Genomic DNA, 809,838 nt, shown 5'->3' with positions numbered 1-809,838 from the left:
TGGGTGGTTTTGAACTGCTGACATTTTGGCTAGGAGTTGAGCACTTACCTGTTTGCACCACCCAGGAACTCCCCTTAAAATAAACCTATGGGATCATAGGGAGCCCTAGTGGTGCAGTGGTTAAGAGGTCAGCTGCTAAACAAAACAGCAGCAGCTCAGATCCACTAGCCACTCCTTGGGAGCCCTATGGGGCAGTTGTACTCTATCCTATAGGGTCACTATAAGTCAGAATCGACTCAACAGCAACAGGTTATAAGGGACCATTGTACTCCCTGTTTTGCACGGGTACACGCAGCATGAAAACAGCGGAGCAGAATTCCACCTCAGGCCTGTCAAACAGCCCTGTCTATGTTCTAGTGATATAGGCAGCAGCTCAGTAACTACTACTAGGGGGCTTATAAACCAGGAAGCCGTATTTCTGTAACACAGTGTTGTTACGTGTTGTCTAATTGGTTCTGATTCATAGCAACCTTATGTACAACAGAAGGAAGCACTGCTCAGTCCTGCGTTATCCTCACAATTGTTTCTATGTTTGAGCACACTAAGGAGGTAGACACTGTGTCAGTCCATCTCGTTGAGGGTCTTCCTCTTTTTTGCTGACCCTCTGCTTTACCAAACATGATGTTCTTTTTAAGGGACTGGTCCCTCCTGATAACGTGTCCAATAGTACCATCCTTGCTTCTAAGGACCATTCTAGCTATACTTCTTCCACGATAGATTTGTTCATTCCTCTAGTAGTCCTTGGTATATTCAATATTTTTTGCCAACACTATAAAATGCATCCATTCTTTTTCCGTCTTCCTTATTCATTGTCCGGCTTTCACATGCATATGAGGCAATTAAAAATACCATGGTTTGGGTCAGGTGCACCTTAGTCCTCAAGGTGATATCTTTGCTTTTTAACATTTTAAAGAAGCCTTTTGTAGCATATTCGCCCAATGCAACATGTCATTAGATTTCTTGACTGCTGCTTCCATGGGTGTTGATTGTGGATCCAAGTAAAATGAAATCTTTGACAATGTCAGTATTTTCTCCATTTATCATGATGTTTCTTATTGGTCTAGTTTGAGGATTTTTTTTTTTCTTTATGTTGAGGTGTAATGCATACTGAAGTAGGTAGTCTTTGATCTTCCTCAGTAAGTGTTTCAAGTCCTCTTCACTTTCAGCAAACAAGGTTGTGTCATCTGCATAACAGGTTGTTAATGAGTCTTCCTCCAAACCTGATGTTGTGTTTTTCTTCATATGGTCCAGTTTCTTGGACTTTTTGCTCAGCATACAGATTGAATAAGCATGGTGAAATGATACAACCCTGACGCACACCTTTCCTGAGTTTACAGCACACAATATCCCCTTGTTCTGTTCGAACAACTGCCCCTTGGGCCTGTGTACAGGTTCCTCATGAGCACAATTAAGTGTTCTGTAATTCACATTTTTTGCAATGTTATCCAGACTTTGTTATAATCCACACAGTTGAATAACACAGTGATCCTTCTGTATTAATAATATCACTAGAAATAGACATCATGATTCGTAAAGTAGAGGGTCAGGAAAACTCTCAATAAGACGAATTGACATAATAGCTGCAACAGTGGACTCAAACATACCAATGATTATGATGATGGTGCAGGACTGGACAATATATAAATCAAACTCAACTCCATGGTGCATTAATTATTAGCATTAATTATTTACACCTAATTAATTTTTAATCTAGATTACGGGAGTCCCTCAGTGGCGCAGATGGTTGAGCCATCTTGTACTAACAGGAATTTTGATAGTTTGAATCCACCTAGAGGTGCCCTGGCCTAGGAATCTACTTCTGAAAGATGACAGCCATTGAAAACCCTAGGGAGTGCTGCTTTACTCTGAAACACGTGGGGTTGCCATGAGTGAGAATCGACTCCACAGCAGCTGAGTTTAATCTAGATTACTGATGTTTGTGTTTAAGAGGAAAAAAAAAGAGTGAAATCTTGATAGCTTCCACACTCTTTCACCTTCCTGTTTATAAAATTATGTTTGCTTACATTTGGGCTGGGTTAGCGTGTTTCATATGGGATTCTTTGCCTTGAATAGGACTGCCTTTTGCACAAGAGCTCTTCTTTGAGAAAATCCCATAGCCATATAGTTAGTAGCAAATGAGACAAATTAATGGGTAATTATGTTATAAAAGGCTCCTTACCTATAAGGCCATGTGATTCCTTTAAGTAGGAAACTAATTCCCCTAAGGCATTGCTAACAGGATTTTTTTATATATGTAAAAAAATTTTTTTTCACATTTCAGAGTAATGTACAGTTGTAATTAAAAAAAAAATGTGGTTAAACATCCCTAATATATTTAAGTTCTCACAGTGGGGCAGCACCATCAGGAAATGCCATAGGGCTTCGATATTAGTTCAATTTAAGATGTGTTCATGGAACAATAAGCATCTCAGTTCTTTATTTTTTAACCACAGATTCTCTGAAATTATTTCTAAGCAATAAGAGATGAACCCTTGTTTTAGAATTGATCTGAGCAATTCCTTTATTGGATGATTTGCTCTGTCAGCAGCAATTCTTTCGGGAGAAATGAGTGATAGAATGTTGAAATTGATTCCAGACTGAAAGATCATAAGCTTTATGGTGTCATCTGCCTCATGTAGTGCCCATTATTTAAAGAGTAATGTTTGTAGAAGTAAACTGTATAAAGTATATGAAGCTTTATATAAAGCTTTATGTAAAGTACATAAAACTATATAAAGGTTATAAGCGATTTTCATTCTTGAGCCTCTCTGCACATTCAAAAGCCATTTAACAAAATTTTATTTCCTATCCCTGATTATGTGCAAGGAACTGTGCTAAACTTTTGATACATAGTTTCAGATAAAACAGACATGTTGTCTTGTTATTAGGTGCCATCAAGTGGTTCCAACTCATAGACAGATCACATCTCTGTCAGTTTGTCGTGTTGTGGTGGCTTAGATGTTGCTCTGATACTGGAAGCTTTGCCACTGGTATTTCAAATACTAGCAGGGTCACCCTTGGTGGACAGGTTTAAACACAGACATAGCTTTTGCTTTTGTAGAGCTTATACTCTATGCAGATGGTTGATGGGGGTAGACGTTGGTAATACTTACACAAATTATCAAACTAGTATTCATTTTCAGACTATGATAAATTTCCTGAAAAGAATCATGAGATAATAGAAAAAAGTACAAATGTGTAGAGGGTCAGAGAAAAAGAAGACCCTCAATGAGATGGATTGACACAGTAGCTATAGCAGTGAGCTCAAGCATAACAATGATTGTGAAGATGGCACGGGATCAGTGTTCCTTTTTGTTGTACGTTGTGTCACTATGAGTTGGAACCAACTCGACTGCACCTAACAACAACCACAACAGGAGAAAAAAGTATAGCTGAGAGATGGAATCAAATACAGGTTGAGGGGTTAGGGAATGTGTCGGTGAGGAAGTGACATCGAACCAAGTCATGAATGAGAAAGGATTGAGGGAGAGAGAGGTCTGTGTTTGGGGTGGGATAGGGGTGAGGGTTCATGCTGAGAAAGCAGCCTGTGTGTAGGCATTGAGGAGGGAAAGAGCTCTATGTGTTCAAGGAACTGAAAGAAGTTCATGTAACCAGAGTGAGGCCTGCTTATTTTACGTGTGTTATATACCCATGGCCATTTTCTGGCCTTCTTAATTCACTTCATACCGTCCTTATCTTTATTTTGAGTGTCTGTTTGCATTGAGCTTTCAAAATGTCAACCAAAAATATTCCCATTATGGCCCCTGGTTAGCTTTGCCTAATGCAGCCTCTCTCAAAGTCCAAATCTTTGAAGATATAAAAAAATATGAATACTCGCAATAGCACCCAAAGTTAAGAACAATATTGCCAGCATCTCAGAGGAATTTTCATGAACTGAAAGGAATAACTGCTGGCCAACCCATGCCTTGAAACTCATGTGCCTTCCATCCTCTCTCTTTGTAAGAAGACCAGAGACTCAGGAACTGAGTCAACATGAAAACTTGCAAAACAGCCTGGGCTTTAAGGGTGCTACTTTGTGAAGTTGTCAGAGGGCCGTTCTCCCCAACTGAATCTTTCTTCTTCTGTAACTATGCTTCAACTCTCAGAAAAGAAACCAAAACAGCACAGAAAATACATGGGAAAACTAGTGTCACATTAAATCTTGAGTGGTGGTGGTGGGGTTAGCTGCCAATAAGTTGGCCCCTGGCTCGTACAAAACAGGATTAGATCTTTGTGAGCCATAAGGTTTTCATTCACTGATTTTTTTCAGAAGTAGATCCTAGGCTTTTCTTCATAGTCTGTCTTAGTCTGGAAGCTCCGCCGAAACCTGTTCAGCATCATTGAAACATGCGAGCTCACACTGACAGATGAGTGTAGTTAAAGTGCATTGGCCCCCAATCAAACCTGGATTTCTGCAGGGAAAGTGAGAATTTTACCACTGAACAACCACTTTAGAGAGGTATAATCTTTATAATGCGAGCCTGGGTAGGGCAAATGGTTACGTGCTTGACTGTTAACTGAAAGGTTTCGGTTCAAGTCCACCCAGAGGCTCCTTAGAAGGAAAGCCTAGTGATCTACTTCTGAAAAATCGGCCCCAGAAAATCTTATGAAGCACAGTTCTACCCTGACACACGTGGGGGCACCACGAGTAGGAACGGACTCTACGGCAACTGGCAGCCCTCTAAAGACACCAGTGTAGACGGGGATTGATCCTGGAGAAGGTGCTGTTGCAATGCATGCTGGGAGTGATGGGGGTATATTTTATCTTTTCAAAATGGCAGAAACCAATTGCATTATATTGACTCTATTAAGCTGTGAAAATTTTTTGAGCAAAACGTGATGGTGGAAATACACATGGCATATTTGGGGCCAAGGGCTAAGAAGTTCAGAATTCTCTGGTAGGCAGTAGAAGTCTGGTTTGATCAGACCTGTGCCATAAGGATTTTAGATGACAGGAGGATATAAAACTAATTGTTCAGGTGGCTGTTTCCCAAGTCTAGAAAAGAGACAAGGGCCAGAAATTAAAAAAAAAAAAAATTAAATAAAATAAGTAGCAAACAAGTTACAAGAGACTGTACAACTTCAGTAGAGGTTCCAATGGAACAATTGACAAACCACGATGACACCCTGGGCGGGTGGGGCAGGGAAGAGGAGGGAATCACTTACAACCCTTTGTTTTGGTCTTGTCTGTCTGTTTCTGCTATTTCTAAAGCACAAGAATTAAAATCTTGATTTTAGTTGCAGCACGATGACTGCATAGGGCCGGAAACACCTTCAGTGATCATAGTTGAGGATCATGGTTGTTGACCTGGAAAGCCCCTGCATCCCACCCTCCACTCTGTTGAGTTGAAAACAATCCATTCTTCTAGATCCGGTCACTGTCCTGCACAGACACACTCAATCAACTCCTGCTCTAGGATAAAATCCAAACTCTTCAGTATGGCATTCCTGATTCTTCACAAGGTAGCCTTCCCAAATCAGCCTTCAACATGTACTCTTAAATGGGCAAATTCTACAAAAAGATATTTTAAAACAAATAGTGGGCTAGGGTGTTTAAAAATGTAGATATAAGATTCATTTACAAAGAGGTGCTAGTTGAAGCCAAGAAAGTGTGATAATTTGTAAAGAGTAGAATGAACTGGACAAGAAGACTAAGACCCAATTTTTGAAAAGTCTCACATTTCCAGAATGGAGTGGCCTTACCATGTTGTTGTTCTTGTTAGCTGCCCTTGAGTTGGCCCCCAAATCATGGCAACCCCATGCACAACAGAATGAAACACTGTCCGGTCCTGCATCGTCCCCATGATCAGTTACGGTTTGGACCAGGGTGATCCGTAGGGTTTTCATTGACTGATTTTTGGAAATAAGCAGCCAGGCCATTTTTCCTAGCCTATCTTAGTCTGGAAAATTCCTGTAACCTGTTCAGCATCATCTCAACATGCAAGCCTCCACTGGCAGACAGGAGGTGGATGTACATGAGGTTAATTGGCCAAGAATTTTACCGAGTTCTCCCAAATGGAAGGCATGCAAATTCTACCACTGAACCACCATTACCACAGAGGGGAAGAAAGAATAGTTTTAGTAGAGTGATGAAGTAATATCTGGATAGCAGTGGGTTAATGTGAGTAATGAAAAGTAAGTAATAGACTCACTTCCCAGTAAATCTGATAGCATGAGAAGTCAGAATCAACTCGACGGCACTGTGTTTGTTTTGGTTTTGGTTTAAGAGGAGAGTCAGGATGGCAAGCGGAAGAGTGGTGAGCTCACAGTATTGTCATTCAATGAGTGAATAAGTCTTGATTTATGAGTCACGAAACTCATGAAGGTGTGGGGCAAACACTTGAGGTAATATATCCTGCATGTGTAACCGGACTGTTCCAGGTCTGCTTGGTGAGGCCACAGAGACATGAAAGGGGTGAAAGTGAAAGAAGCAGCTTTATTTGGTTGGCCAAGCAAAGGAGCACACCGGGACTTGCGTCATTAATGTGGCTCCCTAAACAATGGTCGAAACAGTATTTATTAGGGGAAGGATCCTGGGGAAGGGAACAAGGTTATTGATTGATCTGGTCCAAAAAAGATGTTCCTGGGGCAGTTCCATTGTCTGCGCTTACTCAGTCCAAAAGGGGTGGGGGTCTCTCAAACCGGCTCTTAGGCTTGGACCCCTCACTTTTGAAAGTCTTTCCCCAATCTTGAGCCACTAAAGTTTTGTTTCATCCAGCAGGATAAAATTTCTGGGTTCACCCAGAGGATGGGGTTGATGGTTCTGTGCATGTAGGTGGGCCAGATTTGGTCTTAACTGGTTCTGTGGTCTGCAGACCCCAGCCTCTTGTTTTTCTTATCTTGGGCAGGAAGTTGGCTGATTGCCTAAAAAGCATCTGGAGAAACCAGCTAGAAGGGGAGGTGGCTTATGCTACTCTACTTAAAAGTTGGGGATTGGTAATGGTGCCAGAGGCTGGGGTCTCACATGAAATACTGAGGTCCAAGCTGGAAAAGCAAGACCAACCTGACTCGCCAATCAAGTCGTCTAGTTGAAGAACACCAAACCAAAACCTGTTGTGGGGTTGATTCTGACTCATAGCGACCCAATAGGAAGTAAAAATGGAGTCCAAAAAGAGTGGAGTTGAGGAAACAGGATACCTGAAAGCAAGATGCCACAAGGTCATCCAGAGGGAAAAGAGTTATATACATGCAAGAATTCTGTCCCAAGTAGGCTTCTCTGTTGCCTTCTTTTCTTCCCACAAAGGGAAATAGAGGACACTTATAAGTGCCAGCTGCGTCCAGAGACATAAAATTCGGTCAAGTGAAGGCATTGCCACCCTGTATTTGGAATTAGCTTTGTCTTTTTGTCAATATGTGGGTGGCTGAATTTGGAGTCTTAGGAAAATTAAATATTAAAAAAGCACAGCCACAAATCCAGGGAGTGGGAGGAACAGCGGCAGGGAGGATTGTCTTGAAAACCTGCTATCATTAATCTTACTCTCCGCTCTTGAAGTGGCTAGAATTATTCTTTTTTTTTTTTTTTCACATTGAAAGGTTGTGGCAAAGAGATTAAGTGACTTGCCCAAGGTCGTACCATCCAGCTCTCCTGACTCCAGCTGTAATGCAATATTGATTTCACTGGAATTGATAGGCAGAGGGGATGAACAGCACTATGAGCTAATGCTCAAGAGGAGTTGCTTTGATTTAAAAAAAAAAAAAAGTGCCCATAAATTGTGCTCACTTTCCCAATGAAAATCTTCTTCCAAATACCTCTTATTTGGTAAAGTAATATGAATAATACTTTTAACTGGATTTTTCTTTTAGTAACTGAGACCGGTGAGATGGAATGAGTTTTACATTGGTTGCTTCCGTATTTCTGGTCATGGTTGTGATCAGGTGTGCCTTGATTGAGTGGGCCGAGCAGGGAGCGATTGAATTCTGTTGCTAAGATAGTCACAAGGACACATGCCCTAGTCCAGTTTTATCAGTTGCAAAGTCACAGCCTTGGACTCATTCCCAAATCACAAGGCCTTCTTTGTAAGAAAAAAAAAAAAACCCAAGGGAAAAACTAGAGAGGAGCTACTCTTTCAACAAGGATGTCTGATAACATCTCTTACCTACAATCTCAGAGGCTGGAGTTATCCTCAGAAAAGAAGGAAGATACATCTCGGTGAATTGCCTGATCTTGCAATTGCTTGATCTCTGCTCCCAATATTACCATTCAATTATCTCAACCACCAGTTCTTACTTTCAATTACATCTCCACATTGATTTTTTTTTCTTCCCATTATTCTCGCGTTAGCTACAATTCTTCTCTTCTGATGCTTGTCAACTCCTTTTTGCTCCTTTTGGAGCTGTGAAATGAGCAGGCACACCTTTCTGAATGGCACACACGATATCCTGTTTGATTGGGAAATAACATCTCTAATCATTGGGCAAAACAAACCAACTAACCATGGTAGCCTCCAAGCTCAGAAAATGAAGTGGAAATCCTTACTTCCCTGTCTCCTCATTTAACCTTGTTTTCTTCTTCTTCCCCTTTCTTATAAATGCTTCTGTGTTTTAGAACACTGAGGCATGAATGTAGCAAAAGAAAAGATGGACTGAAAATTAAGAGTTGGAGTGTAGCAATTGATATCACTGCAGCAAAGCCCCCAGCCCCTCCTACCACCCTGGGATGCCCAGAGGCCAAGCGTTGCCAAGAGGCTATAAGCCCAGTCAGTTCAGCTGGGTCAGATCAATAGCCACTCTGCTGGGCCCGAATGCATACACATTCAAGCACATACACTCGCAAATCCTGTAGTTTACTAGAATACAATTTCATGTTTAAGATCACCAATTCCAAAGTCAGAATAAGTTAAGGCAAACCCCGTGACTTTTTGCCACCTGAGCTCTTGGCCTCAGCTTAAGGAGCCAATTCGAGGGCACCTGACAACAACAAAGGAATTCCAGAAATTCAACCTTCCCCCATGTAAAAATAAAGATAATAAGGAAAGTTAACTAAATAATTGTCTGAGATCCAGATTTAAAGGGATAAAAGTTGTTGTTTTGTGTGCTCAAATGTTCTTTCCTAAAGCAGGTTGAATCCCATTCCTTTTAAAAGCAGAAGCTCAGTATGTAGAAAGTAATTTCAGTTACAACTACAGCCCAATGTAACCTAGTGGCCCGATGTGGAACCCAGACCAGCGGGTCCATGATGGGGGAAATGCTGTTATAAAATGACATTCTTGGTGTCAGAACATCAGGGGATTACTTTTCCAGGTTTCTTTTCCTCTCTCAGCTTGGATCTTGCTTCTTTCACATTATAATATAATGGGAGTGCATATCCAACCCCTATTCTCAGGATCTACTAATGTGCTCAAATGATCTCCAGAGTATAGGGCCTCAGCCCCTTGTAACGGACACTGTGGAGTCCCTGGATTGTGTAAATGGTTAAGGTCCTTGCCTGCTAATGAAAAGTTTGGTGACTTGAGTCCACTCAGAGGAAGTTCAAAAGACAGACCTGGCAACCCACTTCCAAAAAATCAGCCCCTGAGCAAAGGTTTATTAACAGAATTAACACATAATGTTTATCAATAAATTATTAATATTATTGGATGTTAGTACATTACTATTAATAAATAAATTTATTAATAAGTTATTGATATTATTAATAGAAACTGAGCAAAGTTCTGTTCTGACACCCACGGTTCACCATGAGTTGGTGTTGACTCAACAGCACCTGGTGGTTTATGACTCATCTGCCAGAACCACTGTAGGACTGAAGGTCTTATTCCTCCAGCTGCTGGAACCTCAGCCCAAAGACAGCCCTCAGCTGTCACCCTCTTCGGAATTGCCAGGCTGAAGAGAAACCTCTTGCCCAAGATCACGTGCCCTTCTCATGGAAGTTTACATGCAATGACTGGATGGTGCAAGGCTATAAATACCTGACCCTCCCTTGCCCAAATCTGGTGCATTTATGAAGGACCATCCCAGCTTCAGAGCTAGCTCCCCATGAAGTCTTCTTTAATATTGCCTCACAGTCAACTTCTCTCTCTGCCCAATCCTGCTTGCTTCCCATCCCTTTCTGTCCACAGGTGGTAATGCCAAGTCCACTCCCTCATAAAACTAGGGATGCTGCAGCATAAGATTCCTGGAGAACACAACCTGGAATATTCCTATCTTCAAGTCACTTTGTGAATAGGAGGCTGGAGTGCAGCTATGAGGTATAGAAAGTGACAGACATCCAACTCCCAGAGGAATCAGGGAGGTAGTGAGTGGCATTTCTAAAATGAGATGTGAATGGCAGAATGGCAGCCTGCGTGGATGAGCAAGTCATTGCTGCCTGAGTACCCTTGTCTCTTGGAAGACACTCCTGGAACTGGCAGAAAGTTCCTTCACAGCTGTTCTTTACCTTGATGGCAGGTGTCACACTTATTCCTCAACAAGGGATCCAGGCTGCTGCCTTACAAATGCAGAATCCCAATACTTTCTTTTTCATGGTATTCCTTAAGGAATCTCTTTCAGCTTAATTCAGCCTCTCAAACATGAAAAGAGATTATTACCACCTCCTCACTAGAGATTGGACCTTAGCAACAAAAGGCCTCCTGTCCCTCATAGGGTTTCATTCTTCCAAGGACAAAAAAGGCAATTATCTGGTGTCTCCCATCAAGACAGAAACAGAAATTAAGTTTACTCTCTGGCATGGTTCACCTTTCAGTAGTTTGTGTTGGCCACAGAGTAGAGCAGGAAGTGAGGAAGAATAGGACCGAAGATGTGTGCTGATTGCTCTGGCCATCCATGAAGGACTGGTGTTTTAATTAGCGATTGTTGTATAACAAATCACTTCAAAACTTAGTAGCTTAAGATAACAGTAATCATTTTTGTCTCTCACGGTTTCTCTTTGTCCAGATTTTGTGAAGGCCTATACTGTGAGTTCTCATAGATTGAGGCTGCCATCATAGGAAGGCTTGATGGGGGCTGGCTAAGGGCCGGGGGCCTCAATTCTCCATATGAGATGCTTGAATGTCCTCATTGCACAGTGGCTGGCCTCACTCTGAGTAAGCAATCCAAGACACCTGACTGGAAACTGCCTTTTATGACCTAGCCTTGAAAGTCACACACCATCACTCCTGCCATATTCTACTGGCTGCAGGGTACATACAGCCTTGACTCAGTGTAGAAGCAGACTACACACAGGCATGAATACTAGAGTAAGGATCACTAGGGCCATCTTAGCTTGACTCTCATAAGCAGTATATAAGACAAGAGGTAGCCACTTGTATGGAAAATGCCCAAGGAAGCACTGGCCAGGGACTAACAGTGGGCCCAGCTCTAAAGTATTCCAATAAAACTTTATTTTTGGACACAGAAATTCGTATTTCATATTATTTTCAAGTGTCATAAAACACTATTTTATTTTGATTTTTTTGTAACCATTTAAAAATGTAACAACCCCTCTTATCTCCTAGGCTGCACAAAAACAGGCAGAGAGCCAAATTTAGCCCATAGGCCATAGGTTGCCTACTCCAATGCCAGATAATTGGAATATAAAATTAAAAAGTTTCTGTCCCTGTCCTGAAAGAACTAACAGTCACATTGACACATGGATCAAGTGATTACCCCATATAAAGTAGTAAGGACAATAATCACAACGTGGACCAAGAGCTGTGGAAGATGAATGAAAGGAATCTCTTCAATTCAATGGAAACTTCCTGCCACTGGGTTTTCTCCCCTGCTTGCCCTGGGATAGCATGCTGTCTGATACAGGGCTGGCGCTCAATAAACATTAATTAAATAAATAGATAATTAATGGATACATTATAGCCAGATCCCTGCGGATTAAGAAAACAGAAATGAATAAATTGGGACACGAGTCATCAAGTAATTTTTAGATTTGGTGAGTACAATATCATTTTCTTAAAATGCTGACTTGACACCTTTTTAAGGCCCTGTCTGGAGGCCAGTCCCCTCCCCTTCTTAAGCCGTTAATTAAACCCACTATCTAACCATACCCCTTTTCAGGTTCTCACACTTCTGGGCCATGATGCGCCTATTCTAATCACCCTGAGGCCAGTTACCCAACAACTAGAGCAGCCTCTATGCCCCCTGAGCCTGCAGAGTTATTCAAAATGCCCAGTGCCCAGGAAGCCCAAGAAACCTAGTTAACCCCACCCCTGCTTGCCACACATAAGCCCTCTCCTACAATTCCAGCTTGTTGTTAGCTTGTACCTCAAGTAACCTCTTTTGTGGCCCTGCAGCATGGTGTTCCGTACCTTCCTGTGTCTGGAAATTGTAAGTATAATAAACCTCTTACTTTTCATAACATCCCTGACTCCTCTTTTCCACATCACACCTGACTGAGCCCCAAAATTTTGTTAGGAGGAAAAGTATTAAGGAAATACCAGCACAGTGTGATAAGTATAAGTAAAATAATTAACAGTAACAGAGAGGAGAAAGTAATTAAACAAAGGGTGTTGAGAGAGTCTTTCTGGACAAGGTAAACACTAAGACCAAACCCGTTGCCACTGAGTCAATTATGACTCATAGCAACCCTATTAGGACAGAGTAGAACTGCCCCATAGGGTTTCCAAGGAGCAACTGGTGGATTCAAACTGCCAACCTTTTGGTTAGCAGCTGAGCTCTTAGCCACTGCACCACCAGGGCTCCAGGTGGCATTTAGTCTGCAAGAAATGATGGGGAAATGATGGGGAAGTCATTATTCCATTCCAGCACTGAGAGAAGAGAAGGATGTAGGCAGCAGGGCTTGGTGTTTCCAACTTAGAGAAAACCCACTATGGGCCTGCGATAATGGCTGTCCATCTGGGGGTACCAAACCCAAAACAGATGGGGCCACCCCAGGCTGTGCTTCTAGGACTCCTTGGTGACTGTCACCACACCATTATCAACTCATTGCACAGAATGCTCACATTCCAAGCAACCCATGAATCCTTCTTTTCCCTGTCCTTATGTATCTATGGAAACCATAGTGGCTAAGTGCTATGGCTGCTAACCAAAGGGCTGGCTATTCAAATCAACCAAGTTCTCCTTGGAAACTCTATAGGGCAGTTCTACTTCATCCTATAGGGTCACTATGAGTCAGAATCGACTTGAAGGCAATGGGTTATGTATCTGTAGGAGCCCTGGTGGTGTAGTGGTTAAGAGCTCAGGCTGCTAACAAAAGAAGGTCAGCAGTGTAAATCCACTAGCTGCTCTTTGGAAACCCTATGGGGCAGTTCTACTCTGTCCTACAGGTTTACTATGAGTTGGAATCAACGGCAACGGGTTTTTGGTTTTTATTTATCTATAGGGTCACTAGGAATTGGAATCTACTCAACAGCAATGTGTTTGGTTTTGATTTGGATGTATCAGGGGCTGTGGTTAAGTGCTTGCCTGCTAACTGAAAGGTTGGCAGTTTGAACCCACCCAGTGGCTCTGCAGGAGAAAGACCTGGTGATCTGTTCTTGTAAAGATTACAGCCTTATACAGCAGCTCTACTCGTCACATGGGGTTGCTATTAGTTGAAATTGACTCGATAGCACCAAACAACAACATGTATCAGGCATTGTACCAGCTATTGGTAGATAACACAAGTAAAACACAGATCTTACTCTTAGAGCTTGAGGAAAGCATTGCCAAGTGGTGAAGAGGTCAGGCTCTGGACACAGCCAGCCAGGTTTACACCCCAGTTTCCCCATTCCCCATGTGACTGTTTTAGTTTCAGTGTCCAAACACAGAGCCTAACTGGGATCCAGGTGCAAGTATTTTATTTAGGAAGTGATCCCATGAAGCATGTGAGGGAATGGGAAAGTGAAACAGACAATGAAGAGATGTGTTAATGAGAAGGTCATCTCTGTGGGCAAATGGGACACAGCCTCACTGGGATCCTTCTGAGAGACTTTGTGGAGTAAGAAACTGTGGAGTAAGGGGCAAAGAATATGGGTGATTCATCCATCAACTCCTGCCCCTCATTGGTGGAGGCTTGCTCTGGAGCCACTAACTTAGTGAGCTGGCCAAGCCTGCTCTCATAGCGAGAGATCTCAGGCAAAGACTTCAGGGACATGGTATACACAGGAACTCTCTGGTAGGGCTACGTGGTTTCGATGGAATAATGTTGGCATCCCCTACAGTGATCTTAGGCAATTTATTTAATATCTCTAAGTCTGTTTCTTTACTCTATAAATAGGGGGAATAATATTTGCCTGTATTACTTACCCATATTTCCTGTATTAACTGTAACTCCAAGCACCTATTGAAATCTATTTTCTGCTGCATTCAGAGAAGAGACTTGTGCCCAGTTAGACTACATTTCTCAGCCTCCCTTAATATTGGGTGTGTCCAGATGACTAAATCCTGATCAATGGTTTGTGGTGGCATTAATGTGGAATCAGTCCTAGGAATTATGATATCGGAGAGAAAGGGAGAGAAGAAAAGCGTGAGAAATCATTGCCACTGCCTCCATCAGCACCAGCCCCACTGGACCTCAGAGAATATCATGGATCCCACCACCCAGCCTCTCCTCCTCCCTACTGCAGGCTACCAACCTCCTTGGGACTTTCTCCAACCATCTGTTAAAATGTGGTATATTACTATGACATTTTAGGTGTGCAGAGACATGCCTTACACAAGGATATTAAAAGGACATATTGTAAATTGGCACTGACTGAAGTGATATCCTAATAAAAATCCTGAGAATGAGGAAGAAGCAGACAGAAAATTCAAACAAGTAGCTGAGGCATATGAGGTGTTATCAGATGCTAAAAAACAGGACATCTATGACAAACATGGTAAAGAAGGGTTAAATGGTAGAGGCGGAGGTGGATGTCATTTTGATAGTCTGTTCAAGTTTGGCTTCACATTCTGTAACCCAGGTGATGTCTTCAGGGAATTTTTTGGTTGAAGGGACTCATTTCCATTAACTTCTTCAAAGACCCATTTGAGGACTTTTTGGAAATCACAGAAGCCCTCGTGGGAGCCAAAGCTGATGAGCAGGATCCTTTTTCTCTGCCTTCAGTGGGTTTCTATCTTTGGATGGATTTTTTTTTTTTTTTCTTTCCTTTAATACAGGATTTACTTCATTTGGATCCCTGAATCAAGGGGCCTTACTTCATGCTTTTCCATGTCATTTGGTGGTAGTGGTAATGAGCAACTTCAAATCTATATCAACTTCTACTTAAATAGTTCATGGCAGAAAAATCACTACGAAGAGAATTATTATAAATGTATGTGTCTTAGTCATCTAGTGCTGCTGTAACAGAAATACCACAAGCGGATGGCTTTAACAAAGAGAAATTTATTTTCTCACAGTCTTTTTTTTTTAGTAGGCTAGAAGTTCAAATTCAGAGAGTCAGCTCCAGGGTAACTTTCTCTGTCGGTTCTGGAGGAAGGCCCTTCTTGTCATTCTTCCCCTGGACTAGGAGCTTCTCTGCACAGGGACCCCAGGTCCAAAGAATGCATTGTGCTCCCAGTGCTTCTTTCTTGGTGGTATGAGGAACCCCTTCACCTCCCTCCCCCCACCCCCAGCCCTTGCTTCCCTTTCCTTTTATCTCTTGTAAGATAAAAGGTGGTTCAGGCCCCACCCCAGGAAAACTCCCTTTACATTGGATCAGGGATGTGACCTTAGTAAGGGTGTTACAATCCCACCCTAATGCCCTTTAACATAAAATTACAATCACAAAATGGAGGACAATGACATTAATACTGGGAATCATGGCCCAGCCAAATTGATACACACATTTTTGGGGGGACATAATTCAATCCATGACAGTATGAATGTACTTTGTTTTTATTAAACTTAATCCAAGGTGAACCATGATTCTTTAGCAGAGCTAGGAGAAAATTGTATAATAACTCATGGATCTTGCTTTGTTCATTTTGTTTGAAATGTGAGCCAAGTGGTTTCATTCTGCTGTGATGTTAACCTTGCCAGGATGAATCGTCTACAAAATATTTTCCCCCCAATATTGAGTAGTGAAAAATATTAATACATTAATGGTAATAAATTTCAGTTTAATATAAGTTAAGGATGTTTTCTAGTTGTGAATAAATGCTGCCAACTTAGCAAGTTTTGAAAATTGTTTAAATATGTAACATTAAACTTAGGTTTAAAAGTAAAGCTGGTAACTGGGTCTTTGTCATTTGCTTTAAAAAAAGAAAATAAATGTTAACATATTTGGTGCATTAAATATATATATATATATATATATATATATATATATATATAGTATATGTTCTTCATGCTCTTTGTCCGTATCTAGAAGGCTGAAACACAAACATGGCAGCAACCCAGCTTCAACCAGTCAGATGAGAAGAATCCCCAGGGTATGACTAAGAAACCCAGATGGAAGTAATTGGGTTTCTGAGTGGCCACAACACTGAGCAGAGCTGACCTGGCCAGGATGGACTGTTACAGAAGAGAGAAATAGGCTTCTTGTTCTTTAAGCTGCTATGTTTTGGGGTCCTTTGAAATAACTTGACTTATCCTCACCAGCTCACTCCCTCATGGGGCTTTTGTGGTCCTACTGTGTAAAGTGCTTAGAACAACACTGTCTTAGTTTCTTAGTGCTACTGTAACAGAAATACCACAAGTGGGTGGCTTTAAGGAACAGAAACTTATTTTCTCACAGTTTAAGAGGCTAGAAGTCCGAATTCAGAGCCCAATTCTAGGGGTGAAGCCTTTCTTTCTCTGTCAGCTCTGGGGAAAGGTCCTTGTCACTTCACAGTGTCTATTCCTTGCTTCTTGGTTATCTTCATGTGGCCTGGCATCTAACTTTCCTCATCTGTGCTTCCTTTCTTCTGTGCCTGATCTATGAGTACGAATTGTCTGGATAGCAAAGGGTTTCGTTTTGGTTTTGATCTGCTCTAACTCAAAACTGGCTAGCTGAAGACACACTCTACACTGACATGGCCTCATTAACATAACAAAGAAAGTCCTATTCCCAAATGGGGTTGCATCGACAAGTGTAAGGGTGAGGATTTCCAACACACAGTTTTTAAAGGACTCAGTTCAATCCATAACAAATTTCTAGCACCTGGCAAAGTGCTAATAAATAACTAGCTATTATTATTGCTGTTTGCTAAAGTATGATCTTCTCAGTATGATTTGAACCATCTAAACTTCAAATGAGGAAGTATCTCAAAGAAAATTAGAGGTGGTATAAGAATTATGGGAACTGGAATCTGGATAGAGCAAAACATGACATGTCCATCACATGTAATGATAATAATGCCTACCTTTACTGAGGGCCTACTATGTGCTAGGACCTGCACTAGGTTCACTTATATTGTTACGTTAATTCTTATGGCGTTCTTATGCCATAAGTATTAGTATTCATATGTTGCTGTAAAGGAACAGACCCGTGGAAGTAACGGAGCGTTAATCTTAAAGGTAATAGTCATTTGGAAAAAAGAAAGAAAAGAAATTCCACCTCAATCTAGATTCTCACTAAACTTTCAGCTATTTGGAAATGTAACTGAGTTTTAAGAGGTTACAATGAACGACAAATGTGCAGGGAGTTTCTGAGTCATCTGAGGAAGCCTTAGGTAACATGTGACGTTTTAATTCCATCTTGTCTGACTCTTCCATCGTTCACTCTTAAGGGATTCTAATCATAAATCATCAGAAGACTTTGTGTCTACGTTCAGGCTGCCCTTTCTAGGAAAGCGAGAGGTCCTAAATTTTAAAGTCATAGTAATGGTTCTCAAACGAGGCCGGGGCACCGATTTTTGCCATTACCCATACAATTAACCTTTCTAGACCCACAGAGCAGCAGCAGTTTTTTGTTTTTTTTTTTTTTTTCCGTCCTGGGTGATGACTTTAATATAAAAATGCCTGCAGCTATAATGGGACTTTGTACAAGAAAGCTTTTTGCAGGACCACTTCACAGACTCTGTATTTTCATTAAGGAAATACCCCAAGGACATGAAGTCAGCTCTCAACTTTTTGGAACAAATACTCTGATGGCCAGAAATAAGGATGCATTTTTCCCAGGGGGGGGAAATTATACCATACAGGTAAGTTGCCGGCTAATCCTCCCCCTTCCCCCACTACCACCAACCATCCCCATCCCACTCTCCTCCCTCTACAGACCCTCCTCTCTCTGTGCTTGGACCAGCTCTGGGACAAATGGAACACTTGCTCACAAAAGTCATCATTCCAGGCTGTAGACTTCTCAGCTTCCAGAAGAAAGGATGTGAAATAGGATAAAAGTTAGCATCTCAGTTGGAGAGAGTTCCAGGGACCACAGTAGGACCTATCATGACTGACTTTACCACAGTGACCATGGCAAACAGGCTGGAAATACCTGTGTGTGTTGTGCAACTCTAGTGTGTTGGTGGTTTAATGGTAGAGCTCTCACCTTCCATGCAGCAGACCCAGGTTCGATTCCCAGCCAATGTACCTCATGAGCAGCCATCACCCATCTGTCAGTGGAGGCTTGCGTGTTGCTAGGATGCTGAACATGCTTCAGTGCAGTTTTCAGGCAAGACAGACTAGGAAGAAAGGCCTGGTATTCTGCTTCTGAAAATCAGCCAAAGAAAACCCTATGGATTACAAAGGTCTGATTCACAACCAATCATGGGGATGGCACACGACTGAGCAGCATTTGTTCAGTTGTGCATGGGGGCCGACTGGATGGCAGCTAATGACAACATCGAGATGTGTATTCCTAGACGGACACTTTAGTAGCCAAGTTTTCAAAACAACTTGAAGTGATAACCTGAGCTTTCCTAATCTCTCTGTTGACCTTCTATTGCCCTTAGGCTGGTAATTTAACCTGAATAGGCCTAATGTTCCTCATTCCTTTGACTGGGTAAGAATAGCTGCCCCTCCCAACTCTAAGAGGTTGTGGTGAAACTCAGTGAGAAAACAAAGCGAAAATGCTTTTGGAAAAAGCCAAAGTAGACAAAGGGAAACCATGGTTTTTGGTTTTTACTGTGGAAGGAAACAAATTACAAATACTGGCAGTCCCTTGGTTACAAACATTCAACTTACAGACAGCTCATATCTTCGAATGGACTGCCATAAAAACCAAAATCAAACCTGTTGCCGTACAGTTGATTCTGACTCCTATAGACCCTATAGGACAGAGTAAAACTGCCCCATAGAGTTTCCAAGGAGCACCTGGTAGACTCGAACTGCTGACCTTTTGGTTAGCACCTGTATCACTCAACTACTATGCCACCAGGATTTCCAATAAAGCCAATTATATTAAAAATTTGAGTTAAATACAATGTTTCATAATGAACACACAGACTACCTTTGTGATACTTATGAAAATATTGCAGGGTTTGGAAGTGTTTATTAAATGTTTTATATGCATAGAAAAGTAAAATATATACTATATACTGTGCTAGCCAACATCTAAATAAACAGCATAATAAAATGGCTGACACAAGGTCAGAATCAAAACTCCATTTTGTTACACGCTCCTATTTCTGCATTCCTGAGAACCTAACCTTGACTTCTTCCCATTCATATGCATATAGCCTTGGGCCACTGGCTAATTGGGACCAGAAGACCCTGGCTCCCTTTCAATCATCTTGTTTAATCAGCCTGGCTCTTTCCCCAAGCTGCTCTTGGTAAATAACTGTGAGGGTCAGGAATGCAGCAGCTCTTAGAAAATAAGAGTGGGTATCAGGAATGTCATTTTAAGAGAACAATTTTACTCAAGATTTTCTGGGAAGAAGGTAGTTGAAAGTAGCATTGCTGATGACTTACCCACCTTGTGACCATGTGACCATCACGCACTCCCCTTCCCCATCTTTACTATAAAAGGACACTTCCCCCTCCCTGCTTTGGAACAGGTTGTACATTCATTTGTGCCCTATTTCCAAGTTTTGTGTATCTGTCATCCTCAATAAAACTGTTTTTACTTTTACAGAGAAGCCTGTTTTACTCTTTTTGACAATACTAAGACAAACATTTGACTATCCAACACTAAATAAGAACTGTATATACCTGTTCCGACTCAATTACAAATTTGATTTAAAGACAGCAACAAATCTTGTTCATAACCTGGGGACTGCCTGTATTTAGATGTTAATGAGATACTTGGGGAAATAATCACAACGTACATTATTAAGTGTAAAAAACAGGCAACAGAATAGTATAAGCATTATCTTCTTAATTTTGAACTACAACATGCAGAGATAAAAGATAGGAAGGAAAACCACAACAACGTAAAGAGTGGTTTCTTGGCTCTTGGGAGTATTATATACCTGTATACATTTTCCAAATTTTATTAACTTTTTATTACGTATGTATACTTTTATCATAAAAAATAAGAATTAGTCCCTAGGTGACTCAAACAGTTAATGTGCATGCCCTCTAACGGAACAGTTGGAGGTATGAGTTCATCCAGAGGCGCCTCAGAAGAAAGGCATGGCGACTTACTTCTGAAAGCTCAGCCACTGAAAACCCTATGGAGCACAGTTCTGCTGAGACTCATGGGATCACCGTAAGTTTGAATCAACTCCATGGCAATTGGTTAACATGTAAACTGGAGGATATAGCTGGAATACTTGTTTGAGAGTTACCTTGCTAAAGGTACCAAGGCTTAAGGGAGAAGGTTACATTACGGAACTGGCCCTCAGTTACCTCTCCACCTTTCCCAGCATTTACTACCCTTCCCTCTCCCTCTTCCCTACCTCCCTCCCTTCTTTACCCCCTTCCCAGACAGTGTGCCTTTGTTGTTGTTGTTGTTGCTAGATGCTGTCCAGTTAGTTCCAACTCATGGTGACCCTGTGCACAACAGAACGAAACACTGCCCGGTCCTGCTCCATCCTCACAATCGTTCTTATGCTTGAGCCTATTGTTGCAGCCACTGTGGCAATCCACCTCATTGAGGATTTTCCTCTTTTCCACTGACCCTGTACTTTGCCAAGCATGGTGTACTTCTCCAGAGACTGATCCCTCCTGACAACATGCCCAAAGTATGTAATACGCAGTCTCGCCATCCTCGCTTCGAAGGAGCATTCTAGCTGTACTTCTTCCAAGACAGATTTATTCGTTCTTTGGGCAGTCCATGGTATATTCAATATTCTTCCCTAACACCACAATTCAAAGGCATCAATTCTTCTTTGGTCTTCCTTATTTGTTGTCCAGCTTTCCCATGCATATGATGGGATTGAAAATACCATGGCTTGGGTCAGGTGCGCCTTAGTCTTCAGGGCGACATCTTTGGTCTTCAATACTTTAAAGAGGTCCTTCGTAGCAGATTTACCCAATGCAATGCGTCTTTTGATTGCTTGACTGCTACTTCCATGGCTGTTGATTGTGGATCCAAGTAAAATGAAATTCTTAACAACTTCAGTCTTTTCTCCATTTATCATGATGTTGCTCATTGGTCCAGTTGTGAGGATTTTTGTTTTCTTTATGTTGAGGTGTAATCCATACTGAAGGCTGTGGTCTTTGATCTTCATCAGTGAGTGCTTCAAGTCCTCTTCACTTTCAGCAAGCAAGGTTGTGTCATCTGCATGACGCAGGTTGTTAATGAGTCTTCCTCTAATCCTGATGCCCCGTTCTTTTTCATATAGTACAGCTTATTGGATTATTTGCTTAGCATACAGATTCAATAGGTATGGTGAAAGAATACAACCCTGGTGCACACCTTTCCTGACTTTAAACCAATCAGTATCCCCTTGTTCTGTCCAAACAACTGCCTCTTGATCTATGTAGAGGTTTCTCATGAGCACAATGAAGTGTTCTGGAATTCCCATTCTTCGCAACGTTATCCATAATTTGTTATGATCCACACAGTCGAATGCCTTTGCTTAGCCAATAAAATACAGGTAAACATCCTTCTGGTATCCTCTGCTTTCAGCCAGGATCCATCTGACATCAGCAATGATATCCCTGGTTCCTTGTCTTCTTCTGAAACCAGCCTCAATTTTTATACTGCTGCAGCCATTTTCTAATGCTCTTCAGCAAAATTTTGCTTGCATGCGATATTAATGATATTGTTCTATAATTTCCACATTCAGTTGGATCACCTTTCTTGGGAATAGGCATAAATGTGGATCTCTTCCAGTCAGTTGGCCAGGAAGCTGTCTTCCATTTTCTTGGCATAGACGAGTGAGCACCTCCAGCGCTGCATCCATTTGTTGAAACATCTCAATTGATATTCCATCAATTCCCGGAGCCTTGTTTTTTGCCAATGTCTTCAGAGCAGCTTGGACTTCTTCCTTCAGTACCATCGGTTCCTGATCATATGCCACCTCTTGAAATGGTTGAATATCGACTAATTCTTTTTGGTATAATGACTCTGTGCATTCCTTCCATCTTCTTTTGATGCTTCTTGCGTCATTCAATATTTTCCCCATAGAATCCTTCACTATTGCAACTCGAGGCTTGAATTGTTTCTTCAGTTCTTTCAGCTTGAGAAACACCAAGCGTGTACTTCCCTTTTGGTTTTCCATTTCCAGCTCTTTGCACATGTCATTATAATACTTTACTTTGTCTTCTCGAGCCGCCCTTTGAAATCTTCTGTTCACTTCTTTTACTTCATCAATTCTTCCTTTTGCTTTAGCTGCTCGATGTTCAAGAGCAAGTTTCAGAGTCTCCTCTGACATCCATCTTGGTCTTTTCTTTCTTTCCTGCCTTTTCATTGACCTCTTGCTTTCTTCATGTATGATGTCCTTGATGTCATTCCACAACTCGTCCAGTCTTTAGTCACCAGTGTTCAATGTGTCAAATCTATTCTTCAGATGGTCTCTAAATTCAGGTGGGTTATACTCAAGGTCATATTTTGGCTCTCATGGACTTGCTCTGCTTTTCTTCAGGTTCAGCTTGAACTTCCATATGAGCAATTGATGGTCTGTTCCACAGTCAGCCCCTGGCCTTGTTCTGACTGATGATATTCAGGTTTTCCATCGTTTCTTTCCACAGATATAGTCAATGTGTCTTTATCTGCAGCAAAATTGGTTCTCTCACATTCAGACCCCTTCTCTGGGTCATCTTCTAATCCAGTCTCTTTCCTTTCCAATATACAATGTCCTCCAGAAAATGGATTCAGTTGAATACATTCATCTTCATCTCATTATACAGGGATATTAATACATGTCCTCTCTAATCTCATTGGTATTTTTTGTGTGAATATTAAATGCGATATTGCATGTGAAACTACTTTGTGAACTGCAAATCACTGTGGAAATAAAAATTACACAATTTTCATAATTCAAAATTACTCTTATCATAGTTCTTGCCATAGTGTATTAATTGAATTAGACTTGAAAGTTTTCATGTCTTTCTTTCATTCTGGACCACAAGATCTCTGAGGACCAAGACAGTCTGTTCTCAGTAATATATGCTCTACATCTGTCATGGAGTTGGGGTTCAGTATATTTGTTGGAGGAAAAAAAAAGGAAAATTTAATCAGAGAATATTATGGAGTGGGTAAAACCCTGGATTCTGAAGTTATACAGCCAGGGTTCAAATCCTATCCCTGCCTAGGCCTAACTTGTGACCTTGGGCATGTAACTAAATCTCCCTTTGCTTCAGTTTTCTCATTTGTTAAATGAAGATAAAGATATCAATTTCTTTATAGGTTATTGTGAGATCATTGATTAAAACACCTGAAGTGCTCATAATGGCACTTGGCATCCAGTAAGTCTTCATTAAGTGGTGGCTATTATTATGTTACAGGAGCCCTGGTGGTGCGGTGGTTAAGTGATATGGCTGCTAACCAAAAGACTGGCAGTTCAAATCTACCAGCTGCTCCTTGGAAACTTTACAGAGCAGTTCTATGTGTCCTTTAGGGTTGCTATGGGTCGGAATTGACTCGATGACGATGGATTTTTTTTTTTAATGTTATAATTACAGTTAAGATTTTAGTATAGCCCCAGATAAAGACTCTGAGGCCTAAAGACATACTCAGACATACCCTCATCATCCCCCTTCGATTCTTAGTCTAGAAAGTTTTCTCAGAATCCAATAACACTACAGGGGAAATACAAGAATGATCAGTAGCTCCCCAGTAGCTTCTACCACTTTCTACCATGGGTATTACTAAGAGAGTAAATGTACTAAAGGCAGGTCTTATATCTGATGTACCTTTAAATTACTAAAAATCATCTCAGTGCTTCATATATTGTAGATTTTCAACTGTGTGATAAATAAGGAAGAGATGGAAATAATGGGGTTGATTCGAAAACTCAAGAAAGGGTAGAATTTTTCTGGAATCTGGCTACAAAATACTGAGCGGACACTCACAGGTTGATACCAAAAGCAAAAACCAAGCAGTTGCCATCAAGTCGATTCCGACTCATGGCGAGCCCATGTGTGTCAGAGTAGAACTGTAATCCATAGGGTTTTCAGTGGCTGATTTTTTAGAAGTCGGTCACCAGACCTTTCTTCTGCAGTGCTTCTGAGTAGACTCAAGCCACCAACCTTTGAGTTAGCAACCAAATGTGTTAACATTTTGCACCACCTAGGGTCTCCATAGGTTGATTTAGGTCAGTAATTTTCAAACCATGGCCATGGAGGTTGTCAAGAGTATGAGGCTGGAGAGAGGGAGAGGCTGCAAAATCAAGCCTGCAGCAAATTGCACCTCCTTCCTCAGTCTGGCGAGACCAGCCCGGCTTTTATCTTCTATTTCCCTTTATACAGGCTTCATAGGAGTATAGAATTCTTCTGCTTTACAAAATGGAAACATAAGAATGAAATGAAAATTCATGCCTATTTAAGAGCTGACTCCATTAGATAATAGAATACTTGTGATTTATCTCAAGTCGCCAGCGCTAACTGTGTGGACGTAGAAATGTTGTAAGCATTGGTTATAACGTCCAGATTTAAGGGTGACTTGAAACCCTGGTGGTGTAGTGGTTAAGAGCTCGGCTGCTGACAAAAAGGTCAACATTCTGAATCTACCAGCGGCTCTTTGGAAACCCTATGGAGCAGTTCTACTCTGTCCTATAGGGTCGCCATGAGTCGGAATCGGCTCAACAACAATGGGTTTGATTTTTTTATGTGTGTTTGCAAGGAGGAACACACCTGCTGAGTTCAGATGACATATTTTCGAGTCCACTCCACCCATGTTAACAGCATTTCAATCCCCTGCAAGCCTCCTCTCCATTTTTTTTTTTTATGAAGATGCACAGTCCTCTTGGCGTCCACCAAGAAGCCTCTTTCAATGTGACACAAACATCTTCCCATCTTTGCCTCTAATATCAGCCAATAGTAGCCAAAGATGAATGGATTGTTGGCTGGTCAACTTTGCTGCTTCAACCCTCTGTGCCTCAGTGTACCCAGTGGACTAATGGGTGAGTCCATTCTGTGCTTCAGAGGGCTCCAACAGCAACCCACAGAAGAAAAGAGCTCTTTAAGGTCTACCTCCACCATTCCTTCTCTCACTCACTCATTCATTTATTCATATTTGCTATAATTCTACCGTGCAAATATGTGTGCCAGGCTGCTACAAAGGCTACAATTCAGTGCTGACTTATACTGTATCTTAGAGAAGTTTTATAAAATATTTATTTGCTCAACATTGTAGACCCCTCATTACTGTTACAGTACAATATAATTTAAATAGGGTAAATTCAAGTTTCTCATATAAATATAAAATGAACATACGCCAAAGATTTTATTTAATATGTTAAGTTCTCAGTAGGCACATGTGGCTTGTGACTAACATATTTTTGTTGTTGTTAGGTGTAGTCCGGTGGGTTCTGACTCACAATGTCCCTATGTGCAACAGAAGGAAACACTACTCGGTCCTGCGCCATCCTCCTAATCGTTGCTATGTTTGAGCCCATTGTTGCAGCCATGGTGTTAATCCATCTCAGTGAGGGTCTTCCTCTTTTTCACTGACCATCTACCTTACCAAGCATGATGTCCTTCTCTAGGGACCACTCCTTCCTGATAACATGTCTAAAGTATGTAAGACGAATTCTTGCCTTCCTTCTAAGCAGCATTCTAGCTATACTTCTTTCAGGACAGAGTTGTTCGTTCTTCTGACAGTCTATGGTATATTCAACATTCTTTGTCAAAACTATAATTCAAAGGCATCGATTCTTCTTCAGGCTTCCTTATTCATTGTCCAGCTTTCCCATGCATATGAGGCGATTGAAATTATTATGGTTTAGGTCAGGCACACCTTAGTCCCCAAAGTGACATCTTTGCTTTTCAACACTTTAAAGAGGTCTTTTGCAGCAGATTTGCCCAAATGCAATATGTCATTTGATTTCTTGACTGCTGGGTATTGACTGTGGATTCAAGTAAAATGAAATCATTGGCAACTTCAGTCTTTTCTCCATTTATCATAATGTTGCTTATTGGTCCAGATGTGAGAATTTTTGTTTTCTTTATGTTGAGGTGTAATCCATACTCAAGTCTGTAGTTTTTGATCTTCATCGGTAAGTGCTTCACGTCCTCTTTGCTTTCAGCAAGCAAGATTAGTTGTGTCATCTGCATAACACAGGTTGTTAATGAGACTTCCACCAATCGTGGCATAAATACATGAGTGTAAATACAGCTCTCTTCCAGTCATTGGTGAGGTAGCTGTCTTCCAGGTTTCATGTCATAGACGAGTGAGCACTTCCAGTGCTGCATCCATTTGAACATCTCAGTTGGAATTCGTCAATTCCTGGAGCCTTGTTTTTTGCTAGTGCCTTCAGTGCAACTTGGACTTCTTCCTTCAGTGCCATTGGTTCCTGATCATATGCTACCTCCTGAAATGGCTGAACATCGATTATTTTTGGTATAGTTACTCTGTGTATTCCTTCCATCTTCTTTTATGCTTCCTGTGTTGTTTAATATTTTCCTAGTAGAATCCTTCATTATTGCAACTCTGGGTGTGAAATTTTTCTTCAGTTATTTCAGCTTGAGAAATGCGAAGCGTGTTCTTCCCTCTTGGTTTTCAATCTCCAGGTCTTTGAACATGTCATTATAATACTTTACTTTGTCTTCATGAGTTGTCCTTTGAAATCTTCTTCTTTTACTTCATCATTTCTTCCTTTCACTTTTGCTACTCTATGTGCAAGAGCAAGTTTCAGAGTCTCTTCTGACATCCATCTTATCTTTTCTTTCTTTCCTGTCTTTTTAACAACATCTTGCTTTCCTCATGTACGATGTCCTTGATGTCATATGCATATGAAAGCTAGATGATGAGTAAGGAAGACCGAAGAAGAATTGATGCCTTTGAATTACAGTGTTGGTGAAGAATATTGAATATACCATGGACTGCCAAAAGAATGAATAAATCTGTCTTGGAAGAAGTACAACCAGCATGCTCCTTAGAAGCAAGGATGACAAGACTATGTCTCACATACTTTGGACATGCTATCAGGAGAGATCAGTCCCTGGAGAAGGACATCATGCTTGGTAAAGCAGAGCACCAGCAAAAAAGAGGAAGACCCTCAAGGAAATGGATTGACACAGTGGCTGCAACAATAGACTCAAGCATAAAAATGATTGTGAGGATGGCACAGGACTGAGCAGTGTTTCATTCTGTTGTACATAGTGTCGCTGTGAGCCGGAGCCAACTCAAGGGCACCTAACAACAACAATTACAATATGATAACTGATGGGCGATAGGCTACCAAATTAGTACAGATTAAAAATATTTCCATCATCACAGAAATTCTATTAGATAGTGCTTAGATAATGGTAAGTACCAGTACCAGTTGCCATCAAATTGATGCCATCTCATGGTAACCCCATGTCTGTCAGAGTAGAACTGTGCTCCATAATGTTTTCAATGGCTAGCTTTTTGGAAGTACATCTTCAGTCCTTTCTTACAAGCTGCCTGTGGGTACTCCAACCTCCAACCTTTTGTTTAGTAGCGTAGCATAGTAACTGTTTTTACCACCCAGGGACTAATGGTAATTACTATGAAGAAAAGCAAGCACTGTTGAAGTATAGAGGGTGCCTGGAGCCCAGGAAGGTTGAGGTAGTCACGTGCTAATTTAGCAAGATTGGTTTTGACATAGTTTCTTTGAGTAGGTACATTTGGGCTGAATGATGAAGAACTCTCTTAAAATCTGAGGAAGGACTTTTTGGGCAGATAGCTTGTGCCAAACCTGAGTCAAGGTGAGCAGGAAAGTTGGAGGAATAGAATGAAAGCTGGAAGCAGGGACAAAATGAAGATTCTAGAACATAGAATTTGCTTGTGACTCGTAGAAACCATGTTTATCTCTCATTTTTTATAGAAGGAATTACTTTGGCAAATCCTCTTGTCACTCATATGTAAATTATGGGTCTACTCTTTGACCTCTTTTGCTATCTTTCACCCTTTACTTTGATGATGAAACCTTAATACAAATACTGAAAGCTAGACTATTAATTATTTAATCATGTGAAAGTCTGGCAGGGCAGACAAGGGCAGTGGTGGTTCTGGTTAGGGTGGATCTTTCTATTCTGAGATCAGAATAATAATTTGGGATTATTACTAAGACATTTCTATTTCTATAATTGTCTCTGGACATATATGATGGAGTAATGATTTGAGTGCCCTGCTACTGGGAAGAATAGAGAAAGAGAGGATTCTAATATGAGTGCAGCCTGGGTTGTAGCAACAGAGATGGCACACATGTGCTTTTCTTGATAAATACCCCTAGAGACATACAAGAATATTGGGAAGAGATTAGAATTCTTGAATTTTGGAGGGCTACTTGGAAGGCTATAAAACTTAAGAACATTTAAGTTACATAATGGTCATCCTAACAATTACAATAACTAATGGAACACTATGGAGCCCTGGTGGTGCAACAGTTAAGCACTCGGCTGCTAACTGAAACGTTGGTGGTCTGAACCCAGCCAGAAGCTCCACGGGAGAAGGACCTGGCAATCTACTCCTGTAAGGTTTACAGCCTAGAAAACACAACGGGGCAGTTCCACTCTGTCACATGGGGTTGCTAAGAGTTAAAATTGGCTTGACAGCACCTAACAACAACAACAAGAGAACACTTACTACTATTTCCCAGGTACAATATTTACATGCAATATCTCATTTAGTCTTCACAATAACCAAGTGGAATAAATATTATCAATTCCCCAATTTATAAAAAGGGAAATTAGTTACTATAAGAATAACCCTAAATCTTGGAGGCTGATAAAATGCAAGTTAATCTCCCACTCAAGTAAAACAAAAGAGGAGTATTCCTGATCAGCAAGGGGTTCCCCTCCACATGGACATTCGAGCACCCCAGCTCCTTCCTCTTTGGGGCTCCATTGTTCTCAATAAGACTCTGGTGATAATCTGCATCCGGCTGAAGCAAGGAGAGAGTGCATGGGGCATTGTCCAGGCTGGGTGTGATTTATGCTTCTAATATAACCCAAACCAAACCTGTTGTCGTCGACTCGATTCTGACTCATAGCAACCCTACAGGACAGAGTAGAACTGCCCCACAGAGTTTCCAAGGAGTGCCTGGTGGATTCGAACTGCCGACATTTTTGGTTAGCAGCCATAGCACTTAACTACTATGCCACCACTGTTTCCATGCTTATATGTTGTTGTCGTTATTAGGTGCCGTCGAGTCAGTTCCGACTCATAGCAATCTTATGCACAACAGAACAAAACACTGCCGGGTCCTGAGCCATGCTTACAATCCTTGTTATGCTTGAACTCACTGTTGAAAACACTGTGTCAATCCACCTCGTTGAGGGTCTTCCTCTTTTCCGCTGACGCTGTACTCTGCCAAGCATGATGTCCTTCTCCAGGGACTGACCCCTCCTGACAACATGTCCAAAGTATGTAAGATGCAGTCTCGCCATCCTTGCTTCTAAGGAGCATTCTGGCTGTACTTCTTCTAAGACAGGTTTGTTCATTCTTTTGGCAGTCCACGGTATATTCAATATTCTTCACCAACACCACAATTCAAAGGCGTCAATTCTTCTTCGGTCTCCCTTATTCATTGTTCAGCTTTCACATGCATATGATTCGATTGAAAATACCATGGCTTGAGTCAGGTGCGCCTTAGTCTTCAAGGTGACATCTTTGCTCTTCAACACTTTAAAGAGGTCCTTTGCAGCAGATTTACCCAATGCAAAGCATCTTTTGATTTCTTGACTGCTGCTTCCATGGCTGTTGATTGTAGATCCAAGTAAAATGAAATCCTTGACAACTTCAATCTTTTCTCTGTTTATCATGATGTTGCTCACTGGTCCAGTTGTGAGGATTTTTGTTTTCTTTGTGTTGAGGTGCATGCCATACTGAAGTCTGTGGCCTTTGATCTTCATTAGTGAGTGCTTCAAGCCCTCTTCACTTTCAGCAAGCAAGGTTGTGTCATCTGCATAACGCAGGTTGTTAATGAGTCTTCCTCCAATCCTGATGCCCCATTCTTCTTCATAGTCCAGCTTCTCGGATTACTTGCTCAGCATACAGATTCAATAGGTATGGTGAAAGAATACAACCCTGACAAACACGCCTTTCCTGACTTTAAACCAATCAGTATCCCCTTGTTCTGTCTGAACAACTGCCTCTTGATCTATGTAAAGGTTCCTCATGAGCACAATTAAGTGTTCTGGAATTCCCATTCTTCACAACATTATCCATAATTTGTTGTGATCCCCACAGTCGAATGCCTTTGCATAGTCAATAAAACACATGTAAACATCCTTCTGGCATTCTCTGCTTTCAGCCAGGATCCATCTGACATCAGCGGTGATATCCCTAGTTCCATGTCCTCTTCTGAAAGGGGCCTGAATTTCTGGCAGTTCCCTGTCAATATACTGCTGCAGCCCTTTTGGAATGATCCTCAGCAAAGTTTTGCTTGAGTGTGATATTAATGAAATTGTCCTATAATTTCCACATTCGGTTGGATCACCTTTCTTGTGAATAGGCATAAATATGGATCTCTTCCAGTCAGTTGGCCAGGAAGCTGTCTTCCATATTTCTTGGCATACAGGAGTGAGCACCTCCAGCGCTGCATCTGTTTGTTGAAACATCTCAATTGATATTCTATCAATTCCTGAAGCCTTGTTTTTTGCCAATGCCTTCAGAGCAGCTTGGACTTCTTCCTTCAGTACCATCGGTTCCTGATCATATGCCACCTCTTGAAATGGTTGAATATCGACTAATTCTTTTTGGTATAATGACTCTGTGCATTCCTTCCATCTTCTTTTGATGCTTCTTGTGTCATTTAATATTTTCCCCATAGAATCCTGCACTATTGCAACTCGAGGCTTGAATTTTTTCTTCAGTTCTTTCAGCTTGAAAAACACCAAGCGTGTACTTCCCTTTTGGTTTTCCATCTCCAGCTCTTTGCACATGTCATTATAATACTTTATTTTGTCTTCTCGAGAACTACCTGGGTATAAACAACTGCTTTACTGTGACATAGCCCTTTGTTTGTCTATGTTAGACACCCGCGTTTGCACCTCTGATTCTGAAGCTATGACATACATTACCCTGATGTAATGTGAATGGAACACTCCCCCCCACGCCCCGCCCCATAAATCCTTATTGTGCAAGACCAGTGGGACTAAACCACATAAACCCCCCAGGCATTTGCTCTTCCAATGAGCACAAGGTAGAGGCAGGGCACTCTTTTGTCAATCAAGTTTCTGGACTTCTCCTAAGACTAAGAATTTGCTGGAGGCTCTGCTGAAGATTCTAACCATCACTGCTGACCTTGGCTCCCAGCTACAAGGACCTCTGCCAAGGATGAGCTGTTGGTCAAGCCCTCCTCCTGAGACCACTTGTTAAAAGTATGCCTGAAGGTTGAAGATTTGAACATTAATTATGGAATTAACTTTACCCTACCCTGCTTCTCCAGGTCTAAATGAATGTCTTGAAGTCTTATCTTGGTCCCATGCCATGGCTACTTTAGAATAAACTAAATGAACCTATGTATGACAAATCTGAGCATTTCTCTACTTATTTTAAAATAAAATTCCAACAAGACAGAGGGCCTTATGGACCAGGCGTGTCAGTGTTGCCCATCATTTCTGATCACACGTGATTGGCTTGAATCCAGTCATATGGCCACATCTAACTTCAGTGGAGCCTGAGAAAAGAAGGCTAGCTGTTTCCTGGGAAGAAGAGAAAATGAGTTTGGCAAACAGGTGGCTTCTCTTTTTGTGTGCCTTCAAGCTGATTCCAAGTCATAGCAACTCTATAGGACAAAGTAGAACTGCTCTATAAGGTTTTCTAGGCTGTAATCTTTACAGAGGGAGCCCTGGTGGTGCAGTGGTTAAGCACTCTGCTGTTAACCAAAAGTTCGGTGGTTCAAATCCACCAGTTGCTCTATGGGAGAAAGATGAGGCAGTCAGCTTCCATAAAGATTGCGGCCTTGGAAACCTTGTGAGGCGGTTCTACTTTGTCCTGTAGAGTCGATGTGACTCAGAATTGATCTGACAGAAATGGGTTTGATTTTTGGAAGCAGATCACCAAGTCTTTTGTCCCGTGGAGCTGTTGGTGGCTTCCAACCACCCATCTCTCGGTTAGTAGCGGAGCGCCTAACTGTTATGCCACTAGGGCTCCTGAACAGGTAGCTAGTCTCTGCCATATCAGGCAATTGTCCCAGCTGCTGATCTAGGACTATCAGAGGTGGGATTTGAAAAGAGATTTTTTTTTTTTTAAATTTCTGGGGTCCACATGACACTTCTTATACACAGAGTTTAGAATTTAGAAGATGTTGGATTTATCCTCACTGATTTGTTTATTTATACTTCTCAGTTTCTAAAATGGATTCGAGGTAGTTTACAAAATTACATGCACCACAGCAAGTGGAAAGAGAGCACTAACTTTGCCATCAAACAAACCATCATTGGTAAAACATGGAGAACAGTATTTGCTTTACCATGTAATCGTTAGAAACAAATACTGCATGTAAAACCAAAAAAAAAAAAAAATACTCCTCGCCCACACAGTGCAAGTTCAATACATAGTAGCTCTTTTTGATGTGATTTTCCTAATAAGATAAATAAAATAGGGGAAGGTGAAATGAGGTCTGACTAATAAAAGAGTTGAAGCATTTAATGAGCCAGTGTCCTAAGGTCTTGGAAGAGGGTAAGGAAGTTGAAGCTTTAAATTCTGAGCAACCCAGTGGCCAATACACTGGGAAACATGATCATAGCCCATGCTCAGACAATGAAAATGTATCAGTCGCCCAGAGAAACCCAGTATTTCCTGACACTAAAGCTTGAGTGAGATTTTCGGAAGGGGACAATGATTTGGAAAATGAGCCGCATTCTCAACCGAAACCCTCAAATGAGTAACAAATTTGCTAGGGCTGTCCCTTGTTATTGTAATTTCCCTCAAGGACATATTACCAAAACCAAATGTTAAAAACACAAAAACAAAACAAAAATTCTATAATGGCTTAACAAATGAAGTCCAAGTAAGCAGCTCTCTAATTATGTAACTTTACCCAGGCTAACATTTCAAAGGTCTCTAAAATGCGTAGACTCTTCCTTCATACCTGTGTTCCCCAGAAAGGATATAAACACCCCAGGATGTGTGTAAAACAATCAAAGAAGCAAGGAAAAGCTGTGCTAGAACTTTCAGTTATTTTTATCCCAACTTTTGCGTTTCTATTTGTTTCATAATATATCTCTTTTCCTAGTATTACATGCATATATAATCTATTAACAAATGAATACACTTATATTTGAAAAATTTGCTAAATCGTATGTATATATATTTTTTACTTATATGATCAAAAAACTGTGGAGACCTCTGCTTGAGTTAACTGTCCATGAGTACTGAATTTATTTTTTGGTCACAGTTGAACTTTCAATAAGAGTTGCAAAGCAGGCTTCTGAGGTTATGTACTCCACCCAAAGTCTGCAGGATTTTTATTTTTCAATAGTCCTCTAGGGCTATTCACTTTCTAGGGCTGCCATAGAAAATTACCACAAATTGGGTAGCTTAAAAGAACTGAAATTTATTCTCTCACAGTTCGGGAAGCTAGAAGTCCGAAATCAGGGTGTTGGCAGTGTTGATAGCTTCTGAAGCCTCTAAGGAAGAAACTGTTCCTTGCCTCTCTCCTAGCTTCTGGTGACAGTGGCAATCCTTGGCGTTCCTTTACTGGTAGACTCATTAGTCTATGCCTCTGTCTTCACATGGCTGTCTTCCCTCTGTGTCTGCGTGTCTGCGTTTCTTCTCCTCGTCTTATAAGGTATCAGTCATATCGAATTAAGGCCCACTCTACTCCAGTATGACTTCATGTTGACTAATTACATAAATAAGTATGCTATTTACAAAGTAGGTTACATTCACAGGTACTGGGGTGTGATGGTTAAGATCGTGTGTCAACTTGGCTGGGCCATGATTCTCAGTGTTTTAGCAGTTGTGTGATGTTGTGGTCACTTCCCTGTTGAGATTTGATATGTGATCACCTCCACGATGGGATCTGCTGTGAGTAGCCAGTCGGTTGAAGGTGAGTTTCCTTGGGGGTGTGCTCTGTATCAAGGGTGGGTGGACATTCTGGCAGGACTCAGGGGCTTTTGCTCATTCTGGATCCTGCAGCTGACTCTGTTCATCTGAACTCCAGTTCTTGGGACTAGAGCTATCAGCTTACCTGCAGTCTTGTCTGCCTATCTTGGGATTCGCAGATCTTCACAGCCCGCGAGCAAGAGCCCTGCTCCCTCACCTGTCAATCTTGGGTTCGCTAAGCCCAGCAGCTACATGAATCAGGAGAAGCCTCTATACTGACCCACAGACTTGGGATGTTACAACCTATACAGCCATGTGAGCCATTTCCTTGATATAAATTTCTCTGTCTTTATGTATTTATATGCTTTACTGGTTTTGCTTCTTTAGAGAACCCATCCTAAGACATGGAGGTGGGAACTTAAACATACATTTTGGGGGAACAGAAATCAACCCATTACACCTGCCTAAGCAAAAAAGCACCAACATTTGAGTAAAACTGACCTGAGACTAAATACGACCAAGGTTGAATACAGCAGAGATTGCTGCTCTATAGAATGTCGATGGCATCCCAGTTCTGTTTACCTTAGAGAGCTGTATATCATTTATATTAATGTAGGTAATCCTCTACCCTGGGTGCTTGACACATAGTAGGGCTAAGGGTAGGTTACTTCACTCACCATGAGTGCTCAGCTCTTTGTCCCAGCGACCAGTCTTCCAGTTTAATCATCTGTGAGGCAGCTCTTCCCAAGAGAGATCTAATGTTTTGTTAAACCTTGGTCAACATGATTCCCTTAAGGCAACCACATAGTCATTATCTTAGTTATCTAGTCCTACTATAACAGAAATACCACAAATGGAGGCTTCAACAAAGAGAAATTTATTTCCTCACAGTAAAGTAAGCTAAAAGTCCAAATTCAGGGCGTCATTTCCAGGGGAAGGCGTTCTCTCTCTGTTGGCCTTCTCAACAATGTCCCCTGGACTGGAGGCTTCTCTGTACAGGGACCCTGGGTCCAAAGGTTGTGCTTTTCTCCCGGTACTGCTTCTTTCTTGGTGGTGTGAGGTCCATCTGTCTCTCTGCTTGCTTCTCTCTTTCATATCTCAAGAGATTGCCTCAAGACACAATCCAATCTTGTAGATTGAGTCCTGCCTCACTAACACAACTGCAGCCCATCTTCCCTCATTAACATCATAGAGGCAGGATTTACAGCATACAGGAAAATCATACAATACCAGGAATCACGGCCCAGCCAAATTGATACACACATTTTGGGGGTACATATTTCAATCCATGACAGTCATCATATTGGGCCTATGCTCCCATCACTTAAGTCTACATTTTAGAACAGAGTCTACCCCAGGTAAAAATTAAACGCTATGATAGGGGAATATTCAATTCCCTTCCTAGTCCTGGGGTGAAATTTTCTAACCTATTGAAAGGAATGTTGATTGAATAGAAACTGTCTGAATGCTCAACTACTCTAATATGCAGTGGGAGCCATTGTAATATGGTGGCTTAGCATATGGCCTCTGATACCAGTGCTAAATTTTCAAACTCTAGCTCCACCATAAGTCAACTTTGGCAAGTGCCTCAGTTTCCTCTCTGTGAAAAGCATCTACCTCATAGGGCTGTTATGAGGGTAAGTGGCTTCTACTTTATCAAGTGTTTAAGACTAAACACTTATTAAACATTCCATAGAGTCCCTGGGTGGTGCAAATGCTTAACACACTTGGCTGCTAACTGAAAGGTTGGTGGTTCAAGTCTGCCCAGAGGTACTTTGGAAGAAAGTCCTGGAAACCTACTTAAAAAAAAAATCAGTCATTGAAAACCCTATAGAGCACAGTTCTATTCTGACATACATGGGGTCACCATGAATCAGAGTCAGCTCAATGGCAACTGGTCCAACTGGTTAAACATTCAGTAAACATTAGCTATTGTCATTGGTAATTCTGTCCCATTTCCTGCTTGGAGTGTTTTGTGCTGAAAATAGATTTTTTTTTTTTTTTTTTTTTTTTTAATAGCTGCTGTCTCCTTGCAATGGAGATTTCCAAACCCGATGTGGACTTCTGAGAGCATCCTCATCCAGTGCTGGTTTCCTCCTGCATCATAAACCTAAACAACCCTCTTATTTTTTCAGAATTCCTGGCCAATTAAGTTCTCCCACTGACCACACAGACATCTGCTTCTTCTAGATCACTCAGTGCTTCTAATCCTGTTCCCTGCCACATATGTTGTGTAGGTCGACAGGATGCAGGGGGCTCCTTCTCTGGACCACAAGCCCCAAGCCACAGAGTCATGCTCCTTTTACCACAATTTTTGTGCTTCACTTCGTGTGATGACTGTGGCTCAGCTCTGCTCATGTGGACTCTGGATATATCTTCAGCTTCTTGACTCTTCTTGGAATTGGATTGAAAGGCTATTTTGCTTTGATATTTTGGAATTTTCTTTTGTTTAGGTTGAAAATACATAGAGTCGGTTATTGTAAAAATCTTCTAAATGACTCTTAGTCTTTTTCTGTTGAGACAAACATTAGGAAATATTTTCAATAAGAAATAAGAATTAAACTTAATGGTCCATTAAGGTGGTACAGGCCACACCCCAGGGGAACTCCGTTTACCTTGGATCAGGGAGGTGACCTGAGTAAGGGTGGTGTTACAATCCCACCCTAATCCTCTCAATATAAAATTACAATCACAAAATAGAAGACAACCACACAATACTGGGAATCATGGCCTAACCAAGTTGATACACATATTTGGGGGGGGGACATAATTCAATCCATGACACCTGCTAACAGAAAAATTGGAGGTTTGAGTTCACCCAGAGACTCCTTGGAAGAAAGACCTGGTGATACACTTCTGAAAAATGAGCCATTGAAAATTTGATGGTGCACAAATCTACTCGGACACACATGGGATCGCCATGAGTCTGAATCAACTTGATGGCAACTGGTAAATACCAAACCAAACCAAACAAAACAAAAAACCCAAACCCATTGCCGTTGAGTCGATTCCGACTCACAGCAACCCTATAAGACAGAGTAGAAATGCCCCATAGAGTTTCCAAGGAGCACCTGGCAGATTCGAACTGCCGGCCTCTTGGTTAGCAGCTGTAGCACTTAACCACTATGCCACCAGGGTTTCCAAAGGTCCTATATCAAAACCTTCCCAGTCTGGACTCTCAAATCCTAGTATTGTAACAATATAATTAGTGAAGATCTAGAAGCTGTGTGAAAAGGACTTGAGAATCAAATCTCAGTTACTAGCTGAGAAATATTGAGCAAGTTTCTAAAACCATTTTGAGCCTCAGCATCCTCATCTGTAAAATAGGGACAGAAATGCCTATCTCAAAGGATTAATGATAATATGAGCATGATACCTAAAGCCATGACTGGTGTATAAAACGTGCCTAATAAAGGGGATAGTGCAGGACTTGGCACTGTTTCACTCTGTTGTACGTAGGGTCACTATGAGTTGGAACCAACTCGACCGCTCCTAACAACAACAATAAAGAGTTAGGATTATTGTCAACCTTTCAGGAATACATTGTTCATTTTCCAATACTGAGGCTGCACTTTCTTTCCTTTTGGCTGAGAATTTATGAGCTCAGTGTCCTGACACTGGTTAGCTCATGCTAACCAAAAGCTACGATCAGCAGTTACAGATGTCTGTACTTGAAATAGAGAAAATAAATTACTTCACTGTGTATGGTGGCCCAAATTTTTCACAAGATGAAGCCCAATGAGTGAAAAATTACACCAGTCAGTGATGACATGTGGGTGTTATTAAAGAGCTAGGGTTTTGGAGTCATTGACCACGAGCAGTTAAGTTTTTGAAATGCTCTGAGATTTGGTTCCATCCTCATCTGCACAAGGGATAAATACATTGCGCCCTTCCTGGGGTTACTGTGATGACGAATACTGATATACCATGTAAAGTTCCTGTCATCGGCCCAAGACACAGCAACCACCAGTTGCCATCGAGTTCACTCAGACTCATGGTGACCCCGTTTCCCTCAGAGTAGAACCTTGCTCCATAGGGTTTTCAATGCCTGTGATTTTTCAGAAGTAGATTGGCAAGTTCTTTTTTCTGAAGTGCCTCTGGGTGGACTTGAACTGCCAACCTTTCAGTTAGCAGTCAAGCAAGGTAACCATTTACACTGGAACATGTAGGCTCCCAACAAATGATCGTTCTCAACTCTCCCTTGTGGCAAAAGGATAGGAACCACCATTCTACCCCACACTCCACTCACTAATGCATATATATATATATATATACACACACACACATATGTATACAGGAAGGGGGTTTTATTCTTAAGAATGATAGCACCTTGTATCATAATAGGAAGCAATTTGGTTAGGCTGTTATCCTGTTCCCAGGAAATTCAATGCCTGCTCCTATATATCTAATTAATCTCATAAGTATGTCCTGGTTTCCTAAATAGTGGCCTTGGTGGCACAGTGGTTAAGAGCTATAGCAGCTAACCAAAATGTCGACAGTTCGAATCTACCGGCCGCTTCTTGGAAACCCTGTGAAGCAATTTTTACTTTGTCCTATAGGGTCGCTATGAGTCGGAACCGACTCGACAGCAGTGGTTTTTTTTTTTTTTAATGGGTTTCCTAAACACAAGGCCACTTTTTAAATTCCTTCAGAAGACATATTTCATTCTCTTCTTCCAAGTACGTTATTAACTTTTAAGATGGACTTTGTTTAGCTGAGTTTGTTTCAGTCTCCTCAGCCAGCCACCACCCTGCCTTTTGTGCTGATGGGTTCCTTAAATCTTCATGAGGCTTTTTGTGCCCATCAGCATCCGAACTCTCCCCCTTTCTGTCCTTGGGAGAAAAGAGCTTCTAAGGGCTGGGGGAGGAGTGTGCCGGGGAAAAGCTTCAAAATTATCCTAGCTGAATTTGGCATTTGCTTCCATCTTTGATCTCAGATGCAGTAACTCGTCAGCCAGACCAGTCATTTTATATATAGGTCTGCATAAATGAAGTGGAAGGACTTCATGGTTAATTGATTAAAACGTTCTGAAGAAGGTGCGAGATCAAAGGACCACTTGCAGGTTTTATATTTCCCTGGGGCCATGTGGGTGATGCATATGACCTTGGGCGTGAGAGTATTCAAAGGCTGGTGTTTGTTTGTTTTGTTCCACAACACAATTTGTGTTTCCCAGGGCTTCCTGGTGACAGGTTGCATTGTGGGCTCCCGACAGCCATAGCCTGTGTTTAGGGGGGGCCTCGGTTAGAACAGCAACTGTGAGCAGGAGGGCATGACCCTGTCACGCTGCCATCACCGCCTCTTTCTGCCAAACCCCAAGCAAAGAGACTCCATTATGTTACTGGAAGGCAAAGACCACAACTTTCTCTCTCTTTTTTTTTCTTCTTATTTCCAGTAAGAAGTCAAGAAGAGATTTTTAAAGTGCAGGGTCAGTCGTTGGAGCTAAGACAACAGGGAGGCTAGAAAATATATTGTCCCAAACTGTTCTGAAAAGAGGGACAGGAACCTGATGGGCAAACATGTTTATAAAGATCCCCAGTTACTGACAACCTAGCAGAGAAGGAAGAAGCTGCAGTCCAGAGAAGCATCATAAACCATCTTTGGTGACACTGAGCATTAGCAATGAAATAAAAGCTACCATTTATCAAGAAGGTGCTGCTTGCCACGCACTAGCTCTAAGTGCTTGTGGCGACCCACGTATGCAGAGTAGAACTGTTCCATAGGGTTTTCAAGGCCGGGATCTTTTTTTTAAGGCTGTGACCAGGCCCGTCTTCCAAGGACTTTTGGGTGGGTTCAAATAACCAGGGCTTCAGCTAGTATTTGAGTGTTTAACTCACCCAGGGCATGAGTCGGAATGGACTCAACAGCAACTAACAATAGCTCTTAGTGACAGCACATCCCCTGCAAAGACTCCGTCGTCCTGTCTCACTTCACAGTGGACTCCACTGACACCTAAGAGAGGGCCAGTGTCTTCCTTCAGACCACACAGCTTGAGCTGGGATTTGAACCAGTGTAGGTCTGGCTCTGGAAGAGATCCATATATGTGCCAAAGAAAGGCAATCCAACGGAATGCAGAAATTATTGAACAACATCATTAATATCACATGTAAGTAAAATTTTGCTGAAGATAATTCAAAAATGGTTGCAGCGGTACATCGACAGTGAACTGCTAGAAATTCAAGCTTCAGAAGACATGCAACCAGAGATACCATTGCTGATGTCAGATGGATCTTGACTGAAGCAGAGAATACCAGAAAGATGTTTACCTGCGTTTTATTGACTATGAAAAGGCTGTGTGGATCATAACAAATTATTGATACCATTGTGAAGAATGGGGATTCCAGAACACTTAATTGTGCTCATGAGGAAACTATACATAGACCAAGAGGTAATTATTCAAACTGAACAAGGGAATATTGCACGGTTTAAAATCAGGAAAACTGTGTCAGAGTTGTATCCTTTCACCATATTTATTCAATTCACACGCTGAACAAATAATCTGCAAAGCTGGATTATATGAAGAAGAATGTGCCACCAGAATTGGAGAAAGACATATTAACAACCTGCGATGAGAAGATGACCCAAACTTCCTTGCTAAAAGTAAGAGGACTTGAAGCACTTCCTGACGAAGATCAAAGACTACAGCCTTCAGGATGGATTACACCTCAGACTGGACCAATAAGCAACATCATGATAAACGGAGAAAAGATTGAAGTTGTCATGGATATCATTTTACTTGGATGCACAATCAACACCCATGGAAGCAGCAGTTAAGAAATCAAATGACGCATTGGACAAATCTGCTGTAGAAGGCCTCTTTAAAGCGTTAAAAAGCAACGATGTCACTTTGAGGACTAAGGTGTAACTAACGCAGGCTGTGGCATTTTCAATCACCTTATATGCATGTGAAAGCTGGATAATGACTAAGGAAGACCCAAGAAGAATTAATGCCATTGAATCATAGCACTGGCAAAGAATATTGAGTATACCATGGACTGCCAGAAGAATGAACAAACCTGTCTTGGAAGAAATATACCCAGAATGCTCCTTAGAAGCAAGGATGGTGAGACTTTCTTACATACTTTGGACATGTTATCAGGAGGCATCAATCCCAGGAGAAGGACATCACGCTTGGTAGACTAGAGAGTCAGCGAATAACAGGAAGACCCTCAAGAGATGGACTGACACAGTGGCTGCAACAATTGGCTCAAGCATAACAATGATCATGAGGCTGGTGCAGGACAGGGCAGTGTTTTGTTCTATTGTACATACACATAGCATTGCTATGAGTTGGAACCAACTCATAGTGTCGCTATGAGTTAGAACCTACTTGACAGTACCCAACAACAACAACAACCTGCTGGGAGTGAGACACACACAATGCAGTTATCGGGGAGTTTTTATTTTTAAAGGTACTTGAGTATATTTCCTGCTGAAAGAACATTTAGTTCTTATTTGGGGAAATTTTGATTATAAAGTGGATTATAATGGGGATGGAGGATTTTACATTCTCTGAGAAATGTTCTGTATCCCCATCTCTCCAGAATAATTTAGATGAACCTCTTTTTTGCTGCCTGGGACCTGGTGCATGCCTCCTTCTTAACACTTAGCATCCTGCTCAGTAATTACTAATTACCTCTATGGATCCTATAATGTAACCACAAGTTGTAATTTTGTCTTATTTAACTTTGTGTTCCCAGGGTAGTTGAACGAATCAATGACGACAGACAGACCTGAATAAGGCCAGCCTTCACCATGACTATCATGTCAGGTACTAATGTCCTGTCAGATAGCTACAGGTGAGCTTCCTGGAATTAGGAACAGAAATAACAAGGGCAGCCCAAGGTCTAAAACAAACAACAACAACAACAAAAAAATGTGGCTTTTTGAGCTTGTCAGAAGAAAGGAGAATCTAGATACTTACTCCTAGAAAGAAGCAGGAAGAGAGCACCCTCAGGGTACAGAGGAAAAGGGAGCTGGGAGGGAGAAAGCCAAGCAAGGTGGCTGCAAAGGGCCCCAGTCCAAAGTGGTGGAAACGGGTAGCTGAAAAACTCAAAACAAAACCCGTTTCTATCAAGTCAATTTCAACTCATAAGTGACTCCATAGAACAGAGTAGAATTGCCCCGCAGGGTTTCCAGGGCTGCAGTCTTTGCAGAAGCAGATTGCCACATCTTTCTCCTAGAACAGCTAGTGCGTTTGAACCATAGGCATGTGCTTAACCACTCAGCCAGCAAAACTCCTTTCAAGGTAGCTGAACAAAGACGGGTATCTTAGCAAGCTATTTTGTTACCAGACATTCGAAAGCCTTCACATTGCAAGCTTGATTTTTCTTTTATTGTTGCTATGCCTTTTGCTATTATTACTGCTTTTATAGGAGGCAGAATAACATGGACAAAGTTTACAGAATCCCAGCTCTACCATGCATTAACTGTGTGACCTTGGGCAATTAACTGAAATTCTGAGTTTCAGACTCCTCTAAATTAGGTATAATACCAAGCTAAGAGGGTTGCTACGGTGATTAGGGGAGACCATATGTACAAGGACTTATTACTGCTCCAGGGATATAAAAAAACACTCAAAAGCGTTAGCTATTATCAATACTGATGAGTAGTTACATTGTTAATATTATCTCTATTAATAATAGCCATTTTTTGAGCGCTAAACATGGGCCAGGGACACTGGTGATTCAGTGGTGGTAGAATTCTTGCCTTCCACTCGGGAGACCCAAGTTCAATTCCCCCCGTGTACCTCACGTCCAGCCACTACCCATCTGTCAACGGAGGCTTACGCGTTGCTCTCAGGCTTCAGAGGGGCTTCCAGGCTAAGACAGACTAGGAAAAAAGGCCTCTCGATCTCCTTCCAAAAAGCAGACAATGAAAACTGTATGGATCATAACTGCCGATCGGCAACCGATCATAGGGATGGCTCAGAACCAGTCAGCATTTCATTCCATTGCGCATGAGGTCACCACGAGTCAGGGCCAACTCACCAGCAGCTAACAACAACTATGTACCAAAGACTTTGCATGTATGACATCTCTTCTTCCTCAAGGCAGGTCGGCCCCTCCTCCTTTCCCCTGTCCTGCTCCTGCTGGCTGGGATACAGACACTACGAAGAGTCACCCTTTGGAAATCATGGGAACTAGACAACAATTCAGGTATAGAGGAGCAACAAGGCCAGAGGTCCTGGGTCCTTCAACCATAGAGCCCCCATTTGAGCCCTGAACGGCTTCTGCCTCCCAGGATGTTACAGAAACAAGAGCAAATGTAGATCTTGTTTAAGCCACTGTTACTCTGAACCTGTACCCTGTACCCAAACTGACTGACACACTTGTAGCAAAAATTCTCCACGGCCTGCCTTATGATTTCAGTACTCTCCTAGCTGCCATCCACTGCCAGCTTCTCTGCATCTCACTGCAGGGCACTCTTCAGAGCCCACACCAGTGTCCAGTGCATAGCCGGCAGGAAATGCCAGGCAAGGAGCACCTCCTGGGAGCTGAGCTCAACCAACAACAGACAGGGTTAGGTGTATAAATTCCCAGCTCCCTCACCCTCAGAGAGGAGGGCAGGGGCAGCATATGCTCTATTGGCTGCCAGAGCTCCCAGCCTCCCAGCTTTCTGAGGCTTCAGTTGCCCAGGGGTGAGGGGTACAACTTGCTGGATTACATACCTTTTCTTGCCTGAATTTCCTTCCTAGTCTCTCTTCTCCACTCCCATGCCAATGTGTCCAGGGACCACTCTCCAAATAAACCACTTGTAGACCCATTTGTTAAAGTGGTTAAGAGCTCGGCTGCTAATCAAAAGGTCAGCAGTTCAAATCCACCAGCTGCTCCTTGAAAACCCTATGGGACAGTTCTACTCTGTCCTGTAGGGTTGCTGAGTCGGAATCCACTTGACAGCAATGAGTTTTGATTTTTTTTTTCTGGGGGTGCAGAGGGGGCTTAAACCCATTTTAAAATGGAAAAACCAAGGCTTACAGTGGTTAAGTAAACACCGAAGTTAGTACAGCAGATAGTGGCAGGTAAGGCCAGGATTCTGCCTAAATCAGTGTTATCTGACTCCAGAGTCTGTTTTAACAGTCACCACACTGTCGCACCTCCAGTGCACCACACTTTTTGAGAATTTTAAGCAGCTCATCTCTTCCATTCTCTTCCCTTCCCTTTCCTTTCCCCTTTCTTCTTTCTTCCTCCCCCTGCCTTCTCTTAATTATTTGTCTTCCTTATATACCCTAGAATTTATCCACAAGCCATCCTACTTCACTTGTGCTAAGATGTACCATGGACCTGAGCTGGGAGGATATCAAGTCCAAAATTTTATACAAGAAGCAACGTTCTCCTTAAGGAAGGGTAGCCACGAAGGGATCCCCAAGAAGCATAACACAGAGGTTGCTTTTCTAGTAGCCGTAACTCATCTTGTTCCACACCCAAGGAGTAAAGCACAACAGATCTGAATCCCAATTAGCAAACAATCCAAAGGTGGTGACTTAAAATGCTGAGGAGCAATACAAGGGTTCAACAGTAACAGACTGTCAGAAACATAAATCCCAGAAGCAACTTGTGAATCAGTGCAATGTAAGTGACACAGACAAGACTGGAAATAAACATCTTGTGATAGAATTAGGATTGGAGCTAAAGATTTAAAGTCTGTCTTTGTGGCTAAGCCAAAAACAAACAAACAAACCCGTTGCCATTGAGCTGATTCCGTCTCATAGCAACCCTAAAGGACAGAGTAGAACTGCCCCACAAGGTTTTCAAGGAGCACCTGGTGGATTTGAACTCCCAGCCTTTTGTTTAGCAGCCATAGCTCTTAATCACTACATCACCAGGGTTTCCTTGTGGGTAAGCAAGCAGAGGGACATTTTTTAATAGGGGCAATATTGCAAAATACTGGGTAAATCTGCTGCAAAAGACCTCTTTAAACTTTTAAAAAGCAAATATGTCACTTTAATGACTAAGGTGCATCTGACTCAAGCTGTGATCTTTTCAATCGCCTCATATGCATGTGAAAGTTGGATACTGAAAAAGAAAGACAAAAGAATAGTTGATGTGTTCAAAGTGTGGTGTTGGCCAGGAATATTGAATATACCTTGAATATACTGTGGACTGCCAAAAGAATGAACAAATCAGTTTTAGGAAGAAATGCAACCGGAATGATCCTTAGAAGCGAGGATGGCAAGATTTTGACTTGCTTACTTTGGACACATCATCAGGAAAGACCAATCATTAGAAAAAGACATCATGTTTGGTACAGGGTCTGTGAAAATAAGGGAAACCCTTGAGGTTGACGGATGCTATAACCATAACAATGGACTCTAACACAACAATCATAGAGGTGGCACAAGACTGGGTAACATTCTGTTCTGTTATACTTAAGAATGCCTTGAGTTGGAGCCTACTGGACAGCAATCAACAACAACAATGCTGCGAATAAGGTGTAGAGGGAGAAACTTGCATAGTTAGTGAGGAGGACTAGCTATAGAGAAGTCTGGCAAGAAGGGGGTGTTCAGAGTAGAGGAAGAGGATGTGACAAGGTAGGTTAGCACTGATTAAGATTCTGACTCTGGATGACTTTGACCAGGTCAACTTACCTCTCCAACTTTAGCTTCCTTCTCTATAATGTGGTGATAATAATACCACATAGGGCTTCTGTGAGAATTAAAGGAGACAAAGTACGGAATGAGTTTAGCACAGCTCCTGACACAAAGTAAATACTCAGCCTATGTTGATTATAATCACCATTGTCATCCATGATTCTTAATAATAACGTAGTCACTGAGTGCTCTCAATACTCAGAGCAATATGTAGTAAGATACTTTTTATATTTAAATTGCTAACACTTAAAATAATTATCCGTACCTACACAGAGTATAAACTATCCCTAAAAACTACGTGGTACAAATAGTTTGCACTCAACTACTAGCTAAAGTTTGATTGTTCCAACCCTCACAGCAGCACCACCGAAGAAAGGCCTGGAGATCTGCTACTGTAAAGATTACAGCCAAGGAAGCCCTATGGAACAGTATTACCCTGTAACACATGGGGTAGCCAGGAATTGGAATTGACTTGAAAGCAATGGATTTGGTTTGATTTTACACAGAGTATTACAGTGAAAATTTTAATAGGCTGTTATTCGTTGATCTTTTACTATAACTGTTAGATATTCTAACAAACAAACACCCATAAAATGAACTCCACTTTTTCCAAAATTTCCATTTCTACTTTACAAGGGTGGCAGCAAGCATTGGTAGATACTTCACAGACCTTTTGTCTTGGAAATGTAGAGTTGTTTGCATCTAAATCAGTTGCCATGGAGTTGATTCCCATTCATAGTGACCCCAAGTATGTCAGAGTAGAACAGAGCTCTGTAGGGTTTTCAATGTTGATCTTTCAGAAGTATATTGCCAGGCCTTTCTTCTGACGTACCTCTGGGTAGACTTGAGGCATCATTCTTTTGGTTAGCAGCCAAGTGTGTTAACCATTTGCACCAGCCAGAGACTCCTGTTTTCATCTAAGACCAGATGAGAGCAACTAGAGAAAGCAAGTTGAGACACAGCAGAATATATCAAGTGAAAATAATAGCAATAATAATAAGGCTCAGTAAGCCAGAGCTCCCAGTCCTGTTGCCATCGAGTTGATTCTGACTCATAGTGACCCCACAGGACAGAATAGAGCTGTCAAGGAGCGTCTGGTGGAGTCAAACTACTTACCTTTTGGTTAGCAGCTGAGCTCTTAACCACTGTGCCACCAGGGCCCCAGAGCTCCCATACCAGCCTCTATACTGATCAGATTCCTAGGGTAATTTGCTCAACTCTTGCCTGACTGAGCCTTTGTGGGGAAAGTCTTAAACTGAACTTTTTAACAAGTTCTTTTAAAAAACTTGGATTTTTAAATCTGTTAAGTCATTGCTTCTTCCCACCTGGGAGAGACTGGGAGGCAGCGCTCCTGTCAATGGCTGGCTGGTGAATTCCTCGGGGTTACTCTTGCAGCTCACGGAGCTATTCATCATTTTCGCCAGCATCCTCGGAGGGGGCCCCCGGTGATTTACATGCTCCAGATAAAATATGATGCCTCTCATGATGTGATCATCATTTCGGCTCACGGGTTTGAACACTTTCTAGGAGATGACTTTTTTCACCCTTTCTTAAATGATGAACAACTCCCAGACAGATTATATTGTAGTTGTCAAGTAAAAAGATATAGGTCTGTTTTCTTAAAGATAAACAACTCAGCCACCACGGCTAGTCAGCCTAGCAACAGGAAAATATGGTCCACTGAGAGTTAACTGTTTACCCACCTGGAAATGATCATCAAACTGGCTTGGTCTTTTATTCTGCGTCTATTTAATGATGAATTCTTTCCTATAGTTTTGCTAGGATGCTCATTCTCTAAAGGAGGAAACAAAAGTAAAGCAAAGAGTCTGCTGCATTTCTCTAGTCCAATGAAATTGCAAGGTAGCAATGCTCATATTTAATCTCATTTTACCTTGAGAGGAGATGGAGTCCCTGGGTAGTGCAAACAGTTAACGCTTTGGCTGCTAACTGAAAAGCGGGAGATTCAAGTCCATCCAGAAGCACCTCAGAAGAAAGGTCTGACTATTTCTGAAAAATCAGCCACTGAAATCCTATAGACCTCGATTGTACTCCGACATACATGGGCTCCCCATGGGTTGGAATCAACTCTACAGCAACTGGTTTACCTTGAATGGTTTGGGCTGTGCCTTCTGTCCCGTCTACAGACCATTTAGTAGAACAGGTGGTTTCCTCTTCTCAAGTCTCTCTGGTCAAAGTCACGTGGTTCCTGTGAGTGGGGCATCCTCTCAAGTTTTTGGGCACTAGAACATAAACTTCTAAAAGGAGACTGGTTGGCAGAATAATGGCTTTCCAAAGATGTACAGATCCTAATCCCCAGTACTTATGAACGTGTTCTGTTACATGACAAGAGGGACCTAAGGTTACAGATGGAATTAGGGGTAATAGCTAGGTGACTTTGAGATGGACAGATGATCCTGGATTATTCAGGTGAGTCCAATGTAATCACAAGGGTCCTTAAAAGAGGAAGAGGAAGGCAGGAGTGTCTGTTTAGAGTGATTCCATGTGAGAAATAGTAGACCAGCCATTGCTGGCTTTGAACATGGAAGGTGCCATGAGCCAAAGTAAGCAGGCAGCCTCTAGACGATAGAAAAGGTAAGAACGGATTTTTCCCCTAGAGCCTCCAGAAAGGAATGCAGCTCTGCTGACACCTTGATTTTAGCCCAGTGACCAGTTGTGGACTTCTGACGTCCAGAACTGGAAGATAATAAAGTTGTGTTGTTTGACACCACTAAGTTTGTGGTGATTTTTAGCAGCAGTAACAGGAAACTAAAACACAAAGGCCCTATAGTTTGTCTTCCACTTTGAACACCCAGCCCTTTGCTAGCAAACATGTTGCTGTCGAGTAGATTCTGATTGATAGCAATGCTGAGTTTCCCCATAGGATGTCCAAAGGTGTAATCTTTATGGAGAAGCCCTGGTGGTGCAGTGGTTAAGCACTTGGCAGTTAACCAAAACTTCAGTTGTTTGAACCCGCCAGTTGCTCCAGGAGAGAAAGATGTGACAGTCTCCTTCCGTAAAGATTTATCTCCTTGAGAACCCTATGCGGCAGTCCTACTCTGTCTCATAGAGTCACTATGAGTCGGAATTAACTCCATGGCAATGGGTGATGGGTTAATTTTTAAGGACGCAGATTGCCACATCTTTCCCTCAAGGAGCAGCTGGTGGGTTCAAACCACTGACCTTTAGGTTAGCTTCACCACTGTGCTACCAGGGCTCCTCCCTTTCCTAGTTCATACCGAAAAACCAGGTGCTCTAGAGTCAAACCCAACTCGTGGTGACCCAATGTGTGTCAGAGTGATACTGTACTCCCGTGGGTTTTCTGTGGCTGATTTTTCAGAACTAGATAGCCAGACTTTTCTTTCCTGATGCCTCTGGGCAGACTCAATCTGCCAACCTTAGCAGCAGAGTGCTTTAATCATTTGCAACACCCAGGGATTCCATAGCAGCCACTTAAAAAATGTTCGGTGAATGAAAGAATTGTGTCCACATGTCCAGATGCAAACTTCCCACCTCCTCTTCAAGGTTGCTGATCCCTCTGACATGTCCTGGGTTCCTGGTTCCTCTCTGTAAACGCTTCCAGTTCTCCTGTCATTTGCACGATAGTTGATTATCGTTCCTTGAGCTGCAGTGATGCCACCTGCTCACCTTGACATTTCAACCACCATCCCCAGATTCTTAAATGACTCGCCATTACTTCAAAGGGAAGTGTTACGGATTGAATTGCGTTTACTTTTTAAATATTTTAAGTTGTGAAGTGAGGGCTGAATTATTTAATGCATGGTATTTAGTTGCGGTTAGTTGCCTCTTTGTCAGTTCCAAAACACTGCCTGCTCCTACGCCATCTTCACAGTGGTTGGTAAGCTCAAGTCCATTGTTGTGGCCACTGTGTATTTTAAGTGCCTTCCAACCTAGGGGGTTCATCTGCCAGCACTTTATCAGCCAATATTCTGTTGTGCTCCATATGGTTTACATTGGCTAATTTTCAGAAGCAAATCTCCAGGCCTTTCTTCTTAGTCTGTCAACTCTGCTGAAACCTGTCTACCATGAGTGATCCTGCTAGTGTTTAAAATACTAGTAACACAGCTTACCTACTGTCTTGCCTGCCGATCTTGGGATTCGTTGGTCTTCACAGCTTATGAACAAGAGCCCTGCTGTCTGACCTGCCATTCTTGGGTTCAGGGCCAGTGTCTTCGGCTATGTGAATCAGGAGAAGCCTCCAGCCTGATCTATGGGTTTGGGATGTTCCAGCCTCTAAAACCGGAAGTGGAGTGAGTCAGTGCTCAGAACCAGTTTCCAAGACCTGGTCCTGGAGCAACCACGGACTGTGAAAAGGGCAAGCAGAAGGGTGTGGGCAGGCAGGTTTCCAGAGCAAGGAGGCACATGGAGCAGAGTCTATCTGCTTCTATCTGGCACCTTCCCTTAAGCTGGGGAAGAAGGAAGTAGCTGTGGGGAAACAGGCTCACATTGAATTATCTGCTCATCATCAAAATAAAATAAAATACTGGTGACAAGGCATCCAGCATCATAGCAACACATAAGCTACCACATTATGACAAACTGACAGAAGAGTGGTGGGTTATTTAGTTAGAAGTAGACATTTTATGTGATTAAAATTTTATAGGTGTGTTCTCCTTCAATATAAAGGAAAGTAAGAAAGAAAGAGAAAGAGGATTGCTAAAGCCAGGAAATGGTGTTTAATAGAATCAGTTAAAATTACTGGCTTGTAAGACAGTGGATTCTGAGAAAAACATTACCTTCATAACTTTTATTTTTTTCTCATATCTGTTGAAACTTCTTCGAAATGCACACAGGTTGAGAGGAGGAGGTTAAGGTCAAGTTTATATAACTGAATCAACTGACTTGATGATTATTCTGGCTGTCCTCATGATAGATTTGTCTGTGTCATTTGAAATTAATCAGGAGGAAGCTCAGGTAACCAGATCCACAGAGCTGGAGTCTGGTTGGTCGACCATGTGACATGGGTAAGGGGCTATTTTCTTCACATGCTGCATCTGCTGATCATCCACCAAAACGGAAAATCATTGGGTTTGCTCCATGGGCCTGTGATTAAAGCGGGGAGGTGAGTTTTAGTTGCCATTAGACTCATAAAGGAACAGGAACGATGCACCTTGCAAATGATCAATATCATGCAGCCTGGTTTCAGGATATTATGAGTCCATAACTTTAACCGGAGTTCTTAACTGCGTTGTTTTCAGTGGTATGAACATCAATGTAGGTTTTAATTCTTTTATTAGTAGCTCTTCTTTAAAGGGAAACCTTGGTGGCATAGTAGTTAAGAGCTATAGCTGCTAACCAAAAGGTTGGCAGTTCGAATCCATCAGATGCTCCCTGGGAACCCTGTCCTATATGTGGCTGTGAGACAGAATTGGCTTGATGGCAATGGGCTTGTTTTGGTTTGGTCCTTGGAAGGCAGGCCTGGAAATCTGCTTCTGGAAGGTCACAGCCTTGAAAACCTTACGGAGCAGTTCTACTCTGCACACATGGGGTCACCACGAGTTGGAATAGACTCAACTCAATGGCAACTAACAACAATAAAAATAACAAAAATATAGGATGTCCAGTTAAACTCGAATCTCAAACAAACAGAATTTTCTTTTAATGTAAGTATGCATAAGGAAGATGGAAGAAAAATTGATGCCTTTGAATAATAGTGTTGGCAAAGAATATTGAATATGCCATGGACTGCCAGAAGAAGGAACAAATCTGTCTTGGAAGAAGTACAGTCAGAATGCCCCTTAGAAGCTAGAATTGCAAGACTTTATCTCACTTACTTTGGAGATGTTATCAGGAGGGGCCAGTCCCCGGAGAAGGACATCATGCTTGGTAAAGTAGAGGGTCAGTGAAAAAGAGGAAGATTCTCAATGAGATAGATTGACACAGTGGCTGCAACAATGGGCTCAAACATAATAACAACTGTGAGGATGGCGCAGGACCGGGCAGTGTTTCGTTCTATTGTACATAGCATCATTATGAATCGGAGCTGACAAGACGGCACCCAACAACAATAACAAACAACATGTCCCACATATTGCATGGACCATGCTTATGCTGGAAAAAAAATTGCTTTTTTTTTTAACTCGACATCTATATTTTATCTGACCACCCTTACTGGTACCCTCTGGAGACATGCTATTTTCAGTGCCTTTGAACAACTGCATTTTTAGCAGCAAGTGTATGGACCCAACTAAATGTTCTTTTAATGGCCATCTTTAATTATTTGATTAGTGGAGGTATAAATCAAAGAATGATGAATAAGGCTGAAGGCCCAAATGTGTTTACTAAAAAGTTAGTAAGGACAGCTTGGAAAGAGGATGACACTAAGTAATGACTCTGGGAATTGTGCAGGGAAAACTGACAACAGTCGCGTAGCACTTTTTATTCCGTTTGATCCATTAGATGGGATTACGGCCATACCCTGAGGAGAAAAAGATGGGATTACTGCCATATCCTGAGAAGAAAAACGTACCTTTTGGATATTTTGGTGGTTTTAGCAGTGATAAAGTGAACTTGTTCAAGGAAATGTGGGAGTGGGGGAGGAAGTGCAGGGTGGCGGTTCATCAGAATAACAATTACCCAAGGGGGGCAATTTTTTCTTTTTTGGGGGGAAAATAGATTCTGTTAATTGAAATCCAGGAGGAAACCACCTGGTTCATTCAAAATGACCTTTAAAATGCAAATACCCAAGTGATTTATCTCAGTTTTATACTCTGTATTTCGAGTTAATGGCCATCCTCTAGATTATTTTGGGAAAAACAGCTGGCTTATATAATTATTATTATGGGATTTGGAGCGATAAAAAAGACACACTGTTCTTTTAAAGATTTCTTGTGTGCCTTCATATACAGCCTTCTGCCACCACCTACTTTTAATCATAGGCTCTGTCGATGTAACTCTAAAATCACCCAGCCAAGAAGCCAAATATTCAGCCAGTCATCCTGATATCCTGTCTAAAGGATTCCAAGTATCTTTTTTTTTTTTTTTAAATCTGGATCTTTGGCCATGATTAAGTGAGTTGTATCTTTTTTCATCCAGCATACTTGGCCTGCTGTAGACAGAGAAATAAATTCTCAGGACCAAACCCCCTCCCTAAAAAACCTGTTGCCATCAAGTCGATCCCAGCTCATAGTGACTGTATAGGACAGAGTAGAACTGCCCCATAGAGTTTCCAAGGAGCTCCCGGTGGACTCGAGCTGTCAACCTTTTGGTTAGCAGCTATACCACTTAACCACTACGCCACCAGAGTTTCCAAATATCACCTGAGGAACTCTCTGCTTCTAAGCAGGTAAACACCTAAATCAGGGGTTCTCGATAGCAGCATAGTAATATTTCGAACCAGATAATTGTTTGGAGGAGGGAGGAAATGTCTTGTGCATTGTAGGATGCTTAGGCGCACCCCTGGCATCTACCAAAGAGATGCCAAAAGTACCCTCATCCCCCAGTCATGACAGCCGAAAATGTCTCCAGACGTTGTCAAAACTTTCTCCAGACGTTGGGGGAGTGTAGAAAAAAATCACCCTCAGTTGAGGTCCACTGACCTGAGCTATCAAATAACTATACTTTTACCCCTGTCCCAATTAGTATGACAGAGAGCAGTCAAAACTGACTTTAGTTCAGGCAGGGTCACAGAGTGACAGGGATGGGAGTGGGATGGGGTAGTGGAAAGTAAAAGGGTTAGGAGGGAAGCTCCGGCTATTTCTGTACATTCACGTATGCATTTGTTCATCAACTAATATGCATTAAAGGCATACTAAGTAGAAGGCACTGTTCTGAGAGCTGGGGGATTTAGTAGGGAAACAAACACAAATCCTCTGCTCTCATGGAGCTTTTATTTTAATGGAGTGGGAAGGGGGCAATAATTAAGAAGATGTCTGATGCATCTGGTGTTGAAAAATGCTGTGATAAGAAGTAAAGCAGAGAAAGGGAACAGTGTGATGGAGGAGGGTATTAGTCAAGGTTTGACTGATAATAAATAAATAAATGAACAGAACCTCATCAGGGACTACGTCATCTAGGGAATAGGTTAACAAGGTACTGGAGGACTACAGAGGCTACACAGGTGAAAGAGAACACGGAGCTAGCACAGAGATACTAACTTCAAGAAGCATCTGTCACACCCTCCCTAGGGTTGGGGAACAATGGCAACAGCCTAGAGCTGTGTGAACCTAGATAGATGGATAGATAGATAGGAAGGCAGATAGGTAAGTAGGTAGGTAGGTAGGAAGGTAGATAGGTAGACAGAGAGACAGACAGACAGATAGACAAATAGATAGCTACTGTTGACCAGACTGCAACTCATGACAACCTTATGTACATCAGAATAAAACTTTTCACGGTCCTGTATCATCCTCATGATCACTGGCATGTTTAAGCCCATCCTTGTAGCTACCGTATCAGTCCACCTCACTTAGGGTCTCCCTTGCCCTCACTGGCCCTCTCCTTCACCCAAGATGATGCCCTCCTCTGGTGATTGTTACCTCCCAATGACATGTCCAAAGCAAGCAAGTTGAACAATGTTCTGTTATGATCCACAGGGTTTTCACTGACTAATTTTTGAAGGTAAAATGCCAGGCCTTTCTTCCTAGTCTGTCTTAGTTGGAAACTCCACCAAAACCTATCCACCATTGGTTACCCTGCTCGTATTTGAAATACTGGTGGCATAGCTTCCAGCATCACAGCAATATGCGAGCCACCACAGTACCGTGAACTGGCAGGTGAGTGGTGGCATCAGAAGCTAGAAGCTTAGAAAAGATGCCTGAGGAGCTGGGACCAAGATAATGGAGGAGGTGGCTCTTTTGGCTGCCTTTGGTGCCTATGGGACTAGGATTAAGTCCTCTGGAGAGGGGGCCCTGGCCGACTGGGCTAGTGTCCCTGGGGACATGTTAAGGCTGCTTCTGAAAACATGGAACAAATCTGTTCACTGTAACCAGCTGTTGAACTGGCCTGACACTGACAGGACGGCGAGCCTACAAAAAGGAGCAAGAGCCCCTCCACCACCGCCCTGCTTTCTGGTCTCCCTCTAGTGCCCTCCACTGGCGGAATTTACCAGGGTGCCTGCTGACATAGGGGGGATGTGGTCTGCAGAGAACCAGGGCAGAGTACGTGTAGAAGCGGGGGTTGGAGCTTTGAGACAGAGCCTCATAAACAACAGCACAGGAAGGCTGCTCTTTTACGTAGGAGAGCCTTTGGAAGCTACCCCTACCCCACTTCAGAGGTTGCCCTGGTCGTTTTGCTCTGTGCCTGGATGTGCTTCAGAAGAATCATCCACCATACTGTAAACTCCTTCATGGCAGAGGCAGCCTTTACTTTTCTCATTTAATCACATAATGTTTACTGAACAAATGAAGGAATCAAAGGATACTTCTAATATAATTCTATTGGCTGTTTTCTGATTTGCTCTATTTGATCTCAAACTCAAATTTTAAATTGTAGAGTTTAAACTTGAATACAAATATCCCATGTTAAGCAACTGTAGCTAAAATACCACTTACCTACAAGCTTCTGTTCTACTGACTACCAACCAGCCCTTTGTGCACGCATAAGCATGCATACACATGTGTTGGTGTGCTTGTGCCCAGTTCAATCCAATGCAATAAATATTAATTGGGTGCCCACTAAGTGCAAATCTCTGTCAGATGCTACATAGGACACAAAAGAATTAAGCCTGTCCCTAAAGGCCTCAGAATATTGATTCTTATGTGTACCATCTGGCACATACCATTACCTATTTTTAAAAGACTTGTTACTTGATTTGTTGAGGTCTGGTGAATCCTATTCTCTGTTTTTAAAGATATTAACAATGCATATCTACCCTGCTTGGTTTCCTTGATGAACAGAATACAACAGATTTTCTCCCAGAAGTAACCCTTTAGTTGTAACTGTCTAAAGAGAGAAATGAACTCTTTCAGGCTCCCAGGATACCATTGCTAAATATTCTGTAACACTTCTTCCTAATTACTACCTGGACAGAGACTTGGCATCCGGGAAAATAGCAGCCAATATGTATACATTTATTTCCTTCATTGTTATCCCAAAGGACAACACAAGTCCCTCACTCCAAAGAGAAAAAAGGCTCAGAGATGCTTATTCATAAATACGAACTGGATGGGGATATGGGCAGGGAGACTATAGTCTTCCCAATATACTTTGAAAGATTGACTCCTTGTAGAGCTAGAGGGTTGCCTCCTCCATTGAAAAAGTGCAGGGAGAAGGCAGAGGGGACTGGAGGCTGCCATGACTAGGGCTATCACGCAAACTTTTGTTGTTAAAGGTGACCTTCCTTAGCTCTTCTCCAAACACCTTGATAAAAACCAAATGTAAGATGCTATTAAATTTAACCACGCATCTTGCCTCTCTGTCTTTGGTGAAGCACTTTATTAAACATTAATACTTTCTTGCCCTGGTGCTTAAGCATGTTGGTCACATCAACGTTTGGTCAACATTTGTGGTTTTTAATATTTCCTAGTCTAGGCTTTCAGGGAAGACAGCCTGCAATATTCTCTGGATTACTTTATTATTAATATTTCAAGATCTCCATTTATTTTATCAAAAATCCTGATGCGGTTTAAGTTCAGAATTTTACCTCTGCAAAGGTTAAAAAATAGTAGCACGATATTATCCGTGACTCACATGATTCCTAACCATGGCTTTCCCTTGAATTGGGCCATCACTGATAGACCATTTTACCAATCTAAAAACCAAACCCACACCATCGAGTTGATTCTGACTCATAGCAACCCTGGGGGACAGTGTAGAACTGCCCCATAGAGCTTCCAAGGAGTGGCTGGTGGATTCGAACTGCTGACCTTTTGGTTGGCAGCTGTAGCACTTAACCACTATGTCACCAGGGTTTCTGATAGGCCATTTTAGACCAAACTAAATGTTCTATATAAGTAAGAAAACTGTAGTATTAAATATAATGTCAAGGGACAAGCAGTGATGAAATTTAAATCCTGGGCCCCCAAGCAAATTTTTTCAAAGGGACCTCTTTTTCTTACTTCGCAGTAAAAGTCTCCAGCAGAAAGGATCCTTCTTGGTATTCACAAACCCCAGTAGTGTTCAATTCAGTTATCATGAAAATGCAAATGGTCTATTGTACGTGGGCAAAACAATTTTTCAAAGCAGTTCAGCAAATATGTTATAGTCATCCCTCTCCACTTGTTATTTAGCCAAGATAAAAACATCCGCAGTTAATATCAATTGCATTTAGCCTGACCGTATTTTCTTATGTTTCAATGCTGATCCTATTTCTTGCTTTTAACTGTACAAATATATGACAATAAAGAAAATAATTTTGCTAGCACTTGAATTACAAAGTGTGTTCAGTTCTCCATTAATAAAACCTTTATCTTGTTCAACATCACGAGTAAATAGCCTTAATATTCCTCTCTTCAATTTGCCAGCTAACAATAGAAAACATTAACTGGGCTTGAATGGTGCAAGGAAAATAAAAAGATAGTTTCTCAGCGCCATCAAGTGGCTAAAACTTAAAATTTGACTAAAGATTTTGGATCTTTTTCCCCAGCATACTAGAGAAATAAATGCTAGTGTGTTTTTTTATCTACCCAGTGCCAGCTTTTTTATCTACCTACTTTAAACTTTTTGATTCTTTTAAAAAATTTGAATAAAAATTCTAATAGCTAATGAATACATTGCACTTAAGTTTATTGTAACTCCATTCATTTTATCTCGAAAATAGTAAATCAGGTAAGATTATCCTGTGGAGCAAAAAGTGAAAGCAAGAATTGGAAATTATTTGGTAATCTCAGTGAAGAAAGTAAATCAGGAAAATTTAATCCTAATATTATTTGACCTTAATTCAACAATGCATAGACATCATTGACGAAGCTAAGGTGATCATTTCCTTTCACTCTGCTCTTTGTACCTACCCAGCCTATTCCCAGAACGAATCTCATTATGTAAACTGTTGTAGGAGCTAAAGTCCAAACTCAGTCAACAGCTCTCAACAGGGAACAAGTATTTTGGAGACCGTAGATTTGAGAGTTTGAGGTTGGCATCAATGATTTCCCTTTATAGAGAGCTTTGATACTCTTTGCAAGGCTGCCCTTTTGAACAATTGGAATTTATTCTAGAGCACAGAGAAATCAGATGAAGTATTGAAGAAGGAACAATATTTTTTCAAGCCCAGTCTATAGAAACACTGCAAAGAAGTTGGGGAATGTATATTTATTTTTATATAAAATTATTAAATGTACAAGACATAACCTTACTCCAGTTGGCTGTTCATTACTTGGCTAATTTGAGTTCTAAGAAAAGGAATGTGGAAAACAATTAGCTTGCTTGTCATAAATAATATGAAGGATGTGGGAGAATCTGGGAAAAAGTTCAAAACCTGCTTATCATCCACCTACATAAAATAAGAGCTTCTAAACCTGAGTTGTATAGTCCCTCTGTGAAAATGGATTGGTAAATAATAGAGAGTCTGCAAAATAAATATCCTTTAAAGATTCAAAAAAGCTTGAAAATTAGAAAAAATCGATTCCTTAGAATAACAATCATTAAAATTTGGATTACACATTCTAGCAGTTAAAAAAAAACTAAGCACACAACATATGTATATTTATATACTTATAAATTATTTATAAATGATCTATATATATTATATATTACAAAAATGCAAAACAGGAATTGTAAAAGTTTGCGCTAAAAAAAAAAGAAAACCTTTAATATTTACTTCCTGACCCAATTGGCTGTTCATGTCCAATTTTGGAGACCAGTATTCTGAAAGACCATGCATGGCTGGGTTACAGAGGGTCTGTGAGTCTTCTGAAATTATATATAAGTTTGGGATAGATAAGTATGTAAATGATTTTTTTCAGGAAGGGGTTTATTCTTTTCCTACAATTCTCAAAGGAGTACAGGATACCCAAACTTTTGAGGGGAAAAAGGAAAGAAAAGAGGAAAGGAGTGAGTGAGAAAAAGGATATGAACAACAGTAAGAGGACGCAGAGTAAATGTCAAACAAGGCTTTTTCCAGAAATAAATGTTAAATAAGTTCAGAGGAGAGAGTGACCATTATAGGCTGAGAGGTCAGGAAAAGCTTCAGTGAAAAGGGAGATGCTGGCTAGATTTTTAAGGAAGGGTAGAGATGAGATCAATGTAGCCATCTAGGAAAGGTGTTCTAGACGTCTACTTTCCACCTTCTGCTTTAGTTCTCACCTTCTTCACTCTTTGCTTGGGTCCCTTCAATGACCATCTAACTGACCTTGCTTCTAGCCTGTCCCCTCCCAATCAGTCCACCATCCCCATAGTAGCCAAACTAAACTTTCTGGACATGCCATGGCTTAGCTAATATCCTTCAATGACTCTCCATAATGTTCAGGATATAATTCAAGCTTTTTTTTTATCTTCAAGGAATGACACAGGGATTGCAATTCATAGTGACTGTTTGCATTCCTGCAGGGAGCATGTAGAGAATGTGTCATGGTAGAAGGAGGAAGACGTCGGTGACTGATTTACTCTGTTTTTCATGGAGTTAACAAAGTCATGCCAGAGTAGGATGGGTCTTAATCGTAATCCTAAAATAAGGACAGGCACAGAAATAGAATCACACAAAGGAAACCAAGAAAGGAACATATGTAGGTAATGTAAAATATTTTTCTCATTCTAAAAAATATCATTAAGAGATAATTTATAGTTTATGGCAAAAATAATAGCTATTCATTGTGGGGTTTATAATATATATATAGACATCAAACATATGAAAACAAAACCACAAAGGCTGGGAGAGGAGAAATAGGTTTCTAACCAAAAGGTAGGCAGTTTGAATCTACCAGGTGCTCCTTGGAAACCCTATGGGGCGGTTCTACTGTTTCCAATAGGGTTGCTATGAGTCAGAATTGACTTGATGGTCAATGGGTTTGGCTTTGGTTTATAGTAAGATAGTATATATGAAATAATATTACTTGAAGGTAGATTGTGATAAGTTAAAATATGTACTGTAGACAACTACTAAAAACCAGGAATTTTTTATAGGTCCATTCACCTATATGCTGTCTACAAAACCAAATTTAAATATATAGACATAGATTAAAAGTAAAAGAGTAGAAAAAGATGTATTATGCTGATCAAAAGAAAGCTGGAGTGACTTTATAAATATGAGACAAAGCATATTTCAGAGAAAGAATAGTACCAGAGATAAAGAGGAATATTTCATAATGATGTAGGGAGCAAGTCAAGAGGACATAACATTCCTAAATGTTTATGTTTATGCATCTTTACAATACATGAAACAAAAACAGAGCTGCAAAGAAAAATATACAAATTCATAATTATCATTGTATGTCCCAATGCCTCTTTCAAATAATTGATAAAGCAAATAGATAGTTGGTAAGGTTATAGAAAACTTGGACACAAGCAACCAATTTGACCTGATTTATAGACCACTCCACCCAGCAACAGTAGAATACACCTTCATTTCAAGTGCACATGGAACATTTACCAAAATAGTTCACATCTCAGGCAATAACAGAAATTTCAGTAGAGGTAAAACCTCTTAATTGATTCTTGCCCTTTTAGTCTCCAGGACGGTTCAGAGGTGGTTCATATCTCTTTGACAATACTGCACTGCTCTCCAAGGTTCTGGTTGATTTTTATGTCCAACAAAACTTACCACAAACCTTGGTAGACTTATAAGAGACTTTGCCCCATTTTAACTATGGTTCTCTGGAGATTAGAATATTTCATAATTTCATTGATTTATTTTAATGAATGATAAAAAATCTGATGAGAACGAGCCTTAAAGGGGAGGACTGTATAGATCATACAGAGCATGCCGAACCTCTTTCATCACACAAATATAAAGCCAAACTATTTCTCCCACAAGTGTGAAAACATTGATGCAATTCCTATTATTTGCCTCTTTGATTTAGGGAACTAAAGACCACCACAAGCTAGTTACAAAAACACAGTAGGTTATTTAAAAAAAAAAAAAAAAAAAAAAGCATTGCCGTTAAGTCCACTGCGATTCACAGCGACCCTATAGAACAGAGTAGAACTGCTCCATAGGGTTTTCAAGGAGCAGCTGGTGGATTTGAACTGCCAACTTCTTGGTTAGCAGCCGAGATCTTAACCTCTGTGCTATCAGGGCTCCAGGTAATGCATAGGAAATCATTATTTCAGATTTATAACATACACAAAAACCAAAAAAAATAGTTCATTCAAATTAGCAGTCCAATAATCCAGCAATATCCCTAGCAGCATGAAATGAAAGGAATATGATGAATAGGAGAAACCTGGAAATTATGGAATGGTGTGTTATTCAAAACATGTGGAATGGAGTGTTATTTAAAATGAGATACCAACCACAGATTGGGCAAGTTTGCAGAAGGAGTGGGGAGGGGGATCTGCCAAGAAGGAAGAAAACACTCAGGGTCTAGCAATTTCCCTGATGGAGGCTTTGTTTAAAGCTATGTTTTGCTGGCATGGTTTATTGCTGCTGTTAGCCATACCCCTTGATTGTGCTTCCCTTATTACCATTATACTTGGGACACTTTGAATAGTCTGATTTTAAGAAGAAACAGCAAAGATCACTACGTGCCTTCTGTGTGATTTGCCTTTATAAGATGTTGCTATCACATACTACTCTCACTAAAGAGCCTGTTAGCTTTTGTGCCTTTTTTTAATGCTCTTAAGTCTATTTTAACAAAAGCCCACATTTAGAAAGGCTAAGAGTCTTAATAATTGTTGGTATTGTTGCTACGCTAATTTTAAATATTATCACTCAAAACCAAGGCTGCACTCATTTCTTATATTTATTTTCCTATAAATTTTGCCCACATCTTGCCTCTTTTGACAATCCTTGTAATACTTTCTTTGCCAAATTCAGATCACAGATTCAGAACAATAAAACTCATAGTATGTCTTTTACACCTGTCTTAGCCTGGATTCTCTAGAGAAACAAAACCAGTAAAGTATATAAATATATATAATGAGAGATTTATATTTAGGAAATGGCTCACATGATCGTAGAGGCTGGAATGTGGGGGCTGGAGGCTTCTCCTGATTCACTTAGCTGCAGGGACTGGCAAATCCAAGATTGGCAGGTCACACAGCAGGACTCTTGCTCATGGGCTGCGAGGACTGACAAATCCCAAGACTGGCAGGCAAGACTGCAGGTAAGTTGCTAGCTCAAGTCCCAAGAGCTGGAGGGGAGACAAACAGGAGCCAGTTGCAGGATCCAGAGTGAGCAAAAACCCACGAGCCTTGCCAGAAAGTCCATTTATATTCAATCCAGGCCACACCCCCAAGGAACCTCCCTTTCAACTGACTGGCTACTCACAGCAGATCCCTTCATGGAGATGATCCCACTATATCAGATCTCATATTGAAAGCGATCACATCCTCACACGGCTGCCAAAAATACATCATAACTGCCAAGCCACTGAGAACCATTGCCCAACCACGTTGGCACACAACCTTAAAGATCACATTCAGGGACTTGGAAGGAACATGATTTGGAAAATTTGTGAAAAGGAGGTATGGGGAAGAGGTATGTGGATAGACTTCTCTGAATGGGCCAAAGAAATGAAGATATTTGTTCTCATGCAAATGCTCAGCAAAAGATGACCTTGGCAGAGGAGAATTTTAACAGTCAAGTGGATAGGAAGACACATTCTGCTCTTGCCCTAGTCACTCCTGTTATTGCCCAATGGGCCCATGAACAAAGTGGGCATGGTGGCAGGGATGGATGTCATGCATGGGCTCAGCAACATGGACTTCTACTCACCAAGGCTGACTTGGCTACAGCTACTGCTGAGCACCCAATCTGCCAATAACAGAGACCAACCTGAGTCCCTGATATGGCACTGTTCCTCGGAGTAATCAGTCAACAACTGGTGGCAGGTTGATTACATTGCTTCCATCATGGAAAGGGGAGTGTTTTATTCTTACTGGGATAGACACTTACTTTGGATACAGATTTGCCTTCCCTGCACGTGATGCTTCTGCCAAAACTATCATCCATGGACTTACAGAATGCCTTATCCACCATCAATGTATCTCACACAGCACTGCCTCAGTATCAAAGGACTCACTTCACAGCAAATGAAGTATGGCAATGGGCCCAGGCTCAGGGAATTCACTGGTCTTACCATGTTCCCCATCATCCTGAAACATGAAACAGCTGCTTCATAGAATGATGGAATGGCCTTCTAAAGACACAATTCTGGTGCCATTTTGGTGGCAACACTTGGCAGGGTTGAGGCAATGGCCTCCAGGAGACTGCATATTTTCTAAACCAGTGTCCAATATATGGTGCTGTTTCTCACAAGTCCAAGAATCAAGTGGTGGAAATGAGAGTGTCACCACTCACTATTACTCCTAGTGAACCACTCAGGAAATTTTTGCTTCCTATCCTCATAGCCCTATCCTCTGCATGTCTAGAGGTTGAATTTCCAAAAGGAGGAATACTTTCATCTGGAGACAAAGCACTGATTCCATTGAACTGGAAGTTAAGAATGCTACCCAGCCACTTTGAGTTCCTCATGCATCTGAATCAACAAGCAAAGAAAGGAGTTACCTATTGGCTGGTGTGACTGATCTTGATTACTAAGAGGAAATCAGATTGATATCACATAATGGAGGTAAAGAAGAGTATGTCTGGAATACATGAGATCCCTTAGGGCGTCTCTTTTTACTATCATGCCCTGTGATTAAAGTCAATGGAAAATTACAGGAACTCAATTCTGACATGACTACTAATGGCCCAGACCCTTTGGGAATGAGAGTTTAAGTCACCTCACCAGGCAAAGAACCACAACCACATGAGGTGCTTGTGGAGGACAAAGGGAATACTGAATGGATGTTGGAAGAAGATTGTTCTAAATACTAGCTACAGCCACATGACTAGTTGCAGAAATGAGGACTGTAATAGTTTTCAGTATTTCTTCCTTGTTTTGTTATACATGCATGTGTCCATAAAAATACATATAAAAAATAAATTTTTTTATATATATGTATATATAATTGTCATGGATTGAATTATGCCCCCTCAAAAATGTGTGTGTCAACTTGGTTAGGCCATGATTACCAGTATCCTGTGGTTGTCCTCCATTTTGTGATTGTAATTTTATGTTGAGAGGATTAGGGTGGGGTTGTAACACCACCCTTACTCAGGTCACCTCCCTGATCTAAGGTAAAGAGAGTTTCCCTGGGGTGTGGCCTGCACCACCTTTTATCTCTCAAGAGATAAAAGGAAAGGGAAGCAAGCAGAGAGTTGGGGACCTCATATCACCAAAGAAGCCACACCAGGAGCAGAGCAAGTCCTTTGGACCTAGGGTCCCTGCACCTGAGAAGCTTCTCGACTGTGGGAAGATTGAGGACAAGTACCTTCCTCCAGAGCTGACAGAGAGAGAAAGCCTTCCCCTGGACCTGACACCCTGAAATTGGACTTTTAGCCTACTATACTGTGAAAAAATAAACTTTCTTTGTTAAAGCCATCCACTTGTGGTATTTCTGTCATGGCAGCACTAGGTAACTAAGACAATTATAAAAAAAAACATATATATATATATATATATAGTCTTAGTGTGAGACTTCTTTTGAGGTAAAATCTCTCTATATATATTTATAAATGAATAAAGGAGACCAAAGAAGAATTGATGCATTCGAATTATGGTCTTGGCTAAGAATATTGAGTATACAATGGACTGGCAGAAAAACGAACAAATCTGTCTCGAAAGAAGTACAGCCAGAATGCTCATTAGAAGCAAGGATGGTAAGACTTTGTCTCACAAAGTTTGTACGTGTTATCAGAAGGGACCAGTCCCTGGAGAAGGGCATCATGCTTGGGAAAGTGAGGGTCAGTGAAAAAGAGGAACACCCTCAACAGGATGGGTTGTCACAGTGGCTAAAACAATGGGCTTAAGCATAACAACTATTGTGAGGAACACACAGGACTGGGCAGTGTTTCCTTCTGTTGTGCATGTGGTCGCTATGAGTCAGAACCAACTTAATGGTACCTAACAACAACAACTATATGTGTATATATATATATATATATACACACACACATACTTCACTGGTTTTGCTCCTCTAGGGAACCCAATCTAAGACTCCAAGCTTGATGTACTTCTCCAGGGTCTGGTCCCTCCTGATAACATGTCCAAAGTATGTAGGATAAAATCTCACCATCCTTGCTTCTACGGAGCACACCTTCAATTCTAGTGCCGTATTCTTCTTCATATAGTCTAGCTTCTCGGGTTATTTGGTCAGCATACAGATTGAATAAGTATGGTGAAATGTTACTATCCTGATGCACACCTTTTGTGATCTTAAACTACATGGTATTCTCTTATTTTGTTCAAATGATTGACTCTTGGTCTGTGTACTGGTTCCAAATTAGCACAATTAATTTTTCTGGAATTCCCATCTACAAACTACAGATCATAAATAAATATTCATGAAAAAGAACTTCAAAAACAAGCAAGCAAGCAAAGAAACAAACAAGATGACTCTCTTAACAAATGTCTATGCCAAAGAAAAAAACCAAACCAAACCCAGTGCCATCAAGTAGATTCCGACCCATACCAGGTACTCTTAACTATTGATGTTAGAGATAAGAAATCGTGTCAACAGATTTTCCATTATAACCTGCCATCATCCCCAGAGATACCTGTCAGACTGTACAAGGAGACTAACTCAAGGCCTTCCATCTCTTCTAGTACCGTTGGAAATGACTTCATCAAAGATGACTAATCTAAGATTAGTAGAAGAAGAATTAATTACCTAAGGCTTAAAGAACAGATTCAAATATGGTTAATGTTTTACATTCTAAGAGATTTATGAGAAACTTCTTTTTTTCCTTCTTATGTATCTCTAAAACTCAACATATCAGAGTACCCTTGAGCTAACTCAAATGAAGCACTCTTTAAATGCTACCTTATTTCAACTGACTTCAGAACAACAAAAAAGAGACATTTAAAAAATCTTAAAATAGGTTCTAAATTAATATCTTTAAAATGCCTGTATATAAATAATATTTCCTGCTATTACATGACACTTCCACTTCATCCAGACCATGCTGAACACTTATAGCCCCAGAGAAGGGGATATCCTTATAAAAGTTATAATAAAGTTATAACAAGTTATTGACAACAAGGGTCACATTCCAGCCATTGTTTGGAAGAGATGGAAGTCAAGGTCCAGATCTGACAGCAATGAGAATTTGTGCCCTGCTGTCTCCGCCCTCTACTCTACACCAGGACAATGCCAGACAGCTGTTGTTGTTAGGTGATGCTGAGGCAGTTCCAACTCACAGCAACTCTATCGACAACAGAACAAAACACTGCCTAGTCCTGCACCATCGGGCACAATCATTGTTAGGCTTGAGCCCATTGTTGCAGCCACTGTGTCAATCTATCTTGAGGATCTTCCTCTTTTTCGCTAACCCTCTATTTTACCAAGCATGATGTCCTCCTCCAGGGGCTGGTCCCTCCTGATAACACGTCCAAAGTACTTGAGAGAAAGTCATTCTATCTTTGCTTCTAAGAAGCATTCTGTCTACAATTCTTCCGAGACAGGTTTGTTCATTCTTTTGGCAGTTTATGCTATATTCATTATTCTTTGCCAACACTATAATTCGAAGGCATCAATTCTTCTTCCTTACTCATTGTCCAACTTTCATATACCTATGAGGCAGTCAAAAATACTTCGGCTTGGGTCAGGCATACCTTAGTCCTCAAAGTAACATTTTTTTTTTTTTTTAAACACTTTGAAGAGGTCTTTTTCGGCAGATTTGCCCAATGCAAATTTGATTTGATTTCTTGACTGCTGCTTCCAAGGGCATTGATTGTGGATCCAAGTAAAATGATACCCTTGACAACTTTGATCTTTTCTCTGCTTATAATGGCATCGCTTTTTGGTCCAGTTGTGAGGATTTTTGTTTTATGTTGAGGTGTAATTCATATCGAAGGCTGTAATCTTTGATCTTTATCAGTAAGTATTGCAAATCCTCTTCCCTTCCAGTAAGCAAGGTTGTGCCATTTGCATACTACAGTTGGTTAATGAGTCTTCCTCCAAACCTGATGCTGAGTTCTTCTTCATATAGTTCAGCATCTAGGATTATTTGCTCAGCACACAGATTGCATAAGTATGATGAAAGGATGCAACCATGACACAACCTTTCCTGATTTTAAACCAGGCCGTATCCACTTTTTCTGTTGGAATGACTGCCTCTTGGTCTATGTACATGTTCCTCATGAGCACATTTAAGTGTTCAGGAATTCCCATTCTTCACAATGTTATCCATAACTTGTTCTGATCCACACAGTAAAATGCCTTGGCATAGTTAATAAAACACAGGTAAACATCTTTCTGGCATCCTTTGCTTTCAGCCAAGATCCATCTGACATCAGCAATGATATCCCTAGTTCCATGTCCTCTGGCAGTTTCCCGTCAATGTACTGCTGCAACCGATTTTGAATTATCTTCAGTAAAATTTTACTTGAGTTTGATATTAATGATATTGTTCAACATTTTCTGCATTGTCAGATCACCTTTCTTTGGAATGGGCATAAATACGGATCTCTTCCAGTCAGTTGGCCAGGTAGCTATCTTAGAAATTTCTTGACACAGAAGACTGAGTGCTTCCAGTGTTGCATCCATTTGTTGAAACATCTCAAATTGGTATTCCGACAATTCCTAGAGCCTTGCTTTTCACCAATGCCTTCACTGCAGCTTGGACTTCTTTCAATTACCATCAGTTCTTGATCATATGTCACTTCCCAAAATGCCTGAATGTTGACCCATTATTTTTGATGCAGTGACTCTCTGTAATCCTTCCATCTTATTTTGATGCTTCCTGTTCCACTCAATATTTTGCCCATAGAATCCTTCAATATTGCAACTTGAGGTTTGAATTTTTTCTACAGTTCTTTCAATTTGAGAAATGCCAAGTATGTTCTTACTTTTCGGCTTTCTTACAACGGGGCTTTGCGCATTTCATTATAATACTTTACTTTGTTTTTTTAAGTTGCCCTTTGATATCTTCTGTTTAGCTCTTTTATTTCACTATTTCTTCCATTCACTTTAACTACTCTATGTTCAAATGCAAGTTTCAGGTATCTTCTGACATCCTTTTTTTTTTTCTTTCATTTCTTTCCCATATTTTTAATGACCTTTTGCTTTCTTCATTTATGATGTCCTTGATGTCATCCCAAAATTCATGTGGTCTTTGGTCATTAGTGTTCGATGTATCAAATCTATTCTTGAGATAGTCTCTAAATTCAGGTGGGATATACTCAAGATCATACTTTGGCTCTTGTTCACTTTTTAAAATTTTCTTCAGCTTCAATTCGAACTTTCATATTAGCAACTGAAGGTCTGTTCCACAGTCAGCTCCCTGGCCCTGTTCTGACAGATGATTTGAGCTTCTCCATTGTCACTTTCCACAGATGTTGTTGGTTTTATTCCTGTGTATTCTATCCGGTCTATGGCTGCTAACCAAAGGGTCAGCAGTTCGAATCTGCCAGGTGCTCCTTGGAAACTCTATGGGGCAGTTCTACTCTGTCCTATAGGGTCGCTATGAGTCAGAATCGACTCGACAGCACTGGGTTTGGTTTTTTGGTGTTGGTTACTCTATCTGGTGAGGTCCAGGTATATAGTTGTAGTTTATGTTATTGAGAAAAGGTATTTGCAATGAATAAGTCATTGGTCTTGCAAAGTTTTATCATATGATCTCTGGCATTGTTTCTATTACCAAGACCATGTTTTTCAACTACTAACCCTTTTTCTTTGTTTCCATTCCAATCACCAGTAATTATCAATGCATCTTGATTGCACATTTGATCAATTTCAGACTGCAGAAGTTAGTGAAAACCTTCAATTTCTTCATATTTCACTTTAGTGGTTGGTGAGTAAATTTGAATAATAGTCGTATTCACTGGTCTTCCTTGCAGTTGTATGCCTGTTATCCTATCACTGATGGTGCTGCACTTCAAGATAGGTCCTGAACTGTTCTTTTTGACAAGCAATGCAACGTTATTTCTCTTCAATTTGTCATTCCCCTCATAGTAGACCACATGATTATCCAATTAAAAAAGGCCAACACCAGTCCATTTCAGCTCAGTAATGCCTGGAGTATCGATTTGTTCACTGTCTTCTCTTGGAACCCAATGGTGAGTTTCTTTCTTTCCAAGTTGGCAGTATAAAATAGTATTTATTTATTTATTTATTTTTTAAGAGTAGAACAGAATTATCTTTCACTGAGAACCTAGAATAAAAGACAAGCTTGAGCAATCTGCATGGACAGAGGACAGTTGACTGAGGAACAGAAAGGTCAAAGTACAGCTCAACAGATGTCAGCACAAGCAGTTGACAACAGAGGACCAGATGTTTCACCCTTCAAACCACTGACACAATTCCGAGAGAGGGCAATTAAGTTTCTTCTGCTGATAGAACAAGAATTTGAAAAAGAAATTAAATTCGATAATGAATCATAAAGGAAGTTTTAATCTCCACTGATTGTACAGTCTGAGCTTTATACCCAATCCATTAGTTTTTCCTTGAAATTTTGGATTGCTATTCCAACACCTAATAGTGTGTTCTATCTACTGTCTAATTACTGTTGTTAAGTCGATTCCAACTCATAGTGACCCCGTAGGACAGAGGAGAACCGCCCAATAGGGTTTCCTAGGCTATAAATCATTATGGAAGCAGACTGCCACATCTTTCTCCCGCACAGAAGCTGGTGAGTTCAAACCGCTGGACTTTCTGTTAGCAGGCAAGCTCTTAACTACTGTCCCACCACAATCAGCTCCCTGTCCCTGGAGGATGACATCTATTCCCATGGCCTTGGTTATCATCTACATGCTGATGACTTTAAAAGCCACAATGCTAGACTAGACCTCTGTCCTCACCTCTAGAAGGGCTTATCCAATTGTGAGCTGGTCAGCTCCATTAGGTTGTTTCCCAGGCTTCTCAAACTGGTAGGTCCAAGGAAGCATACATCACTTATTGCATGATATCCTGACCCGGTCTCAGTACCAATGAGCCTGTTTCTCCATTTCTTAAAATAAAGAAACTTTAGGAGAGGCTGATTTAGTTAGGGTTAGGAGAGGTTCACATAGGTAATTTTAGTTATTAAAAGGATCTGGACAATCCATGCCATTATCCACAGTTCCACAATAATACCAAGATATCTTGAGTCTTTTGCCACTGATAGTGTCTTCCATGTTAACTTTAACTTGTTTGATGGTGCGGTAGTTAAGAGCTTGGCTGCTAACCAAAAAGTTGGTAGTTCAAATCTACCAGCTGCTCGATGATAACCCTATGGGGCAGTTCTACTCTGTCTTATAATGTTGTTACCAGTTGGAATTGACTTGACAGCAACAGGTTTGGTTCCCACATGTCAGGCACTTGTGCTTTCATTTATTCTGTCCCACAAGAACCCTATGTTGAAGTGGAAATTGAAACTTTGAGAGGTTAAGTGGCTTGTGCCAAGCCTCTACCTGTCAAATGATGGAGCTGGGTTTTCAACACAGAAGTCTAACTCCAGAGCAAATGGACTTCACCTCTCCACACTACTGAATAAAATCCTTCTTACTGTCCTGGGGCAGAGGGACTAAAAGGCCATGAACTAGACGTTGCACATGGAGTCTGTGTCAGCCTTGTGGAGTCTGACATTGAAGATGCCAAGCATAGGGAAGAGGTCAAGGAGATGCAAGCCCTAAGAAAGCTGGAGAAGAGAGACTGCAAGGCAAGAGCACTTGATTATATTTTTACAGGTTGACTTATGTCCCCCCAAAATATGTTTTGTATATCCTAAACTCTATGCTTGTGTTTATAATCCCATTTGGGAATGGGTCCTCTTTGATATGTTAATGAGACAGAATTAGTGTAGGGGGTATCTTGAGTCAATCTCTTTTGACATCTGAAAGAGATGAAACAAGCGAGCAGAGCAGAGATGGGGTAAGACAGATGCCAAGACACATGGAGATTTTCAGGGAACCAGGAAGCAGAAGCTGAAGAGGCAAGGACCATCCTCCAGAGCCGATAAAGAGAGAAAGACTTTCCCTAGAGCTGGCACTCTGAATTCAAACTTCTAGCCTCCTAAATTGTGAGAAAATAAGTTTCTGTTTGTTAAAGGCACCCACGTGTGGTATTTTTGTTATAGCAGCACTAGATAACTAAGACAGATGTAGGATACTTTCTTCTTCTTTTCTAAAACATTAGTTATGCATGCATTATACTAGGTACTGGGGATAGAAGCAAGACTAAGACAATTTAGGTCTAGTGGAGAAGATAGGTAAATACATTATAAAAATTTTAAAAGTCAAGATACAGTTTTATGCAAGGTTCACAGAGCATTATAGAAATTAGATATTGATAAAATTCATTTACTCATTTAATTCATCCTAACAGAATTTCCTGAGTACCCACTACCATGTGCTAGGAGCTGGAGAAACAAAAAAGAAAAATATCCAGTAATTATCCTGAAGAAGCTAACAGTCAAGTGGAGATGTTTCTGGGGCAAGGGTCAGTGAATGTGTGTTGTTGCTGTCGGTGTGTGCTGTTGAGTCCATTCCAACTCATCGCAACCCTACAGGGCAGAGCAGAACTGCCGCATAGGGTTTCTAAGGAGCGGCTGGTGGATTCAAACTGCTGACCTTTTGGTTAGCAGCCTGAGCTCTTAACCACTGCGCTACCAGGGCTCCAGTGAAAGTGTTATTAACTGGATTTTGAGGGTTAGCAGAATTTGTCAAGGTACCAAGAATGGAACTACAAGGAGATGAAGAAATTAAACAGCCTGGAGTGTTCAGAAAATGCCAACTGTATACCGACTTAAGCAAAAAGTTAAGACTATGGGTTGGCAACATGAAATGACGCTAGATAGGAAGGCAATGCACAGGCCTTGGGCTTGGGCTTTTTACCATGACAACTCAAGATTGTTATTTCTGGCGAGATTCAAGCAGGCACACGTTTTCCTGCAGCATCAGTTTTATTAAAATAATCTGGGGGAAAAAGTACATGCTTTTACTATTAAAATATGGGTGTACTATGGAGTTGGATGCAATGGCATATGAATTAGTAACATACAGCAAGAAATACAACACAATTCTACAGCTTTGCTGGCAAATGACTTTGGCTGTCACCCCTGAAGACCTTGGGGGCGGGAGTTTACGGTCCTCAGCTCTCAGAGGGTCTAGGCAGGATGGTTGGAGAACACTGACTTACATTATGTGTGCGAGAAACTTGGAAAAGTTAAGCACACAGAACTGGGGTGAGGATGTGGCTCAGAGGACCAGACGCTGTCCTCACCTTTCCCCCTGCATCTCTCATTTCGAAAGGATTCTTCACCGAGTATCCTTTTGTAAATGCCTCTCGCTTCAGGTCTGCCCTCGCGACGCCCGGAGCCTCGTTGCCCGGGCAACCCTCTTTCATGCAGCGCCTCTGCAGCCTCCCTGCTATTGGCTAAGATGACGCAGCGCGCCTCTGACGTCACTGCGCGGCGCCTGCGGATCCGTGGGTTCTCTCCGCGCGAAGGCGCATTTCCCCGAGTCCGGGCAGCTGGTGTCCGAACGGCAGCTGTTGGCCGAGCCAGTGCTGGGCAGAGGGCCCCGCCTGGGGCAGAGGCTTGTTTGCGGATCGCGGCGGGAAAGAGGAGCGGTAGGAATGGTTCCCAGGAGCAACGGGCTGCGGGTGCGAGGACCCCGTGGCGCGGTCCTGCGTTTTGGAGGTGTAGCTGGCCTCAACTCTGGCTGGTTGCTAGGGCCGCTGGACTCCGTTGCGAAAGACCCTACAGATCCTGATCTCCTAGAGCGCGTCTTTTATTTCCTGGGGTCCGGCTTCGGCCAAGAGCAGCTTTCTTTGGCCTTACTTTACCGGCATCATTATTCCCTTCCCCTTGTATTTTAAATGAACACTTTGCTCCTTCCTCCCTCCGTCCACTATTTAAACATGTGCACCAGTGGCTTTGAGGATAAAAACCTGCAACCAGACCCGTTACTGTCGAGTGGATTCCGACTCAGCGATCCTGTAAGGTAGTGCAAGGGGCACCTGGTGGCTTCGAACTGCGGACCTTTTGGTTAGCAGCTGTAGCTCTTAACTACGCCACCAGGGTTTCCGAGTGTAAGATTAGTTAAGCATTTTTCTTTTGCAAACAACTCATGTTCCAGGTTTGTTGTCGCGAGTAAACTCCAGGTGGATATTATTTTAAAAAATTAAGCAAATTTTAACTTGTCCTTAAGTTAGAGGGTAATATCTTAACAGTAGGTGAAAACGTAATTGTTTTGGAAGGAGACACTCATATAGAGTGCTTTGAAAGTAGATGTAGAAATGTTTGTATCGTGTGTGTTTTGTTGTTGTTCCTGAACATTATGTAAGCATATTACGCATAGTTGTCCTGTATACTTAAGAAATTCGGAAGCTCAGTTTTTTAGCACTTAAAAGTCTTCAAATGAAGTTTCAGTGGCTTTTTGAACTCATTCACGATATAAAAATGCAACACCTCGGTGTGTTACAGGAACGTTTTGACAAAAAGGAAGATAGAAATTTAGCCGTAGAATTCCAGCAAACACTTTTCTGTAATTGGTAGTTAGCATTTGTCTTAATTTCCTAGTGCTGAAGTAACAGGAGTACCACAAGTAGGTGGCTTTAAAGAATAAATTATTTTGTCACAGTTCTGGAGGCTAAAAGTCCCAATCAGAGTCTCCATCCTGTCAATTCCTTCCTTGTTGGTAGCCCCAGGATTTCCTTGGTTCCTTGGCAGTCCTCACATGGCATCTCTCTTCCCCCATGCACCTGAGTGTCTGTGTCTAAACTGCTTTTATAGCTCAGAAGTGATTAAGTTTAGGACACACTCTACGCTGGTATGGTCTCAGTAGCATAACAAAGAAAACCATCTTTCCAAACAGGATCATGCCCACAGGTACAGGGGTGAGGGTTCCAACACATTTTTGTGGGGGATGCGATTCAATCCATAACAGTTGTGTGATATTGGGAAGTAAGTCATGGCAGTGGAATGAGAAAATGAGGTCATTTTATTAAATTGAAATTATTCTGTGCAGAAATAACCTTATTTTTACATGGTAGTTTGGTCACATGTTTAAATTATTGTGCTAAATTTATTAAGTGGGGCTTTTTTTTTTTTTTGCCCTCCTTTTGAAGATTTCTAATTCATCAAGTAGATTAAAATAATCTCATACAAGGACTTGTTTAAGAAATTTCCAGTGTTCATCCTGAAGAAAGAAAACTAAGGATTGGAGAGTGAATGTCCTTAAATATTTGAAAAGCTGTCATTTGAAAGTGGAAGACTTTACTTGTGTTACTTTTAGGAGAAGCCTCACATCCTAAATGAGGGGGAGTCATATACAGGATGACCAAATTAAAGACAGAAAGTGAGAAGTGCTGTAAAGGAAGAATAACTAGAGTATTGTCATGGATTTTATTGTGTCCCCCCAAAATATGTGTCAACTTGGTTAGACCATGATTCCCAGTATTCTGTGGTTGTCCTCCATTTTGCGATTGTAATTTTATGTTAAAGAAGATTAGGGTGGGATTGTAACACTCTTAAACCGGGTCACATTCCTGATCCTATCTAAAAGGGATTTTCCTTGGGGTGTGGCCTGTACCACCTTTTATCTCTCAAGGGATATAAAGGAAAGGGAAGGGAGCAGAGAGGGGGCACCAAGAAAGCAGTGCTGGGAGCAGAGGGTGTTCTTTGGACCTGAGGTTCCTGTGCTGAAGTGCTCCCAAACCCAGGGAATACTGATGACGAGGACCTTCCTGCAGAGCCGACAGAGAGTAAAAGCCTTCCCCTGGAGCCGGCACCCTGAATTTGGACATCTAGCCTACTGGACTGTGAGAGAATAAACTTCTCTTTGTTAAAGCCATCCACTTATGGTATTTCTGTCATAGCAGCACTGGATGACCAACACAAGTTTCATGAAAGGAGGGGAATAAGTAATCAAGTAGGACTAAGAACGAGGAAGCAGTACAGAGGGCAGAGTCCCATGGATGCGTACAGCTGAGAAAGAAGATCAGAAAAGGCTCCATGAAATTTAGGTTTAGAAGCCTAGAAACATCAGCAGGGAATTGGTTATATGAGTCTGAAGGTGGTGGTGGAGGATTCCTGGATTGTCGTTAGGTGCTGTCCAGTCAGTTTTGATTCTTAACGACTCTACGTACAACAGCAAAAAACGTTGCTGCTATGCTTGAGCCCATCATTGCAGCTATTGTGTCAGTCCATCTCGTTGACGGTCTTCCTCTTTTTCTGTGGCCCTGTACCTTACGAATCATGATGTCCCTATGCAGAGACTGGTCCTTCTTGATAACATGTCCAAAGTACACCTTCCATTCTCGCTTCCAGGGAGCACTCTGGCTATACTTCTTCCAAACCCACTGCCATCAAGTTGATTCTGACTCATAACAACCCTGTAGGACAGAATAGAATTGCCCAATAGAGTTTCCAAGGAGCATCTGGCGGATTTGAATTGCCGACCTCTTGGTTAGCAGCTGTAGCAGGTCACCACTACACCACCAGTGTTTATACTTCTTCCAAGATAGACTTATTTGTTTTTCTGGCAATCTGTGGTATATTCGGTATTCTTCGCCAGCACTGTAATTCAAAGGCATCAATTCTTCCTCAGTATTCCTTATTCATTGTCCAGCTTTCACATGCATATGAGGTGATTGAAAATATCATGGCTTGGGTCAGGCGCATCTTAGTCCTCAAAGTGACATCATTGCTTTTTAACACTTTATAGAGGTCTTTGCAGCAGGTTTGCCCGTTTCCCGGATTAGAGATACAAATTTAGAGATAATTGGGTGGAGTAGGCAGGATTCATGGGGCATGAGCTAGAACCTTACAATTAGTCAATAGCAGAAAAGAGGAAATTGTGAAAAAGGAGGAAGTGCACCACCGTTAACTGCTTAGCACATGCCAAATGCTACATGGTTGCATTGATATGTTACCTCACTTACCCCTCAGTAACAGAACTGGTAAGCTTGTATTGTTGGTTGCTGTTGCCTTGATTCCAACTTATGCTGACCCCATGTCTAGAACTGCTCCATAGAGTTTTCTTGCCTGTAATCTTTACAGAAGCAGATCATTGGGTCTTTGTTCTGCTGTAACTCTAAAAAACCAAAACCAAACCTGCTGCCATCCAGTGGATTCTAATTTATGGTGACCCTGTGTTACAGAGTGGAACTGCCCCATAGAATTCCCAAGGAGTGCATGGTGGATTCAAACTGCTGACCTTTTGGTTAGCAGCCATAGCTCTTAACCACCATCCCACCAGGGTTTCTGCTTAACTCTGGGTGGGTTCACATCAGGGCTTTGAACCAGTTCCTTCTGGTTTGAACCCCTACTGAGAATTTACATTTCTAACAAGTTCTCAGGTGATCCTAAGATGCTAATGATGCTGGTTAGGGACCCATTCTGAGAACCGCTAGTAAAGCAGTGGTTCTCAAAATTTGTTATATGTAAGAGTTACCCAGATTATGTAGAATCTTATGTAGACTCTGATTCAGTATATCTAGAATGGAAATGTGTATTCTCAGTGGGAGTTCGAATGAGACGAACTCTTTCTAAGCCCTGGTTCAAACCCCAGTCTTTGGGTTAGCAGTCCAGTGGAAGCCATTTGCACTACCTAGGGATGTAAGCTTGTATTACTATCCCCTTAAAAAAAAAAAAAAATTTTTTTTTTTTTTTTTTCCGAGATGCAGACCCAGATCTGATCCCAAAGCTCCTTCTGCCACATCACACCATGTTTATCACATCTGTACAGATGTGCAGGAAAAAGAAACAGATTATCCTGAGATTTTCATCCTGGAGGACTGAAAAACTGAGGGTACTTTAATAAACAAGGGATTCTTAACTGCAGTGTGATAACCTCAGGTTTGGTTATGTTTAGTTTAAGGAACTTATTGTACACGAGGTAGGAGAGCCTATTATGTCACTGGAAAAGTAAGACACAATTTGCAGACGTTACCATTTTGAGCTTTGGAAGTATAGAGACCAGAGATGGTGGAGAATATGAGAATGTGCCAGTCACCCCTTCCAACATCTAGACTATTTTCTGAATATGGCCAGAAGATTCCAATAGAATTTCTAATAGTATATATTTGGCAATTTGGGGGAGGATAAGTTTATTTTTATGCATCTTATTTTTTTGCAGATGATTTTTAATTTGCTGTTATTGATATTATTGGAGGTGATATAATTTCATATTATCTCATCAGTCTCCACATATTTTGCCCCATCCCTTTTCGTGTGTCCTTTACTGTATTCTACTCTGTTCTGTTGTGATCTATATAGTGATAATGAACCCCTCTCCAAGATTTTTTTTTTTTTTTTAATTAAGTGTTTTTTAACTTCAGGCATCAGAAAGAAGCAATGCAGAAATCAGAGTGTCCTGGAGGCGTGCAGTTGCGAAACAGAGTAACAGGTATAGAATTTTGCTTTTAGAATGAAGAGGTGAATTTTGTAAATGACATTCTGTTATACAGATGGATGGGGGGTGAGCTTTATGCTTTTATCATTTTGTTCTGTTTTTCCTAGGTAACTATGATCAAAGGATGTCGTCAAGTGTACAGATAAAACACAGAACGACAGTTCAGCAAAGCAAATCCTCACCGTCAACCAGTTCTCCAGAGTCTCTAAGAAAACTTCATCCTCGACCAAGTGATAAACTTAACCCTAAAACCATTAACCCGGTAAGGTACAGAAAAAGATTCTTAAGTCAGTAGATTTTCTGAAAGCAGTAGACATTTAGCACCCTGTTGAATATTCTGAAGGCTGCCAGTGATGACCGGAAGGCTCATGTTGTAATTGTGCAGATAGAGGTGACCAGTGTGTGCGTGGGAGTGGGTGTGGAAGTGAGACCGTGGAAGGTAAAAATCATCCTTGGTGTAGCCTGTCACATTCATGCATGAGCATTGTAGAGCATAAGACAAATCCTTTGCCAGCTTTCTTTATTTACGATTATTATTATACTTCTTAATATCGATGAATGAACTTGTATTCAGTTGCTGTGGGACTGATTACACGCTCCCAAAGTTGAATGCTGTGAGGGTCTCTGACCATCCCTCTAAATTAGCTCCACCAAAAGTTGTAACTGTAGTGCTAGCAGCCTCTTTGTCCTCTCACAGTAATGTAATCAGATTTAGCAAACATGAGATTTACGCATACACCAAAAAAACCAAACCCGTTGCTGTTGAGGTGATTCTGACAAAGAACTACTTGAGAGCAGGAGATTGTCTGACTTTATAAAAGAAAAATGAAAAATAGTTTGATTTTTCCTTTTCTACAGTCGTCTACCCGGTGTCATGGAAATTGAATACCTAAAAAATGCTCCAAAGTCTTGCTGTTGCTTGCTTTTTCCGTGTGTATTTGAAGGGTCTGTGATGACCCTCACAGTTTCTTCTTTAAAGAAAAAGTCAACAACATTTAGTTGCCCTAGCCTTAAATTTTATTAAAATTTAAGGAAAGCCTGGGGAGAAAATTTAATGATTTTGCTTGAGAATAGAGAGTATAGAAAAGAGCACTTCTAAGATATGAAAAGGTTACCAATCTAAAAAGCGTAGGTGGTGGTGGAAGTCATGACAGTGGTTACCTTTGGTGGAAAAGTTGGTAGGGTCAGACAGAGGCATTGGGGAGACTTCCGGTGGTGCAGTGGTTAAGTGCTCGGCTGCTTACTGAAATATTGGCAGTTCGAACCCCCTAGCTGCTCCATGGGAGAAAGATGTGACAGTCTACTTCTGTAAAGATTACAACCTTGGAAACCCTATAGGGCAACTCTCCTTTTTCCTATAAGGCTACTGTGAGTTGGAATCGACTGGACGGCACACAGCAGCAACAGTTGGTGCACGGATAACATTCATCCTCTCCACCTGTACTTTAATGTACATAAATTTCAGATGTTTCGCTTGAATCATAAAGATTTTGTTTTTAAGCTGCAAATTCAGTATAGTAGTGCATACTTAATAACATTGTTTCAGAATTGAAATATGGTCTGTGATATGGTTAAACATTAAATGGGAGCACGCATGTTTTCATAGTAATGGAATTTTGATAAAAGTAATGCATTGATTAAAAAAATTCTAAATCTGTGAGATATGGAAGACAAAACTATGATTGACTCTATAGCAAATTAGAAAGGAAAGGAATTGCTTAGAATTTCATTCAGAAATTTCGTTTTGGGGGGTGTTTGGAAATTTACGGATTATTAAATGGTCTCTCGGGTCAAAGAATACTGTCATTTGCTAGTGGATGGTGGAAATAAAAAAGTGTTCATGGTGTAGCACTAATTTATCTTACTTTTGTCTCAGTACAAACTATATTTTTTCAAGTCATTTCCGTGTCTGGTATGATTATTACATGAAAACAGTTTTAAAAACTTAGGTTTCTTTGTAGCAGGAATCACAATTAGATAAACAAAACATTACTATTGTGGTGAATTGTTACACAGAACATGGATTGAATCTTGTAAATTGGTCTGTTAATGATAATAATTTTGTTTTAATGAGATTTGACCTATGTGTTTGAGTCGCAGAGGAAAAGAGCAAATTCTACATTTATATTCTTAAGTAAACAGCTAAACACTTGATTTAAAAAAAAAAAAAATTTAGCTAGTTTTACCTTTAAAATAGGCTAGTAAATTTATATTTGAAGTTTAGATAATTGTGCTTCATTCGATTATGTTCAAAATACTATGTAGTAACATATTACATTTGTGCCCAAATCTTTAAGATAATATATCCCAAAAGAAAGGTTGTGAAGTTACACAATCTAATCAGACACAAGCAGGCATGTTTGCAAGAGCCTTGCTTCATCTTCAGTTTTACTGCCCCTGCCCACCTGATCCTTTTTGGAGAAATTATAGATTCCCTGACCATCCAGACCATCCATATTTGGCTGGAGGACAAGGAAAATAGAAATGTGTTGTGGATAACTGAAAACAAACACGCTTTCCTTGCACTTAACATTTAAGCGACAACTGAAAGGCCACAGCAGGGAGGAGGTGGAAAGATAGATGAATTCAGCTGTGGTTTCAGCCACCTCCCATCCCGTCTGTAACAAGTTAAGGGTGAAAAGTAAGTACACAGAGTGTGGTTGTGGAGCTGACAATGCTGGGAGGATTGACACCCTTTCTCAGTCCCTTTGCCAAGTAGGAGCCACGGACTTAATACCAGCATCATGACTTGGAAGTCGGGGGGGCTGTTTGCCTCTGACCTGAGCAGGAATAAAACTGATTATAGATATCAGGAAGTGGGGGTAATGGTAATATTTAATGTATTTTTGTCATTTTTAATTTCAGTTTGGGGAACAGCCACGAGCCCCATCTGCTTTTGCAGCTATTTACTCTAAAGGAGGTATTCCTTGCAGGTAAAATCAATATAAGTTATAACTGGCCATGTTATTCAGAATAATTGAGTAAAATCAATACATTATTCATTTTAAATATGTTGAGGTTTTGTTTATGAGTGAGGTTAAAATAAAGGTGACTTACTCACACTTGGATTGGAATAGATCTCTGGACATTGTTAAAGACAGTGTTTTTAATTCAAAAATATAATTACCTATAGATCTATACTAAACCACCAAATAATTTAAGAAATTGAACTAACCGTTTGCTAAAATAACCAATTTTAGCAAATTCAGGCTTACTGAATTTGCAAATACATAATGCTGTTCCGTTTGTAAAATCAAAAGCTGGCAATGTAGTGGAATTGTTTATTTCTCTTGGCTCTTTTTGCTTCCTTTTGGCTATAATTCTTACCACCTTTGTGGACAGAAATCAAATATTTTAAAGAAAACACCATAGATTACTACTAGTAGTGTGACATCAGTAAGATATTACTACTCAGAAGCGTTAAAATGCATTCAGTTTTTGCCTGTTCTAGATGATAGAAATCTTCATTTTCATTGTGGAAAAAATTACAACATTCTTTTTTTTTTTTGGTTCCAAAATTGAGTAAATGTAGCTTTCAATGGTATTTTCAGATTTAGAGGACCGACAAAAAAAACAGTTTTAGAAGCTTTCTTCTTCAGTTTATCGTATAATTGTCATATTTAGATTACTAATAGAAGCCTATCTTAAGGTTCACCAATTTATTTTTTGCTAAAAAAGCAAGAAAAATGTTACTGAGGCCTCTTGCTATTATGAAAACAATATTAAAGAAAGAGCCAATAAGACCATTACAAAAAAGCACAAAAAAAAAAGTTTAGGGATGATGGCTCGGTCACTGTCATGATTGTAGTGATGGTTCTACGGGTGTGTTCACCTGGATATCAGAACTCATCAGATCTACGCTGTAGATACACGCAGTTTATTGTATGTCATTTGCACCTCAATAAAGGCTGTTAAGAAAAAGCAGAAGCATCGGAGACCCTAATTCAAATACAGGGTTTATGACTTTATTAACCTGGGCAGGTCATTTCACCTTCCTGGTGTCATTTCTTTTCTCATTAACGAGGATACAACCTACCCAGCCTTCAGATCCTTAGTGTCAGGGTTAAATGATATAAATCTGGAAAACAATAGTCCTTTATTAAAAAAAAAAAAAAATTACTGTTAGGAATTGCTACATTTTACTTGTTCTTATTTTCCCTAGGTTACCTATTTTGGTGTAATTATATTTTTTTATAACTGAAAAGTTTCAACTGTAACATTAGTACTCAAAAAAAGAAAAAAAAAAAAATACGCTTGAGCACCAAATCCGTAGGCTTAACAAATGAGGGGTTGTTTGGTTTTGCCACCAGACAGTATTGCTGAAAGTGTAGGATTTTATAGGATTATAAATGTTGTTTTTAAAGATGTCCTTTACTATCTTTATAAAGTTGTGGTATTCTCACATGTTATAAAATAATTCTAATATGGTTCTGTTCTATAAAGTATGTGTATGTTGGATAATCAGTGTTTAATGTATGATTATATTCTCCTTGGTATATTCAGTGCCTTTTATGTTTTAGATTGATGCATGGTTCGGTGAAACACAGATTACAGTGGGAATGTCCTCCAGAAAATCTGCCATTCGATCCTCTTCTTATTACTTTAGCTGAGGTAAATGTTCCATTTCTCCTCATTGTTTGTGAAAAAAACTTCTTAAAATTGTACTAAACGTTAGTTCAACTCTTTAGTAGATCGCTCCGCAGCGTTGAAAATAGGAACCAAATAATAGGCATTAGAACATTACACCCCCCTTTCATCCACCCTACAAATTAAATATGATTTTTTTTTTTTAATTTGAAGCTCAACAATCAGCTTTATAAACATGAAATTAGTCTACACAGGAATTTGTAGATAAGTGGGTGAAATATCTATATGCAGTTCAAAAAATAAAAACAACGGAAATGAAGACGTTTATTTAAAGTAGTCGTATTAGGAGAACATCAGTGGTTATAACTTAAGTCATGTCAGGTAAAGATGAGTGGCTGGTCTGTTTATATGTAATCAGCCTTGTTTAACATGCTGTGTTTCTTTGAGAACTGGCATTACTACATACAGCTTCTTTTGGAGACTTCTCTGACACTTTGCTCTACTTGTCCAATTTAAATAGAATATCATGGAGGTTGTTTTTATAGAGAATTAAAAAAAAAGTTCTGCTAGGGTCCTTTATATAACTTAACATTTGTATCAGGAAAAAAAAAAGGAGCTTTGACGCAGTGGTTAAAGTGATTGACTGCTAACCAAAATGTCTGCCGTTCAAAACATAAGCGGCTCCATCGGCGAAACGTGGCAGTTTGCTTCCATAAAGATTAACGGCCTTGGAAACCCTATGGGGTTGCTGTGAATCGGAATCAACATGACAGCAGTGGGTTTGGTTTTGTTGTTTTACCAGAAAAAAAGTTGGAGGCATGTCAGCCTCAAGTGAATCAGTGATATCCTCTGTTAATTTTATTCCTAGAGTTAGAATCAGAAGTTGAGAAATGAATTAAGTAGGTTAAGCAGTTAGTCACTTGCCTATTTCAGGAGTTGAGAATGGTGCTTTATGTTGTCATTGTTAAGAAAACGAAAAACCCCAACCTGTCGTGGTTGAGTTGTTTCTAACTCATAGTGGCCCTATAGGACAGAGTAGAACTACCTCGTAGGGTTTCCAGGACTAATCTTTATGGAAGTCAACTGCCTCATCTTTCCCCTGTAGAGCAGCTGGTGGTTCTGAACCTCCACACTTTTGGCTGACAGCCAAGGCTTTAACCACTGTGCCTCGAGGGGTCCCATTGTTAAGAAACAAGTCATTAAATTATGAATTGAAGATACTAATGTAAATAGGTAATGCGATATTCACAGATAAGTCATATAGTAGTAAGTGATCTGAATAAAAACATAAATTGAAAACTAAATGACTTGGGTATTTTTCGTTTATTTAAAAAACATTAGCCCCTCCTATAAATCCAGTAGGGGTAGGGCTTGGACAGAGCAGGAAAAACTGTGTAAGTAATTTTACCAGCTATAAATACAAAACAGTGAGATACTCTTAATTGTAATGAAGCATCACATTCTTTTGTTCCTCTTTAGTTTTCCAAATGCTTTTAATCTCTCAAGTGAGCGTATCAGTCACTACCAAGACTCCAGTATTGTTCTGAGTCTTTGCTTTTCTTAATTTATAGCTCAGCTTGGAGAATTAATTTGGTATTACAAACAGTGTATTTGTGGATAACCTATTTTGAAATTTAATTCTGATCAAAACCTTTTAAACTTTTTGTTAAAGAATCGAGTGATATTTCATTGGTTCTTTTTTTAAACTGTAAACCTTTTATGTATGGTAGCAAACCATGTTTTAGTCTAATAAAAACTGTAGTGGTGCCTTTGAAAACACACTCCAGCTAATGATGGGGTAGGGGCAAGGCTTTAATTTTTGGAGTCTTTAAAGTTTTGACCATGTAAAAGTCAGTTGCTTATATACCTTTTGTCCAAACACTAACGGTTTTATTTTTGTTTTGGCCACACTTGTAGCCTTCCCCTCTACTTGTGTAGTAATGGGGACATAGTGGCAGAAGAATCTCTTATCGAATCCACTTTGCCTCTCTACCTGAGCGTCCCAATCTGCAGTGAAGGGGTTAGAGATACTCCTGAGACATTAGGGCCTGCACTCCAGAGTGGTGCCAGTGTGCCTATAAGTGTAGTTTTCAGCTTGCCAGCATCAAGGAAAAGAAGTGTGTGATCACTGCTTGGAAGCAGAAAGTTTGATTAAAAGGACAAACTGGTTGACTATTAGTATTTCTTGGCACGAGTTTACAGCCACTGATGCCATTTTCACTTCATAAATAACCATTAAACTGAGAGAATATTGCTTTTGGCTTTCTTAAATCTTTTCTAAAAAGGTCATATATCCTTTCTCTCTTCACTCACAGTGATTAGTTAAATCAGGAAAGAGCACTATCTAATTGTTGCTAATGCATTTAGAGTGAAAGACATAATGAAAAATGATTTAAACAAGTTTTCGTTTCAAATTCCAGTATTAAAAGTGACAGTTGAAATCTCAAGATGCTTTGGCACATAGTAAAATCTTTGCTTTCTTCAACCTTAATATAAAATATTTAAATATAAAAAAAATCGGAAATGGTAAGAATATGACTAAATAAGTAGGCATAGTGATTAAAGATTTTAAATAGAGGTGTACAAAATATTTTAGAAACTTATTAAACAAGTTATAAACTGAATGTAAAGGTAGAGGATCCAACAATTATACGGTCATAAAGTAGTGGTTATAAACATGTGTTTTAGATTAATTTGCTGTACTTTCAGACAGTGTTTGGGATGTATGAAAATTTTTTTTAGTATCCCAATGTGTTTTTTCTGTTCCTCTTTCCTCTTTTATTTCTTTCCATTTACCTGTCTTTTTGCCTCTGCTGTGTTCTTGCTCTTTTCTCCATCCCTTCCTTTTTTTCTTCCTTTCCTTCCTTATTTTTTTATTTTGTTTTCCTTTTCTTTTTCCTCCTCTTCGTGTTCTTTTCCCTCCTTCCCTCCTGTCAAAAGTGATCCTTCCTGTCTCATGTATGTCCTTTGTTCCACCATTTCTCTGTGTAATTGAAATTGTAATTCATGAAGTTATGTCATGCTTAGGAAAACATAATAATATAATACTTTTGATTTTCACTTAGGCTACTAAGGATTCACTTTTCTGTTTGTTCTTAGTGGGTAGTAAATTACGTTTGTTGTCTTTGGCAGGGCCTGAGAGAGACTAAGCATCCATACACCTTCGTGTCAAAGGAGGGTTTTCGAGAGTTACTTTTGGTCAAAGGTGCTCCTGAAAAAGCTGTGCCTTTGCTCCCTAGGCTGATTCCTGTGCTAAAGGCAGCTCTGGTATGTCCTTTATCCCTTTGTACTGTCTATTTCAAAAGGGCACCCTAGAAGGGAAAGAAAAAGAAAGTACACTTAGAATATTTATGTTCTTTATTTTTCTCCCGTAAATTAGTCCTTTAGCTGTGATTTTCCTGCGTGCAGTGCTTGCAGAATTAGGCCACTGTTACTCAGGGCCAGGTGATCATGTACTTGAAGACACCTTTAGAGGATGCATTAAAGATAAAAGGGGGCATTTTGAATAATTAGAGAAAGTAATGAGCCTCAAATCACTCTGTCTGTATGCTGTGATGTATCTCAGTTAATGCTTCCGTTAGGGTGAAAATTTGTTTCTTGTTTCCTTGTTTTTCGTCTTCTATTAAGAATTATTTTCTTAAATTCTAAGTTTGATTGATCATCCTCTCATTTTAAATGTTCCATCTAATTTTGTCTCCACTTGTTACTCTTCCTCCTAACCCTTCTGTCCTTTTCTCCTTCCATTCCGTCCCGTACCCCTACCCTCCCAACCCACTAACCTCGCAGGTCCATTCGGATGATGACGTGTTTGAAAGAGGACTGAATGCTTTGGTGCAGTTGAGTGTTGTTGTTGGCCCTTCTCTAAATGACCATATGAAACATCTGCTTACGAGTGTAAGTACTGAGAAGATGAGGGAGTGGCTTCAAATTAATCATTAAAATAATTAAAAACCTTAAAAAATGTCATTATCCTAACCAGAAAATATGAGACCAGACCTAGTAGTTTAGAAAACGTTTTATTAATGGACAGTGTTCTCTAGGTTTTTGTTGTTGTTCACGAGCAGAGTTCAGAGGTATCCAAAAGTAAAGTCGAGTGGGCAAAAATTAATGAGTGTCATGGTTTTATGTCCATGTTGATTAACTATGGATTATAAGCAGTGCTTATATACCCTCTTGTGTAACTGTATACTCCCAAAGGCATGTTTTCATCTTTTTTCTTGGTGTGATGTTTAGCGAGTCTGCAAATGGCATTCAAATGAGAGCTTTTCCTGTTATGTGTCGTTTAATCCTTGTCACAAGTGTATTACATGGGGACACTGTGTAGTTCAGAGGCCACTAAGGCCACTTTCAGGTTTAATGATTTGCTAGAAGGGCTTGGGGAACTCAGAAAAGCTGTTATAGCCACAGTTGTGGCTTATTATAGTGAAGGGATACAGATCAAATCAGCAGAGGGGAGAGGAACATAGGGCCAGCACCAGGGGACACCAAGCACAGAGCCTCTGGTTGTCCTCTCCCAGTTGAGTCATGGAGACATTGTTTACTCCTTCCAGCAACGATGCTTGGCAACATGTGTGGAGTATTGCCAACCAAGGAAGCTCACTTGAGCATTGGTGTCCAGGAATTTTATTAGGATTCAGTCATATAGACATGGCTGTGACCACCTGCGTGGCTGACTAGTGTCCAGCCCCTTTGGAAGTCAAACTGATAGGTCATAACCCAAGGCCCCCACAATAAATCACATTATTAGTATAGACTATAGACTGTTTAAGGAGCCTTGGTGGCAAAATGGTTGAAGCTAACCGGACAGTCTGAGGTTTGAAAACTCCGCAGGAGAAAGATGTGGCAGTCAGTTTCTGTAAAGATTTACAGCCTTGGAAACCTGGTAGACCAGTTCTACTCTGTCCTGTAGGGTCACTATGAATCGGAATCAACTCAACGGCTATGAGTTTTTTAAGTAGCAGGGACAACTGCTAAGACGATTGGGACGGGAACGTAAAGGGGAAGTAATATGTGGAGAAAAGAAATCATACTGGATTCTTCCCCAGACTCAAGTCCAGCAAGGACCTTTGCTTCCTAAACAGCCTCCTACCCCTCCTGTCCATCTCAGCAGTGAACAAAGGATAGATTAAGTACTGAACTACATAGACTTGTTTTGTTTTTAACCTTTATGGATCAATGACATTAACCTGAGATCCTTCACACTCCTCCCCAGGGCTCTGCTTTTCCTAAGACAAGGGCTAACTGAAAGGGCCTCTAGCCTTCCTGGGGTGTTCACACTCTGGGAAGAAGACCTGGACCTAGACACCACAGAGGAGAGAGCACTGAAAATAGGTGGTGCTGGGGGTCAGCTCCTCACTGAGACTCCAGTGAGGTACTCTTGTGCTCCCTCCTTACCTGCCTTATCCTCACGTTCCGCTTCAGCCAGAAAGCCTTTCTTTTCACCTGTTTTAACAGCTCCAGTATTATGTTTACTTGAAGAAAGGATGTCTCTTCTAGAAAAAGAATTTCAAAACCAATTACTGAGCCTGTATACAGTCCCTTTTCTTTATATACAAAACAAGTCATGTCCTTTTTAAACTTCAAAAATAAAGGACTGTCCACTGACCCTAGGGCAGTGATCCTCAAACTTCAGGGAATGAATCACCTGGGGATTTTGCTTAGAAATGCAGAGTCTGGGTCTCCGCTCTGAGATTCTCCTTAAGTAAGCATAGGGTGAGGCCCAAGAACCTGCATTTTTTTTTTTAACAAATAGATGATTCTGAAGCTGCTGGTTTATGGATCTCTCTGTAAACCCCTGATGTCAGAAAACCCTCTCTGAAGAAAGCAGACCTAAGGACTGTGAGAGACATGGTTTCTTGTCCTTCCCTCGGACATTGGTGGGCCTTGCCTGTCGTCTCAGAACTGCTTTCCTCACATTTTTCATCTTTCTGGGAGTCTCTTCTAACCTTCCCTGATATACAGTGACCTGACTGAGGGGACTTGCTAGTCAGTGCTCAATGGTGTGAAGTGCTTCTGCTGGTTTACTTTCATACCCAGGAAGAGGTATAGTAGACCAGAAAATAACTTGCTAAGACAGAAGTCTATGAAAAGTGTGACAAATGACTCATTCTCACCTGCGCTTCAGCTGTGTCTTCATCTCCTAGGGCCACCATGACAAACTACCACAAAGTGGGTGGGTGGCTTTAAAGAACAGAAGGTTGTCTCACAGTTCTGGAGACTTTCCATCCAAATTCAGGGTATCAGCAGGGTTATGTTCTTTGTCTCCGAAGGCTCTAAGGGAATATCCTTCCTTGTCTCTTTCAGCTTCTGTAGCCCAGTTGTTTGTTGTCATTCCTTGCTTGTAGCTAAATCCTCACATGCTGTCTTTCCCCTGGGTAGTACTTTCTTTCCATGTCTGTCCTCTTTGATAAGAGGCCTCTCAGTGGGGGATTAGGATTAGGACCCACCTTACTCTGGTAATACTTCATAAACTGGTAGCAACTGTGAAGAAAAACCCTGTTTCTCCAAACAAGGCTATGTTCACCAGTGTAGAGTTAAGGCTTCTGCTTATCTTTTTGAGGGACACAGTTCATTCCATAACAAATTATATTCCCAGAAAGTGGAGCCAAGAGCAGGTAGTGCTGTAGGCTGAGATATTTACATTGTTGGGTGCAATAATGCAGGCATTTGGTGGGAATGCTGTTACAACATGTGCCTGATTCTGCGAATCCTATTATTTTCGTCTTCGCTCCTGTGATTCAGTCCTCACCCATCTTTTGCTTCCTCCCTTTTTAAATCAAGTTTCCCCCTTTCTAGCTGAGACCCATGCAGGACCTACCTTGGGATAGGTAGTCTGTGAATTCTAATCCCATCTTTCTGTCACTGTTATTGAATTATTCATTTAAATGTTCTAGTCATTGTCTTCCTTTTTTATTATAGGAAACCATGTGTTTTATAGGCTTAGTTTTCCAGTAGAATACTCCAGTGTTATTGCAAATCACAAAATGGAAATGTATGTAATTTCACAGAAAATTTACTCTAGATAATGTACTGTAGCAGATTTTATAGCACTGATATTTAAAATAATGTAAATTCATTATTTTAAAATACATTCATGTCTATTACATGTCAAATTTCAATTACATGTTTCCTAAAAGAAACCTTGGTATCTGATACAAATTAACCAGTGTTCACGTACTTATTATAGAGTGAAAAACTCAATATTGGCATTATTTCTAGCTAGCCTATTTGTTAGTAAAGTTTGACTTATGTTTATGGTGAATAATGGTACTTTTTCAAATAATTTTTTTTTTTTTCCCTCCAATCTTATTTTTTAAAAGCTTTCCAAGAGACTAATGGACAAGAAGTTCAAAGAGCCGATCACCAGTGCGTTGCAAAAGCTAGAGCAGCACGGAGGCAGTGTAAGTAGCACGCTATCCCTGGAGGTATTACATTTTTTAACGTTTTCAGTCATATTACAAAACACTATTTCTTTTTGTTGTGCTTTAGATGAAAAAAAAAAATTTTTTTTTTTTTTTTTTAGATGAAGGTTTGCAGAGCAAGTTGTTTTCTCATTAAACAACGCAGATATTGTTTTGTGACATTGGTCGCCAAATCCAGGATATGTCAATACTCTCCTCTTCTCCACACTGGGATTCTCATTTTAAGCTTTCCTGTTCCCTCCTGCCTTCTCGTCATTGCCCCCTGAGATTGGTGTGCCCATTTCGTCTCATTTTGTTTTATGGGCCTGTCTAAGCTTTGGCTGAAGAGTGAGCCTCAGGGATGACTTCAGTACTGAGTTACAAGGGTGTCTGGGGGCCATGCTCTCGGGGTTTTTCCAGTCTCTGTCAGACTAGTAAGTCTGGTCTGGTCTTTTTTGATGAGTTAGAATTTTGTTCTACATTTTTTCTCCAGCTCTGCCCAGGACACACTATTGTGATCCCTATCAGAGCAGTTGGTGGTAGTAGCCGGGCACCATCGAGTTGTGCTGGACTCAGTTTGGTGGAGGCTGTGGTCCATTAGTCCTTTGGACTAATCTTTCCTGTGTGTCTTTGGTTTCTTTATTCTCCCTCGCTCCAGAAGAGGTGGCACCAGTGAATATCTTAGAAGGCCGCTCACAAGCTTTTAAGGCCCCAGATGCTACTCAGCAAAGGAGGATGTAGAAAATTTTCTTTGTAAATTATGCTAATTCAGCTAGATGTCCCATTCAGCTAGATGTCCCCAGAGACCATGGTCCCCAGCCCTCAGTCCAGTAATTCGATCACTCAGGGAGTTTGGATGTGTCTGTGGAGCTTCTGTGACCTTGCCTTGGTCAAGTTGTGCTGACTTCCCCAGTACTGTGTACTGTCTTACCCGTCAGCAAAGTTACTACTTATCTATTGTCTTTTTAGTACAAAACACTGTATTTAACATGTATTATCTCATTTCCCCTACAAGTAACCATGTAAAGTTGATAGTCTTATTTCCGTTTTGAAGCTCTCTGTCTTGCCTAGGCTGCACAGTGTTTAAGCTCTGGGTTTCAGCCCCAGGTTGTGTGAATACAGGACTTTGCTTTCCCTTCTGCTTACTTGCTGTGTGGCACGCCACATGGTGCTGCTTTACATTTTTCCCTTTCAAGAATTTTGACACTTTTTGTATGGACCATTGCAAAATTCAGAAAACAAAAGGATTAGTTTAGAGAGTTCATTGAAGGAAGTGTATCTTTTATTTTTTTCTTTAGCCATCCTTCTGTCTAAAAAAATGGAGAATCTGCCATAAACAGAGATTGAAATAACATTTCCAGATGGCTGTACTGCTACGTTTGTAAACACAGACACAAGAATAGTCCAATGGATTATTCTAACTTTTCAAGACGGGAGGATGTGGGGGATTTCATTACTGTCTCAGTACTGTCAGATAACTAGGCTAATTGAGTTTTCACCTTATGAAAGTGGTGTTCAAATCTTTGAGACTTTTAGTACTGTTTTCATAAAGAAACGATTCCTTCTTGTTTTGGGAGATTCTATTTAATCAGATCTTATGTGGTGGAATGATGCACGCAAGTGTCTTAACACTGCCAAATTTAGTTGTAGTCTGTGTGCTTTCTAACAGGATTGATTATAATAAAGTTTGTGGGCTTAACTTCAATTACTTTATTTGACCCATTTCAGTGACTTTTAAATTGATTATATTCTTAGGATGAACTCCTAGATGAAAGTTTATGGAGAGGAATTAAATTCCTAAGTTAACGAGATAATACATTTCTTTGTTGTGTGTTAGCCCCTAGGCAGGGGGTTAGCATTCAGACACCTGGTTGATGAGGCATGCAAACCATTTCCTGGCCAGTCCACAGTGTCCTGTCTCAGCAGAAAGGAAGTTCTTCTTGCTTGCAAAAGCTTACAGTTCTGGGAATTTGAATGCAAAGCGAATTTGCCCTTTCCTGTCCTGTGAAATTTAAGAAAATATGTTCAATAATGATGGCGCAGCTTTTTGGTCTGAAACACACCCTAGGTTGTTTTCACAGGACCTGTGGACTGGTATTGGGGAAGGGCAAGTAGGCAGGGAGCAGGCCCAATGTGTTAGATTTCTTGGCAGTGGGGGTAGTTTACTTCTAACTGAACTTCAGAAAGAGCAAATTAAGATTTGGAGGGGGAATGTAGATGGTTAGTTGAGTATTCGAGGTCCCTGGAGTAGCAAGAGGCTCCTCTTTTAATGCCACTCAGTCTTAATAGTTTCGAATCTTGTTCATACAGAATAAAGCCACCAAAACCAAACCCATTGCCATCGAGTCGATTCCGACTCACAGTGACCCTATAGGACAGAGTAGAACTGCCCCATAGAGTTTCCAAGGAGTGCCTGGTGGATTCGAACTGCTGACCTTTTGGGTAGCATATGTAGCTCTTAACCACTGTGCCACCAGGGTTTCCTCATACAGACTAGGAACATGAGGAACATGTATCTTGTAGTTGGAAGGACTATCGAGTGCTGTTTATTTTCTTTGGACTTTTTCTCTTTTTTTTTTTTTTCGCCTTCTTATGCTCAACATAATATTTTAGCAATTAAATAATAGATATAATTGCAAGAGAAAATTGAAATTACAAGTCAGGCTTTCCCTTGACTTAATTATTATTATGCTTGATTTGGTACTTTGTAATCTGTCATGAAATTAATGAATGCTCTTCTAAGAACTTAAAAAGTTTATATGTTTTTCTTTCTTTGAATGTTAAGAAAGGAGTCTTTAAAAGGATTCTTTTCAATATTACAGTTCCCCATTTTTCAAGCATATTGCAGTAATGGAAATATTCCACTTCTGGGAAAACAAAAATATCAGTTACAGATACACTAATCATTTTACCACCTGCCTGCTTTTGTTTATTGCCATTCTTATCCTGGTTTAGTTTTCTTTCTAAGTGGCGAGCACATATGTCTTGGTATAGAAACCCACCCACTGCCGTCTAGTTGATTCCTACTCCTAGCAACCCTATAGGACAGAGTAGAACTGCCCTGTAGAGTTTCCAAGGAGTGCCTGGCGGATTCGAACTGCTGACCTTTTGGTTAGCAGCTGTAGCGCTTAACCACTACGCCACCAGGGTTTCCTGTCTTGGTATAGACACACACACATTTATATACACCCCAGTCTTTATGGAGTATTCGAGAGCTTTACTATGTGCTACTACTCTACTGAGTACTTTATAGATATTAAATTTATTTGTTCTTCACTAGAACTCTCCAAGGTATGTTTTGTTGTTATCCCCCTTTAAAGATCAAGAAAGAGGTGCGTAGACAGAATTAGCTCCCCACTTGACAGTCCACTGAGGGATAGAAGCTGGATTCAAATCCTCGGAGTTTTGACATGTAACTACTTCTCTAGTTAGATACTTTAGAAAACAGTAACAACCTACATTATTTAACTCTGAAAAAAGTTCTCCTTCTCTTTCCATTGTTCTGCTCTTGTTTTGTTTTTTTTAGGGTTGAGCATGTGTTAGGTATGTTCCCGCAAATAGAATACCTATTAGGGGAATGCTCCGGGGTACTAATGATGCTAACTAAATGTTTTTCTGTCCGCAGGGAAGCCTCCTCGTCATCAAAGCTAAAATCCCAACGTACTGCTCTATCTGCTGTTGAGTAAGGGAGCCAGCAAAAAGCATCTTACTATGTGGTGATGGATATTAAAGACTGACTGTGGGTGCCTGTGGCTACTGTCAGATTCATTTCAGTTTATTTCTTTGTAAATCACAGCCCCAGTTCATCATTTACTAGATTAAAATGAGTATACACAGCCCCACTGAATCATAATAAAAGTTATTCATCATTAAGAAAGAACGGTTAATGCTGGAAAGCTATTAAAAGAAGTTCTATAATAGTACAGTTTTGTGGGCTTAGTTTTCGTATTTTTATGTTTGTGTGAAGAACCATTATGGGTTTACAAGATCAAGTACATTTGTATTTCCTACTGCCTTTTATTTATAGCATCCCTTTGCAATAAATTTTTTACTATACTTACTTTTATAAATATTTTGCCATTATTTGTCAGTTTGGTATTTATCAAGGCTATAAAAATTTAAAGTATTGTACAAACATTTGTGAATTCACTGTCATTCTTTATAAATATCTATTTTATAATGTAGAATGCATGGAAAAATTTTATTCCATAGTATTATAGTTTAAGAAGTCTTTCTAAGTATATAAATTCTCTTATGAATATGTTGTTTATTACAACTCATTAAAACTACCTAAACTTTAGGTATTAATTGTATTTAAATAAATGTTATTTTTGTATTTCATAGCCTGAAGAATACTGATGTATATATGAAGTTATTCAGAAATTAAAATCTTAAAACTTTAATATGTGTTCAGTGATTTTGTTAGGTTTGCTGTGTTTGACAAATTTTTTTTGAAACTTCTAACAGTTTACAGGTATAGTTTTCAGAGTTTTGATGTTGTAGGAGTTGATTTTTGGTTCACTCTTCAAGAGAGGAGTAGAGGGAGAGAAATAATAAACAGGAATAAGACCTTGAATCTTCTGGGCAATGACAGAGGCCACCAGGATTTGGGTGGCCATACCAAATGCAAAGTGGAATATTTTTGAAGGGATGGAAATGAGGGAATCACTCATATATAGGAGCAGCAGTATTATATCCAAGAAGTGTCCCCCAAAATACCTTCAGTGACCTCTTTGCAATTCTCGTATCAGATGCAACCTCACAACTGTAATTTGGAAGAATACAAGTCATTTCCAAAGAGTCGTGATGGCAGAAATGCCCCTTCACCCTCTGAGCTTTTGCCCTGCCTGGTCTGTCTGTCTGGAGCACTCTGTCCTCGGGTCTCTATTCACTTGTCACCTCCTCAGTCACATTAGCTAAAAGAGCTTTCTGTCCACTGCCCTGGCTTTTACTCTTCTTCCTCGCACTTAGCTGCATCCGAAGACAAAGATACCTAAGGTCTGGAAAATGCCCTAGGAAAAGAAAATAGTAGTTTCAATCTCATAGTTACAAAATTTGTTAGAATAAAGACCTATAACACAGACAGTAGAGTTATAAACATTTTACTTGCTTTTATTTTTCTTTTATGAAATACAAAATGTGCACATTGAGTTTACACAAATAACGCGATGGCAAATTTCAGTGTACATGTATTGTACTACTCTTTATTCCTACACTGGTGATAGCAGGGCAGCGTTCAACATCCTATCTCTACACCAGAATAGATACCTGATTTAGTGTGGCAAATTCACTCCTACCGTAGCCTCTTGGTCTTTGTGATATTTCCGCAAAACAGGGAAGATCATGTGTTTCTTCAGTATTGTATGGCAGCTTTACGGTATTGGCTTAAGATCATTAGGAAGGATCTGAATTGTGGGAGGTTTATGATGAGCTAAATTATACTACGATCCAGACGAGCTGTTGAGCAGTTGTACTAATTTTCTATGAACCTTGGTATTGTAGTTCTTAGTATAATGGAATTACCGGTGCTTTTGATGTGAATTCTGCCTGCCGTTTGTTTGTAGTAGGCATTGGGGTAGTCAAGGTTTCTTTGTCTCAATGGCTTGTAGTATAAGCATGCTGTGAGGAAGTAGGGGAAAGAGGGTGGAAAAGGCCTTTATGCTGTTAAGGATTACTTCTTAGTAGTAAGCATTAAGATGTACTGGAGGGCTACCATCTTGCTTGACCTTTTGCATATGCTTGTAAACACCCTTGCTTTACTTTCACACCTTGGACTTCTGCTTAATGATACAATATAAAATAGTCAATTCTGGGGGCACAGTGATTAAAGCCCTAGGCTGCCAACCAAAAGGTAGGCAATTCGAACCCACCAGCCACTCTGTGGGAGAAAGATGTGGCGGTCTGCTTCCATAAAGATTTACAGCCTTGGAAACTCTGGGGGCAGTTCTATTCTTCGTTATAGGGTTGCTATGAGTTGGAATTGACTCGAGAGCAGTGAGGTTTTACTTTAGCTGAACAAGTCCAAAATTATATAGATTACATAGGCCTTGGCTGTAATATGTATTATGAAAAACTAAGAAATGCTTATTCAGTAGGCTTTATTAGACATAAGCTGACATCTAGTGATAAGCTGTTTAATGCTATAAAAGATGCCAGATAAATTAAAGTCTTTAAGATAAGGCAACAAAGCCATAGAAACTGGGACTATGTGTTTGTTATTTCAACTGTAGTCATCTTTTTTTCATCGTTGTTCCCTTAAAGTACATAAATGGGATTACAGCATACAAACAGTAAATTAATTTCCGGAAATTAAATGCAGAAGCCAGCATATTAGAAAACCATTTAAAATCCTGGGGCTGAGTGCATACAAATGGGTAGCAAAAAACACTCCTATTTTAAAATCACTTTGGTAAGTGAAAGCCTCAATAATCCCATGGCTAAAGAATGAAAAAAACCAATATGCCAGGTTCTCTTACTTTTGAATAGCCTCAGGGTATGAAATGACTTTTAAAACATCCCATGAACTCAGTGGCATTATGAAAAGGATGCAAATTTATAACTGGAAAACAAATCTTTTGGGGATTGCTTTATGTTAAAACAAAGCTTGTTTGCATAATATGCCTCAGTGTAAAGCTGAGCAATCTATGCTAAAATGATAGCTCTGACTTGAAGGGTGGTAGAATAGTTCACATTTGTCTGTTGGATTGAGGATCTATTTGACAAGTTAAATCACATTTTCAAAGAGCTGCATGGAGCGCATTATGTTTTCATCCTGTAAGGGAAAAACAGACATTAACTTTAGCATATTTGCAACAAAAAGTGCACTATTGCCCCCAAGTACAGCCTCCCCCGCCAATCATCTATGCCAGAAGCTCAAATACTGTTTGCAAATGTAAATACCGTCCTATCTTTTTCCACATAGAAAACTAGAGAGAGCCCATTTTATGTTTTGTTGGGTTGACCAGGCTTTATATATTTATTTAAATGTGGCTTGGTGATAATAGAGAATATTTCTCAAATCATAATGCCAGAATGGAGACTACGGGGACGCAGGTAGATCAAAGAGCAACTAACAAACAGAGACTTTTATAAATGTAGAAGGCAACAGAGGGTCTGGATGCGAGCTTCGAGCTTCGGACTAATTCATGAGAACTGGAGGTTGGGGCGTAGGAGGAAAGGTGGTAGTATTGAGAGGGAACATATTTGCTGTAATCACACCTTGCTTTGTGTGTCTTAGTTACAGCTAAATTTGCAGAGCCTTTGTTGTTTTTTTTTTTTTTTTTTTTGTTATGTGTGAGGCCTTTAAAAATGAATGGTTTCTCCATGCCAGAGAAAGAATTTGTTGGGAGCAGTGAATAAATGGCCCAGGGGCCATTCAGTTTGGCATATTCCTTAGAAAAGATGTAAGGGGACAGAGTTTAGACATCATAGGGGCACTTGGCGGTTGCATGTGAATGAATGGCACCTAGCGAGTTGACTATAGTAGTGGTAAATGGTGGCAAATAATAATGGCTTCCACTGCCAGAAACCAAAACACATTGCCATTAAGCAGGTTCAAGTTAGTTTTTCAGAGACCACCACACTGAAATACTGAATTTAGAAACTGAAGCAGGCATCGGGAAGGCCGAAGCACCAAGAAACTTCTCTGTTCCATGATTACTTTAAAAACGATTTATTTGTGATTCTACCCACATACCAAGGCAAATGATTCTCGGTAAGCTAATACTGGTCTCCCATCAGATGACAGGCAAACCTCCTGTATTTCTCCTCTAAGAGAATTTTCTGCTCTTCATTCTTTGCTACTGAAGACCCACTATTGGGTTCAGCCAAACAGCCATTTCTTGTCCACATACACTAAGGAAATACGATATTCCTCTTAGAAATCAGATACAATACTGGAATTCTAATTCTATGGGGATATAGATAATACACATGTCATATGCTAAATCTGGGAAAAGAACAATTCAAATAGCACACATATATTTTATCGGCAATGATGAATACTGTCGAAAGGATGTGGAGAAGAAAACAGAACATGTGTAACTTTTTTATATCTCCAGAGCTTCGTGCATTGACACTCAGTAAATGTTGCTTGATTCAAGTCCATGAAATAGTGCTTATTTTCAGAGTGGTAGGCTTATCTCAGCTGTGCACAAATGGTAGGTTGGGCACGTGACCTTCGTATTTTGCTAGACCGCTGAGCACTGATGTGGCTAGCTGGCAAAGCACCACCCATGTGTCAGTTTGTTGTACTCTGGTGGCTTGCGTGTTGCTATGCTCTTGGAAGCTGTGCCACCGGAATTTCAAATAGCGGCGGGGTCATCCATGGTGGACAGGTTTTAACAGGGCTTCCAGACTAAGATCAGAAAGAAAAACCTGGTGATTTACGTCTGAAAATTAGCCAGTGAAAACTGTATGCCTCATAACAGAATATTGTCTGACACGGTGCTGGAAGATGAGCCTCCTGGGCTGGAAGGCACTTCAGATGCACAGTGACCAACTGGACTCCAGCACACAGGCAATCATGAAGATGGCTCAGGACTGGGCAGCGTGTCGTTCTGTTGTACGTAGAGTCAGAGCTGACTAAGAACAACAGCTGACAATACTCGGGATAGCTGTTACGAAAGCAAAAAAGGATAGTTGCTTTACTTTCATTACTTACTTTTTGGCAGCTTTCGATGAACTCGTCTATGGTAACCACTCCATCTTTATTTTTGTCCATTTTCTGTCCAGGAAGGAAAAAAAAAATTATTCAGACTTATATTTGAATATGCTCACTCCCGAAACGAATGAGCAGAAGCTGATGAAAAGAAAGCCTGACTGCTGCTTTTGTTTTGGGGAGAGGAATTGCTCCATAGTACAAACTAGCCATATCTTGGAAAGAATGCTAAGGCCTACTCCTTTTAGGCTGTTCTCTTGTGCCCTAGGTACAGTCCTGGCTTCTAGTTATGAAAGCTCAGGCAATTCACAGGAAGTCCAAGTATGGTTTATCCTCATCTGCAGAATGGGACTAACGGAAATTTGTAACTTCATCGGATTCTGGTGAGAATTAAATGAAAAAAAAAAAAAACATGAAACGTAATGTGTATCTCACTAGATTGTGGTCTCTCTAGGCTATAGTGAATGCTCAATGTCTATCTATGATTATCAGTCTTATAATAAATTTAAAACCATAATTATTAAATTAGTAGAATGATAAGTATTTTATTTTTTGACCCTTGTAATACGTTATTTTCTTTGTATTCTTCTGGATAATCATTATGTTTTACAAATATAAGGAAAGTTTGCTCCTGATTTCACTTCCTGATTTCTGTTTTCATTCTTACCTGGAAAAATGTTTCCACATGTTGTCTGGGAGCATCTTCTTTGAGGACAGGGTAAGTGCATTTACCCATCATGTCATATATTGCTTTCATGATATCAAGCATTTCCTGAAAAGTACAAAACACTTGCATGAGGCTTCATGAAATGTACTGAGAAGCACTGACAGAATTTTCCCAGTTGGTTTCAAATTTTTTATTTTTCTTTGATTCTTCATCAGGTGCCTTTTGGTTGTGCCAGAGGATAAACCTACAGCTTTATTAATTAAAAGCAGCAGAATCAGAATGTAAGAATCAACTCTAATCTTGGATTCAGAACGAAGCAAATTCCCATTATGTAGCATAATCAGGAAAGGAATACACTGGTTAAATATTTGGATTTCCATAGACTACCATGAGTCCTCTGCCCAAGAAACGCAGTAACACCCATGGCTATTTTTCAGGCTAACTGACAAGCTATAGCTGTGGCCAGGCACACTAGTTCTGTGTCTTTCCCATAGAGCAAGTCCATGTCGTTGGCCCAGGGTATCTTTTATCTTTTAAGCATTTTGCTTAAAACTCAACTCCTAGGAAGGCTGATGAGGCAGAGGGAGACCTGACATGTGAACATGGAGCACTCTCAGGATTCATGTCCTGTGGTTCTCCAACCCCGTTTGCACTGTATCCTGTGTGTTCACTTACCCTGTCTCTTTCCCTTTGCTTCTCACTCTGTGTCTTAAATTGATTTAATAAACCTTGTGATTTGAGTATCTTAATTTGGTTTGTGAGCCTTTCTGTTCTGGGTCCTCTTGGATAGCCTGCCTAGAAGTGTATTTGTAGGCTCCACCATTGCAACAAGGTGAATTCCAGAACAATGCCAGGTCATTATGTCATCCATATGATTTGTAATATTGTGTCTGTTTCCATATGGACCATATTATATGGGGAAAAATGGTTTCAGGCCAAATGGTATGATACATTTTCTTTCCATGTGATTCCAATCACAGTCTATATTCACGGTATTAAGTGCCATTAGGAAACAAGGGTGTAATCTTACGTAGTACATATTTATTTTGGAGATTCACAAAAAATTGTTGCTATAAATGGGTTTTTTTTCTGGGATTCATTCCAGATTTTTTAAAGAATACTTCTTCGCTTACCACCACATAAAATATTTTCGATTTTCTGAAAAAATTTCAAATGAATAATAGCAATTGTTTAATATTTTGGAAGTAAAAAAATAAAAATAGCCCAAGGGAGAGTAAGGTACGTCTTACTTCTTTAGTGATGTAGCCATCTTTATTTATGTCATATAAATTAAATGCCCAGTTGAGTTTTTCTTGGACTGTTCCTCGGAGCAGAATGGAAAGACCTTTGATGAAATCCTAAAAAGAAAGAAAAATATAATTTGATATGATATTTCTAAAAAAGTAAAACATGAGTTCTGATTAAACAACCTCTCAAATGATGGAAGCAAGGGTTATAACCCTCTGGATTTTAAACCATTCTTAGGTTATGAAAGGATTCCCCCATGATTTTTCTAGTACTTTTAAAGCTTATTTTTTACATTTAAACCTTGCTTCCATGTGGAATTTAACCAGCATTTTTAAATAGTTACCTGGTTTTCTCGGCATTACTTATTAAATACCTCCATATTTTTACCTACTGATTTCAGATTCTACTTTTATCATGTCCTTAATTCTTTCAAGTGTTTGCTTATATTTCTGGATTTTCTGTTTGGTTTTATTAGTGTATCTGTTCAGCTGTGTACTTTACCACATTGTTTTAATATTTTATAATAAGTGTTAGGGCCATTTCCCCCTCATTGTTCTTATCTTTCAGCTATTTTTCTATTTTAATTTTCTACTTCACCTTTTGAATCTTCTTGTCTAAAGTAATAGTTAAAAAAAATGTATCTCGTTTGGGTATTTTTATCGTTGAAGGTAAATGTGCAGGTTCACCTCAGCAGAACTGACAACTGTGTGACCACAGATCTTCATAGTCAAAACTATAAGATGTCTTTCCCTTGTACAAGTCATTTTTTGCTACTTTGTGAAGTAGTTTCCTGTTGCTACTGTAACTAATTCCCACAAATTTGATGGCTTAAAACAACACAGATTTATTATCTTACATCTGCAGAGGTCAGAAGTCTGAAATGAGTTTCACTGGGTTTTTTTTTTGGGGGGAGGGGGGAGGTAAAAGCAAGGTATCAGCAGGGCTGAGCTTCCTCCAGGAGCATTAGGGGGCAGTCTGTTTCCTTGCCTTTTCCAGCTTCTAGAGATTACCTGCATTCCTTGGCTCATGGCCCCATCATCTATCTTCAAAGTACATGACTCCAATTTCTGCTACGGTCATATGTCTTCGCTCTCACCCCAGTCCTCCTCCCTTCCTCTTATAAGGACTGTTGTGATCACACTGGGCTCAACCAAATACTCGAGGATAATCTCATCTCAAAATCCTTAATGCAACCGTATATTCAAAACCCCCTTTTATCATGTCAAGTGACATATTCACAGGTTCCAATGAATAGAATGCAGAAATCTTTGTCGGGAAAGTATTCAGCTATCACATTCAGGTATGTTTGAGTTTTTTTTTTTTTTTTTTACAAATTGTTCTTTCACATTTCTGAACACATTTATTTCCAGGTATTTTAATCTTTTCTTCCTATTGCAAATGAGGTCTTCTATTATACTATATAAACTAGTTTTGTTTGTATATATGAAAGCTATTTATTTCTGTATAATGGCTATACTCTGCCTCTTACCCAGTGTTGCTATGTGTAAGATAGTTTTTCAGTTGATTCCACTGGATTTTTCAGGTATGAAATTATATCAGTTGCAAATGGAATTTATTTTACTTTCTAATTTTTATTTTTTTATTTCTTTGTATTTTCTAAGTGTGTTTACTAATACATCCAGAATAATGCTGTTAAATAACAATGATAATAGATACTCTTATTTTGTTCCTGAATCTAATGAGCATATTGCTAATATTTCTCCTTTAAGCCTGATGCCACCATTCATCATGTTAAAGTGATTTTATCAAAATGGCGATTGAATTTTGCCCAATGTCTTTTTGGAATTTGTGGGGATGTTAATGTGATTTTTCCCCTTAGACTTAGTAGTATAAAGAATTATATTATTGAATTATTAGATATCCTAATATTGAACCATCCCATTTGATGCATGTATATGTATGTTCACATATTTTTTTTTTCCCTTTCTTTTAGTGGATTATATTTTTTAGTAATTATTGAAGAGTCTTGCATTAATTTCGTAAGCAAAATTGAGCTCTATTTGCCTTCTTTTGTAAAATTATTTTTAACTTTTGATTATTTTCTTTTTGGAAATTTCCAGAATATGTATTTTTATATTCTGGAACAGTTTAATAACATGGAAAGTATTGTTTCATTAAAGGTTTTGTGAAATTCGTTTGTGCAGTTGTGACCTTTAGGTAGTGGATGGGGCAAGAGACAAAAACTTTTTGACAACATTTTCAATTTCTTCCAGATGAATGGGTCTGTATAAAATTACAAACATTCTTCCATATCACTGAAAATACATTGTGACATCATTTAAGTGACTACATATTTAGGTGGAACCATATAAAATTGCTGATATTTGACAATATTTGCCAAAATTAGTAATTTCATATGGCTCAATCTAATAATACCATCAGAACGGCTTTCAAACATTTTGAACCACAAACCACAATAAGAATTTCGTTTTAGACTGCAATTCAGTACACATATGAGTGTGTTACGTGTGTGTGTGTGCATGACACAACACTTAAAGACCAGAAGCTAAAGGTAATATTCTGCTATTTCCTTTCTGTTTCGCTTCCATTTAATTTTTAAATGTGGGCCTCTAACTTCTACATTAATTTCACTACCCTCTAATGGTTGCAGTTGGAAGTTCAAAAGATTAATTTATCATATGAATATATCATGATTTTCTATTTCCCTATTGTTGGATATATAAATTAATGTAAATATATAAATGTGGTGAACATTTCTTTATAACTATGTTCCATCATTTTGGTTTACTTCTTTAGGATAAGAAGGGTTATTACTGGGCAAAAGAGCCTGAGCACACTTAAATTTAATTACTCATAATGATTAAGTTTGTTGACATGTGTGCCCAGCCTGTCTTAGACACTTTGCAGGCCTTATTTCATTTATTTCATTCTCACGCACCGTAGGGAATAGGTATTGTTGTCTTTTTATTGCAGACTGAGGTTTTTTTAGATTAGATGAGATTTCTAGAATGTCCATAGAGATCTTTCATAGCATTCCTGTCAGAGTAGTCATGTAGCTTTTGCTTGAGTACTTTCAGTGATAGAGAGCTAACTATGTAATGAGATGACCAGTGCCGTTATTAATTGGTTTTGTTAGAAAAATCTCCCAACTCATAACTGCAATGGTTAGCGGTTATACTGAGCGTGCATTTGGTGCCAGGCACTGAAGCAAGCCCTTTACTGACATTATTACTTCCCCAAGAGGGGACTGTCTTATCCTAGGACTGGGGCAGAAAAGATTACAGTGAACCTGAACTATCTTCTTGTGCCAGAAAATAAGGAAGTGCTCAAAAACAAATGAAAAAGCCAAAATGATGGGCATATGTCAGAGAGACATAGGAACCAACTGAAAGAGCTCCCATTGGGCAAAGTTGGAACAATCTGAGCAATAAAATAAAAAAGTAGTATTGGGTTATGAACCAAAGCATGCAACAAATATCCATGAGTCCATACTGATATAAGTAAATGATTGCATAAAATAATAAGTGGAGAGGAAGAAAGAAATCTCTTGTGCAGAAGAATCTCAAATAAGTTATGTAGATACTTCACACTCAAGGAACTGGAGCGTAATGCCCAACTCCTTAAGTGTGGCCTGCGCATAGTGACCTCTTTCTGCATTAGATAATATAGGGTGTGTGCACAGCCTTACCTTTGTAAAATGTGCAGGACTCTGAATTTGAGTCTACCCAGAGGTGCTTTGGAAGAAAGACCTGGTGAGCTACTTCTGAAAAATGAGCTATTGAAACCCTATGGTGCACAGCTCTACTCTGACACATGGGGTCATCATGAGTTGGGACTGACTGGATGGCAACTGGTTATGAGTATTAAATGTTACACCATATGTAATTCACTCAGCACAATGTCTGGCTCACAATGAGTACTAAATAGGTGTCAGTGTTACTGTTTTGTAGCTATTATTGTTGTTAATATAAATTTGAAGTATTTAGTACAATGATTGACACAGTACGTACTTGTTATAATTAGATGAAGAATTACCTTTCATAGCATCCCGGATAGAGTAGTCGTCTAGCCTTTGCTTGAATACTTTCAGTGATAGGAATGAGATGACCAGAGTCATTATTTGCTAGAAAAATCTCCCAAGTTATATCTGCAATGGTTAACATCTAATAAATACTGAGCAAGGATTTGGTGCCAGGCACTGAAGCAAACCCTTTAGTGACATAATTACTTTTTCATGCTTGCATTATCCTACAAGTAGCTTTGCTCTGCTTGCTGATATTTTGCAGACACGAAGACTACTTTGCAGTGGGTTTAAATACCCTGCCCAAGGTCTCACAGCCACTGGTGGCAGGGTGGAAATTAAATCCAGTCATTTATGCGTTCAGTGCCCATCCTGCCTTACCCATTCTGAAAACTTAGTGGAAAATTTCCGTTTCTCTTTATCGTAGAATCAGGATGTACTACTGTACATGTCCTACTGTGTTTATATTTATATTTGCATTTGCTGTATTGTATTTGTCCATGAACACATTTGCTACTCAAAATGTGTTCATCGCCTAATCATTTCTTTTTTTTTGAGAGACAGTCTAGGTAGTTAATCAATTCAGAGAAATAACTGCATAGCCAAGTTTTAAATTTGATTTTGATGTAATATTTATTAATATAGCCATTAGTTTGTCTTTGAAGGAGAAGACATTTTACCAACATGCTTATCACATATAACCATTACAACTAATTTTCCAAATTATAATCAACGTTCTTCACAATTAGTGGTATTTTACATAAATACTATAATAGCCATGTTAAGCATGGTCCCATATAATTAACACCAGATGTAACGTACATGTAAAATTGGGTACGATGTGCTATAGGAAATTGATGGTACGTTTGATATATAATTTCAAGTAATTAAATCACTAATAGCTTTTGCCTTACTCGTTCTCTGCAAACTAGCTATAAATGTTACTATTAAATAATCTGGAAACTTTGGCTTCTATGTTATAGCTAAATTAGGGCTGTGCTGGAATTGCTCTTGTTGGTAAAGCACAGCAAACACTAATATGATTGTTACAATGGGGTGATCATAACATGCCATCAGTGAAGAAGAGTTACAGGAGACTGGGACCCATGACATTGTCACACCACACCTCAACCCCCTTAATTGCTCCACATCCCAATAAACCCGTGGGCCCTTGCCTTGACCACTGCAAACTTCTCAGTATGCACCTTCTTCTCAGTCACTGCCAGCTTCTACTCTTCTCAGTGAGCTTTCTTGGTTCAGCAATGGGAGAAGACATTTTGAAGTTCCTGGCTCAGAATCTGCATGTTGCTGGTGCTCTGTCTGTCTGTGGTACCTCTGTCCTTGGGAGTAACGACTAACACACTTCAGAAGGCCACACCTTGTTTTTTCATCCTGACTCTACTCTAAAAGCTCTCGTACCCAGAGAGTTGATGACGCAGAGATTAATTTTTTCTTTCCTTTTTGTTGAAATGTCATTGTGTCAATTTAATTGTAATATCTTTTGAATTCGTCTCTGTCATTTTTATCTCCAAAGCCTTTACCACACTTCAGGCTTTCATTGGCTCCTTTCTGGGCTCTCAGAATAAATAGCTCCTACTGCACTCCATTGCAGTTCCTGGGTGGTGCAAATGGTTAACATACTTGGCTGCTAACCATAATGTTGGAAGCTCGAGTCCACCCAGAGACACCTTGGAAGAAATGCCTAGAGATCTACTTCCGAAAAATCAACCGTTGAAAACCCTATTAAGCTGTACTACTCTGACACACATGGGGTCGCCATGAGTCAGAATTGAATTGAGGGCAACAGGTTTTTATTGCATTCCTTACTTTCAGGAACATAGATCTAATATATTAATTTCCCTGCTTAAAGTTCCTCAATGACTCTGCCTTAGTTACCTACTGCTGCCATAACAGAAATTCTATAAGTGGGTGGCTTTAACAAATGGAGAGGTATTTTCTCACAATTCTAAAGGCTAAAAGTCTCAGGTATGCTGATTCCTTCTGTGAGCCTCTTTCCTAGTTTCCAGTGTCTGCTGGCAATCCTTGGCGTTCCTTTACTTGTAAGCAATCATCACATAGCGTCTTTCTTCCACCTGTGGGTCTCTTTTTGTTCATTCTGCTGTATTCATAACTCAGAAGTGATTAGGATTAGGACCACCCTACACTGGTATAACCTTGCTAACATAAAAGAAAAACCCCACTCCCAAACAGGATCGTATCATCGGGTACAGGGGCCAGAGCTTAAAAATGTTTTTCTAGGGGACACGATTTAATCCATAACAGGCTTCTCATCCTATCTTCTACAAGACAGTCCAACCTCCTTAGCAACCTGCATAAGACTTGTAAAGATCTGACTTCCGCCTACTTACCCAGACTTACCTGCTGGGTCTCCCATTTTGTGTTCTATTTTCTAGATGATTTACAAACACGTCCTTCAGTTCCAGGCCTGATACATTCTGTTCTGCCTCTGCCTCAGTCCCCACTCCTTCCCATCCCTGAGCCCTTATTATCTTGACCAACTTTTGCTTGTCCTTCCAACTTAGCTCATCAGTTCCATTGGGCAGGCTTCCCTGATACAGCTTCTTCTGCTGTTCCAGGCACCTGTCCTTGCTGATCCTATTCCAGGCACCTGTCCTTGCTGATCCTATTCCATCATCTGCTTTCCTTTATCATGACAATCCCAGAAATTTCTGCTTATGTGTAGGATACACATTCCCAACTCCCAATAGTGTATCCCCCACGTTACCTCGCTTCCATTATACACATCTTAAAGATAGAAACTGAAATCATAAAGTAAAATAAGGAGTAATTTTATTCATCTGAGAATGGCCAAGCACAGCTATTCAGAATATAATAAGCAAGTAGACGAGTTATACCTTATATCCACAGTTTTCCAAACAAAAATAAAAGGTGACAGTCTTCACGTTTCATGAGAGTCAGTGTTGGCTTATTCTTCCAACATTTAGATTTAAAGGTATTATTATCTCTGACCCACTTTGTATCATATGAATGACATCACTGTATTTCTTTTTAACTATGTGAATATCCAGGGAATGTCTGTACTAGATGTGTATATACACAATTTCATGAACAATCTAGTATATTTTCTGCTACAGACCACTTAAAATTCTTAAAGAAATATTTCCTTTATTATAAAATTGTTAGGCAGATGAATATAGCATTTTTATATATGCAATTTCTTGCCTGTCTCCCCCATTGCTGGGCCCTTTGAGGGCAGGTTCTTCAACTTGCTCATCTTTGTTTCTAAAGTCTACCGCGATGACTGGCATGTTGTAAATATCAGCTAATGTGGCCAGTCTGCCTTCTGGGATTGCTGGCTACATGGACCTTCTTCCTACAAATAGATGTAAAGTACTATACTAGAAAGCAAACTTGTAATTCTTTTGAAAGATAAAGGCAGCTCCTTGAAATTCAGTGAGAAAAAAGAAATGTCTTTGGCTGTTTTTCCCCCTTCTGCTCAAAAATGATCAAACCACTAAATTTTCCCATTAAAAAGACTAAGTACTTTTAAACATGTTTTTTTTTTTTAAGATCAAGTTAAAGAGTAATAGCCTAGAGCTTACCTCAAAACTCACAGCTCCATTGTGGTCCGTATCAAAGGCATTGAACAGAAAATGTGCGTATGTTGTAGAGTCTGAAACGGCATAAAGGGGATATCATTAAGTCAATTGGTCAATATCCTACCTAAGTGTTGTTGTCAGATAAATGAGCCAATGGTGGCCTCTGTCTATTGGTCCCAGGTTGTTCATTTCTTCAGAACAGGCTTAGGCCTCTTAGCCCAAAAGGCCACCAGTGCCAAACTCAAAATTTTACACATCTAATAACTTTTAAAATAACTCAAAGGAGAAGATGTTTAGCTATTTGGAATTTGTCTGCTTTTAATCCCTTGTGAAAATGCACCCAATATCTGCTAGCCATAGATAAGATAAGCCCTGTAGTTATAAAGACCTCAAGCTGCTGCTGCCCTTCAGAGCTCTTTGGCCCAGAGGTTCCCCATCTTACTGCTGAGGGACATCTGCTAAACTTGTAAGCAACCCCTCCATGTCCTCCCTATCTCCTAGGAGTTTCCTTGTCTTCTTTGCCTTCTGGTGGTTTCCTGAGCCACTTGCCTATGAAAGGCCTCTAGCTGTGAGAGACTGCCCCCTGCAAGCAAACTGTCAATAAATAGCTTGATGGACCCAATAAATATCTTGATGTGCAACACTGCTGTCTTGTAGCCATATTTTTTCCATCATCAGCGTGAATTTCCTTGAACTCACTACACTTGTATAACATATCCAATCCTTTTATTCAGGAAAATTAAACCCACCTCCTTTAGTTTATGCTTTCTTGCAGGCTGACAACTAGCATTTGAGATTCATAGGAATGATCTATCTGCACAGGGGCAGGTGGAGACAGAGATTGTCCCTTTCTGACTGGAAATGCTTTGCACACGTGGGAGTCTTGAGTGATGCTGCCAACACTGGAATAAGTAATAGGACCATAGGTGCATGTGAGGTTAAATGAACTGTGTCTGGAGGAGCCCTAGTGGCACAGTGGTTTAAGTGCTTAGCTGCTAACCGAAATCAGGTGGTTCAAACTCACTAGCTGCTCTGTGGGAGAAAGAAGAAGCAGTCTGCTTCTGTAAAGGTTTACAGCCTTGGAAACCCTATGGGGCAATTCTACTCTGTCTTGTAGGGTCTCTATGAGTCAGAATTAACTCTACGGCAGCAGATCTGGAGATTGCTCAGTGCTTATCAGGGACTATCTCTAGAAGTAAAATAATAAACCAACACTAATAATGAGACACTAATGAGTTGCTGTTGTTAGTGTTTTTGTTATGATTAGGACTTTCACAGGTTTTACAACTCAAATGAGGACGCTGGGACTCAGAGAGGTTGAAGGAGTTGGCTAAGGTCGCATAGTCAATAATGAGTAGAACTGGAACGTGAACTCATGTCCCTTTGACTCTGAAGACCAGGCCAGTCCACAGCCATTAAATGTGCCTGATGGAGTGGGATGGTAGTGATGTAGTGAGTTTCTGTAGCTATTTTCACAGTGGATTTGTATGCAGTAAGGAAACACTGTCTGAACTTGCGTGGGATTTGAGGCTCTGAGTACTGGTGGACAGGCTTGGATGGCTCTCTGTGCTGACGCCTAATGACACTGCAAACCTCTGAAATCTAACACTTTTGCTTAGGCGGCTTCCAGCAGGGTTTTTGCTCTTATTTTTCTTTCCTTCCTGTTCTCCTGTCTCTCCTTTGCATCTCTAATCTCTGAGCTTTCTACCTTTTAATTTTAAAAGTACATACATTTTTTCTTATTGTTTTATTTTCTTAATGCACGGCTTTCATTTTTAAGTGCTTCTGTCCTTGACCCTTGATCAGATTTACAGGATTATTTTAAATGTTTTATCTCATGGGTTTTAGCCTTCTATTTTAACCTTTTTTATCTTAAAAAAAAAAATTATAACCTTTCAGCTTATTGGCTCTAGCCTATTACCGTCTGTCTAAAATTTCATCTACTTCTATCTTATAATGTTTAACCTTTATTTTTATTGGGATTCAACAAAACTTCTATTATCTTTTGACTTTATGAATTGCTTTTACAAAGGCTGCGAAGAAACTAAGTCATGGTAGCAGGAGTACAGAATTGCCTTCCCTAAATAAGGAAGGCCAGAGATCATCCAAACTTCTCTTCCAGCCCTTGTACCCATGGCCTTCTTAGGAATGGTTTTTCCTGAACTCTTTATCCCATTGGTTAATACATTCCAAGGGGTAGATTGTACACTTGGCTCCCCAAAATCATGGTGGTATTTTCTTTCACCTCTTGCCTCAGAATATTATATGAGGATCCATCTATTTTAAGCATATGAATTATTATAACTTTAGACCACAAATTGGGTCTAAAAAATATGTGAAATAGTTATATCTATAATGGATGTCCACCTAGAATTAATGGAGTTGGAGGAAGAAATCCTTTTGGAGACGAACCAGCAGTTTAACTATAGTCCCCTTAGTGTAATGGTTGGGGAGTTCCAGTATAGAGTTATTACGAATTGGCAGACTATTCTTATTTGGAAAGTTGTTTTGCTCTCAACAGTACTTTTCCTAGACTTCTTGAAGTACTTAGTGCCCCCTGGAGATTTGAGTTGATAGGTAGTATGTGAAGCTTATTTTAGGGGGAGGAAAGAAAGAGGAAGTTTTGCTTATCTTGTAATGAGCTTCATTAAGCAAGTCTCTTGTTACTGTTTATATAATCAGGGTAAATGCCTTTACCTTAGCAAGCAGTACTCCCCGTGAATAATGGCTCAGAACAAATGATATTTGCAAGCTTTTAAAATTTATAAACAAGGTATCACAGGCATATGATAATAACTTCTTCTCAAATGGGGTTGTTCCAACTTTAAAGCTTCACACATGGGAAACAAGTGCTCAAGGTTCGTGCTAATGTGATATGAAGGACTTCTTGTTCTTCTAAATGTATTTGGCAATTTTCCTGAAAGTTAAGCCAGTTTTTCAGCCTAGATATACCATGCAGACAGCTGTCATTCATAATATTGGGTCTGGAGCCAGACTGCCTTAATTAAATTGAATCTCAGCTATTACCAGAAACTACCTGTGTGATCTTGCTCTCAGTGACTCAGTTTTCTTACGTACCAAATGAGAACAATACCAGTATGTTCTTCATAGAGTCGTCATGAACATTCAGTGAGAAACTGTATGCAAAGTGTTGAGAACAGTCCTAGTCTCGGGCAGTGTTCAATATATATTGGCTATTTTATTATTCTTTCATAGATAATTCACCCTTGGCCCTACTACCATGAGGAAATGTAGTACACACGTAATATATCTTCACCTAAAAAAGTTCCTGTGTTTGTGAAATCACTATTTTGTGTTTAAGTGGAATTGTTGCAACTTCACACTCAGTAAAGGCCAGTAGAATTAGGTCATGAAAGGCACTGGAACTTCTAATGGAGCTGGGATTTCTATGGCAGGCACTTGGAGATACTGAAAACCTTTAAAGAAGGGGAGTGTTGCTACTAGCTTTGACTAGGCAAGAGGCAGGAGTGAAGGCACTGGGAGCATTTGGCTTGAGCCACATGTGGACGTAACGAAGAAAACAAAAATTGTCACAAAAGCTTCTATGGTTTGGTTTCACCGGGCTGTCATCCAAAAAAACTAAAAAAACCAAACTCATTGTCCTCAAGTTGATTCTGACTCATAAAGGACAGAGTAGAACTGCCCTGCAGAGTTTCCAGGGAGCAGCTGGTAGATTCAAACTCCCGACCTTTTGGTTAGCAGCAGGTCTCTTAACCACCATGCCACCAGTCATCTTAGGTACTCAGTAAATATTTGTTGATAGGATGAATACCCGGTATCCTGGATTCTCGATTTCAGTACAGTTCATGTCTCAAATGATTTAACAATGATCTCTCTTCCCCCTATACTACCTGATAGTATTCTTGGTCACATTTTCTTAACCAAAAAAAAAACTGCAAACCTGTTGCCATTGAGTCTATTCTAACTCATGGCTACTGCATGTGTTTCAGAGTAGAATTGCACTCCACAAGGTTTTCAATTGCTGTGATCTTTTGGAAGTAGATTCCAGGCCTCTTCCAAGGTAAGTTTGGGTGGATTTGAACCATCAACTTTTTGGTTACTAGTCAAGCACTTTACTGTTTGTACCACTTACCAAACCCATTGCCTTAGGCACTCACATTTCTTTATACATAACAAAAGTAAATGCTGATTTTGATAAACTGAGATTGCCTCCAAACAAACAAACTTAATGCAGTTCAGTTGGTTCCAACTTACAGCAGCCCTAAGGACAGAGTAGAACTGCCCCATAGGATTTCCAAGGAGTGGCTGGTGGATTTGGACTGCCGATATTTTGGTTAGCAGCTATAGCTCCTAGCCGCTGTGCCCTCAGTTTCTTATAATTTTAATTGTGAAATTAATAAATGTTAAAATTTTATATAGGAACAAAATTTATGGATTCTTGCAATAGGATGAGATATTAGACATCACTTGGCTATTTGTATTTTTACAGAGGTGCAGGCAATTTAAGAGGCTTAGCTAAGGTAACCTAGTTAGTTAATAATAGAGTTGATAATGAAATCAAGACATTCCAACTTCAACTCTTAGAATTAAAGGATGTTAGAGTAAAAAGGGAAGTGATGATTCATCTGGCCTGACTCCCATGTATTACAGAGAAGCATCCTGAGGCCCAAAGAAAAAACACTTTAGGTCACACATCTTAGCGATATCAGAGTTTGACCTTAAACTTAGTCCAGTATTCTTAATCCACCTATTTCCTGACCACAGTGATGAAACCAACTAACCTCTTGATTGAAAAAGCCATTGATACACATACATTTCAGAATATTTGAACAAATACACTTGATTATCATGTCCCAGACTGAAATAAATTCATTCAAAGTCCTCCTTCCCATTACAACCTCTTACCTGAAGAAGCACCCTGGTAGTGCAAAGGTTAAGCACTTGGCTGCTAACTGAAAGCTTGGTGGATCCAACTCACCCCATTTCTCTGCAGGAGAAAGACTTGGAGATCTGCTTACATAAAGATTACAGCCTAGGAAACTGTATGGGGCAGTTCTACTCTGTCATGTGGGGTTGCTAAAGGTTGGAATCAACTTGACAGCACCTAACATGAAAAACAATAACAACTCCTACTTGAATTTGAGCACAAAGTACAGAAGAAAGTTAATGACTAAGAAGGTTAATTCATGGCATTGTTACTATCGTGAGGCAGGTTTATACTGATGAATAGTAATTTCTGTTCAATAAGTCCTCTAAAAATCACTCTGCAAATGAATTAAAAACACTGTCCTCTTGGTAAGGGTATGAAGGATACCCATTGGGAATTTTTTTTTTTAATCTTTACGTCTGGCACACAGTGGCTGTTCAATAAATGTTTTTTGACTTTGATTCTTCTGATTTAAGCTCATTAACTCATTCCTTTCACAGCTGTTAACTGGGTGACTAGTTGGAATCGACTTGATGGCAACTGATTTTAGTATATTCAAAGTTCAAAATTCCTACAACACAAGGAGGGGTAGCCCAGGAAGCTTCCATTTTCATGGGCTATTAAAATGTTTAGTAGGCTAAGAGTTTACACACTAACACTTTCACTGTATGTAGAGTTGAAAAAGTAAAGCTGTTGCTATACAGATGACAGCATTGTCTTAGTCATCTAGTGCTGGTATAACAAAAATACCATAAATGGATGGTTTTAACAAAGAGAAGTTTATTCCCTCACAGTAAAGTAGGCCTAAAGTCCAAATTCAAGGTGTCAGCTCTAGGGGAAGGCATCCTGTCTCTTTGGGCCTTCTCATCAATGTTCCCCCAGACTAGGAGCTTCTCTGCATAGGGACCACGGGTCCAAAGGGTGTGCTTTGCTCCTGGGACTGCTTCTCTGTGCAGGAACCCTGGGTCCAAAGGATGAGCTCTGCTCCCAACACTGCTTTCTTGGTCCCCTTGTCTCTCTGGTCTCTTCTCTCTTTTATATCTCAAGAGATTGCCTGAAGACACAATTCAATCTTGTAGATTGAGTACCTGCCTCACTAACACAACTGCCACTTATCCTCCCTCATTAACATCATGGAGGCAGGATTTACAATATTTAGGAAAATCACACAATACTGGGAATCATGGCCCAACCAAATTGATAGACACATTTTTGGGGGGACACAATTCAACCCATGGCAAGCATCAACAAACCATTTCCTCTGTTCTTGTTCTATAGTCATTCCCTACAAGCAAGATGCCTCTGTTCAAACCAGATGTGCTGACATCCAGAACACCAAAGCAAGCTGTGCTTGGGAAACTGTCTGGCTAAGCAGTAGAGGAACCCAAGAGCCTGACACAATATAAATTGCAGAGGGTTTTGTAGATAAAGCAAAAATATTTTCCTGGAGGAAGTGGTGAGGCATTGTGATTTAGGGACCCATCATTTTTACTGCTCATAATGAGAGAAACGTGTTGCCTTCAGTCCACCAGCCTAAATAAATGATGACTCTCTGGAAGAGTGAGGAAGGACTTTAACATGAATTTGTCTGCCATCCAGGAGTACATTCTTTCTTAGGACATTTATTCCTTTTCTATCATCACTGCAAGATACAATTTGCATGCATGGTATTAATTTTTAAAATTACAAGCCATCATTCTTTAGAATGTTTCATTTCCATCAGTAATGCCTGGTACTTTTATATTTATGCATTCAATTAGCATGTATAATCAAAGAATTTTTAAGAGTGCAAAGGTGATTTTTCCTCTAATCTCTTTGGATTTTGTAATAGGAATTCTTAGCAAAGGATTGTGCTTAAGCAGATGTTCTCTAATATGGAAATGTTAAAATTCAAATAAAGATAAAATTTTAATGTGGAGCTGTATCTAATTTGTAGCATGTAATAACTTTGATTTGAGATAAATATTCCAAAAATAACAAAGATTTCCATCTGTGCTAGATGCTTTGAAATTTATGCCTTTATGTTGGTAATAAACATGATCTTTCTTCAATAATTCCACCAGTTTTAAGCAGTTTAGAAATATATAACGTAATTAAAGGATATTCCAAATTTGTTCTTCATTAATGCAGACAATGGGCACATCATTACAATTCCATGGGCTGTTAAAGCAGATTTTCCCCTTCCCTGTGCACTGTAGTAATGAGATTGAGTGAGTGTGGTCATTGTCAACCATGTTGTTGTTGTTATTGTACGCTGTCGAGTCAATTCCAACTCACAGACACCCTACAGGACAGGGTAGAACTACCCTATATGGTTTCCTAGCCTGTAATCTTTATGGAAGCAGATTGCCACATCTTTCTCCCACAGAGTGGTTGGTGAGTTCAAACCACTGAAATTTTGGTTAGCAGCCAAGCATTTAACCACTGCTCCAAAAAAATAAAAAAAACACCAAGGCTCCTTGTTGTCAACCATGTTATATCCAAATCCATGTAATAATTTGTCACCTGGTGCCCAGGACAGAATCCTGGAAATTACCACACATCCCTCTCTCCATCTCATTCTTCCATAAAAAGTCTATCAGCCACTAAACTCCGCCATTCTCATCAAAAAAATGTGTGTAATCTCTTCCCATTCCTACTATGAGTGGCCTTGTTAAAGACATCATTACTTTGCCTCCTGTAATAACCTTCTAGTTAATCTTCCTGCCTGCAATATTGCCTCCCTCAGATTACCTTCCACAGAGCTATCAGAAGAATGTATCTACAAGACAAGTCTGACTGTGGAATCTCCACTTAAACCCGTCAGTGGCTTTGCATTGCCTCAAGAATAAAGTCTTTGTTTCTTTCTTTCTTTTTTTTTTTTTTTATTGTGCCTTAAGTGAAAGGAAACCCTGGTGGCGTAGTGGTTTAGTGCTACAGCTGCTAACCAAGAGGTCGGCAGTTCAAATCCGCCAGGAGCTCCTTGGAAACTCTATGGGGCAGTTCTACTCTGTCATAAGGGTTGCTATGAGTCAGAATCGACTCGACGGCAGTGGGTGGTAAGTGAAAGTTTACAGTTCAAGTTAGTTTCTCATACAAAAACTTATACACACATTGTTACGTGACCCTAGTTGCTCTCCCTATAATGTGACAGCACATTCTCCCTTTCCACCCTGTATTTCCTGTGTCCATTCATCCAGCTTCTGTCCTTTTCTGTCTTCTCATCTCACCTCTGGACAGGAGGTGCCCATTTAGTCTCGTGTATTTACTTGAGCTAAGAAGCACACTCTTCACAAGTATCATTTTATGTCTTACAGTCCAGTCTAAACTTTGTCTGAAGAATTGGCTTCAGGAATGGTTTTAGTTTTGGGGTAATAGAGAGTCTGGGGGCCATGTCTTCTGGGGTCCCTCCAGTCTCAGTCAGACCATAAAGTCTGGTCTTTATACTAGAATTTGAGCTCTGCACCCCACTTTTCTCCTGCTCTGTCAGGGACTCTCTGTTGTGTTCCCTGTCAGGGCAATCATTGGTGGTATCTGGGCACCATCTAGTTCTTTTGGTCTCAGGCTGATGGAGTCTCTGGTTTATGTGGCCCCTTCAAGTTATTGTTTCTTAACACAGCATATGTAACCCTCTAGGACTGTTCACGCTCTATCTCACACACCCTGTTCCAGCCGCAGCAAAATTCCAGCAGTTTTCTGTACATGCCCACCATAAGTCTTATGCTCTGAGCCTTTGCTTACATTCCCTTTGACTGCAATGGTCATCTCTTTTAAAAGTGGAAGGCATTGTGATTATCAATGAGAACTCTTCTGATGAGGTAGCGGAGAGAATATAGCCTCTGGAAATGGACAAACATCTCTGTGCTTTAGTTACCACATTTATAAAAAAGGGGAGGGCCCTAGACAGGGTTGTTATATGCTGAGAAAAAACACATGCCACGGCCAGGCCCCTGTTAGACACCCCATGAATGGCAGCTACTTCAGCTCAGAGTCAACTTATTTACTCCCTGCCCTTCAGCTGGTCTGTTTGTTTCTACACTATGCTCTCATCACACTATTTTTTAAACCCTTATTTTCACACTTAATGTTTATGTTATCAACTTATGTTTATGATATCAATGATGTTAACAAGGATGCTTATGTTACCAACTTTATGTTGATATAACTGGACAATACATTCATTTGGACAGGGACCACATCTATGTTCTTTAAATCACCTCACATGATCAGCACCTAACACATAGTTATCTGTGTGATGAATCTGAGTGGGCATCCTGCTGGGTGACTGAAGGAGAATCTATAAAGTCCAGCTGCAAAGACATCTCTTCACATGTCTCTAACATGTGAATATGTATAGTCGTTATGATCTTCTTGTGTTTTCCTTCCAAATAAAATAACCTCTAGAGTGGACTCAATTTTTTTTTTTTTTCTCCCAGACCAGGAGGCACATAATAAAGAGTTAATGAAAGGCAGAAGAACAGCAAAAAGTGCACTGGGTGAAGCTACAGAAAAAAAAACCTGGGTTATAACCCAGATTTGCCACTGGGTAGATGTATGGCCCTGGGCAAGCCATTTAACTTCTCTAAGCCCCAGATTTCACATCTGTAAAATGAGGGTAATTATATATGCTCTGCTTATGGGTCGGGTGAATAGAAAGAGACCTATGATGCTTATGAAAGAGCTTTGTGACTCATTGAGCACCAAGCAAGCCATCATAGTCAGGAGGTGTTGAGTATTTAATAGCTGTAGTACTGGGCACACATTAAATACTGGTGTTTGTATTAAGTTGAAGAATGAACTCTTTGGGTATGTGACAATTTATAAGTAGCTCACTTTTAGGATACATTGAAAATCATATACATTTGCATGCTATGCATCAATTCTTTTACATAAAGATTAAAAATGTAGTCAAGCCATGAAAAATTAAACCAAACTCAAGATTGCAAGCATAATTATGACTCGGAGAGTATGTTAACAAGTCCACATTTGTACTTACCTCCCTGTGGAAAGAACTGAGAGTAAATCTCTTTGAAGGTTTCTTCATTAACGACACCACTGGGGCATTCCTAGAGGAAGTAGCAGAGAAGCAAAGTGAGCAAACTGTTCATAAAACTGATTTTCTGCACATTTTGAAGCAGAGCTGTCTACTGTGCAAAACTGCACCAAGAAAGTTAACCATTCATCCATTATTACAAAGAGAAAGAAAGCACACTATAAACTTCTTTGTTCCAGTTCTCACAGATTAAAAAAAAAAAAAGCAGATGTAAAAATTTTTGCGTAAGATGAGTACAAAGCTATTCTGAAATATTCAAGAACACACTGCTGATTTTAAGAAATCGTGTGTTTATTGTCTGTGAGGTAAGAAGAAATTATGTTGTTTTTATGCAGCAAGAATATTACAAGGTGCTTATAATATGGTCTCTGCTAAATCTTGGTCCTGGGTCCTCTGGAGATTTGCTGCATTCACACAGTCTTAAGGTCACTGAGAGAATGGTGTGCTGTGTTAGAGTCTAAGGTGGCCCAAGAAGCTACAAACAAGAATAGATACTAATTCCCATTAATAGGAATAGTTACTAAATCCCATTCCATGTTCATGAGTACACAATGACATGGCATTGTAACAAGTAATCTTGGGTTAGAGAGAGCCCCAAGATTTTTTAAACTTCTGGAGAGGAAAGTCTGAAAGAAACAGGCCTGAGCTTAATTCATTCCCATCAGTGTCCCACAGGTGGAGTTATCTGAGATTGACTGACCTTGGACTATTCATCTGGTGGGGCCATAGGGCAAAGCCACACTTGCGAGAGTGGATCTGGCAATTTCTCTAAAAGGAACTGCAATTCAAAATGTCAGAAGAGACCTGCTTGGTGCAGAAAATGAGGACTAGGCAAATGGGTTTATACTGAGATGGGGGAAAACCTTCCTCCATTCTTTGGGATGATTAGGACAGTCTGGTCAAGAATCTGAGGGGTAGAGACTTCAGAGTGGTGTCGACTGACAGTCATACAACAGTCAAACATCAAGGCACATGGGGGACACTAACTGTACATTGTAGGCGGAGAAGTGCCAAGTTCTGTACAGTTCCTTTTAGCAACTTCTCATGAACAGCCCTTTCTAACCTCAACTCCCTGTGCTTTAATTGTTATAGCTGAACTGTGACACTATGGAATTCTCCCAGGACTAAATTCATTGGGTGAGTTAGGAATGTGCTAATTTCTCAAGAGGCCTGACATTAGACATGAATATTCTGTTCACTTTATATTTGGCACTGTCCCTGGGATCTTCACTGATCGTCTGTTGAAATCTTTAAAGCTTCTCTTAACCTTTAAAGTTATTGAGCCACCACTAATAAACTTAATTGCAGTGTGATGGATCACTTTAATGTGGCCTTTCTCCCCATGGTCTTGCAACTCCCACCCAAGTGACTGGGTGAGACTGTGCAAATAGGGTAATTGTGGACCACCAAGGGGATTGGTCAGTTTTGTTATCCCACTGGGCTTGAAATCAGCCATCACAGAGGTGGGAAGGAGAGAATCCTACCACCACAAAGGAAGCAGAGCAACAGAAGCAGTGGTAGAGAAATGGCAACAGGAGAGACTGACAGGAGAAAGTGTAGTGAGCTTTCAGGCCCACGGAGCAAAAAAGTTGAATGCCAGAGAGAGGCATGTCTGTGAGTATGGCTGGGAAGAAAGAGGCTGTCTTGCTGGAAGAACTGTATCCTAAGTGTTCCTGAGCCTGAGTTATAACATGTTACTTACCTAATAAGCCCCATAATCGTGAATTTTGTCTGTGAGTTCTGTGCGGCCATTGCAATGAATTGTCAAACCCAGCGCAGAAGTAGAGAGTGTGGTGGGAGGGACGGTTGGTGTCAGAATTGGTAAATATGGTGGAGGAAGAAGGCATGTCTGACCGCCACCTCATGGGAGTCGTCAGCCTTGGGCTTTTGATCTTGATTCTCCTTCCCCCTTGTGAAGTTAGAGGAGGTCAGATGCTGTCCCCATGCCATTTTTACATTAATTTTTTTAATTTGATCTTTATTTATACCTATCAGTCAACTATAATGTGCTTCTATTTTCTCATTTGTTGGTCTGACAGGGAGGACCTCTGATATATCAACTCCATTTTGAATTATAGCCTCAATGTGAGTTTCCATTTACAGAGCTTGCCTACGATTTTTTTTTTTCCTCTCTCGTTTGAACATTCAAATGAGTCTATGACTTAGCTAGCCAACACATTTCCTTTCACAGAAGCAGAACTGGAGATTCCTAGTGGTAAAGAACCCTGTTACTTATCTAGCCAATAACAGAGCTGGGATGTAGACTTGGGCCTTTCCAAGACACCTCAAAGTTTCAGGTTAGATGAGCCTTTTTGGAACAATGATGACCTCAAAGACCTAAGGAGATTGGTAAACAAAAACACTCAAAAAAGCAAAGAAATGAGTAAACAATCAATCCTTAAAGCCCCCGAAAAAGAAAGAAGATGGCACATATACAGATTATCATCCCCAAAGTTTTGGCTAAATGACCATTTAGACTCTGCTTAGTTAGCAGCAACAGAAGCAACTTTAAGAGCAAATAAACACTTTGCAGTTGGACCCTCTCTCACAAGGAAGTTGTGATTTACTGGCTATTTACCTCTGAAACATCTGCTTGTAGTAAGAAGAGAGCAAATAGACGACTCCACCATCAGGTGGCACATTTGGGCAAGGTCAGAGATGGAAACGTGCCTTGGAGTCAAAGTGATGCTGGCAAGGGATGGAGATGGAAAGTGGAGCAATATCCGCGCTCTGCACACTCGTCAGCTGCCTTTGGGCTCTAGATGTATTTGGTATATCTTGTAATGTGAAAGGACATTTAGAAGCTGTAATGCCTCACATGTGTTCATTTTATGTTTAATCACATGTCTTTGTGAGGTAAAATCCTTTATTTGCCAAATGAAAGCACCTGGTCAAGTTTCAGAGTAGTAAGTCTCGCCGGGAGAATTTTTGTCTTTACTCCTCTCTCATCCATTACATTAAACTTACACCTTCAACAAATATGTATTAACCCAAAAAATATATATAAATATGTATATAAATATGTATTACATGCCTGTTATTCTAGAACTCCTAGAAACTGGGGATACAGGAATAAATAAGTCAAAGATCTTGCCCTCACAAAACCTATATCTAAATAGAAGAAGACAGAAAACAAGATAAAACATAAAAATAGCAATTCATAGAGTGATAATCTTTTATTAAGTCTGAAAAGTTCTTATATGAAGCCCATGTATTTTACTTAGTTCAGGAGAGAAAAATTAAACATGTTCTATAGGACTTTAGTGAATTAGAAAGTGGTGCAAACGATTTATTTTCTAACTCTTTCTTCAATTCTTTTGTAGCGTGACTACCTCTCCATTAACAATGAATTAGACCTGTACCCATAAACAATGTGGCTGCATTGGTTGGGTTAACTCTTGCTGCTGTAACAAATAGGCCCCCAAATATACAACAAATCAAACAGAAGTAAGTATATTTCTTGCTCATGTGACAGCCATGAATGGATAAACATGTTAGTTGATGGTTCTCCTTGGAGTTATTAAAACGCTGTGGCTCATGGTGGCTCTAGCAACTTCATCATGTGGCTTCTAACGTCTCTGTGCTTGTCTCATTTAGAAGCAGAAAAATAGCAAAGAGGAATATGCATGGGAGTTTTTATGAGCCAGGTCTGGAAGTGGTACACATCATTTCTACTCTCATTTGGTTAGCTAAAAACCACTTAGCATGACCATCCCAAAACATAAGACAGACTGCTATTCATAAGGTTTTCACTGGCTAATTCTTTTCAGAAGTAGACTGCCAGGTCCTTCTTCCTAGTTTTTCTTAGTCTGGAAACTCAGCTGAAACCTGTTCTCCATGGGTGACCCTGCTGGTATCTGAATACCGGTAGCATAGCTTCCAGCATCACAGCAACACACAAGCCCCCACAATATGACAAACTGACAGATATGTGGGGGTAAAAGAGATTATGGACTTAAAATAGCACAGAATATGCAATTGGTTGTTTTTATAGCAATGTGGTATAGCTGATTGCCATCAAATCATCCTTGCTTGAATAAAAACAGGCAAATCTTTTTACCCTTTGAAGAGATCTGTACACAAGCCTTGACATAGTCTGGTAACTTTCAAAACAACCATTAGATTCATGAGGCAACTAAATTACTGCACTGTCAGTTCACAAGATTACACAGATGTCAAATCCCCATGTGGGTGTGAGACTTTCTCACAAACTTAGTGGAAGCATAAAGAGCCTTAAAGTGGGTTTAAACCATTTGGTCCTGTGATTCCCCTTCTGGGATTAGTTGTAAAGAAAAAACAGAAGTGGAGTCACAGATATATGCACTAGAATGTTAATTATATTGTTATTTACATGGAATCCTAAAATACTGAAATTACTTCCATGTCTAACAATAGAGTAAGTTCAAATAACGCCTTATTATGCAGCCATTAAAAATTATGACATGGGAAAATCTTCAGGATTTGTAAAGTTGAAAATGTAATATGATCCAATGCTATATTTCTGTAGTATCTCAATTTTATTTGCATGGTATATTAATATATTCTTAGGTAAAATGCCAAAAGTCTGTCTATTAACAATGATTATCTTTGAGTAGTAGGATTATGGGTGATTTTTATTTACTCTAATTTTTTCCATAGGCTGTAGGTTTTCATAAAATAATCATTTTTTAATAATCAGACAAAAATGTCATTAGAAAATAGAAATCATAAGTGTTTATAAAAGGCTGTAGTAAGTTTTCAAGGGACAGATGAGTGGGGCTTCCCTCACCTTCCCTAAGCCTGGAAACTCAGCTGCTTCTTGGGTCCTTCCTCTTCAAGTGAGGAAAGCCAAATGGACAAATTCATACTCAGACTGCATGGTTTAAAGCCAGAAAAAGTGTACATCAGGATTGTATCCTTTCACCATACCTCTTCCGTCTATGGAAACTTGGTGGCATAGCAGTTAAGTGCTATGACTGCTAACCAAAATGTCGGCAGTTCAAATCCACCAGGCACTCCTTGGAAACCCTTTGGGGCAGTTCTACTCTGTCCTATAGGGTCGCCATGAGTCAGAATCGACTCAACGACAATGGAGTTTTTAACGGGTTTATTCAATCTATATGCGAAGCAAATAATCTGAGAAACTGGACTACATGAAGAACAATGGTGCATCAGGATTAGAGGAAAACTCATTAACAACCTGCATTATGCAGATGACACAAACTTGCTTGCTGAAAGTGAAAAGGACTTGAAGCACTTACTGATGAAGATCAAGACCACAGCCTTCACTATGGATTACACCTCAACATAAAGAAAACAGAAATCCTCACAACTGGATCAGTAAGCAACATCATGATAAATGGAGAAAAGACTGAAGTTGTCAAGGATTTCATTTTACTTGGATCCACAATGAACACCCATGGAAGTAGCAGTCAAGAAATCAAAAGATGCATCGCATTGGGTAAATCTGCCACAAAAGACCTCTTTAAAGTGTTGAAAAGCAAAGATGTCACTTTGAGGACTAAGGAGCACCTGACCCAAGCCATGGTGTTTTCAATTGCCTCATATGCACGTGAAAGCTGCACAATGAATAAGGAAGACCAAAGAAGAATTGATGCCTTTGAATTGTGGTGTTGGTGAAGAATATTGAAAATACCATGGGCTGCCAAAAGAATGAACAAATCTGTCTTGAAAGAAGTATAACCAGCCTGTTCCTTAGAAACAAGGATGACGAGACTATGTCTCATACTTTGGACTTGTGAGGAGGGATCAGTCTTGGAGAAGGACATCATGGTGGTAAGGTAGAGGGTCAGCGAAAAAGAAGAAGGCCTTCAATGAGATGGATTGACACAGTACCTGCAACAATGGACTCAAGCATAGCAACAATTGTGAGGATGGCACGATACTGGGCAGTGTTTTGTTCTGTTGTGCTAGGGTCACTATGAATCGGAACTGACTTGATAACACCTAAAAACAACCTAAGAACAACATCAATCTCTTTTAACCCTTCCAACAACTTTGAAAGGTAGGATTATTTAGGGATGAGGAAAATGAGTCTTAGAAAGATTAAGTAATTTATTTGAGTTCCACAGTTTTTGACAGTCATCCATTTGTTCATTCTTTGAACAAATAGTTATTTAGTAGACTCTTTTATAGGGTCACTATGAGTCGGAATCGACTGAATGACAACGGGTTTTTTATGTGGTAAGATGGAGCTCCAGTGGCACAGTGGTTAAGCATTCAGCTTCTAACCAGAGAGTTCGAAGTTTGAATCCACCAGCTGTCCCTTGGATACCCTACAGGGCGGTTCTACTCTGTCCCATAGACTTGCTATGAGTCAAAATCAACTTAAGGGCACTAGGTTTGGTTTTTGTTTTTTATGTGCCAAGATGGAGTCATGGTAGCAATGGTTAAGAGCTATGGCTGCTAACCAAAAGGTCAGCAGTTTGAATCTACCAGCTGCTCATTGGAAACTCTATGAGGCAGTTCTACTCTGTCCTATAGAGTTGCTAGGAGTCAGAATTGACTAGACGGCAATGGGTTTTTTTGATTGTGTATCAAGAGGAGTTCCTGGGTGGTGCAAACAGTTAACGTGCTAGGCTACTAACCAAATGGTTGGAGGTTGGAGTCCACCCAGAGATGCCTGGGAAGAAAGGCCTAGAGATCTACTTCTGAAAAATCAGCCACTGTAAACCCTATGGAGCATAGTTCTACTTTGACACACATGAGGTCTCCACGGCTTGATGTTAATTGGTTATATGTCAAGCACTGTCGTAGACACTGAGAATAGAGGAGTGAGTTAAGAAAAGATACTAATCTTGCACTTATGGAACTTTCTTCTCAGTGGAATCAAACTCACACCTCCTTGGTTCCAATGACCACAATTTTGTCCTGTCTTCAGGGTTATCATCTTTTTTCCACTAGAATTGAAAAGGTGGCCTCTAGGTGAACCATCTGTGGAAATACTTCCTTTGGGAAGATATACAAGGTTTGTTTGCACCCAGAGCCATCCATCTGGGCCTTGTTGGAGAGGGCCACATGCCAAAGGAAGCTATTTCAATAAAAAACGGAAACATTGATTAAAAAAATATTTTTATTATGAAGTATAGTTTAAGGTACTTGGTGAAATAATTTTAAATTTAGAAACCATTCCCTTTATCTAGTCCATCAAGGACCTCTCTACTTCCCTCCTTACCATACTCCTTACTTGTATTATGAATGGCTAGACAGTAATGTGCTCTCAAAAAGGTTCTGGTTTTTAGAACAGGTTAAAAGAACTACTGCATCAAATACTAAAGAGCTGAAAGTTCTCGACACTCTCCTGGATGGCACATTAATTTCTTATGACCAGTGATTTTCCTTTATTGCTTCTTAAACCCTTTACCATGATACTATCAGAAAGGAATATATGTGGAGTCAGATTTTCTTAGCACATAAATTTAGATTTAGATTTAGAGAAACTTGCCTATTTGGGCCTTATAGATATGCAACCTGATGGTCCTTTTCATACCCCTGAGGGCTTTGTGTGACAGACACAATTTATGCTTGACTACTAACCTAAAGGTTGGCGGTTCAAGCCCACTCAGAGGCTCTGTGGAAGAAAGGCCTGGCAATCTGCTTCCATAAAGATTACAGCCAGGAAAATCTTATGGAGTATTTCTCCTCCATAATACACTAGGCTACCATGAGTTGGAATTGACTCATTGACAATGGGATTGGCTTTAGATATTGTTATGATAAACATGTCAATATCCATTGTACATGTGCAATGCATATTTTGATACTCTTAATAAAGTATTGCTATTTTATGATAAAAAGAATTATTATGATGATGATAAGCTAAGACCTATGAGTCCTTTCTATATTTTCAGGCATCTTGTCAAATGCTTTACATGAATTATCACATGTGAGTGAATAGATACTAGTTTACTTCCATTTTACAAATGAGTAAACTGCTTTGGAGGGAAACAGCTCAAGTTCGTGTAATTAGAAAACGACAGAGCAAGAATTGTAACTCATGTAGACCATGCTGTAAACTGATATCTTATATTGCCTCATAAACAATTTTAAACATTTGAGTGGATTCAGGGTTGCTGGTAATATTGTACTTATTCACATTCTTATATGCTCCTAGGTGGCTGCAAAAGGTTAATACACTCAGCTCCTACCAGAAAATTTGGAAGTTCAAGTTCAACCAGAGGTGCCTCGAAAAAAAGTCCTGGTGATCTACTTCTGAAAAATCAGCCACTGAAAACCCTGTAGAGCAGAGTTCTCCTCTGAATACACATGGGGTCACCATAAGTCAGAATCAATTCGATGGCAACTTTTTTTTTTAAACTGCCTTGACCGACCTCAGAGGGCTATTATGAAAATTAATAAGACAATGTATGTAAAGCTCTTAGTGCTCTGCCTTGAACATCATAATTGTTCATTAAATATTGCTGTGTTGTTGAGTGTCAGCTAGTCAATTCCAACTCATAGTGACCGCAAGTGACAGAGTAGAACTGCCGTGTAGGATTTTCTTGCCTGTAATCTTTACAGAAGCTGGTCACCAGGTCTTTCTCCTGCAGAGCCACTGGGTGGGTTGGAACCACCAACCTTTCAGTTAGCAGCCCAGTGCTTAGCTATTAGTATAACAGGAATAACCTAGATAATAATAATCTGGCAAGCAGAATATCTTCACACAAAGGGTCTCTGTTATATCAGTGTGGCTATAACAGGGTTAAATTGTGTTCATCAAAGTGGTTGCACCAAGAATGGTGGAGGTCCAATACAATCCAATGAGCTTATAAAGCAAATATGAGTGATGATTTCTACCTAGCATTATAAATTGAATCCACTCTATCTCATGTCATCAGGGTTCACTCTCAAAGGCAAAGGAATTACTGCAGTTGTAAATGCCATCAAAGAAGAATAAAGGCCACCATACTGGAAATAAATGTCAGAAGAAACCCAGGAGCCTTTGATTCATTAATGTAAATGAATCTTTACTCCAGCACTGCTTGGGTGACTACATTAGAAATACAGTAGGCTGTGGAAGTACAGTATTGGGAAGGGTACTTTGAAGTGCAACCAATGTTTGCATAAGAAAATGCTAAAGAAATTATTTTTTGAGGTACATCATGGGTCCTTATTCTTCTACCTCATAAAAAAGACTTTCAGCATTTCCTCAAAAGTTGTCAGAGATCTGCTAAAATGTTCTAGAAATGGATGCAGTGATACCAAATCAGACATATTTTCTCAATAACATGTGTTCACTACACTTGCTGACCCCCACGCATCTGTCAGTTTGTCATATAGTGGGGGCTTGCATGTTGCTATGATTCTAGAAGAAGCTACGCTACTGATATTCAAATACCAGCAGGGTCACCCATGGTGTACAGGTTTCAGCTGAGCTTCCAGACTAACATAGACTAGAAAGAAGGACCTGGTGGTCTACTTCTGAGAAAAGTGAGCCAGTAGAAACCTTACGAATAGCAATGGAACATCATCTGATATTGTGCTGGAATATAAGCTCCTCAGGTTGGAAGATGCTCAAAAGATGACTAGAGAAGAGCTACCTCCTCAGTAGAGTAGACCTTAATGAAGTGGATGGAGTCAAGCTTTCGGGACCTTCATTTGCTGATGTGGCGTGACTCAAAATGAGAAGAAACAGCCGCAAACATCCATTAACAATCAGGAAGTGGAATGCATGAGGTATGAATCTAGGAAAATTGGAAATCGCCAAAAATGAAATGGAATGCATAAACATCAATATCCTAGGTATTAGTGAGCTGACATGGAATGACATTGGCCATTTTGAATCAGACAATCACATGGTTTACTATGCCGGGAATGACAAATTGAAGAGGAGTGGCATTGCATTCATCGTCAACAAGAACGTTTCAAGATCTATCCTGAAGTACAGCTCCATCATTGATAGGATAATATCCACAAAGGTGACCAGTTAATATGATTATTATTCATATTTATGCACCAACCACTAAGGCCAAAGATGAAAATTTTTACCAGCTTCTTTGCAAAAAATGCAAAGATTTTTTACCAACTTCTGCAGTCAGAAATTGATGGAACATGCAATTAGAATGTATTGTTAATTACTGATGATTGGAATGAGAAAGTTGTAAAGAAAGAAGAAGGATCAGTAGTTGGAAAATATGGCCTTGGTGATAGAAATGATGCCAGAGATGGCATGACTGAATTTTGCAAGACTAACAACTTCTTCATTGAAAATACGTTTTTTCACCAACGTAAAATGCGACTGTACACATGTACTGCACCAGATGGAATACACAGGAATCAAATCGACTACATCTGTGGAAAGAGATGATGGAGAAGCTCAATAATATCAGTCAGAACAGAACAAGGCCAGGGCCAACTGTGGATCAGATCATCAATTACTCATATGCAAGTTCAAGACGAAGTTGAAGAAAATTAGAACAAGTCCACGACAGCCAAAGTACAACCTTGAGTATATACCACCTGAATTTAGAGGCCATCTCACAAATAGATTTGACACATCGAACACTAATGACCAAAGACCAGACAAGTTATGGAATGACATAAAGGATATCATACATGAAGAAAGCAAGAGGCCATTAAAAAGACGGGAAAGATAGGAAAGATCAAAATGGATGTCAGAAGAGACTCTGAAACTTGCTCTTGAACGTTGAGTAGCTAAAGCAAACAGAAATGATGAAGTAAAAGAACTGAACAGAAGATTCAAAAGGCAGCTTGAGAAGACAAAGTAAGAAATTATAATGACATGTGCAAAGACCTGGAGTTAATAAACCAAAAGGGAAGAACACACTTGGCATTTCTCAAACTGAAAGAACTGAAGAAAAAATTGAAGCCTGGAGATGCAATAGTGAAGGATTCTACAGGCAAAATACTGAATGATGCAAGAAGCATCAAAAGAAGATGGAAGGAATACACAGAGTCACTATACCAAAAAAAATTGGTCGATGTTCAAACATTTCAGGAGGTAGCATATGATCAGGAACCCATTGTACTGAAGGAAGAAGTCCAAGCTGCACTGAAGACATGGGCAAAAAACAAGTCTAGGAATTGACGGAATACCAATTGAGATGTTTCAACAAACAGATGCAGCACTGGAAGTGCTCATGCATCTATACCAAGAAATTTGGAAGACAGCTACCTGGCCAATCAACTGGAATGGGTCCATATTTACGACATTCCAAAGAAAGGTGATCCAACCATATGCAGAAATTACTAAACAATGTCATTAATATCACACAAAAGTAAAAATTTCTGAAGATCATTCAAAAGTGGTTGCAGCAGAACATCGACAGGGAACCGCCAGAAATTCAAGCCAGATTCAGAAAAGAATGTAGAATCAGGCATATCATTGCTGATGTCAGATGGATGCTGGCTGAAAGCAGAGAATACCAGAACACGGTTTGTTGTTGTTTGTTGTTAGGTGAAGTTGTGTTGGTTCCAACTCAGAGTGACCCTATGTACCACAGAATGAAACACTGCCTGGTCCTGTGCCATTCCCACAATCATCGTTATGTGTGAGCCATTGTTGGAGCCACTGTGTCAATCCACCTCGTTGAGGGTCTTACTCTTTTCCTTTGACCCTGTAGTTTACCAAGCATGATATCCTTCTCCAGGAACTGATCCTCCTGGCGACATGTTCAAAGGATGTTAGATGCAGTCTCGCCATCCTTACTTCTGAGAAGCATTCTGGTTGTACTTCTTCTAAGACAGATTTGTTTGTCCTTTTGGCAGTCCATGGCATATTCAATATTTTTTACCATCACCACAATTCAAAGGCGTCAGCTCTTCTTCTCTCTTCCTTATTCATTGTGCAGCTTTCACATGAATGTGATGTGACTGAAAATACCACGGCTTGGGTCAGGTGCACCTTAGTCTTCAAGGTGACATCTTTGCTTTTCAACACTTTAAAGAGGTACTATGCAGCAGATTTGCCAATGCAATGTGTCTTTTGATTTCTTAAGTGCTGCTTCCATGACTGTTGCTTGTGGATCCAAGTAAAATGAAATTCTTGATAACTTCAATCTTTTCCCTGTTCATCATGATGTTGCTTATTGGTCCAGTTGTGAGGATTTTTTTTTTTTTTTTTATGTTGAGGTAATCCATAGTGAAGGCTGTGGTCTTAATCTTTATCAGTAAGTGCTTCAAGTCCTTTTCACTTTCAGCAAGCAAGGTTGTGTCATCTGCATAACACAGGTTGTTAATGAGTCTTCCTCCAATCTTCATGCCTTATTCCTCTTCATATAGTCCAGCTTCTTGGATTATTTGCTCAGCATACAGATTGAATAGGTATGGTGAAATGATACAACCCTGACACACACCGTTCCTGACTTTAAACCACGCAGTACCCCCTTGTTCTTTATCTGAAACAACTGCTTCTTGATCTATGTACAGGTTCCTCATGAGCATAATGAAGTGTTCTGGAAAGAGGTTTACCTGTGCTTTATTGACTATGCAAAGGCATTAAACTGTGTGGATCAGAATAAAATATACATAACATTTCAAAGAATGAGAATTCCAGAATACTTAATTGTGCTCACGAGGACCCTGTACATTGGCCAAGAGGCATTCGTTCAAACCGAACAAGGTGATACTCCATGGTTTAAAGTCAGGAAAAGTGTGCATCAGGATTGAATCTTTCACCATATTTATTCAATGTGTATGCTGAGCAAATAATTCAAGAGGGTGGAGTATATGAAGAAGAACACAGCATCAGGATTGGAGGAAGACTCATTAACAACCTGCAATATGCAAATGATACTACCTCGCTCATTGAAAGTGAAGGGGACTTGAAGCACTTACTGGTGAAGACCAAAGACCACAGCCTTCAGTACGGATTATACCTTAGCATAAAGAAAACAAATATCTTCACGACTAGACCAATCAGTAACATCATGATATATGGAGAAAAGACTGAAGTTGTCAAGGACTTCATTTTACTTAGATCCATAATCAACCCTCATGGAAGCAGCAGTCAAGAAATCAAAGGACACATTGCATTGGGTAAATCTGCTGCAAGAGAACTCTTTAAGTGTTAAAAAGCAAAGATGTCACCTTGAAGACTAAGGTGCACCTGACCCAAGTCATGGTGTTTTCAATTGCCTCATATGCATGCAAAAGCTGGGCAATGAATACAGAAAACTGAAGAAGAATCATTGCCTTCGAAATATGGTGTTGGTGAAGAATACTTGAGTATAACATAAGCTGCACAAAGAACCAACAAACCTTTCTCGGAAGAAGTACAGTCAGGATGGTTCTTAGAAGCAAGAATGGCAACACAGTCTCACATACTTTGGACATGTTATCTGGAGGACTCAATCCCTGGAGAAGGACATCAAGCTTGGTAAAGTAGAGGGTCAGCGAATGAGGAAACCCTCAACAAGATGAATTGACATGATGACTGCAACAATGGGCTCAGTCATTACAACGATTGTGAGGATGGTGAAGTACCACGCAGTGTTTCGTTCTGTTATGCATAGGGTCGCAATGAGTGGAACTGACTGGATGGCACCCAACAACAACAACAACACTTGCTTAAATTTCCTCTTTTCCTAAATCACCCTGTTTTGGTATATCTTCGTTATAGGTTAATTTGTGTTCCCCAAAATATGTGTTGGAATTCTAACCCTTATATCCATGAATGGAATCTTGTTGTGTTAATTAGGTCATTCCTGAGTAGGGTGGGTTATAATATAATTACTCCTGAGTTATAAAGAGACCAGAAGAGATACAGAGACACACATGGGGGAAGACAGATGTCATGTGAGTGTCGTCTACAAGCCAAGGAACCAATGAACGCCGGAGACTATTGGCGAGGAAGGAAACAACATGGTGAGACCCTGATTTGTACTTTTAGTCTCTAGAACTGTGATAAAATAAATTTCAGTTCTTTAAAACCACCCACTTGTGGTATCTGTGTTACAGTAGCAATAGGACACTAACACAATCTCCACTTTTCAGTTTCAGAAATATTATTAAACATTTATAGATTCTTTTTCATGAATCAAATGAGAAATTTATGGCACAAAAATATCACAGAAAAAAACAAAAACCAAAAGTACCGGTGAAATAAATAGCTGTTCGGGGACTCTTTAAGGATATAAAAAAAAGTCACATCTTCAAAGCACCTATGCACTACCTCAACCCTCACACCCATCTCTGGTACCAAAGAGGACATCATGGCATTGGTTTTGAGGAATTTAAACTGGAAACCTTTGGTTTCTACCATGAGAAATGTCATGGAATCCCATGTTGTCCGCTGCTTTTATTTTAGCTCTTCTTCCTGAAAAAGGATGTTGACTGAGGCCTCTTCAGTAGTAGCAAAGGCAGACTATGGGCAGAAATACCAAAACAATACAAAAGCAGAGAAAGAAGGAAAACTGCTCACCACCCAAATAAGAGACAAGAACCATCCCCCTGGCAACTTTGTGAAAGAAGTTACTGTCTTTTTAAGAAAATAGTTATTGTACTTTAGATGAAAGTTTACAGAGCAAAATAGTTTCTCATTATACAGTTAATACCCATATTGTTTTGTGACATTGATTGCTGCCCCCAAGACATGTAAACACTCTCCCCTTCTCAACTTTGGATTCCCCATTACCAGCTTTCCTGTCCCCTCTTGCATTCTCATCTTTGCTCCTGAGCTGGTGTGCCCATTTAGTCTTGTTTTGTTTTATGGGCCTGTGTAATTTTTGGCTGAAGGGTGAATCTCAGGAGTGATGTCAGTATTGAGTTACAAAGGTGTCCAGGGACCATACTCTCTGAGTTTCTCCAGTCTCTGTCAGACCAGTAAGTGTAGTCTTTTTTTATGAGTTACAATCTTGGTCAACACTTTTCTCCAGCTCTGTCCCAGACCCTCTATTGTGATCCCTGTCAGAGCAGTTGTTGGTGGTAGCTGGGCACCATGTATATGTGCTGGACTCAGTCTGGTGGAGGCTGTGCTAGTTGTGGCCCATTAGTCCTTTGTATTAATCTTTCCCTTGTGTCCTTGGTTTTCTTCATTGTCCCTTGCTCCAGACAGGGTGGGACCAGTGAAGTATCTTAGATGGCCCCTCACAAGCTTTTAAGACCCCAGATGCTACTCACCAAAGTAGAATGTGGAACATATTCTTTATAAACTATGTTATGACAATTGATCTAGATGACCCCTGAGACCATGGTCCCCAGCCCTCAGCCCTGTAACTGGTCTCTCGGGGAGTTTAGATATGTCTATGAGGCTTCCATGACCTTACCTTGGTCAAGTTGTGCTGACTTTCCCAGTATTGTGTACTGTCTTACCCTTCATCAAAGTTACCACTTACGTTTTGTCTAGTGTTTTTCCCTTCCCTCCACTCCTCTTCCTAGTAACCATTGAAGATTGTTTCTTTCTGTGTGTAAACTTTTTCATTAGTTTTTATAATAGTGGTCTCATACAGTATTTGTCCTTTTGTGATTGAACTATTTCACTCAGCATAATGCGCACCAGATTCATCCACGTTGTGAGATGTTTGGCGAATTGATCTTTTTTTATTGTTGTGTAGTATTTCATTTTGTGCATGTACCATAGCTTGTTTATCCATTCACCTGTTGATGGGCACTTAGGCTGTCTCCTTCTTTTTGCTATTGTGAATAATGCTGCAATGAACATGGGTATGCATATGTCTATTTGTGAGACAGGTCTTATTTCTCTAGGATATATTCCTAAGAGTGGGTTGCTAGATCAAATGGTATTTCTATTTCTAGCTTTTTAAGGAAGCTCCATATCGTTTTCCTAAGTGGTTGTACCATTTTGTATTCCCACCAGCAGTGCGTAAGAGTTGCATTCTCTCTGCAGCCTCTCCAACATTTGTTATTTTCTACTTTTTTTGATTCATGCCAGTAGTGTTGGGTATGATGATATCACATTGTAGTTTTGATTTGGATTTCTCTGCTAGCTAGTGATTGCGAGCATTTCCTCATGAGTCTGTTAGCCGCCTGAAGGTGTTCTTTGGTGAAGTATCTATTCACATACTTTGCCCATTTTTTAATTGGATTATTTGTCTTTTTGTTGTAGAGGTGATGGATTTTCCTATAGATTTTAGACATTAGACCTTTGTCAAATTTGCCATAGCCAAAAACGTTTTCCTAGTCTTTACATTCTCTTTTTACTTTTTTGGAGAAGTGTTTTGATGAGCGTAAGTGTTTAATTTTTAGAAGATCCCACTTATCTAGCATATCTTCTGGTGTTTGTGTACTGTTACCTGTGGTTTGTGTCCTATATATGCTGTGTATTAGGGCCTCTTGTTTTCACCCTATTTTTTTCTATGATTTTTATAGTTTTTGGTGTTATATTTAGGTCTTTGATCCATATTGAATTAGTTTTTGTGTATGGTCTGAGATATGGGTCCTGTTTCACTTTTTTACTGATGGACATTCAGTTTTGCCAGTAGCACTTATTAAAAAGACTGTCTTTTCCCCATTTAATAAACTTTGAGCCTTTGTTGAAGTAGCATTTAGTAGTTTTCTTTGTGGGCCTTTTACATCCTTGGTTAGATTTATTCCTAAGTATTTTATTTTTTTAGGAACTATTATAAATGGTATTGCTTTCCTGATTTCCTTCTCATAGTTCACTTTATTGATGTATAGGAATCCAACTGATTTTTGTATGTTTATTTTGTATCCTGCTGCTCTGCTGAATCTTTCTAATATTTTCAGTAGTTTTCTTGTGGAGTCCTTTGGGTGCTCTATGTATAGTATCATACCATCATCAGTGGGGATAGTTTTATGTATTCCTTAACAATTTGGGTGCCCCTTATTTCTTTTTCTTGCCTTATTGCTCTAGCTAGCACTTCCAGCACAGTTTTAAATAGGGGTGGTGATAAAGGGCATCCTTTTCTTGTTCCTGTTCTGAGGAGGAAAGTTCTGAGCCTGTCTCCCTTAAGAATGATGTTGGCTGTTGGTTTTGTATAGATGTCCTTTATTATGTTGAAGAATTTCCCTTCTGTGCCTATTTTATTGAGAGCGTTTATCAGGAATGTGTGTTGGATTTTATCTAATGCCTTTTCTGTGTCGACTGAGATGATCATATGATTCTTTTGTTTTATTTTTGTGATGAATTATGTTGTTCGATTTTCTAATGTTGAACCATCCTTGCATAATTGGGATGAATCCCACTTGGTCAAAGTGTATTTTTTTTGATATGATGCTGAATTCTATTAGCTAGAATTTTGTTGAGAATTTTTGCATCTGTGTTCATGAAAGATATTTGTCTGTAATTCTCTTTTTTTTTTGTGATGTCTTTGCCTGGTTTTGGTATCAGGGTTATGCTGGCTTTATAGAATGAATTTGGAAGTATCCCTTTCTTTTCTATGTTTTGAATTAGTTTGTCCAGTACTGGTGCAAGCTGTTCTCTGAATGTTTGGTAGAATTCTCCAGAGAAGCCACTTGGGCCAAGGCTTTATTTTGTTGGGAGCTTTTTTTTTTTTTAAAAAATTTCCTTTTCAATCTCTTCTCTTGTTATGGACCTATTCAGATTTTCGACCTCAGTTTGTGTTCGTTTAGGTAGGTAGTGTGTTTCTAGAAATTTGTTCCATTTCCTCTGGGTTTTCAAATTTATCAGAGTGTAGTTTTTCATAGTACTCTGTTATGATTCTTTTTACTTCAGTTGGGTCTGTTGTAACGTCCCCCATTTCATTTCTTATTTCAGTTATTTGTATCCTCTACTGTTTTTCTTTTGTCAATTTGGCCAATGATTTTTGGATTTTTTGATCCTTTCAAAGAACCAATTTTTGATTTTGTTTATTCTTTCTATTGTTTTTGTATTCTCTATTTCATTTATTCCTTCTCTGATTTTATTATTTCCTTTCTTCTGTGGGCTCTGGGGCTTCTTTTGCTGTTCTCTTTATATTAGTTGAAGTTGTATAACTAATGTTTTGTTTTGTCCCTTCCTTCTTTTTTTTGATATGCACATCTATTACTATAAATTGACCTCTGAGCACTGTATTTGCTGTGTCCCAAAAGTTTTGGTATGATGTATGCTCATTCTCGTTTGATTATAGACATTTTTTTTTATTCCATCTTTGATTTCTTCTATTAGCCAGTGGTTTTCAAGCAAGATTTTGTTCAATTTCCGTGTTTTTTTTTTTCTTGCTCATCCTGTAATTAATTTCTACTTTTATGGCATTGTGATCAAAGAAGATACTTTCTAATATCTCAATGTTTTGGATTTTGTTAAGGGTTGTGTTGTGGCCTAAGATGTGGTCTAGTCTCTAGAATGTTCCATATGTGTAGGAAAAGAATGTATACTTTGCTTCTGTTGGGTGGAGTGCTCTGTATATGCCTATGAGGTCAGGATGGTTGATTGTGGTGTTTAGATCTTCTGCATCTTTGTTGAGTTTCTTTCTAGATGTTCTGTCCTTTAGCAAGAGTGGTGTGTTGAAGTCTTCTATTATTATTGAGGAATTGTCAGTTTCTCTTTTCAGTGCTGCCAGAGTTTGTTTTACATAATTTAGAGCCCTGCCACTAGATGCATAGATATTTATTATGCTTATGTTCTCATTTCTCATGTTGGATTGTCCTTTATTTATTATATAACATCCTTCCTTGTCCTTCATGTTGGACTTTGTTTTAAACTCTATTTTATCTGAGATTAGTATTGCCACTTCTGCTCTTTTTTGGTTGCTGTTTGTTTGATATATTTTGTCCATCTTTTGATTTTTAGTATATTTATGTCTAAGGTGTGTCTCTTGTAGACAGCATATTGATGGGTCCTTTTTTTTTTTTTTAATTCATTCTGTCACTCTCATCTCTTTATGGGTGCATTTAAGCTTTTTATATTCAGTGTGATTATTGATAGGTGTGAGTTTATTGCTGTCATTTTGTAGTGCTTTTTGTGTGTGTGTGTTGATGTTTTCTTTGTTCCTCTTACTTTCCTGTGCTGAATTCCTTTGGTTGTGGATTTTTTTTTTTTGTTTGTTTGTTTCCTTTTTGTAGATTTTTGTGTTTACTGAGGCTTTATGGTTTTCTTCATTTTGATGAGTTTTTTTTTTTTTTTAACTTTCTTTGTGGTTGCCTTGAAATTTACGCCATCTTCCTAAGTTTAAACCAGTCTTTTATTACTTGATATCGCCTTGACTTCCTCTCCATTTGAAAATTCCATACCTGTTTATTCTCTCTTTTATTGTTCTGATGTTGTTGTCTTAACAGATTGGCCTCTCTGGTTCCCTGTTGTAAATCTTTTAGTTTTGTTTTATCCTTGAGAATTAATTACCTAGGTTAGTATCTGGGTGATTCTGTCCTGTGTCCTAGATTCAGGATGTTGTCTGATGTTGTCAGTTCTCTAACTGAAGGATTTCCTTTAATAATTCTTATAAGTTTGTTTGGTTTTTACACATTCTTTTAATTTCTGTTTATCTGCAAATGTCCTAATTTTGCCATCCTATTTGAGTGAGAGTTTTGCAGGGTATATTATTCATGGCTGGCAACTTTTTTTCTTTCAAGATTTTATATATGTCATTCCATTGCTTTCTTGCCTGCATGGTTTTTGCCAAGTAATCAGGGTTTAGTCTTATTGTTTCCTCTTTTTATGTGACTTTTCATCTAGCAGAGGGGATGGTGAGGATGAGTTGTTTGTGGCACCTATTGGGGCTGGTAGGGTGGGGCTTGGGGGCAGTGTAGGGTGAAATTCAGTGTCTGTGCCAATGCAGCTCAGGGGTCAGTGCTCAGTGCACAGTGCATAAAGGCAGGAGGGAAGAGAAAGGGATGTGTGGAGCTAAGTGGGTGAGGGAAAAAAGCAAAAAAAATGAAGGAAATAAGAAAAAAATAAATAAAATAGGATTTGGCAGGTAGGGGCAGGGCAGATGTGGCAAGGCTGTGTGCCTGTGGATCTTTAGGTGAGTTGTGTGGCTTGGCCAGTTGAGGAAGGGCATGAGCTGCATGCAGGGCTAGTTGGGAAGGAGAAAGAAAAGCAAAGAAGGGAAAGAAAGAGAAGAAATAACAACAATGACAAAAACAGAGCAACAACAACATGTTGCTGGGGGAGTGAGCTGTTGGGGGTTGGGCAGAATTGGGGTGGGGGCAAGCTAATGTCTCTCAACATGTGGCACTGCATGGTCCATCAGGAAGGAGTAGAGGCAGCTTAGGACCTAGATGGGAGGGAGATGGAAAAGGGAGATGGAGAAAGATAAAGAAAAATAAAAAATGTGGTGCTGAGGGAGCTGGCCTGTAGGGGTGGCCAGGCCCAGGGGGGCTGCATGCCAGAGGCTCTCAAGCCAAGAGGTACAGCACAGCCCATTGTGGGGGGGGGCAGCTCACAGGGCTAGGTGGGTGGGAGAAAGGAAAGGAGAGAGAGAGAAGAAACAAAAACAACAACAACAAAGGAAAAAACAAACAAAATACAACAACAAGAACAACAAAATGCCACTGACAGAACCTGCCATTGGAGGTGGTAGGGATCTAAGGAGGCCGTGTGCTGGCAGTCAAGAAGGGCAGGGATGGCACATGGGGCTAGCTGGGTGGGAGAAAAAGGAAGGAAGGGAGAGAGAGAGAAACAACAACAAGAAAAATGGTACTGAGGCAGCCTACTGCTGGTGCAGCATGGGGGACTCACACTTCGGGTGAGTGGCTCAATACGGCCCATCAAGAAGGGGTGGGAGTGGCACATGGGGCTAGGTGGGAGGGATAAAGTAAAGAAGGGAGAGACAAGAAACTGAAAAATAAAAATGGTGCTGGGGGAGCCTACCAGTGGGGTGGCTTGGCACCAACGAGGCCATGCTCCAGAGGCTCCACAGCTGAGCAGTGTAGCAAAGCCTGTCAAGAAGGGGCAAAGATGGCACACAAGGCTAGGTTGGTGGGAGAAAGAAAAAGAAGGAAGGGAGAGAGAGAGAAGAAACTGAAAAGAAAAAAAAAAATGACATCGAGGGAGTCTGCCAATGGGGTGGCATGGACCTGGAGTAGCCATGTGCTGGTGGCTCTCCAGCCAAGTGGTGTGGCACAGCCTGTCAAGAAGGGTTGGGGATGGTACATGCGGCTAGCTGGACAAGAGAAAGGGAAAGAAGTGAGAGAGAGATAAGAAGCCTAAAAGAAAAAAAAAAAAGGAGCTGAGGGAGCCTACTTGTGGGGTGGCATGGCCCTGGGGAGGCCATGTGCCAGTGGTTCTCTAGCTGAGCAGTTTGGCACAGCCCTTGAAGAATGGATGTGGATGGCACACGGAGCTAGCTGGGTCGGAGAAAGGAAAGGAAGGAAGAGAGAGAGACAAGAAAAAAACAACAAAAAGCCAAACGAATAAACAAAAAATGGTGCTGAAGGAGCCTGCTAGCAGGGGTAGAGAGGACCCAGGCAGCAGCTAGCTGGTGTCTCTTCAGTCAAGCAACTGTACCCCTTTGGAAAGTGGCAGAGGCTGCATAGAGGGAAGAAGTGTGAGGGGTGGGAAAGTGTGTATTCTTGGTTACCGAGTGCTCTCTCTCCTGTTAGGAGCTCCATGAAGTTGCCTTCCAGTACTCCCTGTCAGCTTTTCTTGTGACTGAGTTCCAAGATGGTGACTCTATATGGAGTTACCCAGTAGGGGACCTCCACTCCATAGCTCTCCTTTGTTCTCTAGTCTCTGTCAGTTTCTTATTTCATTTGGAGCTTGATCAAGTTCTTTATCCCTTTATTTGATCCTTAGTGTTCCAGGATCGTTATTTGTATCTGTTTTACTTAGCTTTTTGGGTCTTTGCTGTAGAGGGAGGGCATGGTGTTTCTGTCTACTGCACCAGGTACTCATTACACATCTATTAACTCACCTTCCTTACAATTTTGTGACAAGAATACTTTGTCTCCCTCTCCACATATTTCCCCCTAGCAAGCTGCAATTTCCAGGAGTGGCCCTGAGTCCCTGAACCTTTGCTAAAAGTTGAAGGAATGTTTATTCTGCTTAATTACATTCTGCTTGTTGCAAATACTTGAGATTTTTCTGCTTTTCTTTGTCTTTTCCTTGTGGTCCTGCAGAGGTTCTTCCTTGAAAGGGACAATTAGTAATGGTTCCAAAGGTTGTTAGGAGGAAAGTTGTGCCAGAAACTTGAAGCTTCCAAGTTCATTGCAGGTGAGGTAGTAACGATACCCCACTGTGGGTGGGCTGGGTGGCCTGGAGCCCAAAGTCCTGGTCCTGGTTACTCTCATCCAAAACCCATTACTCTCATACAACTGCAGAATAACACTTCAAAGTGTTCTCTGGAACTCTAACCATGCAACAGCTGAACAGGCATCAGTCTCAGTGTTTTATTAAATATTAAGGCACAAGGGGGCAGCAGTGTCCTCCGTGACAGCCGGAAACTAAATTTCCAGTTCACATTCTTCAGGAGTTGTTCTTTCCCTAAATTTGGTGCAAGTCTGGGTAAATTTCTTTCAGTAAAGCTATTTTCTTTTTATGAAAGGTGACAGTGAGCCCCCATCCACATTATATATAGACTCTGGTGGTCCAGTAGTTACAGAGCTCAGCTGCTAACTGCAAGGTAGGTGGTTCCAACCCATCAGCCATTCGGTGGGAGAAGAATGTGGCAGTCTGTTTCTGTAAAGGTTTACAGCCTTGAAAACCCTATGGAGCAGTTCTACTCTATTCTATAGGGTTGCTATTAGTAGGAGTATATACATAATATATGAAAATAAATATATCATAGATATATAAATGAATAAATAAATATATATATATAGATAGATAGCCTTGGTGGTGCAGTGGTTAAGAGCTCAGCTCCTAACCAAAAGGGCAGCAGCTCAAATCCACCAGCTGCTCTTTGGAAACCCTATGGGGCAGTTCTACTCTGTCCAATAGGGTCACTATGAGCCAGAATCGACTCAACTGCAAGGACAACAGGTTTCTGGTTTTATATATATACGTATTACTTCCTCCACTCTGGGTACTAAAGCTGGAGTAAGTCAGAGTACAATTTCACAGTATCCTTTTTGGCAGTTGGATCACCTTTAAATTTAGTCTTCCAAAATTTGTTGATCTAAGGAAACAAGTAAACAAGCAAGAAAAGAACAAAAATTTTAAAGTTCTACCCCGAGAACTTTATAAAATTGTTGTTATGTATGTGTGGGCTCTGGCTGGAGTTAGACCACTTGAGTCTGCTTGGTTCTTTTGATGGGGAAATATTTTAAATCTTTGAAATACAAATTATGATATTGCCTGTCTTGGTGCTATTATGAGACATAAATAATCATAACCCATGAACGATGTTTAGCACGGTGCCTGGGATGTGTAAACACTGACTACATATTTACCATGAAGAGGATTGTTTCTATGATGGTGGTGATCATTAGGAAACTGTTTAGTTTTTGTTGTTTTTTTCCCATTTCATGAAGAACATTATATTTATCCCTACTCAATATCATCTGCTTATTTAATCTCAGAGGTTTGTTTGTTTGTTTGTTTTAACAACCCAAAAACCAATCTTTCGATTTCTTAGTTACTGCTGTAAGATGTAGTTTTTGGATTCAACAACCCCTGACTTAAAAACCACTCATATTATTTACTATCTATGGAACTCTGAATGCATTAATTAACTTTGGAGAGACTGGTTTTCCCATCATTCATTTACTCAATGAATATTTTTGAAAACCTATTATATGTCAGAGAGAGTAACAAGTGTTATGGAGAACATAATTATCAAGACAGATGAGGGCCCTTCATGTGGAGTATGGACTATCAGAGGGCTACACTGACTGTCTTTTAGTTGGAGCAGTGTCAAGTGCTAGAAAGGAAAAAGGGACATGTAATGAGAGGGGGGCACTAATCTAATCTAGTCATGGAAATGTTATACGAAAGTCTTCCCTGAGGAAGTGACGTTTAAGCAGAGACCTAAGTATGAGGAGAAGTAAGAATGAGATAGAATTAGGGGAAAAGGCCAAGGGAAAAGCCTGTGCGTTGAAATGGGAAGGACAGAGATATGTTAGAGAATAGCGAGATTGCAATTGTGCCCCTAATGTAGTGGCCTAAGTTAAGGTTAGTTCATTCAAGGCTTGCTAGCTATGCTAAGGATCAGGGTCTTCACATGCTTCACGTGCTCTGGAGAGACTTCAGTTATACTTTAAAGTGCCAAGCAAATTCCCTAATCACATTCTAGATAATGAATATCCCTCTCTTCCTTTTTGTCCTTCCACAGCTGAATTTCTAACTCTGGTGTATATTTATTTAGCATCTACTCTGTACCAAGCCCTCTGATATGTGCTGAAAAAACAGAAAAGGCAAAACAGACCTGGTCTTAGCCTCATGGAGTCTTTCCATTAATCAGCTTTCATGTTCTTTGTGTGTGTGAATTTAATTCAGCCGAATGAGAGTTTAAACACATTTCCTTAATCCTATCTTTAGTAAATGATGTGTTGGGTGGTTTCATAAATAGCTTTGATTTTTGCTTTTTTTTTTTTTTTTTCCATTTTATGGCACAGTGTTAGGCATGTGAGTGAACAAATCCAGATCATTGGTGCAGAATTCATAATGAGCCAAATATTGTTGCAAAATATAAGTAAATAAATAGGAACACAGTTATTGCATGCATTGATTATTTCTCCATTTTCTGACCATTGTAGGGTGATTATGAATGAATGGGCATCATTAACTAAGATCAGAATACAGGCAATGAGCAGTACTTCTTTGGAGGGAGGATGTGTGTTGTGGGCATAGGGGTAGAAATGGATTAGTGGAGTTTTTGAACCATTGATGTTTGAAGTGCCCGAAGAACATTCATGTGAAAATGGAGAGCTGACAATCAGGACTATGAGTCTGGACCTCAGGTGAGTGGTCTAAGCTTATAGCTATAAGTATGTGTTTCTTTGTCACTCAGGCACAGAAATCTCCCAAAGAAAATGTAGACCAAAAAAAGAAGCTAAAGACATGGCATGGGGAATAGCCACATTTAAAGGATGGAACTAGAATAAGTGGTTCATGAAGAAGACCAAGAAGGAGTAGTCAGAGAAATACAAGTAGCAGATAGTGGTATCAAGGGAATCAAGGAAAAAGAGACATTTACATTCAAAGAGCTAATGGCCTCTATTCCAAAATTCCGCAGAGTTCAATTAGGTCCAGAGAGGTCAGGAGGAGGAACAGTTTTAAGCAAGAGCTCTAGAACCAGACTACATGGTTTTGAATCCAAGCTCTACCACTCACACTAGCTGTGTGACCATGGGCAAATTTCTTAATCCTTCTGTGCCTCAGTTTTCTCTTCTGTAAAATGGAGCTAATAATAATATACTTTTTACCCTATAGGGTTCCTATGAAGGTAACCTGGGCCAGGAATCCCTGGGTTGTGCAAACAGTTAATGCACTTGGCTGTTAAGAGAAAGCTTGAAGGTTTGCACTTACCCTGCGGTGACTTAGGAGAAAAATCATCCACTGAAAATCCTAAGGAGCACAGTCCTACTCTGACACACATGGGTAACCATGAGTCAGAATCAACTTGATGACAACTGGTTTACATGGACCAATATTTGCAAAGCCTTAGACTAGTCCCTGGCTCCTAGTAAATACTTAATCCAAACTAAACACAAACCCATTAGCATCGAGTTGATTCCGACTCATAATGACCCTATAGACACAGTAAAACTTCCCAGTAGGGTTTCCAGGGAGCCGCTGGTGGATTTTAACTACTGACCCTTTGGTTGGCCACCAAGCTCTTAACCACTGCACCACAAGGGCTCCAGTAAATACATAATAGATTTACTTAATTTAAATCAAGCAATTAATAAATGACAAGATTGGAAAGTACTCAGTAGATTTGCAAAGAAAAGGTAGCATTGACACAAACACACACAAATGAGTACAAGAACAACTGGAGAAATTTGAAGATCAGTAGATTGCATCAGTGCTAACGTTCTGGTTATGATATTGTATTATAGCTTTGGGGGATGTTACTATTGGGGGAGCTGGGAAAAGTGTGCAGGAGGACCTCTCTACTATTTGTTACGACTATATGAGAATCTACAATTATGTCAAGAGAAAAGTTTAATAAAATACTAGGTCCCTAAGGTGGTGGAAATTGTTTGCTGGTAACCAAGGGGGAAGAAAAGGTCATTTTGATCTTAGCAGGAACATTGAAATGGCAGGTTAGGGACAGAAGCTGGGAGTTGAATAGTGAGTTGAAATTGGGGTGTTATCAACTGAACTTAGGCTGGTCTTTTAGAAATTTTATAAGGAGAGTATAAGGTTGAGATTTCTAGCAGTAAGAAAGGCGCGTGAGTGCCTGTAAAGGTTGGTGGTGGTGGCGATTGGGGTGAGTGTGTTTTTTTATGCATTTTTTAAAAGGTAAAAGAGATTTGAGTACATTTACAGCATATAATATTTGCTCAGCACAGAGATTGGATAGGTATGGTGAAAGAATACAACCCTGACGCACACCTTTCCTGACTTTAAACCAATCAGTGTCTCCTTGTTCTTTCGAACAACTGCCTCTTGATCTATGTAAAGGTTCCTCATGAGTATAATTAAGTGTTCTGGAATTTCCATTCTTCACGATGTTATCCATAATTTGTTATGATCCGCACAGTCGAATGCCTTTGGATAGTCAATAAAACACAGGTAAGCATCCTTCTTGTATTCTCAGCTTTCAGCCAGTATCCATCAGACATCAGCAATGATATCCCTGGTTCCACATCCTCTTCTGAAACTGGCCTGAATTTCTGGCAGTTCCCTGTTGATATACTGCTGCAACCGTTCTTGAAGGATATTCAGCAAAATTTTGCTTGCGTGTGATATTAATGATATTGTTCTACAATTTCCACATTTGGTTGGATCACCTTTCTTGGGAATAATGGGGGATCAGGACTGGAGGAAGACTCATTAACAACCTGCATTATGCAGATGACACAACCTTGCTTGCTGAAAGTGAAGAGGACTTGAAGCACTTACTAATGAAATTCAAAGACCCCAGCCTTCAGTATGGATTGCACCTCAACATAAAGAAAATAAAAATCCTCACAACTGGGCTAATGAGCAATATCATGATAAATGGAGAAAAGATTGAAGTTGTAAAGGATTTCATTTTACTTGGATCCACAATCAACAGCCATGGAAGCAGCAGTCGAGAAATCAAAAGACACATTGCATTGGGTAAATCTGCTTCAAAGGACCTCTTTAAAGTATTGAAGGTGGCCATGAGTTGGAGCTGACTCAATGGCAACAACAAGAATGCCCTGCAAAGCTCTCCTGATTCCATCAGTAAACGTATGTACAGAAGCATCTGTTCTTTGTCTTGTTCGTTCACCACTGCATCCTCAACTCCTAGAACATAGTCTTGCATGTAGCTGGCACTCAGTGAATACTTGTTTACTGATTTATTTTTTCCAGTATAAAAGAAAAAGATGTTCCACTTTACCTATGTTCTTAACCCCAGCCTTTCTGATACCTTATTCCTCTTTTCCCTGTATCATTAATCACTCTCTGCCTACTGGTTGCTTTCTTATATGTTATCATTGTTGTTAGGTGCCATGGAGTCAGTTCTGACTCATAGCGACCCTACGCACAACAGAACGAAACACTGCCCGGTCCTGCGCCATCCTTACAATCGTTGTTATGCTGGAGCTCATTGTTGCAGCCACTATGTCAACCCACCTTGTTGAGGGTCTGCCTCTTTTCCGCTGACCCTGTACTCTGTCAAGCATGATGTCCTTCTCCAGGGATTGACCCCTCCTGACAACATGTCCAAAGTATGTAAGACGCAGTCTCGCCATTCTTGCTTCTAAGGAGCATTCTGGTGGTACTTCTTCCAAGACAGATTTGTTCATTCTTTTGGCAGTCCATGGTATATTCGATATTCTTCACCAACACCACAATTCAAAGGCATCAATTCTTCTTCAGCATTCGTTATTCATTGTCCAGCTTTCACATGCATATGATGTGACTGAAAATACCATGGCTTGGGTCAGGCTCACCTTAGTCTTCAAGGTGACATGTAGCTTAGGGTAGGCAAAGAGGCACTTGATCTTAGAAAAGTAATAGGGCTGTTAAATTGAGAAAAAAAGTTGTGAATGAGTAGTGCCTCTCACTTATCTGGTTTTCTCACTTCAGCAACTAGTAGAGGAAAGAAGAGAGAAGATTATTGGCTGGCCTGTGAGGCTTTTTTTTTTTTTTTTCCAGATAGGTATTTTGGTAGGCTAAAAAATACTCCCATCCCTTAAAAAAAATTTCACATTCCTAATCCTTGGAACCTAGGATGTTATCTAATGTGACCATAAATAAATAAATAAATAAAACTTTGCAGATATGATTTGGTTAAGAGAGAGAGAGCTTATTCTGGTTTTCTGGGTGGGCCCTAAATGCCATCACAAACGTATTGATGAGAGAGAGGCAGAGGGTTATTTGATACACACACAGAACCCAGAAAACCAAACCCATTGCTATTGATTCCGACTCAGAGTGACCTGTTAGGACAGAGCAGAAATGCCCCATAGGGTTTCCAAGGCTGTAATCTTTACATAAGCAGAATACCACATCTTTTTCCCTTGGAATGGCTGGTGGGCTTAAACCACTGAGCTATTAATTAGCAGCCAAGCATTTAACCACCGTGCCACCAGGGCTCCTCCACATACATAGAGGAAGAGGCAAAATGTGAAGACAGCAGACAAAAATTTGATCATACTTGACTCAAAGGTTGTAGTAATGTAGCCACAAGCCGAGGAATGCTGGCAGCCATCAGAAGCTGGAAGAGGCAAGGAATGAATTCTGCTCTACACTTTCAGAGGGAGCATGGCACTGCCAATACCTTGATTTTGACCCAGTCATACTGATTTTAGATATTTGGCTTCCGGAACTTTGAGAGAATAAATTTCTGTGTTTTAAACCACTGAAATTTGTGGTAACATGTTACACAGCATTAGGGAACTAGTACTGGTATAATCATAACACAAGGGTAAGAAAGTAGAATGTGCTCAAGAGGCGTTTCAGGTGATCATTCACACATCCGTGATTAGAAGGAAATTGGTGAGACTAAGAAAGAGCTGGTGATAACAGTGCCCTGGTTTGTAGAGTCAATGAGCAAGATGTTGTGGGATTTAGGCCAAGACACATGGAAGGATTGAACGTTGTGGTCAAAAGTGTCATACTGTAATTTATGATTTCAGGAGGTGAGCTGTCTTAGGTAATGATGGGTCCAAGTTACTCCCATTAGAGTGGAAAGCTGAAGTGGAGTGGAAATAAAAGAAGATGGCATTTAAAAAGTCAAGAAACTCAGAAGTGCAGATGAGTGGCTCCTAAGTCAGTTTCATGAAAGTTGTTGTAAGTCCAGGAAACAATGACGATGTTAAGTCAGGGATTGAAGAAGCCTTCAGTGAGCACAAGAAAGTGGTGGCTCTGGAGGTGACAACATGTGATAACCTGATTCTGGCCCTCTGTGGCTCTGCTCTGCCAGGCTCTCTACTTTAGGAAGTGCCAATCCCCCATTCCATGAGGTACTACTAGTGGGGCTGTCAATGTCAACACCAGTATCCACTATTCCCTCTGGTCATAGGGCTAGGTTAACGAGGCAAGGTTGGCCACAAACAACTCTCCCTTGACTGGGATGTGCTGTGTGATGAAAGTCAGATCCTCTTTTGCTGGGGCTATCAGGGTTGAAAGAGGGAGAGAAAGCATCCTGAGAGTATTATTGGAATGTGATGTAACCGCCCCCGGTGCTCTAAGTATTCCTATCTCCTCCAGTTACGTGTACCAATTAACCTTTTTTTTTTTTTTTAATTTAAGATAATTTGAACTGGGTTTTGGACTCCAAAATGTCCTAATTTATACAAGTATGGTATTTTTTCACCCCTGCTTTTTGTTCTTTACAAGATAGTTATAAAGAAATCAATGTGGTGCCCTGTTTCTTGTTGTTAGTATGCTTTGGTGTTTCAGGAGATACAACCAGAGGACTAAGGAGGAGTTCATATTTTTCTTAGTTTCTGTTTCAATTTCTGACCCTAGGCACAAGAAGTGATATATTAGTTTATCATATAAACTTTAGCTTCATAATCAGAAGGGTCTGAGCTTTAGAGCATTATTTCAAAGGCCAGCAAGAAGCAGAAATTGCACAAAATATCCACAAAATACAAGTTAATCTGAAAGAACATTTTGAAATTTCAAGAAATTTTAATTTCACAGATTTTCTTACTCATTCAAATCAAATCTATTCGACAAATCTCTATTGAACCCCCACTGCCAGCCAGGCATAAAGAAATGATTAAGATGGAAAATTTGAATTGACTTCCAGATGCAATTCCAATAATTACATTACATGATGAACTTCCTTGAGAAGCAAAAGGTGATATAATACTGAACTAGGGGCCCCGACCGCTACCACTACCCAGGCGTATGGAAGCATAGTATGTCAATATAAATTAGCATACAGGATTATATAAAGTAAGGTTCTGTATAATTAAAATTTGAATTTACTTTCTTACATTATCTACTAAGAGTGTGAGTACTGTTATTTAGAAACCAAAAGAAATCTATTTCATCAACTTTCCTTTTTTTTTGAGCATTTAACCATATAGTCAGGAGTCACTGAGTGGTATGAATTGTTAACACACTCAGCTGCTAACCAAAAAGTTGGATGTCAGAATGCACCCAGAGATGCCTTGGAGGAAAGGTCTAGTGATCTACTTCTGAAAAAGATCAGCCATTGAAAACTCTATGTTGTACAATTCTACTGTGAGACATGTGGGGTGTCCATGAGTCAGAGTCGAATTCAGGGCAACTAGTAACCATAAGGTCAGAACTGAGCCAGGTACTGAGAATACAGTGGTCAACAAGGCAAACCTTACTCCTGCCCCTTTATCCCTTGGTGCCAATGGGGGGAACCTTGGATGCATGATAGAGATTAATCTCCTTACTACCTTATTTTAGTACGTGATGAAATTCACATTCAAATCCTGGTGTTCTATAACAACAGTACACGGTTGTCTCTCCTAAGTGGTCTCGTTTTTATGTTCATCACCACTGAACTGAATTCCTAATTTCTATCCCATTTGAGGTTCAAATAATTGATAATCCAATCATTAGTTTGTTTGAATTGGAAAAGCCCATCTCATTCAATTACCTCATTTTCATATGGGGAAACTGAGACCAGTGATGTTTCATAATCTGCTTAAAGAAATATCTTGACAGAGCAAGATTAAAACCCACTTTGAACTCTCAATAGGGGGGTTTGTTTCATTATACCAATCCTGCTGTGCAAGACAGAAATCAGTGAGGAAATATGAGGTTATCAGGTTTAAAATTCTCTCCCTTCCTCATCAGACAACGTTGTCAAGATGGGAAATAACACTCTTTGTGTTTGTGGTTATTAGACTACTTGAATAGCCAAATTTAGGATGAGTCATTTTGTAAGATTGGGACTCTCACGCTCCAAGCACTTTGAACTATTAAAGAATTTCCTTGTCTTTCTTCCTTCTTTCCATTTTTCCTACTTTCTTGGCTTCTTTCATCCCACAAATAATTGTTTATTCCACACAGATTTGTTGAATTTGTAGGGCATTTGTGCCAAACACAAGGGTTATAAAAATGAGTGAGACACACTCCCGGTTCTTAATGCCCTCACAAGCCAGTGGAGAGGAGCAATGCATACACAAAATGTAAAACCATGTCATATATGTGGTTATGGTTGCCACATGGAAGGGTTGTTCACTCCTTACTGGGGAGGGGAGGCTTCAAAGCCTGAAGATTTGTTAGTAACTTACCAGATTGTGAAATAAGGGAAGAGTATTCTAGGATAAGAAACTTTTTTCTTTCCAGTTGCCATTGAGTTGATTTGGATTCGTGACAACCCCATGTGTATCAAAGTAGAATTGCGCTCTACAAGGTTTTTAGTAGCTGATTTTTCAGAAGTAGATCATCTGAGCCTCTGGGTACACTCGAACTGCCAGCCTTTTGGTTAGCAGTTGAGTGCTCAACCATTTGCACCACCCAGGGACTCCAGATGAGGAATTAACATCTGCAAAGGTAAACAGGTTTTCCTGCAAATCTATTTTTCCCCTTACCATTTGAGAATATTTACATTAGAAAATGATAGCTTGGCAGAGTGGAAACGCTACTGGACTACTCTCTTATCATCTGTTTTTCAATTATGAGGATGGGCTAATAAACATCTTACATCTACAGAAAATTAGGATGACGGAGGATGGCAATAAAGCAGGGAGAAAGGGTGAGGAAGTATCAGCCAATAAGGATGGACAGAATATCAACCAATGAGGACAGAGAGGTAGGTAGGCTAACACCTGGCTGTGAAAATGCACACAGCATCTTAACAGATTACCAACTATCACTTATTTGCATTTTTGTTACTGCATGCTTCTCTGACCACTGCTGCCAATATTGGGAATGGATTTAAGATCCATTCACTTCTCAGGCAGATAAGCAGAAACCACTCTGTTGTTGTTGACACGTGCTGTGGAGTCGGTTCAAACCCATAGCAACCCTGTGTACAACAAAGCAAAACACTGCCCAGTCCTGTGTCGTCATCACAGTAGTTTCTATGTTTGAGCCCACTGTTGCAGCCACAAGGTCAATCTATCTTATCCAGGGTCTTCCTCTTTTTTGCTGATCCTCTACTTTATCAACCATGATGTCCTTCTTTAGGAACTAGTCCTCTTGATAACGTGTGAAAGTACATAAGACAAAGTGTCAACATTCTCACTTTTAAAGAACATGCTGGCTGTACTTTTCCAAGATAATTTTTTTTTTCATTCTTCTGGCAGTCCATGACATATTCAATATTCTTTACCAACACCGTAATTCAAATGCATCAGATCTTCTTAAGTCTTCCTTATTCATTGTTCAGCTTTTGCATGCATATAAGGTGATTGCAAATACCATGGTTTAGGTCAGGCACACCTTAGTCCTCAAGATGACATTTTGCTTTTGAACACTTTGAAGTGGTCTTTTCCAGCAGATTTTCCCAATGCAATACATCGTTTGATTTCTTGACTACTGCTTCCATGGGTGTTGATTGTGGATCCAAGTAAAATGAAATTGACAACTTCTATCTTTTCTCCCTTTATCAAGATGTTACTCATTGGTCTAGTTGTGAGGATTTTTGTTTTTTCTTTATGTTAAGGTGTAATCCATACTGAAGACTGTAGTCTTTGATCTTCATCAGTAAGTACGTCAAGTCCTCTTCACTTTTGGCAGGGAAGGCTGTGTTGTATGCATATTGCATGTTGGTAATCAGTCTCCAATCCTGATGCTGTGTTCTTCTTCATATAGTCTAGCTTCTTGGATTATTTGCTTAGCATACAGATAGAGTAAGTATGGTGAAAGGATACAGCCCTGATGCACACCTTTCCTAATTTTAAACCCCACAGTATTCCCTTGTTCTGTTGGAACAACTGTTTCTTGGCCTATGTACAAGGCCTTATGAACACAAGTATGTGTTCTGGAGTTCCCCTTCTTCGCAATGTTATCCACGATTTGTTACGACCCACACAGTCAAACATCTTTGCATAGTCAATAAAACACAGGTGAACATCTTTCTGGTACTCTCTGCTTTTAGCCAAGATCCACCTGACATCAGCAAGGATATCCCTCATTCTACGTTCTCCTCTGAACCCGACTTGAATTTCTGGGAGTGTTCTGTTGCTGTATTGCTGCAGCCTTTTTTGAATTCTATGATCAAATTATTGAAAGACACAGGAAGCATCAAAGGAGATGAATGGAATACACAGAATCTCTGTACCAAGAAGAATTGGTCAACATTCCTCCATTTCAGGAGATAGCATGTGATCAAGAACTGATGGTACTGAAGAAGTCCAAGCTGCACTAAAAGCGTTGGCAAAAAACAAAGCTTGAGGAATTAGTGGAATACCAATTCTGATGTTTCAATAAAGGGATGGAATGCTGGAAGCATTCACTTGTCTATGCCAAGAAATTTGGAAGACAGCTACCTGGCTAACCGACTGGAAAAGGCCCATATTTATGCCCATTTCAAAGAAAGATAATCCAACAGAATGCAGCAATTATTGAACATTATCATTAATATTACACGCACGTAAAATTTTGCTGAAAAAACCTACCTAGGAAGCTGATATTAATGTCCCCAGACAGAGCAGCAATCCTTTCCAAAAACAATTATCTAGAATGATCGGTCTGATATAGCTGGGAATTAATTCAGACAATTGGAAGTTAATTTGATAACACATACAATTTTCAAGATACCCTAGTTCTAAGTAGAGAGAGACAATTTCAGAGCACATTGGGGGTAATATATTTTAAATTTACTTAATCGGACTTTTGGATGAGTTTGGTTAAAAAAATGCTAAGACATCGGCTGGTCTTTCAGAAGAAAACACAATAAAAGTTAGGGATTTTATTATGTGGCTTTGAAAAAAAGTAATTATCAATTTTTCATTTTCTTCATTATACTCTCCTATATTTTCCCATCTTTCATCAATGCATCATGAGTCATGGCTTAGTTTTATAATTAGTAAGTTATGAAAACCTTACCATAAAAAGAATAAAATCATCACTACCATCAACAAACTTACTGAGAGTCCATACTGTCCCTTTATGAAAATTGAAAACAAAAGATCATTTCTTGCTCATCTAGAATTTACACTGTGGGGATCTAGTATTTATGGTAGATGACAATTTTTTGCAAGTGTTTTTATCTTTTAGACTTTGGGGATATAATGAGTGGTACCCTTTGGTGGAAACATTATTGGTTTGGGAGTCAGGGAGCCTGGATTATAGTCATTTATCTTTCTCTGAGAGTTCCTGGGTGGTGCAAATGGTTAATGCTCTCACTGCTAACAAAAAGGTTGGTGGTTTGAGTCCACCCAGAGGTGCCCTGGAAGAAAGGCCTGGCAATCTACTTCCAGAAATCTGCCATTGAAAACCCTGCGGAACACAGTTCTGCTCTGATCCGTATGGGATAGTCATGAGTTGGAATTAACTCAAACGGGTGTGATTGAGATATATACATATACATATGTTTATATATATATGTATATCTTTCTGTTTTCTGCTATATGACCTCGGACAATGCCCCTACTATTTTAACATCTGCTTTCTCAATGTAAAGTGAGGCTATAAAACATTCTCCATCTATCAGACAGGATGACTGAAAAAAATACAAAAATTTTATAACCTGTAGGATGCTATTCATAAGGTTATCACTGGCTAACGCTTTTCAGAAGTAGACTGCTGGGTCTTTCTTCCTAGTCTGTCTTCGTCTGGAAGCTCAGCTGAAGCCTGTCTTCCACAGGTGACACTGCTGGTACCTGAATACCAGTGGCATAGCTCCAGCATCACAGCAACACACAAGCCCCCACAGTAAGACAAACTGACAGACACATGGCGGAAAGAGCAAAGATGTCACCCTGAAGACTAAGGTGCGCCTGACCCAAGCCATGGTATTTTCAATCACATCATATGCATGCGAAAGCTGGACAATGAATAAGGAAGACTGAAGAAGAGTTGATGCCTTTGAATTGTGGTGTTGGTGAAGAATATTGAATATACCATGGACTGCCAAAAGAAGGAACAAATCTGTCTTGGAGGAAGTGCTGCCAGAATGCTCCTTAGAGGCAAGGATGGCAAGACTGTGTCTTACATACTTTGGACATGTAGTCAGGAGGGATCAGTCCCTGGAAAAGGACATCATGCTTGGCAGAGTACGGGGTCAGCGGAAAAGAGGAAGACCCTCAGCGAGGTGGATTGACACAGTGGCTGTAACCATGAGCTCAAGCGTAACAACGATTGTAAGGATTGCGCGGGACCGGGCAATGTTTCATTCTGTCGTGCATAGGGTCGCTATGAGTCGGAACCAACTTGATGGCACCTAACAGCAAGATGCTATATCCATGTATGTTGTTTCTTAAGGATAATTTTTCATAGTCATAAATGCTGCTTAGAGACTTAACATGGCAGGTCTGTTCTAGAGAACTACTTATGGTGCAATTGGCACGGGACTCCTTTCAAAATGTTTACATACAGGTGTGCAGTTTAAATACATGGAACTGGGAAAGGTCACACTGTAGTACCTCTTCCTCACATTTTATATCTGGAAGGGCAGTTTTCATTTTTCATAACAATAATGGCATTTACATTTATAACGTCTCTTTCAGATGCCTATATCTCCCAAAAGATTTGCTACCAGCAATTTATCTTTTAGAAAGATTTATTCAGATGGAAATTGTTTATTTGAGCCCTTCGGAATTGCTGTCTGAGAGCACTATACAAGAGTATTAAATGCTTTATTATATTTCTGATGCTTCGTAAAGATTTTCTTTTCTGCTTGCAATTTAATTTTCTTTTCATAATTCTTCTCCTGCTCTTCTCATATTGACTTTATGTTGTTGCACCATTAAAGAAGTGATCAATGAAGACCCTTTCGGAATGAGGCTAGGTAAGTATATATCTATGTGAGCAGGCATTTTTTTTCAGTGCAATAACTTTTAGTCTAAGACTTTTATGCAATGTTTAATTTGCTACCCAAACTCTAATTGTCATTGCATCAATAATACTTGTTTACAATTTTAAAAACATTTGACTGATTTTTAAGCATTTAAGTCATTAGCAGTTTGATGGATATTGGTCATAATTCACCTTTAAGATTACCATGTTAAAACTGTTTTTATGCATTGAATTGTGTCCCGCCAAAACATGTGTCAACTTTGCTAGGCCATGATTCCCAGTATTGTGTGGTTGTCCACCATTCTGTGATTTGATATGATTACCCTATGTGTTGTAAATCCTAACCTCTATGATGCCAATGAGGCAGGATTAGGGGCAGTTATGTTAATGAGGCAGGACTCAATCTACAAGATTGGGTTCTGTTTAAATCAATCTCCAAAAGAGAGAAGTGAGCAGAGAGACGGGGGACCTCATACCTCCAAGAAAGTAGTGCCAGAAGCAGAGCACATCCTTTGGATCCAGGGTCCCTGTGCTAAGGAGTTCCTAGATCAGGGGAAGATTGATGACAAGGGCCTTCCCCAAGAGCCAAGAGAGAGAGAAAGCCTTACCTTGGAGCTGGTGCCCTGAGACTTCTAGCCTCGTAAACTGTGAGAGACTAAATTTGTTAAAGCTATCAACTTGTGGTATTTCTGCTATAGCACCACTAGATAACTAAGACAATGGCTTAAGGATCTGTTAGTTTGTTATCAGAATAATTTGCTTTTAATGAAAACTCTCACTTATAACTTTTCTTTTTTCTTTCTTTTAAAGGCATTTAGGTCTTCTTTGTGAGATAACTGAGTGTCTGATTACATTTTCAAATGGAAGAAGCTTTACTACTTGGATATATCTTAAGGTGAGCTATTCTGCAAAATGATAATTCTTTTTTTTCCTCTTATTTATAGGAATTTTCTATATATTTTCTTCTGCAGTATTTTCTTCTTCCCGTTAACACTTTTACTTGATATTGTGATAGCTCAATTTGCTGGTGTATATATAGTTCACTAGATTGTAAGCTCTGTTGGGGAAGGGGCTTTTTGCATATTGTGTTCACTTCTATATTCATGCATTTAGCATATTGTCTAAAAAAATAACAGAAGGATAGTAAGTATGTGCAGATTGAATTCATGAATAAACTATAAGCTACAAGAGACTAGAGAACAGATGTGCATATAAATACATGAAAATGTAATTATGTGACAGTGGAAAAATTATGTTAAAAGCAAAACACTGAAGTACATCAGACAGAATATTTAAAAATGCATCTGGGATATACAGCAATTGCCGTATTTCTACAGAATGGGGAAGACTTTGAAACCCAATCAGCAAACTACACATTCACCAAGAGAAGCAGAATTTAGTCTACCTACAATTATAGTACACTACTCATTTGTCAGTTTATCAAATTTGGTGGCTTGTCTGTCACTATAATGCTGGAAGCTATGCTACTGGTATTTCAGATACCATCAGGGTCATTTACGGTGGACATGTTTCAGCAAAGCTTTCAGGCTAAGACAGACTAGGAAGAAAAGCCTAGTGATCTACTTCCAAAAATTAGCCGATATAAACATTATAGATAACAACAGAATATTGTTTGATATAGTGCTGGAAGATGAGCCCCTCAAATTAGAAATCACCTAGAATATGAGCTGCCTACTCAAAGTAGGGTTGACCTTAATGAAGCCAATGAAGTAAAGCCTTTGGAACCTTGATTTGGTGATATAGCAAGACTCAAAATTGGAAGTAACAGCTTCTAACATCCATTATCAATCAAAATGTAGAATGTACAAAGTATGAATCAAGGAAAATTGGAAGTTGTCAAAAATGAAATGGATCACTTGAAGACTGAAATCCTAGGTGTTACTGAGTTGAAATGGACTGGTATTGGCCATTTTTTAATCTGACGATGATATGGTCTACTACACTGGGAACAAGAAATTGAAGAGGAACATGGTTGCATTCATTGCTAAAAAGAACATTTTGAGATTTATCCTGAAGTACCAAGTGGTCTGTGATAGGTTAAAAAGGAAGATCAGTTAACACACTGTTATTCAAATTTATGTACCAACCAGGAACACCAAAGATGAAGAAATTTAAGATTTTATGAATACTTATAGTCTGATATTGATCCAACATGCAATCGAGATGCACTAATAATTACTGGTTATTGGAATGTGAAAGTTGGAAACAAAGAAGAATCAGTAGTTGGAAAATACAGCTTTGGTGATAGAAATGATGCTGGAGATCACGTGACAGAATTCTGCAAGACCAATGACTTAGTTATCAGAAATACTTTTTTAAAACAACACAATAAATGACTACACATATGGATCTCACCAGACAGACTGCACAGAAATAAAATCAACTACAACTGTGGAAAAATCAGTGGGAAGCTTAGTAACATCACTCAAGACAAATCCAGGGGCTGACTGTAGAACCAACCATGAAATGCTTGCATGCAAGTTCAAGTTGATGCAGAAGAAAATCAAGCAAGCCCATGAGAGCCAAAGTACAATCTTAAAAAATACATCCCAGCTGAATTTAGAGACCACCTCAAGAATAGATTTCACACACCGAACACTAATGACTGAGGATCAGAAGAGTTGTGGGATGACAACAAGGACATCATACATGAAGAAAGTAAACATCATTAAAAAGAGAGGAAAGAAGGAAAAGACCAAAATGGATGTCAGAAAAACTTGTTCTTAAGTACAGAGCAGCAAAAGAGAAGAATTTTGAAATCTTCCATGATATGTTACAATAGATGCAACAGTGGACTCAAACATACCAATGGTTGTGAGGATGGCACAGGGCTGAGCAATATTTTTTTTCTGTTGAATATAATGTTGCCATGAGTCAGAGTCAACCCAATGGCAAAAACATTGGGCTGCCTTCTCTTTCTGCTCTTGGGCCTCTACCATGACAGTTATAGGGAGAAGGCTGGGATATCCTGCTAGGTCATGTGGCTTGGTTGCCCTTATTATCCCATCTACTAATTACCAGGCATGTAAGTGAGATTATCTCAGATCACTCAGCTGCCAGCTGACTGTTAGATACATAAGTAAGTCCAGCAATAACTAACCAACAGAGAAAATCAGAGAGCTCATGGATATGTTTAAAACAGCCAAATAAATACACAATTCAAGTCCCTAGGAGAGGCAGATGGGTGGCAGAAAAATATTTGAAGAAATAATGGCTGAAAATTTTCCAAACTTCAGTTCCAAGAAGCCAATGAACCGAAGCACAAGAAATTTGAAGAAAACTTCCCCAAGATATATCATAATAAAATTGCTCATTGTCAGTGATAAATAGAAAACCATAAAAGCAGCCAGAGCAAAAAAGACCCTTTATGTACAAAGGAACAACAACAGGAAAACAACAAGTTTCTCATAATAAACAATGCAAGATAGAAAAAAAAAAAGGAGCAAAATCATTAAAATACTGGAAGGAAAAAAAAAAGTCAACTTAGAAGTCTGTGCCCTGTGGAAGAAAAAGAAAAATTTCTTTAAAGATATTTTTAGGCATCAAAAGCTGAACATTATCAGAAATAGACCTGTATTACAAAAAATGTTAAATTAAGTCATTCAAGATGAAGGAAAATAGTAACCAATAGAAACCCGATTCTACACAAAGATAGAGAACAATGGAAGTGGCGACTACATGAATAAATATAAAGATTTTTCACTATTTAAATCTCTTTAAAAGATAATCATTTAAAGCAATAATAGTAACTATATATTTTGGAGTTTATACCATATGTAGAAATAAAATGTATGAAAATAGCACAGGGGTCAGTACAGAAGAAAAGGAAGTATACTGTGGTAAGATTTTTTACTATATGTTAAGAAGTATGAAATCACTTGATACTAATTGTGAAACTTAAAAATGTATGCTACAAATCCTAAAGCAGCCACTAAAAAAAAAAAAAAAAAAAAAGCAGCCACTAGTATAACACAATAAAACCTTATAAAAATAATCCAATACCAAAAACCCAAACCCATTGCTGTCAAGTCAATTCTGACTCATAATAATCTGACAGGGGAGATAAAATGAAATAGTAAAAATTGTTAAACTAATACAAAAAGAACAGAGGGGGGAAAAAAAAGAACGAGAAGGAAGAACAGATTGAGCAAAGAAAAAACAAATGACAAGTTGGTAGATTTAAACCCAACCATGTTAATGATTATACCATATGTAATTGGTGTAAACACCACAAATAAAAATCAGTGGTTGTCAGATTCATAAAAAAGGAAGACCCAAGTATATGCAGCCATCCAATTTTAAATATAAACACACAAATAGATTAACAGTAATGGCATAGAAAAATTCTACCACGCTAGCACTAGTTATAGAAAGTTGAAGTGGCTAATACCAAAGTAGATTTTAGAGCAAAGCACATTGCCAGAATAAAGAGTCATTTTATAATGACAAGGGGGCGAACTCGTCAATAGGGCATAGCAATTCTAAACATTATATACCTAATAACAGCTTCAAAATATATAAAGCAAAATCTGATAGGAAACAAAGCAGAATTCAGTAAGGATATAGAAGACTTGAAAAACAGTATCAACCAACTTGGTCTAACTGACATTTATAGAACATTTTGCCCAACAAAATAGAATGTACATTCTTTTTAAATGCATATGTAACATTTACAAAGATAGATTACATTCAGAGCCATAAAACAAGTCTCAATAACTTTAAAAGGAATCAAGCCATACAAAAGCTATTGTGAGGCTACAGTGTAAATCAACCAGAAATTAATAATCAAAAGCTATGTGGAAAATCAGTAAATATTTAGAAACTAAGTAATATGTTATTAAATATTTCGTGGGTCTGAAAAGCATTTTGAACTGAATGGGAGAATAAAGACAACATATCATAATCTGTGGAATAGAGTTAAGCAGTTCTTTGAGGAAAATTTGTAGCATTAAACATGTACATAAAAAAACAAATAAATGTATCAAACCAATGACCACAGTTTCCACCTAATAAAATAGAAAAATAATTGTGTATTAATCTTACTTTTAAGTAGAAGAAAAGAAATAATAAAGATCAGAGAGGAGAGCAATAATAACGGGAAAAAGGAAAGCGAGACAAATATTAATAGCAAGAACAGGCAAGTTTCCTGTACAGAATTCCAATTAATTTATGTATATAATCCCCCCTCAAGGAGGCAGAATATAACTCCTCACCCCATAAATGTGGGATACACTAAGTAACTTTCTTTCAAAAATATACTATGGAAAATCATGAAAAAAGTAATTTTATAGTTATTGGCTGTAAAGAAGCTTGGCAAATACTTCTTTAGCCAGGTTATCAAGGCTAATATCAACAGCGATAAGTAAATTTGATAGCACGTACCCTTTATATGTTGTGCTAAGAATGGCACTTTACCTCTGGGGTCTTTTTCCCAACAAAAACCCATAACCCCAGTCTAATCATAAGAAAACCAGCCAAACTCCAATTGAGGAATGTCTGACCAGTACTCCTCAAAAGTGCCAAGGTTATCAAAAACAAGCAAAGTCTGAGGAGATGTCATAGCTAATAGAATCCTAAGGTGACATGACAATTATTGTTCTAGGTGTGATCCTGGAACAAAAAAGAATATTAGGAGAAAACTAGCACAGTCCTAATAAAGTACGGAGTTAAGAATAATTTATTAATAGAGGTTCATTAGGTGTGACAAATGTACCATAGTAAAGTAAAATGCTAACATAGTGGAAACTGGGTGTAGGATATATGGAAACTCTCTGTACTATTTTTACAACTTTTAAAATATTATAAAACTAAATGTATTTTTAAAAAATCAACTGAACAAGACTTCTGGAAAGATGGCAGCATGAACAGGTCTAAGATCTTAACTCTTCCCAAACGAACACAAATAAAAATAAAAGCAACTAGAAATATGCACTCAACCTAAGAACTCTGAAGAAGCATGCAAAGGGTGGCAGCAGAGAGCCACAAACTGAAATAAGGTAGGATGAGCCTTTAATGGTGGAAAAATCTCTTTTTTCCATCCCTCTCTCTCCCAGTACAGCAATTAAATGGCTACAGAGGAGCCCCAGTCAACCCACAGTTCTCTGCACTAAGAATGGCCCCAAACTCTAGTTTCAAAGTAAATAGGACAGATCCTACTAGCAGATTGTTCAGGGTGCATGTTCAGACCCATCTAGGAGTGGCTTTGAAGGACTGAAACCTCAGTCTAGCATGAACTGGAGGTCTCACAGAATGAGGATGTAGTGGTGAACAAAGGTTGAAAGCTATACCAGCCTAAGGGCAGACTGTTCAGTATAATTTTCTATTTAGTCTGGGAACTGCCAGAAGGATTAAAACTTTGGTATGGACTAAATTGGAGCTCTGGCAAGTTGAAGGAGGGAGTGGTGAACAAGACTGAGGTCTATGCCATTCTGAGGGTAGATTGATCAGTATGCCTTTTCTGATCAATCTGGATGCTTCCTAAAGGACTGAAATCTGAACTGAAGCTCTCACAGAGCACGGAAAGGAGCAATAAGAAAAGACTAAAGGCTACACTTGTCTAAGAGGTTTTTTTTTTTTTTAATTATTTTTGCAGAAATTAGCACTTTTTAAAGGACCATGTATGTGAGAGAATGGAGAAAGCTAACACTTTGTAATATTCTAATGTCCCAGTTTCAATAAAAATCACAAGACAAAAACAAACAAACTAGTAAATGATGACCCATTCAAAAGAACAAGATGAAGAGAGAGAAATTCTTTATGGAAGCCCAGATAATGAACATATTGGAAGAATATAGTACAATAATACTAAACTTGCTGAATGAACTAAAGCAAAACATGGAAAAAGAACTAAAGGAAATCAGAAAAATGATGTATGAACAAAAGAAGAATATAAATAAAGTGCTAAAAAAGGAAAAAAACCCATTGCTGTCAAGTCAATTCTGACTCATAGCGACCCTATAGGACAGAGTAGAACTGCCTCATGGAGTTTCTAAGGATTGCCTGGTGGATTTTAACTGCCAACTTTTTGGTTAGTGGCCAAGCTCTTAACCACTGCACCACCAGGGTTCCAAAATAAGCTGATACACAGTATAAAAGAAACTGAACAGAAATACTGGAAGAAAAGATACACACTGGAAATGAAAAAAGATTTGGGCTGACAGAAGAAAGACAGTAAACTAGATAATGTAATTAAAATTACAGAGTCTGAAAAACACAACAAAGATGGATAAAGAGGGCTGAGCTTAGCATAACGGAAAGATAGATCATCAAGAAAACTAACATACACATGATGGGGATCCCAGAAGGAGAAGAGAAAGATAAAGGGACAGAAAGAATATTTGAAGAAATAATAATAGTTGAAAACTTCCCAAATTTGACTAAACATGTGGATCTATAAATCCAATAATCTCAATAAAATTCAAATCAGCTAAACTCAAAGTGACCACACTGAGATTCATTATAATCAAACTCTCAAACATAAGACAAAGAGAATCCTGAAAGCAGAAAGGGAAAGCACATTGTCATGTAAAAAAGATCCCCAATAAGATTAAGTGCTTATTTTTTCTCAGAAAATTTGGAGGCTAAAAGGCTGTGGAATGATGTATTTAAAGTGGTGGGAGTGGGGGGGAGGGGAAGAGCTGTCAACCAAGAATGCTATATTGATGAAACTATCTTCAAGAAAGAGGATGAAATTAAGATGTTCCCAGATAAACAAAAGCCGAAGGAGTTCATAATTACGCTGGACCCGTCTGACAATAAATGCTAAGGGCAGTCCTTCATATGGCAAAGAAAGGATAATAGACAGCACCTTGAAGCTGACAGAGAAAAATAAGTCTCCAGTAAAGGTAATTTCATGGGCAAGTATAAGAGCTAGTTTTAAGACATATTTGGTTGATAATTCTAGTTGTTATGCCCTTTATGCTTTATAATGACAAATGTATTAAAAAATTATAAATATATCTTACTGGTCACACGATGTATAACGATGTAATAGGTAATAACAACAATTTAACCAAGGCTGGGGTGGGGGAGAGATGGTGGTGGTGTTGGAATAGAGTTTTGGTATGTTACCGGAGTTAAACCAAAAAAAAAAAAAAACTCATTACCATCCAGTCGATTCCAACTCGTAGCAACCCTCTAGGACAGAGTAGAACTGCCCCACAGGGTTTCCGAGGAGTGCCTGGTGGATTCAAACTGCTGACCTTTTGGTTATCAGCCATGGTACTTAACCACTACGCCACCAGGGTTTCCTACTGAAGTTAAGGTGGTATCAATTTCATCACGGTTGTTATAAAAGCAATATGTTAAATATAATCTCCATGGTAACCACAAAGAAAATACCTAAAAAATATACACAAAAGAAAGGAGAAGGGAATCGAAACAGTTCACTACAAAAAAAAAAAAAAAAAAATCAACAAAACACAAATTTTGGCAATATGGAGAAAGTGAAGGAGAAAGAAGGTATAAGACACACACCAAAAAAAAAAAAAAAAAAAATGTCAGAGTGAAGTTCTTTGTTATTGGTCATCACCATGATGTAAATAAATTAACTGCTCCAATCAAGGGCAGAGGGTGGCAGAATGGATAAAAAATCATGATCCAACTATACATCATCTGAAAGAGACAAATCTTAGGCCCAAAGACACAAACAGATTGAAAATGAAAGGATGGAAAATAGTATTCCATGCAAATATTAACCAAATGAGAGCTGAGATGGTGATTTTAACATTTAATTAAAACAATAAATAAATAACACCCATCACCATCAGTCGATTCCAACTCATAGTGACCTTATAAGATGGGGTAGAACTGCCCCATACAGTTTCCAAGGAGTGCCTGGTGGATTCGAACTGCCAACCTTTAACATTTGATTAGGGAAATATAAATTAAAACCACAATGATGCATCACTATACGCTGCTTAGAAATTACAATGACTGGCCATACTAAGTGCTGGTGAGGATGTGGAGCAACTAAACTCTCATATACTCCTGATGGGAATGCAAAATAGTAAAACCACTTTGTAAAATAGTTTGACAATATCTTAAAAAGGTAAGTATCCTATGATCCAGCCATTGCATTTGTATACATTTGCCCAAGGTAAAAGAAAGCTTATGCCCATACAAATCTCTGGACATGAATGTTCATATCAGTGTCATTTTAATCACCACAATGGCCATCAGCAGGTGAATGTATAAACAAATTGTGGGTATAACTCTATAATGGAATAGTATTTAGTAATGCAAAGAAATGCACTATTGGGAAACGCAACAACATAAATGAATTTCAAAAATGTATAAATCTCATAAATTAATCTCAAAATGCAAACTAGCATGTAGTGAGGATGCAAAACAGTATTTGCCTGGGAATATGATACACTGGGAGGGTCACTAGGAAATACTAAAACATGCATGAGTAAATTTTTGAGAGTGATAGATTTGTTCATTATCTTGATTATGGCGATGACCTCATGAATGGAGGTATACATATGTCAAAATTTATCAGATTGTACACTTCAAAGGTGTGTGGTTTATTATAAGTCAATTATGTACTTTGGACATGTTATCAGGAGGAACCAGTGTCTGGAGAAGGACATCAGGCTTGGTAAAGTAGAAAAAAGCCCAAACTCATTGCCGTAGAGTCAATTCTGACTCATAGCGACCCTATAGGACGTAGTAGAACTACCCCATACAGTTTTCAAGGAGTGCCTGGTGGGTTTGAACTGCTGAACTTTTAGTTAGCAGCCGTAGCTCTCAACTACTACACCACCAGGGTTTCCCGGTAAAGTAGAGGAGGGTCAGTGAAAAAGAAGACCCTCAATGAGATGTATTGACGCAGCGGCTTTAACAATAGGCAATAGCAATAGTTGTGAGGATGGCACAGGACTGGGAAGTGTTTTGTTCTGTTGTACATAGTGTCACTATGACTCTGAACCAGCTCGATGGCACCGAACAAGACCTCAACAAACTGATAAAGTTACAGACTGTATGATTCCATTTATTTAAAAACAAAACAAACAAATAAAAAAAAAAAAAAAAAACAGGTGATAGGAAAACTATATTGTTTGGAGATCATACTTTGAGTGTTGAACAGCAAATCAAAGCAAGGAAGTGATCATGAAAGTTAGGACAGTGAATACCTCTCAGATGGATGAAATGTATGATGACCGAGACAGGTTTCTGGATTCTGGTAGAGTTGTATTTCTTGATTTTTGTATGTGTTATATGTATTTGCCCACCAAAACCTGTTTAAGCTGCACCTTTTTGCATGTCACACTGGAATATAAATGGGGAAGATGTGGCTTAGGTCACTCAGAGCAACACTCTGAATATTTTACACTAGTCTTTACAGTATCTAACAACATGCAATGCTGATCTGCATATTTTCTCCAGGGGGACATACGATTTTCATTTTGTCAAAATCTTCTCAGGAATACTTGAGAGAGAGGTTTTAGCAATTCAGTCACAGGAGGTTACGACTGGTTTTGTTTAATGTGGATGCTTAGGAAAGTAGGGTCATGATTGTAATGACTCGAAAATTCCCTTCTCATATTCGAACCTTGGGGAAAGTGCTTGGGCAACAATGAAAAATAAACCGGTTACCATGGAGTTGACTCTGAGTCATGGTGACCTCATGAGTATCAGAGTAGAACTACGCTCCATAGAATTTTCGAGGGCTGATTTTCAAAAGTACATTACCAGGCCTTTCTTCCGAGGCACGTCTGGGCTCTCAAAACCTTTTGATTAGCAGCCGAGCTCATTAACCATTTGCATTACCAGGCTCCAAGCAACCAGGCTGAGCTTTAAGTTAAACCAGATGATTGTGATGAGTTGTGGCAAAGACCATGAAGAAAGAAGAAACATTTCCCTATAACTTACAATACGCATATGCTGAGTAAAGAGTGAGACTATCTGAATTATTTTGGTGATCACCTATTGAACCACCAAGACATGAAACAGCTTGTTTATGGGTAGGTGGACTAGAAAAAGGAAAATCTTATCAGCTGTGGGATTTTGGCTGGATGCCTCCTTGTATTATCTGGGAAATGGGACATCAATAACTACTCATAGTATAGTTATGAAAATCAAGTGTGCACAGATGTGTTAAAATACATCGAAAGCACCTAACACTAAATGATATAAGAATTCATATGAAGATTTTTCTCATTACCATTATTTTTCTTTGCTCATTTCGTATTATGGAAATGTAAACTTCCTCTGAGTCAGTTTTAGTATTCTTGACCCAGTGACTCAAGCTAGCATGTTAAATTTTTCAAATTTGAAGTTCTGTAAAATTTCATCCCAATTCTATCTTTTGGGTTATTCTTAACCCAGCATGCCAGATTCACAGTTTCTGCCAATTAAATGTTCCAGAGTTCTCTACCATTGCTAAAATGACATGGACTGTAAATCCGAAGTGCTACTTACTGTGAGATCAAACAACACTGTCATTACGAAAATTAAACTAGATAAAAAAAAAAAAATGCTTGGTAGACTGCTTGCCAATTGCAAGTACCCACTAAATGTTAGCTGTTTGTTTTGATACTACTCCCACTACTGAAAACTTTATTTTTCACAAGATGATTTACAAATGGATACAGGTCCCATCATTGTAGAAGAAAAATTACATCAGCCTTTCAATGAAAGTTCTATAAATGAATAACGGATTGTAAATATATATAAATATAGAAGAATTGATTCTTTGAATTACTCTCATATGCGAGCCTCACCAAAATCTACAAAATGGTATAATGATAGTACATACATCACTAAGGTGTGATGAGGATTAAATGACTAAATACACGTAAAGTGCTTAGAACAAAGCCAGGGAATATATGTTAAGTATTTCTCCCCTTTAGTCTTAAGGAGTACTTTTCTAGAGATTAAATTTACCAACTTGCTACCACAAGTTTATTTTCTCATATAAATCAAATCTCATATGGATATATATTTATTAATTCAATATTCACTCTCACTTTTGAATATTCTGCATCTTGGAGGGGTGCAATCATTTGATATTATCCAGCTGGAAGGAGAAATTGGGCTCTTAACCAAGTCTTTTGCACACTGATGGTTCATAGGGATGCTGGATGATTAAAGGAGATAGTGATGCAAGTGGTTTGCAATTCTCCGCTAACTGAAATGTTAGTAGTTTGAATCTACCAAGTGACTCCAAGGAAGAAAGAACTGGCACTTTGCTTCTGTAAACATTACAACCAAGAAAAGCCTATGGAGCCCAGATTTACTCTGTAACACATGGGGCCACCGTGAGTCAGGGGCTGACTACATGGCGGCTCACAACAACAATATGCAATGTGCTGGCCGTTGGGCTGAACACTGGGTTTTAGGAGAACATATGGAAGGCTGATCTAGCCTAGCTCAGCATCTTACATGATAACACCTCATAAAGTTTTATATATATATATAACCCATTAAAACAATGTTTTTTTTTTTATATATATATATAACAAAAAACCAAACCCGTTGCCATCTAGTCGATTCTGACTCATAGTGATCTTACAGAACAGAGTAAAACTGCTCCATAGGGTTTCCAAGGAGTAGCTGGTGGATTTGAACTGCTGACCTTTTGGTTAGCAGCCTAATGCTTAACCACTGTGCCACCAGGGCTCTCTCTCTCTCTCTATTTATGTTGTTCTTACCCTCAAATTGGTTCTGGCTTATAGCAACTCTATGTAAAAAAGAACAAAACAGTGTGAGTCCTGCACCATCCTCTCAGTCGCTGCTATGTTTGAGTCCATTGTTGCAGCCAGTGTGTCAATCCATCTCATTGGGGGTCTTCCTCATTTTTGCTGACCTTCTACTTTACCAAGCATGATGTTCTTCTCCACAGAACCAGTCCCTCCTGATAACATGTCCAAAGCACGTAAGATGAAGTCTCACCATCCTCACACCTAAGGAACGCTATGGCTGTACTTCTTCCAAGAAAAACTTGTTTGTTCTGGGAGTTCATGGTATATTCAATATTCTTCACCAAAGCCATAATTCAAAGACATCAATTCTTCTTCAGTCTTCCTTATTCATTGTCCAGCTTTCACATGCGTATGAGGTAATTGAAAATACCATGGCTTGGGTAAGTAGCACATTAGTTCTCAAGGTGACATCTTTACTTTTTAACACTTTAAAGAGGTCTTTTGCAGCAGATTTTCCCAATGAAATATGTTGCTTGATTTCTCGACTGCTGCTTCCATGGGTGTTGATTGTGGATCCAAGTAAAATGATATCCTTGAAGTTGTTGACAAGTTCAATCTTTTCTTCACTTATCGTGATGTTGCTTATTGGTCCAACTGTGAAGATTTTTTTTTTTTTTTATGTTGAGGTGTAATCCATACCGAAGGCTGTGGTCTTTGGCATTCATCAGTAAGTGCTTCAAGTCCTTTTCACTCTCAGCAAGCAAGGCTGTGTCATCTGCATAACACCGGTTGTTGATGAGTCTTCTTCTAATCCTGATGCCCCATTCTTTTTCATATAGTCCAGCTTCTTGGATTATTTGCTCAGTGTACAGATTGAATAAGAATGGTGAAAGGAAAAAACCCTCATGCACACCTTTCCTGACTTTAAATCAGGCAGTATCCCCTTGTTCTATTTGAAAAAACTACCTCTTGGCCTATGTACAAATTCCTCACGAGCACAATTAAGTGTTCTGGAACGCCCATTATAACTTTATTAGACGAAGCACTTCCAATGCATTCTTTTCACTGCCATGTAATAAAATAATCACTTTGTGTGCTAAAAATTTTAAGTTGCAGGGTAAACAAGAAACTGGAAATCATTAAGAAAAAAAATCCCAAAAGTATAAGGCCCCAAATAAACTCAGTTAAAAGAAAATATAAAATGCATAAAACAGATATAGCATGTACTAATAGGTGGCAATATTCTATAGTCAATCATGACTTGGTTTCCTGAAAACTAAACTTTGCTAACAAATGAGTTATAATAACACCTGTGCTGTCTTATTTTATTTATCTAGTGCTGCTATAACAGAAATATCACATGTGGGTGGCTTTAACAGAAAGTTATTTTCTAACAGTTTAGTAATCTAGAAGTTCACATTTACGGTGTCAGCTCTGGGGGAAGGCTTTCTGTCTTTGTCAGCTCTGGACGAAGGTCCTTATCATCAATCTTCCCCTCAACTAGGAGCTTCTCTGAGCAGGAACCCTGTATCCAAAGTATGAGCTCTGCTCTCGGTACTTACTCCTTGGTGGTATGAGGTCCCCCTGTCTCTCTGCTCACTTCTCTCTTTTATATCTCAAAAGAGATTGGTTTAAGACACAATCTAATCTTGCAGATCTCATCCATCTCATTAGCATCCTAGTGATAGGATTTACAACACATAGGAAAATCACATCAGGTGACAAAATGGTAGACAATCACACAATACTGGGAATTGTGGCCCAGCCAAATTGATACACATATTTCTGGGGGACACATTCAATCCATGACATTTGCTCAAAGAACTTAGAGCTTTGTGCAAATGTAAAATTTTGAATTCAGCAACAGTTTTATATTTTTCGTTTCTCTTGTGTAAGTCACGAGATGACCTCTATTCCTCTGATGCAGAAGACATGAGGGCACACACTCCGCTCCTAACTGGCTCTGTGTTGTGTAACAATGTTTTGCTTTGCCAACACTTAAAATGAATATAAAAATTCAATTTTGTGCTAGAAGTTAGTAAGGGCTCAAGTCACACCTGATTTTTCAAAGATGATATTTTCTGTATGTGTCTACATTTGTATTGCACTCATTTAATGGAGGGAGATAATAGAATTTTTCTACCTGCTATTGAAGCTATTTCAGAACAACACAGCTGGAAGGTCAGAAAATATATTAAAAAAAAAGGGAAAACAAAATCAAATATTAGTTTTGAACCCTGGGGCTGTACTACGTAATAATCAAGCAGCCCTAGGAACATTGAATTGTGATTTCAGAGAGGGAAATACAATGGTGAACCCTGGAGTCCACTGCTGAAGTGTTTTCTATAGTGGCCTAGGCAGAATTTTAGGATGGTCATTGTATTAGTTACATTATACTGTCAAAACAGAGATACCACAAGTGGGTGGCTTTAACTAGAAAATAATTTTCTCACAGATCTAGAAGTTAAAAGTCCAAGTCAGGGTCTTGGCTGTGTTGATCCCTTCTGTGAGCCTTGATCTTAGTTTCTGGTATCTGCTGGTAATCCTTGGTGTTCTTTGCTTATAGATGGGTCCTTGCATGTCATCTGACTTCCACCTGTTTATGTGTCTCTGTGTCTGTTCTGGTCTTTTTATAAGTCAGAAGTGGTCAGGTTTAGGTTTCGCCTTATACTGTTATGATCTCTTTAACAAAACAAAAGAAAAAGCCCATTTCCGAGTAGGATTCCATCTACTGGTACAAGGCCAGGCATTTAGCACATATTTTGGGGGAGACAAAATCATGTTCAAAATAGCCTCTAAGATTTCCCAACCCCTGGCATACGTGCCCTATATAACCTTAGGAAATGTGAATTTGATGGATTTTACTCCCATGGTTAGGATAATGTATGGCACAATTGATCTTAAAATAGAGAGATATCTGTGTAAGCCTTATCTCATCACATGATCCCTTTAAAGAAGAAAGTTTTCTCTGAATAATTACAAAAGAGGAAGTCAGAGATGAGAAGAATTTGAATCACCATTTCTCGCTTAAAGGCAATGGAATGGCTACATGGCAAGGAATATGGGCAGACTCTAGGGGCTGAGAGCAGCCCCTGGTTGTCAGTAAGCAAGGAAATAGAAAACATAGTCATTTAAACACAAGGAACTGGAATCTGTCAACACTGAGAATGAACTGAGCAGTGGAATATTCCCTAGAGCCTCCAGAAAAGAACACAGCCTGGCTGATACCATTATTTTGACATTGTGATAACTTAGCAGAGAACTCAGCCATGTTGTGCTTATCTTTTGACCTACAGAGCTGTCGGCTAATAACTGAGTATTGTTTCAAGCCCCTAAAGTTGTGATAATTTGTTTCCCAACAATAAAAAACTAATACACATGGTTTGGATTCCATCCAAAGAGTTTTTGGTATTATTTAATATTCCTAAATTCACTTGTTCAATTATTCATTCATTTCTTAATGCATTCATCAATGCCTACTATATTCCAGGCTCTAAGCTTTATCACAGGTTTTTAACTTCCGAGACAATTTTATGACCCAAATCCTGAAGACTATGTTAATAGGATACTGAAATGTAATGGCATCCACTTACTCCAAACATTATCAAATACACATAATGGAGATACTCTACAAGTTTGGAAACCTTAAAAAAATTCAATAGGTGGTTTTGCAATTCATTTAGAAAGCTTGGATAGATCTTATGAAAAGCTGTAGGTGTTGCCCAAATCTAAAAGATGAAGGTAGAAGATGACAGCGTTTCAGTCTAATTATTGAGATTTCCCCGTAGTTTCCAAGATAACCAATGGCTATCATACCTGAGAGTTCCAAATCCAGTGTCCCAGGCCAATTAACTATTTTTATTAATTTTTTTTACACAGTTGGGGAATAAAACAAGAGCCTGTCCAAGGTTTGCTGCCAGGTAAATCTCTTCAGCTGGGCCGATGCGTACTCTGTCAGTTATGCAGAGCGTATTCCTTAGGGGAAATGAAATCCCTGGCCTACTCTGGGTTTTTCTTATTAGACCAGCAGAGAACAAATTAACACACCTCAGGTCAACATGAAGCTTCAATCTTGAGCAAAGGAAAAGCTGAAGTGGCCCAAGGCCAGATGTTTCATGGCCTCTGCAGATAGTTGAAGAGACAGGGTACAAATTGATTCCTACACAAATATATGTATCACTAAGATTTATGGTCACACAGTGTTTTCCCTGGCATGCAAACACTTGATATTTCAGGCATAGAGAACAGAAATTCAACATTGAGGTTGTTAGACTCATGAGAAAAAGGAGAGCTTCTATCATCATTCAGAATTGGGCTCTGATATTGACTCTGCCACAGACTGCCAGACTCTGTCTTGGAAGAAGTACGCCAGAATAATCCTTAGAAGACAGGATGGTAAGAGTTAGTCTTGCTTACTTTGGATATGTGATTAGGAGGGACAAGTCACCGGAGAGGGGCATCGCGCTTGGTAAAGTAGAGCGTGAATGAAAAAGAGGAAGTCCCTCAATGAGAAGGATTGATACAGTAGCTGCAACAATGGGCTCAATGATACCTACTAATGCAGGGATGTCACAGGACCAGGCAACATTTCCTTCAGTTATATATTAGCTTGCTATGAGTCAGAGCCTACCTAACAACAGCAATTGGCTCTGCCAATTTTTAGCTGTGTCACCCTGAGGAAATTACTTATCCTTTCTGAATTTTATCTGCAAACTAGGAGTAGTGATTATTTAATTCCCAGGATTGCTGTGAGGATCAAATGAAATAAGATGAGTAAAGCACCTCGTAACAGTGATGAGACAGGATAGAAACCCCAGATTAACAGTGATAGTAATCATATTGTTGTTAGGTGCCATCAAGTTTATTTTTCACTCATAGTGGTCGCATTTGACAGAGTAAAACTGCTCTATAAGGTTTTCTAGGCTGTAAACTTTAAGGAAGGAGCCTTGGTGGCTCAGTGGTTAAGCGCTCTTGCTTGCTGCTAATGAAAAGTTCAGCTGCTCAAACTCACTAGCTGCTCCATGGGAGAAAAATATGGCAGTATCCTCCTGTAAAGATTACAGCCTGGGAAACTCTATGGTGCAGTTCTACTCTGTCCTCTAAAGTAGCTATGAGTCAGAATTCATTCAACGGCAACAGGTCTTAATCTTTATAGGAGCAGATCGCCATGTCTTTTTCCTGTGGAACTGTTGGGTGGGTTTGAACTGCCAAACTCTGATTAGCAGCTGAGAGCTTAACCATTGTGCCACCAGGGCTTCTTATAGTAATTTATAGCTAATATTATTGAGCAATCACTATGTTCTAGGTTCTGAGCAAATTATTTTACATGCTTTATCTCTTATTGATAAGAATTTGAAGATTTTAACCAACTTCTGCAGTCTGAAATTGATCAAATGTGCCATCAAGATGCATTGATAATTACTGGTGATTGGAATGAGAAAGTTGGAAATAAGAAGGATTGGTAGTTGGAAAATATGGCCTTGGTGCTGGAGATCACATGATAGAGTTCTATAAGACTAACCACTACCTCACTGCAAATAAATTTTTTCAAAAATAGAAATAGGGACTGTACATGTGGCCACCATGCTTGTGTTAGTTTGTTGTACTGCAGTGGCTTGTGTATTGCTGTGATGCTGGAAACTTTGCCACCAAAACAAACAAACACAAATAAACAAATGAAACCAAATCCGTTGCTGTGGAATCAATTCCGACACAAAGAGACACTATAGGGCAGGATAGGACTGCCCCATAGGGTTTCCAAGGAACAGTGGTAGATTCCAACTGCCCAACTTTTGGTTAGCAGCCCGAACTCTTAACCACTGTGCCACAAAAGTATTTAAATACCAGCAGAGTCACCCTGGGCTGACAGGTTTCAGCAGAGCTTCCAGACTAAGACAGACTTGGAAGAAAGACCTGGCAGTCTATTTCTGAAAAAAAAAAAAAAAGGCCAGTGAAAACGTTATGAATAGCAATGGAACATTGTCTGGTATAGTGCCAGAAGATGGGCCAATCAGGTTGGAAGGCAGTCAAAGTACGACTTAATGACGTGGATGGAGTCAAATTTTTGGGACCTTTATTTGCTGAGGAAACCCTGGTGGCATAGTGGGTAACTGTTATGGCTGCTAACCAAAAGGTCATCACTTCAAATCCACCAGAAGCTCCTTGGAAACACTATAGGGAAGTTCTACTCTGCCCTATAGGGTTGCTATGAGTCAGAATTGACTCGAAGGCAATGGGTTCATTCGTTTGTTCAGGTCATTTGCTGAAGTGACACAGATTAAAATGAGAAGAAACAGCTGCAAACATCCATTAATAATTAGAACATATAATGTACAACTGGCAAAGAATATTGATTATACCATGGACTGCCAGAAGAATGAACAAGTATGTCTTAGAAGAAATATAGCAAGGAATGCTCCTTGGAAGTAAGGATGGTGAGACTTTGTCTCACTTACTTTGGACATGTTATCAGGAGGGATCAGTCCCTGGTGAAGGACATCATGCTTGGTAAAATAGAGGGTCAGGGAAAAAGAGAATGACCCTCAATGAAATGGATTGACACAGTGGCTGCAACAATGGGCTCAAATGGAATAACAATTGTGACAATGGTGTAGGGCAGGGAAGTGTTTCCTTCTGCTGTACATAGGGTCACTTCAAGTGGGAACTGACTTGATGGCATCTAACAACAATAACATACACGTGGACTTTGCCAAAAGGAGTACACGGAAATCAAATCAACAACATCTGTGAGAAGAGATGATGAAAATGCTCAATATTACACCAGTCAGAACAAGGCTGGGGCCTACTGTGGAACAGATCATTAATTGCTCATATGCAAGTTCAAGCTGAATTTGAAGAAAATTGGAACAAGTCCACAAGATCCAAAGTATGACCTTGAGTATATTCTACCTGAATTTAGAGATCATCTCAAGAATAGATTTGAAACATTAAATACAAGTGAACAAAGACCAGATAAGTTGTGGAGTGACATTAAGGGCATCATACGTGAAGAAAGCAAGAGGTCATTAAAAAAGACAGGAAAGAAAGAATAGACCAAAATGGATGCCAGAATCTTGCTCTTGAACATCAAGTAGCTAAAGAGAAAGGAAGAAATGATGAAGTAAAGGCTTGATCAGATTTCAAAGGACAGCTTGAGAAGACAAAGTAAAGTATTATAATGACATGTTCAAAGACCTAGAGTTAGAAAACCAAAAGAGAAGAACACATTTGGCATTTCTCAAGCTGAAAAAACTAAAATAAAAATTCAAGCCTCGAGCTGCAATATTAGAGGATTCTACAAGGAAAAAGAATTAGTAGATGTTCAACCGTTTCAGGATCCAATGGTAATGAAGGAAAAAGTACAAGTTGCACTGAAGGCATTGGCAAAAAAAAAAAAAAAAAAGGCTCCAGGAATTGATGGAATTTCAACTGAGGTGTTTCAACAAATGGATTCAGCACTAGAAGTGCTCAGTCATCTATTCCAAGAAATCTGGAAGACAACTACCTGGCCAACCAACTGGAAGAGGTCCATATTTATGCCTATTCCCAAGAAAGGTGATCCAACCAAATGCAGAAATTATTGAACAATATCATTAATATCACACGGAAGAAAAAATTTGCTGAAGATCATTCAAAAGCAGCTGCAGCAGTATATCAACAGGGAACTGCCAGAAATTCAAGCCAGATTCAGAAGAGGGCCTGGAACCAGAAATATTATCGCTGATGCCAGATTGAGTCCGGCTGAAAGCAGAGAGTACCAGGAAGATATTTACCTGTGTTTTATTGACTGTGCAAAGGCATTGGACTGTGTGGATCATAACAAATTATGGATAATGCTGCAAAGAATTCCAGAACACTTAATTGTGGTCATTGAGGAACCTGTACATAGATCCAGAGGCAGTTGTTTGAACAGGACAAGGGGATACTGCGTGATTTAAAGTCAGGAAAGATGTGTGACAGGGTTGTATCCTTTCACCATATCTATTCTACCTGTATGCTGAGCAAATAATCCAAGAAGCTGGATTATATGAAGAAGAACAGGGCATCAGAATTGCAGGAAGACTCATTAACAACTTGCGTTATGCAGATAACACAACCTTGCTTGCTGAAAGTGAAGAGAACTTGAAGCACTTACTAACGAAGATCAAAGACTACAGCCTTCTGTATGGATTACACCTCAACGTAAAGAAAACTGAAATCCTCACAACTGGATCAATAAGCAACATCATGATACATGGAGAAAAGACTGAAGTTGTCAAGGATTTCGTTTTACTTGGATCAACAATCAACACCCATGGGAGCAGTAGTCAAGAAATCAAAAGACACATTTCATTAGGCAAATCTGCTGCAAAAGACCTCTTGAAAGTGTTACAAAGCAAAGATGCCACCTTGAAGACTAAGGTTGGTCTTACCCAAGCCATGGTGTTTTCAATCACCTTACATGCATGTGAAAGCTGGGCGATAAATAAGGAAGATCAAAGATGAATTGATTCCTTTGAATTGTGGTGACGGAGAAGAACATTGAATAGATCATGAATAACTAAAGAACGAACAAATCTGTCTTAGAAGAAGTACAACCAGGATGCTCCTTGGAATCAAGAATGGTGAGACTATGTCTCACATACTTTGGACATATTATTGGGAGGAACCAGTCTCTGGAGAAGGACATCATGCTTGGCAAAGCAGAGGGTCACCAAAAGAGGAAGACCCGTGATGAGATGGATTGACACAGTGGCTGCAATAATAGGCTCAATAGTATACCAAGGATTGTCAGAACGGTACAGGACCAGGCAGTGTTTTGTTCTGTTGTATATAGGGTCCCTGAGAGAACATATTCAAAGGCAACTAACAACAACAGCAACAATATCTCTTATTGAGCCCTGGAGATGCAGTGGTTAAGAGCTTGGCTGCTAACTAAAGATGGGCAGTTCAAACCCATCAGCCACTCCTCGGGAGAAAGATGTGGCAGTCTGCTCCTGTAGAGATTACACCCTTGGAAACCCTATGAGGCAGTTCTACTTTGTCCTTTAAGATCGCTATGAGTCAGAATCGACTTGACAGCAATGGCTTTGAGTTCTTACCTCTTATTACTCAGAGAAATTCCATGACATACATACAATTATTATACTCATTTTACAGATGAAGAATTTGTGTTAGAGAGTAATTCAGTAATTTACCTAAGATCATGTGAGCAAGAAATGACAAATTAAACCCAAGTTCTCTTTTTTTTTCTTATTCATAGCACTTTCCTCCCTTTATGACTGCACTCTTCTTTCTAGCCATTTATGAAAAGAAATAAACCACTCTTGTTTATATTTTATCACACTGCCCCTTAGTTAGTCCCCAACTTATGATGCAGTTCTGTTCCCATGACTGTCATAACTTGGTTCCAAAGTAAGTCAAATACCTCATTTTAAACATTTTTCATTATTGCCTTTTATGATCAGTATCTTTATAAATTCTATCTTTATTTATCTTTGGGGGTTGGCGTGAGAATGGTAACATCAGCAAATTACATGCTGCAACACAATATGTAGTACATATTATTAACCAAAAGATGTAAAAAGAAAAACAAAAATGGATAATTTTAAGTGTGGTGTGTCGGAGCTCAAATACATCGTAAATTGGGGACTACCTGTAATACAGATTGTGAACATTTTAAATGGTCAGAGGCTGTATTTCCTGCACAGGACAGAGAGCAGTAGTTTCTCTGCAGACCTATTAAATTAAAACGTGGCTCAGTGAAGCAAACTCCTAAAACTGCAAAATTTGACACTAGTAGAAAAAACTATGTATAATGCTCTCTTTTTTTTCTAAAAGAAACCCATATAACCAATGTCCTTGGGGCACAATCGAAACCGTGGTGGTGCGGTGGTTAAGAGCTATGGCTGCAAACCAAAAGTTTGGCAGTTTGAATCTACCAGGAGATTCTTGGAAACCGTATGGGGCAGTTCTCCTCTGTCCTATAGGGCTGCTATGAGTCAGAACTGACTCGATGGCAATGGGTTTGGTTTGGGGCAAAATTACCTAAAATATTTGCAGCTTCACTTATTTCCTTTTCTCAAAAACTTTCTCTACTGGCTCTTTTCTCACTGTCAAATGTTTCTTGACCTTAGTATCCCCTCTTGTTATCATCTTTTTCCTCTTGTTTGACTGGTTCTATTAATCAGGACCTACTGGGTTGCAAGTGTTAGACAGTTACCTCAAAAGTGGCTTAATGAAAGAGAATTTATTGGTTCATGGAATAAAGAGACAAAGAAGGGTAGGTTTATAGTTGGGTATTAGTAACAATTGGATCAAAGGACATAAAAATCATCTGGGTTATGGTTCTTATCTTTGCCTTTCAATTTTTTTTTTTTTTATTGTGCTTTAGTTAAAAATTTACAGAGCAAATTAGTTTCTCATTAAACACTAGTATGCAAATTGTTTTTGTGACAGTTGTCAACCCCTTAATGTGTCAACACTTTCCCCTTCTTGACCTCAGTTTCCCCATTTCCATTTGTCCAGCTTTCCTGCCCCATCTTGCCTTCTTGTCTTTGCTTTTGGGCTGGTGTGCCCATTTAGTCTCATATACATGGTTGCACTACGTGTGTTATCGTTTGTTGTATAGACCTGTCTAATCTTTGGCTAAAGGGTGAACTTCAGGAGTGACTTCAGTACTGAGTTAAAAGGGTGTCTGGGGCCATTCTCTTGGAGTTTCTATGTTAGACCAATAAGTCTGGAATTTTTTTTCGGTAAGTTACAATTTTTTTTCTACATTTTCCTCCAGTTCTGTCCAGGACCCTCTATTGCGATCCCTGGCAGAGCAGTTGGTGGTAGTAGCCAGGCACCATCTTGTTGTTCTGGACTCAGCATGGTGGAGACTGTGGTGGTTGTGATCAATTAGTCTTTTGGACTAGTCTTTACTTGTGTCTTTGGTTTTCTTTGTTCTCCTTTGCTCCAGAAAGGGTGTGACCAGTAGGTTTATCTTAGATGGCTGCTCACAGCTTTTAAGAGCCCAGAGGCTACTCACCAAAGTATGATGTGGAACATTTTCTTTACAAACTATGTTATGCCAGTTCTGCTAGATGTGTCCCCCAAGACCATGGTCTTCAGCCCTCAGCCTGATAACTCGGTCCCTCAGGGAGTTTGGTTGTGTCTATGAAGGTATAGCAGGTTTTGAGGTCAGGTAGTGCGAGACCTCCTACTTTGTTTTTCAATAATGCTTCACTTACCCGGGGCCTCTTTCCTTTCCATATAAAGTTAATGTTTAGTTTTTTCATCTCATTAAAGAATGCTGTTGGTATTGGGATCAGTATTGCACTGTTATTTGTAGATTGCTCTGGGTAGAGTTGACATTTTCACAATGTTGAGTCTACCTATCCATGAGCATGGTATGTTTTTCCATTTATGTAGGTCTCTTTTGGTTTCTTGCAGTAGTGTTTTGTAGTTTTCTTTGTATAGGTTTTTTACATCCCTGGTTAGATTTATCCCTATTTTATTTTTTTAGGGGCTAGTATTGCTTTCCTGATTTACTTTTTGTAATTCTCTTTATTGGTGTATAGGAATTCAACTGATTTCTGTGTTTATCTTGTATTCTGCTACTTTACTGAATCTCTCTATTAGTTCCAGTAGTTTTCTTGTGGAGTCTTTAGGGTTCTCTATGTATAGTTTCATATCATCCATGAATAGGGATAGTTTTACTTCTTTCTTAACAATTTGCATGCCCTTTATTTCTTTTTCTTGCCTATTGCTCTAGCTAGGACCTCCAGCACAATGTTAAATAGAAGTGGTGTCTTGTTTCTATTCTCAGGTGCAGTGTTTTCAGCCTATCTGTTGAGAATGATGTTGACTGTTGGTTTTGTATAGATGCCTTTTGTTATGTTGAGGAACTTCCCTCCATTCCTATTTTATTGAAAATTTTTATCAGGAATGGGTGTTGGACTTTAATTCCTTTTCTGCATCAATCGAGATGATCATGTCATTCTTTTATTTTACTTATGTGGTGGATTATGTTGATTGATTTTCTAATGTTGAACCATACTTGCAAACCTGATATGAATTCCACTTGGTCATGGTGTATCTTTTTTTTTAATACAGTGCTGAATTCTATTGGCTAGAATTCTGTTGAGATTTTTTGCATCTATATTTATGAGAGACACCTACCTGTAATTTTCTTTTGTGATATCTTTGCCTGGTTTTGGTATCAGGATTATGCTGACTTCCTAGAATGAATTCAGAAGTATCCCTTCCTTTTCTATGTTCTGAAATAATTTGAGTAGTACTAGTGTGAGCTCTTCTCTGAATGTTTGGTAGAATTCTTCAGTGACACCATCTGGACTAAGGCTTTTTTTTTGGTTGGGAGTTTTTTTTTTTTTTTTTAATTACCTTTTCATTTTCTTGTTATGGGTCTGTTCAGATTTTCAACCTCAGTTTTTGTTAGTTTAGGTAGGTAGTGTGTTTCTAGAAATTTATGCATTTCCTCTAGTTTTTCAAATTTGTGGAAGTGTAGTTTTACATAGGTTATGATCCTTTTTATTTCCGTTGGGTCTGTTGTAATGTCCCCATTTCATTTCTTATTTGGGCTATTTTCTTCCTGTCCTGTTTTTATTTTGCCAATTTGGCCAATAGTTTGTCTATTTTATTGATCCTTTCAAAAAACGAACCTTTGGTTTTGCTGAATCTTTCTATTATTTTTCTATTCTCTAATTTATTTCTGTTCTGATCGCCATTACTTTCTTCTGGTGGCTTCAGGCTTCTTCCAATTTATTTGCTTTGTAAAGCTAAAGTTTTGATTTTGTCCCTTTTTTTTCTTCTTTGACGTGTGCATCTGCTGCTATAAATTGACCTCTGAGCACTGCCTTTGTTGCGTTCCAAAGGTTTTAGTATGATGTGTTTCCATTCTCATTTGACTCTAGGAGTTATTTAATTCTTTGATTTCTTCTCTTACCCAGTGGTTTTTAAGCAAGATAGTATTCAGTTGCCATGTTTTTAATTTTTTTCCATGCTTTTTCTGTTATTAATTTTTACTTTTATCACATTGTGATCAGAGAAGTTATTTTGTATTATCTCAATGTTTTGAATTTTGTTGAGGGTTGCTTTGTGGCCTAAGATGTGGTCTATTCTGGAGAACATTCCAGGTGCATAGAAAAAGAATGTATACTTTGCTGCTGTTGAGTGGAGTGTTCTATGTATGTCTATTAGATCAAGATGGTTGATTATGGCCTTTAGATCTGCTGTATCTTTGTTAAGTTTCTTTCTGGATGTTGTCTCCTTTACCCAAGTGTGGTATGTTGAAACTTCCTACTATTACTGTGAAACCGTCAGTTTCTTTTTTCAGTGTCGTTAGAGTTTGTTTTATGTATTTTGGATTCCTGTCACTGGGTACATAGATATTTATTATGGTTATGTTCTCATGGTGGATTGTCTCTTTAATCATTATATAATGTCCTTCCTTGTTCTTTGTGGTGGATTTTGCTTTAAAGTCTATTTTATCTGAGTTTAGTATTGCCACTCCTGCTCTCTTTTTGGTTGCTGTTTGCTTGATACTTTTTTCCATCCTTTGATTTTTAATATATTCATGTCTTTGTTTCTAAGGTGTGTCTCTTGTAGACAGCATATTGGTAGGTCAAATGTTTTTATTTTTACTCATTCTGTCACTTTCTGTCTCTTTGCAGGTGCATTTAAGCCATTTATGTTCAGTGTGATTATCAATAGGTGTGAGCTTATTGCTGTCATTTTGTAGTTTTTTTTTCTCTTGATGCTAACATTTTCTTTATTTTTCTTACTCTCCTGTGCTGAATTACTTTTGTTTGTGGAACTTTTTTTTCATTTCTTTTGTTTTTGTAGATTTCGTTTAATGAGAGGCTATGTTTTTCTTCTTTTTTTGATGAGTAGGTTTGATAAATTTCTTTGTGGTTACCTTGAAATTTACCCCTATTTTTCTAAGTTTGAACCAATGTTTTGTTACTTGGTATCTCCTTCACTTCCTCTCTGTTTGAAAGTTCTATACCAACATCATTTATTCCCTTTCATTTTTCTGACATTGTTGTTGTTTACAGATTGACATCTCTGGTTGCCTGTTGTAAATCTTTTAGTTTTGTTTTATCCTTGGGCATTCATTACCTAGGATGGTATCTGGGTGATGTTGTCTTGAGTCCTAGCTTCAGGTTGTTGTCTGATGTTTTTGATTCTCTAACTGAAGTACTCCCTTTAATAATTCTTGTAAGTTTGGTTTGGTTTTTACATATTCTCTTAGTTTCTGTTTATCTGAAAATGTCCTAATTTCGTGATCATATTTGAGTGAGAGTTTTGCAGGATATATTATTCTTGGTTGGCAGTTTTTTTCTTTCAAGGTTATGTATATGTTATACCATTGCCTTCTTGCCTTCATGGCTTCTGTTGAGTAATCAGAACCTAGTCTTATTGTTTCCACTTTGTATGTGACTTTTTGTTTTTCAGGAGCTGCTCTCAGGATTCTTTCTTTGTTTTTGGTTTTGGCTAGTGTCACTATGATATGTCTTGGTGACTTTCTTTTGGGGTCTATCTTATATAGAATTCATTGAGCTTCTTGGTTAGTCAGCTTTACATCTTTCATGATATTAGAGAAGTTTTCTAGCAGCAAATCTTCAATGATCCTCTCTGTGTTTCCATGTTCTCCCCCTGTTCTGGAACTCCAATCACTCATAAATTTTTTGCTCTTGTTTGTACCCCATGTAGTTCTTAGGTTTTCTTCATTCTTTTTTCTGATTTTTCCTCAAGGTGTTATCCATGGATTTGTATTCAATTTCACCGATCCTGTCTTCCATTGTTTCAAATTTGCTCCTAAACCTTCTATTGTACTATTTCTGAAATTTTGTTATTTATCTTTTGCATATCTCTAATTGCTGCTTTTGCATGATTTTTACTTGTTATTTATTTTGACATTTTGTTCTTGTATTATTTTCCTGAATTCTTCCATTGCTTTGTCAGTATTTTCCTTGGAGTCTTTCCTAATCTCTTGGGGAACCCTGAATATTAGACTTTTGAATTCTCTATCAGGTAGCTCCACTGCCTTTTCTTCTACTAGAAGATCATCTGGTGTTTTCTTTTGGTAACTTACTGGATCCACCCTGTCCTTTTTAAAATATGTTTTGATATTGTCTGAAAACCCTGGTAGCATAGTGGTTAAGAGCTATGTCTGCTAACCAAAAGGTTGGCAGTTCAAATCCACCAGGCGCTCCTTGGCAACTCTATGGGGCAGTTCTATTCTGTCCTACAGGGTCACTATGAGTCCGAATGGGCTCGATGGCAATGGGTTTTTTTTTTTTTTTTTGGTTTTGATATTGTCTGCTGTGTCTGAGATATTCAGGAATTGTTCTCTTTGATGATTGTAGGTTTGTTTGTTATATCTGGCTTTTTTGTTTTATTTGGTTTCTTCCTCATTTTTAGGAGGTATATATTCTGAATATTTGTTCTTTACAATTGTTATTGTCTTTAGGTGCCATCGAGTCAGTTTCGACTCAAAGCAACCCTATCCGCAATAGAACAAAACACCGCCCGGTCCTGCACCATCCTTACAATCATTATGCTCGAGCTCATTGTTGCAGCTACTGTATCAATCCACCTCACTGAGGGTCTTCCTCTTTTCTGCTGACCCTGTACTCCAAGCATGATGTCCTTCTCCAGGAACTGATCCCTCCTGACAACATGTCCAAAGTATGTAAGACTGTCTCACCATCCTTGCCTCTAAGGAGCATTCTGGCTGCACTTCTTCTAAGACAGATTTGTTTGTCCTTTTGGCAGTCCATGGTACATTCAATATCCTTAGCCAACACCACAATTCAAAGGCATCAATTCTTCTTCAGTCTTCTTTATTCATTGTCCAGCTTTCACATGCATATGATGTGACTGAAAATACCATAGCTTGGGTCAGGCACACCTTAGTCTTCAAGGTGACATCTTTGCTCTTCAACACTTTAAAGAGGTCCTTTGCAGCAGATTTACCCAATGCAATGTGTCTTTTGATTTCTTGACTGCTGCTTCCACGGCTGTTGATTGTTGATTGTGGATCCAAGTAAAATGAATCCTTGACAACGTCAATCTTTTCTCTGTTTATCATGATGTTGCTCATTGGTCCAGTTGTGAGGATTTTTGTTTTCTTTATGTTGAGGTGCAATCCATATATATATATGCAGTAAATATTTTCCTTAGTCTATGGCATACTTTTAAGAAATTAACATTTTATGAGGACAGATTTATCAATATTTGTGAAATTATATATACATTTATACATTGTTTAGCAAGGAATAACCCACCTACCAGGCAATAAACATATTCTTCATTTTTATTTTTTGTATGTTTATCAATTCATTACAACAGGAGTTTTACCATTTCAATTGTGAGATTACCGTCTAATTTAACTAGTTTTCAATTAAAGACCCAATATTCTCAGCATCACTTATATAATATTCCATCCTTCCTTCACTGGTTTGATAAGCTACGTTATTAAATGTTTTTCTTCATAAAGACTTAGTCCTGTTTCTAGATTTTCTATTGATCTGATTCTCTATTCCTGAATTAATTCCTCATTGTTTATATTGCTCTGGTGTTATAATTTGTCTTGAAATCTACTGGGCCTTAGATTTATTAACTATTTCTATAAATTCTTTAATTTTATCATAGGTTTTATTCCAATTATTCTTTCCCCAAAAATTATTTGCTGATTTTGCTCAATTTCTTCTTCATGTGAGTTTTAGAGTCAGCTTATTCCTTAAGAAATCTTAAAATATTATTTATATTTGTAAAAGTTTCAAAGATTTAAATTTCCATCTTTTAGGGGAAAAGTCAAGTCATTAATGGTATGGGTGTAAAATAGGATTATTTAGCCATTTAATTGGTTGTTTACATTGCAAAGAATATTTCTACATGGGAAATGCTAATGAGATAATATTAAATAAAGTGAAATCAAAAATAAAAATTGTGAAATTATGAAGAATTGACATTTTCGTTTTCATGCCTTTCTGTGTTTTCTAAAATTTATACAAGGGGCTTAATTTTGTAGTTTTCTAATTATAGTAATTATAAATGACAATTGAATTATGGCAATTAAAAATGTTAACAGTTAAAAATGTATCCATGTAGGATAAAATCCTCAATTTGACTACATGAAAATTAAAACTTTGCTAGGTTTAATGTAATTGTGGTCAAAATTTCAAGATATTAATGAAAAATTTTCCTTAAGTAGCAAGTTATTCTTGATGTCTGATGATGGTATCACTCAAGCACTTAAGCTAATTTCCCTTTGACTCAGTGTTTCCCTTTGAAAATTATTTATATGAGCTCTGCTGCACTTTATTAAATAATTAGCTAATTGATTTTCACAGACATATCAGATTCTGCATCTCCCTATTTTAAGCAAAAAAAAAAAAAAAAAGGAAGTTGATATACTTTTTTGAGTATAGATTTAAAGAATTGTTAAAAGTATTTTATTAAAAAATATCTCCATTAGTGTAACCTTTGGTTTCATTCTGAGCCTTCATTTTTCTATTTTTTGCATTCTCCCTCTCATTCAGTCATCAAATAGTATAATTTATCCTTAAAATTTATTATTTTTCTAGACATCTCTTCTTACCTAAAAACACAATGATCTGCCTTCACGTTAATCCCAGCTTCGTACTTCATAGTCATGGCATAATCAACAGTTTCCAAAGGAAAATCATTACCTTGTCTTTGGCAAATCTTCTCCTCCTACATTCCCTATCTTAGTGACTGCATATTAAAGAGTCAAAACCTGGGACTCAGCCCTGAATCTTTCTTCTCTGTCGATGCCCTCTTTGTCACAAAAACCTACTTTATTTTTATTTTTTGTCATCTTTGCTTCCATTGCTCCAACCCAAAGTTTCTTAAAATGTGGTCCCTGGATCAGCAGCAGCAGCATCACCCAGAACTTGTTAGAAATGCAAGTTACCAGGCCTCACCTTCAATCTTTTGAATCAGAAACTCTAGAGATGCAGGTCTGATTTGTGTGTGGCCTCATCATATCTCTCAGACCCTGCAACAACCTCTAAGTTGATCACTTAGTCTTGAAAATTTACTTTCTTCATTACAAAATGACATTTCCAAAAGAAATTTCCAATTATATCGTTCTGATGCTTGAAAAATATATATTGGCTCTCCAACAACTTCTTGATAAAATAAAAATATCTAGGCATGGCTTCAAAAACTACCAGGGATTTGACTTTTCCTTCCTTCTCTAGATTTATCTTATCTCTCCCCTTAGAAGACAAGCTCACCCTGCACTCTGGCAGGAAGAAAAGACAGGTGTTTCCCAAATGGCCATGCTCTCTTGCATCTCTTGGGGCCTTTCATAAAACATTTATTTCTCCTTCCTCTTTCATAGCCACCCACATCTGCTATGGGTTTCTTCTTTGTGTGCCATACCAATAATTTCTGCATTTTTTAAATAGCTCACTTGGTACTTCGAAAGATATAAAATACTTTTGAAATGCAAAATGTTAACATTTTTTGCAAATAGAGCATAATTTTAGACTTTCTGAAAGAAAACATTCATAGTGATTTCTTTTGGAGACAGAGATCAGGAAGTGTGTTCAGTGCAGGATAGAGATTTACCACCTATACTCTGAATTTTTTTTTCCATGAATGTAATTTATTATGACTGCTTAAAAATTGCTTAAAAATTAAAACACACTTGTCACAGTGTGTGTGTATGTGTGTGTGTGTACTGGGGAGAGGCAGGGTGTTAGAGGAAAAGAACTTGAGCAAAAAAAACTAAAACAAGACTTGGAAATAAATTTGAACCAAGGAATGCAGATAAAATACTTATCCTAGTAGCTATTCATGTTTTTCTCAAACTTGAGAAATGTATGGAAGCCTTTTGAAAGTCCAATTTTTTCATGATTGCCTTCCTCATGTTTTCAAATGATTTTTATTATTTCTTCCTTAAATGTATATAAAAAAACAAGGTATATGTGTATAAACAGAACAAGATAGTATATGCTGTTCTAAAAACTTTGAATGCTATTATTAGTTAAGCCTTAAGTAACTTGGAGCCCTGGTGGCAAAGTGCTTAAGTGTTTGGCTGCTAACCAAAAGGTCAGTAGTTCGAATCCACTAGGCATGCGTTCTAAACCCTGTGGGGCAGTTCTACTCTATAAGTTAGAATCAACTTGATTGCAGTGGGTTTGATTTTTTTTTTTTTAAAGTAACTTACATACGGTTACCTGGCTAGTAAGAAACAGAACTGGGTTTTGAACTCAGGAACTCTATTGTGGAATCTTCAGTGTTTTAACCAGCTATCAGACAAAATGGAACAACAACTTAAACATGAACAAAATTACAGTGACAATTGATTTCAAACTAATGTTCATTTAATATGATAAATGCTGCTGTTTTGCTGAAAATAAATTGCCCCTTATGATGTGAAAATGGAACTGATTTCATGGGCCCACGATCTTTTGAGTTAGCATATTTCTTCTACATCATCCAGTGATTTTATAGCAGAGGTGGGAAAACTATGACCCATGGGCTAAATCTGATCTACCTCTGTTTTTGTAAGACTGTTGTCTTAGTTATCTAGTGTTGCTGTAACAGAAATACCACAAAATGAGTGGCTTTAAAGAACAGAAATTTATTTTCTCACAGCTCAGGAAGCTGAAAGTTTTAATTCAGCTGAATCCAAAGTGTGGCTCTATAGAGAGGTCCTTCTTTGTCAGTAGCCCCAGGAATTCATAGGAGTTGCTTGGCATTCCTTGGTGTTCTTTGGTGTCTGTCTTCTCCCTATGTATGTCTCTGTCTCTGTTCTGTTCTTTTTATAACTCAGAAGTGATTAGGTTTAAGACCCACCCTGCTCTAGCATGACTTATTTTACATAACAAAAAACCTATTTTCAAACAGGTCATATTTGTAAGTATAAAACCCACTCCTGTTGAGTCGATTCTGGCTCATAGCAACCTCATAGGGTTTCCAAAGCTGTAAATCTCTATGCAAGCGGTCTGCCACATCTTTCTCCTGTGGAGTCACTGGCAGTTTTGAACCACCAACCTTCCCGTTAGCAGTGGATCGCTTTAACCACTGTGTTACCAGTGCTCATATTTATCAGTATAGGAGCTAAGATTTCAACACATTTTTTTGAGGACACGATTCAATTCATAACAACCCATGAATTCAGGATTTTTTATTTATTATTATTATTTTTTTTTTACATTTTAAATGGTTGAAAAATCATCAAAAGAAGAAGGATATGTGACAGAGATGTATGTGGTCTATAAGGTCTAAGCTATGTACTGTCTGACCTTTTTGCAGGAAAAGGACTGTATACTTCCATCCTAGACTATCCTTATATCATTTTTTTTTTTTTTGAGATTGTCAAGAAATGAAAATATAAAATAGAAAACATCTTTTGGGAAGCTTCAAGACACTTGTGGATCCATTTCAGAAACCAGGGATGAAAAAACATTTCTATCTGCTGGAAAATATGGTCAGTTACTCATTGTTCAGTATTTGTGAGATAAAAGCCCAAATAGACAATTTGCACAGGAGAAGCTCAGCCATTCTTGGTACAGATGGAAATTGCTCCCAGCATTGTTATAAACAGAACACTATTAAATGTAATGAGGTCCTCAGTGGTGAGCTTACAATAGATGAAACAGCAAGTTTCACAGGCCCATTTTTATAAAACCATATTCGATATAACCTCGTGACACCATACCAAAATGCAATTCAGTAAAGGCAATTCTCAAAGGACCTTAGTATGGGCCAGGTATTTGGCTCTTTACTGATATGTCTCGATACAAGTCTAGACTGTAGACTTGGGAAATATAGAGAAGCTGGATGCCCAAAAGGCAAATCTTCCTTGATATTGTTTCTCTTGGGGAAGCTGCAGAACACACGACTAAACTCACTGCCACATGATTGAAGGTCGGTTTTTCTATGCTGTCAGCTGAATTTGAACCCATTTTAAGTTATCACTGTAGAACATGGCGTATAACTGTGAACATGGTAATGTAAGCTTCTGGAGGTAAAATAAAACTTATTGATGATAAATATAAATGCCTGATGATGTCACGGTGGCAACTGATCTGTTATTTGAGTCATCTCCTCTGTTATCCATAGCACAGAAACTACAGAGAACACAGTGAGCAATGACATTCATACCCATAGATGCTGACACAAAATCTGTGACTTGATTTAGCTGAAGAAATAATATAATTTCTCTTTCAAGACACTGGTCCTTAGGTTCATTAGTTCCTGTGTTTTAGAGGAACATAAAAATGCATATTTATTTATTTAAATTAGTTTTGTTAAATATTAAATAAAAATTAATGGCTGTCTGTGCTGGGTGAAAAATGTTTCTGAGAACAATAAATTAAAATGGTCAGTTGTGCCAGGTACAAACCTTGATAGAGCAATAGGGAGTTTTCAAAGTGTTTTAACTGTAGGAAGCTGCCCAGAAAAGCAACTTGACATTAAATGATGTTTCTGACTCACTATACCAGACTCTATCAATTCCTAATAGAAAAGTATACTTATAAAACCAATGAAAACAAGACTCCCACTGTGTAAGACCATCTCTTCAATTAGAGATATACCTACAATCCAATCATTGTAACTACCCTACTGGAAATCTCCCAGCTGCCTTTAAAAACTCTTGTCCATTAGACACTTAAAAGAGCCCCTTGCCATTTTCAGCTTGGAGGCTTTTTCTGTTCTTAAACAACTTATTACTCAATAAACTCTGTGAACTATAATTGACTGTGTGGATCATAACAAATTATGGATAACACTGCAAAGAATGGAAATTCCAGAACACTTAATTGTGCTCATGAGGAAACTGTACATAGACCAAGACTCAGTCGTTCAAAAAAAAAAAAATCAAGGGGATATTGCTTGGTTTAAAATCAGGAAAGTTGTGCGTTCTCTCACCATACTTATTCAGTCTGTATGCTGAGCAAGTAATCTGAGAAGCTGGACTATATGAAGAAGGAAGGAGCATCAAGATTGGAGGAAGACTCATTAACAGCCTGCAATATGCAGATGACACAACCTTGCTAGCTGAAAGTGAAGAGGACTTGAAGCACTTACTGATGAAGATCAAAGACGGCAGTCTTCAGTATGGATTGCACTTCACCATAAAGAAAACTAAAATCCTCACAACTGAACCAATAAGCAACATCATGATAAACAGAAAAGATTGAATTTGTCAAGGATTTCACTTTACTTGAATCCACAGTCAATGCCCATGGAAGCAACAGTCAAGAAATCAAATATATTGCACTGGGCAAACCTGCTGCAAAAGACCTCTTTAAAGTGTTAAAAAGCAAAGATGTCACTTTGAGGACTAAGGCGCACCTGATCCAGGCTGTGGTATTTTCAATTGACTCATGCATGCGAAAGCTGGACAATGAATAAGGAAGACTGAAGAACTGAGGCCTTTGAATTATGGCTTTGGCTAAGAATATTGAATATATCATGGATTGCCAGAAGAATGAACCAATCTGTCTTGGAAGAAGTACAGCCAGAAATACTCCTTAGGAGCAAGGATGGCAAGACTATGTCTCACATAATTAGGACATGTTATCAGGAGAAATCAGTCCCTGGAGAGGGACGTCATGCTGGGTAAAGTAGAAGGCCAGCAAAAAATAGGAAGACACTCGATGAGATGGATTAACACAGTGCCTGCCACAATGGGCTCAAGCATGGCAATGATTGTGAGGATGGTGCAGGACTGGGCAGTGTTTTATTCCATTGTACATGGGGTCAGTACAAGTCAGGACCAACTGGACTACACCTAACAACAACAATAAAAACTATAATTAACTTATTAATCAAACTTTTGTTTTCAACAATTGTCAATGGTTTCCTAGCTTGTTACAATTTATGCTATTTTAGCTAAAAGATAAAACAGGAATGTTAACAACTCCAGCACAACTGTTGCGGTGTCCTGAAAAAATCAAACCTGCCAATTTTTAAAGAAGTAGCAGTTGTATATTCTGGATAGATTGACCATTTTTCCAATATATATTAAAAGCCAACTATACCCTGGGTTCTACCAGACAGGTCCACATCCAAAGTTAATAAAGTAAACTAGGTAAGAGAGGATTTGAGATCACCATTTGAAGCAACTCCTCCTCACTGCCACTTCTGCAGGCAAAATCTTTATTCTGAAAGCTTTTTTGAGCCTAGATTTTAAAAACAGCTGTTAATAATTTGTCTACCATAATTTTTTTTTATTGCTTTGTCCTCTGCTACCCTTGCCTATGTTGATGAACTCTTCAGGATCAAAGGCTGTTGTTCTTTGTATTCCTAGCACCTAGTCCAGTTCTTGATTGAAGGTGCATCCGGTATACCCTCCTTACTCAATACACCTTAGGCTAAGGGAACTTCTGTCTCTAGTACATCTATCAGCATCTTTCAGAGGTTCAAAATTGTGGTTGTTGTTCTTAGGTGCCATTGAATTAGTTCTGACTCATAGCAACCCTATCTATGTACAACAGCACGAAACACTGCCTGGTCCTGGTCAGTGTTTCATCCTGTTATGTTTGAGCCCATTGTTGCAGCCACTGTGTCAATCCATCTCCTTGAGGGTCTTCCTCTTTCACTGACCCTCTACTTTACCCAGCATGATGTCCTTCTCCAGGGACTGATACCTCCTGATAACATGTCCAGTGTATGGGAGATGTAGTCTCGCCATCCTTGCTTCTAAGGAGCATTCTGACTGTACTCCTTCCAATACAGATTTTTTTTTTTTTTTTTGACAGTTCATGGTATATGGGAAATTACCATGTGGAAATTATTGAACAATATCATTAATATCACATGCAAGTAAAATTTCTCTCAAGATCATTCAAAAGCGGCTGCAGCAGTGTATCAACAGGGAACTGCCAGAAATTCAAGCCAGATTCAGAAGAGGACTTGGAACCAGGGATATCAATGCTGATGTCTGATGGATCCTGGCTTAAAGCAGAGAATACCAGAAAGATGATTACCTGGGCTTTATTAATTATGCTAAGGCATTCAACTGTGTGGATCGTAACAAATTATGGGTAACATCGTGAAGAATGGGAATTCCAGAACACTTAATCCCGCTCATGCAGAACCTGTACATAGATCAGGAGGCAGTTGTCTGGACACAACAAGGAGATACCGCGTGGTTTAAAGTCAGGAAAGGTGTGCATTAGGGTTGTATCCTTTCACTATACCTATTCAATCTGTATGCTGAGCAAATAATCCGAGAAGCTGGACTATATGAAGAAGAATGGGGCATCAGGATTGGGGGAAGACTCATTAACAACCTGCATTATGCAAATGACACAACCTTGCTTGCTGAAAGTGAAGAGGATTTGAAGTACTTACTGATGAAGATCAAAGACCACAGCCTTCAGTATGGACTACGCATCAACGTAAAGAAAACAAAAATCCTCACAAATGGACGAATAAGAAGCATCTTGATAAATGAAGAAAAGACTGAAGTTGTCAAGGACTTCATTTTTACCTGGATCCACAATCAATAGCCATGGAAGCAGCAGTCAAGAAATCAAAAGATTCATTGCATTGGGCAAATCTGCTGGAAAAGACCTCTTTAGTGTTGAAGAGCAAAGATGTCACCTTGAAGACTAAGGTGTGCTTGACCTAAGCCATGGTGCTTTCAATTGTCTTCTATGCCTGTGAAAGTTGGATGATGAAAAAGGAAGACTAAAGAAGAATCGACACCTCTAAATTGTGGTGTTGGAGAAGAATATTGAATATACCATGGACTGCCAAAAGAATGAATAAGTCTGTCTTGGAAGAAGTACAACCAGGCTGCTCCTTAGAAGCAAGGATGATGAGACTACGTCTCACATACTTTGGTCATGTTGTCAGGAGGGATAAGTCCATAGAGAAGGACATCATGCTCGGTAAAGTAGAGGGTCAGCAAAAAAGTGAAAAGCCCTAAAGGAAATGGACTGACACAGTGGCTGCAACAATGGACTCAAGCATAACAACGATTGTGAGAACGGGACAGGGCCTGGCAGTGTTTCATTCTGTTGTACATAGGGTAGCTATGAGTCCGAACTGACTGGATGGCACCTAACAACAACAACATGGTGTATTCAATGTTGTATATGAACACCATAATTCAAAGGTGCAAATTCTTCTTCAGTCTTCTTTATTCATCATCCAGCTTTCTCCTGTATATGAGTCAGTTGAAAACACCATGGCTTGGGTCTGGCGAACCCTTAGCCTTCAAAGTGACATCTTTGCTTTTCAACGCTTTAGAGAGGCGTTCTCCAGCAGATTTGCCCTACACAGCAGCAATCACTTACTCAGTTGGTTACCATCTCTGGTGCAGTAATATCCTGATAGACTTTTGGCAGGGGATTTTGTTAAGGAAAAGAAATCAAGAACTGGAAAATATATATGTGGTCTTGTTCCATTCACTGGGTGAACTGAATTGTGGGGTTAGAAGGAGTTAGGGTTGGGTTAGGGAAATATATGAGTTTTTGCAGAATTTTCATTTTTTTTTTTTAATCTACTTAAAGTTCCTTCACACCCTGAGAGGCCATGATTTCAATTTGGGGAGCGTAAGAATAAGCTTGCAGTCATGAACTTCTCTGCCTAACTGTGGACTTCAGGCTGCTGCTCTCTCTTTTTGTCCCTGAAGTTAATTCATAAGTTCTCAATGACCTGTATGTTAAGGACTGAACTGTGCCCTGTCCCTCCCTCACCCCCCAATATGTGTTGGAATCCTAACCACTATACCTTTGGGTGTAATCCTCTTTGGGAATAGTGTTTGCTTTGTTATGTTAATGAGGTTATATCAGTGTAGGGTGCGTCCTAAACTTAATAACTTTTGAGTTATAAAAAAAGCAGATTAGATACAGAAGTGGGCGCATACTGGGGAAGACAGATGCCATATAAGCATTAGCAAGAACCAAGGAAGGCCAGGGCTGCTGACAAGAAAGGAATCAACACGGCCGAGATCCTGATTTGGACTTTTAGCCTCCAGAATTGTAATAACAAATTTCTGTTCTTTAAAGTCACCCATTTGTGATATTTGTTTTACAGCAGTACTAGGAAGCTAACTGTAATGGATTGAATTGTGTCAACTTGGTTAGGCCCTGTGTGGTTATCCTACATTTTGTAATTTTCCTATGTGTTATAAATTATAATCTCTGCCTATGGTTAAAGAGGATTAGGGTGAGATGGAACACCCTTGCTCAAGCAGCATCCCTGATCCAATGTAAAGGGAGTTTCCCTGGGGTGTGGCTAGTACCACCTTTTATATTACAAGAGATAAAAGAAAGTGAAGCAAGCAGAGAGTTGGGGGCTTCATACCACCAAGGAAGAAGCACTGGGAGCAGAGCATGTCCATTGGATCTGAGGTTCCTGCGTGGAGAAGCTTCTAGTCCAGGTGAAGGTTGATGAGAAGGACCTTCCTCCAGAGCCGTCAGAGAGACAAAGCCTTCTCCTGGAGGTGATGCTCTGAATTTGGACTTCTAGCCTACTAGACTGTGAGAAAATAAATTTCTCTTTGTTAAAGCCATGCATTTGTGGTATTTCTGCTATGGCAGCACTAGAAGACTAAGACTCTAGCGTACCAGCATATACATTTCTTTACTTTTCCCTGCCATCGATTGGATTATTAGGGTGGATGTGAATCACTTTTTTTCTGGAAGTCATGTTGTTGTTGCTGTTAGGTGCCGTCGAGTCGGTTCTGACTCACAGCGACCGTATGCACAACAGAACGAAACACTGCCCAGTCCTAAGCCATTCTTTCAATCATTGTTATGCTTGAGCTTATTGCTGCAGCCACTGTGTCAATCCACCTTGTCGAGGGTCTTCCTCTTTCACTGACCCTCTACTTTACGAAACATGATGTCCTTCTTCAGGGACTGATCCCTCCTGACAACATGTCCAAAGTATGTAAGACGCAGTCTCGCCATCCTTGCCTCTAAGGAGCATTCTGGTTGTACTTCTTCCAAGACCGATTTGTTCATTCTTTTGGCAGTCCATGGTATATTCAATATTCTTCACCAACACCACAATTCAAAGGCATCAATTCTTCTTCGGTCTTCCTTATTTGCTGTCCAGCTTTCACATGCATATGACACAATTGAAAATACCATGGCTTGGGTCAGGCACACCTTAGTCTTCAAGGTGACATCCTTGCTCTTCAACACTTCGAAGAGATCCTTTGCAGCAGATTTACCCAATGCAATGCATCTTTTGATTTCTCGACTGCTGCTTCCATGGCTGTTGATTGTGGATCCAAGTAAAATGAAATCCTTGACAACGTCAATCTTTTCTCCATTTATCATGATGTTGCTCTTTGGTCCAGTTGTGAGGATTTTTGTTTTCTTTATATTGAGGTGCAACCCATACTGAAGACTGTGGCCTTTGATCTTCATTAGTAAGTGCTTCAAGTCCTCTTCACTTTCAGCAAGCAAAGTTGTGTCATCTGCATATTGCAGGCTGTTAATGAGTCATCCTCCAATCCTGATGGACTGTTCTTCTTCATATAGTCCAGCTTCTCAGATTATTTGCTCAGCATACAGATTAAATAGGTATGGTGAAAGAATACAACCGTGACACACACCTTTCCTGATTTTAAACCAATCAATATCCCCTTGCTCTGTCTGAACAACTGCCTCTTGATCTATGTAAAGGTTCCTCATGAGCACAATTAGGTGTTCTGGAATTCCCATTCTTTGCAATGTTATCCATAATTTGTTATGACCCACACAGTCGAATGCCTTTGCATAGTCAATAAAACACAGGTAAACATCCTTCGGGTATTCTCTGATTTCAGCCAGGATCCATCTGACATCTGCATTGATATTGCTGGTTCCACATCCTCTTCTGAATCTGGCTTGAATTTCTGGCAGTTCCCTGTTGATATACTGCTGCAGCCGTTTTTGAATGACCTTCAGCAAAATTTTGTTTGTGTGTGATATTAATGATATTGTTCTATAATTTCCGCATTTGGCTGTATCACCTTTCTTGGGAATAGGCTTAAATACGGATGTCTTCCAGTCTGTTGGCCAGGAAGCTGTCTTCCATATTTCTTGGCATAGATGAGTGAGCACCTCCAGTGCTGCATCTATTTGTTGAAACATCTCAATTGATATTCCATCAATTCCTGGAGCCTTGTTTTTGCCAATGTCTTCAGAGCAGCTTGGACTTCTTCCTTCAGTACCATCGGTTCCTGATCATATGCCACCTCTTGAATAGTTGAACACAGACTAATTCTTTTTGGTATAATGACTCTGTGTATTCCTTCCATCTTCTTTTGATGCTTCCTGCATCATTTAATATTTTCTCCATAGAATCCTGCACTATTGCAACTCGAGGCTTGAATTTTCTTTTCAGTTCTTTCAGCTTGAGAAACGCTGAACGTGTTCTTCCTTTTTGGTTTTCCATCTCCAGCTCTTTGCACATATCATTATAATACTTTGTCTTCTCGAGACGCCCTTTGAAATCTTCTGTTCAGTTCTTTTACTTCATCAATTCTTCCTTTTGCTTTAGCTGCTCGATGTTCAAGAGCAAGTTTCAGAGTCTCCTCTGACATCTGTCTTGGTCTTTTCTTTCTTTCCTGTCTTTTCAATGACCTCTTGTTTTCTTCATGTATGATGTCCTTGATGTCATTCCACAACTTGTCTGGTCTTTGGTCACTAGTGCTCAATGTGTCAAATCTATTCGTCAGATGGTCTCTAAATTCAGGTGGGATGTACTCAAGGTCATATTTGGCTCTCGTGGACTTGCTCAGTTTCAGCTTGAACTTGCATATGAGCAATTGATGGTCTGTTCCACAGTTGGCCCCTGGCCTTGTTCTGACTGATGATATTGAGCTCTTCCAGCATCTTTTTCCACAGATGTAGTCGATTTGACCTCTGTGTGTTTCATCTGGTGAGGTCTCCACGTGTCTGTCAGTTTGTTGTACTGTGGTTGCTTGCATGTTGCTGTGATGCTGGAAGCTGTGTGACCGGTATTCAGATACCAGCAGGGTCACCCATGGAGGACAGGTTTCAGCTGAGCTTCCAGACTAAGACAGACTAGGAAGAAGGACCCAGCAGTCTACTTCTGAAAAGGATTAGCCAGTGAAAACCTTATGAATAGCAGTGGAACATTGTCTGATATAGTGCTGAAAGATGAACCCCCCAGGTTGGAAGGCACTCAAAAGATGACTGGGGAAGAGTTGGATGCAGTAAAGCTTTTGGGACCTTCATCTGCTGATGTGGCATGACTCAAAATGAGAAGAAACAGCTGCAAACATCCATTAATAATTGGAACCTGGAATGTATGAAGTATGAATCTAGGAAAATTGGAAATCGTCAAAAATGAAATGGAGCACATAAACATCGATATCCCAGGCATTAGTGAGCTGAAATGGACTGGTATTGGCCATTTTGAATCAGACAATCATATAGTCTACTATGCCAGGAATGACAACTTGAAGAGGAATGGTGTTTCATTCGTAGTCAAAAAGAACATTTCAAAATCTATCCTGAAGTACAACGCTGTCAGTGATAGGATAATATCCATGTGCCTACAAGGAAGACCAGTTAATATGACTATTATTCAAATTTATGCACCAGGCACTAGGGCCATAGATGAAGAAATAGAAGATTTTTATCAGCTGCTGCAGTCTGAAATTGATAGAACATGCAATCAAGATGCATTGATAATTACTGGCGATTGGTATGCAAAAGTTGGAAACAAAGGAGAAGGATCAGTAGTTGGAAAATATGGCCTTGGTGATAGAAACAATGCCGGAGATTGAATGATAGAATTTTGCAAGACCAACGACTTCTTCATTGCAAATACCTTCTTTCACCAACAAAAACGGTGACTATACACATGGACCTTGCCAGATGGAACACTGGAAGTCATAGAATACAGTATCCTGCTTTCTTTTTATCTAGAATATTTGGGAAATTAACTTGCTCTTGCAAATTCTTATGAAATGTTCTCTCAATAGACAGGAGCCCTGGTGGCCCAGTGGCTCAGAACCTTACACATTCTGGGTTTTTCCATGGAGGTGGTATGTGGCTGCTGCTCATCTCAGGAGCCTGTCTATGTACAAAGGTTTGTTCTTAGCCTCCTACTCTGCAACAGGTTGAAACTCACTCACTACTCCTAAATGAGGTACCCAGAGTCTATTGCCTGCCAGAATCTGAAAAGCTGCTGTTTAGGCCATGGACTCAGAAGCACAGTCAGAGAACCTCAAATTCTTCAGGAGATTTCCTCTGGGCATGAGCCTGCGTAAATTCAGCATGACTCACCCAGGACAAAGTGAACACACTGAGTCTGTGACCATCTGTAGCACTCACGAACATTCCTCCCTGTTGGGCAACTGTGGCCAATCTGAGGCTTTCTAGCTCCTGGTATAGACAATTCATTGCTTAAAACAATTTACCTCATTGCTGTTGTCACTGGAGAACAAAGACTGCAAAAGCAAATCATTGTTCAAACTGAAAGTCATTTTGTGGAGAAAATGAGATGCTTGGATTAGTCTCTTCGTCCTTCATTTTATCATCCCCTCTGGCATCCGTTTATGAATCTGATTTGATTTCTATTTTCATTTTGCTTCTTTTTTTCTGTGACCCCAGGTCAGAGACAATATCAAAAGCAATGTGTTTTGGTGAGTTTATTTGTCTGAGTCAATGGAAGAAGAGAAAAGGCAGGAGGGTGGGAGAGGAGAGAGAGAGAAAAAAAAATGAAAGAGAGGGAGAGAATGACTGAGACTAAAGCTAGGTCTGCACAAAAAGGAAAAATAACTATGGTTGGATTCTGGAATTCTGATCATCTTCCCAATTGACCCTGACAACATTTACAATGCAACAATTAGCTTCAGTCAACAAGGCTATACATGCTGTGTCACAATTCAGCAACGTTTTATCCCATAAACATGTTCACCAAGGTGAATGGAAAGGGTTAGAGCTGGGAGGGGAGGACAATGAGAAAACCAGCAATCAGAATAAACAAGGTAGATTGCCATTGAAATGGCTATAGTAAGCATTCTAGTTGATAATCATTTTTTAGAAAGCTTCTGGTTTTGCCTTTTGTAAAATTTCATAAAACTTCGAAATAAAATTTCGGCTGAAAACTTGGCGTGTTTTCATTAAATGCAGCTGTTTGCCTGTTAAAGTCTAAAAGCATTTGGTGTGTCCAAGAATATAGGAAGTCAGTGTGTTGGAACTGGGACACTGGTAGAGATAGGTGATGCATATGAAGTGTGTACTAGCTTCTTAGAGTTTCTGTAACAATGTACCACAAACTGGGTGGCTTGCAAGAACAGAAATTTATTGCCTCACAGTTCAGTAGGCTAGGAGTCCAAAATAAGGGTGTTGGCAGGGCCATGCTCTTTTTGAAGACTCTAGGGGATGATTCTTTCTTGTTTCTCCAACTTCTGGTCCAAAAATCCAAGTTCATTGCCTTCGAGCTGGTTCCCACTCATAGCAACCTTACAGGACAGAACTGCCCCATAGGGTTTCCGAGGATTGGCTGGTGTATTTAAACTGCTGACATTTTGGTTAGCAGACAAACTCTTAACCACTGAGCCAACTTCTAATAGCTCCAGCTATTTCTTGGTTTGTGGCTGCAGCATCACATGGCCTTCTTCCCTCTGTGTGTCTCTTTGTCTTTTCTCCTCTTTTATAACGGTACCACTCATATTGGATTAGGGCCCATTCTACTCCAATATGGAGCCCTAGTGGCACAGTGGTTAAGAGTTTGGCTGCTGACCAAAAGGTTGGCAGCTCAAATTCCAACAGCCACTCCTTGGAAACCCTATGGGACCGTTCTGCTTTGTCCTATAGGGCCGCTTTGAGTCGGAATTGACTCGACGGCAACTGGTTTGTTTTTTTTGTTTTTCTACTTCAATATGACCTCAAGTTAACTGATAATATCTTCAAAGATCCTGTTTACATATCAGATCACGTTCACAGGTATCTGAGGTTAAGACTTCAACACATATTTTTGATAGACACAATTCAATCCATAAAAAAGTGGCTGAAGAAAATAAATGCAACACATTTGGGGAATACACCAAGATGTCCATCTGTGGCCAGTGTTACCACTGATGCCACCTAGGCAACTATGGAGGATGAACTCTTCATTTAGAGAAGAAAAGTAGAACACAGACCAGAACTTCTTCCCGAGAACTACTATTTAAACTCTATCACTTCCGAAAAACCGATATGGGAAAGCAAATAATTTAGTACACTTTGTTCAGAGGTAGTCAAAGTAAATCAGGCAGGGGAGTTAGGTTGTTAATAGGAAAACTTTTTTTTTTTTTTTTAAGTAAAGCTGCCTGGCCTTCAGATATTTGGCCTAATAGCCAATCCTTCCTTAGAGACTTCCTTGTCCTTTCCCCACAGAGAAAAAAACAAAACAAAACAAACAAAAAAACACACATACACACACAATTATTAAATGGATTTAATAAGTGCTTAGCAAGTGAAAAAGTGATGGTATTCATACTTACTTGAGTCAATTTTTCCTTATTACGTACGATATAAGGCTCGGGCTTCAAACTTCAGTGTGCATTTAGAATTGCCTGGTAAACGTGTTAAAAATGTACATACCAAACTGAGGTCAATCCTAATGATTCTGATTAAGTTGCTCTTGAGCGTGGGCCAAAAGTGCCTTGGTGGAACAGTGGTTAAGTGCTCCGCTGCTAACCAAAAGGTCAGCAGTTCAAATCCACCAGCTGATCCATGGGAGAAAGATGTGGCAGTCTGCTTCTGTAAAGATTATAGCCTAGGAAATCCTATAAGGCAGTTCTACTCTGTCCTATAGGGTCGCTATGAGTAGGAATTGAGTCAATAGTAGTGGGTTTTGGTTGATTTTGAGAGTGGGCCAGGAATTTCATTTTTAAAAAATGACCCAGATGATTCTGATGTAGATGGTACATGAGAACAGTGTCTTATGATGTGTGTTTGTTGAGTGCGTGTTATCTGGGAGGGGTGTATGTGTGTGTGTGTGTAGAGGAGAGATATACTGGAAGGACATCAAGTTGGAAAATTAGTTTGGATAGTTTGGTGAAGGAACTTGAATGGCACGGTAAGGAGTTTGCATTTTTTTAAAGTACTTGTATTTTTAAATAAAGAACTAGTGTGACCAAATTTCTAATTTGTAGAAGTATAACTCTGGTAACGGTGGTTTGCAGAGGGGGGAGAAAGGAGTCAAGCAGACTATTTATGAGATTTTGCAACAGATGAGGGGTCGAGTTATTAAAAAAAAATTTTTTAAGCACTACATATTGTGCAGTAATAATGATGAGTAAGATGTGATCCCTTTCTTCAAGTTGCATACAGTCTACTGAAAAAGATCCAATAAATGAGAGAAAGATGGAGAAGTTAGAGAACTAGCTGGGGTGGACAGGCTGTGGCTGGGAGATACAGAATTTTGTAGAGTTATAGAGACCAAGGGAAGAACAAGTTCCCAGAAGAGTATGGACCCTGAGAGAAAGACCATTACATTGGATAGGAGTTTGGTGGCGCTGCTTTCTTTTCACTGGTAGATGCAGAAGCCAGACTCTATGGAATTGTAATGAGTGAGTGATGAAACGATGAAAGCACAGAGCATTGCTTTCTTTCTTGGAGATGTTCATGAAAAGAGAGCATCTTGAAGGTATTACAGGGTTAAGAAAAGGCTAATTTTTGTTTTGTTTTGCTTTTTTTTTTTAGTTAATTTTTTTTTTATAGGGGTGACTGGAATATATTTGGAGGGATGGGGAAAAGAAAAAGTGAAAGTTGGAGAAACAATAATTGATGGGACAAAGAAAAAGGAAATAGGACCAAGAGGGATGGAGAGATGGAGAATCTGGCCATGGAAAAGAGGAATCCAGAAAGCTGGTGAAGATGGATGATGCCACATAGCAATCATGAGGCAGAGAGGAAGGAGTAGCAGTGGGAGGAGGATGCAATGATGAAGTGAAATGAGTTAGACACTGTAGTTTGCATATCCAGTAGTCATATTATACCCTCTCCCATAGTTTTTAGAAGTCAAATTTGTAAACTTTATTCATGTGGTGATGTGCTTAGGGAAAATGAGTTGCTCCCTGAGCCCCAGAGGATGAACCATGATTGACCCAAACTCAGAATGGCAATCCTATTCTCCTCTGCTAGTCATGGGCTTAGGGGATAGTGAGTGACCAAGCTTTGGCCAAATATACATTAAAGATATATTTTCTGTGGATCCTTGTGGGAATTATTTTGCTCTATATAAATAAGTTTTCTCTTTTGAACTTGGGGGTCATCCTGTCAGCATGAGGTGGAAGCCTAAGGACCAAAATTTAAATGCTAAGGGTGGAAGAGTAGAAGTCTGAGTCTAAGGACAACACTGGGCCAGTGCATTATCTCCGGAACTGCTTACCTCTGATTTCTTGTTTGGAGAGATATTTACATGCTTCAGTGTTCAAACAACAATCATTTGCATTTTCTGATATTTTCAGTTAAAACATACTTAACTGACCAAGAAAAATTTGTCTCCATCTTTTTATTAAAGTAAAAGAGGAAGCCAGCCAGCTACTGAGAGGAATGGAGACACATCTAGGATTTGGGGGTTTGGAAGATGTGGGAAATATCTGGATCTACCATTGAAGATACTGGAGATAGTGAGGGTGCAAGTCCTGTTTATCATTCCTGTTGCTGTGAAGTAGATTACAACTCATAGCGACCCTATAGGACAGAGCAGAAGTTGCCTACAGTGTTTCCAAGGCTGTAAATGTTTATTGAGCTGGACTGCCACATTGTTCTCCTCTGGTGTGGCTGGTGGGTTTGAACCACTGACGTTTCAGTTAGGAGCTGAGTGCTTAACCATGGCACCACTAGAGATCCTCTATTAATCGTTATTACCTGCAGACTGTGTGGTGCATACTTTTAGCCGAAGCCCTCATCTGTTGTCAAAACTCTGAAACTCCTCTCTCCATTTTCTGTAAATTAAAAAAAATTAATGAAATGGACCAATGGGAGGTAGTAAAAGAGCATGCGACTTTTTCAACCTCACTAAAAAGGTACAAAAGAGGTGAAAGTGGGTGCTGAAGATGAGCTGAAGCTGTGGGTACTGGAAAGTAATATCAACAAAAAGGGACAAGAGTGGCAATGGGGGGAGCAAGAGCAGGGCTGTAATGTTTGATGGAGTCAAATCAGTATTATACAGAGCTTGGTCATTGCAAACAAGCTTATGTGGACTCAGTTTCATCACTGATAAAAGGGGAGGAAAAATAACACCTCGCTCTTAGGTTTTGGTGAAGACAAAATGAGATAAAATGAGTCCTAGCATATTTTAACGACAACAAAAAGTTGTCACTGAGTCTTCGCTGACTCCTGACAGCCCCATGTGTGTCTGAGTAGAACTGTGGTCCACAGGGTTTTGAATGGGTGATTTTTCAGAAGTGGATCACCAGACTTCCTTCTAAGGCGCCCCTGGCTAGACTTGAACGACCAATCTTTTGCTTACCAGCTGAGCATGTTTACCATTTGCACCAAACAAGGACAACATATTTTAAGTGCCCAATAGCTGTTGAGGTGGTAATTAGGCCTTGAGCTCATGCCAAAGCCAGTAAGAGGAGCATTAAAGAAACTTATACACATATGCACTCCAGAAATAATATCAAATGATGACTTCTGAGTGTGTTATATATACATATTTTTAATCAGCAAAATGAATGGAAAAGTCCACTCATATTGGATACTAGTCAGTTTCTCAAAAGTTAGATTAAAGAAGAAGGAAAAAAATTCTGGCACAGAACAGCCCGTGTATTTTAACAAGACAAATTCCAAATAAATTGGCTGCAGGTAGCACCCACTGATTATTCAACAATTTTTTCACCGGCACATGCTTTTTACTTAGCTGGGCCAGCAAGCTACTGGAGTTGTAGTTACTCATCTTGTCATGGGGACTGGGTAGAAAGGCAAACAGAGGCAGGAGCCTACCAAGTAACCAGCTCCCTGAGCAGCTGTGGGTTAGGTTCAGGAAACTGTGAGATCCTTTGCTGCTTCAATTTCTCCAGTTCTTTTCTTTAAAGCATTGCCCTACAAAGTGTAGCTCTGAGACAAAACCATTGGCATGGGCATTATCTATGAGTTTGTTAAAAATGCAAACTCTCAGGCTCTACCCCAGAAGTATTGAAATAGAATCTGCATTTTTAAAAAGATCCTCAGGTGATTTGAGTGCCCAGTAATGATCTAAAGGACTGGCCTGGAGCTCCCTCACATGATAGACAAGATTTTGCTGTGTCCTTCAAAGGTCCTCTCATGTCCTTGCTGTCTTTTTGTGGTGCTGGATTTGGGTTCTCAGATAAAGCCCAGCTTCACAGAGTCCCTCACTGCTGTGACCTACTAGGCCAGCCCTCAGTCACCGGGGGAGCGCTGGTTTAGACCGCTTTGACTGGAGAGCAACAAAGGGCAAGGAAATAGTATGAACTTGGCTACCAGACAGTCTTGGGTTTATCCCAGACTCCACCTCTTTGATGGTTAATGTTATGTGTCAACTTGGCTAGGTGATGATTCTCAGTTTTGCAGTCACTAAGTAATCATCTTTCATTTTGGGATTGAATGTGAGCAGCCAATCAGTTGGAAGAGGAGTTTCTTTGAGGGTAGGGGCCTGCCTCTGGTATACAAATGGATGTTTTAGCAAAGCTCACTCTCTCTTGATCCTGCATGCTTGTTGCCTGTCCTCCGGTTCTTGGAATGTAGATTAGCAAAAGCCTTTAGCCTGCCACCTAATCTGCATACTTTGGGTTTATCAGCCCTGCAATGACATGAGCCAGCAGAATCCTTCAGCCTGCCACCTGATCCATTGATTTGGGACATGCTAGCCCCTACAGTTGTAGGAGCTATTTCTTGAGGTAAATCTCTCTCTATGTATTTATATATGATTCACTGGTTTTGCTCCTCTAGAGAACCACACTAAGACAACCTCCTATTAGGTAATCAACCTGGGGCAAATTAACATTGTGATTGGTCCCCCCTTTCCCCCCAATTCACAATCAAGAACCCCTGCAGCACTGTTTGTAACTACTGACCTTTTCTTGATCTCCATCACCTAATGGACCACGGGAGGATGCCTAAAACAAGATTATCCAATTAGCTTTGCTAACTGAGATATCTTGATTTGCAAATCAGAGGCACTAGTCATCTCTCTCAGTGTTTGAAGAAAGAGGAGTTGTAGGACCAACTGGGATATTTATTTCTCACTCATGAGCTCAGAGAAACAGACAAAGCAAGAAGAATATGGCTCCAGAAATAGGAATCTCCATCTCTGACAATTTTCCAAAATTTGGGGTCTTGATTCCTCCTGAAGTTCAGTTGTACTGTCTGCTTTTGAATTTCAAGAAATACCCCTTATCCATCCAATCATTTTTTTCTTAAACTAGGTTAAATTCCTTGAATCCACATAGTCCTGACCAAACAAAAAGTTTTAAATGGATTATAGTTAACATTATTATTATCATCATTATTGAAATGTCTCCTATACAAGCCTGTCTTTGCATTCAAATTTATTTAGTAGCAGATAACTAATCCTCAAAATTGTAAGAACATCAATCATCTGAGTCATGAAGAAAAATAGGGAAATGCCATCTTGATATTTGTTTATATATTCACTGATAGATTGATGTTCAAAGAATTAGCTGAAAAATGAATGATGCCAGCCATTACTAAGCATGATGGCAGCTGCCATTTCCAGAGCACATTCGACATAGCAACCACTGTGCGTGGGAGGGAAGGAATTGTCTCAGCTTTTAGGCTTGTAAAACAAAAACCAAACCAAATCTACTGCCATCAAGTCGATTCTGACTCATAATGGCCCTATAGGACAGAATAGAACTGCCCCATAGGGTTTCCAAGGCTGTAAATCTTTAGGGAAGCAGATGGCCACATCTTTCTCCCACCGTGAGTTTGAACCACTGACCTTTTGGTTAGCAGGCAAGAGCTTTACCGAGTATGCCACAAGGGCTCCTTCAGGCTTGTAAAGTGGTGTATTATTACTCAGATTTTGCAGTTGGGGTCACTGATGTCAGAAAGATAAACTCTGTGACCTAGGTAATAAAACTAGTAAGTTATAAAATAATGTTCACAATCCAAGTTTTCTACTTGCTGCCATGTTATTCATAGATTATACCCTAGCTCCAGAATGCTTGCTAGAAGTCAGGATGGTGAGACTTTGTCTTGCTTACTTTAAACATATCATCAGGAAAGATCGATCATAGAAAAGGACATCCTGTTTGGTAAAGTAGGGGATCAGTGAAAACTAGAGAAACCGTCTATGAGATGGATTGACACAAAGGCTGCGACAATGGGCTCAAACATACCAAAAATTGTGAGGATGGTGCAGGACCTGGCCATGCTTTGTTTTATTATACGTAAGGTTGCCACAACAACAACAACAAACTCCAACCCACAGAGCCTTATCTCAGCTGGCAGTCAACCCTGGAACCCCCTCTGTTAAAGTAATCCCATCTGTGAAAGGAATTGACCTACTGACTTCCTGAAAAACCTCAGAGTTTCCATCAAAGCCTTGACTATCTAACTTATGAGATGTTTGTCATCATTCAGTGACAGCCATTTATTTATTTTGATCAAATATTAATGATAAAAATAATAACCAATGATCACATGGCAGCCTCTTTAAAAATACAACAGTATTGTGAATTAGGCATCATTTCAACATTTTAGTATTGAGATGTGTAAAAATTTGAGAGGTGAAATAACTTTCCTGAAGTTTCTAGCTTGCCCTTCTTAAATCGCTCTTCGGCTAATAAGAATAGTTCTGCTCCAGAAACTGTCTTAGAAATGCTCTTAGAAATCTTTGAGTAGAAGGCAGAGCCTTTTCTCAAGGTGCTGTACAATTGAATATTCATATGTTCCTTTCCAGAAGCTGGGGAGGATGTTTGATGGAGAAACTGCCTCCTCTGTAGAGCTTGGTTGGCAAAGAAGCCAAGGCCACTGGGGATACCTCCCAGCAAAGCAAACTCTGTAAGAAACAGGGCCAGGGCAAGTCAGAAGCCCTCTTCAGTTGCCATGGAATATTGCATAAAATCTCTTCATCCTTGGCAGGTGTCTGGTTGCCAAAGAATAACACTGTATTATGATTTTCTAGAGTACTGAATTGGGAAAATATTTCCAAAGGAGACTGACTAGAACTCAAATGAAGAATTGAAAACCCTGTAGCAGTTCTCTTATCTCGAGGACTTAGTAACTCAGTAGTTTTGCACCCAAGAAGGGCAGATTTTGCCTTTTGAAAATAACTGGAGTTTTTCTCTACTTGAAAGTTTGAAATAAAACTGAAAGGGCTGTGGAGACTGTACAAACCATTTGGATATTTTAGAGGTTGGCATATAACTAATAATTGGGACTCTGGAATGAATTTCTTCTATTTCTTATGAAATGGTTGGCTCTGGGGCTCAGTCAGCCATTCTTTGTTTCTCTTGGAAGCTGAATTTGTGTTGGCCTGGGGGGCTGTGATATCAGATTGTCCAAATATTTCTCTGCAGCAACAAAAATTCATGTTTGATGGTCAGGTCAAATTTGTAGACAGTAGCCATTTAGAGAAATTCAAAGAGATTTTAATGAAGAAGAAAACAAGTCAACATTTCACTCATGCCAAACAAGAACAGACACTATTACTTAAGGAAATCTTTCTGCTGAGAAAATAATGCCACTAAGGCTCAATCAATGGCTAGAAGAGGTAGAGGGATTCATAAAAGACTACACAGTTTTATATTCTTGGCTGGAATTTTCATGTTAGTAACCCCGAGGATAAAAATTTACATAAACATGTAAATAAGATAATGCAATTACTGTCGATTTTCAAATAAAAGACCACATTATTGAATTTGCTATAAAATCAGACATTTTCTTTGAAGAGTTTTTCTTTCTTGATCCAAAAACCTCTTTGTTAGGGCTAGTACAGGGGCAACGGGAAGATAACTAAAGGAACAGCTGTTAAGGCTGAGTTCCCCCAAATAGTAGAAAACCAATGATCTAAAACTTTGAGAAAAATAAGAAATTGTTCTTTAAATTCACTCTCAGGTATTTATAATGAGTTGGTGTTCGTGGAATTAACTGAAAAATAAATGATGTCTACCATTATTGAGCACCATGGATTGATGCCTACCATTTGTCCCACCCAAGTTATGTGGCTTTCGCTGTACAAGATTCTTTATGATTTGTAATGATCGAAATGATTCATGTGAGATCTTATTCACCTAATTTTAGAGATTGGAAATCTGAGGTTCAGAGGCATTAAAATGACATGTCAAATAGCTAAGTAAATGTTTTAACTAAAAGGGAAATCCTCAAAGAAGACATCCTATTGATATCAATGCTAGAATGCTGGGAGTTGGCATCAATTCCAGTGTTTTTAACCTAAAATGACAGTCTACCAACAAGCACCAAATATTCTAATAAACAAATATGATTAAACTCCTACCACAAATTATGAGAAGAAAAAAAACAACCCTCTTTAGGAGCAGCTGATTCTAGGCTCTAGACTCTAGTTCTTGGTGTGGCTTTTCAGTGGATTGGCTTAGCGATCATGACTGTGCCAGCCCTCTGGGGATTTGTTGGGGGCTGAAATCATTCTGACATAAGTGGCTGTCTAATGAGAGCATGGCTTCTCTAAGTGCTTAGGTCTGTTTTCAAGGCTGACCCAAAGTGGGAGAGGGGAAGCTCAGGGGAAGTTAGAGGAACAGCTATCATGCAGTAATAAGGGAACTGGTTGCTGTTCCCACCTGGAAGGACTCGACTAGTCTTCTCCTTTAAATTTTAACATTAATCCCATAGACTTGAGTTCATCTGCTGGGGAATTCAATTCCAAGTACAATAGATACAAAGCGGGATTGTTTCCCCTATTCAAATTAAGATTCAGAATTAAAGGATATGATGAATGTTACTTTCATGAATACTATCATGTTAAATGTTCCAGAATAATAAGAAGACAAATTAACACTTTTGGGTATTTATCATGTGCTAATTATTTTATAAGGAGCCCTAGCAGCACAGTGGTTTAGTCCTGGGCTGTTAACCCAGAAGGTTGGTGGTTTGAACCCACCGCTTGCTCTTGGGAGAAAGATGTGGCAGTCTGCTTCCATAAAGATTTACAGCCTTGGAAACCCTATGGGGTGGTTTTACTCTGTCCTGTGGGGTTGCTACGAGTTGGAATCAACTTGATGGCAATGATTTTGTCTTTTAAAGATTATTTTATATGAGTCCCCGGGTTGTGGAAAAGGTTAACACACTCAGTTGCTAACTGAAAAGTTGGAAGTTTGAGTTCACTCAGAGATGCCTCAAAAGAAAGGCCTATCTACTTCTAAAAAATCAGCCATTAAAAACTCAGTGGAGCACTGTTCTACTCCGATACACATGGGGCCACCATGAGTTGGTAATGACTCAATGGGGCCAGCAGCACAAATTCCAAGAGAAAAAGTAGTCTCTGCCTTCTGTACTGCAAACCTAAGATATTGGATCCTGGCCTTGGTAACAGTTGTGCTATATTTTTATTTTAACTGGGATTATATCCTTAGGTGCAATTCATTTTTTCTTATTACTATGGTTACTGCTGTGGTATAAAATCCTTGATAGTCCCAAATGTGAACTATTGTAGCAGGTTTCAAGCTGGTCTATCAGCATCTGCTCTCACTACTTAAATCTATTTTTTATGCTCTGTCAGAGTGGTATTTGAAACATAAATCTAATATAACATAAATCTAGCTATATCTGTGCCTGTTCCCTTGGTGATCTCATCTAGTCTCATGGTGATAAATACAATTTAGATATTGATGTCACCAATATTTATTTCCCAGTCTGATACTCTTCCCTGAACTCTAGACAAACATATGCTAACACATACTCCCTAACTCTCCTTAGCTGTCTAAAACCTCAAATAAAATGGATCTCTTGATGGTCCTCCTTCAGTCTTTTCCATCCCAGTTAATGTCAATCCGTTCTTCTTATTCCTTGGACCAAAAAGTTCAGGGTCATTTTTGAATAAGGAACTGAGAAAGAGAGAGGCTAAATAATGTCCCCAAGTTCATGAGTAAGAAGTAACAGCACCAGGATTTGAACCCAGGAAGCCTAACCCCAGAAACTCTGCTCTATGTTAGGCTGCTACCCTATCTTATAAACTCCTTCAGATGTAATTCGGCACTTCATATGGCACTTGCATAATAAATGTCAATGCCAATATGCACATCTAGTTGTCATATGGAAAGAACTAAAAATTTTTGTTGGGGATTGAATTGTGTCCCCAAAATTATGTGTCAACTTGGCTAGGCCATGATTCCCAGTATTGTGTGATTGTCCACCACTCTGTCATCTGATGTAATTTTCCTATGTGTTGTAAATCCTATCTCTATGATGGTAATGAGGCAGGAATACAGGCAGTAATGTTAGTGAGGCAGGACTTAATTGCTACAAGATTAGGTTGTATTTTGAGTCAACCTCTTTTGAGATATAAAAGAAGTGAGCAGCGAGACAGGGGGACCTTATGCCACCAAGAATGAAGAACTAGGAAGGGAATGCATCCTTTGGACCTGGGGTCCCTGTGCTTAGAAGCTCCTAAACCAGGGTAAGATTTATGACAAGGACCTTCCCCCCGAGCCAACAGAGAGAGAAAGTCTTCTCCTGGAGCTGGTACCCTGACTTTGGACTTCTAACCTCCTATACTGTTAAAGAATAGATTTCTCCTTGTTAAAGTCATCTGCTTGTGGTATTTCTGTTATAGCAGCACTAGATAACTAAGACAAAGGTTAAGTTTTTTTTTTTTTTTAAATTAATTTTTGAATGTCTCTCTCTTTTAAGACAGTCTGCTTGTTCTTACTGGGATAGTAGAATGGGATTTTGAAATGGAAACTTGTATGTGTCTGCTATAATGCTGTCTCAGCTACTACTAGCTACATAATTTTGGAAAAGTTTCTAAACCTTTTGATAGTTAGGATTACTTTGTCAAAAAATGTCCTGCACGCAATAGATTGCTTGGGCTGTACAGCAATGGATGAAATACAGAAAATAGATAAATGAAGTTACAATGTCCCTTTACTTCTTAAGGATAAGAATAACATCTGTTTGCTTAATATCCATCTCAGAAGGTCAGATGGCAAGACTTCCACACACTGGCTTTGGGTATGTCATCAGGAAAGACCAAACTCTAGAAAAGGACATCATCTTTGATAAAGTCAGTAAAAACAGGGAAGCCCTCAATGAGATGGATTGACCAAGTAGCCACAACAATGGACTTAAACATACCAATGATTATGAAGAGGGCACAGGACTGGACAACGTTCCATTCTGTTATATCTAAGGTTGCCATGAGTTGGGGCCAACTCAGTGGCAACTAACAAGAACAACAACAATAAAATGTTTATTACAATTACACATCCTGCAGAAACTCAATAAATATGTGTGATTCGTTGGTTGAAGATTTCATGATTTGGTATATGGTACAAAAAAAAAAAAGTTTTTTTTTTTTATGGGCAAGATGCCTCAGAATTCTGGAGGCAGCCTAGTGTAGTAGAAAGAATTCTGAATTGAGAGGCAGAAGACAAAGCCTAAAGGCAAAGTAGACAGAGACTTACATTTGACTGTAGGACAAGTAAACAACACGTAAGTCGGGACTTCAGTATTTGCCTCTTATAAAATATGGAGGGGATGGGATTAGTTGATCTCAAAAGAGTCTTAAAAGAGATCTAACTGTATAGTTTACCTTCACCACAAAACACAAAACATGTAAACAGGGGATATTTTTGTTTGTGTTGGACCTATTCCATAGAGAGGCTCAGGAATTCAGCATCCGTATCTACCACATATAAACACCTTCAGTTATACGTTATTTCTTTTACACTCCTTTCCAATACTGTGAGTTGGATAACATTACCCCACTTAAAATAAGGAAGCTGAGGTCCAGGGAGATTACCCAGGGTAACATGACTAGGATTAAATGGCTGTTAAGTCTCCACCCTTTGCAGTGGCCCACACACCCTTCCTCCATCTCCAGGGTACTAGTGATGCCCAACAGAAGGCAGTACGTGGGAAGTTGCGCACTGCAGGAAATGGCCTCACTTGAACATGAAGTTCATCCAGCTCCTGCAGAGCACAATGATCAGCTGATGATTATTCTAGTCACATAAAACACTAATTAATTAGAGAAACCTGGTAATTAACTAACTGCAGGCTCTCATTCTGTTTTCAATCAATGTAATCTATCCCAATAAATCAGTAGTGCTTACTAATGATAATATAAAGTGTGTTCAGTAATAGGCTTGCCTTCCATTAGGGAACTAATATGGGGTTTTACGTGGAGTTCCAGAAGAAACCAAGTAGGCATCATTAGCATTCCCTTCACTGCACAGATGACATGGTGCCTTGATTCTGTTGCTGACAAGCAGTCAATTGCTCAGTTTGTACAATGTACTAAAATGTGTTTAATCCACTGTTAGTTCCATGAAGAACATTATTGGCTACTCCCATCCCCCCACCCCTAGCCCCTGTAGATGACATATGGGGACGAAGACATCTAAAATAATTACAGATCATAACCTGTAACACTAAACTACAAAGGAACTAATCATATTCTTTCTTGAAATGTGCTTATTTCAAATAATATTTATATATATGTATATATTCATGAAGAATTATGCACTGGACCACATTTGTGGTAAGAAGATTCAACTCGGATTTTAGCTGCAAACTTACACTATTTGCTTTCTTGGTGATAAGGTATTAAGCTACTGCTTATATCAATTTTCGTTCTTTTTTTCCTGAGATATTTGGACAAAATGCATATATTTTTTATGATCTGCTTATGAGACAAGAATAGGGATGATTTAGAAAGGTAGAAAGACTGAGTAACTAGTTAACAGCTGAAAGTTGATATGATACAACCAGAAGCTATACTTGGAGGATCTAAAAGAATAAAAAATAAGAGAAAGTGACATTGGCCCATTTGTGCAAAGTCAGTACAAAAAGAGCTGAATATTTGGCTTCTGGAAGTTAAGAACAAAATGTGATGCCAAATAGCAGTAACTCTCACTGCTTATGTTTTTTATTTAGCCTCTTCTTTTAAATGCTGTGTAATTATAATGTATATTTTGTTGGTCATAGTATGCCTGTGTCTTTTACAAGTTTCCTTTGAAACTATTTGAGGTTAGATAGTTAATGTATCAAAAATAGGAGAAATTATCAGATAGTATATTGGCCTAACTACAGTGGTTTAAAAGTCACATTGGAAAAAAATTTTTTTTTTCTTTTTTAAATTTTCTTACTGACCTATTTGAATGCTTAAAAAAATCCTTTAGCTTGAAGGATTTGATAGGTGATATTTTAGCTCACTCTAAACTTTCCTCTTTGTTAACCAAAACTTAGGAATCGCAACAGGACATTGTCTGATTTGATTGCTTTGGCCATGTGATCAGTAGGGATCAGCCTCTAAAGTAGGACAACATGTTTGGTGAAGTAGAGCACCAAGAAGGATGAGGGAGACTCAGTCAGATGGACTGGCACAGTGGCTGCAACAATGGACTCGAACATGTCAGTGATCATCAGGATGACTCAGGACTGGAAAACGTGTTCTGTTGTACGTACGGTTGCCATGAGGTGGAGTTGTCTTGATGACACCTGTCTAGCTAAGATATTTCTATCCATTTTGCTAGCTTGCTATTTGGACAACGTGAATTGATCATTTATTAAAAATAACTTACATGGTGATTACTTGGACAGATTGACTCAAATATTAACTCTTTTCTTGAAGTCAATAGCCTCTTATCCCATTCACTTACAATGAGGCTATTATGCTCACAAATGATGCTTCTAAAGTATTTCTTAGGGCTCTTAAGATATATTTATAAACTCTATGCTCATTTTTACTTCAGTGATTCAACAGTAGTGTTTTATAATTAACTAGCTTGGAAAGCGCTTGAAGGCAGAGGCATTGTTTCTTTCATCTTTGTAACTCTTTGTTCCAAACTTTCCCCCAGACAAGTAGGGTCAGGCAATCCCACCTAAAATGAGTGTATGGGAAGGGTTGACCTGCATCGGCCTGCAGGTCTTAGAATTCAAGAATACCATGCAGACAGCTCATGGGGGGATCTACACTCTAGACCTGCACAAATAATTTGCCTGAAAAGGTGGAACATAAGGCAGAATGAAGAAATAAGATGGAGAAAAAAGATACAAGAGCAGATCAACCAGGTACTTAGGTCAGAGCTGGGGTGGGAGAGATTCCTTGAGGCTGGATGTAATCACAGGAGCCCTTCACAGAAAGCCCTAGGCCCTGGTCATGCTTATGGACAGAGCCGTCCGAGGGATCTTGAACATATTTACTTATTCGAGCAACAAGTATCTATGTGTCAGAAAATATTAGATACTGGGTATATGCGAACAAGTCAAACATCCATGGTCCTGCCTGTTAATTTCCCATTTGATGGGAAGTCAGATTGAAAACAAAGTAATGAACAAATAAATGTATTATTAGAAATGGTGATAAATTCCAGGGAAGAAACAGGCTGGGTGCAGTGATAGAGTGTATTCAAGAGTAGGGGTTTGGCCTACTTGATCATGTGATCTGGGAAGGCAATATTAAGATGAGACTGGAAACATGAGAAGGAACTAGCCATACTGAAGAGCAGGGAGAATGTGCCCCAGAAAAATAACATCTGCAAAGGCCCTAAGGTGAGGAAGATCCAGAGCTCTTCTCCAAAGTAATTCTTTTCTCAATAATGTTAAAAAATGAAACAAAAAAATTGTAGACATGGCTGTTGTTTAGACCATGCCACAAAGAAAAGGTATTAGAGGAAGTACAAGGAAAGTACAGTAATTGGATTAAAAAAAACAAGAAGAAGGTAGTTCAAGGGAAGGCTGTGTTGTACGTTTCTGACTCTCTTCCACAGCCGAAGGCATGGACCCTGCTTGCAGATTTCCTCCTGAATGTGTCAGAATTTATTTATTTCTCTGTAAAGAGCTTGTGGGCCAGAAATTGAAAGGAGTCCAGCTTGGTTACAGCATAGAAGATGAGAAGTGTCTGACCCAAGATGAAGTTGGTATCCAATTAACATGGTGCCTCTCACCACTGGTTTACTCCTAAACAGATAACTTGCAGCCTCCAAAGCGTTTCTCTCTTGCAAGGGCTTTTGCTCATGTTTTCATTCAATTCTTTGAGCTGTCATATATCCTTCCAGGGACTTTTTTTTCCTCCGTTAACCTGGCTGGGTTTCTGCTGTTTACCATCAGAGATCCCAAACTGATATAAATACTTCTCTATCTTTATTTTGCATGTCTGCTTAAAAAAAATCCAAAACCCAGTGCCGTCGCTTAGCAGCATTTAACACGTTTCCTACTTCTTGAAGGACTGTTCTAGGTTTATGTTAAACCATATTCTCCTGGTTTCCTGCCCATCTCTCTCACTGCTTTGTTTCAGCATCTTTGTTGTCTCCTCCTCCTTTAGTGATCCTCTAAATGTCAGGATTCCCTACATCTCAAGCCTGTATCCTTCTCTCTTCTCTCTTAATCAATCTCAGTGATTAAGATCATGGAATCTGGAGTCAGAATACCTTAGTTCAAATCAGAGACTTGTTACTTCTTAGGTATATGAGGGTTACTTAACCATTCTGTGGCTCAATTTCTTTAAAAAAAAAAACTTATTTCATAGGACTGCTAAGAGAATTAAGAGGGTTAATTGTACCTAAAGTGCTTAAAACAGAGCTTGGATCATTACACATACTCAATACATGTTATTTTTATTATACTTGTTAGTAATCATCCATTCTCATGGCCTGATATATCACCTATATGCTGATGACTCTTAAATTTATATCTTCAGCCCTGAACACACATTTTTTTTAGCTCAGAAATCATACTTCCAACCTCTGGAATTTATCAAACTTTAAATACCTAAATCCAAATTTTTTATCCCTAATTCCTAGCACCCTCACCTACAGTAAACTTCCCTCTTCCAGTTTTCTGCATATTAACAATTGACACCAATATCTGCCTGTTTGCTTACTTAAGTGAGAAACCTTGGAATAATCTGTATTGTCTTACTCTTCTTCACTACCACATTGAGTACATCTAAAAATTCTGTCATTTTTATTTTCAAAATACAGGCCTAATTGTATCATTATTTTACATCTCAACTATGACATTTTTTTAGTCCATCATATCGACAGAATACCAGTTGAGATATTTCAACAAATGGATACAGCATTGGAAGTTCTCACTCATCTATACCAAGAAATTTGGAAGACAACTACCTGGCCAACCAACTGGAAGAGATCCATATTTGTACCCATTCCAGAAAGAGATGATCCAAAAGAATGTGAAAATTATCAAAAATATCATTAATATCACACACAAGTAAAAATTTGCTGAAGATCATCCAAAAGTGGCTGCAACAGTACATCAACAGAGAACTGCCAGAAACTCAAGCTGAATTCAGAAGAGGACATGGAATGAGGGATATCATTACTTATGTCAGATGGATCATGGCTGAAACCAGAGAATACCAGAAAGATGTTTACCTGTGTTTTATTGACTGTGCAAAGGCATTCAACTGTGTGGATCATAACAAATTTTAGATAACTTGCAAAAAATGGGATTTCCAGAACACTTAATTGTGCTCATGAGGAACCTGTATTTAGATCAAGAGGCAGCTGTTTGAATAGAACAAGGGGATACTGCATGGTTTAAAGTCAGGGAAGGCGTGCATCAGGGTTGAATCTTTTCACCATACTTGTTTAACCTGTATGTTGAGCAAATAATTCAAGAAGATGGACTATAAGAAGAAGAATGTGGCATCAGGATTGGAGGAAGACTCATTAACAACCTGTGTTATGCAGATGACACAACCTTGCTTGCTGAAAGTGAAGAGGACTTGAAGCACTTATTGATGAAGATCAAAGACTACAGCCTTCAGTATTGATTACACCTTAACATAAAGAAAACAAAAATCCTCACAACTGGACAAATATTGACATCACAATGAATGGAGAAAATATTGAAGTTGTCCAGGTTTTCATTTTACTTGGGTACACAATTAACACTCATGGAAGCAGCAGTCAAGAAATCAAATGATGCATTGCATTGGGCAAATCTGCTGCAAAAGATCTCTTTAAAGCGTTAAAAAGCAAAGATGGCACTTTAAGGACTAAGGTATGCCTGACCCAAGCCGTTGTGTTTTCAACTGCCTCATATGTATGTGAAAGCTGGACAATGAATAAGGAAGATCGAAGAAGAATCGATGCCTTTCAATTATGGTGTTGGCAAAGAATTTTGAATATATCAGGGACTGCCGGAAGAACAAATAAATCTGTCTTGGGAGAAGTATAGTCAGAATGCTCATTAGAAGCGAGGATGGCAAGTCATTATTTCATATACTTTGGAAGTGTTATCAGGTGGGACCAGTCCCTGGAGAAGGACATCATGCTTGGTAGAGTAGAGGGCCGGTGAGAGAGGAAGACTGTCAATGAGATGGATTGACAGAGTGGCTGCAACAATTGGGCTCAAGCATAGCCATGATTGTGAGAATGACACAGGACCAGGCAGTGTTTCATTCTGTTGTACATGGCATCACTATGAGTTGGAACCAACTCAATAGCACCTAATAACATCATCATATCTTGGCTGTTGTTGTTGTTAGCTGAACAGAAGAGATCTTGGCTAGACTACTGCAATATCATCCTTAATGGTCTCCCTTTCTTTATTCTTCCTCCTTGATCAAATCTGTTCCCCAACACAGAGTTTCTTTAAAGGCATAGATCATGTCATTCCCCTACTTAAATGCCTTCAATGGTTTCCCACTACACTTGGAATCACATCCAGCCTACATGGTTCAACTCGACCTGTTCCATGCCCACTTGGCTTGTCTTATCTTATATCAGTGTCTCCTTCAACCACAATTTTTCAGTTACACAAGCTTCCAACTGTTCCCTTAATATAATAAACTCTTTCTTGTCTTGGAGTTTTTGTATTTACTGTGTCTTCAACTGGGAATTCCTACCCTTGCTCTTTTCGTGGCTAGCTCTCTTTTTGTCGTTGTTAAGTGCCGTCAAGTTGGTTCCAACTCACAGAGACCCTATGTACAACAGAACCAAACACTTCCTGGTCCTGTGCCATCCTCACAATTGTTGTTGTGTTCAAGCCCATTGTTGCAGCCACTATGCCAATCCATTTTGTTGACAGTCTTCCTCTTTTTTGCTGACCTTTACTTTACCAGGCATGATGTCCCTCTCCAGGGACTGGTCCTTCCTGATAATATGTCCAAAGTATTTGAGACAAAGTCTCACCATCCTCAATTCTAATGATCATTCTGGCTATACTTCTTCCAAGACAGACCCGTTGATTCTTCTGGAAATCCATGGAATATTCAATATTCTTTGCCAACACAGTGAATCAAATGCATCAATTCTTCTTCAGTCTTACTTATTCATTGTAGAGCTTTCACATGCATACGAGACTATTGAAAATACCAAGGCTTGGGTCAGGCACAACTTAGTCCTCAGTGTTGTATCTTCACCTTTTAATACTTTAAAGAGATCTTTTGCAGCAAATTTGTCCAATGCGATGCATCGTTTGATTTCTTCACTGCTGCTTCCATCAGCATTGATTGTGGATTCAAATAAAATGAAAACCTGGATGACTTCAATATTTTCTCCATTCATCCTGATGTCAATATTTGTCCAGTTGTGAGGATTTTTGTTTTCTTTATGTTGAGGTGTTATCCATACTCAAGACTGTAGTCTTTGATCTTCATCAATAAATGCTTCAAGTTCTCTTTGTTTTCAGCAAGCAAGGTTGTGTCATCTTGTCATCTGCACATCACAAGTTGTTAATGAGTCTTCCTCTAATTCCGATGCCATGTTCCTCGTCATATAGTCCCGATTCTCAGGTTATTTGCCCAGCATACAGATTGAATAGGTATCATGAAAGAATACAATCGTGATGTATACCTTTCCTGATTTTAAGCCGCACAATATCCCCAAGTTTTGTTGAAATAACTGCCTTTTTATCTAAGTACGGATTCCTCATGAGCATAGTTAAGTATTCTGGAATTCCCATTCTTTGCAATGTTATTCATAATTTGTTATAATCCACACAGTGGAATACCTTTGCATAATCAATAAAACACAGGTAAATATCTTTCTGGTATTCTCTTCTTTTAGCCATGATTCCTCTGACATCAACAATGATATCCCTCATTCCACATCCTCTTCTGAATTCAGCTTGAAATCTGGCAGTTTCCTGTCAATATACTGCTTTTACTTTAAAGTTCTCTGTTTAGGTCTGGCTTAAAAGACTTTGACTTCAAAAAGGTCTTCCTGAGCTCCCTTTTCCCTAGTCAGTCTCTCTAACAGAGTCCTTCCTCTTTGACTGTGCCACAATTCACACTTATTTCTTTGTTTACTTGCTAACTGTCCACTTCTTCCACTAAACTTAATTCTCTGGGAATTGAGGACAATTCTCTTTTATCCATTAACATATCTCTAACACTAACAAGGTCCTGGGCATATAGTAGGTATTCAACAAACCATTGATGCTCAGTGTGTATTTGAGAAATAGATTAACAACCTGGGAAAGCTTGGGAAAAGTTATGACTCAAACTTCTAAAATTCTATGGGAGTTGGAATTACAAGCATTAAGCATAATTCATTAGAATTTTTATAGATCTGGAAATGACTGATTATATCTCATTTTCTTTTGACATATTTCACCTGTATTTCCTTCAAGTTAAATTAATCAACACAGATTTAAAAGGATTTATAGTCTAATACACTGAACTCAAACATAGCATTGAAAAGACTCCCAAAGTTTGGGCAACTTATTTTATTTTAATGAAGATTTGAACACCTGCCAGGATCACTGGAATAATTGCCAGCTTGACTTATATTTATGAATACATTTAAGTGGGATTAGTAATATGCCAAAAATGATTAGATTTTATGAGATAGTTTCACTACCAAAAACTCACAGTGATGAATTGTGCCCCAGATTTGTTTTTAGTTTTAGCCACAAGCCCTCAAAAGTTACACAGCAGGTTCTTTAAGGAACATGCACTAACTTTGAAAAATTTTTTATTGGGCTCCCAGTAATATATTTTTTGTGAACCAAATGAGTTTCACCAAAATTAATGAGAAGGACTAATGAGGTTAAACGTGATCTGCACAGCAGTCTCCCTGCCACCCAGGGCTTGGGTTCTGTGCTGGAAAGGCTAAGTTCCATGTAAGAAATTGTGTTAATGAGACTCCTTGGATGACGCTGGGAGTACCTGGCTGGTGCAAATGGTTAACGCTCTTGGCTGCCAAGTGAAATGTTTGAGGTTCGAGTCCACCTGGAGGTGGCTTGGAAGGAAGGCCTGGTGATCTATTTCTGAAAATCAGACATTTAAAACTCTATGGAGCACAGTTCTACTCTGAAACACATGAGGTCACTATGAGATGGAATCGACTCACTCAATAGCAACTGGTTTTGAATGAAGTTGCTTTTGAACTTGTTTTGTATTTGATGTCAAGGTACAGTGCTAAAAGAGGTAGGAAATCTTAAAGCATTCAAATGACAGAGACTTAATTAAAAAAAAAAAAAAGATGATCCTTAAATGACATTTGAGTTTGAAGTATCAGTTGACACATTGCTTTCAAAACAAAAAGTTTTCTTAGATAAACCTTAGGAAATCTTTAGGGCTATTCACTAGAAAAATTCAGTAGAAGGAGGATTTATTGACTGTAAAACAGAGGTAGTTTTTTTTCCAAATCCAGTTTCTCCTTCTACACATATACACTGTTGTCCAGCTAGAGATTACATTTCCTAGCTTCCTCGGAGTTGAATAATTCACATGACTATGTTTGAACTAATGGAATGTGTTTGAAAGTTATGTATATACTTTTGGATAATCTTTCACTTAAGGCAAGTCACTTGCCCCTGGTATGTGGCCCTTTCACCTTATCTCAAGATGTGAACATGATAGTGACCCGATTTATACAATGCATTTGGGGATGGCATTCTAGTCAAAGAATAGGAGGGCAAGGTGTTAGAAAGAATCTGGGACCTTGAAGGTCCTGATGGAGCAGAACAATCTATGACTATTAAGAGAAATATAGCTTCTCTTACTCGCAGGATGGTTCTGGATAAATAATCTTAAAATCTTTAGAAAGTCTTCTAGTAAATTTTTGTTTGTATGAGGGCTGCTTTTGATGCTATGAATCTTTTAGATTAATGGTTTGAAAATATTACCTACATCTCTATGACACACTTCATGTTCAAAGTGTCACAATTTGTTATCTCTTTTGAATTTTGCAAAATTCCAACGAAGGAGTCTTTACTAGAAAGGCTATATCAGTTTTTCCAGGAATTCAAATGATAGAATAAAATCAAACTGAAAGAAAGTGCACACTTTAGGCAAATCAGAATAGAGCTAAGAATTCATCTGTGTTTTATACATTTTTCCAGGTGGGGGGTTGTGTTATATAAAAAGTGAATCAATGTTTTGTAGTGGGGCAATGACATTTAAAAAAAAACAGCTTCTAGGCAGTAGCACAATTCAGAATAGTAGCATAATAACAATGGTGCTAATGATGGTAATGATAAAAATAACATTAATAATAACTACATTTTATTGAGCATTATCAATAAAATAAAGTCCTGTGCTTTACATTTGTTACCTTTACAAACCATCTTTGAGATGTTATTACTTTAATTTTTGCAAATGAGAAAAATAAGGCCCCGGAAGGTAAAATATCTTTCCCAAGGGCAGTCAGAAAAATAATCACATTATCATTTCTACTTTAAAATATGTTCACCTTTGTGCAGAAAAGAGCTAACATAGCTGGCCTGAGACTGTAGTGCTTGGAAACACCTGCTTGTTCCCACTAGGATGGCTAAGATTAAAAAAAAAAAAAACAGAAAATAACAAATGCTGGCGAGGATGTGGGGAAATTGGAACTTTTATCTGTTGCTGGTGGGAATGCAAAATGGTACCGTCCTTGTGGAAAACAGTGTGATGGCTTCTCAAAAAATGAAGAATAGAACTAGCACATAGCCAGCAATTCCAGTTTTAGGTAAATAACCAGAAAACTTGAAAGCAGACACTCAAACACAGACTTGTACACCAATGTTCATTGCAACAGCATTCACAATAGCCAAAAGGTAGAAACAATCTAAATGCTCACCAACAGATGAATGGATAAACAAAATGTGGTACATACATCAATCATCAATGGAATACCACTCAGAGAACAAAAGAAAGGAGGAAGTCTTGATACATGCTACAATATGGATGGAACTTGAAAACATTATGTTGAGTGAAATAAGTCAATTACAAAAGGACAAATATTATATGACTTTGCTTACATATAAAAAGACAAGAAAAGGCAAATGTATAGAGACCAAAGTTTATTAGAGGTTACCAGGGCTAGGAGGGTGGAGGAGAAAAGGCGGGTTAACAGTGATGGAAAAATCCCATTGACTAAGGGTAGGGCTGCACAGCCAATTACTGTAATTGATATAAACACGTTTACACCCGTAAAAAGTTGAATTGGCAACGTCATGTGATAGATATATTTACAACAATGCCAAAAAAAAAAAAAAAAGAATAGCTGCTAAGATTGCTCATGTACAACCAAAAACCTATGGGATGTGGTTCCTTGGTTTGGAGGTTTAAGTACATGGTTTCATTGGAAATTTTAGTTAATTGGCCTAATAACAGTGTTTAGTGCTTCTGTTCTACTTCCTAGCTCATTGTGTAGTGCCTAGGGTCTTCAAAGCTTGCCAGTAGCCATCCAAGGCGTGACAATTGGTCTCTATTTGCCTGGAGCAACAGAGGAAGAAGGAGAGTCAGGAATAGGAGGAGGATATGGAATGTGTGGCTAATTGCCTCCATGAACAACTGCTGCCTTTGCCATGAGACAAGAAGAACTGGATGGTGCCCGACTACCATTACTGAACACTTTGATCAAAGATTCTATGGAAGAATTTTGATCAAAAGGGGAGAAAGGCAGAACAGAATTTCAAATTCTCATGGTCTGTAAACTTTCTGGAGCCATTGGGTTTGGATGAACCCCTGAAACTATTGCCCTGAGATAATCTTTAAAAATTAAGCCAAGAAAATCCCCTGAAGTCTTCTTAAAACCAAACAATATCTTAACTGAACTATTAAAAAATATCTGCCTTGAGTATTATGCTCTTTTCAGAACTAACTATATGGGATCAAAGTGACAACAGCATCTCAAAAGATCAGATAGGAACCTTAGGGGGCAGAGAGCTTATATTAATGGAGGCAGAACAACTCAGAAAAGGAAGGTGAGAATGATTGCATAACTCGAAGAATGTACAGGTAATCCCTGAATTATGATGGGGCTCTGTTCCACCAACCCCATCATAAGTCAGTTTATGTATTTTCTTTTCCTTTTTTCTCATTGCTGCTGATTTTGCATTTGTTGAGTCTTTATGTTTTTCTTGTTTTTTATTTCAATGTGTAGGATTGTTAGTTTTCTTTGTGGTTACCTTAATATTTACTTCTATTTTTCTAAGTTTAAACCAATCTTTTATTTCTTTATATTGCCTTGACTTTCTCTCCATATGAAAGACCTATGACTACATTATTTTTTAGTCCCTCTTTTTTTATTTAATATTGTCATATTTTACATAATGATGTTTCTATTTCCCTGTTTTGAATGTTTAACTTTGATTTATTTTTGTGATTTCCCTATCTGGGTTGATATCTTGTTGTTCTGTCCTGTGTTCTAGTCTTGGGTTGTTATCTGATGTTATTGAGTTTCTAACTGGAGGACTCCCTTTAGTATTTCTCGTAATTTTTGTTTGGTTTTTGCAAATTCCTTAAGCTTCTGTTTATCTGGAAATACCCTAATTTTGCCATCATATTTGAGAGACAGTTTTGCTGGATATATAATTGTTGGCTGGCAATTTTTTTTCCTTTAAAGCTTTGCATAGGTCACCCTATTGGCTTCTTCTCATAGCGACGACAGTGGGTTTGGCTTTTTGGTTTTATTGTCTTCTTACGGGCATAGTTTCTACTGAGTAGTCCAAGTTTAGTCTTATTGACTCTCCTTTGTAGGTGACTTTTCATTTATTCCTAGCCACTCTTAAAATTCTCTCTTTACCTTTGGTTTTGGCAAGTTTGATTATAATATGTCTCCTTTTGGGATCTACCTTGTGTGGGGTTCAATGAGCATCTTGGGTAGATATCTTCTCATCTTTCACAGTATCAGGGAAGTTTTTTGCCTACAAATGTTCAACAATTCTCTCTGTATTTTCTGTTATCCCTCCCCCTCTGGTATTCCAATCACTTGTAGGTTATTCCTCTTGATAGAGTCCCACATAATTCTTAGGGTTTCTTCATTCTTTAAAGTTCTTTTATCTGATTTTTCCTCAAATATGTTGGTGTCAAATACTTTATCTTCAATCTCACAAATTCTGAATTCCATTGCCTCAATTCTGCTCCTATGACTTTCTATTGAGTTGTCTAATTCTGAAATTTTATAGTTAATCTTCTGGATTTGTGTTTGTTGTCTCTCTACGGATTTTTGCGGCCTATTAAATTTGTCATTATGCTCTTGTCTAACCTGCTTAAGTTCCTCTGTTGCTTTATCTGTGAGCTCCTTGGCTTGTTCTACGTTTTGCCTGATCTCCTTCCTGATCTCTTGAAGAGTTCTGTATGTTAATCTTTTGTATTCTACCTCTAGTGCTTCTAGGAAGTTCTTTTCACCCAGAAGATTTCTTGATTCTTTGTTTTCAGAGCTTGCTGAAGCCATCATGGTCTGCCTCTTTATGTGATCTGATATTGACTGGTATCTCCAAACCAGCAATGAATTATTGTATTTATTTTATGGCTGCATACTGTGTCCTAGCTTCTTGTTTTGTTTTGATATGCCCAAATAGGTTGCTCGAGTAAGCTCGTTTGATTATTGGTGACTTTGAAGCTCTAACATCCTGTCACCTATTACTAGGTATGTGAGCCCAAGAGTCTGTTTATTTCCTTGAGTGGATTCAGCTCAGCTGTCCAGTTGGTAACCAAGTGTGTGGTGCAGACCCTCACCGACAGTCCTCGCTGAGCAGGGGTGATTGGTGTAGGCACAGGTATCTGCCTGCGGTAGAGGATCATGCACTGAACAAGGCAGGGGGCTGACAACCACCCCTGAGTGTCTGTGAAGAAAGCATGTCCCTGTTCCCTAGAGCACATAGGTGGGTGAGTTTTGCAGATGGATTATGGGCACCCAATGCTGTTGGCTGTAAGGAATGGGAGGCACCACTTATTTTCGGAGCCCTGTCAAGGGTGGGTAGGCGGCGTGGGTGGAGCCACCAGTCCTCAGGCCCCTAATGTGGGTAGGTGAGGACACTGCTTAATACACAGAGCGGTGTCAAATGTCAGAAACCTGCCTCTCCATCATATAGCTGAAACAGTTGAAGTTAGACTTCAGGTATATACTGTATTGTACTGTGCTAATGAGGACCTACGTTGTTGAAATGGGCCCACACAGGTCTATGCAGGGGTGAAAGGCATTCAAAGTCTGTGGACCTCTTATGCCTATACCTAGGCAAAAGAGCTATTTCTGCCCTGAGTTCCTGGCTTAGGGGGACCAGCAGATTATTTTTTCCCCGTTTGTTAATTTGTTCCCTCTCCAAGCCAGGAGAATGGCTCAGGGCGCATGATTAGTCCTTCTTCCAGCCCAGGGTACACAGCAATCTCTGAAGCATGCTTGGACCCAGTGCTGAGCAGTGAAGGGGCAAGTAAGTGGGAGAGAAGTTTTTCCCAAAGGGGTGTTTTTTGGTCCACACAATAGGTTAGACACATGTACTTACCTTGTGCCGATTGAGCGCTGCTTTTTGCTGATTCTGGAGGCATAAGTAGACTCTAAGCCGTTTGGTCTCTCCCAACATGGAAAATGTGTCCTAAGTGCCATTGCTTGCCTCACCGCTGGTGCCAGCTAATCCCGGCCTGCAGGGTGCTGGTTTGCATTGGGTCATGTCTGGCAACTCTTCACTGCTTCTGAACCATCTCTCCCTCCCTGTGATGCTCAGTCTGATTCCTCAACTTTGCCTTTGATATTCAGTGTTCCTAGATTGTCATGTATCATCGAGTCACTTGTTTTTTCAGGTCTTTGTTGTAAGAGGGACCATAGAAAGCCTCTGACTACTCTACCATCTTGGCTCTGCCCCCTCCATAAGTCAGTTCTGACGTAGTTGAATACCTCACTTTTCTTTTTTTTAGTTTTCATTATTATTGCCTTTTATTTTCAGTATCTTTATAAATCTGGGAGAGTTTTGAACAGTAAATCATAAAATCGAACATCTGCAAGTGAACATCGGAGAATAACATCAACAAATTACACACCGCAACATATTATTGATAATAAGATGTACAAAAAAAAAAAAACCCTGATGGTTATTAAGTGTGGTTCGTCATAACTTGAACACATCATGAATCAGGGGCTATCTGAAATCAATGTCACCAGATTGTACATGCAGAAAATGTTTAATTGGTGTATGTTCTGCTGTATACATTCGCGATAATAACAAGAACAAAATAAATAATAAAAAAAAGACTTGTTGCAAGGTTGACTCTTGCCTGGTGTCTGGGAATTTGGGAGATTTTCCACTATTCCCTGATAAGAATAGCTCACTGTACTTAAATCATTTGTGTAACTAAATTCAGTCAATGCTGAATACCTGTTTTCCTTCCGGGAGTCTGGAAGTGTGGTGCACTGCTAGGCAGACGGTGTTTATGTGACCAGCCTCAGTAAAAACCGTGGGCACCAAGTCTCTGGTCAGCTCCCAGGTAGAAAATATTTCACATGTGTCACAACTTGTTGCTGAGGAATTATGCGTCTCCTTTGTGACTCCACTGAAAGAGGACTCTTCTTGGAAGCTTATGCCTGGTTCACCCCATGTGCTTGTTTTTGCTGATTTTGCTTTTTGTGTATTAAATCATAGGCATAATAACTATGGCTATTGGCTGAATTCTGCAAATCCTAGTACCAAATCATTGAATCTGCAGGTGACCTTGGATATCCTGACACAACTTTCCTCTATGCCATTCTCTCATCTGGAGGAAAGTAAATTTTATTTCTTCCTGAGCATAAAGAAAGACTATATTTCTCACCCTCTGTTGAATTTAAGTGTGACCACATAACTCAGTTCTGACCAGCAGATCATGAGCAGAAGGGACATCAGCCACTCTAGGCCAGGCCCATCCATTATCCCATACAATCTTCTTTGCTCTTTCTTCTTTCAACCATGGACGAGATGCAGATGATCCAGTGGAGGATGTTGGGGCCCTGGCCAATAGTGGAATCACCACATGGGAGGAGTGTCCTGAGTGAATGAGCCACAGAGATTCCACTACCCATTTGATGGGTGTCTTAGTTTGCTAGTGCTACTCTAACAGAAGGAATACCCTGAATAGTTGACTTTAAAGAACAGAAGTTTGTTTTCTCATAGTTCGGGAAGTTAGAAGTGAAAATTCAGCGTGTGGCTCTAGGCAAAGGTCCTTCCTTGTCTATATCAGTTTCTAATAGCTGGCAATCCTTGAAATTTCTGGGTTTGTAGGTTCATCTCTTCCACTATCATCAGATAGAGTCTGTCTTCCCGCATATGTGCTTGCTTATCTATGCATCTGTACTGCTATTTGTGTCACTTAGAAGTGATCAGGTCACACCCTACACTGATACAGCCTCATTAATATAACAAAAAAATTCTATTCCCAAACAGGATTACCTCTGCAGGTATAGGGCTGTGATGGTTGATTGTGTGTCAACTTGGCTGGTTCATGATTCTTAGTGTGTTGGCAGTTATATAATGTTGTGATCATGTCCCTGTTGAAATTTGGTATGTGATCACCCCCATGATGAAATCTGCTGGATGGTACCAGTGGGGGCAGGGCCTGTGGTGGCTCACCACTCCCCTCAGCCTTCATTTCTCCATCCTTCCCACCTACTTCCTTCCTGCTCCTCTTGCCAAGGGTTTTTGGCTTGTTCTGGATCCTGCAGCTGCCTCTCGTTTGTCTGACCTCTGGTTCTTGGGACTTGAGCTAGCAGCTTACCTGTCGACCTTGGCAGGGTCACCCACAGTGAATAGCTTTCAGTGGTTTTTTCAGACTAAAGGCTAGGAAAATAGCCTGGTGATCTACTTCCAAAAATTAGCCCATGAAATTCTTATGGATTACAACAGAATATTGTCTGATATATTGCTGGAAGATGAGCCCCCTACGTTGGAAGGTACTCGAAATACACAGTGGCTATGACAATGAACTTAAGAGTACCAACAATTGTGAAGATGGTGCTGGACCAAGCAACGTTTATTTCTATTGTATACGGGGTCACCATGGGTTGGTGCTGGCTTGATGGCAACTAACAACAACAATTTAATGTTCAGAGAAGCTAAGCCACCTGCCCAAAGTAGGAAATGACAATTGAAAGTTTTAAACCCAGGAAAGCATTTGCCCCACACCAATCCTGATAAATCAGAAGGGCAGCCATGTTTATCTGCTTAGACCTGTAGACAACCTTCTCCTCAGAAGACCTTGTTGCTTGGAAGTCTGACAGAAAACGCTGCTAGAGCAGAGGAAATAACATTTCCACTCTGTTCTTATACCTTGATTTTAAAGTACTTGACTAATACTTTGCACTTAAGGAAGATCTTTCATCTGAGTCTTTCAAGCGCTGAACAAAACCCATTATTACCCTCCCCCCCAACCCCTTTATGACTGGAAGGGAAGATCTTAATCCCTAATTTGCTGACAGCGAGGCAGAAGCTGCCAAGGATGAAGTGACTTACTGAAGGTCACACAATCAGTCTGAGAAAGCCTCAAGAATAGCTCTGAGGGCTCGTGACAAAAAAAGCATTTGCTTTACACATTTAGTAGCCTATTTCTCTATCCTACCCACCATATCCCACTCTTTCCCATGGGGGTGCTAAACTCCCCCTCTTTTCCTCCCCACCATAAGATGGGACTCAGAGCTTTATATGTAAATGTACTTTGTCAAATATGTAAAGACCTGTAATTTTGTACTCAGTTCCCTTCACCTGTATTTTAAAGGTCTTAGTGCAGAAGTTCTCGTGCGCTTTGAGTGGAGTAGAAAGCCCCATCAAAGAACTCTCATTTCCTGCTGGTTGCTTTGGCCATGCTGTCATGATTCCTACATAAATCAATGAGAAGTCTGGTGTTGCTTTTGGGAAAATCCCCAAGGAAATGTCTAGACTTCAGGCAGATTGCCAGTAGGATTAATGATGTCTGTCTTTGGGAGTCAAATTCAGTTGCTTTTTTTCTACAGGGGCTGCTCCCTCCTCACTAACACCACTGTGATGGCCACATGCTAAGGTGACCCCCAACAAGTCACACCTTTTCAAATCTCTTCCCCTTGAGTGCTGGGGAACTGTCACTTTCTTCTTATTGATAGAGTATGAGAAGGGTTGCATGATAGCACTCCTTAGCTTAGGTTATGTCCTATGGCAAAAAAAAGGAATGTCACATCCAGGCTTCTGTTACATTTTTATGACTCTGTTTTAGAAGGCTAGAGCAAGAGGCTCTATCTTGCTCGCTTTGAAGAAGTGAGCTGCCATGTCGTGAGAGGACCCGTTAGAGGGCCACGTGGCAGGGAACTGTAGGTGGCATCCAGAACTGAGTGCCTCCCAGCTGACAGCCAGCAAGAAACAAGGATATTAGTCATATAGCCACAAGGAAATGAATTTTGTTGAGAACCCTGTGAGCTTGAAAGGGGGCCCCTGTGATGGTTAATTTTATGTGTAAATTTGGCTAGGCTATGATTCTCAGTGGTTTGCACTGTTTGCTGTTACTTAATGCAATGTATGTAATGTAATGTAATGTAATGCAATGTAATGTAATGTAATGTAATGTAATGTAATGAAGTAATGCAATGTAATGTAATGCAATGTAATGCAATGCAATGCAATGTAATGTAATGTAATGCAACGCCCCTCTGAGATGTGATCTGAGGTGATCAACCAATCAATTGAAAGGAGATTTTCTTTGGGGGTGTGGTCTCCCTCCAGAATATAAATGGATGCTCTGCCAGGGTTCATGCTGACTTTTGACCCTGCACTCTTCTCGTTGTCTTACTTAAGATCTTGGAATATAAGCCTGAGAAGTCTCTGGACTGTCATGTGACCTATGGATTTTGTCCTTGCCAGCCCCACAATTGCCTAAGCCATACCCTTGAAGTGAATCTCTCTCTATATATATGAATACATGTGTATCTCACAGGATTTGCTCCTCTAGAAAACTCAGACTAAGACAACCCTAGATGCAGAAAGGAATGTAGCCTGGTTGACATCTTGATTGTTGTCTTGTGGAGCCCTGAGCAGAGGACCCAGCTAATCCATGCATGGATTCTTAACTCCTAGGAACTATGTGATAATGAATGTACGCTGTTTTAAGTCAATAAGCATGTGGTAATTTATTACAAAGCAATAGAAAATTAATACAAACATTTCTAACACTTGGCATTTTTAATTTCTCTATTTAATGCTTAGTATTAAAGCGATACCTTAAAGACATATTATAATGTAAAGAATACATTGATCTATTATAATTCAAAGCACTGAAAGAGAAGGAATCCTGGAAAAAATACTGAAGAGGGAGAAGCCAGGTGTCCAAAGCATATGGACTTAATTACTCCCAACTATCTCTCATCATCTAGTGCTTTAAAAATGAGAAATAAATGTTGTAAAGTATTAATGAGAGAAATGACAAAGAAGCATCACCATATTAAAACCTTAATGCCTCAGAAAACATTCATGACCAGCTAAAATTTAACTGAAATTGCACTTAGTTTTTAAAGAGAGCAGCTATGCAAGATTATGAAATATGTATATAGATTCTTTTATGACCTTCTAAGTCAGTGGCTTATGACTGTAGATTTCTATTAGCTGTCTATATAGTGTGAAATCTAAAAATAAAATAAATAAAAAAACAAAAGAAGTTTAAAAGAAAGATTACTGAGCATCTTCCCCAGGCTTAACTGAATCAGAATCTTCAAAGGTAAGACCTATTACTCCTTCTTCCTCCGACACTCTGCCCATCCCCACCTATGAGGTTCTAATGTAGCCAGTCTAATCATTGGTTTTAGGAACTCGAGGGCTCATCCCAATTAGTCCAATTCTTTTGGTGATAAGAAGGACCTTATAACTAGGATATTACACATCTAGTTCAATGGTTCTCAGTCTTGGCTGCACATTATAATCACCTAGAGAGCTTTATTAATCCTAATGCTCAAACTGATCTTAGAGCAATTGCATCAAAATCCCTGAGCCTGGCACCCAACCAGATACCAATGCTCAGTCATGTGGAATCACTTTCATAAAAGTGACTAAGATGCCAACGAATGGCTTCTCCTTTTAATCAAAAGTAAATTTTAAAGGTCCTTAGGTAATTCCACTAGCACCAATACCTTAGTTTGTTATACTCTAGTGGCTTATGTGTTGTTGTGATGCTGGAAATTATGCCACTGGTATTTCAAATACCAGCAAGGGCCACCCATGATGTATGGATTTCCAGACTAATACAGACTAGAAAAAAAGGCCTGGTGATATACTGCTGAAAATTAGCCAATGAAAACCTTACTAATAGCAACAGAACATGTCCAGTACAATGCTGGAACATGAGCCCTTCAGGTCAGAAGGCACAGAAAATAAAACTAGGGAAGAATGACTCCTCAAAGAAGAGTCAGTCTTAATAATGTGGGTATAGTTAAGTCTTCAAAGTCTTCATTTGTTGGTGTGGCAAGACAAAATAAAAAGTAAACATCATGGTTGGTAAAGTGGAGGGTCAGTGAAAACAAGGAAAAGCCTCAATGAATAGATTGACATATAGCCAAAACAATGGACTCAGACATAGCAGTGATCATGAAGATGGTTCAGAACTGGGTGACATTTCATTCAGTTATCCATAAGATCATTATAAGATGGAACTGACCCAACGGCATGTAACAATGACAACAGGTGATTCCAATGGCAGTCACATTTGATACTGCTGATCTCTAGGTAATACGTAGTATCTTTCTATATTCTTTCTGATACTGAATTATCTCAGCCAATCTCCAAAACACTGCCCGGGAGGTGTGTAGGCCAACCATATCTGCACCACTTTGCTGAGACACAAAACTGAGGTTGACTATTGGGGGTCGAACTGTGGTAACACTTTTTTTTGTTGAAATTCATGTTTATTATCTTTACTTCCCAAAATAACCATGAAATGTGGTTGACTCAGGCTACCTGAGTCAGCAGGAGTTGCCTAAACAAGGAAAGAATGAACCCTAGTCTGAATGACACAAAGCTGATGACCTCTGCACTAGACCAAAGTGTGGTCACCAGACCAGGAGCATCAGCAGCACCTGAGAACTTGTAAGAAATGAGAATTCTCTGCCTCAGTCATAGACCTACTAAGTCATAAACTTGAGGTTGAAGCCTAGCAATCTGGGTTGCAACAAGCCCTTCATGTATGAATCTGATTCCTGCTAAGAAAGAGTTGAGAAACACTGTGCTATTCTCTTCTCCATCTCTGTCACCTGTCTACTTGTAGAGACTCAGTTTAGCATGTGGCAAGGGAGATAAAGATGTATGGATGACTTAGTGAGGTAAGATAGGCTGAAGGGCTGAGAAGTGTTTTCCCTTTCTCTCATCCCACATTTGTTTTAACACTCTTTGTTGAAAATTAGGGAAAATGCTATCAGGAATATAACATTGAAAAAAAATTAGGGATCCTCAGAATCTTTACTTGCAGAGGTTCCTGGTCATATTGAGTCACTTTTGTACAAGCGTGTCTAATTTAAAATGTTGCTGGTCTCTCCTTTTAATCAAAATATGGAGTGTTTTAAAAGTTTTCATTAAAAATGAATATCTCAACTGTTTCTAGGGAAATTATTTTTTGATCTTAAGGGCTTTGAGGTAATTAATGTTCAGGAAATCAAGACTAGTTGGTTTGCTAAGCTGGTTCAGATTGCTGTTATCTGTTAAGTCAGGGGTGCTGCTGACCTACTTTGATCTCTCCCTTGCTATTTATTAGACTATTTATTTATTAACCCAACTGGTTCAGATTGCTGTTATCCATTAAGTCAGGGGTGCTGCTGACCTACTTTGATCTCTCCCTTGCTATTTATTAGACTATTTATTTATTAACCCAACCCATATTAGGACATATTTATTAGAGTTGTACATTTGACTAGAGGAAAACAAAATTAAAAAGCTACTCTTGTTTCATTTATCAGAGATATCGATTGCAATTTTCTGAACAAATTTTAAAGTCAGAAGTATATAAAAATGCTTTGGGCACATTCGGAGCTGATAGAAATTTATCCAATGGGGGAAAGAAAGAGAGAGGAAGCAATAAAGAGAGAAAAGGGAAAAATAGGGAAAGACAGAAAGGGGAGAAGCTGAAAGAGAGAAAACAAGAATTGATGGGAGGAAGAGACAAAGAAGGTAAAACAAGGGAGAGAAGAAATAGAGAAAGTATCAGAAGGATAGGAAGTGAAGGGAAATAGGCCAGAAAAGAGCGAAAGGGAGAAAAAGAAAGAAGAAGAGAGAACCAGTAGGCAAAGAAAAAAGAAAGCAATGCGTGCTGACTTCAGAGCCTGGCCAATTTACTGTGAAGTGCCACTTGTACAAGACATGCAGAGTTGCTGGCTCCAAAGGTTAACGATGGCAGTGATCATAATTCCAATTTGCAACAAATGGGATGAAAGCCAGTCAGACCTCAAACAGAGAAGCCCTATAGACAGGACAGTGGAATATTAACAGAGCAGCCATTGAAAACACAGGGATGCTGGGAGGTTGGAATAAGTTCTCCTTTATTTGAGAACCATTTTGTGATGCACAAATCAAAGATAAAAAGAAAAAAAAATGCTTGCTTATAATAAGATCGATGTTCAAATGAACACATTATAGTTTTGTTCATGATTAGCTTTCTCTTAGTACTAATTTTTGGCTAAAACTTGTTCTTTTATCAAACCCAAACCAAACCCATTGCCGTCAAGTCAATTCCGATTCATAGCAACCCTAACAGGACAGATTAGAACTACCCTGAGGGTTTCCAAGGAGTGGCTGGTGGATTCAAACTGCCGACCTTTTGGTTAGCAGCCAATCTCTTAATGCACCTCCTCTTTTTCCCCATCTTTGCTGCTCAGTGGTTCTTTACTGCCAGTGGTCAGTAGAGCTGTGTCAGTTTGAAAAACAGTTGCCGTTGAGTCAAGTTCCAACCTCTGGTGACCCACGTGTGTCAGAGCAGAACCATACTCCATAGAATGTTTAATGGTTGCTTTTTTGGAAGTAGATTGTCAGGCCTTTCTTCCTAGGTGACTTTGGGTGGACTCGAACCTCCAATCTTACTGTTAGAGGAGCTGAGCATATTAACTGTTCGCAGCACCCAGGGACTCTGTGTTAGTTTAAGTGATTGTTTTCTCTGAAGCCAGCAGACACTTTGTAGAATGGACATAAGTGATAATGTCCTAACCTAATTTTCACCAAAGCCCTAGTTTTCAAATATTCTTTATGCATATTTACTTATAAGTACAATCTTGTTAGGTTACACATCAATATTCCTTTCAATGAGAGTCCTGTGTGTGGGAAACTCTATTTACATCTTCGTTTGTATCTTCCTCCTACCCCACCAAGGCCTGAGTATTAGCAGATGACCAAGTGTCTGAGGAGGAAGGAAGCTGCTCCATTGAATGGGGGGAGAGAAATTGAGAAAGTACAGGACAAGAAGAAGGGTGAAGAACAGAAACAAGATACGGAGAGACTCCGTGGAGTCACAGAGTTGGTGCAAGAGTTTGTGCTAAAGATATGATAATAAAACCAAACCCATTGCTGGCGAGTCGATTCCCACTCTTGACAGAACCCTATAAAAATATTCTGAAAAGTCAACTAGAGTTACAAATTGAGCAAATTTTTGTTGTGGAAACCAATGAAGAGGCTGAGTTTCCTGTCTGGTCTGCATGAGGTTGGATGGAGTCATCATTTGAGGTAGTCAGCTTTGAAGAGGCTGGAATTAGCAGAAATTTTTAAACAGTATAGGTTTCTGTGTGGTGCAGTGGCTAAGAACTTGGCTGCTAACCAAAAGGCCAGGAGTTCAAATCTACCAGCTGGCTACTGGAAACCCTATGGGGCAGTTCTACTCTGTCCTATAGGGTTGCTATGAGTTGGAATCAACTCCACGGCAACAGGTACAGAATAGATTTCTGAAGGTCAGGGAATTGGGGCTCTTAAATTAGGGTGGGCTTAAGGAGGGGTCAAACAATTTCAAGTAGATCTCAAGAGGCACCTATAGCCACTATGGTTTACATCTGTGTGCTTAAGAACTTAATAACTGTGGGGGCATGTTTGTCAATTGATGCCATTTTATACTGAGATAATGATACATTTTTATGTATTATTAGTTGCTTTTCTCTAGTAGTAATAATGAATTGTTTTCAGATAGATTCATGACAGCCAGTCTTCCTTCCCCATTCAGACTGTAAGCTCCTTGAGGGCAGAAAGCTTATCACCTCAGACTTCTGAGTGCTGAACAAATTTGAATGAGTAATGAGGAACCCTGGTGGCACAATGGTAATAGCTTGACTGTTAACCAAAAGGTTGGCAGTTTGAATCTACCATCGGCTCCTTGGAAACCATATGGGGCAGTTCTATTCTGTCCTGTAGGATTGCTATGAGTTGGAATTGACTCAGTGGCAACAAGTTTGGTTTTTTATAATGAGGATATCATCTCAGGTTTTTGAATAACTCTCCGCATCTAGCTCAATACAGAGCACATACTATATATTCAGGAAGAGTGTGTCCCTGATACATTACTCTGGATTCACTCACCGTCTCTCCCCTCTCCACCCTTTGTTAGGCATGGGCTATGATCCCTTTTGAAGATGCCTAACTCAGGAGACTACCGTTTGTCTGTCAGTTTGTTGTACTGTGGAGGCGTGCATGTTGCTATGATGCTAGAAGCTACACCATTGATATTCTAAATACTATCGGGCTCACCCATGGTGGACAAGTTTCAGCAGGCCATTCAGACTAAGGAAAACTCAGAAGAAAGGCTTGGTGATTGCCTTCTGAAAATTAGCCGATGAAAACGCTATGGATCACAACATAATATTGTTCAATATAGTGCTGGAAGATGAGCTGCTTATGTTGGAAAGCACTCAAAATACACAGGGGCTGCAACAATGGACTTGAGCATACTAACAATCATGCAGATGGCACAGGACTGGGCAACATTTCATTTTATTGCATATGAGGCTGCCATGAGTCAGAGCCAACTCACTGGCAACTAACAGCAACAACTCTCGGTAGAGAAGATGATATGTGCACATGGATTGTAGAGAACCATGTACAGAGACTGCCTACAGACTCCTGTGGTTTAGACTCATTAGCAACCTGGTTTTCTAGAGACTATGGGTTTTTTATAATGCCTATAGTGACTTTTCTCCAAGGCCAAGAATAGAGTTCCTTTATGAGCCCTAATCCATATGCAAGGAATTTGCCCACAAACACCAGATTACAGTTCAGAAATGAAGAGAAAAGTGTAACTGATTGAAATATATCATTACAACTGAAAAGGAAAAAAAAAAAAATCCCAATAAGTAAGTGCTGAATTGAGTAACATTTTTGAGTACTTGTCCTTATTAGGAGCCCTGGTGGTACAGTGGTTAAGAGCTCAGCTGCTATCCAAAAGGTCAGCAGTTTGAATCCACCAGCTGCTCCTTGGAAACTCTATGGGTCAGCTCTACTCTGTCCTACAGGGTCACTAAGAGTTTGGTTTGTTCTTGTTTAATATGCAACTACAGTGTACCAGCACTGGTGTGTCAAAGTGTATCACAGCCCAAATGCATATTAACTATATTCACATCCAGGAAAGATTGGTGGGTGCACATATCATGGGTACCTCACAGACAGTATGTTTCTTCTCTTTACCTCCCACTTCTCAAAGCTTTTCTAAGGACCACGTGCAGGTAAAATCAAAAAGAAAGTTCTTACATTCTTAAATCCTCTGTAAAGAATCTGGAGCTCCTTCTTGGTAAATTTGCTCTGGGCTTCCAGAAGCTCAAGAGCCTCAGGCCGATGTCTGACGGTGGCCATTTCGAGTTCATCTTCCACGCTGTCTGTGGAGGAAAACCAAAACACATCATAAGAATAGGTGCTGCTTGCCTATGCTTATACACACAGCACAGGCAAAGAGAATGAAGTGTTAACAAGACCACTGTGATATTTCCACAGGGGGAGAATTCTCACATTGGTAATTATGGTCTTTAAATTTCTCAGATATTATAGTCTTAAGCCAAGACAACTGTACATAAAATTTTCCTTGCACATTCTAGTTATTTCTGTAGACATTACAATTCTAACACACTCACAAACGTAGTTTGAAAAGTGCTAACAATCACCAACAAACTTAGAGCCTGGCATTTGTGTGATGAACCAAGCACTGGTTAAGAAATGGAATTGTGATTTAATAATGAGCACAACCTTATGTATTATGCAGCTACGAGATAAGACCCTGGTAATGCTCCTGAAGGATTCAGCTAAAAACAGGTATTCTGCCTGGAGTCACACACAAGAGTAGTCAGGTCAGGTACTGACAGGGGTCAAGTAACCAGTCTCCATGGGTGCACACTGGATGGACTGGGACCCTGGAAAACTTCTGGTAGGCTCTGCTTTGCACCTAGGGAGTCTATAGCTATAGACAAGTAGTAAAATATTATACTCTGTGAATTATATTTACAGTGAAATTTCACAAAGATACTCTAGGCGAAAAGAATTTTGTGTCCATATATGTTTCAGAAATGTTGTCAACTACAGCTTGGAGCAAAATAATTGACATATAAAGGTTTTGAGAGGTTCCACAGCAGACTCATGTGTGTTTCACCCAACAGATAGCACACGTGTTTGTCCATAGAATCCCCCTTCTTCCCAAAGTAACATCAGTTAACAACTGCACATTTGACCTAGAATCAGGCACAACACAATTTGGCAGGATTTGGGAATATATTAGGATCTGGGCTCCCAGCTTCTCTGCAGTGGAGCAACATGGAGGCCTCAGAAAATTTTCCCTGCCATAGTCCAGCCCACACCTCAGCTGAGGAACTCAGCAGTAATAAAAGCAACCAGGCCCAGTACTACAGCCACAGCCTTACTCCAATAGTATCTCTTTCCTGTTGGCTACAATTTCTGACTCAGGGTGAGACTAAAGAAGAACAGCTACTTCTTAACTTCTTTGGTCATAGGGCCACTAGGACCCTTAATCTCATGTCCCACAGGTCAGTTGGAAATGTAGTCATTTTTGCAAAACATCCCACCACTTCTGACAGTGATAATGCTGCCTCCTGGTAACATCTGCACATGCTTACTGCTCTGCCTCACCGGGGGCATTGAGGGGACAGAACACTCACTTATCAGGGAAAAGAAGGTAAGTGGAACTCTAACCTTGGCCTGTCCTAATCACTGCCCTCAAATAGTTTACAAAGGTCAGTAATGGTTATGAAACAAATACTTGGAATGGTGTATTTTGTCAAAATGAGTAACAAGAGATAAAGGTACACATTCATATTTTTCATATTGTAATAATTTTCTTGGGAGAAGTGATATGGAAAAGTTGCAGGATGACAATAGATGGATAAAAATAATAGAAAAGGATGTGAAAAGATGTGAAATCTGAACCCACAAAGATAAAATTGATGAGAAAGAAAGTGAGGTGTGTACTTAAAGGATGTGGGAAGGGATAAAAGTAAATGGGAATAGGCAGCTATGAATTAACAAGTTGACCTCAAGCTGGGCTTTATGGGGAAAATAAAAAAAAAGGCTGAAATGGGTCTCTTAAGTTTTGTCCTTAGTTTTTTCTAAATGAGTGGGTTTAATTCTACTCAATGGGTCCTAAGTTAGACAGGATAAAAGATGATGTTCAATAAGATTTCTTTGGACCCAATGAATTGAACTATGTTGTAGTTATTGCAGTTGCCAGTGTAGAAATAAATACCACACATGGCTTTACTGGAGAATTCTACCAAATGTTCAGAGAAGAGCTTACACCAGCATTACCTGAACTATTTTACAACATAGAAAAAGAAGCGGTTCTTCTGAATTCATTTTATGAAGCCAGTATAACCCTGATACCAAAACCAGGCAAAGACAGCACAAAAGAAGAAAATTACAGACCAATATCTATCATGAATATAGATGCAAAAATTCTCAACAAAATTCTAGCCAACAGAATTCAGCATCATATCAAAAAAATAACAAACCACGACCAAGTAGGATTCATACCAGGTATGCAAGGATGGTTCATCATTAGCAAATCAATCAATGTAATTACCACATAAATAAAAGCAAAGCAAAGATTCACATGATCATCACAATTGACTCAGAAAAGGCATTCTACAAAGTCCAACACCTGTTCCTGATAAAAACTCTCAACAAAATAGGTATAGCAGGAAAATTTCTCAACATAATAAAAAGCATATATGCAAAACCAATGGCCAACATCATTCTTAATGGAGATAGGCTGAAAACATTCCCCTTGATAACAGGAACAAGGCAAGGATGCCCTTTATCACCACTCCTATTTAACATTGTGTTGGAAGTCCTAGCTAGAGCAATAAGGCAAGAAACAGAAATAAATGGCATCCAAACTGGTAATGAAGAAGTTAAACTCTCACTATTTGTGGATGATATGACACTATACATAGAAAACCCAAAAGACTCCAAGAGAAAACTACTGGACCTAATAGAAAGATTCAGCAGTGTAGCAGCATACAAGATAAACATACAAAAATCAGCTGGATTCCTATATATCAATAAAGAGATGAAAAGAAAATCAGGAAAACAATACCATTTATAATAGCCCCTAAAAAAAATTAAAATACTTGGGAATAAATCTAACCAGGCATGTAAAAGATCTTTACAAAGAAAACTATGAGACACTACTGCAGGAAACCAAAAGAGATCTACATAAATGGAAAAACATACCATGCTCATGGATAAGGAGGCTCAACATTGTGAAAATGACAATTCTACCTAAAGTAATTTACAAATACCATGCAATACCGATCCAAATACCAACAACAGTCTTTAAAGAGTTGGAAAAAACTTATCATTGACTTTATATGGAAAGGGAAGAAGCCCTGGATAAGTAAAGCACTACTGAAGAAGAAGAATAAAGTAGGAGGACTTGCACTACCTGACCTCAGAACCTACTATACAGCTACGGTAGTCAAAACAGCCTGGTACTGGTACAATGACAGATACATTGACCAGTGGAATAAAATTGAGAGCCCAGAGGTAGATCCATCCACCTATGGTCACCTGATGTTCGCCAACAGCCCAAAGTCCATCAAATGGTGAAAAGACAGTCTTTTTAACAAATGGTTCTGGCAAAACTGGATGTCCATCTGCAAAAAAATGAAACAGGGTCCGTACCTCACACCATATACAAAAGCTAACTCAAAATGGATCAAAGACCTAAATATAAAGCCAAAACCCATGAAGCTCATAGAAGAAAAAATAAGATCAATGCTACAGGCCTCAATACACAGCATTAACAGGATACAAACCACAACCAACAACAAATAAGCTCTAGAGGATAAGCCAGCTAACTGGAATCTTCTAAAAATTAAACACTTATGCTCATCAAAAGGTTTCACCAAAAGCCTAAAAAGATAAGCTACAGGCTGGGAAAAAAAAATTTGGCTGTTACAAATCAGACAAAGGTCTAATCTATATAATCTACAAGAAAATCCAACACCTCTGTAACAAAAAGACAAATAATCCAATTAAAAACTGGGCAAAGGAAATGAAGAGACACTTCACCAAAGAAGACAGTCAAGCGTCCAACAGACACTTGAGGAAATGCTCACAAACTCTAGCCATTAGAGAAATGGAAATCAAAACCACGATGAGATACCATATCACCCTGGCATTCCTGGCACGAATCAGTAAAACAGGAAATAACAAATGTTGGAGAGGCTGTGGGGAGATCAGAACTCTTATGCACAGCTGGTAGGAATGCAAAATGATACAACCATTTTGGAAAATGACATGGTTCTTCCTTAAAAAGCTAGAAATAGAAATTCCATATGATCCAGCAATCCCACTCCTAGGAATATATCATAGAGAAATAAGTCATCACACGAATAGACATATGCACACCCATGTTCATTGCAGCATTGTTCACAATAGCAAAAAGATGGAAACAACCTAGATACCCATCAGCAGATGAATGGATAAACAAACTGTGTTCACACACACAATGGAGTATCATGCAACAACAAAGAACAACGATGAATCTGTGAAGCATCTCATAACATGGATGAATCTGGAGGGCATTATGCTGAGTGAAATAAGTCAATCACAAAAGGACAAATATTTGTATGAGACCACTACTGTAAAAACTCATGAAAAGGTTTACTTACAAAAAGAAACAGTCTTTGATGGTTAGGAGGAAGGGGAGGGGTGGGGATGGAAAAATACTCAATAGACAATAGATTAGTGGAGAATTTGGTGAAGGGTAAGACAGTACACAGTACTGGGGAAGCCAGCACAACCTGTACAAGGCCAGGTCATGGTAACTCCACAGACACATCCAAGCTTCCCGAAGGACGGAATTGCTGGGCTGAGGGCTGTGGAGACCATGGTCTAGGGGAACATCTAGCTCAATTGGCATAACATAATTTATAAAGAATATGTTCTACATTCTACTTTGGTGAGTAGCATCTGGGTTCTTAAAAGCCTGTGAGAGGCCATCTAGGATACCCAACTGGTCTCACCCCTTTGGGAGCAACTAAAAATGAAGAAAACTAAAGATACAAGAGAAAGATTAGTTCAAAGGACTAATAGACTACACCTACCATGGCCTTCATTAGACTGAGTCAGGTAAAACTAGATGGTGCCCAGGTACCACCACTGATTGCTCTGACAGGGATCATAATAGAGGGTCCCGGACAGAGCTGGAGAAAAATGTGGAACACGATTCTAACTCAAAAAGAAAGACCAAACTTGCTATCCTGACAGAGGCTGGAGAAATCCTGAAAGTATGGCCCTCAGATACCCTTTCAGCTCAGTAATGAGGTCACTCCTGAGGTTCACCTTTCAGCTCAGTAATGAGGTCACTCCTGAGGTTCACCCTTCAACCAAAGATTGTACAGGCCCATGGAAAAAAACAAGACTAAAGGGGCGCACCAGCCTTGGGGCAGGGACTGGAAGGCAGGAGAGGAACAGGAAAGCTGGTAATAGGGAACCCAGGGTTGAGAAGGGAGAAAGAGTATTGACATGTCATGGGGTTGTTAACCAATGTCACAGAACAACGTGCGTACTAACTGTCTGATGAGAAACTAGTTTGTTCTGTAGAAATCGTCATCTAAAGTACAATAAAAAAAAAGTAATAAATGCCACAAAACGGATGCAAGGTAAGACCCAAAGTAGTAACAAATAGAAAGCCCCTGCTAAAAAGCTCTGATGCAAACTTCTTTTGAATCATTTAGAGTACAATTCCTTTGGCCTGAAATGTCCCTCTTCCCCTTTTCTACCTGTTGACAATGTACGTATCTTTAATGATTCAATTCAAATATTATCATCTCCTTTCTGAAGACTTTCTGGATTACCCAATTATGCCGAACCAATGGTTTTCTGTGAGCGTTCTTGCAGCCTGCCTCTAAGATAGCATGTATTACATGGTATCATGATCTGTCCATGTTTGCCATTTGCATTGTGATAAGAATAACACCTTATAATCTGTTGTCATGGGTTGAATTGTGTGCCCCCAAAATATCTGTAAACTTGGCTAGATCAGGATTACCAGTACTGTATGATTGTCTACCATTTTATCATCTGATGTGATTTCCCTATGTGTTGTAAATCCTAGCACTATAATGTAATAAGATGGATTAGTGCAGTTATATTGATGAGGTCTACAAGATTAGATAGTGTCTTAAGCCAGTCTCTTCGGAGGTATAAAAGAGAAGTGAGCAGAGAGACACGGGGACCTCTTACCACCAAGAAAGCAGCACTGGGAGTAGAGCATGTCCTTTAGACCTGAGATTCCTGAACTGAGATGCTCCCAGACCAAGGGAAGACTGATGACAAGGACCTTTCTCCAGAGCTGATAAAGAGAAAGCCTTCCCCTGGAGCTGATGCCCTGAATTTGGACTTGCAGCCTACTAGACAGTGAGAGAATACCTTACTCTTTGTTAAAGCCATCCACTTATGGTATTTCTGTTACAGCAGCACTAGATGACTAAGACAACCATATATCCCCTGGATTAAATACAGAGTCTTATAACCCAGTCAATCAAGAATTATTTAATGAAGGAATGAATGAATAAATAAACAAACCAATGTTGCTGCTACTTCTGGAAGACTACCTACTAAAGATTCCATTCCTCTGAAGCTCCTTGAACGTTATCTGCTACCTAGGGTAAACTTATTAGAGAATTTTTACCCTTGGTGGACCTTAAATGTTTTCTTTAGAATCATTATGTTCTCACTGCATTGTTCTGAGAAACACAGCTTAAGCAAAAGTGGAGGAAATTGTAGACAGATTTTCTGAGCACTCTTTCAATCACAGCATAACTGCTTCTAGACCTAATGACCCTTACCCTGGAGGAAAACAAAGCAGCACATTAACTTCTTGACCGTTGCACCAGACAGCAGTCTGAACCACACTACCAACAGTTTCTTCCTCCAGATGTAACAGCCTTTCAGATGCCCAGTCTGAGACAAAAGACCCCAGTGCTCGAGGGTCAGTATAACTGAATTAAGTGTGCTCGATAGGATGTTCTTCACATGCAATATTCAAAGACAACCACACGTGAAGTGTCTATGGGCAAGCTTCTTTTCCCAGCTGACTGGTGCCTTACTTCCTAATGATTCCTACCTGCCAAAAGGCTATTTCTATTTCCAGGAGGATAACAGGCTCTAAAAACATACCTGAATTCATCAGCAATCACCAGCATATGAAAAGTTAAGAAAGAAACACCATTGAACCCAATCAAGATTGATTCCTGAAGGCTATCTCCATGGGGGAAACCCTGGTGGCGTAGTGGTTAAGTGGTACGGCTGCTAACCAAAAGGTCAGCAGTTCGAATATGCCAGGCACTTCTTGGAAACTCTATGGGGCAGTTATACTCTGCCCTATAGTGTCGCTATGAGTCAGAATTGACTTGACCGAAGCAGGCTTTGGTATCTCTATGGGGACCTCAGCATGAAACCATACGAGGCTGCAAAATTCATGTCATGACTCAACCACAGGTTAAGAGCATGAATTTTGGGGGTTTTAACATAGTGCCTCACATTTATTGGGCTCCTGGTATATACAAGGAGATAGATGCTTTTTAGACATACTTCTAACATTAACCCCATGAAGTGATACAATTATCCATTTTGGATATATGTGGACTCTGAATCTCACACCCTGTTGCCAATGAGTTGATTTCGACTCATAGTGACCCTATAGGACAGAGTATATTGCCCCACAGGGTTTCCAAAGTGCAGCTGGTGGATTCGAACTGCCAACCTTTTGGTTAGCAAATACCTATCCACTGTGCCACCAGAGATCCCTGAATCTCACAGAGGTGAAGAAATGTATGGCTAGATGTTACAGAGGATAAACGATAGGGACCACATTCATATCCAAGCCTTTGATGTCAAAGCTTGTGTTTTTTTTCTACTTTGCCATGCCCTCGCCCAATAATAATAGAAATACCAATGATAAAGACTGAAACATTCTCTCTCCTCTCCTGCACTCTCAAACATCTCAGAAGAGTTGATTATATCCACTGGGACCCTTCCCTACCTTCTGGTTTCCCCTTAATTTACCTAATTTGTCTTCTGGCCCCATCACAAAACATTGCTACTAAGGTCACCAATGATCTTCATGCTATAATCCAATGGTATTTTTCAGTTATCTCCTTATTTTACTCCTCAGAATATGCCAACACCATTAACCACTCATACCTTAAACACTTGCTTTCTTTGACTGGCTCCTGTGCGGTAACACTCACAGTTTTCTTCCTTCTGGCCATATGTCCATATTGCTTTTAAGTATTGGATTTCCTTAAGACTCATCCTTACCCTTGGCCCATTACCACTCTGTGTCCTACCCCTAGGTGATTCATTCCCATCTACTAACTCAGTGCTCAGTAAACTCCACCTACAGTCAAACAATTGGCAACAATAATAAAAGCAGATACTGTTATTCATGCAGCTTGCCCAATGACTGTTGAGATGTTTGCTAGACAATTAAATCCTTTAAACCCTGCTGGCATAGTGGTTAAGTGCTACAGCTGCTAACCAAGAGGTCAGCAGTTCAAATCCACCAGGTGCTCCTTGGAAACTCTATGGGGCAGTTCTACTCCATCCTATAGGGTCACTATGAGTCGAAATTGACTCGATGGCACTGGGTTTTCTGGGTTTAATCTTCACAACATCCTTCAAGTGAGGAATTATAGATGAGAACATCGAGGTTTGGAGAATCTAAATAACTTGCCTAAGATCAAATGGCTAGTTAGGAATGAATCAGGCAGGTGTCTTTAGTACCCTAAACTCCAGGTTTATAAGCATGATGCAGAGATTGTTAATAAAAATCACCACCAGCTTTTGCTCTAAGCCTGGCTGTATATTATCCCACTTTAATACTGACAATCCTGTGAGTTACCTATTACTGCCCTTGTTTTCTGAAGAATAAACTGAGACTTACAGAGTTTAAATAACTTACGCAAGGTCACAAAGCTAGCAAGTGGCAGAGATGGGATTTGATCCTTTCGGCACCAAATATCACAAGCTTAATCAATGTGCTATTTTAAGAGCTGGAAACAATTATATTTTTTGGCCCAAAATGCCAGGGGATAAAAAAAAAGTTTAAACCACAAGGAAGCCAGCCGCTGGATCCCCAATGGCTCAGTTTTGCCAGAGGAAATGTGCCTGGGTGCCTTGAGGAGATCGAAATGGCAGACGCTGCTGAGCTGATTAGAAACTGGTGGTATAATTAGATGGACACTCTGCGCGGAGGGAAATGCCAAAGTTCATTTGTTTTTCTGCATCTCATCACTGAGAAATTTCTGTTCAGGGAGGCCGAGTCATTTTTCTAGGCTTAAAACCAAAACCAGGTGGGATTCTGCCTCCTAAATCCCTCTCCAGATCTCAGCCATCATGTAACCACACAGGCGTCTTGTTGAGGAGCTAACTGAAATAGTGTGTTTGCATTCTGAGACAAGCCGAATACAGTGTTTTAACTCATGTATCTTCTGACAGGTTTTGTTTTAATCAGGCAACCAGATAACAAATTCCCAAACCCAGACACCCTTGCGTTTCCCTGCTTTCTCTCTTTTTGTTCTTTTTTTCCGTAGATGTAAGGCTGTCTGGGGTTGAGGTTGTCCTATGTAGAGTCAACAGTCCCCTCAGGCCATGACACAGTTGGGCTAGAAATTGGAATTTAAATCACCTGGGAACAAGAGAACGAGTTTTAAAAATAGGCATCTTTCTCACAACGTCTCTTAAAATAGTGTAGACACTTATTACAGCACAACTCATAATTATTCAAATTTGACTAATCGAGGTCAAGCTACACCCACCAGAACATAACTAGAGAACACCCTGCTTTACAAACAAGTACGACTGAGTCCTGCCTTCCTCAGACGTGTGTTTGAAAACAAGCCTTCTAATGCTGAAATAAAACTATATGAGGAAGAATAATGTTACTCTTTAAGCAAATGGCTTCAGAACACAGCCAGTGCACACAGCAGTGAGTCCTTGCTCTGTGATAGCACAAAATAGCTTGATACCACTGTCTCGTTCTTGACTTGTTAGCTGACTTGGAACAAAGTCATCATGATCCGTAAGGTATTCACCGGTTGAGTTTTGGTAGCAGATCACCAGGTCTTTCTTGCTAATTTCTCTTAGTCTGGAAGCTCAGCTGAGATCTATTCAGCATCATAGCAACACACCAGCCTCCAAGGACAGACTGGTGGTGGTTGCTTATGAGGTGCATTGGCCGGGAATCAAATCTCGGTCTCCCACACAGAAGGGGAGAATTCTACCACTGGACAACCAATGCCTTGCTCTTTACTGAGATCCTCCAGGTTCGTAGCTAAACTAGTCCAGCAGTACCTAGCTTGGCACACTACAAGTGCTCAGTAAAAAAATATGAAATAAATAATTGTTTGAAGCAGCCAAAGGACACTGGGTATAACTATAGGAAGTCAATTTTTCAATACAGCTATAAAAAAAAAAAAAACTATACCCACCTTTTAAAAGTGTTATCTTTTTTACTATTATACAGAGATCATTAATACAGTTACTTAAGATTTCAGTCTGAGCTGAAATTGATTTGTGTAGCCAAGGAACTCAGCCTGTTTGACTTACATTGCCTTAGCTCACTCAAAAAAATACCCTGAGTCTTTGCTCCCAATGTTCACCCTCGCTGATAAAATAGGGACTTGATTGGTACAGCAATAAGATCATAATGAGAAAGATGACCTTAATGATATGTTACATATTAATAAATGTTTAGAAGCTTGTTCTAGTGGGCAGTATTAGAGAGGATTTGACTAAGCTTGCTCTAAGTTTTAGCTTTTCTTTAAATAATGCTGGATAATTCTTGACCACAGCATCGGAAACCACCACTGAGAACTTCTGTATAAGAAGGAGATGCTATTGTTTGTGTAATGTTCAAATCAGACCCATCAGGACAAAGTTAAAGCTGCTTGGAGGAAGATTTCCAAAGCTAGTTTCCATGGCACTGATATAATTTCTTCTCCCCCTTTCTTTCTTCTTAAAAAAAAATTGCACGGGTATGGATAAGATGCCCAGGTACTCAGAGCATTCCATTTTTTATTTCTACCCTTTGTAATGTCCACAGAGGCTGGCGTTATAATCAACTGAAGAAACTGAGGCTCAGGGGTTAAGGCGTTTGCTCAGTCCACACGGCTCAGCCAGGATGTGACATAAGCCTGTCTTTCTTCTTCCCGTGGTATCAGCTGATTCTCTGGATGGAGAATTCATACCTGGGCCAGGCCCTGTACGCAGCTCTTTGAACTTTGCCAACTTTAAATAAATGCTTTATCTCAAGAACATGAAGTCCTGGAAGCCCTATTCACTCTTTCTGTCTTCACAACTATTCACTCGTCCACCCACTGGGAGTTATTTTTAGGTGCACACAGAGCGTATATGAGCAATTAATCCCAAACTGATCATGCACGGCCCACGAGAAGATAGAAATCAATCCATCTGAAACACTGTGGAAGTCCTAGTGCTTCTCAGCCCACCCAGAGCAATTGGAACCCCAGAACTTTTGTTAGTCTGATACACGTTTCTTCAACTCTGGCCCTGACAGTATGTTCGGAACCCCCCCTCAAAAAAAAACCCTTTATAATTAGTACTTTATACATATATCATAGTTAATATTCATATGTCACATTCAAAATGAAAAGTACTTTGAGTGTGGCCCATGAGTTTGAGGCTGTTCTGTTAGAGGTGAGTGTTGGTACCGATACTGCAATTTCCACTCCAGGAGGACTCGAAGTGCTTTGAATTTCAGGATTGAATTTATTACTTCTAAAATTCAACTCCTTGCAAGAGAATTGCTCACAGCACTTAGAAATGAATTGTCTCTGCCCCCCGTTTTTTTAATAAACATTAACTCTTCATACTAGCTTAGATTTTAAAATATAATCACCTAATTGGAATGCTTATTATCGGCATTCATTACATTATTTCTACAGCAAGTCATAAATGGCCTAACACAATAGGAACTATTATTTCATAGGTACCCACAAAAAAGCAAAAGGTAGTAGGGTCTTAATTGGAGCCCTGGTGGCGTAGCAGTTAAGAGTTCATATGCTAACCAAAAGGTCAGCAGTTCAAATCCACCAGCCGCTCCTTGGAAAACCTGTGGGGGCAGTTCTACTCTGCCCACTAGGGTAGCTACGAGTCAGAATCGACTTGATGGCAACAGGCTTTTTGTTAGGCTTTAGGTCCTTAGTTAACTTTTGGTAAACAAGAGACATAAATAAGGTGTTGTCAATTGCTACACAGGGAGAATAAATCCCTAATGCAAATGCTGTGGATGAGGGGAAGGGCAGGAATGTGATGGAATTTATACCTAAAGACTGACATAATTTATATTCTAGGCAGTAAAGGCAAAAGCTTGAAAGGGATTCTGATCAAAGGGGAAAAAGGGTCATGAAACATGGAGAGAAATGAGGAAAGATAGCCAGGATTAGTTCACTAAATTACAAATGCCCACAGGGGTCTCCCTTGAATTTGGATAGACTTTCTCCTTTTGTCCTGAAGCTACAACAGTAATAAGAAACTACTTTTTATAGCATTTGCTATGGTCCAGCACCCCTGTAAGTACTTTATATATATTAACTCATGAAATCCCCATAAGCATACAACAAGTGCTACATTCCTTTTTAATAGATGAGACCACTGGCACAGAGAGCTTAAGCAACTGCCTATAGTCACACAGCAGCAGAGCCAGGGTATGAACTCTGGGAAACCCGGCTCCAAGGTCCATGCAATCAACTACTCTGCTGTTCTGCATCCTAGACAAATGGAGGTAAGATAATGCCACCCTTATCTAGAAATCAGATGCCCGACCAAGAATCAGAAAATGAGTAAGTAGCAAAAGGAGTCTAAGCAGAAAATAGAATTATTATGTTAGAATTGAAAGTGGCCTTGAATCCAGCCCCTTAATTTTGCACACGTATACTCCATTTCTGAGTGTCAGCTTTACTGATTGTAAATTAAAGGCCGTAGGGCAGAATAGTGGCAGAACTGACCTAGACCCGTGTCTCTTTGACTACTAGTGCAGTGGTTTGCCAAATGCCTGTCACAATGTCCTTTATTGATAGGAGTGCCCCCATCCTTACTGTATCCACAATTTTAACTCATTTCTGGCTCCAAATCCGAAGCAGGTGGGGATGGAGGTGAAAAGGTAATAACTAAAAAGAGCCCATGAGCCACAGTAAAAATAATGAAATTTCCAGCTAGCTCTTCATAGGGAACATTTTTTTTTCACTCCAATTATTACATCCGGGCATCACAATCACTTTGTGCACAGATGTTGTCACTCTGCTTTCCTAGACGAGGCAATTAGCATCAGAACGAATGATATAATTTAAGAAGGACGTAGAAGGGGGAAGCTATGAAGTCACGTCTTAAATGTAAATTAAAAAAAAAAAAGCTGAACCAGTTCCCGCTGAGTTGATTCTGACTCATGGTGATTCAGCGTGTATCAGAGTAGAACTATGCTCCATAGGGTTTTTAATGGCTTTGACCTTTTCGGAAGTAGATCGACAGACCTTTCTACCAAGACAACTCTGGATGGATTCGTACCGCAAGCCTTTCAGTTAATAGCTGTTCTCTTAATCGTTTTGCCACTCAAGGACTACAAACACAAGTTATTGACCCAAAAATCTAGAATTTACAGCTGATTGAGAACATTAAGATGAAAAAAAGGCATAAGCATGTTATAAAACCCAGTACCCAGTGCGTCGCAAATAATAATAACAATGAAGGGCCAGTGACCAAATCTTGATCCTGAATCATTAGAAAAAGCCTATATTCCATGTGCTTAATTTCAGAAGCTAACATGCACATGACACATTTTAAAAAGATAGTTGATTAAAGATTTTGCCTTAAAAACCATTATAAAGAGGTAAACATATGGAACATCCATTTTTGCAAAAATACGATGCCACGTTCGTAAGATGTTATTGTGCTGCTTTAGGGAAGTAGGCAGTAAACAGAATCTACCACCAAGAAAGTTCAAAAGAACATTGGATAAGTTTAGTGAAAATTAACTCTTGGTGGTATACTGAGGCACTAATATAATTGACGGCAGTAATATTATACAACAAAACATTTATTTGTGGTTCTGTCTTAAACAGAATATTGGGAAAACTGACTAGCGATCTTGGGTTTGTTAGGTGCATTCTAGGGTCAAGCTAGTTTCTGAGTATCAGACAGTTTGTGACTATGAGAAGTTAGGAGAACTCTCTGTGACTTAGTTCCCACATATGATTAATGGGCATAAAAATTGGCATAAAATAGTATCCACTGTTATAGTATAAGATGCCTATGAGCATTAAATGAGATGATACATGTGTCTGGCACACCGTAAGCGCTCAATGTTAGTGTTGTTATTGTTACTTGTAGTAGTATTAGTATCATTAACAGTAACATTCTGTGTCACCATTAATGGGATAATCAGAAGAGAGCCCTGGAGCGCTCATTCTAGGAAATCATTCAGTTGTCTCAAATTTCTATTTTTTTCCTGGTTCTGTTCCCAACTGTGACCCTGGGCCATGTGCTTAACCTCTCCAAGACTCAGTTTCATCATCTATAAACTGGTTACGGTATTTGTATCAATTTCATAGAGTTGTACTGAGAGGTTGTTTTATTTATTGACATACAGTAAACCAAAACCCATTGTCATTGAGTTGATTCCGACTTATAGCAACCCTATAGGACAGAGTAGAACTGTCCCATAGTGTTCCAAGGGGTGCCTGTTGGATTAGAAATGCCAGCTTTCTGGTTAGCAGCTGAACTCTTAACCACTATACTACCAGGGTTTCTGACATACAGTAAGTGACCAATAAAATATAGCAATTGTAATTTTTAATCATTATTGCACTGTTACTACTGAGGCATTATTCTAGAATCTTCAGAAGTGAAGTCTTCTGGAACTATAGTTTGTAAAGCTGAATCCCTTTTCTGACCTTTGCTAGTTGTGTGACCTTGGGCAAGGTACTTAGTCTCTCTGTGCCTCAGTTTCCTCATCAGTAAAAGTGGGATAATAATAGGACCTATTGTCGGAAGGTTGAAATGAAATAATATACATAAAACAATGAAGAGAGTGTGTGGCATGTAATGTGTAAATTATTAATATTGTAGTCTCAGTTATTAAAAAGCTTTTTTAGGTGTTATTTCCCCTATTCTAGATGGATCAGTTGAGGTGTTGAGAGGTTGAATAACTTTCCCAAGGACACACAGCAAGCGTAATCCCGTCTGCTGCCAAACCCTTTGCCATAAAAATTGCACCAAGCTACTTCCTTTTGCAAAGACTTCACTGACAAGTTACTGACATACGGTCACTATCGATGGGATAGCGCTGGAATCCATTGCTCCCTTTGGGGCCTTTTAAACTCTCCCAGTTTGGTATTGACAAGAGAAAAAGGGCCATCAATTCACATGGAATTTGAGGCAATCACCTAGCTTTATAGCCTATCGTTTCCTCCCACACACTTTATGATCTAATATCCTGGATGATTTGGTCTAATATCCTGGACAATATCTGAACAAAGCATCATCAACCTTCACGCCTTTCTTATACTCTCCCTTCTACCTCAATTTGCCTTTCCTCCTCCTTAGCCTTCTCTGTCACTGCCCCCTCTAAGGCCCTTCTCAAATGGGGGTGGGCCTTCCCACAGGGGAGGTCTCCTTAGTCTTGCAAGCGTGCGGTGTGTGTACTCGTCTGCTGTGAGCTCAGAATGCTTCGTCGATCTGTTTCAGTATCTCTTACTCCCTTCATGATGTGAACACCCGGAGGCTAGAGATCTTGCTTGTCTTGTTATCACTAATACCTAACATGGTTTTGGGCATTTCAGACAGTTCATTCATTTGTTTATTCACTACATATTTATTGGGAGCTGTGGTGGTTCAGTGGCAGAGTCCTCGCTTCCCACTCAGAGACCTGGGTTTGATTCCCAGCCAACACGGCTCATGCGCAGACACCACACAACTGTCAGTGGAGACTTGCATGTTGTATGATGTTGAACAGGCTTCATCGGAGCTTCCAAACTAAGATGAACTAGGAAGAAAGGCCTGGCAATCTACTTCTGAAAAGTCAGCCATCAAAAACCCAGTGGATCGCAACTGTCCAATCCACAACCAATCATGGAGTTGGCGCAGGACTGGGTGGTGTTTCACTCTGCAGTGCCACAAGTTATCTGTCAGGCACTGTTCAAGACATTGTAGGCACTGGAATGAACAAAACAGATAAAATCCTTGTTCACATGGACTTTAAATTCTAGTGGAAAAAGTTATTAATAGGGCTTCTGAGTGCTGATGTCAAGTAGGCAGGTGTATGTATGGGTCTGGAGTTGAGCACAGTTGGGGTTGTTACAAATTGAATTTCATCCCCCCAAAATATGTATTGTAAATCCTTACCTCTATGCCTGTGGTTATATTCCCATTTAGGAATAAGTTGCCTGTTATTTTAATGAGAGAGGATAAGCGTAGGGTGTGCCTTGAGTCAACCTCTTTTGAGATATAAAAACCACGGCCATGGAGTCGATTCTGACTCATAGCGACCCTATAGGGCAGAGTAGAACTGCCCCATATGGAGTTTCCAATGAGCACTTGGTGGATTTGAACTGCCAACCTCTTGGTTAGCAGCCATAGCACTTAACCACTACTCCACCAGGGTTTCTCTTCTGAGATATAAAAGACAGTAAACAAGCAAGTAAGGAAGCAGAGATGGGGGAAGAGAAATGCCACACCATTTGTAGATCACCAAGGATCCAAGGAATAAGGATCTTCCCCCAGAGCTGTCAGAGACAGAAAACCTTCCCCTAGAGCTGGAGTCCTGCATTTGGACTTCTAGCCTCCTCACCTGTGAGAAAGTAAATTTCTGAAGATTACAACTATCCACTTGTGGTATTTCTGTTACAACAGCACTAGATAACTAAGACTGGGTGAAAATGTCCTTATCAGAGTCATCACCATCCAGACTGCATTTAAGACCATGGCAGTGAGATTACTAAACGGGGAAATGTTGATAGAAAAGAATAATTTTTTCTCTTATAGAACGAAGGCATAACTAAAGGATTTGGGTCAAGGAATGACAGAGACACCAGACCAAAACCAAACCAAACCCGTTGCCGTTGAGTCAATTCCGACTCATAGCAACCCTATAGGACAGAGTAGAACTGCCCCATAGAGTTTCCAAAGAGCACCTGGTAGTTTTGAACAGCCAACCTTTTGGTAACAGCCACAGCTCTTAACAACTACACCACCAGGGTTCTGACAGAGACACCAGAGGAGGCAAATTTAACCAAGGTCGGCCTGGAAATTACCCAGTGTATAAAAAAAATTGCATTCATGGTGGACATGAACTCTTGGTGTGCCTCAGAACTTCTTGATCATGGTGTTCATTAAGAATAAAAACAAACTGAGCTGCATGGTTACATTTAACATTAATTGAACACAGACATAATTTCCTCAAAGGTCTCCTGCACTAGATGATATGCTGTAGGTGATCCGGGTCCCCTCCGTCTTGCTCGTGGTGGCATCATCTGCGTCTAGAATAGTATCTGCCATGTAGCAGATGTTCATAAAGATTGGTCAAATGACTAAATGACCTAGGCTTGAGTTCCAGCTCTGCCACTTAGCGAATGTATGATTTGAGACAAGTCACTTAAATTGCCTTGTCTATAAAATGGTGTGGAAACCTTGGTGGTGTAGTGGTTAAGTGCTACGGCTGCTAACCAAAGGGTCAGCAGTTCGAATCTACCAGGCACTCCTTGGAAACTCTATGGGGCAGTTCTCCTCTGCCATATAGGGTTGCTATGAGTTGGACTCGACAGCAACGGGTTTGGTTTATAAGATGGCGACAATAGCACTAGGCTCTCCTTCTGAAGATTAAATGCATAAAGTACATAAAGACTTAGCACTGTGTATAGCACATCATGAAAATCCACAGACATGTTTGTTATTACTATGATTTTACCACTGACGTTCCTATCATCTGTTCACCAGAAGCATTGATTGGTTTTGCACTGTGACTGAGATATAATAAATGTGATTTTTATTACTTTCACGAACACCAGCTAGAGAATATTCTAACTCCAAACAGATTGAGAGAACACTCGGTTGTACTCTGGAATTGTTTCTCTACTCTAAGTCTCAAATGAGAATGTTCTGCTGAAAGGTGAATAAAGTTTTCTCTGTCAGTTCATCTCTAGAACTTGTGCTTTTTGTTATTATTCTCTTTTTTCTTTTTCTATCGGCTTGCAAGCAAAGATGGGCCAATGTGTCTATAGAGAACTCCTACCCATCACACTTGCTCTTCTATAACCCCCAGAAAGAAGAATTTGAAAGTAAGAAGACTAAACTTTAACCCTGAAATCTAAGCAGATAACACAGTAATGTTCTGCATTTTATAGACCTGGTGGAGTGGAAAATTGAATCTGCCTGAAGCGTTAGACTCCTGTTTCAGTGCCTAAAGGAAACTAGCAGAAACTGGCACTGACTGAGCTCGAGTTCAGCACAAATATTAGGTCAAGGTAAATGGAATATAGGTTTTTATAATGCCTATTATAAACTATGAGTCAGGATTGACTCAATGGCAATGGATTTTTTTTTTTTATTATAAACTATATAAGTGAGCAATCATGAAAGTATTAATAAAAGGAAAAAAAAAGGAAGACTTTCGTTTCTCTAAACTATGATACAGCTTTTTGTAAGTAATCATTGCTCCACCTCTTCTTCCCCAAATGAACAGTAAGGGAAACAGGAAAATTCAAACGAAAAGCAAAAGATTTCATCGTATAGGTAACCCAAGGGCGGGGTGGGGCTGGGGGGATAAAAGAGACTCTAAACAACAATAAAGCTTTTTGCAAGAATGACTTATGTTCTTCAGGCGCTTTAAGCCAACATGTCTAAAATAAAGTTATTATCGTTTCTTAACTCATTCCCAACGCCTCCTCTGCTCTTTGTCTTGATTAATGTTGCCATTATCCTTTACGTGGAATTGCTTTGTCACTTTCTTATCAGTCCCTTGATGTCATCAATTGTTTCCCAATTTTTTGAATTATATCTTCATTGTGTCTTTCAAATCTATCCTCTTGCTCCCGCCACCACTGCCTTACATTAAAGCATTTGTCATCTCCTGTGGAGTCCCTGGGTAGTGCAAATGGTTAACACAGTCGGCTGTTAACCAAGTTTGGCAGTTCACGTCCACCCAGAGGCACCTCAGAAGAAAGGCCTGGTGATTTGCTTCCAAAAATCAGCCTTTGGAAACCCTATGGAGACCAGTTCTACCTTGTCTTAGTTATCTAGCCCTGCTATAAAGAAATACAGGTGGATGACTTTAACAAGCAGAAATTTATTCTCTCACGGTTTAGGAGTCTAGAAGCCCGAATTCAGGGTGCCAGCTCTAGGGGGAGGTTTTCTGTCTCTGTTGGCTCTGGGCGAAGGTCATTGTCATCAATATTCCCCCGGTTTAGGAGCTTCTCAGTACAGGGACCCTCGGTCTTCTTGCTTGGTAGTAATGAGGTCTCTCTCCTCTCTGCTAGATTCTCTCATTTATATTTCAAAAGAGATTGTCTCAAAACACAGCCTAATCCTGTAGATTGAGTCCTTCCTCATTAATATAACTGCCTCTATTCCTACCTCATTAACATCATAGAGGTTAGGATTTACAATACATAGGATAATCACATCAGATCACAAAATGGTGGACAACCACACAATACTGGAAATCATGGCCTAGCAAAGTTGATACACATATTTTGGTAACACAATTCAATCCATAACATACCCTGAGATACACATGGGGTCACCATAAATTGGAATCTACTCCTTGGCACTGGTGGTGCATGGTGTCATCTGTTGTAGACGGGGCAGCGTAGTGGTGAAGACCCCAAGCTGTAGCATTATTCTGCTTCAGGTCAAGTTTCTGCTTTGACAGTAATTGTGAGATTTGGGTTAGTGACTTAACCTTTGTTTAGTTTTGTCCTGCAAGTGAGGATTATACTTAAACTTTTCTTATAGGTTTGCTGTAAATATTAACTTTTTTTTAAGGTTTAGAATTATTCTGTGGTCAATAAAAGTTAGTTGCTGCTATTGTCTCTTGCACAGACTTTTTAAACAGTTTTCCAACTGGTTTTCCTGTCTTCTTTCTTCTTCTCCTTCAACATTGTACCTGCCTTCTGCCTTATTTTTGTGTCAGATTCTCTCTCTAATTTTTGGTTTGTTCCAGTAGCCCACTATATTTTGCTCATACTTTTGACATCCTGTCTGTGCCTGTGCCTTGTCTTCAAATGTTGCTCTTGACCCTTTGTTGGTCTCTTCTCCAACTTCAGGTTCACTAACAACCCTTTTAAAGTTAGGTTTTGTGTTCCAGCCCCCTCTATCATTGGCTGGACCCAGCCATTTTAAAACCTCTACCAAGACAAATAATTATTCCCCAGTTTGAAAGACTGAGATGACCCCTCCCACCATTGTTCCCTGAAGAGTAAAGTCCAGCCTTGTGCTGGCTGCAAGGTTCTTCAAATTCTTATCCCAGTTCACCTTTCTGGCTGATTTTCCTCCTTAATTCTCACCCCTCCTGGCCATTTTAAGCTTCATCTTTTCCATTACCTAGACTGCTCCTCCTGTCTTATCTTTTCTTGAAGAAATGATGAGTCTCCTCCAAAGGGCTCTGCTAAAATATTACCTCTTTGTGAGAAGCACCTAGGAGAAATTTAATCTCATCTCTATACTTGTTGTGACCTTCTTAGTAGAAGTAAAACAATAGCAACACCAGGCAACATTTATGGACCACTTACTAGTCTGTCACTGTTCTAAATGTTTACATGCTCTTTTAATCCATGAGAGAACATACAGAATAATTTCTATTATTATTTCTACCTTACAGACGAGGAAATTGAAACTCTTAAGGGTTAGCAACTTGCCTAACGTTTCTATAGCTAGTTAGAAATAGAACCAGATTTTGAACAAAATAGGCTAGTCCCAAATTTATCACTCTTAACTCTTCCATTTTTATACTTCTTTAGTGTTGCCTCTGACAGCATTTTACTAGTATTTGCTCTGTCCGAATGATGTATATATGTGGGTTTCCTTCACTACCAGGTAAGCCTTGTAGTGATCTATGTGTTCCCCTGTGCCTGGTACTATTACTTTCCAAATCCTTAGTGTTCCATTAATGCCTGCTGGGTTGAAGTGCTCTGTCCTATAGGGTCGCTATGAGTCGGAATCGACTCAATGGCAGTGGGTTTTTTGATGGGTGGGGGTTGAAGTGAAACTTGTCAACAGGAAACAGCTGTCCTGGGACTCCAGCCTCTGACCTCTGGTGCCAAGACTCATTCATGTTTTAATGCAGATTGCTGGTAGATACACAGAGTAGCAGAAATATTAACCAGGAAAAATAACATCTTACCATCTTGTCACTATATAGCTACGTGAGTGTGGCCCAGTCACTTAATCTTCATTTGGAAAATGGAGACTACAACCCTAGTGATGGGTCATTCTCACAGGAGTCTTATGAGGATGAAATGCAATAACAAGGAGAAAGAATTTTAAAACTTGGAAAAGGCCAGAGAGAAAAAAAAAATTTTTTTTTTTTTTTTTAGAGAAGGAGGGCACAAATATTTCTGACTAAGTAAATGATAGCGCCAGTTGGTATTAAAAAAAATAAAACAAGACCTGTTGTCATTGAGTTGATCCTGACTTGCGGAGACCCCATGTGTTTAAAAGTAGAACTGCTGGATGGGGTTTTCTTGGTCATAATCTTTACAGAAGCAGATTGCCAGGCCTTTCTTCTATGGTACTGCTGGGTAATTTTGAACCGCCAACTGTTAGGTTAGTAGTCAAGAAAAAACCATTTACGCCAGCTGAGGACCTTGCCAATTGGTATTAGGTCTATTTTAAATGGTGTGTCTAAATTTCCCCACTTTCACGGGTAGAAGAATACCAGGAAAAGAGGCAATGGTGTGTTAGCTTTGAAACATCCGTAATATATTATTGCCAGAAATCAGCAATGTGATACCATAGGCTCCTACAACACTAGCTCCAGAAGGGGACTTGAGGCACTGTTTATGCTTTGCAACTTGAGATGTGGAGACTGGAGCTCAGAGAGGGGAAACTACTCAGTCAAGAGGCCACCAAAATCTTTTTGGACAATATGGGCTGCACGAGCGTGTCCCATGTTTTGCAGGTAGGTGGAAAAATGTTGTAAAAATGACCAAAACATTGAATATAACTAGACCGCTAGTAAATACGCAGACTCTAGAGCTCAACTGCTAGGTTCCACCATCTCCCTGCCCCCACACCTCTTACTGGTGGTGTGATTCAAACATCTTTAGTTAGACTTTCATGCCTCAGTTTCCTATTCTGTACAGTGGTATTCATCAAGAGCGCCCATCTCATAGGCTTATTACTAGGATATACTGAGTTAAACTGTGCAAAGCACTTAGAACTGTGCTTGGCAGATAGCGTGTGCTAGATGTTAGTTAAATAAATAAAAAATAATGTCTGAGAGTTTGAACATGACATTCTTAGAGTTGATATGTATGATAAGGTTGAGGGACCCTCGTTTTCTCCTGAGAAACAATTGAAAAGTAAGTTTACATGTCTTCCGGGGTCATGCCTCTGTGCCTCCAGAGACTTTCCTGACTTCCTGCCTAGGTCAGTGCCTTTAGTTAAACTCCCCTAGTATTAGCATGAGATTAAGTAATTGTCAGAAGGTTAAAAGTTTTTTTCTAATATCCTGGAGGTTATTGTTGTATTTTTAATTGGCAACCTGGTGGCACTTCAAGTCATCTTTTTGAAAACAAATCCTCCAACAGTCAAGTGCTGATAGTTTCTCTGCCAAGAAAGACATCTAAAACTTTCCATGCTCAGTATGTTTCCAGAAAAACAAAACGCGTTGAAACGTCACACTAACTTCGACACCAAAAATCTGGAGTACACTGAGAAATTATGTTTTGCAATTATACAAGTCAATGTGCTGATGGTGGCTTATCGGTCATGAGTAAACAAGTCTCACAATAACCTTGTCACATTTGTTCTCCTGTGTCTGCTCAAATCAACAACAGAAGCCCCTAGAATGAGGCTCTAATTTAGTGAATCAATTATTTTGATTTGAATGAGGAGGGTGCTGAGATATTACTCGGTAGATGTTATCATTGGGCAAATTTTTAAAAAATGTATGCTTACCTATAAACTCATATATCATCAAGTTTGTAATATTTTATCTTTTGCATTAGCTCCTGTGTATGATCCAGTAAATAGCCTTTTTTGTCCCCATAATGTCCTTTGAATGAATAGGGAAAATAATTACTTTATTACTTTAGAAAAAAACAACTGGAACATAGAGAGATACAGTGAATTACTCAGTTTCCTGGTAAAGAGATGTAGCCACAGACTTGGCAGGATTTGTTCTTTAAAGAAAATAAAGAACACAAAGAAAAAGTCATTGTGTTCACATGTAGTAGAGTAGCTAGGGATTTCTTGATACTAAGCCTTCTATGAAGTAGCTAGTTATTTTCTTTAATTCAATCATAATGTACTTAACATCAACATATATCTACAAAAAGGTTGGCAGTCTCTAAGATGTCATGTAATTGGATTGGGAACAAACATTACAAGAAGAGAAGCCCTGACTGAGAATTGCCATTGAGCCTGTAGATCCTAGCTCCTGGCCTCCAAGATGTATGGGATCTGGGCAACATAATCTTCCTTTGGTCTCCTGAACCATCCTCCACCCTTTTCCAGGCTGTGCTGGGACCCAGGAATCTGGCCTCTATGAACAATACCTTCTAGACCCCTCGCCTTCTGGCTTCCTGTTGACCAAACACAACAGGGGATCAAAGAGGAGAAGAGAGAGGTTGTGACCTTTTTCTTTGGGCTCCCTCTACACTGGGTTGAAAGTAGCTGCATTTCTCTTCCAAGGGCCAGAGGTCCTGTCTAGAAGCTACAGCTATGGCTCTCTCCACCTTCTGGTCACCAGCAGTCTGGAAATGATAACACTTCACTCTTGCTAGCACTGATGTCTTCATCACCCTTGTTGGCTTTAGAGCCCTGCCCATATCTTTGAAAATTATCCCTTCATTAAATTTTCCTCCATTGCTACATTTAAGTGTGCCACGTGTTTCCAGCCTGATCTCTGACTGATGCAGAATTGTAAAATTTCAGTATTGGAGAGTATTGAATTGGAGTCAACTTTCTCATTCTGGATTTTAATTTGAAAGTTCTATGATTTTGAGCAAATCATTGTTGTATGAACATGGATTAAAAAAAATGATACTACTAGTTATTTGTACTTACTTTAAGGTAAATAGAAGTACTGATGAGTTGTGGTATGGTACATGTGTGATATACTTTATCTTTTATTTTTTGGTACGTTCTAAATGTACTACAGTGAAGTCGAGCAACTTTTATAGACATGATAAAATAAACCAGTTACCCTCGCAACTCAGGAGAAGGAATTGGAAGAAAAGTAGGGGGAGGAGGAAGAGAAGGAAGAGGAAGGCTATCCTGGGGAAGAAGGAACGTACTCACTGCACATCACTCTCAAGGGTGGGAATAGGGGCAATATGGTTGGACGTTAAAAGGAAGGCTGATTACTGCTCATTGTGATGAAGAATGTTCATTAAAGCTGGAGTCTTAGTTCTCTGGTGCTGCTATAACAGAAATATCACAAGTGGATGGCTTTAACAAACAGAAATGTAATCTCTCACAGTTCAGGAGGCCAGCAGTCCAAATTCAGGGCACCAGCACTAGGGGAAGGCTTTCTTTCTCTGTCAATTCTAGGGGAAGGTCCTTGTTTTAAATCTCCTCCTGGGGACTCTGGGTCTAAAGGACACACTCCACTCCTGGCTCTTGTTTGGTGGTATGAGGTCCCTCTCCTCTCTGCTTGATTCTCTCTTTTATGTCTCAAAAGAGATTGACTCAAGATGCAAACTAATCCGGTAGATTGAGTCCTGCCTCATTTACATAACCACTTCTAATCCTCCCTCATTAACATCACAGAGGTTAGGATTTCCAACACATAGGATAATCACATCAGATCACAAATTGTGAACAACCGCACAATACTGGGAATCAGGGCCTAGCCAAGTAGATCACATGTTTTTGAGGGACACATTTCAGTCCATTACAGCTGGCAAAAACCAAATGGGTGGCTTCCTGGTGAACCAGTGCTGTTCCCTGGTGATGAGGAAAAGACTCTGAAACGGATACGAGCTGGGGCTAGATGTCTTCTTACTCTGCCTTTCAACTCTAAGATTCTCTGTTTCTGGGAATCTTAGCATCCCACATTTCAGCCAGAGTTTGGGTTTTTCTGCAGGAAACATTTTTCTTGTTTCTTATTTGCATAATACCGATAAATCTCACATTTCTTCCAGGAAGAATGAGGAGATCTTTCTTAATTGCCTTTTTTTTTTAAAAAAAAAAAAAGAGAATATAGCCATTTATTCAATTAACTTTCAGGCCCCTAGCTTTGGGGATTTCTGGTCCGGGAAATTCTCTTAGCCACTGTGCAACTCCTCTGATCTAGAAGCATCCCAGTCAAGGCTAGCCTCACCCACACTGATCTATGGACCAGCATGCAGACATTGGTGCCCAGGTTTTCCTGCTGGTGGCCTGGATCCTCTGGCATTCTGGTACCTGGCTCTAACCATGCACCTCTTGCCTCATATTCTCATCCCAACTTTTCAGGCCTGTGAATGATTACATAGGGTCCAAAACCCAGAGCATGAGTAGAGAGCAATTAAAAGTCTTGCTAATGTAGTGGGAGAATTAATGTGTCTTCCTTTCCAAGTCATCCGCTTCTCCATGCTGGGGTTTTCCTGGGATGCGTGCCTAATGGGAAAAGTAGCGGGTAGTGAGGGAGAGATTTCTCTGTCTTCAGGCCTCCTGTGGTCCCTAAATAATAGGCCAAGTCTAGGGTGAGTACTAATGATATCAGTCAGGTTTTTAATCCCAGGTAAAAAAAAAAAAAAAAAAAGCAATTTAGATCATTCTTTTTTTTTTTTTTTTGCATCTTCTATTATTTTTATTTTCTTTCAAGAAGCATCCTGACTTTTTCCTCATAATTGGCTGAAAATTGCATTTTATATTCCATGAGCAAATATATGGGATAGGGCCTTGCCAGATATTGAGACAGGAAGAATGCAAACAGAATCTGACAATTTTGCTCTTCCCTAAGTGAATATAGAGATCCATTTGAAAGTTACATTCCACCTCTCTACTGTGTACAAATGCCTGTGTTTTCAGTAAATATTTGATAAATTGGCAATTTTGATTCTAGCTTGAAAGGAGAAAAGCAATGGTTCTAATGACCAGCATTCACTGACAAATAGCAGCAATAAAATGTCGGCAGCTTCGATATCATGCAGGACTAGGGCTTTGACATTAGTCCAGATTATGGCCATCTAGGTTGCTGAGGACGTGTAACAGTTTGTTTGTGAGATGGCATGTGAGTGGGTACCACCAAAGAAAATTTTGAAAAAAGCAAAGCATCTCAACCATAATTTTTTTTTCTACATGTGATTATTACTAATAAAAGTCATTTTGCCCTGTCCTTTCTTCCCACAGAGTGAAGCTCTAGTTAGGCTAGAGCTTTAAAAAAAATGTTTTATTTACTATCATATCCCCTAGTACAAAGAACAGGAACTGATATATAATAAATATTTGTTGAATGAATAAAAGAATGAATTAAAACTAAATCTTATTATGATATTACCTTTGGTCAGTGTCATTGCAACAAATTATGATTCTATTCTGGGACTTTTCACTGGGCGTATTGGATTGTGTGAGGTTCTTCCATATTTCTCCCATTTGTGTTGTGGAGATGGGTGCAATGTTAGGGCATTCACATTTTCAAATCATTAATTGAGTCCACTGGCTCCTACGAAATGGCATGGCACAAATAAAGCATAGTAGTTGAAGATATAGGCTATAGGAACTTACCCAGGACAATTCACTTGGCTTCCTAATAGATTTTCTTTCCTTACTGGCAAAGACCACCTTCTCAATCTGATCCTAAGAGGTATTTAATACTTAAAAAAAAAATTGTATATGAAAGAGTGCCTACAAACTTAGAATGTGATATAAAAAGTACATTATATTATATAGTCTTGTTGCCATAGAGATGATTTTGACTCATGGCGGCCCCATTTGTGCAGAGTAGAACTGCTCCACAGGGTTTTCAAGATCATGGCCTTTCAGAAGCAGATTACCAGGCCTTTCTTGCGTGAAGCCACTGGGTGGGTTTGAACCACCAGTCTTTCAGTTAGTAGTCATGTGTTTACCCATTTGTGCTACCCAGGGACTCCTGTAAGTTATATACACTGTTGTTAGTTGCCCTCAAGTCAATTTCAAGTCATGACAACCCCAAGGGTGTAGATTAGAACTGCTCCATACAGTTTTCAAGGCTGTGCTCTTTCAGAAACAGGTAACCCAGCCTTAATTCCGAAATGTTTGTAGGTGGGTTTGAACTGCCAACCCTTCTGTTTAGCAGTTTAGTGCCTAACCATTTGTGCCACCCAGTGACTCCCTAAGTTACACATAATACCTTTAAAAAATAAGTTGAGTGTTTCCTCTCAGATAGCTTTTATTTTCTACTCCTACATATGTCACACCACCACCATCTGTCAGTTTGTCATACTATGCTGGTTTGCATGTTGCTATGATGCTGGAAGTTATGCCACTGCTATTTCAAGTACCAGCAGGGTCACCCATGGTGGACAGGTTTCAGGGAAGCTTTGAGACTAAGTCAGATAAGGAAGAAGGACCCAGTGATCTACTTCTAAAAAACTGGCCAGTGAAAGCCTTATGTATATCAGCCAGAATGCTCCTTAGAAGCTAAGATGGTGAGACTTCGTCTCACATACTTTGGACCTGCTATCATGAGGGACCAGTTCCTGGAGAAGGACATCATGCTTGGTAAAGTAGAGGGTCAGCAAAAAAGAGGAAGACCCTGTACAAGATGGAGTGATGCACTGGCTGCAACAATGGGATCAAACATAGCAACAATTGTAAAGATTGAAAGGATAGTGCAGGTGTTTTGTTCTGTTGTACCTAGGGTCACTGTAAGTCAGAACCGACTTGACAGTACCTAAGAACAACAACAAATTATGTCACAAACTTGGAGGGAAAGAGAAGACAGGGGAGAGAAAGAGCAAAACAGAAAACACTTTAAAAATGTTTCCATTTTGTAGCAGCTTTTCTAATCTAGTGGTATTTCTGATGTTAGACAGTGTCTAAATTATACGCCAAGGACATGTGAGTCAAGAAATGTACAGGGTTTTAAGTTTGTAGCAAAGAGCCTTGGTGGTGCAACAGTTAATTAAGCACTTGGCTGCTAACCAAACAGCTCTGCAGGAGAAAGACCTGGAGATCTGCTCCTGTAAAGATTACAGCAGAGAAAAACCCTATGAGGAAGTTCTACTCTGTCACATGGACTTGCCATCAGTCGAAAACTGACTCGACGGCACCGAACAGTAACAATAACAAGGGTCTAGATTCTCCGCTAACAAGTTAGGCAACAAGAATCCCAAGAATTATTTGAGATTAGCCTTATGCTGCCTCTCCAACTCTCGGATCAAACAAAAAATTTCCAAACTCCTGAAAGCCCAGGCCGAAGCCCTGTCACTAACATCATGCTGTCAGTCTGCTCAAAAGCAGAACACATCATAACTGCACCAAAGTTCTTCTGGGTATTTAGGCAAACACCAGCCCATCAATAGAGCTGGTTTTTTGGAATATAAAATATTGATTCTTTTCAGAAGCCGAGACCTGCAATGCATGCAGACCTAAACAAAACAAAACAGAGTGTGGGGAAAAGAAACAAGCGAACTTGCTTTGAACAGCAGGAGATGACGTTTTGGCAGCTGAGCAGGGTAAGAGCTTCATGAGCCGCTCTTTAATGCTGCGCTTGGTGCTGCTCTGAGTGTAGAGGAAACCTAGAAGATACAGGACCACTTGTGTTAACGCTGTCTGCCAGGAGAAACTCGGTTGGGCATGCCGCGGGGGTTATCAGAGGCAGCGAGCGGGCAGGCAGGAGAGAGGATGCAGCCATCCGCTCAGGCAATCACAGGCAATGGGTTGGAACCCCAAAGGGAAAGACAATCCTTTCCCACCCCCTTCCATTCCCAGGTATACTGTATTAAAAAGAATGAGTAGCAAAGTAGAAACAGAAGCATGCAAGTAAATTTGTTGAAAATTAAATTTAGTGGGTGTCAGTTTTTTTTTTTTTTTTTGCCTGAGATCAGGAATAAAACATGAAAAGGCTTAGCTGAATTGAAATTTCAATATTCAAACCAGTCTGAAGGGCCCACATGTCAATTTTCTGTTCCCATTAAGGCTCATGTCTGATTACAGAAGAGATAGATGCTCTGCATGAATCATTCACATTGCAATTACCTGTTAGTACCTTTGCCTTCCCTGAAAGTGAGAAAGTAGATGTCCTTGATACACAGCTTCATTAGCATATAGCGACATGCCCTGAGATGTGACAATCCTTTGTATTTTTCACCTGTGGACGTTAATGAATGGGGCTTATTCAAACGGAGTAATACCAAAAGAAGCCAGGTGTATTTGCAAATTGCTAACCCGGAAAAGACAGCATTATCTGTGACTTCAGATAGTTGCAGGAGGGGGAACTTAAGGAAAAGGAATACTGGCTGGGTAGGCAAGCTAGAAAAAGAGCCCTGATGGCGCAGTGGTTAAGTGCTTGGCTGCTAACTGAAAGATCTGAGGTTCAAACCGACCAGCTGCTCTGTGAGAGAAAGATGTAGCAGACTGCTCATGTAAAGATTACAGGCTTAGAAACCCTGTGGGGCAGTTCTACTCTGTCCCATAGGGTTGCTATGAGCAGGAATCGACTTGTCGGCAATGGGATTTTTGATAGCTAGCACGCAACTGAAACTACTGCTGGTGTCAGCGGCCACACCTGTCCAACTTACTCACTCTGAGCACCCAGAAAGCCTGAAATTGCGTGTTGACGTACATATATTGCTTCCCCCAAATCAGTTTGGAAGGTGTTGAATATACAGCAAAGGCAAAAGATGTGGTGAAACCCAGGTGAAATTGTGCATTCCAGATGAGTAAATAAATAAAATTAAGCTCATGCATACCTTGCTTACTGTAAACTGATGCATACTGTGTTTACTGGTCAATCTGCCCTTGACTGTCATGATCCATAAGGTTTTAGTTGGCTGAATTTCAGAAGTAGATCTCCAGGCCTTTCTTCCTAGTCTGTCTTAGCCTGGAAGTTCCACTAAAATCTGTTTAGCACCACAGTAACACCCAAGCTTCCACTGACAGACGGATGATGTCTGTGCACAAGGTGCGTTGGCCAGGAATCAAACCTAGGTCTCCCACATGGAAGGTGAGAATTCTACCACTAAACCACCACCATCCACAAATCAACGTTAGACTGTCTTTACAATAGGCCTCTGGCAAATGTAGCACTTGCTCCGTTTCTAATTCTGCTGGAATTATAAAATATCCTGACCAAAGGCTACTGGTTGATTTCCCTTTGGGGCTGTTCGACACAGTGTATGCTGACTAAAAAACTGATAGATTTCTCTTGCGCGGTGACAGAGTGAGCTAGTAAATGTGTAAATCAAATCAGATCATTTCCTTGCTTAATGTCTTCCAAAAGTTTCATGTATCCTTGGAAAAAACCCACCCTTCCTGCTGTAAATTCCAAGCCCCTGCAGGATCTGGCTCTGCCTTGCCTTCCCACAGAATTTCTGACTGCTCTCCCTGTGGCTGTCCCTTGGATGACACTACCCTCACTCGGCCTTTGCTGGAACTCAAAAAGTGGGCCTCTCTTCCAACTTGGGCACTTACGAAGCGTGGCATGCTGTCTAGAGCCTCACTTGATGGCTTGCTTATCATTCTGGTCCCTTCCTCCCAGAGTCCTTTCCTGCTCTATCCTTCCTGAAAGCAGCAACCCCACCCCCTGCCCCTTTGTGCAGCTCTCTATACCCTTACCCTGTTTTGCCTTATTCCTGGCATTGTTTGCTGTGCAAAATTATTTTATTTACTCTTTTATTTGTCCATGATCCAATTTCCCAACTGTAATATAAGATTAATGAGGACATTGTTTATTCACTTGATACCCCAAGTGCTAGCTGAGGGTCTAGCACATAAAAGGAGATCAATAAATGTCTGAAAATTAGTGAATAAATTCACTTTGAATACATAAAGAAAGGAGATCTGATTTCACTTCCTATGTTAATATCTAAGGGCTGCTATTAGCTGCCCTTGAGTCAGCCCCCAACTCATGGTGACGTCATGCATAACTGAATGACAAGCTGTTGACTCCTGCTCCATCCCCACTATTGGCTGTAGGTCAGACCACTGAGGTTCATAGGATTTCCAGAAAGAGATCGCCAGGCCTTTCTTCCTGGTCTGTCTTAGTCTGGAAACAAACAAACAAAAAAACCCAAACCCATTGCTGTCGAGTCAGTTCCAACTCATAAAGATCCTATAGGACAGAGTAGAACTGTCCCATACGGTTTCCAAGGAGCATCCGGTGGATTCGAACTGCTGACCTCTTTGTTAGCAGCCATAGCTCTTAACCACTAAGCTACCAGGGTTTCCACCGTAGTCTGGAAGCTCTGCTGAAACCTGTTTAGCATCGCAGCAACACCCAAGCTTCAAATGACAGATGGGTGGTGGCTGCACATGAAGTGCGTTGACCAGGGATTGAACCCAGGTCTCCTGCATGGAAGGCAAGAATCCTACTACAGGACCACCAGTGACCTTATAACATCCAAGGCAGTTTTTAAAATTCCGGGCTTATATACATATGGTTTGCATAAAACAGGCCCTTTAGTTTGCTTGCCCGTCTACATTTTTAGAGGTGCCCGTATATTTCTGTACCGAGTCCTTGTAAACTTCTCAGGGACATTAGGATTTTGCCTTAGCTCCCCGAGCAGGACATCCTGCTCCTTCAATTCCTGTCATTTCAGGCCACGCAATGTGCATATGCTACTCAGTCTGGAGGGTCCTTCTTCATTGATGAAAGCCAACACCCCCACCCAGTCTTCAAGACTCAGGTCATACATAATTTCCTGTGGTAAGCTATTTCTGTTGTCTCTTCAGCTTGCCTGAGGAAAGAGAGGATGGCTTCCTTTTCTGCTCTGTCTTCTCTCTTATTCCAGGTATTGCACTCCATTGTTCTGAGTATCATACACTCTGGTAACTTGAGACCTTATTCTGACAGAGAATTAGAAAGAGAAAGATTCTACCAACCACCTGCAGAAGAAGAGAGACTTTAGTTCTATCCCTTATCCAGCTCCTTTTATTTCAGATTTGATTTCTCCATGGCTCTCCATACTCTAAGATCATCCCTGAGACTGGCACACGGCAGACACTAGAGAAATATTTGCCAGTTGTTTAATTTTCTCCCTTTCCTTTAAATTCCGCTTCTCTGCCAAGGCTGCCTTCTTTATGACAGCTTCTGGGACCCTCTGGCCCGAGTTGTAGAGAGAACACCCTGCTTCCCCGGTACTCATTAAGTTTTAAAGTTAGCCCCACTTCCCTCCAATCTGGTAGCTAATCATGCTGTATCCCAGAGGTTGCCCTTCCTAATCAGGAGTTAGAAGTCTGAGATTTTAGTCCCTGTTTATTATTTCAAGCTGAACTACTTTGTACAGCTTGCTGAACTTTTTTGGGTCTCTGTCGTTCCTTTACAAAACAAAGGGATTTATACTAAAGGATCTGGGATGCCAAAATGTAGTTTAAAGGTCCCTTTTAGATGTATATTTAAAGATTGAACATGGCTGCTACCTTGCTTCTTTGGTCTTTCCTCCTCAATGAGATCATAAGCTTCTGGAAGGCAAGATGAGGACATCATAGATTTTTGTGTGTACCCTACTCTCCCTGTCTCTCTACTCTCAGAAGATTCTACTCTTCACCTGTAGCAGTTGAAAGTTCAAACGATGAAGGTGAAACACTTAGATTCAAACCCAGCACCATGTGACCTTGGGTAGAGTTACTTAGTCTCTGTGAATCTCAGTTTTCTCTTCAGGAAAATGGATTAGTACAGCATCAACTTCATGAAGTTGTTCAGATCAAATGAGAAAATATACAAATCATTTAGCACAATGGCTGTCACACAGTAGACTCTCAGTAAATGTTAAATCTTCTTTTTTTCTTTCAGTTCTTTGAGTATAGCATATTCCTTCCTACCTCAGGACCTTTGCACATGCTATTTTTGCCATCTGGAACATTTGTTTTACCTTTTCTTTGCCTAGTTAATTCTCACTCATCATTAAGATTTTAGTTCAATAATCACTTCCTTAGGGAAACCTTATGTGACTCACCAAAGTAGATTATATCCATCTGTCATATGCTCCCACACCTTCCTATATGTCTTCTTAATAGCACTTATCACAAATATAACCAAAACAATTAGTAATACAATTGTTGTTGTTGTTGTTAGGTGCCATTGAGTTGGTTCCGACTTATAATGACTACATGCACAACAGAACAAAACATTGCTTAGTCCTACGCCACCATCTTCACAATTGTTGCTATGTTTTAGCCAATTAGTTGTCTGATATATGTCTTTCCTACTATAATATAAGATAGAGGCAGTTCTACTTTAAATTTTTATTAATTGTTATTGGACTTGCCATCCCACTGGAAATAATCATATAACCAGAAACATACATGAGGTAATTTTTTTTAAAGCATTGAACAATATGCAGCATAGAACTGTGATCTTTAAGAGATGAGACACACAAGAAGTGAGCCCCACAATTTTCTTGGCTCTCTATTCTTTCCCTGGTTAAGGGAGGCCAACGCTCAGTGAGCTAAGGTGATTGGCATTCTTTAAGGCTCCTAAGTGGCTGGGATTTGCAGGGTATGGCACTATAGAAGAGAAAACTGGTGGTGATGGTATCTGTGTGAGAATTAATTGTGGGTTATTTTCCAAGGTCTGGGCCATGTATATTCAGGGTCAGGCTCTATAATACCGAGCAGACATAAACTTCTATATGGCTAAGAACTGAATGAAGATATCAGAAGTCTAGCTATTCTGGAAGATGTTAGAGTTATGGCCCATGGCAGGGGAAAGGAGAGATAAAAATGAAACGAAACAAAACTGCACTGAGTAACCTTGAAGTTTCTCAGAAAGGCATTTCTGAGAAGTAAGAACCATGTCCTAGAGCAAGACAAAACCATGTGATTAAGTATAAAACCAAAATGAACCTCTTTTAACAAAGAATAAAAACAAAGCTGGCAGGACCAAAAGGAACTGCTAATAACTCTATAATGCCTAATAACATTATTCAACGCACTTTAAAGGAAGTCAACATAATACAAAACTCTACAGTGTATCCCAGAATGTCCAACATACTATCAAAAATTACCAGACAGGTAGAAAAAACATGACCTGTTATCAAGGAAAAAAAAAAAAAAAAACAGTCAATGGCATCAGACCCTAAGATGACACTGTTGTTGAAATTATCAGAAAATGACTTTAAAGAAACAGGTGGCCATAATAAGTAAACAGGTGGAGAATTTCAAAAGAGTTTAAAACAACAAAAAGGAAACCAGTGACAAATGTAGAAACAAAGAGCAAAATTTCTACATCAGGTGAGATTAACAGCAGACTGGGAACTACTGAAGAAAGTGTCATTAGCTTGAAAAGAAATTTAAAAAGTTAATCATCCAATTTGAATAACAAAGAGAAAAAGGGATCAAAACAAAAACAAACAAACAAGCCAACAAACAAACCCAGAGACTTAGTTACCTATGAGACAATAGAAAGCAGGTTAACATAAGTATAATTGGATAAGAGGAGAAAAATTTAAAGAAATAATGAAAAAATTTTACTAAAATTTGTGAAAAACATCAGTTTGTATGTGCAAAAACTTATTGAAACCCAAGCAAGATAAATACAAAAACAATCTCAAATAAGGAAATCATAGTCAAGCTGCTGAATACCAAAAATAAAGAGAAAAATCTTTTAAAAAATAATCAGAAAAAAAAACTCTTCTCATACATACAAGAACGATTTGTCTTTAGAAATAACAGAAGACAGAAAACAGTGGAATAACATCTTTAAAATTCTGGAGGGAGGTGAGAATAAAGATTATCAACCCATAATTCTTTACTCACTGAAAATAGCTTTTTAAGAATGATATGTTTAAAAGAAAGATATGTTCAGATAAACTAAAGCTGATAGAATTAATGGTTAATAGATCAAAATTACAAGAAATGCTAAAGGAATTTGTTACCACCAGATGTAAACTTGGACCTGTAAGTATGAATAAAGAACAATGGCATTGAAAATATGTGAATAAATATAAAAGATTAACTTGTTTTGCTCTCTTAATTTCTTTGTTTAAAGCAAAAACATATATTGTAGAGTTTATTATATTTCTCGATTTAAAATTTCTGATAACAATAACATAAAAGTTGGGGGAAGGGAAAAGGGATTTTACTGCTGTAAGTATATGACATTTTATGCAAAGTAGTACAATACTAACTCTTAGTTGCCTATTGTAAACGAAGGATATATACTGTAATCTCTAGATGCTAGGAAACAATTAAAAACAATAAAAAGAGATGTAGTCAAAAAGCCAAGAGAGGAAGCAGTTGTTCCTGGAGGCAATCAGACACACATTCCATTTCTTCTCCTATTCCTGACTCTGAAGTAGCCCTGGCAGCATGGCGACAAAGCGTTCAGCTGCTAACTGGAGGTTGGGTGGTTCAAATCCACCAGCAGCTCCATGGGAGAAAGATGTGGAAGTTTGCTTCTGTAGAAATTACAGTCTCGGAAACCCTATGGGGCAGTTCTGCTCTGCTCTGTGGGGTCACTCTGAGTGGGAATTGACTCGACGGGACAAAACAACAGCAACGTTCCTTACTCTCCTTCTTCCTCTGCTACTCCAGGCAAACAGAGACCAATCGTTATATCTTGGATGGCTGCTCACAAACTTTTAAGATCCCAGGCACTATGCAGTGAACTAGGAGATAGAACAGAAGCACTAAACATGATACAGTGCCAGACCAATTAACTGGGATGTTCCGTGAAAGCATGACACTAAGCCTCAAACCAAGAAATCAAATATCATGAGGTGTTGTACATAAGCAGTCTCAGCAGCTGATCTTTTTGTTGTTGTAAATATATCTATCACACAACTTTTGCCAATTTATTTTTTTACAGTTGTATAAACCTATTGACAGCAATTATATTAATTGGCTGGGCAACCCTACCCTTAATGCAATTTTTCTGTCGCCATAAACTGAACTTCAGTGCTCTGTAAGAAACAATCTCCCCTTCCTCCCTTCCTCCCACCCCTGGTAACCATTAATAAACTTTGGTCTATATACATTTGCTTGTTCTTGTCTTTTTATATAAGTGAGGTCATCCAATATTTGTCCTTTTATGATTGATTTATTCACGCAGCATAGTGTCTTCAAGCTCCATCCATGTTGTAGCATGTATCAATATTTCGTTTCTCTTTCTGGTTGAGTAGTATTCCATATATGCACGTACCCCATTTTGTTTATTCATTAATCTGTTGGTGGGCATTTAGGTTGTTTCCTCCTTTGACTAATGTGAAAAATGCTTCAAGGAACACTGGTGTACATATGTCTGTTCGTGTTGCTATTTTCAAATCCCTTGGGTATATTCCTATCAGTGGGCCACCAGCCTGAATTGGATGGTACCTGGCTACTATTACTGAACATTTTGATCCAAGAGTCTATAGAAAAATCCTGATCAAAAGGGAGAAAATGTAGAACAGAATTTCAAATTCTTATGGAATATAGACCTTCTGGATCCATGGAGGTTGGATAAAGCCCCCAAAATTATTGTCCTAAGAGAATCTTTAAACATTAAACCAAAAAAAACCCCTGAAGTCTTCTTAAAACCAAACGGTAGCTTAGCTTAACTAGTAAGAATATCTGCCTTGAATGTTGTATTGTTTTAAGAATTATCTGTATAAGGGATCAAGTTGATAACGGCACCTGGAAAGATTAAATAGGACATTTAGTTTATGTTAATAAAAAAAAATAGGGAAGAATAATTCAGAAAAAGGGGCTGAGAATGGTTGCACAACTTGAAGAACGTAATCAATGTGAAAATTGTTGAATTGGTGTATGTTCTGCTGTGTGTATTCTCAACAACAAAAAATAAAATATTAATGCCAATAGAATAACTAAAATGGAATATCAAAAATCTTTAATTATCCCAAAAGTAGGCAAGAACAGAGGAATAGAGGAACAAAAAAATAAATGGGGCAACTAGAAAATAAATAATGAGATGGTAAACTTACAACCAACCATATCATGAAATCAGAAACCGTATCTTCCTTGTTCACTACTGTCTACCCAGCATCTCGCACAGTGCCTGATACAAAAACCTTTTTAATTAGTATCTACTGAAAGCATGAAATCAGACTAGATATCTTTTATGAAGGTCTCATAATGTGCAGATATGCTGAATGTCTATAACTGGCAGATGTATTTAGAATGTGCATGGTATGCTTCCTCAAAGTGTGTGAAGTACTCCCGTCCCTGCACCTTAAATGGATAGCTGTCTGTGAAGGCGCTCTGCTAAGGGTGATACTGTCAGAATTAGGGGGAACACTAAAAGAAAACTGGAGGTGAAGTTGGGCCAACCAGCAAAGTGCCTGAGACTGAGGACATTTTACCCCCCGAGAGACTAAGCAGATACTCCTTGGAAGATTCATTCCCTTACACCACATAAATATGTATTTATTTCCTTATTCAACAAGCATTTATTAAATAATATTTGTTGCAGAACTGTGGGTTCACAGTGGACACATAAGAAAAAAATCCCTGCTCTCAAGACAGTAACCATCTACATCTATTGCAGACCTATTCCATTGCATAATGGCGGATTCATTAGTTCCCTCACTAAACTGAATTCCTTGAGGGAAAAATTCTGTTCATTCAGTCATTCAACAAAAAAATGTTTTGAGTGCCAATTATGTGCTAGGCCCAGGAATAATGAACTGAATAAAACAGAGAGCAATTCTTACTTTCATGGACCTTGCTCTGTAGTGGGGAAAGGTCCAACAATAAAAATAGCAAAATATAAATTATGTCAGATGACATTGAATGCTATGGGGAAAATAAAGCAGGGATGGGGACTAGTGACTTCTGGTGGTAAACAGGGATAGGGGACACAGCAGGGAGGGATGGGCTTGTAATTCTTAATATGGTGGCCAGTGAAGGCCTCATTAAGGTTTTATTAGAGCAAAAATACTAAAAGGAGATGAGAAAGAGTATTATCCTATTTTGATCATTAGCACCTAGCACAATGTATTGCATGTATTACGTACTCAATATGTATTTATTGAGTGATTAATCCCACTCATTTCTTAATTCGTTAATTCATATTTGTTGGCACCTTCAATGGACAATTAACAAATTAATTGGCTATCTAAGTCTGTGAGTTCTATTATCTACTCACAAACCTATTGACTAAGAAATCAAGACCAAGTCAACTCCCACAGCCCTGTATCTAGAAGTTGACACAAACTACGAGTATGCTAGTACTTTAAAAATCATGAAACAAATACTAAAAGGGTAGGCCAATTTAATGTGATAAAACTGGATGAAAATGCATTCATTTTTTTTATCAAAGCAAAGGGTTTCATCTTACAAAGTCTGACATTACTGAAAACAAATCGCCCCATCATGGTGACTCCATTTTTCTGACCCTCCAGATCTCAAAAGTCGTATATATCAGTGGTCATTTTTCACTGTCTGTTACACAAGAAATGCCATTACATATAAATGTCAAGTTTCAGTGGTGAGTGATGGGTCATGAATTATAAATGCAACAAGTACTGATGATAGTAATAGAATTACTAATTTCCAACCGTAATGAGGATTATGCCTATCTTTATCTCTCTCTCTCTCTTTTTTTACCCCCTGTGTAGCTGACAGCAAAAACTAATCTTTCTGGTGTCTTTGCTTGGGAATAAAAGCTCCTACTCCATAATTCATGGCCCTGTTCACTTCCATCTTGTGCTTTTGAATTATGGAGAATGTTTTTCTTCTTAGATCCTAAGCATGCGGATGGATGACTGGTGGAGGAAAGTGGCGAAGAATGTTTTCACAGATATGGTGTCTTCCTGTGGATCAGTAACTATGACAAAAATCACCAGGAGGTTCAGAGTCATTGTGATCCCATCTGTGTTCCCCTTTGAATCAGTGATAAGTTCATCCATCAGAAATGACTTGGATGCTGGAGCTAGCAAATACATTTTTCTCTAGTTGAAAATCTGCCAGTATGTCTATTTTTTAAATAGGTTTAAAGTTCCTACCTACCACCCATCTATTTGCTATTCTGTGATAGGTTAGATATTGCTATGATGCTGGAAGCAGTCACTGATGTTTCAAATATCAATGGGTTCATCCATGGTGGACAGGGCGTAGCAGGGCTTACAGACCAACACAGACTAGAAAGAAAAGTTCTGGTGATCTATGAGCATAGGCGTACCTAAAATGTATGCCAGTTAATGTACAGAAGGGTGGGGTTGCAGAAAGATTGATTATATAATAAAGAAATACCATTTGACCAAAAATATGAAATTTATCATCCCAAATTTTATTAAAATTCAATTCATAAATACTATTCTTTTTCTCTTGTCATCAGAAAAAAATCAACCTCGCTTAATCGTATTTAGCTTTCTGATTTTAACTACCCAAAAAACCAAACCCAGTGCCGTTGAGTCGATTCTGACTCATAGCAACCCTATAGGACAGAGTAGAACTGCCCCATAGAGTTTCCAAGGAGCGCCTGGCAGATTTGAATTGCAGACCCCTTGGTTAGCAGCCATAGCACTTAATCAGTACACCACCAGGGTTTCCATTTTAAATACATCATTGATTTATCTGAAAGGAAAATTTTAACTTAAAAGATTTGATTATTAGAAATACTTAAAATAATGTATATTTTACATATATAAAAATGGGATATTTGTGTCAGTTTGAGGAAAATAAATATTATAGTAGGATGTAGGTTTAACTGATATTTATGATAAAATTATTACTAAAGAGGCAACACTTAAGAAAGTAATTTTTGTGGGGGGATGGTTTATTACTGCTATATCAGAAAGGTACTGCTATTATTTTTTGAAATATTCTTTTTTGCTTTGGGTGCTGACCCTTAAACCTGTTTCTCCCAGCATCCACTGGGAAGTGGGAGAAAACATCATCTAGTGTCTTTAATAAGCCAGAAGCTGTGTGTATGATATTTCATTTGAACCTTTTAACACCCCCTTGAGACACTGAAACCTGGCCTTATTATTGATCCTGTGATTCAGATGAGAATAGGCTGGCTAAGTCAGTTTAAATTACTTTGCCAAGATCACACAACCAAGCATAGCAGAACTTAGATTCAAGACAGTTCTTTGTGATTTCAAAGTTCCAAGTCATTTCATTACAAATGTTGGCTTTAATACACTCCCATTCAATCTATGCCCATGGAAACAGCAGTCAAAAAATCAAACAATGCATTGTATTGGGCAAATCTGCTGCAAAAGACCTTTGTAAAGTGTTTAAAAAAAGATTTCACTTTGATGATTAAGGTAAACCTGACCCAAGCCATGGTGTTTTCAATTGCCTCAAAAGCACGTGAAAGCTGGACCAAAGAAGAATTGAGCCTTTAAATTATGGTGTTGATGAAGAATATTGAATAAACCATAGAGTGCCAGAAGAACAAACAAACCTGTCTTGGAAGAATGCTCCTTTGAAGTGAGGATGGTGAGACTTCGTGTCAAGTACTGTGGAAATGCTATCAAGAGGGACCAGTCCCTAGAGATGGACATCAAACTTGGCAAAGTAAAAAGTGATAAAAAAAAAAACATAGGAAGAACTTCAACGAGATGAATTGACACAGTGGCTGCACCAATGGACTCAAGCATAGCAATGATTGTGATGGTGGCACAGGAACAGGCAGTGTTTAGTTCTGTCGTACATAGGGTCGCTATGAGTCAAAACTGAATTGACAGCACCTAACAACAAAGAATTATACTTTAGTTACCCATTTCATCTTTTTTACTGACTATAGCTAATTTTTAAGATACAGATTTTAAATGAATTTTACAATTTACAATTGTTTACAGTGTAATGAAGTGGCCATTTAGTCAACGACTACACATTAGTCTGTAGAACTTTTCAGACAAAAAAAAACCTGTTCTGTTAATTTTATTCAGCTTCCTTTAGCATAATGTCTCATATAAGTGTCAGGCATTTATTATTTGATGTTGAGCATGTTTTTCCTTGTGCTGTGTGGTGGTATATGTCCACAAAATAAAATAATTCCTTGGCACTCCTTTCATAAGGTGGAACCTAATTCCTACCCTCTTTTACTTTGATTTGTATGTAGTTACTCATTTGTGACAAAGAGAGTAAACCCAATAAGATTAAGAGGAAACCCAAAAGGGCTTTAAGAGAGTTATATTAGAAGAAACATTAACAATTTAGACTTAAAGTGACAGAAGACAAAATAAAAAGAGGACTTTGGACTCCCAAACTCCAACAAACAGGAAGCCAAATGACAAAACTACTCATCATCTACATGTTAACCTTCATAAAAAAGACAAGGTGACTCAGAGGATAGAAACAAGAGTCTAGAGGGCAAAGCCAAGAGCCATGGAGGACTTCCCCACTGGATTTCAGAATTGCTGTGGAGCAGGACAGGTACTTATAAGTTACACCCAAGGTGGTGGCACAGTTGTTAAGCAGCCAGCTGCCAACCAAAAGATTGGTGGTTTAAACCCACCAATGCTCTGTGAGAGAAAGATGTGGCCATCTGCTTCTGTAAAGATTACAGCCTTGGAAACCCTATAGGGTTGCTATGAGTTGAAATCAACTGGGTGGCAATGGTTTGGTGGATGAGTAACTACTGTGTGCCTCCTCTTTTTTCTCTTTTTGAACAGGAATGTTTATTGAAGTTATCCTTTGCTCATCACTCTATGTTGGGTGAATGTTGGGGGGCATATACCTTGTCTCCTTACTTTCACATGTTGACATATTGAGAGGAAAATGTTCAAAGTGAGGTACTTATGAACTACACCCAAGGAATCCCATTCTCATCTGGACCTGATTTAGATGATAATATTCTCGACTTTGAGCTGTTGCTATAATAGAATGAGACTTTGGGGAGCTCTGGGAAGAGAAGACTGAATTTCATAAGCGGGAAATATAAATAATTAGTAGCTATAAAAAAAAAATTTTTTTTTTTATAGGGCGAAATGCTGCATGATGTATAAAAACTAACCCTCCCTCCCAATATACCCCAACACAAAGCCAATGCCTTTAGACTTGCAAGATGAAAGGCTCTCTAGAAAGCCTTTGTTCCCTGACTCCCAATCTGAATGAGACCATCCAGCCTCTCAAAACATGCTGGGAGAACCCTCGTTATGGACTATGGTTATATGTTAACATCTCTGGATCTTCCTCTAAACTCTGAGCCATGAAAGCTGGTAGATTCTTCATCTCGATTCCTCTTAAGCTCAGCATAGTACCTGGCATATAGCATTTTTTGAGTAAATACAAATACATATATAATCTTATCTTAATATTAATTAAGCAATCCACTCATTCATATTAATACATATAATTAATTCATTTAGTACACATTTATTGAGCACCCACTAGACTCTGGCCCTTTTTAGGCATTTTGAATACACGAGTGAACAAAACAGACAAAATTCTTACCTTTGTAAAGACTACCTTCTGGCAGGGAGGACACAATAAATAATAAAAAGTAAATTATGTAATATATTAGAAGGTGATAAGTGCTATAGAAACAAATAGCATAGGGAAAGGAGGATGGGGGGTAGCAGAGACTGGGTTGCCATTTTAAGTAGGTTGCGTTATGGATTGAAAAAGGCCCTTGGGTGGCACAAATGGTCTATACCTGATGACTAACAGAAAGGTTGGTGGTTCAAATCTACCCAGAAGTGCTGTGAAAGTAAGACCTGGTGATCTCTATGAGAGTATAGCCGAGAAAATCCAATGGAGCAGTTCTACTCTATAACACATGAGGTTGCCCTGAGTCTGAATAGACTCAATGGCAACAATTTTTTGTTTTGTTTTTTGTTGTGGATTGAATTGTGTCCCCCAATTCCTCTGTACCTGTAAATGTGACCCTGTTTGGAAATAAAGTTTTTCTTTTGTTTGTTAATGAGGTCATACCAGAGCAGGGTGGGTCTAATTCTAATCCCTTTTGAGTAACCAAAAATCAAAAACCAAACCCAGTGCCATCGAGTCGATTCCAACTCATAGCGACCCTATAGGACAGAGTAGAACTGCCCCATAGAGTTTCCAAGGAGCACCTGGCGGATTCAAACTGCCGACCCTTTGGTTAGCAGCCGTAGCACTTAACCACTACGCCACCAGGGTTTCAGTGTCTTATAAAAAGGTAGATCAAACGCAGAGAGACACACACACAGGATGATGATGGAGGCACACAGGGGCAGGTTAACCGTAAACAAGGTATGCACAGGTTTATTTGTTTTTATCTACTAATCTGTAGTGAATGATTTCACATGGGTTTCGCCATGTCTTTGACGTGGTGAAAAACAGGTGAGATTCTTCACTACAGATTAGTAAATGTGTACAAGTAAACCCATGTGTGCCTTGCTTATTGGTAATCTGGCCCTGGAGGCATATTAATCCATAGGTAGCAAGGAATGCCAGTGATTGTCAGCAGCCACTAAAAGCTAGGAGAGAGGCATTGGACACTTCCTCTCTCAAAGCCCTGAGAAGGAATTGACGTAAGTGAGACCCTGACTTAGACTTCTAGTCTCCAAAACTGGGAGACAATAAATGCCTATTCTTTAAAGTCACCCACTTTGTGGTATTGTCATGGCCGTTTTAGGAGACTAACGCAGGGTGATGTCAGAGTAGACCTCAAAGTGATTCTGAATAAAGTCACAAAAATGGTGAGAAGGTGATCTATGTGGGTATCTGGAAAAATAGCCAGTGCGAAGGCACAAAGTTGGTACTATATCTGGCTTGTTCATGGAAAAGTTAAGAATGCCAGGATGCCTGGAGTAAAATCTGCAAGGGAGAGGGAAGTGATGAGACAGCAGAGGTAAGGGTATTATGTGGGAAAAAATCCTATAGGGTTTCATATTCTATTACAATACCTTTGGATTTTGCTTAGAGTGAAATAGGGAGAAAATGGAGGATTTTGAGCACAAATATGATGCAATCTACTTATGTTTTATTCAACCAGTATTTAGTAGACACTCACAAAGCACTGTAGAAAAACATAGTTCCTTCTATCATGAAACTAACGATCTAATGAGGATGATATATAAAAAAAGAATTAAGCAATGGAACAGGAAAATCCTCTAAGTTTTACCTTAAACATGATCTTGTTCTAAGGAAAGATGCAGATAAATAATGCTTAAAATACAGCACTCTACAACAACCAGGACAGGAGAACTTTCCACGTGCCAAGTGTCTTACAAGCATTATGTCATTTAACCTTCACAAGCATGCTGTGTGGCAGGTAATGTTATGATAACCAAATTAGAGTTAAGGAAATTAAGAATCAGAGGGATGTATGCTTGTAAGTGGCAGTACCAGGACGTGAACACACACGTCCATCTGCTAACTCCTAGGTCTAACAGTCTGACTTCTACATATGGCGCCATAAAATAACTAGACAATGTCAGTTATTAAAAAAAAAAAAAAATGTCTAATTGTGTAGCCTTTAGCTATAGTTTTATTTAGTGGGTTGGTTTTTATTTTTATCCTTGCCCCCTCAGTTGTGCTTCTTAACTCATCCTATCTTGACTATAGTTCTTGGCTAGTAATGTTGCCTCTAATTCCATTTTCTGCAGGACATCCATCAAATTCCTGTTGGTATTAAAAAATAATAATGCAGCTGAAGAGAAAGCTGCACTAGGAGATCCAATTTCTTCATCTGAAAAATAGGGGTAATAATACCTGACACTTACTAATCTCTGGGAAGTTAGGAGATGAATGAAGTAATTGTTTCTGCAAAATCCTTCAAATACCAGAAGAAATAACATATAATCCATTATAACTTCCAGTGAGAAACACTAGTTCCTTATTTCCAGTTCTTTCTGGTCACTGTGTTCAGTCTTCCTCTTTTTCAGTCCATTTATTCTATAAAATCAATTGTTCATTAATTTAACAAATAAATATCTACTGAGATTATTCTAAAACAGATACTGGGCTTAATACTGCAGTTGAAAATTGAATCAGATAGTCAACGAAACTCAAGTGTTGATAATCTTGTGAATATCAATTACTTGGGTCTGGTTGATTATTAGAATCACATGGGTGGCTTAAAAAAAAATTACTGGCAACTGATCATATGGGCCCAACTGAACCAGATGATTAAAATTCGAAGCCAAACTTAAGATCCACAATTTTGTTCTGAGCCAATGTGATGCCAGATAGGTCTTCAGAAGTACTGTAGTTATGATACAACGGATTGACATCTCATGAGATACACTTTGGTGTTTTTAGATCACACAGATGATTTTGAATACCTACATGGCAACAATTAGATGGATTTGAGGTGGAACATGCACTTAACAACCTTTGTTGTACAGATGATACAACCTTGCTTGCTGAAAGTGAAGAGGACTTGAAGCACTTACTGATGAAGATCAAAGACTACCACCTTCAGTATGGATTACACCTCAACAAAAAGAAAACCAAAATCCTCACAACTGGACCAATAAGCCGCATCGTGATAAATGGAGAAAAGATTGAGGTTGTCAAGGATTTCATTTTACTCAGATCCCAAATCAACACCCATTGAAACATCAGTCAAGAAATCAAAAGATGCATTGCATTGGGTAAATCTGCTGCAAAGGATCTCTTTAAAGTGTTGAAAAGCAAAAATGTCACCTTGAGGACTAAGGTGTGCTTGACACAAGCCATGGTGTTTTCAATTACCTCATACGCATGTGAAAGCTGGACAACGAATATGGAAGACCAAAGAAGCATTGACGCCTTTGAATTGTGGTGTTGGCGAAGAATATTGAATATATCATGGACTGCCAAAAAAAATGAACAAATCTGTCTTGAAGAAGTACAACCCAAAGGCTCCTTAGAAGCAAAGATAGAGAGACTACATCTCACATACTTTGGGTATGTTATAAGGAGGGATCAGTCCCTGGAGAAGGATATCGTGCTTGGTAAAATAGAGGGTCAGTGAAAAAGAGGAAGACTCTCAACAAGATGGACTGACACAATGGTTGCAACAATAGGCTCAGGCATAACAATGACTGTGAGAAAGGCACAGGACTGGGCAGTGTTTCGTTCTGTTGTACATAGGGTTGCTATGAGTTGCAACTGACTCGAAGGCACCTAACAACAACAACAATGCAATTTTTAGTTTGCCAGCCTCCTCTATTTCCTATTACCCACCTCCCTCTTCCAAATCTAAGACAGCATGCCAGTTGCTATTTAATTTGGCCCACTTCACTCATTTAAGTTACCTGTCTGACCTCACTAGGTATTTAAGTTTTTGACTCTCCTCTAGATTCTACATGGATATTGTACTGGATTGAATAATATTCCCCCCAAATTCACATTCATTCAGAATCTGAGAGTATGAGCTTATTTGGAACTAGTGTCTTTGTAGATGTAACTAAGTCAAGGTCATTTTGGATTAGGGTGGGCCCTAAATCCAATGATGTGTGTCCTTATAAGAGGACAGAAACACACACACACACACACACACACACACACACACACGAAGACAGAGGCAGAGATTGAGGTGACACATCTAAAAACCAACGAACACCACAGATTTCTGGCAACCACCAGAAGCTAGGAGAAAGCATGGAACAGATCCTTTCCCAGAGACTAGAAAAAACCAACCCAACTGACACCTTTATTTTAGACTTCTGGCCTTCTTAAATGTGAGAGAATATATTAATGCTGTATTAAGCCACCAAGTTTGTGGTAATTTGTTATAGCAGCCCTAGGAAACTAATACTGATATCAATTAGTAGATTTTCAAAAACACCAGAAAAAATCAAATTAAACCAGGGCCACAGGCCACATATATTTATTCATCCCCTACTGAATATACGATGGTGGCTTCATACCTGCAGCCACCCCAAATCTAAGACTCGTTGTTGTACTTATGAGGCCTTCCTAATAGTACTGGTAGTTTTTACAAATTGTTACCGAGCATTTTAATCCCAGGTAAATTAACACACTACACACTACAACTGAGTGTGGAATTGGGATAGTCTAGATCCTGCACTCTTGTTGTTGTCGTTAGTTGCCTTTGAGTCGGCTCTGATTTACGGTGACCCCATGTATAACAGAACGAAGTTTTGCCCAACCCTGTGCCATCATCATGTTTGAGTCCATTTTTGTCATTATTGTGTCAATCCATCTCACTGAGGGTTTCCCTTGTTTTTATTGGTCCTTTACTTTCCAGAAGAGATGACATGTCCAAAGTAAGCGCTGTTAGAGTTTGGTCAATCAGTCTGTTGAGGATGAGCGTTCACAAAGAGGTATATTAGGGGTAGAGTCTTCTTGTCTTTGTTTAAAATTAATTAATTCATCAGACATGTATTAAATATCAGATAACTTTCCGTAACACTCCCATTAACATCCAAGTTCTTTACAGTGCCCTACAAGGTGTGCACAATCCCCCCCAACCCACCTCGCCTGTCTCTGAACTCAGCTCCTACTCTACCCTCCTTATTCTGCTCTTGTTACTTGCTGCTCCCTTTGCATGGAATGCTCTTATTTCGATATCTTCAAGGTCAAGTCCCCACCTCCTTCAGGTCTTTATTTCTATGTTACCATCTCAGCAAGGCCTTCCCTGACCATCCTATTTAAAACTGTACCCTCACATGACCACACTATTTCTCTTTCCTACCTTCACTTTACTCCATAGCTTGGGTAACCATATAATATGCTGTCCAAACTGGAATATCATCCAGAATAAATGACAATAATAATGACACCAGGACAATTAGCATAAACTGTGGCTTTCTAGGCAAAGAGGACTTCTGTTCCCCTACCCATAGTACCTGTCACTATTAACATACAATGTACTTTGCTCAGTTATATATTTATTGCCAGATTGTCCCCACCAGATACTAAATTCTTTGAGGGCAGGGATTTATACATTTTTACTGTATTTGCTTCAGACCTAAGTGCCTGGAACATAATAGATAGATAACTATAGATGTGAGTCCAGATAGACTTATGGCAACCTTATGTACAGCAGAAATAAATATTGCCCAGTCCTGCATCATTCTCACAATCACTGGCGTATTAGAGCCCATTGTTGCAGCTATTATGCCAGTCTATCTCACTAAGGGTCTCCCTCACCCTTTCTGGCCTTCTCTTTCACAAAAATTATGTCCTCCTCCAGTGACTGATCCCTTTTGATGACATATCCAAAGCAAGTGAGTTGGACAATGTTTCATTTTGATCCAGAAGGTTTTCATTGGCTCATTTTCAGACACAGATCACCAGGCCTTTCTTCCTAGTCTGTCTTAGTCTTGAAACTCCTCTAAAACCTGTCCACCATGGGCTACTCTTTTGGTATTTGAAATACCAGTGGCACAGCTTCCAGCATCACAGCAACATGCAAGCCACAACACAACCGTTGGACACATGGTAGTGGCTTATATTAGGTACTCGATAAAAATATGTTGAATAAATAAATGTAACCCATGGAGATGCAGTTGATGTTCACCAATCTTGATATAAAAAGGCAGTTATTAGAATATGACTATCAATTGTTTTGCACTGGCAGAGTTCTGGGCATTTACATACATTATCACCAATTCTTACAACAACCTCGCAAGCTGCAACACTATTTTATATTGTTGTTATCGGGTGCCCATGAGTGGATTTTGACTCATTCCAAGGCCATATGACAAAGTAGAATTGCCCCATAGTGTTTTCCTGGTTGTAATCTTAAGGAAGCAGATTGCCAGGTCTTTTATTCCACAGAACCACTGGATGGGTTCAAACTACCAACCTTTCAGTCAGCAGCTAAGCACTCGACTGTTTTACACCAAGGTGCCTATTTTTATACTGAAGCAACCTAAGTACCTCGGAAGTTTCGGTAACTTGTCCCAAGCCCCTTAGCAAGCAGTTAAGAATTTAAACTCAGGTCTGCATCACTTAAGGCAAAAAAAATTGCACAGTCTCCGTATTTAAAAATTAACATAGGTGTAGGTTTCCAACTCATCAAACCCATTGAAATGATCAATATTCATTAGTTATAATGTCATCAATTTCTACATGTTGGAGTACAAACAATACCTACGACTATATTAATCTGGGCTCAAAATTAGTTATATTTAAGGTATAAACAATATCTACAATTATACCAATCTGGGGTCAGCATAAGTTATATTTAATTAAACAAGATGGGTGGAAAAAGTTCCTCAACCTAAATTCTCTGTGAGCGCTATAGAAAAATCAGGGACAGTGTATCGATGTCCTCAAGATAGATTTGCATAGCTCTTGCTGCTGCTAATTTGATTTTTAGTATGCTTTAGGCTGACACAAAATGTAAAACACTGTCCTTGAAAACAGGCAACTTTATCTGTCGTTCATCATTTTTATTTATTGAAAACTGAGCCAGAAAAGTCCAATGTTAAAATTTATCACATCAGCTGAGGGGTTATGTTCTGAAGAAGAAAAAAAAGAAAATCATGACAAGTTAATAGATGTTGTCTGATTCCTTCTTATAAGTAACTATCGTGGCCACATCAAAGTGTTGCCTAAGAGAACTCTTTGAGTCACAGAAAATGAAACCACACTTAGTACGCAAATTTGATACGTTGTTGTTGTTAGGTGCTGTTGAGTCGGTTCTGACTCCTAGCTACCCTAGGCACAACAGAATGAAACACTGCCCAGTCCTACACCATCATCACAATTGTTGTTATGCTTGAGCCCATTGTTGCAGCCAATGTGTCAATCCATTATGTTGAAGATTTTCCTCTTTTTGGCTGACCCTCTACTTTACCAAGCATGATGTCCTTCAGGGACTGCCAGAAGAACAAACAAATTTGATATAGCACCATATAAATAATAAAGTCTTACTTTATGTGTAAATTTGAAAACAATTTTTTTTTAAAAATTTGTCGATAATCTCACGATTTCAAAGCTGATAGACTGAATGAAGGGTGAGCTCTTTAGAATATGTGGCAATGCCCCCTAGAGCTTGTGAACTGAAACTTGGGTCATCCTTGTTAGCCTTATGAAAAAATTCAATTTAGACCTTAAATTACTTGAGCTCTTTAAGAACATGTTTTTCAAATAAAACACAACCCTGGTATAATTCACACTTTATCCTAAACATCTTGTTGTTGTTGTTAGGCACTGTCAAGTCAATTCCAACTCATAGCGACCCTATAGGAGAGAGTAGAACTACCCCATAGGGTTTCCAAGGAGCAGCTGGTGGATTTGAAATGCCAATCTTTTGGTTAGCAGCCGAGCTGTCAACCACTATGCTACCAGGGCTTCATCCTAAATTTAAACCCAAAAACCAAACCCAGTGCTGTTAAGTCGATACTGACTCATAGCGACTCTACTAGGCACTCCTTGGAAATCCTGTAGGGCAGCTCTACTCTGTTCTAGAGGGTCACTGTCAGTCGGGATCAACTAGATGGCAGCAGCTTTGGTTTGGTCTTTGTGCCTCTGGTCCATCGTACCTGATGCTGTTGCCTCTTTCGGTCCTCCCTCCTCCTAAACATAGTGAAACTAAATTTTTAATCCTGAAAATCTTAGCAACACTTAATTCAATTCTAAAAATGCACACTGATGTCTAAGACACACTAAATGTGTATTGAGTCCCACCCCTCACACCCCCCCAGGTGTCTTAGTGTCTTATTAGGAGAGAAAGTGAATGTTCGAGAGACAAAAGTAAAATAATTTAGATAAAGAATCACTTCCCTCTGGAGATTTCTCCTGCAACTAGCTCTATTATTCAGAAACTGTTACATTGTATAAGAAAGATCAGATTCCCTGGCTCTCAGATCTCCATGAAACTGAAAGCAGGGCTACTTAGGAAGCAAAAACTCACCGTATCTTAGCCACCTATTGCAACTAAACACTGTAAAAAAGCACATTACGAACACTGTCTCTGATAAATCTCAAAAATTCTATAATGTAAGAATTAGTATTCCTTATTTACCAAGGGGAGCTGAGCCCAAGAATACTTTAACTTGTCCAGAATCAGAAGGCTTGAAAGTAATGGAGTGTATATGGTCTGTCTGAAGACTAAAGCCATCCCCCACACTGTTTATGCTTCACCTCTGTCATCCCAGCATCTTGCACAAAGCTTAGCACTGGCAGTTCAATACATATTTGCTAAGTGAATGAATCGATGTTGGTTGGATTTCAAAGGAGAAAGAGAGGCTCTTCTTTATGAATAAACCATGAGTCTTTTTTTAAGGTTTCCAAAAACAGTTGGCATTCCATTGGGACAATCTGAAATGCCAGGTCCTGGCAAACCTATCTTACTTGGAGACAGGGGTGTTCAGAAAGCCGGACCTTGCAAATTTGCAGAGCCAAATCGTACTTCTTATGTTTGGCTGCTGGCAAATGGGAGTGAGGTGGGTTGGGGGTGTGTTGAGGGAAGAACCCTGGAATTACCAAGAGACTTTAGTAGTCTGAGAAAACAGTGCTGTTAAAACTCTCAGATCACAAAAAGGTAAAGACTGGTGTTACAAAATTGTAATAAGATGTCCTTATAAAGAGAAAGTAATATTGTGCTCTTGGGGTAAAATTTCATAAAAAGCTTATGAAAATGGCTTCCTGGGTAAGGAAAATCATGGATCCTGTCTTATGCTCCAGGTGAGTGAACCCATTGAATCCAATATGATCTCAGGATTACCCATGCACACGACAGAGCAGGACCATTTACTTGATACACGTTTTTATAATCGAGATAGATCTGAGGTCGGTACACGCTTCAAGTTTTGAACTGAAGGAGTTTGAATTTCATGTTAATGATAGTGGCAAATGTCATTTTTTGAGTACTTTTTAATGCACTATCTAATTTGACCCTTAAAACAGTCCCATGAGATAAGCATGTTTGGTATTATAGTCCATGTTTTACAAGTAAGATAATGTTGTTATTAGTTGTTGTTCAGACTAGTCCGACTCATGGTGACTCCATATGTACAGAGGAGAACTGCACTCCAAAAGGTTTTCAAGACTGACTGTTTGGAAGCAGATAGCCAGGCCTTCTTTCGAGGTGCCTCTGGGTGGGTTTGGACTGCTAATATTAATGACACCTATACCGAAAGCTTAACAGTTCAAACCCACACAGTTGCTTCATGGGAGAAAGATGTAGCAGTCTGCTTTCATAAAGATTAACCAAAAAAAAAAGAAAAAACAAAACACCCAAACCAGTTGCTGTCATGTCGCTTCTGACTCATAGCGACCCTATAGGACAGAGTAGAACTGTCTCCCAGGGTTTCCAAGGAGCGCCTGGTAGTTTCAAACTGTCGACTTTTTGGTTAGTAGCCGTAGCTCTTAACTGCTACACTACTCCACCAGGGTTTCCAATTTAAAATTAGATATCATAAAACGGTAGGGTAAACATGTATAAGACTAAGCAGTACGTTATTCCTAGAGGCAGAATCATTATTCTTTATAAAAAGAGCTAGCAAATTTTTTAAAGGACAGGTTGAGAGTAAGGACCTGGAAGCAGTGCAAACTGTCAAAGGCATATGATGAACTTAACAATATAAAAATTATTTAGTGCAGTATCTTAGTCTTTTCTCTTGTTCTTCCTACCAAACAGCAATCCTTTATGTTTCTGTAGATCCTCACTTTGCACCATTATTTTATCTGACACTTCTAACTCTCCAGGGATTGTTACAGGGTAGGCATCAGCAGCCAATGAGTGCAGGGGTAGGGACTGAAAGCTGGTCTTCCTCCTCAGCAAGAGTCACTCATTGCAGTACAGCTCAGAAGTGGCATCACTAGGGTTGGTGTCACCCAGTGCAGTAACTCACAGTGTCACCTCTCCCTCCATGGACCTCCTCCTGTACCAGACCATACAGAATCCTTAGTAATTTTTTTTTTTTACTACTGTTACTCGTAAATTTTAACTCCTGTATGTCACTCCTTCTTTTCCTTTAATTACTACTTAATTGTCAAAAGTTACTGATATAGATTCACAAATACTAATTACCACAACATTTTAGCTAAAACACCAGAAAATTTGACAAAATCAGCAACTACAAAGACACTAGCTGCAACAAAAACAACAGGGGGTACTTGCAGCTCTTGCAGATAAAACCACTTTATCTGAAGCGTCATTGTAATTGGATAATAATGACAGCTCTCACGGGAGTGCATTACAAAACAAAAACAAACAAAAAAATCAAACCCACTGCGGACAAGTTGATGCTGACTTCTGGTTGATTCCGACTCTATAGGACTGAGTAGAACTGCCCCATAAGGTTTCTAAGAAGTGGTGGCTGGTGTATTCGAACAGCTGACCTTTTGGTTAGCAGCTGAGCAGTTAAAGCTTAACCATTGTGCCACTAGGGCTCCTGGAGTGCATTAGAAGGCTCAGGAAGTAAATTAGCATAGAGTTTTAACCTTGGAGATATGTTGATACATGTAAGCTATGCTTAAGAAAAATGTTTTTGTTGTTGTAACTATCTAGAGGGATATTTTTATAGACAGTCATTTTGGTGACATCCCCTCTGACAGTGTCACCCAGCGTGGTCCGCACTCTCTGCATCCTCCCCGCCAAGTGACACCACTGCAGCTCAGTGTCTTCTTCTTATTATAGGGTCACATGCTTTAATTAGCTAAAGGAAAAGGAAGCAAACTTTATTCCTCATCATGGAATTTAAACATTTAAATAAAAAATGGTAAATCTCAGACTTTTTCCATGTCCGCAAAGATAAAATTCCAATTTCAAGTTATTAGTTGTCATCAACTCGGCTCTGACTCATAGTGACCTCACATGTAACGTAAAGAAACATTGCCCGGACCTGTACCATCTCCATGAACTTTGATATATTTGAGCCCGTTGTTGAGGCTACTGTGTTATTCCATGTCATTGAGGGTCTTCCTCATTTTTATTGGCCCTCTGCTTTACCAAACATGATGTTCTTTTCTAGTAATTGGTCTTTTCTGATGATGTGCCCAAAGTAAGTGAGCCCAAGTCTTACCATCCTTGCTTCTAAGGAACACTCTGGTTGTATTTCTTCTAAGACTGATTTGTTTTTTCTTTTGGCAGCCTATAGTATATTCAGTACTCTTCAGCCCCATGTGTGTGTGTCAGCCCTACAGTTTGAACTCATCAGTTCTTACTCTCTCTCCATTTTCAAATGGAGAATAGTTATTTCCTTGAAAAAAATGAAGTAAAATCAAACCTTTAAATATTTCTATGTATTTTTAAAGAGCTGAGGGTTATCTTCAAATTATTATAGTTGGCTAATTTTTTTTCATGTATATGCTCTTTCACTCTCTGGTACTTACTTAGCTTATGTTTTATTTTGGTCTATTTCTTTTGTTTCTCATCACTTTGGAATGTTATTTCATTCTATTTTTTAAAGCTTTGCTGCCTTCTTTTATTCCTCTTTAATTTTCTATAGCTTACATATCGTCAACATTTATTTTCTGTCTTCTATTTACTCTTTTTGTCAACCCTGGGTTTTTACTTTCAAATTTTAGCTGCTTAAATTGCTGTCATTTAGATTTAATTCTTGCTTCTCCCTGGTTTTGACTCAATTTTTATCATCTTTTTAAAAATTTTAAGCTAATTTGTATCTGTATTGTTGACAGTGTTTTGTTTACTTAAAACTCTTAATGTATACTGGTAGGCAGAAAGAGTGATCATGAAAGTGGCAACTAGGAGTAGAATCTATGATCTATAGAAAGAAGATCAAAATGGGCAAAACCTCCTGTCCTTACTTTTGTTTGTCTGTTTCTCTCCAGAATACAAGCTCTGTGAGAGCAGTACCATGCATGTTTTGCTCTCAGTGTATCTCCATTGTCTGGTGCCTGAAGTGCAATACAATTCCTGAGGCACTCATGAGTCCATTAACAGCAACAATGACAACCATTTATTAGCACTGTGTGCCAATCATTCTCCTGAGAACTTCCCATGTATTAACTCATTTAATCTCCATAATAACCCTATGAGGAAGGCACTATCAATACCAAGAACACTGGTGAAGATACAAGAGCACTGAGACCCAGAGAGATATTAAATGGCCAGACTAGGTCACTCGGTTAGAAAGTGGTAGAGCTAAAACTTGAATCCTTGTAATCCGGCACACAGACTGGAGTCTTAGCAATTACGTGCCTAGTATGTGGTACATCACGTACTAATGGGTCCATAAAAAGGCAGTTACTGTGGGGAAGTGATATCTTAAAGTAGAACCTTTATGCAATCACTACCTAAAATACAAGTACCTGGATGGCACAAACAGTTTGCTGTTGGGTACTAACCTAAAGGTTGGCAGTTTGAACCCATCCAGTGGTGTCATGGAAGAAAAACTTGGCAATCTTCTTCTGTAAAAACTACAGCCAAGAAAACCTGATGGAGCAATTCTAGTCTGAAACACATGGGGTCACCACAAGTTGGAATCGACTAGTCTACAACAGGTTTATTTTTGGCTTACAAAAGATACACAAAGAGAAAGGGACTCTCGTAAATTCGCATTGGTTAGCTAATAAAGAGAGAAAAGCCTGGAACATATCTGGGTAATTAATGATAAACTGTCAATACTTTTAATTGCCTGAGCCAATTACTTCAAGCAGGCTGTCATCAACCCCTCCCTTGCAATCCTACTCTATTAGATTATCAATTTTAAATTACCTGCTGCAGGTGGTGCCTGGCTCTACTTGACAGGCTTCTCTAAATTTGCCAAAGATTCATGGAAGCAGTATTTTCAAGAATCACATTTACCCACTGAGCTAATTTTCTTCTCAGTTAGAATTCCATCCATTCCTTAGTCTGAAGAGCAATATGTGAATGGAGAACTGAATCAACCAAATATAGAACTTCCCATTTTTCGTTATATGACTACTTACCCTTCTCTAGTAGAGATAATCCTCTGCTCTCATGGCGAGCTGCTGTCACCCAGAGTTGAGGTTCAAGAATCCAAAGAAATTTTTCATATGTGACTGATTTCATGGGGCATTATTGCTTTGGTAACATGATTTAAAACCATGCACTTATCAAAACCTCTATATATGTGAAAAGCCCTGTATATGTAAAAGGCTTTATTTTGGAACCAGATGTCACTTAAGCAACGATGATTCAGAAGCCTTCTAGAATTTTCTGAACACAAATAGTTAAACAGTACCATAATTTCCATATTCTCTTTCCCCCTTTCTCGTTTTAGGGATGGAGCTTAAATATAGCAGAGAACAGCTTTATTATAGGTTTTTAAAATTAATATATAAAAAGTACGTAGCTAATACACAGCATTTAAACAACTTGTCTATTTCTATAGCACCCTTGTTTGGAGGGTCCTCAACAAAAAGCTGATTTAAATAAGCCTTAATTATTTTTTTTCTACTTCATGATTAGAAAATTGTCAACTAGTAATATAATTCCTAAATATCTCTAATATGTTAAATTTTATGAAATTCATGCAAGAGGTATTTGGCTTAGAATTTAATTTCCTTTCTCTGTCTGAATATGTCTATGAGGTTTTAACGCTACACATGTTTATACATAGTCATCGGAGGATTTAGCAGTTTAGAGACAGGAGTCAGAATGTGTTTTTGTTTTTAAGGTAAGAAAGGCATTTTTTTTTTCACCCTAACTCTGGGACATGAGGTGATGTTATCAGGACTTAAAAATGAAAAAGTTCTCCTGGCCTAATGGAGCATCCAAGTACTCTACATGTAGGAGGCTTTCAATCAAATTTGCTGATTGCTCGTGGGGGCAAATGACTATCAACTGGAATGCGAAAGTGATTGTGGAGGTTGCTGTTAGCATTATCAACCATAGTGGCGGCAAGCACACTGTGTTAATGTTCTGGTTATATGATTTCTCACTATTCAGGCCCTTACTCCCTATTGACTGGATTAGTATAATAATCTCATAACTGGTAACCCAGACTCATCTATGTCTCACACTTCCACCAGATTTATCTTTCTAAAGGATAGTTCTGACATAACAAGTCCACAACCATTCATTAATTCCAGCAACACATTCTTCTGAGGGTCTACCATGCCAGGAACTTCACTAGACACTGGAGATACAAGAGAGAGAACAATGAAGGTGAAATTCCTTACAATGCCATTCAAGGCCATCCAGTATTCAGGCCTTAGCCACTTTTCAGTCCCCTCACACTCCTGAATGTCATTATTATTGTAATCACATGAGGTTATTTTTTATCTCCTAAATATATTTTGTACTTTACCATCAATACACCTGCTGTTCTCCCTATCTTTCCATCTACTCCCTCACCAGTGGAAAACCTACATATTCTTCAATTCCAACTTTAGATTCTTGCACTTGTATACTGCAATGAGACTTGATAGATCTATGGGATGAAGGAGGAGGAGTCCAGGATAATTTAAAAGCTTTACAGATTGGGTGTCTGGGTGAATTAATGGGGGGAACCATTCAATAGAGGCAGAGAAAGTAGAAGGAGAAACAGGACTTGTGAGGTTGGGGGGCATTGAGCTTAGTTTTGGAAGACACATGGAAGCGGAATGCTCAATGTTGTTTAGTGCTGAATCTCCAGTACATAGGGCAGTTTTCAGCACACAGTAGGTCCTCAGGATATATTTTGTCTGATGGATATATGTTTGTAATCTTTGGTAAGCAAGGACATGATGCACCTCCAAAGCCATGAAAATCCAGCAAGGACCCATTGGTTTCAAAGGGTACTTAAATGCCTTTTGCACCTTCCGTACCACAGAAGAAATGACATGACCCTTGAGGTCAATTATAAAGGAAGTTGCCCTATAAATGTTAACCCAAGTTAGCACTGAGGTGGTTTACTATGCCATTATGGAAACCAAAGAATCCTTACCATGATTTTCTTGGGCCAACTAACATAATAGTCCAAGAATTTTTACCAAAAAAGTAAGAAGCCCTACATTTAACTCTGTTGATTTCCGTGTTTGAAATTTTTGGTAAGTCATGGAGTGGTATCTTTAAATCTCTATAAAATGTAGATTGATAAACTACTAACTCATGGGATTATTATGAAAAATCTAATGAAATAACAAATGTAGAAACACATTAAAAACCAAAAACATCAATGTGATGTTAGATATAATCATGATGACAATGGTAACGTGTAGTTTCGTTGAGTAAACTCTTATTAACAGATTCAGGTAAGGAATATGGAATTTCTTTAAAAGCAAGTTCATTGGGGATTTAAAAAGATTGATAGTTTGGATAAATTAAGACTATGGTTTTTTACTTTGGGTTTTGTTGGTGTGTGTGTGTGTGTGCTGTTGGAGTTTGAGGGAAAAAAAAAATCACATTTCCTTGGACAAATGAACTGATATCAACCATCAACTTTTTAAAGTCAATTCTTCATGGTTTTCTCGTAAAAACCTGTTCTGTAAAAAGTTTCCTGCTCCAGAATGCTGTGTGTTTTTGCAATGTTCCTGAACACCTAACGCAGAGTATTCATCCAACTAACCAAATCAGTACCAGATGTAATGCTCCCTTGTCTCAACTATGGGTCCTTTTGTCATGCTGTATGAAAGTCAAGTTGCTTGAATGCTGACTATTGTCATTACACTTCTCTTAGCCTATTACCTGTGCTGAGAATTGAGTTAGGTCTGTTTCCTTGCATGGCTAGGAGCTGCCCTCTAATATTCCCTTGTTGTAAAGCTGGTGAGAATTCCACCACTGGATGGATTAAGGTTCATATTGAGCCAACTATAATCTGGCATTTTCAACAGAGAACATGTCAGGGGAAATTTTGCAATTGGGACCAAGTTCCAATGACATTCCCATAGTGAAGTTTTCATAATCCTGTTCTCCTGTGCAGAATTTATCATACTTATAAACACTTTTTTTTTTTTTTTAATAAAACACTGCCATTTGTAGATCTCTTAACACAGCCATTTGTAGATCTCTTAACATTGCGTAGTGGTTAAGAGCTATGGCTGCTAACCAAAAGGCTGGCAGTTCAAATCCACCAGGTGCTCCTTGGAAACCCTATGGGACAGTTCTACCCTGTACTATAGGGTCGCTGTGAGTCGGAATCAACTGGACAGCAATAGGTTTAGTTCTTTGGCTTTAACACGTACCAGGCGTACATAGCTCTGTGGCTTAGATATGTTACTTAACCTGCTAAGCCTCAGCTTCCTTATGGTTAAGGGGAGGATTATAATAGTACTGACCTCATTTAGTTCTTTGATAGCTTAAATGATATAATTAAAGTGCTTAATATAGTGTCTATCACTTGGTAAAAGCTCTTTATTATTAGGTATTGCTATTACTAGGCATAACCACTTTGTCCTTAGCAATTTGTGATAATTGACAAGTAAGAACAACCTTATATTCCTCGATCAGGAATTAGGTGAATTAATTATGGTAACTCCAGATGATAAAATGATAAGCAGCCATTAAATATTCTGTTATGTAAGAACATATATTGACATGGAAAATGTCCTACAGCTATGGCTAAGTGAAAAATTAGGCTACAAATAGTTTTCTCACAAAGTAGGCTGGAAAAACATGCACAAAAATGTCACTAGTGGTTACTTTTGGACTGTGGGAATCCTTATTTTTTTGTTTTATTTTACTTCTGTGTTTTCTTCTTTTTCATCATGTGTTATTTACATTAAGAAAAACTATTTACAGGGTTGCTATGAGTCAGAATCAACTCGATGGAAATGGATTTGGATTTTTTAAATTTTTTCCAAGAAATGTATGATCCTTGTCACTCAGTGCATAATAAAACCAAAAAAAAAAAAAAAAAAAACCCAAACCCTCTGTGGTTGAGTCTATTCCAACTCACAGCGACCCTATTGTTAACCATCCACATACTGATGAAATTGGCAATGCATATCACACTTGGCTTACTACCCCAGCAACTTGAGATTTTATAATGTACACAGTTTTCACTAAGCTGATTATATATATTCCCAAAGAACAGAAAATATCATCCCCTTTAAGCAGTCCAATGGGGATTCCCATCATGGAGCCAGGAGCCCATGAATCCCAGAAACAGATATCCTCTTGTGTTCCCTTCAGTCATTCTGTCATTTGGAAAACTTTGGTTTGGCCATCTCAAAACCTATTCCAACCTTCTTCTCCCATGCCTATTTGCTCTATAAAAATGAAAAATCTGGTACTCATGTCCCTCACTGGGACAACGACAAGTTAACTGGTATCTGTTTTATTTCTTTCAGGGGGTGGAGAGATTTGTGTCTTCATGATAAAAATGACAGTCATGACTAGCACATCTCTTACTTCCTTCCACTTGCCTAGAGAGTAGATGCAGCTGAGAACTCTAGTTATCGCATCACCATGAGGGCAAGATGAAAAGATTCCCACAGGTGCCACCCCTGACATCATTAAGCCACTGAATCAACGTCAACAAAATCTTTCTACTTTCAATCTGCTCATGAAATGAGGAAAATAAACTCCTATTTTCAGTTTTCTCATGAAATGAGGAAAATAAACTCCTGTAGGATTAAGCAACCATTAGGCAGTTTTTCAGTTATTGTAACTGTAATGGATTGAATTGTGTCCCCCATAAATATGTGTCAGCTTGGTTAGGCCATGTGTAGTTATCCTCCATTTTGTAATTTTCCTATGTGTTATAAATCATAAACTCTGCTGGTGGTTCAAAGGATTACTCAGGTCACCTCCCTGATCCAAAAGGGAGTTTCCCTGGGGTGTGGCCTGCGCCACCTTTTATTGCTCAAGAGATAAAAGGAAAGGGAAGCAAGCAGAGAGTTGGGGACCTTATGACACCAAGAAAGCAGCACCAGGAGCAGAGCACATCGTTTGGACACGGGGTCCCTGTGGTTCCTCCTCAACCAGGGGAGATTGAAGACAAGGACCTTCCTCCAGAGGTGACAGAGAGAAAGCCTTCCCCTGGAGCCGATGCCCTGAATTTGGACTTGTAACCAACTAGATTGTGAGAAAATAAATTTCTCCTTGTTAAAGCCATCCACTTGTGGTATTTCTGTTGTGGCAGCACTAGACGACTAAGACAGTACCCTCCAGCTATTCCTAATCTATACGTGATTCTAATCCCATTGGGATCCAGATTCTGTTGTTTTACTTTCTCATATTTTCTTACTTTTGAATTGACTTTGGGACTTTTCCCCACTGGCTCACTTCACTTGGGAGTAGTACACTTGGCCCCAAAAGGCTCATTTCCCATCCAAAGAAGACGGAATGTATTGGTGTGAGGACTGGTGTGCGTGTGAGCATGCATGTGCATGCTTGTGAGTGTATGTGTTGTATGTTAAGCAAAAGAGGCTATTGGTCATTATGCACACATCTTGTCAACAGCACATGACCAAGCAAAACTTAACTCCTTTTCAAGTGTCATCGCTCTTCAGATTCACGTCACTGCCTGGTTCACTTCTTCCTTTGACTTCTGCTTAGCTTCCTTCAACACTACCCCAGATTTAGAAATTTAAGACACGACAAGATACATGACCATCTAGGTCTCAAAGGAGCAAAGACACAGAGTCAGCCTAAAGAAAATTTCAGGAGAAAGTTTTTCACTTCTTCCCTTCCTCTCTCATCTTGTAAAATCTTCCTGGCTTTTCCTCCAGGAGTTCAGTGAAGGCTGCAGTATCATACCAACGGAACCCATATCCAGGTATCAGTCTGTGTTCCAATATTATCGTCTCTTCAGACCCCACTTCTCCAATAACACTCCTCTCTTCCTACTGTTTGGAAAGCAATCTGATTACACTGTACCAAGCATACAGTTGTTTTTATCTTTGGCCTCTTACCCAGCTCAGATTTATCTGAGCATGACGTAGTTCTTACAGGCGATTTTAGACCTTGTTCCTGAAGGAAACTTTACCTCCTACTTTTGCCTGAGAACCAATTATTGTTATTTTTTCTTGGAGAATTGAATAAAAGGTGTATACAGCCATTATGTTCTGGAAACCTCACAATGAGATGCCCTTTTACCCAAAAAGAGAAAAATGAGCTATAGTTGAAAGCATGTTTCTAATTTAAGAGAAAGCCATAACAGTCATGTTAGGAGAAAGAGCAAAACAAAGAAATCCGGATTTGTTTTAGCATTTCTCACAGGGCTACCCTTTCACCTTATTATATGAAGAAATGGCTTTTCGCCTCTGAAAATTACAAATTATTCTTATTTATGGAAATGACTTCATTGTATCACAGATATTACAATGTAGCACAAGGATCAATATGGATACTATTAAATAAGTGCCCATTTAACCATGGTATGTTTTGTTAGATTATAGAAAAAAACAAATAAATGAAAAAACTTTTTGCTCATGCTACTTATTTTCTATGGTTCACAACTTTTCATAGAATGGAAGGAACACTAAGGAAGCATGAGTAGTATCATGGATTGAATTATATTCCCCCAAATATGTATATATCAATTTGGCTGGGCCAGGATTTCAAGTATTGTGTGATTTTCCTACATGTTGTAAATCCTGCCTCTTTGATGTTAATGAGGGGGGATGGGCAGCAGTTGTGTTAGTAAGACAGAACTCAAATCTACAAGGCTGGATTGTGTCTTCAAGCAATCTCTTTTGAGATATAAAAGACAGAATAGGGCTGAGCGATAAGGGGACCTTAAACCACCAAGAAAGCAGTGCCAGGAGCAGAGGGCATCCATTGGATTTGAGGTTCCTACGCAGAGAAGCTCCTAGTCCTGGGGAAGACTGATGAGAAGGCTTACAGAGAGAGAAAGCCTTCCCATGAAGCTGACACCCTGAATTTGGACTTTCAGCCCACTTTACTGTGAGGAAATAAACTTTGCTAAAGCCATCTACTTGTGGAATTTCTGTTATAGCAGCTCTAGATGACTAAGACAAGTAGAAATAAGATTGATTTTATTTGTTTTGCTGTGTGCAGTCTTTTTTTTTTTTTTTTTTTTTTTTTTTTTTTTTTTATAATAACTTTTATTAAGCTTCAAGTGAACGTTTACAAATCCAATCAGTCTGTCACATATAAGTTTACATACATCTCACTCCCTACTCCCACTTACTCTCCCCGTCTTGAGTCAGCCCTTTCAGTCTCTCCTTTCTTGACAATTTTGCCGGCTTCCCTCTCTCTCTATCCTCCCATCCCCCCTCCAGGCAAGAGTTGCCAACACAATCTCAAGTGTCCACCTGATATAATTAGCTCACTCTTCATCAGCATCTCTCTCCCACCCGCTGACCAGTCCCTTTCATTTCTGAAGAGTTGTCTTCGGGGATGGTTCCTGTCCTGTGTCAGCTGAAGGTCTGGGGAGCATGGCCGCCGGGATTCCTCCAGTCTCAGTCAGACCATTAAGTTTGGTCTTGTTATGAGAATTTGGGGTCTGCATCCCACTGATCTCCTGCTCCCTCAGGGGTCCTCTGCTGAGCTCCCTGTCAGGGCAGTCATCGATTGTGGCTGGGCACCAACTAGTTCTTCTGGTCTCAGGATGATGTAGGTCTCTGGTTCATGTGGCCCTTTCTGTCTCTTGGGCTCTTAGTTGTCATGTGGGCTTGGTGTTCTTCATTTTCCTTTGCTCCAGGTGGGTTGAGACCAATTGCTGCATCTTAGATGGCTGCTTGTTAGCATTTAAGACCCCAGACGCCACATTTCGAAGTGGGATGCAGAATGATTTCATAATAGAATTATTTTGCCAATTGACTTAGAAGTCCCCGCAAACCATGTTCCCCAGACCCCCGCGCTTGCTCCGCTGACCTTTGAAGCATTCATTTTATCCCGGAAACTTCTTTGCTTTTGGTCCAGTCCAATTGAGCTGACCTTCCATGTATTGAGTGTTGTCTTTCCCTTCACCTAAAGCAGTTCTTATCTACTGATTAATCAATAAAAAACCCTCTCCCACCCTCCCTCCCTCCCCCCCTCGTAACCACAAAAGTATGTGTTCTTCTCAGGTTTACTATTTCTCAAGATCTTATAATAGTGGTCTTATACAATATTTGTCCTTTTGCCTCTGACTAATTTCGCTCAGCATAATGCCTTCCAGGTTCCTCCATGTTATGAAATGTTTCAGAGATTCGTCACTGTTCTTTATCGATGCGTAGTATTCCATTGTGTGAATATACCACAATTTATTTACCCATTCATCCGTTGATGGACACCTTGGTTGCTTCCAACTTTTTGCTATTGTAAACAGAGCTGCAATAAACATGGGTGTGCATATATCTGTTTGTATGAAGGCTCTTTTATCTCTAGGGTATATTCCTAGGAGTGGGATTTCTGGGTTGTATGGTAGTTCTATTTCTAACTGTTTAAGATAACGCCAGATAGATTTCCAAAGTGGTTGTACCATTTTACATTCCCACCAGCAGTGTATGAGAGTTCCAATCTCTCCGCAGCCTCTCCAACATTTATTATTTTGTGTTTTTTGGATTAATGCCAGCCTTGCTGGTGTGAGATGGAATCTCATCGTAGTTTTAATTTGCATTTCTCTAATGGCTAATGATCGAGAGCATTTTCTCATGTATCTGTTGGCTGCCTGAATATCTTCTTTAGTGAAATGTGTGTTCATATCCTTTGCCCACTTCTTGATTGGGTTGTTTGTCTTTTTGTGGTTGAGTTTTGACAGAATGATGTAGATTTTAGAGATCAGGCGCTGGTCGGAGATGTCATAGCTGAAAATTCTTTCCCAATCTGTAGGTGGTCTTTTTACTCTTTTGGTGAAGTCTTTAGATGAGCATAGGTGTTTGATTTTTAGGAGCTCCCAGTTATCGGGTTTCTCTTCATCATTTTTGGTAATGTTTTGTATTCTGTTTATACCTTGTATTAGGGCTCCTAGGGTTGTCCCAATTTTTTCTTCCATGATCTTTATCGTTTTAGTCTTTATGTTTAGGTCTTTGATCCACTTGGAGTTAGTTTTTGTGCATGGTGTGAGGTATGGGTCCTGTTTCATTTTTTTGCAAATGGATATCCAGTTATGCCAGCACCATTTGTTAAAAAGGCTATCTTTTCCCCAGTTAATTGACACTGGTCCTTTGTCAAATATCAGCTGCTCATACGTGGATGGATCTATGTCTGGGTTCTCAATTCTGTTCCATTGGTCTATGTGTCTGTTGTTGTACCAATACCAGGCTGTTTTGACTACTGTGGCTGTATAATAGTTTCTGAAGTCAGGTAAGGTGAGGCCTCCCACTTTCTTCTTCTTTTTCAGTAGTGCTTTGCTTATCCGGGGCTTCTTTCCGTTCCATATGAAATTGGTGATTTGTTTCTCTATCCCCTTAAAATATGACATTGGAATTTGGATCGGAAGTGCGTTAAATGTATAGATGGCTTTTGGTAGAATAGACATTTTTACTATGTTAAGTCTTCCTATCCATGAGCAAGGTATGTTTTTCCACTTAAGTATGTCCTTTTGAATTTCTTGTAGTAGAGCTTTGTAGTTTTCTTTGTATAGGTCTTTTACATCCTTGGTAAGATTTATTCCTAAGTATCTTATCTTCTTGGGGGCTATTGTGAATGGTATTGATTTGGTTATTTCCTCTTCGGTGTTCTTTTTGTTGATGTAGAGGAATCCAAGTGATTTTTGTATGTTTATTTTATAACCTGAGACTCTGCCAAACTCTTCTATTAGTTTCAGTAGTTTTCTGGAGGATTCCTTAGGGTTTTCTGTGTATATAATCATGTCATCTGCAAATAGTGATAACTTTACTTCTTCCTTGCCAATCCGGATACCTTTTATTTCTTTGTCTAGCCTGATTGCCCTGGCTAAGACTTCCAACACGATGTTGAATAAGAGCGGTGATAAAGGGCATCCTTGTCTGGTTCCCGTTCTCAAGGGAAATGCTTTCAGGTTCTCTCCATTTAGAGTGACATTGGCTGTTGGCTTTGCATAGATGCCCTTTATTATGTTGAGGAATTTTCCTTCAATTCCTATTTTGGTAAGAGTTTTTATCATGAATGGGTGTTGGACTTTGTCAAATGCCTTTTCTGCATCAATTGATAAGATCATGTGGTTTTTGTCTTTTGTTTTATTTATGTGATGGATTACATTAATGGTTTTTCTGATATTAAACCAGCCTTGCATACCTGGTATAAATCCCACTTGATCAGGGTGAATTATTTTTTTGATGTGTTGTTGGATTCTATTGGCTAGAATTTTGTTGAGGATTTTTGCATCAATGTTCATGAGGGATATAGGTCTATAATTTTCTTTTTTTGTAATGTCTTTACCTGGTTTTGGTATCAGGGAGATGGTGGCTTCATAGAATGAGTTGGGTAGTATTCCGTCATTTTCTATGCTTTGGAATACCTTTAGTAGTAGTGGTGTTAACTCTTCTCTGAAAATTTGGTAGAACTCTGCAGTGAAGCCGTCCGGGCCGGGACTTTTTTTTGTTGGGAGTTTTTTGATTACCGTTTCAATCTCTTTTTTTGTTATGGGTCTATTTAGTTGTTCTACTTCTGAATGTGTTAGTTTAGGTAGGTAGTGTTTTTCCAGGAATTCATCCATTTCTTCTAGGTTTTCACATTTGTTAGAGTACAATTTTTCATAATAATCTGAAATGATTCTTTTAATTTCATTTGGTTCTGTTGTGATGTGGTCCTTCTCATTTCTTATTCGGGTTATTTGTTTCCTTTCCTGTATTTCTTTAGTCAGTCTAGCCAATGGTTTATCAATTTTGTTAATTTTTTCAAAGAACCAGCTTTTGGCTTTGTTAATTCTTTCAATTGTTTTTCTGTTCTCTAATTCATTTAGTTCAGCTCTAATTTTTATTATTTGTTTTCTTCTGGTGCCTGATGGATTCTTTTGTTGCTCACTTTCTATTTGTTCAAGTTGTAGGGACAGTTCTCTGATTTTGGCTCTTTCTTCTTTTTGTATGTGTGCATTTATTGATATAAATTGGCCTCTGAGCACTGCTTTTGCTGTGTCCCAGAGGTTTTGATAGGAAGTATTTTCATTCTCGTTGCTTTCTATGAATTTCCTTATTCCCTCCTTGATGTCTTCTATAACCCAGTCTTTTTTCAGGAGGGTATTGTTCATTTTCCAAGTATTTGATTTCTTTTCCCTCGTTTTTCTGTTATTGATCTCTAGTTTTATTGCCTTGTGATCTGAGAAGATGCTTTGTAATATTTCGATGTTTTGGACTCTGCAAAGGTTTGTTTTATGACCTAATATGTGGTCTATTCTAGAGAATGTTCCATGTGCGCTGGAAAAAAAAGTATATTTTGCAGCAGTTGGGTGGAGAGTTCTGTATAAGTCAATGAGGTCAAGTTGGTTGATTGTTGTAATTAGATCTTCCGTGTCTCTGTTGAGCTTCTTGCTGGATGTCCTGTCCTTCTCCGAAAGTGGTGTGTTGAAGTCTCCTACTATAATTGTGGAGGTATCTATCTCGCTTTTCAGTTCTGTTAAAATTTGATTTATGTATCTTGCAGCCCTGTCATTGGGTGCGTAAATATTTAATATGGTTATGTCTTCCTGATCAATTGTCCCTTTTATCATTATATAGTGTCCTTCTTTATCCTTTGTGGTGGATTTAAGTCTAAAGTCTATTTTGTCAGAAATTAATATTGCTACTCCTCTTCTTTTTTGCTTATTGTTTGCTTGATATACTTTTTTCCATCCTTTGAGTTTTAGTTTATTTGAGTCTCTAAGTCTAAGGTGTGTCTCTTGTAGGCAGCATATAGATGGATCGTGTTTCTTTATCCAGTCTGTGACTCTCTGTCTCTTTATTGGTGCATTTAGTCCATTTACATTCAGGGTAATTATAGATAAGTAAGTTTTTAGTGCTGTCATTTTGATGCCTTTTTATGTGTGTTGTTGACAATTTCATTTTTCCACATACTTTTTTGTGCTGAGGCGTTTTTCTTAGTAAATTGTGAGATCCTCATTTTCATAGTGTTTGACTTTATGTTAGTTGAGTCGTTACGTTTTTCTTGGTTTTTGTCTTGAGTTATAGAGTTGTTATACCTTTTTGTGGTTACCTCATTATATACCCCTATTTTTCTAAGTAAAAACCTAACTTGTATTGTTCTATATCGCCTTGTATCACTCTCCATATGGCAGTTCAATGCCTCCTGTATTTAGTCCCTCTTTTTGATTATTGTGATCTTTTACCTATTGACTTCCATGATTCCCTGTTATGTGTATTTTTTTTTTTTAATTAATCTTAATTTGTTTGTTTTTGTGATTTCCCTATTTGAGTTGATATCAGGACGTTCTGTTTTGTGACCTTGTGTTGTGCTGATATCTGATATTATTGGTTCTCTGACCAAACAATATCCTTTAGTATTTCTTGTAGCTTTGGTTTGGTTTTTGCAAATTCTCTAAACTTGTGTTTGTCTGTAAATATCTTAATTTCGCCTTCATATTTCAGAGAGAGTTTTGCTGGATATATGATCCTTGGCTGGCAGTTTTTCTCCTTCAGTGTTCTGTATATGTCGTCCCATTCCCTTCTTGCCTGCATGGTTTCTGCTGAGTAGTCAGAACATATTCTTATTGATTCTCCCTTGAAGGAAACCTTTCTTTTCTCCCTGGCTGCTTTTAAAATTTTCTGTTTATCTTTGGTTTTGGTGAGTTTGATGATAATATGTCTTGGTGTTTTTCTTTTTGGATCAATCTTAAATGGGGTTCGATGAGCATCTTGGATAGATATCCTTTCGTCTTTCATGATGTCAGGGAAGTTTTCTGTCAGAAGTTCTTCAACTATTTTCTCTGTGTTTTCTGTCCCTCCTCCCTGTTCTGGGACTCCAATCACCCGCAGGTTATCCTTCTTGATAGAGTCCCACATAATTCTTAGGGTTTCTTCATTTTTTTTAATTCTTTTATCTGATTTTTTTTCAGCTATGTTGGTGTTAATTCCCTGGTCCTCCAGATGTCCCAGTCTGCATTCTAATTGCTCGAGTCTGCTCCTCTGACTTCCTATTACGTTGTCTAATTCTGTTATTTTATTGTTAATCTTTTGGATTTCTACATGTTGTCTCTCTATGGATTCTTGCAACTTATTAATTTTTCCAGTATGTTCTTGAATAATCTTTTTGAGTTCTTCAACAGTTTTATCAGTGTGTTCCTTGGCTTTTTCTGCAGATATCCTAATTTCATTTGTGATATCATTAAGCATTCTGTAAATTAGTTTTTTATATTCTGTATCTGATAATTCCAAAATTGTATCTTCATTTGGGAAAGATTTTGATTCTTTTGTTTGGGGGGTTGGAGAAGCTGTTCCGGTCTGCTTCTTTAAGTGGTTTGATATGGATTGTTGTCTCCGAGCCATCACTGGGAAACTAGTTTTTCCAGAAAATCCGCTAAAAAAAAAACTGCAGTCAGATCCCTATCAGAGTTCTCCCTTTGGCTCAGGCTATTCAGATGTTAATGAAGCCGCCTGGGAAGGGTGGGGGAGGGAACAGAGAGATAGGAGAGTAGCACCTCAGAATATAGCCAGAGTTGCTTGTCTTGCTTGGAATGACTGTTATATCTGAGATTCTCGCGGGCGCGTCGCCTATGTGTGCTGGCTGTGTGGAGATTGCCCCCGGGGGGTCTGGCCCGCTGGAGTCACGGTCAGATCCTCCGCTTCCAGCCCCACGCCCAGCGTCAAGGCTCCCCTACTGGGACGGTGCACTCTCAACTCCAAAATCAGTCGCTGCCTCCCGGGGACTTCTCGTCTCTCCAGCCGCGTGGCCGTGCCGCCCCCGTGAACTAGGTGGGCCCCCTCCCGGGGTTAGTTCAGATGGGTGGAGTAGCTCCCTGTGCTTGTGCCGCGACCGAGTGTCCCGGCTGGAACGCTGTTCTCCCCACTCCAATACCCGTCGCTGCCTCCCGGGGACTTCTCCTACCGGCTGCGTCCCACGCCGCCCGCGCGACCCGGCTGGTCCCCTTCCCGGGGTTAGTTCAGGGGGTGGAGCAACTCTCCGTGTTTATGGCGTACCTGCGTGCAGTCCTAATCCCTGCGGGACGGTTCCCCGGCTCGGATGCTGCTCTTTCTGCTCCAAGATCAGTCACTGCCTCCCGGGGACTTCTCCTACCGGCTGCGTCCCACGCCGCCCGTGGAACCAGCTGGTCCCCCTCCCGGGGTTAGTTCAGGGGGGTGGAGCAGGTCTCTGTGCTTGTGCCGTACCTGACTGGTACGCTGGCTCCAGGCTCTGGAAACAATCGCTACTTCCCCGTATTAGTTCGTTCTCCGTCTCTAAATCTGTGTTTGTTGTTCAGGGTTCGTAGATTGTTATGTATGTGATCGATTCACTTGTTTTTCCGTGTCTTTGTTGTAAGAGGGATCCGAGGTAGCGTCTGCCTAGTCCGCCATCTTGGCTCCGCCCACGCTGTGTGCAGTCTTGAGGTGGGTTAAATTAGCTTTAAAATATTATGTAAAAGAGGAGTGTTGGTAAATGTTTGGTAATAATAATTCACAATTGCGGTGTTTCCTGGTTGCACAACTCATTTTCAAAGATGAGTGGAGTGAAGCTGTATTGTACCTTCTCCTCACATCTTGATGACCCAGGCTGGTTGTGATTAACTGAGGCTTTAGGCTCCAGACTTCTCCTTTTCTATATTAAAAATAAGTCAATGTAGAAATGGCCTTTCCCCAGTGGATTCACACTCTGCTTTGACTTCCAAAATAACTTCTAACATTTTTCCCTCTAAGTGCGTTTATAGGAGCCCTGGTCGTGCAGCACTTAAGCGCTTGGCTGCTAGCTGAAAGGTCTGTGGATGAAAGATCTGGCAGTCTGTTTCTCAAAGATTCACAGCTTTGGAAACCCTGTGGGGGCAGTTCTATTCTATGCTACAGGATCACTAGGAGTCGGAGCCAACTGCATGGCAAAGGGTTTTGTTTGAGGTTTAAGTGAGTTTAGGCAACAGATTTGTGAATTACTCTATCATCCACCCAATTGTAGAAGTCAGAAAAGTTGTAACCAGTTTAGAGGATTTTCTACCTTCAATTAATTTTCCATGTTGACACTAGATTGAATTTTCTGATCACATCCTAATCCATCTCTCAATGTGTCAGTGCCACTCCAATAACCCTCAGCTTGGCAAATGAGGTCCTCCCTAACTTTTCTTCTTGCTTACCTAATTTTTGCTTTACCACACACTTCCTTATAGAAGTGCCTTTATAACCCTGTATTTCTCTGGTTTCTAAAAGGTAGACTATTTTATCTCTCTAGGCATCTAAATAGAATGCTTCCTCTATCTTATCCATGAGGTCAAGTCTCACATGTTTCAAATCTCAGCTTAATCCAGATTATAAAGGAAGAAGTGAAACTATCACTATTTGCAGATGACGTGATCTTTGTACACTTACTCCTCACTTATCGGCTATCTCATTATCCAACACTTCACATTTACAATAGTAAAAACTCTATCCAAATTTTTGCATATTAATGACATACATCTGGTAGTAATGAACAACAAGGTGCAACGGAAGACTAATGCTGGCTATGATAGTTAAGGTTGTGTGTCACCTTGACTGGGCCACGATTCTCAATGGTTTGGCAGTTATGTAAGGAAGGGTTTTTTTTTTTTTTTTGGTAAGGATGTAATTTGGCAGTTATGCAATGATGTAGTCATCCTCCATTTTATGATCAGATGTGATCATCTTCCATTTTTTAATAATGCCTGTTTTTGCATAACAATCTGGTCTTTGGGACCTAACCGTATCAATAAGTCAGGAGTGGCTCCATAAAAATCCTAAGGAATAAAAAAGTAAAAAACCTATTTGGACTAATAATCCAGATAAGCAAGATTAGCAACATTACATATATAAGAATAATATAAAAAATTAATTGTATTTCTATGCACTAGCTTCCAAAATTAAATTTAAAAAATTCAACTTAAAATAACATCAAAAGGAATAAAATACTTAGGAATAAATTTAATAAAAGAAGGGCAAAACTTATATTCCGAGAAGTACAAAACATTTCCAAAAAAATTTGGGGTGGCTGAAAGAAATGGAAAGAGATCTCTGTTAATGGATTAGAAAACTTAATATTGTTCATATGACAATCTCCCAAAACTGATTTGCAGATTCAATGCAATTCCCATCATAATTTCAGCTGTCTTCTTTGCAGAAATTGACTTTATCCTGAAAGTCATATGAAAATGCAAGGAACTCATAATAGCAAAAAGAATTTTGAAAAATAAGAGCAAAGTCAGAGGACTCGCACTTGAAAATTAAAATCTTACTTAAAAGCTACAGCAATCAGGGCACTGTGATACTGGCATGAAAATAGAAAAATAAGTCAATAGAATAGACTTGAGAGCTCATAATTAACCCATACATTTATAGTCAACTTAATTTCAATAAAAATGCCTAGACAATTCAATGGGAAGTGAACAATCTTTTCAACAAGTGATGCTGGAAAAAAATGAATATACACTTGCCAAAGAATAAATCTGGACCCCTACCTTATACCTTATAGAAATTTTAACTCAAAATAGACCAAAGATCTGAATGTAAGAGCTTCAACTATAAAACTCTTAGAAGAAAACACAGATGTAAATCTTTGTTATACAGGATTAGACAATGGTTTCTTAGATATGACGCCAAAAGCATAAAAACAACAACAAAATAGGTAAGCTGAATATCAACAAAATTAAAAATACTTGTTCTTCAAAGGACACCATGAAGAAAGTGAAATGACAACCCATGGAATTGGAGAAAATTCCTGCAAATATTATATCTGGTTGGAGACTTGCATCTAGAATACATGAAGGACAATTACAACTCAATAATAAACAAATTGCCCGATTAAAAATGGGCAAAGTTTCTGAATAGACAAGTATCCAAAGATACACAAATGCCCCATAAACACATTAAAAGAAGCTCAACATTGGGGAATGCAACTCAAAACCACGATGAGATTTTACTTCCTATCTCAAGGACGGTTATAACAAAAAAGATAGACAATAGCAAGCACTGGTAAGAATATAGAGAAATTGGAACTCTCATACACTGCTCATGGGAATGTAAAATGGTGCAGTGGCTTTGACAGTTTGGGAGTTCCTCGAGTGGTTAAACATAGAGTTATCATATGATCCATCAACTCCACTCCTCGGTACGTACTGAAGAAAATTGGAAATACATGTTCACATAAAACCTTCTAAACTAATATTGATAGCAACATTATTCAAAAGAGTCAAAACATGGAAATGTCCATCAACTAATGAACAGATAAATAAAACATAGTATATTGGGTAAATCTGCTGCAAAGGACCTCTTTAAAGTGTTGAAGAGCAAAGATGTCACCTTGAAGACTAAGGTGTGCCTGACCCAAGCCGTGGCATTTTCAATCGCATCATATGCATGCGAAAGCTGGACAATGAATAAGGAAGACAGAAGAAGAATTGATGCCTTTGAACTGTGATGTTGGCGAAGAAAATTGAATGTACCATGGACTGCCAGAAGAATGAATAAATCTGTCTCGGAAGAAGTACAACAAGAGTGCTCCTCTAGAAGCAAGGATGGTGAGACTGCATCATATATACTTTGGACATGTTGTCAGTCTCTGGAGAAGGACATCATGCTTGGCAAAGTACACGGTCAGTGGAAAAGAGGGAGACCCTCAATGAGGTGGATTGACACAGTGGCTGCAACAATGGGCTCAAGCATAACAACGATTGTAAGGATGGCACAGGACCAGGCAGTGTTTCCTTCTGTTGTGCATAGGGTCGCTATGAGACGGAACCAACTCGACGGCACCTAACAGCAACAAAAACACATCCATACAATGGATTATTATTTGCCAATAAAATAAATGAAGTACTAATACATGCTACAACATGGATGAAATTTGAAAACGTTATGCTGAGTCAAAGAATCCAGTTACAAAGGATCACATATTACTTGATTCCATATATATGAAATGTCTAAAATAGGCATTCCTTCAATACAGAAAGTAAATTGGTGGTTACCCAGGGCTGGGGGTATTGCAGGTAAATTGGGAGTGATCGCAAATGGGCTCGAGGTTTCTCTTTGGGATTATGAAAATGTTTAAGATTGACTGTGGCGGTGGTTGCACAACCATTTAAGTATACCAAAAACTACAGAATTATACACTTAAAATTTTACGGTATGTGAATTATATCTCTAACAAAACAGAACAGAAAACCAAACCAAAACAATAGCCTAAATACTACTTCCTCCATGGAAATCTTCCTAACTTGTAAGACCACCCTCAGCACTTTCTCACCAATGAAACCACTGCAGTTTGTAATATTCTGAAATGACAGGCTATTTAGTGCAGTGGTTAAGCAGATGAGCTACAGAGACAGAATGCCTTATTCCAATTCTTTTATATCTGTATGATAATGAGCAATTCAGTTAATCTCACTGTGCCTCAATTTTCTCATCTGTAAAATGGTAACAATAATATGCCAAGCTCATACGGTTGTTCTGAGGGTTACCTGAATTAATAATATAAGTCACTCAAAATAGTATCAAGCATACAATAGGCGCTTAACAAATTTACTATTATTATTAAAGCAGTAGTTATTATCATATTTGTTATTATTACTCCTAAGTCTTTTTAGCACTGTGCCCTCCTTTCTATAGCTATAGGTATTTAGATATGTGCTGTTTCTGAATGACTGTCCCAGGGTCTAACTGGAGGCACTGCTTCTTCAGGGTCAACGGCTCCAATGAAGCCTAATAATATCTCTAGCCAAATAATATAGAAATGGTCAAGGCGGTGGGTTCTAAATATTGGTTGAAGCCTAGTTGCATTGGACAACATATCAAACATGTTGTAATCAGCTTATTCTAGAAAAAGCACTTATTTAAATAATCACAGAAGGAAAGAAATCTGCTCTAAGGGATAATGGTACCCTGAGAAGTCTGGACCTTTTGGACGCTTGAAGGACTACTTGTACCTCCTTGCAATGTGATAGTCTAGGAAGAAAAAGAGTCCTATAGTAGCCTGTGTTCTCTATCATGTAGCTTTTTTTCCCTTCTATAGTGCTATTTTACTCATCAGTGTATAATCTTACAGCACGACATATACTTCTTGAAAGTAACAATAAATACTGTTTAGTCTCTAGATGAATACTTCTCTTGTATATACCCCAAGAAAGAAAATATTATACTCAAATGAGTTCAGTTTCTTCTGCACACACCAACTCTTGCAACTGAGCTGTAAGCAGCACTTTTTGAAGTTCATCGTCAGATCTACTCAGTAGGAGAGCAAAGCCAGATGAGATACTTGGCTCATTATTCATTTTAGAAGGAAGATAACTTCCAGAAAGAAAATTAAAACCACGAACATACTTGCCTTGAGGTATATATTTTCATACTGGGCTAAAAGAGCTAAAAGATAATTATTTCTTGTGTGTATGAGCTTTCCAGGAAGCATATTTACAATATATCAATTAATGAAATATATTAATTTTCTTTCTCCAACATGAAGAAAATACCTGTGTAGAGAGTAGGTTTTTCTAAAATGGTATTCTACTAAAATTAGCTTCAAGCCAGTCTGGGAAATAACGCATTTTCTTTTTTGTTCAATAAAGGATTTGACATTCTCTAATACAGGGTCGCTATGAGTCAGAATCAACTTGACAGCAAAGGGTTTAATATAGAACAAAGAACAAACTTTATATATACATACACACACACAACACACATAATAATACATATATATGCATATACATATGTGTGTGTATATATATATACGTACATGTATGTATATGTAATGGATTTGAAACACAGAATTGTATTTGATCTACTAGCCAGGGCAGCAGTATTTTGTGATTTCAGATGCAATATTTAGCACAGACCAGCCATTGACAAATGTCAGCCCAATCTTGTCAGAATAAAGGGGTTTTCCCTCAGTTCAACAGTGTAAAGGATAACTGAACTCGAGTCTTTCCTTCATACCAGCCAAAAGTATATTCTCTGGATACATTAGAGTCAAAAGCTCTTTCAAAACTGAATTCTCCCATTTTGGATTATTTTCTTATATGGAGAAACTATTTTTATGGCCCACAACTGTATATTTTCTTGTTTATTCTTGAGGGAGACAGTTTAGAGAAAATGATGAATGAGTTCGCTCTTCAGTGTTCCCCAGTCTCACAGCCCATTCAGGGTATTCCCTGGGCATGTCACAATCAGTCCTGTCTACCACTACAAAGGATAACATCTTATAAAATGTCCTCCTCACTCCCCGTTACGGATTGGATTGTGTCCTCCCAAACTACATGTTGGAATCCTGAGCCTTATACCTGAGGAAAGGAGTCCTGCTGGCGCAATGGTTAAGCAATTGACTGCTAACCAAAAGGTCTGCTAAACAGCAGCTTTGCTGCAGGAAAGTGCTGGTAATCTGCTCCTGCAAAGACTGTTGTTGTTGTTAGGTGTTGTGGAGTCCGTTCCAATTCACAGCGACCCTACGCACAACAGAGTGAAACACTGCCCTTTCCTGCGCCATCCTTACAATCGTTGATATGCTTGAGCTCATTGTTGCAGCCACTGTGTCAATCCACCTCATTGAGGGTCTTTCTCTTTTCCCCTGACCCTGTACTTTTCCAAGCGTGATGTCCTTCTCCAGGGATTGATCCCTCCTGGCAATATGTCCAAAGTATATAAGACGCAGTCTCGCCATCCTTGCTTCTAGAAGCATTCTGGAGGTACTTCTTCCGAGACTGATTTGTTTGTCCTTTTGGCAGTCCATGGTGTATCCAATATTCTTCGCCAACACCACAATTCATAGACGTCAGTTCTTCCTCGGTCTTCTTTCCTTATTCATTGTCCAGCTTTCACATGCATATGATGTGATTGAAAATACCATGGCTTGGGTAAGGCACACCTTAGTCTTCAGGGTGACATCTTTGCTCTTCAACACTTTAAAGAGGTCCTTGACAGCAGATTTACCCAATGAAACGCGTCTTGATTTCTCGACTGCTGCTTCCGTGGCTGTTGATTATGGATCCAAGTAAAATGAAATCCTTGACAATTTTAATCTTTTCTCTGTTTATCATGATGTTGCTCATTGGTCCAGTTCTGAGGATTTTTGTTTTCTTTATGTTGAGGTGCAATCCATACTGAAGGCTGTGGTCTTTGATCTTCATTAGTAAGTGCTTCAAGTCCTTTTCACTTTCAGCAAGCAAGGTTGTGTCATTTGCAAAACGCGAGTTGTTAATGAGTCTTATTCCAACCCTAATGCCCCGTTCCTCTTCATATAGTCCAGCTTCTTGTATTATTTGCTCAGCATACAGATTGAGTAGGTATGGTGAAAGAATACAACCCTGATGCACAACTTTCCTGACTTTAAATCAATCAGTATCCCCTTGTTCTGTCTGAACAACTGCCTCTTCATCTATGTAAAGGTTGCTCATGAGCACAATTAAGTGTTCTGGAATTCCCATTCTTTGCAATGTTATCCATAATTTGTTATGATACACACAGTCGAATGCCTTTGCATAGTCAATACAACACAGGTAAACATTCTTCTGGTATTCTCTGCTTTCAGCCAGGATCCATCTGACATCAGCAATGATATCCCTGGTTCCACGTCCTCTTCTGAAACCAGCCTGAATTTCTGGCAGTTCCCTGTCGATATACTGCCGCAGCCGTTTTGGAATGATCTTCAGCAAAGTTTTGCTTCACGTGATGTTAATGATGTTGTTCTAAAATTTCCACATTTGGTTGGCTCATCTTTCTTGGGAATAGGCATAAATATGGATCTTTTCCAGTCAGTTGGCCAGGAAGCTGTCTTCCATATTTCTTGGCATAGATGACTGAGCACCTCCAGGGCTGCATCTGTTTGTTGAAACATCTCAATTGATATTCCATCAATTCCTGGAGCCTTGTTTTTCACCAATGCCTTCAGAGCAGCTTGGACTTCTTCCTTCAGTACCGTCGGTTCCTGATCATATGCTACCTCTTGAAATGGTTGAATATCGACTAATTCTTTTTGGTGTAATGATTCTGTGTATTCCTTCCATCTTCTTTTGATGCTTCCTGCGTTATTTAATATTTTCTCTATAGAATCCTTCACTATTGCAACTTGAGGCTTGAAGTTTTTCTTCAGTTGTTTTAGCTTGAGAAACGCTGAATGTGTTCTTCCCTTTTGTTTTTCAATCTTTAGCTCTTTTTTATCAGCTGCTGCAATCTGAAATTGATTGAACATGCTATCAAGATGCATTGATAATTACTGGTGATTGGAATGCAAAAGGTGGAAACAAAGAAGAGGGATCAGTAGTTGTAAAATATGGCCTTGGTGATAGAAACAATGTCAGAGATCGAATGATAGAATTTTGCAAGACCAACAACTTCTTCATTGCAAATACCTTCTTTCATCAACATAAACAGCAACTATACACATGGACCTCACCAGAGAGAACACACAGAAATCAAACTGAGTACATCTGTGGAAAGAGACGATGGAAAAGCTCAATATCACCAGTCAGAACAAGGCCAGGGGCTGACTGTGGAACAGACCATCAATTGCTCATATGCAGGTTCAAACTGAAACTGTAGAAAATCAGATCAAGTCCACGAGAGCCAAAGTATGACCTTGAGTATATCCCACCTGAATTTAGAGACCATCTGAAGAATAGATTTGACGCATTGAACACTAGTGACCAAAGACCAGACGAGTTGTGGAATGACATCAAGGATACCATACATGAAGAAAGCAAGAGGTCATTGAAAAGACAGGAAAGAAAGAAAAGACCAAGATGGATGTCAGAGGAGACTCTGAAAGTTGCTTTTGAACATCGAACAGCTAAAGCAAAAGCAAGAATTGATGAAGTAAAAGAACCAAACAGAAGATTTCAAAGGGTGGCTTGAGAAGACAAAGTATTGTAATGACATGTGCAAAGAGGTGCAACGATTACAGCCTAGGAAATCCTATGTGACAGTTGTACTCTGTCATATAGAGTCACTATGAGTTGGAATCGACTTGAGGGCACACAACAACACACCTGAGGTTGTAATCTATTTGGAAACAGAGTTTTCTTTTATGTTAATAATGCCAAATCAGTGTAAGGTGTAGCCTAAGCCTAATTACTTCTGAGGTGCAAAAAGACGAGATTAGACACAGGAAAAAAACACAAAAGCTGCAAGGTAGATGCCACATGAATATCTCTAAGGAACCAAGGAACACCCAGGGCTACAGAAGCTGAAAGAGACAAGGATCTTCACCCGGCACCAACAGAGAGAGAATCTTGCCGTGGATTTGGACTTTTAGCCTTTTGAGCTGTGAGAAAAAAATCCTGTTCTTTAAAGCTACCCATTTGTGATATTTGTGTTATAGCAGCATTGGATTACTAAGACACTCCTTGAAGCTTTCTTGATTATTCCTGCTTAAAAGAATTCTCCTCTGTGACCTCCACTAGCATTGGCTTATACTGTAAAATAGACCTGATTTTGCCTGTTTCTCTCATGAGATTTTCAGTAGATATGCCCACTGATAGAAAAAAAAAATATATATGAGGTTTCTGTGTGCAAGCCAGGGGGGAAAAGATAGCACCATTATAAAATAGAAAAGAGAAAGAGTAGGGAAGAGAAAAATGAATTTTCCATGAACAAATGAGTTCAAGAGATTTTAGAAGTTCATTTTAATTGGTAGCCCTTAGCATCCACTCAAAAAATCAAAAGTAATATTCCTTATAATCACAGCATGTTCTGAGTGCAGTTTATGTTAGCTAAATAGAAATACAGCTTAAAATTGCAAAAATCTCTTTTTGCCCTCTGGGCAAAGTTCTTTCCCAGAAAACATGGCTGTTCAGCTATCAGGGTCATTTGTTTTGAGTCTTAAGTGTCCTACAGCAACAACTAAGCCCAAGCCCCTAATGGACTTACCTTTTTTAATAATCTCTGATGTGATTAGCTTCTACAATGTCCTAAACGAAACTTGTCTTGCTTAATCCCGGTCAATTTCATTGTGGTTGTATTTATTTCTTTACTTTCTCTTCTCTTTTGTTTTTTCTCTTCTCTCTCTTTGTTTTTGGTCCTTCTGCCTTTGACCATGAAGCCTTGGTGGTGCAGTGATTAAGAGCTCGGCTGCTAACCAAAAGGTTGGCAGTTGGAATTCACCAACGGCTCCTTGAAGACCCTGAGGGCAGTTCTATTCTGTCCTACAGGGTTGCTATGAGTCGGAATCGACTCAGCGACAATGGGTTTTTACCATTGACCGTCTCATGTTTATCACGTATATTTGTGAAGGATGGCTCTTGTTTCAACTCTTTTCTCTAGAGGAAGAGTGTGTATAGCTCTTTAAATTTCACCCCATTATTTTAAAAATGTCCACCATGAACCTACTGTGCCAAAGGCTATGGTTGTCCCTGGAACACATGGTGAGCAAAGCTGGACCTGCTTATGGATCAGTAGGAGTGGGTAATTGATCCCATTTCACATTAATGTTTGTGTAACCACAAACAAGAAAATTTCCTGAAAGAAAGGAAACAGAACTCCTGACCAGGAATAAGAGTAAAACGAATCAGGGCTAGGATGTTCGGAAAAAGAATTGACAATCTATGTCACATTTGAGGGCTGAGTAGGTTATTTTTGAAACATAAACCTCATTAAGCCCCACCTCTATCTCAAATTCAACCTAAAACCTTCCCAGGGGCACTCCACTGTTCTTAGGACAATAATCACAACCCCTGCTTCTTGTTAAAGTCTTCTTGCACCAATCTCTCCTTCTCCTTTTACAAACCGGTCTCTTTAGCCCTCATTCAAGTTACTGGAATGATCTGTCCACTCTCCTGACACAGGGAATTTCACCTGCTCTTCTTTCTCTCTGGAATGATCAGTTTTCAGATTGTCAAGTGACTGGTTCCTTCTTTTCATTCAAGTTTCCTGCGTTAGACATACTTTTAGAGTTACGCTGCCCCCGCCACTCCTGGCTTAGTCATTTAGTGCTGCTATAACAGAAATACCACAAGTGGATGGGTTTAACAAACAGAAGTGTGCGCTTTCACAGCCTAGTAGGCTAGAAGTCCAATTTGAGGGTGCCAGCTCCAGGGGAAGGCTTTCTCTGTCAGTTCTGGAGAAAGGTCCTTGTTATCAATCTTCTCTGGTCTAGGAGCCTCTCCATGCAGGAACCCTGACACTGCTTTCTTGGCGGTATAAAGTCCCCATGTTTCTCTGCTTGCTTCTTTCTTTTATATCTCAAGAGAGATTGGCTCAAGACACAATCCAACCTTGTAGATGGAGTCCTGCCCCATTAACATAACTGCTGCTAATTCCATCTCATCAAGATCATAGAGATAGGACTTATGACACAGGAAAATCACATCAGATGGCAAAATGTTGGACAATCACACAATACTGGGAATCACGGCCTAGCCAAATTGACACACATATTTTTGGGGGACACAATTCAATCCATGACAAACCCTTCCAATCATTCTTTATTACACTGTCCTGCCTTGTTTTTTTCACAGCACTTATTTCTATCAAAATTGCACTTTCTTTCATTCACTTGTTTGTTTTTGACTCTGTCATCTATTGCAATATAAAAGGTCCTAGAGAGGGAACTTGATCAGTCTCACTCATCACTCAACTTTAATACCTGGACCAATGTCTGCAGTAAATTAATGAATTTTAAAAAGACCTATCTTTCCAATCACACAGATATTTAAATGGCAACATTTTCATTGGTGTTGTTATAAAATATTACATTATTTGGAAATACAAGTATTTGAATTAATAGTCTTTCATTGAGTACCCATTACGTGTTGGATACTATGTCAAGCCCTGGAAAGAAAATCTGGCAGGAAGGTCTCACAATTTGATGGGAAAGACAATTTCACAAATACTTTCAGCTTTTTTAATAGAATAAATACAAGTCTTAACCAATCACATGAGGCTGAAGTTCTTTCTCTGGTATAATCGGCCATATGATCTTAAGCGAGGAGAGTAATCACAGACAGAACATTCCCTCTCTGTGCGTCATTTGATTCACGTCTAAAGAGTGGGTAAAATTATACGTTCAAATCACATTACAAGATTCAATTTCAGGTAACATAATGTAATAAGAAAACTTCTGAAAAATGAAAAGCTCTATTCCTGTGTAAGGAATTTGCATAGAAAGTATGACACAAAAGTGATGGGGGATGATCGTGGAAAAGTACTTTGGGGCCCAGTTGTGAAAGCCTTTATTTGCTGTCGTGGTTTCCTTGGTCCACCAGAAAATATCACAAACTAGGGGGCCTATAGAACAATATTTACTGTGCCACAGTTCTAGAGACTAGTTGTTTGAATTCAGGGGGTTGATGGTGCTATGTTCTCTCTAAAGTTTCTAGAAGAAGATCTGTTGTTGTCTCTCCCAACTTATGGTAGACCCAGGGGTTCCTTGGTTTGCAGCTGTGTTTCCCTGTATTTCTTCTCTTTTAAAAGCACAACGCTGTAAATTTATTAGGATCCACCCTATTCCTGGAAACTCTGGTGGCATAGTGGTTAAGTGCTATGGCTGCTAACCAAAAGGTCAGCAGTTCAAATCCACCAGGTGCTCCTTGGAAATTCTGTGGGGTACTTCTACCCTGTCCTATAGGGTCACTGTGAGTCAAAATCCACTCCATGGTAATGAGTTTTGCTTTTTTTTTGGACCCTACTCCAGTAAGACCTCATGTTAACTGATAACATCTTCAAAGACTCTATTTCCAAACAAGGTAATGTTTCTGGGTACCAGAGCTTAGAACTTCAGTACACCTTTTTAGCAGGCCCAATTATATCCATAACATTTGCCATGCCTGTAATTTGGCCTTCAGATGCTAGCCTTGAGGAACACTGGAAGGTTTTAAAGAGAGCTAAGCTGTGATAGACTTGTAGTGTAGAATGCTCACTCCAAGATAGATGGGATAGAGGAAGAACTATCAGTTGCTAGGCTTCTATCAGAGACCACACATGAGAGTTGATGAGGGTCTACTGGCTCAAAAAAGAAATACAGACAGAAACAGGCCTGCAAGAGACTTGCTGATTCTGAAAAGGCAGCAGGGACCAGTGGAGAGATCAAAAATTTCAAAATCAGGTAAATTGGAACTTGAACCCTGACTCTGACCTTTTGGAGATACATAACTTTAGATATAATATCTAATCTGAGTCTCTGTTTGTTCAGCTGGAAGCCCACCTTGCAGGCTTCTGACAATCTGAGATAGCATTTGGAAAATACCTAGCTTAATGCTTGGCACAATATGTGCTAAAAAATTGTTGCTGTTGTAGATGATGGTTGTGGCAGTAGCATTAGTTTTGTTGCTATTATTTGAAAGTTATTAGGAGGTACTGGAAAGTCTAGAGATATTAAGCCAACATTGGATGCCAATTCTTCAACCTTTTGAGTGATGAAATAGCATTCCTTGTTGGGAAGTTTGTTAGCATGGGAGAACCCTGGTGTTTATATGAAATCACTGATGAGACTTCATAATATTATTTTTAAATGTAAATTGCTCTTCTTACAATCATTGAGAGTAAGGACAGACCCAAAGCCATTCTCTTCGATGAACCGAACAATATGTGATTTCTCTCAGAATGCCCTGACGTTTGGTTATTTGACTATCTCCTTTCAAGACTAGTTGCTCCTGGAGGGCAGAAACCATATTTTGGCCTATTTTCTCCTCTAGAATCTAGTACATGTAGTAGTAAGATTTCAGAAATATTTTATAGCTGTATAAAGGATGACTTAACATAGAACTCTGTCTGTTTTCTATTAGGCAAAAGAAAATACAAGATGTCCATCAAAGGAATTTGGCAGTGATCTGCCCAACAGAACACTTCCCTGAAATAAATAACATATGAACTAGGAACATTGTCTTTTAAGTAAACAGAGATGAAGTGTGATCCTACTGTTAAAATCTGAGTAAAACCTAATAAATGATAGGTGTATGAAACAGACTACCATGTTGGAGCCCCTTTGCCCTAATGTGGCCAACTTGGCCTTCCCTTAGAATTGGGGCTAACTGGCACATGACATATCTCTAGATTTCTGCAGGTAAGACTTTTTAGTTTTCCTTCCTTCCAAGAAAGGTCTGAAGTACCATTATGAAAGTCAAATGTATTGAAAAACTTCTGGTGGAATTTTTCTTCCTTCTGAACTACTTACGTTGGGGTAGATTGCTCAAAATCAGTAAGTCACAGACTTGAAAGGGATGTTAAACAAGCTCATCTCTGCAGCTACTTCCAGACAGGGCTACTCTGGGAAATCGTCAAACAGATGGGGAGCTAATCTGACAGAAACTTCACAGGGCTTCACAGTCCTCTCCACCGGGAAGTGAGTCAAAATCTTTCTTCTCTTTTGCACTCTAAGTCCAGGTTCTTTTTCTTTTCTTTCTTTTTAAAGTACAGATGAAGAACCCTTCACATATTGGATAAAAATTGGTTTTTCTGATATTAAAAGAAATCATAGGCGCTAGATATTGTAATAGGTCAAGCTTGAAGGTAGGGTGGATTGATGTTGAACCAAGTATATTCTTTTTCTTTTTTTTCAATATTTTTGGAGGATTTTTGTTTTATTTCCTCTAAAAAGATGAAAAGCACACTGTAATACCAAATCCTCCATGCTTCTCCTTGTTCTGCCTCAGTCCCTCAATACGTATTTATTGAATGGTTATTAGTTTCAGATGCTGTGTGACACTATAGGACAGAGTAGAAGTGCCCCATAGGATTTCCAAGGAGTGCCTGGTGGATTCGAACTGCTGACTTTTTGGTGCCACCAGAGCTCCGATGCCGTGCTAGGTACTGGGAATTCATCAGTGAATTAGACCGCCATGTTCTCTATCCTCCTGGAGCTTATAGTCAAGCCAGAGGAGTTTCACCTTGACTCCTTCTCTTTCTCCTCTTCTCCTTTCCATTCATTTGACTCTTCTTCTTTAAGGATGTCATGGGTTTGGAATTGGAGGAGGTAGTCTTTCCCCAAGAACACACTTTACATCAAATTCAGGGAACTCTATAACTAAGTCCAGACTCAATCCAAAAGTCCAGAAGGGGATTCTGAATAGTTGGGAAAACTCAGTATGTGAGCAAAAAGGTCAATGACAAATAGACCAAGTATAAATAAGATATGATTGGGAGCACAGGCATTGAAGCCTGATGTTCTCTTCTGTTCAGGTGCTAACATACAAAGGGACTTCCAATAAGGCAGCTGGTTGGTTGCAGAAAGTGGTATTATTAATAGAAAATATTTATAGATAGCTGGCTACTTTCCAACTACTTTTTTTTTCTTTATTATTCAAAAGGATTAAGAAAGTTTGGGTGATCAGAATTAATAGTAGAGTAGATGCAAGGGAAAAAAGATCACAATGGCAACAATAATAACAATAACAAATACATCAAATTTTAAAACTGGACATGCTGTATTCACTGTGTTGTGATAGAAAGGAGCCAGGCAGACCTGAGTTTCAACTCAACAGACCTTTACCTCTTAGAGAGGAGCAAGGTCCCTGGTGTACTCATTGTTTGCATTCACTTAACACTGAACCCGGAGCATATTAGGCATTCAGTGGATGGTTATGAAGAACGCTTTTTGCTGGATTAGGATAGGATAACCTTGGAAGAGTCTCTATACTTTTCTCACTTTCATTCTTTCCACATGGAAAAATAAAGGTGGGGGGTATATGCATGTGTTAGTATTATTTTGAAGGTCAAATCAAAAAGCAGCTAGCCCCTGGGTGGAACAAACAATTAACATGCTTGGCTGTTAACAGAAAGGTTGAATGTTGGAGTCCACCCAGAGGCACTTTGGAAGAAAGGTCCGGGGAGCTACTTTCAAAATATCAGCCACTGAAAACCCGTTGGAGCACAGTTATACTCTGACACACATGTGGTTGCCATGAGTGGAGTCAACTTAACAGCAACTAGTCTGGTACATACAAGGTCTTCAATTGATATGTTTTATAAACCATGATCAGTGTCTCTGACCCCTTTCCTCTACCACAAAAGTTCAGTAGAACTGACCACAGAAAACAATTTGGGGTTTGAACATAGCTCTATATGTGTAGTTGAGGATCCTCATTGCTTTCTAAGGCCTTGTTTGACGTGTCAAGAGGAACTTGTCTCTATGTGTTTCTTTCACAGAATGTTTATTAGAGGGACATTATGCCATTTGGAATAAAGGAATTATAGTACTGTTATACCATTCTTAACTAAATCAAATTATTTCAGAATGTAATTTTCATGTGCTAAAATTTATAATAGCAAATGATATGCAATTATATGCAATTTCCAAGAGATATGAGGAAGAAACCTATTTAAATTTTCTATTTCACCAAAGTTATTCAGCTTAAAACCACTCATTTGGTAAGATTCTTTAATTCCAGTATGCTAAGTAACATACCAGACATTTCTTGGACATTTCTTATAGAAATTTTTAGAAAAACAAATCATTATTGTATGTCTGGGCTAAGTTTTTGAAATGATTAAGATATAGGTAATAGCATTAATAATAATTTTATAGTGCAGTACTTCTCACAACCCGAAATGCTTTCATTTTTTTTCTTTAATCTTGTCGTTTCAAGAACATTCTACATAGAGGGATATTCTACAGGCTTAAAAACCTGAAAACAAGTATGTATGGAACAGTATGAAGTTTGGGGTGTCTGGGGCAAAGGATACACATGGGGAGAGGCAAGAGAAGAGCCCGGAACTAGGTATGGTTTGATTTTGAAGGGGCACATATGGAACTTTGAGGAGCTAGGACTTGATCCCTTTGGACAATGGAGAGATACTGAGGCTGACAATGAAAACCCTTGTAGCGGGATAGAGAATGAATGTGAATAAGAGAGAATAGGGGAGGAGAAGTAATCAGATGAGGAGTTGTTTCTATAGTCCAGTAAAGAGTTGATGAAGAGCAGAAAAAAGGTATTGCCAACAGGGAAACAGGAGTCCTGGTGGCGCAGTGGTTAAAAGCTAAGCTGCTAATGAAAAGGTCACTGGTTCAAATCCACCAGCCACTCCTTGGAAACCCTATGGGGCAGTTCTACACGGTCCTGTAGAGTGGCTATGAGTTGGAATCAACTTGATGGCAATGAGTTGGTTTTTGGTTTGGTCCTGAGACAAAATTGACAAGACTGGAGAGAAAGAATTCTAAACCAAGGTTTAAAAGCTTGACAGACAGGGTTTACAAGGATACAACAAGAGTGTAGAAAGTGATGTCTATATAGAAGGTTGTTTTGGCTGCCACTGGCAATTTTTGAGCCAAAAAGCAGACATCATGGATTCATGATAAAATCTGCTTTACTATCTAAACATCTGTAGTGCCTTAAGTTGATCACGGTACTTTCAAATATATTTCTTATTATAACATTTTCTTATTATTCTTTTAAACATATTTTCAATAACTCTGTAAAATAGATGGGTATGTATAGAAGGAAACAGACTCTGAGAAGTTACTTCAGTCGAGTAAGGTCATACAACATCAAGTGACAGACATATTTGTTTACTATGTCATTTTATTTTTTATTAAACACATCCAGTAAATACAGCAAGTGATATTTAGAAATGAAGCTTTTCAGAACCCTAACATTTATGAACTTTTTGTTGTGGATGCTTAATATACTCTAATTTTAAAAAGTAGAACTGTAGAATTTAAATTATTAGAGTTGCCTGTGATTACAAATAAATTAAATTGCCAACTGCACAGTATTTTTTTTTGGTGGTTCTACATAGAACATTTTGTAATTTGTGAATAAATTCTATTGAATTGGTAGAAACGAGTGTTAATAAGTCTGTGTGATTGATGCTAACAAGCTGAATATTAATGAATAGCTATCTCTACCATATTTGGTCATGGGATATTTGATACCTCTTTGGTCCAAAATTCTGGTGTCGATAAATGGGTACCCAGAGTAAATTACTGTTATCATCAGCAAATAGTTCTGCTAAAAAGTATATCTAACCTTTGACATATTTATGTACAACCTAGTCGACAAGGATCCAGTAAAAGGGGAAATACTGAAAAATACATGTTATTTTGCTTCCTTAATGAATAGCCATTAGGTAAACAGTCTAATCTTCTAATTGTTAAACATGCTTAAAATCCCTGGTGAAACCCAAGATTGAAGTTTTGGTCAGAATGTAGTTTCTTTGACTAAAACCTTGTTTTGGTGCATAAATGATTTGTTGAAATTTTAAGGAGTGCATCTGGATGATATTCACATTTTCCCCAAAATTACTCTTTTGAGGTTCTAATGATAGTATCTGAAATGTGTAGCTTTTCATTAGAATACTTTCTAGAATACAAGAGTGCAGTGGTCAGGCAAGCACTTTAGTGAGTAAAATTGAAAAGAATATTACCAGGCAATCCATTGGAATTCTTAGTAATCCAGGCTAATTGTCTATATTATGGATAATCTGCAAATAATCTGCCTTTTCAATATTTTTACCCAAGTAATTAGCTGTTATGCATCCATGAGATATCTTGATTCCATGTGGGCATACTAGGAAGTACACAGGTAGCCGTGAGTCTGTGGAGGAGTCAGTGCAAACATTCCTTTTGGAGACACATGACAAATACAGATCATTGCCCTCTGTGTTTTGTCTCTGTGTTTTGTCTCTTCCACAACTGTGTTTTCTTGGAGAGGCAATCTGCTTTCAGCACCACATTTAGGAGAATCTTTTGCTGCATCATCGACCAATAATTTTGATTCTTTTTCATCAAGAGAAGAATGAGAGTTTCTCCTTTTTTATAGACACACCCTGCTAGAAATATACTAGGGAAATGGGCAACTACCCCCCTTTTTTTTTTTTTTTTCTAGGGAAATGGGCAACTACCCCTTAGGTCTTCTCAAATGGTTTAGTCTGTGTAGGACCTAGGCCACAGGTAGGAGGGCACTTCAGTTGGGGTAGAGTAGACAGCCTTTGGAAATGAAGTATTAGCACTTGGTTACAGTTTTTTTTTTTTTCTTTCTGTTCACAGGCACAATCTGGAATAAATAAGGTGTAGACAATCATTTTATGTTGTGTTCTGTCTTACAGGCTTTCATGCTGTATTGTTTTGCAAAGCAAAGTGATAGGCACAAATACATTCTAGAAGGTATAGATAGTTTTCAAAGAGTCAACTTCCAGATTTTTCTTGCATACCATCACTGTCATAAACCATTTTCCCATTAAAAAAAAAAAAAGCATACTTCTTGCCCATTCCAGAAAATGATCATGGTGCTTGACTCTGGAGTGTAAAATCCACCAGAGTGCCAAACACAGGAACACCACCAAATACTCTTCTGGAGTTGAAAGTTAATACCTGGGGTGACAAATATTTTTAAAAGTCAATGTCTAATTCTTCTCTTTCAGCAATATTGATGGAGGAAATGTAGTTGTCAGATGATAGAGCATCAAAATGATATTTATGATAAATCCCATTGTGATTTTTGGGAAATACATTGAAAGGGCTTCAAGGGATTAAGTGACATGACTTCAACAAAACTCCTTCCTATTCAGTCTACTCACTGCAGCTTAGAGGGTCCAGAAAGCCAGACTCTCCAGTTGAACCCACACTAGGCTGCTTACTTATCTTTGTGACCATGGGCAATTAATCAGCTTCCTGTATCTAAGTTTTCTCACTTTAAAATAATAATAGGCAGCACAATAACTAAGTACTTTAGATACTCAGACTCATTTAGTCCTCACAACAACTTTGTGGGGTATGTCATGGTATGATCCCGTTTTACAGATAAAGAAATTGAAGCTGAGGGAGTTAAAGATGGTCAAAGGTAAATGTCAAATGCTAATATTTAAAAAATTGAAAAATGTAAAATTATACCAAGTAATGAAAAAATATACTTGCCTCATAAGACTACAAGGAGGATTAACTGAATTAAATGAAATAAAAATCATTTGGGCTCATGCCTAGCATCCAGTGAGCAGTACCTGAGTTTAGCTCTCATTACCGTTTATGTGAACCAAATTTCTCAAAAAAAAAAAAATTTTTTTTTTTTTTTTTAATATCCATAGGAATGGGAAGTAGGACTATAATTGGTGTTGAACTCTTTCTCATTCTGGCAGTTAATAAAAGTCTTCCACAGAAATGTGACTCAAGAGATAACATCCCAAATAAGTTATCCTGTTTGTTTATTTTCTTTTAAAATTCGAAATAAATTATTATTTAGGTCAATTGTACATCATTAATAACTGTTTCACAACTGAAAGTTTAAAAAATATTGGGATGTCTATAGTCACAGAAAATTTCGTAATAATTAAATCACGAATAATATACATGCCTTTGTTGAAGAGAAATATGATAGTGTGATGAGTAAAAAACTTCAACTCTAAAAAATATATTATTTTAGATAAATTTTCTGGAGGAATTGGAGAAAAAGATGAACATTTTCACCTCTCCAAGAAAAGCGCATTCAATGTATTTTTATAGCAGGTGATGATGCGTATTAATTTGATTCAATTATGTACACTTAAAAGACGGGATAAATAAGTTTATTAAACAATATCTCTATTTGCAGTATGCTGGAAATTATAATGTTCAGCATTACAATAATTAAACTTATGATGAAACATTTTCTGTCTAAATTAAAAATGTACAAGGACGTACATAGTTGCTGAAAATTATTTTAGAAGTTGCAGAAAAAAAAAGCATTGGTGAAAGGATGGCAAATTTGGATGCAAGAGACCCGTGTTCCACACTGGGTCTCATGACTAATATTACTTTTAGGACCTTGGTAAATTCACTTAACGTCTTTGAGCTTCATGGTCTTTATCTGTAAAACGAGGTCAACTATGAAAATTAAAATATATAAGAAAGTTCTTAAAAAAAAACTATAAATTACCCTAAAATATAAAATATAGAAGCGCCAAATATAAAAACATCCTGGAGACATTTCTTTAAGAGTCTTACAACCCAGGAAATGCAGTTCTTTAGAGGTATGAAATACTTTTTCAAAAATATTATTTATAGAATTTATTTTATGAGTTTTGATCTTCTGGTATACAAAATATTCCCTAAAGTATTTCTAAAAAAAAAACTATCTTTTTTTATCATTCATTGTTCAACTTGTGAGGAGACTTTTTTTTAAAAGTGCGACTAAGAAGGAAGGAGATAGCTTTTCTTCCTTGGATTTTAAACCGGCTCTGCAGACAATTTTGAAGGGGTAATTTATCAGAAGATTCTGTCAGTGTGTCACCAAAAATTAGAGAACAGTTCTTCAAGGTCGCCTCATTAAAGGCTAAGAATCATTTGCATGTAGAAATCTTGATGTGTTTGCTAAAATTTGGTCTGTACAGTCACAAGTTTTCTTTTTCTCATTTAGTTTCAAGAGAAAACATCTCAACTCATCCATGACACTGTGCCAGCTACGTGGTGATATTTGAAACGCATTTGAAATTCATTCAAGGAACACAACGATTGTGCTAACTTGTGAATTTTCACATCATTCCTACCATTTCTTATCATTTTTTCTTGTTTTGGAAATGGAATTTCTGTGGTGGATATTGAATCATCGGTATCTTTTTCATGGCGTGTTATCTAGATGCTTCATTGCACACAGGGGTATAAAACCATCACAAAAACACCCACAGACATCCAGCTCAGAATTTGCACGAGTGAATTTAAGATGTTTTGACTCATGGGGGGAAAAATCTCAGAACGGTAATTTGAATAAAGCAAAGGATTGTGTGCAAGGATTTTGAGTTAGGGTTGGTTTCAAGCTTCATGTAGACTACAGTGACTTAACAAAACAAGAGTTTATTTCTACAAAACAAAAAAAGTTCAGAAATAGGCAGTCTAATTTAAGCGTTCTTCAGATTTTTGTTGCCATTTTGGTGTTGTGTGCCTTGAATCTATACCGATTTATAGCGACCCTACATGACAGATTAGAACTGCACCGTAGGGTTTCCTAAGCTATAATCTTTATGAAGCAGACTGCTAGATCTTTCTCCCCTGGGGCAGCTGGTGGGTTTGAACCACTGATCTTTCTGTTAGCAGCCAAGCGCTTAACCACTGCACCACCAGAGCTCCTTGTTTGGCATCTTAATCTGCAGCTTTCTCTCTCATGCTCAAAGAGGGCTACTCTACCTGCAGGTTAAAAAAAAAAAAAAATCCTTTGCTATTGAGTTGATTTCAATTCATAGTGACCCGATAAGACCGAGTAGAACTGCCCCATAGGGTGTCCAAGGAGCAGCTGGTGGATTCACATTGCCAACCTTTTGGTTAGCAACCTGAGCTCTTAACCATTATACCACCTGGGCTCCAGGTGTCACCAATAAATTGCAGCCAGAAAGAAGAGGAAGGTTGAAGGGCAAAAGGCAAAGGCCAGTTGAGTCTGTCGCTCCTCCTTCTTTTTATTTTTCTTCTGGAAATTCCATAAAGACTCCTCCTTGTAGCTCATTTCTCATAATTGTGTCCTGAGGCCACCTCTAATGGCCTGGATGATGGAGTATTTTCTCTAGGCACATTGCTGCCTGATTAAAATCAGTGTTCTGTTACTGAGGGAAAAAACTAACAACAAAAAAACGAATGGATAATATCAGTGTCTAGCAGTGGCTGACATTAACACCGCATTTAAAAAAAATTGCTTTCAAAGTTCAATGTACTCCAATATACTCGATATAGTTGTGCTTCTGTGGAGTCTCTCCGTGCCCTCAGTTGGATGCTCCTCAAGATCAAAGATTATATCTTATCCTTTGTTGTCTAGTTCCTAGCACATGGTTTACAACTTACTCATTGTAGGTTTCATGGTATCGTCCTGGCCCTGGCATATATTAAAATGACTCATACATTCTTAATAAATTTTGAGTATATATGGTTTTATTTTTGAGGTATTCAGTGCTAATCACCAGAAAAACAGTTTTGAAGTTTTTGTATTTGAGGCCTAACGACTTTGATTTGTTACATTCTAATACTTCTGCTAGTCCATTGCTTCAGTGGGAACAACCTGCATACGATTTCCACTTCCAGAAGCACCTCAAATTGGCAAGGTCAAGAGTAAAAGTCCTCTAATGGTTGTCCCAAGGGTCTGAATACAGACTTTGAGTCAGACAAACTTTATGACAAACTACGATTTCTTCCAGCCATTAGCTGTATGTTTACATAGTCAGAGGATCCTCCAGTTGCACAGTTGCTTTATACGTTGTCTTCTTTTAGTGTTTATTTCACTATATTGTAATTATACAATGGTTTTTCTCTCTTTGCCTTTTATTTATTTATTTTTACCCTATATCTGATGTCCTAGTGCAACCACAGCATATAGTGGGTCAAGAAAAATGTTAAATTAATGAATGGCCTTGGTCTCTCCATACTAAAGCTCCCTCATTAACCCCCCCAGCAAAACAAAACAAAAAACAAACTCACTACCTTCGAGTCAATTCCAATTCATAACGACCCTATAGTACAGAGGAGAACTGCCCCATAGAGTTTCTAAGGAGAGGCTGGTGGATTCAAACTGTTGACTTTTTGGTTAGCAGGCAAGCACTTCACCACTGCGCCACTGGGGCTCCTAGTTCCCTCATTAGTTAACCTGAATATACATAAAAATGATAAGCAGTTGGGAGCAGGAAAACATTGGCTTTTGGAGTCAGAAAGTCATGGGTTTGAGCCTCTGCTACGAAACTGTAAAACAGCAGTTTAATTCATATATGTGCTCTTCAAGAATATTTACTGAGTGCCTACTACATAGCAGGTACTACTCTAAACATTAGAACTACATGAGTAGAAAAAAAAAATGTTTTCTAGTAGCTCACAAGCAAGAGAGAAATACAGCCAATGGTGTATGATACGTGTTTTTAGCCCTTTCCTTTACCTTTTAACCAAAACACTAAACCTGTTGCTGTTGAGTCGATTCCGACTCTGTAAAATGTAGAGGTGTGTTAATAAAATTTTTTTCTTTTTTTTCTCCCAGCATCACTATGTGGACTGTTGCGCAGGTTCAGTCTGTAGACAGCCATGCTTGAAATGCTTTAAAATGTTTTCCATTCATGGCCTAGAACTGCATCTGCCAGGAACAGACACTTAGCACCTCTTTTATGTTTCTTGTCATTTTTTTTTTAAAGAGCAAAGCTGTGAATCTGCTTAAATTTTACTTATAAGAAAGATCTTGGTAGTGGTGGTTTGGGGATAGAATTCTCACTTTTCTTGCAGGATACCCGGTTCAATTCCCAGCCACTGTACCCTACAGCCACCACCAGTCTGTCAGTGGAGGCTTGAGTGTTGCTATGATGCTGAACAGGTTTCAGTAGAGCTTCCAGATAAGATGGACTAAAAAGAAAGGCCTGACAATCAACTTCTGAAAATCAGCCAATGAAAACCCTATGTATCATAATGGTCCCATCTGAAACCCATCATGGGGATGGCACAGGACAGGGCAGTGTTTAGTTCAGTTGTGTATGGGGCCACCATGATTAAGGACCGACTCCACAACAGCTAACAATAATGACAACAGTGACAATTTGGTGATCTGAAGCACTCCGAGCCTTTCTCTGCTGGAGAATTTTGTTGGAACCACAGATACAGAAAATTATTCAAGTGGCTACTTTCTCAGTTCTCCCAAAGACACAAGAGAGCTAGTACCATGCTAGATACATAGGAGAAAGATCAGCTCATTACTCATTACATACAATACATGGGTGTGTTGGGGGGCGGGGGGTGTCCCAAAAACCGTTCCTGGGCTTAGTAATCCATTAGGTGGACTCACAGGACTCCCCATATAGTCACACTCATGGCTATGATTTATTAGAGCCAAAGGATACAAAACAAAATCAGCGAAGGGAAAAGATGCATAGGACAAAGTTCAGAGGAAATTAGGTGCAAGGGTCCAAGAGTCCTCCCCGAGTGGAGGAGTGCAGGACGTGATTAATGCCTCCAGCGATGAGTTGAGAAAACACACGTAAATGAGGTGTACTCGGGAAGCTCATTAGAGACTCAGTGCCCAAGTTTTCATTGGAGGTTGATCACATAAGCACCCTTTCCCTAACATGTACTAAGATTCCAGACTCCCAGAAGGAAAAGCTGGAGTTCAGCATAAACCATATGGTTTACCCAGAGTTTAGGCACAGCAAACTATTCTTATCAATTATGGAGTGATGGGAACCCTCCTGAAATCCAAGTTCTCAAGTGCCAGCCGCGGGTCAATCTTACAAGCAGGCCTTTCTGCTATGTTAACTCTTTTCTGCACAGTGCCAGGTCATTTGGTTCAAAAAGATGTCTGGTCTTTTGAGGTCTTTGCAATGCTTTACTAAAAGGTACTGGAGAGGTTATGGGTGCAGCGATCAAGGCAGAAATCAGTGAGGCTCGTTTTCCCCTCCTCTCCTCTGGGCAGAAGGAGGTGAAAACTTTGGCGATGTATGGATTCATTATATCAACTGCTTGTCTTCTGTTTTGATTTCACTGTTCATCACGGCATCTATTACAGAGTGACCACCTGTCGCCGTATTCCTGAAAAGCGCCACTTACGTTGTGTTCTTGGGTTTTACATGTATTGGAGGTTGCTATTCAAAGTCAACCTCTGCAAGAGCCTTTGGCAAAGTGAGAAATCCTTTAACAAAGTTCACTTCTTATGTCATTTCTCTTCTAAGTTCAGAGTTTACCTTTTTGAGATTTTGTAAAATAAGGCACACTTGCCGGGCACATGAACTTTTTTCAAAGCTAAGGTCTACGTGAATCACTCCAACATTCTAAACTGCCTGGACGTGATGGAGTTCAGAAAAGCTTCTCCTGGCTTTCTTGTTATCATCGGATACTTAAGCTTTCAAAGTAGTTTCTCCTGCTCAAATACTGTAGCTTTAGGCCACTGGGTATAATTGCACAGCCAAAAATAAATCCTGATACCTCTCTAAACAAAACAAGGGATTATAAAATCAACAATTAGCATCAAAATAAAACCTTTTTGTATTTTTTCCAAGACATTCTTGCTGGTTTTATTTTGGGACTGTGGCTAAATGGCCTTTATCCAAGAAAGTGAGTGATTATTTTAGTGAGCAGACAAGGGAAAAGGAGAAGTGTGTGGGAACAAAATATTATAAATTGCTGTTTTCTTTGCAGCTGTGATAGGGCATGTAACTGGTAAGGCTAAAATATTTAGAATTTAAGAATACTTATCTCTCGTCTAAAAAATGTTGAGGACCCTGTTTTTATTTGAAGTCCTTTGAAATATGATAACAGTTGATTAAAAGTAAAAAGACTTCTTCTTGATCTAACATTAATCCCTTCAAGGAGAATCATTACCAAAATAAAATAAATAAAATGAAGGCAAGAATATTTCTTTTTCGTTAGCATTTTAACTTCTGGAGGAGGATTTGAGACTGAATTCTAGCTGTTTGTTTGCAGTATTTATTACAGTTTCAATTAAAATGTGTGGGATTTAGTCACAATGTCCTCAGACCACTGCAGTTGTATACAACTCAACAGTTTCACTGCCATAGAAAGTACCAGGTTTATCTATATTTTAAAAGGGTATTTTTAAAACCAGAAAACAATGCGACAGCATATATTTTTAAACTATTATTTCTCTAAGCAGTGTTATATCAAAATGCCTATTGTTTCCAGGGCTTGTTAATCATTGAAGACGTGATTTATTTCCAGGGGACTAACTTATCCAGTTGTAAGGAGAGCAATAGCAAAACGTATTAGGATAAAATCAAAGGCCTTTATGTATGCGTTTTGCATGTGTATAATTGGATGCACAGAAGAACAAAGGTGGAAAGTATACATAAGAGATACAGAAAATATGCAAAGAAATGCATTTTTGTTTTCAGCATCAGCCTTAATATGGCATTTGGGTATCACTTATCAAACTATGTATCAGCTAAGCAATACATTATCTGAAAATTGGGAACTTCATTGATTCTATGAATACAACTGCCAGATTTTCTAAGTTAGTTTCAATCTTGTTGCATTTTATTAGTTTTATTAAGGTTGATTATAAAAATATGCTTAAGTAGAGATTTAATTTTCATCTCTGTAATATTTTCATCTAAATAAATTTTTAAAATTTCAATATGGCATACAATAATATAAATAAATTAGAAAATAATTTTGCCAGGCCACTAAATATTTCATTAATATGATAAAGTATAAGCTCTGCTTTTAAAAATCATGTATCTGCATCATTGCAATTGATAGAAGTCCTCTTAGCTTAAGTATTCCTCGCTACCTTTGGAGCTATTGTTTTTAAAATTCAGAGTACAAGCAGAACAGTAGCCATTAAGTCTATTCTGATTCATGGCAACCCCGTGTGTGTCAGGATTGATCTGTGCTCCACAGGGTTTTGAATGGTTGATTTTTTGGAACTAGGTTGCGAGGACTATCTTCTGAGGAGCCTCTGGGTGTATACGAACCGTCAACCCTTCCATTAGCAGCTAAGCGCATTAACTGTATCTAATTCTACCAGTATTTAATAAATGCCTAGTAAACACAGAGCACAGTTTTATCTTCAGAACTCATGTTCTAGGGGGGACACATACAAGCAAGGAGATATTTATAGTACAACCTGATAAGTACCATGTCCTGAGTTAATGGGAATATTATGTAATAGGAAGGGCACCTAGCTCTGCCAATAGAAGAAGGAGCTGAATTTATGGAATTTATGAATTTATGGAAACCCTGGTGATGTAGTGGTTAAGTGCTACAGCTACTAACCAAAGAGTGGGCAGTTCGAATCTGCCAGGCGCTCCTTGGAAACTCTGCCCTACAGAGTCGCTATGAGTCGGAATCGACTTGATGGCACTGGGTTTGGTTTTTGGTTTGGTTTTTCCAAAGGGGTGATAGAGAAGTTGGATTGTTGTTACATAGATTCAAGTATATCACAGTTTAACTCATGATTTTCTACAATTCGTTTTATTTTAATAACAATTTCAAGGTAAAATCCTGCAGACTCAACATAGCTTCATTTAAAAAATGTTCAAAATGTTAAACCAAGAAACTGTTGCTTTAGGCTAGAACTACATTGATTTGGACTCTTCGATTTCTCCTTCCCTCATAATTTTAGATACCAAGTTTAGCTTAAAAAAAAAAAAAAAAGACAGAAAAACAGAAATAAATTTAGCTAACCCTGAATTGTAATTAATTTTCAATGTCGTGGTCCTGGCTTGTCCAGAGACTCCTGGGATTTTAGCACTCAAAAGTCCTGTGTCCCAGGAAACCTCTTGGTGTCCAGCAAACCATGATGGTTGTTCACTTTATCCAGGAGTTCTTTCCCATCATTGTGATACAGTTCTACCTCTTTGTTTACATATATTCATTGAAGCAGAAAAAGTTTTAGTAAAGTTGAACATCATCTAAGGGATCAGAAAGAAGCACTTGTTTGAAATGAGTATGGAAAACTTGCATAAAAATGCATTTCATATAAAAATGCTGAAAATTACGGAAGGCAAATCCAAGGATTTTTAGTATAGTATAGCAGAAATTTAAAGTGAAAGTAAAGCACATAAGGTAGTCTGCTTGGTTTTCTCTACCTCCAATTTCTCCCTGTCCATTAATTCCTGTCCCCATATACACCAACACACACATATTTAGGCCCTCTTGTATTTCAGTAAAACAAGGTATTTTTCTCATCCTGCTGCCATCTTGAATGCTGGCTACCACACCTCTGAAATTCTCTCTCCTGAACTTCACCAAGACTTTCCATATCTATTCTCAAGCTACTAGACCACTCCACATCATATGGGTCTCTCTTTAGCCCATACTTGTATAGACTTTGTAGATACAACCATGCTTTAAGAAATAAATGAAAATCTCTACCATCATGGAGCTTATATTCTAGTGGAGAGAAATGGATAATAAGCAAATAAGAAATATAAATAGTTCATCAGTTGACCCTAAATGTGATAGAGAAAATAAAACTAGGAAGGAGGCTAAAAAAATGCCTTTTGCAGTTGTTGATGGGGAGAATGAGGAAGTCAGTGAAACATGTCTATCTAAACATAGGCATCTCAAAAGCAACACGTCCAAAACAGAAGTCATCGTAATTGTCTCTTAAACCCAGTATCTTAAATGCAAGCACGGGCTAGTCCCCTGTTCCTCAGCTAGAAACCTGGGAATTCTCTAGACTCTTTGCTCCCATATGCATACTTTCATGTTCTAACAAATTCTAAATCCTTTCAATCCTATGTCCTAGAAATACACCAAGATATCTCCACACACAGTGCATTTATTTAGGCTGTTGCCCTTTGAGCCCAGGTTCTCTACTTCCACACTCCATGGAGCCTTGAGGGAGTTTCTAGCAAGAACAACCTTATTGTCTCACTCCTTTGCATAACATCTGTCAACAGCTCTCCAATGTTTGAGATCAACTAGGGTCTTGCCTACAGGCACATAGAAATTTCCACACGATTTTTTCTTGGCAGGTGCTCCTACAGGTGTGCTCATGACTCAAAATTATTTTCCATAGCTTATAAACATCTTTTTCTTTTTTATCCTGTACCAATCAATGTTACCAGTTCCTCTCCTACCACATCTAGCCAAATATTCTATAACCCAGCCATATTCAACTATCACTATTTGCTAGTCAGCTGGAATTACCGCCATGGTCACTTTCACCCTTAACGAGCACCAACAATGTATCTGATAGTATTTAGGCACTTTACATGTATAATTTTTAAATCATACAACAACCTTAAAAAGGTCGATGTGATGATTTTTGTATTATGACTGGGAAAACTGAGATGTAAGAGCTTAAGTTTGTTGCCTCCGTGACCCTTGATGATCATATACAAGATGTAGTGTTCTTACCTACAAACTGAGGTTAATAATACCTGTTTCATAAAACTGTCATCTAAAGGCTAACTTGGTTACAAGGATATTTAGTACAGACAAAGGCACATAGAAGGCCTCCAGGCAACAACAATAATGATGACAAGGATCACTGCACCTTACAATCTGATAGAAGAGAAAGTGATGCTGAAGGAAAAGGTGCTGCCACAAAAAAAGTCAGTCCTAAATCTGGAACAGCTTTGAAGAGCTGCTCTTTCCATCCAACCCGAGTGCCACCCTGGACTCAAGTGGGATTACCTAACACAACCTCAGTATAGGAATTGATAGAGAGTAGATTGTTCCAACCACTCATTCATTTAACAAACATTCTTCTGAGATCTTTTATTTGCCAGACACTGAGTTTACAAAGGTTTATGGAAAAAAAAAAAAAAAGTCCTGTCCTAAAGATTTCCTCACTCATAAACACATACTGATAAGTAAATATATCAGTATGCCTACATATATGAATCATCATTTTCATGTCTTCTATAAGCATGTATCTACAAATATTTACTGAGCACTTACACTCTGTGACAGGAAATGTGCCTGTGATCTAATAAAAAAATTATTATTATTTTTAGATATGAAAAAAAAAAAAAAGAATCCCAAAGTTCCAGTCTGTAAGGTAGAGGTTTACAATGTGCATGCTTGAATTATATACAATACTGCCCATACCCCATTCATATTATCCCATAGTATTTTATTCCCCCATATTATTTGCAGTTGTCTCTATCCCTAACTAGCAATTGAAGGGAAGTGTGTGTCTCTTATTTGTTTTTAACTTGCTTACCACTTTCCACCCAGTGCTAAGTAAAATAGTTAAAATAAAATTTAGCCCAGGGCAGGTATCTGAAAAATGACTAGTAATAAAATCACAGTTATTAAAGATGGAGTACAGATCACAAACATGAATCATAGTTCTTCCTGGAAGTCTTCCCTGTGGCAACTCCTGAACCTCAGAGTTGTCAAGGACATGATCTCAGGCAGGAATATTAGTGGACTGACTTCTTGGCTGGTAGGAAAAGACATCACTGTCTTGGTGCTTCCTCCACTCTCCTGTACAGCTTTGACATCATGCAAGAAAAAATGAGGAGAAAGCTGGCTTCATGCTGAATCACCTTCTAGAGTGTGTGGCCATTTTTATGATTTGCAGGGAAGTTCTTTGCTGGGTCATCCTATAAGCACATGCTTAAAGCACTAGGAAAAGGTGGCCTCAAAGACCTTTTTGGAGGAGAGAATTTGACATTTGAAATTGGAAAAAAAAAAAAAAAGTATTGATAAACTGATCATAGGAAAATCAGAATGTCATTGAACTTTCTTGCCTTTATTTTATAGTTTAACATTGACTTTCATTACATAAGGAAGAAGTACCAGAGTTTTTAAGATTTTGCAAAGTTTTCACACAGCTGGACTTTAACGTAATAAAAATTAGGACCTATCTTGGAGTCCCGGTGATGCAGTGTTTAAGCATTTGGTTGCTAAACAAAAAGGTCAGCAGTTCGAATCCACCAGCTGCTCCCTGGAAACACTATGGGGCAGTTCCACTTTGTCCTATAGGGTTGCTACTAGTTGGAATAGCCTGGACAGCAACTTTTTTTTTTTTTTATTTTTAATCTTGGATTGGGAGTCTTTGGGTGGTGAAAATGGTTAACATTCAACTGCTACCCAAAAGCTTAGAGGTTCATGTCCTCTCAGAGGCACTTCTGAAGAAATGCCTGGCAATCTACTTCTAAAAAATCAGCCATTGAAAACTCTATGGAACACAGTCCTACTCTGACACACATGGGGTTGCCACGAGTTGAAACTGACCCAATGGAAAGCAATTGGATGGAGTTATGTGCCAACTCAAACAGTGCAACTCTTCTCTGTTTACAACCTAGCCTAAAGTCTGTCAAGGGTATTTCATAGATAGGTAACTAGGCCACAATTATGTATGCAGATTAATAAAGCCCAGTCATAGATTCGATCTTTCTTTCCTCAATTCACGTTCTTAACCATAAAGCCTTTTTTTTTTTTTTTAAGATAAACAATTCTATTATTATTATTTCCTCAAAAGTATTATGGTACATGAAGATTTTTTAAAACCCAGGACAGGTAATTGGATCCTGTTTAGTGGCTTTTAATTTTAAATCACAACAAAGGAAACAGCCAACCAGGCATGAATAAGTTTTCTCAAAAATACACTTCTCTAAGTTCTGAAGACGGAGCTCATACAAATGTCCCCTTGAATGTTACACAAAGTTTTTTGATGTGCTTACATGGAATCTTCCTTAAATTTTCCTCAGACAAAGATTTTACAGTGTACATTTACTGGTGCATTAAAAGGTGATTCATAATTAGCAGAAAGCAAGACAAAGACGAGGCAATGAAATCCTGTCGGTTTACCTTTGGTTGGCTCAGATGAGTGACATTCTATGACGCTAACGTCAGACCGACCAGTGTTCCCACCACTATTTTGTCACCATCCAATAATCAGACTGATTTTATTAGTCTTTGTGACTCCTGCCTAGACTTATGGCCTCACAGCCTCACCAATTCCGTCAAAATGCCACCCCAACAAACCCCTTCCATTGAGATTTCTTGGATCCACGTTTCATCATAGAACAAAACAAATAAAAGCAACAAATAATTTATTGTACAATTTTGACTACTTTCCTTCCATTGCTTGTTGTTATAGATTGAGTTGTGTCCTCCCAAAATATGTGTTGCCTAACCCCTATACCTGTGGATGTAATCCTGTTTGGAAACAGGGTTTTATTTTTTATGTAAATTAGATCATATCCAAGTAGGGTGGGTATAAAAAACATCAAATTGGACACAGAGGCATGCTTGCATGCACACGTGGGTACACACACACACACACACACACACACACACACACGCAAATGGGGATTGACAGACGCCATGTGAGAATCGTCAAGGAACCAAGGACTACCAGCAAGGAAGGAATCAATACGGCTGAGATCTGGATTTGGACTTTTAGCTTCCGGAACTGTGAGGAAATAAATTTTCGTCCTTTAAAGCCTCCCACAGGTGGTATTTCTGTTATAGCAGCTGTAGGAAACTAAGACACATGTCTTAACTGACATGTGGCATGGTCCAGGCCAACCCAGACAGAAGACACACATGGTTCTGATAACCCCTGACTGAAAAGCTCACTTCACTCTCCTTCTAATCAGAAATTTTTAAAATATTATTTTATGCTTTTTTCTCCAATTTCTTATTTCCCATTCACTACTCAAGAAACTAGAAATGATTTCACCCTTATCATTCTAGAAAAATATTTTTTAGATACACTCATCTATCAATGATCCCCTAATTCTCAAATTCAATGAATAATTTTCAAATCTTTTCCTATGAACTCATCTGATGCATTTGATGCTGTGGACATTGAGAATTTCTAAGCTTTCCTAATATCTCACTCTAAATTTTTCATAATCCCTTCTTAAACCAAACCCGTTGCTGTCATGTCAGTTCCCATTCATGACAACCCTATGTGTGCAGAACAGAACTGCTCCATAGGGTTTTCAAGGCTGTGACCTTTCAGAAGAAGATCGTCAGGCTTTCTTCCAAGATGCCTCTGGGTAGGTTGGAACCGACAAACTTTCAGTTATTAGTCCAGTGCTTAACTATTTGTGCCACCCAGGGACTAGTCATACCTTCTTTCTCTTCCACAAATGTCACTTTAATGCACTGTGTCATCCTTGGCCTCCCTCTACACAACTCCTGGAGTGATCATTTCCCCCTCTGTGTCCTCCTTTGCTATCTACGTGTTAAAGACTTGTTCATCTAACAGACTGCTAGGCATATTCTCCTAGATTTACCAGAGTCCCTACAAATAAAAGATGTTAAAAACTGGACCCACAATTCTCTCCACTAAAAAGCACGCATATCTTTTCTTTTATACGAATTGGATGTATCACCATCCCATCCAGTCACCATACTGCATGCAAATCTCTGGACCTCACCTTTAAGGAACCACCAAATGTTGTCAGTTTGAACTTTGAAGTGTTTATGAAATCTGTTGCTTACTCTCTCCATTTGCTCTTTACGTCCCATGGAATGAACACTGCTTAGGTCCAGGCTTTTATCAATGTCTGAACTCCCACTATAGGCCCTAACTTTCTCCTGACCTTAAAAGTGCACACCAAAGAAATCCTTTATGAAGATACAAATAAGATTATAACATTTTTGAGCCCTGGTGGCACAATGGTTAAATGTTCACCTGCTAACCACAAGATTGGTGGTTCAAACCCACCTATCAGCTCCACAGGACAAAGACCTGGCAATCTGTTCTGGTGACAATTACAGCCTAGAAAACCCTATGGAGCAGCTTTAGCCTGCTAAGGTGACATGGGACCACTATGAGTCAAAAATCAACTCGATGGCACCTAACAACAACTACATGCACCAAGCTGTTTTACAATATTATGTCTCCGGTTTCACAGTGGTCATCTTCACCTGAAATGCCCTTCTATTCCTACGTTCAATCAGCTGTTCATTGTTTGTCCATCAAAACAAGCTCAGTTATCACCACCTGCAGGAACCCTCCCTGATCTTCCCAGGCTGAATTACATACCATTTTTTTTTTCTCAGTAGTCCTGTAATGACCCATTGTTATCACTGTCACCGCACTTGCTGAACTATTTTTTATTTATCTGTTCTTATTTCTGTCTCTACCAACACTCTATGAGTATTTTGATGACAATGAACCTACCTCATTTATCTAGGTGCTCCCACCATCTTACAAGGAGATGGGCACAAATGAAACATTAATATATATATATGCAATTCAGGAAATTATTCACTTAATTTTTCTATTGCCCAAGAGAAACAGAAACAGATTATGGTCTTCACATTCAGAGATTAATGAAATTAATGAGGTAAATACTTCTTCGCATCTTTTTTTGAAAACATCCAGGATATGAAACTTAAGAAATTTATCCTGTGGTCATTTTTTATAAAGGATATTCATACTGCTGCTCATCTCTCATGAAAATAAAATTTTCTTAGAAAATAACCTCTTCAGATTATCACCTAATTGAGACTTTGTTTGAACCAAGAATTTTATTCAGTTCCCATCTGTTCTTTCGGAGGATTATTCTTATCATTATGTCTCTTTTCTTTCTTTGATCTACACTTGACCATGCAGTTCCTTTTCAGCCAAAGGCTAAGCTTTGGAGGAGAAGATGGTCATCGATTGGATTGCTGTTGTAGGAAGGTAGGGCAATAATGTAGAGAGAACATGGGTTTAGAAACACACAGTGGATTACAAAACCATTGAATGACTGTGTGATATTGAGCAAGTACATCATTCAACCACTCTGAGTCTCACTTTTTCTTGTTTGTAGAACGGTGTTAACAGTACTACTCTATAGGATTATTGTGAGAATTAGGTGAGTTAATGCCTTTAAAATACCTGGCATAATAATTGATTTTCCCTTTTCCTGTTAAGAGTTGGTATACAAGGAATAGAGCCCTGGTGGCCCAGTGGTTAAGAGCTCGGCTGCTAACTAAAAGAATGGCAGTTTGAATCCACCAGCTGCCCCTTAGAAACTGTATGGGCAGTTCTACTCTGTCCTATAGAATCACTATGAGTTGGAATTGACTCCACGGTAACAGATTTTAGATTTTTTTGGATATAAAGAATAGATGAGAACCTAAAATAAATAAATAGTTGACTATTTTAATTGTTTGGGTTAACCCTAGTTCATATTAACATTTATAATGAAAAGATGGTTTCTCAGGGGTAAGATTCTCAGTAAAATAAAATATACAATAGTATGATATGAAATTTTTTTTCTTTCTTTTTTCGTAATGAACTTATTATATTTCTGCTTTACTTGACTGGTCGCCAGAGATTTTTCCTCTACTATTTGCAAGTAGAAATAGGATGAGCTTTTCTTAATTGGCAAAAAAAGCACCTCAAAGCAAAAGTTACCGAAGAGGTATATTCTACCTCTTAGTAGAAAGGCTAGAAAAGTTGCAAATGGAAAAATTTGGTGCCGGGGGAATGGAGAAAGGACAAAAGGAGAGGAACTTTTAAAGACAGAAATTCTCATTATGAAGATTGATTGTTTAAGCAAGGTTAGTTTTCCAAGGCTTATGGACCCGTTCAGTTTAAGATGGCAAACAACAAAATGTTACCGCTAATTAGACACACAATGAAATGTCACAGCAGAAGGCTAACTATTTTAAAGAATGTTACGTATTCTTGTACATACTTAAAATGTCATTGTTATTAGTTTCAAAATAGAGTTCATTGACAGAACAGGAACTGATTCATGGTCTAGAGAGGGATATAGAAATATTTTATTTTTCCAGTACATTAAAAGATTCAAAAAATATTATAGCGAACTGTTATTTGGAAAACACTTGTATTTAACCATTTTTATAATGGCTAAATGGCACTAGCCCTGGTGGCACAGTGGTTAAGAGTTATACCTGTTAATCAAAAGGTTGACAGTTTGAATCTACCAGTCGCTCCTTGGAAAGCCTATGGGGCAGTTCTACTCTGTCCTATAGGGTTGCTATGAGTTGGAATCAACTTGATGGCGACTGAACATTGGCTTAGGCTTAGAGTTAGCTTGACGAAATTTTAAAACAACAACAATATATATATATATTCAGGACCTGCTATGTGCCAAGCACTACTCTAGATGTTGAGGAAAGATATTAAATAAAACAGGTAAGGTTCCCTTGCCCCATGGTGATTGCCTTCTAGTTGGGGAGATTTATAATGTTGTTGTTGGTGTTAGGTGCCATCTTCAAGTCGGTTCCGACTTATAGCAACCCTACAGGATAGAGTAGAACCACTCCATAGGGTTTCCAAGGAGTGGCTGGTGGATTTGAACTGCCAAGCTTTTGGTTAGCAGCTGAGCTCTTAACCACTATGCCACTATGGACATCATAATATACTGTCATGTCCAGGAGTGACAAGTGCTAAGAAGAAAGAAAGCAGGGTTTGGAGATCACTATTTCTGTGACCCCTGCCACACATCTTTTCTGATTTTAAACCACTCAACAACCCCATGTTTGGTTCACATGAGTGCCCATGGCAGCTGCTGTTGTTTGGTGACACCCAGTCAGTTCCAACTCATACCAACCCTCCTTACAACAGAACAAAACACTGCCCAGCCCTGCACAATCCTCACAATCCTTGCTATATTTGAAACCATTGTTGTAGCCTCTGTGTCCATCCTTCTCATTTAGGGTACCAAGCATGATGTCCTTCTCCAGGGACTGGTTCTGCCTGATAACATGTCCAAAGTATGTGAGATATTTTGCTTCTAAGGAGCATTCTGCCTGTACTTCTTCCAAGACAGATTTGTTCATTCTTCTGGCAGTCCATGGTATATTCAATATTCTCTGCCAACATCATAATTCAAAGGCATCAATCTTCTTCAGTCTTCCATACTCATTGTCCAGCTCTCACATGCATATGAGGTGGTTGAAAACACCATAGCTTGTGTCAGGCACATCTTAGTCCTCAGATTGATATTTTTACTTTTGAACACTTTAAAGAGGTTTTTTTGCAGCAGATTTGCCCAATGCAATATGTTATTTGATTTCTTGACTGCTGCTTCCATGGAAATTGATTGTGGATCCAAGTAAAATGAAATCCCTGACAACTTCAATTTTTCTCCATTTATCATGATGTTGCTTATTGGTCCAGTTGCGAGGATTTTTGTTTTCCTTATGTTGAGGTATAATCCATATTGAAGGCTGTAGTCTTAGATCTTCAACAATAAATGCTTCAAGCACCCTTTGCTTTCAGCAAGCAAGGCTGGGTCATCTGCATACAAAGATTGTTAACGAGTCTTCTTCCAATCTTGATGCTGTGTTCTTCTTCATACAGTCTAGCTTCTCGGTTTATTTGCCCAGCATATAGATTGAATAAGTAGGGTGAAAGAATACAACCCTGACACACATCTTTCCTGACTTTAAATCATGCCATGCAGTATCTCCTTGTTCTGTTCAAACGATTGCCTCTTGGTCTATGTACAGGTTCCCCATGAGCACAAGTGTCCTGGAACTCTCATTCTTCAAATGTTATTCATAATTTGTTATGATCCACACAGTTGAATGACTTCACATAGTCAATAAAGCACAGGTAAGCATCTTTCTGGTATTCTCTGCTTTCACCTGACATCAGCAATGATGTCTCTCCTTCCGTGTTCTCTTCTGAATCCAGTGCGAATTTCTGGAGTTGCCCTGTCCATGTACTGCTGAAATCACTTTTGAATGATCTTCAGCAAAATTTTACTTGCATATGATATTGATACTGTTTGATAATTTCCACATTCTGTTGGATCACCTTTCTTTGGAACGAGCACACACAGATATGAATCTCTTCCAGTCAACTAGACCGGTAGCTGTTTTTCAAATGTCTTGGTATAGACAAGTGAGCACCTCCTGTGCTGCAACCGTTTGTTGAATTATCTCAATTGGTATTCTGTCAATTCCTGGAGACTTATTTTTGCCAACACTTTCAATGCAGTTTGGATTTCTTCTTTCGGTACCATCAGTTCTTGATCATATGCTGCCTCCTGAAATGATTGAACATTGAACAATTCTTTTTGGTACAGTGACTCAATATATTCCTTCCACTTTCTTTAGATGCTTCCTGCGTTGTTCAACATTTTGCCCAAAGAATCCTTCAATATTGCAAATCGAGGCTTGAATATTTTCTTCAGTTCTTTCAGCTTGAGAAGTGCCAATCGTATTCTTCTCTTTTGTTTTCATGACTCCAGGTCTTTACATATGTCATTATAATACTTTGCCTTCTCAAGCTGCCCTTTGAGATCCTCTGTTCAGCCCTTTTACTTTATCAGTTCTTCCTATCACTTTAGCTACTCTACACTCAAAAGCAAATTTCAGAATCTCTTCTGACATCTATTTTGGTCTTTTATTTCTTTCTTGTCTTTTGAATGACATTTTGCCTTCTTCGTGTATGATGTCTTTGATGTCATCTCACAACTTGTCTGGTCTTCGGTCATTAGTGTTCAATGCGTCAAATCTATTCTTGAGATGGTCTCTTAATTCAGGTAGGATATACTCAAGGCTGTACTTTGACTGTCATAGACATGCTCTAATTTTCTTCAGCTTCAACTTGAACTTGCATATGAATAATTGATGATCTGTTCTGCAGTCAGCCCCTAGCCTTTTTCCGACTGATATTGCGCATTTCCATTATCTCTTTCCATACATGTAAACGATTTGATTCCTTTGAATTCCACCTGATGAGGTCCACGTGTACAGTCATCATTTACATTGTTGAAAAAAAAGTATTTACAATGAAGAAGTCGTCAGTCTTGCAAAATTCTATCATGAGCAGCTCTCTGGCTTTGTTTCTACCACCAAAGTCGTATTTTCCAAGCTCTGATCCTTCTTTCTGTTTCCAACTTTCACATTCTAATCACTAGTAAATATCAATGTATCCTGACTGCACGTATGATCAATTTTCAGACTGCAGATATTTGTAAAATCTTCAATTTTTTTTTTTTCAATCTTTGGCTTTAGTGTTTGGTGGGTAAATATGAGTAAGTCTTATTAACTGGTCTTCCTTATAGGCGTATGGATATTATCCTATCACTGACAATGTTGTACTTCAGGATAGACCTCGAAATGTTCTTTTTGATGATGAATGCAACACCATTTGTCTTTAGTTTTTCATTCCTGGGATAGTAGACCATGTCTTTTTCTGATTCAAAATGGTCAATGCCAATCCGTTTCAGCTTGCTAATGTCTAGGATATTGATCTTTGTTAGCTTCATTTCATTTTTGATGACTTTCATTTTTCTGACATTTATACTTTGTACATTCTAAGTTCTGATTATTAATGGACGTTTATAGCTGTTTCTTCTTGTTTTGAGTTGTGCCACATCAGCATGCTGTCCATGCAAGCAGCAGTCAAGAAATCAAAAGATGTATTGCACTGGGAAAATCCACTGCAGAAGTCCTCTCTAAAGTGTTTACAACGCAAAGATGTCACTTTGATAACTAAGGTGCACCTGACACAAGCCATGGTATTTTCATTCGCCTCGTATACATGTGAAAACTGGATAATGAAAAGGGAAGATTGAAAGTGTACTGATGCATTTGAATTGTGATTTTGGCAAAGAATATTGAATATACCATGGGCTGACAGAAGATCGAACAAATCCAATTTGGAGAAAGTAAGGCCAGAATCCTCCTTAGAAGTGAGAATTGTGAGACTTCATCTTGCTTACTTTGAATATGACATCAGTGAAGACTAATCACTAGAAAAGGACATCACATTTGGTAGAGACTCAATAGAAATGAGGGAAACCTTCCATAAGATGGATAGACAGAGTGGTTGCAACAATGAACTCAAACATACCAAAGATTGTGAGGATGCCAAAGGACTGGGTAACGTTTCATTTTGTTATACGTAAGGTTGCTCTGATTTGGAGCCAACTAGAGGACAGCAACAACACTTTCCCCAAACACCCACTAGAGTAGTAATGGGTGATCAGAAAAAATTTTTTTGAAGAGGTGATACTTAAGAAGAAACTTCACTGAAGAGAGTGAGAAACCACCTCATGGATACTGTGAGGAAGAGTAAGGAGGCAGAGGTGAGAATATTTGTGGTTGGCTCCCTGTCTAGCATCTCTTTGCTGTAATCCCTGGCTACTGCTTCAGTAGGTGAATGAGTTGGGGGGATAATAACAATTATGTGCTGGGGTTTGGGAAAGCCACATTACAGCTGCCATCTCATTTCCCCATCGTAAGCAACCTGTAAGGCAGACTGAACTACCTCCAACCCCTAGACAAAGCAATTGCAACTCAGGAAACTTAAAGCACTCATCTAGGCTCTCTCAGCTAGTAAGCTTTTAATATTCTGGTCTCTCTGATCCAAAGTCTGTGCACTCTTTATTGCAGCCTTGAGCACTCCTACAGGCCAAGGCTGTAGCATTTGTCGTCATTGTCGTTAGCCGCCTTTGAGTTGGCCCCTGACTCAAGGTGACCCTCTGCACAACTAAAGAAAATGCTGCCTGGTCCTGTGCTATTCCCCATGATTGGTTGCAAATTGGACCATTGTGATCCATAGGGTTTTTACTGGCTGGTTTTCAGAAGTAGATCACCAGACTTTTATTCCTAGTCATTCTTAGTCTTGATGCTCCTCGGAAACCTATTCAGCATCATAGCAACAGACAAGGTTCAACTGACAGATGGTGGCTGTGAAGGCGGTGCATTGGCTGGGAATTGAACCAGGTCTCCCACATAGAAGGCGAATTCTACCACTGAATCCCCACTGCCCCCTTATGCAGCAACAGAAGGAACTGTAATGCTTATCATTTATTAAGAGCCCACGAAGGGCCATGCGCTTTTGTGTGTTATTTCATTAAGTCGCCCCTCCACCAACAATGCTGTGAGGTAGGGCCTTTATTATCCTCAGTGCTCAGGTAAGGAAACAGAGGCCCATGGGGGTTAAATAACTTGTTTGAGATGATGACTCATACATAATCCCTCCTTTTTCATTCCCTCTAAGGAGTTTACGTATTTTTCCCTGCAGTTAAATTCAACCATGAATCAGGATCATAGTTTTTGATGAAGAAATGCATTTATCCAAAATAATAAAATCCCAAAGCACAGATATAGATTGTTGTCTTAGTTACCTTGTGCTGTCATTACAGAAATAACACTAGTCAAAGGCTTTAAAGGACAGAACTTTATTTTCTCACAGTTCAGGAGGCTAGATGTCCAAATTCAGAGTGTGGCTCTATGGGGAGGTCCTTCCTTGTATGTTTCATCTTCCAGTTGCTGCCAGCAATTCTTGGCGTTCTAGGGTTTATAGATGCATTTGCCTCCATGTTCTGTCTCTCCCCATCTGCCATGCACATCTGAGTGTCTACTCTGATCTTTTTATAACTTGGAAGTGATTACATTCAGGACTCACCCTATTCCAGTAAAACCTCATTAACATGATAAAAGAAAACCCCTAAACCCCTATTTCCCTACAGTATTACAGCTATAGGAATGTGGTTAGGCTTTCAGCACATGTCATGGCGGGCGGGCGGGGAGAGAGAACATAATCTAATTCATAACAAACGTATAAATGTAGTCATTGTGGGTTTTTTTTAATACAAATATTTTTTTTCAACAATTTAATGCTGGCATTTATTATTACATTTCATTTGAAATATAACCACAAGAACATAACTGGTTGAGAAGTTCAGTGATGTGATACTGGCCTCTCTTCTTCAGAAGACAAGAGGCTCCAAGATATTGGTTTGTAGAGTCTCGGCTACAAATGCTCTTAGAAAGCAGCAGCGTGCATTCCAGCCAGTCAATGCCAATGCGTATTCTCTAATGTCATAGTCTCTTCTCATAAATGGTGAGGATCTATTAATAACTGAAGCTACCATTTGCAGCAGAGGCAATGTTTTAGTGATTAAATGCCAGGGTTCAAATCCCTGCTCTGCAATTTAGTATTAACTTATTTGCCACTTACTGCTGCTTTTTTCATAAATGCTTATTATGGGCCAGGGATTCTTCTATGCCTTTTCCATTTAATCTTCTTATTTTCCCTCTGTGAGCTCAGTTTCCTCCTCCAAAAAGATTATTAAACCCATTTTTTGGAGGAGGAAACTGAGCTTACAGAGGGAAAATAAGTTGTTAATGGCCATGCAATTCATCATATAGGGTCACTTTGAGTCAGAATCGACTCGATGGCACTGGGTTTGGTTTTTTTTTGTTGGCCATGCAATTAATAAACTGCAAAGCTGGCATTTGAACCCCAGGTGTCTCTGATTTTAACAGCATATGTTTCCACTACTACATGACACTGCAGAATTTTAGAGGCGCCATGATACGACCAGAGTAGGTACAGAAGTAGCGTTGTAATAAGAGCTTCATACAGAGATCTTGTACATGCTCAACAAGACACGATTTCCTTGTCAGCATTGTTGTTAGCTGCCCTTGAGTTGGAACAAAATGCTGCCTGGTCTGTTGTGATCCAGAGGGTTTTCATTGGCTGGGCTTCTCAGATTCTAACATGTGCCTATGGATCTCAGGAGATCTTGATCTATCTAAAGTCCATCTAGCTCTATTGTCCCCCTCTTCAGAGCCTCATCCATGAACTAGCAGCTTAGGCATCACTTGGGAGCCGTTAGTAATTGTTAGAAATGCAGGCTGTCAGGCAAGCTCTCTAGGTGATCCCTGGGCTCATTAAGGTTTGCGAAGTGCTGCCTTGGAGATCATTCAACCTCTCATTTCCTGGGGTAGGGTAGGGAGTACCGAGCCTTAACCAAGTTGCCAGAATGTCTCACAGCAAAATTAAGTTTAAATTCCTGGACTTGAATTCAGCTGCATAACCTATTTTGAAATCCTCTGGGTCTTTGTCTCTATGTCAGTAAAATGGGACTAACACTACCATCTGTCAGTTTGTCCTGCTGTGCTGGCTTGCATGTTGCTACTATGCTAGATGCTGTATAAAAACCAAACCAAACCCACTGCCGTTGCGTCAATTCCGACTCATAGTGACCCTATAGGACAGGGAAGAATTGCCGCATAGAGTTTCCAAGGAGCGCTTGGTGGTTTCGAACTGCTGACCTTTTGGTTAGCAGCCATAGCACTTAACCACTATGCCACCAAGGTTTCTGGATGCTGTATAGCCACTGGTATTTCAAATACCAGCAGGGTTTTCCAAGGTGGACAGGTTTCAACAGAGCCCCAGACTAAAACTAGGAAGAAAGGCCTGACAATCTACTTTTGAAAATTAACCAGTGAAAACTCTATTGTTCCCAACAGAATATTATCTGACATAGTGGGGAAGATGAGTTTCCTAGGTTGGAAGGCACTCAAAACACACAGTGGCTGCAACGATGGACTCAAACATGCCAGTGATCACCAGGATGGAGTGAGACCAGGCAGTGCGTGCTCTGTTGTGCATAGAGTTGCCATGGGTCAGAGCTAATTAGAGGGCAGCTAACAATGACAAGATTATAGTACATGCATCTGCCTTGCCTTCTTCATGATATAAAATGTGATAATATTTGTGAAATCGCTTTATCCATTTTAAATAATTATGCAAATGTCTATGCTATAATGTAAAACCAAATAAACTTGATCTTAACAGATGTGTGTGTGTGTGTGTGTGTGTGTGTGTATGTGTATAGTCATTCACGCTTGTGCTTGGGTGCATGAATTCTAGGTACAGAACTGGGCCATATATGACAAATTTTGCCCTACTTTATTTAGAATGCAACCTAATTCTCAGACTAGTTGCCAAAAAAAGAATCCTGTCTCTAAATCTCAGAAGGGCTCTTAAAATGGATGGGGCCCAGGGACTCCCTCACATGTTTTGCTGCTACGGAGTACAGGTAGCCTGAGATCACTGGGTTTTATTTCAGATGGTGTTAGATTCGGGGACATGAACACAGGTGGGTAGACTCCAGGGTAGAGGTGGGCAACCTTTTTTTTTAATCCCTAGGAGCCACTCAACTATGACCTGGAGAGAAAAAAGAACAAGATGGGAAAATAAAAGGATTGGGAGAAAAAGAAGGGGAAAAAATTGGTGAAGAGGTCCTGTGGATACTATCCATCTATTCATTAAACAAGTATTCATTGAACAATTTCTGTAAGGCAGACATTGTTCTAGGTAATTCGGACATAGCCAGCAAGGATCCTGTCCTTAGATACCTTACCTTCTAGTGGTAGTTGGGGGCTAAGGAGAAAAAGTTCAAAAGCAAACAATGACCAGGACAACCTGGGGTCATAGAAAGTGCTATGAGGAACATAGTGACTGAGGATTATGCTTATGATAAGACAGTCAGTGTGACCCCTCCAAGAAGAAATAGGACAAGAAGTTGCCAGCCATGTGCAGGCAAGGGGAAAGAGCTTCCTAGGAAGGGCAAAAGCTCCAAGGTGAAAATAAGTGTGGAAGTTTCAAGGAACAGAGAGAAGGCCAGCACAGCTGGAGGATAGGAAGACAAGAAGCCAGGAGATGAGGAAGGAGAGGCTGACTGGAATCAGATCATGTAATACCTAAATGTCATAGTTAAAAACCAGCGGCCATCAAGCTGACTCACTCTGACTCATGGTGACCCCATGTGTGTCAGAGTAAAACGGTGCTCCATAGGGTTTTCAGTAGCTAATTTCTCAGACTCGACGGCAGTGGTTTAGTTGTTTAATTTCTCAGAAACAGATCACCAGGGGTTTCTTCCAAGGATCTTCTGGGTGGACTGGAATGTCTAACTTTTTAGTTAGCAGCTGACAGTATTAACCATTTGTATCAGCCATGGGTCATAGTGAAAACCCAAAAGAATCTTCATTCAGTCAATTCTGACTCATGGTGACCCTTTATGTTACAGAGTAGATCTGCTTTGGAGAAGCAGATCACCAGGGTTTTCTTCTGTGGCATTGCTGGGTAGGTTTGAACCACCAACCTTTAGGTTAGTAGCTGGGTACAAACAAACAAACCATTTGCGCCAGCTGGGGACCTTTGGGTCATGGTTAGAAGTGTGGATTTCAGTCTAAGTGCAGCAGGATATCACCGGCTATGACCTAGGTAGGGGTAGAAATTAGAATCTCAGAGTCTCAGCATACCATAGGTTAATGGACTTAAAGGTGGGAAATAACAAGGTCTTTCCTTACTCTTCTTTCTACCTTTCATCCCTTCCTTCCTTCGGAGGTACTTATTATACAAGAGGCACTGTGTCTCAGTACACATGTACCATATATATCCCTCATCAAAAGCAGTCAATGGTCTCCCACTGCCAACAGCTGTGTTTCTCAAATGTTGATTTGCTATCTGTGGGACTTGCTCAATATTAAAATAGTAGGATTCCACCCAGATGTACTGAATGAGAATCTTTGCTGGTATGTTTACCTATGTGTATTTTCAACACACTCCATGGGTGATTCTGAGAACCATGCACAACCTCTTCTCTGAGATGCTCCATGGATACCTGCTATCTCTTCTCTGCCTCCCTGAGCCATCCTCAGCCCTTAGAGCTCAGTTAAAAGTCCATCTCCTCTGATAAATATTCCATGAACATCTTGCAACCATACTCACTTAGCACGAACTCATGCTACCCTGAGTGCTGCTCCTGGATATTAAGGCCTCACTCCTCCCAATGTAGAGGACCAGAATTATTTCTTAATCATTTTGTCCCCTTGATACCTACCTGCTGCTCTATACAAATAGAAACTTGAGAAATGGTTATTGCCGATCATCAAAAGAACCTCAGCACAGAGAAGCCTCTTAACCATTATACTACCAGGGTTTCTCTAAAGGCAAGGATGTCCCTTATCTTTCTTCTGCTCACCTCTGGGATGAGGGAAGAAATAACCACCACAACAATAAATCAACCAATGACACTGAAAATGGTTAACATGTAAACCAAAAAGCCTCTTGCTGTCAAGTTGTTTCTGACTTATGGTGAGCTTATAGCACAGAGTAGAACTACCCCATAGAGTTGCCAATGAGCGGCTGGTGGATTTGAACTCCTGACCTTTTAGTTAGCAGCTGAGCTCTTAACAACTGCACCACCAGGGCTCCAGTGAATGTGTACCGAACATTTATTATATGCACAGGTACTGGGCTAACTGCGTGCAACATCTCATAATCTAATTTTTTCCTCATCGAATCCCTACCTGCAGGCCCCTGGATTTTATCCTAGTGGGATAAGATTTTCTAGCCTAGTGGCAAATGCTCTCAATAAATTCAGATCCCAGTTCTAATTCAAGCATTGATTAATAGATGCCCTTTTTAATCTCTCTGAGCCACAGTTTACACATTTGGAAAAATGGGATAACAAATCCTCGGCCAATCTCTTTTCCAGGGTTGTTATGAGAATCAAATGAAGTAAAATAGCAAGTGCTAGGTAAATACTTGTTAAAGGAGAAGAGTCATAGAAATGAAGGAGAAGAAAAACCACTGCTGTTGCTAGTCCAGCACCAGCACTCTAAAAGCAACAGTCCACTTTCCTGCTCCAGAACTGGCCCTTATTTATTTAACCAGCCGTGTTACTGGTTAAATCTGAACTAATCTAAGAAACAGGTCAAGAAGAAGTCAAGGCTATATAAAGAAATAAAAGTTTGGTTTAAACTTAGAAGAATAGGGGTAAATGTTAAGGTAACCACAAAGGGAACTAAAAATCCTATACATCGAAATAAAAAACAAGAAAAACATAAAGACTCAGCAAATACAAAAGCAACAACAATGAAAAAGAGGAAAAGACAATATATTAAGAAAAACTACTCAGCACAGAAAATTAAATGGAAAAAAGAAACTGTCAGTAACACATAAAAAAGAGATCAAAATAATAGCACTAAACTCATACTTATCAATAATTATGTTGAATGTAAATGGACTAAATGCACCAATAAACAGACAGAGAGTGGCAGAATGGATAAAAAAACCACAATCTGTCTATATGCTGCCTACAAGAGACACATCTTAGACTTAAAGACACAAACAAACTAAAGCTCAAAGGATGGAAAAAAAAATATATCAAGCAAACAACAATCAAAAAAGAGCAGAAGTGGCAATATTAATTTCTGACAAAATAGACTTTAAAGTAAAATCTACCACAATGGATAAGGAAGGACACAACATAACGATTAAAGGGTCAATACACAAGGAGGATATAGCCATAATAAATATTTACTCACCCAACAACAGGGCTCCAAAATATGTAAAACAAACTCTAACAGCATTGAAAAGAGAGACAGACAGCTCCACAATAATAGTAGAGGTTGTAGAGATACTGGAACACTTATACTATGCTGGTGGGAGTGTAAAACTGTACAACCACTTTGAAAATCAAATTAGCCCTTCCTTAAAAAGTTAGAAATAGAACTACCATACAATCCAGCAATCCTACTCCTAGAGAAATAAGAGCCTCACATGAATAGATACATGCACGCCCATGTTCACTGCAGCATTGTTTACAGTAGCAAAAAGATGGAAACAACCTAGGTGCCCATCAATGGATGAATGGATAAACAAATTATGGCATATTCACACAATGGAATAATATGCAATGATAAAGAACAAAGAAGAATCCATGAAACATAACATGGAGGAATCTGGAAGGCATTATGCTGAGTAAAATTAGTCAATCGTGAAAGGACAAATATTGGATGAGACCACACTATTATAAGAACTTAAGAAAAGGTTTAAGCACATAAGAAAACATTTTTTTGATGGTTATGAGGGTGGGGAGGGCAGGAGGGAGATGGGTATTCACTAATTAGATAGTAGACAAGAATTATTTTAGGTGACGGGAAAGACAACACACAATACAAAGGAAGTCAGCACAACTGGACTAAACCAAAAGCTAAGAAGTTTCCTGAATACAACCAAATACTTCTAGGGACAGAGTTGCAGGGGCGGGTGTCTGGTGACCATGGTTTCAGGGGGATATCAAGGTCAATTGGTATGACAAAGTGCATTAAGAAAACATTCTGCATCCCACTTCGGTGAGCGGTGCCTGGGGTCTTAAAATCTACCAAGCGGCCATCTAAGATGCATCAATTGGTCTCAACCCACCTGGAGCAAAGGAGAATAAGAACACCAAAGACACAAAATGAAAATATGAGCCCAAGAGGCAGAAAGGGCCACATAAATCATAGACTCCATCAACCTGAGACCGGAAGAACTAGATGGTGCCTGGCTACCACCAATAATGGCCCAGACAGGGAATACAACAGAATCTCTGATGGAGCAGGAGAAAAGTGGAATGCAGACCTCAAGTTCTACTAAAAAGACCAGTCTTAATGGCCTGGCTGAGACTGGAGGGACTTCAGAGGTTATGGCCCCCAAACTCTCTGTTAGCCCAAAACTAAAACCATTCTCAAAGCCAACTCTTCAGACAAAGATTAGCCTGGACTATAAGACATAAAATGATACTGGTGAGGAGTGTGCTTCTTAGCCAAGTAGACACATGAGACTATGTGGGAAGCTCCTGTATGGAGGTGAGATAAGAAGGCAGCGGGGGTGGGGGGCAGGAGTGGGTTGAATGGACACGGGAAATACGGGGTGGAGAGGAGTGTGCTGTCCCATTTTAGGGAGAGCAACTAGAGTCATATACCAATGTATGTATAAGTTTTTGTATGAGAAACTGACTTGAATTGTAGACTTTTACTTAAAGCACAGCAAAAAAAGAAAAAAAACAAGAAAGAAACAGGTCATAAGTGAATGATGGTTTGATTCAATGTAATATTGGAAGGCTGAAAAGCTCAGGAAAGCAAAATCCAATAAGTATTGACCAAGGCCTTCATTTCTAGTTTGCTTTCACAATAGCCTTTATTTTTCAATTAATTAAGCCAGCTCTATCCCAAGTCAAATAACAGGCTAGACTTGGCAGGGTCCAGTGCACAACAAGCTCCTCAGCTCCTGTTCCCCAAGCCAGTTCCAAGTGGGCAGTTCGGTCCTGGAGAGGAGAGCTGCAACCTGCCCCACCTGGCTGGAGGGAGAATCTCAGTTATGTGCCTGCAGCATGGTGACTGCCAGCGCACTCTGTGGGAAACAGCCTTCCTGCCTGCTGCAGCTCTGTATAAGCACATAGCTCAGGATGTGGTTCTTTGACAGACAAATCTGGGAGTCCTCCAAAGATGTATGAGCCCTGGTGGCACAATGGTTAACCGCTTGGTTGAACTCACCAGTGGCTGTGCATGAGTAAGATGTGGTGGTCTGCTCCTATAAAGATTCCAGCCTTGGAAACCATATGAGCAGTTCATTTCTGTCCTATAGGCTCAGTATGAGTCTTAATCAACTTGAAGGCAAACAACAACTCCGAGGATGAGCGGGTGCCTATTATTTGAACGGAATCAGGAACACTCATTTGATTCTTTCTCTGATATCAGGATCACTTTTTTTTTTTTTTTTTTTTTTTTTTATAATAACTTTTATTAAGCTTCAAGTGAACGTTTACAAATCCAATCAGTCTGTCACATATAAGTTTACATACATCTCACTCCCTACTCCCACTTACTCTCCCCGTCTTGAGTCAGCCCTTTCAGTCTCTCCTTTCTTGACAATTTTGCCAGCTTCCCTCTCTCTCTATCCTCCCATCCCCCCTCCAGACAAGAGTTGCCAACACAATCTCAAGTGTCCACCTGATATAATTAGCTCACTCTTCATCAGCGTCTCTCTCCCACCCGCTGACCAGTCCCTTTCATGTCTGATGAGTTGTCTTCAGGGATGGTTCCTGTCCTGTGTCAACAGAAGGTCTGGAGAGCATGACCGCCGGGATTCCTCCAGTCTCAGTCAGACCATTAAGTTTGGTCTTCTTATGAGAATTTGGGGTCTGCATCCCACTGCTCTCCTGCTCCCTCAGGGGTTCTCTGCTGAGCTCCCTGTCAGGGCAGTCATCGATTGTGGCCGGGCACCAACTAGTTCTTCTGGTCTCAGGATGATGTAGGTCTCTGGTTCATGTGGCCCTTTCTGTCTCTTGGGCTCTTAGTTGTCATGTGGGCTTGGTGTTCTTCATTTTCCTTCGCTCCAGGTGGGTTGAGACCAATTGCTGCATTTTAGATGGCTGCTTGTTAGCATTTAAGACCCCAGACGCCACATTTCAAAGTGGGATGCAGAATGATTTCATAATAGAATTATTTTGCCAATTGACTTAGAAGTCCCCGCAAACCATGTTCCCCAGACCCCCGCGCCTGCTCCGCTGAGCTTTGAAGCATTCATTTTATCCCGGAAACTTCTTTGCTTTTGGTCCAGTCCAATTGAGCTGACCTTCCATGTATTGAGTGTTGTCTTTCCCTTCACCTAAAGCAGTTCTTATCTACTGATTAATCAATAAAAAAACCCTCTCCCACCCTCCCTCCCTCCCCCCCTCGTAACCACAAAAGTATGTGTTCTTCTCAGGTTTACTATTTCTCAAGATCTTATAATAGTGGTCTTATACAGAATTTGTCCTTTTGCCTCTGACTCATTTCGCTCAGCATAATGCCTTCCAGGTTCCTCCATGTTATGAAATGTTTCAGAGATTCGTCACTGTTCTTTATCGATGCGTAGTATTCCATTGTGTGAATATACCACAATTTATTTACCCATTCATCCGTTGATGGACACCTTGGTTGCTTCCAACTTTTTGCTATTGTAAACAGAGCTGCAATAAACATGGGTGTGCATATATCTGTTTGTATGAAGGCTCTTGTATCTCTAGGGTATATTCCGAGGAGTGGGATTTCTGGGTTGTATGGTAGTTCTATTTCTAACTGTTTAAGATAACGCCAGATAGATTTCCAAAGTGGTTGTACCATTTTACATTCCCACCAGCAGTGTATGAGAGTTCCAATCTCTCCGCAGCCTCTCCAACATTTATTATTTTGTGTTTTTTGGATTAATGCCAGCCTTGCTGGTGTGAGATGGAATCTCATCGTAGTTTTAATTTGCATTTCTCTAATGGCTAATGATCGAGAGCATTTTCTCATGTATCTGTTGGCTGCCTGAATATCTTCTTTAGAGAAATGTGTGTTCATATCCTTTGCCCACTTCTTGATTGGGTTGTTTGTCTTTTTGTGGTTGAGTTTTGACAGAATCATGTAGATTTTAGACATCAGGCGCTGGTCGGAGATGTCATAGCTGAAAATTCTTTCCCAATCTGTAGGTGGTCTTTTTACTCTTTTGGTGAAGTCTTTAGATGAGCATAGGTGTTTGATTTTTAGGAGCTCCCAGTTATCGGGTTTCTCTTCATCATTTTTGGTAATGTTTTGTATTCTGTTTATACCTTGTATTAGGGCTCCTAGGGTTGTCCCAATTTTTTCTTCCATGATCTTTATCGTTTTAGTCTTTATGTTTAGGTCTTTGATCCACTTGGAGTTAGTTTTTGTGCATGGTGTGAGGTATGGGTCCTGTTTCATTTTTTTGCAAATGGATATCCAGTTATGCCAGCACCATTTGTTAAAAAGGCTGTCTTTTCCCCAGTTAATTGACACTGGTCCTTTGTCAAATATCAGCTGCTCATACGTGGATGGATCTATGTCTGGGTTCTCAATTCTGTTCCATTGGTCTATGTGTCTGTTGTTGTACCAATACCAGGCTGTTTTGACTACTGTGGCTGTATAATAGGTTCTGAAGTCAGGTAAGGTGAGGCCTCCCACTTTCTTCTTCTTTTTCAGTAGTGCTTTGCTTATCCGGGGCTTTTTTCCCTTCCATATGAAATTGGTGATTTGTTTCTCTATCCCCTTAAAATATGACATTGGAATTTGGATCGGAAGTGCGTTAAATGTATAGATGGCTTTTGGTAGAATAGACATTTTTACTATGTTAAGTCTTCCTATCCATGAGCAAGGTATGTTTTTCCACTTAAGTATGTCCTTTTGAATTTCTTGTAGTAGAGCTTTGTAGTTTTCTTTGTATAGGTCTTTTACATCCTTGGTAAGATTTATTCCTAAGTATCTTATCTTCTTGGGGGCTACTGTGAATGGTATTGATTTGGTTATTTCCTCTTCAGTGTTCTTTTTGTTGATGTAGAGGAATCCAAGTGATTTTTGTATGTTTATCTTATAACCTGAGACTCTGCCAAACTCTTCTATTAGTTTCAGTATTTTTCTGGAGGATTCCTTAGGGTTTTCTGTGTATATAATCATGTCATCTGCAAATAGTGATAACTTTACTTCTTCCTTGCCAATCCGGATACCTTTTATTTCTTTGTCTAGCCTGATTGCCCTGGCTAAGACTTCCAACACGATGTTGAATAAGAGCGGTGATAAAGGGCATCCTTGTCTGGTTCCCGTTCTCAAGGGAAATGCTTTCAGGTTCTCTCCATTTAGAGTGATATTGGCTGTTGGCTTTGCATAGATGCCCTTTATTATGTTGAGGAATTTTCCTTCAATTCCTATTTTGGTAAGAGTTTTTATCATAAATGGGTGTTGGACTTTGTCAAATGCCTTTTCTGCATCAATTGATAAGATCATGTGGTTTTTGTCTTTTGTTTTATTTATGTGATGGATTACATTAATGGTTTTTCTGATATTAAACCAGCCTTGCATACCTGGTATAAATCCCACTTGATCAGGGTGAATTATTTTTTTGATGTGTTGTTGGATTCTATTGGCTAGAATTTTGTTGAGGATTTTTGCATCTATGTTCATGAGGGATATAGGTCTATAATTTTCTTTTTTTGTAATGTCTTTACCTGGTTTTGGTATCAGGGAGATGGTGGCTTCATAGAATGAGTTGGGTAGTATTCCGTCATTTTCTATGCTTTGGAATACCTTTAGTAGTAGTGGTGTTAACTCTTCTCTGAAAATTTGGTAGAACTCTGCAGTGAAGCCGTCCGGGCCAGGACTTTTTTTTGTTGGGAGTTTTTTGATTACCGTTTCAATCTCTTTTTTTGTTATGGGTCTATTTAGTTGTTCTGCTTCTGAATGTGTTAGTTTAGGTAGGTAGTGTTTTTCAAGGAATTCATCCATTTCTTCTAGGTTTTCAAATTTGTTAGAGTACAATTTTTCATAATAATCTGAAATGATTCTTTTAATTTCATTTGGTTCTGTTGTGATGTGGTCCTTCTCATTTCTTATTCGGGTTATTTGTTTCCTTTCCTGTATTTCTTTAGTCAGTCTAGCCAATGGTTTATCAATTTTGTTAATTTTTTCAAAGAACCAGCTTTTGGCTTTGTTAATTCTTTCAATTGTTTTTCTGTTCTCTAATTCATTTAGTTCAGCTCTAATTTTTATTATTTGTTTTCTTCTGGTGCCTGATGGATTCTTTTGTTGCTCACTTTCTATTTGTTCAAGTTGTAGGGACAGTTCTCTGATTTTGGCTCTTTCTTCTTTTTGTATGTGTGCATTTATTGATATAAATTGACCTCTGAGCACTGCTTTTGCTGTGTCCCAGAGGTTTTGATAGGAAGTATTTTCATTCTCGTTGCTGTCTATGAATTTCCTTATTCCCTCCTTGATGTCTTCTATAACCCAGTCTTTTTTCAGGAGGGTATTGTTCAGTTTCCAAGTATTTGATTTCTTTTCCCTCGTTCTTCTGTTATTGATCTCTAGTTTTATTGCCTTGTGGTCTGAGAAGATGCTTTGTAATATTTCGATGTTTTGGACTCTGCAAAGGTTTGTTTTATGACCTAATATGTGGTCTATTCTAGAGAATGTTCCATGTGCGCTAGAAAAAAAAAGTATATTTTGCAGCAGTTGGGTGGAGAGTTCTGTATAAGTCAATGAGGTCAAGTTGGTTGATTGTTGTAATTAGATCTTCCGTGTCTCTGTTGAGCTTCTTACTGGATGTCCTGTCCTTCTCCGAAAGGGGTGTGTTGAAGTCTCCTACTATAATTGTGGAGGTATCTATCTCGCTTTTCAGTTCTGTTAAAATTTGATTTATATATCTTGCAGCCCTGTCATTGGGTGCGTAAATATTTAATATGGTTATGTCTTCCTGATCAATTGTCCCTTTTATCATTATATAGTGTCCTTCTTTATCCTTTGTGGTGGATTTAAGTCTAAAGTCTATTTTGTCAGAAATTAATATTGCTACTCCTCTTCTTTTTTGCTTATTGTTTGCTTGATATACTTTTTTCCATCCTTTGAGTTTTAGTTTGTTTGTGTCTCTAAGTCTAAGGTGTGTCTCTTGTAGGCAGCATATAGATGGATCGTGTTTCTTTATCCAGTCTGTGACTCTCTGTCTCTTTATTGGTGCATTTAGTCCATTTACATTCAGGGTAATTATAGATAAATAAGTTTTTAGTGCTGTCATTTTGATGCCTTTTTATGTGTGTTGTTGACAATTTCATTTTTCCACATACTTTTTTGTGCTGAGGCGTTTTTCTTAGTAAATTGTGAGAACCTCACTTTCATAGTGTTTGACTTTATGTTAGTTGAGTCGTTACGTTTTTCTTGGTTTTTGTCTTGAGTTATAGAGTTGTTATACCTTTTTGTGGTTACCTCATTATATACCCCTATTTTTCTAAGTAAAAACCTAACTTGTATTGTTCTATATCGCCTTGTATCACTCTCCATATGGCAGTTCAATGCCTCCTGTATTTAGTCCCTCTTTTTGATTATTGTGATCTTTTACCTATTGACTTCCATGATTCCCTGTTATGTGTATTTTTTTTTTAATTAATCTTAATTTGTTTGTTTTTGTGATTTCCCTATTTGAGTTGATATCAGGACGTTCTGTTTTGTGACCTTGTGTTGTGCTGATATCTGATATTATTGGTTCTCTGACCAAACAATATCCTTTAGTATTTCTTGTAGCTTTGGTTTGGTTTTTGCAAATTCTCTAAACTTGTGTTTGTCTGTAAATATCTTAATTTCGCCTTCATATTTCAGAGAGAGTTTTGCTGGATATATGATCCTTGGTTGGCAGTTCTTCTCCTTCAGTGTTCTGTATATGTCGTCCCATTCCCTTCTTGCCTGCATGGTTTCTGCTGAGTAGTCAGAACATATTCTTATTGATTCTCCCTTGAAGGAAACCTTTCTTTTCTCCCTGGCTGCTTTTAAAATTTTCTGTTTATCTTTGGTTTTTGTGAGTTTGATGATAATATGTCTTGGTGTTTTTCTTTTTGGATCAATCTTAAATGGGGTTCGATGAGCATCTTGGATAGATATCCTTTCGTTTTTCATGATGTCAGGGAAGTTTTCTGTCAGAAGTTCTTCAACTATTTTCTCTGTGTTTTCTGTCCCCCCTCCCTGTTCTGGGACTCCAATCACCCGCAGGTTATCCTTCTTGATAGAGTCCCACATAATTCTTAGGGTTTCTTCATTTTTTTTAATTCTTTTATCTGATTTTTTTTCAGCTATGTTGGTGTTGATTCCCTGGTCCTCCAGATGTCCCAGTCTGCATTCTAATTGCTCGAGTCTGCTCCTCTGACTTCCTAGTGTGTTGTCTAATTCTGTTATTTTATTGTTAATCTTTTGGATTTCTACATGTTGTCTCTCTATGGATTCTTGCAACTTATTAATTTTTCCAGTATGTTCTTGAATAATCTTTTTGAGTTCTTCAACAGTTTTATCAGTGTGTTCCTTGGCTTTTTCTGCAGATATCCTAATTTCATTTGTGATATCATTAAGCATTCTGTAAATTAGTTTTTTATATTCTGTATCTGATAATTCCAAAATTGTATCTTCATTTGGGAAAGATTTTGATTCTTTTGTTTGGGGAGTTGGAGAAGCTGTCACGGTCTGCTTCTTTAAGTGGTTTGATATGGATTGTTGTCTCCGAGCCATCACTGGGAAACTAGTTTTTCCAGAAAATCCGCTAAAAAAAAACTGCAGTCAGATCCCTATCAGAGTTCTCCCTCTGGCTCAGGCTATTCAGATGTTAATGAAGCCGCCTGGGGAGGGTGGGGGAGGGAACAGAGAGATAGGAGAGTAGCACCTCAGAATATAGCCAGAGTTGCTTGTCTTGCTTGGAAAGACTATTATATCTGAGATTCCCGCGGGCGCGTCGCCTATGTGTGCTGTCTGTGTGGAGATTGCCCCCGGGGGGTCTGGCCCGCTGGAGTCACGGTCAGATCCTCCGCTTCCAGCCCCACGCCCAGCGTCAAGGCTCCCCTACTGGGACGGTGCACTCTCGACTCCAAAATCAGTCGCTGCCTCCCGGGGACTTCTCGTCCCTCCAGCCGCGTGGCCGTGCCGCCCCCGTGAACCAGGTGGGCCCCCTCCCGGGGTTAGTTCAGATGGGTGGAGTAGCTCCCCGTGCTTGTGCCGCGACCGAGTGTCCCGGCTGGAACGCTGTTCTCCCCGCTCCAATACCAGTCGCTGCCTCCCGGGGACTTCTCCTACCGGCTGCGTCCCACGCCGCCCGCGCGACCCGGATGGTCACCTTCCCGGGGTTAGTTCAGGGGGTGGAGCAACTCTCCGTGTTTATGGCGTACCTGCGTGCAGTCCAAATCCCTGTGGGACGGTTCCCCGGCTCGGGTGCTGCTCTTTCTGCTCCAAGATCAGTCACTGCCTCCCGGGGACTTCTCCTAACGGCTGCGTCCCACGCCGCCCGTGGAACCGGCTAGTCCCCCTCCCGGGGTTAGTTCAGGGGGGTGGAGCAGGTCTCTGTGCTTGTGCCGTACCTGACTGGTATGCTGGCTCCAGGCTCTGGAAACAATCGCTGCTTCCCCGTATTAGTTCGTTCTCCGTCTCTAAATCTGTGTTTGTTGTTCAGGGTTCGTAGATTGTTATGTATGTGATCGATTCACTTGTTTTTCCGTGTCTTTGTTGTAAGAGGGATCCGAGGTAGCGTCTGCCTAGTCCGCCATCTTGGCTCCGCCCCTTCCTCCTAAAGCAGGATCACTTTTTCAATTACTGGAGATTACTTCCTTTGTTTGCTCCTGAGTTTTTTTTTTTTTTTTAAGTAATGAGGATATCCATAAGTTATGGTAATATATAGAGTTATTAATACCCTTGTGGCAGTTTGCCAGTTGGGTCCCTTTTCTGACAAGAAGAAAGTCATGGGCTTTTATATTCCAGAGAGCGTATAAAGCCCTTTAGCTGCATCTTCTCATTGAAGCGTCACAAACCCTCCTAGTCTTCAGAATTGAAAGCTAGAGAGGGAAGTAACTCCTACCGGGGCACAGAGTTGATGAGCGGCAGTGATGTTCTGAGCACATGTTCAGATAAATGTGGTCTTTTTCCTATCATTATTCACAGATCTCCCAGTAAAGGAAACACGGGCATACTATTGGAAGAGAGGGAAAGGCTGGGATTTAGATCTCTTTGGGGAAAAAAAAAAAAAAATCCTTCATACATGCTGAAGCTACCAGCCCCAACTTTTTTTTTGTAGCACCTTGAAAGTCCTGAATGGAAAATATTATCTTTGTACTGGTGTAAACTATATTTCCAATATCCCTATGTGCCACTCTAACCGACTCCTTGTGGCAGAGTTGCCTCTGGAGTTATACCTTTGGATTTTCCTCCCCCTTTGTTTACTCATTGGACCAGGCAAAGAGTCTATCTGCCATCAATGACAACATTGATTCTCTCTATAGGAAAGAGATCTCCAGGTGAGAGTGCTCCTTATTTGATAGATCTACAGCCAGGTGAGCTAGTGTACCTCCGTATTATCTTCGTTGCCTTGGTCTTCCCTCCTTTTGCCTTTTCCCTTGACTTTGAATCATGACATTGAGTAGAAAGGGATAAACTCGACAAGAGGTTCATTTGATTCCTTCCCTGCGATATTTCGCGCTGTCCGTATTTTCTGACCGGAATGAATAAGCCCAAATTCCTTTTAATCCTCATTGCTGTCCTTTGATATTGGAAAACATTCCACTCACAGCCATTGTGCAATCAAAATCCCCAGGCCACTGAAGAGAGATCTAACTAGATTTTTGGTAGCAATTTAACTCCAAGTTGATGCAATCAATACTCTGTACAGGCGAGTATGATGCCATTAGAGGCTTTTCCCCCTTTGTAGGTTCACACAGACTTAGGTTTCTAAGCAGTGGAGAGGCATGTGACGTTGGAGCCAATGAGATTATAGCCTCTGAATTAAATTCTGCCATTATTAATGCAATCACAGCCTTTCGCTCTAGGACTCTTACAAAACCAACTTGACTTCTCCAAAACAATTTGACGCTGGAATGTTCAAGGGAAAAACTCACATAAAATGGTGGTGCATGTTTTTTTCAGGGTGCAGGTTGTATCCTTCTATTGTTTTTGCTTAACTTTCGTTCCTCTATTTCAAAATATGTTCTTTCATGGAATATAATTCTTCAGTGATATGGGTATGCTTTAATCTTGGAAATTCTAGTATTTGAAGCAATTTCGTAGGTATGTTAAATTAACTATTCCAAAATCTTTGCGATTGTGATTAGAATTAATACTAAGGAGATAACATTTGATCATCTAGAAATGATTAAAAAAAGATTGCTTCTTTTAAAAGATTACTTCTTTTAAGTCTCAAATGAGAACGAGCAGCTTTTGGTCTTACAATTTCTTTTCTAGTAGAAGACTTTACACTACAACTCCCACTACCCCCCCCATCTTTTTTGAATAGGCATCATCTACTTCTGCTTAGGAACCCCTGAATGGCACAAAGAGTAGAGCACTCAACTACTAGCCAAAAGGTTGGCAGTTCAAACCCACCCAGAAGCACCTCAGAAGAAAGACCTGACAGTCTGCTTTGACGAGTTACACCAGAAATTCAAACCCATTGCCATAGAGTTGATTTTGACTCACAGCGGCCATATAGGACAGAGTAGGACTCCCCCATAGGGTTTCCATGGCTGTAAATCCTTACAGGAGCAGACTGCCACATCTGTCTCTTGCCGAGCACCACCCTCTGTGGTTAGCAGCCGAGATAAGTTGGAATCGACTCTAAGGGAACTGGTTGAAGGGTCACAGTCTTGAAAACCCTATGGAGCAGTTCTACCCTGCACGCACGGGGCTGTCAAGAGTCCGAACCCACTCCATGGCAGCTAACAGCACTTCTGCTTAAATGGAGTAAGGTGTCGACGTCATCGAGGCCAGGCTAACAGCATATTCTATTCATTCGTGTGTTGGGCCTGCACTACTGTGTTTTCCTGAATTAATGAATGTACTCTCCTGACGGAAGTGAGGCAGAATCTGGTGGGAGAAAAATCTGGGTTTCCTTAAGTCACTGAAGACAGTGAAATGGATTTGGAAACTGATCAGTGAGTTTGTTCTGAGGAATCTACTTTGAAGGACCCAAGTCTGTTTATTACTTCCTTTCTTTCCTTCTTTTTACAGATGTAAAGTAAATTTATTAAAAAAGCAAACAAACTTGGACTTTCAACAACCACGATAAACATACGCTTTGCTTCCTTTTATACCCGCTGTAGCTAACGTTGCTCTTGGCACAGAGTGGTCATTCAATACCTATCCATGTACAAACGAGTAATTATCAGTGAAAAATCTGGCTGTCCTACTAACACATTTCTTAATAAGTAAAAGGAGAGATGTAACTTCTGCCTTTATGATTTATCTATGATAAACTTCAGAGTAGAACAGATTGAGGTTAAAGTGTTAAATATCTCAGTCAAAATCTATTTCAAGGTTTTTTTTTTTAATGACAGTGATACACACACACGCAGACTCACACACCACATACACTCACACACACACATTCACACAAATATGTACACCAAAAATGAGTAGAAATTACAGCTAGGTAGTCTCATGGATTCAAATAGTCAAAGAATAAAGAGCACTTAATGTTATTATTCAGATTTATGATTATATTCTCATTAGCATCTTAAAACTCTTTTATATGTCAGTGATGCTGTTACTTAAGAAGTCAACGATCACAATATAAAGCACTAAAGTTATTGTTAAGTTTATTCTTCCCTGGCCACCACCCTCAGGAATTTACTATCTAGTAATAGAAGGCTTGATAAGAAGTAATTCTCACTGGACCAAAAACTACATATTGAAGAGCTATATGAAACCTTGTGTCAGAAATATTAAGAGATTGCTCTCCTATTTAAAAATGATTTGTAATAGGACACATAATTTTTTCCTCACCTGAATTCGTACAACTTTTGAATTCCTAGTGTAGTCATAATAATTTTATACCACATCAACATCCATATATAGATTTAATACTATAACAGTCCTTGGGGATAAGGACTCTGAAATTGTGTAAGTTGCCCAAGGTTACACAAATGTTAAATGGTGGAAACTGGATTTGAATCTTTTTCTTTTTGACTCAACAGTCTTTCATTTCGGCTAATGCAGCTTGAGTTACCTTTTTTCCCCCGTCTTGAACCCTAAGGGCTTCTGTGCCTCTCCTTAGGGAGCCTTATAATGGTTTGCACATAGTTCATTCATTGCACTTCAGCCTTCTTATAGCATCTGTCTGTTTCCCCCGATGACCATAAGGAACTTGAGATTTTCATATCACCAAGAACTAGCACAGTGCATAAATACACTGTAACTTACTAAATGAACGCATGACATTACTGAGGCCCATCTCTGTATTCCATAGCCACACATACTCCTTCTAACCTTACCAATTGTTATGGATTAACTTGTGTTTCCCCAAAATATGTGTGGAAACCCTAACTAACCCCTGTGCCTGTTATGTTAATGAGGTCATACTAGTATAGGGTGGATCCTAAACCTAATCACTTCTGAGTTCTAAAAAGAGCAGATAGAAACAGAGACACACACAGGAAGAAGAGGAAGACAGATGATGGAGACAGATTCATCTACAAGCTCAGGGGCACCAAGGGTGCTGAAAGCTACTAGAAGCTGAAATAAACAAGGAAGAACCTTCCCCTAGAGCTATGCCCTGAATTCCCACTTCTGTCTCCTGAACCGTGAGAAAATAAATTTCTGCTCTTTAAAGCCCCACGCCTGTGGTATTTCTTTACAGCAGTGCTAAGGAACTAAGAAACCAGTGCTTCCTCCAATTCAGTCTTCTCCAGAAGAAGTTACCAAAGGAGAGTCGTTTACTATTAATCTCCAAAATGGGTCAACCCAGATCTTCTTCTTCTCCTAGAAATATGGTGCCAAGTCTTTCCCCTACTCAGAGTGGGCCACGCACATTAGCTAGTACATGGAATACAGCTCTCTCTCTCTTCCCCTCCCCTCCCCTGCAACCACCCCATGAAATGGGAAGCCTTTCTGTTCAGGACCTAAGGAAAACATTGTGCAGAAATCATAGGTCAAGGTCCCCATTTCAAAGCTGTAAGTGCATGCATTCTAAGTGATGTGTCTCTACATGCCGTCAGTGTGCAGACTTGTGTCTTTTGTCTCTCTCAGAGCCAAGGCTTCCACAAGAGCACGTCTCAGCTTGCATGAACAGGGCATTTTTGAGTCTCAGGTTCCTCATCTGTATGACAGGGATGACAAGAACACGAAAACTAGATGGGCTCAAAATGATAAAGTGAGCCCATGGTCCGTAAACAAGCATGACTTCCCTCTGCATTACTCTCAATCAGCTCCTTAGGATTCTGTAAACATGGACAAAATGAGTTCATTTTATAAAGGAGTTTCCTTAAAAACTTGAGTCTTACTAAGTCTGTGACCATGATGTAGAACGTTGTTTTGTCAAGGTGAACACCAAATTAATGTTTGTGGATGAAATGAATGAGATCCTAGAATCAAATCAATAGATACTCATTTAAAGTATATGAAGCATTAGGTACTGTGTAGAGATGATTAAATTTTCAAGATATTTATAGTTTGCTTTAGTCAGCAAGGCATGATAATACAAAGAAGTTAATCAAGATATAATTAAACAACCACAACACCACCACCAGCAACGAGAGAGCCATTAGGCATTATAGAGAGATCTGCCAACCAAGCTGGTCAGACAGCAGCTGACTTAGGGATATATGTGACACTGATACAGTTCTGATTGTTCCGTGCCCACACTTCTGGCAGACATCACTAATCAGTCACAGGGCTTTATGCTGCAGGGTCCAGATGCATCCTCAAAACCTTTCTCATCTCCATGCTCCTGGCAACCATTACCAATTAACTACAGCTGCCTGGTGGGATGACGTCTATTTGTCATCCATGTCTTACGTGACTCCTCACACGATATGGTCGGGGGACTCTATAATCCTGTTATCTACCATCCATTCTCTTGGATTTCTGGCAGATGGTCTGGATTGTCTCACTCAACATCCATTTTAACCTCCTTCTAGAGTGCCAGCTTTTATTATAGAGACTGGAAAATTAAACACCACCTTATCCTGACTCCCTTGCAGCTAGCGTTCTGGGTTTAAGTTCAACTTGAATGTGGAATGGGGAGGCAGGGCTGGGGGAAAGGCAGCATGGTTATATGATCACAGCTCCATGATATGGTGGGTGTCCTGCTACGGTGGCCAGGTTTCTGATCCTGGCAGGGCTGGGGTGAGTCTGGCAGCTGGGAATTGTCCCTTGAAGCCCCACTGAGAGTCTGTTCCTCCAGCCCTTCCAATTAGTTTGTAAACTGCACTAATACCTGGTAATAAACAACCTTTGCTTCAACCTGCTGGAATGCTTCTGTTGTCTGTAACTGAGGCCTAATCCATACAGCCTTTCTATCTCAAACAGAAGTATCCAAAACCAACCATTAATATGAAGTCTTCCCAGGACAGAGTAGAAAAGATTTCTACCTCCTCCTCATCTAGAAACCAGATTTCTATGAACGGACTCTGAATTGATACATGTTAAGTACTGATGTTTTCAGCCAGTATCTCTGCAACTTGGAATTTTACTTTTCATAATTCCTTTAATCCTTCTGAGCCTCAAATTCCTCACCTGTAAAATGAAGGGATTGTTCTGGATTATCACTGGGAATTCTTCCATTTCTAGCATGTTTTACACTTGATAAAATGATTTTCCAACATGTTCCTTTAGGCTTGTTCCTCTAGGAAGCAAAAGATCCTGGACTATTGCTTAGATTTTCTTCCGCCAAATGCCATGTTCTATACCATGGTGACCATCGTGAAGTGTTCTAGTTTGGACCTTGCCATTTATGATACTAATAATATAGTTCACTGAATAATTACTATTAAGGTATTATAGTGTCAGGCACACTGTAGTCATTGTCTCTGGTATTAACAGCTCCATTATGTATTAATTCCATTTTATAGACAAATAAACTGAGGTTCAGAGAGGTTAAACGAAAGGTTCAAAATGCACAGCTTGCAAGTTATTGATCAGGAATTTAAACCCAAGTTTTCATACCTAGTATATGATGGGAGGGAGAGAGAAAGAAAGAAAGGGATTATTTGATTCTATGTTTGCCTGACTTCAAAGCCGATGTGCTTCTTGTTGTGCCAGCCAGCTTTCTCACTAACCAAGCACCTGACCTGGGGCAGGTTCTTTATATTCTTGCACTTCAATGTCCATGACTTTCAGATATGGGATTATATTCATGCCCTTTCTGCCATAAGGGAGATGATCAAATAAGGAGATGCATGTGAAAGCTTTCTGGGGTACTGTTATGCTATAACTATGCTAGTTACACTGTATATTAACAACATTAATAATTATAATTTAACCATTACCAAACTGAGAAAATACAGAATTATCTAAAAATAATGGCTTAATTTACAGATGTTATAGGGGCATTGCTCCTCTCGATTCTTCATTCTCAAAGTATTCTCTGATTCCTGGACTCAGGTGCCTTAAGAGGTCCTGCCTGCATGGGGTAAAAGAAGGAGGAGTGTGACCAGTGACCCTCTTAATACTTCCAAAACGTGACTTGGCTCCATCTGCTGAGAAAATGAAGAGCCGAATCCTTGATCCAGGCAATGATTACATTTGTACATTTTGTTAACCTGAGTGCAAATTGCTATTACCTGGGCCTCCAATGTCCTTAGTAACCTTTCTCAGTAATCATTTATGGGAAAATATCCTAATGGAAGTGTTCGAGCCAGGACCCATGTAAAAATCACCAGACTGAAGAGATTCATTTTTATGGCCTAAGAGATGCAGTAGGTGGGGTTTGTAATGGCCAGTGAACTTCCTCCTCAGGGGTACACAAATTCAGTGTGACATCTACAAATTCCAACACTATACTTATTTCTTCAACTGGAAAATAGGGTGCTTCATGGAAAAATGCGTGGAAAAGGAAGATTTCTACCAAAGTCAAAGTTCAATAGAAATCCAGCATTCTTTCTAACAACTTCACATTACTGAGCAAGCCAGGAAAGTTATAGATTCATCTAGGGTCAAGAATAAGTACAGATTTTTTTCCTTTTACTGTATAATGAAAGCTGATGAAGTGGAATAAATGGAGAGGGTCTTTTGGACCAATCACTTTCCTAAATGCTATTTATTTTGGGGAGGTGAGCAAACGATCTATCTTAGACATTCATTATAGGACCACTTCCATAGAGCTCAACTAGCCAGGAGGCATTCACATCTGCAAAGTAATCAGAGCTAATCAGCAAATGTCAGTAGCTGACAAGAAGCATCAGAATACCCAATCCTGCACTGTGTCTTTAACCTCCAACAGTACCTGGAAGAGGTGTGTTGATTTTTACCAGTGTGAACATAGGCAGTCACAGACAGTGTCTTACTAGGGGAGTTAACTGACGTTGCTGGGTGCAGTGCTGGGGATTAACCTTCTCAGCTGGGGGATGTCAACCAAAATTGAAATCCAACCATCATGGAACATGTTGAAATCAGTAGGTGTATATGAATCTTTAAATGATTACTTTGGACAGATGGAAAGACTTTAATTTACCGCCAGCTGCAGAGAGGATAGAATAGCTGGTAATGCTGAAGAGAGAAGGGATTTTTTTTTTCTTTTGGTTTTCTTTTTTATTTTACTTTAGATGAAATTTTACAGATCAAACTAGCTTCTCATTAAACAGTTAGTACACATATTGTTTTGTGCCAACTCCACGACAAGTCAACACTGTCCCTTTCTTGACCTTGTATTCCCCATTACCAGACTTCCTGTTCCCTCCTGCCTTCTCATCCTTGCCCCTGGGCTGGTGTGCCCATTAGTCTCTTTTTGTTTATATGCCTGTCTAATCTTTGGCTGAAGGGTGAACCTCAGGACTGGCTTCATTACAGAGCTATAAGAGTGTCAGGGGGCCATATACTCACGGGGTTTCTCCAGTCTCTGTCAGACCAGTCTGCTTTGTTTTGGTTTTTTTTTTGTGTGAGTTAGTATTTTGTTCTACGTTTTTCCCTAGTTCTGTCCGAGACCTTCTATTGTAATCCCTGTCACAGCAGTTGGTGGTGGTATCTGGGCACCATCTAGTTTTGCTGGACTCAGATTGGTGAAGGCTGTGGTAGTTGTGGTCCATTTTGGACTAATCTGTCCCTTCTGTCTTTGGTTTTCTTCATTCTCCCTTGCTCTAGACAGGGTGGAAATCAGTGGAGTATATTAGATGGCCACTCACAAGCTTTTAAGACCCCAGACGCTACTCAGATGCTACTCAACCAAAATTTTCTTTATAAACTATGTTATGCCAATTGAGCTAGATGTTCAGAAGGGAGGTTTTAAATAAGGCATTTTCCACAGGCAACAGGACAATTGCCCAAGAGAAGCAGAAGGCTATAATGGATGACAGGGCCCACCTCCAGGCCACTGGCAGCAGGTGGCTACCTTTGAAAATAATAATCTTTATCATTATGTTTTCACTGTCTTTTATTATTATTATGGCTCTCCTATGCACTTAAAATGTGTTTAATTTGTTATGAATTCAGACAGTAACCTATAAGGATATTTACAAATAATCATAGGATAAGGTTTGGTTGTAAAATTCTCAAATTGTATCTGCAAGAAAGAATTTGGATGGAAATTATTGAAAAGTAGTATAAGCATATGATAAAGGAGAATAATATTAACATCCTTCATCTATCCTCAGTTTTTGTTTCCTTTTTCTATCTGAAAAAACTCTGAATCATCCCTCAAAACCCACTATGCTATTTCTCTTTGAGGCTTTCCTTAGCTCTAATAAATAGAATTAATTGTCTTGCTGTCTGTTTTTTCACTGCACTTTCATGTCATTTTATGGTATTTCTGTTATGTATCTCTCTTTTGACCTTGAACCCTTTAGGACAGAAACCATATCATTAATGGACTTGGTATATGGTTATTAGAAGATGGACCCTGCAACCAGACTGCCTAGGCCAAAACCCTGGTCCCACAATGTACCAGTTCTGGAACCTTGGATATGATGTTTAATTTCATCTGTCAAGTGAGGAAAATGGGAATGTCCACTTCACTGAGTTATTTTATTTTTTATTGTGCTTTAGGTGAAGGTTTACAGAGTAAATTAGTTTCCCATTCAGTAGTTTATACACAAATTGTTCCATGACGCTGGTTGCAATCCCCCCAATGTGTCAGCTCTCTCCCCATTACCACCCTGAGCTCCCTGTTTCCATTCATCTGGTTCTCCTGCCCCTTGCTGCCTTCTCATCTTTGCTTTTGGGCATATGTTGTTTCATTGAGTTATGGTAGAGATTAAATGAGAAATAACATACAAAGAACTTTGAATAGCACCAGGCTCAGATAAGCACCAAAATTTCTTTTTATAAAATATCACTGCTGTGTTGTTTAGTGTCAAGCACAGAGTAGATGTGCCATGATTGTGAATAAAAAAGAATAAGAAATTTCACAATAAGTATACAGGTCTTGTCTTAGTTATCCAGTGCTGCTATAACAGATTTACCACAGGTGGGTGGCTTTACTGGACAGTTGAAAAAACTCTCTGCCGTCAAGTTGATTCTGACTCATAGCAACCCTATACGACAGAGTAGAACTGCCCCATGGAGTTCCCGAGGAGCACCTGGTAGATTCAAACTGCTGACTTTTTGGGTAGCAGCCTTAGCTCTTAACCACTATGCCACCAGGGTTTCTATTTTAATTTAGGAGGCTAGAAGTCTGAATTCAGGGCACCTGCTCTAGGGGAGGGTTCTCTCTCTCTCTCTGCTCTGGGGGAAGGTCCTTGTCTCTTTTCGGTGTCTTTTCCTAGGTTATTTAGCGATCATGTGGCATATATTTACCTACTCATTTGTGCTTGCCTGTTTGCTTGCTTAATCTGCTCTTTTATATCTCAAAAAAAGATTGACTTTTTCATCGAAAACACAGTATAAAATATTTTACTTATTAAAAAAAAGAGATTAATTTAACACACACTGTACACTAATACTGCCACATTAACATAATGAAGAAAACCCAATCCCAAATGGGATTATAACCACAGGCATAGGGGCTAGGGTTTACAATACATATTGCTGGGGGACAATCCATAATACTTCCGAAGTTTTCATTTTTTGCTATGTGGTTCTTTGCCAGTTCTTTAGATAGGATGAAACGATGAGCGCAAAAGTATGTGTTCAGGGGCTAAGTTTAAATGCCCCCTAATGCAAGCCCCCCAAATTTTTTTTTCTCCAATAAGCCTCTTCTTGTTATTTTCCCAAAACATTGTAAAGGAATCAGGAGTGTTTGTACCCTACCAAGACCTAAAACAGAATCCAGGCAAGGAGGAGTGGGTATGGATGGCCAGGTTTCCATTAAATGACATTCTTCAGAAACACTTTGACAAAAATTACACACAGCCTGGAAAGTAAAAAAAAAACTTGCTCTTTTTCATTTGTTGAAATTCCGGTTGCAGACACTTGGTACCGATTCCTGCACTTTCTCCTGTGTGCACCCAGTCTGGCAGCGAGTGCCCCGGAAAAGATTTCACCGGACGCACAGGAAGTGGGGATATGCGAGTCAGTTCTGTCATCCTGAGGACTCCACCTAGCAGGGCCTACATCCCACAGACTCTCTGACCAAAATTCATTCGTTCATTCAACGAATACTGAACACCTACAAAGTGCTAGTGCTATTTTATTATCTGAGGGGCTGGAAATCCAGCGGAGAATTGCCCAGAAGCAAAAACAATAACTAAACACACCTTAATAAAATAAAGCATATTAGAAGACAATGGTGTGTATTGCAGACAAATAAAACAGGAAGTGGTGGGGGAGGGCAGAGGATTTTGGGAGAAAAGGCTGGAGCTGTGTAGCTTTCAGTGGGAGTATCAGGGAAGGCCTCGCTGAGGAGAAGACATCTGAATATGTGTACTTACATTGAAGGGTTTCTGTATTTTTTAAAATGAAACCTGCTTTCTGACGTAACTAATTATATGGAAAAGGAACTTCCCTAAACTTTTGCCTGTTTAATAAATGTTTGAATATTGAGGTATATTTTCCATTGCTTTCCCACTCTGTATAATTAGATATGAATTCCTCAGACCCAAGAGAGCCTGAGAGAAAATAAAATAGAACTTAAAAATTCAGCAAAAACGAAGTTGGTATTTATTAGCTTATCCATGGTAATGTTCAAAACACATCACAAAATGTGAATGCAACTGATTATTTTTATGTTTAGGACTATTTACTGAACTGAAATGCTATTCAACTCCATCAAGCCACCTCCCTAACATTCTACCACAGATCATAAAAAAAAAAAAAAAAACTATTTTGTGCAGAAAGGCCCAATTCCTGAGAGTTTGAAAGAAGCTTATGGTTTTGAGAAATGAACACGCTGATCTTCAGTAAAAAATGAAAGTCTCCAAAACTGAGCAGAAGTAACGTTAAAAATGCCACAGGAAATAAACAAGCAGGGTTTTAAATAAGTGGGAAGTGATGTAAGTATGTCAGGTTTCTATTTGTGTCTCATATGCCTAAATTACTTTGCAATCACCTGGGTGTGCTGTTAAGAATGCAAAATGCTGGGTCTAGTTCCAAGACGAGAGTACAAGCGTCTCTATATGAGAACCAAGTACCCTGGGGATTCTAGTCCCATCGGTTCTCAGATAGAAAACAGTGCCCCTTGAAACGCACTGAAAACAAACAAAAACAGACAAATGCAAAATCCACTTTTATGCAGGGAAATATGAATGAACTATACATGCAACCATGAATATTGCTACCCATTTTGATTAGAAGTGATTTTATAATTAACAATCCAAGTGTGCATTAAGACTAAAACTTCTTATTTGGTGATAGATAAATAAGTGAGTAGATAGATAAATAAATAAATAATTTTTTCCTCTTTAAAATGTTGTTCAACTCATCTTTTATCCATTGGTTTGGATTTATTATTAAGTATTAACATTTTTTTAAAAAAACTTAGTTAAAATATTCAAACATTGGAAAAATCACTTAATTTCTCTAACTTCAGTTCATTAATCTATAAAAAGGGGATAAAAATTTCTCTCTCTTCCCTTAAAGTTGTTGCAAAGATGAAAAGGCAATATATAGTTGAGTGATTTGTAAATAATAAAAAAAACATACCAATATGTTATTATTCCAATTTTGAATTATTATTCATATTTTCAGGAATTTGATTTTTCTGCTTAGGGGACTCTACGACTTTGCTGTGCACATCTCTTCAGTTCAGACAAAGGAGACATTGATCAAATCCTGTATGCTCTATGAAAGGTGCTATATGTTCTATGAATAAAAAAAAAAAAATAGAGCGTTCTTTCTGTGCTCAAGAAGCTTGTGCTGTATAAGTGGCACTTCAACAAACATATTGGAAACACAGTAAAAAGAAAATAAAAGAGTGGATATCGTGCCAGATAGATCACAAGAAAAGAGGAAGTCAAAGAAATAAAGGTTTGAATTTAAAGATAGCCTAAGCTCAGATGGATGGAGGAGAACAGACAGGTAATTTCTGGGCAGGTTGAGGCATGGTGTCTGCTCTGGGGGGGAATGGAAGCTGATTACCTGCCCTCGGTAAATAGCTCACGAGCATGGTTGTTCTGTTTCTTTAACATGGGCAAAGTTGTGTGCCAACTTCCCAGTTATGCTCTTTGGTAAAAAGGTGGAGATAATATGGTTTTGAACGTGTATATACATATATATATATAAAACCCAGTGTACAAACCCTGGTGCTGTAGTTGTTAAGAGCTAAGGCTGCTAACCAAAAGGTCCGCAGTTTGAATTCACCAGGCGCTCCTTGGAAACTCTATGGTACGCTTCTACTCTGTCCTATAGGGTTGCTATGAGTTGGAATTGACTTGATGGCAATGGGGTTTTATACATACGTATATATAAAAGAAAACTCTACGGATTGTGTTTAACCAATATTTCCTACCTCTTAGCACAAAAGTAGCTAAATGTGTATTATTATATACTACTAAAAATTGCAGTTTATTAAGCATTATTTATTTTCTAGGGTTTATAAATATTTTGCATGCTTATATATGGGGACCCTGGTGGTATAGTTAAGAGCTCAGTTGCTAAACAAAAGGTCAGCAGTTCAAATCCACCAGCCGCCCCTTGGAAACCTACAGGGCAGCTCTACCCTGTCCTACAAGGTCACTGGCAGTGAGAATTGACTCGACTGCAAAGGGTTTTGGGGCTTATGTTTGTAATGTCCTCAGCCCCTAGTCCTTACAGCAACCCAGTGAAGGAGGTTTGTTGCTATTTGACAAAACAGAAGCTTGAGCTTTAAAGGAATGAAATAATTTGCCCAAGATCACCCATCTTGTAAATAATTGAACAAGAATTCAAACCCCTGCTTGACTTAGTACACCACCCATTTATGGGAGTGAAAATTAGATATGAATTTAAAGCATGAAGGTAAAAGCATACCCCAGCCATGGTTAAAATACACATATCAGATGGTTTATTACTCTGATGTTATCAACCTATATGGTCATAATCTGCATAATCATTAGAGGAAAAAAAAAAGAAAAAAAATTGCTCTGGCAGCGTTCAAAGAAAGTATGGCTGAAATTCAGCAAAATCGATTAAAAAAAATAATTAATTAATTTATTGCTCTGGCCCATATCCACTTCTCTGATTATTTCTGCCAGCTACTTGGGGTTAAGTTTCTGTCACAAAAGTTATGCTGAGCCATTTGTTAAGACTGTTTGTTGCTGACTATGTTTATTTTTCTTAGGCAGCTGTGTTTTTAATATTGACTGTACTTAAAGTGCTTAGTTGCTACCATGAAAATAAAAATCTTTGCCTAGTTCAAGATATCCGATTTCCTAAGGGTTTGAAGGAAAAACAGAATTAATATGGAATAATTGGTAATGGAGTTAGGTCATGGCCAAGCACAATTTCACGGATCCTAATTCTGACCTATAGAGTAAGGTTTATTTATCATAACATTAGAAAACATTTTGAAAATATTATTCTAATTGGGAGGCAAATTTAATAAACATTTTCTGGTAGAAAATGGATTCAGGAGGAGTGGGGAATCTCTCATTTGTTTACTTTCTTTCAAGACAAACTTTACATAATCCTGTTCAACCAAAGAAAAGATGGAGAGAAGGGAGCAAAGATGTAACTAAGTTTAGCTTTTAAACCTCTAGTTGAAACGTGCCTCTACTCTTTCTCAATATAGTTAAGTGTGAAGATAGTCACCCTTCAATCATATTCGGTATTTGAGAGACACAAGAAGAAGAGAAGCATGGAAGGATAGCCAGGGTTAGTCAATTCTGATTCTATATCCCCACCTGTATCTGAGACTGATCTTTGATCAGTACTCTCAGCATCTCAGAATTCCTAACGTGCTTGATATATAAGCAGTCTTTCTGTGAGCTTTCTGTGACTTCGAATGTAATATATAAGCCACATCCAAGAGTAAATAACATGGCATCACAAGGAAATCCCACCACTGACACCATTTATAATAAAATGAGTGAGTTCTTGAAGGGCTCCATGACAGCACTGTCATGGCACAAGTTCTCAGCTCACTCCTATCACCTTGAAAATTCTCTCCCCCACCCCCTGCCCTTCTAAGCCTAGCTAAGATTTCTTTAAAGGAGCTGGCAGACTTTCCCTAATTATTCAACAGACAGGAGTTAATTTGATCCCTAAAGGACAGACGTATTTAGGTGCCTCTGGAGTGTAGTGGGAAGGGGAGATTTGTCTTCATTAAAAAAAAATTCTCCACTTGCTGGATAGCCATTGGTAAAAATACTTCCTGTTGTTGTAAAATATGTGTATTTGAAATATGTTAGCTAGGCAGGTCAACTCTGAGCTTTATGAACATCTCGCAACGACAGAATTTCTTTGCTGATGTTGCGTTTTCCTTGAATACACCTATAAAACACTAAGCTATATGTTAGTTTTATTGTTGATGCATCAGAAAAGGGATATAAAACAATACTGAGGCCAGCTTACTATTTTGAGCATTACACTTCTTGCCTGAAATCTTGTTAAGGACTTAGAGCTCTCATGCACAGTTTTAGTGAGGTACATTTCAAAGAGAGCTTTGAATTTTAACTATACAACCTCTATTGTCATGAAGCTATGCATGTGGCTAATTCCCTCTGTGTCTCCTTAAACATTTACAATACCATGAAGGAGTTAATTCTGACTTTTCACTTAAGCAATGCTTTGGAGGCTCTGATAACTTCAACTTCAATGCGCCACTGATATTTAGGAACTGCTGAACACAGTGAAGACAGATGTGAGATTTCGGTGTCTGTTCAGGTGTCTCAGTTTTCTAATTATTTTTATCATTACCAATTTCCCCCTGTAACGTGTTTAAATTTGGAATTGCATCACCAATTTACCTCACTGCTGCCAGGTCTTCAATCTTCTTCTGTTTACTCATTAGAGAGCTTCTGTGACTAATTCATTAATAACTATACATTTACTCCCATGTGAAACAATTCATGTTCCTAATTTCATTCTAATGATTGTCTGCAAAAGTACTTGACCCTAAATATATTATCCAGATTTTACTGATCTAGAGACCAAGTATTTTTCCATCCATCACAGAGACTGAGAAAACAACAATTACAAGGAAGGTTAGAACGGAAAGAATATGAGCTCTAAATTCTGAACACTGTTCGGTTTCAATTCTACTGTTTAGCAGCTCATAAACTAGACAAGTTACTTAGCCTCTTTGAGAAAATTTACTCATCTGTAAAAGGGAAATAAAAAATACCTACCGGACATGTGGCAGAACTGAGTTTAGTACAGTTGCAATGCAAAATAGTCAGCATCAGCATAAAGGAAATTATGTTTTTGGCAGCTCTGTTCATAACGTTTTGGGTTAATCCTACCAGTCATTACTGGGAAGACTGAAGTAATCATTAGGGAATCATCTAATGAACGTGTATCAGAGGCGCCTCCAAAGACAGGCATGGAGATTTGCTTCAAAAGGTCACAGTTGGAATTGCATCATGGAGCAGTTCTACTCTGCACACATGGCGTCACCATGAGTCAGAATCCACTCGATGGCAATTAACAACAACCATATGTACCAGGTGCGTGTCTTGCTTGAAAATCATCCTATGAAGTTGACATTGTGATGATTTCCATTTTATGGGAAAGGAAACTAAGGTTCAGAGAGGTTTGGTGATTTGCAAAGATCCACAACTAGTAGGTTTCAGGGCCAGAATCTGACCTAAATCTAACTTCAAAGCTCAGTGCCTCCTAACCTCTGTGCTTTTCTGCCTCTACAACCAAGTTATATAATTAATTCACAAAGGGACTCTGGGTAGCTCATCAATTTACCATGACCTATAAGGAAATTTGGTTGGATGGGTTTCCATATCTTCCTACTCAAAATATCTATGATTCTTGGTTCCAGACTTTGTAACATGACTGAGATGTCCCCACACTTCTACTTGAGATGAACATGTACATACAGGTAAGAAGAGACATTACTCTCCCTCCTTGCTGCTTAAATGCATCTAAGTAAAACACAACTAATAGGAAGGCAAAGGAAATATTCATTCAAATGTGTATATTAGCAATTTTCAGCATTTCAGTTTTCTTACTAAAGCCATACAGACCTAGAAATTACTTCATCTAGTGAAAAACTGTGTCATTGTTTTCTTTCAATAAATAATTTGATGGTTGAGATGGGTGTGATGATTGATAGACGGTTGAGCCTTCTTCAAAAAAGGAACCCATCCTCCCTGGCAAGAAAGAAGAACTAGGAAGAACATCTTCAAGGAGCATATCTGCACAAAATTAAAATTCCTAAGGTTGGTTTAAAAGGCATTAGAAGTTCAGTCCCTTAACATGGTTTTTTAAAGTCACCAACACCCATTAACATTGAGCTTGCCAACTTAGTCTTTAGGGCTCATCTTGAAATGCCCTGGATCAGCAATATATAGTAGGAGTGTAGTGAGCACAAATCCCTGGGCACTCCCCACGTTACAATGGATCGGTAATTTGCTCAACCCCTTTGGAAAGCAACTTAAACTCATTGCCATCGAGTCAATGCTGACTCATAGTGACCTCACGGGGCAGAGTAGAATTGCCTCATAGGGTTTCCAAGGCTGTAATCTTTATGGAAGCTGACTACCACATCTTTCTCCTGCAAAGCAACTGGTGGGATCAAACAGCCGACCTTTCTGTTAGCAGTGGAGCACTTAACCACTGCACTACCAGGGCTCCTTGAAAGCAATTTGATCTTATGTGTATATCAAGAGATTTGAAACTGTTTAATTTCTTGTCCCATTAATTCTTCTTCCAATACTCTGTTCTAAGGATATAATTCTAAATACACAAATAACTTCATACACAAAGATTTCATTACAGGATTTTTTGAAATACTGAAAAAAAGCTGGAATTAACTTCCAAACCTGTTGTTGGGTCAATTTTGACACAAAGTAACCCCATAGGAAGGGTAGAACTGCCAAGTAGTTTCCTAGGCTAAAATCTTTGCAGGAGATGACTGCCAGGTCTTTTCTTCCATGGCACCACTGGTGAGTTTGAAACATCAAACTTTTTGTTGGCAGCCGAGTATTTAATCATTGTACCACCAGAGCTCCTTATGTTAATTATAGCACCAATATTTATAGAATATAATGTAGGCATTAAACCATTTATGAAAGATCTGTAATCTAATTAAAAATACTTAGGCTCTAATGTTGAATTCCAAGCTATATAAAATTTCATAATATACATACAGTATTATGTGCATTTAAAAAGGCAATATCTACATATATACATATAGAGAAAACAAAGTAAATAAATAAAAATGTTAGCAGTGCTATTCTTCAAATGATAGGACTATGGGTATTTTCTTCATATTTCTTTTTTTTATATATCTATAAACTTTTTATATAAAAAAAATTTTTTTTTTATAAACTTTTTAAGGACTGTTTATTACTTTTGCAATAGAGAAATATTCTCCTTCCCAACAGTCAATGGTACTTGCTTTCTAACACTATAATGTCCTCAAACTAAAATTCAGTCTTCTGATTTTGAATATGTATAAAAAGCCTACAAATTGCATTTGATAATACCTTAAACCAGTGATTCTCAATCCAGAGGTAATTTTGCTTCCACCTTTCCCAAGGGGACATATGGTCATATTGGGAGACATTTTTGGTAGTCACAACTGGGGGAAAGTGCTACTGGCATTTAGTGGGTAGAAGCCAGGGATGCTGCCAAACATCCTACAATCTAAAGTGCAATCCCTCACACCAAGGAATTATCCAGATGAAACATTAATAGTGCTAAGATTGAGAAACCCTGCAGAAGACAAAATACTTACAAATTATATTAATTCAAGACTGCCATGGAAAAGTTTATTGCCAGAGCCTCTAAATAAGCTTGCTTATCCATTATCGGGAGACCTGGTGGCCCAGTGGGTAAGAGCTCAGCTGCTAACTGAAAGGTCAGCAGTTTGAATTCACCAGCCGCTCCCTGGAAACTGTATGGGTTAGTTCTACTCGGTCCTATAGGGGTCGCTATGAGTTGGAATCGACTCAACGGCAATGGGTTTGGTTTTTGGTTTATGCATTTTCTATGGAGCTCTGGTGGCACAGTGATTTAGCACTCGACTGCTAACTGAAAGGTCTGCAATTTGAACCCACCAGCAGCTCTGTGGGAGAAAGATGTGATAATTTGCTTCAGTAAAGATTATAACCTTGGAAACTATGGGGCAGTTCTACTCTGTCCTATAGGATCACTATGAGTTGAAATCGACTTGAAGGCAACAGGATATCCACTATATACCCATTCATCCAACCACCCATTCTCACAAGGCACCAGGAATATAGAGATAAATGCTCGATCTATGTGGTGCTTGACATTCAAAGAAAGAGAAAGACAGAAATCCAGCATTTAACGTACTATGAAGTGCTATGAGAGAGTGCTTTCGGATAACAGAAATGGGCACTTACTCCCATGTGGTTGTTCAAAGGAGGCTTCCTGGAACATATTGCTAGCAAAGGAGTTGAGCTTAAAGGATGAGAAAGAGTTAATGATTGAAGAATAATAGGGACTGTATTCTGGATCAAGGGGCATTTGTGCAGAGCACTAGCAAAGACAAGAAACCTAAGAAAGCAGGGAATGCTTGGGAAACAACAAGTAGCTTGATAACAATGGGGTATAAAATGGGCCAAGGTGAAGGTGGGGAAGAGGCTGAGGGAGCAGGGCCAGAACACCTTTGTCTGCTGAGGAAGATAAGAAATGCATCTCAGAAGAGAAAGAATACGAACTGAGAGTTGAGAGCCCAGCGATCTGTGTTCTATAAATTATCTGGGTGGTTCTAATGCATGCTAATGTTTGAAGACCACTGGTGTAACTCAGAGAATTTGTACATGGGATGTGTTATCCTATCCAAACATAATTACAAGAAATGAACTGATTGAGTTCTTATTTTGTGTCAGGCACAGAGCTAGATATTTCACTTATATTTTTCATTCTCTTCAATTTAGAAAGTTTGAGGTTATTAACTGCATTTTGCAAATGAGGAAAGGGAGGATCAGAAGGTTAAGTAATTACTCCAAGGTTACTGAATTAGGATTTAAACCCAGACCTCTCTGCTATACCACCTGTACTCAGTCCTCCTCCTCATACTCCGCCCTCTCCTTTATTGTGTGTGAGAAAGAGAAAAGCAGCAACTGGGAGCTGATCTGGTACTATCAGCTAGGCCTTGGTGTTCTCTTGCTCAAGATAAATAATTTCACAGAACATCAATATCAGACAGGACCACTCTGTGCCGTTACTGATCAAGATAAAAACAAGACCACAAAAACACAAAACAGGAAATTTGTCTAAACCAAGTGGCCAAACATCTCCCTAAAATGGCTAATGTGAATAACTCATGCTTCTTTACCAATGACAACTTTAGCCTTTGTCTAATCTTCATTCTTTCTAGATAAGATGTATTAAGATACCCAGTCTTAAAATTATACCTTCTTTCTGATAACATCCAATCCAGGCAAAGCCCTGCTTCCTTAAACTTTTTTCACAATCACTGCTATGGATTGAATCGTGTACCCCAAAAATGTGTGTTGACTTGGCTAGGCCATGATTCCCAGTATTGTGTGATTGTCCACTATTTTGTCATCTGATGTGATTTTCCTATGCGTTGTAAATCTACCTTTATGATGTTAGTGAGGCAGGATTAGAGGCAGTTATGTTAATGAGGCAGGACTCAATCTACAAGATTAGATTGTACTTTGAGTCAATCTCCTTTGAGATAAGAATGAAGAACAAGGAGTTCCTCCTTTAGACCCAGGGTCCCTGTGCTGAGAAGCTCCTTGAGCAGGGTAACATTGATGACAAGGGCCTTGCCCCAGAGCTGACAGGAAGAGAAAGCCTTCCCCTGGAGCTGGCTCTCTGAATTTGAACTTCTAGCCTCCTAGACTGTGAGAGAATAAACTTATCTTTGTTAAAGCCATCCACTTGTGGTATTCTGTTGTAGCAGTACTAGATAACTAAGACAATCACCTAACCCAAGTTCAAATTCAATGATAAGGATTTGCTGGCACCATCTTCATACATTCCTACATTTCACATTCTGATTATTAATGGATGTTTGCAGTTCTTCTCATTTTGAGTTGTGCCACATCACAAATGAAGGACCCAATGTGTTCATTGTCAAAAAGGACATATGAAGAATTATCCTGAAATACTGTGCATTAGTGATAGGATAATATCCATATGCCTATAAAGACCAGTTAGTATGACTATTATGCAAATTTACATACCAACCACTAATGACAAAGGTGAGGAAACTGAAGATTTTTACTAACTTCTGCAGTCTGAAATTGATCAAACATGCAATCAAGATGCATTGATAATTAGTGGTGATTGGAATGCAAAAGATGGAGACAAAGAAGAAGGATCAGTAATTGGAAAATAAGGCCTTGGTGATAGAAATGATGTCAGAGATAGCAGGATAGAATTTTCACGACCAACAACCTATACATTGGAAATACCTTTTTTAACAACATAAATGACAACTACACATGTGAACTATGCTGGATGGAATACACAGGAATCAAATCAACTACATCCATGGAAAGAGATGATGGAGAAGCACTATATCATCAGTCAAAATAATGCCAGGGGCCAGCTGTGGAACTGCCCATCAATTGCTCATATGCAAGTTCAAGTTGAAACTGAAGAAAATTAGAACAAGTCCACAAGAGCCAAAGTACACCCTTGAGTATATCCCCCCTCAATTTAGACAATTTGAAGAACAAATTTGATGCATGGAGCACTAATGAGCAAAGACCAGACAAGTTGTGGGATGATATCAAGGACTTCCTATATGAACAAAGCAAAAGACCACTAAAAAGAAAGAAAGAAAGAAAAAAAAGACTTTTGATCTCTCAACTCTTAATCTTGCAAATTCCACAGTCTTCATGCAGCCTTCCCTGAAGGAAATCTTCCAGCTGGATGTAATGGCTTTGCTCTTTGAATTTTCTAAAGGCCTTGGTTCCAGTCACCAGACATCTTTTAATCTTGGATTGGTCATTCATGAGCTGCTTCGCCTCAACCCAGTTTGCAAACTTTTTAAGGACAGCAAAATGTCCACTGTCCTCTACAAACCCCTTCATACAGTAGGTGCTTGTCTTAGTCATCTAGTGCTGCTATAACAGGAATACCACAAGTGGATGGCTTTAACAAAGAGAAGTTTATTCTCTCACAGTCCAGTAGGCTAGAAGTCCAAATTCAGGGTGCCAGATCCAGGAAAAGGCTTTCTCTCTCTGTTGGCTCAGGAGGAAGGTCCTTGTGGTGCATGAGTCTTTCCTTGGTATAGGAGCATCTCAGAGCAGGAACCTCAGGTCCAAAGGACACACTCTGCTCCCAGTGCTGCTTTCTTGGTGGTATGAGGTCCCCGTGTCTCTCTGCTTGCTTCTCTCTTTTCTATCTCAAGAGAGATTGGCTTAAGACACTATCTAATATTAGATCTCATCAATATAACAGCCACTAATCCATCTCGAGGTCCCCATGTCTCTCTGCTTGCTTCTCTCTTTTCTATCTCAAGAGAGATTGGCTTAAGACACTATCTAATATTAGATCTCATCAATATAACAGCCACTAATCCATCTCATTACATCATAGTGATAGGATTTACAACACATAGGGAAATCACATCAGGTGACAAAATGGTAGACAATCACACAATACTGGGAATCATGACCTAGCCAAGTTGACAGATATTTTGGGAGGACACAGTTCAATCTGTGACAGTACTTCATAAGTATTTGTTAAATTTCACTCATAAATTTAAGTTTTTGTTTGTTTGCTTTGTTTTCAGTTATGGAATTGAAAAAGCTGCATCCCAGCTTAGATGGGCCTTGGTTTGGCTGGGATGCAGCACTTTCAATTCCATAACTGAAAACAAAGCAAGCAAACAAAAACTGGATGTCTCTACTGACTTAACTTCTCAGGGCCTAATGGGTCTAATGCACACCAGCCCCATATACGTTTGCTGTAAGGATATCTCCACTTTGTGGGGGGATTTTGTTATGAAATCTCACAGTGAAAATTAAAAAAAAAAAAAAGAATGTTAATCAACTAATAAACCATTTTCAGGCTATCATGGTAACTTGGAAGTGGCACTGGAGGCCCTCAGTTATGTGATAAATGGACAGACACTATTACTGCATGAGAGTACATGGCATTTACATCATAATTTTTTTAGCATCTTCATATAGCAAGCACTGTGCTGGACAGTAAGGATAATTACAAAATCAAGGAGAAAGAATTCTATTGTGACGTATTTTGTTTGTTGTCCCAGGAATTTCACATCGTGTACCACTGCCTACGTTTGCACATGCTGGTACCTCACCCAGTACCTTGCATGTAGCATTGCCTAAACACCTTCCACAGATATTGATAAACTTCTCTTCAACCATAAAAACTCAGCCTAAAGATCACCTTCTCCAAGTAGTTGTCTCTGATTGCTTCCGTGTTCTTCTCTTGGGCTTAATTACTTACCACCTTCTATGCATTGGATTTGCTTGTATTGATCTATATACCAATTCCATTTTTATTTAATTTGTATTTCCCTTCTCCTTATACAACTGTGAGTTTTTTGAGGGCAGGGATCATGCTTAATTTATCTTTGCATCTGTGGGGCCTATAACAGTCCCTGACACATGGTAAAAAATTAAGAAGTATTTATTAAAAAAGTAAGCCATTGCTGGGATACAACTGACAAGTACTGGTACCATTGATGCTAATGTTGGGCACATGAGAGTTCACTGCTATACTGTTCTGTGCTGTTGTTGTTATTAGGTGCCTTTGAGTCAGTTCTGAATCATAGTGACCCCATGTACAACAGAACAAAACACTGCCCAGTCCTCACAATTTTTGCTGTGTTACAGCCATTGTGTCAATACATCTCATTGAGGGTCTTCCTCTTTTTTTTGCTCAGCCTCTACTTTACCAAGCATGAAGTCCTACTCCAGGGACTGGTCCCTCCTGACAACGTGTTTAAAGTACATAAGATGAAGTCTCATCATCCTCGCTTATAAGGAGCATTCTGGCTGTACTTCCAAGACAGGCTTGTTCTTTCTTTTGGCAGTCCATGGTATATTAAATATTCTTCACCAACACTATAATTCAAAGACATTAACTCTTCTTTAGTCTTCCTTATTTATTGTCCAGCTTTCACATGCTTATAAGGGTATTGAAAATATCATGGCTTGGGTCAGGTGAACCTTAGCCTCAAGGTGACATCTGTACTTTTTAACCCTTTAAAAAGGTCTTTTGCAGCAGATTTGCCCATTCGCTTGATTTCTTGACTGCTGCTTCCATGGGCGTTGATTGTGGATCCAAGTAAAATGAAATTCTTGACAATTTCAATCTTTTCTCTGTTTATCATGATGTTGCTTATCGGTCCAGTTGTGAGAATTTTTGTTTTCTTTACATAGAGGTGTAATCCACACTGAAGGCTGTGGTCTTTAATCTTCATCAGTACATGCTTCAAGTCCTCTTCATTTTCAGCGAGCATGGCGGTGTCATCCACATATTGCAGGTTGTCAATGAGTCTTCCTCCAATTCTGATATGGTGTTCTTCTTTATATGGTCCAGCTTCTTAGATTATTTGCTCAGCATACAGACTGAATAAGTATGGTTAAATGTTACAACCTTGATGCACACCTTTCTTGATTTTAAACAGGCAGTGTCCCCTTGTTCTGTTAGAATGACTGCCTCTTGGTCTATGTACAGGTTCCGCATGAGCATATTTAAGTGTTCTGGGATTTCCATTCTTCACAATATTATGTATTATTCTATATATTATACAATAATACTATTCTATATACTTAGTTTCATGGGTAAAACTTTCCTAGATGCAACTTAAAAATAATTGAAGATCTTCCCAAGATGTCAGATACATCTCTCAGCATTTTTAAGTTCACGGCATGAATGGAGTTATCATAACTAGGTATACAACCTCAGTGTGCTCCATGTTTTCCTCTTGTCTCATAAGAAAAATATTCAAATCCAAACAATGTTGCCCTGAAGTAAAACACAATGATGCTGCTTCAGAACATGGGCTGGCCAAATATATTAAAAAAAAAATTCCAGAAAAGCTGGAAATTGGTAGCTCACCCAAAATACTTTATTGAAAAGTGGGCTCTATGGATATTTGCCCTTAGTTCTTTGCACCTGAATTGCTGCAGAAGCATACCTGGTGTCTCTGCTTCCACTCTCTTACCTCTGAACTTACCTTCACCTACTGCCATGGTGAACCATCTAAAACATGGGTCCATCACATTGCTCATTTTTTTCCCCCAAATTGAAGACTTTGAGTTAATGTCTCTTCAGCATTTAGGGAACAAAGATGCACTCCCAGCATCAAACGCCAAGTGACTTTGCCATGTACATGTTCCTTTTCATCTTACTGAGGTCCATGGGTTCCAGCTACACCTGTTTCACTGCCGTTATCCACATAAGCCACCACTGTCAGAGCTTAGCTCTTTTCGTAGACTGGAATGCTTATTCCCCATTCACAAATCTGGGAAATCCTTCTCATACTTCAAGTGTCTTTGATGGTCAATTTTATTTGTCAACTTGCCTAGGCTGTGGTGCCCAGCTGTTTTTCAAACACTAGTACAGATAATTCTAAGAATGTATTTACATGTAATTAACATTTAAATCAGTTGACTTAAGTAAAGCAGATTGTCTTCCATAATGGGAGTCAGCCTCATCTAATCAGTTGAAGGCCTTTGCTCTTGCAAAATCTGAAGTTTCTCAAGGGGGAAGGATTCTGCCTTAAGTGTAACATGTACATCCTGCTGGAATTTCTAGCCCATTGCCTGGCCTGCTGATTTCAGACACGAGACTTTGGACTTGCCAACCCCTACAATCATGTGAGCCAATTCCTTAAAATAAATCTCTATATCTATACCTAGAGTAGGCAAAGGTGTAAGATTAGAACTTAATAGTGGTTACCAGGGTGGGAGGAACAGGGAAGGGGAGGATTGTTGTTTAAGTAGCATACAGTCTATGTTTATGGGGATGGAAAATTTGGCAATGCACATGATTTTATTGAATTGTACATGTTAAAAGTGATGAATTGGTAAATGTGCTCTTTATATTTTTACAACAATAAATAAAACTTTCTATCTATCTATCATCTATCTGTGTATCTATCTGTCTATCTATTGACGGATCTATCTTTTGTTGGCACTTCTCTGGAGAACTCTGAATAATATAGCCCTGTACAAGTGTTCTTTCTTCATAAAGGCTTCCATTGAGCCCTTTTCAGAACACACCATTTCATTCCTAATTCTATAGGTCATGTCTTAGGCACATGTCCAGCACTTATTTCCCCTGAATGTTTGATAACTCATCTCTCTTACTGGAATATAAGCTATCTCAGGGTACGTTCTTTTTAATACTCATCTTGTACCTTTCCAACACCTCAGTCTAAGCCCAACAGAGTTTCCTGCACACACTTAAAATTCAATAAGACTTACAAAATGTGCCAAATTATGAAACGATGAGATTAATCTTATGAGTATTCTTCCTTGTTTCCCTTATTAGTGAGTGGAGTTGTGCAAATCCTCAAATAATTATATTAAAATTCCATTAGTCATTTTAATTCTCTTTATAAATTGCTTTTGCCTTCTAAACCTTGGATTTCAACTGAAAGAGAATTATTATTTTTAATAGGATTTTATCAAAATCCAAATCTAATTTAAATAGGAGCAGAAATGATTCTTTTAACCCTTTTCTATCCATGGCTAATTCTCACCAGCCAACAGAGACTAAAATTCTAAAGCAATACTGCTTTATCCCAAAATTAATGTAGACTGTCTCATTTGAATAGACTCAGAAATTGCTTCTAAAGCCATCAATATACAAAGTCACACTGGAGGAAGTACTGTACGGTGGTATCATTGAAGTACCGTTGTCTGCTGAGAACAGCTTATAAGTTCAATGCTGTCTAAAAGAAGATCAAGTTTATGCTCTGGGGCTCATCATCCACTCCTCTACCAACCGAAGTGCTAACTCCACGATCATACTCTGGGCCACATTTTCAAAATGGTGAAGTCTCAGTGAATAGGTTAGCAGTCTCCACTGGGGTAACCTTCCCCTGCTTCAGCCTTTTTATCACCTGCAGCTAGAAACAACAAAAAACAAACAACCAAATCCATTACCACTGAGTCAATTCCAACTCATAGCAACCCTATAGGGCAGAGTAGAATGACTCCGTAGGGTTTCCAAGGAGCAGCTGGTGGATTTGAACTAACAGCCTTTTGATTAGCAGCTGAGCTATTAACCACTGTGCCACCAGGGCTGCAGAAAGAACAAAGGCTCTGATAATCAAATATTTTTGTTGCTTGCACTTTATCAGCCTTTTTTGTTGCCCCTTCACTTGGCTGGTGATCAGAAAGCCTAGGTTCTGTTTCTGCTTAGACACTACCACAGTCTGGGAAGACACAGGCAAAAGGCCCAGGTCAGAATTCTCATGCTGTTGTTGGGTCTCCATGATGGGCTTTACTTGGTCTGGCCATTTACTGTCATTGAATACTCATTGAGTACATTGAGTTATAGGTGACCGAAGACTAAAATTAAATAAAAAATTAACAAAAATTATTGTATCATTTTATTTCCCTCAGGTATCTCACAGGGTGTTAATGGCCAGTTCAGGACAAGAGCTAAGAATTCAGGAAAGCCCTTATATACATTTTCATACATTCCCTTTCCCAATATTAGGGAAGAAGAATAAAAGAATAGTCTGTTGTGGCAGAGAAACCACTCTGGTTCTTGTTTTGGTCCTGTCTTTGCTCCCAGTTAGTTTTCCCTTCTGATAAATCAGTTAACCTCTCTGGTCTCAGCTGTCTCCTATGTAAAATGAGAGAGTTGGACTAGATCAGCATTTCCTAAGATGTGTTGAAGAACAAAAGAGGACATAGGGGTTACATCTCATATACTGTAAGCTCCGCCCTTGCATTTTAGCACGATGAAGTCTTCTACATTCAGTCCAAAGTTTGCCAAGCTTACTGGACATTGCGCTTAATATCTATAAATACGTATGTACATCTATATGCATATATGCACTGTCTAGAAATACAGATGAAGATATGGCTATGAATACGGAAGAACCTTTGAAATCGCTTAAAATTCTGTGATTTTAGTTGGGGAGAGTAAAGTTTACAATTCTACTCTTTATATTTCTGGAAACTCAAATTTGAAGTTTTCTATCTGACCCTTTCAACTTTGAGCGACATAAAACAGAGGTTACACAATAAAAGTAAGGTCACTGGCAAGGGTCTTGAATTTGGGACTTTGGACCTGAAATTTCTACATTATCAACATTGGCAATAAAAGAGCTACATGCTATTTCACAGCACCATGAAAGGTGACTTCCTCAAATACCCCCATGGGAGTTCTCCTTTGGAGATTGCTTCACCTATTTGTGAAACCAAGCCACCTTGAATATTGCATGCTGAATGGGGGGCAATGGCTTGACTAAGGCCAGAGAACAAAAATAATACAGTGACAAAATGAAATGGAAGCATATCTATTTCTATCACATAAATTGTTTGCTTTTTATTAAGACAAGGCATTGAAGCAGAAATCTCAAAAAAAAAATATTACATTGTTGAGTGACAATCGAAGATGTTTGCTTATACATTGTTTTCCTTTCAGGGGTTAAATCAAATTACTGTGTAATATGAGAAAAGAAAGAAACTGATTTCTGAGGTTTTATTTAGTCCTGTTACATTATTCTCATGTGTGCCTAAGCAGAACTTGTCACAGATTGAACGTGAGGTGAAGAAGATATGAGAATTTGGTAAGAATTTAATTTATGTCCTTATACTGGTCTACATAGTTAGAACGTAATAAACTTACTTTGTAGGAAAAAGGCCTATCTAAAGATACACTGGCTATTATTAACAGGAACAACCTGAATACCGGATGTACTTGGGATGATGTCATATTAGCTACCAGGTCTTAGCTCTTGTAGTTACAAAGATTACAAAAGCAGAGGCAGGTTTCAATATTGCTATCTCTCCACATCATATACAATGCAAGAAGTGGATATTCATAACTTTGCATTAAACAATCATATTACTATCCAGAAGGAATATTAGCAAATGTTTCAGGAACTCCATTCTTGGGAAGAAAGGAAATCTTGGATACAGAATTGACATCAAATGATTAAGGCTTAAAACACATTATTTAAGTTTTAAAGTATGTTATTTCAGTAGGAGCCTCATTCCATGAAATAACTGTTCGAGCAAAGTTAATCAACTTTTTTACTCTTCAATCTTTGACTATTAAAATTGATTTTGGGTAGCAAAAGTAAAATTTATACTAGGAGGGTCAAATATTTATTGATAGCAACAGGGCTATCCTGCGAATATGGGTGGGTTCCACTCAGAAGACACATGAGCAAAGTGGCTCACTGGAGAATGCAAACGAAACACTTCTGCAAATTAAGTGTTCAAAACACATTTTCGCTAAGTACTCATTAACTCAATTTTAAACCAAAAGCTTACCCATTTTATATCATAATCAACAACCCAGATCCACCCCCACACCTCCTAACTCCTGAGGCACACATAGCTGTTTTCCTCACAAATCAGGATACTCCTCTCAGGACTGAATGACTAATGACGTTAAAGCTTGATAGCCAACGCGAACTTGACAACCAAAACACAACCTGTATTATCATCCCATAGTAGAGTCCTAACTGGAAATATATCTAACCCACAGAATCACTGTGAACTCAGACTGCGTTCAAACAGAAAGCTGATGGTACAACACCCCTTCCCTCCACATGTCAAATATCTGAGAAAACAGAAAGAATTGTCCAGTCGCTAGGCTGCTCTGTGTCAAGCATGCATATCTTAAAACTTTGATTTGGGGTATTAAGCCTCCTCAACTCCTACAGCGTCTGTATTCAGTACTGAACCAGCCCTGAACAACGGCACAGACTGGGAGCGACCACTTTACCTTCTGAAAAATCAATCAGTCCCAGCAAATGAAGCAGCTTCAGAGATGCACATATAATCACAACAATACCCACTGTTTGCAGTCCTTCCGACTCCCACTCGAGAGTCAACATCCTCCCAGGCGCCAGAGCATCCCAGCCTCCGGACCCCTTTGGAGCGGAGGGAGTTAATGAAAGAATCCAACGCGAGCAACGTCTGGCTTGGAACAAAGACTTGCAAGGGGGCAAAGTGAGCAGCTCCTAGCAGGCGCAGAGTGCAAAGCAGGCGGGCCCCCGGGGTGAGGACGGACCTCGGCTCAAGTCCAGCCTCTCATACTGGTCCTGGCATTTGCCTGGTGAGGCGCCCCCGCCCCCTAACCACAGCCCACCAGCTTCTGGACTCCGCGCTGCAGCCGACGAGCGCTTGGACTTCACAGCTGCGAGGGAAACATCTGCTGGAGAAGTGGAGACTTTGCTGTGCCGGTGGGAAGAGGGGACACTCCCAGGAAACTTGCCCTGGAGAGCAGGCAGCGCTCCGCGCGCTGAGGCTGAGGCTAGGCAGGGCTGTCTGCTCTCTAGGTTGCTGTGCCTGGGAAGCCTGCGAATGTCCCCTTTTTGCCGGGTAGCAGCTGCTCTCCCCTCACAGAGCTGACTCCGGGCGACAGCTCAGCTCCATCTCTGGACGCTAGGAAATATTAGTTCCTGTGGCTGGTGTCTACAGACAGTCCCCGTGGAAGTTCACGGGCAGATTTATTAAGGGGAGAACCAAAGGAGCAAAGGATGCATGATTCGGTGGCTTTGTCAGCCTTTAGCATCCAAGCCTCCCCTGCTGCCACTCGGCTTTATTGGGGAGCTTTATGAGGGAGATTTAGTCCTTACGTTTTCAAACATGAGCGGAGGGTGAAGCCATGAAAGAGCCCTGATGTTCAGTAACTGCCTCCTAGAGCGTGGAAACCACGCTCATCCTTTAAGGTCTGGGCTTCAGACACTCAAAGTTCCACAAACTTCCCTGATGATAAAAACACCCGGGCTGCTTGTAATAAACTCTCTCTTGTGGAGAGTCTGATTCAGAGGATTCAGGAGTTGGTGTTGTTAAACAAGAAGCCCAGGGGAGTCTTGTCATCAGGGAGGCTTGGGAAGTGCTGGCCCAGAGATCCCACCAGGTGTTCCCTTTTCCCAACCAGGCAGGGGAGCCAAAGCTAGCCAAGACTGCACTGGCTAACTCACTCTGCCAGGTAGCTCCACCCCACTGAAGCCCACCCCAACAACAGTGCTGAAGACAGCCAACTGGGACCCTGTATGGGAGAGAGTTTATAACACTTGAAATTTGCTATGAAACATAAGGGGTCTTGAAAAATATCTCAGCCCCTTGTGAGCATATCCAGGCTCTGCTACTTCCTTGCTGTGTGATCTTCTGCAAGGCACTTAATCTCTCTGAAAACAGTTCCTATTCTGTGAAAAAAGGTATGATAATATTTCATTTAAAGCCCTTCATTTGAAGTGCTGTTGCAGGAATTAAGTGTGATAATAGCTAACATTTACTGAGCATTTACTATGTGCTAGCCAATATTACAGTGATTTATTGACAGTTAACTCACCCCATAGGTTTCTGTGCTAGTGTTATGATAATACTCATTTTGTAGGCGAGGGGATGGTAGCATAAAGAGGCTAACTCACTTGTCAAAGTTGTAGGCACAGTGCCTGGTAGGCAATAAGCATTCATTCGTTCATTCTCATTAACATTTCTTACGATGCTACTAGGAGTATTGAATGATCCATGAACAATAAAATGGCAAAAACGCCGAGCTCTACCCTTCAGGGGTTTAACGGTTTAATAAAAGAAGGAGGCATGGAATTGAACGAGACCAGTAAAATGCACCAGCCCTTCAATGGCTGTGCCTACAGGGCACAGTGGGAAGACAAAGGAGGAAAGTGTCAATTCCATCTGGGGAAGGGTTGGTGGTGGTGACAGTTGGGAAACTTTATAGAGGAGGTAACCATCAATAATGGTAGCTTTTGTCATTATTCAAAGTAGTATGTCACACGTAAGCTTTGGGGTAGATTTAAAAAAAAAAATGAATTGTTGTTCAGTTGATTTCCATTCATGGTGACCCCATGTGTGTCAAAGTGGAACTGTGCTCCATAGGGTTTTCAAAGGCTGATTTTTTAGAAGTAGGTCACCAGGTCTTTCTTCCAAGTCACCTCTGGGTGGACTCGAATCAACAATCTTTCAGTTAGCAGCCGAGTGCTGAACTGTTTGCACCACCCAGGGGTAGATAAATCCAGGTTAAATCCTGGTTCACTTACTGGCTGTGTGACCATGGTGAAACCACTCCATCTCTGAGTCTTATTTTTCTGCACTTCAAATGGGAGTATGACTGCCTCCTTCTCATGGCTGGTGTGAGAATTAATAGACTGTGGAGAGCTGAGTCCTGTTCCTGGTGTCCCCTGCTCAGCACATGGTAGCTGTTGATTATGATGGAAGTGCTAACTCTTTAAAGGCTCCACTGGGCCTCTGGGGATGAAGTAACTTTGCTGTTCCCTGGATCTGCCACTTCTCCTCTGTGCTCAGGGTTAGTACCAGTACTATCCTCTTTCCTGGGATGACTTCTGTGATCACCTCAGTACACACAGGGATATTTTTCTCCTCTGGGCACCTGGAATATACTCAGGCCACTAAGTTGGCCCATAAATGAAGTGCCTGTCATTTTAGATAATCTATTTTTGTGACATATTTTTCTGTCTCTCTGCCCAACCATCCAGCCTTCCAAAAATCTTACCTCCAGTTATATCAACAAGCCAGCAGAAGGGAAGCAGGTCTCAGTTGTTAATAGAAAAAGAAAAGGTTTAAGAAGTGATTTGCTGAAATTTCTGCCAAAGTATAGTTATAGGAAGTCAAAAGTAAAAATAAAAATTTACGTAAATTAATTAGGTTAGGTCAAATGTAAATGTCTCTTTTAATCCTCCATAATCCTGTCGAGTTGAAAAACTTGACACAGAATTCAAAGGCTGCTTTATTTGGCTCCCAAATTCATGCTTTTCCCTTTCTATCACTCAACAGGTTTCGGCCAATACTTTTCAATGGCTCTCTCAATTTATGTTGTTTTTGTGCGCCCTCGAGTCAATTCGGACTCATAGTGACCCTATAGGACAGAGAAGAAGTGCCCCATAGGGTTTCCTAGGCTGTAATCTTTATGGGAGCAGAGCCACTAGTAGGTTTAAACCACCAAACTTTTGGTTTGCAGCTAAGCGCATAACCATTGGGCAACCAGGACTCTTCTTTTGATTTATAGGGTTAGTCAAAGTATTTTAAAATTTGCTACATCTCTTTTTTCAAAAAGAAATGTTCACCATTATTGAAATCCAGGTAAAGACTTAAGGATGTAATTTTTGGTGATTCCAGGCAGGATTTCCCTGCAGGACAATGACATTCCCAGACCATCTGAGAGACTGGCCTTCTCCATGTTGGCTTGGAGGTCTGGCTTTTCCTTGTCTACATCAGTCACCTTTGCTGCCTTAGTTTTCTGAGCCCCTTCTGTTAGCTCTGGCTACAGGACCTTCTGTTTCTCATGAATGCGAGGGGCCCTTTCACATGTCTCTCTACAGCAGAATTTTGTAAGGTAACATGCCGACCCTTCAGTTAGCAGCCATAGCACTTAACCACTACGCCACCAGGGTTTCCCTTTTTTTGGTTTTTATAACATCGTCCATAAAAGAGTTTCATGTACAGTGTTGTTGTTGTTAGGTGCTGTCGAGTCAGTTCTGACTTATAGTGACCCTATAGGACAGAGTGAACTATCCCATAGGGTTTCCAAGGAACAGCTGGTGGATTTGAACTTGCCGACCTTTTGGTTAGCAGCTGAGCTCTTAACCACTGCATCAGCAGGGCTCCATGTACAGCAGTTCCCCCTTATCCAAGGGGGATACATTCCAAGACTTCCCATGGATGCCTGAAACTGTGGATAGTGCTGTTCCCTATATATACTATGATTTGTCATATACATACATACATACCTATGACAAAGTTTAATTTATGAATTAGACACAATTAAGAGATTGACAATAATAATAGAATACAACTATTATAACACTATACTGTAATAAAAGTTAAGTGAATGATGGAGCAGGGTGGCATGAGGTTTCATCATGCTATGTACACATTTAACATTTTCAAACCATGGTTGAACATGGGTAACTGAAACCATGAAAAGCAAAACCTCCGATAAGGGAGGTGGGTGCAACTGTCTGTACCAAGCTTTGTCTGAGAGGTCCAGGGAAACAGGGGACACACGATGGAGGGCTTTTTTCTAGGGCCACCTGAGAAAGACTACTTGGCTGCATACTATTAAAAAAAGAAAAAGGAAAGAAAAAAAAAAAACTTCAGATGATGGGATGATGGCTTAATCATTTATTTACAGTAACTAACCCAGCTCATAATATTCAAATACACCCTGGTTTTCTCTCCGCATGCTCACCACTTTCTTGACATTATAATGGGTGTCCAGCAAAGGTCTATATTTCATATCAAAGTCAAGGAATACCAAAGGGATACACTAACATTTCCTGTCACCACCCAGTGCTTTCAGGTTAATTCTGACTCACAGTGACCCCATAGGGTTTCCAAGGCTGTAAATATCTACAGAAGCAGACTGCCATATTGTTCTTCTGTGGAGCGATTGGTGGTTTTGAACTGCCAACCTTTCAATCAGCAGTTGATCACTTTAACCATTGTGACACATGAAGGGCTCCTTCATTCCCTGTCCACTTACTCTAAACCAGGCACCATACTGCGTACTTGACATATGTAAACTCATTTACTGTCACCCAAAACCAATGACCTAGGTGCTAAAAAGGGTTTTAAAGAAGAATGAAAACCAAGAACCACTGAGATAAATTATTTTCACAAAGTCACACTCAATAAGTGGCAGTACCAGGATTGGTATTTTTTGCTCCACAAAGGATAGGCACTAATACTTATGGAAAACAGCCCCGCATCAGGCACTATTCTACAATCTTTATGCAAACTGATTAACTTAATCCTTTCAGGTTGTTGTTGGTGTTATTGAGTACCACTGAGTCAATTCCAGCTTCACAGCGATCCCACGTGAGAGAGTAGAACTGTTCCAAAGGGTTTTCTTGGCTGTAATCTTGTGGAAGCAGATTGATAGGTCTGTCTCCCTCAGAGCCACTGGGTAGATCTGTACCGCCAACCTTTCAGTTGGCAGCAGAGGCTGAACCATTTCTCCACCAGGGCTCATAATCCTTTCATAGTTCTCAGATCTATATCACTGCTCTTGTTTCCAGGAGAAAACTGAGGTTTAGAAGGCTGAACAATTGAGGTCTTGTAGATGATACTTAGACAAGTCAAGATTTGAACGTGGCAGTCTGGCACCAGATCTTATACACATCACCATTCCCTACTTGGCTCTTGGACCTCTTGGTTAGATATTGAGAGATTCTTTAACTGGGGCTCTGCTAAGGGTCTATGAGGAAAATATATTGACAGAAACTCAGGAAAAGAAAAACTCCCTCTGAAGAGTCATGCCCAGATCAATTGCGCAGTCTGTGAATGGACTTTCAAATTTTTTGCAAAGGCACATTGTGATTCTTTAAAAAATCTCAAATGGGATTATTTGCCTGGAATCTGAAATAGATCATCTTCCTCTCTTTGTTGTATCTTATTTTTGCAATTTTACTGGGTGATATTTTCTGGCTAAGAAATATTCCTTCTATTATTGACATAATGGAAGCACAACAATAAAAGTAGCAAGGTTGAGAAAAATGTAAAGTTAGATGTATTTACCTGCCTACTTACTGTCTCTCCAATAATATAGTTTGAATTGCAAGGTATATAAGAACTAATTAAGTCAAATTTAAGATCGTTAATCTATATTTGTATAAACCATTAGAGATCATTAAGAATTCAGATAGCCCAATCTTTTTATTTGCCAGTGTTTCAAAATAGAGGTACAGAGAGTGAAATTGGTTTGTTCAAGGTCATAGAACTTGGGAAGCGGACAAAGTTGGCTTTGAGTCCCCTAAATCTTCACTATCCCTAGTTCATTTAGTACTGGGGAAATCAGGATGGTACATTTAGAAGAGGGAAATTAAAATTTCTACTCTAAGTCAATAGGAGCTAAGAGAAGCCAGCCAACTGGAAGTTCCCACTGGAGAGAGAAGCCTAGTCTGTTGTGTGCTGTGGAGTTGATATTGACACATAGTAACACATGACAGAGTAGAACCGCCCCATAGGGTTTCCTAGGCTGTAATCTAAGTACAGGAGCAGACCGCCAGATCTTTTCTCCCAGGGACATTGGTGGTTTGAACCACCGACCTTCCGGTTAGCAGTTGAGCAGTTAATCATTTTGCCACCAGGGCTGAAGCCTAGTCTAGGTTTTTAAAAGAAGTCAGGAGAGGAGGAGAGACTTTCCCAGGAAGAGAAATGGTCGCACACAAGGTCAGCACCTACAGTGGTGGTAAATCTTGATTTAGGTCTCCCAGAGCCCTGGTGGGTCGATTCAGTGGCAATGGGTTTGGTTTTGGTTTAGAGCTCTGGAGGATCCCTGATGGAGCTTGGCTGCTAAGAAAAAGGTCGGCAGTTGGAATCCACCAGTTGCTCCTTGGAAACCCTACGGGGAAGTTCTACCCTGTCCTATAGGGTCAACTTGATGGCAATGGATTTTGGTTTGCTGGCACACTGGTTAAAGTACTCAGCTGCTAACTGAAACATCTGCTGTTCAAACCCATCAGCTGCACCAAGGGAGGAATATGTGGCAGTCTGCTTCGGTAAAGATTTCAGCCTTGGAAACCCTATGGGGCAGTTCTACTCTGTCCTATAGAGTCACTATGAGTTGGAATCAACTTGACGGCGGTGGGTTTGGTTTGGGTTTGTAGGCAGTAGAGAAAAATGAGATTGCACAGTTGTTGCAAGAAGTTTCCTGAAGTAGGAACTGGGTAGAAGGATTAGCAAGAACTAAGTCTCTTCTAGTTGTAAGATTTTCTCACCAAAATGATGAAAGCTATTCACTCTCAGGAATCCTCTATTCTACCTCCACCCTCACCCCAAGGTACATCACATCCCTCCATCTTGGACTTTATTTCTTTGACAAGATCTGTAAAAGTTCTCCAGGCCAGCTTTCTGTTCAAACATGATGAGACACAAGCGACTTCACTTAGCTGCAGGGCTCATTCTGAAAGGTTAGTAAATGCATCTGGAATGGATTTCTTTAAAATATGTATATTGATGTCCATTAAAGAATTAAGCGTCACGGCCTTCTGGTTTGAGTGCCCTTTTGAATCCATAGACTGATTAGATTTTCAAATAGGGAATGGGGGCAGAGGGGTTCTACCATTAAGAAGCTTCCAGCAATATTGCACTAAAGTATCTATGCCCAAAGTATGTACAGCGTGTAATCGTCATATAAACAAATAAAGTAGACTATTTGGAGATTCAGCTAGAAATTGTTCATAAGAATATAAACTTTCCCTATAATTATGGCCTTTTTGTTCTCTTTAATTTCCTTTTTATGGACTTTCTGGCTTAAACCAAGTGTTGCTGGGTTCATGAATTTAATCTAGCATACAACATCTGACTTTCACGTACATCTTTTTTATGTGGTATCCCTACAAAAAGTATCTGTCATGTATCAGCACACGGGGTTAGCTTTAGGATAGTGGTCTGCATTGATAACGATAATGATGATCCTATTCCTTATTATGTTGTAATTAAAAACAAACAAAAAAATAACCCATTGCCTGGGAGTTGATTCTGACTCGTAGCAACCCTATACGACAGAGTAGAACTGCTGCATGGGGTTTTAAGGAGGAGCTGGTGGATTCAAACTGCTGACCTTTTGGTCAGCAACCTGAGCTCTTAACCACTGTGCCACCAGGACTCCATGTTATAATTACTGTTACAATAATATTGACATATGGTGGGCTCTGTGCATTACATAGACTATCTCATTAAATGCTCACAACATCCTGATAGGATAGGTGATATCATTAATCCCATTTAACAGATGTGGAAGTTGAGATGCAAGCTTAAGTAACTTGCTCAAGATTACATGTTAGATGTCAAGGACCTGGGACTTGGACTCAGGCATCCCACTCAAATACCAGTGTTCTTGCATTGCTGGGGAGGTATGTATCAAGATCATCAGCTTTATGTTTTGTTTTCATTATGGTGTCATTACACAAAGAGAAACAAGATTTAAAATACAAATAACTTCCAGAAAGGTAGCTTGTGGCTGTGACCTCATAAACCAAACCTGTTGCCGTCGAGTTGATTACCAAATGTAAACGTTTAGTATTGGTTTCTTTCCTGAGAACCAGCCAAAGACAGCAATGAAAACAGAGATAAGAAAAAGGAAAGGGCTGGAAAGAGGGGAGAAGAAAGAGAAAAGATGAAGGGAGGAGAGAAGAGAAAAAGAAAAGAGGGAGGGAGAAACTGGAGAAAGAAGAGGAGGGTGAGACTGCCAGTCACTGTGAAAGAGTCAAGAATACAAAGACTCTTGGGCCTTTGAGAATCTCACAGACCACCACAGAAATGGGTCTAAAACAGGTAAAAAGGGCCAGAGGAAAGGTGATGAAGAGGTTGTTATTTCCCCCTGAATTAATTCCACCGCCCTGGCCCACCACTCCCTAGGGGCCTGAGTAACTAGACTTGCAAAGAATCTCTTCAGCTCCCTTCTCAGCTACAGTTTCAAATGGCCTTGGAAACACAGCAGTTGTCCCTGTGAATGTTGCATTTGCATTAGCCTTGGCCAGGCCTTGGGCCGTCTGTCCCAGGTTGTTTTCTAGGCCCTGTGACTCCTCTCTGCTCTCTTGAGCCAGGGTTCTACCTCCATGGATTTATCACTTAGCTTGATCCTCTCAGCTCCTACACAGAAAATTCCAAGATGGGTACATTTATTCCCAGAGCTCCATTAGCCCATCCCACCCACGCCATCAGTGCTTCAGGAAACAGAATCCAACAGGTTTAGACTTAAGTGCGTTTCAATCTCCAGAGATACTAAACCATCAACTTGCTCATGCTTCATTTTGTAGAGTTGTAGACACTATACAGAAAGAATGTTTCATGGTTTTCAAGATTCTTCTCCCAAAACACTTTCAAATCTCCATGCCCCTCATTCATTCTCATTCTCTCTCTCTCCGTCTCTCACTCACTCATACACACACACACACACACACGATCAGACAAGATTATCACAGAGATCATTTCCCTGATCTGAAAGATTAGAGTCAGTGAGGCACCCATGAATAGAGAAGCCCCCTTTGCACCAAGCTTAGTGTTGTGCGCATTCCTGATCATTGTTGAAAGAAGCACAGAGTACAGGTTTATTGAATGCCTACTGGAGCACGGAGTTGCTGGGTGATACAAACAGTAAACACACTTGGCTGTTAACCAAGATGTTGGAGGTTCGAGTCTACCCAGAGTGCTTCAAAAGAAAGGCCTAGTGATGTACTTCCGACAAATCAGCCATTGGAAACCCTGTGGAGCATATTTCTTTTCTGACACACGTGGGATCCCATGAGTTGGCGTTGATTCCATGGTAACTGACACAAGAGCACAGACATTTTTTCTCTAAAGGTAGTTCTCTTAGGTGACTCCTCCAGGCTAGTCAGGATTCGTAGCCAGGTCTTTGGCCCCTTAGACCAGTGCTCTTTCTACTATACCAGGGAAAAGTTAAGATGTCTACAAAATGGCTAAGAAACAAGCAAGAAAAGATGCACCATAGGAGAGAGAGATTTGTTCTAATGAGAAGACAAGAAAAATCCTCAAAGAAGAGATGACATTTGAATTGGCTGTGAAGACCAGGGCTAGTATTACACGTGTCCGGGTACTGTTTATGGATACTGTTTCTAAAAGCCCCAAAATTCAGATACAATTATGAATAGCTTTCTAGGACCACTACAAGCTAGCAGCCTGTGAAACTGGTGGCTACATCTTAATGAATCTCTTTGACAAAAGGAACTCAGCCTAATTTGAAAAAAGAAAGAGGCAGAGGAAAATCTTTCTCCCTATAAAAAATAGAACTCTGCAATAACAGTTCCTCTTCTGGGAATTACATATTTTCACAGAGCTCACAGACAATCAAGGACTTATCTCTTCCAGAGACTGCCTTGTTTTCTATCATCACATCCATATTACTGTAATGCTGAAAGCAGTTTGTATTTGTTTTGTATTGCTGCTGTAACAAATTTGCACAAATTTGGTGGCTTAAAACAACTCAAGTGTACTGTCTTAGAGTTGTGTAGTTTAGATGTCTGAAATGGGTTTCGCTGTAGCTTAGATTTCAGATGCCCTAGCTCAGTAATTTCTTCTTCATCTGAGAGCTAAAATTAAGGTGTTGGCAAGGTTGCATCCCTTCTAGAAGGTCTCAGGGGAAACTGTTTTCTTGCCTTTTCTAGCTTCTAAAGGTCTCCCACATTCCATGCCTCATGGTACCATTACATCTTTAGAGGCAGCAATGACCAGGTGAGTCTTCTTCAGGTAGCATTATTCTGAAACTGACTATTCTGTCTCCCTCTTTCACTTATAAGGATCCTTGTGGTTACATCGGGCCCACTCAAAAATTCAGGATAATTCCCACATCTGAGGGTTAGCTAATTAGCAACCTTAATTTCTTCTGCAACCTTGATTCCCCTTTGTCACATAACCTAACGTATTCCTAGGTTCTGGCAATTAAGATGTAGACATCTCTGGCAGAGATTCTGCCAACCACATAGTTGTAATACATATGTAAATTACTTTTCATGGGAAACATTCCCTCAAATGAGAAAAGAAACCATAACCCTGAACCCAAAACCCACAGAGATATATCCTGTTTCGGTAGGAGCAAGCCACTTGAAGGGTGTGTGTGTGTGTGTGTGTGTGTGTGTGTGTGTGCGCACGTATTTAACGTACAGAAAAAGAACTTTGTTGCCAAGAAGGAAAAGGTGGCTTTAATTAGCATTCCTATCTCTGAACTTCACATTTTCACAGAGAAAACACTCTGAAGAAAGTACATCTCAAAATATTAAACAGTCATTACCAACAATTTAGAAGATAGAAGCTAATAATCAGATTGAGGGACACCTACTTTCATTTTAGTGGCTAGAAATAATTAGATACAGAGCAGGTGTTTCCTACAAGGCCAGGTCTGAGTTAGGAGTCACAGGGGACTGAAATCTAGAGTAGGCAGAATGGGGATAATGTTCGTCTGTCAAGAGTTGCCTGGAGGATCACAAAAGATAACGGAGAAGACCCTTCTCGGGCAATGAAAGGGTACTCAGATGGAACACTCTAATTAACTGTCCTTGACATCCTGGCATGGATAAGATGGGAGATGAACCCAGCTCTTCAGCTCCCAAGGTGTTCATTTTCACTTAAAATGTACAATCCTCTGAACATTATAAAGTCACAGCCCCTGACTTTCAGCAAGACTGTGGTAACAAAAATATGGTAAATGAGGGCCTTTATTCTTTGAAGAGAACGTTGTCTGCTATAGCCCTGGAAGATGAAAATATACCAATGATCATGAAGATGGCACAGGGCCAGGCAACATTTCATTCTGTTAGACATAAGGTTGCCATGAGTCGGAGTCAACTTGACAGCAACCCACAGCAACAATTCTTTCAAGATACACGACACTTTCTCCTAAGAAGAGTGTGCTTAAATGTGCTGATATCCTACGACTTTAAGACAAAAATCAACTCTCACCTTTCCAAAACAGCTACATTTATGCAGCATATTTTTGTTGTTTCATATTTATTTGTATTTTCACAAACTGTTTCACTAACTTTTTATGTGAGCCCTGAGAAGTATGTGGTGGTACTGTTCCTGTTTGAAAAAACAAAAAACCGAGAAACTGAGGCTATGAGAGTTTGTCTTATCTGACTTCAAACAGCAAAAGCAAAACTGTGTCTTATAACTAGGTGCTCCTCTGGCTCCAGATCCAGTGTTTTTTTTTTTTTTTGTCTTTTTCCTTCCCTAGCATTTAGAGAGATTTTTCTGTGTTGGGAACAGTGGTATGTGTTTTATACCCACCATCTATAAATGGGGAAAATAAAAGTGCCTTCCACATAGTATTGTTAAGACCTCATTGCAAGTGAGTCAATTATGACTCACAGCAACCCTACAGGGCAGAGTAGAACTGCCCCATAGGGGTTTCCAAGGAGCAGATGGTGGATTCGAACTGTTGAACTTTTGGTTAATGGCCATAGCATTTAACCACTGTGCCACAATAAACGGGTTAGTAGAGTTAAAAATCACTGTCAGTCCGTCGTACTGTGGGGGCTTGGGCATTGCTATGATGCTGGAAGCAATGCCACTGGCATTTCAAATGCTAGCAGTGTCACCAATCATGGAAAGATTTCAGTGGAGCTTCCAGACTAAGACAGAGTAGAAAGAAAGGCCTGGTGATCTACTTCTGAAAATTAGCCAATAACCTATGGATTGCAATGGAGTATTGTCCAATATAGACTTGCCATCAAGAAAGACCAATTGCAAGAAAAGGACATCATGTCTGGTAAAGTAGCAGACCAAAGAAAAGGAGGAAAACCCTGAGTGAGGTGGATTGATACAATAACTGTGACAATGGACTCAAACATAGCAATAATCACGAAGATGGTGCAGGACTGGGCAAGGTTTTGTTCTGTTATACACAAAGTCACCGTGAGTTGGAGCTGGCTAGATAGCAACTAACATACACACATATGCACACACGGCTAAAGCACACAGCAGATGCTCTATAAGAATGATAATTGCTTTTCCTTCAAAGCTATGCCTGAGGTATCTGCTATTGTCGTTCCCATTTGAATGGTTACAACACTTGTTTCAAAGCTGGTAAGTGACAAAGCAAACCTAGAGCCCAGGTCTGCCATGAGAATCTGTCCCTTAAGAATGAGTGGCCTCGTATTGTCTCTTAGGGCCTGGTTCTTTGGAACAGAGCCATTCTCAGTCATTCGGTTCATCCTGGGCTTCCAAGCAAGGTAGAACCTAAACTAATAGAGCGGCACAATTTGGAAAGAGCCTCAGATTTCAGATGCTCTAGCTCAGTAACCACTTCTTTGTCTGAGGACTTTGACCTTGGTGTAATTTCTATCTCATTCCTTTCATGCATTTATTCATTCACTCCTCAAAGAGTTGACACTGATTATGTGCCATGCAATATGCAAGAGACTGTGAGGAATAAACACCATGAAGAAGCTTGCAATCTACAAGGAGAGGTAAGAAATGCACAATCAAACACACATTATTAAATCCAAAGAAAAATATTAGTTGCAATGAGAAAGTGTGGCAGTAGTTAAGACGAGGGAGAGGAGCAGGAATGTAGAAAACTTGAGATAGATCGCAGAACCTGAGTTTGGTTATGAATGGTGATTCAATCATTCCTTCAATCAGTAACTCAGAAATGTTTATTGGTGATTACTATGCGCTATGGTTAAGAGGGAAACCCTGGTGGCGTAGTGGTTAAATGCTACAGCTACTAACCTAAAGGTCAGCGGTTCAAATCTACCAGGCGCTCCTTGGAAACTCTATGGGGCAGTTCTACTCTGGCCTATAGGGCCACTATGAGTCGGAATTGACTTGACAGCAACGTGTTTATGGTTAAAAGCTCAACTGCTAACCAAAAAGTCTGCAGTTTGAATACACCAGCCACTCCTTGGAAATCCTATGTGGCAGTTCTACTCCATCCTATAAGGCTGCTATGAGTTGGAATTGACTCAATGGCAATGGGTTTGATTTTTTTTGGTTGACTATGTGCTAGAATATGCAAGACCTCCAAAGCCAACCAAATCAGCAAATCCTGCTGGCTCCAGCTCCAAAACATAATCTGTTTCTGTCCAATTCTCACCAATTCTGCTAATATAACCCTAGGCCCAAGCCACCATGTGCCAAACTCCCAACTGATTTCCTGCTTCTACTGTCACACCTTCCTAGTGTATTTTTATGCAGCAGTCAGTTTAAAGAGTAGGTTTTTTATGTAACTTCCTTTCCTTATACCCTCCAATAGCATGGTACAATTCAAACTTTTACCATGTTCGGTTCCTCATTGATCTCAACTCAGACCATTTTCATCCTCACCACTAATCGTAATGCTCTTGTCACGTATTTTTTCCATCTTTAAACACACTAAGGTTATTCCTGCTTATGACTTTTGTGCTTCTTGTTCCCTCTGCTTGAACTGCTTGTTCCTCTAACACTTTCTTCTTTTCCTTTCTTGTTCCTTCTCATCATTCAGTTCTAGGCTCAAATGCTGTCTTTGAGAGGCTTTTCCTGACCATTCTATTAGAAATATTCTGCTCAGTCAACTCTCTTATTAAATTTCTATCAAATCAGAAAAAAAAAAATCAAATCAGAGGTGGGGCCAAAATGGCGGAATAGACAGACACTTCTGGCGAGCCCTCTTACAACAAAAACCGGAAAAAACAAGTGAAATGAGTATATTTATGGAAAGCCAGGAGCTCTGAACATCAAAAGGCAAGGTTAGAAAATGAACTGAAGGTCAGGGTAAGGAAGAGATGGTTCAGAAGTGGAGAGGAGTTACCAGACCTGAATCACTGGGAGCCCTCAGGCATCATCTCCAGGAATGGCTGTGGCAGGCTGGTACTAGCATTTGGCCTCAGTTTCCTCAGGGAGAAGTAGCCAGCCACATGGAGGAGCTCAGGACAGAAGCGGCTCCTGTCCAGGCATAAACCGTCATGGACTTTGAGTACCATTCCCCTCTGCATGGACCTGCGTGGGCCTGTTTCAGAAGAATAGGGCCTTGTTGGCAGACAACAACTGTTTCAGCTGTGCGGTAGAGAGGTGGGTGTTTGATGTTTGGCACTGCTTTGCCTATTAAACAGGGTCCTTACCTACCCACATCAGGGGCCTAAGGATTGGAGGCTCCACTCAGGTCACCCAGCCACCCGTGACAGGGGTCCAAGGATAACCGGTACCTCCCAGTCCTTACAACCAAAAATATTGTGTGCCCATGGTCTGTGGGCAGAACCCACCCACCTGTACACTCAAGGGAACAGGGACATGCTTTTCTCAGAGACACTTGGGGGATGATTCTCAGCCCTCTGCCTTGTTTAGAGCATTACCCTCTGCTGCAACCAGATACTGGTACCTACACCAATCACCCCACCCCTCTAAGACTGTAGGACAGAGCCTGTACCACACACTTGATGATCAGCTACCTGGACACCTGAACTGAATTCATACAAGAAAAGTGAACGGACTCCTAGGCTGATATACCTGATAACAGCTCTAGCCAGCTGAGGACAGGAAGTCAGAGCTCCAAAGGTGAAAATAATCAAGCTAGCTCACTCAAGCCACCCATTTGGGCATATCAAAACAAAACAAAGCAAGAAGCTACAATACAGTAAGCAAACATAAAATAAAATATAACACAATAAGTTATAGATGGCTCGGAGACAATAGTCAATATCAAGTCACACAAAGTAACAGACCATGATCGCCTCCAAAAGCTCTCAAAACAAAGAATCAAGGGATCTTCTAGATGAAAGTGTCTTCTTGGAATTACCAGAGGCAGAACACAAAAGATTAATATACAGAACCCTTGAAGACATCAGGAAGGAAATGAAGCAATATGCAGAACAAGCCAAGCAACACACAGATAAAGCAGTTGAAGAAATTAAAGAGGTTATTCAGGAACATAATGAAAAATTTAATAAGCTGGAAAAAGCCATAGACAGACAGCAATCAGAAATCCAGAAGATTAACAATAAAATTACAGAATTAGACAACTCAGTAGAAAGTCAGAGGAGCAGAACTGAGCGAGTGGAAGGCAGAATTTGTGAACTTGAAGATAAAGCACTTGGCACCAATATATTTGAAGAAAAATCAGATAAAAGAGTTAAATTTCTATCAAATCACCATGTTTTGTTTTTTCCATAGCACTAACCACTCCCCCTGAACTTGACTTATTAGCATGCTTGTTAGCACATTCATTTATTTCCTCCCATTTATATAGACACTTCCAGTAATGGGCTCTACCAACTTTGCTCATCACACTGTATCCAGCACCTAGAAGAGTGCTTATGTTATAAGTATTTGTTGATGAATGAATGCATGGTATAAGACAAGGGTCTTCTTTCAGGGAGGGCAAAGTGTGATAATCTCTATGATATGATTTTGACAGGAAATATTGCCAAGGGTGGCAAGCATTTGAAACCATGTTGTGGGTCACAGTAGGCAAAGATTAGCAAGTAACTTCATTTATGGTACAGCGAGTTCAAGAAAGAATTCATCAGACTGGAAAGGTAAGGGAGGCCAGACTAGGAAGAGTCACAAGTGCCTGTAAGAGAGCTGAATGATGAAGACCATTGATTGTAATGAACATTTCTGGGTAGTGGAGTGGAATGATCATAGCAGTGCCCTATTTGCTTCACTGGGTAACAATAAAAACAAAAGGAACCAAAAAAAGTAATAGGAGAAGGAAAAAGAAACTAGAGACAGGAAGACAAATGAGTAGGCTGTTGCAATGGTCTAAATCAGAGGGTAGATCAGCAGATGGGGCACAGACATGAGCAAAGGTGCAGAGATTAACCTGGCAGAACTTGGCAGCAGCTGAAGCAGAGGCCAAGGACAGGATGCACCAGAGGTGATGTAAATTGATTGTGAAACATGGGAGATGTATTTGTCAAGGTTTATTTGGTTGCAAGCATCCTACACTGGCTCTAACTAGTGAAAGAATAAGAAAGGTCATAGAAATGTATTGAAAGGATGCTGGTAGAACTCACAAACATGAAGAACATCCTGAACAAGAAAGAGTTAGTGAGTGATATAAAGAGGGAGCTCTGGGTTGCCCGTGGCAGGAGTTTGTAGACCTCTACTTGAGAAGACTGTTCTTAAGATGCTTCATCTCCAGGCACCCTTGATCATGACATCTATTCATCTCCAACATTTCAACTTCAAGAAGAGAGATTTTTCTTGACCCAGTTATAAGCAGGGGAACAAATCACCTAGTGCAGACAGAGTACTAGGGAACCACTCCAATAATGTGGGGTTCATTTTAGGAGAAAGGAAACCCTTGAGAAGCCAGACAGCCACTCCAAGTTATCCTTGTGTAAAATCAGAAACAGAAACATGTGCAGAGGTAAAGAGGATTGAGATTTTGATAAAATTGTGTTTAAGAAACCAGCAGGGAATTCAGATAGAGACGCTGAGCTGATAACTTAAAATATGGAGCTACACCTTGGGAGAGAAGCCAGAGCTAGAGATAAACATCTGAGATTCGTTCATATAAAGGCAATAGTTGAAGTGATGAGAGTGAATGAGTTCTTCCAGGAAGAGAGATATGCAGAGACAGACAAGAGCAAAGCATTAAAACTTCAGGGGACAAGAGGAGCAAAGTGTGCCAGGTCTACAGAGACCTTAGAAAATAATACTTTAATGGAATTAAGAGAGAAGAAAGTTTCAAGGAAAGGATGGGTCACAGTGTTAAATGTAGAAACCCTATCATTCTCTAAGTTATAGTGTGGTCCTAGCTTTGGGCTGACTGAAGGGCAAATGTGTGTGTGTATGTGGGGAGAGTGTTTATAGCTGTGTGTACATGTGCTATGTGAATAAGTGCAGAGGACTGGAGTGCAAGGGTGGAATGACTAATGGAATTTTCTACTATGATATATAATTTACAGTAAAGGCCTATGGCATTGGCAAAGAATACTGAATATACCATGAGTTGCCTGAAGAACGAGCATATTTGTCTTCAAAGAAGTACAGACAGAGTGTCCTTTAGAAGTGAAGACGGTGAGACTTCATCTTGTTTACTTTGGACATGTCATCAGGAGGGAGCAATCCCTGGAGAAGGACATCATGCTTCGTAAAGTAGAGGGTCAGTGAAAAAGAGGAAGACCCTCAACAAGATGGACTGACACAGTGGCTACAACAATGGGCTCAAACACACCTACTATTGTGAGGATGGCACAGGCTGAGCAATGTTTTGTTCTGTTGTACATAGGGTTGCTACGAATTTCAACTGCCCCTACAGCACCTAAAACCTAACAACAACAAAGGCTGTAGCTACACTATTGATTACTTATCAGGAAAATGCTACCATAAGATAGCTAGACTTTGCTTTTACATCATTTTGAAGTGGTTAAATGGATAAGAGAAAATTAATCTTAGGTCCTTTCATCTACAGAGGAAGTCTTCAAGTCTGAGATAGCAGAGGTCTGCAATTTTAATACACATCTCTTATTTATTTTAATGTTATGCTTGGGAAATGAGGGAAACCCCATCTGTTCATCAGCAACAGGGAATGAGGGTGGAGGAATGCATCTGAATAAGCCTAATGGCTCTTTACAAAGAAGTATCTGAAATGTTGTTGTTAGGTGCCTAACATGACTCATAGTGACTCCATGTAGAACAGAACAAAACAGTGCCCCATCCTGCACCATTCTCACAATGGTTGCTATGTGTGAGCCCATTGTTGCAGCCACTGTGTCAATCCATCTCTTTGAGGGTATTCCTCTTTTTTGCTGACCCTCTACTTTACCAAGCACAATGCCCTTCTCCAGGGACTGATCCCTCCTAATAACATGTCTAAAGAATGTGAGATGAAGTCTCACCATCTTTGCTTCTAAGGAGCATTCTGGCTGTACTTCTTCAAAGACAGATTTGTTTGTTCTCCTGGTAGTCCATGGTATATTCAATATTCTTCTCCAGCACCATGATTCAAAGGCATCAATTCTTTTTCAGTCTTCCTTATTCATTGTCCAGCTTTTGAATGCATATGAGGCAATTGAAAACAACATGGTTTGGGTCAGGCACACCTTGGTCTTCAAGGTGACATCTTTGCTTTTTAACACTCAATTTTATGGCACCAGTGTGCTTTTTCCTGAAGAAATTATACAGTCGGTGTACATATTAGTTTCCCATTGCTCCTATAGCAAATTACCCCAATGTGGTGGCTTAAAACAACACAAACCTGATAGTTCTGGAGGTTACAAGTCCAAAATGAGCTTCACCGAGCTAAAATCAAGGTGTCAACAGGGCTGCCTTCCATCTGGAGGCTCTAAAGGAATCTGTTTTCTTGCCTTTTCCAAAAGCTTCTAGAAGCCACCTGTATCCCTTGGCTTGTGGCCTCCAGGCAGCAATCACATCATCCCAGTTTCTATGTCCATCATCACAACTCCTCTCTGACTCTCCTGCTTCCCTCTTCCTGGTGGCTGTTGTGATTACATTGGGCCCACTTGGGTAATTCAGAATAACCTCCTCATGTTGGTATTTTTAACTTAATCACATCATCAAAGTACTTTTTACTGTGTAAGGCAAAATATTCCCAGGTTTAGGGGTTTAGGACATGGACATCTTTGAAGAATCGTCACTATGCCTACCACAGGACATAATCATAAAGTTTTAACTTGTTTTTCCTTTCCATCCAAGAAAACAAAGAAGTATTACTGAGCATTCAGTATGTGCCAGACATTGACCTGGGCACTGGGGATACAGTATGGGCTAGTGAGCCTGTAGGGTTATCTTGGAGACTACAGTCTTCCCAGGAGACCTACTGGGCAGTTCTACTTTGTCCTCTAGAGCCAGGACGAGTGGGAATTGACTCCAAGACACAAAACAACTCTGATCAAGGTAAACTAGCAGAGTCTTTGCACACATTAGTCTGTTTAGCTGTCACAAGGACTCTGTGAGAAAGACTTTATCTGCATTTAGCAGGTAAGGAACTGAGAGAGGTTTAAAGTGCTTGTGTCTGGTGGCACAGGGATGAAGCCTCATCTGACTGCGACAATACCTCTTGCTCCAGGAAATACTGCTTGTTTGTCCTTTGAGCCACTCTTTCCTTCACCCTACAAAGTAGAAGGCATTTTTCCTTATAAATAATTTTACAAATGGCAATCTCATTTCCAGGTAAGTTCATTAGAACCCTTTGTAATGCATAATATAGCTGAAATAGCAGGATTGTTTTTATGGAAATAGGAGCTGGGAGTGCTAAACTGCCTATTTAACAAATGAACTTTGGGGATATAATCCTTTGGCCTCTTCTCAGAGGCGATAAATAGGTGGCACTGTTCAATTCTTCAAGCTCATTCCATGTTTCATCTTCCCAGAGAGCAACTAGTTGTGTTGTATTTTCTCCCACTACTGAAGTTCAAAAGCAGCATGGTTTTCTACTGCACAGAAGTAAATGATGAGTCCCAGAGGCTATTTCTCCTCTGAGACACAGCACATTTCAACGTGCATTTTGCAAGCTCCAAGTATGAAGGTAAACACGTCAGCCAAAGCAAACAGTCATTTTATAAAATACGTCTGGAGCGCATGTTTTTCAACCCCTCTTGTTTAAGAGTGTAGTGGGAAAAGGCAGGAACAAGAAATGAGCTCGTGCTCCATTCACTGCTGTATCCCATACAAAACCCGGTAGGGGAGTAATCAAGACACATGGCTTCATCTTTCTCTCTTTGTCACTTCCTGAGAGGGAAATGTTAAAGAGCTGAAAACTCTTCATGGCCAATTCAGACCAAAGCTGCCTATAGGAAAGCTACTCAAAGTGCAATGTCAGTACGGGTGATACCTAGGAGCTTGTTAAAAATGCAAATTGTGGGTCAGGTCCTCACTCTAGACCTACTGAATCAGGATCTCTGGGGTGGGCACAGCAAGCTGTGTTTTACAAGCTCTCCAGGTGATTGCAATGCAAGCTAAGGTTTGAGAAGCTTAAACTAAAGGGAAGGAATGAAACTCTGAACGAAAAGAATGGGATTCAAGTGGCTGTAGCCTCACTTGATAGAGAATGATTTGGGGATGCATCTTTCATCCTCTCTAACTTTCCTTCCCCTTATCTGAACTAACATCCCTGAATTGCATCTTAATCTAACATCAAAGTACCTTGTGGTTACCTGATGCTGGTATAAATTGCCCCGTATACTATGAAAGATTCAGCTATCATTACTGGTCTTCTCTCTTTAGCTAGTGTAATAATTAATATTAATATTAATACTTGGGTACTTCCTGTGTGCCACACATTTTATTGGGAGTTCGATGTATATTGCACCTGTTAATGTCCCCCTGGTGGTGCAGTGGTTAAGAGCTTGGCTGCTAATCAAGTGGTTGGCAGTTTGAATCCACCAGCCACTCCTTGGAAACCCTATGGGGCAGTTCTACTCTGTCTGGTATAGTCGCTATGAGTCAGAATCGACTCAAAGGCAACGAGTTTGGTTTTGGGCTAGTAGGAACTACTGCCACCCATCTGTCTGTCGGCTTGTCATACTGTGGTGGCCTGTATGTTGCTCTGATACTGGAAGCTAAGCCACTGGTCTTTCAAATACTATCAGGGTCACCTATAGTAGACAGGTTTCAGCAGAGCTTCTAGACTAAAATAGACTAGGAGGAAAGGCCTGGGGATCTACTTCTGAAAATGAGCCAGTGAAAACCCTATGGATCAGAAGAGAATATTGTCTGATACAGAGCCGGATGATGAGCCTCCTAGGTTGGAAGGCACTACATCGTACCCTCAGCAATAGATTCAAACAAACCATGGATCATGAAGATGGTGCAGAACCAGGCAATGTTTCTTTCTTATACATAAGGTCACCATGAGTCGGAGCCAACTCAATAGCAGCTAAAAACAAGTAGGAATTATCTCCATTTTATTACTTAGAAAACCAGCTGTAGAGAGGTTATGTGACATTCCCAAGGTCAGAAAGAAAGGAAATGACTTCACCAGGATTTGATTCTACGTCTGACTTCAAAATCTATGCTCCTTCCCCTCTGCCAAGTTCTGTCTTCCCAGAACTAGTGGCTTTCATCAATAAAGGAAGCACACATGCTCACACACACACAACAGTCCACAAGGGGGGGGCGGGGTTAGGCAGGCCTCGTTTTTGTGGGCAGTTTGTGTCCTTTAAGTATATAAAACAATTACTTTGAATACACTTAACACATGCATTGATTTCGTATAAAAGCCACTTTACTTAAAAGTAATCAATAAACAACAAGGTTTGCAGTTGTACTAATCTGCTGATTTATTGACAACTCTGGGAGTCTTGTCCATAGTGAAAAGACACAGAAAATGGAAGCTAGGGAGCTTTGGAAAGCTACTAGCCTAAAGAGATCATTATAGGCCAAAGGAAATTTAGAAGCAGAGAAGTCAAGTGACTTGTCCAAGGTCATACAGCTGGTCAGTGGCAGGAATGTAACTAGACTGGACCTTACCAGCCAACAGTAGTTCTATTATTGGCAGCTATTTTATTAAGTCAATCTGGATATTCTTTTTTTTTTTTTTTTAAGAACAACTACATATTCATACATCCAACTTCAAAAGAGGCGTATGAGGAAAGCATGGTGCTTTAAATGACAAGCAAGCGTTACTCAAGCTAAGAAAGACAGGGCTATAATTCTGAGCAGAAGCAACAGTTCAAGCAAAGACGGGGGTTCCAGAACCAAATGATGTGTTTAGAGAACTGTTGGAAGCTCCATAACACTGAACATTAACAAGTGCAATTCCAAATTGCACTTGGAAATGAAGCTGAAGACATATGGAGCAGCCAGATCATGGAGAGATGAAAATGTCATTCAAAGGTGTTTAGAATTTATCAGGAGCTACTAAAGAATTTTATTCTTACTAAAGAATTTTATGCAGGAGGATGTCATGGTGAGATTTGTATCTTAGCTCCTTGTGGCTACGAAGAGGACTGTGGAGCATGGATTTCAGGAGTGAGGAAAGGTGGGCGGTACAGCATCCAAGACTAAAGATAATGAGACCAGTTAGCTTTTATATCCCAGGTGAAAGAAGGTAAAGTTTGTGCACAGGCAACTCTACTAGCAATGAAAAACACTTTTTTTGAGAGGTAAAATGACCAGGACACATTGATTTTGAGTAAATGAGAATGGAGAGGTATGAAAAGATAACTCCCAGATTTCTAGCTTGGGTAACTAGATGAGTGGTGATGGTGGTGCCATACCGGGATAGGGAGAACAAGGAGGAATAAATTGGCCATGTGGCAATAGTAAACCTACCATTGAGCTTACTGTCTTTCTGGATCATCACCGTAGTGTCATCCTAGAGAGAGAGTCAACAGAGGCTGTGGTCACACCATTATAATGTATCAGACTTCCCAAGCAAGCATGTTACATGGTCAAGGACGGAGCCCTGGGAAACATTGAGGAAGAAGAACTTCCAACAAGTGCTAGGGAGAGACAAAAGATAACTTGGAAGGACATAAAGAAAGGCTTGTGTCATAAAGGAAAAATGTATTTTTTGAAAGATTCTTTTTCATATTTATTTCACATGTCTATGAAATTGAAGATTGAAGGCAGTCTATCAAATTTGTGACACGAGTGTCAATGTTCCAGAAAAGCTGTGAGAATGGAAACTCAGCTGCATGGGGGTGTTGAAGGTAGAATCAAGACAGGCTTATTTGTGTTTTCAGGGAAGAGGATGTAGGAATGGAGTGATTTAGAGCATAACACATAAAGAGAATGAAGACCCAGCGGAGGGGAAGAAGTTAAAGCAGAGGAAAACAGGGCAACTAATGAAGGAAGGACCCTCATTTCTGAAAGTGGGGGCATCAACAGGTGTTAATTGGCTCTCGTTGCAGGAATGTTATATTAACTCATGTGAAAAACGAAAGCATAGACATTTTCATACAAAATATGTTACTTTTACAGGAGTCAACACTGTACTACAACTGGGAACTCCTTGTAAGCCACACAGGTTCCCAGAATATAATGTTCACTGTAGCTCTCAGGTGTCTGGAAGGCTTAATGAATTCCCCCGACACCTATCTGGCCACATTCAGAGGCTCCCATACAGAGGCAAAGCTAGCCACATGCTTCCTCTGATCTGGCAGACAAGGCTAATAACACCTCTCTAATAATCCGGAAAACATACCCTTTGGCATTGCAGGTGTGATAGAGAAGAAATTAACGAGGGATCGTTGGGCCCTTCCTGGTTTTACTCAGTTATTGCAGTGTTTTCTGAATAAATACCAAAAAGCCTAATTGTATTTGTTTTAGTCATTTCAACTCTAATCAATCTATAAAAATAGGTAGGAAAAATGATTTATATTTAATATTTATTTATTCACTCCTTTAAACATGGCATGCATATATTATGTTAATACATATATGTATGTATTTTATATATAATTTTATATATGTAATTTCCCCACCCCCAGATATATAACTCACCTGAGAGCTCTGACCAAATGGGCTCCCAAATTATGCCAAGCAGTAGGACAAGTTTGATGAATTTCACTGTGAGTAGTATTTGACACAACTTTATTTAAAAATGGAGTGATCAAATTTGGGTGAGCTGGCATCCAGCTTTCCTGCATGGTTTGAATACAGAGTGACTCTGGTCACAGAGAAGGAGAACAAGAAAACAGGTCCTCGGCCGTGTGCTTCAGATGCCTCATCCTATTTAATCACAACGACATGACTGTCACAGAGGTAGTATCCAACTGTTGTGATACTGAAACATGCTATTTTCCCTGACATTTTTATTTTTCTGAAATTTACATGCAACTTTTGTTTCCTCTGCTCATTCTATAGATATTCAAAAAAATAAAAATCCAAATCCCTTGCCATTGAGTCAGTTTTGACTCATAGCAACCCTATAGGACAGAGTGAACTGCCCCATAGGGTTTCCAAGGAACACCTGGTGGATTCGAACTGCTGACCTTTTGGTTAGCAGTGGTAGCACTTAACCACTATGCCACCAGGGTTTCCTGTATATATATATAGTATTTAAAATTATCCCTTAAGAGTAGTTCTATCAACAGGATATTAATAAAGAGCCTTAGAACGGAAGAGAGGGAGATATAAAGAGGTTATGTATCTTGTTCAGGGACACAAAGTAGAATTAGTAGAGCATTTAAACCCAGATCTGTCTGATTCAGTGGTAGAATTCTCTCCTTCCATGCGGGAGACCTGGGTTCGATTCCGGGAAAATGCACTTCACGTGCAGCTACTACCTGTTTGTCGGTGGTAGTTTGGGTGTTCCTATGATGCTGAACAGAGCCCTGGTACAAAGTGGTTAAGGACTCGGTGGTTAACCAAAAAGTTGGCAGTTCAAATCCACCAGCTGCTCCTTGAAAATTCTGTGGGGTAGTTCTACTCTGTCCTATAGGTTCACAATGAATCTGAATCGACTCAAAGGCAACAGGTTACGATGTTGCATAGGTTTCTGCGAAGCTTCCAGACCAAGACAAATAAGAGAGAAAGGCCTGGTGATCTACTTCTGAAAATCAGCCGATGAAAACCCTATTGATCATAGCAGTAAGATCTGCAACTGATCATGGAGACGGTGCAGTACCAAGCCGCATTTCATTCCGTTGTGCATGGGGTTGCCTTGAGTCGGGACCCCATCAATGGCAACTAACAACAACAACATAACTGTTGGATTTGAAAGTTGATCAAAAACAAATCTTTATTCATCATCTACTATGTTGATGCAGGCACAATTCTAGGCCTGCTAGGCTGTATAGCAGTTGGTAAGTCAGAGAAGGCATCTGCCCTCAAAAATGTGCATTCCAGTGGAGGGAGGTGGGTACTAAATAAGTAAAGAAATAAATAAGATAATTTTAGGTATTCCATAAATGCCTCAAAGACAATACAATAGAGTAAGGTAACAGAGACAGATTGGGAAGTTGCTTCTTGCAAGCATCTTCCAGAAGGTAACATTTGAGAACACCAAGTAAAGAGGGAGCAGCTGCAAAGGCCCTGAGATAAGAATTTTATTGTTGACCAACTTTCAGACACTGCTCCTCCTCAGGAGGAACCCCAAGTGTCTCCCTTCCACGATTCATCATCTAATGGGGAAAACAGGTATGTCAAGCCAATAGTGGCATTGCATATCAAGATTTATGACAGTGATGTGTTCAAGACTCTATGGGAACATGCAACAGTGGAAGTTTGAATGGGCTGAATGAGTGGGTCAGTGAAGGAGGTGAGAGTTGAGCTGGTCTTGAAGGAAAAGGAAGATTTTTTCCTGGGACACAGAGCTGGGAGTGGGGGGGTAGGTGCTGTGTCTGCCTGTGGGAGAAGAACAGCCCAGGAAGTGACATGGAGCTATAAAGCACTGTGGCATGTTCACATATATTGTCATTGCTGAGTAACTTAGAATTCATAATGGGAAGTGATAAGGGATGTTCTCAATAAATGTAGAAGCTGGAAAGTATTTAGCTTGGCAAGGCCTCACGACAAATTCTTCTCCGTTTTTAAGGACAACGTCACTGAAAATCCTCCAAGTGAATTTCCTGGCAGGGCCTGTCAGGCTTTCCAAGTTCTCTTGATGAATGAGGTGGATGGTACACCTCAGTCCTGGCTGCCCGTTAGAATCACTAGGGGAATTTATAATCAATAAGATGTCTCAGCCAGCCCTGAACAATTAAAATTGGTATCTGGGAGTGGGGTTTGGACAGTGGTGGTTTGCAAAGCTCTCCCAGTGAATCTAGTGGACAGCCAGTGTTGAAGCCCTGACTTAACTACCTAGCACTGATGACACAGTGGTGAAGAGCTCAGGCTGCTAACAAAAAGGTCGGCAGTTCAAATCCACTAGTCACTCCTTGGAAACCCTATGGGGCTGTTCTGCTCTGTACTATAGGGTCGCTATGAGTCAGAATCAATTCAACAGCAACAAGTTTTTACCATGGGGTCTCTACTGTGTCTATTCCTTCTGTGGACCTCTTTCCTGGTTTCTGATGTCTGCTAGCAATTCGTGGTGTTCCTTTACTTGTAGATAGTCCTCACAGTGTATCTTTCTTCCTCCCTGTGTATTTGTTTGTGTCTACTCTTTTTTATAAGACACTACTTGGAGGTGATTAGGTTTGGAACCCACCCTAATGTTAATGGCATGGCCTCATTAACATAACAAAAGAAAACTCCTGTTTCCAAACAGGGTCCTATTCAGAGGAACAGGGGTTAGGACTTCACTGCGTATTTTGAGGGGACCCAATTCAATCCATAACAAGCATTGAGAAATCGTATGGCTCAGCAAGGAACTGAGTTCTCCTGAACACCTGTGGTGCTTCATATATGGCATAACCTATATAGGGGAACATGTCGCCCACAAGAAGAGAAGGAACTGGCAAGGACCGGTCCTAGGATTGACAGCTGTCCATGTACACTGAAGCTCATAGAAAAGGATATTTCCATTATCTCCCCCAGAACCAGGGTTTAGAAAGCCATGTTAAAAGGAAAGAAATGTAATCATTATGCAACCAGTCTCTGAAGTCTAATGGAGAGATGTGAACTTAATGGTGCCCCGAACACTCCTTAGTAATTATCTCAGAATGAAAACAATGGTGCCACAGGGAGGCCCTGATTTTGAACAGTCTCAAAGGACAGAAAATGAGAAGTAATCGGGCTGAGAAGCCAATTGTGAGTCATGCCTTGACTTGCTTTTCCATAATGATACCTGAAGCTCTCTTGTTTCTTCTGTAAACCTTAGTTAAACAAAACTACCCTCCCAGACACTGGGGATTTGCCAGAGAACGGCTGGTTTAATTGGCGCTCATCTGTTTTTATTCCTAATGAGTCTCCCATTTCAGAGCCTGCTCCTAGTTTGAAATAAAATGTCCCGCCTGTCTGAGATGATTAAAAACCTATTTAAGCATACAATATACAGGAGCTGCCAAAATGTCTCCACCAAGCAATACCACTCAGAATTCAGGCCTGTAGGCAGAAGAGGAATAGAGAAAAAATGTTGATTGTTCTATCTGAAAAAAAAAAAATCACCCCCAATGATCTGAGCTCTATTATATTAAGGAAAAAAAAAAAAAGGTTTTTTGTTTTTTTTTTTCTCAATTGCATTTACTTCTCAAAGTTTGCTACCAAACTTTCCTGCCACTCCTGCCCCACCTTCTGGCACTCCCCCTTTTGGTTTCTAGTCAATGTTTCATGTGCTGAGTGTGATAAGTAATTTTGGGGATCAATACCATGAAGGAGGAACCCTGGTAGCAAAATGGTTAAAGCGCTTAGCTGCTAACCAAAAAGTCAGCTGTTCAAACCCACCAGCCACTCAGCAGAAGAAAGAGGTGGCAGTCTGCTCTCCTAAGTATTTACAGCCTTGGGAGCCCTATGGGGCAGCTCTATTCTGCCCTGTAGGGTCATTATGAGTCAGGATTGACTTGAAGGGAGTGGGTTTGGTTTTGGTTTTTGGGATACCATGAAGTATTACCAGTGTTTTTGGATGTAATTAGGATCTATCCTGTTTGCCAAAGAATTGCTCTAGAATATAAAATGTCTTTGAGAAAAATAAACCTCTTATTTACAAACTTAGCAGTAATTATGGGTCAGAATATATGTAATTTCATCTTGCAGTTATGGGCATTTTTCCCTTAGGAAGCTAAAAGGTGCTAATAACTGGGTGTTTCAATAGGGAAACACAAACAATTTAATTCTCCAAGCACCTTTGCTCTCAGACATCTCTAACCCTTCCACCCTCACCCAAAGACTGGGATCTCAGGATCTCCGCTCTCTGGTTGTACGTATTGTAAACTCTCTAACGAGCACACTAGAAAGAATGTTCACAAATAACAAAGGAGCATGTTTTCTGAATATTAGTGATGTAATGTTGTTTTTAGTTGCCTTTGAGATGATTTTGACTCAGGGTGACCCCATATACTACAGAGTAGAACTGCTTCATAGCATTTCTTAGCTGCAATCTTAATGAAAGCAGATTGTCAGGACTTTTCTTCCATGGCACTGCTGGCTGGGTTCGAACCATAAACCTTTAGGTTAGCAGTTGAACTCAAACAATTTGTGCCACCTAATGGCTAAATATAGCAAGCTAATTTGCTCATTGAGATGTCGATCTTAACCATTTGGAAATATGATTAAAGTTGTGGATTTTCTTAACCAGATGCCATGAGTTAATTCCAATTCATGGTGACCCCATCTGTGTCAGAGTAGAACTGTGCTCCATAGGGTTTTCAATGGCTGATTTTTTGGAAATAGACACCAGGTCTTTCTTCCGGGGCATCTCTGGGTGGACTCAAATATCCAAACTTTTGGTTAGCAGCACAGTGTGCTAACTATTTGCACCCCCAGGGACTCCTTAGGCCTTAATAGAAAAGGCAAATGCTCGCTATTACACCATCATAAATATAAGCAGTGGGTCCATCATATACATCCACGACAGTTGGCTCAGAGAATGGCACATGGTTGACACTCTGTAAATATTTCTTCAATGAATGAATGAATAAATGAACAAATGAAATTTCAGAATGGATCCAAATGGCCTCGAAGGCTAGTTTCAATAAACTGTAGGTTTACAGCCTCATCCATGCAAGAAAATCATTCTGGAACAAAACTCTTCTTATTTCTTCAGGGTTTCTTTCCTTTACTATGTTAATGGCTTAAATCTAGACCGGGCGAACACATTTGATTAGGTCTCCATGTAGAGAATATAATCACATTTCAGTCTCTCTCATAAAGGTTTGTCCAGAATCCCTTGAAGGTTCAGTGGTAGAATTCTGGACTTCATGCCGGAGACCCAAGTTTGATTCCCAGCCAAGGCACCTCACGCAAAACCACCACCCGTCTGTCATTAGAAGCTTGAGTGTTGCTATGATGCTGGACAGGTTTCAGTGGCGCTTCCAGACGAAAATGAGCAAAGAAGAAAGTGCTGGAGGTCTCCTTCCTAAATCAGCCAATGAAAACCCTGTGGATCACAGCAATCCGATCTGCACTGGTCATGGGAATGGCACAGGACGGGGCAGTGTTTCATTCTGTTGTGTGCAGGGTCCCCACGAGTCAGGGGCCGAATCCTCAGGAGCCAACGACAACAGCACCGACATCCTCTATAATGCGTTTAATTACTGTATCTTGGTTTTCTGCCATGTATCTACTGCAGTGCTTTTTATTTTAGTTTCATTTTCAGAGGCCATGACTTTTCTCCTATGTTCACGTTTCTAGGGGACCTTAGTCCATGCCCTGCCAAAGGCAGCCGGAGAATATTGGCTCAGTGTCCTCTGTGCTGCTGGGGTGTGCTTTCTCCTCTGAGCTTCTTCTTCACACAGGGCCTACTTGCAGGAGAAAATTCTGCCCACCCTCCCTTTCCGCTTAGCTCAACTGTCCTGACTGTGTCTATGTAATTTGAAAAGATTTTGCTGGCCTGCTGACTGGGGAGAGGAACAGTGTTGTAAAGAAGGAGACAGAAAATCTATTGAGACCTACTGTGCACCAGGTACATTTCATGGGCAGCCTTTCTTAAATCCTAAAAACAATACGGAGTAACCATGTAGTCTCCCATTTTAGAAATGAGAACTCTGAGGTTCAGAGAGGTTTAAGTGTCTTGGTCATGCAGTGCTGCTATAACAGAAATACCACAAGTGGATGGCTTTAACAAAGAGAAGTTTATTCTCTCACAGTCCAGTAGGCTAGAAGTCCCAATTCAAGGGGCCGGCTCTAGGGGAAGGCTTTCTCTCCCTGTCAGCTCTGAAGGAGGGTCCTCGTGTTGCATCAGTCTTCCCTTGGTCTGGGAGCATCTCAGCGCAGGAACCTCAGGTCCAAAGGACGTGCTTTGCTCCTGGCACTGCTTTCTTGGTGGTATGAGGTCCTCCTGTCTTTCTGCTCGCTTCTCTCTTTTATATCTTGAGGAGATTGGCTTAAGACACTATCTAACCTTGTATTTCACATCAATATAATGGCCACTAATCCATCTCATTTCATTATAGCGATAGGATTTACAACACATAGGGAAATCACGTAAAATGGTGGACAATCACACAGTACTGGAACTCATGGCCCAGGTAAGTTGACAGATATTTTTGGGGGACACAATTCAATCCATGACATTAAGTAACTTGTGTAGGGTCACAAAGCTAACAAATGGTAACACCGGGACCAAAATTGAGGTCTCTATGACACCCAGGCTATTTTCACCACCCTTGTCGCGGTCACAAACATTGGCCTGAGGACTGACTGCGTTGTTAGCTGCTGTTGAACCGGCCACCCACTCATGGTGACCCCATGCACAATGGACTGAAAAGCTGCCTGGTCCTACACCATTCCTGTGATTGATTGCAGATTGGACTACTGTCATCCATAGGGTTTCCATTGGCTGATTTTTGAAGTAGATTGCCAGACCTTTCTTACTAGTCCATCTTAGTTTGGAAGCTCCCCTGAAATCTGTTCAGCTTCAAAGCAACACACAAACCTCCACTACCAGACAGTGGTGGCTGCGCATGAGGTGCACGGGCCAGGAATCAAATCCAGGTCTTCTACAAGGAAGGTGAGAGTTCTACCACTGAATCAGCACTGCTCCCATAGTCTCACTAATAATGTTATTGTGTGTTGTCGAATTCATTCTGACTCACAGTGACCCTATAGGACAGAGTAGAGCTGCCTCATAGAGTTTTCTAGGCTGAAATCTTTATGGGAGCAGATCCCCAGTTCCTTTCTTCCACAGAATCACTGGTGGGTTTGAACCTCTGACCTTTGGGTTGGCAGCAGAGTGCTAAGGACTTTAAAATAACACTGAATTCTAGCTCCCACTCTCAATTATAAAGATACAGAAAGAGAGGGGATAGAGCCATCTCTCTATATTTATAAAAATTCCTCCCCTGGTTCTTCTGATTCCTGGTCTTTTCTGGAACCCCTGCATGTCACTGCACTGCCTCCCCAAAAAAGTTCAATCCTGAGGTTGCTTTTCAAGGGCGACCATGACCTTTGATGTCCTAAGACAGAGGCAATTTCAGGGCTCATCCCTGACTCCCTGGGAGGTGACAAACACGTATCACCTGCAGACTTAGTTTGAAAGTGGTAACTAGAGTCACATATCCACTGTTTCTCAGACATGTCTCTGTCCTTATGAAGCATGGAGGGTCTTGAAGACATTAGAAGCCACAGGCAGCACAGACATCACCACCACCAACAGCATGAAAAAGCACCAGGCATTTTCTTTGTTTTTACAGGAATATGCCAGCCTTGGTTGTTTTCTTCATTCCCCCATTCGCTGAACGACTACAAGATGTGACTATTAAGCAATATGTATGATTTTTTTTAAAAAAAATCAGAATCTATACATCTAAATGCAATACGGTGCCTTCCAGACTAGGCCCGTGGGGAGCCATACACTTAGTCTCATGATGCCGCTGAGCAGAGAATGCCTGTCCGAATTCCCCACGGGAAGTGGCTGCTGAGCTGGTGGCATGCTCTTTTGAACGTCTGCTGCACAAGAAAATCCCTGACCTTTAGACACTGGATTTGATTTTTGGAATGAGCAAAATTGTATTTGGAGGCAACTTTTGCAATCCGGTTAGATGATCCCACCAGGGAACTCTGTTTTGGGATTAAAATGAGAAAGAGCATAGACTAATAAGAACACTTTCACCACTGGGCTTATGAAACTTGTTTCAAGCCAATTACGATGCTGACGATTTCAAACTGAGTTTTAGCGATAACAGCGGATTACAGCAGGTGTGTAGATCAAGGTGAAAACATTTGGACAAGATACCTTTCAGGATTTAACGTCTGATTTTTTTTTTTTAGTTTTATTTTTTCAAGGTTTTCTTTGTACACTTCGATTTTTATTTACAAATAAGATGAATTTCAGGCTGGTATTAGGTAATTTTATGGTAATAGTTCAAGTGTTGATGAAACCAAACAGTTTCAAAAGTAACTTTGGTTTGGATCATTCCGCCACAAAGCCTATCTCTTAGGAAATGTACCCAGCGGATAAAACCAAAACCAGTTGCCATGGAGTTGATTCCGATTCATGACAACCCTATGTGTGTAAGAGTAAAACGTGCTCTTCAGGTCTTTTTTTAAAAAATTATTTTGTTATTGTTGAGAATATATACAGCAAAACATATACCAATTCAATGATTTCTACTGGTACAATTCAGGGACATTGCTTACATTCTTTGAGTTGTGCAGCCATTCTCACATTCTTTTTCTGAGCTGTTTCTTCTCCATTAACATAAACTCAAGGCCCCCTAAGGTTCCTATCTAATCTTTTGAGTTGCTGTTGTCACTTTGATCCCATAGAGATAGTTTTTAAAAGAGCATAATGCTTGAAGCAGACACTTTTACTAGTTAAGCTAAACTAATGTTTGGTTTTAGGAAGACTTCAGGGGATATTTTTGGTTTAAGGTTTAAAGATTATCTCAGGGCAATAGTTTCAGGGGTTTATCGAGCCCTCATGGCTCCAGAAAGTCTGGAGTCCATGAGAATTTGAAATTCTATTCGCCTTTTTCCCCTTTTGATCAGGATTCTTCTAAAGAATCTTTAATCAAAATGTTCAGTAATAGTAGCTGGGCACCATCTAGTTCTTCTGGTTTCATTGCAAAGGAGTCAGTTGTTCACGAAAGCAATTACCCTCACATTCTGTATCCTCCTACTCCTGGCTCTCCTTCTTCCTCTGTTGGCGAATACAGACCCATTGATTGATTTTTCGGAAGTAGATCACCAGACCTTTGTTTAGCGGCACCTCTAACCCATTGCCATCATTTTGATTCTGACTCATAGCAACCCTATAGGGTAGAGTAGAATTGCCCCATAGCATTTTCTAAGGAATGGCTGGTGGATTCGAACTGCTGACATTTTGGTTAGCAGCCAAGCTCTTAACACTGGATCACCAGGAGGCACCTCTAGGTGGACTCAAACCTCCAACTTTTCAGTTAGCAGCTGAGCATGTTAACCCTTTGTAATACTCAGGGACTAATCTGAACATATGCCTCATTTATTCTACTGTCTCAAGATGAAGTCAGTAGCAATGATACATGCAAGTTGATGTTGTTGTTTCTAGGTGCCATCAAGTAGATTTTCTACTCATAGCAGCCCCATATAACAGTAGAACAGCCCCAAAGGGTTTTCTTGGATGTAATATTTACAGGAACAGGTAGCCAGGTGTTTCTCCCAGGGAGCCACTGGGTGGGTTAGAACCACCAACTTTCGGTCAGCAGCTGAAGTGCTTAACCATTGTGTCACCAGGGCTCCTGATATATGCATAGTAAGGAAATAATTGGGCAAGAGATGAATAACAACTTCATATTGTGAGGCAGCCAGAGGTAGAGGTAAACTGTAGTCACTTAAAAAAAAAAAAAAAACAACTGTACAACTAATAAACATCTTTGCTTTCATGTGCAATGCACACTAACCCAGCATCATGATTTTTCCTCATTAGCTTTAGAAGTACTGCTTCTACTATATTCACATGTTGGCTAAGTAGCAAATCTGTTTGCACTCTGGGTGACTGACTCAACATCCCATACAATTCTTGTTTCTGAAATGTCTTCTGATCACTGAGTCACAAGCATCCCCATTCTCAAGTTGCCATTGTTCCAAGCATCTTTCAAGGGTCTAGAATACTTGCACAATGCTATTGTTCCCCTCGGTACTTTTCCATCTTTTTGTCTGTGGTATTATTTCTAGTCAACTTTAGAAAAATAACAGCTATCATTGCAGTAGTTCTGCACACTTACATGGTACCTGCTTCTGCACTGTAAGGGATATTTATAATTCAGATTTACAGAAAATATACATAGGAACCAGATCACTGGGCATATATGTGTCTACTGAATGCTTCTGTTTCTTGGTTTCTCCATAGAAAAACACATTTTTAAATGGAGCACGTTCTTTCTTGTGTCTAAGTCCACAAAAATTAAGCCTGTTATTGGCCAGATAGAACAACTCCCCCATCTTTGGCCTTACAGATAAATAACCAGGCCCATTAAAATCCTATTTCCAGAGCGCCTCTGAGAAAGTCCTTTATTTTCACAGCATCCCCAGATTCAACAGATGCCTTTTTTGATGTGCTTAACACTTCTGTTTATTCTTTTCAGAATCTAATTTTGTCACTTAGCTTTTCCGGCATAATCGAGACAAGCTGGGTAAATTATCTCCTAAAGAGTTCATCACGAAAGAAGCTCAAACTGGTCTCAGGATAGTTTTGATGTTTGGAGTCTTTCAGAATGAAAGAGGGAGAAAGATAACCAAACAGAATCGTTGATAGGCATGCGTGAGGCTTGTTTGTAAGGGAAGCAACTGTTGCACAACTGAATGAGGGTGTTCAACCATATTGTCCTATCCAGGACCCTTCCACTCCAGCTGACAGGAGCTTCTAGAGGGCAGGGTCAAGTTTTGTGGCTCATGGTGTGCCCAGCACCAGCACTGTGCTTGGCAGATAGCAGGTGCACAATAAAATTGGTCGAATATAATTTAGTCCTGGCTCTTTCAGGGAGATAAACTGATTACAGAAAGCAAGATTTGAAATTTTAGGTAATGAATCAAACCACTAAAGCAAACAAACAAACAAACAAACAAAAAACCCAAACCTGTTGCTATCAAGTCAATTCCAAATCATAGTGACTGCATAAGACAGAATAGAACTGCCCCAAAGAGTTTCCAAGGAGTAGCTGGTGGATTCGAACTGCTGACCTTTTGGTAAGCAGCCGTGGGTCTTAACAGCTATTCCACCAGGGTTTCTTAGTGATGCTATAGGACTCCCCAAATACAGATAGAATTTAAAGCACTCTATAACATAAAAAAAAAAATGTTCAACTTGAGCCTAGAGAACCAGATTACGGTTATTAAGTAGAGATTTGCGTACCACATATAATAGGACTAAATTATGTCTAAGCAACTTTCCAAATAGAAAATGCAACAGTCTTTGAAAACACATCTGTCCTGTATCCCTCCAGGGTCTTATTAGTGACTGGATAATTACCATTTTGATATATGCCGTGGTGTTGGTGGGCAATGACAACTTCATGTGGCAGCTCTCCTAGGTAAAATGTTTACTTTGGAACAGAATGCCTTAATTCCAGGGTGTGACTCACTCTAATGCTGGGAATTACAGTGACTTGGGGCAGCATATCACGGTCCAGAGCAATGAGCACAGAGGGAATTGCGTTACTGGGGAGCTGGGAATGAACTGAGATGGATAAGATTTGGACCGTTGCAGTCTTGTAGTGAATTCTAGGTGGAGGTGAACTCTGGCTAATTGTGGGCTAGGGCTAGCATGCAAGGGGTCTAAATGGAGGAGGTAGCACAGACACAGGAATGGAATCCTGGTATGTCATCATATTTCAGCATCAGGAGAACTACAAAGAGATCAATCTGAAATGTTGTGAAAGACATTGGCATTAAGATCCAGTCCTAGGAAAAATAAGTTTGTAGGAGTTAGGGGAGGAGGTCAGGACATTCAGAGAAGGAGTAGAAACCAGAGGCCAGAGAGAGGACCATCAAATTTTGGTGGTAGACTTTTTCACAAGAGGTATATTGCACACTTATATGAGATAAAATTATATGATAAAGTTGAAAAGGGAACATAAAGAAATTTAGGAAGTCAGATTGTGTAGCTTCATGATTATGATATGAAAACTCTTTTATTGTAAGACTGGTGTATTTATTTACTTTGGCATATTTATTTATGCACTTTTGACATGTCATCAGGAAAGATGAATTGCTAGAAAAATACACGTTTGGTAAAACAGAGGATCAGTAAAAACAATGGATACACACAATGAGATGATTGACCCAATGGCCACAGATATGGACTCAAATATCCAATGATAATGAAGATGGCCCAGGATCAAGCAATGTTTCACTCTGTTGCCATGAGTTGGAGAGGAATTAATGGGAACCAACAACAGCAGCAACAGCCTTGCTTGTGGAAAGCTAAGAGAACTCGAAGTTCTTGCTGATGAAGATCAAAGACTACCGCCTTCAGTATGGATTACATCTCAACATAAAAAATTCTTCCAACTGGACCAATAAGCAACATTGTGATAAATGGAGAAAAGATTCACGCTGTCAAGGATTTCATTTTGCTTGGACCCACAATCAACACCCACGGAAAAAGAGTAAGGACTTGAACGGGATGTGTTGACACAGTGGTTACAACAATGGGCTCAAACACAGCTATAATTGTGAGGATGGTGCAGGACCAGGTGATGTTTTATTCCGTTGTCCATAGGGTAGCTATGAGTTGGAACCAACTCCATGGAACCTAACAACAATAACAGCAACATGTCAGAGTTCAGAAATTCATAACTAAAAGGCCTGCAGATGTGTGTTGTTTTTCTTAGAAAATTTTAAAAATCAGACTAGAAATGGCTTTAAATAGAGCATGCCTCTGCAGTTTTCCACAGGTCCTCTCATGGGCACCCAGCGCTACGTTGCATCATACATGAATAGCACGTATTTCGTCCCGAAAGTCTTTTGAGTTTTCAAAATTTGAGGTTCAGACCACAGGCTTGAATGTGCTACTTTTACTTCTTTGCCACTCTCAGAAGGACACATTTTCTATCACATTCTCTAATTTAACTGTGGGAGACACAGTGTCTCTGGATTTGTCCTCCAGGAATGCTCACGTGCATTCAATATCCATTAGTTCCTCATATTATTTAAGGCTGCTTCTCACGCCATCAATAAACATTAATTGAAAAAGTGTAACAAATTGAGTAATGTGACTAGCATTTTAATCAACATAAACATTAGATTTAAACACAGATTATTGGGGATGATACTCCCTCTTCTATCTGTAGGATTGTAAGCACCATCTATACCCTAGATATGCCAAACTGTTCATGATCACCCCACTCAAAAAGGACCTGAGCGCATAGTTTCTTCTCTAGATGCTTTATAGTGTTGCCATTCGATCATCCTTCAGATAAGGGGGCTCGCTTTTTAAAAAAGAAATTTATACTTTGGCAATCTGGTATCTGAGAAAACAAAGCACTTTCAAACATTGATTGCATTACTCTCCATTGCTATGATTAGAAGATAGAGGAAAACTACTGTCACGACTGACCCCTCTAGACAGTTATGAGAAGGTTGTGATCTCAATAAAAGATAAATACAGTCGATGAAAAAAATGAATGGCACGACTTGTTAAAACCTAGCAGCAAAGCCAGAGAGGAGCTGAGAGGAAGAGTTCTCAACTTGTCTTCCCAGTGCTTAAATTATTTGAGTCTGAGAAAAAGAACAGGGAATAATTACAGAAAAGACCTGTTAAGCCTTTTAAATACATTTAAGCTGCTTAAAATAACTTTAACTGGTGTTGCCATTTTCACAGTCACCCCACACTTCCTTATGACACCTCTGCTGGTTGCCGGAAAGCCTCGTACCTGGTAGGATCACATCAGATGCCAGTTCAGCCAGTGAACAGTCATCCTGTGCAGGCCTCTCAAAGATAATCAAACCAAACCTATTTTCATCACTACATAAAAGAAACGAGGTTTATAGAAATAAAGGAAATCATGATGGCAGTGTCTCATCAAATAAAGAATATCAATACATTCCAACAATATTCTTTAATGAGACAGAAAAACAAATCGCCAACTTTATATGGAAAGGGCAGAGGTCTCAGATAAGTAGAGCATTACCGAAGAAGAACAAAGTGGAAGGCCTCACACCACCCGACTTTAGAGTCTGTTATACAGCCATAGCAGTCAAAACAGCCTGGTACATAGACCAGACACATAGACCAATGGAACAGAATTGAGACCCAGATGTATATCCATTCATCTATGAGCAGTTGCTATTTGACAGAGGACCAAAGCCCACTGAATAGGGAAAAGGCAGTCACTTAAACAAATGGTGCTGTTATAACTGGATGTCCATCTGTAAAAAAAATTAAACGAGATCTATACCTCACACCATACACAAAAACTAACTCAAAATGAATCAAAGACCTAAACAAAATCTAAAATGATAAAGGTTATAGAAGAAAAAATAGGGACAATGCTAGAGGCCCTAACACATGGCATAAATAATATACAAACCATAACTAACAATGCACAAACACCAGAGGAGAAACTAGGTGACTGGGAGCTCCTAAGAAACAAACACTTATGCTCATCAGAAGGCTTCACTAAAAGATTAAAAAAAAAGGAAAAAAAAATTTGGCTACAACATATCGGATAAGGGTCTAATCTCTAAAATCTACAAATTACTTCAACATCTCAATAACAAAAGGACAAAGAACCCAATTTAAAAAATGGGCAAAGGATTATGAATAGGCACTTCACCAAAGACGAAATTCAGGCAGCCAACAGACACATGAGGAAATGCTCGTGATCATTAGCCATTACAGAAATGCAAACCAAAATTATATTGAGATACCATCTCACCCCGACAATACTGGCATTAAACCAAAAAAACACAAAATAACAAATATTGGAGAGGTTGTGGGGAGATTGGAACTCTTACGCACTGCTGGTGGGAATGTAAAATGGTACAACCACTTTGGAAAATGGTATGGTGCCTCCTCAAAAAGTTAGAAATAGAAATATCATATGATCCACCAATTCCACTCGTAGGAATATGCTATAAATAACAGCTGTCACACAAATAGAAATATGCACACCCATGATCATTGCAGCACTGTTCACAATAGCCAAAAGATGGAAACAACCAAAACACTCATCAACAGATGAATGGATAAACAAATTATGGTACCTATACACAACACAATGGTATACTACACAACAATAAAGAACAATGATGAATTAGTGAGACATCTCACAACATGGATGAATCTGGAGTGCATTATGCTGAGTGAAATAAGACAGTCACAAAAGGATAAATATTGTATGAGACCACTATTATAAGAACTCAAGAAAATGTTTACGCACAGAAAAAAAATCCTTTGATGGTTATGAAGGTGGGGAGGGAAAAGAAGGGGAAATCACTAACTAGATAGCAGACAAGGGTCAACTTTGGTGAAGGGAAAGACAACACACAATATAGGGGAAGTCAGCACGACTTGACCAAAGCAAAGACATAGAAGTTTCCTAGACACATCCAAACACCTTGAGGGACCAAATTGCTAGGCCTGGGCCTAGGGACCACAGTCTTGGGGAACATCTAGGTCAGTTGGCATAACATAGTTCATAAAGAAAATGTTCTGCATTCCACTTTGGTGAGTACCATCTGGGTTCTTAAAAGCTTTTAATAGGCCATCTACAGTACATCTATTGATCCCATCCTGGCCAGAGAAAAGGAGAATGAATAAAACCAAGACACAAGGAAAATACCAGCCCAAAGGACTAAAGGACCACATGAACCAGAGCTTACACCAGCCTGAAACCAGAAGAACTAGATGGTGCTGGGCTACCACCACTGACAGCTCTGGCAGGGATCACAATAGACAGTCCTGGACAGAACGGGAGAAAGATGTAGAACATAATTCGAATTCACAGAGCAAGACCAGACTTGCTGGTCTGACAGAGACAGAAGGAACCTCTGAGGCTATGGTGCCTGGACATTCTGCTAACTCAGAATGAAAACCACTTCCGAAGCCCACTTTTCAGACAAAGTTTAGACAGGCCTATAAAAGAAATAATAACACAGGTGAGGAATGTGTTTCTTTTTATTGAATGTGTTCAATAAAATATAGGAGAGCAAATGGGCAACTCCTGACCAAAAACAAGACCAGAAGGCAGGAAGGGACAGGAACTGGACAAATGGACACAGGGAACCCAGGGTAGAAAGGGGGAGCATGCTGTCATATTGTGGGGATTACAACCAACAACACGAAACAACGTGTAAAAATTTTTGAATGAGAAATTAACTTGAGTTGTAAACTTTCACTGAAAGCCTAGTAAAGAAAAATTGAAATTCTGGAGATAAGTATAATAAACTAAAGAAATATTAACTAGTAGAAAGTGAAAAGACAACCTATAGAATGGGAGAAAATTTTTGTAAATCATACATATGATAAGGGGCTTATATAGCATATATAAAGAAACCCTACAGCTCAATAATAAAAAGATAAATACCCAATTTAAAATGGGCAAAGGATCTGAATAGACACTTCTTCAAATAAGATACACAAATGTCCAGTAAGCACATGGAAACATGCTCAACATCTTTAGCCATGAGGGAAATGCCAATCGAAATCAGAAGGTATCACTTTACATCCAGTAGAGTGGGTACAATGGAATACACAGAGAATAACAAATATCGGGGAGAACATGGAGAAGTTATAACGCTCATACATCGCGGGTGGGAATCAGGATCGGATTATCCAGGAGGCAAGGTAAGCACCACGGGCTTACTTGTGCTTATCTACTAATCCGTAGTGAACAATTTCACATGGATTTCACGTCCCATGTGAAATTGTTCACTACAGGTTAGTAAATAAGCGCAAGTAATCTGCCCCTGTCAAGGACTGTAAATTTGACAAGAGGCTTTGATTCTGTAGGAAGGTTCAGTGGGGTTGGGAGAGAGACAGGTGCCAGCCATACCTAGAAGCAGAATCTCTGATGTGAAAAAATGTGAAGGTGTTCACTACAGATGACATGGTAAGCAAAGTAAGAACCTTTGCCTATTGTTTAATTCACTACTCCTGGGAAGGTAAAATGGTGTAGCCACTTTAGAAAACAATCTGGCAGCTCATCAAACCGTTAAACATAGCCTTACATATGACCTAGCAATTCCAGTCTTAGGTACGTACCCTGGAGAAATGAAAACCTATGTCCACACAAAAACTTGAACATGGATTTCATAAGAGCATTATTCATAATAGCTCAGAGGTGGAAACAACCCACATGTCCACCGACTGATAAATGGAATGAAATGTGGTAGCTACATATAATGGAATTTTATTCATCCATAAAAGGGATGAACTACTAACACGTGGTACAAGCAAGGACAAATCTGGAAAGTATTATGCTAAGTAAAAGAAGCCAGTCACAAAGGACACGAAAATATTCTAAAATTGATTGTGAGGATGGTTGCACAGCTATGAATATCCTAAAAGCCACTGATTTGTACCATTCAAATGGATGCATTATATATTATTTAAGTTATATTTCAATAAAGTTATTTTTAAAAAAATGACAACTAAATAAAAATGTTGGTGTGCCAGAAATATTAATATATGTATATAACAAGAGTTTTAAACATGCCAAGATCTGGTAATTTGTATTTCAGTTTTAGCAAACAAACTGACTTCAACCCAGGTAACCATAAAAAAAAAAATTTTAACCATAAGGAAGAGAAAAGGCAGAATGTTTTGTTTTATACAAGCATAGGCTCCAGGTGGTTCGGTGTGCTTTCGTGTTATGGTTTGTGATAGATCCTTTCAATTAATTTATTTTACTGATAAAATTAAATTCATGTATTTTCTAGTAAAATTATACCTGCCATATGTATTTTTTAATTGAAAGTGGTTTGAAATCAAGTAAATGAATATTTCTTCTCCCGGCAGCATCATTAACCAGAGCAATGAGTCTTTAAATATAAACTGGTGTTAGCCATTTATCAACCATTAAATGGCTACTCTGATTCAAGATGATTAATTTTATTGAGACGGACATGGGAGCCAGACATGATTCTGTGGTGCCTTCCAAACCGTCAGTGAGACACTAAATTATATTTGATACCACCATGTTTCGTCAAGTCATTTTATTATGACCTCACTTGGAAATTTGGCAAACCTTGAGTAGTATTTATAGCCATTCTCTGAGAACTAAAATATCTGATGAAGCATGCCAGATAGCAGGGTCTGCAGTAAAGTTTTTGAGGCTTACATTTCCCTTTGCATGTATTTCCAAAGAAATTCCTATGTGTTAATACATTTTCTAACATTTTTATTAAACATCCAGCGATAAGTCTGTTATTATCTTGACTAACTAGGTATACTTAGGCTGAATTTTCTTTAATGGATTCTTCAAAATCTGAGCCATGCCTGCTGGCATTTAGTGAATATCAAGATACCTGATACAGAACTGTACTTTCTGGTTTGTGCACTAAGATTCTATTGTTATTGACTTTGCCATGATAAAAAAAAAAAAAAAACCTAACTTCAATCTTAGGAAATAAATCTTTGAATCAAGTAAATATGCTAAAGTGCCTAATGCCTCATAAAACTTATTTTATTTTTCACAAATTTGAACAGAAGAAAAAAGATTTTTATTAAAAAATTTTTTTCTCACAAAAAACTTTTTTCAATGAGAAAAATTTATTTTTTAAATATTCCAAGCTGATTGAACTACCCTAAAATAGAAAAGAGGATGTAAGACTAGATCAAGTAGAACCTGAGAGGAAGTCAACTTAAGAGCCCCAAAGAGATTTTTCTTTGAGCAAAAAGATGAGAAATTTCCTAAGGAAAGAAAACTCTGTACATTTGGCATGTTAAAGTCTTATGGCATTGTTGTTAGCTGCCCTTAAGTCACCCCTGATTCATGGTGACCCCATATGCAATAGGATTGGACCTTTGTGATCCATTGGGTTTTCACTGGCTGAATTTTGGACTTAAATCACCAGGCCTTTCTTCCTGGTCCATCTTAGTCTAGAAGCTTCACTGAAACCTGTTCAGCATCATAGAACAGGCAAGTCTCCACTGACAAAGGGGCAGAGGCTGCCACTGAGGTACATTGAGCTAGAATCAAACTTGAGTCTCCTGCATGAAAGGTGAGGATTCTATCACTGACCTACCAGTGCTGTCAGAGTCATGTAGTCATCTTCATTATTCATTTTCTTTTAAACTGCTACCAATTTTCACAATTTGGCATTTGGCATATGGGACGTTATCTGACCTCCATCCAGGTGAGGTAGAAGAGGGAGAATAGAGGAGACAGGTCCATTTCTAGTGCCTACTTAGGTGGTCACATCTTAGGGAAGAACTAAAACTGAGTAAGGTGGAGGAATAAGAAAAGCTTGCCCTAGGATGGGCCAATTGTCTAAAATAGTCAGAGCCAAACTCTATTCTTATATCCACGTGTCTAGCAAGGGACTTGGTAATAAGGTCAGAGACAAAACTACCACCAGAAGCTAGTGGACACCAGCATGGTTTAGGGAGTGGGCATAACTGAGGATCGAGTAAAAGGAAAAAAAGTTCATTCTTTCATTTTTTTTTCCTTCAATGATTTAATTGAGTTACTTCAATGTGCCAAACACTGGATTTAGAGATACTCTTGTAAGCAAAATAGGCACATTCTTTTATATTGTGCAGCACAGATTCTAAGAGGAAGAGAGAACTTTTTTTTTCATTTTCTTTTTTTTAAAATTGTGCTTTAAGTGAAGGTTTACAGAGCAAATTAGTTTCTCATTCAACAATTAATACACATACTGTTTTGTGACATTGGTTGTCAACCCCTTGAGGTGTCAACACCCTCTCATTGTAGACTTTGGTTTCCCCATTTCCATTCCTCCAGCTTTCCTGTCCCCTCCTGCCCTGTTGTTCCTACCCCTGGGCTGGTGTGCTCATTTTGTATCATATAAACGGTAGACCTACATGTATTGTTGTTGTTTTATGGGGCTGTTTAATCTTTGGCTAAAGGGTGAACCTCAGAAGTGACGTCAGTACTGAGTTAAAAGGGTGTCTGGGGGGCATACACTCACGGTTTCTCCAGTCTCTGTCAGACCAGTAAGTCTGGTCCTTTTTGTGAGTTTGAATTGTGTTCTACATTTTTCTCCAGCTCTGTCTGGTACCCTCTATTATGACCCCTGTCAGAGCAATCAGTGGCAATATCCAGGTACCATTCAGCTGTTCTGGAGTCAGTCTGGTAGAGGCTGGGATAGTTGTGGTCCATGAGTCCTTTGGGCCCCCCAGGCATCTGTCAATTTGTTGTTCTGTGGGGGCTTGTGTGTTGCTGTGATGCTGGAAGCTCTGTCAGCAGTATTCAAATACCAGCAGGGTCGCCTATGGTGGACAGGTTTCAGCTGCGCTTCCAGACTAAGAAAGGCTAGGAAGAAGGACCTGGCAGCCTACTTCCAAAAAGAATTAGCCAGTAAAAACCTAATGAACAGCAGTAGAACATTGTCTTATATAGTGCCAGAAGATGAGCCCCTCAGGATGGAAGACACTCAAAAGATAACCGGGGAAGAGCTGCCTCCTCAAAGTAGAGTAGACCTTAATGACGAGAAAGGAGTCAAGATTTTGGGACTTTCATTTGCTGATGTGGTATGACTCACAATGAGAAGAAACAGCTGCAAGCATCCATTAATAATCAGAACGTGAAATGTAGGAACTATGAATCCAGAAACACTGAAAATTGTCAAAAATGAAATGGAATGCATAAACATTGATATCCTAGGCATTAGTAACCTGAAATGGATAGTATTGGCCATTTTGAATTGGAGAATCATATGGTTTACTATTCCGGGAATGACAACTTGAAGAAGGATGGCATTGCATTCATCCTCAAAACGAACATTTCAAGATCTATCCTGAAGTACAACACTATAAGTGATAGGATAATATCCATATGCTCACAAGGAAAATCAGTTAATATGGTTTTATTCAAATTTACAAACCAACCACTAAGGCCAAAGATGAAGAAATTGAGAATTTTTACCAACTTCTGCAGTCTGAATTGACGGAACATTCAATCAGGATGCACTGATAGTTACTGGTGATTGGAATGCAAAAGTTGGAAACAAAGAAGGACTGATAGTTGGAAAACATGGCCTTGGTGATAGAAACCATGCCAGAGATCCCATGATAGAATTTTGCAAGACCAAAGACTTCTTCATTGCAAACACCTTTTTTTAACAACACAAATGGTGGATATACCCGTAGATCTCCCAAGATGCAATACATAGGAATCATATCGACTACATCTGTGGAGATCATGGAAAAGCTCAATATCATCAGTTAGGACAAGGCCAGGGGCCGACTGTGGAACAGATCATCAATTTCTCATATGCAAGTTCAAGTTGAAGCTGAAGAAAATTAGAACAAGTCCATGACAGCCAAAGTATGACCTTGAGTACATCCTATCTGAAATTAGAGACCGGCTCAAGAATAGATTTGATGGTTCAAACACTAACGACTGAAGACCAGACAAGTTATAGAAGGACATTAAGGACATCATACATGAAGAAAACAAGAGGTCATTAAAATGACAGCAAAGAAAGAAAAGACCAAAATGGATGTCAGAAGAGACTCTGAAACTTGCTCTTGAATGTTGAGGAGCTAAAGCGAAGGGAAGAAATGATGATGTAAAAGAGCTGAAGAAAGGATTTCAAAGGGCAGCTCGAGAAGACAAAATAAAGTATTATAATGACATGTACAAAAACCTGGAGATAGAAAACCAAAAGGGAAGAACATATTCAGCATTTCTCAAGCAGAAAGGACTGAAGAAAATTTCAAGCCTCAAGTTGCAATATTGAAGGATTCTACAGGGAAAATACTAAATGAGGCAGGAAGCATCAAAAGAAGGTGGAAGAAATATACGGAGGCACTATACCAAAAAGAAGTGGTTGAAGGTCAAGCATTTCAGGAGTTAGCATATGATCAGGAAACAATGGTACTGAAGGAAGAGGTCCAAGCTACCTTGAAGGCATTGGTGAAAAAAACAAGGCCCCAGGAATTGATGGAATACCAATCGAGATATTTCAACAAATGGAAACAGCACTGGAGGTACTCCCTTTTACAGGCCAAGAAATTTGGTAGACAGCTACCTGGCCAACCAACTGGAAGAGACCTATGTTTATGCCTATTCCAAAGAAAGGAGATACAATGGATTTCAGAAATTATTGAACACTCTCATTAATATCACACAGCAGTCAAATTTTGCTGAAGATCATTCAAAAACAGTTGTAGCAGTACATTCACAGGGAACTGCCAGAAATTCAAGCCGGATTCAGAAGAGGACCTGGAATGAGAAGTATCAATGCTGATGTCAGATGGATCCTGGCTGAAAGCAGAGAATACTAGAAAGATGTTTACCTGTATATTATTGACTATGTAAAGGAATTTGACTGTGTGGATCATAACAAATTATGGATAATATTGCAAAGAATGGGAATTAAGGAACACTTAATTGTGCTCATGAGGAACCTGTACATAGATCAAGAGGCAATTCTTTGAACAGAACAAGGGGATACTGTGTGGTTTAAAGTCAGGAAAGGGGTGTGTCAGGGTTGTAACTTTCACCACACTTATTCCATTTGTATGAGGAAATAATCCTACAAGCTGGACTATATGAAGAAGAACATGGCATTAGAATCAGAGGAAGACTCATTAACCTACGTTATGCAGATGACACAACCTTGCTTGCTGAAAGTGAAGAGGACTGGAAGTACTTATTGATGAAGATCAAAGACTACAGCCTTCAGTATGGGTTACACCTCAAAATAAAGAAAAAAAAATCCTCACAACTGGACCAATAAGGAATATTATGATAAACGGAGAAAAGATTGAAGTTGTTGATTTCATTTTACTTGGACCCACAGTCAACACCCATGGAAACAGCAGTCAAGAAATCAAAGGACTCATTGCGTTAGGCAAATCTGCTGCAAAAGACCTCTTCACAGTGTTAAAAAGCGAAGATTTCACCTTGAAGACTAAGATGCATCTGACCAAAGCCATGGTGTTTTCCTTCACCTCATGTGCATGCCAAAGCTGTACAACGAATAAGGAAGACCGAAGAAGAACTGTCATCTTTGAATTATGATGCTGGTGGAGAGTATTGAATATATCATGGACTGCCGAAAAAAAAAAGAACAAAGAAATCTGTCTTGGAGGAAGTACAGCCAGAGTGCTCCTTGGAAGCAAGGATGGTGATAGTACGTCTCATATAGTTTGGACATCTTATTAAGAGAGATCAGTCCCTGGAGGATATCATGCTTGGTTAAGTAGAGGGTCATTGAAAAAGAGGAGGATCTTCAAGTAGAAGGATTGACACAGTGCGTGCAACAGTGGGCTGAAGTATAACAACAATCGTGAGGACGGTGCAGGACCGAGCAGTGTTTTGTTATGTTGTACATAGGGTTGCTATGAGTCAGGACTGAATAGATGGCACCTAACAACAACAACAGCAGCCCTTTGGGCTAATCTTTCCCTTGTGTCTTTTGTTTCTTTCATCCTGCCCTGCTCCAGATTGGGTGAGACCAGTGGAGTATCTTAGATGGCTGCTCACAAGCTTTTAAGACCCCAGATGCTACTCACCAAATTAGAATGTAGAACATTTTCTTTATAAGCTATGTTATAACAATTGAGCTAGATGTCCCCTGAGACCATGGTTCCTAGCCCTCAGCCCAGTATTTTGGTCCCTCAGGGAGTTTGAATGTGTCTATGAAGTTTCTTTGACTTTGCCTTGGTCAAGTTGTGCAGACTTCCCCAGTATCACGTACTGTCTTTTCTTTCATCAGAGTTACCACTTATCTCTTGTCTAGTTAGTGCTTTTCCATCTCCACCTCTCCCCTCCCTCGTAACCATCAAAGATTGTTTCTTTCTGTGAGTAATAATTTTGATGAGTTTTTATAATGGTGTAATAGTCCTAAAGATAAAAACACATTACAACCATGAAGAGTGTTATAAAGGAAAATCTTGCCATGAGAGCATACAACAGTAAGATCTGACCTCTGATTTCTGGTTGGTTTCAGACCATGGGAGTCACTGGCAGGAGAACAGAGAGTAGGAAGAGAGAGGGACCTGAGTATTTCTTCCTCTGCTTACTGCCAACTTTGGCTCTTCTGTTCTCACAGTGGCCATATACATCCCTTCTCTACAGCAACAGCTCGTGCCATGTGGCCCTCCTCCCTGGCTCCATTTATTGATATTGTTATTCCCCGGGTGCATCAACATCCCTTGTTGAGCCCAATGTAATCCCTTCATTGATTTACTTTCAGAATTTCATAGGGGAATCACTTCTTTTTCCTTCCAGAACTTATACAGGAGTCACCTTGGTTAAGGCTGGGAAAAGGCAGCCAGAGCCGAAGAAACAGTATGTGCAAAAGTCCTGAGGTAGGAGGGAATGTGGCCAGTTGGAGGTTAGTATGTCTGGGACATGAAATATAGCCAGGATGGCATGAGGCAGGAAACCTAGGCCAGGATCAGATCATGTGAGAACTATGGGTCATGTCCAGGGGTGGATTAACCTCTAAGCAAAGTACACACAGGGTTAGAGTAAGCAAGGTATGCACGGGCTTAATTGTGTTTACTTACTACTCTGTAGTGCACAATTACACATGGGTTTCACCACATAAAGGTGTGCACTACAGATTAGTAAGTAAGCACAAGTAAGCCCATGCATACCTTGCTTTATTGGGTAATCCATCTCTGGGTAACGTCACATTGAAGATTTTGTCTTTATAATACTAACAGCAATTCTGAAGATTTCAAGCCATGGTTTGACTTAATCAGATTTGCATTAAAAAAAAAAATTCTGATGGTCATGAGACAAACAAATGAAATTGGGAAATGTCAACAGTGGATGTGGATAGACAAGTCTCCTAAGAACACTTTTAAGAGCTTAAGATAGAAATGATGATCAATTAGAGTAAGGTACCTGCAAAGGAAATAGAGTGGAGGAGACTGATTTGAAAGGCTAAATTATGGTCTGAAAAGTACAGCCTGTGGATTGGCTGTCTGTGATTGGTTGCTATAAATAAAGCTTTATTGAAATATAGCGGGAACCCTGAGGGCATAGTGGTTAAGAGCTATGGCTGCTAACCAAAAGGTCTGCAGTTCAAACCCACTGGGTGGTCCTTGGAAACTCTATGGGGCAGTTCTACTCTGTCTTATAGGGTTGCTATGAGTCGGAATCTACTCAACAGCTGTGGGGTTTGGAATACAGCCACATCTATTTATTGGTATTTTCTGGCTACAACAGCAGAGTGAAGTAGTTGTGACTGAGACTGTTATGTCCCACAAAGTCTAAAATACTTACCATTTAAGAAAAAAAAAAATTACCAATCAATGGGATGAATCAATAGGATGTGGCATTAGACCAGATGTGGAAGTAAGGAAGATGTGGGTGTTAAAGACGGTATCTGGGTTTCTGGTTTATGTAAATGAATGAATGTTAGATTTCGTTACTGAAGAAGTAAATAACTGGTGGTCCCATACAGGAGAAAGACCAGATTTAGGATTAAGCTCATGATGTTAATATTGGACATACTGTATTTGAGGTATCTATCTCTTAGTCTCCTTGGAAACTCTGTCATCTCTTAGTCTCCTTGGAAACTCTGTCATCTCTTAGTCTCCTTGGAAACTCTGTCGGGCAGTTCTACTCTGTCCTATAGGGTCGCTATGAGTCGGAATCGACTCGACAGCAGTGGGTTTGGTTTTTTGGGTTATCTCTTAGACATCTAAACTGGGAAAATCAAGTAGGCACTCAGATATATGAGTCTGGGGCTTAGGGGAGAAGTCTAAGTGAAACATATAAATTTGGAGTCATTGCTTACAGACAGTAATTGAGGCATCAAGGTAATTACCAATAATGAAGCTGGAATGCCAATAGCTTTATTGGAAGAGGATTGGTCTGGTAGGGTAGACTTTTATAGATACTTGTGGTTGCATTTATTCAACTTATCCAGTCACATTTATTCAAAGTTGGTTTTGACAGCTGGGCTGCTCTTTCAGATAGGAACCCTTATAACCTCTTGTCTGGCAGTGACACCCTTATCTTAAGCACATATTTGTGAGCTTTAATCACCTTTCATTCAGCACCAAGTCATCCCAGTGCTTAAAAAGACTTCTTCCATTGCTCTTTCACTTTCATTGCATATAAAAATTTTAATAAATGTGGCTTCTCCTTTGAACAGAAATGGAGAAAACTTTTAACTCAAGAGGGAAGGAATCACTATTCTAATTGTGTTGGAGCATCTCAGTGTTTGATCTTCTTCTCATATTTATGTATAAAAAACAAAAAAGTTAATTAAATTACAGGAAACAGAAAAGTCCAGTAGATGAAAATCACTCAATAACATTCTTCTTAATTGGATTCAGGCTTCTGATTTCCAACTGCTCAATTTAAGAATTACCTGGACCATACCTGTTGCAGTTGAGTCAATTCCGTCTCATAGTGACCCTATAGGACAGAGAAGAACTGCTCTATATAGTTTCCAAGGAGCACCTGGTTGATTAGAACTGCTAATCTTTTGGTTAGCAGCCATAGCACTTAACCACTACGTCACCAAGATTTTGATCTTATCCAGCCTCATGGTTTTGAGTAACTTGTATATATTAATGACTCACGATTTGTCAATGACTCTCAAACTCCAGCCTCATATAACTAATTGCCTACTTAACATCCATTTGGATGTCTAATAGACTTCTCACACTCAATGTGACCTAAACCGAATTCATGGCCTCCCTGCTAACGACCTTTACTCAAAGCTTCCTCATCTCAGCTGATGAAAACACCATCCTTCTAGCCATTTAGGTAAAAAATCTCTGGAGTTATCTACCAGGAATTTTGTTGTTTCTACCTTCAGAATATATTCTGAATCCCACACTTCTCACCACCTCCATTGCCATCACCCTTATCAGAGGTCCCATTTTCTCTAGCCCCAATTTCTGCAATCACTTCCTAATAGGCCTACTTGCATCTATACATGCCCCTCTACAGTCTATTTTCAAAGCAACAGAGTGAGCCTTTTAAAATAGACATCAGATCATGTCACTTCTCTGCTCAAAACCCTGCATTAGCCCTCATTCAGCCAAAGTCCGTAACACTGTCCCAAGGGCTTGCATGATCTGGCCTCCACTTATGCCTTTGACCCAAGGCTTCAAACTGATTGATTCCAGTTGGACCCTCTGTTCTGAATTTGCATTTCCACCCTATGTATCCTAAATCAGAATTTACATTTTAACAATATTCCTAGGTGATTCTTATGGACCCCCAGGTTGTTCTTAGATATACCTAAGAATCACCTGTGGATATTGTTAAAATATAGATTCTGATTCAGTATATCTGGGGTGGAAATGCAAATTATTAGCATGGGGCCAAAATGGTTCAAAACCCTGTTTTGACCTCAATACTCTACTGGAGCCGCGAGAGCCTCTTTGACATACACCTTTCTACTCTAGGTAGAATAGAGGAGTGGAAAGTAAAAGTGTGATTCCCAGAAAGGAATTAATGAGATGGTTGGAGCCATCTCCCTTCCTCCCTCCTCTTGCCTCCTCCTTCTCTTCATTCTCCTCTTCTCCTGCCTCATTTTTTCCATCCCTCCCTTCCTTGCATAGTTCATTTAGCATAACAGTCAGCACCTTCTAGTATATATCCTTTAGCAACCAGATGGCAGGGATAAGATGATCAGTAAAACACAGAAGTTTGCAATCTAATTGGAAAAACTGATGGTGTGAACCAACGAATACAAAACAATGTAATAAGTGTGTAATAACTGATGGAGTGTAATAAAATAACACCACATCAGAACTAGAGAGAGAGAGACCCTATGCAACGTAAGAGCAACCCAACCAGCTTAGTTTGGAAGGGTCTTAGGTATTCTACGTTGTCTAGTGACCTGCAGGTAGCTCTACATAATTAAAGTACTTCCACAGTAACCATGCCTGTGCTTTTGTCTTGGGACATGAGTTAACCACTGAATTATCATCAAGAGCAAGATAAATTCCTTCCATTTTTTTCCACCCTTGCAAGGGCTAGTAAAGGTGATGTCCACAGAAATGATGCTGAGTCTAGGTATTTGAGAACACTTTTTCTAATCAACACCTCTCTAAAATGATTTACAGAGCAGAAGATAAATGGAGAATCATGACTGTAATCAAAGGTTGGTGAGTTTTTCTAATCAGGCAAAGCATCCAGGGAGATAGCAAAGCTAAGGCACGTGTTCCATTACTTAAAATAAGATTTATTTCTTTAGCCATTAGCATCCATGATGAAAGAGCGTTTGTAGAAGATCTATGTATCAGTTTTTTTTTTTCCTAGCAGAAGAATCTGAACATTTTGTAAATCTCTCCTAAAACAGGCTTCAGACAAATTCTGTGTATTACAAGGAGTATCTTTAAACGTTCTTTAAAAAAAAAAAAAACCCATTCTTAAATTACTAACCTTATACCTACTCCAGGATATTAACTAGGGAGAATTTGGCACATGCATACACAAAAACATAATTAATAAAAGTAGGGGCTAGAGAAATACCCATATACCCAGAGAATACTTAGAGGTGGTACTAATGAGCTGAGCTAAAACAGGGGTCAATGATCTGTCAGACTTTTTCCTGGTCCTTTTAGAACCTGGAAGATGGAGGTGATTCTAAAAGTTCTCCCCACTTCAGTCACAGCATTCTACCAAGAATAGATTTGAGTTAATTAGATATAACTTTAAAATATAAATGTGGCCTTTCAAAGAGAAGCAAACATTATCCCTAAGTTACTTTATTAGAGTGCGTTCTTTCTAAGATGAGGAGAAGTTTTATATTGAAGTGAAAACAGCACAGAGATGTTAAGACATCTACATGAGGACACACAGCTGGTACCTGGTGGAGCCAGAATTCAAGCTCTAGATTAAGTTGAGTGTAATGTGGATAAAGTCAAAACACACTCACGCACACACACACACTCATACACACACACACACTCATGCACACCCATAAAGAGAAAAAGGAGTGCTTCTCGAAGCAATCCAGGGATCTCGACTCTGAGATGAGGGACATTCACTTTGCTTTTATCTAAATTTTAGGTATTCTGTGTGTAAAGTTGTTATATAAATTCATACCCAAGATTGTTTTGATAATTAAATGTGATAATATTTTGAACATGTAGGAGACTTCAATGATGCACTGTTAAATCAATAAGTGTTAGTTTCTGGATACCCCACAGCCAATCCTTTCTCTTTTGCTTTAAGTTCTAAATTATTGATTCTTAAAAATCCAGTCCAAACTGGACATGGCTAAAGATGCCTTGAAAATCACCTTTGAATACCAAAGAGCACACAAAAAAGTTTCTGTAGCCAACTGGGTAGGCTGAAATGCTTTTCTGTCCTGTAAAGGCCAAGGATAACTACCCACCCACAACCCCCCTGGAGGGAAACTGTTGAGCCTACTCCTTGCCATTTGGGCCTCCTTTGTTAGAGGCCCCTTGACCTCTTGCGGGAGGCTGCTGTCAGAGTGTGTCTATTTACATGGTTGCCCAGCATCCTTACTGAGGGCAAGGGCCCTACATAGCTCCTTTGCCTACATTGGCCTTCATGCTTTATATGGATATTGGAGCTTATAATTGCATAGAGCGCTCTGACTGGATGTGACTCTTTTTTCATTGGTGTTTTACTTGAATTTCTATTACGTAAAAAACATTAGTCCCAAGAGTTTATACAACTTCTATGAGCAAAAATATCAATGTTGAGCTCCCACCATAGAAGTAGAACTTTGAGGGTTTTTTTTTTTTTTTGGAAGAAAAAAAAAAAGAATTCAGTGGGAAACTTCATCTAATATCCAAGGCATTTATAAGAGTTTCTTACTGAAAACTGACATAAGCTGAATGATGTAACAAACCAACTACTTCTACCTAACTAGAACATTTCAGGGCTTCTGTAGATTGATTTTAGCATCACTATTATTACTTATAATAATGCTAATTATAAAAATAAATGACTAGATTTGGATGTGACAACCCCTTCAGACATTCACAAAGTGTACAGTTAATAATTCCCACGGAATAGAAATGTTTGTTAATTAGAATTTGTGTAATTAAACTAGGATAAAAGAGACTCCAGAATTATATTTGTTTGTTGGTTTTTGTTTATGGTAGAAGGTACTATCCATTTCTTAATCATATCCCCTTGCCCTATTATCTAAGTCATCTAAGACAGTTCCATTCACAGCTACAGCCTCCAGAGTCTGTGCCTGAGGGTATTCCCTGATCCCAGCAAGCGCCTACCAGGGAGGTAACCCCATTGGAGCTGCCTGCACCCAACCAGGGACAAAAATGGTCCCAACGGGACAACTTGGAGGCAGGTTCCCCCCAGTCTCTCAGAGGAAGAGGCGGATTTCCCAATAAGCAAGATATGCACAAGCTGAATTGCACTTACTCACTAATCTGTAGTGCAAAATGTCACCTGGTTTTCATGGTAAAATTGTGCAGTACGAATTCGTAACTAAGCACAATTCAGTCTGTGCGTGCCTTGTTTACTATAAACCGGTGCGCACCGTGCTTACTGGTTAATCCGCCCCTGCTCAGAGGATGCCAGTGAGATTGTGCCCCACGTGCCAATGTGTCCCTTTTTTGGCTTTTCTCTCTTTGGTGTCTCCCTTTCTCATTCTCTCAATATGGCTTCCTGAGATTACTTCCCAAGGTCCTTGCACCCACATACTTGCCTCAGGGTCTGCTTTCGGGGGAACCCTAATCAAGACCTTTATTTATGTGTGATTAGGATTTACTGAATCCTCACCCTATGCCAGGCATTGCATTTATAACTTTCACTCAAAGTGTCTCAGTTTTCAGAAAAAAAGTAGTTTCTACTTTTATACCCATTTTACAGATGAAAAACTGAGGCTGAGAAAAATTAAAATAACTTACAAATCCTAGAGTAGGTGGCAAAGCATGGAATCAATCTCAAATTCTATGGAGCCCTGGTGGCCCAGCGGTTAAGAGACATGAATACTAACTAAAAGTCTGGCAGTTCAAATCCATCAGCTGCTCCTTGGAAGCCCTACAGGGCACTTCTACTCTGTGCTATAGGGTCTCCATGAGTTGGAATTGACTCGATGGCAAAGGGCGTGGTTTGGCTTTTTGCTATTGTTATTTCTTGCCTTTAGGAGATTCAGTGAATTCCAATCAGTAAAACGTACTTTACCGAACTACCGTTACATAGTCACACTCTCTAAAATTCAAATTTGTGTGAGGGCTTTGACTTAGAGGATGCAAAGTGCACCTTTTTGCTGGGACACATGCAGAGATAGCTCTGTTGCACAGTACAATCTCCCATGGGCTCTGCCACACAGCAGCTCCCTGCTCCTGGCTTCCATTTCCTCAACTAGAAAAATGAAATGCCTTGTCCTAAGTGATCACTCTGTCCCACTGTGGTGGTTTTCATATTGCTAGGACACTAGAAGCCATGCTACTGGCAGGGTCATCCATGGTGGACAGGTTTCAGCAGAGCTTCCAGAATAAAATAAAGTAGGAAGAAAGGCCTGGCAATCTATGTCTGAAAATTGGCAATTAAAATCTTATGGATCACAAGAGAACATTGTCCAACTCTCTTGTTTTGGACACGCCATCAGGAAGGATCAATTGCTAGAGGAAGAAGGACATTGTGTATGGTGCATTAGAGGGCCAACAAGTGTGCAGGAGACCCTTGGTAACATGGATTGGAACGACAGCCACAAAGATGGACTCAACTATGCCAGTGACTTTGGAGATGGTACAGGACCTGGCAATGTTTGGCTCTGTTGTACATAATGTGACCATGAGTCAGAGTCCACTCGACAGTGGCAATCTAACAGTTTAGTTTAAGATCTATTACAGAGGTGATGCTACAAAATTTGTTATTGAACCTATCTGGTAAATTCCCTTTGTCTTATTCCAAATTCTATATCTCCATTATCGACTAAATCAGGGGTTGGCAAATTTCTTCTGCAAAGGGAGAAATAGAAAATATTTTAGGCATTCTGGGCTCTAAGGTTTCAGACACGATTACTTGACTCTGCCTTTGTAGGGTGAAAGTAACCAAAGAACAAAGACAATACAGAAACGAGCTAGTAGGTCTGTGTTCCAATAAAACTGCATTTGTGAAAACCGGTGGCAAAGCCACAGGCCACTCTCACTGTTTGCACACAAAGAACATTCTCTAAAGTCCTCCTATCGAGATGTGGCTGATGTTAGATGGCAAAAAAATTCTGATCGTTGCTTATAGTATTTGTCTCATTGACCTTCCATAAACTTTGGAGATCTTTTCACACGGCTCCTCAAAAGAAAGCAAGCAAGCAAAAAGAGCTTTTCTCTTCCTTTTGCACACGAGCCTATCTGAGTGGCTTCTGCCTGACAGGGAGTGTTTTGTGTTTGTGTTTGTGTTGGGCTTAAAGGCCGAGAACAGTCAATACTGATGGCAGTGTTGTCTGGAGACCTGGAGCATATATAAATGTTGCATGTGGGATGTGCTTTCCTTTTGAACAATCCACGTTTCAGCACAGGTTTGCTTGCTACGGGTCTATTACGACATTTTCACCATTACCCTCCTAACATCAAGCTTTTTCAAAGGATTCGTGACTCAGAAGAAACATTTTCTTGAGGTTGAATCTGGCATGTTTGATGTTTTTCAAGAAATACATTTCTTTGTATTAACTTTCCATGGAAAATTCCCTGCACCTGTTTTAGGGAGCCCAGAAGATCCTAGAAAAGGAATTTCTCCCTCAGGCATAAACTTTTAGAAGGGTTCCTGAGCTGACAATAAATATAGCCTGAGTTTTTTCTTTTTCTTGGGGGGAGGGTGTGGGTGGGTATTAGTTTTTGTTTTTAGTTGTGGTTTAAGTATATAAGTAACAAAACATTTGCCATTTCCAGGATCTTGACATGTACAGCTCAGTGACATCAATTATGTTCACTGCGTCGTTCAACCATCACCATTAACTGTTCCTGAATTTTTCCATCACCCTCAACAGAAGTCTGTGTTCCCTAAGCTAACATTACTTTTTATCCCATTTGTACTGAAAATCTCACATTGACAGGTGATGTGTAATTAGTGGTAGCTCGGGAAGCTTTCATAAGCATCTTGGGGGAAAAAATGGAAAGATGAAATAGGCTACCTTATGAAGCAGTGAGTTTAAGACAGAGGTCCCAGGCTGTGGAAAATTCCACTGCCTCAAGCTGCTTGCTTGACATGCCCTGTAGCTTTACATTAGCTTCCTGGTTTCCCTTTCCTAACTGTTGCCCAGAACTAGATGAAACCAGCTGAAACTGGTTTAGGCGCCATAGTGACATCCTGGGTAAACTTTAAGCTTGTTAAGTACCTCATTCATAGTAACTTTCCTGCCTTTTGGGTGGCAACAGGTCGCCATTTTTGAACATGCAATGTATGAAGCTATGTGTTACCCTTACTGTGCCTGTGTAGCATGACTAAGAATGTTGTGGATGTAATTTACATGATCTCCTTGCTTGTAAGCCCTATAAAAGCAACTGCCCTTAACTCTATCCTGAAGCAGTCTTGGAGGTGCCAGCCCCAACTGTTCCTTTCCTTGTGCAACAAAATAAAGCTACCTTTCTGATCTTCCACCTCGGTCTCTTGTTTATTGGCTGTGACAAGTCGTGCTAAGTAGGACCTGGAGTTCCTGGCAATAAGTAGTTTGTCATTAGATGTAATCTGGTAGAAACTAAATAACCACCCATCAATGATGCTCTTTAGAGATTTTGCATCAAGTATGAGTTTGAGGAGAACCATTTTGAAATAGGCCCTGTAAAGCTCCACTAACCACCTGTTAGGAAGAAGTGAGGGAGGGGCCTGACCAAGCAGATTGGACTCTTCATCCTGCCTTCTCTCCTCTCCCCTCCTTGAATTACAGAAGTTTTGTGCTAATCTATTTTACACACACACTGGACTTTTAAGAAGCTTTCCTTTGAAGAAAGCATTCTATTAATAAAAAATTTAAAAAATAAATTAAATCACTAGGCAACAAAAATTTCAGTTTCTTCTAACTCTTGTGACTTTAAATTTTTTACAAGTAGGCATTAACACATTCTGAATGAGAGCCCTTTCTGTTATATTTCCCTCCTAGTACCTCTCTAGTCTACGCTCAGTAAGCGTGAAACCTGCTTATTCTAGATAAATTTTAGAGGTAACATTCAATAAAAGAGTGAAAAATTCCCCCAAAGGTTTTCCATTTACAAGGACTAGCCATCAGGTTTAGAGTTTTGACCATCAGTTATAAGTGAACTCTTCAAAACTCAAGCTGAGCTGAGCTTATTGAGAATTTAGCCCTTTAGGGACAAAAGAGACCCTTTAGTAAATATCCCTTGGCCTATTGCACCTTGGTCTCAGGACACACTTTTTGCATTGTTTCTTCACTTGAATTTTACATTTTCTCTGATTTTATAGCTGAGATTTGCTTAAAGAAGGATATAGTCAGAGAAGCAAGGGAAAAATCCCAAAGATACGAGCATAGAATACATATCAGTGTACGTTAGGTGTTGCCATTGAGTCGATTGAGTAGAACTGTCCCATAGGGTTTCTGAGGCTCTAATCTTTACAGAACCAGGCTGCCACATCTTTCTTCCTCGGAGTGGCTGGTGGGTTTAAAACACTGACCTTTTGGCTAGCAGCTGAGCTAGCCACTGAGCCACCAGGGCTCCTTAACAGTGAGTGTTAAGTACCCAATAATAATTTTCTGATAAATAAATGATTAAGACTATTATTATAGACATTGCATATCGAATCCTTCTACGAAAACAAAAAATTTAAAACAAACATCTTCTGATTTAAATACTGTATCAACAGATATTTAAATTTTTATAACAGTATAGATAACACATTGGCCAATTTAATGTGTTTTACTGTATAATTCGGTGAGCAAATTGCAACAATCGTGTTGTGCAACCATAAACTTTAAAGCAACAAGCAGGCATTCTGTTTATCTTGACAGAATCCCTGAGTGGCACAAACAGTTAAGTATTGGATTACTAACTGAGAGGTTGGCGGTTCAAACTTACCCAGATGTACCTCAGAAGTAAGGCCTGGCAACCTGTTCCTGAAAGGTCACAGTCTTAAAAACTCCATTTCAGTTCTGCAGGCTTGGGGCCACTATGAGTCTGAATCGCCTCAGCAGCAACTAACAACAACAACAAATGCTTGTCTGGAAACCACTAGCTGTGGAAAAATTAACCTGTATTTATAGTGCAGGCTCTGAAGGAAACTGCATATGGTCTCTCCAGCAAAAGTTAGTGAATTCGTGCTAAAAAGATACTTGCTTTGTAAGGCAACTGTTATAAACACATAATTACATAATAAACAAATACAATTCCATTTGTTTTCCAAGTAATTAATATTTTAAAGATTTGTGAAAAAGGACTGGAAGGAAGAAGAAACACTGAGAAATCTACCTTGTGAATGAAAAAAACTAACCAGTGGGCAGGGCGAGACCACCCAGGCAAGGAGAGAAGTTTTTCGCATCTTGTCATCATGATTGAGTTCACAGTTATAAGTAAGACCCTTCCCTGATCACTAGGATTTTGGTAGAGAACAGCATCAAACCAAATCACATATCACCCGGGAGCTTCATCAGCAGAATCTCTTGTGCTTGTTCACAGATCAGTATTAAAAACAAATCAGCCTGAAGCTCTGGCTGTCATGGATGGATTCTTAATCACACAGGAGAATGTTCTCTCCATGTTCCATGTGCTGTTCCTGTTTTGTTTCTATTTCCAAATGCAGAGTGAATAAGATTAGAACGGCCTTTGAGCTTCAGCCAAGGTTTCAAACATCTTAAGAACAAGGGATGCCCCTGTCCCTTCCCTGGTCTTCCTGAGCATGAGAGCTGGTGACACTTCTCAGAGTTGACCTCTGGGTGGCCGGGGTCAGTGGTAGAAAGCTTTAGTCTCCGTGATTATTTCCCTCCATCAGTCACCAATGGAGAGGCCCATTAATTCTCAAGGCACAGTGTAAGTTCCGTCTGTTATCCTAAGTGTGGAGATTATATGCCAGACAAAAGAGTTACTGAGTGATTTAAAAGTAAAGGTTGCTTCCTAAAACCCAGCCCAGTAAACACAGCTTGGGAAATGCTTCCTTCTTGCCTGAGTTACAGCTTTTGAAGTTTGGCAAGATGGTTCTTCAAACCTGGTCTACATCTGGAGAAGTTTGCCGGGCTGGAGAGCTGTCCTGCTTCCCTGGGCGTGGATCACTGGGTAGTTCTTTCCCACTGTCAATTTGAGAAGCCCAAAGGTTGAAACATATGTGAGATGCACAACTAGCACTTTAAAGTTCAGCGGGATCAATAGGACAACTGGAAAATGATTCAAAGCAATTTCCTTCTCTTATCCTTGCCTCTCAATTACATTTGCTGCTAATGGACACCAATCTGGGCTGGCAGTTGCTGAAAGTTCCTGGGCTGCAGTGTTCTGTGTGAGAGCATCAAGCTTCGTTTCTTGTCTAAATTGCTAGTCGGTTCTTGTTCTCATCATTGGTTCTTGACTAAGGAACTGTAGCCTCTCTGATGAATTTTTCAGAACTGCTAGTTTCCAACATATTGAGTCGTGTCTCTTGCCTGTCATTGCTTCGGCTCGTTTTTACACGTATCAAAAACATTTTAGGATTAGAATATGGCATCTCAGTGATCATTAAAATAAAAAAAGCCTACTGGTTGAAAGTGTTATTGTGTTCTGTAGCAACAACCAGTAAAGCAACAAGAATCTTTGTTCTACAAGCCCTATGTGGCTTATGAGATTCACAGCAAACCAGAAAGACAGGAAGATCTTAGTTTCAAGATTTATGACTCATGTTTATTTTACTTTGGGCCCAGGAAATTCTCATTGGTGAGAAGTATACAATCTGTGACTTCGAGGCTTCCTTAACTAGGAGTCCAGCATATATGAGCCCTAGTGGCACAGTGGTTAAGCACTCATATGCTAACCAAAATGTTGGTGGTTCAAACCCATCAATCGCTTCTTGGGGAGAAAGATGTGGGAGCCTGCTTCTGTGAAGTTTACAATCTTGGCAATCCTATGGGGGCAGTTCTGCTCTGTCCTACAGGGTCACTATGAGTTGGAGTCCACTTGATGGTAACGAATAAGTGGAGACTGTTTAGGAAAAGGGAGGGAAGGGAACTAGCATTTACCGAGATGTTATTATGTACTATTGTAGTGGACAAGGAGGTCTGGTGGCTCAACAGTTAAGCGCTTGGCTGTTAACCGAAAGGTTGGTGGTCCCAGCCCACCCAGTTGCTCCCGGGGAGAAAGACTGCTCCTGTAAAGATTAAACCCTGCTCTAGTAAAGATTAAATCCAGTGCCTTCGAGCTGATTCTGACTCATTGCGACCCATAGGACAGAGGAGAGCTGCCTTAAAGAGTCCCCAGTGCTGTAATCTTGACAGAAGCAGACTGCCACATGTTTCTCCTGTGTAGTGGTTTGTGGGTTCCAACAACTGACCTTTCAGTTAGCAGCCAAATGTTTAACCACTGTGCCACCAGGGCTCCATTCCTGCAAACTAGTCACGATGAAAACGATAATCGAGAAGGTATCTTTTGAGAAGGAAAGCATAAACTCAAGTTTGTAGTCTTTGTTTGGTTAAAAAAACAACTGATTTTTTTGGTTAAAAAAAAAAAACTGTTAAGCGTAAAGAGTCTAACTCCAAAATAAAAAACAAAACAAAAAACAAACCCATTGCCATCAAGTCGATTCTGACTCAGTGACCCTATATAGAACAGAGTAAAACTGCTCCATAGGGTTTCCAAGGAGTGGCTGGTGGATTCGAACTGCCAATCTTTTAGTTTGCAGTCCAGCTCTCAGTCATTGGAAGTAAATCAAGTCTTAAACATTGCTGCATGAGTGCTTTTGCCCACTTTTTAAAATAAAGTACTTGTAGAAGTACTAGAAGTTGCTAGATTCACTGTAATACAGTCTTTGCTACAGACAATTTTTTGCCAGCATTAAATCAATAAAATCACCCTTTGCTATCTATAAAGGAAGTTAAGAAACCTGACAGAAAATGATAAAGGTCCAGCAAACCTTCAGCATGGATTTTTTTTATAGCAAATTAGTTCAAATTAATGGCCTCAAATAGATAGAATTATAGTTGACATTTAGCTTGATCATTGTCATTAATAATTTCCACTGCATTTTTGCTGGGATTTTGTAAAGTTGCCCTGAAAACAAACAAAAGAAACATTTCTACAAGTTCCATGATAAAACATTGCTCTAAATTTACCTCAAATATTCCATTATCTCACGCTTTTTTTCTCTTTCCTTAAGTGTTTAGGAAATTCGGAGATGCTAGGCTCAGAGTTGGGTTAGGCTCAGAGTGATTTATGACTCGCTAGAAGCACTGTCAACAATCCCACACGGCCAGGCCTGTTAGATTGACCTTTTTCCCCCACTTCCAGGAGCTTCCAGGCCAGGCACATACATAACTGTCTGCTTTACCTTCTGTTGAAGATTGGCTTCAAATCACTAATATCAGCAAGTCTGAGTCCCAACATGCAGTTGGAGGAAGGATTTCTCAGGTATTAAACTCTCAGAAAACAGACTGATAAGTTCTATATATCAGTCACCCATATATAGACTCAACACTGCATATTAAGTGACAACCATTTTACAAACATCAACTTTTCATACAAAGTACTATTAAGCTCCAGCCTTAGTTTTCTGTTAGTACTGTAACAGAAATATCACAAGTCGGTGGCTTGAAAGAACAGAAATTTATTTTCTCACAGCTTGTTGTTGTTGTTAGGTGCCATCAAGTTGGTTCCAATGCACAGAGACCCTGTGCACAACAGAACGAAACACTGCCGGTCCTGTACCATCTTCACAATCGTTGTTATGCTTGAGCTCATTGTTGCAGCCGCTGTGTCAATCCATCTCATTGAGGATCTTCCTCTTTTTCACTGACTCTCCATTTTACCAAGCATGATGTCCTTCTCCAGGGACTGGTCCCCCTTGATAACATGTCCAAAGTATGTGAGATGAAGCCTTACCATCCTTGCTTCTAAGAAGCATTCTGTACTTCTTCCAAGACAGATTTGTTTCTTCTTTTGGCAGTTCATGGTATATTCAGTATTCTTTGCCAACACCATAATTCCAAGGCATTGATTCTTCTTCGCTCTTCCTTGTTCATTGTCCAACTTTCACATGCACATGAGGTGATTGAAAATACCATGGCTTGGATCAGACACACCTTAGTCCTTAAAGTGACATCTTTGTTTTTTAACTCTTTAAAGATATCTTTTGCAGGAAATTTGACCAATGCAGTGCATTGTTTGATTTCTTGACTGCTGCTTTCATGGGTGTTGATTGTGGATCCAAGTAAAATGAAATCCTTGACCACATCAACCTTTTCTCCATCTTTCGTGATTTTGCTTATTGGTCCAGTTGTGAGGATTTTTGTTTTCTTTACGTTGAGGTGTAATCCATACTGAAGGTTTCCCCTGGAGCTGGCGCCCTGAATTCATATTTCTAGCCTCTTAAACTGTGAGAGAATAAACTTCTGTTCATTAAAGCCATCTTCTCATAGTGTTTTTGTTATAGTAGCACTAGGTAAGTAAGACAGCAAGTGAGTACCTCCAGCACTGAATTCATTTGTTGAAATATCTCAGTTGGTATTCTATCCATTCCTGGAACTTTGTTTTCCACCAATGCCTTTAATGCAACTTGGGCTTCTTCCTTCAATACCATCAGTTCTTGATCGTATGCCACCTCCTGAAATGGTTGAATATTGACCAACCCTTTTTGGTACAGTACCTGAATGTATTCCTTCCATCTTTTGATGCTTCCTACATCGTCCAATATTTTGCCCATAGAATCCTTCAATATCGCAACTTGAAGCTTGAATTTTTTCTTCAGTTCTTTCAGTGTGAGAAATGCCGAGTGTGTTCATTTCTTTTGGTTTTCTGACTTAGCACTGTAGTCCCTTTAAAATGCACTTGGGCTCAGAAATCCAAAACAGAAAAGGCTACATAATGCTGAGGCCAAAGTAGAATTCTCCAGGTCATCATTCGTATGTTTGGAAGTGTTTGCTGAGTGCACTTTTTACAATTGCACAAGATTGAGAGTTTTAGGTAGAGTCATGGGGCAGATAAATGTCAGAAACAAGCTTCAAGGGATATTAGCAGAAAATGTTTTATTTTTCCAAATAAATTGAATTATTTCTGGGCCCTAGAGTCTTCTGGATCTTGGCTGAAAGCAGAGAATACCAGAAAGATGTTTACCTGTGTTTTATTGACTATGCAAAGGCATTGGACTGTGTGGATCATAACAAATTATGGGTAACATTGTGAAGAATGGGAATTCCAGAACACTTAATTGTACTCACCGGGAACCTGTACATAGACCAACAGGCAGTGGTTAGAACAGAATAAGGGGATACTGAATAGTTTAAAACCAGAGAAGGTGTGTGTCAGGGTTGTAACCTTTCACCATACTTATTCAATCTGTTTGCTGAGACAATAATCTAAGAAGCCGGACTATATGAAGAATGTAGCATCAGAACTGGAGAGGAAAACTCATTAACGACTTGTGATATGCAAATGACACAACCTTGCTTGCTGAACACTAAGAGGACTTGAAGCATTTACTGACGAAGACCAAAGATTGCAGCCTTCCATATGGATTACGTCTCAACATAAAGAGAACGAAAATCATCACAACTGGACCAATAAGCAACATCATAATAAAAGGAGAAAAGATTGAAGCTGTCAAGGATTTCATTTTTCTTGCATCCACAATCAATGCCCATAGAAGCAGCAGTGAAGAAATCAAATAAATTATTACACTGGGCAAATCTGCTGCAAAAGCCCTCTTTAAAGTGTTGAAAAGCAAAGATGTCACTTTAAGGACTAAGGTGCACCTGACCCAAGTCTTGGTTTTTTCAATAGTCTCATATTTATATGAAAGCTTGAAAATGAATAAGAAAGACCAGAGAAGAATCGATGTCTTTGAGTTATGATGTTGGCAAAGAATATTGAATATAGTATGGACTGCCAGAAGAATGAACAATCTGTCTTGGAAGTACAACCAGAATGCTCCTTAGAAGTGTGGATGGTGAGACTTTGACTCACGTATTTTGGACATGTTATCAAAACAGATGGGACCAGTCCCTGGAGTAGGGCATCATACTTGGTAAAGTAGAGGGCCAGAGAAAGAGGAAGACCTCAATGAGATGGACTGACACAGCGGCTGCGACAATGGCCTTGAACATAGCAATGATTGTGAAGATGGTGCAGGACCAGGCAGTGTCTCATTCTGTTGTACATGGGGTCACTAGGAGTCAGAACTGACTTGATGGCGCCTAACAACAACCTCAGGGTCTACTTCACGGACCTTGTATTCTATTCTAGTTTATTCTGTTTATTAAATCAATGTTATTGGGAGTCTACTATGTGCCAGATCCCTGCTCTCAAAGCACTTGTGTGTAGTAGGAGAGACAAAATAACCTGGACAACTTCAGATTGTTATAACTTCCATTAGGGAATAAACAAAGTGATACAATAGAGAAGACTCCCATTGCTTTTATTAGTTTATATGTCCACTTTCACTAGCAGACTGTGAAGTACAGGGATTGGCACTTCGCTCTTTATTCATCTTTACATGCCTTATGTCTGGCACTGTTTTAGATACTCAACAAATATTTGCTTAATTCGTTAATGGATGGATGAACACATGAACCAACCCATCAATGAACTCCTCAAAAGACTTGCTAAAAGATCAGAAATGAGCATCTCAAAGGAAAGCCTATTTTCTCCATTGAAACTGAAGCCAGATGGTTTCACACTTTCTCTCTGTGGAACATTTGGTGTTCCCATAATGAGAGGCAGACTGTTTACTCTGACACATTTTTCCCTGGTGCCCACTTCCCCTGGACACTTTGAGGGGAGCCAGGTCACAACTGACCAATTTTCAGGAAGGACTAAAGAAAATTAAAAAGGAATATTGATTTGGAGCTTCAGGACTTTGGGGATTTGGGTTTGCTGTTTGGGTTTAGAAGAAAGTTCACTGTCAAAATATTGAGGCTGATCCTTTTACTGAAAGGAAAATGGCCACGTTTTCAAAACGCATATTGATTTTTACCACCAAATTTTCTAAATTGCTTCAGACCTAAAATCGAAAAAGCACATTCACAATATAACCCTACTCATTCTTTATTGAAATGCTACTTTATGTAGGATATATGAAAACCAAGTGTTTTAAAGAAATCTGTTTGATACGCAAACTTCAGCTCAGTCTTGACTAAATCATACATTTCGTGTTATTATTTTCTAATTAATTCCCAGCCAATAGACCTCAAGCACAGCCACCACCCATCTGTCAGTGGACATTGAACCCTGGTGGTGCAGTGGTTAAGATCTATGGTGAGCTACGGTTACTAACCAAAAGGTCAGCATTTCAAATCCACCAGCTGCTCCTTGGAAACCCTATGGGGCAATTCTACTCTGTCTTACAGGGTTGCTGTGAGTTGGAACCGTCTAGATGGCAATGGGTTTTATGACGTTAAACAGGTTTCAGCAAATCTTCCAGACTGAAATGAACTAGGAAGAAAGGCCTGGTTATCTACTTCTGAAAATCAGCCAACCAAAACCCTGTGTATACAATAATCGGATCCCTAAACAATCATGGGGGTGATGCAGGACTGGGCAGCATTTTGTTCCACTGTGCGTGGGATTGCCATGAGTTAGAGCTGACTCAGTGACAGCTAACAAGTCCTAATGAATGAGATCTCAGGCACCTGAAAATACACAAACAAGTCTGAATGCGTGTAGGTGGAAATTACTAGAAAGGCATTAAAATGTCTTGTTCAGAAACACATGAAGTTTGTTTTCAAACAGCATTTATTTCCCCTTTGATCTATTTTACTATTGTGTTTAACATTCTTCTTGTGGTAAGTTAAATGTAGTCTTTGACTTGAAATAGAAATATGTTTTTAAGAAGATAACAATAACCACCTAAGACCAGACTAACCAATATCCTATACACTTTCATTGTCTCAAGATGCCTTCTTTAACCTTTGTTGTTGTTAGCTGCCATCAAGTTGGCCCCTGACTGAAGGCAACCCCATGTGACAGGGTAGAACTGCTCTCTAGGGATTTCTTTGCCATAATCTTTACAGAAGCCGTTCGACGGGCCTTTCTTCTGTGAGTTTAAACTGCCAACCTTTATATTAGCAGTCAATCGCAAACCACTTGCACTACCCAGGTTCCTTCTTCAATCTTTACCCCCATTCCCCTATCCCTTTAACGTCTACCTTGTAGATTTGTAGTGAGAATTTCTGATTATGTATATGAACGTCTCTAGGTATTGTATACGGAGGACAGATGATGATGTAAGGTAGTGAGGATTTCAGATAATGTATATGAGTATCTGACATGTTCTAAACAAACTGCTGTCAATCTGTTTCGGACTCATGGTGACCCCCTGTGTGTCAGAGTAGAACTGTGCTCCATAGGATTTTCAGTGACTGGTTTTTCTGAAGTAAATCACCAGGTGTTTCTTTTGAAGCATCTCTGAGTAGACTCAAATCTCCAACTTTTCTGTTAGCAGCCAAGCACATTAGCCGTTTTCTCCACCGAGGGACTCCAGAGATATAGTATGACCCAAATCAAACCAAACCCATTGTCGTAGAGTTGATTCTGACTCATAACAACCCTATAGGACAGAGTAGAACTGTCTTGTAAGTTTTCCAAGGAATGGCTGGTGGATTTGAACTGTGATCCTTTTGGTTAGTAGCAGAGCTTTTAACCACTGCACCACCCAGCTCCAGAGCTATAGTAGGCCCTCAATAGAGAGAGAGCAGTTCCATTGGGCTTCTTTTTTGACCTGTGTTTCATGAATAACTGTCCCATTATCTAGAATTAGCAATCATTGGGTGCACTCTCTCTGCTTTCCTTGCTTGATGAATTATTCTATCAAAGTCATCTCAGGCAGTCTCAAGTCTAATGCATTAACTTCTCATTTCAAACGATGAAAGCAATCGACTTTGGGTTATGGAGCAAGCAAGAGAGAGACAGACTTTCTCAGATAAACTGCTGTTCATATTTCAACAACCCCACATCTGGGAAAGGGACGAAATCTCCCTCTCAGTGTTTGGGTCTGACCACAATTTAATTGCAGCTAGATAGGCACTCATCATACCGAAATGCAAAACAATCTAGAGCCAAATGATGACAGAAAGCCAAGCTTTTTGGTCTGCAGAGTAACTAGAAAAAAAAAAAAAACACTTTGGAAAAAACATGGGAGCATTAGTAGACAGCAGGCTATAAATATCTAGGAGGCAAATATTATTTATCTAAATGAAGCACATTATGGATTTGGCCACCAGCAGCTTCCCTGATGAAATCAGCATGAAGTAGGGGGAGGCGCAAGGAAGTGGGAATCAGAGCTGGGTTTGATGGTAGCCCTGCCACTTGCTTTTGTGAACTTGTCTATAAATACAAAGTAACTAAACTTCTCAGGGTAGGAGACTTTAGTGTAAGGATTGCATTAGATAATCCATGTGCTAACAACCAGCACAATGCCTGGAGCAGGGCTGAGGCTCAGTCAACAGAGGGTGAAGGTAGGAATTCTTTCCTAACTGCCTCCCTTATGTGGATACATCTTTTCACCGGTCTAGGCCTCAGTTTTCACATCTGTGAAATGAGGAACTATCTTAATGGCATTCTGTGAGGGGCAGAATGTAACTTTGTTATGTTAAAATTTTATTTTTAAAAAAGTGATAAATACAATGACCCTAGAAAGGGAACCAAGACCAAAACTTGTTGCCCTGGAGTGGATTCCAACTCAAGGAGAGGGGATTTTTCCTTAGGAAAACCCCTTGCCTTGTAGTCGATTCCGACTGGAGCTAGGCTGCTAACCTACAGTTTGGCAGTTCCAATACACCAGCTGCTCCTGGGAAACACTATGGGCAGTTCTACTCTGTCCTATAGAGTCGCTGTGAGTTGGAATCAACTCGGCAACAATGGAGTTTTTTCCTGAAGGGGAGCAATCGATTCTAAATGGCATGGTGTGGAGATAATGATCTAGGCAGATTAATCATCTCTTGGCCAGTGTTTAAAAGCTTACTTCTCATTAGGATGCCTGGGCGTCCCTGGGTGGTAGGTATAGTTAATGCGCTCAGCATCAACTGGAGATTCCAGTCCACCCAGAGGTGCTTTGGAAGAAAGGCTGGGTGATCTTCTGAAAAGTCAGCTACTGAAAATTGAAAACCCTATAGAGCACAGTTCTATTCTGACACACATGAGGTCTCCATGAGTTGAACTGGCTCAAAAGCAAAAGATTTCCTGTGAGGAACACTCAATATATTTCTCTGTTTTGTTACATTGCAGAGCTGCTTTAGCAAGCAGTGACTAAAAGTGTTTTCAAGCAAAAGAAGACAGTGGAAAGAAAGCTCTCTAGATCTGTGACATTTGATGGTATAAGATCCTTGTTTAACTAATTCTATTAAAATAAAATAATTCAAATGTATCTTGATTCTGAGGTAAGGAATGCTTTTTAGGGGTACATTTTACATTGTACTTGTGTTTTAAATTCACAGTGCAAGAAGAAAATAGAACCAATGTTTTGTAAATACATAAGGGCCAGAAACGGCTAGATTTTTTCCAACTGAACAATAATATACAAAAAATAACCATTTGCGTATCAATATTTTACCAGGTATTTTGCGGACATTATGCTATTTAATCCTCCTACGTATATGAGGAAACTGAACCACAGAGAGGGCAATTTGCAGAAAATGGTTAGAACCCTAAGACATTGTGTTTCACTACCGTGCTATGTTGTCCCTTTCACACACTAAACCTCACCAGTAAATCGCTATTGGTTTCCATTGAGTAGATTAAAAACATGGTGTGTCTAGAGGAGCCCTGATAACACAATGGTTAAGCACTTGGCTATTAACCAAAAGGTCAGTGGTTCAAACCCACCTGCAACTCTGCAGGAGAAAAGACCAGGTGGTCTGCTCCTATAAAGATTACAGCCTAGGAAGCCCTATGGGGCAGTTCTACTCTGTCATATGGGGTCACTACGAGTCAGAATTGGCTGTGCAGCACACAACAACAGATCAGTTACAGGAGTCCTTGTGTGGCGCCATTAAGCACTCCACCACTAGCCAAAGATTGGCAGCTCATACCCACCCAGAGGAGCCTCAGTAGCTAGGCCTGGTGTCTGCTTCTGAAAAGTCATCACCTTGAAAACCCTATGGAGCAGTTTTACTCTGCACATGTGGGGTCGCCATGGGTCGGAATCGACTTGAAGGCAACTAAAAACAACAACAGATCAATTACCTATCTTATAACACTAGAGTTGAAATTTTGCCCCAGGTTCCTAGGCATAAACAAACATCTGCTGAGAAACTGGTGCTGTCCATAGCCGGACAATCCTAACAGAGTCTGAAGGAATCCCCAGCATCTTCTGGAGTGGCATTGTCAATTTTCTACTCTGCTCACCATTACCTCCCCAACAATTTTTTCCCTGTCATTATTGTAGGATTCTTATTTAAATTCTCCAGTAAATAGTCTTCTTCCTTCAGTAGTATCACCAATGATTTCTTCTGAAACAAGCCACACCTGCATTCTACCCTTTACCTGATTGAGATGCAGAGTGCCCCCCACTGGCTCCCTGTAGTAAGAACTCCAACCACCTTAACTGCCAACATTTACCTCTAAATCCAATTTTCCTCTGTCCTCTTGTTCACTTCTTTCTTAGTTATCTAAGTCAGTCTAATAAGTCTGTGTAGTCTTGACATCATGGGCATCTTCTCCACTCCACCCCGCCCCAAACACCACTCTCGAGTCATCCTTACATAGCTAGGGATTTACCCAACTAGGACTCACCTTTAAAGAATTGGGATGATTGTCAAGGCACACTTTATATGTCTGTGGTAAGGGTAAACAAGATCATGCATATAAAAGGGAATTTTAAAAACAAAACAAAACAAAAAAACAGAATGGTTGCTGTCGAGTTGACTCCTACTCATGTCAATCCCATGTGTATCAGAGTGGAACTGTGCTCCAGAGAGTTAGATAAATGGAAGACATCCTCTTTATTCATTAAGAGATGTATGTATTTTCCAGCAAAGGGGGTGCATAGTTTTTGCTTTTATTTTTACTCTGGGAATAGGACTTTATTTTACTTCCTGACTATCTACAAACAAGAGATCTAGAGCTTAGGCAGTGTGTTCTATAAAGAAATGTGTATCTCTCTTTGATTCTTACAAACTAGTAGGTTCTAGATTTAGCTGTAAAGAAGCCAGCATCCCTGTATGTCTCTTGGTGTGCTTCTCCAGGCTTGCCGGAGTCCTGTGCCCACCATCAGTCTCTGTTCCCTTATACTAATTTCTAATACAAATAGGCATCCTAGTCTACTTGCTGTCCCTCTTCATGCTCTCTGTGTTCTCCAGAGCACGCTTCAGTCTCTGCACCTTTATAAATTCCCCATGCCTAGACTTTGCAAAAGGAGCCCTGGTGGTGCAGTGGGTAACCAAAAGGTAGGCAGTTTGAATCCACCAGTGGCTCTGCAGGAGAAAGACATGGCAATCCTCTTCTATAAAGATAACAGCCTTGGAAACCCTGTGGGGAAATTCTACTCTGTCCTATATGGTCAGTATGAGTTGGAATCAACTCAATGGCAATGGGTTTGGTTTAGATTTTATCCTCTCTCTAAAAAGGAGCCCTGGAGGCACAATAGTTAAGCACTCAGATGCTAACCTAAAGGTTGGCACTCTTTGGGAGAAAAGACCTGGTGATCTGCTCCTGTAAAGATTAAATCCTAGGAAGCCCTATGGGACAGTTCTAACTCTGTTGTATTGGGTCACTAAGAGTCAGAATCTACTAGATGGCATCGGGCTTGGTTTTGGTATAGACTGTGATCCTTTCTTCATTATTAAGATCACTGTATCATTTCATTAGCATCTGGTTTAAACTCCGCCTCTGCTGGGGAGCCTTTTCTGATGACTTCCCAGTACCCAGTGCCGTCGAGTCAATTCTGACTCATAGCGACCCTATAGGACACCATTAATCAAACAACCCAACAGCATTATTTATTATTTCATCCTTGACCCTAATTATTTGTGTTATATAATTAAGTACCACATATACACTGCACCATCATGGTAAACTCTACCATTTCTTACGGAAAATTAATGACTAAAACTGTCCTCAATAGGTCTCATGGCACATGAAAAAAGTAATTTATAAAAATAGAATATATTATAGATTTTCATGCAAAAATGGCACCGAAAGATACTATGCCATGACACTGTATATTCACAACTTAAAAAAAAATACATGTTTATAAAGACGGAATAGACAGGGATATTGTATAATTAAAAAAAAAAAGGTGTCTTTTAAACTGGATAGACATTGGATAGACATTACTTTAATATCCAGAAAGAGTTTGTCAGGCACACCAGCATTGCTATCTAAATTTCAAAAGAAGACAGAAAATTTGGCTCTCAGAGGTTACCAATGAAATTCTAATATCATCGTGATGCAGAGAAAAGATCAAAAGTAGAATTCGATCTAGATTCACATCTTGCTTCCGCTACTTACAACCATTTGACTTTAAGCAAGTCACAGATCTGCCTTCCAATTTCCTTTGCTTTGTGTAAAGCCTCTTCTTGAATTTTCCCTCAACCTATACCCAGTATTTCTCTCTACTGAAGGGTTTTTTGAGTTTCTGACTAGTTCTTGTAAATCCTAGTCAGGTGCTCCTCCAATTTTAACAGGCACATGAATCTCCTGGAGACTTTATCAAGATGCAGGCTCTGATTTGAGATGTCTGGAATAGTTTGTGCATTTCTAAAGGGATCTAGACAATGCTGATGCTGCTGGTCTGTGGACCACACTTGAACAAGTAGCAAAACCCTACAACATCTCAAAAGATTCCTAGTCTCCACGTTCTGCTTTTACTCAAAAATATTTCCATTCTTACATTCTGTTGCTGTTGTTATCTGTCACCGAGTTGGTCCCTGACTCATGGTGACCCCATGCACAATGAAATCAGACTTATGATCCACAGGGTTTTCCTTGGTTGATTTTTCAGATGTAGATCACCAGGCCAAAGAAGAGTTAACAACTTTGAGTTGTAGTATTGGTGAAGAATATTGAATATACCACAGACTGCCAAAAGAACGAGCAAATCTGTCTTGGAAGAAGTATAGCCAGAATGCTCCTTAGAAGCAAGGATGACGAGACCCCGTCTCACATATTTTGGACATGTTATCAGTAGGGACCAGTCCCTGGAGAAGGACATCATGCTTGGTAAAGTAGAGGGTGAGTGAAAAAGAAGAAGACCTTCAGCAAGATGGACTGACACAGTGGCTGCAACAATGGGCTCAAGGATAATAACAATCATGAAGATGGTGCAGGACCAGGCAGTGTTTTGTTCTGTTGTACATAGGGTCGCTATGAGTCAGAACTGACTGGACGTCACCTGAAAACAACAACAGATCACTAGGACTTTCTTCCTTGTCTGTCTTAGTCTGAAAGCACTATTGAAACCTGTTCATCATCGTAGCAACACCTAAACCTCCACTAACAGAAGGGTGGTAGCTGTGCATTAGGTGTATCGGTTGGGAATCAAAACCAGGTCTGCGTGGAAAACAAGAATTGTACTACTGAACTACAGCTGTCCTCATCTATTCTTTACTAGCTTTTACTTAGTGACCAAACCTCTGATTTCCAGGTAAAACAAGCCTCATGCAATTAATAGGAGAATTATAGCCAAAATTGCTGGAACACCCTTGGTTTCATTTGCCACTCTTCTCTTGATCCCACTTTCCATGTGCCAGGCATATCATTACATGAGTAATGAAATACTCCAGAAATGAATAATTGGTTATCTTAGTAATTTGATAAACTCACCTCCTACCTTTGCTTTGTACTCTAAGACATTAGCTACATTTTTTTTTCAATGACTGTGAAATGGAAGGCATTTCGATAGGAAAACGGAAAATTTTAATTTGATAGGGTTGACAGGATGTTTGATGGGGTTGTCACAATGACAGCAAATTTTCAATGCATTTATTGGAATTACCTTTGCTGATTGAAACTCATAAGGTAATTGGAAAAGTATTCCTTTGCACCGACTTATTTTGAGTGCAATGCAAATGGAAAGAGTAAGATGACACAGAATTTTTCATGATTTCTACTAGGAAAACTTGGCTTTCCAGTTTGTGACAAGGGATGGGGAGAATCATGAATAGAAGATGATGGGGCATATTTCAAAGGATTAAAGTGGACTTGGTAAAGCAAAGGATCAAAACCCTGGAAGCCAGTTGAGAGAAGGGCTGAACCATTGGCATCTCTTGAGTCCTTAGCATTTTGCTGAAACATAAAATATGTATCCTCATTCCCTTCCCAATTTTTGTTCTGGCTGTGAAGAAGTTTGTCCTTTATGCTTTGGCATTTCTGTTTTGGTTTTCAAACTTGGAGCGGTAAACAGAGTAGAAGAATGGAGGATTTTGACTTTTAAAATAAAAGCTAAGAAATACTCTGATGGTAAAGGAAGAATTATTCCTGGGAGATAGTTACTGGTTAATTTATTAAAGATAAATGTTATGTTTTCTTACAGGACTTTGTTTGGATATGAAGTCTAGTGCACCTGACATTATAAGAGTACCAGGCCTAAAGAACAAAGCCTAAGATGAGTAATCTGAAGATTACTAACTTTTTCTAACTGTGAAAATATCTAAATGGGTGCTTGTTATTAATAACATGTTTTAAAAATTAAAATGAGAAAGTTGCAAAAGTTTTAAAATATATCTATTCATTGACAAAGTCTATTGCAGTTGTCTCTATCATCATATTAAATCATCATATTAAAATGCCTTGAGGCATCTCTTTTTCTGAGGTTTTTATTGCCTGTACGGAGTCCCTAGATGGTGCAAACAGTTAATGTGCTTGGCTATTAGCCAAAAGGTTCTCAGCTCGACCCCACCCAGAGGTGCCTGGTAAGAAAGTTCTGGCAATCTACTTCCGAAAAATGAGTCATTGAAAACCCTACAGAGCACAGTTCTACTCTGAAACACATGGGGTCTCCATGAGTCAGAACTAACTTGACAACTGGTACTGGTATTGCCAGCACCTTCATTACCTCTTCATGTTTTTTCTTCTTAACAAGGCTCTGAGCCTAAGAATAAAGTCTATGTCATGGACTTTTTATAATTCTCCACAGTGCCTATCAAACAATGATTTGCACAGATAGTCTCAGAGATGCCATGTCTATAATATTGATTATAATAAAATGATAGCTTTTATCCTTTTATTGAGCACTCCCTGTATTGCAGTCATTATGATACATTTTTTATACCTATACTTGGTACTTCTTACATTAACCTAACAAAGGCGGTATCAGTGTTTCTCTGTGACACACAAACAAATTGAGTTTCAGAGATATTAATGGCAAGGCTCATGTTACGTAAATAGTAAGAGGAAAAGGCTAGATTTGAACCTAGTTCTCTCTTGCTCCAAACATTTGCACTATCCCCACCGGTGCTGGAGAAATAGACACCTAGGGAAAAAAGTATTTGGCAAAAGTCTCATATTGCTGGCCATTTTGTCTTTATTGTTTTGTCAATTCGCTCTAATCCCAGATACCAAAATAATCACGAAATATCATTGTAAAACTACCCGTCAGTGTCCAGAAGTCTAGAGCAGCTTCCAAATTTTTTTGCTAACAAAATATGGCCTCCACAGTCCAGCTTTCAAATTCTTCCTCCATTAATTGATCGCAACTTCATATTTCTTCTTTCTCCATATAACATAAAATTAACTATTTTAAAGGGTACAATTTATTGGGACTATTACATTCACAATATTGTGCAATGATCACCTCTATCTAGTTCCAAAGCATATTCATCATCCCCAGAGAAAAACATGTATCCAGTCCCCATTCCCTCCTCCCCCAGCATCTAGTAACCATTAATCTTTCTGTCTATGGATTTACTTATTGTAGATATTTCATATAAATGTAACCATACAACATATGGACTTTGTGTCTGGCTTCTTCAATTAGCATAAGGTTTTCAAGGTTCACCCACATTGTAGCATGTATCAGTACTTCATTCTTTTTTATGACCAAATAATATTTCATTGTATGAATATACCACATGTTGTGTAGCCACTCATCTGTTGATGGATGTTTGTGTTGTTTCTTCCTTTTGGCTATTGTGGCTATGGCTGCTGTGAAGATTCTTGTACAAGTCCTTGTTTAAGTGCCTGATTTTCCATTCTTTTCAGCATATATCCAAGAGTGGAATTGTTGGGTCATGTGATGTTGGTACGTTTAAATTTTGAGGAACCAACAAACTGCTTTCCACAGCAGCTATACCACTTTATGTTCCCATCAGCAATGTACAAGGGCTCCAATTTCTCCACATTTTCCCAACATTTGTTACTTTCTAGTTCTGTTTTGTTTTATTTATACTGATCCTAGTGGGTTTAAAGTGGTATCTCATTGTGGTTTTGATTTTCATTTCCCTAATGACTAATAGGAAACCCTGGTGGCATAGTGGTTAAGTGTTATGGCTGCTAACCAAAGGGTTGGCAGTTCGAATACGCAAGGAGCTCCTTGGAAACTCTATGGGGCAGTTCTACTCTGTCCTATAGGGTCCTATAGGGTCACTATGAGTCAGAATTGACTCGACAGCACTGGGTACTGGGTAATGACTAATAGGAACCCTGGTGATGCAGTGGTTAAGAGCTTGGCTGCTAACCAAAAGGTCGGCAGTTTGAATCTGCCAGCTGCTCCTTGGAAACCCTATAGGGCAGTTCTACTCTGTCTTATAGGGTAGCTTTATAAGAAGGGATCAACTCAACAGCAAGGTTTTTTTTTTTTTAATGACTAATAATACTGAACATCTTTTCATATGCTTTTTGGCTATTTGTACATCTTCTTTGGGAAAATGCCTACCCAAATCCTTTGCTGGACCTTTTTTTTAAAAAAAAATTTTGCTAATATCATGTGTATTCTACTGTCAGAAACATCTACAACCCTCCAATGCATCAGGAGGCAGCGTGGTATGGTGGAAAAAGGGTGGGAATGAATTTGAAAACTCTAGTACATTCTTTCAACAGCAATTCTTAATTCTTGCTCTTACCACTCTGCATATGTGCTTTTACTCCACACTTATCCTGTATCCCCTTACCCTGAATTATGCTTCTTCATAGCACTAATTACCTGGTTAAGTAAACCAAAACCAAACCCATTGCCATAGTGTCGATTCTGACTCATAGCAACCCTATAGAACAGAGTAGAACTGCCCCATAAGGTTTCCAAGGACTGCCTGGTGAGTTCAAACTGCCAACCTTTTGGTTAGCAGCTGTAGCTCTTAACTGCTGTGCCACCAGTGTTTCTAAACCATTGCCATCAAGTTGATTCCGACTCATAGTGACCCTACAGGACAGAGTATACTGCACCATAGTGTTTCCAAGGAATGTCTGGTGGATTTTAACTTCCGACTTTTTGATTAGCAGCCTGAACTCTTATCCACTGCACCAGCAGGGCTCTAATTCAGGTTAAGCAATGCTACATTATTCTGTTGTAATATAAATCTCAGTGAATTGATGTAACTGAATTTTTTTTTTTTTGCCTCCATCACAGTTTGAAATGGGTATATATCACCCCTCTATCTTGTTGCTATATGATCTAGGATATGTAAATTAAAAAGAGAAGAGGACAAGAAGGAATTGAAGAAGCACATCAACTCTTACCTGGCTTGGTGTGTAAGTGAATGCAGCGCTTTTGCTCATGGACATTACCCAGAACTAGTCAGGTGGCCCTAACCTAACTGCAAGAGAGGCTGGGAGATGTAGGGGAAACACATGTGTATTTGCTGAACTCTGTCTTTGCCACACTAGGTTACAATATAACATATATTTATTTGTTTTTGTTTTTCCTATCTCTCTTCTTCATTAGAAAATTTCTTCATGTAGTCATAGACGTTTTATTTGCCATTGTAACAAGATCAAGTTGAACAGTGGCAGGTACATAGTGGGCACTGGATAAATAGTTGTTGAATGAAAGAATACTTATGAAAGATTAATGATGGGCAAAAATTCTTTGATACTTCTCTTATCAAGAACAGGGGTCTGTATCCCTTCCCCTTAAACTTAGGATAGCCTATGATAACTTCGACCAGTAGATTATGGTGGAAGTGAAACTATGCAAGCTATAGGCATAGCCTTTAAGAGAGCTGGCAGTTTCTATTTTCTTCCTATTGGAGCTCTAAATCACCATGTATGGAGTCTTACTGTCCTGAGGCAGCCATGCTATGAGGAAGCACAAGCTATCATTTGGAAAAGCTGCATGGAGAAAGAGAGATGTCCAAAGAGTCCCCAGCTATTTCAGCAACTTTTGGTTTTCCCAGCTGAGGTCACATACATTGTAGAGCAGAGACCCATCAACCCTGCTGTGTCCTGTCCAAATTATTGAGCCGTGAAATAATATGCCGTAAATTGTTGTTTGGGAACTACTATGTTTTGTGGTACCTTTATTATGCAGCAATAGATTATTAGACCAATACTTCATGGTGACTATTCTTTGCCTATTCAGTCATACTACTTTCAATTTTAGCTATAATGCCTGCATTATCTCTCAGGACCTAGGACTCAGTGTTTAAAAAAAAAAAAAGTTAGCCTTTTCATGTTAATAAATAAATGTTTCTTTTCTGTGAAGTCTTTCTGGTCTGATTTTAAGGACCATCTTCTTTCATAGATCCTAAAGTCTCTGTATATAAGCATCTCTCATAGCACCCAGGATACCAGATCTCTTCTCTGTATTTATTCTTTATTTCCTTTGATCTGTGTGACAAGTGGTGCTCATCATGTGACACACACCAGTGCACATTTCAGGGGCCACTGGTCACTCTCCATCCTTTATTTTCCAGGCAAGGAAACCATTGGATATGTAAGTGAATCAGAGGAATGCTTGTAGAGGGATTATGCTTAGTCCATTCCCAGTTTAAAATGCCAATCACTCACATTAGCTATTACTTAAAGTTTATTGTGTGCACACTTTATAACTGCCATCCATGCCTTTCACAGCACAAGGACATACCCACTTATCCAGGCACTGGAGGTGAGAGCAGCTGCTTTAATATATTCATTTGTTTAAGAGCCTTTCTGTTCCTATTAGCTGTAAAACACTTCAGAGCAGGGACCCTGTATGATTCATCCCTGAGTTCCAGTTACTCAACTGAGGTAAACAGCATATGGTAATGTTTATGCATAAAAGAATGAATGAAAATAAAATTGGCAGTATCATACGTACAAAGCTGAAAATAAATATTTAGGAGGTATTCCTCTATCTTTTTTTTTTTTACTTTCAAGCCATTTGGGTCTCCTATGCAATCGCAACACAATAATACTATCAAGAAAAGGATGGGATGTTGGTGGTGCTGTTTTTAAGCCACCTTTGCTTATAAGCAAATACTGCAACAGATGGTCACAATTTCAATTTGAATTTAATTAATACGAAAGAATTAGGGAGAAAATTCCCCCTTTTTATCTCGAGTCAATAATTCCTTGGATGGAAGGCAAAAAGAATAGAAACATTTCCTCAGAATCATAAAAGTCAGCTCAGATATGCAGGTAAATTTGGAAATTATAAACCAAAGAAAAATCCCCATGGGAAGAGATTCATATAAAGAGATCCTACGAAGCAAGATTCATATAGTTCTAGGAATGCTCTCGAAATCTCTGTCTTACAAACGAAATGAAACATACATACTTGTGCAATTCTACAATCCTTTTACGAAAATATGGCATTGAGCAAATATCGTGGTTCAACCAGGGACGTAAATACTGATTAAGAAATAGGAGTGATCACAACAATAGCAGATATTTTCCTTTATCAATCACTCAGAATCAAAAGCACCAAATTTATCTCCAGATGTTCTGATTAGGCAAAGCTAATTCTTCAATTGGAAACACTGGTGGTATAGTAGTTAAGAGCTACAGCTGCTAACCAAAAGGTCAGCAGTTTGAATCCACCAGCCTCTCCTTGGAAATCCTATGGGGCAGTTCTCCTCTGTCCTATAGGGTTGCTATGAGTCAGAATTGACTCAACGTCAATGGGTATGGTCTGGGTAATCCTTAAATTGAGCAGTTAGAGATCAGAAGGGAGAATCCAATTAAGAAAAATGTTATTGAGTGATTTTCATCTACTGGACTTTTCTGTTCCCTGTAATTTAATTCACATTTAGCGTTCCATTGAGAAGTGTTATACCCAAGTTCAATTCATTCTCCAGGACCTGTTCAAATATTACCTCCTTCAAAAATGGCTCCTAAGAAGCGGGACTTGGAAGACTTTTCTACTCTCTTAAGTTGTCATAGCACAGATCAGGAATTCTGTATTTTCCCTTCTGAATTGTAATTATTTCCGTGCATTAGCTCTTCTGCCAAACTGGAAGCTCCTCCAGGAGCAGGGCCCATGTTTTATTCATATCTATTCCTCTGTGGGGCCCAGTACTTGGGCCTCACTTCTTTGAACACCAAAAATAAAAAGTGTCATTTTTCTCTCACTTATTTTTCACATCCATGTCCTCTTTACATTCAGAGAGATAAGAGAGGTAAATGAAAAACCCAGTAATATACAGGACCAATTCTTTCCTGTTGTGGCGTCTCTTGTATCTTTCAGTTATTTGAATTTTGATGTCTTTTTGCTTTTATGATTGGCAAGGGTCTCTTGCCAAAAATGGTAATTAAATTTCCCTTAATTACATACTATCATGCACTTGTCACTAGATGATGAGTTTGAGAAATTAGAATGTACAAAATTATGAAACTGATTGCTTTGAATCATGAAATACAGGTATAGATGTTATACAACATCTTTTGCTGTCATTTTACACATAATGGAAAATGTTTGGCCACCCTCAGAAAGGTAGTAATCATAAAGTAGCTAGTATTTCTAGTTTTGAAATCTTTTTGACCGTGAGAAACACTGTTGTTGTCAGGTACTGTTAAGTCGGTTCTGACTCATAGCGACATTATGTACAACAGAGAGAAACAATGCCCAGTCTTGAACCATCTTCACAATCATTATTATGTTTGATCCCATTGTTGCAGCCACTGTGTCAACCCATCTCATCGAAGGTCTTCCTCTTTTTCACTGGCTTTTAACTTTACCAAGCACAATGTCCTTCTCCAGGGATTGGTCCCTTCTGATAACATGAAATCTCCCTATCTTTGATTCCAAGGAGCATGCTGGCTGTATTTCTCCCAACACAGGCTTGTTTGTTCTGGCAGACCATGGTACATTCAATATTCTTCACCAACACCATAATTCAAAGGCATCAATTCTTCAGTCTTCCTTATTCATCGTTCAGCTTTCGTGTGTATTTGAGACGACTGAAAATACCATGGCTTTGGTCAGGAGCACCTTAGTCCTCCAAGTGACATCTTTGCTCTTTAAGACTGTAAAGAGGTGTTTTGCGGTAGATTTTCCCAATGCAGTACACCATTTGATTTCCATACAGCTGCTTCCCTGGGCGTTGATTGTGGATCCAAGTAAAAAGAAATCCTTGATGTCAATTTCTTTCTGCACTTTTTTTTTTTTGCTTTAATTACAACCTTAAATGTATTGAAGGAAGTATTGACCTCCTACAAAAGTGTAAGAGTGTGCAATTTGTTCCAGAAGATGCTTGAAGAGTAAAACTAACCTAGTCCCAAGAGTCTTTCAGCCAAATATCAATGGTCAAGGGACTGAAAAAGTACACATACCACTACTTTACAACATGGAGTAAGATTTAAGCCATAGCAGAGATATAAGTTCCAAAGACAAAATAAGTTTTGGCCTTGTGGTTGTTGTTGTTAGGTGCCGTCGAGTTGATTCGGACTCATAGCCACCCTATGCACAACAGAAAGAAACACTGCCCAGTCCTGTGCCATCCTTACAATCATTGTTATGCATTAGCTCATTGTTGCAGCCACTGTGTCAATCCACCTCATCGAGGGTCTTCCTCTTCTCTACTGACCCTGTACTTTGCCAAGCATGATGTCCTTCTCCAGGGACTGATCCCTCCTGACAACACGTCCAAAGTATGTAGGATGCTGTCTTGCCATCCTTGCTTCTAAGGAGCATTCTGGTTGTACTTCTTCTAAGACAGATTTGTTCGTTCCTTTGGCAGTCCGTGGTATATTCAATATTCTTCGCCAACACCACAATTCAAAGGCATCAATTCTTCTTCGGTCTTCCTTAATCATTGTCCAGCTTTCACATGTATATGATGCAACTGAAAATACCAAGGCTTGGGTCAAGTGCACCTTAGTCTTCAAGGTGACATCCTTGTTCTTCAAAACTTTAAAGAGGTCTTTTGTGGCAGATTTACCCAATGCAATGCATCTTTTGATTTCTTGATTGCTGCTTCCATGGGTGTTGACTGTGGATTCAAGTAAAATGAAATCCGTGACAACTTCAATCTTTTCTCAGTTTATCATGATGTTGCTCATTGGTCCAGCTGTGAGGATTTTTGTTTTCTTTATGTTGAGGTGCAATCCATACTGAAGGCTGTGGTCTTTGATCTTCATTAGTAAGTGCTTCAAATCCTTTTCACTTTTAGCAAGCAAGGTTGTGTCATCTGCATAACATAGGTTGTTAATGAGTCTTCCTCCAATCCTGATGCCCCGGTCTTCTTCATATAGTCCAGCTTCTCAGATTATTTGCTCAGTATACAGATTGAATAGGTCTGATGAAAGAATACAACCCTGATGCACACCTTTCCTGTCTTTAAACCAACCAGTATCCCCTTGTTCTGACCAAACAACTGTGTCTTGATTTATGTAAAGGTTCTTTATGAGCACAATTAAGTGTTCTGAAACTCCCATTCTTCGCAATGTTATCTATAATTTGTTATGATACACACAGTCGAATGCCTTTGCATAGTCAGTAAAACACAGGTAAACATCCTTCCGGTATTCTCTGCTTTCAGCCAGGATCCATCTGACATCAGCAATGATATCCCTGGTTCCACGTCCTCTTCTGGAACCGGCCTGAATTTCTGGCAGTTCCCTGTCGATATACTGCTGCAGCCATTTTTGAATGATCTTCAGCAGAATTTTGCTTGCTTGTGATATTAATGAAATTGTTCTATAATTTCCACATTCGGTTGGATCACCTTTCTTGGATCTAGGGACCACTGATTTTGGAAATAATTTGAAGATCATTGTAGATCGGTGACATAGAACAACCCAAAGTTCATTCTACTATAATTAAATAATTTAGCAATGTTACAGGGACTTAAGAAGGTCTTGGATATTCCATAAAATTGCTACAACTTTAATCCATTGGAATTTGGAAGTAGGAGGGAACATTAGTCAGATTCAATTTCCTCAATATCCCATTTCTCAATTTTTCTTTTTTCTATTTACTCTGCTCCCATCCTAGTTCACCAAATTATCTTCATGCCTCTTCCACACTATGATACCTAAATTTTGAATAAATCATTTCTCTAATCTCCAAGTGTTTGGAATTGAGAATATAGATAGCTCATGCCCTTTGCTAAGATTCCAAACTCTTTTAGTTTAACCTTCTTTGATAATATCCTTGGAATAAATGCCATTAATCCAAGAACTTCCTTAAATTGTATGCACAACCGTGTGTGAAGTTTCCTGGGATTATAGTCTATGACGATCCTCAAATGCTTAATGAGAACCCCTGTCCTATCATATTCGAGAAGTTCCAGTGCTTCTAGACCATTGAGGATATATTAAGAAGAGTGTTGTGAAGTAGCAGCACTTAAGATTTCTAGGAGGTATACAGAAATATTTCCTAAAGGTAATTGTTTACCAAAAGAGAAATCATAGAATCCCTCCTTTTCTAAAACATTCATTATTGAATAATTCCTTATCCCCTGTAGGAATTTCAGCATAGAGTAGAATATTTAACTTCTCCAAATTTTTTCCCCTCCTGTACCTTGGGTGTTGCTATAATACTGGGAGCTATGCCACTGGTATTCAAATACCAGCAGGGTCAACCATGATGGTCAGATTTCAGTGATGCTGTTAGATGAAGACAGACTAGGAAGGAAAACCTGGCAGTTTACTTGTGAAAAAATTGGCCAGTGAAAACGTTATGAATGGCAGCAGAGCACTGTCTGATATAGGGCTGGAAGATGAGCCCCTCAGGTTGGAAGGCACTCAAAAAATGACTGGGGAAGAGCTGCCTCCTCAAAGTAGAGTCGAGCTTAATGATATGGATGGAGTAAAGCTTTTGGGACCTTCATTTGCTGATGTGGCATGACTCCAAATGAGAAGAAACAGCTGCAAACATTCATTAACTATCAGAATGTGGAATGTATGAATTATGAATCTAGGAAAATTGGAAATTGTCAAAAATGAAATGGAATGCATAAAATAGAAATCCTAGGCATTAAAAAAAAACTTAAAAAAATAGAAATCCTAGGCATTAGTGAGCTGAAATACTGGTATTGGCCATTTTGAATCAGACAATCATATGGTCTACTATGTTGAGAATGACATATTGAAGCAGAATGGTGTTGTATTTATTGTCAAAAAGAACATTTCAAGATCTATCCTGAAGTACAACACTATCAATGATAGTATAATATCCACACGCCTACAAGGAAGACGACTTATTACAATTATTATTCAAATTTATGCATCAACCACTAATGTCAAAGATGAAGAAACTGAAGATTTTTACCAACTTCTGCAGTATAAAACTGATCAAACATGCGATCAGTATGCACTGATAATTACTGGTAACTGGAATGTGAAAGTTGGAAACAAAGAAGATTGGAGTTGGAAAATACAGCCCTGGTGACAGAAATAACACTGAAAAGCGCATGACAAAATTATGTCAGACAAAGGACTTGTTCATCGCAAATACCTATTTTTAGCAACATAAATAGTGACTATACATGTGGACCTCACCAGATGGAATATTCAGGAATCAAATCGGCTGCATCTGTGGAAAGAGACAATGGAGAACTTCAACGTCATCGGTCAGAACAAGACTAGGGGCCAACCACAGAATAACCATCAATTGCTCACATGCAAGTTCAAGTTAAAACTGAAGAATATTAAAACAAGTCCACAAGAACCAAAATACAACCTTGAGTATATCTCACTTGAATTTAGAGACCGTCTCAAGAACAGGGTTGACACATTAAGCACTAATGACCAAAGAGAAGACTAATCGTGGAATGACATCAAGGACATCATACATGAAGAGAGGAAGAGGTCATTAAAAAGACAGTAAAGAAAGAAAACACCAAAATGGTTGTCAGAAAAGGTGCTGAAACTTGCTCTTGAATGTAAAGTAGCTAAGGCAAAAGGAAGAAATGATGAAGTAAAACAGCTGAACAAAAGATTTTAAAAGATGGCTCAAGGAGACGAAGTATAGTATTATAACGACATGTACAAAGAGCTGAAGTTAGAAAACCAAAAGGGAAGAACATGCTCGGCATTTCTTAAGCTGAAAGAACTGAAGAAAAATTTCAAGCCTTAAGTTGCAATATTGAAGGATTCTATGGACAAAATACTGAATGACTCAGGAAGCATCAAAAGAAAGATGGGAGGAATACAAGTCAATGTACCAAAAATAATTGGTCGAAGTGCAACCATTTCAGGAGGTAGCATGCGATCAAAAACCAATGGTACTGAAGGAAGAAGTTCAAGCTGCACTGAAATCATTGACCAAAAAAAAAAAAAAAAGCATCCAGGAATTGATGGAATACCAATTGAGATGTTTCAACAAATGGATGAAACCCTGGGAGCCCTCACTTGTCTATGGCAAGAAATTTGGAAGACAGATACCTGGTTATCCATATTTGTGACCATTTCAAAGAGGTGATTCAACAGAATGCAGAAATTATTGAACAATATCAATATTGCAGACAAGTAAAATTATGTTGAAGATTATTCAAAAAAGGTTGCAGCAGGACATAGACTGGAAACTCTCAGAAATTCAAGATGGATTCAGAATAAGACAAGGCATATCATTGCTGATGTCAGGTAGATCTTGGCTGAAAGCAGAAAGTACCAGAAAGATGTTCACTTGCGTTTTATTGACTATGCAAGGCCATTTGACTTTGGGGATCATAAGAAATTATGGATAACATTGTGAAGAATGGGAATTTTAGAACGTTTAATTGTGCTTACGCAGAACCTGTATATAGATCAAGAGGCAATTGTTCGAACAGAACAAGGAGATACTGCATAGTTTAAAGTCAGGAAAGGTATGTGTCATGGTTGTATCCTTTCATAATACTTGTTCAATTTGTATGCTGAGCAAATAATCTGAAAACCTGGACTAGATGAAGGAGAATGGAGCATCAGGATTGGAGGAAGACTCCTTAACAACCTGCAGTATGCAGATAACACAACTTTGCTTGCTGAAAGGCAAGAGGAGTTGAAGCACTTACTGATGAAAATCAAAGACTGCAGTCTTCAGTGTGGATTACACCTCAACATAAAACAAAAATCCTCACAACTGGACCAAAAAGGAACATCATGGTAAATGGAGAAAATATCGAAGTTGTAAAGTATTTCATTTTACTTGGATCCAAATCAACACCCACGGAAGCAGCAGTCAAGAAATCAAATGATAGCTTGCATTGGACAAATCTGCTGCAAAAGACTTCTTTAAAGTGTTAAAAAGCAATGATGTCACTTGGAGGACTAATGTGTGCCTGACCCAAGCTGTGGATTTTCAATTATTTCATATGCATGCAAAACCTAGACAATTAATAAGAAAGACTGAATAAGATTTGGTGCCTTTGAACAGTGCTGTTGGCAAAGAATATTGAACACACCATGAACTGCCAGAAGATTGAACAATTCTGTCTTGGAAGAAGTACAGCCAGCATGCTCCTTAGAAGGGAGGATGAGGAAACTTCATCTTACGTACTTTGGACTTGTTATCAGAAGGACCAGTCCCTGGAGAAAGATATCATGCTTGGTAAAGTAAAGGGTCAGTGAAAAAGAGGAAGACCCTCAATGAAATATATTGACACAGTGGCTGCAACGATGGGCTCAAACATAGCAACTATGTGAGGATGGCCCAGGCAGTGTTTTGTCCTGTTGTACATAGGGTTGATATGAGTTGGAGCAATTTCCTTCTAGAACCATGAAATAATTTCTACCATGTACATGTTGGAGCCTTGGTGGCAAAGTGGTTAAGATCTCAGGCTGCTAACCAAAAGGTGGGCAGTTCGAATCCAGCAGCCACTCCTTGAAAACCCTGTAGGGCAGTTCTACTCTGTCCTGTAGTATCACTATGAGTCAGAATCAGCTTGATGGCAAAGGGCAGGGGTACCATGTACAAGACAAAATGTTCTGTATGTGCCCACAGATATGGTGCTCTTTGTGGTATTGCTGTTGTTATTTTAAGGCATTCATGTGTCTGTCTCATCTCTCTTCAGGATTCATTCATTCAATCTACAAACAAGTTTTCCATGCTGTGTATTATTGTACTTGTCATTGGAGACCAGGGAAGAAGAAGACTCTTTCTACTCTTACGGAGATTACAGTAAGTCTCCATCTAACACACATTGATTGGTCAAGAAGGTGATCGTAAACTGTTGAGAGCTGAAACCCTCTGATGCATTTTTTGTGTTTACTGTCATTGTATCTAGAGAATGCCTTATAAGTGATGAATATTCAATAAATATTTGCTGTTTGGCTCTGTATTATCACATGTAATCAGTTTATAAATTATTAACAATATATTGCTGAATTTCACAATATGGATGCTCTTGTTATTGCTATTGGAAATCGGTGCAAGAAACCATTTAGGGACCAGCAACAATTTGTGCTATTTGTCTACATTGTCACCATCCATGTAAAATGATCTTAGTGATTCAAAAGAAACATAGAGTTCTTTTTGTTGTTGTTGTTATTGCTCTTACTTTAGAAAGTACTTGCATTACCTTTGCACAGTTCATCATTTATGAAAGAAGCCTTTGTGAGTTTAGAATGTAGCTCTTACAAATATTTTTCAAAAAGAAATAACACAATACTTTTAAACTTTATTTGATTACCTCTGAATTTTTCCCAAATAGTGAATATAGACTGAAATCCATTTTTTATAAAGGAAAGGATTACCCATTGTTTCTTTTCATCATTCTCAGTGAGAGTTAAACAATAGCATCTCCATCAGAAAGAGACTTTTGCTACAAGGTTGAAATTAACTTTAACTTCATTTTTCAATGGTTCCAAAATAACTCATATAGCATAGTGGTTATCTTGGAGGTGAGAATTATCTGTTTGATTAGCTCTCTAAGGCTGTATTTCACAGAAGAATTCTCATTACTTACTAATGCATTTCAATGCATTGTTTGAAAAGCACTAGATAAGAATTGCAATGAAAACAGTTAAAATATATGAAGACATTGGAAGTTGAGGGTCTCATTATTATTGTAGCATGTCGGTTATCTGTATCTCATTCAACGGCATATTAAAAAGTGTCACATTGAGTTCCAAACAAGGCAGAAAATTTTAAAGAGTTTCAGGCAATGCCTGCCATTTAAATTTATTGTGATAATATTTTACATTCACAGACTTTGAAAAGATAGGCTAAAGAATGGAAAAGAGATGAGAACGGCAAGTATAAAAACACTCAGTGTTTCATAAGGCAGAATTCAATAACCTGGGTTAAAAAAAAATGAAATTCTATTTAGATCCTCTGGCTTTTCTCTCTGAGTAATTAGGGTTTAGCAAGGAAGTCAGGATGAAAGATGCAAACTTTTAGAGACCAGTCAGAAAACGTAGTAGGTAAAAAAAAATGTGGTAAATTCCAAGATTGGTAGTCCAGAATAATAGGGGAAGAAGAGGCCAAATAGAACAAGGAAATGTATCATCATTTTTCACAGCCCTCCCTCTCCAACTGTTCTGCCAGGATGGACAAAAGGGAAGAAAAGCCCATGAATGTGCAGGCATTAACTAGGCGCATAGCAGAGTCATTGCAGCCTCACTAGCCCTGCTCAACCATATATTGGTTGTGTCCATGAGCATGCGACTTACCTCTTCTAAGCTTCAGTTTCTTCACTATAAACTGGGAATAATAATGGCATCTGGCTCATAGGCACTGGGGGGTATTTAATAAGATCATGCAGGTAAAGGGCTGAGCACAATGCCTGGCACTTACCAGTCCACTATGGCTAGAGTATAGTGGAGTCTAATTATAATAGATAATGTTTCATCATATTGATAATGTTTAATTATATTGATACATATCAGTACATAGCCATAAAAATATAAATGCATAAGGATTTTTAGACATTCTTTGATAAGCTCAGTTTCCCAAATTTTTATTCTCTTTTCTATAATAAATTCTTTTCCTAATGCTGGAAAGGTGGAGAGATTTACCCTCGTTAAAATCATAAAGGGAACACTGTATTGTGTGAGTGCCAATATTCAGGTGGCTCACATTGGTATGACCAAATTGATTTTTTTGTGGTGAGCTTCAGTTCTGATAACTGGAGTCAAGACAGTGCCAGTTGTGTGATATTTTGACTATTACACCAAAAAACATGTTGCTATTGTGTCAATGCCAACTCATAGCAACCCTACAGGTCAGAGTAGAACAGCCCCATAGGGTTTCCAAGGCTGTAATCTTTACGGAAGATTACAAGGCTGCCACATCTTTCTCCCATGGAGCAGCTGGTGGATTCAAACCACTGACTTTTGGTTAGCGGCTGAGCACTTCACCACTGTGCCACCAGAGATCCTACTACTCTGGAATACATTAATAGATCATGGACGTATATGATTGAGTTAAAGAAAGATGAGTCAAGGGACTGATTTTTTTCACTCTACTTTTTATCTACTGATAGACATGGAGTGCCACTGCCCACACCTTCTTTCACTTTTGGCTTCAGCTGCAGGGAGGGCTGTGGGTAGACAGCCTTGGGCTGAAAGCCCCTTCAAGGTTTGACTCAGAGAGCTGTCTTGTCCAGGGACATGCCCTTACCGGGGCAGCTCAGATCCAGTGATTAATGTGGTGGGGTATAAAGTCCCAGCTATTCTAGGCCCTTGTAGCCCCTGAGTAGTATAAACAATTAACATACTCATCTGCTAACCAAAAGTTTAGAGATTCAAATCCACCCAGAAGTACCTTAGAAGAAAGTCTTGGTGATCTACTGCCAAAAAAAAAAAAAAAATCAACCATTGAAAAGTCTGTGGAATCCAGTTTTATCCTGAAACACATCCGGTTACCATGAGTCAGGCTTGACTTGAAGGCAACTGGTTTGGTGTTGGGTTTTCTAGGCCATTACAAGACAGCCGACACTCCTGAGTTCCCTGTGGGGTTGGCTAAGATTTTGTGGGCCTGACACATAGTTAGACTTCTTCTGAGCCATCCTACTTCTACTCTCTTGCTCCATAGCTATTGATCTCTAATCCCTCTATGCAAAACTTCTGGAGAGCCCAATCTGTCTGGGGGGCTTTAGACAGTCAAACCCCTCTTCAATAATTAAACTTTCCCTCATTGTCACCCTAACGAAGTTAATACAACTTAAATGTTCTGTGGCCTGAAGATCCTCAGGACCTAGAGTTCTCTTGGGCCAAGGGTTGGAAGTAGGAATCCCTTATAAATTCTGTTCCAGGATCACTGGGGGCCTGGGACCATATGAGACGAGAGAAGCATGTGTCCTAAGCCTTGTGCGAAGGAACGCCAGGTGTGGGGGCCTGATTACAGATTGACGACTTGTGCTATTAATGAGAGTGAAATTATGGGATAGACAAGAAGGGAAATTATAAATTTTGATATTTATTATAGATTCTAGAGTGCTGGAAAAATAAGGAGAAACAAATCCACTAAAGTATATTTAACTTAGTAAAACTAACGATAATTAGAAACCATTTCTATGAGCCCCCCTTCCATTTCATTCATTTATTCTTTTAACTGAGCAATTACACAACACCAGGCACTGTGCTAGGCACTGGGGAAGAGAATTGGATAACACCAGCCTTTGGTCTCAAGCAACGCACACTCACGCCTTATTACCTTGCAATACAAAATAGCTATATTTTATTACGTACATGCCAGATCAACTTGTGAACCCTAAACTATTTTGTCTTATACGGATAAACTATGATTACAAAGATTGAAGGCATATATCACAGAACACTATAAAAAGTCTGTTTCATTATTTTATAGCTACATCTTGAAAGTCTCAGATGCTTAGTGTTCTATATTGGCATTATGGTTACCTGCTTAAAATTTTACAATAAAGAGTGAGAACATCGACTAAATGTACTCCCAGAAGCTTTGGATAACAACTCTGGTGACTGGATTATCTACAGAATTTAGCTGATTGATAATAGGCTTAGGAGAAATTAGGTGCAAAATATATCATAAATATTAACTGAATGACTGGCTACTTTAAGGATGTTTTCTCAGTAAATAGTATCTTATGACTAACATCAGGACTATTTGTCTCCATAAAATTATTTTATTTTTAGAAAAATTGTGTGCATCAGACTGGATGCTAAGAAAGAGTTCCAATAAGATGCATAAGGTCATTGCATTGCTCAGTTGAAAGATGTATTTGTTGCAGAGGCAATTAGTCTTCTACCTAACACTTGTGCCAACTTTTCTCATGTAAAGTAGAGCTAAGAAGTGGCTTCCCAACCTAGAACTATATTACCTGCAACTCTTGTATATCAAGGTATCATGTGACTAATTTCTGCCAATATAATGTGAATGAAAGAAATGTGTGTAGCTGATGAAAACAAGTAGTTAAGAAGCATGTGGCCCCTTTATACCTTCTTTCCCCTGGCTGCAAGGATCCAGCTGAGAACTCTGAGTCCTGAGGAGATGACAGAAGCAATAGGTGGAAGAAGAGTGAGTCCCTGAAGCATTGCTTGGAAGAAAATAGCTCACTAATCAGAAACACTTGTTTGAACTTTACAAAAGTGAGAAATAACCTTTTATTTGGGTATTTATTTATTATGGCAGCAAGCATTGCTTTAAATACATGGCAGACTTGTGGTTGTGATGGATAGTTTTATGAGTCAAGTTGGCTAGGCTATGGTTCCCAGTATTTTGCCAAACACTAGTCTAGCTGCTGACATGGAGTAGTTAATGGGATTAAATCAGTTAGCCTTGGGTAGAGCAGATTACCTCCCATAATGTAATGTGATGTACGTGACATAAACACTTTCTATAATGTAATGTAATGTTAAAGAAGCCCTGGTGGAGCAAATGGTGAAGTACTTGGATGCTAACAGAAAGGTTGGCAGTTTGAAAGTACCTAGTGGGTTTGGTTGGTTTTGGTAGTGACTCCACAAGAGAAAGAGCTGGAGATCCACTTCCATAAAGAGTGTAGCCAAGAAAATCCTATGACGCAGTTTTATTCTGTCAAATGGGGTCACTATGAGTCAAAAATGACTCAAGGGCACCTAACAACACAACAAAGTAATGCCATGTAATGTAATCACTTTCCGTAATTCAATGTTATATATAATATAATCAATCAATCAGTTGAGGCCATGCCACTGTAGGATGGATCCCAAACCTAATCACTTCTGAGTTATAAAAAGACCAGAATAGATACAGAGACACAAACCCAAGGGAAAACAGATGAAATTTAAGGATTGACTACAAGCAATGAAATGCCAAGGATCACCAGCAGATGTCAGAAACTAGGAGAGAGGCTGATAGAAGGAATTGACACAGCTGAGGCTCTGATTTAGATTTTTGGCTTCTTATGGCTAAAAAAAAAAATTTTTTTTTTTTATGGCTAGTCCCAAGAAGGGTGATCCAATCAAAATTATCTAACAATATCACTAATATCACATGCAAGCAAAATTTTGCTGAAAATCATTCAGAAGAGGCTGCAGCAGTGTATCTACAGGGAACTTCCAGAAATTCAAGCCAGATTTAGAAGAGGATGTCAGGTGGATTCTGGCTGAAACCAGAAATTACCAGAAATACGTTTAGATGTGTTTTATTGACTATGCAAAGGCATTCAACCATGTGGATCATAACAAATTATGGATAACATTGAGAAGAATGGGAATTCTGGAACACTTGATTGTGCTCGTAAGGAACCTGTACATGGATCAAGAGGCAGTTGTTCAAACAGAACAAGGGGATACTGCATGGTTTAAAGTCAGGAAAGGTGTGCATCTGGGTTGTATTCTTTCACCCACCAAAAAAAAACACCATACCTATTCAATCTGTATGCTGAGCAAATAGTCCAAGAAACTGGACTATACAAAGAAGAATGGGGTGTCAGCTTGAAGGAAGGTTCATTAACAACCTGCGTTATGCAGATGACACAACTTTGCTTGCTGAAAGTGAAGAGGATTTGAAGCACTTACTGATGAAGATGGAAGACCACAGCCTTCAGTATAGATTACACTTAAACATAAAGAAAACAAAATTCCTCACAACTGGACCAATAAGCAACATCAGGATAAACAGAGAGAAGATTGAGGTTTTCAAGGATTTCATTTTACTTAGATCCACAGTCAATACTCATGGAAGCAGCAGTCGAGAAACCAAAAGACGCATCACACTGGGAAAATGGGCTGTAAGAGATCTCTTTAAAGTGTTAAAAAGCAAAGATGTCACTGTCCCAGTCATGGCGTGCTACTGTAACAGAAATACCACAAGTGTATAGCTTTAACAAAGAGAAATTTATTTTCTCACAGTCTAGTAGGCTGGACGTCCAAATCCAGGGCATCAGCTCCAGGGGAAGGCTTTCTCTCTCTGTCAGGTCTGGAGAAAGGTCTTTCTTGTCAATCTTCTGTTGGACCAGGAGCTTCTCTGAGCAGGAATCCCAGGTCTAAAGGACCCACTCTGCTCCCTGTGCTTCTTTCTTGGTGGCATGAGGCCCCCCCGTCTCTCTGCTTGTTTCTTCCTTTTATATCTCAAGAGATTGCCTCAAGACACAATCCAATCCTGTAGACTGAGTCCTGCCTCACTAACACAACTGTGGCCCATCCTCCCTCATTACCATCATACAGGCAGGATTTACAACATACAAGAAAATCACACAATACTGGGAATCATGGCCAAGTTAAACTGATACACACATTTTGGGGAGACGTAGTTCAATCCATGACAGTCACCTTGAGGACTAAGGTGCACCTGGCCCAAGCCATGGTGTTTTCAATTGCCTCATATACATGCAAAAGCTGGACAAATGAATAAGGAAGACCGAAGAAGAACTGACACCTTTGAATTGTGGTGTTGGCGAAGAATATTGACTATACTATGGACTGCCAAAAGAACAAACAAATCTGTCGTAGAAGTGCTTAAAACAAAGATGGTGAGACTATGTCTCACATACTTTAGACATGTTATCAGGAGGGATCAATCCCTGGAGAAGGACTTCATGCTTGGTAAAGTAGAGGGTGAGCAAAAGAAGAAGACCCTCAATGAGATGGATTGACACAGTGGCTGCAATGATGGGTTCAAACATAGCAATGACTGTGAGGATGGCTCAGCACCAGGCATTGTTTTGTTCTGTTGTACCTAGGGTCGCTATGAGTCGGAACTGACTCAACGGCACCCAACAACAGCAGAACTGTGAGAAAGTAATTTTTTGTTCTTTAAAGTCACCCACATAGATATTTGTTACAGCATCACTAGATAACTGATACAGAATTCTATTAAAAGATATGCATATTTTTAAATTACTGAGTAAAATTATTACATTTTCCCCAGTAAGACAGAGTTCTAAAAGAATAATAGCACTTAGGGGAAGATCTTATGTTGTTAAGTAGATAGACAAGTAGAAACTGCTCAAGCTTCATTGTCTTTAACATTAATATTTTACACTTCAAAATTTGATTTTTCACATGTGCATTCGTGTCCAAAAAATGACCATATAAAATAGGTTCAGAACTTTACATATTTGCTGTGGGGTTCTGTCAAGAATTACCTTTATTACCAAAGTTTCTATAGACCACTGTACCATGAGGCCTCCTGATGCTAGACCCTCCCAAATGGAGAAAAAAAAGCAAGACAAATAGTTTGTTGACACTGCAGCCATAGGGAGCCCTGGTGGCACAATTGTTAAGTGTTTGGCTGCTAACAGAAAGATCAGAGGTTTGAACCCACCAGCAATGCTGCTGGAGAAAAGACCTGGTGACCTGCTCCTGTAAATATTACTCCCTAGGAAACTCTATGGGGGAGTTCTACAGGGTCACATAGCATCCATAATTTTTCTTTTTTATAACACAATAATAAATAAAAATAAATATATATATTTCATCCTGGGTCCGGAAAATTGAAATCATGGTGGTCATCCAGCCTTAACCATGTAGATGAAAAGCACACTTTGAGGGATGATAAAATAACAGAATAATGGAACCTAGGTCTGTGAATGACCCTACATAAAAGAGGCTATGAGACCTGGGTGCACAAACAGTTAAGCTCTGGACTACTAGCCAAAAGGTTGGAGGTTCAAATCCACCAGATGTGCCTTGGAAGAAAGGGCTGGTGACGTGCTTTTGGAAGGTCACAGCCTTGACAATCCTATGGCACACAGTCCTACTCTGCACAAGTGGGGTCACCATGAGTAGAAATTGACTCTGTGGCAACTGGTTTATCAATCATTCTGGACCACTGTCTACCTCTGGATCTTGGTGAGAGAAATACATTTTTATTTTCTTTGAGCTAACTATAGTCTAGAATCTTTTTTGCTAGCAGCTTAACCTATATACAAATAATACACAATCTGTTCATGCAACCAGTGTTTAGCACTTACTTTGTGAAATGCCCTGTGCTAATTGAAACCGATGACAAGGCAAAAAAAAAATTTCCTGTGCCTTCAAACCAATAGATAGGAAATCTTGCCTTTCATTATGAATGGATTCCTTTTTAGAAAATGTGTTCCACAGTAAAGGTTATTTTCATTATTTTTAAATTCTGAAATCAGTAAACAAACCTGGGCTACTTGCCATGTGAAGGTAAGAGTGTAAGCCATGCCATTCTTCACTGATTTTTGTCTTAGTCTCCTTTTATCTTCCATTCACCAATGTACACACTCCTTCTTTCAACCAACATCTGTTGAGTGTCTTCATCCATATCCCTTGCATTGTGTTATAAAAGATTGTGATAAATACCACTGAGAAGGGATGCCAAGCTCAGATTTCAATGTAATGTCCTTCTTAGGGAGACACTGGCCTGGGACACTCTTATTTTCCTGAATTAAACATTCTGATATCTCACTGGTTAAAAGAAAATAAGTCCTAAAAGTAGGATCACCTTTAAACAAAGACTGAAGGACAAGACGATCAAAGAGGCCAGATAGACTGTGTTAATCTAAAGCACACAATAAGCCAGATATCAGGATGGGTGAGAAAAATAGACGATTCCTAGGAGCCGGGGATAAGGCAGGGCGAGAGCAAGCGAAGAGACAGAGAATAAAGAAAGGTTTTCCTTATCGTTTATTTTGTTTTATGTGAACAACTGCTGGATGAGTGAGAAACTGACAATGGAAGAGATGTTGGAATTAAACTTCCGAGACATTTTGCTGTGTATGAAGTATGTCATAATCCTTTCTATTTTCTCTCAAGAGAACAAATACTTGATTGCTCTCAAGTTTAAGACAAAACTACTTGTGTTATGACATCTCTCCTCTCTTTTTCTTTCTACATTTATAAAGACACGCCTGTCTCGATTTAGAAAGAAACCAATTTATTAGGTTGTAGCACATAAAATGTACAGAAGCCTATTATTAATTTTATTAAAGTCTAATTTGCCAGGATCATGAAGATGGCAGAGGACTGGGCAAGGTTTCATTTTGTTATACGTAAGGTCGCCATGATTTAGAGTTGATTTGGTGGCAACTAACAACAACAAGCATAACTCATGCAGGCAGGAAAATTTGAATCCAACATTGCCTTCATTTTCATACATCCCTACTCATCACCTTGTAATAAACTTGAGTGGCTTTCTCTCTGTTCCTTTCATTGATAATAAACAGTTGCTTTAGAAATCACAGTTGTTTCCAGATTCTCTCTAGGTAAGAAAGTACAGATAATCAGTAAAACTTGGATAACCTGTTTCTTCAACTCTCAGGGCCTGGTTATCAGTGGAAGGTAAGTGTGTGGAGGAGAAGGTACATCTTTTAAAATGAAAAAAGCTGAGATAAGGACCCTGAGCTAAATAGCATCAGAAATCTCTCCCCTTCCATGGTGATGGGAGGTGACAAATTTTTGAATGAAAAAAATTACCGTCCAGACCAGACCCAGTGCCCTTGAGTTGATTCCGACTCGTAACGACCCTATAGGATAGAGTAGAACTGCCCCATAGAGTTTCCAAGGAGCGCCTGGCCGATTAGAACTGCCAACCCTTTGGTTAGCAGCTGTAGCATTTAACCACTGTGCCACCAGGGTTTCCCTAAAAATTACTGCATTTAATTAAAATATAAAATATCATACCATTTGTGAGAAAAAGTGTATACCAAGATATTGCCTAAATTCCAAGGATTAGAGGAAAGATCTGGCCAATAAAATCTCCTAATATTCTGTTGTTACTGTTGTCATTACTGCTATCCAGTTGGCCCCCGACTCCTGGCAACCCAGTGTACGACAGAACAAAATACTGCCCATTCCCGTACCATCCTCATGATCTGTTATGGATCAGACCATTTTGATGCATAAGGTTTTCCCTGGCTGATTTTCGGAAGTAGATTGCCAGGCCTTACATCCTAGATGACTTAGTCTGGAAGCTCTGCTGAAACCTGTTCGTCATCCTAGCAACACGCAAGCCTCTACTGACAGACGAGTGGTAGCTGTGCTTGAAGTGCATTGGCCAGGCATCGAACCCGGGTTTCCTGCATGGGAAGCAAAAATCCTACCACTAAACTTCATAACCAGTGTATATTTTTCTTTTACTTTACCCCAGAACAGCTGAAAGGCAAAAGGGCAAAATTATCTTCATAATTATCATTATTATGATAATGTTATATATTAGGATTAAGTGAAGGGGTGATCTGTAAAGAAAAGTCATCTCCCAATTTCGGATAGATGGAAATGTCAAATAGAATATACTATTTGATTCAGATCGACTCTGAGTCAAATTCCAGGATTTTGAGAAAGAAGTCCTGATTCTGGTAAATAAGGAATAGGGCTACTAAAAACTCTTGAGTCTATATTAATATGAAATATTTTTAATCGTCTCACAAACTGAACACCTGTATTTAAGTGTCAATGTCAAGGAAAATAATCTTTGTTTAAATCCCTGCACATTTAAAGACTCATCCTAACATCTCAGTGTTAGGAAACTGTAATTGAAAGGAAGTGTGGAAATAATTAATTCTTAAACTGTATAATTTTTCACTTTCCATTTCAAAGATTGTCACTAAATTGTAATTTTCTTCTTCTCTGGCTAATCCAGTGATTTCACACTGACAGCCTCTTGTCATGGGAATTTACTATCACGTTACTGCTTCACACATTTCAGTGCAAACATTTCCAAGCTGAAATTAGATACACTGACAGGAAATGTGGCCTTTAGTTAATGATTTGTCTTTCTGCTTTGGAAAAAGAAATGTTCTCCTACGTACATTATGCTGATGAGTGGCTTCAAACTTGTTTGTTGAAGTGTTCAAAAGGAATGGTTAATGGTTATTACTCGATACAAATGGTACTTTGATATTTTTTTCCCTCCACCCCCACCTGCCAAAAAAAGGATAAAAAGGAAGAAAATGCTACAATAGTATATCATAGCAATTAATAATATGTGCACTGAAATCCGGTAGAACAGGGTGCGGATCCTGGATTTTCTATTACTAGCTCTGTGGCTTGGATAAGTTGTTTGCCTTCATTTTAATATAATTGCCTCAGCTATAAAATGAGATCGTTAGAGTACTTACTTCCGGAGATGTTTGAGAAGACTAATAAGGCAATCCACGGAAAGAACGTAGATGCAGGGGCATTAAATAAATGTGCAATAGTTGTCAGTTGATACTGTTGTAATTATTATTTACTGAGCACGTAGGTATCGAGTCTGGGAGCAAAGACATAAAGAAGAGGAAGTCACACTTCCTTGGGGCCCTCACAAACTGTGTTGTGAAGTAAAAAGGAGGTGGCTTATGGGAAAGGACTTTGAAAAAGAAAAAAAAATTACCTGAATACAAGAACTGTCTGGCAATGCAGAATAGCAAATGCCCAAGCAATGATTTAATGCCAAATGTGGGCCAGCGTTCCACTTTGGAAGGTCAGAGTTTTAATTTAAGAACTCTATTGCCAACATTTCCATCCTAAACATATTGAGCACTTGTTCATTATTTAATTAATTCAATTATACAATCATTCATGAATTTAACAAACATTTACAAGTGTCCAGTCTGTTCAGGGCACTTACTCTCCAGCCTTTTCAGCAGCCCAATGGTTTGTTTTGAAGCAAATAGCACTCATTCCTTCCTCTTCGGTGTCAGCACTTTCCTTATTTCTTATCTGGCCTTCTGGGAATCAAAAGAGACTCTTCCTAATTACGGTCTGTGATGCACTCAGAGCCGAACGATTTGTGGGTAGCGTACTAACGTCTTAGAAAAATTGAGCTTCCCTAAACCAGTAAAGTAACAGATCTAGTTGAAGAGGCCACTATGAGTATCTGGCACAGCTTTGACTGGGTTTGGGGAAAAAAAAAAATAGCTATAATAATTTGAGGACCTAGATATTGGCAGACAGTTATACTAAGATTTACTGGAATTGCATTTAAAGTTTTCGTATGCATGACAAGGCCCATCTACCACTAAAACTGGCTTGATTTATAACTCAAGCTAATGATGCTTCTAGAGTCCCACTTGCAGAGCATCTTAAAAAAAAGAAAAATTGCTTTAATTCACTACTAATTGATTATCTTAATGCAACACTAAAGAACACTTCTTTCCAAGTTCTAGAAACGTAAATAACACTGCTATTTTTTTTTTTTTTATCGTCTTTCCAACTTGCTGATGGCACAACACTGTGGGAGTGAAAACTACAGTGTAATAGATTGGTTTACCAGTTGTTACTACCATGGGCTCAAGTGTAACATCCATCGTGGGAACGGTGCAGGACTGGGGTGTGTTTCGTTCTGTTGCCCATAGGGTTGCTGTGAGTTGGAACTGACTCGACGGCACCTAACAACAACACTACCATGAGAAAATAATTAGTTGAGCCAATTATATGTTCATACCATTTGTCAACATCTATGTAACTCAGGCATTTTATTTTAAAAAGCAGTAAAAGAAAACATAAAATGAGTGAAAAATAGATTGTGCAATTTACTGTGTATTTTTGAAATGTGAATGTGAGTTATGTCTTTTCAGCAACAATCCCAAAAGAATGATAACAATGTAGTTTAATATTTAATGATTTTTAGGATTTAGATAGTACCTACTGGCCAAGGTGCTCACTTGTGAAATTCCTCCTAAGAATATGGAAGAAAAATAGTATAAAAAGATACCTAAAAAAGATACATTTGTAGTTAATAATTAATAATCCCTTCTCTTTTATATAAAATCTAAGGATTAAAAGAACCCCAACTTCTGCTTCATTCTCACTCCTGTGAATTGTTCAGAAGAGGTTCAGCTGGACGATGACTCAAAATTATGCTCTAGGGAGAAAAAGTTCATGAAGTTGGAAGTTTTCAGGCCAAAGAGAATGCAGACAGCGGTGGCTCAGTGGAATAAGTCTCACCTTCCATGAGAGAGACCTGGGTTCAATTCCTGGCCAGTGCACCACATGGGCAGCCAACACCTGTCTGTCAGTAGAGGCTTGTGTGTTGCTGTATGCTGAACAGGTTTCAGCAAAGCTTTCAGACTGAGACAAATTAGGAAAAAAAGACCTGGCTATCCACTTCCAAACTTCAGCCAATGAAAACCCTATGATCGCAATGGTCTGATCCTCTATCTATTATGGGGATGGCACAGGACCTGGCAGCATTTCGTTCCATTGTGCACAGCGTCACCATGAGTTAGAGGCCAACTTGATGACGGTGAGAAACAATAAGGTCAAAGAGAAGGAAGCTGGGACTAGATATTTGTCTTCTAGCGATTCAAGGAAAAATGAACTTATTGAATGAAAGTAACAGATAAGTACATTTTTACTCAGCACAAGGTAGAACCCTAGAACCTATAAAAAAAAAAGCTCCCTAAAAAGAACCTACAGAGCTCCCTACGCAAGATGAATTCTTAAAGATTCCCCATTAGGATACCCAAACCAAACCATACCCACTGCCGCTGAGTCGATTCTGACTCGTAGCAACCCTATAGGACAGAGTAGAACTGCCCCGTAGAGTTTCCAAGGAGTGCCTGGTGGATTTGAACTGCCGACCTTTTGGTTAGCAGCTGTAGCACTTAACCACTATGCTACCAGGGTTTCCCCCATTAGGATAGTATATCCTATAACAATTCAGAAACTTCTCATTATAATTAGAATGAAATACAGCTCTGTACCCCTTATTACCTACACAATCTCACCTTCCTCAGTCTCCCCTCATAGCACTCTCCCTTTACTCGTAATGCTCCAGTCATAGTTGTCTTCTTCCTATGTATATCAAGCAGGCCAAGATGGTTTCGCCTTAGAGCATTTGCACTGCCTATCCTGGCACTAAACTCCTTTCACCACATATTTGCATGGCTGGCTCCTTCTTGCCGTGCATGTCTTAGTTTATATATCACCTCATCAATAAGGTTTTGCTATTCATTAGATGTCATAGTGGATATATGGGCCTCAGGCCTCCTCCTAAAATCCGAGGTACTCAATTCAAGTGACTTCACACACATTTGAGAGGCAATTGCTAGGTTGAATGGTAACTGTATGTTTAGTTTTTTTTTTTTTTTAAGAAACTACCAAACTATTTTTTAGAGTAGCTGTAACAGTTTCCAGAAACCCTGGTGGTGTAGTAGTTAAGTCCTACCGCTGCTAACCAAAAAGCTGGCAGTTCGAACCCACCAGGCACTCCTTGGAAACTCTATGGGGCAATTCTACTGTGTCCTATAGGGTCGCTACAAGTTGGCATCAACTCAACAGCAACCAGTTTGGTTTTTTTTTTGGTATCAGTTTCTGTTCCTGTTGTCACTATTTTTCACTTTAGCTGTTCTAATAGGTATATGATGATATCTCATCATGGTTTTAATTTGGATTTCCCTAATGGTTTGTCTGGCATAGGACCAGGTAGTGTTTCTTTCTGTTGTATTTAGGGTTGCTATGAGTTGGAACTAAGTCGGGGGCACCTAACAACAACAGCTAGTGATGTTGACCATATTTTTCATGTAATTATTTGCCATCAATATATTATTTTTGGTGAAATGTCTCTTCATGTCTTTTGCCCATTTTCTAACTGGATTGTTTGGTGGTTTTTAATTGTTGAGTTTTGAGGTTTTTTAAAAATGTATTCTAGGTATGAGTGCTTTGTCAGATATGTGGTTTGTAAACATTTTCTCCCAGTGTGTTGCTTGTCTTTTCATCCACTTTACAGGGATTTTTACAGAGCCCAAGTTTTCAAATTTTGAGTATATCCCATTTTATGGATCATATCTAAGAATTCTTCACTAAGTTCTAGGTCCTGAAGATTTTCTCTTACATTATCTTCTAAAAGGTTTATGATTTACATTTAAATCTACTGTCCAACCTAAGTTAATTTTTGTATAAGGCACAAGGTTTAGGTTGAGAGTCTTTCTTTTTTTTTTGCCTACTGTTGTCTAATGGCTCTAGCATCATTTGTTGAAAAGACTATTCTTCCTCCATTGCATTGATCTTTCACCTTTGTCAAAAAATCAGTTGGCATATTTGTATGGTTTTATTTTGGGATTCTCTATTCTCTTCTGTTGATCTGTATGTCTATCCTTTTACCAGTATGTCAAAGTCTTGGTTATTGTCTATATATGTCTTGAAGTCAGGCAGCATGATTCCCTCCACTTTATTCTTCTTTTTCATAATTGATTTGACTTTTTAAAATTACTTTGGTTTCCCATACAAATTTTAGAAGAGCCTTGTTTGTATCTACAAATGTCTTGTTGGGATTTTAATAGCAATTATGTTAAAACTGTATATTGATTTGGGGACAATTAAAATCTTTACTATGTTTGGACTGCCAATCCATGAACATAGTATACCTCTCCATTTATTTAGATCTTTGTTAATTTCTTTTATCAGCATTTTTTAGTTTTCAGCCAGGTGAAGCTGAATTTCTGGGTTTCCCATGTGTTCTTAATAGATGAGGTAGGGTTTGTGGACTTGTTACATGTCCCTCGCCACTACACACATACATATACAGTGATGAAAATCTCAGCTCCCTACTTGGTCTCCTGTGACACCACCTCAATGGGAGTGTCAGGTGCCTTATTACACTTTGGCTCTCCGTTTGGCCTTTGCTAACGGGGGCAGGGCAGGGTGTTTTTTGTGGTGTTTGGCTGTAGTAGAGTGGTTATTTTCTAAAAGTTTTCTGCCTTGCTTGGCTTCCCTTTCCTGGTCCTTTGGCTAGAGAAAGTAGGTTTTGCTTTGAGCTTTTTGGTTTGCATTCATTGGTATTTCCAGATAGCTGACTTGTCCACTGTGTTGTTCCTTGGATCCTGTGATTATTAGCCAGTCTGACTTCTTCTCTCCACCTGTCAAAGTCTTCTTTCATTTGTTTTATATATTGCCTAGGGTTTGTGGCTATAATTACCAGGAGAAATATGGAAAAGTATGTCTACGCTCTTTCCGGAAGCAGAAGATACAGAGCAAATGTTACTTTTCAATGTGTATGTCTTTCCTTATTTTATTAGATCATTAAAAAGGGCTGATATAAACCCCATTATACATGAGGAAGTAGGACAAAGAAGGTATGTACCTCATCCAATTGTACCTGGTCAGTTGTGTAGAGAGCTAATCTTTGTCCCAAACATGTGTAGCTTTTTACAGAAGAAGCTATCTTTGAAGACAATTCATCATTAAGTATTTAAAAAATCATATAATGCCTGGCCTAAACTAGATCAAGATGGAATGAGTTAAGGTACTGTTTATTTCCACTGTACATTCTCAATATTTCATGTAAATATGCCAACTAAAGAGATTTTTCTGAGTTCTGACAAAAAATTTAAGAGTTCTGTTCTTCCAATATCTGGCTGTTGGTCTTAGAACCAATCACTTAAGCCCTGGTGGCATAATGGTTAAGAGCTACGGCTGCTAACCAAAAGGTCAGCAGTTCTAATGCAGGTGCTCCTTGGAAATTCTATGGGGCAGTTCTATAGGGTTGCTATGAGTTGGAACCAATTCGACAGCAGTGGATACAGAATTATTTTAAAGATCAAATTAGTTAACATATGTGAAAATATTTTAAACCATTAAGCTATTTATAAATGTAGAATGTTATTGTAATCTCCATCATTATTACTCAGTAGGTTAAAATGGAAAGCAATAGAAATGTTTGAGGAGGGAAATATCTGCAATCACAAGTGTAAGCAATACAAATTTAATAGCGTCAATAAATTTTCAAGATAATTTTTAAAGCTTTGGTATTACACACACAAGGATATGAAGAGGAATTGTATGTGATTACACAAGACAATGAAATTACATGTGAGTTGAGATTTCTTTCTCTGGAAATTTAAAAATTTGATATGTTATTCAATGTATCAGGTACAAAATATGCATGAAAGAAAAAAATAAAGAATTAACTTTATTTCCCATTTCACCTAAACATGGGGCATCTATTTCTATTAGGGCAGTCCCCTAAATATACCCCATGCTTGCTGCCTCATCATTTCCCTTCATCCCCTCCTACCCATTTTTCAGGGTCTTACCAGTACCCTCCCCTCCCCCGTGAACTCTCTCTGACAATTGTAGCCCACTCTATTCTCATCCTTTCTGAAATCTTATAGCTCTTATAGCCTATAATATAAAAAATTAGCCATTTAATTATATATTGTCTCATATTGTGTTCTAATTGTGTCATGGATATCTTCTCTCTCATACTATAGTCTAACATCTTAGCAAAGGACAAATTCTCACACTTTTTCTGTCTCCTTCGGCATTTAAAAAATATGGGCATATAACAGGTATTCAAATGCTCAGAGAATAATTGTTGATTGACTTAATTACGTTCCCAGGCTCATTATAGCTCTATAGTGCTGCAATATTAAAGAAGTACAGAGAACAAGAAGACCAAAAGTGCCTATATTAATCATCTTCAAATAATGAAGTCATTCAATATGACTGAGCTCTTGTAGCTGGTGAAAAGCCTTGTTGAAGAGTAAATAGCAGTGGTAAGTGACAAAGGCTAGCCTAAACAGCCCACACATATTTGAGTTTCTGGAATGAGTCATCAACAGCTACAGAGTAGATAAGCTACAAGGAAGTATTTGGATTTCGTTCCATCATTTAATTAAATTGTACTGCATCAACTCTATGGTATTCATTGCCTCAAAATAAATCAAGAAGATGAAAAGGGTTAATGTCCGATAGAGTGTTACATCTTTTTCATATGGATTATACCCAGATAGCATTAAGACAAGGGGTTCTGGCTAGGAAGTTTCTGATTCTTGAAAAATTCTATAAGTTCTTATCTCAGTTTAATGTGGAGAACAAAAAGAAGTAAAAGTATTTGAAGAAATTTACTATTGGGATCTTGGGAATCATCTAGTCTGGCTTCCTCATTTGTAGAACAGAAGTTCTGAGTCACGTGTTTGAAAGGTGGAACATGTTTGAAAAAAGATAACACTTTGTTGAGTCCATGGGTCAGAGCAAAGATTCAAGGATGATTCTCATTTTGGGTAACTGGGGAGATAGTGGTTCTCCCCACTGAGATGGAGAATACAAGAAAGTAAGCTGATTTAGGAAGAAAATGGTAAATTTACTTTGCACCAGAAAGAACTTGAAAGGTGCCGTGGAGAAGTACTTCTCCCTTATCTCTCTTATTTTCTAACAGGAAGATGAAACTCTGCTAATGTGATAGTTATGGCTTCTCTTTTTATTTCTTTTTCATTCTGCCCCATAGAATGTGAATGATATATTTGATCAGTAAGACTAGGAAGAATAACTTGGGCAGATTTACTCCTCCATTAGGAAATGACCTGACTGTGGAGAGCATGGTGTCTCTTCTTTTACTCCATGCTCTAGATCCATGGACCATATAGGAGCCTGCCCTTTGGTAACAACTTGACTCAGTTCAGTACTGCTAAGTTTGTGTTTCATAGCAGCAGCCCCACTTATCCACATGGGTAAGCTCTATGCCCCAACCTGCTCAAGGTTTGTCTTCCATCTTTACTCCTTATTTCTCAGGATTGAGGCAAGGAAGAGGATGCTGTCTTTAGGGGTCTCTTCACAGACCCCAACAAGGTCATCCTCCTGAAATTTTCTATGATTTTATCACATGTCTGAGACCCTCTTTTGGCTTCTCACACAAACTACCTAATTTTTTTTTAACTTTTTAAATGTTAAGTCTCACCTATCCAACTATAGATATGTCATACATTTTATATCCCCTACCAAAAAAAAACAAAACAAAACAAAACAAAAACCCAAACCTATTGCCTTCAAGTCGATTCTGACTACTAGCGACCCTATTAAAAAAAAAAAAAAAATTTTTTAGCACATAATAAATGCTCAAAAAGTATTTGTAAAGTTAACCTGTTTCAAATTATGTGTACAAAATCTTGATACTTATCCTGCCTTTAAAGGTTATTTTGGAGATTACTTCACTGAACTCCTCTTTGATTGGTAATTCACTCAGCATGACCTGTTATTGGAGACCCTCTTCAAACTGCCCCCAATCTTCTTTCCAGTCTCCTCTCCAATTGTGCCAAGCTGGATGCCTTTCCCTGAACAGGTCATACTCTTTCCTGCCACGGAATTCAGCCTTATGATCTGTGTTGTAGGCAGAATAATGGATCCCCAAAGATGTCCAAGTCCTAATCCCCAGAATTTGTGAATAGGTTATGTTCCAGGGCAATGAGGGGTTAAGATTACAAATGGCAGTAAATTTGCTTATCTGCAGACCTTAAAAACAAGGAGATTATTCTGGATTATCATAAGGATCCTTATAAGTGACAGAGGGGGCAGGAGTGCCAGGGTCAGAGAAGGAGCTGAGATGACAGAGCAGAGGTAGGAATGATGTGGTCGCTGACATGAAACATGGGAGGGGGTTATGGGCCAAGGAATGCGGTTAGCTCTAGAAGCTATAAAAGGCGGGAAACAGATTCTCCCTTAGAGCCTCCAGAAAGGAACATAACCCTGAGGACACTTTGATTTTAGCCCCAAAAAGACCCATTTGGGACTTCTGAACTACAGAACCGTGAGACAATGAATTAGTGGTTAAGTTGTGGTAATTCACCCAATGTATTTTCGCTCTCAGACCTGAGTGGCAGTTTATAAATGCATAGCCTGAGCCAGAGTGCCAGAGATGAATAATGGGTCCGCCACTTGCTCCATTTCCTAATTCTGTGACACAGGCTGGTTATTTAACTGTTATGCCACAGTTTCCTCATCTGTAAAACGGAGATTCTAACAATACCTTCCTTGTAGCGTTGTGGAGTAAATTAAATGAGTTAATATATGTGAAAGGAGACCTGATGGTGCAACAGTTAAGTCCTCGGCTGCTAACCAAAAAGTTGGTGGTTCAAACCCACCCAGCAGCTCCACTGGAGAAAGACCTGGCAATCTGCTCCTTTAAAGATTACAGCCCAGAAAACCCTACGGGGCAGTTCTAGCTACTCTGTCACATGGGGTTGCTATGAGTTGGAATAGACCCCATGGCACCCAACAGCAACAATATATGTGAAAGGTTTTAGAACAGTGAGCACAAAGTAAACACTATACAGGTATTTGCATTCACAAAGTTATGTCTACCTCTACAAATTATTGCATAAACCAGTTCAAAGGCTACCTCTTCCATACCACACACAAAAATGCCTTATCCCCTACCCCTCTTTCTGGACAGTAAGATCTCTCTTCCTAAACCCACGCAGAACTTTACAATTTTCATTGCATTTGGCACTTTAATTTTTACTTCATCGCTTTCATACAGGTTGAATCTCATCTTCTAGGATATTAGATTCTGCAAAGAATTATTGATATGAACCTTATTTGTTTACTGGATTTTATTTATATTAATCTTGATACTCCCATATTACCTGAGCCAGTGTTTTGCACACTGCGGATGCTTGATGAATACTTTTCCATTTGTGCCAATTTTAAGAACAAACTCATCCATCATTCAGCCAAGCAACATCCCTATGGAGAAGTCATCAAAGCCTAAAAGAGTGTCACCAAATTTATCAAAAAGATTCTCCACAATCATTTTGGGGGATTTAGACATTTTTCCCTTTCATTCTAGATTTTTCACCTTAATTTAAATCACATTGAATCAAGTATTTTTCTCATTAATGATTACCCCATGAAGTCTGTTCAATATTGTTGACTCTGAAAATTCTTCTTTGATTAAGAGGCATGGCACATTGTGAAGACTGAATTTTAATATTGTACAAAGACCTCTCTGGAGTTAGCTTTCTGAACTTCCAGAATTTCTTCACTGAGGCTGCAATGTGTTTTCACAGGTTGACATTAATGATCAGCTATTTACTGTTTCCGAAATGAAGTGAAAGAAAGTGCAAATGTGTTTAGCATAGGAATCAATGTTTTAAGTTCTGAAATGAATATTCTCATTGGTTCCAGAAACAATACCCAATTGAGGGCAAATGCCATTAATCTTGGTAGTAAATTGTGAGATTAATCTTGAAACAGTCCCAATTTTTGCTAAAACTGTCAAAGACATTGTTTATTGAGAAGGAGGGAAGCTTTAATGTTCTGAACCATACCAACTTTTATTTACTGCCTTTAATTAAAAGGCTGTTACAGTGGTTCAATATTTTGTCACTGTTTTGAAATTTCAGTATAATGTTTGTAATTTAATTACATGATGATAAAACAAATCTTGCAGCCCATGCAAGTTATTCTGAGGGGAGCCCAATTAATTCTACTGAACAGATCAATAAGTTTCCAGGGAGTAATTTGGAATTTTTAGGCAAAAACAGAGACACACACAATGGTTCATATAATAAATAGCTCAAGATAATCTGAAAACAGCATAGCTTACAAATAACAAAACTATACTTTCAGAGTGCTCAAGTTTTCAGAATCCTTTGACAAATAAAGAAATAAGTCTTCACTTCTGATGCCACCCTGAAAAAGCAACTCCCTCTTGAAAATACAGGTCGTTGGTGGTTTCGAAGGTGAGCCATCCGCTCCTTTAAAATAACCTGGATTGATCTGGCTAATGCAGAAAATGATTTTCTCAGATTTGTTTAGCTCTTGGTATGAGTGATTTTTTTTTTCCTTTAATTTCTCTTTTGATGGGTTAGAAATAACTGTAATGATTTTTTCTCATGCTGATTTTTAAGGGTTTAAAGGAAAACAGCTGTTGATAGCTCATCAAGGAACATGAAACTCCCCGAAGAGTTGGCAAGCCCATTTTGAAAATGCATTAACCAAACACTTCCACTTCCACTGGAGGGTGTCATTAGGGGCACTTAAGCAAAGAAAGTTACAAGGAGCAAAAACACCCCAGAGGATTACTGTAAAGACTCTGATGCACCCTTTGCCCAATATTTTAAAATGGTGTATCACTCAAAGAGCAATTCTATTAAGGGATCGTTTGGATTATCATGAGTTATGATGAACTCGACCTTCTGTAATATTCTGACCCAACAACTGGCTCTATTAAAGGCACATAGCAGACATCTTCTTTAATGACTATTCTTACTTTCTTTTCTCTTAGGTGCCATTGGGATTTACAGTGTCTAGGACAAAAGGCATTCGTAATAAAGTCTTACTGAAAACAAACTGTTACATAAGGGCATTGTCTGAAATGATGAGCCGTGAGTTAAGTCAGTATTTCTAATTCAATTAGAGGTGAAGGAGATGGTTCTTAATCTGTTCTCCCTAAGGAGAAAACTCTTCGTATAATAAATAATGTGTTCTGAACACTTTGAAAGGAAAATACTATGTGGAACTCCTAACTATGTGCCAGGTTCTGTGCCAGGCCATATGTGTACTGTAATTTCATGCAAGTTCTAGAACAACTCTGCAATTTAGGCATTATCATTACCACATTGAAGATACTCCCACAGTAACATAGGTAGTAAGTGGACTTTGGATGTGGGTCTTGTTGTTTTCAAAGTCTGTGGTCTTTCCACCATTGTCTTAGTTTCTAGTGCTATAGAAACTAGGGCTGGCTTTAAAGAACAGAAATGTAGTTTCTCACAGTTCTGGAGGGTAAGAGTCCAAATCAGGGTTTTGTCTTTGTTCCTTCTGTGAAAACTCTCTTTGTTTCTGGTGTCTGCCAGTGATCCCTGGCATTCCTTGGTGCTCCTTGGCATCTGCCTTCCCCCTGTGTATATCTCTGTGTGTCTTCTGCTCTTTTTATAGCTCAGAAGTGATTAGGTTTAGGACTCACCCCACTCTGGTATGACATCATCAGCATAGAAAAGAAAAACTCCTATTTCCAAACAGGCTCATAGTCACAGGCATAGGGATTAAGATTTAAGCACATATTTTTGAAGGATACAATTCCACCCATTAAAACCATATTGATCCTATTTGCTTTTGTTTGACTCTACTTCTTTTCACTCTGGTTTTATACTCAGGAAAAGGTAGGAATTGACTGTGCCTAAAGATGCTTCTTAGCCTCATCAGAGTTTAACTGGAACAACGGTGGCCACAAGCCAAGGAACGCCTGGAGTTACCAGAAGCTGGAAGAGGTAAGGAATAGATTGTCCTGTAGAGCCTTCAGATGGAGTGTAGCCCTGCTGACACCTTGATTTCAGACTTCTGACCCCCCAGAATGGAACGAAAATGAATTCCTGTTGTTTTAAGCAATTAAGCTTGTGTTTTTTTTTTTTTTTTAATTTGTTACGGCAGCCACAGAAAACTAATATAACTCCACTATTCAATTCTAAAAAAGGTGGCAGGGGAAACTGTAATGTAAAAATAGCTGTTGCTCACCTTTAGCTCTATGAAATAATGGGAAATATAGGTTAACTCTAGGAAATATAGCGGCGTTTTACCTCCTCGTGAACCTATACCCCCCCGCCAGGTGTCATAGACTCTGCCTTTCACCAACTTCTTGCCCCTAAGAAAAATGTTCTGATTGCTAGAACATGGCCTGTGATCCATAGATATTTGTTGAGCAAATCAATCTGACTTTGCAGTGACTCCAGCAGAACTAGTATATTTCAGGAAGGAATAAAAGGTCCTTTATCTTTAAAGAAGTGTTAATTCTTGCTTGGATTCTCATAGACACGTTAACACCTGCTCTGACATGTACTTTGGCTCTAACAGCATGTCATAATTAGTAAGCATTGTGCCTTGCAGAGAAGAATAGGTAGGTGAGAAACTCCATGGTGAATGGTGATGGTTCTCAGGGTGCAGTGCCAATCATGATTAATAAACAAAGTTGAACTCCTACAAATATATATATATATATATATATATATTAGTATAATAAGATAGATTTTCCCAGCAATCCTTAAAATGTGAGAGAAATGGGAATGTCAGGGCAAAATGTAAGACTGAAAGGCATTATGTAGTTCCATTCTCCCACGCTAGTTAGAAAGTTAGGGGAAATCATAATAGACATGGGAGAGATTGGTGGCTTCGCAGAGCAGGTTCCTTCACCCTCAGGGCTGCTAATCAGTTGGTACGCACCAGTTCCACTATGCTGGGACTTCACAGTCAATGTCCATTCTCACTGGTCAGTGCCATGCAGGATCGAATGTCAAATCTTTTCATATTGCCTCAAGTCATCCGTTTTATCAGACTGTCTATTTCCTTACCTCCATCCCTGTGTCACTGTTCCAGTCCCCGCCCCTGTTAAATGCTTTGTCTTTTACTTGGATGTCTAAAATACCCTCTTCAGAAACCCCTCTTCCTACAAAATAGTCCCCTTGTAATCTATTCTCAAGAGTTCCTGGGTTGTGCTAATTAATGGTTAATGCACTAGACTGCTAAAGGAAAGGTTGGAAGTTCAAGTCCCTCAGAGGTGCCTTGGAAGAAAGACCCTGTTATCTTATTCTGAATAATCAGCCATTAAAAACTCTATGGTTCTACTCTGACACACATTGGGTTGACGTGAGTTGAAGTCCACCTGATGGCAAATGATTTTTAATCTATTCTCGACACAAGTTTTCTTGAACCCCAATAAAATTCTATGACTCCTCTACTAAAATGCATATATATGCGAAGGAAACAAACAGGAAAATTCATCTCTGTTGGCTCCCTGTCACTCTACATGATTAAGTATTGGCCCCATATTATTAATAGAAGAAGGCCTTCACAATTTGAGCCCTATCTTTCTCTGCAGCCTCCTCTCCCCCTCTCTAGAATGGAGTCTCCTTTATACCTACATACTTCTCATGACATTTTGAAATCACCAGGCAATTTCCTGGCTCCATGGTTTTACACAAAGCTGAAGTTCAGTGGGGACACATTGGCCAAGCCAAACCATTAGACATCTATTCTGTTGGGTCAAGGCATCTACTCTATTTTTTTGGTTAGTCTGAGTTCCCCTAAAGGCTGAGTCTGTGACAAGGAATTGGATACAAGTAGTTTAACAAGTTTAATAAGTAGTTTAATAAGGGGAGTCTCTGTGTGATACAACAGTTTATGTGCTTGGCTGCTAGCAGAAAGGTTGGCAGTTCAAGTCTACCCAGAGGTACCTCAAAAGAAAAGTCTGGCAATCCAATTCCAAAAGGTCACACGCATACACACACACACACACACACACAAAAACCCAGTGCCATCCAGTTGATTCCTAATCATAGGGACCTTATAGGACAGAGTAGAATTGCTCCATAGGGTTTTCAAGAAGCACCTGGTGGATTCAAACTGCTGACCTTCTGGCTGGCAGCAGTACCTCTTAACCACTATTCCACCAGGATTTCCAAAAGGTCACAGCCATTGAAAACCCCATGGAGCACTTCTGTAACACACATTGGGTCACCATGAGTTGGAATCAACTCAACAGCAACCAACAACAGTAACGCAACTATTTATAAAAGAGGTGATCTTAGGAAGCTGGCACGAAAAAGGAGAGAGAGTGTTACAAGGACAGAGGAAAGCCAATCTTAATGCCGAGGCAAAAAGTGTACACTTGCTATCTCCATTTCATCACCTCCCATTCACTCCATCACACAATCCCAACCCACCCAGGCTTATCTTTCAATCAGTTCACAAAGGCTGCTCTTGCTAACATGTTAGAAAATCCAGTGGGCTGCGGTTATAATCATATATAAGTTTCAACAGTACTGTATGCAACACCACTCAGCACTCTCTTGAAACGTTTGCCTTGCCTGGTTTCTTTTTATCCTTCCTCTCTCTTTAGCCATCTTTCCCAACGTGTTTGTTGGCTCCTGTTCCTTCATCAGACATTTAAAGCTGAAGATCCTCTGCCTACTGATGTCCATACTTGCCATTCCCTCCTTGGTCCCTGGCACTATTATTTCATGCCTAGGCTACTGTGGTTGCCTTTTAGCCTCCTAAATAATGATCATTTCAGAATGCAAACCTAATCATGCTGCCCCAGCTCCACCCCAGGCCGTGCATATTCACCCCTGCTATTTCTTTTGTTTCACATTACATACCCTACCTTGCTTTCTGTAAGCCTGAAAGATACCTGCCTTTATCCCTTACCTGGAGTATTCTCCAACCTGCTGCCCTCAATCCTTCGTCCAAGTCCTACTCATCTTACAGCTTTCAGTATAAACTTGTCTTCCACAGAAAGGTGTTCTGTGACCCTGCTTATGTAAATCAGCAGCCCCCTACTACCCCACCATTACTCTTGATCAAACACACCCTCTGTTCTCTTCATTTGGGGCACTCATGTCAAGTTTTCAATATATATTTATTTGTGTGTTTATTTGTGTAATGTCTGTCCCTTTCACTAAACTGTTAATCCCATGAGGGTAGCAAACAAGACTGTGGAGGTCCACACCGTGTAGCAGAGAATGACGCAAAGAGAATTACTAAATGATTATGCATTGGGTGATCAAGACAACTCATCAGACTTATTTTGCCAAAACCCAGACAATAGAAAGTCAAGTGCATGGTTGTAAGAAGAATCTAAGCACATGTGTGCTACCAAAAAGCAGCAAAATATACCCCAAATAAGTAAGGTAGTTGACAGAGGTAAACTTGCTTTCTAAATAATTTAAAGGACAAGTCACATTAAACGTATCATGTAAGTTGAGTTTCGTCAGCTGCCGTCTAGTTGCCTCCGACTTATGGTGACCCCATGCCCAATGGAATGAAATGCTGCCCAGTCCTGCATCATCCCCGTGATTAGTTGGGGATCTGAGCGTTGTGATACGTAGGGCTTTCATTGGCTGGTTTTCAGAAGAAGAGATTGCCAAGCCTTTCTTCCTAGTCTGTCTGGGCCTGGAAGCTCTGCTGAAACCTGTTCAGTCTTATAGCAACATGTAAGCCTCCACTGACTGACAGGTGGTGGCTGTGCATGTGGCGCATTGGCTGTGCATTGACTGGAATCGAAGCTGGGTCTCCTGCATTAAAGCTGAGAATTCTATCTCTGAACCACCACTGCCCCACGTCAGATGAGTAAGGTCTTCTATTTTAAAACAGAGAAGTTTTATTTTTTGAGTTTTGTTTTCTTCCCAGACATTTTAATTTATTTTTGTAGATCTTTATATAGTAATTATTATTGCAAAGGAAAAATTTTAAAAACCTCTGGATAGATTTTGCATATACAGACTCAGCTAATTTGCTGTGTTCATTTTAAGAAGTAGGCAGATTTGAAATAAAATACGTGTTATAAGGCTGAAACCCTGCAAATGACATTTTTCTCCTTAAATATGTTTGTGAAAAAAAAAATGGATAAATGACTAGTGTGAAAATATTGCTATATTAAGTACACAATGTTTATTGAGCAAAAACAGACAGATTTTAATAGAACCAGTGCCAATTACATTCACACTTCAATGGCAGTGTATGTAAACTTGATTTTGACACATGAAATTGTATTAGGAATAATTTCATGTAGTGGAAGTTGCTATCATCTGGAACTATTTGCCCATAGGACCTCCAATTTTCTAGTGCCTGGCAGTGGCTTGTATGGAATGAGGGCTGTCACCATTTCTCTGCCCTTGAATATTTCTGATGCATCGTTTTTGTGAAAATATGTATGTGTTCACCCTGCAATCGTACATTCCTTCAGTCACTCAGCATTTATTGAGCAACTTCTATATGCCAGGCACTGTACTAGGCTCTGGATGTACAACAAAGAACAACTCTAATAGTTAAAATATGGCAGAGAAAGCAAATGCATGAAAAAATAACTACATTTTAAAAGATAAGTGTTAATAAAAAAAAAGTAAGTGGTACACATATATGTAAATATTGATATCATTTTATCTTGCTCTTCATTTTCCAGAAAAGGAAACTGAGATTTAAGAGAATAAAGTAGGTTCATGAATCTCTCATGGCTAATTACTGAAAAGACTTGAATTCAGGTCTCCCAATTCTTATAACTAGGAATGACCTTTACTGAGTGCTCTCTGGTACTATGTTATATATTAAAACTACCAGTTACCAGTGGCAACTCCACGTGTGTCAGAATAGAACTGTTACCACTTCCATAGAATTTTCAGTGGCTGATTTTTTAGAAGTAGATCATCAGGTCCTTCTTTCAAAGCACTTGGCTAGCAGCCGTGATAGTTAAGGTTATGTGTCACCTTGGCCATGCTCAGTGGTTTGGCTGTTATGATATAGTCTGGCAGATTTTTAATGATGTAATCACCTCCATAATGAGATCTGATACAATGTGATCACCTCTATGATGAGATCTGCTATAAGCAGTCACTCAGTTGAAAGTGAGTTTCCCTGGGGGTGTGGCCTGCATCCTATGTAGGTGGACTTTCTGGCAAGGCTCCTTCCCTGGCTTTTGCTCGTTCTGGATCTTAAAGCTGGCTCGTGTTCATCTGACCTCTGGTTCTTTGGACTTGAGCTAACAACTTACCTGCCATATTACCTGCTGATCTTGCAATCTGTCAGCCCCCACAGCCTGTGAATCACAGGCCTAATATCTGATCTTCTGATCTTGGATTTGCCAGCATCTGCAGGTATGTAAGTCAGGAGAAGCATCCATCCTGACCCATGGACTAGGGACTTCCAGTCTCTATAACCGCAGGAGCCATTTCCCTTATGTAAACTCTCTGTATAAATATTTATATGCTGCACTGATTTTGTTTGTCTAGAGAACCCAGCATAAGAAAGCAGCTGAGCATGTTAATGGTTTGTACTACCAAGGGTCTCCTTCATATACTAAACCCCATTTAATCCTATAATCATGGAAAAGAAGAATGGTTATCTTATTATGTGGATGAAAACTAAGATTCAGATAGACTCAGTAATGTACTTGAACCAATACAACAGAAATAGAAGTGGGGGAGCCAGAATTCAAACTCAAATTTGTTCACTCCTGAAACCAATGCAGTATCTACTATCACAAGCTTCGTATCTATTCCAGTTCACTTACTCCCATATCCCTGTAGAATAATTTAATTATAATAAAAATGCCATTTTTTGAGCATTTACTAAGTACCAGATCTTCCCATATATTATTTAATCTGCACAGAAACAATGTTGTTGTTAGTTGCTGTTGAGTCAGCTATGACTCGTGGCTACCTTATCTATAACAGACTGACATGGTGCCTGGTCCCATGCCATCTACCTGATTGCTAATATACACAGAAACAATTGGTGTTCTTAGGTGCCATTGATGTATTCAATGCATCAAATCTATTCTTCACATGAACGCTAGTGACCAAAAACCAGACGAGTTATGGAATGACATCAAGGACATCATCCATGAAGAAAGCAAGAGGTCATTGAAAAGACAGGAAAGAAAGAAAAGACCAAGATGTATGTCAGAGGAGACTCTGAAACTTGCTCACGAATGTCGAGCAGCTAAAGCAAAAGGTAGAAAGGATGAAGTAAAAGATCTGAACAGAAGATTTCAAAGGGTGGCTTGAGAAGACTAGGTAAAGTATTATAACGGCATGTGCAAAGATCTGGAGGTAGAAAACCAAAAGGGAGGGACATACTCGGCATTTCTCAAGCTGAAAGAACTGAAGAAAAAATTGAACCCTCGAGTTGCAATAGGGTAGGATTCTATGGGGAAAATATTAAATGACGCAGGAAGCATCAAAAGAAGATGGAAGGATTACACAATGAAACTATACAAAAAAGAATTTTTTGATGTTCAAACATTTCAAGAGGTAGCATATGATCAAGAACTGATGGCACTGAAGGAAGAAGTCCAAACTGCTCGGAAGGCATTGGCAAAAAACAAGGCTCCAGGAATTGATGGAATATCAATTCAGATGTTTCAGCAAACAGGTGCAGCACTGGAGGTGCTCACTCAGTCTGCCAAGAAAAATGGAAGACAGTTTCCTGGCCAACTGACTGGAAGAGATCCATATTTTTGCCTATTCCCAAGAAAGGTGATCCAACCAAATACGGAAATTATAGAACAATATCATTAATATCACATGCAAGCAAAATTTTACTGAAGATCATTCAAAAATGGCTGCAGCAGTATATCGACAGAGAACTGCCAGAAATTCAGGCTGGTTTCAGAAGAGAACGTGGAACCAGGGATATCATTGCTGATGTCAGATGGATCCTGGCTGAAAGCAGAGAATACCAGAAGGATGTTTACCTGTGTTTTATTGACTATGCAAAGGCATTCGACTATGTGGATCATAACAAATTATGGATAACATTGCGCAGAATGGGAATTCCAGAACACTTAATTGTGCTCATGATGAACCTTTCCATAGATCAAGAGGCAGTTGTTTGGAGAAATCAATGGGATATTTAGTGGTTTAAAGTCAGGAAAGGTGTGAGTCAGGGTTGTATCCTTTCACCATAACTATTCAGTTTGTATGCTGAGCAAATAATCTGAGAAGCTGGATTATATGAAGAAGAATGGGGCGTCAGGATTGAAGAAAGACTTATTAATAACCTGCGTTATGCAGGTGACACAACATTTCTTGCTGAAAGTGAAAAGGATTTGAAGCACTTACTAATGAAGATCAAAGACCACAGCCTTCAGTATGGATTGCACCTCAACATAAAGAAAACAAAAATGCTCACAACTGGACCAATGAGCAACATCATGATAAACGGAGAAAAGATTGAAGTTGTCAAGTATTTCATTTTACTTGGATCTACAATTAACAACCATGGAAGCAAGAGTCAAGAAATCAAATGACACATTTCATTGGGTAAATCTGCTGCCAGGGACTTCTTCAAAGTGTTGAAAAGCAAAGATGTCACCTTGAAGATTAAGGTGTGCCTGACCCAAGCCATGGTATTTTCAATGGCATCATATGCATGTGAAAGCTGGACAATGAATAAGGAAGACCAAAGAAGAATTGACGCCTTTTGGTGAAGAATATTAAATATACCATGGACTGCCAAAAGAACGAACAAATCTTTCTTGGAAAAAGTACAACCAGAATGCTCCTTAGAAGCAAGGATGGCAAGACTGCGTCCTACATACTTTGGACATGTAGTCAGGAGGGATCAGTCCCTGGAGAAGGACATCATGCTTGCAAAGTACAGGGTCAGTAGAAAAGAGGAAGATCGTCAACAAGGTGGATTGACACAGTGGCTGCAACAAAGAACTGAAGCATAAAAATGATTGTAAGGATGGTGCAGGACCAGGCAGTGTTTCGTTCTGTTGTGCATAGGGTCGTTATGTGTTGGAAACGACTCAACGACACCTAACAACAACAACAGGTGCCACTGAGTCATTTCATAGTGACCCTATGTACAGCAGAATTAAACACTGCCCAGTCCTGTGCCATCCTCACAATTATTGCTGTTTGAGTCCACTGTTGTAGACACTGTATCAATCCATCTCATTGAGCATCTTCTCTTTTTTTGCTGATCCTCTACTTCTTTTTCCTGATTGATGAAGCATGAGTCCTCCTCCAGGAACTGGTCCCTCCTGATAACATGTCCAACGTAAGTGAGATGGAGTCTCACTATCTTTGCTTCTAAGGAGCATTCGGACTCTACTTCTTCTGAGACAGGTTTGTTCATTCTTCAGGCAATCCATGGTATGGTGAATATTCTTCAACAACACCATAATTTAAATGCATCGATCCTTCTTCAGTCTTCCTTATTCATTGTCCAGCTTTCACATGCATATAAGGCAACTGAAAATACCATGGCTTAGGCCAGTTGCACCTTAGTCCTCAAGGTGACATCTTTGTTTTTTAACATTTTAAAGAGGTCTTTTGCAGCAGATTTGCCCAATGCAATACGTCATTTGATTTCTTGACTACTGCTTCCATGGGCATTGATTGTGGATCTAAGTAAAGTGAAATCCTTGGCAACTCTAACATTTTACAGAAACAATAGGTAGGAACTATTATCTCAATAGTATAATGTGTGCTGAGGATAATGTGTACTCAGCAAAGGTCAGCTTCTAAAAAGGATAACCATCTACTTAATTATCCACCAGCTGGAGCATATACCATTTTCAGATTCCATACACAGTTTGTAATGATTTCCAAACTATACTCGACATTTTTTTTTCTTTTCCATCTTTTCTGTAGTATAAATATATGTATGGCCAATAACTGAACTTGAGTGAGTTTCTGGAATTAGTCATCTGTTTAAAATTCTCTTGTGAGTCTTTCCTTCTCCACCTCCCCTTCTCAGCCAAACATAGTGATCCCTGGCAACATTTGTCAATAGAAGGAGAGTCAATGATGTAGTCAGCAAGGTGGTGCCTATTCCCTCAGTTTCGGGACCTCAAGTTCCTGGTTGAAGGACTTCATAAGTAGTTGTGGTGAACATGGCTCCATGAGAGAAATAAACAAATAGCCAAGTGGCATGAGCGATGGCCAGCCACATCTCTAGAAACTCACCAATTAAACACCTAGCTTGTAATCTAGTCTGGAAATAGTGGCACAAATGACTAAGTATAATACCATGTGACAAGTAGTATCATGGAGACACAGCCAGAAATGATATGGGAGTTCCAGGAAAGAACTGCTTATGCAGGAGATAAAGGCTAGAACCCATAATTCAAAGGCGTACATGAACCTTGGGGCTAGGAGACACCTGTAAAAACAAGAAAACATAAAGATTTGGAAACAATACTATGGGTAAAAATTAAAAAAAAAAATGCAAAGGCTATCTTTGCATGCTCACAAAGGTTTATTTCTGCACAAATAATTTCCTTTTGAGAATTTCTCCAAAATATTTTTAGAATTGAAGAGTCAACATTGCTTAAACAGCCAGCTCTGTGTTGTACAGGACACTTCATAAAAGTAGAGATTACCACACATAATTAGTAGGTGATATTATGGTGTTTTCAAACCCAAACACAACTGGCATCAGATGTGCAGGAAAATGAGTTACCCTTGTAATGCTCCGTAATTACAATCTGAATGTGACTTAACTTGTATTCCAGTAATAAAAGCATTTAGTCTCATTTATCCCTTGATTTAAAGGGCAACCTAAGCTGGATGCAAAATGTCTTCTAAAATTAGAAAAGCAATTGAACAAACACTAACACTGTGCCCCAGGATGACAAGTAGGAAATTTCATTGCAAACAAAACATTAGTGTATCCAATGGATCCCTTGAGTATATGATTTGTGAGTTCAGTGAGAAAGATACAGAAAAAAAAAAATTGAGCTCTCAGTTTATTCACCAAGCTAAATCAGATGCATGTTTATAAACCTAGTTCTTATTTCTCATAGATCCTGAGCTAAGACATTATGAGCTGAACATTAAAAAAAAAAAAAGACAGAGTTTTTTTAATTAAGAATAACTAACATGTTATTAGCAAAACTAGAAAACAGAGACCAGTGCATGATGAATTTGAACTGCTGACCTTTTGGTTAATAGCTGAACTCTTAACCACTCACTGAGCCACCAGGGTTTCCAAATACACACACACACACACACACACACACACGTATATATAATATACAAAACAACTAGAAATAGACTGAAAAAGCCTATATATATTATATATATACGTATATGCACACACACATATGTATAGCCTATTTCTCAATTCTGTATAACTAAAAAATAAATGAAATAAAAAATATATATATAATTTAAGATAGAGTAGATATTACAAAAATTGAAAGGAAAAGTTTATTAAATAAAATTAACTTAGCTCATACCTATATATGGCAAAGCAATTTTCAAGTGAATCAAAATTTCGCTGAAAAATATTAAGTAATAGGAGGTGGAGCCACAATGGCGGAGTAGTCAGATGCTTCCGGTGAACCCTCTTACAACAAAGACCCAAAAAAACAAGTGAAATGATTATATTTATGACAAGTTAGGAGCCCTGGATATCAAAGGCAAAGTTAGAAAATGGACTGAGTAGCAAGGGGAGGGAAAGATGGTTCAGGAGTAGAGAGTAGTTGCTGGACCTGAATCGCCGGGAACCTTCAGGCTGCAGTGGAACGTTGGTAGGGTTCAGCCGCAGTTTCCTCAGGGAGAAATAGCCGGCCGCACAGCCTACTCATACCTCCGGAACCAGAGAAGAATGGCACTCTCAGTAAAAGCTACGTACTTGCATATATTTTACCATGCCCCCAGCCCCCAAGCTGCCTTCAGTGGCTATCAATTTCTCTGGGCCTGAGATAGGTCCTGTTGTGTGCTCTGAACAATTATCCTGGCCTTGGAGAAGGAATAAATTCACAACTGGGTCAAAGATAATCTGCCAGCTCCACTAAACTGGGGAGCTCAAGACAGAAGTGGCTTCTGTCCAGGAATAAATGGTCCATGGACTTTGAATACCTTTCCGCCCTGCATGGACCTGTCTGGGCCTATTTCAGGCAGTTGCTGGCAGACTGCAACTGTTTCAGTTGTGCAGTGGAGAGGTGGGTGTTTGATGTTTGATAACACTTTGCCTATTAAACAAGGTCCTCACCTACCCACATCAGGGGCCTAAGGACTGGTGATTCCACTCAGGTCACCCAGCAACCTGCAACAGGTGTCCAAGGATAACTGGTACCTCCCAATCCTTACCACCAAAAGCATTGGATGCCCAACATCCAGCTGCAGAACCCACCCACCTGTGCGCTCTAGGGAACAGGGATGCATTTTCCTCACAGACACTCAGGGGACGGTTGTCAGCCCACTGCCTTTCTTGTTCAGAGCATGACCCCCTGCTGCAACCAGGCACTGGTACTTACACCAATCACCCCTGCCCGTCTAAGACTGTAGGACAGAGCCTGTACCACACACTTGATGACCAAATACATGGACACTTGAGCTGAATCCATTCAAGAAAATTGAATGGACTCCTAGGCCCATATACCTGAAAACAGCTCTAGCATCTGGTAACAGAACGTTAGAGCTTCAAAGGTGAAAATAATCAAGCTAGCTCGCTCAAGCAACCTATTTGGGCATATCAAAACAAAACAAAGCAAGAAGCTAGGATACAGTAAGCAAACATAAAATAAACGAATACAATAACTTATAGACGGCTCAGAGACAACAGTCAATACAAAATCACATAAAGAAATAGACCACGATTGCTTCAACAAGCTCTCAGAACAAAGAATCAAGGGACCTTCTGGATGGAGGTACCATCCTGGAATTACCAAATGCAGAATACAGAAGATTAATATACAGAACTCTTAAAGACACCAGGAACGAAATCAGAAAGATCAGGCAATATGCAGAACAAGCCAAGAAACACACAGAAAAAACAGTTGAAGAAATTAAAAAGGTTATTCAAGAATGTAATGAAAAATTTAATAAGCTGCAAGAATCCATAGAGAGACAGCAATCAGAAATTCCGAAGATGAACAATAAAATTACAGAATTAGACAACTCAATAGAAAGTCAGAGGAGCAGAATTGAGCAAATGGAAGGCAGAATTGGGGGAACTGAAGATAAAGCCCTTGGAACCAATATATTTGAAGAAAAATCAGATAAAAGAATTAAAAAAAAAATGAAGAGACCCCAAGAATTATGTGGGACTGTATCAACAGAAATAACCTATAAGTGATTGGAGTATCAGAACAGAGAGGGATAACAGAAAACACAGAGAGAATTGTTGAAGAATTGTTGTTGGAGAACTACCCTGATATCGTGAAAGATGAGAAGATATCTATCCCAGTTGCTCATCGAACTCCACATGAGGTAGATCTTAAAAGAAAGTCACCAAGACTTATTGTAATCAACATTGCAAAACCAAAGATAAAGAGAGAATTTTAAGAGCAGCTAGGAATAAGCAAAAAGTCACCTACAAAGGAGAATCAATAAAGATAAGCTTGGACTACTCAGCAGAAACCATTCAGGCAAGAAGGCAATGGGATAACATATATGAAACATTGAAGGAAAAAAAATAGCCAGTCAAGAATCATATATCCAGTAAAACTGTCTCTCAAATATGAAGGTGAAATTAGGACATTTCCAGATAAACAGAAGTTTAGGGAATTCATAAAAACCAAGCCAAAACTATAAGAAATGCTAAAGGGAGTTCTCTGGTTAGAAAATCAATAATATCAGATATCAACCCAAGATGAGAACATTGGACAGAGCAATCAGATGTCAACCCAGATAGGGAAATCACAAAAATAAATCAAGATTTAAAAAATGCTCAAAACAGGAAAACAGCAAAGTCATTATGTATAAGAAGGCAACATTATAACAATAAAGAGGGACTAAGATATGTAGTCATAGATCTTTCATACAGAGAGGAAGATAAGGGGATACAAAGAAATAAAAGTTAGCTTTAAACATAGAAAAATAGAGGTAAATATTAAGGTAACCAGAAAGGAGACTAACAATCCTACTCATCAAAATAAAATACAAGAAAAAAATAGAGACTCAGCAGAAACAAAATTAACAACGACTAAGAGGAAAAGACAATATATAAAGATAAACTATTCAGCACAAAAAAATTAAGTGGGAAAAGAAACTGTCAACAATACACAAAAAAAAGACATCAAAATGGTAGCACTAAACTCATACCTATCCATAATAATGCTAACTGTAAATGGACTAAATGCACCAATAAAGAGAATCAGAGTGGCAGAACGGATTAAAAAAACAATCTGTCTATTTGCTGCCTACAAAAGACACACCTTAAAGACACAAATAAACTAAAACTCAAAGGACAGAAAAAAGTCTAACAAGCAAACAACAATCTAAAAAGAGCAGGAGTGGCAATATAAACTTCTGACAAAACAGACTTTAAAGTTAAATCTACCACAAAGGATAAGGAAGGACACTATATAATGATTAAAGGGACAAGATACGAAGAAGATATAACCATATTAAATATTTATGCACCCAATGACAGGGCTGCAAGATACATAAAACAAACTCTAACAGCATTGAAAAGTAAGATAGACAGCTCCACAATTATAGAAGGAGACTTCAACACACCACTTTCGGTGAAGGATAGGACATCTAGAAAGAAGCTCAATAAAGACATGGAAGATCTAAATGCCACCATCAACCAACCTGACCTCATAGATGTATACAGAACACTCCACCGAACAGCAGCCAAGTATAATTTCTTTTCCAATGCACATGGAACATTCTCTAGGGTAGACCACATATTAGGTCATAAAGCTAGCCTTAACAGAATTCAAAACACTGAAATATTACAAAGTGTCTTCTCTGACCATAAGGCCATAAAAGTAGAAATCAATAACAGAAAAAGCAGGGAAAGAAACCAAACACTTAGAAACTGAACAATATCCTGCTCAAAAATGACTGTGTTATAGAAGACATGAAGGATGGAATAAAGAAATTCATAGGATCCAATGAGAATGAAAACACTTCCTGTCAGAACCTTTGGGACACAGGGAAAGAAGTGCTCAGAGGTCAATTTATATCAAGAAACACACACGTACAAAAAGAAGAAAAGGCCCAAATCAAAGAATTATCCCTACAACTTGAACAAATAGAAAGAGAGCAACAAAAGAAACCCTCAGGCACCAAAGGGAGCAAATAATAAAAATTAGAGCAGAATTAAATTAAATAGAATGCAGAAAAACAATTGAAAGAATTAACAAGACAAAAAGCTGGTTCTTTGAAAAAATTGATAAAATTGATAAACCATTGGCAGAAATGACAAATACAGGAGAGGAAGCAAATAACCCGAACAAGAAATGAGATGGGTGATATTACAATAGACCCAACTGAAATTAAAAGAATCATATGAGATTACTTTGAAAAATTGTACTCTAACAAATTTGAAAACCTAGAAGAAATGGATAAATTTCTAGAAACATAGTACCTACCCAAACAAACCCATAACAAAAGAAGAGATTGAAAAGGTAATTAAATCCCCCCCCCCCCGCCAAAAAAAAATCCCTGGCCTGGATGGCTTCACTGCAGAGTTCTACAAACTTTCACAGAAGAGTTAACACCATTACTTCTATAGGTATTCCAGAGCACAGAAAAGGACGGAATACTCCCAACTCATTCTTTGAAGTCAGCATATCCCTGATACCAAAACCAGATAAAGACACCACAAAAAAAGAAAATTACAGACCTATATCCCTTATGAACTTAGATGCAAAAATCCTCAACAAAATTCTAGCCAATAGAATTCAACAACATATCAAAAAAATAATTCACCATGACCAAGTGGGATTCATATCAGGTATACAGGGATGGTTGAACACTGGAAAAACAATTGATGTAATCTACCATATAAATAAAACAGAAGAGAAGAACCACATGAGCTTATCAATTGATGCAGAAAAGGCATTTGACAAAGTTCAACACCCATTCATGATAAAAAAAACTCAGCAAAATAGGAATACAAGGAAAACTCAACATAAAAAAAGGGCATTTATACAAAGCCAACAGTCAACATCATCCTAAATGGAGAGAGTCTGAAAGCATCTCCCTTGAGATTGGGAACCACACAGGGTGTCCTTTATCACCACTCTTATTTGACATTGTGCTAGAGGTCCTAGCCAGAGCAATTAGGCTTGATAAAGAAATAAAGCACATCCAGATTGGTAAGGAAGAAGTAAAAGTATCTCTTTTTGCAGATAACATGATCTTATACACAGAAAACCCTAAAGAATTCTAAAGAATACTACTGAAACTAATAGAAAAGTTCAGCAGAATATCAGGATACAAGATAAACATACACAAATCAGTTGGATTCCTCTATACCAACAAAGAGAACATTGAAGAGGAAATTACCAAATCAATATAATTTACAGTAGCCCCCAGGAAGATAAAATACTTAGGAATAAATCTTACCAGAGACATAAAAGACCCATACAAAGAAAACTACAAGACGCTACTGCAAGAAACCAAAAGAGACCTACATAAGTGGAAAAACATACCTTGCTCATGGGTGGGAAGACTTAACATTGTAAAAATGTCTATTCTACCAAAAGCCATCTACATATACAATGCTATTCCGATCCAAATTCTAATGACATTTTTTAATGAGATGGAGAAACAAATCACCAACTTCATATGGAAGGGAAAGAAGCCCCGGATAATTAAAGCATCACCGAAAAAGAAGAACAAAGTGGGAGGCCTCACTCTACCTGATTTTAGAACCTATTATATTGCCACAGTAGTCAAAACAGCCTGGTACTGGTACAAAAACAGATTCATAGACCAATGGAACAGAATTGAGAATCCAGACATAAATCCATCCACATATGAACAGCTGATTTTTGACAAAAGTCCAAAGTCAGTTAAGTGGGGAAAAGATAGTCTCTTTAACAAATGGTGCTGGCATAACTGGATATCCATCTGCAAAAAAATGAAACAAGACCCATAATCACACCATGCACAAATATGAACTCAAAATGGATCAAAGACCTAAATATAAAAACTAAAATGATAAAGATAATGGAAGAAAAAATAAGGGCAACGCTAGGAGCCCTAATACGTGGCTGAAACAGTATATAAAACATTACTAACGATGCATAAGAGAACCTAGATAACTGGGAGCTCCTGAAAATCAAACACCTATGCTCATTCAGAGATTTCACCAAAGGAGTAAAAAGATTACCTGCAGACTGGGAAAAAGTTTTTAGCTATGACATTTCCAATCAGTGTCTGATCTCTAAAATATACATGATCCTGCAAAAACTGAACTACAAAAAACAAATAACCCAATTAAAAAATGGGCAAAGGATATGAATAGGCACTTCACTAAAGAAGACATTCAGGTAGCTAACAGATACATGAGGAAATGCTCACAATCATTAGCTATTACAGAAATGCAAATCAAAACTACAATGAGATTTCATCTCACTCCAACAAGGCTGGCATTAATCCAAAAAACACAAAATAATAAATGTTGGAGAGGTTGTGGAGAGACTGGAACACTTATACACTGCTGGTGGGAATGTAAAATGGTACAACCACTTTGGAAATTGATTTGGCACTTCCTTCAAAAATTAGAAATAGAACTACCATACGATCCAGCAATCCCACTCCTTGGAATATATCCTAGACAAATAAGAGCCTGTATACAAACAGATATATGCACACCCATGTTCACTGCAGCAGTGTTTACAATAGCAAAAAGATGGAAGCAACCAAGGTGCCCATCAACAGATGAATGGATAAGTTGGGAACGGTTCCTGTCTTGGGTTAACAGACAGTCTGGGGACCATGACCTCTGGGGTCCTTCTACTCTCAATCAGACCATTAAGTCTGCTCTTTTTACGAGAATTTGAGGTCTGTATCCCACTGCTCTCCTGTTCCCTCATCAATAAAGAACAATGATGAATCCATGAAACATTTCATAATAGGGAGGAATCGGAAGGCATTATGCTGAGTGAAATTAGTCAGTGGCAAAAGGACAAATATTGTACGAGACCAGTATTATAAGAACTCAAAAAATAGTTGAAACAGAGAAGAAAATATTCTTTGATGGTTAAGAGAGTGGGGAGGGAGGTAGGAAGAGGAGTTTTCACTAATTAGATAATAGGTAAGAACTATTTTAGGAAAAGGGAAAGACAAGACACAATACAGGAGAGGTCAGCACATCTGGACTAAACCAAAAGCAAAGAAGTTTCCTGAATAAAATGAATGCTTCAAATGCCAGCATAGCAGGGGCGGGGGTGTGGGGACCATGGTTTCAGGGGACATCTAAGTCAATTGGCATAATAAAACGTATTAAGAAAACATTCTGCATCCCACTTTGGAGAGTGGTGTCTGTGGTCTTAAGCACTAGCAAGTGGCCATCTAAGATGCGTCAATTGGTCTTAACCCACCTGGAGCAAAGGAAAATGAAGAACACCAAAGACACAAGGTAATTATAAGTCCAAGAGTCAGAAAGGGCCGCATAAACCAGAGACTACGCCAGCCTGAGACCAGAATAACTAGATGTTGCCTGGCTACAACCGAAGGCTGCCTTGACAGGGAACAAAACAGAGAACCCCAGAGGGAGCAGGAGAGCAGTGGGATACAGACCTCAAATTCTTGTAAAAAGACCAGACTTAATGGTCTGATTGAGAGTAGAAAGACCCCAGAGGTCATGGTCCCCAGACTGTCTGTTAGCCCAAGACAGGAACCATTCCCAAAGCCAACTCTTCATACAGAGATTGGCCTGGACTATGGGATAGAAAATGATACTGGTGAAGAGTGAGCTTCCTGGATCAAGTAGACACATGAGACTATGTGGGCAGCTCCTGTCTGGAAAGGAGATGAGATGAGGGGGCAGAGGGGGTCAGAAGCTTGCCAAATGGACATTTAATTAGAGAGTGGAGGGAAGGAGTGTGCTGTCTCATTAGAGCAAGAGCAGCTAGGAGTATATACCCATGTATATAAAAAAAAAAATTAGCAAGGTGTATATAAGTTTTTGTATGAGAGAGTGACTTGGTTTGTAAACGTACACTTAAAGCACAATAAAAAAAAAAAACTCAAAAGAAAAAAAAATTAAGTAATAACCCAGTTCAAAATAGAAGTACACAGTTAGAGATTTTTTTATTGTTTAGAGAAATAATATTCTTTTGCCTAATAGAAGAAATCATAACAAAGATACTGACAGACTTGACTACAGAAAGATTAAAACTTCCTCATACAATGAAAATTAATATCCAAAGCAAAGGGATATGACCCTTAATTATAATCTGAATGTGACTTAACTTGTATTCCAATAATAAAATTACAGTTATAACAAAGAGTTAATATCTGATTTGTATAAGAAGTGGAAAATAATTGATAAGAAAAAAACTCTGGCAATGTTTGGAAGATTGTTGGAGATGTGAGGCAACGCTCAATTAGGAGCATAATGCGAGAGAACAGGTAAGGGAAGCCAGGTTTAAAAAAAAGCATAAGAACAAACAAATAATAATTTAAAAATAAGAATAACAAAAGCCAAGAATAGCTAGCTGGCCTCTAAGACGGCCTCAATGAGCCTTGCCTCCTGGTATTCACACCCTTGTGTAGTCAGTCCTCTTCCATGGCCACCTGTGTACGACTAGGTTATTGAAGTAGTAAAGTTGTCTGACCTGTGAGGCTAGCTTATAGAAGACATTGTGGTTTCTATATCGTACTTTTGTGGATCACTTGCTCTGGGGGAAGCCAGATGACATGCTGTGAGGAAACTTGAGGACCCCAATGGTGAAGTCTATGCAGAGAGGAAATAAAGCCCCCTGGCAGCAGGCAGCATCAACTTCCCTACTGTATAGATGTGGAAACTGAGATATGGCATTTAGAGGCTTGCCCAAGTTTCCAAATCCAGGAAGTGCTAGGATTAGAAAGTCAGAGTCTGTGTTCTTAACCATTACATAATACTCTCTCTCAATGGAAGGAACAGGATGGAGAAGTCCTGGCAATTGTACAAGATATAACAAAAAAAAGGAATACTAAAATTCAGAAACTGATTGGATGCAGGTGCATGAGAAAGGGCAAGGAGAGGATTAAACAATGGTTCTAATTTTTCAGATATTTATGACTGGGAGGAGAGTAGGGTTACTAATTAAGATGGGGGTCAGAGAATAGAAGCCAGGGAAGTACTATTTGTGTGTATACACGCATGTGTATGTACATGAACGTGTGATTATGTATGGATGTCTAGAAAGTAAAGTAGATACTTGTGAACGGGCTGGTTTCGAAAATACCATATTTAAATTTTCCCAGGCAAGGGGAATTTCAAAGGGCCATCAGGAAAGACCAACCACTAGAAAATAACATCAAGGTTGGTAAACTAGATGGCTAATAAAAATGAGGGAAACCCTGAGTGAGATGAATTGATGTGGTGGCTACAACAATGGTCTCAAACATACAAAAATAATGAAGATGGTGCAGGACTAGGCAACGTTTTGTTCTGTCGTATGCAAGGTTGTCATGAGTTGGAGCCAACTCAGTGGCAACGACAACAATATGGTTAAATGATGGCTTCTTTCAAATGATACTGTTTTTACTACTGTTTTTCTGGATTTTAATAAAATACTGTGAAGTTCCTTGCTCCAATTAACCCCTTTCTTGCCCACATCTCATCTTTGTCAAGTCTAGATGTGGATATAATCTAAAATTAGAAAAAAATACTGACCTTTTTCTTTTTTTACAATTATTAAGTTAAATTCAAATTTATTAATTTAAAATATCATTGAAATAAAAAGTTAATTAAACTGGTTGTTTAGCCACAATTAGAATATAAACTATTAACCTGTATGCTTACCCTGTGCCTTATTATTGTGTACAAAAAAATATGCTAGTTTGAAAATAAATGTTATCTTCATTTTTCACTCATGGCTGAAGATAACATTTATTTTCAAACTGGCATAAATGTTAGTTTTAAAAACTATTTACACACATGTATGTGACTTGGACTCGATGGCACTGGGTTATGTGACTTTGTTTTATTTTGTTATATGTGTTACCTTAGTACATAAGACTCTACTGGGAGCTGTGAAAATGCAAATGCAGCAGGTGTTATTTTTGAAGAATTTTGTATATATCCACAGCTGCTTAGTTGCAGTGCAGTGCTGCATTTAATGGCCAATAAAATTCAGCACAGATGCTAAAACAAAACCCCCCAAGAAACCAACAAAAGTGAAATTAGATTAACCCTAATGCATAATGTATATACTACAATAGCCTATTGCACGTACTTACAAATACAAATATGGCACGTGGGTTATCTTTGTATTGTACTAAAACAAGATTTAAAAAAACCCACAGGCTCTCTGGATACATTTAAATTTACCATACATGAAAATGGCCAAGGGAAAGTTAAATTCCTTTTATGATGGAGACACAAAATATGCTAAACAATGACTAGAACAGTACAATTAACCATACTATTGGTAATGAGCTTGTAATCTTGCAACACTGACCTCTCCTGATTTACTGCCAATCTCATGTTTTACCCTCATTTCTTAGTGCCATACCACTTGCATAAAAACATAAAATAAAATAATACAAAACAGTATGTTGCTGAAACCTAAATTTATCTTATTTCACTGGCTTCTGTTTACCTTTTCCAGATTGTATTAGTAGTCACATTTCATTTCTAAATGAACCCTAATCTCTACTTTGTAAGTAACAAGCTGTTTGACAGGCTACACTTAATTGCTATAGGCATTAAAGCAGTCCTTAGATAGCGCAAATGGTTAAGCGCTCAATTACCAGCTGAAAGGTTGACAGCTCGGGCTCACCCAGGGGTGACTCAGAAGACAAGCCTGCTAATCTGCTTCCAAAAGGTCACAGCCTTGAAAACCCTGTGCAGCAGTTCTACTCTGCACACATGAAGTTAATTAACTGGACAACAACTAACAACATATAATAAAGTTCGTTCTTTACGTCTCCCTCAGCTCTTACATCGGACTATGAAACTATGTGCTGTTTTCATCAGTGTCTCCTAATTTAGACACTAAGCCTAAATAATTTTTATTATAGAACCCAAGGAGAATGATCCAAAGCACTGAAACTAGTTGTCCATATGTTAATTGAAAGTAATTCTTTTGATATTTATGGTATTAAACATACACATTTATAAATATTTATTTGGTATCTCTTCATGTATTCTGGACTCACTTAAAAACAATTTCAATTTATAAGGATATATAACTTCCAATTTGTTAATAAAGCCTCTTAGAGTTTTATTATGTGCAATACATAACTATGGAACTTGGTCAGGAAACCCAGTGAGCTAGAATGAATGAGGGCCCTGAAGAACACTGCTGCACCTATGTCCTTCCAGTCTTGAAATACGCAGCCAATTCAATGAACAGACTGTGGGACAAAGTGACAAATTTAACAAAGTGTTTTGTCCATTTGCATTCAGCCCTGAAACTCCAAATGTCTCAAAGTTAAAAACATCAACAACAAGCAATTTTACCAAAAAAAAAAACAAATAGTAGGTCTATTTACCATATGATCATGTGATCCAGCAATTCCACTCCTACGTATGTTCCCAAGAGAAATGAAAACATATGCCCATACCGAGACTTGTACACAATTGTTCACCGAAGATGCATTCATAATACCCCCCATTGGAAATGACCCAAATGTCCATCAACAGGTGAACGGATAAACAAAATGTGGTATAGCCATAAAAAAAAAAAAAAAAAAAGCCATATGGAATACTAAACCCACACCCACTGCCGTCGAGTTGATTCCGACTCATAGCGACCCTATAGGACAGAGTAGAATTGCCCCACAGAGTTTCCAAGGAGCACCTGGCGGATTCGAACTGCTGACCTCTTGGTCAGCAGCTGTAGCACTTAACTGCTATGCCACCAGGATTTCTATGAATACTAACAAAAAAAAATTTATGAATACTAGTCAACAATAAAAGAGAACAAAGCATTGGCACATGCTGCAACATGGATGAACTTCAAATACACTACGCTTTGTAAAAGAATCCAGGTACCAAAGTACACACATGGTGTGATTCCATTTATATGAAATATCTAAAAATAGGGAAATACATAGAGACAGAAAGTAGATTAGTGGTTGCCTAGGGCCGGGGTTGGGATTGGGGAATGGATGTCAACTGGCATGAAGTTTCTTCTGGAGGTGATAGAAGTGTACTAAAAGTACTTTATAGTGATAACTCAGTAAATATGCTAATTGTGTACATTGAATTGTACACAAAACAGGAGATTTTTTGATATATAAATCACATCTTAGTAAAATATTAAAAAACAAATAGCACAAACACACACAAAACTAACATGACTATGTTTATTGAATATCTATAAACTATTTTTGACTCAGGTCACAGAGGGACCTGGTCTTAAACATAGAAACTATGATTTAACATTGAAGTTCATACTGAAGATGGACACTTAGTTCCTTTTTTTTTTTTTTTTTTTGGGATATTTGATAAAAGAAAACATAGAGGAAGCTAAAGGATTTAGAAACGGGATTCATAAAAGAAAGGGAGGCCAGGGTCAGGAGGCCCAAGTATACCTAAATCACAAGAATGAGCCTGGGGACTCATTATGAAGGGCATTGCCCCTATATGCCTTCCTGGCTAGAAGTAACAGAATCTCTTCAGGAGAGCAGTTGACAAAGGCCGGTGGAATAAAATATACATAGATTGGTAGTTGGTTTATTAAATTAGTATTTCTTGAATTTGGAAAATATTAGAAAAAAAACTTTCCAGCCGTAAATCACTAATTTATGTTATGTTGTCTTTTTGCTGATGCAGAAATTTGAACACACTCTGCCAAGCTGGTGGAGTAAAATGACTAGCCATCTGCTGAGCATCTCCGTTTCAACTCCAACCAGAATAAGAGCAGAAACTTTGGTTGTCTGCTGTATACTCAGTGTCTGGAGAGTTCCTGGCACATAATACATGTTCAATAAGTATTTGTCGAGTAGAGGAATACAATAACCATGCTATATATATATAGATTGCAATATTAAATATCCTTTATGTAACTACCACCCATCTGTCAATTTGTTGTACTGTGGTGGCTCACATATTGCTATGATGCTGGAAGATATGCCACCGGTATTTTAAATACTAGCAGGGTCACCCAGGGTTAACAGGTTTCAGTGAAGCATCCAGACTAAGACAAAGTAGGAAGAAAGTCCTGGTCATCTGATTCCAAAAATTAGGCAATGAAAATCCTGTGAATCGCAACAGAATATTGTCTGATGTAGTGCTGGAAAATGAGCCCCTAGGTTGGAAGGCACTCAAAACACACAATGACAGCAGCCATGGATGTGATCGTGAAGATAGCATAGGTCTGGGTAATATTTTATTCTATTGTACATGGGATCACCATGAGTTGGAGCCAACTAGATGGAATTTAAGAAAAACAACAATATATTATAATTCAAGGACAATGGGGCATAAGCTACAAGAGAATTGTGAAGGAAAAACAGATTTAGGGCAGGGGTGGAATTAATGAGATCAGTCTTAGACAAATTGAATATAAGTGGACCTCATAACCTTGACGTGGAGTTGTCTAGCATGCATTGCGATATAAAGTTCCAGATTGAGGGTATAAATTAGGAAGTTTTCAGGGTAGCTTAAGTCATGGGATTCTGTGATGCACAAAGTCCAAATCCATAATCAATTTCTTTCAAGTGACATGAAAAATATCTCTGAGTAATTTAGTTCTATTTTTGGCTCTGATTTTAAATCTGAGTAAAAGTTAATGCGTGCTATTATCAAAATCCTCAAACATAATCCATTTTCTTTGAGAACAATAGTGACGAAACAAAACAGCTTTTGTGGCTCAGAGAGAGCATTTACTGTTCTTTCCAATTATCTTCAACCATGCAAATGTCCCTTTGAGACAGGGGACCTCCTGCAGTTATTAATTTTCCTTTCTAGTCTCCCTTTCTTACCTTCCTACAATTTATTCCTTTTGAGACACTCGCAGCCTGAAAAATGTGAGTCAGTCCACAGACTAGTCAGTAAGGAAATAAAAAAAACACTATTTTTCCTTATTAAAGTCTACTCTTATTCAACATAAACCCACTCATTCTCGCTATTTGGCATTTGAATATTAGTTGTATTAGTAAGGCCATTAAAATTATCAAGCAGAGATAGATCTATTACAGTGGACAGAGCCATGAGTTTGAGTCAAGTGAACTTGGATATAAAAAATAGCTTTTCAAATTGCTAGCTTTATGGTCTCAAGTGAGACAATTTTTTTTTTTTCTGTGAGATTCAGTCCCTTCATCAATAAAACTGAAATACACTTATGTCCGCAGTAGGTTTCTAGTGAGGGTTACATGAGATAATACACATATATAGCCAAGCACATTGGTCTCTACCATTATTGTTATTAGATGGTGAGAAGAATGGCTATGAGGGTTTCTTTTAATTACACCATTATTTTCTACATCTAATGAGATCATAAATCAGAAGAAGCATTATTCAGAAGTATGTGTAAATACAGAGTAAAATGCAAAATTTTAACGTAGCTAAGGTTTTCCAAGCATCTTCAAATATATTTTTCTTTCTACTGTCCTGTCTTCTGTGTGTTTGTGCGCCCTGCTAACTGAAAGAGCAGCAGTTTGAACCTACCTGCTACATCTTGGGAGAAAGACGTGGCAGTCTGCTTCTGTAAAGATTACAGCCTTGGAAACTCTATGGGACAGTTCTACTCTGTCCGATAGGGCTGCTGTGAGCCAGAATCGACTTGAATGCAATAGGTTGGTTTTTTTGGTTTATTTACCTGTGGTCTTCCCTTCTTTTCATCTGAGCTGCTTTTAGAAATTCTGTTTGCTTTCTTGAAGCTAGTCTTTTCTAAAGTGAAGCAAGAACTTACATTTTTGAAGACAAGATATATAGAAAAAAACAGAGATGTTATCTTTCTTATCCAGATGCCATTGTTCAAAAAACACAAATGCATCAGTTAAGGATGAAACTAAACATTCTGAACCCTAATGAAGTCTTCTAGCTGTAGATCCAGCTCGACTACTAAGTATGTGGCATGTCAGTGAACGTTTGCCTTGTTTGGACCAGTTTTCTTATTTCTAAAATAATCAGATTAGAATTTAGGTCTCCAGTCGTGTGTGGGTTAGTTGTTGCTGATTACTTGTAATAATTTAAAACTGGGGACTTTCATTTTGATGATCATGCCAAATATCAAAAATTAAACATAATCTATACCTTCATGATGGCCACACCCTGGCCATATGATTTCAAGCTTTAGGATCACCTTAGTGATGTTACTTCACTTGTTGTGGGCTAATAAGGAAAGAAAGGACAGCATAAGTATATGAACGATGTATCCACGACAAGGAAAGGCCAAGAATCATCACAGGTCACTGTACCAATGAAGGTTTAACTGGATTTTGAGTAGAGAAAATAGATGAAAGAAAACGTGCAAGAACCATGGCAGTTGGCTCATCAAACTTGTACCTAGGTTGGCAGTCAATATCAGAGTCTTCTATTAGATTAATGTCAGTTTTATCAGACTTCTCCAGCCTTATAGTTTTATGTACGTTTAACTTATAAAAACATTTTAGAATTTTTGATCATAAAAGACCTGAAATACAAAGGGTTTTATGTTTTATCTTTGTATACATTTGCATCATATTTTAATAAATATAACTTCATATTCTACATTCTCAAGAGCTTTTTCCTTTAAAGGCACGTCGGTATTTTGCTGAAGTTTGAGAAACATTGAACCTAAAAATTCTCCATGAACATTTTCTCCTTTAACCATTCACAGGTAGCCAATAGTAGCCCCCTTAGAATAGAATGCTTTTCTTGTGTTTTTCTAAATAAGTCACCAAAGACTTTTGGGAACCACATAAGCATGTGTTCTTGTGACTACTGCCTCATATCTTGTGGGTGTGACTATAGGTACCAAAATTTAATTAAAAATAAAATGCTAACATTAGAAAGCTACAGGAAAAATGTACAAGATGTCTGGAATATAATTATTTACATGCATTAATATAATTAAAATCCAGTGTCCCTAAATACATCCTAGAAATTTCCTGACTTAATATTTATATCTGATGATTTCATGTCTCTTGGATTTCACACATGCTGCTCGCTAGATCTCCACGGTGAGTTCCACTGTTCAAGAGAATTTGATGAGTTTCTCCTTTCTGAAGACTTCTCTGCTTCCTCTGGATAAAGCATAGGACCAATTTCTCTTTGCTGTACAAATCTCGTGCCTATGTAACAGCAACATGCATTTTTATCCTTTCCATGTTGCTTCTGTCACTCTTTTATGAATTCCTGATGTCAGGGACTGTATCGTATTTCCCATTATCTAACTCACTATTTTGCATATAATAATGTCCCTCAAAATTTGTTTCCAGAATAAAACACAACCCTGTCATAAAAATGTCTTTACTGTTGCTGCAAATATAGTTTACCCCAATTGAACTGGATGCTACACAGTCACTTATTCATTAAATATGGTGCCAGGGAATGAGCTAGGCATTGAAGCCAGAGCAACAGATCTAACATTTAATTCTGCAGCTAATGCATATTATTTGTGCAATCTTAAGCTAAGTACTTCGCAATTTTGTCATCTGTAAATTGAGAACAATAATTGTGTATCTTGAAATTTGTTTTGAAGATTCAATGTAATCATTAACCTATTCTAATTTCTTTACACAATGCTCATCACAGGACAAATGGGACAAATAATGCAAAATGTTTGTTCTTTTGCCCCTTTGAGTCTGGTGGGCTTTTTTTTTTTTTTTGTCAAAATGGTTCCTAATCATCAGAATTATCAAACTGCTTTTATTTCCTAATACTTTCGTTACTACTGTTGAGGAATAGTATCTTGATTTATTAATCAATTCTGTTTTTAATTGCCAGTATTTCATTACATCAAGATATTTCCCTGCTTTTGGATGTAGTTAGGTAAGAGAGAACATAGGAAAAATAAAGAACAAAAGAATTGATCCTTGGCTTTGAGTTTCAAATAGCATAGGTTCTGACACAGGCAAAAGATTTAGAAGACTATGGATTAGGGAGATGTCTACCCACTTATCCGCAGACAAGATCAAGATTCCAAAAGACTGAATTCAAAGGTGAGGAAGTAAAGGAGACAATATAAATGCCAACCCCCTCTCCCCCCAAAAAACAAAACCCAAACCCATTGTTGCCAAGTCAATTCCAACTCATAGCGAACCTAAAGGACAGAGTAGAACTTCCCTGTAGGGTTTCCCAGGAGTGCCTGGTGGATTTGAACTGCCAACCTTGTGGTTAGCAGCCAACTCTTAATCAAAATGCCACCAGTTTTTGCCATATAAATGCCAGAGACATTTAAAAAATCAGGTGTCCAAGGGATGTGGCCACCATCTCCAAGTAAAACCCAGGGATTAGGCAAGCCTGTGGTGTTCTTCATCTAGCACAAGTGGATTTAGATAAATTCTCCTGCCTGAAATTGTACGGGGATTGGTCTGTGTCAATTTCGTGGCTTCTCACGTCAGATGACATTGGAAGAATCAGCTGATGCTTCAAAGGGGCTCCAAAGATGGCTTTATTAGAGCCTAGAGAGAGTTCAGGAGCAGTAGAATGCTTCTTCTGTGTCCTACAGTGGTGGAGAAGAGGGGTAGCCCAAAGACCTGTACCAAATACCAGCAGGGTCACCCAAGGCTGACAGGTTTCAGCTGAGCTTCCAAACTAAGACAGACTAGGAAGAAGGACCTGGCAGCCTACTTCCAAAAAGAATTAGCCAGTGAAACCCTTATGAATAGCAGTGGAACATTCTCTGATATAGTGCCAGAAGATGAGCCCCTCGGGTTGGAAGGCACTCAGAAGATGACTGGGGAAGTGCTGCCTCCTCAAAGTAGAGTCAAACTTAATGATGTGGATGGAGTCAAGCTCACGGGACCTTCATTTGTTGATGTGGCATGACTCAAAATGAGAAGAAACGATTGCAAATGTTCATGAATAATAGGAACCTGGAATGTATGAAGTACGAATCTAGGAAAATTAGAAATTATCAAAAATGAAAATGGAACACATAAACATTGATATCCTAGGCGTTAGTGTGCTGAAATGGATTGATATTACCCATTTTGATTCCGACAATCATATGGTCTACTATGCCGGGAATGACAATTTGAAGAGGAATGGCATTGCATTCATCATCAAAAAGAACATTTCTTGATCTATCCTGATGTACAACACTGTCAGTGATAGGATACTATCCATAAGCCTATAAGAAGTTAATATGACTATTATTCAAGGTTATGCACCAACCACTAAGGTCAAAAAAAAAAAGGATGAAGAAATTGAAGATTTTTGCCAACTTCTGCAGGTTGAAATTGATCAGACATACAATCAGGATACATTGATAATTATTGGTAATTGGCATGCAAACGTTGGAAGCAAACAAGGAATAGTTGTTGGAAAATATGGCCTTGGTGATAGAAACAATGCCAGAGATCATATGATAGAATTTTATAAGACCCACAACTTCTTCATTGCAAATACCGTTTTTCAACAACATAATTGGTGACTAAACATGTAGAACTCACCAGGTGGAATACACAGGAATCAAATCGGCTACATCTGTGGAAAGAGATGATGGGAAGAACATTATCATCAGTCAGAACAAGGAAAGAGGCCGACTGTGGAACAGATTACCAATTGCTCATATGCAAGTTCAAGTTGAAGCTAAAGAAAATTAGAACAATTCCATGAGAGCCAAAGTACAACCTTGAGCATATCCCACCTGAATTCAGAGACCATCTCAATAGATTTGACTAGTTGAACACTAATGACTGAAGACCAGACAAGTTGTAGAATGACATCAAGGACATCATACATGAAGAAAGCAAGAGGTCTTTAAAAAGGCAGAAGAGAAAGAAAAGATCTAAGTAGATGTCAGAGGAGATTCTAAAACTTTCTCTTGAATGTCAAGTAGCTAAAGTGAAAGGAAGAAATGATGAAGTAAAAGAGCTAAACAGAAAATATCAAAGGGTGGCTCAAGAAGACAAAGTATTATAATGATATGTGCAAAGACCTGGAGTTAGAAAACTAAAAGGGAAGAGCAGGCTGGACATTTCTCAAGCTGAAAGGACTGAAGAAAAAATTTAAGCCCTGAGTTGCAATATTAAAGGATTCTATGGGTAAAATATTAATCGACACAGGAAGCATCAAAGGAAGAGAGAAGGAATACACAGACTCACTGTATGAAAAGGAATTGGTCAATGTTCAGCCATTTCAGGAGGTAGCATACAATCGGGAACTGATAGTAATGAAGGAAGGGGTCCAGGCTGCACTGAAGGCATTGGCGAAAAACAAGGCTCTAGGAACTGACAGAATATCAACTGAGATGTTTGAACAAATGGATGCAGTCCTGGAAATGTTCTCGTCTATCCCAAGAAATTTGGAAGACAGCTACATGGCCAACCAGCTGGAAGAGATCCATATTTATGCCTATTGCCAAGAAAGGTGAACCAACTGAATGTGAAAATTATCAAACAATATCATAAATATCACACACAAGTAAAATTTTGCCGAAGATCATTCAAAAGCAGTTGCAGCAGTACCTCGACAGGGAACTGCCAGAAATTCCAGCCGAATTCAGAAGCTGACATGGAACCAAGGATGACATTGCTGATGTCAGATGGATCCTGGTTGGAAGCAGAGAATACCAGAAAGATATTTACCTGTGTTTTATTGACTATGCAAAGGCATTCAACTGTGTGAATCATAACAAATTATGGAAAACATTTCAAAGAATGGGAATTCCAGAACGCTTAATTGTGCTCTTAAGGAATCTGTCCTGAGACCAAGAGGAACTCATTCAAACAGAACAAGGGAATACTGCGTGGTTTAAAGTGAGGAAAGGTGTGCGTCAAGGGTGTATCCTTTCACCATATTTATTCAATCTGTATGCTGAGCAAATAATCGAAGAACCTGGACTACAAGAAGAAGAACGCAGCACCAGGATTCGAGGAAGACTCGTTAACAATCTGTTACGCAGATGATACAACCTTGCTTGCTGAACCAAAATGTCAGCAGTTCGAATTCACCAGGCACTCCTTGAAAACTCTACGGCACAGTTCTACTCTGTGCTATAGGGTCGCTATAAGTCAGAATTGACTCGACAGCAAAAGGTTTTTTTTTTTTTTTTTTTTTGCTTGCTGAAAGTAAAGAGGACTTGAAGCACTTACTAGTGAAGGTCAAAGACCACAGCCTTCAGTATGGATTACACCTCAACATAAAGAAAACCAAAATCCTCACAACTAGACCAATAAGCCACATTGAGATAAACAGAGAAAAGACTGAAGTTGTCAAGGATTTCATTTTACTTGGATCCACAAGCAACACCCATGGAAGCAGCAGTCAAGAAATCAAAAGACACATTGCATTGGGTAAATCTTCTGCAAAAGTCCTCTTTAAAGTGTTAAAAAGCAAAGATGTCACCTTGAAGACTAAGGTGCACCTAACCCAAGCCTTGATGTTTTCAATCACCTCACATGCATGTAAAAGCCAGACAATATGAATAATGAAGACAGACAAAGAATTAGCACCTTTGAATTGTGATGCTGGCAAAGAATATTGAATATACCATGAACTGCCAAAAGAATGAACAAATCTGTGTTGGAAGAAGTATAACCAGAATACTCCTTAGAAGCAAGGATGGTCGGACTACATCTCACACAATTTGGACACGTTATTAGGAGGGATCAGTCTCTGGTGAAGGACATCATACTTGGTAAAGTAGAAGGTCAGTGAAAAAGAGGAAGACGCTCAATGAGATAGATTGACACAGTGGCTGCAACAGCTGGTTCGAGCATAACAACGATCGAGGATGACAGAAGACCAGGCAGTGTTTTGTTCTGTTGTACATATGGTCGCTATGAATCAGAACATACTCCATGGCACCTAACAACAAAAACAGCAACATATAAAAATAAAGAAGCCCTGTGTGTTACAAAAGGTGAATCTGCTATGCTCTTAACTAAAAATTTTGGAGATTTGATTCTACCCAGAGATGCCTTGGAAGAAAAGCCTGGTGATCTACTTCTGAAATATCAGTCATTGAAAACCCTATGGAACATAGTTCTTTTCTGACACAAATGGGATCACCATGAGTCCGAGTCAACTTGATAGCAACTGGTGGAGGTAGTGACGGAAAAACATCATAAAAAACAAACAAATCTATCTACCAATCTAAAGTTGTGGTGGACTGAGAATCAAGAGGATACTGGATATGTTTGAAGTGTGGGAGTGGAAATGGTAGAACAAACTGGGAAAGGAGGAGCAATTAGTGTGGTCCAAAGGTCAACTTCTTTCAGGATATATCTTGTGCTGACTATCCCTGAAATTTCTACCATGTTGGGATTTAGGTTTTTAATGCTGGTAATACTGAGTAGTCATCATGATGAATCTTAATGCTGGAGCAAGTGTGAGTCAACTTCTCCCACTTTACATGTAGATGGAGTTTGAGACAATGAATGGTGTGCTAGAAGCTGGCAAGGTGGGTTTGGGGGGATTCAGACCTCTAACATCCTCCAAGAAAGATAAGCAATTGTGCCATCTTAAAAACAGTAATATGCAAAGATGGGCTGTCTTTCACTGCCAGAAGAAAGGGAGGAAGGGGAGGTTTTGTACATATTTAAGAAATCCCTAAGTAACTGAGAATCAATGTTATCATTCTTGATGCTGACTGTCCTCTGGTGAATTTTTCTGGGTGGCTGAGGTTTGGATCAGAGCAACTTTCTTTGGGTTGAGACAGATGAATTTTGGCACTGTGGTGTTGGCAAAGAAACCTGAATATACCGTGGACTCTGAAAAAAGCAAACAATTTAGCCTTAGAAGAAATACAACCAAAATGGTGTTTAGAATTGAGGATGGCAAAGCTTCAAATTGTTTACTTTGGACATGTCATCAAGAGACATCAGTCCCTAGAAAAGGACATCATATTTGGTAAAGTAGATGGTCAGTGAAAACGAGAGAGACCCTCGATTAAATAGATGGACACAATAGCCTCAACGATGAACTCGAACATACCAACAAGCATGAAGATGGCGCAGGACGGGACAAGGTTTATTGTGTTATACAGAAGGTCTCCATGAGTTGGAGCAAATTTGACAGTAACTAATAATGACAACCTACTTCCCAGTCATCTGAGGAATCTGAGGGACCCTACAAATCTCCTAAGTACAATTTGTAATCTATTTTCCTCAAATGGATTAGAAAAACAGAATAGGGAAGCTTCTTTCCATACTCATCTGACCCCTAGGAATTGATATACATGCTCTTCCTTTTTTCTTTTCTTTTCCCCCAACCAGTCATAGAAGTCTCATTCCACTTGCATTAAAATAGTCCATCTGCTACCAGTTTTGAGATCTGATTGTGCTTGCTTTCTAATGTACAAGGTATTCTCTTCTAAGGGAGAACGCCTTGTACATCTTACGTTATTCTGTACACACCAAGAATGCTTAAAACATAAAGATAGGATTTTGATATGTTTGATAATTTCTATTCCTCGGAGTTCAAATTTCAGAGAAAATGTCTGATAATGTACAGAGTAGCTGCAAATTAGTGGAAATGAGGCTTGCGGACCACACAAAGGTACGAGAAGTTTCGCAGGTGGCAACAGCACAATCTAGTTCTACGTAAGACTCCCAAGAAACAGGTTCTTTCAGCAAGAGTAACAAAGAAAATCACAACAAATTGGATTTCACACAGACATCCGGCCATAATTCAGCTGAGGCAAACAGCAGGGAAAATCCTTTTCTTGTCTATTTCCACTACCAAAATGACTCCCCTCCTCTCACTTATGATTTGACTTCCCTCTTTTGCTTTTGAAAGCTGAGCGAAATATAAAGAAGAGACTGTGTACCTACATAAGGGAAGTGAAAGATACACTCGAGGGGAGAGAGCCGAAGAAACACTTCAGTCAGCGTCTCTGGGAAATAACGTAGGCTGTTGTCGTTGCTGCATGCAGTCAGTCAATTTCAACTCATAGCGTGCCCATGTGATGGAGTAGAACTGCCCCATAGAGTTTCCTAGGCTGTAATCTTTACAGGAGCTGAGTGCCAGGTCTTTCTCTGGTGGAGCTGCTGGGTAGGTTAGAACCTCACTGTTTTGGTTAGCAGTCGAGCGCAGCACTTAACTGTTGAGCCACCAGCCTTTAATCTAGGTTAGGAGATTCTAAAATCCCAATTTGCCCTACTGTTGGGGGACAGACTGTTCCCCAAGTCTTCTTTAAGCATTGAAAACAATTATGGAGCTCAGCCTGTATGTAGGCTTCTAGAACTACCCTGGGACTGAATTCAAGCAGGTGTGTAAGATGAAGATTTTAACCAAAGCTCAATATTTTTACAGGTACCATCAAAATTAGTGGCTCTTCTCTTTTAAAGGAAGAAGTAACAAAAATAAACACATGAGGCATATAAGCTAAGTTTCTGAACTAGGGAACATTTGACTTAACTCTGCTGTTGTTGTGTGCCAGGGAACTGATTCCGACTCATAGCAGTCTACTATGTCAGTATAGTTTTTCCTTCTATCAAAGAATCGAAATTCGTCCATTTTGATCTAAGTCTGGAATAGAGGTTTCTTTCTTTCTTTTTTTTCTCTCACTTTCTTTTGGTTGGTCACAATGTTCAGGCTGAAAAAGGAAAGCCGGAGGGTTATTTCAAACCTCACCTACAGGCTGCTTTCTATCTTGATTCTGTCTTATCAGAGCTCTTTCTATAATTTGTAAAATGACCTCTACAGCTTCAGAATATAATAGGAAATTGAACAGAAATGTTTACATTCAAAACAGAACATCCTCCTGTGCCCCTGCCAGCATATATTCTACCAGTCTCCACAGTGATGCAATTATCCACATGATTCCATTTAAACAAACAAACACAATTCATCCAAGTTTTGGAGGTTACAAATCAGGACCAGAATTCCTCTGCTAATTGTCTAAATTCACTTCCCCTTCATTTGTGTACATAGCGCATGCAAGACTATAGTGCTACAGAGTAGTCTGGGTTATCCACAGACCTAAATAAACAGCGTAGACTAAAAACATGCATGCATTTTACTGATAATATCTTAGTATATGCTTCACTTTTGTCTTAAACTCAATATATTAAAATAGGAAAAAAAAAAAAAACCTCTTTATCTTTCCATCTCCGTGACAATCAGCACTGACTGACAAACCCCACTATATACTAACTTTGAACTCATGACAAAAGCTACCACACGCTGAATATTTACTAGGTGCCCAGATGCCATTACTAAATGTTTATTATACATTCCTTTATTAAAACTTTCTAATGATACCACAAACCGTAAAAAACAAAACAAAAAAGCAAACCCACTGCCGTCAAGGAGACTTCTACTCATAGCGACCCTACAGGACAGGGTAGAACTGCCCCACAGGGTTTCCTCACCATTAATATCATCAATCACCAATGAAGAAACTCTTCATCATAATTGATATTAATGGTTCTATGGTTTGTGGTATCATAAAAAAGCTTTACAAAGGTTAAGAAACTTGCCCAGAGTTACACAGCAAGGAAGTTGCAGAGACATGATCAAACATAAATCTCTAAGTTATGGCTTTAAATTCAGAGCTATTATATTTTTACCAGTGGGTTTGCTTTTTTTTTGTTTTTTATGGTTTGTGGTATCATTATAAAGTTTTAATAAAGGAATGTATAATAAACATTTAGTAATGGCATCTGGGCACCTAGTAAATATTCAGCGTGTGGTAGATTTTGTCATGATTTCAAAGTTAGAATATAGTGGGGTTTGTCAGTTGAAGAATAAAGTCATTCTTCAACTCCAGAAACTTCAATGGCTTCCTATCCTATACCAGAATAACAAAAATCCTTACGATTTGTAGCGATCTGGCTGCTTTTTGTTAATCTAACCTTAATTTTCATCAGTTTTCAGCATGGGTTCCCCGCACCACCAGGCCATTTTCCTTAATGTTCCTGGAATGGCTCATCCGGCATTTGTCACCTTCCTCACATTGTTTTCCTCACAGTAACCTTCTGAAACGCATTTCCCCTCACATCTTCCCATCCTCATAGGACATATATAGCTAACCACACACACTTTAATATAATTGCAATCATTGTTAGGATTCGTAATTTACCTCCTATAATAGTTTCATATAACTTGACATTTATAAAAAAAATTTTTTTTTCCCCCAAAAATAAACCCTTATCTCATTTAGGTCAGAAATCATGGGTTTATAATTTTTGTTTTTACCCCAAAACATGATATTTAACTCATAGAAGGCTCTGAAAAATTCTCATCATTTAAGTCAATAAGTAAGAATTAGTTTTAAACATAACAAAATATTTCCACCTGGATTTTCTAGAAACTTCATGTTGAAGTCACCTCAAAATAGTAGCAAGTGGGATTGAAAACATATATTTCCAGTATTGACTAAAATGTTGGACAATTCAGCTTTAGCAGGAGTTTAATTGTAAAACTAAACTAAACAAAGGCTTTAAAAATCTAATCCAAAAGTTTTCTGCACTATGCTAAGAGACAGATCAATAACGCTAAAGTGGTTTTTTAGCCTTTGGGAATAAATGGAGCACCAAAAAAAAAGCAAACCTTAGTATGATATTCTTGGCTACCACTATTAAGTGGGAAAAAATACTTTCCAATCAATATTCTATTTCATTGAAATGAAATAAGATATATTAGAACCTCAGCAAAAAAAAAAAAAAAAGCTGGCATCCAGTAATAAGTCTAACAGATATAAGCTTTTTAAGGACACATACATGTTGGATGCCATCCAGTCAGTTTTTGAACCATAGCAAGCCCATGTGACAGAGTAGAACTGCCTCATAGAGCTTTCTAGGCTGTAATCTTTATGGAAGCAGATCTTCAGGTCTTTCTGCACATCAGAGTATTTAATTTCTTCTTGGCAGGTAGAGATTACTAATCTTACAACTCTATAAATGACTACAGCTTCCTATCTCTTGTTCAGGTCCCACAAACTCTTGGTCTCTTGTTCTGTAGCTTCTGCCACTAATGACTAAAGACTTGCTTTTCTCTAAATAAATAAATATATATATATGACTTGTGCTTCCTCATATCTTCTGCACCATCATAGTTCTCTCCATTTGTCTTTGAGTTTTTAATTCACCCTATATCTGGTTTATTATTCCCAAGATGGGAATGTGGTTGGGCTGGTTATAACTGTAGTTGTTCCTAGCTGGAAAAAGCTTTCAGAATAGATTCCCTGGCAGGCAAATTTTCAGTCATAGATTGGCTGCTCACAGATAACATGCCTTGCCTGGGTCAAACAGATGGCCGGGCATGAAGATACATGAACAAAACCAGATTATTTGTGCTGGAAATGCTGCTGACAGTTAAGCCTACCTCATCAGGGCCTGTGGACAGAGGGATTTCCCTCAAAAAGGAACTGAACAAGGCAGACATTGAACTACCCAATATGGTCTTTAATTCCTATTCATTAAGCATCTAGGTACATCATGAGTTTAACTATATTTGCTTTTCCCCTCTGAGATTTTCCAAAAGTATAATATGGCCTGACATTTAAATTGATCCTCCTTACTGCCCACTTAGCACCATCATGATAAATGGAGAAAAGATTAAAGTTGTCAAGGATTTCATTTTATTTGGATCCACAGTCAACAGACATGGAAGCAGCAGTCAAGAAATCAAAAGATGCATTGCACTGGGTAAATCTGCTGCAAAGAACCTCTTTAAAGTGTTGAAGAGCAAAGATGTCACCTTGAAGACTAAGGTGCGCTTGACCCAAGCCATGGTATTTTCAATCGCATCATATGCATGTGAAAGCTGGACAATGAATAAAGAAGACTGAAGAAGATTTGACGCCTTTGAATTGTGGTGTTGGCGAAGAATATTAAATATACTATGGACTGCCAAAAGAACAAACAAATCTGTCTTAGAAGAAGTACAACCAGAATGCTCCTTAGAAGCAAGGATGGTGAGACTGAGTCTTACATACTTTGGACATGTTCTCAGGAGGGATCAATCCCTGGAGAAGGACATCATGCTTGGCAGAATACAGGGTCAGCAGAAAAGTGGAAGACCCTCAATGAGGTGGATTGACACAGTGGCTGAAACAATGAGCTCAAGCAAAAAAAATGATTGTAAGGATGGCACAGGACTGGGCAGCGTTTCTGTTGTGCATAGGGTCGCTATGAGTCGGAACCGGCTCGACGGCACCTAACAACAGCAACACTGCCCGCTCCACCAAGAACAAAATAGAAAACAAATTTGAGTAACTGTTTTTGATTTTTTTTAAGTAAGGCTTTCAACTAAAAAAAAAAATTTTTTAACTAAGTTATTAATAAATGTGTCTTCTTTCTAGATCAAATTATTAGAAAAAAAAGACTTGTGACTCAACTAAATTGTCCCCACTTCAAAGATATCCCCAAGACCCCACTATTTTTCCCTCTTTTCTTTCACAGCATAGTTTACCTTCATAACTACGTGAAATGAATGAAAGAAATGATGAAGTAAAAGAGCTGAACAGAAGATTTCAAAGGGAGGCATGAGAAGACAAAATAAAGTATTACAATGAAATGTGCAAAGACACAGAGTTAGGAAACCAAAAGGAAAGAACACACTTGGTATTTCTCAAGCCGAAAAAATTGAAGAAAAATTTCATGCCTGAAGTTGCAATTTTGAAGGATTCTTTGGGCAAAATATTGAACAACACAAGAAGCATCAAAAAAAGATGAAAGAAATTCACAGTCATTTTACCCAAAAAATTGGTCGACATTCAACCAATTCAGGAGGTATCGTATGATCAAGAACCGATGTTATTGAGGGAAGAAGTCCAAGCTGTACTGAAGGTATTGGCAAAAAACAAGGCTCCAGGAATTGATGGAATACCAATTGAGATGTTTCAGCAAGTGGATAAAACCCTGGAGGCCCTCACTTGTCTATGTCAAGAAATTTGGAAGACAGATACCTGGCCAACTGATCAGAAGAGATCCATAGTTCTGCCCATTCCAAAGAAAAGTGATGCAAAAGAATGTGGAAGTTATCAAACAATATCATTAATATCATACGTGAGTAAAATTTTGCTGAAGATCATTCAAAAGCAGTCGTAGCAATACATCGACAGGGAACTGCCAGAAATTCAAGCCTGACTGAGAAGAGGACATGAAACGATGTCAGATGGATCTTGGCTGAAAGCAGAGAATACCAGAAAGATGTTTACCTGTGTTTTATTGACTATGCAAAGGCATTTGACTATGTTGATCATAACAAATTATGGGTAACATTGTGAAGAATGGGAATTTCAGAGCACTTAATTGTGCTAATGAGGACCCTGTACATAAACCAAGAGGCAGTCGTTGCAACAAAACAAGGGGATGCTGCATGGCTTAAAATCAGGAATGGTGAGGATCAGAGTTGTATCTATATGCTGAGCAAATAATCTGAGAAGCTGGACTATATGAAGAAGAACACAGCATCAGGATTGGAGGAAGACTCATTAATAAGCTATGATACGCAGATAGCACAACCTTGCTTCCTGAAAGCTAAGAGGGCTTGAAGCACTTACTGATGAAGATCAGAGACTATGACCTTCAGTATGGATTACACCTCAACGTAAAGAAAACAAAAATCCTCACAACTGGACCAATAAGCATCACCATGATAAACAGAGAGAAGCCTGTGGTTGTCAAGGGTTTCATTTTACTTGAATTCACAATCAACACCCATGGAAGCAGTAGTGAAGAAATCAAATGACATATTGCATTGGGCAAATCTGCTGCAAAAGACCTCTTTTAAGTGTTGAAAAGCAAAGATGTCACTTTAAAGACTAAGATGTGCCTGACCCAAGCCATGGTGTTTTTAATTGCCTCATATGCATGTGAAAGCCAGACAATGAATAAGGAAGACCAAAGAAGAATTGATGCCTTTCAATTACAGTGTTGGTGAAGAATATTGACCATACCATGGACTGCCAGAAGAATGAACAATACTGTCTTGGAAGAAGTACAACCAGAATGCTCCTTGGAAGGGAGGATGGCAAGACTTCATCTCCTGTACTTTGGGCATGTTATCAGGAGGGAGCAGTCCTTGGAGAAGGACATGATGCTCAGTAAGGTAGAGGGTCAGTGAAAAAGAGTAAGGCCCTCAATAAGATAGACTGACGCAGTGGCTGCAGCAATGAACTCAAACATACCGAAGATTGTTGATGATGGTGCAGGACCAGGCAGTGTTTTGTTCTGTTGTGCATATGGTAGCGATGAGTTGGAACCAACTCGACGGCACCTAACAACAACAGCTACATTAAATATAATTCTGCCCATGATTATTAGTTAAATATTTTTCTTATTTTTCACTTTTCTATATTCCCATAGGGCATAATGATAATGGAAATCTTAATATTATTGAAATTAATAAAAAATAATAATGATACAACTAAGACATAATTTACTATGTGCCAGGAACTGTACATGCATTTTTTATGCACAATCTCTTTTAATCCTCTCACAGTTCCCGTGAGGTAGATTACAGTCTCTTCACCATTTTAAAGATGAGAAAACTGAGGCTCAAAGAGGGTAAGCAACTTGCTCTGAATTAGTAAGCAGTGTTGCTGAGAATTAGTCCAGGAGATCTAGTTCTGTAGCAGGGACTTTCAACCTTAGCTGCACACTGGAATCACCTGAGGAGTTTTAAAAATCCTCAGGCCCACCCTCAGAGCTTCTTATTTAATTGAGCTTATGTGCAGAATAAGTACAGTTTTTTCCCCCCATCTCTCTAGGTGATTCTAATCCGCAGCCACGCTTGATAGCCACTGCACTACAGATGAAGTTATTAACCATTATGCTAATGAATGAAGGAATGAACACTTGAATGTATTAATGTATTGACTTCTCATTATATCTCTTTTTAAATATAAATGTGTGAGAAAAGTTCCATTTAAATAAAAATAACAATGGCATTTAATTGGGTACTCAGAGAAATTAATGAAAGCAATTTTGTCAAAATTGATTTACCCTGAACAGACTACTTGCCAAAGAGTTGATGCTATTTCCCAGGGAGATGCAATGAAAGGATTCAGTAAATTACCAGCTCAGTCTAGCTCAGTTTTTCATGTGGACAGGAACCGTTGTGGGGGAGGCTACGATGCGCATCAAACTGACTTGGGCAGTTCAAATGGGCCTTTGGTCCATTTCTTTGTTTTATGTTTTCCAATTCCCTCACACTATTATCCTTAATGTCTTGTCCCTGTTTGCTTGTCTCCGCTGGAGAGTGGGAAGCCACAGCGCTTTAGACAATTAGCACTCAGAGTGGGCAATAGATGCTTTATTTTCTACCCTGGAGCTGAATCTTTTTTGTTAGTCATAATCTATCCAAAGACATAGATAAAAGAATGTAGACAAAGCTAGAAGTGCACATTAAACACTGATTTGCTGTGTGTTAGTCACTGTACTGAGAGTATAAAATGACTAAGAAAGATTTCCAAGGAGATAATAACACTTGGGGGAATGGAAGAAACATGTGGACAAATGTGGCATGATGAGCCAAGAGGTTTGTTTGCTCGTTTTCATTTTGTTATAGAGTATAACAAAATTTATATTATGACCATTTTTGAGTGTATGATTCAGTGACATCAATTACATTCACCGTGTTGGGCAATCATCATGAATATCAGTTTCTAAAACTTTTTCATAATCCCAAACAGAAATTCAATAGCTGTTAGGTTTTACCTTGAATGTGTGTGTGTGTGTGTGTGTGTGTGAGATAGATTCAATCTGATAATACTAAAGTTTGAGAGCCATCATGTTGCTTCCTCATAGCTCTGAGACAGTGAGTATACAAACAGGCAATGGCCAGGCCATATGTGACCACAGAACTCTGACCCACAACCAGCCCAGGAAATCAGACCACAACCTCTGTAGCTATTAGCACAGAGCAGTCAAGACTAGGTCAATAGCTTCCAGCTTGCCTAATTTTTGCCCATACTTCCAACTCAAGATCAACTGAAAGCTAAATATGCTTCTCAAACCAATCACATAAGATGCCCTGTTTCCATGAGCTGACACCCTCCAATTAAAGCATACCAGAACCCTTCCCCTGTTTTCACTCTAAAGCTCCCATTCCACTGATAGACTTTAAGTCTCCGCGAGACACAGGTGATGGTGTCTGACTCCCTTGTTAATGCAAGCTTTGAATAAATATTCTCTGTTTCTTCTCATCTGAGTGGTCTTCATTTATCTCCACAGAGCAAGGGAGAGAGGGGTGCTGTGTTAAGATTTTGAGCCCACCCTCTCTATGTTGGTGAGCCTTCTAATGTGTGTTTCTCTAAAATCCTCCTCTCTGCCCCTAAGATGCTCTATACAGAGGGCAGGCCCAATGGCAGAAAGTGTGACTTGATCAGCATCATATCCAGACAGACCAACATGAGGAAGCAGACTTGACCTCTTGTCAATACCATACTGGTATCTGAGTAGGACTCTCAGACCTGAGCATCCATCTCAGAAGAGGGATGGCATCTTGAATTTAATCACATTTACATTTGAAATGGCTGAGATAAATCAGACAATTGGTTGAATTTACCTATATTTGATGAGTTTTTTACATCAGACAGAATGAAAGTTTAAGACAGACATCAAGTTCAGTTACACAAAAATAAAGTTATATTTTGGCCCACTTGAATACTTAAAAAAACAAACAAACCATGCAGGGCCATGAAGTGATTTTGACTCATGGCAACCCCATGTCTGTCAGCGTAGAACTGTACTCCACAGGATTTTTAATGGCTGTGATCTTTTGGCAGTAGATTGCCAGGCCTTTCTTCTGAGGTACCTCTGGGTAACTGTTAACCTTTACATTAGTGGCCATTTGTGCCTCCCACGTACTCCACTTGAATGCTTAAGTGATGCTAACTTGACTTAAACTCACTTTGAACATGTCATCAGGAAAGACCAATCACTAGGAAAGGACATCATGTTTGGTAAAGCAGAGGGTCAATGAAAATAAGGGAAACCCTTGATGAGATAGATTGACAGGATAGCCATAAAAAGGGACTCAGACATACCAACGATCATGAAGATGGTGCAAGACTGGGCAACGTTTCATTCTGTTATACATGAGGTCCTCATGAGTTGGAGTCAACCTGATAACAACTAACATCAACAACAACTTGAGTTAAACACTTCAGAGGTTCGGAGGTGGGCACAATCTGCTGTAATCAAGGAAGTAATTGCAGAGTAGGAATCATGGAGAAGGTAGCATTTTGAGTTGACCAAGAAAGAGGAGAAGGATTTTGATACATGGACCATGGCTTAACCAAACACCGAAACTATTTCTTATTAAAGCTGAATAGTTAATAAAAATAAAATAAAAACAATGCCTTTTCCCACGGTCTCACCTAAAATTCTTAAGCATAGGAATTAGGTCCTTTATTAAATTCACTGTCCCCTTTTCTTTCCAAAACCGATGCGGGTAAGATTTTTTTTTTTTCTCTCCCTTCTAGCGGAACGCAACAGAATTAGCACAAAGTAATTAGCAGGTTTAGTTAGAAGTTAGAAACTGAAAGGCAAACGAAATTAAAGTTGGGGTAAATTAATTAGTAAAAGGTGCTATAATTGTCTGTGCTTGTTAATTAAGTGTTGTTGTTCAGTGTGTCAGCATCGACAACCCAACACTTTGTGTGATGTAGAAACACAGGGAAAAAATGCCTGACACCCAAGGGAGCCCGATAGGTTGGTGCTGAGAGGGGTGTGATCCTCCAGGGAGGGACAAATGAGGAACTATCTCTGGGATGGCTCCAGCCTTCACAAACCCTTCCTTCTGAGCTTCTGAAGAATAGAGACCACCAAGGCTGACATAGCCAAAAAGCGAAACCCAAAGCCGGCTCACAGCAACCCACCCTATAAGAGAGGGTAGAACCACTCCATAAAGTTTCCAAGGAGCTGCTGATGGATTCGAACTGCCAAACATTTGATTGGCAGCTGAGCTCTTAACCACTGTACCACTAGGACTCCAAGGTCAACACAGGATGAGTGTTTGTCCAGTGTTATTCAGCGATATCACTAGGGTGTGTGTCACCCAGTACAGTAACTCATGGTGTCTTCCCTCTATGCTAATATAACATTGTAGCTAAAACACAAATTTGACAAAATCAGCAACTATACAAACATCCACAGCACTGAAAATAACAGCAAGTGCCTGTAGCACCTGCAGAGGAAGCCATGTGATTTGAAGTGTCATTGTAATTAGTTAATAATGACATCTCCGACCGGAACACATTAGAAGGTACAAAAAGTAAATTAGCATAGAGTTTTAGCCTTTAGGTATACTGACACACATATAAGCTGGGCTTATGGAAAACCTTTGTTGTTATAACTAACTACAATAATATTTTTATAAAAAATAATATATTTCTGCTGAAACACTACATGAAAAATTTATAGATGGTCATTTTGGTGCCACCCCCTCTGACAGTGTCACCCGGTGAGGTCCACACCCCCTGCACCCTCCTGATGACGCTACTGGTGTGATGAGGCTTTGGTTAATTTGTGTGTGAGAGCTGGAAATGCCAACATCTAGTCACAAGATCCCAAAGTGCTTACGAGAAAAGCTGGGCCTTCAGAAAGTTTTGTATATGAGGAGCTTGAGTACGTGACAGTTTGGCCCATGGTATATTTTAAAGTTACAAACTACTTCTCAGTGAATATGCAAGCCACTTTATTCTGGAATGACACAAATGATTTCCAGTAAAATTGACTGTGGAAGGCAAGAGAAATTGCAATAACTGAAATTCTAACAATGCATATTCAACCTCAGATGCCTCCTGCACTCAATATGTCTGCCCTCTGCCCCTGCTCCCCATCTTGGCCATTTACCCAGGAGGTGGGTGTTAAGGGATTTAGAAATCCCTGGATATGGCAAACGGTTAATGTTCTCTGCTGCTTACCTAAAGGTTGGAGGTTCGAGTCCACCCAGTGGTGCCTAGGAACAAAAGCCTGGTGATCTACTTCTGAAAAATCAGCCACTGAAAAGCACTGGAATAAGGTAAATTAGGGAGTCCTAGGGTGCAGAAAACCCTGGTGACATAGCAGTTAAGAACTATGGCTGCTAACCAAAAGGTCAGGAGTTTGAATCCACCAGGCACTCCTTGGAAACCCTATGGGGCAGTTCTACTCTATCTGATAGGGTTGCTATGAGTTGAAATTGGACAGCAATGGGTTTAGTTTTGGTTAGGTTTGGGTGGTACAAGCTGTTAAGGCACTTAACTGCTAACCAAAAGTCTGAAGTTGCCAATTCACTGTGGTAACTTGGAAGAAAGGCCTGGTGATCTACCTCCAAAAAATCAGCCATTGAAAATGCTATGGAGCACAGCTGTACTCTGACACACATGGGGTCCGAACAGACTCGACAGCAGTTAGGTCAAGGCAATGGAGCACAGCTGTACTCTGACACACATGGGGTCCGAACAGACTCGACAGCAGTTAGGTCAAGGCAATGGAGCACAGCTGTACTCTGACACACATGGGGTCCAAACAGACTTGACAGCAGTTAGGTCAAGGCAATGGAGCACAGCTGTACTCTGACACACATGGGGTCCAAACAGACTCGGCAGCAGTTAGGTCAAGGCAAATTAACAAAGGCAATTTGAACTAAAAGAAAAGAACAAGCGTTTTGGACTCTGAATGCAATTTTAATCAGCTTAAAAAACAACACTACTCCTTGTCCTCCTAACATAATGGTCCGTTCCATTCTAACTCTTATTGAAGGTAAAGTAAGAGAATTACATCACTTGTTATATTTTTTGGCATATCTATTGGTGGGGTGGGGGGGATCCACAAGGAGCAAAACATTTATAACATTTCCCTGAAAAGCTTAGTTGCTGTTTTACTTTCTCTTGGGTGGAGGTGTTGGGGACTTCTTAGAAGATTAGCCTGAGTTACTGTGTGGCTGAAGCCTTAATTTGAACAATTCCTTTTCAGTCTTGAGAGTTCAAACGTAAAATGCTAGCAGTGAATCTGGGGCTTTGGTTCATGATTCAGATTCCTGAGTGTATAAATATCTTGCCATTGTCTTGGAGAGACCAAACCTGTAACCTTTCCAATCTGTGGCCTTTCACCAAGCATAAACATTAACAGCAAAGACTCTAATGATTAAATAAACGTAGCCTATTGTTATACAAAGTCAGCCTTTACAAGGCCAGGACTGCAGTCAGAGTACTTCCTAAGGATCAGAAGGACCACGAAGGAGGCTCTGGCTGGCCTTATAGGGCAAAAAGATAGGATGATAACTCAGTTAAACATTCGGTGCTGTGCTAGTCTAGGTGGTTTCACATACAGTATCTCATGTAATCCTAATGATTCTTTGCGGAGAATTATTATCCCTATTGAACACAGAGGGAAACTGAGGCACTGAGAATTGAACAATTTGTCCCAGACAGCACAGTTCAAACAGGCAGAGGACAGACTTGAGCCATTACATAACTGACTCTGAAGTCCCTGGGTGGTCCAAATGGTTAACAAGCTTAACTGAAATGTTGGTGGTTCGAGTCCACCCAGAGGCAACTTAGAAGCTAGGCCTGGCGATCTACTTCAGAATTATCAGCCATTAAAAACCCTATGGAACACAGTTCTACTCTGACACACACAGGGCTGCCATGAGTCACAGTCGACTGGATAGCAACTGGTCCTGCTATATCTGACTCCAAAGCCCAGCACAAAATTCAGAATTCTGTCAATGGATATTTATTGAAACCAACTTTGTGCTGGGGGCTAGAGAAGTGGGAGAAGTATTTCCTGCTCTCGTGGAGCTTCCATTTTAGTGAAGGAGAAAAATGGTGCTTCTTGAAGGGATCAAGTCTGCATTCTCATTTTACACATGAGAAAACCAAGGTCCAGAGAAGCTAAATGGTTTCCTTATAGACACAAGGCAGGTAGCAAGAGTGTCCTGACATCTTTAAATCAAAAGAGAAATGAAAAAAATCATCAGGGTAGAAAGAGCTCTGGGCTCTCTGCTAAGGTCAGACATGAGTATCAGTTCCTAAATCCTCACCTTGACCTCCAAGGTACTCCATCATCTAGCCCAGCACTGGTCTTTCTATCCCTACAACAGGCCACACTTGGTCTCACCTTTGGGCTTTCCTTTCCTACTCCTTCTATCAGCGATCTTTACAACCCAAGTTCTCCCCATCATTCGGGTCTCAACTCAAGAGGATAGAGTCCAAGGCATATCCTGTCACTCTGGTATCTGCAGATAGTGGCCACATCCCAGCCTGTCCTGAGGACACAAGTTAACTGTTCCCTTATGAGCAATGGTTCCTTGCATCCATTCGTCCATGAGGAGTTGGTTCTTGCCTTAACTGTCTTTTCTCATTTTCTTGTCTCCCTTCTTCATCAAAATAACGTTCTTGTCCCTCCTCCCAATTCCTTGTCTCAGGGTCTGCTTTTTGGGCAAACCAAACTTAAAAACAAAGTAACACTATCTTGTCCCTCATTACGCTGTTAATCTATTTTTTTTAATTGCACTTATTCCTATCTGAAATCATTTTATTCATTAATTTATTACCTGGTTTATCATCTGCACTACCATCCTACCTGACCCTCCACGCCCTCCCCAGCCTCACCCACCCTACCCAGGATGGCAGTGACCATGCATGTCCTGTTCACGGTATATCCCCAGAGCTTAGAAGAGCACCCAACATATAGCAAGGGCTCAATATTATGTTTACTGAATAAATAAAATGAACAAATGAAGATGTTGAATATCAGAAACTGTCCGACATACTCACGTAGTGGCTTCTTACCTAATTAACCACACTCTCCAATTACTGAACCAGAGGTTGTTCTTGTTTTGCTTTACTCCCATTTAGATGCCCTCAATCTTCCTTCCCTTTTTGTAGCCTATCCTTGATCAATCACTTTTTGCTAAACATGCTGCCCTGCACAATCAAAAGTCAAAAAAGGTATATAAAAATCTTTCCAAGCTTTGAGGCCAAGAAATTCATTATGCATCTCAATTGATATTTATGAGGTATAACGGAAAGATCCTAAAACAGAAGTCTCTGAATCTTTGGTTTCCATCACATTGGCCTTGCATAACCATCCAAGTTTATTAAAAGGACTCCTGGTTTGTTTCTGTTTAACACTGACCTTCAAGTGCATGATTTAATAAGCTGGGGAATTAGAATAAATCATATTGGCTTGTTCAATTATCTACATTACAAACAGATGCAAGGAGAAGCTAGGACAACCTAAAGCACAAAACAAAACAGGAAGGAACAATGAGGGAAAGTCAAGAGAAAACGGGTCAGCACCCAGCAACAGGAGCCCATGCTCAGAGACACTCCCATGAGATGAAGAGAGCAGAAACCCACTGCTTTCTAGATCTTTTCCCTGCTGATTAAAAAAAAAAAAAAAAAAGGAAGGAAGAAAGGAAATCTACTTTGTCGAAGCGAAAATCAAACCAGTTCTTGCTTATGAAGCAGGTGACATTTCAAAATTACACAGAAATTACATTTCTGTTGTTTGTTTTATAAACAAACCACACTCAGCAAAAAAAGCATTTAGAACTGAGTTTTTGTTTTCCCTGCCAAGTCAGCGAAGGCCCCTTGGGTGTGCAGCAATAGTTTTGCTCAACTAATAACCTGAAGATTGGTGGTTTGAACCCAGCCAGTGGCGCCACAGAAGAAAGGCCTGCCCATCTGCTATCATTCAAATTACGGCTCAAAAAAACCCTATGGAGCAATTCTGCTCTGTAATACATGAAGTTGCCATGAGTCGGAATCAACTTGATGGCAATGGGTTTTTTGTTTTGTTTTTTAATCAAGTCAGAATAGGAGGCTATGTTGATTAAAGATGAGGACCCTGTTTCCTGAGCCATTGTGCCACTATAAAAGACTATAAAAGCACATGGTAGGTGCTCAATAAATACAAAGACAGAAGACATACTAGTATTTTTCTGGGAGAAAAGGTTTTCACTTGCAACCTGCTCACACTAGTGTAGTCCATATTATGCTTATGTTTATGATTTGTAAGAGGCATGACTGCCTGCTACTTCCTACTTATCTTACTACCTCCCTAGAAGCCCAAAATATGTTATTTCTCGATGTGCTTTTTAATAAGAGGTAAACTCTGTGTAAGAGATTGGGGTTTGGAGCCTGCTACTTACCTTTCGAAGCCTTCTTACCTAATGTATAAAATGCAGCCAGTAAGCACTCGGCTGCTAACTGACAGGTTAGTGGTTTGAAGTCACCCAGCGGCTCCATGGAGAAAGACCTGGTGATCTGCTCCCATAAAGATTAAAAAAAAAAAAAACTAGAAAACCCTATGAAGCAGTTCTACTCTGTCACATGGGGTCTCCATGAGTTAAAAACCAGCTCGATGGCACCTAACTACAACAACAATGTTTATGATCTCAAAGAACTGTTGGGAGGATTAAATAAATTTATATGTGTTAAAAGCATCAGTGCAGCACTTGGGACAAAGTACACCATAAAATATTCATTACCTTCCTATTTCACAGGTGAGAAAATCTGGTTCAGATGGATTAAACAACTCTACCAATATCACCCTTCTGGGAAGCAGTGAGACTGGCTGGGATTTGAGGAAAGAGGGATTCGTGTCTCAGACCATAGACCCACACTCTTTCTCTACACTCCACTACTTTTTGCACAAGGGGGTACAGGCCAAGTATAAATTTTGCATTTCTCCACTGTGGCTTCCTTTATTCACACACAGCAGCTGCAGGCATTGAAAGTCCCCCTCTTTCTAAGCTGTTGTTCAATTTGGGATTGGTAGTGAATCTACAGAAGTTCTCAGTTCAGGGGAATTTTTCTCACCTCACAGTGTAGCTAAGACACAGGCTTCAGGTCCTTCTAAATGCAGAATAATAGGGCACATATTTAAAGTGTGCTATTTAAATCATGTTTGTTTGGTGAAAGCCAAAGTTCTTGGGATAAACCAGTGTGTGAAAAGATGAGATAATGTACGCAGTGTTGAAGCAGAAATGCTAATTAAACCACTGTGAATGAAAACAGTGTATCAGACACCCCCGACTTGGACACTTGTTAAACACCATTCCCTGACCTATAATTCACACCGTACTGACTGAAGTACATAAAGCCATGATGGGATTTTTATTTCTCTGGCAAAACCTTGGGGGCCAAGGAGGGTGCCTTAAATGACCTGTCCTCGCCCTTCTGTTCCAGTATCCCTTTTCACTATTCTTTTCCTCATATCCTATGAATAAACCATATTGAATGACTCACAGTTTTATAAACCTTCTAAGCTGGGGCTTCTCAATTCTGACCTCACATTAGAGTCACCTGGCAAGATTGGAACACAGATGGCTAGAACATAACTACAGGGATCCTTTTTTTTTTGGAACTACTTTTTTAGGATGATTTTATTTTACTCTCATTGTGCTTTAAGTGAAACTTTACAATTCATGTCAGTTTCTCTTGTAAAAACTTATACGCATGTGGTTATTTGACCCTAGTTGCTCTCCTGTAATGTAACGGAACACTCCTCCTCTCCACCTTGTATTTCCTGTGTCCATTCAACCAGGTCCTGTCCTCCTCTGCCTTCTCATCTCGCCTCCAGACAGGAGCTGCCCACTCAGTCTCATGCGTCTACTTGAGGTAAACTACAGAGATTCTTAATAGGCTGAGGTGGAGCCCAAGTGTCATCAGGAAGGGCCAACTGCTAGAAAAGGACTTTCCATTTGGTAAAGGGTTAGCAAAAAAAAGACAGAAACCCTCAATGAAAAAGACTGACTCCAATAGCCACAGCAACTGACTCAAACATACCAGTGATCATGAAGGTAGCCTAGCACAGGACAAAGTTTCCTGACTTATATACATGGGTTCATAAGTCCGAGAAGACTTGAGGGCAACTAACGGCAACAACAAATGATTCTGATGTGTATCTGGGTTGAGAAGCATTGCACTAAGGTATTTTGCCTCTGAACCACTGCACAAACTAAAATTCTTTTCTTTCCCTTTTTCACCTGTGTAATTCCTAGCCATTCTTTAAAATGAAGTTCAGAAAGCACCAGTTCCAAGGTGCTTCTTCACTGAGTGATGTTGGGTCCTCCTCCTTTATGTTTACTCTTTGCTCCTTTCCATCCTAATCCTCAATAGAACCCACTTTACTGTAAACTCCTTGAAAGTGGAGATGGGGTGGATGCTGTTTGTTTGTATCCACAGTGTCTAGGTTAGTCCATACAGGAGCTATATGAATATATTAACCATTGCCATCCAGTCGATTCTGACTCATTGTGATCCTATAGGATGGAGTAGAACTGCCCCATAGGGTTTCCAAGGAGCAGCTGGTAGATTTGAACTGGCAGCCTTTTGGTTAACAGCCGAATTCTTAACCACTGTGCCATCAGGGCTCCATATAAATATAAATACAAATATATATGCTAAAGAACAAATGAAAGAATGTTGACAGGATTATTTGAGGGGGTTACTAGCACTTGGCACTTGTCCTGGTTTTGCTGTTTACAGATTAGCCATATAACTCTGGTTGTGTACATATATTTGTACACAAACACGAGGGGATAATGTGTGGTTTAAAATCAGGAAAGGTGGATGGTGTCAGGGTGGTATCTTTTCACCATACTTATTCAATCTGTATGCTCAGCAAATAATCAGAGAAGCTGAACTATATGAAGAAGAACATAGCATCAGGATCGGAGGAAAACTCATTAACGACCTTCAATATGCACACGACCAACCTTCTTTACTGAAAATAAAGAAGACATGAAGCACTTATTGATGAAGATCAAAGACTACAGCCTTCAGTATGCATTACACCTCAAGATGAAAAAAAAAAAATCCTCACAACTGGGCCAATGAGCAATATCATGATAAAAGGAGAAAATATTGAAGTTGTCAAGGATTTCATTTTACTTCAATCCACAGTCAATACCCGTGGAAGCAGCAGTCAAGAAATGAAACGATGTATTGCATTGGGAAAATCTGCTGTAAAAGAAATCTTTAAAGTATTCAAAGGCAAAGATGTCACTTTGAGGACTAAGGTATGCCTGACCCAAGCATGGTATTTTCAATTGCCTCATATGTATGTGAAAACTAGACAATGAATAAGGAAAACCAAAGAAGAATTGATGCATTTCAAAATGATGCTGGCAAAGAATATTGAATATACCGTGGACCGCCATAAGAACAAACAAATCTGTCTTGGAAGAAGTATAATCAGAATGCTCCTTAAAAGCAAGGATGTTAAAGTTTAATCTCACATACTTTGGATATGTTATCAGGAGGGACCGGTCCCTGGAGAAGGACAAAGTGCTTGGTAAAGTAGAGTGTCAGCAAAAAAGAGTAAGATGCTCAACACTACACCACCAGGGCTATATAGGTCTATATGTACATACATATACATATATAGAGGTACTGATATTGATAGGTTATAATCCAGCATTTTCACTCCAGTTGTAAATCTAAAAGACATACATACAACACAAGTTCACCACAAGTTATGTAGTAGCATGTTTGTAGCAGCACTTTTGTTATTAGCCCCAAAATGGGAACAACCAAAACACCCATCAATAGAATGAATAAATAAATTGCAGAGTAATTGTACATAGGCCACTAAGAATGGCTTATAACCACACACAATAATGTGGAAGAATCTGACTGTGTGTGTGTGAGAGAGAGAGCGAGAGAGAGGGTGGGTAATGGAACGGTTCCATCTGTAGAAAATTGGGGAATTTGGAAGAAGTGAAGATGAGGGTTCTTTGTGTTGTTCTGGAAGCTTTTCTATGAGCTTAAAACTATTTCAAAATAAATAATTCTTATAAAGAGAGAATTTTGTTGCACCTTGTGTATTAGTTACCTAGTGCTGCTGTAATACAAATACTGTAAGTGGATAGCTTCAAAGAATTGGCATTCATTTTCTCACAGTTCTGGAAGCAAAAAGTCCAGATCAGTGTCCCTGCCTTGTTATTTTCATCCTTGTCAGTAGCTCCAGGCCTTCCTTTGTTTCTTGGCTTGTACAGGATTCTCACGTGGTGTCTGTCTTCCCCCTTGAGTGTCTCTGCGTCTATTCTGGTCTTTTTATAACTGATAAATAATAGGTTAGGAGTGCCTGAGTGGTGCAAACAGTTAACATCTGGCTCTTAGCAAAAAGGTTGGAAGTGCCAGTCTGCACAGAGGTGCCTCAGAAAAAAAAGGATGGTGTTCTACTTTTGAAAAATCAGCTCCTGAAAACCCTATGGAGCACAGTTCTATTCTGACACTTATGGTGTCCCCATGACTAGGGGTCAACTTCATGCCAACTGTTTGTTTTTTAATTAGGTTCATAAGCCACCCTACACTGGTATGATCTCATTAATACAACAAAAGAAAAACTGTATTTCCAAACAAGATCACATCCACCAGTACAAAGACCAGGAATTCAAAACACATTTTTGAGACGCAAAATTCAATCAATAAAAACTTGCTTCTGAACCGTTCACACAAAATGCTTATCAGGCTAGAGCAACAGCTATTCCAGTCTTACAAGAACAGCCTGTATCCATCCGTGTACCTTGTTCTTGTACCACTCGCTAATAGATGTTTGTACATTTGGCAGCATTAGGTTAGCAACTTGATTGTGTAACAAACCATCCAACAGGAAGAGTGTGCGAGGGGAGATACGTAACTTTCACCTATCTGTAATCATTGAAAACTTCCAGTGTTTATTCAGATTCTCATAACTGTTGAAAGTACACATTGCTTTAGGATGAGCCACTTATTCTCTTGGAGCCTTCATTTCTCATCTCTAAAACAAGGAGTTGCATTAGATTATTGATGACCATATGTCCCAGTTTGCTCAAGACAGTCTCAGTTTTTGCCCTTTTCCTGTCTAATTATTAAGTTCCCTTTCTCTCTCAGAGGTGTCCTGGTTTGGAACATAAATTATATGTTTCAACACTTCCAAGGAATCTTCTAGCTCTAGCTTTCTAGAAGGAGCTCTGGTGGTGCACTGGTTAAGAGCTCAGCTGCTAACCAAAAGGTTGGCAGTTCAAACTCACCAGCTGCTCCTTGGAAACCCTATGGGGCAGTTCTACCCTGTCTTATAGGGTCGCTATGAGCAGGAACTGATTCAATGGCACCTAACAACAGTGAGTTTTCTAGATATCTACAGCTCTGAGGATGTGAGCCTAGATTCAGTAGCCCGTGGAGGTCAAGGGTAGAAGCTACTTTTTGTGTGTAGTTGTTCAGCTGACGCAGGTTGATAGAATGTTAGAATAAAAGGTTTTGCAAATGTCAAAAATAATCCCTTTTTGGGAAAGGGAATTCATTAATTGCCTCACTGGTAATTATTACATGATGCTAACATTTTCCTCCTCGGGTGCTGGCTGCAGATAGGGCAAGTAGAACCCTAGTTAAGATATCTATTTAAAGTTTCCCTAGGTTTTTCCTATTTACAATCAAAAGATTCCTGCTTCCTGACATTTATAACATTAATGCTTCATTCCCACCTTTAAATGGGCTGCGTTTAACAATAATTATTAATCCATTCAGCAAATATGTATTGCTTATCCTCTATATGCCAGGAACTAAAAGGGATCAAGACAGATTTGTGAGGCAATTGAAAAAGGAGGGTCAATGCTTCAGTGCTTCTGCATCTCACATTCCTATAGAGTGTGCTTCATTGAGTCTTTATAGGGATCCTCAGTGTTATGGATTGAATTGTGTCTCCCAAAAATGTGTGTAAGCTTGGCTAGGCCAGGATTCCTAGTATTGTGTAATTGTCCACCATTTTGTCAGCCGATGTGATTTTCTTACGTGTTGTAAATCTAAATCCGTTCCTCTGTGATGCTAATGAGGAGGGATTAGCAGCAGTTACGTGAATGAGGCAGGACTCAATCTGAAAGATTAGGTAGTGTTTTAAATCAATCTCTTTTGAGACATAAAAGAGAGAAGCCAGCAGAGAGACAGGAGGACCTCATATCACCAAAAAAACAGCTCCATGAGGAAAGTGTGTCCTTTGGACCCCAGGTCCCTGCACCTGAGAAGGTCCTAGACCAGGAGAAGATTGATGACAAGGACCTTTCCCCAGAGAGAGAAAGCCTTCCCTTGGAGCTGATTCTCCGAATTCAGATTTGTAGCCTACCAGACTGTGAGAGAATAAACTTCTGTTTGTTAACGCCATCCACTTAGGTATTTCTGTTATAGTGGCACTAGATAACTAAAACACTCAACTTCTCACACTCCTCCTATTCCCCAGGCCATTATCATTTTCCACCTTTTGTGCCTTTTATTCTGCCTAGACTCCAAGGTTATGCAAGCTAATCTTACTCACCCTAGGTTTATCAACACTCTCAATCTTCCACTCTCCTAATCAATGTCACCCATAAATCTTACCACCCATTATCTTCTAGTTCCTGGAAGTCTCAGGTAATTAGGATACCCTTACTACAATTTCTTCTGTTTCTACCACAAATTCATGTTATATAACTTCAGCTAAGCTCACAGGACATTTTAGGATTCTTTTTATTAAGTTGTATCTCACTTTCTATTTCTGATTTTAAGCCACCAACCCTCAAAATAAAATAAAAAACACACCTTGGTCTTCTGCTTTTTTGAGCATATTGAGGCCATTAATTTCCTTTTTCACTTCACAGTCTCTCTGTGCCATTATTCATACTTTTCTACTTCCCTCCTGCCTTGGTGGAAAAGGTGGTTTTCCTCGTTCCCAAGTATTTTGACTCCAACCTTCTTCCAGACCATTCTTTATTAACTACTCCACTCCAACCCAGTGCAATCTAATTTAAGTCCTAAAAAGGAGACTACAACTGTTTTGAAGTGCTCTAAAACCATCTATTTCCAAAATTAATACCTCTTCTAAGTTTACTTTCACCATCAACATAAAAAAAAATCAACATAGGGATTTTAAAACTGGCCATCCTATTCTTGAAATGCTTTCTTCTCTTAGCTTCTATTATTCTTCTACTCACAGATTTTTCTTCCTCTGTCATTTTTCTAGACTTGCATTCTATCTTCTCTAATCTTGTTTCCTGAACATAGACATCTCCCAAGCTTCTGTCCTTTGTCCAGTCCTCTGTTGGTGTAATACCTTCTACTGTCCTGGTCTCTAGCATGTCTTCCAGGCAGAAGACTCCCAAGTCTAGATCTCAGGAATCCTTAAGGGCTTTTACTCAAAAAGTCTCTCACACGTTAGGTCAACATAGAGCACTGTAAAAGCTCCATGAAGCACCATGATCTTCATCCTTGAAGGCCTTGAAGTACAACTAGGCAATGAGCGAGAAGACCACCAAGAAGAAAAAACTCTTCTTGGCCTAGACATCTGGGTCCTGCTGGCAGCACCAGGGTCAACCCTACAAACAGCGCCAGCAAGAATATAACATGGGTTAGAGGTCACATCCAGCAGCAACAACCTCAAAGTTCAGGGAATCTCAGGGACCATCTTAATAATGAAGCTCTCAAGGACGGACTGCAATCACTCAAGACAGAATCTGCGTACATCTCACAAAATGGACCTTTTTATGAAAAGATGGTCAGGTTCATCAGACTGACTCTTATAAAGCATATCATTGCTGCTCTCTGCTGGTCAAAAGCATTATTTTATTCAGTTAAGTTTGGCAGGGATGTGGATTGGGTCAAAGAGGAATTATAATGCTTTAAAAAGGATATGGTCTGGTGCTAGATACAATTTTTAAATGACTTCATAGGCTACAATATATATTTTATTCAGAAAAAAACCTGATTTTCATGAGGGTGTACTGGATCCCTGAAGTCAGGTATGCAATTAATTCCCTTTTTCTGTAGACTGTAAATTAATAGATCATACTTTTTTTTTTTTTTTACAGGCTGGATCACACATATATTGCATGTGTTGTTAGCCACCATTTTTTAATCCAGAAATTTCTAATAACCATTATGTTCTCAATTTTTGCAGGTAAGTTGACAAGTGTTAATGAGGATTATAACCTTGATATATTATCAATATTTAGGATATTGATGCAATATCCTAAAATGTTTACTGAGCCCTAAAAGAAATGTTTAGTCCTACATATGTGCACAATTGGTTTTATTGAAAACTTACTTTTCAAAGTATATTAGTGATTCCTTTTGATTATTCAGAAAATTTGCATACTAAGAGTATTCCAAGAACAGCAAGAGAGAGAACAAACTTGGGTTCAAAAGCCTAACACATCAGGTTTTAATCAGGGTTCTGCCACTTACTGAGTATCTTTGAGCTCCACTCTCTTCTCTGTCAAATGAAGGAAATAATAATCCCTAATCTCATATAATTATCATAAATATCAATTATAGTATTGCATATAAAATGCTGAACAGTGCTAAATACACAGTAAATGGTCACTATATTGTAGCTGTTACCACTAATTATTAGGCTAGGTAGTAAAATTTATGCTGTTTTCTAAAACAAGGCTAGTTTGCCATAGGTTTAAAGCACACACCACAGATACCTGGAGAAAGCACAGTTTTAGCTTTGACATTAACTGTGTAATTTAAAGTGATGTCTTAAATTTTCTGAGCCTTGAAAACGTTTCCAGATGCTTGTTTTGCCCTAAGGCCCCAACATATCTCTAGGTTTTAATTTTATTTATAACTGTTTAATGACCTATGGTACAGACTGTTTTGTTTTCTGACCTTCTGTTCCCCACCTAATGACTTGCCTGCAGAACAAATAAGCACTGGAGGAAACTGGTAATCTTTTGGGAGAATTAGCAAAGGGTAATTTCTAGAAGAACGATGGAAGTAGCAAAGTACGTAGACTCAGCAATGCATTCTTCTTTTCAAATATTTGTACAGTGGAATGTGGTATGACTGTTCCTTGCTTATTAGTTCAATAAAGAGAGATTAGATTGACAGTGGCTTTGAATGCTAGAAGCTACAGTGAGCTGAGTCTTGAGGGAACTGTCCAATTGCTGGAGATTGGTTCCAACCACAATGTATCAAAATAGTCCTGTCTTCCATTGCCCTGTAGAGTGCATCCCAAAAGCTTAGGTTGGTGGAAATTTTCTTGGGATCTAATTCAGAGACCTATGTGTCTAAGGGAAATACTAGGGAGCCATCTTCCAGTCACAGCCAACTCATCAAGTTCAGTTCAAACCAGGATTGGGTTGGAGAGTCTCAACAATCTAAGTTCTGTCTAGAAAACAGGGTTGCTGAGTCTTCATGAGAGACCAGGGGTGGTGCAAATGGTCAACGTACACAGTTGCTAAGCAAAATGTCGGAGGTTTGAATCCACCCAGGGACACCTTAGAAGAAAAGCCTGGGGACCTACTTATGAAAAATCAGCCATCAAGAACCCTGTGGAGCACGTTCTACTCTGAAACAAATGGGATCGCCATGAGCCAGAATCAATCCTACAGCAACTTTTTGGTGAGTACTGGTATAACTTATGCATGAGGACGGTTCAAGCCAAACTATTAATTGGGCAACATGTAATTTTTTTTGGTTTAAAGCAATGTCTTTAAACCAAAATGGACATGCTTCCTTCTTTTTTGATAACCTTCTACCTTGATTTCTGACTTTCCAACAAGATAGCTGTCTTCATACTGCTCACTGCTATACAAGCTCAGCCGCATCCATATCCACGCTGGACTGCCTTCTGTAACTCGCCTTCTGTAACTCGCCCTTGCCCTTCATGATCTTCTGTCCCCTTCTCAGAAGTGACTTCTGTGTTCCATCCCTTTGATCACGCTAATAAACAAATGAATACATTGGGTAATGCTCCCTCTTTCTGACCTTCCATGTCAGTGTAATATATTCAACACTAGGGATCAGGCTGGAACTCGGTAAAGGATCAATTCTTACAGTTAGTTTTCAAAGGCAGAAAGACCTCACAAACCCTTAAAACTGCTGGTACCTGACTACACTGCTAACACTCTAGAAGAGCTGCCCTAATCACAGACCAAATCACTGTCTCCTCATTGAGAACAAATCATTCTTTCAGCCAAAAGACAGCAGCAGTGAGTGGCATTCCCAGAGATGAGAACAGCCAAACACTCAAATCTTTGTAAATGGCAACTCTCAACCCTCAACAGCTGATTCTTGAAGCCTTTCTGATGGGTTCATAATTCAGAATGGATTCTTTCCCTCCTTCTACATTTTTTCCTTCCTTCCTTCCTTCCTTCCTTCCTTCCTTCCTTCCTTCCTTCCTTCCTTCCTTCCTTCCTTCCTTCCTTCCTTCCTTCCTTCCTTCCTTCCTTCCTTCCTTCCTTCCTTCCTTCCTTCCTTCCCTCCCTCCCTCCCTCCCTCCCTCCCTCCCTCCCTTCCTTTCCTCTCTCCCTCCCTCCCTCCTTCCCTTCCTTCCTTCTTTCCTTTCTTCCTTCCTTCCATCTTTAAAATTGTAATGCTTTACACATTTGAAGATGTCATATCTTTAGGAAAAAAAGAAGCTTCTTTTAAATCTGAATTTTTTATCAAATCAGCTTATTTATTTCAGATTCTTATACTCGTATTAGGAAGCATAAGCTGGAAATCAACTTGGTGGCAACTTTTCCTTTGTTTAAGGTAATGTCTTAATTCTAAATCAAACTGTGTAATTTAGAGCAGTGTTTTATTTGTTGGGGCTTCCATTCTCCATCTGTTCAATGGGCATAACAATCCCTAACTCAGCACTATTTACTATGTCTTACACATACCAAAAAAAACAGTGCCGTCGAGTCAATTCTGACTCATAGCGACCCTATAGGACAGAGTAGAACTGCCCCCATAGAGTTTCCAAGGAGCTCCTGGTAGATGTCTTATACATAAGACCTTGTAAAAAGATATAGTTATTTATACAGTAATGGAAAATATGAAATTAGGATGGTATAAACATGTTCAGAAAAAATATTTACTGAAAGCATTTTTTCACTGAAATCAATGCTTTTCTTTTTTTCTCTCCCCTCCCCCCCTTTTTTTTAAAAAAAATCTTGAAACATCGACTTTGAGTCCAACAAAAATTTCTAATGGCCATATTTCCCAATACACCCCTTACCTTCCCTGGGATGGAATTAAACTGGATGCACCCATTCGTTGCACCTCTATGGCTTTGCCAAGGCTATTTTTGCCACCTGGAATTCTCTTTTCTATCCAATTTTGTCTCAATCCAGCTTCCTATGGATCCCAATCAAATTGGTTAAATAATCTAAATTCTTCAAAACCCAGTTCAAATGATCTATCTTCTGTCAGATTCCCCCACCTTATTTGCTCTCATTGGACTTATTCCATGATTTGACAAAATTGATATTCTTGTATTTCTCCAAATACAAATATGCTTTCTCAATGCTGTATGCTTTCTGCGTGGGAGTTTCTCCTCATTTTTGTTTCCTCCGGCAGTCATTTATTAATCCTAAAATCTCAAATTCTGAAGTCTTTTCCAATACCTCCCTGACTAGAAGTAAGGCTACTCTCTTTTGTTCTATCACAACTGTTTTATGTCCTATGGTGGGCAGAATAATGCCCCCACAAAGATGCTCACATCCTAGTCTCCAGAACCTATGAATAAAAAAAGACAGATAAGATGTTAAGGCTCTTGAGATGGGCAGATTATCATGGATCATCTGAGTGAGTCCAACGTACTCACAAGGGTAATGATAAGTGAAAAGGGAAGCAGAAGAGTGAGTGTCAGAGAAGGAGATGCAAAGACTGAGGCAGAGTCAGAGTGATACCAAGTGAAAGAGACTCACTTGCCATTGCTAGCTTCGAAGATGGAATGGGGCCACAAGCCTTGCAATGTGGGAAGCCTCTAGAATCTGGAAAAGTCAAGGAAACAGATTCCCCCTAGAGCCTCCAGAAAGAACGCATAACTTCCGACACCTTAATTTTAGCCCAGTGAGATGTATTTTGGACGGTGGATCTCCATAACTTTAAGAGAATAAATTTGTGTTGTTTAAGCCACCAAGTTTGTGGTAATTGATTACAGTAGTCATAGGAAACTAAAGCAACCTTTGCACTTTAACACTAGCTAGCCCAAACAAAACCAAACCCATTGCCATCGAGTCTATTCTGACTTATAGTGACCCTAGAGGGCAGAATAGAACTACCCCAGAGGGTTCCCAAGGAGCGGCTGGTGGAATCAAACTGCCAACCTTTTGGTTAACAGCCAGGCTCTTAACCACTGTACCACCAGGGGTCCTAATACTAACTAGGTATTTTTTAATTCAGATTTGCACTTTGGTTTTGTTTTTGTCCCTCCTTCAGATAAAGTATCCCATATCACACCAGGATTTTGATTTATTTATGGATTGTCTCTGGAGCAAAAGTCAGGCAGCTGAAAATGACATATGATCTGGTATAGGCACATTACTCATTTCAAATTATCTTCTTTGCATTCTGAAGAGAAATAAATGAAAAGAAAGGACAATAAGAAAGGAAAGGCAAGACAAGACAAGACAAGAAACCAGCCCTTTTGCTTTTATTCTACAAGTCAGAAGTACTTTAGGAAAAATGGGAAGAAAACCAAGGGATTTTTTTTTTTTTTTTAAAGCAACTGTACTGTTGTTAGGTGCCATCAGGTTGATTCTTACTCATAGTTATCCCATATACAACAGAACAAAACACTTCCCAGTCTTGTACCATCCTCACAATTGCTATGCTTGAGCGCATGGTTGCAGCCACTGCGTCAATCCATCTCCTTGAGGGTCTTCCTCTTTTTTGCTGACCCTCTGCTTTACCAAGCATGTTGTCCTTCTCTGGGTACTGGTCCCTCCTAATAACATGTCCAAAGTATGTGAGACGATTGTCATCTTTGCTTCTAATGCATATTCTGCTGTACCTCTTCCAACACAAATTTGTTAGTTCCTCTGGCAGTCCATGGTATATTTAATATTCTTTGCCAATATAATTTAAAGGCATCAATTCTTCTTCATTCTTCCCTATTCATTGTCCAGCTTTCACATGCATATGAGGCAACTGAAAACACCATGGCTTGGGTCAGGCGCACCTTAGTCCTCAAAGTGACATCTTTGCTTTTTAATACTTTAAAGAGGTCTTTTGCAGCAGATTTGCCCCAAGCAATGTGTACCTACTACTACTGAAAATGTTGATTAGAAAAAGGCTATGAATTAAGATTCACTGCCCAGGTCTCAGAGCCCTGGTGGTGCAGTGGTTAAGAGCTCAGCTGTTAATAAAAAGGTCAGCAGTTTGAGTCCACCAGCTGCTCTTTGGAAACCCTATGGGGCAGTTCTACTCTATCCTATTGGTCAGAATTGACTCAAAAGCAACAGGTTTTTTTTGGTTTTGACCCAGATCTCATTACCATTGAATTGATTCCAACTCATTGTAACCCCATATGTTACAGAGTAGAACTGCTCCATAGCATTTTCTTGGCTTTAATCTTTAAGGAAGATTAAAGATTGCCAGGCCTGTCCAGCAGCAATGCTGGGTGGGTTTGAACTACCAATCTTTTGGTTAGTAATTGTATGCAAACTGTTTGTGCCACCCTGAAGTCACTGGTTGGTGCAAATAGCTAATCATTCAACTACTGAATAAAAGGTTGGGGGTTCAAATCCATAGAGGGGTGCCTTGAAAAAAAGTCCTGGCAATCTGCTTCCAAAAGGTCATATCTTTGAAAACCCTATGGAGTACAGTTCTACTATGCATATATAGGGTCACCATGAGTCAGAATCTATTTGACGGCAACTGGTTTGGTTTTTGGTTTTTGCCCAGATCGCCCTTCAGCGAAGGAATTTTTCCTCCAATGCTGGGTGAGCTGTCAGCTCCAGCTGCCAGGGCTTTCAGGGATGGCCTCAGCTGCAGATGGCCAACTTGCCCAAGGTCATGCCCTTCCCAGGATGACACGGATCTAATAACATATCAGTGTTCTGGCTCAGCCCAATTCTGGACAACTCTGAAGGAACTTTCTAGCTCCCAAGCTACCTGTGGGGTCAGCTGAAGCTTGAGTTGAGGTTGCATCATAGCTCAAATTCTCCCTCTGCCAGCTCTTGCTCTTCTCCTCCTTCCATAGACATTGAAGCCAGGAGCATTCCATAGTAAATATTTAGCACACTAATCACCATATCAGGGGCTGCTTCCCAGGGACCCCAACATACGCCACTATTTTTGGAGCTTAGAAAACAGAAGTATAGAAAGGTAAACTAACTTACTCTAACCCACATCCATGAAGTAGTCTGACTCCAGAGTCCATGTTCTTCCCAGTAGCCTGGGCTATGTGTCTTTTGGAAGAACATGAAGTCAAGCCACAGGATAAATATCTCCTCGGAAATCAATTTTACTCAATTACCAGAAATTTAAAACATTATTTGACGTTAAAAAGCTCAGAATAGAAAGGAAAATGTACATGAGTTTTTAAGAAATAGCATGATCCTTCAAAAAATAAACTTTTATGTATTTTTACCTTTGCCCTTACTACAGTTTTGTCGTCAGACTTGTCTGGGTTTGAATCCATGTTTTGCCACTTACTAGCTTGTGATCTTCTGCAAGTTGCTTACCCTCTCTGTGACTTTCCATCTAAAACTGAGGTCATAATAATACGTGTTCCACTGGGATATTGAAGAGGATTTAATTACAGAGTTCTTGCAAAGTTCTTAGAAGAATGATCCATAAATACTCAATAAGTGTTCACAATTCTATTGTCTCCTAGATATATTCTCTCTCCTCTGTGTTTAGAATATTTAATAAATTAATACATCTGAAGGGATCATACAATATTAACGTAATGGGCCTTCTCTGTGTCTTGAATTTAATTTATAACTCCAAATTAGTCTGTTTCTCTCTCCCTCAATGCATCCACTACTCTAAAAATCAGCTTGAATTTAACAATAACGAAACCCTCAGTACCCTCTTAAAAAAAAAAAAATTGCTGTCAAGTCAGTTCTGACTCATGGTGACTCCATGTGGGTCAGAGTAGAACTGTGCTCAATAGGTTTTCAGTGGCTGATTTTTCAGAAGTAGGTCACCAGTTCTTTCTTCCGAGGTGCCTCTGGGTGGACTCAAACTTCCAACCTAGTAGCCTAGCAAGTTAATTGTTTGCACCACCCAGGAACTCTTCTCACTGCCCAATAAGTCCAGACTTGCAGGCTGCTCTTCAATGTCCTCAATGCAATGGTCTGATTCACATTCTTCTTTAGCCTTCTTTCTGACTTTACCACAACCAAGTTAGCTACTCGAGGGAAATTCACAAATTCCCTCACCCTCCTTCCTCTTTCTGCAAGAAGGAATTTGTTCAAGACGGTTTCCGTGGCTGGAAAGTGCCTCCCCACCGACTATTTTTCACTTTTAAGGCCCTTTCAGTCCCTGTGTTGCCGTGAGGTCTTTCCTGACCGTGGCAGCCCAACTTCATCTTTGCCCCACCAACACATGCTGTTTGGAACAGTCACTTGTTCTCTGCTTTCAATAACTGCACATTGCTTTTGATCATTTTGTCAAGTGTGACTTACATATACAGCTAGACTGTGAGTGCCTTGACAGGGAGTCTATTTTTTCTCCCTTTTCCCATTGATAGAAAGGAATATAGTAATTATTCTTTTAGTAAACATTCAATAATTAGCTATCAATTTCCACTGAATGGTAATGTTTACATAATAATCATATTTTGTATTATTTGCTTTAGTCAAAAAAAAAAAGATCAGCAATATTTTGAAAAAAATATGAAGGAGGAGGATTTTTGCCTCTTAATTGTAGGGAACAAAATCCCTGTTTTTATATAGTTATCTGTGCAGTATACTGTGCTGGTGGAGTGTTTGCATAATAGTCACCATAGAAGAATACAGACAGTAAAAATTTAGAAAAAGCCTGATCCATCTTTTATTGGGATGCACACTTCAATTCTTTGAAAACATTTCAATATATAATACTTAATTCAAGTGAATCTGCATTGAATCAAGAAAATTTCATTGTATGGCATTAAAAAATATAAATGGGGTAAACTCTGTGGTATGTGGGTCTGTGTATAGTGAGTGCTTCAGGACAAGAGAACAGACAAGTAAGTCCAAAATGAAGGCTTCCGGGGGCTGAGGGATATTAGAGCATGCTTAGATAAGAGTGAAGACGACCAGCTGGAGACTAAATAAGCTTCTGTATTACTTACTCAAGGAGCCCTGGTGGCACAGAGGTTAAGTGCTCAGCTACTAAACTAAAGGTCAGCAGTTCGAACCCATCAGCCGCTCCATAGGAGAAAAATGTGGCTGTTTGTTTCCGTAAAGATCACAGCTTTGGAAACCCTATTGGGCAGTTCTACTCTGTCCTATAGGGTCACTATGAGTTGGAATCAACTTGAGGGCATTAGGGTATATTATTTGCTCAAGTAATAGTTTGGGCTGAAGGAAACATAAAGGAGCTGAGCCAAAAGAGGACCAGGAGAGGGTTGATGAATTGGCTAGGTTTGGGAATAATTAGTACTGAGCATGGCAAGCCCTACAGGATTAGTTAAATTTAGAAATTCCAGGTCTCTTGTACTCCTGGGAGATCATAGTACAGGCTTATGGTAGTTCTTTGACTTCAGCTGTCACATTTTGGAATATCTTTCCTGGAGTCTCAATAAGGAAGAATATTTCTAATCATCTCCAACTTGCTGCTTCTGAAATGTCCCTAGGGCCCTGCGGGCTCCTGCATGTGTTAGCTGGAGGTTAACAGTAAAGAGCTGAACTCACAGCTGGAGCTCCCTTCTTGCCCATCTCCTAGCCTTGTTTTCCACAGCATCCCTTCACTTTGTCACGCCTTCTGTGCAGGTGACTGAAGCAAACGGGATGCGTGGACTCCTGAGAAATGTACCACAGCTATTTAGAAACTGATAATGATCTTAATGGCACATAATGAGTTGGGAATTAAGGGATTAAACTATGAATATTATGGATGGCATGTAAACATCTGGGTCCCTGGTGGTGCAGTGGTAAAGAGCTTGGCTACTGTCATGGACTGAATTATATCCCCCCAAAAATGTGTGTATCAATTTGGCTCGGCCATGATTCCCTACGTTGTGTGGTTGTCCTCCATTTCGTGATTGTAAAATTTTATGTTAAAGAGAACTAGGGTGGGAGTTCAACACCACTCTTACCCAGGCCACACCCCTGATCCAATGAAAAGGGAGATTCCTTGGGGTGTGACTTGCACCACCTTTTATCTCTCAAGAGATAAAAAGGAAATGGAAGCAAGCAGAGAGTCAGGGACCTCATACCACCAAGAAACCAGTACCCAGAACAGAGTGCACCTTTTCGACCCAGGGTCCCTCTGCCTGAGAAGCTCCTTGACCAGGGGAAGATTGAGGACAAGACCTTCCTCCAGAGCCAACAAAGAGAGAAAGCCTTCCCTTGGATCTGATGCCCTGAATTTGGACTTGTAAACTACTAGACTGTGAGAGAATAAATTTCTCTTTGTTAAAGCCATCCACTTGTGGTTATTTCTGTTAAAGCAGGGCTAGATGACTAAGATAGCTACTAACCAAAAAGTTGGCAGTTCGAATCCACCAGCTGCTCCTTGGAAACCCTTAGGGGTCATTCTACTCTGTCCTATAGGGTTGCTATGAGTCAGATTGACTTGACAGCAATGGGTCATCTATTTATTTCTTGTAAAATGTCTGGGTGTTGGAAACTGGTACGATAAATGGAGGACAAAATTATGAATGAGAAAGAAACATCTGTATTTTCTTACTATGTTTAGTATATATCATAAAACACACAAGAGCGGATCCTGAAAATTAATGGAATTGAAAGGAATTTATTTCTATTGATATATAGGGAAAAAAATATTTGATGATGTCAAAATGGACCCAAAAGGTTCCTGAGTAGTGGGAAGAATTCTCAAGATGGTTTCCCCAAGATTCCGGTTTCCTGGTTATTCAGTGAAACGCTAATTTGGTTACTACTTTGAAGAGATTTTGCAGATGTAATTAAAGCCTCTGGTTAGTTGGCCTTAAAATATAGAGATTATCCAAATAGGTTTAATTTAATCACATGAACCCTTAAAAGCAGAGAACTTTCTCTGGCTGGTGGTAGCAGAGAGATTCAAAGCAGGAGAAGAGCTTAAATGCCATTGCTGATTTGGAGATAAAGAAAACCACATTAGAAGAAATATGGTTAGTCTCTAGGACCAAGAAGTGACCATCAGCCAACAGTGAACAAGGAAATGAGGATCTCAGTCCTCCAACCATATAGAACTAAATTCGATCAGTAACATGAATGAGTTTGGAAGCAAGTTCTTCCCTAAGGCTTCCAGAGCCCAACCTGCTCAACATCGTGATTTCAGCCCTGTAAGACCTTAAGCAGAGAAGCCAGCTGAGTCATGCCAGACTTTTGACTTACAAAACTATGAGCTAATACATGGCTGTTGTTTAAAGCCACTAAATTTGTGATCTTTTGTTACATAGCAATAGAAACCTAATATACTGGGTGTCTTCAGTGGAAAACTAGGCTTTGTCTAAGCACAGCCTTCTGGGTTATCAGATTCTATGGAGTCTCTCTGTGACTTTCATTTTCCTTGAGCTATTTTACAACTCTGTAAGCTGGAGATGATGAATAGCAATACACATGTTTTGTCCATAGACATGCAAATGAATTTTATCCATCAGAAATACACCTCCCCCAACATGGAATAAAAAAGAGTTGTGTCTACTTGTAAATTCATTTTGGCATTCCTTATCTGCCTATATATGCAGGATACTTTAAATTCTCCTTTGAAACTTGTAACATCCTACTGGCTCCCTCATTAATTAATGAGCTAAATAAAATCTTCAAGATGTATTCATTTTATATCCATATAAGAGTCATGATTTCACCCTCTTTTAGAAACTATTATTTCAAAGGGATACATCCAGGGGTTTCCAAAATTTAGAAGGCAAAACCAGTATTTTCTCACCTCATAACTTATACCCATAAAAGGACAAAATGGTATACATAAATTCAAATCTATTTCTTACACCAAACCCTGCGCTGGGTAAGATGAAGCCATATTTAAAATAAGGAAACAAAGACTCAGGACATTTATGGAAGAGCACACAGTTAGAGCTGAGACAGAATCTAAAGTACCACAATTTCCGTTCTGCCATACAGCTTTCCATGTAAAATGGAGCTCATTACCTTTCATCCTAATCCAGCGCCCCTCTCTCTTGCTTTAGTTGGCTCTTGATGGCAACATGGTCTTAATCTCTCCCCAAACTTGACCAGTTAAAACTATTTTGTTCCTTGATTTCCCTATCTTCCTATATCCAATTAGCTGTTAATGTGTGAAGCCACTATCTCTGTAGGTTTCTGCTAGTATCATCTTCATTCCACTAATAGAGGAGATCCAAATTTGGGATGCCTGATACTTATTCTGGAGCCTTGATGATGTAGTGGCTATGAGCTTGGCTGCTAACCAAAAGGTCGGCAGTTTGAATCCACTAGCCATTCCTTGGAAATCCTAGGAGGCAGCTCTACTCTGTCTATACGGTTGCTGTGAGCCCAAATCGACTGGAAGGCAACAGGTTTGATTTGGTTTTGGATACTTATTCTATTTGGAAGGTCATCTTTAGGAAAAAGAATAAAAAATTACAAATGCAAAACTATATACAAAAGTAGATATTTATTCACAATGAGAAAAAAAAAGTCACAAGAGAGTCTTGGAGACTCACGGCCCTTTCTTTTCAGAGCTTTTTAGGAAATTTACCAGCAATGTTTACATAAAAACAAATCGTGCAAGCCGGTTTCTCTCCCTACTCTGTAACTCCCTGCAACTCCTATCATTTACAGGGACCACCATGCCAATGAGGGACCTGGCAATTTAACTTCCTTAATGTCAGGGCAAAACTCGCCTTACAGCCCGAATGTCAATTCCTTCTCCATTCTTAGCACTAGCACAACCTTATGCAATGAGACTTGTTGCCTTCCAGTGGATTCTGACTCATAGGGACCTTGTAGGACAGAGCAGAATGGCCCCACTGGGTTTCCAAGGAGCGACTGGTGGATTTGAACTGCAGACCTTTTGGTTAGCAGCCATAGCTCTTAACCACTGCACCACCAGGGTTCCAATGAGAGAAATAGAAAATCAGTGGAAGAGTTCCATTGGGACAGGGAAAGTTTACAAACCTGGCATGTTTTAAACATTTAGATTCCTTAGCTTTACCCCAACTTCCTGAATAAAAAATTCAGGGCTTTTGTGCTTTAAAAAGGAGTCGTTGGGTGATGTAACTGGTTAACACACTTGGCTGCTAACCGAATGCTCGACAGTTTGAGTCCACCCAAAGATGCCTTGAAAGAAAGGCCTGGTGATCCACTTCCAAAAAAATAGCTATTGAAAACCGTATGGAGCACAGTTCTACTCTGACATACGTGGGGTCACCATGAGTCATAATCCATTCAAGGGCAACTGGTCGTTGTTGTTGCTGTTGAGTAGGCGCCAACTCACGGCGACCTTATGCATAACAGAACACAAATTTACCTGGTCCTGTACCAACTGGTCACTGGTGCTTTTAAAAAGCTTTCCAGGTGAAATGAATGCAATCAGTCCAAGTATTAAGAGTCTGAATACCACTGCTCTTGCTCAAGTGTCCCAAAAGTGACCTGTGATTATGCCTCTGAGGACTAGAGCACTCATAGTGCAATGAGATCTCCAACACTTCCCGGACACAGAGGTCTGTACACCAGAGAATGCAGTAGCTATAAAAATACACACGAACAACAACAACAACAAAACACAGTTCAAAAGGATTCTGACTAAAGTCTGAAATTGAGGCAACTATTTCTCTTTCATTTACTATATTGGTCTTCATTCAAATGAAGCAATAAGTCTGATGAGCATCATCATAGTACCTAGAATGGTCTCATGCTCTGAGGAGATGAGCAAATGAATCTCAAATATAAGAGGAGTCAGACAGGGGGAAAAGAGATGTTTCCAGTAGCTACATGGGACTAGATATTACTAGTCCTTTCGCTAGAAGGGATCTACTCTGTCCTATAGGGTCTCTAATGAGTTGGAATCAACCTCACAGCAACAGGTTTTATTTCGGTTCGCTAGAAGGGAGGGATCCTTGGGTGGTGCAAACAGTTAACTACTGGACTGCGAACCTAAAGGTTGGCAGTCTGAACCCACTCAGAGGCACCCCAGAAGAAAGGTCTGGCTATCTGCTTTGGAAAGGTCATAGACGTGAAAAATCTATGGAGGGAAATTCTCCCCTGCATTACATGGGGTTGCCACAAGTCAAAATCAACTCGATGACAACTGGTAGGTATATTAACAAGAAGGGCTTGTGCATAGACAGCAGGACCACACTACCAATATGCCTGACTATGATTTGCAATTTATTGCTTATACCTCTACATCTAAATTATACTGTCTAATTCAGTATATCCAACCCATTTTAAAAAGTGAATTCTGTCATTGTCAATTATAGACTGGCTTTATAAAACATATCATTATAAAATCTATCATTAAAATAAGGAGCCCTAGTGGCTCAATGGTTAAGTGCTTGGCTGCTAACCAAAAGGTCAGCGGTTCAAACCCACCTAGTGGCTCCAAAGGAGAAAAGGCCTGATGATCTGCTCCCATAAAGATTCCAGCCCAGAAAACCCCATCAGGCAGTTCTGCTCTGTCATATTGGATCGCTGTGAGTCAGAATCAACTCAGTGGCACATGATAAAACCGTCGTTAAAATAATTTGCTTTACCTCTTGCAAAACAGGAAATTCCTAAAAAGTAGGACACGGATATGAAGAACCAGGATTGTGTTGGCCAGAGTAGGAAGATCAGCTACAGGTTCGCATTCCCAACACGTACGCCTGGCCCAAATGAAGTCCAGGTTACAGAGTCCTCGGTCCTTCTAAACTGATGAGAATAAATCTTCCTGTGGCTTTATGTCGGAACTACACAGTTGCCAAATAGATAGAACCCTCGGCAAATTTGTTATCAGAGGTATGAGTTTATACATGGCAAGTCTCTGGGAAATTAAAAAATATATATATTGGCGGTAAAAAGGATGTTCTTCCTTCTGGAAATGAATGTGGCAAGATTTTAAAACAAAGCTGAATAAAAACTGTTTTTAAGTTGTAAACAACCTAGGAAATAATTTACTACAAAGACAAGGAACTTTGTGGTAAGAAGGCATTTTTCTTTTTTACTTGCACAATCAACACACATTCCATTGTCTCTCGTGGTTACTGGATGGAGCACCTCTGCTTCTCACCGTATAATCTGGACCCTTGTACACACCCTGCCCTCTGTCCCTGGAGGAGGAATGAAGGTGTTCAAGGCTCCCATGCCCTCTGGTTTCTGACGGGGTTCAGCCCATAGGGTGCCCTGGCCTAAGTTGAGAGGGAAGAGGACAGGGAGAAGGGGTATTAGCTTCCATCTGTTAAACTTGGCGGCAGTTGGGTATACCTACATGACTGAAGGTCACCCTTCCATCGCTTAGCCCTCTTTACACAACTCTTTTCCCTTGGGTTCCAGGGACTGCTTCTTCTACAGATCTTGGGGTGTCCCAGTTTGCCCTGCTAGTACAGCAGTATTTCTTGTGATTTCCCTGCATTCTTCCCCCCAAACCCACTGCTGTTGAGTCCATTCCAACTCATAGTGACCCTATAGGACAGAGTAGAACTGCCCCATAGAGTTTCCAAGGAGCGCCTGGCAGATTCGAACTGCTGACCTCTTGGTTAGCAGCCATAGCACTTAGCCACTACGCCACCAGCGTTTCCACGTTCTGCCCACGCTTTTGTAAATAGTCCCTTTATTAAAGTCTTCTCAAATTACCCAGTTTGTCTCTTCCTTGTCTGGACCCTGACTGATAGAGTTCCTGAATACTACTTAATCTGCTAAACCTATTGCTCATGAGCGCCTCCAAGTTCTTTAGTTCCTAACATAGCCTTTATCTTCCTATATCATCAATTTTTAAAAAATGCATTATTTCCTACTTTGTTTTAAAAATGGATTTAAGCCATGAATTTCCTTTATTTATTTTTTTTTAAGATCGTGGGCTATACCATAAAAACAAGATGACAAAGAAAATAAACTAATTTTTTTAAATCAATTCTCGTATTTTAAATAGGTTTGCGCTTATACAGCTTTTTTTTTTTTTTTTTTTTTGCTGGTTTTTCCTTTCAAATCATAGACTAAATACTACCCAATTTCTTCATAATGTGAAAATAGAAAAACGTTGGTGTTTAATGGCTGATCAATTTTGATACAACACTTTTTGCTCAGTAGCTTAAATCTCTGACAATGTTTATACTGATACTGTATTATCTGTACATAGGCTACGGAACAATGTGTTCTTAAACACTGCTTGTTGTAAAAGAAAAATCCATCCCCAAATGACAGGCTTTAGAGTAAAGGTTGCAAAGTAAGAAGAGTAAAGACACAATAAACACAGAATATGCTTCAGTCAACAATTGCTAAGATATTGGACAGAAAGGTGAGTAATGGAATTAATAATCTCAAAATACAGAATATTGACACTACCAAAATAATATTGAGATCACTAAAATAGTGCCACATTTTTCAATGTTTCTGTATTCAGTAATGGTAATTGTGTTTTATCCAATATCAGGGCATGCTTAAACCATTCCACCATACAATATTTTCACCAATGCTCATTTTTTATGTTTGTATTTTATTTGTGTATTTTTTACTAATATTAATGTATTTAAATATAAACAGTGAACTTCACCAGTAAGACAGATTATTCATTGGTTTTTCTTGTCAGTGTTGTTTCCAAAAGAGAAGTGAACCAGATTCAAAATGCAATACTCCAGAAGGGAAAAAGAAAAAAAAAAGCTGAATTAAACAACGTTAAGAAAGGCCAAGTAAAGTGACAAATCACAGCAAATAACAATTTATCCCTACTGAGGAAGACAGCATAATTCAATTTGCTAATTATTTTATTTACCTCTGAGTGGCAATATGAATGATCTGCTTTGATGAACACTCAAACTTAACTGAATGGAAAATTGCATTGCTTCTAACATGTCACATTTGGATACAGTAAAAGAAGATGTGAATTAAATTGGCTTTGAGTATACTGCATTAAAAGATGAATTGTCAGCTTAGAAATACCTTTCCCAGTTGCTTTATTGGAACTAAAATACTTTGCTTAAGAGGAATTATGTTAAGTCTGCAAACCAAAATAATAATTGTTTATTTCTTGGTCTCCAAATTTGAAATGTTTTCAAATTTTAAAAACAGGAAAATGGTAAGAAGATTATAGAAAGAGAAAGGTCTAGTTTGATCAAAGACATTGGCTGTGGATTAGAAAGGGTTTTATAGTTTTAAAACAAACAATTTAGTAAAGCCCTGAATTGCTTCTCTCTTTCGTTCTTTCTTCATGCATTTATGCATTTGAATATTGATTGAACTAGTCTTGCGTGCAGTTTGTTCTAGGAAGTGGGGATTAAATATTTAAAACTTCCTATTCTCAAGGAAGTGAAAAGTAAGAGAATTTCAACTGCGAAATTGGATTGACTGTTTATTGAAAGCGCTCTGAGCAGCTGCTCAAGAACCACACACCTGGAACCTCTTCCTTGTATTGAGTTCCCTAGGAAGTAAATTCTAAGCTGAGGCTGGAAAGATGAGTAGGAATTATCTAGGTGAACAAAGGAGCGTCACGACTGAAGGAGCCTCCAAGGGGAGGTAGTAACATCTGCAAAAGTCTAGAGATGAGAGAACTCTGGACCATTCAAGGAATCCCAATAAATTGAGTATGGCAGGAACAAAGAATGTGATGTTTTGAAAGATACCGTTGACATAAAGTAAGACATTTATCTTATTAGTATTTGGCCCCAGAATCTCTGTCAGGAAGAAAACACACTTTGGTTAGGGTTATAGTTAACCTTTGCATTGGAGAAGTCTGGTAGCAGGGAAATCAAGAAAATGAAGAAGCATGATGCTTCACATTAGAAATGAAGAAAAAAATTGTGATTTGGGACATTAGAAAAATGAAGAGTAAGGAGAATAAAAAGAGCAGAATATAAACATGAAGGGAGACAAATTTATAAGAACACGAGTTTAATTTGTTTGCTTTGCTGTGTTGAAAATGTCCTCTTGTCTCTTTCCCCTGAGAAATATTCAGTACTGTCCACTACATACACAAAGGACATATATGCATATAGGTTTTTGTTTTGTATTTGTGGGACTCAAAGAAATAGGCTGAGTTCTATATCTGTTGTGATATCAGGGCAGAGATGGACATATAGAATCGATACATGAGTAAAAAAGTAATTCAATGGAAGGAGGATGTAGAAGCCAGAGGTAGGTCTGAAAACTCGCAGAAACCTTGGAGAGAGCTGGAAACTATTCACAGGCCATTGAGCAGGGATTGGAGTCAATATTCTAGATTTTAAGGAGCCTGGAGTTGCAGCTGATAGCTAGGATATGTAGAACTCAGGGAAGAGTTCGGGAATCATCTTAAGGATGATGGAAGTGTTAACGGTATATGCTTGACCCTGTCTCTTCTCTAGCTACATTGTAGAAATTGGTTTGGAGGGAGGCAGAACTGAAGACAGCCTGTTCAATTAGGGAAGCAACAACAATAAAAGCTATGAAGGCCAGAACCTGTGTGTCATAGATTGAACTGTGCCCCCTAAAAATACCTGTGAACTTGGCTAGGTCATGATTACCTTGTATGATTGTATTTTCTGATGTGATTTCCCTAAATGTTGTAAATCCTATCACTATGATGTAATAAGATGGATTAGCGGCAGTTACATTGAGGTCTACAAATTAGATAGTGTTTTAAGCCAATCTCTTTTGAGATATAAAAGAGAGAAGCAAGCAGAGAGACATGGGAACCTCATGCCACCAAGAAAGCAGTGCTAAGAGCAAAGCACATCCTTTGGACCTGAGGTTCCTGAGCTGAGATGCTCCCAGACCAAGGGAAGACTAATGACAAGGACCTTCCTCTAAAGCCAACAGAGAGAGAAAGTCTTCCCTGGAGCTGGTGCCCTGAATTCAGACTTCTAGCCTACTGGACTGTGAGAGAATAAACTTCTCTTTGTTAAAGCCATCCATTTGTGGTATTTCTGTTATAGGAGCAGTAGATGACTAAGACATTGTATAAGGCAGAAACCTGTTAGAGAAGGAAAACTCGAATATTTTCCACTAATAGAAAGTGATAGAAAAGAGGTAAGACTGCACCCTGTCAAAGGTGGGAAACTTGTGAGACTTAAAACAAAACTTGGCAGTCCCATAGAGTTCCAGCTTTCACAGGTTTCACTGTACATTGGGTCACTTGCAAAGCTGCCCTTGACTTTGATGATTTGGAAGAGTACCTTGACATTGTGATCTCAGTTAGCATGGTCCCAACCTGGGAATTCAGGCCAACCGCTAAGAACTTGGTAGAAGATATATCCCTTGTCTTACAAGAATGTGCAATCTTGAGAGTTCGATGATGTCTGCGTGCGTTCACGTGTGTGTATATGCTGTGTGAGCTTGTGTGCACTGGGGGAGGTGTGATTATAAAGGGAACAGCAAGTAACAACATGCATCAACTGGTTATTATTGTAAGATAATTATTGAGCATAAGGCTGTGTGTGTTCACTCATTCAGTAAGAAAATTGATGAGAGGACAATAGAGTCAAATGAGAAATTTATAAGTGCCATATTCTGTAATTATGCTTGAGTAGAAAATTAGACCTAAATTCAGTGACTATCAGTCTTAATAAGCAATTAATGAAAAACTTTGAAATAAAGGCAATCTGTTGACTTGAGTGCTTTGAAAAGACAAGCCCCAAGCTAGCTATTACTTCTTATTAATCAGCACAGAAGTCAATGAATAAAAAAACTTACCTTCCTGAATGAAGAAAACCAACGACACAAGGGAAAGATTAATCCAATGGACCACAAATACCACAGCCTCCACCAGGCTGAGCCCAGCACAACTAAATGGTGCCCAACTACCGCCACCCACTGCTCTGACAGGGATCACAAAACAGAGTCCCGGACAGAGCTGGAGAAAAATGTAAAACAAAATTCTAACTCAAACACACACACACACACACACAAAACAAAGACCAGACTTGCTGGTTTGACACAGGCTAGAGAAACCCCAAGGGTATGGCCCCTGGATACCCTTTTAACTCAGCAGTGAAGTCACTCCTGAGGTCCACCCTTCAGCCAAAGATTGAGCAAGTCCATAAAAAAAATGAGGCTAAATGGAGACACCAGCCCAGGGGTAGAGACAAGAGGGCAGGAGGAGACAGGAAAGCTGGTAATAGGGAACTCAAGGTCAAGAAGGGGAGAGTGTTGACATGTCCTGGGATTGGCAGCCAATGTCACAAAACAATGCGTATATTATTTAATGAGAAACTAATTCACTCTGTAAAGCTTCATGTAAAGTACAATTAAAAAAAAATTACATCTCTGTTAATATATAAGTTACATCTCTACCAACCAGAAAACCAAACCTATTGCCACAGAGTCAATCCTGACTCATAGCGACCCTATAGGACAGAGTAGAACTGCCACATAGGATTTCCAATGAGTGCCTGCTGGATTCCAACTGCCGACCTTTTGGATAGCAGCCCTAGCTCTTAACCACTATGCCACCGGGGTTTCCAAACCAAACCTGTTGTCGTCAAGTCAATCCTGATTCATCTTGTATCTTGTCTTCATAGAGTTAGGCTTCTATCTAAAAAACTACATGCAAAGAATGAAAAAGAGCCTTCCTGCAATGTTGAAAGACCTCTTTTTATACTTTCAAGAACTCTGGGCTGTAAACTTAACTAGATCATGCTTGTTAAGGGAAACTACCTTGGTTAAAACATTTACAATAGAAATTTTTGTTCCTTAATGGCTTAAATTTTGTCATCCCACCAAACTAAACCCATTGCTGCCGAGTCGATTCTGACTCATAGCAACCCTATAGGACAGAAACGCCCCCATAGCGTTTCTAAGCCTGTAAATCTTTATGGAAGCTGATTGCCACATCATTCTTCCACACAGCTGCTGCTGGGTTTGAGTTACCAACCTTTCTGTAAGCAGCTGAACTCTTAACCACTGTGCCACCAGGCCTTCTTGTTCATCATAAGAGGGTGATTTTAACCATGAGCCATAGTGACACATCATTGATCAAGCTCTAATTAATGCAATCTGTATAAAAGAACAATGCAGATTTTATTAAAGTTAGAAATATAACTAAAAGCTTCCAGAGGCTTCTGCCATCACATCTGGCCCTTACCTACTTCTGTACTGTATGACTGCCTTCCTTCCTCTTACTGTAGATGAACTGTGTGGGTACTGTTCATGGCCAGCCTCTCCCTTGGTGCCAGGGCTCTCAGGACTTCTGTGGAAGGGGCAGTCCAAGCACAGCCTGCTGCCTTCCCCCATGACCCACCAACGAACCTGGTACTTGGGACCAGATGTGTCAGCTCGGCTTCTTGTATGGAAAGAAAATGTGAGTTGACTCCCTTTTCTGGGAGGTCCTGACCCAAAACACATGCCATAGAAGAGGGTGACCTATCAGCACATCCCCTCCTCTTGCCCTGAGCACGTATCAACATTCCCAGGAACTGCTTAATTAAACGTACGCATTGTTCAGTACCTAGCCAACCTACTTTTACATTCTTGGTGGGGAGGAAACAGGGTCCTTCTCCTGCAGTACAAGAGGGATTTGTGCAGACCATCTTCCAGCTTTGACTGTGTAGCTAGACCTACTGGCAATGAGGGACCAAAGGCCACTATTGATGGCGACCTTGCTCTGTCTCTTCTCCGTGTGAGTAAAGCATTGTTCCATCCAATGCCTGTGCACGAGTTGTGTCTTACTTGGAAACTATGGAGCATGTTACTATCCTCCGTGTGATGGGACTCCTCCCTTGGGGGGTGGTAACAGGTGTCACTTGTTTGATAACTTCTCCCTAAACAATGACATTGCTCTAGCAATTCTCCCCTTTCTCTTCTGCTTCCTCAATTTCCACCTCTCCTGAATCCACCTCATCAGACTACATTCCTATTGAATCACTCCTATCTTTAAAACAAATATAAAAATAAAATAAATTTTAAGAACTTCTTGACCCACTTTCCTCTTCAGTTTATTGCCCCCTCATTTCTTTGTTCCCTGTTATAGCAAATTGCCGCAAATATTTTGTCCATATCCACTGTCTCCAATTTCCCTCCTTCTATTTCCTTATTTTTAAGAGGAATTTACTCTATGATTCAAAATTCAAGCAATATAAAAAGTGCAACCAAAGAGATCTTGCTCCTGTCCTTGCCCCTCTGAACTATTATACAAACCATTTTTATGAGTTTCAAATGTTTAATTTTCTGCTTCTTATGTGAAAATTCATATACAGTATAGACCATTCTACATTTTGTTTTCACTCAAAGGCATAACCTAAAGATCTTTCCAATATCAGTACTTAAAGAACATCTTCATTCTTCTTTTTCTTTTTAATCTGTTTTATGGTTTTTCTTTGTGAGGATACGTCATCATTTTTTCAACCATTCCTCTATTGTTGGACACATGGATTGTTGTCATTAAAAATACCACCACAATTAACTTCTTGTTCATGTGGGATTTCATATTTGCTTAGGTGTACGTACAAGATATATTCCTAGTAGCAGGAAGATTAGCTTAAATGGTAAATGTACCTGTCATTTATTTCACACATTAGTGCCAAGTTTCTCTCCGTATGAGTTGTACTGTTTTCTCCTTCCATCAACAACGGATGAAAAAAATTTTTTTTGAAGGCTTGCCAACAAAGTGTACTGTCACATTTTGTATATAAAAAAAAAAAAAAATTTATTGTATAGATTGGAGAAAAATGGTATCTCAATGTAATTCTGTGTTTTTATGATTATGAATGACATTGTGCATTTTTTTTGATAGTTAAAGGCCATTTATGTTTCTTTCTCTGTTAGCTGTCTTTATATATCTCTTGCCCGATTTTCTATCAGTTGTTCTTCCTTTTAGTCTCAATTTCTTGTTGCTGTTTATATACAAAAGAGATTATGCTTTTGTCTGTAATATGAATTGCACCCCCTTATTCTCTAAAATTATGCTAGTCAACTTTTTCCAACTAAAACTTCCCTTGTCAAATTCCTTTAATGTTGATAATTTAATAATCAATCCTCAGCTTTTGTCTTACTTGAGCCATTGGCAGATTTTGATGCAATTGATCACTCTTTCTTCCTTGAAACACTTTCTTCACACATTTGCCTGGATGCCAAACATGCTTGAACTTCATCCTACTGTACTAGATGTTGGAAACCCTGGTGGCACAGTGGTTAAGAGCTATGGCTGCTAACCAAAAGGTTGGCAGTTCAAATCCACCAGGTGCTCCTTGGAAACTCTATGTGGCAGTTCTACCCTGTCCCACAGCGTCACTATGAGTTGGAATTGACTCGACGGCAACGGGTACTAGATGTTCCCACAGATTCCTCCACATTTCTCCAAAGTCCAAATGCTAGGGAGTGGCTGGGGATCAAATCTTGAGTCTTTTCTCTATCTATACTCACCCCTTTGGTGATAGTTCTACTCCCATGCCTTTTAATACTATCAACACACTGGCAGGTCTAAGCCTCATATCTCAATTCTAAAGCTCTCTATTGAATACCAACCTCATTTATCTATCACATCTCCATGTGAATCCATTATAGACATCTCAGACTTAACATGTCTTGTGCTCTTTTCTTCTTCTTCCCATTTTTTTTTTTCCTTTAAATTTTAACTGAAACAAATTCCTTTGGTACCCTTCCCCTTCTCAGTAAATGGCAACTTCATGCTTCCCGGTGCTCAGGCTATAAATCTTAGAATCATACTTGACTCCTTTTTTCTCTCACATTCCACTTGTAATCCATCCGCAAAACCTGTGAGCTCTGCCTTCAAAATGTACCTAGAGTCTGATCACTTCTTTCCATCTGCACTTCTACCACCCTGCCCAAGGCACTATAGTCTCTGCTTAGATTATTGCAATAGGCTCTTAACTGATCTCTCTTCTTCAGCCTCCCTGTACCCTTCTATAATTCCTCACCAAATTATTTGAACTGATTCTTCTAAAATGTCAGTCAGATCATATCACTCCTCAGTGTAAAAATTTTCCCATGGTGTCCCAAGCCACTCCTAGTAGAAGTCCTTATAATCACTTACAAGGTATGTTAGTCATCTAGTGCTGCTATAACAGAAATACCAGAAATGGATGGCTTTAACAAAGCAAAGTTTATTCTCTCACAGTCCAGTAGGCTATAAGTTCAAAGTCAGGATATGGGCTCCAGGGGGAGGCTTTCTTTCTCTGTTGGCTCTGGAGGAAGGTCCTTGTCATCAGTCTTCCTTTGGTCTGGGAGCATCTCAGCTCAGTGACCTCAGGTCCAAGGACGTGCTCTGCTCCCGGCACTGCTTTCTTGGTGGTATGAAGTTCCTATGTCTCTCTGCTTGCTTCTCTCTTTTATATCTCAAAAGAGATTGGCTTAAGACACTACCTAATCTTACAGACCTCATCAAAATAACTCGCTAATTCCTCTTACTACATCATAGCGATAGGATTTACAACATATAGGGAGATCACATCAACAGATAAAATGGTAGACAGTCATACAAGGGTATCATGACCTAGCCAAGTTGACAGATATTTTGGGGGGACACAATTCAATCCATGATACAAGGTTTTACACATCTGCCTCCTCATGACCTCTCTGATCCCTTTTTCACTGTATTCTTCCTTGTACATTTTGCTCCAATCACGTTAGCTTCCTTGCTGTTACTCAAACATACCTGCCATGTGCCTGTTCATGTTTCTGTTGCTCTCTTTTTTTTATATCGTTCAAAAATGTGAAAAAAAAAAAAAAACTCTTAGCTCGCAGGCCATACAAAAACAAACCATGGGCCAAGTGTTTCTGTGGGTGATAGTTTGTTGATCTCTGCTCTAGGTTGGTGAAAGAGGGAGACTGGTGGGCCCCTCACAATGGTAGAGTTGGCTTGGCCACCCTGGATTGCCTACCTCCAGACATGAGTCAGAGTGACTGGATGGCAACTACCAATAAAAACAAACTTTTTTTTTTTTTTAATAAGAGAGCAAATGACATCCATGTTGGTTAAACTACTATTATTTTGAGCTCTTTATTATATTCAGCTTAACTAATCTAACTGATAAATGTTTCTTGAAAGAAATGTTATGCACATATTGCTACTGTGAAAGAAAGAATGCTATAAAGTATTCCTTTGAGAAGGAATACTATAAATGAAAGCATACATAGGTGGGAAGAAATTGCAGGGGCACATTAAGGAGAGAAGGCTGAAGTGAAGAATTTGGTGCAGAGGGCGCTGAAAGACAGTTGAATAATTATTATCTCATTGATATGTCAGATGGATCCAGTTGACTGTGGGCCTTGAAGTCAGGCTGAGCAATTTGAACTTGATTCAAGAGGTAATATTTATTATAGGGTCTTAATCCGAGGGAGAACATAAGATAGCCATGTTTTAGAAGGAGTCATTGTTTTAGAAGGAGCCATTTGTTAGTGAGGTATTCTGGACTGGAGCATGGAGGCTCTCTGCTGGTCTTCCAGGAGGGCCAAGCCTTGCAAGTTTGAAATGAGATGGAAGGAAAAGTTGATCCTGAGAGATTCTGCACTGGTAGGGGCAGAATGGAATGGCCAATATGTATTGAATAAATATATGAAATCATCGGTGGAAGAGAGAAGAGTCTGATATACATAAAGGTAATAAACATCTAGTCTTTTAACTTCCATAAAATTTTAAGCTGCCTTTCTAATCCATATGTGATTTCCTGTATTGTACTTTTATCTCAGTGGAATAACTGATACCCTAATCCTCAGAAAATTTTCTGTCATTGGACATAATGTTATATTATCTAGTGGAATTTCCTAATCTCTTTCAATAAATAGATAAGAACAGAATTCAATTTGCATATAAATATCCTTGAATTTATCTGGATCAATTTATTGATTCTAGTATGATAATTATGGTAATACTATCTACCAATATTTAAGAGCACAGAATGTAACAGATGTTATGCTATGGGCTCTACGTATATTATTTCTTTAATTCTCATAACAACCCAATGAGGCAAGTGTGGAAGAGAAGGCCAGCTGTCCAGAAATGATTCAGGTTCTTCATCAGTAATGTGAAATGATTGTTGGAAAGAAGCCATCAAGCCAGGGACTGAATTTCCCTGTACCCAGAGCATCTAGGTGAAGCCTTGTGATTCAATTTTACCAATAAATGTGAGCAAAAGTGTTATTTGTCACTTCTGGGGCAAAGTGGTTGCAAAACGCAGGAGATGCTCTATTCTGTCTTTCTTTGTCCTCTAGAGCTCTACAGGCTCTAGAACTGGAGTGCAAAGAGGCGCTAGGGCAGGAATCCTTGAGTCATTTCATGGAAGAGAGAGCCACACAAGACATGCTAAACTGTGACATGAGCGAGAAATATACTTTAATTTTCTTAAGCCATTGATACTTTCGAGCCAAGCCTAACCTGTCCTAACACAGTAATATTAACATTACCATTTATAAGCATTGGAATAAGGCTCAGAAATATTAAGTAACTTGGCTAATATTAGGTGGTAGAACTAGGATTAGAATTTAAAGTATCTACTTTCAGAGCCCATGCTCTTAACCATTACATAGTATTAGCACTCTTTGTGTGTGTGTGTGTTTAAGTGAAAGTTTACAATTCAAGTCAGTTTCTCATACAAAAACTTATACACACATTGTCATGTGACCCTAGTTGTTCTCCCTACAATGTGACAGCACACTCCACCCTGTATTCCCCGTGCCCCTTTAACCACCTCCTGTCTCCCTCTGCCTTCTTATCTCACCTCCAGACAGGAGCTGCCCACATAGTCTCATGTGTCTACTTAAGGTATTATCAACTGTTTATATAAATCAGTATAAATCTTGTGCTATTGTTCTTTATTAGCTAGGAAGAAATTAAAAGGTCTTAATAAATTACTCCTACATTTTAGGGTGTGGAGTCCACACTCACAAAAGCCCCATAAACAGGCGATATGGTAAAGTACATTCGTGATGTACTAATGGGTAGTGAGCATTTCCCTTAATCCTTGAACCCTTTGAAGGCTTAAGTGATTTGGAATATAAAGATGTTGTTCTAAATATAAGTGATTTTCCCCATTTTTTTTGATGGTAGTTTAATATGGCTTAGCAGAAAGTGAAAGAATTGAAGCGTCAGATACAACTACATCAGAACATGCCTGTATGACCTTGATCAAGATATGTAACCTCTCTGAACCTTAGGATTTCCTAAAAAAAAAAAAAAAGACAGGTAAAATCACCAGATTTTTAAGTAGAATTCTGAATATTCAAAATAACTATGTTAATCCTAATAAATTACTTAGTGTAAAGGGCATTTATTTGATAATTAATTATTTAATGCTTATTATATGTCAGACATTATTTTGGGCATTAAGGATACAACAGGAAACAAAATGGACAAAAATCTTTGCCCTCTTAGTGTTCAGTGCATCTCTTTTCACCACTATTTCCTTAGCCTTCCATGGTAAAATAAATCAGCGTTTAGCCATGTTTATTTCTTACTAAGATGGAGTAACAGGAACTGCATTTAAACTCTCACTTGAAATACCAACAACAAAGAATGGATAAAATGTATTAAACAAGAGTTTAGAAGACACTGTACATCAGGCAACAACAGACTCCAATCTTGGAAACCCAGAAGTGAATGAGGTGAGCCCTACAATTTCCAGGCTGTGGTTCTCAGGAAGACTCAGTTGAGAAGACAGAGTCAAGAGTTTGCAAAGACCTAGATACCTATACTTCAGTGAATGGAATATCAGAGAAAAATGTACTGCACAGAGAGAACATCTGGGGATCTGTAGAGGGTTCCCCTTGAGTAATGAGCGAGTTCTGATCAGCACGTGTATGTGGAAAACTACCCAGGCTATGGAAAGAATCAACCAAAAAGGTTAGAAGAGAGAGTACTTGGCACTCACATAGGATCAGAAATAGTGCCTGTTCTCAACATGCACATTGGAAAACCTTGTAATTCATGGAGAATTGGATAGTGTACTTTGAAAGGTCATGACTAAATAGTGGAAATAATTAGCCCTAGACTATCAATCAATACAGTGCAGCTTTGGTATAACAATAGACAAATAGGTCAATGAAACACGGGAAAGTCCAGAAATAGACTACCACACAAAAGAAAAAACTGGTTTTTAACGACATTACAAAGACAATTCTGTTGAGGAGAGATAGTCTTTCAACAAATTGTGCTAAAACAACTGGGTACCCATATGCAAATAAATGAACTTCATGCTACCCCATGCCATATAAAAATTAACTCAAAATGTATCATACGCATAAATATAAAACCTAAGAGTATAAAACTTTTAGAAAGAAATCACAGGAGAAAATCTTAATGATCTTGACTTAGGCAAATATTTTCTAGATATGACATCAAAAGCATAATCCATAAAAGAAAAAAATGACAAGCTGGATTTCACCACAATTAAAATGTTTATTCTTCTAAAGAGACTGATGAGGAGAAATATTTACATAGTCTATACCGGTGAAGGAGCCCTGGTGGTGCAGTGGTTAAGTGTTCAGCTGTTAACCAATAGGTCGGTAATTTGAACCCCCCAGCTGCTTCTTGGAAACCCTATGGGGCAGTTCTACTCTGTCCTACAGAGTTGCTATGAGTCAGAATTGACTCAATGGCAATGAATTTTTTTTTTAATACAGGCAAAAGGTATTGCACCCAGAACACATAAAGGATTTCCAAAACTCAATAATTCAAACAAATAGATAAATAAGCCAAAGATCTGAACAGACACTCTACTAAGGAAGTTATATAGATGGCAAATAGCACATGAAAAGATGGTCAATTTCATTAGTCATCAAGGAACTGAAAATTCAAACCAAAGTGAGATATCACCACACACCTACTAGAACAGCTAAAATTAAAAATTCTCACCATACCAAGGGTTGGTGAGGAGGTAGAGGATCTAGAACTCTAATCAGATGCTGGTGTTTTGTGCTGTTGTAGGTAGGGTCACTATGAGTTGGAACTGACTCGATGGAACCTAAAAATAGTATTTCATTGTATGGATATACAACAAATTGGTATCTATTTGTCACCTGATGAACATGTGGGTTGTCACAATTCGAAGCTATTGGGAGTAACGCTGAGATAAATATTTGTGTTGTGCAACCACTTTGGAAAACAGTTTGGCGGTTTCTTAAAAAGCTAAAAATACACTTACTACATAATTCAGTCATTCCACTCCTAGGAATTTACCAGAGAAAAGAAAGCATATTTTCAAACACAGGCTGTACATAAATGTTTCTATCAGCATTATTCCCAATAGATTTGAATCTCGACAACCCACATGTTCATCAGGAGACAAATAGATAAATAAATTGTTGTATAGCCATACAATGAAATACTATTTTTAGGTTCCATAGAGTTGGTTCCAACTCACAGCGACCCTATCTTCAACAGAGCAAAACAATGCCTGGTCCTACACCATCCTCACAATCGTTACTGTGTTTGAGCCCATTGTTGCAGTCACTGTGTCAATCCATTTTATTCAGGGTCTTCCTATTTTTCACTGACTCTCTATGTTAGCAAGCATGATGTCCTTCTCCAGAGAATGGTCCCTCCTGATGATGTATTCAAACTATGTGAAATGAAGTCTCACCATCCTCGCTTCTAAGGGGCATTCTGGCTGTACTTCCACCAAGACAGATTTGTTTGTTCTTCTGGCAGTTCATGGTAGAGGCAATAAATATTCTTTGCCAACACCACAGTCCAAAGGCATCAATTCTTCTTCAGTCTTCTTTATTCACTGACCACCTTTCACATCCATATGAAACAATTGAAAATACCATGACTTGGGTCAGGAGCACCTTAATCCTCAAAGTGGCATCTTTGCTTTTCAACACTTCAAAGAGGTCTTGTGCAGCAGATTTGCCCAATGCAATGCATCTTTTGATTTCTTGACTGCTGCTTCCATGGGCATTGATTGTGGGTCTGAGCAAAATGAAATCCTTGACAACTTCATTCTTTTCTTTATTTATCATGATTTTGCTTATGGGTCCAATTGAAATACTAGTCAGCATTAAAAAGACATAATACATTCAACAACATAGATAAATCTCAAAGCAATATGTAGAATGAAAGATGCCAGTTTAAAAAAAGAAGACACACTGTATGATTCCATTTATGTAAAATTCTAAAAAATGCAACCAAATCTAGAAAACAGACCCATGGTTGCCTGGGGGAGAATGTATGTGTGTGTGTGAGGGAGGGGGCAGGTCAGGAGGGGAGAATTCCAAAGGGAATGAGAAAAGTTTAAGGAGTGACGGTTATATATTTTCATTCTTTTGATTGGGGTAATTGTTTCATAGGTGTATACATATCACAAAACTTACCATATTACATGCTATAAATACGTGCAGTTTATTCTATTTTAAATATACCTCAATGAAATTAAAAAAAAAAAAACAACTTAAAAAAAGTCCCTATTCAGGATTTTTCCTGATTCAAATTCTTTTCCTGATTTATCAAACCCTCTGCTTCTCATCATTCACTTCATCTCCATGAGGGCTGGAGATTGCTCTAATATGCTACAAGCACTAATTTTTCTATTCATGTATCAGTGCTAAAATTTAACTTTTTTTTTTTTTTAATGACATGGGCATAAACAGACCACATGCCAACAGCCTATTTGCTGATATTTTCTTAAAATAGACTTCAATGTATTATTATTACCCCTTTAAGATTACCCAGCCACTGGCCATCAGAAATCACTTTTATTTGATGTGAGCTTAAAATTTTATAACTGAATCACATACTCATACCTAAAAAAGGGGGAAAAAAATTGAAATTATACCCAAGAGAACAGAATGCAAAGTTAAAGTCCTCTTGCTCACCATCACTCCTCACCGCCCCCCCTGCCACCAGCTTCTAAATTTTTCCTGATTAACAATAAAACCAAGGGTGACAAAGATGATGAACTGCCATCTCCAGTCCCTACTGACAACCGCAATTGCTTTCACTTATTTTCTTCTGTGAACTGGCAAGCACTTGGATAGAAAATATGCAATAATTCATGGTTCTGAGGAAGACTGCTGGTATTTTTATGAAGCCACCTCAAACATCCTCAAGAAATCAAAATGTCCCATTGCTCTAGGTCATTATCACTACAATGCTGCACTGCTTTTAAACTGCCTTGCCTAGCAGGGAGTAAATGATTTTTTTTAAATAAAGGGTACTCCTAAAATAATTCATTTGTTCTTTGGTTTGATCAGAAGAGCATTTATTTTCATTTTAGAATAAACAGGAAAGGAAGAGGAAGGCTAGTTTTTTGTACTTGAGCAATTCTACCTTACGTACTTTTCATCTTTGCCTTACCCCAGTCATATTTGATAATGAGATGGTATTGACTGGGAAACCTTTATCTCTGGGTACAAAGGCAAAAAAGGCAGGCTTCAAAGTGGTGGCAGGAAGCCAAGAGTCATTGACCTTAGCAGCCCTCCATAAAGAGAGTTTAGCTCTATCCAACACCTGTTCTTTGATGGCTACAGTAGACTCACAACCTCAACTGTACCTGAGCAAGATGTCCATGCTTGGACAAACGTGCAGGGTGTCTCCTTACCCATAAGCTAGGGAGACTATGGAAAGAAATAGTCAAATAAAAGAAAGGACAGCTTTACAGAAACCATCCAGATATTTCTTCTGCAGCCAGAGTCCCGCTGATCTAGGCTAGTTGAAGGATTAATTTTAAATAACCACTGATAGATTAGGAAGATAACTCATATTCATTGAGTCCTCATTATATGCCCAATACAGTTAAGAAGTTTATATTGGCTAAGTATTTCTCAAGGCCATATTAGACTGGAAAAAATAAAGTGGGGTCAAGAAAAGAATTATCAAACTGCTTACCTGCCTATGCCCTCATTGTCTCTTGTGGAATCTCTACTCTACTTTTTAAGAAATATTTTTTTGGGGGGGGAAAGGGGTTAAAGCTTACACAGAAAATTAGGTTCTCATTTAACAGTTTTTATGCAAATTGTTCTGTTACATTGGTTACAATTTTCACGATGTGTCAGTATTCTCATTATTGCCAGTCTGTTCTGTTTCCATTCATCTAGCTTCCCTTCTCTTTCCTGCATTCTAATCTTTGCTTTCGGGTAAATGTTGACCATTTGGTCTCATGTAGTTGATTGTTTGATGGAGCACATTACTCACAGGTGTTATAAAACAATCTATTATTTGGCTGAAAAGTAACCTCCAGAACCTGGTTCAGTTCCAAGTTCAAAGGGTGTCTTAGGGTAATAGTCTCAGGGGTTCCTCTAGTCTCTATCAGTCCATTAGGTCTGACAATTTTTAGGAATTTGATTTTTGTTCTATTTTTTGCTCCCATTCCTTCCAGGGCCTTCTACTGTGTCCCTGGTCAGAACGGCCAGTAGTGATAGCTGAGTACCATCTAGTTCTTATGGTCTCAGGTTAGAAGAAGTCATGGTTAGTGGTTAGTAGTTAGTGGTTAGTTCTGTGGACTAGTTTTTTTCTTTGATCTTCAGTTTCTTGCATTCTCTTTTGCTCCAGATAAGTACAGACTGATAATCTCTTAGTACATACCAGTGATTACAGACCACAAGATTTTAAGACCCCAGACGCTACTCACAAAACTAGGATGTAGAGCCTTATCTTTATGAACTATGCTATCCCAGTTGAGTAAGTTGTCCCACAAGACTATGGTCCTAAGCCTTTTAACCCAATAAGCCAATCCCAAATGTTGTTTGGATCCATTTAGGAACTCTCTGTAACTGTGCCCCTATGTGCTTTATTATACCTATGGATATATATGCAGAGCACGCAAACATGTATATACGTATACCTACAGATACACCTATGCATGTATGTTTATTTACTCATATATGCCTTCCTATACACATATATGCATACATATCTACCTATGTATGCATATATGTGTATAGGAAGGAAGAAGTCCAAGCTTCACTGAAGGTATTGGCAAAAAACAAGGCTCCAGGAATTGACGGAATACCAATTGAGAAGTTTCAACAATCGGATGCAGCACTGGAAGTGCTCACTTTCTATGCCAAGAAATTTGGAAGACAGCTACCTGACCAGCCAACTGGAAGAGATCCATATTTATGCCTATTTCCAAGAAAGGTGATCCAACCAAATGTGGAAGTCATTGAACAATACCATTATTATCACAGGCAAGCAAAATTTTGCTGAAGATCCTTCAAAAGCATCTGCAGCAGTATATCGACAGGGAACTGCCAGAAATGCAAGCTGGGTTTAGAAGAGAATGTGGAACCAGGGATATCATTGCTGATGTCAAATGGGTCCTGGCTGAAAGCAGAGAATACTGGAAAGATGTTTACCTATGTTTTATTGACTATGCTAAGGCATTCTACTGTGTGGACAATAATAAATTCTTGATTACATTGTGGACAATGGGAATTCCGGAACACTTAATTGTGCTCTTGAGGAATCTGTACATGACTCAAGAGGCAGTCATTTGAACAGAACAAGGGGATATTGTATGGTTTAAAGTCAGGAAAGGTGTGTGTCAGGGTTCTATCTTTCACCATATTTATTCTATCTGTATGCTGAGTGAATAATCTAAGAAGCTGGACTATATGAAGAATGGGCATCAGGATTGGAGGAAGACTCATTAACAACCTGCGTTATGCAGATGACACAACCTTGCTTGCTAAAAGTGAAGAGGACTTGAAGCACTTACTGATGAAGATCAAAGACCACAGCCTTCAGTATGGATTACATCTCAACATAAAACAAAAATCCTCACAACTGGACCAATAAGCAACTTCATGATGAACAGAAAGGATTGAGGTTGCCAAGTATTTCATTTTACTTGGATCCACAATCAACACCCACGGAAGCAGCAGTCAAAAAGTTGAGACCCATTGCTTTGTGGAAATTGGCTGCAAGAGATATTTTTAAAGCTTTAAAAAGAAAGATGTCACCTTGAGGACTAAGGTGTGCCTGATCCAAGCCATAGTGTTTCATTTGCCTTATATGCTTGCTAAAACTGGACATCGAATAAGGAAGGACTAAGAAGAATTGACACCTTTGAATTGTGGTACTGGCGAAGAATATTGAATATTGAATGGACTGCCAAAAGAACAAACAAACCTATCTTGGAAGAAGGTCCTTGGAAGAATGGTCCTTAGAAGTAAGGGTGGCGAGACTACATCTCACATACTTTGGACATGTTATCAGGAGGGATTAGTCACTGGAGAAGGAAATCATGCTTGGTAAAGTAGTGGGTCAGCAAAAAAGAGGAAGACCCTCAGTGAGATGGATTGATACAGTGGCTGCAACAATAGGCACAAGCATAGCAACAATTGTGAAGATGGCACAGGACCAGGCAGTGTTTCCTTCTTTTGTGCATACAGTCACTATGAGTTGGAATCAACTTGACAGCACCTAATAACAACATCGACCTATGTAACCACACACATATTTTTGGTCATTATTACTGTTTTATTACTGACTTTGCAAAGACATTCAACTGTGTGGATAACAAACTATGGATAACATTGCAAAGAATAGGCATTCCAGAACAGTTAACTGTGCTCATGAGGAACTTGTACATCGAACAAGAGGCAGTCCTTTGGGAAAAAAAAAAAAGGGATACTGTATGGCTTATAATCAGAAAAGTCCTTTGGAAAAAACAAAGGGATATTGTATGGCTTATAATCAGGAAAGGTGGGCATCAGGGTTGTATCCTTTCACCATACTTATTCGATCTGTTTGCTGAGCAAAATAATATGAGAAGCTGAACTATATGAAAAAGAATTTGGCATCAGGATTGAACGAAGACTCATTAACAACCTGTGATATTCAGATGACCCAAGTGTGGTTACTCAAAGCAAAAAGGACTTAAAGCACTTAATGATGAAGAGCAAAGACTAAGGCCATCAGTACGGATTACACCTCACAATAAAGAAAACAAAAATTCTTCCAACTGGATGAGTAAGCAACATCATGGTAAAGGGAGAAAAGATTTTATTGTATTTGGATCCACCACAATCAGCACCCATGGAAGCAGAAGTCGAGAAATGAAACGACACATTGCATTGCGCAAATCTGCTGCAAAACACTTCTTTAAAGTGTGAAAAAGCAAAGATGTTACTTTGAGGACTAAGGGGTGCCTGACAGAAGCCATAGCGTTTTCAGTTGCCTCATATGCATGTGAAAGCTAGACAATGAATAACAAAGACAAAATTGGAATCGATGTCTTTGAATTATGGCATTGGTGAAGAATATTGAATATACCATGGACTGCCTAGAAAAAAAGACAAATCTGTCTTGATTGAAGTACAGCCAGAAGGCTCCTTAGAAGCGAAGATGGTAAGACTTTATTGCACGCACTTTGGGCATATCATCAGAAGGGGCCAGTCTACGGAGAAGGACATCGTTTCTTGGTAAAACAGAGAATGAGTGAAAAAGAGGAAGACCCTCAATGAAATGGACTGACACAGTGGCTGCAACAATGGGTTCAAACATAGCAAGGATTCTGAGGTTCGTGCAGGGCTGGGCAGTGTTTTATTCTGTTGTACATGTGGTCGCTGTGAGTCGGAACCGACTTGATGGCACCTAACAACAATAACAACAGCCACTGTTGTTGCAAATTGTGTATGTTATGTAATTACTGGACTTGTCCCTTTTTCTTGTGTACTTCTTATGTCTTCACTTACATTGGTCAGGTTGTACAGGCTTCACCCATATTTGGTATTGCCTTCCCCATCACTAAAAATAACAAGGTCTGCAATTTAGAGACCCCATCTCTTTTAAATATGAATTGCAAGTATCTCTGGGAGTTCTCTAGAGTATCCCAATGTGCTCACAAATATAATTCCCTAGGTACCATGGGCTATTTGTCAGTTTCTTCCTGTTGGCTGAGTCTCCTTCTGATCTGACTGCTATCACAGGTCTTATAGTCCTAAAAAATAGCTAAGCCACTTTGATTCTGCTAATATCAGCAAGGATGTTGTACATACAGGTAAATTTATTGGGTGATAATTTATTTTAAAAATTCTTCTTTATAAACAGTTGCATGTGTGTGTGTAAGTCAACCTATATCTACTTTTTTTTTTTTTTTTTTTATGGTACAGGAGGAAGCCCTGGTGGTGTAGTGGTTAAATGCTACGGCTGCTAACCAAAGGGTCGGCAGTTCAAATCCACCAGGCGCTCCTTGGAAACTCTATGGGGCAGTTCTACTCTGTCCTATAGGGTCGCTATGAGTGGGAATCGACTCGATGGCACTGGGTTTTTTTTTTTTTTTTATGGTACAGGAGCCCTGGTAGTGCAATGGTTAAGCACTGAGCTGCTAACTGAAAGGTCAGCAGTTCAAATCCACCAGCTGCTCCATGAAAAAAAAAAATGTGGCAGCCTGATTCTGTAAAGATTACCTCCTTAGACACCCTATGCGGCAATTCTACTACATCCTATGATGTTGCCATGAGTTGGAAATGACTCAATGGCAATGGGTTTGGTTTTTGGTTTTATGGTACTTGAGTCAGGAATTAAAACTCCAGCAGTGGTTACAGTGGTCACTTATGCAATCCAAATAGTGCTATCAAAGTCTACACCAGAGGGGTTTTGGGCAAAATAGATATTGGAAAAAACTTTTCATAGAAGAAATGGGGGTCCAATGCTACCAAATTTGCTTGCAGTCTTTGAATTTTTTTCTTTTGTTTTGGATCTATCTTTTTTTTTTTTTTTGGAGGGGGGATGATCATTATGCTTTTCATTTGCTTGTTTAATGCAACTCTTTTTCCTTGCATTTCTGATATGAGAAAACCAGTTGCCATCACCACTGACCTTTTGGTTAGACCATTATTTGTGTGCACCACCCAGGGACTCCCTGGTATGAAAATCTGGGCTAAATGGAAATACAATAGACTGTCTGGACCCATGTGGAACTGAATACTCCCCCAACCTCTGGCCTTGATTCTTTGTATTCAAAGGCTTTTGTGCACCTCTTCTCTTTTTTTATCTCAAGAGTTATTTTCCAGAAGAACCCTTGTTCTCTTATGTTACTAGACCCCTGTTAGTTCTATTCTGTAATTCTTGCAAACAGCTCCCCACATGCCAAAGAAAAGTACCTTTCCCTTGTTATCCGATGTCTACCAAGAGAAAAATGAAACTTCTATTTATTCAGAATCCACACAACCAGAAGTTCAAATAACCTGAATAAATTTGTAAAAGAAGAAATCTTGATAATAAAGTACTTTCAAGGAAATATCAGATTATACTTAATGGAACTTGACTTATGAGATTTATTTTTTAGAAACTGGCCTTGTGCTCAACCTGGATAATGGGTTTCCAACTAAGGCAGTTGAGCATGGAAATACTTAAAACCTTAGGTTAAACATAGTAGATATTCCATTAGCATCAATTTTACCAAGGTATTTTGGCAGGATGAAGGAAAGTAATCTTATATAAATACAACCATGAGCATATTATAGCGTCAAATGCATAATTTGCTTGGGTATCTAACAGAAGTCTTTGAAGAAATTTTGCTCTTATGGTCAGACACTTTACCATAAGCCTCCAGATCTCTCTACCAGTAAAAAATGTAGATAAGCAGTAAAAAGCAACGTTTGGAAAAACTTCTTAAAATAAAATTGTCAACAAACATAACACCATTGTAGCTAAATATGAATCTTCCATATTGTTGTTTGTAAAATATTAATTCCTGGGATGCAAGGTGGAGTAAGAGGAGAGGAGAGGAGAGGGAGGAGAGCCGAGGTGAAAGAACAAAAAGGCCATAATCTTAATAAATGTAGCATGGCCATCTAGTAAAACAGGAATTGAACTGCATTATGATTACATAGTTTATGTCACAACCACGCGTGATTTAAACAGAGTTGACGCGTTTGTGTAACATGCAGAAAATAAGACACCAGAAATCCACTTTCAAATGCATTCAGATTACATCTGCTGCTGATGCAGCAGCTGAAATACATTATTAATATAGAAAAGGTAAATTTTCCTTTTCACAGATTTTATTCTAATTTTTTTAACTCCCTGTGTCAGATGCTTCTTATATCTCCAAATAATGCATTCAATCAACAGTAGATTTAATTTTTGAGTGGAAAAAACGTTATGAGGTAGGAGCAAGCTTTGCCCTGTTATGACAGTCATTCTGCTCTTCCCTTAGCGTCCCCTTGTCTTCTGAGGAATGGTGATGCTTTTCAACTCAATTGCCGTCAACACCTGAGATATTGACTGGTTCTGGTTAGAGTAACAAATAAATGTACATAAATGCTCCCATTTTCTCTACTGATTCTTTTCACAAACTTCTAATTATGCTTTCAAGTGGTTAAATGGCCAAATCTAACTGCATGCATGACAAAGTGAGCTTCATCTAACCCTTTGGGGTAAAGGAGAAAAGGAGTCCTACCTGGAGGGAATTGGCAAAAAAAGCTTTCTGAACACAACTGTTTACAGGCTTCCAGACAAATGGTGACCTACTAGGCTGGATAAAAGCACATGCTACAAAATGGGATGGTCTCCTTATGCCGAGAGAGGGTGTTTCATCTCTTTGTTAGAGACTGTTATATACAAAAACTGAGCTGAATTTGGATAGCTCTACTCAAGCATGAATCATTTCAGTGGACAATTTCCAATCTTGTTAAAATAATTGGCATTTTCATATGCCAAGATACAAAATAAATTTATTTTTAGAAGGGGACAAGAGGGTCAGACTCCATACACAATCACTGGGTCTGGTAAATCCAGGAAATCCCGGTGCAGGGATTAAGAACATGGATCAGAAAACCTGGATTCTATTCCTGACCTTTCCTCTTAATAGGTGGGTTACCTTGGTCAAGTTGCACCAATTCCTGATCTGTGGAATAGGAATAGTCATAGTTACCTCCCCGTGTTTGCTTCAAAGAGTAAATGAGATTATATGCATAGAAGACGTTTGGTTGAGCCCTTGGAACACAGTATGTGCTCAGTTAACTGGTAGCTCTCAATAGCACCCGAGACACAGGGAGCTAGCTGACATTTGCACTAGAGCTTGACTCGTCCTTGGAGCAACTGGGAGCTTGTGCATTCCAAACTCTGGTCCTTCAATCTATACTCATTTTGGGAAGTTAACTTCCCTAAAAGCTGACAGCTACTGAGCAGTTACTAAGTACCAGACATTTTTCTGAATTTTTTAATCAGATTAACTCTTTCAATATTCACATATACCATAAGAGGTAAGATCTCATAATGTCCCCATTCTACAGAGAAATTAATACTGTTCCCATTCTACGTAGGATTGCTGAGTGTTGCATAATTAGTGGAAGGAAGAAATTGGATTGGATGCACATAATTTATCTCTGGACTCATGCTCTTATTCACTACTTCCTCTCCTACTGAGGCATAATATCTTTGAAGGAAAGAACATCAGGAAAGTTTCTTTGATGTCCTTTAAGCACTCAATATGGTGCCTTGGCACAGCATGTATATTGGTTTTCCCGAAACTCTTCACTTATTTGAGAAGAATGAATGTGCAAAGATAGTAAAATAGGATACCATTTATAAAGCCCCTAAACTGTACCAGGTATTTGAATCAGTGCTTTGCTGACCTCATTTAGTTCTCAGATTGACTTAACAACATAAGTGTGTTTACTTTCATGTCCCAGTAAGGGGTCCCACTTGGAAACACAGTAACTCAGACAACCCCTGAGAGAGCTGAGCATCAGACCTGGAGGATCCTCAGCCAGGACCAGGACTGGTGCTGGCAATAACACCACAGCTCACACTGTTGACTGGGGACCACAGGACTCCTGTGGATGCTCCTTTTAGAAGCTGTATGACCCTCCTACCACTCCTGCCAGAAAATAGATTCTTAGCAGTGTCTATTTCCTCAGATCCAACTTGAAGTCTTGTGATGGTACATCTGATTACTGGAGGCTAGGGCAGATGTTTGAGACCTAGCTGCAAGTGAGGCAAGGAAAATAAGAGTTTCTGCCTTTACATTTGGCCAGGGAAAGCTCATAAGGTAGGGAATTCCCTAATTACAGGAAAAATATAAAAAATGTTAAAGGAAGCAGAAAAAACTTGTCAACTATCCACTTCTCCTCTCTTTTACAGATGAGGAGACCGAGGCTGACAGGCTGGATAATACAGTGTACATCACATACGTAGTAAGCAGTAGGCAGAGCATATGGACACAGATCTGTCTTTGTCTGGGTCGCACCAGACTGCCTCCCACATGTACAAAGAATAAAGCAGTAAAATCAACAGATCCAGACAGTCAGAAGGATGGAAGTTCAGGGGAGGAAGGCGTTCTTTCATCTGGGGTGATGCCAAAAGGCCTATGGGAAGAAACATCACTTGGGTGACTACTTAGAATCTTATCTGCTAAGAAACCAATCTTGGGAATGAGGTAGTGCACTTTCCTCAACTCACAGAAGAGGAAGCAGAGGCTTAGAGGAGAATTATTTTGTTCAACATCACAGCCTCTTAAGTGAAAGTAGCTTAAAATCCAAGCCTGTGTGACAGTAGGTCCAGAACTCTCTGTAGCTGCTAACCCCAGCTGGGTGAGTTCACCTCTGAAATCACATCTCCAGCAGGATTGTTGAATAGGCTTTCCTTGAATGGATAAGCAGAGTGGTAGAAAAGTCACATACTGCAGTCTAAACAAAATAGAAAAGCTTTTATTTTGTATGGGGCTTCTCAAAGAGTGCTTCTTGCCTAGCTATGCCAAAGGAGGTAAAATGCTGTTGCTTTCAACGGAGAGCTTTTCTTGTCTATGCCCACCCCGCTCCTTTCATGCTAATGCCAAGCACAGAGGCCAAGGAAAGAAAAGGTCACTTCCCTCCCATGTATTGGGGCACTGATGCCTTTAAGCACTCATGTGGCCCATCCTAGAAAATGTCAGATTGCACCCTGTAACTCTTAGTTGGCTGTTGGTTGAATGGCTCTGTTGTCCAGTCAATGGGTCTGCTCAATTTTAGCCTCTCATTTTAACACCCACAGTCAACAAAACTTAGGAAGAAAATAACTGAAAAGTTGAAGTCTCAGTTTTCTGAACAGGATGACTATGCAGGTATGTTTTCTCTCAGAAGAACAATGGTATTTTAGGAAAAAACAAAAAACAAGGGCTTGGAGATCAGACAGTCCTATGGTTGAATCACAGCTCAGACCCTGGTAGTGTGTGACCTTGGAGGGACTTAACCTTTCTGAAACTCAGTTTCTGTAAAACAAGAATAATGGTACATTTGTAGGCTTCCTTTGGGCATGAGAAATAATATAGGTACTTCACATTTATTTGGGACGTGTTATACAAGAGGGACTACTAGTTGTATGCTTCACTTCATTTATTCTTTGACCAAAGCTAGTTTCATTTGATGAGCTTTCATTGGCTCTCTGGTACCAGATACTTGTCTAATATTAATTATGCATCAAATATATTTGTGGTAATAACTCATCTGATTTTCACAAACTTCCTTAAGAGATGATCGTGTTACCCCTTTTTAACAGATAAGGACACTGAGCTGAAGAGCTGTGAAGTGACTGGCGCAAAGCCTCCCAACTAGACAAGACAAGGCTGGGATTTCCATTCAGATCATCTTTGTTCCTTTTATGTGGAATTGAGATGGAATTTAAGACCAAGATGTTAACATAAATTCTTATTCTAAGAAAGTTACTCTTATAAAATGGCATGCTAACTCAAATGGCCTTGGTTTCCAGTTCTGCAAAGTGAGGAACCAGGACCAGGTTCCTAGCTTTGAAGTTGAGTTTGGCAGAACCTCACAAGATGCAATGGACAAGGGAAGAGAGGACCAAGAGGAGCCTAAGAGATGATGAGATTTTTGAGGGTATGGAGGCTTATGTTCATCCTTATCTCTTCTCTCTGATCTTCTGCCTCATACACTTTATACATTGTAGAGGTTAAAACATGGCCATTAATTGCATTGAGTTAATATTTTTAAAAAATTACTTCTCTCATTAAAATTAAAACATATATAAAAAGCAAAGTTTAGGGTTGGGGGGCCAAGATGGCGGACTAGGTAGACGCTACCTCAGATCCCTCTTGCAACAAAGATTCGGAAAAACAAGTGAATCGATCACATACATAACAATCTACAAACCCTGAACAACAAACACAGATTTAGAGACGGAGAACGAACAAATACGCAGAAGCAGCAACTGTTTTCAGAGCCTGGAGCCAGCGTCCCAGTCAGGTAACCTTGGTGCCGGGCTTAGGGCTGGGCCCAGGGGAGCTGAACTCAAAAATCTTGTGACGGTGCAAACAAGGGGAGCAGCCCTACCCCCCTGAACTCACCCCGGGAGGGGGCCCAGCCAGTCCACGCAGGCCGCGTGGCGACGCGGCTGGTGGGAGAAGTCCCGGGAGGCAGTGCCTGGTTTTGGAGCCGGGAGTGCAGCGTACCAGCCGGGGAACCTTGGCGCCAGGCTTTTGACTGGGCGCCGTCATGGCACAAGCACGGGGCGCAGCTCTACTCCCCTGAACTAACCCCTGAAGGGGACCCAGCCAGTCCGCAGGGGCGGCACGGCGATGCGGCTGGAGGGAGAAGTCCCCAGGAGACAGTGACTGATTTTGGAGCTGGGAGTGCAGTGTCCCAGCAGGGGAACCTTGACGCTGGGCTTTGGACTGGCAGCGGAGGATCTGACTGTGGCTTCAGTGGGCCAGACCCTCGGGGGCAATCTCTACACAGCCAGCACACATAGGCGACACGCCCCTCGGGAATCTCAGATAAAATAGTCATTCCAAGCAAGATAAGCAACTGTGGCTATATTCCGAGGTGCTACTCTCCTATGTCTCTGAACCCTCCCCGACCCTGCCCAGGCGGCTTCATTAACATTGGAATTTCCTGAGCCAGAGGGAGAACGGCTCCGGCTCCACGGCGGCGGCTTTGCTCCTCCCCCTTTTTTTTTTGGTCTTTTCCTAACCCATTCTTCCGGCCTGAGAGAAGGAAACACAAAAAACCCAGGGACCAAAAATCCATCCCTAATTGGACTAAAAACACAGAACCAGCTACAGCCATGCATATATGATCCAAATCTCGGACTTTCATCCTTACAGGGAACAAGGAGGCGGTTATAATCCAAAGGCAGTTCTGATAGGGATCTGACTGCATTTTTTTTTAGCAGATTTTCTGGAAAAACAAGTTTCCCAGGCCTGATATCTCTGCTTATTCAACAGAGCCCTAACTGACCCACAACAGGGAACCGAGGGCTGAAGCTCCCCCTAGACCACCTAGCTTCTTGCCTTAGGGGTCTAAGGAGGGTGACATCTACCAATCAGTAGAGGTACTTGCACTGGGGGCCTAAGGTACAGCTGCAGTGCCCTCCCACCAAGGTGCTATAGGAATAGAGACACACCTACCTCATTGACACTTGGGGGAAGCCTGACAGCATCCTGCCCCCCCTGGAGGGTGAACCCCAGCTGCTAATAGTATCTGGTGCACACAACTATCACCACTACTTCTCGAGGTGAATAGGTGTTAGGGTGCAGCACACACTTGATGACCCAAAATCAGATTCTACTCAAGAATAGTGAATAGACTCAGCCATATATATCTGGCAACAGACCAAACCAGCTGGTAATAGGTCATAAGTAAGTCAAATTACACTGATCCATTATTCAGCCTGAAAGCAGGGAAAGTAAAGGGCTTCAACAAACAAGACAGCACAATCTAGTAGCCCATCCACATATATTGAAAGAAAACAAAACAAGATAAGACTCAGTGAGCAATTATAGAATAAACCACTACTATATCTTTTTTTTTTATATCTTAGAGATGGCTCGGAGACAGCAGTCGATATCAAACCACATAAAGAAGCAGACCATGACAGCTTCTACAACCCCCCAAACAAAAGAATCAAAATCTTTCCCAAATGAAGATACAATACTGGAATTATCAGATACAGAATACAAAAAACTAATTTACAGAATGCTTCAAGACATCAGAAACGAAATAAGGCAAACTGCAGAAAAAGCCAAGGAACACACTGATAAAACAGTTGAAGAACTCAAAAAGATTATTCAAGAACATAGTGGAAAAATTAATAAGTTGCAAGAATCCATAGAGAGACAGCATGCAGAAATCCAAAACATTAATAATAAAATTACAGAATTAGACAACGCAATAGGAAGTCAGAGGAGCAGACTCGAGCAATTAGAATGCAGAGTGGGAAATCTGGAGGATCAGGGAATTAACACCAACATAGCTGAAAAAAAAATCAGATAAAAGAATTAAAAAAAAATGAAGAAACCCTAAGAATCATGTGGGACTCTATCAAGAAGGATAACTTGCATGTGATTGGAGTCCCACAACAGGGAGGGAGGACAGAAAACACAGAGAAAATAGTTGAAGATCTGCTGAGAGAAAACTTCCCTGACATCATGAAAGATGAAAGGATATCTATCCAAGATGCTCATCAAACCCCATTTAAGATTGATCCAAAAAGAAAAACACCAAGACATATTATCATCAAACTCACCAAAACCAAAGATAAAGAGAAAATTTTAAAAGCAGCCAGTGAGAAAAGAAAGGTCTCCTTCAAGGGAGAATCAATAAGAATAAGTTCAGACTACTCAGCAGAAACCATACAGGCAAGAAGGCAATGGGATAACATATACAGAGCACTGAAGGAGAAAAACTGCCAGCCAAGGATCATATATCCAGCAAAACTCTCTCTCAAATATGAAGGCGAAATTAAGATATTTACAGATAAACAAACATAAGCTTAGAGAATTTGCAAAAACCAAACCAAAGCTACAAGAAATACTAAAGGATATTGTTGGGTCAGAAAACCAATAATATCAGATACCAGCACAACACAAGGTCACAAAACAGAACATCCTGATATCAACGCAAATAGGGAAATCACAAAAACAAATTAAGATTAATGAAAAAAAAATGCTCATAACAGGAAATCATTGAAGTCAATATGTAAAAGATCACAATAATCAAAAAGAGGGACTAAATACAAGTGGCATAGAACTGCCATATGGAGAGTGATACAAGGCGATATAGAACAATACAAGTTAGGTTTTTACTTAGAAAAATAGGGGTAAATATTAAGGTAACCACAAAGAGGTATAACAACTCCACAACTCAAGATAAAAGCCAAGAAAAACGTAACGACTCAACAAACATGAAGTCAAACACTACGAAAATGAGGATCTCACAATTTCCTAAGAAAAACGTCTCAGCACAAAAAGTAAGTGGAAAAATGAAATTGTTAACAACACACATAAAAAGGCATCAAAATGACAACACTAAACACTTATTTATCTATAATTACGCTGAATGTAAATGGACTAAATGCACCAATAAAGAGACAGAGTCACGGACTGGATAAAGAAACACGATCCGTCTATATGCTGCCTACAAGAGACACACCTTAGACTTAGAGACACAAACAAACTAAAACTCAAAGGATGGAAAAAAATATATCAAGCAAACCATAAGCAAAAAGGAAGAGGAGTAGCAATATTAATTTCTGACAAAATAGACTTTAGACTTAAATCCACCACAAAGGATAAAGAAGGACACTACATAATGATAAAAGGGACAATTGATCAGGAAGACATAACCATATTAAATATTTATGCACCCAAAGATAGGGCTGCAAGATACATAAATCAAATTTTAACAGAACTGAAAAGTGAGATAGACACCTCCACAATTATAGTAGGAGACTTCAACACACCACTTTCGGAGAAGGACAGGACATCCAGTAAGAAGCTCAATAGAGACACGGAAGACCTAATTACAACAATCAACCAACTTGACCTCATTGACTTATACAGAACTCTCCACCCAACTGCTGCAAAGTATACTTTTTTTTCTAGCACACATGGAACATTCTCTAGAATAGACCACATATTAGGTCATAAAACAAACCTTTGCAGAATCCAAAACATCGAAATATTACAAAGCATCTTCTCAGACCACAAGGCAATAAAACCAGACATCAATACCAGAAAAACTAGGGAAAAGAAATCAAATACCTGGAAAATGAACAATACTCTCCTGAAAAAAGACTGGGTTATAGAAGACATCAAGGAGGGAATAAGGAAATTCTTAGAAAGCAAAGAGAATGAAAATACTTCCTATCAAAACCTCTGGGACACAGCAAAAGCAGTGCTCAGAGGCCAATTTATATCGATAAATGCACACATACAAAAAGAAGAAAGAGCCAAAAGCAGAGAACTGTCCCTACAACTTGAACAAATAGAAAGTGAGCAACAAAAGAATCCATCAGGCACCAGAAGAAAACAAATAATAAATATTAGAGCTGAACTAAATGAATTAGAGAACAGAAAAACAATTGAAAGAATTAACAAAGCCAAAAGCTGGTTCTTTGAGAAAATTAACAAAATTGATAAACCATTGGCTAGACTGACTAAAGAAATACAGGAAAGGAAACAAATAACCCAAATAAGAAACGAGAAGGGCCACATCACAACAGACCCAACTGAAATTAAAAGAATCATATCAGATTATTACGAAAAATTGTACTCTAACAAATTTGCAAACCTAGAAGAAATGGATGAATTCCTGGAAAAACACTACCTACCTAAACTAACACATTCAGAAGTAGAACAACGAAATAGACCCATAACAAAAAAAGAGATTGAAACGGTAATCAAAAATCTCCCAACAAAAAAAAAGCCCTAGCCCGGACGGCTTCACTGCAGAGTTCTACCAAACTTTCAGAGAAGAGTTAACACCACTACTACTAAAGGTATTTCAAAGCATAGAAAATGACGGAATACTACCCAACTCATTCTATGAAGCCACCATCTCCCTGATACCAAAACCAGGTAAAGACATTATAAAAAAAGAAAATTACAGACCTATATCTCTCATGAACATAGATGCAAAAATCCTCAACAAAATTCTAGCCAATAGAATTCAACAACATATCAAAAAAATAATTCACCCCGACCAAGTAGGATTTATACCAGGTATGCAAGGCTGGTTTAATATCAGAAAAACCATTAATGTAATCCACCACATAAATAAAACAGAAGACAAAAACCACATGATCTTATCAATTGATGCAGAAAAGGCATTTGACAAAGTCCAACAGCCGTTCATGATAAAAACTCTCACCAAAATAGGAATTGAAGGAAAATTCCTCAACATAATAAAGGGCATCTATGCAAAGCCAACAGCCAACATCACTCTAAATGGAGAGAACCTGAAAGCATTTCCCTTGAGAACGGGAACCAGACAAGGATGCCCTTTATCACTGCTCTTATTCAACATTGTGCTAGAAGTCCTAGCCAGAGCAATTATGCTAGACAAAGATATAAAGGGCATCCGGATTGGCAAGGAGGAAGTAAAACTATCTCTATTTGCAGATGACATCATCTTATACACAGAAAACCCTAAGGAATCCTCCAGAAAACTACTGAAACTAATAGAAGAGTTTGGCAGAGTCTCAGGTTATAAGATAAACATACAAAAATCACTTGGATTCCTCTACACCAACAAAAAGAACATCGAAGAGGAAATCACCAAATCAATACCATTCACAGTAGCCCCCAAGAAGATAAAATACTTAGGAATAAATCTTACCAAGTATGTAAAAGACCTATACAAAGAAAACTACAAAGCTTTACTACAAGAAATTAAAAAGGACATACTGAAGTGGAAAAACATACCTTGCTCATGGATAGGAAGACTTGACATAGTAAAAATGTCTATTCTACCAAAAGCCATCTATACATACAACGTACTTCCGATCCAAATTCCAATGTCATTTTTTAAGGTGATAGAGAAACAAATCACCAACTTCATATGGAAGGGAAAGAAGCCTCGGATAAGCAAAGCATTACTGAAAAAGAAGAAGAAAGTGGGAGGCCTCACTCTACCTGATTTCAGAACCTATTATACAACCACAGTAGTCAACACAGCCTGGTACTGGTACAACAACAGGCACATAGACCAATGGAACAGAATTGAGAACCCAGATATAAATCCATGCACATATGAGCAGCTGATATTTGACAAAGGCCCAGTGTCAGTTAATTGAGGAAAAGATAGTCTTTTTAACAAATGGTGCTGGCATAACTGGATATCCATTTGCAAAAAAATGAAAGAGGACCCATACCTCACACCAAGCACAAAAACTAACTCCAAGTGGATCAAAGACCTAAACATAAAGACTAAAACGATAAAGATCATGGAAGAAAAAATAGAGACCTTAGGAGCCCTAATACAAGGCATAAACAGAATACAAAACATTACCAAAAATGACGAAGAGAAACCAGATAACTGGGAGCTCCTAAAAATCAAACACCTATGCTCATCTAAAGACTTCACCAAAAGAGTAAAAAGACCACCTACAGACTGGGAAAGAATTTTCAGCTATGACAGCTCCGACCAGCGCCTGATGTCTAAAATCTATATGATTCTGTCAAAACTCAACCACAAAAAGACAAACAACCCAATCAAGAAGTGGGCAAAGGATATGAACACACATTTCACTAAAGAAGATATTCAGGCAGCTAACAGATACATGAGAAAATGCTCTCGATCATTAGCCATTAGAGAAATGCAAATTAAAACTACGATGAGATTCCATCTCACTCCAACAAGGCTGGCATTAATCCAAAAAACACAAACTAATAAATGTTGGAGAGGCTGTGGAGAGATTGGAACTCTTATACACTGCTGGTGGGAATGTAAAATGGTACAACCACTTTGTAAATCTATCTGGTGTTATCTTAAACAGTTAGAAATAGAACTACCATACAACCCAGAAATCCCACTCCTCGGAATATACCCTAGAGAAACAAGAGCCTTCACACAAACAGATATATGCACACCCATGTTTATTGCAGCTCTGTTTACAATAGCAAAAAGCTGGAAGCAACCAAGGTGTCCATCAACGGATGAATGGGTAAATAAATTGTGGTATATTCACACAGTGGAATACTACACATTGATAAAGAACAGTGACGAATCTGTGAAACATTTCATAACATGGAGGAACCTGGAAGGCATTATGCTGAGCGAAATTAGTCAGAGGCAAAAGGACAAATATTGTATAAGACCACTATTATAAGATCTTGAGAAACAGTATAAACTGAGAAGAGCACATACTTTTGTGGTTACGAGGAGGGGAAGGAGGGAGGGAGGGAGAGGGTTTTTTACTGATTAATTAGTAGATAAGAACTGCTTTAGGTGAAGGGAAGGACAACACTCAATACATGGAAGGTCAGCTCAATTGGACTGGACCAAAAGCAAAGAAGTTTCCGAGATGAAATGAATGCTTCAAAGGTCAGCGGAGCAAGGGCGGGGGTTTGGGGACCATGGTTTAAGGGGACTTCTAAGTCAATTGGCAAAATAATTCTATTATGAAAACATTCTGCATCCCACTTTGAAATGTGGTGTCTGGGGTCTTAAATGCTAACAAGCGGCCATCTAAGATGCATCAATTGGTCTCAACCCACCTGGAGCAAAGGAGAATGAAGAACACCAAGGTCACACGACAACTAAGAGCCCAAGAGACAGAAAGGGCCACATGAACCAGAGACCTACATTATCCTGAGACCAGAAGAACTAGTTGGTGCCCGGCCACAATCGATGACTGCCCTGACAGCGAGCACAACAGAGAACCCCTGAGGGAGCAGGAGATCAGTGGGATGAAGACCCCAAATTCTCATAAAAAGACCATACTTAATGGTCTGACTGAGACTAGAGGAATCCTGGCGCTCATGGTCCCCAAACTTTCTGTTGGCACAGGACAGGAACCATCCCCAAAGACAACTCATCAGACATGAAATGGACTGGACAGTGGGTAGGAGAGAGATGCTGATGAAGAGTGAGCTAATTATATCAGGTGGACACTTGAGACTGTGTTGGCATCTCCTGTCTGGAGGGGGGATGGGAGGATAGAGAGAGTTGGAAGCTGGCAAAATTGTCACGAAAGGAGAGACTGGAAGGGCTGACTCATTAGGGGGAGAGCAAGTGGGAGTATGGAGTAAGATGTATATAAACTTATATGTGACAGTCTGACTTGATTTGTAAATGTTCACTTGAAGCTCAATAAAAGTTAATAAAAAAAAAAAAAGCAAAGTTTAAAGAAAGTTTCCAATAATTTCTCCCCCACACTTCATAGGTCATTATACTTCCAAATTAGATTCAGTATTCAACTGTTAACCCTAGCCTGAGCAAAATCTATTAGCATGCCCTAGGTAGGTTCATCAGAAACATTTTTTCACTATTAAAGCTTCAACCTGCTTCTGCAACAAATCCCTATGGACTTACTTAGCATAAGAACTATCTTTTTGGTCTTCTTCGCAATTATCAGCTTTAGAAATAAGGTACAACTTCTTAATGAAAGCAGTTAGTTGTTGGGGGGGGGTGTGTTCCAAAGGGCATAGGACGGTGTCAAGGCTTAATTCTGATTATATATGCAATTACAAGTTAGAAAATATTATTGAATGTAAACATCAAGTACAATCACTTTTTGGCCGCTTGAGAAACATAAATATTAATGGGAATAAAGATTTTATCATTGTTGTCTTCTTTCTTGTCTAGAGCATGGCTTTTCAAATTTGGAGATGACACTTCCAGGTATCATTTGGTGTCATCTGGTATTATCTCGGGTCCTTTACTGCTACTGGAATTCATGTGAGGGAAGTAGATTTATAAACCTAGGCTTATTTCCAAGCATAGTAATGGTATGTCCTTGATATTTCCCTAGCTTCTATGAGCTTCAGTTTCTTCATCTATAGTCCTTTTCTTCAGGGTTGGTGAGGAAATTAAATGTATTAATACCCTTAAAGTCTTGAACCTTGTTCCTGGCATGTGATTGGTACTCAGTAAGTGTTAGTATTTAAATCACTTTGCTTATTTTATTTTTAAAAATTGGCTATACTAGATTTTTACCTCCTCAAGACCTCAACTGTATTTCTAACCTCTCATTCTCATTAGATAAGCATACTTCCCATGTCACTGAGAAAAGAGGTCATCAGATGAGAACTCACTTTAATTTTCTCTCTTCCAGTACCAAGTGTCTATATTTTCTACCATGTTTCTCTGTTCTTCCCAGTTCCTTTTTTAATATTCATCTCTCAGCCTGGGCTATTATCCATTTCCTTTGGCCATTCTACAGACCTCGCTCCATTATTTACTCCCTTCATCCAGAAGAGCTTCAAACTTTCTGCTTACTGTTGTTCATTTGTCTCAAACTTTAAAGCCATTTTAGCTATATTCAACCAACAAATCATCTTTCCCTTCAGTCTACCTAAGGAAATAATAGAGATGTTTCTAAACATTTTTTTTTTTTTCTTAAGGATGGCCATTGTATAAATATAATAGCAAGCACTGGAAAATGTTCAAATGGCCATGAGTATAGATTGGTTAAACAAATGAAAGCATATATGCATAGGGTGAGAGAGAGAGAGCCCTGGTGGTACAATGGTTAAGCTCTTGGTTGCTCACCAAAAGGTTGGTAGTTACAACCCATCCAGAAGCTTCACAGGAGAAAGACCAGATGATCGTCTCTCAAAAAGACTGTTGTTAGGTGCTGTTGAGTTGGTTCCAACTCATAGAGACCCTATGTACAAGAGAATGAAACACTGCCTGGTCGTGTGCCATCCTCACAATTGTTGTTATGCTTGAGCTCATTGTTGCAGCCACTGTGTCAATCCATCTCACTGAGTGCCTTTCTCTTTTTTGCTGATCCTCTACTTTACCAAACATGGTGTCCTTCTCCAGGAACTGATCCTCCTTGGTAACATGTCCAAAGTATCTGAGATGCAGTTTCCCCATCCTTGCTTCCAAGGAGGATTCTGCTATGCAGCTAGCTCAAGTCCCAGGAACCAGAGGTCAAACAGGAGCCAGCTGTAAGATCCAGAAAGAGCAAAAGCCCCTGACCCTGCCATAATGTCTGCCCACATTTGGTACAAGCCACATGCCCAAGGAAACTCCCGTTCAACTGATTGGCTACTCACAGCAGATCCTATCATGAGGGTGATCACAAATCAAATCTCGACAAGGAAGTGATCACAACATTATATGACTGCCAAAACACTGAGAATTATCGCCCAGCCAAGGTGACACACAGTCTTAACCACCACATAGGTGTTTGGATATCATCCAATCACTGACAGCATTGTACTTCCGGACTGATCTCGAAATGTTCTTTTTAACGATTAATGTGACACCATTTTTCTTTAGTTTGTCATTCTCCACCTAGTAGATCATATGATTTTCTGATTCTGTATGGCCAATACCCATCAATTTCAGCTCACTAATGTCTGGGATATCGATTGTGATGCATTCCATTTCATTTTTTGACGACTTACAATTTTTCTAGATTCAGACTTTGTATATTCCATGTCCTAATTATTAATGGATGTTTGCAGCTGCTTCTTCTTATTTTGAGTCATGCCACAGCAGCAAATGAAGGTCCTGAAAGCTTTACTCCACCGACATCACTAAAGTTGGAGGCCACCATACACTGAGGAGGCAACTATCACCCAGTTGTATTTTGAATGCCTTCCAACCTGAGAGGCTCAACTTCTAGCACTATATCAATGTTCTTTTGCTATTCATAATGTTTTCACTGGCCAACTTTTTCAGAAGTAGGGTTCCAGGTCCTTCTTCCCAGTCTGTCTTAGTCTGGAAGCTCCAGTTAAACCTGTCCACCACCATGAGTGGCCCTGCTGGTATTTGACATATCAGTGGCATAGGTTCCAGCATCACAGCAATACACAAGCCACCACAGTACAGATGCATGATGGAATTGTATTCTAGACCCTTATAAAAAATGATGTCATCATAAACAGTTCAGTATATCTGTGGTCTTTGTGGATTTAAAGACCTTAAGTAATTAGATACCATGTAAAGAGTACTTCATTTGTTAGCAGATTATTCCAAGCCCTTGGCAGAAAAATTTCTATTGCTTATATAGTCTTCCCAGCCACCACCATCACTGTATCATCAGTGATTTTCTCAGTGCTTTGCACAGTGTATGACTCATAATACAGGTTTGATGAACTAGCATTAGGTTGAAGAGTAAATAATTGAGGAAGAAGTAAAGATAAATGGTTAAACTCTACCTTAAGGAAATGGGTAGCTATGAGACATTAATAAATAAGACGTAACTTAGAAGAGGACACAAGGCTAAGTGTAGGCATTTAAAAAGAGCATTCATTGTTTTTTTACTTATTATTAAAAACAACACAAGTTTTCTATAAGAAATTTAGAAAATGAAGAGAAACTCAAAGAAAATTAAGGTCACCCTAACTTCATAAACTGGGAATAACATCCTAATCTTTTCCATGCATGTGTACACACACACACACACACACACACACATACACACACACACTTCTTAGAAAAAATTGACAGTTTTATCTTTGACTAAAATTTTCCCATATTATTTATTATTTATCCAAAACATTCCATCATAGATACATAGATAGATGACATATGTATGTTGTTGTTGTTTTTGTTAGGTGCCACTGAGTCAGTTACAACTCACAGTGACCCTATGTGATACAGTAGTACTGCCTCATAGGGTTTTCTAGTCTGTAAGCATTTCACTGTCAGCTTGTCGTACTGTAAGTGCTTGCATGTTGCTGTGATGTTGGAAGCTATGCCACTGATGTTCAAATATGAGCAGAGTCACTCATGGCACACAGGTTTCAGATGAACTTCCAGACTAAGACAGTCCAGGAAGAAGGACCCAGAGGTCTACTTCTGAAAAGAATCAGCCAGTGTAAACCTTTGAATAGCAGCAGAACACTATCTGATATAGTGCCAAAAGATGAGTCTCCCAGGTTGGAAGGCACTCAAAATATGACTGAGGAAGAGCTGCCTCCTCAAAGCAGAGTCGACCTTAATGATGTGGACAGAGTCAAGCTTTTCACACCGTCATTTGCTGATGTGGCATGACTCAAAATGAGAAGAAACAGTTGCAAATATTCCTTGATACTTGGAACAAGAAATGTACAGAGTATGAATCTAGGAAAATTGGAAATCACCAAAAATAAAATGTAACACATAAACATCTATACCTTGGCATTAGTGACCTGAAATGGATGGGAACTGGCCATTTTGAATCAGACAATCACATGGCCTACTGTGCCAGGAATGACAACTTGAAGAGGAATGGTGTTGCATTCATTGTCAAAAAGAACATTTCAAGATCTATCCTGAAGTACAAAGCTGTCAGTGATAGAATAATATCCATAAACCTACAAGGAAGACCAGTTAATACAATTATTATTCGATTTTACGCACCAACCACTAAGGCCAAAGATGAAGAAATTGAAGGCTTTTACCAGCTGCTGCAGTTTGAAATTGATGGAACATGAAAAATCAGGATGCGTTGATAATTACTGGTGATTGGAATGTGAAAGCTGGAAACAAAGAAGAAGGTAGTTGGAAAATAGGGGCTGGGTAATAGAAACCTTGCCGGATGGAACACAAGGGAATCAAATCAAAGATATCTGTGGAAAGAGATGATGGAAAAGCTCAATATCATCCGTCAGAACAAGGCCAGGGGCCAACAATGGAACAGACCATCAATTACTCACATGCAAGTTCAAGTTGAAACTGAAGAAAATTAGAACAAGTTCACAAGAGCTAAAGTATTACCTTGGGTATATTCTGCCTGAATTTAGAGACCATCTCAAGAATAGATTTGACACACTGAACACTAATGACTGAAGACCAGAAGAGTTATGGAATGACATCAAGGACATCATACATGAAGAAAGCAAGAGGTCATTAAAAAGATAGGAAAGAAAGAAAAGACAAAATGGTTGTCAGAAGAGACTCTGAAACATGCTCTTGAATGTAGAGTACCTAAAGCAAAAGGAAAGAATGATAAAGTAAAAGAGCTAAACAGAAGATTTCAAAGGGCAGGTCAAGAAGACAAAGTAAAGTATTATGATGACATGTGCAAAGACCTGGAGATAGAAAACCATAAGGGAAGAATACAGTAGGCATTTCTCAAGCTGAAAGAACTGAAGAAAAAATTCAAGCCTCTAGTTGCAATAGTGAAGGACTCTATGCGGAAAATATTAAACAACACAGGAAGCATTAAAACAAATGGAAGGAAAACAGAGTTACTACACCAAATAGAAATGGTCGACATTCAGCCATTTCAGGAGGTAACATATGATCAGGAACCAATGATACTGAAGGAAGAAGTCCAAGCTGCACTGAGGGCATTGGCAAAAAAACAAGGATCCAGGAATTGATGGAATATCAACTGAGATGTTTCAACAAATGGATGCAGTGCTGTCAGTGCTCACTGGTCTATGCCAAGAAATTTGGAAGACAGCTACCTGGCCAACCGACTGGAAGAGATCCATATTTACGGCTATTCCCAAGAAAGGTGAACCAACTGAATGTGGAAATTATCAAACAATATCATAAATATCATACACAAGTAAAATTTTGCTGAAGATCATTCAAAAATGGCTGCAGCAGTATATTGACAGGGAACTGCCAGTAAATTCAAGCTGGATTCAGAAAAGGATGTGGAACCAGGGATATCATTGCTCATGTCAGATGGATCCAGCTGAAAGAATAACAGAAAGACGTTTACCTGTGTTTTATTGACTATGCAAAGGCATTTGACCGCATGTATCATAACAAATTATGGACAACATTGCGAATGTTGGAAATGCACACTCATCTATAAGAAGAAATTTGGATATTTGTTGGCCAACCTAATGGAAGAGATCCATATTTGTGCCCATTCCAAAGAAAGATGACCCAACAAAATGCAGAAATTATTGAACAATATCATTAATATCACACACATGTAAATTTTTGCAGAAGAAAATTCAAAAATGTTTGCAGCAATACATCAACAGTGAACATCCAGAAATTCAAGCTAGATTCAGAAGAGGACATGGAATGGGGGATATCATTGCTGATGTCAGATGGATAGTGCCTGAAAGCAGAGAACACCAGAAAGTTTTTTACCTGTATTTTATTAACTATGCAACAGCATTCCACTCTGTGGATCATACCAAATTATGGATAACATATGAAGAATGGGAATTCCTGAACACTTATTTATACTCATGAAGAACCTGTACATAAACTAAGAGGCAGTCATTCAAACAGAACAAGTGGATACTGTGTAGTTAAAAATCAGGAAAGGTGTGTTTCAGGGATGTATCCATTTCATACTTATGCAATCTGTATGCAGAGCAAATAATCTGAGAACCTGGACTACACGAAGAAGAATGAGGCACGAGGATTGGAAAGAAAGACTCATTAACAACCTGAGTTATGCAGATGACGCAACTTCACTTGCTGAAAGTGAAGTGGACTTGAAGCACGTATGGATGAAGATCAGAGACTACATCCTTCAGTATAGATTACACCTCAACTTAAAAAAAAAACTTCACAACTGCACCAATAAGTAACATCATGATAAATGGAGAAAAGACTGAAGTTGTCAAGTATTTCATCTTAATGCACAATCAAAGCCCATGGAAGCAGCAGTCAAGAAATCAAATGAGGGGTACACCTGAACCAAGCCATGACATTTTCAGTTGTCTCATATGCATGTGAAAGCTGGACAATGAGTAAGGAAGAATTGTTTCATCTGAACTACGGTGGTGGGACGAATATTGAATATACCATGGATTGATAGAAGAACTAATAAGTCTGTCTTGGAAGAAGTACAGCCAGTATGCCCCATGGAAGTGAGACTTCGTCTCACGTACTTTGGACATGTTATCAGTAGGGATCAGTCCCTGGAGAAGGTCATCACACTTGGTAAGTAGAGGGTCATTGAAAAAGAAGACCCTCAAGGAGATGGATTGACATAGTGGTTGCAACAATGGGTTCACACATAACAACGATTGTGTGGATGGCTCCGGAAAGGGCAGCGTTTTCTTCTGCTGTACATAGGGCTCTATGAGTTGGAACCTACTCGAGGGCACCTAACAACAAAAACAAAATACAATTACTCCAACTCTCATAAATATGACCTTTGTATCATTCCAAAACCATCAACACACACTAAAAGGCTCTTAAAGTATTCTAGATTAATTATAAGAATAAGCACTCCTGCTTCCAGAGCAATGAACAGAATCTAAATAATGTGTGTGTGTGTGTGTTTTAAATGTTGCTTAAAATATCACATTGGGTAAATCTGCTGCAAAAGACCTTTTTAAAGTATTAAAAAATAAAGATATCAGTTTGAGGACTAAGGTGCTCTTGACCCATTCAGTGATGCTGCAGAAGAAAATCCTGGTCATCTGCTTTCTTAAAGATTACAGCCAAGAAAACACTATGAAGCAATTCTATTCTGTAATACATGGGGCTACCGTGATTCGGTATCAACCTGACGTCAAAGAGGTTTTTTGTTGTTTGTTTTTTGTTTTAATCCCCTGACAGAGTCCCTGGGTGACACAAATTGTTAACTCACTAGGCTACTAATAGAAAGTCTGGCAGTTGAAGTCCACCTAAAGGTGCCTCAGAAAAAAAACCTGGCAAACTACTTCCAAAAGGTCACAGCCATTGAGAACTCTGTAGAGTACAGTTAGAATGTGAAACACACGGGGTCACCATGAGTCTGAATTGACTCGATGGCAACTGGTTTTGAAGCCCCTGGGTGGTGTAAATGGTTAATATGCTTGGCTTGCTAACCAAAAGTTCAAGTCCACTCAAAGGCATCATGGAAGAAAGCCTGGTGATCTCCTTCTGAAAAATCAGCCCCTGAAAACCTCTGTGGAACACAGTTCTACTCTGACACCCATGGGGTTGCCATGAGTCGGAATTGACTCGAAGGGAAGTGGTATCTGGTAATACCCTGATCATAGATAAATATTTAAAGGTTTATACTGGAAAAGAAAGTTCTATTTTAAGTTTGGACTCCAGGCAGAAAGTGACTTCTCCCAGTGAGGGGCAACACTCTTGCTACTTTAGCATAAAAGGTTTCAAACACCGAGGAATAACACAAACATGCTATCTGCCTTTATGGTCAAAGACTGTTGGTGTTGTTAGGTGCTGCCCAGTGGAGTCTGACTCATAGCGACCCTACGTACAACACAATGAAACACTGCTGGGTCCTGTGCCATCTCCACAATCACTGTTATGCTTAAGCCCATTGTTGCAGCCACTGTGTCAATCCATTTCGTTAAGGCCTTCCTCTTCTTCGCTGATCTTCCACTTTACCAAGCATGATGTCCTTCTCCAGGGACTGATCCCTCTTGATAATATGTTCAAAGTATGTGAGATGTAGTCTTGCCATCCTTACTTCTAAGGAGCTTTCTGGCTGTAGTTCTTCCAAGACAGACTTGTTCATTCTTCTGACAGTCCACGGTATATTCAATATTCTTTGCCAACACCACAGTTCAAATGCATCAATTCTTCTTTGGTCTTCCTTACTCAAGGTCCAGCTTTCACATGCATATGAGGCAATGGAAAACACAATGGCTTGGGTCAGGCGCACCTTAGTCTTCAAGGTGACGTCTTTGCTTTTCAACACTTTAGAGAGGTCTTGTGCAATAGATTTGCCCAATACAATGTGTCTTTTGATTTCTTGACTGCTACTTCCACGAGTATTGACTATGGATCCAAGTGAAATGAAATTCTTGACAGTTTCAATCTTTTCTCCATTTATCATGATGTTGCTTATTGGTCCAGTTGTGAGGACTTTTGTTTTCTTTATGTTGAGGTGTAATCTATACTGAAAGCTGTGATCAAGTCCTCTTCACTTTCAGCAAGCAAGGTTGTGTCATCTGAATAACGCAGGTCGTTAATAAGTCTTCCTTCAATCCTGATGCCCTGTTCTTCTTCATAGAGTCCAGCTTCTTGGATTAGTTGTTCGGCATACAGATTGAATAGGTATGGTGAAAGGATACAACCCTGATCTGCACCTTTCCTGACTTTTAAACACATAGTGGGAAAAACTATTAAGGAATGAAATAATTACAGTATATTCTAGTGCAATAAAGGCAACTACAACAGGCACTTAATCTGCCTTGGAAGTTAGCAACATCTTCCTTAAGGAAGTGACATGAAGACATCTAAGCTGAGAGCTATAGAGTTACCCAGGATAAGAGGGGATTAGGATAGGTTGATAAGTTTTGTCTTCAGTCATTATCATTTGATTAAATGGCTTTGACTTGCTTGTCTCCATGCTTGGAACAGTAAAGCTAAAAATCAGCTCCTCACTAGACAGCAAAGCTGAAGCTTCTCTTAAAATGGACTCTTGGTGACTTTGAGTTTTCGATCACATATTACCTTCTTTGGGCTCATCATCTCCCAGGTTTTCCTTAGCGGTGGGACCATCACCTAGACTATACTTTGAATCTCAGGACATTTGAATTCCCAACCATCCGTCTGTCCGTCTGTCCGTCCATCCATCCATCCATCCAAACTAACTACCTGTGCTTCCTATATTGCAAGGTGTGATGCTTGTTGTTGTATAAATAAAAAGCTGTAAATCTTCTCTCTTTAGGTTGCTACCATGTAACAGATACTCCTAAGGCAAGCACATGTATCAAGTACCAGCAAAATACTAAGGAAGTTCAGAGACGCCACATATTTGAAGGAGTACATGCCCTGTCTCCTCTTTGACAACTAGGAAGCTTTTCTTCCGATCTCACTGTATTCATTACATCCCATTACTACAGACACCATCATTCTTCCCTTTGGGCCCTTAACTCTCACTGTGGGAGCATGATTCATCAAATAGTAAAATTGTGAAACTTAATAAAACAAACATAGAAGAGATTCATGACTACCAATGGTACAACAATGCCCTTGGGTCAAACATTTGCTTTACTAAATGCCAAATAGTCTCCAGTTCCTAGCAATAAAACATGATTCCATTTGCTTTCAGCACTGTTTGGATGCCTCTATTGCAGCCCTTAGTCAGAGACTTATAATCATGGTTATAATTCACTAATAATGGATGTTGTAAGTGGACATTCAGACCAGTTAGAGAGACGATGTCTGAAAGAAGATAGTCAATAGAAGGAAGGTTAAAAGAAGGAACCAGCCAAAGACATTTCGGACATTAGATGCAGGTCACCATATGTGCATGGTGAATTATCTTAAGAATCACTGTTAAAGCTGGAATATGGGAAAATATTTCAGCTGGAGCAATCTAGATGATGGAAGCAAACCTATCGTTTTGTTGTTGTTGTTTAAAGTCACCCAGTGACTTCCTATTGTGATAAGACAGGGTCTCTTCAGAGGGACTGAGAGCGTCACTTCAGTCCCAGACCACACATTTTCTTACTGTCTACCATGACCTTCAAGGTTCTGCAGGATCTGGCCCTTGCCTATCTCTCCAACCTCATCTTCTCCACACTCAAATTCATTGCACTCTAACTGCAGCAGCCATCTTTCCATTTCCTGAACCTCCCCCAACATTCCTCAATGCCTTTGCACTTGCCGTTCCTTCTGCCTGGATGTACTTCCCCTTTGATCTTTGCACAGCTGATTCCCTCTTATCATTTAGGTCTCAGCTCAAATGTCAACTGCCCAGAGATCTCTCTGGCCACCCAATTTCAAGTCAGTCCTTCTGTACTCCATACGTTTCTCCTCTAATACCATCACTCTCTACCCCTGGGTCATATTTGATTTTCCTTATAGCACATATCACTATTGGAAATTATTCTGCTCAGTAGTTTACTTGTCTGTTATTATTTGTTTTCTTGCTTACTGAGAAGCAGTAAAGAGCAGTGGTTAAGTATAGAATCTGGAGTCTACCTGGGTGTGAACCTATCTCTACCCCGTACTGACTGGGTGACTAGGGGCAAGTTATTTAAGTTCCCTGTGCTTAGATAAATTGTTGTCATCATTACTAGTAAAGTTGGGATGGAAATAGTACTTCATGGGGTTGTTGTGAATCAACCCAAATAAATTACTTAGAAGAGTGTCTGACGCAAAGTAAGCACTAAATAAATGTTTTTGACACTGGTATTAGGGGACAGAGGTGGTTCAGTGGTAGAACTCTTGCCTTCCGTGTAGGACAGCCTAGTTTGATTCTCCACCAATTCATCTCACGAGCAGCCACCACCCTTCTGTTAGTGGAGGTTTGTGTGTTGCTATGATGCCGAACAGATAACAGTGCAGCTTTCAAATTAGATGGACTAGGAAGAAAGGCCTGGCATTCTACTTGCAAAGATCAGCCAATGAAAATCCTATGGATCACAACAGGCTAATCTGCAACCAGTCATGGGGATGGCTGACTTTTGTTCCATTTTGCATGGGGTTTCCTTGACTCAGTGTTTGACTTGATGGCAGCTTACAACAACGATGATATTATTATTAATATTTGCCTCTTCCATTAGAAAGGAGTCCTAGTGGTGCAGTGGTTAAGTGTTAGGCTGCTAACCAGAAAGTTGGTGGTTCGAACCCACTAGCTGCTCCTCAGGAGAAAGGTGTGACAGTCTACTTCCATAAAGATAACAGCCTTGGAAACCCTCTGGGAAAGTTCTACTCTGTCCTATAGGGTCATTATGAGTGGGATCAGACTTAAAAGCAATGGGTTTTTTGTTTGTTTTGTTAACAAAAACAACAATACTGTTATAATTGTCTCTTCCATTAGAATAAGATTGAGAATCTTAGCTCTCTAGTTCAGTGTCAAATTCCCAGTATCAAGCATAGTATTTGGCCACAGTGTATATACTCAATCAATATTGGTTGAATAAATGTTTTATAGCAGAGTGCCTAGAGCAAGATAGGAAATTTGCAGAGGACTAGATCTGAAAAAGCAATTGAAGCTAGTGATTAAAAAAAAAAAAAGTCACTATTACATAATGGTGGGGGAGAAACTGGAAAGTGTTGTTAGCACAATTAGCTCTAACCTGCTATTAATGAGGCCACAGCGATGGGTCTGACACCTTTGTATGCCCTATTTAGGTTTGTTCTCTATTGTGATCATTTATTTGGCATCCCTTACTTCAGTTGGCTTATGCATCAATGTCTAGAATCAGGGAAAAAGACAGTAAAGAAATAAACATTTCTCCATGATGGCTAAGGCAAATCCAGCTGAAAGTGCATTCCTAATACATAGTGGGGGTGACTTTTGGCTCTGAAAACACGATGAGAGATTTCAGCACTAGCTTGCTACCCATTTGAAATAACCAAGTACACGGGGTTCCATTCCGATAATATTTCCAGTGCTTAACGTGCTCCTTCTGAAACTGAAGTTGGAATTTGAAAAACTGGGAAAACTTAGCCTTCTCCTTTCCTGAAATTTTTTTAAATTAAAAAAAAATTTTTTTACTGTGTTTTAGGTGAAAGTTTCCAGCGCACATTAATTTTCCATTCAAAAATGTATATGCGAATAGCTTTGTGACCTTGGTTGCAGTCCCCACAATGTGCCAGAGCTCTCCCCCTTTCCCTTTCCACCCTGGGTTCTCCATGTCCATTCGTCCAGTCTTCCTGTCCCTTCCTGCCTTCTCATCTTTGCTTTTGGGCAGGTGTTGCCCATTTTGTTTGGTATACTTGACTGAACTAAGAAACGCCTTCCTCATCTGTGTTCTTGTGTCCTGAAATATTTTTAGCTGCCACCAGGTGGTACTAGGTAAGCACAGCCAAACCAGTGAATGCAGCTATTATACACAGGATTGCCAGGAGTTGAAACATTGTTTTTCTTCATCGTAACTTCTAGAAATGTAAGTATTAGGTAAGACAGGATCCGTATCACTGTCATCCTTGGTTTAGACTTTTAAAAAATGTTTGCGCTTCTCTAAAATTCAAATTACTCAGGTTTTGGAGAAAAGTCCATCTTCCTGTGATATAAAACTTTCATTTCAAGGCTTTTTTTTTTTTTTTTTTTGGTCTTTTTCAGTAGGCCCTGAGGATGTCAGGATTCCAGGAAAGCCTCTCCATTTTCCCCTGTACATTCTCCTAGCATTTCATCAGTAATTTTTTTTCCTCTTCTTCTTCTTCCATATTTCCTCCCTGGATCATATCTACTTGCTTTTACCTGTCTTAGTTTACTCATCTGTGAAATGAGGGTAGTAATACATGCATTACCAGGTTCTGCAAAGCTGGAAGCATCTCCAAACTCTGAGTAAATATTCATTAAAAGACAGTTAATCATTGTCATTATCATCCTTATGCATCTTTTCAACTACCCCCTTGAGGCAGAATCCTTCTAGTTCATTTTGAGTCATTCCAAAAATGTCAAATGGGTCTATACCAGCTGTCTAGAGGGCCAGCATACATCTGTAAGAAGCACCATCAGAAAGAAGAGTTTCCAGTGGTTTGGGCATAGTCTCTGTGTTACTTCATGACTCTTTTCCTTCCTAGCCTATTCACTTCACTTTTACTCGTTCAGTGAAAAGTACATCCCTGATTCCAGGCTTGAAGCACAGACTTTCTCTCTGTCCTAGATTATTGAGAGGTGCCTTCTTTCCTTTATCTCAAACTTAAATTATTAAACTTTTCTAAGTTGAATGTCTATTCACTTTTATTTGCCTTTCTTCTCATGTGTCTCCTTTTTCTTTTTAATGTTTTTCACTTTGTTGTTGTTGTTAGTTGCTGTCAAATCTAAGAACTGCTCTATAGAGTTTTCAAGGCTATGACCTTGAGCGAGTAGATCACCAGCCCTGTCTTCTGACGCGCCAACCTGTCAGCTAGTAGTTGAGTGCTTAACTGTACCACGTAGGGGCTTCATTCAAATATATATTTTTGATATCAATTTTTAAAAAATTACTCCCATCTTTCCTTTCTCTCTGTTATTCTCTTATTCTTTTAAGAATTTTTGGCTCCTAACTTCTATTATCATAAAGATTATAGCCACATTGTCATGAAGAAATCAGTGACTTTAGGAAAGAAGTATAAACTTTTCTTGGCCCAACTCTTTGCCCTGTAATGTACCTGGTAACGCCTGCAAATGTTTTCAGCAAAGACTCCCTCCCAGCTCTGGCCAGAGGATGACCGCATTATATCACAGGGTCTTTAAAGTCCTTTAAATTCCTTCTTGGACAGGGAGGCAAGTTGGAGGTGGGGAAAGTGGCAGATATTGATAGATTGCCAGAGACTCCCCCGACTCATGGTGACTCCATGTACAACAGGCTCAGACCATTGTGATCCATAGGTTTTTTTTTTAAACTGGCTGACTTTTGAAAGTAGATAGCCAGGCCTTTCTTCCTAGTCTGTCTTAGCCTGGATACTCCTGAAACCTCTTGATCATCATAGCAACATGCAAGCCTCCGCTGAGAGAAGAGTGGTGGCTGCATGTGAGGTGCACTGGCTGAGAACTGAACTCCCTATGGAAGGTGAGAATTCTACCACAGAACCACCACAGCCCTCAAGGAACAGCTAACAAACCACAAACAACCCGTTGCCACTCAAGTCAATTCTGACTCATAGCAACCCTATAGGACAGAGTATAACTTCCCTATAGGGTTTCCAAGGAGCGCCTGGTGGATTTGAACCACAAACCTTTTGGTTAGTAGATGTAGCTCTTAACCACTATGCCACCAGTGTTTCCAAGAACAGGGTTTCAAGGAACAGCTAGTACAGATAAAATAATTTTTACTGAAGAGTATACATTGGCTGATCAAGCATCTGTAAGTGAAATTGGTTCAAATCTTCATCTTATTTAAAAACTTAATAATTCAATTATTAAAAATAGATTTAGATAACATTGAAATCAGCATCACTTTATGTGCTTAAAACATACAATTTTCCTTCCTTTCTAATTTTTTTTTTTAATCGCCTAACTTAACAGATTTTGGAAAGAGCAGCCACCAAACATAATTTTTACTTTTTTCTCTTAACTCTGTATATTTGGCTTAAGGCAATGCAGGCATTTTCTCATTTCATTTTCTTCTGGGCAATACAGCAATAAATAATATATTTTGTTATATCTCTAAGGAGTAGCTCAGCTGAAGTCAATAAAAACTCAATGTAACCATTCACATGTGTATGTGGTCCATTTCTGACAATCCTTAAAAACCACAGCATGACACATATTTTTTTAAACACCTGTTTTCTATGTACATTTTGGTTCTCATTCTAAACTGAGCACATATGCAATTCTAAGAAAGGTAACCTTGTGTGACTGCAGACTGTAGAAATCAAGTGAATTTTCTAATACCCGCTGCCGTCGAAGTCGATTCTGACTCATAGCGACCCTATAGGACAGAGTAGAACTGCCCCATAGAGTTTCCAAGGAGTGCCTGGTGGATTTGAACTGCTGACCTCTTGGTTAGCAGCCATAGCACTTAACTACTATGCCACCAGGGTTTCCGAATTTTCTAATAGATAAGGTAATAAATATATAATCATATCAGTGATATTTATTTAAGGCAAAGGAATAATTAAGAGACTAACAAGTTGCAAAGGGCTGTAACTTCTAAGGGCAAGACTTCTTTACTTATCTTCACTGAGAAGATTTCTACCTACTTTACTGGAATTCATGATTGTTTCAGTATGCATAGTTACCCTCTGTGGTGGCTTTCATGTTGCTGTGATGCTGGAAACTATGACATCAATATTTCAAGTACCTGCAGGGACATCCATGGTGGACAAGTTTCAGAGGAGCTTCCAGGCTTCCAGGCTAAGACAGACTAGGAAGAAAAGCCTGGGGATCTAATTTCAAGAATTGGACAATTAAAACATTATGGACCACTACAGAATACTGTCTGATATAGTGCTGGAAGGTGAGCCTCATGGCCACAACAATGGACTGGAATATGCCAACAGTTCTGAAGATGGAGCAAGACCATGCAATGTTTCACTCTGTTATACAAAAGGTTACCATGAGTCAGAGCCAACTTAACGGCAAATAACAAGGACACTTACCCTCTGCTAGAGGCAGAGGAAAGTGGATGACAAGTTTCAAAGGGATTTGTTACTTGAATGAACATACGAGAATCATTTACTAGGAGCACAATGCCTGAAGACTAATGTCATTACTTGCCACCTGATGCCAATGGCAGGGAGGCAATTAGACTCTTTTTACTCATTCTCTAGCATCTTCCTTCCTCCTGGATGTTTTTAGCTCCCCTTGCAATTGCACACTGTCCATATTTGATACATCCTGTTGCTCCTTTTCTAACTAGCTTGAGAAAATATGGCAGCAAATACAGAAATAACCTCCTGTGATGGGGTGGAACAACCATAGGCTATGAATCTTAAGAGACCCAGGACTAAAACCTGGCTGTGCCCATTACTAGCCAGATGAATTTGGGAAATTCTCTTGATTTTTTTCTGATCTTCAGTTTTCTTACCTGTCAAGTGGGTCTAACAGCACCAATTAAGTTATACTATACTTGTTGCCACGAAGTCCATTCCAACTCATGGCGATCCCATCTTAAAGGGGCCGTGTAGCTTCTCCTTGCCACTTATAGTAAAATGTAAGAGGAAACAGATGGACTTAAAAATGAACTGTATAAAATGAAAACAGAACTTAAGGATTTGCAAAATTCTGTTGTACAAACACTAAGGACACATGTCCTAGAATGTTCACCAGGAATATGGCTACACAATCTTTTGTTAAAGAGATTAAGCCTGTGACTGATGGATCTAACCAATTACCCCAGCCAAAAACCCATCAGCTTAGACTGAAGTGGACAGAGAAAGAAAGGAAGGAAGGAAGGAAGGAAGGAAGGAAGGAAGGAAGGAAGGAAGGAAGGAAGGAAGGAAGGAAGGAAGGAAGGAAGGAAGGAAGGAAGGAAGGAAGGAAGGAAGGAAGGAAGGAAGGAAGGAAGGAAGGAAGGAAGGAAGGAAGGAAGGAAGGAAGGAAGGAAGGAAGGAAGGAAGGAAGGAAGGAAGGAAGGAAGGGGGAGAGAGAGAGAGAGAGAGGGAGAGAGAGAGAGAGAGAGAAAGAAAGAAAGAACGAACGAACGAACGAACAGAACACAGTCTGCCTCTTGGAATTCTACAGGTAGGAAACAGACCAAACGAGCTACATCTGTTGTTCTCCAGTAAAGAAAAGGGCCATCCTTGAAGCAGTTCAGAGATCAGCAGAACTGTTCAAAGAAGCACGGGAAGCAAGACTCTCAAGGTTTCAAAGGGTGGGGCTGCAGTCTCCTGCATCTCAAAGGCTGGAGCCACAGTGTCCTAGGTTTCAAAGCATCAGATCTTTGTCAACTCGGTTCTGGAGTGTGGGGCTGCCATTAAGGTGTGCCAGGGGATGGAGCTGCCACTCAAATCTGAGGGAGCAGGGCTACCATGCCCAAGGGGCACAAGAATGGGGCCAAGAGGGTGGGGTTGCCACTGAAATGGACTAGAAGAACATGACTATCAAAAGCTGAAGGAGCAGAGCTGCTGTCCCAGTGGGCCTAGAAGGCAGAGCTGAAGCCCAGGGCTGAGGAACCTCCACCAAAAATCCACAGGGCGTGGCCGACACCCAGAATCTGGAGGGAGGGACCATTGGCTAGATGTTCTCAGAGAAGAAAGGATTACTTTCAAATCTTGATTGATCATGTAAAATGTTCTGCTGGGTTTTGCACTTGCTTGGTGCCTGTTATCCCTTCTTTGCCCAATTTCTCCTGTTTGTAACAGAAATGTCTATCTTGTGCCTTTTCTACCATTGTACTTTGGAAACAGATGATTTATAATCTTGATCTCACATGTTCACAGGTGAAAAGGAATTTTGTCTCAGAATGGACTATGCCTAAAATCTCACTCATATTTGATTTAAGTGATTCATAAGATGAGATTTTGAACTTGGAGATGATTTAAGACTTTTGGGATGATGTGATGGGGTGAATGTGTTTTGCATGTGACAAAGACAAGAATTTTTGGGGGGCCTAAAGCATACAATATTATGGTTTGAAATGTATTCCCCCAAAGTATGTGTTGTAAATCCTAACCTCTATGGTTATTATCCCATTTGGGAATGAATTGTCTTTCTTATGTTAATGAGGTTGGATTAGTATAGTGTGTATCTTGAGTCAACCTCTTTTGAGATATAAAAGAGATTAAATAAGCAAGTGAGAGAAGCAGAGATGGGGGAAGACAGATACCATGCCACAGAAGATCACCAATGAGCCAAGGAATAGAAGCTGATGAGGCAACGTCCTTCCACTAGGGCTGACAGAGAAAGCCTTCCCCTAGAGCCAGCACCCTGAATTCTATAGGGTCACTATGAGTCAGAATTGACTTGACAGCCATGAGTTTGGTTTTTTTTTTTTTTAAACTGTGAGAAAATAAAATTTCTTAAGCCACCCACTTGTGGTATTTCTGTATATCTATAGCAGCACTAGATAACTAAGACAAAAGGCTTACGGTATTTAATAATTTTGTTAGGTGTTTATGTTTATCATGAGTTTTGATTGGTGACAACATTGCTCCATAGAGTTTCTGTTGTAATAGCTGTGTAAATGCTGTTTTTTATAAAAGGGGATAGTTTTGTGTCAGACAGAGGAAAAAAGCCAGCAGGGGAAAAGCGAATTTTCAAAGCAGCAACCTTTTAACCAACAACGTCCTGCTTTCACTTACTAAAACCACTAAGTCCATAGCAGCAAGTAACCACAGGTTACAAATCTCAGATAAGCACTGGCAATAGATTGCAGTACTGCTTTCCCTCCTGTCTCCTCAACTGGCGTGCAGAACGTTAAAGGTGATAATAATGAATATGATGTTTAACATTTCTCAGGTAATTTTGGTTCCAGAAATCATGTTTTACATTATCTACGGAGAATTGTTAAGAAGTTGAATTCAGCCCTTAACAAACTAAACACATGTTACAAAAACACTATTTCTTTATTGAAGATTTTCAAAATCAAGTTCAAACGAAAAAGTCCCTGAAAGGTGGAACCCCCTCCCCTTCATATAAGTTGATCTCAGTAAAACGGGGAGGGCAGGATTCAGTCAATCATGTTAAGGTTAGCCAATGGCTGATCTTCTCTTCTTCTCCCCCCTCTTCTTTTGTAAGCCTCAATGTAATCAGCCTACTTTGAGCCATTTGCTTTTATTGTTTTGGCATCAGAATGGTCTCACTATATGCATATAGAATAACTGTTCAGGATAAAACTTATGTTTCAATTTCTTTGAGTTTTGATTACTTGTAACAGTATTAAAAAGCCCAAAGAGACTTCACTAAGTATAAAAAAAAGTGCTTTCTTTAGCATGATGTTGTCATCCAGATGCCATGGGAAATGAAAAGAGTACTGCTGGAATTCAGTTGGTTTCAACTTTCGTATTTCTTCTTGATTAAAAAAAAAAGTCACTGGAGAGAGGAAATTAAGTTCACATAAGTCACACTTTCAGAAATGACTCCAGTTTCTAAAATTTTTATTCAAGTACCCTAAGTCTGGTATAACATTAAAAGATTTTACTTTCCTTTTCAGTTTACCTTTGTAATTTGGATTTCTTTTTGCATTTCATGTTCTCACCTTCACTAATAAAGATTAAAAGCACGTTCATCATCAAACCACTAATACTCCCGTCTAAAACTATGTAGTTCAAGTCCATCCCTTATGGCTAACTATTGGGAAAAAAAAAGAATATCATGTTTATGAGGAAACAGGATTCTTAATATGAGAATAGAATCCCAAACAAGATTCCAAAATTTCTGTGGGGGTGTTAGTGGCTTTAATCAAGTCACATTCCTGAATACTAATTTTGTTCCTTGAAAAATCAATTCTCAGAGTAATAAGGCATGAGGGGGAAAGGACTTTTAGCATTTTCTTTGTACTTTTAATCAGATATATTGTTGTTCTTATCTCTTTTACTAATTATTATATACTAAAAAATTTTGGGATATGCTAGCCATAGACATCACACCCTATCCTTTAATTATCTGTGGAATACATGGAGCCTAATGTATCTTCAGAGTCCCTGGGTGGTGCCTATGGTTAAGCACTGGACTACTAGCAAGAGGTTGCCAATTCAAACCCACCCAGAGGTGCCTCAGGAAACAGGCCTGAGGATCTACTTCTGGAAGGTCACAGCCTTGCAAACTCTATGGATCAGTTCCACTCTACACACATGGGATCGCCACGCACTGGAATTGACTCGGGGCAACCAACAACAAAAATCTACCTTCAGCAGTATTGGGTACCACGACTTTGAGGTATGTAAGAAGGCACTGCCCAATGAGAATGCAGCGTGTGCAATACCTTTCTTGCCATTTTGAATTAGGTTCAGTATCTTCCAATGTTTTTTTTTGGGGGGGGGGGGTAGGGGGTGAGTGGGTAAGAGGGCTAGGCAACTTCTAAGTGCCAGATATGGGATCAGGTGCTAGAGATTCAAAAACAAGCCAGGAAGGGAAAAAAAAAAAAAAAAGTAACCAAAAGAGAAAGGTTAGCAAACAGACATGGACCAACATTCTAAACTCCATAGGCTTTAAAAATAAGCCTAGAGACAAGGTACCTTATTTGCCATGCCTTAATTTTTTTTTTTTTTTTAAAAGAAGAAAGGAAAAATGAAACCCTCATGGCCAATAACAGCTGAGGATCTATTTACCTATTCTTCCACCTACCAAGTCTCATGCAAGTTAAATGTGTAATTACACTTAGATGGCTCAGCTGCTCTGGTACTCTTTCCTCTCAGCATTTATTTGTGAGTTTCGAAGGTTTCATGTGGAAACCTTGAAAGACAAAAAGTAAATATTTTGAAAAGGAGTTACAATTTGTCAGCCATAATCCTCCCCTGGATAGGTGAAAAGAGGCACATCTTGGTAGATCAAAGAATTGTGACTTTCAAAAATAATAGCATTACCCTGAAATTCAATCCACTAGGATCATTTTTTTTTTTCCAAAGCAATCCCCCCGCATTCAATTTTTCCTTGTTATTTATTATAGTACGAAGCAAAATGATCCAAAAGAGAATTATTTGCAGTAAGCACAGAGATACTCCGACAAAGATAGAATGTCACAGCATGCACAAACATGGGGGAAGGACTTATCCAACATTCTCTGTCACCTTCTCGTCAGAGAACTCTGTGTATTTGGTAGGAAATATTTGGGACCGAGAAGAAACCATGTTTATGGATATGTGAAAACATGCGATAGCGAGAACATGTTACTTTAAAGAAATATGAAACTAGAATTTGATGTTGCCACATATGGAGGCTGGAAAGAATTCCGAAGTGATCAATTGTATATAGCATCATGACGAAAGGTAGACACCAGTCTTCTGAACCATTCTATGCTACAAGAAAACCCTGTACCAGTTGCTGCCGTACACCTACTTGTCTGCCTGGTGTCACGTCATCAGCAGATCCCATTCTGAGCATGTCAGAAAGATGTTCCATAATCTTGAAAGGTGGTGGCCACGTGCGCAACAAGAGAAGGCCAGTTAACCAGGAAATGAAGGACCAGAGGTCCACGTTTAGCTCGGCCAGTGCACTAAATAATGAAACTCAGCCACGTCACCCTTGGAAGATGAACAAGCCCTCATGGACGAGGCAGCTTTTTCCCAGAGTTCTGTTTGGGCTCTTAAATGATGGATGAAACCAGTTGAAAGGTGGCAGGACTAATCCCAAATAATATGGCTTCACTTTAAAGGAAGCAATAGTTTCATTCCTGATTTGTCCATTTCATTATCCTCCCCCCTCATTGACTCCATGAATATATTTAAAGCTGGGATCCCAAGGCCCGGCCCTCAGTAGGCACACTGCAAATGGTAGATACCTTTAATGTTATTTGTGGTATGATTATGCTGATTTTTCTTACTAGAATGACATGACCTCAATAGGAGCCATTTTTCTGCTTCCAAATGGAGGCCTGGAATCGTAAGTCTCCCTAATATTCATCCATTTCACATTGCTTTACATTATTCTTATGGGCATGAATTTATTTTGAGTCATTTTCCCTAGACTTATAACTTGTTTGAGACTCTTAAAAGCAGACATCCAATTATACTCAGAGGCAAAATGTATTATAGTTCAGGAGAGGGATTAAACTGTAAGTATTCCAATGATAGGTAATGTCAGTAATTTCTTATAGGTAAATAGTTTCATCAAAGTGCCATATTGCTTTAATTGTATGATGCTATTAAATTTAAGGCACGTCATCAACATCATCAGTATAGTCAAAACTTTTTTTTTTCCTCCTGGGGAAAAAAATACTCCATTAAATGTACAGATTAATCATATAGCATCTCCTGGTTTTAGAAACAGTCTAAGATAACAAACTATATTTTTTAAAGTTGAGGAAATTGATAGTAACTTGCAATGATACCAAGTACACAGATCTTACATGTTTTTATGCTCAGTGAATGTTGACTTAAGAACATAATCTTAAATGAACAAGTTAGCACAGAGCCTAATTACTCCCATTTATTAATAACATCTCTCATCTTCAATCAATCATCAGTTTGCTACATATTCACTACTTAGCAGGAGCTTGACTTTAGCAAGGCTAATCTCTAGCTAAGATTCAATTTCCTCATCTTTACAAACATAACTTCCATAGAAGAACTTCCCCCCAGAGGTTGCTTCCAATATTATTGGGATCAATAAAAGTAAAGCACTTACCACAGTACTGGGCATGAGTTGAGTCTTCATAAATATCAATTTATTATTGTCATTGTGCTCATAGTACATGAACAACTGCTTTTGTGAAGTTTTACACAGATGGGTTTGCACTGAAATGCAATGTCTTGCTTATTTCACTCCATGACCTAAGGTACATAAACTTCATGAATTGGGAGCATAGGTCAGAGTGATGGAACAGGAAAAATCTTATTGCTCTGAATCACAAAATCAAAACCATGTCCTTGGTTTCATAGTACCAGCCACATAGTCAGCTGAATAACCACCCATACAGTAATAACTTAGCCATAATACATTTTAATTGCATAGCACTATAACAAAAAGAATTGGTCGACATTGAAATATTTCAGGAGGTAGCATATGATCAGGAGCCCATGGTACTGAAGGAAGAGGTCCAGGCTGCACTGGAGGCATTGATGAAAAACAAGGCTCCAGGAATTAACGGAATACCAGCTGAGATGTTTCAGCAAACAGATGCAGTGCTGGAAGTGCTCACTGGCCTATGCCAAGAAATCTGGAAGACAGATACCTTGCCAATCAACTGGAAGAGATCCATATTTATGCCTATTTCCAAGAAAGATAATCCAACCAAATGCAGAAGTTGTCAAACAATATCATCAGTATCACACATAAGTAAAATTTTGTTGAAGATCATTCAAAAGCAGTTGCAGCAGTACATTGACAGGGAACTGCCAGAAATTCAAGCTGGATTCAGAAGAGAAGGTGGAATAAGGGATATCACTGCTGATGTCAGATGGATCCTGGTTGAAAGCAGAGAATACCAGAAAGATGTTTACCTGTGTTTCATTGACTATGCAAAGACATTCGATTGTGTGGAATATAATAAATTATGGCTAACAATGCAAAGAATGGGAATTCCAGACATTTAATTATGCTCATAGGAGCCTGTACATAGACCAAGAGGCAGTTTTTCAAACAGAACAAGGGGTTATTGCGTGGTTTAAAACTGGGAAAGCTGTGCATCAGGGTTGTATCTTTTCACCATACTTATTCAATCTCTACACTGAGCAAATAATTCAAGAACCTGGACTACATGAAGAAGAATGGGGCATCAGGATTGGAGGAAGACTTGTTAACAACCTGCGTTATGCAAATGACACAACTTTGCTTGCTCAAAATGAATAGGACTTGAAGCATTTACTGATGAAGGTCAAAGGCCACAGCCTTCAGTATGGATTACACCTCAACATAAAGAAAACAAAAGTTCTCACACCTGGATCAAGGATTTCATCTTACTTGGATCCACAATCAACACCCATGGAAGCAGTAATCAAGAAATCAAAAGATGCATTGCATTGGGCAAAGCAGGTACACAACTCCTCTTTAAAGTGTTAAAAAGCAAAGATGTCACCTTGAAGACTAAGGTGAGCCTGACCCAAACCATGGTATTTTCAGTTGTCTCATACACGTGAGAAATCTGAACAATGAATAAGGCAGACTGAAGAAGAATTGACCTCTTTGAATTGTGGAGTTGGTGAAGAATATTGAACATACCATGGACTGCCAAAAGAATGAACAAATATGTCTTGGAAAAAGTACAACCAGAATGCTCCATAGAAGCAAGGATGGCAAGACTACATCTCACATACTTTGAACATGTTATCAAGAGGGATCGGTCCCTGGAGAAGGGCAGCATGTTTGGTAAAGTACAGGTTCAGAGAAAAGGAGGAAGGCCTTCAACAAGATAGATTGACACAGTGGCTTAAGCAATGGGCTCAAGCATAATGACGATTGTGAGGATGAGGCAGAACCAGACAGTATTTCCTTTTGTTGTACATAGGGTCCCTATGAGTCGGAATTGAGTCAATGGCACCTCACAATAACAACAGCACTTTTAAGTTTTCAGTAATATTTTATACACATGACACATTAATTAGATCATTAAAAAAAAAAAAAAACAGAAAGCTAAGAAGTGCAGGGATCATAACTTTCATTTAACCAAAGAAGAAACCAAACTTGAAGTTAAGGAAATTGCCCACTGTTATATAGCTAGTGGCAGAGTCAAAACTGATCATGAGATTTCTATTATTCCACTTTTTCTCCCTACATTTTATCACCCATCTTCACTATATTTCCTTTATGGATTCATTCATTGCATAACAAATACTTACTGTCTGTCCACCATGGGGTAAACACTGTCCAAGCAGCTACTCTACCTCTATGAAGCCCATGTCTTAGCAGGAGAGATCCAATGTTGAGCTTAACATGACCTTCTTCTGTATGCAGATATGTCATTTTGGATAAACTAATTGTGGCCAATTATCAAAATCATTATAAAGCAATAGTAAAATATATTTTTATCAGATTCTTGGTTTAAAAAGAAAAATTTCCCTCAAGGACTGAGAATCGAAGTTCTTGATCCCAATGACAGTAGAGTATATCTGAGTCTCAGCAACACATGCAACTTGGGGACTGGAACAGAGAGTAGGAGGGAGGGAGAGAGAAAGTCAGAGAGAGACAGAGACAGAGAAAGACAGAGAAAGAAAGAAGGAGAAGGAGGTAGAGGAAGAGAAGAAGGGGAGAAGGAGTGGAAAGGAGAGAGAAAGAAGGAATGAGAAAGAGAGAAGAAACGAGAGAGAGTGAGATTGAAAGTAAAGAGAAGTGCCACCAATGTCACACAACATTTCTTATGTGGGTAATATTAACCCATCTACAATTACATATTGAGAGTTTACCCTAATCAAGCTATTCAGCTAGGTTCAGGGGTGAGAGCTTCAAATAAGCCTGAAATACTGTTCCTGCTCTTGAGGAACTGACAATACAGTTAGATCCTTAGATAAACTAAAAACATAAAATATTTTTTTAAATGTAAAAAAAAAAAAAATCCAAAAACTAACATTACAGGCCCTGATTGAATGATAAAGTAACATAGCAGAAAGGTGATCTCATTAACACCCACTCAGTGTTGGGTCCTACAGGGTAGAAATTATTTTATTAACTCCTTCTCACAACCCAATGAGGTAAGCAATGTTATTTTTGGTATGGAAAAGTGAAAGTCAGAGAGGTTACGTGACTTCCTTGAAGTCACACAGCTACTAAGAATTGGAGCTGGTAGGTGAAGAGAAGTCTTTTTATATTCAACCAAAAAAAAAAAAAATGATGCCATAGAGTCGATTCCGTCTCAAAGTAACCCCTATAGGACAGAGTAGAACTGTCCCACAGGGTTTCCAAGGAGCAGCTGGTGGAGTCCAGCTGCCAACCTTTTGATTAGCAGCCAAGTTCTTAACTACAAGGCCTCTCTTAATACTTATGTTTCCATCAAAAACTCCCTATTGCCTCCTGGAGGAAATACATTCCAGTGGTTCCTAATGAATTTGTAGGACTGCCACATTTGAGTAGAGAGAATTGGCCATCTTGCAAGGTAGAAAAGAGATAAAGCCAGTACTTCTCAAACTTTAGCCTGTACACAAATCACGTGGGGACTTTGCTGAAATGCAAATTCTGATTCAGTAGATGTCAGCCTAGACTGTGCACCTCTCATGAGCGCCCAGATGATGCTGATGCTACCGGTCTAGGGACCACACTGTAAAAGGAAACCAGGCAAGATCTGATACTCAAATGGGTGTCCATAATTTCATTGCTTATAGGAGCCTCTGAGTCCATTACGACTTCAGTGACAAAAACTTAAGACAGGTGAAGAATATTGCCCCGAAAAGTAACATCATTGGCCTGAAGGGCAAGCATCTGAAGACATTTCCGGGTGCTGTGGCTTTCAGGGATTCTCTGTGTCTCACCCTTTGTTTCATAAGCCATTGTCTCAGACTCTTCTGTGCAGAGAGGGGTCTGGTTTCTCTGTTCCCGATCTCTGCTCTTCTTTGAATGTCCTTTTCATTTCCATTTTTCTTACTCTTTTCACAGGTTTTGCTTTTTATATATGTATGTATTTTTTCCTGTCTTGCCTTCTCCTTTGCATTGCTTCCCTTCCCCTCTCCTGCTTATTTTATTCCTAAATAATAGAAACCTAAAGCATCAGTTTGATTCACTATAGTCGTTGAACACAATGACATGTCTCTTTTTTTTTTCATTTAAAGGCAGATAATGTGAGACTTCTTTCTTTAAAAAAAAAACGAATTTTTTTCTTTAACTGTTGGTTGACCTTTGTTTGTTTGTTTTGTTAATGTACATGGCGCTGAAGTGATTTTATTCCACAGCTAATTTGTTTTTTATGTTTCTACATGGCATGTGCTCTACAACAGGTGGTGGGAAATGTTTTCTCTAAAGGGCTAGATGGTAAATATTTTAGGCTTTGTGGGGCCATTCTAACTCTTCCCAAATACCCAGCTCTGCTGTCGTGTCCCAGAAGTAGCCATAAATAATGCATATATGAATAAAGGTGTGGCTATATCCCAACACATATTTATTTAGCAGAAGAGGTGATGGGCTTGATTTGGCCCATGGGCTATAGTTTGCAGACCTCTTACATTTGGGGCAGAAAAATGGTTTTTACTCTTAAATTCTTATCAAATAAGCATGATTTGCAGGAGAAACCTTGGAAATATTAATTTATTTATTTGCTCATTTATGCAACAAGTACTGTGTTTTATTTTATAGTTGCAAAAATATAAAAACACATCTGCTAATTCAATATTTTTCACATGTAAAATTCAATAAAACCAATTACGTCAATCATGCTGTGTAACCATCACTAATAACAACAATGGTTGTCGTTGTTATCTACCTTCAGGTTGTTATCTACTCATGGCTACATTATGTACAGCTGAAGGAAACATTGCCCAGTCCTTTGTCATTCTCACAACCACCAGCATGTTCAAATCCATTGTTGTGGCTATTATGCCAATCCATTTTACTGTGGATCTTCCAGGCTTTTGTTGGTCATCTACTAAACCAAACATGATGTCCTCCTACAGTGATTGATCCATCCTGATGAGGTATCCAAGCTAGTGAGTTGGAGAATGTTCTGATACATTTGGTTAAAAAATATTTATTCAGTGCTTACTATGTGCTATGTGTCAGAGATCTCCTTCCCCTCTGCCCCTGGGGATACAGTACAGAGACAACAAAAGATAATATTCCTGTTCCAATGGAGCTTACATTCTAGAGATGGGAGACAGGAACTAGAAATCCAACACATATAAATTCAAATAGGAATTGGGCAATGAAGAATGATAAACTAGGGCAGTGGCAGAGTGGCTGTGGGCTCTAGTTAAGCTAGTAGTGGCCAGGGAAGGACTCTCTGAGGAAGGAACATTTGAACAAAGACCTAAAAGATTCACAGATGAGAGTCATATGGCTCTGTTGGGGACAAGCAAAGCAAGTGCAAAGGCCATGTGACAGAGATAAACATGGCAGACTCAATAAGGCAAGTGAGGTTCAAGGAGAGTGGGAGAGAGGGAGGTGACGAAATCACAGAAGCAGAAGAAGTCAGGTCACATAGTGTCTTGTAGATCCTGATACTTAATCCCACCACCGGCCAGGCAGGTACTTGTACTGGGAATAATAGGAAGAACATGTTAGACATGGCTCCTACTTGCATGCAACTTTAACTTAAGAGGTAAAGATAGCAGCAATCACAATACAAGGCTATGGTTTCATGGGTGGCTGATGGGTAGAGTCACACAGGCCCCACACTCAGAAGACTGCGTGCTTGATTTTATACTCTGCTGCTACTGTCTTGAAATTCTTAATTTTTTAACACTGTTCCTGCTGTGTGCCATCAAGTCAATTCTAACTCATAGCAACCCCATGTAACAGAGTAGAACCGTCCCATAGGATTTTCTAGGCTATAATCTTCACGGGAGCAGATCACCAGTTCTTTCTCCTATGGAGCCATTGGATGGATTTGAACTGCCAACATTTTGGTTAGCAGCTGAGTGCTTAACCATTGAGCAACCAGAGCTCTTTTTTTTTTTTTTTTTTTTTTTAACACTGGCTCCCACAGTTTAATTTTTCTCTAGGTTGTATAAATTGTGCAGCTGCTCCTAGCGGTGATGGGGAAGAATGGTTGTAGGTTCAGCTATGAAAGCCCAGAACAAGTGTCCAGATGGATTCCTGGAGCAGGAGAAGGTATGGTAAGGGAAGATTTTCCAAAGGAAATAATGAACAGTCTATTGGTTGATAGTAGAGAAGTAAGGAGAGGAATGGGGTCCAGGTCAATGGAACAAAGAAGGGACAGACAGATGATAGAGAGAAATGTAAGGAGTTCAAAATGTTCAAAGTACCAGTGAGAAGGTGTTTCCCAAATTGTTTGGGGTGGCTGTTTTAGAAGAGTTACAATGAAGACACACAAAGGAGCATAGCCACTCTGCCCCCCACAGAATGTTCACAATTATGCTGTTGGTGTCATGCAAGCTATTTTTTAGGATCAATTAGTTAATTGCTTGTTGTTTTAATTACTCACACTCTTCTTAAAGCTTTCTTTATGTGTCACAGCTGAGCCCAGGAGAAGGTAAAGATTGCAGATATATTCTTCAAACATAGATGGGAAATATACTGATGGTTTTCTTGCAAAGTTAATACAGTGTTTAAATAGGGTCCTGCTTATGCTTACAAAAACATTGTATAAGTTACCAGACTCCAAATAGTTATGAATATAGAAAAACCTCACATTTCCTTCTTCATGTGTAACTTCTGGAGCCCTGGTGGCACAGTGATTAAGAGCTACAGCTGCTAACCAAAAGGTTGGCAGTTCGAATCTACCAGCCATTCCTTGGAAACCCTATGGGGCACTTCTACTCTGTTTTATAGGGTGCTACGAGTCAGAATTGACTCCACGGCAGTGGGTTATGGTTTTTGTGTAATTTCTGGGTCTGCAGGTCCTTCTCAGTAGTCATGCAGTACTGATCACATAGTGCAATTTAAAAATTTATTTTAAAACTGCAAAAGGGGAATGGCAAAGTCATTACACATTTCTTAACATCTTCCTTGGCTATTAGTTAAACAATAGTGCTGATGAAAACTCCTGAGCTATTCATTTTATAAAGGGGTAGGTTTATGCAATACAATTTGAATGGCCATACTTAGGCCTGTAGAAGCACAGAGCTATTTGAAAGGATCTGAACAGTAGAGTCATACTAAAGACACTTGTACAAATTTTACTTTATGGAGTTTTTTTTTTTTTGTTGTTTTTGTTTTTTCAGTATATTCCTTATTTTGAAACTTTCTCTCTAATCCTACCTGTTCAGTATCGATAAGAACTGAATTTCACTACCAATGGGCAATTATATTTTTCTCCTTATATGACTACCCAAAACATGAATTGACAAAACTTTGCTAGGGTCATCTTACAACTCAGGTTTATAAACCATGGCATGGGCCAACTGGTCTACCCAGTCAATCTTTGCATGTAAATAAGGATTATTGGCCACAGCTTAATCTTGAGTCTCTACCTAATTGGCAAAGCACGCTACTTTGGTAATCCCAAGCCTCCCAGCTTCCATCTGTGTCCCCCATACTTTGTTCTCTTGATTCCTTTATCTTGTTCAACTTATCTTTTTCATCTCTATGTCAAAAACTTCATCCTAGAGGCATAAAGTGTTTTAGTATATTTAATGGAAAAGTAATATAAATGAAGTACTAAAAATTCTCAATCAGTGAAGCAAAAGATAACACTGGTACACATGCTCTTCTAGTTCATTATCCCTGTATCATTGGAGTGTTTCTTTCCTAGCACAGGGAGCATCGCATGGTTCCTCTTAAGAGAACACATGTTTTCTATTCACAAGGCTCATTTAAATTGTTCCCTGTTTAATCAGCATTCTGTCTAATCTCAGCTTTCGTGTATTTTCCCATAATAAGCATTTATGCTGTTGCCTTTGCAATAGAGTAGAACTGTACCTTAGTCATTCAGCTCAATAAGACATAACTTTTTAACCCAAACTATGCCTACCTGGCAGAACCAAGAATTTTTATCATATCACCACACACTCTGTAGCTGTCTAAACTTAGCAAGGCTTTCTCACTTTTGAGGACACCTTGTGGGTTATTTCAGTGTGAAGCCGGCTTCATAGGCATGCAATCTGGGTAGTCACACAGTGCCCCATTCCTTAGATGGTCCCCATGCTCAAAATGTTCCCATATGTTGTTTAATGCTGTATTATCACCACCCTGAAATTCCTAATAATTGATAGACAAGGGGCATCACATTTTCATCTCACATGGGGCCCTATCTCTATGCAAATCATTATGCAAAGCAAGGGCATGGATCCAAATTTCACCAGCGCTCGTTACTCAGAGACAATAGGTATCGTTGTAACTTTCCATTCAATTCAATATTGAGGTAGAAAATACAGAATATATAAAGTGCACAAAATGTAAATGTATTGTACAGCTTGATAATTTTTAAGCACATACACACACACTCTTATAATCATCACTCATATCAAGATATAAAACATTTCCAATTTCGTCTCGCTTACTTTGGACGTGTCATTAGGAGGGACAAATTGCTGGAGAAAGACATCATGCTTGGTAAAGTAGAGGCTCAGCGAAAAAGACAAAGACACTCAGTGAGATGGATTGATACAGTGGCTGCAAGAATGAGCTCAAACATAGCAACAATGGTGAGAATGGCATGGGACTGGGCAATGTTTTGTTCTGTTATACAGAGGGCTCCTATGAGTTGGAGCTGACTTGATGGCATCTAACAACAACAACAGCAACTGGAGTTCATTTCTTTGTCCTTCCAAATCAGAGCTTTTCCCCATGTTTTTCCCCTAGGAATTTTTATTTTATGTAATTTATCATTCAACCAGAGAAGATATTTTGAAGATTTATATGAGATTGCAGATACCTACATAACAATCTCCATGTGAGCTTCATGAAGCCCTCCATCCTAGCAATACCCAATATTGTCCAATATGCTATTAGACTGAGGAACTGAAGTCATGTAAAGCTAACTCAATTCTGTTTATTGCTGCAGTGTAGGGGTTGACATGCTTTGAAAATACCGAAGTTAAAAGGACAATGGGTCAAGGTTAATAAAAGAGAATGATACAAGAAAAGGAACTTAAACCATCATTAAATGACAGTGGAGAATTCAGAAGAGGTGCCACAGGACTGCTAAGTGCTTACCAGCTTTCATTAATTATACAGCTCCAAAGGAGTATGAGTTGTGGCATCTACTGCCCATTTATTATAATCTTTTTAAAACAGTAAAATGCTTTTCACTTGTATTAAGAAATCAGGCAAGTCAGTTTTCTCAAAACAGAACGTCTGTTCTTCCATTTGACATTCAGTACACACTACATGCCACCTTCTAATTAGTCTCGCTTTTGTGAGGTCAATGTCGTGTGCCCTTGAGTCAATTGCAACTCATACTGACACTATAAGACAGAATAGAACTGCCCCATAGGGCTTCCTAGGCTATAATTTTTAAGGGAGCAAATCTCCGGGCCTTTTCTCCCACAGAGCTGCTGGTGGGTTCTAGCCACTGACCTATCAATTAGCAGCCAAATACTTAACCATTGCAGCACCATGGCTCCTTCTGAGGTCAATAGGCCCTACTTAATCCTAGGTCTTTCTTATGCTGTAAGTTCTACTACCCATAAAGTAACTTTATAAAATGCCTACTGTGTGTGAAGTATCCTGGTGGATGTTATTCACACCCATTAAAAAAAAAAAAAACCCATTGCCATTGAATCAATTCTGGCTCATAGGGACCCTATGCCACCCAGTAATTCTATAACTCATTACGTTTGAGTCAACTCTGACTCATAGTAATCCCATGTGTTATAGAGTAGTATAACTGCTCTAATAGGGCTTTCTTGACAGTAATATTTATGGAAGCAGATCACCAGGCCTTTCTTCCACGGTGCCACTGTATGGGTTCAAATTGCCAACCTTTGGATTAGTAGACAAACACAAACCTACGGATCAGTAATTCTATAAGGTAGTTAAATTTTCAAACCTTATTTTAGGGACAGGATTCAGACAGGTTAGGTAATTACACCAAGTCTCAAAGCTAAGAAGTGGCAGGTCAGGTCCTGGTGCCCAGATTCATCTCACTCTAACCATGCTTTTCCCATCTTTTTACATTGCCTCTTCTATCATATTCATTCAGGCTCTCAAGATGGGGCTCTCAAATGAATTCCATTCATCTACTATAAATCCTGTAATAATCCAGGCAGGTGCACTGCTTGCTACTCCACCAAATAAAGAGCAAAAAGGGAAAATCTAAAAAGGCTGCTTGCCCCACTCCTAACATTTGTGGGCCATAACAAGAGCATACATGGAGGCTTTTAGCCCATGGCCCACTCCTCTCTATTCTCATTCCCCGTTCTGTCCCGCACAATAAAAATCTTTATGTGCATATGTGTATATGCTCAGGCTCAATCCACTCCCTCCAAAAACAGGTACCACTTGGCTACTCTCCCAGTATAGCACAGTCCAGAAGTGCACATACGCTTTTGTGAAATCCTTCCTTCTGAACTTGGGCTCAGTAAAGGGGCACATGCAAGTCCTGAAAGTAGGCTTTGGGCCCCTTGGATAGGAGATTCTGGGATCCTGGGTACCCAGAATGTGAGATGGAAGGTCAGGTTTGGGTTCCGTATTGGAAGGTCTCTATGGCCCTATGGGGAAGATCATGGCTAGAAGATATAAAGTGAACCCCTCAAAATCATGGGGCCTGCAGATCTTTAAAAGATACTTATTGACTAGCTGATTGGTAGGAAAAAGTGGCACTGCAATAAAAGAGATCATTCTAGGAACCAAAGAGCCATAATCATAGTTTTTTTTTTTTTTTATTCCTAGGAGTTGCTAATTATTCTAAAAGAGATCATTCTAGGAACCAAAGAGCCATAATCATAGTTTTTTTTTTTTTATTATTCCTAGGAGTTGCTAATTATTCACCATCTACAAGTCAAATTCAGCATACTCTACTTTGATTCCAGCTGAGAACGACCAGGTTGCAATGCCTTATTAAGAATGTCGTGATTTCTCTTTGCCTGGGTAGACACATCTCTAGCTTGCTGAACCCACATCCTACCCTGGGGCTCTTACTTCTGAAAGGCAGTGAACTGTCCCTGCTCACACCCCTGCCAGCTCTCACTCTGTGGGGAGCTGGCACTTCTTCTGCAGAGAAGCAAGGTAGGTAATCCTGCATCTTCTGAAGCCTTATGTCAGATATTACAGCCATGAGGCCACCTTATGCACATTTCTTTTAAATTTCTTAAAGAATATATTTTAAAGATCCAAGTAATATAAATATAGTAGGAGATGAGGAGTGGAGAAACCGATTTAAATTTGCTAATTAAATATATCCTAGTTTTCTCTTTTGGGTAAGAAAAAATATCCAAAATTCTACTTCATAGGAGGGCTAGTTTTCAAGATGGCCCCTAAAAAAAAAAAAGTTACTCTCATGGATCAATTGAGGGGGAAAATTGCTTTGTGTTCATCCATGGATGAGTTTCCATTATACGGTGCAATTGCTCTAATCTTCCGATGTACCCCAGTTGGTATTTGATAAGAGGTAGCGGGTGTGGGCCCTAGAAGTACAATAGTTCAGCACTAGTTTGCTAACTGACAGGTTGGTGTTTTGAACCCAACTAGTGGCTCTGCGGGACAAAGACCCGACAATCTGCTTCCATAAAGATTACAACAAAGAAAACGCTATGGGGCAACACCACTCTGTCACGTGGGGTTGCTATGAGTAGAAATTGACTTGACGGCACCCAACAATAACAACAAAGGTGGGTATGGGAGGCATTAGTGGTTCAATGGTAGAATTCTCACCTTCCATGCACCCTGAGAGACCTGGGTTCTATTCCCAGCCAATGCACCTCCAGAGCAGCCACCAGCCATCTGTCAATGAAGGCTTGGTTGTTGCTGTGATGCTGAACAAGTATCAGTGGAGCTTCCAGACCAAGATGGACTAGGAAGAAAGGCCTGGAGACCTGCTTCCAAAAATCAGTCAACAAAAACATTATGGATCACAATGGTTTGATCCTCAACCAATCATTGGGGTGGTGTAAGACCAGGCAGGATTTTTGTTCTGTTTTACATGAGGTGCCATGGGTTGGCAGCTGACTGGACAGCGGCTAACAATAACAGTGGGCATGGATCCTTTTAGAGTTTTACTACTTCAACCCACTTTGAATACAACTCTACTTTGTATTTACTCCCCTCTTCCCATTTTTAGTACCTTTCTCTTTTTAAATGCATTTGCTAAGTTTGGTATAACAGAAGGGACATTGAAGACCTGGTTTTTTTTTTTTTTTTTTCCCCAGCTTGACTATTTCCTTGCTATGGGACCTTTGAGAGTCAAAGGTTCACTTTGAAACTTGGTTTCTTTCTTTAAAATGTAGGGATATAATGTCTGTTCTTCCTATAGCATAGATTTAAAGATCAAAAAGGCATTTGGCTTTTGTCAGTTAGAGGAGCTTTGTAAATTGCAAAGTGCTTGTGGAACAGAATGGTGCAGTAGAACTGATACAGAATTAAGAGCCAGGTGACCCAGCCTCCAGCCCGGGCTTTGCTAATAATTAGTTTTGATTCTCAGTATGTAAAATGAGTAGACAGTTTTGACTTTCCTGGGAGGTCTAACAATCCATGAAATCAAAATGTCAAGTATTAAAAACAATTTAAATTCAGTCTTTCTGTCAGGAAATGAAAGCTGAATCTCTTTAGACTTCAAGATTTTAAATATGGCAAGATATATATTAACAATATTTCACTGCTATTCATAACATTCTCACAGGCTAATTTTTTTTTCAGAAGTAAACTGCCGAGTCCTTCTTCCTAGTCAGTTCTAGCCTGGTAGCTCAGCTGAAACCTGTCCGTCATGGGTGACCCTGCTGGTATTTGAATACCTGTGGCATAACTTCTAGCATCACAGCAACACACAAGCCCCCACAGTATGACAAACTGACAGAAGCCTGGGGGAACATCATCTGATATAGTGCTGGAAGTTGAGCCCCCCATGTTGGAAGGCACTCAAAATATGACTGGAGAAGAGTTGCCTCCTCAAAGTAGAGGTGACCTTAATGACGAGGATGGAGTCTAACTTTCAGAACCTTCATTTGTTGATGTGGCACGACTCAAAATGAGAAGAAATATCTATTAATAATTGAAACGTGAAATGACAAAGTATGAAATTAGGAAAACTGGAAATTGTCAAAAATGAAATGGAACACATAAACATCAATATCCTAGGTATTAGTAAGCTGAAATGGATGGGTATTGGCCATTCTGAATCAGATAATCATATGGTCTACTATACCAGGAATGACCCTTGAAGAGGAATGGTGTTGCATTCACTGTAAAAAAGAACATTTCAAGATCTATCCTGAAATACAACGCTGTCAATGATAAGATAATATCCATACACCTATAAGGAAGTCCAGTTAATAAGACTATTACTCAAATTTATGCACCAACCACTAAGACCAAAGCTGAAGAAACTGAAGATTTTTACCAACTGTGCAGTCTGAAATTGATGTAACATCCAATGAGGATGCATTGATAATTACTGGTGATTGGAATGCAAAAGTTGGAAACAAAAAAGGACCCATATTTAGAAAATATGGCCTTGGTGCCGGAGACCGCATAATAGAATTTTGCAAGACCAATGACTTCTTCATTGCAAATACCTTTTTCCACCAACATAAAGGCTACTATAGACAATGAACCTCACCAGATGGAATACACAGGAATCAAATCGACTACATATGTGGAAAGAGACGATGGAAAAGCTCAATATCTTCAGCCAGAACAAGGCTAGGGGCCAAATGTTGAACAGACTATGAGTTCTTCATATGCAAGTTCAAGTCGAAGCTTAAGAAAATTATAACAAGTCCCTGAGAGCCAAAATACAAACTTGAATATATCCCACCCAAATTTAATTCTTGGCTACATGGCCAAGAACTACGAGTTTAGGTCTTGCTTGTGTTTGGATTTTTGTTTGGGCTCTCCAATGACAATCTGTTAAGTCAGTAGCTACTTCAGGGTACTTCCCAATTAGAGAGACTGGCATATTTAAGGCCTAAAATAAGAGACTAGGTCCCTAGCAGAATGAACCAGATATGTAACCAGATTTCATGCGGTTGTTATGAAAGAATCCCAGAGTCTTTAAGCAGCAAAAATATGTGGGCATGTGTACAAACATTGTAGATGCCCTGACAGCACTCACCACAAATAGAAAGACACCTGGGAAAGGATATGCTGAGAACAAGAGAAGAGCCAGAGTACTAGGCTACCCACCAGCAAGAAAACTCTCATGCGACAGAGGCAGACTCTGAAACAAAACACTGACCAAACCCAATGACATGCTCCGTGCTAGGAATTTAATCTAACTGTAGGAAACCAAAGTTCTATCTAAGAGAATAAGATGCTTAACATCCTTGATAAATGAGCCCAGATTTCTCTCTACTAGGACTGGAAATACAGACAAACTTTACTTCAACAGTAATTCTGTTTATTAATTTCCAAGATTTTTCAGCTAACTTACTGTTTAAATTGAGTTAATGGATATTCATTATAATTGAAGTTTATAGGCTGTTTTTAAACCACAGAGAAAGGATATATATATATATATATATATATATGTATATATATATATATATATATATAATTTGTTTTGGTTAATGAGTATGTTCGGGAGCCCTGGTGGCACAGTGGTCAAGAGCTCGGCTTTTAATCAAGAGGTTGGCAGTTTGAATACACCAGCCACTCCTTGGAAACTCTATGGGACAGTTCTACTCTGTTCTATGGAGTGGCTATGACTTGTCTTGACTCAAGAGCAATGGGTTTGTTTGTTTTTCATAATGAGTGTGTTCATTTTTACATCTTAAAAAGCTGTACTGTAAGACATGTGTAACAAGGACAGAAAATTCAAAAGGTTTATTAAGAGGAATTTATTTGAAATGGCCAAAGTTTTTACCTGCTACATATAAAGTTTGATGAATTAACTTATGAGAATTTTTAAAGCTTTAATATCAACTAGAGTATAAAAATAGGGTTTCTTGCTATAAAATAACAAAATATCCTTAATTACTGAGTTGAAGAAATGAATTTATTCTGTGTGTAATTGGCCTGAAGACAAGGATTCAACATCACATTAGAATAAATTCCTGAGTTCATGCTGAAGCCATATGACTTTGGAAAAAAAAAAAAAAAGGCTAAATTTCACCTTTTAAAATCTTTAAGTAAATAACTAAATATTATTTCTCAGTGACCTATGGTGAACTCCTGACAACTCTGAAACTTCATGGAAGGCCAGAAAAGATTTTTTCCTGCTTGTCACATATTGAATTGTGTCCCCTAAAAATTGTCAACTTGGTTAGGCCATGATTCCCAGTATTGTGTGGCTGTCCTCCATTTTGTGATTTTTTTATGTGTTATAAATCATAATCTCTGCCTGTGGTTAAAGAGGATTATGGTGGGATGTAACACTCTTTCTCAGGACAAATCCCTGATCCAATGTAAAGGGAGTTTCCCTGAGTGTGGCCTGCATCACTTTTATTTTACAAGAGATAAAACTAAAAGAAAGCAACCAGAGAGTGGGGACCTCATACCATCAAAAAAGCAGCGCCAGGAGCAGAGTACGTCCTTTGGACCTGAGGTTCCCGTGCTGAGATACTCCCAGACCAAGGGAAGACTGATAACAAAGCCCTTCCTCCAGAGCTGATAAAGAAAGTCTTCCACTGTGGCTGATACCCTGAATTTGGACTTCTAGCCAATTAGACTGTGAGAAAATAAATTTTTCTTTGTTAAAGCCATCCACTTGTGGTATTCCTGTTATAGCAGCACTAGATGATTAAGACACTGCTTTATAAAGAAAAATTTAACAGGAAAGTTTTATTTAATGTGTTTATGAGTTACATGAAACATATCAAATAAAAAAATGCCTGATTTTCTTTAGATTAAAAAATTTATAAGCTAATGTTTCCTCTTGTTTCTGTCTGATATTAGAAAACAAGAGAAAAATATTATGCCATAATTCTATTATTATTTTTCTTTATTGCTAATCTGCTCACAACTTTGTTCCTTTTGAATCTAGCAACATAAAAATCAATGATTTTTAACTGGGAAATTTACTCCACTAACCTACAAAACTTAATTTTGATTCAGATGTTTAGAGAATTGATAATCTTGGCATTTTCCTGGTATATCCTAACTATGGTATTATATCTCAAGATTATTATGTTATATCTCAAGCTCTTTGAAAATAAAGTTAATCATTATATTTAGAGACATTTTGCCTAAAGTTTTTTTTTTTTAATTGGATTTATTTGGCTTTGCATTACTTTTGTGATTCTCATCTTTCGCTTTTAAGAATTACTATTATAATAAGTTAACCATGACCATTTTCAAGTTTGTCATCTGAAGATAAATTTTTACTTTGCTGATTCTCTGAAAATGCTTGACAAAAATATTTCAACAAATAATGGGCTATATCAGACTTATGGAAAGGACTATGATATTTTGAATGTGGATATAATTGGAAGCCCTGGTGGTACACCAGAAGCTATGGCTTCTAACTAAAAGGTCAGCAGTTCAAATCCAACAGCTGCTACTTGGAAAACCTATGAGGTGGTTCTACTCTGTCCTATAGGGTCACAATGAGTAGGAAGTGACTCAACAGCAACAGGTTTTTTTTTTTTTTTTTTTTTGGTTTGGGATACAAATGAATTGACTCAAGATTTCTAGAACTCTTCTGTAGAAGCTGATGGGGTTTGCAGACTGCTGCTGATCCAGAACTGCATAGAATAAACACTGACTACATAGGACTGAGTTGATCAAAGGATTATTATGGAGTTTATATAAGAATATAACTGATTTTGAATGTCTTATTTTCTAGATATAAGAAAACATTTTCCCCCTCTTTTAATGTAAGAATCAGCTATTTTGGTAACTAACAACATTATTCTAACTACAGAATATCCTATGGTAAGGTTTTTTTTAATCTCTTGATTCTTGCTATTTGGCTAGCCCAAATGGCATGTCTTGGTTATGAGGCTCTAACCTTTGGCCTTGGTTCCCACCTGGATAGATTAGCAGAGGTACTATACGATTCAGCTGGACCACAAGTTGAATATTAACCGATTTGTCTCTTCTGGCTGACTGCCCCGTGTTCAGAGCTTGTTAGTTCAGATCTGTATTTCAATAGTATGATCACTTAGCTTCTATTTTTGTATCCCAAATAGGATTACAAGATGTGGGGCACATGTTGAAGTTCTGATTGGATATATTCAGAGTGTTTTAAATGATACTACCTATGGATTCCAAGAAATAACTACCACTATGACTATGATGAGAAAAATAGTTCTCTAAAAGTGAATGGTTGTTGACATTCTCACAGCCACTCAGGAAGTAACCTGTGCCATTGTTAAAACTGATTGTTGTGTTTCTATTCCTAATGACAGTGCTAATATCACTCATTATGTTTCCCATATGCAACCCATACCCATAAACCCATTGCCCTCGAGTTGATTCTGACTCATAGTGACCCTATAAGACAGAGTAGAACTGCCCCATAGAGTTTCCAAGGAGCACCTGGTGAATTTGAACTGCTGACCTTTGATTGGCAGCCATAGCTCTTAACCACTACACTGCCAGGTTTCCCCCATATGCAACACAGTGTCAAATCTTGGTGATCCTGTTCCTTGTTTATCTGAAATTTTATGACTGGTTTGGTTTGTGGGATGGATGGTGGAAGAATATATTCATTTTCCTTGTCTTGTTTCTATTCATATTTGTATCTATCTTTATAATTATAAAATATTGTCTTTCACTGATCAACTATTGTACCTCTATGGAATGTTGTGTACCTAAACCTACTCACCCCACAGATAAACTGATGTTAATCACTCATGCTTTTCAGCAAGGAAATAATGTGTAACACCTTACCTTTTGATATACAGATATTGGCTAATGTTCTTCATGCTGGCTAAGGAATTTCTCAGAATTGGCCTAAACCATCCACTAATAAAATCCTGAAATAACTCACCCTGAAGATGACATCTAATAGCATGGCAAGATGAAGAAAATAAACACAAGGTAAAAAAATGACACTGAAATAAGGTAAATGATGGCGAAATCAACAAGAGGTAAAATTCCTTGCAGAAGAAAGGTTACCTCATTGTAGGTGATCAGTGCCTCCTAGTGGAGGCTTGATTAAAATGGAAAATTGTGGAGGCTAGAAATCTATGTGAAGACTAAAACAAAATGGTCAACATTTCTGCCAAGTTCGGAGAACATGGCGAAACCTGGCCTCATAGGGCAAATGTTTAAGATTATAAGTAACCCAAACCTTAGAGATAATAACTAGTTTGTTTCATTAAGTTTATGTGTAATGAACCCTCTTAGAATAGCTCTATATTCCAGACAAGCTGGCTTCGGCAGGCATTGACCCCTCAGACCTGCATCGTTTGTCTTCTTAGCCAAACATAATTCTGAGGAAGAAAAGATTTCAAGAGATATTTTGATGAATATCTGAAAGACTCATCAAAACTGCTTGGACTTCCTTTAGCATTCTTTGTTCCTTGGACTATAAAAACCCCATACTGTCTCATCTTAGGTGCAACGTCCAGTCTCATACTGTCAGTTGTCCGATTCTGAGTTATACAATTAAATAATAAATCTCTAGTATTATTTTTAGCTTTGTTTTCCATCTCAGAAATTCTTTCACATCACTAGTCATTTAATTCATTTTGTTCCTTAAACATTTACTGAGAATATACTAGAGGGATAGGAATATTCCATACATAGTTGAAAGCTATTGACAAATATGAATAAGTTGGGGATCCTTTATCTTTCATCTCAAGGGATATGCCATTCAGTAATGGAAACAGGCTCAAGATTAACTAGAATAAGGGAGACTTTTCAAAATGTTCCCAAAGGAAGCTATTTTTAAAAGTCCCACTGGGATGTAAGGAAAGAAAGAACACACTTGCTCTGTGAATGACTTAACTGTGCATTGCTGGAAGTTCCAACAAGAATCTAGTAACCATATGTTAAGGGCATAGGAGAGCGCGTTACTGTGTTGGATGAATTCTGGGTTGGGCCTCGTTGTTTTACGATGTTTTTATTCTAAACCTCTGAATACCTTGTAAATCTGAGCGAGTATCCATGTGGTTCTTTTCTGATGGTGTGTTTTCAGATCAGGTGTGAATATGTTTGTGTTGGCATGTTTATAGAGCATTTTAGTTGCATCTTTAAAACTATTTGTTCTTTTTACAAATTATTAATAAATAGAAATCCCTGTGATGGACTCAAATAACAACATGATAGAGTACATGGCTTCAGGGAGCGTCGGGTCTAGTTGGCAAGGTAAAAACCACAATAATCATTCTTTGACTGGTTCGTGGCAGATGCTGAGCATGGTTGCATTTCTCTTTTTCAACTGTGTAAGCCAGACACTGTAATTTCACACATTTCCCAGATGAGGAGCCTGAGTCTGACAAAAACTCAGCAGAAGTAGTAGTAATAGTAGTGGCAGCACTTTTAATAGTAGTAATTTTCACTAGGGCTGTAGCTAGCAAGTGGTAGGTCCAGGCCTCAGGACTATGTTTAACTAATAGTTATCTAGTGCTTACCGTGTGTTTTCCAAATAGTAGTTCACCTTTCAATCTTCCTAAACTAGAAAAGGATATCACCTTCGGCAAAGCAGAGGATCAGTGAAAATCAGGGAAACCCTCAATGAGATGGATTGACAAAACAGCTGCAACAATGAGCTCAGACACACCAATGATGAGGTAGATGGCACAGGACAAGTCAACATTTTGTTCTGTTATATATAAGGTTGCCCATGAGTCAGAGCCAACACAATGGCAACTAACAACAAAGACAAAAAGTACTACATGAGTTGTCGTTGTGTGCTCTGGAGTCAATTCCGACTCACAGTGACCCTATATATGACAGAGTAGAATTGCACCATAGGGCCTCCTAGGCTATAATTTTTATAAAAGCAGTTCACCAGATCTTTTCTCCCAAGGAGTAGCTGATGGGTTCCAGCTGCCAAACACTTAACCAAGGCGCCACCAGGGCTCCTTACTGTATGAGTAGGTACTAGCATCATTCCCACTTTATAGACAAGGAAACTAAGGAACAGAAGCTCCATGACTTGCCAGAGATCAAGCAGTTAGTATGGGGTATGTAGCTGATGTTCGAAACCAGGCAGGCTGGCTTCCAAGGCCTTGTTCATAACCACTTTGTAGGCTCTCCTCAATCCAGCTGTATTTGACTTCAAAGTCCTTTCTCTGTGCACTTTCTCCTGAACACAAACAACTGTAATACCACAGAGAGAGCTGCTAATTCAACTGTTTGCATACAGATTTTGCCCTGTGTTTAGTCAGCCTGCCTCCTTAAGACACCAACAGACCATTCTCTCCACCACTGCCCTGCAAGTTGCTGCTTCTTTTTCTGTGACTTTAATTAAATGTTAACATTCATTTGCCCTTTTCCATTGTGTTAAAGATAACCTTTGCTTCCTGTTGCGTCTAGATAAGCTTCACTCTATGGCAGGTACCAAACAGGTTCATCTTGATATAAAGTAAAGAATGGGGACTCTGATCCATTCTGCTAACATATTTTTAAATGCCAGTTTGAATATTTGTATTGTGCTGGTTTCTTTTACATAATGTCTGGATAATAAATTACTTCTGGATGCTGCAGGAACTAAAAGGTTCGATTCCACATTAGTCATACTAAGTGGCTATGACCCTTCCTAAAAGTCAAATAAACTTACGTCTGAGAGATATTTTATTCTTAAATAGTTGTAAATATACCAGGGAGAGAGGCCCTGATTAGAGTTCCACAAGTATCTTATTTTGGGGGAATATTTTATATATTTGAATATATAGTTATAGTTAATAGGTATGCTTTATATACATGTATTTATATATTGTTATAGTTATTCTGAATATATTTTTATATGTTCATTCTGAATATATATATTTATTTTGAATATATTCATTCTGAATATATATGTGGATATATAGATAAACATATATATATATTCTGGACTATGTGTAGTTAACTATATAACTGTATTTTCTGAATGTTAACTCACACTCTATGGGAATGGAATGGCTTCTTGGTAAAGTGAAGGAAGCATTGAGTTGAGAATCAGGCTGGATTCAAGTCTCATTTTTGTCACTGATACTTTATGTGACCTTGAGCAAGTCTTTTACTTTCTAAGGCTCAGTTGCCTTATTGCTCTAAGACTCATATTGCAGAAACACTGTGTGACTTTATTCAGACATAGTTGAAGGATGACACTGCGGCAGACATTTAGCACATATTATCAGATTTACACTTCAGAGCAAACCTCTGAGATTTGTGTATATATATATATATATTTATTTATTTCCATTTTACAGAAGAGGAAATGGATGCTTCGAGAGTTTAAATAATATGCTCAAGGTTATAGCTCAGGTAGTCAGTGGGGTGGAACTGGGACTCAGAATCAGGGCTGTACAGCTTGGACACCTGTGTCCTTATCCACTTCTGTTTCCCTGCCAGTGCCACTTGGCTTGAAATTTTTATGACTCTGTTCATTGTCCCTTGCGGTACAAATTTCCTGCATTTTGGTGTTGGGACTTCTTCCCATTTATCTCTCCGAAATGTCAGATGTTCATGGTTTGGAAGCTCACTGCAGCTTCAGTGACTCTACGGCTTTGACTGCATTTGCTTTCTGAGACTGGAGATTAGACATACACCTGGTAATCAAGTTTGCCACTGGCCGTGTCTATAAAAACCAAAACCAAACTCATTGCTGTTGAGTTGATTCCTACTCATAGTGACCCTGTAAGGCAGAGTAGAACCACCCCATAGGGTTTCCAAGGAGCGGCTGGTGGATTCAAACTGCTGACCTTTTGGTTAGCAACCAAACACTTAACAGCTGCACCCCTGGGGCCCTGTATCTGTAAAGTTTTCTTGAATTTTATAGAAAGAAAGTTACGCCCTGTGTTTCTATAATGTGGGACTATGAGAAATGTTATGATTTTACATTTACAGGTTATAATGTTGTAGAATAAAGGTATTTAATAATAAAAAAATGAGAAAACAAGAGTTAAAGATAAGCTGTGAGGCAGTGGTTGTTCAGTGGCAGAATTCTCACCTTACACACAGAAACCCGGGTTCGGTTCCCGGCCATTGTACCTCATGTGCAGCCATCATCCATCTGTCAGTGGAGGCCTGTGTGTTGCTGGGATGCTGAACAGATTTCAGTGGAGCTTCCATTAAGATGGACTAGAAAGAAAGGCCTGGCAATTTACTTCCAAAAATAGCCAATGGACCTCAAAGTTCTGATTTGCAAACCATCATGGACGTAGTGCAGGGTTGGGCAGAGTTTCATTTTGTTGTACATGGGCTTGCTACGAGTCAGAGGCTGACAGCAACTACCAACAAAAAAAGACAAGCTGGGGAGGGAGAACTGACTCTTGGAAATGGTTCTTGCAATAATCTAAACGTATATGAGATCAACAGGAACATAGTACCTGATACATTAACAATATTGTGAGTTGTAGGGGTGTGGAAGTTTTTTGTTGTTGTTGCTCTTTCTTTCTTTTTTTTTTTCTTTACTTTTTTAAAGCTTTGCTTGCTAACATTCTCAGAATAGATATGCATTATTTGTGTACTAAAAATAAACGATTCCATACACGCATGCCTACAATAAGCAAACCATCAAGCAATCTCAGGCTAGCTCATGTCTCAGGCAGGAATTAACTTTGTGGCAAAATCCTAAAGTAGGCTATCTTCCCAGGCAGTGGTGACATCAAAAAATGATGTCCCTTTGTTAATGCCTCTGTGTCATCCATTATTTCTAGCCTCATTCCATATTAAATCATTACCGTGACATTTTTCTAAAGTAATATGCCCTTTCAATAACTATATGACAGGGATTCTTTAGAGGAAGAGCCTATGTCAGTCAATTATTTCCATGTTATAAAACTATATCTTCCTAGCAATTGAAATCGATTAAGTAAAAAAAAAAGAAAAAGAAGGCACTTAATTTTGGAATGCACCTTCCTTTATTTTCCCTTTGTCTTCCATTCTGCATGTTCAGACCTTGTCTCCCCATTCCTGGATGATTGCACATTTCCCTAATTAGTCTCTCTCCTTCTCATGATTTTTACCCATTGGCCAATGACGTCAGACTCCTCTCTCCAAGACACATCAGGTAAGTCACTCTGGATGGAGAATATATAGCAATTTTCTGTTCCCTATTAGATCTTCCCCCAAATTACTTACCAAAATAGCCTGTTCATAACCTGGTTTTCTACTTTTTCATCCAATCATATTTACCTGGGCTCTTAACACACATCAACATTCCCAGCCTTTCTGGCCCCTGGTCATGCCTTGCCCAGCCTCTGTTCTTGTGCTTTGACTCTTCAGTCTTTTGGCCTGTGACAATCTTTCCCTCCACTCTCCCCCACCCCCACACCTCCCCCCGACCCCTCATTGTTCTCTGCTCATCTTCTTTCTAGTGGAATCTCTTCCTGAAGGCTTCTGCACTTAACATGGATATTAAACTCACTCTTTTTAGTAATTCTTTGGTAACTTAAGTCTTTACCACATAGTTTGTCATTTAATAAGATTTATTTTATTGTTCTCTAAGTCATACGTACAGTCCCTGGGTGGTGCAAGTGGTTAATAGGCTCAGCTGCTACCTGAAAGGTTGGAAATATGAGTCTACTCAGGGGCAACTCTGAAGAAAGACCCGGTGATCTACTTCTGAAAAATCAGCCACTGAAAATCCCATGGAGCACAGTTCTACTCTGACACACGTAGGGCCACCATTAGTTGGAGTCTACTTAATGGTACTCTGGTGGTATATTTCATGGGTATATGCCTTGGTTCCCCAACAGCATTGTAGGCTTTAATTTTTCTTTCATATTTCCTTTAAAATCTTGTGACGTGCTGAGTATATAGTAGGTGCATCATAACATTTCACTAAATTATATTTGAGTTCATGATACCTAATTGAATTTAATTTCCCCCAAATGAATGCTATTCTATCATTTATTTGTAAATCAATTTTTGAGTACAAGACCCTTCTAATTTAAAATAATAATAATATCTAATTTTTTATCTATTATTTAAAGCTACTGGAGGTAAACAGAGCACTTAATTGTGCTCACGAGGAACTTGTACATAGACCAAGAGACAGTCATTAGAATAGAACAAGGGGATACTAGATGGTTTAAAATCTGAAAAGGTATGCATCAGGGTTGTATCCTGTTACCATACTTATTCAATCTGTATAATGAGCGAATAATTCAAGACGTTGGACTATATGAAGAAGAACATGGCATCAGAATTGGAGGAAGGCTCATTAACCACCTGTGATATGCAGATGATACAACCTTGTTTGCAGAAAGTGAAGAAGACTTGAAGTACTTACTGAGGAAGATCAAAGACTATGGCCTTCATTATGGATTACACCTCAACATAAAGAAAACAAATATCCTCACAACTGGACGAACAAGCGACATCATGATAAATGGAGAAAATACTGAAGTTGTCAAGGATTTCATTTTACTTGGATCCATAACCAAAGCCCATGGAAGCAGTAGTCAGGAAATCAAATGATGTATTGCATTGGGCAAATCTGCTGCAAAAAGACCTCTTTAAAGTGTTCAAAAGCAAAAACGACACTTTGATGGCTACGGTGCATGAGCCTGACCAAAGCCATGCATGTGAAAGCTGGACAATGAATAAGGAAGACCAGAGAATTGATGCCTTTGAATTATAGTGTTGGTGAAGGATAATGAATATACCATGAACTGTCAGAAGAACGGACAAATTTGTCTTGGAAGAAGTACAGCCAGAATGCTCCTTAGAAGCAAGGACGGCAAATGTTCAATGAGGTAAAATAGACGTCCTCTGACAACTGCTTGTCTAATGGCTATTTAAAACTCTCATATGCATTGCTTTAGGAGAATGACACCACAGTGATTTAATATAGAATGATACCTAAATAACGTATCGTAGGAAGGCTCTTAATCAAAGAACCTGTATTATAGTGCCCACAGAGGCTCATGAATAGAAGGATAGCTATCTTATGGAGTCTAGCTCTTGGTAAACATTGTTTGCTGATTAAGAATTGTTGCCTGTTTTCTTTTGTTGCTTTAAATATATCTAAGCCATGTCCTATTATTGACATTCTTTTTAGAATGCCAAATTCAATACAAAAAGAGGGGTTGTATATTTGGAATCCAGTATTCTGATCTGCATTCTTCCTCGGTGTCATTTTCCACCATCAAATCAGTCTAGAGAATTAATTTACATATTAAAAAAAAATAAGCTTTGTGTGCCACTGAAAGCTGAAGGTCTATTATTTACATAGATCCAGGCATAGAAAGGAAACCACTCTCCAGGAAATGATTATTAGCGATATTCTGATTACCATTGTCCTTTAAAATCAAATTATTTTAAAAAGGCAACTGTTGAAAATGGCAAAAAAAAAAAAAAGGCTAGAGGAGGTTTAGTTAATGACTGAACAAAAAATTTAGTTTGGTCATTGTTGCCCCATATTACACCTTTTGTAGAGAACTTTGTATTACTATAAAAAGTTTAAGTATTCTTTCTTATTCGCCACCATCATTCTAACTTATGCTCATGAAACCATATCATATTTTCACAAATCCCTACTTAATATTTCTTTAATGGAAGATTTAATTGAATTTCAAACATTATTGGAAGACCTAAAAAGACCTCAATGAAAGAGACGAGGAACACCAGTGTAAAATGCATGATATCTTAACATTTATTTTCAATGGAAAATTATTAAAATTGAAAATGCATAAAGTCTGCTTATAGATTTTTAATAACTTAAAAAAAAATCTTAAACTTTATTTTGGAAAAACCAGGCTCTGTAAGCCATATTAAGTACAAGTGAAGCTTAACTCTAGATTTAGAATCAGAGAAGTTGGATTTGAATTCTAGCTACGTGACCTTGGGTTGTTCATATGATCTGTACATATTCTGACTTTTAAAAAGGGGATAATAAATGTCATCCTCCTTGTTTTCCCAAGTGGTCTTGCAGATGGCGAGTGTGAAAATATTTTACATCTATGAAGTGTTCTAGAAATGTAAGTTATTATTGTCCCCATATTTATTGCTATACAAAGTATGCATTTTATCCTTTTGGGTATAATAACTCTACCCTATGACATCTCAGCAAACAAAGCTTCTTAGGGAGCAAATATAATAACTAACACTGGGTACTATGTGCTCGGCATTGTGCAGGCATTCTGATTTAATCCTTAAAACAACACTCTGAGTTAAGTGCGCAGTTTATATCCAGTTTACAGGTGAAGAAACATAAGTCCAAAGAGGTTAAATGCTTTCCCAGGTCAGAGCATAGCCAGCAGAGTTGGCTTCAGCCTAGTTTGTCTCCAAATACTGTCCTCTTCATGGCCATGTAGTTGTTGCTGTTAGCTGCCACTGAGTCAATTTTTGACTCACGGAGAACTTATGTGACAGCGTAGAAGTGCCCAGTACATTTTCCAGGCTGTAATGTTAGTGGGGGCAAGTCACCAGGTCTTTCTTCTGCGGAGCCACTGGGTGAGTTTGAGCCACCAACATTTCGGTTAGTAGCTAGGCGCTTAAATGTTGTGGCACTAGGGCTCATTTTTACCACCGTAAGGCTTTGAAATCTTTTCCATTGCAGGGTTTATCAAAACAGTAGTCCACTTCAAAGAGGAACCAACTCCCAGATAAAGACTCAGATGGTACCTGCCCATAAATGTAGAATGGCCGTGGCAGTAAAGCACACTTGTTCCATCATGGGACATTGTTCCTGGTGGTGTAGTGCTTAAATGCTATGGCTGCTAACCAAAGGGTTGGCAGTTTGAATCCACCAGGCGCTCCTTGGAAACTCTATGGGGCAGTTCTACCCAGTCCTATAGCATCGCTATGATTCGGAATCGACTTGATGGCACTGGGTTTGGTTTTTTGGGTTTGGGACATTGTTACTTCTTCCCAATATCTAGTCTTCTCTGTGGTTAGTCTGCCTTTTTGCTCCCATACTCTAGGACAAGGGAACAAATGAGCACATGAAAAATGAAACATAAAGGCTGGTTTTGAAAGAAATGTCTTCACAGGAATGGGGCAAAGTAACCATTATTTTCTAAGTTCCTATTATATCTACCTACTATAGCATGAATTGCCAGAAGAACGAACAAATCTGTCTTAGAAGAAGTACAACCAGAATTGTCCTTAGAAGCAAGGATGGCGAGACTATAACTCACATACTTTGGACATGTTATCAGAAGGAATCAGTCCCTGTAGAAGGACATTGTGCTTGGTAAAGTAGAGGGTCAGTGCATAAGAGGAAGACCCTCAAGGAGACAGACTGACTCAGTGGTTGCAACAATGGGCTCAAGCATGACAATGATTGTGAGGATGGCCCACGACCAGGTAGTGTTTTGTTCTATTGTACGCACAGTCACTATGAGTTGAAACTGACTCGAAGGCACCTAATAATAATAATATGTCTTTCCTTCTAGCTTTCATATTTAATCTGTTAATAACACTTCCTTAGGTACATACTGTTGTCATCATTTTTCACAGAAAAAATCTGCACTCAGAGATTAGGCAACTTGTCTTAGAACTCAACCTGATCTCAAACTGATTTCAGTTTTCCTTTCCTGTTACAATAGAAGGTAATGTAGGGAACAAGGCATTCATTCTTACTAGGGCTGTATCACTCCCATTGCTGCTGTTGTTAGTTGTCATTGAGTCTATTCTAATTCATGGTGACCCCACGTGTGCAGAGTATAACTGCTCCATAGGGTTTTGAAGGCTGTGAGCTTTCTGAAACAGATTGCCCGTCCTGTCTTCCAAGGAGCCTCAAAACCAAAAAAAAAAAAAAAAAAAATCTCCTGCCATCAAGTTGATTCTGACTCATAATGACCCTATAGGACAGAGTAGAACTGTCCCACAGAGTTTCCAAGGAACACCTGGTGGATTCAAACTGCTGATGTTTTGTTTAGGAGCCGTAGCTCTTAACCACTACACGATCAGGGTTTCCAAGGAGCCTCTTTGTTGTTGTTGTTAGCTGTGGTCAAGTTGGTACCGACTCAGGTACCACAGAACAAAAACATTGCCCAGTTACAATTGTTGCTATGCTTGAGCCCATTGTTGCAGCTACTGTGTCAATTCATCTCATTGAGGGGCTTCCTCTTTTCTGCTGACTTTCTACCAAGCATGATGTCCTTCTCCAGGGACTGATCCCTCCTGACAACATGTCCAAAGTATGTAAGACAGTCTTGCCATCCTCGCTTCTAAGGAGCGTTCTGCTTGTACCTCTTCCAAGACAGATTTGTTCGTTCTTTTGGTATATTCAATATTCTTCCCCAGCACCACAATTCAAAGGTGTTAATTCTTTGGTTTTTCTTATTCATTGTTCAGCTTTCACATGCATATGGGAAGATTGAAAATACCATGGTTTAGGTCAGCCCACCTTAGTCTTCGATGTGACATCCTTGCTTTTTAACAACGTAAAGAGGTACTTTGCAACAGATTTCCCCAATGCAATGCATCTTTTGATTTCTTGACTGCTGCTTCCATGGGTATTGACTATGGATCCAAGTAAAATGAAATCCTTGACAACTTCAATCTTTTCTCCATTTATCAAAATGTGCCTTATTGATCCAATTGTGAGGATTTTTGTTTTCTTTACGTTGAGGTGTAATCCATACTGAAGGCTGTGGTCTTTGATCTTCATCAGTGAGTGCTTCAAGTCCTCTTCAGTTTTAGCAAGCAAGGTTGTGTCATCTGCATAACCAGGTTGTCATCGAGTCTTCCTCCAATCCTAATGCCCCGTTCTTCTTCATGTAGTCCAACTTCTTGGATTATTTGCTCAGCATAAAGATTGAATAAGTACGGTGAAAGGATACAACCCTGACACATAACCTTCTTGACTTTAAACCACACAGTAATCTCTTGTTCTGTTCGAACAACTGCCTCTTGATCTATGTACAGGTTCCTCGTGAGCACAATTAAGTGTTCTGGAATTCCCATTCTTCTCAATGTTATCCAGAATTTGTTAGGATCCACATAGTCGAATGCCTTTGCATAGTCAATAAAACACAGGCAAACAACTTTCTGGTATTCTCTGCTTTCAGCCAGGATCCATCTGACATCAGCAATGATATCCCTGGGTCCACGTCGTCTTCTGAATCCAGCCTGAATTTCTGGCAGTTCCCTGTTGATGTACTGCTGCAGCCATTTTTGAATGACCTTCAGCAACACTTTGCTTGCCTGTGATCTTAATGACATTGTTCAATAATTTCTTTATTCAGTTAGATCACCTTTCTTGGGAATAGGCATAAATATGGATCTCTTCCAGTTGATTGGCCTGTAGCTGCCTTCCACATTTCTTAGCATAGGCAAGTGAGCACTTCCCCTGCTGGATCTGTTTGTTGAAACACCTCTACTGATATTCCGTCAATTCTTGGAGCCTTGTTTTTTGCCAATGTCTTCAGTGTAGCTTGGACTTCTTCCTTCAGTACCATTAGTTCCTAATCATCTACTACCTCTTGAAATGGTTGAACATCTACCAATTCTTTTTGGCGTAATGACTGTGTATTCCAACCATCTTCTTTTGATGCTTCCTGCGTCATTTAATATTTTCCCCATAGAATCGTTCACTATTGCAACTCGAGGTTTGAATTTTCTCTTCAGTTCTTTCAGCTTGAGAAATGCCAAGCATGTTCTTCCTCTTTGGTTTTCTATCTCTAGCTCTTTCCATATGTCATTATAATACTTTACTTTGTCTTCTCGAGCTGCCCTTTGAAATCTTCTGTTCAGCTGTTTTACTTCATCATTTCTTCCTTTTGCTTTAGCTGCTCGATGTTCAAGAGCAGGCTTCAGTCTCTTCTGACATCCATTTTGTCTTTTCTTTCTTTCTTATCTTTTTAATGACCTCTTGCTTTCTTTGTATATGATGTCCTTATGTCATTCCACAACTCTTCTGATCTTCGGTCATTAGTGTTCAACGCGTCAAATCTATTCTTGAGATGGTCTCTAAATTCAGGTGGGATATACTCAAGGTCATACTTTGGCTCTTGTGGAGTTGTTCTAATTTTCTCCAGTTTCAACTTGAACTTGCATATAAGCAATTGATGTTCCATTCCACTGTCGGCCCCTGGCCTTGTTCTGACTGATGATACTGAGCTTTTCCATCATTTCTTTCCACAGATGTAGTCGACTCGATTCCTCTGTATTCCATATGGTCAGGTCCATGTGTATAGTCACCATTTTTGTTGGTGAAAACAGGTATTTGTAATCAAGAGGTCATTGATCTTGCAAAATTCTGTCATGTGATCTCCAGCATTGTTTCTATCACCAAGGCCATATTTTCTAACTATGGATCCGTCTTCTTTGTTTCCAACTTTTGCATTCCAATCACCAATAATTATCAACGTATTCTTATTGCATGTTTGATCAATTTCAGACTGCAGAAGCTGGTAAAAATATTCAATTTATTTATCTTTGGCCTTAGTGGTTGGTGTGTAAATTTGCATAATAGTCATGTTAACTGGTTTTCCTTGTAGGGGTATGGACATTTTCCTATCACTGACAGCATTATACTTCAGGATAGATCTTGAAATGTTTTTTTAAATGATGAATGCAACGCCATTCCTCTTCAAGTTGTCATTCCTGGCATAGTAGACCATATGGTTGTCTGATTCAAAATGGCCAATACTAGTCCATTTCAGCTCACTAATGCCTAGGATATCAATGTTTATGCATTCCATTTCATTTTTGATGATTCTCAATTTTCCTAGATTCGTACTTCGTACATACCAGGTTCTGAATATTAATAGATGTTTGTAGCTGTTCCTTCTCATTTGGAATCATGCCACATCAGCAAATGAAGGTCCAAAAAGCTTGACTCCATCCATGTTATTAAGGTTGACTCTACTTTGAGGAGGCAGCTCTTCCCCAGTCATCTTTTGAGTGCCTTACAACCTGGGGGGGCTCAACTTCTGGCACTATATCAGACAATGTTCCGCTGCTATTCATAAGGTTTTCACTGGGTAATTCTTTTCAGAAGTAGACTGCCGGGTCCTTCTTCCTAGTCTGCCTTAGTCTGGAAGCTCAGCCGAAACCTGTCTGCCATGGGTGATCCTGTTGGTAACTGAATACCAGTGGCATAGCTTCCAGCATCACAGCAACATGCTAACCCTCACTGTATGACAAACTGACAGACATGTGGGGGATAGATACGCATAGGTCCTTTAAATATACTTAAAAAAAATAAAAACCTATGCAGGCCCCTGTCTTCCACAGCCCACACTTGTTTCTTATTTGATGCTGTTTTCCCATTTATACTTAGCATTTTTCACATACCAGGCCTGAGCTCTGGGGACAGACAAGCAGGAAAGGATTTATTTACATAGCCTTTGCAGTGTTCCAGGACTCACATTTAGCAAGTGCTCTGGGTGGACTTTTTGAAGAGACTTATAGTATTTGTCTAGTAACCTTCAGTCTTGAGTCCCAAGAGTATAAACGTCCAAACATCAGCAAGAAGAAAGAGCACTGACATCCCTGCAAGTGCCCTAGCTGCCCTTATCTACAGAACTGTAATAGCACTTAATCTTATAGGTATATATTGACAGCCAATTTACCTTGTTACTCACACTCACAAATTCACTGAAGTGATAACAGAATATATTGTCTTCACTCTGACATCTTTTTGCAGGTCTTTAAGAACACATATTTGATCATTTTAAGGATGAGCTGAAAAAAAATGGAACATCTTGCAGTGGTTTAAAAGGATCCGATTTATAAAGTATGCTTATAAAATACTTCATTCCCTTGGTGTATTTTTTTTTTCCAATTAATGACCATACTTTAATTAGCACGGGGTACAACTTTGCTGTAATGAAAACATGACCCTTTTTCCCTTTTTTCTGGTTAAATACAATAGCCAATATTATACCTCTTTGCGATTTAACTAGAAGACACATTCCTTGGTTCAACCTAATGAGTGTTCTTTTTTTAGTAATACTTTCTTCTCTTTGATCTTTTGAAACCCAGTGTACACACCATTTCCTCAGGGAGCCATGCTGGAATCCCTCCAGATATGACTAGGTTGGAACTTCCTTCTCTGTGTTTAACTGGAACTCTGCATTGTAAAGTTTCATAGCAATCTTCTATCTCCTTGGTTCCTGAGGACCAAGGCATGTTACCTGGCACATTCTACAGGCTAGGTGTTATGTCAGGGAATAGACAAGGAAGGGGGGCCTCTCCTTGAGGGATCACAGTTTAGCAGGAAAAACAGAAATGTAAACTAATAACTTACATTCAGGTGTTAACGTCTGTGATCAAGGTATCTGTAATGAATAGAAAGGGTACTGAGAAATTACTTTGCTTTACTGAAATTTCACAAAAAAAAAAAAGAGTTTTTTTTAGGTTATTTGTGAGAGATAACTCCATAGATAATTCTGATATGCAATTATTAAATCATAAAAAGAAGATAGTATAATAACAACCACCTAAGTAGCTAGTGGGGACAGTGGTGGTTCAGTGGTAGAATTCTTCTCTTCCATGGGGGATACCCAAGTTCAATTCCCAGCCAACGCACCTCAGGCATAACTACCACCTTCTGGCAGTGGAGGCTTACAAGTTGATATGATGCTGAACAGGTTTCAGCAGCACTTTCAGATTAAGATGGTCTAGGGAGAAAGAGGACAGCACTAGGGTTGGGTCAGGAAGAAAGAAAAACAGCCAGGAGCTGCTCACATTTCCTTCCATTGTGCCATGAGTTGGGGATCAAGTCCATGGAAGCTGACAAGTAGCTAGGATCTTTATATTACCATGTGTCCCCACTATTTATATTACCATTCTCTATCACTGGATGTAATACAATAGTTTATTATTTCTAAGCATCAATTCTTTGTAAGACATTATGCTAACTGCTGTAAAGAATATGAAGATAAGCCACCTTGCCATTGTGCGGACAATGCAAAGGAGGGAATTTATCTTGAACTGGACCCTTCCTACATGCTAAGCGATATGCCAGGTGCTCTTCCTATGACAGCTTCCTTTATTCATTCATTCATTCTTTTGCATGAATACACTAGAAGGAAAGAAACATCGTTCCCATTTCAGAGATTAGGAAACTAATGATCAAAGAGTTTAGGTAACTTGCTCAGTGCCACACAGCTGAGAAGCAGCAGAACCAGAATTCAAAACCAGGTGCTTTTATCCGAAGCATGCTTCTTTCTACACTAGTATATGATCTACCGAAAGACTTACTATCTACTTGAGAAAGATCAGACGATCAGACATGTATACAGATTTCCCTAATATATGAAGAATATCCTAGATTAAGTATGAACAAATAATTAAACAAATAAGGTTGCAAAAAAAAAAAAAAAGCTGCAAAAATTTCTGACATGCTGAAATGAAAATGTGAAGATCTAAGACGGTGCAAGTGTTAAGTTCTTGGCTGCTAACTGAAAGGTTGGTCTTTCTAACCCAGCCAATAGGTCTGAGAGAGAAATCCTGGTGATCTGCTCTCCTAAAGATTAAAATAAAAAAAAAAAAAGATTACAGCATAGAAAATCCTGTGGGGCAGTTCTACTGTGTCACATGGGGTTGCTATGTGTTGAAATCAACTTGACAGCAACTAACAACGATACTTTGGGTAAGTCTCATACAGAAATAGGGATCATAACGCCTACTTCAAATACCTATTGTGAATTTTACTGATAATAGTAATAATCGACATTCAATGAGATCACCAGGCAGTGAGTGAAGCTGCATTATCTTATCCACTTCTCATTGCAACCCATGAAGTAGGTACTACTGCGTCTCATTCAACGTGCAAGGGAACAGAGGTACAGAATTTAACTTGCCCAAGTCTTACAGTTAAATAAGTTGCAGAGCTGGTATTTGAAGCCCAAATTCTTAGCACCGTGTCACTTCACTTGCCATTAATATTTGAAAAGTGCTTAGTCCTGTTTTGAATCCATAATACATGCTTGATAATAATTATAGCAGCTATAGCCAATTTTCAGTAATTGTTGTTGTTAGGAAACCTATAGCAAACTTACAGAACAGAGTGGAATTGCCCCATAGGGTTTCCTAGGCTATAAGTCTTTGTGTAAGTGGACTGCCACAACTTTCTCCCACATATGTGTAGTAGTTATCTCTAATCTACTCCCGAAAAAGGGTTAGTTAGTGTTTAAAATACCAAAATAAGGAATTCAAGTCCCAGAGATTGCTACTGAAAACCTTGACAATATTTCTAGGGCTGTGAGATCTGTCTTTGACTTATAAAATGAATTGGTTTCAAAAATCATGGTTGATTGGAAAGACCACAAGGGCCATTACAGCTCTGCCTGAAGAAAGCACACAACTCAGTAAACCCAGCAGCTGGAAGTCCAGAAACTAGCTCTGTGGAAAATATTGTCCAAGCATCCTGAGTGTTGAAAAGTTATTTATTTATTTGGTTGTTCATTCATTCATCTTTGAATTCATTCATTCATTTATTTTGTTATCCAGTCTACTCATTTTTCTTTTGGTAAGACAGTACAGAGTTCTTCCTTTAGGTAGGTACTCTTCCCTCATTTTCACCATGCAACCAATAGATGACACCATCATCAACTCCAGGCTTAAGACAATTGATACAATGCTCTAGTAACAATTATTGATTTACCCATGGGGAAGTGCCTCAATTCAGAGCACTGAAAATAAGGTCCAGGATTTATTTTAGATTTTTGAGGAATAGAAGTTTCCTTTTTTGCAGTTGGTAGGAAGATGCAAGGTTCAGAGCTGAGCTGTTTTATTGCTACTGGAGATTGATCCTAACTTCACCAGAACTCTTTGCACTGGAAGACACAGAAACAAAGAGCATAACTAGAACTTGAGTGATATCATTTTAGTTCCTAGACTAAGCCTCATTTGGGACCTCACCAGAAGAATCTCTAAACTTTTCAGGTATATAAGATAATATTAAAACAAAACAAAACAAAAACCTGTTGCCGTCAAGTCTATTCTGACTCACAGTGACCCTATAGGACAGAGTAAAACTGCTCCATAGTGTTTCCAAGGACTACTAGATGGTGGTTTTGAACTTTTGGTTAGCAGCTGTAACTCTTAACCACTGTGCCACCAGGGCTCCATAAGTTAATATCCTTCTGTCACTATTTAACCCAATTTAATTTAAAATTTCTTTCACTTGCCATTAGAAAAAAAAAAAAATAGTCCTAACGGAGAAAAGTTTTTCATACCTCATGGAAAAGGTTAAGGCATAGATCAAAGTGTATGAAAGCAAAGAATGGGCAAAATCCAGAAGGAAAGTTTAGATTCTGAAACAAAGGGCTCTCAGAGGTACTACAATTAGCTAGAGCTTGGGTTTCTAGATAAGTCATTGTTCACTCCCATGAGCTCTTAAAGCTTGCTCCTTAGACTTCCATTTCTCACTGATGTCATCTCACCCTGTATTAGAGTTCACTGCACAAATGGTTCTTTTTTTCCGCTAGGCTGCAAAAGAAAATTCCTTGAGTTTTCTTGAGGGCAGAGACTATTTCTTACTCATACTGCTAACCTTGTGTGCCCTAGCATAATGTCTGTCACATAGTAAAGAGTGTGGTGTTACATTGACTTTGAGCAGGGAAGGATGTGATGAGAGCCTCATTTTGGCCAGTTACTCTGGCAGGAATGATTAAAAGGCTGGGGTGGGATAAGAAGGTGTCATGGATTGAATTATGTCCCCATAAAAATCTGTGTATCAATTTGGCTGGACCATGATTCCCAGTATTATGTCATTATCCTCCATTTTGTGATTGTAATTTTATGTTAAAGAGGATTTGGGTGAGATTGTAACACCCTTACGAAGGTCACATCCCTGATCTGATGTAAAGGGAGTTACCTGGGTTTGGCTGCACCACCTTTTATTTTACAAGAAATGAAAGGAAAGGGAAGCAAGCAGAGAGTGAGGGAACCTCGTACCACCTGACATTCCAGGAGCAGAGCACATCCTTGTCCTTTGGACCCAAGGTTCCTGCTTAGAGAAGCTCCTAGTTGGAGGGAGGATTGATGAGAAGACCAACAGAGAGAGAAAGCCTTCCCCTGGAGCTGATGCCCTGAATTTGGACTTTTAGCTTACTTTACTGGAGGAAATAAATTTCTCTTTGTTAAAGTCATCCACTTGTGGTATTTCTGTTATAGCAGCAGCACTAGATAACTTAGACAGAAGATGTGGCAAAGAAGGCAATTAGGTATGCGTATCAGCATTTCAGGGGAGAATGGATAAGGACTCAGAGAAATAAACCTACAAAATGGTTAGATCTAAATCTAGGCAGCCACATGAGTAAAAGGGACACGGCCACACTGATAAATGTCCATACAATATTTCTGTTCTTTTTTATTCATATGAAGTTCTTAAAACCGTTGCCCATGGTAACATTCACTGGAAAGCTGGCCAGCATTTGGACACATATATCTGATCAAACATTGATGAAAGAGCCGTGTTTCTTTCCTTTTTCTACAGAATCAATTGTTCTATATATAGACTGGAGTTTCTTAGAGCAATCGAAGTGACCCTGTAGCCAGGAGGCAAAAACAAATTATAGAATCAGATTTCTAGTACTGGCAGTGTCCTTCACACTCCCAACATATAAGCAACCTTGAAATTAAAAAAAGTATAATCTGAAAGAGGGAAATGTTTAAACCACCTGAAAAATTTTCCAATTTTCACTGTGTGTTAGAGTTTTGACCTCATACCTTCTCCCATAAGCAGGTGGTCACAGAATGTTGAGTACATAGTGGAATGAAGCATTTGTCTTAGAAAAACTTTAATGCGTTTGAAGGACAGACGTTGCCTTCTGGAAGAAACTTTGGAAACAAATCCAGTATTCATTTTCACAGCTGTGTGGAGAAACTTTCTACTTCATACTCAGAAAACAACACATTTAAAGGGCACTACATTAAAAAAAAAAAAAAAAAAATTTACGTACCCCACCCCTTTTAAAAATAAAGTGTCTTTGGTTCTGGTAAGTTTTAAGGAAATATTTTATCACTTCAGAAAATTCAGAAAAGAAAAACTGAGAAAAAAGAAGAAATCACCCATGATTTTGTCTCTTAATGTAACTACTGTCAATATAATTTTTTTATTCCCTTCAACTATGTCAAATTCTTCACCTTTTGGGTTTTTGTTTAAATGTTACTCTCTGACCTATACTTTATAATTTTGTCTCTTCGTTGCCACCATCGTTCTTTGTCATATGACACTATTCTTTGGTGTGTAGCTCTTGATAAAATTTTTAACAGTCACTGTGTTCATCTTATGCAAGTATTCCACATGAGGGCAGGATCATAGTTGTTTTGCTCAGTAGTATATGCCCAGCATGAAATGCTTAGCACACACCTCAAGATAAATTATATTGAAATATTTTCCAAGTACCACAGTGCAGTGGTTTAAGGCAGCAGACTATGAAGACAGATAATTTGGTCTTGAGTCCTGTTGTGCTAGGCATAATAATGGTGGGCTTCCAGCTTTTTTTTTTTTTCCAGACTAAGACAGACTAGGAAGAAAGGCCTGAGGATCTACTTTAGAAAAAAAATCAGCCAATGAAAACCAAACAGATCACAACAGTATAGTGTCTGATACAGGGCTGCAAGATGAGCCCCCAAGGTTGGAAGGCACTCAAAATATACAGTGGCTGCAACAATTGACTGGAGCATACTAATGATGGTGAAGATGGTTCAGGACCAGGCAATGTCTCATCCTATTGTACATGAGGTCACTACGGGTGAGGGCCACTTCAATGGCAATTAACAACAATGATGTCTAGGTCATAAAAGACTTTGCAGATGTGACTAAATTAAGTATTTTGAGATGAAGAGATTATCCTGGATTATCTGGATGGATCCAATGTAATCGTAAGGGTCCTATAAAAGAGAGGCAGGAGAATCAGGATCAGAGAGAAGGAACTGATGACTGAAGCAGAGAGAGAGATATGGAAGGTGCTATGCTACCAGCTTTGAAGATGGAGGATAAGGCCATGAGTCAATGAATGGAGACAGCCTCCAGAATCCAGACAAGTCAAGGAAACAATCTCTCCCTTGGAACCTACAGAAGGAACCAGCCCTTTCAATCAATTTTAAGACTTCATACCTCCAGAACTCTAAGAGAATAAATTTGTGTTGTTTTAAGTCACTAAGTTTGTGGTAATTTGTTATAGCGGCAATGGAAACTAATACATCTGTTCTGCATATGAATGATTCTGGGTAAATTAATACATCTCTCTGTGCTTCAGTTCTCTCATCTTTAAAGTGGGGAATGGGGAAGCACCTACCTGACAAAATAGTTTAAAGCTGTTAATACATGCAAAGTGCTTGGCTTTTCCTACGGTCTCAATAAATATTGATGGTTGTTAAAAGCAGAAAATAACAAGCAAATGAAGTGATTGTCAAAGATTTCTTCCTAATTCTTCAGTTTGCAAATGCAATGTGTGGGTGGACACATTTCCCAAATTTATTTAATTGAACCAAAAAGGTTGTGTATGTGCCTTTTTTTGTATTACAGTTTTCAGATTGACCGGTTAACCTATTTGCTGGGAGGACAGATAGCCCATCATCCATGTTCTCTATAGTTAGCTGCTCTCTCCTTGACTACATTGGAGATCACAGTTTACCCTATAAAATTTTCTGAGGCCACCAACTTATCAGCTTGTGGACCTCCTCCAGGCTCACTCACTTTCTTTCCATTTGGGATGAAGACAAAGATAAATATTTTATTGGCTCATCTCTGGATTCTCTCTCAATATGCCTTTCCCATTCAGCTTTAAAGATCTGCCCAACTCCTCAAGATGCTGCTGTTGGATCACCCCCTAACTCTATATACCAATTATAGTGGCTAGTGATGCTCTTAGTCCCATATCCACCTAAGTCACCAGATTCTCATATCAATGTCCTAGTTTTTACTTGGAGCCCTGGTAGCAAAGTGGTTAATAGCTCGGCTGCTAACCAAAAGTTCAGCGGTTCGAATCCACCAGCCACTCCTTGGAAGCCCTATGGGGCAGCTCTACTCTGTTCTATAGGGTTCCTGTGAGTTTTTACTTGTACTGGAATAGCGGTATTCTGCCTGGAATAACAAAATGAGATCAAAGAAGATGTTTTCAAGATAATTGTAGTTAATGCACAGGATGTTAGAGATTGCTGTGCATTTGAATCTTTGTTCTACAACCTGTTTTCATCCATACACTACCTGAGACAGTCCTGGTGTATAATGGTTGATCCAGCATAATTATCAATAGTGCTCCTTTTTATCCCATGGGTAGTGCAAACAGTTAACACACTTGGTTGCTAACTGAAAGTTTAGAAGTTCAAGTCCACTCAGAGGCATCTTGAAAGAAAGGTCTGGTGATTTTTACTTCTAAAAATTAGCTAATGAAAACCCTACACAACACAACAGAGTAGCATCTGATATAGAGCTGGAAGATGAGCCCCCCTGGAAGGCATTCAACACACACTATAGCCACAATAATGGACTACAGTAAACCAAAAATACTAAAGATGGCACAGGACCGGGCAATATTCAGTTCAGTTGTATCTGGGGTTGCCACGAATTGTAGAGGAATCAACAACAGCTAACAACAACAACACTACCACCTCACTGTGACTATGAGGAAACTAATCTATGGTTTCATGAGACTTTCAAATTTAGGCATTCTGGATGTTCCTAGTAAGATTTTAGTAGCCACACAGGATTTTGGTGAAACAATTTTACAAACTTAAAATTTGTATTTGAAGAGTAGAGAGTTCAAATGCCCTTAAAACTTCCATATAATGCATAGGAGTTTCTTCATTGAGAAGGTCACTATTTTTATGGATTGTAATCTGCAAATGTTAACTCCTATATGAGCCCTGCTAGCTCAGTGGTTAAGCATTCTGCTGCTAACCAAAAGGTCAGCAGTTTGAATCCACCAGCTGGTCCTTGAAAAACTTATGGGGCAGATCTATGCTGTCCTATAGGGTCACTATGAGCCTGAATCAACTCCACAGTAAAGGGTTTATTTGTTAGCTGCTCATGCCTTAATCACATGGACTGCTATAACATCTTGAAACATAGGGCAGTCCCCTGTAGTTAGCAGATAATGACAAAAACGACATGTCAGGCACATTTTCCAGCACAACCAAACTGGTCTACGAGGCTGGGAGAATTGTTTATTTGGAAGTCAGTAAGTTGGGAAATTCACAATGCAATAACTGGCTTGTTGACAGAAACCAGGTAGAAAGTGTATGAGTCTTACCAGAGAGAAAAACTTCATTCTAGTTGATCTGAAATAGCTCATTATGTGACCTTGAACCAGTCATTTTACTACTTTGTGCCTCAATTACCCATTCTGCAAAATGATAGCTTTGCTAAATGATCACTAATATCCTTTCAAATTTCACATGGTTCCAATTTTATGAAATATGGCCCAGGTTCCTTGCAAATTGTCATTCTGACAACATAGCCCAGTGCTTAGAAGGAGCTGAGAGAATTCAGAAGAATTCAATTTGCTATTTCACAGATGGAAACTGACTGAAATTCTTTAGGCAGATCACATGTAACAAGCAAATCTTGCGCAGGCCTATAGCCAACCCCTCACGCAGCATGGTTTCAATCTGTCAATAGCACTGAGCACATTCAGTGGGATCTGTAATCATCTGTCTTTCTTAGGGAAAGTTATCCCTGAGAGCAGAGTGGTGTTGGGTCAAGGACACCACATTGCTATTTTGGAGGATCACACTCGGGACATTGGCAACCAGTAATGTTTTCTCAGTTCTGTGATAATGGATGTTTAACTTGATGAAGAAATGTGTCCATTGGGCTGACCTCACTGTGCCCTGTGATTTTGAAGTTAGTTCCCATTTTAGCTTCCCCTCTCTGTCTATAGGGAGTCCTGGGGTGGTACAAATGGTTAAGCACTTATCTATTAGCCCAAAATTTGGTGATTTGAGCCTACCCTGAGGCACTTGGAAAGAAAGTCCTGGACATCTGCTTACAACAGGTCCAAGCTCTGAAAACTCTATGGAGTGCAGTTCTACTCTGAAACACATGAGGTTGCATGAGTCAGAATCAACTGGATGGCAACTGATTTGGCTTTTTTTGTTCTCTGCCTACTTCTTGCACTTCTTTCTCTCTAAGGGCTTTTTCCCCAATGTTTGAAGTGAGTCACTGGCTTGCCCTCTTTCACTACCTTTCTCTGTTTTTTGGCATAAAATGAGTTTTCTCACTTGCTTATTTGTCTTTAAATACACCTTTCTCCTAAGCTCCAGTTCTGTGAATTCTATTCCAAGTGGTCAACCTGAAACTGCTCTCTCAACAGTAAAAAAAGAGCCAACTAGTTATGAAGGTCAATTCCATTCTAATGATGTATTGATCGCAAGAAGTGTGTAGTGTGCTCTGCCCTGTGCTTGAAGCTGTGAGTAAGAAATGATTCATATGTCCTTATCCTCACTCCACATAGAGCTGACCAGGTACTGGAGGGGCAGGCAGATAAACTATCCTTTTTCCATGAAACTGTGACTGGTTCTACAGGATAGTACCTCACACACTGTCTATGGTGAAAGATCTTTTTTTTCTTTTCTCAATCCATTGTGAACTGATACTTGTGTAAAATACAAAGTCATACTTAATGGATGTTGTGACAGTATCAATTGCTGTTGCGGTTTCTAAAGGCTTATGCTCAATTTCTGTACTTCATCCTTGTGAATAGGTAACCAACTACAGAGCACAATCTGAGTAGAGAAAAGAGAAAAAAAAAAAAAAAGCTTAAATAAAATGCTATTGAAACACAATAGGCTGCATAATTCAGCCTGGCTAGGAACAAAAGCAGCTCACAGAGAATGTCCGGGGACCACGTTTTAGTCCCCGTCTTTCTCCATCTTTGCTTTACTGAAGGCCAATAACTACCTCCAACTTATGAGTCAGGTTTTCCCTGGCTTCCATCAGGTTGCACTAGATCTGGTCACCTTCTCCCTCCTGTCATGCTTCTGTTCTTTCATTGATATCACTTTCTCCTCCTGTCCTTTAACCAGTCAAGTTCTCTTCCTCAGCCAGATGCTGGTCTGGTCTCTATCCTGGCTCTCTTGTATGCTTAGAGCCTTTCTTGAATGCACAGTGAGGCCTTATACTCAAAGGCAGACTCTGAATACAGCCATGACCATTCCTCTGTTTACTTCCTGTAACATCTCCCCTTTCCCTTGGCATTCAAGGCCTCTGTGGTCAAGGCATCTGCCAATTTGTCCTACTGTAGGGGCTTGAATGTTGCTGTGATGCTGGAAGCTTTGCTACCTGTGTTCAAACAGTAGCAGGGTCACTCATGGCAGATGGGTTTCAGCTGAGCTTCCAGACTAAGACAGACTAGGAAGAAGGGCCTGGTGGTCTACTTCTGAAAAGAATTAGTCAGGTAAAACCTTATGAATAGTAGCAGAACATTGTCTGATGTAGTGCCAGAATCTGAGCCCCTCGGGTTGGAAGACACTCAAAAGATGACCGGGGAAGAGTTGCCTCCTCAAAGAAGAGTCAATGATACCAATGGAGTCAAGCTTTCAGGACATTCATATGCTGATGCGGCACAACTCAAAATGAGAAGAAACAGCTACATACATTCATTAATAATTGGAACTTGCAATGTACAAAGTCTGAATCTAGGAAAGTTGGAAATCATCAAAAATGAAATGGAACTCATAAGCATCAATATCCTAGGCATTAGTGAGCTGAAATGGACTGGCACTGACCATTTTGAACTGGACAATCATATGGTCTACTAAGCCGGGAATGACAACTTGAAGAAGAATGGTGTTGCATTCATCGTCAAAAATGGCATTTCAAGATCTATCCTGAAGTACAACACTGTCAGCAATAGGATAATATCCATACTCCTACAAGGAAGACCACTTAATATGATTATTATTCAAATTTACACACTGACCACTAAGGCCAAAGATGAAGAAATTTAAGTTTTTTACTAACTTCTGCAGTCTGAAATTGACTGAACAGGCAATCGGTTACATAGATAATTACTGGTGATTGGAATGCAAAAGTTGGAAACAAAGAAGAAGGGTCAGTAGTTGGAATATATGGCCATAGTGATAAAACGATGCCAGAGATAGTATGATAGAATTTTGCAAGACCAATGATTTGTTCATTGCAAATACATTTTTTCAAAAATATAAATGGCAACTATACACGTGGGCCTCACCAGATGGAATACACAGGAATCAAATTGACTACACCTGTGGAAAGAAACAATGAAAATGCTCAGTATCATCAGTCAGAACAAGGCCAGGGGCTGACTGTAGAACAGACCATCAGTTGCTCATACGCAAGTTCAAATTGAAGTTGAAGAAAATTAGAACAAGTCCATGAGAGCCAAAGTATGACCTTGAGTACATCCTACCTGAATTTAGAAACCATCTCAAGAATAAATTTGAAACATTGAGCACTAGTGACCAAAGACCAGATGAGTTGTGGAATGACATCAAGGACATCATACATGAAGAAGGCAAGAGGTCATTAAAAAGACAGAAAAGAAAGAAAAGACCAAAACGGATGTCAGTAGAGACTCTGAAGCTTGCTCTTGAATGTTGAGTAGCTAAAGCAAACAGAAGAAATGATGAAATAAGAGAGCTGAATAGAAGATTTCAAAGGGTGGCTTAAGAAGACAAAGTAAAATATTATAAAATATTATATAAACCTGGAGTTAGAAAACCAAAAGGAAAGAACATGCTTCACATTTTTCAAGCTGGAAGAACTGAAGAAAAAATTCAAGCCTCAAGTTGCAATACTGAAGAATTCTATGGGGAAAATATTAAATGACACAGGTAGCATCAAAGCAAGATGGAAGGAATGCACAGTGTCACTACACCAAAAACAATTGGTAGATGTTTAACCATTTCAGGAGGTTGCATATGATCAGGAACTAATGGTGCTGAAGGAAGAGATCCATGCTGCACTGAAGGCACTGGCGAAAAACAAGGCTCCAGGACTTGATGAAATACCAATTGAGATGTTTCAACAAATGGATGCAGCACTGGAAATGCTCACTCGTCTATTCCAAGAAATTTGGAACACAGTTATCTAGCCAACTAACTGGAAGAAATTCATATTTATGCCTGTTCCCAAGAAGGGTGATCCAACCAAATGCAGAAATTACCAAACAACATCATTAATATCACACACAAGTAAAATTTTGCTGAAGATCGTTCAAAAGTGGCTGCAGCAGTACAATGACAGGGAACTGCCAGAAATTCAAGCTGGATTCAGAAGAGGACACAGAACAAGGGATATCACTGCTGATGTTAGATGGATCCTGGCTGAAAGCAGCGAACACCAGAAAGATGTTTACCTGTGTTTTATTGACTGTGCAAAGGCATTTGACTGTGTGGATCATAACAAATCGTGGATAACATTGAGAAGAAGGGGAATTCCAGAACACTTAATTGTGCTCATGAGGAACCTGTACATAGATCAAGAGGCAGTCATTCAAACAGAACAAGGGGATATTGTGTGATTTATAGTCAGGAAAAGTGTGTGTCAGGGTTGTATCCTTTCACCATACTTACTCAATCTGTATGCTGAGCAAATAATCCGAGAAGCTGGACTATATGAGGACTGGAGGAAGACTAATTAACAACCTGGGTTATGCAGATGACACAATCTTGCTTGCTAAAATGAAGAGAACTTGAAGTTCTTACTGATGAAGATCAAAGACCACACCCTTCAGTGTGGATTATACCTCAACATAAAGAAAACAAAAATCCTCACAACTGGACCAATAAGCAACCTCGTGAAAAATGAAGAAAAGATTGAAGTTGTCAAGGACTTCATTTTACTTGGATCCGTGATCAACGCCCATAGAAGCAGCAGTCAAGAAATCGAAGGATGCATAGCATTGGGCAAATGTGCTGCAAAAGACCTCTTTAGAGTGTTATAAAGCAAACCATGGTGTTTTCAATCGCCTCATATGCATGCAAAAGCTGGACAACAAGTAAGGAAGACTGAAGAACTGACACTTTTTAATTGTGGTTTTGGCGAAGAATATTTAATATACTATTGACTGCCAGAAGAAGAAGCAAATCTGTCTTGGAAGAAGTACAACCAGAATGCTCCTTAGAAGCAAGGATGGCGAGGCTACATCTCACATACTTTAGACATGTTATCAGGAGTGACAAGTCCCTGGAGAAGGGCATCATGCTTGGTAAAGTAGAGGGTCAGCAAAAGAGAGGATGACCCTCAATGGATGGATTGACACAGTGGCTGCAACAATGGGCTCAAGCATAACAAGAGTTGTTAGGATGCTACAGGACTGGGCAGTGTTTTGTTCTATTGTACGCAGGGTCGCTGTGATTCGGAATTGACTCAACAGCACCTACCAATAACAACAACAACATGATCTACTTCTCATATAACTTCTTTTTCTTTTTTTTTTTTTTTCCTGTAAGATGATCTAAGCCTTATTTATTTTTTTTAAGGATTTTTTCATAAATTATCCTGGACTTACACACCTTCATGTCTTGAATCACGCTGTCCTTCTGTCTTAAACACTCTTCCCCATTTCACTATTCCCTAGTGACCCCATCTGCTCCACAGCCCATCTCCATAAATAATACGTATTTCTCAATGCCCACATTAAATGCCATTTCTGTCATGAAGCTTTCCATATAAGTTATTCCACAGTTGCAATAATTGTTCTATCTGCTAATATCCTATTCTGTTTCATTTTACTTTTCTCCAGCACTAGGGGCTTCCTGTTTCCAAAAATAGTGATTTGTACCCACATAAATCTACCATACACGCAAATTTTTAGGCTAATAATCAATGTTTTACTTACTCTCTAATAAGTGCCTAATGTTGTGTCTTGCTCAAATCCCTCATTCAATTAGTCACTTATTCATTTGCCTACCCAGAGTTTTCTGAACCTACTATGTGCTGGTAATACCTTCCCAGCCTTCTAAGAATTCAAACTCTTGGGAGAAACAGATACATAAACAGGCGATTATCAAGGTACTTGGTAAGTGCAAAGAGGGTATTTTGTACTGAGCAATTCAGGCGAGAGAATGAGGATGCGTAACTCAGAATAAAGATGGGAAACGTTTTCAGGGAGTCTTACTTTAGAAGGTGCCGACTGAGGTGAGAATACAAAGATACGTAAGCCCAGGAGGGGTATGTGGAAATGGGGGCAGTAGAAAGTATGTCAGGCAAAAAGGACAACGTGGGCTAAGGCTACAAGTCAGGAAATAGCTGCGTGGAGGTACAGGCAGGTTATATTGCTGAAGGATAAACTGTGAGAATGGGGACAGTGGTAGTTCAATGGTAGAATTCTCTCTTTCCATACAGGAGACCCAGGTTCAATTCCTGGCCAGTGCACCTTATGCACTGGCCACCACCCACCTGTCAGTGGAAGGTGTGTGTTGCTGTTATGTTGAACAGGCTTCAGTGGAGCTTCCAGACTAATACAAACTAGGAAGAAAAGCCTGACAATCTATTTCTGAAAATCGGTCAGTGAAAACCATGTAGATTACAATGGTCCCATCCACAATCCACATGGGGATGGCACAAGACTGAGCAGCACTTTGTTCCATTGTGCACGGGGTCACCATGAGTCAGGGGCCATCTAACAGTAATACCACAAGTGGATGCGTTTAACAGTTTATTCTCTCACAGTTTGGAAGGCTCGAAGTCCAAATTCAGGGCACCCGCTCCAGGGGAATGCTTTCTTTCTCTGCAGCTCTTGGAGAAGGTCCTTGTCGTCAATCGTCCCCTGGGTGTAGGATTTTCTCATCACAAGGACCCTGGATCCAAAGGATGTGCTCTACCCCTGGCTTTTATTTGTTGGTGGCAGAAGGTCTCTCTGGAACTCTCTGCTTCTCTCTCCTTTTATCTCTTGTAAAATAAAAGGTGATGCAGGCCATACCTCAGGGAAACTCCCCTTACATTGGACCAGGGCTGCAACTTGAATAAGGGTGTTGTACCCCACCCTACTCCTTATTAACATGACCTAATCCTATCTCATTAAAATAACAGATAGCTCACTCCCAGATGGGATCGTAACCACAGGCATACCCATTGCCCTCAAGTCGATTCTGACTCATAGTGACCCTATAGGACAGAGCTGAACCACCCCATAGGGTTTTCAAGGTGTGGCTGGTGGATTTGAACTGCCAACGTTTTGGTTAGCAGCCAAGCTCTTAGTCACTGTGCCACCAGGGCTCCAGTCAATGTGTACTTATGTGCCAGGTACTGGGCTGTGTGTGCTATCTCATAATCTAATTTGCTGCTTATCAAATCCACAAGCATAGAGGCTAGCTTATATAACAGATCACAAAATGGAGGATAACCAGATCACAAAATGGAAGACAACCACACAATACTGGGAATCTTTGCTTAGCCAAGTTGACACATATTTGGGAGGGATACAATTCAGTCCATGAGACTGGGGCTGACTAACAACAAGAAATATGAGACAGTGAGATAGCTACTCAGGAAGGGGGAAGCATATAATTTAGCATATGTAAATAAGTAGTACTTCCTGCAAACAAAATAGTTTTAGAATTAAACATAAAATCTAACAGTATTAAAAGGTCAATGAGGAATGATATCTAACCTTAATATTCAAGTGACCAATATAACTTAATGGTGCTCTACAGTTACCTGACTGCTTTACCCATTTGATTCTGCTCCCTGACATAGTTCTGAAGGTCTATCTCTGGTTTCCTCTCTGAGTCTTCTTTGCCCACTTACAGGTAACTGTGGGCTGCTTGTTATATATGGCTAAGAGTCATAATTTAACCAACCAGTATTTAAAATAAAGCAGTATGACAACTGTCTTGGTTATCTAGTGCTACCATAACAGAAATACCACAAGTGGAAGGCTTTAACAAAGAGAAATTTATTTCCTCACAGTCTAGTAGGTTACAAGTCCAAATTCAGGGTGTCAGCTCCAGGGGAAGGCTTTCTTGATCTGTTGGCTCTGGAGGAAGGTCCTTGTCTTCAATCTTCCCCTGGTAGAGGAGCTTCTCAGGGTCATGGACCCTGTGTCCAAAGGACGTGCTCTGCTCCTGGTGCTGCTTTCTTGGTGGTATGAGGTTCCCAACTCTCTGCTTGCTTCCCTTTCCTTTTATCTCTTAAGAGATAAAACCTGATACAGGCCACACCCCAGGGAAACTCCCTTTACATTGGATCAAGGAGGTGACCTGAGTAAGGGTGGTGTTACAATCCCACCCTAATTCTTTTAACATAAAATTACAATCACAAAATGGAGGACAGCTACACAATACTGGGAATCATGGCCTAACCATATGATACATACATTTTTGGGGGGACATAATTCGATTCATGACAACAACCCAGACAGATCAGGCATATATATTCTCATTCCTAATCTGGTTTAATCACCTCAAAAATTTCTTCTTCCACTTGTCCTAGATGATTGAATTTTCACAGGGTGCTCTGTTGAATTTCACAAATTGGAAGCTTGACTACATTCTCTTAAAGGACTATACATTTATTCTTGTTCTCTTAATGCACCAAAATTAGGCAAATGGATCCCATTTATATAGAAATAAACTTGAGTTTCATCCCATTCTCTAAGTCCTACATTTGTAAGCTCCTTGTACCTGTATATCTTCCTCACAAAAAATAGTTCCAGGTGCTGCACATGTGTTAAATTTTACCCAAGGCCATTCCCAAGGTATATTGCTTAGTTGATCAAGAAAAAGTTGCTCGTGTAGGTAAAATATCCAAGTATGTGAATCTGTATAGTTCACATTTTATGGAAGCTAATTATTTAATAAAGACTAAGATTGTAATGTTCTAACATTTCTTAGAATTGTGCCTAGGTGTTAGGTTGGTTCTTTATTGGAAAATAGATGGTTTTTACTCCTCTTTCTGGTAATAGTAGGCATCGGGGAGTTCTGCTCAGTGGGCTTGCCATTATATTTACAAGAAGACTTGAGGTCATTACACGTCTCTTTGTTTTTTTTTTTTTTTTCCTATTCTTGAGAAAACCACTTTACCATTCATTTCATTTGACACAGATGGAAAGCCATTTGCTGGGAGGTGAGGGAGAGGGTGGTGTGGTACTTGAAGCTGCAATAACACCAATAATTTGTGGATACTCAGGTCTATTTATCTCTAATGTGCAAACCTTGTGGCATAAATGCCGATTTTCCCAATCCGTGGCCAATGTCAAGACAGAGATAACCACATGCACTCAATCAGAGGAAGAAAGCAAGCTGACTTTTAGACAAGGGCACACATAAAGAATATGAGCAGGGCAATAATGCATCCTTCAATGAGGTGAAATTACTTGTTCTTTACCCCAAAGCTTGAAGTTGACAGGGGTCCTTGATTCACTGTTGCTGATAAATTGCTGGGTAGAATGAATGCCTTTGTACTCAGTCTCTGTCATCTGTTTGAGATATTGTTTTTGTTCATTCTCCCGGTAAGCCCAGGTACAAATTCCCCAACAAAGGGTTTATTTTCAATAGTGCAAATGACAGTCACTTCGAAGAAGATGTGGTATATACAATAAAGCATTATAATAAACTTGGTGAATTAAAAAAAAAGTATATGATAATCAAGAGTAGATCATCCAATAAACAAAGTAAGCACAGGCTTACTTTTGCTTATTAACCCACGTGAAATTGTTCACTACAGATTAGTAAGTAAGCACAAGTAAGCTGTGCTTACCTTGCTTACTGGGTCATCCACACCTGTCAGGGACAGTAAATTTGAAGAGGAGTTTTGATTCTGTAGGAAGGTACTGTGGGGTTGGGAGAGATACAGATGCCAGCCATACCTAGAAAAAGAGCCTTCGATGTAGTGAAAAAATGTGAAATTGTTCACTAAACATTAGTAAGTAAACACAAGTAAGCCTGTGCTTCCCTCGCTTATCGGATAATCTGCCATGTATATAATGCTTTAATGAAGATATACTATTTTAATCTATTATTAAATCGTTCTTTATCAATAACTATATCAGAGACAAAGAAGGAGAATGTTAATAAAAGGAATCGAGTGACAAATTCTTATTACAATTTGCTACTGGTTTTGGATCTAACAGGCAAAATATGTCCAAGTTTAAGAATTATTTTAATATGGTAGTCAATCTTTTTTATGTATGCCTATTTTTTTTTATCTGTTATAAATGAAACATAGCTCATCAATAAATAATTATTGAGTACTTACTACATGCTAAGAATCCTTAGTGGTACAGGTGGCTAATCTACTCAACTATCAGCTGAACGACTGGCAGTTTGTGCCCACACAGAGGTGCCTCAGAAGACAGGCCTGGCAATCTGCTTCCGAAAGGCCACAACCGTGAAAACCCTATGGAACAATTCTACCTGGCACAAATGAGGCTGTCATGATTTGGAATCAACTCAATGGCAACTAACAACAACAATGTGTCAGGCACTGCTGTAATCTGGAATTTAATTAATTCTTGACTAAGTTGTAGGATAATTTCTTTCTTTCTCTCTTCCATTCAATCAATAATATATTCACTGCAAAGTAGTCTTGAAGTATATACCCAAGGCAAAGCATTTTGTAAAGAGTTAGTCATTGTCTTCAAGGATACTCCCTAATCTACTATGAGAGATATATAATAAAATAAATGATTAAAGTGCAAGATGACACATAATAATGTATGAGGTGCAGTAGTACAAGAAGCAGAGAGAATGAGATGATTAGCTCTGGAGGAAAGTAGGAGTGAGTGAAAGAAGTAGACAAGATAGAGTTCACTGAGTAAGAAATACTTGGAATTTGAAGGATGATTAGAAGTTTGCTTAAAAAAGATCAGATATGAAAACATCTCAGTGAGCATGGAAAAAAAAAGGTGTGCAGTGAAAGGGAAAACTAAAACAGGAAATAAGTAACTAGTTTGACATCGCTGATAGTAAAGAGCAAGCCGAGCAAGTATGAAAAAAATAAAAACAGAAAGATAGAAAAAGAACAAGTTAGGTGAAGACTGAAGAATGTCCATTGGACTTGGGATTTACAAAGTCACTGATGACATGAGAAAAAGCTATTTCAGTGTAGTGAAACGGATCAAAGCCAGATTTTAGTGGACTGAGAAGCTGTATTCCCCAGGAGTGGTAAAGCAGTGGATCAGTGACAACAAGGGAAACCCTCAAAGATATGGACTGACACAATGGGCTCAGAGCTATCAAAAATTAAAAAGATGGCACAGAATGGCAACTACCAACAACCACATGCCCTAGGAGGGCAGAGTACTCTCTCACAATGTCTGAATATAATTGATAGCCAGTAAACATTTGCTGACTGTTGAATGTATACATTCATATATTCATAGACTTTTTAGTGTAAATACAAGGGTGTAGTCTGTTCTTAATCAGCTGTGAAAGAAGGGAGAGTGTTTAAGGCTTTAAGAAGAGAGAGGGTCATGGGGTTGAGGGAAGGTATTCAGTATTCATTTAATGGGTGACTTATACATATGTGCGCCAGGCGTTCCTTGGAAACTCTATGGGGCAGTACTACTCTGTCCTATAGGATCGCTACGAATCGGAATTAACTCAACGGCAGTGGGTTTTAGTGGGTATACATATGTGTATAGACTCATTGTCGGTGAAGATGCAATGAATCCAGATTCAGAAGAGAGAGAGGCTAACACTTAAAGAACAAGAACCCAGGAGAGCTAGTACAGAAGGGATCAGAAAACACTGGTACAAAGTTGAGCCTTGAAACAGAAAGAACATATTTCTTCTTAGGTCAGTTCATCAAGAAACATGTACAGGGTACGTTCTGTGTTCTGGGAATTCCATAAGATTTCTTACAGAAGTCCACAAATGTATCCAGAATCATCCTACCTCTTGTCAACATCTCCACTGCTTTGACTTAATCAATTGGCTTTCAAACTTTTCTGATTATTATCCATAGTAAGAAATATATCTTATGTCATGATCAAGAAAACACTCTCCCTCAAACAAACAACACACAAACACACACTCATGCACAAATCACAAAAATGTTTCACGATACTTATGCTTACAATGGGTCATGTATACTGATGGCCTCTAATTTATTCCATTTCAGTAAAAAATGCTGGTTAACACTTTGGAAAACTATCTGGCATTTTCTTAAAAAGTTAGAAATAGAACTACCATACAACCCAGAAATCCCACTCCTTGGAATACACCCTAGAGAAATAAGAGCCTTGACACGAACAGATATATGCACACCCATGTTTATTGCAGCTCTGTTTACAATAGCAAAAAGCTGGAAGCAACCAAGGTGTCCATCAACGGATGAATGGTTAAATAAATTATGGTATATTCACGCAATGGAATACTACGCATTGATAAAGAACAGTGACGAATTTGTGAAACATTTCATAACATGGAGAAACCTGGAAGGCATTATGCTGAGTGAAATTAGAGGCAAAAAGACAAATATTGTATAAGACCACTATTATAAGATCTTGAGAAATAGTATAAACTGAGAAGAACACATACTTTTGTGGTTACGAGGAGGGGGGGGGAGGGAGGGAGGGTGGTAGAGGGTTATTTACTGATTAGTTAGTAGATAAGAACTACTTCAGGTGAAGGGAAGGACAATACTCAGTACATGGAAGGTCAGCTCAACTGGACTGGACCAAGAGCAAAGAAGTTTCCGGGATAAATTGAATGCTTCAAAGGTCAGTGGAGCAAGGGCGGGGGTTTGGGGACTATGGCTTAAGGGGACTTCTAAGTCAATTGGCAAAATAATTCTATTATGAAAACATTCTGCATCCCACTTTGAAGTGTGGTGTCTGGGATCTTAAATGCTAACAAGCGGCCATCTAAGATGCATCAATTGGTCTCATCCCACCTGGATCAAAGGAGAATGAAGAACACCAAGGTCACACGATAACTATGAGCCCAAGAGACAGAAAGGGCCACATGAACCAGAGGCTTACATCATCCTGAGACCAGAAGAACTAGATGGTGCCCGGCCACAACCGGTGACTGCTCTGACAGTGAGCACAACAGAGAACCCATGAGGGAGCAGGAGAACAGTGGGATGAAGACCCCAAATTCTCATAAAAAGACCAGACTTAATGGTCTGACTGAGGCTAGAGGAATCCCGGCGGTCATGGTCCCCAAACTTTCTGTTGTCTCAGGACAGGGACCATTCCCAAATACAACTCATCAGACATGGAAGGGACTGGACAATGGGTTGGAGAGAGATGCTGATGAAGAGTGAGCTACTTGTATCAGGTGGACACTTGAGACTGTGTTGGCATCTCCTGTCTGGAGTGGAGATAGGAGGGTAGAGAGGGTTAGAAACTGGCAAAATCGTCATGAAAGGAGAGACTGGAAGGAGGGAGCGGGCTGACTCATTAGGGGGAGAGTAAGTGGGAGTATGGAGTAAGGTGTATATAATAAGCTTATATGTGACAGACTGACTTGATCTGTAAACATTCACTTAAAGCACAATAAAAATTATTAAAAAAAAATGCTGTGGTAAGACCTACAGTATTTATTTCACTACTGCAAGGATTCTTAAACTTTTTTTCTACCATGGATGTCTTTGTCAGTCTAGTGAAGTCTATTAATAACTTCTTAGGATACCATTTTTAAATGTATAAAAGGCATAAACTTACAAATGAAACCAACTGTATTTCAATACACATATAAAAATATTTGGAAGACACAGTGGTTATCAACAAGTTGAATGACTTCATAATTTCAAAGTAGCAAGAATAATAAGTAGTATTTTGAGGTATCTACAACTCTATTGTGATATGAAAATATTTTAATGTTTATTGGTTATAAGGAGCCCTGTGGCACAGGGTTAAGAGATCAGTTGCTAAACAAAAGGTTGGCAGTTGAAATTCACCAGCCTCTCCTTGGAAACCCTGTGCAGCAGGAGTTCTACCCTGTCCTATAGGGTTGCTATGAGTCAGAATCACTCGATGGCAACAGATATTGGTTATAAAGTTAGAAGTGCTGTTAATAATAATGTGGTTTGTTTCAAAATTAAGAGAAATTCTAAATTTCAGTGAGGGTTCATGAAAATGAAGGGGGAATATTTTCTCATTCAACTTCATTGACCCCTGAAAGCCCTGATCCACCAACCCCAGCTTAAGGGCTCCAGTGCTAATGGCAATTTGGGAAGAGCTGGCTCCTGGTTATCTCCCTGCCTCATTTCCTTTTACTCTAATCCTCACACACCTGCTCTAGGTAGCCTTGGTTTCCGGCTGTTTTCAAACACATGGAACATGATTCTGTCTCAGGACCTTTGCATTTGCCTTGCCCTTCTCTGACTATAATATTCTCTCCCCTGGATACTCATGGTTGGCTTCTTGGTTGTATGCAGGTCTCTGATGAGAAGTCCTCTTGCTGTTCTGACAGCCCTAGAATAGTGCCCAACTCCACCCCTTTCTATTCCTTGATCCACTAACGTTGTATCACAGATCTATTTGTTTACTTACTTAGTGACTCCTCTAACATAATGTAAGTTCTATAGGTAGGAATCTCTTTGGTTTAACAACATCACAATGACCTGTGCAACAAGTGCTCAATTAATATTTGCTGAAGCAGATCATTTCACAGACTATGGTAAGTTCTTGGATGTGAGGCACATCCAATGTGCTGGCGGTTCCGAGAGGAGTGTCTGTGCCCCTGAGGCACTGACTGAGCACAGTCTTAGTATTATCTAAAACTGGCGGAATGGAAAAAATTAAACACTTCAGTGGAAACATGTTTAGGTTCCAGTCTAGATAAGGTCTAATGTCATGTTTAATGACAATAAATTATTTTGCAGTCATACCTTAATGTTATTCATTTTGCATTTGCTTTTTAATCCTCCCCCATGACCCAAAAAAAAAAAAAAAAAAAATTCAAGCAAGGCAGGGCCAAGATGGGGGAATAGTCAGATGCTTCCTGTGATCCCTCTTACACCAAAGACAAGTGAATGATTAGCTATGACAATCTAGGAGCCATGAATATCAAAGACAAAGTTAAGGAGTTGGAGAGAGTGGCGGCAGGAAGAGACAGTTCAGAAGCAGCAAAGAGGTGCCAGAGCTGGCCTAGCTGGCACCCTGCAGGCTGCATTGTTTGGTGCACATGGGTTGAGGAACTCAGTGGCCTTCTGGATTTGTTTCGCCATGCCAGGAGAAACTGAGCGGCGGAGAGACTGTGTGAGCTTCTGGAGCCAGGAGAATGCAGAGCTGGATCTGCTAAAGTTAAGTGTAAGCATCTAAACTACTGTGTGGGATCAAAATAATCCTTTACCCCTGTGGGACTTCTGTAAGGGAGAAGTGCCTCATTTCCCCTCATCTGCACCCTCCCCACTCTGCTCTAGTCCTGGTCCAGCAGTGTTCAGCAGTTGCTGTGCCTCCTTAGGCTAGAAGTGGGACCCATCGCACCAGACCCATTCTCCCAGCTTTGGAGAGGCAACAAATAAACAAACAACAAAAGGAGGCTGCAAGCTCCCCTAAGCTGGGAGTTCAGGGCTAACCACACCAAAACCAGCCTCGTGGTGTTAAGAAATCACCACTTCCCCTAGCCAGGAACTCAGGGTATGCACTGCCCCTTTGCCTAGGAACAGGCATAAGGGATTCATTAACTTTGAATGCCTTTTACCCCTGCCTAAACCTGTGTGGGCCCATTCAACAGCATAGGCCCTCATTAGCATAGTACAATAGGGTATATACATGAAGCCTATTTCCAGTTGCAACAGATAAGGGGGAGTGGAAGATTTGTGATGTTCGACACCACCCTGCCCATTAAGCAGGGTCCTCACCCACCCACATCAGGGGCAGGAGAACTGGTGGCTTCACTCAACCCACCTAGCAACCCATGACAGAGGTCCAAGAATAACTGGTGACTCTTAATCCTTACAGTCAACAGCATTGTGTGCTCAAAGTCCAGCTGCTAAACCCAACCACCTATGCACTCTAGGGGACACGGACATGCCTTCCACCTAGGCATTCAGGGACAGACGTCCGCCCCCTACCTAACTCAGCACATAATCCCTTACTGCAGCCATATACCTGTGTCTACTCCAACTACCTCTATGTAGTCCTGCCCATCTAGGACTGTAGGTGAGAGCCTGCACTACATACTCAGTGACCAACGGCCTGGACACCTGAGCTAAGTGCACACAAGACACAAATAAATTAAAAGTCGAAGGATGAAAAAATATACATCCAGCAAACAATAATCAAAAAAAGAGCTGCTGGTGAATTTCAACTGCCAACCTTTTGATTAGCAACTGTTCTCTTAACCCTGTGCCACAGGGCTCCTTATAACCAATAAACATTAAAATATTTTCATATCACAATAGAGTTGTAGATGCCTCAAAATACTACTTATTATTCTTGCTACTTTGAAATTATGAAGCCATTCAACTTGTTGATAACCACTGTGTCTTCCAAATATTTTTATATGTGTATTGAAATACAATTGGTTTCATTTGTAAGTTTATGTCTTTTATTTTATACATTTAAAAATGGTATCCTAAGAAGTTATTAATAGACTTCACTAGACTGACAAAGACATTCATAGTAGAAAAAAAGTTTAAGAATCCTTGCAGTAGTGAAATAAACACTGTAGGTCTTAACCAGCATTCTTTGGATGAAATGGGATGAAGTAGAGGCTATCAGTATACATGACCCATTTGTAAGCATAAGTATCGTGAAACATTTTTGTGATTTGTGCATGTGTGTGTGTGTTGTTTGAGAGAGAGTGTTTTCTTGATCATGACATAAGATATATTTCTTACTATGGATAATAATCAGAAAAGTTTGAAAGCCAATTGATTAAGTCAAAGCAGTGGAGATGTTGACAAGAGGTAGGATGATTCTGGATACATTTGTGAACTTCTGTAAGAAATCTTATGGAATGCCCAGAACACAGAACGTACCCTGTACATGTTTCTCGATGAACTGACCCAAGAAGAAATATGTTCTTTCTGTTTCAAGGCTCAACTTTGTACCAGTGTTTTCTGATCCCTTCTGTACTAGCTCTCCTGGGCTCTTGTTCTTTAAGTATTAGTCTCCCTCTCTTCTGAATCTGGATCCATTGCATCTTCACCGACAACGAGTCTATACACATATGTATAAGTCCCCCAGTAAATGAATACTGAATATCTTCCCTCAACCCCATGACTCTCTCTCTTCTTAAAGCCTTAAACACTCTCCCTTCTTTCACAGCTGATTAAGAACAGACTACATACACCCCTGTATTTACATTAAAAATTCTATGAATATATGAATGTATACATTCAACAGTCAGCAAATGTTTACCGGCTATCAATTATATTCAGGCATTGTGAGAGAGTACTCTGCCCTCCTAGGGCATGTTGTTGTTGGTAGTTGCCATTCTGCATTGAAAAGAGAAACAGACAGCTCCACAATAGTAATAGAAGACATCAACACAACACATTTGGTGAAGAACAGAACACCTAGAAAGAAGTTCAGTAAGGACACAGAAGATATAAATGCCACAACCAACCTGATATCATAGACATATACAGAACACTCCACCCAACAGCAGCCAAGTATACTTTCTTTTCCAACGCACATGGAACATTCTTCAGAACAGACCACATATTAGGCCACAAAGCAAACCTTAACAGAATCCAAAACATCAAAATATTACAAAGCATCTTTTCTGACCATAAAGCCATAAAAGTAGAAATCAATAACAGGAAAAGCAAAGAAAAAAAAAATCAAATACATGGAAGCTGAACAATACCTTGCTTGAAAACAACTGGGTTATAGAAGAAATCAAGGACAGAATAAAGAAATTCATGGCATCAAATGAGAATGAAAACATATTCTCCCAGAACCTTTGGAACACAGCAAAAGCAGTGCTCAGGGTTCATTTATAGCTATAAGCGCACACACCCCAAAAGAGGAAGGGGCCAAAATCAAAACATTAACTCGAACAAATAGGAAGGGAGCAGCAAAAGAATCCTAGGGCACCAGAAGAAAGGAAGGTATAAAAATTAAAACAGAAATAAGTGAAATAAAAAAAATTGAAAGAGTTAACAAGACTAGAAGGTGATTCTTTTAAAAGATCAACAAAATTGATAAACCACTGGCCAAACTGATAAAAGAAAAAAGCAGGAGAGGAAACAAATAACCAGAAAGACATGAGATGGACGATATCACAACAGATCCAACTGAAATTAAAAGAATCTTAACAGAGTACTATTAAAAACTGTACTCCAACAAATTTGAAAACCTAGAGGAAATGGACAAATTTCTAGAAACACATTACCTTCCTAAATTAATAGAAACTGAGGTAGAACAACTAAATAAACCTATAACAAAAGAAGAGATTAAAGAGGTTAAAAAAAAAAAAAAAAACTCCCAAGAAACTCCTGATGGCTTCACTGGAGAATTCCACCAAACTTTTAAAGAAGAGTTAACACCAGTACTACTAAAGGTATTTCAGAGCATAGAAAGGGATGGAATATTTTCAAACTCATTCTATGAGGCCAGTCTACCCCTGATACCAATACCAGGTAAAGACACCACACAAAAAAAAGAAAATTACAGACCAATATCCCTCATGAATGGAAACCCTGGTGGCGTAGTGATTAAGTGCTATGGCTGCTAACCAAATGGTCAGCAGTTCAAATCCGCCAGGCACTCTATGGGACAGTTCTACTCTGTCCTATAGGGTCACTATGAGTTGGAACCGACTCTACGGCACTGGCTTTTTTTTTTTTTTTTTAACCCTCATGAAGATAGACACAAAAACCCTAAACAAAACCCTAGCCAATAGGATTCAATACATATAAAAAAAAAAAAAAAAAATTCATCATGACCAAGGGGGAGTCATACCAGGTATGCAGGGATGGTTTAACATCAGAAAAATTATCAATGTAATCCATCACATAAATAAAACAAAAGACAAGAACCACACAATTTTTTCAATCAATGTAGAAAAGGCATTTGACAAAGTCCAACACCCATTCATAAAAACTCTCAGAAAAATAGAAATAGAAGAGAAATTCCTTGACATAATAAAGGGCATTTATACAAAGCCAACAGCCAACATCATCCTAAATGAAGAGAGTCTAAAAGCATTCCCTTTAAGAACAGGAACCAGACAAGGATGCCCTTTATCACCACTCTCATTAAACATTGTGCTGGAGGCTCTTGCCAGAGCAATAGGGCAAGAAAAAGAAATAAAGGGCATCCAAATTGGTAAGGAAGAAGTAAAAGTATTTCTGTTCACAGATGATATGATCTTATACACAGAAAACCCCAAAGAATCCACAAGAAAACTACTAGAACTAATAGAAGATTTCAGCAAATTATCAGGATACAGGATAAACATACAAAAATCACCAACCAAGAAGACTTTGAAAAGGAAATCACCAAATCAATACCATTTACAGTAGCCCCCAAGAAGATAAAATACTTAGGAATAAATCTAACCAGAGATGTAAAAGACCTATACAAAGAAAACTACAAGACACTACTGCAAGAAACCAAGAGGCCTATGTAAGTGGAAAAACATATGCTCATGGATAGGAAGACTCAACATTGTGAAAATGTCTATTCTACCCAAAGCGATCCGCAGATTCAATTCAATTCCGATACAAATTCCAATGACTTTTTTTTAAAGAGATGAAGAAACAAATCACCAACTTCATATGGAAAGGGTAGTGGCCCTGGATAAGTAAAACATTACTGAAGAAGAAAAACAAAGCAGGAAGCTTCACACTACCTGTGAAGGTAGTCAAAACAGCCTGGTATTGGTACAATAATAGATACATAGACCAAAGGAACAGAATTGAGAATCCAGACATAAATTCATCCATCCATGAGTAGGCCCAAAGTCTGTTGAATGGGGAAAAGATAATCTCTTTACAAATGGTGCTGGCATAACTAGGTAACAACCTGCAAAAAAATGAAACAAGACCCATACCTCACATTGTGTACAAAAACTAACTCAAAATGGATCAAAGATCTAAATATAAAATCTAAAATGATAAAGATCGTGGAAGAAAAAATAGGGACAAAGCTAGGAGCCCTAATACATGGCATAAACAGAATACAAACCATAACTAAGAATGCATAAACACCAGAAGAGAAACTAGATAACTGGGTGCTCCTAAAAATCAAACACTTATGCTCATCGAAACACTTCACCAAAGAAGTAAAAAGAGAACCTACAGACTGGAAAAAAAAAAAAATTGGCTATGACATATCCAATCAGGGTCTGATCTCTAAAATCTATAAGATACTGCAACAACAAAAAGATACATAACCCAATTAAAAAATGGGCAAAGGATACGAACAGGCACTTCTCCAAAGAAGACATTCAGGTGGCTAACAGATACATGAGGAAATGCTCACCATCTTTAGCCGCAAATCAAAACTACAATGAGATAACATCTCACCCCAACAAGGCTGTCACTAATCCAAAAAACACAAAATAATAAATGTTGGAGAGGTTGTGGAGAGACTGGAACACTTAGGCACTGCTGTTAGGAATTTGTACAATGGTAAAACCACTTTGGAAATCAATTTAGGACTTCCTTTTTAAAAGCTAGAAATAGAAGTACTATACAATTCAGCAATCCCACTCCTTGGAATATATCCTAGAAAAATGAAAGCCATCACACAAATGGATATACGCACACCCATGTTCACTGCTGTACTGTTCACAATAGCCAAAAGATGGAAACAACCTAGGTGCCCACCAACAGCGGAAAGGAAAAATAAATTATGGTACACACACAATGGATTCCTACACAACGATAAAGAGCAATGATGAATCTTTGAAGCATCTCATAACATGGATGAATCTGGAGGGCATTATGCTGTGCGAAATTAGTTGGTCACAAAAGGACAAATATTGTATGAGACCATGATAATAAAAATTCAAGAAAAGATTTAAACACAGAAAAAAACATTTACTGATAGTTATGAGGGTGGGGAGGGAGGGAGAAGGGAATTCACTAGATAGTAGACAAGAATCATCTTTGGTGAAGGGAAGGACAACACACAATACAGGGATTGCTAAGAAGTTTCCTGAATACAACCAAACACTTTGAGGGACAGAGCAGCTGGGGCTGCAGTCTGGGACCACGGTTTCAGGGGAAACCTAGGTCAACTGACATAACAAGTTTATTAAGAAAATATTGTGCATCCCACTTTAGTGAGTGGTGTCTGGGGTCTTAAAAGCTTGTGAGTGGCCATCTAAGATACATCCATTGGTTCCAACCCACCTGGAGCAAAGGAGAATGAAAATATCACAGGCACAAGGAAAATATTAGCCCAAGAGACAAACGGAGCCACATAAATCAGAGACTCCATCAGCCTGAGACCAGAAGAACTAGATGGTGCCTGGCTACCACCAATGGCTGTCCTGACAGGGAACACAACAGACAGTCCATAATGGAGCAGAAGAGAATTGTGGAGCAGAACTCAAATTCACATAAAAAGATCAGAATTAATGGTGCGACTGAGACTGTAGGAATCCCTGAAGCCATGGCCCCTGGATGCTCTGCCAACACAGAACTAAAACCATTCCTGAAACCCACTCTTCAGACAAAGATTAGACTGGACTATAAAACATAAAATAATACTCGTGAAGAATGTGCTTCTTAGTTCAAGCAGATACATGAGACAAAATGGGCAGCTCTTGTCCCGAGGCAGGATGAGAAGACAGAAAAGGACAGGAGTTGATTGGATGGACATGGGAAACCCGGGGTGGAAAGGGGGAGTGTGTTGTCACATTATAGGGATTGCAACTACTGTCACATAACAATATGTGTATAAATTTCTGTATGAGAAATTATCTTGAACTGTAAAATATTCACCAAAAGCACAATTAAGAAAAAAAAAAGAGCTACGGCAAGCTATAGGTGCTAACTAAAATAGGGACAGTTCAAATCCACCAGCTGCTCCTTGGAAACTCTGTGGGACAGTTCTAGTCTGTCCGATAAGGTCAGTATAAGTTGGAATTGACTGGATGGCAATGGGTTATTGAATGATGTTAATGAGGCAGAATTAGAGGCAGTTAATGAGGCAGGACTCAATCTGGAGGATTAGGTTGTATCTTGTGTGAATCTTTTTTGAGATATAAAAGAGAGAAGCAAGTAGAGAGGAGAGGGGCCTCATTACTGCCAAGCAAGAAAAGCCTGGAGTGGAGTGTGTCCTTTGGGCTCTGGGGTTCCTGTGCTGAGAAGCTCCTAGACCAGGAGAAGACAAGGACCTTCCTCCAGAGCCAACAAAGAGAGAAATGCTTCCTTTGGAGCTGGCACCCTGAATTTGGACTTCTAGCCTCCTAAACTGTGAGAGAATAAATTTCTGTTTGCTAAAGCCAAAACATAAACAACTCAAGCAATAAATATATAAATAGCTCAGAGGGCAATATGGATATTCCATTAAAATTTGGAAAGATGAGTTCCAATAACAAAGAACTGGCCAGGTGGGGTTAGTATATTATTTGTATTGATAAAACTACATTAATTTTCATAATGTAAATGTGGTTTACTTTGCACTTAATAACATATTAAAACCACTCAAATTCTTCAAGGATGATGAACATTAACTACCAAATCACTGATTTCATTGATTTTTTTTTTTCCTTGTTCAAATAGCTTTTGGATTCTTGAATTAGCTAGACTTGAGATAGGCATGGTTTTTATATTAAATGATTTTACGGTGATTTAGAGAGTATTTTAGCATAAAGTGTCAGCACGCCTTATCTAAAAATACCAGATGCAGTAAGTTACATCTGCCACTAAAAATCAGCATTTAATACAATTTTAATTAGCCTCTGATTAGTCAACAAAAAATTTAATAAATGGTCACTTTCATTTGCCCTTTGAGATATGCATTCAGTGGGTGCAAGTTTTTCTTTAAACTTTGTTCCTTTTTCCTTTAAGAATATCTCATAAAATCATGGTGATCGACATGTGGTATACCTGATGCCATATACAAAAATCAGTGCACAATTTAGTACTTACTGGAAATGCAGGCATTAAAGGGGTCAAAGAAAGATAACAACCCTTTCATTCATTTATTCTACAAGTATTTGGGATATACAGTCATGAGTCACTTAACGTCCATGATACATTCTGTGAAACAGGATGTTATATGCTTTGGACACTGTGCGAACGCACCTCAATCACGAGCAATAGGGTTCACTGATTTTCCAAGCCAGTACTTCTCCTTTGCCTCTTGCTGCCACTACCGCTAGCACTGGTTTTGCTGCATTTGGGAGCCATGATGCATTTCACGGTATTATTTTCAAAAGAAAAGTTAACAGAGATGATGCTACAACACTCAAGAGACGCATGATACAGGAGACAGGATGCTGCTGCCTACAATTTGAAGCATACACTGATATACGGTAAGCATTTTATTTGTAAGTAGGGGAAGCTCACATTAAAGTGAGGATAGAAAGTACAGTACAGTACATACCTAAGCTAGTGACATAGGCATTTATTATGACTCTCAAGACATATGTATTACAGGTTATACATGTACTGCACCATTATATGCCTGGCAGTGCAATAGATTTGTATACAAGAGACATGAGATACACGTGTTGTGTGAGAGAAGCTATTGTATTCACTATGTCTTGATTCATCTGCTAAGTCCCATTCTCCCATTGCTATTTCTGAACTCTATTATAACCTTATGGAACCACAGATGTATGTGCAGTTGGACGTTGCCTGAACTGATGTTATGCAGCACATTACTGTGTATATATATATGCCAAAACCCATTGCCACCAAGCTGACTTCAACTCATAGCAACCCCACAGGACAGAGTAGAACTGCCCCCAAGGAGCGGCTGGTGAATTCGAACTACTGACCTTTTGGTTAGCAGTCTAGATGCTAGAGCTATAAAGAGGAACAAGATAGACAAGGTAGCTGTTTCATTAACTTTCTAACAAGGGAGATAATGAAAAAAACACATGAATATAAAGATGATTTCAGATACATCTAGTACTATAAAGACAATGATAACAAAAATATTTTAGTCTATGTAGATCTCAAAATTTCCTAGTATAAATGTTACTGAATTTAGTCCCTGATCCTATCAAGCTCTTATATTTCAAAAGAAGCTATGGATAGAAGCAAGGAGAATTCCTGCACCACTCTACATATTCCTGCCGTTTGCAGTACACAGAAGATCCCATGTAGCACACTTACTACTTTTTAGAATCCAGTCTCTATCAGTAAGTTACTTGCTCGGTAAAATTCTTTATCAGCAGAATTTCCCAAGTGTAATCTCTCCCCTTTACTCTATTGTTGCTGCTTTTCCATCCCTAGCCTCAAGCTCCCAGGGATTTGTCTGAAGAGACCACAGGTGAGATATGGTTAATTAGAAAATGCTCCTTGGCTTCCATGGATCTTGAGTCCAGAAGATGATAGCAGATTGGAAGGGAGAGTAGGGACAGAAGAAACAAGAGTAACTGAGGAACTGAAGGTGAGGGAAAGAATGAAAAATCGTTTATTTTCTGAGAGAGTTGCCACTTCCAAAATACCTTTCCCACTAGTCTTCCCAGTGCAAGAAATACACCTTCTAGATATCTGTCTCTTGGAACATTATCAGACATTAAAAATGCACGTTTGCTTGAATGTAGGGATTTTGCTTCTCAAAGTCTATTCTAAGGAAATAACAAGAGAGGCAATCAAATATTTATCCATGAGGATGTTCATCTCATTGTTATTTATAAAACTGATACATTGAAAATAAGAACCTAAATAGTAAAAAATAAGGAATTGGTTAGATAAATTAATGTATATCCTTAAATGTTTAGATATGTGGAATATGGTATCACAAATGATGTTGCAGAAGAATAGTTAATGACATGGAAATATGATAATGGCACACAATTAGGTGGGAAAAAAGAGGGGGGCTTACATGAAGTATGTGCAGTGCAATCCAAATTGTGTGTATGCCCACATGAAAATCACTGAACATACACACAACCGAAAGTTAATAGTGGTAAACTGATAAACTGAGTGGAAACCCTGGTTGCATAGTGGTTAAATGCTATACCTGCTAACCGAAGGGTCTGCAGTTCGAATTGACCAGGTGCTCCTTGAAAACTCTATAGGGCAGTGCTACTTTTCTTCTGCTTTTCCAAAGAGTTTTCAAATTTTTCTAAAGTCAACATGAGTTGCCTTTATAATGAGACCAAAATGTTATTTTCTCAAAGCCTAACCATTTGAGTGGCTAATACTTCTTGAAGAGGCATTAGGTTCTTCCTGTTATTCTGGTGGAAACCCCAAGTTCTGTTTTACGTGCCTCAGATTGGCCAATAAATGAGAAACTGAGGTGGGAGAGCAGGAAGGGCATCTTTATTTCACTACGCAAGGAAAAGGGGTCAGTTGGAGTTGGGCTGCCAAGACTGCTCCGCAAGAGTGCTCCTTTTAAGGGGTTTAGTAGGGAGTTCATACAAGTTGCGTCAGCAACAGGCTTACTCATACCACACAGGCGCAGTGGGGTTTACGTATAACTTCCAAGCAAAGAAAGCAGGATTCTAATACAAAGCTGTGGGCAGGAAGCCAAGCAAAGGAAACAGAATTCTAATACAAAAACTGCCAAGTGAGGTAAGCAAAGAAAGGATTCTGACACAAAGCTGCTGGACATGTGGAATTTTCCACAGCCTGGGGAATCTGTCTTACTCCTTTGGTACTTACCTGGGGGCTAAAATCAAGTCAGAGGCTCTGAGCTGAGCCACCAAGGAGGGAAGACGCAGGCTAAAGGAAGAAACACAGAATGGAGCTAGCTATAAACTCCCTTCTTACAGAAGAATAAGCCATATGGGGTGGGAGCAGCTCTGTCAAGAAATGACATGAATGAATCAGAAAGGCCTTGGAAATTATTGTCGGGTTTTTATATACATTGTTAGGAGATTCAATGTGCAAGATATCTCATCCTTTGAGGATAGGCCAGGGCTTTGTTTTTGTTTTGTATTGTTTTGTTTAACGCTCCACTGGGGGCCTTGAATGAGAAGCAAGGGTTGAGAATCATTGGTACAATGATAAAATGCACCAACTAGAAGCTCCCAGGCCTGAGCTCTAGCCCTCACGCGATGGGTTTGCTATAAAATATAGTGCAGGACATTTAACCTCTAAAGCTGCAGTATCTCATCCATATCATGAAGATAAGAATGGCTCCCTTGTTTTCTTCACCTCTCCAGGTTGGTGGGAGGGTCAAATAAATGTGAAGCACATTTCTAAATATATATTATACATCAACATTATAAAACAAACAACAAACCTGTGTAAGGACAGGCTTTGCAATCTATAAGTATTCCACCCAGGTGAGACCTTGAAAAACTGCATTTTTGCTGAGGCTCTGTGCTTCAGTGATATCATTTATAAACTGGTGAAAATAATTGTAATCAGCTGGCAGGTTGCTATGGTTGGATGTATCAATGTACATAAAATACCATGCAGAGTGCTTAGCAAACATTAGTGCTCTCTATTAGCCATTATTATTGCTGATGTTGTTATTGTTATAAACATCAATATTATAGACTCTTCATGAATTTATCACTTTTCTCAGGGTAATGCATACAAAGAGCTGATATTTATTCTTTAACCAAAAAAGCATTGTTTCATAATAGACTAGTACTTTCTTTCTGATATAAAGTGTTTTCCCTACTTGATTTTGACAAAGGTACAGTGATGATCTAAAAAAGACCGACCCTTTAGTTGTTATGGCATGTTTTATAGAATAGCTTTATATGTACACCAGAGGGTATATTTCTCCTATTTAAAGATAGAAATAATAAAACAAATCTATGTTTTGATGGAAGTATATTTATTCACAATTTTTAACTAAATGCCATTGCTCATAAAGTGTGCAAACAAATGTTGCTTCCTTATAACGGGGCCAATTCCCACCCTATCAAGGAATGGTTAGAACCTGGGAATCAGAGGTAGAATGGACCAGAGAAGTCATCTAGTCCACTTTAATCTGTTCTGCAAAACCGTTAGCAAGAGCTTCACAAGGACTAACTCCAGAAACTAGAAACTCTGTAATTATTGGTTGCCTAAAATATTTTCTGATACAGTGCAGGAGACAACACACAAACAAAAACAAATCCCTAACTTACTCTGGTCCTTCAGTAACTCATAAGCCCATTCATATATTTGCATTGTCTTAGCATAACATTACTAATGTTTACCGATCCAAAATCAAAACCAAGACAAAAGCCTGTTCTTCAGACTACTTCTAGCTATGCATTGTTAGAGGTCTTGTTTTTTGGAGAAAATCACCTGCCAGTGAACGTGCCAAGCCCCACGGAGTAGGCTCGTAGATGTCACTGAAGGATTCCTGAATTCACTGGGAAATGGCAATCTTTAGCAAGTTGTAGCCATATGGATGGATTGTTAGTGAGACAATAATTTGCTGAAATGGCTGCCCAGAGGAGGAAGGTGCTTTATGGTGGCCCATTTAGTGACTCAATATTTCAGTAAAAAGCTCATTTTTTTATCCATTTTCCTAATTGTGGAAGATTAACGAATATTGGCAACAGCTTCCTTCCATATCACTTTTCCACCAAAGCCAGGCTACAAAATGGCTAACGGCTAAAATCTCCTCTAAAATAGATCCCTTACAAATCATTCAATAATCTAAACACTTTCTTATTGCTTTTTTAATAAACCAATGTTTACTAGATGTAACACCATATCACAATGACAGTCTATATGGACACCAATAGGAAGAAGTAATTTTGGAAGAAACTGTTCAGAAATGGCTATGGATCTACTATTTATAATATTGAATATAAACACGTTAATCCCGCAGAGAAGAAAATGGCTTTCCAGTTGAATTCTCTATCATATCAAGCTGAGATGTGGCAAGTTAATTCTGCATCAATGTTGATGAATTCTAGTTCTAAAAATATCCATTTTAATGCATCACAAAATACTCAAATTTGAGGTTAGTTTAAACTATTAGAATGTTTCAACTTTTAAAATAAATGCTTTATTAAAATGCACATTTAAATGAGACACATCTCTGAAACCTGATACTTTAAGTTTCCAAGTCCTCAATAACAGTAATTAAAGCTCACATCTCATTACTAATAAAAGGACAAACTGAATATTGTTTGTGCACTACTAAAATTCAAAGTTACTTTAAAAAAAATCTTGAAGGTTGCTGAATCAAAAGTCAACATAGATTAATAATTTTCCCAAATCTATTACATGATGCTTATGGCCAAATTGTGGATAAAATACAAAGAGAAACAAATTCCTTTCTATCCTATATAACAACCTAGGGCGCAGGCATTGGTGGAATGAAGAAGATCTGGTCTCATAAGTCGCGTTTGTGATTTACAAGCTGTGATGGTTCATTATTTGTATCAACTTGGTCAGGCCGCAGTGTCTAGTTTTGTCAAACACTAATCCAGATGAATGCCTGGGTTTCCAGCCTGTCACCTGCTTTACAGATTTTGGACTTGCCAGTATCCACAATTGCCATAAGCCAATTTCTTACAACAAAGTTCTTTCACTCTCTCTCTCTCTCTCTCTTTTTGTTTCTGTCCTTCTCTGCGTATATGTACATATATACACATTATATATATATATATACATTTTATAAAAAAAACAAAACATTGCCACTGAGTCAATTCTGACTCATAGGGACCCTATAGGACAGAGGGTTAGCAGTCAACTGCTTAACCACTGTACTACCAGTGCAGCCGTAGTTCTTAACCACTAGGTCACCAGGGTTTCCATATGTATCCTACTTTCCCTGTTTCTCTGGATAACTTTGCATAATATACAAGGCATTTGACCCGTGACTCTTCTCTTTGCCTCCATTTTGGTTTTATTTTTTTTCTCTGTTAAATGTGTCCGCTAATATCTACTTCATTAGGTTGTTGTGAGGCTAAAATAAGAAAACACATAAATTTCCTTGCTTTTCTCTAGGTGGGAGGAGAGGGCTGGTTTTCTGAAGCCTCTCCCTCTTCCTAGGCCTTCACTGCCCATCCTGACTACATCTCATCCCTCCAAGGAACACACATTATAGCACTTGAAAGAAATACAGTTGCTCATCCATCTTTACATATTTTTCTAGCAGATTAGTATTTGCTTTCCCAAATCCTAGTATAACGTCCATGAATGCAGTGGCTTTGTGTTTTGTTTGCGTTAGTATTTGCTTTGGTTTATTATTTTTACTCCTCTTTGTATATTCTACGCTTTTACTATAACCTTCATGTAGTAGGTGCTTAATAAATGCTTGTTGAGTGCAAAAGACATTCAAAAACCCTGCAGGCTCTGTGTGATGACTTTTGGGGAGAGGAGTAATGTATGAAAGTAATAGCGAGAGTCAAATGAGGAGAAGCAGAAAAGGTCATGCGTGAAACTGGAACTTCAGGAGAATCATCTGGGCACACCAAGGAGGAGTCCCTGAAGGAACTATGGGGCAGACTAACCCTTAAGATGACCGTTTTCATGATCCCCACTTTGTGGTATTCATGTTTTATATAACCCCCTTCCTTGAGTTTGGGTAGGACCTGTGACTTGCTTCTAATGAATAGAATACAGCATAGGTTATGAGATGCAAATGATTACATTCATCTTTGTTTATATAAGAATGTAGTATCTGTGTCACCAGATTTCTTTTTCCTCCTCTCATGCTGCCTTCAAAGGAGCAAGATGCCATAAATTCTACAGCCACAAACAGCTAATTGTTGTCAACAAGAGCTCGAGAGGTAAAGAGGATCCTTCCCCAATTGGGCCTCCAGGTGAGAAGTACTGTTGGCAAACTCCTTTATTGCAACCTTATGAAACCATAAGCAGAGGACCCGTCTAAGCTGTGCACAGTCTCCTGACACACAGGAACTGTGAAGTAATAAATGGGTACAGGTACTGCTCAGAGATATTGTAGGTTCAGTTCCAGACCAACACGACACAGTGAATATCGCCATAAAGTGAGCCACACAAATTTTTTTTTGTTTCCCAAGTGCATATAAAAGTTATGTTTACACTATACTGTAGTCTTTTAAGTATGAGATAGCATTATGTCATCCAGGCTTTGTGGTTACATTTAGAGAGCACAGGCAGAATAGATTTAGCATAATTCTTAAGGGCCCCAGGATTTTCAGAATGGTAAATGAGCATTGGCTTCAACTTAAAGTCACCAGCTGCATTAGCCACTAACAAGAGAGTCAGCCTGTCCTTTGAAGCTTTGAAGCCAGGCATTGACTCCTCCTCTCTAGCTATGAAAGTTCTGGGTGGCATCTTTTTCCAGTATAAGGCTGTTTCTTCCACATTGAAAATCTGTTGTTTAGGGGTATTGTATTTTATATTAGTGGAGGTGTCTTCATCAATTATCTTAGCTAGATCTTCTGGATAATTTGCTGCAGCTTCTATACTGTTTCAGCTTGTACTTTTATGTTATGGTGATGGTTTCTTTCCTTAAACCTCGTGAGCCAACCTCTGCTAGCTTCAAACTTTTCTTCTGCAACTTCCTCACCACTCTCAGCCTTCATAGAATTGAAGAGAGTTAGGACCTTGCTCTAGATTAGGCTTTGGTTTAAGCGAATATTGTGGCTGGTTTGATCTTCTATCCAGATCACTAAAACTTTCTCCATATCAGCAGTAAGACTGTTACGCTTTCTTATTATTCATGTGTTCACTGGAGTAGCACTTTTAATTTTCTTTAAGAGCTTTATCTTTGCATTCACAACTTGGCTAACAATTTGGTGCAAAAAGCCTACTGTTATGGATTGAATCGTGTCCCCCAAACTTGTGTGTCATCTTGGCTAGGCCATGATTCCCAGTATTGTGTGATTATCCACCATTTTGTCATCTGATGTGATTTTCCTACATGTTGTAAATCCTGCCCCTATGACTCTAATGAAGCAGGGTTAGAGGTAGTTATGTTAATGAAGCAGGACTCAATCTATAAGATTAGGATGTATCTCAAGTCAATCTTTTGAGATACAAAAGAGAGAAGTGAGTAGAGAGACGGAGGGACCTCATGCCACCAAGAAAGTAGTGCCAGGAGCACTCCTCCTTTAGACTCAGGGTCCCTGTGCTGAGAAGCTCCTAGACCTGGGGAAGGTTGGTGACAAGGACATCCCCCAGAACTGACAGAGAAGGAAAGCCTTCCCCTAGAGCTGGCACTCAGAATTCAGATTTCTAGCCTCCCAGACTGTGAGAGAATAAACTTGTTTGTTAAAACCATCCACTTGTGGTCTTTCTGTTACAGCAGCACTAGATGACTAAGACACCTAGTTTTTGGCCTGTCTCAGCTTTCAACATGCCTTCCTTCCTAGGCTTAATCATTTCTAACTTTTGATTTAACGTGAGAGATGTGTGACTCTTCCTTTCACTTGAACAGTTAGAGACCATTGGCCATTGTAGGGTTATTAACTGGCCTAATTTCAATATTGTTTTGTCTCAGAAAATAGGGAAGCCTGAGGAGGAGAGAGATGGGGGAATGGGCACTTAGTGGAGAAGTCAGAACGCACACAATACTTAGGGATTAAGTTTGCTGTCTTATAAGGGCACAATTCATGGTACCCCAAAACAATTACAATTGTAACGTCAAAGATCACTGATCACAGATCACCAAAACAGGTATAAAAATAATGAAAAAGTTTGAAATATTGTGAAAATTACCAAAATGTGACACAGAGACATGAAGTGAGAACGTGCTTTGGGGAAAATGGCATCAAAAGATTTGCTTGATACAAGGTTGCTACAAATTTTCAATTTGTAAAAAAATGCAATATCTGCAAAGTGCAAGAAAAAGCGAAGCACAATAAAACAAGGTATGCCTGTATTGTTTTAAGCGTCTAGTTTATGTTACTTTGTTACACATTAACAGAAAACTAGCACCAGCCGTGAAAGTCAAGATTTAGGAGCAAAAAGGGACAAAACAGAGCAGTGTCAAACAGGTACAGATTGAAAAACAACATTCATCGGATTTTCCTAAGGTCAGAAAATATTTATGAAGTGATACCTTCCAGGTCAACTCCAACTTCTTAAAGGGGTCAGACGTTGATGGTGTTAGCATCATTAATGCAATATCAACTGTAATCTTTTGGTGGGCCACATATCAAATTTCTGTTTCAGAGTCACAATCTGTACCCTTAGCCCCCCAAAACTATTAATAATATGTGCCCTGATCTATGAGCAAAGGAGTGGAAGATTAGTGCAAGTCCTGTATTGCTAGTGACAAAAGCTCTAGTGAATGTGTCTAATAGCACTGCTTTGAGGTCCAAAAGACAGCCCACAGCTGAAATGTCCTCAGCAAGTAGCAATATTTTCTCTACTAATATCATGAATTATTTTATAAAAACCAGCTAAAATAACACAAGGATAATGTGCAGAGATTTTGGAAATACCCTGAGGAGTTTGCTTAATGAAGAGAAAGTGTTCCTGCACATGGCAGAAACTTGATAACCAGATAGATGTAAGCATCATCTGAAGAAAGTAGAAGGATTTATTCAAGCTTAGGGAGTTGTGCCATTGCGGGACACCATAGCTCATCCTGCTGCACTTGAAGCCAACTGGAAGACCTGATTCTCCCAGCCTATGCATAGGCACAGTCACTTTTACAGGAGCAGTCAGTCACCCATGAATATGGACGGTCTAAAAAACAAAAAAAGAAATTTTTATTTTTTTTCCACAGAGCATGTGAAAGCTGGATAATGAATAAGGAAGACCAAAGAAGAGTTGATGCCTTTGAATTGTGGCGTTGGTGAAGAAAATTGCATATACCATGGACTGCCAAAAGAATGAACAAGTCTGTCTCAGAAGCAGTACAACCAGAATGCTCCTTAGAGGCAAGGATGGCGAGACTGTGTCTTACATACTTTGGACATGTTATCAGGAGGGATCAGTCCCTGGAGAAGGACATCATGCTTGGCATAGTACAGGGTCAGTGGAAAAAAGGAAGGCCCTCAATGAGGTGGATTGACACAGTGGCTGCAAGGATGAGCTCAAGCATAACAACGATTGTGAGGATGGCGCAGGACCGGGCAGTGTTTTGTTCTGTTGTGCAGAGGGTCGCTATGAGTCGGAACCAACTCGACGGCACCTCACAACAGCAACAACAATGCAGAGCACAGCCCAGGGAATGCCCTCCCTACACACAGGTGGCAAGGATGTTTGGACTTGGGGAGCTGGTAGCTCTCTGCTTTGAGACAACTAGGCCCCTTTGCTCCTGAAAGGCTCAAGAGAGGTTATCTGGCAGCCTCCTTTTCAGTTTCCACCACCTCACTCCAGAGTGGGAAAAGAGACCACCATCACCCTCCAAATACTTCCAAGCCTAAGCTTATTTTGTTAGTGAGAGCTTTCGGAGCGTTTGTTATTTGGGGCATGACTGTAAAATTACTGTTGTTGCTGTTAGCTGCCGTCAGGTCGGCCCCTGACTCACGGGAACCGCACGCACGAGCACAATAGGATTGGACTGCTGTCATCCATAGCGTTTTCATTGACTGATTCTTGGAACTAGATCACCAGGTCTTTCTTCCTAGTCTGGCTTACTCTGGAAGCTCCGACGAAACCTGTTCAGCATCATAACAACACACAAGTCTTCACCGATGGACAGGTGTTGGCTGTGCATGAGATTCATTGGCTGGGACTCAAACCCGGTTTTCCTACATGGAGGAGAGAATTCTACCACTGAACCCCCACTGCCCTCGTAAAACACTTACTAGAGCCAAAGCAAAACCTTTTATGATTTAGATGCAAGAATCACTGGAAATCCATCAAGAGTTCGGGTCACACAATAGCAATGAGTTGTTTTCTGCTGCCGCTCCCTTTACTTTTATTTATTTATTTTTTTCAGTCAAGCAGCAGGCAGATTTGACTATGACAGGCACCGGGTGAGGCTTTTGGAGGCTGAGAGACATAAGTATACTGAAAACCCTTTAGTCTTGTGAAATAAGGACACGGAACCCACAAATTTACAGCAACAGAAGTCACTGTTTTGGTTTTTAACGTAGAGATAAAAAATAATACAAAAGAAAACTAGCTCTTCAGGGGAAAGAGAATGTAAAATTGGAATTAATTTTTTTTCTACAACCAATAAGTAACGTTCTGTTCATAAGTGAAACATAGACCAGCAATTCTCACCACTTAAAATGCAATTATGAAAATATAATAAGTCATTTCCCATTTCTTTTTGTCTTTCCTCTAATTTTCTCTGCATTATTTATTAATTAGTTCTTGCAAGGATCCCAAGAGATAAGAATTATATTACCAATATCCTGGTTGTAGCGGCTTCAGTCGCTGACCCCAAATCAGCAAAGTTGAGCTTAAAATAGGAATAAAAATGAATAGAGGAATTTAGGTATTTCATTGAGCTAAAGAATTTTAGAGTAGGAAGAGATTCTGTAGCTCACACAATCCAACTTCCAGATTTTATAAACAAAGACCTAGAGGGTAAATGACTTGCTTCAAAGGGCACATAGCCAATCATAGGCAGATGGCTGAACCACCCCAAATTCGGTTATATTTCTCATTCATTCAGTAAGCCATGCCACACCAGTTACTGCCTAAGTACTTAGGGCCAGGGACTGTGCTAGATGATGAGGATATAAAATTGAATGAAATATGGTTCTTAATCCTTAGGACCATTCGGTCTAGTGGAAGGTACAATAAAAGGTTAAAAATGTTGTAGTGGAAGTGTAGGGAGCAGAAGCTGAGAGGGAGGTGTTAGTTCTGGGGTTATTCTCTAGAAATCAGTCTCAACGTGCCTGTCAAGAAGGTGTGGCCAAGGGGCATTTCCAACAAGATGATAAATATAATCTCTAAGGGGGATCAAACACTCAAATGCTCACAGGAGCTGGACAGTTCATGCAAAAGGCAACTCTTGTCTGCTATAAGTGTTTGTGCAATATTCTGAATGGTGAGATATGTGGTCACCTGGAGACTGTAGGCGCCATTTAAAAGGGCAACCAGACCAGGTCCACGTAATCAGTGCCTTGTGTAGGTGTGAGTCCAGGGTGGCCAGATCTTCTGTCTTATTTTGTTTTTGTTTTCCCTCAAAAAAAGCCAACAATATAGCATTTGCAAAATTTCTTGAAGCTATGAACTTGGTTGCCGACCTCGTATATGTAGAACTAGAATAAGTTAAGTCTACTTCGGTAGATAGAATATATAAAAATGATATTTAAAATTATTTGTGCTTAAATTTGCTCCTTTCCCATAGGGATCTTTGCATGAACTTGTTAATTGGGTTTCTCTGAATATCAAGTTGTTCGCTAGTGATTTCCTTGGCTGCCCTAAACCTTAGTAACCGGAGAATTTCCAAACATGTGTTGCATTTTTCAGCCAAAATCAGCACCAAAATGGCATATGAGAACATATGTCTTCTTTTTATACACATGCTTGAATAGCTAACTGATCTCCTGGGATTAATTTACTTCTGTGATAGATGTTAACAGAAGTGGCATGTTTAACAATTCTCACTGCCATGTACCATTTTGTTGGGGCTAATATGGGCCAGACACAGTGTACGAGTTTGACATATATCTTTCCTTTATCAAATAATCAATCTATGGAATATTCTTGTTCAAATTCAGCTAGAAAGTGGAGGATAAAAGTGGTCAAACAACTTTCCAGGGTCACATGCCCCATTAAGTGGTTGAGGGGGACTAGAACCTTCCATATACTGTTTTTGAAGTCCATAATATCACTACTGCATTTACCTATGATGCCAACACAACTGGTCAACTATTGAAAAATTCACATGTACTTTATTAAAAAATGAGCATTCTACTGGAAAAGAAATTATTTTCAATTTAGAAAAGAAAATTAAAAATTCTTTTTAGTCTAGACCAGAAATGACTAAATTTTCTGAAATCTTGTGCACAGAGACCAGCTTAGTAGGGTGTAGAAAGACTAAAACATTCAGTCCTTGGGGGCCCATTACACAATCATACTATCTATCATTCCAAGTCACTCAAAAGCAGGTGTGGCTAGCAGAAAACTGACAGGAAACAAAAAGCCTATAGTTTGAAATGGAGGTATTGAAATTCAAAGTATCAGTCTTACCCACCATGCATTAGTGATGGTATCGGGGATAAATGCTGGGGGAAAAGGGAAATGTAAAACCACTGTTATGTGTATGAGTATCAAGGCTCTTTCCTTCTAACTTTAGAGTTAGGGTGATTAAGTTTCAAATGTGTGTTCCATACTTTGCTAACTTTGTAATATCTGGAAAGTAATAAACGTTTTAAGCCTCACTTTCTTTGACCTCGCAAGATTATGAAAGGTTTAAATGAAATAATAGATATTGAGCCCCAGCAGTGAGTATCTAGCACAGGAAAAGTATTCATAAATACCTCTTCTTCTTTCTTTGCCTTTTCTCTCTTTTTTTTTTTTTTTTTCCTGCTGATTCTCTGCTGATAAAGAGAAGATTTTAAAAAACATAAGAATCAGGAAAAACTCTCTTAAGGAAACTAACAGCAATGGCCCCAGAGACACACCCAAATGATGAGGATGACAATGATGATACTAGCTGCTGTCAAGTCAACTTTGACTCATGGACACTCAATTTTGTGAGAGTAGAACTATGCTTCATAGAGTTTTCAAAAGCAGATTTTTCATAAGTAGATTACCAGGCCTTTCTTTCAAAGCACTTCTGGGTGGACTCAAACTTTCAGTCTCTCAGTTAGCAGCCAAGTACGTTAGGTAGCTGGCACTTATTGAATATGTACACGGTACTGGGTACTTCGGTTGGATCACCTTTGTTCGGAACAAGTATGATGTCCTTAATGACATTCCACAATTTGTCTGGTCTTAGGTCATTAGAGTTCAAGGGGTCAAATCTATTCTTGAGTTGCTTTCTAAATTCAGGTGAGATGTACTTAAGGTCATATTTTGGCTCTTGTGGACTTGCTCTGATTTTCTTTAGTTTCAACTTGAACTTGCATATGAGCAATTGATGGTCTGTTCCACAGTTGGCCCCTGACAGTGTTCTGACAGACAATATTGAGCTTTTCCATCGTCATTTTGATTCCTATGTATTCCGTCTGGCGAGGTCCACGTGTATAGTCACTGTTTATGTTGGTGAAAGAAGGTATCTGCAATAAAGAAGTCGTTGGTCCTGCACAATTCTATCATTCGATCTCCAGCATTGTTTCTATCACCAAGGCCATATTTTCCAACTACCAATCATTCTTTGTTTCCAACTTTCGCATTCCAATCACCATTAATTATCAATGCATCCTGACTGCATGTTTGATCAATTTCAGACTGCAGCAGCTGATAAAAATCTTCAGTTTCTTCATCTTTGGCCTTAGTGGTTGGTGGGTACATTTGAATAATAGTCATACTAACTGATCTTCCTTGTAGGCATATGAATATTATTCTATCACTGACAGCATTGTACTTCAAGATAGATCTTGAAATGTTCTTTTTGACAATGAATGCAACGCCATTCCTCTTCAAGCTGTCATTCCTGGCATAGTAGACTATATGGTTGTCTGATTCAAAATGGCCAATACCAGTCCATTTCAGCTCACTAATACCTAGGATACCAATGTTTATGAGTTCCATTTCTTTTTTTATGATTTCCAATTTTCCTAGATTCATACTTCATATATTTCATGTTCCAATTATTAATGGATGTTTGCCGCTGTTTCTTCTCATTTTGAGTCATGCCACATCAGCAAATGAAGGTTGCAAAAGCTTTACTCTATCTATGTCATATGGAAATCCTGGTGGTGTAGTGGCTAAGTGCTACAGCTGCTAATCAAAGGGTTGGCAGTTTGAATCCGCCAGGTGCTCCTTGGAAACTCTATGGGGCAGTTCTACCATGTCCTATAGGGTCGCTATGAGTTTGGATCGACTTGAATGCACTGGGTTTGGTTTTTGGTTTTTTGGATCCACGTCATTAAGGTCGACTCTACTTTGAGGAGGCACCTCTTCCCCAGTCATCTTTTGAGTGACTTACAATCTGGGGGCTCATCTTCTGGCATTATATCAGGCAATGTTCTGGTGCTACTCATAAGGTTTTCACTAGCTGATGCTTTTCAGAAGTAGACTGCCGGGCACTTCTTCCTAGTCTGTCTTAGTCTGGGAGCTCAGCAGAAAGCTGTCCTCCATGGGTGACCCTGTTGGTATCTGAATACTGGTGGCTTCCAGTATCAGAGCAACATGCAAGCCCCCACAGTATGACAAATGGACAGACACGTGGGGGAGGTGATCTAACAGAATGCATAAATTATAGAACAATATCATTAATATCACAAGCAAGCAAAATTTGGCTGAAGATCACTCAAAAGTGGCCGCAGCAGTATATCGACAGGCAATTGCCAGAATTCAGGCTGGGTTCAGAAGAGGACATGGAACAAGGGATATCATTATTGATGTCAGATGGATCCTGGCTGAAAGCAGAGAACACCAGAAGGAAGTTGACCTGTGTTTTATTGACTATGCAAAGTCATTTGACTGTGTGGATCATAACAAATTCTGCATAACATTGAAAAGAATGGGAATTCCAGAACACTTAATTGTGCTCCTGCAGAACCTGTGCATAGATCAAGAGGCAGTTGCTTGGACAAAACAAGGGGATATAGAGGGTTTAAAGTCAGGAAAGGTGTATGTCAGGATTGTATCCTCTCACCATACCTACTCAATCTATATGCTGAGCAAATAATCTGAGAAGCTGGGCTATATGAAGAACGGGGCATCAGGATTGGAGGAAGACTCATTAACAACCTGCGTTATCCAGATGACACAACCGTGCTTGCTGACAGTGAAGAGGACTTGAAGCACTTACTAATGAAGATCAAAGACCACAGCCTTCAGTATGGATTACACCCCAAAATAAAGAAAACAAAAATCCTCACAACTGGACCAATGAGCAACATCATGATAAAAGGAGAAAACACTGAAGTTGTCAAGGATTTCATTTTACTTGGATCTACTATCAACAGCCATGGAAGCAGTAGTCAAGAAACCAAAAGATGTATTGCCTTGGGCAAATCTGCTGCAAAGGACCGCTTTAAAGTGCTGAAAAGCAAAGATGTCACCTTGAAGACTAAGACATGGTATTTTCAATCGCATCATATGCATGTGAAAGCTGGATAATGAATAAGGAAGACCAACAAGAATTAACGCTTTTGAATTGTGATGTTGGAGAAGAATATTGAATATACCATGGACGGCCAAAAGAATGAACAAATCTGTCTTGGAAGAAGTACAACCAGAATGCTCCTTAGAAGCAAGGATGGCGAGACTGCGTCTTACATACTTTGGACATGTTGTCAGGAAGGATCAATTCCTGCAGAAGGACATTATGCTTGGTAAAGTACAGGGCCAGCAGAAGAGAGGAAAACCCTCAATGAGATGGATAGACACAATGGCTGCAAAAATGGGCTCAAGCATAACAGCGATTGTAAGGATGGCGCATGACTGGGCAGTGTTTTATTCTGTGGTACATAGGGTTGGTATGAGTCAGGACTGACGACAGCACCTAAAACCAACTGAGTACTTAGCGTGCCCAATAATAGTGAACCCTCATAACAACCATTTGAGAGAGTTACTATAATTTTAACCATTTCACAGATGATGTGGCAGAAATAGAGAGACATTAAGTGACTTATCCGAGTTTAACTTGTCTAATAAATTGTGGAGGTTGAACATGAACTTATTTCTGTGCTATGAGCTTAATCCTAGCCATGTTAATGGTAAACAATAGTGGCAGAATTTTTAGTTTCAGTCAAGGTCATTACAGGCACCCTCAACCTCTTGAATTGCGTCTTCTTTCCTGACAGTGAAATATGAAATAATCAAGGTTTACTTCTCCGGAGATATTTACTTTCTCCTTTATCCCAATATCCTCCCAAACTCTTTGTTTTGCTTTCAGTTAAATATATTAGTATGACAGGATTATCCAAAGGTGTTTACTTAGAATATGCACATAAATTTTTATTTAAATTTGATCTCTCTTTAAATATTCACGTTGCTCCAAAATGTAGCAACATTTTGGTAATGAAAAACTGAATGTGCCAATAACTTTTATTAGGTTAAGGCCTGTGCAATATTTTTCTATGAAGGAGCATTTTTCCTGTGGAAATATTCAGTAATTTCATGACCGTTTTTCTTTTAATTACTCTAGCAAGCCTAATTGCTTCCTGATAACCGAACAGCAGCATATTGTGACGAAGCTTATTTCTGCACGTTTTTTAATAAGGAAGGGTTCAGAGTGATGATTTCATGACATCCCTTCAGGCTTTTTAGAAGAGATCTTATCTGACCAATACATTTTCCAAAAATGGAAAGAGAACAGTAAACTATTCAGAAAGACTGAAGCATTCTATTTCTTTCTTCCATTATTTTTTTTTTCCAGAAAGAGTTTATGGCAAGCCCACAAAAAAGCCCACAGGTAGTCATAAATGCATCCAGACATCTCTACCCTTGCTCAAAATCCCAGGACGGTGAAACAAAAATTATTAATTCTACATAAAGTCACTGATAAACATAATAAAAATAACAAACCAAAATTCCACAGAATTAGAAAGTTCTATGCAGTATAATGTTTTTTCCCCATTGCTACAGTACAGTTTTTATATTCAGCTATGACACTTCCTTCTACAAAAATGATGAGTATTCTGCTCTGGTGGAGGCCTAATCCTTCCAATAATTGCCACACATTAAAAAAACGCCTGTCCAGTGAAGCAGGAACCTACCATTTTGCTGAGTTTACCTCTGGTTTTCCAGGAGGAACTTGAAGGTCATAAAACTTGATATTGGCATCTACACTGGATTAATAGTGATAATTATACAAAAACAAAAAAACTAGGAAAATCCATTGCCATCAAGTCGATTTCAACTTATAGCAACCTATAGGACAGAACAGAACTGCCCTACAGGATTCAAAGGAGTGGCTGTTGGATTTGAACTGCTGACTTTTTGGTGACAGCTACAGCACTTAACCACTGCACTGCCACTCCAAAAGGTCAACAGTTTGAATCCATCAAATCCATCCTTGGAAACCCTATAGGGCAGTTCTGTTCTGTCCTATAGGGTTGCTATGAGTCAGCATAGACTCAATGGCAGCGGGTTTGGGTTTGTATATAAAAATAGATCTGGTATTTAAGATTGTTTTAAACTTAGATTTTACGTAGATTTTAGACTGGAAGTGGACTTTCAGATTCTTGGCTGGCAATTCTGTGGGATGGAGGATCTAACCCAGATTTGTTTCAGAATTAAATGTTTGGCATTTTAAAAACATTAATGGTCACCAACTGCCTTAGGGATTCTGATCCAGGATTCTGATGTATGTATATATGTATATATACACATCTTCCCAGTTAAAAGTAGCAATATTGATCATATGTTGAAAAATATATTATACTACATTATATTTATATATGTTACAAATATATATGTATACTTTAAATATAGATATATAAACTAAAGTGCTACTTTATCCCAGAAATTCCTTCTCTGTAAATGTATCCCATAGCTTGACACATAAAATTACATATATACAGCATTGTTCATTACACCTTTTTTTAATTATTCAAGAACTAAGGACAACTTAATTATTCACTATCATGAGATTTGATGAAATAAATTATGATACAGCCATAGAATAGAACACCATGTAGTAAGTAAAACTGGAATGCTATATTCATACAGCTGAAATGGACTAACGAAAAGCTATCCAAGATACATTGTTAGAATATAGTCTATATCATGTAGTATAATTTTAAGAAAATTATATAGGGAAGGAGACATTCATTTTTACCTCAAATCCTCACTGGGTGGTGCAAACAGTTAATACTGTGGGCTGCTAACCGAAAGGTTGGAGGTTCAAGTACACCCTGAGATGCCTTGGAGGAAAGACCTCACAATCTATTTCTGAAACACCAGCCGTCGAAAACTCTGTGGAGCACAGTTCTACTCTAACACACATGGGATTGCCATGAGTCTGAATTGACTCAAAGGAAACTAGTGATATTTCTCTATGAAATTACATTTTTATTTGCATGGAATACTTTCATAATTTAACAGAAAGGCAGATAAAAAGATTCCCTAGGCGATTCTGATATCTGGTTATGCTGAGAACACTGTGCCCTTCATTTGATTTTTTTTTTTTTAATAATTTTTATTGTGCTTTAAGTGAAAGTTTACAAATCAAGTCAGTCTGTCACATATAAGCTTAAATACACCTTACTCCATACTCCCACTTACTCTCCCCCTAATGAGTCAGCCCTTCCAGTCTCTCCTTTCGTGACAATTTTGCCAGTTTCTAACCCTCTCTACCCTCCTATCTCCACTCCAGACAGGAGATCCCAACACAGTCTCAAGTGTCCACCTGATACAAGTAGCTCACTCTTCATCAGCATCTCTCTCCTACCCACTGTCCAGTCCCTTCCATGTCTGATGAGTTGTCTTCGGGAATGGTTCCTGTCCTGGGGCAACAGAAGGTTTGGGGACCATGACCGCCAGGATTCCTCTAGTCTCAGTCAGACCATTAAGTCTGGTCTTTTTATGAGAATCTGGGGTCTGCATCCCACTGTTCTCCTGCTCCCTCAGGGGTTCTCTGTTGTGCTCCCTGTCAGGGCAGTCATCAGTTGTGGCCTGGCACCATCTAGTTCTTCTGGTCTCAGGATGATGTAAGTCTCTGGTTCATGTGGCCCTTTCTGTCTTTCATTTGATTTGGGGAGGTTGTGATAAGGTTCAACAACTAGAGAACCATTGAGTTAAACCAACAATATCACTAAAGGTTTTACCCAGAAAGAAAAACAAAGTTTTTATTTTACACTCATATACAATCACACCTCAGTTATGTTTTAAGTGTATTGTGTGCTCGAGGTTGCTGTATAATACCCTTCATTATAACAATGCAATGAAATGTGATAAGAAAGTGAACCATTGCACGCTGTCACCAAAGGATAGCATCTTATGGAGACCTGATGAAATACCGACAACGTTAACATGGCTGGATGTTTTCTAACCAAAATAATAACAATAAAAAGTGAATGTGAAAAAATGTCCCCATGCTGTGAATCAATAATGAGATCATGATTCTGACAAAAAACCCAATTCTGACAATTGAAGGCCCTAAATTGAAAATATGCATCTCCCACTGTTGACAGGTGCCTTTTTTTTTTTTTTTTTTGTAACTATTTTATGGTAACCTTGTGACTGAAGGGCAGGGATGAGACATGGTCAGCTGTGACAGGAATTTTGGGAAGTCAAAAACCTGGGATCCCATCCTAAAAGACTGAAAAAGAAACCTTAGGCCCACCACTTAACCTTTGTGCATTTTTTTTTTTTTTTTTTATCATCTGTGAAATGAGAATAACACTCGCCATCCACCCCACAAAGGGGTTGAAAGGGACTGTGAGAAAGTCCATGGAAAGCCCTTTGAAGTCTTAAGAAGAAAACTTTCACAGAAGTACAAAGCCTCACATCAAAGCACAGACTCCCACCTTCCTGAGACATCAATGAGCCGTTTGTGGAGAGGGTAACGCATAGGCCTCGCATGAAGTGTTCTTTTTCATTAAAATAATTGCCACAGCAATTTCTTGCCTTTTTTTTACCTGGACATTATTCATATGCAGCCTTGACAAATCCCAATACCCCTTCTCAGATCACTGTCTGGGGTCTCTGAGGCTCATTTTTGGCTCATTCGCTGTGTTATTCAGCCGAGAGATATAAAATGTGTTACCCCCTACTTCTCCCTTTAGGCATTGCTAGAAAGCAATCTTCTCATCTCGGGAGAGAAAAGTAGAATACATCCCCGTAAGCTATTTATGACTCCATGTGCTATAACCACATTTGAGGCAAGACAGGGTTATTCACTCATACCAATTGTTAACACCAACCTGTTGTGGAATCATAGCTCTTCCCAGCTATCTAGCCTGCATTATGGAGAATTTCTATGCACTGAGTCCTGGAAAGGAATGTTCCATTAGTCCAAGAAAAGGAATTTCCCTGCTCAATAACACTGAAATTACATAGAGATTCAAATCTTGGGTGTTTGCCCTTGAGCAGAAGTTTACAACACTGACTCCATATGAAAATGATCTGGGGTCCACCCAGGATGGGTTAAATCAGAACCTCTGTGACTGATGCCTCTGCGTAGAGATGTTTCCAGAGTTTTCCAGGCATTTTATGGAAAAATCTGGGTTGAGAACCCTGATCTAGAGGGTCAAAGATGGTTACTATGCCAGCATCATTGCAATTGTGCAGTGATGGCGCTACACTGTTCAACTCCATCAGGTCACCAACCCGTTTCTCAAGCTCTTCTCAGTATGGCTCATGGACGTCCTATAAAAGAATCACCTGAGTGAATGCTTATTGAAAATGCATATTCCCAGGCCCTACTGCAGACCTACAGTAGGAATCTCACAGAGGAAGGAAGGGCAGGATCATGCATTTTAAATCCTTTCTAAAACTGACTCTTATGCATTAAGTTTTAAAACTCTAAGATCCTTCTTTGGACCTTTTCCTTACTCTTTACCTGAATACCATTTTCTGAGCATTTCTCATGACCCAGCTGTCCTGGGCTCTCATGATCTTACTGCCTCTACCTTTTAATATAGTTCCTGTCCTCATATAACACCCACACCTACCAAACAATCACCTTGGCCCATTGCTGGACTCAGCAAGAAATCAACCACCATTTTCAATCATCTTTTCTGAGAATCCCCAGGACTCTCTGACTTCAGGTAAAGTCCATCCCTTACCTTCTCCCTGTCACTCAATCTTGGATGAGCTCAGCTAACATTGCCATGCCTACAGTGTATTCTTCTTGCACCTGTCTCTACCCATCTTCCCCCAAAACTACTGAGGGAGAAGAGAACTAGCTTCTGATAGGCAAACCATTGCCTCTGTGCTGTCACCCTATCCTTTCTTACTTCCTGAAGACCCTCACACCCAAGCTCATGATCCCCTCTTTGGCCTTCTCCCTCTCCACTAGTTTCAATCTCACCTTTGCATAAATATGTCAAAATCCCATCCTGACTCCAAGTAATAATAATATCTGAATTTTGAAGAAAGCCTGGTTTCTGTTTTCTTAAACCCAATCTCTTTATTTTCTCATTTACCACCTCTCTCCATAACTCCTTTCCTCTTGACACCACTCTCTTCAACGTTATTGAAATTCATCTTTAGGCCAAATCCATTTGTCAATGTTTTAGCTCCTCCTCAGCATCTGCTTCATCCGCCATTTAATCTTCTTAAATTCTCCCCTCCCTCAGCTTCTGGGATCCTCAGCCTTTTTTTTCTCCCTTGTTCTTTGCCTCTCCTTGGGCAAGTTCTTTAAATCCTTTTGAACCTCAGAATTTTTACCTCTAAAATAGAAAAAAATAATAACCTAATTCAGAATGTTGTTACAGAGGCCCAACCAAGTGAAACGTCCACTTTATTTACTCTCCAGCAGACATCTGCTGAGCATCTATTGCAGGCCAGTTAAATGGTGGGATGTAAAGATGAAATGGACACAATCACTGACATTAAGGAACTACAAATTGACTTTAAGAGACATGTTGACAGTTAACCGTAATGCATTTATTTTTTCAAGAAATTTCAGCTGAGCGCCTATAATATGCCAGGCACTTATCTAGTAACTGGATACAACAATGAACAAGTTTAAATAAGTCCCTGATCTCATGCAACTCACAGAGAATGGTAAGTGCAAAAAAATAAATAAGGAAAGAGAGAGACAAATACAGAGTTGAGGCAGTGAACCAAAACCAAAACCAAACTGATCACTGTCAAATTGATTCTGACTCATAGCGACCCCAAAGGACAGAGTAGAATTGCCCCATTGGGTTTCCAAGGAGTGCCTGGTGGATTCGAACTGCTAACCTTTTGGTTAGCATCCGTAGCTCTTAACCACTCCCAAGCCACTGAGAATCATGGCCCAGCTATATTGCCCAGCCCGTTTTCTAAGACACCTTTGGGTGGGTTCTAAATGCCAACTTTATGGCTAGTAGTCAAGCACTTAACCATTGCATCACCCAGGACTCGTACTTTGTTTAAAGCATACGTTACATACTACATGCTTATTTACTGACTTGTTTTATATTTTACATACAAGAATTTAAATTTGTAGAGCACTGGTACTTGGTTTTGATCATGGCTCTCTCCCTGGTGTTATGAATTGAATTCTGTCCCCTCAAAATTATGTGTTATAAATCATCAGTGTAATCCAATTTGGGAATAAGAATTTCTTTGTTATGTTAATGAGCCCATGTCATTGTAGGGTGTATGTTAAGCCAATTGCTTTTAAGATACAAAAGAGGAGAAGAAGCAAGCAAGCATGAATGGGGGAAATAAAGTTACCACGTGGAGATCACCAAGTCATCAAGGATGGCCAAGAAGAAGCAGAGATAAAGATTTTTCCCCAGAGCAGTAGAGAGGTACTGGGAGAGCTGGTACCCTAAATTCAGCTTCTAACCTCCTAAACTGTGAGAAAATAATTTTATATTTGTTAAAATAAACCACCCACTTGTGGAGTTTCTGTTACAGCAGCACTGAGACACTCAGAGTCTGGAGCAGTGCCTGGCATATGCAAGGTGACAAATAAGCACTTTTTGAATAAATGAATGCATGGCTTGGGTGTTGGCACTGAGATAAATGCCTATGTTTTCAGCTTGAGTCCCTGACTTGAAAGTGTGACATTAACTGAGGTTAAAAAAAAAACCCAATTAACTGAGGTGGGAGAGACTAAAATAGATACAGGCTTCTGAGTGGAAGCAAGAGTTCCATTTTGGACATGTTAGAGGTGGATCTTGGCTGAAAGCAGAGAATACCAGAAAGATGTAAACCCTGTGTTTTACTAACTATGCAAAGGCATTTGACTATGTGGATCATGACAAATATGGATAACATTGAGAAGAATGGGAATTCCAGAACACTTACTTGTACTCATGCAGAACCTGTACATAGACCAAGATGCAGTCATTCAAAGAGAACAAGGGGATATTGCATGTTTTAAAATCAGGAAAGCTGTGTATCAGGGTTGTATTCTTTCATCATACTTATTCAGTCCATATGCTGAGCGAATAATTCAAGAAGCTGAACTATATGAAGAAAAACATGGCATCAGTACTGGAGTAAGACGCATTAACAACGTGCGATATGCAGATGACACACCTTGCTTGCTGAAAGCAAAGAGGACATGAAACACCTACTAATAAAGATCAAAGACTAAAGCTTTCAATATGAAATACACCTCAACATAAAGAAAACAAAAATCTTCACAACTGGACCAATAAACATCATCACAATAAACAGAAAAAATATTGAAGTTGTCAAGGATTTCATGTCACTTGGATCCATAATCAATGCCCATGGACGCAGCAGTCAAGAGTTCAAATGCTGTACTGCACTGGGCAAATCCACTGCAAAAGATGTCTTTAAAGTGTCAAAAGGCAAAGATGTTACGTTGAAGACTAAGGCGTGCCTGACCCAAGCCAGGGTATTTTTAATCACCTCATATGTATTGGAAGCCCTGATGATGTAGTGGTTAAGTGCTACCGCTGCTCACCAAAAGGTCAGCAGTTCGAATCCAGCAGGCGCTTCTTGGAAACCCTGTGGAGCAGTTCTACTCTGTCCTATAGGGTTGCTATGAGTCAGAATCAACTCAATGGCAATGGGTTTGTTTTTTGGTTTTGTGTATATAAAAGCTGGACAATGAATAAGAAAGACTGAAGAAGAACTGATGCATTTGAATTATGGTCCTGGTGAAGAATATTGAATATACCACGGGCTGCTAGAAAAATGAAAAAAATCTGTCTTGGACGAAGTACAGCCAGAATGTTCCTTAGAAGCCAGGATGATAAGACTTCATCTCATGTACTTTGGATACTTTGGACCAACACATGGAGAAGGACATCATGCTTGGTAAAGTACAGAGTTGACAAAAAAGAGGAAGACCCTCAAGGAGATACATTTACATGGTGGCTAAAACAATGGGCTCAAACACAGCAAAGATTGTGAGGATGGTGCAGAGCTGTCCAATGTTTCACATTGGGTTGCTATGAGTAGGAAAAAAACTAAATGACACCTAACAAAAACGGAGCTGAGGTGAATCTTAGAGATCCTGGAGGACAAGAAGAGTAGACACTTTCATACACGTACCAGAGCTCAGCGGCAGGGTCTGGCCAAGGCTGTGATGTGACACATATATTCCCAATTTGTGGTCACAGTTCTTGTACCATGGTGTTTCTGGCTAATCCTTGTCCCAGTCAGGTCTGCATTGCCCTTCATTCCTTTGACACTGACAGGTATACCCTATATCAGACCATTAAACTCTTCCCCAAATGTAATTTTAATTCCCTGCATTTTTTTTTTTTTTTTTTTTTTTATTCAAGCCATGTCTTCCCATTTGGTCTGCAAGCTTGGCGAGAGCATCAGCTACCTAAACTTCTCCAAGTGTGCTCCTCAGACCAACAACACCAGCATGACCAGGAATCTGTTAGAAATGCAAATTCTTGGGCCACATTCCAGAACAACTAAATGCAAAACTAGGGGGAGGAGTCCAGCACTCTGTTTAACAAGTCATCCATGTGATTCCCTAGCACCCATGTGTCAGCGTGTTGTGCCTTGTATATTGCTATGATGCTGGAAGCTATGCCACCAGTATTTCAAATACCAGTAGTTTCAGCTGTGGTAGACTAGTTTCAGCAGAGCTTCCAGACTAAGAAATAGTAGGAAGAACGGCTTCACGATCTAGTTCCAGAAATTAGCCAGTGAAAACCGTGTGGATGACAATTAAACATTGTCTGATACAGCCCTAGAAGTTGAGTCCTCTAGGTTAGAAGGCACTCAAAACACATAGTGGCTGCGACAATGGAATCAAACAAACCAATGCTCGTGATGATGGTATGGTGCAGGATTGGGAAACACCTTGTTCTTTTAAAAATTGGGTCGACATGAGTCGGACCTGACTTGATGGCAGCTAACAACAACATATATATAGTGACCAAAATAAGGTGGATGACCCTATACTCTTCTTTAATTGAAGAACTAATAAACCAGCTCTTCATGTACTCTCTAACAACACGGGAATTGTTTTTGGAGGCATAAAATAGAACCTGAAGTTACTCACTGTCAGTTTCTTCCTTATCTCTTTAAGACAGTAATTGACACCGCGTTCTATAATTCGTGATGCCTTTATTCTTCCGCTGTCAATGGATTCTGCTTTTGAAAGTGTTTCAGTGTTCCTGTATTTTGACCTCCATTTTGAATTACCTGGTCAATGCAGAAAGCTGGCAGCTTCTCCATCACGCAGAGCCTGTTTCTTGCCAACGTTATCTGTCTCTCTTTATTTAAAAACCTAAAACATTTCTGTACCACGGCTGGAATGCTTTTAGCCTACCAGACCTGTGATAATAATGAAACATTCCTACATTTGAATAAAGCCTTAGAATTTTCAATATGCTTTCAAAATGCATTGTCTCATTTTGCTTAGTTTAGAAAGCCTTAGACACAAGTGTTTGGTTTTCATCCTAATAGACATTTAACTCCTCAAGAGGAAGCAATATGTCATTCTGTAGTTAGAGTATTAGAATGTTAATGATGCCAATAATGATAGGAATAATAATTATTATAGCAAATATTTTTTGAGTACTTACTATGTTCTTGGAAGAAGTACAACCAGAATGCTCCTTAGAAGCAAGGATGGCGAGACTGCATCTTACATACTTTGGACGTGTTGTCAGGAGGGATCAGTCCCAGGAGAAGGACATCATGCTTGGCAGACTACAGGGTCAGTGGAAAAGGGGAATATCCTGAACGAGGTGAATTGACACAGTGGCTGCAACAATGGGCTCAAGCATAACGATTGTGAGGATGGTCCAGGACCAGGCAGTGTTTTGTTCTGTGGTACATAGGGTCGCTATGAGTCGGAATCGACTTGACGGCCACTAACAACACAATATAACGCTATATTCCAGTACCCAGGCTAAGTGTTTAATGAGGATGTCACAACAAGCCTATGAGGGAGGTACTATTGTTCTTTCTACTTTACAAATGGTCAAACTATAACTCAGAGAGTTTAAGTAACTTCCCAAATCACACTCATACTTAGTTGTCAGGTTGCGAATCAGACTCCAAAACCTGTGGCATTTACCACTTTTCCACTCCTGCCTCATTAAAACAATTGTCCTCACCTTCCTGAATGTTTATGATCAGAGTTACTAGGTCAGGCATTGAGGAGACTCAGTTCCTATGATCAATTGCAGTGAGTTAATTTTAATTGTACTGATATTCTCTTGGGCCACAAGGGCATAAATACACACGGCAGGAGAGTGAAAAATGCCTTCAATCACGTGGCTTCAGGAGTCCCTGTGTGGTGTAAACCATAAATGCGCTTGGATGCTAACCAGAAGGTTAAAACTTCAAGTTCACCCCAAGGCACCACTGAAGAAAGGCCTGGTATTCTACTTCTGAAAAACAAGCCATTGAAAACCCTACGGGACACAGTTCTACTCTGACACATATAGGGTTGCAAAGGGTTGGAATCAACTCTACTGCAACTAGTTGGTTAGCTGGCTTAAAGACTAGTCACAAACACCTACCAGTTCTTCCTCAGGCTTCTGACAATCTCAAGTTTTCACTCTTTAGTCCTGCCTCCGATTTTTCAGTTCTGATTTTCCTGCCACCTCCACTTCATATTCTGCCTCTGGCTATGGTTTTGATGCTGAAACTTGTGTTTTTTTCAAAAAGCACATGTCTAGCTCCTGCTACACAGCAGGCCCCATCGTGGGCAACATGGATATAGAAATGAGGAAAAACAATATCCATATTCTAAGGGTCTTATAATTGAGTGGGGAAGGGAGACTGGTAAATAAATAAGGTGTTTGGTCTTTCCGTATTTTCACCTCAGCTATTTGCAACTTGCTTTGGCAATCATTCTCAGTTTTAGCTGCCCAGGACCTTCCTGACAGAAATTTCTTGCTTCTGCTTCCATCCAAGGGACACCATTCTGACCATTAGGCATTTGGCTGTGTGCCCCATAAAGGACAGACTTGAGTGACTTCGTGTGTGTCTGTGTGTGTGTGCGCACACACATAAAAGATAATTTGATCAGAATCGCTTGATTGTTTTTTTATCAGATGTCCATAGAAGTGACCAATTTAAGGCTGAAGAAGCATTAAAAAAAAAAAAAAAGACTTAGGGTGATAACTTATAACTTAATTGATAGGGTGGAATGGTCAGGAATTTAGTTCTGAGAGTTTTGACTTTGCCTTCAATAGGGGATTAGCCTGTTCGTTTCGCTTCTTCATCTAGGAAGGATTCTCTTGCTTTAAGCAGCTATACCTTGCTGTGATTGCATAGAAGGCATATTTGAAACAGTCTGGGGTGTTAATATACCCTCAGTGAGGTGGATTGGCACAACAGCCATAACAACGGACTGAAACATACCAATAATCATGAAGATGGTGCAGGATTACATCGGGTCGCCATGAGTCAGAGCTGACTCAACAGCCACGTTCCAATGAATTATGGCCAAAAGCCACTATCCCAAAACAAGGAGACTGAAATTATATTTTATTTTCCAGACAATCTCTGGAGTCAAGGCCTTCTCCAGAGGACCACATGTAGTTATTGATAAAGTATGTATTGTGAATTATTTTATGTTATTTAAGGAGCCCTGGCGGTGCAATGGTTAAGCAGTTGGCTGCTAATGGAAAGGTTGGTAGTTCAAACCCACCAGCCACTCTACTGGAGAAAGATGTGGTGGTCTGCTTCCACAAAGATTACAACCTAGGAAGCTCTATGGGGCAGTTCCACTCTGTCCTATAGGGTAACTGTAAATCGGAATCATCTCGACAGCACATAACAATAGCTACAAAAACTTACTTAATTTATGCAAAAGGTGTTAGTCGTTACAGGTTTAATGTTGTTAATTTTTTTATAATGACGAACAAGATCCAGTATCTCTGAAAAGCAAACCCTTTGAATTGACGTCTTTGAATTGCGGTATTGGTGAAGAATATTGAATATACCATGGACTGCCAAAAGAACGAACAAATCTGTTTTGGAAGAAGTACAACCAGAAAGCTCCTTAGAAGCAAGGATGGCGAGATTATGTCTTGCGTACTTGGGACATGTTATCAGGAAGGACCAGTTCCTGGAGAAGGGTATCATGTTTGGTAAAGTAGAGGGTGAGTGAAACAGAGGGAGACCCTCAACAAGATGGCCTGGCACAGTGGCTGCAACAATGGGCTCAAGCATAACAATGACTGTGAGGATGGCACAGGTCTGGGCAGTGTTTCATTCTGTTGTACAGAGGGTCTCTATGGGTCCGAACTGACTTGATGGCACCTAACAACAACACAACAATTGCACGTGGGATTTGAAATGCACCTCAGAATCATCTAGCTGCCACATCCTCCTCTGACGGTAGACAGAGCTTATCCATAAGGGCACGTTATGTTGCTGAATCCAGAAAGCATCTCAGAATCCTTCAAGACGCAGTGCTTCAAGCATTCACTGATGAGTGACTCCATGAGACTGAATTAATTGGTCATCCTTACTACAACCCAAACTCTTAACTTCCAAAGAACAAGACTGATACTCAGAATAGCGCTGTGACTTAGCCAAGGTCAAGAGGGTATGAGTTGAGTTGCCACTTCTACTAAGGTCATGTGCTGCCTCTACTCCTTAACCCAATTTCTTGGTAAAGATGGGATAATGTTATGAAAGGAGATGGTTTTTGAATGAGTTCTCAGCTCTTCTTCTCACATGAGCATTAATGATAACGAATGTATATTGGCAGAGCTCCCCCCCACCTTAAAGTAATAGCCTCTCCCCACCCCAGTATGAGTCTAGGGTCCTACTAGACTCTACTAGACTCTTGCCAGAGTTCTCTATATTTAATATTCTCTGCTATTTATTGCAGGGACTATTCTTTCTGTTTCCCTATGAGACTTGATTAAAATATCAAACACTAAAGAAAAGGGATGTGTTAAAAAGCTTCAGTGAACGCACTAAAGAGACTCTGACTTTCAATCAGTGCTTAGATTCAAATGGGAAAGCAAATAATACTTCATTAAAAAAAGGAAATCTGAAATACATCTCATTGATAAGGAGAAAAGGGAAAGATTTTTAGAGAGGATTTATTCAACAGGGCGTCTGATATAGGTCTGCTTACACATCACACAGAGTATTAGAATGGTTTCATCAGTGCCACTGAAGAGTTAGATTGGAGTGAGCACCAAAAGGGAGCCCCTTGTGTTAAAGCCTCATCTCCTATTCCTTTGCCATTTATACCATCAAGAATCCTAGTGATGGAAGTTATCTTAAAAGTTATTTACTGGCTTTAGTGTTACCCTGACCCGACTAGTCTTACTGCTTTTTTATTCTTTCTAATCTCGGTAAGTGGCCACACTATTATCCCAGTTACTACACCCAGAACCCAAGTATTTGGTTCAACTCCTTCCATTCTCTCACCCCCACACCCAATTCACCAGCAAGTCCTATTGGTCTTACATTCATAATATATGCTACCTCCATTCACCTCTCTTCATGTCCACTACTCCCCCCACCCTAATTAATGCTATCACCTCTTCCCTGGACTACAACAATAAAACACAGAATGGTAGCCCTGATTCTGCACCTCCCTCCCTCCTCCCATTTCCTGCTACCTGAATCAGATAATATCGCTCCAAGGCTTCAAAACTTCAAATGGCAACTCCTTGCTCTCAGGATAAGTACTAACTTCTTTACATGGTCTAAAACACTATCCATATCTCAACCTGGAATACTTCTCCAGTATTATAACTCTTGCTCTCATTATGCTCCTAATATACAGATCTTTTCAATTCCGTAAACACACTATGTTCTTTCCTATCTCAATCACAATCCACAACTGTTCCTTCTTCCAAAAAACTTTCCTTGTTCTTCACAAGGCTGGTTCCTCTCATCTTTCAGGTCTTGGTTTTAATATTCTCCTCAGATACACTCCCCTCATACACACAGAGAGAAGGGGCTTCCAGTACTCTGCCCATATAACCTTGGGTCATTCTTTTACTTTTGCAAAGGTGAACTCCCAGTGTGCTTTTACTCCCAACTACCAGCATCTATGTCTCTTGCCAGAGGATTGCTTTCAAGCTGCCAGAATGACTTGACTTTACATGGAGAGCTGGAAGGACCTAGTGATGGATACCATCTTCCACCCTGGGCCATAGCCCTTAACCAATGGCTGATGGGAGAGGAGAATAAATGCCCCAAACCTCTCACTTCATAACAGGTGCAACTCTGAGGTTGAACTACACTGTCGTGATAGATTCCCTGCTGGGCTGAGCCAAAGTTACCATCTGGGGACCTTTGCTTGACATTACACTCTTGCTTCCCCTCTCCCTTCCCCACCTTATTCCTCACTTCCTGAACCAGACTTCCCTAGAAGAACCTTCTCATAAAACACATTCACACAAAATCTTACATCACGATCTGCTTCTATGGAATCAGTGCAAGAGACTCCTCCAACTTCTACCCAATTATTCTCCATCAGTGGATCCCATTTTCTTTTCTTCCTGTATTTGTCAAAAGCTACTATTGTATACTGAGTTGCTTGTTCACTTTTTTGTCTGTATCTCCCATTGGACTGTGAAGAAATTGAGGGCAGACACTACATCTTTTTTTGTAACTAGTTCATCCCAGCAACTCATGCAGGGTTTGGCCCAGAGCAGTTACCTAATAAATATTTGTTTATTGAATGATTAAATAAATAGCAAAGCCTTTCCTGATGCCCCTCTTCATCTAGGCTGAACTAATTCTTCCTTCTTTGGTTTCCATGGCATCCATAGAGTTGCTTCTGATTGGGATACGAGTTTTCACGGGGCTTGACTAAAGGGGCAATGTGTCATGGTCATGCTGACATGAACATTCTGTCTGTGTGACAATTCTAGTTGTTATAACTTGTCATCATTCTTTGGGAATTTATGCCAGTCAGAACTAAGGTAGAGATACAATAGTTTATTGAATCCTAGCAAACAGGTTTGAAGGAAGATGCATTATCTAACCTTTTAAGAAGAGAAAACTAAGATTCAGAGAGCTGCAAATCCGGCCTAAGTGGCCAAGTCTTGCACCATCCTTATAATTGTTGTTATGTTTGAGCCCATTGTTGCAGCCATTATACCAAACCATCTTGTAAACATTTGTTCTCTTTTTCACTAAGCCCTTCCTTTGCCAAGCATGATGTCCCTCTCCAGGGACTGGTTCTTCCTGATAACATGCCCAAAGTAAATGAGATGAAATCTCACCATCCTCACTTCTAAGGAGCACTCTGGCTGTACTTCTTCCAGGACAGATTTGTTTCTTCTTCAGCCAGTTCATGGTATATTCAATATTGTTCATAATAAGGAGGCTCATATAAGTACACTTATACAAATATATTCAATACATGTAACATTACTAGAGATAAAAAAGTATTTTATAATGATATGAAATCAATACTCAAAACAGTATAACATTTCTAAGTAAGTATCTACCTAATGACAGAGTTTCAAAATACATGAAGCAAAAATGGACAGAACAAAAGGAAGAAATAGACAAATCCACAATCATATTTGGAGATCTCAATAATCACCTCAGTAATTTATAACATAATTAGACAAAAAAAAACATAAGAATTCAGAATATTTGATTTACTACTAATGAATTTGATGTAGATGACATTTATAAAACACTATACCTAATATCTGGCTACAAATTATTTTCAAGTACACATGGAACATTCACCAAGATAGATTAAATGCTAGTCTGTAAAGCAAATCTCATTAATTTTAAAAACCATATGATTATCTCAATAGGTAAAGAAAGAGGTTTTGGCAAAATTTAATATCAATTTGTGATCAAAAGATAATTAAATGCTTCCGCCAGCTAGTAAGTGGTGGAAGATCTATTAGAAGCTACAAGGTCCACGCTGTTTACTCTTCACCATGCTGCCTGCATCCTAAATGATGTTTGTGTAGCCTAAAACAAACTCTTTGGGATTATTCAATCTCTGGGACATCATGGATAGAATTCTGTCCCCAAAAAAGATAAGTTGAAGTTCTAATCCCTGTACCTGCGAATGTGATCTTGTTTGGGGAAATAGGGTTTTCCGTTGCAGGTGTTATCAGTTATACTCATGAAGTCATACCAGAGAGGAGTGGGTTCTTATTTCCCTCTGAACTGCGTCATAAAATGAGGGACACACACAGGCAGAAGACAGACACCGTATGATAAGGAAAGCAGATGTATCTATAAGCAGCATAGGAATGCCAAGGATTGCTATTAGAAGTCAGGGAAAATTTCTCTCTCAAAGCCCTCAGGAGGAATGAACATTGCCAATATGATTTGGACTTCCAATCTCCAGAACTGTGAGAAAATAAATATCTGTTCAATAAATCCACCCACTCTGTGGTATTTTGTTATGGTAGCCCAAAAACTAAGTTATGGCATTAATCAAGTGAAATGGTCTTCAAAATAGAGGACCAAATCCTAGAATGCCATGACCTATTTAAGCCACTACCTAGTTCCAGCTAGCCTTGATGTTCAAAATGCTACTGTTACTTTCTGCTCTTGGCAGAGCCACTACTCTAGCTCAGCCTCTCTGGTCCAAAATGATAGCCCCCTATCTGCCAAGGACACACTTGAGCTCTTTGCCTTCTATGCCCCCAGAGCAACGGCGGGGACTCTGAGATGAGGGAGGAGGAGTATTAGGAAGGAGGAAGTTGTTAAATAGATCTGTTCTGAGACCCAGCATGCTACAAAGTACCTTTTGGGTTATGGTCAAAGGAGACACATCTGAAAGGTATGGAAAACCAAGGAGAGGATTTAGGGATAGCAATGAATTATTCATTTATTGAACTACTAATAATTATCCAACATCTACATATGGCAAATATGCACTTGAAGTATGTACATGAAAACAAACAAACAAAAATAAGAGCCAGAAATAGCCTTTACAACACTAGTGTGGAAACAGACATGTTGAGCATTAAGACATGTTGTGGTTAAGAGCATAATACAGATGTTCAGAGCTCAGTGTCAGGAGACACACTGCTGAATTTGAATTCTGGTTCTGCCTCTTATTTACCACCTGTGTTACTTAATCTTTGTGTGCCTGAGGTTCTTATTGTGTAAAATGAGGATAAACTACTACACTCACCTCACAGCGTTCTCCTGAAGAGTTAATGAGTTAATATTTTAATATACTTGGAACAGTGCCTGACACATACTAAGCACTGTGATAGTTTGTTAGCACATGATTACACAGTAAATAGAGCTAGAATAAAATTGACACAAGATAGTGCAGGCATTCAGAAAAATCAAACGGCTCACCAAGTGTGAGGGTACAATCATCAGAAATGGATCATGGAGACATAGCGTTTAAGGTAAGTCTTGAAAGATAATTTGGAGTTCACCAATGAAAGATGCCAGGAGTAGAGAGAGAAGCAGACAAGGCAGAAGGGACTTTACACGCAAAAGCAGAACAGGAAACTCCTTGTTATACACATGCGTGTGTTTGCAGGATTGAGGAGACAGTGGTGAGATATAAGGCTATCCGTTAACAAGAGCCTGATTCTGAAGGGCTTTGTAGGATGAACAAGAGAATTTTGACTTTATGTTTTAGATGAAGTAGCCTCAGAAAATTTTAAGCAAGACCAAGTTCTTGATCAGATTTGCAATCTACAAAGGTCGTTCTGACCACAGTGTAGAGAATGGATTTTGTTGGATGGGGGCTGTTGTTAGTTGCCATGAGTAGGCTCCTATCCATGGCGACCTTATGTATAACAGAAGGAAACATTGCCTGGTTCTGTGCCATCTTCATTATCATTGATAAGTTTGAGTTCATTGTTGTGGCAATTATGTCAATCTGTCTCTTTGAAGGATTCCCTTACTTTTGCTGACCCTAATTTGATGTAAATGACGTATATAAAACAGTACTTCCAATGTCTGGCTACACATTTTTTCAACTTCATGATATCTAGTGATTGATTGGTCTTTCCAAAATAAACAAGCCAGAGTCTTGCCATCCTAACCTCTAAAGAACATTCTGGTTGTATTTCTTCTAAGACTGATTTCTTTGTTCTCCTGGCAGTTAATGATGTATTCAGTACTCTTCAACAACACCAGAATTCAAATGTATCAGTTGTTCTTCTGTCTTCATTTTCATTGTCCAGTTTTCCCATACATATGAGGAGATTGCAAAGACCATGATTTGGGTCAAGCGCCCCTTAGTCATCAAAGTGACATCTTTGCCTTTTACAGGTCTTTTGCAGCAGGTAGAGCATGGGAACTTCTTATTAGGCTACAAGAGAAAGCCAGGCAAGAGTGGTAAGAGGCTGAAAAAAAAAAAAAAAAAACTATCATGGGAAGAGAGATTTCTGGGAAATAATAGCAACAGATAAACCAATTTTGCTTGCAACGGTCACATTTACAGTAGCTTATTTCGAGTAAAGGTATTGACTTCTGAAGCAAAGAGACAGAAGCGCAATTGAAAACAGTTCTCACAATCAGAAGCTGGTGCTCCAAGCTAAAAGCCAGTCTTCACACATCTGTTGTGTGGAAGGGAGGTTAAATACACACTGTTCTTAGTTTTTCAACACATAGAATAAGCCATCCATTTTTGTGCTACCTGGAGCGGTGACGAAATAATTGTCCATTCAGTGAGGCTAGGAACTTTGTGAAGTGTCTATAATAGATGGTAATGGGGGAATGGATTCACTAAGATTATCATAATAATTGTTATGATTTCTTGAGCATTTGCTCATTTCCACTGTGCTAAGCAAGTTACTTCTATTACCACATTTACTCTTCACAATAATCCAATGAGGTAGGTATTATTGGTCCCACTTCACAGATGAGAAATGAGGGTTTAAAGAGATTTAAACACTTGCTTACAGTCACAGACATCAAGTGAAAGAGCAGAGAACCTACATCTTTCCCCACATCACTGAGTCCACACTAATGACAATCACAGTGTCAGCCCTTGTCACGTATCTGTTTGAACTCAGGCACCCTTTTTGGTAAAATAAAAATGCAATTTCCCAATGTATCCTGTTGACAGCAAGGAGATTTTTTTTTCCCCATTTGAACTGATTGTTGCATTATCCCTCAGTTTTCATATAGCAATGTTTTCAATGAGTCCCAGGATCTAACTTAACCTAACAAATTATTGCTTAAAAACAGAATAATATACAAACATGAAACTAAATAAAATATTGTAAACAACCCTGACTGACTATTTGGTAGCAGTTCTTTGTTAACGGAAAAGGCAGTGGTGACAGTTTAAATTATCTGGAGTTAGCCAGAAAAGGATTTGAATCTCAGCTCTACCAATGGCTGCTGGTGAGAGCTTGGGCCAAACATGTAGCCTCTCAATGCTCAGTTTTCTAATCTATAAAATGAGAACAATAGATGCTATAATCCAAGCTAGCTGTAAGAATAAATGATATGATGGAGGCAAAGTGCCTAGCTCAGCTATTACCATTGTAGATAGGATGATATAATGATGATGGAAATAATGATTATTGGCTTGAGCTTAGTAATATTTTTTCCAAATACAACTGACTTTAAAATGTTGTAATTTGCCTAGCTAAGAGAATATTCACAGTGTGAGTTTTCTACTGTTTCATGTGTACTTTCCATTTATATTTGTTTTTCTTTGAAGAGTACATTAAGCTGCCTTTTAATTGTCTCATGAGGATAATGTCACAGTGCCATGTTTGACTAATCTCAGGCCTTGGATGGAAAAAGATTTCTAAAGTCTCTTCTGGAGTTATAGCATCTGTCCTGTATATGACATAACAATCCCACTGCTTGTTTGACAACCCATTTTAAAAGGTCACTGGTAATAAACCCTGATGGCATAGTGGTTAAGTGCTATGGCTGCTAACCAAAGGGTCGGCAGTTCGAATCCACCAGGCACTCCTTGGAAACTCTAGGGGGCAGTTCTACTCTGTCCTATAGGGTCGCTATGAGTCAGAGTCGACTCGACGGCACTGGCTTGGGGTAATAAATTGGACTTTTTCCTGTATCAATCTTTCTACGTGTACATCTTCTGGAATTTCAGCAGAAGAGTGTTCCTTAACTAAAAAAATTAAGTGAATAAATATTCAACCTCAGTGTGTATTTCAAAAAGACTATTTGCATAATAACATTTTTAAGATGAAAACGAAGTCTCTGCACATAAACAGGTTTTGCTGATCTTTTAACGTAACCAACTGAAACAGAGGGAGCTACATCAAACGCCCTCTTGATGTTCATGAATGTTTGTAACAGGATGCCATTTACGTTTTCATATTTTGTTAATTTAACACCAATTACTACTATGTGTTCTTTCCTAAGTAGCTGTTAATGTTCTATAAAATTTAATTTCGAAGATGTAGATAACTGATATTAATGTCCCGAGGGAGGGACAGTAGGGTGGGAAATTATAGACATGCAAGTAGATAACATTACCCTCTGCTTCAATCAAGAAGAAGCAAAACATTTCTTTAATGTAAGCCCTGTGCACTTGCGAGATATTTGTGCTAAGCAGTGACTCCTTAACTAGTATTTCCTGAACACTTACTTTATGTCAGGCAGTGTTTTAGGCATGGGGTGGGTAGGCAGGATATAAGAGAATGCACAAGATACACTAGTCCCTACTCTCAAGTGGTTTACACTCCGGTTGGGGAGTTTGCGTAGGAAACAGGAAGTTAAAATCCAGTGTATTAAAAGTTATGATATAGTCTTGGGTATTGTAATGGTTAAGGTTGTGTGTCAACTTGGCTAGGCCGTGATTCTCAGTGGTTTGGCAGTTATAATGTAGTTTGTCAGTTATGTAATGATGTAATCACCTCCATGATGAACTCTGCCATGAGCAGCCGGTCAGTTGAAATGGCGTTTCCTTGGGGGTATGACCTGTATCAAATATATACGGACTTTCTGGCAAAGCTCCCTGGCTTTTACTTCCTCTGGATCCAGCATCCAGCTCCTCATCATCTGACCTCTGGTTCTTTGGACTTGAACTGGTAGCCTGCCATCCTACCTGCCAATCTTGGATATGTCAGCCTCCACAGCCTGTGAGCAGCAGGTTTCAGTCTGACCTACTGATCTTGGTTCGTAAGCCACTGCAGCTGCAGGAGTCTGGAGAAACGTCCAGTCTGACACCTGACCCACAGACTCGGGACTTTCCAGCCTCTACAGCCACATGAGCCATTTCCTTAATATAACTCTCTCTCTCTTTCTATATATCTATATATATATGTCTGTGTGTGTGCACACTCACTTCACTGGCTTTGTGTCTCTAGAGAATCCACTTTGAATTGTGGTATTGGTGAAGAATATTGACTATACCATGGATTGCCAAAAGAACAAACAAATCTGTCTTAGAAGAAATACAACCAGAATGCTCCTTAGAAGCAAGGATGGTGAGACTGCGTCTTACATACTTTGGACATGTTGTCAGAAGGGTCAGTCTCTGCAGAAGGACATCATGCTTGGCAGAGTACAGGGTCAACGGAAAAGAGGAAGGGCCTCAGTGAGGTGGATTGACACAGTGGTTGCAACAATGAGCTCAAGCATAACAATGATTTTAAGGATGGCTCAGGACTGGGCAGTATTTCGTTCTGTTGTGCATAGTCGCTATGAGTTGGAACCGACTCGATGGCACCTAACAACAACAACAACAAGAGAGAACCCAACCTAAGACAGGTATGATGGAAGGACACTAATGAGTCATCTAGTCCACTCTTTAGGGACAGTGGTCAAGGTGGACTTCCTGGGCAAAATTCATAGCTAAAGTAAAGATGTGAAGAATGAGGAAAGATGACCTAGGAAAGGTGGAGATAGGGAGTGTCTATCAAGCAGAAAGAACAGTATCTGCAAACATCTCTAGTTCAAGTAAGTCTTGTCTTGATTAGGAACATACAAGTAGCTCAGTATGGCTAAAAAAAAAAAAAGAATGAACAAATGGTGTATCAAAGCATTAAACCAGATCAATGAGCAGGGGCCTTGTGAACCCTGTTAAAGAGCTGAACATAGTTGTATAGGCAAGGGTGATATAATCATATCTGGTCTTTAGAAGTACACTCTGTACTGAAAATGAAGAAACTGAAGGACTATAAAGTTGCTAGGAAGAAGGTGGAAAATATTTTAGGAGATTGTCTTAATGATGCGAGTGAAACATGGTGTTCTAGAGACAGAAGGGACCGAGAAGATGAACTGAAAGATAATTAGGATATAAATAGACATGGTTTGGTGACTGAATAGATAACATAAGTAAGGAAGATGGGGACTGCAGCTGCCTGGGCAACCCTGAGGAGTTTGTCTCTAAGCTTTTCACTGCCTCCTTCATTTACATAGGCCCTTGGGTGCGGCAAACAGTTTGCACTTGACTACTGACTTAAAGGTTTGTGGTTCAAACCCACCCAGTGGCACTATGGAAGGAAGGCCTAGAAATCTGCTACCATAAAGATCACATCCAAGAAAGCCCTATGGATAAGTTCTACCCTGTAACACATAGGGTCACCATGAGTCAGAATGAATTCAATGGCAAAGGGTTTTTCATTCCCATTTCCATTTTAGAGTCCTTTGAGTGAATTCTGCCATAACTTGCATAAACGAAATCGGAAATTTGCAAGAAGAAAAGAGGAAATACATGGCTCAAAAGTTGGAGTAGAAATAAAGGTGGGGTCTGCATTGCAAGAGCAGTGGTGCTAGTAGTCAGAGCTCAAGTTGGGCACCACTCCCACCAGCTGAATGACTTTCACAATTGTCTTGGGTTTAAACGTAAACAAAAATAAACAGATTCTGACAAAAGACTCTAAACAAAAGATCTTAAGTTGAAAGATCCAAAAGACCCTTAGCTCTGCTCCGTTATTCTTCTATTATGGAGCAAAGCATATTTGGGTTTATCATGATGAGTGCCTCACTTGGTAATGAAATCAGGGGCAGCTCAAAGTGTTCAGGTGGAGGAGCATCTACAAACCGTGCCACTGTTGGTATAATAGTCTAAAATATTCCTAGATTTAAATCTTCTATCAAATGGACAAGGTCGATGTCAGTGGCAGAAAATAAGTGTATTAAATATGTCAAATTACCTGCACATGTATGTATAAACAATTCCAAAGCCATCAAAACATTATCTGCCACTGTTTCCCGTTTTCTTCAGTAAACACCAGTTGCCATAGAGCTAATTTTGGCGCTGTGGCGACTCCATGTGTGTCACAGTAGAACTGTGCTTTATAGGGTTTTTAATAGTTGATTTTTTGGAAGTAGATCACCAAACCTTTCTTCCTAGGTACCTCTGGGTGGACTTGAGCCTCCAGCTTTTTGGTTAGCAGCTGAGCATGTTAAGTGTTAGCACCACCCAGGGACTTCTCTCCAGTAATAAGTGTCTGCGTTTGCTTATTCAGTTTATCTTTCAGCACTTGCTAACAGACACCAGTAATTTAAGGAGAGATTACAGAAAAACGTTTCAAATAGCAAAACTCTGTCCACATGTTTTTCCCTCCAAAATGGGAAATGACTACATTATTCTATCTGATGTAGAGGAAAGCATGTTGGCACAGCTCGAAGTATTGGTACTTCCCTTGAACATGACTGGGAATCAGTGTTTTAGTCTGGCCATCTGATTTCAGTATATTAAATCTGAGGCATACGAGAGGTGCTTCGAGGAGGTCATTAACCAAAAGTTTGTTTTTTCTGCAGAAGTGTCAGAGAGACCATGGCCAGAGACTAGAGTCGAAATTCATGGTGCAATGCTCCATTTTTGCTTTGATATGTCAGATGAATCTGAGGTATTTTGATGAGCTTCTATTTTACTCTTGTCTGGTATTTCCAGGTAGAATGGCTAAAATCAGGAAGGAAAGAATTATTTCTTGTTTCTAACTATTGAGCTTGCAGTCCAGACAAAGCAAAGGCTACCGGTATTACTCAAAAATCTGACTGAAGCTTTGAAACAGAATTTTAGGGAGTGTGGAATTACTCATGCAACCTGTGTTCGGCTCCTTCATTAAAATGCGTTATTTATGATTCTGAGGGTGCTAGTGCCTATAAATAGTTCTTGAAAATGATCATAGTATCTTTGTCCAAAGGATTGATGGAGCCGAAAGTGGAAATCTAGATGGTGACTTCCTTTCTGGGGTCATGGAAGGGGGCAGGGATACGCCAGGGGAGTGGCCTTGGCACCCTAATGACTACTCAGTGCTCTAGAGCAGCATCGCCAAAAACCAGATCGGTGGGAGAAATAAATCTTTTCAGCCATTAATGCAGCAGTTTGCTAAAAGCCTCACACTGAAAGGAAATAGGGCAGACTGTATTGCTGAAAACAAAAGGAAAGGAATCATCAAGTAGTTTGGCAATAATTTAGAGACTAGGAAAGCAAAGAATTAGCAATCAGAAAAAAGGCTTTTGGAACAGGCTGAGGCAGAGAAATAAAACCATCAGAAGCACTCACAAAGAGTGTTTATGCTCTTACTGCAGCTGTGCCCTATACATTTGACTTATTTTTCTTACTGTTTTTTTAAAGAATTGTCATCTCGAAACTGTAGAACATGAGGAATGTCTTCTTAGTCAAAGAGTATTATTATTTGGGATGACCGATTACTAGTTTGTTGGGTGGATGCAAAATAGTGCACTAGAGAGATTGTTGCTGAATTATCCCCCACAGAAAGTCGGACTTTCTGCCTGTATTAGCCCATCTCTGAGAAGGCCATTTCCATTCAACTAGTCTCTCAAGGAAGGAGCCCTGGTAGTGCAATGGTTAAGGGATTGGCATCTAACCGTAAGGTCAGGGGTCCAAATCTACCAGCAGCTCCACAGGAGAAAACTCTGGTGATCTGCTCTCATAAAGATTACAGCCTATGAAATCTTATAGGGCAGTTTTACTCTCTCCTATAGGGTCGTTATTTGTCAAAAATCAACTCAACAGCATCTAAGGACAACACAGTCACTCAAGCCAGAAATCCGAGAGTCATTTTCTAATAGTGACAGTGAAAAGGATGTCAAGTGGGGAAAGAGAGGAGAGAGAGGCTTGACTCCGTGCATAATCTCCATCATCATATTCTTCCCATGTTCTGTGATACGGATAATTGACACTTTCTCAATTTTAGGTAGAAGGCTATCCTAATGGATTTAAGACAAAGAAGGTAACATCCATTTTTAACCACATCATACAACTCCTAAGCTCTGCCTATACTGAAAATCTAAAGCTGCTTCTGATCCTGGAACATTTTCTCTTACTATGCTCAAATCCCCATGGAGAGTTAATAACTTGTTTTTGTTGTATTTCCTACATACTTCCATTGTTGCATTTTTCACACTGTATCTATGTTTACACTTATATATGTGTATGCATGTATGTATGTACATATGTATTTGCGGGTGTGTGTATCTGAGTTTTCTTTTAGACTGGAACACTATGAGGGCAAGGTCTTACTCATATCTGCATCCTGAGTGTATAGAATAGTTCATGGTACGTGGAAGAACAGGTGTTCAATAAATGCTTGAAGAATAAACAGATGATCGACAACTAGTGAACAGATCACAGTTCCACTTGTAGGTCGCATGTGGCCTTGGAAGAATCACTTAACTTCTCTCTGCTTAAATTTAATTTTTCATTAAAAAAAAAAAAAGCCATAATGATGTATGTCCAATGAAGCAGATATGCTTATAAAAATCAAAGGAGAAAAAGCTTTAAACACAGAAGAAAACATTCTTTGGTGGTTATAAGGGTAGGGAGGGAAGAAGGGAGAGGGGTACTCACTAACTAGATAGTAGACAAGAATTATTAATTTAGGTGAAGGAAAGGACAACACACAATACAGAGGAAGTCAGCACAGCTGAGCTAATACAAAAGCTAAGAAGTTTCCTGAACACAACCAAACACTTCGAGGGACAGAGTAGCAGGTACAGGGGTCTGGGGAACATGGTTTTGGGAACATCTAGGTCAATGGCATAACCAAGTGTATTAAGAAAACGTTCTGCATCCCACTTTGGTGAGTGGCGTCTGGGGTCTTAAATGCAAGCATGAGGCTATCTAAGATGCATCAATTGGTCTCAACTCAGCTGGAGCAAAGGAGAATGAAGAACACCAAAGGCACAAGGAAAATACGAGCCCAAGAGGAAGAAAGGTCCACGTAAACCAGAGAATTCCATCAGCCTGAGACTAGAACTAGATGGTGCCTGGCTACCACCAATGACTGCCCTGACAGGAAACACAACAGAGAATCCCTGGTATAGCAGGAGAAAAGTGGGATGCAGACCTCAAATTCTAGTAAAAAGACTTGATTTAATGGTCTAACTGAGACTGGAGGTGCCTCAGAGGTCATGGTCCCCAGACTCTCTGTTAGCCCAAAACTAAAACCTTTCTTGAAGCCAACTCTTCAGACAAAGATTAGACTGGACTATAAGTCATAAAATGATACTGGTGAGGAGTGTGCTTCTTAGCTCAAGTAGACACATGAGACTATGTTGGCAGCTCCTGTCTGGAGGCAAGATGAGAAGGCGGAGGGGAACAGGAGATTGTTGAATAGACACAGGAAATACAGGGTGGACAGGAGTGTGCTGTCACATTGTAGGGAGAACAAATAGGGTCACATAACAATGTGTGTATAAGTTTTTGTATGAGAAGCTGACTTGCATTGTAAACTTTGACTTAAAGCACAATTAACAAAAAAATCAAATGAGAGAGACTTGTGAACCCCTTCTATATATTATGAAGCACCACTCCAGTGTGTAAGACTAAAATATGGTGGACTCAAGCCACCTCAGGGATGGAAAAGGAAGACAAAACAACCCTTGATAGCTTTTCTCAGATGCATGCTTTTCTGAAACCATGTCTCAGACAACAATCAACAATTTAAGGAAAAGCCATAGGAATCTAATAACAAAGAGAAGACTTTATTTCTCCCTCTGGGATATGACATTTAACAAATTAATTTAGAATCCTTTAAGACCCACAGAGCTAAGAGGAAATTCAGAACACTTGTACTAATCACTTCCAACTTCAATGTAGAAGGTCATATACCTGAAAGGTTACCACAATGGAAAATTCAATTACTAGGGACTCCTAATGGGCTTGACTGAAAATAGCACAGAACTCTAATGTCTTCAATTCCAAAGTAAATAATCTTATTTCCTCAAATACTGTGAGTGATTTGGTAAATACACCTATTCTCTCTAAGCACAAAATCCCAACATCTGCAGAACTCAGGAGACAAAAGTCTACAAATTCAAACATTGCAGCAAGAGCTTTAAATTTGTTGATACCAGCAAGTTTACTCAGCTGAGGTTTCTGTTCTTGCATGTCCCAATTCCATTTGGTTTTTAGAAAAGGAGAGGAGTACCTTGCTTCAAAATCATCATGGAGATTGCTAATTATGTATTTTTTTTTCTCCTTTTAACAAATGATTATTTTAGGAACTTTTTGAAAAATATATAGGATACTCTAGATCCAGACCATATTAAAATTGAAAAGAAATTGATCACCTAATCCCATTGTTCTCAAATCTGGGGCAACTACTAAAAGGTAACTAGTTCTGGGCCCTGCTGGTAACATTCAGGTCCTGCTCTGGGGTGAAGCCCACAATTCAGTATATTTACCGAAAAGTTCTTGACATTCATTCACATGAACTAAAGCCCTTCTAGTCTGTATTTTTAAGACCCTGTGGCACACAAAAAAAGAAGAGTGGTGCAATGGTTAAGCACTCGGCTGATAACTGAAAAGTCAATGATATGAACCCACAAAATGGTCCACAGGAGAAAGATGTGGCAATCTGCTTGCATAAAGATTACAGCCTTGGAAACTCTATGGGGCAGTTCTACTCCATCCCATAGGGTCGTTAAGAGCCAGAATCAACTCAATGGCAATGTGTTTAGGTTTGGGTTTTTTTTATGGCACAAAAGGTTAAATGATTACTAGCCAAAAGGTTGGCCATTCAAACTCACCCAGAGGCGCCTCAGAAGACAGGCCTAGCAATCTGCTTCCAAAAGGTCACAGCCTTGAAAATCCTATGGAGCAGTTCTACTCTGCACACTTGGGGTTGCCATCAGTTGGAATCAACTTGATGGCTAACAGCAACAACAACAGCATGGATCACACTAGAGTATCATCCAAGATAGTGCTGGAAGATAACATAGGACCGGATAACATTTTTTTCTGTTTTGAATAAGGTCGCCATGATTTGGAGACGAGTCACAACTGACAACAACAACAGTCCTAATGGAGTCTCTGGGTGGTGTAAACGGTCAATGCGCTCACCTGTTAACAGGTTGGAGGCTTGATTCTCCTCAGTGGTACCTCAAAAAGAAAAAAGAAAAGAAAGAAAAACAAAAAAGAACACATAAAAAACAATGTGTCCATCTACTTGTGAAAAATTATCCATTGAAAACCCTATGAAATACAGTTCTACTCTGGTATTCATGGAGTTACTGTGCATTGAGACTGACTCCATGGAAGCTGGGTACAGTCCTAAAAACTATCTAGATTTATAGTAATTGGTTTCAAACCCCAGGTCTACATGTGTTAACTGTATGACTATGAGCAAGTTATTTTACCTGACTCAGTCTCAATTTCCTCGTCTATAAAATGGGGTTACTAATAGTACTAAAACCACAGGATTTATAAGAGGGCTAACAGAAGTAAGTCATACACACACGAACACACGAACACTAAACACCACTGGGTCCTTATTGCACAGTAAGGGCAAAATGAACCTCAGTCATTATTTCATGTTTCACTGTGAAATTTTATCGTACAAATTTCAAATTCAGCATCTCCTTTCTCTCACTCCAGCCTCTTATGGAGATTTTTTTTTTTTTTCATTTTATGGTATTTTTTTTCACCTTCCTCATTTAATTCCTATATAAGAAAAAAAAAAATCTATAATCCCTACTACTCATTAAAGAAGGTGCCATAGTTTCTTGAAGATATTTATTTGGCGGTTTTATGTATGAAAGTTTGGACCCAGGAGTGGAGAGATGAAGTGGATAGTTAGGAAGAGGTTGGTGGAAACCTAGGTGTGGGGATACATTAAGAGAGAAATCCCCTAGGAGTAAGGGACTGAGAACTTTGAAGAGTATGGCGTAGTTAAAAATTCCTCCTCCTCTCACTAAAGCTTCAGCAGAGCCAACATCAGTCACCAGTGTTTTTGGTGTGAGTGGACCATTTTTAAAGACAACGTTGAGTTTTATATCTTGGTCAGCGAGGCACAGTGTTGTCCACTGGGGTTGCCTGGAGTCATTGGGCGCCAGGAAAGCTTGAGTCTCTAGAAGTTCATAGGTAACTTTATGAGGTCAGTATTTACAGTCTTTGGACACAATCTCATACATTTCTCGCCCAGTTCTGTGCCAGTACCACGATCTGTTACAGATCTGACCTTTGTGATCCATAAGGTTTTAATTGACTTATTTTTGGAAATAGGCCACCAGGCCTTTCTTCCTAGTCTATCTTAGTCTGGAAACTCTGCTGAAACCCATTCAGCATCACAGCAACATGCAAGCCTCCACTGACAGATGGCAAGTGGCTACACATGAGATGCTTTGGCAGGTAATCGAATCTGGGTCTCCAGCATGAAAGGCAAGAATTCTACCACTGAACCATTGCTGCCAACTTCTGAGCTATGGCCTTATCTGAGTCATGCCTGAAGGAAGCCAGTTTCCACTAGGAATCTTGATTGCAGCTGATAATGGCTTACCTTACCTCTCTTCGTGTATAATTGCTTAATTCCTTATTGAGTAATCGCATTGCAATACTCATCCATCTTTTTTTTAACAGCTAACTTTTTTCAAATGCTGATGGACATAAAATGTTTTATGAATATGGGCTCACTTAATCTTCACATCAATCCTATGATACTAATAGTATTCCCATTTCAAAGGTAAGAATCATTAAGCCACCTGCCTAAGATCACAGAGCTAGGAAATAGTAGAGTGGGGTTGTAGCACACAGACTGATGTCAGAGCCTGTGTACTCTGACACCTCACCATATTGAGGTTGTCAAGTCAATTCTGACTCATAGTGACTCTAGAGGATCTTCCAAAGCAATGGCTGAATTTTTAACTGATCACCTTAAAGTGGAAAAAAGTCACTAATAAATAAGGTCTTCTCAGTCACTCTTTGATACAATCAGCATTTTATTACCTCACGCTGAAATAAGCATAGACAACCCAGGATAGAAAAGCAGAGAATAAACCATGTAATAAAAAGGAATTCAGAGATAAAGAAATTCAGTGCAGGGAGCTAAAGAAAATAAACTTTAAAAATATAATTGATAGCCTCTGATAAAATTTAAAAAGTCACAATAATGAGTCAAGAACAAGCAGCCACTGTAAAAAAAAGAGAAATAGAGCTAATAAGGAGCCTGGGTTTTTTTGTTTTGTTTTTTATGTATTTGCTGACGTAAAAAAAAGATGTTTGTTAAGAAAGAGGGAAAATACAGTTCAGAAAATCACACCCAAAGAAATATTTTTAAATGTCAGAAAATGGGTGACAACAAACTAGAAAATACCAGGTCAATTCTGGAGATCTAACATCTGACTGAAAATCTGCAGAAATAGTGAACAAGTCAACAGAGGAAAAACACATTTTAAAAATACAAAGCAAAAGAATTCCCTAGAATTAAAGGCTTAGGTTTTCAAGGTTGAAAGGATCCACCAAAGGCACAAAAAAGTAAAAGACTAGAAGCTCAAATTGAGGCACATTGTTTGGAACACCAGAGATAAAGACAAGTTGTTAATAGCTTCCAAAAGGGAAAAAAAATAAACAGGTTATATAAAAAGAATGACCAAACCAAAAACCAAACTATTTGCTTTCAAATCAATTCTGACTCGTAGCGACCTCATATGTTTCAGAGTAGAAATATGCTCATAGGGTTTTAAGTGACTGAATTTTCAGAAGTGGACCATCAGGTCTTTCATGTGAGGAGCCTCTGGGTCAACTCAAACAACTAACCATTCAGTTAGCATCCGAGTGCTCGTTTGTACCGCTCAGGGGCACAAAAAAAGAAAGACAGCAGACTTTTAAACAGGATATTGGAAGCTTGAAAACAATAGAGTAAAATTTGTACATTCTGTGGAAACCTGTTCTCCAGTCGAGAATTCCAACATAAACTATCCACCATCTGTGATGGCAAAAGTTAAAAAAGAGAAAGAGAGAATGAAACAAGCTTTCAAAATATTACCTCTCATGCATATTTTCTTAGTAATGGAGAACATATTCCATTAACTGGAAGGAGTAAACAAATAAAAGGCCCTGTGAGCCAACCCAAGGGAGGCGCAAAGGGAATTCCAGGCAGAATGGGTAATTAGTCCCATGAGGAAGGCTATGCAACAGACCTAGAGAACAACAGCTGCAAATTGGGATAAGAGGAGAGGGTCAAGAAGGGACTTCCCAAAATGGAGGAAGAGTAGAAAGAAAGAATTAATTGATTTACAAACATAGCTGTCTAAACTGAGTGGAGAATTACAGGTTGAAATTTCTGTTTTAAATAATATTTACTTACACGATTTTAAATAATGTGAGCCCTTGGATGTTGAGTTAAATAATTAACGTAGAACAGCACCGGTAGGATAGAGGAGTGGACACGTGTGTAGAAAAAGGGGATGTTGTTAGAGAATACGATTTTCATTTTCCATAACAGAAAGACAATAGGTAATATCTGAAATTGAAAAGCCAAGAAATATGAGTAAGAACATATTTATTATAAAAGTCTATTTTATATAAAAAGTCACCATGAGTTGGCACCAATTCACTGGTAAATAACAACAACAACATTTTAGAAGAAACGACTGAAAGTTCTGAACATTTCATGGGAGGAGCAGAATTCATAGGTAGGGTGGAGTTAAGCAAGGGGCTACTCTTTTGCTTATTCATCTCGTATGTATGTTTTTCTCTTATGAGGGGTCAGGTAGCATATGATCTTTTTCAAGTTAATGTACTGCTTTGATGAAAGTAAATATTAAATAATAATAGTAGGCTTTGGATTTACCTTTTAAAAATTGATCTTTTGGTATTGACCTATTTTTCACAAATAGAATTTTTTAAATATTCTACATCTTAGCTATTGCTTCTAGCATTTTACAACTATTGATGTGCAAAGCATATTTTCTATATCTTTATAAAGTTACTTTCCCTCTGCTATTTTAAATTAAGTCTATATTATAGTCTCACTTCTGCCACTTTTGTTTAGTGACCCATTCATTCAAATATTTATTGATCCAGGTACTAACTGCCCCATAGTGCTTCCAAGGAGTGCCAGGGGAATTCTAACTGCCAACCTTTCAGTTAGCAGCCATAGCACTTAACCACTATGCCACCTGAGTTTCCTTGGTAATAAAGCAGTGGACCCAATGGGCAAAACTTTCTGCTGACATCAAGCTTACATTTTGAGTGTGCTGGGGTAGTGTGATCTTAACCAATTCAGATAATCTATTTAAGCCTCATCTGTAAAATGGGCATAATATCACTTATTCAATTACTTCAAAAAATAATTCTGAGGACCTGGTTAAATTTAAACATTTTTCAATGTTAAAGAAAGTATCTCAAGAAACATCATGTTTAATATTTGAAGAGTTAATTTCTCCTTTATAGGTTCATAATTATTTCTAGTTCTAGCCAAACGAATGGTTTGAGATGAGGACATCAATATCAGAAAACTACTGCCACATTCTCTTCAGTGCTATAGGGCAAATTGTTAAATTCAGCTTCTAGATGTTTGGCTTTGTCTAAATATTGCAGGGTGTTTTGATGTTGCTGTTAGCAAAATCTACAGCCCATATCCATTTGATTCTTTTCTCTGCCTATGCAGAAAAAGAAAAAAAAAATCAAATGAAACTATCCAAAATCAAAATGCACTCAACTGCATATGATGCAAAAGAATGATACTGCTGAACGCAGCAACTATATAATGCACCCCGTTCCCTCCCCATCCACTTGGGTACTGAGACTATTTTGTAAATCTGCAGAGACAAGTCTTTTGTATATTTATTATAAGGTCAAGCCTTTGGAAAACGTAAAGGTGTAAGGCAGACAAGAATATGTTACTATATATTTATTAAACAATATATTGGAAACAGTTGGGACCAAACCAGGTACTTTTCAAAGTACAAAAGAAGCACCTGTTACCTCTACCATCCTTGTCCACATCATCATCCCTTTTTTACCCAACTGCCAAGGCCTCCAAATGGGCTTTCCTGCTCCTATTTTATCTCCCCACCACCAATGCCATTTGTCTATTCTGAAGAGATCAGCTAGAGTGATCCTTTCAAAACATAAGCCATATCATAATATTCATCTTCCCCAAACCCCTATTGCCTTCCCTTCTCACTGAGGGGACGAAAAAGGACAAATTCCTTCCAATAAACTACAAAAAGTGTTTGTCAAATGAACAAATGAATGAGTCAAACTTCACCTATGATGCAGTAATTGCCCTCAGAGTTTGGTTTGGTGTTCAGATTGACACAAGAAGCAATCAGAACAATGAAAAACCATCTACTACTGGGGGACAGGATATGTGGTATGAATAAGAACCTTTTGGAAAGCTAGGAGAATTTCATGAGGACCACAGTGATGTGCGTTCCTTGTATAGTAGAGACTTAAGCATGGATGGAAGACATAAACATTACTATGTAGGTAAATACATGAGAGAAAACACGCCAATACACCTGTATATCCCAAGTCCATAGCTACTATCTCCTTGATTCTATAAGATACATGTTATACTCTCCATAATAACTTAAACTCTCTATTGTAATACAGATCAGTTCCTTCTGCTAATGTAGTAGTAATACTAGCCTGATAACAGACAGATATACAGGAAATACACATGGGACTGAACTAAGACTCTGAATTGACTTGTGAAATTTTGGACAGCGAAAAGTCCATCTTCAAGGTCATAGAAAAGCTTGAGTTCAATTAAACTCTATTATCTGGAATCTTAAGAATTTGAGATTTGATTAAGTGGTATCTTTTCACATGTATCTACCACACATCTGTCACTTTGTCATACTGTGCTGGTTTGCATGTTGCTATGATGCTGGAAGCTATGTCGTCTATATTTCAAATACCAGCAGGGTCACCGTGGTGGACAAGTTTCAGCAGAGTTTCCATACTAAAACTAGGGGGAAAAAACTTAACCAATTAAAAGCCTATGGGTCACAACAAAATATTGTCCAATATGGTGCTGGAAGATGAGCCCCCTATACACAGAGGCTGCAGCAATTGGACTTGAGCATAACATTGTAGAGATGGTGCAGGACCAGGCAACATTTCATTCAGTTGCACAAGTGGTTGCCATGAGTTGAAGCTGACTCAGTGACAACTAAGAACAACATTGCATATATATGGCACAAACCCAGCTGATATTCTCATTAGTGTTTGAGACCCTGAATTCATGTACGAGGAGAGATGAAATTAGGCACAGCATCAGGAGAGTGTTGGGTCTATTTTATTGCATTGTAATTATTTAAAAATTGGTCATCTCTGTGCATATGGCAATTCTCCACTGGTCTGCATATTGGATTAACTGGAACACCTTGGCATTGCCAAATATCTGAATTGATTGCATCTAATGAGATGAAGATGTGGAAACAGTTGCAGATCTTCCATCACAGGCTGCAGTCTTTCTGCAGATTCCTTGGCAAAGACAGAAGAAACACAAATGCTTGAACAGAGTGGTTTTCAAACTGTGCAACTTTCACCGGCAAACTTTCAGCTCTAGACAGTTGCCGGGTACTTGCTTGGCTATCTTCTAGTATAGATTGATTGGTTCCCTGGCAACAGAATGTGATGACCAAAAAGACATGAAACGTTTCATAAAACCTTTTTTAAAAAATATCAAAAAAGTCCTCTGTAAGTGAAAGACATCCTCATTTTAGTAACGCTTATAGTTTTTTAGGATCACTTATCCCAAATTTTGGTTGTTTGCATACCGCATTCAATACTTTTAACAAATCCGTACTTCTCTTATTTTAATATCATTTTTCTTAAGGTTAATTCATTTAATTTATACTTGAATGCATTATTTTAAAAGAAATGTTACATCACTTCAAAATGGTAAATGAGTATTATTTGCCACAGAGAAGCGGTATCGACAAACGTATACCAAACATAAATACAATGAAATAACCTTGTTTTCAAGTTCTAGTTCTAGGCTCAGGACGACTACCTCTTTGCAAAGAATAGGAAGAAGCAAGTGACTGTGATGTGTTAAAGACTGGCACCAAAAAGAGACTTTGATTTCTATAATCGAAGAATTGAACCAGGGTTAAAAAGGATATAAATACTTCGCAACTGATATAACATTAACTGTGATTGTTCCTGTACAATCTAAAAGCATCATCTTGTTTCATTATACTTTATTCAGACTTTGAGAAATCCTGACTTACAGCAGTGTTTTTCATTTTTATTTGACAGAAAGCTACTGGCCAGACATTCGGAAAATACACATATACATGCAACTGAAACAAGAGTGTTCTGAAACAAAACTTACCCTAACAATATGTGACGTACTCTGAATTTTTCTATTCTAAAAAAAAAGGAGATCAAGACCCACAGAAGTGATTTCTAAACCAATAATGGCATATGACCCACAGTTTGTAAAAACTCTGACTTGAAAGAATAGGATAAAGCAGCATTAACCCCATTTTAATATTTGAGATGTTAATGTATGTTAACTTGCCCTAATCGAAGTATGAATCACAGATTTGATGAGAAGCCAAAGAGTTACGTGAATTTGAAAAATGTCCACATTATCCTTCATATAGTGATTTTTCATAATTTCTTCTCTTGCCTTCGAGGCAGAAGCTAACATGTATCCATTTTATATGCATTAACCAAACTATGCCCAGAGAACATTAGGTCCATGAAATGTTAATAATGTCAATTACTAAAAACAGATTCCATGGTTAAATGTTTTTGTGAAATTCTGGGCTGAACAAAATTTAGGTAGACTTGTAAATATATATATTTTTTAATTGATATCTGCTAGGGGTCTTCTCAGTGTCCTTAAAATGCTAATGAGCATTGTTATTTCCCTAAAATCAAAAACCAAACCCATAGCCGTCCAGTCCATTTCGACTCATAACAACTTGATATGACAAAGTAGAACTGCCCCACAGGGCTTCCAAGGAGTGGCTGGTGAATTCCAACTGCTCACCTTTTGGTCAGCAGCCATAGTTTCTAACCACCGCCACCAGGGCTCTGTTATTTTCCAAGAGGGGTATATAATATGCAGTGTTTCACAAAATGTTTTGAACATGAAATCCTTTCTAGGTAGAACATACTGGGAGATACATAGTTCTCTGACTGTACACTGGAAAATTCTGTTGTTACTGTTTTTCATATTCCTGTTTGCCTCTATAATGTTCCTTGCTTCTGCTAAGTGAGCTAGCCACTTTGTTGAACACATACAAACCTTTTATCTCCATTCATCACTAATAGCATTTCCTTAAGTGGGAACACTTCGCTAGCTCATTTTTAGCTGTTAACACCCACTTAACCTCCACGCAAAGCCTTGCACACGAAATAGCTAAAAAGTGGAAGCAATCCAAAAGTCCATCAACTGGTGAACGGATAAACGTGGTTTATTCACACAATGGAATACTATTAAGCAATAAAAAAGAATGAATTTCTCATACATGCTGTAACATAAATGAATCTCAAAAATATGTTATTTAAAGGGAGGTAAACATCGAAGACCCCATATTGTACAAACACATTTATATACAATGTTCAGGAAAAAAAAATCTATAAAGACTTAATATTGATTAGCAGTTGCCTGTGGCTGGAGATGGGGATTGAGATTAACTGCAAAAGGGGAAGAGGAGTTTATTATGATGGTAGAAATTCTCTAAAATTGGATGGATGTGGTGGTTGCACAAATCGATAAATTTATTAAAATTCACTAAATTGCACACTTAAAATAGGTGGATTTGGTGGGATATAAGTTATACCTCAAAAAAGGCGTTCTAAGAAAAATGCATTCAGCCAGCAATCCATCCATTCTTCGTTCCTTTAACAAAGAATCAGCTGCAGATGTCAGCACAGCCAATTTCTGTCATGCCTCAATCTGAATGTGACCTTTCTTTGTCTTAAATCAATAAATATTTTGTATTTATATAGCTTGAACCCTTTACATATATTTTCTGAGCCTGCCTTGTGTCATATTCATTTGAGTATTTGTTTAATATATCTACTACACTGTAAGTTCTCTGTAGCCTTAAATTACTCTGGGCTAATCCTCGTAAAAGTTAACATTTGTTGAATTTAAGTACGTGAAGCAAATTTGATATAATGAAGTTTAAATGTAATAAAAACAAGTGAAAATGCCCATTAGTGGATATTCTTAAATTGGCTCCCTGGAAATTTGCAAACGACTCTTTGCTATTTAACTTTAAAAAGGGGTTTAATGCCTCAAAACGTTAACCACTAATTCAAAGAATTATAACAGCAAAAACAAAAGGTGGTAAGTGTATTTATTAAACACTTACTTTGGGCTGGTCATCATTCTGGGTGCTTCTCATTTAGGAGATTCTACTCCAGAAAAAGAAACTCAGACACAGTGACTTGAAGTCATTGTCTTAGGTTAGGGGCCCTAAACGTTGAGCCTGAGGCAGAATTCTTTTGCGTATGGGTTATGGAGGAAGTAGGCTCAGGAGAAACTAGAAATGAAGTATAGAAAACAAGGAAGGACAAGGGAAGGATCTAGAGCGTTGCAGAGGAAGTCGAGCTTCCATGGAGTGATCTGAAGGATAAAGAGCAGAGCAGTTTTTCCCATCTCGAGCAAGCATACGTGTCTTAGTCATGGAGTGTGTGTGCGTGTGTGTGCGTGTGTGTATGTAACTACCAGGAAATTTGGCTGCAATCACCAAAGGGTGATGGTCTAGAGAAGGCAACAAGTGTGAGCCCTTAGTGAGCACCCACAGCTGAGGGATTCATAGACCCACCCAGGAAAGGGACCCCAAGAGACCTAGGTGGACACCAACAGCATCTGCTACAGCTCTTGGTCACAAATGACACAGCTTGTAAGGAGAATACTTTGGGATTCAAACCCCAATAGTTCTGATGCCCATCTGGGTGCTTTTAATGCCTACCTTCCTTTCTTCAGTGCCTATTTTTGCTTATATTGTGCCAGTAAAACACACACATACACCCTTTCCCTGTTGTGGCCTGGACTGACCCATTATTATCTATTTTAAATTAAATATTAATTCAAGCTAGAAAAACAAAGTCAAGCTTGTTTGACACCCTTCTTTAATCTTACTTTTAATGAATAGATAAAAATAATTTTTAATTACATGCATTATTTAAATAGAGTCTGAGGAGCTTGGAGGTGGCTTGAAAACAGTTGACTTCTTCCAGCCTTTTAAATATTCATCCCCCCCCAATCTTTTTTAGACAAACACATTTACTTTCTCTATGAATAAAGATTTGCTCAGAACATCAGTTCAGTGTCCCAATCACGCTCCAAATACGTCAGTCTGAATTCCTGAGGAATTACTGTGTAGCCTTAATTTTCTTTTTATCAGAGAAAAAAAAATCATAAACAGAGGCAGAATTTGATGTCAGGAAGCAGTTGATGAACCAACTGCCTGCCAAAGGAAAACAATGCCAAGAAACCACAATTTAGAAAAAAGGTACAGATGACAGTATGCCTCCATCTAATACAGCACAAAAGAGCTGGCTTCCTTCCCTCAATGGCCTGACTTATAGAAATACACAAAGGGCCGTTTATAAGGAATGGCACAAACTTTAAGTGAAAATCACTTGCTAGAGCCCTGGAGCCCATGTTCATCCATTCCCATCCTTTTCTCATTTCAGCATCCTTTCCATTTAAATGCAGACAAACAAAAGAATCTCCAGATACCCCACTTATCTTGCCTACCTCCCTTTTTCCTTTATCCCTCTCCTTTCGCCTATTTGAAAGCCACGCTCACAACTCTCCACATCAGAATAAGTTCCCAAGAGATCCGAATATTTGGAGTAAATAGAATATTTGATTGGCTGGCATTGTGTGTGCATTTCATGTAGAAAGCACAATGCATCTTTGGATGCCTGCCTGTGATAAGGCCACTATGCCTCGTTACAGTGACACAATAATTGGTTACATTTTAAGCCACAGAAGTGACAAAATGGAGAGATATTGTATGTTGCTTTGAGGTAAAAGAATGTACGAGACAGAAACAAAATCCCTGGAAGTGTTTTCTCTGAAGGAACAAAAACAAAAAACCTTCCATATAGTGAAGTGGTTTATATCTTATTTTTAAAACTATACTCAGAAGCGTTTCTCCTCAATGAAAAATTTACAAGACAATGACTAGGGAGTTCTGACGACTGCCAGAAAACTGCCCTATCAATTTCTCTGCATTCATTGAAGAAAAGGGAAGGGAAATAACATTGGTGCCATCTGCTAATGCTTTTCATCTGTTATTTAATTCCTACAATGAGACTTTGAGGCATTTATTATTACCCTTTTTTTATTCTGATAAGAAAGCTAATGCTGAGGGAAATTAAAATTAACACAAAAAGAAAAGGAAAAAAAAAAAGGGACAAAGCTTAGATTCACCTTCAAACCTTTTTGATCCAGCTGTCCATGCTTGTTCTGTTCTTTTCTGCTATCTATGGCAGAATATAATTCCCTGGGTGGTGCAAACATGTCGTTCTCAACTACTAAGCTAAAGGCTGGCAGTTTGAACCCAGCCAGCAGCCAGAGCAGAAAGGCCTGATGCTCTGCTTTCATAAAAATTAGAGTCAAGGAAAATCCATGGAGCAGTTCTACTCTGTAGCACATGGGGTCGCCATGAGTGGGAATCTATGCCACAGCGACGGGTTTGGTTTTGCTTTTTTTTAATAAAGCTTAATGTATTGAATATACTGTGAACTGCCAGAAGAATGGAACCCTGGTGGTGAAGGGGTTAAGACCGACAGCTGCTAACCAACAGGTTGGTTCGAACCTACCAGCTGCTCCTTGGAAACCCTATGGGGTAGTTCTACACTGTCCTATAGGGTAGCTATAAGTCGGAATCAACTCGATGGCAATGGGGAACGGGATAGAAGAACAGGCAAATCAGTCTTAGAAGAAATATAATCAGAATGTACTTTAGAAGTGAAGATGGTGAGACTTTGGTTCACTTATTTTCAACACATCATCACAAAAGACCAGTCACTAGAAAATTTCTGGTAAATTAGAGGGTCAGCAAAAACCAGGGAAATGCTCCATGAGATGGACTGACAATTAGAGGGTCAGCAAAAACCAGGGAAATGCTCCATGAGATGGACTGACAATTAGAGGGTCAGCAAAAACCAGGGAAATGCTCCATGAGATGGACTGACAATTAGAGGGTCAGCAAAAACCAGGGAAATGCTCCATGAGATGGACTGACAATTAGAGGGTCAGCAAAAACCAGGGAAATGCTCCATGAGATGGACTGACACATAGCCACAACAATGGATTCAAACATATTGACAGTCATGAAGGTGGCACAGGACTGGGCAACATTTCATTCTGTTTCACGTAAGTTCACCATGAGTCAGAGCCAACTCAATGGCAACGAACAACAGAGCTTAATAACATTTCCCAAAAATGTGTTCTGTAAGATGGTATTAAAAGGCAAGCATTGCTTGAAATCAGCTGCTATCGAGTCTGACTCATGGCAACCCTAAGTGTGCAGAGTTGATCTGTGATCCACAGGGTTTTCAAGGCTGCGATCTTTTGGATGCAGATTGCCAAAACTTTCTCTGCTGGCACCTCTAGGTGGATTTGAACCTTGAACTTATTGGTTAGTAGTTGAGTGCTTAACCATTTGAGCAATCCAGGAACTCCGAAATATTGCTTATGGTTAAACAAAAGGAGACCGGTTTCTTTACAACAGACTTCTCAGTGCTTGTAGTATGTCCACGCATATTTTGGAGCCTTGTTGGTGCAGTGGTTAAGCACTCAGCTGCTAACCTAAAGATCAGCAATTGGAATCCAGCAGCCACTCCTTGGAAAACCTAGGGGGCAGTTCTACTCTGTCCTAAAGGGTCACTAGGAGTCAGAATCAACTCAATGGCAATGGGTTTAAGAGGGGCTTACAGCACAATGATTCCAAAATTACCTGACCATCAAAGCCCTTTCCCCAAATATCTCCTGACCTTCATACTCTACTGGAGTGACTTTAGAAAGTGTTTCTCCAGCTGGCCCTCCAACGGGGAAGTAGAAGTGCTTTACTTGTTATTTCCTAGGCTCCTGCACTGCCTGACATTTTATGGGCTTACCTTAATTTTGGAGATAAAAAAAAGTAACACCTATATGAATCTTAAAAATATTATGTATTTTCCTATACTGATATGAAAATAAACATGTACTAACAAAGTTCCATATCTCTTACAGCTATTCTGTAAAGGCAAAAATCGAGTATTTTTATGTACTGCCTGAAGATGATTAAAATAATAATAAACCAAAAAAACAGAGTTTTATTAGGCCAGGCACTGTTCTAAGCACATGAAATGTGTGCTATATATACGGTACAGTATATGTCATATGGTATATACGGCCTATATTAACTCGTTAATCCTTATAACAACCCCCTGAAATAAATATCATTATCTCGATGTGGCAGATGAGAAATTTGGGACACAGGTAGTTTCATTTATTTCTCCAAAATCCTACTAGTGACTTATGCAAGCAAGTATGTGTCAGAATTTGATACTAACTGGTTTTCTAATAAATTCCATCTTGCCTTGTGACTCTCATTTGACTCTGTGCTGCAAAGGAGTCCAGATGGCTTCGGAGGGCTTCCTTAGGCATGTAAAGACTAACAAGGGCTTCTACTATGTTGCCATCTTTTCTTCCATTTTCCACTCCATAATCTCCTCCCTTTTGTGTTTCTGTTATTGATAAATCTGCCAAAAGTACATAGTTAATAGTAATAAAAATACCTGAAGGAGAAAACTACAGACTCTGATTTAGCAATACAAAAGTAATACAGATTTAGAGTCACTTGTTTCACTCCCTATCACTCATTCATAGCCATTTGTTGAACATCTACTAAATACTGCTATAGGGGATATAAGCATGAGTTAGCAATACTTCCTTCCTGAAAATTAGTGGAGAAGGCAGATGTTTGTGCACAAGAAGCTGGGTTTGTTCCACCAGTGGCAGGGAAGGGTTTGGGTTGATCCATATACAACCTCCCATCAGGTGGTCCATGCTGTCAGAGATCCATGAACATCTATATGATGACCAGCCCAGGTGAACCTGTGAATTTAGCACTGCTTAGCTGCCTCCGACGGCACTGGGTTAGGTTGGGTAGCTACCTCCCCAGGTGATACCTGTAATGTGCCTACCTTTCATCAAAGCTTTAACTACCCATGCTTAGGGAAACTCATGCAAAAATCTAATGTAGAGCTAAAAGAAAATCAAGCTAGAATAAAGACCACTGTCACTATTACAAGGAGACCTGGTGGCGAAGAGGTTAAAGTGATTGACTGCTAACCTAAAGATCAACAATTTGAAATTGTCAGCAGCTCCACGGAAGAAAGATGTGGTAGTCTGCTTCCATAGAGATTTACAGCCTTGGAAACACTATGGGGTTGCTATGAGTTGGAATTGACTCAGCGGCAGTGAGTTTGGCTTTGGGTCACTATTACAAAAAAAAAAAAAGGGGGGGGGGGTGGTAAATATGGCCTAGCCACTTAGACTCGATTTTGAAAAAGAACTGACAATTATGTTATTAAAAAAAAATAGCAAACACCTATATAGAGCTTACTTTGTGCCAGGCAGTGTAAGTGCTTTGTATATTTTAACTCACATTATTCTCAAAATAACCCTATGAAATCAATACTATTATGATCTCCTCTTTTACTGATGAGGCCACAGAGGCACAGAAAGGAGAAGCAGCACATTCAAGTTTACAAAGCCAGTAAGTACTGGAGTGCTGGTCCAAACTCAGACTCCAGAGTCTATGCTCTTAACCACAACCAGGCCATCTGGCCTCTGTAATACCGTGTCTAACAAGTACTGACTGAATGCCCCCTCTGTGCTGGCTACTGCACTTGATGTATGTATGTATACATGAGCTCATTATTCAAAAGGGCTATAATGTTGGTTTTATTGCCACTTGTTGAAGAAGGAAAACTAAGGCCAAACAGCCAGCTATCCGCTGAGTCTGGGTGAAAACTCAAGACTACTTGACCACAACGATGTGTTCTTTCCATGATGCAAATATTTCTGGAGACTTTTTTAAGGACCTGAGTTTGTCATGTCTTATTTACTTTTATTCCAGACCATAGCCTAGAGCCTGGTACATAGAAGGTGCTCAGAATAGGTGTTTTCTGCCCAAAATTTCACTGTTATGAATCAAAGTCAGCTTCATCTTCTTCTCATTCATTATTCAGAAAAGAGTTTAGTAATGAAAATGGAAAATTATGTGGATCACCCCATGGCCAGATTTTATTAAGTAATTTTAAAAGGAAAAAAAAAAAACGTATGAGAGGAGCTTACGATTCTTTGCTAGCAAGAATTTAATGGAATATTTGCACCAGCCTTAACTGCTCTATGTACGTCTTAAAGCTTATGTTACCTATCACTTCTTTCCTCTTAATCTGTTCCCACATTAAACAGCTCTTACCTAGGTTATCGCATGAATGGCACTCAGACGTAAGCAAGTTGCAGCATAGCAAGAAAATTACTGAAGCTGAGAAGTCAGGGAAGCTGAGAATTGCCAAGAAGCAGCCAACCTCAGCTCTGAGTTCGTCTGCTCCCCACCCTTCCTCACATATCACACACACAGTCCAATATTGCCTTTCAGAGGAAATAAAGAAAACACATCAATGGCATGAAATGGTTTGTTCCTAAGAGTCATAAAACCACTGCTCCTCATAGAAAGTGCAGAAAATGATATTCTCCTTTCCATCAGCAAGGCTCTAAAGCAAATTTCATTCAGCGTACTTGAATCCTGCTCCATTTGTTAAGATACAGTACATACGCAACTTTCTGGAGTCCATCTGTTCCATGACGGGTGATCTGAGACTATTTTCTCAAGCATTTTTACAATAACAAATAAACCAGTATTTGCAAATGTTCTGTCAGATGCCCTTCCCTGAGCAATTTCACACTGATTCATAGCGCACACTGTGGCTACAGGACTGAGAAAATAAAACTTAAAGCACTGGCCTCCCCCACCTCATCACACAACTGGAGTATACAATTCTTGGCTGATCTGATTCCAAGGCTTCTGTGGCTGTACCTCCATCCTCTGAGCTGCTATAGCTGTTTTTGTGTACTTAGAGGTTAGAATTAGGCAGATTCTCTCTCATCCCTACCCTTATTTTTCTCACTTTCTCGCTTCCTCACCAATTCTGCTTTTCTCTTTGAATATGTCCAGTAAGAATAACCTTGCAGCAATTTGCCCAAGGATGGGCTTACTTTATCAGAGTGGGGGTAAAGTTTTCATTTAAGTGATGACCACAAACTCAAATCAACACTCAGCACTGTCCAGCAATCTTATCACATTTGCCTAGGAAATCACTTCCTCAGGCTCTAAAAAGAATGTCTTGTACCTTCTCTTCTACTTAAACATCCATTACTCACCAACCCAAAAATGTGTTTCACCCCACACAGCTAATGACTTCACTTCTTATTAACTGAGAAGAAGAAAGCAATCACTCTTTCAACTTTCCATTACGAATGTGCCAACTGATGTACAGCTATGCCCAAACTCTTTGCCTTCCCTCAGGTTTAATACAGGGAAAGAGGGTCCTTGCTGTTACTAAGCCCAACCCCTCTACAACAGCAGGGACCTCCTCAGTTTTGTCCCTCTGGTGTCCCCAGCACCTAAAATAGCACCCAGGAGAACAGCACATGATGGATGAATGAATGAGTATCCATGAATGTGAAAAGTCCCACCTGTCCTAAATGAGGAGGATATTTCTAGAGGGATATTCCAAATAACCCGAGAATATGAACTATATGAAGAAGAATGTGGCATCAGAATCGGAGGAAGATTCATTAACAACTTGCAATATGCAGATGACAGCCTTGTTTGTGAAAAATGAAGATGACTTGAAGCACTTACTGATCAAGGTCAAAGATTATAGTTTTCAGTATGAATTACACCTACACATGAAGAAAATAAAAATCCTCACAATTAAATCAATAAACATCATCATAAATGGAAAAAAAAAACTGATATTGTCCATGATTTCATTCTACTCAGATCAATAATCAACATCCATGGAAGCAGTAGTCAAAAAAATCAAACAATGTATTTCATTGGGCAGATCTTGTGCAAATGTTCTCTTTAACATTTTAAAGGTAAAAATGTCACTGTTTTGACTAAGGTGCAGTTAACCCAAGCCATGGTCTTTTCAATTGCTTTGTATGCATGCAAAAGCCAAAAAATGAAAAAGAAAAACAGAAGAAGAATCAATGAATTCAAGCAGTGGTGTTGGTGAAGGATATTGAATACACTGTGGTCTGCCAGAAGAATGAACAAATCAGTGTTAGGAGAAATAGAACCAGAAGGCTCTTTAGAAGTGAGGATAGTGAGAGTTTGGCTTGCTTTCCATGGACACAACATCAGAAAAGACTAACTGTCAGAAAAGGATATCATATTTGGTAATGTGGAGGGTCAGCAAAAATGAGGCAGACCCGCCCTGAGATGGATTGTCACAATAACCACAACAATGGACTCCAACATCCCAAAGATCATGAAGATGAAATAGGCTGGACAATGTTTTGTTCTGTTGTACATAAGGTTGCCAAGACTTAGAGCTGACTTGATGGCAAATAACAACAACATTTCCAATATGTAGCACTTTAGTCGGATCATTTCTAGATAACCATATATAAAATATATGATGTATAAACAACAGATGATGTCTGTCTCATTTCCTCAGTCTTTGTCTTACCTGGCTTCTCACGCTATATCTAACAATAAATGGCTGCTTACATAGAGCACATTTATAGAACCAGGTACCGCTATTTCATCTCTATTTGTACTCATAACAATGACCAACTTACATATAACGAAACTGAAGCTGAAAGAGAGTACGTAAGTTGCCCAAGGTTAACTCTTAAATAAAGAAGACAGAATTGAAATGCATGTCTGTCTGACATGAAGTCCATGCTCTCTCCACTCAGCCATGCATCCAACTTGCCCCCGGACCTTCTTGCAGGTCCAAGCCCACCTGAGTTACTGAGTCAATTCTGTGGGGAAACAGGACTGTACTTCTTTGCAGTCAGCAAGACCCACAGGTGTCACGCTGCCAAATGATTTTGTCCTCACAGTGTTCAGCATGAAGTTTTGGTGGTCCTAGAAACTTGAAGAAAGACAGTTCCTAATAGGAACTTTTCATCCAACCTCCTGTCCTGGAGGACTGGATCTGCTTTCTGTGTCGCCAGCCATGAACTTTAATCCTATGATGAAAGGCAAGATTTTTTTAACAGCACAAATGGGGGACAGAGCTCGTTTTTATGGTGTCTGGAGCGTATATGATTTTGGGGAATGAAGTCTGTAAGTAAAGATTTTAAAATTACATTTACAAAATTTTGGTATGGAAGTTAATATTTATTTAGAATAAGAACAGAAAGGGGCCCATGCACATGAGGGGCTCTTTAGCTGAAGCTTCATTTGTTTCCAGGTAATTCTGCTTTAGGATATGGAGAAAATTGAAATTGTCAAGAATTTCATTTTCCTTGGATCCACAATCAATGCCCATGGAAGCAGTAGACATGAACTCAAACAACATACCACGTTGCGCAAATCTGCCGTAAAAGATCTCTTTGAAGTGTTAAAAAGCGAAGGTGTCACTTTGAGGATTAAGGGGCACCAGGCCCAAGCCATGGTATTTTCAATCACCTCATAGGCCTGCGAAAGCTGGACAATGTATCAAGAAGACTGAAGAAGAATTGTTGCCTTTGAATTATGGTGTTAAAGAATACTGACTATAACATGGACTTCCAGAAAAACAAACAAATCTGTCTTGGAAGAAGTACAGCCAGAACATTCCTTAGAAGCGAGGATGGCTAGACTTACTCTCACATACTTTGGATGTGTTATCAAAAGTGACCCGTACCTGACGGACATCATGCTTGGTAAAGCAGAGGGTCAGTGAAAAAGAGGAATACCCTCAATGGATGGATTGAAACAGCAGCTGCAACAATGGGCTCAAGCACAGCAACGGTTGTGAGGATGGAGCAGGACCTGGCAGCGTTTCCTTTTGTTGTACCTGGGGTGGTTATGAGTCAGAATCAACTCAGTGGCACCTAAAAACAATAATTCTGCTTCTGCTCATGATCCAGAACTATCTGGAGGGCAAGAACAAGATGGTTGGAAAACTGTGCTCTGCAGAAAGACAGCCTGGATTTGAAACCCCCTTGACCATGTCTAGGTGTATGTTCTTGGACAAGTGACTGAAACTTACTAAGCCTATACTTTCTCATTTGCTAAATATTCAGTTATTACTGGTCCTAAAAAGTGTGCTCAATGTGAATAATATATATATATAAAGTGCTCACCATATTGCCTGGCATATGCTTAGTAAAGTGCTCTTTAGGGTGTTTTTGGTATCATTAACATGTGATGCTTACCACCTCCAACACCAACCTACTGAGGTCTCTCACTTTGTATACTCATTTGATACTTGTCTAAATGCCTGAGCACCAGGCATTTGAAATTTAGACTCTGCGTCTTCACCAGATGCCCGGACAATGAGATCTATGCCTTAGCTTCCTACTGAACCAAATCTTGGCTCCCCACCTCACCTAGTCTGTCATCATATTTTGGCATACCTCATTAGTTTTGTCAGGGGCCCCATTTCTGCCTGTGCATTGGAAAATCTCCTCTTCTTCCTGGAAATAAGCCAATAAAGCTACAAAATAGCAATATGATGAAAAAACATTGGTAACATATCCTCAAGTAAATAAAGAGCCTGAATTCCCTCACCTGAATTATAGATGATAATATTGTATTCTTAAAGGTTTCACAAACATTAGTTACAGTAAATATGTAAAATGCTTGGCTCCTCATCTAGAACAAAATTTGTCACTCTATCATAGATAACATAATTTTTAAGGTGCGTATGCTATTAATTAGCTTTATGATCTCTCACAAGTCAATTAACCTTTCCAGGTCCCAATTTACTCATCCATATAATCAGGGGGTTGGATTAAAGTCTCTAAGATTCTTACTAGTTTCAAAAACATAATTATTAGTACAACTATCTGGGATATAAAATTTTTATTCTCATCTCAGTTTGGAATATGACCAATTTTCACATCTATTTTTGAAGCTCGGATCCCTGGTGGCACAGTGCTTAAAGCGCTTGGCCGCTAACTGAAAGGGTTCACAGTTCGAATCCACCAGCTGCTCTGTACCCACCAGCTGCTTCATGGGAGAAAGATGCAGCATTCTGCTTCTGTAAAGATTTACTGCCTTGGAAACCCTATGGGGCAATGCTACTCTGTCCTATAGGGTTGCTATGAGTTGGAATCTACTTGACGACGAGTTTTGGGTTTTCGGTATTTTTGAAGCTAATATGTGGGGAGGGGGGAGGAGGTACTCAATGGAAAAAATAAAAACAAAACATGATTTTCCTTTTTGTGAAATTTGCCCTTTTCCCTCCACTGTCATACACTCTCCACAGGCAGGCACTCAGGAATATCATTGACCTTTAAACCTTATTAGGAGTCCCTGGGCAGTGCAAACGGTTAACACTCTGAGCTGCTAAGCCAAAGGTTGGAGGTTTGAGTATACCATAGGTTCCTCAGAGGAAAAGCATGGCAGTCTACTTCCAAATATCAGCCATTGAAAACTCTACGGAGCACAGTTCTACTCTGACACATGGGCTCACCATGAGTTGGAATGGACTTGATGGCAACTGTATTTTTGTTTTTAAAGTCTTAACAAGACAATCCACATTGTTCTTCAAGATGCAATTAAGGCTGTTTCAAGACCCATGGCTCTTGAAACAGCCTGGTAAGGAGAAGTGCAGACTAGAAGGGTAAACCTAGTTTAAGAAAGAGGGGTGAAATTTCAGCCCATGTAGGTGCTGGAAGATCAAGATGGACAGTATAGGAAATTATCCAAAGATCTGACAAAAGGTAATGAATCAATGTCCTGGCAGTTGTCTAGCACAGGGCAAAGAGGTATCTGGGAATAGACCCCAACATAGAGATTGAGGCAGGCACTTATGGTATAGAAACTGATATAAATGCCTAGGAAAGAAATCAAGGGACCATGTAGAGACTCTTAACCTAATCCTTCAGTGGCTTCCCATTAAACAAAGAACAAAACCAAAAGTCCTTGCAATGCCCTTGCATCATATGCCCTTGGTTATCTCTTCACTTCTCTTCCCTCTAATCCACCTTGCTTAATCTACTCCAGCTACACTGGTCTTCTTGTGACCCCTGGAGAAACAGAGCCCACTCCTAGCTCAAGGATGTTGTACTTGGTAGTCCCTCTGCCTAGAATCCTCTTGACCCGACTCTTCTGAGTCTCACATGCTCATTTCTTGAAAATATTTGCAGAAAAGTGAATTCTTCAGGAGGAGAATGTTGACATGTCATGGGATTGGCAACCAGTGTCACAAAACGATATGTGTATTGTTTAATGAGAAACTAATTTGTTCTGTAAACCTTCATCTAAAGCACAATAAAAAATAAATAAAAGAGAGTCCTTCAGAAAGGCCTTCTATGATCACTCTATGATAAGTAGCACCCCGTTTCTATGCCCTTACCATATTTTGCTTATCTTCATTGTGCTTGTCTCTACCTACAATCAGATTATATGTTCCTCTGTCTGTTTATCTTTTTCTCTTGTTCCCCCAACAGTACATAAATTTCACAAGGACAAGGACTGTTCACTGTTGTATCCACAGTGCTTGGGAAAATGTGTAGAGAATAGTAGAGGCAAACATGTTTAGTGAATGAGTGGCTGACTATTATTCTGTCTATTCTGTCTCCTGTACTTCTCTGTAGCATTTATAGTCTGTATCTGAAAATTTAGCAGATCAGCTTGGCAAGAACAGAAGTTTTGTCTGTTTTGTTTACTGTTGCATTTCCAGCATCTAGAACAGTGGCTGACCTGTGGGAGAGACTCAGTAAAATGTTTTTCCCATGAAAATGAAAAGTCCTTGTACTTTAATTTCAAAAAAGGAGATGACTGATTGTTCTTTGATTATAGTAACAAGTAATCACCAGAACCACTTTTAAGCCCAAGCCAATCGATCAATGACAACTTCATATTAGTTACCATGCTTTAACAAGTTAAAAAGTAAAAAAAAAAAAAAAACCCGTTGCCATAGAGTCTATTCTCAATCATAGTGAACAATGCTTTAGAAAGAGTAAAACCCTACATAGCGCCAGCAGTGACTGTATCCTGCAAGCACAGCTTTCACTTGCTAGCAAGCAATGAATTCTACTTCCTGTTTTGGATATTGGGTGGGAGCCTCTTTTCTTTGACTGGAAAGATGATGTTGTCTGGACACAATGGCAAAACATACATATTATTTATTATTTCCTAGACAGGATTCTAAGCACATCAGTCTACACAAATAGGAGAGGAAGGTGTTAGCATCATTCCTATTTAGCAGGTAAGTGAACTGAGGTACAGGAAAGTCGGGGTTCTTACCCAAGGTCATATAACTACTAAGTGTTAGACCTGGAACTCAATTATTATGAAATCCAATTATTACAGCTTTAGAGTTTGTGCTCTTAGCATCTGCACTTGATGGCCTCCGTGTAAGAACTAAAAACACTGGTATAGTTTAAGTGCAGTGTTTTCCTGATGATGAAAACATCATCTTCATCTTAACCTGTTCAAATAGTTTTCACAGAACTGCTTCCAAGACCCTGAATAATGGGAGAGAACTTCAGACAGTGGGATCAGGATAGTGCTCTCTGGTGGTGGCATTAGAGGATATAGTGAGGGAGGTGAAGGGTTTGGCTTCCTACTTTTAATAATCAGAGAGGCTAGCAATTAGGATGACTGCCATTGTGATTTGTATATGTATCTATAGGGTATTGGATCTGGGCCTTCCAGAAATTCATCCACTGTTCTAATGAGCAGTATTCAGTTGGCATGACCCTGTACTGTTAAGCTTATTCTCTTCTCCTAACAGAAATTGTAGAGTTGAAAAACACCACACTTTATTGTCAAGTCTCTTGGCCCAGGGATGCTTTTAGTGTCATCCATCTCTAAGGATAAACTTATACCAGCAAGCAACTTCACCATTACCTACATCTTAGAATTTGGGGACTTTGGAGAGATTGGTCCATTTTCAGATCAACTTAGAAGAGCTGGAATTTGAGTAAGTATTTTATAGAACTTAGGTTACATCTGAAGTTTATTTTCTGAGTATAACTAATTAGATTATTTTAATTAAGAGCCTTAGGAAACAGTTCTGTCAAGACCAAGTCATTTGGTAACTCACTCCATCCCTCTGGGACTCAGTTTCCTCATCTAAGAAATGACTGACTTGGAACTGGTCATTTCTGAGGGCCCTTTCACTCTAAGAAGTTTTGATAAGTCAGAGTTTCAATCATACAAATTATAGATGCATCTTTCCTTCTTTTATTTTTCTCTTCTTTAATTCATGTGTTTTGGCTCATTATCATAGCTGTGCCATGTCTCTACATGGACCTAGAAAAAAAATTAATCTTATAAAAATCAGGTAGTTTTATAAACCCCGAGAGTATGAACCATGGACACACTTTTAACTCAGTACTGAAGTCACTCCTGAGGCTTACCCTTCAGCCAAAGATTAGACAGGTCCATAAAACAAACAATAACACACATAGCTCAACCATATATACAAGATGAAATAAGCCCACCAGCCCAGGGGCAAGGACAAGAAAGCAGGAGGGAACAGGAAAGCTGGATGAATGGAAATGGGGAGCCCAAGGTCAAGAAGGGGAGAGTGTTGACATGTTGCGGGGTTGGCAACCAATGTTACAAAACAATATTTATATTCATTGTTTAATGAGAGACTAATTTATTCTGTAAACCTTCATCTTAAGCACACACACACACACACACACACACAAATACAACAACCACCAAAAAAAAAAAAATCAGGTAGTTTTGATTTTTATAGGCATATTCTGTGGAAAAATTGTATATGATATGGTTTTTATTTACCTGTATATGTTTTATTCTATTTTTGAATACTGATCTTTCATAGTTACAGTGAAAAGAATTTGGATCAGTGTCACTATGAAGGTATTAGAACATATCCAGATTCCTTTGCTTATTCCCTTGTGACCTTGAGCCAGGTATTTATGCCTCTGAACCTTCAGTTTATTCATCTGAAAAAAATGGAGATAACACCTACAGTCCTGCATGGTTGATGGGATAATTCCACAGGATGGATGTGTAATATGCCTATCATGCTGATTGTCCTATCGTATGCTGTCAACTAAGATAAGCTTTCTTCCCTCCTTTCCACTCTGATTCCCGTAACTGGAACCATTTGTGCTCCTTCTGGCTTTATACTTACTGACAAAGGCTGGAATATGTGTTCTCTGTTTCTGACCATCTAGTCCAAGCTTTAAAATCTCACTGAGACTTCCTTTCTGCTCTAGATCAATGCTGGAACCTCTTGCTCCAAAATCTTACTTGAATATGAATCATCTTAGTACTTCTGCTTTACCCACTCCTTACATCTCAGACCCTTTCCTAAATAACCTCCCTCCTATATTCAAGGCCTCATCTCTTCACAGTAGCATCTTAAATTGAATTTCCTGCCTTCTCCAAAATGACCATCCTTTCTCTGTCCCATCTTTTTCCAGCAATCCCACCTGTCACCAAAGACAAACCACACAGACACTGTGCTTCATCTGAGCATGAACACCTAAATCTACCTTCTTTCTATTCCTAACCTAAAACCAGTGAAAGACTGGACTTGATTTCTCTAGAACTTAATTCAGATTCATTTATATTTGAATATCTTGCCTAATACATAGGTCAGGGACCTTTTATTTTATGCTCCGTTTAGGACGATACAATATGAAAATTATACTTATTAAACAATGGTAGTTATTGAGAGTTTCCCACATAGAGCATGTGTTCAAAAAATGCTTGTGGAAAGAGATAACGGATACCTGATCTAATGCTTTCACCAAATTATTGGCCACTGCTATTATGCTGTCATGCCTAAGAAAATAAGATTATAGAATAGGATATGGAGTCTTGGCTAAGTAACCTTCAGCCAAGTTACTTAGGCTCTTAAGGTCTTAGTTCTCTCATCTCTAAGCTGGGAATAATAGTACATAACTCATAGAACTATTGTGAAGATTAAAGGAGATATTTATTATGCTATAATTTTATGGGTTATACTATACTATACTGTACTGTACTATACTATACTATAACTATATTGTACTATTACTACGGAAACTGTGGTGGCATAGTGGTTAAGTGCTACAGCTGCTAACCAAAAGGTCGGCAGTTCAAATCTGCCAGGTGCTCCTTGGAAACTCTACATGGCAGTTCTACTCTGTCCTATAGGGTCGCTTTGAGCTGGAATCAACTCAACAGCAGTGGGTTTGTTTTTTTGTTTTATACTATAGTATGCTGCATTTAGCAACTGCCTGGTTTATGAGTGCTTCTCAATAAAACAAGATGACAATATTATATATGAATTATCCCATTTTATGGATTAAAAAAACGATTATAGAGGTTAAGAAATTGTCCAAAATTACATGGCTAATAAGAGGTGAAGCTGTGATTAGAACCCAGGCAATAGAACTTCAGATCCTTTAAGTGTAATCTTTGAGCATACTACTTCCTCTTCTGCCCTAATCCCTTTTAAGCACTACTATTTATTCTGTAGGGTTGCTATGAGTTGGAATCGACTCAACTGCTACCGGTTTTTTATTCTTGAAATGGAGCTCTGGAGGCTCAGTGGTCAAGCGCTTGCCTGATAAGCAAAATATTGGCAGTTCCAATCCACCAGCCTCTCCTTGGAAACCGTATAGGGAAGTGCTGCTCTGTCCTATTGGGTTATTGTGAGTTGAAATTGACTTGATGGCAATGTTTTTTGTTTTTTTAATTCTTGAAACAAAACCAAAACAAAATCCATTGCCATTGAGTCGATTCTGACTCATAGTGACCCTATAGGACAGAGTAGAACTGCCCCATAGGGTTTCCAAAGAGTGCCTGGTGGATTTGAGCTCCTGACCTTTTGGTTAGCAGCCAAACGCCTAACCACTACACCACCAGGGTTTCCTTTTGAAATAAGAGAGCCTAAAGAATGCTGAATGGTAAAGGTATTCCCTTTGTTCCATTCCTAGACAATGTGACAGGATATCATGTTTGTTTTCTAACATCACCATAAATTATTTTTAGTTTTCTTAAACATTACAGTTTAGAGAGGCTATTGTAATATTTCTAATACACATCAGTATTGCCTTCTCATTGCAGTTGGGGAAAGGGAATGCTGGGAGAGTTTTAAAAAGACTCTGCTTTATGAATTTTAATTAAGCAATTTGCCACAGAAATAATAACCTCCTTCCAGTGACTTCTGCCCCTTGGCCCTCATTAAACATCATGATATGGACACACAATCAGTTGTTTTCCAGTTGCTCCAATTTTTTGACATAGCTGACATGTCCACGCCTCTTCAAATGCACAGGAAAGTTAAGAATGGAGGTTGCAAAAATCCATTTCAGTGCATATGGTAATACTTTGTTTAGAACTCTTAACGAAGCTTGTATTACAGTATTACAGATACCTGTGAAATAAAGTAAGCTGGATAAATACAAAAAAAAAAATTGAATGCTTATTATAAAAAGGATTTAGATTCTCGGTTGATCTCTTTTTTGTCTTTTTTATGGAAAATTACCAATAGAAGTGATTTTTCTTTTTTCAAATCACGTCTGTTAACTGAACGCATTTTTGTAAAATTTTGCCTTTTGTTAAGGTTGGTAGTAAGGAGAAGGATGGTTCTTAACTCAGTAATGACTTCTGCACGATTTAATACATATTTGGATGAAAAGTTGATATTTTCACAGCCCAGTCTTTCATACAGAGATAATGAAATAGCTTCCCATTAAAAATTTGATTCAATTTCTCCCTGGAATGTACTAACAGAAAAGCACTTTCTTTTTTGTAGCTGGATAAGAGACAATTTGGTGAGATTTTTAGGAGTATTCCAAGGTAGCATAACTTTGGCGCTTCCTAAACTCTTTGCTAAGTAGAAAGAGACTGTGAATTTAAAACCCTGGCCACTCACAGGGTGCATTATCCTGAAAACTTGCTCAGGTTACCACTCTTATCTGCATGCTGATTTGCTAATAAGACTACTTCAAAAGGAAACTTTCCAAAGTTTTCTTGAATTACAAAAACAAAAAACCCCTGAAGTTCTAAATATTAATAAATTATAACATAAGGTGCTTTTTTGTTATTGGAATCCCATGGAAGTTTTGAGATGCTATCACAAGGATGCCTAAAATAGCAGCCCCAAATGTCACACTCTAGAGCTACAGGAAAGGACATTTCTCTATTCTCTTGAAACACAATGAAACTCCCCCTGAGGTCTGATGAATTATCCCACTGTGGAAGAGGAGCCAAGATTCGTCTACCAGCTGCACTCCATATCTATTCCAAAGTAGGCCATGGGTACCTATTTCATGAGAAAGAATACGTGTTATGTAAATGATAAAATTTTAATTACCTGATGGACTCATAGACTTTTTGAAATGGAACGTTCCATGGAGATCATCTAGTCCAAATTTCTCATTTTAGACAACCAAGAGCTAAAGAAGTAAAGTGACTTATCCAAGGTTAGAAAGCTGGAGAGTGGCAGGGGAAGAAAAAGGACCTATACTCCTACTGTTATTACACCTGCTAAATTTATTAACTTTTAGGTTAAAAGTATATGACACGGATCTATGGGTAGTATCATGCATTCACACATGCCACACAGAGACTGGAGCAGGACCTGTAGGACCCATTACCAGTTTTTACAAAGAACAGGAGTTGAGAAAGTACTCAAAGATAAGCAAATACAAATATTTCAGACTTTAATATTACCGGTTTATTTTGAATTACATGTATTCTGTACATATTAAAATCAAGATAATAACTACATTAGTCAAACACAGTATTTTATATGCCCCTGACAACATGAATATTGCATGTATAATAATGCAAAAAGAAAAACTACATTATGAGTGATGGCTACCTTAGTTCTAAGGTTAAGTGAAAAGGTTTGAGAGTTTAGGGAAAATCATCAAAATTATCTTTACCCTAGGTTCAAATTTTTCTACTAAAATGGAAACTTCTTTGATAGAACACTTGTGTAGACAATGATGAAGATGAAAGGAATTATTGACCCAGCCTTTGATATGCAAAATGGGGGGTGGGGGGGATAACCACCTCTGTGGAAATAAATCCGAATGAAGTAAGCATCAATGTTTTTGTTTTGTTTTTTTTTTATTATAGAAAGTTTCAGAGAATCTATAAAAATGTTCTCTTGGTATTAAATGTTGTTTATCCTTTTTATTAATTATAATTATGCTTCAACTTTAGAGTGTACACATTCTGATCTATGGATATAAACTATACACAGCGGGATATAACACAGTTTATTTGTTTTCTATCTCCAGTGAGCTAGGTACCAGCCAACTCAAATCTTGTTTTGAAGCTTTTCTGACTCTAAGACTCACTCTTAAGATATACAAACTTCAAAATGGAAAACACTGTTGGCTTTTATCTTTATTCACTTTTACACATTAAACATAATTCTCTTTAATGTGGTTATAAACATTTTTACCATTTAAAGATACTTTCTAGAACCCAGAAATCTGATACAGATTCATATTAAAGCACGTTCCCTCCATACTATTTCTACAACGTTGACCTGGAAAACACTGATATTTTAAAATATGAGGAGGAAGAAGCTGTTCACACAAATAAAAATCAGTACAGTTTTGAATATAATAAGGAAAATGAAAAAAAAAAATACTTTCAGAGAAGTTAGTAGCCCCTAGAAGAAGGAACTTGTGTTTTCATTTGTGAGAGTGAATGTTTGAACTCCTGAAACAAACAAAACCAATTCTAGAGTAGGTTGCATCACAAAATCCAGAGTGAAAGCCCTCAACGCAAGGGTTTAGAGAATGACCACACGTCATCCATGAAACAAGGAAAAAGAAGTCCTTCAACAAAGCTACGAATTTCAACAGTATCCCATATAACTGCAGGTCTCGGAGAAAATAAAACCAGTGTCTTAAAATGGGAGGTCCCCATCACATTTGCTAAGTAAAATAACACACTAATGAACAGAGAAGCCAAACCAAGTTACTGGTTTCATGACAATGCACAAGATAAAGTCAATTTTAAAGAGCAGTCATCGCTTGCAGAATTCAGAGTTTATCTTCTTCCTAGAATCACAAATGTTTCCATCGCAGACTGCAGAATGCATTGGGAAAACTTATTTCAACATTGCTTTCACAAACCCTGCTTTCTGCCTTATCCCACTCCCGGCAATGAGTTACAAATGTAGGCTTCTGATAACCTACATCAGAGTGACACACTTAATTTTAATTTGATGTTTGCTACTTGTAAATGCAATTTTCCTTGTGTTACACATGGAAAGCATTCTCTGGTTAGATTAGTTGGATATAGATACATTTTTAACACATTTGCATTTTGACTCAAGTTTAAAATGTGAAGCAAGACGAATATCAAAGCATAACTACCTGGACCATCATCTCGGGATGCTTTTAAAAATTGCTCTGACAACTTTAGAGAAACATGGAGTGGCTGTATGCAAACATACTCTCAAGAGACTATGTAAGAAAATAAATGATCTAAATCTATTCAGATCCTCAAAGAAAAATGTCATGCAAGAAAAGATACAGGCAAGTGCACACCTGAGTTTTAAAATAAACGTGATTCTTGTTCAGGCAAGCAGGAGAATGAGCCTCTGATAAACGTAAACAGCAACACTTGAAAAACAATTGGTTATTTGGAATGCATGTTAAAGTCCGTTCTATGCCTGTGAGTTGGAGACTTTCTTCCCTTTAGACTCTTTGCTGTTTTGCAAAATAGGTAATATTATTATAAATACTTCTCAAGAGGACCTTATAAAAAGCTTATCATTCTTTGGCTCCAATCTTAAAATCATAAAAATATATGTCCATTTGCCATTGAATGGATGCATTTGCCTAGCAAGAAACAAGTGCACCTCACAACATACTCAAGTAAAAATTGCTTAGATAATAAAAGGGGATATGAGATAAAATAATTTAACATCGAAATTGATTGAGTCTCTTAATGTAAGCAGACATATCCATGATAAAGCCTTAGTCTCCACAGGTTTGGTTCGAACACTTTGATTTAAAGTGTTTCTCATAGTTTTAATTCCCTTTTGCTGTGAAATCATTACTGCAACTTACAGAAAGTTTATTTTATTTATCTTTCGTACCCTGAAACGCCTGCCTCTCTTCAAGTCCGTCTCAGAGCAGCATTTCTCTGATTCTCATTTCAGGTGCCTCTTACATTTGCTTAAGAAATTTTTATTGCAAAACAAGAGAATTTTTAGAAGTCACTGAAGAGCACTCCCTTACCTTCTAAACCTGCTTCAATCAGCCCAAATTGTTCCAATAATTTAACAAAAAGCACAATGACGATCAGAACTGCTATCATTTCAAGCCCTTCCAAGTTCATGGTCAGCTAGGTCATGGTCCAACCACAGCCACTGAGAAGTGTTCCTCTGCCTGGCTTTCTTTGTAAAGCCATTAAACTACGTTAAGAAGGCTACTGCCGAGGAAGGGGAGGAGGAGAGCTTGAGCGGAGAGAGAGAGACACAGAGAGAGAGAGAGAGGAGCGAGAGAGAAGGGAGAGGCAGAGAGAAAGGGCGTGAGAGAGAGAGAAATGCATTCATCCTGTCTACTGTAGCAGAGGCCAGAGTGGTAGCGGATCAAGTCGGGCCTGTCAGAATTTTCGGCTTCCTCCTTATCACTTTTACACAGAACGACAGCCACGTATGCTGGAACGCGCACATCACCCGAAGACCCAGGAGGTGACCCAGGAACGTCCCGAGGAAACATGACGCGCGGCAGTGATGGCTTGGCTTGGCTTGGAACAACGCGCGCCCGCGCCGCGCTGCTGCTGGTGGCTTTGTTGGGCTGGTCAGTTGCCTTGGAAACGGAAACTAACCACCGGCTGGACTCCTGCTGCAGACGGGGACCAGATCACCGCATCTGGAAAGGACAAGAAATCCCTGAACACGCCTAGAGGCAGAGTGACAGCCTGGACTCAGCTGCTCCAGAAACACTGTTTACCCGGCAGGGAAAACAAGCTGGGTATTTTGTCCAGACTAGTTGAGTGCCGAGAGAAAGGAGGTGTGAGGGATTCCTGAATATCGACTTTCTTCTTTTCAGTTACTTGCCTTATCCTAGGGCTCGGTTTAGATCTTTGTGAACTAAAAATCTGGTTTGAATAGTATCTATCATACCGTTTCAAAGCACAGGTATGATACACTAATATGTGTTCTTAACTCTTGCCTAGTATTTTAGAGTTTACCAGCTACCTCATCATGCGTTATCGTATTATCATTTGGTACACCAAAATAAATGTTTTTTGTTTGTTTGCTTCATGTGCACCTCCCATGCTTGTTTTGTTTTTGTTGTTTTTAATTGGTGTAAGCAAATTTTATACCAGGAAAAGTTTGAGAAATAAATAAATAAACAGAAAGAAAACTTGCCTGGAGTTTTCTATCTTGCAAAAACCATTCCATTTCAGTTTTTTGTTTCTCCCTAGATCAGTCCCAAATTAAAATACACAATTATAGAAAACAGGAGCTAGAAAGCATCTCTGAAAGTTAATTCAAGTCTCCTATTTCATAGATAAGTAAACTGAGGCAAAGGCAGAGCAGAGTAGAACACAGGCATCCCTGACCTTTGATTGGCTTTTAAGGCAGTATAGTGAAAGGGTTTAGAGCATAGACTTCCTGAATTCTTCTCCAAGATCTGTCACTTACTAGCTGTGTGACCTTGGGTAAGTTACTTAACATCTCTCTGCTTTAATTTTTCTCATCTCTTAAAAGGGGGTTGGAATCTATCAATGTCAACTAACAACAACTGTTGAGGGAATTCTTGAGTAACACTGTTAGAACAAGATGAGTTCTCAGTCACTACTAGCTCTTCTTTTTATCAGTCTCTCTGTGCTCTATTTCATATTATGCAGAGTTGAGAGTAATTGCTCTGAAATACAGACCTGATCTTATCATTGCCCTAGTAAAAAACCATCCACGGCTCCCTATTTACCTACTGCAATAAGTTCAAGTTCCTTTAAACAGTGACTGGGTCTCCCTACGATCTGGTATCAGCCTGTGGATTTCATCGTATCGGTCCTACCTCAGTCCACACGTTCTACCTGACAGCTCCTTCCTTCCTCAAAACTTATTCTGAGCTTCCCCATCTCCAGGCCTTTGTTCAGTCCATCCTGTTTGGAAAAGCCTTTCTGCACCATCTCTGCCTGTCAAATTCCTAAAGCCTTCTATGAAACTTCTCCAACTGGAATTGGATAATACCTCTCCCTTTTTATGGGATGAGTTCTCACGCATTATATCATATATACTTGTGTACACATCCTTGTTCTAAAGGTGAATGGACTAAAGCATAAACTTCTAGAGGGCAGAAATCACACCTTTCTTTGTTGTTATTCTTAGCTGCCGTCGAGTTGGCCTCCCACTCATGGCAACCCCCATACACATGGGAATAAAATACTGCCTGGTCCTCCGTCATTCCCTTGATTGACTGCAGATCTCACTGTTGTGATCCATAGGGTTTTCAGGGGCTGATTTTCGAAGTAGATCACTAGATCTCTCTTCCTAGTTTGTCTTAGTCTGGAAGCTCTGCTCAAACCTGTTCATTGTCATAGCAACACTCAAGTCTCCATTGACAGGTGGGTGGTGGCTGTGCACGAGGTGCACTGGCCAGGAATTGAACCTGGGTCTCCCACGTGAAGGCGAGAATTCTACCTCTGAACCACCACTGCCCCCATTCTTTACCTTTACATCCCCCATAATGCTCCCATGGAGGGAACTTTGTACTTTTTGGATGTATAGTATAGATATTTTATTAAACAATAATTGTGATTTTTGTGTGTCCTGGAGTCAATTCCAACTCATAGCAACCCTACATGACAAAGTAGAACTGCCCCATAGGGTTTTCTTGGCTGTAATGTTTATAGGAGCAGATTACTAGGTCTTTTCTCCTGTGGACCACTGATGGGTTTGAATCGCCAAGTGAGCGTTTAATGGTTAAGCAGCTGAGGGTTTAACCATTGTGCTACCAGAGCTCCTTAGATAATAATAATAAAAAAAACCCATTGCTGTCAAGTCAATTTCAGCTCATAGCAACTCTACAGAACAGAGTAGAGCTGCCCTATATGGTTTCCAAGGACTAGCTGGTGGATTTGAACTACTGACCTTTTCGTTAGCAACTGAGCTCTTATCCACTGCGCCACTCGGGCTCCTTAAATAATAACATTCACCATTAATTAGACAACAGCCACATGCTAGATGCTTTACACACATTGTTTTTCACTCTCAACCATTATGAAAGTAGTTATAATTTTCCAAGATTTACAGAGGAAATGCTAAGTCTCAGAGAGTTTAAGTGGCATACCCAAGGTTATATGGCTAAGGAGTAATAGGTCCCAGATTCAGATTCTGATTTGTTTACCTCGAAGCCTATTATTTCCTCCCATTAATCTAAATGAGTTAAAAACCCAGACATTGGCACAAGTACTTATCAGCACAAGAATAATTTTTTTTTTCTTACCCAAAATTATCCTCTCAAACTGTTTTGTGACATTCTAATTAATCTATTAACCCCAGTAACTTTGGAACACAAAACATTTCCAAACTTGTAGTTAAATGAATTCATTGATCTTCCTTCCTGCTCTCTCACAAGATTATTATAACTCAATCTTATGTCATCTCTGGTCTTCAAAGGTTATTTTTCTATGTTTTTCTGCCACAGCCAACTCAGTGAAGCCCTTCAGTGAATATCAACGAGTAGGCTCTTCTAGTTTACAGTTAAAGTTATGTTGATGTAGTTGGGCTGAGAAATGAGTGTGGCCATGGAGCTAGTGCAAAGTGCCAGGGTGTGAGCCTTTCTACTCAGCCTGGATGTTACAATGACAGGTTCCCTTGAAGCTGTGTTGCTCTTCCTGTGCCTGCTGGTTTTCCATTCAGTCTACTTCATAAGCTTAAGTCTTTGCCCTCACTGTTCTCTCTGTTAGAATGCTTATCACCAGATATTCCCACAAATAAGTGACTTTAGAGTCCCTGGGTGAGATACAGGTTTGAGTCCACCCAGAGACACCTTAAAAGAAAGGTCTGGTGATCTACTTCTGAAAAATCAGAGATTGAAAACCCTTTGGAGCACACTTCTACTTAGACACACATGTGGTCACCATGAGTTGGAGAGTTGGAGTTGACTTGAAGGCAACTTTTTTTTTTTTTATGACTTTATTTAGGTCTTAGCTCCAATATTCCCATAACAGAGAAGTCTTTGCTAACCTCACTATCTAGAATAACACCCCTTCCCTTGGCCCTGAAATCACTACCCTCTGAACAGGCATTATTTTCCTACAAATCATTGTTACAATTCGGCACATACATGTGTTTACTTGTTTATCTAATATCTCCCCCTGCTAGAATATAAGCTCTATGATGGCAGAGATTTTTTCAATCTTGTTCATTGAGATATACTCAAATCCAGAACAGTGCCTGGCACATTAAAGACAGTGACTAGTTGTTGAATCTAATTGATACTCTCACCTTCCCTAAAATGCCACTTGATCTCTCATTTATCTGTTGATATTAGTTACTCTCAAGTCGATTCCGACTCATGGTGACCCCATGTGTGCAAAGTAGGACTCCTGCATAAGGTTTTCAAGGATGTGATCTTTAGGAAGCAGATCACCAGGCCTGTCTTCCTAGGCACTTTGGGGAAGTCTCAGACCACCAACTTTTTGGCTAGTAGTTGAATGCTTAACCATTTGTGATACTCAAGGACTGTCTCATTCATCTGGTAGGACACAATTCCCTACACAGTCTGTGGATTCTGTGAGGGTCTGCATAGTCCAGTAGGAGATGCCCTCTCCAAGGTGCTGGGGATACGAACCACAGCAGGGTTTATGCCTTTAAGGTGAGCCATGTCCACTGCATGTTGGAACATCTTGGTGGTGTTCTTTCCTCAGTGTCTAATGAGTGTATGATTTGTGCTTCCTGCTGATGTGACCAATGAAAGTAATACAAGGCCTCCCTGCCCCAAATATCTTGAAACTCTTGTGTGAGGAATACCTTGAATATCAGCCACTCCAAGCTTTTGATTTTTAGCAGAAAGAATGCTGTGGTCCAAATAGGTCAGGTCACTTAGCATATGTATTCAACTCTTAGTATAATGGCTTGGACTCAAACTAAAACATTTTATCTAATATATTGTTTTCCTATAGGGCCTGGGATTCTTTTTTTTTTTTTTTTTAAGAGCAGCTTTATTGAGATATAGTTCACATACTATACAATTCATCTACTTAATGTGTACAATTCAATGGATTTTAGTACATTCAGAGTTGTGCAACCATCACCACAATCAATTTTAGAGCATTTTTATCACTCCCCAAAAACTCATACCCATTGGCAGTCACTCCCCATTTCTCCCTGTCCCCCAAACCCAAAGAAATCCCTAATCTACTTTGTCTCTATAGATTTACTTATTCTGGACATTTTATATAAATGTTATCACAAATATGTGGCTACCTTCTTTCACTCTGCAAAATGTCTTCAAGATTCAACAATGTTGTAGCACTTGCCAATACTTTATTTCTTCTTATTTCTAAATAATATTGCATTGTATGGATATATCACATTTTATTTGACTCTTCATCAACTGATGGATATTTGGGTTGTTTCTACTTTAGAGCTATTATGAATAATACTGCTATGCTCATTTGTGTACAAGTTTTTATATGGATATATGTTCTCATTTCTCTTGGGTGTATACCTAGGAGTGGAATTGCTGGGTCATATGGTGACTCTATGTTAAATCATTTGAGGAGCTGCCAGACTATTTTTCTAAGCAGCTGCACCATTTTACATTCCCACCAGCAATGTATGAGGGTTCCAGTTTCTCCATATCCTTGCCAACATTTGTTATTGTCTGTCTTCTTTATTATGGCCAGGCTAGTGGGTGTGAAGTGGTATCTCATTGTGGTTTTTGATTTGTATTTACTAATGGCTAATGATCTTGGGCATCTTTTCATCTTCTTTTTGGTCATTCATATAGGTTCTTGGGAAAAATGTCTATTAAGATCCTACGCCAATTTTTTTCATTGGGTTATTTGTCTCCTTACTGCAATTCCCTTTTAAAAGAGAAATACTGGATCATTGTTGTTGTTCGGTACCGTCAAGTCGGTTCCAACCTATAGAGACCTTATGCACAACAGAACAAAACATGGCCCGGTCCTGCGCCATCCTTAAAATCGTTGTTATGCTTGAGCTCATTGTTGCAGCCACTGTGTCAATCCACCTCGTTGAGGGTCTTCCTCTTTTCCGCTGACCCTGTACTTTGCCAAGCATGATGTCCCCCACATGTCTGTCAGTTTGTTGTAATGTAGGAGCTTAACGTGTTTCTGTGATGCTGGAAGCTATGCCACTGGTATTCAGATACCAGCAGGGTCACCCATGGATGAAAGGTTTCAGCTGAGCTTCCAGACTAAGACTAGAAAGAAGGACCCAGCAGTCTACTTCTGAAAACCATTAGCCAGTGAAAACCATATGAATAGCAGCGGAACATTGTCTGATATAGTACTGGAAGATGAGCCCCCCAGGTTGGAAGGCACTCAAAAGATGACTGGGGAAGAGCTGCCTCCTCAAAGTAGAGTAAACCTTAATGACGTGGATGGAGTAAAGCTTTCCGAACCTTCGTTTGCTGATGTGGCATGACTCAAAAGGAGAAGAAACTGCTGCAAACATCTATTAATAATTGGAACCTGGAACGTATGAAGTATGAATCTATGAAAATTGGAAATCGTCAAAAATGAAATGGAATGCATAAACATTGATATCCTGGCATTAGTGAGCTGAAATGGACTGGTATTGACCATTTTGATTGGACAATCATACAGTCTACTATGCTGGGAATGACAACTTGAAGAGGAATGCTGTCGCATTCATTGTCAAAAAGAACATTTCAAGATCTATCCTGAAGTATGACGCTGTCAGTGATAGGATAATATCCATATGCCTACAAGGAAGACCAGTTAATATGACTATTATTCAAATTTACACAGCAACCATTAGGGCCAAAGATGAAGAAATGGAAATTCTTTATCAGCTGCTGCAGTCTGAAATTGATCTAACATGCAAGGAAGATGCATTGATAATTACTGGTGATTGGAATGCAAAAGTTGGAAACAAAGAAGAAGGATCAGTGGTTGGAAAATATGTCCTTGGAGATAGAAACAATGCTGGAATAGATAGAATTTTGCAAAATCAACGACTTCTTCATTGTAAATACCTTCTTTCACCAACATAAACAGTGACTATACACATGGACCTCACTAGATGGAACACACAGAAATCAAATTGACTACATCTGTGGAAAGAGCCGATGGAAAAGTTCAATATCATAAGTCAGAACAAGGCCAGGGACCGATTGTGGAACAGACCATCTATTGCTCATATGCAAGTTCAAGCTGAAACTGAAGAAAATCAGAGCAAGTCCATGAGAGCCAAAATATGACCTTGAGTATATCCCACCTGAATTTAAAGACCATCTGAAGAAATACTGGATCATGGTTCTATAAAAAAGAGGAAACCTGAGTGTTGCTATAGATAGCTCTTTGGCTTCGTTCAAGTTACTTAAACTCTCTAAACCTTAGTTGCCTAATCTTCAAAATGGGAAGTGTGGTGAGGATTAGGTACAATAATATTTGTAAATGGTACTTAGTCTCCCTGTAGTAAATACTTTGCCAGTCACTGTGCTAAGCACATGGGCTGCCCCGCCATCATGATAATCCTTTAAGGAAGATAAAGATTTCTTATCTTACAGTTGAGGAAACTGAGGCTTGGAAAGAGTTAATGACTTATACAATGTCTCAAGCACCAGATGTAGTTGGACTGATAGCCATTCACTTAACTATTACATTACGACAGGTCTCATGTAAATTATTAAATGGTGACCAGGTATATATTAAGCACTAGATAAATACTTCTTGTTGCTAACATACCGATACCAGCAGGATAAGTAACCAATTCTCTATTTTGACTATTTAAAAGACTGATTGCTATTTCTGGTGATGTAACTTTAGGCCCTGGAAAGTTTTATGCCCTTGCCTGGGGGTAGGATGGAGGAGGAAAGGAATGAGAATTGTAATACCCGTTGTCATGGATTGAACTGTGTCCCCCCAAAATATCTGTCAACTTGATTAGGTCATGATTCACAGTATTGTATGATTGTCTACCATTTTGTCATCTGATGTGATTTCCCTATGTGTTGTAAATCCTATCACTATGATGTTAATTAGATGGATTAGCCACAGTTATATTGATGAGATCTACAAGATTAGATAGTGTCTTAAGCCAATCTCTTTTGAGATATAAAAGACAGAAGCAAACAGAGAGACATGGGGACCTCATACCACCAAGAACGAAGGGCAGGAACATGCATCCTTTAGACCTGGGATCCCTGTGCTGAGAACCTCCTCGACCAGGGGAAGATTGTTGACAAGGACCTCCCTCCGGAACCAAGAAAAGAAAGCCTTCCCCTGGAGACAATGCCCTGAATTTGGACTTGTAGTTTACTAGACTGTGAAAGAATAAATTTCACTTTATCAAAGCCATCCACTTGTGGTATTTCTATTACAGCAGCACTAGATGACTCAGACACATGTTATATATTATGCTGTTGTTGTTAGCTGTCATTGAGTCAATTTTCAACTTACAGTGACTCAACATGACAGAGTGCAACTGTCCATAGGATTTTCTAGGCTGTAATATTTACAAGAGCAAATTGCCACGTCTTTTTCTTTCAAAGCCACTGTTGATTTGAACTGCCAACCTTTCGGTTAGCAGTTGAGTGCTTAACTGCTGCACTACCAGGGATCCTGGTTATATACAGGTAGTCCCCAACTTATGATGTATTGGAGTTAAGACAAACTGCACTTATGACTGTTTTTTTTTTTGTATATCTTATCATTAGTAATATGTACTACATGCAATAGTGCAGCATGTAATTTGCTGATGTTATCATTCTCAGATGTAATGTTTCCAGCCCCCAAAGACAAATAAAGACACAATTTATAAAGATACTGATAATAAAAGGCAATAATAATGAAAACTAATTTAAAAAAATGAGGTATTCAACTTAGTACCAACTTACGAAGGAGTAGTCATTAGAATGGAACCCTGTCATAACTCAGGGACTATCTGTATTATATTACATATTTATTATAGGTTGTTGAGTGGTGCAAACTGTTTGTGTTTGGCTATTAACTGTAAGGTTGGCAGTTCGAACCCACCCCGTGGCACCACAGAAGAAAGTCCTGGTGATCTGCTTCTGTAAGATTATAGCCATTGAAAACCCTATGGAGGGCAGCTCTACTCTGATACATGTAGAGCGGCCATGAGTCAAAAAACGATATGACAGCAATGGGCTTGGATTTGGTTTTTATTTTATTATAATCATTTTCCAAAATCTTTTACAGGATGTGCTCTTAAGAAACTAATTTGGGGATGTTTCAAGTCTCACCATTTAAAAGAGGGTCTGGAAAGCAAACTTTGGGAGTGCTGCTCTTTCTTTGCTGCCACTCTAAGGTCTTCCTTTGCCTCTTCCCAGGAAGGTGAACACACCTAATTAGAGACGTTCTGACTCTTGCCCTCCAAGCGCCTCCTCAAAATGCAGTTTATTCAAAATCACCATTTGCTGGCAGGGGTGAACCTGTTTCTGCTTCATTTTCAGCAATAGAGGCAGCTTTTGGAAGGAAACAATGCTTCTTTCCAAAAGGAGAGATGAGGCTGCCCTTGGATGAACTGAGGCAGGGAACAAAGGGATTCTGGTTAGTCGTATTTTTCTGGTTCCACATTGGGGATGGCATTAAACAGGGGAGAAGAAAGAAGACAACTTGTTGTTGTTGTTGTTGTTGTTTTTTCCTACACCCTAGTCTCAGAGACTCCATCAGTTGGCCTGGTCAAAAACTAAACTTCCTCCAATTTTTTTTTTGTTTTGTTTGTTTCTTTTTTATTTATCATGTATTCACTTATGAAATATTTACTGATGTATTTATGGTCCAAGTGTTCTGCAAGGCACTGTGAGTGATAAAAATCCTATTCCTAGTCTTTGGATTGCTCAAAGCTATTAAAACAAATTTAGGTGATAATAGCTCATATTTAAAGAATAATCATAATTTGACAGATTAGTGTACTAAGCACTTTGTGGGGATTCTGTCACTGTAGGCTCACATTAAGCCTATGAGATAGGTGACATTATTATCTTCATTTTACAAAAGGAAACTGAGGAACAGAGGGCTCAGTGAATTGTACTCTGTTTCAGCAATGAAGTGGCTAACCCAGGATTTAAACCCAGGTCTGACTCCAGAGATTATCTGATAGTGTTTTAGAGACGCAAACAACTATAATCCAAGGCAACATTGGATAAAAGTCTTTGTGGAGGTATGGAAAGTACCATAGTAGCAGGGAGATTCTACTTCTTCTTGAGTGGCAGTGGGAGGTCAAGAATGGAGCCAGAGATGGCTTTATAAAGAAGATTCTATTTGGTTTGCAACACATACTAGGTGGCTATTTTTTTTTTCTCAGAGCAAGAGAAATTTACATTTTATGACTAGTGGAGAATTAGACTAATCTTGCCAGAAAAATCACCCAGAGTCTGGGAACCAATCAAAGCCAGCAAATCACTTGTGCAGGTGCCCCCTAAAAGAAATTCTTGTTTTTCAAGCCATCTCCCATTCTAACACACAAAATGAGAGCCAATGACTTGCCTCTACTCATTCTCTTCATTTGGTAGTTGTTCAATCCAGGAAGCTAAATCCTACGATTGAGTAAATAGGGAGGATGTTCGGCCCTTCACCACTAAGTGAAATAAAAACAAGTAGAAATGCATTAAAGTAGAAGTGCATTGCAATAATAATGTGAACATTTAATGGCCCACATTTATGGATGAGGCAGTATAATGCAGTGGCTAAGAGCATGTGTTTTAGTATAGATTGTTTGGGTTCAAATTCTCAATTTGCTGCTAAGAGCTGCGTGACTTTGGGCAAGTTCTCAAGATAATTCATTCAAAGCACTTAGAAAAGAGATGTCACATTGTAAATACTCAAGAAATGATACTTATCTTAAACAGTATTTATTATTACTGCTATTTATATACAATATGTACACTATATATTATTTATTTATTCTACCATCATATTTCAGTTTGTTGTTCTGTGGTGGCTTGCATGTTGCTATGATGCTGGAAGCGATACCACCAGTATTTTAAATACCAGCAGGGGCATCCATGGCAGAAAGGTTTCACCAGAACTTCTAGACTAAGTCAGACTAAGAAGAAAGGCCTAGTGACTTGCTTCCAAAAATTAGCCAGTGAAAACCCTGATGGATCACAGAATATTGTCTGAGACTTTGATTCACTTACTTTGGACATGTAATTAGGAGGGATGGATCACTGGAGAAAAACATCATATTTGGTAAAGTGGAGGTCCCTCAAAGGCAAGAAAAACCCTCAATGAGATGGATTGACACAATGGCTGCAACAATTGCCTCAAAGATACCAACCATCATGAAGATGGTACAGCGTAAGTCAACGTTTCATTCTGTTATACATGAGATTGCCATGAGCTGGAGCTGACTCAACAGCAATTAACAACAACAATAGCAACATTTATTTGTTAATAATAGATAAATATATTTATTAATATTACTCATTAAGCCATTGGTACACACCAAGTATTGTCCTAATTGCTTTACATGCAGTATGTCAATAAACCCACTGAACAACCCAATGAAGTAAGTACAGTTGTACTTACGGCCACCACGTGGATAAGAACCAGTGGGGTATTTTCAATTAAATTGGAATTCTAAAGAAAACACACTGCTCACACACACCCATAAGGTTTTTACACCATCTGCACCACAAATCCTATAGAAAGGGTTTATAAATTTATAACGAATTGGCTTTTAAATTGCTGTTCTTAAGAATAATTGAAATCTATTAAGTCTTGTTGCAAAGAAAAAAGTATAATTAGCATTGAAATAATTTCTCTTATTATTGGTTTTTGAGAACATTTTAGCCAACTTCCATTCTACAACATTCTGCAGGATAAACAGATGAAATGAAGAATTACCATGGTATGAGATTACAGACTCTACTCAGGCTCAACTGAATTTTCAAAGCATCCTATTCATTTTCAAGGACACATTCCATTGCTCCATCTGTCTCATTAGTTCCATTCATGTGTCACACTCACCATTCCTTGACTAGACAAGGCCTCCAATGGTAAAGGAGCACCATTGCACCCTAGCTTCCCTCTGCTAGTGTGTCCTAAAGAGGAATGACAAAGGCAATCTGTTCAGTGGGTGAAGGTGGTTAAATGCAGGAACAATAGGCAGTGATTGAGAAACACCTTGAAGCTGATAGCACATCCGTACAGAATGGAAGATGAATGGAGGAATTGTAAATAGTAGGGACAACCAGCACTGGGACAACTGGATGGAAAACTGGTCAATATACATATACTGAAATTGGTGGTGTTCAAACTTGAGCATGCAGCAGAAGTACCTAAACAAACAAATCAAAAGCAGTTGTTGAGTTGATTCCGACTCATGGAAACCCCATGTGTCCCACAGTAGAACTGCACTGCATAGTGTTTTCAGAGGCTGTGATCTTGAAGAAGCATACTGCCAGTGCCTTTTTCCCAGGTGCCTCTCAGTGCATTTGAACAGCCAACCTTCCAGTTAGTAGCTGAATGCTTAACTGTTACTTAGGGACCTTCTTAAAAATGTAATCCTTAGAGACCTTCTACAGAGATTCTGATTGCATGTCTTAGGAAGAGCCCTGAATCTCTATTTTTATCCCGCATTCCAGTGATTCTAACACAGGTATTGTCTGGACCACACTGTGAGAAACACTGCATTAATCTGCTCCAACACCCTCACCCACATATGTAATGCCCCGATTGACCTTCTAGTTTATCAAAAAGTAGCTGAGAGTCACACATTTTACCAACTCCACATGGTTAAGAATAGACAGGGTTGAGGGGTGAGGAGGGAGCTCTTAGTTTCTCTAACTTCTCCAGAATGTTTTTTCTTCAAATGGAAGTAAGATATTTTTTAATTATTTGTGAATAAATACAGATTTCCACTATGTGTTTTCAAATAATTTTTCATTGATTCATTCCTCACACTCATCACAACTTTCTCTTGCTTGTGAGATTCAGATGGAAACTTAGATGGAGGTAGGACACTGAACCATTCCACACTTCCCTGCATTGCTACCCATCCTATCTCCCACCCTAGACGTGCTCCCGGAGCGTCCTGCTTTCAGCTTCAAATGTAATCACTTAAATGAAGGACAACGCTGACACGCACCCTTTTTAATAACCAAGCAAAATGAAATAAATAGCAATTGATGGATGCAAATGTTCGGAAGTGTGAAGCTGATTTAGATAAAGTAGATATTTCAGTAGGAGATGTAATAAAAAAGAAAACAAGCAGCCACATAGAGCTCTTTCCCATTAGTCCACTGGGGCTAATTTTTATCTAAATCAATACTATTAAAGCAACAAAAGTTATCTGATGCATAATTCATTTATTATGAACTCATATCTGACTCAAATAATTCAAACAGGGTTATTTATGTGATCGTTACACCCAGGGGCAATTTCTGCTGATTTTAGCCCTGCTTAATTTTCTTTTCTTTTTTTTAATTTTCTTTTCTCTAATGGAAATCTTAGTTGCAGATATATATTATAGCCAGATTTCATTCCAAATATTGTTCCGAACAACAAATTATTTCTCATTAGAGTTGACATGTTGTACTTCCTCACTGTAATAGAGTATAAAAATTGTTTATCCTATTATTTTATCACACCAAATACAAAATATGAAAAGTAATACACAGCATTCCCCTTGACAGTCATTCATGCTACTTATATGTTATAGTTTAATTACTAACACCTCTAACTTAATCACTTGTTAATAACCTTGATTTTCCAAAGGAATATTTCAAATATAATAGCCATGATAATTATATAATGCTAGAATTCAATTTTGGATAATAATTAAGCTGATGTTTTTGTTTAAAACATACATACAAGACACGCCATTAGTAGGACCACGCTCAAAAGAAAAAACATCATTTATGCAACGGTAAAGTAGTTCATTAAATAACACAAAGTAGCCTCAAAGAGATAAATGCTACCTTTTATGGATAACTGAGGGCATGCTGGAAACCCTGGTGGTGTAGTGATTAAGAGCTATGGCTGCTAACCAAAAGGTTGGTGGTTCAAATCCACGAGGTGCTCCTTGGAAACCCTATGGGGCAGTTCTATTCTGTCCTATAGGGTTGCTATGAGTCGGGATCAACTTGACAGCAGCGGGTTTTTTTTTTTTGTTTTTTTTTGTTTTTTTTTAAGGGTATGCTGTTACATTTATTTATGCATGAAGTCATAAATAAACTAAAATTTTTTGAAAGGTCATCAAAACAAGCCAGACCAGTGTGGCCTGATGGTTGGACAGCTGATGATCACACGTCTCAGAAGTGTGGCTTTAGTTTGGTTAATAGTTCTCTATTGTTCGGTAACAAATCACCACATAGTAAGTGCCCCAAATAGCACTAATTTATCATCTCACGGTTTCAGTGGATCAGGAGGAGTCTGGGTAAGGGTTAGCAGGGTCATCTGTCTGGGAACGCATCAGGCTGAAATGAACGTAGTGGCTGGGGCTACAATCTTTTTAAAGCTCTAGGTCCTCTTCCAAGATCACTGGCTGTACACAAAATGCATTTCCTCGCAGTCATACTTCCGAGGTCCCTGTTTTCTTGCTAGTTGTCAAGCTGGCACTACCTTCAACTCCTAGAGGTTACTTGGCCCTCTACTACATGGCAGATGTTCATTCAATGCCAACAGGAAAATTTCTCTAACCTCTTTTCATAGCTCATTTGATTAAGTCAGGCACACCCAGATGAATCTTCCTTTAGATTAATTCAAAGTCAACTGATTAGGGAACTTAATTGCATCTATGATATCCCTTCTGCCATACGATACAACATAATCACAGGAGTGATAGCCCACCATATTAACAAGTCTTACACTCAAGGGGAAGAGATTATATAGGGCATGTAAACCAGGGGGTAAGAATCTTGGGGGCCATCTTAGAATTATTCCTACCACAGTGTGTTTCTGCTATAACCACTGAATGGCATGGCAAATATCCTGTGTCATGGGAGGCTAGAGACAACTTTTATTTATTTATTTATTTTTAACTACATCTGGAAGAAGGGGCAGGCAGCGTAGAGCTACTAAGCATTTGACTGTTGAATGTTGCACAGGAGCCAACAGGTAGACATGAAGTGGAAGCTATCTACTAACCATTCATGGCAAGAATAGGAGAATAGCTAGAAAAGGTCACAGCAGGGTAGCAGTTGTCTGGTTGCCCACTCTGAAACTAGACTGCATGCTGACTCGTTGACTTCAGCCATTGGAGTGTATAAAGCAGAGAGAACTATCCAGAAAAGGGTGAGGAGTAGTATATTTTGGAGTTCTAACACTACAGCTGCCAGCTTCCATTAATTTTAGAGCAGATTCTTTTTGTCTTTTTTTTTTTTTTTTTACTGCTTCCTTATGCAATAGCATCTGTGAACTAGCTCTCTTCTCACCACTGTTAGGGCTGATCTTAAGAATATCTCTTTCACCCCCATTACAGTAGATCATAGTGAAGTCACTGTCTAAGTTTAAGCCCTAATGTCATGCCTTACTGGCTATACATCTTTGGGCAGCTATCATGTCTCAGCTTTTGTTATAATAGGGATTTTCACAACACCTCATACCATCACTGTTGTAATAAACATTCAGAACAGTAAGCAAACAATAAATAAATGTTATTGTTTTAATTCTGAAGAGGAAGATGTATGGGTAATTTGCTCCCAAGGCATTCCACACCTCCAGCACTATGTTTGGTCATCAGCATCCACTCAGTAGGTGTCTCTTACAACTCTGTTACTCTTCTCTTCTCCTTCTAGCTAACCACAGCCTACGTTGTTGCCAGAGTGATGGGAACATATCATTCCCCAGCTTTAATTTTCAGTGGTATTCCATTGGTAGCAGAATGAAATCCAAAAATCATAATATGGCATACAAGGCCCCTCCCAGTCCCCTGAGGGACTTTCCAGTATCATCTCCTGACAGTCTATCCTCATACCCTGGATTCAAGTCGTGCTAAACCACTGCTAGTCCAAATGACATGCTGATTTCAACAAATTATTTTGTTTTGTTTTGATTTTTTCCTTCTGAGAAATTCTTATTCATCATTTAATAACCAGCTTCAATTTTTCCACCTTGGTAGGATCTTTCACCAGCCCCTTTCTCAACCAGCCATGATTGATCCCTTCTTTCTGCTTTGTACTTATCCTGTTACGGATCCTGTTAAGGATTTATTGTGTCCTCCAAAAAGACATGTTGTACTCTTTAACTCCTTGTACCTGTGACAGTGATGTTTTTGGAAATAGGGTCATTGAGTATGCCATCAGTTAGGTTAACATGAGGTCATACTGAGTAGGGTAGGAACTAACCCAGTATAAGTGGTGTGCTTATAAGAGACACAGAGTAAGGATGGTCATGTGATGACAGAGGCAGAGACTGGAATAAGGAGCACCAAGAATCACCAGCTGTCACCAGAAGCTAGGAGAATGGCATGAAACAGACTCACCCTCAGAGCCCTGAGAAGGAATCAGAATGGCCAACACCCTGATTTCAGACTCTAGCCTCAAGGACTCTGAGACAATGCATTTTGTGCTCATAAGTCACTCAGTTTGTGGTACTTTATTATGGCATCTCTAGGAAACTATTACAGATCCTTTCAAAATTTATGATCTGATTGACGTAACTATTTCTCTATTAAACTATGAGTTCTTGAGAGGAAGGGCTGTGTTATATTTATCTGTTTTCAATACCAATCCATGTAACTGGAATATATTACTTGTGCAGTAAATGTTGCAGCAAAGGAAAGAGGGAGAAGAAATAAACGGTATGCTATCTGTACTGAACAAGGAGGATATAAGCCAAACACATCACCCTTTAACAAAGAGTCATCATGCCTACAATCCCACCATTAAAGATTTAATTTTTTACACTGAACATTCTGGATGTCCTAAAAATATTTTATGTGGTAGAAAACATTTATCTCTAACATCTCCACATAAAAGACTCTTGTTCATTACTTTCTTGTAGGAAAAGTGGAACAATAGACAACAGGCAAAGTTGATGCTTGATGGCACTAATGCATGAAGAGGGGAAAAAAAGGCATGAAGAGTTTGTCTATTCTCAAGTTAGTAGCTTAACCAACAGAAAATTAAGTTGAACTAGAAAATCCAGAGGGATTCTAAGAGAATTGCTAATCTGCAAAATTACATCAATTCTCATTATTAGGAATGATTATCTTCTAGGAACTGACCATGAACAAGGATATACTCGGTTAAGTTATTGCAAGCCTCTGGTCACAGCATTTTCTTCAATCGATTAATATATAACCTTGTTTTATATGTGTTACTCTTTAAAGCCACCTTATTTGATGTGTTGTGATGACGCATTAACATTAAACTCATGGCCAGCAGCAGTACAACTCGTGTTTGAATGAAGCTTATATAACACACTTATTTCTTCTGTAAGACACATCACAGTCCTATTGCACTTAACCTAGACAGCACCTCAGCATAATGCATGGGACCATTTTAAACAGCAAACTCACACACACACACACATGAACCACAGAAATGTGGAAAACATGGCACAAAATAGATTGCAAAAAGGACACATGTTTACAGTATGAGAGCTAAAATAAGAAAGCAGAGCCTTGTCTTGTTTGACCTCAGTTGGAAAAGTTGGGAACATACCCATTGAAAAGACTTTTTTTTTTTTCGCTGTTCTGTACAGGTCTGTAAAAGACCATAAAAATGGTGCATGCATTGGTTTCAGGGACACAAACAAATTTTCAGCAACTTGGTGAATTTGCATAGTAGCCCTAGTGACACAGTTGTTAAATGCTCAACTGCTAACCAAAGGTCAACAGTTCGAACCTGCCAGTGGCTCTGCGGGAGAAAGATGTGGCAGTTTGCTTTGGTAAAGATTACAGCCTTGGTCCTCAACATACTAAAGAGCATTTATACAAAACCAAGAGCCAACATCATTCTTAATGATGAGAGGCTGAAAACATTTCTCTTGAGAACAGGAACAAGACAAGGATGCCCTTTATCATCACTCCTATTTAAGATTGTGCTGGAAGTCCTAGCTAGAGCAATGAGGCAAGAAAAATAAATAAAGGAAATCCAAATTGGTAATGAAGAAATAAAACTGTCCTTATTTTCAGATGATATAATACTATAGAGAGGGAACCCAAAAGACTCCACAAGAAAACCACTGGAACTAATAGAAAGATTCAGCAGAGAAGCAAGATACAAGATAAACATACAAATAACAGTTGGATTCTTAAACACCAAAAAAGAGAATGATGAAAAGGAAATCTGGAAAATAATACCATTTACAACAGCCCCTGAAAAAATGAAATACTTATGAATAAATCTAACCAGAGATGTACAAGACCTATACAAAGAATACTACAAAACACTACTGAAAGAAACCAAAAGAGAACTACATAAATGGAAAAACATACCATGCTCAGGGATAGGTAGACTCAACATTGTGAAAATCTACAAATACAGCACAATCCTGATCCAAATACCAACAACACTTTTTTTTTAAATAGTTTTTATTGTGCTTTAAGTGAAAGTTTACAAATCAAGTCAGTCTTTCACATATAAGCTTATATATACCTTACTCCATACTCCCACTTACTCTCGCCCTAATGAGTCAGCCCGCTCCCTCCTTCCAGTCTCTCCTTTCGTGATGGTTTTGCCAGTTTCCAACCCTCTCTACCCTCCTATATCCCCTCCAGACAGGAGATGCCAACACAGTCTCAAGTGTCCACCTGATACAAGTAGCTCAATCTTCATCAGCATCTCTCTCCAACCCATTGTCCAGTTCCTTCCATGTCTGATGAGTTGTCTTCGGGAATGGTTCCTGTCCTGGGCCAACAGAAGGTTTGGGGACCACGACCACCGGGATTCTTCTAGTCTCAGTCAGACCATTAAGTCTGGTCTTTTTATGAGAATTTGGGGTCTGCATCCCACTGTTTCTCCTGCTCCCTCAGGGGTTCTCAGTTGTGTTCCCTGTCAGGGCAGTCATCGGTTGTGGCTGGGCACCATCTAGTTCTTCTGGTCTCAGGATGATGTAAGTCTCTGGTTCATGTGGCACTTTCTGTCTCGGGCTCAGAGTTATCATGTGACCTAGATGTTCTTCATTCTCCTTTGATCCAGGTGGGTTGAGACCCGTTGATGCATCTTAGATGGCCGCTTGTTAGCATTTAAGATCCCAGACACCACACTTCAAAGTGGGATGCAGAATGTTTTCATAATAGAATTATTTTGCCAATTGACTTAGAAGTCCCCTTAAGACATAGTCCCCAAACCCCTGCTCTTGCTCCACTGACCTTCGAAGCATTCAGTTTATCCTGGAAACTTCTTTGCTTTTGGTCCAGTCCAGTTGAGCTGACCTTCTGTGTATTGAGTATTGTCCTTCTCTTCACCTAAAGTAGTTCTTGTCTACTAACTAATCAGTAAATAACCCTATCCCATCCTCCCTCCCCTCCCCCCATAACCACAAAAGTAGTTGTTCTTCTTGGTTTATACTATTTCTCAAGATCTTGTAATAGTAGTCTTTTACAATATTTGTCCTTTTGCATCTGACTAATTTCACTCAGCATAATGCCTTCCAGGCTCCTCCATGTTATGAAGTGTTTCACAGCTGCGTCACTGTTCTTTATCAGTGCATAGTGTTCCATTGTGTGAATATACCATAATTTATTTACCCATTCATCCATTGATGGACACCTTGGTTGCTTCCAGCTTTTTACTATTGTAAACAGAGCTGCAATAAACATGAGTGTGCATATATCTGTTCGTGTGAAGGCTCTTATTTCTCTAGTGTATATTCCGAGGAGTGGGATTTCTGGGTTGTATGGTAGTTCTATTTCTAACTTTTTAAGAAAACGCCAGATAGATTTCCAAAGTGGTTGTACCATTTTACATTCCCACCAGCAGTGTATGAGAGTTCCAATCTCTCCGCAGCCTCTCCAACATTTATTATTTTGTGTTTTTTGGATTAATGCCAGCCTTGTTGGAGTGAGATGGAATCTCATCGTACTTTTACTTTGCATTTCTCTAATGGCTAATGATCGAGAGCATTTTCTCATGTATCTGTTAGCTACCTGAATATCTTCTTTAGTGAAGTGCATGTTCATATCCTTTGCCCACTTTTTGATTGGGTTGTTTGTCTTTTTGTGGTTGAGTTTTAACAGTATCATATAGATTTTAGAGATCAGGTGCTGGTCGGAGATGTCATAGCTGAAAATTCTTTCCCAATCTGTAGGTGGTCTTTTTACTCTTTTGGTGAAGTCTTTAGATGAGCATAGGTGTTTGATTTTTAGGAGCTCCCAGTTATCTGGTTTCTCTTCCTCATTTTGGGTAATGTTTTGTATTCTGTTTATGCCTTGTATTAGGGCTCCTAAGGTTGTCCCTATTTTTTCTTCCATAATCTTTATCGTTTTAGTCTTTATGTTTAGGTCTTTGATCCACTTGGAGTTAGTTTTTGTGCATGGTGTGAGGTATGGGTTCTGTTTCATTTTTTTTGCAAATGGATACCCAGTTATGCCAGCACCATTTGTTAAAAAGGCTATCTTTTCCCCAATTAACTGACCCTGGGCCTTTGTCAAATATCAGCTGCTCACATGTGGATGGATTTATATCTGGGTTCTCAATTCTGTTCCCTTGGTGTATGTGCCTGTTGCTGTACCAGTACCAGGCTGTTTTGACTACTGTGGCTGTATAATATGTTCTAATATCAGGTAGAGTGAGGCCTCCCACTTTCTTCTTCTTTTTCAGTAATGCTTTACTTATCCGGGGCTTCTTTCCCTTCCGTATGAAGTTGGTGATTTGTTTCTCCATCACATTAAAAAATGTCATTGGAATTTGGATCGGAAGTGCATTGTATGTATAGATGGCTTTTGGTAGAATAGACATTTTTACTATGTTAAGTCTTCCTATCCATGAGCAAGGTATGTTTTTCCACTTAGGTAGGTCCTTTTTAGTTTCTTGCACTAGTACTTTGTAGTTTTCTTTGTATAGGTCTTTTACATCTTTGGTAAGATTTATTCCTAAGTATTTTATCTTCATGGGGGCTACTGTGAATGGTATTGATTTGGTTATTTCCTCTTCCATGTTCCTTTTGTTGATGTAGAGGAATCCAAGTGATTTTTGTATGTTTATCTTATAATCTGAGACTTTGCTAAACTCTCCTATTAGTTTCAGTAGTTTTCTGGAGGATTCCTTAGGGTTTTCTGTGTATAAGATCATGTCATCTGCAAATAGAGATAATTTTACTTCTTCCTTGCCAATCTGGATGCCCTTTATTTCTTTGTCTAGCCTGAGTGCTCTGGCTAGGACCTCTAGCACAATGGTGAATAAGAGTGGTGATAAAGGGCATCCTTGTCTGGTTCCCGTTCTCAGGGGAAATGCTTTCTTTCTCTCTCCATTTAGAGTGATGTTGGCTGTTGGCTTTGCATAGATGCCCTTTATTATGTTGAGGAATTTTCCTTCAATTCCTATTTTCCTGAGAGTTTTTATCAAGAATGGGTGTTGGACTTTGTCAAATGCCTTCTCTGCATCAATTGATAAGATCATGTGGTTTTTGTCTTTTGTTTTATTTATATGGTGGATTACATTAATGGTTTTTCTAATATTAAACCAGCCTTGCATACCTGGTATAAATCCCACTTTGTCGTGGTAGATTATTTTTTTGATATGTTGTTGAATTCTATAGGCTAGAATTTTGTTGAGGATTTTTGCATCTATGTTCATGAGAGATATAGGTCTGTAATTTTCTTTTTTTGTGGTGTCTTTACCTGGTTTTGGTATCAAGGACATGGTGGCTTCATAGAATGAGTTAGGTAGTATTCCGTCGTTTTCTATGCTTTGAAATACCTTTAGTGAAATACCTTTATCCTTTAGTGGTGTTAACTCTTCTCTGAAAGTTTGGTAGAACTCTGCAGTAAAGCCTTCCGGGCCAGGGCTTTTTTTTTTTTTGGGAGTTTTTTGATTACCTTTCAATCTCTTTTTTTGTTATGGGTCTATTTAGTTGTTCTACTTCTGATTGTGTTAGTTTAGGTAGGTAATGGTTTTCTAGGAATTCATCCATTTCTTCTAGGTTTGCAAATTTGTTAGAGTACAATTTTTCATAACAATCTGATATGATTCTTTTAATTTCAGTTGTGTCTGTTGTGATATGGCCCGTCTCGTTTCTTATTCGGGTTATTTGTTTCCTTTCCTGTATTTCTTTAGTCAGTCTGGCCAATGGCTTATCAATTTTGTTAATCTTTTCAAAGAACCAGCTTTTGGCTTTGTTAATTCTTTCAATTGTTTTTCTGTTCTCTAATTCATTTAGTTCAGGTCTAATTTTTATTATTTGTTTTCTTCTGGTGCCTGATGGATCCTTTTGTTGCTCGCTTTCTATTTCTTCAAGTTGTAGGGATAGTTCTCTGATTTGGGCTCTTTCTTCTTTATGTATGTGTGCATTTATCCATATAAATTGACCTCTGAGCACTGCTGCTGCTGTGTCCCAGAGGTTTTGATAGGAAGTGTTTTCATCCTCGTTGCATTCTATGAATTTCTTTATTCCATCCTTAATGTCTTCTATAACCCAGTCTTTTTTGAGCAGGGTATTGTTCAGTTTCCAAGTATTTGATTTCTTTTCCCTGATTTTTCTGTTACTGATTTCCACTTTTATGGCCTTGTGGTCAGAGAAGATGCTTCGTAATATTTCAATGTTTTGGATTCTGCAAAGGCTTGTTTTATGGCCTAATATGTGGTCTATTCTAGAGAATGTTCCAGGTGCGCTAGAAAAAAAAGTATACTTTGCAGCAGTTGGGTGGAGTGTTCTGTATAAGTCTATGAGGTCAAGTTGGTTGATTGTAGCAATTAGGTCTTCCATATCTCTATTGAGCTTCTTAATGGAAGTCCTGTCCTTCTCTGAAAGTGGTGTGTTGAAGTCTCCTACTCTAATTGTGGAGGTGTCTATCTCACCTTTCAGTTCTGTTAAAGTTTGTTTTATGTATCTTGCAGCCCTGTCATTGGGTGCATAAATATTTAATATGGTTATATCTTCCTGGTCAATTGCCCCTTTAATCATTATGTAGTGTCCTTCTTTATCCTTTGTGGTGGATTTAACTTTAAAGTCTATTTTGTCAGAAATTAATATTGCTACTCCTGCCCTTTTTTGCTTGTTGTTTGCTTGATATATTTTTTTCCATTCTTTGAGTTTTAGTTTGTTTGTGTCTCGAAGTCTAAGGTGTGTCTCTTGTAGGCAGCATATAGATGGATCGTGTTTCTTTATCCAGTCTGAGACTCTCTGTCTCTTTATTGGTGCATTTAGTCCATTTATATTTAGCATAATTATAGATAAGTATGTGTTTAGTGCTGTCATTTTGATGCCTTTTTGTGTGTGTTGTTGAAAATTTCATTTTTCCACTTACTTTTTTGTGTTGAGATGTTTTTCTTTGTAAATTGTGTGTTCCTCATTTTCATAGTAGTTGACTTTATGTTTGCTGAGTCATTATGTTTTTCTTGGTTTTTATTTTGAGTTATGGAGTTGTTATACCTCTTTGTGGTTACCTTAATATTTACCCCTATTTTTCTAAGTAAAAACCTAACTTGTATTATCCTATATCACCTTGTTTTCCTCTCCATATGGCAGTTCTATGCCTCCTGTATTTAGTCCCTCTTTTTGATTATTGTGATCTTTTACATATTGAATTTAATGATTCCCTGTTTTGAGCATTTTTTTCTTTTTAAAATTAATCTTAATTTGTTTTTGTGATTTCCCTATTTGAGTTGATATCAGGAAGTTCTGTTCTGTGACCTTGTGTTGTGCTGGTATCTGATATTATTTTCTGACCAATTTCCTTTAGTTGTGCTGGTATCTGGTATTATTTTCTGACCAATTTCCTTTAGTATTTCTTGTAGCTTTGGTTTGGTTTTTGCAAATTCTCTAAGCTTGTGTTTATCTGTAAATGTTTTAATTTCACCTTCATTTTTTTTTTTTTTTTTTTTATTTGAGAGAGAGTTTTGCTGGATATATGATCCTTGGCTGGCAGTTTTTCTCCTTCAGTGCTCTGTATATGTCATCCCATTGCCTTCTTGCCTGCATGGTTTCTGCTGAGTAGTCTGAACTTATTGATTCTCCTTTGTAGGGGACCTTTCTTTTATCCCTGGCTGCTTTTAAAATTTTCTCTTTATCTTTGGTTTTGGCAAGTTTGATGATAATATGTCCTGGTGATTTTCTTTTTGGATCAATCTTATATGGGGTTCAATGAGCATCTTGGATAGATATCCTTTCATCCTTCATGATGTCAGGGAAGTTTTCTGCCAACAGATCTTCAACTATTCTCTCTGTATTTTCTGTTATCCCTCCCTGTTCTGGGACTCCAATCACACGCAAGTTATTCTTCTTGATAGAGTCCCACATGATTCTTAGGGTTTCTTCATTTTTTTTAATTCTTTTATCTGATTTTTTTCAGCTATATTGGTGTCAGTTCCCTTATCCTCCCCCTCCCCCACTCTGCATTCCAATTGCTCGATTCTGCTCCTCTGACTTGCTATTGAGTTGTCTAATTCTGTAATTTTACTGTTAATCTTTTGGATTTCTGAATGCTGTCTCTCTACGGATTCTTGCAGTTTATTAATTTTTCCACTATGTTCTTGTATAATCTTTTTGATTTCTTCAACTGCTTTATCAGTGTGTTCCTTGGCTTTTTCTGTAGATTGCCGTATTTAATTTATGAGGTCATCTCTGATGTCTTGAAGCATTCTGTAAATTAGTTTTTTATATTCTGCATCTGGCAATTCCAGGATTGTATCTTCATTTGGAAAAGATTTTGATTCTTTAATTTGGGGAGTTGTAGAAGCAATCATGTTCTGCTTCTTTATGTGGTTTGATATCAACTGCTGTCTCAAAGCCATCTATAAGATATTGTAATGATTTCTTTTATATTTGCTCACTGAGTCTTATCTTGTTTTCTTTCAATATATGTAGATGGGCTATTAGATTGCGCTGTCTTGATTGTAGCCCTTAAATCGCTTATGTCCTATTACCAGCTGGTTTGGGCTGTTACCAGATATATAAGCCTAAGAGTTCATTCACTATTCTTGAGTAGAATCTGATTTTGCGTCACCAAATGTGTGGTGCAGACTGTTACCTATCCACCTAGAGGAGTAGTGGTGATAGTTGTGTGCACCAGATTCTAGTAGCTGCAAGGGTCACACTCCGAGGGGGGCAGGATGCTGCCAGGCTTCCCCCAAGTGCCAGTGAGATAGGTGTGTCTCTATTCCTAAAGCACTTTGGTGGGTGGGCTCTGCAGCTGTACCTTAGGCACCCAATGCATGAACCTCTACAGATTGGTAGGTGTCACCATCCTCAGACCCCTAAGGCAGGAGGCTAGGTGGTCTGGGGGAAGCTTCAGCCCTCAGTTCCCCATTGTGGGTCAGTGAGGACTCTGTTTAATATGCAGAGATATCAGACCTGGGAAATTTGTCTTTCCAGTAATCTGCTAAAACAGTTACAGTCAGATCCCTATCAGAATTGCCTTTGCATTATAATAGCCACCTTGTTCCCTGTAGGGATGAAAGCCCAAGACTGTGGATCTCATATGCTTGGTTGGAGCTGGTTCTGTATTTTTAGTCCAGTTTCGGGAAGTCAGGGAAGGATTTTTGGTCCCTGGGTTTTTTGTAGCTGCTTCTCTCAGGCTAGGAGAATGGGTTAGGAAAAGACCAAAAAAAAAAAAAAAAAAAAAAAACTGTAGAGCACTTCACTCTCTGACTCGGGAAATTCCAATGTTAATGAAGCCACCTGGGAAGGGGAAGGGAGGGATCAGATAGATAGGAGAGATTAGCACCCCGGAATATAGACAAAGTTACTTATCTTGCTTGGTGATGACTGTTTTATCTGAGATTCCTGAGGGGTGTGTAGCCTGTGTGCATTGGCTGGGTTGAGACTGCCCCTGAGGGTCAGGCCCACGTCCTGTGCTTGTGCTGTCTCAGAAGCCAAGGTCAGTTCCTCTGCTCCCAGTCCAAAGCCCAGCACCAAGGTTCCCCAGCTGGGATGCCACACTCCAGGCTCCAAAACCATTTGCTGCTTCCCAGTGACTTCTCCTCCTGCCAGCCGCGTCGCTGTGCTGCCTGCGTGCACTGGCTGGGCTTCCCCTGAGGTCACTTCTGGGGGCTAGGGCTACGTCCCGTGTTTGCGCCATTTCAGGATGCCATGTTCAGCTCCCCTGAGCCCAGTCCAAAGCCCAGCGCCAAGGTTTTCTGACTGTGATGCTGGCTCCAGGCTCTGAAAACAGTTGTTGCTTCCCCGTGGTTGCTCGTTCTCAGTCTCTGTCACTCAGGTCAACTATTTAGATCTGTGTTTGATGGTCGGCATTCGTAGATTGTCATGTATGTGATTGATTCACTTGTTTTTCCAAGTCTTTGTTGCAAGAGGGATCCGAGGTAGCTTCTACCTAGTCAGCCATCTTCCCAACAACACTTTTTAAAGAGATGGAAAAACTAATCATTAACTTTATATGGAAAGGGAAGAGGCCTTGGATAAGTAAAGCACTATTGAAGAAGAATAAAGTAGGAGAACTCACACTACCTGACCTCAGAACCTACTATGCAGCTACAGTAGTCAAAACAGCCTGGTACCGGTACAATGACAGATACATTAACCAATGGAATAGAATTGAGAATCCAGATGTAAATCCATCCACCTATGGTCATCTGACCTTTGACATGAGCCCAAAGTCCATCAAATGGGGAAAAGACAGTCTTTCTAAGAAATGGTGCTGGCAAACCTGGATGTTCATCTGCAAGAAAATGAAACAGCACCGATACCTCATACCATACACAAAAACTAATACAAAATGGATCAAAGACCTAAGTATAAAACGAAAACCTATAAAGACTGTAGAAGAAAAAATAGGATCAACGCTAGAGGCCCTAATACACAATGTTAACAGGATATAAACCATAACTAACAACACAAACTTCAGAAGATAAGTAGACACCCGGGATAGTCTAAAAATTAAACACTTGTGCTCATTAAAAGACTTCACCAAAGGTGGATGGAGCCAAGACAGCAGAATAGACAGACGCTTCTGTCGAGCCCTCTTTACAACAAAGACCTGAAAAAACAAGTGAAATGAATATATTTCTCACAAGCTGGGAGCCCTGAGCATCAAAGGCAAGCTTAGACTATGAACTGAGGGGCAGGGAGAGGAAGAGGCCATTCAGAAGTGGAGAGGAGTTACGGGACCTGAATCGCAGGGAGCCCTCAGGCAACATTCCTGGAGCGGCAGTGGAAGCAGCGGTGGCGGTGGGCTGATACTAGCATGCCGCTGCAATTCCCTCGGGAAAAAGCAGCCAGCCACACAGCCCACTCACACCTCCGGAACCTGAGGAGAACAGTGCTCTAGACAAAAGCTAAGTGCTTGTGTATATTTTACCGCACCCCCTACACCCCCAAGACGGCTTCAGCGGCTGAATCCCTGGGGTTGAGATAGACCCTGGTGAGCACCTAGAGCCATCCTCCCAGCCTCGGGGAAGGAAAAAATTTGCAACCAGAGGGAAAAGATAATTTGCTAGTTCCATTAAGCGGGAAAAGATCAGGATGGAAGCAGCTCCTGTCCAGGCATAAACCGTCCATGGACCTTGAGCACCTTTCCCTTCTGCATGGACCTGCGTGGGCCTATTTCGGGAGAATAGGCCCTTGTTGGCAAACTCCAAACATTTCAGCTGTGCGATGCGGAGGTGGGCGTTTGACGTTTGACATTGCTTTGTCTATTAAACAAGGTCCTCACCTACACACATCAAGGACCTAAGGACTAGTAGCTCTACTCAGGTCACCCAGCCACCTGCGACAGGGGTCCAAAGATAACTGGTATCTCCCAGTTCTTACAACCAAAAACTTTGGATGCCCATGGTCCCTCTGCAGAAGCCACCCACCAGCATGCTCTAGGGAACAGAGACACGATTTCCTCAGAGACACCTGGGAGTCGGTTCTCAGCCCCCTGCCTTGTTCAGAGCTTGACACCCTGCTGCAATCAGATACTGGTATATAAGCCAATCACCCCTGCCCCACTAAGACTGTAGAACAGAGCTTGTACCACACACTTGATATCGCTACCTGGAAACCTAAGCTGAATTCATACAAGAAAACTGAAAGGACTCCTAGACTGATATAAGTGATAACAGCTCTAGCCAGCTGGGGACAGGACACCAGAGCTCCAAAGGTGAAAATAATCAAGCTAGCTCACTCAAGCAACCCATAGGGGTATATCAAAACAAAACAAAGCAAGCAGCTACGACACAGTAAGCAAGCATAAACTAATACAATAACTTAGAGATGGCTCAGAGACAACGGTCAATATCAAGTCACATAAAAAAAAAACAGAGCATGATCACGTCAACAGGCTCTCAAAACAAAGAATCCAGGGATCTCCTAGATGAAAATGCATTCCTGGAATTACCAGATGCAGAATACAAAAGTTTAATATACAGAACCCTTGAAGACATCAGGAAGGAAATGAGGCAAAACACAGAACAAGCCAAGGAACACACAGATAAAGCAACTGAAGAACTCAGAAGGCTTATTCAGGAATATAATGAAAAGTTTAATAAGCTGGAAAAATCCATAGACAGACAGCAATCAGAAATTCAGAAGATTAACAATAAAATTACAGAATTAGATAACTCAATAGAAAGTCAGAGGAGCAGAATTGAGCAAGTAGAAGCTAGAATTTCTGAACTCAAAGATAAATCACTGGCACTAATACATCTGAAGAAAAATCAGATAAAAGAATTTAAAAAATGAAGAAACTTTAAGAATCATGTGGAACTCTATCAAGAGAAATAACCTACGAGTGACTGGAGTACCAGAACAGGGAGGGATAACAGAAAATACAGAGAAAATTGTCGAATATTTGTTGGCAGAAAACTTCCCTGATATTGGGAAAGATGAGAAGATATCTATCCAAGATGCTCATCCAACTCCACATAAAGTAGATCTTAAAGGAAAGTCACTAAGACATATTATAATCAAGCTTGCCAAAACTAAAGATAAAGAGAGAATTATAAGAGCAGCGAAGGATAAACGAAAATCACCTACAAAGGAGAGCCAATAAGAATAAGCTCGGACTACTTGGCAGAAACCATGCAGGCAAGAAGGCAATGGGATGACATATCTAAAAAATTGAAGGAAAAAAATTGCCTGCCAAGAATCATATATCCATCAAAACTGTCTCTTAAATATGAAGGTGAAATGAACACATTTCCAGATAAACACAAGTAGAAGGAATTCATAAAAACCAAACCAAAACTACAAGAAATACTAAAGGGAGTTCTTTGGATAGAAAATCAATAATATCAGGTATCAACCCAAGACTAGAACACTGGGCAGAGCAACCAGAAATCTACCCAGACACGGAAATCAAAAAAAACAAAGCAAGATAAAAAAAAAAAAAAGCTCAACACAGTGTAACGGTGATATTATTATATAAAAGAAGACAACATTAAAATAATAAAGAAGGACTAGGAAATGTAACCATACACCTTCTATATGGAGAGGAAGATAAGGTAATACAAAGAAATAAAAGTTGGTTTTAAATTTAGAAAAATAGGGGTAAATAATAAGGTAACCACAAAGGAGACAAACTATCCTACTCATCAAAATAAAACACAAGGGAAAAATACAGACACAGCAGAAACAAAATCAACAAGAACAAATATGAGGAAAGGACAATATATAAAGAAAATCTACTCAGCACATAAAATCAGATGGGAAAAAGAAACTGTCAACACACAAAAAAAGACATCAAAATGATAGCACTAAATTCATACCTATCCATAATTACCCTGAATGTAAATAGACTAAATGCACCAATAAAGAAAGAGAGTGGCAGAATGGGTTAAAAAACAAGATCCATCCATATACTGCCTGCAAGAGCCATACCTTAGACTTAGAGACACAAACTAAAACTCAAAGGATGGAAAAAAATATATCAAGCAAACAACAATCAAAAAAGAGCAGGAGAGGCAATATTAATTTCTGACAAAATAGACTTTAAAGTTAAAACCATCAGAAAGGATAAGGAAGGACACTATATAATGATTAAAGGGACAATACAGCAATAAGATATAACCACATCAAATATTTATGGACCCAATGACAGGGCTGTAAGATACATAAAACAAACTCTATCAGCATTGAAAAGTGAGATAGACAGCTCCACAATAATAGTAGGAGACTTCAACACACCACTTTCGGTGAAGGACAGGACATCCAGAAAGAAGCTCAATAAAGACACGGAAGATCTAAATGCCACAATCAACCAACTTGACCTCGTAGACATATACAGAACACTCCACCCAACTGCAAACAAGTGTACTTTCTTTTCTAGTGCACATGGAACATTCTCTAGAATTGACCACATATTAGGTCATAAAGCAAGCCATAGCAGAATCCAAAACATTGAAATATTACAAATCATCTTCTCTGACCACGAGGCCATAAAAGTGGAAATCAGTAACAGGAAAAGCAGGGAAAAGAAATCAAACCCTTGGAAACTGAACAATACCCTGCTCAAAAAAGGCTGGATTATAGAAGACATTAAGGATGGAATAAAGAAATTCAGAGAATCCAATGAGAATGAAAACACTTCCTATCAGAACCTTTGGAACAAAGCAAAAGCGGTGCTCAGAGGCCAATTTATATCAATAAAGGCACACATCCAAAAAGAAGAAAGGGACAAAATCAAAGAATTATCCTTACAACTTGAACAAATAGAAAGAGAGCAACAAAAGAAACCCACAGGCACCAGAAGAAAACAAATACTAAAAATTAGAGCTGAACTAAATGAAATAGAAAACAGAAAAACAACTGAAAGAATTAATAAGAGCAAAAGCTTGTTTTTTTGAAAAACTCAACAAAATTGATAAACCACTGGCCAAACTGACAAAAGAAAAACAGGAGAGGAAGCAAATAATCCGAATAAGAAATGAGATGGGCGATATTACAATAGACCCAACTGAAATTAAAAGAATCATATCAGATAACTATGAAAAACTATACTCAAACAAATTTGCAAACCTAGAAGAAATGGATGAATTCCTAGAAAAACACTACCTACCTAAACTAACACAAACAGAGGTAGAACAACTAAATAGACCCATAACAAAAGAAGAGATTGAAAAGGTAATCAAAAAACTCCCAACAAAAAAAAAAAAAGCCCTGGTCCAGACGGCTTCACTGCAGAGTTCTACCAAACTTTCAGAGAAAAGTTAACACCATACTACTACAGGTATTTCAGAGCATAGAAAAGGATGGAATACTACCACACTCATTCTGTGAAGCCACCATATCCCTGCTACCAAAACCAGGTAAAGACACCACAAGAAAATTATAGACCTATATCCGTCATGAATGTAGATGTAAAAATCCTCAACAAAATTCTAGCCAATAGAATTCAACAACATATCAAAAAAGTAACTCACCATGACCAGTAGGATTCATACCAGGTATGTAGGGATGGTTCAACATTAGAAAAACATTTAATGTCATCCACCACATAAATAAAACAAAAGACGAGAATCACATGATTTTATCAATTGATGCAGAAAAGGTATTTGACAAAGTTCAACACGCATTCACGATAAAAACTCTCAGCAAAACAGGAATAGAAGGAAAATTCCTCAACATAATAAAGGGCATTTATACAAAGCCAACAGCCAAAGTGACCCTAAATGGAGAGAGCCTGAAAACTTTCCCACTGAGATCGGGAACCAGACAAAGATGCCCTTTATCACCACTCTTATTCAACATCGTGCTGGAAGTCCTAGCCAGAGCAATTAGGCTAGATAAAGAAATAAAGGGCATCCAGATTGGCAAGGAAGAAGTAAAAATATCTCTATTTGCAGATGACATGATCTTATACACAGAAAACCCTAAGGAATCCTCCAGAAAATTACTGAAACTAATAGAAGAGTTCAGCAGAGTATCAGGATACAAGATAAACATACAAAAATCAGTTGGATTCCTCTACACCAACAAAAGGAACATCGAAGAGGAAATCACCAAATCAATGCCATTTACAGTAGCCCCCAAGAAGATAAAATACTTAGGAATAAATCTTACCAGAGATGTAAAAGATTTATACAAAGAAAACTACAGTACGCTTCTGCAAGAAACCAAAAGAGACTTACAAAAGTGGAAGAACATACCTTGCTCGTGGATAGGAAGGCTTAACATTATAAAAACGTCTATTCTACCAAAAGCCATCTATATATTTAATGCAATTCTGATCCAAATTCCAACGACATTCTTTAAGGAGATGGAGAAACAAATCACTAATTTCATATGGAAGGGAAAGAGGCCCCGGATAAATCAGTCATTATTGAAAAAGAACAAAGTGGGAGGCCTTACTTTACCTGATTTTAGAACCTATTATACCGCCACAGTAGTCAAAACAGCCTGGTACTGGTACAATAACAGATACATGGACCAATGGAACAGAATTGACAATCCAGACATAAATCCATCCACATATGAGCAGTTGATATTTGACAAAGGCCCTAAAACAGTTAAATGGGAACAAGACAGTCTTTTTAACAAATAGTGCTGGCATAAGTGGATACCCATCTGCAAAAAATGTGAAACAAGACCCATACCTCACTCCATCCACAAAGCACAAAAACTAACTCAAAATGGATCAAAGACCTAAATATAAAATCTAAAACAAAGAAGATCATGGAAGAAAAAATAGGGACAATGTTAGGAGCCCTAATACATGGCATAAACAGTATACAAAACATTATAAAGAATGTAGAAGAAAAACTAGATAACTGGGAGCTTCTAAAAATCGAACACCTATGCTCATCCAAAGACTTCACCAAAAGAGTAAAAAGACTACCTACAGACTGGGAAAAAGTTTTTAGCTATGACATTTCTGATCCGTGCCTGATCTCTAAAATCTACATGGTACCGCAAAAACTCAACTGCAAAAAGACAAATAACCCAATTCAAAAATGGGCAAAAGATATGAATAGACACTTCACTAAAGAAGACATTCAGGTAGCTAACAGACATATGAAGAAATGTTCACGATCATTAGCCATTAGAGAAATGCAGATCAAAACTACAGTGAGATTTCATCTCACTTCAACAAGGCTGGCATAATCCAAAAAACACAAAAGAATAAATGTTAGCGAGGCTGTGGAGAGATTGGAACACTTATACACTGTTGGTGGGAACGTAAAATGGTACAACCACTTTGGAAATCGATTTGGCACTTCCTTGAAAAGCTAGAAATAGAACTACCATACGATCCAGCAATCCCATTCCTTGGGATATATCCTAGAGAAATAAGAGCCTTTACACGAACAGATATATGCGCACCCATGTTTATTGCAGCACTGTTTACAATAGCAAAAAGATGGAAGCAAGCAAGGTGTCCATCAACGGATGAATGCATAAATAAATTATGGTATACTCACACAATGGAATACTATGCATCAATAAAGAACAGTGAAGAATCTGTGAAACATTTCATAACATGGAGGAACCTGGAAGGCATTATGCTGAGTGAAATTAGTCAGTTGCAAATGGACAAATATTGTATAAGACCACTATTATAAGAACTTGAGAAATAGTTTAGACTGAGAAGAAAACATTCTTTCGTGGTTACAAGAGGGGGCAGGGAGGGAGTGTGGCAGAGGGGCATTCACTAATTAGATAGTAGATAAGAACTACTCTAGGTGAAGGGAAAGACAGCACACAATACAGGGGAGGTCAGCACAATTGGACTAAACCAAAAGCAAAGAAGTTTCCTGAATAAACTGAATGCTTCGAAGGCCAGCGTAGCAGGGCCAGGGGTCTGGGGACCATGGTTTCAGGGGACATCTAAATAAATTGGCATAATAAAATCTATTAAGAAAATGTTCTGCATCCCACTTTGAAGAGTGGCGTCTGAGGTCTTAAACGCTAGCAAGCAGCCATCTAAGATGCATCAATTGGTCTCAAACCACCTGGATCAAAGGAGAATGAAGAACACCAAGGACACAAGGCAATTACAAGCCCAAGAGACAGAAAGGGTCACATGAACCAGAGACTACATCATCCTGAAACCAGAAGAACTAGATGATGCCCAGCTACAACCGATGACTGCCCTGACAAGGAACACAACAGAGAACCCCTGAGGGAGCAGGAGAGCAGTGGGATGCAGACCCCAAATTCTCATAAGGCCAGACTTAATGGTCTGACTGAGACTGGAAGGACTCCAGTGGTCATGGCCCTCAGACCCTCTGTTGCCGCAGGACAGGAACCATTCCCGAAGAGAACTCTTTAGGCATGGATTGGACTGGACAATGGGTTGGAGAGGGAGGCTGGTGAGGAATGAGCTTCTGGGATCAGGTGGACACTTGAGACTGTGTTGGCATCCCCTGCCTGGAGGGGAGATGAGAGGGTGGAGAGGGTTAGAAGCTGGCAAAATAGACAGGCAAGGAGAGAGTGGAGGGAGACAGCGCACTGTCTCATTATGGGGAGAGTAATTGGGAGTGTGGGGTTTTTTGGTGTTTTTTTTGCAAGGTGTATATGGGTTTTTGTGTGAGAGACTGGCTTGATTTGTAAACTTTCACTTAAAGAACAATAAATATTATTAAAAGAAAAAACTTCACCAAAAGAGTAAAAACAGAACTTACAGACTGGGAAAAAAATTTTCACTGTTACAAATCCAACAAAAGTCTAATCTCTAAAATTTACAGTAAATCCAACACCTCTACAGGAAAAAGATGAATAATCCACCTAAAAAATAGGCAAAGGAAATGAACAGACACTTCACCAAAGAAGACATTCAAGCGGCTAGCAGACACATGAAGAAATGCTCTGAATCACCAGTCATTAGAGAAATGCAAATCAAAACCACAATGAGATACCATCTCACCCTGGCATTACTAGCACAAATCAAAAAATCAGAAAATAATAAATGCTGGAGAGGCTGAGGTGAAACTGGAACTCTTATGCACTGCTGATGGGAATGCAAAATGGTACAGCCATTCTTGAAATCAAAATGGTGCTTCCTTAGAAAGCTAGAAATGGAAATACCATATGATCCAGCAATCCCATTCCTAGAAATGTATCCTAGAGAAATAAGAGCTGTCACAAGAATAGACATATACACACCCATATTCACTGCAGGGTTGTTCACAAGAGCAAAAAGATGGAAACAACCTAGGTGCCCATCAATAGATGAATGGATAAACAAACTACAGTACATACACACAATGGAGTACTACTCAGTAATAAAGAACAATGATGAATCTGTAAAGCATCTCACAACATGGATGAATCTGGAGGGCATTATGCTGAGTGAAATACGTCAATCACAAAAGGACAAATATTGTATGAGACCACTACCGTAAAAGCTCATGAAAAGGTTTACACAGAAAAAGAAACCATCTTTGATAGTTATGAGGGAGGGGAGGGGTGGGCATGGAAAAACACTAGACAATAGATAAGTGATAACTTTAGTGAAGGGTAAGACAGTACGTAATACTGGGGAAGCCAGCACAACTTGTTCAAGGCAAGGTCATGGAAGCTTCATAGACACATCCAAACTCCCTGAAGGACTGAGTTACTGAGCTGAGGGCTGTGGGGACCATGGTCTTTGGGAACATCTAGCTCAACTGGCATAACATAGTTTAAATAGAAAATGTTCTACGTTTTACTGTGGTGAGTAGCGTCTGGGGTCTTAAAAGACTGTGAACAGCCATCGAAGATATTCCACTTATCTCACACCTTTGGGAGTAAGGCAGAATGAAGAAAACCTAAGACACAAGGGAAAGATTAGTCCAAAGGACTAATGGACCAAAACTACCACAGCCTCCACCATACTGAGTCCAACACAACTAGATGGTGCCCAGCTAAGACCACCAACTGCTCTGACAGGGATCACAACAGAGGATCCTAGACAGAGCTGGAGAAAATGTAGAACAAAATTCTAGCTCACAAAGAAAGACCAGACTTACTGGCCTGACAGAGACTGGAGAAATCCCAAGAGTATGATCCCCGGACACCCTTTTAGCTGAGTAATGAAGTCATTCCTGAGGCTCACCCTTCAGCCAAAGATTAAAACCCCACTGCCGTCAAGTCAATTCCAACTCACAGCAACCCTATGAGTAGTTAAGAGCTACAGCTGCTAAGCAAAAGGTCAGCAGTTCAAATCCACCATTTGCTCCTTGGAAACCCTATGGGTCAGCTCTACTCTGTCCTATAGGGTCGCTGTGATTTGGAATCCACTCGAAGGCACACAACAACAAAATCTCAGTGATTGATAGCAAACCCATTGCTGTCGAGTCTATTCCGACTCATAGCGACCCTATAGGACAGAGTAGAACTGCCCCATAGAGTTTCCAGGGAGCGCCTGGCGGATTGGAACTGCCAACCTTTTGGTTAGCAGCCATAGCACCTAACCACTATGCCACCAGGATTTCCAGTGATTGATACAGTCTACCAAATTACCAAATCAACATTACAGAAGTTGGATTCTGTGCTAGAACAACTGGCTCAGGACTTCATATATGCCTTTGTTTTAGGAACCCCAAGTGCCTGACATGGTATTCTCACAGGTAATATGAACTTGTCCTTGTAAGGTGCTCTGGCCTTCACACTTCACAGGTAGCTCTTTAAAAGACACTGGGAAAGTGATGCAGTGTATTTAGGGGTATGGGCATGCTTGTCATTAGCAAGAGGAAAACAACATCTTATGTGGTATATTGAATATCTCAAATTTTTTTTTCAATATCTTGGATTTGATCAAACTTTTAGTTCACCGGCAAGTTGTCCCTTTTTCATAACTTTTAAATCCATAAAGATTTTCACATAAAGTTAATCACCATATTTTGACTAATGAACAGAGAAATAATTTTTATTAGTGAAGAAAGAAATCATAAAAACATTAGAACTGCTATTGTGTCCCAAAGCTATTTTTAATCACTTTCCTAAGGTTCTCTTTCCTTGGGTGGGGGTGGGGGGGGTGGGGGCAATGAAATTTATGGAGGAAATCAAATGGATAAAATGTATTTATATCAACCAGTTATTTATTTATTTATTTTTAGCAATTTGATTGCACCTGGTAAATGTGCAAACACTCATTCTTTTTATACATATAAGATGACCAGGTATAACCATAAAGAATAAAAAGTATGTATGTGTGTGTGTGTTTACCGTCAGAACTAATGTAGCCATGTGAGTCTTTTATCATTTGGAAAGGTCACATTAGGAAGTTACACAATGGTTCCAATGATGTTTGAACAGAACAAGGGGATACTGAGTGGTTTAAAGTCAGGAAAGGTGTGCATCAGGGTTTTGTCCTTTCACTGTACCTATTCAATCTGTATGCTGACCAAATAATCCGAGAAGCTGAACTCTATGAAAAAGAATAGGGCAACAGGATTGGAGAAAGACTCATTAACAACCTGTGTTATGTAGATGACAAAACCTTGCTTGCTGAAAGTGAAGGGGACTTGAAGCACTTACTGATGAAGATCAAAGACCACAGTCTTCGGTATGGATTACACCTCAACACAAAGAAAACAAAAATCCTCACAACTGGACCAATAAGCACCATCACGATAAACAGAAGAAAGACTGAAGTTGTCAAGGATTTCATTTTACTTGGATCCACAATCAACATCCATGGAAGCAGCAATTAAGAAATCAAAAGATGCATTTCATTGGGCAAATCTGCGCCAAAGACCTCTCTAAAGAGTTGAAAAGCAAAGATGTCACCTTGAAGACTAAGGTGTTCCTGACCCAAGCCATGGTATCTTCAGTTGCATCATATGCATGAGAAAGCTGGACAATGAATAGGGAAGGCCAAAGAAGAATTGACGCCCTTGAATTTTGGTGTTGGTGAAGACTATTGAATATACCACGGACTGCCAAAAGAATGAACAAATCTGTCTTGGAAGAGGTACAACCAGAATGCTCCTTAGAAACAGGAATGGTGAGACTACGTCTACTTTGGACATGTTATCAGGAAGGATCAGTCACTGGAGAAGGGCATCGTGCTTGGTAAACACTTCATGGTGACATTTTTGCTTTTCAACTCTTTAAAGGGGTCTTTGGCAGCACAAGGTCAGTGGAGATGAGGAAGACCTTAACAAGATGGATTGACACAGTGGCTGCAAAAATGGGCTTAAGCATAACAACAGTTGTGAGCATGGAGCTGGACAAGGCAGTGTTTCATTCTGTAGTATATAGGATCACTATGAGTTGGAACCGACTCGACAGCATCTAACAACAATTTTGGGAGTTGCCCTTAAAGTCTATTTATAAATTATTCTTCCCTGACCACTCCATCCCAAATCCAACTTTCAAACCTCTGCCCCAGCAAGAGTCAGAAAGGATGGGGTTTTGAGAGCCATCTCGTCACCAGCAAGTTTATCTGGAAATGGTCAGTGACTTCTATGGGCAATCTCCTGTGTCCCTGAGGATGTACTGAGCCCCTTGGAAGTTCTCTCAGCTTATAGATTATAGCTTATAGATTAGCCCCTGGCTCTCACTTCACCATAAGTTTCACATATGGCTAACCAGCCACTGTCCCTGGGCTCCTGAAAGTTGGAATGGTTGGCCAACCTTCCACCTGCAGATTGCTTCCATGGGCGTGACATAGAGCCTGACTTTCAACTGAAGCTCACACATGACAACATTAGCATAAAACACATGAGCTCTATCCAACCCACAGGAAAGGGATAGCCCATTCACTAAAAAGGGAGACTTGCACGGGAGACAGGTGAAATGATGCATGGGTAACTTGGCTATTTTTCACTGGCTTAGGTAAAGGTTTTTCTAGGGAAAGAGGTTGAACTCCATGGCTTGTATAAGCCTTTGGTGATTTCATTGAATTTCAATTATGTACTATCCTGGCCTAGAATAATTGGACATTTCCAGCATCAATGTGAGTCTAAGCAACCCTCATAATTAATTTCTTGCTACCCCAGGTTAGAAATGAGCCTCTATAATTACATCCTGTTTGGAAAAGGCATCTTTGGTTCCCCATTCACTTAAGCTCCCAACTTTGAAAGCCCAAAATGGGATTTTGAAAAGGTTATTTTCCTGTATATTTTCTCAATTATACACTCTTATATTTTGAGGCTTCTGCATTGTGTATATCAGTACTTTGTTACTATTGTTGCACCAAGTAGTAGAAGAGGAAAATACACAGTATTCTGCACTTCATTCCACCTCCCTCAAAACTCTACTGCTTTTGTAGTGCTCTTTGATATGTGTCCTAAGGAACTGCAAGTTTATACATGAACACGTTAACTTAAGTATTCATTTTGTTAAAGAGCCTGGGCATACAGAAAGCTTATTACTCTCTTCATGGGTTTAATCCTATGGTTTTGCAAGGTTAATAAAACCTCCTTGAGCTTATATTTTTTCCTGGACATCAGAAACCTGAAGAGTCATTCAATCAGAAAGTAGATGAAAGAGAATTATATTTAAGCCGTAAGTAAACTGTGGAGAAAACGTAATATAATTCTTCCTATTAAAGAAAGAAAATTCTAGAATATTAATAAACTGATAATGGTTGCACATGCCTGGGAAGAAGGTACATACAACTCTAAGCAGATGAAATACCAGGAGAATTTGGAGAGGGACTTATGAAGTCAGTCAGGAAAAAAAAATTAAACTGCATTTGGAGAGGTGCAAATTCTGACGTGGTAGAACAGGGTCTGCTCTATTCACAGAGAGAAAGAGAGAAATTCCAAAAGGAGTTTAAAAGGGGCCAAGACCTGCTTCCCAAGATCTACCAGACACTGTTCATTTTTTGCCCCTCCAGACTGATTTGCCTTGCAGCTACAATCATCTGGTCGAACGCAGCAGGTTCTTAAACAAATCATATTTGTAATCAGATTGGATTTAAGCAGAAGCAAATTAGCACACATGTGATATAGCATCAAGTGAGCCTTGTCTGCAGACCTGCTGTGATCTTATGGGCCAGTTCTTGTAACTAGTTTTTCCCTTATGTCTAAATTCCTAGCTTAACCCTAGTACTTATCTCTAGATTACCAGGATTATTCATTCAGTTAGAAAATTCCCTAATGCTACTGCCTCCCTGGATCTCTGACTGTCACCGTGTGGAGATCTAGCTATCCACCTGTCATGGATTGAATTGTGTCCCCCCAAATATCTGTCAACCTAGCTAGTTCCTGATTTCCAGTATTGTATGATTGTCTATCATTTTGTCATCTCATGTGATTTCCCCACGTGCTATAAATTCTATCACTATGATATAATCAGATGGATTGTTGTTATTAGGTGCCATGGAGTCAGTTCTGGGTCATGGCGGCCCTATGTACCGTAGAACAAAACACTGCCTGGTCCTGAGCCATGTTCACAATTGTTGTTATGCTTGAGCCCATTGTTGCCGCCACTGTGTCAATCCACCTCGTTGAGGGTCTTGCTCTTTTCCGCTGACCCTGTACTTTACCAAGAATGATGTCCTTCTCCAGGGACTGATCCCTCCTGACAACATGTCCAAAGTATGTAAGATGTACCACCTTTGCTCCTAAGGAGCATTCTGGTTGTACTTCATCCAAGACAGATTTGTTTGTTCTTTTGCCAGTCCATGGTATATGCAATATTTTTCACCAACACCACATTTCAAAGGCATCAATTCTTCTTTGGTTTTCCTTATTCATTGTCCAACTTTTGCATGTATATGATGCTATTGAAAATACCATGGCTTGAATTAGGTGCACCTTAGTCTTCAAAATGACATCTTTGCTTTTCAACACTTTAAAGAGGTCCTTTGCAGCAGATTTGCCCAATGCGATGAGTCTTTTGATTTCTTGACTGCTGCTTCCATGGGTGTTGATTGTGGATCCAAATAAAATAAAATCTTTGACAACTTCAGTCTTTTCTCTGTTTATCATGATATTGCTCATTGGTCCAGTTGTGAGGATATTTGTTTTCCTTATGTTGAGGTGTAATCCATACTGAAGGCTGTGGTCTTTGATCTTCATCAATAAGTGCTTCAGGTGCTCTTCACTTTCAGCAAGCAAGGTTGTGTCATTTGCATAACCCAGGTCATTAATGAGTCTTCCTCTAGTCCTGAAAAATGTCCTCTTCTTCTTCATAGAGTCTAGCTTTTTGGAATATTTGCTTAGCATACAAATTGAATATATATGGTGAAAGGATACAACCCTGATGTTCTACTCTATCCTATAGGGCTGCTATGAGTCAAAATGGACTCGATGGCAATAGGTTTGGTTTTGGGCTTTGGCCTGGGTACACAGGGACTAGTATAATAAGGGCACTGGGAAACTTGGAAGAGGGAGTCAGGGAAACTAGAGAGCTGGGTCTGGCAAAGGTGAGCTGTTTGTACATAATAATTCCAGTGTTAATGTGTTGTGTTGAGTTAACTTGGTGAAGGGCCATGATGGCAAGACCTTAAGTTTGTTCATGTCATCACATTTTTGAGAGTATTTCTCAACTATTATGTATTTATTTTATTTTAATTGTTTTTGTTGTTGTTGAAATTATACACAGCAAAACATACATTAATTTGACATTTTCTACATGTACAATTCAATGATATTGATTACATTCTTTCCTTCTAGTTGTGAAGCCATTCTTCCCCTCCTTTTCCAAATTATTCC

The 809,838-nt window shown here is 39.3% G+C and overlaps 2 protein-coding genes and 1 pseudogene across 6 annotated transcripts; 2 read left to right on the top strand and 1 right to left on the bottom strand.

Moving 5' to 3' along the window:
* Positions 1-14,532: 14,532 nt before the first annotated feature.
* On the top strand, positions 14,533-15,200 carry LOC126076758 (dnaJ homolog subfamily B member 6-like; annotated as a pseudogene).
* Positions 15,201-72,357: 57,157 nt separating this feature from the next.
* PACRGL (parkin coregulated like) lies at positions 72,358-93,371 on the top strand. Of its 2 annotated transcripts, none has more exons than XM_049886443.1 (9): positions 72,358-72,504; positions 77,218-77,285; positions 77,399-77,553; positions 80,157-80,224; positions 81,812-81,902; positions 85,011-85,145; positions 85,665-85,772; positions 89,198-89,278; positions 92,904-93,370. In XM_049886443.1, exons 2-9 carry the CDS (start codon positions 77,234-77,236, stop codon positions 92,958-92,960), a joined length of 747 nt encoding a protein of 248 aa, XP_049742400.1. In that variant the 5' UTR covers positions 72,358-72,504; positions 77,218-77,233; the 3' UTR covers positions 92,961-93,370. The 2 variants fall into 2 exon arrangements, with proteins under 2 accessions (XP_049742400.1, XP_049742401.1); XM_049886444.1 differs by lacking the exon at positions 72,358-72,504 and adding an exon at positions 72,512-76,688 and having other exon boundaries at positions 92,904-93,371.
* A 1,018-nt stretch (positions 93,372-94,389) lies between these two features.
* On the bottom strand, positions 94,390-768,708 carry KCNIP4 (potassium voltage-gated channel interacting protein 4). Of its 4 annotated transcripts, XM_049886447.1 has the most exons (9): positions 768,304-768,335; positions 662,186-662,216; positions 235,283-235,407; positions 117,321-117,390; positions 107,440-107,510; positions 99,855-99,962; positions 98,605-98,709; positions 97,941-98,003; positions 94,390-96,050 (listed from the first exon to the last, which is right to left on the bottom strand). In XM_049886447.1, exons 3-9 carry the CDS (start codon positions 235,382-235,384, stop codon positions 96,003-96,005), a joined length of 567 nt encoding a protein of 188 aa, XP_049742404.1. In that variant the 5' UTR covers positions 235,385-235,407; positions 662,186-662,216; positions 768,304-768,335; the 3' UTR covers positions 94,390-96,002. The 4 variants fall into 4 exon arrangements, with proteins under 4 accessions (XP_049742404.1, XP_049742403.1, XP_049742405.1 ...); XM_049886446.1 differs by lacking the exon at positions 662,186-662,216 and having other exon boundaries at positions 768,304-768,708; XM_049886448.1 differs by lacking the exons at positions 662,186-662,216; positions 768,304-768,335 and adding an exon at positions 391,786-392,010.
* Between the last annotated feature and the right edge of the window lie 41,130 nt (positions 768,709-809,838).

Source organism: Elephas maximus, chromosome 5 (genome assembly GCF_024166365.1).
Source record: "Elephas maximus indicus isolate mEleMax1 chromosome 5, mEleMax1 primary haplotype, whole genome shotgun sequence".
NCBI lineage: Eukaryota > Metazoa > Chordata > Mammalia > Proboscidea > Elephantidae > Elephas > Elephas maximus.
The sequence above is the reverse complement of the archived record's forward strand: the minus strand, read 5'-3'. Positions and strand labels throughout refer to the sequence as shown.

What these genes read in the sequence shown, in the direction of transcription:
- PACRGL (XM_049886444.1), top strand. Translation starts at nt 77,234, where the DNA reads ATGCAGAAATCAGAGTGTCCTGGAGGCGTGCAGTTGCGAAACAGAGTA. An exon ending in TTCTTATTACTTTAGCTGAG is followed by an intron (nt 81,903 to 85,010) that starts GTAAATGTTCCA and finishes TGTCTTTGGCAG; the next exon opens with GGCCTGAGAGAGACTAAGCA. An exon ending in TGAAACATCTGCTTACGAGT is followed by an intron (nt 85,773 to 89,197) that starts GTAAGTACTGAG and finishes ATTTTTTAAAAG; the next exon opens with CTTTCCAAGAGACTAATGGA.
- KCNIP4 (XM_049886445.1), bottom strand. Translation starts at nt 391,824, where the DNA reads ATGTTGACTCTCGAGTGGGAGTCGGAAGGACTGCAAACAGTGGGTATT. An exon ending in ATGGAGCTGTGAGTTTTGAG is followed by an intron (nt 99,963 to 107,439) that starts GTAAGCTCTAGG and finishes CTTTCTTTTTAG; the next exon opens with GATTTCATCAAAGGTCTTTC. An exon ending in ATGTGGAAACATTTTTCCAG is followed by an intron (nt 98,004 to 98,604) that starts GTAAGAATGAAA and finishes CTTCCTGGACAG; the next exon opens with AAAATGGACAAAAATAAAGA.